Genomic DNA, 1,124,644 nt, shown 5'->3' with positions numbered 1-1,124,644 from the left:
GCATGTTTGAACAACAACGACCGCAAGGAAGCCCGCGCACAGCGAGGAGAAACAAGCCTCCTGAATAAGGAGGAGCTGGGCACGGTGCACCCCGAGCTAACCCGAGAGTTAGCTCGGCTTGGGCAGACACCCCGGGTGCTGTCGAGGCCGCGGTGCCAGGGAAAGCCCCGTGCCAAGTTTCCTCAGCGGTGGGAAAAGCCCTTGCTCCCGGGCGTCGGGGCAGGCGGACAGAGCCCACCTGTACGTGCGGCCCAGGACAACGACGCGGCGCAGCGACGGAGTCACCTTGAGGCGCGGGGACCGCTCCAGCGCTCGCCTGCGTCCGACGGCGAAGCTCTCCCCACTGCCACATCTCTGCCGGCTCGGGCCTGGCAAAACAAAAGGCTCGAGCGGGCGTTTGCAAAGCAAAGCGCCGTGTCCACGAGATGCCTCCACGCGCCGCGGAGCTGACTGCGGCACCGTGCCCGCTCGGGGCGGGGAACAAAGAGCACGTTCGCCGGGACCTCGCCGTTTTGCCTCTGTTTTTAATTGAAATATCCCTGGACCTGAACAGGCGGCGCTTGCGCTGGCTGCTGAATTAGCAGAGTACTAGACTGTGACAATATCAAATATATATTGTTAAAAGCCACTTACGGCCCCCTCTGAAAGGGCTTCCTGAGCCTCCGAACAAGAACCCAAGGGACGGCCCGTTATTACCACGGTGACCAGGTCAATCGCTCTAGAACGGAGAAGATTATTTATGAGGCCGTCAGCCCATTAAAACATTAACGCCTCCTTCGCCGGAGCTGCCGATCTCGCACCGCGTGCTGCGCGGGGCAGCTCGCCGGCCTCGCAGCCGTCCACAGCTACGGCTACACGAAAGGGAAGACCCGCTCTCATTTCTGCGCTGCCGGGTCGCCACAAAAGCCCCTTCGTGTCTCGGGACTCGCTGTCACGACCTCGTCTTTGGTCTGCCTTTTTGCTTTGCTTACGTGGTTTAATAAACAAAGGCCCCAACTGTGGGTCTTTAATTTGCAGAGATGCTTCAGAGCGCTGACAACCCAACGTAGAGATTGCCACCAGAATCTCCATCTGCTTCTTAAGTGCCGGCCCTTGCAACGGGAGGGAGCGTGTGATGAACCGGCGAAGCCGCTCCTTTGAAAGTGATAAAGCATCAAATCTTGCAAATAAATGGGCTGCTCCAGCGACGGGCACCCTGTGGTTCCAGCACAGCAAGGAGAGTCGGAGCGAGCTCCGGAGAAAGAGGGGGCATTTATTTCTGTCTGTCAAAGCACGGGAAAGATGGAGGATGTACAAGGGACAGAAATTAGTGTCTTCATCTAGTACATTTACGCTCTTCACTTTCTAACGTGCCTTTTGGCTAGTCATTTCCCTGCATCTGATATTTTATTATCAGGTCTTTTACGACATTTTTCGGGGACTTACTAAATCAAGGTGGGGGGGGGGGGGGGGGGTTCTGCTTGGCGCGCGGGAGGCCCAGAGCCCAGGGCGAGCAGGCAGAGGGGTCAGGCAGGGCATGGCTGGACATCAAGGGTCGGATTCTGCCAGCCCTTGTGACATGGCACCCAGCTCCCAACGCAGCAAGGGGCCCTGGGTTGAGTGCCCTTCCCCCCGGGAGCAGGCACCAGGGGCCCAAAGTTACTTAAGCACGGCGCACCTTGTACTGAGCGGGCAGTGGCGATGCTGGTGGGAACAGCAGGCTCCCAGCCCCTGGGTCAGTCCGGCGACAGGCAGCGGGGGGGTGACCTGCTCCGGCTGCGCCCTATGGGCGGCCAAGCGCCTGGGAGAGGTCACCTTGGGTCAGGGATCCCGAGAGATTGCTGGGCCTAAATCACTTGGCTTCATTTGCCAGGCACATCACGATGCTGGAAGACCCTGTCCTGGCCTGCAGGATCCCAGCGCCCGGGCCCTGGACACCGGTGCCAGCCCAGGCCCTGCCGTGGCACAGCCCCAGATGTGCCTCCAGCTATAGGCTGCCCGCGCGGGGGCCCAGCCCTGCACCCCACTCCTGTCCCCGGCTCCTTGCAGGGGGATGCACCGCTAATGAGCCCAACCAGCAGCCTCAGCAGCTAGTGGCCACTAAAATTAAGGGATCCGTTGATGTCCCTCTGCAAGGAAAGGCTAAAGGAGGGTGGAGGGCACTGCTGGGACGTGGTGGCGATGAGACGTCGCGTTGGGCTTTGTCTGCACTTGGCTCTTCCTTCCCCGCCTCTGCTCCCACCCGGGTCGGGGAGGCAGACTGGGTGGCAGTGGCGAGAGCAGCGGTAGAGACTCAGCTCCCGCCAGCTGCCAGCATCGCGCCGGCTCGTTTCCAGCAGAGAGCACAAACACATGGGGGGTGGTTTGCACTAATGGTGCACAGACACGACCTAACCCCAGCGCACAACCCTTGGCACCTCCCAGCTTCACAGTCATCGCTGGCTGCGGGCTGGTCCCGGGGGTCTCGCCACAACCTCCTGGCCAGACCGACGGCCACTGCTCCTCTGCCCGGCCAGGCCAGATGGACGAGTGGGAGGGCCTGCTGGGCAGCGTGGCCTAGGCATGGCTTCTCACCATGTCATGCCAGGCACGCCAGCCGCCACGGGGTCAGACCCGTGCAGAACCGTGGCACCGCTCAGAGCCTGGCCCAGCGCGCTCCCCGACGGAGGGCACCGCTCCTGCACTGGCACAGCACCCGCTGGGGCGACACATGGCATGCGGCCTTCCCCCTCCTTTGCACCCAGTGTCCTCCTCCCCAGCCTCTTGTGCACACATCCGCTGCCGGAAGACAACACAAGGCTTGTGCGACACGCCCAGAAAGAAGCCCTAACTTTGCCAGCATCCCCTTGGCACAGATCAGCAGGAGCCCGTGGGGACCCCACGCAGCCGCTCCACTTGCTGCCCAGCTGGCAGAGCAGAAGCAGCCCCCAGCAAAGCCCAGCCCTCCCCTCTCCCATCCGCCTGCTCCCCTTCCCCTTGCCACGCTGGGCACGCACGCCCCGGCACTCTCGCCAGTCCCAGGCTGCAATAGCCGGCCGGCAGGTTTAACTCACCCCAGCGGGATCCTTCTCGCTAACTGCAGGCCCCTAATGCCATGGCTCACCCCCCGGGGGACGCCTGGCTGAGCAAACACTCCATTTGCTGGCTGCCTTCTTAATTACTGACCATTTGTTAACAGCGTTTGACAAATTAATTCTTAATTCCTCGCGCTAATCAGGGAATGTTGTTCTCCCGCCGTCTCCTGCAGTTTACAGCTCCCAGCAGGGCCCGATTCTACCGGTCGATAGAGCAGAAGGCGCAGGCAGCTCGGCAGCCGCTTGCTCACACGCATCTGCTTCCTCTTGCGTCCGCAGCATCTTGACTTCGAGTGTCTTTAAAAGCACAGCCCCTCGCTTTCAGGCCTGTGCCCGCTGAGCCAAAACGGGCAGCATGTGGGAAGATGTGGGCACCAACAGTTCAAGTTAAATTGACTCACCTGGCAGCAAGGTACCAGGTTTGTAACTGCCAGGGCTGCGGGCAAGGTGTACGTGGAAGTACCTGCTTGGGTTTTCTTCTGCAGGTTCAATTTTCTCATTAATATAAATTAAAAAAAAAAAAAAAAAAAGTTTGCAATGTTTCAGTGTCATGCAGCAGTTGCTGTGCATGGAGCACGTGTCGTTATGGATGATGCATCTATGGGGCGTCAGTGCCCAAATCCATAGCCTGCCTGTGTGTATGTATATAATGAAACGGCGAATTAGCATGTGCCCACGCACCGCATTTCCAAGCTGGCTCCGGCTGCAGGGGACAGAGCAGCTTTTTCAACCTACTCAACTTTGCATGTCACCCTTGGGGGATGTCCCTGGCTGCAGCTGGACAGGTTTCTAGGACTGGGGGAAGGGGGCATCAGAAAAGGAAGAAACTGGGATGGGGGGAGTTAAAACATGGCAGAAAGGTGAGGACTTGCAGGGGTGCACAAGCTCATCGTTGTCCTGTTCCCAGGGGAATGCCGTCTCCCGGTGGTGCAGAACAGGGTGACGTGCCTGGTCCCAAAGCTCGAGCGTAGGCTTTGGGGCAGGAGGCCAAAGTTGCACCCCCTCCCGCCCCTGCAACGGCCCCGGCCATGCCTTTGCAGTGCCCTGGAAATGCTTCTCGGGACACACGACCAGGCTGCTCAGAAACCACCTGCCCAGGTGCCTCCGGCGTGCCACATCAGCCGAGCGGCTCGTCCACAGCCAGCATCACAGCGGGGGATGGCAAAGCAGGAGTCAGCTCTGCTGGGCGATGCACAGCTACGAGGGGCCCAGCTGGGTGGGATTTTTGGAGCAGGAGTCTGCCAGTACCAGGCCCGTGCACAAAGCCCCCAGATGAATCCCACCTCCCCTGGCTCTCCCCATGGGCTCTTTCAGGTCTTTGGAAAGCCAGCCACCCCCTTGCCTGCAAGCATAAGATTCTTCCGCTCAGGTTTAACGCGCCATGTCTCCGCGTCCCCCGCCTCGTGCTGGGGCAACGCAGGACCCAGCGGATCCTCGTGCAGCAGGGACGATGCTGCAAAGCACGAGGCTGCGAGCGCTGCATCCACCTGCAGACTGGGCAGCGGGAGAAACCGGGGGAAGGAGATCGTCCCAACTCCCGGGAGGAAGCGAGAGGCTGGCTGGGTCGACGGGGAGTCGCGGAGAGGGCTGGAGCCCTGCGGTGCAGACGGCTCAAGGATGTGGCGGTGAAAACGCGGAGAGCCTCATGCCCGGGCACCGCGCCCCAGCAATGGGCTGAAGGCAACAATGATGGGAGCAGCGTAGGGAACAGGAGGAAAGGCTCCCTGGCCGCGGCGGCACAAGGGAAGCTAGAGACCGGGGAGGGAGCTCCTTGCAGTTGGCCCCTTAAATGAGTCCAGCCAGGATCCATCCCGTCCCTGAGCTCGGGGCAAGGCCTGGGCTCCGGTCCCCTGCCCGCTGACTGCCACCGGCAGCCTCGGAGCCAACTGAGCCGTGAGCTGGGATGGGGCCCTCGTGGCTGTGGAAGGACCAGGCCTCGGGGCCGGCCAAGGACAGGAGCTCTCTACATCTGACTCGCGCCTGAACGGCTGCACTGGAGCATCCCTGCGCGCTGCTCCTGTGTCGGCCTCTCCTCAGAGCCGCCCGCGGGCACGGGAACCAGACGCAGAGGAGCGGAGGGCAAGTGGCAGGGCTGAGAAACCAGGAGTCCTGCTGCCCAGCACCCAGCCCGGAGCGCGAGGGACCAGTTAACGGCTGCTTTGTTCTCTGACCAGCGTCCGACCCGCCTTTCTGCAGGCGTCAGAGCTGAAGGAGACCGCCTGCCCGCTGCGGGGAGACGTCCCGAGCAGGGCCCTGCACCCGGGTCCGGGGAGCCCAAGGGCGCTGCCCCTTCTGCGGCGATGGCACAGGCGGGAGCAGGAGGGCTCGGAGAGGCACGAGCCCCGCGGCTGGGACACCAGGTGTCCTGCCCCTCGTGAGCGGGGGGAAAGCAGCTCCCAGCTGACCGAGACCCCCGGGCTTGGCATGCCCACGGCAGCTGGAAGGCACGAATGCAGGCCGCAGCTGCAGCTAAGCTCGCGGCCCCGCGCATCCTCGTCGCCCGCACCTCCAGTGACGTAGAGCCAGGAGAGGAGTTCACGTTTCACCAAGCCTGCACGTTACTGACCGAAGGAACGAGCCCCCGGGTTTCCTCCGGCCTGGGGGCAACGACCCTGGGGTCCTGCAGGAAGCCCGACCTGCGTTCTTCCCCCGCCAGTGCTCATCCCCGCACGGACCCAAGATCCCTCCCAGGCCTTCAGTCCCACCACCATCCCCATTCCTCCTGGGCGGCTCATTGCACGGCCCCTGGGACATCCAGCCCTGGCCCTCTCTGGAAGCCTCTCCCCGCGCTTGCTCTATGCAAAGACACCGGGACATCTGGATGGCCGGTTTCGACGGAAGCAGACCCTCCGCCACGCAGCGCTGACCCAGCTATCGCAGTCCGAGGAGTCAGCCAGGCCAGCACCCGCCCCGCAGCAACCTGCGCCAGGGCAGGGGTTGCCTGTGAATCTGCACGGGTCGGGCCGGCGACAATCCCCGGATCCATACACGCGAGCAGAGAGAAGCGATCCTCCAGCAGCAAGGCCCTGACTGCCACAGCCCACACCGATTTCAAGGGCTCCCTTCGCGACGGCTGGCCACGGAGGGGGCCAGGCGGACATTGGCGCCGATTAGAGAGTTTGCAGAATTCATCCCCCAAACGGCGAACGCGGAGGACGAACACGAAGCCTCATCCACCTCTGTGGCAGCCACTGCAGGCGACTCCCGTGCGCAGCGCAGCCCGGAGCAGAGACCGGCGAGCTCAGCCGCACACGGAAACCCTCCGCTCGCTCGCCTTTTTTTTTAATCTGCCAGCATCTTTAACGATGCCTCCAAAACGTACCATTTCCCTTCGTGACACAAGAGGAGCTAATTCCTGGCCAGGACTGCCCGAGTATTAAATACGGGACAGCTCCAGCTACAACGCCTCCCCAGAAAGGCAATTCATATTCCACGTCCACTCAAAAGAGCTTGTGGCTAATTAGTTCAAGGACAAAAAAAAAGGGAAAAAGGTTACGATGCTGAGAGGGAGACGGCCGCGGCGGCTGCCTGCCCGGGGAGCGCGCTAGCCCATTGTTTCCCTCCTATCGTGATGCATTTTACTTTTCTCTCCGGTTTCTCTGCTGACAATAAACGGGAACAAAGGCTGATGCCTGAGCAGGGGCAGTAATTCATCAGCACCCTTCAGAGCCCGCAGGCAGCTGCCCTCGTCTCAGCATGGCTGCCAGTCGTACGAGACACTAATTCAGCCAAGCCTCCTTTTCCCATGGTCTCCACGGAGATGGCAATGGACTTGCATCCTAATGAAGGGGCGGCCGGCGCTGCCGAAAGCCTCCAGACCTGGGAAGCGGGGCTCTCGGGCTCCTTTTAAACCTGGGCTCGGAGCGACGCCGGGAACACCACTCGCACAATCGAGAGCCTCGGCCTCCTGTACTCGGCCGAGCACATTTGCATAGCAGCTCATTACTCTCCACATACGGTCCACGAAAACGACCGGCCCCAGCCCTCGCTGGGGTCCGAGTCGGGAGCGCGGAGACACCGGCGAACGTGCGTGTTCGTGCGGGTGCCGCGGGGGCTGTTTAATGCCGAGAGAAACCCGCATTGTCTGAGCACGGCCACTCCAGGACCGCCCGCCGCCCGGCGCCGACAGAGCAGAACAATATCAGGCACCGGCACGAATCCGCGCTGCTCAAAACCCATTTGTCACCGAGAAGCGCCCGGACGCCAAAAACAAAACCCCAGCCCCACGCAGGAGGAATCGTTTCCAGCGCAGCATCCGAGCGGGAGCAGGCGGCAGACGGGCGGCTGTCTGTCTCCGCCGCGTTCCCTTACAGGGTGTCACAATATTTGCACTGACTTAAGTCGCTGGGATCCTGCCACGGAGGCTCCACGGAAAGAGAATAGCAACCGGGCGCGCACATGCACACCCCCCAAATTCAGTGCATTCACATCCCCAACCCAACGCGATGCAAAGCAATGCTCCATCTGCGGCAAGGCACGCTCGCCTGCTCTCAGCTGGGCTTGACAGCCGCGCCGATGGAGAGGGCGCCTTCACGTTTATTTGATGAGACTGCACGCATATTTACACCCGGCTTTGCACCGTGCATGCTAATGAGTTACTCTGGGAAAGCCGCGCAAATTAATTGCTCAAAGTATCCGTTAACTTACCAAATGGGGAGTCGCGAGGCAAAAAAGCAGAGGGCAGGATTATGCAGCGCGCGTCTGTGGCACGTTGCTACCCGGGTCTGGCAGGCGATTTGTGGAGCTTTCTAAACCTACGGTGTCTCTCCAGACTCAAGGTAGGGACTGAACTATAAAAGGGCAGGTGAAAGAAGGAGAGAGACCTGCTTATATTTTTGTATTTAAATTTTTTTTTTTTTGAGCTCACGTAGCATTGAGGGTCACATGCTGCCTTTAGCATCAGTCTGCGTCGTCACGTGGCCAAGGTCACGAGTCACATGACGAGCGAACCTGATGAAGTGCCACCAAGACCCATTTCGCATCAACCTTAAAAAACTTAGTTGTAAAAATGTAATTTATACCGGGTTAATGAAATAATTAATTCCCGGAGCCGGCTCCTAACCTTTAGGACTAAATAATTTGGGGCGGGAGGGGCGAAAAGGATGGAGACGCGAGCGAAATGCCAAGATTTCGATGAATATTTAATACGCCCTCCTCGCTCCTCATAAGCTCCCGCAAGTTGGAGCCGTGCCAGCGTCATTTGAATACCGTCCTTTGTTAATAACTAAATTGACGCCTCTGTTGCCGTTCGATGTTTGCAGCTCGCTCCAGCTGTAATCTGTCACCGAGAATACTGGGAAAAGCATAACTCAATACAGCGCGCGTCCCTGCGCCGCCTGCGCAGCCTGCCGCTCGCACAAAGCCCCGCCGGCCCTCCCTTTAACCCCCCCAAAAAAGCTCAGCCTCCCGGAAACCTGCCCACCTGGAGCCGTGCGCCCACCGCGTATAAATTTCGTTAAAAAGAAATAAGCAACGCGGCTGCCACGAGGCCAGGGTGTGGATCCTGACGAGACGGGGCTGCCAGCCGCCGAGGCAAACAGCACCGGAGGGCACCGTCAGGCTATAGGCACGGTCGCCGCGTCGGACGTAGTGCCAGCAAGGTGGAGGGGGCCTGTGCAAACCCCCGGGCAAGGGGGCTCCTCTGGCGACTCGTTGTACGGGGGAACGGCCCCACCAAAACCCACGACACGGCACCAGACGCCCTGCCGAAAGCCCGCGGCCGGTCGGGGATGGGATCTCGGCTCCGTTGGCACAGCTGGGCTGGCACCGACCGCCAACAGCAGTGGGGCGCCTACCGCGGTGCCGCCAGGCCGCGCGGTCCCCGATACCCATCGCGACTTCTCAATTAGTTTAACTAATTGGGCAACAGCTTCCGTGTGGCTCGCTCGATTCCCCTCAACCATTAATTACTCTGCGTGCAGGAGACATATATTCTGCCGTGCACCGTGCCGGCCGCCCGCGCCGCTGGCTTCATTTGCATTCCTGGCACGCGGACAGCCGCTCGACGGAGGCGCCTGCAAGGCTCCGTGGAGGCTTTCGTGAAACGCAGCCGAGGGAGCGGTCGACTGGCGGCGCATCGGGGGGAAAACCCACCCCCAACCCCTTTGCATTTGGCATTCACTCGGCCGCCGGCATCTCAGGGAACCTGCCAAGCCCTGGGCAGATCCCTCGCCCAGGCAGGGCTATCGCGGTCCTCGCAAGGGGCCGGGAGACTCCGACGGGGACTCGTGGCATGGACCGCATGTGGCACGACGCCGGGAGGGTGGCTCCGATGCCACCCCAGGAGCCCCATCGGCAAGGAGGAGCTGATTTCTTCTGCGTGGTTACTCATGTACCCATACCAGGACCCGCGACGCTTTCCTCAAGCATCGGCTGGGCTCTAGCCTGGAGCTGGGGGACACAATCCTGCTGACCTGGCGAGATTAATGGCTGGGGAGGAGCGGAGCGACTGTAATCCGGGGAGCGAGGGGGATGCCGGAGGGACACAGAAATGGAGACGAGAGCTGGAGCTGACGGAGAGCAAGGGAGGGAGCTTGGACACTCGAGCCGGGCCCGCACGGGCGGCAGTCGGTGCAAACAGGAGCTGCGCACCGATGCTGGCTCTGTGAAGAGCGGGGAAAGCAGCAGGTCAGGGGCTGGGGAGCCAGGGGGACACTTTGAGAGGCAGACGGCACCCCGCTCGCTGCCAGGGTCCAGGACTCCTGCCACGGGGCCCAGAGGCAGAGATGTACCTGAGGGAGCCAGGGAGCCCGGGCATGGTGCTGGGGACCAGGGCTGCCGAGCAGGCGAATAGGTGCGAGACGCCAGGAGCAGAGACGGGACTTCCAGGAGACACCCACCGCGCAGCCGGGCACGTGGCCGGCTCAACTAGCTAACAGCTTTGTCTTTCGGCTTCAGCGCTACGAGCTGCAGGACTCGGCTCTTCCTGCCCTGGAGGCACAGACCCTTTGGCTCCACTCGCTGAAGGCCCCCAACATGCAGGGGCCGGTTCCCTGACGTGGGGGGCAGGTGCACACACACAACACCATTTTAGTATAACCCCCAGCTCCAAACACACTAAGCATCACACGAATCTGGAACCCGGATAACCAGGGAAGTGGTGCTATACTGGCGCCACGTTGCTCCCAGCACAACGGGCACCGCGCAAACGCCAGCTGATGGACTCCTGCAGCCCACGTGCGGGGACGTACACTTGGCTGCACAGTCCTTTCCAGCTGCTTTTGCCCTCACGGTGACACTTTCTGGATCTCCCAAGGCCTGGGCCGAGGGTCTCAACGTCCACCCACGTGAAGTGCAGTCCCGTGGAGGTCCCCTTTGAGAGCTGTCTTTGTGGATCGATGCTCTCTCCGCAATGTTTTCACCTCCAAAATGGCCCCAGTGACCTGTGCCAAACATTTATTCAGAAATCCCACGCGCCTAGAGCATGGCTGAGCCAGGCAGCTACCCCAACGCTGCCCCACGCCCTGTTGCCCTGCCGCCAACACGTGCACTGTGCTGCAGGGCGAAGCTCCGCGGCTCCTGCACCTGGGCAGACCTCAGGCTGGGAAACACACCTGCCCGAGCCCACGGGAGGCAGGAAAGCCCGTGTCCTAGTGCAGGCTTTAGCTCAGAGGCTGGAGAGAGCGACGGTGGTTTTAAGTCACTGGGGAAGGCGGTGGCACAAGCAGCCCCTCGATTCAGCAGGTAATTCAGAGGTTGAACAAACCCACTTTGCTGAGCCCAGCGTGTGGCCCTGGAGTGTGCAAAGAGCTGGTCCTCCCTGGGCCCCGTGGCTCACAACCTTGCTGCGGGGTCCGGATGTGATGCCCCTTCCTGACCATTTCCCCCTGGGGATTAGCCTCCACGACCTCCCCGGGCAGCGAACACAAACGCATCTCCCTGCCAGGAGAGGAGCCACTGAAACCCGGCACTCCTGGTGCCAGGGACCTGTCACCTGTAACCTCAAGTCAAGTCAAACCAGAGGCAACTTGGAAAGCTGAAGTCTGCATGTCCACCTGCAAGATGGGAACCACAAACACCCTGCAGAAAGGGACCTCCAGGCTGAACCAATTCATGCTTATTAAGTGCTTTGAGGTCCTTCGACTCTGAGTGATCACTAACACCACAAGCTCCTGGGCACGGTAAGATGATTCACCCGCGCAGCATGGTTTCTTGCAGGAGCAGCCGGCCAGAAAGGCCAAAGCTACTTCTGAAGCGGCGAATGTCTAGGACCACCTGCGAGCCTCGCCGCAGGGACCCGCTCAGAAAAGTTCAGCCAACTCAGCGATGATGCTCGACCTCGGCTCATGGTTCCCTGGCTGGCTCGGAGCAGTGCGGGAGGCCAGAGACGCCCAGCAAGGAGGGAGTGCAAAAGGAGCAGGCCCCCGAGCTCGCAGGGCCAACCCCAGCTGCGGTCTCCATGCGTGTGCACTAGAGGGTACTGCTGCAAGATGACTGAAAGCACAGGATGGTAAATGCACAGCCCCAAACCGCAGCAGAAGATCTCAATCCCCCGCCAAACATTGCCTCCTACTAGCTCCCTCTTAGCTGATGCTCCCTCCTAGCTTGCACCTCTCCTGGGCTACGGCTGACCATTCACAGGTGCTGGAAACCCACCACTTGGCTGAAACAGGTCGGACCGGTTCAGCCAGGCTCTCCAGCACAGCGGGCATCTTCTCCCTGCCTCTCCCTGGGGCTTTTTGCACCAGTCGAGGGTGATCCTGAAGAAACCCTTTCATGTTTAGCAGATAACCCAACAGCACACGATTATGCACAGGTGACAGGTAGGCCGGTGCCGGCTGGACAAACTGCAGGCATACTTTAAAAGGAAGAAATATGAAATATGAAAGGAAGATTAAGTATTAGGCAGAGTAATGCCAACTAGATGGGAGACACTGGCAGGGAGGAGGAAAGGGGCTTGGCAGGGAGATTGGTATGTAAGAGGCCCGATTGCTTAGGGCTACCAAACCAGCACCTACTTCCTGACGGCCCCAGACACGGGCACGGATGCAGTCCCCATGGCACAGACACCAGAAGCGCAGCTAGAAAGAGGCAGACGAGCCGTTGCCCCAGTTCAGGGTGCCGGGCTTTTCCTAAACAAAGAGCTTGGTTGCATCCACCCGCTCAGCGAGTGCAGTGCAAGGCAAGCAGACCAGCCCCAGGCAGGCAGGCACCCGTGCGACCACGCCGCGTGCAGCTCAGAGATCGGGGTGATGGAGGCAAGAAGTGCAGAGGCAGGGGCCGGCTGGACGCAGCTTTCAGAGCAATGGGGTGAGGTGCAATTTTGCAGTGCTCACGGCCGCCTCTCTGGCCACAGGAGGCGAGAGGCCGATGGTATAAGTGAGGTCAGAAAGGGACCACACCAGTCAGGGTGGGTGTGTCCGTGGGGAGCTGCTCCAGATGCATCCTGACGGCCCCTGCCAGGGAGGGTCTGGCAGGGAAACATCACCCCAGACACAGCCCATTCACTCGCTCTCCTTTCAAAGTACCTATTGCTTGCTCCCGCGGAGAGGGCAGCAGGACAGACGGGCCACCGGTCTGACCCTGCGCAGCGCTGCATGGGGCACGGCAAACACCTCAGGCTTTTTCCAAAGACAGCCAAGGCCAGACAGCGCTGCCTGCAAGAGCTCACAGGTGGGAAGGCCCGAGGGTACGACCGTCAGTCTGGATACACGGGTATCCACACAGGAGAGGATTCGGGGTGGGAAGGGCTCAGTTCTGCTCACCGGCCCCGCGCCAGGGCACGGCCCCGGCATCTGCCACGGCTCTGAGGGTTTGGTCCCAATGGAGCAGGGAACAGCTCCAGCCCCACCGCGGCCATCGGCTGTGCCCCAGATGAGGAAGACAGACGGGCGTCAGGACCCCGCCGTAGCCGAGCGAGCCAGGGGAAGCAGCACGAGCGCCGGAAGGCTTTTATCTATCCCAGAGGCACACGCCGGCGTCGTCTCTCCGAGGAATCTCTGCTGTCGCTACAGACTGCTCTGCATCCCACCTCTCCCCTCCCTGGGGGGACTCCCCACCGTGCTCGGCCCTCTGTGCGTGAGGCAGAGCATGTGCAAGCGTCCCTGCAGCTGGGGAAAGCCAACAAGCAAACCTCCTCTCCCCACGCCTCCGGGGGACGGCAGGGTCCCACTCGCTCTCCGTGCCCCGAGGAGCCCTCCAGACAAGCGGGGCTCTCACCCCGATCCACAACGCAGAGGTGGACGTGGACCGTGACTTGAGGGCCGCCCGACTCCCTGGCTCCGCACCACCAGCCCCCTCATCTCGGGGCTGCACCAGGGACGCGAGGGCACAACCCACGGTCCTCCGCTGAGCTAGCAGCCTGGGCCGTTGCAAACAGCACCCGGGCCACGCTACGCTACATGAAAGGCCCTTGCAAGGTTGGGGAGGTGGGAAGGACACCCCCGTTCCCCTCCGCACTCCTCAGAGTGGCCAAGCGCCAGCTCAGGGCAGGTGAAAGCCAGGCTGTGTCCCACCGTGAAAATAATCATGGGAAAACCGCAGGGCTGTCCCCACCCTGCCCATCTCGGCTGAAGAGGCCCTCTTTTATTCTCTGCCAGAAAAAGGAGCAGGGACTGGAGCATTTCAAGTACAGCAGCAGGTTAAAGGAATAAAAGGGGCTTTGTTCCTTTGTCCCCTTTATGCCTTTGGCTGCATTTCCTTTGACATCTACCGCTCTAATTGAAGTGCGCGTCACACGCCGGGCCGGGCCGTGGAGGACGGATGCACGCAAAGGTTCTGGTTCCCATCCCGTCACCCTCCTCCGCAGGCACCGGGAAGCCCCCTGGCTCTCAGGTGGGCACTGAGCCGTGGGTTGGCTTCTCTCACCTGTTTCTCTTCACTCCTGAAGTCTCTGGTTACGTTGTCCTGGGCATGGTGTGACAACTCTTCCATTACCTGCAACAAAGCACAACACCGGCTCAGGCAGCTGCCCCGACCCACCAGAGATCGGCCGTAGCAGGGACACCCCCAGCCCCGATCGCTGACTGTCCTGCGGGAGACGAGCAGAGCATGACTGGGAAGCCCCTTCCCCCCGGCAGCTTGGCCACGGTCTCGGGTGCTGTGAGGAGCTGTGGAAAGGGCAAGGAGGGTCTATCCCAGCGCCAGCAGGCACCTGCCTCTTCCCCTCCGGCCAGCCAGGCAACGAGGGAATGCAGCGGCAGGGCTGCAATGCAGCACCCTGCTTCCCAGGGGCTGAGCAGCCCGTCTCAGCCCGCGTGGCACCGGCTGCGGGGTCACATCAAGCCTGGGGGTTTCCTGCGCTGACAGAGCTGCACGAGTGCAAACCCGGAGTCAGGCACCTCTTCAGCCAGAGAAGCCTGGCCGAGCCTCCGCGGGGCTGCCCAGGCCTCTTTCCAGACCCACCTGTGCTCTGGGGCTGGATGCAGCGCTTCGCACCCACCCCCTGTTCTGAGGATGGGGGAGGCCCTTGCATCCTCCGGCTGGCAGGCCATCAGGACAGATTTCCCCAAAGTCTGCACCCCGGGGAGCGCTGGGAAGCCGGCTGGGTTCACACTTACTCTCACGAGTGGCACTTGGGGTGGGAGGTTTCCTTTCACGGGTGCGGCGCTTTAAATCCCGGTGTCATATGCTGCAACAGAGAAAAGCAGGATTATGAGCGTGCCCTGCAGGCAGCCTGGGAGGAGGGACGGTGGGTTTGTCTCCCTCGTTTACCCCAAGTGCCACGATGAAGCCACACAGGCTGCAAGACAGGATGCAGCGGGTCCTCCCACCTCACGCTCCCCCCCAGCTGCTCAAGACCCCGCGCACAGGTGACGACTTCCCTGGACAGCACCTGAGTCGCAGGACTCCCCTCGAGGGTGCAGCAAGCCCCTTCCCACAACATGCAACAAAAGCTCCCCTCTGCCCCCAGCCGTGGTGGGTCCCTCAGGAGCCCCCAGAGCCACGGGACGCTCAGCTGCGAGACCAGCACAGCACTGAGGGAGCAGGCAGACCCTGGTATTCAGGCCTCGGCCCCGGAGAGACACCAGGCGAGGGCAGTTTGGCCTCTTGCACGCTGGGCTTCGCTTTCGACCCCAAAGGCAAGGACTGAACTGCATGGCTGGGTGTGCACCGGCTGTGCATGAAGGGCCGGGAGGGTGTAGCACGATCTCAGGACCGGGCATTTCTCCTGCTGAGAGGGAGAAGCCAGGTGAGACCCCAGGGAAGCTCCCTGTGCACAGAGCAGACCAGGCTATGGGGAACTTCTCCAGGAGAAATGGGGGTTGCAACCTGGATGAATCCCGACAAAGCGCTGTAGGGCACAATCCAGCCCGTGCCAGGGAGACGGTCGGAGGAGACCTCCCAGCCATCCCGACTGCCCCCGCGTGCTTCTAGAGAGCGCGGGGGTCCGCATCCCTGAGCACGGCGCACAGAAGATTAACCAAAGACAGAGAAAGCAACATCAGGATGTTATGAAAATGTACATCGAGTTAATTACTGATAATAACGCATTTCCCCCAAATCGGGGCCTCTAGCAGAACTTCTGCTGAGGACAGCAAAGCAAAATGCTTTGTTTCTACGAGTGTTTTTTAAATGGAAGATGCCTCATTTATCTTAGCATGACACCCAACGCCAGCAATACGGTCGCTGGGTCCAGCCTGCAGTCACCCCCCATATCTTTGCATTCGTACACCAAGGAAATTCAATTATCTGGCAGAACATGTCCCGAAGGCATTTCCATAATTGCAAACATAAGTACGAAATCTGCCGCTAATTATTAAAGAAACACCAAGAGGGGAGACGGAAGGACAGAGCCAGGGCGCGGCGGGTGGAAAGCTCGCGCGGGGGGTGGCACTTTTCACTATGATGCCAGGGGCAAGACACGCATCGGGGAACCGGGGCGCACAACCCCATGACCGCAACGCACGTGGAGAGCGAGGCCACCCATGCAAAGGCCAAGGAGCTGCCAGAGGAAGAGGGCAGAGAAGTGAAGGAATCAAGAGGGGCTTCTCTGGCCTGCAAATGACCCCGGAGCAGAACAGACCCTGCAGCCAGGGCTCTCTGACCCCCTGAGGTCTACCCACCGCTCTGCCACTGACTCACCAGAGAGCCCTGGGCAAGTCCCTTCTCCTCTCTGCTTCTCCGCCCACATTCCCAACTTGGCTCCCAGGGATGTGATGGTGTGGGCAGCCCCTTGCAGCTCTGGGATAAAATGTGTTTTCTGCAGTGAGCGCTGAGCCACCGGGACTGACTGCTGCTGTATCGGCGCCAGGTCCCGTGCAATAGCGACACGCCGTTTGCAGGAGAATCTGAGCCGTGCGCATCCCCCAAGGGGAAGCCCCGAACGAGGGGACAGCTCGGGAAGCGCTGAGACCTACCGCACCTCTGTTATTCCCCTGCCTCCCTAATTACCTCTGGAACAATGCGGCGCGGCGAGGAGAGCCGGGTGTTTGGTGCTGGCACTGACATCGCTGATACTTACCCTGCAATAAAAGCAATTACGCTGAATATAGGTCATGAGCGAGTCGTGCTGAATATTTAGCAGCTTGAAACAGTCAATAGGCGCGTACAAAATGAATCGGTTTCTCCGTCTCCTCTGTTTAATTCCCCCTCCCCAAAGCGCCAGGCTGCGACTGCAGCGGGGGCAGGAGGCCCTTGTTACAGCGCACGCCGGGCTCCCACACACCAAAACCAGAGGGTGATCCTGGCCAGGTGGGAAGGAGCTGGCCAGCCTGCAGCCACGCGCCTCAGCACGGGCTGAAGTCGGAGTGGAAACGAGCACCTACAAAAAAGGGATGGTTCCCAAATCCAGGGCACGCGGCCCCATCGCTTGGAGCCCAATGGGGGCTGCTGACGGCCAGCTTCTGGTCGGGTCCAGCTCACTCTGCAGGATTTCCAGCTCCTGTTTTCTTTCAGCTCCCTCTCCATGCCAGCACAGCAATTGCCCCTTCCCTTGAAGAAGGCTCCAAACAGCTGTGAAGATGTGCAGATAAAACTCAAACATGACCCCTTCGTTCCTTGTCTACACTGCATGCTCCAAAGGAAGTACTCATCCGGGACGTGCAGGGTGGGCATAAATCTTATCCTGGACCCCATAAAAGTAGACAGCAGAACTGTGGACCTTACAGATGACATTCAAGGCTTATTTAAATAGCCAAACATATCAAATATGTGGAAATCAGGCTATTTTTAAAGAAAGCATCACTGGATTTTCCTTTTTCTGCCTCTCCTGTCCCAAGTTCAGGCTTCGGTTTTGCCTCGCCTAGCTGAGGCCATCTCCTAGAGAGCTATGAGTGCAAGTCTCTGCTCTTCTTTTGATAATGCTCATTTGCTTATTTTTCCAATGCAAGAGAAAAAGCCCATGCTGGGCAAGGAAACAGCATTTCAGCTCATCTTTGGATTGCCTTCATCTCGCAAGAGGACCAGGCACAGAGAGGTGACAGCAGAGACGCGATTCTTCAAGGCTCAGGGCGGTGGGAAGTCTCCGGGTGGCGGGCCAACAGGGAACAGGGATGGTCGGCCGTCCCTTGATGCAAGGACAGGCTTCCAGTAAACAAGCAAGTCCTCGGAGAGTCTGCAGACCACGGCGGAGGCCTGCCCAAGATCTGCGTGTTCAATGGCAGACGTGGCAGATCGTCCCAGGAGGAAGAGTAAATCCTGGTGACACAGTTATTTCCCTTTGTCTCTCTGATCTAATCTATTAGCCTCCATGGCGAGGGGAGCTTCATCTCCATGACGGATGCCTCGTCCTGCATCGTGGGGACGGCTCAGTGCTCGAGTTCCCAGTTTGGATGTTAACGTCACTTTTCTTCAGATGGGTCTTCCAGGCGTCATCGCATCTCTTTTGCCCACCTCTGCAGTGGTGCCCGCTGGTGAGCTGGATTGTAGGACCTGTTTTCGTAGTCAGGTGTCAGGCATCATAGAATCAGAAAATTCAGGCTGAAGGGAGCTCAGGGGGTCACATCCAGTCCAACCCCCTGCTCCAAGCAGCCCCAGCCCCAGCCCCAGCCCTATCATCCCAGCCAAGGTCTTCAAAACCTCCAAGGATGGAGACTCCCCCACCACCTCTCTGCGGAGCCTGTTCCAGGGCTTCACCACCCTCCTTGTAAAGTTTTTCCTAATATCCAGCCTCAACTTGCCTTGCTGCAACTTGGGCCCATTGCTCCTTGTCCTGCCATCTGCCCCCACTGAGACCAGTCCAGCTCCATCCTCTTTTAGATAGGTAGCTGAAGAATGCTATGCAATCCCTTCTCAGTCTCCTCTTCTCCAGACTATGAGAGAAAAGTCTGGGGAACTCTCTTCTGGCATCCTTATGAAATGTCCTATCCAACAAAGTGAATGCTACCTCAACATGCCTTTGAAGATGACCGATTTGGCTTGAGCCTGAATCCTGGCACTTGTTCTTCTGTCCTTCCAGTTGATTTGGAGGATTTTCTGAAGACGTTGTTCCAAGCTTTCAGGAGTTTCCAACATGTAGTCTAGGTTTCACCCTTTGGCAACAAGGTATGGATGACAACAGACTGGTGGATGAGAAGTTGGACTGGGGTCATGATATCAAGCTCAAAGAAATGATTTTGGAGACATCCAAAGGCAGCACTAGCAGATTTTATCTAGCATTGAATATCGTTGTTTAAGTTTACTTTTTGGGAAAGGTGGCTGTCCAGGTGGGGGAAATGCTCCGCACTCTCCAAGGACTGCCCTGTCAACTGCAGTGTGTGGAGCAGCGGGTTGGTGTGGCAAAGGATCCTGGTTTCTGCGAGGCTGACAGCCAGTCCAAGCATGTCATGCGCGTCACAGAAGCAGAAGCCATCTGGAGCTCTTCAACCTCTCCGTTTGCTATGGGAAGATTCACGCGGTGCCACAGAAACAAGCACGACTCAAGGAGCTGGCTGCGCACCCCCAGCTCACCCATCCCCGAGCCCCAGGCAAGGCTCTGCCCTGGATACGGTACCGGCAGGAGCTCCGATTCACCACACCGACAGCACAGGGCAACGCTGGCCAGCTTAGCCAACACCTGCCACCCACAAAGTCACCCGGAGCCTGGCCGCAGACTTCACGTTGGGAATTTTGCCACTGAGCCAGGATAGGACCCCGTGCACAAGAATAACCACTCTTTACAGCGGTTTATCAATCGCAGTTAAGGCACAGAAGAGTGGCCTGTCCAGAAAAGCAGCAGGATGCTGATACTAGAGCCCCTCCTGGGTGGGAAGCGAGGCCTCTGACTAGTTTGGGCAGCAAATCTGCTTGGCACAGAGAGGAGCTCCGGGGTCACCTGCGGCATGTACCGAACGGAGGGGGGATTGAGGGTCAGGTCTGAAATCAGGCTACGCCTGGTCTCTAGAAACATGACCTTGGGCTCAGTTCCCCTACCATGGGCAGCGGGTCCTTTTCTACGATAAATGGGGAAAGCGCTCGCCCGGGTACCACAGATTCACAGCTCTGCTGCAGCGAGGCAGGCACGACCTCCTTTCCTTTACCCCCCAGCCGGCCCTCGGGGTGACCGGCTGCCCTCCTGCAAGCATCTCTTCTCCCACCCCGCAAAGGCAGAGCTCCCCAGCAGCTGCACCAGGCCAAGGGAAGGGCAGGAATAAAAGCAGCGCTACACGAAAGCCACCGAGGCGACGGAGCGGAGGGCTTGGAAGGAAGCCCATGTTTGGAGGTTCCTGAAGAGAAAGCAGCTTCTGCGTGACAGCACTTTGGCAAAAAGTTGCATTATTTAAATACAACAGTTTTTTCAGTCAATGTAAATAATTATTAATGCAAATCCAATTAAAAACAGGAATGCTCCCAGTAGGGCTGCAGAAGCATCTGAACCGTCGGAGAAGCCATTCCCAGCGGGCGCGCCGGCAGCCCGTGCGCAAGGTGGAGGACAAGGAGCTGGTCGACCTGTGCCTGGAGTCCGGCTGTGGTTGACGTCGTGGAGGGGCCCCGATTTCACCCCCTGAATTTATGCTCGTTACTCTTCAATTTGGGGCAGAAGCTGGTGCTTCAGGGGCTGCAGGCGGTAGCAGGAGGGTGCAGGAAGAAAACTGGGTCCGCAGTGGGGCACGCTGCCCTCCTTTGATGCAGACCCTGGCCAGACTACCAGAGACCCGGTCTGGAGCTCTGACCCGAGTGGAGTCTCCCCCAGAACACCTGTGGGAAAGGCAGCGAGGCCTAGTGGACCCTGCGGCACTGGTAGTTAGGGGAATCACAACTCATGGTAGAGGTAATTTCTTTTATTAGACCAACTAGATTTTTGCAAAAAAAAAAAAAAAAAAAAAATCTCTTTAATTGCAAGCTTTTGGGCACAAGCACCCTTCTTCAGGCATTGGAGACAAGCTTGTAAACCATGATACCTGGTAGTGAGGGGGACAGTTCGCCATGTTAGCCTGCACCTTCTAGACTAACTAAAGCAGACCGATCTATATATCTACATATATCTCTGTCTACTTTAGTTAGTCAGGGTCCTCCCGCTCCTGCCTGGGGTGCCTGCCTTGCTCTACCCCACACATCACTGACCCACCCCATGTTGCAGCACTGAGCAATGCAAAAGGGGCCAGTGCTGCTGGGTCCTTTCCCCCCCGGCACGGGGCCACTTATGACCTTGGTAACATCACAGTCCCCAATTTGTCCAAAAACCCTAATGTCACTCAGGCAACCCATAACCACCACCATGATGTACAACCCTGCCAGAGTCCCCAGTGCACGCAGCCCCCAGGGAGTCAGTAACTTTCCCAAGCACCCTCCCCCCCACACGTGATCCTGCCCCGTCAGGTCCCCATAAATCCCAACCCTGGTCCCTGGCTCTCCGGAGCGGTGTGCAGCTGGCTCCAGTCCCTGGCACTGCGGGATGGGGGAAACCGCGTGCATCTCGCCAGTCAGCTCTCAGGACTTGCTTAATGGGGAGCCCGGGTGCCTTGCACCTGCAAACAGCAGCATGGATTGGCTGCCCTCCCCAGGAGGCAAGATAATAAGGCAGGCAGCCAATGAGCTGTGGATGAGCTGGCACACTTGGATTTTTCTCCTACAGACAGGTTTGAAAACCCTCAGACTTGGCCTGACCTCAAGGTGTGATGCAGCCTGGCCCCCATATACTGGTCTGTTACCTGCTTGCCTCTTCCGGCCTCATTTCCAGTCTGCTTCCAACTCTTTCTGTCCTCTGCTCCTGCTCTGTGGGTTTTGGGAACACAGGTTGCTTCCCTTCTGATCCCCTTTGCTCTCCAGGACCCACACTAATCTCCCTGTCCTTCCCAGACCCCCGTGGCTGTGAGCATACCTAGCTGTCCTGCCCACGAGTCGAGCCCACAACACTCAGCACAAGGGACTGAGAGTCCTGCACCGTGCTCCCCTTAACCACGCTTAGCACCTATAATTGCAGGACTCCCTGCCCAAATACACGTGAACTGCAGCTTAGCTGCACCTCTCGGGGAGGAAGCAATGCTCCCCAAGTACCTAAAGCCAGACCGCGCCAAGAGCAGCACAAAGACTGCGGGATGTGGGAGTGGATTTTCTTCTCCCTGGAAGGCGAGGAGATATGTTTTGGGGACACAGCCAGCAAGCCACGTGGTCTGTAGAGCAGGCTCAATCAGCCCCTGGACAGAATTGTGAGCAACTTACACGAAATGTAGCCGGGAACTTAGAATCGAGTGTTTTAGTCACCTTTCAAAAGGCTACCAAGACATTTCTGTTTCTTCTGGGGTTTTCTTTCGATAGTTCTCTGACTTGTACCTATCCTGGAGCCTGCCCACTCTACCCAATAAAGCTATCCGTTAGTCAGCCTGGTTGTACATGCTTGAGAGGGTTAGGGTACGCCTTCTTGCTCCCTTTGCTCAATTGACTAAGGGAGGCTACTTTCTATGCTTCAGGCTAACAGAAGCACTCCGAGTTCCCAGGATCTACAGGGCCGGGTGGCACAGAGCCCGGACAAAGACCTGGCTGTGGGTGGTGGCAACGGTACCCCAGGCTTGCAGGTGTGCTCCAAGGCGGCGGTTGGTCAGAAGCTGGTGCCCGGGGGAGGCGTCCAAAGCCTGGTTTTCGGTAGGGCGCAGTGAGGCGGGTGTCTCAGCACAGGAGTGCCCCCTACTGGCCCACCACAAGCTGGGACAACCCCATCGATCAGTGTTTAGGAGCGGAGGGCCGAGCTAGCTACCTGCCCAGAGCTGGTAAGGAAGAGTGAAGGGAAAGGGAGCTGTGCGCATCCTTTTTGGGTGCTGCCCTCCCTCCTTTAAGAAAGCAAAAAAACAGACATTAAAACATGCAAATATTCTGTAAGTGACCTGTTGGCAGGACAAACACATGCAGAGCATGTCTGCACCTCCTGGCTAGCAATACATGCTTGATCATTACACCACAGGGATGCCTCAAACACACAAATGTCCAAAGCTGTTTTAATAAGAAAAAACAGATGCAGTCCTGCTTAGCCCAACATTGACACACTCGCTGAGTAATGGCATATTAGCTGTTGGGGAGTGCTGAGACTACCACAGCCAGAAAACCTCAAACCAAACCCACCCCCAGAAAAGCCCTCATGCTGGCTGGCAGAGGTGACTGCAGTGCTGTGATCCCACAAACATCAGGTGTGGTTGGGTGTGTGGTAATGGTTATTCGAAAGACACATTTGCAAACTCAAAGCACCATGGTTTCCTTTTAAAATTGCATTTGTATTGAAAACAGCCGAGTGAAGCTTAAAGAAACCAATGGAAAAACCCAGAAAGGAATTTCAGACTCATTTAAAGACAGACCTGGGCATTTCCCCACTCTATCCTTCCTAGTTTGTGCTGAAGAGGTTACAACCAAAAATAGTGAAGTCCTGAACCACAATCCCTAGATGACAGAGAGGGATTTATTTAGGATAAAACATAATTATCTCTCTGCCACCACTCTTTTTTTCTATCCCCTCCCAACATATTTCCCATTTCCATGCCACACTTAAAACAACGCCGAGTGTTTTCATTTCCAGCTCGGAGTATTTCATTTTCTCAGCCGCTCTTTTGTATAAAAAGCTCTCTGCTTTCATCAGCATAATAATAATAATGAAAAAAAAGTTCAAGTTCTTTATGAGAATGTCCTTAAAAAGCCTAGGCATTTTGGAGAGATGCCAAAGTGCTTAGGAAGATACACTTGCTCTCTGTTGTGAATCTAAAAGCTTTCAGTACAGCATCCTAACTCATTCAGTCTGTGCTTGGGTCTCCGCTTGCAGAAAATTGACGGAGGCTGCTGGGTGAAAGCTAAAAACGTCAAATACATTTTAAAACATCTTTATTTATTTTTCCCCTGAAAATATCAAGATGGGGCTCCTCTGGTAACAGCATTAAAAAAAAAAGGCATCCAACAAACACACCCAAACCCAGACAGAGCCGCACAGAGAACACCCACCTTAGCTAACCTGGCATCTTTTGGACACATCTAACGTGGCATCTCTGCTCCTAAAAACCTAAAAACGCAAACTGTCAAGGGCACCAGCTGAATTTGAAGCAAAAACCTGAGTCTTAAAAGGAAGAAGCCTCTCGCACACATGCCCGCGCCTGGCTGTACAACCGGGAATGCCGAAATACAAAGGAAGAACGCGTACAATTCTTGCATGGCCTTCCTTTTACCAATCAACAATCAGCAAGCATGACAAATAATTGTTTGCAGCTGTCATTAGCTGAAAACAAGGCAAATCTGCATATGCTTAATCTTAATTAGGGAGACTTGGCAAGGAGCCCTTGCTCGTTGCTACCAAACAACCATTTCGCTCACAAAAGGGCGACAAAAGACCAGACACACACACACACACGCACACAAAATGTTGATGGAAAAAACCGAACTGGCTGCAAATGACTAATCCTGCCCCAGCCCGCCTCCCTCCCCCCTGCCACAAAAATACGGGAGGTTATCGCCAGGGGAAGAGCCCATGCCAGCACAAATGCCCAAGTGTCGTCTGGAGCTCCCCTTCCTGCCTGCTCTCTGTCTCCCTGCTCCTTTGTGCTGCCTCTCCCTGTCAGAGCCTGGCCCAGATGCAATGCGCAAGAGTGGAGTTGATATAAATTAAAGCAGAGGAATTTTGCCATCGAATGCATCGTTGCTAATTATTCAACTCTCGTTTACCTCCCAAATGAGCAGGCATTGATCGACTTCGCAGAGGCATTTCCATTCAAAGACGAAGAGAGGAAGTTTGGAGGAATAAAAAGGGAGTATGAAACTGAGGACAAACTGGGCTTGCATCAGCAGCCCTGGCACGGGTTGCGGTGCTGGATTATGACTTAGAATTTATGAGAGGACTCCGTACTGCAAGAGGGAAGGAAACCAGGTCACAGACTCCGCAGTCAATGCTCTGAACTACACCCTGCAAGATATGTGCAGCCCGTTGTGACTGGCAGTGACGTCACCCGGCTCACAGCGGAAACCTGCACCATGCCAGGGCAGATTCTCCTCGACTATTTTTCCCCCACTGAAAAAATAACAAAAACCAAAACCAGCCGCTCAAACCCAAACAAGCCCTCGGACGTCTCCAGGAACCCCGTTTTCCAAGCTGTGCCTCTCCGCTCCTCCAAAACTCTCCCATCACCTCCCGCATCCAAGCACGCCCGGCGCAGCCCAGCGAGACGTTATTTAGTTGTTATACGGGCTCTGAATAAAAGCTGTGATGGGTTTGGAAGACTGCCATTTCTCTACCCACTGCGGAGCTGGGACTGTCTACAACATACACACACCCCTCAGTTCAGACGGTGCCAATTCACACACTACATATCGACGTGCCGGACAATTTATGAATGCACAAGGGGGGGAAAACACCCCCAAAGCTGCGGCATGAACACGCATGCAAAAATCAAGTCCCACATCAGGGCAACATGCCTTACCTGCAAGCCTGTAGGCTGAAGAATGAATGCGAGCATCTGATAGCTACAGCCTTTTGCATCCTGGTGCACACAACGTGCTCAAGGAAGGAGAAACTTGTCATGGCGGAAGGAGGCAAACAGTTGAGGCGGATTTAAAATGTCGGCGCGCAGTGCCAGGGAAAGAAAAAAAAAAAAAAAAAAGGGTTGGATTAGAAATGTGAAAATATTTGCCTTACCAAAACAATTTTCCTTCCATCTAAAATAAATTTCCACAAGCAACTCGGCAGGAAAATCTACTTGAAATAAATACCAACAAAATCTGAACCCAAGTGGAGTCGCCACAGCCTGCAGAGAGCATTGGAAAGGTATTTTGTAGGTGCAGCCAAACAGAAATAACTAACATTTTCCAGAAACGGCAGAGAGCCACAAGGAAAGCTCTTTTGCCACTGGACCGGTGGGATTCAAAACGGTTAGAAATTCAGGTTTTAACATTTGTTTTTTCTAAAATTTAGCTGATGAAAAGAAGTTGCCGAGATTGAATTCAAAGGCAAATAGTTTAGGGTTAGGTTGTGTTGTGCTAGAATAAAAATGATACCCAATGTGATTTAACCTCTGAGAAGGGACTGTCACCAAAGTACAGTGATAACGCGTGAATAGTGCAGGCGTTTTGGTCAAATATTTAGCAGAAAGGGGCACTTAATTTTGCACAATAAGGCTGTTATTTTATGACCTTGCATAAAAATAACCAGGGGGCTTTTTAAAGTGAAAAATAACTGTTACCATTTGCAATGCTCACCATGATGGTTATCAATTTACAGCATATTTTATGTGGACAGGATTAAAAGACGACTGAGATTATCGCAGCATTCCACTTTTAATTGAAATAGACTCTGAGACTATATATTTGAGAGGCCAAATGAAAGAAATTGTATTCAAGCAAACTAAACGGCCTTGCTTCTTTCAAGGAAACACCAATGTGTCATCTTGACACAGAAATGCTCAGACTTTGTATTGAGATCTCTGAGATAGGATACAGGGGCTTATTGCAGATCGGTAGCTAGACAGCCACAGACAAAAATGTAATGAACAGCTTTAGTTCAGCAAAAAAAGCTCATGCATGGGAATGTTTAAAGCAGAAACCTCCCAGTCATTTTACATAACTGTAATTAATGTATTCAAATCAAACCCTATCAAAAACTTGGAAGTGACAGATAACGAGAAGCCCACGGATTCAGCTACCGTTCTTTCCTCTGTTTAGTATCTGCAGAAGGAGAAACGCATCTGCAGATATTTAAAACATTCAATGCATTTCAGGAGACACAATGACTGCTTTATTTTTTATTCTGCCTCCACACGTGTAATAAATGTTTTAGATAGAAAGGACTGACACAGATAAATACGCATTTCAGAAGTAAGAGCATACTGTCTGGGTTGCAGCTACACAGCGCAGGCTGCAGATATAACCTACTGTAAACAGAGTGATAAGAAAGTGCCGTTATCTTCAGAAATTACTTTCCTATCAGATTATATTTACAAATAATTGGAGCATACTGATTGGGGTTTTTGGTCTGGACAACAGAAAGACACAATAAATAACGAGAGAGATTTACAGTCAGGAGCCCTACCAAAGTTCCAGGCTAACACACATTAAATACATAGGACATAAATATCCTCATCCCTGTGAGACTAGCACAGTAACGGGGCTGTGGGTTTTTTTTATTATTATTATTATTTGCTTGATTGTTTTTTATGGTAATCTAAGACAAGTTATCAATTTAGTTGCTGGGCAATTTAATCGAAAAAACTAAAAACACTATGCAACATTTTATCCGAGTCCATAACATTTTTTAAAGTCTTGTCCATATCAGAGTGGAAACGTAAATTGTAGGAAAACACAAAATTAATGATCTTTCCAACTGGAATTAAAAAAAAAAAGAAGAGAAACAGAAAAGAGTGACCTCATATTATTTAAGGCATTTTCAGGGATGCATCCTGTGCAATCGGATAAATGCAGAATTCAGCCTGGCTATATGATTCCTCATTTTCTTTCCAAAGGAGAATAACAAAGCAAGCAAGCAAGCAAGCAAACAAACAAAATCCCCAGAATTTCTCCCCCCCCAGGTATAATAATTGGCTGAAAATTGAGTGGAACAAGCAGCTCACAGAAAATACTTTGACAAATATTTTTTGGCCTATCTTCTTTTTGCAAATTCTTTGCAGGACAGCATGCAAGCTGTAAGTCCCTAAATGGCCTTGCCAGGCTGCTCTTGGAGATTACATGTACAGAGTTTCATGGAAAGCCAAAACATGAACGCTACCAGCCCATTGCAATGGCTGGGGGAGGGCACAGAGCACTTTTCTTTCTGGACAAGCGCGAGCTGGCTGCACACACCTGGCTTTTGAGCTTGTCATTTATGGGCAGCGAGCGTCTGCCAGCAGGATTCACTCTACAGGGGCAGATTTCACTGGAAACAGAGTGAAAACGAGGTTGGACTCATAGCTGCCATAAAAATGCAATTCCCCTTCTGCTGGTGCCCGGGACAGTAGATGTGAGCAGGTGAGGGGGTGCTCAGCTCAAGCAGTCTTTAAAACTCAGCACAGTTATTTTCCTGGTGGGCTTTCCTCGTGGGAATGTAATAACACAAAATAGGTAAACAAACACAAATGCAGAAAATAAAGGGTTAACTCACTGCCTAGGCTCTTGCCCTGGGTCCTGAGAGCGAGACTCCGGCTCCATGCTGCTCCCCTGGCACCGCGGTCTCTCCTCTCTCTCCCTGGCTCGGTGCTGTTGCTTCCACCCGAGCCTTTTCCCAGACCCCGGGAGAGTACCCTGGCTCGGTTCTGCCTGGTACCGCTCCATCTTCTGTCTCACTCTGGTCTCGATCTCTCCCTAGCTGTCTTCCCTGGGAACCCTTTTAATTTCCCCGTGTGCCCGCTAATTATCCTTCTCAGCTGGCCCGTTCCTCCTAGGCAGCCTGCAATCCCTGACTGCCCGCAGCTGGGCTGTAGCTTTTGGTGCCAGCGGCCTGCTACATGAGGCTATGGCCCCAGAAAGCACATAGTCTGCCCACTACAAGGTGAAACCCTGAATTTCCTGGAGTCCCTTGTTGAGCATCACCCAGGGATGTCCATGCAACCACATCCATTTCCAGCGTCAGGGGATCCCACCCAAATGGTGGAGAAAAGGACAAGGTGTGGAGCCAGCTACTCCTTGCGTCTAGACAGTATGAAAGAGCCCTGAACAGAAGAAGGGGGAAGGGAAGAACCAGATGGGCCAAACTGTCCCTTTCCACCCTTATAGCCTTGGCCTTCTGCAGCAATTGAGCCCCGAGTCTTGCTCTTGAGCAGGCGAGGGGACCTTCTCCCCGCTGTGCCTATGCAGCTGGCTGCTTAGCCCCACTGTGATCCCTGAGCACTGGTCTCAGCTCACCTGGATTTGGGCTCAGGAAGGTGGGGTGCCTGTTACCAGCCCTCGCCATCGACCCGGGAATGGGTGGAGAGCAGCGCGCACCAAGAAACAGGCTGCTCCCAGGCAGCAAAGCCAGAGGCTGAACCAAAAATAAAGCAGCCCCAGCCCTGTGTTGTGCCCTCACACTTGCCCCTGCCGTCAGTCGGGTGTCCTCTGCAGAGCCTGTTTCCCCACCTGGAGAATGGGGAGAGGGCAAGGTGGACGGTGAGATGGTGCTTGTGAAGGGCCAGCTCCATGCTGGGACTTTGAAGAAGCCCCATCGCTCTCCAATCCGGGGGTCTCCACCTGCCAGGGGATCGTTCCTGGGGCCTTTGCACTAGTTCGGGGCTGTTCGCCTGGGCATGTTTTATAAAAGCAAGGCAGCGGACAGAGCACCACGATCTATTTGCCTCATCTATTCACGCAGCCGGCTCAGCCTCGGACCCACGCTGCTCCTAGCACAAAGGTCCGGCCTCTCCACGCTCCCGGCATACAGACGAACCAACATCGCGGTGCCAAACGTACCATGGCGTCCTTGGTGCTACACACGTCCGTAGCAAATGACTGAGTGAATCGTTCTGAATAAGTGACAGCACAAGCTGTCTTAGAAAGCAGCAAGAAGTACCGCAGCGGGTAGCCTTTGCCTGAAGCACCGGCTCGTGGGGGTTGTTTCTGCTGGGCAAGGGCCAGGCCGGCTGCTCTTCCAGGGCAGATGGGAAGACAAGGCTGGAGAGGCTCTGGAGGAGGAACTCAGCAAGGAAGTTTGACCTGAACTTCACATCATGGCTCATTTCTTTGTTAACAAGCAGTTAGCCCAGGGAAGGTCAGTCCTCTGGAGGATGTAAAGGATGCCTGAACAACTCTGGTTCAGCCCCATGACGCCGACTTCTGCATTGCAGGCAGCACCCCCGTACTGCCCCCCAGGAGGGACCGTACGAGCTGCTCAGGGCAGGGCCCAGCCTGCAGAAGGCACCCACAGGCTGCAGCACAGCCCAAGCTCCACAAATGCTACCATCTGCCATTGTAAAACCCACCCATCCCAGAGACCTTCCTTCATGGCTTTCTACATACAGTCACAGCAGAAAGAGCTTGGTGGGTTCACCCCATCCATGCCCTGTCTGTAGCATGCACCAAGGGCTGGGAGAGCGGGTTGGGAGCAGAGACGGGCGGTATTCCCAGAGATACAGCTAGGGGTAAACACTGAGGGAGTGGAGGAAATGCAGAGAAGCTGGCACTGGGCCAAAGTGGTCTTGTTAGCCCTGAAGCTGGTTTCCAAAACTGCTTGTAAGGAGACAGGCAGGAGGCGAGTCCGAGTCCAGCCGACAAGGGCTGCAGCTAGAAACGCTTGAGGACTATGTTGAGGCCTGGCCCAGGCCAGGGGGAGCTCCTGGTTTGGTCATCTTATATGAGCATTTCCCCCATGAACCCAGAGCCTACAAGGATTGTTGAGACAGCAACACTTAAATGCTCTTCTTCCATTTGAAAGCCTAACCTGTGAAGGGGTGTTTTGTACCAAGCCCATCCTTTCTTTGCGATCCAGCAGTGATGTCCCCAAACGCTACTTCCTGGCTCGCACTCCAGTGAGAGACTAAAATAATCTGGTAATGAATTCTGCTGCTTCTCACACCTTTCATGTGTGGACAGAAATTAATAGCCATTTCCACCTACTCACATAGTACAAGGACTTGAACTGAAATGGTAGCTTTCAATTTGCGGACCCCTAAACATTTTTAAGGGAGGTGCGGACCCCTTTGAATCATAAGTGTGGGTATTCGCATCCTTTTGATTGATCGTAGTCATCATTCATGGACCCCTCAGACATGGCTTGTGGACCCCCGGGGTCCAGGAAGCACAGGTCGAACACCCCTGCTCTAAGGCAAGGTTGAGAGGAACAAGCTGTAGGCCACATCTTTTCTAAGGAGTCTGGATCACTCCAGAAACTAGGTAAGGTAAATGCTGCCTTTTCCATGAAAGAAAACCCATAAAAGATGCTATAAAAATATACAACATGCTTTTAACTACAAGCAGGCCATTATGGTGACAAACAACAAAGGGCCCCAGAGTACATCAAATCCCTGATTAGCCAGACGACTCTTCCCCAGTGAAAATTTCAAGATTTATTTCACGCCACTTGCATCCTGTGACGATTCACCTCCTTCCAACTCTGTGTTTGCTTTTCCAGCTAGCACGGAGCAGAGGGTCTGACAAGAAAGCAGCAGTCAGGGTTTTTTTCTTGCAGCAGGCTATAAAGGTTTTATGAACTTGAGAATGAGCAGCAAACACCATGCAGCCACTCATGAGATGTTAACAATTCTCTTTACTCACTGCAGAAATTATCTGGCAGTTTGTACTAATTGGCAGGATTCTGCACATCCCGATTGTTACGCTACCCAACGTATCATTTGGACAGTGAAATAATCGCATAAGATCTGGAAATGCAGAGCTGCAGGCAGCCCCAAAAGGCAGCTCAGTCCGCCCACTGCGAGTCAGTACAGCAAAACCAGCCCCAGCAGATCCAACCCACTTCCAAAAAAGCTGATGCTGCAATGTCCATGGGGCCTGCTCCAATGCTTAACTGCCGCCAGTACCAGGTTTTTCCTAATGACTAATCTAAATCTCACCTTGCTGCAAATTAAGTCCACTACTTCTCATCCTACCCAGAGAAAATAGGAAGCGCAACTATTAAATAACTATAAAGATGACAAGTGTCTTCTTCATAACCACCTTTCATACACAGGAAGACCTTAGTTGTATCCTCTCAATCTTTTTTTTCTAGACTAACCTTCAGTTCTTTGAAACCTTCCTTAAGCCATGTTTTCTAAAGCTCTTACCATGCTTATTGTACCCCTTCCAATTTATGTAGATAGCCTTCCTCACAAGGAAGGACATGCAGTGTCCCAGCTGGGGCCAAACCAGTGCCTAGTAAAATGGGCATTTACATCCATGTTTTACGGACTCTGGTTAATGCATCCCAGAACAAGCCTGGTCTTTTCACAACGCCGCTCCATTACTGACCCCACTGAAACCCCCAGCTCCTTTTCTGCCAAACTGCTTGCCTCAACAGTCCCCCCCCCCATCTTGCAATGGTGCATTTGATCTTTCCCTCCTAACTGGACCACTTTGCACTCATTTTTATTGAATTTTATCACGGGGATTTCAGACCATTTATCAAGACTGAACTGCAGGCCTATCCTCCAAAGCATCTGCAGCCCCTCCCTGTTCCGTCACCTGCAAATTCAAAGCAACATCACTCAGGCAGGTAAGGAAAATACTGAAGGGACCCAGCCCAGTACTGACCCCTGCGAGTCCTGTGGAAGAGGTCCTCCTTGTTTCACAGCCAACCTCTGGTAACTCCGGGATGTATGCTTTTTTTTCTTTTTAACCAGCCGGGCAGGCAACTTTGAGGGTAGTAAATCTTATTTGTCTGATAAGACAAACAACACAGGGCTTATTTGGCAAGTCTTAGGTACATCACATTTCCTACTTCTTTCATTCAATAAACCAGTTAGCAACAACAATGCCTGTTCTTGGTAAACCATGATCATTATCTCATCTTGTAGGCGCTCCTATTATCTTTCCAGGTCTTCCTTTCCCTTCCCTTTTGTAAAGACAGGATCTGTTTGCCCCTCATCAGCCCCAAGGCATCTCCCATCCCTTCAGGAGTCACAAAAGTCACTAATGGCCTAAAATTACTTCAGCTAGCTTTCTGCAGGCCCTTGGTTGGAAGACTTAATTGGGCAGTTTCCAAGGCCTGACCCCTCAGAGATGAGTCATTAGGAAGAAGTCTTCCCAAGGTATTTGGCCAATTTGTCAACATTTGATTACTTGGTTTACATACTAGAAACAAACTTCTAGTCCTGGCAGGTATGTGCGTGTCTCAAGGGATGACAGAATTACACCCAATGAGATGCTGATGGTAATCCTCCTTTGAAAATAAAGTGAAGCTGGAGTGACCTCTCCACGGCGCAAAACCTGGGCAGTGCATATGGAAACGCTGAGCTGCCCACGCACTAGTGTCCCTCTCTCGGCCATGCTGGCTTAATCTGAAGGAAAGGCAGGTGCCAGTACGTTTGACTGCAGGAGGTTAACGTCTTCCTAACTGTACTACCGTACGCTCCCTGGAGTGGCAAAGGTGAAGCTGACCTCAAGTCTAGGAAACAGCCTTTGGGCACTTCCCTTCACAGCACGGTGGGGAGCGCCCGTAAACTGCATAAACATGTCTCACATTTCCTTGGGAAAGCTGGTGGACAGAAGACAGTGGATGAGTAGCAGTGTAGGTCACTTCCCTACAGCCAGGACTGGACACAAGCTGCATCTCAGTCTGTCAGCACAAGATATTTGGAAAAAGAAGGGATCGGATCTTACTGAAGGCTCCAAATGTGGGGAAAACTTCCCTAGCAAACCTGCCACAGGCTGCACAGCTCTGAAAGCAAAGGAGAGTTTAACTCAGTCACAAAAGCAGAGCCTTCTTGGTGTAAGTTTACGAAGAACTACAGCATGCTCCCCCCTTTTTGGAGATGCACAACAGTAACTGATTTCTAACACCCGATTTCTAGATTAGGACTTGCTAATCACTCTGAAAGCATCGGCTGACACTAGTCTTTTTTTCCTAATTCCAGTTGTAAGCATCCTACTTCAATGAGCTTGAATGAGGATGCTGTACTCGGTTGCTGAACAAGCAGCAGCTAAACTCGTGTATTTTCAAATCGCTTCATTATAAACAGTGCTAAATATTAGAATAAAGGCAACAGGAAGGGCCAGTTTTACAGGAGGCTCTACTGAATCCTACCATAATTGCTGTTTTCTTAGGTGTGAAGTAGCTGCTCTACTCAAATGTGAGAACATTTAGGAAAGTGTGTGCGGCAACTCCGAAACAGTTTACACTGGTTCAATTGTTTCAGTTCTTCAAAGCAGAATTTTAACTGATTTATCCTTAAAGCCTCCTACTTGTACAGCAGGATCCCAGTATAAATTACCTTACCATAAAAATGTCCCAGAAATAAAGCCCGAAACTTATCCCATGTTACTATGATATGCAATCTTAAACCCACTGCTCAAAGTGTGCAGGTCATTCATCTGTAAAGCAAACAGAAGTGACTTCGTCATCTCTATCGCTGTGCTGCCAAACTGCAGTTTCTACAATGCCACTTTTGAACAAAATAGTCTCCACAAGCAGGAAGCCCTGAAATGCCACTTTAATTTAAATATTTTCAAATAGATCTCAGCTGGGCCAAATCCCAGATCCAAAGTAGTCAAGGGGTTTTTGTCACCAAGCTCAAATGGTAACAGGGTTCGACACTTCATGCACAGTGAAAAAGACGTCAGGTTAACTCTTGCAGTGTTGAACATTGCTGTCACTAAATTGAAGTGACGCTATAGATCTTCCTTTAAATTACCTAAATAATTAAATCTACCATTTTCTGTATTTCCTCTCATTGTACGTAGATATTCACATACAAAAACCCTGACTTTTTAATTGGCTGCCTCTTCTCACCATATTTATTCACTAAATCTAAAACCCAATGATAGCAACAGCAATGTTATGGTGACATAACAAGGAACTGTGACATCAGAGTAATCGACATCTGGTTACAAAATGAAAGCGCCCATTTGAAAAAACACAAGTCTCTTGGTGATCAGCACCAATATGAAAGGAAATACAGAATTTGGACAGTTTCCCAGGAATACAATTGTAAACATTTGCCAATGTGTAGCATTGGTTCTTTAACATAAAACGGGAACAATGTTGACATGTGATAAGCTTCAAATATGACATTATTTAAAAAGTTAATACCAGCTATTTATAGTGGGTATTTTTTCAGGTAATATACCTTTTCAAATATTAAAAACACACACACACACACACACACACACATCTACTTGGCATGACCTGGCATTTAAAAAAGTGCTATTTTTTTGTTGTTGCTATTTCCTTAATTTTCTTGAAGTTCTACTTTTTTTTCTTTAAAAGGTTAAAACTGTCAATAGATTATGTGTATTATATTTTGGCTGCCTGAAATTTTTCGTTTGTTATTATCTGTCCCTGTTCTTGCCCATACCCTGTATATGTTCAGGTATTACTGCAAATTCCATCACATTGAATAAAGTTTACTGAAAACTTTTTATTGTAATCAAAAAGTGACATAACAGGGCTGTAATGAATTCTGCAAATCATTCTGCTGATATTTTATAACTGATACCAGCTTTTTCTGCCAGGCAATTAAAAAAAATTCAAATGTGAAAATTTTCACAGTACAGTAAACTCCACCCAAACTAATTAACGGTGGTTAAAATTAAGATGCCCCAGCAAAACCTTTCATGTTACATGGTCACAACTCACAATTCTGTACAAAACGTTCACTTTATAAAGCTCTGATGTAAAAATCAAATAATCAAGCAGCAATATTTTAAGTGCAGCACAGGGTCTTTCATGTCATTATTTACAAAGCTTGAATTTGCTTACATTATAACAAAATTTAATACAGATGACTTAGTAAATAAGTCAATTTTTCTTATCTGTCATATTATACAGTGACAGATTTCACTTTTTGGTCATCTTTCTCTTTCTCTTTCTCTTTGCTCTTCTTGGATTTCTTCTTCTTGTGTTTGTGTTTTTGGCTTTTCTCCAATTCAGACTCATTTCCAGTGTGTTTCTTATGCTTCTTGTGTTTTTTGTGCTTCTTGTGCTTCTTTTTGTCTTTCTTCTTTTTCTTTTTCTTGCTGTCCTGACTCTCAGCCGAGCTAACACTGCTGCTGTGGCTTCGAGTCTGGCTTCCAGAAGGGCTATGACTACGGCTGCGGCTAACACTGGGACTGCTTTGACTTTGACTTCTGCTTACATCAGGCTGACCAACTGCTGCTGCAGGTACAGTCTCTTTAACTTTCTCCACTGCCTTTTCTTTCAGTTCTTTAGTATTTTTTCCTATAGACTCCTCGTCTTTTGCAGACACATTACTCTCACTGTCACTTTCATTGTAGTCTGGGACAAACGCAGCCTCATCAGTTTCTCTAGTTAAGTCGGAAGATAGTCGAGAGGAGTGGCTTAACTGAGGCTTCGGTTTGATGGCACTCTTGTCACTCTGCCCAGCAGCATGCTCTTTTTCATTTTTTGTATCTGGCGATCCATGTCTGTGAGATGGTTTATTGCCACTTGACTCTCTCTCCTTATTGCTCTTTGTTTCTGATGTGTGTTTCTCCTTTTCTTTAGCTGAACTTTTGTCTGAAGATTTGTGTTCTTCTGATGAACGTTTGGAATCATAGCCAGTTTTGTGATCATATGGCCTTCTGCTGTCTCTTGGAGGACTATGGTTGCTCCTTTTAGAATCTCCTGATCCCTTTTTGGACAAGTCTGTTCTTTCATCTCTCGGTTTACTTTTCTGACCTGAGGTCGACTCTCTGTTTCGAGAAGGGGAGTCCTTTCTCCTTGTGGACTCATTCTTTTCATCCCTACGCTTGGAACCAGAATGATCCCGGCTGCTATCATAATCAGACTTTTTGTCCCTGCTAGGAGTAAAGTCTTTCGCAGAGGATCCACGGCCAGTATCATGCTTATCTGAAGATCTGCTCTCTTTGGATGATGGAGGATTTTTTAGGTTTCCTTGCTCAGCGCCACGTTCAGAGTGGTCTTTTTCAGGTTGAACATTGCTCTTCCGTTTCTCCGAGGTGTCTTTGTCTGATGAAGAATGATCCCGGTCCTTGGATTTCCCTTTTTCACTTGACACAGAGTTTTTTGAGCTTTTTGCTTCATGTTGGGAGCTTTCATAACTTGCTTCTTTTGTAGGTTTCTGCATTTTTTCCAAGGACTCAGATTCTTTTTCAGTGTGTTTCAGAGGATTTGGGGACTTAGCACTCACATTTTTTACAACACTAGAGGGTTTTACTACATTTGAAGGTACTTGTGTAGATTTAACATCTTCCTCTTCAGATTCAAAGTCATCTTTATCCCACTTTGATTGAGGAACCTGAATCATAATAATGACGTCTTCTGCAGGGGCAGTTATGTCATTATTATATTCTTCCATGGTCTTAATGACAGTCCGTTTTGTGTCTTGCTTTTCTTCAGACTTTCTAACAGGACTGCCTCCAGTAGAGCTAGTACTAAACAGGAAAAAAAAAAGTTACATACGCACATTGATCGAGACCTGAAATCCATTACATATGCACACTGATTGAAATCTGAAATTCATGGTTACAGCAGGTTGTATTGTTATGAAATATACCACTCTGACAAAGCATTTGCATTTAATTTCAAGTGTTAAAATTCCAAATCTTTACTAGCTTTTAAAAAGTGTTCAAATTATAAGAGGGGGCAGGACTAGAAAAAGATGATCTTGCAAGATAGTACTTTATTGCTTATAGTCTTATCTCCCACCTCTGAATCTAGCTAAGGCACTAAATCATCATAGTACCAAATCTTATCCGGCAACTCGAGTGTGCCATAGTTCCACCAGTATTTAAAAAAAAAAAAGGGGGGGGGAGGGGCTCCTCTTTCTCCAACAGGCAAGTCAGGAACCGGGGAGACTCCATGGTTCCTAATTCACCCCCTATCCAGCTAATAGTTTCATAGTTTCTAGGGTCGGAAGTGACCCGAGCAGATCATCTAGTCCGACCCCCTGCCATGGCAGGAAAGAGTACTGGGGTCAAACGACCCCAGCAAGGTGTTCATCCAACCTCCTCTTAAACACCCCAGGGTAGGAGCTAGCACCACTTCTCTGGGAAGCTGGTTCCAGATCCTAGCTGCCCTGACCGTGAAGTAGTGCTTCCTGATATCTAGCCTAAACCTACCCTCTGCCAGCTTGTGACCGTTATTCCTGGTCACTCCTGGCAATGCACGGGGGAACAGCGACTCCCCCAATGCCTGCTGGTCCCCCCTGACTAGTTTATAACAGGCCACTAGATCCCCCCTCAGCTTTCTCTTTTGGAGGCTGAACAGGTTCAGGTCCCGCAGCCTGTCCTCATAGGGCCTGCCCTGCTGTCCCCTGATCATACGAGTGGCCTCCTCTGGACCCTCTCCATGCTGTCCACATCCCTCTTGAACTGCGGCACCCAGAACTCCAGTTGTGGCCTGACCAGTGCCGCATAGAGGGGGAGGATCACCTCTTTGGACATGCTTGAGATGCATCTGTGGATGCACGACAAGATACGGTTGGCCTTCCTGACTGCCTCCCCACACTGCTGGCCCATGTTCATCTTGGAGTCAATTATGACTCCAAGATCCTTTTCCATCTCCGTGCTGACAAGAGGGGAGCTCCCTAACCTGTAGGTATGGTGCCAGTTGTTCCTCCCCAGGTGCATCACTTTGCACTTGTCTGTGTTGAATCCCATCCTATTTACATCCGCCCACCCTTGTAACTTGTCAGGTCTGACTGAAGCCTGATGCTACCTTCTAGTGTGCCCACATCCCCCCACATCTTAGTGTCATCAGCAAATTTAAACAGGGTGCTTTTTACCCCCTCATCCAAATCACTGATGAAGATGTTGAACAGTGCAGGCCTGAGGACCAAGCCCTGGGGGACCCCACTGCCCACGTCCTTCCAGGTTGAGAAGGACCCATCCACCACCACCCTCTGGGTGTGGCCCTCCAGCCAGTGGGCGACCCATTTGACTGTGTGAGTGTCTACACCACAGCCCCCCAGTTTCTTAATGAGAACGGGGTAAGAGACAGTGTCAAAAGCCTTCCGGAAGTCCAGGAAGACGATGTCCACCGCTACCCCTGCATCCAATGATCTGGTGATCTGATCGTAAAAGGCCACCAGGTTGGTCTGACAGGACCTGCCACTGATGAACCCGTGTTGGCTGCCCCTAAGCATGCAGTCCCCTGCTGGCCCCTCCTGGATGTGTGCCAGCATAATTTTCTCAAACAGCTTGCCTAGGATCGAGGTAAGACTGACTGGCCTATAGTTTCCCGGGTCCTCCTCCTTCCCCTTTTTGAAGATTGGAACCACGCTGGCCCTCTTCCAGTCCTCTGGGACTATGAGCACTCGTGGTGCTCTGGTGTAGAGCCATGCCAGGGATTCTGCAATGGCCTAGGCCAATTCCTTAAGGACTCTAGGGTAGAAATCGTCCGGGCTGGCTGACTTAACGTCCAGCCCCTCCCTGATACTTGCGCACACAATTCTCTAGAAAAATGATGATGGTTAAAACTCCTGTTACAATAATCCTAAAAAAAAATATAGTGCTGTCAAGCAATAAACTTTAAACTAGTTGTATCATGTGTTGTTAGTTTACAGTCATAACAATGATGGAAATTCCACACCAAATTGTTTTTCCTCCTGCCCCTAGCAGTTAACAGACCCCAGGGAAGGGAAGGGAACGGAAGGGAAGGGATCCCCATCCCACAGATCAGAGGATGTGTAATGTACACAGCTAGGCAGGTGATGGACAATGGGGAGGAATCTCAACACAGTGTAGGGAGGAGCTGGGGCAAATTCAAGGGTTGACTTTGATTCTGGACAGATTTTAAGTCAATACATGGCTTGCAGGAATGTGTCCATGTGCTTATTTTACTATGGACTTAGCTGACCTGTAGTTGGTCACCTGACAGATTTTACATTTTATGGAGGAGAGAGATGAGAAAAGATGAGGAAAGAGAAACTCAGAAGATACCTGGTATAATCCACAAGAGTTGAACCAGACCCATCAGCTGCTGTTACTTTTCTTCTCACTTTTCCTTTAACCTTTTCTGGTTTAACTTTGCTACTGGTTGGCTCAGGTTTCTCAGCAGGTTCCTTTGCAGGAGGTACATTTTCTCCACTGACAATCTTTTTGCCTGTCTCTCTGTTGAGCTTAATCTTTTTTGCTGGGGCAAGCAGAGAAGCAGCTTTGTCCTTTTCAGGGGTTCTCTCTGTTTTTTCACCATCAGGGTCAGCTTTTCCCTTTGGTGATGGTTTCACTTCAGTCACTTCTGGTTTCGATGTTTTTAAAGTAGTTTCATGTTCTTTATCCATCTTTTCTTCTGCCTTTCTTTTTCTTTTCTCAGGTTTTACATCAGAAGGTTTGTTTTTTTCCACAGGCTTTTTTGTCTTTTCCTCTTTGCTTGACGTTTTCTCTGGCTTGACTTCTTTTGGATGGTCCTTCTTTGCTTTTTCCTCCTTAGCTGGTCTGGTTTCTGGATGGTCTTTTGCTGCTTTTGGATGAACTTTCCGTGGCGTGCCCAGTGCCTTCTCATCCTTTTGAGAGGAAGCTGCTTTAATACTGTCTGGCTTTGGCAATTCATCCTTTGTTTTTTTCACTGGAGGTTCTGTTCGAGGAGACTTTTCACGCTCAGTCTCCGTTTTATCCTGGGGTGCTTTAGCTGGTTTTACTACACTCTCTTTCTTAGCAGTGGCAGCAACTTCTGGTTTCCGTTTTGTCTTGTCAACTTTTGCTTTAGGCTTATCTTTCTCTTTTTTCTCTTTTTCAGATACTGGTTTAAAAGTAATAGAATCGGCTTCCATAGGTTCATCCCTGACCGGCGTGGCGTCATCCCTGCTTGGGAGCACGAACAGCGAGTCGGGTTTAATTTCTTCGCCTCCAGCAGGCGGCTCTCTTGGCTTTCTTGCACCTTCCAGCAGCTCAGCATTAGGAAAGCCTTCGTTTTCATCTCCTTTCCTCCTCTTCCGGTGCTTTTTATGTTTATTTCCTTTGCCATCTCCCAAGGGGTTTTCACCTTCCTTTTCCTTCGGTTTTGCAGGATCTTTAATATTATGGCCTTCTCTTCCAGGTTTTTCAGGATAATTGCCACCTATATTACGATTTCTATGGCTCTGTCCAGCAGCATAATCGTCTCTACGACCTCGAGCATATGGGGAATTCTCTCGTCTAGCTCCTGGTGGACCAAACCGATCTGGAGAAAAGTTTTCTCTAGTTACTGGGGGTCTTGGCTGGGTTCCAGCAGCATAGCCCTTATAAATCTTTTCATACCATTCTCTATAGTTTCTTTCCCATTCTCTGTATCTTTCCTTTTCAAATGGATCTCTGAAGTCAACAGACCTACCATAGTAGGCTTTAATGTCATATGGAGGGACTTCTCTATATCGGTTAAAATACTCTCTTTCCCCTTCCCCTTGGGGTATAGCCCGCTTAGTGGGAGATTGACCTCTAAATATTGGAGATCTTGAACGTGAATGGTATCTTCTATACGGGGGTGATCTTGATCTTGAACGGTGATATCCATGGGACCTTGACCGAGAACGATAGTTACGACTCTTCCCCCTCCCTCTCCGTGGGTACGGAGGTGACCGCGAGTAGGAACGAGAATGGGAGCGACTAAATGATCGAGAATACGAACGAGAGCGAGATGAACCTGATCTTGACTTGGAGTACGTATATGAACTTCTCGAGTAAGATGAAGCGCTATACGGCGACTTGGACCTTAAAAAGAAAAAAAAAAAGCCACAGATTTAATGTAAAACAGCTCTGCTCCCCAAAACGTTTCGTTTTATATAGACGTATACTGTGACGCCAGAACCACTGCGGGTTGTGACTTAGTACCACTGTGAAGTTATGATGGATGTGATAACGCACAAAAGCCTGTGAGAAAAGCCACTGCTTTGTTTCACCTAGTATAACACTTGGTACAGAAAGAATCCGAAGTCTAGCTCCATTCATTCCCATCGTATAAACTATTTTATCAGCTAATTGATTTAAGGTGGTGTACAGTGGCCTCTACTGGTATGAGCATGCACAAATATTCACTACTCAGCAAAGTAGAGACTACTCAGATCGTTTATATTACAATAAGATACTAAAAGGGCAAGTCTTAATGGTTGAAGTGCAATACCAAACATTAATAGACCATGAATTAGCTTAGAGACAGTAAAGCTAAATCTTAAAATGTCAGCTGAGTCTATTTAACTTTACTGCTTATTTGGCAATTTACACAGTAGGCATAACACTTTGTGCTGCAATGTTACGTACAGTACTATTTAACTGACACTCTATATGCTAGACCTCCCAGCTAGAGAGCGCTAATGCTGAAGAATATTGATCTTGTTTCATGCAAGATCACATTTAAAAGCTTTTAGCTCTTAACTTGTACTAATATCACTAATGATTCAGAGTTACTACCAACAGAAGATTGTTATCACATTACTACTGCAGAATTATTCAGACCAGTGTTGATGAAGAGATCTATACTGTTAGGGTGGACATTTTTACAGAATGACCAGCTGCATATTTTTCCTTGAGGAAACTTAAAAAAAAAAAAAAACATCTCTAATTTAAATGTGCCACTGGATATTCAGAAGCTCTGCACAGAGAAGTCTTTCAACCAGCATATAAAAACAAGAGTTTCTTTTTTGAAAAATTAAAAAGTAAATTCAGCTCTTCTAATTTCTAAGAGAAGCTCAAAGTGAATTTCTTCCTAGTGACAGCCACTGGATTTGCAGTCCTGCAAGTTAAAATGTCACAAAGAACGTACAGGCCTGATAACACATAGGCAATGGAAGGTGACTTCCCACACACTGCTTCTCCCAAAAGAGCCTTGATTCATCTGTTAGGAATCACCCATAGGGACAAGTAACTAATGCAGTGTTCCCACCTATTCGATTTTTAGTCTTTGTGGTGAGATGAACAATTACCTGGAAAATGAACGCCTACGCTCCTTTTGAATCTTTTTATATTCCATCAATTCTTTAGCAAAATCATTTGTAAACTCATCAAGTTTGGACTTTTTCTTTTCCCTGTTAAAATAAGATAATTATCGTTTGACCTATATCACAAAAAGGGACCTAACAAACTAAGAAGGCTAAATGAGCGAATGTACATTGCATGCAAATGAAAATGAACTTCCTATTTAAACAATGACAGCTAAAAACTCCTAGACAAGTTTTCAGGGAAAACTTTGGAATTACAGAGGCCTTGTTTCAGTTTTGCAGCTTTACCATCTGTAATGAAAAACACATTGGAAAAAACTTGCTTTAAGTCATTTTTGCTTATGGCAGACGCACTTCAGCATATTTCTGGTCCGACATGCTACTGAATCAGAACTATGAAACATAAGGCAACTTCATTCAGAACCAAATACTTACTCCTCTTTAAGTCTCCGTTGCTCTCTGTAAAACTCCTCCCTAGATAAAGGAGGCGCTTGTGTCGTTGGGATGGCATTTGAATGAGCCGATGGTACTGCTGTTGGTACCCAAGGTGTTGATATGTTTGCAGGAGCTGGGGGGTATCCTGGAGGGGGGACAGGGTACCCGGCAGGTGGAGGTTGACCAGGTGGAAACTGAGGAGGAAACTGTGGTGGTGGTACCCCCGGTGGAAGAGGAAGTGCGTGGGGAGGTGGCGGATACAGGGGAGGTGGCGGCACAGGCACAAAGACTGGTGTTGATGCTGGCAGTGTTGGGGCCTGAGTCCTTTGTGTACGTTCACTATGCGGGCGTCCTCGATTTGAACTTCTAAAGAAACCCAAAAACACGTGTCACTGTTTGGTACACTCTGCCCTTATTTTAAAGAGGAAAGTGAATGAAGCTGCTGTCTCTTTTGGGCTTTTTTCTGCCTTTGTTCTCAACTTCAGTCTTTTGAATTTCTCCCTGCTTACGTCTGCTCATTCTTCCTATATTGTGCTTGTGGCTCCTTACTCTCCCCTAACATCCTCACCCCCAACAGCAACCTCAGTCTTCTGTCCTTACTCTCAGCTTCGCAACTTTAAGATGGTTTCTCCCTAAGCTTAGAAGTCTCCCTTTTCCCAGGTGCCAAGTGCCCACCACTCCTTTGCCACTCTGACATATCTAATGCTTTGCACTTCTCATCTTCAAAGCACTGTGCAAACATTAGCTAATCTTCTGTTGAACTTCTTTTAACTTCTTCCACAGAGCCTTCCTATGTTGATCTCACGATGACTTAACTGCACTTTCTCGTACCTCAATAGGTGTCCCGTTTATCGAATTTGAGATATTAAGATACCTGTAGCATGGCCCCTCCATTTGCTGTCGCTTTTTTCCTTTTAAGTATTTGTAGAGTGAAACGTACGGTTACAGATTAACAATTGCTTATTAATGAGCACACATCCCAGAAAGAAGGACCAGGTGAATGATTCTTTTCAAACAGACTGAAAAAGCCTGGTTCACCATTTGAAAGCACTAGGTGAGCAAACTCCAAAACTGCTATAAGATAAATGGCTGTGCATGTTTGCCCCTCCATAATTTAATCTCAACTAAATTTAACCAAATTCTTAAAAAAAAAAAATCCAGCACTCAAAATATTGAAGCCAAATTCTAATGGACAAACAAATGTCTTCAGTCCTATTCTAGTTATCAAGGAGGCAATTTTCCACCTGATTTCTCTTTGTAAAAATTAATTCCAATTAATCCATTTAATTTTATTATTATTATTACTTAACTTGCATTCTCTGTGTCTGTCTACATATACACTTGGAGAACAGTTTCATAGTTAGTAGGGTTGGAAGAGACCTGAGCAGATCATCAAGTCTGACCCCCTGCCATGGCAGGAAAGAGTACTGGGGTCAAACGACCCCAGCAATGTCGTTACTACAAGCCTCCTCAAAGTGATTATACAAAACACATCTAGAACAGTTAGTTTACAATGAAATACATTCAATATGGCAAGTCACTCTTTAAGTTAAGCAGGTTACAATCTGCCTAAAGGGAGTAAAGTGATTTTTTGGGGGTAAAAAACACTTACGGTTCCCAGCCTGGCCTGCTGCCTGAAGAACGAACTGGATTGCCTCTTATTGGCTGACCTGTTCAGGGGAGCAAAAAAAAAAGATTTTCCATTTAGTTCAGCTGAAAATAAATATGTAGAAAAAAATGTCTCGATACACTTGTAGTTACTTGCCAGTAGTGGGTATTGACTGTCCCTGTGAAGCAAGCTGGCCTGGTAATGCTGGCTGTCCTAGTACAGGAACCTGGTAGCCCTAAGGATAAAGGATGAAAAATTAGTAAAGCAATTGTCTTAAAATACAGGAGTCATTTTGTATGCTGAAGTAAAACATACCTTTACTTTCTCTTCCATCACAGTGCTGATTGCGAGAGAGGAAGAAGTTTTTGAATGCTCCGAGGCTGTCACAATAGCAGCAGGCGGTATAACACTATCTGCATCCCTGAAAAAACCCCCACATACATACACATAAGATCTGTGCCATTCAAATCCACTGATTTAGAATACCACTGGAAGTACAAAGATTGAGCCAAGTTTTAAAAAAAACAGTAAAATTACTTCAGACTTGAAAACTATATACTTTTATACCAGTTATCTTAGGAATACACTAGACACAGTACGAATTAAATGAAGTTGTACATGCATTTTTAACATGGAAGGTAAAAAGGGAAATGTGTAAGTTTTCTGTACATGTAAATGTACTACAGATTTTAAAAGGTACACAACTTGGACGTTACATACACTGCAAAGCCAAGGTTTAAATTAAATGTGTACAAGTTTCCAGACAGGGATTTAGAGGCTGGACTGTTATTCTGAATAACGGCCTCAGCAATACCTTTAGCCTGTAGTCTACAATACCTCCAACTAATGGGTAGAGGCACTTCCTAGATTCAAACCACAGAGTTAAGAAGGCAAAAACCTTACACTACAGTCATTGATTATTTTACTTTATTTTAATGACATTTCTCCAGGAACACTTTAGATCTTAAACGTTACAGTATGCAGAGTTAAATGTAAATACAGCAAAAGCTTTGTTATCCGGCACCCATGGGGAATCGGGGGTGCTGGATAACAAAATATGCCAGTTACCTGAGAGGCCGCCTCTCCTGCCGCGTCCGGTGCGCCGCCGCCCCTCCTGCCGCATCGCTGCCCCTCCCGCTGAGAAGGACAGGGAGGGGAGCAGAAAAGAAAGGGGAAAAAAAAACAAACCAACAACCCGTTATTGTGGGGGCTTGGCAGCACAGGCTGTTTTGTCTCGGGCCATGGGGGCTCAGCAAAACTGGAAGTGCCATGGTGGGCACTTCCGGTTTCCCTTTTACCTTACAAGCCAGCATGCTGGTTAATAGAGCATGCCGGCTTGTAAAGGGCAGCTTTTACTGTGTATGTGTATATATACATATAAAAAATTATTGCTACAAGGTTATATATATGACCTACTACTTCCCAGAATGTGCACCATTGGTGTGATTCTGTATTTTAATGGAACCTGTTCTGACCCTAGATCACTGGTTCTCAACCTTTTCAGACTCAAGGCACCTCTTGGAAAATGTCATGTTATAATTTTCATTTGTTTTCAAACCACAGAAAAATACAGCAGTTCTGTTTCAAAGAACTCAGAAAAGCTGCAACAAATCAGAAAGATTCTAACACTGATTTCTGGTTTGAAATCTCTGAATTTATCTTGTGAATCATGTTTGCATTCCTGTAAACCCTGGTAATGTGAATGTGAAATACAATAAAATAAGTTAGAGCTTCCTAGGGCGTACTTGGAGCCAAAAGGGAGGCAAGTGCTAGTTGTGTCACCCATCATTACAGGATGTACAAGTAGCTATCAGACAAATCAAGCACCAGAGGTAAAAATGGGGGAAAGAAGAGTTAAGGTTATGTATTTTCCATTTGTGTGTACACCAAGTTTACTTACCGAAAAGGTCCATCTGTCTTTTCAGAGCGAAGAGATATGGACAAGTCGGCAGGAGCTCCAGGTCCAGAAGACGGATTTGCTGACATAGTAGCAGATGCAGATGACTGACTAGGAGTCAACGATGATGTTAAAGAAGCAGCAGAATGAGCAGGTGAAGTTACTGGAATCATTAGAGGATCCTGTTGTCTGGAAACCGTTGGCCTCACTACAGGCTGCATGTTCCGCTGGACTGTTGGTCTTGGTTGTTGCATCTGCTTACGGAGCCTTTTGGTGTAGCCAGTTTCATTTTTGAAGTTGTTTACAGCCTAAAAATAGAAAAATCATTGTTATCTAAAGATTACTATTCTCATATAAAACCCTTTTCCTTTATTTAGAGTTAAGATTGCCCACAGGCACTGAAGTATATAAAAGCTTCAGATAAATCAGCTTATCACATTATCTGTATGTTTCTGAAAAAACTGTCTGAAAGCAAAAATTAATATTGCTATTTAAACTTCTGTAGTAAGCTCCACTGTAGTAAAGAAGGAAAGTACATTCCATGTAGAGCTATTCAAATTCAGGTTGCCTGATAACTTAGGAACTAGCACTGCAATAGTTTATACTTTCATAGTAAAAAGTCAAACTGGAAAGGACATCTCAAGGTCATCTAGTCCAGTCCCCTGCTCAAGGCAGGATCATCTCCAACTAAAAAGCCACTTTGTTCTCTGCACAGTTGTAAAAGGTGAAAGCAGAAATTCCTGCGAAAACTTAAAATCTGAAACATGCATTTGACCATGCATGTACTCAACAAAGTGTATCTGTCAGTGGTCACTGCTGAAATTGAGAAAATCAGATAACTGATGGATTTATTTGAACAAGACAGGAAGCAAACATCTTATATATTGCAACTGATTTGAAAAATAATTCTCAACTTAGCCTTAATTATGGAAAAGCTGTTATAAATCTGATTTTCCTACTGCCTAGGTATTTGCAAAGATAGTGTTACATGTGGCATAAGCTTACCTGGCGTAAGAACTTGTTGGCAATTAAAGCATCAGGGGAAACATCTGTCTGATGACAAGTTGGACAGGTATGGTCGTCTGACTCCAGTAGTGCTGTTCTGATACCTGTAAACCATTAGAAATACTGAGTAAAAGAAACCCAAAAAAACTTCTGCTGAGCTAAAAATCTTTCATCCATACTATCTTCTCAAATCCACGTGCAAGATTAACACCAGGCTCCAAGGAAAATGAACTTGGATTGCAAGCTTATAAAAGTGTTTTTTACCTGCCATAATAACTAAAAGCCTTGAAAGGTGAATGTGCCAGGAGTTAACATTCCTAATGCATAAGCATTAAATTTATTAAGCTTCTTGAAGCTTTACGTGGGCCAACATTTCAAGCTAGTTTAGTCCTTAGCCTAGGTGAAAAACATTTAATTTCCAGAGCGAAATCACTGAGTTTTAGCATGTGCTATTATTTTAACACAAATCATTTAACCATTCAGTTTTACAAATGACTATTATCCCAGATACAGAAATGACGACAGAATGATTATACTTCAAAAAGATTTTTTTTTTTGGTAAAGAAGGTTTACAAAGAACTGCTTCCACAGCTTTATGGAAACGCTAGTGAAAAAATGCTTTTTTGAGTTCAAACATCATTTTGTAGCATTTCACAATCCTCATAGTGAAGTTAGTGCAGAAGTTGAAAGAAAATCAGCTACAGTTTAGCTGAGTCAGTTGTACAAGCAGTCAGAGCCTCAAGAAAAATGGTTACGTTGCATTCTTAAGAATTCATCAAACTGGGTTAAAATTATTTTGACTGGCCTTTAAAAGAAATTTCAACAAGGGCCTACCTTTCCACTGGTTTCACCCTACAGTTAATTGTCTATGGAAATATTCCAAATGTAACAGGGGCTACGTGATGATCATTAACAAATCAAAGCGAGAAGGATTGGAGAAATCATTTACTCAAAAAAGATGCAGTCAGTAGCACAGTGACTACAGAACAGCAATTGTTTGCCATTCTGGTGTTTATTACTCCCGACATAAACGTTACTCTGATTTTTGAGCTATAAGCCTTCTTTTTTCCTTTACTGCCAAATAAAATGAAAGACCTTGCTGGTTAAGGCACCATCCCTTTCTAAAATGTCAATTTAACACACTCATTTTTGTTCATTCATTTCCGATTCACTACTGTAAGATCACCAAATCCAACTTTATACATTTAGCAGCTTGAGTTAAGTGTAACACTCGAATATGGCACTTACATTCATCACAATAACTGTTTCCACAGCAGGGAATGACAACTGCATCAGTCATTATATCTTTGCAGATCAGACACAACAATTCATCTGGAATAGGATCTTCCTCTTCTGAAGAGGAAGATGGCTCCTCTGGTAGAAAAGGGGGCTTTTCCTTCTTTCCTATGGCATAAGCCTCCCTAAAATAAAATAATTTTAAATTTCAAATAATCTGATTATGGAAATGTCACCAAAACTACCAAAGTTATCACTAGATTAATAAAGAAAAATAACAGTTGCATACTTCAAATGCTCAGCATTATTAATATTACAGGAAAAACCAGCATCAGGTACTTATTTGATCTGTGCTAATTACTCAGGTATGATACAGCTTCTACATAAAGCAGCACATCACAGAAAAATATAGTAAAGTTTTCCAGTGCCATATATATATATATATATATAAAAAAAATGAATTCTTGCTAATAGTTTTTAAAGGGTATTTTAATTCATTTAGATTAAAACAGAAGGGATGTTTTTTGTATTTTTAAGGCCACTGCATCTTGGCTGACAGCCAGCAGTTACAGCTTAAGCTACCAAAAGTTTCTTAGGTCTTGCAAGGATGTCCAAGAGCCTCACTCTTTTCAGTTGGGAGTCTGCAAGCTGGGGAGTGCCTCATCCAGAGCATGCTGCCACTGCAGTACAGACTCATTCTCTGCCTCCCAAGCACCTGTCCCCTGCTCTTACCAGTACAAAATATTTTATTGTGACAGTGATATACCATCAACACATGTATTTTTAGGAAGCATTTCACAGAACGACAAAACTGCCTTTATTTTCACCATCCTGTTACCATGGTATTTAAAACACAACTACACAAACAAGAGCATGTTAGCTGCTCAGTGGTTACTGCCCATTTGTATGCTTTCATTCTACACAAGCATGTGGCAGCTTTCCCTCTGAAAGCTGGATGACAGCCTGCATTTGCCAAGGACAGGAGCATGGATAGTCACCATACTACAAATCACTGGTTTCCCACCCTGTACTACCATGATGTAACCAGGTTGTGCAGACACGCTCTTAAAGCATTGGCAAGCCAAAGCTTTCAGTCCAGCAACAGGAAACAGGCAAGAGTCAATGCTATTCCTGAACTTAACCTTTGTCCATCTCTTTAGGCTTATTTAAGAAATACACATTATGAAATGTTATATTCCCTCTAGCATGTTTCAGTCCAGACTTTCCTAACATTTTACTGCCAAAGTTGATTACAAGAAAACAAATAAAAATCAGGAGACAAGAGGTTGCTTGATATGACAACACATGTTGTCACATCAAGCTCCGTTTGCATAGATGGCTATATACACATGTATAAATGGAACAAGACATTAAGAATACATTTTGCCCCATAGGTGAGAATCCTGAAATCTGCCAAAATTAGACCCAGGGTGGCAGTTTGCCATGGCTGCACCTAACTCCCATTAAATACAGCCGGCTGCAGTGGCTCTGACACAGGGGGATTATAGATGCCAGCCAACGCAGCTTTGCTCTCATCCAAGTGCTTGTGTACTGGCCCGTTAGTCACATTTCAGCCTGCTCTGAAGTACTTACGCATCAATTGTTGGTATTGCATATTTTCCTGTGTTTGTAAGCATGGCTCCTTTTGTATTGGGATCCTTCACCTCCATCATAAAACTTCTAGGAATTCCTGTGCTCTTTTTAATCCTGGGAACAGACTCAAAATTTTTGTCCTGTTAAGAAATAAACATCCAGATATAGCTCATCTTTAAAAGGATATTTCAAGGGTTATTGAATCTGACTGGTGAAAACATGTATTTAATTCTCTCCCTCCCACAACTGAGTACTACATTATAACACATACAGAAGGCAGGGCAGGATAGCACCCTCATCTAAATTTTGGCATTATTTCTCCACGGACAAAGCCTTTTATTTTGGATCGCGTGGTAAAAACACACCAGCTTACCCTGGGTCTGAATGTCTGTAGCAAAGGACAATCGTTTAGGCACAGTTTGAATAGCAATACATTCCAATCAGCCACCACTGTCCCAGAAACAAGTGTTATCTCAAATACGTCACAGATACTTCAAGTGGGATAATGGATGTGTACCTCTGCACTTCAGACTACCATAGCTTACTCTATTCATGAGAGCACACTTATAGCCTGAGAAATATTGTGATCCTGCAATATACTTAGGTAGAAACTTTGAACTCAGCGAAGTCAAAAATATACCCACAAGTCTTTGCAGGATCATGGCCTACTCTTTCCTTTTCACATCTCAAGTAGCAAATGAAAAATCTTTATGTTACATAACACGTATCAAGTAAATGCTAATCCACTGGAAAATGAGTATGTTCATCATTCTACATTCATTATAACAATGGTATGACAGTCTATGGCCAAACTACTAAGGAGACATTAAAACACTAATTTGTTTATTCTTAAAAAAATCTATGTTGAAATCTTGAGATCATAACATAAGGTCTCAGATGAGGATGAACTGTGCCAGAACTTGTAATAGGAAGGCAACTGAAAGTGCCCTAAGAATGAGCTAGAGACAAAATTATGACACCTACACTGAAGAAACAAAAGCAAATTTCACCTTCAACACAATTTTTTCTTCCATTTTAAACTTTTAAATGAAGTTTCTTTCAAACTACCATTGATTGGGAGGTGGGGGTGCTAAAATCACACAGCATCATTTTGGAATCATTGGGCACTGTAACATGTATAAGCACTGCAACACCGAGCACTTTTCAAAGTGCCAAGTGCTGTGACACTTACAGTTGTCTAAGTGGAGAAATGTGCATCAGCGCTGAGAAAACAGCAGCGGCATGCTTTGAGCTTCAACACCTTGGAGATGCTTTAGCTCAAAACTGTACAGCCATTTTCTATGCGTTGACATGCATTTCACCATTTATACAACTGCACATGGCGCAACGTAGTACATGTCAGCACGCATGTGCGGCAAACTCCATCAATCGAGTCTGCTCAGCAGCAGCGGATCTCTGGCAGGTTGCCGAACAAAAAGGTATGTGTATAAATGCCCGATGTGATAAAATTTGTTTAGGCAAACAGACTAGAAAACAGCCAGCTATTGTGACAATAACTAAACCTGCACTTCTTACATGCACTTGAAATGCGCAGTTGCTACTTTTTAGCACAGAATGCATTGTGGCACAGGCCTCTTTCAATTCTTGCCATTCAGAGGAACATAAACAAAAGCATTCAGAAACTTTTTGAAAAGCATTCAGGTACTCAGTCCCTGCCTCTGTAAGGGTAACAAAGCAAAGAGGAATCTGAGTTACAGACTTCCCCCTTCCACCAATAAGAATCTCTCACTAAATTGTGCAAGTCACCACAGGACACAAGGGCCTTTGCTCTGAATTATTTTGCCTATGCACATAAAGTTAGATCACAGTGAAAATTCAATGAATCAGGAATATTCAAAACAAAACAGCACTGTAGTTCCACCAGGCTCTTACCCCATTTGTTGGGCAGTTCTTTATGTAATGGCCAGGTTTTCCACAACGAAAGCATGTGTATGATGGTGGAGGTGGGCCCAAGGGCTTCTTCATGTAACTAAAGGTTTAAAAAATAATAATAATAAAGGTGTGCATGTGTCTAACTTAAAAAAACCCAAAACACCAAAAACAAGCACAATCTTTAAATAACAGATCTGATACGAACACTTACTTGACAGGATCATATTCATGGCCAGACTGTGACATCATAGCTTTTATTTTATCTTCTTCGGAAGCATTGGCTTCAGCCAGATTGGCAGTCTGTTTAATAGGTAATTATTTGACACACACATTAGAAACACATTGAAGTCCACACAGCCAAAGACAACACCACTCATCCAATCCTGTAAAGAGCAGCACAGCTCTAGCTGAAGTTGCATTAATATAGCTGCTTACATAAATACATATTGTCCTGAAGATGTTCTGGGGAGTCCTTAGGCCAATACATGATGTTTGTGTGCCTATTAGTTCATTTGAGAAAAACTTTCTTGGGCACTCAAAACCTTAGGCTCTGTTTGTACCTTACATAAAGACTTGTGTAACTGCTCCAATTTTCTCTTATACAGAAGTGGGCTGAAACTAAGTGTAAAAAAAACCCTTATTCAGTATTTTTAAGACACTAGATTTTGGGCTCCAGGCTATCTGTGAAAAAATATGTAGTTTAACAGAGTATGTTTTCATTTAGAAACATGAATACAGGCTTAATAGCAGCGTTTACATTTTGTAATGTAAAAGGGACAGTCAACTTGACAAATCTGAAACTGGCTTCCCCCCCGCTTTTTCTTTTTTAAGTCCAGCTTTTGACACCACTTCCTTTCAGACTGCATGCTTAATTCCAGACTTCTTTTCAAAGTTTTTCTTTGTTCCCCTACTGTGGATTTATATGGACATTTTCAATAATACAAAAAACCCCCTCTGTGTAAACAGACTCAAGTGTATTTTAATTAACCATCAATATTAAGTGCTGTAATTACAGCAGGTACAGTATTTAGTGCACAGTTTTCTAGTTGACTGTCCTTTTAATATACAAATCGTAAATGTAATCCTTATATGTGGAGCTAGCTTTGCAAAAATATTGAAGCCAACTTAAAAAGAGAATTAAAAAAAATTGTCAGTTTTTGTCAAAATATTTACTATACACTAGTCCAGATACAAGCAGGGTCTAAGGAAGTGACTGCTAATTACTTGGATCTTCAAGCACCTAGCATTCAGATCAACCACTCGTCTTATCCTTTTATACAGTCATTCACAAAAGCAACCAACTAGTTTCAACATTTTATTAAAAGATTGTTTCATATACAAAGCTTTTTCTTAACAACAAAAAAAAATTGACAGCTATGAAATCATATCCATTAACATTTACAGAAAATGTGCTTTACAGATACTCAACTAATTTGTTTGAACCCAAACAGTTTACAAACACACCCAAAACCACAAAACATTAGTAGGAATAGACCAAAATTCAAATATGGCATTTAAATACAAGATAGGAATAAAATGGAAAACTGTTAAACACATTGCCTCCATGCTAAGCCATTCTGCATTGAAGAGGTTAAAGTAAGTAACAGTTTTGAGTTGTTTGTAATGTTTCTTCATTTAAAAAAAAGTCTAAAAAACTTTTAAAAAATTGTACACCACTTGGACAGTTTTTTGCATCTTAGAATAAGAAACTTGACATGAGTTTACAAAACAGAGGACAGATTTAGGGACAGCACTAATGGAAACCAAATCTCTTTTGATAGCCAATTCTTAAGTAAAAAAAAAAAAAAAAAGTTGCTGAATGCACACAAGATCTTTCACCTGTATATTGGTGGTGGGGAAATTGCAGATGGAAAGATTTTTGTCTTTCCTGGCATGAGCTCCAGATTTTGCCCTCAAAAGAAGAAGTCTAACTACTCTGCAATACGTCCTACCCTTTCTTGGAATTTTAAAGGGCAAAAACTTAATTGCCTGATGCACTGATATCTTTAATAAGTAGTCACTAGTGCTTTCCCAGACAAAAGTACACATTATTGAGCATAAAATGCAAGCAGTTTCATAGCAAAACATGGCATTACAACATTTTCAGGTCACATTTGCCAATATGCCACACATACACATTGGTATATTCCTATAAACAATTAGATACATTTACACAATTTACACAGTCTGTGTTCAAACAAATTAGGTTGTATAAATGCTATTCACTGTATATGTACTACAAGTCTACAAATTAGGAAGTTATGTGCGACATTCAAAGAGCTGATCTATCACTGGAAAGTCTACAAATGCAAAAAAATAACATGCAATTGTCCATGTTATGGAAACACTTCTACTTGGCTGTTACAAAAAACCCTGAAAAGTCCATAACTTACAGCCAGTATTTTAAATTCTTCTTTAAAAAGTGCGCTAGTTTCCAAAGCAAAATTACTGAAACGTATGAAAGAAACGGTAAACAGCTTCTGAAGTGCTTCTTTCTTGTGTCTTGAAGATGATTAATACTGCAACATTATGTTGAGGCTGATAAGGTACTCCCCTTCTATCTTCCCAAACTGGGAACTACTCTTTACAGGATAGTATCAATCAATATGTACACACATTTTCAAGTTAAACTCAGCACTTTTCACTAAAAGTTTTGTTCAAATTACAAAAATTAACCAGATATAGATCACAGCATGGGACTTAAAATACCAAGCAAATAATTCATTGTTAGATTTGACAAAAGAAATATATATGCATATATACCTTTGTGAGCTGGGCCAGAGAAATAGATGCAGAAGAGTCATCAATCTGTTCACAAAAAATTAAACACACATTCAAGTTTCACAATCAAGACATAGCAATATTTACCACTACAGCAGTTTGAGAGTCTACATGGGTATCTTCTGTGCCTCTAAGAGAGGCATTTTCAAAGTAGTTTTTTTTTTGCCTCAAACACATGAAATTACATCTAGGAAAACTTTCAAAGGTACGCGTGTCAAGAGAGGCCACCTTCTAAGGGAAAAGAAGCTGAAACACTGAAGCACCTTACTAAGGTTAGCTTATTACTTCAGAGTATGTTCTCCCCTTGGAATGCTCCTAAAATCCCTATATCCATGAGAATTAAGTATATGAAGAGAACAAACATTTTCCCTTTTAAGCCAAATTAAGTTACTTAAAAATATTTTTTTTAAAATACTTAGTTGGACAGAAATGTGGTAACATAGGAAAGTATTTTAATGTATTTTGGAATTTAACATTTAAATCAGTCAACATAATGCATGTGATTATGCTTCATGAAAAGCACCCGCAACTTCTTGCCAAAACAAAGTACATGCACAATCAGTCAATAGAGATAAAAACTTGGGGGAGAGGGTTTCCATAAAAGAAACCCATCATTTAGTCCACATCATATAAATGAATTGTCAGAATTAAAGTAGGAAAAGTAAAACTCTGTAAACTGTAGATGCCAGAGGTTTACCAAAACTGAGGAAGCAGTGAAATAAGTCTGATTTTCATTAGAGCTGAATGGCATATCATAAAAATGTACGCTGAAAACATGCAAGCTGGTATCTTTCAGTATTTCCGTATCCAAATCCCACAGAAGATTCAATTTTAACATCAGCCATAAACAGAGATAACAGCTCAATTGTGGACACATGCAAAAAACACACTGGCGATGATAAAGGCGAAGGGTTTCAGTCTTGATCCCAAAAGCAGTTCTTCGTGCTGGCAAATGCTTACACCTGCCAATGGGGAGCAACTTGCACAAATAAGACCTAACACCTACTCTGACTTAGCACCCCTGCAGTTTTTCCATGCATAAAAAGCACAATCCCCATGTGCTGTTCAAGCCACACTGAATTGTAATACATCACCATCAGCAACAAATATAAGTATATATATAAATATTATTCACTAATATACTTAGTTTGGATTCACTAATGGAACAGAACTTTCCAATATAGAGAAAGATTTTGAGGTTCACTCTTTATTGTGGCTTAAAACTGAATAGATCAGAGAAACTTAATAAAATTTCCCAACACAAAAATAAAGATCTCTCTCAGGAGAAGACAATATCACCATCATAAGAGTTTATAAAAACAAAGCAAAAACAGATGTAAATAATTTCCCTTTAAAGAACCTTACATTCTATATTACTAAGAGTGATAATGTTCAACAAGAGTTTTGTTAGTCAAACTTGAAGGAAAACATATTTGCAGTAAAACCTCCTCTTCTCTCCATAAGGGATCCTGAAATGTCCAATTACATGTTCACAAAGGACTTTCCCAAACAAGCACAGTACGTGGAATAGTTTTCTTATTAATTTTTTAGACACTTTAAAAAAATAAAGTTTTGAAAAAAATTCCATGGAAGGGAAATTGGTGTCAAAGGCTGAGGCCCAATTTTAACACTAAGGCCTTGAAATCTGTTTTAATGAGTTTTATTTTGTGGGGCAAATTTAAGTCTTTTGTAAAATCCCTACATTCATTTATGTTAAAAAAGGAATGTCACTAAAATTATTAAACATCTGATACTCCACATGCCACTCCTTTCTAAGTGTGGAAATAAACAGGGCTATATATTTACCAGAACAGCTGATAACATAAAAAGCATTTTGTGCCATTCATTATTTTATGAATATTTTAATAGCATGTCCATAACTCAACTTGAAAATGTTTAATAAAAAAATTAAATTGGAGTCTTGCTTTTGTAATAGACCCTACTTCCAACCTTGAACAAATCTAGCTGGCATCATGATTTGATTTATAATGCTGTTTCATGAATAATACAGCCTACAGATTCCAATCGACATCTTAAGTGACAGGTAACACTGTCATTTCTAACCACTAAACTACCACCAGAAAGGAGTAGGTGGTTGATCAGCATCTCAGTGAATATATTATCTTGGGAACCTCTTTCCTATCGCTCTTGTGCTGATCCCTTCTCTCTCCCCTCCCCTTTTTTCTTCCTACTGGAGTATTTTATCAAGTTCCCTGCAAGCCCCTGGATTCAGACCTATGGAAACTCCATCTCCAAGGCTCTTGAGCTTCCTGAGATCTTTCCTCAGGCAAAAATAATACTGTAGGATTTTTTTTTTTTTAAATCAACAATTACTGAATGATGTTTGCTACTCTGGAACTCATTTCAGAGAAGATTATCCCAATTCCACTGGGTAGAGTGAATGAAGGGGGAAAACAGAAAATCAGGAGGAAAGCTCACTATCCAATCCCAAGCTTTACATGGAATGTCTTAGACCACTGCCACAGAACTACAACTACATTTTGGTTTCAGCAGTCACTTAGGGTTAACAATGCTGTTTTAGCACAAGACTTGGTCAGCTGGGATTTCAGTCACGTTTGTGACTATATTCCATTGAAGGGACAATGCTTTATAGCAGTGGGGGCCAACTTTTTGGCAGATGTGCTGCAAATCAGCCATGTACTCTCTCATGTGTCAATCCAATCCTCTCCCCTGCCCAATCTGTCACTGTGCTGTCCCCTCAATCTGCCATTTGCCACACCCAGAAGCTGCCCATGTCACCTGTGGCACACATGCCGCAGACTGGCCACCCCTGCTTCACAAGATGGGGCACTAATTTTGACTACGGATTTTTATTGCTCCTAAAATATTAATACTAATAAATCAGTCACTGGGTCTCAGAACAAAAGTTCAGTCCCTAGCTCTGACTATGATGGTGTCAGAATGGCACAAATTTGGAAAACGTCAGAGGATAAACTAATTCATAAAAGAGCGAGACAATGGAGAAGTGGTCAAGCTATGTATAAAATTATTGACATTTATATCAGCTATACCAACCTATTTTTTGCTATACTTTGTTTTTTATAGTAGTGGTAGTAGCAGGCAACTGTCTGTCTCGTAAGACAATAGAATTACGCCGAGTGAGACATCAGCTCACTGAACGTAATCCTCGCTTGAAAATAAAGTGAAGCTGGAGTGACCCCTCCAGGGTCAAAAGCCTAGGCAATGTATATGGACTAGCATATCAGCTTTCTACCCACTTAGCTCCAATTTACCACTGCCAAGTTCTGCTTTCAGATAAAATGAGTTTGTGCCCATGCAATTAAGGGCAGAATTTGGTCTCTGATTTTAGATCAGGCTGGACAATTAACGGTAACTATAATTATGTCCCCAACACAGAAGATGCCTGATCTTGTACGACATCCAGGGTGAGAATTATTATTAACAGAAGTTGAACAGATAAAGAGGACTGGCAAGACCAGTCCCAAATTACAGTTTGCCAAGTGCAATCATGAAAACAAGAAAAAAAAAAGAAAAATGTTTCATTTTGCTTCCCTTTTAACTGAAGCAGTTCTAACTAGAATATAGCCATTCCTAAGATACATTTTTTTTAACGAAAAAAAGAACCTACATTAGCTCATAGTAAAGTGCTACTTAGAAATGTAACACAGACATGCCAGGGAACACACAAGGCTAAGAGAATGTTAACTTTATTTATAAACATGTTATTTGTGTTTATTTATACACATGCTAGGAAACAAAAAGGAAAGTGAACTGGTTTCCATAAATAAAGACTCATCTGAATTAGATCAAATACTGTAAATGTGATTCACATAAATGCAGTACATTAATTACTTAGGGTAACTAGGCCAATCAAACAAATCTGGACTTGTGCTGACACAGTTATGTAAGAAAAAAATTTGAATCAACTGCCAATAGAGTTTTAGATATTAGATTATGGTTTTAGCGGCTTTTAAAATCTTTACACTAAAAAGGTTTGTATTTTAGATTGACTGCATATCATTTCATGAGAACCAGAAGCTATTTTCTTCATAAAACACAAGCCCACAGTTCAGAAATTTCTAGATTTCGTTATCCTAAAATCCTATCAAGTAACCAGATCCAATAATCCAAGATTAGTGTAATGCCTTTTTAAAAGTGAAAAATAAAAACACCAAATAATAATGTGGGATACTAATTAGGACTAGTTTGAATTTCTTGAATTATGTACAATGTTCAGCACGAGCAGTGAATCAAAATCTGGCCCATCACAAGCTAAATATTTGCTCATGTATCTTATAGATCAGCATTTAGTAACAGACTGACACTAAGTTTTTCAAACCTAAAAGAAATGCCAACTTTTTTTCAAATGTAAAAAATCAAAGTGGTGACGTTCTAAAGAAAGGCTTTGCCATCAATAACGTAGGGAGCCACCACAGTCAGAAAACACTGAGATCACGGGTGCTGCAAATGAGATTTGACGTTCATATGGTTTTCATCCTCAAACCGCACAAAGGTCTAGCCTTTGCTACAATTTGTACATCAAGTTTTAGATATTTAGTCTGCAGGCACCCTACTAAACTAGGCTGAACAAAAGAAAGCAGAAAAGCCATACACAGAAATTCAGAATACCACATTGAGGACCATAAGATATTCACACCCATGATAACCTTCAAGACATTTATGTACTCAGAGGGGGCCCAAACAACGTCATTTTAACAGTACAGTTTTAAGGAATATAAATATTCAAAATATTTCAGGACAGCAAGATAAATCATTTGGCTGCACAAAATTGCTCATGAAAAATGTAAGGGAATCTTCATTTCAGCATTTGTTTGAACCCATCAGAATTAAGAAACAATACCAAGTTTAACAATAATGGTTTCTCTGCGGTTTTTGATAACATTTTCAAAAACCATTAGGCAAAAAAAGTATTAAAAACGAAAGCTAAGTGATACAATGTGAAAATGGCAAAATATACACTCCAAACATTTTTATTGCAAGAAACAAAAAGCACACAACAACCCGTACAAACATACATATTACTAACTATAGACAGACAGATGTAGAACATGGCATCATGTTCAGTTGTGCAAACCTTGAACCTACATGATCTGAAAATGGTCATACATTATCTGTACAACACAGAGTCATACAGGAAATATTCTGGCATATTCAATATGAAATACAACGCATTATTTGGCACAAATACCAAATACACATTAAAAAGTGTGCAAACGATACCATTGCTCATTTTTTACTATACTGTAATAAATACATTGTATTTACAATATATATATACCGTGTTCTCAGAAACTGTATTTTAAGTTAACGTTTAGAAAATTTATTTCTACATTACTGGTTATAATTAAGTGCAGTGTGTAGAAAAAGTGTGAGATTGTGTTTTTACATACTGCTTTTGATGGTCCACTCACTGGTTCAGTTCGACTTCTAGAACAAGAAATAAAGGTTGTCAGAATATCTACGAGTGCTTGAATTCATTATACAGAAGAGTGAAAACACTATATTATGAACTGCCAATACTTTTGAGTTCTGGAACATTGTTTAGGGAACGTGGAAGTTAACACACCTACACACAAAGTGCTTTTGTTTCAGGGAGAATTATTACTTAAGTTGCTTTGGGATGTCGAAAAACATCTTTTAAGATTCGCATACAGAATAAATGAAAAACAATTTAAAACTTCAAGCCTTTGGATATTTGACTGTCACTATATAAACATTCTACAGATGAATTATTCTACACAACATTTTTGTAATCTAGTAAGATAATGATCCATCCAAATCTGAAACTGCTTTTGTCCAAACAACTTCCATATTCCTAATAAATTAATTTAAGATCAGATGTCATGTTTGGTTTCTGGAAAATAAGTGACAGTCTAGAAAGTTTGAAGCAAACTTTTTCTTTCTTAAATCAGTATGGCAAAGCAGAATCATTTAGTGAAGACTACAATATTGTAAGCCAGCAGTCCTCACAAAAGAACTTTTGTGGAAGCCCAAACACAGTGGTCAGAACTGCTACATTTAACCATTAAAGTGCCCAAATATTAAACATTTTATATAAACTATGTTGACTAAAAGTAGTAGTAGAAATGTCACCTGAAAGTAGTTTCTAGGATTTTGTGCGATTTAGAAGTCCTGTGACAAAAAAAAAGGTCTTAAATTGCCAGAACGTAATTAAAAATAATCCTGAATATTCTACAGTATTTAGGAAATCTCTTACTGAAAACTTGTTGAGATTCCATGTATTGACTACTGATCTGCATGCTTTATGGTGAATTAGGCATGCAAGTGTTGGTACAGCTAATAAAGAGTTATTAATTCATGCAGCTTGCTAAAGTGTCCTCTAAGCTGGGACAATTTAAAGATGCTCATAAATTCTACAGAGGAGGTGCACACTTCCAAATTTCACTGTTAAAACAGTTTCAGGTTCATAACTGTATATATCCCAAAGTTGGGGCTATGCAAGGAGTTCCTCGAAATTGACAGAGATTTGTTTTTCAATGCAATTATTACCTTTAAAAACATGTTACAATATGAATAGCAAAGTTTAAAAGGCACTGTAACATACCACAATAATGATACCCTTTGGGGCATGTAATCTTAAAGCTGCTTAGTTTTTGAATTAACTATGCTACTGAGCAGCTTAATCACTAGGCTAGTTAACAGGCTGCAGGTACTCTTAACTGAATCTTCTATCCTATCAGCTAGGAGGACCAGAGAAGTAGCTGATCATCTGTAAGGAGAAAGCAACATACACCATTCCTACCCCGTCCTCTGCACATTTTTATCCAGCTATTTATTTGGTCATTATTACTCTTAGAATCTAAGCACCTAGTTCTGGAGCAGCACTAGGAAAGAGGAGATGGTATCTACCCAGCTTTGGATTAATTGAATTATTCAAGCAAAGCTTGTGTAACTAATGCAGAATAGGGATGATCTACACACAGTAGCAAGAAAGCTGCAATTGAGTTTACCTGAATTTCTTACATTTTAGACAACTGTACATCTGCCATTTGATATTACAAGGACTAACTGGGAAGTGAACATTTAGAGCTCAACAGTACCAACGTGGTATAAAAACTGAATTAGAAAGATAACAAGAATTATTCTTATTCATATGTAAAAGGGCTGAATTTCAAATTGAAGAGGGACTATCTACTCCCACTGCCACACATGGAAAATGACATACTTGGGGACCTTGCTCCTTCTGCCTTACTATAAAGCACTGATGATTTCTTGGAATCTGCTAGGTCTCTTTCCTATAAATGAAACTTCTAGCATGTGGAAGGCGCAGGATTAGTGGACTTGGCCTTTAACATTTTGCATCTATGCAAGATTCTAACATCTCTCTCAATATTAGCAATTTATGTTTATAAAAGTACTTCCTTGCCCCAAAACAGATGTTAAAAAACCACCCCAAAAACAAAACAAACACTCATCCACTACTGAGTAACAGCCACTTCTGGGATTGGAATTTATTTATTAGATTTATATGCAATCTGTGGCAACAAAGAAATGAGTCAGAAGGTGTGCACACAAGTTTGTATGGCAAATGTTATGTAGTTTCTTTTCTAAAAATGTTACAAAATCTTCTCTTTCCATGGAAGACAGGTAAGACCATCTTTTGAGACCTTAAGCTATCAGCCCAAAGAATAAGCCAAACACAATTCTTTGATAGAAACCAAAAATTCTGAAATTTGAGTAATTTGGAATTTTAGTAAGCCTGGAGTTTTAAAACACCTTTCTGGCAAATTTCAGGTCCAATTCCTCCAGCTAAAATGAGTACTAGCAGCAGCTTTCATGATAGCAGAACCCAGACCTAAGTTCAAACATTTCTAACAAAGTAAGCCTCACCCAAAGGGATATTAAAGATTAAGAGATGTTACAGCTGAAGAAGAGTACTAGATTTTATGAATACCTACATGATATATGTTTTGCTTGTAGATTTGACGCCTCCAATAGGGATTCTTCTAACAATTACTGATGAATTCTTAGGAATCAGGGCACTCTCATCTGTGTATTCTGAAGAGTAGAGAAAAAAAAAAAGTGGTAAAAATATCACCACCATTTCCAAGATGCATGTTTTAATTAGAAGAAAAAGAGAGAATCAAGGAACCAATTGGGAGAATGTTTAACTGAAAACTTACAAATCTAGAATTTTTCAAGAAAGAATGAAATGTTAAAATTGATCCATACTAATTAATAGCACATATCCATTCACTTAAAAGTATTCAGCGGTCAAATATACACAAGGACAATGTTTACTTTGATGTTTTTTCAAGTTCCACATAGTAATAAGACCAGAGAGGCAATCAAACAGGCCTTTGTACTCAACTGATCCAAACCCTGGCAAAATTTACAATTTGCAAGATTTTCTTTCTATTAGCTTGCTATCTTTTACCTAATGTCCACTTTGTAACATAATTATACCACTTAACTGCATAATCAGCACCAAAAAGAATGAAGAGAAAGTAGCTGTCACTGGATATCAGAAGCCTTGAAAATGATGGAAGAGAAGCAGTTTTGCTAATTCAACAGCACCTGAGTTTCAATTCCACTTATTGCATAATTGTACAGATATTCAACAAAGTTATCAAGCTTGATAGGAAACATCCTCCCCTTTTAAATTCAGTACAATTCTTGTCTTATGGAAGGCACAAGTCACGGGCAAACACCTGACTTAGAACTGGATGCTACAGTTAAGATAGTGTTAAGAGCTCCATTATAAAGGCATCCATTGTTTCATTTGCTCATAAATTCTCTGAATTTTTCCTTTGAGTCAAATTTCTACGCGTGATCTTCACCCGCAGGTAATTAATATTGATTTATGAAATAAGATGTCCTTCAACCATATGAATTAGGGGAAAAAAAATACCTGATTCCTTGAGAAACTATTCATTTAGCTTTCAGTGGACCTCAAACAAAAAAATTGGAATCTGAACTCCATGAAGATGGAAAATGCACTAAGTCTGGAAAAGGGAGGAGTTGCACATGACAGTATATTTGTTTCTAAGCACAACCCACCGGCATGTGCTAGTATCCTGTTCCTTTGGAAGTTGAACCAGCATGACAGCACTTATGTGAGAATCAACAAGCAATACATCCACATTAATCATAGATTCATAGATGCTAGGGTCGGAAGGGACCTCAATAGATCATCGAGTCCGACCCCCTGCATAAGCAGGAAAGAGTGCTGGGCCTACATTACCCCAGCTAGATACACATCTAGCCTTCGCTTGAAGACCCCCAGGGTAGGGGAGAGCACCACCTCCCTTGGGAGCCCGTTCCAGACCTTGGCCACTCGAACTGTGAAGAAGTTCCTCCTAATATCCAATCTAAATCTGCTCTCTTCTAGCTTGTGGCCATTATTTCTTGTAACCCCCGGGGGGGCCTTGGTGAATAAATACTCACCAATTCCCTTCTGCGCCCCCCTGATGAACTTATAGGCAGCCACCAGGTCGCCTCTCAACCTTCTCTTGCGGAGGCTGAAAAGGTCCAGTTTCTCTAGTCTCTCCTCGTAGGGCTTGGCCTGCAGGCCCTTAACCATACGAGTGGCCCTTCTCTGGACCCTCTCCAGGTTATCCGCATCCTTCGTGAAGTGCGGCGCCCAGAATTGCACGCAGTACTCCAGCTGCGGTCTGACCAGCGCCCGATAGAGGGGAAGTATCACCTCCTTGGACCTATTTGTCATGCATCTGCTGATGCACGATAAAGTGCCATTGGCTTTTCTGATGGTTTCGTCACACTGCCGACTCATGTTCATCTTGGAGTCCACTAGGACTCCAAGATCCCTTTCCACTTCCGTGCCACCCAGCAGGTCATTTCCTAGGCTGTAGGTGTGCTGGACATTTTTCCTCCCTAGATGCAGCACTTTGCATTTCTCCTTGTTGAACTGCATTCTGTTGTTTTCTGCCCACTTGTCTAACCTGTCCAGGTCTGCTTGCAGCTGCTCCCTGCCCTCCGGCGTGTCCACTTCACCCCATAGCTTAGTGTCATCTGCAAACTTGGACAAAGTACATTTCACTCCCTCATCCAAGTCGCTGATGAAGACATTAAAGAGTATCGGTCCATGGACCGAGCCCTGCGGGACCCCACTGCCCACACCCCTCCAGGTCGAAACCGACCCATCCACCACGACTCTCTGGGTGCGACCCTCCAGCCAATTCTCCACCCACCGGACTGTGCAGGTACTTTCAGGTCAAACAGCTCCCAGCCCGGCTCTTATTGCTTTCCGGGAGGTTCTTAAAATGTCTTTAGGAAGCCTACAAGAACTGCACTCATGGTGAATATCTTATTTTATGTTTAGCAAATTCCTGAAAAGAGGGAACTCCCCAAAAAGCCCCTAAATACTGAGCTTTTTCTGAGGCCTTTTTTCAAAACAGGGACTACAACAAATACTCAACTGCTCATCAAAAAGGCTCAAGTTAGCACTTCTGTAAAGTAGTAATGACCTCCCAAGAAAAGTTCAACCAGCATGACTGACTTTCCATCACACAGTGTTAGGTCTGGAGTAGCTGGTTCTCCACAATGCTGGACAGTAACATTCAGGAAACAGAGCATTAACTTCAGTCATTGTGATTTGAGCCAAATCAATAAATGAAATTGTTTGCAAACTAAGATTCAGCAGCTGTAGAGTGAGAATGAGAATTTTCCATGTCTGGGGAAAACTAGCTCCAGTGCCACTTCAGGATGGACCTCCTCTTACCATAAAGGATCAGCAAATATTTATGGCAGTTGACTACCTACCCACAGTTATGCTTAGACTTGAAGAGTATCTAGGAGATTCTCCTGTTCATCAAGACATAAATGGCAATATGGACTGAGAAGATGGTAGGATCCAGGCAAAGAGCATGACAAAGACTGTAGAAGGAGCTATTAAACAAATCCAAACATTCAACCTGTGGTCTTCACACCTTAACATGCTTTTCTAGACACAGTAACAGATCGTGATACTGTTGAATTACAATTCAGTTTTGAGGATTATGACAGATTCCTTAATATATTTAAAGGGTGCCTAGGCAATGAGCATGATGCACAAATTCTCAAAGGCTCTTCAAAAATGGGCAAAAGATGACTTTTCTCACTGAATGCTGATGGAAGCCATGTCTCTATCCCCATTCCAAATCTGTTGATCCTGCCACCCAAATTTACCTGTGGCAAACGAAGCTATTTCTAGATAAATCCAGCCTAGAGACATGCCACTTTAAAGACACACAGAGGGTGTGGTCTGAGGGCAGTTCACAATTTTCAAAAACTGAGCTGAAAAGGTCTGTTGACTTGGGATGGCAGCTCAATGCCTGGTCTAACAACTGTAACATTCGCTGGCTGCATTCAATTTAATATGTAAAAAAACCAAAGGCAGCCAAGGAATAATAGCACACAGTTATGCAGTTTGACACCAGTGATGTGAAAGCTTGCAAATACAGCACCACCCTTATTAGAAGAGCTTTGCATGTATCTTTTTGAATGGATAGTTGAGGATTGGAAATGGAATGGAGAAATGTTTTATTTTATTTGTTGTGAACTTCTACTACTTCACATTTAATTACGCTAACCTATGTGGTGAGAGAATGTGTGGAGGAGTGATCTGAAATGACAGTGCTTTACTGACAGCTGCTTCTGTGAACTGTCTTGGTCATGATGGAGTTAGAGCCTCGATACTTTTTCTTATGCTTCAATAAGGATTGTATTAGCTTGGGTAAAAACCTCCAAAGAACGAATTCATATTGTATTCCTATTAAAGAACAGTCTATCTAATTTATTAGTGACAGTACCTTTTTTTTTTAAGAAACTGTGTTTATGTATAACAAAATATTAACACAATTGCAATATCAGAATAAAATAATATTTGTACAATAACAAAAGGAACACTGTAATTTAAGTCATCACACCAATATGCCATTTTTCTTTCCTGCTGTTTTAAGGACTTGGTTGCCAGAGCAGAAGCAACCAACCAAAGAGCAAAGGACAATTAGAAATTATCCTAATGTAAATGAAGTATTGTACAGACAGCACCAAGTCAACTGGCAGATGAAAATGAAATTCATTTGCCTAAGCTCTACATATCTGTTGAATGTTCCCCTGTCATCTGGTAAGCTGTCCTCCAGTCTTATTTCCCCGATTCCAAAAAGGGTTCAATGACATTTTGCTCCATCCTCCTTTCATTTTGTGGTCCTTGACCAAAGCGTGTTATGAAGTGATTCACCACTGTAAATCCAGTCTACCTGACACCACAACTTCCTCGGTCATCCATCCTGCTGGTGTGGTGACAACAATAAAAGAAGTAAACAGCAAGCTAACTCCAGGGATGCTCCATCTATCTCTTGATGCAGTCAAATTAAGAATTTCAATTCAGTTTCAAATTATATTGCCCGCCTCAGGTTACCTTCACCTTGAACAAAGGACACAGATTTCACACAAACCTTGTAAAGGTTAATTAGGATGCCAGATTAAGACCAAGTATGCAATAAAGGTGATGTTTGTCAGTCACTAAAGTTACATTTTCAGCAGTCTCCTATAATGCACTTCACAGCATTAGGGAAAAATGGAAATTTGAAGGAGTGAAGGGATAGGGAGGTAAGTTAACGGTAGAGTTATTTTTGATCCCTCCTGCACAATGAATCTTAGTTGAACTGTTCACTACAATACTCAGCCTTTTTCCTGAACACAAATTTAGAGATCAAACATGAGTAACCCCAGCTATTCCCTTCAATTATTTAATACTGACAAATGCAAAAGTCCATCCAGCACTACACTGCCACATCATCTAGATCAGCTTAAGTCTTCAAGTCTATTAGCCCTTGGTCTTTAAATAACCCGTGCCGTATGCAAATTATGCCAATAATTGCCAATTCACTGCAAGAAATGATGTAATTCTCATTTTGTAATTTTACTTTGATCTCAATTTTTGAATTCATCATCGGATTGGGCCACGTGGCATGGCACAATAAATTGATCAGCACACTGAGGCAAGCGTTCCTATGTTGACAAGGAAGAGCAGCCCTTAAATGGCACGTCAATACTACACAATTACAGGGAGCAACAAGCCAAATAACACCGGGGATCACTGAGCGAGTCTCTTCACTACCATTTAGTTGTTTAGGTTGGAGCAGATACTTGTTGAATAGATGAGGAAGCAGACAAGCTGTCTCTTCAAAATCTGGCCAAACTGAGTTGGCTGCTGTTTCTCTGCCTTCACCAAAATACATCACAAGATTGTAACAGAATAGCCCACCAGTCCACAAGGGTTCATGGAGCCCTTATTCTCTTAACCCCTCAGCAAATCCTACATGGTACCTCCAGATGATACAGTACCACCTCTGCAGTCACGAAATGATGTCTAAAAGAAGATGTCTAGTTCACTGCAAAAGTAGCATATTCTTTGCCTTGAACTAGATCTACTGCTGTTGTCACAAGCTTCATGATACAGGAAGTTCAACCCTTTAACTTTTCATAGCAGTGATTGCCCCTGTAACGAGGTAGATCTCGCCTAGCTGCTCAAATACCCAGTCACACACTAGATAAAAGGTAGACACCCCCTGGTACAGGTGCCAGAGCATGGCACATGAAGGTATTTTGCCTGGCATGCACACCTTGAGGCAAACAGTAGGGAAGGGGCTGGGTCTGCACTGCCACAATAAGGACCAGGCACCTTGCAGATCCCCCCCCATCCACCCCGGCACACCAACATCTTACAGGTCAAGGCTGTGGGTGTTTTGGCACTCTGCCTAAAAACACTGCTGACCCTTGTACCAGACCAGGGGCAGGCAATTATTTTGGATGGAGGGCCGCTTACCAAGTTTTGGCAAGCCATCGAGGGCCGCATGACAGGCAGCCCAGTGCAGATTAATATTAATTTTCTAAATTTTTTAGGGGCCCTGCAGGCCAGATAGAATAGCTTGGCAGGCCGCATCCAGCCCATGGGCCACATTTTGCCCACCCTTGTACTAGAGACTGATCCAGATGATTTAATGCCTAAGCTTAGTTGGACCCGTGTCATCTTACACAGCCACTAGGGGCAAAACAGCAGCTTCAAGCCACCCAACACAACAGCCTCTTACCAAAAGCATAACAACAACAGAATTAGACTATTTTCAAAGAAGCAACAGAAAATGCGATTATGTTATGTTAATGTGCAGTTAAACTCTACAGTGTGGCTAATTTTCTTTGTACAATTAAACAATTCCTGTCAACTTGACCACACAATTTCAGAAACAGTAGACCAATCACCTAAGCAGTGAATGCAGCACCATGGGACTGTGGCAGAAGAATTGTTTGTGCACCACTAGGGCAATGCTGTACCTAGGATGATCCTTCATATTAGCACCGGAATACTCTTGAGGGAAAAAAGTTAGTAGCTCTTTGCAAGCCACAGAGCTGCAAAAAGTAAAGATTTACTGCAGCTATACTCACCTTTAAGAAATAGATCTTACATTTTTTCCCCATGTAGGAGTAGTGGGGTTGAGCATGAGAACAATCTTTGATAACCTTGCACACCTCAGGCATATTTAGTCAGCTAATCATTGCTAGTTTCCTAGAACCAGTTGTAACACTTTGCATCCACAAGTGAGCGTGACAAATAAATTACACTTCAGCAGGACTAAGTATTACCTGACATTAAGTTCCGGCTGAACTGTTTTAGTCATGGTGTGCATGAAGACTAGCTAAAACAATTCAAGCAGTTTTCTCACTTGCTTCCCGAAGTGCATCAACCATCTTTTCAGGTCTCACTGAAACTGTTGCTTCAAAAGGCAATAAAAAATTAGAGCAGCGTGGCAAATACTAGAAGAATGCAAGGCAAACTACAAATGTTCAGCGCTGAATTTGAAATCTGTCATCTGACTTGAGAAGCATAATAGTCAGTTCCACAAATCTCTAGTATAGAGAAGGCCACAAAGTGAAGCATGTCTTACCTTGCTGAAACCAGCCTAACACAAACTGCCTACTAGACTAGGCAGAACTGGCTGTTGTTTATCATCACCATGTAAGTACCAAAGCTTATACAGCACATGGCAAAGAAAAACAAGCTATTAAACTGCTTGACATTTTCATTTTTGAAATCTGCCAACAAAACTACCTAAAAGATATTATACATTGAAATGAAAAAGGTAATGGAATTACTTATGAGCGTAAAGTTTTTCACCGCAAAGTTCATGCTTGTCAATAAATGTACAAGTACTGCTTTATACTGCTTATACAGAGTGTTCCATTTCTATCAAGAAACATTAAAATTGCTGAATTGCTGTAAAAAGAGTTAAAGTACATCCACTGCCATTTTTCAGCGTGGGGATGCTGATACACGTGACGATGCGGATGCTTTAGAGTGGCTCTCATTAATTGAACTCTCCTCCCCGGTAGGTCTATAAACACCCCAAGGGGGACCCTGTCCTAACTTCTGCGAAGAGGGAGGGAGAGGAAGCTACATCTCAAATCCCATCTATTCCTCTACCTATCTTCCCTGAGCAAGAAGCTGTAACCACCAAGTGCCATGACATATCACATTATCTTTTACCATTAACTTTAGTACTCTAAGCCAACATTATACCTCATCCATATCACTCTTAGAATCTCACTTCTTCCATAAAGGTCAGAAAAACAAATTTGAAACTGAATTTTTTCCTCCAGGTTTCCCTGGGCATTGTGCCTTCTCAAGTGCAAGAAGGTGCAGAAAAGGCCTTTATATTTGGCTTAATATTATACAAGTACACTAGACTATTAAGTACAGTCAAATAAAAACAAAATGAAAATTTACTATAGGGTAGCAAATTCATTATGGATTTTTCTTCTTTCCTACCCCCCCAACAATCCATTACCTTACCTTACCTTACCATGTCTGAGCAGTAAAGGCAGACAACCAAAATTCACGGAGTGGGACATGGATTAATAAAGTATTTTATTAACAAACCGATAACTTCATATAGCCTTGAAGAAACATTACTTTTTGCATTTTGTATCATCTACTTCAATTCTTGATTGAATAACCACACAGACAAACAACAAACTCTCAGTTCTACAGTAATTAAAATATGTTTATTTCTTAAATACCTGACAAAAGTCAGATTGTAGCAAAACAGAACCAGAGGAAAAGATTAATACTGATGGAACTTGATTAGTTCTATATGCTCCTTGCTCCCTTAGCCTGCAATTATAATTTTAGAAATATTCCTAGGTTCTTGCTACTGCAGTGAATTATTTCTGTAAGTTTTCTTCTGTTAATAGCTCAGGTTCTTCCCTTTCAGTTGTTGCTAATTCTGATGCTGTTCTCAACTAGATACTACTCTTGACACTAGGTGCTTAAAATAGTGAGCCTTGCCACCTGGCCATTTACATTCGGGTCCCAATAACTGTTAGAAGAGCATTAATACTAGTTAGAGACATTTAAAATTTTCTTGTGCAGGGAAGCCCTTTAAATGAAGCAGTATAGCATGTGTACTTTAACTGTAAATTATTCCAATTACTACTGCGCGCTGTAAATATTTTTCTGCCTGTAAACGTCTCCTAGTTTTGTTCAGCGTTATGAACATTTAGCTATATGTATGGAGACAATGTCATCACTGGCAGCCCCTAAACCTTAACCTTGAAAATGCCAGATTACCTTTAAAATTTGATTTCCTTAATAAATGTTTACCTACATGCAAGTAATATCTTAGCTCCTCCTTTGATGAAGCAGAACACATTTTCTTGTCTGGCATTTCCCCCCCTTTTTCAATCCCCTTCCCAGCCAAGTATCCTGTGCATAACCACACAGCAAAAGGGAGAATGATTTTGTTCGTGCAAATGCCTTTAAAAAAATTCCTGCTTTAAAAAGCAGGAAAGTAGACACAGAAACAGACACAATACCTGAATACTTTGATTGTCATTTAAAATTGACAGCATTTATTTTAAAAGAAAAATACTGAATATAGGAGAATATTAAAAAAAAAAAGACACTTTCTAAAGTTTTTGGAAATTAAATTCTATTTTAATCCATATCTGTACAACTGGTCAAGTCAATTTATATTCTGTTTAGGAAATAGTAAATAACCATGATGACTGATCAGCCCCAGTCACATGACAATTAAAGATATTTTCAGAGACTTCTGATGTGTGTATTAGTCAGATGAACTCTGCTGAATATATTAAGATTCAAATACCCTCCTTGGTGGTATACTCCTTGGTACAACTAGTTTGTAGGGAAGTAATCAACTTCTTTTTTGGACTGTTTGCTAGCTGAAGTTCAAAAAGTCTGTAAATGACCAGGAATGTTTGGTCTTTGATAAAGAAATGAAAATGATCTGCATTAACCAGAAACTCCCAGACGTGTCTACATATACAAACAACTCTCCTGAAAGACTGTTTTAGTGGTTATATGAACAGTACAACTTTAAAAAAAGTGTGTCTGCTACAGAGGTAAGAAGTGGCACTACAATCACAGTAGAGGTATTACCATTGAGTCTCACTCCTAGAACCCTACCTCCCACTGACCATTTCTAATCTCACAATAGACACAAAACTAACTTACCCTTAAATAAAACTAAAACAAAGAGCACACATTTCAGACTAAATCACTCCTTGTTTCATTACAAATATATGTCTCAACCTCTCCCCCCCCCAAAAAAGGAAACCCCCCCAAAGTGTGGGGAGTTGCCCTGTAAAACCTCCTCACATATTTTTCTGCTGGCTTAAGAACCAGGAAACCTGTAAATATTTGTGGTAACCAACACTTTCATCAGCAAGAACACTTGCCACAGCACATGCAAGTACTCCTCGAAATCTTTACCCCCCTCGATGACGGTGTTCCTCAACACAACATTTGTACTTGGTTGGCTCCACTTAGCTCTACGGCCCCTATGTGACTGCGGGGCGGGGGGGTACCACCAGGAGGATCCCAAGCTGGGGGGACACAACAGATGGGAACACACCAGGATCTTGGGGGGGGGAGGGGCACCAGGATGTGAGGTGACAGGAGGGACGGGGACACACCAGGAACCAGGGGGGGACCAAGATCTTGGGGAGTGGATGGGGATGTACCAGGAGGGGGGGCACCAGAATCTTGGGGGGAGAACAGGAATGCACCAGGATGGGGGGGGCACCAGGATGGGGGGGCCACGGGGCAGACGGGGACAAACCAGAATGGGGGGGGGCACCAGGATCGGGGGGACGGACGGACGGGGATGCAGCAGGATTGGGGGGCTGCTCCGGGACGGCGGGGGGCAGCCTGCTCCTCCCCTCCCTCCCTCCCTTCGCACCTTCTTTGGTCTGCGCGTTGGTGATCTGCAGGTCGCAGTCGGCCGCCTTGAGCTTCTCGCGGCCCATGATCTGGCGCTTGAGGTCGCACAGGGAGATGTGAAGCCCGTCGAAGGTGACCGTGTCATAGTTCAGCTTGGACGAGAACTTGTAGTGCACGCAGGACATGGCCGCGCCGGCGGGGGGCACACGGCCCGGGGCGCGGGACGGGCGCGAGCGGCCTGCCGGGTTGCGCTGGGGCGGGGCGGGCCGGGCCGGGCCTCACAGGCCGCGGCGCTCCGCCACGGCGCTCGCGGGCGCCGCAGGCTCCATGGCGGCGCGGGGGGCCGGGCCGGGCCGGGCGGCACTGCTCCGTCCTGCTCGTGCGGGCGCGAGGCGCGGCGTGGCGCGGCGAGGCGAGGGCCGCCGGGGCTAGGCCCGGCCCGTCGCGATGGCGGCTGCCTGCCTCAGCGGCCCCACGCGGGGTTTCCAGACCAGGAACCGCAGGGGCCGCGGCAGCCGTCGCACTGCGCAGGCGTCACAGTGCGCCACACCCCTCGCCCCACGTGACCCGGCGCATTATGACAAAGGCGCCCGCCTGCTCGCCCGCGGTCACGTGGCACGTGGGGGCGGAGGCGGGGCTGCAGACCAGGGCCGCCCTCCGCGCCCATTTCCCTTCAGTGGCGGAGCCGGCTTGTGCCTGCGTTCTCCCTCTCAGTGCCCCGGGTGGTCCCTCGTGGCCCTCTGTGCCTCAGCCAGGGACCCGCACCTAGGCCGGTGGAGCTGGCAGAGTCAAGCCATTCGCTTCCTCAGAGGCGTTGCTCCCCCCCGCATCCGTCCAAGGCAACGGCCCCCAAGCTGTGGCAGTCACCAACTCTCATGATTTTGGGTCTTGCTTCTAACGTCTACATGTGGGGAACGTGAAAACCTTAGGTCTTTTATCTCTCTTTCCATGCATTTTTCACACTCCTGACTTCAAGAACAACGCTGAAAACCATGAGAGCTGGCCATAGGCAACTGGGAAGGGGGCACGTGCCCCCTTAGCAGGGCCGTACCCCACTGCTGGCACTGATGCCAGCTTCTCTGGGTGCCCGCCAGACCAGTCCCTGACACGGATGCCAAGTTTTGCAGGTGCCCCCCCAGACTCAGGAGGCACCGGTCACCCACGGAGTTGGCAGTACTGCCCCAAAGGGGGTCCCAACATCACACGGGGGGGCAGGAGTGGGGGGCTGTGGGTTGGGAGACAGAAAAATGGGCCATCGAGGGGGTCATGCTGAGGAAGCGTTTGGGAAGCACTGGTCTAAGGATTCATAGAGTCATTCATTCATTTGTAGGATGTAGGCTGGAAGGGACCTGGGACGATCAAGTCCAGCCCCGAATGGCTGCAGGCAGGCAACGCTATTTGTGCCCCGAAGTTTGTAAAGAACAATTTTCCCAACTGTAGTTGGGCTACTAAAAGAGGCCACTTTGCCCAGAGAACCTTGTCTGCTTTTTTCCCTCGCCCATGCAGACTTTTTACCATCTTTAATATTCCCTGAGCTGGATGAAGGGCGCATGAGCCCGAAAGCTTGCAGAAAAAGACAATTTTTTAGTTGGTCTAATAAAAGGTATCATCTCTGAACCAAGAGTTATAGATATTTGCAGTTCTTTTCTCACAAGCGCTCTCTCTTCATAAGAACATAAGACCAGCTGTTATTTAGGGCACCAGAGCCTCGGTCTGGCGGGCCCAGTGTCCCGCATCACACAGTGGCAGAGAGTGGAGGCTGAAGAAGGGAGTGAATGGGTCTGACCAGGGTTTTCCTACTGTCCCTTGAAACCTCCAGCATTTAAGGTCCAGGCAGTTCTGATACAGAGGCCGTGCCCCTCGTTCCCATGCTCTGTAGCTGCTGATGCTTATTGCCTCCAAGCATGTATCCAGTCCCTTGATGAATCTGGCTAAGCTGTCGGCTTGCACCGTATCTGGTAGCCATGAATGCATTGAATCAGCAGGTCACATCTAGTCCAACCCCTGCTCCAAGCAGGACCGGCTCCAACTCCATCATCTCAGCCAGGGGAGTTCTGCCCTTTAATGACCCACTGGTCATTAAGGAACTTCCTTGTGTTAGTTTTAAATGTGCTGCCTACTAGTTTCATGGTGTGACCTTTGTTCTTGGATTGCAAGACAGCAAATAAATCCCTATGTTAGCCTTCCTGGCAACAAGGACATGCTGTTGATGCATATTCATCTTATCGTCCACTGTAAAGAGGCCAGGTTTGGTCCATTTAGAAGAGACGCTCAAAGGGGAACATGAGAAGGGTTTGCAAATTACTTCCCCAGCATCCTGGGCTGCATTAGTAGGAGCATTGCCAGCAAACTGAGGGCAGTGATTCTTCCCCTGTATTCAGCACTGGGGAAGCCACATCTGGAGTCCTGTGTCCAGTTGTGGGGCCCCACTGTAGAATGGATGTGGACACATTGGAGAGAGTCCAGCAGAGGGGAACAAAGATGGTTGTGGGGCTATGGCACATGACTGGTGAGGAGAGGTTGAGGGAACTGGGCTGATTGAGTCTGCAGAAGAGAAGACCGAGGGGGACTGAATAGCAGCCTTCACCTCCCTGCAGGGGCGTGCACAGAGGATGGAGCTGGGCTGGTCTCAGTGGGGGCAGATGACAGGACAAAGAGCAATGGGCTCATGCTGCAGCAAGGGAAGTTGAGGCTGGATATTAGGAAAAACTTTCTCACTAGGAGGGTGGTTAAGTGCTGGAACAGGTTACCCAAAGAAGTGGTGAAGTCTCCATCTTTGCGGGTGTTTTTAAGACCCAGGTACACAAAACCCTGGCTGGGATGATATAGTTGGGGCTGGTCCTGCTTTGAGCAGGGGGTTGGACTCAATGTGACCTCCTGAGGTCCCTTTCCACCTGAATTTTGTACGAGTCTGTGATTCTTTAGTCTGACCTCATATGGAAACCCCTCCACACCACTAATCACCCTTGGTGCCCATCTCTGGACCTTTTCTAATGCTATATCTTTTTTGATGGGTGGGGACCAAAACCAGATGCAGTATTGAAGGTGTCAGCTTCTACTTAAGAAAAATCCCAATTCCACCTGTGTCTTTAAATACAATCTCTTAAAGGCCCTTTCTTGATCCTGCAAGGGTTCACACAAGGCTTTTTCATTGAAAGGCAATCCCAGCATCGGTTGTACCAGCTTATCTCTTTTGATGGGAGCAATGGGCACACCTTTAGGATAGCTAGGAAGCCATGGTACCATGGCCCATGGTGAAAACACCAATTTATCTGCACTCAGGTTGCTCTTCCCTGCCTTCTACTTGACTGCAGACGAACCCAGTTCACCATGTTACCTGCAAGCGAGCTGAACAGGCGATAGTGGTGGGAAACAAACAATTCTGTATCACAGAGGTGGGACATTAACTCTGAACACAACCTACTCATTTTGGCTGTTCTTCCTGTTCACATCTTCTAGAAACACATTCAGATTTTGGCAAAAATCCCTATGGAAAGTTCTGTTGTTCTTGGAAATGGGCTTTAACTGTTTTGTAATTTAGGTACGTGTAAAACAGTGCAATGTTCTTTAGGTTTCTGTTAGATCAGGGGTGGGCAAAATGTGTCCCATGGGCTGGAAGTGGCCTCCCAGGCCATTCTATCCAGCCCATGGGGCCCTTAAAAATTTAGAAAATTAATATTTATCCGCCCCGGCTGCCTGTAATGCAGCCCTTGATGGCTTGGCAAAACTCAGTAAGCGGCCCTTCGCCCAAAATAATTGCCCGTCCCTGTATTAGATGCTTAGAAAAGGGGCAGAAAGAAGCAACAGTCAGGATGCACAAGTTTGTCAAAAGCTACGTGGAAAAAAATGATTTGCAGGCTGCTATTCCCCTGTTCTGAAAAGTACTCTGCTACTGAATGCAAGTAATTTTCTTACAAAGTAATAAGAAAACAAATACTGGGAAAGAACTAGGTTACAGGGATTAGCTCTTGGGAGTGTGCCAGTATCACTTGTAGGCTGGATACAGATGACCGGATTGCCAAAGGAAGTTAATTGTATTATTTCTTGGCCCAGAACAGGCAAATTGCATCTCCAATCATCCCATAAAAACTTGAATGAATGAATGAATGAATGAATGAATGAATTTCCAAAGTCATCACTAATGACCATATACAAAGAAAGTTAATCATTATCCTAAATATTCATGATATACATTGGTCAATTACCAGAACAAACAAATGTGACTTTCAGATATGTAGGTTGGATATATTTTCTTTTTTAAGTAATGTGCGGGGGATAAAGTGAAAAGAAAAGAAACAAAGCAATTAAAATGGAGAAATGAACACTATTTAAGAAGCAACTAGGAAGACTATATATATATATATCTGTAGAGACACAGAAGCAGAGAAAATAAAGCAGGAAAGAAAATAGAAAATGCTGTCATATTTTAAGGACTGTGGAGCTCCTGGTTGCAATTTTAAATCCATATACTCGGTAGTGTCCAATTATACCTTTTTTTTCATTTTTGGGAAGGAACTATTGCTCGGTGTTATGTTACTAGTGTAACCTTTAAGGCCTATATGGTAAGAACTGTTTACAAAGAATGAACTAATGACAAAATGATAGTTTTCACATTAGAAAAAAATAATCCCTGAGATTATTTTGTGGCCACTTTCTCTGTACAGTAGTTTATGGTAGAAGATTAAAATGTACGTAATCGTACACATTAATTTTTAAACATCCCATTGTGAATGTCATCATTATTTTTCAGTAATTGCAGGATTAAAAAATAAATATAAAAATACTACAGCATTTTAAAGTTATGCACTAGTTGTGTAGCAAGTGCATTTATAGACAACGGATTTGAATTCTGCAAACCACAGGGCTGTTGTTGGGGGTGGGTGGCGGGGTTAATATTAGTTTTCTAGCCTTTCTGGTTGCAAGGGTAATCTTCTGAGTAGAAAGTGATGTAGATAAGTCCACCTGTGAACAAATGCATTTGTTAAGAAATGTGTTTGATTGCAAATGGGCCTAAAGAAAAATAAATTTGCCATCAACATTTTAAATAACAAAACTTTGGACCTCTGCGACTTCAAATGACAAATAATCTGTATGGATTTTATGAACTGTGGGGTCAGTAGTTTGCAGCTTATATGCAGATTATAATGTATATAGATTTTTATAAAATCTTTGATATCTATGTATTATTATTATTCAGTCAATGCTTTTCCATTGCAACCCTGACACAGTCTACAGTGGCATTAGAAACACAACATTTTAAAATACTTTATAAAAAGGAAGTTAAAAAATGTTAACATACAGTTAAGATTGCTATACATGTTTAAAAGAAAAGGACCACTGATTTTATATATATAATTAAATCATTATATAGAATTAAAAAGTATCAAAATCCAAGTGAGGCTATATAAACAATTCCTATATCACCTTTATCTCACATACCATTAAACAAAAGTATTCTATGTGAGCAGCACCGTACTTCTGCAACAAAACACCCCCCACAATGGCAAGGGCTAAATGACCCTTACCTATTTCTTTCACTCAGAAACATGCAGAGTGGGAAATACACAATGACTAAAACACAAGCCCTATGGATTTTTAGTGTATTTGTGCTTTTAAGTGACTTAGATGTGCACTCCAAAATATTAATTCCTTGCTCTTCCCCATGCAAACTTTTTAAAGCTTCTGATCCATGATACAATGCACAGATTCACAAAATGAACTGATCTTCCACAATTTCCAGGGCACTGTAGGGATTATGAAATGCGCTGTAATTATGCAATAGGTGGTGTAATGTTTTATCAGATCCAGTATAAGCATAACAGGCTTCCAGGAATCCATGATCTGACACACGCACATGCACACACACAGGGGAGAAAAAAGGAGGGTAAATAGCAAACCTAGATTTGCCAAGTGTTTGTTTAAAGCTTCTTTTAATGATTTAAACAACCATGTAGAGAGACCCTCAGTAAAATCAAAGCAAGCACTCTCTGGGTTTTCAATGGAAGTTGGATTGTGCTCTGAAATGGTTATACAAAGAGCAGGGCTGTGTCAAGGTTGTTTGAATGATGCTCATTAAGAGTGTTTCTCCTTTCAAGTTCTGTGTGCACCCACTGGTATCAAGATTGCTTTTATCACTTTCAGTGGCAAATTGTCTAAGCTGCACATGGCAACCTAAAAGGGAACTTGTCCCAGGTTTTTGTTTTGCATTTGCAGATTGGTCAGGAAAGAGAAAGAAAAGTAAGAATTGGTGCAGAAGAGGTGTTTTATCAGTCTACTGCTTGGTTTATAGACAACATTAGGAGCTGCCGAGGGAACTACATACCACTTGAGGTACCACTTGGCAGTTTACCTGCATCATTTAGGAAACAGTTTATTTCTGTAAATATATGGGAATAACCATCCCAACAGAAACACCTTTTACTGAGTGTTTGTGTCACTGATCCTTTTAACTCTGACATAGCGTACAAACTGTGGGGCCACAAGCCATTAGCTTGCAAGTTCCTTAAAGCAGAACATGCCTCTGGCCATTTGGAAAGCACCCAGCACTTGGCAGACATACTATACAGACATTGAATAAATAATTTTGGAACTGCAGCTGCAGCTGTCAAGCGATATGCAAATAGGTAGGATGGTTCTTTGCCTTTCCCTATCCAGACTTCCTTTTGTTGGGATTAATTTCCTGAAGTGAGGGCTACGAAAGAGGAAAACAACTCTGCAGCCTGAAACCCAGAGAAATCCCGAGTTGGAGAGCGCCAGTTATTGATATGTATTAGATTGAGACTACCTGGACACACTGATCTACTTCTGGAATTGCCCAAATCTCTCCACCGGTGACCTCACAGACTTTCAAAGTATTCTGTCATCTTCAGCACTCCTGACAGAGGTAACAGTCATGGTGATCACAGCATTACTCATAGTCATACCAAACTTTAATTAAGAATAATTGATACAATTAATAAACTGGGGATTTGGGGGTTTCGGAGGCTTGTCTAGTCCTGCTCTTTCCCGTTCTAATAATCATTTACCCAGTGCACAGACTGACGGTAGCACATGCAATCATGATTCACCACCACATCACATCACAGTGCCAGATGCCCCTGGCAGCCTAGTCCAGCTTTGGCATCATACTCAAAACTCGAAGTCCAAAGGCAGGTAATCCAAACAAAGATGTTCAGACCAGAAACGTGGGGAACCGTGCACACATCTACACAGGTGTTCAATGCGGTTTATCGGGAGAATAGGATTGTCCCCCCAGGATTCAGAGCCAGCATGCAACGTGTATGCTTTGAACAAGTGAGACATAAATGACGGAAATGTCAAACCTACACAGCTGCTATAAGACCTCTTTTCCATTCGAAGACTTTGAGGCCAGACAGGAATATTACTGCAATCCAAATCTGACTTCCTGTATGACAGGCCATAGGGCTCATCTGAATTAATTCCTGCTTTAAGTGCATTAGCTGTGGCTGAGCAGATGTCTTCTAAAACATCCAGTCTTGATTTTAAAAATTGTCCAGCAATGCAGAACCCACCACAGTACGTTGTTCCAATGGTTCATTCCTCACTGCTAAAATGTTACTCTTGATTTTTAATCTAAATTGATCTGGCTTTGACTTTCACCCATTCAAATGTGTTGTACCCCCGTCTGCTAGACAGAAGAGCCTTCTGTTATCAAGAGACCTCATGCAGGCACGTAGACCTTTTAATCAAATCATTCCTTAACTTACTCCTGGATAAGACCAGTGGGTGGAGCTCCTTGATCTCTTGCTGTAAAACATATTGTCAAGCCTTTCATCATTCCTGTGGCTTTTCTTTGAACCCCTCCCTCATTTTTTGACCTTTTTTTTTTTAAGTGTAAACCCCAGGACTGGACATGGCACTCCTGCAGCAGCTGCACCAGTTGCAAATAGAGGCCCTCCCCCATCCCTCCTCTGTATTAACAGGATTGCAATAACCCTCTTAACCATAGCATCACACTGCAAGTTCATACTCATTCTCAGCCAATTGCAAAGGCAGAGAATACAGCACTCTCACTGGTCACAGCTTTCTATCTTTATGGAGTCCCTGTTGACTAAATCCCTTCTTTTGCATCTCAAGTCCCTGGTAAGAGATACAATGCCCTCAAAGGTTTTCAGTCCCACAAGCCACTAGCCGTTCAGCAGCAGTCCCTGACCAACTGCTGGTGTCCAATGACCAAGGTCAGCTAAGGAGCCAGTTTAGCCTGGTCCCAGTTCTTCACAGTCCCCACAGACTCCGTTTTCTGCACTGTTTTCTTAGCTTGCTCTGTTCCCACATTGTCCTTTGTGCTCTGCAGCAGTTCCAGGCAGCACCAGTTTTCTTTGGTGCTCACAGCTCCAGAGCTGAAGTCATCCTGCGGCTGCCAGCCCTTCTCCGCGGTGAGGAGGAGCTTTTAGCCACCCCTCTCAGTAATCTCCATGTGCTGCGTGATGCTCGCTTCCTTCCCTCTAGTGAACAGGGCAGTCTCAGGGCCTTGCTGGTATCATCACCTTCCCTCTGTGCCTGCCTAGAGATGGCTTTTCTTTCTCTTTGTCTCTTCTGATTTTGGACACGACTGACTGAATCCTTTGACTGAGAGATGGAGAATGCCTTGGGTCATCGTGGGGTCTCTCGCCCTCACTTCTGGAGGCAGTGCCCTGAACTTGGCTGCTGGCAACTGAGTACCTCAGCTCTCATGTGGCTTTAAATGAGATGCCACAAGTCCAACCTGATCTTGGCTTTAAGTACTTGCAAGGATGCCTGACCCAGCATTCAAGATGACAAGAGTCTGTGTGAATTGGGGCACAGGCACAAAACCACCCCACGCCTTAAACCTACACAGTCATGCGGGACAGCTTTATTGCAGGACATGCATTTAAGATGAGCGGAGTCCACCGTGCAGCATTAGCAGGCATGAGAGCACTGTTCCTCTTGCAGCATCAGTCGGTTTCAGGATGTCTCTCAGACTGCTTGCAGTAAAATAGCTCTGATGATTAAGAGCTTAAAGCAGTGACAGTCTCCGACCTAAGCCAGATCCATGCCACCAGGGGATTCCCTGTGCAAAGGGAATCGCCAGCTGCCCCTTTAGCACAGCTTTCCAGCAAGGCAGCAGAGAAGCAGCTAGGATTTCTGTGCGAGGATCCAGTCCAGTATAAAACCAAGAGAGAAAGGTCATTAGCGCTGCACTGAATTCTGCCTTTGCAGGTTGCAGATGGATTATTCTGAGAGTAGTGGTCCTTGCTCAGAGCCAGGGAAAACCTCACGCTCCCAATAGCCAGCTTGCTCGGGCATGGGGAGAGGAGCGCAGGAGGCCACCACAATTTCTTTCCAACTTGGACCGTGTTCAAGATGGTCTGGGCAGCTGGAGAGAGACCTTGCAGCCTTCAGCTTCGCAGCACCAACAGCCTCCTGAGAAGAGCAAGTGGGGAAAGACCACAAATGGATTTTGCCCTCCAGACTCCTAGCCCCTGCTGTGTGTTCAGGGTTGAATGGCTTTTGGCTCTTACCTCCCCTGACCCACAAGAAAAAAACATTTTTGCCTAAGCCTACAGGAGGCTTCCAACCCACTAATGTCTTTCTACCCATCCCTTAAAACACCTGGCTACTTTTTCATGGAAGAATCCATTCCAATTTCAAGGCCATCCATTAAAGATTAGGATCCATCTGACTTGTTCATAATGGCCAGGGCTGTACCATCAGTCAGCCATCTGTAATCGTGGTGATAGCCCTTTGTGGAGTGCTGCGTTGAAATGCCGGGGTTCAGATGATGGATCCGTGCCATATATCATCGTATTTCCATTGCTCTGTTGATGTATTACTTCTAGGATGGCACTGACTGGGAAGAATGGGCCCAGGGGCCTCAATAAGGTATTATTTATTATTTTAAATGTTAATAAATATTATAAATATCTGTGAAGAACTGCTCTGCAGTTTATGAAGTGGAAGGAAGAAGAAATAATTAACAGGCAAGGGAGCAGGGACCAGAAACCATATAATGTTGGATAGCAATTTGATTTTTCTGGGCTGTTTTTGGCACTACTACATCTCCTTGGCAAGATTAGCAAGGACCTTAAAAAAGCAAACCCAGCTAAAGAGGCAAAGAACCCAGGGCAGGCTTGGGGATGCTCTTCCCGCCAGCTCCTTTGCTAGGAGCAGATGCATTATGTAGGGGTGACTCTGCCAGACTCTGGCATCACCGGGGTGGAAGAGCTGGCATGGATTTCACAGCGTCACATGCTCTGAGGCCCCACTTAAAAATATCAGCGTAGAGGACAGGTGCTTCCTGTCATGTTTTCTGTGCCAGGCCTTGCTCCAGCCAGCGTGTCTGCCACATGCCTGTCCCTGCTCAGGGCAGCTTGTGAAGCAAAAGCCTTGCTCTAATGAGTGACGTCCATCTGAAAAAATTCTGGACAACGATCATCCTGGGCTAGGCACATGCCTCACCTATGTGGTGTCAGGATTAATTGGTGCCTGCACTGCATGCTCTTTACACTGATTCACAAACAGTAATTACACCTCCTGGCTCACGGAAAGGTAGGTTCCTCTTATACTTCTGACACAGTGGAAGGAGGAAGAGGGGGAGGCACAGAAAGGTGAACCGATTTCACCTGAGGTTGCTGTACCAGTCAGTTCAGAGCTCAGGCTCCTAGATCACCTCTCTCCCCAGGCCTGAGATTCCTGTTTCAGGTCACAGGAACACCTTACCTTACAGCTTCACAAAGCTCCACAACCCACATCAAGGACTTCATCTGAACACCTCCCACCAGCTGCCCAAGCCCCCTCCTTTTCCCTTGCTGCGGATGCAAGCGGCTTATTCACAACACTTCTTGTTCACATGGGTGCCAGGCATGTCCTAGCAGATCATTAGGAGGGAGTGGGTACAAGAGCACAGCCACCCTCCACAGGTCCTTGCATCAGTCAGGCTCCCCCCAGCCGCCGGTCACCCAGGCTGATCTTCGTGGGGCCGGTCTCCCCTTCCCATTCCTCATTGCCTTAGCTGCAGGTTCTGGGCTGGGTTGTGTCTGCAGCAAACACGCTGCATGCGTGCATGGGGCATGCGTGATGTGTGAGAGAGAACTGCAAGAGCCCGTTCCCAGTGCCCCTGCTGCAACCTCTCCTCATTGTGCACACTCTCCTCGCTCTGCCAAGCTGCCCCAGACAGCCCCTTTCTCAGCAACATCTGAGTACACCTGACCGTGCTTCCCTCCCAGTTCCCCACTGGCAATTTGGGACATCTGTTCACTTGCTGTCCACCCCAAGCCAACCCATCCTCTGCTAGCCTGCATGTCCCCTTTCAGGGAGGCTCTGACAAGCCCCAGCCCGGCAGGCAGGCAGCCAGGACCAAGATCACGTTCATCCCTGTTGCATGCTGCTGCTTTTGTTCCTTCTCTGGCTGCTGCAGGGCTCAGCGGCATCCGTGTGGGGACGGTCCCTGCAGCCATTGTGCCATCTAGGGGCTAAGAACAGCCTGCATCCTCGGGAAGCAAATCCTGGGGAGATGCAGGGCAGTTCAGCAGGGATCTCCATCCAGGGCCCAGTGCAGGGCAGGCGAAGGTCTGGGCAGCTGGGGCTGGTGCATACCCTCGTGTTGGGAACACTGAGCTTGACTTGAGGTCTCTGCACAGGCTGGCACTGCACCCCTGAGGTCCCTGCATGGAGGATGCCTGTGACTGCCCTGCTCCGCATGGAAGAGATGGGGTGCAGGGGGGTCAGGCATCTTGAGCTTGCTGTTTCCTTTCCCGGGACCCTGCGGGAAGATCTTCAACCAGGTCAGAAAGGGGAGGAAATGGGAGTGGGACTTCCCCATCCCTATGCTGCAGGCTATTAACCAGGACAATCCAGAGTCAACGGGGTCAGGCTGGGGTGGCCCTGCCTGGAAAACCAGAGCTTTAGAAGCAAACACATTTTTACAATGTCACATCATGGCAACAGAAGGAAAAAAGGCCAGTGCCGAGAGTCTCCTCCCTGCAGAAATCTCACCCACGTACCACAGGGCCGAGAGAGAGGAGCAAAGGCATCCCAGCAGTTCAGACATGAGATCAAGAGGTGCTCACACTGCATTACCCTGTGTAGACGAGCCCTAACCACGCCTAGGCTGCAGTCTAGCTGCGGCTCGGGCCAGGAGCAGCTCCCTCCATGGGTTACGGCTCCACGCCGCAAAGCAGAGCCCCCTCCCGCAGACCAGGCCCCGGAGTGATGTCAGGTAGCGTCCGACCTGGCTGTCGATCCTGGCAACGGGCACCAGGCTGCTTCCTGCCAGACCTTTCTGCCAGCAGAAAAATGCTTGCGAGCAGGGTATCTTGGGCATGAAAACAACCCGGAGGAATGCATGCCCTGCAGCTGACCCAGGCAAGATATTCGCTCTTGGGCAGGGTGCGTTAGGCTGTGTCCATCACCATCAGGCGGTGGGAACAGCCCTCGCAGTGCAGGGACGGGACCCCCTTGCAAATCTGCGCCATCTCCAGCTGATGTGACTGTCCCCGCCGGCTCCTGCTCTGGGCCCAGCACTGTGTTATGTGCAGACGCAGCCCCATGCCGCTCCCTCCCGGACCTCTCAGAAGGAGGGTGGGTCTGATTTGCAGAGGGGTGCAGCGGGCCTGAGCCCCCAGCGCTGCCTGGGAGCTGCATCTTAGGCTTGGTGCTGGGGGGGCATTCACTGCTCTCTCTGACTACCTGTGCTCTTGGTGTGCTGTACTCCCTCCTTTCCCTGGCCTGGCTGTTTTCACCTGCCCTTCCCAACTTTCTGGGAGCGTCCTGCGGGCTGCGAGCCTGTCCCCTCAGCCCGGGCCGCCCAGTCTCTCCAGCTCGCCGCTGACTCGATGCACAGAAGCAGGGACTGTCTGGTAGCGCAGAGCAAGGCCATTCCCCTGACCACAGCGGCAGGCTCCTCTGCTCCAGATCCACCCCTGACGTCCCCATCCCTTTACAGGCCTCCCCACCCCTCTCTGGCTGGGACGCACCATCCAAAAGGGCCATCCCAGGCCTGAAAGGGGCAAAGCACAGAATATAGCCTTGTCTGAATCCCCCTGGAAGAAAACACCCATTTGCTGCGGGGACTAGCCTCACGGTGGTCACTGCCCTGAAATCTTGCAGGCATTTTTCCTTTGCCCAGGCTGGTTCAACATCCGAAATCACAGGCCGTGGAGCTCGATACGGCAGCGAGTCTTGCTCGGGAGCAATCGTCAGGTCCGAGGAGATGCAGAACCGTTACCCACTGCAGCGAGAGCTGCTGCATCTCTTCGTAGTCTAATCACAGCTTGCGCCGGAGAACCGCCTGAGGTGACCTTGCTGCTTAATGAATCCCCAGTAACTAATTATTCAGCGCAATGAAAGAAGTGACAAAATTAACCATCCTTCCCCATCCCGTGCGAGGGGGAGTCCGAAACATCTCCGTAACGAGCCGCGCAGGAAGACCTCGATGCCTTCCTGGCTGTGCAGCTGGCTCCGGTTCCAGCGTGCACATGGACGGCTCAGCGAGGGGGAGCAGGGACAAGACGACCTTTCTCTGTGCCTGGGGCTGCTCCAAATGAGGGTCAGACCAGGTTGGGACCTGGTTCGAAAGCCTTGTTCTGCTCCTGACGTCCTCTGTGACCTTGGGGGTGTGGGGAACGCTCCTGCTTGAGAGTAAACGCATTTCATTCAGCCATTATCAATTCGGGTGTGAACAGCAAGGGCTCTCTCTGCCCTGCCAGGCCCATCTGCAATGAAAGGAGAGTGCGTGGAAAGAAGGATCCGACGCCTGCCTCTTGTTGGGAGTGGGCCGCTGCCCCTCTCACCTTCCCCTGAGCAACCCGCCCCCCTCGACTGCCATTCCCATACAGAGACGCAGGGGTGAACGGCACGAGAGCTAGCCCTGCTGCATCCTGCCAAGGGCAACGCCAAGGACCCCCAGCACAGAGACCCCGATGCCACCCGACACCTGCAAGAAACTCCAGGTGCAAAGATCCGTTTGTGGTTTCTGTTTAGCTCCGTGGGGCTGGCCAAGACCAGAGCGAAGGCAGGACGAGGGAGCAGATTTCCGCAGACGCAGTGACATCCCCCTGCCCTTTCTGCACGGCACACGTAACAGGCAGTCCCCAGGCAGCACGGGAGGCCACGTCTAAACCCAGCCCGCCCCGTGCTGCCTCAGCCGTGACAGGTTGACATACCCTGGGGCGCCGGGAACGAGCGGCATTATTTTCTTCCAAGTCCCATAGCTCCTCCATTTAGCCAGGTGATATTCTCCTGCCTGACGGCACAGAGTTCAACCCAAAGAGGCTGTCAAGGGGAAGCCCACAGGAGACAGAGACATGGTCAGAATAGGACACCTGGGGTGAGCCACTCCGGTGCAGTCACCAGCCCCTGGAAACCTCAGGCCCCAGAACAGCCACGGGTTGGTCCCTTTGCTCCGATCGCTGCGCCTGGGGAGCAAATGCCTTAAACAGCTGCTGTGCAAAGGGAGGCTCATGGACACCCTGCAGAGCTGCGCACAGCTGGGAAGGAGGGCAGGATGCCACCCACAGATCCCACTGCCCCCAGCACCTGGTGCAGGAAGCCAGGCTGCTGTGCCAAGGGCGGCACGTCCAAGGGGGTCCACGGTGCAGCGTGCCCTGTAGCCACAACTAAACAGCCTGTTACAGAATCGCTTGCTTCAGAGCAAACCCCATCTGTCCACCCCAACACCCACCTGAGGGTGCAGCAAAGATGCTATTTTCACGTCCCACCCTGCAGCAGCCAGCACCCTTGCCGTGCATGCTGCTTGCCCTGCTGCACTGAGGGACCACGGCATTTCACTGCTGCAACCCTCAGCCGGGCTCCAGAACCCGGGGCCCCGTGGGGCCGGTCCCACAGTGTTGGATGCTGCACAGATGCAGCAGGCCTGGTCCCCGGCCCCATGTCACAACACGCAGCACTACACAAGATCATCCAACCAGCAAGGAAGGCGCAACATGCTGGCTGCCTCTCAGGGCAGGACCCTTATTGTTATAAAGCAGACTTACCCTCAGGCACCTGCTTGACCAGGCACAGTGCAGTGAGCAGTTATAGCAGGACTGGGGGCACATGCAATGTGCCCCTGCCCCGAGTCCAAGCTCATGAACTGGGCCCTCTGCTCCACCTGTACCATGTCTCCTTGACACTTCAGGCTGCAGAGAGAGAGCTTTGGTAGCCAAAAAAAGGGAATGAGGAAAGCACCTGATGCTTGGAAGAGGCATGCACCTCTTCTCCTCCTCCCCTTCCAGGGCTGCCAGGAAGCAAGGCAGAAGGATGCCCCTCGTGCTGGGACATTGGGACGTTTCTGCAGCCGCGATCTGCAACAAAACAATTAACAGATGTTGTCAAGTGCGCTGTCATCTGTAGGCTTCAAAGTCATTGCATCACTGGGACAAATGGGAAGCATGCACATGCAGGGACAGCTCGTAGGGGTGCACAGGCAGATCGCATGGCACTGGCATGAACAGGATTCTCTCTAGCACGGTTTAAAGTTGGGACATGTCCTGGTGATGGGATTTGGGTGTACTGTGCCATGGTGCAGAGGCTCAGGCTGTTCCCCCCGGGTCTCAGAGGTGCAGGGGCTGATGCAGGGAGCCCTGCATGCATCTCACTGCAGCAGGCCTGTGCTCTCCTCTGCACACTCCTGCTTCGGATGCAAGAGGTGTTTCACCTGCTTCAGTCTTGCCACTAGAGGTCATTTTAATACCAAGATACAGAGCAGCCAGGGCAAAGCCCAGGCCCAACACCAGCCTGGTCTCCGCAAGAGCCCCACTTACTGCTCTCTCCTCCAGGACACGTACCTGCAAGCATCTCACCTGGCGGCCTGGCCCCAGGATACCCTGCCCCGCAGGGCACGGTGTGGGACACTGAACAAGGGGTATGCATGTGTGTGTGGGTGTGCGCACATTAGGGGTCCCTCCTCTCCAAGGCTCAGAGTCCAGAGACTGAGGCAAGAGCATCCCCCAGCTAGTGCCTCCTTTATTTTAATCCTTCCTTCTCCCCACCTTCCCCGGGGACAAGGGGCATGTTGGCGGGGCCTGCCAAGCGCGGAGGCTGCGGTGCTGTCCCAGAGCTGGTCGCTAGAGGGGACTCGTGCAACACATGCAGCGTCCTGGAAGCACCAGCGCCCCTTTCCCACCCAAGGACCCTAGGATGGAAACCAGCCCACTTGGCTTACGTGGAGACAGCCGCCATGGCGCCCAGAGAGGGGGCTGCGCACGACAGCCACGTTCTCATCCCTGCTCTTGCAGGAAGCGCCCAGGAACTTCAATGACCATCCTGGTCCGTGGCTCTGGCCTCACGCTAACCTCAATTCCCAGCGTGCAGGCTTTTCTGTCGTCGTGCCCAGAGAGTTCTTGCTAGAGATGCAGATTTGACAGGGCAGAAAACATGGATGGAAAAGGGAGCAGCTTGGCTTTTTGGCTCTATGTGGCTCTGAGGGCTCCTGCTTGCAGATGCCTGGGGTAACCTGGGCTTTGATCACAGTGAGGGCCAGGGGCAGCTTGCGGCAAGAGCTGCTGTAACAGCAACTGCTTAAGGGACAAAAGAAGAAAGCAACTGGTGCCAATTATGGGACAAGGCCTTTGTGGTCATTTTGCAATAGGAAGAGTAGGGAACATCACCTTTAGGTTGGAGGAAGCCACCTGCATTAGCAGACCTGGGCAGAGCATCTGCAGCATCCAGGTCTGAGCCTCTGACCTTGCATCCTCTCTGAAGCCACACGGAGAGGTTTGCAGTCCTTGGGCTATGGGGGGGTGGGTCCTTTCCCAGTGCCCCAGCTGGGCCATGCTGCAGCCCTGGCACAGTGTGAGCTGCCCGCAGGTCTGCAGAGACACCCGGACTCCTGCCCGCACCACCGACAAGCTCCACGACACTGCCGCCCTCCTGTGCGCAGCCGGGATGCCAGGACCGGGAGGCCGTCACCAGCACGGCGGCACTTTGCCTGATCAGAGATGAGGGACCGGGTGCAGAAGAAGACGGTCCCACTGGAGAGCCCATGGTGTTGATTCCCAACAGAGGCAGAAGTACCCTGACCCTGCTGGCCTTCCCCTGACCCCTTCTAGCTCGCGGGTCCGTGCCCCGAGTCCTCTGCCTCAGCACCCAGAGCACCCCAGCCGGTCCAGGCACAGCCACCGCCGTGCGCCCACATCAAAGCAATGCCCATTTCCTCTCCGTTTGCCAGCTCAGAATGCATTTTACACCACAGATAATTACAGGATCAAAGGCCCCTTCTTCATAGCCTCTCGAGTCCGCCTTTCCGGCGCTGACCGAGCCTCGCCGGCTACGCGTGGCTGGCTATCACACGATACAGATGCCAAGCTACAGCAGATAGCAGCAGTCCCCTGCGCTTCCAGCTCCCTGTGCTATGGCACTAATCGCTCAGGAGCCCCTGCTGAGCATGTGAAACACGGCTGCTGCTGGGGGAGGCCGTGCCGCATGACTTTATCCCTTGGATACGGCCTGTCGTTGAGTCATCCTCCTTCTGAGTCACCGGCGCTCGTTAATCCTTCAGAGATAACGTCCTCACCCAGTTCCTCTTCTTTATGCAGGTATTTTTGCTTTTGGATTTGCCTCAAAAAAATGGGAACACATCAGGCTGAAACCAGAGGCATGCCAGGCCCGCAGCCAGCTCCATCACCAGCCTCCTCCACTGCTTCCCTTGCAATCTTCCCAAGAGGAGTCTGGTTGAAGCAGGGATTTCCAGGTGGATTTTCGACCCATGGGAGCCTCAGAGCACACCAAGCCCCCCAGGTGCTGCGGACGTGACTACTTCAATTCTTCAGCCCTGCCTTGTTCGCTCTTCCCAGGGCAGTACTTCTATGATATAAGCAATCAGACAGATAAAAAGCACTTATTCATCCTACAAAGTTTGGGTGGGAAGGGACCTTAGGGAGTCATATCTAGTCCAACCCCATGCTCCAAGCAGGACCAGCCCAACTACACCATCCCAGCCAAGGCTTCGTCTACCCAAGTCCTCAAAACTTCCAAGGATGGAGCCTGCACCGCCTCTCTGTTCCAGTGTTTTACTACCCTCCTGGTGAGAAAGTTTTTCCTAATATCCAACCTAACCTAATATCTAAGCTCTGGCAGAAGCTAGAGAATTTCACCCTGTGATTCTTAACATGAAGCTCAATAACTTCTGTTTATATTATAGTGCAGCTTATAGAAAAATCTTTGATCTTGACACAGAAGCTTCAAAACAGAGAGCATATTGCATCCCTGGGCGAGTTGCCCCAACGGTTAACTCACCCCATGTTTAAAATATGTTCTCTTTCCAGTTTGAGCTTGTCTCTGTTGAACCTGCTGCTTTTGGATTTCACCATGCCTTAGCCTGCTGGATGACAGAGCCAGCCACAAGCACGAAACCCCCACGTATCGGTATTTAAAGGACTTGATCAAGCCACCTCTTCACCTCCTTGACAAGATAAATAGATTAAACCTCTTTAATATCTCACTTCAGGGCAAGTTTCTCAGACCCTGACTAATTCCCGTTGCTTCTCCTGAACCCTGTCTAATTTTCGTTAACATCTTATTTGAAGTGTGGACACCAGCATCAGGCACGGTCGTCGTGGGACGGTTGCACCAGCTCCACGAACCGGAACGGCCTCACCGCCCCCCGCGTCTCGCCGAGTCTCTGTTCGTGCATCAGTCGTCACAGCCCCCGGCGGAGAGGCTGCGCTCTGTGGGTTTCTGCTGCAAAGCTTCAGCCCTCCATCCAGCTGTTGCTTCCCAGGGTGCTGCCCCCATGCTCTCGGCATCCTTTTTCCTAGAGGCACGTCCGGGCATTTGACATTCAAACACAACCTTGAGCCTTCCCCTGGCAGAGCTGTGAGGCAGCAGCCACATCCCATGAGCTTTGCTCATGCCCTGTCTCCATTGGCAGGCAGCAGAGCTAGCAGCCCCCATCTCACGGCCTCCCAGGGCAGTTTTCACATCCCCAGCCTGGTCTCTCGCTAGCAGGGAGTACACTCGCTTTCTCTGCTTCCTTCTTTCGCTGGCTCTGGAAATTATGTTTGATGCTTCCCAGGGAAGCACTCCTCCATCTCAACTCCCCCTGCGCCTGGGCGAGGGAGCAAACCTCTGGAGGAGAATGGTCCCTGGGGCAGCTGCCGGCCCAAGGAAGGAGGCGGTGGAGCGGCAGGGGCTGTCCCACAACACGGAGGCCAGGAAGCGTGGGTGCAGCCAGGGGGGATCCAGGCTGCTTCTTCCTTCACCCTGTGACCAGCCTGTGGCTCTTGCAGACACTTGCTCCTCTCCCAAGCCCTTTGCAGGGGCAGGGCAGAGCCCCTCTATTTATTAGGGGTCTACTTAATTCACAATTTTGCTGTTTTTGTGCAAATGTCAAAAAACAGCATTGTCCATGATCACCAGGAAATACTGCACTGACTTCAATTTCCCGCAAAATCAACTTTAAAAAACCAAACCCCAGCGTATTATACCCATACTGTTTTGGGATGTCCCAATGCTTACCGTAGTACAAAAGCAATGTGACAATCGCTGCAGCTGTAGATCGTGGGACTGAGAGTCGCCGTCTGCGATGACGTGAAGTCAAGGTGCCAGCCAGCAACGTGAAAATATTTCTATTAAGGTTAGCATTCCTTAGTATTTCTAAACTTGTTGTTGACTGCGGCATAGAATAATAAACGATGATATGTTACTTTTCATATCGTCTATACATATATATTCATCATATCTTTTAGATTTACATGCAATATTTAGATTTATACTATGATGAGAAATTATATGATATCATTAACTTTCTGTGGAATTTTCTATTCGGTTATATGGTATATGCCTCTCTGCCAATCGGCAGCGAGGGTCGGGGCTGCTAGGAAGCACTCATGAAATCAGCTCTTTATGCCAAGACCAAGCCACAAAAATAGATTTGTCTCAAGCAGACCCCAGCTAATCCTCATCTACCCCCATCCCTGCTAAACTCTTCATCCCACAGGTGTTAACGACCCTCTGCTTTCCAGTGGTCTCGATGTTTATTCAGGCTAGCCTTTCTTCTGCAGTTCTGCCATCTGTTCCCTGCTCCAGGTAACATAGGTCCCATTTTGCAGCCCTGATGACTGTTTTTAACGAATTGCAATGAACTGATATTTGTTTTGCATCCATCTCCAACTGAATCACGCAGCCCTGGGTGCCTAGTGCGACAGTAAAGCTTCTAGTTTCTTTTTACCTAGAGAAAAATGTGTTGTGTAATATGTGAGGATGCACCTCACTCTGTGCACTCCCTTTTGTAAATCCTAGATCCACCCGTGGCTACGTCCCACCTCCTGGCGGGCATGGGACACGCAGGGAACAGCTGGCATGAGCGCCTCTCCGCGGGCCGGCACCCCTTCCAGCTCCATCTCAGCGGCTTTGCAGCAGGGGCCATGGCTCAGGCTGTGCTCAGCATCAGGTCCCACCATTGGAGACAAAGCTGCGTTTGTGTGCAGAGTTTGAGCCACTGGGCAATTAAATTAAATGGAATTCTAATTACCGCCTATCGCATATTAGCAATTTCCACCCTGCTCATATTAATTGTTCGCCTTATCAGCTTGTTAACATACCGGAGGGGTGTGATGTGGTGCACTGGCTTGTTAGGAGGAGGTGGGGAAAATAAGCCAAGCGGAGCCTGAGCCACAGTGAGCAACACACGCTCAGGTGGCAGGGAGGTGCCACGCTCAGCGTGAGCGCTGGGGCGCTGGGCACAGGCGTCTCCAGACCTGACTTCCCTGGAGCAGGGATTTCAACCTCTCTCTGTCGCCCGTTCCATCCTTGAACCAGAAGGGATCGCGGCCACATTTGTCATCTCCAGCATGGTTACAGCCGGGGTGTCAAATGCATGGCCCAGGGGCCGGATCCCGCCTGTGGGACCTTTCCATCTGGCCTGCCAGTAGTTTGGAGGGTTCCTGGATGTTGAGGGGCATGACCTGCTGCTGAATTGGTGGCAGGGGGTAAGTGAGGGCTGTACAGCCCTCCGCCCCCCACCCAAAAGTGGACCAGCACATCCACGGCAGCTGCCACCGGTCCTGTGGATCTGGGCCAGGAGGAACACGGGGCCTGGGATGCATTTGACACCCGTGGGTGACCGCAAAGAGCTGCCTGGCCCTTCCTCTTTGTCTGCAAGGAGCCTGGAAGGTCAGAGTGCAATTGCAGCAGAGATGAGCCCACGCTGCAAACGCTGCCCCCAGACCCTTTAGGGAGAGAAGCTAAGGTCTGACCGAGCCGTTGAGATGGAGCTGGCCTCTGCCTGCCATAAGCAGCCCCTCTCAAACCAGCAGCAACCTGTCAGGCTCTTGGACTATGTTCACCTCCCCTGAGCTCACCTGAAAATCAAAGCGGGGTGAGGGGAAACCTACCCAGCTCTAATGCATTGTGATGCCTTCTTTCAAACACGCTGCTTCGGTCCAAATGACTCTGCTCTCTCCACTGAAACATATCATGTCGACTATCCGGCAGATTCAAGCCAACACCCCGTAGCTGTGTATTATGCAGGAAAAAAATCAAGCAGATCAAAGCTGCAGCAGCTGGAGGAAGCTCCCGGGAGCGGTACTCAGGGACAGAAAGAGCCAACACATCAGCTGTGAAATGTATTAGACCAAAAGCCTTGAAAGGACTGAGAGGAGCAGACAGGCAGAGATGCTGCCAGGGGAGACCGGCCTGGCCTGACCCGACCCTCACCATCTTCACCCCGGAGAGGCTGCTACTCTGGCTCCAAAGGTCTACCTAATTCTGGCCAGCAGATGAGAGGGGAGGGGGGGGAAGGTGTCCCTCACGGCTTGCAATCACTGGCTGTGCCTGGCCACTGGTGACAGGCATGGCAAAATCTGTCCCCAGCTCCTGTGGGCCCTGGAAATGGGAGCAGGGTGCATCTTTGCTGCAAGCCAGTGGAGCCTGTGTGGGGAGGAAGGATGCCCCGTGCAAGCACGCACACGTCAGGGGGCTTGTGTGGGGAGCCTGCAGTCGGCCTGTCAGCTTCAGCTTCTTGCCAATCGATGGCCTTTTCTGAAAGGTCACAGTAGAAAATATCAACCCTAAATGGAGAAGGACGAGGAGGTCAAATTGGAAAGGGCTTCTCTCTCCTGATTTGCCAAGTATGCCCCCCTGCCGCATCCTTCAAAGAGCAGCGGGGGGAAGTTGCTATTTAGCCAGAAGTCACTGGGTAACTAATGGGTTTAGAGAGGTGTGAGACCCTGGTTTTTCCTAGGGTGGCCGCAGCTCTGCATCTCTCCAGCACCCTTTACTGGTCCAGGGGATAGATACATCCACGAGCCAAAAACCCAAGCAAGCTCCTCATTGCATTGCTCCACCCTTGGGCTTTGCTGTCTAATCAGCATGGCTTCAATGCACCTGGGTTGTACCAGCTCCCGTCTCTCTCCCTTTCCTCCTTTCTTCAGCAGTCCCAGGCACCAAACTGACCTGGATTCTGCCTGCCTTTGGCCCCTTTTGGGCAACTAAGAGTATACGTCTGTCTGCAATGCCTCTCAGAGCTTGTCCTGACAGCTCGGAGCCCTTTTGGCATGTCCCTGAGCTGTGGCCACCCTGCAACCAAACGCTGAAATGCAGGTGAGGGGTGTGGGATGGTTTGCTGCTCTGGGAGCACAAGATGGGAGGAGGAAAGGGATGGATGGTGCAGAGCAGAAAAGACCAACCTCTCTAGGTCTTCAGAAAAACTAGTAAGGTCCGTCAATCCCGGCTCCATTAAGGGAAGTTGAACTCAGCTGTAGCAGCAACAGAAGACCACGGACGCACCTGGGCTACGGCCAAAGGGTGTCCAGGTGCCGTGTTTTATGGCCAGTCTCTGAGCCTAGCCAGAGCTTCATACAGAGGCAGGGGCTTTGGAAAGTCCTGGGTTCCTTAGGTAAGTCACGGTCTCCAAAGCTACGCAAAGCACCCCAAAGCTTGGGGCAGGGCATAGATATACGTGCAAGCAGACACATCTTCTAATGGTGGCTGTGAGCACAGCTGGCCTGGCCCAGAGTCCTTCTGCAGCGCAAGGGGCACGTTCACCTCGCTCTAATCAGGGCCATTCATCCTCCTGCCATGAGCAGGAAATCTGATTGAGACGAAGGCCAGTTAGTGTGGAGTACTGCGTCCAGCTCTGGGCGCCACGCTTGAAACTATAGGCCAGTCGTCTCCATCCTGCCACGTCAGGACAGGCCTGTGCTGCAGAAGCCAGAGCACGAGGTGCTTGGCGATGCACAGGTCTCCCTCGCCGTAGCCAGTTCTGGCTGCTGCTCCCTCCGCGGGGCTCAGCATCTCTCCACCCAGATTTGGTCCCAGAGACACCAACCTCCCCTTGCACCAGCTCTGGGCTTTGGTAGCATCCCCATTCTGCTCTGAGCACAGACATGGCAGAGCAAGACCCAGCTCATGGCGCCTTCTTGGGACCCCCCTTCCTCCCTTGAGCCACATGAATGGGGTCCTATGGGGACAAGCCCCCTCTCCGGTGCAGAGGCTGTGGCCTTAGGGCAGACAGGGGAACGCTGTCTCTGGCCGCAGGCTCCCCTTTCCTGCCCCAGCACTGGCTTAATGAACGGCTACGACAGCAAAGATCCAGGAGCGTGTCTCCCTCAGGGCAGCTCCTGCCGCCAAAGAAAAACATCCCAGCTCCCAAAATGGAGGCAGCTGAGCTCAGTGATCCATGCGCGAGCCCGGGCCGCCTGTTGCAGCCTGTTCTGCATTGGCTCTGATGCTCTGCACATCACCAGTCTCCAAGCACCTGGCTTGTAAGTACACAGCTGTAACGGCAACAACAATTCAAGGAAGAAGCATCTGAGTCATCTGCAGGGACCTCGATACGCCCAGGGCAAGATCAGGGCGAGTGGCTCCAGGTACAGCTCAGCAAACACAACACATCATCCCATCTGCCTTGGGAGGAGTTTAATACATGAGCAGATCCAGCTCCCCCCCAGAGGCAGCACGATCAATGGCTGGAATACTGTATTTTCTGGTATACAACATGTCCTTGCATATAAGGACATATATGCAACATCCTTGCATATGTAACATGTTCTTGCATATAATATGCAACTTTATTTTTTGAAAGTCAAAATAAAAGATTTTTCAAGTTATAGCTGCACAGAACAGGGGCACAGTCTAGTCCTTAGCTGGCTTACCCTCCCTTTCCTGCTTAACTAAAGCTGAAACTTGAGCTGCTGGTGAAGACCAATCTCCATGTGCGGATCTAAGGTTTTGAAAAGAGCTCAAAAGAGTCTTCAGGTCTGTGAAATAGGAGGACTGAGACCAGGAGCAGCAAGCAGGCAACCAAAGAGCCCTGAGAAAGGTTAATTTGATTAGTGGAACATCAGGATCATTAAAAAGGAGAGATGATCATTAACCCCTCTGGAGTGATGAACAATGAGCCATGAAGTCGACCGACTCCCCCAGCTGCAATGATTGCTGCGCGGTGGATCAAGGTGCTTCTATCCCAGGCAGAAAAGCAGCTTCCCCACTTAATGCAGGCATCCCGATTTGGGGGGGAAAGGTGTGCATTGCATGCAAGAAGAGACAGCATCTGAGATCACCTTCTGGCATTGCCATGGAGGATCACCAGAGATCAGGAGACCTTTGCTTCTCCCCGTCAGCACTTCCAAACTAGCCACGCTACGGATGGTGCAGGCACGCGGCAGCCTGCTCTGCCTCGCGCTGGGGGAGCTGCCAGGCTCCCAGAGGCTCCAGGATGCACAAGGGTCCACGGAGCAGGAGGGATGAAGTCCGTGGCTTGGCTGACAGGTGCAGCAGCCAGCGAACCCAGGCTAGGGACACCTCAGCGTGCACCCTGCAGCCCCACCTGTGCAGCACACACCGAGGGCACGGCACCGGGCTGGGGCTCAGGGATCTATTCTCAGCCCCTCCCCTGGCCTCCAGCACCATGGCACACACATCATGTCACCTCTCCCTGCCTTGGTTTGCTGGTCTGTAACATGGGCAGAATGATGCTGACCGCCTGCGTAGAGCACTTGGAAACGGACAGGTGAAAGGGAGTAGCTGGAGAGCTGGGAGCCTACGGAGAACCCGCACTGCAGGGCACAGGATGCCCAGGCAAAGACAGCGATTCGAGCGTCCGGCAGGAGACGGCTTCAAGGTCACACCTCACGCAGGCACCAGCAGCGATGTCTGCTGGCACTCGCGGCTGTTTCTCAAGGCAGAGCCATCACCCTCTGCCTCTCTAGGGGAACACCACACCGGGGCCGTGCTCACTCCACATTCACTTTCACACTCAGCCGATCCTCCGATGGCAAGGGCTCCTCTGCTCCGCTCAGAGAAGCAAAACCCACAGGGGAACAGGCATTCATCAGCCTGCCTGGCCCCAGAAGGGCTCAGCTCATGGCACCCATGCTGCAGCAGTGCCTGGAGACCCCGATGAGGACCGGGAGCTGTTTTGCAAGCGCTGTGCGGCCGCTGGAGACCTCCCAGAGCTCCTCCCGGCTGGCTGAGACAAAGCAGCTTGCCGTCACGTTAGCTCATGGTGCACGCTGCATCTGATCACACTGCCTAGGGAGGTTTCTCTGGTGTTTCTAGTCAAACAAGTGAAGATCCCGTCCCTCAAACAACCCAGGGCCCAGCACCCTCAGCTCGTACACGGGGAGCTCCGAGGCCCTGCTTTGACTGGTGGAGACCAAGCATCTGAGCTGGACTGCTCCATCCCAGGCCTTGTCCTGGCCATCCTGGGGGTGAGCTGTCTGCCTGTCCCAGCTGGCCCATATTAGGATTTCTACAGGTTCTGGTTTTGCCTTCGTGAGACCTGGGAACCATTTCTGCACCCTGAAGGTCCACGTGGGGCAGGACATCACTTCTGCCCAGTGCCCCCTGAGCTCCAGGGCGCGAAGCCAGCACGACCCCTGCCCTGCCCTGCTCTGGCTGTGCACCGCGGGAGGTGGAGCAGGCACGGTGGGACCCTGGTTCAGCCAACACAAGCTGCAAGATCCACCGTCTGGTCTGGTCGGCTTCACCTCTCCTCTCAGCACTTTCTCCAGCCTTCCTCCAGTGCTGTCGCGTGCACGCTGCCTCTTCCCACCCCGGCTGGATTTCAGCAAGAGGCTGATGCCGGGGAAGCTGCTACTCCTGCTTTGGGCAGGACGCACCCTTGGTTTCTCCGGATACAGACTCCACGCAGGTTCCCTGCCACTCGCACGGAGAATTGCACGCTCCTGGCTGACCACCTGCCGCCCTGCGAGGGTCCGACGCAGACACGGCACAGGACCCAGGTGATGGCACACAGGGATGAAGAATCATTGCTGCTCACTGGTAAAATAAGTGAGCAGCAGTGCTCCGGGTAAAATAAGCTGCTTGGCTGTAATGTGGCGCCAGGAGGGAGTCAGGACTTCCCTAGTCATCCGGTCAAATTTTCCTAGGACGCTGGAAGCATCAGGACCACATGCGAGCAGCATCCCGGCAAGGCCTGCGAACGCCCTGTAAAAACCTCTCTGGAGCAATTAGGAGGAAGATTCTGGGGACAGGCAGGTCGTAAAAGAGCAGCCAGAGGAATCCCATTTGTCGGTGATAAAATTTGACTGCGGGTCATAAACACTCAGTCCATTATCCTCCGCAAACACCCGGGCTCCATGCCTGCTTTCCCAGCGGTTGTGCGGGCACTTCAGAGCCAGGCGCTGGGTGTGCCGGCACGCGTCCCAGCCTGCTCCAGCAGCTGCCGTCTCACAGCCTATTTGCACCAACTCAGCAGCTCAGCGGTGGCTGGTGAAGGGGGCAGGGGCCCGGCAGGGTGGACGAACCCCAAGCGCCCCGCCGGCACCCAGCCAAGAACCCCAGTCTAGCACCGGACGGGCCGCGTGCTTGAACGTCCATGCAATGGAAACGGGTCATTTGCAAGTAAACTGCAGCCCCCCAACCTCTAACTCACACCAGCACGGTTCACAGCGTGCCGCTTTTCATTGCTCCAAGCTCAAGCATGCCAGCCAAGCCCTGGAGACCGGTGCCCCTCATGCTAGCGACAGGGCCAGAAGCAGACGCTGTCTTCAGCAGAAAGAAATCCCACCTGCATTTCGAACGCGGGGTGGCGGGGTGCGGAGGGAACGCGCCGAGCTCCCGAAGCCAGCCCAGTGCTACCGGCCCCTCGTGTCTCTTCCCCTTCACGCAGCACCTCACGCCCTCCACCGGTGCGCCCACCCCGGAAAGGAGAGTCACCCGCCCACGTTTCCAGGCATGTCGAGCCTCAGTTTAAATCCTCTGAACCAGGCCCCCAGGCGAGGGTGAAGTGGGAAGCCTGCCGTCAGCTCTGCTTCAGCGGCTCCGTTGGCAACACCATCTGCGTGTGGCCTGGGGTCTAATCCCAGTCCGGACTCCCCTCCGTAAACACGCCTGCTAATTCGTGCCTGGTGACCGAGTCTGACGAGCGGCAAACTCTTCGAGTCCTCTTGGGCACCGAAAGTATTGCAGCCTGTACAATTAACCACCAGCCCTGCAAGGAGAGGACCCCCGCCCCATGACAGTACCTCGTTAGCTGAATGGAGAGACACAGAAGAGCGTTTCTGAGCTAATTGCACAGCGCTGTACCACTGCGACGTTTCTAAGAGATGAAAGAAGGAAAGAGAGAGACGGGAGGGGATTCACGAGCTCTTCTGCAAGGTGGGGATGCAGTTACTCTGCCGGGCCCCGGATCAGATTTCCTACCGCCCCACGCTGCACTTTAACGGGGCATTTGGCTGAAGGTCAAGGGGCAGGAGATTCGGGCTCTCCACGTCCCCCTGTGAACATCTCCACGCAGATGCATTTTGTTCCCAGGAGGCAGGAGGAGGACAGACGTGGGGCCGGCGTTCAGATGTCACCGGACACATGCTCCAGATGTTCCCCTGAGGCCAAGCCCCGCACAGCTGCTTGGCTGTTCTCAGCGGCCTGCCGGGATCTGGCCCCAAACGCGCCCCCCATGACGCCCTGCACAAACAGTCTTAGCTGCGGGTCATCTGCTCCCAGGAGCGGGTCCAGCCCTGCAGTCGGGCAGAGCTACCTGGGCTTCTCCGGGACCCACGGCCGAGGGAGGACCGCGGGCTTGGGGTCCAGCAGAGATACTCAGAGGATGCTGAGTCTTCCTGATCCCCTGAGGCCGACACACACTCATCCACCGGCCCAGCGAGGCCTGGCTGCCTGGCGCCCCCGGCTCTGGGGATGTGCCCTGCCCCCTGCCCAGCACCTCCAGACATGAGGTATGAGCCGTCTCAGCCCCCCGTACGGCCCATTTCACCTCTCCGCTCAGCATCAGTCACCCAAGTATCTACCCTGCCACCTTCTCCCGAACACCCCTGAGCACCGGCATCTCCAGACCAGGTCTGGGATCACATCCTGACTCATCCTGAGCCCATATTTACAGTGAACCAAAGCCCTGGATCCAAACACCACCAGATGTGCGGAGTCAGGTTTTGCAGTTAATCCGGCAATGCCCCTGCCATGGGGAGGGAGGGTGCAAGCAGGGTCCTGAGCGCTAATAGCCACGAACCGGCAGACACGGGACGTGCCGTCCTTCCCCTTCACCGCCCCCGGCAGCAACAAGGAAAAGCAGGCAGCTGGCCACCTATCATTGACAGAGGGGATGAAATAGGGGGCAATTAAGCCTTGGAAGTAAGATTAAATCACCTATCTCCATTAAGCTCCAGGGCTTTACCCAAAAAAAAGAAAAAAACCCCCGAGCCTATGGTTTTAAATATTTGGTTGAAGGTTATAGAACATTCTTTAGCCTTTTCAATTATTTTCGCCGGTTTGCTGCTAGGTTAACGGGCTCCAAATTCGCTCTGAAGATATATGATGCATTTAAGGACTCTCTGCAAAGCTAGCCTCCATTCCCTGGGGAGCTGGGGATATTGCGCTATTCATTCATCTGGCTTCATAATAGAAGTGCTTGTTGTGAGCTCTCGCCCCCCGCTTTAGAGGTTCAAATGGCAGCAATTTGCTTGCTGCTGATCCCTTGCCTTTCAGGCGGGCGCAGCTTGCAACACGGTCAACGGGTGCTCGGTGTCCCAGCAGCTCCCAGCAACCGCACTGGTTTCCCGCAGCGCCGGGAGGGAAGTCTGAACGGCCAGGGGAGCTGGCTTTGGGCCAGACCGGGGCCACATGGCCCAGACCCTCATGCCCTGCTGCCCAGGGACGTCTTTCCCCTCTCATCTGTGGGGGTGAATCGGGGGCAGACACTGGGATTGCCCAGGGGAGGAGAAAGGCAGATTCTGCCAGTGGGGTGTCTCTACGCTGCAGAGAAAGCAAAGCAAAAAAGAAAAAGGCATGTTCGCCCTCACATTGGCTGCGCCGGGGCAGCTAATTTGGAGCAAAAGGGCAACGAAGACAAGGTTTTAATCCAGGCTCCAAAGAGACCCGCGTCCTTGACGGACCTTTGACCAGAGTAGCTAACTTGGGCGGCTGCCCCATGAACAGTTTTCTTTTCCGGAGGGCAGCCAGACCCCAGGCTCTTAGCATTGCACTGGTCTTGCGGATAAGATGTGGTGCCGGCTGGGTCCGTGTGCTCTGTCGCGGGTCACAGCCGGGGGAGGTCTACGCAGAGCTAACTCAGTCCAGGCAGGCTTCAATAGGGAGGTGCCCTGTGCCACCGCATTTGCGGCTGCCCTCTGATTTTAGGGTCAGCTTGGAAAACCCAAGCAAGGGCTTGAGAATTTGCTTCCGGGGCATCCTGGACTGTGCGGGTGCCTGCAGACGTGTGACGGCTGCGTGATGAGGATCTGCCTGTCAGCTCCTGGAGGCACGGGGTGCCCAGGCAGGCACACAGCTGGCTGCTACCTCCCCTTGCTTGCCCACTGCCCAGAGCCCGACTGCCTGGCGCTGAGCGCTCAGCTCCATTGACCTTTGCAGCTCTGGGATCCAGCCCGTTACCCAGCTTCTTCCCTGGCTTCCTGGCTAGGAAGCTGCACCTGGGCACCGGCCTCCCCTTCAAAAGGCGCTGCCAAAATGCAGACCCTGCTGCATGCACCTTGCACTCGAATGCTGTGGTGATCTGGCGGGGCGCACACCCCAGAAGCCCCTTCCTCCCCCGATCACCTCGCTCCTGGGTCTCCCCCTTGGTGCTCCCCTCCTGCCTGCTGGAGGGCAGGCACCAGGCCGTTTCCCTTGTCCGCAGGACCACGGGCTCCCCATCCTCGTGCCAGGAACCAGCCAACGCTTTCGGTGGGGACTGCCTCAGCTTTCCCCCTGTAGCCCCAGCTCCACGGGACCCACCTGCTTTGGAGCCCAGCCCCAGGGCAGCACAGGCCCCTCCAGCTGCACCCTGCAGAGGACAGAGGCCATTTCCCAGCCCATAGCCCAGGACACCCCTACCTTCATGCAGACCAGCTGGGTCGAGGGGCTCTGGTCCGTCCCGCAGCAGCTCCAGCTGCGTTTTCCAGGCGCAGCTCGTTGCTTGCTGGGAACAAATTGCCTCTGCTCTCACTGGCCCTATGGCTTCAAGACCATGCTGTAGGGCACAGCCGGCCTCATCAGGGCAGACAGGATGGCCCCAGCGGGCTCCCACCTGCACACACCCTAGCTGCTTTGCTCCTGTGCAAGGCCGGTCCTCTGCCCCGGCCCTCCCAGGCGAGGGAGGCAAACCCCACACCTTCCTGCCTCCACCTGCTCTCTGCATCTGGGGCCAGAGCCAGCCTGGCCGTGCCTCACGTCCCAGCTCCAAGAAGCACCCCCGTCCCTGTTGGACCCATCTGCACATTTTATTCTTGGCCAGACCCCTCCATCCCCGTGCACCTGGGCTCAGCAGGACCAGGGGTGCATTCCCTGGTGTTGCCCAGAGCCCTGGAGGTGCACAAGGCAGGCTCCCAGCTCATCCCTTGGGCTCAGCCGTGGGGAGGGGGCGAAAATCTGCCCCCCTGAGAGAGACCAGCCCGGCCAGCAGGGTCTGGAGGCCCCCGGGCGCAGGATCCGTGCAGTCTGCTTCTCGTGGGCAAACGCCAGCACATGGCACAAGTCCCTGGCAGCACCAGCAAGGGAAAGCAAACCGATGTCCCCAGAGTCCTGCAGCTGGGGAGGGGCAGGGCAGGGCAGGGCAGGGCAGGTGTCCATCTCTTCAGCTTCTGACCACTCCTGACCTGCCCCTCGGGTGTCGCTCACCCCAGCGCCAACCAGCACCGCTGCATTTCTCACCTGCTTTGCCCTGGAAGGAGTGGCTACCGAAGGGAAACAGGGAAGGCAGCAGGTCCAGCCCGTCTGCCACAGGCCTGGGCATCGAGCGTCCTCGTCTTCACCCCTACTTGGGCGAGCGGCTGAACTCCTCTATGACTTAGTTTCCCCATCTGTGCAGTGGGGATGACACCGCTCCGGGTTTGCCAAGTCTCTGATCTGAATCAATGGCATCCAGGACCTTGAGGGAAGCCAAGAGACAGGAGCGCTGTGCAGGTAAATTTGGATGTGGGTTGAAGTGCCAGCTAGTGGGTTTCCTCCAGCGCCAATCTGGCTCCTCGCTGGCAGGATGACAGACAGGCCAGCTCTCCCGCCGCCCCTGCCTCTTCCCACGGCTTTCCCTTCCTCTCTCCTGCTGCTGCTGCCAGAGGCTTTCACAGCCTCTCTCGGATCAAGGCAGGTGCAGGACACCATCGGCGGCTGGGCGTTGCAGCCTGCAATGCTCATAGCCATGCTGGGCCTCACGGCAGAACCCCAGCCTGGACCCCAGAAGCAGGTCCCCCAAGAAAAATGTCCCCCATGAGCTGTGCAAGGGGTTCAGGGTTCAGCTCCCAGCACTGCGTAGGTGAGAGCATCTGAGCCATGGTGCTGCCAGCCTCCCTGCTGGGGCTCAGGGGATGCCACAACCACAGGGCAGGGCTCTGTGGGTCCTCTGAGCGCCCCCCCAGCACTGCTGCAGCTGGCCAGGGCTGGGCCACATGGCTCCCTCCCCAGGCAGGCACCGCTGGCCTTTGCAGGGTCCCAGTAACAGGTGTGAGGGGCTGGCTGGCAGTGACCTGGCCCAGGGGTTTTGAAGGGGTAAAAGATGATTGGACAACTTGGGATTCCCTTTCCGCACCAATCAGGCCCCAGAGACTCACCCCCCCCCCGTGTCCCCTGATTGGCCCCTTGGGTCACCTGGAGGGGGATAAAAGGGGCAGCGCGGCTGACTTAGGGGAGACCAGTGAGGGACAACAAGGAAGGAGCTTCACAGAGCTGGCAAGAGCTAGGCCAGTGGGGTGGGAGCAGTGCCCTGGAAGAGCCGGAAAGAGCAGGACCTGCAGGCAGCAGTGGGACCCTCCGCAGCGCGGGTGCGGCCGGCAGGAGAGGCTCCCCTCCGCTCCATCAAGGATCTGAGCAGCGACCTGAGGGGTTCCCAGCTCTGCCTCCAGCTCCCCCAATCCGAGGCTAGGCTCTGCGAAGGTCAAGACTCCTCACAGGGTGGAGCAGTGCCCCCAGTGGTGGCTGTGTTCCTGCCTACCACATGGGAGAGCTGGGTTCGAGTCCCAGCTGAGGTGACTGGGGGTGAGTGAGATAACAAGAAGCAAATCTTCTTGCAGTGGAAAGGGGCCGTTGTGTTTTCCCCCCTTCCTCTCCCTCCAGGTACCAAGGCCCTATATTTCCTTCTCATTTGACACTTGGCATTTTGTGCATTTTTTATATTTCACCAACCTGTATTGTTTGTTCTGCTGTTTGTGTTTTATATTTTGTTAACCCTGTTTTTTGTCAGTGATTGTAAGTGTCTAACCTTTGTTGAATCCTGCCCCTTGGGGCGTTGTAGTGTCCAGTATACCCTCTGATTTATGCCTGTTATATTCCCAGTATTAAAAGGTATATGGTTAAGTCCCCATTGGTGGTCTGGCTCTGCTCTCTAGGGGGAGGAGAGGCCCTACACCTCCCACAGCGCTTGTGCGCCGGCTTTGATCCCTTCAATTGGAGAGGGGGTACCTCTTGGACTACCAGCTGGGTTACACAGACCAAGATCCCCCAGGGACACCTGTTAAAACCCAGGTGCAGCTGCCAGCCCCAGTGGAAGGGACCTGCATGGGCTGGGATGCAGGCTGGTGCCTTGGGGAGGTGGGGCATCCTGGGCCTGTCTAGCAACCTCAGTCTCCCATGGGACGCAAATCTACTCGGGGGAAATTTTGGCTGGGAAAAATTTGAGCCTGGGGGTGAGAAGCATGAGCATGTGCGCTCTGTCCACCCAAGCAGCCTCAGGCCAGTCCCTTTCCCTCTCTGGCTCCATTTTCCCACTCAGACATGGGGGCAATCGCACTTGCCTCTCTCCACGGGGGCGTTGCGCGGGTGAGGCGAGGTTTTCAGAGAGCTGTAGTAATGCTTAGCATTATTAAGTGCAGAAAGTAGGCGACACTAAAAATACCGTTGCGATGACATTTATTTTGTGCTCATTAATAACACAGAGATTGCTAAGAGTCACTAGGACAAAGCCCATGATTAAAGGATAATAACTGCTTTCGTGTTTATAAATTATGTCCTTGATATGGCAAAGGAATATTTTTAGGCTAGAAAGCGGGACTGCAGACTCCGGCGCAGGCAGGGCTGTTGTTTCTGTGAAACAAGTGTCCTCTGGTAATTACCCCGCTGCTGCCACAGGCTGTCAAGTGAATGGTCTCTGGCAGACCATTCTCCAGGACCTGGGCAGGCAATGCCAGTGCATCTGACAGTCAGGAGTCACTCAGAAGTCAGCTTGGTCTCGAGTCCAGCATGCCCTGACTGCCTCCAGCTTCTAGTGCCGATCAGCCAGGCATCTGCAAGTCCCCAGGCTTTGATGAACTGCAAGTCAACTAATATTCTGTGTGCTGGCATCAGCTTCCAGACAGGGGCCTCATTAGTTTTCAGCCCTGAATGGTTCGAGCTTCCCAGCCTCCCCGGGGTCTTGTACACATCACGAAATTTGCCCTTTCTTGCATTTCAACAGCATTATTGTTTGCACACGCAGGTAACTGTTTGCACGTGCAGGTTTTCCTGAGAGGTAGAGGAGCACTCTCGTTGGTGCAAAGGGGCACAGTTAGCTGGTGCGTTCAAAGGGGCTGCAGTTCCCCGGCACCTGCAATGCACCTAAAGACGTGCTTCCCCTTAGCAGAAGACAGGTTCAATAAGTCACTGTGAGCTGAGCATGGGATTAAAGCCAAGGACCTGCTTTAAATGGCACAGGGGTGAACTGATACCTTTGTTTCAAACTCAGCCCTTCCTTAAATGCTTTGCTGACCTGGAGCCTAAGCCCTAATTCCCAGCAGTTCTGAGCACTGACATCCCCACAGTCCTTAGGGGTGAGGGGTCCTAAGAAACACTAAAAAACCGGGTCCAAAGAGGATTACCTGAAAATGGAGGCACCACAAAGTCTTGGTCTGAGCAGACTGATCGTCGTGCTGGGTGTCGGGTTCCTGCAAGGGTGGTCCATTGTGGTGTGCTGGCTGGCCCCGGGGGGGAGCATCCTTTGGTTTGTCCTTGGCTTATTTACCCCTCAATCCCAGAAGTGAAAAACTCTTCAGGCGCTGCTATTCATTTAGGAAACTTACTGAGCTTTTGCAGCAGATTGTCTCTGAAAGGGAGGGGAGTTGCATTCATAGTTCTGTCATTTTTTTTTTAACTTCTTCCCCAAATCCTCCTTTGAAACCAAAACTTCCTGTAGTTTGAAATGGACAATCAGTCCCTACTAGCAGCTGCAGCCGGAGAACTTCAGCTCTTGGCAGCCGGATCAAAACGAAAAACTATTTCTTTGAGGCAAATTATGCATTCATCTAGCTCATTTGAAACAAAATATGATTTGCAATTTAACTTTCTGTAATGAGCTCCTGCTATTATACGGTTTTCATAATGGCTGGTTTCATTGGAACAGATTGTTGGTGCACATGGTTTACAAAACATTTTCAATGCAAGCCCCGTTTTTTCTTATTTTAAATAGCAACAGCTGCTAAGCACGATAATTATTGTATTTCATCAAAATAAACTTACCAACTTGCTTCTTAATGCTCCTCCTCCCCATTGTCCAATGGGCCTAGGAGTGATTAAAGAAAATGGAGACTTTTGTCCTGTAAAGAGGACTCAAAGACAAAAACAAAAGCAAGAAAGAACAGGGGTGGCTGTAGGCTCAGGAGAGAAACATGGGGATGCCGTCCGGTTAAATCATCGTGCAGTGTCCGAGACAAGGCAAGCCTTGAAGCTCACGTGCATCTCTCCGCATGCTTCCCGCGACATCCCGCTCCGTCCTCAGCGGCCCACTTCTGCCTGCGGAGGCTCTGGGAAGGCAACGGGGCTGTGGGGGTGTTGCTGAGGATGGGTTTGGGCCCTGAGTTCTCCTGGCCTTGAAAGGGAGGTGTGGGGGCTCCTTGTTTCTCAGGAACAGGCCACTGATGTTTTCAGACGAGGCTCCACTGATGTCTCCCTGAAGCTGCACCCGCAAATCAGATCTGGTAAGTGGGCAGCTCAGTGGGGAACTTACCCCCACAATTAATGGTCCCCACAGGATGGCACAAACTCGGAGGTGAGGGGAAGACGCAGACACCAAAGCCAACTGCTGCCCTTCAAGGCCTGCTTTGCAACGCCCTAGGCCCTGCGCTCTCTCCCCTCCCCAGCGTGGGAGCGTAGGGGTTGAACATTAGCTTAAAATCATGGTGCTTCCAACTTTTCAGAGCCGGGCAGCTTGGGGGTCCTGTGCTGCTTGACAGCCAACCTGTCCCTCCTGTGGCCTGCCAGCATGCCTCGATGGACCATCCACAGCTGAGAGCCAAGGAAAGACCTCTTTTCCTTTTAATTCTGAGGGTTTTCAGCAAATTGCACCTTCTTGCTTTTGAGTCCCATCCAAGCAGAAGGGCTCTCTTGATGTCTTCCATCACTTAGGTCTTCTCTCTCCAGGTGGCTTTAGGCAGAAGTGCCCAGAGACGTTTAGAAACACAAGCAGATGCTGTGCAGGGCTGCCGTATCGGAGATGAACATAGATGTGACTGCTGGGTCCCGCCAGCCTGCGTCCAGCTACTGACACAACAGAACTGCTCCCGGATTGCCCCACATGGACTGTGCCAGAGCAAATGGACTCCGCGTGCACTGCAGGCATCTAGCCAAAACTGCGTCATGGCTCAGCACCAAAGAACACGGAGACAAAGAGATGTGTGCACACACATGCACGTGCATGCACACACACCAAATTTACATGTATATCAGCATATCTGGGGAATGCTGCATGCACGGACATGGGGCAGTGCATAGACATGCCGGTACAAGCCTGGCCATTGGCTTGCATGGACGTACAAGAAGCATCTGGGCTGATTTGAAAGGACTGACTTTTGTAGGCAAACACCCAGCTGTACTCTCGGAGCAGCTCCTTGATTAGCTCTTTAGATATCATAGCGTTAAGGGCCATTATCTCTGGTACATCTATACGTGTGTGATCGAGGGCCTGTGTCACAAAGTGACGAGCAGGCTCTCTGAAGCAGCCCCGCAGGGAAGCGACAGCCCTTGGCTTGGCTTTGTGAAATGCGGCAGCCTACCGGAGATGGGGATGCCGAGCTAACGAGATGAGGAGACTCGGTTGGGGCTTGTAGGGATCTGCAGCCAAGGGACAAGTGGATGCAACGGTTCTGGGCTGCGAGAAGCTCTGCTCTCCGGCTGCGGCTGCAGGAACAAATGGTGCCTGGGCTGTTCTCCGCTCCAGCTGAGCACCTGGGGCCCAGCACCTTCCTTCGCCAGTTCTTCATTGGGATGCCAGAGGGGCGAGACACCCCACAGGAAACACTTCTGCTAAGTCCCATGCTGCTGCCCAGGCTCTCCACCGCCATCAACCCGGTGCCCCGCAGTAAGTCCTTGCCAAACAAAGGAGGGTTGAGGCCAACAAGGTGGAGTCTGCCATCTTCTTCAGAGGGCAATCGGCACTGGGAGCAGCTTTCACAGAAGAGACGTGCCTACCTTGCTTTGCCTACTGGCTTCAATCCCAGCCTTTCCCCTCGACGCAGCTTCCCTTCAGCAAGACTCCAGCCTTGTCTATGCTTGAAACAGGTTTGCTGGCATAGATCTACTGGTTGACCCCCACCAGCAGCTCCTTCCAGTGGAGACACCGCTTATACCAGCAAGAATTTGTTGGCCAGGACCGGTGAAACCCATTGGCTGGATGGAGCATGTTGGACCGTGAGGAAGCCCTTCTTGACACATACAACTACATCGATGCCTGGGCTGCGGGCAGCAGGGCCGTGTCTCAGCAGCCCAGGTCTTTTCACAGACCTTGCTCGGTGGGTTTGAGCCAGGGGGGTCTTGGGTGTTCATCAGCAGGTCATGTATGTTTGGCACACATGGGCATGTCTGCCTGCATGCATGCGTGTCCTGAGCCCCCGAACTCTCTTGCTGCAGAAGCAGAGGCTGCACCGATGTTGTCTGGAGGAGCTCAGGCTCCATCATAAGGGCTGCTTGGTGTCACCAGCAGGGCCCCTGGAGTGGGACCGTACAAAACCGGTGGGTCTGCAGTGAATGAAGATGAGATTCGGCAGCACGGCGCCCGCAGGAAAGGGGTGGGTTTTCCTCGCAGCCCGCAGCGCCCTGCCCGGGGACGTGGGGGCCCGGACCGCACGGCTCACGACAGCGCTTGGGCTCAGGTGAGAGGCTGGGAAGGGGCTGACCATGACCCTGCACGGGGCCTGGCTGCGAATGTCACATAAAAGGGGGGACAGGACCCTTCTGCCTGCCAGCTACCTTATGTCGAGCTGGTGGAAATCCTGCTACCAGCTCAGCCGCTGAGCGTGCCAGCACCAGGCTCCGCTCTGACTTACGCAAAACGGCATCTTGTCCAACGTGCCGCAGCGCGCCGAGCCCACGCGCCCTAGTGCCGTTAGCCCCTTCCCGCTGCACGAGGGCGCAGGGAGCGCTGGCATCTCCCCCGGGGAAGCTGCTCCTGGGAGCGTTGCCCTGCACAAGGGCTGGGCAGCGTGTCCCTAATGAATGCTTCCTAAAGCTCCAGACCTGCCTTGTCCTGGCTGCTAGATTTCTCTCCTTAATATGCTCGTTATGGAGACTAGAGGCACTAGCATTTGCCTGGTCTCCCATGGCGGCCGTTGTCAGCCTTGGTGTCAACAGTGGCAGCTTTATTAGCTGCAGAAAGCCGAAATCTGCCTTTGCTTTGGAGGCCAAGTGGCTTCGGGTCTCCCTGGAGAACGACCCTTCCCTTGATGAGTTGATGCCACAGGACTGAGATCCAGAAGCTCATTAATGAATTTCCTCGCGGCAGGGTGGTTGCTCGGACTCCCGGTGGGACAGAGGGTCGGCGTCATGATGGAGTTTGCAGAAGCCGTCACCTCCTGTCCTCCGACGTGCACGGCGCCTTCTTCCACGGGGCGCACGGCGGAGCAGGGCTTGCACGTCGGGGTGGCAGGGACCCTTTCCGCACGCTCTCAAAGGGCCCCGCAAAACTCACGGGGCCGAGGGGATAATGCACGGAGCAAGGGAACCGCTGGCTGCCTCGCGTCCCTGTCAGTCAAAACAATACGTTTTGCGTCGTTGAGAAGTAGAGAGGGGGAAGCAAAAAAACCAACCCCACGCTGGGAAAACGCCACGTGTGAAAGCAGCGCCTGCTGCCAGGCATGGATGAGCTCTGCCGACCGCAGCTGCAGAGCAGGAGACAGGATCCGGCAGGCTTCCCCTGATGCTGGGTGTCAGCTGGAGCCGGTCGCCTTGGGCTGTTTTTGCAGATGCAACACGATGCGCACAAATGGAGTGTGATGGAGAGGGTCCCAGAGGCATCGGGAGCTGTGTACCGCGCAGCTGAGGATGGGGACACGCCGCCAAGGGCAGGAAGCGAGCGCGGCGTGGCGCCGGCCTCACCTGGCCTGGGCCGAGCTTCCAGCTCTTCCAGGGGCCTCAAGCATGCCACGGGTTAGCCCTGCCCCCTCCCCGAGTGCCACCCTGTCCCCTGCCCCCTCTGCTGCTCTGCTTTCTGCTCCCTGCTGCCCGTCGTCCCCTCCCTGATCTGCAGGTTGGGCAGCCTGCTTTAGGGAAACACGGTGAAGGCTTCGTTTTCTGACCGAGTCTGCTGTTAAATCAACAGCTTTCGTCCTTCAGGACACGTTGGGTCCTGGCGTCCTTCTCATCGCTTCCACGTACGTGCATCTGGGTTGTGACGGATGTCGCGTGAAAAGCAGAGCAGACTGGATCTCCGCCGCTCACCCCTGTCCCAGCAGGGCACGCGGCACCCCCAACCCGGCAGGACGGACAGCCGGCGGGGAAGGAGAATTATGCTTCTCCCGGTATCGAGCATCTCCGGTTACGCCTCCCTGGCGCAGGGAACAGGGACTCCGATTTCCTACCAGCTAAAGAGTGACGATGAAGCCTTCTCTAGCAATCAGGCTGGTCGGAGAGGGCTGCAAGGCTGTCACTGCACTGCAGCGGAGAGAGCGCGCTAAACGAGCTCGCTGGGTACTGGCAGTGTCTTGCCATGGCAGCACAGAGCTGCATGGAGCCTCCTCTACCCGCTGCGCTTGCCCTGCTACATGCGTTAATGCGACTGCCGTGTCAGAATAGCAAGACAGAGAGAGAGAGCTGCCTCTAACTTGCTTTCCTGAGACCCCCAGCCCCCCCTTTCTCAGCATCTCAGGACTTCCAGGGCCCCTACGTCCATTCCTTACGCCGGCAGCAATAAAAGGGGCATCTCACGGCGATCCCAACTAGCTCAGGCAGAGCAGCCAAAGCTTTTGCACAGGGTTTTGTACCCGAGCCCAGGTCAAATGTTTTGCAGCTCATTGAATTGCTGTCGATTTTGGCCGCCTGGGAGGAGCCGGACATGTGCACCCATGGCTTGGCAGTAAAGGTGGACAGGTAACAGCCTCCCAGCAGGCGTGCGCGTGCCTACGGGCCTGCCCAGGCGCGGGGCGACTGCACGTGAGCTGCTGCTGCGCAGGGCAGCCTCCTGCACACAGCCACCTCCCGGCTTCCTGAAAATCCTTCAGCACTGAAACACCTCCAGTGGGGCTGAGTCTTTTTCAAGGGAATTATGTCCCTGGGATAATTACTTCCACAACAAGACATGAACACACACGGGTACACACACGCACATGTCTATGCACACACGCGCCAAGGAGATCCCAGGCTAGCAACAGCCCATCTCCGCTGGGTCCAGCTCAGCATCGACATGGCCGCGCCGACTGCTCGTCTCTGCAATACCACGGGAGACAGCCAGTGTCGTGACAAGACTTTGCATACTGATGAGGCTCGAAGGAGCGAGAGTAACTAAGGAAACAGTAGAGGCTGGAGATAAAGTTATCCAGCAAGGGAGGCACAGAGCGTGCCAAGGGGGAGAGAAGAGGAGGATTGCTGGGGAGCCATCTGGCCCGAGGGTGGGAATGTATTCGGATGCTCCTTTCACTTAATTCAAGCCCCAGTTAATTGGATCATCTCTGGTCTTGGCTCCGAACGTCGAGCAGTCTCACGACGCCTCACCTTGCCTCTCCACGCGGTCCCCGCTCCGGTCATGGATTTACCCCTGCTTTAGGGCCGCGTCCTCGGGTAGCTCCGCGCCTCTCTGAAAGGTGCCATTGAACGGATAGCAAAAGCCGACACCGTGTTGTATCTGGGGGAGGGAGCGTGCACAGGACCCCCCCGGACATCCTACAGCTGCACCGCAACAGGACACGATGGGCAACTTAGTCATCACGCCAGATGACAAAGCTAACATATTTAACGATTTCTTTGCCTCTGTCTTCCTAAGTAGGGACCAGTTCAGCCACCTCCCTGCTGGGCCCCCCTCGGGCCCCGAGAGAGACACGCCTGGGCCAAGGGTTAGCGAGGAGTTAGTTAGGGTACTTCTGGAGAAGCTGGACGTGTTCAAGTCCGCTGGTCCGGACGATCTTCACCCTAGGGCTCTACAGGAACTGGCTGAGGTCATTGCGGGACCCCTGGCACGGCTCTATGAGCACTCGTGGTGCTCTGGCGAGGTGCCGGAGGACTGGAAGAGGGCCAATGTGGTCCCTATCTTCAAAAAGGGAAAAAAAGAGGACCCGGGAAATTACAGGCCAGTTAGTCTGACCTCAATCCCGGGTAAGCTCTTTGAAAAAATTATCCTGGCACACATCCAGGAGGGCCTTGCGGGGGAATGCATGCTCAGGGGCAACCAACATGGGTTCATCAGTGGCAGGTCTTGTCAGACCAACCTGGTGGCCTTTTACGATCAGGTCACCAAATCATTAGACGCAGGGGTTGCTGTGGATGTAGTCTTTTTGGACTTCCGGAAGGCTTTCGACACTGTCTCTCACCCTGTCCTCATCAAAAAGCTGGGAGACTGTGGTGTCGATGCCCACACGGTCAAATGGGTCGCCAACTGGTTGGAGGGCCGCACCCAGAGGGTGGTAGTGGATGGGTTCTTCTCGACCTGGAAGGACGCGGGCAGTGGGGTCCCGCAGGGCTCGGTCCTCGGGCCTGCACTGTTCAACATCTTCATCAGTGACTTGGATGAGGGGGTAGAAAGCACCCTGTTCAAGTTTGCTGATGACACTAAGATGTGGGGGGATGTGGGCGCACTAGAAGGGTGCAATAGGCTACAAGCTGACCTTGACAGGTTGCAACGGTGGGCGGATGAGAATAGGATGGGGTTTAACACTGATAAGTGCAAGGTGTTGCACATGGGGAGGAAGAACCGGCACCACACTTACAGGTTGGGGAACTCTCCTCTTGCCAGCACGGAGACGGAAAAGGATCTTGGAGTCGTCATTGACTCCACGATGAACATGGGCCGGCAGTGTGGGGAGGCAGTCAAGAAGGCCAATCGTACCCTATCATGCATCCACAGATGCATCTCGAGCAGGTCCAGGGAGGTGATCCTCCCCCTCTATGCGGCACTGGTCAGGCCGCAGCGGGAGTACTGCGTCCAGTTCTGGGCGCCACACTTCAAGAGGGACGTGGACAATATGGAAAGAGTCCAGAGGAGGCCACTCGTATGATCAGGGGGCAGCAGGGCAGGCCTTATGAGGAGAGGCTACGGGACCTGAACCTGTTTAGCCTCCACAAGAGAAGGCTAAGGGGGGACCTTGTGGCCTGCTACAAACTGGTCAGGGGGGATCAGCAGGTATTGGGGGAGTCCCTGTTCCCCCGTGCGCTGCCAGGAGTGACCAGGAATAACGGTCACAAACTGGCGGAGGGTAAGTTTAGATTAGATATTAGGAGGCGCTACTTCACAGTCAGGGCGGCTAGGGCCTGGAACCAGCTTCCAGGGGAAGTGGTGCAGGCTCCTAACCTGGGGATTTTTAAAAGGAAGTTAGATGAGCACCTTGCCGGGGTCATCTGACCCCGGTGCCCTTTCCTGCCAAGGCAGGGGGTCGGACTAGATGATCTACCTAGGTCCCTTCCGACTCTAGCTACTATGAAACTATGAAACAAGGAAATGTGCACGTGGGGGTGCGATCCTGGACTTTGCGAGTCCTGGACGAGGCCCGGCACTCCCAGCACGACTTGCTCGTTATGATCTGCGCTAGGAGCAAAACAAGGGGAGGCTTTACGTCCTCTGGACACCAAGTGATACGCCATGTCTGCAGCGATGGGGCCTCAGAGAAATGGCACGTGCAGACCTCTCTCCCTGGGGACTATGACTGTGGTTGTGTTGTCACCGAGGAGGTAGATAAAGTGGTGGCCACGTGCATTGCTTGCCTTCCCGCTGCGTACGCCATAGGTTATTAGCTGTGCAAAACCCTGGTCTGTGCAGTCAGACTGGAGTCCCACGAGGGTTATTTTTAAGGACTACCTGGAGACGCGGTGCAGCAGACACACGATAACGCAGGAAACCGCGCAGACTTTGGACTTCCAGTGCCCGGTGCCGGACTCACGTCGTTACGCGCTGCCACCCCCGTCTGCGTGGAAACCTGGAGCCGTAGGGCTGGAGGTCACCACTAGTCCGACCCCTTGCCCAAAGTGGGATCAGCCCCGTGCAAACCAGCCCAGACAAATCCATGGTTTTATGAACTTGAGAACGAGCAGCAAACACCATGCAGCCACTCATGAGACGTTAACAAATAAATCCATGGTCTAACTCTTTGTAAAACTGCTGTCAACCCTGACACAACACAACACATCACACCCGAACCCGCCACAGGTAGAGCAGGGAGCTGTGGTGGCCAACGTCCTGGTCTAGACAAGGGTGTCAATGCACACAGCAGAGATCCCAGGCAGAAGCCGTGCCCCTGCTACGGAGGACGGCAACCCTCCCAGTCCACACCAGTGTGGCCACGGGGTAAAATCCCTTCCTGACTCCAGACGTGGCATCAGTCTGGCCCGAGTGCAGGGGCAAACCCTCCAGCCAGGAGCCTCTGGGTTTCAGTCCCAGCACAGCCCAGTCCCCATCCCCATCCTGGGCTCCAGCAGCACCCAGCACCTCTGGGGGAGGTTCAAAAGCCCGGGACACACGGAGCAGGAAGGGATGGGGAACAACCAGCACAGCCCAGAAGCCTGGAAACCCCCATAGCAGAGCGCAGACACCTAGATCGCCCCCACCCAGCAGCGGTCCAGCCTCTCCTTGAACACCTCCAGTGATGGAGCGTGCCCCCCTCCCTGCATCTGTCCCACCGCCGCCCCGCTCTAACAGTGAAGATTTCCCCCCGATCGAAGGTCCGATCGAAACCTCCTCTGCTGCCCCGTCAAGCCACCGGTCTGCATCCTCCTCTCTGCAGCAAGATAGCAAAGGTGCTTATGAAAGCCCTTCAGATATGTGAAGGCGGCTCTCGTGACACCTGCAGCAGCAAGCGCACCAGCTGGAAGTGCCTTCGGTTTTATCACTGAATTTCCGAGTCCCCGCGCCGCGCCGCGCCGCTTGGGGAAGCCTGACCCAATGCAGAGCACGGTCACAGGGGGGAAAAAGTGCTGGCACCTGGCACATTGCTGCCTGGGATTCGCTGGTGGGGTGGGTTAGCCCCACATTTATTATTTTAATTTGTTTGTATGAAGTCGTGCGGTTTTCATTTCGGGCCTCAGACTCCTGGAAGATTAAGGCCTGTAGGAGCCCATTGCAACCGTCTGAGACGCCGCAAACGCAGCAGCAAGGTCCCCTTTGGCGGCCCGTGGGGAGGCTGGTGTCACCTGCAGGCAGCCTGGGCTTAGCTTAAGCTGGGGACTTTGATCAGAGAGCAACCACGGCCTGCTCCTCCGTGCACGGACCCCCAGGCAGCCAACAAATCGCTGCTTTTCCGATTAGCACAATGCCCAGACGCTCTGGGGACAGGGCATTTGCAGAGCAGCAATTATTCCTGTTTAATTTCACGCCGTTCTTTCCCCGTCATTTCTGCTTCTCTTCATCAGGGCAACGTCTGTGCCAGCACCAGCTCCTCCAGACGCCTCGCTGGCACGCGGGGAGCAGGCGGGCTCCCCCGGGGATCCCATGCAACAGGCCATCTCTCTGCACACGTGGCAGTGCAAGCAGCTTGTGCAACAGGGTTTGCGGCTGCAGTTTAGTGCGACAGCCCGTCCTTAGACCTTCCCGCTGTGACACCTGCCTCTATCACAACTCCATCCCTCCCGCAGAGGAAGGGGACCGATAAAGACAACCGCAGGCGTCAGAGAGAGACATTTTGCTTTGCAAGCAGATGCAGATCTTTGCTGCGGACATTTTTCTGGAGGGATTTTATAACAACTGGTGTGAGTGGCCTCGATAATTGCTGGGCTTAAGATCCTTAAAGGCTCAGGCTGGATCGTAATGGTTGCAAAGGAGCTGTTCCAATCTCCCGAGCAAAACGTAGGTCTTTTAAAGCATCTCAGCATATGGATTTAGATGACTTCCAGAGAAGCCATTACTGTCCATCAGGTAAATAATACACATGCTTTATAAACGGCTAGCACTCTCCTAGGCTTTCGGGAATGATTTCTAACTCGAAAAAAAAAAATCCAGAAGACATTCACATGGAAAAAAAATCAATCAAAACAAGTGGCTGCTGTGAAGGGCGATGGAGACCTTGTGGAGAGCTTTCCGTTATCAAAAAATGCGGCTCATCTGTGCCTTTATTGTTTCTATTAATATAGTTCAGGTTTGGGCTGAGAAAATAAGAATTAAGGCAAAAGGACGGCTGCTTGTTTCAGACGCAGCTCAGTTGACATATTGGATACTCTACTCCTTTCGCTGTTCGCTGCTAGCCTGCTCCAACTTCTCCAGGCTGACAGCAGGTCCGTAACATTTTAGGATTTTCTCTGTTACACGATGAAATGGGCCAAGCTGAAGAATTTCCCTGGATGAGTCAACGAGTCTGTAAACTCACCAGGGAGAGGGAAAATGATGCTGAAGGCTGAACAGGCCCTCTCCTTCATCCCAACGCACCTGGAAATGGAGGTGATAATGGCCTCACCTGCGGGGCTTCGCCACAGACCCCAAGATGCAGGCGAAGGAGGTGAGGATGAGCTCGTAGCCTCGGCTAAACTACCGCACGCTTGTGTACGAACAGACACGCAGCGCATGTGCGTGTGTGTGTGTGCGTGCGCGCTCCACACTGACTATGCAGATTCCCGTTTTATACGCGATGAGATGCAAGTAACCCATGGCAACAGCCACTATTAGATTTGACATTGAAATAATAGGCTCTGACCTTAGCAGACACTTGCATTAGTAACATAACAGGATGGATGGTCGCTTTTTTTCAGTTCAGTGAGATCACTCCAAGGGCAATGACTAAATTTAATTATTTTAGGTCTTCTGCTCAGATGAAAATAATTGAACAAGACTGAAAAGCGGCCGTCCTTTTTTGCACCATTGGCAACGACGGTACGATGAACCGCATCCGTGGAAGGGCGTCACCTGGCACCTGCAGGACCCCGCGTCCTGCAGCACGGCCCTGCCCTCGAATCCGGACGCCAGAAGAGCAAGCGGGAAGTCTCGTCTGCCCGGCGGGGATGCCGTGGGACCGGGACGGGAAACGGCGCGTCCTGCTGTCGAACGCTCCGGGGAACTTCCCCTTCCGCCGTGCACGTCAGCTGCCTGGGGGCCGAGGGGCGCGACGATGCAGCTCTCGCAGGGCTGCCGGCCCCTCGCGTTGCCTTGCTGTTCCCAGACGTGGCCCGGCTCGTTGCAAGGGCGGCACCGGAGGATGCCCAGCAGGCCGCGGGACGATTGCGAGCTGTCGGCCTGTTCATCAAGGCTTGCGGGAAAAGCCAGCCTAACAGGCCCGTCTGCCGATTCGATGTCTTCTGTGAGAGCCACTCTTCTCAGGCCCCCCCCGCTGAAAGGATGGAAAGGTCAGCGCATCTGCAGGATGAGTGCTTTTAGGTATTCAAATTAAACTTGTTAAGAAATTCATATTGATTTGCACTTCTCCAAAAGACTATTGAAGCCTCTGGATTTAGCCTGGGTATTGATTTCCCCTTTTCAGCGAGCAGACGTTGGCGCAGAAGGGAAGGCGGCATTGCACAAGGCAATAGACACCCGCAGGCGTTGGCCCGCCTGTCTCCCCGGCCGTAACCACGTCTCCTCCTGAAGACGGTGGCTGCCTCGGTTGCCTCCTTCCAAAAGCGAAGGCGTCCAGAGAGGTTTGCAAGGCAGCCCGGCGTCACGACAAATACGGCCACGTTCGCCCTCCGCGGGCTACCCGTTCCCCTCCTTGCTGCGTCCGTCACTGGGGAGTCTTGTCTCGACTTCATGGTTTTGCTGCGAAGCCAAAGCGCTGTCATGTCTCTCCCCGGCTGTGTCTCGTGCGGTTGTAAAGCACGTTGACATACCTAGATGAAGAGCCTCGGTGAAGCCTGAAGGCTTATGACCTACTGGTCTCCTGTTCTTGGATCTGAACATCTTTCTGCCGTTTGCTGCGTAGCTTTTACAGGTTTCCTTTTCTTTGCAAGGTCTGCGTTTCCACCCGGGGAGTCAGAGACAGCCAGACGTGCACGGGCCCTTTTGCAGCTTGCTGGGCCGAAGGCTCTCAGTCCAGCTGCAGGGGCTGGCTCAAAGACCAGTGAGGCCGGAGGATTTGTGTCTGCACTGGACCATGCGGCGACCTCTCGCCTCTCCCCCCTCTTCATGGTTTGCAAGAGCCGGATGGATGTCTCATCTGGCAGCCCTGCCCCTCCTGCAATTGCCATCTTCGCTGTTTTGCCTTTTCACTGGCTTTTTTAAAAGCCTCCACTGACTTCTATTTCTAATTTTAAATCAATGAATGAATGCTGGAAAATGATGACCAGTGGACAGGTCCAGAACTGGTGCGGTGCCACCCTCCATCCTGTCCTGACTGGGTTCGTCTCCGTGGACCTTTCGGCCTCATCCCGAGACCGTCATCCGGGGGTGTAGCAGCGTCCCCACAGACCCTTCTCTTGGCTCCTGGGGGCCTGCTCTTTCCTACTCGGTGGGCTAACAGACTTGCCCTCTTGGCTAGTTTCGGGGACTGTCCGGCAAGAAGACGCGTGCTGTTCTAACCCCCGTCTCTCTTTCTCCTTGATTTGTGCTTATATTATGTGCTGGATATGTGTATTTAAACCCACACCATCGTCCTTTTTTTGGCCAGCCCCTCCTGTTCACATGCCTTCTTCCACCCCAAACACCTATTTTTCCCTAGCTTGCTTCCTTCCCCCCGTGCCCTGGTCAAGCCTTAGCTCACGGCAGAGACGGGGTGTCAGCCTCGCGGCCTCTTCATCTGGATGAGACTCGTGGCAGCGCTGCTCCGGAGACCAGGACGCCTGCTCTCTGCATCTGCACCGAGGACGTCGAGGAGCTCTCCGATGGCAACGCATAGTGCCCCGAGCGGGAGGCCAGGGCTGGCCGAGACCTGGAAAGCTGCGCAGCCCAGGCCCCCGAGCCGACGGTGCCCCCGTGCCCCCGGGGTCAAGCAGCCGGAGGAAGGTTTCCGCTCCAAGCAATCACCCTCGCCCGGAGCACGGCCTGACAGACGCGGCGCCAGTGCCCCTCGCCGGCAAGTACCCTGATTTTAGGTTGCAAACTCTGCTCTTCGGACCGGTTTGCAAAGCATCGGTCCCTCTGACGCCACCACATAAATACCGAGGGGCACAACACTGCCATCCTCGCCCGCTTCGCGTCCAGGCAAAGCTCCCATCGACTCCAACAAGAGTCTTCTGTAGGATCGGCATGGGATGAGCATTGGCCAGACTGCTCAGACGCAAACAGGTTGCTCTCCTCGGTCCCGCTCTTCCTTTCCAAACCGTGTTGCCATCGCGGTGCAGTCCCACGAGCCAGCGCCGATGACAGACCGCTGTGTGGTCGGGCGGCTTGACAAGATTCCCGCGCGCTGGCATCTCCCCTCCCACCCTGTCAGCACATCTCCTCCAAAGCATCTGGTCCCTGCAGGCCTCGAGCCAACATCCCGACTCGCTGCCTGCACCCACGCGAGCGCAGAGGGAGGGAAATCACCCAGGGCATCCCCCCCTTGCCGCACCCGGGCTCCGCAGCAGGAAGACGGTGGCAGCCAGGGTCTCTTTTGCCCCACAGAAGGCAGCAGCCCGGTGTGGTGGAGCCCCAGGCTGCTCAGCGGGTGCAAGCAAAGACCACGAGGCATGCCCTCGAGGGGCTCCGGCGTGAGCCGGGCACGGCTCTTCTTTGCCACGAGAGGCAGGACACAAGGCAGCGGGTTTAAGCCGCGGCGAAGTAGCTGCGCCTCAGGCGATCCTCGCGAGCTGTAAGGGCAGTCGGACAAAGGAGCAAGCTCCTCCCTATGTAGGGCCGCTATCCTGACCCGGGAGTGACCGGCCAAAACCTGCTCCCTTTGCAGGCCGCCATTGGGCCGCGGCTCAGCTCACATGGCCTCTTGCAGTCCCTGCCTGCTCCCCTTCTGGAAGGGAAACTCCCCGTTAGTCCTGGGGTGCCGGCATCCCGGCTCTCACCGCCGGGCAGGAATTGCTCTGCGCCCCACGGCTGCACTGCGACGCGCCGGGGCTGCAGAGGAGCTGGGCAGAGAGGCGCCCGGGATCCACAGCACGGGCCCTGCGGGTCTCTAAAACTCACCGCACCACTGCAGCGGTAGGATCACCACCCCGTGGGCTGGGAAAGTGTCGCCGATGGCGGGTATATGGTGATCCCCCTTACCCCCACCCAACTGCTCTTTCAAATTTTGCAGTCTCCACAATGGAGCCATCTCGCCCAGCTCTTCTATGTCACGAGGGCTTGTCATTGCATGGATCACAAGGACACGAGCCGTGCCAGACTGGGTCAGACGGGCGGTCCTATGCCGCCAGCGACAGGAGCGGATGCTTTAGAGGGAGGCGATGAGCAGGGTCCATCTCGAGCGAGCCACCGCCTCTTCGATACCCCCCATCATTGCTTCCGAGATGAACCATCCAGGAGTGTCCTGTTGAAAAGCTCTTAACAGATCAATCTTCCATGAATTTATCCAGTCCCTTTTTGACCCTGGCGATGCTCTCCGCCTCTGCCGCCTCCCGGGGTCATGATCTCCACAAGTGAACTGCGCGGTGTGAAAACGCTCGCTAGGTTTAACCTCTCTCCTGCCGATTTCCCCAGGTGCCCCTGAGGCCGGGCGTGCTGGGACGTGGCAAAAAACAGGTCCCTTGTTCCCTTGCTCCACACCCCCTCCGCCTTCTCCTGTCCCAGCTGAAGAGCCGTAGCCGCTTTCATCTCTCCTGCTTTGGCAACTGCTCCAGCCCCCAGTCATCTTGGTACCTTTCCTAACGCTCCTACATCCTTGCTGAGGTGCTCCAGTGCAGCACCAGGATGAGCAAATGTGTTAACAGCAAATGCATGGACCAGGCCGACACGGGGGATGCCCCTGCTGCAAGGGGGAGATACCCCAGCTGGTATCCAACCCAGCATCAGGAGCCGTCTCGGGGGAGCCGCGCAGGCGACGGCAGAGACGTCCCCTCCTGCGTTTCACCTTTGAACAAAGCCCGAGCCTCCAAGCAAAGCCAAGGGGAAAGCAACAGGATTTGCATGGCTTTTAGCTGGAACGGCTCAAAGCTTCTCTCCAGGCCTGGGGTTAAGTTACTAGAGATTTGAGCAGCCTGCTTGCTCTTGCCTAGTCTGGGTGGATTATGCAGCTCGCTGCAGCCACAAGCTCAGAGATAGGTTCAATAATTCACTGAACCAAAAGTTGCTTGTCACGCACCTGAGCTTTCAAGTCCCTGTTCAAATCTCACTTCTTCATTCATGCTCATCTGCTGGCATCTAGCCGAACGGCTCAGTGTCCTGAAAACAGCCCACGGTGCAGTATCGTTATAAACTGGTACAACCCCCCCCGGCTAAACAAGGCGGGAAGAGCCGAGGACCCTGCAGCGAAGCAACGCGACAGACCGCTGGGATGTTGCAGCTCTGTCCTTGCCTGCAACTGCCCTGATTTTAGGTTGCAAACTCTACTCTTTGGACCGGTTTGCAAATCGTTGGTCCCTCCAAGGCCACCACATAAATACGGAGGAGCGCAGTACTGCCATCCTCACCCACTTCACAGCTGGGCAAAGCTCCCATCGCCTCCAGTCAGAGTTTTCCTTCAGACCAGCATGGGATGAACATTACCAGCATGGTGCTAGGGGTCCATCCAAGACAGGCTGGCCTAGTTAAAACTGAGACAGCTGGCAAAGCATCCCTCTCACCCCAAAGAAAGGACAAAAGACTTACAACAATCATCACAATCTTACAGGGGATCCATAGACATGAACCCCTGAGCCCGGGCAGGGCTTATTACAGGAGCGGGGCCTGAAATACCCGTCGGCTGTGAAGCCGCAAGCCCAGACCTCGATGCCAAAGCAGATGAAATCCTTCATAGGAAAAAGGGTTGCTGCCGGGCTCTCCAGCAGTTTACAGCCATGCCCAGGACCGCTTTAAAAAATAATTTAAAACATTGTGAAGGGCAGGGATGGGGGAGCAGAAGCCACGTGTCAGTACGAGTACCTGGCAAAAGAGCTTCAGCCTTGCAGACGCTGCAAAGACAGGCTGAACCGGCTTCGCTTTGAACACCTCCCAGCAAAAACGGCTTCCCCATTTCTAACTTTTTTGGTGAAAACAGCTTTTTATTTTCCTGACAGGAAGAGACAGTGCGCTGGGGGGCTGCACTCACCCCCGCCCTGGAGAGGGAGGGAGGAAGACTGGACACTCCTCCCCGACCCCCGGGGCTGTATGCTTGCTGCTGCTCAGTCCAGCCGCACGGCTCTGCGGCTCCCACCCGGCACGGGCTCATCGCCTGCGATATAGCCCTCGGGAGGGGGCCGACACGGCGGCACACCTCTGCCATGCCATCAGTCGCAAAGCCCAGTGCTTCCCCAGGGACCGTCGGCTGCCAGGGATAGCGCCTGGCATCGAGCATCCCAGTTAGAGACCTGTCTGGGACGTGGAGGACCCAGGCCAAGCCCCTGCCCTGCACAACTTGGAGGAAGTCACATGGCTGCTCCGTGTCTCAGTTCCCCGTCTGTGCAATGGGCAGGACAGCACCATGCACTCACATGGGTGTGTGTATGCTGCCTCAGTTCCCCATCTGTGCAATGGGCAGAACAGCACCACGTACTCACATGGATGTGTGTGCACGCTGCCTCAGTTCCCCGTCTGTGCAATGGACAGAACAGCACCACGTACTCACATGGATGTGTGTGCACGCTGCCTCAGTTCCCCATCTGTGCAATGGGCAGAACAGCACCATGCACTCACATGGATGTGTGTGCACGCTGCCTCAGTTTCCCATCTGTGCAATGGGTAGAACAGCACCATGCACTCACATGGCTGCTCTGTGTCTCAGTTCCCCGTCTGTGCAATGGGCAGGACAGCAGCACGCACTCACATGGATGTGTGTGCACGCTGCCTCAGTTCCCCGTCTGTGCAATGGGCAGAACAGCACCATGCACTCACATGGATGTGTGTGCACGCTGCCTCAGTTTCCCATCTGTGCAATGGGCAGAACAGCACCATGCACTCACATGGCTGTGTGTGCATGCTGCCTCAATTCCCCGTCTGTGCAATGGGCAGAACAGCACCACATACTCACATGGAGGTGTGTGCATGCTGCCTCAGGTCCCCATCTGTGCAATGGGCAGAACAGCACCATGCACTCACATGGCTGCTCTGTGTCTCAGTTCCCCGTCTGTGCAATGGGCAGGACAGCACCATGCACTCACATGGGTGTGTGCATGCTGCCTCAGTTCCCCGTCTGTGCAATGGACAGAACAGCACCATGCACTCACATGGATGTGTGTGCACGCTGCCTCAGTTCCCCGTCTGTGCAATGGGCAGAACAGCACCATGCACTCACATGGATGTGTGTGCACGCTGCCTCAGTTCCCCGTCTGTGCAATGGGCAGAACAGCACCATGCACTCACATGGATGTGTGTGCACGCTGCCTCAGTTTCCCATCTGTGCAATGGGTAGAACAGCACCACGTACTCACATGGATGTGTGTGCACGCTGCCTCAGTTCCCCGTCTGTGCAATGGGCAGAACAGCACCATGCACTCACATGGCTGCTCTGTGTCTCAGTTCCCCGTCTGTGCAATGGGCAGGACAGCAGCACGCACTCACATGGATGTGTGATTGCAGAGAGGCACAGAAGAGTCGTGGGGTGAGACACGATGGTTGTGGGGGCAGGCGGGGGTTTCCGAGGCAGCGATCATGAGACCCGCGTGGCGCGGGGCAGGCCTCACCTCACAGCGCGGCTGGGTCGGCTGCTCCACGCGTCCGTGCCCCGCCAGGCCCGGCAGCTGGCTCTCGGGTCGCCCGCCCCGTCTGGCGCAGAGCCGGCGGGCGAGGGACAGGCGGAGGGGTTTCCAGAGGCAGCTGTGGGGGCACAGTGACCCCCCAGCCCAAGGCACAAGCTTCCCCGCTTCGGGGCCAGCTCTCCTAAGGACGGCCGGGCGCTCTGACCCATCAAACGCGGGACGACGGGGTGCAAAACCAGGGGCACGTCGCTGCAGGAGCCCCCGGGGCCCTACCGCTGGGGGTGCGGTTGCCCTTTCTCCCCTTGCCCTCTGAGTCCTGGAGGCCTCCCCCTCCTCCAGCCGGCAGCCCGGGAGCCTCTGCTACGACGCGGCACCCACGCGCCGCACCCAGCTGCCCCACATCCCAGCCGCGGGGACATTACTGCGCTCCCCCTGCACGGGGAGCAAGCCCCTGGAAAGCCCCCATGTCCTCTCCGGCCCCCTCCCCGCTGGCACCGCCCGCCGGTCCCAGGCAGCCCCAGCCGGCTGTGGCTGTCGAGCTGCAGGGAATGGGATGCAGCGGGCGCCAGGGAAGAGCGTCGAATCTGCCCCGAGAGCCAGCGGGCAACAGCGGCCTGGTGGCAGGGGAGAGGGGCTGGCGCAGGGAGCAGCCCGGCGGGGAGCGAGCTCTGGCGCCTCTCGCAGCTGCCTGGGGGGGCTAATTCTGTCCCCCCGCCCCGCAGGACAGATGGACGCTTGCAAACTGCTTTCCTTGGGGATCCCAGCTGGATGGCTGCGCCCATTCGAGCCCGGCAGGCGGGAGTGCCGGTCTCCCCCCTCGCACCCGCCTGCCGACCCCACGCGTTCGGCCGGCACGTCGGGCTCCGACACCCTAAGGACTGTATACTATTTAATGCGGACAGTGTCTTGTTTTCCCCTCGCCCCCCTGAGCTGCTCTCATCGCCAAGCTTTCTGCAGCCAGCTTCAGGAGCCAGAGAGCTTTTGCTTCAATGTGAAAGCCCCGTTCTGCGCTGTCATCGCATGACTCCAGCAGCTGGGGCTTTAAGACAACCGCCAAGTCTTGCGAGGCTGGCGACAAAGTGGTGAGCGCCGGCCACATCACCGCTGTCCCCGTGCAGGGGTCACAAGCCTGGTTTCAAGGTGACCCCTCCGGACAGTCCTGGTCCGCTGAGCCCCGAGCTCGTGGGAACTCGTGCCAAAGGGCACTGGAAACTTTCTAAAACTCAGCCCCAGCCTCAAACATTCATGGCCAGGGGGGAGGGAGATCCCGCAAGCCAGGTCTCATTTTTTGAGGCTGTCTTGGGGTATTTGGCACAGGTAGGAGGAAAGGCACATTTCCACTTAGGCAGCTGTGGGAGCAACACAACGAGACAGGCTAAATGTGTTGATAGCACCAGAGCAGGAAGGAGTTTTGGCCAGAGGATAGTGGCCACGGCATAGAGGAAAGGGCAGGAGTCAGTTCAATGGGAGAAGAAAGAGCACGTGGGCAAAACGGATGGTGAAATTAGCTGAGACCCAGGGAAAGGAGCACTGAGGTCCGTGGAGCTCGAGGAGCACCGAGGTCCGTTCCTTATGTGGCATCAGTTCACATTGGTCTGAATAGCCCAGGCGCTGGGACGAAAACCCGGGGACCCCTGCACGTTCACTCCTCTGATCCGGCCCATGACACAGCCCCCGACCCCAACCAAGAGATTCTGCAAAAACTGTGCAGAAGACGTCCCGGATGGATTTAAGTTTTGTTAATTAAAAAAACAGGAGCTCGAGCACGGTCCTCTCTGAGATAACGGTCTAAAGAAAATGGCATTAAAAATGCAGTGCATTTAAATTAAAAAGATACTTGAAAAATCAGCAATAGTGCTAATTTATTCGGAGGCACTAGGAGGAAAAAAAATGTAAACCGGGGCTGTGCATAATTTAGCCTTAATTGCTAGCGATCCTTGATTTTGATGCTGGTAGCTTTGTGGAGACAGATATTTATTTAATGAATTTTAACAAAGAAATATTAGCAGGAATTATTAGCATTAAGCAGCTACTGAAAACCTCCCGTTATAAAACACAGAGCTTGGAGAGACCTGTCAACACTTTTATTGAGACAAATACCTTAGCAAGTTAAATGGAAAAGACAAGGACAATTTTTAACCAGACAAGTACTTGGAGCTGTACAAGCTTGGATAAAATAGGAAGAGTACTTCATGGCTTCAGGGCATAAACTCAGCAAACCTCAAAAAGAAAGTGGTGTACGACGGATACGTTCTCACGTGGCCGACCCCAGCCCGTCGGCCCCCGCTGCCGTCCGTCCAGCTTCGGGTCTCTGGACACGGCTCACGCGCAGACGGTGGGTCAGCTGCCTCGAAGAAACCTTGGCATGCACCGCGACGGCAGCTCCTGTATTCTTAATTTACTATCTTTTAGGCCCAACTTAATTACATTTAAAAAAACCCAAACCCTAACCTTCATTTGAAAGCAAAGCGAAACCTGCCAGCCGCCCAGAACAAACCCCAGACATCCCTCCCGAAGCCTGGGGCAAGCTGCGAGGTGTGCCTCCATTGCAGCCTTTGGGACCGGGCTCGTCTTTTATCTGGTGTTTGCACCGAGAGCCACGCAGCGAGGTCCTGGGACCCCGGCACGACCATGATAAAAAAGAAATAGCAATGCACGGGCGATGAAACGGGCTTTGCGGAGCTGCGGCTGTTTAGGAGCTCGTCCGTGCTGCAGCCCACCCGAGCAGGGACCGGTCTGAGGCCTGGCATCACTTCCGAACCTGGAGTTGCCCCGGGTTGTACCCGGCCCCAGCTCCGGTTTGGGGCAGTTTACACCTAATGAAAGAGTTTCCTCCAGGAGCCAGACTTCTGCACGAGGAGGGACAGCTTTAGCACACCCGCCTCGTCCCGAAGGGGACGTGCGGGGCTCTTGACGCCTGCCATATCCCGGGGACCCACTGCCCAGAAACGTATCTAGGAAAACATCTCCCTGCTTTCAGTGCAGAGCCAGGCGGTGTGTGCTGTAGACCAACCATCACCACTAATCACTCGGGAACCACTGGGGCTTTGCACTGGGAGCAGGAGGGATTCGAGCATTTTTTCCCTTCCTGAGCCGGGCTGCCCCCGCCCAAGCCAGCTGTGAAAAACCGAGGTATGGCAGCGTATGCATTTCCACATTGTTTCCTCTTCCCCCAGTTGCAGGAATGGGCGCTCAGCCTGGCCCGGCTGCTTCGACTTGCCTTTGCGGCAGGCAGGTGGGTTTTGGAAAGCCTGTTCCTCTGCTGCAGGGTCTCAGCGCTAGCAAGCCAGGTGCACGGGGGCTTGGACCAGCCTGCAGCTTCCCATCGGCCTCCCTGATTATTGCCCTGCATCAGCTGTGTGTGCGTGCGGGCCAGCTGGAAAGGCGCCTGGCTCCTTGAATTGCTTCCTTCCAGGGTTTGGAGGATGCTGCCCCCAGCCCAGCAAATCCACGTGGAAATCTGAGCAAGGACCTTCAACCCGGGGGTGTGGAGGAGAGACTGATGGTTGCCCACAGCGAAGGGGACACCACCCGTGCATGGGTGGACATCCAGGCATGAGGGCCAGAGAGAAGAAACACGAGCTTTGGTCACTGTGCGAAGGACCGAGTTCCCGTGCTGGCAGCGGGGGCAAAGCTCTCGGTCTCCGGCAGACAGGCCGCGGGGGCGAGGGGAGTCCACCGTCTTGCAGGGAGGGTCCTGTTGCTCCATGCTGCTTCCCTGCATGTGATGGACAAGGTGCTGCTCCTAAGCCAGCGTGGTGGCACCGGGGCCGCTGCTCCCACACATTCGCCCTGTCCCACCCCAGCTTTCAGGCTTTCTCAAGCCCACTGCGGTCAGAAATCTGCTCGGACAATCTCCTCCCCCGTCCCAGTGGCTTTAAGTGCTTGACAGATAAGCGCACCAACTTTCCTCTTGCAAGATTGCTGGATTTATTATTGATAAGGACTGAATTTTAAATCTTTGTCAAGGGCAAGTAGAGCCCAGGCTACAATCTCTGGGGTGATCAAAGTAAAGACATTAAATAGAAATCAGATTTCCTTGGATGTTGCAGCACCAACCACCTGAGGCAAGGACCTGGGAGATGCAACTCGTGCCTAAGCCTCCACAGACAGGTAGACCCCAGGTAAATTAAGATACCTTTTTCTTTTGTGTCTTTCTTGCTGCAAGTCTTTTCACTACTTTGTTTTTAAATATTTCCCTAAGATCTAATTGCCACACTTCCTCAACTGTTTTTAATACATGCAATCAGTGACTACTGCAATTAAGAGGCCTAATTAGCATCTGAATAGTTCTTCTTACACAAAAAACCCATTGCAACAGTAGCAAATAAACCTTAATGAAGACAAAAAATTTTTACGCAGTCTAAAGCCACTTGTAATCATGAGCTTTTATTGTAAAAACTTCTCTCTCTCTAGATTGTTTGAATAGCTCTTTGAGGGATTATTCTGTATGCGGTGATAACAATGGGATGCTAACCAGAGCTCGCAGCACACAGCAATGCTCAACCGCCCAGGAAAGACATATCCTTGGAAGCAGGGTCTAATGGAGCTGCATGCACCACACAACACTTCTTTTTCCATCCTGCCAGTGGGGCGGATCACGCAGCCCTCGGCAATCATGAGCAGTGGGTTTTTCTAACCAGTCATCTGGGATGCAGTGCCGGGAAGGGCAAGACATACAGGATTGCCGGGAGAAAGACAGTGCGCTGATGCTTCGCGCATCTCCGGGGCACACGTTTCCTTGGCAGCCCACGAGCTGGGGTCTGCGCGGGTGAGACTGAGCACGTGGAGGTGCCTTCGTCTCAGCCCCCCTCCTTCCTTCCGGAGGACACAAGCTGCATCTGCTTGCCTTGCAGGAAGCCAGAAACAAAACCAGGACTCCTGCCCCCCACCCAAGTCAATGGCGTTGTGACATTTCCAGTCCCACGGGGTCACCGTCCCAGCCCAAACGTGAACTCCAGGCTGGGGCAGGGGAAAATGCAACCACTTCTTAGGTGGGTACTCACCTGGGGGCCTTTCCAGCTGGAGCATCCCCACCCCGGGGCGGTATTACCAGAAACGTATCCAGGAGAGAGAGGTCAGAGAAGCCTGACACGGGCCTGGGGAGGTGGAGGTGACCATCGAATGTGCTCATCTTGGCTGAGTGATACCAAGGGACCTGGCACATGTCAGCGAGCAGGGGAGATGATGCTTCGGGGCAACCAGCACGGGTTCATTAGCGGCAGGTCCTGTCAGACCAACCTGGCAGCCTTCCACGACCAGGTCACCAAATCCTTAGACGCAGGGGTAGCAGTGAACATCGTCATCCTGGACTTTCAGAGGCCTTCGACACGGTCTCTCACCCCGTTCTCATTAAGAAACTGGGGGGCTGTGGTGTCGACACCCGCACAGTCAGACGTGTCGCCGACTGGCGGGAGGGCCGCACCCAGAGGGGGGTGGTGGATGGGTCCTTCTCAACCTGGAGGGACGTGGGCAGTGGGGTCCCCCAGGGCTCGGTCCTCAGGCCCGCACCGTTCAACTTCTTCATCAGTGACTTGGACGAGGGGGTAAAAAGCACCCTGTGCAACTTTGCTGATGACACTAGGATGTGGGGGAAAATGGGCACACTAGAAGGGAGGAACAGGCTGCAATCGGACCTGGACAGGTTACAGGGGTGGGCGGACGAGAACAGGATGGGATTCAACACGGACAAGTGCAAGGTGCTGCACCTGGGGAGGAACAACCGGCACCATCCCTACAGGTTGGGGAACTCCCCTCTTATCAGCACAGAGGCAGAAAGGGATCTGGGGGTCATCACTGACTCCAAGATGAACATGGGCCGGCAGCGTACACGGTCAGGAAGGCCAGCCACACCTTGTCCTGCATCCACAGATGCATCTCGAGCAGGTCCAGGGAGGTGATCCTCCCCCTCTGTGCGGCACCGGTCAGGCCGCAGCTGGAGGACTGCGTCCAGTTCTGGGCGCCGCGCTTCAGGGGGGATGTGGCCAGCATGGAGAGGGTCCAGAGGAGGCCACTCGCATGATTAGGGGACAGCAGGGCAGGCCCTACGAGGAGAGGCGACGGGACCTGAACCTGTTCAGCCTCCACAAGAGAAGGCTGAGGGGGATCTCGTGGCCTGTTACAAACTAGTCAGGGGGGACCAGCAGGCATTGGGGGAGTCCCTGTTCCCCCGAGCACCGCCAGGAGTGACCAGGAATAACGGTCACAAGCTGGCAGAGGGGAGGTTTAGGCTAGCTATCAGGAGGCGACTTCACGGTCAGGGCAGCTAGGGTCTGGAACCGGCTTCCAAGCAAAGTGGTGCTGGCTCCTACCCTGGGGGGCTTTAAGACAAGGCTAGACAATCACCTTGCTGGGGTCGTTTGACCCCAGTGCTCTTTCCTGCCACGGCAGGGGGTCGGACTTGATCTGCTCAGGTCCCTTCCGACCCGACCAGCTATGACACTGTGAAGAGGAGCCAGCAGGTCTGTGCCATGTGGGCACCACTCACTTCTGCGAGTGACCAAGTGCCAGCGCACGCACATTTGCAGGGTGAAATGCAATTCGAGGAGTGGAGTGACCTGATTTGCCAGAGGATTCATTGCTTCCACCTCCTCGCAGGGTCTGGCAGAGCACGAGGGTCTTGCAGGGTGCACGCCGGCCCCTGCTAGCATTGCCAACCCTTCAGCCCCGTGAGCGGGCGGCCGAGAGACCCAGGTGAAGCCTGGACCCTGTGACCACCACGAGCAGGGTGGTCTCTGGTGAGGGACAACCGCGAGAAGCTCTGTGGTCAATTGAGGCCTTTTGAAAATAAAGTCCCAGGTGGTTTCATCCCAATCCCTGGTCAGCGGGAGATGGTGCCCATCGGTTTGGACTGGACCCCTGGGTCGTCTAGTCCAAGCCCCTGCCCGAGGCAGGATCTTGTCTATCTGAACCACCCCGCACAAGCCCTGCCCATCCCTTACTACAGATGCTCCGTCACAGGCACAGCACGCAACCTGCCCAGGCGATGCAGGGGCGCGGCGGTGCTCAGCATCCTGCTGCTACGAGGGTTGTTGAAATCTGCTGGGGAGATGCAAGGACAAGGGCCTAGCTTGCATGTGGCGGAGGGGGACGCTGGGGAGAAGCTACCCACCACCTGGCTCTGGCCACGAGGGGCTGAGAGAGCTGATGAAGAAAGCGCAAACCAGGCATCGACTCCGGGTCCCTTTGCTCGGATGCAACTAACGGAGAGAGTGCATAAATGAAACACTTCCTCTGCCCCGAATTACCCGTGATTGGCTAATCAAGCCCCATAGACCCACAGACAAAGTCTCTCCAGGGGGCCCATCATTCTTGCCATAAGGTTAAATAAGATTTCAATTAAGCGACACATCGAATTGTGAGACCAGCTGCTTAGACAGTGCCTGTCTGCAGCAGTCGCTGCTAAGTGTTTAAAGCCGAAGCTGTGGCTGCCTACATATGCCTTGACATTTAAAGACTAAACTCCTTTTTGTCTGTCCTGGTTGTCCTTTAGCTGTCACGCTGCGCCGGCAGCCGGCACGGCCCCTCAAAGGTGGCTCAGAAGCAGCACTTCCTAACGATGACTTGGAAGCAAGAGCAGCGAAGCCAGGAAAGCTCGGGCTTTGGGTAGGAGCTCAGCATTTCCCCGGACAGGAGCCGTGCCGTGTTTGCCCCGCGGCGCCCAGGCTGCCCGCAACCCTCCCAGAAGACCAGCATGTCCCGGGGCAATCACGGCGTGGTGCCGGCTCCGGGGAAAGGGCGTTCGGACTCGGGCTTCGAACCGCCTGGCTGGCTGCTCAGAGCACCCTGTTTTGCAGCCGGCTCTGGCGCTGACGCCCTGCGGGCCCTTGGGCAAGACACCTACCTTCTCTGTGCCTTGGTGCGAGGCAAGCGTGCAAATCCATGCCAGGGCTGGGCTGAGGCTTCCCCAGTTGATGCTGGTGCTTCACCTGAAGAGCTGCAGATGTGGCGCTCCAGGACCGGCCCGTCAACGATTATACTTCTCTCCTGAACCTCGTGGCCCGTGTGCAGCATGCACACCGCAGGTTATTCCCAGTGCCCGTGTCAGCTCCCCCACGTGGCAACAAGTGCCCCTGGGCCACGTGGCACTGCATCTAGGCATGGCCCAGAACTGCTCTCCAGGCCCCGTTTGGATGCTGGCCAGGAGCCCGAGTGGACTCGAAGTAGCTTTGGCTACTGAATAAATCCCAGACCCTCCTCGCCTGATGCCAGCGCATCACGGACAGACCGATCCCTCCCTGCACCCCTCGCAGCCTCACAGGGAAAGGGTGCGTGGACAGCATAGAAAGCACCTCCGGCTTCGTTACGGGTGATCCCCGATGAAATGCCACCCTTCAGAATAAAGGGAGCCGCAACGCAGCCCGCCAGGCCAGGGATGCTGAACCGAACGGGGAAGCCAGATGCAAGGGAGCTTGGCCAGGATGCCCCAATTAAACCCCCATCTCCAGTGAAGAAGCACTTGGGGTCACGTGCTCAGGAGACAGGCAGAGACCACCCGGTCCTGCACAGAGCCGCGTGCAACGTGCACCCACCGTCGCAGCGCGGAGGGCAAGTTGCCTATTCAGCCACGGGACTGATTTGCTGAACTGAACTTTTCTTTTATTGTTATTTTCCTTTTGAATCTCCCAGTCAGTTGAGACATTCCTCATTATAGAGCCGTACACCAACGACACACAAACGACCGCCAGATGCAAACCCAGCGCCTCCTAAAATAAGACTAGGTCAAGCTTCCTCCCCTTAGTTGTGCCCAAGCCTGTGTGCGCGTGTGCATACGTGAGTGCACGTGTGTATGTATATGCACGCATGTGTGCATGTGTGCGTGCGTGTCTAAATTTCATTTACTTGTAACACTAGAAGTTAGTTAATTAATTAAATGCTGGCTAGTGGCTGCCAGTCACTGGAAGGATTCAGCTCCTGAGTCCTGTACATGATCTGAATGCCCCAAAAGAAAAACGAAAAGGGAAGGAAGAGCCCCTTCCAAACCACAGAAAGTGCAAGAGGACGTTTCTCCCCAAACCAGCATGAAGAAATTGGACTCCAAGCTATTTAATGCATGCATGAAATGCCAGAAAGAAACCCCAGCCCGAGCACTGCACCCATTACAACGAGGCAAATGGTCTGAACACCGCGAGCGCTCGTCGCGTTAGCCCGCCCGGCGCGCCGTACTCTGGGCGTCCGGCTCATTTCGCATAAATGTAAGTACTGGATGAATGATGCTCACAAACGGGGCTGTCTCCAGCATTTCGGTTGGGACATACAGCTAAGGTAACACGGTGACTGTTGCTGTTGACATTAACACTGGCAGCGTCAAGGAGTCGTGGTCCCAGAAGGTTGTGGAAAGCCCCCGCCAGTCCTGGGGGGCCTTGCTCCAGTGAGCCACGGCAAAGCCAATGCCCCTTTCCCCGAGGAGAAGGCAAAGGGGAGGGATCGCGGGGCCCAAACACAGTTCAACCATAAACACAGTGGCCTGGCTTGGCAAGCGACCTTGCGGGGGTTAAAAACCCAGCCACGTCCGGGGCAGGGGCGCGGGGAGCCACGTGGGTTTGTTCTTTAAAAACAGGGTTTCACTGGTTACACCGTCACTAGGATCATGTCATGCAGCCGACAACACACCTCTGTACAGGTCCGCGGCCCCGGGCGCTGGGCTCAGACCGGCGTGGTTCGCCGGTTGGCCGGGTTGTTGTGCAGCGACTCCTTGAACTCTTTGGGGATGGAGTTATGGACCTGTAAAAACCCGTGGTCCCGCTCCGAGTTGAGCAGCGTCCCCATGGTCACCTTGGACGGATCCCGCGAGAGGGTGAACATGGAGATGTCGGTGGAGGGGATGGTGTTGAAGCCTTTGCTGACGGGAGACAAGTCCCTGGAGCGAGGCTCCGTGGAGCGGGAGCTGGACCGCCGGCGGAAACGGTACCGGTAGGTGGGGAGGCGCGTGAAGGCCGACTTCTTCAGCAGCTCCGAGTGGGACTTGGCCCGGATCTGGCGATGCTTCTCGATGTACATGTGCACGGCGATCACCCCCACCATCTCCGCGATGATGAAGGACAAGGCGCCGAAGTAGAAGGACCAGCCGTACGAGTAGCTCTTCTTGGAGTCGCTCTGCCCGGGGTCGCCCGCGTTGGCGGAGATGTAGACGATGATCCCGATGATGTTACTGAGACCTGCAGGAGAGACGGGGCAGGGAGGAGAGCGCTTGACGAGCAGCACTGGGAACCGGGCTGACGCCGGAGCTAGCCCAGCCTACTCGCAGCAGGGCAACCAGGCTCTTACTGCATTTATTGCTGGCCCCCAGAAACCCATCCTGGGCCTGTCCTAGATGCAGAGGGCTGAAATGGGGGCTCGCTCCTCTTGCAATCCTGCACCTCGAGCTTCTCGGCGCAGGCTGCGTCACTGCAAGTCAGCGCGCCTGCAGAGCCTGTCGCTCCCTTGCTGCTCCCTGCAGCTTTCCAGACGCAGCCTGGGGCAGGAGCCTCCACCCTCCTCCACGCACCGCTGCACGGGCAGCCGGCGGCCCGACACGGAGCAGCACAACCGCGCCGGGCAGGCCGTACGGGCGCTCGCGGAGCCTACGGGGGTGCAGGCACGATGCGCCCGGCCCGAGGGATGCTTCCGAACAAACCCTGCCGCTTCCTGGGTTTCGCAGCCCGCGGGTCCGCGTGCGAGAGGGAGGGGACGGAGCACGCCTATCGCTTCTGCTCCTGGGACGACCTGGAGGTTTTGCTTGGGAGCGGGGCCGGGCGGCAGCTGGCTGGAGAGCCCCGGGCCGCGCGCTGTATTCCCCCAATGGCTCCACGAGGCTCCTCCTGTCGCTCCCCCCTCCCTACCGCCAGCTGCAGCAACGGAAGCAAACTGCCTCTCTGGGGGGCAAACTGAACAGAACAGAACGGGCCGCAGGAAATGACGAGCCGGGACGTGGGGGAGACGCGAGCCGGGGGGAACGTGCCTATCCAAGGACACGTGTCCTCCCGGGACTGCGCGGGGAGGCTCTCAAGAGCTGTTGGCACCCCTGGCACGGGAGGAGACGGCCCCGATCCTGGCCGGGCGCCATCGCCAGCAACGACGTAGCTCGGCACTCACCTGCCGACACGAAGAAGATCCCGGCGCTGAGGATGACATTGTGCTTGCTCTTGTAGAACTCGCTGGCCGCCACGCACAGGCCCCCGAAGAACAGCAAGCCCACGCTCAGGATGGGGAAGATGCTGGATGCTCGGACAGCCCCTGGCAGCGGGAGAGAGGAAGGGACGAAGCCACGACTTACAAATCCGCAGCCGAGCCCCCTCGGCCAGCCCGCCCCGGGGACAGGCTGGGAGCCCGGTGCGCGCAGAACGGCGTCGCCGCCTGTCCCACTTGGACTCACAACGGTCCAGGCGGCAAAAGGTCGCTCGCTGCCAGCTGCTGCCGAGGCGCGCCCGGGCACTTAATCCGCCGCATTAGCTTTGGGGTGCTCTGCTTCCCATCAGGGCTGCTATTAAAAGCCGAGGGCTTCAGCTCAGCCCCATTAAAATGCTATTCTGGGGGAGTTTTACGCAGGTGCTTTTTATTTTAAACGCGAGGGAGAAAAAAAGGGAGAAGTTAAAAGCTCATCTGCTAAAATTATCAACCCATTCTGTTAAACACCAGGGCCCGCGGGCAGCAGGAAAGAGCTCCCGGCTCTGCCAGGCGGGCCGGGGAAAGACGGACGGGACAAAGCAACCGCGTCCCGACCTCTGTACCGCACACGGCCGACGCTGGGCACCGTCCTGCGCCCCGGGGCTGGATTTCACCCCGAGTGGGTCTCACCCCGCCGGTGATAGGGATGGGGAGCCTGGGGAGTCCGCAAGAGGCTGGAGGAAACCTCCTTCCCCCGCCCTCTCCACCAGCGCAGGCAGATGCTGCAGGGGCTATTTCCAGCTCAGCCTCCCACAGCTCCCCCTCGTCCTCCCCCGAGGCGGAGGGAAGGGCTGTGCAGAGCTGCGTCTGTGCGCGCGCCTGTGTTTTGCATTCGTGTCTGCAAAGCACGTGTCCACTCGCACGTGTGCGGCGCTGTGCCGGCTGGCTCGTGTGTCTGAGCAGGGGGTGAAAGCATGCAGCTCGGCCTCCCAGATTTCCAGCCCAGGTGCGGAGGCAGGCTGAAGAGCCCTGCTTCTTTCCAGGTCTATTTTCACCCCTTCCCAGGGAATACAGAATATCCCCAGCACTAAGAGCCACCCGGCCCCGCGAGGACCTGCTTGCCTGCTAGGAGCAACGTCTCACGGGCCTGGGGGGATCTGAAAGGGGACAAGGAGACGCAGAGCCTCTGCTCTGATATCACCGGGCTCAGCTCACACAGCCCTTTGCTCCCCGGCCCCTGGAAGCAGAGGCAGGAGCGGATGCAGGCGGCCGCGGCGAGAGGAAACAGTGGCGTCCTGGGGGATGCTGCTGCCCCATTTCCGGCACGAAACGTCTCGTGCCTTCTCCCACCAGAGCCCGGCAGCAGTGGGCACCCCCCAGCCCCAGCATTAGGGGTCAAGGATGCGGAGAGCAAGGGCAGACTTACGGAGGAGGTACTCGGCTGTGTCCTGCTCGTAGTCCGCGTCTTCGGGGAAGTGGTCGATCTTCTTGCACATCCCGCGGAAAGTCCCTGCGGAAACACAAGCCCCCGGCACGCGTCAGGGACGTCGCCAAGGTCTCCCCGGGCGCTTTGACGCCTGCTCTGGGCGCAGGCAGAGGGAAGGGCAGCAGTCGAGCTCGCACGGTCGGGGCGGCTACGTGGGCAGCAGGGCTGCGCTGGACGTCAGCGGCTCTGCCGTATCTGCCCGTGCGCCTGCTCCCATGCTGCTGCAACGGAAGTGAAACAGCGATGAAAGAGGGTTAAATTACCACGGTGTAGCTCCCACGTCCCACGGGGAAAGGCCACGGGCAGTCGGCACGGAGCGGCTGAGAGCCGGGAAAGCTCCACCGCGCCGTACCCCCTGACAGCTCGCGTGTCCGTGCCCTAGCACGCGCCGCTGGGACAGGCCACGCGGCCACACTGGCTGGTCCCTACTGGGATCTCACGTGCACTGGAGTCCCCCGGGGATCCAGCACAGAGATCCTTCTCCACAGGCCTCCGCTATCCCCCCCGAGGCCCCGAAATGAGGCAGATGCACAGAGATTTCCACTCAGCTGCAACTCCGGGAGGCCGAAGCGGAGCCGCCCCCCACGAGAGCTCCTGATTAAGCTTCCACCTCCCAGCAAATACAGCTCGGTGACCAGCTGACCTCTCCAACGCACGAGGCTTATGCGTCTGCCGGCCAGGCCCCAGAGCAAGGGCTACTTAATGGCTTAATAACAACCCACCGGTGCAGGATTTGCTCTCGCTCCAACCCCTTTCTTGTGGGCAATCACGAGGCTCCTCAACAGCAGGAGGCTGAAGGGCGCAAGCGGGACGAGCCACCTACAACAACAGCGCTCGCGGCGCCGGGAAGCTCTCCGAAGCCTCCAGACTCCCATTCGCTCGCCCCCTCCTACCCCACAGCAGCACCTAGCACTGGCACCTCCAGGAATCAAAACTCATGGAAGAGGTGATATTTTTATTAGACCAACCAGATACTTGCAAACAGGTGATGCTATGCATTTGAAAGCTTTCGGGCACACTCACCCTTCATCAGGCGTAGGAGAGAGCAGAGACTGTAAAGAGGCAGAAATGAAATGACCCTGGGGGTGAGCTCAGCCGGGCGCTGGGCTGGAAGGGGCGTCTGGGCACCGACGCACAGACGAGGCCTCCAGGGATGCCGGGTCCGAGGGGCGCTCGTCCAGCTGGCCGGCGCCCAAGGATGGAAGCCGGGAAGCCTCTCGTCCCCCAGCCAAGGGGCTGACCCACTCCCGCTCTTCTGTCTTTGGCTTTCGCACGGCCACCCTGTCATCTGGGGGCCGTGCAAAATGCAGCGTGCACCAGGACGCGGGTGGGGAGATGATGGAGCAACGTGCAATCGCGCAGCTCCCTGTTTTCCTCGCCCTCTCGTCCCATGGTGCAGCTGTGGGCTCCTGGGACCGCCGGAGCTGAACGTTCAGGACTTTCGCTTTCTGAAAGGACACGTCGACTCCCCTGGCGAGCACAGGGCTGTTTGCTGCTCACGGTCAGCGAGCATCTGCGACACGGCAGCTGGAAACCCAAGCGGATCGGGACCTCACGTGGGTTTACATTTGCTCCTTTTTCCCCGTCCGCGAAGCAGAGCAGAAGGGGTGTTTTAATGACCGTGTCCCAGACAACGTCAGCGCGGGTGAGTGACGGCCCCCTCTGCATCCAGACGTGGGCACTGCTCACCCCCGCCCACCCTTCCCCTGCGTCCCGGGTGGTCTCGTGCTACTACTTCCAGCTGGGTGAAGCGATGGGACCACTTCAGATGGGAGCTGCGATACATGCAAACCGCTGCTCTACCTTTGGCACACCCGAGGCCCCGCCACCACCCTGGATGCCCCAGGGGCCTCCACTGACCCGAATGACAGCTCTCACGGGGCAGGAGCTGCCTCTCCGGCACTCAGCAGCAGTTGCTCTGCCTGTGGCAGTCTGGTTGTTGCTCAGCGCTTACGTGCTGTCTGGGACTTGGATTCAGGTGAGTTTTGCTTCTGCTGGCAGTGAGACATGGACGTGCACGTGCGAAGGCTGCCCACGCGCGCCGCGGTGTCACAGCACGGACTCTGGGGACGGCAGGGCAGGAAGGAGCATTTGTTCTCCCCAGCTCAGCTCACGTGAAGCAGGCCAGGTGCTGGCTGCCTGTCAGCCCCCCCCAGGCAGACCATCATTTGGGGCGCTTGTACACGGTACACAACGGTGCTGCTTGTTGATGGGGAAATCAATGCGCCTAGAGATCAAATCCCCCCAGCTCTTTAATCCCAAGTCCTCGCTGTGGAACGGCATGTCCTGCAAGCTACCTCGCCGCTTGGGACGGTGTCCCCAGGCTCAGCCTTGCCCCAGGGCCAGGCCCGCTGGCGTTACCTCCACGCGCACTCGGTGCCTGGCATGCCCTGCTGGGTCAGGGAACAAAGCCGCCGCGCTCACCGCTGCTGCTTGTGCCCAGGCCCAGCAGTGCTTGCAGACCGCAGCACCTCTTCCCCTACGCGGCCTGGCTACCCCCGCGACTTATCTGCAAAAGCAGCAATTTGGATCTCGCTGCCGGCCTACAAAAGGGCTGTGCAGTCAGCGATGCCGACAAGCAGCCTGAGCACGGGAGAAGCTCTGGCCAAACCTTTGCTGCAAAACTGTTTCTCCCAGGCTCCGTGCCCTGTCCCGTCCCCATCAGCGTCCACGAGACAACGACTGGTAACCTGAAAGGGAGCTGGAGAGAGACCAAGCCAGGAAACCACAAGAAAAGCTGCTCTTGTGGGACAGAGGCTGGTCTCAGCCACACAGATGGAAACGGAGAGGCCGTCAGCATCATCCATCGGGGCTCTGCCTAGGCCGGGCCAGGAAGATCAAGATTCCCTTCCTTTGAGAAAAAAAAAAAAGGCCAGTTTGCTGCTGTATCCAAATAACAACATTTCCGTGATGATTCATCTGGCCAGCTCTTTGCAAGCCTTTCTGGTGGATGCCACAGAGACTCCCGGCTCAGCAGCTCCATGATCTTCATGGAGAAGCCTGAAATTGCTCCCCTTTCATCCCAGACCTGAACAAAAACAGATTTCAAACTCCTGCAATTCACAGAACCACGGAGGAGTGGGGCTGGAAGGACTTCCGGAGGCCACATCTGGTCCAAGCCCTGCCCGAGGCAGGATCAGCCCCGTCCAAACCACCCTGTACACATCTACTGTCCAGCCTCTTAGCAGCACTGCCCAGTCAACCCTGACACGGCACCAGGCTTCACGCCCAACCCTGCCACAGTTAAACCAACATCCTGGGGCTGCAAAGCTTGTTAATACGCACTCAAGAGACCCCAGATAGAAGGCCAGGCCCCCCGCTACAGAGGAAAGCAAACCCTCCTCCCCTAGTCCATATCAATCTGACCAGGGGGTGAAATCCCTTCCTGCCCACAATGCAGTGGCAGTCTCACCCTAAGTGGAGGAGAAAGACCCACTAGCCAGGACCTCTGGGTCTGAGCCCCAGCAGGAGCACTGGCACAACCCAGTCCCCATCTCTGGCCTAGGCTGCAGCCAGTACCCAGCACCTCTGAGAACGGCTTAAAAAAAAAAGAAGCAAAAACCCTGAAACAGCAGGAGGGGGAAAAATCCTTCCCAACTCCATGTGGCAACCAGCAAAGCCCAGAAGCCAGAGAAATACCCAGAGTACAACACGGGCATCAGTACACCTAGATCATCCCTGGGCATTTGTACACACCACGTTTTTTGCCCTTTCTTGCACTGCAACTGCGTGACTGTTTGCACAAGATACGTAGCCAGCCCGCTGGAGTGATACTTAGCCAACCTCCACGCCCAGCAGACACCTAGGGCTCTGCGCATCTCGGACGACTCCAGGCTCTCCCTGCTCCGGCTTCTGAGGACACCCTGCATTTCGAGGGGTGCCACCCGTTCAACTCAGCACTGACTACGCGCAGCTACAATGCAAGCACGCGCACGGTCAAGCAGTTTAGCACGTAGAAAGTGCCCTCGTGGCACTGCAAAGCTGAGGGTTATCTCCTAGCTGAGACCAACTTTAACAGGTCACTTCCTTCCAGTGATTTGCAGCCAGCTCAGAACTGGCCCTTCCCACAGGCGCTTGGAGGCGGCTTTGAGCCAGAATCGGAGGGCGGAGAGGACCTCACAGCCTAGTGCCCCCCCTGCACACAGGCAGGATTTGCTGTTAATAAGCCCCCCAGGCAGACGCCCGCCTAGCCTCTGCTCGAAAGCCACCAGGGAAGGGGATCCCGCAGCTTTCCCAGGCAGCTTCCTCCTTTGTCCCACTGCTCTGACAGGGAGGATGGTTTTTTTTCCTGAGACTTAATTTAAATCTGCTTTGCCACAGCTTAAATCCACGGCTTCCCAGCCTGCCCTTGGTGGCCAGGGAGAACAATGTTTCCCCGTCTCCTTTACCGCAGCCTTTCAAACAGGTGAAGTCTGCTATCATGTCCTCCCCTTAATCTCCTTTTCACCACACTCAACACGGCGAGTTCAACCTCGCCTTGCAGAGCTGCAGCCCGGTCCCTCTCTCATCTCTGCTGCTCACCGTTCAAGCCTCTCGAGCGTCCCTGCGTCCAGAACTGGGTACGCATCACCCGAGGCCTTGCTACCTTCAACGTCTTCGCCTTCGCCTTTGCCTTTGCTCCATTTCATTTGGTTGCACGTCGCTCACTTCTCCAATTTATCAAGAATGCTTTGAAGTTCAATCTTAGCCAATCTTATTTTCCACCGTGTTTGCCACCCCTCCCGCTTCTGGGTCATCTGAGCATTTGATGGGTGCACACTTCACGTCTGCATCTGTGGCTGGCTTCCAGGTATCTGCATGGTGCAAAGCTGTCCAGTGCCAGAAAGCTGCCTGCTCCATGGCCCAGGGATGAACTGACCAGAAAGCCAACAGGAGGAGGAGGAGGAGGAGGAGGAGGAGGAGGAGGAAGGCACTAAGGAAGATACCCTGCAAGTCTGAATCACTAAGGGTGTGTGAAAACCCAGGATCGGGTGGGCCTGCATCACCTTTGCGTGAGCCTGGCCCGTGGCTGGAGGAAGCTCACCGAACATGCCCATCTCTTCTTGCTTAGCCCATGCACCTTGGCACTACTGGTTCCATCAGGCCCGTGCCCGGAGACCCCAAGAAGGGATCAGAGCCCTGCAGGAAATCAGGTGAGGGCTATATCAAGACCTAGAAGGCGGAGAAGCAGCCTCTGGGCTCCCACGGTCTGGGTAACACCAGAAGGGAGAAAGCTCTCGCAGCATCTCCAATGCTGTCAGCTTCAGCCGGAGCCAGGGGCAGTACGGAGCTTGGAGAGGCCCGGCTCCGGTGGGGCTGGAAGCCTGGTTCCCCACGCACCCGAAAGGCATGAGGATGCACAAATGAATCGCACGGATCCAGCCTGATTTCCCCAGGAAACGATGCCCTGGAATCAGCAAGGCGTTGTGCTGCTTGCTCTGGTGCACTGAAAATTTAAGGCTCAGGAAGAGAGAAACCGGGTGCCCAAAGCACTGGGGCAGGAGACGGAGTCACACCCCGCAGCACCTTCCTGCCTCGCTGCTGGAGACCTGCAGCAAAATGAAGGGCTCCCCCCCAAGACCCCTGCTGCCAGCGCCATCGCCACCCCCCCAAGCCACACAGCCCATCGTCCTCTGCCCCCTGCAAACACCGCGGGGCCGTGCTGGAGAGGGTGCAAGGGGGTATTTGGGGCCCAAATGCTACGGCACGACCAAAGAGGCACTGGCCGGCGGCGTGGAAGGAAAAGGCTTGCACAGATGGAAAGGATCGGGACACGATCAGACAGGCAGGCAGCAAGGCTGGGAACAGCTAAGGCCCAAAGCAGATGCAAGCAGAGAAACAAACTGGTGCATGGGACTGACCGGCCTCCTCAGAACCGCGGCCTCCTGCTCCCAGCCCAAGTGGCACCGAGGATGCAGCACCCCGCACGCTTCCCGCTCCCAAAGCGGGCGCTGCCCTTCTCCCTCGGCTCGCAATGCCACCGCCCTCCGTCATCGTTTGTCCCAGCCGCTGTCAAGGGAGATCAGCTCCTGCCGTGGCTCAGCTGCAGGAGACTGGGGATCTGGCGGGGAGGCTCGGCCGCCTGCCACGCGCCCGTCACGTCTGCCCCCAAGAAAGATCACGGATGAGAAACGGGAGCGTGGCAGCGCTCGGGCTCTGCGTGGCTTCCAGGCCACGTGGCGCGGAAAGGGAGACCGAGCCCCGCGGAGATGCCAGGCGCTGGGTCCATTCAGAAGATGCCTGGGGACCTACCACCCAGCAGCCACGTAGCTGGAGGGTGCCAGGGGAGGGGGAAACAGCCCTGCAAAAACACCCCTTTCGGGGGCACCAGGCCCCTGAGCAGGGAGCTGAGGGAAGGGACACTTGCCCGTAGGCCACAGGCTGCGCCACACTGCATCTGCCGACCCGGGCTGGGGATTCGAGGAGGGTATCTAGCTGAGCATACCCCCTGGCTGAGCTGCCCCTCAGGCGTGCAACCCGGCTGACGCAGGACCAGGCAACGGCTCCAACTGTAAAGCAACTCTGCCGGAGAGACGCGCTCCCCTTGCGTGCTCGCTGTCCCCCCCACAGGTGCCCCCGCGCATTTGCCAGAGCTGCACGTGCGCCTGCACGCTTTGCCCTGGGAACGCGCGTGCCAGCCTAACCGCTCGGGCGCAGCCCACGCCGAGGTCAGCCAGGCAGGGAGTCCCAGCGCCAGCGCTGCCCGAGGGAGCCTGCAGCAGACGGCCGCTCCGGGAACGAACCGAATACCGCGCCAACCCCAGCTGAGCCACAGGGCCCGCGTCCAAAGGTCTGGGATCACGCCAGCGTGTCCAGCACATACAGGCTTCTGCTCTGGGGTCAATGCAATTCATCCAGCACATCACACACCCCTCCTATGCAGTGACCCAGCACACACGCACACGGTGAGCCAGGATACGTAGCCACCGAGCACCCCACAGGACGACCTGGCACTCACAAAACGTGCGTGCACCCTGAATCAGCACGACGACACGCAGCGTGCCCGCGCTGTCGCACACCCTGCCTCAGCGTGCATGCACAGACCGCCCCGTTAGGGGTGCACGTACGCAGCATACGGTCCTCCACAGACACGCCGAGACCCACGGCACGCGCTCCTCCACCCCACACACATCCACCCACAGAAGCACCATCCCCGCGGGCCATACGCAGACAGGGAGGGCTCCTCGCCAGTTGGTGGTCCATATGCGGCTCTTACTAAGACTGCCAGATTCCTCAGCGCTGATTAAGAAACGAGGCAGATGCATTAAATGTTGCTAAACATTACCGCTGCTGCACTTCAGCATCCATTGGTAACTTTCCCGGGGCCGCCCGTTCAGCCCGTTCGCCTTCCCTCGCGTTTCCAAGCTAGAGCAAGCCTGCAAGCTGTTCCAGCCAATATAGATTTGCCCTCTGTGCCTCCTAATGGCTGCACGGCTCCTGTTAGCGAAGGATGCTGTGCACAGCGTGTGGGACTTTACAAGATCTTCTCCGCGCACTGACTCACTCGCAGGGCGCCAACATCTCCCTCTGAAATAAGCTCCTGGGCAGGGGCGCGGGGCCAGCATTCATTATCTGATTACAGACAGAAAACTTTGCCTTGATACCATGTGGGAGAGGAGTTCAGAGCCGGAGCTGGTCTATCAGGATGGTGAGCAAACAAGAATACTAATTTCCCCGGCTGGATGTCTTCTGAAGTTCTCGGCAGTGCTGCTCGTCGCACCCTGACGGCGTGGGAGGTGGTGGAGGTGGCAGCCACATCGCCACGCTGGGCAGCGGGGCAGGACAGGCCTCCCCGAGACAGGCCGTGCTAAGCTACAGTAGCTGAAGAGCACGGCGGGGGGACCGGAGGAGGACTGGCTAACGCCCTCCTGTGCAGCGGTGACGAGGCCACATCTGGAGTCCTGCGTCCAGCTGTGGGCCCCCGCTGCAGAAAGGAGGCGGACACGTGGGAGAGAGTCCAGCCCAGGGCAATGAAAATGGCTGGGGGCTGGGGGCCAGGACTGGTGAGGAGAGGCCGAGGGGGACTGAATAGCAGCCGTCACCGCCCTGCCGGGGGCTGCAAAGAGGACGGAGCTGGGCTGGTCTCAGCGGGGGCAGACGGCAGGACAAGGAGCGATGGGCTCGGGCTGCAGCAAGGGCAGCTGAGGCTGGGTATTAGGAAAAACTTTCCCACCAGGAGGGTGGTGAAGCGCTGGGACAGATGCACTCTTCATGCTTGGGGGTGTTGAAGCCCCAGGTAGACAAAGCCCCGGCTGGGAGGGTGTACTTGGGGCTGGCCCTGCTTGGACTGGATGCGACTCCTGAGCCCCGCCCAGCCTCACTGTCGGTACCGCACACGACACACGCGCGGCACGCTTAGGCCACGCGTGGTGCAGGCGGTCGTCGGCGCTCCAGCGCACACGAGGCGCGGCTCCGCGGCAGCTCCCGGAGGACGCCCGGCTGCAGCGGGCGCGGGGAGCCGCGGCGGGGCCGTGCCAGGGGCCGGGCAGGCAGCTCCGCCGCCCCCGCCGCCGTCTCGCGCGCCAGGGCGGCCCCGGGAGCCAACAACAGGAGGCAAAGCGAAGCCGCCGTGCCCGGCCGGGGGGGGCGGGCGCGGGGCGGCGTTCCTAAACCCTGCCGGTTGCCTGGGAACCCCGGGGGGGGCGGCCAGCCCGGCCCTGCGCCGAGGAGGGCGCCGGGGGGCGAGACGCCAAAGCCCGGGCAGGGGGCACGAGGCGGGCGGACAGACGGGCAGCGCCCCCGGCCCCAGGCCGCGCACGAGCTGTTTTATGCGCTGACATTTCTCTAGGATATTTTACTCCGCTCTCTTCATTAACCCAAGACAGTTGCCGTGGCAACCATTAGGTCACGTGGCACCCAGGGAGGAAAAAAAAAAAAGTAAAAATCCCCAGCTCTTAAACCAACGCCGCACCGGCGCCTGGCTCAGAGTCAGAGCCGCCCGCCCCCAGACCGCCGAGGGGCCCCGAGCCGGGATCCCTGCCGCTGCCGGAGCCAAGTGCCGGGCCCGGCGGGCCAGCTGCCTCCCGCAGGCCCCGCAGCCGCTGCCTGCGCCGGGGAGCGCGAGCGCCCGTGCAAGGAGCGGGCCGCCAGCCCGCGCCCGCGGGAGCCAGCTCGCCCCGCCCCGCGCCCGCCGAGGGGCGAGCGACTCGGGCAGCCCGTGCGGGGCGCGGCGGAGAGCAGGCCGCGGGCTGCCCCGGCGCGCTCTCGGGAGGAAGCCGGCGCCGGCTCCCGCCGCGCAGCACCGCCCTCCCGCGAGGGAACGGCCGTCCCACTCGTCTGCCAGCCCTGCTGCGAGGATGGGGCCACCAGTTTCACCTCCCGGGCGTCCTGGCATTTACCCGCCTGCCAAGCCTTGGGGAACGTGTGGCCATAGCCCCAGCCAGTGTCCTTCCCCCCCCCACCCCCGGGGCCCCGCCTGCTGGGGTGTGAAGTCCCCGTTTGAAATCAGAAGGAGAAAAGCGCCTTTTCGCTCCTCTGCTGTCATAAATATTACAGCATCCACTATCTCCAGTAAGAGGGAGCTTAAGAGTGCCTGGCACGCGCCGCTCGTCAGCCTAAGACAACCTCCTGCCTCCAGTAAAGCCGCGGCAGCAGCACCCTCACGAAACTCAAATCCCCTTTAGGGTCCCTGGGATGCTCAGAGAGAAGAAAGGGAGGCTTAAAAGAGAACCAGGGAGCCAGGAGAGAAGGGAAGTTATTGCAAGTCTGATGGAGATCCTGAGCTGCCGTGATCTGCAGGCTGAGCGCGCGCCCCCAGCCGGGAACAGGGCCTGCCCGGCTCTCCGTCTGCCCACCAGCCGCTGCACCTTTGCTGGGGGCCCCCGGGGACACGAGCCTGGCGGGACCTGCACAGCGACACGACCTCCGCAGCCGTTCCTGTAAAACGCTGTGATTTTGAACCGGATTTTGTGCTTTGCGAGGGCCACGCTGCGGCACCTCAGGCACCAGAGGTTGGCAGCGCTCGTGAGGCACAAACCCCGGACCAGGTTTGCCAGCACCTGCCCCAAAGGAGATCAAAATCTCCATCCTGCCCAGCGTCAGCCCAGACAGCGATGTCTTGCTCTGAAGGCTGCAAGGTCCGGCGTCTCTTCCTGCTCGCTCGTGGCCAGGCCAGGATGGGGAGAGGCTGCCGGCTCGCGGCTGGGATCGGGGGCAGGATTTCTCGTCACCCCAATTCCACGGGAGGGTTGGGTTTTTTCAGTGGTCTGAAATGACAAACAATGTCTTAAGTTGCGCTGGAAGAGCTGGGGGGGTTAAATGGCTTGTTTGCACCCCCCAAGTTCCCCGGTGCCCGATTCCTCTTGGTTACAGGAGTCAGCCTCTATTGCCCTTGGAGGCCTTAAAACCTGCAGGGAAGATGAGGAGTAATATGCCTTTCCCGTTCTCAGACTTATGCATCTGTGGGGTCTCGGGACCACTTTGGATAAGTCCTTTTGGGCAACGGCGATAAATGCGTCTTGTTGCTCCTGCTTTGATGCCAGGCAGTACCGCGCACCGAAGAAACAAGCAGCGCATTTGTACCCATGTGGCCTTCCTGAGCCCAAAGAGGGCATCGGTCTGACCCCGAGCGCAGGGGCAGGACCGCGCGGGGCTGGTGCCCAGCCTGGCTGCAGCGGGGCTCAGCCCTCGTCTCCTGCAGCCCTTCCATCCGCTCTCGGATTTAACCGGGTTCGGGGGGACAGGATCAGAGCCGCGGACGTGAATTGTGCGGAGATGAGAATCACCGGGAAGGCGCCGTACGCGCCGCTCTGCAGGCGGACAAGGCAGATTTCCTGCTCTCCCCTGACTCTGATTGTAGACATTACCCTCCTACGGCACGGCCTAAACGAGGCAGCAGCGCGGCCACCTGTTCCATCCCTCAGCTCAACAGCTGAGCATCTTGCTCGCCTCCCACGTGCCGAAGCCGCCGTTTCGGAGGCGATACGAGCCGCGAGCGCGGACGAGGCCGGCAAGAGGACGCGGGGCTGCAGCGCTGCCGGCCCCACGGGCCTCGGGGATGGCCCCTCTCCCAGCATTTCTGTGGCTTCTCTCCAGATTTGCACCAGAAGAGCCGCGACAGCACCTGGCTCCTTATCCCTGCTGCTCCCTCGCTCGCTCCCATGCGCCAGCCCGTGCGCGGCGACGAAGGTTCGTGTCTGAGGAGGCATCACCTACGCACACGTTTCCCAAGGAGTTTTTGCTTTAAAAAAATAAAACGATTAGCAAAAGACAGTGGGAAAGATCCAGTCCGACAACAGCCCCCACAGCATTTCACAGACCGTGACCCTCGTTGCACAGATGGGGAAACTGAGGCACAGGGAAGGGGGAAGGTTTGTGGGAGGAGAGAGCGGCAGGCTCGTGCTTCTGCCGCCGAACGATACCCGCCTGCGCCATTTAGCCCCGGGGTCTGGAAAACGGACCGGGGAGGGCGGCCCGACAGCAGGTGCTGGAGTGGGACCCCGGGCAGGGCACGGCTTCGCTCTGGGTCCCAGATACGCCACGTCGTTGCCACGGTTGTTCAGAGAAACGGACCCAGCCCGTGCCGTGACGCACGGCCACGCCTGCTCTGCCCTTTCGCGGGGTTTGCTCACTTCCAACCCCCATGGCGAGGGGGTCAAGACACCCGGGCAGGCGCGCGGGCAACGCTCCACGCCAGGAGCTCGCACGCAAGAGGGGGACAAGCAAGGCGCCGCTCTCCACCGGCCCCGGGCTTCTCTCCGGCGCGGCTGCTGTGCCGGCGGGGCCGAGGAAGCGTCTCGAGCCTCATCACCGGCTGCAGGAAAAAAGAAGGCAATGCTCTTTGAGCAACCCTCCCCGCTCTGCTGCTCTGCTTTCTGCTTTCTTCTGCTCCCTGCCCTGTGTTCCCCTCCTGACCCACTGCTCTGCTTCCTGCTCCCTAACCTGTGCTCCCCCCTGCTCTGCCTTCTGTTCCCTATCTTGTGCTTCCTGCCCCCTCTGCTGCTCCGCTCCCCGCTCCCCGCCTGATCCGCTGCTCTGCTTCCTGCTCTCTGCCGCGGGCTCCCTGCCTCCTCTTCTGCTCTGCTTTCTGCTCCCTGCCCTATCTGCCACATGCCACACGCAGACAGCCCATGTCCCTGGCGGCACAACCCTCAGTCGGGAGCACTGGGGAATGGAGAGGGTGGAGGGAAAGTAGCATCCTTTGCAACTCAGTTCCGCTCCACATCCCACCGAATTCCCTCTGCAGGTTCAGGCAGAGTTGAGATGACAAAGGCCCACGTTCGACATCAGCCGTGGCAGGAGGTGGGAGCTCGGGCTGGGCGAGACCCAGGATTTGGCCATTTCCCTATTCCAAGGTGCCAGCACCAGCACCTGAAATGTGACAGAGAAACTTTACTCCCTTTGCCTTTCTAAAAAGGAAAAAAAAAGAGAGAGAGAGAGAGAGAGGAAAAAAAAGAAATCTACATTTTGACAGTGAATCATCACCTCCCGTTCTGGAGTCTGTGGGATTATTACAACCTACACAAGGTAGTTTAGAAAAGCAAAAACAATTCTGAATAATAAAAGAAGCAAAAAAGAGTTTGAAGCTGATGGGTAATTTTCGGCACTCCTGCTCATGGCTTTAGCTGGGTTTCTTTTATTACAAAAGGAGTTGGGTAATGAATTGATGTCGTTTTTTTAGAACAGGTCCCCGACCGTGTCCCTAACCCCCAAACCTTTGGCATCTCTTGAGTTTGTCAGGGAAGGGTTTTGCTCTCGGAGACGGGTAGAAGCTGGGCACAGCCTGTTATTTAGTGTGCTCAGAAATTGCAAGAGCTTGGAGCAGTGGATTCATCCCCACAGCAGCGACAGATGCCCTGTGCATCCACCCCTGCGCCCATCTGAGGCCTTCCCCAGCCGCTAGGAAAGGTCTGCAGCTAATGCACCAGAGAGAAAGCACCACGAAGACCAGACCTGCTGGGTGCCGGGATGTGGGGTGGAACAGCCCTTCCCCGCATCGCCGGCGGGGAGGGACCGCACAGCGGCTGCGAGCCAATTCATTGCAGAGGCAATCCCCCAACTTCAACGTCAGGAGGAGGTCGGCTCTGCGACAAGAGACCAAGTCCGGACCCCAGGACGTGCAAGTGCCTGAGAAGCGCTAATACGAACCCACAGCTCAACAGCCCGCAATGACCTCGAGCCAAGAGCCCTGCCACCAAAAAGGAAACCCATGGCTGGAGGACGGGGCCAAACCACAGAGCTTGTGACGTCCCCGTTTGTTTTCCCCTCCCAATTCATTTTTTGCTACACTGTAAAGTCAACCAGAAGGATGAGGAGAACACAATTACCCCAGCCGAGACCCAGCGGGCCTCCAGCGAACAAAGTCGGGGCACGGAGCTCAGGCTGGGACGATACCTTGGCGCGCGGCGGGTACGTGGGACGACCCAGGACCCGCCAGGAGATCCCCACCGGCTCAGCAGCCTCGGAGGGGGCCCAGGAGGAGCTCGCTAATCATCCTCCCTAAGGACGCCGCTCCCGGTCTCATTCCCAACAGTGAATAAACATCGATTTTGATTTTTACAAGTAATCGAGGCTCCTACGGCGGAGAAAGGAGCGCAGAGCCGGCACGCACGAGGGATGCGTTAGAAACTAATGAGCTCTGCTGATTGAGTTCATCCTTATAAATGAATACCATCCCAGCAATGTTGTTCTAAAGTCCCCTCTGTCCGTCGAGCGGAGACGGACGACCGCTATACAGCACCGGCGAAGTCAGACCCCAGGGCTCACAGTTGTGCCCCCACTGCTGGACGCTCAGCGGAGGTGGTGAGCTCCTGGCGGGGCACGATGTGCCCTGGGCACAGCGCCAGCACACGGCAGACGAATTTTAGCCCTAGCAAATAATTTATTTGCTCAGCTTGGCTCCTTCTATCTGCACACACGTTCCCCCGGAGCAGCCCCAGCTCGTTCCTGGCGCTCCTATTACTCACAACACTTTAACACTTTGAGTCCCTGTTCGCCGGCCTAGGAGCTGCCCCCCGCCGAGCCATGCCCCTTTCCAGCCTGTCTTTGGCTTTCAGTGGCACAAGCGGTAACCTCCAGCGGGCATCCTTCGGCTTGGGATGCAGAGGACGGCGTCATTTATAACCGAGAGGAAGCACGCTATTATTTCTTGCCCTAAAACCCGCACGTTACAGAACGTCCCTGCAGCAAAATCAAAAAGCCAGGAAATGCCAGACTGAAGTTTGCCTGCACAACCGGGGCGCGTGCACTGTGAACCAGGCCTTGATGACGTGATGGCGTGCTAGTCCTTCCAGAGGACGCAGGCCAGACCAGGCTCTGGAGGTGAAACTGGGCGGTACGGCGAAGTAGGCGGATTCAGGAGGAGGATTCAGCTCTGCTCGCTGGAGAAACGGGAAGAAGAATGGGAAAGAAGACGGTGGGATGCCGAGGTCTCATGGTTCAAGCTGCTCCCTGGGGACCCCGGCCCCACCCCAGGGTTTTGCTGGGATTCTGGGCAATGCATTTAAATCGGCAGTTTCAAAAGTGCCGTGCACCGCTTGGTCCTCATCTCGTCCCTGAGACTCGTAAACACGCTGAGCACTGGCAGGTGAAGTCGATGGGAATTTGGCCCTGGCCTTGGAAATGGAGTTGCACAAATAACGTTTCAGTTCCCAGCACATCTGGAAACTGGAAATGTTTTTTGTGCTAATCCAGAACCAAATCGTCCTGTTGCTTTGTTTGTCAAAAACCTGAAAAAGAGAGCGAACGGAGATGGGCTTTTCCCCACGGCTGTAAGGGGCAGGACGAGGGACGATGGGCTCAAAGGGCAGCAGAGGAAACGGAGGCTGGAAACGAGGAGCGTTTGCTGGCTCTGGGGGTGGCGCAGCACCGGAGCAGCTCTGCCCCGGCAAGCCTCGGCAGCCGGCGGGCTCGGTCGGAGCGATCCTGGCGGAGAAACCCGGCGAGGTCCCCCCCTCCGCGGGATTTCTAGGATCCTCCTTTGTTTCAAGTCTGCCTTAAAATACAATTCAGGTTCAAACACTTACTTTGGGGAAATATTTTTCAAAATAAAATTGAAGGAAATGTTGAGACATGACGCTGTTCAGCATTGAAAAAAGAAGTGTTGGGAAGTTGCTGGAATCCTTGGAAAATGCTCAAATGAAACACTTTGACTTTTCCCATTGTTTTTACATGACAAAGAAACATCAGTAGAACCGGGGCAAAGTTTATGAAACATTTCCTTGTTGCTGAATATAGATTATTTCTACTGACAAATATGCAGTCGAGAAGTATTTTCCCCAGCCTATAAAGAACATCAAGGCCTTGGCAAGACAGGCTCTCCATTTCCCATCTGTAAAATGGGAATAGAAATCCTCCCTCTCTTTTCAGGAGGGCTGTGAAGATTAGGCATTAATGTTTGTGAATGGCTGGGAGGCGATGAAGAGAACAATATGGAAAAGCCCTTGAGAAAATTAATCACCCTACAAACCCTGCGTGGAACGAACAATGTGCCAAAACCGAGAGGCTCGGAGCCAACTAGTGAACGACAAGGAGAAAAGCAAATCGTGAGCAGGTCCGGGCCCTGCTCATGACCTCTGCCCTTTGGACCCGTTGCCCTTCCTCGGTCTGGTTCCTGGGACAGGCTGCCCGGCTGTCGGGGAGCTGCAGCCGGGCTACCGGTCAACCCCATGAGACCCCACTGCAGGTTCACCCGTTGTCTGGGCAGGCACAGCCGGGCTACAGGTCAACCCCATGCATTTCTATGACGGGTTCACCTCTAGTCTGGACAAAAAGTTTCTAAATGCCCGACAAGCACCAGGGCCACCATGTGCCTTCACCTGCAGTCCGGGCAAAAAGTTTTCCAGATGCCCAGCAGGCACCAGGTTGACCCAGTGCATTCTTGTAGCAGGTTGACCTGTTGTCTGTGCAGCTGCAGCTGGGCTACAGGTCAGAGGCACACATGGGGCTTGATCAATCTTGTTCCTGTTCCCCTCTCACTTTCTGCCCACATCAGACGTGCCTCGGCCCCTGCCAGCCCCCAGCTTCTGCTCCTAGCCCCTTTTTGCCCCATGCTCCCAGCTCCTGCCTCTCTTCCTCTCATTCCTGGCCCCCTTTCGCACCTCTCTGCTTTACATTCAGACGGTTTCCTCCCTCCCCTGGGGTCCAGCAGGAGGGTGAGGGCCCCCACACACCAGATCTTCCAGCTCTGGCACCGCTGGCTCCAGCAGCTGGAAACAGCAATTGCACGCAAAGTCCTGCTGAGACCCAGCAACCCCAGCCTGGAGCACACTCGGGCACCCTGCAGACACAGTGCGCACACCGTCCATTCCTACCTGGTGTGCAAGGGCCTGGAGCATGCTCAGGCAAACTGAATCTTTGAAGACTTCAGCTGCAAAACTTGTGTAAGCCTCTATTAGAGTTCCCAGGGTCTTAAAATATGGCCAGATTGGGGCAGATTTCCATGCAGATGGCAAAGCACCTCCCTGACACCAGATCAGCCCCTGACAATCATCAAGCCTCGGCCAAAGACTGGAAGCACGAGAGCTGTCAATACAATAGCTATGTCTCGCTCTTTTTTAAGACAGGCAAGCCAACATGCTTTCCCCTGATCTTGCTTTTGGGGAGACCTGAATGCTTTTAGCTAAAACTTTCCAAAAAAAAAAAAAATTCAGCTTGAGGCTGATGTCCAGCATGGAAAATTTTAGTCCGAATGATCTGCGGCTAGTAAAGCGAGCAAAACGCTGGCGTGCATCCATAGATGCTTCTTGAGCAAATCCCGGGACGTCATTCTCCCCTTGTACTCGGCCTTGGTGAGGCCGCAGCTGGAGTACTGCGTCCAGTTTTGGGCTCCACAATTCAAAAAGGATGTGGAGAAGCTGGAGAGAGTCCAGAGGAGAGCCACACGCATGATCAGAGGTCAGGAAAACAGATCTTACGATGACAGGCTGAGAGCCACGGGACTCTTTAGCCTGGAAAAGCGCAGGCTCAGGGGTGATCTGGTGGCCACCTATAAGTTTATCGGGGTGACCACCAGGATCTGGGGGAACGTGTGCTCACCAGAGCGCCCCAAGGGATGACGAGGTCGAACGGTCACAAACTCCTGCAAGACCGTTTCAGGCTGGGCATAAGGAAGAATTTCTTTCCTGTCCGAGCCCCCAAGGTCTGGAGCAGCCTGCCAGCGGAGGTGGTTCAAGCACCTACCCTGAACACCTTCAAGAGTAAATTGGATGCTCATCTTGCTGGGATCCTATGACCCCAGCTGACTTCCTGACCTTTGGGCAGGGGGCTGGACTCGATGATCTCCTGAGGTCCCTTCCAGCCCAAACATCTATGAATCTATGAAATTAAAGTTGGGCAAAGTGATAAGCAACCGAAAACAGAGTCTTGAGAAGGGACGTGCGATGCAAACAGCAACAGGCAACGCTCCTTGTGCTGCCAACGGCTGTTTAGTCATGCCTCGTTTGTCAGCCTTGCCTGGCTGCCCCAACTGGCACAACACGCCCACCCCAAATTTTCACTGAGAATCCGAGCCCGGTTACACCAGGCGCTGCATTCGCCTGCCGAGAGCCTGTCCCTGCTCCAAGGACGTTGTGCTCGACACACGCTGCCAAACAAGGGACTGGAGATGGGAGCCGGAGTCCCAGGTCCTCCCGGGCTGCAGGCCAGAGGCACCCAATGCCACGCCCGAGGTAACGCTGGGGTCTGAACTCGGCATCCGCTCAGCTGAAAGGGCTTTGCAAGGCCACCTGCGTGCTTGTAGGGCAAGCCTTAGCACAGACACAACCGCTCCTCCAGGTTGTGTTTGGACACGGGCGCCCAGCCCTCCCCCACGAGGCGCCCAGGCACAGAGGAGGTGGCTGCACGCGCAGCACAGACGAACGTCAAACCGCGCCGTACTCCCACGGCTCCGCCTAACCCAGCGTCCCGTCTCTCGCACCGGCACAGAAACGGACTTGAAAACGCAAGGCCAACCTGCTATTTTCCAAACCACATTTCTTCAGGGCCGGCTCCCTGGCCAGCGTCACCTGGCAAAGTCCCCTTGACGGCCTCCTCGCTGAGAGCAGGTGGCTCAAAATGAGGAGCGTGGCTTAGTCGCGTCTTGGGCAATGAAGGCAGCATCTCGGGCACGAGTTTCGATTCCTTTTGCCCCTAGACCAATACGGCTACAACCTGGGTACCACCTCATACCTAAACGGCTTGACGCGAGAACTTGCCCTCACGCAGGGACTTTCCTTGTACAACTTCCCTCCTGTTTTACCCCAGCGAGCGATCAGTGTCCGAGTGCTTTCCCTAACCCAGGGAAGAGACTGCACAAAACCCTGGGCCTGGCACGTCTCTCTCCTGCTGTGGACAGGTCGCACTCATGGACCCGCAGCAAGGGAGGTCCACCACCAGCAAAAGGCGGGTGAGACCTTGGACCCGGCTGGGCTTGAGCTGTTTGTGCCTGGAGAGACGACTGGCACTTCCCATCCTCCTGGACCGATGCACCCGCGGGGATGCTTTCCAGCGGGAGTGAGAAGGGTAACGACGGCAGTGCCCCGGGGAGACCTCAGAAGGACCCCCACCGCCCAGGGAGGGCGGGGAAATGCCCCAGGTGCCAGCACGCCTGGTCCGGCTCAGCCAGGCCAGGCAGCTCTGCAACAGTTTGGATGGGTAAGCAGCTCCGTGCTAGCAGGAGGGCCGTTTTCTGTATTTCCTCTGAGCAAAACCTCTTGAATCTAAACGAAAGCCCCCAGATCTGCTGCCAGAGCCTGACTCCTCGGGAGCTGACAACGTCCTCCTGATGCCGGCTGCAGCTGTCCCCGTTCCCGAGCTCTGCGCGTGCTTCGGTTCCCCCACGGTTAGTCACCAGCCCCCAGCCGGGCTGGCGGCAATGTCACTCTCCCACCTACACGCCCTCCCTCCCGCAGCGGGCAAACAGAGACGGACGGGGCGTAATTAAAGAATTATTTCTTAAGTGACATCAGATTTCCTTCTCTCTCCTGCAATCATCCTGCTGCTGCTTGGGCTGGCGTGGCGACCGCGCGGGTTGGCGAGCTCGTGATTAGAGGGCAGGTGCCACCGTGTGCCCTGACGGACGCCCCGACTGCCCCGGAGGCGTGTGCTTGGTGCGGGCGGCGGGCGGCGGGGCTGGGCCGCGCGGCGTCCGCGGGCACGGTGACCTTTGCGGCGCCATAAAACAGGAGCGGTGAACAAGGCCAGAGCTTCATCCAACAGACCCGTCGGAGGGCGCGAAACCAATAACAGAAGGAGAGGAGGGGAAAGGGGGAACAACCGAGCACCAAGTCAGCAAGCGGCTGAAAGCAACATTAATCAAGAGAGCAGAGGGTAGTTCTTTAATTGCACAGACACCGCGCCAGGGGCCCGGGCAATAAACAAGAGCGATTGGAAGGGCTCTTCTATTAGCATAAATTTGACCCGGTGGGTATTGCTGAAACCTGGTGGGAAGGTTTGCATGACTGGAAGGGAAAAAAAAATCAATGGTCAAAACCTATTTAGGAAGGACTGTGGGGACAGAGGGGGAGGAGGAGCAGGACTCAATGTCAAAATGGTTTTACTTGTGTTCTGACAACTTGGAAGCAAGTTACCTCGAAGGCCGACGAATCAATGTTGTAAAACATATGGCTCGAGATGGGGTGTTAGTTGCTGTCCACCGCACACCATCAAATCATCCTGAAGAACGGGACGAGGGGCCCCTTACGCACCTTTCTGCACCAGGTTGGAGAAAGAGCTTCATCATCACCGAAAACTTCAGTCTGAGCCGCGTGCTGGAGGTCTCGTGCTTCCATCACCGAAACATCCTCCAAATTTCTAAAAATGATAGCTGACAACTTCCTAACACCAAAAGCATTGCATCGAACCCAGGAGAATCCTATTTTCGACCTCCTCTTGACAGCCAAAAAGGAACTGAGCACAGAATTAAAAAGGAGTGGTTGCTTAAGAAGTGTACACTTCTGACATGCAAACAGAATAAAACCCCAAATCATTATACACATGTTCCTGGTGCTTGAAAGTGGTCAGTATAACAAGCTGAAAGCTATTATGAGACCAAGCTGTTAGGAGAATGGATTTAAGCACAAAAATATGTACAACGACAGGAAATGAGGAAAGCGCATTTTGCTAGACACCCCAAAAGCCACAGTCCCACAAGTGAGAAAGATGTCCACGCTATTTTAGATACTAACTTAGCTTGTGGGAGACTTCAAAGCAGTTATAAACAAAGGGGGGGAAAGTGGAAGCCATGAGTAATTACGGTAGTGTAAATCAGAGGAGTTGTAGGACACTGACAAGGGAAGCAAAAGAGCACAAGGAAAAAGACGGTCTCACGGTGACTGGTTCCTGACCCCGTGTTATTTAACATTTTTAAAGAAGTTTAGAAGAAAAGAAAGCATCATTACAGATGAAGATGTAGTAGATGATGCAAAGGCCGGTGTATAATACACCACGACAGAGAAGACAAGCTATTGATACACAGCAGTTTGGATCACTTGGCAAGGTTGGGAACAAGGTGCCTTTTAATACTGCCAAAGATAAAAGCTGTACATCTAAAACCCAGAGGTGGTGTCCAGGGGGGATCCCATCTTGGAGGCCGTGAGTCCTGGAAGGACTTGGGAGGTCGCGGGAGCTCCTAGCATCACATGGGATCCCAAAGGGCTATTGCAATCCTTGGATGTACGAAGGAAAAAATCAAGCAGGAGCAAGGAGGAACACGTGCCTGGAAAGGAGTCTCCTGGACCACCAGGTCAAGAGGTTTTATTACCCCTGTCCTTGACACTGGATTGCCGTGACCCATCTTGGCATCCACAGCTCAAGATGAAGACATTGGCAAATAATTACAGGAGTTTATTGCACTGCAAAGGGAGAGATGCCAGGAGCTCAATATAGCTTGCCAAAGAGACGAATAAGGGTGCCTCGATCGCAGTCGCTGAATACCTAGGCTTGGAACAGCCATTTGCAGATAAACACATCCGGCCTGGAAATAAAGCCTGCTAACCCTGCCCTCAGCAATGAGGATCCTTCCAAACAATCCACCTGAGCTGTGGTGGATCCCTTGGATCTGCAGATGTGCAGCTCCAAACTGGAGGCTTTTCCAGAAGACCTGCCCCGTTCAATTCAGGGAAGTCCTATGCACAGAAGATGGGTGCAGCAGTCCTTCCTGGCTGTGCCATCACGACTAGCTTCGAGCAAGAAGAAAAGAGTGGGGAATAAAAAAGGATATTACCTGCAAAGGTTAGTAAAGCACTGGCAAAGGCTCCCCAGAGAGGTGCTGGACTCTCCATCCCTGGAGGTTTTGAAGACCCGGATAGACAAAGCCCTGGCTGGGATGATGTAGGTGGGGCTGGTCCTGCCTGGAGCAGGGGGTTGGACTCAGTGTGGCCTCCTCCCAACCCTCGTGTCCTATGACTCTATGGGCTTGAGGTGGCCAGGATAGTAAAATTAGCCTAGGATCATGACCTCTCCCTCCCCACATATCATACGTATACATAGACCTGGACAGAGGTAGGATTGCAGATAAACTGGCTCAATTTCTTCAGTTCAAATACAAACCCATCCTCTCTGAACTCTCTGGAAATGGGGTGTGCACCTCTTGCTAACACACACAGGACAGATCCTCACTTCAACAGCCAGCATTAGTAGCCCAGTGCAGGCTGCTCATTCAATCACACAGGAGAGCTCAGCAAAACCATAACACCTTTTAGGCTGGGAGTTCAACCTGCCTGGGATGATGTGCTTACCGCAGGCTCCAGCGCGCATGGTTGTTATCAAAGGTGCATCTACACATGCACTTTACTGCACATTAGCCTATTTTAATGTGCCTTAAAGCATCACAAAAAAACTCATGCTCTTTAGCTAATGCACATTAAAATAAACTAATGCCCATTTTTCTAGTACTCCGCAATGGAGGTACTAGATTTAATGCACATTACCTAAAGTGCATTAATTGGATGTGTGGACGCACCCACAGAGCTTACCAACACGCCCTCCTCACCTGCTCTGAGTCCCATCTATCCGTGACATAGCAAAGCCTCCTTAGTGGATGCACTGAGTCGTTTCATGAACAGCAAGAAGAGGCCTTAGCGCAGGCTTAACGAGTCTTTGCATTTATCAGGCGGGTGAAGCAGTCAGCCTGCAGTCGTATGACGCACGGCAGCAGTGCTAGACACGCGGTAATCCCCTGGTTACGCATGGTGGAGATCGGACGATGGTGCCACTCACCACTCTGCTCCAGCAGACACCGAGGGTGAAGGAACTGTCGTTAGCTTAATTACCGTGTGCAAGAGAGCGAATCCCTCCGTGCCCTCTTTTTACGCTTTGATCTCATTCGCGTGCTACAGATGCCGAGTTGCATTATGAGCGCCACGAAAAGTAAATGGTTATTCAAAGACGCCGTACAACGTGGGATATCGCAGATAAATATATGTAAATCGCCATGGAAATCACACTGCTGGAGCCTTAGCAAGACTAAAAAGTTGCCAAAAGGCATTTCAGACTTCCAGAGCTTGCTGCGCGAGCATTAAAAAAGGTCAGTATTTCTGAAATAAGGATCTTTACAAATAAACACATTTGCTCGAGACTTGGTGAGTCACACTGGCACGCAGCTCAGAGCCCCGCCAGCGTAATGGTTTTGACAGGCCATGATCAGGGCGATCTTTTCATGTTTACAGTTCATCGATAGTTTTCCAGCCGCACAGTCAATCTTTAAGCCGTGCTCAGGCTGGGAGGAGGCGCGGCGGCCTGTTTTCACTGCAAAACCACTATTAGACTTCCTCCCCCCGCCCTTCTGTACTGCGCGTTTGATGCTAAGTATTTGAACTTCAAATATTGGACTGTCACTCAGAACACCTGCCATTACTTTCCTTCTGTCACATCTCCTTAACGATATAAATATTTGAAGTTTTCAGCGTGTGCACTTAAAGAGAGTCTATCCATCAAAGCCTATTTATTTCAGGGAATTCAATGGGTACCATGCTGGGTGTTTGCTAATACGCTAGTGGGGAAATGATTGCAAACCACAATGATGGCAGGTTCAAAAATTCATATTTAACTCGCAAGCCGGAGAGATTTAAGACCTCTCCTAGAGATGGACAGTGTCACCTCTGGAAGAGAGGCTCAGCTGGTCCAGGCGTCCCAGTGAATGTGCGGCACTTAATTCGAACACTCCTCAATTGAATGCACTTATCTTCACAGTCTCTTCTGTGATCTCCAGACCAGTGCTATTGTCCCCACTTAACACCCGAGGCCCAGAGACACCGAGCCCCGGGGTCTCCAAAGCCACCAGTGATTTGGGGGATCTGCGGCGTAGGTCGGAGCCGTGCTGGTCTAAGGACACGGGCAGACAAGGCTTTTTGGGTAAATCCGATATCAGAACAATGCAATAGTTGGAAAAATGCTTCTTTGCAAGCTTTCGGGTACAAACACCCTTCTTCTGGCAGAGGAAGCATTGCTTTGTGCTCTTCCAGGATGAAGAAGGGTGTTTGTTCCCAAAAGCTTGCAAAGAAGAATTTTTCCAACTTTTTGAGTCGGTCTAATAACAGATATGGGATTTACCCAAACAGCCTTGTCTGCCTCGGGGGATCTGCAGCACCTGAAGGGCAGGGAGCTGAGCACCCCCCCGGGGTCAGACAGCCAAAACCATTTGGGACTTTCCCGGCCCGCTCTGTGACTTGAAATCCAGGCAGGCTTCTCCCCGCAGGGCGCAAGGAGCTGGCTTTTCTGGTTTGCTTGCGGCCTGGAGGCTGGGATCCATTCGATAGTACGCTGCCTGTAGCACGCTCTCCCCAAACTTTGCATAGGGCAATGGGCTGGGCTGTGGGGGCAGGACACCTGCATTGCAATGGCACAAGCCAGCACTCCAAAAACAGGGAGTCACAAGCTGCGATCGAGGCCAGGGGCAGGGTTAGGTCCGGGGCATGGACGCAGCAAGCCAGGCTGAAAACTTCCCGCTATCTGCTCAGAGCTTATGCAAGACAAGGCAGAGGGGGCCCTTGCACCGAGCCTACTTCCAGCTGGCGGCTGGGACCGAAACGAAGGCTCAGACCGCGGTCAGACCTCGCGTTCAGAGACAGATGGCTCATTTGATCCCTCGTTACTGGCCACACCGTCCAACTGGCTTCAGTCTGTCAGGCAGGCGCAAGAACAGTCCCCGGGGGGGAATGAAAAGCGGAGGTGGTTCAAGCACCTACACTGAACACCTTCAAGAGTAAATTGGATGCTTATCTTGCTGGGATCCTATGATCCCAGCTGACTTCCTGCCCTTTGGGCGGGGGGCTGGACCCGATGATCTCCCGAGGTCCCTTCCAGCCCCGATGTCTATGAAATCTATGAAGTCCCACCGAAGAGAAGAGCAGGCCCCATAGACAAGTCCTCAGTCTCTGCCCAGGTCATTTCTGCTCGGCGCACAGGACTTTCCCACGAGGAAGCTTTCCCCTAAGTATCGTCCGCAGGTGGTCTCCCGAGCCTGGCGCGTGTTGGCTGCAGGCGTACGGTTCGCTTTGCGCTCAGCTGAGCCTCGCGGCTCCGGGAGGCCCCCCCGCGCCGCGGCCGAAGCCTCGGGGATGCTTCCCCTTGCAGGGCACCTCGCTTGCCCTCCTCTCCCCGCTGCCCACGTTCCCGCCGTGCAAGCCACGAGGCATCCAGGCCTCTCGCGTGCCTGCACTCGAGGTGCGACACCCGCCGGGTGTGAACCACTCGTGCTTCTGCGCACGCGGGGTGCAACCCAACAGCAAGTGCCTTTGGGAGGCCGCCTTGGCGAGAAGCTAGCTGAGCTGCCTCCCCCCAGGCTTCTCCGATCTGACTCAAAGCAGGGAGCGTTTTGCTGGAATAGCTCTGTTGCCTTGAAACAATTTGAACTCCCACTCAGTTTTTCTTCTTGGAAGGCAGGGACTGAATATAGATTGGAAGGAGGGAGGGAGAAGGCGAGCGGGTCCCAGAGCGGGGGGATGGGCGGGCAGAAAACTTCCCGTCTCGCATGTTCTCGTGAATTCTGCTCTTGCACCAATGCGACGCGCGGCCCGATCCGGCGGGGCGGCCGACGGTGGGAAGTCTGCCGCGAGCCCCCTGCACAGCGCCCGGGGCCCCAGCCACCGCCACGCGGCAGAGGGAGACCGAGCACGGCCGGAGCCTGCAGGCGCTGTGCCGGCCTCAGGCAGATCGCCTTCCCGGGTACCGCAGAAGCACCCGGTCGTCCAAGCGTTGAAATCCCACGACCGCGCTCCCTGCAGCCAGCTCCCACCCGCGAGGCTCCCCAGGCGTTGGCTGCTCCTCGCCCGGGCTTTGCTTCTTTTCCCAGCGCTCGGCAGCAGCAGAAGCGCCGTCATTTGGCCCCGAAGTCCTAGGAAGACAACATTTTACCGGGTCGTAGGAATCAGAGGTGCGGACAGGGGAACAAGGTATACCATGTTGAAGCAGCGGGACTTCCTTGGCATAGGATCAGGGGAAAATAGGGCTGAAAGGGACATCAGGAGGTCATCTAGTCCAGGCAGGAACACCTCGACTAAATCCCAGCCAAGCGTCTGACCAACCTGCTCTTGGAAAGCATCCGGGGGGGAGATGCCACAACTTGTCTGGGCACGAAGCTTCTCCTCATCTCCAACTTAAATCTCCCCCGCCGCAGCTCGAGGCCTTTGCTTCTAGTCCTGCAGCCACAGAGAAATCGCATCTCCATCCTCTCCGTAACTCTCCTTTGGGTATATTTGATCAACCCGTCCACCCTGCCCCTCTTCAGTCTCCTTTTCTCCAAAATAAAGACCCCTAGTTGATTTGCAAATGACTCTCCCATTAATACAACCCAACACACTAATGGCCTTTTTCTGTGCAGTAAGAGCTCGTTGTTGGCTCATGTTCAGCTTACGGCCTACGCTATGAAATCTACGGTAACCGCCAGGTCCTCCTCTGCAGTCAGTCCCCCCCCAGCCCGTATTTGTGCATGTAGTTATTCTGTCCCACGTGCAAGACATCACACTCCTCCTTGTTGCATTTCATCTGGTCTGCAGCAATCGCGCCGTGTGTCAGCAGTATCCCACACCAAGTCAAAGATAAATGGCAGCAATTTAACAACTGCCCCCGGTTAGCGTCCGCTCACCACGGCGTACGGCAGATCCCAAAGCAGTTACTGCGGACAGACCACCCGGCAGCGAGTCTCCCCAACCCCCGTAGAGCTCAGCAGGCTTGGACGGTCTGTCCACACCCGAAAAGCAACACGTCCTCTAATGGCTCTCTCGTGGATACAACTTAAAAGCCACAGGAGATAGGTAGTCATGACCCGGAGCCGTGCTAGCTTTCTCATCTGCCTCTCAAAACCAGGATTTATTTTGCACTCAGAGTTGAGGAAGCACCAAAACGCAGGTTGCCTGTGCAAGCTGAAGTTGAACCCGCGGCATATCCATCTACATCAGCCGATCATCTTTAATTGCACCATTACGCAGGCCTCGTTCCCGCCTCATCCGCAACACAGGATGGCAGCGCTCACTTAATCAGCAACTCATCATTATTTTGTTTTACCTCCTACAGGTCTTGCTCTGTCCCCTTTGCATTCAGATGAGCTGAGCTTCCTCCTCCCCTCTGCGTGGGCTCAGCAGGAAGGTTATTGCAAACCCCACGACAGGCGCTCTGCTCGGTTATCTGGCCCGGACCAGCCCCAGCTACGACTGCAGCGCAGGGCCTGCTCGTAGCTACTGAAATCTCAGAAATCTCTGCCGAGCCTGTGCAAAAGGCGACTGCTGAATGGCTTATACCTCAGCCAGCATTGGGAAGGATTTCACAGGGACGGCAAGAGATGCATCCCAGATGCAACGGCGACCCCCTGCCAAAGCCTGGCAGTGCTCGAGCTACTCCAAGAAAAGCAGCCAGATTTTTTCTTTTCTTTTCGGTGTGGGTAAAACAATGCATTTCCCCCTATTTTTTTTAAATTGGCTAAAATTTTACAAGACACCAGATGTTTCAGCCTGAGACAGACGGCCGGATAGGAAACGTGCTAGTCAAAGTGGTCCAAGTCTGGCAAAGTTGTAAAGCAACTGGACACGAGTCCTTCCCACGAGAAGCGGTAGGCAGCACTCCCAACAGCCAGCGCCACCAGCCCTGCCTCCCCTCCGACCGGGGCGGGCTGGACCGTGACTGGGGAAGATTTCCAAAGCACCCAGGACACAAACCCTCCCCTAAGGCCGGTGCAACTGGCTTTGTGGCCCCTCTGGAGCTCTTAAAACCCCTGCTCTGTGCTTGTGCAAAGCCGCTCCCGAGCGAGGGGGTGCAGAAAGCAGTCACCCAGCTGCAGCTGGTCTTTAATGAGAGGCTGGACTCACCCGTGTGCTCGATTCCTGCTGCAGGCACAGCCCGCGACCAGCATCTGCCTGGCACCCGGCTGGCACAAAGGGACCGGCTCTTCCTGCAGCAGAGATGCCCGGATACACGGCGAGCGCCGCGGTGCAGCTGACACGAGTGCACAGGCGTGCGCTGGAGGCCGCACGTTTCACATCTGTTTTACCGCCCTGCTCACTCGTGCTAATGATCTTGGGCTAACGAGGCACCATAGGCCCTGGACCTTTGTAGGTCCCCCCTGCGCAGAGATGCGGCTGCTGTAGAAACCCTGCTTCGTGAAGGGAGGCACTTACAGATGCGTCTCACTTGGACTGCAAACAGGCAGGGGAAAGAGAGCAGCTGTTATGCCTGTGTTTGAGGACCAGCGAGGAGCTGAACTGAAGTCGGTGCTCCAGACGCACAGGAGGATTCGGGGCTTCTTCGCGCCCCAGCTCACACACCTTCCTTGGAGGGGGCGGACCGGAGGACAGCGTGGCAAACTCCATACGCACGATAGCAAGGCGGTCAGGGCCGGCTTGCGAGCACGGTGCCGATCATGGAAATGAAAGCTGTTGCTCCAAACACGCGTGAGGGTCGGTCCTTGCTCGCTGGCTGGCTGCACCTTGTAGACAACTGCCGATTTGTACTCCCAACCCAGAAATTTGCCTGCATGTCAGTTTGCCAGATCAGGAGGCTAACGATGATAGATGGCGCACATCTGGCAGACGGCTCCGGAGCAGATGCTGCGTACCGTCCTGATGCTTTGCGATTTCCAGAGCGAGCGACTGGGGTAGCTGGAGACAGAGGTTCAGAAGCAAATCCGGGTTGCTTTATCACTTTGCCCGCCTGGCCATATTGCAATAGCTTTCACTGCACCCGCGCTGGTGACCTGAGCTAGACGGAGGGCTTGGCAGGTGTTTAATGTGACTCGGGGCTCATTACCAGCTCAATGAACTGTCAGGGGAAAGCTGTAGTTTTGAAGGCATGCACCAGCAGTGACAGAGCCCACGTCCAAAGGCGCCTGGTCCCATTCTTTCTCTGCATGCCTTACAAACGATAAGCACTCCTCCAGATTACGGAAGACACCATTCGTTGTGCTGCTGAACGATACCGCGGAGGGGAGGGAGAGGGCTCGGCAAGAGAATGGCTGTTGACTTGTGGAGTCCATCCCGGCAGGGCTCCTCGCGACTGCCGACGCGCTTGCATCGAGGCACTCGGTGACAGCTGCAACCGAGGCCGCACCAGCTGGCGGGCCGGTCACTCGCGTCCAGACGAGCGTTAGCCAGTCTGTTACAAAAGAGGTTTCCGTTCGCGTGGCAGGGGGACGTCGCATCCAGGGCGGACGCAGGCAGCAACAACGGGAGCGACTGCGGGCCCCCGTCTACAGGCCGGAGCCCCGAGGTGCCCGCAGGAAGGAGCTCGCAGCTAACCCTGCCCGCCGGAGATGCCTAACGGGGGGCACCACGCGAACCGTCTGCCTGACATCTTCGTAACCGTGTCCCTCTCCCCCTCCCTCTTCCAGCTGATTCTGCTCGTTTCTCGTCTTTGCTGGTTTTGTAGGGTCCCACACCGGTCTGGCAAAGTGCCTGGCGCCTTGCAGGGCGAGCAAACAGTGCTAGTCCGCTCCTGGCGCACAGCCCAGCTGCAGCATGCCCCCATGTCATTTGGACCCAGCCCCTAACTGGCTAAATACCCCAGGGAATAGCACGACGTCCTGCAATGGCTTTCCCCCGGCCACGCGCCCCCGGACCAGGAAGCACTGCTCGCACAACTTCACACGCCGCACCGGGGCCAGGCAACGGGCAAGCGGATCTAGCAGGTGAGCGACCCACCTCCCACCCCTGGGCCTCCAAGAACACGCAGAGAGTCACGGTCGTGGGAGGCGGGGGGGCACCCAGCCTGCACGGGCCGCAGACCGCAAGTCCGGAGCCAGGAGCGCTGCAGCCAGGGGCTCGCTGCCCATTTCACCGGCTCTGCGCGCTCTTCTCCAGGCTGGCTCGGCCAGCTCTCCTAGGAGGACGTGCTAGTCTTTCTTCCGGGGAGCGGCGGGAACCGCCGCTGGATGCACGAACCACCCCGCCACGGGTCAGGGAGCACCAGCCCCGGCGAGACCCTGCCTGCCGGAGGACGGACGATGCAGGGGAGACCGGCGGCACCGGCGGGGCAGCACTTTGTAAGAGGTTAAACGTGCCACAGATGCAAACAGCAGCAGTTGGTTGTTAGTAACCGCTTGTCATCTCTCCCCCCGTCCTAAGTCAGGGCACAAAGTACAATCGCATGCTAATTACCGATTCACCAGAGGAGCTTAAAATATGAGCGTCTGAGGGGCACGCAGGCAACTGTCCCCCCGCTCGCACGCCGCCTCTTGTTATCCCCTTGCAAACCGCGCAGTCACGCAGCGAGCCCTGCTAATTACAATATCACCATCGCGTGGCATCCCAAGGACACGGGAAAATGCAGAGAACGATTTCTCTCCCTGCCCGACGTCGCTGCCTGCTCGCGGGGCCGGAACAACATGCCATTTTCTCGTCTCATCTTAACCCTTCACACTGCAGCACAACAGCCTGGCATCGCTGCGCTGGGTCTTTTTCCACGGGGAAACTGGAACCGTAGGCTAAGTGACACGGATGCTCCTGAATGAGCAGCTCGTGAAAGGCGGGGAAATATGTCCTCGACTGAGAGGGGATGGCTCCGAGTTGCCTGGCTAATTGGGAACTACGGGATGGGCCGTCTTGATGCTGAAGGGAGGAGGACCGTCAGGAGCTCAGCGCTCCCGTGGAGGCACCAACTTAAGGTTGGGAGATTTGGGGGCGCTCAGCACTCACCCTGCACCCATCAGGCCCTGCTCTTTCATAAGGCCTGGCCCTTGCCGGTCCTTATCCCAGCACAAGGCTTCTCTCACTTTACCCCGTTTTACTTGGCCGCCCCATCTTGCTTCTCTTCGACCTCGTGCTTCAATTCGACTTGCAGTGTGAAGCCATCAACAAACGTGAGATATGACGGGAGGATATGGAAATGACTTGAGATCGTATTCACGGGGTGGGGTGTTTTTTTTTCCCTTCCTACAATAAAAAGCACGTACTCGGTACACTCATGTAGCAGTGGCTCTATCAAAGATCAGCAGACACGACACTTCTGCAGAACAAAAGTGTCATTCTTCACACGGGAAGCAGTGCCTGGATACTGAGGTGACGGGTAGATAAGAAAGAGACAACAGGAATCTAAAAAACACAATTGTCATGAGACATTACTTGGTTAGGAACAATAAACGATTTGCCTGCCTTTTACCGCAATGATATATAAAAAAGCTTGTTTTCAAGCCTGTCACTTGCCCTGGGTGAGAGCATGACTTTTGCCAGGCTGAGACAGAGACAGAGGTGCCATGAGACACGTGGCCCAAGGGACCGAGATGCCACACTGAGCTGACCGTCATCCTACTTTGTGGAACTACACGTGGGATGGCCACGGGCAAGTGCCTCTGCGCCTGGTTGGAGCCAAGACGGGAAAAACGGCCAACACGCACCAAGCCCCTCCCTGGAGAAGTTCAAGGAGAAAACGTGAGAGTTGCAGCTCCCCTCGTGTCTGAGGATTAAAATGCTGGTACTGTTCTTTATCATCCCCGAGATGGGAATTATAATAAAACAATGGCAAATTAGTCTCACTCATTAAGCCGTCTGCAGCAGAACATGGTGAGAAAGTGAAATCCGCTCCCGGGGTGCCGACTGAAACCAGAATAGAAAACAGCGTAACCTCGCCCTGCTCTCGCTCGAGAGTTAAGTGTTCGGTCATCTTCAGGGACAGGGTTGCGGGCTGCGCGCCCAGCGCAAGGCCCGTGTCTTGGAAATCTAGTTGGTTTAATTAAAGATATCACCTCTGCCACGAGTCCTGATCGCTTTTTCCGGCTACAACCCGGATACTTGAAATACCAGCCGCATTTACGTCTGTTGACGGTGTAAATGCACACACAGATGAGGATGTGCTTTGTGCAGCGTTATGCACCCAGCCGCAGCACAGGGGGATTGTATTCCTTGCTAAGGGGGGTGAGGGTTGATTTTTCGGACACCTACAGAGTGCCGCCTGTGCATCCCCTCGGCCGCAAAGCACGGGCTCATTCGAGTGCAAAGTGGCTCGTGTCCTAACACCTCTCTGCTGCCTGTACAGTCGGCCGAGGTTCATTTCCCTTCTGAGTCCATCAGGTTAACTCACTTCAAATGTCTCCCCCACCTTCGTCGAGCGAAGGGCCTTCTCTCAAAGGCAGCAGTTTTGTCTCCGAACTTCAATTTGACCAAAAATAGATGCGAGTCTTTATAAGCAACGTTGCCGGCTGATTTGGGTAATGGGAACGATGGGAGTAATATTTATGCAGACGATTTTGTCTTATCCCCGTGATGTAAATAATACTTGGGGGGGGGCATGAATGTCACTGTGAAGCAAACCACCGCCTTACTGGAATTGAAACAGAAGATGTTCCTAAATAGAAAAGTCTCTGCTCGACCTAAGTCTACAGTTCAAAGGTAACAAGAATATGGAAAAAAAAAAAAAATCACGCGTGAATCATCAGGACCCCAGCAGCCCCCAACACAAACAGCGGTTCGACACTTTTTCAGCTGCATCCCTGGCTGGAGATGATATCATGAAGAATACAATATTGTCCCTGCGCACCCGCTCTGAAACGTCTGCTTTTTATTGAGCTATTGTGGGGCTCTGTCAATATACATACGCTAAGAAAGAGGATCCCGGTTATCATGCAGGTGCTGTCACTCCTTATCGCAGTAGGTGTCTCCTTAATCAAAGGAATCTCTCGACGTGCCCGCCAATGCCTTACTTTCCCCTGAAGTCTCGCTTCCCCGGGAGCCCTGGTTCATTCTAGCCAGAGCTTTTGGCACTCACAAAAAGGCCGGCAGAGAGGATGCATTAAATCTGCCTGTTTAACCCCAGAGAAAAGAAAGACACAAATAACCTTCCGGGCGAAGTACGGAGCCTAAATCCCAGCGGGTCTCCGCCGAGCGCTTCTGAAAGGGAACAGTAAGCCATTTCCTAAATGCCAATGATTAAGCTAAATCAGAGTCAAATAAAAATTGGCTTTTAGGACGGTATTTCAAAGCGTCTCAAAATCAGGGAACAAAGTCCAAGTGCCCTTCCAGCCCTTGCCAAGGCCATGAACAAAGTCCGGTGTCGGGTAGGGGCAGGGGCTATCACTCAGGACTCCTGGCCCCCAGCCCTGTGCTCTAACCACTAGCCAGCACCTCCCTCCCCTTGATGCGCACATCCGATGGCTCCAAATGTGCCTTGCAGATGCAATGGGGAAATGCATATCCAAGGACAATGTGGGACTGGGATAGCAGGCTGAGATATTCCTTTTCCATCTGGGCTCCTGCTTTCTAGCTGGGCTCTTCAAAGCAGCCCCACTGAATTGGATGTGGGTGCCTTACTCCCCTTGAAACCCTCATGCTCGCTGCCCTTGAGATTCAACAGTAATAAATGCCATACATCTGCCTGAGGCAGTGGTCGCCAGAAAGGAAAGCCAAGGGCTTGAGCTCATTCTTCCACATTAATGTATTTATATGTTTTTAAATGCCATTTTATTTACTTGGTAAATGAGGTTGCTGCCTGTTTACTGCAGTGCACATCACGTGCATTAAAAATCCATGGGAAAAGTAATTACTGTGATTCGACAGGCACTTAGCAGAGCCTGCCATCGTGGCCAGCGCATCCGAACGTCTTTCAAGACAGGCGGGGCGGTCACGAGGCGCCTCGGGCGCATGAAGCATCGTTCTCCATCCCGTCCCATTTGGGATGGGCAAGCTTTTCTTAAAGGCTTACATTTCCCAAAGTGGCTGGAGGGTGGGGGGTCCAGCCGGTGACACCTAGGAGGGGCCTGGTTTCCAGATAGCGCCCCGGCAAAATCAGCTCCTTCCCAGACGCACTAGTCACTTGGGAAAATGTACATTTATTTCTTTTTTCAAAGTGCAATCGGCCACCGTCTGATCTCCTGATCTGCGTGCAGTACAGCCAGCGCGTGCTGGAGAGCGAGCCGTGGCCGCAGCGGATCCGCGTGAGCGAGGGCAGGGGCTGAAGACAAACGCTGCGACCGCGAAAACGCGCCAGCGCTGGAAATGCAGCGCTAACAGCTTCCATGTGAGGAAACCCCTGCTTCCACCACGCGTTAAGGCCCTGCCCGAGCCACATTCGTACACATGAGCAGGGGCCGTCCCCCTCCGGAAGGCTTTGGGATCTTGCACAAAGGGAAAAGGCTTTGCAAAGGTTGCGGTGTCAAGGGTGGGGGCAGCGTCCTGCCCCCCTGCCTTCATGCGCCCCAGAGAAGGACGTCGGTAGAAACGTCTAAGCTGCCCAACGGGATGGCGTGGTACAGACGCCCTGCCAGGGAGAGGGAGATCCCTTTCAACGGGACGGTCTTCCTGCAGCCCAAGCGCTCCCTGCTCCATCTGTCAGCCCGAACTCTGGGTTTCCCGGCCTGCGTTAGCCACCCCTAATTATTTACAGCTATAATGGCAGCAGTGACCTTGCCTGGGAAAATTCCACGCGAGCCTCATTCATATTCAGGCTTCCACCTCTATGAAACAGAAACAGCTCTCGAGATGACAGACTATACAGACGGCGAAGCAGCCATAGCCCGCCCGCTTCCAGGAGCCTGTTCACAGCACACGTTTTCCTCATCACGGGCCACTCACAGCCAATGTGGGAACTATCAATCTCCACCTCCCCTGAACACAGGTTTTCTGTCTGTATAAAACACAGCATCCTCCCCAAAGGGCAAACTCGAGGTCTTGTATCCAAACCAACGTTTTCTTCACCATAAATTCACAGGAGATGGTGAAAGCACAGAACCGCTCAGGGCCAGGGCTGACTGCAGAAATGGCCAAAGTGGCAGGGTGATTTGGGCACGGGGGTGTTGCCAGCGCCAGGAGCCTGGCAGGCGTTTCATGCCCTTGGTATTTGGTCACCTTCCAAAATCAGGACATCCAGAAACCACCTGCACAGAGACGTCCTAAGTGGGAGGCCGTCTTGGAGGCTGGGGACTGGGTTTTCTGGATCCCGTTGCACGCAAAAGCATTTGGAAAGTGAAAGACCAAAGCATACACCCTTTTGGTGTGGGGGAGAGTACGGAGAGGGTGGTATCCTCAGAGAGACCTTCGCTGCCTTGACAATTACTGGCAAGCCAGAAGGGCAAGGTGGTGTAAATCAGCAATACTCACGGCTTGGGGTGCTGATGAGGGTCTGTTACAGACACCAGCCCAGACAAAGGAATGGGATGAGCAGCCCCTTAAGCATCGCTGCATAATGAGCAGAAATAAAAAGGTGGGGTTTTTTATCAGTGATGGTTTCAAACTGGTAAATGGGCTGGAGGTATCAGACCACCTTGGAGCTTCTACAAATCATAGCTGGAGTCGTTCGAATACTAAGAGGATTGCAATCAACTTGGGACACTTCTGTATCACACCTCACTGGGGCGGGTAAGGATGAATTGATTGCAGAACTAAAGCTAGCAGTTGCCCAAGTTCAAGTGAATGCAACCAGATGTTGCTGGTTCCAGGCAGACAGCCTCTGTTCTGCTGCTGGAAGGGATGAAAGATGAAAGCGATGTTTTCCCAAAGATGAAAACAGTTATGAGAAAAACTGAGTGGGAAGAAAAATGTGAAAACAAAAGTGTGAACAGTACCTGGGAGCCGTGGAAGGAGTATTCGATGCTCCAAACCCTCTACAACTGCAATGAACTGGGGAAGTAGATGTGAGGGGCTGGCTGGCAGTGACCTGGCCCAGGGGTTTTGAAAGGGCAAAAGATGACTGGAGGATTTGGGATTCCCCTTCCGCACCAATCAGGCCCCAGAGACTCACCCCCCGTGTCCCCTGATTGGCCCCTTGGGTCACCTGGAGGGGGATAAAAGGGGCAGCGCAGCTGACTCAGGGGAGACCAGCCAGGGACAACAAGGAAGGAGCTTCACAGAGCTGGCAAGAGCTGAGCCTGCGGGGTGGGAGCAGTGCCCTGGAAGAGCCGGAAAGAGCAGGACCTGCAGGCAGCAGTGGGACCCTCCGCAGCGCGGGTGCGGCCGGCAGGAGAGGCCCCCGCTGGGCTCCAGGGTCCCCTGGGAGAGGCTGCAGCCCCCAGGAGAGGCTCCCCGCTCCAGCCAGGATCTGAGCAGCGACCTGAGGGGTTCCCAGCTCTGCCTCCAGCTCCCCCAGTCCGAGGCCGGGCAGCTCGACGTGAGGCCGGGCTCCGGGAAGGTCGAGACCCCACGCAGCCTGGAGCAGTACCACGTGGGAGATCTGGGTTCAAGTCCCAGCTGAGGTGACTTGGAGCGAGTGAGCTAACAAAAAGCAAATCTTCTTGCAGTGGAAAGGGGCCACTGTGTTTTCTCCCCTTCCAGGTACCAAGGCCCTATATTTCCTTGTCATTTGACATTTTGCATTTTGTGCCTTTTTTATATTTCACCAACCTGTATTGTTTGCTCTGCTGCTCGCGTTTTATATTTTGTTAACCCCGTTTTTTGTCAATGATTGTAAGTGTCTAACCTTTGTTGAATCCTGCCCCCTCGGGGCATTGTAGTGTCCACTATACCCTCTGATTTATGCCTGTTACGTTCCCAGTATTAAAAGGTACATGGTTAAGCCCCCACTGGTGGTCTGGCTCTGCTCTATAGGGGGAGGAGGGTCCCTACACCTCCCACAGCACTTGTGCACCTGCTTTGATCCATTCAATTGGAGAGGGGTACCTCTTGGAGTACTGCCCGGGTTACATAAAAATAGCAATTCAAATAAAAGAGGTATTTCAAATTTAAAAAGGGGATGTAGGGATTTCTTAGCAATGAGCATAAATCATCTATTAGAAATGCACAGAATAAATCAGGGAAGTTAAAGATATCAAAGTTGAAAATAGATCTATTTGGCCAGGAGGGTTTAGAAGACCAAAGAAAGGATTCTTTAAACACAATAATAGGAACAAATGAAGGATGGTAAAATTGTAAGTCATGTTGCAGAACTGGAATTATTTATTCCATAAATATTTCAGTTCTGTATTTCGGAAGAAGTGACATGATATATCATGCCTTACAGTGACAAAGAAGTACTCTGCATTTCACCAGTAATTAAGCTGAACATTTAAACATTTTTAAGTTGGTAGGACTTGATACCTTGCTCCCCAGAGTATTTGGAGAATGAGCTGAATTGCTTTCTGAACCACTAATGTTGATTTTTTACAAATCTTGACATTCTGGAAGTTGTAGAAAAGTACATTGGGTCACTGGGAAGCCCGGCCTCAGTCCTGGGCAAAACCATGGACGGGCTGGTACAGAAAAGAATGAAGGGGCATCTACAAAATTGATGCCAATCAACGTATTTTAATAGAAAACAGGTCTTGTAAAAAATATCAGCTAATCTTTCCCAAAGAGATGACAAGATTGGCAGCTAAAGGGAACTATGAACATAACAGACCGCTGTGAGGTCTACGGCCGAGCCCATGGGACGCTCTTGTTACAAAATAAATAAAGAAGGCACAAGACCAGCGTAGCCCATCTCAGACGGATTAAGAACTGGTCAACAGGGATACAGCAAACTATCTGCAGAAGGATATTTTTATTGGGGTCCTGCAGGGGTGTGCTATTCAGAGACTTTTTTCAATGATCTGAAGATAGATAGACAGATAGATAGATAGATAAATCTGTCCATCTATCTTGACAGTATATAGGTCTTGATAGGTAGGTAGATAGATAGATAGATACAACACAATTGCTTGTAAAATTAGTGGATGACCCCAAACCCAGCAGAGCATTAACTAAATGGAGACAGGCCAGTCACCCAGATAAATCCAGACTGGGTGGGAAAGCAGGCTTGTTTGAACAATATGCATGCTGCTCTGCTTTGGGAGGTTATTCGTCTAGGAAAAAGAGAAGCGTTTAAAGACTGGACACCAAGAAAAGGGCTGGGGACAAACAACTTGCCCTGAGCCCCTCATGAGATGGTGTAGCTAAAAAGGCTACCGCGATCTCTGTCGTGCACCGTGCAGCAGGAAGGGAGGCGACCTCTTGCATTTCAAGAAGAGTCTCAACCTTTGTGATGGATGAAAGAAAAGGTTATGAGGCGACTTGATGCTGGCGGCCCAGGGATCGCCGACTGAACCGGAAGATGCAGTGGGCGCCTGCTGGCATTGGACAAGCCTATTTTAGAAGGTGCATTTTTGTAAAACAGCAGAGGTGGTGAGCCATCGAAACATGCGACCTCGGGATGTGCTCAGCTCCCCATCTCTTTATGTCTCGACCACACAGCTACCATGCAGATATGCTACAGTTCAAACAAACCGATGGGCAAGACGCAGAACGATGCTCCTGTCCAGCTCTGCTATGCAGGAAGTCCAAAGAGCTGGGGACACCGATCCCTCCTTGCCCTCTAGTCAGCCCCCCGCGGCTCCCGGGGACCTGATCACCCCTTGCCCCCAGCACACTCCTGCTCAGAGGCCAGAAGTGCAGGCCAGGAAAGGCAGCCATTCAACTGCCCGAGGAGCGAACCAGCATCTAGCCCTACATTTCCGAGACCCGTCACGCAGCTATTCTGCAAGTACCCGTTGCTCCAACCCTCCCCACGCAAGTACAGGAGTCAGCACTGAGGGGGGCCTGATATCCTATCTACCCACAACGATGCAGGATAAAGTCCAGCGTCAGGGGGCTTCCCAATCGCTACTTCCAGGCCTTTGACAGGAAAAATGGGAATCTGCTTGCCATGCAAAGCGTCATCGCAGATCCCGGCCACTGGGTTCGGGGTCCCCCCCGTGCCACCGCCCTGCTGCATGACCGTCCCTTCTCTCTGCTGCCAGCCCGCTCCCTCGATGCGTCCCTTTGGGTTGCAGGAGTTGAAGACGGGACCGTGCGCTCGCCCCGTCGGGACCATGCTGGGACCACTGGGTAGGATGCAAGAGGACCGGCAGCAGACGCGCGCCCAGCCTCGCGCCGCTCCAGCGCAGCGCCCGTAGCAGGAGGCCGCTGAGGCCATTAGCTTTACGGCCGTCGATAACTCTCTCTCGTGGCATCCACTGAGCAACTGGACGGGGCCACCGTGCCACGGTGGAAACCAGCCGATCACCTTCACAGGTCCGGAGCGATTTCTCCTCTGTAAATCAGGTGCGTTCTGGAGAGTTTCCTTTTCTTTTCGAGCCTCAGCCCAGCGCCTCTGCTAGAGGCCGAACGGACTGGATGGGCCAGGACCCGATCCAACGCAAACCACCTCGGCTGCGGAGCCAGCCCCTCGTCTCTGGGCCTCTCGCGCAGCACCACAAGCGGGCCCCCGCGAACCAGCGACAGTCGCGGCCACTGAGCAGGTGAGCCAGAGCTGTGGCTCTCGAGACAGGCAGGGTGAAGAGGCCTGTGCTTGGCCATGGGGAGGGAGGTGCCGGAAAGAGAGACGAGCGAGCAAAACAGTGCCACAACATTAAAAAAACCCCAAAACACAGGATTTGTTCAAGCAGCCTGGACTGGAGTCTCCTCCCGCTCAGCTGGCTCGGTCTCTACCGAGGGCCACGGCACGCCTAGGTTACACAACCACAAGGCAGAGGGTCGTGCAAGACCTGAGCTCAACACGGCTGAGTTAACGCAAGTGCAACGGACCTGGACCAGCAATTACCCTGCAGGAAAAGGAGGAAAGCTCTGGCCACCCTTTTCCTAAACCTGAACTTGGCCCCTCAGAGTACTGCACCCCCCCCCCCCCCACACACCTTTCTATAGCAGTAATACAGTCGAAGAACGAGGAGGAACGAGAGTTCGTAATAAACAGCCACGGAGGACGCACGGGAACAAAACACATTTGTCAAGTTTGAGCAAGACGTACAATAAGATCCCGCAATAAGATATTTGCATGTTGTACAAGTGATAATTAAAATCCGAACGCTGCAATTTAAAACAAAGGCTACGTTAGCACGGTCGTCTGCAAACTCCTGCCTAGACTCGAGATATTGAGTCAACTGGTAATTTGTGTTTTCCAGCGTGGGTGCTCCACATAGGTCGGTTGCGGCTTCATTCAAGATTTATCCTCTTGTGCCTAGGGGCTTTTAGCGGTCACGTGACAGAAAATCGCTCCCACACAGATACCGTGTGTGTCGAACCGACGTGCATTTAAAAGGCAGCCGTGATACAGTCTGAACCCAGCGCTCACGTTGGTCATTTTAATGATCTGCCAGGAGCGCTCAGATAATGGGAAATTAAAAATCGGAGGGCTATAAAAGTTTGCTATTTAATTTCTCCAGCATAAAAGCCATTACAGGGAAGAGTTCAGGGCCTAGCAGCCCTTCTGCACGGCTCACGGGGCACCTGTTAGTGCTCCCAGCATGTTCTGCATTCAGAGAAGATGAGCCCCCTTGGACTGACAATGTTCATTTCCAATTAATGTTAATAGAGGCCAAAATCAAATATTTTCGGTGCAGAAAAAAGGGAGCGTACACAAATTTAGCACAATCGGAGGCAGTCCCTCCAGCAGAAACCAGGCAGCATTTGCTGTGCATGAGAAGTATTTTGTGTACGATCCAACCACCCACCTCACCGCTCAGCAGAGAAGGGAAGGTTTTCAAAGTGACTAGCATAACAGCTGTACAAAAGATATTGAATTAAGGGAGGAAATTCAGAGCTCTTTCATTTCAGCAAAACGTCCCCTCGTATCTCGCTAGCAACGCTGATCTGCTGCTCACCCTTTGCTGGAGGCGAACCCGATGTTTCCAGCATCAGATCAGCCAGCAGATTGCAAAGCACAGACTAATTTCGGAGACAAAAATCAAGAGGGTGTTACGAGCTTCTCGTGTCATGTGGCCAGGCCATCCCTCTGCATTTGTAATTTGGCAGCTTACTTGCTGAGCAACCGAATGGCTCGGCCGGAAATATCTCGGGTGCCGACTCCAATGCAGACAGCGAGCGGCGGGCACAACGGCAGTCGTGCCCACCCAGGCCCCGATTCGGACAGGCGGCACTAGGCGGCATGCAAACACAGGGTCCCCGGGCAGAGATCCTACGTGCCACGGCCCCGCTCTGCAGCGTGCCGTGCAGGACCGGACCCCCGGCAGTGGACGCAGCGGTCTCTGCTCGGGGCAGCCTCCCTCTCCCAAACGACGCGCTACAGAAGCAGGGGCTTAAAGGACGAGCCAGGGAGAGGGAAGGAAGGCAACGCACAAGCGAGCGAGGAGGCAGACGGGAAGCGGTTGTGCCCTTAGTCATCTGCGCTGTGTCAGGCGGTCGTGAGCTTCCACTTGACACGGCCGGGCCCGATCCCGAGCGTCGCACGCCGGGGAGGCCGCGTTTCTAGGAACGGGCTCGGCCTGTCCCCTCTGCTTCTCCCGACAGCGCTGGGTGGGGGCAGCGCAGACACGTGCACGGGGGACACCGCGGCAGCCAGGACGCAGAAAGCACCTGCGCCCCGGGCACCTCCTGCCCTCCCTTTCCTCCCCCGAGCAAAGCGGTCTGTCCTCACCTATACTGCGCCATTAGGGCACAGGCCAGGGCCCACGGAGACCAGGGCAGGGCAGCCGGCGAGCCCGGGTTTACCCCCATTCGTGCCCGCACCCGGAGACCGTGCAACGGAGGTGCTGTGATGGGCACACCGAGCACTTCCAGCCGCCCGGGGGCACTGGCGACCACCTCCCCGGGCAGGCGAGGGGAAGGGAGCCGCCGGGCCCTCGTGCCCTGGCTGGCAAGGTGCGCGTTGAACGAGAGCGCTCGGTGGCTGCTGCAGTTCATTTAGAAAGTTACTGCCCAGCCGGTCGCCTCGGCTCTGCCTCGCTGCTCCCTCTCACCGCCGGGCGCGGGCCACGCTTGCGCTTACTGATCGTGTGCCACCCCACCTCCCCCAAACCAGGCGCGGCAGGAGCTGCAGCTAAATTCATCCCCACGCGGGACCGAGCTGGTCCCCTGCCCTGGGGCTGGGGCCGGCCGGGGGGGCGCCCGGCTTCGCCTACCTTCCAGGCAGCACGTCCGCCACAAGCCCGAGTGGGTCATCACCTCCTCGTTCTTGCGGCTCGTCTCATTGTCGCCCGTGGCCTTGGTGCGGCACACGCCGCGCGAGTAGAGCCAGTAGTCCGTGCCCACCGCGATGGTCATGAGGCTGAAGGCGGCGAAGGCTCCCACGGTGGTGATGAGCATCTGGACGCCGCGCTCACACATCCTCATGCTGCTTCATGTCCGCCGGGCGCGGCGGGGCAGCGCTCTGCACCCGCCCGCCCGGCCCCCGCCGCCGCCGCCGCCGCCGCCCGGTCCCCGGCCCCGTCCCCGTCCCAGTCCCCGCCGCCGCCGCCGCCACCGGCCCCGGCCCCGGCCCCGGCGGGCGCGAGAGCGGGAGGGAGGGAGGGAGGGGCGGGGCGGGGCGGGCGCTGGGGGAGGTTCCTGCCGCGCGCCCCCCTCCCCCCCGGCCGGCTCGCACACCTGCACGCGCGCCCCCGGGCACAACTGCACGCACATGCCCGCGCATGCCTGCCCGCCCCCATGCACACCCTCATGCAGGCGTGCACACCTGTATGCACACCCGCATACATACGCCCGTGCAGGCTCACACCCCCCCATGCGCGCACACACACGCTCACCCTCCCACCCGTGCACATCCCCATGCACAACTGCATACACCCTGCCACGAAGGCTTGCACACTCCCATACACACCTGCATGCACACCCCCTTGCAGGCTTGCACACCCCCATGGACACCTGTATGCACACCCCCATGCACAACTGCATACACACCCTGTGCAGGCTTGCACACCCCTATGCACACCTGTATGCACACCCCTGTGCACACCCGCATACATACCCCCATGCAGGCTCACACACCCCCATGCACACACACACGCTCACCCTCCCACCCGTGCACATCCCCATGCACAACTGCATACACCCTGCCACGAAGGCTTGCACACTCCCATACACACCTGCATGCACACCCCCTTGCAGGCTTGCACACCCCCATGCACACCTGTATGCACACCCCTGTGCACACCCGCATACATACCCCCATGCAGGCTCACACACCCCCATGCACACACACACACTCACCCTCCCACCCGTGCACATCCCCATGCATAACTGTATACACCCTGCCATGAAGGCTTGCATACTCCCATGCACACCTGCATGCATACCCCCTGTGCACAAGCACATCCTCCTGCACACCTATGCTCACCCCACCTGTACACCGCCCCCCACACACAGGCGTCACTCCCTGGCACCCACTGCCCATGCCCACCTCTTCCACCCTCACCCATGGCTCAGCCCCTGCTCTGTACCCAGGCTGGGCTGGCGCTGGAGCCAGGGCATCCATGGCAGGGAGGTCGCCCGGGGAGAGCTGCTGACAGGGGTGTGAGGTCCCCACCTGGGACCACCGGCTGTGGGGCAGGGGGATGGGAGAGCAGGCTGCCCCCGCCCCAGTACAGGGAGCCGCTGCCCAGCCCCACCCACCAGCACCCCCTAAGTCCCCGGGCAGGAGGGCCTGTACAGACCCCCCGCCCCAGCTCTCGGCAAGACCTGGTGCAAGCTCAGTCCCCTCACACGAGCCAGCTGCATGCAGAGCTAGCGCTGCCCCGGCCACGTCACCCGACATGCCAGTCTAAAGCCGCGCCTGCCCCGCGCGCAGGAAGCTCAACCAGAGGCTTGCAGCAGGCCCGCGCACGCTCCCATCCCCGTAGCGTCTTCTCCCTGCCCTCCCCAGGGCCCTCGTCCTCCTGGCCCTTCCCAGCCACTTCCAAGGCATTGGTCCCAAGTCTGAGCAAAGCTCCGGCTAAGATGCCGACGGGTCCAGCGCCGGTGCCTTTAGCCAGAGGAGAGGCACCGGTGACCAGCTGTGTTTGCAAGGAGGCGCGGCGGGGCCCTCAGCTGCACTTCACCCAGCGAGCGCTGGCTCGCGTCTCCCGCGCCAGCTGGAAGTCATTGAGCACGTCCCTCCTGCGTGTGCTGGCACTGAAGCTCCGTGGCGGTGCGATAAGTGGCTCGTTAATCTCCATTTGCCCGGGCCTTTTCATGGGGAACTTGTCCTTGCCGGGAGCCTCTTCGCCGGTCTTCAAAGGAAGGGGAAGTTCTTGGAAAGTGCTAAGGGAGGAAATCCAGAGGCAAAGCATGCTGGCTGCCAGTCGCAGGGCGATGCCTCCCTGTGCCTGTCGCACCCCCTTGCACACTGGGCACTCCTCTCCATCACGGTACAAACTGCTCCCCTTGGTCCCATGGCCAGAGAAGGGCACTGGCCCCGAATTGCTTTCTAATTGCCAGCCTCTGGAAGAGCCCAGGGAAGCTCCCAGGCCCCGTTGGCAGGAGCAGCGCCAGGGCCGCGCTCCCCCTTGTCACCGTCCCCTGATCTTCAGGCGCCTGCTGATTAGGCAGGTTGTGGGGGACAGCAGCTGGGAGGGGAGGGAAACGTGGATGTGAAGACTTGTATTTGGGAGGCGTGTGAACCTTCAGGTTCGGAGGAGAGCTGAGTGCCCGGCCTCGGCACAGCCTGAGAGCCTTGCCCTTCCTCAAAAGCACCTGGGGATGGGCAGGGTCCAGTGGGAGGAAAGGACCCTCCGATCCATCCGGAGCTGCAGGTTGTGCCTTCCTCAGGGGACCCATGGGGTGGAGCCTTAGGCCTTCCTCCCCTTGCGCTTCGTGCCCAGCTCTCTCCATGACCCTCTCTTACCTTCGCTCCCCGGCGAAGGGCTAGGTTGTTTCGCGAGCAAAGGCTTCTCCCAGGTCCCAGCTACTGAGCTAACAAGCAGGAGGAGAGGTGCTAATGCCCCTTGTTTTGCAGATGGGGAGCTAAGACCCAGCCAGGTACAGAGCTCGATTCGGGTCGGACCCAGAGCCTGTGGCAAAGCCAGGAATTGCTCTCGGCTCTCCAGAGCCGCCCCCGCCATACTGCCCCATCCAGCTGGGGAGATTGTGCACACACGTGCGTGCTTTCCTACCAGAGAGCGCGCCCCCCGCACTGCTGACAAGGATGCTGCAGATCTTTCTCACCTCACCGCGCGATATCACAGCCTCGAACCCCAGCCAAGTTTCAATAAATGGCTATTCGATTTTGCAGGGTCTTTCATATCCTACCTCTTAATACTTTGTCTCTGGTTTAAATGCTCTCTCTCTCATTCCCCCTCATCTATCAACCATTTCTTTGCAGCTGGCTGGAGGAGATTGTGACTAATGCAGCCTTTAAAACCCGCCTTTAAGACACCCGGCTCGAAAATGAATAGCTTTTTTAAGGCTGCGAGGGAGAGAGAGATGAAAACAAATGATTTTACCTGGTAAAATCTGCTGCCACTCGGTATAGACAACAATCATTATATAAGCACGTGCGTGTATACCTCTGTTAAGCCTCTCCATCGCCCACAAGTTTTACATTAAAAGAAAATTCTGCTGGCTGCCAAGTCAAGCGCTGGAAACTTAGGAAATGCCAGAATGAAAGGGGCTTGTGCGGCCTCCAGTTGGCTTGCTCGCGCGCGTGCGGGCTTCGAGGACACAATCACACCGCTCTTGCACCGGTGCTCCTGCCCGATCCAGTGCACAGAGCGGCTGCCGCTGCTAACTTAATGCGTAGCTATTCCTTCTTTTGTTGCATCCGTGTTCGGCCTGTGGTCTTACCGCTTATTTGCCGCACGTTTTCTACGCCTGCTCTGAAGATAGGCATTCATTTCCTCCTGGACTCTTCTATGAGGCTCGTTACTCTAGCGTGGGAACCTTTCATAAGCGTTCATTCATTTGTTCTCACCCTGCCCTCGGTGAGGTAAGGAGGTGGAAACGCTGCTATTACATGGGCGAGGAGCAAGGACGCAGAGCAGTGGTCGAAAGCGACTGTGAACGGTGGATGTGCGATTGGAGAGGCATTGAAAAGCATCCTTGGAGGACGTTGCGTTGCACGGCACCGTGTCTGTGCTGTCAGCTCTCTGCACTTCTGCATCCATCTCAAGCAACCCCCTGAAGCAAGGGATACAGCCTTAGCAGCCGGTCACAGGGAATCAATCCAGGCCTCCAGGGCAGCCGGGAGACTGTCCCGTCCCTTCCTGGAACTCCCTCGGCACGACGCACGGCCCCATGTCTGCAGCGAGGGAGGTCGGGGGCCCGCAGACAACAGCCTGCTTCATCGTGCATCCCCTGGACAGAGGCCTGTCCTGCTCGCTGACCGGACCTGGACCCGCTCAAGCGTGCGAGCGTGTCACCGTAGCGTGCAGCAGGGGGTGGGGAATTCACGTTGAACAGAAAAACTTCATTGCGGCGTGTGCTTTTAGCAGAGCAACCCCTCCCCCGCCGTGCATTGCACAACCGCTATCAAAGGCGATCGAAGCCCCTGAGTGTCCTGAAGCAATCACAGATGCACCTGAAATGCGCTTCACCATCTGCTCCTACCTCAGGCCTGTCTCCTCCCCACTCCCCATGGCAATCCCGTCCTCCTTCCCCACCCAGGCCCCGCTTCCCCTTTTCCACCCGCCCGCTCTCATTGTGCCTGCACGGCTCCTGCTGCCTTCTCCAGCCCGGTCCCCTCGCCCTGCTTCCAGCAACTGGCTCCCAGCTTGCGATCCCAGCACCTCCGCCCTGTCTCCCACTCCCCATCTTCCCAACCAGCTCGGCAAAAACCTCCAGCGTCACTCCTTTTCTGGCCCGCTTTGGTCCCCCTACCCCCAAAGGGCTCACGGTCTCTCTCCCCATCCCAGCTGCACCAAGCACCTTGCCCCATCTCGTCCTTGCTCCCTCTCCGTGTCCCCACCGCATCAGCCCTGGCGGCTTGAAGGCAATGGGCCGCGCTCGGCGCGAGCACGCTCTTGGCAGCTCCCAGCAGCCATGCTCCCAATGTGCCGACCGGGCCCGTGCACGCGGAGAGCGCCAGGAGCTTTCCAAATGGGCAGATTTGTCCAGAAACTGAAACAAGCTCCTTTCAGACATAAAACGGGTTCCCAATTTCAAATCTCTGCTCAAAAGCAGAGGGCTGTTAGCGCTCCTCAAAGGTCACTGGAGCTGTTTTGAATGGCAAAACAACATGGGGCTTTTTTGCCCTTCAGAAGCAGCTGAATGGCCTTAGCTGAGACTGAAAAAATAAGACTGAGCCGGAGGCAGACACCTGCGCTTTGGAAATACTCAGCCCACGTGGCTAAACTTTGGCAAAGTTATAAACAGCTGACAAATGGGCCTTGCAATGGCACGCGCTGAGCAGCCATAGCGACCGGCTCCGGTCTCAGCCCGGCTTTCGCAGCCGTCTTGCGGCGAGGAGACAGGCAGGAGCTTTGGAGTCGGAGGCAGGCCGACTCCTGGGCGCACCAAGGGCTGCCCACCGCAGCGCTGACTCCTCGCTTTAGGTCCAGTTCTTCAGCTGCCTGAGTTTTAACTCTCTCCTCCTTTGATGCCAAACCTGATTTCTTTCTTACCTGAACTATTTCAAATCCTTCTTCATTAGCATTGCCGGGGAGAGGATCCATTCAGCTGACTCAGCGGGTGAACTTCACTGAAAGAGCCTGGCGTTTCCTGTCCCCAGACCTCTCTTCTTGCCCTTTGAATCTTAGATTCCTTTTGTGTTGCCACGTCTCTGCTCCCTGCTGCCGTTTCGCCACTTGGGTTTGCAAGCGTTCGCCTTTCTGTTCTAGTCTTTGACTTCGCTGACCTACATTTCACTCCTCGTTTCATTTCCCTTCCCTTCCCAAGCCTGTTTCAATTCACCTTGGAGCCAACTTTCCTCCAACTGCTAGTTTACTCTTTCCTTCTGGTTTTTGATTCTCACCCCCAGCTCCTCTGATCTTCAGTGCCCTTGCCCTCTTCATCTACTTCTTTCATGCCGTGACAATCTGTGCTTGAGGAAGCTGCTGAAATCACCGGGTTTCTGAACCTGGGTGTGTTGGGCATTTCAGTGCCCAAATAAGAGGATGCTTATATAAGGGCTTTACACTGGAAAGCTTGGCTCCACAGCAGAGAGTTACCTCTTTGCACATTAGATCTCGTCCTTAGAGTGCACCAAAGCCATGCAATCATTTTTTAAATTATTATAAAGATTGTTTTATCTATTGGCATGGCATGCTAGCACCCAACACCTGTAGTCAGGGACAAGAACCCCAACATGCCGGGCTGTAAAAGTCTTTGCCCCAAGTGATGGACACATTGTGTCTGTAAGAGTGCGCCAGCGTTTGCATTGGCGTTCGCGTGGCAGGCGAGCAGGAAGGGCCAGGAGGGAGACTCCTGCTAGGGCAGAGCGAAGGCACTGCACTAAGCTAAAAACAAGCAGCAACTCCTACGATGGTGTCGACGCGGTGTGCTGCCAGGGCCTCTGCCCGGGGGGCGCAGCCTACCTGGGGCTTGTCCGAGGCTGCCACCCAGACAGAGCCCATGGGGGAGCTGGCGTCCCCCCACCTACTGGCCTGCGGGGGTTGCCTGGCAAGGCCCAGGGGGGCAGGGATTGGGACCCCCACACCTGTCCTTCAGGCACCCACCTTAGGGCCCTGGAGGGAGCTCCAGGAGGAGGTTAGCAGGCTGAGGGGAATCAGGGAGGTGGAGGAAGAAATTGACGGCTATTTCCTTTCCCTGCAGGGCCATGCACCCAAGGAAGAAGCACCCCGGGAGGTGCCCCCACTGCAGAGTGGCAGACGGTCACCTCCAGAGCCAGGGCTGCTCATAACACAGCAGCACCAGTCCCTCCAGTCCGGCTGGAGAACTGGTACGAGGCCCTGGCAACTCCACACTCTCCACGATCCGAGCAGGCCGAAGGAGCTAAGCAGTCCCGGAGGAGAAAGCACCGAGTGACCATCACAGGCAACTCCATCCTGGGAGGTACAGAGGGCCCATCTGTTGCCAGGACCCCTCAACACATGAGGTCTACTGCCGGCCCGGAGCAAAGATTCAGGATGGGCTGGGGATGATCCAGGCCGTGATCCAGCCCACCAATTACTACCCCATGATCCTAATCCATGTGGGTACTAATGATGCGGCCAGGAGAAGCCCTGATCTCCTGATGGCGGACTACCACACTCTGGGGGTGTGCTGAAGGAGATGGGGGCACAGGTGGTTTTCTCTTCTGTCCTACCAGGGAGCGGACGTGGAAGACGGCATGCAACGTGCATCGCAGAGACCGACTGGCAGCTTCGGGAACGGTGTCGCGAGGCGGGCTTTGGCTTCCTCGACAACGACCCTCACATCACGACGACAGAGATGCTTGGGTGGGATGGGCTCCACCTTTCCCCCAAAGGTAAGCGTGTGTTCTCTTCTAGGTTGGCACAGGGACAGAGGAGGGGCACTCTGAAGTGCTCTGGGTTAGATTACAGGGCAGTCGAGGGGAAAGACTTAACGGTGGGGGTCTACTACAGACCTCCCAACCATGGGGAAGAGCTAGACCAGGAATGCTTAAGTGAGCTCACGGAGGTAGTGAAGCCAAAGGACATGGTCATCCCGGGGGACCTGAACTTTCTGGACATCTGCTGGGAAGAGCAGTCAGCCAGGTCTGATCGCTCACTTAGGTTCCCAGCCCAAATGCAGGACCCCCATCTAACCCAGGAGGTGCACAGCCCCACCGGGGAGACGCCTTGTTGGACCTGGTGCTGGCCACGGGTGATGACCTGGTGCGGGGGCTGCGGGTGCTCGACCCCCTGGGCGACAGCGATCATCGCCTGCTGGGATTCACCATCCAGTGCAGGGTGGCAAAGGCCGGCAGCAAGGCAGCAGCCCTGGATTTCAGGAGGGCGACTTCAATGAGCTAAGGAGAATAGTTGGGGAGGCACTGAGGTCCCGGAGGGGAGGGGAGGGGAGCCAGTTGTCCAAGGAAAGTGGTCGCTCCTTAAGGAGACGATCCTCCAAGCCCAAAGGGAGGTAATCCCAACATGGATCAAAGGGAGCAGGAGGGCGCAAAAGCCCCCACGGCTCACCAAAAGCATCCGGGAATGTCTCCTAGCTAAAAGGGAGGCGCACACCCGATGGCAGGGAGAAGCCAGCACCAGGGAGGACTACACCACGGTTGCTCGGGTCTGCAGGGGGGCAGAAAGGCCAAGACGGAGATGGGACTGGGACTAGCTTCCTGGACCAAGGACAACAGGAAGTCCTTTTTTAAATACATGGGGGCAAAAAGAAAGTACCAGGTAACGTGGGGCCCCTGCAAAACATGCTAGGAAATTGGTCATCACCACACAACAAAGCTAACCTATTTAACGACTTCTTTGCCTCCATTTTCCTGAGCAGGGGCCAGATCAGGCCCCAGGGGAGGCGCACCCAGGCCAAGGGTCAGGGAGGAACTAGTCAGGGAGCTTCTGGAGGGACTGGACGTATTTAAATCAGCAGGTCCGGACGATCTCCACCCCCGAGTGCTGAGGGAATTGGCTGAGGTCACTGGGGGACCCCGGCACGGCTGTATGAGCACTCGTGGTGCTCTGGTGTGGGGCCAGAGGCCTGGAAGAGGCCAACGTGGTTCCCATCTTCAAAAAGGGGAAGGAGGACCCGGGAACTATAGACCAGTTAGTCTTACCTCGATCCTGGGCAAGCTTTTTGAGACTTATCCTGGCGCATGTCCACGAGGGGCTGAGGGGGGAGATGATGCTTAGGGGCAACCAACACGGGTTCATTAGTGGCACGTCCTGTCAGACCAACCTGGTGGCCTCCTACAACCAAGTCACCAAATCCTTAGACTCAGGGGTAGCAGTGGGCATTGTCTTCCTGGACTTTCAGAGGCCTTCGACACTGTCTCTCACCCTGTTCTCATCAAGAAACTGGGGGGCTGTGGTGTCGACACCCGCACAGTCAGATGTGTCGCCAACTGGCGGGAGGGCCGCACCCAGAGGGTGGTGGTGGATGGGTCCTTCTCAACCCGGAGGGACGTGGGCAGTGGGGTCCCCCAGGGCTCGGTCCTCGGGCCCGCGCTGTTCAACATCTTCATCAGTGACTTGGACGAGGGGGTAACAAGCACCCTGTTCAAATTTGCTGATGACACCAAGATGTGGGGGGATGTGGGCACGCTAGAAGGGAGGAATAGGCTGCAATCGGACCTAGACAGGTTACAGGGGTGGGCGGACGAGAACAGGATGGGATTCAACACTGACAAGTGCAAGGTGCTGCACCTGGGGAGGAAGAACCAGCACCATACCTACGGGCTGGGGGACTCCCTTCTCGTCAGGGCAGAGGCAGAAAAGGGTCTTGGAGTCATCATTGATGCCAGGATGAACATGGGCCGGCAGTGTGGGGACGCGGTCAGGAAGGCCGACCGCACCTTGTCCTGCATCCACAGATGCATCTCGAGCAGGTCCAGGGAGGTGATCCTCCCCCTCTGTGCGGCACTGGTCAGGCCACAGCTGGAGGACTGCGTCCAGGTCTGGGCGCCGCACTCAGGAGGGATGTGGACAGCATGGAGAGGGTCCAGAGGAGGCCACTCGCATGGTCAGGGGCAGCAGGGCAGGCCCTATGAGGAGAGGCGACGGGACCTGAACCTGTTCAGCCTCCACAGGAGAAGGCTGAGGGGGATCTTGTGGCCTGTAACAACTTAGTCAGGTGGGATCAGCAGGCATTGGGGGAGTCCCTGTTCCCCCGAGCACTGCCAGGAGTGACCAGGAATAACGGTCACAAGCTGGCAGAGGGGAGATTTAGGCTAGACATCAGGAGGCGCGACTTCACAGTCAGGGCGGTTAGGGTCTGGGACCAGCTTCCAAGAGAAGTGGTGCTGGCTCCTATCCTGGGGGTGTTTAAAAGGAGATTAGATGAACATCTTGCTGGGGTCATTTGACCCCAGTACTCTTTCCTGCCATGGCAGGGGGTCGGACTTGATGATCTGCTCAGGTCCCTTCCAACCTTAGAAACTATGACACTATGAATTGTATGGGGGCAAAATAGTGTGTGCTATGTCCCAAGGAATAATCTTGCATTGCCAGGGAGCTGGGCTAGATGATATCTTTCCCCCCTGCTCCAACATCTATAAATCTTTCATTCAATGAGACTGGGCTGAAGGAAGAGGGATGCAGGTGCCTAGAGAGTCTACAAGGACTGTGCAGGCTAAGAGTAAAGTGGGGGGGCATTGAGGTCTCAACTACCCTGGCCCGACTCTGCTATGGGTGCAAGACAGGGTACAAGGACCAGGACAGGGAGCTTGGACAAGTCATGTCACCTTCTGTATCATGTTTTTCCCTTCTGTACCACAGGATTTTGGGGAGGATGCTTTGATGTTTGGAAGTGCTTTGAAAAACTTGCGTGTTATCTAAGTGCTAAGTGCCGCGGCAGGACTCGACGCTCATGGCAGAGCTGCAGCAATGGGCGCTGGCAGCCCGAGAGCACGAGGTCTCCAGGGACCGTCTTCTGGAGCTGGTGTTCAAAGCCTGTGCGGCTGGTGCTTCCCTGCTACTCCTACCCAGGCCAGCTAGCTGAAGCTAGCACGGGTGGGCTCGCGCGCACGGCCATCCCCCTGCAGCCTGCCATGACTTACACAAGACCAGCCCGGGCAGCAGGGGCTCAAGACAAGCTGAGAAAAGGTCCAGCTAGCTCCGGCTGCCTCCTGTCCGTGGGCTCAGCTACACATTTATAATGCACTTTATGTAGTGCGCATTAAATTTAGTACCTCCATTGTGAGGCATTAGAAACAGGTGCATTAGCCTATTTTAATGCGTATTAGCTAAAGAGCACTTTTTTGTGATGCCTTCGTGTGCATTAAAATAGGCTAATGCACATTAAAGCGCACATGTAGATATGCCCTGAGGTGCCCACAGAGTGTCAAGACAAAGTTCTTCGGGTAAATCTGATATCTTTTATTAACTCAACTCAAATAGTTGGGAAAATTGTTCTTTGCAAGCTTTCAGGTACAAAAGTAAATCTGGTATCTTTTATTAGACCAACTCAAATTGTTGGGGAAAGTGTTCTTAATAAGGTTTCGGGTACAAATACCCTTTGTCAGGTACCCAAAAGCTTGCAGAGAACAATTTTTCCAACTACCTGAGTTGGTTTAATAAAAGAGATCACATTTACCCAAAGAACCTTGTTTGCCAGCATGGCCACAACCAACACCCGTGAAACAAAGAGTGTCAGTGAATTTACCGACCGTGGGGAGAAAGGGAACACCAAGAGACCAGCATACCCAATGCCGCATGATGAGCGTTGCAGACAGCTGAGACTTCTGACCCAGCCACCCTCTGCTTTTCCACCGGCCTTCCTCGGGTGAGACACGGAGGAGGAGAGATGCCACAAAGGGCTGCGTAAGGCCACCATGCCACCGAAGTAATGAAAGGCACAAACAGCGGTAGACGAAGGGATGTTTCCTGGCCTGAGCCCAGCTGCAGCGCACTGCTCCAGCATGAAAGGTTTGCTGCGGCTCCGGCCCGAGTGGCCATGATTGATTTGATTTAAACTCTTTGAGGGGGGAGCGGATCAAGAATAACGAGGCAAACAGAACCATAATGCAAACAAAACGGGTGAAAGGAGGCCACAGGGAGACGGCTTCTTGAAGGTCAGCTGCTGCTGGTCAGTCTCTCGAGCATTAATGAGGCCTTTGACAGATGGAGGGACGGCGGAGAAGGAAAGCGCCGGCTCGTGCCAATCCTCAGCGCTTCTCGTGCCCGTCAGACCGTGCCCACCTCCTGCCGGGGAGCGTTTCGCCTGCCACGCGGTGAGGACGTGGGTCGTGGGAGCCCGCGTGGGGCCACATGAGTGGACTTCTCCCCCGAGTTTTCTCTCCACTTCAGATTGAATTAACTTCACGATCAAAAAGCTGACTCATTTGTCACAATGGTTTTGTCATTAGCTCCTGTAATTAAGGAAGGTGTCATGAAAACCAAACATTTCCTTTCCACAAGCCAAAATAGCTGAAGCTGGGAAGTCATAGAAAGTGTCGCTGTGCCAGGCAGTGAATTCAGGGGAGGGGGCTCCCCCGGGCCCTGTGCCTCTGCCCACACCGAGACCGTGACCCCACCTCCAGGACGTCTCCCCAGCCGGGCACTCGGCACAAGCCGTGCCGTCGGGCTGAGGTCCTGCCAGGAAGCACTATGGGACACAGGAGGCCCACAGGCAGACTACATCAGAGATGCCTCTTCAGCAACACGTAATCTGGCCAGACCAAACCTACCTTGGGCCTCTCTCCTCTCAGGCTGCACCTGGGGACAAGGCCCAGAACTGCAGTCAAGGTGTTGTTTTTTCCCCCTCCAAAAAAACCTCATAAGAATTTGCCTCCAATCCTATCCCCACCATAAACTTCCCCAGTTTTGAAGTACAACAAACCTCAGGAGGAGACGAGGCGTGCAGTGGGGGCACGCCATGCCGTGTGAAAAATCAGCCCGTGGTCCACCAGCGTCTCCCGGGCTCCAGAGCTGGCAATGGCCCGAAGCCACTGGCTGCCCGGTTCAGCAGCAAGATTCGCACGTGCACTCGGGCACCCCGAAGCCAACGGCACCATTGGGGAGATGGTTTCTGAGAACCTGGCCTTCGGGCAGCGGGCGAGAAGGCAGGAACAGGCGTGGTAAGGAGGTGCCCGAGGGCACGTTTCGTCAGAGGGGGAGGCCGGGGGAGCGATTCGCAGGGTCAGTCGCTCTGCGAGGGAGTCCGGGGACGCTTTGGCTTTGGCCAGGGCAGTCTCTTAGCTGCCGGCGGTGGGCGCGACCCTCCCCACAGTGCAGTGCCCTGCACAAAGCCCGTGCGCTACTCGGGATGGGATTTAAGTGAACCTCGGCCTTCCTGCAACCCTGCACAGGGGGGCGAGTTTCTGGGAGCCCCCGGTTAGCTACGCAGCTCGTTATCACTGTGGCAGAGGGAGGGCAGGGGAGGAAGGAAACGCACCCGGCTTTGCAAACCCCTGCACCCCGGGGCAGCACGGGTTGCTGCAGGTATCCAGGTTGATTACTGGCTGGCTTCAGCTGAAACCCGGTCCCCCCTGGTAGGACAGCCGCGGTCCCAATGTAGCCCTCTGGGAACGGAGGCAAGCGTCACCCAGAACTGCAGGCTGCACCGGGATTTCTGCACCCCTGCAAGAGCAAACAGCCCGCTGGCTTCATTGCCTTCCCGCTCTGCCACGCGGCACCTCTGCAAAGGGATGGGCAGCTGAGGGATTTGCCTCGCAGCTTTACAATAGGGGCTTGTTACGTGGGTGCGGGTCCAGGACGCAGACTTGCACCGGAAAGCAGGTGAGCCGCGGCAGCCTCCTTTGCTTGCTCCCCATCTCCTGCGCGGGCACCGTGCGCCCCAGTCCAGCCTGCTTGTGTGGGGAATGGCTCCCGGGAAGTATACAGGGGCTTGCAGCTTATCTGAAGGGCTACGAAAGGAGCTGAAGGGAAACCTTCTTCACAAAAAGGGCAAGGGGCCAGTGGATGCAAGAGTGCTGCGCCCCAGGGCGAGGAGCCACGTCCTTGCCACGCCACACACTTACCGTGCCAGGGAGCACAGCCCTTGCACGCGCTGCAGGGCACGGGGAGGGTCTGCGAGGTGTGGGACATGCCCTGTTTCTAATGCTCTTCCTCTGAAGCATCAGTTGCCGGCAACAGCAGGGCACTGGGCAGGAGAGACCTCTGGCTCTGCCGTGCCAGCTCTTGACCTAGCAGCAATCCAGCCACGTCCAGGTGATGCTGAAGGTGAGCTAACTAGCACTGCTGGGTGGCTGGGCTAATTAGTCTACCTGTAGCCCTGCCTCCCCGGTGGGCAGGGAAGCATCCCCGTGTCAGGTTAGCCGGTCTGTGGCATGGCCGGGGGGTGCCCTACAGGCAAGTCTCAATCGTCAAGCTGGGCCAAGACCGCAGCCTGGCCCCGCGTCCTCCTGCCAAACAGAGGGTCTCAGCTGGCCCCTGGTGCCCCCGTGAATGGATTTACCTGCATAAAGACCTGGCACGGGGTGAAGAGCAGAGAGGAGCATTCGTGGAGCTTCAACGGTGTGAATTAACATGCGTTACCTGAAAATTAGCTAAAGTTCCCAGTTGGCCCTGCCCTTTGCAGCAAGAAATGGATCACTTCGACGTTATCCGCTGCAACATTCAAGGCAGACGCGGAGGAGCTGGGGCTCAACGAGCCAGCCGGTGGCCGCTGAGAACTGCCCAGTTAAAACGTGCCTGAGGACATGCCCGCTGACTCGTTGGAGAGTCCTGCCAAATGACCACCTCTTCCCTCCAGCACGTGCACACACGTCCCCCAACCCCCCGCAGCAAAGGACGGCCGAGCTACGTGGGTTCCTTTAAAACGTTATATTTTATTGCTTTTTCGTACATACAGCCAAGAGAACAAAGCTTACACGTGCGCCTAACGGGGAGAATCCTGTAGCAGACACACACAGATCGCTGAGAAGTGGCTGGACGCTTGCAGGCAAAATCCAATTTACAAACACAAACTGATTAACCACGGTTGTTTTCGGGGCTGCGGGGGGTGTTTCTTTTAATCGCCACCTGGGACACGGTCCAGTTTGGATCGGGATGGACACTTCCCCGCACCGAGCGTCACGCTTGGCGCCTCTCTTACTGGCCGCACTGCGAAGGCAGGGGACCTGCAGCATTTGTTTGCTGGAGTTAGTTTGAGAAGTTTAAGCAATGTAAGCCCTGTTGCTTGCACAGGATGTTTCCTTGCTACCCTGCGCTGAAAGCCCATCGCACCGACTCCCTCTGCGCCGGAGATGCTGAGATTAGCACGCTCTGCCCCGAAGGCCTGCTGGGCCTCGCAGCCGTAGGGACTGTGGGTTTGTCAACTCGCAGACTTGCCCTGGGTTCATTATCAAGCGTATCGATGAATCAGCTCCGAAGGCTGTGTGGACACACGCGCTCTGGTTTGCTTAACCGATTAGGAAGAAATCTGGGACAACTCCAAAACGGCCACGCTGACCAAGAGCAGGCGGGAACGCGGCAGCAGGCTGCGCAGGCCGGGCCGAGGCTGAGCTAGCGTCATTTGTGCGCGCAGGCGAGCAGCGGGAGGCCAAGGCCCGAGCGCCCACCGGGCTCCAGGCTCCTCCGCCTCGCCCTACCACCGTGCGCTTCCATCGGCGCTGGACACGGTGCCGCTCGCATCTCTGACTTGCCAAGGGCGAAGCTGCCAGAGCTCAGACGAAATTTTGCAAGCGCTGCCACTTGCGACCGGCTGCTCTTGGCCCCCGTCTGCAGCCGCGGGGCCGGCAGAGGCACAGAGCTACACGGCCACGTCTCGGGGCTGCTGGGACTTCTAGCTGCAGGGGATGTGCGCGGAGGGGACGCTGATAAACTTTCCTCTGGAGACCTGGGAGAAGCACCGCAGCTGGTGGCGGGGGCACGAATGCAGGAAGGACCTCTTCCCACCTCTGCCACTGACCTGCAGGATGACCTTGGGCATGTCACTTCTCTATAGCTTTGCTCTCCTACCTAGCCCATTGCTACCTTTAGCGAGGGGGCAAGCTGCTTGTACAGCAGCTAGCACAGGGGTCACCAGTTCTGTTGGAGGCCTCTAGGTGTTGCTGTACCACCAATAATAATAATCATCATGAGGCCAATCATGATAACGAAGATAACAATGATAATGGGATCGCCGCGAGCTGTGGCTTGCGCAGAGCCGGGTCTGCCCAGGCACGCGTCTGTCCTGCAGACATCTCGAGGTTCAGGGGATGTGCCGCAGGGCCAAAGCAGCACTTTGCAGCTGCGTCTCAGGCTCTCAGACCTTGTCGGTCCCTGGGGCTCACACGCCAAGCGCTCGCCTTAACCGTGCCGAGTGGTTCATGGATTAAAAAAAAAGCAACGAACCACGCTACTGTAAAAAAATAAAATAAAATAATTGGCCTGCTGATGACGTGTTGAAAAACTGGATCCAGGGCTGCTCCTGCTCCAAGCGGGGAGCAGGGCTTGGACGGCGCTTGCTTGGGAACCAGGTCACTGAATGGGGCTGGCAGGATCTGCCTCCTCCACCTGCCGTGACAGCCGCTAGCAACAGCAGCGCTTGGCCCCCCAACTAGCTGCCTGGTCCCCCTTAGTGCTCGACTTGTGCGCCCCCCCCGCTAACGTACCTGCCCCCCTGCGAGGGGGGACGCTGTTGTCATCTCCCATCATGCAGGTGGGAAACCGAGGCACAGAGCGATTAAATGATGTAACCAAGGTCACATAAGGACTAATCGTGGACTTAGTGTCCCAGATCGCTCCTGCCAGCATCAGGGTTGACCAGGGTGCTGTGCTCTTCCTGGGGGAGAGGCTGGGAGACCCATTCATGCTGCCCACCCGGCTCTAGCTGGGATGCAACTGGAGCAGCCGCTGGTGCCCTCCGTGCAAGTGAGTGTGCGTGGGAGCCTTTAACCTCAGGACCTCGTGTCCTATGCCCTACTCATCCCCTTGGCAGAGAGCGAGTTTTTTGACACAAACCCTGGCCTCCTGCGTGGGGAGAGGTGGGGCTCGGCACGGCGCAGGGAACTGTTTTGCAGGAGGGGATTGTTTAAATCTACTCCTCGGTTCACTTTCCCCCTGTGATGGTCCCCGGGCCCCAGCGAGACACGTGAGAACAACCACGTTGGCACAAACATCCCCGGGGGAAGCGGTTTGTTTCTGGACACAACCAAAGGCACTTGGAATCAGCCAAACACGGGCAGCATCCGAAACACCTGCCACCGACCGACCCCGGGCACTTGTGAAACACGGTGACTGGTGCTCACCGTCAGCTCGCACGAGGCATCGCGGGACTCCAGAGGCCGGCTCAGACACGCAGCATCAGCAAACCCCGGTGAACCCAAACCTCCGCACCCAGGTTTCTCTCCCTCCTCCGAAAATAACGCTCCAGATCTCGGACCAAAGCCAGCACATGCACAAAACAGACCTGCCAGTTTTGCTCTGTAGCTATTTTTCGACAATCAATTAAATCTCCGTGGCCCGACAGGGATGAGAGCGGGCGGGATGGTAGAGGCTTGTGGAGCAAGGGAGTCAGTAAATCTGAGGGGCAGGATGCTCCGACGAGCCTGAAACAAGAGCGCTCAGCGCTCGTGCAGACGCGAATGGTGGGGAATTCATTCCCAAAAGCCTGGGAAGAAGAACAGCGACACCGCCCTGCTCTACCTGCACAACCCTGGCACCGAAGCTGCTCAGCCTCCGCCCAGCTTGGCTCCATCCCCCTTCATGCCACGGACCCCGGCAGACGCCAGCCCGACACCGCACGCCGGGCTGGGTGCAGGAGCAGGCGGTCTCCTTGCAGGGAGCTCTGCATACGGCTCCACGGGGCCCGATTTACTGGGGTGCTGGCTAACAAGGCATGAGCAAACGCCAGAGGAACCCATGGAAAGGCCAAGCCACGCGTGTGCCCCAGACCCTGCTTACCTGCCACGCACAGGTACCACCCGTGCAGATTTGACACCTGTACAGCAGGCCTGTGCACCTTCAGATCCGGCACGGACGCACCCTCACCCTCGTGCCCCCGCCACCCAGCCCAGCCCGTTCCAGCCCTCGCCGGACACGCAGCTACCCGGGCCACGTGTCCGTGGCCCTGCACTGCAGGGTCTGGCTTCCCAGAGCTGAAACACCAACGTCAACAGACTTGAGCCTGGTGCAGGACTGGACCCGAGCCCTCCCTGTGCCCGTGCGGCTCCTCCTGTCGTCTGGCCTCTGCTACACTACTCCGCACCCTGGGTCCCGCGCTCCAGAGGCAGCCCTGGCAACTCCCCGGGCCGGGGGCCGTGCAGCCTGCTAGCCAGCACAGACTTTGCTCTGCTCTACCTCCAGGCTGAAAGGCCCTTTTTGCCCGGGAGCACCCTGCCCTCCCCTTTCACAGACTTATAATCCACGTGTCCCTCCCATCTGCATGCATCCATGCCAAGAGCGTAGCAACTCTGCACCGCGCAGCGTCCAGGTTACCAGGAGTCCATCACATACCAGAAAGCACCAGTAAAAGGCCCTGCCTGAGGCTTCCCGAGACCTATTTAAATTGCTGTTTTTTCCCTGTCTACCACAAATCAACATATAGAAGCAGAGTCAACTGCTGTCACCTTCTTCCTTGGCAGAGTCCTTGCACATCTCAGCATTAGCAAAGCAGCAGGCTTTTCCACGTCACTCTTGTTCACCAAAAAGAGTCGCAAAAACACCCTGCAAGAAACCCCTTGGCAGTGGTAGTATGGATGGGGTCATGACGGTACACGCTCCAGGTCCTAAATCCTGCAGGAAGGGAAGCAGGTGAGCAAAGTGGTTCACGAAAGGGCCCTTGGATCGCGGCTCTGTCAAGCATTTCTAGGAAGGGATGTCTGCAGAAATGTAGGTGCACGTTTCATTGTACAAACCTGAGCTGGACCCGTCTGTCCTCATGAGCAAATCCAGCGCTTGGGCTGTGGCAGGGGCTGGGGGGGTGGATTATTTGGGTAGAAGCTGCCTGAGCTGTTCAGCATTTAAGCAAATCCTGCTTCATGCAGAAGTGTCGCTCAGACCTGGAAATGTCTACAGGGACGAGACACGGCTCCCGCCGCCAGCCTCCGTGCACAAGTCACTCGCACTCGAGTTACCAGGGTGGCTTCCTTGATACAAGGGCAATCGCGATATGGGACAGACTGAGGTAACAGAGGCTGGGTTTAAGATACGAGAGAGACAAATTAAAGCCATCCACGACGGGAGTAGCACAAACTCTGCAGCAATATATTTGGAAGTTACAGTCATTACAGCAAGTTGCATGCTTGGAAAGTCAACGGTGAGCTGCAGAAGAGGCTGAGGCGTCTTCTGCAAAATGTGTTGGAGTTAGGGGAGCTCTCACTGGAAACCATGTCTCTGGTCTTGGCCGGATGCAAAGTCCCCCCCGGACCTCCCAATCCATCTGGCACAATTTGCAGTTTTGGGGGTTGGGTTTTTTTTACATTTTTGTTGGCGTTTCATTTTCTTTGCTTCCTCAGCGCAGGTCCCTGAGTGCCCGTGGAGACCACCCATCCCCTCTGCTACAGACCCCACTGGGACGCCCTCCCTGAAGTTCAGGGGCCCGTTTAAATGGAGCAGAGTATCTGTGGCTGCCTGCACACTCCTCATGGCATTAGGCCTACCGCTGAGCTAAAGACATGAGCTCCTAAAGCTTTTAGCAGCTTCCCCCCCGCCCCCAATAATAAATCATTAAAAATAGATCCCCAAAGGTAAAGTCTGACATTTTATAAAAGCCCTGCAAGCTGGTATTTCCTCTACACTCACCCTCACTTCTCCCCGTAATCAAGGCTTAATGGGTATTTACATTCAAATAGGTAGCGTTTAAAAAACCCCTCAAATGCCAAACCTTTGGAAACCAGCTGCACTATTACCCAAAGAGAGGACTAGCAACCGGTGACTCCAAATGTACGACACGCTCACCACACTTGTGTTGTGTCTACATAAGACGGGGAACAAGTAAGGATGCTTAGCCAGCTGAAAGACAAACTGTGCCCCTCGCCGGACTGGCCTCTTCCACGTGGCACCTCCGCTGTGCCCCGATTGAAACTTTATTAAAAACCGCGCTTGGCGTCGTTCTTTTTTCAAATGGTCCTCGATTGCTAAATAAAATCCCTGGAAACAGGACGCTAGAACAAAATGAAGCAAGCCAGGGCACGTGGAGAATCACTTATATTGATTGTCTAGATTATATAGCAGAGGGGGGATAGTACAAAAGTTACCTTTAGAAATAGCCCCCAGTACTGCCCTCTCCTAGCGAGCGTGTCTTCAATCGCTAACCAAACTGAGACTACAAATGTGTGTGTTCTGGCAGATTAATAATATGCTTTACAGAGCTGTTAACTTTCAACAGAGTCTGTGACAAAACAGGAGAAAGATTTAGGAGAGTGCCGACATAGCATATCAAAACTGCAAACTGTCCCAGATGTTTTTAAAATAAAATAAAAAAATCTCACCTTTTTACTTAGGAAAAAAAAAAAAGACTTGCTTTGATTTACAAGGACTGGAATGAAATTCATTTTGTAGTCTCATGCCTGAGTAATTAATATAGGAAAGAAGAACGGATGGAAATGCACACGTCGACAGTAGGCGAAAGAGGAAGACCGCTTCATCGAGCCAGTTTTACTGGAGATACAACGCAGTTAAAAATATAAACATGTCTATAAGCAGATTTCTCCACATTGATCAGGTTTAACCATTTCAATTCTTGCACAAAAGGCTCTTCTAGGACAAGTTCACAGTCATGGCAAGCTTCAGCACAACGCTTTAAAATACCAACCATGCTTAGCATTCAAAGGAAACGAATTGTGAATAACGAGAAGTTGACCAGCATTTCAGCATCCCATTTCAAAAATGACAAAGACTGTAGCAATTTGGTATTCGAGACAATATTCTGACCAGTTTAAAAAGCAGTAACTATGGATCGCAGTTTTTACAGGTATTACTGCTTGTTCACTCAAAAACGAAACATTTCCAGATGTAGAAACCAAGCTAGCAAGTGACACGTACATAGAAAGGCCTCCTAAGACAAGCTATCTCCATGGTTTGGATGAGGATATGCATGGATGCACTGTTAACCCCGGAAGACTGGTGTCGTATGGACAAGGTGATGGGACGGTTTGGCCTGCAGAGCCGGAGCGGGAAGTCTGCAGCGCGGCTAAACATTAATGACAAACTCTGGGTTAGTATAGGAGAATCCAGCAAACTCATTCTGGTCCAAGTTCATGATGAAGAGTTTGTCCGTAGGGGTGAGTTCGACAGGCTGCCTGGTGAACTCTTTGTCGAAGTTGGAAACGTCTCGCTTGTCCTTCTGTTAAATGGAAAGCACAGAATTAAACACAATCATCAAGGAGAGAAAGCAGGAAAGTCATTCAACCCGGCAGACGTGAGCAACCTCGGGCACTCGGAGGGCTGCTTGCTGCTGCACTTTCAGATTTGCTCGTGGGATATATGTTCTGAAACGCTTGGTGGGGTTTTTTTCTCTCAAGAAATACACATTAGATTAGGTACGCGACATTCAAACACTCAGCAGCCGCCTTTATACAATAAATGCAATCAGGTACAGTGTGCAAAAACAGAAATGAATTTATCCAACTCACTTTAAATACCCAACAAAAGAGGCAAATTGAGACACGATGAGAGCACAGCACGTTACAGAAAGGACACGGAGCTCACAAAAGAAGTGTTTCTCCCCCCTTATCTGGCGGCTTTAGAAAGAACAGCGTCTCAGCATGCAAAACTTTCACTGGAAACACAGATTGGTAATACACGGGGTGGGGGGGGGAATTAGAAGTCCTGGAGAAAGCAACATGCCCCAGTCCTGGAAATAAGCATTTAATACAATTTCCCAATACCCATAAAATAACCAGCCAAAAAAGTTTAGGAATAGGACGTGAATGTTTTTTCTCCTTTTTTTCTTTTTTTTTTTTTTTGTATTTTTAGGCATTTGACATTTTAGTTGAGCTCTGGGATTGTGCAGTTTCCACACTGTTCCAGCTATTTCATTCAAGAGGAGTATGTGATTTTCTCCAGGGTCATACAGAAAATACACACTGGGCCAAAAAACCTGAAGTTAAAAAAAGATAAATAAAAAAATTACACAGCTGCAACCTTTTCCGATTCGGATGATCACAAAAATACAGGCTTCTCAGCTACAGCAAAGCAATTAGGCCGATGTCCTGCTATTAGCACTGAAGAGCCAACACATCTGAGAAGGGAAGCGGTGTCGTTTTTATGCGCGTGCACACCGAGGATATCGCCTGCGGCACCCGAGGTACGGGCTGGCTCTACCACGGCCGAGGAGTTGGGCTGGGACGTGAGCCCAGCAGCAGCGAAGGCGCAGTCTAAGCACCAGAAATACTTCATCAGTAAAGGAAACGTGCGGATGGGAACCACCGAGGGCTGCCAGGAAGAGAACAGAAATCGCAGCACAGGCCCCTTTGCTGGAGAAAGGTCTCAGTAGTTTACAGGACGACCGAAACGGTTCAGGCAGGGCTGGTTTTTGGCTGGAGAGAGCGGGGAATAAGTCTCTGCCAGGCGTCCCCAGAGTGCCCGTGCTGCACATCAGAGTAGTCACAGAGGGTGACCACCATCAGGCTCAAGTTCAAGTTTCGGGCCATGATGCCCAGCTTTCAGGGAGACCAGGATCTTTTTTTACGGGATCAAACTTCCCAGCTGGGGTAGAGTTAGACAGTGCAAGAGGCTCTCTTCCAGGATTTTATAGCCTTTCACACACGTGTTTTGAACCACGCTCACTCCTTCCCCGCCAGGCAGCGGCTGGGATATCGCAGCCCTCGGCCACGCGCAGCCCACCTGGCTGGGAGGGAAGAGGGGCGCTCAGACTTGGCGGGTGCTGGCGATACCGGCTGCAAAAGGCCGGAGGTATCAGGAGCACGAGCCATGCCGGCCAGCGATGGGGACCCAGCAGACTGAGGGAGAGGCGTGCTTCCCACACCCCAGACTCGCTCTTTGTTAGGCCCTGCAACGAAGCACGCAGCGTTACGGGCAGCGCCGCTTCGGAGGTTTTCAAGTCGCACGCGCCCCGATTCTTGGTAGCAGAGCCACACTGCCGGCGTGATGCACACGTCGCGTGGCTCGTCTCGGAAGGCACAACCGCGTCGGCCACTTCGTGCCCCCTCGAACCGGACAAGCGGTCTCCCCGCGGCCGTCTCCCCCAGCCTGAGCGAGCTCCCTGCAGCCAAGGGCAGACTCACCAGGCTCTGCGCTTTTACGCCCCACCACTGGTTTATTATCTTGCCAGCGAGTGCCACAGGCTTTGCACAGTCCTTGTGGGCTGCGAGTCCCCTGCTCGGGAAGCAGAGGCACGTAGGGAAGAGGCCGTCACTCGGTGATTGAATGCCTCGTGCCCTGACAGCTACACGGTGGCTTGAATGAAAATGCATGTACTTGTCTGTGTGCAGCGCGCGGCTGTGCACTTACCCTCAAGGCTCCTCTCCCAGCCCGGCGCCGTGATTCACCGCCGGCTTCTCTTTACTGATGAAGTGGCAGCAAGGCTGCGCGTGGCCTCTGTCCTAGGCTGCTGCTTCCCGGGGCTGCCTCAGTCCTGCTGGGTTGTCCCCGTGAGCCCAGGCTTCTCCCCGGGCCTCTCCGTCACGCTCCCCAACGTGCCCTTTGCTACCTGTCGTGAGAGCCATTTTGCTCCCATTTTCGAACAGGAGCAGCACGTCAGTGACAGCCCCAGCCGCTTGCAACCCAATCGCCCCCCTCGGAGGGACCAGGCCAGGAAGTGCGACAAAGAGCAAGCACATGCGTGTGCGAGTGTGCTGGGCGGCATCCTGGAAAAAACACGCGCCTTTCCCGCTCACCAGAGATGCTGCCGCGTCTGGCGGGGGGGGCAGGCGCAGGCCTCAGCCAGGCTTTCCCTGCAGCGGGGTCCGCTCTGCGCCCCTCGGCGGCAGGTCTTCACAGGCCATCGAAGCTGGGCACTCGTTTGGGGCTTACCCCCCTTGATGGCACCCGCCTGCAGCTAACATGGGTCTGGACTGGGAGGAGGCGCCGTCCATCCCATCAGCTCCCTGCCCGTGAAGGTGCGGATGCACAGCCCACCCGTGCACCCCGCTGTCCAGGGAGCAAGGGCGATGCCGAGAGCAAACTAGGGGGAACCAGGGCAAGACGGGGAGCGCCAAATCCGGCAGCAGGCTCCAAAGAAAGCCACGCAAAGGCAGGACTGCGGGAAGCCGGGGAGCACGCTGTCCTATCCAAGCAGCCAAGGCAACTTCGGTCCAGGGCGCGGGGCGCGCAGGCTGCGGCACGATCCCGGGGCAACGCTGGCTGCCACCCATCCCAGGAGGGACTAAGAAACAGGGCCCGCTTCACGGCGGGGAGCACCAGTGCCCCGGAGCGGACGCCCAGGATGAAGCGCTCCCGCGCTAAGGAGACCCGGGGGCGAGGGACACGACGGCTTTTACGGGGGACGCCGACGCGTCGACGGAAGGGGCTCGCGGACTCCAGATTCGAGGGGCCCGGCGGCTGCTTATCGAAGCCCCGCAAGAGAAGACACAAGGAGAAGGCCCCGGAGCAGCAAAGAGAAACCCGCGGGTTGCCCGCAGAGCGGGGCAGAGATGCTGGCCAGCCCGGCCCCTGCCGAAGGCGCGAAACGGGCCGCGGCGGAGGCAGGGCCGAGCCTCAGGAGCGTGAGGCAGGTCGTGGCGTGGCAGGGAGAGTCGAAGCCGGGAGTCCTTGCGCTCGGGAGACGGACCCAGCACCCCCGAGGCAGGCTCCCGCACGCCTCCCCGGGGCCAGGTCCCCTCCGGGACGGGCTGCGTGAGCACGGGCGACGTCTTCTCGGACGCCTCTCCGCCCCGCAGACATCGCAGGGTTTTCCGCGTTCGTGTCCGGGGCCCGCGGGGGCCTCTCTCCTCAAGCCTTTTGTCCCGGTTTGGCCCCTTGCTACGCGCTGGGAGCCCCGGGCAGCGCAGGGTGGGTCCAGCTTTTCCATTTGTTGTCCCGAAGGGGAAATCGGGCAGCGCTGGGACGCGCCCGCAATTCAGCGGGAGCGGATTTCCAGAGGAAGCGAGAGAGCTACGCATACGTCCGGGAGAAGGAGATTGCTTTAACGACTGCTCCCTCGAGACGCCCCGGGGAGGGCGATGCCGGCGGAGAGGCTTGCCCGGGAGGGTGTGGAGACTTTCGTCCCGCGCCTCCTGCTCAAGACGTTTCAAGGGCCGAGCAAGTGCCGGTGGTGGCAAGGATGGCACCGTTTCCCCGTCCGCGACACATTTTGGGGGAGGTTTGGGGGTTTTTTGCCTATAAGAGCAGAGAGCGTTAGGGGCGCAAAGGGGAGGGTGCAGCGGATCAAGGCTGCGGGAGTAATTCAGGCACAAGCCAGCTCGGCCCCAGAGCCGGAGGGGGGAAGAGGAGGTCGCGCTGTGCTGCGGGCTATTCCCGCTGGGACCTCGAGCCTCTGGGATGTGCGGCGCGGAGGCCAATAACCAAAAAAGTCTCTGGGATATGGCGACGGCCGCGGCTGCCCCATCCAGACCGGGTGCTCCCGGCTCCGGGCATCTCGAGCCCAGAGCTGCGCCGGGATCCATCCCTCGCAAACAAATGCAGGTTTCTTCGACAATCTTGTGACTTATTTTTTATTTTATAATCAGTATTGGGAAAAAAAAATTGGCACGTTACAACTCGAAGCTGACTGATACAGAGTGACAGCCCACAGACATCTGGCAGAGAGTAGAAAAGAAAGGGAGAGGACTCGTTCTTCCAAGAGAACCTCGTTTTTCCTGAAGCTTTCTTTCTTTTTGATGCCAGAAACAAACTTAGGCAGTTTAAATATCAAGCGGCATTTTGTGTTTAAGTAGGAATATTTGTTAAAACAAAATTCTTTACAGGCTTCATATCAGATTTCACAATACTGTTCAATGTTAAATATCAGCTCAGGTTTGTTAATACCCTTTTTTGACACATTTAAAGCGCATGTAACAAACTGAATTAATTACTTTGGCATTGGGAAAAAAAAAAACCCCAAAGGAAAAAAAAGAGTTTTTGATATGAAATAATGTAAAAACAATGTCATGTCTGGTATTACTAGGGTGACCATGGATTTGAAAGCGTTTCTCAAGGGTCCTTTCAAACACCCCTCTTCTAATAGGATCCACCGTGTTTCGGTTTTTTTTTAAATTGCTCCTGAAACGGCACAATCGGGAGAAATCTCTGGAAGCAGCGGCCCTGGTTTCTCGGCAATTTATCCTGCTATTAGAGACCCAATGGGGAGGGCTGGGCCTGAGCGAAAAACAATAGGTTCAGGCCTGAACCAAGCAGGAGATTTTGTAGCAGGTTAAAAGCCCCCGAGGTGGCGAGGCTGCGGATGAGACGAGCAGTCCCACATCTAATCTCCTGACAAACTATTTACTTTTGAGGGGAATCTGCAGGATTAATTAGAAGCCTATAAATGTCACCACTGTGCACGGGGGTCCCGGAGAAAGGTTTTGCGAAATCGCCCGCTGGCCGGAAAGGGCTGAAATAACTGCAGACGATATTTCCATGAGCTTTAGAGGATAAAAAGAAAGAAAAAACAGGAACCAAGGCGAAGGCTTTGAGATTTCTCCCGGTCTGCAGCACCTGAGCACTCGATGCAACCACCCGCTAGCCAATAAGCCCATCCCATGAGCCACAAGTAAATTTGATTAAAACCGCGATTGCGGTACGTCTCCCAGCACGTGCATCAGGAAGAGAGCGCAGACACCTCTGGCTTTGAAATATGGTCACTCTAGCGTCAGGACTAAAGAAAAACCATGAATGCAACTATTGCCATGGAGAATGTCACCACAACAGCCGTTGGGACTGGATGAGAGATGCAGGAATGAGGTCTACACAGCTACTTAGCTCTTGACTTCAGCTTTTAAAAACTCAGAGTTAACAAAGGAAAATCCTTCGAATTCTGATTGGTCAATGTTCCTGATGACTTCTTGGTCGGGTGGTGTGAGGACGGGTGGATGGCGAGTGAAAAACCGGTCGAAGTTTTCAGCATTGCGTCCGCACTATGAGAGGGGAAGAAAAGAACTCGTGGTGGGTGGAGAGTGGAGAAAGCAAAACGAACGGGATGCGGTTTGCAGCCGTCCCCTCCCAGCCGCACCTGGCAGAGCCGGTTAGCGCAGTGAGGAAGAGGGGAGGAGGGGGAGGGAAAGAACAGAAAAAGAAAAAAGAGATGCAAAACAAATTATGGAGTTCGTTAACTGTGAGGCTGTTTTGCATGGAGGAGCTGGAGGCTGATGAGCTATCAGGCTGCAGCGTGGCAAGTAATTGTTGGGGAGGAATGAGATGGCAGTGCAATTACTTGCCGAGCGGTTCCTGGGTGCATGCACTACTGGTGCTGCTAAGCATGAGGCAGTGTCACCGGCCACAGCGCGCCCGCGGCTTTACCCCCCGCCGAATCCCCGCCTGCTCGGCCACCCAGGAGCCAAACGAGCTGGCTGCGCCCCGCGAGTCCCGACGGTACACAGCGAAACCGTGGAAAGCTCGCGCCTGCCCGAACGCCAAGTGCCGAGACGCCCCCGGCACCACAGGAGAAATTTAGCACGTCCCCCTCGCACACCGCACGTGCCGGGGCGGCGTGGGCTGCGTTTCCTTCCTGCAAAGCTAACCGCTGGGTCGCGGCCTCCAGAGACAGGCCAGTGCTGTAAGAGCGCTCCCCGTGCAGAGAGCCCTGATGTCTTGCACACACTTGCATCGCTCCTCCCCTGCATCGCTGAGGCAGCCCCTTTCCGCAGCAGCCTCATCGCAGCATCAGCAGCACGCGGTCAAACCACCAAGCACCCTGCAGACATGGGCCGGTGGGCTCTGCACTGGTCTAGGAGTCAGAAACCGGCAAGTTATCGCTGCCTAGCCTCAGGCAAATGGCTCAGTTTTCCCATCTGCAAACCGGGGATAATGTCCCTGGAAGGGTGAGGTCGAGGTATTCTTTGCGGCCCACCGAGAGGTTTGCATTCCGCATGTGCTACCGTGTCGAGGGCCTGGGTGCAAAAACACCCAAGGGGCCCTGCAAGCAGGGGTGTTTCTATCAAGGAGGAGAGTAGAAGAAATGGGATTTTAAAAAAACCAAACACGCCGAGCCCTTGCTGTGCAACCCTGTTGGGATCTGGGCACCACGCAGGCACACACTGAGCACTGCTTTCCCTTCCTGCAGAGAAACGCTTGCATTTATTACGGTCTCCCTAGTGCCCGCTTTGTAAACGCTCTGCCTGCAGTCACAGCCAATCTCCCTCCCACTCTCTATGGGGCCCAAGGCAGGGAATTAAGGCTAAGCCCCATTTTACAATCAGGAAAAGCAAATTAAAGCAGAGAAGAGACCTATCCCCAGGCCACGAGGATGAGGAAGGAACCCGAAGTTCCCAACTCCCTGCCCCGTGCGGACGTGCCCCACTCCGGGGTCTCAGCCCAGGGGCAAACACAGCTGTCCCCAAACCAGATGCTGCTCCGGTTGCCAGCTGCAATGCTCCACGGGCTGCAGCGAGCAGGCCCGCTCGAGCCCAGCGGCCAGGTGGAGGGGAGGGGAACAGAGCAACAGGAACGGCCGGTGCCCAGTGCCTGCAACAGAAGCTGAACAAAGAGCACCCGTAATTTTGGGTGTGAGAAATGAGCATTTGGGGACAGTTAATAATAGGGGGCTGCTGGGCTTGAGCGGAAACGCATCCGGGTGATCACCGCCCTGCTAGCAAATGACGCAGCCACACGCACGTCCCATCCCGTGTGAACGGGCACAACACCGTACTCGAGCGGTTCCCGTGCTACCCCGACCGCCACGCAAAGGCAGCACGCTCCCCTCTCCCTCCTGCGCACTCCTCTAAGGAGAACATATGCTTCAGATGCTGGGACCTCTTCCGTGGTATTTAACTTTCATTTGCTGAGAAAACAGATTTACATTTTTAATAAACGGCTGACTTCAAAAATTAAATATTCAAGACAAATACATGTAAGCTGTCAGAACGCCTCAGCTTCTTGTAAGCACCGACAACAAGGTTGCAGAAAAGACAGTGCTAATATCGGCCAGACCTCCAATGCCCGGCCCCTTCGGCATGTTTTATAACCTTCTTACAGCAACCAAGTGAGATGCGATTATCCCTAAGTCACTTAAAAGTTCAGTGAATAATGCTGGAGTTGACTTTAAATGCTGGCTACAGCAACGGCCAGGCTGCTCGCTCATCTCCTGGACGCGTCCTTCCCCAGCACCCTGCTCCCTTCACGTCCCATCCGTCAGTGCTGAGAGTCAACACAGCATTTTAGCCCTGGCTCAGAGTTAAGCCTGGGCTTAAGCTTGCTCCTGGTTGGACAGGCTAGGAAGCATGCACTTCAGTCACGAATAATCAATTTTAAAGATCAGGCATCAAACCCCGAATTGCTGCCGAGTGGCTAAGACGGCCCCTCTTTGCACAGACACCCACGGCCGGGGATGGAGAACCCACCGTCACCCGGGAAAGATTTCCCTTGGATTCATCACCGTCCCTGATAACAATCGGCACCTTTTCCCTAGTCTGGATTTACCACGACGCAGCTCCCAAACACCGGATTCAGGGGCTGTGCTAGATTCACGAGCTCTCTGTCATCAGGTGCCTGGTCTCCACGTCGATATTAAGACTATCGTTATGCCCCTAAGTGGCTTTGTGAGTCAATGCCCCGATGCACCCATTCACCACCGTATTTCTGCCTCTTCTCCTTGACATTCAGGAGAGACGAAAGGCAGCAATCAAGGCCACCCCTCACTCTTCCTGCCTCGTTCCCAGTAACACTGGTCACTAATTAGATTAGATGCATTCGTTTTCTAGCATTTCAGCAGGATCGTTTGCTTCCTTTTCAATTGAAGAATCAGCAAGCCGCACGGTTCACGTACAGCTGTTTAGCAGCAGCGAGAAGCTGGGATTTTAATGACGTAGTCTTGTCCGGGGTCCCTCCAAACATCAAAGATATGCAAGCAAATATCTCCGGCCGTGAAAACCAGAGCTGTGGTGCCACTGGGTCACTGATGGCTGATAATCTCCTGTGACCGACTGATCCAACACGTGACAGATATGCATCCGCCTATAAGCCTGGGTAGGGAGTCGGTGGCAAGAAAAGCCCCGAGCCGGATGGGCACAAGTGCTACTTCTTTCTAAAGCACGACAGCTGGAGCTCTCACAGGCTCCAGGAACTGAGAGGATGAAATGGCTCGGTTGTTTCATGCCGATCCGACGATCCCCAGAGAGGAAATTCGGACGTTCCCGATCAAGACGTCAAGCGCCTTTGCAAAGCGCTGAGCGCTAGCCCAAGCCTTGCAATGAAACACCCGCCCTGGACTCTTGCAAAGAATATTTCAGCCATGGGAGGTGTTGGTGTCAGCCGGCCGCTGCCTAGAAGCCCTCAGATTAGCATCAAAACATAGAAAATCAATCACAAAAAAGGAATTTGCCAGTTCCACAAACCCTCAAGGCTAAAGTGGCAAGACGAAGAGGTCTGGGCTTTTCTAGGCCATGTCGTCACTAATTCCCTCCCACTGTGTCCACATAAAATAGGCGATCGGGGGGATAACTGGAGACATAGGCAAGGCTTTAAGGTTATCGGTAGGGAAATATGTGGCCTAGCAAAGCGTACCTGCTAATAAGCAGTTCACCTGCAGATGCCATCGGCTCCCAGTATACCGTTAAAGCTTTGCAGGGCTTTGAAAATGTAGCTGTCACTACCCATTAGCTTCAGGACTTCTTGGTGGAGAGACATTAGGCAGCTCGTCTGAAGCATCTGACAGCGCTAGACCTGCACGCGCTTTAAAGAAACGTGCTGCATTTTTCTAAAGCAAAACCCACAGCCTGTGTTGCCTGAGGATGAATTGGACAAAGCTGAAAAATGAACACTGGCAACTGCATTCCGGTATCGGGGTGGAGAGGTCTGTACAAAGACAAAGCAGCCTTAATATTTCGTCACGCTAATCAAAACGGTGCCAGAGATGGGCACAATCTGCGAGGGCCAGAGTACCGGGGTTGAAGTCTTCAGGAAAAAAGTGTGTGTGTGTAAAAAAATCTAGATGCAATGAATTTAACTTCCAGGAAAAAAGTGTGTGTGTAAAAAAATCTAGATGCAATGAATTTAACTTCCAGGAAAAAAGTGTGTGTGTGTGTGTGTGTGTAAAAATCTAGATGCAATGAATTTAACTTCCAGGAAAAAAGTGTGTGTGTGTGTGTGTGTGTGTGTGTGTGTGTGTGTGTGTGTGTGTGTGTGTGTGTGTGTGTGTGTGTGTGTGTGTGTGTGTGTGTGAAAATCTAGATGCAATGAATTTAACTTCCAGAGCTGAGGAAAGAGTTTCAATCCGGCAGTTCTTGCAGCTGCAAGGAACAGCCCAGACAAGGGGTCGAGGTCCCCTACCCACAGCAATGCTGCAGAGTTTCTATGAGAGCAAAATAAGCTTCAACCAAAGTCAAGGGGGGAAGGGCTGTGGGCTGCGAGGGCTACTACCAACCCCCCAGCCGCCGAAGTGCCCGGCAGAGGTGCCGTGCCGTGCCGCGCCGCCTACTTGACATCGGCGCTGAACTCGCAGGGGCCGCGTCCTGCAGCCAGCCGAATTCGCCTTCCCTCGGCCGTCAGCCGTGACCGTGGCTCCTGCTTCCTCGAAAGGTGACAGAGGCACCTATCAGCCAACATGAAGGTCCCCGTCACCCCGCTGTGCCACATCCTGACATTTTCCCCACGAATGCACAGTCTAACATGCGCATCCCACCAAATCCTTTCTGAAAGCACCAAGAAGCTCCACGGTCACCCATTTTTCTCTGAAAGCAAGGTACCCCCCATTGTCCACTGACAAGCGATGCAAAGAAGAATTCCCTTTGTGCCAGGCAGTCGACAGCTGCTCAGCATAGCGGCACCATCTTTTACTGCCTCTAAAATCGGGCCCGTCTCTAAAGCGGTGCAGATGCCCCATATGAATTTTTCCATTTAACAAGAGCCACGCAGTGACAAACCCACCTCATTTGAGTACTCCATGAACGCACAAAGATAGCTCCATCCCGAATGGGGAATGCAAGGAGGTGGGAATTTATTTTACAGAAATCCCCAGTGTCTTGTCTATTTTTATAGCCATCACAGAATGGCTTTTTTACCGCTGCAGAAATAAAACTGTCAACTGAGAAGATAGCCTTTTTATTTGACCAATTCCTAGCTTGATTTCAAAGAGAGACAAAGGCACAGTAAAATATTTGCCATTGATCCTTAAGATGAAATGAAACCCCATAAAGCTGGCATCAATGTTATGACAAATTTTTCTCCAGCCTCAAAGCTGAGCCCAGACGGGCCGTGGAGCTCGTGCCCAAACAGCCAGAAGAAGAGCAATGGTTAGCTGGATAAGTGCAACCCACGGCTGCTTGCACCCAGCCACACTGGGCCTCGCAACGGGAAGGACGAGCTATTCATGGCAAAACCCGAGAAGCTTCAACAAGCACCGTGCCAGGATCCCTTTCCTTGTCCAGCAGACACCCAGAGCTGCTTAATCCCAGGAGCGCCGAGCGCTTGTACAACCAGAGGGAGAACGTGAGGCTTGGGAAGAGCAAGACAGCTCGCAGGCCTGCCAAGGCTGCTTTCTGCTCCACACCTGGGAACTGCGCTAAGTCCTAGGACAGATCAAAGTTGGGAAGAGCTCGGCTGAAACGCACGCCCCTGCCCTCCTCCTCTGTGCACAGCCTGCGGTGGGAGACGCTCGCAGAGGATCGGGCTAGGGATGCACGGACATTTGGAGCGGCTTGAAGAGGGCAGCAGCCGCTGCGCGCCAACCCTTCCATGCGGACAAGGTGGGAACGATGCAAAGGGAGCAAAACTGCTCCAATATTAGCGCTGTTTCAGCCACATCCCACCGGTCCAGATGCACAAGTGACTCCCGTCAGACTTGCAAAGCTTTTATGCCGCCAGGCAGCCAAGGGGATCCTTCAGAGACCTCTAAATGCCTTTGAGACTCTGACCCTTGGGTATCCCAGTTGCTGCCTGGGGAAACTCCTGCAGAGCGCGTGAGGTGGCATCCTCACCAGGTAAAAAGCTAGCTGGCTAACAACATTCAGCAAGGAGAGGACTTCATGCTTAAGTCACGTTGACTTCAACATGCCTGAAGTATTTGCTGAATCGGGACCGTGCACAGCCCTTGTGCAGCTGAGACGCAGTTGCTTCAGAAGGGACGAGGGAATAACACCCAGGAAATTAAACCGTCATAAACACCGAGAGGAACAGCTGGCTTTGCCTCCGCCGCATCCTGCCTGCATGTCTGGCAAAAATCCGACTTCTGGCTTGGTGGGAAAAGCAGGTAAATTGGACCACGCTGGGGAGCCCTGGCTACAAAGTGGGCTCCGTTTGACCCGGCCAAACACCCCGACAAGCGCAGCCCTGCACACTCATCTGCACTGCATGCTGTCACACGCTCGTCTCCACATCCTTCCCTGCATCCGTGCAAAAATGCTCGCACAAGCACTGGACCCAGCTCACTGCAACACAAGCTCCAGCTACAGCAGCGAGAGCAGCGAGCACCAGGCACGCGGAGCTGTGATTTCTGAAGCAATCAGCTCCAAGCAGCATTTCAATATTTATCGACTCCAAACAACTCAAATACAGTCTAATTTGTGCAATTGCACAATTATTACATTAAGATAATTTTTTGAAAAGAAAAGACCCATGGACTCTCCTGTTGTCAGCCCTTCAGCACCGCACTGTTTGATTTCAGCGCTTTCAAAACGAGGCGCCTGTTGAAATCACTAGGCTTTCTGTACAGTAAAGGAGCAATTAGACACCAAAAACAATAATTATCTCTCTGAGAGACAGGGAGAGCACATGAGTGTAAATATACTTCCCAGGGTAAGTGGAGACCCATGCAGAGAATTGTTATGCGCAGACAAAACCTGGGAGCAGCCAAGCACAGCTCCGTGTCAAAAATGGCTGGGTTTTTGCATACCAAAGACAACTCTGAGCCCAATCTGTCTCGTTCAAGTCACTGTGATAAAGGTTAATCAAGCACCGAGCAGGAAGCAAACCACGAGAGCTCAGCCACGGAGCTTCAGTTCGCAGGACAGAGCGGGCCCCAGGCAGGTCGGGGTGAGACACGGGCATTGCTTTGTCGATGCAATGGTCTGGGAGGAACGTGCGCCCGTTACAGCAGCCGGGCACGACAAGAGCAAACCAAGGCTTCGTTTAAACCCGGGCGCTGTGTCTGCGGCTGGCCCAACACAGGGGAGACGGCTGCAAACGTTCCTCGGATGCTGCGCAGGGGAGAGCGTCTGCACAGGCGACTACGTGGCGTGGGCACGGGGCTGGCAGACCCACTCCTGCCACCTGGGTGCTTGCTAGCTCCCAGCTCTGGCGTCTACTTGCCAACACTGAGCACCAACGTGGCCCCTGCGGTCTTGCCTGCATTTGAGCGAGGCTGCGGCCAGCTGAGCACGGCGTGGCCTGACCTGCGTGGACGGCTCCACGGCGAGCGCCGTCCCAGCCACCTCCGGCGCTCAAGCCCCGTCTCAACACGGCAAAGCACCGCGCAAACCTGTCCACGCTGCAGGTGCCTGCGGAGAGCATCACAGCTGTGACTCTTGCACAGAAATCCCGACAGGCTGTTGCCTTTCTATCATTTTAAAAGGTCAATTTGAAAGAAAACGATTTTTCTGTAGGTGAAAGCTAGCCAGACTAGCGCACGCTGGCATCGCAGGCGCCTTTTGGCAGGAGCCCGTTCCGACTGCCGCTAAAAGCCTTCGATTCCAGGGGGGCTTTAGAGGTGACCAGCAAAACCTTCCCTGCCGATCCACCTGAAATAATGCAAATTTTCCACACCCCGCAAAAGGGTATTCGAGAACCAGATAGCACTGGTTTTCTCTGTTCCTTCGATCTGCTTCTACAGATGGCATTAAAGCAATAATATTTTTCAACACAGATGCATGACTGTTGAAATAACAGCTTTCAGCAGGTATCTGAGCCTTCTTAATCCTGCCTAATCCCAAATCTACTGTACCTACCTTTATACTAATCTCCCTATCCTATCAAATACTCAATGACGTCCTGCGGCCAGCTGTTAGGTGAGAAACAAGAGACAGTAGCTTCCCATTGTCCGTTCCAAAAAGGATTGAAAGGAAAGAAGGCATTTAAAAGCAAGCCCAAATTTGCACATTTTTTTTTTAGATTGAGAAAGCATCGCTGCCAGGATTCAGCCTTCGCGTTGAAATCAAACGGTGAAAAACAACAGATGCAACAAGTGGCAGAAGGAGCGCCGAGACACGTGGCTCGGGAAGGAAGAGGGACACGGTCAGCACGAGGAAGCAAAAGCTCTGCTTAGAAAGCGAGCACGAAGGCAGAATGTACTGCGGAGGAAACGGGCCCCTGCCACGCGAGAGGGAGACACCGAGCGTCCTGGGCGCGGGGCTTGAGGCCGCGGCGTCCCGACACGCGCCCCGGAGCGCAAGTCACCGGCCGCGCGCTGGAAACGCGCGGCGGGACGCTCACCGCAGCCCAGCCCGGGCGTCTGCTCCGGCACAGGGACGCAATCCAGGGAAACGTCAGTCCCGGATCGGGGGCAGCCTCGCAGCCAGCCCCGAGAGATGCAGCGGCATAGACGCGTCTTCCCACCACGGCTCCCCCCACCCTTTGGAGAGACGGAGGCGAAGGCAGCAGCTCGGACCTGCTGGGTTATCCCCACGCTGGGGCACCTGCACACGCGAGCTGCGGCGTTTCCCACGGCTCTGGAGACAGGACAGCGCGCTTTCTGCAGCCAAGAGGCAGCTCCAAGGTCATATGCCCCTTTCCCAAGACAGCATCCCCCAATTCCCAGCAGTGCTAATGGAGTAATAAGGAAGTCGAAGCTGGTGGCTTCCCCTGGTGCTTGGGAGACCAACAGAGCCCCCGTGCTAACGGGAGACACAGACCAAGCGAGCACAGGGGCACTTATCCTAGCCCCAGAGAGGAGACGGGCCCACGATCCCTGCAGAGAGTCAGCAGCGGAGGTGGGAACTGAACCCCCCTCTCCTGGGTCTCCTTCCCGTGCCGTAACCGGAGTAAATGCTGCACGAAGAGTGCAGAGGGGGCAAATGGGGCGTGTGGGACGGCTGGGGGAGAGGGTGCTAAGCGCCCTGCCTCGAGAAGGATGCCCCCGCTTCTGAGCTGTCAAGCGAGGGGCTCTGCAGGGGACGGGGCTGCTAGAGATGGGGTGTCTGACTACGTACGGGTTTAGAAAAGCAAGTCCCTGGGCTCCTGTGGGCATGCGATCCATCTGTTCTGCACACTGGAGGAGTATCCCAAGGAGCAAGCACGCAGACACATGACACACTTGCTCCATCGTACCCCGGCTATTCTGGGGAAAGAGAGGAGCAGACACACAACATCCAGCCTTGTGCCAAGGTAAGACCCCCTCCCCGGGGGTAAAGCCACCCTCCCAAAGCACTACCCTGCTATCCCAGTTGTGTGTCCGCTCCCTGATCAGCTCTATCCCAGGATACCCCTTTGCTCCAGGCACTCCAGCTGGTGGCTTGGAGCAGAGCCAGTGCCGCCCTTGGGCAAGCTGTGTGCAGAGGAAATCACAAGTAAATGACTCCCTAGCAATTGTGTCCTGTGCCCACATCCTTAGCTGGGGGAGAAAATCAGTCCGAGTTGCACAGCACTGGGGAAAGACTGGGTCAAATGGGAGAAAAGTCCTTAAAACTGCAATGGTGAGGAGGAGTTCACTAGAGAGACCCGGATACAAGCGTCTTTGCCCCAGGCACGGGTGCGATGCAGAGCAATGGACTAGGCGAGCAGGAGGGCTCCCGCCCAGCCCAGCACACGTTTGCGAAATAGAAACGCCAGTCACGCGATCTGCCGCAGCTCTGGGTTTATGGGATCACGCACGGATTAAGTACCCGACCCGGGGAACGGCAGCTGGGAGCAGAGCAGCCAGCGTCTCAAGGCCACCACGCACAGACCATCACAGCTCGGTTACCCTGCGAGCTTCCCAGCACGACAGAGACGGTCGAAGATCCGCCGTAGCCGGGTCCTTGCAGACAGAGATGGTGAGGAGCGGGGACTTCCCACCCCCCATCTGTCTCCCTGTGGCAATGCTACTGTGCTCGTCATGCAAGAGACACGGATCAGGATGATGCTGCCCAGATCATCCCACCATGCCAACAAGAGGGCTGCCCACCTAACTGTCCCCGTACCAGAGAGCAGCTCCGTGGCCTGCAGACCGATACACCTCCTTCAATCCAACCGCTAGCAACGTCTTCCTCACGCCCCCGCACCCTCCCACGCTGCACCCCACGCCCCCGCACAGTCCCCTGTGATGATATCCAGATACAGTGCAGGAAACCCAACTTCTCCCCCTGGCAGGCACTCCTCTCAAGTGTGAACTACCGCGCAGACCGTTCAGGCTCCAGCCTTCCTGGAGTTACCTTGGGCACAAGGCAGCGAGTGAAATACTGCTTCATTAGCTATTCCAGCTTTGAGTCGTTTGCTGAGCCAAATGTTGAAGAGCAGTTTAGACCAACCCAGAGACCGTACCACAGTCTCTCCTCTTTCGTGGGATCAGGAACAGACAAGTATTGCACTGCAATAAAATCCTCCGTCTAGCCATGTGGTGTTTCTAGCCACAGACACGAGAGCGGGGCCCTGAGAGGCAGAATGAATTGCTGTCAGGAGCCCCGTCAGACGTGGGCCAGGTGGGTGCGTGATCCTCTGAAGCAATCGCAGAAAGGCAATACGTTTATTCTGTAGGTAAGGAGAGCAGCACCTCCGTCTGCGTGCGTGCGTGCATGCGTGTGTGTGAGGAAGGAAGAGACAGAAAGAGAGAAATTGCACACGAGAAGGAAGCGTGCATGGGTGCAGGAGAGCGAGAGAGGGGACCGTGCATTGCACAGCCAGACTTACAGCCTTGGGCTTGAACGGAGGCTGGATCTCCTTGCGCTCGAGTTTCTCCCAGTCGATGTACCGGAAGAAGGCGTGCTCCTTGATGTCCCGCTCCCCCTCAGGGCCGCATCCCAGGCGCTTGGCAGGGTGCTTGGTCATCAGCTTAGGGAGAGAAAAAGCAGAAACAGTTGTCCCCCAAAGGCCAAACCGCTGAATAAAACCCCACCGACGGCCCATGTCACACCAGAGCATCGTCCTTCTCGGAGCCCAGGCCGCAGGGCCCGGGGGCACGGCAGGGTTTCCCTACCCCAGGGCCGAGCAAAAGGGCTGGACCTCTAGGATTCAAGGGGTGGGTGGGTGCATATAACATCTGCAAGAAGTCCTGCATGAAGTTGTCTGGAATAGCACACGTCTTGGCACGGGCACGGTGAAGAGGCGAACCACCTACTCTCAGAAAACCTCTCATTAGCAACAGCAGCAGAGCCCCCGTGTCCCCGGAAAGGACAACGGACAGCAGAGAAACCCAGAATTAATGAAAAAGCCGATTCCAAGAGGAAAGACTGAGCAGCTCATTATCATCTAAACCCGTCCTTTTTTGCAGCCCCAATACGCCACGTGGAAGAGTAAGGGCAAGGCCACACAACCATTGATATCCTGGTGGCATCGTTTGGGTTGCGCTCGGAGATAAGATGCAGACACCAGAGGTTTGGAAAATATCGATAAGCCGGAAGAGAGCGAGCAGGATACCTGCAACTCGTTAGACTGCCTCGTTAGAAGCAGTGCAGTTACCACACCCCGCGTTTTGGACCAGAGGGGGCCCGGAGTTTGGAGCCAACCTTATTCTATAGCCCAGGGGCCTGGGTTTGCAAAAGGGCCCAGCACCGGGGTTGCGGGGTGCAATCTGTCCGGCGTCAGGCTGCATGATCCCGGGGCTCCCTCTTGCCACCCAGTTGCACAAACCTACTGACCTGTTTGCAAAAGGCCAAGGAAGAAGCAACTGCTTGAGAGGCCTGGGGAGATGGGCTCACCTCCTCCCCCTCTCCCTGCTCCAAAAGAGATGTGGCAACTCCCCCAAGTTGAGCAAGGAGGTTGCAATGCAGCCCCTGACACACTCCCAGCACCCCACTCCTGCCACGGGCACCCGTCCAAACCCTCTCGCTGCTCACTCCCATAGATGCTGAACACCCCCAGCCTGGGACACGAGGCCACGTTATTTGTGCAGGAAGCTTCCCGCGTGGCAGGGCTGCTCCTGTAGCATAGCATCCAGTGAGCACTTCTCATCCACAGCTCCTAATTTCTGATGTACGTACGTGGCGGGATGTTGCATTTGCCTGGAACACAGCTAATTTAACTTAAAATGAGAGGCTATCCCCAAAACCAGCCCTGCCATCCTAGGGGACATTTATTGCCAACGCCGTGCAAAAGCCAGTGCAGGGAATTGAGGCCCGGTCAGGCAGAGCATTGCTCCGCTGGGTCTCACCAAACGCTGCTCAGGGAGATGTGTCAGGGCCAGGGTCGAAGTCCCGGCCAGAACAACCGTGGCCCCCGAGGCTGGTGGTTAAGAAACTCACCTGAGCTGCAACAGACCCCGGCTCGAGTCCTTACCCTGGAGCACGGCCTTGACTTGGGGGGGTCTCACCTGCATAGGGGAGCCCTGGCTATACAGAGGGTTCTGCCCAGCCATTCATTAGGTTGTAAACAGCCTGCTTCAGGTTTCAACAAATTGGCATTTTCCAGCAAAAGAAATTTCATCAAAAAGGTCCCCGAGAAGCCTGGCGTGGCTGGCACGCCCAGCACTGCCTGGGCGCATCACGGCTGCGGTCCCAGCGCAGCGTGCATCACAGCTTTTGCTGCAGGCCCGGCCCGGCCGCGTGCCCGTGACACGCATGTCCACGGACGGCTTCTCTTCTCCAGGTCCCAAATGTTTTGACACGCATCAGCCGTGTCACCCACGACTGCACATAATAAGGCTGCCCAGGGAGACCGATCTTAAAAAATACTGTGCTCTGCAGAGACCTATTGGCAAGGAGCAGCCTGCACAAAAGAGAACAGATGCATAGCAATGCCAAGCCACGGAGCTGGATGGGTGGCAAGCGGCAGTGAATTCATCATCCAGCCAGCTGGGAAAACAACTACAGTTAACCCCTCCCATGCTCCCGCTTGCAAGCCAGGGATCCTGCATCGCCTCTGCTAACAGCAAGGCAGCCAGCAGCAAACCCTGGCTTCAGAGCCACAGATCCATCATTTTCCAGACACTGCACTAGTCTTCTAGGGGCAAGAACCACAGCACCCTTTAGCATGCTGAGGAGACTGGCATTAGCACCAGTCTTGAAAAGCAAGCCTCCTTCACCATCCTCTCCTGCTGGAGGAAGGATGCTTCAACAGGGGCTGCTTAGAGCTCAGAGGGTGCCTGGATCCCCCTGATCGAGGGGCTGGGGAGCAGAGAAAGGGACAAGAAGCTCATTTACTCGCCGTGGACTGCTTCAGCTATTACTGCCTTAGCTGACACCGCATCATGCTAGTCATTGCAAGAAGAGAAAGTCCCCGCTGCAATCATCCCGGCAATGTCAACCATCCCCTCCCTCGGTGCCTTGGTCTCCTGCACGAGCACGAACAAATATTATTGTACAAGCCCTGCAGGCTTGCATCAGAGGGTGCAGGTCAGAGAGAAGCTCCCTGATCGCCGGCCAAGATGAGGAGGCTGCACAGGTGGGGGGGGGGGTGCCTTTCGACAGCCCGGGGGACGAGGGGTGGGGAGGTCCAGGCTGCGGCGCTCTGTTGCACTCAGGTCCTGGATCTCTCCGGGGCAACAAGCCTTTGGCATCTAATAACGCACAATCCTTGCCTGGTTCAAGCAGGGTGGGGGTAAGGGGTATGGAGAACGCCCCGGCCCCCATGCAGTGCTTCTGCTAGCGGGTTTCATAATGCCCCTACTTTCTCGTGCACAGCTTCTTGCTACGGGGGTATATTACGGAGACAAGGCTACGCAACTCCAGACAGGGGAAGAGGTGGGGGAGCCATGCTGAGTGATGGCCTTTGCTTTCTGTATAACGAAGCACACCCAGTTAAAGGCAGTGAGCCATCTTCCTCATCCTCCTCGCTGGGTTTTGGAGCAGGTGCTGGCAGCTCAGCTAAAATCCAGCCACGAGAGGCCAAAGTGTCAGCTGAGAACCATCCACCACTTGGGTCACACAGCTTGTTTCTCTCCGTGTAGGTCAGAGCAGGAGAAGAGGCTGAGTTTGATGGGAAGTCACTAATCCACAGCTAAGTGGTGGATATGAGCGGCACTGTCGGCTTGTGGGTACTTGGGAGGTTTAGGAACCCCATCCAGCTCGAGCAGCCTGGAGCCAGACTCGGTGGGGGCAGCAGGGCTAATGGACTGCACCCCGCAGAGAAAGAGGAGGGATACTTCTGCAAAAATCTGATGGTGGCAATTAGAAATCCTGCCAAGATGTCTGCTTCCCACTGGCCCCTGGGTTTTACAGCAATTCGGCACTCCCATTAGCTCTGCTCCATCCTGCCTGTCAGTCATCACCACATTGCCCTTGCCTCTGTCCTCCCACACGTGAAGCCAACATGCTCTGCCCACACAAAAGAATTTAAAAGGAAAGAATTAGACAGAAACTTGAGTGGCGCTGGTGGGTTTCCAGTAGCTCTAGCAACCGCTGGGAGTGGCTGGTTGGTTTCCAGAGCAGATATCAGACCAACGATCTTTGTACACACCACGGTTTTTGCCCTTTCTTGCACTGCAACTGCATGACTGTTTGCACGAGTGGGATTTCCGGACGTTTTAACAGTCTTTCTGGTGCATTAAACAAACTCTTTGGATGTAGTTTAGCTTGGCTCACCAGGACTTAAAGTGTCGTGTCCATGGATTTGTTGCGTGTAAACACAATGGTACTCAAAGACATGTAATTAGCTGAACAGTCCAACGCCAGAACATGTCACCGTGTTTTACATACTGGAGCTGTTGTCCTCCCTCATTGCATGGCATCAACACAATTGCTGATGAGTTTTGGTTTCTCTAGATCCTTGGTGGTATCCTATGGACCTGGACAAACATGCCTTTCTTGGCAGAGCTTTATAGTTTCATTGCCGTGGGTACCTACTTTGCAAACGTGAACTACCACCTGTTTCCTTTCCCCTGGAGGTCTGTTTTACCAACAGTTTTCTATGCACATCACCAAATACAGCCTCTGTTCGTTCCCTAATTAGCTTCCCCCAGCTGCAGTCTTGCAGCTTGCTTACTGCTTTTTCATGGTGGTTGTTTTAAATGCGCACTTTACACATCTAACTGGCACCGTTAAACCCACCATTTCCTGAATTTAACACAAACACGCACCCGATTCAGAGCAGCTCAGGCTGATTAATGAATCAGAAAAGATTAATTTTCTACTTGAGGTACCTATCTGCATTACTGCACAGGGCTACACCACAAAGCAGGTATTCTGTCGGTTCAATACATGCAGCCAGAAATTAAATCTTCTTGTTTCCTTTTGTGCTTTTATTCATGTTAGCATGAAGGTACCATCTGCCATTGTTACACAGACCCCCACAAAGCCTACAGCTTTATACTTCTGGCTCACACAAAGGAATCATTTGGCATTGTTTGCATTAAATAGGAGCGTGTCGATTTAATCCCTACACTAACACTGTGAATAAAACACATCACTGCTGATGAAAAGGACCAATGTGCATCTAAGTCCAAAGGAGAATTTGTGAATGAATGCATCATCCAAGGAGACCATTCCTAATCTTGGCAAGGTGGGCAATGTCTACCGGTTTGGGACCTGATGCTGCAGAGTAAGTACTTACTGACGGCTTTGCTGACCCAAGTCCTTAACTTCTCTTTGCATGGGTGGGTTGGACAACAGCAATACCAGGGGAATGACTTCTTTGTGGACTTTTTTTAAATACAGACCATCCTTTACTGGCAGGGGAAAATCACCCACAAGATCTATGTCTGTCTCTATATTCGGTGATAAAACCACGACATATGCGTGTAACCTATTGACTTTATTTCATACTTATTGCAGCAGGCCATTAATAGAGTTGCATATAGGGCAGTGGTAATCTGGCTATCAAACCTGGATCTGTATCTTTGCTGCATAGATAGATATATATTTTTTCTATCTATACCTATTTATTACCCACTAAAAGCACCTCTAATATCCTCATTATCTGTTAGTTGTCTCAAAAGGCTTCAAGTACTAAACCAAGATCTATAAACTTTCCTAGATTTTCAGGGCTGGAGTTTGGTCGCTATACCTTATGTCTTTTTAAAATGCGACAAAGCCAACTGAGCACAATCTTAAGGGAAAATGGGAACTTGCGGTTTAATGAGCGGTTTAAGGAGTATAAAGTTTAAATAAAACACTGTCCAATTGGATGAAAAACTCAAGTATTTCTGTGAACATTTTCAAGGGGTTCTGCCCCTCAAGGGTTGAATTTTGGCAGAAGAGAAGGGTACTTTCGAATGTAGAATTTGGGCTCACTTTGTTATACTGTCAAATCTGCCTTTACATTCGTCTCCACTTGGCGAGATGCACAGCCCGTGCGGCACTGAGATATTACATCACGCGGCGTGCCGCGGTCTAGACAGGCATTCGGCGTGTTGTCAGGATTTCGCAGAAAACCATCAACCCGATGACATGCCCTACCTAGCAATATCCCAGACTACTGGGCAGACTGAAAATCAAGATTAAAAAAGCCCTCCCCAGCTGCCAAAAGGAAAAATTAAATATCTAGATTTAGAAAATGTTTTGCAAGTTTTTCTACCTTTTTCCTCCTCTTATACAAGACTCCACCGGGAATACGAAAGCGCGCGTGGTCACTTCCGTAGCGGCGTCACCTTCGAGTCGAACCTGACACGTCTATTCTAGCTCCGAAATGACCGAACCAGCGTGCCGGTTAGACCGTGTGCTCTCATTTCGGGTATCGGTCGTTGAGAATACCGCTCCCCAAATACCTGCAGACTTTAGCGAGGCAAGGCTGGCATTTCCTACCTTCACTACCTAGCCGCGATTAGAGAGCGACCTTGCATTCACAGGCAGTCTGTTCACCTGGAAACAGTCACTTTGCTCAGGCATATTCAAAAATCTCCACGCGAGTGAGAAAATAGCTTATATTTTTAGGGCTCAGATTAACAAGAGGCGTTAGGAAAACCATTTTGTTACAAACATGCACCTGCCCTTCAAAAAGGGCACGAGATACCTTTTTAGCTGCCACGTGCCAGGATGTCTGGAGGGGAAAAATAAATCAGCAGCCTTTTCAACTATGGCACAGATCTGATGGGGGGAATGGGTTCGGCATGAACGCTGGCTTCGATACCTGGCTCGGTCTCAATGGGCCGAGCCCAGCGCGCTAACCCATCCCCTCCTCCCTTCGACTGGTTCCCCAAGACCAAGTCAATTATTTTTTGTTAATAAAACAAATCAGAATAAGCTGATACCAGAGAAGGACAAATGTTCTTCCACCTCATCTAGTTGCTGACATTTCATTTCGAGTCCAGGACACATGTTCCTGGTACTACTCTATTTGCTTCCCGGTCAGCACATCTGGGATGAATATTTACCATTGGGCTCAAACAAACACAAGGCTTCTTTATCAAACCGTTTTCCATCTCTTGGCGGCTCGGTGCTGCATCCAAAACCCACGCTAAGTAATGATTGGCACCGGCACGGTGGAATAAAATTGCGTAGGGACAACAACATCCCTCTTCAATTGTTGCTAGAGAGCGCGGCCGTGAAACACCAAACCTTTCATGTGCCGATGCAGAGCTTTTTCCAGCGGCTTTCTCAATGGTTTGCATCGTAGCTAACAAAACCCTTTCCTTGACAACGCACGGCGTATGCACACAGAAGAACGAGGCTTGGACTTCTATGCTTGTGCTCATTAGCGCTAGGATATCTTCCCCTGCAGAGAGGCTTAAGCAAATACTTTGTTTTCAGCTTGCTGGAGGTCCTTGAAATGGCCGTGATTTTTTTTAGGGGGTGGGACAGGGAAGACTGTCACGTCCCTCGTGTCCTGAACACCGCTTTGCTCTCTCGGCAGCACATTCAAGGCAAGGCAGCAAGAAAGAAAATCTACAGAGGACAGCAGACCTCCATGCACGGTTAAATCTCTCTCTGTGCAGCCTCATGCTTGCCAGAAGTGAGAAAAGCCATTAGAGCTACATCCAGCAGATGTTTTAATCATGGTCTTCTTGTCGATTTGCGGCATTCAGGGTTTGACTGATGCGACAGAAAATAAAGCAGACAGCTAGATTTATCACTGTTCCAATCTCTAATCACTTGCCAGAGTTATTCCCTGCAGCACCGTGGGGATAATGATGTTTAACATATCAACAAAAAAATCTTCTCCTCTTCATTTCTGGCCGGGCACAGAGAAACAGGCGAGAGCCTCCCCGCCTCCACCGAAAGACAGAGGCTTGCAGAAAATCCCGCTGGTGTTAAGATGACGGCGCTGTGATTATCGCATGCACTTTGCTCCTTTGTCCTGAAACTACCTGGTAAACTCTCCTTTCCCTACAAACCCCCGAAAACCTGGGGCGCCTGGGCAACACCCCTCTCCCCCACCCACCCCAGCCAGCGCGATGCAGACCGCTGACTTGAAAGCAGGGCTGAGATGCTGCGGCCGTGTCACATAATGCAATGGCGATGCTAGCTGCCATTCAGCCCAGGCCTGATTTCTAAGTGGACTGAATAATTCAAAGCGAAAACCACTTTTCGAGCCCTCCCAGCATAAACCAGATTTGGCCCCTGGCCATAAAGCCCCATCCAGGCGCTATCTGCCTTCGCTGCCTGGCCGGGAGCGTGCCCGCCCTGTCTGCGTGACGTCAACAGCTGCAGGGGCTAATGCTAAGCCTTGCAAGATGGGCTTCCACCAACACGGGCAGAAATGCCACTAACCTCCCCAGGCCCCTTGGGACCCGGTGGCGTGTTGCTTTTCCTTCACGGATGCGCGGGCTGCCCTTGCTGTCGCTGCAAAGCGCAAAGCGTGGAGCCTGCGTCCGAGGCGAGCAGCCCCAAGCCCCGCAGGCTGCCTCGAGACTGCCACGCTCCTACCAGGTCAGCCCCCTCGACGCTGCCACAAAGAGATCAATGAAGAAGAAGGGCTTGATCCTGCTCCCGATGCCTTTTGGCCATTAATAAACTGCTCGGTGTTCGGTCCCGAATTCTTTTGCGAAAACCACCCATCAGCAGCAAGGGACCTGGCGCGGGAGGCTGCAGCACCGGGGCTGGTCAGGACAGGAACAGCGACAGTCGGGCGCGGGAGGGAAACCCTGACCTGCCGCAACAGCGAGCGCCGGCCTCCGCTCCAGCCAAGAGATGTTAGTGCCACCGTTTTGTTGCACATCAGAGGTCTCTGCTGGGACAGCTCGGGGGGCCGATCTCCAGTGACCCCGAACGCCGTGGCCCGAGCTGGGAACCCGCCGAGCACGCGCCGGTTCATATACTCGCGACCCGGCAAACATCGCGGTCAGAAGGGGCTGTGACACCACCCGTTGCCTGGCCCCCTGCCTGTTGCAGGTCCGAGCATGGAGCTCACTCGTCCCCAGAGCAGGGGGCAGCCCCCAAAACCTGGCAATAGCAACAAGCCACTTGCACCTGGTCTGGGGTTGGGGGTTTTTTTTTTGCGGTGTGTTTTGCACCTGGTTTGGGGTTGTTGCTTTTTTCTGCAATGTGTTTTTGCAACGGCAGGGGAACCACCCATGTAAACCCAGGCAGTGCAACCACGCCACAGACACCTCCTCCCACCGGAAAAACCAGGGTCAGGCCTTACCCCTTTGCAAATCGCCACAGCCTCTTTGGACATGGATTTGGGATAGGCTACGTTGTGCTCCATGATGGACTGGAAGAGCTCGTCCTCGTCTTCGCCTTCAAAAGGAGCCTGTGGAGGAGGAGAGAACACAACGGGAGTGTAGCGGCACGTCTTTCTCCTCGGAGCGATGCAACAGCGGGGACGCCCTCGCTCGCTTGCACACGCGTCCGTCCTTAAGTCAGGCCCGTGCTGTCCCTTTCCTTAGTGGCTAATCTCTCCCTGAACTGCAGCCGGGGGATTTGGTCCCGGGGGGAGACCGGCTGGTGAACTCCAGCCTGGCATGAAGAACATGGCACCCCACGGCTGGCCACAGCAAAAGTAAATGACACGTAAACGGCATTTAGCACAGTCCCACGGGAGCCAATTACAATGCAATTACCTGGCCAGCTAGCATCTCGTAGAGCAGAACGCCAAATGCCCACCAGTCCACCGACTTTCCATAGGGCTGATAAGCAATTATCTGCAAACAACAGAGAAACAGCGGGATTACACTTCCGTTTGAAGCCAGCTGGCACAAGGCAAAACGACGCCAAGCCTCAGCCCAGGTCGGGTCAGAAGGACATGGAAATGGCGACCTGATTTTTCAGAAGTGATAGACGAGCCGTTTCAGCTGTCCTTGAAACATGCACGACCGGGATGGGTTCAACCCCCTGGAAAGCCAGGGCGCTGTCTTGCCCTCATAGGACACAGGCTAGGTTAGCACTGGGGGCAAAAGAGACGGTTCACTCTGATTTTGCAGCTAACCTTTTACTAATACAGAACAAACCTAAAATATGGTCTGCTCTAAGTCTCAGCTCTAAGAAACCAGGGAACTGAGCCCCTGCCTGGAAGTCAGTACGGGGCAGGAGAGGAGAGGGACACCAAGCACAACTCTGCTCCTAGAAAAACTCCAATTCAAGAGGCAAGCTGTTCCGGGGGGAAAAATGACCCAAGCAAGAAAGTCCCAATGTACCTTAATGAGCTTCCTCCGCTTCGTAGTTTTAACAAGTATCTCGGCATTGAGACAAATGGCTCACGAGTGCCTTGCATGGAGAGCAGGCCAGAGGCTGCTTCCAGAAATCAGCATCCTCCTGCATGGTGCTGGGCCAGGGGCAGCTGCCCCAGTCGTGCTGGTTTCTTTTAAGACCCTCTTTGCAGTATAATCACTTAAGAGTCCCCTCTAAAAGGGGGGCTTCAAGGCTTGGAGATCAGCACACGCTTTCAAGGCTTTGTTCGGGCAGGGCCAGGACCATGCCCACCCACTCAGACCACAAGCAACTTTCGACACCCTGGGCGTGTGTCGATGAAAATTTTAACACAGCTTTTTGTTTTTGGTGCAATGCATCTTTGTTGGCATGACACGGTCGTCGTGTTTGCACTGGTATCAAACTAAAGCCCCGGTAGGAGCTTTTTCCTAATGGCAAACCCTGCGAGAGCCCACCAACCCGTGCTGCTAGCGTGCGCTCTCTAAATCGCCGCGCTACCGAACGAAGGAAACCGTTGCAGCAGCCGGGCCTCCGGGGAGCAAAGGAGAGCCACGCTGAGCTACTCCGGCCAGCGCCGTCTGGGTCCGAATGGGATCGTGCCTCCCGGGCACCTCGCGCGTACAAGCCTCTGGCACTGGCTCCTTTCCCTCTCGCACATCCGTCGGTGATTGCTCTTTAGTACAAATGATGCAAGGGGAGGCAGGAAATTAGAGTGGAAATAAAACAAACACGCGCACGCAGCCGTCGCTAGACGCCGCCAGAGCCGGGGAAGGCTTGCAGCAGCCAGGCTCCGAATCAAAGGGCCCCGGCGGGCGGCTCTGGGAGAGGAGCCTGTTTGGAAGTGCTCCTTCAAGCCCTGGTTTATTTGCTTAGCTGCTGCTGACAGGCCTCGGAGACCTCGACGGGCCTTAGGGTTTGCCATCTGTCACTCGCCGCAAAACAATTACACAATTTATTCATCCTAATCGCAGAACCCGACTCCAAAAAGATTCAAATATGCATGCAAATCACATGCTAATCACAGGAAACCATACAGACAGCAATGCAGGAGGCTTTATTTCGTTATTCCCTCCTCCCCAGTCTGTGCCTGAGGCTCTGGCTCTTCCACCCATGCCCACCCAGCTCTCTGGTCCTCTTCCATGCCCCGAGAAAGCTGCGTATCTCACTTCCCCTCCAGCAGATAAGAGCGTTTCAAACGACTTCTTCAATCTTCGGAAAGGCAAACAGGTGTTGGCCGCAGCCGGGATGGCAACAGCCACGCCGAGTTGAGCGGTTCTCGTATCTGGCAAGTCTGAAGAAGAGACCCATCAGAGCAGCTCAGGAGACACCGCTGCAACCTGCCGCACAGTCCAACGTGGACTCGTCCCATCATCGATTACAGCCAACGAGGGGTTCTCAGTCTTCGTTAAATCAAAGGCTACTTCCAAGCTGCTCTAAACCATGGGGACGGATGGGAAACTTCCAAAAGACAAAGTCCAAGCCAATGGGTTGGACAAGGCGCAGGATATATTTAACTCGAAGACATGCTGCTGCAGAGCAAGTCAGTCGGGCTCAATGGGGACTACCCGGGGCTGCAATCTGGGCTTTAACCTGTTCTCATAACCAGGTCTGTGAACAGGATTTCTCCGTTTATAAAACAGGTATCAGTCTATTGGAGCTGGACCGTTCTCAGCGGGGGCAGATGGCAGGACAAGGAGCAATGGGCTCAAGCTGCAGCAAGGGAAGTTGAGGTTAGATATTATGAAGAGCTCTCTCACGAGGAGGGTGGTGACGCACTGAACAGGCTCCCCAGAGAGGTGGTGGACTCTCCATCCCTGGAGGTGTTGAAGACCCAGCTCGACAAAGCCACGGCTGGGATGATGAAGTTGGGGCTGGTCCTGCCTGGAGCAGGGGTTACACTAGATGCGACCTCCTGAGCTCCCCGCCAACCTGAATTTTCTAGGATTTGATGCTACTTACCTCCTTTGAGCCTACAGGTACATAAGCACTAAATAACAGCCTATCTATTACAATTATCCCCGAAGCCATTAGTAATTTGCATCCTAATTCCTCCATTCTTTGTTTTTCTATTGGAGGGGAAAAAGAATTAGAGCAAACAGAAGAAAATAAGGGTTTAAAGTACTAACGCTCAGCAAAATACCAAGGGAACCGGTCATTTGTCCTGTTTTGAAAGAGTATTTATCACACGCAGCAACACAGCTACGTGCCAACAGGACACTAGAATTAATCTCGGTAGAACGAGGCTGCGTAACATGCATTTAGACTAGTAATTAAACCTCTCCCTGGCTGTAATGAAACACAACGCAGTTTCGAATACTGGGGCATAATTTGACACATCCGTGAAGTAGATTTATTTCCCTAAAATATTTAAATGGATAGATATTAATATTTCATTGCTGAACTGAACATTCAGCAAAATGCAAGAAGATTTGATGTTTGTGTTTTCTGCAGGGAGGACAGGTACTTAGGATCAAACGCAACACTGGCTATCCCGAATAAATTATTAAAATACGCCCCTACAGTGCTTTTAGCACCATTTGTCATACACGACTCCATCAGTCGTTAAAATAATATGCTGACACCCGGCTTAAGATGTTGAGCAGTTCGGCGCGAACGGAGAGGGCGATCCTCCAATGTACAGCTGCCAGCGCTCGCTGCAACGCGGTGGGGGACACCTGAGGGTTTTATTTCAATGGGGGAAGATTATTTCCTGGTAATTCTGTTTTCCATAATCCTCCCTTCTCCAATCCTACCCAAAAGCAGACGTTACAAGCAGGGCTGAGGCTCCACCTACGCGAGGCAACTGGTTTGCCAGTCAAGACCGGTACGAATGGCACTCTGCCCACCCGCTCCCGCTGGAGTCTTCCTGTGCAAGGAGCTCCTGCCTCTGAACCAGTTAGTCTCCAAGGTACCACCCTGGCAGAAAGCACCAGATCGCACCTATCAGCAGCGTGGAGCCTCTGTCCCCAGCACGAGGGCCAGGGCTGAACATTTTTAGGCTCGATGTTGCAGAAACAGCATTTCCTGCTGGAGCCGAGAGGAGATTTCCGGCTAGCTCTAGCTCTCGTTTTGCTCTGCAAGTGTCCTCCAAGCCCTGAGAAGACCTCTCTTCTCTGATTTAGATCAATGTGGCTGCCGGCGGGCTCAGCCAGCTGCCAATAATCATTTGAGGGCCTGTGGCAAAGGCAACTCATCCTCACACCCACTGCAAGAGGAAAAAAGAAGTGCACCCAAGCCATTGTATTTCCTCCACCTGCGCTCGCCCACAGCAGGAGCGCAGAGGCCAGCACACGTTCCCAGGAGGCATTTTTATTTTCCAAAGCCTCGAAACCGCCCCCACGCCCGCAGTCTGAAGTCATGCTGCGGTCTCGCTGGCTCACCTCGGGGGCGATGTAGTCAGGCGTGCCACAAAACGTCTTGGTGGTCACCCCGTCCCAGATGTTCTCCTTGCACATGCCGAAGTCGGCGATCTTTATGTGCCCTTCACTATCCAGCATCACGTTGTCGAGCTTTAGGTCTCTGCAGCGGGAGGGGAAGACAACCGTTACACACGAGAGCATAAATGGCGCGAGGTAGTATGCAAAGCTGACAGGCATCTGGAAGCCAAGTCCCTTCACGCAAAGGTCCCTCTCATTTCCTCTTTCTCCTGGGTACCCCCCGCCACGCGCTCGACATAAAAAGCTGCTCTGGGAACAATGGGGAGGAAGGAGATCAGAAGCATGCCAGCCAAGATTGCTTTATTTGAAAAACGTTCATTCTGCATGAATACCGGGCTGGACAAAGTACCAGGAACTACTCATTAAAGAAAAACCTGTGCTGGCTAGCACACCGATTGAATAGATCATTTTTCTTCTCTAGCTTCTGTGCAACTCAAAGAGTTTTGCAAGTTTGCAAGCAATCATAAGGTATGCTCCGAGCTGGAAAAGCTTCTTGCCTCATCTACGTCTCTTCCCGAAGTCCGCTCAGCCAGCACCGTCCTGATCCCGACCCACGCAAGACACAGTCTGCTCTAGCTCCTGGCCCAAGTGCTGGGCTGCCTGGCTCGAGCTACAAAACCACGTCGCTTCTGCCGTCGAGATCCCTGGCTCAGGCTCTTGTCCTGGCCAGTGAATTATGGGGAACCGGCTGGGACGTGCTCAGTGCTTCAATTATAGCTGATCGTCTCCCACGTAATTACTGAGCACTTAAGCGGTCTGCATTGCTACTGGCTTATTTATGCTGTGTGCAAGGAAGCAAGGCTCCGAGCTCTCCAGCTTGGGAAGTGGCGCGTGTGCCGAGACACTGCCCAATAGCGAGGGTGAAGCCACCAGACAGGAGACCGAGCGGTCTGTGGTCAGGGTATAAACCGCGAACTCCCAGCCGACCGCCATCAACCACCACGGGCACCGAGGGGCCACCGATCTCTTTGACGAGCCAGCGGGCCGGGACACGAACTGGGCATTGCAGCAATATTCACACCTTCCCCTCCGCAGACAGGGCCAGGTCCCCAGCTGGCATAAATAAGTGCAGCTCCCTGGACTTCAACAGCGCCTCAGTGATGCAGGGCACCCGAGGTCTCCCCGAGAGCCTCCAGGCCACGGCAGTGTGCAGACAAGCAGCCGAGCCCCAACAAAGGAGCATTTCGGGGCTGGTTTGCTTGCTCGTTAAAGGCCATTCCCTGGTTGCCCTTTTCACACCCTGACTTTGTTCCAAAGCAAATGACCAGGACTTTTCTCTAATTGGGAGCTATGGTGGAGTCCATTGCAAGAGGCTGGAAAGCACCCCCCTAAATATTCAGCGCTCCTCAGCCGGCAGCCAGCTGGCCTTCATCCCACCCCGCTCTTCCCGCGCTCCACCACCCTCTGCCCTCTCCAGACACAGCCCTGCCCTGCTCTGAAGGGCACGGACAAGTCACGGCACCGTCTTGCGGGTCCAGCACCAAAATGTTGGGGGCCGCCGGCACAGCAGTGGGCTAACCCTGCAGCCTCGGGGCGCACAGCTCAGCACAGTATTTGGGAAAGGGCCCGTTTCGCAGGACAATGATATTTAGCTCCTCTTGGAACCAAGGTCCCTTGATCTGCAAAACCACCCCGGGAAGGAAGACGCCCTCCGTTCCAGCTAAACACATCTTTGCTCAACAAAGTGAAAATGCAGGGAATTTGCAGCCTCTTGCTTTTTAAGTTTCTCCCTTTTTTTTTCATTTTTTATTTTCTCTTTGTGCTAAATGCAGCGGCAGAGCTGAGCACGCGGACAGGCCAAGGCCAGACATGTGCGAGGCATCGTGTAATTTCAGAGAGGGGAAAAGGACCCCAGGGGGCAAGCGGCAGGCCCCCCACTTCTTGGGTCTTTGGAGCAGAGTTGCGGTCGCTCCTCAGTGCATCCGCGTGGAGCTGGCGTTTGGTTTCCCCGGGCTGGCAAGGGCAGCTGGCAGTCCTTGCAGGGGCTCTTGCCCTCCTTGGACCTTGTGGGGACTCCAGCCTGGGAGAGCGACGGCACGCCGCCCCGCTGCCAGGTGCCGGCGGTGGTGCAAGGCACGCTGCCCGGTGAAACGAAGCGCAGGCCTCTGAACAGGGAGCTTCAGCTTTATACCAGAAGTCTCAGGACAAGCCACTCATAAGCACTTCATTTAAGCCTCAATAATGAGAAAGCAATGCCTTACGGTAAAACCCACATCTCAATCACTCCGCCACGATTTATAATGTGCAAAGAGAAACATGAGACAGCGAGTGTGCAAGTGTGTCAGGAGAAGCATCAAAGCTACTTTTATGAACTCTCTTCCCTACAAAACCTAAAGGCGAACACTTGCTCATAAGCCAGTGACATTAACAGGCCACCAAGCTCCATTTATGGCAGATCTATTCAGCGCTGCCAAGCCGGGAGCCGTGACATGGGGACGGCCCTCGAAGAAGGCTGAACGCGAGGCCGCTGCATCCTCGAGCCCGAAGCACCAGCTGCAAATCAGCCCAAAAAGCAGAGCCCAGTTTGCTCGGCAGTGCGTTTGAGAGGGGGACGAGATGGAGAAACATGCTCACCTACCGATAAATGATGCCTTTGCTTTGCAGGAAGAAGAGGCCAATGGCAATTTCAGCTGCATAGAATCTGAAATGAAAGATTTAACAGGAAGACGCAGATAATTAATGCAGATAAATTAAAATGAAAAGCCTTCCAAGCTAATTACACGGGCTGGGGCATGCTGGGTGCGCAGCACGGCAGGATCAAGACAGTCGCGCTGTGGAAACACTGGACGAGGATCACATGGCGGTGACATAACTTGGCGCGTGCCCCACAGGGATCACAATAATACGACTGGGTTGCTGCGGGCTGGTGTGTGGCTTTCACTTCTGATTACATAGATTCGCATTAAAAACGCAGAGACACAGTCTCTGGCGGTTTGTTACCAGGACCGGGTGGGATACCGCATGCAAAGTTACATGTCGGTTTGGAGAGGCCAGGACGCAAACCAGCTCTGTGCTTCGGGGGGTCGTGACACAGGGATGTGGCTCCCCTTGCACGGGTGGGTGGTCCCAAGCCAGCTAATATGTGCTGAGGCTTTTCATTTATTGAGCTTCTGGTGAAATATATGGTGATGCACAGCTCAGAAGAGAGAGCAGAGCCAACACTGCTGAACGCACCTCGGTCGACACCCCGAGGCATGTCCCTCCCCTCCTGCTTCCCAGGCGCCGGCGGCGCTACGCCGAAGCATCCAGCGCCTCCCCTGAAAGCACAAACGTTCGCGCGGGACTTACACAGCATGCGGCTCTTTAAACCTCCCGACTTGCTGAATCTGGTACATCAAGTCGCCGCCGTTCACGTACTCCATCACAAAATACAAGCGATCCTAGAGAACAAGATGAAAATCAACAGCAGCTGCAGCAGAGCATGCAATTCAGCAAAGCCGCAGGCTGGGCGCTTGATTGTCAGCGGCACAGAAGGGCCATTTGTGCCTCTGCAAAATGCCCCAGGTCTGTCATTATATATTGTAAGTGCTTAATTGTAAGCGCTGGCCCCTGCCACACAGTGCCAGCGATGTCTGGAGCCGCACGGTGCAGGGTGGCCAGACAGACACACCAGCTCCTTTCAAAGCACGGGGCGCTCTTTGCTGGAGTCTCATGGAAAGCTGCTAATTTGCCCAGGGGGATCTGGGACAGGGCAGGTCTGCAATGAAGCTGGCCAGGAAACACCACACTCAGGATCATCAGCGAAGCCACTTCTCTGCTCATGATCCAGCTCCGCACCAGGCAAGGGGACAGTTGTTTCCACGGTCGCACTAATTCCCTCACGGTAATAACTCAGAAGCAAAACAGCATTCAGCTTGTTTGCATCTGTTTCCTAAACACATCAATCAATGTCAAGGGAGAAGACTATTAAGGAGATGGCTACTGTCATATAACCAGGGCTCCAGCTTCCCTCCGTCTAGAGCAAAACAGTGAGTTTGTGCTTAAAAAGAAGTTGTTTTATGAATAAAAGCCGCCAGATGGTTCGTCTGGCTGCAGGCGGGGAGATGCATACCCGGCGATGAAACGCCACCCTGGTTCCTATCTTTGGAAAAAGAAAAAAGCACCAGGATTGCATAAGCACCGGGAAAACGAACTTGCTGGAAAACGGCACGTTCCCGGGGTGCCTGGTTGGGCTCAGTCACCCCAAGGGAAGCAGCCCCCGCCCCTGGGTCCTACAACCCCGGCGGAGAGGTGGAAGCGTTTGGGCTCACGAGCGCTTCGTTCTGCACATCAGCTGCTGAGTTCGAATCATCCCGCCTTGCTCCGCATCGCAGCTGGAAGGAAAGGCAGGACACCCACCAGGGCCCATCTCCTAGCCGCGCTCTAGAAAGGATGTGGACGAGCTGGAGAGAGCCCAGCGGAGGGCAGTGAAAATGGTTGTGGGCTGGGGCACAGGACTGTGAGGAGAGGCGGAGGGAACTGGGCTGATTGAGTCTGCAGAAGAGAAGACCGCGGGGGACTGAACAGCAGGGGGGCTGCACAGAGGATGGAGCTGAACGGCTCTCAGTGGGAGCAGATGACGGAGCAAGGAGCAATGGGCTCAAGCTGCAGCAAGGGAAGATGAGGTTGGATATTAGGAAAAACTCTCTCACGAGGAGGGTGGTGAAGCATCGGAACAAGCTACCCAGAGAGGTGGTGGAGGAGTCTCCATCCTTGGAGGTGTCGAAGACCCGGGTACACAAAGCCCTGGCTGGGATGACGTAGCTGGGGCTGGTCCTGCTTGGAGCAGGGGGCTGGACTAGGTGCGACCCCCTGAGCTCCCTTCAATCCCCCCTGTCTGTGACCCTACCTCCTGCTCTGTAATGACGCTGTGACTCGGACCCATTTCTTCCGGTCCGCAAGCTCCCGGCAGGCAAGGGTGCGAGGCTCGGGGACTTCTCCTACAGGCTTGAACAGCCGTTCTTCTTCATTCCCGTCTCCTCGTTCTTTAAGACGTGGATTTGGCCGACTGCACTAACAGCCCGGGCTGGGAACTGCGCTCTAGACAGTGCTCTCAGAAATCAAAGTGCTTTGTGCTTGCATTCGATAATACACTCAGCTACACATTTTGATTACATTACAAATATGATTACTATTAAGCTACTGTAGGTCTCCTAGAAATAATCCTGCACTGACTCACTTCAGATGTCACAAAGATGGTGAGTGAAATAGCTTCCCCTGCCATATTTTGATTACGGTACTGCAAAGCTGGTCCACACGCTTTCAATACTCTGAATGGTTGGTAAATCAAATTGCTGGGATACTATTAAAATGTAATCCTCCTAGGCTGTATTGTTGCCTGTCTAAAGGACTCTGCCGATTGCTGCTCCCTGCTCCGGCTGACAAGTACCTGGGCATTTTTGTTGACGTGTTGCTCAGCATCTGGCCAGAGATTGCTTTAAAGAAGCTTCTCCCCCCAGTTCTGATTTGCACAAGTTTAATAGCATGCCCGTTTCAGGCCGCGTTTCCTGGACTTATTAGGATTCACCACCAGCTCGGCCTTGTCATTCCCCGCAGCGCATCTCATGGGGGGGAAACAACTCCATCCTGCTCTCTGGTTTATAACTCAGCTCCTAGCAAAGGGTCTTTCCTAAGCAGCTGGATCCAGTTCAGCCAAAGTTTGGCCAACGATAAGACTTCAAGGGGTCTGGCTTCTTTCCACCCCAGCCTCCATTTTTAAGCATGCACAAAGCCAATGTTTTCCTTCCTGCCTCCATTTTTGCATGCATATTGGGCAGAGTCTGAGCAGGCATTTCCAGAGCCCCCTGCAATGTGTCAGCCCCTCCCTAAGGCAGAGGGGAAGCCAATGGTCTCCAGTTGCAGCAAGGGAAGTTTAGGTTAGATATTAGGAAGAGCTTTCTCACTAGGAGGGCGAAGCACTAGGGCAGGTCACCCAGAGCGGTGGTGCAGTCTCCGTCCTTGGAGGTGTCGAAGACCCGGGCAGACAAAGCCCTGGCTGGGATGATGCCGCTGGGGCTGGTCCTGCTTGGAGCAGGGGGGTGGACTAGATGCGACCTCCTGAGCCCCCTTCCAGCCCTAACTTTCTATTATTCTAAGTGTGTGGTGTGTTATGATCATAGGGGCCAGGGAGGATGGGACAGTGGCAGGAAGGAAGTCTCATTTCCTATCTGGATTGGTCAGACAGAGCCCCTTCCCCAACACTTCCAACTCCCATTGCAGCCCTGACCAGGCGGGCACTCCCTGTCTGGTTCTTAGCCTGGCGTGCGAAGCAAGGTCATTAATCAAGCGATGCCACTTAGAGAAGCGATTTGCACAAGCCCGTGGCAACGGGAGTGCCGCCGCGCACTTACCATCGTTTGAAAGCAGGAGTGGAGCTGCGTTAGGAAGGGAGGCTTCCCGGACAGCGCTAGCACGCGCTTCTCCACCATGGTGCACTCCACGTCATCGTCCTGTATAATGACGTCCTTCTTCAGGATCTTAACGGCATAGAGCTCGTCTGTGCCCTTCCTCTCCGCGAGCATGACCTGCGCGGGGAGAAGGGGGGAGATGACAAGAGGCAGCCGCATCCCCTGAGCTTCTGCAGCTTCCGCTTCACCATCCCACATGCCAGGAGGTCCACGCTGGGTTTGTGCCCCCCAAGACCATGGCCGCAGTTGTGAATGCATCCTCCCAGCATCCCTGCGAGGGGTCTCGGTGCTTTCATTCCCCACATGAAAGTGGGGAACAGCAGCACAGACATACCACAGGGCAAATTTTTAAAGGGGTGGAGGTACCTGAAGGTTCACACCCCAAATGAGATTTCCACAAGTGCCACAAATGCCGTGACGTGTACAAGCGCCCCAAGGGCCTCACTGATCTCAGCACCTTTAAAACCCACTCAGGGTCAGGCAGGGGGTCAGCAGCACTGCCCAGACCTCTCGAACCACTTTTTGCAACGGTCACAAGACCACCTTCCACCTGAGAGCTGCCACCAGATGCCGTGGCTCTCAAGGCGTGGAGCGCCATGGACACTAGGACACTTCCAAGACTATCAACAGTGACAAAAACTGAACCAAAGAAGATAATTCCCTCCCACTTTGCCCAGCAGGGGCAAGAGGCACCGGGGTTTCCAGTGCTACACATGGTCACCAAGACACAGTTATTCATGCATCCCGAGCTCAGCAACTGCTTTCTCTCTTGCAGAAGAATTTGCTCACCTGGTATTTTAAACCAATTGAGTCGCTTTGCAGATTTATTTATGATTATAAACCGGGCTGCACTCCCTCCTGGTAATACCACTTTCTCTCATTAATCAAAATCACCCTGAATGAGGAACCTGGAAAAAAAATCCCATCGACACCCTGCCCATTATTAAGACACATTGCTCCAGTTTGCTGTGGGACTGCTTCCGAAACAAACCCTGGTCACCGGAGACCGTGGTTTGCCTCTTGTTTTCCCTCCCTGTCGTTGTGTTGAATTCAAATATTCAGCAGAACTGAATTACTCTGCATTTAAAAGAAACTGTTGAAATCCTCAGGTCACAACAGGAACGTACGTTAAGACGCTTTGAAAATAAGTTATGGGAAATCAGCACCAACTGAGTGGAACAGAGATCATTTCAGAGGATAGCAGATATGCAAAGAAAATGCTAGGAAAGGCCTTGGCAGACTAGTTGTGAAAGGCAAGAGACTGGATTTCCAGCAAAAACGCCAGGCTTTGCATGACCCGAGGAAGACGAAACACAGCGAGAACATCAAGGTTCACATCAGCATTGAGCAGGGTTTCCTTACACAGGGCAGACGGAGCCCAATTCACCGCTGCAAACCCAGAATAACTCCAAAGATCTGGAGCTTTAAGTTGAAACGAGGGTCACAGCGCTGAATTCAGCCTCGTGTTGCGTGACGATCAGAAGCAAGCAAAGCTCCTGAACGCAGTCCAAGTATTCGGACCACCGATTCTCAAGCAGAGCCCCCAGGGGTGCCCCGAGATCCTCGGAAAGGTGCTACGCAACATGAGCACTGTTAGGCGTGCAAACACCGATGCACGATTCACGAGAGAAGCCCAAAGATTTCAAACAAGAATCCAGAGTGCCTAAACCACTCAGGCCGGCTGTCGGCTCTCTGAGCATTTTACAACAAAAGAACTGCTCTATTATTTTTCCAGAGTCAAGACATGAGCGAGAGCTAAAAGTTGGCATCTTCTAAGGGAGCCCTTGAGTCCAGCAAGGGGAACGAGTCTACAAAAGGTTGCTTAGGCAAAAAACTGTCGACATTTATATCCCCACAAAAGGGTCAGCCTTTAGGATACTCAGCAGTGGCAACCTCAGACAATTCACACCGTCAGGGGGGCCGTTTTCAGCTGCCTGCAGATTCAAGCCACTTTTGAAAACCTTGGTGCACCCAGGAGCTCAGGAGCCTTGGTGCTTTTTCAAAAGACAGGGATTGCAACCTGCCGAGAGATGCTGCAGACAGAGCAGGGGATTAGGAGCCAGAATCTCCTTGCAGGGGTCGATTGCTGCAAACGATGCATGGCATCGAACCAGATCTCCACCCTACCTGTCCCTCTGCCACACAGCTGGCTTTGCAGAATTCACCCCTCTTGCAAGACTGTTTGTAGCAATTATCTGGTTAATGCCTGAAAAGTTTTATGGATACTGCAACACATAAGCCTGGGGTTAAAACTGTATTAGTCTGCCCGCTTGCACGGTGCAATCTCTTCCGATTGGTTAGGATCGAAGGGACATTACTCATCGATCCTCTCCACGCTCTTAGAGGCTCTCCAGATTTACAAGTCGCCCTGATTGGATTTTAATCAACAGAGTCAGTTCTCATTTATCCAAAGCAGGGGGCTCCGGCCACACTGGGGACAGGGAGACTGCTGGGCAGTGGCCTGGGGAGAGTGACGGATCTGGAAGCGGGGGGGAGGAATAAACCGTAATGCGGGTGCCTGGAAGATGCCAGGCTCAGCCTTGCCGTTCCCAACCCATCCTGAACGGACCGGGCATCTCCGGAGCTGGCGCCTCCAGCCTCGTGCAACAAAGGCTGCCTCCTTGAAAGGACGGCCAGGCTGCGCGCTGCTCCCAGACACGGTGCTGCGGCACAGACTTGGGACAACAGTCCCATGCTTTGAAAAGATAATGCGCCTGGAAGCCTCCGGGAAGCAGGCTGCATCTTTCCGGTAACAAAACACACTCCGAAATAAACACAGCAGGAAGTTTTCCCCGAGGTACAAAGAGAAAATTGATTACATTTCAAGATAAAAGCAGCCACCGGAGAACAGAGTTCGGGGACTGCAAACGATCATGCGGTGGGTTTGAACTCATCTGGCGTCTACCCCTCCCGGGCGAACATCCCGTCGATGGCCGGACGGCGCTAGCGCAACGTCTGCGCACCGCTCCCGTCAAATCAGAGGGCGGCTCCGTGGCCCCGCCAGCCAGCTTCGCCTCTGCCGGGGAGCGAGGCAGCGATTTACCCCGGTGCAAAATTAAAAGCGAAAAGCTGCTGCCAGGTTTGAGCTGGAAGCGTTGGGTATGGTGGCCAAGCCCAGCAACAGCGCATTGCTGGGATGCAGAAGAGCGCGTCTACCCTTACAGCTGCTGCGGTGTCTGTCGGCAGAAAAGCGGGGCTCGTCTGCCCAGGAGAAACATACGCTGCAAAAACCCGGATGGCTCTGCTTTGCATCTGAACGGTCAGGCCTGTGGGCCCCCACCTAGGTTTCGGCTCTGCAGGTGCACATCTGGAGTAACCCCCAGGCATGAGCCACCTCCGAGCTTGTACCTGCACGACCGACTGCTGCGTCTCGCCCTGGGCCCGTTAGGAAGGACCGCGCATGCAGCGGCAGGTCCCGGAGTCAAAGAATCAGCAAATGCAGGGTTGGAGGGTTGCATCTAATCCAACCCCCTGCTCAAAGCAGGACCAGCCCCAACTAGTTCATGTTTTGCCTAGCCGGGACTTCAAAACCTCCAAGGATGGAGTCGCTGCATAAGAACACAGCTCCTAGCTTATGCAGATTTAAGCAAAAAACCAATGGGGAGGTTTATGCTCCTGTCTTCAGGGCCATCTTGCTCCTGCCTGCTACTACTCCCATCCACCCTTCTTCATCTCAGCAGCTGAGGACCGACTAGGAGCATCGATATAAAGTGGGAAGGGCACGTCTGCAATGCAGCACAGACGTGACTTAGCCCACTCTCTGCGACTGAAGCTAAACTCCCCCAGTACCCGAACCGGTTCAGGTATCTCTACATCCTCTCTCCTGTCTCCGGGTGGACATCAGGGATCCGTGTCTGCCAGGGATCCAAAGTTTCAGGATAAAAAAGGAACGGTCGTTGGAGGGCAGACTTCAGCAACCCTCGATGTGTTTTGCAGTGAATTAAAAACAGATAAGGGGAATATAAAAGGAAGCAGGGGAGGGAGGAGGAATCAAGCCAACTGAATTTGGTCAAGGAAGCCTGCTGGCATCCTTAACTGGATGCACACAGCGAGCATTCGTCAGAAAGCCTCGACCCTCCAAGGCTGAGGTTTGCCATGAGAAAGGTTGATGCTAATGAGCCCTTCGGCAGGCGAAATTTCCAGGTGAGCAAGAGCAGGAGTCACCACGGGTGCTCACTGCCACAGTCCGTGTCTCTGCGTGCCCTGCCCCAACCACCAGCCCATTGCGGGGCTCGGTCTGCAAACACAGTCTTGCAAGGTCCAGGCTCTGCCCCACTGGAGAGCAGGAGCTTTGTAAAAATCAACCTTGAAAGTGTTCATGGGACCTACAAGCCCCCTCTCCCCCTGCTCATCCTGCACAGCAGAAGCAACGGAATTGGCCAGAAAACCCCCAGGAACGACCGACCGCTTGAGAGCACGACAGCGATTTGCTGAAAATATACAAGCAAGTTGCAGCATTTAACTTTTCGAGATTTACTGTCGAGCCAAGCAACATGACCCGAGGCCTTGCCAAGTGCAACAGGCCTGGGCAACGGCAAGGGCTCCGCTTGCCAAGGTTCAAGGAGAAATCCCCTCATTTCTAGCTGGTCGGCTCCTCCCAGGAGGGTCGGCGCGCTGGCTGGTGCCCAGCCCAAGAGCGTGCCGAGGGGCCCAGGCTGGGCGGGGGGATGTGCGCGCTTGGGGCACGTGCCCCCCCAGCACCGCCGACAAGTCTACAGCTGTCCCCCGGCAGCAACAGGACGGGAGGACGGCTCCATCCCCCGCGCTGCAACGCCAGCCCTTGCCGTGGGTTTCCGCCTACTGCACACACTCTGGAAGACCGACCGCGATATTTTTTCCCGAGTGCACAATAAGTTGATATTTAACTTGATTTATTTCTGTAATATAGCGTATGTGCTTGGGAAGGCTCCAGCATCATAACTGGAGAGCTTCCAACTCTGGATGAAAAGCGAACAGGTTTGTTCAACTCCACCGAGGGCAATATCCGCATTTCCCTGATGCCGGCTAGCCACCGCCGGCGAGCGAAGAGAATACTAAGCAGCAAATCTGAGCTCCTGCTGCCGAAGGGTTAACGTGCTTATTCCAGAGACTTGCGGAAATAGGTTTGATCACACTCGCACGGCTCTTTGAATCTAAAAATCAATGACTCGGGAGAAGGAGGTTGACAATGTACAGCAAAACATGCAAGTGGAGGGGTGAGGCTGCAGAGATGGAGAGAGCTGCGAGAAGCGGCTGTGATGGGCCCAAATTACGGCTCAACCAGCCACGCGCGCGCGCGCGCTTAGGGCCGGGTTCGCTTCTCACGCCTGCCCGGCAGAGCCCGGACGCCCGGGCATCTGCAGGGAACGAGACGCGCCCGAGACCGCGACGTGCCGCGTGATGGGGCGATGCCCGTTTGCACGAGCTCTGCCCCACGACCTCGCTCGCGGCGGGGCAGGGAGTCGAGGCCCTCCGTGCAGGCTTGAAGCCACGGGGGACACAAATAACAATGATGATTAAGGACGTGATCTCTGCCAAACTCAGCAAAGCTTCAGCCCTCGGACGTGCCCTCCTGGATGCCCCTTTGTCAGGGGTGCAGGCAGCTGGAACCGCCGAGTCCAGCGCGTGCACGGGATGTCTCTGAAGCAGAGGATGAGAAGCAAAGCCAGGGGATGCTACCCCCGTAAGCCGTGGGCGCATGCGCGAACCAAGCTGGCTCTAATCACATAAGCCAATGTTCTGTTTTAACAAGCACTAATTAGCATATTTATAACAGTCTGTTCCATAAAACAGCTTCAGTCACACTTTCCCATTATATAAGCCATGGAGCCAACGGAGGGGGTTGTTCAAGTTTCTCAAATTAAAAACAGGAGGAAAAGCTCCACAATTCCCAGATGCCGCGTGGGAGGCTTCAGAAGGGATTAATTGGGTGGAAAGGGGGCAAAAGCCACAACTGGCTTTCAGTTAAGATTTCACCAGCGTCCCCGTTTGCAAACGTCCTTGCTCAGGGCTGCGATAAAGCGCCTTCTGCTGAACGGCTGGAAGAACGCGCTCGCTTTCTGCATTTATTTGCTAGGTCTGGGGGAGACGCGCACGGCATGCTCCTGTGGCTTCGAAGCGGGTTCGGCTGAATTAATTTGCATGTGTTTGCTGAATACTGCTGGGAGGATGCTAACTGTTAGGGGGTCTAGAGCTCTGGATGTGGGGGTTGCTTGTTATTTAAAGGCAAAAGCAATAGAGCAAATGGGACTACCTTTATCTTCGCCGAGGCTTTGGTTTTATTAAATCATCCATTAGCCACAGCCCCCTCCGGAGACCCTGTGCCAAGACTTTCCACAGATGACTTCCTCTTGGGAGCATCGCACACGAGTTCAGCGGGTTGGGGGAGGAAATGCATGCATTCATCTCGGCTCGTTCTGTACCGCTGTTCAGAGATATTCCCATTTTGCAGATGGGAAAACAGAGGCTCCTGGAGGCGGCGACTCGAGTTAAGGGATGAGCCGCAGAGCCCGGAAGAGATGCGCCACCGCACGTCCGTTCTCGGCAGCCCACCTCAGATACTTGCACAGAGGTGGAGGAATATTTGACCCCTATTAAAACACCTCAGTAAACACTTGAATGTCAGGGCGTCTGTCACGGCAGAGAACACGGCACTGATCTACCAGCAAAGGGGGAAAAACACCCTCCTGCCTAGTCTAGGCTATGAAGCTAAAGCAGCAAGTTGAGCTGGAACATGGAATGCAAATCACAATAAAGTTGGCAAAACCCCAAACCAAATGAAGACGCTGAGTCCCACGATTACTCCACGAAAGCAATCCTGTGAAGTCAATTAAAGGGCTCAGGCAGGTTTGCCATGACTAAATCAGGTGTGTGTTTTGGGGGGGGGGGAGGAAGATAAACAGGAAAGAAAAGCTTTTTCAGGGAACAACCGAGCCCTGCTTCCACAAAGAGCATTTCTAATTTTTGCAGTGAAGTAACCAGACGTCTGAGCTCGCCATCGCTGAGAAACATCAGACGTTTCCCAGCCCCCCGAAGAGCAGCGCCACAGCCCGCGCTCCCCGTGCCCTGCTCCCGCTGACGCCGCCCAAGGACACGGCGCGAGTGGGGAACAACGCCCGCTTCCCGGATGTAAAACGCAACCAGCTCCCTCCCAAAGAGCCCGCGAGCGGCAGCAAGACGTTTTGCTTTGGGCAGGGGCCGTGTCTAGTGCCACAGCCCAGCGCGATCCCCACCGCCGGCACTGCGGAGGAGACGCCAGCGAGCCCTGCCTCTCCGGACAACGGCAAACATGCGGACGTGGAGCCGGGTGCTCTCACCCCTTGCTCCGTCGCACCGCGACCGCTCTGATTACACGTCTCGAGTTCAAATGCAAACTCCGTTCCATCTTAACCACCATCGAATGAGACGGGGAACTCATGCAGATGACAGGCACGGCTCCCCATGCTCCTATGCCCAGGTATAGGAGAGGTGCTGCCTGGACCACTGGGGCCGCAGGAAGCACAGCAGACCAGCGACGCGAAACGCGATGCTGTCCATGGGTGCACGGACAGCCCTTCAAATACTGCACCTTGCCAAAGCTTCCTTTGCCCAGCACCATCAGGAAATTAAAATCCGACAGCTTCATCCGATCTCTGCTTCCATTGTTGTCAAATTTGGAAATAGCGTTCTGCGTCTTCTCGTCCGCCGCTTTAGACCCCGGGCCGATCTTGGCTCTCTGCAAGAGGGAAGGAGGTGGTGGGGAGTGGGGGAAAAAAAAAGAGGAGAAGAAAATGATAAGACAAAATGTTTTGTTTGAAGACTGAGGATCCTCCTGACCCCACGTTAAACAAGCCGCGCGAGGCTGAGCCATGGAAGGTCTCTCCCGCACGCATGGCAGAAACAGCACCGAGGCTGACCCTGTAACAGGTGAACGCAACACCATGCGTGACATTGTTCAACTCCTTTTAAACTGATCTCTTTGAGAGGGACCACGAATCATTATCTGCTCATCACCCTTCATTGGAGGGCTTTGTGTTGCCGAAAGGCTGACTCAAGCCCCCAGCTTTCGGGTCCCCGGGGAAGCTCTCGGGACGGGCACGTGGAGGAGATACCGAAGGCGAGACGAGAGGGGAAAAGACACCAATCACACTGCACACAGACTAGCCCTTAGAAACGCCCGGCTAGGACTTTCCCCGCTCCGTTTGAGCGACTGCCCGGGGCGCTTGCACCGCCCCTGCGGGGAGACGGGGATCCGGCGCGCGTCACCCCCGCGAGCAGCGTGGCTCCAGCTCGTCCTCACAAGCTGCTGTCAGATGGCAGCACTCGACCGTCTGCCAAGGAGCGCTCGAGAGCGAGTCGCAAGTTAACCTCGGATTTTAAACCCTGCGCCTCAGCGTGGGTCTGGGAGGCAGCGGAGGTCAAGCGTGACACGTTCGAGACGATGTAGGGCTCCCTTCGCAATGCCAGGCTGGGCTTGCCGCGCGTCTCACACCGCGACCAGGGCCATGCTGAATACAAACACACTACAGCAAAATAAGCGGAGGGGTTATTTTTTGGGTGGCGGGATTTATTAAGCTGTATTTTTATCACGCTTGATACCGAAGAGAAGGGCACTCCGGTGTCAGTTTGGGCTAAATGCATGAACCCCAAAATACATTTGAAAACAGAACAGACTGCTGCCCTGTCCCGCTCCTCAAAGCAATCGCACGACCCAGCTGAATCGCGGCTGCTTATTAAGAAGCGATGCAAAAAAGAAAAGGGAAGAAAACCCGCTCGCACTTTTAAACGCTAAATCTCATCGCTTGCTCGGTGCCTTGCCTCTGGTCCGGTGACTATCTAACGTGCTGAACCAGAATTTATAAAGGCTCCCTCACAATTTATTCAGTTTTAATTTTCAGAAATACGCCGCAGCGTAGAGGCTGCACGCAGCTCAGTCTAGCATGAAATTCCATTAACCCGATGCCAGTCGTTCAATTCGACGGCCGCTCACCGCTCCTCCAGATAGGAGGCTCGCAGGTAATCTCCAAGCCTTGCTACCGCTAATTGGTTATTGCAAGGCTCTCCTGGCCGTAAAATTCCCCATTCAAGGTCACCTGCAGCTCTCCCACCCCGTGTCAGAAAGCCCCGCGTGGGAAGCTGAAGAAACGATGCAAATCCCGAAGGCTTACTGCAGCAGCAGTTGCAGAGGAGGGCTCCCAGGAGCAGCTGTGCCATTCAGCCGCTCCGTCCCAGGCTTGCTGCAGGCGCGGTGACAACCAAGGACACGCATTAACAACAAACTCAGCCTCCCAGCAAGGTGCACTTCCCCATTACATTATCATGATTATGTGTAGGCTTTAAAAACGTTTCCAGAGCCGAGGTCAACACCTAGCTGGACCCATCGTGTGTTCTTACAGCTTGGACGCAGCCGTGGCACGGTGAATAAAACCTGCGCGCTCCCTGTGGGTCCCTCTGTCTGGGGTGGGAACAGGGAAGCACAGCAAGTAACTTTCCCCAGGGCGTTGACTCTACCCTGTCTTTCTGAAGTGTCCAATATGAGCCCCTGGCAGACAGAGCATTTATCTTGAACCAGCAGCTCTGGCCTGGAAAGGGAATCCCAGCGCCGGTGGAGAAGGACATGCAAGTGGCACGGCCCGGGTCACTTCGCCCGGCCTCCTTGACACGGGAGCCTCGGACCACGCGGCCAGGCCGTGGGAGAACGTCGCTGCTGGCATTTAATCTGTTTTAAGAGGGATTTATACCTCTGCAATGAAACACGGCTGACCTTTGAAACATGGAAGCCAGACCTGAGTGGTGCCCTTTTGCTTGCAGGAGTTACCTGTCATATTCCCAGGCTGTTTTATATATGCAAAAGTAACAGCACAATGAAAGAGAGTATTCACATGAGAGCAAAGCTCTCCCACGTCCTATCACAGACAATTGGGGTTGAAGGGAGCTCAGGAGGCCACATCTAGTCCACCCCCCTGCTCCAAGCAGGACCAGCCCCAGCTACATCATCCCAGCCAGGGCTTTGTCCACCCGGGTCTTAAACACCTCCAAGGATGGAGACTCCTCCACCACCTCTCTGGGGAGCCTGGTCCAGTGCTTCACCACCCTCCTCGTGAGAGAGCTTTTCCTAATATCAACTTCCCTTGCTGCAGCTTGAGCCCATTGCTCCTTCTGTCATTTGCCCCCACTGAGACCAGCCCAGCTCCATCCTCTTTGCAGCCCCCCTGCAGGGAGGTGAAGGCTGCCATTCAATCCCCCTCGGTCTTCTCTTCTGCAATGGGCCCATTTCCCTCAGCCTCTCCTCACCAGTCCTGTCCCCCAGCCCCCAACCATTTTCACTGCCCTCCCCTGGACTCCCTCCAACGCGCCCACATCCGTTCTGCAGCGGGGGCCCAACACTGGACGCAGGACTCCTACCTGGGACTAAAAATGTCACTCTCATCAGGTCACATCCGACACTGAATTCACCCACGTGAAAACAAACACTTACAGTATTTAAGCGTAGTTATAACGTTGCCATGAACGTGAGGCCTTCTACATTTTCAGTTTCAGGAAAGCGCGCTGCCTTTGCCATGCTCATCACTCAGGCCCGGCGGCGCTGCGCTAGCACGGAGAACCTGAACGTAGGAGCTCTGGTGCATTCAAGTGAGACTCTGTTGCTCAGGGAAACACGGGGAGTAACACGAACAACACGAAGACTGAAAAATAATGTCAAGGATTTACCTTGGCTTTGTTTTAGCTGTCTCAAGTATTACTAGTGACCTGGGAAGAGGCAGTTTCCTAAATACAAGTTATAATCCAACTTTGGACTGCAATGACAGGCCTGATCTTTCACGACGACCCGAGCCGTTGCTGGAAGTTCCTGGAGTTTTTGTTCTTTGAGAAGTGCCACCTCAAATCGCATTGTATCTTGCGTGTGACCTGAATGTGACATCGCACGAATTTCTAGGGCAGCAGTGGGGGGGAAGCACAGCACCGCTTGCCTGGAAGATCTGGCGTAGCGTTCAGCCAGGTCAGGAGAAAAAAGGCCTTTCCCGAAATGTCTCTGTAAGCAGAGTCGGGGGAGGCAAGGAGACCGCTCCCCAAGCAGGAGGGCAGCAGTCTGCTGTCTTTCATCAACAGCCCTGTGCCTCTACCTCGCAGCTGTTTTAATGCGCTCTCTCTCTGACTAATGAGGAAACCATGCCAAATACTGTCCACCAAAAAATAAAATCATAACAATAAAAAAGCACTTGACCTTCACTTTCCCATCCAACCTGATGCCATCCATTCGCTGCACCTGCCTTTCTGCAACAGGCTCCAAGGTTCACGCGTATCAAGGTGTCCCTGCAAACGCCTGATAAACGTTAAAGAAAACACGCTTCAAGCCTCGGTGCGTTTATTCCAGAAGTGTCGCTGGGCCGAGGGGGGCCGGCGGCATGTCAGCCGGGCACGAGCCATGAACAGGTGTGCCACGGATAACGTGGCACGTGAAATGGGATGGGAGGCCTGTGAGGACCTGGTAAGCTGCCCACGCATCGCCGTTCTCCTGCAGCGCCTGCTCGCAGCTCCTCCGCTGTCCACTGCCTCCGCCACGCACGGCTGTCACCAGGACCGAAACTTTGCCCTATTGATTTGTGCTGCCCAGGTAGAGGCAAGTTCAGGCAGGGCTAATGCAAATTGATTGCTGGATTCCTCTTAGCCCTTATCGTTTTGAATGAAATGGCAGCACGCCTGCCGGCTGCATGACAATGAGCGCTATACTGCACGCTCGCGACCTAGAAGGGCCTCCTCAAAAGTTTGACTAAGCAGACAGGTGACTGGGAGAGTTGGGTCTTCAATCAGAGATTCAGGGCCTGCCTATCCAGGCTGTAAGGACATGATGAAGAAAGTCAAGGGCTGCCAGCGATGGGGAGTGTGAAATGGGACTATTCGGATTTTATTTCTGAGCTCCACTGCTATAGCAATACATATACCTTCAGCAAGTCTGCAGGTGACACCAAGCTGGGGGGCGGGGGAGTAGGAGATACAGGATTCGGAGAGTAGTTGTAGGATTCACAGAGACCCCAACAAATTGGAGGACTGAACCAAAAGAAATCGCGTGAGGTTCAACAAGAAGTGCGAAGTCCTGCACTGAGCGGGGAACAACCCCACGCACCGGGGCAGGGCTGCGCAGCAGCTCTGCAGAAAAGGGCCTGGGGGGGGAAGGTGAGCAATGAATTGAACAGGAGCCAGCAGTGTGCCCTTGTTGCCAGGAGGGCTACCGGCACCCTGGCCTGCATGGGTAGGGGCACTGCCAGCAGATCCAGGGCAGTGATTTTTCCCCACTCAAACGCTGGGTGGAGCAGGGATCGAAGTGGGGTGCAAATGCACCAGTGCAACCTCCTGGGTCCACCTGTGGCAACAGGCCATAAATAAGAAACACATCCATGCCAGCAAGAGTTGGCACTGGTGAGGCCACATCTGGAGTCCTGCGTCCAGCTGTGGCCCCCCACTACAGAACGGATGTGGACACATTGGAGAGAGTCCAGTGCAGGGCAACGGAAATGGTTCGGGAGCTGGGGGACTGGTGAGGAGAGGGCACCTGGGCTGACCGAGTCTGCAGAGGAGAAGACCGAGGGAGGATATGATAGCAGACTTCAGCTCCCTGCAGGGAGCAAAGAGGACGGAGCTGGGCTGTTCTCAGTGGGGCAGATGGCAGGACAAGGAGCAATGGGCTCACGCTGCAGAAAGGGAAGTTGAGGTTGGACATTAGGAAGGATTTTCTCACGAGGAAGGTACACCTTCCCCATATGCCACAAGTTGATACACAGAAGAAAAGACCTTGCCAGGACTTCCAGCATTCCCGAAGAGCCCTGGGTTATGACAAGCAGCTGGCAGCAAACCCCGACGGTTACAAGAGACAGGGAGCAAGCTAGGTCGGCGCGGCGCGCGGCACCTCCAAGAGCCCCGAACCCCGAGCCCCAGCTGCCCAAAGGAGGCTCTGCTCGCTCTCAGCTCCTCCTTCACACACCTGGACCTGACGCCACCGCTGTCGCTGCACTCCTGCTGCAAGCTTCACAAAAAGGCCACATCCCCCACCTGCCCTACAGTCCCCTGGCCTTGCCAATCAGTGTCAAGTCCAATCGATGCAGCGTCCCCCCCATAATTTGGTGGACAGCTTTAATGTGCTGGGTAAAGCAACCGTACTGAAGACAGGATAAAGTCAGAAAGCACATTCAAAGGGGTCTCATTAGCCTTAATTTCTCCACGCTTAAGTCTCTGATAATCTCATCAGCACTTTCTGCCAGTTCCCAGTTTAGCACAAAGTGTCTCTAAAAGATCAATTCCTCGTTAGCGTTCAGTTATCTAAGTATCCCTTTCCAAAGCTTCGCCTCAAGTCCAATGATACCAATATCTTAATGCATCTTAATCATATTAATTTATAACCTTGTGTGCTGCAGATAAAGCAGATTATAGCAGATATCATTATATTGTGCATCAAAATGGGAGTAAAATTGCCATTTCAAACAATGTTTCCGTTGTCCTGACATTAGGAACACATTAGGCCGTCACAGGACGCAATCTTTGTCCTTCCTAAATTAACATGTAGCCTTAGAAATGCATTAGCTTAATGAATTTCCTCTTCCAGCTACATTACGTTCGTTTTGACAAATACGAACACTGCAGAGTCCCAAACAATAATGACGAGATCTAATCTGGAAAGATGAAAATGAACTGGCAAAGCCGAGCTTGTCATGCAGCTGCGTGTCAGAAGACAAGGAATAAAAGCTGCTTCTAATAAAAACTGCAGCCCGACTGTATCATCATTTCTTGCGTGCAGTAAGTGTCATATCTTCAGCCCTGGACTGAGCAAATACCTTGCAGTATTGCAAAGACCCTCAAGCAGCAACTATCCAGACCGGCACTTCAGTGCAGCATTTGTCTGCCGTGCCTGACAAAGAGCCCTCGGCACGTCTGTTACTTCCCAAAGCGTCACGCTGGCTTTTCCTCTTGGCAGCAAACCCACACTTCCAAAGAAAATTAAGTGCACACCAAATTAATGCACGATATTTGAGAGAAGGCAAGAGACTAGCACATGCAATAGGCATGGGGAGAGCTAGGATTTTTAAAGAGGGGTGCACGCGGTGAGGTGCATCACCACGCAGAACACAAGACATTTTTCTCCAGATAAAAATAAACTAGAAACTTTAACACTGAAGCAAAAAACAAATAGCACTTCATTGGAGGGAGTTCAAAACAACGTGCAGGGCTGTGAAACAGGAGCTTCGTGACCAGGAGCAGCATGGCGGAACAGGGGTGAGCTTGGCTGGTGGAAAATCAAGACCATTAAAAAGAAGAGAGGGTCGTTAACACCTCTGAAATGAAGGGTTTACAAGGGGTCAGGTAGGTGATAATAACCATGGAGTGACTCCCTCAGCCCGGCCTGACTAGAAATGCTGCTGCGCCTGCCAGACTGTTGGTGTTAAACGTGGGGTGCAGCAGGGATCAAAGAGGGGTGCAAGTGCACCAGTGCAACCCCCTGGGTCCACCCCTGCCATCAGGCCATAAATAAGAAGCACATCCGTGTCAGTAAGAGCGAGCATGCAACTGTTGTGCACCCCGCCCCCGGCCCCAAGCCTCAGTGATTCTGCATTTGGCTTCCTTTCCATCTAACTGTTGAGATAAGCCACTACAGTCCAGCCATATAGATGCGCTGCTATTTTAAACAGATATTGGACAGAGAAATGCACAAAAATCGTTAAGTGCACAGAGCCTAAATGTGCAAGTTGAGGTTAAATGTGGCTCACAGAACGGTTTTATCACGGCATTGATCACGGATGCCGAGAGAGACGGAGCCCGTGAGCAAGCAAGGGAGAATGAAACCACCCATTTGTGGCACACACCATAGCCAGGCTTGCACGGGAAATCAAGCCTCAAAGGTGTGTGCAAAACCTTCAGCCCTGCACTTGTGCAGCGAAGACCGAGTTAGGGTGGACAGCTTGGGCAACACCTGCCATGACCTTCAGCATACGGCTGCTCCGTGGAGAAAGCCTCAGCTGCATATTGCGTCTCCCGAATCTGAATGGGGCAAGTGGAGCGAACGCCTAGGACGGCACCGTTCCCCCACGCTCCTCCTCCCAACATTGGGTGGGGGGAAACTACCATTCAGCAAACACGGTTGAAGTGCCTGCCCCAAACGCACTCCTGCACTCAGCAAACTTCTGCACGGGTTGCACTCCGTATAGCCACGCAGCGCTGAACTCCCTGACGTGGTTTCTCATCAAAACGCAGCTAGACAAACTCACCGTGCAAAAGCCCGTCTCGGGATGACCTGCAGGCAGCCGGGCCAGCCCAGGGGAGGAGTGGGGGCCGGCCCCGGGGTCTCCCCGGCTGCGTCGTGTGCAGGCAGGAAGAGGGGAGAAGAGCGCTGCTCCACTCCAGGACTTCTCCCGAGAAAGCAAAGCCCTTTGCTGAGGACCATATCAGAGGATCCCGCTGCAGCCTGCACCCCCCCCCCCCACTGTAAAGGCATTCAGGAAAAGTCCGCTCACCTCAAATTTCTGCCTGAGCTCCTCATTTCCTTCTTCTCCCTCGGGAGGAACCGGGACGTTGAAGTACTCCCCTTCCTCCTGGCTCAGCAGCTTAAACCTGGAAGCATACGGCAAAAGCAGCGCGTCACCACGGCCCGTCTGGAGCTCGGGTACCAGCTGGGCTTCATCTTTGGCTGGGCTTTTGTGCATGGTTCTCCCTGGCCCGTGCCCATCTCCTAGCTTTATCAGAGCCTAAATGATCCCATTCAGGCACTGCACCCCTCCGCACCCCCTCCAGATTGCCAGGTGTGCAGTCTTGGGGGGCTACCTCCGGGCTGGGGCAGCCGGCGCACCCCCGGCTCAACCTGAATACAGTCAGACCCTGTTTGCACCAACAAGTGGGTGCCCTGGTGCTGCGCTGCTCTAAAGAGGCTGTTGCTGGTACAGGGAGTGACATCTCTGTCCCTGGCACAGAAAACTTTCCCTCCGGGGAGTTGCTGGTGACAGGCTGTTGCTACAAAGGCGCGTACGCACCAGGAGGCACCGGAGCCTTCTCTACATTAGGGGCTTGATCCAAAAGCCCAGGGAAATCACTGCTGTCAGTGGGCTCTGGAGCCAGCCTGGGCACCTCCCAAAATGTGCAAAGAGGCCAGCAGGATTGTGCTACTGAGGGCGCTCGTACACGTGACGGCAGCATTGCAACAGGTGCCATCCTGCAGCAAAGCCCAGAGTCTCGTGAAAAGAAAGAGCTGGGGGGGGAGGGAAGGGAAGAAACTTTAACTGGCAATTATCAGAAATCAGGAGGCGTCACTCAGATCGGAGGCGTCTTGCGAAGCCTCAGCTCCATCAATGAACTCTCTTCTGCAGCCGCCAGAGAGGACCGGCGATCGGCTGGATGTTATCTACAGAGGCTGGTGTCTACCGCAGATGAACAAAGAGCTATTTGCATAACACAGGGACAGGCTGTTCCTCCATTAACTGCAGTTGTTGAGATATGAAATAGGCAGCGGAGCCTTCCACCGGGGCTTATCCCAGCCAAATGCCGCGGCCGGGAAAATTACTGAGATTGCAGCTGACGTGGTTTTTAAAAGTCTGTGGGAAACCATTTCCAGCGCGTGTGAAAAAGAGGTGGCACCCCGCGCTGCGCCGCAACACGGGCCTTTCTGCAGCTGACCGTGCACCCTGGAGGGATGCGAAAATCGGGTGTTTTCGGGATAGGAGCTACATCTCTGATGAAGGGCTGTGAAACAGGGCAGCTGTTCTCAGCTTTGCAGACTCTGAACGGGCCACGCCTGCCTCCCTCCATCCTTCTACCCCCAGCGCCGGGCTGCTTTCCACAGGGGCAGGGCGGCATCACGGGTGTCCGTCAGGTGCGCGCAGAGCTCCAGAGGACAAACGCAGAGCATCGCTGCTGTTTTGTTAGCAGAAATGCTGCAAGGCCGGACACGAGGACAGCGCTGCGCCCCGCTATGACCCCCGTGACGGAGCAGTCCCAAGGGCGTCGTCTCCCCATGCACGTTCCTGCTGGCTACTGAAACAGCAGCTCCCCGGAGCTGCTCCACACCTCTACGACAGCGGCCATGCGGAAGCACGGCCTGGGAGCAGACGGGGCCTGGCAGCCCCTCTCTGCCCAAGGGACTGGGCTTCACCAGCGCCTGCTCGACTCTGCCTGGCTGCAGAGAGCGGGCAGGCGCGGCGTGATGTACGGGCATGTCGCCCTGGGGTAGGTCAGTGCTCGTGAGAAATAACAACAGTCACAGCTGCGTCCCAGGTGTTGACCACTGTTTGCAGAGCCGTCCTCCCCGGCGAAGCGGGAGCTACCAGCGACCGCGTGCTTCCCCCGCAGAGCTGCCAGGCAGCGCCTTGAAGGAGAAGGGGGAATCCAAGGAGGCCGTTTGCCTCACGCCATGTAAATTGATACCATGTGGTTCTTGGCTTGCAAGAGGCATACAATACTGATTTTAAATGATAATTCTTCCCGTGGAAAGGTAACGTCGCTTTCGGGCATCGGTGGCTAAAAAAGGAAATTAAAATGGCATGTATCCTGCTGGGGAAGATAAAATGGAAATGAATAGGCCCCATTCAGCATGAGTTTTATGGGCCCCACTGTGTTCATCTTTCGTATGGTAACAAGTGACAGTAATTACATGCCTCGGACAGCATTTCTTCTTTTTACTGAAAGAAACCCCTAATCATCATTTCTGCGAGTCCACATGCTGCAGAGGCAACAGCCTCAGACAGAATTCATGCTTCTTCTCCAGGCTTTCTTAACTAGCTACTGATCTGGCTTTTAAACTTTATGATCAACACAATGGCTCTTTCGGTATGTCAGCGGAGCTAAAAAACTGGAGTGAAAATGAGATGCCAGATGATGCCTTCTGAGTTCCCGTGCAGCCACGTAGGCTTGACCTTACGAAACGTGCACGGTAGTACGCGGGAAGAAACGTCAGGCCTCGAGACCGCGACTTAGACGCCGCGTGGGTCTCCCGTAGGCACGTATGCAAGAGAAGCCCTGGGCACTCCAAAATGGCCAGACCCCAAACAAGGTATAAAACACAACCCCGAAAACACAGGGAATAAAAGTAAGCCACGCTGGGCGTGCACGATGCGGGGAAATTTCTCCCTTTGCTGATCTCCTTCTAGCACCTCAGCTACCTGATCCATGCTCCCGATGTGAATTATTTGCACCAGCACGAGGCGAGGGGCAGCAACGCTGTACGAAACAGGGGGACCTCTGGGTGCGAAACGACCGAGATCCCTCCGGTGAGGTGCACCAGAAAGGCTCGGGCACTCTCCACCGAGGGGAGAGGAGGTGACGCTGCTAGGCCACGACCTTGTCGCTTCCGAATAACTGGACCCTTACCATTCGTCCACGCCTGCTTTCTGCAGTTCAGAAATCCCGAAGGACAGAGAGCCCATGAAGTCATTTCTGCTGGTCAGATCCCAGTCCCAAATCTCCACGGACAACCGCCTGTCTTTGTCCGATTCTTTCAGCTGACTGGAAGAGAGAAACGAAAAAGGAGCGTTTCGGCGGTGGAAGTTATCTCCACGCTTCCACACGCTCCCCCTGTGCATTCGATAAATAAATGAATATGAAATGAAGTGACGGTCTTCAACGACAGTAGGGCTCTCTAATGTTTAATTTCCCCGATAGCGTGCATTTCAAACGCAGAATGTGAAGTTCTCTCATTGAAATGCAAGACTTTGATCAGGGCACGGCGCAGAAGTCAGAGCGTTTCCGAGTCACATTTATGTAACTGAAAAAAAAGTTACTTCTCCATTGAATCAGGTTAATCTCTCTGAATAATTAAAGCACAGCAAATACATTCCCATTCGTTCTGGGGGCAAGAGGGGCTAGTTTACAAGATTAAAAATGCTCTGCGGTACTTACAATTTAAAGGTCTCGTTCCACTCAGGATTCAGGGAGCACTTGATGGTTTTGGTCTTCTGTTTGCTTTCGCTTTTGGGGTCAGGGATTAGTTTAAGTTTCACGTAGGGGTCTGATAAGCCATTAGGGTCCATAGGAACTAGGTTTTTAGCCTCTTTTACTACGGAGAAAGAAAGAAAAGGGCAAGTAAGTTCAATGTGAAAAAGCACAAGAGCATACACAGCTCCTCAGCTTCCTTGAAAGCGTTTCAGGGCATTCATGACTTGGTGGAATGAAACCGGTGATTGAAAACTGAATTATTGCAGACCGAGATTACAATAGAAGAGACGCAGGCTTGTTATGCAAAGAAAAAACCGTGGGTAGCCGCCATTCCCATACGCGTTCAGGTCTGCAGACCACTCACAAGCCTCTTTTTTCTCTCTGATAAGGGGGCCGTTTGTTGCGCTTCGGAGCCCCAGACCCGTAGGGATCTTTTAATAATTAAAATCACCGTATTCCCATAGTATCAGGTCTGCAGTTTGCTTGCTGACACAGTGGGCTCAAAGTCTTTGTTTCCCCCAGCTAATTCCTGAATACATCGCGCCCGCTCTTCTGCTGCAGCCCACGGGGCACGCGGGCTCCCCGGGTGCCTCGTCTCTCTCCCTCCCCGCTAAGGCCACAGGAGCTGCCAAACGGGGTTAGACCCCAGGTCTATCGGTATCTAGCGGGGTGCGGACCCCGTCCGCAGCGCAAGACCCCCTCGGGCGCGCGGGAAGCCGCCCCTTATCGCCGTCCTGATCTCCCAGAGCGAGGGACTGGCTGGAAACCGGTGCGAGCCTTGGATAGAAGTGCGCAATCCAGACGTCAATACGGCCAAACTCCTGGCCTCGCCGACTGCCTGTGGCACGAATCCCACAGTCGACTGCCTACGACCTTCTGAAATAACGATGTCACTTTTAGGTGACGGTGACAACGGTGGTTATAATATCATCCCCAGCAGGTTCAGGCACAAGGGGTGCTCCCTGCCTCCTGGAGGGTCAATAGGCACGCATGGTTTAGGGGGTTTCCTAGTACCCGCGGCCTTTAGGAGCACCACTTCCACTCTGATCCACAGCATCTGTGCTCCTGAATTACTGCAGGCCATATTCACCGCGGTATCCATTCGGCAAGGGACTCTTCCGTTGCTCCCAGCCCCTTTCGTCTGACACCGGTCCCACGAGGGCTCCTGCTCAGCGTCTTGCTCTTTCTTGGGCGTCCCTGTTTGCGCTTCTGGGGCATTTTCTTTACCCCCACGCCCTTCTGCCCAACCAGCGACACAGCCCCTTTGCCGACCCGTGCTATTGCTTCGGGTGGTGACGCACACCTCTGGTATTCGGAGGGGGAAGGGAGTTGCTGCTGTTTCAACTTCTTCATTTCACCAAGAAGCACATTTTGCCCCTAGTTTCCCCAAATGAATGGCAGCTGTTTCACTCCCCCCACGCCCAGATCATGAGGGTTCAATCCCATCATAACGGGCAATGAACCTCCTTGTGCAGCTTTGTAAATCTCCGAGACAAAAGACTGGATGCCTTTACCAGTGCACTTTACAAGAAGCAGCAACAGGTCGGTCCAGTCCTGCCAACCACACAGTTAAAAAAAGAGAATAAGCAATGCAACAAAAGCAAAGTGAGTTTGGGCATCAGCGTGACTGCAAAATCTCAGGAGATTAGTGCATGGATGAAAACTAGGGTTCACGATCGTTAGCACAAAGGATACGGAGCAGAGCAAAGAGGAGGGAGATCTTGCACCGTCCTTTCCCCAGAAAGACGAGGGAAACGGCAAAGTGACCCCTGGGAAGAGTGAATTAGACGCTAGAGCCGGTGCATGGGAGGGGAGCTGTCGACTTGCCCTCGCTTCTGCTGCAAAGCTCCCGAATGAAGATGCAGGATCAATGCACTGCCTCAGGCTACGGGGGGTCCAGTTCGGCCCCAGCCCAGAGATAACAAGGGAGAGGGAGCATCTCTCGGCCTGGAGAGACGGAGAGAAGCCCTGGGTGCCGCAAGGACGTCAAGGCAAAGGTTCGCGCTGTACTGTTCGTAAATGTGCTACAACACCCGCTAAGTGCGGCCCCCCGCTCCCTGCACCTGGCGCCCGGGGATGAAGAAAAGGGCAGCGTCCCACAAAGGGTGGAGGGTCGCCGTGGAGGGCGTGCATGAACGTGTCACTTTACCCCAACAAAAGGGAGTTTCGTAATAATTTCTGGAACCAAGCCCTTTCCACGAGGTGCCGGATGCCGAGGGCGAAGGCACCCACGTCGCCACGGTGCTGGGCGAGCACGGGATAAAGATCATTTTTACGGCATTCACGGAGAATTAATCGGTGGAGAGAAAGCAGGGCGGCGGGGGGGAAGGGGAGATGTGCGGCTTGCCTGAAGGGCTTGTAATTGGATTGCAGCGCCTGCAAATGCAATAAAATTAGAACGATATAAATCTGTTCCCCCGACTGTGCCAGCGCGGGGCCGTGCATGGGAAGAAAGGTCGGGCTTGTTCTCCAGCCGCAGGGAGGACGAGGAGCGGGGGGACACGAGAAGTCCTTCAGCGTGGACATGCTCGGGGTGAAGGGCGCGGCGTGAGGGCGGCCGAGAAGGGCAGGCGCGACTACCGCTCCTGGCAGAGACGACACCGGGGCTGACCAGGGGTTGGGGACACCAACCAGATGGTTCAATCGCTCCCCAACTGACCCAGTGTCCTTTCTGGGCAGACAGTAAGGTGCTCAGATGCTCTCCCGTGTTGCCTCTGCATTGCCAGGCTGAGCAATGGGTTGCTCCGTCGCCTGCGAGGGGCTATGCCAGGTCAGGGACGCCTCTCCCTTTCGGGCTCACCTCTCGGGGAGGCTCAGCAGCCCTGGGGGGTCAAGCTCACGTCCCATGGTCTCAGCTGGGAAACCAAGCATCCAGGGGATAAATCAGGGCCCGGCTGCAGGCAACAGGGCTTTCACCCCTGACTTGGGTGAGGTGGGATTTTGGGCAGCGTCTTGCTCCCGCGCAGGGGGTGCACGATGCTGCTCAACGTGGGTCGCGGCCCCTGAAGACCCTGCACGGTGACACCCCGCGGCAGGACCCCAGCCGCCCAGCGCGCTGCAAAGCGGGGGGATGCTTCCGACCCTGCCATCTCACGCGTCCCCCTGAAGCGTGGCCCAATTTCCGGCTCCGTGGAAATAAAACTCGTAGCCACCAATCAAATCTGCATTTATCAACCAGCTCATTTATCAAACCCGACACCTCCGGCAGCAGCCAGCGAGGCAGGGCTGCGCGGCAAGAGCTCGCCGTCCAATTCAAGGCACCTGGGCAGCGTCGTTGATTTTGTAGCTCTATACGCTCCTCCGGCTCCAGAGACAGCCCTGAGGCGAGCAGCAGAAACCTCCCGCGCTGCACACCTTTGACAGAGGGGACAGAAACGACTTCATCACCGGCGGCACCGAGAAGCGCGTAGCGTGCCAGCGCCAGCGAAAGGGTTCGCTCGTCACTGCCAGACTGAAGTGTGCGCAGCGCCCGGGACCGAGAGCATCAGAAGTTGACATCCACAAGCTGCTTTTTGCACCGAAGCGTTTGCATTGACATAGCTGTTTTCTATCGGGGGGACGCAGGGACGTGGCCACGTGCGATGACTCTCGGCAAACGCCGCTAGCAGCAACTGCCTGGTTGATTAAAGGATCCGATGTGAAACTCTTCCCAGGTGGTCAGCCTGCCACCGGCTAGCTCGGGACACGAAGAAGCCCATCATGGGTGCAAGCAATGCTAGCAGTTGGTCCTGCGGATAAACCCGTCGGTGAAGAAGGTGGCACAGCATGGGTAAGGGCACGACCCTCCGTCGTGCTCTCCCTGCAGCGTGGGTGAACACTCAAAACCGCACGAGGACCCCCCTTCCCGGGCGGGTCTGCGCAGGGCCCGGCACGGGACGATGGTCGTTCGCTTGCACGCTGGCTCGGCTCCGCTGCACCATGCTCGGTGATGATGGCACCGACCCTGTGCAGCCTCAGGCACTTCCACTCCACTTCATATCATGGACAGTGAGGGCTGGGAGGGAGCTCAGGGGTCACATCTAGTGCAGCCCCCTGCTCCAAGCAGGACCAGCCCCACTACATCGTCCCAGCCAGGATCTGTCAAGTCAGGTCTTCAAAACCTCCCAGGATGGAGACTCCACCACTTCTCTGAGCAACCTGTCCCGGTGCTTTACTACCCTCCTCGTGAGAAAGTTTCTCCTAATATCCAGCCTCAGCTCCCCTTTCCGCAACCTGAGCCCATTGCTCCTTGTCCTGTCGTCTGCCCGCACTGAGACCAGCCCACCTCCATCCTCTTTGCAGCCCCTGGCAGGGAGGTGTGACGGCTGCTGTTCAATCCCTCTCCGTCTTCTCTTCTGCAGACTCAATCAGCCCATTTTCCTCATCCTCTCCTCGCCGGTCCTGTCCCCCAGCTCCTGAAACATTTCCATTGCCCTCCGCTGGACTCTCTCCAGTGTGCCCACATCTTTTCTGCAGTGGGGGCCACAGCTGGACACAGGACTCCAGATGTGGCCGCACCAGCATTGAACAGAGGGGAAGAATCACTTCCCTCGAGCTGCCGGCAGCGCTCCTCCCAACGCAGCCCGGGATGTCGGTACCCTTCTTGGCAACAAGGGCACACTGCTGGCTCACATCCATCTTACTGCCCTGTCACCCCCACCCCCCTTTCTGCAGAGCTGCTGCCCAGCCAGTCAGTCCCCAGCCTGCGCCGGCGCATGCGATTGCTTGGCCCTACGGGCAGGACTTTGCACTTGTCCTTGCTGAACCCCAACACTCCTTGAGCTACCGCCCGCCCAGCCAGCACCCCGCCAAATGCACCGGGGAACCAGACGGACGGTGTCGACGGGACACTTCAGGCGGGCGGCTCTGCTCGTTAACTTCAGCTATCGCCCAGCCGGGCTTTTCAGCGCTTGGTTCTCTTGTGCTATTTCCACCGGCCCGCCTGGGAATCGAAACCGCCCAACGGTAGCCGGTCGCCCCCTGCGACACCAGCGACGTGCCCTTTATGCTTTCATGTGCCATTGAATAAACTAGTCACTTTTTTTTTTTTTTTTTTAAGCCAAGACCTAAATACCAGCTCCCTGCTTCAGAAGATGCACAGTTACTCCTCTGCAGGTTAATTTGGACTCTCCGTCAAAACCCGCCTCTAGAAAGCTTTGTACTATCCAAGCAGAAAGGGCTGGAGCCCTTGCAATCTGCTGTGTGAAATCTCTAAGTAATGAGTTTAATTTCCAAGGCCCCTGCGAAGGCTTCGCACCACTACAACGGGACTGATTTCCTCCTCCCGCCCCTTATCAGGGGAGAAGAATACATATTTTCTCATCGCTGTGATGGGCTTTTATCTGCTCCTTTTTGATAGAAAAAGCCTATCTTCATAACCACATGGTGGAAGTCTGAAATACGAAATGTACGGAAAGGAGAGAAAGCCCCAGCAGCGAGCACCCGCCCCATAACCAAAGCAGACCAAAAGCACTTGTGACGCCGTTTATAAATTAATACAAGTAATTGCTAAATGCCAGTTGTAAGAGTGAAAAAGCAGTTTGTATTAAAAGCATATTACTACCCACGCCGCTGTGCATTGGTGAGGACCTCTCCCCCAAAGGCCAGTGCCTTTATCTTGATTTAGTTCTTAACTCCTTCGTTCATTGGCTCAAATCCTCTCGATCATCTGCCTGGTTCTGCTATGTACGTGTGTATGTGCACACATCCCCCCTCCAACGCATGCTGCTTAACACCCCCACACATCCGCCCTTGCTTCTGACCCAACTCCTCTGTTATTAAATAATGAGACCGGGGTCTATTAATAAATATTGCCGATTAAGGTGCATATCAAAATTAAAACTAAGAGAATGAAATGTCTCCCCAGACAGGATGCCCGGTGCTCTTTCTTCCAGCTGGGATTGTCGTTTCCTTTTCTAAATTAGCTTGGATTATAGCAAAGCATCTTTGGGTCTCATGCCCCTGGCCACAGGTCCACTGATTTTGGGGGAAGATGCTGTGGGTGCCCCTGTCTTTAGCACCAAGATCCAGCAACAACGATGCCCCTCCAAGTCCTTGGAGTCGCAGTCGCTCCTGGACTCTGGACAGTGCATTTATGGGAGTGATCCCCAAATAATGCAGTTCCTCTACGGTTGTGCAGATCCCGATTCCTGCAATGCAAACATCACCCGTTCCACCTGCTGATCTCACTGGGTGCGCTCGGGTTTGCCGCACACGAAACCACCCCAGGCAGCTGCACCAGTCCAGCAAAACCACCGTGTCCCAGTGCTTCTGGATGCAGCGGCCCCTGGGAGTCAGCCGCTATCCCCCGCCGTCCTACCTGCGGCAGGGCCTGCCTGGTGCGGCCGGCTCTTTTCCTAACCTGAGCAAGGGGCATAAAAGCCATCCTGCACTCAGCAGCTGGGGAAGGTGACTGGAGAGAGCTCTGCACTGGCTGCTGTAGCGAAAAGATTTCCATGAAGCCCGATCGACAATAGAGATCTGGAGAAATTCGGGGACTCCTCAGATTTCCTAGGGGTGCTTCGATGGTGCATCAGTGCTGGCACGATGGGAACCCCCACACGGGGAAGGATCAGCTCTCTCAAGGGTCAGACACTGGTGATTTTACCCAGCCCTGTCCAACCTCCACCCAGCTCCCACGCAGAGATGCCCAACCGCATCAGACCGATGCTGCGGCCCGTCTAGTGCTGCACCATCAACACCAACCGGCGCAACGCCCTGCGAGACCGGGCCCCTACGAAACATCACGTACCAGGCGCAAAAAACTCCTCACCCTTGAGCTCCATCCGTTTTTGCCCTGAAGCATGAAATCAGAGCACGGCACATCTCAGCAGGCCTCACTAGATGCGCTGTTATTGAGGAAATAATTATCCAGCCATCAAACGCAAAACCTGCATCGTGCCCCTCCTTGGAACTGAAGCCGCTTCCTAATTTTCCAAGTGAAAACAGGAGAATGAAAGCAAATTCTTCAACATCTCGCACGTGGCGCCGGAGCGGGACATGATACATAAGCTGGGCGAACTGGCCTAACGGCAGAGAAGACATGATTTATTCCAGCAATTTAAGGATTTTCTTCTAATGTTAAATTAAATTACAGAATATTCCTACTTCTCTCACCTTGTAATAGCGGCATGCATCTTCAGGCAAAAGCACTATTGCTGCAGAAGGAATATTATAGTCATATTTAAGGCAATCAGATTAAAATTCATTTAGGTTCCCCAGCTGACACTTGCTTAGGAAGCATGCATTGGGTTCAATGCTGCAGTTCAGGAAGATGCATCCATGCGTCTCAAACCTCCCGGGCTCTCCCGGGACCCAGGGCGTCCCCCTGAAGCCTGCTCGGACTGGGCAGGAAAGGAGAGCTGAGTCCGAGCAGCACCAGGAAGCGTCAGAGCTAGAGACGGCAGAGAGGCAAAACCGCCCTGGCCAGAGAGCAGAAAAGCAACTAAGTGCCAAAGCCAAACATTTTAAATGGAAAAAATCAATATGCTTCATCTGGAGCCCATCAGAGGGAGACGCCGGGATCTCCTCGAGAAAAAGCTTGTGACCGAAACAGTTTGGTGACTTCGATGCACATTTGCAAAATGTTTCAGCTGATCCCAACCTGCATCTTCCGGTGAAGCGTTTTGCCCAGCTCCAAGCACGGAGGCTGGACGCTAGCTTGGGCAGGAAGGGCTCATTCCCAAACCCCCTTCCTGCCTGCAAGTCCGATGTCACGTACCGGCCCCAACTGCATCATCCCAGACAAGGCTTTGTCTACCTGGGTCTTAAACACCTCCAAGGATGGAGACTGCACCGCCTCGCTTGGAAGCCCGACCCAGTGCTGCACCTCCCTCCTCATGAGAGAGTTTTTCCTAATATCCAGCTTAAACCTCCTTTGCTGCAACTCTGCTCCTTGTCCTGGCATCTGCCCCCACTGAGACCAGCCCAGCTCCATCCTCTTTGCAGCCCCCCGAGGGGGCTGAAGGCTGCTGTTCAATCCCCCTCGGTCTTCTCTTCTGCAAACCAGCTCCCTCGGCCTCTCCTCACCAGTCCTGTCCCCCAGCCCCCGACCATTTTCTCTGTCCTCTGCTGGACTCTCTCCAATGTGTCCGCATCCTTTCTGCAGTGGGGGCCACAGCTGGACACGGGACTCCAGATGTGGCCTCCCCAGTGCTGCATAGAGCAGGGGGAAGCTGGGGCGGAGGACAAGCCGTGGGGGTGCCGCGAGAAGTGACCTGAACTTCTTGGGGCTTCCTCAGGAACGGTGGAGGACAGGACAAGGACAGCACAGGCACAGCACGCTTCCCCCACTCCAACAGAGGCGAGTGCATTGCATATGTTGTGTGTTCACGTGCGTGTGCAAAGCATCAATAGCTAAGTGCTCTCTTGCTCAAGTACACCCACGTGCATAAGTACAACCTGCCGTGTCGCCTGCCTGCCCCACCACGCACACGCGCCACGCCAGCCGGAGGGGCCCTTAGCCACGTGCCGGGGGCCCTCGCAGCATCTCCATCCACGAGCAACAGTGGCATCAGCCGGGGTTTGCACCGATGCCGTCGGCTCTGCTCCTCCAGCCCAACGAGACCGAGCAAGGTGCTTCCCGCAGCCCCGTGCTGCCCTTGGACGGCACGCCGGCACCGACGGAGACTCAACAAGCGGCTTCTCCCCCGCCCAGCCCGGGGCTCGGCACACCAGCCTGCTGGTGTGCGGGCGAGCGAGCTGCTCCCAAGCCCCCCAGGGCCAGGGCAGGCAGGGCTGGTCGGACGACATTTGGCCAATTCATTCCACAACGTTTGCAATGAACTATTCAGGCAACCTCTTTTAGTCGCTCGACCAACCGGCCCAGCGGGCACCGACGCGGGAGCAGGCGCTCGCCTCCCTCAGCAAAGCCTGGCGAGAAAGTACCGGGCTTGGGGAGAAATGCCCCGGAGCGCACCCGGGTGGAGGAGGGGTCCAGCCCGCGAGCGCACAGACGGCCTCCTCCAAGCACCCCGCCCCAGGGGCAGGAGCCCAGGGGGCCCGGGGGGGAGGCGCCACGGTCTGGTCCCCATCTCCCCCCGAGCGAGACGTGCCACACCACGACGTCACACCCGAGCGCCTTGACCCCCTTCATGCCCACCCTGCGGAGGAACGCATTTGCACAGGGTTATGCCACGGGAGGAGTGCAGGGCTCATTACAGTCCCCTCGTCCCGGCCCGGTGGCTGTTAATTAATGCGCTCCCAGCTCGTTTATCTAATCACAGCGTAATTGGTTTCAGTTTCAGTCAATGTTTTACTTCATCAGCTTGGTAAATGGCAAGGACCGAGGCCCGCGGCGCATGGGAGCACCACGGGCACCCGTGGGGAGGGCTCCCCCCGCCTCGGCGCGGTGGCTGCTCACGGGCGCGCTGCCCAGGCGACCTTGCTGGGGCCAGACGGCCCATCTGCAGGGCCGGGGACGAGCCAGCCCTTCCCTGGTCTGCAGCGGGGCCTGGCACTCCCTCCGAAGGGGGCCGGTACGGGCCCCCCGCCCCAGGGAGCTGCAGATGCATGCGCTTCTAGCACTGAGCCTCTCCAAAGGGCCTGATCCTGCTGAGCTGGGACACCCCATCCCTCCCCGTCCCACCCTCCCAATTCAATTTAGATCCTTAAAGGGCAGAAGAGCCCTTGAACCCTAACCCTAACCCGCTGCTCCCCTGGGCAACGAGATGCTCTTGGAGCTGCTCTGCCTGTGCTCGGGGGTGCATGGTTTATGTAGGATTTGCTCCAGAAAGGCAACGGGCACAAAACTGTCCACAAACGTCAAGGCAGCAAAGGGCTTGCTGATTTATGAGCTGTTCCCTTCGCTCGATGCACCGGCTGGGACAGGCTGGCCCGACACCCGGCATCTCCCCAGGCCCGTCGGGGTGCCGCGTCTCCCGGCACGGCACAGAGACCCCCCGGCCTGCGAGCATCGGCGTCACACGGCCTGGATGCGACGCCGCGCCGAAGGGACTCGTGCAGCTGGGAAACGTACTTCAGACGGAGCCAGCAGCACCGAGCGAGGGCGGGAGAGGCTCGACACTAGGAGAGCCCCTCACATTAATAGTCTGAGGCCGAATTTCCCTGATAAAGCTACGTGGGACAGACTGTCTCAGCGCCCGTGAAAGGCAGGAGCTGAGTCGCGATGCATTTAATAGACCTCCAGCCCCATCAATGACTTGACTTCATTTTCTCTCGTTCCTCCATCCGGCCAAGAGAAGCCAGCGCCGCTCTTCGGACGGCGGGCTCAGAAGAACCCACGCCGGGAAGCCGCTACGTTATGGAAGCAAAAATGTGCAACACCTTAATGGCATTTTAATTTGCTACAATTTCCCACTTTATTCAGCATTTAGTCTTTTCCCTCTAATAAGATACTTGATCAAAGTCCACCTCAGAACACAGGCTGCAAAAATACATTTTCTCTGGTCCGACATTAGCCAAATTGCACCCTGTCACACTCCATCACTTCTGCCTCTCGCTTGAGGCAATGCGTATAAATATACACAGCCCTACCTACTTAGCAGGGTCTTTTGACACCACATTTACTTCTGTACCAGCGAAGGCACGGTGTGCTGCGAGTTGGGATTAAGCGCAATGGCCATCGACTTGGGCGTTAGAATAAACCGCATCTTAAAAGCCCCGATTTGGTCCTCTGGAGAACCACATTATTTATCTTTGTGCCCGAGGCCAGCGGTACCAGACCCCTACCCCCCTTCTAGACGACCGGGGACCGTCCCCAAGCGATCCAAGTACACGGCCACACGCAAGTGGCTGGGATGTATTTTGGGTGGAGGGAGTAATACATACAAAGAAGCAAGTGGTATTTTAATGAGATTTCTGGGGGGGGCAAGAGAGGAAGTGACCTTGTTTGATGTCAAAGCTGCCAGAGAGCCGACCTGGGCTTAGAAAGCAGCAGAGCGACCTAGCCTTCCTCCTTTCCGGCCGCCCCCCGTCCAATCCAAAAGCGTGATTAATTTTTGTGGGCTTCGACCATGCAACGATCACTTTAGAAGATGACTTTTGCTCAATTTTCATGATTAAGGAAGAATATCCCAGACCTCCTGATGCAAGAGAGTGAGCAGGAGCTGGGTCCTGGCTGCATGGGACCCGGGCCCCGCTTCTGGGTGGCCCTCGGAGAGGGGCTCCGAGTCTGCCCCATGCCAAGGGCTCCAGTGCTCCCCCACTGTGCAAAGAGCACGGCGGTTGCAGGAGGAAGCCGATAATCCTCAAGCAACTCGTATAAAACCCTCGGACACTCCAAAACATCCATCTTCCCCCGCCACCGTCCTGCCGCCGCGGGCTTGCTCCCCACTCCGGTCAGACGCCGCCCGGTCCCGAAGCTGCCATTGATGGATGCACGCAACCCTGCCGTTAGCTTAAGCAGCGAGTCGTTGAGTGCTGGGAGCTCCAGAAAGCCCTGTGCTTCGTGGTGGCACGTGCCACGGCGGGCACCGCGGCTAGCAAGGCCCCGATTGCCGTGCGCCGAGCCCACTGCTGGGTGTGCCCATTACACAACTACAGCCCGGGGCTGTAACGGAGCCCCTCTCCTCGCACAAAGGAGCAATTAGCGGCTCGGCGGCGCGGCCTGCCCTGCTGGGGCAGTTAAAGGGGGGGGCGGCAGGTCCGTGATGTGTGTGTTGTGTCGGCAGGATGAAATCAGGGCTGAATCTGAGGCTCTAAATACAAACGCCTCCCAACACCTGCTCTCACCATTAAATACTTCTGATGCAAATGGTTCCAGATGAGAGAGCAAAGCTCCCTGGAGCAGATCAGAGCATCCCTGTTGCACCGTGTCTCAAACACCCCACTGTTTGAGGCTCCAAAAACAGGCACTTCTCTCTTTTCTAGCTTTTTTTTTTAAACGAAAACCAACATTTTGTTGGTGGAAAAAAACAGCAGAGTGGGGAAAAAAGCAGAGCTTTTAGATCAAGGAAAACGTCTCAGAGAAAAAAAAAATGCTACCCAAGCCGACAAAATCCAGTTTCCTACAAAGGCTTTCATCCCTAGAAGACAGTTTCCCAATACACTTTGCAGTAAAGGGTTTTCCCCGCTCGCCCCTCGGTGCTCTGGGGCCGTCGCGTCCCGCGCAGCGGGCCAGAGCCGAGGCACCGACCTGCCGTGGGGAAGCAGGGAGCAGACGCCGCGCACTTGGGCAGACGGCTTGATGCCCGGGGGGTCCGTGGCCCCGAGCTAAATGCTCCCGGTGTCTGTTGGGGGCCTTTCCAGCTGCTAAAAGCCAAGCACTGCAGGATATTTTGTGGGCTCCTGACTACCCGAGAAACAGTCCCGCCAGCAAGGGACACCGCTCTGCCCCCCCCGAAGGTCCCTGCTATCATGGAAGTGGGCGTCTCTAGCGGGGGACACAAAGCCCCTTAGCCCCGAGCCGACCCCTGACAGGGGCTACTTGGAGAGACAGCACCGTTGGTTGTTCCCGGACGCCCGAAAACCCCGACGCCAGCAGGCAAAGCGATGATGAGAGACTCCGGGGTCTCCTCGTCTAATATTAAGCTTCAAGCCCACCCTGCTGTAGCAAAAGGCTTGAGAAGGGCGACGTGCAACCAGCCCAGACACAGCAGGCAGGCAGGCAGCATGCAAACATGCCTGCTTTTTGCAAAGGGGAAAAAAACCCACATTGTTTTGGAGCTGGTCTCGCGATTTCTGAGCCAGCTCCTGCCCACCGAGAGGGTTTGCTCGGGCAGCCGGGTGCACCGAGCCAGCACCGCTCCATGCAACGTCACGGGCGCAGAGGGCCGCGTGGCTCGGCTGCCTGAGCGGTGGGCAGGGAAGGCCGTGGGAGGGAAACGAGCCCAAGGATGCTGTCCTCCCTCCTGCCCTCGGCCTTGGCCTTGTGCTATGGGAGTCAGACAGGCGTCCTGGCCTCGCCCGCGCTGGGTTCGACCTGGCTCCTGGCTCTGCAGCCCGTGCACAAAAACCCCTCGCTTCCCTGACACGCCGTGGGGCACGGGTCACAAGTGTCTCCGGCTAAGGAGAAGCCATGCACAGCCAGCTGTTTCTCTCCATGGTGCAAGAACAAGGCTGTGCAGATCAGGCCCTGGGGAGCTGCTCCTCGCAGCCCTCCGCGGTGGCAGCATCCTCGCCAGGCGCTGGGCAGCGCTCCCCCCGAGCGCGCCCAGGAGTCGGAGCTGACGTCCTGGCTCCTGGAGCAGCAGGCACGGGCCGTTCGTGGGAAGGTGCAAGGACCCCGTGCTAATTCATCGGGGCCTGAGCCAGGAGGGTTGCTACAGCCCTTCCTGGCTTGCACGGGAGCACGGGCTCCTACTGTCACCTGCATTTCACAGCACCCAAGAGCCTGAAGCCCAGGGCCACGGGCCCCCGGCGGGCATGAAAAGGCGGCACTGCCTCCCCTCCGCCGAGCTGCCAGGGTGAACCTGTGCAACCGACCTGCGTTTGTACTTCAGCAGAAGAAAAGGAATATTTCACCGAGCTGCCCCTTGCAGCACATGAAGCCTCAACCTGCCTGTCATTTCTCTCTGGCCTGCAGACAGACCAGCCCTGGTGCCTAACCTCTCCGGAGACCGGGAGTTTTTTGGGGTTTTGAACGAGGGTCCCCGGCGCAGTCCGGCGGTGAGCAGGCTAGACCGAAACCCCCGGGGCTCGGCCCCGAGAGCAGAGGAGGGTACCGGCGACCGTCTGGACGGCACCGGCACATCCGCAGCAGGCTCTTCTTTATGGGGAGTTTCCCTGGGAAGGAAAACCCACAAGGTCTCCGAGCTCGGTCACAACATATGGGCTTGAGCTGGGGGGGGGGAAGTCAGTTCTTTCCCCGATGCCTGAGGAAGGGTGTTTGTGCCCGAAAGCTTGCGATGAAAGAATTGTTGTTGTTGTTGTTGCAAAAATCTCGTTGGTCTGATAAAAGATATCGCCTGCGTCCGCGGCCCGGGTTGCTGCAGGGAAGGCCTTCGAAGCTGCCCAAGGACCAGCCGCCCCACGGCAGGCGATTCGTGGTCGCCTGCTGCCACCTGGCGGCCAACACGCCGGCCCCAGCACCCTGGCCCGGGGGCCACGCAACGTGCTGCCACGGCGCGGTCCCACGCCCAGAGGCCAGGCACGCCGGGCAAACAGAAACGTGCACGGGATCGCGAGGGGTTGTCCCACCGCAGCACGAGGGAGCGGGTCGCAACAAAACACCTCTCGGATGGGGAAGGAAAGCCCCACGTGGGAAGCGCGTGGACAGGACGGCTTCCCAGAGACATCGCCGTCACCACGGGCTCTGGCGCATCAGCCGCCCGCCCGGGGGCCAAAATGTTGATCCCGCTCTCCACCAACTCCGCTGGCCAGCTGTCCGCGGCCCGAGGCCTCCTGCCCACGTGCGCAACAGGAACGTCGATGATATTAAAATCCGCCCCACCCAGCACGGGGCGGGAGACAGCACGCACGCTGCGGCCGTGTGCACAGCCGCGTGGCGGGAACGAGACCCCGGGGCCGGGGGCCCTCCCGGCCTCCGGCGCACCCCGCGCCTGCCTGGGGTCCAGTCTCCCAGGAGCCGCCCCCGGGAGGGACGCCAGCCTGGGGGCTCCCTCCCTCCCTCCCGAGCGCATGCCCTGCCTCCCTGGAGCAGCCGGCAGATGACAGGCTCTCACCCACGCCCCCGGAAAGGGCCCGAAATAAAACTCGCTTTCGAAGGCGCTCGTTAAAAAGCAGCCAGATGACACGTCTCTGCTCCGTCTCCCCAGGCGCTTCCCCCAGGCCTTTTAGGTGTCAAAGGCTTTCCCCAGCGCGCTCTGGGAAGCGTGGCACCTACATGTCACCATTGCATGGGGACTTAGGAGTGGAGGCTTTTCCCGGGAAAGGTTTTGACCGACTTTTTGTTTTGTTTTTTCCAGTTATGATTTCCCCTTGGACTGTGACAGCTCCACTGGGAAGGAAAAAAAAGAAGAGAAAAACCGCCCCCACGTTTTTCGTCACAAAGCTGCATATTCCCCACCCAAAGCAGTGCTGTTCGTGGACACGGCATTTCCCAGGACACTTCCAGACCAAACGGGGTAGCCCGGAGCACGGGAGCTCGGGGCGAGCTGCGGCCGGCTCACAACAGGGGACCTCCAGGCCTGATTTAGGCCGTGGCACACGGCCACGGACCCCTCCCAGAAGCCAGAGCCACGTTGCAGGACGGCACCAGTGTCATCCATGGAAGATGAGGCTGGGCCTGGAGGCAGGGGAACAGGTCCCTACGTCCCACCCCAGGGCTTCGATTCCTGCTTGTAATATGGTTTTATGCCCACCCCCCCACCGTGGTGCATGGGTCACCGAGACCACCCAGGAGCACCGTGCCATCCACATCGGTCCGAACCCTCCTGCTCTGGGGGGACTGATTTAGTGCCTAGAGGCAGCCCCGATGCTCAGCTTCGCAGCCCACACTCAACTCCCAGCCACCGCCACGCGCCCTGCCTTCGCCCGACGGGCTGCAGAGACCTCGGCCGGAGGGATTCTCAGCCGGTCAGAGGAACAGACCGAGTCTCTCGCTGCCAGGACGGCTTTCCCTAAGAAGTGCCAGTGCCTCTTGGTTTTGGCACGCACACACATGCACACACATACCCACTACTGCAGCCCGGGAAGGGCAAGCCCGGATGCCGGGCCCCCACAGCTGCAAGGACTTGCTCGCCTCAATTGCTTGGGCCAGTCCTGCGACCTGTTACACGACTGGGTCTCGGGCCATTGCAAACACGTAGTAGGCCCGAGAGGCACAGACACAGCAGCCCACTCGCTCTACGCAGCCCGGGGAGTCGAGGGACACGCGTCAGAGGGAGGCGCAACGTGGGCGCACAAGGGAACAGACTGCCCCGGGGCTGCCTGGGCTTCGCTCCGGACCGCAGCAGCCTGCCCCCGAGCCGGCTTCGGGAAGCAGAGCGCGGGTCACCCCACCCACACACCGTCCAGCCCCAGCCGCTGACCGCTAGGCAGGGACCGCCGGGGCAGCACACGGCCACGGACCCCTCCCAGAAGCCAGAGCCACATTGCAGGACGGCACCAGTGTCATCCATGGAAGATGAGGCTGGGCCTGGAGGCAGGGGAACAGGTCCCTACGTCCCACCCCAGGGCTTCGATTCCTGCTTGTAATATGGTTTTATGCCCACCCCCCCACCGTGGTGCATGGGTCACCGAGACCACCCAGGAGCACCGTGCCATCCGCTTCGGTCCGAACCCTCCTGCAGGGTCACCGCCAGCCCGGCTCGCAGCCAGTCTGCACCGGCCGTGGGTGTCCGTCTCCCCCAGCCCGTCAGGGATTGCCCCCCTCCGCCCCTCAAGCTCTGACACTGCTACCAGAGCCACCACGCACTGTCCTCCGGCCCCATCCGAAGGTCATATTTGCAGTAGGGTTGGGTGTTTGAGAGGTCAAAAACTGTAAAAACTGCCAACGGAGAAAGCCTAAATTTTCCATTAAGAACTGTGTCAAAAACCAATTTAAAAGATCATATTTCTATCCAGAAAACTACAAAAAGAAGTAGAGGGGTTTTTTTGTTGTTGTAAAATTGCTATAATCTTTGACTGGTCTGGATGCACGCAGACAACTGACCGGTCAATTGGCCGTATTCGATGGTCAGCTGACCAGCTTGCCCACCCTAATTTTCAGTGATCGCCCAGCCAGAACAGCCCGCCTGCCTTCGTCCTCGGCGTCGCGCCGTGCTGAGCGCCCGGGACCACGAGAGGGCACTGGCGCTCCACGTTTTCCTCCCAGCGATGCCCGCGCTCCCTGCCCTTTCTCCTCTTTGGAAAGCGTGAAGGGATAAAGTCCAGCCTGTGCATCAACAGCAGCATCAACCTGCAGGTAACCTGCACGGCCCTGAGGCGTGCTCGCAAGGCTGCAGGACCGCTCTGGGGCTACGCCGCAGGCAACGCGCCGGGAGAATCGGAGCAGTTGCTCCAGTTTGCATCGTATTCGCACCTAGAGGCAAACCCGTAGCAAAGGCAGACCCTGGGACTTCAGTTTGCTGCGTCCCAGCGGCAAACGGGCTGGGGCAGGCGGTTTGGGGTCACTGGTTTGCTAAACAGGATTGGGAAGAGACGCTGCGAAGTCTTGCCAGTCAGGAAAAGGGGCAGTAAGCAGGCTACAGGGCACTGCCACGCTGGCGGGCTCCAGGTGCTAGGGAAAGAGCACGGGCGCTCTCATTTTCATGCCAAAATGCCAACAGCTGGGCACTGCAATGGTGATGGTGATAGCCTTCACTGGCCCCACTGCACGGGTGAAAGAAGAGCTGAGGAAGGAGGAGCAGATACCGGCTCAGCTAGCGAACACAAGACAGGGCCTGTGGGTACATGAAAAGACATCCCCAGACCCCCTCACCTCTCGTACACACCTTGGGCCCTCACACCCACACCGCCACTCCCATCCCACTGCAACACCGAGGTGCTACGAGCACCGGGGCCTCGTGCTTTGCTGCGGGCATGAGCCTACCTAGGACGGTGAGGATGTCCTTCTCGATGTCGGCCTTGATGTATATCCGGCCCCTGCGCTCGGTGTGGTCTGTCCCGCACAGGCTGGGCACGTTCATCACGCAGCGCTTGTGCACGTTCATCATGCAGGCTGCACAGGAGAAAGCAGGCGTTACTCGGGCAGGTCGCGTTCCCTGGGGCGGGCTCCTCGCAGAGCCCCGGGGGACGCACGCACAGGGAAGGCAAAGGGGGGAGGAGGAGACTTTTTCGAGCTGGGCACGTTTGTGGGGGACACAAGGACAGGCAGGGGCTCTGCTCCTCCAAATGCACCTGGTGTGAGCGCCTCACGGGTAGCTTTGGTAGGGCCCTGTGTGCGTGTGCACATGCATGGGCATGCATGCATGCATGATAATGAGAGGCATTGATTGTGCAGCATGAATACTTCTGCACGTGCCATGCTGCAGCAGATTGTGAACAAGCTGCTCCTGTAATAAAATCAGCACGTTTTGATCTTTCGGGAGCCACTGGCTCTTCTCAAACACCGGGCCACGCTATTCCCTGCAGATTCAGCCAGTTCCCCCAGGAAAGCTGGCTCCGCGGGCATCGCTCCTTCCGTGAGCCGTGAGCTCCCCCCGCGAGACAACCCCATCACTAAGCCCACGCTCCCTGCTTCTCCCCCCGCAGACCAGCAGCAAGACCGTGCTTTCTAGAAGGGGCTGCTGCAAAGCCGTGCAAACCGCAGGACGTTTCGTCTCTGCAGCAGGATGGCCACGGGGTGTCACCCACAGCCCGCGTGTGCGAGCGCGCCTCTCACGCTCGGCGGCGTTCCCCTTCCCCACATCCAGCTGAAACCCCTCCTCCGGCCGAGGCCCGGGGCCAGCCAGCTCCAGACCAAGCTCCTCGACCTTCTTGGACACTTCACACATTTCCCCGGAGGGCTGGCAGACCGGAGGGCAGAAAGAAATCAAATGCAGGCTGGAAAAACCCGGTCTGTCTTTTCCTTTTCATTAGGTTTAGGGAGTCTTACATCATTTATCTACGCGCCTGGCCCTTAGCTCCCCTTCTCCCTTCCGGGCCCCGCATCTGCCCAGCTCTGCCCAGCAGCCGGGGTAAGCGTGGCCCGAGGCTGGGCTGGCAGCCTGCGTGTCCTCCGGGCGCGGGACAAGGAGCTCGATGCTTGCTGGTGACCCCAGGACCCCGCCTGGTCCTGTCCCTCGGCTGGGGCCTGGGGACGGCTTCTCCCCTCCCCAGCTCCGCCCCGCGGGCCTTCACTTACTGTCGCATTTCATCCCTTGGTGGATGAGTCCGTACAGTAACGAGCCGCAGTGGTCGCAGAAGGTGGGGCTGGAGTACGTGTGGATTTTAAATTTGTGCTTGCTCCTCGGGTCCTGAAAGGGAAACGAGAGAGAAAGTGAGCGTCAAGACAGATTCTGGACTCGCGCCGCGTAGCAGCCCGGACCCACCGCCCTGCGCCGTCCAGACCCTCGCACGCGGGATCGCAGGGCTTCGACCCACTCCCACCAACTTCAGCAGAACCGGAGCAGGTCACAGCGATCCGGTTATCTTTAATTAAAGGAACGAGCAAAGCGGCTTCACCGACCGGATCGTAGCTAAGAAACCATGAGGTGACATCGTCTTCACCCCATGCAGAGAGCCAGCGCGACGCCGAGACGCAGCCAAGCCCCGCAGGATGCAAGAGCAGAGAAAACCCCCGAGACCAGTCGCCCAACAAACATCCTCCAGCTTGAAAACCAACCCCCGGCCAGTCCACTCTTCAGGAGCAAATAACCTAGGAAAAACCCCCCAGGACTCATTTCTTCTAATGCTTGGAGTCACTGACACCAGCGGCACCCGTCCCAGGCGGTACTCGGACTCCCAGAGCTCAGGCCATGCTGGGCGGTGGCGATCCCAGCGCGGTGCCTGGGGGAGAAAGGCCCTGCAAGAAGCAGGGGCTGGAATTAAAGCCAGGCAATTGCACACTGGCAGTAAGGCAGGTGGGTTGCTTTTGTTTTTGTTTTTTAATGCTGGTAAGGGTACGTAACCATTACAACACACCACGGGAGTCAGGGATTTCTGCATCTCTTAAGATCTCCACATCAAGACTGGAAGCATTGGTCAGTACGAGTTATCGGGCTCAGTGCAAGGGCAACGCCGCACATGCGGCATTACGCGTTACACGGGAGGTCACATCATACAGTAGCATATTCAGGCCTTGAAATCACATGAAATCCATGAATTCGTGGCACCGCAGTTCCCGACGGCATCAGGAGCCTTTGATAGTGCAGAGAAGACATAAGCAGCCCTCTCTGACGACTGACCCAAACCCTGGAAGATAGCACCTAAGTTGTAGCTTGAACCAGGTTGCAGAAGGCAGTACCAGCTGGGGGGATTTTGCTGTTTCAGCGGTGGGTTGCATTTCGGTTTGCAGTGAAACCCAGCGTTTCTGGGATTCTCGACAGGGGAAAACGTCCCGCAGCCGCCGGCTGGACAGCCCTGGAGGCCCCGGGACGCCAGACACCGGCTCCAGACAAAGTCCGCGCCTTGCATCCCCGCTGCCTCCGATCCTCCTGCCTCGCCGCCGTGCAGGGGAACCGGGCTAACCACCGCCAGCAGCCGGGACAGACGACCACAAACAGCCCCCACGGCCCGCCGGCGCTGGCAGCCTCCCCCTGCGTAACCGACCCCCCGGGCAGCCCGGGAAGGCTTTATTTAGCCGCGATCCGTATTCGCTCCCGGGAAACGTCGCCTCACGGCCCGCTGCGCGCCCAGGTCTGCAGCCGGAGGTGAAAGCGTTTGCTCGTGGCTTCGTCCAGACGGCGAGGGCGGGCCCAGGGCGCCCCGCCGGCTCCATCTCAGGGATCCCAAATCCGGCTCTGCGCCGGGCCCGGCGCCCACGTGCGGACGGCGCCGCGTGGGAAGAGCGAGGCCCGAAGCGCTTGGAAGAGGTGTCGCTGTCTCGCCCGGGTGCCGGGAGCGGCAGGAAGCCCAGCCCTGGCTCCTCCGTCCTTCCTAAGCAGGGGCAAATCCCAGCCCCTCGGCCGGGCCGGGCCAAGCCTTCTTCTGAACCTCGGCCCCCAGCCCCGCAGCCTCCCGCAGCTCTTGGCTCAGCCCCGTGCGCGGGACAGCAGCGCCGAGCGTCACTCCTCCCCACCCAGGGTCTGTCTGCTCCTCGGCACCGGGTGAGGGGCCGCCCTGGCCGGTCCCGGCTGCAGATCTGAGCATCCTGCTTCCCTGCCCTCGCCTCCCTGCTCCCGCCCACGGGGCAGCGCTGCTGGACCCCGAGCCAGGCTTCGCTTCCCCGCACCGATGCTCGCGTCGGTTCGATCGGCACGGCGCCGTCCCTCTGGGGAGGACGAGAAGCCTGCCCGTCGCGTCCCAGCCAAACCCTCATCAGTTTTCTGCCCAGCCCGACGAGGACCTGCAGCCTGCGCCGACGCCGCGGCCAGTCTGACCCCTGCGAGCCTCGCGGCTTCCAGCCGTTTCGACCTGCGCTTCCCAGGGTTTGCTCCCAGCTCTCCTCCCCGTAGAGCGAGCGCGGCTAAACTGCTGAGACACGACCAGCTCCTCCCGGCCGGCCTCCCCGAGCCCCACGCCCGCGACCTCGCAAGGGTGACGGGTGTCCGCGTGCGAAAGGAGGGTCCTTCGATCCACGTGGCGCTGGTTGGTGGGAAGGGAGCACCTCTGCAAACACCGGACACCCGGCAAAGGATCTCGGGGCCTCGCTGCAACCCCTTCTTCAACGTCCACCTGCCGCCGGAGTGAAAACCATGCGTCCCTCTCCGCTTCGCAATGCGTTCGGTACAGGGCCCCGCGGATCAGACTGGGTGATCTCCAACCCTCGTTTTCTATTAATTGCTCGACGTGCAAGACTAACGACGCAGCCACGGCCAGCGTGCTGGGGCCGCAAATCAGAGGAGCAGGGTTTCTTGCTTGTGGGGCTCCTGCTCTGCTTGGGCCTGGCAGACAACAGCATCCTTCGTCTTCCCCTGCCAGGGCCCGGTTTCTTCCTTAGGCAATGAGTGCATTGTCAGGCGTCTAGCTTACACCAGAGGACCCTAGATCCACATTGCTGGCACCGTTTTAGCCCATCCAGGTATTCCCCGAGCCCCTGGGCGTACGACAGGCAACGCGGCAGGGTTTTCCTCCCGGGGACCTTGGGTTGGGAGCAGACGTCCCGCAGCCCAAACGATGCTGATGCGGAGGGCACGCTCCACGACCCCCCACGCGGGCTTTCGAGAATGGGACCCCGGTAAGGACTGCATTGATTTCATTGCTGGTTGCCGGTCTGCTGGCTTGAGGGGAAAGCAGTAGCTCTTGGTTCAATCTTTTAAGTTTCCTGGGTTTCCAATGGGTTGGATAGGTGCCCAGGCACTAAGAAAGGCACCTTTTCTGTGCATTATAAGTTGAAATAAATAACTAAGATGAAGAATGGAGCTGGAAAGCTCTTCCCTGCCTCAGCTAAACATGGCTGTCAATACAATACGTCCCCAATAAATTAAATTTTCTCAGCCTTATTGCATTTAAGCTTTTGGTTGAATTAATCACTTTGATACACTACACATTTCCTTTCACAACACCCCCAACAACTCAAGCGATATTGGAGAGATGGGCAAATAATTGAACTTCATTTAATTCAATCTGGTTAAGTGCAAGGTATTGGATCCATGCTTCAGCAAATTTAATTGCATTCGAAACTGAAGACGTTTCATATTTTACCCTAAGCAAACCTCGCTCAGACTTGGAAAGTAAGATTCGCTCTTTTAATAACTGATTTGTCAGCTGGATAATAGGAAGCCTGAGAAGCGGAGGGTTAACAACAATTAACCTGTCTTCTGAAAACCTCCAGACACCAAAAAGCTAGTTCATTAAGTAATACTGTACTGCTGAAATTCTTCTGCGCTCTCTGCAGAGGCGACGAGACATGAGAGACAAGTGAAACTCAGGGGGAGCGTGAAAGAAGTGGGAGGAGAAACTTGCACACTTGGGAAAACTTCGGGATTGCAAAGCTGCGTAAAAAAAACGCCCCCAGCTCCTCTCCAAGGGTACGGCGCCCACGGGCCCGGTTGGCTGATAGGGAAGCAACAACGGCCACTGGCCCCATATGTCTGGTGTCGCTGCATATTGAAAGAGGAAGGGGAAATAGGTCAGGAGGAGGCTGCTGACTGGATGCCCTTCTGGAAGGAGTACCATGGCCCTGACCGAGCTATTTGTAATCGTACTGAAGCAAGCAGGTGAAATTGTGCAGCTCGTGTCATACGGGGGACCACCGAATAGGAGCCTGCAAATAAGAAAATGCAAGTCACTGTGAACACAAACACAGGGAGGAAAACCACGGAAATCCACGTGTTACAAGGAGCTTAGAGATTTAGGCAGCACAACACTTCCCCAGCGCCGAGGGCCTGACAAGCAATCCCTATCCACTCGTCCTAATCCAGCTGTTTGTTCAGAAGCTCAGACCATCGCCCTCATCCGCTCTTTGACTGGGATGAGCCAGAAGCCACGTCCCTGAGCTCACCCCTCGCTGTGGCGGACGTGTGGGGCCAGCGGCGGCAGGGCACGTGGGTCAGCACTTTGAGGAGGCCGATGCTGACACCAGCTGCACAACGGGGGCCACCGGCAGCGGCACGAGCAAGCTCTTCAGCTAAAGTTGTGGAACGCACTCATTATTTATTGAGCACCAGCGTGGCTGGTGCATGTAGCATCTGTGCTTTGCACCCTGTGTCTTCCTCTGAAGCAGCAAGCAGTTCACGCGTGGCCAGCACCAGGGCACTGCTGGAGCGCAGGGAAGGCAGAGGAGGAGTCTGGCAGAGGTCATTCTCCAAAAGGCCTCCCTGGAGCGGTTCGATCGGAGGAGGAGGAGGAGGAGGAGGGGGAGGGGCGGGAACACTGTGCACTCGACATAGGAAGAGTCACATCAGCCAAGTGCAACTGCTATTTATGGGAATGCTTCCACCCCGGAGATCACACCCCCAGCTTATAAATAGTCTCCCCCCATAGGGCTCTCACACATACGCGGCATCTCGCAAACTGCCGGCATCGCTGGCTAGTGCCTCCTGGGGAAAAACTCCCCATCAACCACCCAGCCTCTGCTCTGTAACCTAAAAGCCCTTGCCATGCTGATCTGCCTGCAGACGTCTGCTTCTCCGACGTCCCATGCCGGCATGCAAAAGCCTGGCCCAGGGCACCTCCCGAGAGATGAGACACTTTGGAAAGGGCCTACAAGTTTCCTAGAAGTTATTGCAAAGGGGCACAGGCACCGCTTCCCAGGGCACGTATTGAGGGGAGTCTGCTAGGGGCACAGAGCATCTCAGCAGCTCCCAGCCATGCTGGCTGCTGCCGTAGCCCTGGGGTGAGCTACAACCCCCCTCAAAAGGGGAAGCCAGTAGCTGGGGGATGTGGAGGTCATTCTTGCAGACTGGCTGTGGTGGCTTTATGTCACTCAAGGAACCAGGTCTGCGTGCACCCAGCTCAGACCCACGGGCCGAGGGTCCTGGGAAACGACCCCAGAGGTGCATCTGTGCAAAGGTAGGAGCCCAGGATCAGCCTCCCAGCAGCTGAGGAAAGACAGGCAAGTTGCATTTACTTCCCCATGGAGTCCTGGTGTGCGAAGCACGATACCGTTCTGGGGCTGTGCCTGAGAGACAAGAAAGGGAATTTATTTTTTAAATGAATATTTCTTCCCGGGGACACACTGATTCACTCGAGCAACAACAGCTCCAGTCATCCATTGAAAGAAACCCTGCGCAAACCAGGACGGCTCTCAATTAAGCGGAAAGAAGGCTGCATTCCCACTGGGGAGAAAAACCAAACCCGTGGCACGTTGGTGATAAAACTGCCACGACGAGGTATAAACCGAAGATCGCGGCGTGTCGTTATCTACATGGGGACTGCAAGGGGCGGCAAGGAAAGCTTCACCCAAGCTGCTCCATCACAGCACCCCAGCCCTGGCAGGGATGGACCTGCCTGCACCTGCAACAAGAAAGCTTTGGCCACGGCAAAGACTCCCAAAAGCGTCTCAAAGGTAGCTGAGAGTGGCCCGGCAGAAGCTGACCTGTCTCTGTTGAAATCCTGCCCTCTGCTAGCACACCTGCTTCGGTGGATGAAAACAAGAGGGCTGAAGGCCACCGGCTCATGGCGACTACCGTTTGAGAACGAACCTCTCCAGAGCCCAGGCTCCGGTTCTGAAGAGCATCCAAAGTGCTCCTCCAAAGGACTATTTTTGCACCAGCCACAGTCTGAGAGGACTTAATCTTTGATTAGATTGCTGTGTATAAAGCAATCGAGAGACTCAAAACCAGGATTGCAAAAAAAGGGGGGGTTTGCCTCTTTTTACAAGGAGGAGAGCACTGGCCAGCCCCGCAGCCCCCCTCCACGGAGACCTGTGCAGAACGGCGAAGGGGCCGTGAGGCATCTCCCATTTATTTCCAGACTGCGAGACGTGCTGCCGCCCAAACGGGCCACGATCCAGTTGCCATTTCCAAGGAAACGTGCGCGCTCCGTTCACCCGCCTACGAAGGCACAGGGCTGCCAATGGCCGAGGTGGTCCACAGAGAGCGGATCTTCCTGGGAAAAGCTTCTGTCCCCGAATGACCAGCAGCTCCTCCCATCTCTAGCAGGCCAAGACAGACTGCATCCCTTCCCCTCCAAGACATGGAGAAACATGGGACAAGAACCTTGATTTTAAATCCCTTTTCCTTCCACTGTCGATGTCCTAGTCCAGAGCAGGCCACTCACCACCCGTACTGCATGGGCTGCCAATGCAGAGCTCTGGTCATGAGCAAGCCCCAAGTCCTCCGAGGGTCATCTCCAAGACCACCCTCCGTCCAAGGCAGCTCCCCAGCGGGTGCTGGGATACCTCCGACAGCCCTTGCCTGGTTCCTGTGCGGTCTGGTCTCCTCAGAGGGTGCTGGGGCAGAAAAAAGCATCGCTGCCTCTTTTCAGAAGAATTTCCTTGGATGCAACGACATGCACACAACGACGAGAGCGCAGCACCCGGGATCTAACGAACAGGAACAAGAAGCCTTTAAAGAAGAGGCAGCTTCTTCCCGGAGGGCTGGGAAATACCACCAAGGGACTTCTATTGCATTTGAAGACTTATAGCAAGCGCTGCGGTTCGGACTTTGACCTTCTTTTACCCAGAGCTGCTGCAAGCCTGGGTCACAGCCCCGGGCGGTGCAGTCCACCGTTGTCCTCGGGGTACGAGCTGCAGCACGCTGCGTTTGCCAGGGACCGGCGGAAGCAGACGCCGGCTCTGCGAGGGCGCTGCGAGCATCCCGCGGCCGGACGCGGAGGCCGTCTTCTGTTTCTGAGCGGGGCAGGAGGGCTGCCTGGTTTGCCCGTGCTGCTGTCGGGGACTCGCGGGGTAGGCTTTGTGGTGTCCCGTCCCTGCGAGAGCGCCGTGCAGTTGGGATGATGCACGCATTTGCCAAATAGCTGAACGGCAGGTGGGTTTTGGGGAAAGCACTGCTTAGCACAGCTCTCGGACATCCTCCTTCGTGCAACGTGCGGATCCCGGGCACGGGGTTGTGCTGGGGACTGGTCTGAAGGCAGCCCACTCCCCAAACAGGCAAGCTTGGCACGAAGCGAATATTCAACTCACGGCTTTGACGGACCGAGGGTCTGTGGCCACATGCCCCTAATCTCTTCGAGCAGCGTGGGCCAGCTATAATTAGCATAACATACATTTCCCCATTGAACGGACAGATGTGCCAATTCAGGAGCTTCTTTTCTAGCGACGTGCGGCAAGGCGGTGGGTGTTACCGATCAGCTGATTTGCTCTCTGGTCCCGGTAACTGCGTGCCCGGGCGCTTGCCTGGCTTTTGCCAAAGTATTGCAAAATAATCATCATAGAAAGGAACGAGCCCACGGAGGCGCAAAGGGAGCCAGCAGGGAAAGGAGCAGCAAGGGAAGGTTTTTGGGTGGGGAAGTGTCCTGCCCCCAGCTAAGGGGGTCAGTCCCCGCGGCAGGCAGCACGTTACCTCCAGAGCCGGGGGTCTCCGTCCCCCCTGCTCCAGGGGCTGCTGATGCTGCCTCGGGGCGTCCTACGGAGGCGCTTGAAGCCGGCATGGCTCCCGGCTACGCCTTGCTCGCTGGCTCCAGCCTGGGAAGCAGCTGCTGCAGGAGGTGCCAATTAGCTCTGACAGGTGGACTAATTAACCCGGGGCTGCTCCTCCAGAGCGAGTGCGTGCCGCCCCCCAGGAGGCAGGGGCTGTGCATGGGGCACAGACGAGGCGGGTGGGCTGCGGGATCACAAAAGCCTTTGGACTAGCTGAGCCCCTTCGCTCCTCACTGACGGCGAGGGACGAGTCTCTGCTTTCTCAGAAGCAAGAACCAGGTGCCGGTCAAAGCTGCTGGGTCCGATTCACCTACATTAATGCTTCTTTGATGCTGCCGGGATGCACAAAGTGGGGCCGGAGCCCTTGTTCAACACCGGGCGTGGGCTTCGAAGGCGGGTTTTCCCGAGCTGCAGCAATGGGGCGGTGGCCACGACCAGGCAGATGGATGGAAACCAGAACTGTGTCGGGACCACGGGACACGGAGGTGCTGCAGCAGACGCCCAGGTAGCAGATGCCAGCAGGGCCCTTGGCACTGACACCTCACCTTGCCCCCAAAACATCGCCGGCGCTTTGAGACGACACCCCCAGCACGGCACGGGTGGGAGAGTGCAGGACGAAGGGACCGGGAGGGCAGGGGGCAAGGAGGGGTGCAGGGCACCAAGTGCAGGGAGGTTTAGGCTCAGTCTCTGGAAAAGCTTCCGGGCAGACAGCAGCGCTAGGTGTGCCATCGTTTCCCCTCATGTTTCCAGGCCGGAAAGTACGGCACAACCAGGGCAGTGTCATGCACGGTCCCCTGCACGAGCCCACGGACAGGATTTCGCTTTCCTTGCTAGATAAACCTCCGGGCCCGCAGCAGGATCTCCAGCCTGCCTGAGGTTGCAATGCCCTGCTTGGAAAGGCCATCAACCGCTCCAGCCCCAGGCTGCTGGAGCTCGCATCTCGCCTGGATGAGGAACCTCACACGCCGCCAAACCCTGCTTTAGCCACGGGCGCTTGGGGACCTGGCGTTGACTTTTTACCCCCACACACGCACTTCAACGCCCCCCAGAAAGGGCCGACCCTGCAGAGCTCTTCTGCAAAAGAGAGGGCAGACAATAATTAATGCTTCAGCTTGAGGTTTTAATAGGCTGGTGCCGAGACGCTGCACCGCGGGCCCGCGAGCGGGGCACGCAGCTGGCGCACACCTACGGGAGCTGTTGACAGAAGGGATATTTTTAGCTTTGTCAAACGGGCTCCTTCAAAAACATCGCTTCTGACTCAGCAGCCGGAAGGGAGCTCCCGCCGGCCGCCCCAGCAGGGAAACGCCGCGCCGTGCCCAAGGACGCGCCGCAGCGCTCGCGTTTCACGGGGTGACCCCGCGCGCGAGCCGAGGGTGCTGGGCAGCCACAACCCCGGCACAGGCTGCCCAGCACACGTGCACACCTGAACTGGGGCAGGCACCCTGGACAACTGGTAGAGTTTGCACCCTGGACAGCAGACACATCCCTGGTTTTGCTTTTGCCTTCGCCAGGGTCGGCCTTCCCCCCTAGCGCCAGTCTTAAAGTTACCTCCAAAAGTGGAATAAGAATAAAAATCTCCTCCCTTTGCAATTATTCTCTCAAAAAGGGAAATAAGGGGGTGCCTGGCTTGTGGAAGCTCCAAGTCCTTCGGAGGGGAGCACGGGAGAACAGCCGGCTTCACCCCCCGCCACCGCGGGGCCATTAGCTCCCAGCAGCTCGTTGCAGATCGGAGGCGCTCGGAGAGTCAGACTCCAAGGATCATTCGCTTCTGCCGCTCCCTTCTCTTATATTTTTATCCTGCTGAAGTTTACCCGTCAGTCGGGATGTAGCCCGAGGACAGCATGGGGGAACGGCTCTCTTCCAACGGTGCATCTATAATGGCTAGGGTTTGCTGCTTTTGAAACAGATGACTTCCCAGCTGTAAAAGTTCTCATTTATTTATAAGCCACTTAAATATACATTGTGAATCTTGCTCCTCATCTAACTCACCCAGGGTTAGACACCAGCGTCGGATAATGAGTCTTCATCTTTATTAATTGCTATATTTATCCTGCCAAGCGCTGTATTATCTGGGAAAAGCAGCATCTTCAGATCCGGGACGTTCAAACGGGAAGGGAAAGGATGGGGGTATTTGCATCCCCCCGGGACCGATGCCTGGGATGACTGGCCGCGCTGTGCAATGAGACGCCCCATCTCCGGGGAGAGGGGCTGCCCCGCTATCTGATCTCAGCTGGTGAATTAAAGGCACTGAAGTTTTCCCAGTTGTTCCTCCATCATCAGACAGTGCAGCCACAAGCGCCCAGTGCCCCCGCTTCCCCCCAGCTGCTTTATCCGATTTACCCCCCAGCAGCAATCCCCCCTCCCCGGCCACTGGCTCGGCACGCAAGTACACAGATGGTTTGTGAGATTTTGATCTTCTGAACTTTCCAAATTGCTGGACTCTGCAAAACAGCCTCAGAATTTGAGCTTTGAAATGATGTTCCCTTCGCTCAGTCCAAAGAAAGCCTTGCTGGGGTTTTTTTCCCTTCCCTTTTGAAGTACTGATAAGCAGCTAATATAAAAAGAGCATTTTTAAAAATAAATTTCAGAGCAATTTTACAGCATAATGGCAGTGTAGTAACCCAGCACAGCAGCCATGTGCTGCCTCCACCTAATTACATGCATCTAAAGGACTCGGAAATCAATACTGGTGCATCTTATTCTCAAATAGCCCCTGGGAAACTCCCTTGTGGCACATAATAAAATGAGCCAGTCCAGCTTGTTCTACAGACGCACAAAATGGCCTGACAGGGAACAATAGGGAGAAAAAGAAGGAAAAAATTGTCAGCTGTTTAAGAGGAAATAATTGTTTATTAGATTTCAGGACATAACTGGAAATAAAAAGCTGAATCTTCAACAGCGAGAAAGCTCAGCTGAGCAGCAGGGAGCCGATTCCCAAGAGAAACAGATGGGAGAGCTGCAGAATAAATCGCAGCTTTGCAAAAATGAGGCCACGAGGGCTTTCGGTCTGGATCTGGATCTGGACCAGGACGCCCCTCGCTCCCCACACAACAGGCCCCGGTGCCATCTTGCGCGGCGCGGGACTGGATGGCCCTGCCCTTCTTGCTCTTCTCTTCCCCCTTCGACTGAGGGCTAAAGGGTGGCTCCACGGCCCGACGGAGCCCACGCCAGTGCCAGACCGTCGGACCAGCAATGCCCGTCAACGGCAGTGGCTAAAATTACAAAAAATGCAGCCATCTGATAAAACAAGCTACATGCGCTTCGTCCTTGCTCGCCTGCTGTGGACCGACATCTCCTCCTCCACCTGTTGTCGGTGGGTGCATCTACATGTTCGTTAATGCACCCCAATTACCTGCAACAGAACTAACAGGTAATTGGCACTATTGCGCAAGCGCGCAGCGGATGCTTTTCAAGGGACTGGACTCGTCTGCTGTGCGTTAGCACAACTAGTCCAATGGCATGAAGCATCTCACGTAGACGTGTCCGGTGTCCAGAGCAAGTGCTTCCACACCAACAGGACAATGAAGCTGGACTTCTTAAAACTTAAAAGCCAAACTGTGCTTGTGTTTGCGGCCATTCGATCCCACAGATCCCCACTACGCGGGATTAATTACGCAAAAATTAACCTACCGATTATGCCGTTGGCCTTCATTTGCTGCGATTTTGCAGCATTCTCTTACATATGGGCCCTGTCAAAAGGCGCGCGGGGTTGTGATGGCCTCTGAAGACAGCCCGTGCAAGCCAAAGCACATTGTGGACAGATTTTGCTTTACAACAATCGCCGCGGCTATTACTGCACCGAGTCGCAGGGTTCGCTCTGCGCTCGGATGACGGATGGCTGCAGCCAGGCTCCCGCTCCTGCCCCATCATCTCCTTGGAGGCCGTGCGAAGGAGCGTTTGCCCTCGTCTCCGCTCGGTCGCCTTTCCCAGCCCCCGGCGAGCTCCCAATGACCAAAGTCCCAAATTAAATTGTTCAATGGCAGGAACCAAACGTCACCGCTAACATGCCCTCTGCATTCGAGCAACTGCTGCGTGTCCGAGTCGAACAACGTGCGGTAGTATTTCAGTCGTGCCTGTGTACCTTCTCCTTTTCAAAGGGCCTAGACGCGAGCCCAAGCTGCTTTAGGGATCTTCCCCTCCCACTGCCACCAGCCACTGCTTATTTTACTGCTGAATGCTCAGAGTCAGGACTGTTAGAAGGTGGCAGGAAACAGCGTTATGCCCAGAAACATTCCTGCAATAGCCAGAAAGCGAGCATCGCCTGAAGCAACAGGAGCCAGGACCTTCTTTTTTCTTCAGAGACGGCTTGCAGTATTTAGGCAGCCTTCCTCTCATGCAAAGGTCTGCATTTAATCTCCTTACAGCCTTTGCAAACGATGCGGTCCCAGAAGCATCTGTTTGAAAGGTCAAAGCACCACGCGGCGACACCAGACCGCCAGAGGCCAAACGGAAACAGCGACAGAGATCTCGTCGACCAGCAAAAAGTCGAACGAGGAGGCTACGTCTTGGATGCGAGACTGCTCCGCTAACCCGAGCAAATCCCACGCGAAAAGGGGAAGACCGAAAACCTCAAGGATTCAACACGGAGCAGTTTCCGCTATCACGGCCAGTCACGGGCTTGCAGAAAGGGGACGCGGTATCGAGACGAGCGTCGTCGGAGAGCCCAGCCCGGTGCCTTCGCGGCAGGGGCCCGGCTCGACCCAGCAGCTTTCTGCGGCGCGCCACGGTTCGACTCTGGAGGCAACGAGACCGCGGCCAGAGCCTGCCCTTCTCGCACAGCCTCCAGCTCCTTCATACATTTTCTGGACGAGCCGGTTTTCATGCACTACTAAGGCAACCTACGTCGGAAGGAGATGTATTGTCCTTTCCTGCTGCCAGCCCTGGGGGAAAAAACCCAAACCAGAATCCTCCACCTTGTGAACGGCAGAAAAGGGAACCGGCTTCCTCCACCTTAACCTGCTCAGGGCACCGCTGCGGTTCGGGGCTGCCCGTTTTGCTGCAAGCTGGATATTTCCGACGATGGGTTTCCACGTTGGCTGGCTCCACGCACAGCAGCTACAGCCCAGGATTTTGTGAAGCTGGCAGGGAACGAGGAAGTGGTAGCTCCCCTAAAATACCCCGAACAAGCACCGGCGGTGCAGGCGGGCTAGCTTTCCGTGCCGTCCTCCCCAGGCTAATTCCACCCGTTGCCTTTCTAGCTCCAAGGCAGTTCAAAACACACCCGCTGCTAACAAATTTAATACACCGCGTCTGTGGCAGTCATCAGTAGCGTTAACTGCTTAGAAAATAACCCATCCATCATCTCGGCAGACGACACCGACGCCGGTGCCAGCGGGCCCTCCCGCAAGCCGGTGTGAAAGACAGGGATGCCGAGATGAAGATGAATGACTCTCCCCCAGGTGAGCAGAGCGTGGACGACCAACGCCAGCGTGCCGTCGATGCCATGATGCCTGTATTGCAAAGACTTCCCCAGCAATGTAGGTATAGATTAAAAAAACAAAACCAAAAAAGTGAACTGCAACTGCACTGGCTTGCCACCTTCCCGCAGCAAATCGAACACTCGTTCGTAGACCTTGATTAAACAACATTTACGTGAGAATGTGGAAAGGGTCATTTTAGATATCCAAAGAGATTATTTTGTCTACAATTTGAATTATTGCATATGTCACCACCGGCTCCACCTATAATTAAGGCTGTCTAACATGTTCCATTAAAGTCGCCCGATTTCAGCAACTTAATGCTTTCCCGTACTGTAGTCATCCCTGCTGAAGTTTTCCATGCATCTCCTCACTTTTTCGAATGTTTCAGTGAAAACAATTCAGCCGTTTTTCAGAACCAGGCTGGGAAAGCGAGTTTTGGTCCATGTTAAGAGATCTTCTAAAAAGTTTCCTCGAAGTCTTCTGGCATCGCTGTGCTGGGAAGCAGGGACTGGACGCGTGGTCCTGGCACCGGAGATGCCCGCTGTTGTCTCCAGGAAAATCCACCCAGGTCTAGCAGAGTTGTAAAGATGATGATTACTCTTTCTGCCACGTCGGTATAATTATCCCCTACTTCCTAGACGTTGACATTCATATTGAAGAGGCTCTGCAAGGTTACACGCGTGCACACATGCACACACACTTCTCTTTAGGAGCTTCCAGCATAAGGATGACTTTACCAAAAGTCAGAGTTCCCATTGAGAACAGGAAGAGACTGGACATTTCTCTTCCCCCGGGTTATTTTATTATGCTCTGAAAAGTTTAAATGGCAGCGTCTCCCCCGGGTCGCACCCTTATCCTGCAGAGCGCTTTCAGCATCTGCGTAAGGGAAACGACCGTATGCTTTACGGGAAGTGAGCGGCGCTATTCAAACACGGGCTCGAGCACCTTGCAGGATCGGAGCCAGATTGCGCTGAAATCTGAAGCGACGGTAACCAGGGCAAAAAGCCGCGAGATCAAAGAGCAAGGGCAGACGTGTCCTACAAGATAGCTGGGTTTCGAGCTCCACGCTGGAAACGCTGGGCCGGGCCTCTGCCGGGGAAGAAGAGGGGCTTTTTCCAACCAGATCCAGAAGAAGATTTCAGGACCAACGAGGTTCCCGGGCACCTGGGGTAAAGTACCAGGGCTGCTCCCCAGCACTGGGATGCTTCGTTTGGGAGCTCCGGGGCAAGTGGCCTATTTCAGACAAGACAGCGCTGATTAGCTGCGGCCACCCTAAAACCTCCGCCGACGGTAATCCTGCTCCCAGCAGAGGAGGCGTTGTTGCACTAAGTATTGCTCAAACTGTCTTCAGTCACATGCTGAACTGTATTGCTTCACGAGCAAGGATTTAAAACGAGGGCTGGGGGATGGTTTTAGTGTCACGTTTGACAAATGCTTTGCTGAGGTTTGCGCTCATCTGCAAAGGCTCAGACGGCTTCCCGAGTCCCGACGTGTGTATATGAGCAGCTATAACATTTCACAGGCTCGTCCTTCGGGTGCACGCTCGGCATTCGGCTCCACACAGCCCCAGGATAGAAAGCAGTCCTCGCGGGCACCTGGCCCGCACCCGGACACCGAGAAACGGCTATAAAATGTAATCAACTTATATTTCTGCAATTCATATTCAAAATGCAGTAGATGATGGTCTTCCCTGAGACGCCAGTGCTGGCATGCAGATCGCCACGTTAACTGGAAAGCTGGCTTGATTTTAGTTTGGCGACTTTGCGGCAACCGTCTCCGAAAGCAAGCCGGTGCGGCACAGCACAGACTCCTTCATGCACCACAAGAGCCATATGGCCCATTGTAATGGAGAGTAATCCCAAGGATATTTCAAGTCAATTGTAAGGTTTAGGCAAATCCTAGACATTGTATTCTTTCTGCTATCTGTCTTTCCTCTCACGAATATTAAAAACCAATTAAATCCCACAGTTACCAGATCGCTGCATTACCATGAAAATGCACAACGAAACTGCTACAACCTAGACCTTATCATTATTTGACATAATTATAGGTTGATCTGGAACGATGCCACGGTTATTAGCAACATCTCTAGCGAAAAGGAAAGCTCTCGCTTGGCCTCGGGTCAAAACAAAGCCGTGGCCTCAACCGGTTCCCGGGCTGGATGGGAGACTTCCATGTGCCAAAGTATTTCTCGGTCTCTGGACTTAAAGCTCCTTAAGGATTAGACAGCTGCAAGAAGCTTGATCCTCCCCAGCACCGGGAGCAGCAAGCTTGCTCCGCGTGCGCTCTCCAGCTCTCCCGAGCGACGGCTGCTGGAGGCACGCGCCAGACATCAGCGGTCGCTGGGCCGAGGGGGAGAAAGCCAGCGAGACGAGGAGAAGCCTTTCTTCCCCATTTGAAATGCCCAGGCATCTGCCTGCCTGCCTTTATTTGCAACAACAACATGTTAAAAATTAATTAATGCCAGCTGGGCTGCCCTTCACCTGCCAGCAGCACCAGTGGCAGTGGTAATGCTCGGATAAAGGCGAGAATAGCAGGCAACGGAGGCCTCGATCGACACGCTTTACGCTCGCCCTGGCGCCAAGCGGCGGCTCTTGAAATGAAGCAATTTAGTTTTAATTGAGCCCTTTCCCGTCCTAGGAAAAGGCAGCCCACAGCCTGTTAACCTTCGGCCGCGCTCCCAAGAGGGGCGGCAGTAAAAGGCTCGCGTCCCCCGCCCCGCTCGGGCAAAGGGTTGCTCGGCGGCGAAGCTGCCGGGGATCGAGTCTTGCAGCTAGAGCCGCGCTGAGAAGGTGAGGAAAGGGGCCGGGAAAGCCGGATACGGTCCCAATGGGAGGCAGGGCAATGCAACGGGTTAGGCACAGGAGAGCGGGCCCAGAGCCAAATTAAATCCGGGGGAAATCGCCGTATTTCCAGAGAGGCTGCCGGTGGCCGGAGGCAAGCGGAAGCAGTATTGGCCGCCGAGACGAGCGAGGGTGGCGGCATCTAGCGCCGCGCGTTCCCCCTGCCAAACCCCGTCAGAAACCCTTACGCAACCAAATTAAGGTTAATTCAGCCATTTCAGACTCCTTCATTTTGTCTGCTGCCGTAATCGCGCCTGCTGACTACTTTCTATTATTTCCAGCCCCCGGTGGGAGAGGTCCCGCTTCACCTCCGTGCCAGGCTCATAAATCAGTCATGCTCCAGAGGCGCGGGATTGCAGCTCCGTGTAATGGCTTTTTCCAAAATGACAACAGGAAACTCTGGAGATGCAGCAGGCGCCGGATCTCAGCCAGCACGCTTCCAGTCCCCGCGACTCGTACGACGGCCATCGCATTTGCGGGCGGCGTGGGACGGATGGATCGAGCGCTTCCTTTCATGGAGAACGGCTGCACGTGCCTCTTACAGCAAAGGCCAATTCCAGCCATCTCCCCCCAGCTTATTTTGAGGCAAACAGTTCACTTGTGTTTCCAACCCCCTAAGCGCCAGGCTGCTCCGCAGCGATGCAGGCACGTGAAAGCAAACGACGTGCAAAGCCCCCGACTCCATCTCCTCCGCCGAGAGCTTTGTAAAAACAGCACTATGCCAGGGCGCGTGCCCCACCGATCCTACGCAACCGTGGCCATCCCACAAGGAGCCGGGCGAACTGCTGATGGCAAAGCCAGCGACCCCAAGACCAGCCCTTAGGAACATGAAATACGGCTGCATGTGCGGGGCGGGGGGAGCAACAGGTAGCACACGCCACGTGGATGGGCCCGAAGTCCGCCCAGCAGGCGCCTTTGCAGCCTTCTTTCTGGGGGCGTTTAGATGGAGGTGACTTGAAAAGTAAAGCCGTCCCTGTGCACAGGACATGCGCACGCCTCTGCCTATCTGCTCAGGAAGCCGGATCCGTCGAGCGTGGTTCGGCCTTCCTTTCTCTTGGGGTTTCTTGCCTCGCGGGAGGGGACGAGGGCAAGGGATCCAACACGGCCTGCCAAGAAGGTACTGCAGAGCAGGTCGGCACGGTGCCACGGGCGGTAGACACCAAGTTCCCCCTTCCCTCTCGCTCCCCGGGAAGCGGTGAATGCCAGGCTGAGAGCGCACCGGTCTTGATTGTGCTGCCAAAGATGCAGTGAGCGGGGCGTTTCACGGCACCTGGAAGACAAGTCAAGCAATGCATTTTTCGGGAGGATGGGGAGGTTTAATGATGAAGGCACTGGAGTCGGGAGACCGGGTGTGCCGGCGTGGCTATCTGGAAGCATCGCAGTCGGACTCTTTTCTGTGCGTGCTCAATGCCTGGCGCAGGTATAAAAGACACAGCCGTGCTATCGCGCGTCAGACACGCGGCCCCCGTGCACCTCCCTCCGCCAGCCAGCCCGATAGCGATTACAGGATCTCTAGTTAAGCTCACCGTCTCATTTCTTTAAGCTCATTAAGTGCTGCGCGCAGCCAAGCAGGAACAAAGCCGAACCGCGTGGAGCTGGGCCCCAACCGGGCCAGGCTCTCGCAACGCTGGCTAAGGGCAAACACATGCCGAACGTCAGGAAATGCTTCCCGGGAGTGGGAAATCATTCCTCGGCCTCTTAGCTACCATCGGTGACTCAAGCCTGGGCAGCTCCTGCAAGGACAGAGAAAGCAGAGCCGAGCTCGTCTGTCCCAGGGCCCTGCCCAGGTCCCACGCGGCGTCGGTTAGCAGCTCCACCAGATACTCTCATTATGTGCTGTACAGGACCAATTGTTTGGGGAGAAAGGGCAACGCTAGACGTCCCTTTCCTCTGCCCTCATTACCCACCTCACTCCACGTCACGGACACCAAAACATCCCCTCTCTCTTTATACAAAATAAGCCTGCAAATTGACCTTGGAAGGGCAAGCATGGGAAACAGTTGCATCAGGCTCCATTCTCATAGGCGCTGTCTATCGAAAAAATAATAGATAAAGGCTGGCGAGTTGAAAAGAAAAGAAGTTACCTGCCTGGAGGGCACATGGGAGACCTGGGCTCGTGTCCCTGCAGCCCTAGCAGTCTCGTGCGACGTTAGGGCATGTCTGCTGCAACGTGCTGCAGACAGACGAAGATGCCACCAACTCTCCCGCTCCCACTCCCAGGCTCCAGACCTGGAATTGCACCACCGGAGCAGCCTGGGGCGCGTCCCCTGGCTCCAGCAGCTTTCGAGACCCGTCCCAGGTGCTTAAGCCCCGTCACCGGGGCGCCTCCAAACCAGCTCTGCTGGGGTATTTCTGAGCCTGAAGTACGTGACGGGAGCAGGTGTGCAAGGAGCATCTGTGCTGTGACACGGGCAGGCGTGCCCTCTGCGATGGATCTGCGAAGCTGTTTAAACACCCAAAGGCCCGTTAGAAATGACTTGGCCAATGGGAGTGGGGCACCTAAGCCCCCTTACTAATTAATCCCTTGGTCGTTCAGTGTCTCGGTGCCCTGTCTGCTGGGGGGGGGGCAGCAGCACTGTCCTGCCGCGCAGGGACCGTGACGTCCTTCAGCACACAGAAGCACCTGGGCTGATAAAATTCCTGCTTTCAAAACAAGGGGACGGTCCTCTGGCCTCTTCAAAATCCCTCCACCGTGCCAGCCCTTGCAGATGGAGCAGAAGCCCACTCGTGCACAGCCCCCAGAGCTCACCAAGAGAAGGAGACGTCTCCTTTCTCACCACATCCCGAGAGCCCAGATGTTGCAGTCAAGCCACACGCGGTGAAGATCCCGTTATTGTATAAATACTGCAGTGTGCTACAAAGCAGGAATGACTGCAAGATGCGCCAATAAATGGCTCTAAGTAAGAATCACTGTGTGGATTTCTCCAGCCTGTGCAGTCAGGAGCAGGGGGCCATAACAGGCTCTTTTAGCCTTAAAAAAATGTAAAAGTCTATGGCATTCAATAGTATAGACTAATTGTCCCCAGGAAAGGAATATTTCGTAGGCATTAGCGTCTTTCGGGTTGTTTTTCTTATTGCATTTCTGCTCTCTCTCCAGTTACTAATTCATAAGTTTCAATAATTAGAAAATTGACTGTAATTAGCCAATCTCCCCTACATCAAAGAAAGCATTGAACCACAACGGCAATAGTCTTAGGCAAAGTGCCTATGGGAAAAATCCATCGGTCAATGAGACAGGCCGTTGTGCAGAAGGGGAAGGAAAACTGGCCTCTCCCTTCACAATGCACACAAGCAAAACCCGGGGCCGCGGGGGCCGCGCTCCGAAAGAAAGCGAGCAGCGCTTGAGGAAAAGGCTTTGCTACACCACCTAGACGGGTATCGGGGACCGCGGCCGAGACGCATCTATTACCCACCTGCCAAGGTCTGCAGGACGCTCCCAGTCCAGCACCCCCAACATCAGAGCGCCGTCAAGGGAAGAGATCAGACCGGATGCCCACCCTGTGCCGCGAGCCGGCGGTCTTGCTCGCACCGCGGCCATGCAGCTCTGCGGTGGAGGCAGCCTACACGGCAGTGCAACACCCCGTGCAAATGTAACACACCTCACGGGTCTCCGAATATCAGTGCCCGTCACATCCGCCGGCTGCCCAGATCAGCCGCTGGGGATTGGCAACCACCAGCCCAGCGCCTGTAAAGCAACTACCGCGGCAGCCAGCAGTCCTCGGCCCCCAGACATCACGGCCAGGTTGGCTGACCACGTGCAAAAGCTGCACGCGGTGCTCCGGCGTCACCCTCCGCTGCCAGATCATCAAAACCATCAAGCTCCACCAAGCCTCCTTGTTGCAACTGAAGGGCCACACGGTCAAGTGCTCTTGTGTGGCAGACAATACCCTGAAGTGCACTACTCTGAGCTGGAGAGCTGAGCCATTAGCACGGCGAAGAGATGCTCCCAGAGAAGTCAGCATAACCCTGGGAGCCTGGCTTAGCTGCGGGACTGAACGAACTGGCTGGGGCCCCTGTCCTCCTGCCCACACCAAATGCGTCCGTGCTGCCAGGCAGCCTGCCGCTCCGTTCCTGCCCAGACCAAAGGTGCATTGCAAATCAGCAAAACCAGGCTGTCTGCCAGGTCCCCGGCCCTGCTGGGAAGCAGACTGCATGGTATGGCGAGTCCTGCTCGCAGCAGGGGTAATGCACACCGAAGCCAGAAGTCTTCCCTCTGCTCAGCTCCACGGCAGCTGCTCAAAGACTGACCTACAGGAAGGGCAAAGAGCAGGAGCAGGAGACACCGGATCGACCGCGGCAGCAGAAAGGGCACCGGTCCTGCCGGTCAGCTCCGGTGCGAGCAGCGGGCTAGGACGGTGGGAACGGGAACGGGTGCCTCTGCCACCGGACTGACCGCAGGCCACCCTAGCCGCGATGACCAGCCCCGCAGTTGCATGCTGCCAGCAATCCCAGGGACCATGGGACTACGGGGGCCGTGAGACTTCCCCGAGAGCGCCCCCCGTGATGACACGGAGTCCCGCAGTGCTCAAGTGCCGGCCCAGAGCTAGCGGCACCAAGGCCCGAGGCGCCCGCGCCCACGGACACGATCCGCCCATCGGCATCGCATCCGACATGCTCCTAGGAGGGAAGGATCCACGGGCCCAGCTGCACCACAGGGGAAGTCCCCAGCGTGCGACACTCGCTCCCAGGCCCAGACAGACACCGTCATCCAGGGCTGGGCAGGAAACCACTTTCCACTCTCAGGAAACCATGAGCTTGCAAGTCTTCAGCATCACAACAAAGCCAAGACCTTTCAAAGGGAAGCAGGTGGGAAGGCAGAGAGAAGAACCAAGTGGTTTGGGCACGCATCTACAGAAGGGAAGACCGAGTCCTGAGCCCCACAACTGGGCTAGCCTCCCACATCCCAGGCAAGGGTACTGGTTATTCTGGAGCGGGCCTTGTTTTCACCAGAAATTACATCCCTGACCCAAGAAATCTTCCTGCCCCAAAATCAAGACCTGCCTGGGGGGGAGGCAGCCAACAAACCCTTCTGCGGCACTGTGGCGTGGCGTGGGCAGCTGCCCTTCACAAACTGCCCCACTTAATGCAGGCTTCCCCCTCGGTCCCGAATGGGATGATGGTGCTTATCCAGCCTCCACGACCCGTTCGGCTTTAGCCTCTCCGTTCCCACTGCTGCTATTTTTAACTGCAGTCCTGGTGCACTGTAGTTTCTCCGATTCGGTCTCCTCTCTCCTAGCAGCTCCTGAAATTATCCAGTTTCCATGGCAAAGAGGCAAAACTGCCAGACAAACCCAAGGCATACTGGCAGAACCGCGCAGGGAAGCATGACTCGGGCATGCTTCGCTGCACCCAACGCTGCCCATTACCCTGGGATTCAACGGGGTGGGGGGGAGGAGGAAAATGAAGAGTCCCTATTAAAAGCACCTCCCGATTTTTTCAGAGCAGCTGATTTTGGAAATGGTGGAGGGGTTGCATTTTTTTTTGTTTTTTGCATCATAAATAGTTTACCAGGCCTCACGTGTAGTGCACAAGGCCAGAGGAAGCATTTGCACCGCTCCATACGTTACCTGGTCAGTCTCCTGGCAGACCTCTGGAGGAAAACCGCATCCAAGGGCGCGACGCGGGCCACGCAAAGCAGGAAGGTTACCGTTTTCTCCAGGTGAACAGAGGAGGATGTGTCAAACACATGCATAATTTTAATTAAACCTGTGAGCTGATATTTGTCAGGAATCTTAACTGCAGTATGTATGTTTTCACTGATAAACGCCCACAGGATTAAGATAATCAGGAAAGACAGCGTATTAGCAAAACGAGTCTCCGTTCTACCAGCAGTAATTCTCATCAAATGTTGGACCAGTGGATAGGGTTGGCACGTGAACAAGAGACTGGGCTCGGGCATCGCGACAGGAGGACATGGTCCGAGAGATTCCCTGGCACTAACCTCGCAGGTTAGCAATCCGGGAGCGCAACATTTTAAAACGGCAGGGTTGTTCTCTCAATTACTTTGCCTACACGAGGAGCCGTAGGCATTTGAGAAAACCCCAGCAGCCGTCCACAGGTCAAATTCTGGGCAATTAACATAAATATGCAGCACTTAGTGATTAATTCATCTTTGCAACAATGAGGTAGGCAGCTCAAGCCGGTTGACGTTACATATCAATAGTATTTTAAATGATAGAGAGACTGAGGGAGCAACTTGACCGAGGCACTGAAAGCAGAGAGGAGCGAGAAGGCAGGCTCTTGATCTTCTCCGGAAACCTCCCTGCTGCATGATCTGATGCCAAGGGGGTTTCTGTGCCCAGCAAGTACCAAGTTGCTTCTGAGCTGAAACTCAAAAAAAGCCATGCAAATAGATCCCAACCACAAGCAGGACGGAAACAGAAGCTCGTATGAGATTGCCTGTGTCACCGTCAGCCAAAAACACGTTAAGAGGATTTCTCCTCAACAGCGGCAACCACAGAAGATGACCTGGACCAGGGATTCTCAACCAGGATCCTCTTAAGGGTGCAATATTAGCGCTGCTAGGTGCGCAACCCCCGTGTCCGAGTCACAAGATCAACCCGGCAATTTCAAACAGGAATCCAGGGGGTCAAGCCATGCTGACTGGCTGCGGGCCGAGCTCTTTGCAACAGAAGAATTGCTCTAATATTTCTCCGCTGCTGAAAAGAAGTGAAAGCTAAGAGCTGGCAGTTCACCCGCCGGGGCCGAGCCTAACGGGGCAGTGGGTTGAGTCCAAAAAGGTTGCTGTGGACAAAAGACAATATTAAGAGCCCGTTGCACCCAAGTGTTGTTCACGTGCAAACCTTGCAATGCAGCGTTCACGTGGTGGTGGAAGCAGGGACCGGCTGTCCCGGGGCCAGCGACCAGAAGGGCAAAGGAGAGGAACAGTTGGGTTTACTTACATCAGAGGCAGGGCCTTTATCAGCACCGGGGCAGGAGAAAGTAACAAACTCATGGCACCGCTTGTGCACAACGAAGCAGCAAACTGCAAAGAGAACGCAGGGGAAGTGTCAATCAACAGGCAAATTAAAGGCTGCGAGCCACATTCATCCAAGGCCCACGGCTTTTCAACAGGCGCGAGCTTTGTACACCGAGATGTGCTGGAACGTTACCTTTCACTTCCCCTTCCTGTGTGAGGCTGGGTTAATTAGCTACCTCAGAGAGCTGGTTTTCGAAATATTGTTTTAATGTTATAAAACAGGATTAACAGGGTTATTGTTGCTCATCTAAAAGGCTTCTATAATTCCTATGGCAGGTCACTTTTGATATTTTTTTAAGAAAGCCCATGGAAAAATTTCCAAGTCTTGGTGCCTCCCGTGAGCCAGAGATCACATCCCCCCAGTACAAATTTACAGCATGGAAAAGCTGGACATGCATCAGAAGCCACAACTGAAAACCGATTAGCATCTACCCCACTCGGCTCTTAGCATCCTCATCGCACATGCGCGGCAGTTCTCGCACGTGCAGCTCCTCCAGCCTGCAAGGACACTGCCCGTTTTGAGAGGCCCGTGCTGCACGATGGATCTGCGCAAGCGTTGGACTAAATGCCCGGTGAGGCCCCTTCCAACCCTGCAATTCTGCCCTCAGATGTCTGGTGCTGAAAAAGAGCTACCTCCAAATAGAGACTATGGGGTTATACGCTATATTCAAGATCTAGATTTTAAGAGGGACACCGGTTCATCTTCCTCCCAAACCTCTCTATGCTTTTCCCCACCTCCCCAAGTTGCCGACCAAGAAACCGCTCATCCCCTCCCCTCCTCTAGACTTTTATACCACACGCTAGAAATGCAACCCCAGTTGAAAGCTTTCATGGGGAGGTCGTCTTCCCTGGGAGCATCACCGTCAAATGCATCGCACTATAATACCCATGAAGATGCCTCATGTTGAATCATACGACCTGATCCAGCAAAGTCATTAAGCCTGGAGTCTGGGACTCCTATATCCTTCAGATTGTGTCTCTGCTTAATGACCACTGAAACACCATTAGAAATCTGGTCTCACTTCTTTGCAGGGCCACATGCAGCCACTTAAGTGTCCTGGTTTATCTGGGTAAAAGTCAAGTGATTTAAAAATCAAATCCATATTTAGATATCCACACAGCGAAGGCTGAAAATGTTGGCCTGAGTGCTTGTGTACATTGGCAAGCTTTATACTGCCCTAGCAAAAAATAATTGATATTTACTATCCCCGCCTGGCATTTTCACACCAGCATCTCGTAAAGGGAAATACAGGCTTCAGGGTACTCTGAGTCAGAGGTCCAAGGTGTAGACGCAAGCAAATTGTGAAGGTATAAAACAAGATGACACGGCACCGAGCCCAGAGCTCAATCCAGGCCTGCAAACAAGATAGAGGAAAAATGGAGCAGTAGCCTTGGAAGAGTCCTGCTGCACTGATCAAAGCTCGTGCATCGAATCGCTCGCGCCCAGCTAGCGTCAAAGGGAAGGGCCGCGCAGCGGCTGGACACAGACCCTGTCGGGTGCCTGCCCCCACGCGCAAGGGCTCAAACGGCTCAGCGAGGCGCTGGACTGCCACGGCATCCCTGAGCAGAAGGACCGTGCAGGCTTGCACCCATCGCCGCAGGAAGACAGGGTGGACCCATCTCGGCTGAGCGCCTCTGGGGTGAGAAACGGGAGGTAAACGGGTTTTTACCACAGCTGGAGGTAAAAAGCCAAGGCTCAGACTCGGCGCCTCTGCAGCAAGGGCTGAGACGCTTCCCGGGGGCTACCCGCACACGCCGCGGTTGCCAGCAGGGATCGGACTCGCGCACGCATCCCCCATCTGAACCGAAGGCAACATCGTTAAGCTCATAGTCAGCTGTGGCTCTAATTGCATGGGATTTCATGAGCAAAGACCAGCTGTAAGGCAATCTTGACAACCCTCTGGCTTCATAACCCTCACGGCGGGCCTTTGCCCCTGCAGCAAACCCGTTTCCCTAGAGCGGCTTGCACACCGAATTCAGGGGCAATCAGGAGGCGGGCTGGCCGTGAGAAGGTGGAGGGATGGGGGACACGGGCGCATGCAAAAATGAAAACTCAGTCGTACAAATGAAAACTCGTGGGACCTAGGGGAGGGCCAGCGATCGCTGCAGCAATTTCTTGCGGTGGAGGGCGCGGGCCCTTCCGTTTCCCGTCTGGCAGCTTTCCAGTGGGGAAGAAATGGAGGCAGACCTTTAACAAGCCCCACGACCGCTGCCCACATCTCCCCTTCCTCGGACACTTTTCCTGGTTGCTCCATGTTCTCCGAGCACAAGTTTGTCTTGAACCACCGAGTCTCCCTCAGCAACTCTCCTCTGCCTCCTGTTCACCTAATTGGTATACAGAGGCGGCGGCAGCATCTGGGGAGCAGGAAGGAAGAAATCACAACTCTATTAGCCCAGATTTGTCCTGGACGTTGGTATGGATTCAATTTGGCTCCAACACGCAGGCAAGTGCAGACATTCAGGATGCTGCATGCTGAAGCTGGAGGCCATAGTGCAGTGCGAGCTATTCCCAACGGGGTCTGATTAAATTTGTCTGAGTAAGGAGGTGAAATTGTTACCGGGCTGAGCGGCCTTTCCTATCCCACCCTCCACGCCTCCGAAAGGAAAAAAAAATGGGGAAAAAACCCAACCCTGCTGTTGAATGCCACGTTCCCTGCAAAAAGCAAGTAGCAGACAGCTACGTGCCGTCTCGGTTACTCTGCTCAGGGTCACAAAATCCAACTCGCGCCCTCAGCGGAGTCTGCATCCAGGACAGTCGGGAGCCGACATTACGGCTTGCTTCCCAATGCTACAAGCTGCCAACTGCGAACAGCAGCAAAACTGCGTTATCCACCGCGGACAAGCAAACGTTACATGCGAGGACTGAGCAGCTTAAAAAGAGCGGACTGGAATGACGACGGTGGGTACAAAAGATAAAACCCAAGATGACACCTCGTATTTGTGGCTGGTAGATGAAATCCATCCACTTGTCCACGAGTTGCAGCCCCTTAAAAAAGCGGAAGCAGCGACCGATCAGTTAATAACCTCAGCGGGCGTTTAGGAGGAGAGTGGGTGGCTCAGACTCGTTATCGGGTCGTGGGACTTTTCAACATAGCGAATCCAGCCCGGTTGGGTTGCAACAGAAAGCTGCAGCCCCCAGCTGGCTGCGCCGGTTGGAGAGCGTCAAGCCGGGTTTCCGGGAAGCCTACCCAACCTCTCCATGGGGGCAGACTCAGTTTTGATGGTACAATTTTCCTCCCCCAAGCTCAGCTTGGGGCTAGGGCACCCCGGCAGAAAGGTGCCAGAGAAATGCTGCGAGGAAGGCGAATGGGTTTAAAGGCCCCGTGAGATTAGACACTTGGGCCCGCACTGTTCAACATCTTCATCAGTGACTTGGACGAGGGGGTAAAAAGCACCTGTTCAAATCTGCTGATGACACTAAGATGTGGGGGGACGTGGGCACACTGGAAGGATGCAACAGGCTGCAATCAGACCTCGACAGGTTACAGGGGTGGGCGGACGAGAACAGGATGGGATTCAACACAGACAAGTGCAAGGTGCTGCACCTGGGGAGGAACAACCGGCACCATCCCTACAGGTTAGGGAGCTCCCCTCTTGTCAGCACGGAGATGGAAAGGGATCTGGGAGTGATCATTGACTCCAAGATGAACATGGGCCGGCAGTGTGGGGAGGCAGTCAGGAAGGCCAACCGCACCTTGTCCTGCATCCACAGATGCATCTCGAGCAGGTCCAGGGGGGTGATCCTCCCCCTCTGTGCGACACTGGTCAGGCTGCAGCTGGAGGACTGTGTCCAGTTCTGGGCGCCGCACTGCAGGAGGGATGTGGACAGCATGGAGAGGGTCCAGAGGAGGCCACTCGCATGGTCAGGGGCAGCAGGGCAGGCCCTACGAGGAGAGGGGACGGGACCTGAACCTGTTCAGCCTCCACAAGAGAAGGCCGAGGGGGATCTCGTGGCCTGTTACAAACTAGTCGGGGGGACCAGGAATAACGGTCGTGTGACCCCAGTACTCCTTCCTGCCACGGCAGGGGGTCGCACTAGATGATCTGCTCGGGTCCCTTCTGACCCTAGAAACTATGAAACTATAAAACTATGAAACTCCATGCCCCGAGGCTCAGTGGGGCGTCCCGCAGGCCCCCAGCCAACCCACCCTCTTCTGCTTTGCTTCCCTAGCCATCCTCGTCGCACTTGCCAGCACGGCCCCATTTCCCGTGCCAATGCATGGGGGCAGGTGCGCGGTCAAGGACCCCGATGCTAAGAACGGAGCATTACACATAAAAGATGATCTCCTTCCCCTAGCTTTGCCAGGCCCGGTTCTGCACACGAAACATCACTGCTGGGAAGCAGTCCCAGACCACCCACGACCAAGGTTGTTGCTTGCACGTTGTTTTGGGGGTTTGCTTCCCCTCTGCCCAGCCCAGCCCTCCCCTTCAAGGACCTATCCGACTGACCGGCCTTCGCCTCCCACCCCCACCAGCTCGTCAGCATTTCCACCTCGTTGCACCGCATGTGACTTCAGACTCTAAACTCCTCCAGGCAGGGGTCATCTTGTCTTGCCTTTGTAGGGAGGCACTTACTCCTCTTCGAGAGCCCGGAAAACAACCCACTCGAGTTTGGCGGAGCAGAATGACTCACCGGCCAGAAGCCGTCAGGCTCGGAAAGCACGCAGACAACGCGCGCCTACCTAGCGCCACGTAATACTTAGGTCTCGAAGGAAGGACGTACAAGGTCATGTTCGGCGACACCAATTTGGCTGCCCACAAGATACAAGCAGCAGCTACCATCCTCTCTGCGGGGGGGGGGAGGAAAGCACTTTGTCCCAGTTTCCAGCTACTAAATGATGGTGCTTTTCTTCCAGCATAGCACGTTCACCTTCGTTTCCTCCGTAGCACTGTTGGAAAATTAGCATCTGCTTAAAATTTCAACCCCAAATGCATAGAGTGAAAAGGGTCCGTTTGGGTGGGATTCTTGCAAAAAACCGCATGAGACTGCCACGCTTCCCCCAGAGCTCCCGACGGCTTTAATACAAGAGAAAGGGCAGCATCCAGATCGCACTGCCTCTCACCCAGGTGAACTGCCTGGCGCTACGACCGCAGCTGCCCTGACCGACCACGCTGTCTACACAGATCCTCTCCAAACTTTCCTCCACTCCATGAACCCTCAAGGCCCCTAATTTTGTCTCCCCGTCTCAGAGATTCATGACCGACGTTGTTCTCCTGGGTGGGCCGCTTTCACGTTGGCTGGGGGGGCTGTTGTCGGGCGGCCAAGGAAGGAGCCATCCTTCCGGAGTGAAACGATGAGGCTGAAGACGCAGACGTGGGAGGAGCGGACCCCGAAGGGCCCGATCTTCATGTCATCTTTTAGCCACCTTTCTTCAAGCCCATGCCAGCCCCTTCCCTTTGCCAGGTGCCCATGCTCAAGCTATTCATATGCTCACAGAGCTCTCTTCCCAGAACGGGCCTTGCACACCTGCCAGTAAAGGTCTGGATTTTTACTGCAATGCGTTTCCATCCAAAATAATCAAAGTTTTACAGGAAATACTGTCAACCACAGCATTGCACTGCGCAAGCCAGGGGACAGGCCAGGGTAGAAAAATAACTAACAGCTCTCCACCTCAGAAGCTTAAAATGCAGAATTTCACCGAAGCATTTCACTTTGTAAAAACAAGAAAGGAAGGATGGAAGATGGCAAGAGCCAGAAGCCAGCAAGCACAACGGGTATGGAGGGGACACCTACACACCCTACCAGGGGTCCCGCTTGGTCTTGACCCTCTCCCTGGCAGGTAGGGGGACGCACCACGCCTTCGTGGTAATTTTCCAGCTCTGCAAGCGGCAGAGACTCCGAGAAGTCTGTTTCTGCTGGCACGAGAAGCAAGGGAGCCGAGGAGTTCAAACCCGTTCCAAGTTTTGTGTTACAGCCTCTCCCCATGCCCTTTTGAGGTTTCGTTTCCAAACTTCAATAATTAAACAAGTCATTAAATATACACACAGTTAACACCTCCCAGCCTTTCAGTGGGGCCCCGTAGCGCTCATCAGCCACGCAGCGCTCTCTCACCAAGCAGAAAAATAATTGTGGTGCCTTCAAAACAGTGCACACTGCAGCTCAATTAAGTAAGTGATAGCTGCCCTCTGCAAATCATCTTTGCAGTGGCTGAGTATTGAGCAGCAGTCGCAGGCTTTTCAGCAATCGATATGAACACAGATTGCTGTGCCCATAACATGGATTGAGGTAATGAAAATCCATTTGAAAATGCTGAAGTGTAACCCACCCCGCCCTTCCTTCCCCATTTCAAGGCCCAATCCAGAGTCCAGGAACAGCTTTCCACCCATTTTAATGAGCTCTGAACCAAGCCCTTAGGCCTACTTCTGCAAACCTCTGAGCAGACCCTTTGAAAAGTTGCACACAAGCTTGGGCAAGTAGAAAACCCTTGCAGACAAGCGGACAACGGGATGGCTCAGACGAGGAAAGTTGCACAGATAATCACGCCGTGATCCTTGAAGACGCGTCCCTCCCAGCAAGGGCATAAGAAGACGACCGAACAGATATTTCCTCAGGTGACTGATCTGCTGTTTGATCCTGGAAAAACATCTCCGCTTCAGCAAGAGCCAAAGTCTGGTTTCCTGCACGAACGCAGCACTCAGGCAGCCAGCCAGCGCCACACACGCACCTCGCGTGTCTGCGGGATGCACGCCGTGGTGCCACTGGGCTCATTTCACAACACTGAGGAGCTGTAAGACTGAAGGATAATTTTTAAACTGCCACAGATACAAGCAGCAGCTTCCCCAGGTCACTAATTAGACTGTTAATTTGAGAATCTTATTATAAGGATAATAAAGTTATCAATTCCCAAAGATGAGCTGCACAGATCCTGAGAAGTCTGCTTTGAAAAACCCACAAACTACCCTTCATCACTTGTCATTGCTGACTGCGGGAACTTCTGCTGGCCCAAAATCCCCATTCAGCAAATGCCTGGCAGCTCCAGGACAGTCACCGTGGGGAGAAACCACCGCCTGGGTGAAAACCCCTCTGAACCCCGCTGCTCTTTGCAAAAGGAAGTTGGAAAAGTTCTTTAGAGAAGGCAGCATTTTCCAAGTCAGGTTGAATACTGGTTCCTCAGAGCCGTGTCCTGCCGCTGATACTTATATGATGCTTCATATGAAGATAAAATCATCGTCCTGCCCCTGGCTAACTGCTCCACGCTGGACAAGGGGGAGCGAAGGAGACAACGGGAGAGGCTTCCCTGGTTGAGGGGCAGGGAGACTCAGCTTGGGCCCGAAGCATGAAGTGCAGCATCTTTCCCCTTCCTACTGCTCCTTTCTACCACAGCGTTGGGGGCCAGCTAAAGACTTGGATTCAACGCCCGACATGTAATGAGCTGCATGCTCAAGGCAGCATCCAGCCAAAGGAGTTGGGGCCACCGAAGCGGTCATCCCTCATCACCATGCAGGGAGCTCAGGACAGAGCCCCCCGTTCAGGGGGGTCACTCCCGGCTCTGGGAAGCGAGGCACATCTTAGACACACACACACGCGTGGGACGTGGCATCTTCGCCGCAGGTATGAGCCTGGGACTCGGGAAGTTTCCAGGCAAGCGACTTGCACAAGGTTCAGAGGGTCGCTCGTGTGCCACGTGCTGCAAAGTGCCCGGCGTGGCAGAGCTGCCCGGTCTGCCGGGCAAGGGAGATCGTCGAGAGAGGAGCCGTGTGAAAGCAGCACTGCATCAGCCAGCCAAGTACGGAAACCTGCCCTGCAAGGACCCGGATGCCTGGCTTCAGTAGAAACCTGCCAGATGAAGCATCGCGCTGTCGTACTGGGAGGGCCTGGTCTTCCTCCCGCGAGAGGCAGGTGACGCAAAACACGCACCGCCAAGTCGCTGCTGGTTCAAAACTTTGCTGCAAGAGAGTTTCTGGCTCCGAGAACCGGGAAAGATCGCACCAGCAGACCAGTGCAGCAAAACAGCCGGACACGAGTGCGTCTGCAAACCTGAGGAGCCAACATTACTCTGCTGCTAGGAAAGAGGGAGGGTGGGGAAAGCAGTGAAAAGAAAAATCACTCGGAAGACTCTCGGCCTATAAAAACATTTCCAAGCTCATCCCTGTCCAAGGAAAACATGTCCACGCTTTGGGGACAAGCTGCGACTTTGCAGAGGACAAGTCTAGCTGCGGGCCCTGCGAGGACAGAGGCCGAGCTGGGGGGTCCTAACGAGCAAAACTGCAAAGCAGGAGAGGCGCGCGGCCGTCTCCTGCCTGCTGCGTGCAGACACGCTCAACATCATGCAGGAGCGCCGCCATCGCACTCTGCGCCGTTGGGGCAGATCGTGGCAGGTCAGCTACAGCCAAGTGAGACACCGGGCTGCGTCTTCCACGGGGGCTGCCCTGGGAGGAAACCCGGCCCCCGAGGACTTTCCCCAAACCCAGTGTCTGATGCGAGCTATGCAGGGAGTGCTAATCTGCATATCTTTGATTGTTTTCTGGTCCTCCGGATCGCAGCACGCTTCCCCCATGGGCTCGGCCTCTGCCCCAGGTCTCATCCAAATGGGAGCAGTCATTTTAAGCAGCGAACAAGGGCAGAGCAGGCAACAAAGAGCATCAGCAAAGCAGGAGGCATTCAGCTCCCCAACAGAGAAGAGACTTTAACGGTGACTGAGAGGGCAGCCTGACCCCTGTACAAGCTGCCCAGAAGCGGGCCCACCGGGAGATGTCTGGAAACTAAGCCGACAATATAAACCACTGGATCTGTACTGGGGACAACGAGCTCAGTCCAGCCGCGGGGCCTGCGGGCTGAATTGACTTCCAGTTGTCAGGAGCCACCACCCAGGGTTGCACAAACAGGCACCCTCGTACATCAGAGCATCAGTGCCGAAACGGCTTCGTGAGCAAACACGGTGTTGCCGGACAGCTCCTTCTCGGTGCCGGCCTCGCTGGATTAGGCACGGACACGCGTGCGGCTACCACGGGGTAGCTCGCCAGCCGGCTGCTCCTCGCCGCGCCTGGGAAATCAGGCAACAGCCTGCTGGTCTTCAGCAAGTGACTCTCCAGCAGACAGGCAAAACCTAAACCAGGGTGACTTGCATAGCGCAAGCCTTGCCCCAGTCCTTCCAGGGGTTATTCTCCACCAGATCCGGTAAAGTTTCACCAGTTCGGGGGTCTCCGTTGCCCGTCGGCGTGCCAGCGCCACACCGTCATGCCTCTGGGTTCTTGCTTTGCTGTCGTAAATCAGCCACAGGAGCACAAGCAGAGCCCACGCGAGCCAGCGGCCACCCCGAGGCCAAGTCGGGAGCAAGCTGCTCGTGCCTCCCACCAGCGCTGCAGCCAGCGTCCTCCCACCATGGCCAGATGCACCCCCAGCCCTCCGCCTGGCAGCGCCGATTTCCCCTGATCTCCAACGAGCAATGCAGGTATCTCATCCTTTGTGTCTCGCCAGATTTGTTTACAGCAAAAGGAACATTTGTTTCTTCTGTGCCTGCTCCCCTCCGCCGCCCCACGCACACGCACACCTCCTTCCTGGCTCAGAATATTCCTCTTTTTTCTGGTCTTTTGTTTACAGAAATGTAAATAAATGCACAGGAATTTCCCCGCCATATGCAAGACGCATCACCTCGCATGCTCCATCTCGGTATGGATGCTGTTCTCAAAGCCGACAGCTTGGGCAAGGTGCCCAATAACTCCACAGTACCGAACTGTGCACGCTTAAAGGAAAGCTCTCGTCAGAGCCGGTGGCAGGAAAACCCTTCCTTGAACACACTCGGGCACGGGAGACGGTTTGGGGGCCCAGGGATGGAGCCCGGACCGACTCGGGACCGCGGAAAGCCAAACAGCAGCTCGCAGAAGAGGTTCCCGGATGCGCCGGATGTTTGCAAGCAGAATTCAAGCAAAAACCGAAGCAAGCGTTTCTGCCGGGGGAAGGGGGTGCCGCGGGGCAAGTCTCCCAGACCTAGCGTAGGCCTTTTCAATGCGGCTGCACAGAAACCAGCTTGGCCAACACGCCGGCCTCGTGGAAGACAGCGAGCGCCCTTAGGATCGCCATGCCCGAGAGCAGCATTCGCCCTAGTACCAGAGCGGGAGATTTCCGGCCCTGAAAAGCCTCAGGGGCTGCCTTGACTTGATCTCCAATTCTCTGCCCTTTCCTTTCATCCTGATGTTGTGGGGGAAGACAGGAGGAAGGGGATAATCAGTTCTCACTCGGCCCGTCAGCAAACGACTCGCTCGCGCAGGTCACCTTTGGGGGTCGGCATCTCCTCCTCCTGTTTGCGCTCATTTACCGTGCATCTACCCTTCCCGGGGCTGCCGAATGCTTTGGAGAGACCGTGACCCAAGTGGGGCACTGTGCTCCGGCTTGTGGAAACGAGGTATTGTTTGAAGTCCCTGCACAAGGAGTTTAATGAATCTAGAGTCAAACGGGTTCAGCAGAAGTTCCTCTAGAAACCTACAGAATTGAACAGTTATATACTCAAGAGAGAGCGAGCGCTTTCAAATCATCTGTAATTTAACACGAGATGGTATCCCTGTCATAAAAGTCTCGCAGTAATTTGGAAGTTTTATGGAGTGTAGTTATCGCCCTTGCAATTCCGTGGGGTTTTTCATTTAGATAAAGTTTCTACACTAGAGTGATTCAGAGCAATGAAGACTGCATACAGATGATGAGGACTGGAGAGAATAACATCTCTGCCCTTGTCCACGTAGCCTGGAGAAACACGGACATGGGTTTTAAAAGGCACCCGGGTTTGGTCAGTTTAAAAAGACTTTTTACACCTCCGTACAACTGGCTGCAGCGTCGAGAGGCACGTCTCTCCTGACCGCACACGAAGATGTGGACAGCGCGACGGCGGAGACAAAACTTCACGAAGGACCTCTGGGACTCCAGCCAATGCTTCGCAGACCTTGAATTAAATCAAATCAGCTAAACCGGAGAGAGACAGGGCTGAGAACCTGTTTGCAGTTCAAGTCCCGGCGACCTCTGCATTTCTTACAGCACGGCAGCGTAAGCGCGTTGGCCCTCGGGCACCCGGACCCCGCACCTGCAAACGGATCAGCGCGATACTTCGGGAGTGCTTCGCCCTTCCGGCAGTCGGAAGAAAGAGTGGGAGGTGAGAAAGGACATTAAAAGCCACGGGAGGAGACCGCTGCCACCTGCGAGCATGATGCGCAGCCAGAACCTTCCCTAAAAAAAAATAAATCCATCAATTGGCCCCTCTGGCCCTCTTGTCCGAAGGGATTTTCTGCTTTTGCGACACATTTATGCGCTGCAGTTCTTGCGCGCTGGATGGCTGCTGTGTCAAGAGTTCCAATTATCTTTCCTTATTTTCCAATTAATCTAACACCCAACTTTACATTTTTCTGCCTTGTTATTTCCCTTGGTTTGCAACTCAGAAACGTGTTTCTTGTCAGCAGGCTCCCATCCTTAACACGGAGTCGTATTAAATATAACGCAGAGGCAAATCAATGGAGCGGTGGTTCTCAGCCAGGCGTCGGGGCCTCCCCGGGGTGCTGCGAGAGCCTGTGAAGGGTGCCAAGAGGGGCGAGGACATGGGCAAATAAGTGCAGGATCAGGCTTCTCCCTGCCTGGCCATTCCCCAGCCCCAGCTCTCTGACTCCTTTGCACGGAGACGAGCATGGTAATAAATAAATTGTTTTTTGAAACGGGGTGCCACTCAGTCCACACGGGTTTTGGAGGGGGGCCTCGGGTCTATTGAAGGGGGTCTTGAATTGAGAGAGGTTGAGAACCACGGACACAGGACAGAAGCCGCAAAAAGCAACTGCTTCTCCTTCAAAGACGTTAAAACGGCAAGTGAGCAGGTGCCACGTGGAGAGAGAAGGACCCTGCAAAGAGAATCCGCCCATCTGCTGCAGCTGGGCAGCAATGTGGTTTGCTACCAGAGAAGAGGAAATAAAAGTTTACCATCTCGAACAAGGAACCTTTGTTCCAAGGGAGGAAAAAAGGAAGAGGGGGCGAAGCTGGTTTGTCCGAGCACACGACACCGGTGAGCTGCAGCAGGAGGGGAACCGGGAACGGCGTTTCTGTGCTGCCCTGACTGCGTCTGACGCGTGAAAGAGGCCTGAAATCTTTCCCCCTTCTTTTCAGCATTTGGGGGTGTCGGAGAGAGCAGGAACATTTCGACTGCTTTGAATTCAAAGCCTGAATTCAATCTTGAGGCAGTGGCAGCGATTTTTCAGCCCGTCTCAAAACCTTCGCAAGCAGCTGGAAGGAAAGCCCTTCAGGAGAGCGTCAGAGGCTCGGCCTTTCGAAGAAGGGCTGATAAAGCTCCTGCTAGGAAGGCCCAGGTCTGAGATCCAGGATGAAAGCTTCACGTTGCTCATGCATCTCACGTGCATCCTGGCTACCTGTAGCCTGAGCACCATCCTTCCCAGGCAAGGGGAACTCGGTCCCATCTAAACAGGGTTTGCTGGAGGGAAGCCTGCCCAGCCCTGCAAGCAGGAGTAACTTGACCCACGAGTCATTTTAAATTGACCCATACAAGTGCCAGCTTTTGCTGGGTCAGGGCCCGACTCTATTTGGACGCTACCAGCGCTGCCCCAGGAGCGCGAGGCCCGTCTCCCACGCCGACGCAGCCCCCTTTTCAGCAAAATGCATCCTGTCCACGCATCCTCCACTACTACTTCTACGTCTCTCCCTGCTCCCTCCCAGGAGCACATCTGCCCCTCCTGCAGCTCTTCCCCATCATCCAGGAGACTATTGCTCTAATCAGAGAAGGGTTTAGCATTTCAGGTGAGGATTAAGGGCCAGGAGATTCATCTCCCAAGGAGCAGAAATCCCTCTTTGATGCAAAGAGCAAGTGAAGACCGAGCTGCATGCAACTATATTTAGAAACCACTCTGTTCTTCAGCGGCTCGCATACGTGACACCGGTTCAGAGCCACCTGCAAGACTCCCGACTGCTCTAAGGAAAAGCAGCCCCCAGCTCCAAGACATTCGGTTTCCGTCGCTTCTACCCTCTCCCCCGCCAAGGGGGTGAAGCAGAGCGGATTTTCTTGCCGGAGACCCTAAACAGCCTGCAAAGGCTCTGCAAGGCTGGGGCCAGCCAGTCCGAAACGGGCCTCTTTGCACAAGTCCTGTATTAGGAGCAGACGCCACGGGCCCGATGAGCTCTGCGGTTTCGGGAGCCGAGCTCTATCTATTCAGAGGAACAGGAAAAAGTTAATTTGACTTTAGAAAGATTCGTCCCGGCGCTGCGGAAAATGGCTCGGAGAAGGAACAGACACTCCATCAAGTCCTCTCGCGCCGCCGGCTCGCGTGGGGCTTTTACTTTTAGACTGAATAATTCAGCACCACGCGGGCTCGCGGTACACCGAACGCACAAAGTGCCGGCTTTTCTTTATTATGTTTTTAATGTGTGCTGTGAGCTCGAAACTCTCTTCGGTGCTACCAGAGGTTACTGCTGCAGCCTTTCCAGCTTGAACCCACTACCTACAGGCTGGCAGACGTGGGCGCGCACCTGCGTGCAGCGGGGTTATCCTCCTGGCTTGGGCACCACGGCCCAAAGCCAGGCCTGCGGGAAAGCGCACGTCCAGCAAGCCCGGGCCTAAGTGAGACATCAGCCGGCGCAGCTCGCGCTCGGGTGCACACAGAGAAGAGCGCAGGCCTGCTCACAAATGAGTCAGAGACACCCGAAAACCTAATCAGGAAGAGTTTCTGCGCTCCTGACAGGCGCTAAGAGGGAGAAACTGCATTCAGATGCCTCGGGAGCCTTACGGGTAGAAACAACGCATGTTGCTCCTCGGTTGGTTATCTGGAAGGACAGGGCCTAGGCACCTCTCGGGCTCCTGGGACCACGGCACAGCAGCTCCCCACTGAACTTCCCTGCTGCTAGCCTCATTTTCTAGCGCCTTAAATCCCTAAGGGACTTGACCAAGGTGACACAAGAAGTCAGTGGCAGAGCAGGGCTCTGAACCCAGGTCTCCAGTCTTCAGACTCTGCCCCAGCCACTGAAAGGCCCTTCCTTTGCTCTCATTTTCGGTGCGACTGCACTTGGCACAGTGCAGCCTGCTTCCTACCTAGCCATAGATAAAAGCTGGTAATCTGCCGCTGACTGGCCCATTTCACAGCCTGCTAGGCTGGTCCAGCCCGGCCCTCACCCCATACCGTGTGCCCCATCCCACAGCCCAGGGAGACTCGCCGTTCACATACTCCTCCTCTCAAGGTTCACTCACCCCGCAAATATCCCACTGCTAACCCCCACCTGCACCCCGACCTGCCAGCCTGCCCCACGCGGGCCCTTGGTGTGCAAGTGTCTCCACTGCACACCCACGCTCCTGTTCATTGCTTACCCATCACAGTCTTGAGCATCACCCGCCCCAAAGCAGCATCGCCAAGTCAGCCCAGAGTGGTTTGCACAGGGATTTAAATTAAGTACTATTTTGCTGCCTGCAATGCAAGCACACTGAGGAGCTCTGTGTAATACTACAGCACCAGGCCATCGGCAAAGGGTGCCGGGGAGTTTAGCATGGCCACAGCAAGACCTCAACAGCTCCACCCTAGTGATCCTCCAAGGGTTTCTTTTGAGAAGAATCACACCTGCTGCTACGGGTTATGCGCGGTTCTCCCTACAGCGAACGCCTGCTATAGCTAGGACACATCACCCATTACAGGGGGCACTAGCTCAACCAGCTCTGCCACCTTCACATCCAACATGCCAGCCATGCTTCCCAGCTGAAAAAAGACTAGTTAACCATTGCTCACACGCAGGCATGTACAGAGGCATGTGCACATGCTGCACTATTAAGGCTACATTTTTTGGCACAAGGGCACATCATCTCATTTCAGAAGCTGAACTGGGGAGAAAAGAGTTCAGATCAGATCAAATGTATTTTTTTCCCCTGTGATGAGGCAGCGTTTCATCCCAAAGGAGACATTCCTCTAGACCCTCGGTGATAGGAGGTGTTGGTTTGCGGGGGGTGGTTGCCCTCCATCTCCCTCATGCTCCCATTTTGGGCAAGGGAAAGGAAATGATGGATGAAGATAAAAATCTTGAGGGTGAGCCTGGTTCATCCCCCCTTCCACCGTAACATCATCTCAAGGACTCATGCACTCACCCAGGGTGTCTGAGCTCCAGGCTCCCGCCACCCAGGGATCATGCTAATCACGGGGAAGAACAGTCTGCCCCCCAGCTGAGCCAGTTTCTCTTTGTACAGGAGAGTGAAAGACTCATTAAGACGGACTGCAAGAGAGCAGTTGGGATGCTCAGGCAGGAAACAGGACACTTGTGTCTCGTCCCTGCTCCGGTGAATAATTCATCCCTGCCATGTCCATCACACCGAGGTCGGTGTCGATGGCACGACAGGAACTGCAAGGCACAAGCAATCTGGTGGATCCCACGACGTGCATGCTTCCTCCGTGGCTTGCACAGGAGACTCACCGACTCGCTCAAGGTCACGCCGGACACAAAAGTGTGGAGCTCAAGCCGAGTCTCCCAGGCGCCGGGGGGCACTGAGATCCTCACAATCCTCCTCCCAGAATAGGGACATAAATTCAAGGCACTGTGCAAGGAGCAGAAGCTGTGGGTGAACACGACTGCTCATCCCCTTTTCATGACTCCACAGCCACCACGTAAATCCAGCCCTGAAAAACCTCTTTCCAGCCAAAATTATGGGACATCTACTGAAACTGCATTCAAGCACATTTACTGCTTGCTAAAATTAAAAAATTTAGAGAAGTGTCTCCAGCTTTGAGCCCACAAGGATTAGAAAACCTGGTGTTGAGCACTGCTGCTCCAAAAAAGAAATGCCTGCTGTAGGAGGAAGTCTGACAGGAGATGAAATTGTTCATCCAGTTCATCTGGGCAAAAAGTTGCTGTCATTTCCCACGAATGGGATATGCATTAGTTTTCAATTTGAAACCACCAAATTGTTTCAATAGGCTAATCTGCAAACTAATTAGTCGTATAAACAATGGAAATCTTGTTCCAATATGATCTAAATAATATGTTTGGTAGCTCCCCAACTGAAAAGTAAAAAGCGTCATTTCAGTATTTCCCCATTGAAAATGCTGAAATCAGTGGGGTTCCCCCAAATATTTGGGTTTCGGACGAACTACGTTTCCCGCTGGCAAACCGTCCCAGCGACAGAGGTTTGACCAGCTCTAGGAGGATGGTCGGGAAAGTCGGCTGTACGGGCTCTGTGGTGCCCAGCAGCACGTGCTAAAGTATTCTCCTGTTTTAAGACCCCGTTATTATTTCTCAAATCTACTTTCCAAATTGAATCCCTCTCCCTTGGGCTGACCCGAGTCCTGCACCACATAAAGGAGCCTCACTGATTTCAGTTCTCAAGCTCAGACACTTGTCACCAGGGAGGCTCTCCAAAACCCAGCATCACTACTGGTGTTAAAATATATGGGGAAAACACACTACTGGTGTTAAAAATACATGGGACAAAAACCTTTATATTTAGCAAGGGGCAGGCATTTTTTTGCTCAGCACTTAGCTTTCAAAGGATATTTTTAGGCATCCCCTTTATAAGAAGAGTTAACTGCTTTGCATAAAGTTGCGCATCGTATTGCAAGAATTCAGGAACGTGTGAACAAAACAATCAAAAAATAGCCCGTGGCTTTTAAATGAAATTGCAGTAAATGGGTTGACAATGCTTTCTGCATGACAATGAACACCGTGAAGTCAGGCAAGAGCAGGGGCATCAATCATGCTCCAAAATATAATGGGTGTGGGCGGGGTAGGGAAAGATGACAGCCTCGAGTGCTGAGGCTGGGGGAAGGAGGGATCTCAAGTCCCGACCGCGTGCATCTCGCTGTGGCACGCCTGGAGCCGCGGTCCGGGTGCAAGGGACGCTGCCCGGGGCAACGATGCCCCCCGTCGAGCACTGGGTGCCAGTCTAATCCCTGGGGGTGGATGGAAACTGCACAGAGGATGCTGCAGGAGTCCTGCATCCCTCTCGAAACGCAAGACCGCTACCACCCTAGCATTTACTGCCCGAGGGAAGTCATTTCTCAGCCCACCCACCACACCCCCCTGGCAGGAGAGACGGGCAGAGTTGCTTCCTCCCTCGCCCAACACAAGCCGGCCCGGCCCCGTGTCGGCCCTTGCTTCCGTAGCGAGACATGAGGCGCCTTGCTAAGCCGCTCCGGAGATCACGCCGCGTCAGCCGGCTTGCACAAACAGGCGCTAGTACGCGAAGCGGACGGGGCCTGCCGCCTTCCCGAGCGAGGCCCGGGCGCGCAGCGCGCTCGCTACCGGGAGCAGCCCGTGCCTCCGCTGCTGTGTTGGCAGCGCCAGGAAAACTAAGGCCTGCAACGCTGACGCCGGCGGACTGGGCACCGAGCTCTGCCGCGCAGAGGGCAGCTGGCCTCTGGGGCTACCACCGAACAAAGCCACGCGTGAACCGACACCTACAGACCTGCCCACGAGAAAAACAAGTTTAGGAACGGACGTGGAGAGCCGCTAATTGATTTGGTTCGTGGCCTAAACCGGCCAGGACATGAGGAAACCACTGTGTGGTTTTACAGCTCCCTTTTCTCTCTTCTCACGCTCACTCTGCCTTTCCCTCCTGCTGCCTTTATCTGTGCGTGCTCGCTGCCCTGCGCTGTGCCACCGGCTCGCGCACAGCACCAGGAGTTCACACGCAACTGAGGCATCCTCAGGGACAGCCAGCACGGGTTTGCTGCGGGTAGGTCTTGCTTCACCGATCTCATTTCCTTCTATGACTGGGTGGCCTATCACCTGGACAAGGGGGAAGAGATTGATGTCCTGTATCTCGACTTCAAAAACGCCTTGTATCTGGTATCCCACGATCACCTCTTGGCAAAACTGGCCAATTGTGGCCTGGGGTCCCCCACGATCGCTGGCTGGAAAATTGGCTCCATGGTTGGACTAGAGGGTGGTGGTGGACAGAAGTCAATTGTCGTGGTGCCCTGTGACCAGTGGGGTCCCCCAAGGCTCTGTCCTGGGACCCATCCTGTTCAACATCTTCATTAACGATGTGGACATTGGAGTCAGGAGTGGACTGGCCAAGTTCGCCCATGACACCGATCTTTGGGGCAAAGCATCCACGCCAGAAGATAGGCGGGTGATCCAGGCTGACCTGGACAAGCTCAGCAAATGGGCAGACGAGAACCTCATGGTGTTTAACACCAAAAAATGCAAGGTTCTCCACCTTGGGAGGAAAAACCTGCAGCACCCTTATAGGCTCGGCAGTGCTACGTTGGTTAGCACTACAGAAGAAAGAGACTTGGAGTCATCATTAACCACAAGATGAACATGAGCCTGCAATGCGATGCTGCGGCTAATAAAGTGACCAAAACGCTGGCTTGCATCCATAGATGCTTCTCGAGCAAATCCTGGGACATCGTTCTCCCCTTGTACTCGGCCGTGGTGAGGCCGCAGCTGGAGTACTGCGTCCAGTTTTGGGCTCCACAATTCAAAAAGGGATGTGGAGAAGCTTGAGAGAGTCCAGAGGAGAGCCACGCGCATGATCAGAGGTCAGGAAAACAGATCTTACGATGACAGGCTGAGAGCCATGGGGCTCTTTAGCCTGGAAAAGCGCAGGCTCAGGGGGGATCTGATGGCCACCTATAAGTTTATCAGGGGTGACCACCAGGATCTGGGGGAACGTGTGTTCACCAGAGCGCCCCATGGGATGACGAGGTCGAACGGTCACAAACTCCTGCGAGACCGTTTCAGGCTGGACATAAGGAAGAATTTCTTTACTGTCCGAGCCCCCAAGGTCTGGAACAGTCTGCCAGCAGAGGTGGTTCAAGCACCATACATTGAACACCTTCAAGAGAAAACTGGATGCTTATCTTGCTGGGATCCTATGACCCCAGCTGACTTCCTGCCCCTGGAGTGGGGGGCTGGACTCGATGATCTCCCGAGGTCCCTTCCAGCCCTGATGTCTATGAATCTATGAAATCTATGAAACTGCAAAACGAGCTACACCACTACACTGTCACATGCACCATAAGGGGGAAAAAACCACACACCCCAAAACATTTTTTTCTCTCTCACCTCTTCTAATTACTCAGGGTAGGTGTTATTCGAGTAACAGCAGGTGAAAGATACCACTCTGGAAGCTGAAAAAAACATCACTTGGGTCTGATGAGATGGTCTGGTTAATCTGTCCCAGTAAAAGATGCTGCATATTCTTAAATTCTGAATCTGATATTAGCAGGAACAGATAAGCATCAAGTCTATTATCCTCATCTCACTCTTAGCCAGAAACAGATACTACTGTGCACATGGCAATATCTTCAACGATGTACTTCTGCTTTCAAGATAGAGGGGCAGAGGCATAGGGCAAAAGCAGCAGGGCAGCCATGTGCTCTTTACAGCAAGCATACCACTTGGCAGTCAGAAGGTGTTACAAGCACACATGTGTGCACGCTCCCAAGCGCTACCCTCAGCCTGCCCGTGGCTTGCTGGATTCTCAGCCGCTCACTTTAGGTACAGAGGGGCAGGATTAGCTGAATTTGAAAAGACCCCAAGGTTTTTCCTGAGGTTGCTGGAGATGCAGGAATGACCGCCCTGTAGCTAGGCAAGGTCCTTTGAGTAAATGGGACACCTTTTATTAGATCAACTGAATAGCTGGAAAAAAGTTCTTAGCAATGTCTTGCCCTGTAGCAAGGTATTCTCCATGTATTCCCATTTACACGTTCGGTAATGTGCTTTTGCTAATGCACATTAAATTTAGTACCTCCGTTGTGAGGTACTAGAAAAAGAATGGGTCTTTTGCGATGCTTTAATGCGCATTAAAGCGCATGTGTAGATGTACCACTTTTTTGTGATGCTTTAATGAGCATTAAAATAGCCTAATGAGCATTAAAGCGCATATGCAGATGTGCCCACTTTTTTGGGTGCTTTAATGCGCATTAAAATAAGTTAATGTGCATCAAAGCGCACGTGTAGATGCACCCAAGAGCAGGGGCAGTCCCAGTCAAGGTCCCATCAGCAATCTGCTCTGGATTCATTTTAAGCATGGGGCCCCTAAAACGAGCAAGAGTGTCCATCTCCACTGCCCGTGCAGTCCTGGGCACCCTTGTGCCAGGGCCTGGTAAGGGAACCCGTGCACATACATTTGCCCAGTGGGAACAGGACAGACTCACACCTGCCTCTCTCAGCTCCCTTTCCATAGGCCGCTGTTCCAGGGAAACAACTTCCAGCCACGTCCCAACTGGCCACGCGTCAATGGTTGCAGCCTGCGAGACCTTACAAAACACGTGAACTCCAGAAACCGAGAGCTGCACCTCAAACCCTGTTGGAAGTCTTCCACGAGCAAGACCCCGAAACCCAAACGCTCCAGCATTTCTGAGGGTTTCTAAAGACCCGACTAACTGCAGGGACCGACGCACCTGGTCTGGATCTCACGCGCAGGGCCTGGAAAACCACGAGGTCACCTGAGAACCGAACTGAAGGCAGGGTCCCGCTGCCGTCCGGCTCGCACTTCAGCTCAGTGGCACAACTGACCCGTTTGCTCATTTCTTGAGCTCATCGTGACCGTGTGTTAAATTACAGATGGACTCAAGTGAGCCCTAAGAGACTGAAAGGAGGCTCGGAAAAAAAAAAAGGAAAGGAAAAAAAAAAAAGAAAGCCCCACACGGCAACACAGAGAGGATCATTAAAAACCTGGCAGGCCAGCTTTAACTCAAGTGACCTGGTAATTTAACATTGTAATTGAAACTCAGGTTGACCTCCTGAGAAGAGGGAGGGATATAGGTAGGTATCTCTGGAGACTCAACCCTGCACAGAGCACAAATGAGAGTCATCCTGATGGTTATACAGACATCTTTTACATTTCAGTGGCTTCAGATTCCCAAGCAAAGTAGCTCGGAAAGAGGGCATCTCCAAGCACACCGATACGGTATCAGAGGCAACACGCACCTCCCGGCGAGATATACCTCACCGAGCTCCAAAGGAGAGGGAAGACCCGGGACGGTAGATCAGGGAAAGGGTCCAGAGACAGCTGCACAGGGAGCAGCAGGTCCCGGGTTCATTTTCCCTTTGGAGGGGAGGTGCATTAGTAGGCTTCGGGGGCTTTGGGAATTGTAAATAGTCAGAAACCGCAAGTTATGCACGGGGCCCGGAGGCAGCCCCAAGCCTCATTCGTTCCCCGTCACCTTTGCTCGGGCGGCACGCTCTCCGGGGAACGCCCGCGCCAGGGGAGGCCATTTGACCTTTAGCGCAATACATATTTCATAACTAATAAAACACCGACTTGTCACTTAGCAGCACGAGAGAATAAAACCTCCCGGGCTTCCTATACCAATTGCAATCCTTTCTGCTCACGTCTCTGTTGCAGGGTTTTGGGGGGTACTTTTAAGTCCCTTACACTGGCTCACAGAACAGAGCACAGCTCCTGAACTACACCACTGAAGGTTGCCCCCTTGACAACCTCACGACCGGGTTGAACAGCAGCACTCTTATCCCAGCAACATTGCAAACGCTTATCCCAGGAACAGATGCGTCTGGCCTAGCCAGAGTAACCCGCGCTGCTGCTTTCACAGATCCGATGCAACGCTGACAACCGCTTCTGAAGAGGAGCCTTTCAGATGCGGCACACTCCAGAGGAGCCGGCTCCCGTAACCGATGCGCGCCAGAGACTGGGAACAAAGGGCTGCTATTGTGGACCGGGGCTTATCTCGATGCCCTGCAGGGCACTGAGCTCACAGGTGGATTTGGGCAGGTAGTCGACTGATGGGCCTCCATGCCCACGTCGACTCTCACTGGTGCAGAGCCCCTTGCAAAGCCTAGGGTCCGAGCACAGGCAGGAAACAATTCTCTCCTGCAACCAAGAGAAATGTGGATGCTCATCTTGCTGGGATCCTATGACCCCAGCTGACTTCCTGCGTCTGGGGCGGGGGCCGGACGCAATGATCTTCCGAGGTCCCTTCCAGCCCGAATGTCTACGGCATTTATGAAACCAAGCGCCTGGCCCTCGGTGCTGATGAAGCGTTAGGGTGGCGACCGCTCCTAGGAGAAGCAAATTAGGGATTCACCGATGGAAACACAAGGCAAACTGGGAGACCTTGCCGCTTCCTCCCTCCAGGATGTGCCCAGAATTCAAGTGGACGAGAAAGGCTGCTTCAGTGCCAGCCCGTGGTTGACAGCCGACGCAGCTGACCTGCTAGCATTGCTTCCTCACCTCAATTTCCCATCACATTAACTGCACTGAACCACGACCGCTCGGCACCTGGGCGAACAGGCAGGCGCACTCAGCACAGACAGCGCGCTCTGCTAGCTACTGGAGCGTATTTGAAGATTGCACTGACGCAAGGCAGCCTGGGAACGCAAGGAAAGGACTTCTCTTCGGGGTTTTATGCCTTTGGTTAACAGGGTCCGGAAATCTCTGAAGGGGCTGCAAATTCCCTCCCTCCCCCACAAGTGCTGCTGAGCAGCAAGGACCAGTCTGCTCTGCGTCCCTGCAGAAGCAAGGACGCGATACCTGCTTCTTCCTTTCTCTGCTATTTAAAGCGCAGAGCTAAGAGCGTGCTTTAGTGAGAAGCCCCCTGCACACCTCTGGTCAGCGATTCCCTCCTTTCTCTCCTGTTTTGTTGCTCCTCGCATGCCATCCATGCTCGTGTTTCTCCTATCTTTGCCTTCAGCTGGACGAGTGCAGAGTCTGCATTTTCAACTGGCCACATCACACCTGAGAGCTGAGGATTTTCAGGGGAGCCAACAGCCAATCCTGGTATTTCATAGCAAGAGAGGCACTTGCAGCTTGTTAAAAGGCAGCATAGCATGCTTTCCGGGACCCTCCTCCCCCCCCCCCCCGCTTCTTACGCGTGGGAAAGAGCCTGGCTTTGAAAGAGCAAGGCTGCGCGAGACAGCACAGTGGACAGGGCAGGATTTCGTGCGGCTGCCTAGTCTGGGGAGCACAGCTCTGCATTTAAGAGCCAGATCCTACATGTAGGCATTGTGCTGATCTGCCCACTCCCTCCACCGACCAGAACCGACGCATCCTTTCCCCGGGCACGGCCCTGCATGTCAGGAGACTCGCTGTGCCATCTCCATTAGGCTGCAAAGGTGAGCTCCTCAGGCAGGGTTTGTGCCGTGCGCTTGCAGGAAATCAGTGGGGCCTCTATGTCTGCATGCCACAGCGACCGTGGCATGAACAAACATCCAGAGTGTTAGTTCTGCCGGGAAAGAACAAGATATCCGCCCTCCCTCGCAAACACGCTCTCCTGCACGCGTTACCCTTCATGTCGGAGAAATAGCACCACGTCATCCGGGTGCTGCGTTTCTCCAGGGCCTGTGCAGTCTTCCTGACAAAGTCTTTCCAGGCTTTCCCCACACAGACGCTGGTGATAAACTCGGTCGCAAAAGGTCCCCGGTGTTTGAGTAGGCAGCACGGAGGACGGTACCGAGCAGCAGATGTGTTGCAAGGTCCTTTGGGTTTTAAAGCACCGGAAACCTGGGGTTTGGTTTGTTTGTTTTTTTTAATAATAGATACCACTGTTTTGGTAGCATTTGATATTTGCTTTATTATACTACTAGAATTTGAAAGGGCTTTGTACATAAAAAAGAAAGGAGATTAAATGTGATGGAAGGCAGCACAGTTTGCAAACCTTTTCTAACGTTCAATCTGAAATAGGAAGCTCCAGATCATTACTGCATTTATGGCACAAGCGAATGGTCTCAGATTTCCCATAGTTAAAAATCGTGCGCATCTCTCTCATCTGACCGCGGCTTGGTGGGGGTCCGCCAGCAACAAACACACTTCCCTGGGTGGCCCCGGTTCTGAAACAGGATTTCTCCAGCTTTGCTTCATTTCAGAGGTTTAAAAAAAAAGTGCCGTGCACTTAATTGCACTGACAGTGCCGTCACGTACAGACACTAATGACTCCTGGCATTAACACACCTACTCTACGTGGCGCCTATCCAAAGGCGAAGGGGAGTCATTGCAGCTGATTTCAGGGTACATTTTGGTTTACTGCTGCTTTCCTTTGCTGCAGATTCACGTTAGCTCTCGGGAGCCATACGAGCAGCATCCAAATGTCCTAGATTCATATTTCCGTGCGAGTGCAACGAGGGCCTGCAGCAGGGAAGCCGGTGGGGGGTGATGCCCCATTGTTCCACCCGTTCTTCAGAGGTTTCTTCCACCCGGTCCCTCTTCTCCCCAGTCTGCAGGCTGTCATCTCCACCGATCTGCCTCCGCATTCAGATGAACAGTCTCATTAGCCAACAAGTTTCCTAGCTTATACAGAAATCGCAGGCCACGGGAATTGCCAGCTAGAAAGATGCACGTGGTCCGCCTCGTTAAGTACCTGGCTTTCTGCCACCTCCGAAGCAGAGAAGCGGGTCTGCTAGTGCTCCGGCTGCGTCCCTGCCCCACGGTGCAACACGGCCCCTTCCTGCGCGTGGCTGGCACTGGAGTCCGAGCAGTCTTGGATGAACTTCGGTGCTGGGCTGTGTGACGATGCCCTCCGCGCCGTGGTGGGCACAGGACCACCCTGCGACTGCCCTCGTCTCCGGCAGGTGCCACCCCCAGACTGCAGGCAGATCACACCGCTACCCTAAGCCACGAGAGCAAAGGGTGCCTCTGCTGTAGCCAGCCACTGCCGTCCTTGGCTGCTGAAAGCAACGGCAGAAATCCAGTGCAGCGACTGACAGGTCCTGTCACCGCTGAATTACCAGCGGCCCCATTAAGACTAATGGATGCATTTACCTGATCACTGCTCTGCAGGCTAATCCTCCTGCAGTAAACACGCCACGGCTTTAGCTGGTGCCACCAGAAAAGCCGTGGGATGGGCGCTGAAGGAGGCGGTAGGAGCAGCTCTGGTTTTCATCCTCACTGGGCTCATTTCACTGCCACCTTATTCATTTGATAGTTTTACTTCTTTGTAGAAATCCCCCCTTTACTGAAAGAGGGGCAGAGCGAGACTCAGGCTTGCACGCTCTGAGCAGGAAGCCTCCGCGTGCTGACGGCTCCTACGTGGTTTTCTCCGGAAAGGGCTGCACCGTCTCGGGCCGCGCTTTCTTCTCCCTTCCCCGGGCTACCTGGGAGCGAGCGCCCGAGCCGCATTTCCATTCCACGCACGCTGAACCCAGGAGGCCCCCGGCTAAGCCTGCCAGCTCAGTGACACTCCTGCTACATCAAGCCATTTTGCATGCTTCATGCTGCCAGGTTCCCTGATAAATGCACAGCCATTACCCAGGTTCACCACAGGCCCCACGCAGAAAGCAGCTCTGTATCGACACCTCCTCTGGAAAGGGATGCAACAAAATGCCCACAGCAGTCTCCTTCGCACTGAGGGCGCGGATCTGGAGAGCCAGCGCCGCCGGGCAGCCTCTGCCAGCGCAGAGTTCCTAATTAGAGGGATGTATCAAAGAGATGCCCCCATCGTCTCCAGCCCCGAAACAGACAACAAACAAAAAAACTTGCAATCATCCTCGCCCGAACAGAAACTCGTACACATCCTCAGGTGCTTTTTAAATTGCCGAGTCAAGGCTTGAGTCAAGGGGAAACTGCCTTCTTCCACGGCCTTGGCACATAGTTATCCAGCGGAAGTGAAAGACAGATTTGTCGCACCAGGGTCTGGATGCCATCCATTCACAGGGCATCCCACTGGATTTACAGACACACGTTTAAGTCCTTTCCTCTTAGGAGGAAAAGGAAAACAAAAAAAACCCCTATCCCAGAAGAGGATCTGGACACACGGAAAAGTGGCTTAATGGCACGGTAAGTGAATGCAGGCAGAACAGACGTGGCCTACATTTACAAATGTACGTGGCAACCCAAGCCATGGGCACGTGCGAGTGATTAGCAGCCGTGAAGTTCACTGCCATGCAGTGCCTCTCTCCAAAGGCAATCTCTCCCCAAGAACTGCGATCAAGCCTCGGGTTTGAGCTGTAAACTCAGCCGTGCTGCATCCGTGACCGCCGTTGCTCTCTGCAATGCAGCGATGCTGGAGACGCCGGCACAGAGCAGACTCCGCCGACCTCAGGGGCGCGCGTACGAGAGAGCATCCCTGCAGCAGCTATGCAGGCGAGCAGCGCCCGGGGAAACGGACTTGCTGACGTTGCACAGCGGGTTTGTGACTAAGCCAGAAACTCCTGTCCCCAGCAAGGAGGCACCCGAGATACTTAGACGGCAGCTGGACACAACAGCTCAGCAATGACGGGCCAAAGTCCCACTCGTAGCATTTTCAGGAGGCCGGTCAGCGAGCCTGGGGCATTCGCCTCATCCCACGCTTTGGTTTTTAGCCCCATTTCAGAAGGCTGGGTCCAACTGGGCATGCACACAGGCCGAGCCAGAGCTGCTCTGCTCCCGCTGGACAGACGTACCCGGGAGGAGTGCATGGGCACAGGCTGTGCTTGGCTGCTCTGCCTCAAGAAGGTGTCCGAGGCTTTGCGCGGGCTCCAGACACTAACCGTGCATCAGAGGAAACGCAAGTGTTTCTTCCAGAGCACTGGAAAACTATCAGCATGATGTTTCCTCCCCAGCACCCATGCAGACAACACCCATCTTGAACCTTGCTTAATGCAGGAAGGTCAAAACAGTCTTTTTCTGCAGCGCTCCAAGCCACAATGCAATGTGCGTCACATCATGCAAGATGCATCCGGCTCAGTGCCGGGCGACTGAGTACGACCACGCGGACCAGGGTCCAGCCCAGCCCCCTCCTGCTGCTGGCATCAAGTCATGCAATTCTGCACACGCGCACTGCAGACCTCCCTAAAACTTGGGGGGTTGTGCTCCTACTGGAAGGCCATTCCAGACCCTCTGAGGTTCGGCTCGAATCCCATTTCCAAGTTAAATGCACCCATGGACAGCCGATATCCACTTCCAACCCAAGCATGTAGCGACCACTTCCACCAGCCCCGTTCTGCCAGGCTAAACAAGCCACGCTCTCTCATTTGGTCGGGCTGGCCAGCCTCGTGCCCATCCTCCGCACCTGGTCTGGTCCGGCTTCATCTCGACGGGCCGGGGGTCGCTGGCTCCGCACACAGCTTTCCAGAGGCATCTCGCCGGGGCCTCCAACACTGGTATCATCTCGGCTGGAAATACCTCCCTTCACGTGCCCTAAGAGCACTTTGTACCTGGGCAGCAGGTTTCATTGGAAGATCTCGCAATACACTGTAGGCATTAATCCTCACAACCCCCCACCACCACCTCCACCACCTGAGAACTGCAGCAGGGCAGGAATTTTCCAAATCGCCTGATTTTTCCTGTTGGAAATGTTGATTGATCAAAACCAACACTTCCATGGGAACAGAAACAGATCCTAGGAGCTCTGCTTCTGGCAGGACAAGTTTCCTAGAAAGAAGGATGGGATGTTTTTATGCAAACCAGAGCTATGTAAACCCAGAAAAGCCCAGTAGCAAAGGCACTGGTCCGGGGCATGGGAGACTTTAGCTGAAGTCCCCGCTCCAACCAATTCAGAGCGGAGAGGCTGCGATTCCCACGTCACCCACCCGTGTCCTCACCACCGAGCTATTAGCTGCTCTGGGATGGTTGCATCTTTCTCTTACTCGCCATGCCAAATCACGACAGGTCCTGGGCTTGCCTCAGGACAGAGAAGGAATAGTTTTGAAGTCTCAAAAATATAAAGCTTTGCAAACAGTTTCTCACCCCAATTTTCTCCTCCATGTTACTGGCAGAGATGCTATGGCAGTCACACGGGGGAGTCCTGGCTCTTCGCTCTGTGATCTGATGCCACCCCTTCTTGCCAAGTCCCAGTCAAACCCTCTGTTTGCACCCCCTGCCCGTTCAAAGGGACAAGGATTTACATTAGAGACTCCAGGGCACCGAGGGACTTTCCACAGCAACCATCCAAAAGTCATCAGGCTGCCTTGCTCTCCTAGGTAGGATCCAAACTCAGCAGAAGGGCTTTGGAAGGTCTCCTGGGAAAGACCGGAGCTGGTCGGGAGCGACGACAGGCCCCTGACGGATGCGCATTTCCTGGTAAATAGTCTCATTACTTTCCCTATTAAAAAAAAACTGCATCAGCAGGCGTCCCCCCGCAGCCCTTTGGCACAGGGTACGGCACCGCGATTTTTGTCTTAGACAATCAAATGTTCAATTCAAAGCAGGGCTTTCCTCCACCTTCAGGACTGCTCACACGCGCCCGGCCAGCATGGGGGGTCAGCGAGGACATGGGTTTAATGCTCGAGCCGAAGGAGGTGGCTCTGTTCAGCATCAGCATTTTGCCTCCTCATCCCCCTTTATTCTTAGCACGGCGGCTGTATAAACACCTCCCGCGCCAGCCGGCTGCAGGTAGGCTGTGAGCAGTCACTTAGTGGAGGACAGCTTGCAAGCACTCTTCGGCAGAGGAGTAATTTACTGTTTACCCTTACAGAAACAGGTGCTGCAACCGTCATATCGCCGCTTTGGGGAGAAGACAGTAGATTATATATTTTTTGGGAGAACAGGCCATTATCTCATGACAGTTAGGCGCACCATATATTATTATACAGTAACATTACTGCCTCCGAGACATTCAGAAGCATACAGCTGCTGAGGTCGGGAGCACAGACGTTGCACTCGTTTGATACCGTATGCAGGCCGTGCCAAGAAAACACTTCGAACATGGAGATGTGCCATAGCTGCTTCTCCTCCCCCCCTTTCATCTTACCATTAGAGAACTAGACTTTCACTTGTGTTTTAAGTCCGGGTGTGCGCGCACGTGCAGAGGGCTGGGGCAAGGGTGCAGACTGGGGAGAGGATGTGTAGGCCGAGGGGGAGCTAGCTCTTTCTGCTCCAGTTCTGCTGAAAGGCAAGTTCAAGATGCTGCACTTCGGGGAAAGAAATGCAAGCACGGCCAGCTGGCCGCGGAGGTCACCGAACGGACTCGCCAGGGCCCTTACTCGAGGTCTGCGAATTGGGCGCGATGCTGCATCACATTTAGCGAGGCCTCTCAAAGCACCGTCTATGGAGAGCACGAATCAGTTCTGCTTAAGGATTTTTTTTTCTTTCCTTTTTTTTTAAAGCAATTACTGCTTAAGTGAATTTTGCTATAGCTCCTTTAGAAGATGCCCAGCGCATTCGGCTTCTGCTTTGTTATCGAAACTCCATTATGATATGAATTGGATTTGTTCTTCTTGGGCAATGGTCCTCTACAATGACATGCCACCGTATTCAATTACAATGTTATCTGGGCTGCCAGCTTTCGCGGGAGGGGAGGCGAGAAAGAGAGAGGGAGAAAAGAGTTTCGTTTTATTTACACAGAGCTACGCAAAGAGCTCTTTTGGCTTGCTTTCCACATCCGTGTCCCTGCTGGCCAACATGCCTTTATTAATGTTTATGATATGGCCTACTTTTTCCATGCAACTTTGTCCCAGGGAAAGATGCAAATTTGCCTTTTAAACGCGATTCAGATAGGGAATCTGACCCCCCACTTTAGCACGCCGGTCTCCAGGACCCCGGCAGAAAAAATCCATGTCCTGTCGGCGTTTCTAACCCCACCGCCTTGCTTCGTCTCCTCAAAATCTGAAGGCGCCATAAGCTGGAGCCTCTCCCGTGGAAGGAGGTAATTTTGTCTAACGGGTGCATTGCCGTAGCTGGCATGGTTTCCACTGGCTTCTATCGACTGCTTCATCAATAAGACAAATGCAGGCTGTCACCAGAAAGCCCAAAGGCAGCCTTTACATTTAGCTGTCTTTTATTTTAATAAAGCTGTAAAGCCATCTGTAAAGTCCTAAAAGGGACATTGCCCTAAAAAAAAGCCCTCTAACCTGTCAGAAACGTCTCGCCGATGGTTATGCAGCCCCTGAGATCCTGCAGCCGGAACAGGACGGAGAAACGTGTTCATCCTCGGTTTGCTCTGGGCGCCAGCCACATCTCCCCAGCGCAGCCGCGCCCCTGCTAGGGGGGCCCCTTGTCCCCCCGCGCACGGCGAGGACGGACCGGCAAGCGGACAGTTCCCGAAGTTGGCAGCTGGGTTCCAGCAACCCCTGAAGGGCAGCAAGAGAGCTCGGGTTCATGCGAAGGGGGGACCCAGCACTATCTGTTCCTGAACTCCCCTGGACGGGGTGGGCCCCGCAGCACCAGCTCCGGACTCACCCACGCAGCGAAAAGCAGCCTCCCCCACGTGCCCGCGTCAGGCAGGTCTGGCACGTGCACTTCCGCTCGCTTTGGGCCCGGCGCCGTGCAGGTTTCTCCATCACGTGCCCCAAGCAAGGAACGGTCCCGAACAGGCTGCAGGTTGCGGTCGTGCGGTGCAGCCCCCCGGGTTTTTTTTGGAGAAACAGTCTGCAAGCTACTGCTGGCCAAAAGCTGTGGCTGCCTGAAGAGCCTCAGCAGGACAGGTATTCGCACCCCGAGTCTGCACCGCGACAGGCGTTGCAGGCTCCTGGAAGTGCATCGTCTCTCCCGGACGCGGCACCGTCGCAGCGCTCGCGATGGAGTCGCCACTCCCACCTGCCCAGCGAGCCCCCTTTCTCTCGGCTCCTTCCCCTGCCACCACTTGCCCGCGGCGGTCTCGCTCGGCAGCCAGGACGTGGCAGCGCCGCTCAGCACCCTTCGGCCCCGGGCTCCGAGACCCCGGAGCAGCCCTTGGCACGCAGCAGGGAGCCGTGCGCTCGGGCTGCATCGGTCGCCTGCTCGCCGCTGCCCCACGTGCCCCCATCCACGTCGGCTGCCAGCTCCGCTCGTCGTCCACCTCGCCAGAAAGCCACGGGGTGCCACGGCTGGCTGCCCGGCCCCTGCCCCTCCGGCACGGCGTAAACAGTAACATGAATAACGTCGCTGCAAGCTCGGCAGGATCCCGATCCCACCTCCGTGGCCTCCTTTCCACCCTTTCCTCTCAGGCCTCAGCAGCTTTCCCGAAGGCACAATCCTGCAGCCACTGCTTAGCATGCCCTCCCCAACACGCACGCAACCCGCGCCCGATGCACAGCGAACGGGAGCGTGCTAGGGCCGCATGGGGAGACTCGCCTTTGATCTCAAATCCCAACGGCTCAAGGTCCTGCCCTGGAGCTCCTAGGTTCGATCTCCGGTAAACACCCTTTTTTGTGCCGTGCGCAGCCTTTAGCATCATCTCCCTTCATCACCAGTTCTCCTGCCAGGCATCATCACTTGTTTTCCTGCCATGCAATGCCTTTAGCATCGTCTCACTTCTTGCAATGGCTCCACTCCCTCTCTCCCATGTAGATGCGTGCAACCGGAGAGACGTGCCAGGGATACCAGGGTGGCAAAGCTGTTGGAAAACGACGACAATTTGGCAGCTCCAGGTCCAGGATTTTGGTAGCGGATCTCCCCCGAGAAGGGTGACGGGGGAGAGGTTATTGTAGACCAAGAACCAGCACTGTTGGATGCAGGGGGCAGGGTGGGGTGATGAATCCCCTTAAAATAAGCAGTGCCACCTTACCAGGCTATCTTGACATGCAAATGTGCAGCCATGCCATGGCTTCCACCTTGCAGGGATGAAGGTCTATCCGGAGGATGCAGTCTGGAAGGATGTGGGAAACTAGGTGCTAGGGGGAGAGGCTGGCGAGACGGGGAAAGCAGGCTATGCTCCACCCTGCACCAAGCATTAAGGACAGATTTCCGAGGCACCCAAACCCCGGCCCCAGGGTTTTGCTTTGATGGTTGGAAAGAAGACCCTCAACCCAAGCTTCCCCCCCCCGAAGGTGGGATATTTATTCTGCTACAAGTCTGCCCCGTCCCTGCCCCAGTCCCCTCTGCCATCAACACAACCGCGTTTTGACTAGAACCTGCTGGGAAACTCCCCTGCAAGGAGTCTGGCTGACAACAACTTTTCACTAGGGAAAAAAAACCCAAAAAACTTTCGAGTTTGAAAGCTACAGAGTTTTTCTTAACAGGGTATTTTTGGAAAAGTGCCCTTTTCTATCAAATTACATTTCAACAGGAGTGTTTTGATCAGCTCAACTTTATACGCTGCCGGTAAGAGATAATAGGACCCGCGTGATGCAGCTGCCAGGGGAAGGCAGCGCAAGCACCTCTGCAGCACTCTGCTGGGTGCGAGCGCCAGAGGCCAACATCTGCCCCCCCGGCTTAAAGTCCCCTTCCGTGAGGATCCGTCAAAGGCGCGTGGGGCAGGCGCGTCGAGGCTGCGCACGTGGTTGAGAAGCAGGCCTGCCCGCCTGCGTTGCAGCCAGCGTCACGCAGCCCTGAGCAGGTCCACGTCGCTGCCAGCGCCCTCGGATGCTGCTGGATGCAACCCCGAGGACCAGCCTGCATGCCGGCCTCGACGAGGAAAGCAAACCGTGCAGGGCAGCGGATGCCAAGTCCCAGAATAGCACAGAGCGAGCGCTCTCCAAGCGCCTGGGGAATAGCTCCTCACCTCCAATCTGTCCCTTGGTGCCGGGCTGACTGATGAAAGAATCACTTCTCTCCTCCTACAAAAGCCTGACGCTCCTGCAGGAGCAGGGGACCGGCCCAGATGCAGCAACAGCGCCGAGAGGCCAGACACATCTTTGATCTGTTGCGTCTCATTTTAGGCCACTGCCGCGGCCCTTAATAGTTCAAAACCGAGGTATTTCCCAAGCAGATCCTCTCCGGGAGTGACCCAGGTTGGACTGGGGGGGTTGCAGTGCTGGAAGTTGACACCAGGCAAGGCCCTCGTCGCAGCATAAGTTAGCGTAGACCTGCTCTCATCGCTTCTCAGCCTCTTGTGGGCTACAATCAAGTGGGGGCATCTGAATCCCAAAACCTCGGGGTTTGGGCCTGCACACAGGATGCCTGCCAAGGGGTCTGGGAGCATCTGAAGTCCCAGGGCGATTGCCTGGGTTGGAGGACGGCTCGCCGGTTGTAGGGCAATGCACAGCACCCGAGCGCAGTCTCGAGAAAGCCTCAGAAATCACCGTTTGTTCCCTGTGGAATCGGCGTTTACCCCGATCTAGCAATACTTCTGCACCTGCGTCCTACAGCTCATTAAAATACATTTTCCAGGCTGACAGAGTAACGTGGGATTATCTGTTCACAGCTGACGGCAAGAGACTGGACTCGTGCCTTTTTAAAAACAATCTTTCATCGCCAGAGGGTTTCCTTTCCCCTAGAAGAGAATATGAAGTTTGACACGGAAGGGAGAAAGGGTTAGTCCCAAGGGAAAATATCCATATATTAATAAAAAGCAGTTCCCTAGTGAGTTCCCTATTAGTCTGAAAAGCTAGTTATGTTGTAGACACGATGGTGATTTAACAATATAAAAGATCCACGTGCTCCACAGAGGTGCAGGTTTCCAGGGTGGATTTGATTGAAAGCAAATCAATTCAAATCCCTGGTCAGGAAGCTTTGATTTAATCATTGGTTTCTACAAAAAGCCCGTTCTTGTTGTTTGGTAGCCTTTATTCATTTAACTTCTTGAAACTTTGCACTTTTAGCAGAGGGAAGGGCTTGACTCTGTGCACGTGAACCTGCAGAGAGACCAGAGGGCTGGTGGAGGATCGTGGGGTCTGCTCTCCCCCACCCCCACATGCTGCTGTGAACAAAGACGTCATCTCTGGAGACGCAAACTCTCCCTCTTCCTGAAGAAGGCTGTTTGTTCCCAAAAGTTTGCAAAGAACAATTTTTCCTACTATTCAATTGGGCTAATAAAAGAGATCACATCTACCCGAAGAACCTCGTCTGCCTGTGCTCCCCGGAGACAAATCCACAGTGTGAGGACTAAGCATCACAGAGATGCTCAATGGGATCCTCTAGACTGAGCACCGAGTCCCGCTGTGTAGAGTGGTTTTCTTTAACCTTTACTAATCTATAGAGGAGCCTCAACATTGGGCCCCAATATAGTCTGTGGTCTGTTGTAACCTTTTTAGAAGTTTTATAAATAGGTCACATGAGTAGATTGTCTCAAATAGTAAATCATTCAAAAATATAATCCCTATGTCATGCTGATATCTTTGAGCTTTACCGTATCTTAAATTAAAACCATCTTTATACAAGCTGCTTTTTAAAAAAAAAAAAAAAAAAAAAAAAAAACTTAACCAAAAATATTAAAATACAATTAAATCAAAATAATCTGATTTACATTAAAAAATCTTTTTTAAAATTATTGATTTTTATCCACCCTGCAGGTTTCCAAATGGGTTCGGCCTCCTGCAGATCAGAGGACCGCATCACCTTTCTATGGCGGATGCCAGTGAAGAAGGAAACGCTGTTTTCTCTCTCCTGACTTCCAGACAATGCAGCACCTGAAGGAGCATCATTTTCCCCTGCGTCGACCATGCTGGTGTTTGATGGATGGGAAGCGGCCAAGGGGACCGCAGGCTGCACCCAGCCCCACACCGCGCAAGGGGCTGGTTGATGCACATCAGGGTCACGGGGGAGAGGAGCTCTCCAAGCTCACCACTAGCAAACACCAGCCCGGCTCTGCCGCGAGCCTGGTGCGACGCCTCCGATTTATAAATATTCATACCCACGAGCATGAGCGCGGAGCACCGGGTGCATTAAGAGGCTGCGTGGCACAAAGGTTTTTCTTGCACCCGCCTGGAGCAGTTGCATTATTCATCGTGGCGGAGGAGAGGGAGCAGTACAGGGGAGTGAAGTCAAAGAGAGGCGATCATTTCACCGCCTGCTTCCCAAGGCCATCGCAGGAGCCTCTGCTCTGCGCAGATGCTGTGGTCGTAGGATGCACGCACACAAAATCAGGGCACCTGCCGCTGAAATGCCTGCAGGGCAGCGCGCGGCAGCTGCTTCACACTGCATCCAGCTGTTCAGGGCAGGGGATGAACAACACCCCGGCTGAACGGCAGCTGAGCCCTAGGGAAGTCCAGTCATTACAGGTTAAAATCCTACCCGAGGTGCCAGGAACAACGCAGCATAAAGTGCCAGGCCCTTGCTAAATGGTCCAGAGCCCCACTGGGCACCTCACTCAGAAGATCCTGCAGCACCTGGCACACACCGGGCCACCCGGCTGGCATGGGTCCTGGCCAGGAAAGCACCAGGACTCAGACCCGATGACCTCTTGAGGTCCCACCCGGGCAACTTCTCTTTGATCCTATGACCTTAGGTCTCTGTCTGGGATTTCGGGAGCTTAACAGGAGTTTGGTGCCTTGCATCAGACTTCCTGCCCCTTGGGGCACGGGGCTGGACCCGAGGATCTTGTGAGCTCCCTTCCTAATGTCCTACACAATCTACGGACATCAGGGCTTACGAGAGAGGGAAGTGGGGGCATGAGTTGTACCAGCTCCCCGGGGGCCACCCAGAATCAGGTCATTATTTCCCGTTTGCAAAATGAAAGGCAAGAGGAGCCCCAGCCAGGGGGTCCCGAACTCTCTGATTTCTCTCTCGGCGCCTCCCGCGCCAGTACGGAGCAGCACCGCTGGGGTTTCCAGCTCCTGGAGCCTCTCTCAGGGCCTGCGATTCCTGGCTGCGAAGATAAGGAAGCGCCTTATCGACTCCCGCAGCACGGCGCCGGCCGGATGGGCTTGCAGCTGGATGAAGACGACGCGGCCCCCAAGACGGGGAGCTTTGCGCGGCCGTGTCAATCCAAAGGCAAAGCCGGCAGCGAGTCCGGTGGGAGCCACTGAAGGACGTCGAAGTTCGGCTCGAGTGCATTTTGCTTTGGCCATCAGGGTCACACAAGACGAAATTCAGGCAAACAAAAGGAGCAAGCCCTGCCAGGTCTGCACGCGAGACAGAAAAAAAACGCGCCGCCGGCTCGCTCGCTAAGGCTATCGCTTCAGCTTCTGCATCCCGCGCCCGTGCGCGACCCGGGGCGTGCTGGGCTCGAGGGGAGCCCGGCGCTTGCAGGCTGCCGCGTCGCTGGGCTCCAGGGCTCCCCCCCACCGCCGCCGGGTTGTCGAGCGCGTGTTGCTCGCATGGCTGCGTGCCCTGGAGGAGTGCATAGAAAGCACGGGGTTGCACCGTGCCTCTCGGCGAAACCGCCCACGTCGACAGCAAAACACTTCCTGCCCCCCCCCGCTTTCTCTTTTGGGCTGTCTATTAGGAGCGCCCTCTGCACGGCCCAGAGCTTGCAGCCAGCCCAGGCCAAGCATTTCCTTGAAGAGCAAGAAACTCTCAAAAAAGAGCCAGCCGCACCCAGGGGAAACCCAATCTTTCTCCCTTCTCCACCTTCGAGTCCCAGAAAAGCAGGGCAGGCCCCTTAGGAGACTGCACCTCGCCCGGCCTCTGCTCAAGCCAGGCTCATAGGATCATTTTCCGTACGACCTGGGGCACCCCCGAAACGCAGGCGGTTTGGGAGAGCAGGCGCAGAGGGAGACGAGCCGGCACAGATCAAGAATAGCTCTGCCGTGCCGAGGAAACGCCGTCCTCGCCTTGGAGCGCGAGGAATTAGACGCGCTCATCCCCAGATTTTTAAGGGCATGACTTAACCTTATAAAATGCTGTTTTAGCAAAACGAGACCTAGGTCTGGTGAGGCAAGCGGAGAAATCTGGAGGCAGGCTGGTATTCCCTGCAAGCAACACTCGCGCTTCAGCTAGGGAGAGGGGAAGGAGACGTTTGCTGGTTCCCCATCAAAAGCACAGCGTCCTTGGGGAACCGGCCTCCCCAGCGCCCAGCACCGCCCGGGCTCTCCGGGCTGGGCCCAGCCACCCAACTCTTGCCCCTAAAAGCTTCGACCCCTGCAGGCAGCCTCAGCCGGGAAGTACAACCTCGCACCTGACAGTCACAGCTGGGCCCTTTTTGGCCGACCCCAGATGGCCGGAGGACAAGAGACAGCTCAAGCGGGCGTGCTCTGGGACGGGCTGACAACCAAACCGGCCGTGCTTGGACCCGTCGGGGCTTTCTGGCACCCCTCAGGAAGCGCCAGCTCTTTGCTTTCACTCATTTCTTTAACTACGGGAAAATAATAGAGCAGCATTACCTGTTGCAAAGCCCTCAGTGGGTCAGCAGGATGGGCACTCCTGTTTGCAACCGCAGGGTTTTCCTCGCGGACCACGTGCGGGTGTTTGCACACTGAACAGGGCTCATGCTGCGTGGCACCCTTGCAAGGATCTCGCGAGGCCAGGCGCACGGGCTGTGGAAGAGCTCCCATTGCCAAGCCCACCCTGCATTCCCGGTTTGGGAGAAGCCTCCCTGGGTGCACGGATCCCCCCCACCGCCAAAGCGAAGGACCGGGGCAGGCTAAGCAGGGGGAGCACTTGAAAGCAGCCCACGGGCTCTGGGAGCCCTCCCCGTGGCGCCCCGGCAGGAGGCGGCCGGCTGGGAGGACAGAAGGAGCTGGTTGAGGGACAGACACCAGAGCTCTCTGCTAATTCCAGCTCAAGTGGGAGATGTAATTGAGAGGAGCACTAACGAGCCTCGGAGCCTACTCCTCCCCAAATGCTTTCCGGGTGGAACAATTGCTCCGAGCTTCTGCTCGCTCTCACCCACTCCCGCCGGCGCCGCTTTCTCCGCGCCCACTCGCAGCCCCGTGGCTTTTGCCGCTTCCCCTTCCCTATTTACACGTGCGTTGGGAGCTGCTTTCTCTCCTTCACTTTCTCTTTCTTTCTTTCTTTTTTTTGGAGATTGCATGAACCTCTCTCCATTAGTGTCCAAAAAGAACGGGATCCGCTTTGTTCACTTTGATCCCCCGCATCCTCCCGGCAGAGCCTCGCCTGCCACGACCCAGGAGCAGGGGACTCATTGAAAGCCAGTGTTTGGAGACCAGGTTCTTTGGCTGAATCCGATATCTGTTATTAGACCAACTTAAATAGTTGGAAAACAATTTTTAAGCAAGCTTTTGGGTTCAAAAACCCTTCATGAGGCTAAGGAAGTTTCAGCATTTCTCAAGCAATTCTTGCACCAAGTCTCCTGGGCGGAAAATCGGAGGTGCCCAGTCTAGAAGTGCATGCATCTCATGATTCAGAGGTGGAAAGATACCTCTGCTCCCCCGTGGCCCGAGCAACCATCCCATTTTATGGCAGGGCATTTCCCCATCTCATCGCAGCCACGTAGAGAGGAAGGACCCTGTGGAGAGCAATATACTGTCCTGCCCGCGTAGCCGAAACCAGCTTGGTCTGCTTGGCTCGTCTCGCGCTGCTTGCTCGTACACCAGATCATCTGCCAGCACAACGGCCTCGCAGCTCTCCCCCCAGGGCTGGGCTGGGTTTGTTATTTCCCCCAAACTCGGGAGCTCGCGACGTGCATGGTTTTCTGCCCGTGTCTCTGGACTCCCCGGGTCCCTTTGGCTTCACGGCTGTGCACATGAACCTGGGCGCTGGGGCCCTGCGGGGAGATGCGGCACACAACCAGGCCATGGCAAACCTTCAGCACGACCATCTGCCATCACCCCGCAGACACTTTGCTTGTGCTCATCCCAGCCCCGTCCTTCCATCCTTCGCCCCTCTCATCCCTGTTGCAGAGGAAGGGAAGCCATCAAACAAAACAGAATAGAAAATGCAGTAAAGACAGGAGGAAAATCGGCCAGAATTTTCTTAAACAAAAAGCGGGGGGTTTCCACAAAATGATTTTTTTAATTTTTTTTTTTTTTTTTTGCAAAAAAGTTTCTACAGGAAACGATTCCAGCTGTGTTCCTGAAACCACCCGAAGACCGAGAAGGCCGAAGCTTGAGACCTCAACAGTGGAGGGTCCCGGCCATTTATCTGTGAAGCTTTTCTGAAAGAAACCACGACTTGCCCACTAAACGCAACCAGACACACTAACCGCGGCTCTTCATTACGTGGTTTGCTCACTGCATTTTCCCCTTCACCCTCCCCATTTTCCTTAATTTTGTCTGTCAAGATTGCAACTCCCCAGCGCTCCTGTCCAAAGCATCTTGCACGCGCCAAAAATGCACAAACGAGGCCAGATGAAATTAAGAGTTCACAAGACTTGTGAAGTGCCGGAGGCCGGTGACCGCCTGGTGCTTGCAGTCACTCAGGATGGCGGCGGTGCCCAGACGAAGCCCTCGGGCCAGGGCTTACCTGCAGGTCACCACCAAGCAGGGTAGTCGAGCAATATTTTTCAGGCTTAAGAGCGAGGCTAAAAGGAAGAAATGAGGTCACAGATGCCTAAGGGGAGAAAGGGATCTACACCGGGAGATCCCGGGAACTTGAAGGAAACGACGCCGGAGGGATGACCCCGAGCCCTGTGCCACCGCTCCCCCCACGTCTCGTCGCTGCTCCTACCCAGCCGCACCCGGCTTTGAAACCAAGGGAGAATCACCCTCTCCCGCTGACCTGGACGAGTCGCGAAAAGACCTCCGCAGCGAGAAAAGAGCTGGCCGCTGCCGTTTCTGGCTGCCAGCACTATTGCAACTCTGCAAAAGCCTGCTGAAGACGACGTGCAGGACTCGCAACACGCTGGAGCATGGGCGGCAGGTGATTAAAATTGCAACCGCTCAGCGAGAGGGCGCCGATAGTGTATTTTCTAAGGGGAAAGCAGAAAAGTTAGCGTGTGCCAGCTCTCTCCTCCCTGCCCGACAGCCATCCCACGTTGCGCTGAACAGCGCACTCGGGAGTTCGTCCTCGAGTCGCCCTGCAAAGCCCGATGCAGAGGGAAGGTGCGAGTGCAGCACGGACCAGCCTCACCACGCACGGGGCCGCGCAGCACGCCCAGAGTCCCCGCAGGGTGTGCACGCTGGCCCCTGCCGCTACCCCTACAAGGTGGCACAGGTGTGCTAGCACACGGATGCAGGTGGGGTTGTTGCGTGAGGGTAGACACCCCCGTGGTTTCTAAGAGTGCAATGCCCACATCCTCCTGCACCCTGCGCACAAGTGATTCGGAGCAAGGACCCAAGCACAGGAGGCAGGACTGCTGGCATGCGTACGACTACAAGAGCTGCCCTTGGGACCGAGGAGACCCCACAAGGGCAAGTCCACCTGCAACACATTGCCACCTGCCTGGCCACAGCTGCCTCCGGAAAGCAACGGTGAAGACCGAGGCCGAGGCGTGGCGGTTGCAAGACAGACCGGACAGGTTCACAGCCACCAAGAAGTCCCTATTTAAATGGGGGAAGGAAGAGAAAGTCTCAGACTTAGGGTCTCGGACCCAACTTTAACCACTGGGGATCAGGAAAGAGCCTGGACCCAGCAGACTCGTCAGTCCCATCCGCTACTGCGTCGTCTCCGCACGCTCCAAGCCAGGGTTCGGGGAGAGATCTCAGGGATATGACCCAAGCAGGCAGAGCCCAGGCCCCACAAGCCCCAACCCCGACTGGGAAGCGCTGAGGCGCACGTGCGTGTCGGAGGGGCTGGAGGAGCGAGCAGTGCAGCTTACCGCAAGAGCTCCCAACTTCTCAGCACTTGGACCTGAGGCTTGGATCTAGTCTAAGTGGGACTATCCAGGCCTCAAGTCCACAGAGAGGTCTCTCTCACCGCTGGGCCATGCTACTGCTCTACAATTACAATAGCTGCTCCCCAGGAATAACCATCACATCCCTCTGCAAAGGACACGCTGCTCCCGTCCTTTCTGCTCTGCTCCTTTGATACGGAGTCACGTGTTCAAGTCATCAGGAAGATGGAAGTGAGTCAGCACAAGGCTTAACCACAACCTAAAAGTGCAACTAATTCTGCACGTCGGGGCCATCGTGCAACATTCGCTCCGAAGCGTCCGGGACTCAAACCGCCCCAGCCGTGCTCCGGGAGGCGGCAGCGAGAACACGAGCGCTTGCTACTGTGCGCTCCCGTGGGCTCATCGGTAATGAACCTGGTGCCAAGGGAGCTGGGAAAGGCATTTCATCTGGGCCTGGAAGACGGCTCTGCCCAGCACCTCGCTCAGGAGTTGGGAGGAGACAGGACAAGTCTGCACCATGTCAAATAGCCTCTCATTAGCTGGCAGGAAGTAATGCAAACCACAACCCCAGCTCCCAGAGGCTCAGCTCATCCCCAGATGAATACCTCGTGATGTCCAGGGCATGCACTCGTAGGGCAGGGCAGAGACCCCCACCCCGGTGCAGAACTGCAGCACACACAGGCCAAGTGCTTTGTCCCATGTCACACGGGGCCAAGCGGGGAACTGAACCCATGTTGCTCCAGGTACGCACTAGGCCTTCCTGCCTCCACGGGGCAAGGCCGCGTTCACCGAGCACGGCGTAATTGCATCTTTATGGGCCGACTTCACTGCTGTGCTTGGGAACGCGGCGCCCTGGATGTGCCGTAGCTAATTTGCGAGGCAACGGCGCAGATAACGAAGGAGGCTTCTCGAGGCAGGCGAGGGGAAGAGAGAGCGCGCTCTCCTCGAGGAAACGGGGGAAGCCTAGCAACTGCCAAGCCAGGCGGAACGAAGCTACGTTAGGAAGGGAAGGTTTGATGGGGACAAGCGGCTCCACGGACCCGGACGGAGCACGGGGAGCTGGCGGGAGGAAGGGCTTTCAGGCCGCCTCCAGGTACTTGTGCAAACGGAAATTTAACAGCAGCTTGCATTTTATTACCTTGCTCTATTTCTGAGCAACTAAATTAGGTTACAGACCAAAGGCACCTCCCAGGAGCTGCTTATTGCCACCAGCATCTTCACAAGCCCTTGAAATAGGAAGGTCTTAATCTACTCGAACGTTCGTCCTTTCCGCCCCCGGAAAGGCCCTGCTCGGTTGGCAGCCGGGCAGGAAACTCAACTGGAAGAGCAGAAGCAAGCGCAGAAAGTGCAGCTGAGACGCGACAGGCCAGAGGCTGTGACAGGTCTTGCCAGGGGAGAAGTCTCGCAAGACCTGCTCAAATAGGTCTCCGCAGCTCTCCCGAATGGCATGCAAGATGCACGAAAAGCGAGGGAAAGCTTCTCCGACGCACGATAACCAAGAGCTCCTCCGCAACCATTCAACATCCACGGAGGAAGACTCCTCACGGAGGAAGAGAAATTGAAAGCAGTGCGGGAAGCCTATAAACAGCTCCTTACTGAAAAGAAAATATGGGCACGTAGCAAGTGCTGGGTCACGCTAATAGGTTTTGACAGAAATTGCACTGCTTCTAGCTGGACACTTCTTTAATGGCCTGGTGACGTGACGTTAGCAAGCACTTCTAAATATAGAGCCGCGGGCCCCTTAGCACTGCAGAGCATCGTCACGGGCCTTCCCTGCAGAGGAGAAGCGGAGTTGGGTCAAACCTCAAACTGTTCACCTCCAAACTTGAAGCGCTGCACTGACCGTAAGAGCCCACCCCTTCCTCGCGCTGGGTCAGCTCGAAATCTGTGGGGGGAGAAAATAGCTACGTTTCAAGCCAGAAAAATTGTATGGCATTTGAGGCCAGGGAAAGATTGCAGCCTTCGGCTTGCAGCAGACCGGTGGTCTCCATTAAAGCAGACAAAGCCGCTCGCCACGGCCGTGCATTTACGACGTCAATGGGTAGGAAGGGGGCAGGAGCATTCAGATGTGTAGAGTCAGCGGGGGGGGCGGATTTGAAAGCCCCTTTGGAAGAAGGGGTTGCGAACGAAAGGAATTAGAGGCCTTTGGAAAGAGCCCGTTGCTGCTTTCTATCCTTTTTTTTTTTTTAAACCGCTTTTATCAGGAGAACCGAAGTGCAAGCTGCCCCTGTACGGATCCGTGAAACGCGTCTCCCACGCGCTCTCCAGGCACGGCGCGCTTTGGTGGGCCCGTCACAATGGGCCGCGCGGGGAAATCCTCCCCCGTTTCCACTGCTGCTCCGATGCCGAGCACTTCTAACAAGGGCTGTATGTTTTACCTCCAGTCAGGGCGCATGCGAGACCGGGAACGCTTTCACACGGTCAAGGGAAGGGAAGAATTGCAACATCCCAAAAGCCCCTATCCTGCAACGCCCCGAGGAAAAGCTTAATTGTGAGGAGCTGAATTGAGTGAAACTATCAGCACGGGGGGCGAGCGGGGTCCGTCTCCTAAAGGCACACCACCCCTACAGATTAGCCGGGGCTCACGGCCCGAGCCCCTGATGGCGCGCACGGGATGATGCTGGAATGCAAATGCCGCGTGTCCTTAGCGGTCGGAGGGTCAGCTATTAAGAGTGGGCATCGGGGGCACGGCTCTATAAAACACAGCAGTATAAATGGAGTTCAGCCCCCCTCGTTTTGTCCAAGAAAACAGATATCCAGAGAGGCTGGCGCGCCCTCCCGTAACAGGTGAGCCGTGCTGCCGGCTCTGTGCACAAGATGGAGAGAGGAAGTTGCCCTCCAAAAATAGAATAATTTCACACTGCTTCCTACAGCCAGATTGCTGCTAAATCTGCATTCAAGGGCTGATCTTGGGAAGTCGTGCTCGCCGAACGCTGCAAGGTGCCGGCACCCCGACCCACACCGTAGAAGTACGTAGCACGGTGCTATCCCAAGTCCCAGCAAGCTTCAACACAGCGTGCGCGCAGCTCTTCTGGAAGCCCAGTGCAACCTCCCAGCAGCCGCGTGCCCAGCCTCCACAGCCCGACAGCCGGCGCGAGCCGCTTCAGCTTCAAGTCGTAAGCAGTGAATGCAGAATGAAACCTGCCTTTTTGCCCCAAATCCCAGCAACAGTTGGAGGCTTTAAGAAACACAGGCTGCATTGTGTAGGACGCTACCCCATGGGCCTTTGCTCGTCATCACCCAGATTTTATGGAGCCGAGGTTAAATTCTGCTCCCTTGCAAAGAAGAATTTCTCCAAGTATTTGAGTCGGTCTAATAAAAGATATCAGATTTACCCGAGGAACCTCGTCTGCCTGCGTCCTTGGACCAACGCGGCTACAACCTGCGCCCCTTGAGAAAGGCAAGGGACAACTGAAGTGCAGCATGAAAGGAGAGGAGGCAAGTGAACCGAATTAATCAGCAGAGCGGGAATGGAGACACGGCTGCAATGCCACGGAAACCTGCAGCGGTCAGACAGTGCTCTGCTCTATAAAACGCAGCCTGTTACCCAAGTCTAATGAGATCAGGGGAGATTAGACCTTTGAAATGAGCCAGAAAATAAAAGGTAGAGGAGCGCACGCTCGGGTCAGGTAGCCAAACCCAAACACAAAAAGGAGATGCGGGACTTCAAAGTGCCCAATACAACCCCCAGCTCCTGCATTCGCACTGGAGCCAGGAGGGCCCACGTTGCCTGTCCCCCCCCCCGCAACCACGGGCAATAGCGAGAAATCGAAAACAAAAGCTGAGGCTCTCACGTGGCCGAAAAGAAAAGGGTCCTGCGCAACAGCACAGGATGAACAGTTGGCAAACTCCCAGCGACTGTGGCAGGGCCAGGCCTTTGCCCATCCACGGCTCAGACAGCTTCTCATAGTTTGAAGGGCTGGAAGGGACCTTACAGATCCCTGCATCCAGCCCCCTGCACTTGGGCAGGGTTTTAAGCTGCCGGTGAAGTGCAAAGGCGGTGGCGAGCACCTCTGAAGGATGCAGCACTGCATAATTCAGCATCCCTTTTTCTTTCCCTTTTAAGACCCCCAGTTCTTTGGGCCTGGCGAAGGACCACGGCGAGGCGGCGCAGGCGCGCTGCATCCTGAAGCAGGGGTGACGGGCCGCAGCGCTGGGTGCGTGCAAGCGAACACGCCGGCGACACAACTTACTGACGGCCCATCTCAGCAGCTACGCCGCCCCCACGCCGAGGCACAGAGCTGCCAGAGGCCCTGTGGACAGGCTGTATGCCCCTTTTACAGGGGACTGAGGTGCTGGCCTATGGGTAACTCTCCCAAGGGCACTTGAGGAGACAGTGGCAGAGCCAAAAAATTGACTCGGGCACTTCCAAAGCCGAGTCTGGCCCTTGGACCACACGACCAGCCCCGACAGGAATACTCCACACCTCGTGCCAGCAAGGGGCAGCTGTGGTCGCCCAGGGCTGTCATGCCACGTTGCCACAGTATTTCCGCAGGTCATCCAGACTGACAGCGGGACCCGAGAAGGGCTCTCCAACATGCGTTCCTCAGCTTTAAAGGGGAAGATGCAAATGCTGAGAAAAATCAACCAATTCTGCCAGAATCTGCACGGTGATTTCAAAGCCGGGAGGGTTTCTTGCAAGCCCAGAAGGAATCATTCCCAATACCACGACTGAATCGGGCTGGGCAGTGGCGGCCCGGAGAGCTCACGCTGGCTGTGTGCCTCGCCAGGGAGGGTTTTGCTGCTAGCAGCCAGCAGCAGACAGTAGCTACTTTATGAAAAGCAGTTTTAAAAAAAGTCCTTGGAGTGATGCCAGGGCCCAGAAAAAAAAAAAAGTTGAGAAAGCTGAGAACATTTCCCCTTGATAAGGGCAGCGCCTCCCCAAGACAGCCCTGCATGCAAAATCGTATGACAAAGACGAGAGAAGCGACTTTCACTTCCTTTTGAGCTAGGAAGAGAGGGTCCCACGCCAACGGGAGAGGGAAGAGTCACGTGCGGGCTTTTCCAGAGTGCTGAACAGGGAGCTCTTGGGAGGACAAGGCCAAAAACAGGAACAAGTCAGGTTACCCGCCTCTTGTGACCAAGCCACAGCCGAACCGAGCAGCGTGCTGCACAGGGGCAGAAGAGGAACAAACAGGGGGAGACGCAGAGTGCAGAAGCGGAGAAGTTTGCCAGCTACGGTCCAGAGAGCAGCACCACGGGGGCCCGTTTTATCATGCCGCACAGATTTAGGCCACGCATACCATTCGGTCCCCCTTTACCAGCCAGGCACTGCAAAGTAGTACAGCAGCAAAAGAAATCTAGCTCTCTTCTGCATGTGCTTTTGGCATCCCTTCAGAAGAAAAAGCAAGGTGATCTTGAGGAGGGGGAAAAGGGGAAGGGAGTGGGATGAAATAACAAGAGGAGGAATACGGAAACGGGGCTGTTACCCCGAGCAATACACACATGAGACGTGTGGATGGTCCCCAGAGCCGTTGTACCCAGGAGGGGGGGATTTGAGAGAGTCCATTCCAGGTTGGAGGCCCATCCACGATGGAGACGGGGGCCTTGCTGCTCTCATGCAGGGAGCGCTCACAAGCCCCCACTTGCCATCGAGACGCTGCCTCTGTCCCATAGGATTTACAAGGGGAAATGCAACCAGCTTGGCAACCAAGAGAAGGGAACGGGACCCCAGGAGATGCAAACCCAGAGCAACCAGAGGTTGCAGAGCTCTTAAACTTGCGCTTGCATGTTTTAAACCTACAGAGACGCACGCCGGTGCAGATCAGCACGCTGCCTCTGCAGTCTGCCTGCAGCCCTTCAGCTGCCCAGTTCTGCTCCAGAGAGAGCCTTAGAAATTCAAATCGCCATCCCGTGGCAGCTCCTCCCACTGCCAGAGGCATGCACGCGCTGCGGCGTCCCTGCACCGGAGCGCCCGTTTGCTCTACGTGCTGGGTGTTTCCTCCCGGCACAGCTTCATCTCTCCGGTGCAGCAGAGAACGCGGCCAGCCGCGCTCCCAAAATGCTAAAAGAAAGACGAAAGGAACAGCAATAATGGAGGGAAGGGAGGGTAATTTTAGGTGTCTCCATCTCTGTCGCTTTCCATGGCTATTTCTGCAACAACGTGCAATGGTATCCAACAAGACACGCGTGCAGCAATACAGATGTTCTCGCTTGTCACGAGCCCAGCTTGTCCTATTAAAGGACTTTGACTGCTTCTTGCAGCTGGGGCTGTTGCAGACCTGTGCGCCACGGGGGTTATCAGCAGTGCTGACACACCAGCCTTCTCAATTAAGCTGCCCATTTCCATGTAATGGCCTGGCAGCTCGAATACAGCAGACTCTAAACAGCAAATAAAAGCATAATTGGGACAGGACCCACGCGTGCAGTAACGAAGCTAAATGGGGCAGGCAGCCAGCCTCCGAAAGGTCACCGCGGAGCAACGCGAGCCTAACACCCTCCTTTACCGCACGCCAATGAGGCGGTGCCCCTCCATTTAGCCCACGGCCCCTGTACCCAAGGCCGTGGCCCGCTAGGGAGTCAGACGTGTTTTCCTAAAGGCGCACTGATATCTGTGGGCTGTGAGCACGTAAGTACTTCCCTACACCAAGGTCACGAGGAGGGATCTCTCCAAATATTTCTCCAGCACAGAAGACAAAGCCTTGGCTGGGAGGATGTAGCTGGGGCTGGGGCTGGTCCTGCTTGGAGCAGGGGGTTGCACTAGATGTGACCTCCTGCGGTCCCGTCCACGCCAAATTTTCTATGATTCAATGAAAAACCCAGGGTGCGTCTACAAATGGCAGGTTAATTCACAGCTCGGAGAATGAGTGCAACTAAACTCACACATCATGGGGCAAGGGTGCACAGCCCCGACTCCAGCTATAGCCACATACAGGCAGCACAAGCTGTGGTTCCTAAAGCAGGAGCCTCCAAAACGTGAACATGGGGTAAACAGTAGCTGGTTTAGGCATCTCCTCGCGGCCCCACCGCAGTGTCCTGCCGCATGGATTTCAGACAGTGGTTGGGTACACGTCCATGCCCCCCCATTTACTTAAAAACAGAGCCCTTTCCTGCAAGATTTGCTGTAGCTTCATGTCACAGGAGCTGTAAAAAGCTGTGTGTTCCTTATTAATGGCAAGCTGTTACATCAGATGATGCAAAGAACAGTGCACGACCGAAAATTCAGTCTGCCTTAGTTTTCCAAGGGTACTCAGTGCTCTGCTTTTTTTTTTCTTTTTGAAGAGAGAAACTTCTTCCTGCCGATAAGAAGTGCTGACTTGACAGCTGTGGAGGGTTTGTCCTCTAAATAAAAAGAAAACCAAGTGTGTGTTGGGGGGAGGGCGTGTCACAGTTTGCAGATGCAAGAGTTCACCTCTTTACCCAACCCAAAGCGCTTCCCGCTCCAGGCGTGAGGCACGCGGTGACGGAGGTCGCTGGTCAACACTACTGCACAGAAAGCATTTGGCTTTTCAGCAGCATCCTGCCCGGCAGCAGAAACGCCCCACAGACTTCAAAAAGACACGCCATCCTCCTCCTCTGTCCATGCACCGCCACCCTCCTAGCGAGCCCCGTGCCAGATCCATAGCCGAACCCTTCGCGAGACTCCAGCCGAGCCCGCCGACAGCCGTCAAAGGGGCTCCTCCGGCCACGCACGCGGCAGGCGGGATGCAGAGATGCCAGCTGGTCCCTCGACGCGCGCGAGAGCTGCAGCTTTATCAGACGCTCGTCAGCGAAGGGCTTCCCTGCGTGCTCCCCACAGCCAGCCGGGCCAGCAGGTCTTCTGCTAACTGCACACAATCAGGCCAACACACAACAGGAAAGGGAGCGGGTTTGGGGGTAGACACCCTTCCCCTACAGACCAAACCGGCTCTTCTGCACAGCCGTTTCCCACCGACAGCGACTTGAAAGCCATTCAGGCAACCAAAACCCATAGCCCATAGGAAGTCCTCCTGTGCGGGGAGGGGGAGGGGTGGCACCCCTCTGAAAGTATGGGTTCAGTACCCCCGGGACACCTTTGCCCTTCTCGGGAAGCCGCAAGATCTCCAGATAGCGGCACCTCCAAACCCCCGTCCCCGGGGAAAGACTCGTGGTTGCCGTAGGGGACAGTATCAATGATGCAGCACAGGAAGCGTTCAGCCGTGCATTGCCGGGGGGGCAGTGCCACACAAACGGGATCCACGTCCTGCAGCAGCCAGGCCTCCGGAGGCATGGGTGCCCAAAGGCTCAGCAGTAGGAGAACAGAGCTGCAAGGGGCCTCGAGGGTCATTTGGTGCAAGCCCGGTCTCGGCGAAGGAGCTGGAGGGCACTTCTCACACCCCGGCCCTGAACCGCCCTCCCACCTCGGCCGCCGCGCTGGGGCCCTGGGCTCCCTGGACCTCCCAGTCGGCACCGGGAAGGCGCAGAAAGCCCCGGCCCGCCAGCCCTTCCCCAGAAGTTACCGATATAGCCGGGCTATTTTGACCCGGCACTAAGCACCGATATATGACTGGTTACTCACATGATTTTCCTCCGGCTTTTTAAAGAAGTGCTCTTGTTTCACTCTGACAAAATGAAAGACGACGACACCCGAGCGGCCCATGAGAAGGGGGAAGCGTTGTGCAGGGTGCCACAGCCGAGTTCACACGCTTGCCAAGACACCAGATTCTGGAACAGAAAACCCAACCTACCCCAGCGCTCGCAAACGAAGTCCCGCTGCTGCCAAGCCAGCCCCCATGCAGTCCTACCCTGAAAGGAAGAGGATTTGACAGAAGGCAGCGGTACATATTTAATCTTCAACGCGTGTGTTCAAGGCCAAGTTCTGCATGGAGACAGATTTGGCTGATTCCTTAAAACAAAAAGAAGGTTTTTTCCATCCGCAGAAAGGAAGGGAAGGTAGGAGTGATGGGAACGGCGGAGAGGTTCGTTCAAGGGGGGCCTCGTCATCTGTGCCGCATCCCAAAGACACCCCTAGGAAGAGGTAGGTCTTGCGACTCTGGCGGGGGATCTGGATCCAGGCCACAACGCTGCCAGGTACACACGGGCTGAGCTGAGCAAGTCGCTTCACCCACGTGTGCAACGGGATTGTGGTGCCAAGCCTGCCAGAGACCCATATCTACATGGGGCCTCCAGGCATGACCAACATGCAAGCAAGCAGCAGCCACCCAAAACCAGAGCCAGCGTGACACAGGGCGAGGTCCTGCCATGTGCCACGAGCGGGCCAGCTACCCCATCTGTGCACGGACACTCCTGCGCAAGGGAAGCAGATCTACGCATCACTACAGCTGCTCAGCACCGTGCGCAGCTAGCCACAACCGAGCCCCCCCAGGAGCCAGGGGTTTAGTGTGCCAGCATGTTCCCGCAGGATGGCTGTGCAACGGCTCTGCACGTGGGGCCTTTCCGTTACCAAATTTAATTTCTAATCTTCTCATTGCTACTTAAACGCAACCAGGGCAAACACACTGAAATCACTCCGGTGCCAGTTGGCCCTTAATCCCCGTTTGCATCCAGATGTGCCGGCACCAGCAGCAGAAGGGATGGGTAGGACACACACACCAGCGCGCAGCTCTTGCCGATGCAGCCAACGCCGGATTTGCTGCAGCCGCACAGCCACCAGGACCCACCTCCCACCCAGGAAGGGAAACAGTGAACTGGGGATGAAAGGATCCACAAAGAGACATAGCACCTATTCCCCCAGCCCCCAACCAAGGTGGACGCGAGGAGCAGGTGCCAATAAAGCCCCATTAAAAGCCCTTTAACTTCTGCATCTGCGGCTACATGGAGAAGGTCCTCCGAAGGGATGTCTGAACACTGCTTTCTTTGCCTTACATCCACAGGCAAGAATTATCCCGCAACTGTCTCCTATGTAAGAAGGAAGGCAAAGGGGATGTTCTCCCTGCATCTCTCAGGCCCATTTGCAGAGCAGGTTTGAAGTGGAAGAGCTGGGGCAGGGCTGGAAAAGGAGCCACGCAGCACAGAGAGAGAGAGAAACACCTGCTACCGCACAGGCCAGGCTGGCCCAGATGGGTCCGCGGGTTCCCGCGGCTTCCAGCCGCTCGGCTGCCATCAGCTCGACGTGGATTTGACAGAGTCATTGGGCTGCGTGCAGAAGCCAGCGTGCAATGCCAGGGATGGTTTGCTGGGATTTACCTTCAGCTCTTGAGCGTTTCATAGAAAACACATCACTCCCCGACCACCCGTCGAGGAGCAGCCTTAGTAGCACAGAGCCCTCCGAGGCCACGCAGCATCCTTCCCCGGGGCTCAGAGCCAGCCGTCTTTGAACCCGCGCTGACCGGCTCACCGCGGCGTCTCGGCACAGCCGCGTCACCCCTCACGTGGCTTGCTGCTGCTTTGTTCTCTCCTAGTCCATCTGCCTGCGCCCCCGTTCCCATCTTGCAAGTGCATTGCGGCAGGGACCTCCGTGTCCCGAGACGCACGGCGGAGGTCCAGCGCGCAGGTCTACGGCCGCAGCTGCTAGGCACCTCCTGAATACCAGTTAGCGGCTGGGGAAATACGGCGGCTTCACCCTGCAGGACACTATGATAGGGTGGAGCAATATCTATTTAATTCTTCACCTCTCTTCCCACCCAAGTGCCAGGCAGCAGACACCGTTCAGTCTTTTATACACTTACCTTCTTAGCAGTCTCCCAGTACAGATGTGTACAAACACCTGCATGGTCAGACCTAGGCAGGGAATGCGATTAGGCCACGAGCAGCACCTAAAAAACGGGTATGGAAATCTAGTTCTGTTCGATGCACGCATTTGGCTCCGCTGGCTTCAAAAATGGCCCCTCTAAAAGGCTTATTCAATATCCCTCCACAAGAATTAAGCCTGCACAACCATCCTCTTCCACAAGCAAAGGAATTGCCTCTGGAGTACGAAGGGGGAGCGGCCAGACCAGAGCGCCCAGCCCAGCACACCCAGGGGACAGGTCCCACAGCTGCCCTCGGTGGGGCGCGCCAAGCAGCCCGACCGAGGGAAAGAGCTGAAGGCACGTGCCCACTGCCGCACCAAGGGCGGCTGCATTAAACCTTTGCACGGCCTGTGCCCGCACGGGGCATCGCTGCAGCGCCCTACCACTGACTGCACTCAGCGGGGGCTCTCTCTGGGAATCGTTTTTTGGTCTCATTATGCAATATAGAAGCTAAAGGCAATGGTTTTCCCAGCTTTAAGAAATCCAGTATGAGGAGCTTCTTTCAAGGAAGGGAAAAGAGTCTAACCCTACGCCCTTTTTTGCTTAGAGGTCAGAAAAAGAGAACTCCCCTCTGACCGAGCCCGTGGCAAAAGCCCGAGGATGCTCGAGGTCGACACAGCTTCCCCGGCAGCCGCCTCGCGTCGCCCACCCTGGTGATCTTCCCAAAGCGTCTTGACACCCACCTTGCTGGGGTCATCTGGTCCCAGCGGTCTTTCCAGCTGGACCCAATGATCTTGCAAGCTCCCACCCAGCCCCTATAATCTATGAAATCGCTCTCTCCAGGTCCGTCCTCCCTCCCTACGTTATCCAAGGCAGACTTCCACATCCAAAGGTCGGGGATCTCTGGTTGCAACGTTACACGCCGAGAGACGCCCCCTCCCCACCCACCCACGGCTCACAACAGGCTCACGCCGAGAGAGCTTGGAGAGTCGATAATCAGCCCAGCACCTTTCTGTTTGGGCCGAGCCAGTCTCTCACCAGCCCCAAAAGGAGCCGTCCTTGGCATCTACGGTAGCTGCACGTTTAGGATGAGACATTTGCCCACAGGCCCAACGTGGCAGGAAAGATCCCAAACTTCCCGCGACGCTGCTCTCAGAGCACACAGCGACACCACTTAAACGAACGAGACGCAGGAAAACAAGCATCACGTTACAGTTATCCATGCCTGGCTAAAAGGACCGGCCACCTTCAAGCTGTTACCCAGCAACTGCCGGGAGGCAATTAACTCCTTCGCAGACCGTCCTACGAAGCCGGAGAAGCAGCCGGGGTCGGCAACTGCCAGCCCGCTACCCAAGCTTTCGGAGGTGCGCCACGCGGTCCGGAAACATGGCTCTGGGATGCTACGGTGCAAAGGCGAAGGCTTGGAAAGCAGATGAGAAATGCCCAGAATTCAGACCAGCAGCAAAACTAGGTTACAAACAACGAACTCTCCCAGCCCACAACGAGCCAGAAGCCCTTCGTAGTGAGAAACCTGGTTATTCAATATTCAGTTTCTCTGGGCGCATGCAAGTTGGCAGAATCTTTTTTTAATTGTGCAGACATTTGAAGGGCTCGTTCTGCTCCCAGGCCGGGAAGGGAAAGCGGTTTCTCGTTCTGCATTTGACAGCGGGATTGTCCACAGCCAGTACATGCTTCCTTTCCTCGGAGCAGAGCTAGCCCAGCCGCACGGAAAGCCGTAAACACCGAAGCACCCCGACGTGGTTTGTGACAAAGATCTGGTGCTCCTGCAGCTTCCCACAAGGGAAAAGTATTTCCAACTCCCTGCCTGGGGAGATTAGCTTTTAAAAAAAGGAACTACTTGAAAGAATTTAGCCATTGACACGCACCTGCTAATCACAGCGACAGCCCTACCCGCGAAGCTGCAGCTTCTTTTAAAGCGTCTCCTCCTAAACGTCTCGAGTGCCGCCCCGCTGAGCGGCGGCTCAGGAAAGCTGCTCCGCAGCCCGGGAGCCGTGACATGACCTCTGCCCGCAGAAGCAGCCCTGGAAGGGGCTGGGGGGTCGGCCAGGAGTCGAGGCTATCCAACAGCCCTGCTGGCTCTGCGTTTCCAGCGTGCAGTGGACTACAGCCCGAGTGTTTGGCAGAGGGGGAAAGATGGAGCTGCACAGGGCCCAGGGTCCTGGGGAACCGATGCTCACACAGGCGACATGCACGGGCTGGGCAGAAGGACCGGTCACGCCCGGGAGAGCAAAGGCACCGAGCCCTCCCAGGACACGGGAGCTGCGGACTTGCTTCGCCGGTGCACATGGTGCCTGCCGGACCCCCGTTACGCTCTCAGTCGTGTGCTCAGGACGGCCTGGCGGCATACCGGGCATGCGCACACGCTGCCTTGGGGCTGGCCTTCAGTTCAGGCTGCTCTTGCAGCCCAGCTGGTAGCCACGGCAGTCGCCGCAAAGCAACGCGTTGCGCCGTCCGCCAGGCGACAGAGGGCTGACCTCAGTCTGGGACATCGAGAAAACCCCCCGCACCCCCGAAGGAAGCCTCGAGACGACTCCTCAAGACATCACCGCAGAGGGCTTCGTTTCATGGCATCGGCCTGCGGCGACGAAGGCGCCGCAGCCGGAGAACAGCGCGCCCGACCTCCAGGAGAACGAACGTAGGCCCGAGGCCCCTTTCCGTCAGAGAAACAAATGATAGAAACGAAGTTGGACGTTAATGAACTGAGCCACCGGAGCTGGCATTTCAGACCGCAAGTCTCCAAAAGCTGGAACCAGGTCCGTTTTAAACTGATCTCCAGAAACCTTGTTTGCTGCACAAAACCCGGGGGAGGCCAGGGGTTGTTTCCCTATGGGACTTGCTATGAATTTTGACGCGTAAACCATTTCCAAGACGTTCCGGTTTCCAAAAAAGCCCAATGATGTCCCCCCACTCCAGGCCCGCTCCCCGCTGCCTTTTGCGGAAACTACAGCTTTTCCTCGGGGGCAGGTAACCAGATAACGCTCTCGGAAAGCCGACGTGGCCAGCTCTCGAGCACGTTCAACAAACGCCCGACTTCTCGCCCGTCTCAGAACGACTCTTTCCGGCGTGCACGAGCCGAAGCCAGCGTAGGCCCGGTTACGCTTCCAGACAGCGCCGCGCGACCCGCTGGCGGCCCTCGGGGCTCGTTCTCTTCCCCGTGAATGGCGAGAGGTCACGATGCAGGGACCTCTGTGTGACGCACAAAAATGACCCGCAAAGCGGCGTCCGGGGGGCCGCGCAACGGCAGCCAGGTGGGGTGGCCTGGACGCGCCGTGCCCAGCGCCCCGGGTACCATTCCTCACCCGTCTTAGGACGCCCATTGCCATGACAGCCGCTACGCTTTCAAATGCCAGGAGGCAGAAACCCATTTCTCTCTCAGCAGGCGCAGGAGCATATGCTACGCTACTTCCATTGTTTAGCTCAGGCTCCTGTTTTTCTCCTCTATATGTTAACAATGAGCTGTGTAGGATTTTCATGTTTCAAAATGCGAATGCTTTTTTCCTTGGTTTAATGCAAAGGAAAAAAACACTTTGCTTTAAAGAGCTTAAATGAATCCATCAGCCTCTTCAGGGTAGGCACAGCATGTACAAGCTTAATGACCTTGAAAACACCACCATTTTGCTGATATGGTAAGCGTAATTGACCCTGGCGAATAAAGTGCCGAGATAAACTGATCTCTGAATAACGTCTGTCCAATCTGTTGTATCAATAAGGACAAAAGATGTGGAGATGTAGTAAATAAGGATTTTATAATACTTCAGGAGCATATCCAAACTGTTTAAAGCACTGCAAATAAAATCTGTAGGCCGCTTCCCCCTCACTCCAGACTATTATTGAGATTATAAAACAAACACAGCGCTGGATGTGGCCTGCAGAGACTTTACCAGTGAAGAAAGCCTTCAGGAGAGCCCCAGGAGAGGGTTTTGCACCTCAAGGGCTTCGCTCCATCCGTCTCATATTTTAATCAGAAGTCATGAAAAGGCGTCGCCAACCCCTACAACGCTCTAGCTTGCAGACCTTGCAAACGGCACGATTTAACTCTCCTTGCTAGAGGCGAGGCCCAACCACGAGTTTTCTCTGCTCCAGAAATCACCCTTTTGCATCGCGCTTGAAGCTAGCCCAGAGGGTCGGTCGGGAGAACCAGCACCTCCACCTCATCAGTGAAGTTCACGAGCAGCCTGGCTATTAGGGAAAGGGACTGCATGCAACAGAAGAGGTTTAATTGGAAGTGCAGTTTAGTGCACAGCAGGAGAGCAAATCCAATAACACATGCACTCCGCTGCCTTCGGCCAACCTCGGATTTGCAGCAAGTCTCTTCTCCAGGTGACACGGAGATGCACATCCTGCCTGAAAGCATGGAAGAGATGCAAGATCCAGAAAAGTGGAAGCAGGGTACTCGAATCAATAAGAAGCAATGCACTCAATTCTAAAAATCAATACAATTTAAATCCAGCCTGGGGAGTTCGGTCACAGCGGCGTTTGTGCCTCAGTGCCAAGGAAACAGCCTCCTGGACAGGGAGCGAGCGACCTTACAGGTGCGCTGGCTGCAGTGCGTCTCAAGGCAAAAGTCCCCTCGCTTTGCCTTCATCCCCCAGATCAGCTCTCTGCACAATGAGAAGAGTTGGCCATGGGATCAGTCCAAGCCCCCAAATGCCAGCCACTCCGAGTATAGACATGACTGCACTCGGGATAACTATCATCCTCAAAAAACTGCCCAGCTACAACATACGTTTGAGCGGTTAGTCACAGGCTCGATCTACGCCGGCTGGAGAACATGTCTCACTCAGCTCCCGGGCTCTTGCAGATATTTAATGCAGGTAATTCAGTACTGAAATGCAGTAGCAGTCATAGGCAGAACAGCAGCTAAGTCAAAAGCATTTTGCAAAAGTAACCAGAGAATAAGGATCAGGGGGAATTTGAATGAATCAGAAGATCCTTTTGCTTCGGTCTCGTGCCACTCATAACAGAGTCAGCCTTTTAAGAAGAGAAGCCTTGCATTTATCTAGGACGAGGCTGGAAAGGAGCCTGCAGCACCCCGCATACAGGGAAGCCGGGCGGAAGAGAATAGGCTTCGACAATGCAAGGAAGAGCTGCCTCCCAAGAGACAATGAGCACAATTGTACTTTGTGCCAAGTGTTAAACTGCAGATGAAGTAGCTGCAGGAGGAACTGTCCAGACGTGATTTATATACTGCAGAGCAGCAAGCAGCCAACAGACAATTCCCATCACCCGCGGCCAATTCTTGGCTGAAGGGTACCAGCAGCCAAATCCGCACGGACAGGACCGCTGTGCTCGCACAGGAGAGACGTGCCATTTAGGAGGGGTGACGCTCAGGCGCTGCAAGCAGCACAAGGACTTCAGCTGTTCTAGGCTACACCGGCGGGTCTGACCCATGAAAGGTGAGTCGAAACCCTCCCACGCCGGCAAACAGGTCAACCACCCTATCGTCAAAGAACTGATAACTTCCAAGGGTTGGCCGATGACTATCGTGGTGCCCGAGGAGGACACCCGCATTCCCAAGATGCCATCCAGGAAAGAAACACGCGTAGGGCGCTGGGTGCTTGTTTGTCTGGGTCCCGCGGCAGCGTGGCATCGCCCACCAAGACATCCATCGCAACCTACGCCCAATCTCGATAGTGAAAAGGTCCCGACTGACCACGTGGACCCTGCACAGCCGGGAGCTCCTCCGCGCCTTCGGAAAGGCATGCAAAGGACGTTCCCCCGGCTCAGAGACTTTGCCCTTTGCCTCCTTCCTCCAAGCTGGCCTCGAACAGACTGCATGCACAGAAGCGCTGCTCCCAACAGGATCCGACGGGTGGTTTTGGGGCGGGGGGTAGGGGAATCCCAGGCGGCGCCCTCTCGGCAAGCATCTGCGTCTCCACTGGCTCGGCCTGAACCAGACCCCTTGCTACAAGCAGAGGAGGTGCCCCGTGGAGCACACACGTCTTTAGAGCAGGGTGGGGGCAACGCCCGCTCCTCACCGCCCCCACTACCCACTTCTGGCCGGGGATGTTATGTCACGACCGTGGAGTCGCACCGGGCAGGCACCGCATGGCAAGTGACGGCTGGGCCCGGGGTCATGCAACGGGGAGTCAGTAAGCTCCCTGGGACAAGGGCCTTTCGAGTGGCTTGCCCGTGCGGTCTCTTCCAGTGCAGGATTTTGATCCTTGACCAGTACAATAACCCCAACACTTAGTTCCTCCTCTGTAAGCAGTGCACAGTCACAGAAAACGAGGGTTGAAGGGAGCTCAGGAGGCCACATCTAGCACAACCCCCTGCTCCAAGCAGGACCAGCCCCAACTGCATCATCCCAGCCAGGGCTTCGTCTGGGCAGGTCTTCAACACCTCCAAGGACGGAGAGTCCCCCACCTCTCTGGGTGCTTGTTCCAGGGATCTGCCACCCTCGCCATGAGAGAGTTTCTCCTAATGACCAACCTCGACTTCCCTTCCACGTTGGGTAGAGCAGGACTGGGGAGACCAGAGAGCCAGGGGACACGTGGGGCAGCAAAGCCACTGGAGAAGCCTCTCTTCTTCACTGGCAGGGTCAGTCTTAGCTGACCTCCGTTCATTTCTCTGCCTCCAATGCCCCTCTAGCCCCCCAGTCCTGTGTGCCACGGGGAGCTCTGCCCAAAAAGCCCACTTCCCCTGCCAGCGGCCATCAACACCCCCCCAGGGGCCAGCTAAGGACACATGCTTGACCCTGGGGCCCACCCCGTTCCCACCTCGCAGGAGGACGGGGGCTAGACTTCCCCTATCCAAACCAGAAACCCACCCCCTCATGCCCCTCACTAGGGTAAGCAGCACCCCCTCGCCCCCAGCTCACGAGGGGAAACGGAAGAAGGAAACCTCCCTCCGTCGCCCACGGCGCCTGCGTAAGCAGACGCCTTCCCTCGACCACGGACAGACACGGCCGAGCACCAGGGACCGCACGCAACGCCTGCAGTAACTCTTAATGCGAGGACTTTGGGCAATGCAATAACGAGTCCCGGGGACGACGCAGCCTCGGGACTCGGGACACGCCGGGCACCCGGTTGGGGATGAGGATGGCCTGCGAAAAGTTCTCTCTCCGTCTCCCTGCTTCGCCTCATTTTTAGATGCGCAGCCAGCAAGGCAGGCTCAAGTAATGCGAAGGAATACGGCAGCATCGGGGGGAGCCAGCGGGGCAGCCGAGCGACGGGGTATCGGGGACAGCGAGGCTTGCCGCACAAGGGAGAGACCTCCCGGCCTTTGCGAGTCCTGCTTCTGCAGCGCCGTTTCCCTGCTGCCTGGGCGAGGGCAGCTCCGGCCTTCGCATCCCACAGACAAAGCAAGGGACAAGCCCCGCAAGACCTCGAGCCACCCGTCTCCTACGCAGACTTCTTCACCTTTTTAAATGGCTCTAATTTACCGGCTTACCAAATAATGAATCATGAAGCAAGGTTGAAGGAATTAATCGCACGGCGCTTCAAACAGCCTCCGCTGCTGTGCTGTTTTGTCCTTCATGCCGCAGCCTTCTCGTGCATTTAAAGGCTCCTATCCCACGTTTGGACCTTGGCAGGTCCAGAGCTGTATTTATGTTAATGAGCAACACTAATTCTTTTCCCAGCTGGCTTCTGGAAGAAGTGGAGGGGGGAAAACACCCAAACATTTATCTTGGGCAAAATCCCATCCCACCCGCCCCAATGAAGCGTCCCTTCTCGTTGCTGCGCATGTCCGTGGGTTGCAACACGAGACAGCATCTCAGCATTTTATTTTCGACGGCGCGTGTTTTAATTAAGTGCTCTACATCATTCATCCTCGAGCTCCAGGATGAGCACGGGCGGGAACGTCGCAGCCTCAGCGAACGCGTGCCTATCAGCTGACAAGTTCAAAGGCGACGCGAAGGGCTCTTGCTTTGAGGCGCGTTTAAAAACGGAGTGGGGCTGGCCATTAGAAAGTGATATTGCGTTGGTCTCGCCCTCCCCTGAGCCAGTCAAACTCTGAGCTAAATTTGGGTCTAAGCATAAGCAAAGCTGCCTTCCCTCCTGCACCTGCCGGCAAGGCCCAATCCGGGCTGCCGAGTCCTGTAAGAGCCTACCCCCGCGGGGCCCCGACGACTTCCACCGCAAGTGGCGCAGACACAAGCGCCCACCCATGCAGATCCAAGTGCGAGATCAGGCCCCAAGGTTGGAGCGACCGGCTCCGTCGGCGCAGTCCGCTTCATTACCAATGGCGAGCAGCCGCGGCTGCGTGGAGCTCAGCACAGGCTCCGCGCGGGCTGTTGCGATGACGCCGTCCCAGGCGTCCGAGCTGCGCTGAACTTGGGGACGTCGATGCGAGCCGCAACCACTCCTCCGACAGCAGGGTTGATGCACCCCCCCCCCAACACACACACCAGCACATGTATCCACCACGACAGTGGGCAAACCCATCAGAAAAGAGATGCTTCTCATGCCACTTTTCAAAGCCAGGCCCTGAGCAGGGAAGAGCCTTCGAACAGGAGGAACTGCAAGTCCTCTATCAAATCCCCAGCTTCATTTTCTTCCCCGTTGCTACAACCCAGTAAAGTAAGGACGCCGTGCCCTACACCTCTGCCAGCTTCCTGGTGCATCAGGATGCTGTGGAAAGGAAAGGGAATGAGGACAAAAACCCTAAGCCCACATATGGGGTAGGAGGCAGCTATTCTGCAATCCTTGTTTAGGAAGCTAAGCCCTGAAATCAATACAGTGACTTGACGAGGATTTAATCAAACTAACCATCACACTTGGATGGCTTAGAGAACTGGAAAAACGTCCTTCCCCATGATGCAGCAGCAGGCACGGAGATGGACTACATGCCCAGCCCAAAGCCAAGAGACCCCTATTGCCTTCTAGGCATTTTGGACCAGGCCTGACAACAGCCCCCTGCCAGGAGGAGTATTCAAGCATTAATACTCCAATCACTTCACCCTGTCTTCAGAGACCGGAAAAGGAAATCCACTGAGGCTAGATCAGAAAAGGAGAACCACCAGGATTTCCCCGATGAACGCAACAGAGAAAGATGCTAACTGAGTTGCGGCCTCTTCTAACGTACTAAGCGACGCGAGCCGCAACAAAAGGAATGCGGATGGATCCCCGGGAGAAACCGACTTCTGCAATCCCAGCGCTCCCTCTCAATACCTGCTAATGAGCCATCAAGGCAATTATGTGAAAAAAACCCAGAACAAGATATGCGAATGTTTAAAAGAGCTGCCTCAACCTGCTTCTATTGGTTTTTTTTTTAAATCAGCCCTTGAAGGAAATGTCAATTTTTGACCCTGCTTTCATGTCTGTCAAATATATTTTTAATCACAATTCTGAGGAACTAAACACCATCTGGAGAAGCAAGCAGGGGACCAGACCAACTTCCCCTTTCTATTTCTACCTGCTCAAAAATGTGCTGGTTCTAGCAGCAAAGCAAAGTGAGCCCATGCGCACTAACGCTATAATATTAGGAAATCGGTCCACCGCAGAGAGTCCTCCCCAAATTCTCCGAAATTATGTTTCCAATTTCTGCAGCGTTCCATAATTAGCAACATTTGTGTTGCAAAAGTAATTGTAGTAACATTTTTAATTAGTCTATTTGATGGCTAACATTTCTCCAGTGTATATATTATGTTAACGCTAAATTACTGGTTTGGAGGCAACTCTGAATGATTGGAGTTTGTTTTGCTTTGTTTCTTGCTTGCCTAAAAACAGTCAAAAAGGGACGCAAATTGAGAAGCTGCATCGAGCTAATGGTGGCAGAAACGCGACAAAACGTAGCAGCAGTATGAGTTGCAACTTTAGAGAAACTAGAATGCTTTATGGGTTTCGTTTCCGTTCGGAGGGCAGCAGAGAGGTAGGGGAAGGAAAGAGTGGGTTTTAAGTGCAGATACCTTCGAAGCAAGTGTTTCTCCCCGATTAAAACAACTGGACTAACGTGCAGCAGCACTCGTGTTTCCACCGAGCATCAGGGTGAAACCCGCGTCAAACACAAGAGCTGCATTTTCAGAAGTAGTGAATGTCGCCTCTCGCAAGCACCAGCAGCTTGGCCCGTCCAGCCCTGGGGCCAGACGAAAGGGAAACCGGAGGGTGCGAGCTAGGCTTCCTTGACTCAACGAGACTGCCCGTTTTAAGGTTCATTTCCCGCCCCCCCCGTCCATCCAGAAGGCTGCCAGCTGCGACAGGAGCACGGTATTTTGTATCTGTGCCCGCGTGAGCATCGCACTGCTGGCTCCTCACGCCGAGGTCAGCAGCCGGGGCCTCCCCCGAGAGAGCCATGCACAAGGCTGGGCGACGCCGTGCTCAGCGAGCCCGGGGCCGGGCGGGCACATCTCCTCGTAGCACAACCACTAGCAAGCCAGCGCCCCAGGGAGGGACCCCGGATTAAACAGGCCACAGGAGCAAGCTGCTCCCTTCCTGCCAAGGGCTGGCACGCAGTAGCAGGAAAGCGGTGGCAGAAAGCTGGCGTTACTGCTTCTCAGGCTGTCCACGTTCTGGGACTAAACAAAGGGACTTCATTTTCTAGGGCTTTCCAGCCAGCCCCTTTCACCAGCACCATTTTCTCTCTCTCTCTCTCCTTTTTTTTTGGCATTGCAGAAACAGGGAGGGGGCAGGGCACCCTCAGCCTCTCAGAGACGTTTCTGCAACGAGAAAGGTTTTTTGGGCAAAACCTGATTCCAGACCAGTCGTCTAGAAGCACCTGGTTCGATCCCCATGCAGCTGCAACTCACTCTTGCATTATGCCTGGGTCTAGCAAGCCTGAACAAGGCCTGGAGCCCCGCGCGCTGTGCACCACGGTGACATTTCTGCCAAGGGGCACGTGACGTTCACCCATGCATTTAATATCAGCTTCAAACTACCAAGGAGCCAGGGACACCTAGATGGCACAGCCACTAGTCCCTAGCACGAGACCATCCCTCATTCTGGCAGGAGGCAAGAAGCCAACACAAGACTTTCCGTCTCTCGCACACAACCCCCCCTTTCTGAAAGCATGGAGAAAAGTCCGTTGCACTGCTTTGCAGAGAGGAGAATGAACTTAAAAGTACTAAAGTAAGAAAAACAGAAACCACCCTGACCTCCCTGCTTTTCATAAGGCCACATGAAATCTTGCCTACCTTTCAGACATGATAGGTCATTATGGCACATTCAACAAGCTCCATCTGCATCTTTTCTTTGCTTATACATAGCCTGCGCATGTTGAACTCTCTCTCGCAGTGACTTAATGTTTCTAATATTGCTATTTCCTAGCATACACTGACATTTATCATTCGCTTATAAGCTTCTACAGACCAGGCTCTACTCGTGGCTGTAGCACGGACACACAGGTCTGCTCTTGGCTGACAGAGGGTGACTTCCCCCAGCTGAATGGAGAAGTTGACCCAGTACATTGAAGGTTCAATGTGGAATCCATGGTATCTATCAGCGCCAAAGGCAGGGTAGATTTGCACCACACAGGCCAACTAAATCAGAGATGCATAAGCTTTCATAAGCAGCAGCTGACTTGTGAATATAGCTTAAGCATCTCCCATTTATTTAATCTACCCTGCCTTCTGCTTGACTTGAGACTAGTGCGGATAACTACTTCCATCTGCCGGTGCAGACGGTGTCCCCAAACTCAATACCAAGACAGTTGCAAGTAAAGAGTTAATTAATTACGCTAATTCTTGGCGATGTCCTAGAAAGAAAGCAGGGCGCATGTGAAAGCCAATTTAAGCAAGCACGGGAGTAGAAAGTGGTTTAGAAATGAGAAAGGCACACATTTCAGCCATGTTTCCTGGACTCTCTTACAGAAGGGAATAAAAATAGTTGGGCAAAATATGAAACCTGAATTGAATCTGAATGAAATAGAGTCTTTTATACCCTCAAGGACAGCTTATGGTAAGGGCCTGACAACTAAAGAAACAGCACTTCTCAATGGAAATTATTTCTAAGGGCATGAGACATTCCTGCTGTCAGGCCTACGACAACAAAGATGCAATTAGTGACTGCAGACAGAGCCCATGAGATGCATGACACTTAAATAATTGTGGTTTTTTCATGTATTTACTGCAAGCCTAGATCAATTCAGAGCCAAACGTTTCGACGCCGTTACTAAAAGACACGAGACTGGTTTTTTGTCACCAACTCAGAATTAAGAGCTGCGCTTTGCTCATGTTCACCCCGAACACTGTGCAGATGGGCGCGGGGTGCAGGGGGTTGAATTTTGACCTAGGACCCGGGAGATTTGGGCTCAACTCCCAATTGCCGCAGGCTCCCTGCTGGATCTCAGGTAAGCGGCCGAATTTCTTTGGGTCTCATTTCCATGCCTGAAGATTTGAAACAACATGGGTCTCCCAGGCTGCATATGACTGCACCGGGTATGTACAGCACCTAGCACCATGAACTACCCCCACCCAAACAAGAGCAAGTTAATTATCTCAAGAATTAAAAGGTAACAGGCTACAACCACCATGCAGAAGACTGGCTGTGAAGTCATTTTAATTCCTCAAAACCGATATGCTAAATTGGAAACAGAATAAAATCTGGATTATTTCCAGAGCATGAAACCTTCCTTCTGATCAGTGAGAGCGAGAGAAAAGTTAAGGATTTTTCTCCTAAGTCAAATTAAGATGCTACTGAACCATACGTGACTGGAAAGCTGAGAGGGTGGGTACCCTCTGAAAAAAAAAAACCCCAGTGCATGACTTCCATGAAATAAGACTACAAATTTGGCACCAGGCTGACAGGCGATGGAGTCAGAAGGACCATTAGGAATAAACTCATCAGTTCCAAGGAAGACAGAAAACAGTGGTACCCAAGACTCAGACCGGCATCCCCTGCTGCCACAAGGAAAGCTAAAACCCCACCAGGAATTGTCCTTTGGGTAGCGGTGGTCTGAGGGCGCACGATATTGAGTTTTAGTCCATACCTTCGACTGCTACCCTAAAAATATATACTGCAGACTGCAGTGCACACACTACAAGATGCGTCTGCCCCCATAAAGATGAGCTCGACTAAGTTACCAGAGTCTGAGTCTCGAGGAAGCTCCTGAGCAAGGCTCTCACTTCACCCATCCCGAAGCACGTTGCGAAGTGACACGAACAAGGGGAACAAGTTGGGAGGTAGTCTGGGGGCAGAAACTACCCAACGTCACGATCGCACCGCTCCCAGTAAAGGAAAGCGCAGGATCCGCTTGGAGCCTCTGGGGTCTCTGGGAATACAAAATGAGGGGGTCTGGACGGCTGCCAAATTAGAATAGCTTGCGGCATGGTTTCTTAAGGTAGGAAGATACTTTAACGAGCTGGGGGGGCATTTTCAAAAGTGCCCAACTCTCGCTGAAAGTCACCAAGACAGCTCTTCCTGGGGTTTGGAAATACCACCCTCGGCGCCTATAAAGCAGGGGTTTTGTTTAATAAGCAACAAGACGGGCTCGCCTCATTCGAAGGTCAACTGCTGTGCGCTGGGATCTCCGATAGTGCCTTCATCCATCCTATTTACTGACCCCGCACCGCGGACTGTTTTAATACTGGGTACAAACACGCAGGTTAAGCCCTGGAGCAAGCGTGCGATTACAGGGCCGGGCAATAGCTCCCAATGGCTCCGAGAGACTTTAAAAGCTTGAAATTAAATGCTGCTGAACACAACAGGTACTGAGAGCATAGCTCTAGAAATCACACAGCAGGGAGGGGGAGGAAAACAAATAGATGGATAATCCTAGGTGCCTCTTTTCTGCTATATTTTGAATTGCAGCGATGCTACAATTACGTGGACACGTCCGATGCTGCTGCTGCGTATACCAAGACCCTCACAAGGAGCCCTGGGAACTTAACAGATGAGACCGCGACCTTGACTAACATCAGTAGGACTTGCTGGAAACAGAGAAAAACAGGTGTGATGGCTAGCATGGCAGCCAGGGCCTCTAGCTCAGCTTCGGCTCTCGTCTTTGCTTTCACTACTCGACGTCCACGGACAACGTTACGCAGTTGTGCGCGACAGGCCGCATGACTTTGGCCGTTGCGGGTAGATATCAGCGGGCCCGGGAAGAGTTTCTGCAGCGATGCTATCGGCAGCATTTTGAGATGAGAACCGGTCTTATCAAAGCATTTTGGAAACTTCATTATAGTCAAGAGACAGGCCGCAGTAAACCTTATCCTCTGAAAAGCTCCAGCTCCCAGAAGAGATGTAAGCGGAGCGGCCCTGGCGATGCCAACTCCAGATAGCCGCCTAGGTGGCAGTTTCAAGTCTGGGCCACGTATTAGGCCTAACGGAGCGTCTTTCCTGGCTCAGGCAGATGAAGTCTGCCAGGACTAGCTGTTTCAGTGAGACTGGTGTTGCACACAGGCATTATTCTCATGCAAATTGGCTCATTTTGGGATAAAGGCACCTGTCAAGATGACTATCTGGGAGCCACCCTCGCAAGCACAAGATTGCAGTGCTAGCGAATACCACCCGCCCCGAATGGGCTCCAATCCCAAATCGCATCCCGGTGCGAACCTGAACCCATCTACCTCAGCCAGAAAATAGTTCCCATGTGCGTAATTATGTGGGACAAAAATCTCTCCGAAGTCTTACCCTGCACAAGGACCCAAAAGCGGCAACCCCCCCCGCCCCCCAAGGCAGACCAGACCGATTTCGGCGAATACGGATGCATCATAACCGGCCGAAAAAGAAACCGCGGCGTTAAGAGCTCTGCCTACGCCAAGCCCCGGGCGCCGCTCGGGTGTCACGACGCCCGGGTGCCCGCGACCCGCCTGTTGCCGCCCGCCCCAAGCTCGCCTGCGGCGCTGCCCGCGCAGAAGCAGGCGCCCGGGCCAGGCTGCGGGGGCAGCCCCCGGGGCCCGGGACGCCGAGACGTGCGCGGGGCCGCCCCCCGCCCCCCGCCCCCCCCGCGAGCGGTAGGAGGCACCCACCTTGACACTGGAAGCCTTGCTTGCCGAAGCCCCTGCCGAGAGAGAGAGAGAGAGAGAGGGGGGGAGACGGGCGTGAGCGAGCTCGGCGGCCGCCCCGCGCCCCGCGCCGCCCCGCACCGCCCGCCGGCGCTCACCAGATGAAGTCGGTGCAGTGGCTGCAGAAGGTGGGCTGCTTGAAGAAGCGCGCCGTGAACTTGTGGTTCTTCACCTCGTGCACGTTCTTCTGGCGCAGGGCGCCCTTGCGGGCGAAGCGCACCGGGCCCTCGCCCTCCTCCGCCCCGGCCCCGGCCCCGGCCCCGGCCCCGGCCCCGGCGCCCGCGGGCTCGGCCATGCTGCCCCGCGCTGCCCCGGCCCCGGCCCCGGCCCCGGCCCCGAGCCGCCGCCGCCGCCGCCGCCGCCGCCGCGCACCTCTGCGCGCAGCTGGGGGAGCCCGAGGCGCACACACTGCGCTCTCCCCGCCCTCATCTGCATAGCCCCGCCCCTGCCGCGCGCCCCGCCCACGCCCGCCTCATTTGCATCCATCTGCCCCAGGCTCCGCCCCCTCCCCCCGCCGGCGGGGCCTCGGCGGTGAAACAGGCGTGAAAACAGCGGTGGCGGGCGAGCCCAGCCCCGGGCCCGGCGAGCAGCGCGGCGCTCGCTCCAACACTTGCAGACGCCTGAAACCGCGGGAGGTGTTTGGTCGCTGCGCGGCTCTGAGAACTGTTTTTTCCCCACGGTTTCTCAGCTGGTGTAATACCCGTTATCATCTCTGAACCGAGCGGCCCAGAGGTTTGCGCCCCATAGGCCCTGGAGCACTTCAGGCCAGAAGAAACCGTGACGGCCTAGTCCGATGTGGCGCGAGCCGGGCCGCGGCGCGGCGTGGAAGCGGCCGCCGGGGACGTGTAACGCGCAGGGGCGCGCCCGGAGGGCCCCGCGCAGGCGGACGGGTCTGCTCACCGCGGCTCCCCGAGCCGGAGCCCCGGCCCGCGGCAAACTCTTCCCGCGCTCGTCTCCGCGACCGCGCTACCTTCGCGTGGCGGCCCGGGGGCCAGGCTCTCCGCACCGTCCCCGCTCAGCAGCCCTTTTTAAATGGGCCCCAGCGCGGTGGTTATGCAGCTGTTTTCAAGGGTGTCGTGACCATGGGCAAAAACGTGTCTGACCTGTCCTGCTCTGTCGAGGGGTCGTAGCAAAACTAGCCACAGGACTTCCCAGCGAAGAGGGGTGCCGTTTGCGCTCACGCGCAGATGGCGACGGCGGCCTTAGGCATGACAGCGACCCGGTGCCCCGAGGAGGCGAGCGCGGCGGGGCACGGGCCGCCGGCGGGGGCCTCAGCAGGGCTGGCAGCCCAGGCGAAGGGCTGCTCTCTTCTGGCCCGCGGCGATGGCCGGAGGGGTTTTCCTCCGAGGAAACCAGCCCTGTCGCGGTCGGTGCCTGCACCAGTGCGTGCCACCGCCCCACACCATCGTCGTCGCCGCCGTATTTGCCCAGCGCGCCACAGCACCGGGTCGAAGATGTGGAAAGGTCGGTTAGGAGGCGATGCAACTGCTACGTCCTTCCTGGGAACGAAGCGACGTGTCACTAATACCCAGGGCCTTGTGATTTGAAAGTAGGCGGCCAGCCTCCCGCCTTGAAGGCAGGAGGAAACACAGTGGCTGCAGCCATACCCTGGAGTCTGGGATGTCTTTGTCACCCGCCGCGCTGGCCACGGAGCGCTGCAGAAAGTGACTCACCCTGTAGTGCCCAGGGTGCCTTCTGCACGCACGGGCTTTCCCGCGCTGGGGCGCAAGGCGCTGGCTGTGCCAGACTTGGCCCTTTCCGCAGGAGACGCAGAAATGATGCATTGCACGCGCGCGCGCGCACACACACAAGGAAGGCGATCAGAATGGCCCATTCTTGATTACTTTTACTAAAGGAATAGCAAGCTCTCCAGAGGGTGTGCTACATTTGGCATGCTTGTGCTAAGTTCTTTTCCATTTTAATTGTAACTAAGTGCACTTTGCCTGTTTCTTGCTCACTGGTCTTGTAACTGCCCTGATTTCCAAATGCAGCCTGCAGAGCTGTGGCTCGTGGACACTGAATGTACCAGAAATGCAGGGAACCTTTTTCCCTTCATTTTTCAATGCAAACGTTAATCAGCGTGTTAATATCCCTGGGCCAGCATCCCAGGTCCCAGGGTGTGAGGAGGTGCGACACCAGCTAGAATTCCCCTGGTTAGTACGCGCGTCGCCTAATTCACACATAGGCAGTCAGATGGTGTTAAAGCCGGGATTTCCAAGGCCAGGTTTAATGTTAGCAGCTCTGAAAACGGTCAGCCTACGCTTCCAAGCGCTTCCTTTTTCTGAGGATGCCATTGTTTTTATTAAGGCAAGAAAATCCCCCACCAGTGCAATGAAAGCAGTGAAATACGAGCACGCTCCAAACGGCTGCCCAGGGGCACCCAGCCCAGCTCATTCCCATCCCGGTCCTGGCACACCGCGGAGCGCCGATTCTCTTGCCGGCTCTCCTCCAAAAGGGTGACAGCAACTCCTGGCTGGCTCAGGGAGCAAGACCCTTTCCTTGCTCAATAACTTGTGACGAGGTATTTAGCAGGCATCGGAGATGAGGGCTTCTGCTACAACCTTGAACTTGCTGCACGCTACCGTGTCCGCGCTGCCCCTGCCCCGGGCAAGACGCTGAAGACACGGAGAGTAAGACGTGGGCTGGCAGTTGCCTCCTGACGCACAAGCCCATGCAGGAGGTAGATGGAGGCGGTGGCTGCGCCAGGTCCCTTCTCCCCGGGGCCGACACCGGCCGCGTTTCAGCTGCAGAAAATGAACCAGCCTCTCAAAAGGAAGACTCCAAGAATATCGGCGGCCCCTTGGCGAGGGAGGGCAAGCGGCCTCCTCCTCCCGCTCTCCCCGCCCGGCCGGCGGGCGTGAAAGCAAGGCCCTCGGCAACGGGAGCGGCTCCAGGACCGCTGGCAGCGGGGCAGGCCGTGTCGCCTCGCGGCCGAGGGACGGTGCCTCACCCACGCGCGGGCAGGCCTCGGCTCCCACGGGAAGTGGCTGAACTGGACGCCGCTCCTGGGAAACACTGGAAGAGGCGGACCTGAGAGCCAGGTAGCAAGGGCTCTGCTTTTCCTCCGGGACCCTGGGGGAGAGGCGAGACGCCGGAATCACGAGCCACACCTCTCCAGGATGGACCTCGGTGCTCGTCGCGCTGGCCTCACCGAGCCTCTCCCGCCTTGTGCCCGGGGGCCTGCGGTGGAGGCAGAGCAGGTTGCCCAGGCAGGCGTCCAGCGCCGAGACCAAGCACCAGCAGGTCTGGCTCTCCAGCCATTCGTGCCCACCAGATACGGCGCGGCTGCACGGACTTCACCAGTTCCGTGAGCACGGGGGACTGGAGGAGCCGCTCCGAAGTGCCGTGGGCACGTCGGGCGTCTGCAACGCCTCTCACTATGGTCTACAGGTCAGAGACGGGCTGGTAGTACACCTCCGCCGTCACCTTGCAAAGTCCGGGCCGAAGAGCACAGCGACTGTATCTGAGAACGTGTCAAAACAGGAGCCGCGGCATAATGTGATGGAAGTGAGTCGGTAATGAGCAATATGTCGTGTCATTATAGAAGTGCATACATTGTATGGAGTAGCTGCATCTTGGCAGCCCAAGGTTGGCCACGTTTTAGTGACAGGAGGGAAAATATCATTGCAAAAATAAAATACAGCGTCTCTTCTGTGACTGATCCAAGAAATAAAGGGGGGGAGGGGGGGAGGGGAACTTGATACTATGTGAAATCGCAACAATTGCAGCAAGTTACAGGGATACAATGTAATTGCAGGTTGTATTTGCGCTTCCTGCCTCGTGCCTGCTTGGCTGTCTTTTTTCCTCGGGTAATTTTTTTTGATTAAAAAAAAAAACCCGCTGCAAGAAATTACAGTGGTGCCAGCACGGATCGGCTGATGGCGAAAAAGGCTCGAAACCCTGGTTTTGTGCTCTCGAGCAAGAGGGCAGGACCACGGAGGAGGAGGATGGCGATCCCGCTGCCCGCAGAGAAGCCCCCCACCAGCAGCCTTGAAAGGCGGGGGTGTCCAAGCAAGCGGCTGCCCGGGAGCCGCGGGCCCCGCAGGGCAGCCCGGGGGGCACGGCCGCTCGGTGCTGCGTGCCCGTCGGCTCCGAGGAGCCCGCTTGCCTTGCACGCCCGGTGTGGCTGCTCCTGCAATAAAACCCGAAGAGCCTGGGGAACGCGCTGCTTCTTCTGGGCGGATGCATTGCCAAGGGACCTCAGTGAAATCAAAGAGCAATGCTGCCTGCAGCACCTCGCACGTGCTGGGGCCCAGCAACCCGCTGCCCGGTGTCCCCGGCACGCTGGGAGCACGCTGCATTTCTATACACGCACGCGTGCACAGCAGCATTCAGCCCCGACTTCTCGTGCGCAAGGCCACTGCCTCTCGCCCCAGTTCCCGGGATAGCCCTGTTGCTCTGGTCCTGGGGCTCTCGCCCTGCGGGCCGCCTGCAGCCGTCGCCCGTGTGACGTCCCGTTAAATGGACACACGGGAAAGTAGTCGTGCTACAACACATTGGGAGCTGCAGGTGTGGCCCTCTGCTACTGTGGACTGCAGCCCCCCCCGGGCTGCAGGGCAGCTGGGTCCTCCGGCCCTGCCCAGCAACCTTCCCGAAGCCTCCCCCGTAACCTTCCTTGGGTTAATGCCCCACGGTAATGCCTCTCCAGCCCCACACCCCCAAGCAGCTTCCACCCTGCCCTGCCCCGGCTTCTCAAAGAGAAGGCCTCGGGCACGGTCCCAGGGACGCGGGGGGCTTCTCGGGGAATTTGCACAGCCAGAAGCTGCCGGGGGGTCTGCAGTGGTGCAGCCCCGCACTGCATTACAGCCACGCCGGCCGCTGGCTCGGCCCTCTCTTAGCGCGGGCACTGCCAGCCGCCCTGGGGGCACGGCCGAGCTGCATTGCCCCCAGGCCCCCGAGTGTCGGCGGCTTTGCGCTTTTTTATTTTCTGCATTCAGATCTTTGCATATTTCGTATCATCAGAGCCGAGGAGGCAAAGGGAGGAAGGAAGAGAGCATTTGAATTCAGACAAGAAGGGAGCCAGAGAGCCCGACCTAGTTGCACACACATGCATGCAACTCGTGCGCGCACACGCACTGGAGGCAGGAATGCTTTCCACACCCCGCGTCTCTGGGAAAACGAAGCAGCCGATGTTGGAACCTGAGCGTTAGATCAACCCTCAGCAAACAGCCAAGGATGAGCAGAGTCAGAGGCAAACCTAGGCAGCGACACTAGGAGGAAACAGCCACTGCCCTGTTTCAGAGGAGAGATGCTGTTGTCTTCACTGACTTCCACCGAGCTGTTTAAATACCTGCTTGGACGCTGGAGTTCAGACACTGCTTTGTAACCTGCGCTGCATGCACGTGCACGCACGCACACGTGTGTGTTCAGATGCTGGAAGGTGAATCAAACATTGCTTTAGGTTTTATTTAGGGCTGTAGGGACGAAATGCGTAAGCGGGGAAGTGTAAAGGGTGGAAGGAGCAGGACGACACTGTTCTCAGTGGGGCAGGTGGCAGAACAAGGAGCAATGGGTTCAGGCTGCAGCACGGGAAGGTGAGGTTGGATATCAGGAAAAACTCTTCACCGCCATCCTAATATACAACCTCTCAAAAAGTTAGGAGGGTGGTGAAGCACTGAACGGTTACCCAGAGAGGCGGAGCAGTCTCCATCCTTGGAGGTTTCGAAACCCGGGTAGACCAAGCCTTGGCTGGGATGATGGGGCTGGGGCTGGGGCTGCTTGGAGCAGGGGGTTGGACTAGATGTGACCTCCTGAGCTGCCTTCCAAACCCATTTTTTTCTATGACTGTATGACGGTGGTGCTGCTTGCAGCCCGTGAAACAGGCCCGTTGGCCCTGGGAACCCGTGGAACGTGCGGCCTGGAGGAAACAGGCTGCAGGCGGAGAGGAAGGAGCTGCCAGGCAGAGGACAGCGTGACGACGCCATCAAGCCATGGCCTCTTTCAAGTCGCTGCACGGAGACAGGCCCCAGGGGACACCGAGGGCTTCCCCCGCTGAGGCAGAGCCAGAGTCGTGGCTCCGCTGATCCCCCACAGTCACTGCTGCTGGTTTTCTGCCCGCGTGAGGCACAGGGACCTGCACCCGGCTGGAGCACGTGGGGCCGGCGCGGGACAGCTTTGCTGTGGGCAGGCTGCTAGCCGGTCCCCAGGTCTGCAGGCCAAGGAGGGAGGGCAGTAGGGAATTCAGGGTCTCGTTCAGGAGCGGGGGTCACGCCCATCTTTCAGGAGGGTTTTTCTCTTCGTGTTTCAGGACATATTAATATCCCACACATGAGGTCTGAGATACAGCTATGCAGGTTCTCCGTGCAAAGCTCCCCACAAAGCCTGGCCGAGAGTGGCCTGGGTGGGATTTAAGCACATTAAAGCACCAGGATTTATCCAGGTGGGGCTGTGCAAAGTGGCTGAATGGGTCTAAAATGGTCCTTGGGGGTATCACAGCCAGGAGCTAGGAGCCTGGACTAGCCGTCCATCCCCAGCCCAGCTATGCGACTCGTCCCTGCCTCAGTCTCTCCTCCCTGTAAAATGGGAGTAACGATGCTTTGTCAAACTGTTGTGAGAGCTATGGATGAGAGGCGTATTGTTCTGGGCAGCTGAGCCAGCACGGGCCCGAGTGTCTCGGCCAACCTGAACTCGCCCACGTGCGGTAAGGAGAACAGCCAGGGTGTGAAATCGGGGCCGGGCGGGTTTCTTAGCCAGAGACAGATGAGTGCCAGGCGCGGGCTCAGAGAAGGCAGCTGCTTTCCGGCTCCAAGTCTGGACTCTCCGCGCTGTGCGGGTGGGCGGCCAGCAAGCAGCAGCTCCGGCGCCCAGCGAACCCAACCACCAAAATCCTAAGTCTTCGCGCACTTGGACCCCCGCCACGGGCAGCCGCAGACCAGCCCCGGGGGCTCAGGCGCAGCCCGGCTAATAAACCCGCACAGCCCGTGCCAGTCAGGACTTCGGCGCCAGCAGCCGACGCAGCCGTGCAGAGCAGACGTGTGCAGCCCAGCAAATCTCAGCAAGGCTCCTTCAATATTTTATGTCCCTCACGCTGCCTGCTGGGCTTCCAGGAGCAGCACATTCATACCATTTCCTGCACCTGGAAATGGCTTCAAATCCTCTCCCCCGCGCTGCCAATTAAACCGAGCGCGTTAGAAAACTCCCCAACTTCTGCCACCTGCGTCCAAACCCACGGGATCGAGAAGCTGCCGGTGGTCTTTGTTACCTTTCAGATACGTCATCAGCCCCACACCACGTGGCGCGGCCCCTCGCCGTCCATGGCCCAACCGCTGCAGGATGCGGCCTGGCTTCGTCCCCGCGTTAGTGGCCACAGCAGTTGTGTGGCAAAACGGCATCGGGCCTGTGACAGCATCTGAAATCCCCTCGGAGGCAAAGCTGGCTGAAAGTCAGGAAACGCCACCATTAAGATCGTTTTTTCACTCCAAATGAGAACAACCACCAAAATAAGAATCCAAATATTTGTTTAATTTCCCATGAAATGAACTTTCCAAACAGTTTCAAAGTTTGAATCCCAAGATGTTTTTAAGTTTTCTTTTCTGTTCTTATACTAAGTGCGTTATTTTTTATGTGTTCGGATGTTCGGACCACATTACAGAAAGATGTCAGGTCAAATCACTTAACACCATAGTTTAAATATCCTGCTATGTAGGTCCATGTTGTTTAATTTTTAAAATCATTCACGGCAGCCCCTGTTTATTGCTGACTGAAACATGCTAATCTAGGCTGGGCTCGTCAGGGGAGGGGGAAGATGAGGGCGGAGGAGACGATGAACTACCAGGCCCAGCAACAGCCAGCGAGCCCAGACCAATGGTCAAAAGGGAGAAACAGGTAAGCGATGGGGGACGGGGCATTGCTGAGACTAGGGGGTCAGTGGGCACAACCGTTGGAGGCCTCAGTTGCCTCTACACGAATGCTCGAAGTATGGGGAAGAAGCAGGAGGAACTCGCCCTCCTCCTAGCTGTCACCAGCCCTGACATAGTGGGGATCACAGAAACGTGGTAGGACTCATCGCACGACTGGGCGGTGAGTGTCAAGGGCTATAGGCTATACAGGAGGGACAGGATAGGAAGGAAAGGTGGAGGAGTAGCACTCTACATCAAGGAGGAGTATACTTTCTCGTCAATTAGCAAGGGGGTAGAGGGGGGGGCACTCTGAGGTGCTCTGGGTTAGAGTAAAAGGCAGTCCAAGGGATAGAGACTTAATGGTGGGGGTCTACTATAGACCTCCCGACCAGGGAGAAGAGCTCGACCAGGAATTCTTAGGTCAGCTCGCAGAGGCAGTGAGGGCTAAGGATGTGGTCATCATGGGGGACCTGAACTTCCCGGACATCTGCTGGGAGGAGCAGTCGGCCAGGTCTGACCGCTCACGTCGGTTCTTAGCCAGAGTGCAGGACCTCCATCTAACCCAGGAGGTGCACAGCCCCACCAGGGAGACGCCTTGTTGGACCTGGTGCTGGCCACGGGTGATGACCTGGTGAGGGGGCTGCGGGTGATGGGCCACCTGGGAGACAGTGATCATCGCTTGCTGGAATTCACCATCCAGCGTAAGGTGGCAAAGGGCTGCAGCAAGGCAACAGCCCTAGACTTTAGGAGGGCTGACTTCAACAAGCTAAGGAGGATCGTTGGGGAAGCGCTGAGGACCCAGAGGGGAAGGGAACCAGATGTCGAAGGTGAGTGGTTGCTCCTTAAGGAGACGATCCTCCATGCCCAAAGGGAGGTAATCCCAACAAGGGTCAAAGGGAGCAGGAGGGCACATAAACCCCCATGGCTCACTAAGAGCATCCGGGAATGTCTCCTTGCTAAAAGGGAGGCATATACCCAATGGAGAGATGGGGTCATCACCAAGAAGGACTATGTTACAGTCGCCCGAGGATGTAGGGGGGCAGTCAGGAGGGCCAAGGCAGAGATGGAGATAGGACTAGCTTCCCGGATTAAGGACAATAAGAAGTCCTTCTTCAAATACATAGGGGGTAAAAAGAGGGTCCCGGGTAATGTGGGGCCCCTGCAGGACACGATGGGCAACTTAGTCATCACGCCAGATGACAAAGCTAACATATTTAACGATTTCTTTGCCTCTGTCTTCCTAAGTAGGGACCAGTTCAGCCACCTCCCTGCTGGGCCCCCCTCGGGCCCCGAGAGAGACACGCCTGGGCCAGGGGTTAGCGAGGAGTTAGTTAGGGTACTTCTGGAGAAGCTGGACGTGTTCAAGTCCGCTGGTCCGGACGATCTTCACCCTAGGGCTCTACAGGAACTGGCCGAGGTCATTGCGGGACCCCTGGCGCGGCTCTATGAGCACTCGTGGTGCTCTGGCGAGGTGCCGGAGGACTGGAAGAGGGCCAATGTGGTCCCTATCTTCAAAAAGGGAAAAAAAGAGGACCCGGGAAATTACAGGCCAGTTAGTCTTACCTCAATCCCGGGTAAGCTCTTTGAAAAAATTATCCTGGCACACATCCAGGAGGGCCTTGCGGGGGAATGCATGCTCAGGGGCAACCAACATGGGTTCATCAGTGGCAGGTCTTGTCAGACCAACCTGGTGGCCTTTTACGATCAGGTCACCAAATCATTAGACGCAGGGGTTGCTGTGGATGTAGTCTTTCTGGACTTCCGGAAGGCTTTCGACACTGTCTCTCACCCTGTCCTCATCAAAAAGCTGGGAGACTGTGGTGTCGATGCCCACACGGTCAAATGGGTCGCTAACTGGTTGGAGGGCCGCACCCAGAGGGTGGTAGTGGATGGGTCCTTCTCGACCTGGAAGGACGTGGGCAGTGGGGTCCCCCAGGGCTCGGTCCTCGGGCCCGCACTGTTCAACATCTTCATCAGTGACTTGGATGAGGGGGTAGAAAGCACCCTGTTCAAGTTTGCTGATGACACTAAGATGTGGGGGGATGTGGGTGCACTAGAAGGGTGCAATAGGCTACAAGCTGACCTTGACAGGTTGCAACGGTGGGCGGATGAGGGTTTAACACTGATAAGTGCAAGGTGTTGCACATGGGGAGGAAGAACCGGCACCACACTTACAGGTTGGGGAACTCCCCTCTTGCCAGCACGGAGACGGAAAAGGATCTTGGAGTCGTCATTGACTCCACGATGAACATGGGCCGGCAGTGTGGGGAGGCAGTCAAGAAGGCCAACCGTACCCTGTCGTGCATCCACAGATGCATCTCGAGCAGGTCCAGGGAGGTGATCCTCCCCCTCTATGCGGCACTGGTCAGGCCGCAGCTGGAGTACTGCGTCCAGTTCTGGGCGCCGCACTTCAAGAGGGACGTGGACGATATGGAAAGAGTCCAGAGGAGGGCCACTCGTATGATCAGGGGTCAGCAGGGCAGGCCTTATGAGGAGAGGCTACGGGCCCTGAACCTGTTTAGCCTCCACAAGAGAAGGCTAAGGGGGGACCTTGTGGCCTGCTACAAACTGGTCAGGGGGGATCAGCAGGTATTGGGGGAGTCCCTGTTCCCCCGTGCGCTGCCAGGAGTGACTAGGAATAACGGTCACAAGCTGGCAGAGGGTAGGTTTAGATTAGATATTAGGAGGCGCTACTTCACAGTCAGGGCGGCTAGGGCCTGGAACCGGCTTCCAGGGGAAGTGGTGCAGGCTCCTAGCCTGGGGATTTTTAAAAGGAAGTTAGATGAGCACCTTGCCGGGGTCATCTGACCCCGGTGCCCTTTCCTGCCAAGGCAGGGGGTCGGACTAGATGATCTACCTAGGTCCCTTCCGACTCTAGCTACTATGAAACTATGAAACTATGAAAGCATTTTCTATTTGCATTGGGAGAAAACTGCTGACCCCATCACACAAAGTGGAAGTCTGTAATTGCAGAAGTTCAAACCAGCATTTTGATTCCTACCAAACAAAAGGGGGGTTAAAAAAAATCCCCACTTCTTTTTTCCCCAGAAGGAAACTTCCTAAAAATCAGTCTAATTTTTAAAAATGGCTTCAAGTGAACTGGCTTTTCCCCAGGGCAGGTTGGGTTGAAACCATTTTTTGCCAGAAAAAGCCACTGGGGAAACGTGCAAGGAGCTCCGGCCGCGAGAACGTGCCGAACCGGGAGTCGCTACCGCGGTGCCAGCACAGTGTAGACGTTCCCGAGCTCACGTTGAGCTGCCTGGCTCCGACGGTCGTGGCAGCACGAGGCCCAGCGCAGACTGCGAGGCCCAGCTACGAATAAATACGCTGCCTGGTCTGCAGCGCCGAGCTCCCTGCCGCCGTGCTCGAGGACGGCCAGCCCCCGAGCTAGCTCGGCCAGGGACGCTCGCTGCAGGGTCAGTCACAGCAGCACCAGCCAGGGCAAAGTTGCGGGAGAGATTTTAAAGTGTCCGAGTCTGCGCCGGTAAGAACAAGGCAGGCTTTGTGGTGCGGTCATCTGCTGGGCCATCCAGGGCAGGGCTCTGCTCTGACAGCAGCCTCGGAGGAACACAAAAGCCTCACAATGACGCAGCTAGGACATGTCAACGGGAGCAGACAAATCGTCCCTCCTGACCCCGGGAGCCTGCCACTTCATGCAACGCCATTATTTTTATCCCCTCAGATCATGCAACTACACATGGCAATGGGCAGAAACTCCCGGTGGCGTCCAACCTCTGCGCTCAACCTGCGGCGACACTGTCCCCGGGCCAGTTCCACCCCTGCCCAGGCCCTGCCAGTCCAGCCTGGCCTCGGAGCAGAGCAGTCGACAAGGGGCCGTTCTGAAATGTGGCGGGGATGGTCAGAGGAAGCCCAGTGGGTCATTGCCTTGGTTGAAGGCTTGGGGTCCTCATGCCCAGCAGAGAGTTTGCCTCCATAGGATGCAGGTTATGAGCTCGATTCTCCCGCACCTTGTGCCAGTGTCACTGCACTGGCTCTGTGGGGCTCCTCCAGATTTACACCCAGGTCCCTGCACTCCTCTCCAGAAGCCAGGGACTATTTCCAGTTTTGCTGCATTTTGGAGTCCACGGTGGAAACTCTATTTCCAGCTTTGCTACTGTTTTCCCATGTGGCCTCAGAACTGTCACTTTGCCTCTGCTGGTCCATTGCCCCAACTGCAGTGCAAGCACCTCACTTATCATCCCGCAGGGCCCTCCTGCATCCACGCTTCCTCACGTCAGCTCAGACCCTCGAGACCCCAGGAGATGCAAAGACAAAGCAATGCCACTCCACAGTATCTCTGCAGCATACAGTGCTGTAGCAACTAAGTTTGGTGCCCGGGGCAAAGCCCACAGCAGCAGCCTGCCCTTGCCCCACACACAGATCCAGGGGGCACACGCTCCCCTAGGCTTGCCCAGGTGTGCACGCAGTAGTGGAAGCTGCCTGCCCCCGTCCCCATGCTCCCCACAAATGAACCGCTCACGGCTGCATCCTGCACCCCGCTCCAGCTGGGCAGCTCCCATTGGCACCCCGTTGTTTCAGCACCAGGGCAGTCACCCTGCTCACCCCTACCCCCCTTGCTACAGCACTGGCAGCATATGACACCAGAAGGGGGTTTCACCTGGCAGAACTACCCCACGTCCCCAAATAGCAGATGCCAAGCTGGCAGGAGCTCTCCTCCATGGTGGGGAAGGAGGGGAAGTGTGCCAACAACTCTGCTGGCTACAGCCTGTGATCTTTCCACACTATTGCCTGATGACACTCGCTGGCAAAGCCTGCCTTGCAGACCAAGCCACTGAGCTCCAGGCAGAGCACAAAGGGAGACGAGGAGCACAAGAGTGTAGCTGCAAGGCTGAGAGGGCAAGGGTGCAATCCAGCTGTGTTTTACCCCTAAACTCTTCACCTGTAAAACGGCAGCACGAGGTGCAGAGCCTGGGTAGAACCAGGGCCCTGCTCCCCACGCTGCCCCATGCTCCTGGAGAGCACGAGGGGAGCCAGCGGGAGGGAAGAGATGGGTAAAGCAGATGCCCCTCGCCTGCTCCGTGGAGAGAGGGAAGAAAATGAACAGCTTGGCTTTGAGAGGAGCAGAGCCCCCGCCACTCGAGGAGAGCTCTGTGCCTCTGCCCATCCCACTTTGCTGCTTAATGCACAAGAAGGATGCAGCACCTGCTATCCCCGAACATCACAGGCAGGATAGCGTCCCCAGACTTTGCACCACACTTCTTGTAAACTTGCAGGGAAGGCTCTGGCAGCCCCTTCCCAGCAGCAAGCAGGGATTCAGGAGCTTGGAGCAAGGCTGGATAAAACTATCCATGACAAACACTCATGGCTTTGAAAAGGCAGAAATGGTAGATGATGAAAAATGTCAGTAACATGGGCAATAAATACTTTATCGCTTTGCCCAGACAATGAGAAACAACTCTTTTCTTCCCCAAGGTTTTGCTACGAAAAAGAAAACAACAAAAACTCTATGAAAACTTTTATTTGAAGCTTTCCACCGAGCTTCTGTTGGAGGATTCAGCAAGGAGGAGAGCCAGAAATCACTCAGAATTGAGCCAGATTATTTGGACCTAAGCAGAATTCGAGGTGTCAGGGACTCGAACCCCGACTTCCCAGGTCCGTTGTCTGACCACAAGAGACAGGCAACACCGGCAAGGTCTTATCTCAAAGCTCTTTATTGAAGCGTGCACACAACAACAAAGAGCAGCCCGTCTCCTCCAGGAACCAGCCCCCTTGATAACAAGTCAGCAAGTTTATATAGACAGTTTTGCGTCACAGATTCTACACTTAATCGACTCAACCTCTATGGTTAGTTAAAAACTTCTAGTGCACATGACACGCGCAGGTGGGAATTTCCCACTGTAGAAGAAAAGATATCAAGTTAGTGTGAGAAAACTCCTAATTAGTTCAAACTGGCTTTTGGCTATATGCTCGTTTTGAAATGTTAAGTGATAGGGAGGAGGACGGCATCTTTGATTGTCTCAACTGTGTCTTTGAAGCACTGGCTCTGCTTTATAGATAACTTCTGCACTATTATCTGTGGTCTTGTCAGTTAATTTCTACAGCTACACAATAATAGGCTTTGAGCAGTTCTTACACATAAGCATCTTCCTTATTATCAAACATGCAACTTTCTTTTCAGCACTGTTACTTATGCTAGTGGGTTCAAGGTAGGTTCAGTTTGTACCATCCCTGTTTATCAGCTCGCACCCCAAAGGTCATCCTGCATGCAGAGAGCTCGTGATTATCCTGTTTGTGGCCTCTCAGCAGTATTTTTCTTTGTTGGCTTTTGGGCCTGCTCTCAAACATCATTTATATCAAAGGTTAATTTTACTTTCAGAGCCAGGCATCATCCCTGGAGATGGACAGGGCTTTTCTTGAAAGTTTTGGCATGTTTTGCATCCGAGCTGCAAGTGTCCCTTGGGCCCACCTGCGGGTACCGCCAAAGAGCAAACTGCAGCCATGGGAGAGGGCCCAGAGGGGTGTAGGAGAAGGAAAGGGAGCAGGGAGGGGGTGTTGCAGGTGCTGGACATGGCGGAGGCTGAGCTCAGCCAAAGAGATCACGCAGGCGATGGCCCCCCCAGTCTCCCCTCCCCTTGCTGCCTCGTTTGTAGCCCCGGGACACCCGGGGGGTGAGGGGACAAGTGCTCTGCCCCAGTGATGTGCATCTGCCGACACCTACCCTGCAATTTTTGTCAATGAAAGCAGTGAGCGTGGTGTTTTCCTCCCAAAGGGACGCGGTGAGTAAGCACCCGCATGAGACGCCAGCTGGAGGAGGGATGCTCATTGTGCAGCTTCCCCCCCCAGAGGCAGGATCTGGGGGCGAAGGAAGTGACTCCAAAATCACGCTGCAAAGCTGAGTAATGCTGCAGCGCTGGTGCCTGGGTAAGCAGCTCCTTCGAGGGCACCGACCTGCGCGTGCTGGGTGAAATCCAAGGCGAGCCAAGAGAAGACGTGCCCCTCGCACCTGCACGACGGCTCCGGGCTTGCTGGCATCGCTACAGGGATCGGTCTCCTGGCATTTCCAGCGGGGTGTCTCGCTGCAGGAGCCGGCTGGTTTGCTTCTCTCTCTCTTCCACTCCCGCTTCTCCGTGCATTAGTCAGATGGTGCCAGCTGCCATCTGGAGGCAGCAGCAAATTGCTTCTTGGGTTTGCCAGGCCAAGCATTTTGTTTCTGCTCCTTCCTGCCCTTTCGGGGCCTCAACAACCACAGCCCGGGCCCAGCTTTTGCAGCACAGAGCTTGGAGAGCGGGTGCACTGATGGAGACAGGCACAACCGTCAGCCTGAGGAAGAGCGTGGGGCCGACTGACTCGGTGCTCGACTCAAGCTCACTTTTGGGGGGTTGGCTTTGCAGCTGGCAGCCTGTGACAAACCAGCTCACCTCCACCCAGTTTGTAGGGCACTAAATAGTCTTCAAGGCTTCACGGCAGAGCCTGCCCGCCTGGTACCCACTGCTCCGGGTCCCTCCGCCGGTGGTAATCCAGCCCCGGAAATGACACCTCGTGTTAATGAGCAGTAGGTGTCCTGGGTGCGTCCATCTCCGAGCACACGAGGGCCAGCCAGGTGCTCGTTCTCTCTCCAACAAATATTTACCAGGGGAAATGCCGCCAAAACCGGTTTTCCACGCCTCCTTTCTTTCTTCAAATTTGGAACGACCTGTTAGACACTCGGCAGGTGTCTGCTCATAATTACATCCCGCTGCTTTTTCAAATGCCCTTGGAAGTCTTCTGCGTGACCCACTTCTGATGTTTCCCCAAGAATACAGTGCAAACGTCGGGCCTTATTCATGCTCCCATCATTAAAGTAATCTCGCTGCAAAGCAGTAAATTAACATAGCTTATTTTCCATTGTAGTCCCATTGTGCGTGCTCCCTGGTTCAGCAATCGAATAAGAAAGGTTATTGGCACCTGCTGTAATTAATATCACTTCCAGGAAATGAAAAGGGCCAGGATTAAATTCCACCATGAAAGGATGTTGACTCACGGGGCTGCCCGTCACCGGTCCAGCGGGGCCTTCATTTACATGCAGCCACTGTACGTGCAGACCCGCGCCTGGGATGGAGCGCGTGCCAGGTATCCACATAGCCACCTGACCCTGCAATACTGGATGGGTGCGAGCCGCGGCGATGGCTCTGCGTGTGGATTATGAATGCAGACACACCAATGTGTTTTTAAGCTCCAACAAAGGCACTCGGGGATCCTATGTCCTGTGCCCTGGAGTCAGCTCCTGGAAGCGTGGCAGCGACTAGCACGCCACGCTGGGAGCCGAGGTCCCGGTGTGGCTCCCGTGCAGGGATGACCCTTGCCTGCACGGCCCGAACTGGGGTATACTTTGCAAACCATTACATAAGCTACATGTACACTGCACGCACAGATGCCATGAAGCTCCACCCAGGCTAATGATATCATCATTTCCATGGCAACAGAAGTACTGCAAGGAAGGAAGAGAGAAGGAAGACCAATAAAAGGGAAAAAAAGGGGGGAAAGGGAGGAAAAACCCCACCCTCTTTGCAAATAGCGCAAGCAACGCACAGCAGGGCTTGGGGGTTGCCGAAGGCTAGCGTCCCTCTGCGGGGGCACCAGGCCGGCCGCAGAACGTCATTGCAATGCTGCGGTGCCAAGCAGGGCAGTGGGGCGCGTTTGCCGTGAAACCCAGAAGTGAGTTGGGCAGAGCCCTGGGAAAGCAATGGGCAGCGCGTATTCAACCGCAGCGAGCAACCAGAGCCAATGCCAAGCGCCTCACAGGCGCCAAGCTTGGAGGGGTCGGCGCCTGGCTCTGCTGCACCACTCGAGGGGCAGGGAGCTCCTCCGGGCAAGGCCGGCCCGCGTGCGATACTGGCTTCAGCTGCTCCCCTGCCCCTGCCCGCTAGCCCTTGTGCCATGGGTGTTCATGGCTGCAAGTGCTCCTGGCCGGGGAATATCCAAGCTGCGTGCGCGGGGAATGGGATCTTAAAACGTCATCGGTGGGCGCTTTGTGCACTCGCCCCATTGGGAGACTCAGTCCGACCCACACGGCTCAAATAGGCAGCGAGCAGCAGGTCCCGTCTCCATTGGCAATGTGCAGCCCACGGTCTAGGGGTATCTGAGGGCCCTCCGTCTCCTCAGCCACACCCAGCGACCTCCGGAGACCCGGCTGGGGAAGGCCTGCTTTCAGACCTGGCAGCACTGACGTCGGGCGAGGAGCCAGTGACTGAAGGGAGCCCCCAGGTCTTCATCCATTGCTTTTGCGCTTCTGCTACCGCGACCTCCTCTACCATGCAGTTGTGCCAGGAAAACCCTGCGAGCGTCCACAGGCCCTGGACAGATGTGGCTGCTTCCTACTGCCGGATGTTCCAGGGCACAGTAACCGCAGACCAGGGCTACCCCAGGCCCAGTCCTTGCTACAGCCCCTGGGCTTTGGAGCCCAGCTCTGCATGGAGAATGGTTCAGGAGACGGGGAGAACCCCCCCCCCCCCCCACAAGTGCTCTGGGGACATTTCCCCTCTTCCCAGCAGCAGCGATTGCCAGCTCCCTTTGCACACCCACAGCCCTACCAGCCACAAAGTCAGGATTCAGCCGCCTCCCCTGACAGCCTTAAGCCCCCTGGGGCTGTAGGATGGCACCGGCCCTCTGCAGTCCTGCTTCCCCACATCTCCCTGTGCCTGGGAGGACTACGATTCTGCTTCTCTTTCAGTGAAAGCCAAGACCTCCCTGCTATCCCTTGGCTCCAGGAGCTATGGCTTGAAGAAGCCATAGCAGTCCACAACATGTTGCACGGTTCACAATACCACCAGAGACATTGGTGACACCAGGGCTGCTGGTACCAGGGTGGTGGGAGCAATGCCAGATGGGCAGCCGAGACGCTGATGCAGCCAGGGGAATGCCATATGCTGACAAAAAGTCGTCCTGGGGACATCAGCACCTCCCCAGAGCCCCTTTTGTACATGGGGCCCGGATGCAGCAGAGCTGCAAAGTGCCCAGGGTCCTATACAGGCTCCCTCCAAATCCTGCCACCCCACATAGCTGGACCAGGCCCACCGCAGGGGACATACGGGAGCCCCCTCTCCCACTTCCCCCTCCCCCAGATGCAGAGGACAAACATGGCTCTGATGAGCTGGCGAAGCGACGCAAGGTGATTTTCGCAGTCCCAACATGAACCGCAGCGATGAGCATGCAGCCCTTCCGCCAGCTAGGCACTCATTATGCTCCCATTAGCAGCAACGTAGCCCCTCGCTCGAGCCTGCGCGACGCTGGTCATTCCCAGAGAGCGCTGGTTTTAATTCTCCAAATGAGAAAGCGATCTCATAAATACTGTGCGGTAATTAAAATGGCTATTGATTGCGCAGCATCCGGGGGCTGCCAGCCCAGAGCTGGATTAGCATCCCCTTGAATCGGGGCCTCGGCTCCGCCCCCCCCGGCAGTGCCTCAGATGTGCGGTGCTCTTCCCACGCCCACTTTGACACCCCAGCTGCGGGCATCGCTTCCTTCCTCCCGAACCGGAGGGACACCCGGCCGCAGCAAGGGGCTGCGGAAACTCTCCCTGGGGAGACCTCGCCAGGCCCTGCAGCCTCTGCTGCAGCCGCAGGGGCAGCCGCCAGCGCCCACTTCAGCATCAGGTGCTGACACGTAATGACCCGTGGCCCAAAGGAGATGGATGCCCACGAGAAGCAATTAAGTTAAAAGCTTAATTTGCAGGGTCCGCGGGGCTTCCCCATACCAGCTCTGTTCTGGGAAGTCGGGAGAGCCCATAAGGATCATCCTGGGCTGTTATCCAAGGGCTCTCTCATTGCTTGGCCCAGCCGAGCTGGAGCACGGCAGGGAAGGGGGCAAGCCCGGGCAGCGCTGCGGATGGAGGGCAGGGGCGGGGGGCGAGACATCCATCGCAACTTGGTTCCCAGAAGACAGGCTGGGGCTGCTGTGTCCTAACCAGGTTTGGAGAGAGGTCAAGAGACGAGGAATTAGGAACCTCTCGTTCAGACTCCAGGTCCGTCTGCGGGGCAGGGAAGCCGCGCTCTTCCCAGGCACAGAGATCGCCCTGAGCGCGCAAGGGCGGGTGGAGCCCGCTCTAAATCTTGCTCTCAGGTCTCCGCAGACAGCCCCCAGCCGATATCCCGCTCTCCCAGGGGGCCTGGGCGGGGGCACAACAGGAGCAAGAGGACATTTTCATTCTGCAGCCAGTAAGTAAGACTCAGGCCCGAATTTGGCAATGCCAAAATGCCAAATTGCCATGTCTTTCCAAACCACAGAGCGGGTGGGAAAGGCCTGCGGGACCCAGGGCAGGCGAGGAGCCGCTGCGCCGCACATCCGGCAGCACACGAGGCACGCGGGCGGACCCCCGCTCGCCTGCCCGAGCTCAGCCCTGCTGCGCGCGCAGGGCCGCGCCGGGAGCTGCGGGTTTGGGCTGCCAGCCTTTTGTTTATTTTTCCTTCTGATGCCAACATTTAAATTGGCAAAAACTGAAAGGATTCTTTGGAAATAAACAGCTGTTATCTAAATTAATTATTAAAAAAAAAAAAGCCTTCAAAATCAAGCCCTAACCCCAAAATGCAGTGAGCAAGGAAACGTATTTTCTTGGAGATCCGCAAGACAAGTGCTGCTCGCCCGGACGCGGGGGAGAAGGCCAGTCCCAGCTCGGGGGCTCAGCTACCAGTCAGGCCAGACACGCGGCGGGATGGAAACTTCAGCAGGACCGCTGGCATCCCCGGCTGGCATCAAACCAGCACAGCTCACTCGCCGCACAGAGGCCGCCGGCGTTTGCAGCAGCCGTTAGGCCCCGCTGGGACGCGGCGCGCTCCGACTGCATTTAGAGCAGCCCTGGGGCAGCTCCGATTTACCCCGAGGGCGAAAGAATCAGCCTCCAGCAGCCCTGGGGTGTGTGAACCCCATCTGAAGCCACCCGTGTACTTCCCTCCTCCTCCTCCTCCCAGCTGTAGCTTGGTTCCGGAAATGGGCCATCGCATGCGTTTCTGTCCTTGCGGAGGATCAAGGATTATAGTTCGTGAAAGATTCATCTATGGGGGGGTGGGGGGGATCCAGTAGGCGAAACAGGGGAACGGGAGACAGGACAGCCTTCAGCTGCGCGCCCCAGGCTGGTTTCATGGGGAACCCCCTGCTCCCTCGGCTGGCTGCGGGGGGGCTCTGGGCAAGGCGGCCTCCAGCCCCCCCGGCACCGCCGCGGCGCTCCAGGCGTTAACAACAGCCTCCGAACATTTGCATTTGGTGTCAGCGCTCATTAGCGCTCATTGTGCGTATGCTAATGGGGTGAAAAGCTGCTCCGGCACGGGCCTGGGGCTGTTCTCGGGTTGCGGGGGGCGGCGAGAGCGCAATCCTGCCCCGCGGGATTCAGGGGCTCTGGCGCCCTGGCAGAGAGGGGCGGGGGCGTCCGGGGCGAGACGGGCGTGTGCTGGGGAGGGGGAGGGAAGAGCACGGGGGAGCGCACGGGATCTCAGGCAGACGGAGCGTGCAAGGCAGGAGCACAAGCTCCTTGCACGCTGCTGCCACGCGCGAGGCTGCCTGGAGCGCAGCCAAGCGGCAGCGGGGCTGCTGTCACCGGGGGCTGGCCTCTTCTCACCGGGGGGGGGGGAGGTGACTCCCAGCACCCGCACCACGCCGCGCGCCGGGGCCCGCCCTCACGAGAGCGGGGGGAGCTGCCTGCGGAGCTACTTGAAAACTCCGGGGGCGCGCGCTCTTCACCCACATCCCCGCTCCCGGCATCCCCCCGCGCACCCCCGCGCACCCCCGCGCACAGCCGCGCACCCCTCAGGCCCGCGTGCACGCGCCGCCGCGGGGAGCCCGGGGCGCTCGGCCAGCGGGACCGGCCCCGGGTGCTGCGGGCGGCGTGGCAGGCCGTGTGCCCCGCCGGCCTGCGCCGCCCCGGGTGTGCGGGAGCGGGCGGAAGTGCGCCAGATCCCGCGCTGGGATCTCGGCCACGTCCTCAGGGCCCCGCGCCCCCTCTGCCGCGGGAGGCCGAGCCCGCGGCCGCGTCTCCCGCCCCGGCCCCCGGGACGGGCCTGCCCCGCGCGGCAGCCTGCGGCGGACGTCGCTGCTGCGGGGACCGGCGTCCCTGCAAAGGGGGCGGCGCGTTTACCGGACAGAGACCCTCGGGCAGGTCGGCTCAGCCGCGAGAACCACGTCCCGGCTCTGCCGGGGGCGGGCTGCCGCGCTGGCCGCGTGGGGAAGTTCCTCGTGGGAGACCGCACGGGGAGGGAAGCGGGCGCCAGGCTTCGCCGGGGCAGGGGCAGGCAGGAGATGCGGCTTCAGCCCCGCTGCCGGAGACGCTCTGCGTGCAGCCGGCGCAGGAGGCGGGAGCTGCGCTGAGCTGGAGGCCGTGCCCCGCAGAAAAGCCTCGCTCGCCGCCCGCCCCGGCTTCCCCTGCTCGGAGGGGATGGGGCCAGGCGGGCGGGGAGGCAATGCTCTCGCCAGCCCCGTCTCTCTCTCGGCAGAGCCCAGGCCTGCAGCTAACCCCGTGCTTGCTCCCAGCCCGGCGCCTGGGCAACGGCCTCCTCGCTGCAGTCTGCCCTGCTTATTCCCGGGCCTGGGCTGGTCGCGCCCGGCGCAGGGCCTGCTCCGCTCCTGAGCGCGGCTTTGGGTGCGGGCCGCCAGGACAGGCTGGAGGGTGCGCGCCTGGGCAGGGACCACGCGGGCAGCTGTGACACACGCAGGTGCAAAGGGAGCAGGCACGTGTCTGTACGTGCTGCGAGTGCCCTGGATCGTGCCCTGGGGACCCCGGCGCGTCGCACTCTCCAGCAGAGCCCTCCCATCACTTTGCCCGTCGCTCTTCCAGTCTGGGCGGCTGGGGGGGCGAGGGACCGAGATCAAAGCCCTCCACCCCGTCCCAGCAGCACAGCATACCCGACATCCCGACCCCAGGAGCACACCCCGTGGGGCCAGTCCCCACCCAGGGGCTCGCGCCCCGACCCTGCTGCGCAGACGGGCTGCAGGCCCAGCCTCCTTTTAAACCAGGGGGGAAGCCCCCACCGCAGCACGGCCGGTGGGAGCTCCGTTGGCTGTCGACAGGGACCGCATCCACGTGTACCGCAGGGCACGGGGCTTTCCCACGCGCGCAGGTCCTTGCCCCGGGGCGAGCGGACACGCTCAGCGGCCGCGGTGCGAGCAAAGCCCCCCGACCCTTTCAGCAGCCCCCTCCTCTTCCCGACAGCTTCCCCGCTCGTCGCAGCGCCTGGCGCCGAGGGCCGCCGGGGCCGGCGCGGGTGCGACGCCGAGAGGGTCCGGGCCTGGCCGCGCTCCGGGCCCCGTCTGCAAGCGGAGACGCCGGCTCCGCAAGGAGGTCGTCGCCCCCGCGGGAGCCGGTGCCCCAAAGCTGCAGCGCAGCCGTGTGCGGCGCACAGCCCGGGAGAAGGGGAGGCGCAGGCCGGCCTCCGTGGCAGGGCTCGGGGCTGGGGCAGCCTCAGCAGCACCAGCTCCGTGTCTGGACGCCCGTGGGCGCCCCGGCGGCGAGCCGGGGAAGGAAGGGGAGGCTCGGAGACCGGGAGACCCGCGAGCCCGGCCCGGGCACTGGGGGTTTGGCCCTCGCGCTTGCAACGCTGGCGTGCCCGGCCTGTTGCCGGCAGCACAAGGCAAGAGGGGCAGTTCCGGGGGGGGGGGGGGGGGAAGGCACCAGCACGGCCAGGAAGTGTGGCAGGAAACTCCCCCAGGCCGCGGCCTGTGTCTTATCGTGAAAAGGAAAGGCAAAGGGGCAGGGATAAGACTGTGCTCGGAGGAGGGCCAGTGCTGATAATGTGGGAGACGGAGGCGCCGGTTTCGCTCAGGACGCAGCTCCCAGCGGCAGCAACGAGACACCCCCGCAGCCGGGCGCAGGACGCGGGCAGGACCCAGGCCTGCCCCACGGGGAGACCACTTCCACAGCGGGGCACGGACGCTATCGTCACGTGTACAAGCGCCCGCTGAAGTGGGTGGGAGGCAGCCCTGAACCGCCCTGCCGCGGGGGGCTTTCACTCATCCCCAGAGGGAGCCGGCCCTTGACGGTGAACTTGACCCTCCCCGTCCCAGCAGGGCAGGCGAGCACCAGGCCCCCAGCCAGCTCCGCTGGGGCTGCGCAGAAGGGGCAACAGTCAGCTCGCAGGGTGGCAAGATGAAGGCTTCACCCGTTTCTGGGGCACGTGCCCCCCAGAAACATCCCCGGGACAGGCCCTGACCCCCTGTGGCCGCAGGACGAGGCAGCCGAGCACGGGAACGACCCGAGGAAAGTGCCAGGAGGAGCTGGGGAGCGGGTGCCCAGCTTCAGCTTTGTGGGTCTGGCGCCCGTTCCTCGCACTCCGGACGGCTGCTGGTCCGCGTTTACTCTTCCCCTGGAGCAAACAACGCTCCGAGCCCGGCCAGAAACAGCCCCGCAGCAGCGGGAGGCACCCAGCACCCGGACAAGCAGCCTGATGGAAAGCTAGAAACCGCTTTGGACCGGAAAGGCTGCCATCCAGCGGGACAGACTGCCCGAGGCTGGGACTTAAGGCACTCAGGCCGTGCCGCAGAGAGCCTGCGGCCGGAGGGGAAGAGGAGGCCAGGAGTGAGTGGAAGCAGAGAGACGGGGGCTTACTTAAAGGCCACCCGGCCCGGCTTTTAGGCGTGCCGCCGCAGGGAGCGCCGCAGCAGCCCGGCGACCGCGGGAAGTGGGAACAAGGCTGTTCTTTTCCCGCTGGACGAGCGACGTGGAGGACGATCGTCCTCGGCAGCGCGGGATTGCCCAAGGGAAGGCAATGCCAGGAGGAGGGGTCGCGTTGTTCGCGTTGAGCTCCCTGCGGCGGAAGGCAACGCTGCAGTTAGGAAAGGGCTGGAGGGGGTGACAAATAGGTGCCGAGGTGATCTATGTTCCGGTGCTCTTATAATAAAAAGGGGCACCGGGACATGGATACAGGGGCGCAGCAAGGGCCGTGACGGCAACGCAGCAGACGTGCCAGGAACGCCCCTGCCGGCCCCTAGTCCTGGTCTCCGGCCTGCAGGCCTCACTCTCCGCCGGGCATCGGCAAGCGCAGGAGCCGTGCGCGGCCGCCTGGCAGCAGTGCCCGCTGCAAAACGAAGGGTGCTGTCAGAACTGCAGCACCAGCAGCAGGAACGTGCCCCTGAGCCAGGAGTCTGGCCCTCCTCCTTGCCTCTGCCCCCGCTGCAACCCAGGACGAAGTACCGCAGCACTGCAGCAGCGGCAGCTGGTCCCAGAGGAGACACCCTGGGCTGTGAACGCCCCAAGCCAAAGCCGAGCGTGCAGAGGAGGCTGTACCCCCCCTCCCCCGGAGCCGCGCACATCCTAGCGAGGCTGGGTTGACGATTATGGAGCTGGGCCAACCGGACCCTGAGGGCGGATGCTGGCATCTCTTCCCCGTCCCAGGGAGCGCCGCGGCCCGCGGCCTGCCTGCCTGGCTCTCCCGTTGCCCACCTTCGCTCGCAGTGCCAGGCAAAGGAAGATGCAGACAGCATCCTGGCAGCTCCTGGGTGCGACAAGGCTGAGACCGCACAAGGGCAGGGCTGAAGCTGCCACTTCCACCACCTTTTTAATTTCGTTTCCAAGACAAATCAGTTCTGAACTGAGCTCCAAATTTCATCTGAGCGGAGCTCAGTCGTGCAGGTCTGCGTGGTGCTACCACCTGCGAGTCCCCTTGGGGCTTCAGGTACTCCCAAATCCAGGGCAGGCATCTGACGTGCAGGCCTGGAGGTCCTGACAGTGCAGATGCCCCCTGGTCTCGCTTGCCCTGAGCCGAAACAGCAAACGACAAGGAGCGCCCCGAAGCAATCCCCCATCGCCATAGACTGCAAAGCTGAGACCCTTGGATTCGGAGGCGGCCTGCCTCCAGCGCATGGGACAGGCCTTCCCCTTCCCCGGGGCCTTGAATGACTCCGTGTAGCTAGAGGGGCTCCCCCACACCCCGGCTCCCGCCCGCTCCACCGCAGGCTGGGCCCAGGGAGCCGCTCGGCCCATTCTTCCCACGCAGTACGCAGGCTGGGAAAGCAGCGACCTCCCGCTGGCGGGGCACGGTCCATCGCAGGTGGTGCGCAAGGAGCCTCGGCAGCGACGTGCGCAGGCAGAGCCTGGGACAAGCACGGAGAGCCGTGCCACGGCCGGAGCCGGCGCCGCGTCAGCTCCCCCGGGTGTGGAAACGACGCGGGGGCGGGGGCGGGGGCGGCCCCCGGGTCATTACCCCAGGGCTCGCAGCAGCCGCTGGGCAGCAGGGTCTCGGAGGCGGATCCAGGCGCGCGTGCAGACAGCTCCCCCACCCCAGATCCGTCCCAGATGCTTCATGGATGCAGCGGAGGACGACGCAAGCTGCAGGGATCGAGTCACCGCGTGTTTCCAAGGCTGTTTCTTCCGGTTGTAGACTTAGCAGAGCAGCGGTGAGAAGTCCCACGCGCCTCCTGGGGCCGGGGCAAGAAGGGGCCACGCGTGCTCTCCCCTGCGCGCAGCCCCGCTCCGCAGCAGGCCAGTCCTGCTGCATTTTTGGCTCCTGCAGCTTCCTGGGACGCCGAGTGCCGACACCTAAGAGCAGTTAATAGGAAAAAGACTTCCTCCATTCGGAATTAGCTCTTAAATGTCGCGCCAGGCGCTTCGCCCTGGCCGGAAAACACGAGCCAGGAGCGCTCATCCGCAGAAGGCCCGTCGCGAGAGCACCGCAGCGGAGCGAAGGAGGGGACCGGTGTCCCCCGCACACCAAGCAGCGAACACGGCAGGCGCTCCGCGCCCCCGGGCCCGCGGACGGCCCGCACAGTGGTCGGAGCACGCGGTCCGTATCCGCAGCTCCAGGGGCGGCCCACGGAGAAGTCCTGGGCCTCGCGATGGCCGCCGCCTCGCCCTCAGCAGCTGAGAAGCTTCCCCGCGCGGGGACGTGTTTCCTTGCTCGCTTCGGGGCAGGGCCTGGCCCCGGACAGCGGTTCCTTCCGCGCCCGGTTCGGGAGATGGAGCCCCGCGTGCCGGGACAGGAAGAGGGCCGGTCGGATGGTCTGCCGCGGGGGCTGTGCGAGGCACCCCGGGGCCAGGCCTCCGTCCCGCCGCGCAGAGATGCAGCCGGCCCCAGCCCGCGAGCGCTGCACCCGGTCTGCCGGGCCCTTTGCCTCCCCGCGGGGCGCTCAAACCCTTCTCCGAGCCCCGGGGCGGGTTGCGAGGCTGGGCTCCCTCCTGCCTCGCCCAGAGGTCAGCGTGCCGCCCGCTGCCCGGGCGCTCCCGGGTCCGTGCTCCCGGGTGCAGGAAGAGCTCGCCCCTGGGGTGAGGCCCCGCGCCTAGGGGAAGCCCCCACCACCGCACGGAGACAACAGCGCGAGACAGACCTGCAGATGCTTCCTCCGCCTCGCGAGGGGTGTTGGGACCCGAAAGCTTGCGAAGAAGTTTGCCAGCTGTTTGAGCTGATCTAATAAAAGAGACCAGATTTGCCCAGAGCACCTCGCCTGCCCAGGCACAAGCCCCCGCAATCTTCCTAGCCCGAGAGCAAACACTCAGGCACCCACCAAGCCCAGCCCCGGGCACACACCTCACCTCGGCTGCTGCAGGAGAGCTGGACACGCGAGTGGCACAAGACCCCCCTCGTCTCTCAGGCGCAAAGGAAACACTTGTGGGACCTCATAGGACAGGGCAGAAAAAGCCCCCGGGGCTTGCACGGGGGAGCACAGCGTGCCCCCCCCCCGCCCCGCAGCAGCCTGCGCCCGGGCACAGCATGGCTGCGCCCCTAGTAGGACCCCTCTCCGTCTAAAGGTCCATCCAGTGCACAGCTAGGGATGCATGGTACTTCTTCTTCAAAAATAGGAAGTACCGCACATCCCTGCATTAGCATGGGAGCTGCACCCCGCTAGCGACAGCGCACGGGACCCGAAGTTGCCCGGATGGGGCAAAGCTGCCAGGCTCCAGAGGGCACCTGCCAGGGCCAAGGCGCCGCGGGCCCAGCGTGGAGCAGGAGCTTTGTGGGCCCATCCGGCCCGGGACCCGCAGCGCCCGCGGCAGCGCCCGCGCCTGGGTTCACGCCTCGGGGCCGGCGGCCGGCGTCTCGCGGGCGCTTGACCTCCGCGCTCCGGCGAGCTCGGAGCACGAAGCGAGCAGACGCGGCGACCCCGCCGCCGCGGGAGGCGGGAAAGCGGTGGCAAGGGAGGCTCCGGGACAGGCCGGTGGGCGAGACCTACCCCCACGGCCGTGCGGAGAGCCGAGGGAGAGGCTGCACGCGTGCGGGGGGGCCTTTCCTTCTCTCTCCAGCCCAGCCCTGAGCGCCCTTTCGCGACGACAGCCGGGCTGGGACGAGCACGGCTGTCCCGCGTTTAAGGAAGCAGCCCTTTCTAACGAGCACCCGCGTGTGGGGGCTTCTCTCAGCCGGCCCCTCCTGCTAGGAAACCCCGGGGCTTGCACAGAGCGGGAAATCCGCCTTCTGCGCAGGGCCGGGAGGCACTCGGGCCAGGTTTCTGGGCTGGCTTGACGCTCTGGGGGTCGGCGCAGGGGGCCCGTGCAGCCCCTTCCCCACCTTTCTGAGCTGTGTCCCCAGGGGCCCTGCCGCGCACGGGGCTCCCCGGAGCCCAGAGCGGGGGGGGGCCGCAAGCGTCGGCGCCCGGCTCTGTCCCCAGGGACAGCCCCTCCTGTGGCACGGCACGCGCGTGCGTGTGCATGGGTGTGCACATGTGTGCTGACTCCGGCCCAGCTGCCGGCAGGCGCGCATGAGCCCGGAGCCCGACCAGCTCTGCTCGCTCTGTCTTCCGCGCGTGTCAGCCGGGGCCTGCTCGCCGCTCCGCACCCACCCGTGCCGTCCGCCGCTGCCAGCGCGACCAGAGGGGATGGCGCCGGGGCAGAGGGCGGACGAGGAAGGCCTTGCTCACCCCTGCCTCCCGCCAGGGTCCGGCCCAGCCAGCCTCCCCCCCTTAAGCATCCCAGGCACTGCACGGCCCCGCTCTCCCTGCCTGCCGGGCCGACCGCGGTGTGCGCGGAGGCGAGCCCGCGTGGCAAGCGGGCAGAGACAGCCGGGAAGACGGCTCAGCCCCCCGCGGGGAGGGGCGCGCCGCTCCGCCCGGCTGCAGGGCCGCCCCGGCCGGTTCCCGGCTCCGGCGTGTCCGCGCACGGCCCCAGGGGAGCCGGCCTGCATGTTGCAGAGGCAGCTCCTCGGCACAGGATCCAGCCCCCGGCTGCAGAGCTAACCGGCTGTGGGAAGCGCCTGGCGAGGGTCGGAGCGCGCAGCTCCGCGCACGCCGGGGCTGGCACTCGCGTGGCGGGCGGCGGCCACGGGTCCCGCTGCCACGGAGCCGAGCTCAGCCCCAGCGATGCGAGCGGGGCCCTGCGCCGCCTCCGGGGCAGGCCGCAGCCCGCAGCCCGCGGGTGCATCGGGAAGGGGCCCGGACCCGCAGGCTCGGCCCGGCAGGTCGCGCGTGGGGCTCGCAAGGGATCTGCAGCCACGCGAGCGGGGTCAGGCAGCGCCGCCCGGTGCAGGGAGACACCCGGCCGCGGCATTAAACACGAGAGCAACACCTTCCTCCTGGTTCCTCCGGGCTTCCCTCCCCACGTGAGGACGAGCCCGCCCGGCCCGGCCCGGGAACGGGGCCCGGGAACGGGGCCCGGGAGCGGGGCGAGCGGCCGCCGGGCTGCAGGAGCAGCTCTGGAGCCCGGCGGGGCTGAGGGGCTGGACGACCACCGGCTCACGCCCCCATCGCACGGCGGTCCCAGAGGCCTGGGCACGGCTGCTCTGGTGCACAGGCCCCGTCCCAAGGGCGAGGGGCATGGCGAGCAGAGCCGGAGGCGCTGGCCTGGACTGGGCGAGCACTGGACATCTCACCCAGCCGGACATCGCCCCCGGGGCTGGGGAGGAGAGGACAGATCCTTGCCATCGCCGCCGGTGTGCCAGGAGCCGCCCCCAGCAACGGGCCCACCCCCCAGTCACGCTATGAATAACCGAGCTCAAATAGCTCCGGAGTCACGGCCGCTCACGCCGGGCCGTCCGAGCTGCGGCGGCTTCGGGGCGGGGGGCGGGGGTCTCCGCAGCACGCGGCGGCGGGACGTGCTCCGGCGGGCCGAGCCCGCAGCCCCGGCGCTCCCAGGGCCGGCCACGCGGAGGGGCTGGAGCCGACGTCCAGGCCACGCGTGCAGCACGGGCGGCGACTAGACGGCGAAACGCCCAGCTGCTGAGCGAGGGCAGCGCTTCAGAGTCACCCAGGCCGCGGGGCCCGGCCCCGTCCGCCCTCGCCCCCCGCCCGGCCCCGGGCTGGAAGGCCCCCGGCTCGAGCTCCCAGGGGCGCGGCGGGGCGAGCGCTGCAAGGGGCGGGCAGGGGAGACAGGGCCACGCTCCCGCCCAGGGCCCGGCCCGCCTTGCCCGCCCCCGGCCCGGCTCCCCCCGGCGCCGGCCGCCCGGCCTCCGCACGTGTCATCGCAGGGGCGAGAGACATGCTTTACCTCTTCAGAGCGCACCAAGTGCTCGGAAGGTAATCGATATTCAATTAGCGTAAATTAAGCATCTTAATAACACCGAGGAAGGCGGGGGACCCACTGCGCTGCTCCAGAGGCTGCCCGACAGGCTGAGCGGGAGCACGCCGAAGACACGGGGGCTGGCGGGGGAGCCGGCGGCTCGCATGTGCTGCGCTCTCGGCGCCCCCCCGCAGGCACCCGTCTCGGCGCCTCGCGCGAGTGGAAGAGCAAAGGAGCGCCTTGGCCGTGCCCCTCTGCCTCGCCAGCGGCGCCGGGGGCAGCTGTTGTGCAGCCCCGCGTTCAAAGCACGGCGAGGCCTGGGCACGCGGGAGAGGGAGACGCGGGGGCCGGCTCCACGCGCGTAGGACGTGCGCGCGGGACCCGCTGTGCTCTCGGAGGGAGCTCGGGAGCGGGCGCGGTGCTGGAGGGGCCGGCTTCCTTCCCGAGCGGCTCGCCGCGGCAGGGCCCCGATCCTGCACCGCCGAGAGGCAAACTTCGCCTCGACTTCCTCGCTCCACGCGCTTGGGCTTTCTTAGGGGTTGCCGCGGCGGCCGCCCTCGCAGCGTGGGCGGCCGGTGCCACGCGGGTCGCCGGCCTCTCCCCCAGCCCGCGGGCCGGAGCGCCGCCGGGGCCGGCCGCCCTCGCTCGCCGCGTTTCCCGGCCGCCGGCGCGGGGCAAGGCGGGCGCGCGTGGTCCTGGCCCCGAGGGCCCGCCGGCGAGCTCGGCCTCCTCTCCAGGCGGCGGCGGTGCGCAAACGGGGCCGCGGCCGGGCGCCGCCACCGGGGCCCAGGGCGGAGGAGGCAGCCCCGTCGTTGAGACGGGAGCCAGGTCACACGCGCGAGCGGCCCGGGCCGTGACGGCAGAGGCTTCGGGGGAACGAGGGCGCGTGAAAAAAGCAGACGAGACGAGGCGGGAACACGGCACCAGCAGCACCACGGTGCAGGCAGCGCGCTGCCCGGGGCCCTCCGGCCCCCCCGAGCCGGGAGAGAGCCCCTGCCTTCAGCTGGCCCAGCCACACGCGCGCACACGCGGGGGCACACGCGCAGCGCCCGGGCTGCATGGCGGGAGAGGGGCCTTCCCCCGCCGGCCCCGCTCCCGCGCCGTGCCCAGGCCGCCCCCGCCCGGGCGGCTGCGCAAAGGGGCGCGGGGGGGGTCTCTGCCGAGCGGCGGTGGCCCCAGCGGGTGTTTCCGGGGGCGGCGGCGGCCCCTCTCCCCGCCGGGCCCCAGCACTTCCTCGGACACGCGAGCACTACACCTTCCCGGTTAAACGCCTGTTGGGCCTTAGTGCTGGGAAACAACGTGTTTTCCTCTAACCTCGTTCCTGGAAGCCGCTCAGGCGGCGGAAACTTCCCAGAAGGATGCAGCCTTCTGCCCGGCACGGGAAGCTGGGGGCCAAACTGTGAGACCCTGCAAAATCAGCAGCAGCACAAAGCCCTTCTGTGGCACCCTGTACTTTATTGGGCAAGACATCCCGCCGCGCCTTTGTGGAGCAGGTCAGCATCGCTCTTCCCATTATACGGATGGGTAAACTGAGGTATACAGGGGGTGACGTGATTTGCCCAAGTCCACACTGGGAGGCAGTGGCAGAGTTTTGCAGGGCACAGAGGCTGGAGCCCGGCGCTCCTGGCTTTCGCCCCAGCGCCACAACCGCGGGGCTCCCTGGCTCCCGCGCAAGCTCGGGCTCCGATTTTCTGTGCAAACCCTGTGCACTCAGCAAGCTGCCAGCACGGTGGGTCCGTCGCCAGCACACCTGAGCGTGTCACCACGCACACAGCCTGCGAGACGCTTACGCCGGCAGGACCCTGCTGTTCTCCCCGTTGCACAGGTGGCACGTGGCAGAGCAAGGACTCGAGCCCATGCCCCTGAAGCCCCGGAGCAGCGTGATGGCCCCCGAAGTGGCTGCCAGGGACCTGCTCCCTGCTGCAAAGACTGCTCCATGCACTGGCAGCCACGAGGGGCGCGGACAGGACCAGGCCCGGCCCCACGCGGCCGCGTGTCCCTGCGGCTCAGGACCGCTCGCTCCAGCATCCTCCGCCGGCCGGTCCCCGCCCCAGCGGCGCGGCGAGGCAGGAGCCGGCCCGTGGCGGCAGGAAGCGCGGGCCGCAGAGGGAGCATGCCTGGCTCGGGTGCCGGCGGGGAGGCCTCCCTGCCCGCGGGCCTGAGCCGATCCTTCAGCCCCTCTGTTCCCCTAAAGAGCTTCGGGGTCGGGCGCCCGGCGCGGGGACTCCCCCCGTTGCTCTGCTTTGGGTCGCCCCTTGGGGCTGGCAACAGGCAGAGCCGTCGGCCGCGCTCGCAGCTGGCGAGAGCCGAGCCAGGCCCCCGTCTGCCGGAGCGGTGCAGCCCGGGGGGCCTCCCGCAGCCCCCGGAGCATCCTCCACGCCGGGGAGGCCGAGAGGCAGCGTGCTGGCAGAGCTGAGCCGCCGCGGCCGGAGCAAGTCAGTCCCGCCGGCCGGCCCCTGCACGCCCGCGCTCCAGGCTCCCGCCGCGGCTCGTCTGCCCCCCGGGCCGGCCAGCGCCCGGAGCCGTGGGGTGCAGCCGCGTGGTCCCACCCTTCACGACGACCCCGCAGGTTTCCCCAGCTTCAGAGGCGAGTCCCGGCACCGCCGCCCCGCCGGCGATGCCACGGCCAGCGCGGGGGCAGGCAGAGCTTCCCGACCGGCAGGAACACGCGCGGGGCCACGGACCCAGCCGAGGCACAGCCCCGTGCCCGGTCTCACTTCAGAAACAGGCGGATTTCCCTGCCGCCGATCAGGAGCCTGGAGGGAGGAGAGCAAGGGTGAGTATCCGGGCCCAGCGCCTGCCCCCGCCAGCGCTTTCCGGCAGGCGAGCGGGGGCAGGCCGGATCCCGAATGAAGCCTGGCCCCAGACACCCCCCTTGCGCATGCCTCCGGAGTCCTGAGATCTGGCTCGGGGCCAGGGAGGGCTGGGCAGGCCCCCGCAGGGGCCAGGATGGGCTCCGCTGCTTGGCTCGGGAAGGGGGGCCAGGCAGAGGCGACAGCAGCCGGGGCTGGGACACGGGACCCCTCCACACCTGGGGCAGGCCGCCCTCCTCCTCCCTCCCCGCCGCGTCTCAGCACCTACCTTAGCAGCAGCCCCGCGATCAGGCTGGCTACCATGGGCCCCACCCAGTAAAGCCAGTGATAGTCCCAGTAGTTTGCCACCAGTGCTGGCCCGAAAGCTCTGGCAGGGTTCATGCAGGCCCCCGATACCGCGCCCCTAGGACAGAGGACACAGGAGCCACCGGTCAGCCGGCTAGTCCAGGCCGCCGCGGACACGTCGCTTCCACAAGCGACCGGCCCGGCCGCAAAGCCCAGGGAGCTGCCCCGGGCCCCGCGGCAGCCCGCGGCCCAGCCAGGTGCATGCGGCCGGCCTGGTGACACGGGCCCGGCGGAGCGCGTGGGGCGCCGGCGCCGGTCCTCCCCCTCCGCACAGCAGAGACGTTTGCCCTGGCGCGCCGGGTGCGGGGGCCCTGCCGCAACCCAGCAGCCCTCGGCGTTCATAATTGCCGGCTCTCGTTATCCCCTGCAGGCAGCGCGCGCCCAGGCCGAGCTGGCTGGGCCTTTCCTCCGGACAGCAGCGAGAGCCCGCGGCGAGAACCAGCTCCCAGCGCCCTGGCCGCGCTCTGCCGCCGGAGCCAACGGTGCCAGCGGGGCTTTTATCCGCGCGCCAGGACCCAGGGAACAGCTCGGCCTGGCTCGAGAGCCCCGGCCGGCCGGTCCCCGAAGGTCGGCTTTACCGGCACCTTCCCGCGCGCTCGTGCCACAAGCTCCCCGCTGAGATTTCTGGCCGGTGCACGGTGCTGGACAGTCATGGAAGGGATTGCGGCACCTGCCCAGCACAGACCGCAGAGCCTCTCCAGGAGGAGAGCGGTCAGACCGGCGCGCTTCCCCCACCGCGTTTCCCACCGTGCCTGGGCCTGAACGGACACCTGTCCGCTCTAGGGACTGCGTCCAGGCTCCGTCTCCAGGTCTCCGGGGAGGCCGGGCCCACTCACCCGGCCAGGATGTCCGCCGTGACCGTGAAGCCGATGCAGAAGGGTGCCAGAGGGGTCTTGGTCTTCTCATTGATGGCTCCCATGCAGACAGCCAGGACCAGGAACAAGGTCATGACGATCTCGCCCACGATGGCCGCGGGGATCTGCTCGTCGGACGTGATGGCGGAGAAAGCCCCGCCCGTGGCATTGACGTATCTCTCACCCGCCGTCATGGCCTAAGAGAACGAGGCTTGGGCTTATTCCTCTGCACACGTGTGGGAGAGGTCGTGTCGGTCTACTCCCGGCATTTACCTTCTGAAAGTCCCCTCTAACTGCTCGCGCACACAGACCCTCAGCCCTGAGGTAACTGGAAGGGAGCCAGACCCCATCGATCCTAGCAAAGCTAGGAGGGAACTGTCCTCGTGCATCTGCCTAGTGGTTTCCAAAGGGCTGCTTGGGAGTCTGCAGACGCTGCTGTAGCCAGCACAGGATGTGAAGGCGGTTGCAGAACAGGACGCCGAGATCCCTGTGGCTGCAGAAGACGTCTGCGCGTGTCCTGCGTCACTAGCTCTTGCCATCAAGTGCCCATGAACAAGCCGGGTACCAGGGACGAGCACATCCCCGTTGGCAACAGGCACCCCTAAGCTCCCAGCAGGAGAGCGGGGTGTCAAACCCAGGCGTCCTGGCAGAGCCAAAACCAGAAGGAAGCCCAGTGGGCCTCTCCCCCGCCCGCTTGCTTAGCATGGCCCCGGCCTCATCCCAGCATCATGGGACAAGCTGGTATGGAGCAAGGCAGAACCCCCCAAACATGCCCTGGCCCGCAAAGGCCTGTGCCCATGGCTGTGATGACCCCCCTCAGATTAAACCTTTCTGCTCCCTAACAAGCATACCTTTGCCAAGGCAGCACCTATCGCCCCTCCGCACATCTGGGCAACCCAGTAAGGGAGGAGCAGCACGATGTTCAGCCCGCCGATCAGCCACGCCGCCAGGGAGACAGCTGGATTGAAATGGCCACCACTGCAATTAATCAGAGAGAGTCGTTAAGAGGTTCACCAGGGCTAGGAAGCTGACCTCCCTCAAAACCACACCTGGGGGTTGGGTTCAGACCTCTTTAAACATCATGGTTTTTTAAACTCAGCGTCAAGGCAGGTCTGGGCGGTGTGTGCCGCTCGGAGGCTTTAGCCAGGCTGGTGCTGGACGTGGGATGACGGGTGAAGCCAGGTGCCGCGCTGGCGGCCGGCCAGACATCAGAGCGCTGCAACCTGACCACAGCGCAGCTCGGCGGAGGTGGGGGCGGCCGAAACGGGATGGGGCGGAAGGGAGGTCGGGGACCGTTGCTGCCGGGCAGAGAAGGGCTTGCACGGACAGCTCCCAGCCCTGCACCTGCAGGTCTCGCAGCAGCTGACGGTGCCATCGCCGCTCAGCTATAAATAACCCGGGCGAGCTACCCCGAGAACGGGGCGCTGCGGTTTCCTCTCGCAAGAGGCTGAGGAAGCAGCCGCCGGGGTCAGAGGCGCTCTTCCTTGCTGTCTGCCTCTGCTTCCCCGTCAGGCACAGGCCGCTCTTTGCCGAGGCCCAAAGCCGGCATCCTGCCTCGGTGCTGAGCAAGGGCAGAGTCTGGCCTGGAGATGCCCTGCCCGGCTCCCACCGCAGACGGCTGCCTAGCAAACCCTGCATAGGCTGCCTTTGGGTTTGGGGCCAATAGAAGGGCAGGGCAGGGCACCTGCATCAGGTCCCCTGGCATGCCTTCCTGGGACTCAGTATTCCCATCTGTGGAATGGGGACAGCATGGACAATACTGGCCTCTCGCAGACAGCGTGTTGGAGGGAGCGCCAGGCAGGAGTCCAGGGCTGCTGCCAGCTCAAAGCACTGGGTGGAAGCAAGCATAGATCCATCCCCTAGACGGGACAACGGCCGACCCCCCTCGCAAGGGCCGCACCAATTTGACCCCAGTGCTCTCCGTCCACCGCGGTCGAGCCCGCTCCTGCGACAGCGCCTCGATCGCCTCACATGAAACAAATCCTAATTCCTTTTAATTAAAAGAGATTACCAGGGGAACGCTCATTAACGAACCCGCTTCATAACCGATAAATCCTGATAATAAATTGCTGTTGAAGCCGCCGAGTCAGAGAGTTTAGGAACTACGATTATGTCTTATTCTTCGGCTTTAATTAAAGAGCTGTCTTGTGCGAGGAGCCGAAAGTGCTTGTCTTGTTTAGCCTAGTAAAACAAAGGTGGAACAGGATCTGATTGCTCTCTATATCTAAATGCACCGGGGAGAAGCACCTGGGAGGGAGAGGAGCTATTTGCATTGCAGGACAAGAGCAAACGGGAATTCGCTGGCCCTGAGACAGATGGGCCGGGAAGGAGAAAGACGTTTTCCCACCACCCCCGCCCCGCAGAGAAAGCCTCCCGACTGGAGCAGCGAGGCTGGTCGAGCGGGAGGATTGGGGCTGGCTTCTCCCAGGCCCCGTGTCCGATTCCTCCTGGAGCCGTGGGCTTTCGTGGGTGTGAATTCCCACATCATCCTGTTGCGGTGGCGCCGAGTGTGCGAAGGATGGGCCTGACCTGGGGAAGGTTTCCCGGCTGGTGCTGTACCCTTTGCAGCGCCTGGCCCCCATTTGAGAAAGCACATTGGGGTTTGTGTCATTCGAGGCGAGGAACGGGGCCTTTAGGACATGCTTCCAGCTGCCAGTGCCTCGTGCTAACTGCTTGGCTGCAAGGAAGGTGAAGGCATACAGGGTTCAAAGGCACGAGGAAGGGGAATGGACCGCGAGCTCCTTTGGGGCACGGGCCTGAATAATCAGGATTGAGTTAGAGCCCCAGAACAGGCTGCAGGGACCTGCCGGGCCTGGCTGGGGAGGGGGAAGCAGTGACCTCAAAAGGTGAATTTCCCACCTCTGTTTCCAACCCAATGACACACGAAGTGGTCTCTGGCAGAGGTGGCAGCGCACTTGGGGGTGGAGGTAAATCGAGTCCAACACCCTGCACCCCAGTCGGGGCCGCTGGCACTCGGGGACCCCCCAGACACCTCTTCTAGTGCATCAGACCGTGGCTCATCTAACCACCAGCGGGGAGAGTGCCAGGTCTACCACTGCTGTCACAAAGCCTGAGCCTTGTTTACACTCCTTTCCTCTGAATCCGGCAGCGGTTACCGAGGTCCTTGGCTTTCCCTGCCAACTTGCCTATACGTTAACCCACACGCAGATAACGCTGAACACACGCACGCACACACAGATAACGCTGAACAATAGCCCGTTAGCAATAAGTCACAAAACCCGGACTGCAGCCTAGTCTGTGGGGGGCATGCTAATCAGGACAGCCCCGTTTGCTCAGCCTTGTTGTTCTGTCCTGCAGACAAACTTCCCAACTTGATTTCGTCAGCACAGGCCGATGCTAAATTATTAACCTCACACCCCATGACCTGCTCCAAGCCAAATGACCCCAAAGGTCCGCCGCAAAGTGCAGGCACCACCTGCTCGGGTAGCCATGAACCCAGCGGAGGACCATCCCCTTCAGCACTGCAGAGTTTCAGTATCTCCTCTCCACCCTTTTCGGTCACTGGACGGCCCCAATCAGAGGCCGTGGACCTAATTTCTTTTCCCCCAACAGCTCTCTAGCCCTCATGGAAATAAGCGTCATGCCATATAATCACCTCCCGTGCCCTGCAACATCACTTTGCATTCCCAGGCCAGGTCCCCAGCTACTGTCCACCATGTTGCTCCAGAAAGAGCACTGGGCAGATGCTCCTTTTGCTCTGACCTAGAGGCTTTGCTGGAGGAATAAACGCAGAGACCAGGTGAAATCTTAAGCACCTGGAAGGGATGCCCCTGTGCCAGGGCAGGCAGCGGGCCCAGCAACTGGAGAAACAGCAGGGACTGGATCCTGTTTCTTCCTGCAGACAGCTAGTGCCCAGCTGGGACCAGAATGCATCCTAAAACCGTTCACTTCGTACAATGCACGTTCGCTCCCCGAGCACCTGCAGAGAGATGCATCTACTGGTTTGAAGCATCTCGGTGCTTTACTTCTCCTTTCTCCCACCGGTCTCACGGCACAAGGCAGCACGGCTGGGTTGTCCCTCATCGACAACGTCCCCGCTGCCCCCTCTGCCTGGAGGTGCCGGCGGCTGAGCAGCCGCCCCAGCCTGGAGCGGCAGGGTGAGGAGGGTTTTACCTCGCATGCTGAACAGACGTGATGGGGGGAGCATGGGATGGGAAGCCCGCAGTGCCCGGAGCAGCTCTGCACCCAAATCGGAGCTGGACAGGCTCACTTAGAGAATGGCATAAGTGCCAAAAAATGGCCTTTCAGAGAGACCCAGATGACTCGTGAATTCAGGCCCAACCTGGCAGATATCTGGCTAGGAACAGGACGCTTTGAAAAAGTGGAGAGGTCTCCTTTGCATGGCTTTTAAAGGCAAGGCTCCAACCTGCCATTTTAAAAAGGGGGCGCTGGGAATTTCACTTCAATTAAAAAAAAAAAAGAAAGCCATAAAAAGGAGGGCTGACGGGATCTGTAACCTCCTACCCGACCACAGGAAGAAGCCTTTCAGACAAGACTGACCGAGGTGTTTTGGGCTTGTCCTGTGCTGGAGTTTTTTCCTCAATGCCTTGATTTGGTCATTAAGTCCAGTGAATCTCCTAGTTGGACTGTTCTGCGATCCAGCTTTCTGGACCTCAGTTTGCTGAGCTGTAAAATGGGCATCTGACCAGACACCTGCCTTTGCAAAGCTCTTTGAGAGCAAGGCATCAGGCTGGGAACCAGCGCACCTCACCAGCCATGTCCCTGCTCCATGCCTCTGCTTCCCCCGCAGCCTTTATCCCCCGCCTTTGTGTGGGCTGCAGGCTCTTCGGGGCAGGAGCTGCCCGTGGACAGCCCCTTGCTCAGAGAACCTCTGACCTCAGCTGGGCTCTCAGGTCACTACCATGGGGCAAGCCACCATGATCCTTAGCTTTGGACAGGATTGTGAGAATCACAAAGAGGAGCATTTTTTGTAAAATATGGTAAAACAAAGAATTGCAAGGAGCGATGGAAAACAAGTGAGGCAGCCTGTCTGTCCGTCTGTCTGCCCACCCAGCAGCAGACGTAGCTCCGAAACAGGGCCCGCCCATGCTCCCTTCCAAGGGGCTGTGGGGTTTTCTGCTTTGGATCCACTTACCTGGATGGCACCGGTAGCCCGTTGGAAACCCACCCGCCCCCCCCACCCCAGAGCCACACAGACCCCATACCTGATATTGCCCAAAAAGGCGATGTTGAGCCCCAGAGCCAGCCCGTGCGCCAGCGCCGGCTGCAGCCGCCCCGTGCTCTCCACGTTCTCGATCACCGAACAGCAGGCGATGAAGATGAAGAGGGTAGAGCCCAGGAGCTCGGCTATGCAGGGCTGGACGTACACCTCATACCAGTGAGGCTGCAAGGGTTTGTGCTTGCCCTCGATTTCCACCTCCTTTATGGACATGCCACCGAACTCTGCATCAGCCATTGGCGACCTGAAACCAAGCAGGCAGCGCTGAGGGGTGGCTGGGCACGGCCCCCGACCTGCCGCGAAGGTGGCAGCCAGCAAGGGGGTCAGACCAATGGGGCACGAGCCCCCCCGGTTAGCCCTTCCAGGGGCTGCAGACTGCGAAAGCAGGCAGCACTCGGTTTCCGATCTTCACGATGTGCTTCCACAAGGCGAAGGCATGTCACGCAGCCCGCGAGAAACACAGGCTCTTCCATTCCCAAGTCAGCAAAAAGGGGATGGAAAGGCAAACCCCCTCTGTTTTTCTAAGGCAATTACTGTGGAGGGTTTTTTGGTAAAATATCTATCTATCTATAGAGATATATATAGACAGACAAATAGATAGATATCTACAGATGTCAATATATCTATAGATATAGATGTATGTGTATATATATCTATATATCTATATATAGATATATATCTATATAGATCTCTCCCTCTCTCTCTCTCTCTATATATATATATATAGATATATATAGATATCTATATGTCTGTACACACACACACACACACACACACCCCTTCTAGTCACTGATCATTGCCTTCTTACCCCACCACGAGAACCTGTTACTATACTTGCACCCGTGGAAACGCGCTCCGACACACCCGCCTGCAAGGCATCATCACCCTCAAAACCCCTTGTCTCTTAGCCCAGGCTCCGAATGCAGGGCTTAAAACTCAGTTCACCCATGGTGTGGAGGTACTTACGTTTGGAGGGTGCAGCTCTGCCCCAGGTACTGATGCCAGCAAAACCTCGGTAGGTAATGAGTGCTGGGCTCCTTGAGGAATGGGTTACTTATCTCTCAGGAACACCCGAATGCTCCCTACCTGACCTGCACAAGGGGATGGCTTTTAAAAAATTGGACTGGATTTGCATTGTAAAAAAAAAGCAATAAAATGCGATAGGCCGGCCCATAGATGTGTCAACTCTATTTATCTCCATGGCTCCGTGGTTCAAGGATTCGTTAGGGAATCCTGCCAAGTTGGAAAACGTGGCTTGTTTCACAGTTCAAACTGCTGGGGACACACCGTATCAGAGGCACAATTGGCCTGACGCACGGGGCACCTTGGGCTTGGTTTTGTTGGAGCTAAGCAGTGCATGGGATTGCTGCCTGGCTGGGAGCAGGGGCCTGAGCAGTGCACGTGCTGGGGCTCTTATCCCTTGCTAAGTCCTCTGCCCATCATTACATTCATGAAAGCAGCTCCAGCGAGAAGAAAAATAGCCCCTTTGTGCACAAATTGGTCCGGGCTGGTGTCCCTCGCTCAGAAAAATTCCCAGCAGCTCTCGTGGAGCTTTGAGCAAGGAGCTGATCCGAGCCCAGAGCCTTGGCCGGGCTTTGGGGAACATCAGAGGCTTCTTTATCCCTCTGTGAGTGCTGAGGGCCCCTGACAAGACCAACGTCCTCAGACAACGCGAGGTGAAGAAGGGCTTCTCCCCATCTCCTTGCTGCAGGTGGGGACCTGAGGCACAGGGAGATTAAGTGACTTGTCCAAGGGCACACAGGAAGCCTGTGTCTCAGCCCTGGATCACACCCAGCTCTCTGAAGCCCAGCCCTGAGTCTCCTCCATGAGACCATCCGTCCTGCCTTGCCGGCCTCTGCACCTCCCTCCAGGGCTCAGCCACCGGAGGAGAGTCCCCGGCCCCCGGGTGACCACTGCAGGCCAACGTGGATGGTGAAAGAAATGCAGAGCCCCAAGGTGGCAAAGGTCTGGGGCATGATGCTGGCACCTCTAGGACGCACAGACAAGAGGCAGCTGCTGCGATGAGAGGTGGATGGGGCGGGAGAAGCAGGCCTTGAGCAGACCGCTCGTGCCTCTGCTCTGGCGGGGATGTCAAACATCCGGCTGGAACGTGAGCACGGGGCTGCCCTGCCCTCTTGAGCAATCGCGTGCAGTCCCGACTGCTTGTGGCGGGTAATGAAGAAGCCTGGTTTATGGGTCTGTTTTCTCTGCTAAGTAAAGGTAAAGAATCCCAGGGAGGTTGTTACGAGGTTTGCACAAGGCTGCGGGGACGGGCAGGAAATTTCCACTAGCCCGGCTTCAAGGGACAGGGCAGGCTGCGGGCACCGGTGGGTCAGCACGGAGGGGACGGAGGCAAACCCTGCCCCAGCGCATCCGAAGCAAGATCCAGCTCTTCGTCACCTCTTCCCTGAGACCCCGGGTCTTTTTGTCCATGCGCAGCAGTGGTCCTCACCCCCTCTAGACGCCAAGCCCCCCTTGGAAAATGCCAGCTCTTTGCTTTCACTCATTTTTCACTATGAAAAAATCACAGAGCTACGCTTCTATCGCAGAGCCCAGATAGCCCACAGTGGCTCTGACCCTAGGGATTCCTCTTCGACATCTCAAGGACTACTTTGTTTGGCACACCTAATCGTGCCGGTAGTGCATGACACCCCACAACAGCCCGGCTGAGAACAACTGGCACTAGACAAACGAGCGACAAGCCGGGGCCGATTCAGACAGCCTGCCTGGCTCGCCTTGTAGGCCCAGAGGAAGCTGTGGCTCCCAGAAAGACACTCCTGCCCCCATCTAATAAACAACAGCAGCTCAGCGCCTTGGCTGGGGTCTGCGCCACCGCGTCACCCTGGCCTCTCACCTGCCTGCACCCCCCGCATTATTGCTTAGATAAGGGGTCTTCCTATTTGCAATCTATGTGAAAGCCTGAGCTGCCTTCAAGAGACTCATGCTTGCTTCTTGTCTCGGGATAATCTGTCACAGATAAGCGGAAGAAATGCTTAGGACCGGGCCCGTGTTTGTCACTAGCACTCTGCACACAAGGGCTGTGGCATCAGCCTCATTTTACAGAGGACCTGAGAGGCAAAATAACTTGCCTAAGGGCAATGAGCAGGGCAGTGGCAGAGCCCAGTCAGGCTCAGGCCTGGCAAGCACCACTGCAACGCACTATCCACGAGGCGACAGGTATGGGAAGGGGCCAAAGCAAAGCGATGGATCAACCCAGGGCCACTTCACCGGAGTCACGTGGGGGCGCAGCTGCTGCAGGGGGGAGAAGAAACAGACCCCTGGAGCCTCCCCAGAGGCAGCGATGGCTTCAGGCCCCCCTAGGTCCCAACTCCCACGTGGGATCGGCGCAGCAGCCTTGCCTTGTTGAAGCTTTCCTTGTGCGTGGTTTTTTTGGGACATGCTGAGGAAATGCTCTGGCGTTGCACGACCGCCGCTATTGCTCAGCACAGGCCGGGAAGCAGAAACGCGACAGAGAGGGCAGATCTGAGGACGATCTCGCAGGGAAGTTCACACGTGAGCTCAGCTCCAAGTGCTTCTGCAAACTGTCCAGAGCACCCGAGTCCACCAGGCTGAACTGGACTATCCCGAGACCAGACGCCCTGGTGAGACGGCAGCACTGCTGGTGCCCGTGCCAGTCCCGGGATGGATCCAGCCAGGCCCCTTCCCAGCCCAGACATGCAAGAAAAGCATCAGGCAACAGTAAAGTCACTGTCCTCTCATTCCTCTGGGCCAGTCACATCTATCAATTAAAAGACTAAGTTCTTCCAGCTGGAAAATCAGAGGAGACGGCTGCTGTGGGGCACACCTGTGCAGACCCTCCTCCGGCCAGCAGCCACAGCAAAGTGCCTCCACTGAATGAGGCAGACAAGAGTCTTTGGGTAAATGTGATCATCTTTTATTAGACCAACTCAAATAGTCGGAAACATCCTTCTTTGAACATTCAGGTGGATTACAGGGCCCCATTCAAACCACTCACCCATGGTAGTTACTGCCCACTTCCAGGCCAACAGAAATTTTTCCAAATAAAGTTTTTGGGGGCGTCAAAAATGGCTTTGTTTTGAAAAACTGGTCCATCCTGTGGGAGAAAAACCCATTTTCCAAGTTCTCCCCTTTTTCATAAGTGTATTTTCCTCCTGCCTGTGCTTTTGGGACCAGTGAAAAACTAATCAAGTTTACTGCAACATTTCTGGCTTCCTGAGAACCAGCTTGTAATGACATGAAAAATGCAAAAAAAGACAAAAATGTAAGACAGACGGATGGACAGAAAGCGGGGTGCGAAACTAAAACAGGTCACATTCAAACTCTTCGGCAAGAAAAGAGCTTTCAGTGGGATGAAGAACAACTCTCTGAACTGCTTCTCTTACTGTTATCTCTTGCTGTTGACCAAACTTTGAAACCTCTTTCAAACCCAGCAATTGCCATTAATTAACCTCAGTTAGTACCTGGGGGAGTTGCTTACATACTGCGCAACTGATAGGGAAGGGGCTGTGGGAGATCAAACAATACTTGAGGGAAATACATAATTACGTGGCAAAAACGCTGATGACCTACTGCAACGAGATCCCCAAAGAGCACTTACATCTGAAGTGGATCTCATTTCAAATGAGAACAGGACTGGAAAACAACTCCAAGAAAGCACAAACGGTCCCCGGAGACCAGTGCACAGATTGGTCTGTAGCTACCAATAATTATAGCGCATAATTAAATAATATCAAATATTGGCCAACCAGTTGAATCAATGTGATTTTAATGGCCTGTGCTGGCAGTACAGTATTTTCCCACATTATCAAGGACCACTTCCACCGCGGAAGCACAGATGACTTGATCCAACCACGCACGCAAGACAGCAAACAGAAGGGAGATTAAGGGCAGGAAGCAAGTCACCAAGCCGGAATTCGGTCCGGGCGCAGACGTTTTCATCCCCGCTCCAACCAGAAGTGCCAAGAAACGAGACTGGACATTATTCCCTGCTTATCAACATCAAACCTCTAGCGCCCCAGCAGCGCTGAGCACTAGCGGCTGCACGCCGGCCGATGCGTGGACTGGTTCTAGGCAGACTTGGAGAGAAAACCAATCGCGCTGTGCTGGTGCCAACATACCCCGCAAGTGTCCGGTCCAAGTAACACCATTGCTCTTGGCTTCAAGTCACTGCTTCGGGAGGGCTGTGGGTAGAATAAATACTAGTGCACGTGTTTCCATTAGGGTCTGAATGGGATTTGTATTGTTATCCCCAGTGCAGTAAGCCGGGGTTCAGTTTTACAGCTGAAATAGGGCTTTAGCTACGTCAGGAAGGAGAAATCTGGTTATTTGGCCCCAGCAGTCTTTCCTGCCCAGAGCAGAGGGGCTGGACCCCATGACCTCACCAGGCCCCGTCCAGCCCTAAACTTCTGCGAATCTGTGAAATCCCCGGCATCCTCCCCAAACAGACAGTGTCGCGTCTGCGCGCGGGGAACGGATTCCCTGAGAATCTGCAAAGGAATCAAGTCCGTTTTTTGCAAGACAATTGAATTCATTTTGACACTAGAACACGTAAAAGGAGAAGCAGCCCAGTAAATGAATCCTTAAAGGGAGGCAAATCTCATTTGGAGCAGCAAGCACTAGTCAAATTCACGTGGCTCGTGCCTGGTGTCACCAGAGGTTTGTCCGGATCATCACCACCTTCACCCTTGAATTCCCTGCATTTTGTGTGGGTGCTAGCTAGTTAGCATAACGACATCAGCCCTTGGATGCGTGTTCCCCTAAGCGGCCCGTATGCTTTCCCAGAGGCTTTTTGGGGGAAACGATGCTAGGGGAAGCAGCAGCGACCTTCACTCTTTTGTTTAAGGAGGCCATGACTATGCCAGGAATCAAACAGGTTCTTTCCCCATGCAATACATCTGGCATTTGGCAGCTAAACTCATTTACAATAAGCTTCTGACTTGTGTAGTAGGGCTGTGTACAAACCAACAGAGTTAGGCAAAGGCGTGGGGCTGGGAACAGGCAAATCTGTTCCCATTAGCAGATATTTATTTTCTCCTTGTTTGTGCTTGCACTGTGTGTGGGGATTTGTTAAATAAGCCACAACAGCAACTGTGTCATTTTGGAAACAAAATATTCAGATAAAACAGAAGACACAGCCACCCAACGAAGTATCCCTCTTGGGAATTACGGCGCAACGATGTACAGTTGCAAAGAGTGACCCTACCCTTTCAGAGGCACCTCCAAGGTGAAAACCTCTCCATCCAAGCAGGCATTTCTAGGCTTTGCATTGAAAATATCCTGGATCCCGTACACCTGCAGGCAGCTCCCTGTGCCTCGCCTCCGGGTTCTGGCATAGCTGGTAAGACCCGGATCCAGCAAAGCCCTTTGGTGCATGCTTACAGCTCAGCACGGCTCCAGTCCCATTAAGACTTAAGCACAAGCCTAAGTCCTTTGCTGAATATCGGAGGATTCGCACAGAGAGCAGCACTGAAATGTCTACAGAGATCCATGGGGGACCCTCTTCCAACAGACCCATTTCTCTCACCTGTGCTGCCTCTCTAGCAGGGGGTCTCTTTTGATCCTTGGGGAGGAGGTTCACCACCCCCTGGCTTCAGCTGATAGACATTTTAAGGAAAAGGTGCCTTCCACTGAGGCAGCTGCAGCATGCCCTCAGAGCAAAAGGCACATCCTTCCACCTGCTGGTAGCTCCTCACCCTGGCCAGGGAGGGGGATGCCAAATGCCAACACAGACAGAGGAATCCATGTCAAAGCTACTACAAAGCACGGCAAGCCAAGCTGGCAGACAGCAGAGCAGCCTCTGGCTTGTGTCCTTGCAAAGGGCTTGGGGCCACCTGGCTGTTAGTTAGGAGGACCTGATCCGGGGCATGATTCATTTCCCTAATATTTGGGACCAGCTGCACGGTCAGAGGCAGCGAAACAGGCCAGGGAGGTCCAATCGGACAAGGAAGGGCTGATGCAGAGGGGAGATGGGGCACGGATGCAGCAGATGCACGGATACGGTCCCGGTGCTGCTTTTGCTTTTATAGCAGGGTTTGCATTCGGCACCCCTGCACTTTGTGGTAGAAGCAGCACCAAGGAGGAGCCAAGCCCATTCGAGGGGTTGTCTGTATGGGGCGTTACTGCAGAAGAGCCGATGAGCTGTGGTCTGTGCAGGACAGCGCTCTGGGGGACACAAATTCCAGGTCTTTATCCCAGCTCTGCTGCAGAAATGGACTGAGCCGAACTCAGATCAGGAGCTGTTCCTGCAGAGTCAGAAAATCCTCCCTCCCCAGGACATAGGGCATAGGCATGCAAATCGCTGAGAAGTAGAAGGGGACAGGCATGTACCCCATCCCTGCCTGTGCACATGCTCTTTTCCCGTGGTAAGTCCAAGCCGGCCTCCAGTGCCCTTGGTCTGCAATGACAAGAGATGCATTACTGGAGATAGCTTTAGGTTACCACGGGGTAAGGGTATGAATGCAAGCAGTCCCCAGAGTAGCCAGGTAAAGCCCCACTCTGCCTTTACCCCTTAGTAACTTGTTTGCATGCCCTTGCCTTTACTTGGGAATAATTCTTTAGCTTTGGATCCACCCCAGCCCTTAATCCAGATAAGATCCCCTGAATCCTAGGCCAGCCCTGACTAATGCTAAGGTTGTACTGACAAGCATGCTCTGTATTCCCGGCACATAATCTAAAAGCCTATTTCAACCAGCCTCCTGACAATTCAGCCTAAATACTTAACATATTTTCTTTAACAAGATGCATTTTAAACAGCAATAAAAAAAGAAGGTAAAGGCAACTCACTTGACACCATCTTATCTTTATATACATTTATCTTAGACCAATAATCCAAAGGTTACATAACCATTATTGAATAAGAACTAGCAAAAACATTTGCAATGGGTAGCAGTAAGTCAGATTTATATAGACCTATGAACACCTAAAGATCCCATTTCATAATACTTCTCCTTTAAAGTGCCAGCCAGCTGCTCAAAACATGGATGGAAATTTCCAAGAGCGTTTTCTATAGGGATTTGCCATTTCCCTTAGATGATGTGGAGAGAACTGGGCCAGTTCCCTTAAGGAAGTTTAAGTCCATTTGGTTTTTGTGGAGATTCACAGTTTACAGCTAAATGGGGGGGGAGTCGGAGAACCGAAGTCCCACCGAGACCTCAGCCCTCAACTGACGAGCGCCTGAACTTGCCGGCCTGCCCCACGCGTCTGCGACGGGTGCGCCGTCCAGGAGCTGCGCAGTGCCCAGAGCCCAGCCAGGACTTCCCGAGAAGACACACTTCAAAGCAGAGCCGGTCACCGACACCGGGCGTAAATACAAAGTACAGCCAGTTACAAGTTTCTGGCACAGCACTGAGAGATGCTGTGGACATTGCCGGCAGCTCCCGAGGTCCCAAGGGAGAAGCGGCCGGCCGGTCCCCATCGGGAACGCAACGGGTGGTTTTAACGAGGCCCTTGAAAGGTCCCGGAGGGCAGCGGGCGCCGACAGAACGGACCCTTTGCACGGGAGCCGGACATCCCACCCGAGGGAGCCGCGGGCAGAGCCCCGAGCCGAGACCCGTCGGGATGGATTCGTGGCAGGCGAGAGCGATGCGCTTTGGCTCTTGCCGTTTCCCATGGCAACAGGACTCCGGCTCCGCATTGCCCGAATGCTTCGCAGCCACGGACCCGATGCAGAGGGAAGCGAGCCGCAGGCTCCGAAGCAGGATGCCCCGCTGGGCCCGATCCCGTGTGCCGCCGGCTCCTCCTATTCAGCTGTGCCCCAAGCCCCCTGGGGTTGAAACGGCTTTCGTGCCACAGCTGGCGGGTTGTCTCCGCAGAAATCCCTTGTATACAACGCTCTTGATGCCTGGCAGCTACTGGGCTGCAGCTACATGCAGGGAGCAAAGGGCCTGGAGGTTTGCACTGTGAACGCCAGGCTTCGATAGGACGTGCATGGGGCTGAGTCAGGCCTCGTTCAGGTTCGGTTTCAATAGGCTGGATGGGGTCCGCCCCGCAGGTGAAGGAAGCCATTTCAGACGCCAGCGAAAGAAGGCACAAAGAAAGAGCAGGAGCCTATTCCCACTGCCTAAAAAGCGAGGTGCCCCCGCACTACTCCAGGTAATGATTTTCCACACTGGGTCTTATGCTCCGGCTCTCCGAGGGCACTTACTTCCTAACCAACAGTCAGGGAAGGGAAAGCGCTTTCTAGAGCTGCCTGCTTTATGATCACACGCAATCGTGAACGCTGGACTTTATCACATCTGCCTTCCTAATAGCATGCTTAGAGCAGCAGAGATAGCACAAGCTCCCTTGATCCTTATGGTAACCCTATAGCAAAACATGACCTACTTTCCAGCTCATTTTCTGGAAACAGGCTAAAAACTCAAGAGCAAGTCTAAGAAGACAGGACTCCTTTTCTCGGTCCGAACCGGCTGTTGCAGCCGTTGGCTGAACCCACTTTCCTTTTTGCTGTTCTTTTATTAGGCTTAAGATGGAAGATGGAGATGGGAGTCCAGTTTGCACAGCCTGCGCTGGACCATGTACAGCTAGCAGGACGACGAACTAGGAGGGCAGCATCTCCACACCCTGCCCTTCCGGCTACCGTGCTATTAACTCCTTACGTTGCACATCTCAGTGCTTTATTCAGGAGAGTGAATTGCAGAATCAGAGCAGCTGACCAGCAGAAACTTTCCTAACACCTGCCTGCCTTCACCTCGTAGTGAAGGTGCTTCTGATTAACAACGTTTCCAAGGGCGGAGAGACCCAGAGCATCACAAAGACACCTGGGGAGACAGGTGGGGCTGAAGAGGGAGCACAGGGGAGAGCACTGGACACCTGCCTCTAGCAAACTGAATGCAAACCCAGCTTGCACCAGCTGTGGGGGGTGATTGCACTGGTCACAGACCCCAAAGGGGCACCCTTTCTTGCTCCATCCGCCGTGGCAGTCAAGGTGTCAGCTTGACAGTGTGATCTGGCTGTGGGTCATTTGGGTTTCACCCACATTACAATGCTATGAGGTTTGAGACTCACCCACTGTCACCAGGGTCGTGACGTGATTCCATCGTGGTGCATGCCTTTATCCACTGCTCCTTCATTGTCTGCAACACCATAAGAAACAAGTGTGGCCCGACGTGCAATGACCGGCACTGGAACATGGAGCACACCGGGGTTATTGTTTTATAGTTGCATGGCAAGAAACAGGCTTATGAAACATGCTGTGCTCATAACTGATCTGTGTAACCATGTGTATTTGCCCCTCTTCCCCCAGCTTCCTGCCCCACAACACTTTCAAACTGTTTGTTCCACCTACTTGTCACTTCCTGTCTTAATTCAGATCGTGGATGTTCAGGGCAGATCCCATCGTTCACTGCAAGGCCACAGGGCTCCCATCTCGAGCAAGGCTTCGAGACACCACTGCTGTAGAAACGGCAATGCTAAAAAGTGCAGACAGAGCAGAGCGTGGGGGGATTCGATAAAAAGAGAAAGGACAAAAATGCCCCACAGCTGAGACTGAGCCATTGTTCAAATAATGGAGAAAAAAAATGGCACAAGCCTATAAATATACTAAGGCAAAAACAAACCGCCAAATACAGCCAGCAGCAGTCAGAGGTCAGCAGAGCACCTGCTCCATGGAGAGAAGCCATCAGGCTATCGACACAGTGATTTCATCAGCTCAGCACAGCTGCAGGGGAGGTCTTCGAAAACCCGACCCTCCGCTCGGGGTCAGACCAGGTACCGCATTTGGCATCAGGAAGGCATTTTACCCCATACTAATCAGCACAGACTGTGGCAGGGCTTATTTTCCCTGGGGTGAACCTGCCCCACAGGACACAACACAAGTCATAAATCGTCGAACACCCAGTACAAACAAGAAAGGGTTAACCAGACCCTGTGGTCTTTTCCCAGACCCAGAGAGAGTACCCTGTTTTGATGCTGCCATCCCTAGCCTCCCAAGCCTGCCCTCTCCCTACCCCCTGGGAGCTTTTAACTTCCTCTGGGCCAGCTAGTCATCCTCAGCAGCTGGCCCAGCCCTCCTAGGCAGGCATGCAGTCTCTTTCTCACCCCTGCAGCTGAGCTGTAGCCCCCGCAAGACATCCACCCTGCTACAGAGGGTTGCTCCCAAACTTTAAGAGCAGATTAGATAAGCACTTGCTCAGGAAGGTTTAGACGGGGCTGAGCCTGCCTTGAGCAGGGGGTTGGACTAGATGGGACCTCCAAGGTCCCTTCCAGCCTGATTTTGCTATGACACCAGACACGCTGGCCGACAAGACTTGCCGCTGGAGGCCCACGCACCACAGTGATAAATGGTATGAAGGAGGAAGCGAAACGCTCCCCATTTGCTATTTCAGGAGGGCACAACCACATTGCAGCCCTGGAAATAAGCTCAGCCAAGTGTTGCTGACCTCCCATTACACTTCCAGCACCCCTTCTCTTGAACCGAGTGACCTGCCTTGACAGAAAACAGAAGCCAGTTTCTTATGCAAAAATCACCCACAACAGTTGGGAGGGTCCCTGTGCTGCTTCAGGAGCTCGTAACAAGGCAAGAAGAAATGAACAATCAAATGATCAACCGAGACAAGTGACACGAGATTTAACCCTGATGAAACCCCAAGTTGGCAGGCTCTCCTGGCCCAGTTAAAGATTTATTAGTATTTCACACCTTGGGGAACAGGTGCAGGAGGAAGAAAGACAGGGAGGGGAAACTATGTAAAAATAACAGCAGTTAAAGCAGCAGAAGCCACGTAGTGAGGTCTCTAACCTCTCGCTTCTGAAGACAAGCGTTCACATAGTGATCACCGAGGAAGGAAGTTTGCATCCTTCACCAAAATTGCTCATAAATGGACTGTCAACATCATAAAACCACCGCCGCTCCACTGGTACACTCGTGCCTGCTCCGTGCCAAGAGGAGACTGGCTTGGATTGGACTAGCAACGGTGGGTCAGGTCTGGACTGAAGGTGAGCCCATGACTTGAAAAAAATCCCAAGAGATGCCACAGGATAAAGCTGAGCCACAGTGGGAAGCTGAAATATTGCACATGGCTTTTACCTCATACAAAATGAGGGTAGAAGGGAGCTCAGGAGGTCACATCTAGTCCAACCCCCTGCTCCAAGCAGGACCAGCCCCAGCCCCAGCTACATCATTCTTACTTTACCTGTAGTAGGTCCAGGTGTGATGTCTGTGTTGTGTCAGGGTTGACAGTAGTTTTACTAACATGCCAGACAATGGATTTGTAGTGGATGGTTTGGGTAGGGAAGATCCTGCCTCAGCAAGGGGGTTGACTACATGTGACTGCTGGAGGTGCCCCACTTCTCGACACAAAATATGGAGAAATCTTACATAGCTCCATGCTGGAACTGGAGTAGTGTGTGCAGGACTGGACTCCACATTTTAGGATGGAGATTGTACAATTGTGGGGGCTCGTAGAAGAACAGCAATAGTATGGAACAGCCTAAAAAGATGTGGAACAACTTTCTTAGAAAGCCAGATCATAGACAACGAGGGCTGGAAGGGAGCTCAGGAGGTCACATCTAGTCCAACCCCCTGCTCAAAATCAGGACCAGCCCCACATATATCATCCCACCAAGGCTTTGTCTAGTTGGGCCTTAAAACCTCCAAGGATGGAGACTGCACCACCGCTCTGCGGAGCCTGCCCCAGGGCTTTACCACCCACCTAGTGAGATGGTTCTTCCTAATATCCAGCTTAAATCTCCCGTGCTGCAGCTTGAAGTATTAAGTATCAAATTTAAGGAGTACTCACTCAAATAGATTTTGCCTTCCCACACTTACTCCTAACTTAACACCACTGCTCCAGGTCCTAGAGACAAGTGGCAGGGGAGGGGCAGCAAGCAAAAGTTTTACTGCCTGTCTAAAAACAGAACTTCAATTCAGAGGTAAATTTATCGATCCTTGGCTCCATCTCATCCTACTCCCATGACAGAAACCCTACTGCCAATGTCAACATCTTGCAAAGGCTACATTTCAGTAGGCACTTCCTGCTGTCAAGCCTCAGCACCTGAGCATGAACAGAAATGAATAGGAGACCGATATGGCCAGAGAACAATGCAGCTTTCCATTCCGGAGCCTGTCCGGCAATTAATCTTCATGCTCTGTGTAATTACTGCTTGCATCATTTCCCATTTGAAATATCGACAGGCTGCTTTTGTCAACATCCATTTGTCCTCCTGAGCCCGTCAGAGTCTGAACGCTCCATCTTCTGGCACCTTCTGCCACTTTCACTGCCTATGTGAAACAAGACTGCATTGATCCCCGATTTTCAGAAATCCACAGCTGTGTCAGCTGCACTGACCCTCCAGGCAGCAGAGCTGGTAACGCACCAGCCAGGGAGTGGTTTTCCCCTCTTCCCCATCCCACAGGCCTGCTTTGAAAGCTGTACCCCACCCCTACTCAAGCACAGCATCCAGCTGGTGGATGACTACTAAGAAACGTTTGAACTTGCTAGGTGCTTTCACACTAGCTGGGGACGGTCCGTGTGCCCTACTAGCTTTGCTCTATTCAGCCTAGACAGGTTCATGATTCTTGCTCTAACACAACCAAAGAATAGGGGCTGGAGCTCAGAAGTGAGAGGGAAGATGGGAAAAATTGAGGTTTACAATGGTTAAAGGTATCCTGCACTCAGACACCTCCCCTGCCCCTCAAGACAGATTCCCTCCTGCTCTTCACGGAGAAGTAATGCCCCCTTGCCAATGGGGAGCCAGCAGGCAGACAGGAGAGCAGGGCAGAGGGCCACTGTAGCTGGCACCTCCTCCAAGACATGCAAGTCACTTACCCCATTGCAACGCTGGTAGAGTTAAGGGGGTCTAAGCAGGTCAAATTCTCACACCTCCTTGCCAAATTTGAGCCTGAAGTTAAGAGGATGGCAGCGGGGGCAGAAGAATGGCGTTTAAGCAATAAGAGCCTGGAGACAGTCCACGCACAATGGCTGAAGTGACAGCCCCTCCCCACCTCTCTTCCATGGTGGGGAAAGACAGCATCCCAGCTGCACCCCCAAGCTGGGCAGTAGGTGAGGTAGGAAGAGAGATGCCAGAAAGGGGAGGACAGAGCACACCATGAGCCCCGGGAACAGCTGCAAGAGGAAGGAGCTGGGAGGGCGGAAAGGTGCAGGTGGATTGTGCCAAGGTTAGCACAAAGGGTCAGCGCTATCACAGGCACAGCATGCACGTGCCTGGTGGAGGAAGACAGCACACTTAAGCCAAAAGCATGTGTAAAGGGTACAGGTGCCGGCATACCGGGCAGATCGGTATCTAGGTAGCAAAGGTTGCAAGCTTTCCTGTATGCAGGAGACCTCAGCCTCTTGGCTCAGGGGAGGGGGAATCTAAAATGAGCCTTCTTAAGGGCATATTCACTGCGCAGGGCATCAGCTAATTATAGCAGCTTGCCTTGTGAGTCAAGAAAATAGCTTGACACAGACACGGCAGCAGAGGAAACTGCAGTCAGCCGTGACTTTGGTGGCACTTTATTGGCCAAGTGAAAAACACAGATGTGGTGAAGTGCATGGCAGGGGGAAGGGGGCCCAGTTCCCTTTGCTACAGTTTTTCATCCCCTCTAGTCATTTCACAAGTGCTACATCTAAAAGCTTCTACCAAGATAGCACCGTTAATCACCTCCCTGCCCCCAGCATACCATACGATGTTACACCGGATAAATGAGTGTAAAACATGAAGATGACTGTGTGTATGTGCATCCCGCTGCTCAAAACATTTTTGTTGAACAAATCTGGGGCAAAATGAAAGCAGCCAGTGACTAAAAAGGTACATTTTCCTTATGAATAAGACATTGGACAAATTGTACATACTAAACATTTATTGCCCTCTTGTAGAACAACTGCAAAACTCAGCTTCAGGCAGAACAGCATTTGAGGGGAGGGTGCTGTGAGATCGGCACGAGGACACAAGCAGCGAGAAGCAGACAAGGCTTCATTCCTCACCTTAGCCATCCAGGCTGGCAAGCAAGGCAAGGCAAGGCGAGCCCAGCCCTTCCAAGTTCAACATCCTATTGGATGACAACCAATTCTCCTGCACATTGAGCAAGAGTCAGGGGGCAGGGGCAGGAACCAAGCTGAGGGTTGGCCACCGAGCTGGAGCGAGCCTAAGGAACGGCAAGAAGCCAATATGCCATAAAGAAAAATAAATACATCGGGACAGAAAGAAAACCCCAGCCTCCATGATCAGCTGTAAGCAATGCAACAAAATACCCTTTAATGCAGGCCACAGGCATGACATATCCCGTCTGCCCTTCACAAATGCATTTCACACACATGCCGAGGGACAAGAGAGGAGAAACAAAACACAACTGCTCTCTCGAAGGGCACGAGGGTTTTAAACAGGAGTTATTGACATGGGAAACCCCTCCCACCCCCACCAAAAGCAGTCCAATGCCACGTCCCTGAGAAGAGACGAATCTTGCATCAGAACAAAACCGCTCGCAAAGGACAACAGAGATTTGTAAAAACAATGACAAGCCAACAAGAAAGGGTCAGCATCAGCAGCACTGCACCGGTCACTCTCTTTCCACTGGCACTGGGCGGAGGGTGGGCAGGCTGGAGCTTGCACGTGCACAGTCCCATCACTTGTGGGAGCTTGACTCCAGCAGCAGGCGGCAGCTTTGATGTGGGGCCCGGGGTTCCCTCGAAGTGAGTACATTAAAACGTGATGGTTTCAAGACCTGGGTGAAAAGAAAGCGAAAGAGAAAGTGTACCCCCTGCCAAATGCACTCTGCTTCCAGAACAGCCAGAACAGGAGCACAAGGGATGCTTCAAAACCTCTTCAATCGGAAGAGTGGGGTGGGAGCAAAGTAACCTGTATGTTGCAACCAAGAAATAAGCACCAATTCAAAGATTAGGTTAAAATGAAATCCCCCTTACCTGGGCTCCGGACCTCAAAATACTGGGCCCTCCTCCATTTTACAGGTTACCTGTGACTCTCATTCAATGAGCAAAAGAGCCCTGGAAAGGGAGAAGCAGGCAGGGGAAGCATCAAGGCGTAACGGAGAGCAGCAAGTTTTTAGACCCTCTCAGTGCCGCTTCCAGCAGCAAACTGATGTCCTACATGTAGCACCAGACACGGAGAGACCCAGGAAAGAGAAGGGAAGCAGGGCTGACTGACAGCTTGTGGGGCTGGCTTCGGGAAAAGATTTAAGCAAATTACTGTATTTTTTTTTTAAGAGATGGATGCATGCAGATATTTGAAGGGCGTAAAGCAATCTGGAGGAGTGAGAGGATTTCTTTAGGGCAGAGCAGGCAGCTCTAGAGATGGGATGCACCAAGGGCCAGAACGCAGAGCTGCATGCCTGAGGAACTGACCCACGGGAGGAAGGGACGTGCCACTGGCTCGAGACATGCAGATCAGATGGGACCAAGCCCCAGGGCATTCAGGGCGTGTTCAGACACAAGGTGTTGTGCCATGCAAGCTGCTTCCTGGACCAGAAACGGTGCATGGGGTAATTGGCACGGGGCAGGTGAATGAACAGTGTGAATTACCCCACCCGCAGCACCGTGTAGTCACAGCTTTGCTGCTGCCAGCCTTGAAGGCAGCCATGTGGAGTGGCTGAAGGCACAGTGAGCTTGTGGCCTAGATTCAGCCTCAGATTAGGGAATATCCCTGCACTAACAAGGCAGATAACCCAACAGGCTTTGCCTCTCTCTGCCTTTGATATGCTGCGACATTCAGTCTCTGCACATACAGCTCCTGCTGATAGCATCCGAGCCTCTGACCTGAGGGCAATCTATTGCTCAAAGCATTTCTCTAATCAGATGGAGGTTCCAGTAATGATGGTGCTGTTAAGAGGGGAACTATTTGTGCTTGCTCCTCAAGAAGCAATTCTACAGCATCATCATTTCTCAGCTCCTGTGAGCAAAGGAGAGCCAGCTACCCCAGCAACGTCACATACGGGAGATGGAGAGGAGGGTTCTGTTTAGCAGATGCTGTAGTCAGACCCTATGCTGCAACAGCGCAGGAAGCTAGAGATTCGGTTTCCTGAGCTAGAACAGAAATTTCAGCTGGCTTGGGCTGCCTACCCTTGAGGGGAACCCCTAGGGCTCTGGGCTACAGATAATAAAAGAGCACCGTGTCGCGAGACCACCCCTCAATCTCTCCACCAACTACAAAATGGTGCAGAGTTTTCTCTTTTCTTTCATTTCTGTTTTCCTCTTCCTTTTTTCCATTTCTCCACTCCCTCTTACACATCCTCTAGAAATTTACTGGGGGCTGAAATAGCTCATTCAGTCTTGCTGAAATAAGTATGCAGCCATGTTAGCAGAGATTACACCAAGCCAGCGAAGAGAGAATGAAAGCTGTACTGAAGCCTGCTCTGCTTCATCTCATGGCGAATTAATTCCAGCAAGAAAACGAATTGCAGAAATCTGGGAATACTCTGACTCCACAAAGGAGCAGAAAACAGTCACTGTCATGAGCAGAGCCTCTGTCCTGCTGCAGTAGGGCGCGTGGAGGCTGCAGACACACCATATCCAAAACCAGAGCCATCGGTTAAGCTTTGTTTCTGAAGCACCAGGACATGGATGGTGGCATCAGGCAGAACAGAACTGTACAGCAGACACAGGAAAGCAAAATGCCTTGTAAGACCAGGAGAAAGATCCGAAGCATTGGGCTGAGGGAATCTCTCCCTAGAGGCAGCCTCCCAGGAAACACAGACAGATCTGAATGTTGGGGGGAAACATGAAAGGAGCAAAGCCTAAACCAATTAGGAAAGGTGCAGCTCAGTGCTGTCAAGACACTACGGAAGATCGTTAATAGACCTGACAGTCAACGCATGCAGGAGTTTGGAGCCCACTTCATTAGCAGCGACAACATTTAAAACCAGCAGTCGCTTTATGCAGATTCCATAACACCTTTTAACTTACAAGTTTTAACTCCTTTCTACCTAATGGGCTTTCAGAGGGGGCAATTCAAGTGCCTATACCAACCACGGGGGGCAAGGGAAAGGCTGCTCTTTGTTCCCTGCACAAACACTGGTAGAGCAGCAGCCCCGTCCTGCTACTGAAACTCCTACGGTACATCCTGCTGCTGCACAGACCTCTTTCCCACATATGCTTTAAATAGGAAGATTCACATTCCAAGTTGCAGAGTCCTTACCCAGGTTACTGCTGTCTTTTGTAGCCCAGGAGATGCAGTAGTGCTGCATTAGCTGCTCAAGCAACTCCTTTTCATCTAGGAATTCAAGCCCCTCTATTCTGTAGGGAAATTAAAGAAATGGATTTGAAAACAAGCCCTCAGGGCATTCTGTAACATGCACGTGTTCATCCCACAGCAGCAAGTGGTGCCAGAAATGGCAAGGCCCAGGGAGTAGTCACTTGTATTAACAACTTACCTTTTCCTGTATGAATACAGGTAAACCCACGAAAGGGAAAATGCCAGCATGCTGAGCTAGTATGGGACTAATGACCCATGAAGTGTTCTCTGCCTCCGATTCCTAGGGTTCAGTGTACTGGTGCTAGCCCGCGCTCCTTTATGTCAGAACACTAACATTTGCACTCCACTCTTTTACTTACCACAGGGATGCAATGCTATGGGCTGACAGATTTTGTTTTGCTGTGCAATTCCAGCGTATCATTTTTGATTATTCTCTTCTCAAAGCCACAAATAACCGCCCAGAGAAAGCCAGGGCTTTTCATTTCTTTGCATGCCACCTGGCTCCAGAAAAATCACTCTCCTGCACGGGTGACTGAGCAGAGACCGAAACCTCCCGACTGAGATGTGCAACTGTTATCGTGGCAGGGTTTAGTCCCCAGTTGTAGACCAGGGCACAAAGCAATCACAGAAGGAACACTAGTCCTGCCCCAGATGGCGTGCCACCTGACAAGTCCAGCATGTGGTTGGATACCATACACCTTACTCTGCACCAACAACCACTGAAGTGCTGCTGCTTCCAGTAAGGGACAAGCAATTCCTAGGTGCCCTCGTTAAGGCTGCGAAATCACCAAGGAGGAGGCAACCATGACTACAGAGCAAAATCCAGGTTCTGTAATAAGTTTACTGCAAAAGCAGGAGTGCAGCTCTTTCTAGCTGACAGCCGGCAGTGGGCACTATCACACACCTGGCCAGGAAGTGGTAGCAGGGGCTGGTAGCAGGTTTACCTTAAGCAAAAGGCTACCCCAGGATGAAATGAATGATGGCAGCAGAGAAGCAACAGGTACTCCAGTGTAACGTACATCTCGCTTTGAGGGAGAACTCCCCTCTGGAGTAGAGTGACTTATGCCAGCGTACGACTGAGCGTGGCGTGCCCACTCCACTCGCACTACAAGAGTGAGGTCAACTTATTCCGTGGCAAGCATGTGGTGTGTCCACACCCCCTGGACAAGAGCTGCTATAGCAATAAAAGGCAGGATTATCCTCATGTTGTGCTGAGGGTCAGTGTTGAGCTGGCCTTTTAACTGGCAGCTGGGAGAAGCTGAAGAATAGTCCCCGTTTCGAACAGTGCTGTAAAGCACTAAGCGTAGTTCTTCCTAAGAGCCAGGTGGCGAAAATCCACCTGTCACCCTGGCGGAGAATGGCCAACAAATTGTTGACCCTGCCCCTTCCCGTTCCCAATGTGGGAACTCGCCATGGGGCAACGTCTGATCTTGACCAGGGCAGGCTGCCCGGCTGGCTCGGAGCACAGCCCATGGACGACTTCCTAATGGTCCACACTTCAGATTAAACTTCAGAATAAAAGATTTAAAAATAGGAGACTCCAATGAAATGGATAAACAAGTGGCCAGCCATCCGTGCAGAAAGCTTACTTAATGAGGCTGCCGGGAGCTTGCTCTGGGAAGAAAGTGCAGTAGGAAGCGTCCCTTCCTGCCTTTTGCTGGCAGAAGTGAATTATTCAACTGTTCAATGGCTTTGCACTAGTGCAGCATGGAGGATCCCTACCAGCCTGCAGCACCACTCTGGAGTTGTTTACCTCCCTTGCGGGGAGTATCGCACCCAGCTCAGAAAAACTAGATCATAACCACCCTGATTACAATTTGGCCAGGAAACAACATTAACCCTTTTGATGTTTCTCTGGGGGAGATTCTGTCCACAGGCACAACTAGGAACAAGGTCTGAGATGCACATCTAGTTCACTGTCACTTGTATGCCTGGTGCCATATGTGTCTGCTTCTCCTACTGCACTTGTTTGCCTAGTACAACAGAGTACTGCTGGCTTGTTCTAGCACTAAGTTACTCTCTGCCTGGGCTCAGCTATTCTACCAAGCACATAGGGGAGCAGAGCAAAGGCTGACCATTCCCTACCTACCTGTCCCAGAGAAGCTGCAAACAGATTTCTACCCATGCTCAGAGCAAAGACCTGGGCAGTCCCTAGAAGCAGCAAAGGGGGCATGAGCATCCCCCCAGGCAAGCATAGGCATGAAGAGAAACAATTATACTGCTTTAAAAATGGTGGGATGGGGTTCTGGTAGGTCAGCTGGATTGCTGTAACCATCTGGTCTGCCTGCTCCTATCCAGTCTGCATAAGTGGAAGTTACAGTGGGGGCAGCTTCCTCCTGGTTAAATTACCCATTACCACTACTGAAGAACAGAGACAGAGGATGGTTACAGTGGGGTCACCTGATCTGTTGTGCTCATGACAGGCAAGGCTCTCCCCCAGCTCTCAAAATATCCAGTCAAGCCCTGCGGGTAGTTCTTGTACATGCAGAGCTGCAATGGCCAGGGGCTCGCAAGAAATGCCGCAGGAGCCTTAGAGCAGAATTTAGCATTTCTACTGCATCTTTCACTCACGGATCTCTGTGCTCAGCCAGAGGACACCCACCATCCTGGCAGCACACTGCACTGCCATGCAGGGGGAGAAGGGAGAAGAGCAAGCCACTGGCTTGTTAGCAGGGCTCCTGGCATTACCCTTAACGTCCTGCACACAGGTAAGATTCAGCTACACCCTGCTTCACAGGAGAAAGAGGAGGCCACGTCAACAGCTACCAAACTAATTACTGGAGCAAGCTATCTTGGAAGAGGAGAGCAAAGGTGATTTCTGGCAATCAGCGATGGGTCACCAGTACCTTTTGACATCAGCCTGTGGCAGAGAGCTGTAGACTTTCATCATGTCAATGGCGTTTGCCGCTTCCCAGCCATTTAACAACAATCGCTCCTTCTGTAAAAGAAACAGGAAGCACAGGACTCAGAGGGCTCTAGAGGAGAGTAGAACTATGACTAGTCCCAAGGGCCTCTTGTTCCAAGGACCGTACAGAGCATCTCCTCAACCTGCTCTCCAAAGATGTTTAATGCTCGTTTCTAAGCAAAGCTTGTTTAAGCCAAATGAATACAGAAAACCTTGGTGCTGGGCTAAATTAGGCTGTATTTTGGCTCTACTCCATTTTTCTCACTCGCCACAAACAGCAGATGCCAGTCAGCTCTGATCTGCAGGGTTCACTCCCAGAGGTTATGGGGAATGAGGAGAAGGGAAGAAGCTGGTTTGGGGTGAACAGCCACTGTTCACCGATCTGAGCCTTGCAGCTGCCCAACCCCGAGGAGCAGAGCTGGCAGTTTAGACTAAACAGTGTCGGGTAAGAAAAATGCCTTGTTGCTCTGCACTGCTCACCTGAGACTCTAAGGACCAGCAGACTTCCACGCCAGCCAGGTTGCACTGCCTTCTCTGCAAGTTCTCAATCATAATCTGTCCAAACCGATCAGCCATGTTCACCTGGGGAAAACAGGAAGACAAGGTTGGTTTTCATAGAATCATAGAAAATTTGGGATGGAAGAGACCTCTCAGGAGGTCACATCTAGTCCAACCCCCTGCTCAAAGCAGGACCAGCCCCAACGATATCATCCCAGCCAAGGCTTTGTCTACCTGGGTCTTCAAAATCTCCAAGGATGGAGACTCCATCACTTCTCTATGTAACCTGTTCCAGTGCTACATCACTCTCCTAATGAGAGAGTTTTTCCTAATATCCAACCTCAACTTTCCTTACTGCCACTTGAGCCCATTGCTCCTTGTTCTGTCATCTGCCCCCACTGAGAACAGTCCAGCTCCAGCCTCAAAAGGGATTGAACTACAGCAGAAAGCACTAACTGAACTGAAGCCCTCTTGTTAGCCCCATACATTTATACTGCGGGCAGCAAAAGCCTCATTTGTTCTCCCACCAGCCTGATGTAGCTCTCTCAATCACAGCTACGGCAGTCCTTGGGTCCTCAAACAGGACTTTCAGCAGAAGGAAAGGCCTTGTGGTGATGACAGCTTTTTCTTTAGGAACAAAGCACACTATGAACAGGATCGGAGGACTGCCAGCCCTTTTCCACAGGGACTGCTAAAAGCCTATCATAAAGCAAAGACTTCTGGCTGCTACCAGCTGAGTCTGGGCTCAAATAATTGACCTGAAAAGTCAAAAATTCATTACCCATTCCTTAAGTTACCCAAGCCCCAAAAGGCAACTTTCTGCTGCCACACAGAAAGGCTCATCTTCAGGCTGATACAGGCTGGCAATTTTAATAATGGAGCCGATCAGTGACTATCTGTAACCGGCTTGCCTAAGAGTGCTCAGTGCTATTTCCTTCAGCACTGACCCTGGCATCTAGGGCTTCGCAAGAGTCTCAGTCGTTTTGCTTCAGGGAAGCACATGATGGATGCAAACAACATTAGTCAATTATGCTCAGACCATGCATGCCCTGCAGGTTTGCTAACAACTGAAGATGGCCCGAACACCCAAGATCCCCAGCCCAGGTAACTTCTTGAAGTTGCACAGCTCTGTACAAAGTCAAAAGCATTCAGCCTCAGAGCCTCCACTCTCATCCCAGACAAAATCCCCATGGCTTTCTGTGCGCTCTGTGCCAGTAGCTCCGTGCCAGTAGCTCCGTGCCGAAAAGCTGCATGGGTTTGTCTTTACCTGCTCGTAGTTTATGAACATGGCCGTCTGAAAAGTGCTTGCAGCCCACTTCAGAAGACTTGCAGACTGCTGTGGTGTCATATAAACCAGCACGCACTCCGTGATCAGAAGCGTTGGCAATCTTTAAAATAAATAACACCAAGCAAGAATCATCAGTGACAGACAAGTACTTTCATAAGCACAAATGAACTCGACAGCTCGAGGAAATGAGACATCATCATTTTAACCAAGCAAAGTTTAGGTCTGGGCCCTTAACCCGCATGTTATCGGCACAGGGTACGAAGTACAGGAGTTGTGAGTTTTCCTCTGTGGCTTCCTAACCTTTGCCACGCTGCAGCCATATAGTACATCGCTTCTTTCCCCATTCACCTGGATGGGACAGGAAGATGGCCACGATTCCCAGGCCTATTCACAACTCTCGGGCTGAGAATTCATACCCTGTTCCTAACTATTAAAAGCCTGGTAGAACAAGTCAGACATTGAGACAAGATGAATTCCCTGGAATTCAGATAAGAACACAGCAACTCCTTTGAGTAATTAGGAAAAAGGTGGAAACTTCACTTCCACCATCACTTCCTGTCCCTTAGGAGGAGTTGGAGGCTGTGACGACATGGCTTGGGAGAAATACTCATACCCCACCTAATGCACACACAGCCCCTGTTCTCTTATTTTTGAACAGCACTAAAGATATTAAATGCAAGGAGAGACTTTAAAAAGGCAGGGGGAGGAGTGGAGAAATGACCTTTTAAGAACAGCTCTAGTAATACAACTGTACAAATCCCTATGAAAGGCTTCAATAAGTCACATTTTGCTAGCTATCCTTATGATTCAGAAATTGCTTTTCTTTCCCCCTCCACCCACAACAAAAAACCCAAAATCTGCATGAGTAACATGGCCCACAAGTCAGAAGCTCGCTTTTAGTTCTCATTATGAATAGGAACAAGAAGCACTAAAAGCAAAAGGAATTCCACAAGGAGAAGTTGTGTAGGCAAGCAACGAGACAGCGAGCTTCTAAGATGAAAGCATAAAAGATCAGCCTGATACATCCTGCCTACCCCATGTGCCTCTTCTCTGCCAGCTATGCTCTATTTATAACTCTTCGATTGGGAAAGTATGTCCATTACCAACTCTCTGGGATCACGTAGAGAAACTAAAGAGCATAGTTTCTCAGCAACCAAAATCCCAGTCTTTTACCTCTAGGACGGGATCTTGACAGATTCTGCCATCATCCACTTCAGGAAATAAAGAAAAACAGCTTTACAGAGAAAGACACAGAAAACCAGTCACTAAAGTAAAAATCCTATAAAAATATCTTTGTGCATGTTACATTCTTTATTTTATGAGATGACCAACCAGACACACTCACATCGTATCCCCACACACAGTAAAGACAGCATCAAGCAAATAAGTCACTAGATACCCATGGTCATTAATAAGACGCACCTGAAATATAGCAAATATCCAGTTACTAAGAGAGATTGTTCAGATAAGAAATGTTTAAGGAAGTTTTTGAGTCTGTGCTTTTATTTTAAACAGAGTGAGATTTATGAGCACATGCCATGCATGGCCCTTTCAAAGGGCGAACATAATGGTAGCAGTGGTTTTTCCTGCTCCTATGGGGGTTGATGTTCTGGGGTAGGAAGAACACAAGTCTCATGGAGTGGGCTGCATGGGGAAGGAGCACAGACCCATGCAGGCAAGGACTGCGGTAACAGCCTGCTCAGCTCGGGGAAGCTACATGCAGTGTTGGAACAATTCCTTCTGCTTAAAAGGCTTGGAACAAGGTAACCATGGAAATAGCATAATAAAAAATGGATGCAGATACTGTGTGCCCCAACCCAACTTCACCAGTACATTTCCATAGGCCTCTGAAATCAATCATCTTACTGTGTATCCATGTTAAATTTCTTTAGTTTTTCCTCCAGCTCAGATGAGCTTCTGAGATCTGCTCCAATGATAGAATATCGACAGGAATCTAGGCTGTGAGCATCTGCAAATTCAAGACAGCATAAAGATTAATGGCTGAGCTCTTGATAAGAAAAGGACATTGAGATTATTGAACTTTTAATGAAGTAAGACATGAACAATCTGAGAGCTCAAATTTGACCTACTGTCTGTTGAAGTGAACAGCAGTCTGAAAACTTCCCTCTACAAACCAAATGCTGCAAATGACAGTTATTGATATTTATACACTGCGATGCATTGGCACGAGACGTGGCAAACCTGGGTTTCTTGCTTCTCTGACTACAAGAATGCGGAGAGGTAGTTTCAACTGTTGCCATGGTTTCAGGGAGGATGGAGAGAAGAGAAAGCATAAGGATAGCAGGCTGCATCCAAAGAGCAGGAGACAAAAGCAAAAAGGGAGAGGCTTTGCCCAAAAGCTTGACTCCGTAAACCCCCAGGTGTTTCCCCAGCACATTCTGGTTTACTATGATTTTGAGTTTCTCACAAGTTAGTGATGGAAAAAGAGCACAGCTGAGGTGAAGGGCAACATACTGTTAATGTCAGAAAAAGGGATCAGACATCGCATTTAGTTCCTATACTGTCTAGTCTTCCCTGAGTAAGTGAATAAAAGGAAAGGGGTTTTGTAGGAGCAAAGGTGCTCCATGAAAACACAAGAGCAGCCGAATCACGATGTGATAAATGTCATCTCAGTCCTGAAATCAAGACACTGACAGGCTTTTACACTAGCAGTAGGCTCCTGGGCATGGAAGCAAGTCAAATTATTCTTGCATCCAGTTCAGACCCAAGATAGTCACCAGTGAAATCACTCCACAAATTACAACTGGGCCTGAAAGGGGTCTTGTAAAAGCACCCTGGAAAGAAGTGGCATTTGACGCACACCAGGTACAGAGTCAGACGGCTCTGCTGGTTGATTTATACACCTGCTACAGTATAAAGCAGAGGACAAAACAGCACATTGTTCCCCCCGTCGAGCAAGAGAGTGACAGCCAGAGAGCAAGCAATAAAAATAGGTAAAGCAAACAGTGGAAAAACCCAGAGCAAGAGATTCCAGTGGCCTTGTAGTGCTTGGTCAATACACACACCTGCAATATAGCTCATTGGCTTTGGCTTTAGTCCACCTGGAAGCCTGCAGCATCGCTGCAGACAGGCACTGCCTCTGTATTTCAGTATAGCAGCAGGTGTGGAAAGCCAGGTAGAGCAAGAGCGGGCAGTCAAGTGGTTGGGGACGGGAGAACTTGTTCTCCATTTCAGAAGAGCAATAACTGAGAAGCAACTAAACTCAAGAAATGCCTCAAATGCTCCGACTGGCACCACTCTGCCTAGCTGCCAAGTGACCAGCCTTCCCAACGGGCACCTGCGAAGTCGAACGCTGCTATTCCCAGCACAGTCTCTGGAGAAAGAGGCAAGTGCAGAACAGCTCACTCAAAGGTAGGAGAAGTCAGGTAAAAGTGGGGCACATCATCTGCAAGCGATTCAACATTTGGAAATCACCCACATGCTCTTTAAACACCACTCTTGCTACCCCGACCACCGATTTAGGTCTTTATACCAGGGCCACAAGTGTGCAGCCCTTGGATAGCAACAAGCCTGCTCAGCGATGCAAGAATTAGTTCAACTTTGCTCTCCACACAGAAGACAAAAATAAATGTCAGTCACCCCAATTAGCAGTGGAGTTAATGCAATTCCTGTGTCCCACTTCATCAAACTTGGGCACATTCAAGTTTGTCATTCAAATCAAGTTTAAAGCAGCAGGAACAAATGGCACGAAGGTTCAAATAACGGAAACAGTGGTCACCTAGACAGAGGGTGCGTCTACATGAGATAATTTACTGCGCAGTAGAGCTAATTACTGCACAGTAAGTGTCTACAGCTACACGTGCAGATGCTTACTGAGCAGTAATTGGCTCTTATCGTGAGTAAATCTACTAACTGCAAATGCAAGTAGCAAATTTACTTGAGATTAGCAATGGTGCAGTAGCACACATGCAGACCCCTGACTGGGATCAAATCTGCTCCTGGTCAGCTAGGGGCAGAAGATTGTTCCCTGTCCACAGGAGCTGCCCTGGCAGCATGTAGCTCCCAGCCCATTCTCTGCAATCCTGGGGCCAGGGCTAGGAGATCCTTGTCTCCTAGCTCAGGCCCACAACCACGTGATGATCTCCCAGCCAGGGCCAGGCTCCGCAACCACAGGATTCAGGCTGGAAGAGAACGGAAGAGAAGGATCTGCCAGCACCGGCCCTGTGATCATGAAGCTGGTGCTGGGAGACAAAGATCTCCCAGCCCCTGCTCCCTACCCACAGCACTGCTAGCTACCCCACTGGCAGATCAGGGCAGGTCAGCCCCTCCCCTGCAGCTTCTTCCAAGTCTCTTGCCCTGGAGCTGGGGCCAGGAGTTCCCTGCTGCCAGGGCAAAGAGACACTGTCCCCGCCCTGGCAACAGGCAGCTGGGGGGTGGGGGGGGCAGGGAACAGCCAAAACCCAGGGGCTAGCATGCAGGAGGAACCCAGAGCTCCCCCTGGCTGCTGCAGAGACAGTGCAGGGCCAGCAGGGGTGGAAGCAGATTGCTGCCACAAACAGCAAATCTGCTCCAGAGACCCTGCACATGTAGACGCCTGCCTGGGAGCATTTACTCGTGTGTAACCTGCTCCCGGATCTAATGCACATGTAGACACAATCAGAGATAGCATTAAGCCAAAAAATATGCAAATAAAGGGCATATGGCTTTCTGCTGCTCCTTACTGTCCTTCACCAACAGGAAAGTTCAACTTCTAGGTTAACAATTCTTCAGCAGTGCCGTTCTTAAATCCATAGGCATAATCCAAGATAATAAACTGAGTTCATTAACTTAAAGGCTGGGGAAAAAAACCTCATAAACTGCAGTTGAAACAGAAACTGTACTTCAAGAGGTTCTCTCAAAAGATAAGGATGCATACGCAACCTTGGCAATTCCATGTTGGAAATATTTAATGAGAAACTCACAGGCAACTGAATCCCTCTACTGCAGTACACGACAACCCTCAGACAGTGTTACCCCTGGCCTCCTAAAATGGTAGCAAGACTGCCCTCTCTTCACAAAAAAACCATTCCCACCTCAATTTTTATAAGACTGGGTAACAAAGTATAGGAGAGGAGGGGAATTCTGCTTATGCTCAGGATGGTGCTGGTTGGGCCCAGTTTAGATAGTCTGGGTGCTGCCAGCACTCTAAAGAACAATTTAGAACAAAAGTCAAGGAATCAGGATTCGTTTTGGAGGTGTGTTTTTTGCTGGAGATGGGGAAAGGAAAGGAGAAGCTGGGAAAGATACAACACAGAACCACAATCTGGTTACAGCTAAATTCATTATCGTACTTTTTGAGAAAGCTTGAGGGGGGACCTTAAGGCTAGGTTGGCTCATAGACCATATTCATGATTAAGGTTAAGAAGGGTTTTCAGGCCTAGGCGTTCTATAGCTTTGCACAATTTTAACAATACCCCAGCAAAATGGTCTGCTACAGACATAGGAATCTGTTCAGGAATCAGCTCTATTCCTTCCCCCCAAAGCCTCCTGCCTCTAGACACAATTGTCTCCCTTCTGTGTCCAATGCCTACTGCCATCTAGTTCTCTTTCCTCGGATTCATCCAAATAAGATGTGCCTGGTCCATGGTGCTTTCTGTCAGCTTCACTTGCCTCTCATCTTTGACTGCAAACTTTTTGCAAAGGTTGCAAATTAGAAACAAGTAATGCATGTTGGATTCTCTTTGGATGTTCCATTTTCAGGTGACAGTGCCTTGAATAGGTTTCGTTTTCTTCCTTGCTCCTGGCAAAAGTTTGTAAAGAATGCTTGGACTAGTGAGGAGGTCTTGAGAAATGAAGCACAAGGGTGAAGTGAAGCTGTTTTGAAAGTGAGACTAGACAGAAGTGACATGAAGAGTCCCTGAAAAGGAAGAGCTTTTAGAAACAAAATTCCTTGTAAGGTTTGTCTTCCATGTCTATAGGATTCTGCCTTAATAACAAGATGTGGTAAAATTTTAGAGAAATTTGGCAGCTTAAGAGGTGAACAGATGAGAAAATTAAAAATTAGGTAATACTTTTCTACCTTTTTAAATGGAAAGCTTAGTGCCCTTTTACAATTATAGAGCAGAAACTCACCCAAGTCAGGGCAAGGGGCTATACTGTACCTAGGACTCCCAGGTGTGTGACCAAAAGTCAAACCTAGGCCATAAAGAGCTTAGAAATAGTGCAATGCTAGCTTATGATCTTTGAAACCCTGATTGCATAATTTAACAGCCATTTAGAGATCTGCATATTTACAGCCCATGCCAGTAAAGCAACAGTGATTGGAAAGTATTTTAGAACAATCCATTTCTACAGTGCAGCACAAGAAAAAGCCAATGGCAACTTCAAGGTGTCGCAGTCACCTGATCTGTATTGGTTTGAGCCTTGAAATTTGCAGACGAAAAGTTGCAGTTTTCCAGCTTTCACTGTGCCCTGCTTCTCCTAAAGCCCCCCCCCCCCCGTTTCACAGCCAGGCTCTGACTGTGCTCTATGCGAAGGGAAAGCTCACGCAGCCTCTCCACAACCTAGAATTACATGGAAGGGAGGTTTACTTTCCAGGAATGATTTTGCTGTTACCTTGATTGCAAATCTCCGTCCCTTGGCAGAGTTCTTGAGCCATTTGGTTCCTCCTGCTCAGACTCAACCAGGCCTATCTGCACTGCTCTAGTGCCGACATGACCATCTTGCCCCTGCCATGCTCTGGCAATGTAATCCATTTAAAGCAGAATTTCACTGAGGCTTTTAGCACAGCTGAACAACTATTGATGGTCTCTTCTAGAGCACAGCGGTGCCGGAGGCTTTACTTTGCAGTACTCTCAGCTGAGGTTGCAAACGCCAGAGTTAAAACTGCTTACCTTCACCTATCTTTTATAGAATCAAAGACATGAAGGGCTAGAAGGGACCTCAAAAGATCATCGAGTCCAACTCCCCTGCTCTGGGCAGGAATACAGAGAGATCAAATGATCCCAGCAAGGTGTCTGTCCAGTCTCCTCTTGAAGACTTCCAAGGCTGGGGTCTGCACCACCTTCATGGGAAGTCTATCCCAGATGCTGGTCACCCTTACTGCAAAGAAGTTGTTCCTTACCTCCAACCTGAAACCATCCTCTAGTTTATGGCCATTGCTCCTTGTCATCCCTTGGGGCACCCTAGCGAGCAGTTTCTCTCCCAGCTCCTGATATTCACCCCTCACATACTTACAGATGGCCATCAAGCCCCCCTCAGTCTTCTCTTCCCCAGGCTGAACCATCCCAGATCCCTTAGTCTTTCCTCAAAAGGTTTGTCCTCCAGGCCCTTGATCATTCTTGTGGCCCTTCTCTGAACCCTTGCAAGATTCTCCACGTCTTTTGTGAAGTGTGGTGCCCAGAACTGGACACAATACTGCATCTGGGGTCTCACCAGCATTGAGGCCAGAGGAAGTATCACTTCCTTAGCACTGCTCGCAATGCATCGGCTGATGCATCCCAGTGTGCTATTAATTCTGTTGATCACACTGTTCCACTGGAGGCCAATGTTCATCCTGTGATCAACCATAACCCCAAGCAGGGGTGACATGTAAGGAGTGCACATGCAGCTCCTGAGCGTGGTGGTGCATCCTCTACAAAAACCCCAGTGTCGGCGGCTCCAGTGGGCAGTTGCCGCTTGCCACACCGCTCTCCCACCCACACCGCTGACAGCATCTGTGGGAGCTCCTGCTGCCACCGTGCCCCCCCCAAGGCGCCAGGGGGATGCATCGTTCATGACCCCGAGGTCGCTTTCAGCTGTTGTGCTGACCAGGACATCTCCTCCTAACCTATATTCATGTTGCTGGTTACTTCTCCCCAGATGAACCGCTCTGCATTTATCCTTATTGAACTGCATCTGGTTCCACTCTGTCCACCTTTCCAGCTTGTCCAGATCTGCATCCTATCCCCTAGCATGACTGCTTTTCCCCATAACTTAGTATCATCCACAAACTTGGCCAGTGTGCTTTCCACATCCTCATCTGAATCGTTGATAAAGATGTTGAACAGCCCAGGACCAAGAACCAAACCCTGTGGGACACCACTGGCCACCTCCTGCCAAGGCGACAGACCCATCCACTACCACTCTCTGGGTTCAATCCCTTAGCCAGTTCCCAACCCACCTGACTGTAGACTCTGCCAGCCCACAATCCCCCAGTTTTCTTTAAAAGAGAGTGATGAGAGACTATATCAAAGGCCTTTTTACAATCCAAGTATATGATATCAACTGCATGTCCCACATCTAAGCGGTTCGTTATTTGATTGTTTCCTTTGGGTCTGGTATCCCTCAGCTCCCTCCTCATATTGGGCATATTCCCTTTCATTGCGCGCAACATGCCACAAGACTTTTTAGATGTGAACACACCACACTTATCCCCCCTGTAATTTTGAGGAAGGAAGTACAAGCACAAGCATTTTAAACATGGGTGCCACTGCTATAATTAAATGCTAGTATTAGATGCCTTCGATTGCCTCTTGCCCTTACTATTATAATTACGCCCCACTTTAGAAGGATGTTATGTTACTTGTTTCATCTGCAAGCAAAATCTTTTATCACTACGTTAACTTGGTGACGAGAGCAGCATTTCAGCATCTCAGGTACATGTGAGGGAACAGCATAACCCCTTCCAGAAGGATTCTCAATTACTCACAGTTCTGTTACTTAGCATAACACTTCCCTTGGAGCCCTTCCAAGAGGAATCAAGCACGGATCTGATCTACTTAATGCATTTTCATTAGGAGTTTCACTCTAAAACATATACTGGACTTTCCCAGTTTTTCACACAATAGCTTCCTGCAAAGTATTAGCACACAAACTTTGGAGACTTCCTCACTTTTTACCTAAGTAGTAGCTTTCCTTGCATTGGTACTGAGTTGGTGTTCTGGTAAATTGGCTTTAACATTTTTTTTTTAGTTGCGACTGCCCCATGCCCTGAAGAGCTGATTCTCTCTGAATCACTTGCACACAGTATGACCCCAAGTTACTTCCACAGAATAAATAAAAGCAAAAAGTTAAATAGGATGCCTAGAAACAGATACAGCACTTGAGCTCTGGTTTTTATTGATCTGACTCAGGGGTCAGTGATTTTTACTGCAGCGCTCCTCACCAAAAATGCTCCCTGAGAAGCAGGACTTCAGCTCATAGCTTGAATGCAAGCCTGAGAGGACCCCTGAGCATTTGTTTGAGGCAGATTACACACCACTGGTGATTTTCTAAGAGTAAATCAAACTGATTAATAGGGTTTAGCTTGCTGTACTTCATCATTACAACAATTGGACCCGCCAGCTAACATATGGTGGTTTTGGAGTCTTAAAGCAACCACCAAAACAGAGGAAGGAATTGGTTTTATAGCTACAAAAGACACAGAGCAGATGGAATTTCAAGTGAAAAAATTTCTGTCTGTAAGGGGTTTTTTTGGTAGCTTCAAACTCACTGGTACAAATATATATTCATCTTTAAGCTATCGACTTACCTCTGCCAAACGGGTATTTAAGAGGAGGCTTGATGTACACCTTGCTGGGGTGTTTGACCCCATGGCAGAGGGTCGGACTCGATGATCTGCTCAGGTCCCTTCTGACCCTAGAAACTATGAAAAGCCAGACCACAGCAGCTTTTATGCTTCTTCCAATTTACTTATTTTTTTTTTTTTTTTTTATAAAGGGCACTTTTTTATTCTCATTTCCAGATAATTTTGAGATGTTTGGGACTGGAAAAACTGTTTCTGGCCCATACAATCTGAGTTAGATTCACACATCCATCCAGTTATAGTGAAGTTTCAGAGTAGGTGGCATCACCTATCTCTCTGCAAGATTCATGCTTAGCCAGAATACATTTCTTCTCAGTTTTCATAGTCATGCTTACCAGCTGGGGTGACGGACAAAGCTGCATGGTTAGGAGATCGTCACAAGAGTTTACTAATACTGACAAAGCAGCAAGAGGTGAAGAACAACCTTCCTAACATTCATGACTTTTCCTAAGGTTACCACATGGATCCAAAGCTTCAAGAGAAGTCTCATGGGATCCCGTACATTCAAGGGAACAAACATCGCAATGTCATAGCATAGAGGCTCCAAATTGCTATACAATTCACAGCAAGGCATTGAGCTCCTCCCTGAAGATGTAAGATTTCAGTACAGGAAAACGAAGCTATTTGACAACAAGCATCTTCTTGCTCCATTTAGGGGCAAAAAGCCCAGAGACATCCACACTCCAGTTGCAATCTATGCAGTCTAGAAGGCACAAGGAGGAAACAGATGCTGTCCTGAAGCCAAGAAAAATCCATTTGTTAGCACTTGTCCTAAGATCTGAAGCCATTTAGTTCTTGTGGGAGGAAAAGCATCAATAGGACAAGAGTCCCATCAGAAGGCATTTCATCAATTCAGGTGGCAGATACTAAAGCAAACATATCAGGAGTGATTTGTGTATAAGAAGTAACAGCAGCGAATTGATTTAAGATGAAAAATGTTATCCAGAAGTGCTGAATGTCAATACTACAAAGGTTAGAGTAGAGATGACAATAAAATTCCCCTATCCCCAGAGGATGCTCTTCCATTATGCCCCATTAGGATCTCTATGACAGTTGGTATTTCAGAAGATGCCAATTTAAGCCAGGACTTCTTCAAAGATTTCTTTGCTTGTTCCAATATTTAAATTCTAGAAACAGCCAGAGGCTTTAATATGCCAACGGCTGAACCAACCTAGAAAACACAGCCCCTGTTCCAAGAGAGCTAAAAATACAACACTGAACAAGAAGATGAACTTAAATTTGTTTTGGAGAAGCAAACCAAGAGTCAGTTCATGTAGTAGTGACATATTAACTACAGTAATCTGGCAATCATATAGAAATGATAGCAGCCATTATACAGTAACTAGCACCAGCTAACAGATCTTGATTACAATATACTGCAACAACATTAAGATGGGTATGCAATTACACTTGCTTTCTTAGTACAAATCTGTGCTGCACTGACAATAACAAGCATTATAGAATACAAAGTTCATCAGCCAGCCCTTAACTTTTTTAGGGGTGATTTACAACTCAACCTATTTTCTCATGTTAATCTCTAGTAGCAGGGGAGGGCTTCTGGCCCATCAGAAGCATCACCCCACAGTCAGTAAGAAACCCAGGCTACCTCTTCCCCCTCACTGGAAGAATCAGAAAAAGCTTGTTGACATCAGGGAGTTGGGGCCTACCTATTCCCCCTGAGACCCAAATTCACAGCACTTCAAGGGACATATACAATGTTGGTTAGTTAAAGCCTAAGATCCTTTAAAATGCACCAGTAACAAGTATCCATTCCAGTGGCGAGATCCAAATTCAGATGTTCAAGGGATCTCTAGCTGGCAATGCCAGGCAGCCTTTGAAGACAGAAGCACCTGTTGGGACTCTCTTTTCCAGAGTCCAGCCATGCAGATGGCCATACCCAAGTCTGGTGTTTCCTAGCCAGAAGGAAACAGAACTGTTCCTACCAGGGAGTTTACTGCTGAATCCCTTCAGTGAAGTTATCATGCAGCTATTCTTGCTGAAGGAGATTAGCTTTGGGTGAAAGAATGCCACAAGCACAAGAGTGCAGCTAGAATACTGTGAGCACTATGCATCCTTCTTCTTTCCAGAGTCTGTGGGCACGGCTCAGGCAGCGCCCCAGCACCCAAAAGCAAAAGGATGCATTTTGAACAGTGATCCTGGCACAGAAGCAGGTTTCACTAAAGACCCAACCAAAGCAGTATGCTTTCTGCTGAGCAGGTAGGAAAGCCCATTCTGTGGAAGCAGCGTGCCCAGGCTACCAGGGAGGTAGTTGTTTTGGCACAAACAGAACAACAGCTGTGAAAGGGAGGCTTTTTAACAGGGAGTCCAGCTCTCTCTTAAGACCAGAACTTGAAGAAACCAAGCACAGGATGCAAGGACTAGCCTTGACCTTTGAGAATGGACAACGCAGACTGACTGTATTGTGAAAATATAGATAGCAGCTACAGATAAACACTTGAGCGATTAATGAAACAAAGAGGTAGGGATAACAGCCAACTGATTCTTGACGCAAGCTACTGAACACGTGATCACTTACAATATTCTTCTCTTTCCAAGAATTAGAAGAAAGCATAACCATTAAATTACATTGTGATAAAGGCAGGGGGGAACCCTCTGCAACAAAGTCAAGGCCCCTTGGAGAGAAGACATTTCTAACATGACAGGGGAGCAAATAAAAAGGTTGATAAGAGGAAGAAAAGAGCTCTCCTTTCCCCCCTTCTCCCCCAACATTTAAAATATGTTAAAAGTCTGCCCACATACCAAAGTGCAGAGATTTAAAAAGTGTTTCAGTGCATCGCTGACAAGATGACTCACCTATTAAGAGAGACTCCCCTGAATGGGATTCCATAATTGGCTTTGACAGGGGAGGTTTTGATCTGTGGGAGAGGAAAGCAGTGAGCAGTTAGCTGGTTTAAAGGTGCTGTCATTTTGTCACAAATTCAAAGGACTGGAGAACTTGACTGCCCTCTCCTGGAAACAGATACACCTGCATTTAGCTTCACCACTGCATCTGTTTACTGTAGATTTGTTCTATAATTAAAAGGACAAGAGACAAGTTCAACTAAGAAAAGCCCCACGCTGAGTCCTAGCAACTCTGAAGCCTTGATACAAGCTCTTGCCATTTCTTGACAAATCCAGGCACTCTCTAAATTCCCCATGGCCCTCAGTTTATGAATGAGTTGCTTCTTCTCTCCAGCTCCACCACCTTCAAGTATGACCCTGGGAATTTGCTACCTCCTTCCAAGTATTTTCAGAAAGAAATGGTAGAGCCAAAAAATTTTCACTCCCACACATTCAGAAATAATTTAGGAGCCTTTCATTCATTTGATTAATGCACATGAGTTAGACTTCAGGCTGTCCAGTCACTTTCATAATTTAACTCCTACAGACTAAAGCTTTGTTGAGGAAACACAGTTATCAATACAGGAGGCTTGTACACAACACATCTTGCTGTATTTGTAGAAACAATAAGTTGAGCTTCATATAGCTAACCCACTTACTTGATGTTATATATTTTTCTTGTAACTATCGTTGGGAAATCCACTTCAAAATATTTTCTAGGAAGAAGATTTTCATCCTGGAAATTAGAATAAAAAGAACAACATTGGGAAATATGAATATTTCAAATGAGAATTTCATTTATTTCTCCCCAGAATTATTTTGTTCCAAGTCGCATCATTTTTTCCAGTTCATTGTCCTTTAATGTACAGAAATTGAACAAATGAACTAAAAATTAGAGAACATTAACATAACCTCTAACAAAAAGAAAACAAATTTATCAGGCAAATAATCTGGCAATCCAAGCCACAGCTTGATCACCATCCTACTGGCAATTGCTCCACAATACATTATCAGGCTACAGTATTCAACAGCCCATTGCAGCAACAGGTAAGTTTTCTTCATGGCCTTAACTATACGTCACTCAACATAGCTTATGGAAGCAAACAGAAGCATTGCATAGGGATTCATACAACCATCTTATATTAGTGTCCTCATCTTCCCCACCCCCAGCTCCAAGACACAATCACTGTGCACCAAACCTGTTGTATCTCAAAAACCCAAAGACTTGGATTTAGTCCTAGACAACAAGTGTCTACTCAGAAAGCCACGGCTCCACAACCTGTACACAGACTGGCAGTTTCAGAGGTCTGTGCTCCCTGTTACCATGAAGTCTCTCCAGATCCAAACCGAGGCACCCAGACTAGACAGCATGGGAAAGTTTGCACAGCTCCTTTGCCTTGGCTGCAGTTCTGCTGTGAACAGAGGTGTCTTGGCAGCTCCGGAGCTGCCAGTCATGTACCTTTCTAAATGCAAAATTAACAGAGTTGTGTTAACTACTGCTCCATCACTGAAGACTACCATTACCCTTCTCCTACACTAGGCCCACTGGACAGGAAGAAGGGAAAAGAGAGGGAACAAAGATAAAATTAAAGGCTTTGCTCTTTGTTAAGACAGTTTTGGTAAAATGTTGTTCCAACAAAGCTGTAGCATGAGTTGCTGCTAGTCAGCACTTCATATATTTTTTTTTTAAACAAAGCATATTCACTTGATAATCATTTGGGGCCTTGTTAAATAAGCCTAATCAGTCCAGGCTGTCTTCCAGCAATCAGTTTACATTCATTAGACTTAATTCTGAGGAGTGCTAAGCAGCCTTTGTTCCTACAAGAGTTGGAAAGACTAGAGTTTGTGCTTACACAGAGTAATATCAGAATACCTGCATCTAGCCCAGACAGATTCTAATGGCTGGGGCACACGAGCATGTTACTGCAAGTTACTGCTTCACCTCAGGTCAGCTGCTCTGTGATAAAGGGTGAGAGCACATCAGCGGACCATTAGAGCAGAACAACTGATAAACTATGAATCCCCACTCATTTACCACCAGTCATCAGCTCATGAGTCTATGTCCTAAGTAATGACAAAGCAGAGTTAGGGAAGGTGATATTCAGCATTTTGTTTGCTCTGCCTTAAGACCCTCAGATCTCTCTCTTTTGTATGACATTTTAGGATTACAATATTCATAGATCAATATCTAAATTTGATAACTCAGGGATAGCTGCATGGATTTTAGATTGCCATTAAATGATCTAACTGGGCAATCGTTCACAGTGTGTGGCACTGTCTGAAAAACTGCACCACAATCACAACCCAGACTCTCTCTGATTTTCCATTTATGGAGTAGGTGCCCACATTTTCCCTGAAGTGTCAGGATGCAATTCAGGGAGGACCAAATCTTTCTCAGTAGGTAAAATAAAAGCAGAGAGAAGGGAGAGGTTATATATTTCATAGATTTCTAGGGTCGGAAGGGACCTTGTAGATCATCGAGTCTGACCCCTGCTCTAGGCAGGAAAGGGCGTTGGGGTTACTGAATTGCGGTGGTCAACTTACCACAAATGAGATTACTTAACTGCAGTGGTGAACCACAGGTAAAATGGGGTTACTTAACTGGGGTGGCCGATTTACTACAAGTGGCACGAGCAGCCTGTGTGTGGGGGACATGGCAGATGAGGGAAGGGACAGGCAGCATGGTGGCAGACAGGGCAGGGAGCAGAAAGCAGAGCAGCAGATCAGGCAGAAGGCAATCAAAGAGGCACTCACTGAGGGGGCAAGGCTAATTTGTGGTACACCTGCCAAAAGGTTTGGCTCCACAGTTACAGATGATGAGATAGTCAAAAGGAATAAAGATCTAGGACTTCTCTGAATGACCACTAGAGGTCACATTAGATGCACCACATGCCCCAGACAGCACTTCTGGGCAATGAAACATAATAGTTTCTTAGGGGATGTTTATAAGGCCCAGTGTGTTACTAGTAGGAGACACCTTTGCTGGCCCAGATTCTGGAAGCAAGCTGTCCCCAGGCAGCAGGATAAGTCAGCTCACAGAGCTCCATGCTACCACAGCAAGAAGCTTCCAGGATCCAAACTATCTTCTTTATCTCCGCACTGCACTCCAACGTGCAGTGTTTGAACACTCTGCAAGAAAGGAGGTCAGAAGATAGCACTTCACATATCTGCAAAAATCTTCATTCAGCTACTGTCATTATTCTGATCTACCATCACCTTCAGCCTCCAGAACATGGTGTCCATACCAGCACCAAGGTTTATGACTTGGCAATTGCATTCTGTCTTCTTTAAAAAAGCCTTGAGCAGGTGACTGATCCCATGGACACGAGCGTAGTACCCTGCAAAAGAAAAGCCAGTTGTTTTCTTAACTATAACCATTTGTACCCAGGAACGTTACCGGCTGGTCAACCTGCCCTTGTATTCTTAGTTCTCCTCGCAAATGTTCTGTGTGTCTGCTGAGCTGGAGCTGGTTGGAAGGGCTAACATATTTCCCTACCAGATGTGCAGGACTAAAAAATGATATACAATTATTAATGGAAGTTGATACCCAAGAGCTGCAAATTTCAGTGTAAGGAAGTTCCCATCATGTTTTGTCTTAGCAGATGAGTTTTGGCTGCTGCTCAAGTCATGTCTGCCTGTTTCTACTTGAAACAATTAACTACCTTGTCCTTGAAAGCCATAGGTCATGTCCAGGTTCTGGTGTCTTTGGGCAGCATGTTATTTTTCAATCAAGCTGTTGCACTGTGTTTATAATACAGATGACGAGAGTGTTTCCATACACACTGCAGTTTGAAATGCAATGTTTCAAAAGTGAAGATCCAGTGTGTAAGTCTCAAGACTACAGAGTACGCATATCAACCCATTACACGCTTCCTAATCATGCGCTATGACATCCAGTATAATGCAATAAATCTTCCTGCTACTCTTCAAGAAACCCCCATGTTCAGAGAATGAAGATATAGACAGACATTCACATGCTAACTTGCCTCTATTGATTTCAGGTGCTTTCCTTTCTTTTGCCTGTCTCACAAAATACTGGATGTAGGGGTCCTTCCAGTAGCCGACACTGACAGCAAATCTGACAAACGGTGGCGAAAAGAGAGGATTACCAAAGACAGACATCAAATTTATGAGACTATACCCAGACAGACAAATTATCATCAAGGGTGCCCAGCCCACTCCTTCACTGTTGTACGTCCGGGTGAGAAACTTAAAACACTGCTGAATACCTGAAACTATATGAAATCATTCCAAGTAGAAATGGTGGTGGCCACCCTATTAAATAGTAACTTGTGCTTCTCTCTGCTTTGGAAATGCCTCGGGGGAGACTGGAGCAAGACCTGCCCCCTTAAGGCTCAATCAGCAATGAACTTTTGCTGTAGATCTAAAATTCTCAGGATTGCACATCATGCTCTAACCAGACCTGTGGACTATTTGCACATGTACTAAAACAGGAATGGGCAATTATTTTGGGCAGAAGGCCACTTACTGAGTTTTGGAAGGCCATCGAGGGCCGCATGACAGGCAGCCAGGGGCAGATAATTATTACATTTTCTAAATGTTTTAGGGGCTCCGCGGGCCGGATAGAATGGGCTGGTGGGCCATATCTGGCCCGTGGGCTGCATTTTGCCTGCCCCTGTACTAAAACCTTTGGACGACTGGTCTCCAAACCTGTGTTGACCTAGGAAATAATGCACTGTGGGCAACATCACTTTTTGCTTTTATGTTTCTTTAGTTTGACGGGGACAGCAAAGTTCCTGGTGGCACCAAACAATGTTAGTGAGGGGGGTTGGGGCGGGGACATTGCCTGCAGGGCCTGCAGGCCCCAGGTTCAGTACGACTGCTCTGCATGGTGCCATAAAACAAGGAGGAAATAAGTGTGTAACACTGCGACAAGGACAACAAGGATAGGACACAGACCACAGCAAAAGGTTCTTCAGAGGAAACTATTGTGACAATTCCTACTACTCCCTTTATTGTGCATGCTCTCTCTCATACTTGCACTTAAAAGGAGAATTTTTTTTTCTTTTAAGAAAAGGACTCAAAGATGTGTCCCAAACCTTGGAACAGTGAAAATCTCTCTGCCCCAATGTCCTGCCCCTCCCATCAGGGAAGGTCACCCGCAATGTAAGTGACTTATACAGCACCGGATTACATGTAATCGCACAATACTGTCACAGATTCCTCGGTTCAATAACTTTGGAGAATGCAATTTACTGCACCCATTTTGCAGGTTTTATTTTTAAAATGGCTCTTATCCACCCTGGGGCATTTGTCCCTTTCATCTTTTCCATGGATCTTTTGATGAATTTGCCCTTCTCACCCTCTCTCTCTTTGGCCTGCCTTACATTTCATCCAGCCTTTTTGCTTCCCATAGCTTCATTCTCCCATTCCGCTACTCCTGCCCAAGGCTCCTGTTTTCAAGCCTTCCTCCCAATCAGCAGTTCCTGGTGCTGCTGCTTTTTTTCTAAGCATTCAAGAGAGCAAAATTCATCTTACACTTGTTATTTTCACTGCCGAGAAAGGTCAAGAGCTCTGAGTCACAGCCCAGTGGGCCACACGACTGCCCAGCTCCAGGCCCAGCTCAGCTTTGCAAATGTTTTGTTAAACAAACAGAGTTTTGGGTTCCACTGAAGCCAGTAGCCTGGGCCCAGGAAGAAAAATCTCCCCCTCGCCCCAAGGGACCAGAGGTTCGAAGCGCTGCCAACCTAGGAAGAGGGCAGTACGCTACACACCAACTATGGCTACAAATCCTGATGTCACGTTTGTCCCAGCACAATCCATTTTATCCTGGGACAAAGTGCAATCGCTCGGACGCTCACATCCCTTGTCCCAGGATCAATCCTAAAAAGTTTGCAGGAGATGAAGCACGGACACTTTATCCCGGTATGCTGCAAAGTGCATCCGAGCGCTTATCCCAGGATGGCTTCACTGGATCAAGGGCATTTAGCTACTTGCGAAACCCCAATTAGATGGGCCATGTGTGTACGCGCCAATCTGGGACAAGAACGTAAGAACTGCCATGTACTGCAGAGGCTGGAGGGAGAGTGACCACGGTGCAAGCCGGGATTTCCCCTGCCGCTCTCCCCCTTGCTGCCTCCAGCACTGAGGTCCAGGCGGGGCCGATGCAGAGCCTGTGCCCCTCACTCCCTGCTCCAGAGGTCCCTCTCCTCCAAGCCCGTGTCCAGCCCCTTGTGAATCAGCTCCCCCCGCGTCTGCTGGCAGCCAGCTCCGCCCCGAGCGACCCGCTGGGCGGACAGGAACGGCCTGGGCTCGCTTCACCGCTGCTGTCAGGTGCGGGATGCTGCTGTCCCGGGGCAAACCCAGCAAGGGCAACGTCTGCTCCCAACAGGGATGCACATGTGCACGCATGCGCACAGGTATGCACGCGTTCGCACACAGTATGCACGTTCACACGCATATAGGCACACGCGGGGTGCACATGCACACAGACAGGTCCAGGTACACGCACGACACCCGGCCCGGCCCGCCCCCGGTACCGCTTGCAGACGGAGGCGTCCTCGCAGGTGCCGCGCACCGCCTCGTCCGCCTCGTCCGCGCTGCCCGCGTGGAAGGGGTCGCGGCCGGGGGCGGCCATGGCAGGCGGCGGGAGGCAAGCCGAGAGGGGACATGGAGCTGGGCGCGACCGGCTAGGCTCGGCTTCCGTCCCCCACCCCAGCCGCGGCGCTTCTCATTGGCCAGCGGCCTAGGAGCGCCGCGCCGGCGCCTGGAACCTGAGCACGCAATTGGGTAGCTGCGCTGTCAGCTCCCATGCCGTCCAATAGGAACGCAGTACCCCGGGAAGCCCTGCCCAAGGGAGGTTAAGGTGCCGGGGGGGACTCTGGGAGTTGTAGTCTTTGATCCCCGGAGCCTGCCTAGCTGATGCACCTGCTTTAGAACACCAGCAAAGAGGCAGGGGTGGGGAACGCTGCCGTTGGTCGAGAGACCCCTTTGCTCATAGGCAGGCAGGGTTTTTTGGGTAAATCTGATATCTTTTTTAGACCAACTCAAATAGTTGGAAAAAAAAGATTTTTTCCAACTATTTGAGTTGGTCTAATAAAAGATATCCACCCTGGTCCTGCACCTCTTCAGGGACTCATGAGTCTTCTAAGCTAGAAGCCCTTTGATTTGGCAACCATCGATCATGATGGGTGCATAAGTGGTCATCCAGACCTTTGACACATCTGCCTCAGCAGGAGTATGGAGGGGTGGAGGCTGCCCACACCTCCCACCCCGTTTTACACCATTGAGACAGAATCCAAAGGCCAGACCGAGTCCAGACATTTGAGTCATTTATACCCATACACTTGTGTGCTCCAGTGTGGTAGAAAGCCAGTGCTTGGGAGCAGACTCAGTTAATCAAGTCTGTGAACCATGCAAACTGAAGCACCTGGTGCTGCATTGCACGCGTTTGTGTTAACGGCAAAATGCACATCAGCACTGAGAAAATGGCAGCAGCACGCTTTTGAACTAAAACACCCTTCATGTGTTTTAGTTCAAAAGCACACTGCTGCCATTTTCTCAGCACTGATGTGCATTTGGCCATTTATACCAATACTCATGAGTCTTCTAAGCTAGAAGCCCTTTGAGTATTGGTATAAATGGCCAAATGCACATCAGTGCTGAGAAAATGGCAGCAGTGTGCTTTTGAACCCTTTGTGTTTCCATGGCTGTAGTCGTACAAGTCCCCAGGAACTGAACCTTGTGTGGCAGATGAAGATTTCTGCCACTTAACCACAGGCAACTCCATAAGCCTTTGGGGATGGTGTGACCTCCTCCAGGTATGCATGTCATTGATTGCAGTTCGGCCCAGCCTGTCGGAGCAGCAGGCACTCGGAATACATATTAAAACACCAACAGTTAATAATACATGGTCTAACTGGCATCATCTCCTGGAATCCAAAACTGGGGCTGGGAGCAGGGGGAGACACATGAATGCTGCTTCTTAAGTGATGCAAGTTACATGCGCTCACAAACACTTCACCTTCTCCCAAATCATCTTCCTCGTCTCCTCAGAGCCCAGCACGGAGCAGATGTCACTTTCATGGGACTTCATGCCATGATATAATCTGTACCGAGGGACTGACTTGCTTGCTGCAAGGGCTGAATATAAAAAATGACCTCCCTGCCCAGGGCTGGTTTGGTAGTGAGGAGACCAGGCAGTGCTGAGCTGCAAATTGGGATCCTTGGCCTGTTTCCAAACATGTCGCTCCTCACGTGCTTTCAGCTCAGGGCGAGGGTCAAGAGCATATCTTACAACGCGGCCCCGAGCAATGGTAACAAAGAGTAACAGCCCTCGAACTTCCCACTCCTCCCACCACGTCACGTGCCCACAGGCACCTCCACATCCGAGTCCTCCGCGTGCGGGGCAGCAGGGCATTTCCGCCCCTCACAACAACATCCGGGCAACTTCCAGCACCCGGATGTCCTCCGTCCCAGGAGAGCGACTCGCTCTGTGCCCCATCCCCCGTGGGGAGGCGGGGCCGGAAGTAGCGGCGAGGGTTTCCGGTGGGTGTGGTCAGGCGTGTGGGGGAGCTCCGGCGCTGAGGAGCATCCGGGCCGGCGGCAGCAGGAGTAGTAGCAGCAGCAGGTTCCCCGCGGCGCGGCAGGGGCAGGGGCAGGGGCAGGAGCCGGAGCCGGAGCCGGAGCCATCATGAAGAAGCAGTTCAACCGCATGAAGCAGCTGGCAAACCAGACCGTGGGCAGGTGGGGGCCGGTCCGTCCTTCCCTTTCCCGCGCGTCTGGACCCTGGGGAGGTGGGCTTGCGGGGATTCAGGCTTGGATCCTTCTGAGGGCCCGCGGACCACCAAGAAATGCTTCTCTTTCACCAGTTTCCTTCTTTAAGAGCGACTGACAGCAACTGGGGTTTTTCGGGGGGAGGGGCTCGCAAATATGAGGGAAGGGGGTTTGCAATACCAGATTCAGGAGGGGATGCAGAGCCCCCGATGAGGCAAGGGGCAGCACATCTCTGCGTGAGGAGTGATGGGCAGCCTGAACCTCTCTCCTGGTTTCGCTGGTGTCCGGAGGAGGTTGCCTGGGAGGTCCCGGCGGGGGTCCTGCAGCCGCGCAGCTTGTGGGGGTCTCACCTGCCTCGTCTGAAGTGTGCGGTTTCTTGCTGGGAGGGGTGCGCTCAGCATTGCTTGGTGTCCTGACACCCGTTCCTCTGTGCGAGGGGGTGTCGATGCAGGAAGGAGGGAAATAAGGGTGATGATGATATTTAGATAAATGTCCTGGCCCTGCTTGGGAGCAGCTGCATAGCAGCTTGGTCTGGCTGTGGAGACAGCATCATCTTTTCTTTTTAAGACTATAAGCTTTGCACAAAGTTTTTTGGCTACTTTGCCTGTGGGTCTCCTTTCTTTTTTACTTGTTTGCTTTTATTTCCTGAAACTTTTATTCAGTGTGGTCTTTTTTTTTTTATTCTGTTTGGACTTGTTGGTAGGCATCGTATTAAGGTGAAGAGGAAGGATAAGTTTTTCTCATAGGCCTTTTAGCACTCGAACTGCAAATTTTGTTAGTACCTCCATTGTGAGGTACTAGATAAAAGGTGCATTAGCCTATTTTAACGTGCATCAGCAAAAGCGCACATTTTTTGTGGCGCTTTAATGTGCATTAAAATGCACGTATGGAAGCAGGTCAGGGATATCAACTCTCATTGGGATCCTTGGCCTGTTCCAAACATGTCTCTCCTCACATGCTTTCAGCTCAGGGCAGGGGTCAAGGGCATGTCTTACAACGCATAAATGCTGCCATTTTTTAGTTTCTGATGTTTTGGGATGTCTTGCTTAGCTTCTGCTGTCTGTGTTGAGGCAGTATTTCTGTATCGCTTCCATGTCCTGAAGAATGAAAATGGTAACGTCGTTTTTCTGAAATAAAAGTTTCTGAGGTGTATCTATATTTTTATAGGTCTCCTGTTCACTTGCTTTGTGTTGCAGATTCATATTTCTTGCTGGGACTAAGTCTCTCGTTATACCTGGTGTCCATCCTTCTCTTCAGGAACCCACTTCTGAATGATGAAAAAAATGTCAGCCAAAAATACTGGTTGAAGACTGTGTGAGGTGGCCTTTCACTTCTCATTGTAAAATAGTGACACTTTGACATTATACAACCATGCATTCATTCTCTAAGTGACAAGAAATCGACCTATGAGAGTTGATATCCCTGACCTGCTTCTATACGTGCATTTTAATGCACGTTAAAGCGTCACAAAAAATGTGCGCTTTTGCTGATGCACATTAAAATAGGCTAATACACCTTTTATCTAGTACCTCACAATGGAGGTACTACATTTAATGCACATTAGCAAAAGTGCATTAATGAACATGTAGATGTGCCCCCCTGTGTTTATACTATGCCTTATACAATATCCCCTGGTCCTAACTGGATTTTCTGGCAGCTGCTGTAATCTAGGTTTCAGTGGTTTGGGTGAACAGATGCAACATGCTGTTTCCCACCTCAGAAAAATATGTATGACAAGGTGCATAAGATCTCATTAAAAGTATGTAGGAATGTGAAGATAGGAAGTAGAAGTTTCAGGCTAGAAGATGACCTTTGACTAATGCAATAGGGAAATATCTATTACAAGAGTCCTAATGGAATACCCAGCTATCAAAGTAGTTTCCTTACTGCTGTTCTCAGGGTGTGGTTATGATGTAGGCCTGACTTGCTGTTCACATGCCTTTCTTTGGCAACAGGAGGTTACCTAGCATTTGTGACTGATGTTATGAAGCTTACAGATTTAACTTAAAATGTAAACAAATGCACAAAATTCTCTCTTATAAAAATCTATTTTAAATGACATGACTATTAATAAGTCAACACTGAAAGATTTTAGAAAAATCTTAGATATTCTCTTTTGCTTGTTGTAGGGTTTGTTTTTTTTAAGCCTTAAATAAAAACATTTCCTGACACCTTATTGTTGGGTGTCTAGTGGATACAAGGTACTAGTGTGACTTCTTTTTCTAAACAGCATTAAATCAGTTATCTTTTTCAAGCTGCACAAATACTTATATGGAATAAAGGATCTAGAAGAAAGTATGCATCAAATTTTAGATTGGTGCACCTTACCCATTCTGTATTAATTATGCTCTTAATTCAGATTGCTTGAGCATATCTGCAGTACTACTGTTAGCTGAATATATTTGGTTCTTTCTGCTCATCACAGCTTTGGAGTGGATTAAATGCAATTTTGTTCCGTAGTGATACCTTTCCTAACTATAAACTTGCATATTTTTATTTTTTTGTCAGTATCTGTAGATACAATATGTTGATTACAAAAGAAATTCAGGGAAATAATAATAATAAAAAAAAAGCCGTTCTTTTTCTAAAAGCTATGGAATAAAATCACCAAGAAATCTGCTGGCATTATAAATAAGGAGAACTCGGAGGTTTCAGTTGCCTTCACATTTCCTTACAGGATGCCGTGTAACTACTAGTCTTCGGTAGGGATTTGGGGAACAAAGTTGGCAGGTTTCAAAGCAGTGTTTTTTAATGTGCATGTGGCTACACGACTGACCACACAACTGTCTTTCACAAGTCTAACTTTTATTTAGATTTTCACTTGTGCACTCAGGTCATGTTTTTTAAGTTAGTTAATGTAGTGAGGCCTATAAGAGGCTTGCAGGGAGTCCTAAACAATAGCTCAGAGGTGTGTACTGTGTTTGTTTCAATAGGTGTGTTCACTCCAGATACAAGCAACATTTTAAATGTCAGCATTTTTTTACAATGTTTTAGCTTCTCAAAGTACGGAAGAGAGGAAGCTTCATACTATGAAGACCCCTGCAATCTACGTGATCACTCCCCTTTGGAGTTGCAAGTTAGTTGGGTTTAGTTTTGGAGATCTTTCCACCCTCTGTCCCCCATATTCTCCTTTCCCATTATTAAGGAGAAACCTATTGTGATACCACATCCACTTAGTGCACACTGCTTTCATAAAGCTTGGGTATCCTGTTAGTGAAAAATAATATGTTGCTCCTGAGCCATTATTTAATAGTTATTTTAAATAGTTATTGTTTCTAAACTTAAGAAAATAATAGCTGAGCAAGTTGAGCAATGGTGACCTGAGAGAGCTCATCCAGCAGCCTGAAGAGGTGTGAAAGCGCATCCAGCAGCTCCCCTAGCTGTGCACGTGGTCCAGTAAAAGATATCGTGTACAATCCATGCCTTCTGCATGCTTCCTAGACCATCAGGGCTACAGCAACACTCCAGCCCTGCTCTAACACTGGAAAAAAAATTTCTTTTTATGCACTAGTGGGCACAAACCTTTTACGCACTAGTGGGCCATAAACTGTAAATGTGCATGCAGCCTTAGTTTAAAAAGTGACTGGTGTCACTCCAGCTTACCTCTCCCATGCTTGCCTTGCATAGTATCCTTGTGGCATCTATATCTAGACAGAATTAATTGCACAGTCTACTTCTGCTTTTCTTTTCACTTCCACCTTCCATGAGTTTTGGTTCTCTGAAATAAAAACCAGGAAAAGAGATGGCACCATGTTATGAACAAGAGGCTGCAAAGCATCATTGATCAAGCCACTGCAGTTTGGGAGACTTTACCATGGAAAATATTGCGGCATCTCTTTCAGGATAGATAGGAACCTACACCATTGATGTTGCTATGGGTATGAATGATTCTCGCTTTCTTGCAGTAAAAAGGATGCTGTGTATTTCATACTCCAGGCTACCATTGTGACTTTATTTTGGCAGCTCATCTGTTCTGTTACTTACAGTCTTGTCCCCTGCTGGAGCTCTTGTGGTTCTCCACAGCAGTCATCTTCTGCCCCAGGTGTAGCTTACAGTGGTGCAACAACAACAGACTAGTCAGAAGCAAGCAGAATTACAGGAACATGATGGGAAATGAAATGAGGTTCTTTACTGTTTCTTGGGGCATGCATATGAGATGTGCATTGCAGAATAAGGAGCAATTTATGAGAGTAAGAGAGAAGAAAAAAGCAGCAATAGGGAAGGGCTACACTTGAGCAGAAGAGTGACACATCTCGGGCTACCTGTAAGCTTGTGAAAGAAGAATGTAAAATTACAAAAATCTTAAGGGATTTGAGAGAGAATGAGTGAAGAGGGGATAGGTAAGTGGAGCAGGATTCCAAAATTATTCTCTTGCCAAACTTTATTCTGCACCTATTGTGGATGTTACAAAATGAAGTAAGGAAGCTAAGAACTATCAGCTATCTGCTTTTTAGTACTTGACTGTTTTCTTGCAAATCATGCAGCTGTAGAAATGAGAAGTTCTGGGTGAGCTGGATAGAGCTTGAAGAACTTTTGTCAGTTCATAAAGCAAAATATCAATTTCTTACGTTTTAAAATCCTTGAAAGCAAGAATATACAAGTGAAGGGGTTCTAGCAAAAATTAATGTGCTCTTCAAGCATGTGTGGTGATAGCTGGTAACTGCTGCTTCAAATCAGGTTGCAAGCAACTTCATTGTAACCTTTCCAGCAGGGAACTTTCTTTTTAACTCAAGTGAGGTGATATTATTCTTCAAAGCCTTGGGGTTATGTCTCTTTCAAATGTCAAATCTCGGCATAGCAGTGGATGTTCTTGTGTATCAACATCTGGTCCTTTTTTATGACTCTTGCAGAGCTCTTACCCTTTTATAATGGAAGTGTATTCCACAGGCTACCTCTGGGTTGTTAAATGTTCATCTTCTAGATCTGACTTTCAAAAGGCTTTGCAAGGCTACCAGCAATGTCAACTCTTTTAGGTTTATCTAGTCAATCTCTGACATGGATCACATTTTTGGTATAAAAACTGAGCATTGATCAAAGCCAGCTGGCTGAAATTTGCTTCCCATGTTGGTGTTTCTATTAATGACCTGAGAAAGTGGTCAAGTGGAATGCACTGGAATCAGGTGCCAAAATTCTGTGGGTTTGTCTTGAATTTAAAATGGAATTAGTGCCCCTGCCTTAAATAGAGAGACCCTTTATTTCTACTTACAAGTGTAGCTTATTAGAATGATTCTTAGAGGAAACAGTATTAATACTGGATGGATTGACCTGTATCCTCATATGTAGCTTTATTTTATTCATAGCCTCATAATAAGGTAGTGGGTAGTCTCTAATTGGTTGTGGTCCTAATTGGGTTTGGTCTGTTATAGAATTTAGAATTATTTTTTTTTCCTTTGGGCACTTATTTTGTTATAACCACCATCAAAGAGGACTCAGTCTTTGAGAAGTTCCCATACTCTGTACATCTTCCAGTAGGAGAAACCTGCTGTATTTTTCAGTTCTGTTTGTCTAGATGTAATTTTCTAAGCAAGGCAGAGAATATTTTGCAACACTTGTTCTCTGGCATTTGGGGAGAGAACAAAGTAGTGCTGCAGCATAATTTCTTTATCTTTACTCTGTATTTTTCTTGAGTTAGTAGACATCAGGCTCCTTTCATTTCAGTTCCAGAAATGAGACTTGGTCAAAAGGTTCTCTTACAACTTGCATGGAAGTATTTAGTCTCCATATAACCAAGATCAGCAGGTTCTCACCAAAGTGTATCCATGAGAAAATAAGGTTTGGGGTAGAAGCTTGACAATTCACCTTTTCATGTGTAATTTGTAATCATTACAAAAACAAAACGAAGGTTCTAAAAATATTGTTAATGGAGGATATCAAGCATTGTGAATAATCATAACTTATTTGAACTGCATGGTCACATGCATTGCATGTGCAGTGACTATAAGGGTGTATTTCTGTAACATGCTCTCTAGTTAACGAAATGGGATTGTAGTTAATGAGACTGCCATGTAACAGTCACTGGGCCACATCTAAACCATGTGGCCTCTTTCCTGATTCCACTACTGTTTACAGCAATTCCTTTGCTTTTAGGATATATTTACCAAAAAGTGATTTATAATTGGGGGGGGGCCACAGGACAAATAGACTGGGAGGATCATCCTATCTATTCTAAATTTTGAGGTTCATAGTCAGAGATGTTTAGATTTTCTCTTAAATAATTTAGAACATAGGCTGCAAATCTGAATAACCCGTTTTCTGTGTTCACCTCAGATCTTCTTAGGAAATCTTATGAGAGAAAGGACAGCAAAGCTGCTATGGTATCATCCTAGCTAACTCTCCAGTGCTTGGGCACAATGTGACTCAACAGAAGTATTTGAATGCATCTTTTAATAGCTCACACCCTGAATAAAAATGATTGGGCTAAACTATATTTAGTAGTTCTCCAAGTGATTTAGCACGCTTCAAGGCTTGAATGTGGAATCAAGAATATGTTGTCTTACCTTTAGTATAATTTGTCAATATAATTTTTACAAAATACTAGCAATTAAGTTCCACATAGATCAGTGTGGTCCATGCTAATGAAGAACTCTGTTCAAACATGTTAAAGCTTTGGCTTCCAATACTGCAGCATCATGCAGAAACTGTAAATTCAGGGTATTTGTAGACTATTTCAAACACCTCTTCCTTATATACATTTCTGTTTAATACTTGCTGCATTGTTATTTCTTCTTTTTATTCCTTCTGTATGCTGTCTTAATGCCCCCCCTTCCAATAAGCTTTTGTTACTTAATCTAAATTGTATTTTAACAATAAGTATAGAAAATAATAGTTACATTGGTTCTTTAGGCAAAATGAAAAGCTGGAAAATTCTTTTTCTGGTCAACCAACAGCTTTTCTTTAAAAGATACAAAACGTGTTTTCAGGGGTTTATCTTTAACTTATTTCTCTTTTAAAATAAATTTCCTAGAAATATTTCTGTTTCTTCCCTAATCTTGGCTGCAGCTAGTTTGATACATCTCATCCAAATTTTGTTTGTTTGTTTGTAACCTTTTGAATGTTTCTCTTCTCTCCCTCCTCCTTTCCCTTTCTCCCAATGTTTACTATGTCTATTTTATGAAAAATGTTGGCCAGCTGCATGTTATATCATCAGTGAGAACCATGAGCCAATGTTCTAGACTACATGTGGCACGGGCATATGTTTTGAAACTTTTCCTCCACTCTGCTTAAGTGTAGTAATGTCCTCTCTGGACCAACGAATTCCTTCTTCCCTATTTTGTGTGGTACGTAATTAGAAAGCATGCTTACACTCTGAAAATTACCTTGCAATTAGTCTAAATAAGTAGCATTTCACAATCCTGGACTACTTTTAGTTTAAACATGGGTGTTCTGGATATTATGAATTGTGTGGTTTAAAAAAATCTTACATATAACCTGTAATTCATACACTCACTGTTACAAAATGGACTTTAAATCCTGTTTAGTAAATGAAATGGAAGTAGGCCCCTTTGATGTATAGAAGACGTTTTAAAGGAGAAGTTTAAGTGGGCAATGCTTGACTGAAGTCTTGAAGATTTTATTTTCCTGTATGCTTACATACTTCTGAGTTGTACAGTCACTTGCACCTATGAATTATATTCATTATTAACATGATTTGTTCTTTTATCAAAGAAAAGGCTATTGAAACACAATAGGTGCAAGGTACCTCTAAAACTATCTGCTGATGATGGCAGAAGGAATAAGTGACCTGGAAATGAACCTGTTTTCTGCATGGCAATATAGAGCATGTTGTTACACTGCTGGTATCTGAGGGGGGAAGCAAGCATTATATTGGCTGGTGCTTACTCTTTAACCAGGTCAGTGTTTTGCACTGGTGACCTGAACAGGTTATAATTATATTAACCTCCTACGTTGAGTCACTTATGTAAGAACTCTGAATCTGGGCTTCTATTACCAAATAGAAAACAACTAAGTATCTTTTTGCCCCATGACCTTGGCAGTTTTTGTTCTTAGCATCAAATCAGAGTATCATAGTACTTGGAGCCAGAAGGGACCTAAACAGATAATCAGGTCCAACCCCCTACCCTGCAGGTGCCAGGATCATATCACCCCAGCCAAATATCTGTCCGGCCTCCTCTTGACCCCCAGGTAGGAGAGAGCACCACCTCACTTGGGAACCCATTCCAGAGCCTGGCAGCCCTAACTGTAAAGTAATGTCTCCTGATGTGCATCCTGAACCTTCTCTCTAACTATTTGTGGCCATTATTCCTAGTAATCCCTGGCGGTGCCTGGGGGAACAGAGCCGCCTCCAATTCCTGCTGGTCCCCCCTGGAGAGTTTGTAAACTGCCACCATTTCCCCTCTCGGCCTTCTTTTGTGGAGGCTGAATGGGTTCAGGCCCTTTAGCCTCTCTTCATAGGGCCTGCCCTGCTGCCCCTTGACCATGCGTGTGGCCCTCTGGACCTTCTCCATGCTGGCCACATCCCTCTTGTAGTACACTGCCCAGAACTGGATGCAGTACTTCAACTGTGGCCTGACCAGCACCGCATAGAGGGGAAGGATCACCTCCCTGGACCTGCTTGTGATGCATCTGTAGATGCACAACAAGGTGCGGTTAGTCTTACTGACCCCTTCCTCGTGTTGGCAGCTCATGTTCATCCTGGAGTCAACAATGACTCCAAGATTCCTTTCTGCCACTGTGTTGACAAGAAGGGTGTTCCCAGCCTATAGGCGTGTTGCTGGTTCCTTCTCCCTAGATGCAGTACCTTGCACTTGTCTGCATTGAACTCCACCCTTTTCTCATCTGCCCACCTCTGTAACCTGTCTATTTCATAGATTTCATAGACATTAGGGCTGGAAGGGACCTCGGGAGATCGAGTCCAGCCCCCTGCCCAAAGGGCAGGAAGTCAGCTGGGGTCATAGGATCCCAGCAAGATAAGCATCCAATTTACTCTTGAAGGTGTTCAATGTATGTGCTTGAACCACCTCCGATGGCAGGCTGCTCCAGACCTTGGGGGCTCGGACAGTAAAGAAATTCTTCCTTATGTCCAGCCTGAAACGGTCTTGCAGGAGTTTGTGACCGTTCGACCTCGTCATCCCTTGGGGTGCTCTGGTGAACAGACATTCCCCCAGATCCTGGTGGTCACCCCTGATAAACTTATAGGTGGCCATCAGATCGCCCCTGAGCCTGCGCTTTTCCAGGCTAAAGAGTCCCATGGCTCTCAGCCTGTCATCATAAGATCTGTTTTCCTGACCTCTGATCATGCGCGTGGCTCTCCTCTGCACTCTCTCAAGCTTCTCCACATCCTTTTTGAAATGCGGAGCCCAAAACTGGACGTAGTACTCCAGCTGCGGCCTCACCAAGGCCGAGTACAAGGGGAGAATGATGTCCCGGGATTTGCTCGAGAAGCATCTATGGATGCAAGCCAGCGTTTTGGTCGCTTTACTAGCTGCAGCATCGCAGTGGAGGCTCATGTTCATCTTGTGGTCAATGATGACCCCCAAGTCTTTTTCTTCTGTAGTGCTAACCAACGTTGTGCTGCCGAGCCTATAAGGGTGCTGCAGGTTTTTCCTCCCAAGGTGGAGAACCTTGCATTTTTCAGTGTTAAACACCATCAGGTTCTCGTCCGCCCATTTGCTGAGCCTGTCCAGGTCAGCCTGGATCACCTGCCTATCTTCTGGCGTGGATGCTTTGCCCCAAAGTTTGGTGTCATGGGCGAACTTGGCCAGTCCACTCCTGACTCCAATGTCCACATCGTTAATGAAGATGTTGAACAGTATGGGTCCCAGGACAGAGCCTTGGGGGACCCCACTAGTCACAGGGCACCATGATGAGTGACTGCCATCAATCACAACCCTCTGGGTCCGACCACGAAGCCAATTTCCCAGCCAGCGGATCGTGGTGGAGCCAAAGCCACAACTGGGCAGTTTTGCCAAGAGGTGATCATGGGATACCAGATCAAAAGCTTTTTTGAAGTCAAGATATATGACATCAATCTCTTCTCTCTTGTCCAGGTGATAGGTCACCTGGTCGTAGAAGGAAATCCCACAACAAACCCATGCTGGCAGTCCCTTAGGATGTTAGCCTGGGCCAGTCCATCAAGAATGGCCTCCTTAATAAACTTTTCTAAGATCTTCCCCAGGATAGAAGTCAGGCTAATGGGCCTGTAGTTAGCCGGATCCACTCTCCTCCCTTTCTTGAAGATCGGCACCACAATGGCCTTCTTCCAGTCTTTGGGCACTACACCAGAGCGCCAGGAGTTTTCAAAGATCCGTGCCGGGGGCTGGGCTATGACGCTCGCCAGCTCCTTGAGTACCCTGGGGTGCAGGTTGTCAGGGCCGGCTGACTTGAAGGTATCCAGCTTCTCAGGGTGTTCCTTCACGAGGTCAGCATTGATGGAGGGTAGGGGATCCCCCTCACCCAGATTTCCCTGTCCCATAGCAGGCATGGGCATCCCGTGTGACTGATGAAAGACTGACGCAAAGTACCTATTTAATAGGTTGGCTTTTTCCTGGGCGTCAGTTGTCAGTTGCCCCATCTGGTTTAGCAGGGGTCCAACATTGCCCTTGCTTTTCCTCCGGCTCCCCACATATCTGAAAAAGGACTTTTTGTTGTCCTTGATGCCTGAAGCTAGTTGGAGTTCAGTTGCAGCCTTGGCTTTCCAGGTTTGGTCCCTGCAGGACCGGACCAGAGCGGAGTAATCCTCCTTGGAGGTGAATCCCGTCCTCCATCCTTTGTAGGCTTTCCTTTTTAGCCACAGTAGGTCCGCTAGGTCTCTGGAGAGCCAGGGGGGCTGCTGTGCCTTCTTGCTGCCTTTCCTCCGTGTTGGAATAGATTTAGCTTGTGCACTGAGGATCGCTTCCTTGAAGCAACCACTCTTCTTGAACTCCCATCTCCCTGGGGTCATGGTCCCTGAGGGCCTGACCGACTAGCCTCTCGAGCTTGTCAAAGTCGGCTTTTCTGAAGTCAAGGACTTCTGTGTTGCTGACTGACTTGCCAGCTTTACGGCGGATGGTGAAGGTGATCAGCTCGTGGTCGCTGTCACCCAACTTCCCATCAATCACTAGGTCGCTGATTAGGTCGTCCCCCGTAGCCAGTACCAGGTCAAGCAGCGCTTTGCCTCTCATTGGCCCACAGACTTCTTGAGTCAGGTAGAGGTCATCCACGCACGAGAGAAAGCTTTGCACCCGCTCAGATTTAGCTGAGTGATCTTCCCACGAGATGTCCGGGTGATTGAAGTCACCCATGACAACCAAGGTCCTGGAGCAAGCGGCCTCAGTCAGTTCCCGGGCTGTTTCTAGCTGGATTCTGTCCCTCCCCTCCAGCATGCCCACCTCACCCCACAACTTGGTGTCCTCTGCAAATTTGGACAGTGTGTTTTCCACACCCACATCCAGATCGCTGATAAAGATGTTAAACAGTACAGACCCCAGGACCAAGCCCTGGGGGACTCCACTGCCCACATCTCTCCAGGTCAAACAACCCGTCCACAACCACTGTCTGGGTGCGACCATCTGGCCAAGGTAAGTAAGGTAAGTAGGAGGTAAGCATCTTGGCATCTGCAGAAGTATTCATCTAGGGCTATTTAAGTGTACAAAAAGCAGTGGGTCATACTGTTAAGATGCATTGATAAGTGATGTACACTAAATTATTCATGTTTTGATAATGTGTGTATTATGAGATCTCTGTTTTTGATCTGCTTCTTGCAGCAAGATCTTTTCCACAATAAAAAGTTGTCAGTCTTTGCATTGGAAAGATTAAAGTATGCCACTCAAGTTGTGGTGATGTGCAGCTGTTCTGCAGATGTCTTACAACAGACCATCTGCTGATGGACAGACTGTACAGCATGCCTGATTCTCTGCTACAGTAAATAAAATGAGCCAAGATCCAGGACTTGGGATTTAAGAAATGCTGACTACTCAAGATGGATGTAGCTTAAATTATGTGGACTTGCACTTTGAGAGAAATGGGAACAAGGTGTAACTTTAAATTGTTTCCAGTGTCTTCATTAGGGATTTTACATCTCATAGGGCTTGTCTACCCCTTGGGAGCCTTGGGAAAGCTTAAGGTGAATTGGCTCAAGATGTAAATTTAGTGTTTGGAGGTTAAAGAATGGTACACTTCCACATGGATGCTGTTAGCAATGCCACTACTTAGGGCATCTGCTCAGAAAACAAACATGCTTTAATTTGTGCATTGACTTTACACCAATATGCTCAACTTTCTTAAGCTTCCAGCAGACATGGCTGAAGTGTACAAACCATCTGATTCAACAGAGGTCATGCTTTAGCGTGCTCCCACCCCCTGAACTTCAGAAACCAGAGGAGAAGCTAATCTACTTGCTGGGAGCTGTACAAATGAGCTCTCAAAACAAAGAACTGCGCACTAATTTTTTGAGGTACTCTAAAAATGTTCTTGTATTGTCCAAACTCTGCTGGGATGGCATAGGCAAGAATCTCAGCATCCCTGATGAAGACCTGACCTGGGTGTGGCTTCTGAGCTGCTAATTTTAATGCCAACTCATGCTCATATTAATCCTAAAATAGGAATGATTTAATGTTTTAAAATGCGTATGTGTTAGTGAGGTGTTTTTACAGAATAAGCAATGCAACACATTCCTTTGGCTAGAGGAAATGCTTTGCTAGATGCCTACAAGGTGTGGCAGGAAGCCACCTTTTGTTTCTCCCCAAAATCTCTGCCCTGTGACAATTTGATTAGGATGGGCCCAGCAGAGGAGACGCACCTTTACCCTATCTCTTTAGGTAACCGGAGCTGGATACATTCCTGGGGTGGGGGGGGAACCTGCTCGCTCTGCCTACGTGACTGGTATCAGCTACCTGGGTGAGGGGCTTCTACCTGGTGGGCTAGAGTCTGCTTGGCAACTAGTGATGTATTTCAAATTGGTTGGCCGACAGCCAACAGGTGCTGGCCTCCACTGGACCAGGTGAACGAGGTCACAGGGACTATATAAGTTAAGACTGCCCAGGAGGAGGGGGCAGCAGCCGTGCAGGGGACTCAGACTTAGAGAGGAGTTTTACCATCTGAAACTGGCTTTCTCCCCCATAACTCATGAGCTAGGAACGGCCTGCCTCCAGAGGGAATCTCCAACAGCCTCTGGATGATGTTTGTGAGTAAGCTACTCAAGTTCTGGTTAGATATCTAGCTGGCAGTAACTCAGATGCGTGATCAGCCAGACTGTGTTTTGCTCTATGGGATTCCTATGATATTGCTCTATCTTGTACCCTATTTTCACCCTACCCCTGTAATCAATAAAGTTCTCCTTTGGAACAGGTGTAGGAGACTTATTGAGGGGTGGGTCTAAATTATGCCTAAGAGGCCCCTTAGGTCGGCAGATTAAGGGAGACTTTCCTTTTTGGCCCCCGATTTTGGGGAAGTGCCCCAAGTGCCTGTACTGGGTTGAGTACCCCTAGGACTATTAGGCCTGTGTTTCCCCAAGGACACTGGGCCGAGACGGTCGCCTCTCGTGGTGGTGGCAGCTTACATGACCCCCAGGCTAGCGAGCGTGCTCCAGGAAGGGGGTCAGCTGGATGCGAGGCGCCCCTAGGGAGGCACTGGGAGCCTGGAAGGTGGTCAGGCGCAGTGAGGTGGGTGGCTCAATGCAGGAGTGCCCCCTACTGGCCCGCCACACATGGTATTTTAGTTGCATTAATAATAGAATATACCTGTACGCTGTGCTTGGAGTAAGCTTGTGGTAACAGGTTTTAACTGCATTTTACTGGATTGTGCCCACTTACTGTTTGTCCATATACCATGTTCCATCGTTTGTCCATACACCATGCCCTGTTAACTAGGAACTTGGTAAGACACATTTGAAGGACATAGAGGTGTCTAGTAGCAGCAGCTCTGCACATGGGGCAGCTTTATTTGCCCCCCCCCGCCCCACCCCACCCCCAGTGGCCATACCAGCACCTGCATTGCAGCACTCCCAAGGGGATCCTGTGCCAACTCTTGTTGGGAAACACTGACGTAGACCTAGAGGTCCAGGCTCTCTACAGATGTTCCAATATGATTAGCTCTAGTTCATTTGCTCTGCTGCAGTACAGCATAGCTGTGCAAAACTTGTGACAAAGGCTTATTGAGAGGTTTCAATGAATCTTCCCTGTAGCTGGTTACCCCATTGATTGTTGCTGGTAGCTCATTGTTTGTTTGGTAGTTTGCAGACTTTTGGAAATAAGGTCATACCTGAGCTTTATTAACATTACCCGGAGCAAATTGCCACTTAATTCACTCACAAATCGTACCAGGGAAGATTTCAAATGTCTTCCCATCTGCAGCATTTTCTTAATTGTTTTTGAATTGTTTGCTGAAATTGAAAGGTGGAATAACATCATCCTTAAAGCCAGTTGTATAGTGACTCTTTCTCCAATTTGTAAGCCTGCTCCTTTGCCTTTGAGAGTGTGTCTTAGGCTTTTTTTTAATACTTGCAATCCTGTTGTGTCAACAGGAAACATACTTTTTAGAAATAAAAACCTAGCTGGGTGGGGTCACAAGTTCTTCACTTAAGTAAGGTGGAGGCTTTTCTCCTTGCCACATTGTTTTCTGGTGAGGTTAATTGTACCATGTAGTGAGAGGAACAGTCTAAAGTAACTGCAGTGCAATGAATCAAAGCCCAGGACTACAAAATAATGCACTGTCACTAGTTCCGTTTTGTAAAAAAAAACATGATCTTGGAGATGGAAATCATCCTTTTGTTCCTTGGTTGTCAACTTGCACACTAACGATTGCTCAAAATTCTGTGTAAATATGCCCTTAAGTTGTATTGGATGCTTTTGCGGGATTTAGTGGCACTTCTAGCATTGCTTTGAATAAAATGCAAAACTCAGTGTTAACTGCTGCTTGTGTGTCTAATCAAATGATGACATGTAAACGGTAGGCCACAATTGAAATCTGCTTGTGGTATTTCTGGCACGTGCTGCTAATGTTTGTACCATTTTCATAATATGCCTATACAAGTGCTTATACTTTTTCTGGTGTAATTTTAAATGTACTAAGAATTTAGTTTCAAACTGCTTTATAGATGATGGTTGTACAACTAATGTTTTATTCATGTAAAAGAGGCAGCATAGCTATTGTTCCTTTGCCTGGGGTCACTGTTTTCGTCTGTTGTTGCAGGGAAAACAGTAGATTGTACATTTCTACTGCAAAAGATCCAGCAGGAGATAAGGCACAGAAAATGGATACAGCTAATTAGGTCAATGTGTTTTCATAGGATTAACCCTTTGTTGGAATGTGAGACACCTTGGATGTGAATCTGAAGGTTTTAAGCTATATGGAAACAGCAAAAGTGTTGCAGTTTGTTCCAAAGTTTACTCTTCCTGTTGAAACCTATAAACAAGTCACTAAGACCAAACGGTAACAAATCCTAGCCTACCGACTAAACAGTATTTTTGCTCTGTGTGTGTTTTGTTTAAAAAAACAGGATTATAGTTTTTGTAAAACATTAAATAGCAACCTAATGTGATTTAAGAAATGAGATGAATTTTTTTTTTAAAGAAAAAGGCAGCCCTTCTCATGGCCAGGAAGATGCAAACTGTGGTGTTAAGGGTCTCAGAAGCATAACTTGTAATTAAATTGTAATAATTTTGTGTTCCAAGAGACATGTGCAGCTCTCAAGGTCGTGGAAGAAAACTGCACTTTCTTTGAAGGTCATTGTAGAGAGAGAGAATGTATTTGTGACTTGCAGAATGTGTATAATAGTGCTACCCTGATACAGTTTAGATGAACTATAAAATTCAAAGTAGCATATAAATGAAGAAAGTACCAATAACATTAATGATAGGCTCTAGAACACCTTTCATTTTGTTGTGTCTTGGGCTGTCTAGTGGACAGGATTGTTAAATAAAACGCCTGCCTTCATTATGGCTTTTTTTTAAGGACAGAAACAAGGTTCAGCATAGGTTAGTAACTAAACAGCAAGCAACACATAGCCCAGTTATTCTGACAGTGTTGCACAACTAGTATTTCCATGTGGTAGATACCTGGAAGCAGACAGTGATACTCCATGAAGTTTGGTTAAAATTTAAATACCTCAAATAATCTTAAGAACAGATCCTACAATCTTTAAATTGAACAAAGAATTATACTTTAGGCATTTGCATTATCTTTTTTGTTCTTTTTTTTTCTTTTTTAAACCATGGCTGAAGATCAAAAGAATGAGTGTAAAATTATGATGGCTGTGCCATAGAAGCTGTGAAATTCCTGGTTGACTATGATGATGTTTTTGCTGCTTTATTTAGGTTTTAGAAGTGATTGCAAATGAGGATATGGCTAAATGTTGATTAAGACTTCCTGATTACCTTTACATTTTCCCTTCTACGGCATCTGTCTCTAAATGTTAAAAACCTGATAAACCTGTGCAGCAGTTTCAGGTCTTCCAACCTCTGGCTGGGTTGCAGTTGGATAGTGATTCCCAAGCTTGGTAATGCTGCTCCCCCCTCCCCCATATCCTCCCTTTCCAGTTTCTCTAGTTATGTAATTTAGCACTAGCAAGAAAAATGTGAACTGTTTTTCATACTTAAGTTGGTCTAAAATAGTAGCATTGCTTTAGATGAAGCAACCACAGTGTATAAAATGGAGACCACAACATGAAGCTGCTTAAATGTTTGTTTCCTACAGAAATAGAAATGCAGTTCCATGTTACTTTTGAAGAAATGTTTCTAACTGGCTTGTACAGCCAGAGATTGGTCTGTTGATAAGAACCAAGGGCCTTCATACAATGCATTTATAACAGCAGCACATAGGAAGACGTTTGAGATGCTTTTACTGGCCACCCGTGTGCACACGCACACAGTTATACTAAAACTTAAACTAAGCTATATTATAAGGTTTGTAATCCTTTATTAGACTGGCCTCAAAGGTTCACATTTCATTCTCAGAAACTTAGTAGTGTTAACTTTCAGTTTCATGCTTCAACAGCACAAATGTGTGTGACACATAGTGGGAGGGTAATGGTGCAACTGTACATGTTATACACATTAACATGGGCTTTGTATACGCTGTAGCTAAGCAACATAAAAACAGACCTGAATGTCCAGTGATGCAAAACATAGTAGTCAGATGAGTCGTCTCAGATGAAATCTAGCTGCCCAAGATGAGATTCCAGTCTAGGTGGGAACCCAGTTAAGACTGTCTCTAGTAGCGAAATATGATTGCACACACTTGTCAGAAAATCAGGGTAATGCTCAACTAGGACTGAGGAATTATTCACTCTCTCTTCACAATTATTAAAGCCAGCTCTGTCTCCTGTTGGAGTCCTATTTCCCTTTGCTGCTCTTCCTTCCTCTCCTTTTCCCCTGCTCCCTCTACTTTTTACTCACTTTCCCACTCCTGCCACGCTCTCTCCATCCTTTCATGTTTCATTTCCTTTTCTGTATGTTCCTGCTTTCTGTTGTTCGTTCCTTTTTCTCATGGTTTTGTCTCTGACAGAACTTTCATGTCTATCTCTGATTTTGCTCTAGACTCTGAATCATCCAGATTCTTTGGTATAAAACTGCTACTGTGTAGTACGGGTACAGATTCATACTGGTGCAGTGAGGCTGATTGGTGTTGTTTGCTTCCTTAATCATGATATCCAAAGGGACTTATTATTGTGAATTCATAAATATTAAATACTCATTAGAAGGGTGTTTTAAATTTATTAAAACATAGACACCCATAATTAATGTCCACTTACAGTCTCACATTGTTTCTTAATTTTAGGGGAATATTGTATATGGCTGAGAGGCATGATTTCAGTCTTGCCTAAGCAAAAGCACAATATTCTTTATCAGCAGAATGTGCTCTATCAATTTTTGCTTATGGCTTGTTAGTTTTTCCTTTTGCATATGCCTTCAGTAGTGTGCAGCACTTAAAATTGACAGCATGCTCATCTATTTAAATATACAATAATGTGCATACTACGCTTAATGTATCATTGTGTGAAAATGATTGAAAAGGCCTTTCTGATTTGTGATTGATCAACAGAATGCTCTGCTACGGAGATCATGGAACTGTAAGTCATGGTCAAAAGACATCGTTTTCTCTGCCCTTGTTTTGAGCGAGCAGAATGAAAAACAGCCTGTTCAGAAATGTGGAGGTGCTTAGGTTGAGAATGTAAGGGAATTCTCAGGTTGGCAGGTGCTTTGGCAAGGGAATTGGTCTGTGTCCAAACCTAAAACTTGCCAAGCCCACATGTAGGAAACTTCTGACTTATTTTGTTATCCAAGAATATGAGTCATTTACTTAACTCTGTGCAGAATAAATTAACACTAAAATTTATAATGTGAACCTGCTTGGAGCATTGAGCTTGCTTCTGAAGGATGTTTTTACCACCTTTTATGAGTACAATTAAAGCAGCTTTCATGCAAATTTTAATTTTCTGGATTGATTGCATAAAGGATCTCACAAGGTCCCTTCCAGACCTAAACTTTCGTGAATCTGTGTCACTCTGTGGGGACCCCCCCCCCCAACAATTTTGACCATCATAGAAGTATATTATTTCATCGCAGAGATTGTTTAGAAGACATTAAGCTACCAAAAGAAATTTAAATGAGTAGGTAGCCTTAGCAGTTGACACTGATTGCTCAGATGCATCTGATTGCTGAAGTGATGGAAGAAAGACCTAAAAGCTCTGCCTATTCAAGTAGAACAGAAGGCAAATTGCCTACTTGGAGGAAAAGCTTTCTAGTTAATGGAATCTGCAATATAAGTGAACATCAGGCAAGTGAAATTATTTTGACAAAGGGCTTGGCTGAAACGGGTGATTTTAATCAGTACGTTATAGTAACTTTTGGTTTAATATAATAGCTCAGATAGGGGAAAATCAAGGTTCTAGATAGTAATGTTAATTAAATTAGGTTGTAGACGCACATACACAAGGCGTATATAGGTTTACTATATATTGGGGATCGGCAATGTTTTTGGGCAGGGTGCCAAAAGCACCTGCAACCTGGACTCATAAGATGTTAGCCCATTGGGGTGGATGGCAGGGGAGCTGCAGTTGGCCCAATCCTTGTTGTGGCAGTGCAGCCCTAAGTCCTTCCCAGTGGTGCCAAGCAAAGGGCTGATGTGCCACACGCTGAAAAATCAAATGGGTGTTCCAAAAGAGCAGAATGCGTCAGGTTTTGATATTTCAGGTACTTGTGTGTCCTGTGAAATGGAAAGTTCTAAAATATATTCATGATGCTAGTCTTCATGTTGACCAGAGTTGAATGTCTGGGGATTTTTATTCCCCAGCTCAGCTATTGGTATCTCAATTGTTGCTTTCAGAACTAAGAAGTTTCTGCTGTTTTTTAAACAGGAAGTGGGACTGAAGTTATTTTTTAATGACTTTAAAAATCTGGGAAAATGCAGGAAACTGAATCACTGATGCCCCAATTGCTAAAACTGTTTCAACGTATGTAATAGCATACAGTAGTATAGCACCAGCAAGTTTCTAAAACTGTTATAACAAACTGCACCAGAAGGACTTGGTTATCATTTGCTTCTAATTTTATTCTTCACATCACTGTGGACTGCCAAAACTACTGCTTTGACTCTTATGCTGTATTTTTAGACCACCAAACTACATGCAGAAAGTGTGACCAGTTCATTAAAGCAAAAAAAAAAAAAAGGTTAACCCTTTATCTCTCTGCATTAGTGGTTTGGATTTATACTGCATATGTAAGTTCAGCTACTGTTTCAATGCCTGTTCCTACTTTATTGATACTGATAAACATAAGGCAGTAGCTTAGATTTTGCTTTGATCCACTCTGACTGTTCTCTGGCCATTTAACTGAATGTCTAAGCTTAAAGTGGGTTGTAAAATGTAGTACAGGGGCTCGGTGCAGGAAGTTGTGATCCTCAAGTAGGAATTGGCCTGAACTGCAGTTGTTTAATGGCCAGGTCTCTTGACTCGCTTGGGGGAGGACTTGGATCCATTTCACTTGCTAAGGAATTCCAGATCCACTGATGAGAACATTCTGTGCCATGGGTTTCCCCAGAACCATGAGGGAGCAATCCAGTGCACTTCCCTGCCAGGATCATCTGTGGAACATGCTGGACTGCCTTGAGAGTACACACATTTCAGGCTGTTCAAGAAGAGTGGCTGGAATTGTACCTGAGATGAAAGTATTAGTGGCTTCAATTAAGGAATAGTATTTAAATGAAAGCCAGAACTGGGGCCAGAACTTTGGGCAAAGTTCATTGAACGAGTTCAATGAGCAGAGGTGGGAGTAGAAAAATTTAACCCAGTGATTTCTCAAGCACAGCACTGCATCACCCTGAGTTGTGAGATCTTTTTAAGGCTGGCTTGGGGTGCAAATACCTGCATATGATTCAAAAGATGAACGCAGCAATTTCAAATAGGAATCCATAGGGTCAAAAACATTCCAGCCTAGTGTGGCCTTTTCCAGGTACTTTACAACAGAAGAATTGCTCTACTATATTTTTAGTTAAGAAATAAGTAAAAGTTTTAAGACCTGGCATTTGCTGAGGGGCGAGTTGAGTCTAAAGGCTGAGAAGCACTGCTGTAACTTAATGAGCTACAGGCTTTTGCTTCTCCAGCCTCTCACCTTGCAGCTCTAAACTAGTGAAATACTTGATGCTAGCAGTCCAGTTATGCAGCACTGCACCATTTCAAAGGTTAGGTTTTTCTTTTCTCTCCCCCCCGCCCCGAAGAGTGTGTATTAAATTAGTTCTGGAAGCCAAAAAGTTGTTTCAGCAGTACAGACTCTTTTGACTGAAGACCTGTAAAGTGCAGGTTTCACAATTCAGACTGTTGCTTAACCCAGGTACAGATGGGTGGGGCAAAGTCACATGGTACCTGGTTTCAAAATTATAGTCGAGGTGTACCTTGACTTAAACCCACCCCCCAAAAAACCTTCAGTTCTTTTTTTGTTCACATGGCTTAAGACTTAAAGATGTTTCCGAGAGAACTGGGATAGAGGCTGTCCTCATACATACATGAATGACTCATAATAATCAGAATTATTTTTTATAATCGTTCTACTGCACTGGAAGTTTTAAAATTAGTGACAAATGTGGATGTAAGCTTATAAAGCAGAACTCCCCAAGTTGCACTCAAATCAATAGAGATGGTGACTGGCATTATATTTTTCCTGTGTACTGCTGCAGCTGACCAGCAAATTGTTCAACTTCCACTTATTAACGTTCTGCTGATATAGCAAACTAAGTGGTGTGAGGTTATTCCCTGTCAAAATCCAAGCTGTTGTTGAATTCATTGTTTAATGTGATAGCTTGCCCTTCCAAGAGTGAATCCAAATATATTAAAGATTCAGGGTTTAAAGAAGCAGCCGATAATTGATGGAATTTATTAGGGAGGGTTCTTTGTTCAGCTGAATTTATAGACAGTTAAAATAGTATATACAATTTGGATATATCTTGATCTTGCTACAGTGAAGATCAGTCTTAAAGCAGGTCGGTGGATTTCAGGCTGATGGGACGAACAACATTGCTTGGTCTGGCAGTTTTAATGCTTCTAGGCTTACAACTAGCTGTGACCTTAATTTCCCTGCAGATGGAAGGACGTGTTTGTATTTCAGTTGCACAAAGGGTTAATTCAGCAGGACACAAAGGGTGTTACAGTGGTCAATATTCGCTAGTTGTTTTGAAAGTTGGATGGAAGTGAAAAAAAATTGTATAAGTGAGGATATGGGATAAGTTTCAGGATCTTGGAGTGAAGTTGTCAAAACTAAATTTCAAAATAATGTTGAATTTAACAAGTGGTATTTTTGGTAACAGAATGCTGTTGATAATTGCTAGATCCCATTTCTTTCCAGACTATTGAATGCTGACTTTTTTTTTTTTTTTTGATGGGCCAAGTTACTGGACCAAACGGCTCTCAACTTTGACCTCCACTCCTTTCTGCTCCATCCTCGGAGTGTACTATGGCATATTGAAAGGAAAAAAAAAAAAGAGATGTAATTGCATGATCAAAGAGTGGTGCTAGTTTTGCCAGTTAGAACATAAGCTACTTTAAGTAGGCATTGTGGTGCTGACAAGTATTTCTGAATACAAAGACACTTTCTTTAAAAGAAAGTGCTAATTTTGTTCCTTGTTTTGAAGACTGAACCAGAATAGTGGTCAACATTTGAAGTATTAAATAGGTCAAGACAGTTCCTTACATCAGTGACTTCCCAGCTAGGGTGCCACAGGACCAGGGGTGCCTTGAGTTCATTTTGAAGGCAATGATGGCACTGTTAGGTATGCAGGTGTGATTCACAAGAGAAACCCAGGAAGTTCAAATAGAAATTCACAGTGTTAAGAGTATCGTGCCCTGCTCTGGTCTTACTGAGTCCTTTGCAAGAGAGAAATTGCTCAAGGATTTTTCTGGAGTCAAAAAAAAAACAGGTGAAAATGAAGAGCTGGTATTTGCTGAGGGGTTCCTGGAGCCCAAAAAGAGTGAGAACCACTGCATTAGATGAGGTGTTCTGGGGTAGCTAGTTCCATACAACTGCTTAGGGATTGTTGGGACTATTGGTGACTGTCTTTACTGGTACAGACAGTCCTCAGACTTATGATGCGGTTTTCAGGAACCAATTGTATCTTAAGTCGAAACATTGCAACTCAAAACCAATTTTCTCATAAGAAACAATGTTATAAATGGGGGATTGGTTCCTGAACCAAGGCCTTATGACCTGTTTTCACCAAAAACACCCCAGAATTTTGTACTCAATCAATTATAGATGAGTAATATAGCTACGTTAATATATTTATATTGTAAATGGCAGTCACATTGATTTGGAAGGACTTATCTGAGGTAACTTTGCTGGACTTTTTGAAGGGCTCTTGGTCTTCTCAGGAGTCTTGGCTGCAAGTTTTTTCTGGAGTCTTGTATGCTTTCTTAAAGCGAGTGTCCAAGGAGGTTTGGACAGATGTTCTCCAGGGAGATGCCATGCCAGCGAACAAGTTTGCTGCGTCACTCATCGCGTCAGATCAAAGGTTGTAAGTGCAAAACACTGCAACTCAAAATGTTGTAAGTCGAAGACTGCCTGTATTCCTATAGTAACAACATTGGAGCTTTATAAAAACGGACATACTTACCTCTTCGTGTTAATCAGATTGCATATCAGGATTTATCGATTGCTTTTCGGATGTGATTCTGAACTGATGATGCTAAATTCAGCATTCTTAGCTACGGTGCTTAAATACTTTGAATATTTTTCAAAGGTTGCTGTTATCACACAGCAGAAATTATTAAAAGTTCAACTTGAGAGAGCACCTTTTCAGGGAAACTTTTTTTTCACTAACTAAATATACTTGATAAGGCTGAAGAAGTCAAAATGATGAGTTTTCATGGCCAATGCAGTCATTCAGAGTCATGTTTCTGTTAATTTTCTGAGATGTTCACTCTCCTCATCTGCATAAACTAAAATTTTAAAGCATTTCTGCAGAGCGGGTGGGAAGGAAGACAGTGAGCTGCATGTTTTGACCATTTCCACATCAAATCTGTTTAATCTGTGAATAAAAAGCTAAAAAGCATCTTTACAGCTAAAAGCCCTACTAACTCAAATCGGGCTGCTCAAAAACCAGTTGTTGTCATGATTCTTAGTCTATAATTTAGAAGCATTACGTAGCAGGACGTCTTTGTTGCATACATGGACTGTAGCGCAACAGGAGTAAAATAATAAAAATTGCTTTTGACATAGCCAGGTGACTGACATAGGGTAAGCACAGGAGCTGCACGAAGGTGGTGTTTATCTTCTTCAGCTCACTTTTTTTTCCCCAAAACTGTAGAGTAATTTAAATTATTCAGACTGTCCCCTTCCTGTTTTAAGGCTTGCATGTCTGACTACAGCCCAGATTGTGTGGTATGAAAAGCATATGAAAAAAACAGTGACATCAATTGAATTTCAGAATTACATATAAAATTTGTTTTGCTGATAATAGCTTAAATTTTTAAATGAGCACTTATTGACAGAAATGCTGAAAGACCTGATGTGGCATCAATATTTGAAGGTGACTTTAAAATTGTTATTAGAAACAAAGCAAGCAACTGTCATACCAGCTCCACCTGAAAGCCAAGTAAGAGAGATCACTGCTGATGATCCTTTCATTTTCTTGGTTTTGAAAATATTTAAATTAATTTTGAAATTTTGTAACTTTGGTTTCTGTGGTGAGAAAAACACAGTTGACTAAACATGGGTTTGCTCTTTGGGCCTCTTCACAATGCTATGCAAATAAAATCAGAACTCCTACAGAAGATTGTTATACAGAAAGCTGAACGTGGGTGCAGGTTGCCAAAAAGAGCAAATAATTTCCCTACATGAAAATTGCTCTGAATCAATCGCTCTTTAAATATATTTACAGAGGCAACGTGAAACTGGAGAAGCTGAATTTCAGCCAACTCCCAAAATACAAAAATGCCCTGACTTTGCAAGGATTATCCTTTTGGGAACTAGGATGCTAGGTTCTCAACTCGGAGAAGCTAGAAATCGGAAAGTGTTAAGAATTCTTTGCTCTAGTTTTAATCTGTGATTTCATGTCTCTTCCTCTATTGGCATTTTTTCTTTCAGAACTGTTTAGTTCAGGTCTGGAATTGCTTCAGAGGAGAAGGTATCTGGTTCCTGCAGTGTTAAAGGGCTGGAATTTGGGCACAGAGATGCCTTTGTTTTACCAGTGTCAGATAAGGAACAGCGAACCAACGCTTGAAATGTCCTGTTTTCTCAAGTTACACTATGCACAGAATTTCTTGGTTAATTGTAGGAAAGCAGGGCTCTGAGAAGGAAAACTGGCCTCTAATTCTGGATTCATTGTTTTTTTTTTAACAGCGTTCCTGGCTTTTCCACATTTTCCTGGCAGCAAATCATGCCTATTGTATTTGGGAAAGCAAGCAGGATGTGCTGTGAATGCTACTCCCTTACGAAGGTGCTCTGAAGTGCTAACTTGCCAAAAAACGGCTAATCTGGTTGCTCTTGGGTAGCAAGGAAATAGGCCCCATGTTAAGGAAAATCAAACAGCTGGAAAAACTAGCTTCAGTTGCCATGTAAATAGTTGTCGCACTTTCCGGGTGGGTAGTTATTTGTCTTTACTTGCGCTGTGTCAAAATTTAAGAGCATAGGCCATTTGTTTCATCATGAAGCAAGATACACTCCCATAAGCAGCATCTATTACCCACATGCCAACGATCCATTTACAGGACGTGAGTCAAGGTTTCTGTTTTTCAGCTTGACACTTGAACTGACTCAGTTATTCTCTAGTGAATGGCCAAGTTTTTATGGCAGTTAGTGTTGGGATTGCTGTTTCCTTACTAGCCTTTAAGGGGCATCAAGTTTCCACTTGTAGCTTTCGACCTACTTGAGCTCATCCCTAATGGGTGAGGATGTTGTGATGGTGCACAGGACTTGTGGCCACACCAAAGGCAGTGTGGCCTTGGATGTTGCTTAACTGAGGATCAGCTCCACTTCAGCTTTGGTTTAGTAGATTTTGCTGCATCAGAAGATGAATGAGCCCAGCTCCTGAGTTCTTCCTGATCTGCATTTTAAATGCAGTTCACCCCTAGCCAAAGTACTTGAAGCAGAGACTGACTTACTGGAAAGAGAAAGCCCTACTGTGAAGGAGTAGCTGTGAGCTGCTCCCCTTCCAGTGGCCTAACTAAAAACAGGGCTGCCACCAAGTCCAACATGGCGTGTAGACCTCCCGAGTCTCCATGGGTTAGTGGACTGTGACAGCCTTTTCCAGAAGGGAGGTAAAGTAAAGGCAGTACATCTGTCTACAAAGCTCCTAAGAAGAAACGGTTTGCTACCGAGGAGGGGTAACTTCATAACTATTTAAATGTAAAATGACACTTGAGAGCTGGGGTATAGGTTGTAGCTGTGTTGGTCTAAGAAGGACATCAGCAGACAAGATTCTTTGGGTAAATCTGTTATCTGTTATTACACAAACTAACTTGATTAGATCTTTTATTAGACCAACTTGAGAGCTGTGTTCCTGTGCATATTGCTGTTTGTTTGGAGCAGGCACGGAAGTGGGCAGTTGCCTTAACTATCCACTGTTTGATAAGGCGGAGTGATGCGCTCCAATGTAAATGGGTACAGTCATTTCTAAAAGTGGTCATTTATAAACATCCTCTCAACAAGAATAAACTACTGAGGTTTTGCACGTTATACTATGATGTGAGATGCATGTTGAAGCTGAATAATACCTAGAAAAAAGTAACTTTCATCAGAGCACTCTTGCCTAGTTTTGAACAATTTGAGGACTCTGCAGGTTTAAGACTAGGGATTAAATAAGTCTTTTTGGGGTTTTTTTCCAAGATGCTTTAAATATACTATTACCATATTTACAGGAATTATTTGTTTTGCTGGGCTCTTGGTCAAACTGGTTATAAACCCAGAGGTACAATATTATGGGATGATAATTCAGTACTATGTGTGATTGATTGGGATTTTTAAGGCTCTTCAGAATCTATTCATAAATCTTAATTGAAAACATGACTTGCTTTGGACCCTGATGGTCACTAAACAAAGTGTCACTTCAGAAAATGGGATCACTCTTTTGCTCAGAACAGCTATTGGTAAGTTGTACCCTGTGCTGTATCATATCACCTGTCCTTCAGTGCTCAGTATCCTTCCTTTCCCAGAAGGTCAACTCTGTTACTGTTTTGGTGGAGTGCTGCCAGTTTAGCAGCTATTTCTTATCAAAACCATGCGAACAGCTGAGCAATCAGCTTGCCACTTGTTGTGGAAATAAATGTAGCATTTCAGCAGGACCTTGATGTTTGCAGGACATCCACATCTTTGAATTAGTTGACCCATCACATTTCTTACAGTCAGTCATGTCCATCTATCTCTATTATAGGATGTGTCAGGGAACTTCCGTAGATTTAAACAAGCTGTTTCTGTAACGCGCACGAGTAAGTTCTGCATACCGGAAGTTCACACAGCAGATCCCGTCACAAACCTGGAATGCTTTGGGCCTCCTGGTACGTGGGGAGGGGTGGGGAAGACACAAGCATGCTTTTTCAGTTAGTCATCATTTGGAAAGGACCTTATTGTACATTCCCATTCTGTAAACTGTATGGGTGTTTTTACACGTGCTCCTAGTGTGGAGGAAGGGAGGAGGCATTTTAATTAAAGTGGCTCCAAGAGCTGCTGTAATTAAAGCGCCCACAGTGTCTCATGTATCAGCGTCCCCACGCTTCAAAATGGCAGCAGGGATGCTTTAAATAAAATGCGTTTAAACAAGCTTTAGTGAACGCACCCCTGTCACCATTCTGAAGCTGACAATGCTGATACATGAGATGCAGAAGCTCCTGCAGGTGTGCTAACTAGCATGCTCCAGCAGACTCAATTAATCAAGTCTGCTCTGACATGCTGGCCTGGCAGGAAGCATGATTTGGGATCAGGGCCCGGATCCCATGACACCTTTAAATCAACATGTACCAGGGGCTTTAGCTAAAATTGTTAGTTTGCTTGGGTTGACCACTTGACTTCACTGTCATATTTGCATTTCAGGCCATTTCATAAAATTAGCATAACAGCTAAAAGAGTTAAAGGGGTCAGGCCAGAGAAATGCTCACTTGTGTGCTAGGGCCACATCTGAGGTTAAAGCCCTCTGGGTTCTGATAAGATGTGGACAGACCAGACCCTGTGTAGCACTACCGTTAGGGTCTTTCAGGTACAATCTACTTTTAACCTTTGTTTGGAGTGCAAGAATTTCTAGACTGCCTCAGAGCTACAGCACGACCTGGTACGTTGTATTGGTGCATCCAGTAAAAGCACATCTGCTGAATTGTGTTGTTTGTTCTCAGAGCTTGAAAGTTGTCCTGGAGCAAGATGTATTGGGACAGTTGGCTCATTGCAGAGGTGCAACAGACAAGACAGCTTCTGTAATTCACATCTAAACGGTAGTGCTAGGCCTTCTGGGAGGCAACAAGGCGAGGGCTTAGAAGGAGTGTTAACTTTATCTGGGTGAAAATGTAACGCAGAAGGCAGCTGCAGCCTTTCTTTCAGTATTATGTCTAATGTGAGCCTGGATATTAATTGGCAGTTGAAAGAGAGCTCACCTTTAACTAGATGTCTTCTAAATGGCTTTGCTGTGGTCAGTCCAGGAACACTGATTAATTCATGAGCACTTGAGAAAGAGGCCCAGACCCTTGCTGCTGGTTGGAATGACTACAAATTTAAGCAGAATTTGGAGCCAGGTTGCATCATTCTAACCCAGTCTAATCAAATCACTCATTCTTGTGGTTCAGCATGTATCAAAGGCAGCATGTGGTTCTAGTCTACACTTGATGTGTAAAACATGGCAAGCAGACTCAGAAAATTGGGTTGATGGGGACTAAAAGAACCCAATTCCCTCAGCTGCTCCTCACAAGTCATGACCCCAGCCCCCAAACCATTTACTTGCCCTCCACTGGACTAGGTAACATCAAAGCTTAAATGCTAGCCCAGATATGGCTTAAATTATTGTGAGTTACATGACTCTAAAAGCTGTCTCATGACTGTTTCATAACAAAGGGAACTTTAAAAATAAAAAGGGTTTAAAGGCATCTTTTAACAAAGTGGTCCTTTGCATCCATCTGCGTTTGTTGGGAAGGTTTTTAATTGAAATGTTGCTAACTATATGTAGTGTCTCTTCAGTAGGAGCTTAAAAAGCACTGGCTGCTGACCTATATTCTCATTATTTTTGGAAAGTGAAGAGTGACAGACACTCATCTAGACTTTCAGCTGAATGGTCCAATTTGTTCTTTGTCTAAGCTTCTAAAAGCTCTGGTGTGTCTCAACACACAAAGCATGTGTTGATCTGGCTAGCAGGGGTAGCATAGGTGGCAAAACCTTTGTTCAAAACTGTTACATAGCTTATTCTTTTATGTAGTGATATCTAAAAGACTTGCAATACATCAATCAATGCATGTGTTATTTGAGGCCCTACACAGTTGGGACCAAATTCTGCTTCTAGTTGCACTTAACTAAGAAGGCTGAAATTATTTTTTAAGTACTTCTGAGATGAATTGGAATACATTAAAGTTTAGTATTGTGCAAAATACTAGGTGAACGTGTTTCCAGAGACACTGCTGCCTGTTAAATGATACTTGCTGAAAGAGTAAACCATTTGTCTTAAAACCTACTTGTTTTGAAACGTGTATACATAGTCAAATCTTTAAAATCTAATGGACCCATGGATGTTTTGTGTTTAAAAATGAAGCTATCTTGTATGTTTTGTTGCTTTCCAGAACTAAATTTAAATGTTTTCAATTGCATGGGGTTTTTTAGTTGTATTTAGTGTTTTGTTCTTGTTTTACCTCTAAAAATAGTGTTTTTCTTTCAATGGGGTAAAATGCAAGCTAGCATCATCAGTATTTCAGTATGTTGTTTTTAAATTCTTCCATCCGGGGTTTGAATTACACTTTGATTCTTGGGGGGTCTGCAGAAAAAAATAAACCAGTTAATTGATTAACAAGTCCACATAAGTGAAGGAGCAAATTGATTGGCACCCCCGCCCCCCCCCCCCCCCCGGTCGATATTTGAAAATCTTACGGGGGGGGTGGGGCTCTAGTCTCTTATGGAGGTGCTCAGCCCCCTCCGAGCTCTCTCTCAGTTCACACCCTGCCATCTGACGGCTATGGTCAGGCTTTTTGGGCTAAGGAGCTCTACATTTATACCTGTTGGTCCATTATACTCTTTTGGTGTGCGATGGCAGGTCTTCCACTAATTTTACAGGAGCTGGTTCAGAAACTCACGTTCATGTTTTACTTTTGAAAGCTTTATGTCGTGCATACAGGATTCTGAGGGGGCAAGTGCAGATTGTTTCTCTCCTGATGCTTAGAGTATCACTGCATAAGATCATGTGAGGCAGCTATATAGAAAGCTAGATGTGAACAATATAGTTTGGGATTATACTCTCCCTGCTGTCTTGGATCAATTAAAATCTGTACTAGGAGTGGAAGGAGGAAAAGTGAATTCCTGAAAGTTTCTCAAAAGCTGCGTATTAGTACTTTGAATTCTTAGGATAATAGATCTCACTTTTCAAAGTGTGTGTGTGTGCGTGACCATGTGGATTTCTTAACTTGAGCACAACTACTGAAAGAACTGTTATACCTGCAAAAGGGGAAAATTGGACCTTTCCATGTAATGTTTCAGTGGTGGTGGTCATGTTCATATATAGATAAACTACTGAAACGTGTGTGTACACCTCTAGTAAGAAAGAAGATTCCTTTAAATTATTTAAACTAATTCTGACTACAAATTACATTACCTGAGGTGTATTGGCTACTGTATTTCATAGATTCATAAACTGGAAGGTGTTCTACTTTGTCAGAAGTGAAGTTTCTCAAAGCCTGGGTCTTAAATCATGGCTTTCTGTAACGAAAAAAAAAAATTGTAGGTAGGAAATCGGCTATTGAAATTAGCTTCTTGTTAAATGTCTGTGCCAAGACTATTTTAAAGAATGTTCACATCCTTAGTATAAAACCTAGTAGTATTCAATCAGAAGAAGTTCACCATGTGACACTAAAACTAATAAGCAGAAGAATGATTTGCTGCAAAGCAGAGATGCGAGTGACAAGCTGGATGCTGACTCAACACCGTCCTTCATAACCTTCTAATACAGCCTGGTGCGGACCTCATTAGCTGTAGATTTAACTAGTAGAAACCAATATTTAATGTGATGCTTAACAGTTCACAAAGAAAAAATCTTTATCAAACTTAACAATAGGTTGTCTTATGGCTGTATGTGTTGGGAGACGTCCACACTTTTGTACAGGAGGCACCTTGAAGTATACCGAGTTGCCCTTAAGCTAAAACACAGCTTCTGTTCAACCCCTTTTTCTAGAGCTTTGCTTTATAATCTGCAGTTTTAGGCCTGTCATTCAGTGATCCATTGCAGTCCGAGTTGTGTGTAAAAATGAGATTGCAGTTGGTTGTGTTTTATGTGAAACAAGATGTGCTTCTCATCCGTCTGCTCATTTTGGGGATACTTGGACCTACATGGCATACATAGCTAAACTGATGGACTGTTTCATGGGTGTCTACTTAGCGTGGGCACAAACAGATAAATTAGGAGAGACTTAATAAAGCATGAATTTGAACTCCTATGTGATCTGGCAGCTCAGGCATCTGCTTTTCTTGTTGGAAGGGGGGCTAAGAACAGAACTGTATCTAAAAATATCTGTAGAAGGTTTGAAAACAATAGCTCCATTCAGTTACTTGAACCCCATTTCTGAAGGAGTTTTTTTTCCAAACAGCTGATTCATAGTCTTCAGAAATACTAAGTCATCATATCTTTAGAGACCAGTGATGCATCTTATAGGGCAAAATTTGGTCTTTTACCAAATTTCAGAAGTGTTTGTATAAACCAGTCTGTACATATATAAGACTTTGTTCCCATAGTGACATGTGGTGGCCCAGTGTATTTGTACCAAGTAAGTTAGTTGACCTTTGTAATTTAATTTAATGTTGGTGTGTAAAGTGCAAAGACAATAACACTCTTAAGAACAAAAAGGAACCCTAGTTATTGGAGCACTCTAGGCTACAAAGTTGTTCCCTAAGATTTTCAATATGTGTTTGCACCTGGTCTTATCTCAGTTTTAGCCCTTTTGATCAGTTCATTTCCCTGCTGGAAAACATCAGCCAGGTTCATGCCTGTTTTCCAAGGAAAATTAATGCTTGAATCTTGCATGCACGTAACTCTTGCCAGAAAGGTGGTAAACCTCTAGCTTTTGCCCTTTTATTGCTACCAGAAAGGATTTAAATGATAACTTCTCTACAGGATTGAGTTCTAAGTGTTCATAGAGGTTTTGAGTATTACCTTAAGATGAATGTTAACTGTTAGTCCAAGACAGATAAGTCGCCATGAAATTGGAATCGTATACTTCTTGGCAGTTTGAATTAAACTTGTGTTTGGAGGTGTCTTGTGTGTTTAACTGATGGATAGTTTCATAGGAGGTGAATATGGGTAAGTACTCAGCAGGACAGAACAGAAGGATAACAAATAATACCATCTTTTCTTGCGTACAACATCCCTGGGAATACAATATACACCGTGTTTGTGAAAGGCAGAATGAAGAGAAAAGATCTTTCCTTGCAGTAAGCAGTTGAGTAGCTGTTTGTCTCCCAGATTTTACTTTCACATTTGCCCAAATTAGCAGAAACGATTCTTACCATATTTCGTACAGGTCACGTGCACCACAGTTTCCAGCAGCTGTTGGTGGGGGGTGTTGCATGCAAGTCACTTAATTTTTTTTTTTTCTATGTGGCAAAATGTCAGTATTGTCCTTTATAGAGCAGATGTTTGGCAAAAGTGAACAATGCTGGTTAGGTCCCTTGACTTTCATAATCCTAAAACATGACAGTATAAAATAAGATTTATTCTAGCACCTACTAAGAAATGTGAAAGAAAGTAGCTTGAATTCTTTTTGCTTATACATCTACAGTGTGAGTATTCAAGGAAAGTATAGTTACAATAAACTGCTCACAGCAGTGTTAATATGTGAATTAAACATACACTGTACTAAGGCTCTTACCAAATATCTCCACATGGAATACTATTAATTTCTGGTCGCCCTGCCTTGAAAAGACAGCAGCAGCAGCAGAAGGAATCCAGAGATTTATGGCAAACATGAAAGGCAATGGGAAACCATTTCATGAAATGGTGAAAAAGTGGGACTATCAAAGAAAAGACAGTAAAAAGAGAGAGCCTTACTGTTTCTCCTAATGAATAATATGAAATAGGCAAATTGAGTTGTCCTATTTACTTGTTTTTCCCACGCTCGTGTGGTAGGTTTGGAACGCCAGGCATGTGAGAATTTCTGTATAATCTGACTAATCTTTGGCATGACACAAGAGGTGAAGGATTAATCCTGAGCAATGCAGTGTGTGTTGTGTGTTGGAATGATGGTCATGAACCTCTGGCTGGATCGTAGTTTACACGTGGGGTGACCTCTTCTGAATGGGTTCCTAGCTCTAACGTTTGTGTGGGTTATTTTTTGTCTTAGCTTTGCCTTTTTATTTGCTTATTCTTCTAATACTTACTGCTGCTTTTCTTTTCTTTTCCAGAGCTGAAAAAACGGAAGTCCTGAGTGAAGATCTGTTACAGGTACTAAACTCATTTAATGCACATCCTTTAAATGCTTCTTTATATGTGCTGCTTGTGAAATGGTTTGAAGATTACAGGACACAAAGTAGTGTTTGTGGCTTGGTCTGTTCCCTCAGACTGTGGAAAGGCTGTGATACAACTTAGTTTCTCTTCTTATTTATTGAGACATGTGATGAACAAAAGAGGATTTGAAAGCTGAAGCATATTGAGCAGAGATCCAGGCTGAAAATAAAGACACTAAAGCCTTGTACTGAGCAAATGGTTTTACAGTATGAGTTTTTGATCAATTTTAACTGAAGAATTACTTTCCTCATGAATTTTGGGGACAATTTAATAGGTGTTTGGGGGGCGGGGAATTGAGTATGGGAGGGGGAAGGCTATAATTTTTCTGTCCAGTGTTCTTTCCTGATAATTTCATGAAAAAGTTGACTGATATAGGAAGCTGTGTAAATACCTGTTGGCTTTCAGACCCCCCAGCAATGCCAGCAACCCTAATAAAAACCCCTTTGGAGTTGTGAATAAGCCCTGGTCTGCTGATGATTTAAAGTTTTATGCAGTAATGGTCCTCGTAGTTGTTGTGCTAATAAATTGCTGTAATCTGAGTTGCAATGGAAAATACCAAAAGGTGCATCACTTGTGCCTGGTTTGTTTGTTTGTTTTTTTTAGCTACTATTGTTAGACTTCCAAAGAGCCTTCGCTGACAGATTTAACAGGTTTTCTTCATTAAGTGGTTTCTCCTCTTGGGTTTTTTTGTTTTTGTTTTTGTTTGCACAGTAATCTAATCAGGGGTGGCTGGGAAATTTTTCATAAAACACAGCCAAGCTGTTGAAACTGGCAGGGAAACTTGAGCAAAGTAACCTGTCATTTTCAGTCACAGGTAATTTCAGATGGAGTGCAAATTGCCAGTCTCTCGTAACGTGCTTAAATTTTCAAGGCACCTAGAATTTTCCTCTCTGAACTCTCCAGGGCAGCTGTCTCTACCAAAGTTGAGAGGCTCTTCAAATGTTCCATTTAAGGCTGGGAAAAAACTTTCACTTGTTTCTAAAAATGTGATGTTTGAATTTAGCATAACTGTCTGGGGCAGGGGTCAGCAACCTACTGCCCATAGGTTGGGTCCAGCCTGTAGACATGGGGCTTGGTGGTGGTGGGCTTTAGGTGCTCTACCTTGCCTTGTGATGCCACACAGGGTAAGTGGTGGCAGTGCCTGGGTCTTAATGTCACCACCCGCCTGCCTCGGACTTGAGCTGGGCCATTCCAGCCAGCATCCCGAAAAGGTTGCTGACCCCTCATCTTGAGTATTTGTAAAACATGCTATGCTGATATAGCTCAGCCTTCTCTGTTCCTGTGAAAATAGTTTCATAGTTTCTAGGGTCGGAAGGGACCTGAGCAGATCATCTAGTTCGACCCCCTGCCATGGCAGGGAAGATTACTGGGGTCAAACGACCCCAGCCAGGTGTTCCTCTAATCTCCTCTTAAAGACCCCCAGGGTAGGAGCCAGCACCACTTCTCTTGGAAGTTGGTCCCAGACCCTAGCCGCCCTGACAGTGAAGTTGTGCCTCCTGATGTCTAGCCTAAACCTGCCCTCTGCCAGCTTGTGACCGTTATTCCTGGTCACTCCTGGCAGTGCTCAGGGGAACAGGGACTCCCCCAGTGCCTGCTGGTCCCCCCTGACTAGTTTGTAACAGGCCGCTAGATCCCCCTCAGCCTTCTCTTGTGGAGGCTGAACAGGTTCAGGTCCCATCACCTCTCCTCATAGGGCTTGCCCTGCCGCCCCCTGACCATGCGAGTGGCCTCCTCTGGACCCTCTCCATGCTGTCCACATCCCTCCTGAAGTTCAGCGCCCAGAACTGGACGCAGTACTCCAGCTGCGGCCTGACCAGTGCCACATAGAGGGGGAGGATCACCTCCTTGGACCTGCTCGAGATGCATCTGTGGATGCAGGACAAGGTGCGGTTGGCCTTCCTGACCGTGTACGCTGCCGGCCCATGTTCATCTTGGCATCAATGATGACTCCAAGATCCGTTTCCACCTCTGTACTGACAAGAAGGGAGTTCCTCAGCCTGTAGGTATGGTGCCGCTTCTTCCTCCCTGGGAGCATACTATCTGATCGGAAGCTTAAAATCAAGTCCTGGAAGCTCTCAAGGTGTTTTAATGCAGTTTATCTGTTTTTCCTAGTTTTCAGATGTAACGTTAGCATGAAATTAAAGCCAGAAACTCTCCCTGCCTATGGCTGCCAAAAATGCCTGCGAGCATGGCTTTCCCAGGCACAGCACAGACGGGCTACACCCAAGTGGAAGATTTTATTCACTCATTTATTCGGGGGGGCAACCTCTTATCTAACTAAACTGCCTGTTAGTTTTTGGTAGTATTCATTTTATGAACATGCTTTCAGCAGTGTTACTTCTTGTTTGGTTCTTCTGCTTTTGGTACTTTTTTTTTTTTAACGGCCTCTTGCCTTGAAGAGAGTTGTTTCTTTTTTCCTCTCCCAAATATCCTCAGTTAAATTTGTTCCTTTTCAAAGCAGAGCCAGGACTGCAGTTAAACTGTATTTAAAATATGAATGTCTCTATCGGAGATGTTCCCTAGAGTATGTGGGTTCAGTGATTGTATTTAGGTGGGGGGTTTGTTTGTTTATTTTTTAAACCCCTAAAGGCAACCGTGTACCTGGGTGGTTTTTTTTTTTCAGTGTTCCCTCAAATTTTGCTCTGCCCATAACTTCACCCTGCTCATGCTGTCCCTGTCTGGTAATGCTGTGACTCACGCAGCATTTACTTTCTGATTGGCATCTCTGGTCATTTTAACCGTGGTAATGGGACACAAGCACCCCGCCTGATAGCAGCCTGGGAAGGCAGAAGGCAGGGCAGGGTGGCAGGTAGGTAGCCATCTAAAGTCAAGCGGAATGCAGGGCCGGATGGGACCTTAGAGACTAACTTGTTCCGAGAGGCATAAGCTTCAGAGGTGCCTGCCTCCTTCATCAGATGCTATGAAGCTTATGCCTCTCTGGATGAGTTAGTCTCTCTAAGGTTCCACCCTGCCTTGCTGCCACTTTCAGAGACAGAAGCTTCATAGCATTGAATAAAGGAGGCGATTTTGCTCTGAAGCTTCCCTCTTGAAACGAGTTAGTCTCCTAAGGTGGGTCCCTTTGCCTGACTACAGACTACCATGACTAACTACCCATCTCTAACCTGGAAGGCTGTACATTAAGGGTACAACTACTTTCCCCACTTGGAATAAAACAGCCCAAGAAAAGAGTTCTTACTGGCTTCCAGAACTGTAACCTAACTAAGAGTTTCACCAGGACATTGGGTGTAAAATGGATCTCTGAATGGAGAAGAGAAGTGGCAGCAATATCCTTCTGTGTTCTCTGTACATAAGAATTGTTGAAGTTCAGTTTGCTGTTTGTGGAGAAGCCAGCAGTTTGTACACTTTCTATTTTTAAAACCAGTTGCTGTGTGCTTAAGGAGAGCTATCACAGGGGATAACTTAGCAAATACTGAAATTTGTTCTGGATACTAGAGGTCAAGCTATTTTTAGGTGTAGACATAATTGAGAAATGTATTACCTTCCTGGAAGGGATTAATTATTTGGCACTAGCAGCAATTTGTAGAAGCTCCAAGTGAAAACTTGCATCTTTTCCAATTAGTTTCACAGATAAAATTTGTTCTGTGTGTTTCTGGTTGTTTTTAAATAAAAATCATTCCAGAGAGCCTCCTTTAATCTTGGTGAGTCATCGAAACGCAGATAAACTGCATTCCTCTGATGCTGTGCATAGAGGTTCCCAGTGCCATAAGCAGTCCTACCCCAGCACTGCTACTTTTGGAGAATTGTTCTTGATAAAATTCTTCCAAATAGAGGATCTTAACTGTTTCAGTTACTGGCTTTACTTTGTTTCAAGAACAACCTAATCTGAAATGAATTTAGCTCTGGTTTACCGGGACACATCCGTATTTAAAAGTGAGCTTAAGGGTTCCAATATGCTGTGCTAAGATGAATGCAAGTACCTGTCTTAAATTGTACCCTGTGTCTGTGTGTCTTATTTTTTTTCCCACCACACTAGAGAAACCCTCAGTACTTTCCTAAGTTTAAGTCTTTCCCCTGTCCACCTTGCACAGGGCTTGGAAACTTTTCTTTTAGAGGTAATAGCAAGAGAGCAAAACCCTTTAGCTATAGTTGAATGACGTGGGTAGTTTGCTACCCCTCACTGTGCAACTGGGGAGAATGGAGAAGATACAGGAATCCCTACTGGGGCCTTGTTCATGGGTCATATTGTGAACATACTTGCTGCTTTCACATCAAATTGAAAATAGCGGGTATTAGTGGGGCTCTGTCAGGTACCAGCATACTCTAGTCATCTTCCCCCTTGTCTTCCGGAGCCCCTGGGAGGCTGCAGGTCACCTGCAAAAGCAGGGAGAGTTTGTGCCACCACAGATGTAAACCCCCTTCCAAATAAGTTTGCCATCTGGATCTTACAGTGAAGCATCTGAATTTTTTTGTAAGCAGTAGAACTTGAGAAATACACAAACGTGAACTAAAAGTGGCACAGGAGGAAGATGTTCTGCTGAGACCAAGAAAATAACTTCTGTTTTTTTCCTCTTCCATGGCTAGATTGAGAGACGTCTTGACACAGTGAGGTCTGTTTGCCATCTTACGCAGAAACGATTAATAGGATGCTTTCAAGGCCAGCATGGTACGGATGCTGATAAGAGACATGTAAGTACAACAGGTCTTCGGATAGCATTCTGAGTCTGGTCTGTAAAAGCCTTTTGTGTGCTGATTGGATGCTATGCCCAGCATCGGCTAATGGAACAAAATTGCAGTCATCCCACGTGTTGACATTTCTAACAAAGTAGAATGTCTGCCACAGTTCACGATCTAGCTTGGATAGCATAGCTGTTTTATAAAGTGCCCCAGGGTGCTTCCTCTGTTTTCTGTGAACAGTACATCCAGGGGGTATGATCAAAGGGATGGGGCAGTTGCTGATCAAAGGGATGGGGCAGTTGCTGTCCCAGCGAGACTAAAAAGGCCAGGGCTCTTCAGTTTGGAAAGGAGAAGGCTGAGAGAGGTATATAAAAACATGAAGGGTGTGGACAAAGTGAACAGGGACCTATTCTTCAGCCAGTCCCAGAACACTAGAACCACAGGGCACCCACTGAAATCAGTAGGAGGCATGTTTAAAACTAACAAAAGAAAGTACTTTATGCAGCACATAGTTAACGCATGGAACTCATTGCCACAGGAGGTTGTAGAGGCTGATATACCCAAGTTCGGAATGGGACTACACAAATTCATGGATAATAGGTTTATTAATATGACTGTCAAACGGAACAGTTGGAGATGTTGTGGGATCTCTAAACCAGTGATGGTGGATACTGGGGAGGGTAATGAATAGAGGATACATCACACTAGATGAAGCCTGTTTAGAGCTTTTCCCCTAAAAACATCAGGCTGCTGGGCTAGATGGACCGGACCATCGGTCTGATCCAGTCTGGCACTTCCTATGTTTTTAGGGTCACTGGGGATGAGCATCTGATGGGCGGGGAAGCTTCTCATAATAAGTGTCAAGCAACAAGTTTTGGATTGTCTTGTACTTGCAACACTATTGGCCAGTTTTCTTTGAGCTGCTTGTTCTGTATAGATCAGGTAAAAAGGAAGGGGGCATTTCAGTAGAGTCACTGAGAGCAACTGTGCCATGTGCTCAGTGTTCAGATCTGACTGGTGTGAGATTTTTCTGTAAGAAGTTTCACTTGACTTTCACAAATTGTGTACGCTTAAATGCTTTTAACCAGTGATGATGTGCAAGAGGTAAATCTTGCCAACTGATTGATATAGTCAGTCTTCTCCTGAGAGCCTTGGAAAAAGGTGGCTTAGCATTGGAGCTGGTCTTTCACCATAGGCATATGGCACCCAAATGGTAGCAAAAAATAGCAAGCGTCACTTTTTAAGGTAATCCAGATCAGCACCTGGTTTTGGGACTGGACTTTATAAGAGCTAAAGAAAAAAATAGTTCAGTAGAAGGTACAGGAAGAAGAACTTTAGGAGAGATATATTAGAACAGCATGTAAGGGGAGGAGGCAAAATACTTATATCTCTTCTGCTCTACAGAAAAAACTTCCTTTAACGGCTCTTGCTCAGAATATGCAAGAAGGGTCTGCCCAGCTAGCTGATGAAACTCTGCTGGGGTAAGTGTCTGGTTCTCAATGAAGCTGTGATCCATCACTGACTGGAGTTTTCTGGTAATAGAGTTTTTAAGTATTGGAAAGCTCTCTTAAAATAAAAGATAACATTTAATTTTGTTTAAGTACTGCATTCTGAAGACTAAACTCATAGTGTTTAGCTTAGCACTGTAGTCTCTTGTCCTAGCAAAACTCACACTTGTAGCATTCTCAATTTTTTTAATTTTGTATTCTTTAGTCTGAGATCTGTAGTAATTCAGACTCCACAGTGACTTCCTGTGCTCTCTTCTTTTACACAGGAAAATGTTGGATACTTGTGGTGACGCAGAGAATAAACTAGCAATAGAGCTTTCTCACCACGAGGTACAAATTGAAAAAGAAATCTTGGAACCACTGTTCCAACTCACAGAGGTAGGTTGCTTCAGCCCACTTCAGCAAATAAACCTGACTTCATTTTACTGAGCAAAGTAAGCTAGATATGGCGTGGACTGGCTTGTGTGAAAAGATAAGAAACAGCTTGATCAGGGGACAGCAGGGCAGGCCCTATGAGGAGAGGCGATGGGACCTGAACCCGTTCAGCCTCCACAAGAGAAGGCTGAGGGGGATCTAGTGGCCTGTTATAAATTAGTCAGGGGGGATCAGCAGGCATTGGGGGAATCACTATTTCCCCTGTGGACTGCCAGGAGTGACCAGGAATAACGGTCACAAGCTGGCAGAGGGCAGGTTTAGGCTAGATATCAGGAAGCGCGGCTTCACGGTCAGGGCGGCTAGGATCTGGAACCAACTTCCAAGAGAAGTGGTGCTGGCTCCTACCCTGGGGGTTTTTAAGAGAAGGTTGGATGAACATCTTGCTGGGGTCATTTGACCCCAGTATTATTTCCTGCCATGGTGGGGGGTCGGACTAGATGATCTGCTCAGGTCCCTTCCGACCCTAGAAACTATGAAACTTATTAACATAACATAGGATTGAAATAACTTAATTTTTTTAGAGTGTTTGTTCAAATGAAAATAAACAGTAAATGTCTGGTTTCAGGGAGAAATTCCCAACATTCAGAAGCTGAGGAAGCAGCTTGCAAAGCTGGTGTTGGACTGGGATTCTGCTAGAGCCAGGTAAGAAATGACTTCAACTACTGGTAAATTGCATGGTAAGTGTTGATTTTACAGTGAAGTCTTCTCATTCCCGACATTCCTCTAGCGTTTGTGTCTAATTCACTGTTGTATACATGTGAACACTTAGAGGAAAATTAGCTAAACCTAAAGCTTCAAGCTGTACAAAAAAGACATGACTTTTTGCACTATATAGGTCAGGTTCTTGAATCTTGGGTAGTCACCTCCCAGCATAGATAGGAAAAAAATAGTGATTCTTAAGTCTACTCTGCTTGATGTAGAGAGAGACGGTCAGTTACATTTTTATTAATAAACCTAGCATAATCTCCACAGAATAACTGAAGCCTCTCTTCTGCAGGTATAACCAAGTCCACAAGACTTCAGGAACTAATTTTCAAGTGCATCCCTCAAAAATTGATTCCCTTAAGGAAGAGATGGATGAGGCTGGAAACAAAGTAGAGCAGTGCAAGGTATGGGTTAATCTGCAAAATCTCTCCTTGGTTATACCTGTCAATAGCAACATAATTGTTACATCTGATCCCCTAAACTCCTTCCTTGGCACTATCTTCACAAACTGTAAGTGGTGGTAATTATCATAAAGCAATGCATCTTTAAGAGTTGCATCAAGTCAAGTGAGTCATTTTCTATATCCCTTTAGCTTAAAGAAAATGTTTATTTCTGAGGTCAGAGGTATTTTACCACTCTTCCATAGGTCAGGTGTGGTGTAGTCCATTCGATAAGTAAAATGTTGCCCCAGGCTGTCTTCCCAAAAATGAACTTGATTTTGGTGATCTGTTGACTTTTGGATCTGTAAGACTGTGACCAGTAGAGATGGGCTGGTGTTTCTATTACAGCTTCTAGGTTTGGGCTGTGGTGTCCAGTGCATGCACATGCAGCTGTTGCATATCCATCAGATGCCATCTACTAGGGGTGTGCAAAGTGGCCTGTATTCAGATCTGATTGGGCCTGATTCAGGGGACAGTGTTTCGATGTGTTGATTCGGATCACTGTCCCAACTTGATTCGGCCAAATCCAAATCTGAAGGTTCCCTTCCAATTTGGAGAATCAGCGATTCAGATGTAGACACAGCTTTAAATTCTTTTCTACATAGCTTGAGGTACTAGGCGCGGCTTGTGAAAGCTGGGGCGGATAGAGCGTCCCACAGGAGTGCGTGTGGGGAGCAGGGGAGCCTGCATGCTCAGCAGTGGACCTGGAAGTAGACCAGAAGTACTTTCAGGTCTGAAAATGAGCACTTGGGGAACCCTGCGTGCGCCTTTGCCCCCAGCTCAGCAGTCAACCACTGGGGGACCCTGGGTGTCCACCTCCCTAGACCCAGGAGGCACCAGTTGCCAGGGGCGTGTCCATGGTGGACCTGGAAGTGCTTCTGGTCCACTTCCGGGGCCACCACCGAGCACTCTGGGGACCCCCCCTCCACGCTTCCGTGGGATGCTCCATCTGCCCCAGCACCTCAGCATTTTGCGAGTCACCTGGTACCTTGAGGTACGTAGAAAAAACACAAAACTGTGTCTATGTCCAAATCATCAAATCTCTCCAGATCGACTCAGAGGGTTCTGATTCGATTCAGAGAGATTAATGGGGCTCCAGATTTTGATTCTGATTCAGAGATTCAGCCGGTGAATTGGGTCGAATCTCTGCTGAATCGAATCAGCAACTGAAACTTTGTACAGCCCTATTAACTACATGGAGATTTCAAGCCAGGGACCTAGGTGATGCTGTCAGTGTCACAGGCTTCCAAACCTCACACTGAAGATTTCTGACCAGGCTTTGTTTGCTTAAGATACTTTAGCATTTTGATTTTTCCACTTGATTACAAAGTCATCAAGAAATATTGCATCTTGCTGTTGTGGTGTGGGGTAGAAAATGTTGAGGAAGGTATGTTTTTTTGTTTGTTTGTTTGTTTTTTTAAATAGCCAGTTCTTTACATGCATGTAAAATACACTCCCATGGTGGCTGCTAAATGTAACAAACAACAGCCCTTGCTGTAGTGGGTGGAAACAAACTTGAGCAAAATCCAGTTGCTTAAAGATGCTCTCAATGTTGCCACAAGTGATAGGTTTTCCTTGCAATCCATAGTGGACATGTGAATTTCTGGTAAGCTAAATATATTCTTCAAACAGCCTTTTTCTGCTGTCAGCCCTACCATGTGTAAAGCAAATGATGGCAATGCTGAACCATTTGATTCTTACAGTGTAGACTAAGTGGTTTATGTTAAATTACCAGCTAGGCTTCTTACCGTTTTTTTTCCCCCCCCCTCCCCTCCGCTCCCCCCCCCCCCAATCAAAGGACCAACTTGCAGCAGACATGTATAACTTTGTATCCAAAGAAGGGGAGTATGCAAGATACTTTGTCACGGTGAGTGTCGTCTTGTTTGATCAGATTTGGCACTTGTGGAAAACCACTTCATTTTGAAAGATGACATTTTCATGTGCTAAACCTTGTCGTTGTATGTGTGTTCCTCAGAAGCTAACCCTGTTTTTGTTTTTTTTGAAATGTGGGTTTTGTTCTCAGTTATTAGAAGCACAAGCAGATTACCATAGAAAATCATTAGCAGTCTTAGACAAGGTCCTCCCTGAAATTCAAGCCCATCAAGGTAAAGTAACCTGTGCTCTGGCTGATGCTTCTCCTTGCCTGTGCCACCTCTGACCTATATTCTTCTCCCTTCTGGACTCTTGCATGCAGAGCCTGTTTAAAAGGCCATTTTAATCTCTTAACAACGTTACATCCCCCAAAATCCTTCCATCTTTGGCTGCTGCGTTCTCTGGAGCTCCTCCAGCCCTATATTAACACACTAATGTAACATTAAGGGTGGGTCTGTCTGTCTGTCTGAGAGAAAGCAAGGGAAGACTTCTGTAATTAGTTGCACTGATGTGTTCCCTCTCTCTTAACTGGACATAGTGGGAACCTTTCAGTAACCCTTCCCTGGCACACATGCCCCAAAGGGGACTCCTTCATGAGGAAGAAACAAAGTAGGATCCTAAAGTACCAGCATTATGGGATTTGAATTCCAAGGACCTCCCCCAAACTTTGCAAAGCTGATTATGCTCCCCCGCAAAAGCATCCCTTCTCCACATGTTCATATTGTACTGCAGCTACTTCTTGGCTACTGAGCTCTGGCTTATTTGAAGCGTTCAGGACTGCAGTGCAGGCCTCCCTCACCCATGAGGGTACAAGTGAACAAGAATTCTTTATCTCTTTTCGGTGCTATCAAGTTATGCATTAGTCAACTTGAGCTTAGGCTTGGACCTTGCCCTTGGCTTACCGTATGGTGTGGAGATGCGCTGTGTGCTGTCGCACATAGAAACCTGGAACAGAAGCTGCCATCCTAAGCATTATTCTTATCAGCATGGTGCTTACTATGAGCACTGAAGTCACAAATACTAAAGGACTGTATTGAACAAAATCTGAGACAAGGGTGTCATCTGAACCATGTGTGCTGATAGTTCAGCAGAGTGTTTTGGGCTGTGGATCAAATGGAAGGTCTTAATGCCCCCAAAACAAGGAAATGATAACTGCTAGAAGCATGGCATGTAATATCTGCTCTTCAGTGCCCCTGATGGAAGGTACTGTTTAGCAGAGTAGTGAAACCAGTAGTTTCATGGTGGAACATTATGGACTAGTGAGGTCAATTCTCTACTTGAGGGAAATAGATCTGATTGTATTGGATTGCTTCCTCACTGATTAATTAGCTAGTGTGTACAGCACTTGAGAAGCCAAGTACTGCACAAGTGTTAGGTATTACATCAGCACTTGGAAAGCATGCTGGGAAGCAGTGTGGTTCGGGAGATAAGAGCTGGGGCTGGGAGAAAATGCCTTTGCTTCTATCCTAGCTCAGCTCTCAGTTGCTGTAACTTTGAATGAGTCACTTAAAGCTGTCTGCACTTCCCTTCTGCCGCTACTTGCTAAATTGGGGATGATAAATGCTTATTTGCCTCTGAAGTGCTGGGCAGTCTATGAATGAAAAGCGCTAAAACCCAAGCAGTGGTGATGCAGTTCATACATATGGCATGTGTAACCTGCTGGTATCTTACAAAACATGGTGTCTCAGGCTTTTTTCCTTCCCCTTTAAAAGAAATGGTGCTTGGATACTAACAGTCATGTAATGCTTTCACATCTTCATTTGTCAATTGTGACAGCTCAAAAGTACTGGGGGAAATAAGCTAATTCTAAGGGGCAAGGAGAGTCAGCCTTCTGTGAGGAAGACCTTTTGTCAAAATTTTGCTTAAAAAAATGCAACCAAGAGTAAAATTTTAAAGCTGCTTTGAATGCTTTTTGGAAACAGATGGATGGGGTTTAGTACTGGAACAGTGACAGACCCTTAAATATGGTGATTCTGTTAGAGATACTGGGGCTACTAACATACATGACTCTTGCCATCAATAGTAGGCTTTGCATTTGGCCTAACGTGCACTATGCCAGCTGCAGGTACAATCCTATTACAGGCAGCCCGGCCAAGCAATAAGAAATTGTCCTGAGCAAAAACAAAAATACTTTTTCTTTTTTTTTTCCTTAAAGGGCCAAAAATCTATGCATCTGAATTATTATAGTAAATCAGAATTAATTTCAACTGAAAACCAAACACAAGTTAGTACATTTACCTGGTGGATATAACATCTTCCAGCTACACAAGAATAATTAATTTGATAAGCCACCCAAAGAGAGGTGGACAAGAGGTTTACTGTCTTGCTCACACCTGCAAGCTTTTCTCTTTTCTCATGACCAAAGAGACTTTGCAAATCAAAGGCTGCAATACTTGTAATTACATTCTTGTGATCACACTTGATTTTCTTCTAAACCTCTTTGGAGCATAGTTCAAGTTGTTCCCTTCACCATGTTGCTCAGTGTTTTGCTACTCTCTAACTAGACAAATGGACAGAAAAGCCAGCCTTTGGAACACCCCTGGAGGAGCACCTCAAACGCAGTGGTCGTGAAATTGCACTCCCTATTGAGGCTTGTGTTATGATGCTCTTGGAAACAGGAATGAAAGAAGAGGTAGGAACTTCTGCAAACTGGACAGTAAACTTTTTCTCTTGTGTAAAAGGTCTTAAGAAGAGGCAAAGCCCAGTCAGTATAACTGTTGAGGAAGGGGTTAGCGTCCGTGTAAGCAAGCCTGCATGGCACACAAATGCAAGGGTGTTTTGTCCCCTTGTGTAACTTAGCCTTTCCTGACAGGAAAACCCACCCATCCCCACAACTTCTTCAAATGTATTTGGGAACGAAATGGGACTAACTTGAATGTGAAAATGCAGAGATGGAGACAGTGGAGGGGAAGGTGTTGTGTGGTTATTGAACCAGCATTGATATGTCAAAGCTAACTTCACTTTGCAGACACAAAAAAGACATGAATCTTGTAACTGTTGCAAGAAGGAAGGTTGTCACTGCATTGTTGTAACTGGTTTTAATGACAGTATGTCAGCTGTCAGTCATGGGAACTGATCCTTGCTCTCATGATGTAGGGCTTATTCAGGATTGCTGCCGGAGCCTCCAAACTGAAGAAGCTGAAAGCTGCATTGGACTGTTCCACTTCCCAGCTTGATGAATTCTATTCGGACCCTCATGCTGTAGCAGGTAGCATGACCATTTTGAATCGTATCCCTTATGCCTTTCATTTGTCATTGGCATGTTACAATATTGAGACATTTTTGTAGATAAAAACTGTAAATGCAAGTAGTATGAACCCTCCAGCCCAATGCACCAGTGTTGCAGAGATCAAGTGTAGGGCACGCATACCAGGCACACGTGGAATATTTATTTCTGTAAGGCCTAAGCAGTATTCAAAATTCAGGTGGCTTGCATTCATACCAGTGTCATGTTTCTTCTCATGACAGAGGTCTGAGTCCAGAGCCATGCGCAGCTGAAGCTGCAGTTTCAGTCCATAGAGTCATTTTGAAATTCTAAAGAAGTTGGTGGTGGTGCTGATTACTGTAGTAACCGGGAGGCCCCATTGCTGGGTTCTGGACAGACGCACTGTTGAAATGTGTCTCTGCACAAACTTCAGCAGGGCTTGGCAACAGCGTAAGGGTCTGGCCGCAAGACTGAGGTCAGCGTTTCAAATGGCTGAGATGCCCATTCTCCTGGTCTGTTTGCAGGTGCCTTGAAGTCCTACTTACGAGAGTTACCGGAACCCTTAATGACCTACAGCCTCTATGAGGAGTGGACGCAAGTTGCAAAGTAAGAGTGCTGGAAACACAGATGTGAGCAGTGCGTGCGTGAATGGGGCTTTTCTCACTTTCCCTCAAACGCACAGAAAACTTTCCACGTGTACACAGTTGCCCCATCCTTGTTCCATTCCGGCAGGCAATGGCATGCTAAAGGAGTGTACTGCTTTGGTTGTAACTGCACTGAAATGTTTGTTTTACTTGAAGTAGCTTTATACTCCAATATGTGTAAAGACTATTGCTTATTACAGCTAATTAATGGATTTACAAAGCAGTTGATTAAATTTAATGTGCAAAGAGTGGGCTAATTATGCATAAATGAAAACCATAAGGCCTGCACTCTTTGGTAGCAAATAGAATTCCTTCTGGTCCTTTAGACCAGAATTCCTTCTGGTCTAAAGAAGGCTTTATCCTCTCCACAGTGTACAAGACCAGGACAAGAAGCTGCAAGACTTATGGAGAATCTGTCAAAGACTGCCCAAGCATAACCTGGCGAATTTCAGGTGCGTCAACGATTGCTACAGTTCTTAGGACTGTAGTTTCAATAGCAGAAAACAGCCGCTTGCAAAGATTTGGCTTGTCACAGTTTCTAGTTGGATTTATTTTTATTTTTTACTTGGGTAAGTTCCATGTAAGCTTTTGAAAGGACATCCTGTTTGATTAAAGAGTTGGAGAGTATGGATGTTGGCTGTTGAATTGAATAGTGCATTGCATGTGGCAGTTCCTTATGCCCTAATAGCACAAACTGAGCGGAGATAGCGCAGTCCCTGTAGCCTTGCTCCAGTGAAACTTTGACATAGACACTCTAGAGTGTACGTTCTCTGCAAGACTACTCCACATCACTTAGCATTTCTTTCCCTTGAGGCTTTCCAAGTATGGAAGCTGCACCTGGATTCTTTCCTTGCAGTTTATCTCTAGCTGGCTTTCACCCTCAAGGACATGAAATGGATCTCTTCAGCTTTTAGAAGTCTTAAGTGCATAATGGGAAAGCATTTGTTGAAATACGGATTAGCTCACCTTTGTTGAATGTGATTGCAGAGTGCATGATCCATCTGATCTCAGTAAAGTTCAGTAAACATTTGCTTTCGTCCACTTAGTAGGGAAAAATCTTCTATCCTATTAATCGCTTCCCACTGACTTCAGTTTTCATTGATTCATGGGCAAAAAATTGATGGCCACCTGCAAATCATGAAATCTGTTGGTCTCACTTTGCAGTTGTCCTAAAGAGTTCTTGGAAGCTTTGCTTAAAATGCTAGCTTTGCTAATGTGTGTGGTCCTGGTTTGCAGCATCTTCTCAGGTGACATCGTTGATGTAAAAATGACTGTACCCCTTAATCTTTGTGAGATGCTAGCATAGTCCTGTGTGGTACACTTCTACCGTAACTGCTTAAGGACATATGTTTCATTTTTATAGGTATTTAATCAAATTCCTGGCAAAGCTCTCACAGAACAGTGACATAAATAAAATGACTCCCAGCAACATTGCGATAGTATTAGGCCCCAACTTGTTATGGGCAAAGAATGAAGGGTAAGTTGTGTGTTTTTGGGTTTTTTTAAACAGCACTTATTGAATGTTAAAGTACCATAGCACCTCTTTATCCTAGATCCCAGTGTGTAAATAATGTAAAGTATCAAGAAGTGGAGAGATTTGTAATCGCATTTCGGAAGCATCTCTCCTCCAGGGAGCTTCATGAAATGTCACACACATCTGTCAGACAGATGTGGTGCTCTTTAGAAATGTGCATTCTGTAAGCTTTGTGATGAAGTCTGCAATACTTGGGAGTGTACTGTTTTGGTTTGTTTTTTGTGGGGTGGCAATTAGACTTGCCATACCCCATTCAACTTGGATTTGCACTTTAAGGCATGCAAAACAAATGCCCTTTACCCACGGAAAGGCACCTTATGCTCAAAAGCATGCCAAAATTTCTCCCAACTAAGTGGTTGGTCTCAAAAGGTATACTACCCACAATTTCTTGGACCACCATATAGCTACACTCCAACACTACCAAACACACTTAATGGGGTTTTCCCCTTGGAAGAGCTGTCTGTTTCAAAGATTCTGGTCTTCTGAATTTCTTCCCCAGATCTCTTGCTGAAATGGCAGCAGCAACTTCAGTCCATGTGGTAGCAATTATTGAGCCAATCATTCAGCATGCAGTTTGGTTTTTTCCTGAAGGTAAGGACTTCCATTCGTGCAAGGATTTTTGTCAACACTAGTTGCATGATATTCTTGGAGTTAAATTGCCAAGACTGTACATTACCTTGTGTGTTCATGCCTTACCATAGCCTGTCTGTCTTTTGCTCAGAAATTGATTTTAATGTGTCTGGGGCATTTGTCCTGCTTCCTGCTGTTAATTCGAATCACTTGTCTCACACTGGGAATGAGTATGAGTCGGGGACTCAGGAACGGAAGAGGCCGGTCAGCATGGCTGTAATGGAAGGGGATTTGCTGAAGAAAGAAAGGTACGTTGGGCTCTTTACACTGATCTCCAGACACTGGCCTGCACTTGGACAGAACTACTGATGAGTGTAGCTTGACACCTTGTGTGTTGACCTCAGAAGGGGAACTTCATGGAAACCCTCTAGGTAACGTCTTACTGATTTTTATTTCCCCTCATGTTGTTGCAGCCTGAGAAAGGTTCAGAGGTAACGTACTGGTGTTTCCTTCAACATATGCTCTCTGCATGAGAAAAGCCAAGCAGACCATTACTGCTTCTGTTTATCACATTCCCAGCTCGTAGGTTTTGAGTCTCCCAAATCATATTTATACACTTTGAATGGATATCTCTAACTTCTGAATGTTCTGAGGCTTCTGGTTAAAGCCCATGGGCAGAAGTGGTGTTATCTGGTGCCTTCATGATAAAAGACTTCTGATTTGATGATAGTAAAAGATACCACAGCAGATACTACAATTCACTAAAACTGTGCTGTGTCCCCCATGTAACATGTAGTGTGGAAGCTCGTTTGTTGTCATTTGTATCTTGAGTATTGAAGCATTGTGCTGTTATTTTAAGCTCTTCATGCAAATGTTAAAACAGTAACAATTTAACTATGGTTAGACATGCAAATGTATTGGCTAATTTGCATTTATCAGTTATTTGAATTGGATTTCCCTGCTCTCCTGTACTGAACAGCATTGGCTGGGGGAGAGAGGAGGGAATCAAAAATGAATTCAAAGTTCCCTTTAACTCGTTGTAGTGAACTTTAACAGTGCTTCGTAAGTTTGAAGTTGTGCTGTCTGTTGGAATTCCAGTCCGTTTACCCATAGTTAAATAAGGACCTGTACTTCTTTCCTTTTTTCATGTTTTTAAACCAAGCATATTTATAGAAGTGTATATCCGCATTCTAACATCTGTTGTCAAATGTATGTAATGACTCAAAGAATGCCTGTTAAGGGGGGGAAAAAGCTGCAAACTATAATGAAAAAATTATTATAGGAAATTTCAGGTTGGCAGGGACCTCAGGAGGTCACATCTAGTCCAATTCCCTGCTCCAACCAGGACCAGCCCCTACCTGGGTGCTGAAGGTAACTTATTAACACGGTAAAACTACCAAGCAGAGCAGCTGGACCTTGCTGCTGCTATCTGTCTTCAAAACCAAATTGAAGCTGAATCCCAGGGACATGTGTCTGCCCTCTGTGTGGATAAGCCCAGTCGCATTGCATGTCTTAACACTAATGGTGTTCATGTAGGAAGTTGAAGCTTTCCCTGTTGCTGCTTTGCATGTACTGAGCAACAGGGGTTGCTGCTGTTTTCTGTGCATTATAACATGTGGTATCGCCCTGTTGCTCAGTGTACCTGGAGTTGGCTTGCATGGTGTGTTTACTCTTTCTTCTCTCTGTAGCTTTGGTGTCAAGGTTATGGACTTCCAAGTGAATCCTCGGAGATGTGGCACTATAAATAGAAAGCACACATCCCCAGCTTTCCAGCCACCGCTCCCACCTACGGAGGCTGGCACGCTGGCTCAGCTCGGAGCAGAGCAGCATTTGCAGGGTGCTGTGGCTGAAACCAGCCCAGTGGGTGCTGCTTTTGCTCCCTCTGCTGGCACAGCAGAACAGTTACCGAGTCAAGGAAATGAGGATGTCAGGTAAGCAGGACAGCTTCTGCTGGCGTCCGCTAAGGGCCCGCTCCTTCAGCAACAAACTGACCTGCCACGTGGCCGTCAGCTAGGTTCTGCCACTTCAGTGATCGCCCTCTTTTGTGTGAGGTGCCTTGCGCTGCACGAGGAGAAAACGCTGCACAAGAGATGTTTTGTGCTCAACACTAATTACACCAAAGCCTGTCTCTCGAGGAGAGTTCTCAAACTGCATGCTCCCTGTGCTCCTGGCTGATCTCTTCAGGTCCCGCTCCTGCAATCTTTGCCGTCCGCATGGTGGTCAGTTTATTGCTGAAAGAAACAAAGCTATCTGTGGCAATAGTGGAAGCTTATAGGTTTTGTCTCTCGTTTCATATTAATAACTTGGATTTATGCCTCACTTGTCTTTAGTACGTGTTAGCTAGTAGAGGAACAGATTTGCTTCTAACCAGCAACTCAGAAGTCAGTTTATCACTCTTCAGCATCAGAATTTCTTGAGTGTGATGCTCTTTAAGTTTCTGCCACTTAATTACTGGGAAATTGCAGGCAACCATTACCTTTTTTTTTCAAGTTGTCATGAACTTTGATTTGAAGACCAATAGCAATAGATTGGTCCCTTCCTTTCCATACTTTAGGGTTGAAGCTGTACTTTGCTCTCACTCTTCTGGCAGCTCAAGTGAAAGCTGAGGAATTTAAGTGCCCAAGACTAGTACTTCCCAAGCTTCGGTCCCCTACATCATGACACAGGCTACAAACCATGTTTTTGGAGTAGTCGGAGCAATGATTTTCTTAGTGTATTTTTCTTTCTAGGTGATGCTCTTAGAGATATTAAGAGGCAAATCCATTATGATCACATCTCCAGCTTGGGGAGGCTTGCAATACTTGGGCTGTTACCTGATCAGTACTAGTGGACTGTACAGCATAAAGGGGTTGGGTGTTTATCTTTACAACGATGTACAGGTGGCTTTTTCCTAACTAATTTTGTTTAAAATATATTTGCACCCAAAATATTTTTCTAACTAACATTAATTCTTTAACGGAGTTGGCCTTGTGGGACCCAGAACTTTGGATTCCTGTTACAATTCGGTTTTTCCCCAGTACCAAGGAGAGGTGAACAGATTGGCTCGTATTCATGGTAGTTAAGAGAGCCTGCCACCAGCCTGTCTGCTGTGCTTGTGTGCGCTTGACACACAGGGGGAGGGAAGTGGGTTGCATCTTATAAGCAAAAGTGATTGACCACATAGCTCGTTCTGCCCTTTCCTGTGAGGCAGGAATGGAGCATGAGGGGATTTCAGGAGAGAGGATTTGATTTGCGCAGCATGTGGGGAAGAAAGTCACAAATGGGTTGGGACAATGGACGGCTCCACTACACGCAGCGTGTTCACAGTATAGTTTTCTTCCCAGTTCCATTGTCCTTATTCCCCAGTTCCTTTTACTCCTTCCTCCTGGAATTGGGCTACATGCCTCCTCCCTGCCACCAAATGCTGAGATCTTGGAAAGGGCCCCACCTTTCCTTAACATCCGTCATGAGCTTCTGCTACAACAGAATCGAAGAAAATGAGGGGCGGAAGGGACCTCAGGAGGTCACATCCAGTCCAATCCCCAGCCCAACTACATCATCCCAGCCAAAGCTTCGTCTCCCTGGGTTTTGAAACCTCCCAAGGATGGAGCCCTCCTCATCCCCTCCAAGAAGACTTCAGCAGTGGTCTCTCTCTCTCAAGCAGGTCTGAAGGCAGCTCTTCTGGGAGCTCTCTGGAGCTCTTGAAGAAAGGAGACGACTGCTTCTTTGGCAGGCAGCTTCAGCTGCTCTCCCCGGTGACAGCTGCAGCAAAGTGCTTTCCGTTCTCCTACCTGGGGCCCGGAGCATCGCGCTGCTGCTTGGCTCTCTGCAGACCACAGGGCAATGAGACATGGCAGCGTGTGATGTGTTCAGACCTCCAGCAGCAAGAACCTGCCTGTGCCATCCTAGCACCTCCCGTTTGCTCTTTCCTCAATCTCGTCTTTCATTTAAAATGAGTCTGGGAGGAGAGACCTTGTTACCCCGGGGAGTGCTTGGGAACAAGGAATAACGGCCACAAATTGTTAGAGTAGGTTTAGACTAGACATCCAAAGGCACTACTTCACTGTCAGGGCGACTAGGATCTGGAACCAACTTCCAAGGGAAGTGGTGCTGGCTCCTACCCTGGGGGTCTTTAAGAGGAGGCTCGACATCTACCTGGCTGGGGTCATTTGAGACCAGTTTTCTCTCCTGCCCAGGGCAGGGTGTTGGACTAGAAGATCTACAAGGTCCCTTCCAACCTTACATCTATGAATCTGTGAGTGGACTGCTGTTTGTTCACACTTCTACTATTTCCCATCTAACTAAGGTCTTCCAGAATCTGCAGAGGCTCTGAAGCAATAGCCTTGAGCATTAATGCTGGTGGCCCAGTGGGGCCAATTTTTTAGCCATGTCTTAGCCCCAAAAAGTGATGGCTGTTTTTCTGTGCTATTCAGTGGAGACTAAGCACTGCTCTCTCTCTTAACTGGCTACGTCCAGATGAAAATGAAATCGAGGTGGGAGATGAGAACAGACCTCCAGCCAACCCCAGTGAGGTGAAGGAATTCCCTGTGCCCACCTTCCTGCCCCCAGAAACCGCACCCAGTGTAATGTCTGCACGCCGTGCTGTGGTCAGTCTGCGACACCAGGGGCTCGGGCCGGGAGTAGTTATCGCAGTGCCTGTCTGCAGGTTGCTTTGTGGTGCTCTGGTAAAATGCAAATTAAGCCTCTTTGCCTGGAGGGCTTTAGACTGAAGTGAGACTGGGGGGTGCAGGGGTGGTAATCGGAGCCCTTATAGGAGCTCTTGTGTTGGGAGCCTGAGGAATGAGATTCAAGGTGGTGCTGCTGCTGCTGCTTCATCGTGGTCCAATACAGCCGATACTTGCATTGTAACGGTAGGTTCAGGTGTCTTTATATGGACAGGTTACAAAAAAGATAGTTCTGGACTGTTGTTTAGGTAGGGATACCGCATGCAGCAGTCGGGGAAGTCTACCCAAGTGAGCAGAGAAATGAGACGGTTGTGAACATGCTCAGCTGTAACTAACAGCTCCCTTTTTAAAAGCACCCTTGTATAGGGCTTGTTTCCAAAAACCTATGTGCGTGGGAGGAAAGTAACTGTTTGTAGGGTAGGCCCAGGAATCGGTGCAGCTTGTTTGGAAGAAGCATTTTTTATAAAAAACACCTCTTGATTCGTTTCTAATTTTCAGTGCTGCCAAGCCCAGGGACACTGTGCCTTCCACGACTCCTCCACCCGTCAGAAACGGTGGGAATATAAGCACTCCCCAGCACCAGCCCCAGTCAGCCAGCGCCCCTAGCCAGCTTTCTGTTAACCCGCCACAGAACGCAGCTGGGCCCAGCCCCCACTCGGTGAGAAGAGGTATGTTGTATTCTTGGCTCCGTCTTCAAACCGTGACCAAATACCTCCTTGGATGTCTGTCATGCCAAATGTGATCCTCATAGCCAGTACTGCCGAAGTAACCAATACCCAATGTCGTCTTTTCTTCTAATCTTCGGTGTATTTGAATGGATGTGTTTGTTTTTTTTTTCTCTCTTCAAGCTCCCTCCACCCCACCCCCCCACATGCACCAACCCAGCTCCAAAGCACACATCTGAACAGTATTGTCCCCATACTTGCTTTCATCCTACTCTCCCATGATGATAAATTGTGCTGTTACCAGCGCTTTAGTGGCAGCACTCCAAGTTGTTTTAGTAACTTTTACTTGCCTACGTGTGGTATCTCTCTGAAGTAACAAAAGGTGGATCCCTAGGGAAGTAACGTCACTTGGCAAGTACGTACAGATGTCCTGTGTGATGTCCCTTGCTTCCCTTTCCAGGCCATGCACCATAACAAACACCTTCTTATTAATGTCTCTTACAGCCGTTAAAAAACCTGCACCCGCACCTCCTAAACCGGCAAATCCACCCCCAGGACAGCCGGGAAGCCCAAGTTCTGCTCCAGCTGCTCAGCCACCGTCAGTGTCTCCAAAACCAACTGCCAGAAGTCCTTCGCCTCCTGGTCAGCATGCAAATGTAGGGACAGCCCAGACCTCTGCTTCTTCCCAAGTTTCTGCTCCTCGGAGATACTCCAGTAGCCTTCCCCCAATACAGGCACCTAACCACCCCCCTCCACAACCCCCCACACAAGCTACTCCTCCGCTGCAGCCAAAACTCAACAGTCAAGCACCTTCTCCACCTGCTGTGTCTAGCACTGAGCATGGACCCGAACACTCGTCCTGTTCGCCACCGCAGACTCCAACGCCTCCTGATACGCCCCCTCTAGGAAAGCACCAAACTAGTTCCTCATTATCTCAGCTGCAGTCGTCCACCCAGGAAACTCCACAGTCTCCATCTCCTCCTCAGACTGGCACACTGCCACGGCCAAGGCCAGTACCCAAACCCAGGAACCGACCTAACGTTCCCCCTCCGCCCCATCCCCCGGCCCCTCACTCGGCTGGAGACGGCGTTCTCACAAACCCCTCTCAAACTGCTTCCAAAATAGTTACTGGTAAGTGGATTCTGTCTACTCTCCATCTCTGAGGGGAGGGGGAAATCTTTTTACAACGATAAATGCCATGTTTAAAGGTAATGATGAATCGTATTAGAATAATTCCTGTAATATATATGTGCCATTAAGGTACAGTTACTAGTTTCCTGTTGAAATGCGCAGCTGCTGCTTACGCTCTATGAGATCACTGAGCAGAAAACGGCCCAGCTCCTTCCAGTGACCAGATGTGTGCATTAATCTGACTTTCCAGATCGGGCAGCAGAGTGTTGCAACAGGACTTGATTACCCAGCTTCGCCCCAATGCATCTGCATCCTAACAGCCAATATTACACTGGGCAGTGGTTGCCAAAATAGCAGATCCCACCCATCTGGAAGGCATAGGCAAGGAGTGTATTTAAGTAAATACATAAGGCAGCTCCTGGTTTTGGGTGCCTTAAAACCACTTTTAATGGACCTTGTACTTTGAAGGGTGAGAATCAGTATTTTCTGAAACCCAGGCTCCTTTTAAGGTATTTCCAGTTGGTCTGCCAAAAATAGCAAATACTTTCTTAGATGGCCTCATGAGAATATATGCATATATTCCTCCCCCACCTCGCTCACTGCTCTTGAGGACTGAGGCAGTACATTGCGCTCCCGGTCGACCACTGAGAAGTAGTACTAGACAGTTTAAAACCCGAAGTGAAAGTATACCTGCTACAGTCGCAAGCATAAAAACTAGCATGTCTGAATTGTTTTTCTCAAGTGTATCATTATTTTAGATCCTTTGAAGGGGAAAGGCAGTGAATGTAATGCTTTTTAAATCTGCTTATATTCATTAACAGTTAAAACCCTTTCCAATGACCTTGCAGCTACCTAGAATAAAAACTAATTCTGTTTTGGAATGCAAAATATATTCTGTTGCCTAACAGCTGTACCCCATGATGCCTTCACAGGTGAGGAAGGTTACTGCGAATAAGGTTTGTACTGATCAGACACCTGCAATACAGCTCAATGCTCCTGCACAGCTATCTTTCTGTAGCTTTGTTTTATACATTTGCTTTGGAGTATGTGCTCTTTGTCACAATTGCACCATAGCTCATTACCACACACCACCCCATTTGCGACAGACATATATATTTGAGACTGTGTTTCATTTCGATATTCTCAGTCCTTTGTGAAACCAGTGTGGAAAAAAATACATATTAACTTTACAACTCTGTTTCTCAACGAACAGCACAAAGAATGTAATTTAAAAGCTTGATGCCACATCTGCCAGAACTACACCTCTCGGGAACCTAGTGTCAAGTAGTAACTTCTTAAAATAGGTCTGTTCTCTTGACTTTTGCCAAGCAGAAGTTGGGTGCAGTCAGCGCAGGCCAACTTTGCCTCTCTTCCTATTTTTGTTTTGATGTAGTTTGTGTTTTGGGGTTTTTTTTACCCTGGGTTTGCAATTGTATTTAACTGCTTGGAACTTATTCATGCAAAGCACACACATCCCTATGCAGAAAAGCACCTGGCAGCATCTCTGTATCCTGGCATGTTGGCATTTGCATTCTGTAAACTCCCTGGCTTCCTTAACAGTGCTGTAGTCTTTATCCAGCTACAAACTGTCTAAAGAACGGATTATTTAGAAGCCTCACAATCCTAATGTAATGCCTCTTGAGATGCTACCTGTTACGGTAGTAACTTTATGGTAGGCTGCAAACTGGGGTGCCCATCTGAACTGAATACCCCCAAATACAGTTAATTCCAGGAAGTGTTTTAAATTGGTATGAAACTGAAGCCTAAACAAGAGAACTACCAATAGCAGCTTGCTTTTAAATGTCTGAAAAGTCAGTTGCTTTAAAAAGCAATTCACCTTTCATGCCTTTTTCCTTCCCCTCCCTTGTCTACAGGTCAGCCTCACTCATGTCATGTCTTCAGAATAACTGCAGCATGTCGCAGCACTGCCCTGGGAAATGCTGGTGCAGCTGAAATGCCGTAAATGAGTTGTTCTGGGGATCAGCCTTTTTCCCCCCAGGATACGTTCGTTTGAGTACTTTGCTTTAGTGGCACCTACTATCTTTTTCCACGTGATTGTAAAATATCTCCTTCATTTGAGGGAATAGCTTTTATTTCTGACAAGCAGCCAGAAAAATTTCAATCGGAGGCTTGTTTTTCTAGTATAGTTAATGCCAAACAAGCATGTAATGAAACAAACTCTTCCCTCTAGCTGGTAGCCACTCAGTGCAGGGATCTGCGCTTTTTGTAATAAAATGCTTACACAAACAAGACTCCCACAACAGAGGGACTGTATGCTGCTCTGTACAGGCAGCCCTGACATTATCAGTGTATAACTGCAGAACATTTCTGCAAATCTCTGCTGGGGGAATTGGACTTCCACTTATTCAAATCAGCGACATGAAGCAGAACTATGTTGTTCTTGCAGTTTGGATCAAATTTTTAAAGCCTCATGGGGAAACCAGTGACTGACACTGTTAACTGCATTATTTCAGATGTGTCAGTCTTAGCATTTCACAGATCAGTGCTGAAAGATGCAAAATATTCAAACAGGCCAAAGTCAGCTGGACAGTGTTTATTGGGCACATCAGTCTGAGAACTGTCCCCGAACAACGCCAGTTGAGGAAAAGGGGAACAGGCTGCGTTCTAGATGAACGCCACAAACACACTCGCTGTTTCAGATTGAACTAGGAGACTGAGAAATAGCTGAAACCTGATGCTTAGCTTCCCCTCTCAGCAGGAGAGGATCATTAAGTTTCCAAACTGAGGCCCGATAGTTGGGATTATGCGTAGAATTTTATCCTGAAATCCTAATTTAACCCAGGACATTGTGCTAGTTGTGAATGTCTGATCTCACTTTCCAGGCATTTCATAGGCACTTATCTTGAAACGGATGCTGTAACTTTCATTAAATTAACTCTCTTGTTGGACTTTTAAATTAATTAATGTATGATGTGTTGCATTTTTGTTTAACCGTAAGATGCATAATAGAGAAAAACTGACTTGCAGGCTGGAAAACTGGATGCCAAACTAAAATTGGCAGAAAACATCTAACGTGAACTGCAACACCTGAAGAGCTCTCAGAGCAGTGGCATACCCAATTCCTCCCTCCCTGCTCTAGACTTCAGTAATGCTTCAAATCCTATTAATAGCTGTAAAATGATAAGCCCGAGAAAAGAATATTCTAATTGGAAATTTTATTAAACAATCTAGATGTTTGACCTGCATTCAGTAGGAACTGAAATTGGAAAGTTTAATGGTAAGGAAAAGGCATATGATTGGCCAAAGCATTGCTAATTCATAATCATGTGTGCACTAATTCCCATTACTAACCAGTCACTGTAACATGGCTTGCTTTGCCATCTAATTAGCACAGCATGCATCAAGAATGGCTCTTCTGTTTTGTGCTTGCTCTTTATTTAACATACTAAATACGTTTGAGACTAAAATGCCCCAAATTGTCATGTTTTGTATCAGTAATGTCACCCTTTGTTTTATCTCATGTGATGGGAATCTGTATGGGTGGGTTTATCACCACGCTACTTGTAAAGAAGCCGTCTACTTTTTACCACTTTGTGTCATAACTAGATACCCTTCGTGCCCTCCTAAGCCCCTTGGTAATAGCTCCACTCCCTTTCCGAATTCATCCTTCACAATGACATAGTCATGGGAAGCTCTCCTGCCCCATGCCTTCTTTCTCAGGTTAAGGCTGTCTTACATGATTCTGTAGATGAGGCTAAACTACAAATGCAGAATCGCAGTAGTAGATGTCTGGGCAGTGTATGAGACCAGGCTAGATTTCCTGAGTCTCTTCCATTTGTGGAAATGTAAGTTTGCTTATCTGCAGTCTGAAAAGACAAAAAGCCTGAAACGTTTCTCATTGCCTCCGCATCCAGTCAGGGACTGGAAACCTTTGCTCTTAGGAGGCTACTGAATAGCATGTCATGTCACTTCTAGTGCCAGCAGTAGGAGAGTGTGGAGCAAGGGAATTGGCCAGTTTTAAGATTCTTAACACCCCCCTCCCTGCACCCCCCAAAAATCCTAACGTTGTGTACTATTTTGGTATTAAAGAGTGGTTTGCTGTGTCCCACAGTGTGCCTATGGTAAAAGCTGAGAACCTTTTAGCAAGATAATGGCCTGCCAGTCTTAAGTTCAGTTCATAATATACTTTGTGGACAAAGGCATTTGCATGTGAGGCTGAGCAAGAATTTGGTCTTCCGAAAATATTGTTACTGGACTTTTTCCCATTGATTTGGAGAAATTATTGATTCCATTGACTCCATCAGTCAGATGATGAGTGTTCCACTCAATGAAACGGGGCGCTATGAGCACACATTCAGTGGATGTAACCAAGACATGTCAAACTGAAAAGAAGAAAAATGTTAGTGGTTCGCTAAAGTTATTGAACTTGCAGCAAGCTTGGGAAAAAGTTGTTTTCTTCTCTTTTGTTTTGCTGTGCATCTTAATTGTTCATTTTACAGCTCTTGAGCTGTTTGGAGTAACTTCATTTGACACCGAGCGTAATGATCCCCTGGGTGCAGTATGGCACTTATTCTTGTGTTGTGCGGAGGAAACCACAGCTTGTCAATTGAAGCTGTGCAGGGAAACGCAGGACAAAAGATGCAGAAACCGGAAGCCTCTTCTTAAAAAAGGGCATGTGGAATTGTTTAATGAGTTAGTGAAGTCTGCAAATTGCTCTCTGCAGAAAGCTGGATCAGTTCAGGACCTTGGCCGAGGTATTGATTCAGCAACTGAAGTGCCATCTGGGAGAGAGCAGTGTCACTTAACTCCTGTAACCTGGAAGTTCAAGAGCATTTCTGTCAACCCCGGGTACAGGATTTGCTTAAATACTTATCGCTGAAAACAGGAAAGAAAGGCTGCACTTGAAGTATTTTAAACCCATTGTTGCCTCTCTCGGCAAATCACTTAGCATCAAGGCTTTAAATTTAAACATGTTAAGTAAATGACACATTTTTGGTTGGGTTTGAAGCTTGGTGCATTTTGGGCTCTTAGGACGGGCTTGTGAAATTGCCTCTTCAAGCTCCTTGAGCTGAGCAACGAATTATAATCTGTATTTGTAGATGCCAGTGTGGTACAGTAGGTGACACTTCACTTCACTTCTCTTCTGAAGCGAGTGCAATGCACAAATATTTTGGATTGGTAGTTAGCCATGCTGGTGCGAAATTGGGCAGAGTGGCACCTTGATCCACCAGTTCAAAGCCATATGCTTTCATAAGCAACAGCCTGCATTGTCAGGCGCTGTGAACACAAGCGGGTTTTGCATTTGAAAGCTTGCCTGACTCTGGTCCAACTATGTAGTTGGGCCAATAAAAGATATTGCCCTAAGAGCTCCCTGCCTCGCATAATTTCTGGCCCATCACAGCTACATCACTCTTACATTACCTTTCACTTGTCAGGTGCGTTCAGAGCATCTCACAAAGTGGGATCATAGGAAAGCAGGGCTGGATCATCCAGTCCAGTGCCCTGCTCAAGGCAGGATCATCCCTAACAAAACTGCTCCAGCCAAGTTTCCGTTTACCTGCTCTTGGAAACTTCCAAGGATGAGGATTCCACAATTGCTCTAGGTGCCTGTTCTAATGCATGACCACCCTTGGGGGCAGAAAGGTCCTCCTCATCTCCAACTTTGTCCCCTGCCTACAGTCGAGTGTATGACTCTGAATTAGTCTATAAGGTGCCACTGCCCTGCCTTCAGCATAAATATTTGGAGTTAACTGTGTTCATTGAAGTTTCCTGATTTCAAGTCCTGGGAGTTTCTATCCTGCTCATCAGTGCAGTGAGTCACTGGAGCTGCAGCGGTGAGGTCTCTACTGTTTCACTTTCTAGCCACCCCTACCAGAGAGGATCGGGACAAAACTCCTGTCACTGATCCAAGACAAGGTGAACCAGAAGACAAGGGAAGGGCCTTGATCCCAGCCATTAATCCCAGTTTCTCTGTTAGTTACTTAATTTCTTCCTCCCTGTATTAAATGATCCTGCTGGTTGCCCACATTGCTTGCCAAAGTGGTTGGAGGGGGAGGGGGGTGCTTGATTGACATTTCCCAGATGCCAAGTTGGTTCTTACTGCTGAATTCCCTTGTTCCTGGCACCTGTCACAGAAGCTAGGAATCTTGCAGGTCATGGTCATCTTGGCTGTGGACCCTTTGATGCTTTCATTGAACCTATGCAATGGTGAATACCTTTCCCTTTTACGTAGGTGACTGACAAGCTGCCCAACCTCAGTCCAGTTCTGAGTTGGCTTATCCCGTTACGTGCACAGATACAGGCCCTTGGTTTGTTGCCCTACCTGCATCTGTTCATCTCCCCCCTTTTTAAGTGCTACTAGCAATCTAGGAGTGGTTAAAATGCCACTGTCCACATGCTGCTCAATTTTGATGCTTTTCCCCCATGTTTTGCCCCCGCAGACTCCAACTCCAGTGCTCAAGAACCACTTAGAGGCCCCTCTTCAGAGCTTCCTGCAGAGTCCACAGGCAAGGAACTGCAAAACCATCTCATGCTGGACATCGACAACGACACGGAAAGCACGGCTCTGTAAAGGAGACAAACTTTCAGCCCTTTCTGCCCTGGTGAGAAGCCAGCGAGTCGAGGCCTAACAGGGAAAAGCTTTTTTTGAAGACGTGGAATTGAACAAAGCTTCCACTTCAGTGTTATCGAGAAGGTAACAGCCATCCAGAAGAAGTTTAATGATCTGTGTCTCGATGCTGGTTTCCAAAATCCGGGATGGAAAGAGCAGATTACTGCAGAGACTTGCATAGGATGCTTAATTGCTGTTAATACAGATGGCATTAGCAGAAGTTCCAAAAGAATAAAGAGCAGTCATTAGCTATTATTTAAAGTGCATGTATTATGGAAATAACCTACTTATTTTGTCACGGTTTAGATTTTTATCCCTAGTCCTTAGACATGGTATTAAAACAGAGATGCCTTGCCAGAGACATTCCCCCTCACTGATTTGCTGCAGACTCTTTGCTAAAGTATGAACCAAAAAAGCCAGAATGCTGGTGGTGACTGCTGGTTATCGGTCACCTGTCAAAACTGTGGATGTATTCTAGTGCCTTGAAGGACTGTCATACTGTAGAAGGAAACTTACTGTATTGTTAATCATTTCATTGCTACCTTAAGTACTGATCATTATCCTTGTTTCCTAGTTATTTGTATTAACCATACCTACTTTTTATGTGAAATTTCATAACCTTGGTTCAAGGTGAAACTGTGGAACTGTTTTTGCTTTCTTTCTAAATTGGTTGAATTGCGAAAGCATTTTGAACGTGTTCGGATTCATCAGTTGGGTGAACCTTTATAAAATTAAAGAATCCTCTCTTTTTGTCACTGGAAGGTTTGCTTTTTCTACTCCCCAAAAAACCTCTCCCTGTCATTGCCTCCAGAAAGCAGGATTTCTGCTGCTCCATTGCTGCCTTTGAACCCTGGTGCACACTAATCTGCACAGAATTAAGACCGGGAGCTGCGTTTGCATTTTTATGTGCTTGGCACGAAGATAGCAACTGTTCCTAATATAGTGACTCATGTCATCCAAGTGTAAGATTCAGAGCTAGATTCCACCTTGGCATAACTCCTGCACAAAGGGTCGCTAATTCCACGACATTGTTTAAAAGCGTCTCTTTATTTGTGTACAATTCGGCAGATGATCAACAAGTGACTTGCACTGAAGGCCTCCTGACTCCTTCCCATGTACTTCCATGCCAATACCAGGGGACTAATGACTACCCCTCTTCTACTATGTGTCCGACCGCCATGCTAGCTCTGTGTTCTTCTGCGCTCCTTTGTTTCTCTGCTGTTTGCACTATGACTACATGCTCAAATGCTAAGGAAGAATGCTTTGGATAGGTTCTGATACGTCTAGGCAAACAGATGACCAGGGGTAGGCCACACAGTTTCTGTGAGAGGGGAAAACGAAAGCTGAAGCACTTAAAAAATCAAGCCAATATTCCCCCAAGCAGCTGAGTGATCCCTCTAAAGCCAAACTCTTCCGGCTATCTACCTAGCTGTCTTAGTCAAAACAGCAAGCTCGCCTGAAAGAAATAGGATGTGCCATGGTCCTCAGCCCCTTACACAGCTGGTGCTTCGTGTGTGCACAGGAAACTGAAACCACATTGTGTTCAGAGCACCTTCAGGGGCACATTTGCCTCTGCTCAGCCTGAGCGGGCTGGTGGCATGAAGGGAGGCTCAAGGCTCTTTCTGTAATGGGCATAAACCTGCATTCCTCTCATGCCAAAGGGACCATGTCATTTTTGTACCTACAGGACAAGGGCCATGGCTGCAGAGGAGCTGTTTAAAAGGATGATGATAACTTGCCCCAGCCACTACTGGAGGGGTGGGGGGGAATAGCCAGCTGAGAGACTCCGGTTACTGAGTCGAATACTGGAAGATTCTTCAACTTTTATTGTATACTCTTCCTGGACAGTCAACCCTGTACTTTGGCTCAGTAGATAAATGCTATCCTGTTGCCACAGATAAGTTGTTTCTACTCTTAACTGTGGTGATAATGTACCTGAGTCCATGGCTGACTGTAAAGGGCCCTTATACATTTTCAGGAACTCCTCTGGACTCAGACAGTCCTTGGCATTACACAAATAGTTAATGGTCTCTGCTGGGATTAGGAGGTTGGGTACAAGTGTGTGTAGGTTGTTGCCCAATGCCTTGCTGCTAACCTTCATGGTAAAGAGAGAATACTTCAGGATCATGTTCAGCATTAGTAGAAAAATACTGCCTGACGCTACCCAGCAATGTGCCCAGCACAGTGCAGCAGGTTTTATTGCCCCTTTCTGTTTACCCTTTAATAGGGATGTGCGTGTTAGAGTGGACTGACTGACAACTCTATAAATGGTCAATTAAGTCATTAAGTTCAGGAGAAAAATGTCTAGTGTCTTCGACTCGAGTTAATATATTACTTGATGGACTACAAGATACAACTTATTTCAACACCCAGGTAATGTAGTTTGGAAGAGTTTAAAAACAGACATCACAGGCCTTCATTTCTCCATCCCTATACAGCTGCTAGATTCTGTCACTAAATGCACATGAGCCAGTACCCGTTAGCATCCATTAATGCAAGTTTGCTAAAAGCAACCTTGCTTAAAAAAAAGCCTCATACCTCTGCCTTTAGTTTTACCCTTTAGATCCATTTAAATGTCACCTTAAATGTCTTTGAAATGTAGGCGCCCAGTTTCAGCAGGAGAGTAAGGCACTCGGTGACAACCTCTTCTGTAGACTGTGATTGTGTCACATCTTCCAGGTATGTCACAGGCAGAGTCACCATGGTGACATACCACTGCAGGAACAGCTTGGTTGGGATGTTATGTGACACCACTAAAATCTTAATTTCCTGTAGCAAAGCACTGATGGTAAAGCATTAGTCTGATTATTCTGCACAATGAGGTGTTACCTACCATGTGTTCGGGGAAACTTACTGCTCATATTTTGGTACTTTCCCCATCTCTGTTTTGGATCTAGCAACTGAAAACCTGATTTCCTTACCCCATCACAACTTAATCTGATGCTTAGGAGGGTAATTACACGTTACTCTTCACTTTGGAAGGAAGCTAGGACTTGGAAGATACAATATTGTGTGTTAGTAGAACAAGGAGCACGTACAGATGTGTGATGGGAGCTAGTTACAAAATGAAAGCAGAAGCCTCAGAGAGGTGATTTTTCTCACCACATCAATCTGCTGCCCTCCCCCATTTTACACATCACCTTCTTTTTGAAGCAAGATACAGAAATTGCACTGAAATCACATTAGGACTTGGACTTGCTGTTCTCTGAATTATGAAGGCTTCTGCTTAAAAATTAAAATCCAAGGCATACTGGAGAGAGCAAGTCCAAGGGGCTTGCCAGTTGTCTAAATGTCATCCTCCTAGTTTCTCCATTTGGCAGAGAATGAGAAAAGGAGCATGGGACACCAGAAGGGTGAAAGGGGGTTAAATAGAGATGTTTGACTTTAAAGAGGAAAGTGCAATAGGCTTAGAGGCCGATTTCATGGATATCATGGTCTCCAGGCCTTTGCCAGAAAGAAACACTAACTGAGTCAAGTTTTATTATAATCATACCAGAAGCTCATGTTATCCCTAGAGGAAGCACCCTGTCCGTTGGGAAACGCTTACCTAGGACCTTGACTTTGGAGAGAAGCTAGATCGTGGAGGATACGATAGATTGTGCCACTGGATGACTGCAAGGGAAGACGGAGCTGTTACAAACTAGGCCCAAACGACGAAAGTGTATAAAACAACTGGTCAGCTTTCACTGGTCTATGACTGGAATCCCTTCCAGCTCCCACCCAGAGGTGGGTGGTGTGCTCAGCCTTTGGTGAGGAGATCATTCCCCTGGACTCCAGACAGGATATGTCCAGCCTCTGAAGGCAGGCTCACAAACCAGGGTAATTGCTTGAGTGGAATGGGATGGTCCTTGGTGTTCTAGTTGCTAACACCACTACATCCACTGAAAGGCCTCATGCCTTGTATTTCAATCCTGGCGTGGACTCAGAAGCTGCAGAATATAGTAACACTGAGATCTACTTAACCTACCTCTACGATATGAAGAATAGAGTTGGGGTAAAGCAGCAGCAGACCCGAGACAGGCTCTCCAAGGTGGTATTTCAATATCTTCTGAAACAGCCTTTCATGGTAACCTTATTTGAAAAGCAAAGACTGGATAAATGGTTATCCTATGGGAACTTATCTCAGCCTCAAAGGCAGTCAGCATCGGGCTTGTTCGTAGCACAGCGCACCAAAAACACTTTGTTCTCACTGTCCAAAGCATACAGATGGCCCCAAATTCCCTTTATCTCATGTGCTTAATACTTAGCTGTGTAGCTAGTGGGCTTTAATGACGAAGCACTCAAGGTCCCGCAGAGCCGAGTGTGCTTACGAAACGCTGGGAGAAGAATCCTTGCCCCTGTCTGTTGATGGAGCCAGCTGGTGCAGCACCTCTGCTCCTCCAGCAAAGCATTCACCAGACTCTAATCACATGACCGACTGAGCAGAGTCCTCACTGAATGTGGGGCACCAAATCCGTGTCTTGCTTTAAAACACAGCATCTCCCCTTTCACTTCAGCGTGGCTTGATACTTGGCGCCCTCTTTGCGCCACTCCTTAGCAAAAAGGGAGATACCAAGTGAAAGAGCCTGATGCTCCAGGGAATTCAAATGACTGTCCGCCGGTGCTGCCAAGAGGCACCATGCCCGTCTGGGGGGCACGCTGCTCGTCACTGCCACAACAGGCCCACCACACTTACTGGGAGGTGCGGATGGCCTGTAAAGCACAGGCGGCCATGTGCAGGATGGCATAAAGGGGCTGTACTGACCCGCAGGCACTGCCCCTAGAGAGGCTGCACCAACTAAGGCTACTGCACTGCTGTGGTTCCTGCTATTTGACATCACTGCCCAGGCACAAATGTGGAGGGTGCACTAGATTGTGCCACCAGAGGGCTGTAAAAAACACGTCTGTGTGGCCGAGGGAATGGTGCCCAGCGCCGCGGCGGGTGAGCAAAAAGAAACGCAGCCGCTCCTGCCCCACCCGCTCGCGTTCATGCGGCGACCCAACCAGGGCCTTCACCCATGCCTCCAGGCCTGCCTGCAACCGGGGGGCTTGTTGCATGGCTTCTGCCCCACCCCTCTGCAAGCCCTGGGTGCAAGACGTGGCGGCCTCCGCGAGCTGTCCCCTTGCACAGGCGGCTCTTGCTGCTCCGCCTCGACGCCTTCGACGACAAACAGGGCGGACGCGGCCCCCGCATGCGCCAGCCTCGCGCTGCCAAGAGGGCGCCCCGACCTGGTGCCAGCACGTGAGCAGCCAAGCGCATGCGCAATGCGACCGTGAAGGAAGGGTAGGCGCTGGGCAGCGTGGCGCAGACGCAGCACAGGAAGCGAGGGAAACAGTTGGGGCAGGGCAGCTACACGCATGCGCAGTAGTAGCCAGGAGGCGGCCGTTCCGCTTAGCGCATGCACCACAACTGGTTTTGGGGGGACGGTTGGGATCCGGGCAGCTCTGCGCATGCGCGGTAACGGCCGCGAGGGCCCCGGGTAGTCGCGCGCATGCGCGGTAACGGCGCATGTACCTGTGACCTCGCCGCCGTCGGCGCCCTCGGGCAGCCTGGCCACGAAGAAGAGCCGGTGCAGCAGGAACTTCTGCGCGGAGACAAGCGCCGGGGGCTCCGCGGGCGGCCGGGGCAGGCTCCCCTCCCCGCGCCCCCCCGCCCCCCGGACCCCCCGGCACCTTGAACTGTGCCCGCCGCCGCTCCTCTAGCGCGCCCAGCAGGGTGCTCCGCGGCAGCGGCGTCGGCACGAGCGACGCGGCCCGGCCCGAGGCCTTGCGCAGCGCCAGGTGGGCGCCCGACATGGCGGCGCCCTCTCGGCCGCACCATAGCGCGGGGCGCTCTGGCACCTCCTCTCGATGGTCGCACCCCCGGGCGGGGCGGGGTCGGCGGCCCGGGCGAGAAGGGCAGATGTGGCGTCTGGGGCCGGGGTGGGAGGCTGAGCGGCAGCAGCGCGCATCGCCCCAGGGCTGCCGGCAGCGAGCGTGGCCGCCGCTCCCCCACGTTCAGTTCCCCAGACCGCGTGGGCCAGGCGACTCTGCTCGGAGAGGTGGATGTGGCCCTGGGGCCATGCTCAGACCACCCTTTCCCAGTGGTCGGAGGATGCATCGCTCCATGGAACGGCTCCCAGCGGGCCCATCCGCGGTGGATGTGGCTAAGCTCCCCGTGCTTGGGCGTCCTGGCCCTAGAGGTGGGCCCAAGCCCTTCGTCCGGCGCGGCGGCAAGGCTCTCTCTGGGTGTTCCCCTGCGGCACGTGAGGAAGGATCGCAGACTGCATCACCTCTTAGTTAATAATTATTACTATTTACACCCATCTAAACAGGAAGGCCTGGGATTAGGTGACGGTGTCCCTGGTGTCCTGTGGCGAAGCACTAGGCATAGTAACCCCAGAGAAAGATCCCGGCGCACATGCAGAGGATCAGGTTCACGTTCAGGACGTGTTTCACCAACGGGTCCTCATGCAGGGCAGCCACAACCGGCTCGGGCTTAGTGGGAACTGCGTCCTCAGGGGAGCGCTCGTGTTGGCTCTCCATCCCACAGAGCCACAGGAAGATCCTCATCGCCTTGGAGCGCCTTTTGGTGCGGGCAGCACCTAGAGCAATAGTAAACAGTGAGGTGCGAAGTCCATGTAGGGGACGAGCCTTGAACACCAGCACTCCTAAACACATCACTTTAACACTGCCACATACACAACCCAGGCTGCAGCTCCTCACAGGAGCGTGTGAACCACCAAGATCTAGGGGACTCCTCTAGTGGGTTCCGCTTATCCCTGCGGTCTCATTCCTGCCCTGCAGGTCTCAGTTCAAAACCTGCAGCCCCAGTGTTTCACAGGACACTACCCATCACCCGTATCAGCTGGTGCCCATCAGTTCCCATTGCACTCCTTGTGCTTTCACCTCTCGGACTAGCGCTCTGCCTATTCCAAGCCCCAGGCTTGTGGCTGCAGGTTCCCCAAACTCCATTGCAGGACGGCACGTGCAGCTGGATGAGGAACCGGGAATGCCAGGACCCAGCACACAAGGAGGGAGCTGGAATGCCGGTTGCAGCAAGCCCACCCCCTCAGTCCTCTCTATTCATTCCTTGCCCCTCTTCCTGCTGCTTTTGTTGCATGTAAAGGAATCTGCAGCCACAAAGTCTGGAAAGCTGCTGAAATAAGCCCAGGCTTTCCAGACCTGTGACAGTCATCATTTCTAAAGTGTGAGAAATGCAGGCTTGGGTGACATGTCTGCACCCAACGCAGGCAAGGAAAACATGCCAACAAAAACAGCAAGCCCTCCTTCACCGCCCCCTGAGAGTGCAGCTTGGACTTCTCTGCTTTCCCTGATGCAAGAGCTGGTCTGAAGATACCAGTAGGATGAGAAGTGGGCTTTCAGGGAAATGCTTGCAGTTTTGCTCCCAGTTTTCAGCTCTCCCATCCCATGGGCAGTTCAACCCCTTAACACAGTGGTGCACACCATTTTCAGTGCCCTGTCCCTGTCCAGCTCCCTGTTTGATAGCAAGCACGTGCCATTCTATCAAGAGGTGTAGGTGAAACATAAGCCCCTGATCTACAGTCTTAGCAGGTAAAAGGCATTTAGTATCGTGGAGACAAGCAATCTGAAAGATACTGCAGGAATCATTTAATGCTTCCTGCCTTTCTGAAGTGCCTGGGGTTGGGTTTAACTGCAGTGGCTGCTGTGGGGAGCAATGGGGCACTCACTTGTGTTGTCGTTGGGAATGCTTTCAGAAGCGACACTGAAATCCATCGGGACGGCCGGACACTCAGCTTTGCCTCCTCCACTTACAGCATCAGGAAAAGAGCCACCAGCTGCAGCTTTCGTGGGTGGTGGATCCCAGCGGGTGGACCAGGTAAGACGACTGATCTGGTGGCAGGAAGAGGGGTGTTATAGAAAGTAGTTTTAAGGGGATGCATCAGCTTGGAGGGGCGGCACCTTTTAGGAAGTCTCAGGGCTGAGTTCTGGTCTGACACCCAAGCCGCACGCTCAGAGCTGCTAACATCACTAACCACAGGGACAATTTTTAGTGCCAGAGCTCTGCTCCCATGGGGGATAACCTCACGTGGCAGGTGGCCCATTGCCCCAGGCCTGCAACCTGTGCCTGGTTCTGCAGGGCTCTTCCTTTTGCATTATCTGGGCTATGGCACCATGATGCAGGGCCAGGCCCTGGTGGGGGCAGGTGCCTCTGTTTGCCTGGTGAGATTTGACCTGTATCAAGCAGGATGGGTTATGTGTACTTCCCTAAGAAGGGATCTAGCCAAGGGGTTCTGTGGGGAACCAGCCAGGAGCTCATCAAGGAGACACCTGATACCAAAAACTATTTGGGGGAAGCGGCAGATTCGTCACAGATGAAGTGAGACATATTGGGGCTGTGACTTCACAGGACAGGGCGGCTGTCCAGACCACGGCCCTGTTGTGGTATCATGATGTTCCCACATGCAAAGGATGCATGAAGACTCCCGTCCCGCATTGCTGACATACGTGTGACCTGGGACATTCCCACACCTCCGTGAGAGAGGAGCAAAAGGAACCTACAGGGGGTGACTCACCATTTCCTCGGAAGGGGGGTCTGTCAGCAGGCTCACGACCATGGCCGTGATGGTGGTGATGGCAGCAAGGATCATAGAGAAGTAGAGGTAGTGCACGTATTTCACCACAGCGGGTCTGGTGTCTGGCTGGCTGCACTGTGGCTGGGGGTAGATGAAGTCCAGCACCATCCGAATGAGGCCCAGCAGCAGCCCCACCACCAGGCCCCAGAACGCACCCTGGGGAGCAAAGATCATGGGAATAGGAAGCGCATGTTGGCATTCTGTCTGTGCACAGCACCCAGGCCCAGCACCTTGCTAGCTGCTCTGTCCAGGTGGGAAGGGAAGGGAGCCTGGTTGGCCCAGCCACTATGTCTTCCTCCTCATGCTGGTGTTGTGTGCGAACATCTGCCCTACCCCAGCCAGTGTCCTGCTGATGGAGAGGAACCAGGCAGAGGCTCTATCCCCTCATGCAACCATCTCATTGGCTGCCCAGGAGGAGCAGGGCAGTGGCATGGGGTGGGTGCACTTCCTGGCACCTCCCATCGGGGTAAGGCCTTCCCAAGGCACTGTCATACTGCAGGTGCTGTGCTGTGGGTGCACCAAGCCCCTGCCCCTCTGGCTACTCTGAGGGAGGCTAAGCTGAGCTCCCAGCACACACCGTGGGGCACTGGGGTAATACCTTCTCATTTGTCCTCTTCCAGAAGCAGCCCAGGATGAAAACCATGGCCACGGGGGGCTGCAGGTAGGAGCTGATGGACTGGATGTAGATGAAGAGCTGCCCCCCCTGGCTGGCCTGCACCAGTGGGATCCACAGGATGGAGACCACGACGAGCAGCAGCACAAACACCCTGCCCAGGAAAGCCAGTCACTGCCCCTTCTCCTCCAGCCACTGCTTGAGCAATTCCCCCTCTACCCCCATCGCCCCTTCTTAGCATGATGGTGCTCTTCAGGACTCAGCTCTTGGTCATCTGGTCCATGGTCTATGTGGCTCAGTCCCACTCCTTTCTCAGCCAAGTCCAGCCTCTCACAGATGCCACTTCTACATGGTCTGTGCCACTGCTGTGACCTCACCATGCCTCAGCTCTGCCATCAGCCGATGGGGTTGGATTCCTGCCCAAGACCCTTGGAAGGAGTTTGTGACTGTGGCTGTTCCGCAGAACGTGCCCTGAGCCAGAAGGGCCTGGGTCTGCTCCCCTTTGTTCCTAGGTCCCACCAGGATAGACGGGAGCCATGGGAACCTCTCCAGGCCCCAGCCCCACTTGCCTACCCCACAGCCTGCTGGGCTGCACTGGGCCCTACCTGCCAACAACCATGAGCTCCCACTCTGAGGAGCGGGGCCGGAAGTGGCGCCACAGGTCGATGGTGAAGATGGTGCTGGCGCTGTTGAAGATAGACGTCAGGGAGGACATGAGGGCCGCAATCATCACTGACATCATCAGGCCCCGGAGCCCTACAGACCAAGGTAGGGGCACCCGTCTCATTGCTGCCCATGGAAAGCAGCCTGAGCCCAGCGTCCCTCTCGGGGCAGGCCCCTCTGACAACCACCTGCTGCACACTCCTGAGCTTGACCCTTTGTGCTGCAGGCAGCAGCCCCCCCAGCCCAAAAAAGCTTATCCCCCTGTACCCTTATGGCTGCCCTAGTCTCCTCGCGGGGCGGGGCACAGGCTTTCCTCTGTCCTGCCTGCTGGGTGGCTGAGAGGCACCTGAGCTACAAGTAGGGGACAGGCCCCATCTGCCCACTCCTGCATGGACAGTGATTGTGCTCCCTGGAGGGCTCCAGATACCCAGATGCTATGGTGATGGTCACAGCCATGGCCCTCGCCCTCTAGGGAACCAGCCATGCCCAGCGGCATACATAGACTTTCCATGTGCTGGAGCCAGGCTCCCCAACAGGAAGATAATGGACAGGGCTGGCAGGGGCTCCTGGGACCATCAGGTCAAAGCACTTGTACAATACCAGATGCAGGAGCCACTGGGGGTAACTCCTGTTTATACCATGACCTCCTTTATAACATCTCGTCTTGGCTTAGAAATCACAAGTGCTGGGGAGTCCCTGACAGCCCCTGATCAGCCTCTCGGTGACCCACTCCCCTCGCCATGACACTGGTGCTGTAGGCCTAGCTTTGCACCTGTCCTCATGAGCAAGCTTCTTACCTAGGGGCAGGAGCTCGATGACCAGCTTGGGGTAGGCAATGTCAGAGCAGCCGGACGGGTTGCCACAGATTTGCTTGCAGACCTCTGGGTCCGCACAAGCCACCAGATCTGTGAGAGATTGGGGAGGGGGCAGCAATCAGGAGCTGTGAGGAATGAGTCCTGCTAAGTTATAAGCAGAGGATGATGTGGGCCTGCCCTTCTAGGCAGAGGAGCATGTGGAGCACTGGGCATTTGCCTTCCTCAGCTCCCAGCAGTGTAAACAGCCCTCATCCAAAATGTGCTGCACAGCTGGCTTTCCTCATGCCCTGTCTCCTTCCCTGTGACAGCTGTCTTGCCTGAAGTGAATGGCACATGCTGACAAAGGCTGGCCTGTGTGTGGCCAGGCCCTGGGCACCATTAGGGGGCTAGTGGCTCAAGGCTGTCCCTTTCCTCAGTGCTGTAGACCTGGGCTCCAGGCCCAAAGAAAGCAGCATCGGGAGCTGAGTTAGTACTGGGAGTCCTGGTGGCTTGAGACATGCCTCGTTAAGGAAAGGGTCTGGTTCCCAAGAGCAAGTGAGGAGCAGACTAACAAATCCATTAGAAGGAAAAAATAGTTACTGCCATCCACTCCAAGCTTGCCTTATTTGAATCCACCAGGGTAAGACCAGGTCTGTGACCTGAAAGGAAATCTCTGGGGTGAATAGCACCCTTCTGCTCCTGGCACTTGAGCCATCACAGCCTTTTTTTTGTTCTGCAGGGCCTGTCCACTGGGTGCTGCGCAGCCACTGCAGTCCATGATGACAGACCTGGACACATCTCCCTCAGCTCTTACCTGGGAAGAGGATCCGGCTGATCATGCCTGGCATCACCATCATGAAGAGGGGCAAGATCTTCAGGTAGGAGGTCATCAGTGAGCCTCCTTTGGCATGAGAGAGGTTCTTAGCAGCCAGGGACCTTTGGACGATGACCTGTGAATCAGGAGAACAGTTTGTTCAGGGTCTGGTGGCAAGTGGAAAGAGTAACATGGTGGTGGGATGTGGGTTTCTGTGTCCGGCTGCCCCTTGGCTCTGGGAGCCCAAGATAATCTGGCTGTCAGTGGCAGGAGATAATGAGCAATCAGGCCATTAGTATCGTTAAGCAGAGAGAAGGATGTGAGGTCATGTGGGTTCATGCCAGCCCCTTCTGTTGCGGGTTCGTGTCGTGCACATTTCACTCCTGTGTTCTGACGGTCCTAAAGCAGTCGGCTACACGCTGCCGGGGGGTCAGTGACTCCGGATTTGGGTTTGAAGCCACCAGATTCCCAGTCAACCTGGGCTCTGTCGCAAGCCTGGGGCTGTTCTGAATCTTGACTGGCCTCACAGCACATCTAAAGGTTATATTATCCAACAAGCCATGACCCACCTGATCTGTACACCAGTACCAAAGGGACGGGATGGTCATTCCAACCAGAACGCCCGGCCAGGGGAGGTCAGAGGTGACAGGGTCTCGGAAAATGTGGAAGGCATCGTGTCGCGGCAAGCCACAGCTGCTGTTTGCTTTGTGGCTGCTGGCAATGGCACTGAAGTATTTGGCTTGCAGAGCTTCAATCCCACCGACCTTAGCAAAGCCTAAAAGAGAGCACAGGAAGCAGATGCTGCATTGCCCATGAAATCTTATGCCTTTCAGAACAAGCTAGTCTTTATGGTGCAACCCTGCCCTGCCTTCAGCCTGATTACAGCCTACCACGACTACCTGCCCCCTCAGGTATGTTAGTGGAATTGGATCTAGAGTGGCAATCACAGTTTATATGTCATTAGTTACCGATCGAGAGGTTTGGATGGCTCTGGTATGGTATTGATATGGTATTTGCAGGTTCAGACCATGGCTTTCCTTTTAATATTTTCATGGAGCATCTATGCATTTTTCCCTCATTGGGAATGATCATGGTATGAATGGCAAGCCCAGCTGTTCTCCTGGGACTATCAGGACCAATGAAGTGGGTTGGTTTGCTCTGTTTGCCCAGGCTCAGGCTGGGAGCCCGGGCATTGTCAGGTGAAGGCCCCCCTGGCTCCCTGGTGCATACTCACTAAAACCCATGAGTGTTAGCGCCCCGATCAGCATGATGAAGGTCTGCAGGGCATCCGTGTAGATCACAGCTGCCAGGCCACCTGATGGGAAAGCAGAAGAGATGAGTCATGGGGGATGGGCTGTTTTGAGCAGCGACGGCTCCTGCACTGCCAAAGGGGGCTGCCAAGCTCTCCAGCCCCCAGGCTTGGCCTGAGGTGTCCCAAAGATGTGGCTTGTTCTGACTGTAGTGGGAGGACTGAGACCAGCTCCCTGGGGACATTTGCCTGAAATTGCTCATGGGCTGAACTGAAACAGAGGCCGCCTTGGGCAGCCCATGAGGGCACCAAGGGATGATACTGGCACATGCTTACATGCTGTATCCTCTTTCAGGGCTTTGCCTGGCTTGGCTGCTGGAAAGGGCAAGCACCTTTCATTAGCTGTGGCATGATCAACAGTGGGACATGCAGAGAGCAAAGCAAGCACGGTGCCAGTGCAGGTTATCCTGTACACCTGGGCAAAGGGGGGCTGTGGCACGGTGCTATGTCCTGTCTGGGGTTTGCAGTGTGGAGACACACCTGCTACTGTGTACACTGCTGTGATGGCCAGCAGACCCGTGACTGCCACATAGAGGTCCCAGTGCAGCGCCTGCTGGATGAACAGGGCCCCCGCATACATGTCCACCTAATGGCAGAGAGAGTGAGTGTCATCACAAGTGAGCCCAGTGGGGCTGTGTGAGTGCAGGATGTGCAGTGGGTCCCAACCTGCCTGCCTTTTTACTCCCTTCTGGCTGGCTGTTTTCCATCAGTTTTCAGAGCAGCTTTCCCTGAGGCACATCACTCCCCAGTGCAGCCCCACCTCCTCCCCCTGCCCCCCATCCATGGTCAGCTTCAAAGGTGCAGCCAGGCACAGCTGGGCCCTGGACTCAGAGGACAAACACCTGCCAGGAGTTTTCTCATTTGGCCCAACCCCACCTCCATGGGGTAGTTAATTAGTAGCCAGCAAGGTGTTGCACAAGGATTGATTAAATTATTTATTGAAAGTCCTGAGAGCAGTAAATCACTAGAGGAGACAGCAGGCTCCTGGCTCACACTTTCCCATCCATCCTGCTGACACTGGGGTCGCGTCTGAACATGGCAAGACCTGGGCAGTTACCCTGGTGCAGGGATTGAACACCAGACATTCACAGGAACGAGGGCGGTATGAGCCATTCTCACCATGCTCCCTGCTCCTGCAGCACATCCTGCTGCTCCCTCTTGTGCCCCCTTGGGTGCTTTCGCAGCCCTCCTTGCAGGATGTGTCCAGGGCCAAACCCCACCTGTATTTCTCAGTGCTGACAGCCACCTCCCAAGAGCATTTGCCTCAGCTGCCTTCCCATACCCTCACTTACAGAGATCTTGGTGAAGATGTAGATGAACAAGTAGAGAACCGCCAGGAAGATCTGGATCCTTTTGCCTCCGAAGCGGCGCCTCAAGTACTCGGGCATGGTGGTGACCTGCATGGACGGAGAGCCTGCCAGAGGAGGGGCCATGCAGCAGCTCTCTCTGAGTGGCAGAGGCTGGGCAGAGGGTCCCAGCTGGTGGCTCTGTTGGCATTGGGCTGCATGTGCCTCAGTATCATGGTCTCTTGGGCACTGAACAGCACCAGTGTCTTGCCACTCAGGTCTGGCACACGGGCCAATGCAGCCACTTGCAGATGGCAATAACAGTGCCCGCTTCCCCTCCAGTGCTATGAGAGCTCTGCCTGCTCTATCCTCTGCTTTCTCTGGGCTCTTCGAGCCCCCTGGGGCCAGGAGTGCTGAGCCCCAGAGCTCTGGCTTTGCTACCCAGGCGATCGCCTGTACTGGTAAAGCCATTTGTGCCAGTGGCTTGGCTGTGTCTGTCTCGAGGACCCAGGAATTCCTCCTCCCATTCCTGTGTCAGGGATGTGCCACTTCCCCTGAGCTCAGGTGTCTGTTTCCAAGGGGGCACTTAATTTTGGCAGGGAAACATAGCATCCAGGGATCCAGGCAAGGGCTAGGCCACCCCTTCCTCATCCCCCCTCTTACTTGGGCAGTCACAACTTCCTGCAAGGAGTTTCCTGACTCCCCTCCCTGGGGAGAGCCCCTGGATACGACCTGCTGACTGTCACTGAGTGAGCAGAGCAGACCCATGAGTGAGTGAAGGGGACACAGCTTCTGCAGGAGCTTTGCCTGAAGCACCGGCCTTCCTAACCAAACCTGTGCACTGAACAAGAGGGTTGCGAAGGCAACTGCTGCACCCAGCCCAGCTGTATACTCACCCCTGCTGCTATGTAAATCGGAAGGAATAGCCAGGCCAGCACCAAGACACAGAACATGCCCTGCGAAGGAAGGGGAGATGCAGGTCAGGGGCTGGCAGTGCTGGGGTCAGATAGCTCCTGCACACACATGCCTCCACATGTGACCGTGTGTCTGGGCCTCTGCCCAGCTGTCACAGAGGCTCCGTGGAGCCAGCACCTGGCCACGGTTCTCCAGCTCATCCTGGAGGGCTCTAGGCATCTGGAGTTGGGGACTAGACTCCAGATCAGGAGAGGAACTGTTGGATCCAGCACAGTGACAAGACAGTGCTGCCCCCACCAAGCCTGCGCAGCAGGAGTGTATTGATCTGAGCTGCTACAGAAGCACAGTACAGCTGGGCAGGACCCTAACTCAGAGTGCAGCCCAATGGACCCACACCTCCCAGCTTCGTCATGCCTCATCCTGAGACAGCACAAGCAGAGCATCCTCCAGCAGAGAGGTGGAGAGCGACTCAGTGGTGCCACCTGGCAGGAGCTAGACGGGGGCCCACGCTCCCGAGAGCCATGGCCGCACTCACGTTCCACTCGTAGGCTGTAGCAGCGATACCCGAGGCTGCCCCCGATCCTGCCAGGCCAATGAAATGCCCACTGCCCACATTGCTGGCAAACAGGGAGGCGCCCACCTGCAGGGAAAGAGGGAGTCAGACTTAGGGGTGACCCTTGGGTAAGCCTCATCCAAACCACTCACGCAGTCACGCCAGCTCCAGGGCCTGGGCTTCACCTTCCTGCAGCCCAAAGCAGTGAAATCCTGCCATCCCTTGCTGCCTTTCCTCCCCTTTTCCCTGTCTGCTTTACTCTCCAGGCACCTCTGCCCAGCATCCTTCCTTCCCTCAGGGCCTGTTGCTCATCCCAAGGTTTGCTCCAGGGCTCCCTGCTTCTGATTCAGCAGGGTGTTCCCGTCAGCAGGGCGTTTTCACAGGAACAGAACCAGGCCGGAAGTTTCCTCCTGCCTGCCACCAGGGCATCACAGTCCTTGCCTCCACACTGGGAGCCCCTCAGACAAGCAAAGGGGCCCTGTGAGAATGGGTGCAGCAGTCCAGGATGCCAGGGCACCAGTTGGGTGTCTCCTCCCAGAGACCTGTCCACCCCAGGCTTTGCAAATTCCAGCTCAAAACTGGAGGAAAGCACTGAGCCTGGCCAGGGAGCTGAGCACCAGGGAAGCAAGCGGCACACTCCGGTCCTCGTGTCTGCAATACACTGGCATCCTCTCAGCACAGGGATCCCACAGGATGCAAGCATCACCCAGGCAACACTTACGGGCCACCACACCATGTCCCCACCAGCCAGGAAGTAGCCCTTCACCGTGTTCCTCTGGGTCTTCCACATGGACTGGGGAGGAAAGACAGGGCAAGAATGTCAGACCCCCATGCACGTGGCCCTAGCACCCTGCAAGCCCAGTGCCCTGTTGCCAACAGGCCCACTCCAGATCCATGAGGCGCGTGAGCCAATGATGGTACAGAGCAACGTGTCTTCTGACATCCGCTGCATCCCGGGTAACACTGATCAGGTTGGGACCAGACTCACAACCCTGGAGTCCCCCGTGCATAGACCTCTCCAGCACAGCCCGTGGGATGCCGTGGCCAAGCTGGAGACCTGATGGAGCCAGGCACAGATGGACTATGCCAGCGCAGCTGGGAGACCTGCAGAGGTACTGCCTTACCCACAGTCCGACGGCCAGGACAAAGAGGAAGTACAGGACGAGGACAGCAATGTCTATGGCTTCCAGCGTGTGCTGAGGAAACGCGTCCCACTTGGGCGTGATGGAGGTGCCAGGCGGAGTGCTGTGGGTGCTCTCCATGGCTGCTGGTCAGGGCGGCACTCCTCTTCCTCCGGGTGCATTTATCTGGGTGAGAGCAGGCTCACTGTTACTGGGAGGCACGCAGCTCCAGCAGCACAACTCTATGCCGAGCGCCCCGCGGGGCTTGGGCACCCTGGCTGTGGCCAGGATTCTGCTCAGGCCAGTGCTGCAGGGGAGACAGTTGCATTCAGCTGCGGCCAGGGATCCCTGTCACTGCCATGGAGCAGCTGGAGACTGAGCCAAGGAGGGTGGCTCGGGCAGTCTAGTCGGTGAAGCCAGCAGTGCGGGGGGAGCAGTGGAAATTTTCCTGCTTGACCCTCTTAAGGGCTGGGCCAGGCCCAGAGGAGCCAGCTCGAATCACCTCACTGGCAAGCCCAGACTCCTGGCTCTGAGAACCAACCCCTCCACACAGCACCCAGCATGAGGAGACTTGGCAGCCTCGCGCCAAGCAGAGTATGAACCCTCAGCCCTGGGCAGGGCATGGAGGTCCCAGGGCAAGCCCTGTGTGAGCAGCTGATATACGAACAGCCTGGGCAGGGTGTGCAGGGACCGGCTGGAATCCTGCAGCGGGGTCAGAGGGCTGCGCTGCCGGCTCCTAACCAGGGGCTTCCTGCATCCCCAGGGCACTTGCAGCAAGGGGGAATGGGCCAATTTTTAGTTCTCTTTTATGAGCCTGTTCTTCCCCGCCTGGCTGCAGGGCGGCATGTGGGGCACTGGCTGGGCTGAGCAGCCCAAGTGCCCTGCTGGTGCCCTGTGCAGCTAGGGCACAGATGCTTTCCCTGGGGAGAGTCTGGAGGCTGGGAGTCAGTATCCGTTGTCTCCAAGGGAAACACCTGCTGCAGGACAGGTCCCAGGTGAGTGGCTCCGGCAGCCACAGACAGGGAGCAGGTGATGCTGTAGGGGCCAGGGAGTATCCTCCCCCCCCCCCCCCCTTCCCACCACCGGGCCTTCTTCAGTTTGAGAAGGCGCACTGAGCGAGGTCTCCCTGGGTCCCACCAGCATCTCGCTGTCCAGTGCTGCCCTGAAAAACCTTTACCTCTCCTGCCCCTGGTGTGCACAAAGGTGGTTCCCTAGGACAGGGCTCCGGTTCAGGGGCTCACTCACTGTGTCATAGCCCCTCAGGGGGCTGGGGTGGAAGCGGCTCCGGGGCCTTGGTGACAGCCTGGTCAGGCTGGGGGCGTTTGCTGCTCCTTGCTCCCTTGGCACCCACTGGCAGACAGGCAGATCCCTTGGGCACTTGCAGCACAGCCCTCGTGCTTCTACCCGAAGAAAGAGGGGAGGGGGAGCCTGCCTCCCTCAAGGGACCTGAGACTGAGCTGCACCCTGCTTCTGCGGGGCAGCGTCTGCCTGCTGCTGCTCTGGCAGTGGCACGGAGCAGCCCTGTGCAGCACGGAGCAGCCAGGAGCAGACAAACGAGTTCTCCCACAGGACGTCCCAGCCCCCTCCAGGAAGCATGAGCTGGGACAGCCCCTCCTCCGTGAGTGTTCACTGTGCTTCCATCACTGGCCTCACCTGTTGCCCAACACAGGCTGAATTAGCATCGCCAGGAGACAGCTCTGACCAGCAGCTACCAGCCCCAGACAGCCCACAGGCTGGACACAGCTTTCCTGTGGGGCACAGCTTGTCCCTGCACCTGCATAGGGCAGGCTCCCAGGAGCTCATCTAATGCCATCACGTGTGGAGCCAACACTGCAGATGGACCAGGAGGACAGCACAGCCTTCCCTGCTTTGCAGTGCACTGGGCAGCTGGCTGGCCAGCCCCTGCATCCTGAATGCCTGTCTGGAGCCCAGCCCTCCAACACGCTGCATCATGGGGAGCTGTGGCTGTACACCTGGAAGAGGTGGAACGAGTCCCCTTGGAAGTTATGGTCCAGTGCCTGTCTTGAGAGCAGCACATGGGAATGCACCGTACTTGGTGCTGCTGCCGCCTGGCATTTCTGCAGCTACTCCACCCCTCCCCTCGCCACAGCCCCAGGCCCAAGCAAAGCTTGGTCCCTGAAGCTCTGCTGACAGGTAGTGCCTTAGGCCTGCGCGAGTTGACAGCGATCCGATCCGGCTTTGGATCTGGGCACTTTGGATGTCGGCGATCCGATCCAGACCTCTGACTGGGTTTCCACCTCGATCCAGCCGAAGCTTTGGAGCCGCCTCAGAGATCTGGCCATAGGGTATAATGGGGAATCAATGAAAATATATCTATAACTTTGTTGTTTCTTGTCCAATTTGGATGAAACCTGCGGGGATGGTAGCCTCTGCTGAGAGCACGAAACCTGCCAAGTTTCAAGAATATCGGTGCAGGAGTTTGGGGGGAACTGTACTCCAGATTCTTGAAAGCCAGACTCATCACGGTTGTGTCACACCACAGCGGGGTGAAAACTGCAGGGGTGGTGGCTCTTACTGAGGCCGCAAAGCCTGCCACGTTTCAAGGAGATCAGTGCAGGGGTTTGGGGGGAACTGCCCCCCAAGCTGTGGACAAGCAGAATTCGTGACGTGGGTGACACTGCGTGTGCTAAGGCGCGGCGGGGTGACAGCTGCAGGGATGGTGGCCCCTGCTGTGATGCTGCCAGGTGTGGAGGAGATCGGTGCAGGGGGGTCCTGGGGCCCCGCACCCCTAGCTGCTGATGGGCACAACTTGTGCCAAGACCGTGTCTGTCTTGGGGCAGTTGATTGTCTGTATTGAGTCTTTCCTCTCCTTAGCCTGGTGTTGTAGGTGCTAATTGACGCTCCTTAGGTCGTTGTGTAGTAGCTGAGTCCTGTGTATTGAGCTGATCCCTGGTCCCTGAGTGAATCATGATTGATTGATTGATTGGTAACTGGGAACACAGCAGCGCAGCAGCCAGGCCTGCAGCCGAGACAGTGACAGTCAGTCCCACAGCACCCCGGCACCAGTTTTGCTTGTCTGCAGCTTGAGGGGCAGTTCCCCCCAAACTCCAGCACCGATCTGCTTGAAACTCGGCAGGCTTCGTGGCCTCAGTAAGGGCTGCCACCCCTGCAGTTTTGACCCCCCTGGGGTGTAACACATAGACGTGACGTGAGTTTTGCTTTCAAGAATTTGGGGTGCTGTTCCCCCCAAACCCCTGCACCAATCTTCTTGAAACTTGGCAGGCTTCATCCTCTCTGCAGTGCCTACCACCCCTGAAACCTTCATCCAAATCAGACAAAAAACAACAAAGTTATAGATATTTTATTGTTTCCCCATTATACCCTATGGCTGGATCTCCAAGGCGGCTTCGAAGCGCTTCGGGAAGCCGAATGAGGCCAGCGCCTTGACCTGGGCATGCCGCTTCGGACCCCGAAGTGTCTAAAGCTTCTCCGGATCCAAAGCTTTGTCCAAAGCCTCACACAGCCCTATAGTGCCTGCTGCAGGCACTCAACCATGTGGAGGGCTGGACCCTCTGCGCTGGGGCTGGTTCCTTCCTGCCTCTCCTGAAGCGTGTGCGGGTCTAGGGTGCAACACTTGTACAGTGCCCAGCAAAACAGGAGGGAGTTACCTTCCCAGAGGAGACTGGCTAAACAGGTACTGGTCTGTTGGCAGGATCCCCTGGCAGGGCCCGAGGGGCATAGGAAGCTCTGCTGCTGCTGGTTGTCAGTGCTTGCTGTGCCTGGGGCCAGTGGAAAGTTTGCCTGTGTTGTGAATTCAGGTCACAGCCTGGTCTCCCCGGCTCCCTTGGCATGAGCGGCAGCGCTCCGCTAGGCAGGGGCTTGGAGGGGACGACATCCACGGCATCAGAATGAGCCAGCCCTGCATCAATGGTCCCAGCCGAGGTGGCTGCCCACGTGGTCCCCAACACCAGGGGGACTGTATTGTTCCCACGGCTTCTCATGCAGGATATTTTAAGCCTTCCCTGGGCTGCACAGGGCTAGCGAAGCCTAGAGCAGAACCGAACCTGCCAGGATCCCCAGAGTTCCCAAGCGCAAGGTAGAAGCTGAGGGCACTTACTGTGTCCGGCCAGGTCTCATTCTGCTCCCCTGCGCGCGGCACCAGCAGCCTCCTGCCAGCTGACAGCACGGCTTAAATATTGCCAGGGGATTGGGCTTTGCCAACGAAGCTGTGAACGGTGTCACAAGGGACGAGAAGGAAAGTTTATGGGCAAAGTTAAACTAATTGGCCTACCCCACCCCCTAGATGCTCTCTGTGTCCCTGGCTCCTCTGGTGAGAAATGTGTTCTTGCTGTCAAGGCCCACGGGTCAAACTCCAAAGTGTGCCATTCACTTAAGCAATCATTCTAGCTAAAGGGGAAACAAGTGGCAGAGAGGGAAGTGCCCTGCTACCCCACCTTCCACCTCCCCACCCTCTTGGAGAGCTGAGATTGCAATTCACCCCCCGGCCCTGGAGCTGTACAGAGCAGAGCCAAGCCCCATCTCCCCTAGTCCCAGCCCCAGGGGCTCTTATCCCAACCCCAGGTATTTGTTTCACACCCGGGGCCCAGCCTGAATCCAGACCTGCGCTCCCAGCCCAAGCGTATGAGAAACACGTGAAGTACAGCACCCATGTCAGATAGGAAATGGACAATAGAGGAAGCAGACCCCTCCTAGGGGAGGAGGCACCACAGCGGGGGGCACGGCATATCTCTCTGAGACCAGCAGCACCGGTCACATGCCAATCACATCTGGCTGGGCACTGCCCAGGAATGCTTGCCTCTGCCATGCTCAGCCTGGTGTCAGGTGAGCTGATCTCTAGCCCCAGCCCATGCTTTCAGGGTGTTTAAGACACTGGTGTGCCTCCAGTCATGTAGCTAGCCCAGGCACGACCTGCTTCCAGGTGCTGGGGTTTTTTGCTAGGATTTCAGTCTGTTTCCTTCTCTCTGGGTATTTTTACCAGCCTTTCAGCTGACCTGGCCTCGCTTCTGCTTTGGCCAGGGGTGACCTGCCCCGCCAGCTGGGAACGGAGCCACTGAGATGCCAGCCATCTCATGGCTTGGCCTTGCAGTGAACTTCCCCAGGGACCCGTCATCAGCTGCAGCTGAATAGAAGTATCTTGTCCTGTCTGTTGTCAATGTGAGCCCCCCCCAGATCACAGGAGCATTGTGGTTTTGCCAAAGTTTTCAGAACAACTGGTGTCCCTCCCAGCGCCCTGGCTACCAGAACCAGGAGCCAGGTTGCAAACTCCGTGTCTGTTGGCTTCATTTTCTAGGCCTGGAGGTCCAAGCGGGGACAAGCTGAGCACACGCCAAGGCTCAGAGCCCTGGGGGTCAAGGGAGTACGATGAGCCCAGGATTTCATGCCCCATCTCAGGACTTTTGGGGGCCAACTCATAGCTTTGGGCTGCCTGGGGCAGGCAACACTGGAATGCAGTCTCTGCCCTGCTCCATACCAGTGATCGTCTAGAACCGCAGCTGTGACCAGTGACAGACAGGCCTTGGGAAGGCTCAGGGTTGCCATCCAGACACCTGCCAGCCCCTGGTTCTTGTGCATGGCCATCAGCCCCTGCAGCCCAGAAGCACCTGGGACAGCGCTTTTGGCTGGGATTTCCATCTGTCTATGCAGGTTCCCTCGTGGCACCCACCCACACAGCATCACCACACATGAGCCACCAGGAACAGAGCGAGGCACTTGGACTCACTTTGAGATACATTGAGCCAAGCTGAGGGGCTGGTTCCTGGCTGGGGCCGAGCTGCTGCTGTTCTGCCTCAGCCCAGCAGCCTGTAGGGACTGGTTCAGGCCGAGCTCCGCTGGGACTCCATTAGGCTTTTCACCGTCTTTCCAGCATTTCCTTACTTCTCGTGGGAACCAGCACAAAGCACAGTGCCAGCCAGATTTGCTTCATTTACAGTGTGCCCAACAATGGCTTGGGGATGATTCTGTTGCTTGCGTGGGAGGGAGACGATGTCTTCGAGGCTGTGCCAGGCCAGGAAGGAGCTCTGGCCGCTTCATGGTGCTCAGGGTGGTCACGAGGCTGTCTCCTGCATTCAGTGTTTCCTTCCCAAGGCCATGCGCACTGATGAATGAGTGAGCGAGTGGCAGGGCTGGGCACGAGCTGTTAACCATTAATGGCCCAAGGCTCAAGGGGCAGTGCTCGAATTATGCTGCTTTTGTCTATCTGGAGTGTGGGGCGTATCCATGAAGCAGTGAATGATTTCAAGGAAAGGTGGGGTATATTGTGCTGAGGCCTCATAACCAATTTAACTGGGGAACAGAATCACCGCAGAGCTGGCCCCAGGTTGGCACGCTCAATGGCACCCTGTAGGTTGCCTTCACTGGGCCTGTGCTTGTTAATTCAGGCTACTGCTCTACGGTCTGGGCTGTCACATTGTCTGAGCCAGCTGTGAATGGCTCAGAGCTTTGGGGAGGAAGATACATCTATCTGAACTGCCTGCAGCACAGAGCACCAGCCCACTGAGTGGGTTTTGTCCCTGACACTTCGTGAAACTGTTAGGCCTGTGCTAAGGCCTCACTGAGCCAGGCTTAGCACAAACCTTTGCAGACAGGCAAAACTAGCAAGAGCAAAAAGACCCTGGGCTGGCATGATGAGAGATCACTCACCCTTTCTTCCCTGCTAGCGGAAATGCAGCTAGTGCTGTGGAAGAGAAAGCCCCCAGGGAATGCAAACTTTGCCAAAAATCACTTTGGAGAGGAATGCAAGTTACTGGCTCCTGCCCACACTAAATATTTGCTTCTGAGGACTGCAGCACGGCCAGCACTATTTTAAACTCCGTGTGCTGCCCTGAGACCTGAGTCACAGGGAGCCTCCCTCCCACTTATGCAATTAGCCCTTCTGTTTTGCTGTTGCCATTGAGATGGTAAAACAAGTTAAACCTCTGCCTACCTGGGCACTTATCTCTCCGGGGAATAAGAAGAGCTGTGTGAAAAACTCGGTCTTAAGATGTGCTGCCGCAGCATAGCCAACCACAGAAACCCACCCCACCTTCTCTGTAAGGCTGTTGTGAAAAACAAGGGTGTGTTATAAAGGAGGGTTTACATCAGATGGACTTGACTGTAGGTGGGAGACAGAAGGCAACAGCTTTATTTTGTGGAGTAGAGAGGGTTTGTGCAGAGGCTGACCTGTGGATATACACAGACTCCTTATATCAAATCGTGTAACCGTACCTCCAAAGTTCTGAGTCTTTGAGAATATTCACATAAAAATACCATCTGGGAACAAAGGGATCTGAGTCCTAGCTCTTCAGTAAAGTTACAACAGGGAGCAACATCCATGTACAGCATTTTCACTAGTGACCGTTTCAAAAGAGCCTCAAGTGGTTTAAATATTTAATGTGTCCTTAAAAAAAGAGGAGAGAGAGATCAGCTGGACACAGTCTGCAGCATCTGAAACGAAGAACAGAGGAGATACGTACACATTGCCCTATCGTCATCAATCAAGGAAAAAGACAGACAGGCCTGAGCATCTGGTAATACGATGCTGAAAGCTACCTGGCACTTAAACGGAGAACACTGGTGGAAGTATACATCACTGTCTACAGCAGGGCTTAAAAAAAAATACTGAAAACAAAGGGCTGGATGTTGATAAGGTCTCCTGTAAATAATGCACCGGTTGGTGAGTCAGTGCCGTTGGCGGACACTGTGATGGGACTTTTGCTCTGGCGTTCAGCGAGGAGACGTGTTTGGATGGGGGGTGTTACCTAGGCCAGGGCTGCTGCTGGAGCGTTTCGTGGCGTGGGATGTCAGAGCACGTCATGTTGGAAAGGCAACAAATGAGTTTTGCACAGAGTAATGCCTCGCAATGTTAATGCACCGGCAGGTCACTACTGCCAGGACTGCAGCGAGCTGTGCTGCCGAGAGGCACATGCGCTGACCATAAGAATGGCATAGAGCTCTAGTCCCAGGGCAACATCCCAGATGTAATTACATTTACATATGGAATGATCAGAAGCCATGGGGACAGTAGTGTGTGTGGGTCTGGAGTGCACAGGCCAGGCGGGCTTGGTCACAGATGTTCCCTGGGGGACTACAGGACCTTGGGAAGCAGCTCAAAGGGTAGAGCACCCATTGCATTTTCTGCTAGACTCCCTGGCTGGTCTCAGACGTTACAAGGCAAGTCTTCTGCTGCTGAAAGGCATGCCAGTGCTTTGCAGATGGCCCAGGGATTTGCACTTTCCCTGGAGGCATCAAAACGCTCTCCCAGGCAAGTCTGCGTGGAACTGAAGCAGAAGATATTACCTTCCAAGTGAGCCGTCAGGACCCACCAGTCACAGACACAGGCCTAAGCAAAGAGCACGTGCATTTCAGAAGAGGGCAGGGAGATGGAATCAGATGGGATCTGTGTTCAGGAGCAAAACAGCTCTCCTGTGCACAGCTCTGGAAGCTGATTTCCTTCCATCCTCCCTAGGCCAGAGGGTTGAACCCTGACACACTGGCTCAGCCTGACTCAGGACTGGGTGTGTGGCACTGCGGGGGTGCAGGGGCTGGCAGTGCAGAGGCGTGGTCGGAGAAGGGGGTCGGCCTGACTTGTCAGGACCCACTGGCAGTTCCTGGGGAAGCCCATTCCAGCAGGGTCTGAGCCTGCCCAGGGCAGGGCAAACCTGACTCTGCTCTCATTCAGCCCACCAGTCCAGGAGTGGGGTGCAGTGCCAGAGAGCCTGGTCCTGGCTGCACAGGGAGCAGAGGAAGGGCCTGCGTGTACCTGCAGTGGAAGTCCCGGACAAGGAGTGTTTGTGACTGCCAGGACAGGCGAAGCTTAAAAGCCAGAGGGGGGTTCTGGTAGCCTGAGGCACCTGAACAGCTGATGGTGGAACACACTGGGGATGTGGCTGCTCAGGAAGGAGACCGTGAAGCGAGGGCTAGCACAGTGCTTCTGCTGCAGCGGCAGCCCTGGGTGTGCCCCAGTGCCCAGCCCTCGATTCACCTGCAGTGCTGCTTCACTGTCCCTGTTAGCACAGATCAGCCCCTCCCCCTGGGGCCACCGTTCTGGTCTTGGCGCCCACCCCCTATTTACAGCCCACACCATGGGAACTGATTGCACTTGGTTGGCAATGAAGCGTTGCCCTTCGGGTCACCACCAGCCCATCACCAGGCGAGCGGGGAGGTCATCCTGGGACTGCGCTGGCTCTCGCCCACCTGCACGTCCCCCAGCGCCCGCTGCAGGGAGAGAAGGAGAACAAAGGAGATGGGACATCAGCAACAGCCAGCTCTGCCCAGGGCTTTGCATCTGTCCTTAAAGGACCACCGGTCCCCATGTGAGCATACCCAGGCGGTCCTCAGCCCCTGCACTGGGCCCACTTGCAAGGCTACCAGTCAGCTTCGACTGTGGGACCCAGTGTGCTCACACCTAGGGCAGGCTTTCCCTTCCAAAGAGCCAGCAAGGAGCAGCTACTATCTTCTCCCCTGTCAGGATCCAAACCACAGGCTGCCAAGGTGAAGTCATGTGGCCCCATGCCAGCCTCCCAAGTTGGTCAGCTGCTGAATTCAGCTTTGGGTAAAGCTGTGGATTTAACTCGTCTTTGGGCACAAGCATCCAGTGAAACCTGCACTGACCCCATGGCACCTCTGGTTTCCACAAGGAGGCAGCACCCCTGCTGACGGCCCCCACCGAACTGCAGCTCACCTCAAACTTGCTCATGAACTCGGCAAAGATGCCAAAGAAAGCTTCAGATGTCGTCGCTTTGGAGTCTTCCCCAAAAAAGGACAGCACTTTGCTGAACTCTTCCATGGACTTCTGCTGCAGCTCCTCCAGGCCCTGGATGGCAGGACGGGAACTCTCCAGGAAGGACTGAGAGGAGCAGCTTAAGGGAAACCAACCCAGAATGGATCATGCTCCCCACACATGCACACATAGGGTAAGGAAGGATCTGCTGCGGCTGCACATGAGAGACAAGTTTTACAGAACTCCATGCCTGAGCATGTGTACACTTCTGTTCCTGCACCACCTTGAGCAGGAGGGGAGACCAGAGGGAAAGCCTGCTGGCCACAGAATGGGGGCGGTTTTCTCCAGCTCTGCAAGGATTGCAGCGTGGCTGCATCGAGGGGCCTCCCCACTTGAACAGGGCGTTAAAGTCCCAGGCGTACTCTTCACTAAGCATGGGGTAGTAACTTCTGGCCGGCTGGCCAGGACACTGGCTACTCACCCGACAGGAGAACAAAGGCAACCGAGTGCCTCAACTGGAAAGCACTGAGGGATGCTTGTGATTTTCCCCTCTTATGGAAGGATACACTCATCACAACAGCAAACCGGTCCTCTGCAGTAGCCGGCATGTTGCGACAAGCTGTCTCTATCTCACTGACAGTGGTGTGGAGGTCATTGAGGTCTGCTGTCAGCATCCTCTGATTCACTAAACGAGGGGAGGGTTTAAGACAGCGTCACTGAGATGCAGACATGACTCAGGCAGCTCCAAGCAGGGCTGCACACTTCTACAAAGAGCTTCACAGCCACCCCCCCCCCCTTGATCCAGAGGTGTCACCTGTCCAGGTCCCAGTGAACTCTGCTCCCATAGGATTGGGGTAATTGAGCTGCATTGCATTGTGGGTGAACTCGGGCCTCTGGGAGGAGAGAATATGACTTTCTTCCTAACCCCAATGGGTTCGGAGGAACTGCCCATTCAGGCAGATGGAGCAGGTGACAGAAGTGCAAGGGCTGAGGAGCAATTACCAGTCAATGGGCAAGGTGCTGTTGGTGGGGGTGCAGCGAGCTTAACCCCAGCACGGAAGGAAAAAGCAGCCACTGGGGGAATTCAGATCCAGGGGCTTGACTCCTGCCTCTTTACATCACCTTAACCCCAGTGTGGTTCAGTGAGCATCCCTCCTAAACACTTTATGGCAGCATGAAAGGGAATCCAGCCCTGTGTATTGTATTTGGCATACGTAACAAGTGTGTGTTGTGTTCCAGCAGCAGAAGCCTGAGCACCATGGGACTTTTTGAACATGCCTCAGCAAAGCCTGTGGCTCTCCCTCATTGCACCTTGTCCACAGGGCATACCAGAGCGCTTTTTGCTGCTACACATTATTGTAGTGTATCATAGTGATTAATCATGCCAGGCTCCATAATGAGCACAGCCCGTGCTGGCACCACAAATGGAAGGGGCTGCAGACAGTACAGCTGCCTGGCTCCCAGCCTGCTTCTGCTGTGGTCTCTGGGCAGTTTTGAGTGTTGCTGCCCAGCTGTGCAGCAGTGGTGAGAGGAACCAATGTCTGGTAAGCCCACCAAATGGGAGCTTGCAGATGTTTCCAGTGAGGCAGCAGGGTTTGGCTGGAAACAGAAAGCCAGAGGAGACTCAAGGTATGACTGAGCAGCCGCTGCTCCTTCAGGCACTGTGTCAGTTCCAGCAATGGCTGCTGAAGTCAGGGCTGGGTCTGGGCTGAATAATATGTGCCCTACAGGGGGAATGCTTCACTGAGGGGCACAGGAGCCCTGGGCCTCTGGAATGTGGCAGGGGCAGACTCTCAAGATAGCTGGTGCTTCCTGCCTCCCACAGGGCCAAAAATGCCATGAAAAGAGCCTCCCATGTGGTATTTTGGTACTTCTGGCTCTACTGCCTACCAGATACCAGTAGGGCCTTGGCACAGCCTGGGGATTAACCTTTTCCAAAGGCTAACCAAGTCACAGGAGAGGCTCAGCTCAGAGGAGCTCCAAACCAGCCTCCCAGCTCCAGGCACCTGCAAACGCCTGCAGCAGCAACCGTGGGGGCCCAGTGAGGCAGGAGGAAGCTTCTGCTTCTGTGTCCCAGTGTTTATGGCTCCAAATCTTGACTAACTCCCAGGTCCTGAGCTGCCCCTGTGGCCGGTTGTGCCAAGTCTATGATTCTAAGTCCTGAGGTACTTCCCCAGGGCTATCCAAGGGGGCGAAGAGGCAGAGCCCCTCCTGGGCCCCATGACAGGCCAGATGCTACCTGTAGATCTCGCCCATTTACCTTTGGCAGCAAGCGGCACTGTGGGAAGGTCCTTGGCAAAGCCCAGAAGTTCTGGGAAGTGTTGGCTTAGTGATTTGGCAAGAATGTGCAGGAACGTGGATTTCCCATCCACAGTCTTGGTTGTGTTCAGCTGGAACAAAGCAGAGTGGGGGAAGAGATGCTTCTGTGCTGGAGGGCACAGCCAGCCAGCTGACCAGCTGGCACATGTGGTTACCACAGGGCCAGCATGGGGACCCCCTGCCCCACAGAGTTCACTCTACCCTTCCCATTCCACCAGCTGCAGCACTTCAGGGATTAACATTCAAGTGGGAGTTTAATGGTTATCCAGCATGGGAATGCCAGACACTGGAGAGCAGCGCCCTCTCCTGACACCAGCACACCTCAGGGCACAAAGATGCTCATCCTCTCCCATCCCAGCAGGGGCCCTGCCTCAGCCCCAGAGGCATCTCCCAACACAGGAGCCAAAGGCATCTCAGCCCCTCGCAGGCCAGTGCACCGTGCCCCAGGGCCAGCTTTGCTGCCCAGGGCCCAGCACCCTGCCCCTGCCATGCTCCCTGTATGGAGTGCTTAGGTGGTCCATGACTGCTAGAGAATGCACATGGTACAGCACGTTTGGAGCTTGTGCCCCAGGTGTCAAGAACACCCCCACCCCAGGCAGCATTCCCACCCATTCACCTCAGTGAGGAAGTTGATTTTGAAGCCCGTCGTCTTGCTGGTCTTGGGCTGCCCATTGTTCAAGTAGTTTCCCATGGCCAGCACGAACTGCAAAGAGAAACGCTGTGAACTCTCCATCACCAAGCCCTGGCCTGCTACCTCCCACCTCATCTCTCCCTCCCCTCCGTGCCAGGCCCTGGATGGGAGGTGATGCAGCTGGAACACCTGGGGAGGCTGATCCAAGCCTGCCGCTGGATCTGGGATACCCAGCATCCATCAGAGAGATGCTGAGGAACTGGCTCTTTTTTCTGAACCAGAGCAGTGGGACACAGGGCCAGACACACGCAGCCTTTGAGCAGCATGAGGAAAAACCTCAGTGTTTCATTACAGGGCACTAAAGGAACAAGGGCAAGATTTAGGCAGTTGCATATGGAGCCCCTCTTCAGGCTGGCATATCAGTACAGGAGTCAGGCACAGCACATCCTGCGAGCTCGGGGGCTATGGATGCGGTCTGCAGCAGCGCACCCCAGGGCAATGTAGGCAGGGAGCTGGGAGGTGGCCAGAGCTTGTTCTCTCCCAAGGAGCACCGTCTTCACCCCCATCAGCTATGGACACTGATTTTCTTCCAACTTTTAACTGTTTCCCTTTTCAAAGGATGGCTGCAGATCGCACCAGGCTTGCCTTGCCCAGCTGTCTGAGTAATGTGACTGTGCAGTCTGGGTCATTTTTCCCCCTTAAGAAAAACTCAGCCGAGCTAATATCCAGACTCAGTCACTTGTGGGCTCAAACAGTGAGCAAGATGTCAGCCTGAGCATGTCTACCCTGCAGTCGCTGCTCAGACGGCAATGCAGCATACAAGTCCTAATGCTAGTTTTAAGCTAACTAGCCCAGGTACTGGTAACAACCTAGCAATGGTAACAGTCAGCAGAGGCTTGCAACCAGGATGCTTATCATGCTTGTGGAGTGGCCTTTGCAGCCTACAAACAACAGTGACTAGAAGAGAAAGTTCTGAGTAACTGACAAGGAAGGAGGGGGGAGGTTGAGCAGAAGCAGGATTTCTGCACCAAATCAATGGATTCAGCGTGACTTCTCCGCTGATGGATGTCTCTGCCCATATTCCAGGTGCCTGCCAGAGCAGAGGATCCCTGGACTCAGTGTTCCTGGTTTGCTGCCTGGGAGGAGGGGCCAAGGAACGCAGCCCCTCGCCCAGTGCATGGAACGGCAAGGCATCCTCAGGAAAGGTGAGAGGGTTGCATGTTTCCACATTGGGTTACTTTACTGCTGAGTGACCTCTGGGAGGGGCCTGGTCATCAAAGAGCACAGTGGGAGCTGCAGGCTGCTGGTAGCCCAGGGTATCTGGCCTTAAGCTTTGAGTTCCAGTGAAACTGAACCCTCTTTCCTGGCAGGTCCTTGTGCCCTGGTCTGCGGCCCCAACTGTCCAGATGGCAGCACTTCGTGGGACGCCAGGCTGAGCTCAGTATAATGCTCAGCTGCATGTGGGCACAGTGTGGGGGAGTTGCATGGAAAAGGGGGGCTCCCTTTGCTTTGGCAGCTGGACTCCAGTCTTGGAGCAGGTTAATCTCTCAGAGCCCCAGGTTAATCTGTACCCATCTGTTGCCTTTGAAGTGTTAACAAGGTGTGATCTAGGCTGGAAGCAGGCATCATTAAGATGGCCCCTCATTCATGTGGAAAGGTCTCTGCTACGACCTGCTGCTTCTGAAGCCAGGACTGGGTGCTAACAAGGGGCAGGTCCTCAAGCAGATAAGAGCTGGTCTGCCAGGCCAGGGACACACTAGCAGCAAGAGCAGGAGGACTCTGTCTCCACAGGGTGACTAGCCTGGGAGTAGCAAGGACTGAGCTTGAGGATGTGTCACTCTGCCTGTATTTCTGCTCTAAGCGCTTCCCAGCAAGGGCTGAGCTGGAGCCCCAGATGCTGCTACAAAAAACTGCCAGCCGGCCACAGGGAGATACAGCCTTTCATCTCCTAAAGTTAAAGGTGACAAGGAAGAACGGCAGGAGGTCAGCGAAGCCTAGAACGAGGCCAGCCCCGAACGTGCACTAGGTGGGCACTACAGCCCCCTACGGTTTCACTCAGGGTGCCCCAGTCCCAAGCAAGCTCTGCTAGTCACAGGGCAGCTTCATCTTCCTAGGAGGAAAAGGAAGAAGCCTGCAGCAGACACCCCCACAGGCAATTGGAGCAGAATCCCCTCCAGCAGACTGGACCTCACAAAGCTCAGGGCTGGTCCAAGTTTACAATTACACTGCACAGGTGAGCAGTACCGACCTACAAACAAGTGACTAGAAGAGAAAGTTCTGAGTAACTGAAAAGGGAGGAACAGGGAGGTTGACTGGAAGCAGGATTTCTGCATCAAATCAACGGATTCAACATGACTTCTCCACTGATGGACTTCCCTGCCCATATCCCAGGTACCTGCCAGAGCAGAGGATCCCTGGACTTAGCGTTCCCAGTACTGCACAGGTTAGCAGTATCGATCAGCATAATGAAACAGGATGCAATTCAACAAAGAGAAATGCAAGGTACTCCACCTGGGGAAGAGGAATCCCCAGCACACCTACAGATTGGGGGAAGACCTCACCAGCTCAGCGGCTGAGAGGAATCTTGGAGTCATAGCTGACTCCAAGATGAACATGAGCCGGCAGTGTAACGAAACCATCAACAAAGCCAATCGCACCTTGTTGTGTATTAGCAGATGCATGACCAACAGATCGAGGGAAGTGATGCTCCCCCTCTATGCGGCATTGGTCAGGCCACAGTTGGAGTACTGTGCCCAGTTTTGGGCGCCGCACTTCAAGAGGGATGCGGAGAATCTGGAGAGGGTTCAGAGGAGGGCCACTCGCATGATTAGTGGCCTCTGTGAAAGACCCTACCAGGCGAGGTTGAGGAATCTGGAGCTGTTCAGCCTCCACAAGAGATATCTGAGGGGAGACCTTGTAGCCACCTATATGTTTATCAAGGGAGGACAACAGGGAATTGGAGATGCGCTATTTGCCACAGCACCCCTAGGAGTAAATAGGAATAATGGGTGCAAACTAGTGGAAAGTAAATTCAGGTCAGACATTAAGAAGACACTGTTTACAGTAAGGGTGGCCAGAATCCAGAATGGGCTTCCAAGAGAGGTGATGCGATCACCTAACTTGGAGGTCTTCAAGAGGAGCCTTGACAGACACCTCGCTGGGGTCCTCTGACCTCGGTACTCTTTTCTGCCAGGGACAGGGGGTCAGACACGATCCCTTCTGACTCTACAGTCTATGAATCTATGTATCTGACTGCTGTCATGGCAGGCCTCAGGGCAATGCCAGCACAGACCCCTGCGAGAAGAGAAGGAGCCGGGGACTGTGAGGCAGACGCTTGGCTGTTCTGGTGGAGACCGCATACCCCCCAGCGGCTGCGAGTGGAAATAAGAAGGAGTATTCTGACCTCTAGGATTTTTGCCAGTTTCTTGCTGCTTTTCAGCTCCAGGGAGGCCTTGCAGACGCAGTCATAGCTGGCTTTGATCTCCTCCGTCTTCTCCTGCAGTGTGGTCTTGAAGTGAAGGCTGCGGAGCCGGGTTTTGTACTCTGGCACTGACAGCATCTGAGAGCAAAGGGAGCAAGATGTGACTGTGGGCCCCAAAGGCTGGCCTCGACCCCCTGCAGCATTCCCAGAAACACTCCCCCTCCTGGCAGCCGCATGCAGGTAGCACAGTGCAGGAACTGGGAAGCACTGCACTTGCTGTTCAGCAGCCCCTCACTCTTAGCTGTGGACATTGGTTCAGTGCTCATCAGCCATCAAAAAGTCAAGCAAAATGTGAGGGATGATTAAGAAGGGAACTGTGAACAAAATGGAAAGTATTGTCATGCCCCTGTATAAATCCATGGTGCATCCACACCTTGAAGACTGCCCAGTTCTGGTCCGTACACCTCATCCACAACAGAGAAGAACTAGAGATGGTTCAGAGAAGGGCAACAAGGACGATTAGTGGTATGGGAGGGCTTCTGTATGACAAGAGACTAAAGAGGCCAGGCCTATTCTGTTAAGAAAAGAGACGCTTGAGGTGAGGGACATGATAAGAGAACGTAAATAGGGATTTACTACTTACTGGACACGTCTACACAAGACGCTAGGAACACAGTAGAGTAACTCTACTGCACATTAGCACAGCAGGCAAAAACAGTGCTAATGCACAGCAGAATTAGTCTTCTGCGCGTTAGCATCACAAAAGTACATGCACCAGTGCTACTGCACAGTAGTGCCAATTACAGCGCATTAAATTTAGTACCTGTAATACACCATAATTATGACACATTACACATTTCCTTATGTAAGGAAAAACTTTCTTTACTGTCTGAGCCCCCAAAGCCTGGAAAAGACTCCCTCAAAAGGTGATACAAGCACCTACTCTGGACACTTTTAAGAAACATTTGGATGCTTATCTTGCTGGGATCCTTTGACCCTAGCTGACTTCCTGCCCTTTGGGCAGGGGGCTGGACCCGATGATCTTATGAGGTCCCTTCCAGCCTTAATGTCTATGAAATCTACTGAACATGTAGCTGTGCCCACTGTCTCTCAATACAAGTATGGGGGGCCACAACGTGAAACCAGTAGGCAGTAAGTGTAAACCTAAGACAAACAAGTACTTTTTCACCCAGCGTGGCATTAAAGGCTGGAACTCGTGCCCACCAGATGTGGTGGGAACTGAGAGTTCAGCCAGATTAACAAGGGACTGGACATATTCTTGGAAGAAAGGGGCATCAGTCACAACTGAGCATGGGCGTGAGGGGCATCGCCACTGCATCAGAACTTCCAAGACCTCAAATGCTGGAGGCTGCAAGGGAGAAAGGAACAGTGGAAAAAACCCCTGGTCATACCCAGTTCACTCTCCCGTTCAGCCTCCACTCTCTGCTGCTGTGAGACACAGGAGATGTGGCATGATGAACCTATGGTCTGACCCAGTAAACGGCGGTTCTTGCATTCTCGCTGCCATGGACTGAGACTGACTGAAATCGATATCCATCAGAGACTGGACAACACAATGCAAAGAACCTCACAGCTACACCACACCGTGCGGTCATAACATGGGCTTGAGTGTTTGGGGGCAACAGCCATGTGACCTCTCCCCTCCTGCTGGCAGACTTCTCGGCAGGACCATCCCATGGACACTGCTGCTCCTGGGACCCCCAGGCCCTCGTGTGCTGTGGGCCGCGTTACCTGCAGCACAAACTGGTCGGGCTCACTCAGCTTGCTGGGGCTCTCCTGGTAGCTCTGGTACTGCTGAACCTCTTCAGCATCAGGCGCATACAGCAGCAGCTGTTTGATGTGCGAGGGCTCCAGGCGGTCGCTCTCCATGGTCATGAGGATCTGGCGCAGCTCAATGTGCGACAGCTTGAGGTGGGCGATCAGGATGGCTGGGGGAAGGAGGGGCATCAGTGGAGGGGCAGGGGAGCAGCCCGAGATCCCCACATGGGGCTATGCTGCATGTCTCCATGGAGTTGGGAAGGCAGGGCCACCCCCAGTGCCCCACTCTGATGTGGGAGCCTCTCTGTCAAACTTCCAAGGGAAGTAGTGCTGGCTCCTACCTTAGGGGTGTGTAAGAGGAGGCTTGACGATTACCTAGCTGGGGTCATATGAGCCCAGTTTTCTCACCTGCCCAGGGCAGGGGGTCAGGCTAGAAGATCTGCAAGATCCCTTCTGACCCTACATCTATGAATCTATGAAACCTGGAGTGGGGCCAGCAGAGACACTGTGCTGGAGAAGGGGATGCCTGCCCAAGCTAGAACTGGGCCAGACAAGTCCAGCATCCCAGGCCCTCCCAGCTGGCCTTCACTGCAAGCCATGACCTTGAGGCGGGAGCTGCCTGGTCCCGTCTCCTGGCCCTTTTATCTCAAGTGGTTTTGGAACATGGTTCCAGCTGGAATAAGAAGGCAACGCAGGGAACATCAACACTGATAACTGAGAGCAGACCCTTGAACGTGGCAGGGGTTGGTCTCCTGGCAGGACCCCAGCTGAGCTAAGGGTTGGGGGCTCAGTGACATCCCATGGGTAGAGGGAGGGCAGCACAGAAGAGGATGCATGAAACCTCCTCCTCTTCAGCATCCCCCAGTGCCTCCAGGCAGAAGGCAACCGAGTCCAGCTGTGTTCTTGGGTGGGCGACGATGTGCTGCCAAAGCCAGCCCTTCACCTCACGCCTGGGCCTGTGGGGGCAGCGCCCTGAGCCGGTCACTGGGTAAAGACATGCTGGCTCGTTCTGGAGCCTTGTAAAGATGCTTTAGGTCCTGCCCTGCCATCACTACTGCTCTGCACCTCATCCCCTGCCTGCCAGGAAGAGGCAACTTTCCAAGGGGCCACCCCATTTACCTGGAGATCTTAGCCCACCAGTGGGCTAAACTCCCCGTCCCATTTCTGGACTTCTCCCTTGAGCCTTCCTTTCCCTTACAGCCCAGGCTGAATCTGCTGTGAGGGGCACTGCATGGCACTGGCTCTATGCGTGGCCCTGCTCACTGCCGCCAGTCCAGGAGACACACTCTCCTTTTACCGTTCCAGTTCTACCCTCCCAGGCCCCCGCTCTTCCAGCTTGGGGCCCGTGCAGGTGCTGCACTCACTCTGGGATCTACTTACATGTGTTGTAGGCCTTTTTGTGAGACAAAATTTCAACCACGTCTTTCTTTTTAAAGGACTCTGGCATGAGCGCTGGCTCTGGAAGAGAAACTGAAAGATTTAATCAGAGGTAAGGGCAGGCTCTGCTGGCTCCAAACAAAGGAAATAGCTGAAAACCACCAAAGAGTGAGTGAGCAGGACTGATGCCTGATGCATGACAATGGCTCTGGGAATCCTTGAATGCTGCGATTCAAAGATGTCCTGAATGGAAGACTCGTGCTGAGCTGTAAAAGGCAAAACAAGAGGTGAGATGCACAGAAATCTGCACTGCTCCAAGACCTGCCTGGGGGGACAGCTCCTAAGAAAAGCCCTGCCCCACCCTGGCCTGCCAAACCCACCCCCCTCCAACCTCCTAAGCTGGCACCCCCATTTGCCCCCCAGCCCCTGCTCTTCGGTGTCAAACTGTCTTTCCAAGAGCTGGTTCCCTGCTGGTCCAGCCCCAGTGGGGGAGGCAGAGGGATCCTTATACATTTTCTGCCCCGGAAGAAACAAGCCCTGCCCCCCTTTACACACACACCTGTGCATGCCTGTGTACAGACACACACACACACGTACAAATAAACACATGTATGCACAGAGCCAAAGAGAAATAAACAGTCAAAATGGACTGTCCCTTCCTGAGAGCTGCTCTGCTACAAAAGCAGACCAGGACTCCCAGGCTCCACTCTCTGCTGCACCTGGAATGCTTCCTCTAGCCCAGGCAGCACTCTTAGCCCTCACACCCTCAGGACACTTGCCCCAGCTCCACCCTTGCCCTGCGGAGAATCTGTGGTGCTCAGTGACCTCTAGGGAACGGACTGACTTCCTGGGATGAAAGCCGAGCTGTGACTTAGGAATCCTAGACCCAGAGCAGTAACTGTCACACCCCAGAACCACACTGATGATTTAAGAGGACTCTGTCAACTACCACTAGACCCAAAATTGAGATCTGGGGAATGTATTGGACGTGCTCACAAGCCCGTTCACAAGCTTAGCTGAAGCTCAGTTAATTCACAACACACAAGCCTGTTGTAAACTCGCATGTTTTCATGGCTTTCCCAGGCCTGGTTTTCAAAGGAACAGAAGGAACCTCAGGATTCTGCCCCTCACTCACATTTGCCTCTCCTGTGAACATACACCAGCAACCGCCTGGGCAAAGGGCCGAGGGGTTGGTTGGCCGTTTGCACGTGCTGTTACCCTACGGTGCACACAGCTGTCGCAGTCGTGTGCTGTGGCTGGGTACAACACTGCGCATGCATTAGGGGGCTAGGTCTAAGCTTCCGTCCTTTGGAAAAGACTTTCTTCATGGCAGCAAAAGGCAATATTTGCATATTGACTCTCCCATCACTGTCGTAGCTGGTGGGGAGCCCAACCACAACAGCATGAGAACGGGGAAGTGAAAGTGAACAGGTACGCAGCAGAATGCGAAACCATTCTGTTCAGCTTCACTGCCCCGGGGGACTGAAATGCAGAGAAAACAAACAGCATCGATGGACAATTGAGGGAGATTTTAAGAGGATTTCTGCTTCAATAATCTCCATTGTTAAGATCATGGGGGATGTTATTGTGAAATACAGTGGACAAGTGCTATGCTGACAGCCTGCCTGGGTGAAGGCATTCTCTTTCTAACCCCTGCTCTTTTGCCATGAGAGTGCCCCTGTCTCTGCTCAGTGTCAGTCTCACTTCTGGAACAATGTGAATGCGCAAGGAAGCGCGTAGACTTACTCGTAGGCTTCTGAGTGCCAAAGTGCAGCTCCAGGTCGAGGTACTTGACCATATCGCTCAGCTTGTCGTAATCGGAGTCTTCTCCGAGCTGCAGCAGACGGAGGGGGACAGTGGTTAGTGGGGCTCCAGGGGAGAGGCCAAGCTGCACCCCCTCCCTTCCAGACCCCGCAACTCAGTGCTGCGCGCCCCCACCGAAACTCAGAGCTAGTCTGTGGCGTTTTCTTTGTGACTGCAGCAGCCCCCGGGGCCTGTTATTTCTGGTAATTCATTTGCCTCTTGCAGTGCCCCAGAACTGAGGTACTTCAGATAGCAGAGCTGACAGCATCCCCAAGGACCTAGTCTCTTTTCAGAGGGGAGGAAGGAACCCAGTGATTCATTCTTTCAGGACAGCCCCCTTCTCCTGCCCCCAGGCTCCCCCAAGTGGCGTTAGCCAGGCAGGTCACGCACACACACACACTAAATGCTACAGAGTACTCATCACACTCTCTAGCGTGTTGCCCAGGTGGAGGTGATTTCTCTGAAGCCCAAAATGGGGATTCCAGAGACCTCAAGGGTCTTTTGCAGCTGGGAAGTCCCTGAGAGGAAATAATTCCTTCCCAGGCCTCCCAAAGGGTGGGGGGAGTTAAGGTGCCAAGCAAACTTGATGTTAATTCACTCTCCTTCCTAATTTCTCTCTCCTTGTACTCTGCTTTTTGTATATCCTTTCATGGAAGTGAGCTTCAGCTCATGGCAGCTTGGGCTTTGCTTTCCTGCCTCTCTAGAGGTTCCTACAGCTGGTGACTGATGACAGCTCCTGTCCACATTGATACACCCACGTGGAAAGGTACGTTCCCCGCTGCACTGTGCAACAGGAACATGTCCTGTGCTTTTCAGTATTCACCGTGCTTGACCCTTGCCTGGTGCCCTGGGTTCTGATCCAGACAAGGAGACTAAGAACAGCCCCTTGGACAGGCCACTGCATCCGCTTGCTCCAATTCCTTTCCAGCACCTAATGCTCCAAGGGAAGGAAAAGATGCTTCCAGCCAGTGCACTTGGAGTCTGCTGCTGCTTGGGGCAACGGTTCCTTCCTGACCGTTCGAGCTCCAGCCTTGGAGGCTGGGTTTGGTCACTCTGATCAGCAGCTTTGCTGCTAAGATCTCAGTGTAGCTTCTGGACACAAGACCCTCCTGCCCCCACCAACAACTCCTTGCTTCCACCAGCCGTACTCCATCCCATACCTGCCCCCAGATGGTCCCTTCAGAGTTCTCCACCTGCTCCCACCGCAGCCGCTTGACACTCATGTGGTTGGACTCGCTCCGGCGATGCATGAGGCCTCGGTGCAGCATGGGGGGTACGCATGGCACAGGTGGGGGAGGTGGGGGTGGGGGCGGGGGAGGGACAGGGTGCAGGTGACTCATGAGGGGCTTGGTGGCAGGTGAGGGGTTGCCTTTTGTGGCCTCCAGTTTGGGGTCGTGAAACTGCAGAGGGGGTGGTGGCGGGGGTGGGCTGAGTGGGGGTGGGGGGATGTGATCAGACAGGGTGGAGTAGGTGAGGGAGCTCCCCTCATCGCTGCTGCTGATGTACTCGCTAGTGCTGCTCATGTCGTTGGTGATGTAACTGCCCTGGTCGTCATGGAAACTCATCTGATTTGGGAAAGAGGGTGGAACCAGAGCATAAGGAAGGCTTCCATTCCCAGCCGCCCAGCATGGGAACAGCCGAGCTCCCCTTCCCGCACTCTGCCCTTGAAGGCTGGAGTGTGTTCGGGCTGGCAGGGGCAGCTACAGCTCTTGAGTGCTACTAGCCCTCCAGCACCTTCCCCTCCCTGGCTCCTGCTGCATGCCATGGAGGACAGACCTTTGCCCACAGCTCCCTGAGCAGTGCCATGCAACGTGGAGTGCCCGCGGGCATGCCTGCACAGGGCTTGCCCTGGGGGTAGCAGCACCAACAGGGCACAGCTGGGCTAGCCTGAGTCCCTCTGCAGCGAGGACCCCCGGATGAGCTGCCTGCATCCAGGGCCGCACTCCGGGAGAGCCCTGGTCCACACTTCCCTGCCTGGAGCACTGTGCTCCTTCATCATCCTCCCACCACAGGGACTACAGGAGCCTCCCAGGCTGTAATGCCTGCACTGCCCCCTCCTGCCTGACCATGCTGTGCCACCACCCCAGCAAGGACCCAGTGCATGGGGCACCGGGCCATGGAGCTCACCTCCTCATAGTCATTCTCTGGCGTGAGGAAGTCATCCACGATGGTGACCCTGTGTCCCAGCTGCTCACTCAGGGCATCCAGGAAGCGGTCTGTGTCCCGGCTGCGCGGGGGCCGTGAGAAGGTGAAGAGCTTCTTGCGGCGAGACAGGGGGCTGAGCGTGTAGTCCATGTGCTTGGGCGAAGGGGCAGGGCTGCTGTCCAGGCTGACGTAGGGATTGGACTCCGTGCTGCTTGGGGAAGGGAGGCTGCCATGCGGGTGGTAGTAGCACTGCTGCGAGGGCAGAGGATCGTTCTGCCAGGAGATGGTCAGGCCCGACTTCCGAGCACCTGCAGGGAGCAAACGCATCTCCAGGATCAAGAACTCCTGGGGCCTGGCAAGGAGGCCAGGCCTTGCCAATCATGGCCATTGCACCAAGGGGGTGCAGGGGCCTGCATGTCCCCCCCAACGGAGCAGACTTGAGATACGGGTGCACCCAGCAGCACCAGAGAGCATGTCAAAGCTTCTTAGTTCACGCTGGAGCATGGGACCCACCCACCGACTGCTCCTCCCCACTCAAGTGGGGAGTTAGGAGGCTACCGCAGTCTCACGCATGGCCCCTCTGACCTAACACTCAAGCTGCATGACTAGCACCAAGCCTGCATGTTGCCAGTCACCATCAACCCAGCCAGGGAACCCGAACTCCTCTGTCCTGGAGCCAGAGGCCAGACAGACTTTACCTGCAGTATTCACTTGGTCTGAGACGGGGGACGATGTTCTGCGTGGGCCTGCATTGGCCATCTTTCCTGCAAAGCTGCCAATCAGGCGGTTTTCTAATTCTGCGTAGACAGCCGACATCTGAAAGCAAAGGGGAGGAAACTACCAGGAGTGCCCAACACTAGCAGCACTGATGCCATCAAGGAGACCAGCCCCAACTGGGCTTGTACCTAGTGATCCTGTTTTAAGACACACCTCTCCAGAAGCACCTTACTCCACATGTGGATTGCTACTGTCTGGCCTGAATCCCAGAAACTCCCTCCCTAGCAAGGCTGTGCTGAGGCTCTGAAAGGAAGCTGCCTGACAGTGTATCGGTGAAGGGAGCAGTTCTGCCAGCATGCTGAAGGAACATGGGTAGGCAGGAGCGCTGAGGTCAGGACAGCGTATCTGCATCTTCATGCAGTATGCACTCATATCACCTTCCCTTGCTCATGTGCCTCCCAACACTAATGTAAAATGGTTCTCAGTGAAACCACAATACAGCATGTTCAACAGGCTGCATCCTGCCAGGAGACTTCTTGCCCAGCTGCTCTCTCCCCTGAAGGGAGTGCTTGCCACCTGCCTGGGGGCACACCTGAGGGAGGGCAAAGCCGGACAGCAAAGGTGCAAACCATTTTGGGGTTAGGCGTCTCTGGGAGGGATGTGCCGTCACCCGCTTGCCGCTCTCCAGGAGCCAGTCGAATTGGGACCTCCCCCATGTCACTCTGGCCTGCAGAGAAGGGAAAGAGAATGCCAGTCAGGGAATACCCCAGGTGAGCAGCCCACGCCCCACTGTTGCACCTGCCACCTGGTTGAAGCCAAGAGCTGGGGGAGCACTGATTCATGAGGAACAAGGTACTGAGCTCATCTCGTTCCCAGCAATGGAGGCTCTGGGTCTGCAGCAAGATGTAGACCTCCAGGGACTGCTGAGTCCTCAAGCCTTAATGACAAGGCAATGGGGATATTTTCCTGGGTCCCACTCCAGGTGCCCACAGGAGCACACATGACATGACACAGGCAGGCACAAGGATCCCCTTGTACAGTCAAAGCCTAAGGTGAGCTGAATGCAGGCCTGGCAGCACGGGATGGGAGAGTGCTAGCTGCCTGTCTGAGAGCAGCTCCTTCCCTGCCCTGGGACACCTTGCTTCTCTGTGCCTGTTTCTGCAGTTACAGAGGGAGGCTCCTGCTGTTTCTCTGCCTACCACTGGAGCAGGCTGCTGTGACGCTTCCCTGAATCCTCAGCATTTGAAAGGTGCTGGTATGATAGCAGCGTGGAACATGCACTTCCTGGGGGGGCCACATCGACTTTCCCCTCCCAGTGCAGTGATCTCTTTGGCATTCTGCCTTCCAGTGCTGCCCATTTGGTCTCTAATGCAGCCATCCTTGTGGCATCGCACCAAGGCATTTCTCACTGCAGCACCAAAGGTTTCCCCCTTTTTTCACGAGTGTCTTGTTGCTTTCCTTCAGACGCCTCAGCTTGCTGCCATTCTGGACAACAGACTGATCCAGCACTGTGGGCAGGAGCAGGAGTAGTGAGGGCAAAGGGAGGGAAGTGCTGGAATGCACAGGAGGGGCCTGCGTAGTTGGTGGGTGTGCCTCTGACCCTGGCTGCCCCTCACCTGCTCCGAGGAGCGGGCTGCCAGCATCTGCCGGGCAGGACTCTTCACCCCACTGACCTAGAAAGCCCTTCTCTAAATTAATGGCTTGTGCAACAAAAAGAGATGGAAACCTCCCGGGCAGGGTCCATTCCCAGCCTTCTCCTCGGGCTCCACATTAATTCAGTCGGATTAGCATGGAGGCAGCATGTCAGGCTCTGCCCTGCCTCAGCTTTGGAAGGGCAGCTGAGGACACAAGTCCTGACCTACCAGCCCCAAACATCTGTCTGGGACACTAGGCTCCGTTCTGGGTAGAGCAGCTGTTGTGGATTCCCTGCATTAGTGTCAGGTGCAGCAAATCTTTCTCTACTGCAGTTAAAGGAAAGGGCTGGTGGCTGCAACAACACCCTCTGGTGATAGGCCAGGGATGCTGAGGTCCCTGCTATCAGTGACAGGGTCCCCTAAGGAATTAAGGTCTTGTTTTGAGAAGTCCAATTATCCCCATGTGGGGGGAACGCGTGAGACTTAGAGCAGTGGAATTCAGCTGGCTATGGAGGAAGGGAGGGCTCTGGGAAGCTGATGTGTGAGAAGGCTCCACAGGAGGAGTTCCCGCCAGAGCTGTCATGGCTGGGACAGGGACTGGGCTAGCAAGGAGGGACCTGACACAACTGAGGTGCAGGAGGTGGGAGACTAAAGGTGTGATGTTAGCTGCAGCTGCTGTGCAGGGCAGAGCAGGACAGGGAAGACTGTAGGGGCTCTAGGAGGCCAGGGGGGCCTAGCAGGGCTAAGAACTGCTCCAAGGGTTAAGAAGCTACAACACCCTTCAAAACTAGCTTCTCCCCTGTGTGAGCTTTGCGGAGGTGGGAATGAGGAGGTCCAAACAGGGGCAGAGGGGTCCTGAGAGCAACCAGGGACTCAAGCCGGTGGGAAATTAGCTGCATCTTTAATGCTGGAGTTAGGTTCATCCCCAGAGGAAGCCCAGGGCAGGAAGCTGAAGGTCTTAGCTCAGCACTCACCCCCAGAGCAGCTGCCCTTGGTCGTTCTCCTCCAGACGAGGCTGGGGATGGTAAACATAACATGCAGCTACAGTCCAGGCAGCTTTTACAGGAAGGCTTTCTTGACTGACAGAGGGGGATTTTCTAGCAGAGACCCTGAGCCTGGCTCTGCCAGCTCATGCCTTGTGCTGCCACATGCTCCTCTGCAGGCTGTTCGGGCCTGTGGGGGAGCAGAAACAGCCAGAGGCACTGGCCATGAGGAGTCTTTACCCACCAGCCATCCTGCTCTCCTCTGGGCCGTGGGTTCGAAGACTTCCTCGACACAAAGAGGCACCTCTCACCGAGCTCCGGTGCCGCTCCTCAGCCTCTGGCTCTGCTGCAATGAAAAGATGGACAAATTGTGTCAACCCTCTGTGCTCCATTCCTCTTGTCTGTAAAATAGTGCCAATAGCACCTACTTTGCAGGGAGGATTCTTAGCATACTTTCTGTGAAGTGCTTTGAGGATGAAACATGATGTGCGAGTGCAAGGGATATTATTTAATCAGCTCAGAAGCCAAAGTTCACATCTTGTGATGCACAATAGACATATCTGATCTGAAAACATAGAGGGGGCGAGAGATTACCTTTGAACAGAGGTCTGAATTCTTGGAAGGCATATGTAAAATCATGACGGCTTTCCATTCTTATGTTCACGCTCACCCTTTTTTCTGTCTGATGGTAAACCCACAATCCCCAGAAAGCCACAGCTGGTTTGGATGTTGCTGCAGCTCCTGGATTCATGAATTAAGCCATATTAACTGTGCAGTCAAAGTGTGTGAGCACATGCACAAGCATTTTTGGACTCACAATACTAAACAGCTGCACCATGGTTGTGAAAGCTGCTGTTCCCCACAGGAGTGTCTGCCACTCTGCAAATAGAGCCTGTGTTAAAAATATCCTAGTGCCTTTAAAAGTTCTCCCCCTTCTTCACACTGCCAGTGCCCTCTTCCAGCTATCACTGTACTAAGTTTAAAATAAACACATTGGCAAAAAGTAAATGGGTTAAAACACAGGAATTGAAAAGTAATTAATAAACCCAGATCCAAAGATTAAAACCTTTCAGTCTAAATTTATCTCCCCTGCCTTTTTGCTGCCTGACTAAAGCCCATAATCCCTAGCAAACCATAGTCAGCTTGTGTGTTGCTACAGCAACAATTGATAGTGGCAGGAAGGAAGAGCTATATTGTGGACTTCTTCCTTGCAGGATGCCAAGTGAATTGCTAAGACCATCCTGAAGCTCTGTGACAGAACGCCACTTCCTCTTACAAGCCTCCTGGCTGGAATCGAGCACATCCCTCATCCGCCTGATGTGGTCTGATCATGGGCCTTAGTTTGAACCGAACCAGCCTGGCACCACGTGGTGTCATGGGAGATGCTGGATTCATTTCTCCCCTTCAGCTGTTTTCCCTGCTTTCTGTCCACCTGGCCATCCATTCCTCCTGGGCCTTCTGTAACAGTCTAACCCTCCGAGCAGCCTCCCAAGACCCACTGTCTTTACAGCAGCCTGCCACAAACACTTCCCCCTCAAAATCACGTGGCCCTCAGGCATGAGCAGGCAGTGTCTGGCCCGAGATCTGCAGTTCAGTATCTCGTGAATGATGTGATTGCACACGGGCCTTCTGTCTGTGTTGCTCCCTGGGCTGCAAAGTAATTTCCAACCCTGCAAAGTGGCTGCGCAGCACTGCCGGGTGGATGGGACTGCGCTTTACTCAAGTGCCCCCAGGCACAATGGACAGCAGAAGGCATGAGGCAGGGCAGAATGAGGCCCTCCTGAAGAGCCAGCAATCTGCCTTCTGCTGTGGTGATTTATGTCTCCTCTCTCTAACCTCAGGCAGCTCTGGACTACACAGTGATAACAGGCAATAAGCCGTTCTCCCCAGGGGAGTCATGAGACCAGCCCCTGTACATCTGTCAGAGGGCAGGCGCTTTCCTCTCACCTGCCAAGGACTTGTAGCCGAGGAACCTGGCAATCTTTTGCTGGCAGTGCTCCTGCTCTTCATATGTCAACAGCTGGTAGATGAACTGCCAAATGACCTGCTTGGCTGGCGTGTCCAGCACAGGGTACACGTCCACAATGAGCGTGTCGATGTTCCTGCGGGCACAGGGCATGCACATTTGCTGCATTATGTCTTTTCTAACTTCCCTTTGCCTCTATATCCTTTGTCCAACCCATACTTGAATGCTGAAGGCTTCTCTCTTTTTTTAAGAGGGAATGCTGGGCAAGCACCTGGTTCCTGTCCTTTTAAAGCTAAAGGATTCTGGGAAATGTAGTTCTCCTGATGGTCCTGGTAGGAGGTGGAGTCTCAGCTCATGGGACAACCTGGCTATAAAAAGCACTGCTTCTGCTCGGTTGCTGACCTACGGGGGCCATGTTGAGGGTGGGGTTATACCTAGAGGTAGGGAAAGGACAGCCTTTCACAAAATGAAACCCTCTGGAGGGCTGAGGGCTAGACAGGCAGTGAGCAGGAAATACCCCAGGGAAAAGCAAGTTGGGGGTTTTGAGTGTGGAGAACAGCCTCTGCCAAGAGGAGGCATCTGGGCTGGGTCTGTTTACCCAGCACCATCTTATAGGTGGTCTAGACATTTCTGTACCATGGAAAAGGATAGCAAAGCTGGAGAAAAAACTGAGTGACTCTAGCATGAGAAGGGAAAGGCAGTGTAAATGGAGGGTAAAGAGCTGTAGCCCAGGACAGCCCCATGTTAACAGGACAGGTGTCCTGAGTCTGAAAAGAGGCTGAAGGAGCCACATAGGGCTTACACGTGCTCAATGAGGAAGAGTATTTTAGGTGCGGTCTGCACTAAACCCCAAATGCTGGTCCTCTGGAGGGACTGGACAAGCAGGTAGCAGCCAGAGGGCAAGTGCTTTTAGCTGGTATTGCCCTGTTGCAGGTGTAGTCATTTAGAGCTAATGCTAACCAGGCCACAATAAATTGGAAGGAAACTGGGGCCAAGCTCATAAGCTTCTCTATCAGAATTACCGCTGGCTTCTGAGAGCATGGACTGCCTTAGCTGTGCAGCAGCAAGGGATGCCTGGGTGGAAAGGCTTGAGACCAGTGCAGTGAGGCTGTTTGCATTCATAGATGTTAGGGGCCGGAAAGAACCTCATGAGATCACCAGGTCCAGCCCTCCTGCACCTGGGCAGGAAAGACTGCTGGGGTAAGATGACCCCACTGGCAAGGGGCATCCTCCAAGACCAGGCAGAAGCAGAGCACTGTACAGACTTCAATCTCATGCACTCACAGGGCAGCTCAGTTCCCAGGACGCTGCTGGTGCTGCTTATTGCTCCATGGGCCACAGCCTGTCTCAGCCATTCCTTCCACACACAGCTCTTGAGGTGTGTCATGTTTGTTAACCCTCTTTTACATCCTCGTGAGAGAGACTTTGATGGGAAGAATAGCTTTCAAGGTGCAGGGACTTGTGGAGATCACAAGCCAATGGGCTGGGGAGCTGAAAGCTGGGCACAGGTGTCCTGACTCCCTCTTCCCCTAGAAAATGCTGCCTTCTTCTGGAGGCTGCAGATATCAACACTAAATATATGCATCTTGCTTCCATAGCCCTCATGACCACCCTTGTCAGAGAGGGGACTGCTGTAATAGCTGGAGGGCTGCTGAGATGGGCAGTGTGATACCACAGAGCTCTGACCTTGTAGCATGTACCTGAGCAGCCCCATCTGGTCTCTCTCATCAAACACCTGGCAAACACCGACACAAGCAGTCATCCAGTGAGCATGCAGATGATGCTATTTCCTCTGCTCTGTTCACACTGGTCCAACACTCACAGCACTCTGGCTTGCAGGGTCCATAGTCACCCATGGGCAGAGGGAGGAAACTGCCAGAAGGACCAAGCTGTTTGCACAGTGCAGCACCTGGGAAGGGAAGCCAGGGACTGGCTGTTCTCAGTATTTTGGGGCCTGTCCTGCTGCCGCTGAAATGAAGGGTGAAACTCTGCTTCCAACTCCCAGGCTGCAGGGCTGCACAAGGGATGGCAGGTGATTTCAGTGGGTTGCACTTTAAGCCCCAGAGCTCAAGGGGAAATGAAGACAAGAGTGCGGTGAGCAGTCCTGCTCTCCCTCTTCCCTCCCTGTGCACTTGTGCAGCCCCTTAGGTTCAATGGTGCAACATTTCTGAAGGCTTCTATACTATGCTCCCAGCACAATTAATGGGTCAAATCCTGCTGCTGCTTACTTCATTTCCCCCTCAAGCTTGGCTCAGGCAGGACTCCTAGTGAAGCCTCTGGGAGTTTGCATGACTAGGCATGGAGTAAGAAGTCAGAATGCGATCCCTGGCATTTCTCATTTGCCACCCTGCTGCAGCACCTGGTCTCTGGGTGGAAAGGAGCAGGGAGCTGGGCTGACTTCCCCAGCAAGCGGACACTGAGCAGCCACTCAGCATATAAACACACCCAGCATCCAAACCCCAGGCTCGGTGATGGCTGTATCAGCACCACATGAAAAAGGGCAAGGGTCAAAGGCACAAAACAGGAGCACTATTGAGGCTCTGAGCCCTCCTGAGGCTGGGCCTGCAGGGCCACAGCAAGGTGTTCAAGTTACAGGATGAAAGTGCTGCCAGCTGCTGGCCGCCTTGTGCAGAGGTCAAGGGAACAGCTTGCCAAAATGCTGAAAGGAGCAATGCGAGGGGAATCAGACAGGGTGGCAGCTAAATGAACAAAGCTGGCTGTCAGAACAGGCTGTGCTGTTAGCACGGGGGCTGGCCGGACAGGAACAGAATTCCCGGCTGGCACAAAAACGAGGTTGTTTCTTCTGCTGGAGTAAGGGGCAATTATGAGGGAAAGCTCATAGATGTGAATGATTCTCTGAGCCCTCTTTGGGCTAGCAGCAAAAGATTCTGCACCCTGGTACCCCCATTCTTTCTCTGATGGAGAGGGAGGGGGTAGGTGTGGGACAGAGATGAGGGTCCCAACACATGCACTTCAGGATGCTTTCTAATGCTCTCTTCTAACTGCCACCTAAAATGCAGCCTTGGGGTAGGGGTGGGAGGTTCACCCCAGAGCGTGGGCTACTGTTGGGAACTGGCTACCAGAGCAAAGGAATTGCAGCTGAGCCCAGAATCGTGTTCTGGGAAAGCCCATCCACAGTCCTGTCCTGGCCAAGCCACCTGCCTTGAAGAATCCAGCGCTATTTACTCTGGGCTCAGGCATTGCAGGAAGGAGCTGAGTTTGGCATTTGGTCATGCAAGGAAGCAAGACTCAAGATGCTGAGCTGGCCTAAGCTCTCACCAAAGTCGGAGGCATTGAGGATGCTTGGTTCCCTTTGGCCATTCTCAGCACTGTCATATGGAGTCCTAAGCTGAAACAGTGCAGAGGCAGCTGGGCAATGCTGACAGAGTCAGCGCAGCTGGTATCTGCTTGAAGCCTCAGTGCTTTGCTTCAGGCAGTTTGCTATCTGGGACACTTTGCCAACCCGGCTGCCCAAAGGAGTACCTGAATGAAGCAGCTAGCAGCTTACCGATGCTGGAAGAAGCCCTCCAGTGCTTTGCAGATGGTGTAGCGCTCGGGTGGCGTAAGCAGATGTTCCAGCTGCTGATTGAAGGTCCTTCCTTGGATCTTGATGCTGGAGGGAAGAATCTCTGCCACCCACTGCAGGGAGGTGAGAGCTGAGGAGGGGTTCGGGGAGTCCCCAGAGTCCGAGTCTGCAGCACATGAGCACAAAGAGAGGAGAGCACTGAACCTCAGCCTCAGGCTGGGAAGCCTGCGTGGGCCAGGTTCATTCAACCAGGGCAGCTCTAGGGCAGCTGCACTCCAGCATGAAGAGGGGTGATTAATGAAGGACCTGGGGATGATTGTAGTCAAGGCTTTCATGAAAAGCAAGAAGGCCTCAAGTCCACCAACAGTATCCCTGCAGTGAGAGAGAGCTTGTTCCCTTGGAAGGAACCCAACTCCCATGGCTAGGAGGTTCAGATAATAAAATAAATGAGGAGAGAACCCAACTGTGGGCCAACTGCTGCACTTGGACATGGGAAGGGCCGGATCCCACACACCTCTCCCAGGCAGCGCTCCTGCAGGCATCAGGGGAGAACTTGTGTGACTGGCCCAGTATTTCTCCCTGATCCCAGCACACCTGCAGCTTGGGTTTTCCAGATGTACCGGACTCTTCCTCTTACTGGAAGACATGTGCGTCCTTGTCTTGAAACACACAGACTTAAAAAGACTAATTTACAAAAATGCTGCAGCTCCTGAAAAGCAGCGTGGTGCAAACAGGGCACATTAGCGTGTCACAAGCTGTCTGGTAGCTGTGTGCAAGGGATGATATTCTGGCTGAACCAAAGCTTATCATTAACCTTGCCCTTCTTAAATGTACCGAACTGACAGAGACAGAGTCAACTCCAAGGGAGCTTCTATTTCCACAGGCTTGTAAACTGAATCCATACACACAGAAATTCTCCCCATTCTTTCAGATGTAATTCATCACCTCACATCTTATCTCCTAGACTGAGGGGTGATTTTTTTCATATTAGAAGAGAATAATTTATTTTTTTGCAGTAGAGGAAAAATACACCAAATGAAGGCCTTTCTCTAGCACCTTCCAGCTGGGTCTCTGAGCACTTCGCAAGCACTGACTCGATCCTTACCACAGCTTCTATGAGGACAATATCTGTCAAATGTCACACATAGATTAAGTGAGGCACAAAAGGCCAAGTCACCTCCACCACTCCTCTGTGGCACACAGGAGCTGTTTAGCCACGCACAGTAACACTGCACAGCATCTTGGGACAGGAAGTGATGGATCCCATGGGGAATTTGGGGATGCAGAATGGGACCAGCTGAGCTACCAGGCACTTCCAAAAAGTGCCCCTGGATCCTGAATGGCCACAAGGCACCAGGCTCCCAGTTTGGCCTTCCACCATAGCAAGCCCCTTGTGCCAGGCTCAGGAAAGGGTTCCACAGCAACACAGAGGGATGAGAGCCATTTGCTGCCTCCCCAGTGCTGTTTCCTAGGCCCAGGAGGTCCATGGTCAGTGCCGACCTGAAGTGCTGCTGTGCCAGCCCCCTGCTTGGCAAACAGTCCCAATGCCAGTGCACTGTGCCAAGCGCTCCTCTCACTTGCACTGCTGCAGCACCACTGACGTCAGCGGACCCACGCTGGCGAAACACTAGAATTGCCCCCTCTCTGTTCCGATCGCTCCTGGACGTGGTCACCAGAGGTACACACACTCGCCACTTACATTATTCATAAGTGCAGCAGAGTTAGCATTACACCACATGCACATAGTCCTGATATAAAGGCATTTGGCAACCTATGCTGAGGGACTGTGTTAGCCAAGTCTTCTACACAGCACGGGCTTTGAGTACAGATCGTTCTGACGGGCTGGCGCAAGACCGCAGGCAGTGCAATGGGTCCCTTGGGTAGCAGCACAGGTTGAAGACACTCTTACTGCAGAGGGAGAAAGCCTAGTATCTTGGAGAGGAAGTGCTACTCTCACTGATCTGGAGCAACTTTAGGCTCAACCCCATATGAGAAACCAGATAGGGATTGCAGGGGAACCTGCCCAAGCTTGCCGGGCCAGTTCTGCAGACCTGGGGAAAGGGCACTTGAACCTTTTCTTACCATTAGTAAAATTGACGATCCCTTCCTCCACCACCAGTGTAGGCATCGCTCCGCTGCCCTGCAGCATGGACACCACCTTGTCATGGGAGCAGTTCCTGCATGGCCAGGGAGAAAGAGCTCACATGAGTTTCACCTCCAGCATCCATACCCCCCACTGCCTGACCGCAACCCTGAGGTCTCATAATGCAGGAAGTGATTCACAAGGAAATGTGTAGCAATGTACCGATAGGCAGACAGCCATGGGGAAAAACACAACCAGTTTGGAAGGGGGGGCCCTGGCAGGGTTCCCAACAGCAGGGCCTGATCACTGAACTCCTAGAGACGTAGGACCAGACTGGACTGCCACAGGTCATTTAGTCCAACCCCCTGTCCAAACTGATGGGTATAACAAGCACTTGAAAAATGCAGGGGTCACAGCTACCTCCATCTCTGGTACAAAGGGCCCTACAGAGAGTGAAGGTGCAGCAATGGCTCTGGCTACAGCTTTCAGTACAAAGCTACAGCTCTGCACTAAAGATGAGTGACCCCACCTTGCTCTGTCCCACCTGTGCCACGCAGAGCAGAGGCAAGCACGAGCTACTAGCAGAGCTCAGCCAGGCCTTGACACAGAACAGCCCTGCAGGGTGTGTGTGAACAGCCTGGGCAATCTGTCATGGCCTGCAGAACCAGCGCATCTTCAGCATGGGCTGAGAGGGCCCGTGACTGATCTTCCCGGCTAACATGACAAACAACATCAGAGCCTGGTCTCCCTGTTCCCTGCCACGTTCTGAGAATATACAAAATGAAGGCGAGATGCCTTTCTCCTACATGTGAGCCAACCACTCTGGATGCAGCATGGGGGGCTCAGAGACCTGCCCAAAGGCAGGATACAAGGATACAAGACAAATACGGCTGCTCTGTTCTTTGGTTTCAGCCAAGATTTTGCTGCATCAGCCGAAAGCTGAGAACTCAGGAACCAGCTGAAGGAGCATCAGATGTTTAACCTTTAAATATTCATCACTTTCTTACCGCGTGTCTGTGCTACCCCTTTGCTGCTGTCTCTGATGTGGTGAGACTGACCCCCAGAACAGCTGTTACTCTTACTAGGCTCGTGGGGGAGTGCAGGATTGATGAAGATGGACAATGGTCTAGTTTTGCTCTGTTTCTGTAAGTGCAGATCTGGGAGTAAATGTCTCCACAGAAACATCACTGTCTGCATGGTTTTAAGGGCAGGATCCTTTCCCAGGAGTGCCTAGGATGGGTCTGCACTTTGCCCTCTCCACAAACAGCCATTTCACACGTGCAGCTTAATATGCCAGGACTTGAGCTGGGGGCTCCAGAATGGCCACATTGCACGTGCATTGCTGATAATGTTCCATGAATTATGCATGGCTGTCAGCAGAGTGAACTGTAAGTAAAGGAAGGAAAGGAGAGGAGAGGGGCCAAGCTGCTTATCGTGCAGACAAAACAAGAGGATATTAGCATAACACCAGATGTTTATCTGGGGCAGGATTGCTGCTCTAGCACCCAGGCCCATGTGTAGTTAGATGCCCCGTCCCTGGAGAGGGAGCCATCTAGCACACGCCTACCATCTCCTTTCCCACCTCTTGCTCACAAACTTCACACGCCCCTCACACTTGTGAATGCAGCAGTGCTGGGCTAATTAACACCCTCCTGGCTTCTCACTTGAGTTATTTTGTACGCCAAGTTTCAGCAGTCAGCAACTTACCTCATATCCAGCCCATTGAGAAATAGGATTCGGTCTCCAGGCTTGAGAGCAGCCTTCTCAGCTGGGCTCCCTGAATGCAAGAAGAAAGGAGATGTGTTGTCTAGCTGCACTGATTTGAGGTGTATCAAAGTCCCCTGAGCTCTCCATTCATTCTGTGCCAAGGCACCCATAGCTAAGGTCAGGGAAGGCCACCCCCTCTGTTATCGGCTTCACCTTGGCAGTGAAGAGCCCCACCCAGAGAAAACCCTTTCACAACAGAAGGGGACTCACTGCCACCCTTCCCACCTCAGCACAAATTCAGTTCCTCTGCACTAAGTTCACTTAGCCATGGTCACTTGGCATCGAGTCTCCAGGGGGAACATGCACAGAGGAGCTCAGACCTATGGGGAAGGCTCTTGGCAAGGAAGTCAAATGAAGGTTTCCAATTCCCCCAGTGCCTTACAGCACTGCAGTTCTGGTGACAAGACCCCTTCTTAGCGCTTGGGCTGTGGAAAGAATGGCTTCTTCAGAAAGGCCTCCCCCATCAGGACCCCTGGACCAGAGTTGTGTAGCCCTCAGCATTTATGCCCTAATAATGTCTCTGCAAACATGTCAGACTTGCATACCCAGCAATGTCATGGTTGCTTACCAGGCAGAATGGATTCAATCCACACTGGGGCATGTCCACGTAATGTGAAGCCAAAGCTCTTGTTGCCTTTGTAAACCCGAACGGTTCTGCAGGGGGAAGAGAGCCCAGGCAAAACCCAGTGAGCATTTTGTTCTGGTTTCACACCCCCTTCCTCCAGCCCAGCGCTTCCTGACCTGAAGTGTTGTTCAGCCCGGACTGTCCAGACCACCGACCCCCAAGAGGCTTACATGAGACCTCAGAAGCACCTTTCTTATACAGGGTTTCACTAGCGGTGAGCCAGGCTGCCCTACATTGCACTAGATCGGTGGTTTTCAACCTGCAATGTCTCTATATTATGTCTTAAGTGGTCTGTGAAAGATGACTACGATCAATCAAAAAGTATGTGAATACCCACACTTACAATTCAAAGGGGTCTGGGACCTCCATTCAAAATTTACAAAGGGGTCCACACCGCCCTTCAAAAATTTTTAGGGGTCCACAAATGGAAAAAGGTTGAAAACCGCTGCACTAGATGGTTTGTCCCTAAATCCACACCTGGTGGGATCGGGAATGGCAGTCACAGTTTTCCCAAGCAGCCACTGATTTGGTGTGCCTTGGCATCGGAAAGCCCAGCTGCAGGCAGCAGAGTCCAGGAGCAGTGGAAGATCTGGGACAGAGCTGTTTCTGACCTGCAGTGGACAGGGACTGCCCCGTAGAAACATTGGTACAAGGAGGAGCTCTGCAATTTTGCGGTTCACTAATGCCTGAGCATCATGCAGAACTCCCTGGAAACACCGTTCATCCCCCTAACCAGCCAGCTGAGACATCTGCAGACCAGCAAGCACCACAGCTGAGTCCCCTGGATCCATTAGGAGAGTGTGAGATCACCCTGGGTGACGTGAGAGTCAGCAGTGCAGGGCGGATTATATTGCACGCCATCACTGTCGCACATGGGTGTGTGCAGTTCACCTTGAGACCAGCCTGGTGAAGCCATCCCTCCTGGAGCCATCAAGCTCTCTTGGAGCCCACCAAAGCTTTCCAGATGCTAAAGCTTAACACACATTGATGTGAGAGGTTTTGGCACAAAACCTGTAAGGGCCTGTGAGAGGGAGGGAGAGACACTGGGAGAAGGAAGAGCTGCTCAGGTCTTAGGAGCAGAGACTGAGCTCCCCTGCTCCAGCTCAACTCTGGAAAATTCCCTTAAAAGCTATTCATTTAACAAGTGTACTTAGCTGCCATTCAAAGCGGCTGTGTTCTTAAAGCAAAGATATGCAGATGCAGTCTCCAAAGACACAGATACCCCTGGGAAGATGTACCTAAGACAGCACTGGGACTAAGGGAATGAAATGAGGCAAAGGCGGCCTGGGGCAGAGCTGTCTGTCTGGTCAGTCGTCTCCCAAGGGGAGTGGTGGAAGCCCCCACAACCTGGAACATGGAAAACGAGACTGCGCAGAGCCTGGGAATGCTGGTGGCAGGGACCAATCCTGCCCTGGACTGGATGCAGCCATCAGCCAGGTCTAGCTCTGGTGTCCGTGGACTCAGCCCTGCCCCTGCCCCTGCCCTGCTGTCGGTTTCGCTGCACCCAGTAGAAGCCAGGGCAGAATGTGGCATGGGGAATTGTGTGAGATGCCATGGGCACCCTGCTGAGGAACTGCTACAGAAACTTCTGATATGGGATCGGCTGTGTAGGTCCATCCCCTTAGGGGCATTCACTATCTGTGACTATGTAAGCCTCCATGTTCCCTCATGCAGTGATGGGAAGGTGTCCTGCATCTGCAGGGAATGGCTGGACCTGGCTCTTCTAGGCCTGCAGAAGGACTGAGGCCAAGCACGTAGGAGGGACATGGGATACCTCAGGCCTCTCGTCAGTCCCAGTTTTCCTTCACCCAGCTCGCATTGCAGCTTCTAGGGGCCTCATGTGCCTGACTCCAAGGAGTTTCCAGGGACCTGCTGATCCAGTATGCCCTGGCTGCAGGACAGGAAGCCGCGTCCCTCCCTGCTGGCAGGAGACCAGGCTTCCCAGGCCTCTGGGCGGGGTGGGGAGGGCAGCAATTCTGCAGCCCTAGCAGGTTACAAAGACCTCCAGAGAACAAGCAGTAAGATGCCTTCAAGGTGGAAGGGTCCTGCCTGGAGACAAACTGAGCTGGGACACGGAGTCCAGACTTTCCCAATGCCTGCAAGTCCCCATTCAGGCTCATTCCTGCACCGGATTCACCGAGCCCCAAAGCCCTGCCCCCTCTCTCCTGCCTCCCCCACCCCATCACACTGCTAAGATAACAGAGCTCTGTCACCCTGCACACAGCCCCATTTTGCCCGGGAAGGGTGCACGGAGAGGGTTACCTGCGGCCAGCCCCGGTTGCCACATTGCTGGTGATGAGCGAGGTGGTCTTCCTCAAGCTCTTGCTGAGCTCCTCGTGGCTGCGGGGCACGGAGCTGGCCCGGGTGGACACCAGCAGGCGCTCCTGGTGGTCCTCGCTGCGGCTGCGGCGCAGGCGGTTGGTGTGGTGCTCGCTCTTGGTGCGGCACAGCTTGCTGATGAGGCTCTGCGACACCACCTCGTCGAAGCGCTGCCGGTGCTTCTTGGGGATGAAGATCCTGGCAAACATGACAGAAGAGGCAAATCAGGAGCTGCTGGCAGGGGCAGGGGCAGAGAGACCGGGGGAGACTGCTCACAGTGGCCTGCTGTGGCCCTAGCACCCCGCGTCGGTCTTCCGAGCACCCCAGGGAGCAGGCATGGGGGCTGCGTGCAGCGGGGGTGATTAGCTCATCTTTGGCTAAATCAGCTGCTGGGTATTCTGGTGGGATCCGGTTGCCAAGTCCTCCCCACCCCTCCTCCTCCTCACAGCTCCACTTCGTTCTGTAGAGAGCCGAATGCCGCCCTCTCCGGAGCACCTGCAGTTTGGGAGCACGCGGCTGTGAAGGCAGGAGGAGTTTGCTCTGGCAGAGCGCAAGCTAAACAACTCTGTTTGCCCCTGCCATGTGTCCTGTGTCCGAGGCTCCGTCAGCTGCTGGTCCGTCTGCTCTGCTAATGACAAGGTGCAGCTCGAGTCCTGGATTAAATACTTCCCCCTCCCCTCCCCAACAGAATTTGCCAGGCCGCTGGGAATGAGGGAGCAGGATGCTCACTCCTGTTCTCTTGCAAAGACCAGTTTCCTTCAGCTCCAGTGGCTCACAACTCCACTGATGTCTTCTCCCTCCCCCTGCGGTGCCTGGAAGCTGCTTGTGTGAAAGCCTGCAGCTCTGAAGCACAGTCTGTCGCAGAAAGGGTCTCTGAGCAGCTATTTCAGAGTGACTGCTCACTGAGAGCACGCACGGGACCAAGTCGGCTGCCTCCCTCCAGGCTCTCCCATATCCGGATGTTCAGGTGCACGAACACCCCCAGGCAAGCCCCTCTGGCTGACGATGCTGCGCTACCACCCCCATCCGTTCACCAGCTCCTCCCGTGGGCAAGCTGCCTCCCAGATACCACCCCTCCCGCACGCTCGCCTGCACAGCCCCCGACTCACGCCGACACACACCTGCTCTCCTCTCTTTCAGCTTGGCTATTTGGCAATGAGGAAGGGATAGCAGGATATTATGATCAGCCTAAGGAGGCACCATGATATGCCAGGGTGATGCATGCCAGGATAACAACATTAGCTAGAAAGAGAGGCGGCCAAAAGGACCAGCCAGGAGCGATATCACCGAGCTGGAGAAAGAGATGGGCTACCCCCAGGAACAGGGGAGTAATCTCTTGGATCCTAGTACACAGCCATCTTTTATAATCCCATTCATAAACTCCATCTTAAAACTAGTTCCTTGCCTCTGCTACGCCCACTGGACGGCTGTTGCAGAACAGGCAGCCCCCCAGCTCGCACTTTGTAGGAAGCGTAAAGGCAGTTTCTGTATCGGTGTCAGTGTCTCAGTCCTGCGAGATCCCGAGTGCTTCCCAGATCGTCTATATGTGGAACCACTGCTGGGGGGTCAGGACCCCACATAGCAGAGATGGGAAACAGAGAAACTGTAGTCAAGGGAAGTTGAGCAAACCCTGACGTGTCAAAAGTGTCCCCAGAAGTGTCAGGATCTGCACAGGGGAAACCAGGCCAGGGCTTTTCAGGTCTCATGTCAAAAACCAGCTGGCAGCAAATGGCACGGAGCCCCAGCCTGCCGCCTGGCTTGGAGTCACGGATTTCCAGGATCCCAGCCTCTTTGCACCAGGTCAGGTCAAGACAGGATTTGGCCTGGGCTCTGCAGGTGATATGTGGTGGGGATGGTTGCATCAGGGAGCTGTCTCCTGCCTGCACTGTCTGCTAGCAGCAACTGGCTGCATCCCCTCCCACGTGCTGCTCTGAAAAACAGATCTGAACCCTTCCCCGTATTCCCTCCTAGACTTCCCCATTCTTCCCCCTCCACCTCCTCTCAGCTCCTGAGTGTCACCGATGCAATGCAGCATGTGGGGCTTTCCTTTTGTCCCATTCATTGATTTGAATGATGAAATCTGGGCCGCATTCTCTGCTTCCCACCCAACTGCTTTGCCTATTTAGGGGCTTCTTGAGAAACTGGAGTCTCTTACCATTTCTATCATAACCATCCTCGTAACTCAGTACACCTACATCAGGTGTCTTAATGCCAGTCTCCACCTGCTCAGGAGATGAAAGTCCTGCAAGGACCTGTATTGCTTCATAGACCCACTGGTAATAAAAACAAGCATGTGGCTTGGAGAGAGTCTACTACTGACAGGTAACTGGAGACACAAGACTTCCAGTTTCCAAATAAACTCCATTTAGGATTTGTATCCAGTTTTTGCTGGCCTATAAACAGAAGTAGTGGGCCACATGCAGTACTCCGTCAGAGGCACTCACTCTAGCCACCATCTACTAAAGAACAGAGGCCAGCAGTGAAAAAGCTGATACCCCAGTGGCTAAAGGACAATCAAAGGGTTTGAACGACAATGCCAGGGGAAATGGAGATGGGCAGAACCCCAGGATCATCAGTCAGTGCAGGCCTGGAGCGACCAGAAGTCAGAAGCACCTGCTGTCTGTTTGGTGTCCCACGGGTTTGAGCCCAGGTCCTGGGCGCAGCTGCCAGTGCACTTGGACTGCCAATGCAAATGGCACCAGATGGTGCTCAACCATCCCAGCACTGGCTGGGTCATGGAGCCTGACTTACTGCCTTTCCCCCAAGGGGGATCCTGCAGGTCAAGCTGGGAGAGAGTTGGCAGGAAAGGGAGGCAGAAGCTGGCACCACTGCTGCCGGGCTATGCCCATCCTGCAATGGCAAAAAGGGCTCGCTGGCTGCACCACTACCGTCCACTTGAAAACACTGAAACAACAGATCACTGATCCTCCTCAGGGAATGCTGCGCGTCTCCACCGCAGTCGCTGTCAGGTGCTGGCGGCTTCACCTGTCCCGGCAGCCAGCCCTGGACGGCATCCTCCCCTTGCTGAGGCAGCTCTGGAAAAGGTGCTCGAGAAAAATGGTCAAATGAAGGGCGATGTGAGGGAGGGGGAGTGAGCTGAGTCCCACGTCCATAAAGCACGGTGACGTCTTTAACTCCCCCAGAGTGAAAGGCAGAGTTTGCAGCAACAGCTCAAGCAGCTCATCCCCATGCAGAAACGTGCCCGTGCTAAACAATTAGTAAATAACTCGCACCTTTGCAAAGGCTGTGGTCTGTTCTGGTGATTAAACGGCTCAAGGAGAAGCAGGGAAATGTTTTGGGGACAGGTGAGGTGCAGAGTTCACCCCGCTCCCATTTCAATCCTCCCAAAAGCATGGAAGTACAATCCCCCTTTCAGAGGGGGAAGGTGACACCCTGCTGCAGCAGGAACAGACTTCCCGGCCCTGTGTCAGCTCTTATGGAGAAGGGGCCAAGACTGGCAATGCTCCCCAGAAGTCAGTAGGGCTACTCCAATTTACACCAACTGAGATCCAGCCCAGGCCTTTCACCAAAAATCCCAGCGGAGGGAGAGCTCATGCTGCAAGCAGGCAGAAGGCAGCTTTACATGTGGCACTGATGCTTTACTCAGTGCTAAAAAAGACAAGCTGGCTGCTAGCACAAGGGAGAGGGCAGCTGACAAAGATACTCCTGCCTCTGCTGTGCAATGAGGTTTTCATCTTCAGAGCGCCCAACAAATGCTGACACGCTGACTACACCTGTGCAGGGAAGGGGATCCTGCTTCCCCTCGAGAACGAAAATGAAAAACTTTGAATTCTCTGCAACAGAAGGTGCTCGAGCCTGCCCACGCGCACACTCGCACAGCTACAGGTCCCTGACTCACCTAATAGCTAACCCAGAGTCAGCCCCTTGGAAACCCCGGGGTCCCTTGCAGAGGCAGTCCAGCCTGTGGGGCCGGGTGGGTGGATGGACAGGGAACCGGACAGGCTGCCAAGAACCACCTACCTGGCTGGCAAGCCTGTGTCAGTCCCCTGCCGAGGCTGCGCAGAGCCTTCCTCCAAATGAAGCTCCCTCGGGGCAAGAGCTGATTCTGAGGAATCAGCAAGTGCCAGCAGATAAAAAGGTTGTTTCACAAACTTTCCCCTGCTTTAATGATTTCCATGGTGCCTTTCATTTACACCGGGCAGTGCACACAAGGGCCACGGCACTTGCCTCCCAAATGCCCCCACCTTTGCTGTGGGGTATGATCACTGGGTAGCACAACGCAGCCCTGCAGCATGGGACAAGGAGCGAGCAAGGCACCCTGTCCCAAGGGGAGGTTTCCCACTTTGGGCTTGGCCCAGAAGCCAATCACTCCCCTGCTCCAACCCACAGAAAATAGAAAATGTGTCTGCACTAGCAAACACGGCTGAATACAGTGCCCGCTCCCTGCACCTCTAGAGTTCACATGTAGGTACTAGGACAGCGTATCTGCTATTGTAAACTCTCAGTTATGGCAGAAGAGAAAAGGCCTCTCAGTCCTGTCTGGCCACTGGACAGATTAGATCCCAATTAATTAATGCTTATGCAAACCTTGGGCAGGTTTTGGAGGGAAGCCCAAGCCCCGGATTCTTCCATCTGGAACCCGCTCCCCTGGTGGGAGAGTGATTACCAGGTGGCTGGGCATGGTCGTTCTTGCATCAAAAGTGCACCTGCTTGCAATATGCTTCTGCCGCGCTGCTCTCCTTTGTGCCTTGTGAACTGGGGACACCTCCTCCTCGATAACAACCTTGCACTGGGTTAGCAAAAAGCCAATGAAGGGATTGTAAGGAACCAGGAGAAAATGTCTCAGAAGATCCTGAATCGCTGTCAGGCCATGAAAGCCCTGGAACCTCATTAAAGCAGGGAGCGCATCCGTGAAGCTTGCTGGAAATCACGTGTGTTGCAGCAGAGGTCCCAACGCCCCACGGATTGGAGCCCAGCAAGATTCTGCTGGGCCTCACAGAAGCCAAGAGATTCAGCAAGGATCAGGTTTTTTATGCCTGCAGTGTCCTAGAAAGGTTCTGCATCCCCTCTCAGAGCCGCTTCATAAACAGGCCTTCACCATTGCTAACACGTGGATTTCTGGAGGACTTTCCCCTGGGAAGGCCCCCATCCAAGCCCCAAAACACCTGCTTTCAGATCACCCATTACCGGTCGCTCTGTACAGTGTTTCTTCCCCAGACAACTCTCAGACAGGGGCCAGGGCAGTTTAGAGCACCAGGGAAACTTGAAGCCAGGCCAGAAGCATGCACTGAGTTGCCGTGCTATGTCCTGTCCACAGTCAAGTCTAAGATGACGTTCCACACCAACCTACTATGCAAATCTCAGGGATGCCGCTTCTCCCCAGCAACGTGAAGGCAGGCAGGCAGCACGGAAATGGGTTTCCTTCACTTTTTCACACCGGGAAATCCTCTGAGCATTCACTGCTTCACCGAGGTTTGTCCCAGAACAGCATCACAAATGCTGGGGGGGCTCCTGGTACCTTCCGTGCTGCAGGACCAGGCTCTGAGGATGCCACTGGTGAACCAGAAATACCAGGGGCATCCTGCAAAGGGGAGAGGTGCAGGCCAGGTGCATTCCTTGCTTCACCTGCTAACGGGTATGTTCATCACAGGAATGGGGGTTTGACTTGTGCGGCTCACTTGACACAGGGAGCTCCGAGGGACAGATGAACAATTTAGCCTTCATTTGCACTGAGTCATCTCTCCAAACTTCCATAATTAGTCATCGTCGTCATTAGCTCTAGCCTCTTCCCTGGAGAGTCTCTGGCTGGCTCTGCCCTGCGCTGCAGAAGGCGCTCGTTCCGACAGCCAAATGAGCAGCGACCCCAGCTTCTGTCTCCCTCTTAGACTCTGCTCTTCGGGAACTGTGGAGCCGGGCCAGCGAGAACGTCTTGGCAAACAGCTCACATGCAGAAACGTCCCAGTATCATATCCATTTACGGCAGTGTGGGAGGCAGGCGGGAGCGACCCTCCAGGCCTCACAGTGCTTTATCTGTGCACGCATCAAAGCACTGCTCTGTGCAGCTCGTGGGCACCTGGGGCCTCAGGTAGCCCCTGCACCACCCGACTGCAGGCTAAAGCTATACAGTTGCTGCAGAATCAGAACAGGGACAATTCTCAAATGGGATGCCGTGACCCAGGTATGCCTGCCTCTCATGCTCCTTTCCACTGACTCGGTAACTGTTGGGCTGCTTTACAGCCAGGCTGAACTGGAACTGCACACTCTCCATACAACAACTACTGCCATCTCCCTTGCACCTGGGGTGGAGTTCAGTGCGCTGCCCCTGCCCTCCTGTCAGCAGTCCTATACAAAGCTCAAACCCTTCCTCACAAGCTCCCAGTATGCTACACATCACACAAGCCATCCCTGGGGCCTGGCGAACTCAGCATGAACGGTGCATGACCCTTGGCTGACAGCAGTCTCTGCACCTGCTCATAGAAAGGGGAAGATACCAGCTTCTGAGTTCACATAGTTCCAGGCCAAAATATAGAGAGGTCTGAAACTGCTGCTTGCCCCAAAGTTAGAGGACAGCTGTGCAAACCCTGTCTACAGCCAGCCCAGGAGATGGGCACGTTACCCAGAAGGAGAAAGATAGCATGGTGTCTGCATGCCCCTGGCCTCCATCTCTCCAACCAGTCTCAGGATGGCCAAGGTGCCTGTCACCAGGAGACTTGTGCAGCCTAGAGCGGAGCATGCCCTAAATGGCAATGTTCTTGCCGGCAATCCGGGGATTTGTCCTTCTTGCCCTCTGCTTCCTCCCCTCCCATCTCCCCGGCTGCTGGGAGCTGCCTCTACTGCAGGAAGGCAGCCTCAGACCTACACTGAAACCAGAGCATGGTCAGGGATGGGACTCGGTCTGGTCTCCTTTGGGGAGCTGTGGAGAGCCCTGGGCCCCCTCTCCCCATGTCTGACCCTAGGCCAGGACTGATGCGTGTCTTTGAACACCGCTATAGCAGAAAAGCAGGCCAAAGCTAATGCATGAACCAGACTGACTTGTTAAATGCACCTTGACTGTGAACAAGGACAGTCACATCTCAAGGTTTTATTTAGGGTTATCCACAATGAGCTAACAGATTTTTAAATGTAGCTGTCTTTGTTCACAGCCAGAGTAAAACCACAGTTAATATTATCTGTGTGAGGTACCATGCAATCAAACTCAGCGCAGTGCCTCAGGATGGACAGGTTCTCAGAGGGCTGGCTCAGCCTCGAACACGTCTCGCAGGCCCAGTCTCCTGCAGATCTGTGCCGATTGCCCGAAGGATACATGTCTCCTGCTCCAGAGCCAAACAGGCACACAGCAAGATGTCATCCCGATCACCATGTTATCTAAGAACTGCTTGAGTTTACTCATTTCTTTATTATGTGCAAAAGACCCACAGCAGGTGAATTTCTCAGTGATCATTACTATCCATATTTTAAAAACTCACAAGCTGGCAGTACTGATTTGTCTCTCTTAATAATGCACATTCCCATTGCTCCTTCCTACATCTTGCTAACAAGTTCCCTCCTCTCTTCCTACTATTATCAGTGCCCCATGGAGTACCTTGATGAAGACACTTCTTCTCCGGAGCAGAGTCCCTGAGTGAAAACCAGAACCATCTCGCTATATTCTGTGCTGCGTGCAGTTTCTAAATTGTGGGCTACTGCAGCCTAGACTCCCCCGTGGTGAAGGGTGACAGTCCTGACCTCCTGTCATTTACGGACGGGAAACTGGAACCAGCTCTGACCACAGTTGGCAAAGGACATAAACCTGCCTGTTTGCGCAGAACTCTCATTTAATTAGGATCAAGTCCACAGCTAAGAAGACCGACATCACTGGAGGTGGAGGAGTTGGAGACAGCAGGGAGAAAAGACCTGTTAGCTGATCCGGCTGATCTTCCTAGCAGTGCAGGATTGTTTTGTTCAGTACTGCGGGTGTTTTGTTCAGTCCTGCTTTAAAAATCCCAAGCAATGAACTTCCACCCCTTGCCCTGGGAGAGACAACTCTGCACCCTGGTACTTTCATCTGCCCAGCAGTTTTCTCTGATAGTTGGTCTCAGTCTTCCCATTCCAACTTCCATCCTATTGCTCCCGGATTATGTATCATCCTAAATAATTCCCCTCCATCTTCGGTGATTACAGCCTTTGGATACTTGCAGGTTATTATGATGTCTCCTGCATAGCCAAGCTAGACGCATTCCACTCTTTCAATCTTTCCTCAATCCCTACAGCCCCCTGAATTTTTTATTTTGCTTCTCCAATGTCTCAGTATCCCTCAGATAACATGGAGCCATGTTCCCAGTACAGTCACTCCAGAGCTACTTAAAGCAGAATTCTTATCTCCTGGCTTTGCAACATGATGCACAAGAGAATGTGTTTGAAGAATACAGTTTAATAAAGCAGCGACAAGAGAAGTCGCTGGTAAAACCAGCCCCGCACTGTTTGTGTGGGTGGGACCCATTAGTCTGCCTTGCCAAGGATTATGAGATAGTCTCATTAAAGCTAAATCATGCATTATATATGGAGAGACAGATCAGAAAACGTACCGAAAATGTCGAGAGAAACTCCGGTCCTTTCCCATTTGCAAGTGTGACAGGAACAAAAGGGAGACTCTTCCGATCCGTGTAAAGATGAGATACAGACTAGGATCACGCCCACAACATGCTCCGATCCAAACAAATACAAACCGCACGCCAGCCGGTGCACCCCTGCCACTTGACACCCCCTCGGTGCGGGGGGATCTGTATCCAGATGGAGTAGGTTTGCCTGGGAGCAGTACCTGGGATGACACTGCTTCCCCTTTCTTGTTGCCTTGTGCCTCGCTCCCTCTGTCCCAGAGCTCCAGTTTTACCACATCCTGAATTCCTCCTGGTTCATCAGTTCTGCTTTATAATGTCTGCGTTGCTTCCTCTCGTGCCCAGCGGGTTGAGAGATGCACCTGCCCGTGTCCCCCCCAAAGCAGCTATGAAGCCTCCTGCCTCCTCTAAAGCCGCAGCCCCAGTCTCAGTCTCCAACTGGAACTACAATCTGGCAGCATCGCTGAGCTGAAAGGAGGGCACTGCTCCTTCCTGAACTCCGGAGGGATGCTTCTGATAGTGCTAATTAGTTGACTTCTAAAGTGTTTCTGTTTAAATTACATGCCATGATAATGGGTGAGAAATCTTAAAGGAAAACAGCCACCAGCCTCCCCGGGTTGTTTCTGTTTTCAGACTCACGTGTTGGTGAGTCAGAGCCATCGTGTCTCAGGTGTGGGCGCTGAGGCCTCCAGGCTAGCGGGGCATGGGTTCAAGCCTCTCCCAGGATGTGCCCTCGTGTCCAGCCCCACCAGTAGAGGATGTATCACTAGACTGACCCTCTTCAGGCTGCTCTTCTTTTCCCCCTCCCAGCCATGACAGCTCTTCCTCCCCATGGGCTCCGGCCTCAAAACACTGATAATGGATCACACCCGCTCTGTTCCAGGCCCCTCTTCCAAGCAGGGAACAGGCTGTGCTTCTGCCCATCCGCACCAGGCCAGCAAGGCAAGTTCATGGATGCTGCGTGCTCGGAAGAGCCGAGTCACGCAGTCCGAGTGCATTGCTTCCTCTCACCTTCTCCCCAGGTGGCTGCAGTGACACCAGCACCGGTGTGGGCAAGAGAGGAGCAGCATATCCCCACCCCGCTCTGCCCAGGCTGTTCTCTTTGGCCAGGGCCTGGGAGGCACTGCTGACTCCATCTCCTGGCAGGGTGTGCTCTGCATCTGCTAAGACAGAGCTTTTTATCTCCTCCTCTCCCTCTTGTCTTCATATCAGCTCTCCCCTGCCCCTGCAGACAACCTCTGGGCCTCCTCTGCCACCATCTCAAGCCCTGACTTCCACTTCCCCAAGAATCCTCCCTCCGTTCTTCTCATGATCAGCAGCCCCCAGAACCTCTCCCCCAACCCTCGCCTGCTTTTCCATGTTCTGCTTTGAGCAGCTTGTGTAACTCAGGGCCAAAGCCAGCTCCTCCTCACATAAGTATTCCCAGGCACATCAGTCCCTCTCCTGATGTGCCTGAGCCTCCGCTGCTTTGCATCTTGCCGCGTCCCTTATGGGAGGTGCAATGGACTATAAACCCAGTCCAAGAAGTGTGAATGAGGACACAAAGTGCCAGGCAGTGGCAGCTTGCGGAGAGGAGCAAGGAAAGCTAGAGTTGGCCCTTTGTCTGCACCATGCCAAGCCAGTTCTGCAATACTGGAAAGTAAAATCTTTACTATTCAAAAAACCAAATCCCTTCATTTTAATAACTGCTCAGAGCCAGGTTCGTTCTCTCATGAATAAAGAAGGTAACATGCTTTCCTCAGCTGTCCATGTAAAAGATTATCTGCAGGTAGCTGGGACGGCAACAAGGATCTGTTTTATCACCACAACTACTAATATAAACCTGACCTTCAGCCTGTCAGCTGCGCAGGGAAACACATTCCAGGGAGGATTAAAATACTGAACTACATTTGGATTACATCTCCGTGGTGCTGTATAAACCACTACCAGCCCGGAGAGATGCCTTGGCCTTAGGTACCCTGCCATGTTCAAAACCACCTATTTGTACAAGGGTCTTTGCTACTGGAGCAATGCAAGAGGAGCTCAGGTTAGGAGTGTGAACAGTTTTGGCTAAAATCTAACGCACTTTTTTCCTATTTTCACCAGTTCTGGGGTTTCCCTTGATCAGACTCCCTTGTGGACCGTGAGCAGGCTCCCCTGCACTAGTCCACTGTTACAAATTCGACCCAGCCTGTGCTGCAGGTGACAGTTCATGTCTTTAATATAAAACTCAGGACTGAAAACTAATCTGCGGGAGAACTTCTGCAGGTCTCGAGTTCTGAAACATTCTCTTCTTCCTAAACCTTCCCTTGGGGCCAAATGCAATTTGCCAGCAGCCACTTCATGTTCTTCTTGCTCAGCTCCAAGTGGATCTTCGGCTGGTCCCACTAGGTTTTCACAGAACGGAGTCAGTGGAAGATGTGTGCATCCTGTGTCAAACAGTGGAAGCATCCAGGAACACTTCTAATGGTGTCATATAACAGCAGCATGGTTTGCCTTTGCATCACCATGAGGTCATGTCTGTCTATGGTACCAAAGAGGCAGATTCTGCATATGATATTGCTTCACACCCCTGCAAAGCAGAAGCTGTACCACAAGGTACCCTAGAGAGCTTAAAAGGGTTTATGGGAGCTCTTATTTGCAACCGCATACTATTAAAGAGAGCTGAAGTCCCAGAGCTAGCAGGCCTCTAGCCCAGCATTTTAATAGACCAGCAGTTCAATAGAGTAATGTCCCAAACCTCACAGCTGCTGGGGGTGTTCTCTCTTAGCTTGCCCAGGGACTAACCCAGAATCACAGAAAGATACTGCCCACCCTGGGGAGAAAAAGGACTGGAGAATCAGCAATATTCACGCCTAGAATCAGGCCATTGACATCAAACCAGCCACCACCATGCAGGAACACCAGGGCCTCTGCAGAGCAAGCTGTGCACAAGAAGGAGTTGCAAATGGAAATTATAACTTCAGCATTTGTGGCAAGTGCAGAACTGTAATTTTCACACAATGGAGTTTTGTGTGCACCAGACTATTATCCCCTGCTACAGACGGCTCAATAATTGTTCCTTTAGCCACAGATGTTTTGCAGATGTGACCATCATGTTCATGAAAGTGAAATGAAGGCACTTTTCCACCTGAAAGCGAGTTCTGGCTTAGGTCATATTATGCAATAGCCATCTGTAAACCATGAGTGGCTGAGAACAACAGATGACAGTGGGTCGAATCCTGAATTCTTAACCAGGCTTTTCCAGATCTTTACTTGTGCAAAGCTGTTTGAAATCAGCCAGAACTTAGGCGAAGGCTCAGTGCAAATGGGATCCGGTACCCTCAAGATATTAACTGATAAGATCTAAAGGGATCATTAAGATCATTTAGTCTGACTTCCTAGAAACACCAGCCCAAGAGTATTATACAGGAATGCCTGTGTCAAGTCCATACCTTCTGGCTGAGCCAGTCCTGAGTTTTCAGAGAGAGATGCCCAGTCTTGACTCAGAAGCACAGGGATGGAAAGGATCAGTCGGTCACAGAGTTTCGCGCCCAGCTCTCACAGGCAACTGGACCATGTAGCTCCTTTCAGGCAAAGACAGCATTGCAGGATCCTCCAGTGCCTAAGAAACTGCACCTTATCACCAGTCCAAATGTTTCTAGCCATTGCTTCTAGCCATTGGATTTTGTCCTACCTTTGTCTGCTAAACTGAAGAGCCGTCCATGATCAGGAAACTCCCCATCCCGTAGATGCCCATACACTATGATCAAGTCACTGCTTATCTGTCTCTTCGGTAAGGTTGGAGTGAGTGTTTTTAGTCCCTTGCTGAGATCTCTTAAGACCTCAAATGATTCTTGTAGCTCCTTTCTGGATCCTTCCCAGTTTTCAACGTTGTCTGTGGCATATGGGTGCTCACACTGGACACAAATGCCATCTACAATGGGAACCCCCCTCTCTACTCCTGGGCAATACATCCCTGTTTATAATACTGAGCAACTGCATGAGCTCTGTTAGCCAGAGCAGCAAGTGGAGAACTCCTGATCAGCGGGTTAGCCATCCTCCTTCTTGCACCTTTTATCTTGAAAGGCCCTCAAAGCAATTTTCAGCCAGTAGAGCGAGTCTGACAGCTGGGCACCCTCAGCATGGAAAGGGGCTGCCTTCTTCTTTCAGAAACCCCAAATCAGTCCTTTGGGCGGGGGGGAGGAGAATAACTTCAGCAGTTACAACTACAGAAGGAATTCAGGGAGGCAAAGTCTGGCAGCACCAGGTTAGGTGTGTAAGATGCACAGTGCTGCACTATGTCCCAGGTAGTTCATCAATACAGCACAGCCCTGTTTTCCCATTGCCCAGTACCTGATAGCTTTACAGCCATGTGGACAGTCGGAAACAAAAACACGGGCCCAGCACTCCCCTCTACTCCAGCTGATTCCTACTGTCTGGCATAAGATAGCATAGAGCGCTCCCCCGGCCCCGAGTCCTTGTTAAATGTTATGAAAGGCCAAAGCAAGGTTTGCTGCACCATGGAGAAGCGATGAGAGAAAAAGTTAATTTTTTTCAGAGCCAGTAAAACTGATCTCGTATGTACTTATTGACTCAGATAACTAGCCTAGGGCTGTCAAGAAGGCATCGTGGTCAGTGTCTAAGTAAGAGAGAAGGCACGTCCAGTGCCGTTACACTTTTTAGGAAGAAATATTCATCTGGGACTTCTTCCCTCTCCGTTTCCTCTTGCTCCCTCTAGTCCTTCTGCACAGGGGCAGAGGCCCACACAAGTCCCAGTGCAGCGAAGACCAGTACTTGTTCTGTGGTCGTGGTCCCTGCCCCCAACATTGAGGAGGACTGTGTATGATTCCCTTTTGAGTCCCTGGATTTTGCTCTGAGCATCAGAAGCAGAAGGACTGGCTTCCCTCATCCTGGGGCTGGTGTATGGCTGGTGTGACATCCCTGCCCCAGACGGCTGAAGTCATCTCATTAATCCCTTTTGCACAACTTCGCACTATGCTGCCTTCTGCTCAGAGAGCTATCCATCACTGCTCAGGCATCGTCTCTCAGAGCAGAAGGCCAGCCAGAGCTCCCCTGGAGCCACAGGAACACGCTGTGTTCATTAGCAGGTGACCTTCCCTATTAATAGATGGGAGGTGGGTCCCTGGGGGGCTCTCACTTGTCACTTGCATGAGCTCCAGACTCTAGCAGGAATCAGCAGAGAGGGACACGGGCTGGGAATGTGCCTCTCAGCTACTGATGCTGATGTAACCTTCTGCTCACGTAATTGAATCCATTCGGATCAAGTGGCTTTGTCCTTCCACTATGAAGTGTGACTCCCATGGTCCTGCTGAGAGGCAGGGACACGGCGCTGAAACGCAAAAGGAGCCAACGAATTCCAAGATCGGTCAGTACCATTCACAAGCTGCAGTCTTGCTCCGAGGGACAAGGGCTCGCTTGTCCCATGCTGCAGGCTGGCCCCGGAGCCCAGTGACCGCTGCCCTTCCCTGCTAGCAGCACACACAGGCTGTGGCCCATCTCCCCTTGCCCACAGGTTACCAGGAATATTCTATGAACACATGCACCCCATGGGCTAGACCACAGGGTCTGTACCGATGACTTTGCTTCAACCTCTCAGCAGGGGCTACAGTGCAATCCACAGCAAAACTGCTTCCTCCACTGCAGGCTGCCACCAAAGCCCTAGAACCACCTTCTCCAAGTCATTTTGTAGTCCTCTGCTTAATTTCCTGCCTCTCTCTAGAGTCTGGGCTGAGCTGAGCTAGCAGCAGCTGCAGACCAGCTCACTGCAGCCATCAGGAGATCAGGAGAGGGGTGAGAGGCTACTTCTGCAGACAGTGTCCATCACCCTCCCCACATCACACCTGCCTGCACTGAGGCCTTATGTTGTAGCAACCTGCATCTGGAACCACACAGGAAACACCCGGATCAGGAGGGAAGAGTCTGGCTGGGATCATGCACCTCCATGGGTTCTTGCACTGAGTCTGGGCCACAGCAGGTGACTGCGGGCTTGAATTCTGTGAACTGCCTGGGGCAACCCCAGCCTGTAGAAAACCTGCGCTTCATAGGGAACCAGTGCTGCCAGGAACCATCCCCAACAGCTGACCCACATGGCTTGCGAGACAGAAGCCAGCCAAGGAGGGCTCTGCGAGGGTTGTGTTGCATGGGGGACGTTTTGGCCCAGTTCATGTGCACAGCATGAAGCCAGGAGCGCAGGCTGACTGGCTCCCCTTGTCTGTTCGGCATGTCCTTGCCACCTCGCTGACACTGGTCCCTGCAGGCAAGTGCCGCTTTGCTGGTGAAACCGAGCATCTGCTGTCAGCTCCCACACACCACTTTGCCCAGCACCTTTCTCACTGCCATCTGCAGCTCCTTCTGCTCTGCTTCCCGCTATGCCCCACACACTGACTGAGCACCCACAAGGGCTCCCCGGGCTTGTATTTCCACTGATCTTCCCCTGCGTGGTCATTTGACCAGAAGCAGGGTTAGCAGGGAAGATGGCCTTGGACCCTGGAGGACTTCTTGGTGCAGTCCAGGGGCCAAAAGTGTAGAAAGGGGCCATCACTGATCCAACCATCCTGAAAGGGCAGGGATCCAGAGCCAGGATCTTACCTTCAGGCAGCACAAAAGAGCCTGGAAATAGTTTCCACGGGAGACCCGCAGGGCTCATTTTCTCCAGCTGGTACATCTGGTGTGACAGGGCAGATGGGGGTGTGCGAAGGCGTATCCAGACCATGTAGTGATCTGACAATCACCATGTGGCCTAGCAGTCCCTAGGGCCTGTTTCTGCCCGTATATGCTCTGCATTACACCAGGGCCAAAGCAGTCTTTGGTGGCTCCGGAGGAATGTTCCTGTGACTAAGGTATAGACAAAGGCACAGGACAAGGCACTGCCACACATCAGCCGTCCATGGGCCCGCTTTTACCTTACAGCAAGGGAAAGCTAACCCACATAGTCTGTTCCTCAGTGCAAGGGGGGCACTGTAGTCCTGTCATAGAATCGCTTTGTGACCTTGGCTGCGGGAGGTAACCTGCCAGTTCTTGCAGCTGTAAAATAACACTTTCCTCCCTTGCAGCAGAGCTGGGAAGCATAACTCATTAATACTGACAGAGCCAGCAGAAGCCTTTGCGTGGAAGGTGCTTTGAAGGGAAAAGGATGAAAGCTTGCACCGCAGCCCTTTGCCAGGTTTGCCTCTGGTCAGCCGTTCGCCAGCAGACTCGCACCAGATGAGAGCCGCTTTTGCAAAGACTCAGACATCAATAACTCCTGCTCATGTGCCGTCCTTTAATTCCTGTCTGCCAGGGTCTTCATGTCCAGCCAGAAGCGGACCATGTGCAAGCACACATGAGCACCGGGTGCTGTAGAGCCCCGGGGCTTAGCAGCCCCTTATGTGCATGTTGTGTTGCCATTTACACTGGCGTGGAGCAGCTGGGAAAAGCCAATGCTGGTGTGAGTGCTGAACGCAGTCTGCTCAGAGGCACATCGTGGCACAAGACACCAGGAAGAGGAGAATCTGAGGACTGGAGCCTGCTGTTTTTCTACCAAACATCTGACCAAACAGAAAAGCCAGGCAGGGGGCCTGGTTCCACTCTCAAGCTCACTGGAGAGCAGAGCAGCCCCACTGAGCACAGCAACATCATTCTGGATTCACAACAGTGTCAGCAAGAGGAGGGCACCGCTCAGGACAAGGGGCCCTATGAACCGGAGCGGAGCGGAAGAAAGGGAAGCCACTCAGTTGGTATCTGCAATCTGGAGGCCCCTCAAGGTGCCTTGAATATGTGAATCACAGGCCCCAGGAACAGCTAAAGTCAGGGTGCCGCCAGGTTGTGTGGTCTGGCTGAAGTCTGTTTAGTACAGGACTCAGGGGACAAAGTGGCTTTATATCACTTTTGTGCTTTCTTGATACCTGGGGTGGGAGCCTCCGGGGGATGTTAAGTCATCCCCAGGGCCCCACCAAGCTGGCTGTAATAGCTGTGTGTGCTCCCAGATGCAAGCCTTGTGTCCCTGCCATAGCCAGCATCTTCATTACCCAACAGGGCTCTTAGGCAAACCTGTTCAGAACCAAACTGCAACCACTGGACAAGATGAGCATAGCACTGGGGGCTGTTTGACAGTCACATCAAACTGGCTTCACAAGCCTTACATGGCTCTGTACCAGGCAAGCTTTGCATTGCGGCCAAGGATCTCTGCAGAACCCGCCTCCTTCTCAGGGCCGTGAGGGAGTACCTGTGGCCCTCCCACTAAAAGTGAAAAGCCTGGGCCCAGTTTTCTTCTCACCGCCCCACAGTGAAAAGCAAGAGTGGAGAGTCACCGTGATGTGATGCTGCTGGGACCAGGAAGCTGCTGGGACCTCTCACTTCTGCTTGCGAGGGGCCTGTATCGGAAGGGAGGAGGAAGACATCCGGTTTCATGGGAATAAAACCAGTCCAAGAAACTAAAGAAACGTGACCCCATGTCCCGCTCCAAGGAATGGCTGTGCTCTGGCACTGGGGCTGTCAGAGCACGCTCAAAGTGCTCTATTCAAGATATACTTGGTCTTTCACAGCTCCTCAGTATGGAGCTGGCGCAGCGAGCTCAGCTTCTCCGGACTCTTTTGTTAAGAGAAAGTCAGAACGCGGTTTGGATTCAGCAATTCCTTTCCAATGCAACGGTTCGAACTCAATTATAACATGTGACCACGCTGCAGGACTCTGTTATCCCTTGGATTGGCCTGACAAGACAGAGTAATATCTTGACCGGAGATTTCACACCTGGCAACAGTCGTCGTGATCAGTTTTAACTTTCTCACAGGGGGGACCTTCTAACACATTCACTCTTGCTGTCCCACTGCAGATGCTTTTCCTGGTGCCCTACTTCTGCTTTGGGGCAGTGCAACACATGTCCAGATATGCGATTAGCAATTCCTTTCTTTTCTTTTTTTTTGGAGGGAAACAGACAAAAAGAGGTTTTTTCTTCTTTATCTCTCCGGCTATTCACAGACTTTCAGAGAGGATGTGCATGGCCTGGTAGAGGAGAACGCTTTGTTTAATTTGTAGTTCTAAATTCTCTACAAAATCAGCAGCAAGGAAGCGAGTGGCTCCTGCAGGGATATTGTTTCTATCTCTTGTAAGCAGCAATTCAGAGAGAGAAAGCATCCATCATATCTCAGAGGAACAGAGATTTTGGGAGGGAAAAATATTTCAGGCATTAAAATATATAAATCCGGATGGCTGAGAAGAAATTTCTTACCCGGAGACTCACAGATGGCTGGAAAATGCTAATACTGGCACACTCTCGGCGACTCCATTGCCATGAAAAACAAGCTGAGAAAAATAGATTGTGTTTGAACCATTATTAAAATGAACTGCAAGGAATTTCTTCAGTCATGGGAGACCCCCCAATGGGCAGAGGTTTTTTTTTCTTCCAGAGATCAAAAGTGACTGTGATCAAAACAGCGCACACACACCCACCCTGCTGCCAGTGGGCACAGTCGGGGAGTGCGAGATCTGGTGAAATGGTGGTGTTCTCCCTCAACAAATGCAAGATGTTTCAAAAGATGCACAGACCATTTACAAAGCAGAAAGTACAAGCAATGCGCTGTGACTGAGCACAGAAGAAACCCAAGGCAAAGGCTCAAAGAAGGCACGGATAAAATGGAATCATCTACACGATGTCTCTAGATTTATCACCTAACGAACAAATCTGCCCAGAGGCCGGGGGAACAGCCCCAGAGAGGATCAGCACCCCACTGTGCTCTACCGCGCATGCACATCCAGCCGTTCAAGTCTCATGTTTAAGGGACCGCATAGACTTAAGTAGGGCAGACAGTTAGACTTCGGTGAGAAGAAGCACTTACAAAACTAAAAGCCACAAGAAGGTGTCATCCTATGCTGTGCTGATGGGAGTTGCGCATATTCATCATTGAACAACCCGGGTGAAAAGAGTTGTTTGCTGCATCTCAGAGTGACCAGAATTGAAACAGATGTGGCTGATGTTCACGGTCCAAGCCGAGAGAGGCAGAATGTGAACAGAGACCAGAAACAGCAAGGGGGAAACCAGACTGATGAGGAATGACAGTGCTGTTAGCAGCCCAGGCAAAGAAGTCTGCTTCTAACGCATTGGGCTTTTTTTTAATTGCAAGTGTTCTTTTAAAGCAGCTGGAAAAAAGACAATTCAGTCATTCTGAAACAGCCTCCTAATGGTACCCTTCAGCCCGAGAGGCACTGCAGTGGCATTGCTGAGACTGAAACTCCCCAGGGCCTGGAAACAACTGAGAAAGGAGAGAGGAGCCGAGGCTCACATGCTGCCAGGGTCCCAGGGGGCCCCAAAATAACCTAAAGCACAGCACGGTCACCTTCTAATTTGAATGCACAACAGTCCCCCCAGCCCCAACACACACATGCACACGCACGCATGTTCAACAGGGAAGCATTCTCTGGCTTACAGCAACCGCTCTGTGAAAAGAACAAGCCAGACATTTCCAAGTGACTAAAGAATACAAAGCAAAAAGTTTCCCCTCTCTCCCTCTACTCCATAAGTCTCTCTGAACCACTGAGCCCCTGGTGACACGCTCCCATATGCTGCTAAGAGTTAATTAACTTGCACAGCCTCAGGTATTTGACAGTATCTGGTGCTGTCACTAGATTGCAGAATTAAATGGTTAAAAATCATCCCAGTTCCACCCACCTGGTCCCCTGGAAAGGTCTTGATTGTCACTTACCCAAGGCAGCTCATCTTTCCCTCTCGCTGCTGTATTTCCTCATCCTTGAACAGACCTAGAATTGTGCACTTTTACTATAGACACCAAGCATATGGGCAGGGGGACTGAGCACTGGGAGGACTTGGCACAGCATGTGCATTATCCCCGCTATCCACAACCACATGGATGGAGGAAAAGTCAGCAAATTAAAATCTGCAGGAGCTTAATTCTGGATAAACGGGTTGAAATCCATTTGAGCTTAAGAAAAAAAACCCTCAAGCTTGGGATGGAGAGAAGAGCGGAGGGCAGAGGATGCTTCGCAGACTGTCGATGTGACTGTGCACTGGATCGGGGGCTCCTCAACTATCCTGTAAACAAACACCTTGCAGAAAATCGGTGCAATCACTGGGGTGGGGTTGGAATAAGGAGGGGACATGTGGAGCAATCAAAGGAGAGCCAGCAGCAGCAGCAGTGTCCCAAAAATAAATACAGCTAGTGCAGAGATCCAATCAGGCTACAGCAAGGGTTAGCAGCTAAACTGGGGATTTATAAGCTGCATTCCTTTACATACGGTACATGCCAGTGCGCAGAGAGCTGCGTCGCATTCAGAGGTGCAGCTTAGCCAGGGCAAGAATGTGCTGGGGATGCTACAGTCTGGAGTAGGGACAGGAGTGGAGGGGTGAGCCCCTACCCACCCTGCCACACACACAATGCACGGGCCCGGGAGGCCATACAAGCAGAGAAACTGCCACCATCTCACGGCGGGGTGGGGGGAGCAGAGAGACCTAGTGAGCCCCCTGCATGGTGCAGAGTGGAGCTTGAGGGTTGGACAAGGAAGTAGGATGTGGATCCACAGACCTAAGCTTTCCCGTGGAGAGGATACAAGGACCCCCACTGCCATTCCAGCTCATGGCCTGGACAGTGGCCTTTGCTCTGCTCATCTCCAGCACAGGTAGAGTAACAGGAAAAGCACCGGTCCCTCTGCTCCACTCCACCCTGACCTGGAAACCCACCTCCTGCTGGCTCAGTGGCCCCCTCAGCTGTTGGCCTTTTGCCTGCGGCCCCTCGCAAGACAAGCCTCTGCTTCAGGCTGGCCTTCAAGGCAGAGGGAGAGTGGCTTGCTTAAACATATTTGCAAACAGCTGGGGACCTGACAGAAAGGTAACAATCCTTTCACCGGCTCCATACGCTTGGCCAGGAATGCTTGCAGATGTGACAGGCCAGCTGTGCTGGGTGGATTGCCTTTGCCTAGTCTGGCAAGGCTGAGTAAGGGCTCCACGTGCTTGTCTAGGAACAGACCCATCTCCAGCAAGGAGTTCTCTTCTGCCACAGACAGTCTTGTCTAGCAAGCTACCACCAGAATCCAGGCCCTTCATGTCACCTGGGTGGTGCACAGGAACCAGAGCAGACGCTGAATCCAGCCCACAGAGTCAGCCCGGCAGAGGCAACTGATTCACTGAAAAAAAAAATCAGCAGGGGCAGCTCAGACGTTACAAAAGGAAGAGACATCAAATGGCTCATGCTTCCAGCCAGGCATCTGGGAAAGCAGAAACTTGATTTCCTTGCACTTGGCTTCTTAAGCAGCATTTTCTCTCCAATTCATTTAATTAAGATTAGATGGTAAGTCTCTGCCCTGAGCTAAGTATTTCATTCACATTAAGCCAAGATTAGCTTCCCGACACACTGAGCCTCCTTGCCCCAGCCTCGGTCCTATCCTTTCACACCAGGCATGGGGAACGATTAAGGGCTTTTTTTTAACCAGTTATTTTCCAAGGCACAAGAAACATAATTTGAAGCTGCCTTGATGGTTTTGCCCTTTTGGGGAATCAGATGCTGAGCAGTGACAGTTCTGACTGAGCCTCAAATGCAGGCATTATCATCAGGAGAGTCCATAGGGACAGTGGCTCTCCTTGACTTCAGCCCCTGCCAAGACATGCTGTGCATCCTGAAATAAGATGAAGAGGGAGGGAAACCAAGGACTGGCACCACTCAAAGGGCTTGGGGGTCCAGATGGAATCAGCACACAGACGTTCAGAAGCTTATTTAAATCCCTCATATGGAAAATCCTACAGTGGTTCAGAAGGATAAAGACAAAAGACCTCTATAGAAGTGACTTGAACCCCTTACAGAATTTATCAGAGAATAAGATCTCTTCTACAGTTATTTTCCCCTAAAGTTCAGGTTGGGGTGAATTTAGGTGAAGGCTGAGCAGGTCATCCTTTAATCTCTGTTTTATCCAGGCTGAATCGCTTGCAGACAGATTCTCTTGTCTGTCCTGACAGCCCCATAGGATTTCAGTCACTTACATTTTGCATCCATGTTTCTATGTGCTTTTAGTCATGGTGACTCTCAACAGCTGGAGAGCAATTTTCACAACTGGATCTCAGAGCACCTGACAAAGATGGGTAAGAATCATTGTACCCTGTTTACCAATGAGCAAGATGTGGCCAGAAAGATGAAACGACGTCTTCAAAGTCACAGAGCAAGTCGGTGGCAAAGCTCAGGATACCACTCAGGGCTCCAGCTGGCTTGCACACTGAAAGAACCCAGAAAGGGACAGCCATAGCTGGACATCTCCCACTATGCACCCTCAAAGTGAAGAAAATTCCTCAGCCCATAAGCTCCTTTACTGGACAGTTCAGTCATGTCCTATGTGTGTACACTGTCCCGTACCCGAGGGTCTGGATTGAAATAAAAATGAAAGTCCATATCTTGTAATGTTCTATCTTATCTTCCAGTCAAGGCTCTTTCATAGATTCATAGATGTTAGGGTTGGAAGGGACCTCAGTAGGTCATCGAGTCCAACCCCTTGCCCAGGGCAGGAAATAGCGCTGGGATCAGATGACCCCAACTAGGTGCTTGTCCAGTCTCCTCTTGAAGACCCCCAGGGTAGGGGAGAGTACCACCTCCCTTGGAAGCCCATTCCAGATTCTGGCGACCCTTACTGTAAAGAAATTCTCCCTGATATCCAACCTAAATCTGCTCTCCGTCAGTTTGTGGCCATTGTTCCTAGTTACTCCAGGGGTGCCCTAGTAAATACAGCATCTCCTATTCCCTGCTGACCTCCCCTGATGAATTTATAGGCAGCCACAAGATCATCCCTCAGCTTTCTCTTGTGAGGTCTGAAGAGATCTAGGTCCCTCAGTCTCTCCTCGTAGGGCCTTGCCTGCAGGCCTCTGACCGTACGAGCAGCCTCCTCTGAACGCTCTCCATGTTGTCCATATCCCTCTTGAAGTGTGGCGCCCAAAACTGGACGCAGTACTTCAACTGCAGCCTGACCAGTGATGCATAGAGGGGAAGCATCACCTCACTGGACCTGTTCAACATGCATCTGCTAATGCATGATAAAATGCAGTTAGCCTTATTGATCATTTCATCACACTGACAATTCATGTTCATCTATGACTCCAAGATCCCTTTCTGCTGCTGAGAAGGTCATCCCCCAGCCTGTAAGTGTGTTGGTGGGTCTTTTTGCCCAGGTGCAGCACTTTGCACTTGTCTTTGTTGAACTGCATCCTATTTCGTTCTGCCCATTTTCCCAACCTGTCCAGATCTGCCTGGATTCATTCCCTACCCTCTGGTGTGTTAACCTCACCCCATAATTTGGTATCATCTGCGAACTTGGCCAGGGTGCTCTCCATGCCCTCGTCCAAATCACTGATGAAGTCCCTGAACAGCACCGGTCCAAGGACCGAGCCTTGCAGGACTCCACTGCCCACATCTTTCCAGGTTGATATCGACCCGTCCACTACCACTCTCTGGGTGAGACCCCTAAGCCAATTTGCTGTCACCTGACCATGTAATCACCTACATCACAGCCTATCAATTTATTTACAAGAACATAATGAGATACCGTATTGAAGGCCTTCTTAAAGTCTAGGTAGATGACATCCACCTCGACTCCTGTGTCTAAGCATTTTGTGACCTGGTCATAAAAAGAAACCAGGTTAGTCAGGCAGGATCTACCTGCAATGAATCCATGCTGATTTCCTTTCAGCATTATTTCCCCTGCTGGGCTCCCAGAAATGTGATCCTTACTGATTTGTTCCCAGAGTTTTCCCAAGGATGGAGGTGAGACTAACTGGCCTAACTAACTAACTAACTAACTGGTTCCTCCCTTCTCCCAGTCTTGAAAATAGGAACTACATTGGCCCTTTTCCAGTCCTCTGGGACCTGACTGGAGCACCGTGAGTCCTTAAACAGCCCTGCCAGCAGCTCTGCTATGACATATCATGGGCATCCCAGGAGGTGGGAGGTGTCTCACAGATGGCACAAAGCGGAGTGACCTTTTACAAGGTCTCACAAAGGCCAGAAACAGATTGCCAGTCTCCTGCCATCCTATACTGGGCACTAGTCCCTGCTCCCCCCTCCTTTCCAAACCTTTCTGGATAAGCAGCTAAGCACCCAGGCAGACTCCACATGGCAGGAGGCTTAGCTGGACAGAGAACAACATTCAGCTAAAGGTGACAAAATCCATGGTGAGCACCAGGAATATTTACATGGCAGTTACGGTTGCCTCGCCTGCAGCCTGTAGGAGTGGCCCTGGCTGAGACTGGACGCATCATTGACATGTGACCTCCTGCTTCTCGGTGCAAAGGAGCTTTATACCCTTCTCCCCGAGGTACAAAGGCGCTTTGCCTTGGGTGCCCGGTTTCTGAAGCAAAAGGAGAGCATCTTCCAAGTTGCAGCCTACCCATTCTGACTGCTACCAGCTCAATGAGAAGCAGGAGTTCAGACACACAAGAGCTGCTGATGAAAGGGAGCAAGTATGGAAGGGTCCAGGGAGGCTGAACGCAGCCGTAAGAGCCTGCCCCCTGGTCACATCTCAAAGGGCGCCCGGCACTCCTGACTGCGTAGTGAATGCACATGGTACTGTGACCATACATCCACTGGCAACATAGGGTAATGCTGATGGGCAAGGCAGGTGAGACAGCATGCATCACTCCCCCCACTTTGTGGCTCCCACTGCTACGGCTTCGGAGACCCTGGGCGCAGCACACCGTTGTTATGGTAACGGTAATATCTTACAATTCCACTGATTAAAGGAGGAATTGGAAAGCCCGGCCCGGAAGGGAGCCAGATGGAGACCCGATTCCCTAATGACCATCATCCCTCACTGGCCATAATCCCCAGCACGTGTCCTGTGCAGTGGCAGCCTCCGCTGCAAAACAGACCCACACTGTTTGACCGCAAAAAGAGCACGCAGCCCCCGCTGCACAGGCTGGGGCCTGCCCTGGTTTTGATCGCCACAGGGCCACTTCCCTAGTCCCAGTCATGCCTGGATTATACTGGCAGACCTGGCCGTTCAGAGCCCTGTGTGTGGCGCATAAACCCCTACCTGGGCCGAGTGCCCCTTACAAACAAGCAGTGTAAAGTGGCTGCAAAGGAAGTGCACAGGGCATTTACAGTCATGGTCAGAGCAGCGTGAAACCCTTAGAGTAAGAGTCAGTGTGAACGAGAATCAGGCTCCCACTCTGAACACCTGAAGAGACTGGGCACTTGTGCAATGGTGTCTCCCCATGCCAGCCCCCAACAGCTGTATTGCAGCCTCCTCAGGCGACGGACGGCAGGTCAGACCAGGCTCTCTGTCCCTCACTGAGGAAAGGAGCTTCAAAGGCAGCCATTTTCCTGCCTAACCTTTCTGGAAGGCTTCAAGCTGTGCTAAAAGCACTGCCTCAGAGAAAACAATCACTGTGACTGTGAAAGAACCAGCAGGTGGGGAACGAGTTGGGTACAGAGCCCAGGCATGCACAGGCAGCCTGCGCAAGGTGTGCACACACCCACGCACACCCACCAGCCTTGCATGTACACTCACATAACGTACACCACCCTTGGTGCACAGGCACAAACACCCTGCACACACACAAGCACAACGATGTACACCGCATCTCCTTATCACCCAGACTCAACAAACCTGCCTCCCACATACACACATGGATGGGCAGGGAAGCAGAAAGCAGAGCAAACTGAGCTCTGGTATCTCCATACTTCACTGAAGACACTCCCTCTGTTTACTGATAACCATGCTTTCCTATCTCAGATCAATTGGAGAAAGGCTCTTGTTCAAGAATTAGGACTTGCTGCATGGAACAGAGCGCCTCAGTGATTACAAGCTGGCAGGGGGTTTCTGCGGGGATGGGAACTGCACTAATTATGCAGAGCCCAGCTCCCCACTGCCTTTGGCAGGGTGCAGCGTTCTGCACCAGCCGGGCACAGATGCAAGTGACAGCACAGGGGGCAAAGCAGGGAGAATCAAGCCAAGACGGACAGAGGTATGAGAATAGTTTGTGAGCTTCCTTCTCCTTTTATTTACTCTGGTGTAAGTCAGGAGAAACCTACTGACTTCTGTGCAGTTATGCCCAGGTGTCACTGGTATAAGTGAGCAGAGAACTTGCCCTCAGAAGATTTTAAAGGGTGCAGGTACTGAGATGAGACCTGCACCATTTTGGGTAGCACAGGGAGTGAGGCCTCCAATAATGGCTGAGACATGAGGTTAAGCAAAGGGAGATCTAAAACAACTTCCTTGCTGGAGAGATGCACAGGTCAGGGAAGAATCTCCCAAGGGAACTGGACTCAGGCAGTGCACCAACCTCTCACTGTGCACTTGTATCTACCCACTACTGAACCTTGTGGTCTCTATAGTGATTGCTTTGGATGTCAGTAAAACAGCTAAGCTGGGGCCTCATGAACCTTACAGGGGGAAGAATCCAAATCCTTCTCCTGTCACTCACAAGCCCTCTCTCAAGGTATTAATGGTGCCCTGGTCTCTCCTGCTGCTTTCCTGTGGCACACTGTAGGGTTTTGGGTGGTAAGGGGTTGTATTAAAGACCCTAAGTTCATCCTGGGGTGCTTTGGGCTGTGACATATGTGAAGGGACAAAGGGGATGTTCTCGTGAACCATTCTGGACAAATATGACACAATTGCCTGGAATCACTGGGGGCAGGATGACCCTTCCAGTCCTCTGTTCAAAAGCAATTCTCAGCACTGCCTCCCACAGCAGGCAACATGTTCCTGCATTGTACAGGGGTTAAAATGCCCCATCTAGCAGAGGACTGGAACGCTAGTCACTGGTGGCCAGATCAGCCTCTGCACCCAGTGGTTCCCCTCCAGAAAGCAGCTCAGTCCTGTGAATAATCTGTCCTTGTGCAATGCTGAGTAAATCTCAGCTGCACACTGACTTCGCCTGATCCTATCTCAGCTCAGGTGAAAGTTTGCTGCCCTTGGCAGGAGTGAAGATGGGATGGTCTCAATTAGGAGCTTGCCTGCAAACCTGACACTTTCCAAATGAGGAAGGCAAAAGGCTGGCAGAAGGAGCTACTGGAATGCTCTCTAATTACAGCCCTTGAGCCATCACGCACGTGTAGTCACCCCATGTTTTAATCACCAGCGGATCATGCAGTCATTACTGAGAGTTCCATACCTGATGTTGTCAATGAGGAGCTGGTGGGACTCACTGGTGAGAATCATGGAGAGGGCATAAGCCAAGTACTCCACCTTCCGCTCAGCTGCGTACTGCTTCAAGATCATGAATACCTTCTCCTTCACCTCTGGCTGGCCACCCAGGATTTCATCCACCTGTGTGGGGGAGGGAACAAGAAACATATGAATGGAGGGAGACACTGCCAGAAAGCTCAGCAGAAATAAAATCAGCAGCAGCACGTTCATCTATTTATAATACACGGACCAGTCAGAGAAGGGGAAACAATCTACTCATCCCCCCGCTACAAATTGCAAATGATTGTGGCAAAAATCCACAACTCCCTAAGACTCCACAGCTGTCACTGTGTGGCATGCTATCGTCTTGGAGAACTCTACAGCAACCGCAAGAATAGAAATCCTACTGCTCCAAATGCACAGGTTTCCCACGCACGAGCTAAAAGAGAACTTCCTTGTGGTGCAGTCTGAGGACACAGCTGAACAGTCCTGATGCCATGTCGCAGGGGGAACAGCTTGCACTGAAAACAGACCTTAAATCACCCCTTGGCCAGACTGTGACATGTCCTTGCTGTGAACTCTTGCAATGCTGCAGAGAAATAGGAAGCTGAAGCCTGTGCAGTAGTGGAGTACATGGAAAAGGGCTGCAGTGAATCAGTGGTTCCCAGGCACTGGGACATCACAGGTGGGACATGAGGCTTTTGTGACTGGTTTCTAGAGCCCTCTCTTCCCACCACAATTAATAGCTTTTATGCTGGTATTCAGCTCACTGCCCTGCCTTCTTACCACCCATTCCAGCCTGCTGTGGAGCCTGAGGAGGAGGTCATGATCTTGGCACAGATTTGAGAAACCCCACGCTCTACAACAAAAATGCCCAGGAGGCATGAATCGGGCCTAGGAGGAAGAGCTGGGGACAAGGTCTCAGTCTGGTAACTCTACAGCTCCAGTTACGTTAGAAAGAAAGAAGCAGCTGGGCAAGCTGGTGTATGGGCACCTTGCTCCTCTGACAGAGATGATTCAAGGGATTCCGCATGTGGGCAAATATCCTTCAGATGCAAGAATGCAGGAGTGGTGTCCCCCGCACCCAGGTTGTGTTTGCCTTTCTATGGGTGCAGGGTCCTGCAAATCCAAGCAATGTCCCCAGTCTTGCGGTGTCTGGTTCCAAACAGAAGTTAGCACCCACAGGCAGAGAGCTCACTCACCCTCCCCTGCCCGCGGAGTAACAGGGGCATCTGCCTTCCCTGTGCTCCCCAAACCACAAAGCACCTATGCCCAGCAGGAAGTAAAGTGCAAGGTGCAGGGGGAGAGAGGGCTTTACAAGAAAGAGGAAGTCGCTGCCTCCTGGCGCGCGTTCCACTTTGAAGCTCTCCAAAGTCAGTGATTACAGGCCCTGGTAACCTACATCACAAGCCACCAGGTAGTTGGCAATTTGAAAAAGCCATCATGTGACCACTTCTGAAATTCCCAGGAAGCAGCAGACATTTCAAGGTTATTAAATCTAGAGCAGTCAAGGCAGCTGCTCTCCAGCATACGTCTGCATCTCACTCCTGTCCCAGTGAAGTGCTGACAAAGAGCTGGGCATCTGCAGTGAGCCCAATCCTGGGGCTCTCCAGTTAAAGCTTTGCCAGAGCCAGATAGGACTTGGACCTGAAAGGAGAAAGTCCTGGGTGCCCCCAGGCTGCTGCAGCCCTAACCCCAGAGATCTAGCTAGCTGGAGAGTCCTCTGCCTCCCTCCCTGCCCAAATGTGGCTGGGAAAGAGACTGGCACCTCAGGGTAGCTGATTTGACAGCTCTGGAGCCTGAAGTCCCAGCTTATGCAGAGAATAGGTACAGGGTGGCTTGTGGCAGCATGGACCTGCCTTGCTGTAGTGTATAACCCTGGCCAGAAGAGGCAAGGCACGTCCATGCTCCGTTGTCCATTCAGGCCTTGGCCTCTCTGCAGAGACCTGTCAAGGAGGGGGCCAAGTATTACAAACTGTGATGTGGGCACCCCCCCACGAGCTACCTCCCAGACCCGGTACACAGGGCACAGTTGCACAGCCCAACAGGGACTACCTGCAGTGCGCAGGAATGCAGTGCCTCCTGAAACAGGCCAGAGTCCCACCCCAACTCATCCTCCCCACCCACCCTGGAGTAGGCCAGAGAAGAGTAGCAACCTAGGACTAGCTAAGGAACAGATCCAGAAGCAGGGCCAGCTGAGGGTTTGGGTACAGGCTCATAAACATCACAGGTCAGGAGCGAAGATGCTGCCAAGTCTGCTGCTTGCCCATCCCTCAGTGAGGCCTTCAACACTGAGAATCCAGGAGAGAAAAACCTCACATCTCAGGCTTACAGGGCCCAGTGCAAACCACACACCTCCTTACGCCTCCTAACACACGGCCAGAGCCCAGACTGCAGTGGCACAGTGAAGCAGCTGTGAGCTGGTGGTGCATCCTGGGTAATGACATGCTAATAAGCAGCATCCCCAGGCTCCCTCCTGGCACCTTGGGCTGTCTTCCCAGCTCTGCCACCAGCAGCTGAAGTGCAGCTGAGTTTGCAGGTACAGCAGAGGGGAAGCACCCCACTGGGTTTTATTATTTTCTGCAGCTTGTCGAAAATTAAGCAACTTAAAACATCTGAGCCATTCTCCTCCCCTCCAGAGTGCTGTTTGCCAGCTGGGCCACGCAACTGCTCCTGAAAGGCAGCAGCCCACGATGATCTACAAACTCATTTACACTCAGTTTCTCTGGGGCATGAGAAGAGGCTGGAGGCTAGCGGGGTGGGATGTCTAGTAGGGAAGGAGCATGCTAGGTTGGCAAGCAGCACAGGGTATCAGCATCATGTAAAGAGGTAGGAAGCACAGTGATGGAGCCGTATCCAGCTCCAGTTTCGTGAATGTCCCCACTGACTGCAGAAATCCTTTAAGAAATATTTTCTGTGGTGCAATATGAATGCACTGGTTAATATAAAATGAAGTGACTTCTCAGCCTTTCAACAATCCCCAGTAATCAGTGGGGATGTGTCTAACCTTTAACAAAACCACTTCAAGAATCCTAAAATAAATGCACGTTCTTCTTCTTGTGTCTTTGTCATAAACTAGTTATTTTTCCAGAATTATGCACAAATGATAGCTCTTTCTGTTATTGTTCGGCATGTTGTACAGCCTTAATGTAAAGCCAGACTAATGGAGATTCCTCTGATACCTATGAATCACTCTACGAACATCTTCCTTTTTTGTCAGCATAGGATCAAAAAACCAGACCCCTGGTTATTTTCATAACAGCATTTTTTTTTAAAGTTTTTTTTAAATGGAAATGAAGAAGATTAAAAAATAACTGTGATCAAATTTATAATTGGCAAGAGGTAATAAGTTTGGGAAATTATCCACCGGGTAACTGTCAGGAACACAATAAAGATGTAATTACTTAGTTATTTTTTCCTTTGCTGCTAACATTTTTCAAGGATGGCAGGCTGAAATGTGAGCTACAGCTACTTGGAGCAGCGAACTGGCCATCCCAATTACTGCCTGACAGTTACTACCCTTTCATGGAGCTTGGCCATCCATAGTGCCCGTCCCTGGAGGATCTCAACGCTTTCTGCAAACATGCTGTGACCCTTCTCATTAAAATAGCATGATTATGCCTAACCTCCTTTCACAGATGATGAAGCTAATGCTCCCTGCAGAAAGTGACTTGTCTGACCTCGCTTCCCAGCAGTGGGGCTGAGAGAAGAACCCACAGGAGTCCCGATTCTAGCCTCACTAACACAGCTGTAAAGTAATGTAATTCTACTGACTTTATCAGGCACTCTGAGCTTACACAGATGCAACCAAGCACAGGATTTGGCATATGTTTCCTAACTCCCAAACTTTGTTTTAACCACAAGCCATCATGACCAACTAGGCTTCTTTCCCCAGAACATCCTCTGTCTGCTTTTCAATAAGACTGAAAAAAGCACCCCTGAAAGCTGCCTCTGTGAGCCTTTCCTCTGCCTGGACTCTGGTTGGTTTCAGCCTGGGCTTAGGGGAAAGTTAGGGGGAGCTGTAGGTGCCGATCCTCCAAGTGTTACCTGGCTCTGTAAAAATTATACACATCAGGAAAGCTGAGGCTGGCCAAAGAACCTGCAGCATTGCAGGGCTGAGTGGGCCCTGCCTTCTGCAAAAAAAATGGCAAAAGAAGTACAACTCCACACTGTGGAAAGCAGGTAGATTAACAGATAGTGGTCAAGTGGCCAGGCATGTTCTGCTGTGTGTGTGCGCCAGTACAGGCTCCTGCCCTGGCCAGGAAATGGCCTCCTCTACAGACACTTGTCCAAAACACATCTGGTTCCCAATACCAAAGTGTGCCTGGGATGACTGGTGGCTTTATATGACAGCCACATCAAAAGACTCATGGGAGCCGCAATGATTCCACCAGCTGAGGATATCCTTATTAGTCTCTGCCTTTTGTGAGCACATCCTGTGCTCTCAGGTAGACGCCAGGGACCTCAAATGCATAAGAACAGATGTGTCGGAGTTCACTGAGCTCTGGGATCAATGACTCTGGTGCAGGGGAGAGGGGCACAGGTCTGTGTTACCCAATCTGCTAAGACACTGCTGTTCTCCCTGGGCAGAGCTCATTTCTGCCCCAGCCTTCCAACAGCCACCAGACAGCAGTCCCCTGCCAGCCCCTGTGCCCAGCCCTGTCCCCTCAGCCCTACCTTCCTGCTGAATTCCTGGGCCTTCTGCTTCCTCTCCTGATGGATGGCGTCAGCGCTCTGGACAAATTCCCGGATGCTGCTGCTGCCCCATCTCTGCAGCCGCCCGAGACGCAGAAGCCCCAATCTCAGAGCCTTCCCCTGGCAGGACTGGATCATGGCAGCAGCCACTTCGTAAAACTTCACCGGGAGCCCGTTGATCTCCAGCACATAGTCCCCTGGCTTGATCCCACGCTGACAAGCAGGCGACTCAGGGACCACACTCTCCACTTGCAGGGGGCTGCCACTGTGACACATCAGGTTGAAGCCAAACTTCCCATCCGGGCCAGGCTTGAGGTCCATCTGCTGGATGCGCGAGACCACACCAATGCTGGGAGGCACGTTCTCACACTGCCTCGCCAGGCTGATGAGAGCTTCGCAGCTCATGGATGAGACTGGCTGCCCTTCTATCTCCAGAATCTGGTCTCCTGGCTGGAGGCCAGCGGCATGAGCACTGCTGCCTTCTTCCACTGCAAGGATGTAGCAAGGACCATTGCCGCTTATCTTAAACCCAAAAGCTTCGGGCCAGCCCTGGTTGGAAGTCGGCATGGTGGCAACTGGAAAAGGAGAGCAGGAGAAAAAGCAGTGAGACTGTTTCCCTACTGTAACAATGTCAGGCCTTGGCAATGTTATGTACATGGGAGATCTTCCTGCGGACAGTCTGGTTTTCTCCGTGTTCTCATCCTTTTGGAAAAGAAATGCCCCTGAACAGGTGAGGAGATGCCCCCTTCATCCCACCCCACAATCTGCCCTTTATCTTTCCCATCTCATGGTCTTAGAGGCACCAATTTCATCAGCAGCGCGGAAATAAGCTGAACTGATGGAAAAGGCCAGGTCTTAATGCAGCGTGACCTGGTATTTAGAATGCATCAGTTCTAGGTCAGTCTACTCAGTTTGTTAAATGGCTGTGACGCAACCCCTGTGCTATGTGAATAAGTTAATTGTCATCCACCTATGTACCAAAACCATCCTTTCATGTTCCTGGTAATGTCACGCTGGAAAACACAGCAACAGATGACTCAACACTGGCTTATTGCGACAAACACGTCTCATCAGACACTAGCTGCCAAAGCACGTGTACTCGTGTTGGCCAGATCCTCCCGAACCTGCTGCTGGGCTCCTTGCCTTGTACTTGCACCAGCTTGGCCAGGACCAGGAAGGCCTGCAATACCTGATCCACAGACGGCACGCCGATGGGGAAATCCAGCATGTCAAGGGACCGTGTTCGAAAGGCTGGCTCAAAAGCAAGAACCAAGGATTCACCTCTGCTTCCAGGGAAGGGAAAAGCTGCTGTCAACCCAAGTGAGCAGATCAAGCCCTAAAGGAAGTATCAGGCCCAGCAGCCAGGCATGCTTTGTTGAAGAGGTGCATGTTTGAGGGGAAACAGGCACATTAGATCTTGAAGCTTATAGCATAGACAAGCAGCCTCCTCAAAGCTCCTTCTCAGCTGCACTGGACCCACTACATAAACTTGCATATACACCTTTAGTTGTCCTTGACTATTCCTAGACAATCTGCGAGCTGACTTGCCTGCTCCATTTGATCCAGCTTTGGCATGGAGATGCTGTTTGTGCTCAGATCCATTTATTACATATTATTTAACACAGACAAGAAAACCGTGGAGGCAGAAAGTGGCTTGCCAGAAATGACTGGGCAAATTCCCTTCAGGAAAGTTATTAATGATGATAATCGCTGGGCTCAAATATCATCACTGCTGCACTTTTATCTGTGCACCGTTCGGATTCAAAGGTCTGAACAGCGAACAAAAAACAAAGTCACAAGAACCAAGTGGTTTTAGGGAGGCCCCAGGCCTGGCTCCAAACTAGCCCCAATGGCAGCCCCTGCCCTGATGCAAAGGCACCCCCAGCTCACGTGTGTCCTGGGTCTGCTGGGATAAGCCAGAGCTAGAACAGCGTCTGAACACATGGCTGCTCAGCCAAAGCCAACCTCTAAGACTCCCCTGCTGGCTTCAACAACCCTGTATCTGCTGGAGGAGTCAGACATCCAACCGGTGCAGTTTGACTGACACTTCCTTGACTTCCCCAAGCACCGATGAGGTTTTCAGGGACATTTGCAAAGGTGCAGAGGACAGTTTGGTGCCTAAATCCTATTGACAGCAGTGGGAGCTGCGTCCCTTACACCTGAAACTCATTCCTTCTGTATTATTTAAAGTCACCCACCAGCTGTGCCTGTCTTTGCTGAGAACATAGAGGGTTTGGGGGTGCAGTGTAAAGAGAGTTCTGGATTTACGTCCCAAGCAGCATTTCTGCCTTTGCATTCACAGCTGTCTCCCACTCCAGCCTGTGTCCATCCCCTGTACAGGAGCATCCATGTCACAGCTGCAATGGCATCACTGCAACTTGCTTCCATCCTGTGGCCCTCCCCACTCAGCTTCACTCTCCCACCCCTAAGATCAGCGTCCAAGTGGTCTTTTCTTTTCTCCTCCAGGTCTGGAGGTGTCCTCCCCACACTGCTATTGTTTGGAATTCAGCAAGAAACAAGACTGTGCATCTCCTGTTACGATCCAAGGAGATGAAAGACAAGTCTCTAACCTCCTGCCTTAGCAGGGATAACATGGCACAGCCTGTTCCTGGGGAGACACCAGTGGGGGTGGAAGTGAGCAAGAGAGCACTGCATTACTATAGAAACCTGTATTAATAATCAGAGTCTGGATCTACTGCTGCAAATAGCTCCTGTGCTGTACTTTGAAAGGAACTGGGAGCATTATCTTGAAAGAACATATGAAAAGTACTAAAGAATAAGCAATAAATAAAGTTCTAAGGCTGGTACTCTTGGCCTGTTATGTAGTGAACTTTGAAATCTGTTAATGCAAAGTGCTACACAAGAGCTAAGTATTATCCTGATTATGACATTAAAGGGGAAACGCATTCGTCAGGATGTCCCCACCAGGTGTAAATGTCATGGAGGCAGAGGATGTGTGCAGCACTGAAGCAAGCCTGGGGGGGAATTAATCACAGGAAGCAGAGGCTGAATGCTGTCCTGTAGAAGGATCTCCCTCAGTGAACAAGGACTGCAAAGCAGATAGCAAGACTACAGGTAGAGACAGACAGACGGAGCTACTTGCAGTTTATCTATTTAAAACAACACTAGGTATAGCTTTGGTGAGGATGCTGGAAGCAGCTGTGCCCTGGCTCCAGGGAGATGGACCAGAAGACCCCCGTCTCTAACTCCTATGAGCCCGTGGTTTGGTAAAAGACTTACAGAAATCAGAGCCCATGGGTGTTGGCTTGGCCAGGCTTTCACAAAGGCCGTGCTCGTCCCTCCAAGGTTTCATGACTTTCTTCATCTTCCTGTTTCCCTCAGAAGCACGTCACATTGATCCACACAACTTCTTCAGACCTCTTTAAGCAGCCTGGTCTTATCAGCTGTTATGTCCACAGTCCAGCTTACAAGTTGCATTTCGGAGCGGAAGAAAAGCCCAGGCACTTTTTTGAGACCCATGATAATGAAGGAACTGGAAAAACCTTTTGTAAGGCACCTTTGATGGAAAAGTGCTGAGATCAGCACAGGTTCAATCAAGAAAAGACTCATTTCCCCTCAATCACCGCATCACACAGCCACTGAAATGATCTTCCATCCTCCTCAGACCAGAGGAAGGTCCCTGCAGGGTGTTAGGAGCTGGTGTCAAGAAAGAAGGTAGGGCTTTGTGCCTATTTTCTCTTATTCTGGTTAGTCTCACTGCCACCCCAAAGAGGCTGCAGACAGACTAATTACAGTGCTGCCAATGGCTGAGACTGGAGATCTATAAGAGGAATTAGGACCTGAAATGAGTTAAACGGATTAGAGTTCAAGCAGGGAAACCCATTGCCCACACAGCAAATCAAAAAAGACCACAATGGGATGGCAAAGCAGCAGAGATAGCTCCAGAATAGCTGGAAGCACTAGCCTTGCCTGGTCTGGTCCTGCTCCAGGTGTTCTAGGGAGAAAGTTAGAGATGCTGGGCTCGGCAGGGATATACCTACATGCATCTGAGCCTGTGCTGAAAGGACTGCTGAGAGCTGCGTTCAGCTTTGCCTGATCAGAACCAGGTAGCTACCCTCCATCACCGTGACCCAGGCTGGCAGAGCTAGACATGGGAGTCCAGGAAGGCAGGGAAGCCCATGATAATGCACATTGCTATTAAATGGCTATCCTCTGATTTCCCCCCTTTATTTCCTCACACTTCAGGATCCCAGGGCTTAGTGAGCTAAGAGCTTCTAGGGTATTATACCTCCTGCTGCAACACCAGCTGGAACAACTCAGATGGGAAACTGGGGGAGGGACACAACATCCCAGTATGAACCATATGAAAGGCTTTCTTCTGGACCAGTGAGGGCTGAATACCAGGTGATGCTGCTTAGTGCGGTGGTCCAGAACAGCAATCTCCCAAGAGACCCATTACTGGAGACACTTAAAATTTAACTGCATAAAGCCTTGGAGAGGAAGCTGCAGGCAATGCTCCGGCCTTGCTAGAAGGCAAACATGATGCTCCGTCTGTGCCCAGCACTTACGAGCTCTGTGTAACCGTATTGCTGCCATAAACAGAATGAGGATATCAGCCTCTCTCCTCATTCCCCTTCTACCTCAGCTCTACTCTACACAAGTGGCCATGCTGCAGTTCCTCTGAGGGCCCCAGTCCCACATTAAACAACTGAAATAAATGGTGTTTCCATGTCCAGGTCCTAGCAGAGAAGACAGAAAAGGTCAGGATGCCCTGGGACTGCAGAAAGGCAAACTCTGTGTTTGGGGGACCGGGTCCTAGAAGACCTTTACCTAGCAAAAAAGCTCTTTCACCAGCTGAAGCCAATCACGCCTGGATGGGGGTGTTCGGTGGTGAATATTGTGCTCTCTGGTGGTGACACACATATGTGCACAGGAATGTCAAAAGAGATTTTCTCTCACTATTAAAGCCACTCAGTATCCAGGTCAAAAACTGTGATGCATTTTCAGCTTTAGGAAATCAAAACCCTCCTGTCTCCTTTTTCCAATATATTTTCAAAGTCACTGGGTAATTCAAACCACCAAACGCTGCCTGACAGTGAGCTGCATGCCTCAGTCAGCAAAAGGAACCTGTCTGCTGTAACACTGAAGAAACCTCAGATCAAAAGGCTAAAGCTATGGATAATAAAAAGACTTCTCCTGTTTCTTTGCAAACCACCTTCCAGACTTCTGGGTCAGACGAAGCTCAGTGTGTGGCGACTGCTGTCCATGGCCTTTGGCCTGAATAATCTTCCCCTCTTTCCAATTCAGACTCATCCTACTATTACTGGACTTATTGGGTGGGGGTTTTTTTTAAGACGTTTTAGAAAACTATACCCCAAAATAATATCCAGCTGCTGATGGGTATCAGTGCCCAGCCTGTGCTGCTCTGTGGCACTCTTAGTTATGATGATTTTGACAGCTAGCTTCACAGGCAGGCACGGCACTGCAGGCACATAATATTGAAAGTTCCTGTCCCTAGGATCTTACACTCAAATTTAGACATGAACCAGGGCTCCCAAACCATGTCCAACTAAGCACCCCATTAACAACACAGCTGGGAACAGAGGGCCACATCTCACGTGCACAAGCATCCAGTATGCCAAATAAACCCCCACCCACCCCCAGAATAGCTGCCTGTACTTGGAGCAATGCACTGAACGTGCCTGTGGTTTGTATCCACCAGCAAACAAAATCTGCAGCTCCTTGGCTCTGTCCTACCACGCAAAGAGAGGGACAGAATGACCATGGACTGCCGGACAGGGCGCCATATTTGACCCGAGGTTACACTTGGGGTAGGTGCTGCCCACAAATTAATATTTTGGTTGCATTTGCTGCCTCCCAGGTTCTACTTCAGCCCTGTCTTTGTCAGGAATTTAACCAAGGACTGGCTCCCTTTACCTGAAATACCCTTCTGGCTTTCTGAAGCTACTCCTCCTGACTAGATGAATCAGCTTCCTTAGTGAGAAAGCATCCCATGCAAGGCTTACCTCTTGTGCACAGGGTCTAGCCAGCGGCAGACTGGCACCAGGAAGGCTACCTGACAAAACCATCACAACAGCTTCAAAGCTTTTGGATCAGTTACCTGTTGGCGGTAACTGCCTGAGTTTCTATGGCAAATTCTATCCAGGCACGGTAACTTAATAGGCCATTCATTAGCAGGCTGCGCTATAGAGCATCCTGCAGAACAGGAGTACAGAGTGTGCTGGGAGGTACAGGAATGGTTTCAGCTGACACTGTCACCAATCGAAGAACCAAGAGAAATTTTTTCAGGCTCTAAAAGCTTTAGCCAACTTGGAGCTAGTTTCCAAGGGGTGTATATGGCAAGCAAAAGGTGAGGAAGCAGATTACAGTGGACCTGCAAGGCAAGATGCTGCTCCCATCAGACACTGCAACAAACTCATCCCTGCTTTAACTCCAGAGGTTTACAGCACATATGACATCGGTTACTGAGGGGCACCGTGCAGCAACTGAGGTCCAACTGCTCCTAGAGATGCCCAGGGAGTTATCTCTGGGATCAGAAATCTTCAGAGAGGGAAGCACAAGTATGTGTTGGGACCAGCCCTCCCTGCACTGCCCAGGTCAGAGGCAACTGCAATCACTTTCCGGTTTGTCCTTGTTTTACCACTCCACTGTTCTCAGCATGTTCCATTAAAAAAAAAAAAAAAAAGGCAGCTTTAAAAATCAGTTTGCGAGGGGTCATGATGCCAGACTGAGCTATCTGAAAGGAGGTTACTGGGGGAGCCCAAGTGATAGAGGCTTATCCAATTATATAACGACCAGCTGCAGTCTTTCAACTTTACCTTGTCTCGTGATTCTTGCCATATGGGGCTGGATGCTGGCACCCTTCGTCTATCTGTCTGCCTTTCTTCTCAAAAAGTTGGCCCCAAGGGATTCTTTATGACTCCCTTATCACTGCACCCTAAACATTTGTCATGTTATCTCTCTCGCCTGCTCCCTGGATGTGCAATCTGACTCCCATTCAAGAAGAGTGGTTGCTCCTCAAGGGAGCGATCCTCGATGCACAAGCTAAGTCTATTCCATCTTAGAGAAAAGGCAGCAAGACGACACAGCAGCCCCCCTGGCTCTCCAGGGACCTAGCAGACCTCCTGAGGCTAAAAAGAAAGGCCTACAAAGGATGGAGGACAGGATTCACCTCCAAGGAGGATTACTCCACGCTGGTCCGGTCCTGCAGGGACCAAACCAGGAAAGCCAAGGCTGCAACTGAACTCCAACTAGCTTTGAGCATCAAGGACAATAAAGAGTCCTTTTTCAGATATGTGGGGAGCTGGAGGAAAAGCAAGGGCAACATTGGACCCCTGCTGAACCAGATGGGACAACTGACAACTGATGCCCAGGAAAAAGCCAACCTATTAAATGGTACTTTGTGTCAGTCTTTCATCAGTCCCATGGGACACCCATGCCCGCTATGGGACAGGGAGGTCAAGGTGAGGGAGATCCCCTGCCCTCCATTAATGCTGACCTCGTGAATGACCATCTTGAGAAGCTGGATACCTTCAAGTCAGCTGGCCCTAACAGTCTACACCCCAGGGTACTCAAGGAGCTGGCGAGCATCATAGCCCAGCCCCTGGCACGGATCTTTGAAAACTCCTGGCGCTCTGGTGAAGTGCCCGAAGACTGGAAGAAAGCCAATGTGGTGCCAATCTTCAAGGAAGGGATGAAAGTGGATCCAGCTAACTATAGGCCCATCAGCCTGACTTCTTTCTTGGGGAAGATCTTAGAAAAGTTTATTAAAGAGGCCATCCTTAATGGACTGGCTGATGCCAATATCCTAAAGGATAGTCAGCATGGGTTTGTTACGGGTAGGTCTTGCTTGACTAATCTCATTTCCTTCCACGACCGGGTGACCTATCACCCAGACAAGGGAAAAGAGATTGATGTCCTATATCCTGACTTCAGAAAAGCCTTCGATCTGGTACCCCATGACCACCTCTTGGCGAAACTGGCCAGTTGTAGCCTTGGGTCCACCATGATCCGCTGGCTGGGAAATTGGCTCCATGGTCAGACCCAGAAGGTAGTAATTGATGGAAAACACTCATCATGGTGTCCTGTGACCAGTGGGGTCCCCCAAGGCTCTGTCCTTGGACCCATACTGTTCAACATCTTCATTAATGATGTGGACATTGGAGTCAGGAGTGGACTGGCCAAGTTCACCAATGACACCAAACTTTGGGGCAAAGCATCCACACCAGAAGACAGGCGGGTGGGTGATCCAGGCTGACCTGGACAGGCTCAGCAAATGGGCGGACGAGAACCTGGTGTTTAACACCGAAAAAAGCAAGGTTCTCCACCTTGGGAAAAAAAACCTGCAGCATCCTTGTAGGCTCGGCAGTGCTATGCTGGCTAGCACTACAGAAGAAAGAGACTTGGGGGGTCATCATTAACCACAAGATGAACATAAGCCTGCAATGTGATGCTGCGGCTAGTAAAGCAACCAAAACGCTGGCTTGCATCCATAGATGCTTCTCAAGCAGATCCCGGGGCGTCATTCTCCCCCTGTACTTGGCCTTGGTGAGGCTGCAGCTGGAGTACTGCGTCCAGTTTTGGGCTCCACAATTCAAAAAGGATGTGGAGAAGCTTGAAAGAGTCCAGAGGAGAGCCACGCGCATGATCAGAGGTCAGGAAAACAGATTTTACAATGACATGGGGCACTTTAGCCTGGAAAAGCGCAGGTTCAGGGGTGATCTGACGGCCACCTATAAGTTTATCAGGGGTGACCACCAGGATCTGGGGGAAGTCTGTTCACCAGAGCGCCCCAAGGGATGACGAGGTCAAACGGTCATAAACTACTGTAAGACAGTTTCAGGCTGGACATAAGGAAGAATTTCTTTACTGTCCGAGCCCCCAAGGTCTGGAACAGCCTGCCATCGGAGGTGGTTCAAGCACCAACATTGAACCCTTTCAGGAGCAAATTGGATGCTTATCTTGCTGGGATCCTATGACCCCAGCTGACTTCCTGCCCTTCGGGCGGGGGGGCTGGACTCGATGATCTTCCGAAGTCCCTTCCAGTCCTAATGTCTATGAAATCTATGAAAACCCAGCAGTTCTCAACATTTTTAGACTCGAGGCACCCCTCAGTAGACTCAAGGGCCCCCCTTCCAAAACTTTTGGGAATTGAGCAGCACCCCATTTCAAAAATGAACTTATTTATTACAATGCTAACCTCCTTGGGTAGTGGGGCCAGGGGAATGGCCAGGCATGGACAAGCCAGATGTAGCACCCTTTTCAGACTCTTGCAAGCGCCCCAGGGTGGCCCGGCACCTGGTTGGGAATTCCTGAGCTAACCCTTCCTCACAACATGCTCCCGCAGGAGCGGGTCTGGTAACAAGGTGGCAGGTCTCAGGAGCGATACACCTTGGAGGAGAGCTGGGGAAGCTTTTCCGTCAAGGATGTGAGCTCTGAGGTAGGGTTTGTGCTCAGAGGAAGCAGGCAGCCACACAAAGGATTGCAATTCTGGAATCTGGGGAATTGTTTTGTGAACCGTAGGCAACGTCACCAAAGACTTCGCTGCCTGGGGATTAACTTACCACCCTGTGCCGAAGTAACAAATGTGGCCTTGATGCCGTGACCGCATCATATGCGAGGAGGTGCTCCTTGGCAGGGGAAACACCTTGCATCTGGGTTAACAAAGGCAGTTTTCCTTACGGGATAACTGTTTTTCTGGCATGGTTTAGCGCTGGGGCTTGAAGCTGACTTTATGGAAAGGGCAGGCTCCTCTCTACCTTGCTCTTGCGGCCGTACGGCTGAGGGCAGGCGAAACTTGGGGGCAGCCGAACCTCGGCCTCCGGGCTTGGGCCTGCAGTAGGATGCCAGCCAGGAGACGTTGGAAATATCTGGAGCCCCGGGGCCGAGGTGGAGGATGCATGCCGGTTGTAGGGCCATTTATGTTTCTGGATTGACTTGATTTGGTGGGGAACATGAACAATGTCTTTAAAAAAGTAAATAAATAAATAAGGAGGTGTGCCTCGGCGCTTCCAACTGGGCCTTCTGGTAAGACATTGGAAATGGGGGCTGTATTGTTCATTTTTAATTTCACAGATGGGCTCTCAGCTTGGAGGACTCATTGCTTTGCCCGGCTGCCTGCCATTTGTGGTCATCGCTGTGCCGCGTTTGCAACTGGAGTGCTGGACAGGCAGACTTCTCCTCACAAGCGGGGTCTCTCATGTCCCCATGAATGCTGCCAGTGTGGGGGCAATCCCCACCATCTCCGCCCCATCCTGCTGAAGACATCTGGGGGGCATTGAGTCCCCTGGCCCACGCAAGGCAGTTGGTGATGTGACCTCGGCTCACCGTGACAGCGATGCGAGCGCCGTGACGTCGTGAAGCAGCACGTGACAAGAACATGACGTCACACAAACCAAGGACTTTTGGGCGATGTGACGTCACACTGCCCATGGTGTGATGTCACGCGGGGGGCGGGGATGATGGAGGGGGCGTGACATCACCACAAGGCGCACACCGACCGCGCGAGTCTTGGGGAGATAGAGCGGGTCACTTCCGGTGTGCCTGAGGGGGACTTCCGGTCCTATAGGAGGCACTTCCGCTTCAGGAACCGGAAGGCCCGCCCCTGCAGCTGTCAGGGCTGGCCGCCGGCGGGTCACGTAACGCGGGGCGCAGCGCGGCGGCCGGTTCCCGAGCGCTGTTGGGCGGCGGTGAGCACGGGAGGCCCCCTATAGAGTTCACAAGTCCCGCGTTGGGACACTCGGGCACCCCTAGACACCCCACATGGGGTCACTGTGGCACCCCTAGGCACCCCACATAGGGTCCCCCAAAATCCCCTGTATGTCTCATGAGGTCACTCCAGCATCTCCTGTACACCCCATATAGGGTCACTGGCACCCCAATACAACCACCATAGGGTCACCCCGTCACCCTCCATACACCTCCATAGGGTCACTGAGGCACCCCTGCCCCTCCCGTGTGGGCGAGAGCGGGCGTTGCAGTGGCGCCCGCGGGGGGCAGGAAGGGCAGCTCTCTCCCGGCTGCAGGCATCCTCAGCAACCCCAGAGACCGCTCGGGCGCCGCAGTCTTAGCAGATCCGTAGCTTTCCAGTGCCATTGTCGTGCATTCCTGTTTGTCCTTGTGTGTGTTTTATACCCACCTGCTCTGAAATGCCTCACGTGCACTGTTGAAGCTGCGCAGGAAGCGGTGCTCTGAAATCAACTGTTCGGAGCCAGTTCCTGTATTTTACTGGTCTAATAAAACAACACGCAGTGTTTCTAATCCCAGACACTGAAGTGCAGCAGGAGGCAAACTTGACAAGCTGCTTTTGCTGTGTTGCAGGATTCAAGATGGACTTTTTGGCTCTCTTCGTGATTTACGTGTGTTTAGTTCTGGCTGGCGTTGCTCTAGTCTGCTTTTGTGCAGGAAGAAAGCAGCGTGTCCCTGCCAGAGGTATGCATTGCATAACCCAGGTAAGCAAGCCAACATTAACCGTTACGTTCGTGCCAGGTAGTAGCAGCGTCTCCTTAGTGTAAATATGAGTGCACACCAGCGCAGGGTGAGTCTCCGTCTCTGACTCACATGGGCACAAGATGCATCTCTGCGGGGCTAAGCATGGTGCTTGCTAAACCATACAGAACAGGGAGATCTGGCACATTACCTATATCCCAGAATGCACAGAAAGTAGAAAAGAGCTCATCACTTATTTGCTTGGATTCAGTCCTGTCCAGGCCTTGCAGGTTTAGAGGCCGTCGGCAGAACAGATGAGGGATGATAGAGATGTGGGTTGGCTCCTTCCTGGGAGATCCCTGTATGACAGTGTGTGAGGAATCATAGCAATTAAGGGCTGGAAGGGACCTCAAAAGATCACTGAGTCCAATCCCCCTGTTCTGGGCAGGAATACTGTGGAGATCAAATAATCCCAGCAAGGCGTCAGTGTCCAGTCTCCTCAAGAAGACTTCCAAGGTTGGGGATGGCACCACCTCCTTGGGAAGTCTATTTTGGTCACCCTTACCATAAAGAAGCTCTTCCTTACATCCAACCTGAAACCGTCCTCTAACAGTTCATGGCCATTGTTGCTTGTCCTCCCCTGGGGCGCCCTAGTGAGCAGGTTTTCATCCAAGAATGCAGAGGATGGAGCAGAAACAGCCTATATCAGCCTGCCTATGGTAAGCTGGGAAGAGCTCTCTCCCTGATTCTACCCAGCATCTCTGGACTCTGAGTTTTCAAGGAATTTGGGTGGCGACGTAATTTTCATGTGGACACCTCCATGGAGCCCAAGGCATACCCCTCTAAGTAGATGTAAACAGACATCATGAATAGAAATGCAGTTTCCTCCATGTCTTAATCACCAGTTCAAACGCTGCAGAGAGTGACCAAAACTCAGTGCTATCTCATACTAAATGGCCTTTCTGCAGTGAGATCTCTGTCCAGTTAACAGCTCTTTCTGTCAGATTGCGCTATCACATTTAGCAGCTGGTCTCAGCAGAAGCACCAAAATCTGCACAAGCTGCAGACACAGAATTCCCCACTCAGCAAATCCCTTTGTTCACCAGCAGGGGGAAGTTTGCACAGCTGTTACTCTGCGTTGTTTCTGTTCTGCAGATAAACGAAGGGTGTAATTATCTGGGGCTGCAAAACCAACACCAAAATTTAGCGCACATGAACATACCACTCGGTGCATGGAATGACTGCCAAATAGTGCTAGCTTGCATGTGACAATTGAAAAATGACATTGGTTCAGTGGCATTGGATGATAATTCAGAGCCCCAAAGCCCTGTGGACTCGTGTTTTACAGCATTTGTGGCTGACAGCAAAAGTTTGTTTTGAATTTTGATGGAGAATAAAAATAACAGACGCCTGGAAGTTGACTGTAAACCTTTCAGAAAAAAAATATTTGTCAAATGTTACTAAACAACACGGATGTCATAGTGCTGCTTGCCTAGATTATGCTAACAAGTGTAGTGAGGAATTTTAAAAGAGGATTAAAGATTTTCAGGGTTACTTGAATGACATGAATGAAGAGAATTTAGAACAAGAAGAAACAAATAGTTTAGATTCTTCAAAATATTTCTGTGTAAACAGAAAGTAATAATGCTGTACTATAGGCAGGGAAAGAACATTGAAAAGTCAGTCTAGTAACTAGTCGCATTTAACATTTAATTATACAACTGAGCTGATCCTGGCTTTAATACTGGCAGTATTTTCTTTTCCTTTTGCATTATACTGGTCTTGAATCAATACACAGAGCAAGTTACTCATCAGCCTTCCTTTCTTACTTAAAATGACTTTTTCTTTTTTTGCCATGAACACAAAATATATTATAAATACCATTTAAGATGTAAAGAAGTACTTGTTTCTTCAGAGAAATGTAATTTGAAATTCTCACAAGATAATCAATGGCAGGGCAATTTCCAGTATCGATAAAAAGTATCTTTTAAACGACGGTTTCTAGCCCCTGGTTCCAAAGTGCATAAATCCACAGGTTGTAGAAGTCGGATCTGGCTGCATTATTTTAACTACCTTGCATGTATATTCTGAGCAATAAAATGATGTACTTACACATACCACAGCTGTTTCTAGCTCTCTGACAGGTCAGCTTCCATCCTACAGTTCTGGTTTTCATGCTTCCACTGGCTCATTGGGGTGAAATGGTTGCAGTCTATTTACAGGTCTCTCCATATGCTTCTGTAACCATTGGAGGCGAACGCAACAGTCTCAAGAGCCTTTGTGCTTTGGCTAACATGAATGCTGTTTAGTTCAAGGGGGGTGGGGAAGCCCTCTGAAAGAGCTCCTTATCCTGCACCACATTAATTTTTACATGGAAGGAAATTGGGTGTTTCCTTTTGCCAGCTCTCAAATCAACAATGGATGACAATTAACACATGTCCGTGTTGTTAATTGAAAACCGGGTTTTGAAAGACTCCTGGTAAGTTGTTTTTATGCTTAGTTGTGTCTAATGCACCTCCTACACCTCTAGTGTAGCCTCTTTTTTTTTTAATCTCCTGCAAACAGCCATCAGACACACCAGTGAGAAGACTTATGCATAACATCTCTCCCAAGCCTCATGTCTCTTGTTGTCTTGTCACATCTGAGAGAAGACATGAGGTGCAGTGTATTTTTGCTTGCTCGTCACGGGTAGCTGTTCTGCTTTGCTGCTGTGCACCTTGCACCACTGATGAAGTGGAGTGTTGCTATAGAGATAAGTTGTCTTGTGCACGGCTCGTGAAGAGACGAGCAGTCCTGCAGCACTGAGTCAGCTAAGTGTATTCCTGAATGGAAGCAGGCAGCTCTTCCCTCCTCTGCATATGGCAGGTTTTGAAGTAACAGTCAGAAAAACATAAAGCTGTTGAATTGGATAGGCTTAGGATTAGTTTCCGTGAATTTTTAGAGATCAAGTAGGATTTTTAAACACACCTACCTGTTTATCAAGGGGCATCAATAGCCGTTGTATAAATCCAGCCCCCCATTCACTAGCTTCCCTGCCTGTAAAATGGGTATAATGTTTACCTCAGAGGCATTCGGAGGTGTTATTAATGTTTGTCCTACACTCAGGAATGCCCAGAGGGAAGGTGCAACAGACACATTCAGTATTACACTGTTTGAAGTTTTCACAGGGGAGAACAAGCACTCAAGTGCAACTCAAGTGACATGGTGTTTTCATTTGCTGCAGGTATTTTCATTCATAGTCCCAACACGGCTTCAAAGAGCAGTGCAGAGGGTGCTTCAGAGGCTCTTACACACACGGTACCACACTTTTTTTCCTTTAACACCCTTTTCCTGGCCTGTTTCTGATCATCCTACTGGCACCCGCAAAGCCATGCTAGATTGCACTTAAATGCACTTCTGTCTTTGTCAGGGGCTACCATGGATTCTGGTCTTCTTCCTCTGTTGAGAGGATGTTAACCCTTAAAGAATGAAGTAAATTTTACAGATAACATAATGTAGCTCAACAGTTCTCTCTAGGTACTTTGGGTACTGGGAGAGCTCCAGTTGTCTGTGTTCAGGTTAGTCAGCCAGGCTGTCACGAGAGCCAGCAAAAGCAGAGACAGATCTGGAATTTATTTCTGGACTTCGCACAGAAATTGATGTCAAGAGCAGCATGAAAACCGTAGCATAAAATGGAGCCTTTTTGGCAATGGAGAGTTCAAGCTGTAATAAAGTGTGCACTGCTGATAGCATAGAACTGATACCTAATGGGGTGGTGCTAGTTGACTTGTGACACAGCAGCAGAGCTAACGGACCTGTCCTTCCCTTCAGCCTCCACCATTGGTGCACCCATTTTTTGGGCCATTGCTGGGCTCAGGGTGCTGTACGTCCTGCAAGTCCAAACGTTAGAGAAACAGCACACAATTCAAACGTCTCTAGTGGCATCTGCAGCCTTTTTCACAGGCCTGAGCTCGTGTTTGCCCTTAATAACCTCCCAAAATGCCACCCGTCTGTTCACTTGCTGCTTCTGCCTTTCCCTTTGGACTGCTAAGCTGTGCATTTCTTAAAGTGAAGATGGTGCTGAATTGGCTTATTCAGTGCTTCTAGAACAGTTCTGGGGATCACGCCAAGTCTCTGCCAGCACTGTGTTATTGTCTGAGACCTGGCCTGTCATAATGGCAAATGTCGGTGCCCACATGGGCCCCTCTTAATTATGAGACATTGTACTTGGCTTATTGAGATTGACTAGAACAAGCAAGCAGATTTGGGAAGGTCATGCAGGGAGGGGTCTCCAGCTGTGAGAGCTCTTTCTGCTGGCTTCAGGAGAACTCACGATGTAACACCAGGCAAGAGAGCAGTTGGCTGGGCTGCTGGGGAATCTGAGTTAGGCCTGTGAGACCGGGAACCCAGCGGGGAGCTTGGGGAAAGTCCTTGCTGCTGAAGCCTTCTGTCCAAGCGCAGCTCCTCTCACGACTTGGGTTCTGGTTGTGAAATGGGCTGCCCTTCCCCTCTGGTTCCAGAAACAGCCTGTTTGCTGGCCTGCACGTAGCTTTGGAGGCAGCAGTTTACGGTGAATACACTTGGGAAGTGTTTGGCTACTGCCAAGAGCTGGAGTTCAACACGGGCTTCCTTCTGCTGCCATACCTGCTGCTTGCGGTGAACACGGGGGCTTTCGTGCTGTGCGCTTTGACCAACCCAGGTAAGCTCCGGCCGTGTGCCCGTGGCAGCTGTGTGAAAACAGAATATAAAAACAAAGTGACTAGTAAATGAAGGCTCAGACGTTACGTGGTGTCCTGCTAGAAATCCAAGGCATGCAGCTTTTACTGGGGAAATGGGTGCGCTGTGTGAGTGACGGTCACGTTGCCTTTGACTTAGTGCCTCCTCCAATGGCTCAGCGCATCCTTGAATTGACCAGAAGCACTCTCAGCCTTGTGTGGTGCACTGTTCCCTGCATCCCAGTGTCTTAGTGCTCCAAATACAAAGGATTGAAATGACAAGTGGCAGTTTGACCTTTCCCCTCAGCACTTCCCCCACAAAAAACTATGGTGTGTGTGTGTGGGGGGGGGGAATGGGGGGATGTTAAGAGCACTTTGCTTGTAATTACCCACTAGCAAGGAGGAGAGCAGGCTGGTTGTATGTTCTGTATTGTGCCTATGTGCTCCGAAGGCTGGAATGCTAAAGCTTCCAGAACAGGGAGTGGGACCTGGCAACTCTTGTGATTAGGAGCCAGGATTGCATCCTAATTGACTCTGCACCTTTGGTCAAATGATCTCACGTCCCCGTTTCTTCCTCCACCCATCACCGCTGTAACTGCTACCTGCTGTGATGGGCTTGGTTGAAAGGAGGGGTCTGAGCGGAGAATGGCTGCCAGCAGAAAGTATCCTGGAAGAGTTCTGAAACCAAGAGAGAGCATTTTTTGAACAGGTGTTGAAGGGGGAAAGCCAAGGGAGGGGATGATTTATAGTGCACTCCTCCCCTTTCCAAAGCACTGCCATCCTCCTGATTTTATACCCTTTGTTCTGTTTGCTGTGTGTTTCTCGTGGGTCTGGGTCAAGTTGCAAACATCAGTATTTTGTAACTTGACTTCCATCCAGTAAGATGTTGCCATAGGGAATAGTGCCAAACATGGGCTTAGTACCCTTAGCAATTCATTACAGCCATCAACATTCCTGCCATATTCTGGCAACACACAGACGGATTCGAAAGGCAGAAGCAGCCCTGTGCTCTACTAAATGTTGTGAAGAGAAAGAGTTTGCTCCTCCATGGCACTGTTTCTCTTCTAGGTACAATAACAGAATCAAATCAAGTGTCTTATCTTCGGGTTTACGCACACGACGGTGCGATGTTTCAGAAAGGCGTCATGTGTCGCACGTGCCACATGGAAAAGCCGGCCAGGTCAAAGCACTGCAGTAAGAGTTGTCATCGTTATGCTTGTTGAGATATAAAACAAAATCAACCTTCTACTAAATCAATTTCTTACCAATAATGGCCACTCCCATGCCTTTAATATAGTTCCCCAGATGAAGTCTAGCACAAGGTCGTTGGTGTTCTTGTTCATTTGTAGGAAGGCCTGGCCTCCAGCTCACTAGCCCAACTCCATAGCTTGGCTGCTTATAAACCCCCTGAACAGAGGTTCCCAGGCGTCTGAGACTACAGCTGTGGAGACTAGAACCTTGGTTGGTTCCGGAGAATGTCTTGCAGGCACAGTCTCTTACGTGTGGCTCTAGATTTGCACTTTGTAGAAAAGACACTGGGAAAGCAAGCTGGCTACCCACATGGGGAAGTTAGAGCAGTGACAGTGACATGAAAAGGCCTTACCTCCCAAGACCCGAGTTCAGGATTTGTGTTTCTCTTGAAGAACATGGTGGTCTTGCCATCACCTAAAACAGAGCAGGGAGCTGCTCTCTCTTGCCTGTGCCGCTGTAGGCAGTTTTAGCCTTGGTTGATCTTTTTGAAGTTAAGTTTTTCTAACTGATGGACAAGTTGAAGCAGTTTCTCTCATTTATCCTTTAAAAGCACAGAAGTGACACGTGCTCTTGGAAAAGTTTTTTGGCTTTTCTCTGAGTCTTATGACTATACCAGGTTGTTAGAAGGGACTTGGAAGGCTGTTTAGATTGTCACAACCACCACCAGATGCTCCTGCACACGCACCTAACCCTGTAAGATTAGGCACTTGTCTCTGCTTGTACCAGAACAGCAAATGCTCATCGTAGTCCTGGACAGGCCTTTAAAAGAACTATGCCATGCTGCATAAAAATCTCCAATGTCCTTTAAAAGCCAGATAACTTACATTGCCTTGTATTTCCTTTTTTGATCAGGTGTTTGTAACTTCTGTGTACATCGTTTTGACCACCACTGTGTTTGGGTCAACAACTGTATCGGGGCCTTCAACATGAGATATTTCGTCATTTACCTCTTCACTCTGACTGCTATGGCTGCTGACATTGCAATCATAACAGTAGCCTTCCTAATCCAAGTAGTGCTGCTATCAAATATGATGTACGGGAGTTACATTGATGAACAAGGGCAGGAGCACGAGGTTGAGATTCCCTTTCTTATTCAGGTAAACTCCAAGTATCTAGACTTTAACCTGCTTCTGAGTGTGCAGCCTGATCAAAGGCTTGATTTGGTCTCATCTGTTAAGAATCCTCTTGCACATCCATCTCTTATATAAGGGTGGAGGGCCTATGGGCTTCATAGCAGGGAGCCCAGACATATTGTTAGAGGAATTGTCATCACAGGCACTTCAAAGTATACAATTGTCGTAGGTATCAGTTTCTTCAGAAAAGCCATTTCTCTGAATTCCAGCTCAATGCAAAGCTTTGATACATACAGACATGGTCTTACAGAAATCAGGTTAACATTATCCCGTACAAATGAGTTTTTAAAGGAGCATGCCAGATTGTTTACTGTCCTTGACATGTCAAAGCAGACCCCTTCCCATCCAGTGGAAGTTAAATATCTCATAGGGCTGTTAGATACACGGTTCCCCCAGGGGTGTATTTCTGGTTAACTCTGACTACACACATAGCCCGTGGGCCGGCAGAACTGGGGAGATAAGATAACCAAAATGCAGAAGTGGTTCATTTTGGAGTTGCCCTTAGAGAGCTGAACTGCATTGTGATTAACAGCACTGATTGGAGTGCTCTGAAATCAGAGGGTACGGCCTGTGCCTTTAAAGCCACTTACTACTTGTCTGTCTTTGCAGCACCTGTTCCTGATCTTTCCCAGGATCATCTTTATGCTTGGCTTTGTGATAGTCCTCTCTCTGGTACTGGGGGCATACTGCTGTTTCACTCTGTACTTGGCTCTCACGAACCAAACATCCAATGAGTGGTATAAATCGAGAAGATATGAGTGCCCTCACTGCCAGGCGCAGCAGCCCCACAACAAGCACACTGCATACAGGAATGCATACTCTAAAGGAGTTTGGATCAACATAAAGGAAATCATTAAACCTCCCAGAATCTCAGAAAGAAAGAAAAAAACCTGAGGAAATTTAACTCTTTTTAAAAATGTCTTCTTTAATTTCTGCCAGGGGTTTCCTAGGCCACAAAGGACTCTTGAAAGGACACTAATGTCCACTAAGTGCTACAATTCAGGGATTTTGCTCTGAAGAACATAACTGTAAAATACAGTTGTTAATACATTCATTTTGCAGACAGCAATCAGTTTATATCTGTGCCACTGAACATAATTGATTAAGATGATGGGTCTCAGTAGAAAGCAGCCATTTAAGATGCGATTATAGTTCAATGCATCCTAAAATGTTCTGTCGTCTTCAGTAAGTTTTGAGTGGCAGAATTAAAGCTAAGGTATGATGCTAGCCTTGGGGAAGCCACATTTCATATGTGCTTAAGAACTAAAGAACATGAAGCAGGATCATAACTATCACAAAAGGAAGAAAAAAAATATCAAACTATGCAAATAAAGCCTTCAAGGAACTGTATTAAGTATTGTAATAAAATTAACATACAAGTCCTTGAAAAGGCCCTTTCAGTGCATTTTAGGGTAAACAGACAGTTCATGAAAGGAACGTGTTAAATCTTATAGTTATGTAGGCATATCAGCTCTGTGCGAGTATGCCCAAAGCGCTAGTATGCTGTACAGCTAATCTTAGATTTATGGATTATATCTAGGTCTTGGGTCCCTTGAGAAAACCGTGGCTCACATGTATTACCAAGAACCGCACTACTTGTTGCCACCTCATCTGTATAGGACTGCTGAATACTTTATTCTATATTTTTTCTTTTAAAATAAATGGAAAAGCCATCCAAACCCCTCACCAAAGACTTATCATAGCTCTGTTGCAGGCTTCCTGGCCTAACAGGCTGTAGCCCAGCTGCATCAGCAAGTAGGAGATTTGTGCTTGGTTTTGAATTAAAGATACCCAAAGCCTGCTCTTGTGGCAGAGACACCTCACTGTTCTCACGGTCACTGTTTCACTCACAGTGGAAATCAGAGAGCAACAAAAGCAACTTAAAATATATTTTATTTAAAAAAATGTATTTTTTTTTTTTTATTTACAAGCTGAAACTGTACAGGAGGCAATTAAAAATCTGTACCTGGGTAAAAAACATCATGTACAGTATGGCTTTCTACATGGACAGGCCAGCTCTTGGAGCAGCCTTGTGACCCAGCAAGTGATGTACTGCTCGTACACATGTATGTAAGGCTGTTCTCATGATCAAGCAAGCTACACCTGCATTACCATTACAAGGGGAGGCTCGAAGGCAGGAAGTAGAAGCCTTCCAGCTTTGGTAAGTTCACCCCAAAAATGCCTCAGAGTTTATTAACTGACTACAGTTAGCTTAGGTAGCGAGGAGTCTCTCTTGCAAGAAACGACACGCGTGCTTTACCTTCTATGCTGAAAGGTAAATCTCAGAACACTACCGTCCTGTGGTCCAAGGTTACTACTTTGTAAAGGACGTTCATTTATTTGAGGCAGCTGTACAAAACACGGAGTCTGTGGCAGTCAAGACTGAGCAGTCACTTCCACAGTAAAACCATGCAGGAGTCTGACATTTCCATGTCAACTGAAAAGTATAATAGCAGGGCTGTATTTGATTCAAGCCACTTCCATCTGGTTATAAAGGGTTTGGTTTGGTTTGGTTTATATATAACTGTATGCAAGATGGCTTTTCCTCCCACTCGTCAGACACCGGGATGGGCCAGCTTATGCAGCTCTACCCTAATTCCCCACCCTGGAGAGAAATGCTGCTGGATGCGCTGGGGATCTGCCACTCACCCTGTGCCAAGGACTACACAATCACTGTCTGAACCTCCACCTCCCCCTCCTGGGAAGCTATAACAAACTCTCCTGCGTGCTCCATTATTTCAATGTCCTCTGATGCAACCATCGTTACTGTTGCTTCCTCCGTCTCAATGCTACCCTCTGTCGTCAGCACCGCTCCTTCACCGATAGCAGAAGCCAATGTCATAGCAACCTGCTCCGTGAGACTCTCTGGAGTTGCTATGGTGATCGTGTCTGCAGCATCAGTGGTTACCTCCGAGTTCTCTGCCACCGTAACGTTCTGCACAATGATCTGGTGGCCAGAGTTTGCTTGGTTCACTATCTGCTGTACAACCTTCATGATGTGACTGTCCATCTGTGCGGAAGAAGAAGAGAAACAGCCTTATTTTTTTTCTAAAAAGCATTTCAAATGTTGACAGTTCAATTTGCTTGGCATCCCCTGCCAATTATGTCACAGGTACACATGTGACTGCCAACCAGTAGTTTTACAACTGATACAGACAACACTGAATAGGTTCAAATTAGTTCCACCATCTCCTGAAGTTATGGCCCCTCGGCAAGAGGATGAGATGCATTTCATTGAGGGGTGAACTGAGGAGTGAATCTTTGTATGTCATTAAGGGATGAATCTTTGCCCATGTTTGGGGACAAAATTATTTTGCATAAGCCACAACTTCAGTTATTCTTAAATGATTGCTTGAGGTTGGAGGTCACAGACTAGTTACTCAAAATGACAGCGATAGCGGCACTGCAAAAACCTAAAAGGCTGGACAAATCACAATGGGAATTGCACGCTGTTCAGCAGAAGACTGGTCCGTCACCACAGTGAGACAAGGCAGGGATGTGTAGTGCTGACATTCCCTCTGTTCCATTCCATCTTTACTTTTAGTATCCTCTGTGACTTGTTAAGAGGATCAGGTTCACAGAGGCCATAAGGTGTTAACACGCTGTTTTACTTAGCCAGGAGGTACAATATTTTTGGCCGGGCCACAGAGCCAGTTCTGCAAAACTGCATCTTTCCAGCAAAACAAGCCAGCCAGGCTTTGGTTTACTCGATGTGGCTTTTTGGATGCCTAGAGTTCATTTAAACAAGGGGAGTGCATAATGGGTAGCATAGCAAAGCAGCATGGTGACAGGGCCTGCCTACCTCATGTCTTGTTCCCTCTATTATTTCAGTAGCTTCACTGGTCTCCATGTCTTCTGTGGCGGTCTTGAGAGAGACAACAAGATGGTGTTTAAAACACTACAACAGAATCCTGTTTGGGGAGAAGCTAGGGACTAGGACTGTAAGCATCTCCTGAAAAGACTTCCTTGTTCTAGGTCAAATAATCTTCTGAAGTGGGCAGTTCTTTGCGGTTCCCCCAGGCCGTGAACTGGAGTTGCTGAGAGGGAATAAGGACTGGCTGGAATCTTCACCCGGTTCTCTCCTCCCCCAGTTCCCCCAAGGCCACGCGAAATGAGGGTAAAGGGGAGGAACCACACAGGTCCTTCTGCCTCACAGGTGGGGATGCAGCTCTTGCATGTTCTGCAGCCCTGGGGGAGAAGGTGGCTTTGGCTGGGCCCCATTTTCCCCTGCTCCTCCCAATACAGCAGCCAGGGGAGGAACATGCACAGCTGTGTGGGCATTAGTGGCCAAGCACTGCACTGGTTTCAGTGCAAAACAAGCCCTCCTTCTCACTGTCCTTCCTCATTCAATGGTTTTGGCTATATTACCTCGATGATGTATTCCTGAGTGTCTGCCACCACAGAGGAAAACTCCACCAGAACAGTGTGAGGATCTTCAGAAATAACGGTGGCAGCTAAGTTGTCAGCTGACTGGCTTTCCTCTGAAACCATCACTTCTTCAGCCTCCTTCAATGCAAGAAGGCAGCCACCTGCATGATAATCCAGGAGATACAAAGGTTTTCAGCATCGGAATTGCACCCGTTCCACTTGATATCACGTGAAACTAGTGACACCTTCTACGAGACGTTACTGGGAGGAGTTAGTTATCTTCAGCCCAAATGTCCGTCTCCAAGTCATGCTCTATAGGAGACTACAATCTGGCCTTGACTTTCCTGGAATTACTAGGAATATACAAGACAGTCTGAGCACTGAAATCACAAGAGACTTAAAACGTTCCTCATAAACACACAAGACTAGACCAGAGATTCCCCAATAATCCACTGTATCAATACACAGTTCAGCTACTTATGCAATGTATTTTCAGAAGCAGATGTGCAACTATCCTGTAGAACCGGTACCGTCTGGCACGCACATGTGACATTATGGCTTAAGCAAGCATAGCTTTAAACAAAGAATCCACTGCAGATAATCCAGTCATTTGGCTCACTATTTGCTAGCATCTTGAACATAACATTATTAACATCTGCTCAGCAGACCATGCCAGCTGCACGCCTTGTTACGGTGTTTTGTAGAAAAAGGCAAGAGGAGAGTGGTTTCTTGATGAGTGAAGTTACTCAAAGACAAGTTCCATTACAGTAATTAAATTCCAAATTTAAGAAGCTCCTGGAGCCAAGAGTTTCTTTTGTGTTTTAATCCCTCTGCTGCTATCAGAGAAAGAGGTGAGCTGGGATTAGCTTCTTGGAGGCCATCATGGATCAACCCCTGCCCCCCTCAGCATGGGGGCTGTTTGTCATAGTTAGTAGGGACGGCAGGGACCTGAGCAGATCATGAAGTCCAACCCCCTGCCATGGCAGGAAAGAGTACTGGGGTCAAACGACCCCAGCAAGGTGATTGTCTAGCCTTGTCTGAAAGACCCCCAGGGTAGGAGCCAGCACCACCAAGCTTGGAAGTTGGTTCCAGATCCTAGCTGCCCTGACTGTGAAGTAGTGCCTCTGATGTCTAGTCTGACTCTACCCTCTGCCAGCTTGTAACTGTTATTTCTAGTCACTCCTGGGAGTGCTCAGGGGAACAGGGACTCCCTCAGAGGCTGGTCCCCTCTGACTAGTTTGTAAACAGCCACTAGATCCCCCCTCAGCCTTCTCTTGTGGAAGCCGAATAGGTTCAGAGCCCATCGCCTTGCCTCATAGGGCCTGCCCTGCTGCCCCTGATCATGCGGATGGCCCTCCTCTGGACCCTCTCCATGCTGTCCACATCCCTCTTGAAGTGCGGTGCCAAGAACTGGACGCAGTACTCCAGCTGTGGCCTGACCAGTGCCACAGAGGGGGAGGATCACCTCCTTGGACCTGCTCGAGATGCATCTGTGGATGCAGGACAAGGTGCAGTTGGCCTTCCTGACTGTCTCCTCACACTGCCGGCCCATGTTCATCTTGGCATCAATGATGACTCCAAGATCCTTTTCCGCCTCTGCACTGACAAGAAGGGAGTTCCCCAGCCTGTAGGTATGGTGCCAGTTCTTCCCCCCCAGGTGCAGCACCTTGCACTTGTCAGTGTTGAATCCCATCCTGTTCTCATCTACCCACTCCTGTAACCTGTCTAGGTCCGATTGCAGCCTGTTCCTCCCTTTTAGCGTGCCCACATCCCCCCACATCTTAGCGTCATCAGCAAATTTGAACAAGGTGTTTTTTACCCCCTCGTCCAAGTCACTGATGAAGATGTTGAACAGCGCGGGCCTGAGGACCGAGCCCTGGGGGACCCCACTGCCCACATCCCTCCACGTCGAAAATGACCCATCCACCACCACTCTCTGGGTGCGGCCCTCCAGCCAGTTGGTGACCCATTTGACTGTGTAGGTGTCGACACCACAGTCCCCCAGTTTTTTAATGAGAACGGGGTGAGAGACAGTGTCAAAGGCCTTCCGAAAGTCCAGAAAGACTATATACACTGCTACCCCTGCATCTAAGGATTTGGTGACCTGGTCACAGAAGGCCACCAGGTTGGTCTGACAGGACCTGCCTCGAATGAACCTGTTTCATAGATTTCATAGACATTAGGGCTGGAAGGGACCTCGGGAGATCATCGAGTCCATCTCCGTGTTGGTTGCCCCTAAGCATAACCTCCCCCCCAGCCCCTCGTGGACATGTGCCAGGATAATTCTCTCAAAAGCTTACCCAGGATTGAGGTAAGACTTAACTGGGCTATAGTTTCCCGGGTCCTCCTTCCTCCCTTTTTTGAAGATGGGAACCACGTTGGCCTCTTCCAGTCCTCTGGCACCGCACCAGAGCACCATGAGTGCTCATAAAGCCATGCCAGGGTTCCCCCAATGACCTCAGCTAGTTCCCTCAGCACTCTGAGGTGGAAATTGTATGGACCAGCTGATTTCAATACATCCAGTCCCTCCAGAAGTTCTCTGACTAGATCCTCACTGACCCTTGGCTTAGGTGCACCTCCCCTGGGGCCTGTGGGGGGTGGGCTGATCTGGTCCCTGCTCAGGAAAATGGAGGCAAAGAAGTTGTTAAATAGGTTAGCTTTGTCGTCTGGTGTGACTGCCAAAATTTCCTAGCATGTCCTGCAGGGGCTCCACATTACCCGGTACCTTCTTTTTGCCCCCTATGCATTTAAAAAATTGTGAATGGTACCTTTCCCTTCCAAAAGGCTGCATCTAGATCTTGCCGGCAACTGTGAAGCAAGTGGACAGCCGAGATATTTTTGCTACTCGGAGTTAACACATCAGCAAATTCAGTTCCATTGGGCTCTGCTTTTAGGTACTGTTATACTGGGATAGCTGGACCAGTTCTTACCACCCGCAAACCAATTCTCGTTCTTCCTGCTCATGGTGACTTTTAGTTTAAGAGGGCACACTGAAAAGAATTCAGAGAGCAGTTTAAAGAATGAACGTTATGCATTTTGATGCCACTCAGTTGATGAGAGAGGCAAATGGGACCCATTCTTACTAGGCAGTAACATCGCTCAGTGCGATTTGACCAGTCCCTGTGGTCTCTGATCACAGGTCTACACCGCATAGATTCTCACAGGACAGTCATAACAACTGAGCCATTGAGGGCACATGTCTCAACAGCTGTAACTGGACTCCCTGGGGACCTGACGGCCCCTCACTCTCACCTTTGGTTTTTAGGTGTCGGTTGAGTGTGCCATGCTCCGCAAACCCCCGCCCGCACTTGTAGCACTTGAACGGCTTCTCGCCTGTGTGGTGCCGGATGTGACGCACCAGCGAGCCCTTCTCCCGGAAGCCCCGGCTGCAGTATTGGCACACGTAGGGCTTGTCCTCCAGGTGCGTCCGGAAGTGAACCTGCTGGGCATTCTGTGGCACAGAGGACATGTGATGGGGCAACAGCTGAAGCATGACACATGGCAGTTACTGCCAGCTGAGCTCTTCTCCCAGGCAGCGACAGAGGCTGTTTCTGACCAGGAAGGCAGTCGCTCTCCCTTCTACTCCCTACAGCTATATGAACTGCAACACCATTCTCCCTGCTAAGGGCAGGTCAGAATTCTGCTGTTCTCTTTGAACAGTTAATGGCCACTAACAGAGAATGAAGCTGCCATCCCTGCGATGCACTAGGTGTCAGCTGTGGAATCTCATTAGGAGGCTGACCTCAGTGCCCTACTGCTCTGGCTCACAGTAGCCTGCACCTCATAACTCAGAGGAAACTGAACATGGCAGCATGCAAAGAAAACCCCCTTCCCCAGAAGTGACTAGCTTGTTTATGAGCACAAGGGTTTATCTTTAGTCACAACTTTCTCTAGCATCTAATCTCTTCTCAAATCCTGCTAAACGATTTACCAGAACAATCTCTCACAGCCCAGCGACCCTCCTCTGCCCTGGCTTAAGGGCTTTTATCTGTCACCCTGAGCCCTGATGAGCACTGGACATTGCCTGCTAACCGTCCCCGTGCTCTGGCTCCACAGAGAACCCAGAAGGCCAAACCAGCCCAGCAGCCACGCCTACCTTGGTCTTGTACCTCTTGCCGCACTTTGGGCAAGAGTACGGCCGCTCATCCGAGTGGACCCTCCTGTGGCCTTTCACGTGTGCGATGGTCTTGTACAGCTTCCCACATTCCCCGCAGCGGAAGCGCCGCTCATGGACATGCACTTCTTGGTGCTTCTTTAACAGGTAGCCCTTGGGGAACTCCTTCCCACACTCCTCGCATCTAAATGGCTTGTACTCTAGAGAGGGAGATCTGCACTGGGCAACCGGCAACAGCAGAGCAAGAGAATCCGATCACCACAGCTAGTATCTTTGTTAGGCGCCCTCCTAGGTAGAGACGGGCTGGAGACTAGACTCCCCGTGGGCAACATGCAGAGAGGAAGCCTACCCTGCTGCTAATGGCGCCCTACCTTTGCTGGAAGTTCTGAAATACTCCCCAAGAACCAGAGGGAAAGCACATGGGAAGGAGCAGCATTTAAAAGTAGCATGTGGGCTCTGCCCCAGTCTTGGCTAATTCTGTTAGCTTCCCCTTTGCTACAGGATTCAGCTTCAATCACCATTATATGCTTTTAGAGTCCTTCAAGGAGCTCTTCCAGCCAAATCCACTGACCTGGTCTCTCTCCAGCCTTCTCCCTGCTCAACTAGAACTAACTTGCTCAAGGCCTCTCCGCGCAGTCTTATGACCACTAGTGAAAGAAGCCGTCTCCTCTGCATCACCTGCAATGCAGAGCTGCCTTTGTGTTTCTTTTAGATGTGATTCTATAAAGTTTTCACATCTCAGCAAAATGTTTCTTCTCAGCCAGTTTGACCTCTTCGGGTTTTTTTGCTGGTTCTCAAACACTAGCTGAATCCTTGTGTCATTTTTTTAGAATGGATGGTAGTATACCTCACACAAAGAGGGAATGAAAGTGCTACGACACTGGCAGAGAATTAATTTTGGACAAGAAGAGAATTCACTGCAGCCTTACCTAAATGTTCTTTCATGTGTGTTTCAAGGAAAGCAGCCTCACTGAAGACTTCAGTGCAATGAGAGCAAACGTAACTTTTGTAGCCATTTGTTGTTTGTGAATCTGTCTATTAAAAACAAACAGCACAACAAAAATACTTTCAATAGAGTTTGGGAAATGCATACTGCTAGTCAGACTCAAACCACACAAATGTTGGTACAAAGGAATAAAGTTAAGAAACAGGACAGATGGTGTTGATGCTACATGTTCTAACATGCAAGAAAAACGTTACTCTAATTTTTTGCTAATCCACTGCAAATTGCGCGCTAGCAAGACTAAAACAGATACAGTGAAGCTAGCGCTCAAACATAAACTCTGTTTGCAGAGCCCAGATATTTCTTATGGAAAAAAAAAGTTATGCTCTGTGAAAAGTACAAGGTTTTAAAACGTACAGTCTCTACTTGCTCTATTTCGATGCACTGTTCTCCACATAGCTCTTCTTCTGCTTCTACTCCTTCATTTTCTAGTTCTTCAGTAGCAGCTGCACTGGCTTCATCGGATTTCTGAATCTCCTCCATGGTGACTCTCTCAATCACAATGCCAGAATTCCTCATGGCCTGTCTCAGCAAATTCTCACTATTCACTTCCCCTTCGCATGACAGCTCCTCGGGATTAGATGGCTGCAGGAAATCAAGTAATCAGACGGTAACTATAGGAAGCATTAAGTTAATCTTGTAGGCAACAGTACTCCAAGCATAATGGGGCTCATCACCAGCATGACCAGTTCTGTGATGGTGACAGCTGAGAGAAGTCACCTAGATACTATTTTTACTTTACTTCCAAGGCTTTTTCCTACCTGCTTTTGGAGTCAATTTTCACAACAGGGGTAAGAGAAGCATCCTCACACTCACCTGACTGCAGGTGTACTACTTATTATCTTCTTTTATCATAATGAAAGTATTGTTGAATGACAGAATTTTGTTCCTCTCCAAATAAGTAGCAAGAAGGAACATGCGCAGCTATAGATGCCTCCAGTTCTCAGCCCTGGAACGAGGCACCCAGCAGTATGAGTTACGCAGCCACTTGCAGCTGAACTCAGAATGCTTGCATACGGCATTGAAACCGGTGTACAGGAACACTACTTACTGAACAGGACAGAGATAGCTTTAGTCTATTCAGGTCTTCATGGGGATTAGGTATGTATAAGTCCTCTTTAAATTTCTTTCTGTCCTTTATAAAACCACCATGCAACGTTCCTCAGAGTGCTGCCAGCTAACATCAGGATCTGAGCTTGAACTATGCATCTGTAGCTGCTCATTTTGGGAAGAGACTATTAAACAACGTTCATCACCACCTTGAGGCTGATAAGAAGAATTTAAATGAGCGGAGCTGTTTTCCAACTCCAGGACCCTGAAGCCAAGGAAAAGCATTTCTGCTTCTTTGGATCCCTTTATCTGTTTTATGCTACAGACACACCACTCACATCTTGATCCAAGGATTTAGTATCAACAACAGGCAGTTCCTGCATTTGGACGTGGACTTCGTGAAGAACATTGCCTTTTGCGTCAGTCACTAGATGAATCACAGGAGATGTCTCAATGGATTCGCTTGTTATAGATGAAACAGTCTCTGCATTTGAACTACAGGATCCTTCAAGAAAAGCACCAGAATTAAAAACCAATTACATTAGTTTAGAAGCAGTAGAATTAGAAGCACCCAGCTTCCAGCTACACATTCATTTAGTTCTACTTCACTGGTCTTATTCAAGTATCTAAGAATATCACTATCTTGCTTATTAAGGACTACTACTTGTATTTAACATGACTCATTTTCTTTAATCACTCTTTCTGTATAAGCAGCAACCAATATTTCCCATTTTCAGAGTGGAAATTTAAGTTTTGTGCTCAGTGAAATGGTCTTCCTGCTGCCAAATTCTGAAATAAGTCTTGCATTCTATGACCTAGATTTATTCATCCATGTCAGGCCTCTCCACGTGCACTCTGAGCCAGTGCTTTAACATGGAGAAACATGTTTTATTTATATTACAAACACGGAGGAAAGAACACTTTTATTTGAGTGCCAGGAACATGACCTCTACTTTATCCGATTTAAAGTGCATGCGTCTGCCATTTCACTGACCTGTTGGCAAATCATCTTTATTAACAACTATTTCTTTGTTCATGTTGAAGCGGATTTTTTCAGTGCAAGGCGTCAAGGATTTCAGATGCCGAGTCAAAGCACCCGATTCTCTGAAGCTTTTCCCACACTTTTTGCATTTGTAAGGTCGCTCATCTTAACAAGAAAAAGGAGAAGGCATGAATCACCACACTGGACACTGACATCCATCAATGCTGATCAAGAGCTTTGAACTAATAAGCCATACTTTGCGAGTAGTGCTTAGTGGCCTTTTGGAGCACACGTGCCAGTCTGGGCCTTTTACCTTCCATTCATTTACATGCATAATCTGCAAAAACAAGCATTCTAACCTTGGCCTCTGAGAAGCCCAAATATGGTAGGATGTATAATGTGCTCAGATCAGAAGACAGAAAGCAGACAGCTCATCACTGAGGTACCATGGAAGAACCAAGTCCAGCCTAGTCCAGCCAGAAAGAAACATTTTGCTGAAAGAACAAGCATCTTACCTGTGTGGCGCCGGTGGTGTCTGATTAGAGAGCCCTTTGTCCTAAAGGATGTTCCACAGAGTTTACATTCATAGTCCTTCCTGCTGCTATGAGTGATCATGTGAGCTTTGAGAATACTGGCCTAGCAAGTTCATTTAAAAATTGGGAAAAACATTTATCAGTGATTTACAATTTCATCAATTAAAGAGACATTCAAGAACAACCAAGCTATTTGTCATTAAAGAGAGAATTGTGCATGTGCTAGAAGGCAGAGAACAACCATTCCAAATGTTGTCAAGGTTAAAGTGGTTCATAAGCATGTAGCCTTATATGCAGAAAAACTGGACCTGCTGGAACGTACAGCTTAATACAACAGGTTATGTGGGAGATATTACAATAACTGGATGTGATGCACTACATGCAAATGAGATGCAAACCACTGTGCCTCAGGGTGTAAGCCAATCACCAAGGTGAAGCAGCAGCAGCTTCCCCCGCAGGTTATTATGATGCTCAACTATTCTGGAGATTTGACAGTTTTCTTTCTGGCCACCATTAGAGACAGGATTCCAGATAAGATTTGATTCAATGCTCTGATCTGGTAAGTGGCAGTTAATGCTTTAGCATGACTCTCCATTATTCAGGGTGATACTATTTTGAGATAAGGTGAATCTGTAAATACTAGCACCATGCAGTCAAAAATGCATTTTCCAGCGGGTGTGCAAAGACCCCGAGGCATAGGCTTCCTAAGGACTGGGTGCCATGAGCACTTGCAAAGCAAACCTTACCGTTTTAAATGTCTTCTGACACAACTCACACACATATCGCCCTTCTTTATTCACCAGCAGCTTCACCTTGATGAGTTCTGTGGAGACGCCCTGTTCTCTGTCGTCAGGGCTGTCCTGCCCTTCAGGGATCTCACCATCAATGTCACCATTGGGATTTTCAAAAACATGATCTCCTGCAACAATGACCTCTTTGATGTGCCCACTTCCTGGGAAAAGAATAGGAAGACAGTTACATTCTTTACCAAAGATTAACTCAGAGCACTGACTGGATTTGATGTTTAGGATTTCAGATAACAGAAAGGTAAGAGAAATAGGTGCCTTTAAAAAGGAACAGTGCATGGCAAAGTCCATATTGACTAAGTATGTAACTCTTGCATTTCTAGTACTATGCCAAAGGTGGCCAAGGGTAGGATCAACGCTTTTGGAGTTTAAAATTAAAATAGTTATTAGCTATAACCAGGTGGGAGTTAGAAAGGGGCCGTGCAGGATTCCTACCCCCCATCCCATCCTAGCAGGAGTTCAGCATGCTGCCTTCCTAACACTATCAAACCAAAGGCTCACATACATCCCTGTGCAACAGGTCAACCTCTCTCAACCATCAAATCCATCAGAAAGGTGTTGCCTATGGTCGTGTAAGAGAATTAGGGATGTAATTTCACATGATCTTTGTGAATGACTCAACCATCTGTGCTGGGAGAGAGCAGAGGCTGGGTAGCCTGGTCCACTCCGTTGCAGCATGTGCCAAACCCTAGGACAGGGACACAGTGGTTATACACCAAATGGAAGTGGCCATTACAAAAGCCAAAAAGTCTAATCAAGCTTTCCAAACTCTAAATTCTAATCAAGTAAAGCTTCTATGGGAAGATGAAAAAAAGGGCAAGCACTCTGTAATTTAAGTCTCTCTTTTGTTTTTTGAAAGAAGACTTATGAATTTACTAATGTAAACCCAGGCGGAAATGGATCCTGGGAATAAGTAAACTTCAGAAAGATAAGTGTTAAAAAAGTGTGAGACAGAGAGAGAATGAATATTTCCACCACTAATTATTATGAATATCAATATTTTAACACAACTCCATTTGAACTAAAATCTAGCATTTCAGAGAGGATCAGTTGCAGAAATAGTTTCTCGAGGAAGGACCTGCATATGCTTGTTAAACAAATGCAGCCAAAAACTGCAATTAAATAAATGTTAAGATTCACTCCAGAAGATTCAAATTACTTCTAAAGGAGTCATGGTCATTTTGGTGATAAACTAGAGACCTCTATCCATTAAACTGTCATGGGATGAGGATACACAGTAGTTTTCAGCCCAGTTACCTCCCTAAAAAATATAATTTACTTTGGTTTACACAAAATAACGCCCCCTGCACCATCCCACTTAGACCTGAACTCTTCCATTTCTGACTACGCTAGATCAAACTGCCCACAGCTAGAGTGGTCACCAGTCAAACTGATCAAAAACCTTTAGAGCACAACTACAAAAAGTGGCAAAAAAAAAAAAATCTCTAAAAACAGTGCCAATGACAAGGCACCTAATCCTTGCAACTTACCTACTATAGCTGATGCATTACTGATTTCTTCTGCTATTGAAGAGGTCTCAACAACTATATGAGCAACAGTTATAGATTCCTCAACAGAAGGAACAACCTGCTGTAACAGATAACGGTTTAGTAGGAAACATTAAAATCATGTCTTACGTTGTCTCCCATCTACCCCACTACTTTGTTCGATCCTAATTATTGGAGTGTAAGCCTGCTGTCACCTTTTGTGCTTCCTGACCAAGAAGATTTGCTGACGTGGCAGTAATGGCTTCTTGCGTCCGCTGACAGATCTTTTGTAGTTTGTGTTGAACAAATTCTTCCAAGGACGTGAACTCAGACTGGCAGCGACCGCACTTGTGCACATCATCTTCATCTGCGTTTTGAAACGAAAGAAGCGATGACATTTGGAAGTATGACATACGTTCCCTCAGGACCTTGTGACGACAACTCTTTCCCGCTTGGTCTCTTAAATCTCCTTTGCTACGAGAGGAAGCCGATGGTAGTCAGGGGTGTAAAAAATGTACTCCATCAGGTATTTTTGCTCCCGTAGTAATTCTGCCTGGGGTCTGCAGAGGGGTGTGACAGCCATACGCTCAAGAGGCAATGCTGGGCTGCTCATGCAACAGGGAAAGGAGGCCGCGAGAACCAAGAGCATGGCTCCAGGGTCTGGAATCCTAGAAGCACATACCAGGATTATACACCCCAGCTGTTTGCATCTGTTATGCTAGTGATAGGGCAGTTGTTGTTTTTTCCCCCTACCTACAAAACAGCAGAACGACCCCGGCAGCTGTTCCTGCCCAGGGCAGGGGTCGGACCCGATGATCTGTTGAGATCCCTTCCCTATGATGCTTGCTCCATCCAGGACAAGCATGCGCCAACTGCTGAAACCTCAACCTGATGAAGGGCTTTTGAACCCAAAAGCTTGCTTAAAATTTTTTCTCCAACTATTTAAGTCAGTCTAATAAAAGATATCAGATTCACCCAAAGAAACTTGTCTGCCTGCGTCCTTAGAGCAACACGGCCGTGACCGACACCGCTGTAAAAAACGGAGAACTCGTGGGTCAGAAATGACACCTCCTATTTGACCCGCTATGAAACCGCAAAATACATTTTTGGTTTTTTTATCTTTCGGGCTCTCAAAGGCCCTTCCTCAGGCTCAGGGAAAATTAAAGACAGTAAAAAGTTCCCACAGGCAGAAAAAGAACAGTCAGAAAGCATATAAACTTCTTCCACAGAATAAACCGTCCCTGTGCGGACTGCTTCACCCCTCAGAGCTGCGAGCGAGAGGGGAACGGGGGGGTCGTGTCGTACGGAAGACCCCCCTCCTCCCCGTTTTTGAGGGATTTCCCCCCCCAATAATGAGCCCGCGGCCTCCTCCCCCGCCGTTACCTCCGTCGCTGAAGGCGGCCGGGAGGCCGAGGAAGGCGGCGGGGCCGGCGGGCGGACCCGGGCTGCGGGCGGCGGCCGCCTCAGGCCCCGCTGGGCCGGCTGCCGTAAGCCCCGCCGGCCCCGCGCCCGTTGCCATCGCGGCCTCCATGTCGCAACGCGCCGCACCGCCAAGATGGCGGCTTTACGGCCGTGTCGTCATAACAACGGGCCGCGCGCGCGGGGCGTGGCAGGGGAGGGGCGGGAGCCGCGGGCGGCCCCCGCCGGCAGCGCCGCGCTAACCCCTGACCTCGCCGCGCCCTCATGACCCCCGGCCCCGGAGGGGACTTGTGAAATAAGAGGGCAGCCCGGCGCGAGCTCGGCTAGCCAATCAGCGGAGGAGGGGGGCGGGGTTCTGACCGCTCACCCAATAGGGGGCGGGGCTCCATCCCTCCTGCTCCCCAATGGGGCGCGGGGCGGGGCGGGACTCCGACCGCTCATCTAATCGAGGGCGGGGTCTATCGCCCTGCTCCGTAATGGGACGCTCGGCGGGGAGGCATTCCAACCCTCACCCAATAGAGGGCGGGGTCCATCCTCCTGTTTCTCAATGGGACTTGCGATGGGGCGGAACTCTGATCACTCGTCCAATAGAAGGCGGGGTCCATTTTATTTCGTAATTGGTCGCGCAGTGGGGCGGGACTTTACCCCCTCATGCAGTAGAGAGCGTGGTCCATCCTCTGTTCCCCAATGGAAAGCGCGGTGGGGAGGGACTCTGCCCCCCTCATCCAATAGAAGGCGGGTTCCAGCCTCTTATTCCCCAATGGGCCAGGGCGGGGCTCTTCCCCCTCACCCAATAGCAAGCGGCAGGCGGGGCCCTATCCGCACCACCCCCTCAGGGGCCAGCCAATGGAGCGCGGTAGGGGGCGGGCCCTCCGCCCGCGCCACCAATGAGGCGGTGCTGCGGCGCGGTTTGGCGGCTCTCCTCAGAGGCGCCATGGCGGCCGGGGGGCGGCCGTGCCGGCAGCTGGAGGCGGCGGCGGCGCGGGCCGTGCTGGGCGCGGCGGACACGCTGCTGTTCGACTGCGACGGCGTGCTGTGGCGGGGTGACGCGGCCGTGGCGGGGGCGCCGGGCACGCTGGCGCGGCTGGAGGCGGCGGGCAAGCGCCTGTGTTACGTGACCAACAACAGCAGCCGCACGCGCCAGGCCTACGCGGACAAGCTGCGGCGCCTCGGCTTCCCTGCCGCCTCCCCGCGCCAGGTCTTCGGCTCGGCCTACTGCGCCGCGCGCTACCTGCGCCAGGCCCTGCCGCCCGGCGCCGCCGCCTACGTGCTGGGCGGCGCCGCGCTGAGCGCCGAGCTGCAGGCCGCCGGCGTGCCGCACCTGGGCCCCGGCCCCGCCGCGCTGCCCGGGCCTGGCCCCGCCGACTGGGCGCAGGCACCGCTCGACCCGGCCGTGCGCGCCGTGCTGGTCGGCTTCGACGAGCACTTCGCCTATGCCAAGCTGTGCCAGGCGCTGCGCTACCTGCTGCGCGGCGATGCCGCCTGCCTGCTCGTCGGCACCAACCGTGACCACCGCCTGCCGCTCGAGGGCGGCGCCGCCATCCCCGGTGCGTGCCCGGCCCGGGGTGGGGGGGACACCGTGCTTCCGGCCCGGCGCTGGAAACACCCGCGGGAGCAGCCTCTCCCCGCCGCCGGGGTGGCACCTCTGCCCCCACTGTCCGCACCAACCCTGTGCCAGCCCCGCGAGGGTTACGGCACTGCCCCGTGCGGGGCAAACCGGCCACTTTTTCTCACGTTTACAGACCCCTCGCATTCATATTGCAACAAAAATGTCCATTTTTTTTCTCATTCAGAGGCCCCACATTCCTATTAAGAAAAAAATGGACACTTTTGTTCTCTTTGGAGACCCTCATATTCATATTGGAACAAAAATGTCCAGTTTTTTCATATATAGGGCCCCCTCTTATTCCTATTGCAACAAAAATGTCCCTTTTTTCTTATTTAGAGGCCCTCATATTAGAGTAGAAATGTCCTTTTTTTCCTTACTTGGAGGCCCCTCAAATTCATATTGGAACAAAAATGTCTTTTTTTTTTATTCTTTAGAGGTCCCTCATACTCACATTACAACAGAAATGAGGGGCCTCTAAATTAAAAAATGCACATATTCTAATACAAATATGAGGGGCCTCTAAATAAAAAATGACATTTTGGTTGTAATATGAATACATCCATTTTTAATTACAACCAAAATGTCCATTTTTTTCATGTTTAGGGGCCCCTCATTCATATTGGAACAAAAATGTCCATTTTTTCTTATTTAGAAGCCCCTCATATTGTGAGGCCCTAAAACGTAGTTTAGTCCCAAATCTGGCACTGTGGCTCGGGGTCGGGTCAGGTCTCCAAACTAGGCCTGGGGATGGGATTCAGGAGAGTGGGGGGTGTCCTCCCTGAGCTGGTTGGGGCAGTGGCTCTGCGCTGCTCCTCCAGGCCTCGTTGGCAGCCATGGGTGCCTCTGCTCAGCCCTTGCCTGGGTTTTGGAGAAGACAAGGCCATCACACGGTCTCCTCCAGCTTTAACGTCTATGAAATCCAAATCTATGAAATCTGTGCAGCAAGCCGAGGGGCTGGAGGGGTTCACGCCGGCTGCCTTGGCCCTCCAGGGCTGGAGCTTCTTGCTACAGGTTTCCCTTGTGTCAGTTGAGTCAGGTTCTTGGGGTGTCCCTATTTGCTGCATAATAAAGCGGGTTCCTTAGATGTGAATTTGCAGTTTCAGTAACACATGTACCATGTAAAGCAAGGGAAACCTTTACTCCCACCTCTACACTATAGCTTTTCACTGCCTGCCCTTCACAAACCTTCATCTCCCCCTCCCTCCCCCTTGCTTTCACAGCATGTGCCATTCATGCTCAGGCCCTCGGCGGTCACTCTGCTCAGCTTCTCACCAAGCTGCTCTGCGCAGACCAACCTGCCATGGGCTGAAGGCTCCTACCACACAAAGGTGTTGTACCTGCTCTCTGTTAGCTACCTGCCCCGGCCAGACGTGAGACGTGTCCTAGCGGGGGTCATACTTGTGAAACACCAGCAGTGTTTTAACTGTGAATTCTGCACCCTGCTTGACTTGCTTTTTGGTTCTGCCCTCAGGGACCGGCTGCCTTGTGAAAGCCGTGGAGGTTGCGGCGGAGCGTGAGGCGTTCATCATTGGGAAGCCCAGCCGGTACATCTTTGACTGCGTGGTCAGTGAGTTCGACATCGACCCTGCCCGCACCATCATGGTGGGAGATCGGCTGGACACAGATATCCTCATGGGCAACACCTGTGGCCTCACCACCATCCTGACGCTGACCGGAGTCTCCACTTTGGAAGAAGTAAAAGGTCACCAGGAGAGTGACTGCCCTGCCAGGAAGAACCTGATTCCTGATTACTATGTTGATAGCATAGCTGACCTTCTTCCTGCACTTGAAGATTAAAATAGAAATGAAAAAAGCCCCCCTCTCCAGCTCCTGAAAAGGTATCCTCACTAGCGAAGGGCAGCCATTAATCACTTCGGTTACATTCACATGCTCAGTGTGACACCACTCGAAATTACAGCTCTGCTAGCTCTAACCTCGGAGTCCTCTTGCGGATGATTTTGTTTACAAATTTGTTTTTTAAAATGCACTTTGGAAAGAAGAGGGCATTATGGTGTCACCCAGTCATCCTGTGGGTCTTTTATTTTTAAATCGACAAGTACAGCCAAATGTTTGCAATAGGAAGTGTCAGAGGATTGTCCTTCTGAACTGGGTTAAAAGAAATAGAGTAGATTTCACCAGTACAAACCTACAGTGTGGCGCAGTCTCTAATTCAGGGAATTAACCCTCTGAGTGCATAGTTGTTGAGTGGCTCTGTGCTGATGTTTGCACAGGCCGGCACAGTTAAAATCTGGCCCTATGTTTCGTCTTTGCTTACTCAGAACCTGACCTAGACAAGCAGCCCAGAGCTGGTGCGACTTGGGGGGGGGGGAAGAAATCAAAATGCGCGCACCCTGTTTCTAATTGCATCTGTTGCACTTGCAATACAAATTGGACTGGTCTGACGTGCAAAATGTATGAATAGTTTCTTCTGTATACTGTATATGTGTCCAAGTACTGGATGTATATGTAAAGAACATGTATATAAAGGAACTGCCCTGACAATAACTATATATCAGAAATATATTTAAAATATAATATATGAGAACATATTTTGTTTTCCAAAGGGAGGCTAGGAGGAATTTACTTCACTGAGTATTGAAGGGTTAATTTGACCTAATTGCGTCCTAAGTCAGTAATATAATAAGTACATAACAGCACAGAAATGTCCTCTGTTGTTAGCATTTCCGAGAATGAATTGGATCCATCATTTCACTTCTTTTAAAGTCGGTTCAAACCATACTCGGACCTTCCTGGTGCTTTAGTATCAAAATAATTGCTTGCCCTTAGCTTTGGCTGCAGATTCTAAACTGCCCCATCCTTGAAAGGCGATTATAATACAGATAATGAACTCTCTCTCTCACACTTGGACTAATTGTGGTGAAGTACTGACCAAGTACACTAACAGCATAGTGCTTCCTCTTTCTTCCTAATCTTACTGCCTCTTGCACAGCTGATGTGGGAGCTCGCAATCAGCCGCTTCCCTGGATGAGAACTAATGATTCTTTTATACTGTAGTAGTTTTAAAATTGGTCCTGGGTGATGCCCAGCTCAGGCTGCTGGATAGCTTTTGTCCTTGCTGACCTGGGGCCCACAATGAATAGGTTGGCTTTCGCATTTCAAAAATTGCTCAAGAAATCACATATGCAATTTGAGTGTTCCAATACTCCACAGTAATTCCAGTCTCAGTGGGAAAAGCAGAGTCTGTTTCCATTTACCTCCTGTTGTTTAGCCTGAACAACTCTGGCAGCGTATTCCAGTACCATTTCCTCATGCTTAAAACACTTGAAATGTATACGCACGTCACCTTGTTCATACAGCAATAACTTCAGAGTTCACTATGTCTTTCAGTGTTACCAGGATATTAGCTGAAAACGTTCTTGCAAAAGATAACTGTAGTTATAGACTGATGTCAGCATCTGTCTGTAACTTCAAATTCTGTTAGCACGCGAGTTATCTCTTCCTTGTATCACATCTCCAGCTAGGAGACTTCTTCAGGCTTGAAAGAAATACATGTCTATCAGGTAGACCTAGTTCTTGACACTACTAATGTAGAAATGGACGTAGTGGTGTTATTGTGGGTAGGGCAGGCTTTAGAGACCATAGGTTCTTTGATTTAATTTTCTAGACTTGTGCGTATCAAAAGTCAATAGATTTTCAATCAATGTCAAGTAAAGGAGGAAGTACCAATTACGGTATTAAATCTTGTCACTGCTGCATGTCATCCTTGTTGCAAACAGCTCTCCATGCAATGAAACCATTACCTCTCTTCACAGTGTTCCCCACATGTTGTGGAAATACATTGGCGAAGACTTGCATCATGTTACAAGGGTCTCTGTATAAACTGTTGGGGAATTGTTGATCCTATACTTGAATCTACATTAAACTTGTAAATCTGTTTCCTTTTGGCTTTTCTCATTTGTATGGTCTCCTCTCTGTGTGCTTTTAGACTCCCTTGCCCCTTTGTGTTCACATATACAAAAATCATCTGGTGCCAGGTTTCATTAGATTTTTGTGTCTCAAGTTTACAGGTAGTATGACTATGCCTAAAACAAAGGTAGAGTGAAAAAGCGCAGAGAAGTTGCATGGCTCTTGAAATATTATCTGCAGAAGGACAGACTGGTGGGGAGAGATCTCCACAGAGGTCTGATGAAATACAATCATAAGTTTCATCATCATGGAGGCAAGTCAGAGTACAGGATGCCTGGGGAATGACTTGACACCTTCTGTGTCTTTGTTTTGCAGAACTAAGCCTTGTAGTTTAGTTGCTTCACTGCCTACCCTTGCTTCATTAGAAGTGGGGGTACTTTGAGACGCATACTATTGTGCTCCACTGTTAACGTTTTTAAAACATGTTGGCATTACTTTCTTTTACTGCCTTTGCACCTTGAAAGGAGTTGAGGGCTGGTAAAAAAGAACCCTCTCTGGCCAGAACAGGGAGGATGGAAGACTCTTGGCTAGCTTTGATTTTGTTTTCCAATATATAAACCTTATGGTTTCATTGAATTCAAGTCCTACAAAAAGAATCTGGGATAATGAGAAGCAGCATCACTTTCTCTGCTCTTGATGTCTAACTTCTTTGTGCTTTTGTTGATCTTTATTCCTCTTACAGAATGAAATGTACTGAAAGGAAATACTGGGAGCAGAGGGGAAAGAAATGACTTAAAAAGAGTGGGGGGGAAATCCAAGGGTAAGTTGTCAGCTTAGCTTTGTTCCTGCTGTTGTTAGAAAACCATAGAAGAAGACTGAACCTGGCTAGAGCAATTAGGAGTATGAGGAAACTGGGCTGGGTTCTGGATCTTAAGTAGGTTAGCTGTGGTTGGTAGAAACTTTGCTCTTTGGGCCCGCAGAGTCTCTGGCATTTATAAGAACAGAAGCTAGGCTTGGGGTGGTCACGTGTCAGAGATCTAGCTAACCATTCTGGTAACAGCTGCGTGGTGCAGATCCTCTCTCTTGTGGGAGCTGGACTGAGCACATTAAATTGGTTGAGGTGGGTCAGTAAAGCCTGAGATGAGTCCAGGCTGCTGTGATCCATGTGGCATCGGTCCTGGATGCAGAGCTGTCTGCCCAGGGTTGAACTGGCTTGGAAATCCAAAAGTAATCACATGACAAGGGCAAGCAGCTGCCCTCCCTTATTCACTATCCCCTTGTCAATGAGATCTGTCCAGCCACGCGCATGGCACCTGCCAGCCAGGACAGCCCTGCACAAAGCCTCTGATTGTATCCTACCTAAATGCCTTCAGCTGGCCCCAGGGAGGCAGGAAGAGCTGCTGTAGGCTAATGACACTATCACTCTGCACTATTATTCCCCCTTCTTCCAATGTGGCATCTAAGGTTTCAGCTCCACTAGACACCTGAGCTGAATGGCAGGGCTGGAAGTTTCCTTGGCCGTGATGGACATGTGCTTACATTTCTAGGCACATTCAGAGGATCTGGTCATACACAATCTGCACATTGTCAGGAGCTGCAGGAGCAAGGCTTGCAACTAGACTGGGAGGATGGAGGGAAGGAGCAGTGGCACCAAGACTACGACTGTAGTGAGTATTGTGGCACCTGGGTCTCTCTGGCAGAAGGGAAGGGATCTCACTACCCTCTACCTCCACAAGGTCCTCAGTGCCGTATTTTCACAAACACTGGGTGGTGGGAGAAGGAGTTGCCTGCATTTCCAAGCAGTGCTAAATAATTCCAGTTCAAATGGACCCCAGCAAGAACTGTAGGTGCTGAGCACTTCAAAGGAGCCTCAGCCACTTCAAGCTGACTCCCTATCAACTGGTTCAAACCTCTGGTTTGTTCCCTGGAAGATTATCCCCTACACTTACAGCATGGAGGATGTACAAAATGAGTGAAATTCTAGGGATGTGTATTTAGCAACATCAAATGACAGTGATGCTAATACATCACAATGTTTATATTGCAACTTCTCCAGAATTTGCAGAATTACAGAGAAAGATGCAGTGGGAAAGACAGGACTTAGTTGTACTAGGTTTTTCCTGTCACTGTAAATCTGTCTCTAAAATTCATGGCAATTTCATTTGCTACTGAAAATCTCAGACATATTACTGTTGTGCAAGTTTCTATCTAAGCAGACAGGTGTTCAAATACAAGTACCTCTAATTTTTCTGCTTGTTGCCTCTTGTGGGCAATTTAACACTTACTACGTTTTCCTAGAATATTTCAACTACTGCAAAAGCACATAAATTGTGGGTTTCAATATAAGTGAATTAACAATGTGTTGACAGAATAGAAAAGCTTCCTTGTGGTTTGATTCTAGCCAAATTTACCTGCGTGCAATTATTAGCTGCCTCTTTGTACTAGCTGTTTTTTCTTCTAATGTTGCACTCTGGGTTTGTGCAGAACTTGGGACTCTTTCCAGTCTGTTGTATTGTTACAAGCAAAGTATTTCATAGATGCAGATATGTGAGAATTAACCTTTTTTGATTAAACTGCTGGAAAAGTCCTGCAGGAATATTAGAAATACCAATCTGACTCCCAACTTTAAGGGCTTTTCTTATTAAGCAACAAGTTGAATGGGACAATTAAAATACAAGCAAACATTTTGTAAGGAGAAGGGCAAGGAACAGTTGATTACAGGGAATTTAAAAAGTGTGGTAATTATGCCTCACTGAACACTGAGGGAGTTTCTTCTATATTTCTACCGTCGCAAAAGCTCAGACAGCTGCTCTCCCACTCACAAAACCTGGACTATTCAGGTGGCTTCACAAGCATTCTGAAAACCTTGTTACATGGGGAAAGCGCCCGGTTAAACTGCAGTGCTGTAGCTATACCACAATAATGAGTCAGTATATCTGTCCACATGGATACTCTCTATGCTGAAATAAAATCAGGTTTATTCCAGTATAATTACTCAGCTTTGGAAGCTTTGCTGGTCTGTTTTTCCATGTAAACAAGCCCTAATATTTTGCCTTCAATCTCCAGAGCTATCATTCATGTGCATTTCACACAATAATTTTGCTCATACCGCTGAGGGAAATAAATGTCAACTCTGTTTTTAACTCAATTTGCCATCTCACATATTGATCAGTGTATCTTGGCTCCCAGGATAGCAGACCTGCAGCAGAATCGAAACCCCGCTCCAGGATATGTTGGGTCATCTTGTTTATAATCTTGTTTTTTGCGATTGTCGGCATCAGTGTGGTGGGTGTTCTCAGCTTCGCCCAGAGCACTGCCAAGGTAAGAAGTTAACTGGGGATCACTTAGGTCAGTTTCTTCTGGGAAAACCTTGAAACTGATTTGCGTTTCCGGGCATCTTTTTCCTTCCTCATTTTTACAGTTTCTTACAAATAGGCAGCCTAAAAATATTTCTAGTTGTTGAGCATTTTTTCTATCAAATTCTGCTCTCAATTAAACTTAGGGTCAGTGGGGTCCCACAGTGGGCCACGGAGGTAACAGTTTGGTCCAAATGATGCATTTCCCCTCGGGGAGGACAAACACAATTTTTCATTTGTTTTTCCCAATATCTTTCTCTCTCGTAAACCTGCTGCTTCCTACTGAGAGCAGCTTCACTCTCCATAATCCCCATCAGGCTGTTTGGCTGGAGTCAGAAGAAATTTCTTTCTTCTCTTGAAAGATCTGACACATCAGGTCAGGGATTAGAAAGAAAACAGCAGTGTTTACTCCTCTCTGAGAAATCAAATAAAGCCATGCTGGACCAATTCATCCCTAAGCACCAGTCACTGCCGCAGGTGCTGGCTTCATGACCATCTCAGAGTCTCACCTTTAATGGAGAATAGTTATTTTTCAGTAAATCTCTACCTTTGTGGTTGCAAAGTTGTTTGAAAGCAGAACCCTAGAGACCGCCCCTGTCATGGCTGCCAGAGTCTGCAGAGAGCTTGAAACAGGTGCGTGTAGAATGGCAGCTCCCTGCCATGTAGTAAAGCCTAAGGTGTCTCTGCAGCAAGATAACCAGTTGTGCTGGAGGGAAGGTGTCCTGGCAGGGCAAGATGCTATTGGGTGAGATGATCCCCTGCACCAGCTGTTGTCCCAGGGGGCAGCCTTTGTGCACTGGCTCCACATTTTCCAGCTAGAGCCCAGGTTTTCTATGGCTCAGGCCTCCCTGCCTGCATGAGGGGTGAGATCTCCAGCACTCTGAGGCAGTGCAGCAGGTATGTGCCTGCTCGCACTCGTGCTGGAGCCTTCATCAATTGAAGTTGCTCACCCTGCTCACCTGCATTTGCCCCTGGTTATTACCAAGGAGCTTAGACTGACAGCGGGGCAGAGCAGCCTCCCACGGTTCACTCTGCAGACTCCAGAGCCACGGTGCTGGGTGGGACAAAGCACATGGGCATGATGCTCACCCTGGCTGTGCTCAGCCTCTCTTGCAGATTGCCCGGCTGACCTTTCAGGACCAGCATGGCTCCCTGGTGAACCAGTCGGCTGTTGTGGACCAGTCCAGGAGCACCATCACTTACTATGTGACTTCACCGAGTAACCGCACAGCTGTGGTGCTGTTTGACAGCCGGAATGTGAGTGGCTGTCACCAGCTGACCGTGCTCTGCATAAAAGGGTGGCAGGGGAGAGCAATCCTGCAACTGCAACAGCCAATTTAGGGACCATGCCTCCTCAGGGAGCTGTGACTAAAGCTTGCCCAACTCTGCCAGGTATCCTGAGTGCAGGGTGTGGACAAGAGCAGGGGATTCCTCTGCCTTGGTTCCCCTGCTTTACCTGTGGCAGGTTTGGGTGTGATGTCTTGTGTTGGGTCAGGCCTGATGGTAGTTTTTCAAAGAGGTTAAATTATGGATTTGTATAATGTAGTTTGGATAGGGGTGATCCTGCCTCAGGCAGGGGGTTGGACTAGATATGACCTCTGGAGGTCCCTTCCAGCCTGGCTTTTCTGTGATTCCAGCCTGAGAGAGTCCATCTGGTTTTCTAGCAGCTCACGTCTGCTGTTACAAGTAGCCGCAGGCTAGGCCTTGAGGCAGGCAGCCACACGCAGGTTGGAGTGACCCTGGACGCCTTGCACCCATTCAGTGCTTTCCTCTCCTCTGATGTAATTTAGCAGATACAAACGAGAACCGCTAGTACGATGTCATCACCAGCTTGCACGGAGGTTTCTTTGCACTGTGGAGCCTACTAGGAGAGTCACTACTGTCTGTTCTGCAGACTCCCACCACTGATCTGCCACCATGGCTTACTCCAGATCTGCTGTTTCCACGGCATGCTCATTCCTACTGAGAGACAACCCATGTTGCTTTATTAAAAACATATCCCAATGAAGGGCCAGGAGTGTTCAAGCTAAGATCTCAGCAGTGGCTAAGTGCTGTGCCCATGCGGGCTGTCTGTCAATAAAATGAACCTTTCTGTGGCCCTTCCTTCTGCCCCGCAGGGCTACGTCTGTTACAAACCTGCAGAGCAAAGTGCGTGTTTCCTGCAGAGGATGGACCATCAGGACCTGGAGAACATCCAGCTGTCTTTCAATGCGTCTGTGCACAGGGTGAGCAGGGATGTGACTTTTGCAGAGGGGTGGTTGGACTGCGGGGAGATGAAGGGCCCTCAGCATCGCAGAGGCCTCTCTTCTCTGAGTCCCCTGCACCAGGTTCACATGTTCCCAGGGAGCGCTCTTCTTTATTGAAGTGAGATGGGACAAGTGAAGTCAAATCCATCAGGTCTTCCAGCTGTGAAGCCTCTCTACTGTTTGTACTTTCTGAGGAAGGAGTTATTCTTAGGAGAAGTGCATCCCTTAATTCTGCCCGTCAATAGCAGCCCGGCTGGAGTCTGACTGTGTGGCTTACACTCAACTGGAAGGAAGTAATCAATGGAGTTTTTATTGATTGAATGTCTTTGTATGAAGCAGGAGTGGGGGAGGAAGGGCAGGACACCAGTGCCGTGCAGGTTTGAAGTCACCAGGCTTTCAAAAAATCCAATCCTGCTGGATTTGGTTACCTGCTAACGATAACTCCAGGGAATAGGAAACAAAGGGTGTTTTGTTAGCAAATCCACAGCGAAATAAGTTGGAGTAATGATGTCTAACAACCCTCTGAACAGAATGTTAATGGGTTTCATAGCGGGGAGAGGTGCAGATTCTGTTTCAGGAAGACAGAGGGCCCCATTTTTGATGACTCGAAAGCAGATGCCAAGCCTTGGGCAGGTGGCTGGATTCCTTTACCTTGTTGTTGCAGGGAAGGGGGGAGCTTAAGGTCGCTTGTCCTTTGACTGCCTCTTCTCATCCCCACACTGAGCAGTCAGGAGCACTCAGCACAAACAGCAGCAGGAACAAGAGACCCATGAGAATGCCGTTAACCACATGCAGCCAGGGAAGAGGCCCCTGGGATGGAAGCCATAGTCTGGCTCTCACGCCTCTGAGAGAAGCGAAGGGAGAATGCCTGGCTAATGCAGAGGCAGCACAGCTGGTCACCAGAGCAGGGAAACAGCAATCAGGAGAGGGGTTCTTCCCATCCCCAGGGGCTCAGAGCATTGCTCATTCTTCACTGGGCGCAGCATGGTGGGAACCCCTTCCAGCTCTTCGATTTCTGACTCCTGCGCCGATGCAGGATTTTGATCCCTTGCCCATTCCAAATGCTCACCTCATTCAGCCTCTTCTAGAAACCCTCCCAGCAAAGATGCCACAGCTTCTCCAGGTAGTCTGCTCCACTGCTGCACGCTTCTACACTTTCCCCTGCCATGCCCTGGGCATCAACCCAGGGAGGTGCATGTACGAGGCCAAGGCTCCAGCCAGAGCCATGTCAGCTAGCGAGATGGACTCACAAGCTCTGCGATGATCCCCATGTGTAAAGTAGGGGGTGTGAAATTTACTCCCAACTGAGCTGCACTGGCAGAGCCATGTGTGCAAGGTGTGTGTGGCTGTAGTAGGGGACTCAGAGCTGCATGGTTATAGTGACCCACCTACCTGATGGCAAAGAGAGCTCTCATTGCCTGAGGCAACATCCTGGGAAAGAGAAAATCCCCTGTATGGAAAACTCCCTGGCCAGTGTGCAGCGTTGGAAGGGGCAACCTGTCCTCTGTAGCCAGAGGGCAGGTGCCTGTGAGGTAGCAGCACAAGGAGACTGAGGATTCCCTACAATGCTTCTCATGCCTGTCACGTGGGCAGAGAGCACTCAGGAGGCCCGTGTGGAAACCACCCTAGGAAGCAGAAGTGCCTGGTGAGGACAAGGTTCTCCCTTGCACCATGTAACTGGGTGGCCTTTCTTTCAGGATGATCCATGGCTGCTCCAGAACAACCAAACCAAGTACCTCCAAGAGTTCCTGGGGATTGTGGCCGTTGCACCGGTGGACCCTGCAGGTCTGGGGGAAGCCGTCCAAGCCCTCTGTGAACAGGGCTCCATTTACTGGGTCAGGAAAGGGGATGGTAAGTGGGAAGAATTACCTTCTGAACGAGGTGGAGACATCACTACTACTCCAGCACCCAGGGAGAAGCCCAGCTCAGCCAGGAACCAGGGAAACAGAGCAGCACGGGGTGATTTTGAGTGTCTGTGTCAGGCAAAAGCTGTCCCTTTACAGGAGAGAGACATTTAGTGACCTTTATGCAGGGGAAGGGTGCTGCACAGATGGCCTCCAGGCTTGAAGCACATCCCCAGGGCAGCAGACAGCAAGGGCCGTACTAACAGAAGCCTTCCTGTCCAAACCAGGCAGAGCATCGAGTCCCCACTTAGAGCAGACACCCTCCACTGATGAGTCTCCACAGCCCGTCCAGTCATGTCCTCTCTGCTCAGGCCCAATGAGGACATCAGCTGTAGGGGCTCTCCATGACAGCTCAGCAGGCACCGCCGAAATCAAATGCGTCCATTTTCAGCAGTCACCGAGTGCCCTCAGCAGCTCCACGGGTTCATGTCCACTCCCACCGACTGACAGCCGCCCACCAGAGCTGGCACTGCTTTATCTGAACCAATCCCAAGAACTAGAAGGGCCTTGATCTCAGGGCTCCACCAGGGCCTTGCTACACAACCAGCCTTGCTTACAAGGCCTTTCCCCCCACTTGCTCTTTTGGCAGGGCCTGGGAAGCAGCGGCTGATTTACCTGTGTATCGACATCTGCTTCCCAAGCAACATCTGCGTGTCCATCTGTTTCTACTACCTTCCTGAGTAAGCCCGGCAGCCAGGGGACCCACCTCCCCCACCACTCACGCCTCATCATACTTGAACTCCCGGGAAGCCTCCGAGTTAAACACATACGTTGGCGGCTAAGTTCTTCAGCTCATTCCTACACGAGACACCCCATGAGGCTGCCTGCATGGTGCTGCTCAAGGGAGGGTAGGAGAGAGCCAGAGGATTATGATGACAGGTGCCCATTTCCGACCTTGTCAGTATATACATTTTATTTACAACCGTGCTCCTGGGCCATGCCCTTTAGATTGGCAGCTGTTAGGCGAGGGTACACCCTTGTTCCACATTGTAGGAGTAGGGCTTCTTAAAGCTTTGCAGCTGCCTGCACCACTGGTCAGCCGCTGAACCGGGTACACTTGAGTCCATTCCAAGCCCATCTTCCATCAAGCCTGTAAAGCAGTGAATAAACCAATTGCAACAGAACAGAAGGCCTGCGCTTCCTCTCCCTCCCCTGCACACTCCATTATGCAACTCCAAGCTGAGAGACAGCAGGGCAGCCGCCTGCCCTGGGTAACACAGGAACTTCCTCAGGGTGTAATTCAATAGTCAGCGCTGCAGACACCAAGCCTGGGCAGGGTCCCATGCGGTGTGCTATGCCACCCACTGTGACCCATGATGGGTCCCAGGCTGGGGGACAGTTGTCCTTCTTTTCAAGGAAATACTTCACTGAGTGAATTTCCTAACCAGCAAAGGGTGCTGGCTGATGGCATCATTCAGCACATTGCAGGCTCGGGCCCTTACCTGTCCTCACACCTGCTATCCCAACACGCTGTCATTGAAAGCGAGGCAGACGACAGCTTTCTGGTGGCCGCTGTATTCCCTCTTGATTTCGCCCGTCTCCACACACCAAAGCCGGGCCAAATTATCCGAGGAAGCTGGAATGGTAAACGAGGAGAGGCTGAATGCAAAATGCCTGCCCATTCTCTCCTGCAAAGAACCCCAGCTCCTTGCTTCGTTAGCCCAGTGCACCAGAGCGCCTGGCAGTGGCAGACAGGGCAGGGAGTCTTGTATCACGGTGTGCATCTGCCCGAACCGGGTTTCTGATATTCCTGAGGGATGTGCAGTGCAGTGGTAAATACCACGAGGCTGCTCTTCCACCAAATGAAACAAGCAGTGCGCCCTACGGGTCGAGAGATTCCCTGCTACAAACAGGACGAGGCAGAATGGTGCCAGCCATAGACGTTGCCTTTGTTACCGCATAGAGTTTTACCCTGGATATTACTGTGGAGTAACTTTACTGCCTGGTAAAGCAGACAGACAACGTGTTCTGCACGGTAACTTTCCCATGTAGTGAAGCCACAGCACATTTCTTGAGTGGCATCTGAGCCATCTGCTGTGAACCTGGGCTGTACACTGGGTGCTCACTCCAGCCCTATGATGCAGTAAAGTCAGTTTATTATATGGCAGATGTGCCACATGCCCACACCCAAAGGGAGTTAAGTTGGACACGCAGCAGAGCAGAGCCGTGTGCTCATAACCAGCTCATGTGTGTTCACAGAACTGTAGAAAATGAGGGTTGGAAGCGACCTCAGGGGTCATCTAGTCGAACCCTCTGCTCAAAGCAGGGGAAGGAAGGGGATCCACCTCCCAGCTCCACAGGTGTCCTTGGGAGTTGATGGGGAAAATCTGCCTTTCAAATCCCCAGGGACCCACAGCACAGACCAGCAAAACCTGTGGCCCCAGCCGGGCTCAACAGCCAGCTGCGCAGAGGGCCCCACTATCTTACCAGTGACGATGTACTGCGAGTCCCCAGAGAAGGCGCAGTCCCACATCCAGCCCCGAGAGGTTTCCCCTGGGTTGTTACTCTTGATACTCAGTTCTGTCATTAGTGAGAAATTGGAAGTCCTCCAGATCTTACAGGTCTGGTCTGCAGAGCATGTAGCTAAGAGCCTGGAGGGGAGCAATGCAGGAGCATGGTCAGGATTCATTTCCTTGCTACCATGGGATGCTCTCCGCAGTGGCTCTGGAAACATGACACACTGCAGGGCCCAGCACACAGACAGCACAGTCTGCCAGGAGCCGCAGACCCCCCGGGCCAGCCCCCATGCTGGAAGAGAAGGACTACTATTTGCTCCACCTCTTGCGAAGCACAGGGCTGAGAAAAGGACAGGCCAGGTTTATGGGCTCAGAGCAGTCAGTACGTTGCTCCTTAGGCTACGTGCTACCCATGCCAAACTCGTGAAGTGACAATTGGGCACTAGGTGAGAGGCCAGACTGATCGCTCAGCTGTTGCCTTCTCCGCTTCCTGCTGCTGGGAGGAGGAAATGGAGCCAGACCTGCATCAGCAGCTGGGCCCCCGTCGGTCTCCTGAGACCCAGTCTGAAAGACCGGCTTTGTTCAAGGCTGGGGCAGAGCAGCGAGCTGGCAGCACTCACGTGGAGTCGGGGCTGAACTTGCACTGGAGGGCGTAGCGGTTGTGCGCCGGGATCTTGGTCTTAGGGATGAGCTGAGTCACCTCCTCCCCAATGCCACCGGTTAAATTCCAGACGTAGCAGTTCCCCTGCAGACAGAGAGGAGCTGGCTGCTAGGCTGGACCGCAAGGGGCACGAGGGACGCAGGCAACGGGCACGAGCACGCCCGCCCGCCTGCCCCAGAGCGCAGCGAGCTCGTGCAATGGACGTGCCGAGAAGCCTGCGACGGGACAAACGGCAGAACTGCTGCAGCCCTGGCTACTCCGCTCCTAGGGCTCCAGTCGGACTCACCGAACTGTTGACAGCCGCCATGTAACTGGCGTCAGGGTCGATGTGAACCGAATTGACAGAAACTTCTGGCTCGGGAATCAGCTGCTCGTTGTGGTCTGTTTTCAGGTCCCAGATGTGAATAGCACCACTCTGATCCCCGACAATTAGCTCAGCCTGCAAAGGACCAAGTCACAATTTGCAATTAGGAAACAGAAAAGGCAGTGCAGAGAGTGCCTGCACCTAAGTGCATCCAATACAGCCATCTATCTGGCCCAGATGTTCCTGTTCTGCCCAGTCGTCAGCACGACGGCACTTTGGATCTGCAGCTGCTTGCACATTCTTACCATGCTGCAATCTAAATAAGCCTTATCCCCGTTTTACAGATAGGGAAACTGAGCCAAGGAGGCATTTTTAGAAGTGTACACTAAGTTTCTGGGCCCAGCTCCAGACCTCTTGAGCCCAATTTCCAGAACTGTCCAGCAGCTGTGACCCACCAAAGCCAGCCATGCTTGGCACCCCTGAAAACCCAGCAATGGAAGCTTTCTAACTCAATGGATCCTTCTGGCATTTATGGCCTACATAACTTTCTCAGTCAGGGAGCAGATCCAACCAAGAGCCGTGGTTGGGATTTAGGAGCCTGGGCTCCCAGTCATGTGCTCAGACCACCACACAATGCTGTCTCTCTCCATTAAGATTCTGGCTTTTATCAGTGGTGTGCACCAGCAATACTGCACTGAACCATGGATCAGCCTTGTCGTGTGCCCACCAGTGTGCAACAGCCTGCCTTGGAGGAAGAGGACCACTGCCCAAAACATACCCAAATCCACTGCCCAAAACATACCCAAATCCAGTGTGTAGGGCAGAGGTCCCTCCCTGGCCACCTGCAATGCTAAGATTGCACCCTGAACCCTGAAAGGGGCTGCCCCCTCCTAGTATGTGTAGACACAGCTGCAGAAGCAGTCACTGAACTGATAACAACCCCCTGGCAGTGCTTGATAGCAGCTGTGAGCTGCTCAGGCTGATGACACCCCGCACAGGTATCCCCAACTCAGTCCGATTCGCTCCAGAATAAAGGCCATAACATGGCAGTGTCTGCTTGGCCATGTTCTCAAATGTAAATTCCTGCACGACAGCTGACACCGATACAACATGTAGTCTTCCTGATGTGCCGACACCGCACAACTGTTAGTGCTAATGAGGCAAAGGTCATGTCCGATCTGAAGTAAAACATGGGTCTTGCAAAATTAAAGCACCCACAAGGCCTAAAGCCAAAGGAGCATTTCCACAGCGTGTCCTCCTAAAAGAGGAACGGTTTGTTTTGCGAGACACATCAATCCTTCGCTGCGCTGTTTGCAGCCCAGACGTTGCAACACTGGGCTGGCACGTAAGGATGTGAAAGTAACAAGTGAGCTGTGTGACACAAGGGAAGCCAAAGGGACAATTTTCACTGAGCTGAGTAAAATACAACACCAATTCCGTTTTTCCCTTATTATAGGAATTAGGGGTACTTAGCCCAACAGTAACAGAAATTAAAGCACGTTGCAACTTAATGTGCAAAGTGCAACTTAAACGTTTCTGCTCTAAGAAACAGGGAATGATCTGTACATTTGTTTATGCCACTCTGTCCTCGAAAGAATCCAGGGGCAATCCTGTTTTAAGACTGAAAAGGGAAACTGTAGTCTCGGTTCCTTTTTTCTCTATCCTCCCACACAAGGGAGGTTTTGCATTCATGAGCAGAAAGGGAGGGAATGCACTTCCACGGAGCAGGTCCAAGGTCTCAGTTCAACCTAAGTCAACAGGCAGATACTCCCACGGGACCCAGAGGCAAGGAGCTCAGGTAATAAATGACAGAATCACACACAGTGATACCATCTAGTGCCTGGAGCAGCACCGAGCAATCACGAGAGTTTTGATCACCTGCCTGTACTCAAGGGTATGCTTCTCTGTGTGGATTCAGGGGGTTTTCTCAGCTGCCAGATATAGGAAACTCTTTCAATTTTGACCAACACCCATGTCTGGTACTTAATGCTGAGACAGGAGCTCACGCTTAGCAAGTTCAAGTCTTGTCAGAGCAGCAAACAAGTCCATTTAGAAAACACAATGTTCTGCAATGACTGCCAGTCATGTATCCCGTCAGGTTTCTAGTTGGGAGACGCAGAACATCTGTAGCAGCCTCCCCGAGCCTAGCAAGCGCAGAACGGCGTGCGTTTACCTGGTTAGGATGCAAGCAGACACAATTAATAGGAGCATTCACTTGGAAAATACGTTGGCACTGAAGGTTACGTGACCTGCAACAGAATGAACACAAATGAGAAGAGTCAGAGAAGCAGCTGCAATGAGATCTCCTGCTTCCCTCAGGCCTGTACCAGCTCCCTGCCGCCCCTGCAGGTGCTGAAGAGGGCTTGCTCGCTGCATGCAAGGGCATTGGGTAGGAGGTGAAGCCTGCCGGCCCCACCTGCAACTTCCAAAGGGATCAGAGGGAGGCAGAAGGCCATCACCCAAACGAGCCAGGACCCCTGGACTGAACCAGAAGCACCAGGGAATAGTTAAAGATCACAAATGGACAGGACCCAACTTTTACCTCTTATCCACATGACACCGCCAGCAGCCTCTGAGCACCAGAAGCAGTGCAATACTGATTCAGAGGAAAGACACTGAACCCCTCGTTCTGGGTGGCCCCCCTGGATGTCTCCCAGCCAAGTACTGCCCCGTGGCTGCTGGCTACGGTCACGGCTCAGAGGGTTTATGGAGACAGAAGATGCATCCCAAGAGGGAACCCCCACGGAGCAGCGCTGGCCTCAGCGGGTACCTCAGGTCCCATATCCTCGCCATGCAGTCCTCGCCTCCTGTGTACATCCAGCGGCCGTCTTCGTGAAACCCGACGGAGGTGATGTTCTTGCTTACGCCATCGTAATTAATGACCGGGTTGGGGTTGTTCGAGTTCAGGTCGTACATCCGAATGTGCTGGTAACCTGGAAGCCACGATGACAATGAGCGGGGACCCAGACGTACATGGCAGGTGTCAAACACAGTGGCCAAAGCCCCCTCTGCGAAGGGCCACCCGACCTCAGTAGAAGGCAGGCTGTCCCCACATCACCCTGCCCAGCAGGGTCTGTGGGTCCCAGAGCAGACACACTCGTCACAGGGGCTCCAGGGAGGTGAGCCCTGGCGAGCCACACGTGAGCATGTCTGAGCACGTAGCCGGGGGCACCACAGCTGGATCACATGCACGAGGGTGAAGTCACCACACACCAGTTGGAAACCAGTACCAGAAACCACCAGACTCCTCTCCTCCCTGCATGCCCCCAACTAGGGCATGGGGCCGCAGGCAGGGCTCACCTGCAGCAGCGATCATGCTGCGGTCTGGGGTGATCTCCAGAGCATTCACTTGCTAGAGGTGCTGGTTAAGGTTGACAGAGAAAGTGAGTACCTCTGCAGCAGGAGACAGCACTCTCTTGAATTTACCCTGCCTGGAGAAACCTCAGTCTGGTGGGGGCTTCTCACCGGGCATCCTTTCTTTGGGAACAATCTAGACTGGAAAGGGAAGCTTGGCGCACCACCGCACGCCCGATGTTTCACACCAAAGAGCGCATCTGATGACTCCAACATGGCAGGACACATCAGCCTGCTCTGTCCGCCCCACAAAGGCCTGGCCCGATTCCAGCTCTACACCTTCCCTTCCAACACCATCCGCTGACCGCTCCTCTCTACCTTTGCCCCCCTGGTCTCCCCAAACTCTGAAGTTTAGCTCAGCCTCGACAGCGCTGTTGCAAGGAAAATGTCTAACCGTAGAGAGATCTTTGCTTTGCCCCACGCCCCGGTCAGAGGGTCTGAAGGCACGAGGCTCTACAAGGACCTTCAGAAGAGACGACAGATGCCGGGCATCGCTGGGCCTGCTTCCCGATGCAGAAAGAGTAGCTTTGGCTCGCTGAACATGCGTACACGTGGTGGGGCAATGAGTCTGCACTCTCTCACCCCCTCCTTTCCCAGCCACTGCTCACTCCAGCTTTTCTTGCCTCACTCTTGTCCTCTGACTCCTGCCCCTATTTATTTGCCCTCCTCTTTGGCTTTTATCGGAGCAGAAAACCAGGCGGTGTGGTGTCTGCTCATTCCCTGCCCGGCCACCATTAATCCATGACCGAGCCAAAAGACTCTACTCTACCCAGTGACATGGGCCGAGCGACTGCCCCGAATTTGTTCTTGTCTGACCTGCAGAGTATCACTGAGGAAGAACATCCCTCCAGGAGCTGAGTGATGCCCGGGGTGCAGGACCCACTGGTAAGCTGTCCCAACAGTGAATCCTTTAAAGACTTCTGCCTTGTTTCTAGCCTTCATTCCTCTAGCTCCAAATCCACCCTCTGGATCCTGTTAGACCTTGGTCTGCCCATCCACGAGGTGCCTCTCAGCGACCCTCTTCTTTCCCTTTAAGCTCAACAAGCAGCAGTTTCTCACTCACGGGCACGTCCCCAGCCCCTTAGTCACTCTCACAGCCCATCTCTTCACCTTCCCAACCCATCCACAGCCTCCTTGGGCCACAGACACCGGAACAGGACGCAGGGGATGCACCTGCATGGGGTACAGGGGAAAAGGAATCTCCTCCCTGCCTGCCTGACGTCAAGCTGGCCACGCTGAACAGCGAATGCCGTCTGTATCCAGTTTACCAACAATCCCGATCACCCCGTACTAGGCCTGTCCTCTTTGTTATTCACCATTCCGCCCATTTTGGGGGTTATCTGCAAACTGTACTGCAAGAGGCTGCCAGGATTTTGCACTAATCTAGGAAAACCAGAGTCTGGGGCAATGTCATGGCATGGTCAGGAGAGGGCAAAACACCCCACCTTTGGACAGGTCCTACAGAAACACTTTTCCCACCCTTCTTTATGGGTACACGCGCAGAGGTGGGACGGGGGGTTTCCTTTACATCTGACCCACCAAACTAACTCAGACTCAGTTGTGGTCCATAATTTTGCTGTCTCCTCCATCATTAGGCCCGTTTCCTGACACGCTACAAATGTAACACACGCAATATAACGATGTGAGCCAATCGTTGCTACTGTCGCAGCTTTTGGGAGGTTGCAGCTGCTGACGAGAGTCCGGATCGAAGCTCAGACCAAGAGTTTGATCCGTGCGTTACGGCTGAGCCAAGCTAGAGGGTCTCGCCCCCCGCTCAGAGTCAGACCGGCGCTGCATTGGGGTCAGGAAGGAACTTGGCCCCCTGGTCAGATTGGTACGGATGGGAGAGGGGGGGTTTCTTTCCCCTGTAGCAGGTGTGGCCGCTATTTGGGATTTCTTAAGCAGATAGTAAAACCTTGTGCAGAAGCAGCACGTTGGCCGCGGTGGTCCCCCTGCTATACCGATGGCACGTTAGGGTGTGATACGCTGAGTTGGTCTGGGGTGACTGTAGCTTTGCCAGGAGGCTGGACAATGGATCGGGCTGGGATGGTTTGCACAGAGCTGATCCTGCCTCAGGCAGTGGCTGGACTAGAGGTGACCTCTGCAGGTCCCTTCCAGCCCCGTTGGACTTTGGGTCCTGGCAAGCCCTTCTCTCCTCTCAGGACAGGCTACGTGGGGAATTAAACCAATGCCAGGGCTCTCCGTCCCCACCAGAGCCCATGACCCGTCAGAGGCGCCGGGGCTGGAGGCCGCGTGCAGGCGCGAGAAGGATACAGAGTCTTGGTGCTGGACGGTGCGGGTGCAGATCCCGCTGTGCGCCTGCCAGAACCGCACGGTGTGGTCGTAGCCGGCGGTCGCCAGGATCACGGGGTCGCTGCCCACGGTGCCCTGCGCTGTGTTCATGGTGGGGGCCTGAAGGGAGGAATTGAGAAGAAGGTCATTGGTGCAGATCCCAGCAATGCCCCAGCCCCCACCCACGGCACACGTGGTGAGTATCTCCCCCCGCCCCCATGCACACTCCCATCACTCCTGCGCGTGAGCCCTGGCCTGCCCCAGGCAGCAGGTCACCCAGGTAGATCCCGGTGCTCCGGACCCCCCTATTGCAACAGCCCCCCACTGCAACCGCCCCGGCCCCTACTGCAACCCCCATATTGCAACACGCCCCCATACTGTAACAGGCCCCCATTGCAATAGCCCCCCACTGCAACAGACCCACCATCTATTGCAGCAGCCCCCATATTGCAACAACCCCCATTGCAGCAGCCCCAGCCCCCTATTGCAACCCCCCTATTGCAACAGTCCCCTTATTGCACCCTCCCCTCCCCCACATTGCACGAAAGTCTCGGGGCCACAGGCCGCACGGGGGGGAGGGGCGCCCCCTTTACCTGCGGACACACGAGGGGGGAGATGGAGCACCGCAGCGCATGCGCACAGCGCGACCCGGGTCGACCAGCGGCGAGGCGCATGCGCAGAACGGGGTACATGCCTGGAGCGGGATACGACCGCGTCCAGCAAGCGCATGCGTGTGTGCAAGGTGCCCTGCCGGGCTCTGGCGCGGGAGGACGTGCGCATGCGCGGAGGCTCGGGCGAGCCCAAGCGGCGCCAAAGCGCGGGGGGCAGAGTAGGTGTCGCGTTGCAGCCCCGAGCAGCCCCGGGAGGGGGCGGTGCTGCTCGCGGGGTGCGCAGCGCCGTGCGCCGCGCTCGGGGCGGCCCAGGCCTGGGCGCTGGGGCCCTGGGCACCCTCTGGGGCTGGGATCCAGGCAGGCGTGGGGGCTGGTGCCCAGCCTAGGGGGTTGGGGTGCCCAGCCTGGGGGCACAGCCCCTACCTGGCACCGGGTGCGCCAGCTCGGGGGCACTGCCTGAGGGTTGCCCCGTGACCTTTGCCCCTACTGGAAGCCCCTGGGACGGGCGCTGCGTGCATGCTGCAGCCCTGGCGCGCCAGACGCGTGCATTGCTCTCGCTGGCAGCCCCGACGCGGGCTCGCTGGGCACCTCCGGGGCGCCCGGGGGGCCTACGGCGGCTGTGCTGCCAGGGGCGCCGAGCCCGGGCTGTCGAACCCTTCCTGCCCCCGGCTTCCCCGCCTGCCGCTTCCTGAACGCCAGGCTGAGCCGCGAGTCGAGACGTGCGCGGCAGATGCGTCGTTTGCCGCAGGACGTTTTCCCCTCGGTCTCTGCTAAGCGCATCCCCGCGGAGCCGGCTCGGCCCTGTGCCCGCCAGTTTACGCCGGTTTCGATCCAAGGCCGACGTTGGGGGCTTGCGGCCTTTCGGCCTGAGCTGCGGGTGCACCCGGGGCCGCCGGCGCTCTGCTGCGGCCGGACGTCTCCTGGGCGGGCGACGGCAAAAGGATGCTCGCGACCGGGTCGCTGGATGCTGCTGGACCCTCGGGGATGGCTCGGGGACGGGAGGTGGCCCCCCTCCCTCGCGTGTCTCCGGCCTCGTCGCCGCGTCTTCCCTCGCGCACAGGTATCGCTCTTGAGATTCGGAGCACGCTTCCTGAAGGGAACGAACGCTCAGTGGTGCAGGCAGTGTTATGATGAACAGCTCTTTCCCCTGAAATCGGAGAGGCTTTATTGCCAGTTGGGCAAAGCCCCCGTGGGAAGCATTCATTTCTCTCCAGGAAAATGTCGTTCTGTCGAGAGTTCGGTGTCGCCGCCAGCGCTCGGAGCATCTCCGCCGAGCCCCGGCAAGGCAGGGAGTGCGGCACGGATGCAAAATTAAAACGATCTGTCACTAAACTCGCACCTCTTTAATAACAGGTTGCCGCATCAGGCCGAGGAGGGTTTGCCAGAGGCGGTGGCGCGCTGCAGGCACGTTTCCACACGCGTGTTTCCCTGCTGCTTCGCCTGGGCCCATGCTCCGTTTGGGGCTGGGCTGGGTGGGAAGCACCTCTCTGCTCCAGAGGGGCGTGTGTTCAAGCACGGTGGCGGTTTGCAAGCAGGCATAGGACGGCTGGTCCGCGGATTCGGGACGCCCCTCTCCAGTTCCCAGCAGCACCCCCAAACCCTGGTGGGACAGAGCAGCTGCCACGCCCTTCTGCGATGCCGCCCCCAGAGCAGGGGGCTGCAAAGATCAGTGCACCCGGGGTGCGAGGTGCTGCAGCCCTGCAGGGACCGGGCAGGGCTTTGCTAAAGCAGGCATCCCTGCCCAAAGCTGCGTGTGCAGAAGAGACGGGCGCGGCAGCCCTCTGCCCAGGTGAGCGATGCCCGGGGCAGCTCTGCAGGGAGCTGTCACCAGCCCCTCCTGCGCTGCAGCCCAGCCCCGATCCCAATCCGGGTCCCTTTAAGAGCGGGGCTGGGTGGCTCCGTGCGCCCGGCTGTGGGGTGATGCCACCGGCTCCGGCTGCTCCGCGCGTGCTCCCTGCTGCCAGCCCGGCCCGGCTGCACCTGCCAGGTAGGGGCGGGCAGAGCCCCCCGGGGCCAGGCATGCTGCTGCCCTGGCTAGTCCTAGTGGTAGCCCTGCATCGGGGCCCGGCGCGGCAGGAGGCTCTGGGGGGCAGGGTCTGGGGGAGGAGGAGGAGGAAGCGGGAGGGGAGAACGATCTCCCCGCAGGGCGGTGGGAGGCAGCGGCACGGACAAGGAGGCAGCTGGGCTGAGCCACGGAGCCCTTCCCTTGCTGCTCTCTCCACCCACGCGGGTCCCCTCGCCCTTGCCCGCGCTGGCGGACGGGGGTCCGGTGCGTCCTCAGCCCTTCCGGGGCGCACGTGCCTCCCCTTGCCTTGGGGCAAGGTTGCGGGCTAGAGCCCCTGTGCCAGTGCTTCGTACCCCAGGCTGCACCCCTCCTGGGGAGGGGGATGCATGGCAAAGCCGTGCATCTGCATGAGCACCAATGCCCAAGCTCCCTGGCAAAGCCCCGCACCTGTGTGAGCACCAGCACCCGAGCTCCCCAGCAGTCCAGCCTACCGCTATCCTGGCCAGGGTGAAGCGGCTGCGCCTGGGGTGCCGTCCGCGGCAGGCTGTCCGTGTCCGGAGAGCGCAGGGAGGAGCTGGGAGCGAGGCTGTGTCCTCTGGCTGCTGACCCAGATCCAGCTCTGGCGTGCGAGGATGGGCAGCTCTGGTGCAGCCTGAGCCACGGCGAGGAGGCTCTGAGCCCGGCCTCCCTGGTCCTGAGCATCCTGGCCGCAGGGCCTGCCTAGTGCATGAAGACCCCCGTCCAGCGAGGGCATCGGCGAGGTCTCCCCTAATACCCCGCCGTCTCCGTCTGTGAGCACGTTCCCTGGGCCGAGCTGGGACGGGAGGGCTGCTGCTGACCTGCTCAAGGGGTTTTTTTAAGTGTGGCTGAGCTTTGCTCCCCTCCTGCCCCCTGCTCCTGCCTGGCTGCCACGAAGGGGAGACCCCTTGTCCTGCTTTCCAGCCGGGGCCTGTTCGTGGCCAGAGCCCCACGTGTTCTGGTGCCAGCAGCATCCCTGGGCTGCCCCAGTTCTTCCCGTGTGCGGCACAGGGCTCCCCGCCTCCGCTCTGCCATCCATCGTTGCCTTTGCCCCGAGCTGAACGTGCCTTTCCTGGGCACAGCTGGAGCGAATCATCTGCGGCGTCCAGGCAGGATCTTGCCAGGGCCTCGTGCGGTGGCACCGCCACTGCCCAGCCGTAAAGGAGACGCGCGGCCGTGCAGCACGGCTTGCCCACCCTAGCGCTCGGCTCTGCCGCGAGTGTCCGGCGCACCAGACCCTCCTCCTCCTCCTCGGTGGTTTCCAGCCGGCGAGCTCCCAGCCCGTTGCACTTATTGCTGCTGGGTGCTCCCGTTTCTGCGGCCGTGGCCCTCAAGGTCGCCCCGGTCTGGGCTGCCGTCCCGCCGCGTGGGGTCACAGATTTCGGCAGCGCTTCGTGCCCAGGTCCTGGATGCAAACGTTGAATTAGACCGGCCCCCAGACAGAGCCGGGAGGAACTCCCTTGCGCTTGGCTTCCCTTCTGGTGCCCTTGCTCGCCCTCCTAGCTCTTGATTAATCATTTCCCCAGTGGCGCCCCATCACGTGCTTTGCCCAAGCCCAGATAAACGAGATCACCTTTCTTCTGCCTGGAGCGCTGGCTCTCGGGAGACGCATCGGGTTCGTCCGGCTCCGTCTGCCCCGCGACGCTCCTTGCCCTGTCTCTCGCCATCCTTCCCTGGACGGTTAGTTTAAAAGCGCTGGGTGCTGTGCCCTGCTCGCCCTTGGTCTTGTCTGTCCTGCAGCTTATGGAGAAGGGAGCTGGGGACGTGGGGGGCAGGTGTACGTGCACGATACCAAGCGTCACGGGGCCCCAGGCTCAGCTGGCAGCCCTCGGTGGTACCGTGCGACACCTGTTTAATGGGCGCAGCGGATCCGCGCGCCAGGAGTGGCGTCAAGGCCAGTAGGCTTAATTAAAGCTGCCTGGAGGACATCCCTCTTGACAACGCCGCTTGGCGACGGTGAGACAGGGAGAGGCCTGTGCACGGGCACGGAGCGAGCGCCTGGTATTTGCATCCCGGACCCTGGCAGCTTCTTGCGACGCGCAGGAGTCCGGAGCAGGTGGCTGCATCCGGCGTGGCGCTCCGGGCAGGCGCGGGGTGGCACGGCTCCAAGGCAGCTCCCGGGGTTAATCCACCCTTGCCGCACGACAAGGACTTGTGCAAAGGGGGAGCCTCGATGACGGCCACGTGTACCCAGGGCCCCTGACGTCCTCCTGGGTGTGTAGCTGCGCAGGGGCCACGGTCGCCCTGGGGGGCTCGGGGCCAGAGGGTGGTGGGCACAGGTCCGGGATGCTTCTAGGACGTGTCACTGCCGTTCTGCCCCAGCTCGGGGGCAGCCTGCGAACGCTGCTGTGCCCCGACGGGACTTCCTCGCAGGGCCGTGTCCGCGGCCTCCTGAAGCCGAGAACAAAGGGCTCCTCTGCTCCAGCATCCTCTGGAGGGTGCGCTGCTGCGTGCGGCACGGCTCGGGCTCTCCCCCCGCCTGTCTGCGCCCAGCAGGTTTCCGGCTGCTTTTTTGCTTTCAGTTTCGAGGTTGCCTACGATGCTGATGAGAGCCGCGGCCCGCCCAGGCGTGCCGCAGAGCTGGCCTGGTGACAGGGGCGGGGAGCCGTGCTTGTGCACGTGTGCCCGTGCAGCGTAGTGTGTGCACGAGTGTAAGCGCCCTCTCCCTTCCTCCCCTGCTGATGTCGCTTCGAGCCGTGTAAGGGAGCCAGCGCCGCTGGGCAGGCGCGGTGGGCCGGCGGCTCGCTCTGGGGGCGGCGGGGCAGTCCGAGCGGGGTTGCTGTGCCCGCCGGCCTGGGCGACCGTCTGGTGCGTGTCGTGACCCCTGGACGCGGCGACACAGTGAGTGCAGGGGGTGTCTGTCCCCGGGGCAAGGGGGTTGGGTTGGCCCTGGTGCGGGACCTAGTGGAGACAGGATTTCTGCAGCAGCCGCTGTGGCCCTGCTGTGACCCAAGTGCTGTGACTCGGCGGGGCCGGATCCTGCTCGCGGACCGCGTCCGAGACCTCTGGAGCTGGGGAGGGTTCAATTCCCTCCGCCACAGATTGGGCTGAGCCTCCCCTCCCTCCCCCCAGCCGGCCCTCTCTGCTAGAGCTACTTGTCAGGGGTGCGGCGTCGCTGGGTACACACGCTCACACCCACATTATCAATTAGTCCTGCAACACTTCAGTGCCGTGGAGCATAGTCGTGCCCCGGCCTGCAGGAAGTTTCATCCGCCTTGGTCCCCCCGGCTTTGTTCGTCTTGTTGCAAATGCAGCAAGGAGGCAGCAGCCCGCAAGGCTGGAGGGAGCAAGAGCGGGGCCCAGCCGGGTCTCCCCAGGCCTCTGCCCTGCCAAGGAGCTCCAGCCTCAGGGCAGCCAGCTAGAGGCCCGGTGCTAGCGTGCGCCGGGGGAGGAAGCCCGGGCAGAGGGTGCTAGCGGGGCAGATGCCACCCTCCACAGAGCTCCTGCGCCCAGTTCCCCCGCCGGGGCAGCCAGCATCCGCCGGGTGCTGCCAGGCGAGCGGTGCTGGTGCCTCCGGGGTGAACGGGGGCCGGGGATTCTTCCAGCGCGGCCCACGGGGACTCGGACACCTGGGTCCTTATTCCTGCCGCGGCCCCGTCCTCGTGATCGGAGCAGGCCCCTCTGCCTGTGCCCTCCCGCCTCCTGCTTCGCCTGATGGGCTCGTAGCCTCTCTGGGGCCGGGACTGAGCGTGTGTTCGTGTGTGCACCTGTGTGGGTATACGTGCACGCCTAGCGAGGCCTGATTATGTGTGTGTGTGCATGCACAGAGGCTTTTGTGTGTGTGTGTGTGTGTGTGTGTGCGCACGCACAGAGGTGCACATGTACAGAAGCATGCACGTGCGTGCATGCACAGAGGTGCGTGCATGCATGCATTCTGGTGCGTGCCCGCTGGTGCGTGTGTGCGTGCGTATGTGCACACAGCCCTGATTTCAGCTGGGGGCTCTGGGGACAACTTCAAGAGTCCGGTAAAGCGGTGCGTGTCCCGTGCACGCTGCAGCCGCCCCTCCCGGGGTACTGCAAGCCCTCGCTGTGTGAACAAGGAAGCATTGTGCAAATACCTGAGCTGCGCCCATTGTCCCCACTCCCTCTCCAGTCAGCCCCACCGGGTATCTCCAGGGTGCGCCTGACCCCGGGCGGGCAGGAAGTCGCGCGGGTCAGGTGCTTGATCGGCGATAAGGCAGTTGCTGGATCCCTGGCTGCAAAGGCTGTTGGTGGCAGGAGGCCGGCTGACAGCCCCGCACGGCTTTTGCTGCCCGGGTGCTTCGGGGACCCCAGGCGAGCGCTCGGGCTCTGCACACTGGGGGCGTTTCATGCAGGCCGAGGGCTCAGGAGAAGTGGCAAAGAGGGGAGCCTTGCGGGGGTGGGGAGGGGTGTCCGCCTTTGCACGCGCACGTGTGCCCAGGGGTTTTCCGGGGGTCTGGTGCATGGTCTGGAGGCCCGGCCCGGCCTCGTGGTGCACAGAGCTGGGCGGCTTGAGGGCGTCCTGCTCCGGAAGCTGCTTCTGCAGGGTAGGGAAGGAGCAGACATCGGGCTGAGCCCTCTCGCTGTCCCCCTTCCCGTCTTGCAGGGGCTCCCCCCAGTGCCAGCCCAGCTCTTCCCTCCATGGGGAGCGCTGGCCCAACGGTCTCCGTGCCAGGCGTCTGCTCCCGAAACCTGCCCTGACATTGCCAGCGCCAGACCAGGTAGGAGCTGCCCAGGTGTCACCTGTTCGGGGCGGGGGGCAAGTCCCCGCACTGCCCAGAGTTGGGGCGGGGACCCAGGCCAGGCATCCTCCCACGGATGCAGGGGAGAGGAGCCTGGGTCTGCTGCGCGGAAGTGGGGCTGGGGGCTTGCAGGGGTGCTGCAGGGGTGGGAGAAGCCGTGCCCCCAGCTCAGCCCTCCCCTGCCCGCTCGCCCGCAGCGATGTCCTTCAAGCGCAACCAGAAGCTGCACCTGCTGCGCCTCGCCGTGCTGCTCGTGGTGGCCCTGGCCGGCATCAAGTTCCTCTTCCGAGACAGGTGAGGTGGGGCTGGCGTGGCACGGACGCTCGGCCCGGGGTCCCGGGTCTGCAGGTGGAAGCTGCCCCCGTCCCCACCGCCGGCGGTGCCCCCCCCGGAGCCTCGGCTACTGCCGGAGGTGGGAGCGGGGGACGAGGCAGGAGCAGCGAGGTGGACTTCACCTGCAGCCGAGGGCTCTGAGCTGGCGGTACGGTCTCCTGCCCCCCCGGTTTCCGCTTTAGCACGCGTTTCCCCGGGCCGGCTACACGGAGACGGGCCCCCGCCTTGCTCTGGACTAGCCAGAAGCAGCAGCAGCCGTTTCGGGGGAGAGGGTCCCCGGTTTCATGGGTGTCAGTGACTGCAGGAGCTGGGAACGTGGTCGAGCCAGGCGGATTTCCCTTGTTAGCCCCTCTCGTCTGGCCCGGGACACGAGGGAGGCTGGCGTGGGGCTCGTAAAGGGGCCGGTGCCCCCGAGACCAGGCCCTGACGGGCGTTGGTGTGCCCTGTGTGTGCGCAGTTTCACCCTGGAGCTGCACAAGCACGTCGGCAAGGACGGCGACTTCTGGAGCAAGAGCGGGGATGTCCTCCCGGAGCCAGACCCCCGCAGCCAGCCCCTCGACCCGGAGGCCGCCCAGGCCGCGGGGCCCAAGCAAGAGGCCAGGAAGCAGCTCTCCAAGGACTTCAGCGCCACCGAGATGAGGCTGGTGCACCTGGACCTGAAGGGCGCTGCCCCCAAGGTGTCCTACCTGGAGCAGGTGAGCGGGCTCTGATCCTGAGCTGCCGGGGGAGGGCGCCCTCGGGCACCCCGCTCCATCCGTCCGCTGCAGCCCTGGCCATGGCTGTCCCCACAGTTGTTCCCGCTGCTGGCCAGGCTGGGTGCCAATGGGGTCCTGATCGAGTACGAGGACATGTTCCCCTTCAAGGGTGAGCTCGGCGTGCTGCGGGCTCCCTACGCCTACAGGTGAGGCCGGTGGGAGGGGTGGCGTGAGCCCCGCGACGCAGGGCAGCCAGAGCCCCCTGACAGGCCCTTCCTCTGCTCCCCAGCGAGGACGACCTGGAGCGGATCCAGCAGCTGGCACAGCTCAGTCAGCTGGAGGTGGTTCCCCTGGTGCAGACCTTCGGGCACGTGGAGGTAGGCCTGGCCTCTCTGCCTTCGTCGGGGTGTCTGGGCCAGGCTGCTCCCAGCCTCGTCCTGCGCCGCCCCATCCCCTGGTCGGACCCTGAGGCCGGGGGCTCGTGGCGGCCGGCTGACGCGGCCCCTGCGCTTCCTCACCAGTTCATCCTGAAGCACGACCAGTACCGGCACCTGCGGGAGGTGGAGCGCTTCCCCAACAGCTTCAACCCCCACGTCCCAGACACGCTGGTTCTGCTCAAGAGCATCCTGGCGCAGGTGATGGACAAGCACCGCCGCGCCAGCTGGATCCACATTGGCGCCGACGAGGTGAGCGCGGGAGCCTCCTCCCAGAGCCGGGGCCCCTCGCTCGACCGAGCCCTGCCCTCAGGGCTGCTGGGTGGTCCCGGCTGCCAACGGGGACGCCCGAGCCGCACCTCCCTCGCATCCGGGCTCGGCTGCAGCTGGCTTCTCGTCCCCACGCTGGTCTCAGCCCAGCGCAGGGCCCCCCCTTGCAGCTGTAGCCTGGCACGGGGCGGTGCAGGACGGACTGAGCAGTGCACTGGGGCAGGAAGCAGAGCAGCAGATCCGGCGGGGAGCAGAAAGCAGAGGATCAGGTTGGGCAGGCAGCAGACGGCAGGGCAGCCGATCAGGCAGGGGAAAGGGGATTGTGGCACTTGGGGAGGGGGCAGGGCAAAAAAGGAAGGCCCCCATCTCCCTAGCAGCTTGCTGGGGGCATGGAGCAGGACCGGCGGGATGGTAGGGTTGGGAGCGGCGGGGTGAGCTCGCGGACCTGACGTGTGCTCTGCTCCCCGTCGCCCCAGGTCTTCCACCTGGGCGAGGGCATGGACTCCAAGAACTGGCTGAACCGCAACCAGGGCGACGTGGGGAGGATGTACCTCAACCACATCAAGGAGGTCGTGAGCTTCCTCGTGAGCCAGTACTGGGGGCTCCGGGTCCTGCTGTGGGACGACATGCTGCGGAAGATCAACGTGGCCACCCTCCGAGGTCAGGGCTCTGCAGGCATCCCGGCGGGGCTCCCCGGGAGGAGCCGGGTGCATCCCGGGAGCAGTGGCTCGAGGCCACGGCGCCGCAGCGGCCCGGGTCTCTGGGACATCCCGGTGCCCCGAGGGAGCTGGGCTGGGGAAGGAGACGAGAGCCCCCTCCTGCCTAGAGCAGGTTGCAAGCTCTCGGGCTTGTCAGGGATTAATGCCGATTACTGGAGCTATCTGGAGAGGGCGCGTGGAGGTGTCACGGTCTCAGCCTCTCTCCTCCGGCCTCGGTCTCCCGCAGAATCGGGCATTGCGAAGTATGCGGCGCCCGTGGTGTGGTACTACGCGCCCGACTTCGAAGCCGAGCAGATCGGTAAGGGGGCAGCTGCGCTGTGGGTTCAGGGCTGGTGAAGGGCATCTGGGTGATGGGCCCCAGTGCCGCTGGGCCTGGCTCCCTGGGGCTGGAGAAGGTGGTCTGGGCAGGGGAGTAGTGCTCCAACTCGTGTCCCCCCCAGTGCATGCCCCAGCGTGGTGAGGGCTGGCTGTCCTCTCCATCCTCATTTCCGACTCTCCCAGGAAACTTCCTCTCCAAGTATGCGGACAGCGGCTTCCAGACTGTGTGGTTCGCCAGCTCCTTCAAGGGCACCACGGGACCAGCCCAGCAGTGGACGCCGCTGGGCAACCACCTGAACAACCACCTGAGCTGGCTCAAGGTGATCCAAGCCATGCCCAAATTCCCAGCCATCAAGTTCCAGGGCATCGCCCTCACGGGGTGGCAGAGGTGAGGTGGCAGCGCTGTCCAGTACGAGCTACCAGCTGGGTTCGTGGGGCAGCGGGCTTTACTCCGGACTCTGGCACAGCCCACCCAGAGCACGGTGTGTGGGTCTGCACGTGCCGGGGGTACGAGCTGCGGCTGCCTGGAGATGACGACAAGAAGGAGCAGAGAGCAGGCGTGGGGGGCAGCGGGGGTACAGCCAGCAGGGCTGGGGGGGCTGGCAGAAAGCTCCCCGCATCCCAGCACGGCTTGTTCAGTAGCACTGGCTGCGGAGCAGGGGCCGTGCCAGAGCCTTTCGCAGCACAGCTGGGCCCTAGCGCGGCCACCTTGAATTGCTGCGGTGACTGGGCTCTGCCTCCCGACCCCGCGCCAGGGGCCTGTGCTGCACCCCAGGGAAGCCGGGGGCAGCGCTTCACTGCGGCCGTGGGCTCTGCGATGACGCGTGGCGCTCCCTGCAGGTATGACCACTACTCTGTGCTGTGCGAGCTGCTGCCCGTGAGCATCCCCTCCCTGGCCGTGTGCCTGCAGACCCTGGTGAACGGTGGGTAAGGCTCAGTTAGCCCGGGGCAAAGCCTGGGGGAGGGTTTAGGGGGGCTACGGGCTCTGTCCCCAGCTCAGCCAGGCTCTTGGGCCCTGTACCTGGCTCCACGACTGACCCCGTGCACAGCCCTTACCCTCGGCACGGCCCGGAGGCCTGGCCCACGCACGGCTCCACTCCCATGGTTTTAGGAAGCGTGTGCCCCCTCTTCCCCCCGCCCCACCAGGCACGGTTAGGCAGCAGCCACGTCTGTGTTACCAGTTGTGCCTGTGTGTTTTCACGGCCTTTGTGGGGACATGGTGTTTTTCCACTCATTGGAGCACGGCTCCACACGCGTGTCTTCTCCCACCCCCTGGCCTGTAGGGAGCTGGTCTGCAGGGGACCGGGCCCTGGGGCTGTGCTGGGAGCCAGCTCACTGGGTCAAGCAACAGCACATCCCCAAGCCATCGCTATGCAGATGCTGCCCCCAGCGACCCACAGTTGCCCCTGGGTATTGCCCCTCCGCCTGCACTCTCCTCCCCTCCACTGACCCCTTCCTCTCCTTCCCTCCCCACCCAGGTGGGTTCACGGACGCCACCAAGAAGAAAGTCCTGGATGTCCTGGGCTTCCAGAATATCCACCTGGAGAAGAGCACGTGGTAGGGGGCTGCCCTGCCCCGCTGCATCCGAGCGCCGTGCCCCCAGCGGGTGCTAATCCCGGCCTTGCCTTGGGGACAGTCCCTCTGAGCCCCCTCTGTAGCCACCCTGCGGCTTACTGGGCTCCCTCACCTGTCCTTGAGGGCCCCCGCTCGGCTCAGGGCAGTGCCGGGGGTGTACCAAGCCCTGCGCCGCCCAGATTATCTCTAAAGCCGCCCTAACACCAGGATAATCTGCCCGTTTGACAAAGGGCCGGCTCCGGCTGTGGTGTCCAGGGGCCTGAGCCGGGACGCTGCATCCCCACGCTTCTGAACCGCTCTGGCGGGGTCGCGCCCGGCTGGTGAGCGGTGCCTGGCCCCGAGCTGCCGGGGCAGAGGGGGGCTCTCGCATGGGCCGTGTGAGATGGTGCAGGATGAGGGCGCTCAGCCGGGACTAGAGACACAGGCTCCGTCCCTGCTCCGCTGCCGTCTCCCTGTGTGGCCATGGGCAAGTCCCTTAGCTGCTGCGTCCCCACGTCTGCAGTAGGGGGACGGCATAGCCCTGCCCCGCTGAGGGCACAGGGGCGAAGGCATCTCGGGGTGTGAGGGGCTCTGACCTGCAGCCCACTACAGACAGGGAAACATGCCCCAGGCCGGCCTCTGGGCGGTCCCCAGCACCTGTCTCTGCCAGCCCGTGCAGCCAGGTCCCTTCTCCTCCATGGGACGTGGCCATCGCCACCCTTAGCCCGGGGCCAGCGCAGCGCAGCACTGGCTGTCCAACATGCCTGGCTCTGGGGAGGCCGTGAGTGCTCTTGGGGGCCTCCTTTCTATTTCCCATGGCAAAAACGGGTCACACCCAAAGGGCACGGAGGGGGTCACGTGCCCCTTTACAGAGGTTGTGCAGACGTCCTTTAGCAGCCTGAGCGCGGAGGGTGGCTGCATCTGCCCAAGAGCTGGCAGGTCTGGGGCTCCTTCGTCCGGCATACCGGGCTGCCCAGAGCCGGCCGGCTCTGCCCGGGCCTCACGCCCCCGCGTTTCTCCTAGCGATGGAGGTGGCGGGTTCCCTGGCTCCGAGATCTACCGCATAGTGGAGCAGATCAACGGCCACCTCAGGGACAGCGTCGTCAAGGTCTTGGAGGAGGAGAGGTACCTGCGCCCCGGGGTTGGCTGGTGTCTGCTAGCCTGAGGTAGCAGGACAAACCGGCAGGGCTCAGAGGCTCCTGGAGCTTGCGAAGCCAGGAGTGTGTGTGTGCACGTGTGTGGGGGTGTGTATGTGTGCACGTGCAAAGGGGGGAGCCTTTTCTGCCTTCAGGCCAGGGGTTAAAGTCAACCAGAGTCTATTAGGAAGTGGCACGCGGGGTCTTGTTCGAGGGGTGTCGCATGCCCTGACTCCGGGCTAGTGCCCACCCCAGCCTGGGTGCGGCCTCCAGCAGCTCCCCTGCGGGCCTGTGCTGGCGGGGAGGGTGGAGAGCCCCGCTGGGGCTGGGGCCGGCGGCCGGGCTGTGCGGTGGTCACCTTGCTGGGTGGTGTCTGTCTCCCTTGCCAGCGCCATCAAGGGGTGGTTCAGCCATTACCACAGGAAGCACCAGTTCGGCAACCCCCGCAACATGGAGAGCTTCGGCAGCAAGGTGTTGAAGTACGTGAGGTCCCGGGGCACAGGGTCTACCCCGGGCAGTTCCTTGTGAAAGGGGGGTGGATTCTGCCATGAAAGCGAGTATGGGGAGTCACAAGGTTTGGGCACCAGGCACAGATTTCCCGAGGGACTTTAGGTGCCTCCCTTCTGCTCTCCATGCCTCAGTTTCCCCTTTGGGTCGGCGGGGGGGAGGCAGAGGTGGGCTCTTTCAGCCAGGGGCCTCGGGAACTTGAAAGCAGCACCCTGCATGCACAAAGAGCAGGAGTCTGAGTGTGGACTAGCCCCCCGCTATCGCTGCAGTGCTGGCGCTGCACCCTCGGCTTGGGAAACCCCTTCCCGTCCCGTTGCTGGCAGGGGGTCGGAGAGGGAGCGTGGGTGTTCCCCGAGTATGTGAGCTGGGGTTGGGGGTCCCCAGGGATGGGCAGGGATGTCCGGGCGGGGTCCCCTGGGGTCGGCAGCGTCCCATGGCCTTGCTGGGCCCCTGGCCGCAGCTCTGATGCGCGGCCCCTCCCACCCCAGGGTGCAGGAGGACTGGGAGAACCTGGTGCAGACCCTCCGCGCCCACCTGGAGAGCATCTTCTTCCCCGACTTGGTGGAGGAGTGGATGGAGGAGAACGTCAACCCCTACCTGGACCGCCTGCGGCGCTTTGTCAAGGACTACCGTGAGGTCATCCGCCTCAACGCCCGGCCCAAGATCTTGTAGGGGCCAGAGCCGGGGGCCTGCTTGGCTGCTCCTGGCCCTGCGGTGGCTCCAGCCAGGGTGCGTCTCCCTGCCCCGGGCTGCCTGGCGCCCCCGGCCTAGACCCCCGCGCCGCCCCTCTTCCCATCGCAGCCGTGGCCCAGCGTCCACGCCTGCGGCCGCAGCAGCGGTGCCCAGGGCGGGGGACGCCTTGGCTGGCCCGCGGCTGCCATCTGGAAGCTGCCAGAGGCCGCCGTCCCCAGCCAGGCTCCTGCCCTGGTGCTGGTACAAGCCGCTCCGTAGGTGCGTGGGGGGCGCAGCCACTTGTGGCGCTTCCTGTAGTTGCAAACAACACGTAGGAACGGGGCAGGTCTGTGCCCTTCCCGTGCCCCAAACCCAAAGTTGTAGTTTTTCCCCTCTGCCTTCCCCTGAAGCCACGGAGGTCAGGGGCTCGGGAGGCTGCTCCCACCCCCGACAGGTGCGCCAGCACCCCCTGCCGCTCCCACGGCAGCGCTGCACCCTCCTTCCCGGCATCACCGAGGCTGGTGCGTTGACCGGCACAACTTCCTAGGCCTGGGGGCAGCGCGGGGGCCAGGGCTCGACACGCGTGTTGGTTCGTGCATGGCTCTGGGCAGGGCTCATCCCGGCCCCTACATCACAGTTTGGAGCCGGGTGGTTTTCCGAGCGCGGCTTCTGCAATAAAGTATTTTCTTACAAAAGACTGTGAGGCTGGAGAACCGCCGGTGCCCTGAGCCCTCCCAACTCATGGGCCCGGGGGTCGGTGCTCCCTCCTTGTGGCCCCGGGTGCAGATTCTGCCATGGGTCCCACGCCTGAAAGGCTCAAGGCGCTCTTCTCAGCCCTGGCAGGAGGCGTCTCTGCCCCAGGCACGGCGCTGCTGGGGATTAGAGTGCCAGGCTTGGCCCCTCTTGGACTGTGCTCGGGTGAGTCTCGGGACTGAGAGGCAGTAGGGGATGCAGGTAGCCCCGAGCAGGGGGCTGGGGCAGGGTGGCAGACCCGGGAGGGCACTTGTCCTCCCTCTGCCGTGCTCCCTGCCTCCGCACTGGTCTCTGGCCTGCTCTGGGAGGCTTTATCCAACAGAGGGTGCCGCTCTCTGCATGCGTGCACACACGTGTGCTCACTCGAGCATGCACACGGCTGCCTGCCCAGACTCTTGAGGCCTCCGGGCTGCTGTGGACGCTGGTCAAGGCTCCAGTCTTGTCACTTGGGGAGCTCAAGCCTGGCAGTGACCCCCTCTCCTGCCTTGCTCAGGCAGGCCATGGTGTGATATTCCCAGAGCCTCTTCCCAGGGAGGCCGGGGAGGGCTGAGACCTCGAGCCTGAGTGCGGGGCTGGGCAAAGTGCCCTCCGGAGAGGTTGCTCCGGCCCAGCTGCTGCGCTGCGTGGATGGGGAGGCACGTGCTCTGCCCGGCAGTAGCACTCCTCTGTGCTGTTGCGGCACCGGGAGTGCGGGCGGCAGCTGCCTGTCCAGTCCCGGCGGGAAGGGGAGAGTCCCCGCAGCAGCCCCGCTGCCTGGTGGTGGCTTCCTGCTCCCGCCCCGCTGCGCAGGGAACTCGGCTGCCACCTCAGGCGACGGCACGCGCGCGGTGGGGGATCTGAAGCGAGCAGCCCTGCTTGGCTTTGGGGCTGCAGCAACGCACAGCTGCTGCACGGGGTGCCTGGGGAGAGCGGGGCGGGGAGCGCTCCCAGCCGCTTTGCACGAGCGTGGCACAGGAGAGGAGCAGAGCCCGCCAGCCAACGCAGCAGGCCGCTCCGCTGAGAGCACGCCGGGGGCTGCAGTCCGGGGAGCGGCAGGGACGGGCTGACGGCGCGAAGACGCCTTCCTGAGGGTGGAAAGGGGCAGCAGGCACTGCGACATGAGCACTGCACCATGCCAGCAGGGTCACATCCTGCCCCAAGCATGAGCCTAGCACCACAGCTTTTCCGGGGCCCTGGGCAGAGGGAGATGCTGCCTGCCAGGGACGCAAAGCAGGGGCTGATGTACCTCTGCCGGCCCTGGAGTCGGGCAAAGCCCTCCGACCTGTCTCATGGCTCAAGCCAACTTTGTGTCTGCTTCGAGGTCTCCAAGGCAAACCGTGAACGCCTTGCCCGTTAAAGCCACTGGGAGACTGGTTTCCGGCAGGATGCACGCGCCTGCCCAGTACAAGAGCAGGGGCTGGGCATGGTCATGCGTGTCCCATGGGGCGTGGGCTAGGCAGAGACAGAGGGGACCGATCCAGTCCTGCATCCTCCGATTCAGCACGACTCCTCTTTCCTCCTGCAGAACCAGCCATGCTGCTTCCCCAGCGCTGGGCTCAGAGCCACACGGCTTGGGTAGGGGAGGCTGCGAGAGCATCGGCACATGGGGGGCGGGGAGGGATGCCCCCACTGCCCATCCTCTCCTGCTTGCCTTCCTGCCCGTGGGGGCAACATCCTCACCTAGTCTGGAGATGCAGTAAATATTTATAATGAATTTCCCTCCGGGATATTCCGTTGAAAGGGCCCGCGCATGGGGAAAGAGCGCTTCCCCCGAGCAGTCTCAGCGGTCAAGGCGATGTCCGGGCTCCTTGCTCTGCGGTTCGCGGGCGGAGGGAAGCCAGGCCCCCGTTGTTTGCGGGCTCTTTCACCTTCGCTCGCTCGGTGCCGCTTCGGCTCCGCTGTGTGGCAACGCTGGACCGCCACCCGCCCCGGGGGCACGCTGCGCCCGGCCGGGGGGGTTTCACTCGCGCAGCCAGCTGTCCCGCGCGGGCCGCGGCGCGCCCCACGGGATCGCGGGTCAGGCGGAGAAGACGGGCGCAGGCTGCACGCGGGCACACTGCGGGGCAGTGGGCACGGCGCCCCGCCCGAGGCCACGCCGCAAGCCAGCGGCGCGGCTCGGAGCGTGCCCCCGGCGGCCCTCCCTCCGCGGCCGCCCCGAGGCTTGGCTGGAGCTCGGGGGCCGCGCCGGCGCCGCCCGCCCGGGCCCGGGCCCGGGCCGTGAGGGGCAGGGCTGGGCGGCGCGCTCCGGGCCCGACTTTGGGGCACGGGGCTCGAGAGGCCCGCAGAGGGTGGGGGCCTGCGGCCTGCCCGCCTGAGGGCCCCTCAGGCCGGCGTCGGCGGGCGCGCCCCTCAGGCGGGCGGCGCAGGGCCCGCCCCCGGCCGCGCGGGAGAGCCAGTGAGCGTGGCGGGGGCGGAGCGGCGGCCGGCCGGGCCATGGAGCAGGCGGCGCGGCGGAGCTCAGCCCCAGCGCCCGCTGCCCGCGGCGCCCGCCGCCCCGGCCCCCTCCGTGCGCCCGAGCCGGCGGGCCGCGCCCGGGGCAGCCGCCGCGCCCGCCCGGGGATGCTGTGAGGGCCGCCGCCGCGCCGCCGCCGCCGCCCGCCATGGGCAAGGACCAGGAGCTGATGCAGGCGGTGAAGGCGGAGGACGTGGGCGCCGTGCAGAAGCTGCTGCAGAGGCCCAAGCCGGGCAAAGCCAGTGAGAGCCGCGGCGGGAGCGGGCCGGGGCCGCGCGTGCCCTTGCACGGCGGTGTGCGTGTGCGCATAGGTGTGGGGTGCGCCCTCCGCCGGGCCGTGCGCATCCGCGCCCAGAGACGTGCGTGTGCGGGGCTCCAGCCCGCCCGGGGGACGTGTGCGTGCGTGTGTGTGGGGGGTGTAGGGAGGGCGTGGAGCTGCGTGCGCTCCAGCCGGCCCGGGGGCGTGCGTGTGCGCCCGGCCAGGCCGCGCCATCCGGCCGGCGGGGCTGCCCCGCCCGGCGGCTGCGGTGGGCCCGACCCGCCGGGCTCTGGGCGCCGCGGCCGGGGACAGGGACCCCTCCCCGCGCGGGCTCGCACGCCCACCCCGCCGCACGCAGCCTGGCAGCAGGCCGGCGCCGGGGCTCGTTCATGCCGTAAATCCTGGAGCCCGACGCGGCCTCGGCCCCGCGCCAGCGTGCCAGAGCTTGAGAGGCGAGCCGGAGCCCCCTGCCCGGAGCGGCTCCGAGGGGGGCGCCGGCTGGCTCGGGTTTGTCCGTGCTCCGTGCCCGTGTCCTGGCATGGCTTAGTGCTGTGGAGGGCATCAGGCTGAGTCCCTGCAAACTCCTGTCCCTTGTGTGCCTTCTGGAGGGCCCCCTCCCCCAGAGCGGAAGGGCAGGCAGGTCCAGAGCTGCTGGCTGCAGGGGCCCCGTGTGCGGGCCAGGGGCTGGCGCTTGGCGCTTGATTTTCCGGGGACCTGGGGTCGCCATCCCTCCCCACCCAGGCTGCGATGCAAGCCCCTGAGCGTTTCCCACGAGCCCGTTGCGGGAGCCCCTGGGAAGGGTGTGAGCAGCAGGTGGGGTGTTGACTCCAGCTTCACCCAGGCCGGTCTGCGGGATCCGGCTCTTTCAGAGACCCCAAACGAGAGAGCGGGCAGCCCCGCGTGCTGGTGGACGGTCGGCCTGCGCCCCAGAGGTGGTTGCATTTCTGGGCTGTTATCTGTTGGCTTTTGTGCAGCTTCTTGGGGGATGCTTTGGCAGGAAGGGCTCTGCAGGAACACAGCCTGTTGTCGGAGGCAGTGACTTTGATGTCTCGGCTGTAACGAGCGCCGCCTGGCAAACGCTTTGAACCCTGTCTAAACAGGGGCTGGGCTCTGCATCCGCCAAAATCGCGGCGTCTCGGGCACTGCTGCCATTGCAGGTGCCAAGTCAGGTGGCGGTGCCAGGCAGGGCGCGGAGCAGGTGCTTTGCTCGGCTGCCTGGACCGGGCGATTGGATTTTGCACGGCCATAAGGTTGATGAACGCCTGACACGGTCTGAACCCGCGCGGAGAGGGTGGCCCGCAGGGGGAGCGGCTTCTCGTTGGATTTAGCCACGGAATAAATGGCTTTCTGGAGCCAGGGCCCTGGCGAATGTTGCATCAGATGAGAGCTCTGTGCCTCGGCGCGCCATCCGGGTGTCGAGAGCCCCTGTCGATGCCCCCTTCCACAGAGCAGCGTGCGGGGGAAACGCTCCAAGCTCTTTGCTTCTCCCCTGCCCTTCCCCGGAGCCTAACAATGGCTGTGCATGGTCCTCGCCGCACTCCCGGCTGCACCGCGTGTATAAAATATGCAGCAACTCTCTCTGGGCTTGGGGTTTCTTAATGCAGCTGGTTGGCGCGTGTGGCTAGGAGAGAGTGCCTGCTTCGCTGTTCTTCTGGAAAAGAAGTGAGACCAGAGGGCAAGTGTCTTTCTGCAGGCCCTGGATCCGGGGTGAGGTTTCACCCCGGCTGTTGTTAGACCCCTGAGTCCGGTGGGTGCTGCAGCAAGGGGCTGCCTGGCCCAGCCAGGGCCTGTGCACGTTGGTCTGGTGGGTTAAGCTGATGCTGTGGGCTCAGACTGGCTCTCGCAAAGCTGTGGGCCAGCCGGGTTGTCTGAAACCCGTGGACGGCGCGTTACTCAGCCCGGGCCCTGCGTGCCCCCCAACCCTGGTGCAGGTCACGAGGCCGGTTGAAGCTGCCTGGCGCGGAGAGCCCTGGGAAGGAAGCTAGCGGAGAAGCGCAGGTTGGGGATTCAGGCGCGGTTGTCCAGGTCGTCTCTGGTGAGGCAAGGACAGCATCCTTCCTTAGGTGCCTGTACTTGCCACGGTGCAGCTCTGCGTGGAACGGCTCTGCCCGGGTGTGAGCGTGCCGGGGGTGCAGCCCCGTGACAAGAGCAACAGGAGTTGGACGCGCCGAGCGCGAGGCAGAGGCTTGTCCCCGTCTGCCCGCCCGCGTGCCACGCTGCCGTGCTCTGCTGCTGGAGCCGGGGAAGAGGGGGAGACTTTGCGGCCCTGCGTGCAGGGAGATGGCTGTCAATCAGGAGAGGTGCGCTTGCAAACGCTGGCAGCAGCTGCGACGGCTCATGTCAAACAAGCTCAGATCCAGCCAGGGTGGGAGGGCGCATCTCCGTCTCGCGTCGGGGGAGCAGGTTCTCCACGTTGTCCCCACCCCAGGTGAGCATTCGCGCCATGCGCTGGGATGCGCCGAGCTGCCTCCCGCAGATGCGGCTGCAAGAGCTGCCTCCTTGGACTGGGATCCCCCGGTCTCCGGCCCCGCGGATCTCCCCGGCGTGACGGGCCGGAGGCCGTGGCTCAAGGTGCTTTTCAGGGAAGCCCACGTGCCGGTTGCGGATGGACTCTGAGCCTGTGACAGGCAGCGAGCGCTGGCCGGGGCGGGAGTGGAGGAAAGTGATGCGCCGGCAGTTTCCGCGGCAGAGATTTCGCTGTCTCTGCACGAGAGGCGGGGGCCGAGCCCTGCGCTGCGCCTGGGCTGGGCTTTCCCGGAGCTCTGTTGTGCATCCCTTGAGTTAGCATGTTTCCCCAAGCGTCACCGAGCCCTGCCGGGTGACCCGTGCTGGGAAAGGACCTCCTGCCTCGGCTCCGGGACAGCCCAGGCCTGGGGCAGGGGGTGAGGCCACCCTGCCCCGCATGGAGGGCAGCAGGGGCCTTGCCCTCTTACTCAGCAGGATGGTGACTGATGGCAGCAGAGCCAGGACGTGGCTTCCGCGCCCAGCGAAGGACCCCGGGCCTAGGGGGTGCTCAGTGCTGTGCAAACACAGGATGCAAAGGCACCCACTGCTCATGGGACTGGTCTGTACCCTGCTCTCCTCCTAGCACCCAGCTGGACCCCATCTCCAGCGCCCGGGGGGCTTTGCTGCCTGCCAGCCCTGGCAGTGGGTGCCCGGAGGATGAGCCCCCTTTGCACGAGCCTGCCGCCGGGCCGTGCTGGCCTACACAGCCCCTTTAATGGTTTTAAAGCCACCAGCAATCTCTTCAAAGCTTTCCCAAGCAGCTTAAGCATGATCTGTCTGCCCGGAGCTGCCCAGCCAGGGCCAGTGCGATGGGCATCGTCGGCGTGGCGGTGGTTATGGCTGCTTCAAGGGCAGGCCGTGCCTTGGCGTAGGACCAGGCCCTGCTGAGAGGAAGCCGTGGCACAGCGGAGAGCATAGGATCAGGCCCGGATCGGGGCCACGGGAGCGGGCAGCGGCTGGGCCAAGTCACCTTTGTCCCACGGACCTTGCAATAAGCAGGAACTCCCTTTCCTTCCTGCTGCTTCCAGGCCTGGCCGGCCGCCTGCGTCTTTACTCGCTGGCGCGTCTGTGTTGGAGGTTACCCCTGGGAGAGCGGGGGGCGCAGCCCGGGAGCCAGCCGGGCGCAGGGGGACCCATCTGCTCGGGCGTGCTTCCCCTGATGTCTCTTCAGATGGAGACTGGGTGGTTCAAGTGCTCAGTTTAAAGGCATGTCATCCGCCGAGCTGAATAATTCATGCCAGCTTATAAATATGCAAATCGCCTCCAACCCTCCCCTTCCCTTGGAGACCCAGATTTTGGGGAAAGCTGGTGCGTAGCTGCTGCGAGGATGCTCGCCCGCCCGGGAGCCCCCCGGAGCAGGGAGGGGGGCGCGCTCCCCTGGCGGGGAGATGAAAGGCGGCGCTGCGGGGGGGGCGGGGCCGGGGCCGTGGAGCTGGAGGGGCTGCGGGCCTGCCAGCGCCAGCTGCATCCCCTCTGGGGCGGTAGCCTGCGAGCTCCGATTGTCCAGCCGTCAGCCGGGCGAGGGGGGGCAGCCCCGGGGCCCGGGTGCAATCTGACAGTGGCTTGCACCAGTTTGGTGACGGTGGGGGGGTCCATGCTGTGTCCGGCTACGTCTCCGGTGCTCTGCCGGGCTGCTCGGACAAGCCCCTCGGTGTCACCCCTGCGCTGGAAGCCCCCAGGCGGAGAGGGGGCACCCGGTATAGGGCTGGGGGTGCCTCGCTTTCCCGTGACCCCTGAGCCCCGGCAGCCTGGAGGCCCTGGCACCTGGGCTGATCTCGCCTCCTGTGGGACATCTGTCGGGGCCCATCTGCCGACGGCCCGAGTCAGGGCGGACGCCGGCGTCCAAGGGCTCAGCGACGGCCCTCGTGGGGACTGACGGGGCCGCGGGGCACCCCTGCAGCCTGCGCCCGGCGGGTGCCCCCGGCATGCATCGCACCAGATCTCTGCAGGCCTCGCACACGCACAGCTGGCGTTGCCATGGCGACGCACAGCTGTGCAGCTGAGCCAGGCTCCGCCTCCTCCCCACCCGCCTTCCCTCTGCATTGGGTTACAGCCCCGTGCTCCCCTCGGCGCCGCGCTCCAAGCTGGTGCCCGGGGCGGGGGGGGACCTGCGTCCCCCTGCTCCCGGCTGCAGGGTGCACGGGCCGTGCTCCACGGGCACTGCCCCGGGGTCGGTAGTGTCCATCGCACCAGGCCCGTCGCTCCGTGGTCCTGAGGTGGAGCGGGGGGCCGGAGTGTCCCCGTGTCCTTGCTAGGACCCGCTTTGCACCCAGCCTGGTTTGCTGCATCCACCTCGCCCCTCACTCGGGACAGAGGCAAAGGCATGAGGAGCTGGTGCCGGACCTGTGCAGTGCCGAGCCCCGCTGGGTTCGGGGGCAGGGAGCGGCGCCGGGAGGGCCGAGCCCCCGCAGGAGGCTTCCCTGTTTGAGCTTTCCCCGCTGTAGCCCTGCAGTGCCCCCGGCGCCCCTGCCCCAGAAGTGTGCCCCTCTCCCCTGCTAACTGCCGCCATGCAGAGTGCCTCGCTCTGCCTGTGCAGAGGACATCGGGGAGCCCAGCGCCTTTATCCGGTTGTGGCCCCTCCTGCAGGCTTAGTGCATCCAGTGTCCAAAACCCCGGCGGGAATGCCTCTGAGTTGCCATGGCAACTGTGGGCCCGGTTCGGTGCACGGGCTAAGATGGGTGGGCAGGACCCGGGTCCCCGGGTCCCTTGGGGATTAGGTCTCCTGGGAACTGCCCGAGTGCAGGCACCGGGTCTTCGTGGCCTTTCCTCCTTCAGTGCAACCTAGTGGCTGCTGGCGGCTTTGCACGGACCCCTGCCCTCCCAGTGCACGTGCACGCCGGCCCCGGGGGCTGTGTGACTGGGTAGCCCACGTGCCCGGTGCCCGTGGGGCCCTCCGTGCCTGGTGCGTGGTCCGTGAGGTGCACCAGGCGCCGCTGGCAAGAGGGTAACGGCGGAGGGGTCCCTGCCGACCCTGCTCACCGGCGGTTGTGGCATTGCTGAGGGATGTCCGTGGCCTGGTGGAAGCCCGGCTGGCCCGTCCTGCTGGCTCTGACCCACTCGGAGACCCCAGAGTCCCTGGCTCTGGGCTGTGCTTCCCAGGGCTGCAAACATGGTGTCTCTGCCCCAAGCGACCGTTTCACGAGCTGACTCTGCAGAGTTGCCACGGGCTGGCAGACCTGGCACGTGTCCTAGGGGAGAGCGCACGCCTGTGCCCCCAGTTCCTGAGACTGGCCCGGTGTGTCAGCGAACCCACCTGCACCCCGTTTTGATTGTCCTAGGTGGCTTGCAGGGCTCGGGTGAAGCGGGCATCGTGTGCCGCCTGCACCGCAACCAGGCCCGTAGCTGCACGGTGGGGCAGGTGGACCCTGTCTGGGTCTGCTTGGTGGGTTAATGGGGAATGCCATGCCAGGAGGAGACGGCGAGGTCCGGAGCGTGGGAGCCGGGGTTGTGACTTGGACCCGGGACAACGCGCCAACGGAGCGGCCACCTTGCCCCGAGACGGGCGGCTTCCTCTCGCCGCGTGCCCTCCCCCTCTCTGCGGCGGCGGGGGAACTCCAGGTTCCTTGCCCGCATTTGATCGCATTAATAATCTGCTCTGATCACCGCGGCTAATAGGACCCGGCTCGTACGGTGCCGTTAGGAAATGTCAGCGACACTTTACGGCGTGGCTCCCTGCAGCAGCAGCCTGCCGGGTGCCCCGGGCAGGGCAACGGGGCGATGCAGCGTGGCCCCTCGCAGCTGCTTGACTCTTAGGGGCTCAGATCGGGCCTGCCCCGGGGCAGTGGCCTCTTTTCTTGTCTGCTCTGCAAAGCTCTGGGCTCTCGGGGCCCTCACCAGGGCAGGTGTGTTGGCCACAGTGGGGGAGAGACAGCCCCATGGCCTTAAGATCCGCTGCAGCATGGCACAGGCCCATCTCGAGAGCCCACCGGTGTCCCTGGAGGCCTCGCCGGCTCTGCCTGGAGACGCTCTGCCTGGAGCAGCTGCGGAGGGGCCCGGGGCGGGCAGGGGCTGTGGATCACGTATTTGGCACGGGCAGCTGGAGGGGAGCAGTGGTTTCCGGACGGGGGGAACGGTTTCCTGCAGCCTCCAGCGCCTCTCCGCCGGAGCGGCCTGGGTGCCAGGGCAGGGCCCGTCCGAGCGCCGGGTGTCAGGCCCCAGCTCTGCTGGCGGTTGCACTTAATGATGTGTCAACATTTCCCTCCCCGGTTGACGACTTGCCTGCGGAGGCGCCTTCCCGATGGATCTTGGCAGCCGGGAGAGCGCTCCACGCGCCAGGCCCCGCCGGGAGGGGTGTTACTCACGCGGAGGGACGGGATTCGCCTCGCGTCTCAGCTTTTCCGAAGCGGAGTGCTTGGCTCCGCTCCCGTGCGGTAGCTCGCCCGGCCCCTGTCCTGGCTGGCGAAGCATCTGTGCCTTGGCGGATGCAGGGGCTGGAGCGGGTACCAGAGCAAACCCCTTCTGCTTCTCCCCTGGATGGGGCTGGTCTAGGGCTGCAACCGGAGCAGCAAGGTCGGGGGGTTGCATGCGCCTGTGCAAGGGCAGCGGGGTCACCCACCTGCGGGGGACGGACCTGTTAACCTGAGGCTGCTTCCCCCATGGACGTGCACCTTTCTCTCTGTGCGCCCCCAGCTCCGTGCCCCTTGCCTGGTGCCCTCGGAGACTGGCGGGGCAGGTACCCGGCAGCAAGGACTCGGTGCCCGGGCATGGGAGGGCAGGGGGCACTGCCTCCTGCACGCATGCAGCTCTCCTGCAGGCTCGGGCAGCGCTGGGACGGACGAGATGGCAGCGTGCCGATGCCCTCGGCTCGGGGAGCTGATTCGGTGGTGAGAGCCGGGGGGGCCGGAGCAGGTGCCAGGACTCCTGGCTTCTATTCCTGGCTCTGACACTCACGGGCTTAGTCACGGCGCTGCTTCTCTCATTGCCCCCGGGGAGGACAGAGACCCTGACGGCCCTTTGCCGGGCGCAGCTCGCTCGCTCTTTGCCTGTCGGTTCTCTCATTTCCGTGACCTCCGTTGGCCTCTGCCAGGCCGGGGCACAAGCTGCATGCTCAGTCGCAGGGGCTTGTTTTGGGCTTTCCTGCAGGAGCTTGCAGGGAGGTGCTGAGATGGGAGCGGGAAGCGGAGATTGGAGCCCTGCTCCCGCAGCCCCGGGGACCCGGCTTGGTGCCAGTGTCTGGGGGAGCTGTGCCTTTTGGATGGTCTGTGGCCTTCATGCTGGCTGGAGACTGAGCTGTGGCAAAGCAGGGTCTAATAAAGGCCGTTTGCAGCAGGTCCGGACTATGGGGGAGCGCCCCGGAGAGAGCACCAGGGTGCAGGCATGGGGGGATGCAGTGCGCCCCATTCCTGCTGCAGCAGGGAGGGTGGGTTGCTAAGAGGCCCCTTCCCAGCTGGGTGCTGGGGGATTTCTGGGGGGGTGGCACATATGCCCACAAGCTCTTCCTGCACCAAACCTTGGTCCTTGGCCCCCCTGCCTGTTGCTGGTCTGTGCGGATCGATCGGTTGCCTGCTGAAGGCCTGGCATTGCCTGTGCCAAGGGGCCGGAGGTGCCTTTCCCACAGCTCCAGCGAGCGTGATGGAGCTGGGCCGAGGCACCCGATCTGTGCTGCCCCAGGGACAGATGCATCCAGCTGTGGGGGGCACAAGGGGATGGGGCCATGGGGCAGGGCTGGGCACTTGTGTACCCCAGGGTGGACGAGCGGTCCCAGGGGCGCTGGTGCTAGCTGGGCTACGGGGTCAGGCTCTGCCTCCAACGCCCATCCGGGCGCCTGCATGCAGTGGCATTTGCACGGTGCCAAGTGCTGTTGGTGACAGCAGCCCTCGAGGACAGGCTGGCGTGAGGCTCTTGCAGTGTAGGCCTTGGGTGCCAATCTGCGATGCCTCCAAACCCCATTGTGGCTCTACCCTGCTCGTGGGCAACAGCCCTGGCTCTGGGCATGGTGCGTGGAGCTGGGCTGGGCTGTGTGTCCTAAGCCCCGTACTGCCAACTCCAGTCAGACTCTCCTTGGGCCCACGGGAGGAGCTGGACTGCCTCGGACCCGTGTGCGCCAGCGGGTATGGGGCCGGGGGCATCTAGCTTCTGGCTGCAGGAGAGGTGCTAGCAGCCCCAGTGCCCAGCTCCTTGCCCACACATTCAAGGCCTCTGGGTGCCCTCTCCTCCCATTTAAGTTGCGCTATAAATAGAGTGGCTGCCACGCTGGGCGCAGCAAGGACGCACCACCGCCACTGCTGGGTCTGTTTGCCCTGCTGCGCCATGTGCTCCCAGCAACTGTTCCTCCAGCCGGCGGGGACCTTGCCTCCACAGCACCGGCAGGGCCTGCCCGGCGGCTCTGCGCCCCTCTGGCTGGCGGGCCGCAAGCTGGGCGGCAGGGCAGAGCCCTGGCCAGGCTCTTTGTCCCCTCCAGGCCTGCCCGGATCCTGCCGTGGGGAGGCCGGGGATCGGGTGGATTGGTTTGACCGTGGCTGCGTGGGGAGGGTGCCGTGGTGCTTGGTGCTGTACGAATCCACCGACGGGGTGGAGCGGGGGCAGCAGAGCTGTCCCAGCAGCTCTGCGTTTGCACTTGGAGAGGTGGGGCTGGGCAGGGGTCCTCAGTGCTGGGGTGCAGGCTCTGCTGCGCGCTCCCAGGAGACCCTGGCCTCCGCTGCTGGGCCCTGAGAGATGGGGCCGAGGCCCTGTCTGCAACGGGGAGGCTGGGTGCACAGAGCAGGGGGGCTTACGTGCTCCCGCACTGCAGCAAGGAGCCCACCTCACCGTTGCTCAGCTGTGCGCCGGAAACCCCATGCTGCCCCCAGCTAGCGGCGAGTCTCCTCTCCCCTGGGGACGGGCTGGGAGCTGGGTGGGTGCTCCTGGCCCTGCCGCGGCAAGCGGGTGCTCTCCGGCCCCAGTGCCCCGCTGGCCGGCGGGGGTTCACGGGCAGAGCCTGCCACGCGCCGGCTGCATCCACCCGAGCAGCGGTGCCTTTAAGAGGAGCTGCTGGCCCCAGGCCTGGCCCGGCGCGGGGGGGCTGCGTTGCTGCTCCAGTAGCGGCTGCTTGGAGCGTGCGGCTGATGGGTTCCAGATGAGGATGCTCGAGCCTGGCACGGTGCCGCCTCCCCTCCCCTCCCCCTCCCCCAAGCGGCTCCCAAATAGATTTTTGGTACATTAGCGCTGGAGCGGGTTGACAGGCCTGGGCTGCTCCTGCATTGCAGCTGCCTCCTCGCAGCGCCCGTTCCTCAAAGGCGCCGAGCGGCTCCGCTCCTTCGAGCTGCTCCAAACACTGCCTCCCCCCTCCGCAAACCCCGCCGTGGCTTCGGCCCAGAATAGCAGGGACCGAGCACATCCTCCGGCAGCCTGAGCAGGGGGCACTGGGGCCAGTGCGGCTGTCCTGCTGGGGTGCATTTTGGAGGGGAGGGCGAGCTGGGGCCTTCTCTCGTGGTGCTGAGAGATGCCCTGGGGTCCTTGGCGTGGCCGGGGGGAGCCTGACGGTCGCCCACCTGCGAGTGCACGCTGGACGTGGGGTTCGGGGCTTTCCCCGCGTTGGAGCACGGCCAGGCTGGAGGGGAGGCGCCAGGCCAGGCTGAGAGCTGCAGGTTTTTGCTGACAAAGCAGCAGCATCCAGGCACTTTCCTCCCCGCCTGGGAGCCCTGACACCCCCTGCGGCTGCAGCCGCTCCGCTCCGGTGCTGTTCGCTGCAGCCGGAGCTGCTGCTCGGTGGGTGCCGGACTCCAGCATGTCCAGCGCCAGCTCGGGCGTATCCAGGCAGGGCCTGGGTACCGCCGCGCTGCCATGGGGTGCAGCCTAGGGCACCTCCGTGCCTCCTTTCCCTGGGCTGCGAGGCACCTGGAGCCACGAGGAAGGTGCTCTGGGAATCTTGGCCTCAGCTCCTGCCTCTCTTGCTTGCTGTCAGCCTGGGGGCACGAGCTGCTCCTCGGTGCATCCAAGTGCTGGCGCCTCCTCAGCCTCCTGGGCCGGCTCCTGCTGCTCTTCCTATCCCAGCTTTTCTGACTCCCTCCTGTGTGACTGTGTTTCTTTGGCATCTGCAGGGCTGCCTTCCTGCTCCTGCCCTTGGGCACGCTGGGGCTGAGCTTGCTTTCCCCACCTGCACTTGGCGTGTCCAGGCTCTGCTCCGTGCCACGGTTGTGGGTCCGTGCGGGATGCCCTGGGACGTGGACAGGGCTCTCGGGTGCGCTTGTGCTGGTGCTGACGCTGGCTGCCATGTCTCGGCTGCTTCCCCGGGTTGTAGATCTAAATGAGGAGAGACCTGGCGCCCTGCGGGGGAATGCACCTGCAGGCGAAACCTGCCACGTTCCTGGGTTCTGGTTTTTTAATCATCCTCTGCCCTGTACTTGCAGGCGAGGCCTTGTCTCTGCCTGCTGACCGGCAGGGCCGTGGGATGGGAGGAGCGGGGCTGTGACGTGTGGACCCGGGGGGTGGGCGGCGGGGTAGCTCTGGGATCAGCGGCGTCTTCCCCACCCCAGCTGGGCCCTCGCTGCACCCTGGATTAGGCTCCCGTGGGCAGCCCAAGCCTGGGACACAGGGAAGGGCCAGGCTCTCAGCTTTGCCCAGCTCCTCCGTCCTGATCAGGGCGTCATCACCCAGATCCCATCCCAAATCCACCCCCGGTCCCGGTGGGCTTCCCTCAGATCTGCTCCCAGGTCCCAGCTGTTGCATGCGTCTGCTGTGTGCGCTGTTACGCCGCTGCCAAGCTGCACCCCAGAGGCAGCTGCATTTCAGTGCTGGGTCTGAGCCGCTGCCCGCTTTCTCTTGGGCACGTGGGTACAAAGCACCTGTCGAGAAGTGAGGCTGGGGGGGAAGACGAGGTCCCTGCTGCCGGGTAACCCCCTGTCCCTGCCCCTGCCCCTGGCAGAGGGGCCGTGTCTCTGCCTGTGGGGGTGAGGCCGTGCTCCTGCCATGCAGAGCTCAGCCGTGCACATGAAAGAGGCTCTTGTGAGCACTCCCAGCCGGGGGGCAAAGCCGGCGCCATGTGGCTGCACATCGCAGGCCCCCGCGAACAAGGAGGCCTCTGTGCACCTCCCGGGCCGGGACTGCCCTCAGGTTCAGGCACGGGCTCCTCGCACCGATGCCCGTGGCCTTTGCATGCGTGTGGGGCCGCTGTCCCCTGCTGAGTTCGAGCAGCTGGGCTGTGTGTCATTAGCCCTGCACTGCCAGTGGCATGTGGAGACTCCCTCTGTGTGCAAGGGATCTGCTTCCCAGGCCTGGGGGCGGGGGTCACTGCCCAGGCAGGGCTGCAGCTCGGCGCTCCCCGCCCTGCCCTCCACCTGCAGCCCCTCTGGTCTCCGACGCAGCCTGCGCATCTCTCCCGAGGCTGGCTGCACGCGCTGCCTAGCTGATTGCATTAGGATGAGTCACGGAGAGACCTTGCAAAGCAAATCGGCCTGTGCTTTATTCAAGGGTCGCTGGGTGCAGCAGAGGGAGGGAGGGGGGAGCCTGGAGCTCCTGGAGCTGCGCTTTGCATGGAGCGGAGATACCGGGGGACCGCTGTGCCCCACACTGCAGCCTTCCCAGCAGCTCTGGCTTGGCTCCGGGCCGGGAGAACCGCTCGTGGGCCCTCCATCCCACTGGTCTCCAGTCCTCCCTGCCCTGTCCTGGTCCCCCAGGAAGGATGCAGCAGGTGGGTGGGCATTCAGGCAGTGCTGGAGAGCCACAGGCCGGCGCAGGCAGTCGGGTCCTGGGGAAGACAGGAGGCTTCCGGGCAGTGCCAGCCCCTCTGCTCCATGCCCTGCCGTGTCCCTGTGACCGGGGCAGGCTGCACCAGGCTGGTTTGGCTCCCCCGAGGCCAGGGGCGCGTCGGCAGCAAAGCTCCCAGGTGCGGCGCGGCGAGCCCAGCTGGGCAAGGTCCCTGGGGAGTCTGCACCTTGCAGTGACCTGGGGCTGCCCCACGTGCATGCAGGAGGGCGGGGATCCCGGCTGCCTTCTCGCTGGGGCTGCCCAGAAGGAGCATCCTTGGCTGGCTACGTTCCCTGCGCCCACCTGCAAGGCATGGCCCCTTCCCGCTGTCCCCCCTCCCCACCCCGCAGCCTCTCTCCGGGCGATGCAGGTCTCAGATCCAGCTGCCGCTGGTTGCAGGCATTTCCTTCTCCTCCGGCCCTGGAGGGAAGCACGTTCTCTCTCTTTAATACAAAGGAGCTCTCTTTGCTCTGCAAAAGGCCCATTTCAGCGGCTTCCCATGGCCCCCGGGGGCCGGTGGCTCCTGGTGAGTCACATCATGCTGGAGTGAGGATCTGAAGTCCAGATTTCCCTCGTTCCCCCAGGATGGGATCCAGGCCGCGGCCTGGGACCCCAGGCGTAGCCAGATCCAGCACTGGGGCCAGGCTGGGGACAGCGAGGGGGCGGGGGGTTCCCGGAGCAGGCTGTGCTGGAGAGCGGAAGCTGCTGTAATTACAGCCGCGGCCCCTGGCGTGATTCAGGCGCTGATGGATGCGGCACGTGGCTCCGGCTGGGAAAGTGCCGGCTGTCAGGGCCATAACTGCACCGCCGGGGGTGGCGGGGAGGCCATGTCCCCTCCCACTGCACAGCTATTGTTCCCCTCGCAGCGGTGGGGGGGAGCGCGGCGCCAGCAGCCCCTGCCCTGGACCCCGAGCGCCGGGCACTGCGTGGTGGGGTGCAGGATGCTGCAGGTGGGGCAGAGTGGCAGCCCTGCACTGGTGGGGAGGGCTGCCCGGCTACCCCCCACCCCTGATTGCCTCGCCCTGCTGCTTCTGGGGTGGACTGTGGCAGCTGCTCCCTAACAAATCCCAGTTTGGGGCAGGAAGGGAGGGTTTCAGTGCGGGGAGCAAGAGCATGATGCCTAGGGCTCTTGCAGTGCATGCACACTTGGTGCCCAGGCTGGCGGTGCCACGAGGGCTGGAGGGGGAGCCTGACTTCCTCACCCTTGGCATGTGTCTGGGTAGCTCCAGCTGCCCTTGCTACGGTGCTAGCTGGAGGAGGGGCAGGAATGCATACCTGGGGTTGACCTAGTGCTTGGCTGCTGCTCCCCAGGCGCCAGGTCAACCCCCCATAGGAATGCATGGGGTTGACCTGTTGCCTGGCTGCAGCTCCCCAGACCCCTCTGTCTTTGCTCCTGCCAGGCATGGGCTGGCCCCTGGGCTCACACCTCCCGCTGCCCCCACATGCGGGCTGAGGATAGTCAGCTGTCTGTCTGTCTGTCTGTCTGTGGCCTCGTGGTGTTTGCGGCTGGCAATGGGCATGCCGCAGGGGGTAGCTCGGCAGAGGCGGCAATCTCTCTAACGTGGCTCTGCCGGCCTGGGGGCCTTTGGACAAGTCTCAGGGCTGGGGGCCCTGGTGCATTTGTGCGGTGCGGTGGTTAAGCCGAGTTTCCTGGGTTTTCACCCGCTCTGGTGCTGGTGGGAGGGGAGCCTCGGGGGTCCCTGTCTCCGGCGAGCTGCTGCCTTCCCATGCAGGGGTGGAGAGGAGCAGAGCAGCAGTCGTGGGGGTGCTGCTGCTTCCAGGGCGTCTTTGCTCCTGCGTGGGGGGGACCCAGTGCCCTGCGCCTCTGCCCTCCCGACACCCCCCTGCCGCCTTGCTGCTCCTTTTTGCTGGTGTGACTGACCATGCCGCCAATGCGTGGGAAGCCGCAGGAATGCATGGGGTTGACCTGGTGCATGGGTGGGATTTAGAAATAAATTTCCAGCAGGAGAAAATACGCAGGGTTGGGCTGGTGCCCAGCCGCCACTCCTGGGACATGAGGTCAACCCAGTATAGGAATGTATTGAGGTGACCTGGTGCCTGCCTGCCCAGAAACCAGATCAACCGGCCATAGAAATGCATGTGGGGTTGCCCTGGTGCCCGGCCGTGGTTTCCAAGATTACAGGTCAGCCTGCACCAAGACTGCCCGAGGTTGACTGGTGCCTGAGCACTGGGCACCAGGCCATCCTGCCACAGCAACACCTGGGGTTGCCCTGGTGCCTGGCTTCAGCTTTCAGGTCAAGCTGCTATAGGAATCCATCGGGTTGATTTGGTGCCCAGCTATGGCTCCCCAGACTACAGGTCAACCTGCTCTAGAAACATCGGGTTGACCTGCTGCCTGGCTCGTTTTCCAGACTACTGGTCAAGCGGCCAGAGCAACACGGGGGTCCACCTGGTACCTAAACTGTAGCTCTACAAAACAGGGCAAGCTGCCACAGGGATCCAGGGGTTGACTTGGTGCCAGGCTATGGCTCCCCAGGCTGCAGGCCAACCTGCCATAGAAACACATGGGGTGATCTGCTGCTTGGCTCTTGCTCTCCAAAGTACAAGTCAAGCTGCCAGTCCCCACGCAATGTAAAGTCCCCTTTTCCCAGGTCTGTGAGGCGCGCGGGACTGGCTGGGCAGGAACAAATGCCGGGCAGGATGTGGTGCCTGCAGTATGAAAGGCTTCCCTTCCCTGCGGCACGCTCTGGATGGGAGCTGGAGGGCCGAGGTTTTGTCTCCACCTGTGGAAGGGGCACGGGGTTGAGTGAGGGGTGCTGGGGGTCGGGATGCCTGGGGTCTGTTCCCATGCTAAGTGTCACCAAGTGACCCAGGAACCAGACCCCTGCGTCCCCCTCTTTCCCGCCACGGCCTCCCCCCCAGCACTGTGCATCTCTGGCCAGCAGCCCCTTACACGGGGCTCTGAGCAGAGGCCGGCTGCCCCATGCCTGGCTTCTCGGTCTCTGCAGGGAAATGTGCCCCTTTCCCTTGGCGCTGCGGCGTGGGTGCCTGGGGTGCGCGCCCTACTCTGAGCATGAAGCCAGCGTTTCTTTCCTCTCCCTGCTGCAGACGTCTGTGGGAACCGGAACGGGCCGATCCCCTGGGGCAAGCGCAGTGCAGGCCGGCGCTGGCTGGGAGCCGCTCTGCTCCCTGCCCTTCCAGGCCCCTGAGCCCAAACAAAGGCTGGATCAAGCTCTCCCGGCCCAGCACCTGTTGTCTGCGGGACAGAAGCAGGCTGGAGGCGGTGGTGGGTCTCCAGTGCCATGCCCTCCTCTTGCTGGAGACCCGGGGCCAGGGACCCTCCGGCAAGCCTGAGGTTTGCAAGTGGCTTCTGGTCCCTGTGGGCTGCTAATCTGAGTCCGAGTGTCTTGTCTCTGGGACCTAGCACCTACATCCCCTTGGTGGTTTCTGGTGCCCAGCCCCATTCGGGGCCGGACACCGGCTCTCGGTCAGTGCTGTGGCTCCCTGGAGCAGGCGTGCCGGCAGCCCTTGCCGGCGCTCGGCTCTGCTGCGCAGGCGCTGGGCAGATCTTTGGTGGAGCGGTGCCAGCCACACCAGCTGGGGACCTGGCCCCGTTTCCCCCATCCGTGGGAGTGACAGACGCCGCTCCCTGTATAGCGTCTCCTCCGTGCACCATGCCAGGGCCACGTGTGGCTTGCTCTCCTTCTCCCGTGGATGCCAGCACTGTGCTGGGCCTTCCTCCTCCTCCTCCTCGTGCTCTGCAGATGAGCCAGCACTGCTCGCGGCTGGTGGGTGCGGCGTGCGCGGACAGGAGCTGGTGACACACGTGGGCGCAGTGCCAGGGACCTGCAGTCTAGGTCCCTCGGGGTCCAGCCACTCTCTGCCCTGTCCAGGCTTCGTGCAGCGCACGCGCGGCAGTCAGGCCCGCCGGCGTGTGCCGCCAGCCCGGGCAGGGCAGAGCAGGATGGGGAGGGTCGTGTGCTTCCCCGTGGCACCACGCTCTCTGTGCTGCGACCTGTCCGGTGGCCACAATCCCAACCCGTGCATGGGCTCCGGCTCCCGGTGTGAGGCTGGGCTGCGGGCAGGACTCCCGGAGCTGGTGGGATTTGTTGGTGGGCGTCCTCCTGGCCGGGGCTGTCAGCAGCTTCCAGCTCACGTGCGTTAGTGGGAGGGGATGGGGAGGACAGAGTGGCTCTCCCGCAGAGAGAAGAGAGGTAAAATGACAGGGAAAGCAACCACGGCTCTGCCTCAAGGTCACGGGAAGCGGAGCGGAAGGGGACGCAGGCGGCTCCTGCCTGCTGCCGGCGCTTTAAAGGCCCCTTTCAGTGGCTCGGCCCTCGGAGTCGGAGCTTGCAGAGGCACGAAGCAGATCTTGGCAGGCGCAGCCTCTCTGGCAGGTGCACGAGCCTGTTTGTATTCCTCTCGCTCGGCGCAGGGCTGAGAAAGCAGGAGGCTGGTTGTCCTCTCCCACTCCGGTGCAGGCCGAGACCTGATCCTTCCAGACCACGGTGGCCGGAGCCGGCCGGTCCAAAGCCCCCTGGCAGGACGCGTGCTCTTCGCTCAACACCGAATGGGAGCTTTCTCCTGTCCTCCCGGCTCCGGGCATTGTTGGAGCGACCAGACCCGCCGGTTGTGCGCGCTTGTGGCTGCATCGTGGTTCCCCGGCCCAGGCAGATGAGCTGCACCCCGCTAATCCTCCCCTCGCGCGTCGGAAAGGCGTCGCTCACCATTTCCGATCGGCGTAATAGCGCAGATGAGGGAGCTGGATGCAGGCAGGGCTGGCTCTGTAATTATTGCAGTAGCGGCGCAGAGCGAGAGTCCGTCCTCCAGGTTGACACAAGCAGGCACCAAATTATGCTTTATCAGTGACAATCGACGCTGCTTTAGGGAAGTAATGAAGTAAGCCGAGGCCGAGCAAGGGCGAATCAGCCGTTGCGATCTCGGCTCCTGCTTGCAGATTTGAACCACGATGCGAAGAAGGGAGTTCGGCCTCCCTGGTTTTAAAATCAGTCCCCCTTCTTCTCCTGAACCCTCCCGGGTGCTGCCTCTTGCTCTGGCCCCCACCCGGGGCAGGTGCCTGTTGCAGCCGTGGACACGTGGCCAGGCAGCCAGGATGCAGAGAGCTCTAATGAACCCTGTGCAAGAGTCCCAGGGGCACAGAGAGATGCTGTCCGGCTTGGAGCGGGCTGGGGGGATGTGGCCGCCTCCTCCGCGCACTGCTGGGGGGGACCGGAGCATCCCCTGGCTGGTTGTGCCCATCTCCAGCCCCAGCGGCTTCAGGCCAGGCTCCGCACGCTCCAGGTCTGCGCCCTTGCACTAGTGGCTCCCCTGGCAGGGCCCAAGCCCAGCATCCAGGGGAGCACCTCTCCTTCCAGCCCAGCCCAGGGCATTTTAGGAGACGTTTTCTGGGTGCCCAACCTGGATTCTCCATCTGCAGCCAGCGGCTTCTCTAGCCCCCGGGCCGGCTGTCTCCGGAGCCGCCTCAGCCCGGCCGTGGCCCCGCGGCGCTGCCACGTGGGCCTGGCTGCGTGCCGGCGGGGAAGGAGGTGGCATCTTGGCGCACAGAACAATAGTGGGAGGGGCGGTGGCGCCCCGGATCTGCCAGCCCGCATCGGGTTTGAGCGACACTACTTTGGGCTCTCGGTGGGGCGTAATTAGTAGCTGCTGCTTGGAAATTAAATCCAGCGTGTAATCATCTCTTGCCCCCCTGTGGGAACCTGCCTTAAGTCCCCCACTTCTCTTTCCTCTTGTGCCTTGGGTTCATCGGGCCCCCGGAGCGCACTGGGGCGGCACCGTCGCTGCCCGCGGGGCTGGTGGCCCACGCTGGTCCGGCCCGTGGGCTGGCAGGTGCGTGCTCCCTGGAGAGCCGTCGGCCACGCTGGCAGGGTGCTGCTTGTCGGGAGACAATGCCTCGTTCCAGTGCTAATTGCTGAACAGGCCTATTTTTAGGTGCTCTCGGGGAGGCGGGGGTCCGGGGAAGATGCGGCATGTTTGCCTTGTGCCTGTCATGCTAACAACCTGCCGGCACACTGTGGGCGAGGGCAGGGGAGCCAGGCCGCAGCCCGCGGGGCTCTGGGCTCCTGCACGAAGCAGGCAGAGCATCGCGTCATGTCCAGGTGCCGGACTCGGTTTCGGATGAGGGGCCCGTTGCACTGTAGGCTGCGTCCTGTGCGAGGGGGACGTTCCCTCTCCCCTCCCACTGCCCAGGGCAGTCCACAGCTCACAGGCGGGTGTTATCCTAGGAGACACCAACCCACCATTGGGAACAGCTTCTTGGCTTTGGAGGCTTTCCAGCCACAGCAAGGGCATCCCCAGCTCCTTCGAACAGTTCATGGCAAAAGCGTGTGTGCAGAGGCAGCCCCGTGGGAACTGTTCTGCCGTGGAAAAGCCACGTCTCCGAGTATGCCCACTGCTGGGCATGGCACGCGGCTGGCAAGAGGCTGCTGGCCAGGAGCAGGGGGCTGGCTGTGGTTGCACCCGTGCAAAACTCAGCAGAGTCTTGTTGCACGGGACGGGATCGGGTGCAATCAGTCCGGTCTGGCCGTAAGTCTTGTTGCGAGGGAAGCCGCAGGGAAACCTGGAGCCCGGAGAGGCTCAGTGGAGGCTGGCGTGGGTGCAGCGTGCGGAAACCCTGGCACTGCAGGGGGGCCAAAGCCAGCAGGGCTGGTGCCAGGGTGCTGGGGGGTGCAGATCCAGGGCTGCTGGGGTGCTGGGCAGCTGCAGCCCGTGCTCAGTGGCTGAGGCCAGGGCTGGGTGCTGCCTCGGTCCAAGGCGAGGGAGGCCGCAGGGCTGGGGGAGCCGTCTGGCACTGCTGCAGCCCTGGCCGTTGCACCAGGCTGTGGAGCCCGAAGACTGGAGCCTCTGTTCCTGTGCCCGTGCGGTGCCAGGAGTCCAGGCGGCCGGTGCCAGCCGGGCCCCTTTGTCGGCGTGCAGTTTGCAGCGTCTTGGGCTGGCCCTGCCCCTCGCATGGGACCTGCTCCTGGGAGCTGGGGCGGGAGCGGAAACGGCCTGGGGGGGTATCTCTGCAGGCATGAAAGGCACCTTTGTTGGGAGCTGGCAGCCGCCCCGGGCTGGGCACGGACCGGCTGGGCCCCATCCGTTGGGGCTGCCTGGGCAGCTTGCGTCGCCCGTGGGGGCGGGGGAGCCCACAGAGCCCGTTCTAGTGCTGGGGCCAGGCTGTGCACCCCCCGCCTGAGCGGCGAGAGAGGCCGGCCTGGTCCGGACAGCGCAGGAGCAGCCGGGGGAGCGACATGCAGGAGCTGGCTGGGCGCCGTCGGCCAGTCCCAGGGGCCCAGAGACCACATCTGTCTGGAGCAGGCTGAGGGCACCGTGCACCTCGACCCCGGGGTTAACGACATTTGCTGCGCTGCAGGGGCCAAAGTGGCCTGGCCGCACACTTGCCATGCGTCCTGCCTGCAATGCGCTGCCCCGGGCCCTGCCGAGAGATTGCAGGTGGCACGGGTCCCCGCTCCAGGTAACCCGGGTGCAGGGAGACCCGGGTGGGCGATAACGTGCAATGGCAGGGGCGCCACCAAGGGCGGCCGCAGCAGCGCAAGCCTCGCGTCCAGTGCATGGGCAGGCTGGGGCTGGACCCGCCGATCTGGTCCAACAGGCCCCGAGCGCCCTGGTCCGGAGCGTCTGGCGCAGCAGCTGCCTCGGGCTCCCATCCACGATGCCAGCGTGCTCGGCTGCACCGCTAAGTTGTTGCCGAAGCGTTCGGTTCGTCTGCTACGCAAACAGCAGGCTCCGCGTGGGCTGCGTTTGCGGGGCAGCCGCTCCCCTCCCACCTCCCCGGCGCGCACTCGGAGCCCGGGCCCGCATGTGCCACGTGAGCGCGGCCGTGGCTGCAGGCGGGGCTGCGTGGGGGGCCAGGAACATTGGCTTGCAAGCTGGGCACCCCAGGCCACGGCCCCGTTTCTGCAGTTGGAGGTGCGAGCCCTCGCCCAGGCTCCTGGGACGTGTGGCAGGGCGGGTGCTGGGATGGGGCAGCTGCGGCGTCGGGGGGCCGCTGGGCTGGGGAGTGCGGGCGCTGGAGCTGCCCTGGCTCAGGCTCCCCACTGAGCCTGTTGAAGACCCCGGGCAGCCCCACTGTGCCTGGTCCGGGGGTCCGCGCTGGGCTCATTTTGCCTCCCGCTCCATCTGTGGGATGCAGGACTTTGTCTCTGTGGTGCTTTAGTGGTGCTCCCTTCCCTCCCCAGAGGTGGCTGCATTTCAAGGGGATGGAGGAGACGCCTCTTGCTATAGGGTGACCCATGCCTGCGGGGCTCAGACATGCCCAAGCTGAGCTGGGAGAAGAAAGGGCATTGCTTGGAAGGCCTGGGATTGCAGGGGGGCTGCCAAGCAGTGCCCGGGGGGCAGAGGGCTGTGCCTCCAAGGAGGGAGTTAGCTGCCTCCTTCCCCGTGTGCTCTTGCTGAATGTCACTGCGACGAGAGCCGGCGGATCGAATTGGACCTGGCTGCGGCGCAGCGGAGGCCCTGGGGCAGCCCGCGGGGAGACCCGTTCCTCTGAAGGCAGGACGGGAGGGTCGTGCATGCCGCAGGGCGTCTCCGCAGGGCCCAGGGACAACCAGGTCGCGGCGTTTGCCTGGGCTCCAGCCCTGCCAGGAGCGGGCGGCTGGAGCGGGCAGCTAGCCGAGGTCCGCCCCTTGCTCCCTGGCAGGGCCCGGCTGCCCATGCCGTGGGCCCTGCTCTTGCCTCCGTGCAGCCGGGAGCCTCAAAGCACGTCCCCGTGCAGGCTCCAGCTGACTTCACGGCATCCCGGAGCGGTTGGCGGGACGGCCGTGCCCGCGGGGTCACAACCCTGTGTGCGGGACTTGGGAACGAAGCTGCGCTGCTGCGCCCGGTGCCTGCCCGTCAGCTTTGCTGGTGCCGCGCTCTGTGCTGCATAATTGCTGTTCCCCCGGCGCGGAAAAGGAGAGCTCCCGGCTGAGCCGGGAGGGGCCGTGGCCGCCGCGGAGGGATTGAGGGGGGCGTTTGTTTTCCCCCCTCCTCCCCCTCGTTCTGACTCAGCCCTTCCGGGGGGGTTCGCTGGCGAGTGCCGGGCCCCGTCGCATTTGTTGCTGGGGCTGTCAGGAAGACGCATGGCCGCTCCCCGTGCTGTCAGGCTTCGTGGAGTTATTTCCCATACGGTCAGGGGATGCACCACATGCACGCGCATGTGCGAACATCAGGCCGCTTGGAGGAGGGTCCCCCGGGTCCCAGTGGCAGGGGTGAGGTGTCTCTCTAGGGGCCCCGATCCTGCCAGCAGGCCCAGCCAGGCAGGCTGTGTTCAGTCCAGCTGTGCCAGATGCTCATTTCTGGGTGACGTGCTCCATCACGTGAGAAGGCAGCCAAGGGGCTGGAGTGCAGGAGATGCCCCCCTCTGCCACCCCCTTGCTAGTGCCCTTGGTGGTGTTCCCCGCTCCCCCTTGGTGTAGACAATGCACCTGCGAGGCATCGTCCCCCCAGGGCCCAGACTTAGCCTCTGGGCAGGGTCTGGCCTAGAGGCAGCGAGCCCCAGAGCCCCACCGGGGGGTCACTCAGCGGGGAGCCCTCTCCAGCTGCTCGAGGACCAAGCAGAGGCAGCTCTGGAGCGACGGCCAGCCCCCGTGCACTGGAGCGTGGGAAAATCCCTTTTTCTTGAAAAATGGTGTTTTTCCACGGGGCAGCGTCAGTGACAGCTCGTTGGCCCCCTGCCCGCCTGCCCCCCCCGCGCTGGCAGATGCCAAGCCAAGCATCTCCTCTCGGGGAGGGCAGGAGTTTCCTGGCGAGTCCTTCCTGAGAAGCGCTTTCGCCTTCCCAACCCGCTCGGGGAAGCAGCGTCCCGGCAGCACGTGGCCTCCCTTGTGGCAGGAGGCCTCTGCGTTCCAGCCGGCCGCGATCCACCCCAGAAGTGGCTGCATTTCCCCTGGTGCCGCCTTGCAGAGCTGTCCCCAGCCCTAAGGGAGAGGTGGCAGGTCCTGACCCGAGTCCTTGCAGGCTTGTGCCGGGCTCTCCTGCAGGAAGGGGCTTCTCCCAGGGACTCGGCCCCTGGCCTGGAGGAGGGGACGGCAGGGCTTATCAGCCCGGCGTGTGCTGCTTGTGCCCTCCCCGCCGCCCAGCACTGCTGGCTGGCCCTGCAGCCTGGCACCGCTGTGGCCCCCAGTGCCTCCCCCTCCCCGGGATCCAGCACCGCATCGTCCCCAACGCAGCGGATGGGGTTGCCATGGTGACCGCCCAGCTGTGCGCCATAGCGCTCGGGCTCGGCGAAGAGGCCGGTGGCCAACACAGTGGCGATGCTCCTGCCCCTGCCACTGCTGCCCGCTCACCGCCCGAGCCCCCGCCACCGCGCGCCCTGCGCAGAAGTGGGTCTGGCCGTGCCGGGGCAGAGCCGGGGGCTACATCACCCCTGGCAGGCTGCGAGCGAAGCGCGGGGAAGGCAAAGCCCCTCTCGGCACGGGGCCTGGGCAAGCTGACGCGCTGATGCCGTTCTCGGCCGCTGCGGCGGGATCGGGCCCCGGACTCCCGCGGGGGCTTTGGGGAGACACCACGAGTGACGGCCTGAGCGGTGAGCCATTGCAGGGCTGTGGACAGCAGCTGGGGGGGGTTCAGGGCCTTGCTGGGGGTCACGCAGGGCTGGGGGTGCCTCATTGCTCAGGTGCCCACAGCGATCTGGGGCTGCTCCAAGGCAGGAGCCCGCACGAGGCTTGGCCCCACAGAGGTGGCGGGGCAGGTGCCCCCTTCCTCCCTGCCCTTCTCGCAGGGGTGATGCCGACAGCTCTTGTCCAAACCCCACGGTGCTGTTTGCGCTGACCCGGCTTCCCCCCGCGCCAGTCCCGGTGGCCGTGGGGCGCAGATCTCCAGCCCGTCCCCGGGACCCCGTGATCCTGTTGGTACTGGGACGGAGGCCCCGAGCATGGCCGGTTTCTGCTTAGCATGCTCCTACAGCAGCCGCTCCAGGCACGGGCTTCGCTGCCAACCCCCGGTCCCCGGGGGACGGCCGGGCCTCTGCACAGCCGGGCAGGAGCCAGCACTGCAGGGGAACGCGCCCCGCCTCCCGCCTGGCTGTCTTCCTGCTGCTGGGGCTCGGATGCTGCGCAGGGCGGCTGCCGGCTCCTGGCAGAGGGGAGCCTTGCTCCGTGGATTGGGGCAGCACTGCTGGGTCTGGCTCTGGCAGCCCACCGTGCCTCAGTTTCCCTGCCTCTGCAATGGGGATTGCACCCGGCCTTGGCAGAGCCCCTGGGGAAAGCACGAGGGTGCAGCGGGGAGGGGCGAGCTCGTTGCGTGTGCATTCGTCGGCCAGTGAATGAGATGCGATGGGGCTGACGGGTGAAGGGGAGGGTGCAGACCCGATGCAGTGCTGGCCCCCCGGGCACGCGGCTCTGCGGGGCCTATTTACCACCTTTCAGTTTGCAGGTCATGGGGTGGGCGCCAGGCATGGGTGGATCTGGGATTTCGAGGAGGGGGTGCAACGGATCGTCCCCTTGAACACAGCCCCCGCGCTTCTCCAGACTTCAAGAAACTAGAAGCTTTCCTTATAAGCCAGGGGCCTATTCAGTGTCAGATCAAAGCAAAAAACAAGTATGACTATGGGAATGTGCATTCATTTGCTGTAGCCTGTATTCTGTATTAAAAGCACAAGAAATTAGGCATAAGAAGCATCAAAAGCAGTTGTTTCTTTAGCCCCATCATCCTTTGAATTACGTGCTCTCAGAGTCATAAAACAGCCCGACCTTCCCGAGCATCTTCCAGCGCTTCGCGGAGAGCAAAGAGGGTCTTGCCCCTCTGCCCAGGGTCAGACCGATGTAGTTGGGGCAGGAGGGGATTTTCCCCCAGGTTGGACTGGTATGGATTTTGCCTTCCTTGGCAGCAGGGGCACGATCTACCCGGGATCTCTATTAACTACCTTTTATAGAAGCAGGATTTTGGCCTCCACAGTCCCCTTGCTTCGCCCGTGGCAGGTTCGCGCGTGATGTCTTGTGTCGGGGTTGACAGTAGCTTTGCCAGGAGGTCGGACACTGGGTTTGTCTGGGCTGGTTTGCACAGGGCTGATCCTGCCTCAGGCAGGGGTTGGACTCGATGGGGCTTCTGGAGGCCCCTTCCTGCGCCATGTCTCTGCTCGGATGATTTCCACATTGAATTAATATTTTTAGCTGGAGTCCAGAACAGTCTGCAGGAGCTGCAGTACCAGGAGCAGCGAACAGACAGCAGAAAGGAGAGCTGGATTCATTAAAACCATTTTAAAAAGGGGAGAGAGGCATTAACACCTGTGGAGTGAAGAGTTTAGAAGGAATCAGGCTGACAATAATGAGCCAGGAAGTCAAGCAACTCCCTCGCTGCTGCTGTCACTGCCAGGCCTTGGTCTGGGTGCAGCTGCACCCCCCCAGATCCGCCCTGCGAGCCTGCTGGCCTGGGCTGTCCACAGCATGTGCCGCTGCGGCGGGGCTGCGCTCCCTTTGGAGAGCTGCTCGCCAGCGCCCTGCAGGGGCACCTGGCTGGACCTGAGTGCAGAGAAGCCGGGTGCTGAGAGCAAGCTGGCCCCGCGGCAGCACAGCTGCTACCTGCTGCCCCAGGATGGCGTGGCTATGCCAGGCGCTGGGCAGGTGTGAGCGTCTCCGTGCACCACCCTTGATGGCTGGACTTGTCCAAGCAGAGCGGAGAGAGGAAGGAAGGCATGTCTCTGACAGAGCGTCGAGCTCGAGCTCTTCCTTGGCAGCAAGCGCCCCGGTGCTGGCACACAGGTGAGCCCCGGGGCTCCCCCGCTGTGGGTCCGGCCTCCGCGCCAGGCAGCCGCTAGCCTTTGGGAGGCTGCCAGCAGCCCCTGCCAGCTCTCCGGCTCGGTTTAGTGCCAGGCTCCTTGGGACCCTGCCTGGTTTCCGGTGTGATTGAAAGGTGGGGAAGGAGCCGGGAGGCTCTGAAGGTGGCTGGGTGCAGCCAGAGGCTCTGGGGCTCCTTGCTGGAGGCAGCTTCCCAGGCAAGGGTGGGAGCTTCATCCCAGCTGCCCTGGCACAGAGGAGGGCACCGTCGTGGGGCTGAGGAGCACAGGGCACGTGCTGCGGGGAAGCGGTCTCTTCCCCGGGTGCAAGCCACAGTGGATGAGGAACAGCTGCCTCTCCCTGCATTGGTGAGACCCTCGCCTTGCCCTTTGTCTGTAGATACCAGCCCCGCATGTAGCACCTCTCTGGACTCCCGTGGATGCCCTGCAGTGGCCAGGACCTGGAGAGAGGATGCCCTGCATGTCTCTGTCGGACTTTTAGACAGCAGCATCCCTGGCCTTGCCACGACAGGGCTCTCTAGCCTGGCATTGCCTCCTGCCCCTAGGGGCTACTGTGTGGGCTGTGGAAATGGAGATGCCCCAGGGCACAGCAGCACAGGGGCCGTGGGGAGGGCAGTGGCCTGGGGCCAGGCTTGGCTGCAAACGGGCTCTCCAGGCTTGGCTGCTCCAGCCCTGCTCGTTGCATTGCCCTGAGTCGGTCAGAGGCAGCGTGGGCTCCTGGCTGCCTGCGCTGCCAGGACAGGGGGCACTGCCAGAGACGCTGCCTGGGCGGATATCAGGCTCCAGCGCTGGGGATGGCCTTGGCTGTCAAAGTCGTGCTTTCTCTGTTGAGGTTGTAGAGGGCGTCGGGGCTTGGGGCTGGGGGAGCTGCTGGAGGAGGCTGCTGGGCCTGCCCTGCCCTGCTGAGGAGTGAGGGGGCCTGGAGGAGATGCTGCTGGGGTTCACTAGGAGCAGCCTGTGTGGATTGCGGGGTGTCGGGGTGTCCTGCCTGCTCTGCCCATGGCCGTGGGTGTGTGTACGCGTGCATGGATGTGTGGGTGCAGTCCAGGGACTATGTAGGCATGTGCATGGGTGTGCGTGTATGCAGTTCATGGGCTGTGCATGTTCAGTCCATGGGCTGTGGATGTCTGCATGGGTGTGTGCATGCAAGTCCATGGAGTGTGTACCTATGGGCAAGTTCATGGGGTGTGCATATGGGTTGTGCAGTGTGTGCTCATGTATGTGTGTGCAGTCCATGGAGCGTGCATGGGGGGTGTGTGTGTGTGTGCAGATGCAGTCCATGCAGCGTGTACGTGAGCAGGCATGTACGTGGGTGGGTGTGTGTGCAGATCATGGGGGGGTACACATAAGTGTATGTGTTCAGTCCATAGAGTGTGCAAGCATGTGAATGGGTGTGTATGTGTGTACAGTTCATGGAGTGTGCATGTGAGTGTATGCAGTCCATGGAGTGTGCATGGATGCATGCGTGCGTGCACGCAGTTAGCACGTGGGGCGTGCGAGCCAGAGCCTGGACGCAGGGGGCACTCTGGCAAGCTGAGGACTTGCACTGACTGGCTCGTGGCCCCGGGGACGTCGTGTCTGTGGGCTGCAGGTGCCACCCTAGGGAGGCAGCATGTCGGACTGCCCCTCCCCGGGCCCCGTGGGCTGTGCCATCCTGCCGCTACCCTGGGCGTGGATCAGAGCACCAGGCAAATGCCCTCATTCCCCCTTCTCTCTCCCTCCTAGAGCTCCTCGGATCTGCGAAGAAAGTCAACGTCAACTTCCAGGACACTGATGGGTGAGTGCCTGCCCCGGAGCTGTGGCTGGGGGCAGCGCCATCAGCCTGGGGCGAGGGGCAGCATCTCGTGCCCCATCTTGCTGGCACCTGAGTGGGTCCCGGGGCAGGCTCTTGCCCCACGGGTTTTTCTCGCTGGCTGATGAGGGGCGGGATCCCGGGCGCCTCCTGGATGGATGCACGGATGGGACCGTTGCAATGGCAGACCCCAGACCTCGCTGGGAGCAGGAGCTGCAGCGGGTCGGAGCGTCCCCCGCCACGTGCCAGCTGCGGGTTAGCCGTGCCTGCTGCGATGAGCGATGAGCTGCGCGACAGCGCTGTTGGCTGGGAGCTCGTGGCCCACCTGCCCCGCTCCTCCCCGTCCCACCGTGGTCTGTGCCCCGCGGCGCGGACCGCTGAGCTGCGAGCCGTTCTCCCACCAGCACGGGCCCGAGTTTCCCTGTGGGGCTACCCCAGCTCTTCCTTGTTGGCTCTGGCAGGAGGGCAGTCGATGCCCGCGGGCAGCACAGCCCGCCTGGGGTTAGGATGCTTCCAGGAGACAGCCACGCATGGCGACGGGGCTGTGTCCAGCCGGCACCGAGGTGGATCTGCTCTCACGCGGCCACGTGCCAGGGCTCTGGGCACGGAGGCTGCCGGCGTAGGGTCTGCCGTCCCCACCAGCTCGGGTGGCACGTGGCCGGCTCCAGCCTCGGCCAGAGCAGCTGGAGAACTGGGTCACGAGGGGGAGGGGAGTCTGCGGTTCACCAGCGGCCTCCCTCTGTCGTCTGCCGATCGTCCCTCTCTCAGAGTCCTGCGGCACGTGCAGCCCCGATCCCGGCTGGATCGCAGCCCCGGCCTGCCTGGCTCCTGGCCTCGCCCTGCGGGCATCCCCCTGCCTGTGGCGGGGTGGGCTCTGCTGGGCTGTATCTCCTTTGGGGCTGGGAGGCTTGGAGCTTCCCACTCGGGTGAGCGTCTCCAGGGGCTTAGCTGGGATCACGCAGCTGGGTTTCCCACGACACTTGACCCCCAAGTTCTCCCTGGAGAAGCCTCCCAGTATTGCCCCGGAGCCGCGGGGCTCGGCTGGGGAAGCCTTTCCCCAGCAGAGATCCCTTGGGGCAGGTTAAGTACAGCCATGCATGGCAGAGCGAGTGCCACGTGCACCCTCCTTGCTCCGCTCCGTTTCTCCCGGCCTTGATCCTTGTGGCGCGTGGTGCGGTCCAGTGTAGCGCGTCTCTGCGAGGCTGCCAGGGATGGTGACTGGGGTCCCCCAGGCGGCTTTGGGGGGGGTCCTGGAGGGGGGCCAGACACAGGCCCAGCAAGCAAAGAGCTGCAAGAGGGGGGCACTGAGCCCCCCAGGCAGGGATGGGGGCAGCTCTGCTCCCTCGCCTTGGGGCCTTGCTCCAGCGCCCTGTGCCGTGCCAGAGTGATGCCCGCCGGCCTGGCCGAAGGAGCCCCTGCTTCACCTCGTGCTTTGCACCCCCAGGTTCTCCGCCCTGCACCATGCGGCCCTCAATGGCAATACGGAGCTCATCTCGCTGCTGCTGGAAGCCCAGGCCGCCGTGGACATTAAGGACAACAAAGGTGAGAGCGAGGCGGGGGCTAGCGTGCAGCTCGAGCTGGGCAGCCAGACCCTGCCTGGGCTGTGAGTGTCTTCCAGGGCACCGCAGTGAGCGGAGCTAAACACCTTGTCCGCTCTGGGTGGGGTGGTCCAGCCCAGGCCCACGTCCCCTGGCACCTGGACATTGCACCAGCCAAGAGCTGGCCGGACACGGTGCCCCCACTCAGCCGGGCGCTGCCTCTGCCCCGCAGGGATGCGGCCCCTGCACTATGCCGCCTGGCAGGGCAAGAAGGAGCCGATGAAGATGGTGCTGAAGGCAGGGTCAGCTGTGAACGCCCAGTCAGATGAGGGCCAGATCCCCCTGCATCTGGCGGCCCAGCATGGGCACTACGACGTGGTACGGGAGGTGCAGGGGCCCTGATCGCTGCTTCGTGGCACTGAGCTGCTGTCTTCATGGTGGGGCGGGGGGTATGTGGCTGCTTAAGCCTCAGGTGTCCCTGGGTCCGGACCCTCCTACCCCATGCATGGGGGCTCTGGACTTCTCCCCATCTCCCCATGGCAGCTCCATGGGCGTGCTTGGTCCTTTCCGGATGCCGGGGTTCTCCGCATGTGCTGTGGGTCATAGTGTGTGCAGGAGGGTTTGGGTGGGGACAGCAGGGCCAGTCACTCAGGAGCCCACCCTCCACCCCTCTGGGAGCATCGTGCTGAGCCAGTCTGGTCTCTCCCAGTCCGAGATGCTGCTGCAGCACCAGTCCAACCCCTGCATCGTGGACAACTCTGGCAAAACGCCGCTGGACTTGGCTTGCGAGTTTGGCCGCGTCGGGGTAAGTCCTCCCACGCCCCACGAGGCAAGGCCGGGTACTTCTAGGCACCGGGTGGCTGGGAGGAGACTCTGGGGGCATCTGTTGTTGCACCATGTTTGGGGGCAAAGCCCTTCCGACCAGTCCCCTGCACACTGCGGGCTCCAGCGCCCGTCCCCATGTCTCCACTTGCTCCATGTCGCTGCCCCAGGTGGTGCAGCTGCTGCTGAACAGCAACATGTGTGCGGCGCTGCTGGAGCCCAAGCCTGGGGATGCCACCGACCCCAATGGCACCAGCCCCCTGCACCTGGCCGCCAAGAACGGGCACATTGACATCATCAGGTGAGCATCGCGGGGGCTGGACCCGAACAAGTGGTCACGGTGGGAGGGAGCATCCTCCTGCTGGGACTGCTGTGCCAGGCTGTGGGCACCGACGGAGCAGGGGGCTGTAAGCTGGGCTGCTGGTCGGGAGCGAGGGGCCGTCTTGCTCAGCTGGCCCCTGCTGTGCCTGCAGGCTGCTGCTGCAGGCGGGCATCGACATCAACCGGCAGACCAAGGCGGGCACGGCCCTGCACGAGGCGGCTCTGTGTGGCAAGACCGACGTGGTGCGGCTCCTGCTGGATGTAAGGGCCCTCGCAGCTCCGCTGGGGTCAGGGGGCATGGACGACCTGGCTGCAGGGGCAGGGGCTGGTAGTGCACGCTCTTGGTGTCGTTGTGCATCCCCTGAGCGTGTACCAGTCCCCTTGAGTGCTGGGCAGGGGCTTGGGGCTGCATCCTGCTGTGCATGCCAGCTCTGGGCCCCAAACCCCTGCCTGTGCCCTGCAGAGCGGGATCAATGCCCACGTCAGGAACACGTACAACCAGACGGCGCTGGACATCGTCAACCAGTTCACCGCCACCCAGGCCAGCAAGGAGATCAAGCAGATGCTGCGAGGTGAGAAGCCCCCCAGCCCCTTCCCATGGAGGTGCAGGACCAAGGGGGAGGGGAGCGCACACCGTTGCTTGAGGTCAGGCAGGGGCTGCCCCCAGGAGCCAGCTTGGCCCCTACAAGGAGCGTGAGACAGGGCAGGGGGCTCCGGGTCTCTGATGCTGTCTCCAGGTTGCGAGGAGGATGCCGGCCAAGGCCTTGAAGTTGCAGCAAAGCACGTCTAGGTTGGAGATCAGGAGACACTTTGCTGTCAAAGCAGGGAGGCTGTGGGATGGACATAGGGGCGGGGGGGACTCGCCATCACTGCAGGGGCTCGAGGGGAGGGTGGGCAGCCGCTGATTGGGGATGATCCAGGTGTAGCAATGCCTGTGCGCTACTATGGGGGTTTCCGGGCTCTGCTGCTTGCCCCCCCATTTCTGCTCCATGTGTCAGGGGTTTTATAAGCCTCCCCCAGAGGTGCTGGGTGCAGCCCAGGCTGGGCATAGGGCTGTGCCAGTGCTCCCCCGGGACCCAGATCTGGAGGGTCTTGCCTCTGCACTCGGGCGCAGACCGATGCTGCGCTGCAGGCGGGAAGGGATTTCCCTCCTGGTTAAACTGGTGCAGGCTGGGGGGGGGTTGCCTTCCTCTGTGGTGGGGGCATAGTCTTGGCCTCGGGGCTCGGGAGTGTGTTTTTAAACAACCTTGCACAGATAGGACATTGCTGCCGGGGTCCCTGCAGCAGGCTGGGGTGTGAGGTCTGTTGTGTCAGGGCTGACGGTCGTCGTCGGTAGAGTTTAGATGCTGGGTGTACGGACGGGGCTGATCCTGCCTGAGGCAGGGCTTGGGCTAGATGCCCCCCGAGCTCCCTCCCTGTGACCCCAACTCTGTCCCGCAGACGCCTCGGCCGCGCTGCAGGTCCGGGCCGTCAAGGATTACTGCAACAACTACGACCTGACCAGCCTGAATGTGAAGGCCGGCGATGTCATTACCGTGAGTGTGGGGCCGTGGGGGAGCAGTGCGCGCCAGGTGCCCGCCCACCCCGGATCCCCGGTGTCTGGGCCGGGGGGTGCTCTGCCGCTGGGCTGGGAGTCCCAGGCCAGAGGCTCCTGGGCTCAGCCCTGGCACTGCCCCATGCCCCCGCGCCTTTGTGGCCTGCAGGTGCTGGAGCAGCACGCGGACGGGCGGTGGAAGGGCTGCATCCACGACAACCGGACCGGCAACGACCGCGTGGGCTACTTCCCGTCCAGCCTCGTCGAAGCCATCAGCAAGCGAACAGGCAAATGCCCATCTGCTGCCCGGCGCAGTGCGGGGCTTGGTGGGGAGGAGGGCCACGGCTCTGCGTCTCTGGATGGGACCGTGAGCCTGGGAGCTGCTTTGGAGAGGGGAGAGAGGCCTGCGGACAGCGGTGTGATGGGCCATGCGCTGGGGACCTGGGGGCCAAGCTGGAGCTGGCTGCCCCTTGCTGGGGGTTGCCCCAGGAGGATGAGGTGGGGCGCGAGGCACACCCCCTCCCTGCACCGTCTGTGGGCAGCACTGCCAGTCCGGACCGTGGGCTGTGTGGGCGGACGGTGCTGAGGAGGGGTCTCGGGGTGCGAGCGCTGGGACTGGTGCCATGGGCTGGAGGGGGCTCGGTGCCCGGGGCTGTGCAGAGGGGGCAGCAAGAGGCGGGAAAGCCCCCGTCAGTGCGGTGGCCGTGGCCGGGGCGAGCCCACGTCTGTGCCCATGCGGATGGGGTCTGCTGGCTGGTCCCGCTCTGTCCCCATCCTGCCTCCTCTGGGGCATCCTTGTAGCCTGAAGGCAGCTCCTGCAAGCAGCCCATCCGGGCCGTGGTGTGTCCATCTGACCCCACGCGTGCACAAGCATCCTGTGTCTGGGGGCTGGGGTCTCCATGCAGCACCCCGGTGACCCTCTCCTGTACCCACCTCTTCATCCCCACCGTCCTCCCTCTCCCCACACCAGACCCTGCCCACGTGCCCTATCCTCCACGAATCCCGGGGAGCCGTGGCTGTCCCGGTGGCTGGGGCACAGGGTCCCTGGTGCCTGGCACGTCGCCATCACGGGCCTGCCGCGGTCCTGGGGTCTGCGAGCTGACATCGCGGGGGCGCGAGTTCTGTTTGGTGCACGGGAGACACGGTTGCAGCGGGGCTGGACGCCTCTGGCCATGCCCAGCCCAGCCAGGCCCCGGCATCCAATGCCCACGTCTGCAGTGGGCGCCGGAGCGTGGGTTTCACGGGGAGCGCGGCGCCGTCTGGAGCCCGGGCGCCCCATCCGCCCTCCAGCCCACGGCATCCCCAGGGCGCGCGGCGGCTCCTTCCCGGAGCATCGGCTGTCAGTCCAAGCGTGGCGGGAGGGCCGGTGCAACGAGAGCTTTCCAAGGCGGCTATCGATCGATCGGTGGATGGGAGCGCTGCCCTGGCCGGCCCCGCGCCGCGGTCGCACGGGCCGAGCGCCGGTCTGTCTGGCTTTCTCGGAGGCCGGTGCCGGAAACGGCAGCCGCTAAATTGGGCCTGAAGCGAGCCAGGGACGCGGGTGGCCTGCCCTCGCTGGCATGTGGAGAGGTGCGGGAGGGGATGGGGGCCGAGAGCCACGTCCCCTTGGCAGAGGGGCGAACCAGCCCGGGGTGCGTGGGGCTTGCTCCCTGGCCGGGGCAGGCTCGGTCGGTCGTGTGGCAGGCGTCTTTGGTACCAAAGGAAGTGACCCGCTGGGCTGCTCCAGCCTGGCTCCGTGCCGGGGGCACCTGGGCTCTCATCCCGGCGGGATTGGGGCACGCGGGGCCGGCGGGGGTCCCTGGTGACGTCGCTGCCCGCAGCTGTTCCGGGTGCAGGGAGCTGCGGGGTCTGGACCACGGCGTCTGCCCCGTGCATGGGCGCTGCAGGGTGGGGGCTCCAGAGCACGGCCCGCAGAGCTGGTCCTCGTTAGGGGCCGTCGTCAGGATGCCTTTGCTAGGTGCCAATGGGTGCTGCGGCCTTGGTAACGAACTGCCGCGCCAGCAGGACATCAGCCAGCCCCCGCTGCCCCCCAAGAGTTGGCCGTGGCTGGGGTATCTGCCCCAGGGCAGCGTCCGTGGCCTGCTCTCGCTGCTCCCAGCCTGGCCCGGAGCCTGTGTGCTGCACGCGGTGGGGGGAGAGAGGCGATCCCCAGGGCTGCCCCGAGGCTGCGTTCAGGCCCCCGCTGGGCTTGGCTCGGCTTTGCTTTTGGTTGTCTGTGTTGTGCGCGGCTGGCTCTGAGCGCGGCCCCGGAGCCCTTTCATTTTATCTCTTGTTATGTTTCTGTTATCAGGTTCGTGGGAAACGGTAACCATTAGCCAGCACTATCAAATGATCCCGCTCCCGGGCCCCGGGGCAGCTGTGCTTAATGGCGACGCCTCGGCCCATCCGCTCCATCTCCTGCCTCCACCTCCACCTCCTCCATCACATTCCCATCAGCCTCTTTTCAGTTCCTTTGGCTATCACAGGCTGCCCCATAGCCCTGCGGGGGAGCGGCACTGTGGACAAGGTAGTTTGCGGCTCGCTTCATTGCTTTCATTTACGTTGGGTTTTGGTGGGCCTGGCTGGCTTGGTTTTTTTCCATTTGGCTTCTTCCTTCCCTTTGCTTCAGTGTGTGTGAGAGCAGGCATGTAAGCGTGTGTGTATGTGCAAGCAGGCATGTGTGTGTGCAGGCATATATGCATATGTGCGTGTGAGCAGGCATGTGTATGTGCATGGGAGCAGGGTTGCATGTGCATGCAAGCATGTGGGTTTGTGTGTGCAAGCAGACCTATGAGCAGGGGTATGTGCGTGCAAGTGTGTGTGTGTGCAGGTGCGTGTGTGTGTGTGTACATGTCAGCAGGTGTGCATGTGTGTGCCAGCATTTGTGTGTATGTGTTTGCATGTGAGCAGGCATATATGTGTGTATACATGCGAGCAGGTATCTATATGTGCGTGTGTGTGTGATGATGTGTACGTGTGAACTGGCTTGTGTGTGTGTGCAAGCATGAGTGCATGTGAGCAGGCACATGTGTACACATGCAAGCAGGCATATGTGTGCGTGTGTACATGTGTGTGACTGTGCACATGCATGCAAGCATGCTTGTGGGGATGTTTACATGCAAGTAGGGGTATGTGTGTGTGAGTATGTGCGACTGCACATGTAGGCAAGTGTATGCACATGGTGGGGGTGCAAGCCGGTATGCGTGGCCATGTGTGTATGAATGCATATACATGAACATGTGCGTGTGTGCGCACATTTGTAACGAGGCATGTCTGTGCATGTGTGTGTGAGCATGCATTCATCCAAGCACATGTGTGTGCAAGCAGGTGTGTACAGCCTCCCTCCCTGCTTCCCTCCCTAGAACTGCCCTAGCATGAGTGCGGCACATGGACCTGCCCCAGCGTGAGGGTGGGCCTGGGGGTTGCTGCCTCCCCTCCCCCCCCCCACACCCATGCACACGCGCACGCACACACACACAGCCGACTGCAGCGGGAAGGCTCCAGGCAGGGCCAGGACAGCAGCCCGGGGCCAGGAGCCCCGTCGAGCGCCGTGCTGGCAAGGGAAGGACGTCGGGGACACCGAGAGCAGGGTGCCAGCCCCCACGGCTCCTCCTGGCACTTGGACTTGCTGTCCCGGTACCTGGTGCCAACGGGGTCAGGGTGGGGCAGGGGGAATCCCTCCCCAGGAGCAGGGAAGGGGCCCGGGGTCGGCTGAGACCCTGGCGCAGGGCTGTGGTGCTGCCCGAGGCGGTGTCTCCCAGCTTGTGCAGGTTCCCCTGTGCTGGTGCGGCTGCGGGCCATGGCTCTGAGCAGATCCTGGTGACTGGGGTGAAGCCAGGGCTCTTGCCCCCGCGGGGACCCGGGCCCACGTGCCCCCTTGTCCCTCCCCACTGCGGCCCAGGTGCCCCGTCTCTCATCCTCTCCCCGTGCCTCGGCTGCGTTGTCCGGGGCCTGCTTGGCACTTGCAGCGTAACGAGTCTGGCGGGTCTCGGGCCAGGCGGGGACGGTGCGTACAGCGGAGGGTGCGTGCAAGCCCCGTGCATCCCGGGGCCCTGCGTTGCCTCCTGGCGCAGGGAGGGTCAGCCGCATCCTGGCTCATTAGCAGTGTGGTCGCCCGTCTCCTGCTCTTGGCTCCGCGGCAGATTTATCACCCTGCAGCCTAACGAGAGCCGTTAACGAAGAGCGATGGCCTCTGCAGTGACACCTCCCGGCTGCGCTGGTGGGGCTGCGCGGGGCGTCGGGCAGACCTCCAGCCCCGAAAGGCCCCAAAGGGCAGGCTGGGTTTGCTCCTTGCTGCCCCGCTTCAGGGCCCAGCCCGCCGGGCACTGGGGCTTGAGCTCCTCCAGGAGCCGGCTCTTGAAACGGCCGCCGGACACCCTTCTTGGAGGGCTGCCGGGTGCAGGAGCCTGGGGATGTGCCCAGCCAAGGCTGCAGCCCATCTCTGTCCCCCCAGTGCTGCCGACGGGCTTTTTCTTTCTCCAGGGCTAGAAATGGAGCGAGGCGCCTGCGGCCTGGTGCAGGGGAATCCGGAGCCTGCGGGTTTCTGTGTAAATGCAACACATGGGCTCCCCCTGCCGGTCCTGGCGTGTCCCCGAGCACCACGGAGGAGCCGGGTCCTGCTCCACCTGCAGCCTGTGCTAGCGATGGGGGGTGGGGGGTGCTGGCAGCGCCACAGGCAGCAGGATTGCATCCTCCGTGGCTCGCCGCAGGGCCCTGGGGCCCTTGGGGTTGCAGCCGGGCGGGCTTTTGTCCATGTGCTTGCCCACAGCCCCTAACTTGGAGCCGTCGGCTATACCAAGCCCCAGCGAAGTGCTGTGAAGGAGCCACATGTCCTCGGGCTGCCGGGGGCATCGGGCTGCGCCCGGCAGGTCCATGGGCACGGGAGGGCACCAGGCAGACGCTGCAGGGTCCAGGCACAGCCGTGGTTCTCTCCACGTGCCTGCCGTCCCTGCTTAGCGTGGGGGGCTGGCGCACAGCGGTGCTAACCAGCCTGCCTGCAGCGTGGCGTGGGGGCGGCTGCGCGGCCTGCGATTTCAAGTGACCTGATGTAGTGGGGCTGCTGTCTACACGCGGCTCCGGCCCTCCACGCTTGGGTTTGCTGCTGGCGTGGGTGGGAGGTGATGACAGCCTTGTCCTGGGGGCAGGAGATGAGACCCAGGGAACCTGCGCCGTGGCGGGCTCCGCGGCCCGCTGCCTGGCTTGGGGCTGGGGCAGTGCAGCCCCAGGCCTGGAGACAGAGATCGGGGCTGCCGCTACCCTCGCTATCCCAGCCCCACGCCCGGCTGAGCCCTTGCTACACTGGGGATAATCTGGGCACAGCCAGGCCCTGTTGCTGCTGTTGGAAGGCACTCGCCAGGAGCTGTGATGCAGCCGGTGCCCGGGTGCCTGGGGGGAGAGGCCGTGCGGCACGGCAGGGGCCCCCAGGCTGAGCCGTGCCCGCTGACTCCGGCATGGCGGGACGTGGCGATGGCACAGGGCTTGCGGGGGCATTCCCAGGTCTACGAATGAGAGCTGGGCTGCGGTGGCTGCACCAGGGCTGAGCTATGAGACCAAAAGCTCCTGGCTCCTTGCACAGGGAGTGCAAGCCCCAGGAACACCCCAGTGTGACCCTGGAGGTGCGAGGGTAGGCATCACGTGCGCCATGCCCGGCAGTCTCTGGTGTGGTGCCTCTGGCTGGGGAGAAGCCCGCAGCCGGTGGTGCCTGCCCCAGCTGCAGGGGAGCCCCAGGCCCGGGAGGGGTCTTTTTGCTGGGGCAGTGCTGCCTCCTGCCCTCCCGTGCCAGCAGGGCCTGTGCCGGTACGCGGCATGGGGGCTCAGGGTGATGCTCAGCTGGGGGGGGGGTCTCGCCGTGCTGCCCCGATGCCAGCCGGGCAGTGCCACCCTGCTCCTGCACCCCCTTCTCCTGGTCCCGCTCACCGCCTCTGCTTTGCTCCGCCAGGTTCACGCGGGTCTGACATGAGCCCATCCCACCTGTCACCCTCGCAAGGCGGGTCACCGGCCACGCCGGCGCCAGCCGAGGAGATCTGGGTGCTGCGGAAACCCTTTGCAGGTATTTGCTGTGCGTGTGCGTGTGCATGTGCATGGGGGGGTGCATGCCCTGTGACGCTGCGGTGCCCGCCGTCAGCAAACTTGCAACCCCAGCCAGCCAGGGCTGTGTGATGCCGTCGTGCAGCAGCACACCTGTCCATGCACGATGCACCCGGGGGCGTCCGGGCCCTGTACGGCAGGGCGATGCCTTGCTTAGCACCCGCGTCTCTGACTCTCCCTTCCCCGTGGCAGGTGGCGACCGCAGCAGCCTGGGCAGCACCGGCAGCGTGGCCAGCGCGCGGAGCTCGGGCAGCGGGCAGAGCGCGGGCAGTGGGGGTCACGCCCTGCACGCCGGCTCGGAAGGGGTCAAGGTAAGGGGCTGGGAGCTGGCAGCACAGCTCCTGGGCGAGCTGGCACTGGTGGCACGGGTGGCATCAGGGTCTCCATCACCGGGGCATCCCCATGCAGTGCTCTGCCCTGTTCTGGGGTGGGAGCAGAGCCGAGATCCTCCGACTGGGCCTGGGGCCGGCCCCCCTCCCCTTCTAGCTGCAGGGCAGCTGCTTGGGCCGGTGCCCAGCCGAGCGCGATCGCCATGGAAACGCCAAACCGGAGCGTGGCTGGCACCGCGGGCAGCGCTCCGGCTTGCTCAGCCGGGACCGGCGCACGCGGCCCCCAGGCCGGCGCGGTTGGGCTCCCCGTCCGCCCCGGCGTCCTGCTCGGCTGCGGCAACCCCGGCCCGGGCAGGAGCGCTGGCGCTGGCGCTGCACCCCCTACCCGCCTGGCCGAGCCCGTGCCGCGGGGAACCCCCCCACCTGCCTCCCGAGCGTGGGATCCGGGGGGGTGGGCTCTGGGCGCCTGCCAGGCAGGCGCGGGGGTGTCGCGGCGCTGCAGCCCCCGCCGCCGGTTGCCGGATGCGAGGCACCATCTGTGCTGCGAGCGCCGTTCTTGCTCGCTGCCGGGCCCCTCCCCGCCCGCCCGCCCGCCCGCCCCCCCCGCGCCGCTGGACCGGCTGCCGGAGCCCTGCAGGCGACGGGCGGCTCCCCACGGCCCCCCGCTCACCGCTGCTCATCCCCTGCCCGTCGGTGCCTTTTCAGCTGCTGGCAACCGTCCTCTCGCAGAAGGCGTCGGTGCAGGAGGCGGCCGTGGGCGATGGGCCGGCGAAGGGGCTGGAGTCGCCTGCAGGTGCGTGGCGGGCGGCAGCCCGGGCGCTCGGCGCGGCGCTAGCGCTAAGGCTAACGCTGGCGCTAGCCCCGGCCCAGGCTCCGGCGCGGCCTGGGGCTGCTCGGTGCCGGGAGGAAGACGTGTGCGGGTAAACATGACTCTCTCGCCTTTCGGCTGCTGCCAGCCCTTCTGCTGCTTCGGTTAGTCGGGGCGGGAGGGCTGGGGGGGGCAGGGGCTGGCTGGGGGGGGCTCTGTCCACCTGGCAGCCCTCCAGCCCCATGGCGCCCGGCTTTGGGCAGCTGCCCGGGCTTCGTGTTGGCTGAGGGGTGCGGGGAGGACGGGGGGGATTGCTGCCCGTGTCCAGCCACTTCCCTCGCAGACTGCGTCCGGGGCAGGGGGCACGGAGGAGGGGGCGGCGTGGGTCTGGATCCTGTGGCCAGGTCAGGCCAGAGCCCTCCGACCACCGGGGCACTTCCAGTCCCTGCGACGGGATGCCGGGAGCTGTGTGGGTGGTGGGGCTGCCTGGGACCCGTTCCCCGTGGCCCTCCCTGCCCCTCTGCGGAGGAGGGGGATTGCAGGGCAGAGCCCTCCCCTCCCCCAGCCATTGCCAGCGGCCCCCCAGCTCCCTGCGGGCTGTAGCATGGGATGGATGGAGCTCAGCACCGGGGGAAGAGGTGGAGCCCCGCGACCCCCGTGAGCTGCCGGGCCGGTGCTGCGGGGGTCTCTGCCGACCGCGCTGACCCCTGCTCTGCCGCAGGTTCCTCCCGGAGCCAGAGTGTGGCCAGCTCCCCGTATGCAGCCCAGCCCCCGCCCGAGCAGCAGCTGAAGAAGATGGAGCCCATGTCGGAGGGGAAGGTGAGGCGGGGGGTCGGAGAGCCCCCATGCCCCGCTTGTGTGCAGCGGCTCGTCGCTGGAGAGCTGCAGGCGCCTGCCCGACTCCCAGCCTGCATCGGGGCGGCGCGTGGGTGCCCCACACCTTGCCCCATGCAGGCGGGAGGTGCCCCTCGCTCCCTGCACCCCCAGGGCCTGGTCCCGGGCCCTTTGGGGCCCACACTTGGCCCTGACCCGGCTTGGACTGGCTGCAGGGAGGGCAGGGACATCCGGGCAGCACAAATGACGCTGGGGAGGGCACGCAGGATGTGCCCCTGAGACGGGGACCAGGCTTCCAGCCATGCCTGGCCCTGTCTGCCAGGTGCCCGCGCTCTGCACCCGCCTGTCGGGGAGTGGCCGTGTCCCCACCCTGCTCACCCCGGGCAGCCGGTGAGTCAGCGCCCAAGGCCACGCTGTGAATCATCCTGCAGCCATCTGCCCGCAGCGCTTGCTCGCTGGCTGCTGCCCAGGGGATGCACACGGGCACCGCTGCTTCGGTAACTGGATTTGGGGCAAGGCAGCTCCTGCTTTGCTCCCTGGGTCTCGGGGGCCTGGGGAGGAGGTGTGGGGGTGTTTGCATGCGGCGGGGCTCTGTCTTGCTCCTCTGACCCACGATGCCGTGCCAGTGCTCGCAGCCTCCAAGGAGCTGCCGTTGCCCGGGGCTGGTGCAGGTGGCATGGAGAGGGGTACCGGGTGCTGCCCGTGCCCCGTGCCGGAGCTGGCATTGCAAGTGCCTGGGCTGGGCACGGGGCTCCCTTCCCCGCTCTGCTGCTCGGGGGCGGGAGTCGCACCTCTGACAGCTTCTCTCATTGAGCTGCCACCTGCGCTTCACAGCTCCTCGGTGCCAGAGCGGGGCTGGGCCCGGGTGCAGCTGGTGCCAGCTTTCTCATGCAATATGGGGCTGGACCCCAGCCCTCTCTGCTGCCTCCATCCCTTTGGCCAGCCGTGTTGGTACCCCCTCCCCGAGGCGTGCCCAGCACCCCCCTGGGCCCAGCTCAGCAGCAGCACTCGCTGCCTGGTCTCCCGGCAGCGCCCAGCTGTGCTTGCTAGGAAGCTGCCCAGTGGGAAGGCCTGGGCAGCACATCTGGATGGGGGCGGCCGGGGGCAGGGCCGCATGCACCAAGCCCCTGATGCCGCCCCCTCGCCCCCAGAGCTCGGAGGCCGTGTACCAGTGGCTGTACAAGTTCCAGCTGCAGCTCTACGCACCCAACTTCATTAACGCCGGCTACGACATCCCCACCATCAGCCGCATGACGCCGGAGGTGAGGGCAGGCGTGGGGCCAGGAGGCGGCCGGGTGGCTCCAAACCCCCCCACCTCAGTCTTCCACTTTGGGCTGCAGGATCGGGGCCATGCATGCTCGAGCTTGGACGGGGCAGCAAAGCTGGGGGCAGCCGGTCCCGAGGAAAGGGGAGGGTGGTGGGGGGTCTCCAGCCCCCGCGGAGGGGGACTGGGGCCGCCGGGCTGGGTCTCAGCTCCTGGCCTGAGAGAGGTGGGTGACCCCGTGCACGCCGTGGGCCGGCGCCCGGCCAGCCGGTGGCTGCAGGCGGGTGACGGGTCCCCGCCCCGCCCCAGGACCTCACGGCTATCGGCGTGACGAAGCCCGGGCACCGGAAGAAGATCGCCTCGGAGATCAACAGCCTGAACATCCCCGAGTGGCTCCCGGAGTACAAGCCGGTACGGCTCTGCCCGCGGGGCCCGGGCGGTGGGCGCCGGGACCGCGCCGAGCCGGAGGAAACCCCCCTGCCGGTGAGGTCCCCGCAGCTCTGCGGCTCTCTCCCACAGGCCTGGTGCTGGGCCCTGGACACCTGCAGCGGGCCCTGGGCTGGAGGGGCGACGGGGGGCATGGCATGGGGTTGCAGCTGCCAGCATCAGGCAGCGTTGTGGGTTGGCGCAGAGCTCAAAGCCGATGCCCCCCTGCCCCATACCTGCTCTGAGGCGGGGGTGCTGGGGGCAGGGACACGCTGGCGCTGGGCTGGTTGCAGCGCCGCCGGAGGCAGCGATCTCCGCTCGGGCCGGGCGTGCGGTCGTGGCACCCGCTCAGGCTCCGCTCCCCCCTCCCAGGCCAACCTGGCGCTCTGGCTGTCCATGATCGGGCTGTCGCAGTACTACAAGGTGCTGGTGGAGAACGGCTACGAGAACATCGACTTCATCACGGACATCACGTGGGAGGACCTGCAGGAGATTGGCATCACCAAGCTGGGTAAGGCGAGGCCGGGCGGCACCGGTCACTGGAGTCCTCTGTACCAGGGAGACCCTGGCCACGCCGCGGGGTACAGACCGGCAAGATGTGGTGCCAGGGGCTGCTGTGAGAGGACCGGCTTGGCATTTGGCAGTCTCGGGTTTGGCTCCACCACTGAAGCCCTGGGCAGCCTTGGGCACCTCACTTTGATCTCTGCAAGCCTAGCTCCAAGGGGGATAACCTGCGTCCCGGTCACTCCTCTCTCCCCCCAGCCTGCACCCTTCCCGGTCTGGGCTCCCGGCTGTGTGCACGTGCCCTCTGGTGCTTTCTTACCTCCCCGCTGCCATCTGTTCCCCCCGCAGGCCACCAAAAGAAGCTGATGCTGGCGGTGAAGAAGCTGGCGGAGCTGCAGAAGGCCGAGTATGTCAAGTATGAGTCGGGGACGCTGAAGAAGAAGGCGCCGCAGTCGCTGGATGTGGTGGCCATCGAGTCGCCCCCGCCCGAGAGCGCCGAGTGCCAGTCCCCCAAGATGACCACGTTCCAGGACAGCGAGCTCAGCAGCGAGCTGCAGGTGGCCATGACGGGCACCGGCGAGGCGCCCGACGAGCCCGAGAAGCCGGCCAACCACGTGCCGCACCTCCGGGAGGGCACCGGCTACCGGCCCCCTGCCGCCCGCCACGTGCACCAGAACAGCCTGGGCAGCCGAGCCAAGCACATCAGCAGCTCCCAAGAGCTGCTGGGCGATGAGCCCAAGGGGCCGAGCGCTGCCATGTCCAAGAGCCAGGAGTACCTGACGGACGAGGGCAAGGAGGGGCCCCCCAGCCTGCCCAAAGAGGTGCGCTCCCTGCGGCATGGGCACCCTGTGAAGAGAGCCAGTGTGCCCCCCGTGCCCGGCAAGCCGCGGCAGTCCTTCCCGCCGTCCGCGGGGCACTTCACCCCGCCCCAGACGCCCACCAAGCCGCGGCCCTCGTCCCCCCAGACCCTGGGCGTGCCGCATGCCACTGCCAAGGTGAAGCCCACGCCCCAGCTGCTGCAGCAGGCCGACCGCCCCATGTCGCCCCGCTCCCTGCCACAGTCGCCCACGCACCGGGGCTTTGCCTACGTCATGCCGCAGCCCGTGGAAGCCGAGGCGGGGCACCCGCCGGGTCCGCTGGCCCAGGCCGTGCCGGTGCTGCCCGTCTCGGTGCCGGTGCTGTGCTTGCCGCCACCCAGCGGGGAGGCGGAGGAGGAGCTGGGCCGGCCGAAGAAGCGGGCGCACAGCCTGAACCGCTACGCCATGTCCGACAGCGAGCAGGAGCGGGACGAGCTGCTGGTGCCGGACGCCGGGCCCTACGCCACGGTGCAGCGGCGCGTGGGCCGCAGCCACTCCGTGCGGGCTCAGTCGGGCGCCGACAAGAACGTCAACCGCAGCCAGTCCTTCGCCGTGCGGCCCAAGAAGAAGGGCCCGCCGCCGCCCCCGCCCAAGCGCTCCAGCTCCGCCATCTCCAGCACCAACATGACCGAGGACTTCAAGGACGGGGAGGCGGGGGACGGCCCCGGCGAGGACGAGGAGATGCCGGAGCCCTACGTGGAGCAGCGGCGGGCCAGCGACTTCGGCGGCAGCGTGGACACGGGTAGCGCGGGCAGCGTGAAGAGCATCGCCGCCATGCTCGAGATGTCCTCCATCGGCGGTGGTGCCCGGGCCTTGGCGCTGCAGAAACCGCCCGGCGCCGGGGGGAAGGGGCCTGACGGCTACTACGTGCCGCCCGGCGCCGTGCACCCTGCCAGCCCCGAGCAGGGCCGCGTGGCCACCGTCCTGGCTACAGTCAAGCACAAAGACGCCATCGGGCTGGACGGGGAGGTGGTGAACCGGCGCCGGACCATCAGCGGCCCCGTCACCGGGCTGCTGGCCGCGGCCCGCCGGGAGCGCTCCGGTAGCGTGCAGTCGGATGCGGGGAAGGAGGGCAGCGCCGTGGAGCGGCTGCGGGGCTCCCCCCAGAACAGCTCGTCCGAGAACATCCCCTTCGCCGAAGACGGCAACCTCACCATCAAGCAGCGGCCCCGCGGCCTGGCGCCGGCCAGGGCCGAGGCGGGGGAGGCACTGTCCCCCATGCACCGCCACGGCGACCTGGCCAAGGTGGAAGCCAGCGCCACGCTGAAGAGGCGGATACGGGCCAAGCAGAGCCAGCAGGAGAGCGTCAAGTTCATCCTGACCGAGTCAGACACCGTCAAGCGGCGGCCCAAGACCAAGGACAAGGAGCAGGGCCTGGAGCCGGCCCCGCTCTCCGTCTACCAGAACGGCACCGGCACCATCAAGCGGAGGCCGGCCTCTGAGACGAGCGGCGCCGAGATGCCCGCGCCGCCCCCCCCGACCCCGCCACCGCCTGCCGACGGGCTCGAACACGCGCTGCAGCCAGCGGAGCCCAAGAAGCCCTTCAAGCCACCGGTGTCCCCCAAGCCCGTGTTACCCCAGCAAGCACAGAAGGTCCCCGGGCCGCCCACCCCCACGTCCAAAAAGGTGCCGATCCCCAGCCCTGGCAGCCCAGGTATGTGGCATCCTCGGGTGGGGATGGGGGGTTGTGGGGTGAGCCCCGACTGCCGGGCCCGCTCCTCCCACCTTGAACTGCTGGGAGCGGTGATGCCTCTCACGGCCCTTCTCCTCCCTCCTCTCCCGCAGAGGTGAAGCGGGTCCACGGCACCCCGCCGCCGGTGTCCCCCAAGCCCACCCCGCCGCCGACGGCGCCCAAGCCGGCCAAGCCCCATGCCGCCATCCAGTCGGTGAGTGCGAGCTCCACGCCTGCCCCGTCGCCCGCCAAGCAGCTCGCCCCCACGGCCAAGCCTTCCAGCACGCCGCCCTCGCTCTGCTCCAGCCCTGCCAAGCCGCTCTCGCCCGGCGGGCAGCCCCAGCAGGTGCCCGTCAAGCCGCCGCGCTCCTCCATCGCCGGGCCGTCGGTGGAGAGCGCCAGCACCGAGATGGCGCACCAGAAGCTGGAGGAGACCAGCGCCTCGCTGGCGGCCGCGCTGCAGGCTGTGGAGGAGAAGATCAAGCAGGAGGACAGGCAAGCTGCAGAGTAAGGGCCCCAGGCACTGGGGAGGGGTCCGGGGTCGGCAGGGGACCCCTCTTCTGGGCCGTGCTGCGGGGAGCTCGCACGGACACCCCTGGACCCTGTGGGACATGGCCAAGGCAGAACCCAGCAGGAAAGGCCAGCGAGACCTCTCCCAGCTTGGAGGGTCCCAGGGTTTCTTTCCAGATGTCCCCACAATGGGCTGGGGGGCTCCACGGGATGGATCCTGCATCCAGGGGTGGGTGTCATGGCAGTGTCTGGGCTGGGGTTTGGTGCCAGTATAGGAAAGTCGGGCTGGAAGGGACCTCACAGAGTCATCTCATCCAGCCCCTGCTCACAGCGGGACGTTCCTGCCTAAACCATCTTGGCCAAGGGTCCGTCCGAACCGCTCGGGAAAGCTTCCAGCCTGTTCTCATGCTTGCCCACCCTCCTGATCGGACCGCTCCTCCTCATCTCCACCCTTACGTTTTCCCTGCTGCGGCTTGAGGCTTTTCCTCCTAGTCCCGTCCCCTGCAGCCACAGAGAAAAGCCCATCTCCAGCCTCTCTGCAGTTACCCTTCAGGTATTTGAAGACTGTTGTCAACCCTCCCCAAAAGCCTGCCCTTCTCTAGCCTACATAACCCTGGTTCATTCAGCTTTTGCTCCTCAGTCTTCCTGATCATTTTTGTCACTCTTTGCTGGATGCTTTCCTACCTGTCCACATCCTGGAGGTGCGGGGCCTAGAGCTGGACACGGTGCTGCAGGTGAGGTGCTGAATACAGCGGAAGAATCACTTCCCTGGGTTTGCACACAAGACTCCTGTGCATTGCACAACCCAGCATACCGGTGGTCTTTTTTGCAACAAGAGCTCACTGTTGGCTGACACCAGTTTATGGCCCACCGTAGTCCCTGGGGCCTTCTCTGCAGCACTGCAGCCCAGCCAGTCTTTCCCCTGTCTGTATTTGTGCATGCAACTATCCTGTCCTGAGTGCAGGGCTTTGCACTTGTCCTTGTTGAATCTCATCTGATTGCACACCGTTTTTCCACTGTATCCAGGTCATCCTGGATCCTAGCCCTGTATCTGCAGCTCTGCCCCACCTGGTGCCATCTGCAGAATTGCTCAGTGTGGACCCAAGTCCATCATCCAGATCATTAAAGAAGATGTTGAAGAGGTCCAGGACCAGGACAGACCCCTGGAGACCCCCACTTGATACCTCCTCCCAAGTAGACGTTGAGCCATTGGTGACTACTCGTTGAACGTGATGATCCAACCAGTTCTCTCTCCATCTTCCAGTACTTTAGTCTGTATTGCCTTAGCTTGCTAATGAGTGTCGTGGGAGATGGGGCCGAAAGCCTTGCTCAAGTCAAGATATATCACATCCACTGCTGTCCCTCATCCGCAGAGCCTGTCACCTTATCATAGAAGGAAATCAGGTTGGTCGGGCACGACTTGCCCTTGGTGGATCCACGCTGGCTGCTCCTGATCACCTTGTTCTCCTCTAGGTGCTTCCTTGAGGACCTGCTCCATGGTCTTTCCAGGTATCGAGGCCAGACTGACTGGTCTGTAACTCCACGGACCTTCTTCCTTCCTTTTCTTAAAGTTGAGCACTCTGTTCCCCCTTTCCCCAGTCATCCAGGACCTCCCTCGACCTCCACGAGTCCTCAAGGTGCAGAGCCACTGGCTCCGCAATTCTCAGCTAATTCCTCCAGCACCCCAGGGTGCCTCCCGTCCGGCCCTGCTGACTTGAAAGCATCTAGACAGTAATCCCTGCCCTGTTCTTTCGCTCCTCCAGGCTATTTGTCTCCTTCTCTACCCTTGCTGCCAACTGCACTCATCATCTGGTGGCTGACCTCATTCATAAAGACTGAAGTGAAAAAAAAGGGCATTAAATACTCCAGCCTCCTCTGCATTTAGCTACGCTTTCCTTGGTCTTCCTTTTACCTCTGATCTTGTAGGTTCCCTTTTAATTGCCTTTTATGTCCCTTGCCCGGCTGCATCTCAGATTGGGCCGTGTCCCTCCCAGGTGTTTCCCTGCATGCCCGCGCGATGCTCTTGCACTCAGCCCCGGTGCTCTGGCCACGTTTCCACTTGGCTTCCTCCTTTTGAGTCTCTGCTCATTGAAGCGATGGCTGCCCAGCCAGGCTGCTCTCCCGTTCTGTTGCCTGCTCTTCATCTCCTTGGGAAGGCTTGCTCCTTAACGCAGTCTCTTCAAAGCTGTCCTGCACTGCTTTCCCCCTCCAACTTGTTCCCAGGGGATCCTGAGTTTGCTAGCCTGCTTTTCCAAAGTCCGGTGTCTTTTTTTCTGCTGCTCTCCTTCCTTCCACCCTGGCCATCGAGATCTGGAGCGTTTCGTGATGGCCATCACCCATGTTACCTTCCCCCGGCACGTTCACCTGTTGGTGAGCTCCGCCTTGTTGGTCTCTAGAAAGCAATCCCCTGCACGCTCTGGGAACGTGCTGCATTGCTTGTGGTCTGCTGGGCTCCCCCCCGTGGCAGATGTCCTGATAATTCAAGTCCCCCGTGAGACCCAGGTCCTGCTGTTGCTTCAAGAAGGCCTTGTCCCCCTTCTCCTCCTGGTTGTGTGGCCGGGAGCGGGCCCCCGTGACATCCCCCTCTGGTGTGTACCCAGAGGCTTTCAGCAGGCCTCCCGCCTGCTTCGTACCATGCCTCTGAGCACGCGGACATCTCCCTTACAGACCTCCTCTTTTTGTGCCCTTGCCTGTCCTTCCTGAGCAAGCGACACCCCTCCATCGCTGTGCTCCTGTCGCACGCACTATCCTGTAATCCCAGGTACTATTCCGCGCTTGCACTGGGAGCCCCGGCTCTTCCTGCTCGGTCCTCCTGCCTCTAGGATTAGGGTATCAGCTTCTCTGGTATCTACCTGATGGGCCTGTCCTTCCCCCGGGGCTTCAGCTATTGCGGCTCCTTTCTAGGTTTCTATCCCCGGCTGCAGGGGTTCGCCTGCCTCCTGGCCCAGGGAATTGGGGGGGTGATCCAGCGGGACCGAGCCCTGAGTGGCTCGCTGCGGCTTTGGTCCAGCTTGCAAATCATAGAAAATTCAGTTTGGAAGAGAGCTCAGGGGGTCGCATCTAGTGCAACCCCCTGCTCCAAGCAGGACCAGCCCCAGCTACATCATCCCAGGCAAGGCTGTGTGTAGCGGGGCCTTAAAAACCTCCAGGGATGGAGAGTCCAGCACCGCTCTGGGTGACCCATTAGTGCTTTACTGCCCTCCTAGTGAGAAGGTGTTTCCTAATCTCCATCCTAAACCAGTGAGGGGGGAGCTTCAGCTGAGCTCTCCCAATGGACAGAGGCACCCAGAGTCCGGGCCTGGCACCGTGGAGCTGGCAGAGACCCTGCTTGATTTGGGGCATGGGAGATGGCGCCTGACAGGGAAGAAGGGGGCTCTGGCCGGGGTGTTTCGGGAGGGGATGAGCCCCATCACAGTGGGGTGCTGGGCGGGGTAGTCTGTGCTGCCCAGAGCCATCACATCCACCCTCCTGTCCACCTGGTGCATCACGCAGCAGGCACCCAGCACCCCGGGGTGCCGCAGGCAGGGGGGGCTGTGTTTGGGGTCCCCCCAGCAGTGCTAACGGTACCCCTCCCCTCCCCGCAGCGTGGCGGCAGAGTCGAAGAGCACCGTCAGCATCCTGGATGACATCGGCAGCATGTTCGATGACCTGGCCGACCAGCTGGACGCCATGCTGGAGTGAGGGTGGGCCCGGCGCGCCCCCGCTAACCTCAGGATTCACTGTGGGCACAAGGGCACAACGATCTACCCCCACCCCGCCGCCCCCTGTACAGCCTGCCCATCCCCCCAGCCTTCGGGGCTTGCACAAAGAAGAAAAGATTACCTCAGGACTGTGCTCACACCGACCGGCACACGCGTTTCCCACCCCCCGAGCCCCGCGGCGCCTGGGAACGGCTGCGGCCAGGCCTGGGTTTGTAGAAGCAAAAAAAACAAACAAAAAACACAAACCGAGCAACCTAAGAGCCCTGCCATGGGGCTTCCTGCCCTGCTGCCCCCCCGCCATGCTGGTCCAGCAGGGATGCACTGCCCAGGCCTGGGGGGGCCCACCCCCAAACCCCGCGCCTGGCGCTGGACATTGCTCCGCTCCTTCCTGCTGTCTCCACGTCCAGTAACACCCCCGAGCCCCCCCAGCATCGCCGTCCGGCCTGTGCCCCCCAGGTCCGTCCCAGTCCATCTGCGTCTCTCTCCCGTGGGCCGCGGCGACTGGGTGCGCGCTGCCGCCTGCGCTGGGGCTGCCCGGGGTGGGTTGGGGAGTGGGGTTCAAGGGGGGGGTTCGGTCCACTGCATGCTGCGTGTTCCCCGATGGCGTGTGTCTGTGCTAGCCTGGTGGTGCGCTGTGCCCGTGCGACACTGTGTCGTGGCCGCGTCTGATGTGCCGTTAGTGCTTTCTGTTCGTCTGCTTTCTCTGGGGCTGGAAGCTTTTTTATTTGCGGGGAGGGGGGGTGTCCCAGCCACTGCAGGGTGCCTACTGGGGAGGGCAGATGCGTGGCACGGGGGCACTGCGCCCAGCCCAGCAGCCTTGTGCAGCCCCTTGCACAGACGGGGGTGCTGGTGCCCAGTGTGGGCATCGTGCGGTGCTGCTGCACACTAACAGAGCCTGGTGCTGTGTTGGGGGGGGGCCTGGAGGGTAGCTGGGGGCAGGGGGGTTTTCAGGGAGTGGAGGCAGGAGCCTTCCCCCCACCCCTTAGCAGGGAGGCATGGCTGCAGGGGGCTGGCTGGGCCCTTGCCCACCCAGCCCCAGGCAGGGTCATGGTCTGTGTGAGGGGGGTGTTGAGGGCAATAGGTGCAAGGTGTGGGCCTGGAGCTCTGGCCAGGAGGCAGAGGCGGGGTGGAGGGGCAGGATACCGGGGGCGGCCGGGTGGGGCTCCAGGGGCCCGCAAGCCAGGGGCTGGGTGAGTGCCCATGCACAGGCCCCCTCCACCCCAGTCAGGGCAGGCAGAGGGGTGTTTGCAACAGGCTATCCCCCCTGGTCTCTGGCTACTGGCAAGGGGGCGGCAGGGGTCTCTGGCAAGCTGGGGGTTGCAGCATGTGGAGCAGGTCGTGGTGCAAGGGTGGGCGTTGGTGCACTTGGGCGTGTGGGTCTGGAGAGGCCGGCACAGGCCGTGGGGGCACGGCAGACTGGTGCCTGATGCCCCAGCGTGGTGCTGGCAGCAGCGGGTGGCAGAGGGGTTGGGGCAGGAGCTGGGATACGGATGGGGGTGCAAGGCCCTGCTTCGCCCTCCCCAGTCCCCCCTTGTCTGCTGTGGTCCCAACTTGCCCGAAGCCGGTGAGGGTGAGCGGCTTGGCCCAACAGCTGACCTCCGCGCTGGCTGCTGCGGGGACCTTTTCCCCCGCCGTGAAGCTGCTGGTACTGCAGCAGCGTCGCCCCGTGATGCCGGAGCACCCAGGCAGCCTGAGCCCGCCGTGGCAGCCCTGCTCACGCCAGCCGGGCGCCTCCCACGCTCTGGCCCAGCGGGCGAGGTGCGGGGGCCGTGCCCTGGGCAGGGGGTGCTGGCAGGCTGCAGGGACCCTGAGGCTGGACGTACTCTTGGCACAGAGCAGTGCTGCTGCCCTGCAAGGGCTCCAGGCCCTGCTGGCGCCTCCCCCGACCTGCTCCCCTTGCTCCCGCTGGCTTCTGCCTACCAGGGCACGGGGAGCCTCGGTGCTTCCACAGCTCGGGCTTCGTTCTCCACCAGCTCCTGCTGCTGCTGCTTCTCCTTTGCTTCCCAAATCCAGGAGCAAGAGGCCGTTGCAGCGTTCGCTCCCTCGCTCTTGCGCCTTTGCGGGGTTCGCTCCCTCTGACCTCAGCTCTGTGGGCCCCAGGGGTGCCTGGTAGCTCCCTGGATGAGAGGCAGCATCCGGTCACGGGGGCAGGCGCTCGGAGGGCGAAGGGGGCGCAGGCTGGCATCTTGCGGGGATCATCACGGCCAGCATTCAGCCTCCACCCACCCGCTGGCAGCAGTGTCCCCCTGCGGGCACTCACTCACGGCAAAAACTCTCTCTGCTGAGGACAAGGAGCGATGAGGACCTAATAAGCTATATAAAGAAGTATTAATTTATTGCAAAAGATTTAAGACAGATTTCACCCCCACCCCCACCCCAGAAATTTAAAATAAAAAAAAGGAATAAAAACTTTAACAAATATATATTTAAAAGATTTAAAAAAAAAAACAACCTATTATCAATTATATATTAAACAGATAAAAAAGAATCAAGAGAGAACTGGATTTTAGCTTGAGAACAACCTATTAGACTCTACTAAGCTGTATGTCTTGTGGCACGATCATTCTAAGAGTAGCACAACTATATGACGATACCTTTGATCTTGTTTGAAGGTATGTGCAAACAGGTTTCTGTTGTTCGTTTTTCCGTTGGACTTCAGCGTAACTTCTTTCTTTTTTTACACCGTTTAAGAACTCAAAGGATGTGCCTTGTTTTCTGAAGGTTTTTGTTATCTCTTCTACCGAGGGTGTTTCATTCCGTTGGGTGTCTTCAGGTTTCGGTTCTTCCTTTTTCTGGTATTCGTTTGGTGTGCGTGTGCGCGTGTGTGTTTGCGCGTGTGTGTCCGTGTGTATTCCAGGGAATGCACAGCTGTATATTCATGTATAAACATGATTTCGAGTCTGGTTCCTTGCTTGAAGTCTGACGAATGCATTTTTGCTTGTGGTTTCCAAACAAAGTGTCGACGTGATCTTTTTCTTGAGCAGTACAACCTGGTCTCTCTCTCTCTCTCTTTCCCTCTCTCTCCCGTTGTGTTTGCTGATCCAAAATGTGTTTGGCACAACTTTGAAATTTCTTACAAAAATAAAAAAAACGAAAAGAAAAAAAAAGACTTGCAAAAAAAAAAAAAAAAAAAAAAGGAAAGGAAAAAAAAAGAATAAAACAACCCGCCTGAAAATATCTGTTGTAAAGAAAAAAAAAATATATGTATCTAAAAAAAAAAAATCCATAAAGTTCTACATGATGGATATATACATATATATATATTTTTTATGATTAAGTTATGGACTCTGTATTGTATTCCCATTCTGTCGGATCTATGCATCTTGGTGCTTTTCCCTGCTCTTCTGTGCTTAGGTTCCACCTATATTAGTCTTACTATAACTATTCTGACTAGTCGATGGCGCGTGGTGCTGTGAAGAAGTTTGCTCCTATAAAAAGTCTGGCAACAAATATTTAAAGTAAAAAACAAAAAAAGAAAAAAAAAGAAATAAACCGACATCTCATGTTGCTGCCACCGATATTGTGAGTGATTGTAAATGAGGAACCACAACCAGGGGATTTTTTTTTTAATGGCGGATGAAAACCAAGCCTCCGGTGCATCCCGCGCCCCTGAAGCACCTAGCTGTCCCTGGCCGGGGGCTGGGCCCTTCCACCCTTTGCATCAGGCCTGCGGCAGACAGCGACTCGCAATGAATGTCTGCAAAGCTGCACCATCCCAGGGCCTGGTTTCTCCCCCAAAGCTCTGCTCTGAGCCTGCTGGAGATGGGGGTTTATGGGGAGCAGTCTTACCTACTCCGCTGTCCGCGATGCAGCGCAGGTGCTGAGATGCTGTACGACTGTCCTTCTCACGGCCGAGTTGTCCAGGGTCTCCTGAGGGTGTGCTCTCGAGGGAAAAGGTGGAGGGGTCCTTGTCCAGCATCCATGCACTACATCGTGCCAGGGCACCGGCTCCCTGCGGCTTAGGTCTGGACCTGGGTGCCCAGGCTGGCATGGCTACACGAGCGACGTCCCTGGCAGTAGTGAGCAGCCACCAGGCATGTACAGGACCGTTTGCTGCTAGTGGTGTCCCTGGCCTGACACGCGAAGGGGAAGATGCAGCGGGAGCCTCCCCCCCTCTCCAGCGCTGGCCCTTGGCCCTGCTGAGCCCCCCCCCCACACCTTGCACCCTGTTATTGTAGCAGCTTCTCTGCAAGTGCAACCCCCCGCTGCTTTAGTGCCAGCCCAGTGCTGGCGTTGGCGTGCGCTGCACCAGGGGAGGGTAGAGCCGATGGGGAGGCTACAGCCAGGGAGCCCAGGTGCCTGAGCGCCCCACTTAACCTGGCTAGCACAGCACGGGGAGCCTGGGCCTTCCTGGGTGGGAAGACAGGGGAATTTCCAGGGGCAGAGAAAAGCAGTGGTGTGGACATGAGGGGATATTCACCCCAGGAGGGGTGGTGTGGGGGTGGCTCCTGTGGCAGGAGTACCCAGTGCTCATAGCCAGTGCTTGCCCTCCCGGCCTGGCAGAAGAGAAGGGCACTGCCCCGGACAGGTCCAGCATTGCTCGGCTGCCAAGGTCACGTCTCCCTGCGGGCCCAGCCTGGAAGAGACCCTGGGGGAGTGGAGCTCAAGCCCTGTGGTTTGCAAGGCCAGGCCACTGCCTCCAGCTTGCTGGCTGCTGCCTTAGGTGTGATGCTGCCCTGTGGCAAAGGCAGCTCCCTGGCCTCAGGCCTGGTGGGGAAGCCAGGCTCCCCATGAGGGGGCTGGTGCCAGGGGGGCTTTCCCCCCCTCCCAAGGCAGTGTTACTGCACGTGGGCTGGACCCGGTGCAGGGCTGCGGGCTGTTTCACCCTCTAAGACAGTGGTCTCCACACTGGGGTGCGCACACCCAGGGAGTGCCCATGACGCACCATTGGGGTGCAGGAAGAACATATTAGACCTTCTACTTACATTTATATAAATATACATATCTGGGGGGATGTGCTCAAAAGTTTTTTACTGATAGGGGTGCGCATCCAAAAAAGTTTGGAGACCACTGCTCTAAGAGACCACCCATGTTTGACTGCAGATGGGTCATGTGCAGCTTTCAGCTGGGGCAGGACCTCTGTGCCCCCATGCACTCGCACCCCAGGAGCTCGGTCTCCCACTCCATGCAGCTGCCCCTGCCCTGAACGCCTGCAGAAGCCCTGGCAATGACGTGCACTCGCCCAGACTGACGCTTTGCCCTTTTATTGTCAAGGAGGAGATAACCAAATCTATATTACAATCTTAAAAACCGTACAAAACGTGAGTAAAAACGCAACAAAGGCTTGGCTGCGGAGGCTGCCGCGACGGGGTGGCCCGGTGGGCAGGGGCTAGCAAGGGGCGTAGAAATCGTACCTGGACACACAAGGACAACTCCTCTCCCGAGGTCAAAGAGCTGGTCTTGGCAGTAAATTAAATCCGGGGGGGTGGGGGACAGGAATGGACGCGGCTGACCTTCGGCAGTGAAGCCGGCGCCCCAGCACTCTCCTTCCTTGACAGACCAGATTCAGGCAGGCGTGGGTGAGCCTGGCAGTCCCAGGACTGGCCGAGCACTGCATGGCGCCTCCTTGCAGGGCCAGGCCTCTCAGCCCCAGGGCTCAGCCCCTCTGGACCAGGGGCTGGGATCAGCTCCTGGGACGCTGTGCAGAGCCTGGCCCGGGGCCACACAGCCCTGAGAACAGCCCTTCAGGTGCTGACAGGCTGCAGTCTGGGCTTTGCGGAGGGTGATGGGGGGCACGGGCAGCAGCCGGCGAGGGGGGAGCTGCAGCAGCGGTTTGTAGTGGTGTTGTCATCCAGGAGGCCGGGAGGGAGGGGTTTTTGGTCGTTCAGTGTGCAGGACTAACGCAGCTGCTCCTGTTAGCACGTCCAGACCTGCCAGGGCCAAGGAGGGAGTCCGGATCAGACGGAGGTGAGGGCGCCGCTCCCCGCCCCACTCCCATCCTTGCCCCCCTGCCGGGCACTGCCATCCTGGGAGGGCAGAGGACCAGGGAGCTCTCAGCCGGGTCAGGACTTGCTGCCCCCAGGCACTCCCTTGAGAGGACAGGCACGGCTGGGCAGTGTGTCCCCGGCCCTGCCTGGTGCCTGTCCTGCCCTGGCCGTGGGACGTGTGGCTGACATGCAGGTGCCCTCCGCCCCCCGTGGGACCCACCTTAACCGTGCTGTCCACGGCCCCGGAGAAGAGGCGGCCCCGGGAGACAGCGAGGGCTGTCACACTGCCCTGGTGGCGCAGCAGCGTCTGCGTGCAGATCATGTTGTCCATGCTCCACACCTAAAGCATACGCAGGGGAGGGTTATTGATGCTAGGCCCGGTGCCGGGGACTGCCAAGGAGAGGTGCTACGGTGGAGGATGATACCTGCGCCCAGTGCCAGGGACCAGCTGCTCTCCCGCACCCGCCAGAGCAGGGGACGCTTGCACTGGACAACTGGCACCAGCCAGGGGCATGAACAGAAGGCCTGAGCCACTGTGCATTAGCGCTCTGGCCCTTCTGTGGGCCTGAAGGCCCCACAATGAGCCCAGACCAGTCCCCCCCATGCTGTCAGGGCACCCAGACACAGGCTGGGAATGCTGAGCCTTGCCCAGGGAAGGCATGACGCCAAGAGTGGAGCCTTGCCCAAGGGAGGCATGACGCCAAACCTGGCTCCCACAGCCCGGGCTTCTGCCACGGATGCTCAACTTGAACCCACAGGGGTGGATTCCTGTCTGGGAGAAAGGCTTTTTCCACCCTGCTGAGACCGAGCAGCAACACTGCAGCAAAGGGCTCCAGGCATTTCAGGGGCATGGGGGGCTCCTACGTCTAGGCAGATGGGGGGCAGCCAGACCTGCTTTCCAGGCAGAGCCAAAGGACTCGCGATCAGTGAAGCATCAGGACTGGAAGGAAGTGAGCCCTGAGCCACCAAGCAAGCTCCTTGCCTTAAAGCTGGCTTGGAACTGGTGGGCGAATGCACCGGGAGCTGGCTCCCACGCACCCTCCACCTCGGCTCCCCCCCATGAACTGCATTTCCGGCACCTGCCAGCCCAGGGCAGGACTCAGACCCAAGGCACCTAGGAAGCCCCCGCCCCAGCACATACCCTGAGAGACCGGTCATAGGAGGCGCTGAAGACTTTGGTCTGGTCGGGTGTGGAGATGACAGCCAGGGCATACACCGTACCCACATGCCCAGTCAGCGTCCGCACCTGCTCCTTGGACTCGATATCCCAGACCTGTGAGACGAGGGAGATGGCTCAGAGCCCGGCGCAACACATGGGGGAGCCCAGTACAGGCCAGGCAGGGTCTGAGAAGGGTCCAGCACATGCGTGGGGATGGGAAGACAAGTCTCCAGCACCAAAGGTTGCACGGCTGGTGGGTCATGCACCAGGCAAGAGGGATGAGACAAAGAGATGGAGCACAGTGCCATTGGGACTGCCAGTGATGGCACTCAGGGATGAACACTGCTGGGGACAAGGAAGGGAAACCCTCCTGCTACTAGCCAGTGCTGGAGAGAGCACCCTGGGCTGGACTAACCCATAGTCCTTTGGCTCTGAGGAGCTGCCCAACAGGCTCAGCAGGGGCCGAGAGCAGGCTGCTGGTCCAGCCCCGTTCACGCCCTGCCATGTCCTTACGTGGATGAGGTTTTCGTAGGTGCCACACACGATGTGGTGGTTTGTCACAGCGATGGAGTAGACGCTGCCCCCCGACGTCTGTAGCACGTGGACGCACTCCAGGTTCCGGATGTCCCAGATCTGCAAAAGCCAATGGGACGGGCATGAGGGTCCCTGGGCTGTGGCAGCCCCACTCCAGAAGGGCAAATGGGCATGTGTCACCACACCAAACTGCTCTTGGTCCTGAGGGAGCCCACTGACAGCCAGGGGCCCCTGCCCTGCTGTAGGGCCCACTGGGGCTCTTCACCCTGCCAGCTTTCCTGCTCCTCTCTCCATGTGCCAGCCTGGCTGCAGGAGCCGGTCACAGTGCTGCATCTGAGTCACCCATTGCAGGATCTCAGGCCAGGGCTGCTTAGTGCTCTCCAGAAACAGCAGGCCCAGGGTAGGGACCACCTGTTTCTGGAGCCTAGGTGTGAAGGGGCTGTTTGGATGCTGCGTGTATCATGTGTGCACACACACATGTGCACACACCAGGGGACAGTACAAGGGGCAGGCAGCAGGAGACTGTAGGGGATTTGATCAGCATGGAGGGGCAGCCCTCCGTCCCTCCAGTGCAGTCCAGGTGACGAGAGCAGAGCTGCTCAGCGCAGGCCCGGGTTATTCTGGGAGCAGAGCGCGGATCTCTGCAGTCCAGAGAACAACCCGTTCCCCTTATCAGCTCAGCCGCCAGAGCAGCTACAAGCCTGGCTATGAGCCGTGCTTCTCGGTTCCTGTCACACAGCAGCTGCACGGGCCCCTGGGCAAACGCCGGTGTACTAGCAAGGCAGCCGGGGAGCCCGGCTCCAAGGCTTGCTGCTGCCTGGGACTTTGCTTGCCCAGTGCCGGCAGGCCCCTCTGCTAAGACCCCGCATGCCTTCTGGGAGGGACATGAGCCACTGGGGAGCACGCACCTTGATTGTCTGGTATGACCCGCTGTAGAGATAGTTCTGCGAGGCCACGAGCGCTCGCACCCAGTGGTTCAGACCCGTCAGCTCCTTCTTCAGCTTCAGCTCAGTGCCGACGATGTCCCAGACCTGTGGCAGGTGCACTCACTTAGTGGGGCCAAGGCGGATCAGCTCCTGCCCCCCCTGCAGCCCGAGCCCCAAAACAGGCTTCTTCCCAAAGTGGGGACCGTGCTGATACCCCACAGGTCTGAGGCTGGTGGGAGAAGACACCCACTGGAGCTTTGCTCACTCGGACAAAGCCCGAACCACTGACTTTGGGTTGGAAGCACATTCCCAGAGCCCCAAAGGTGTCTGTCTGGGAAACCTGTGCTGCCACTGCAGAGATGCAGCCCAGGCCAGAGAGGGAGCAACACAGAGCACACCCCCCTGCCCGACACTCTGGGGCTCCATGCAAGGGACTGGGAGTGCCCTGACTGCACACACCCCACAAAACGACGGATGGAGGAGTGTGCAGGGGGTGGCACAGATGGACGCGTGACAGGAGGAACGGCCATCTGACTCACAACAGCCTCACAACCTGCTCTACTCAGGCAGCAGAGGGGCGAGGTCTCGGGTTTAATGCCTGAATGCCGGCTCTGCCCAACTCTCAGTGCTGCACGGCCTGGAGTCCCGAAGCCCGTGATGAACATCAGGGCCTGTGGCAGCCCCGGGGAGGTCGACTGGTGCACTGGAAGGGCAGAGCCCAGTCAAGCACCCTGCGATGCCAGGAGCTGGCAGCTGAGCTGCATGCAGAGCCCGGGCACCAGCCAGTGCGGTAACGAGTGATGTCTGGGCCTGAGCTGAGGCCCCTCAGGGGCCCTGACTGCCAGGGTATGAAAACCAGGTCGGACTCACAAACCCCTGGCCAGCTTGACAATCGTGGACCCCGAGCCCAGCTCCCTGCTGTCAGTCACTGGCACCCAGCCCCAAATGGGCACGTGTGCTCGCGAACACATGCCCAGACCCTGATGCCCACAGTCGCAGGCAGGAGAGGCCGTTAGAACCAGACAGACAAGACCTGTAGCTTACGGGCCTTTGCTTTCAGGCCTTCACCAGGAAACAGCAGCCCAGCTACTGGAGGGTCTGTCCCCAGGCAGGCCCCACAGGGAGCACTGCCGGGGTGCTAAGAGAAACAAGGATCCCCCCTGCACCCCGCATCCCATCACTGCAGTGCCTCCCCGGCCTCCACCTTGATGGCTTTGAGGGAGCCGCTGAACAGCATGTTGTGTGAGGAGACCAGCGTGCAGACGGGATTGTCGTGGGCTCGGATGGTGTTCACCTTCTGCAGGGTTTGGATATCCCAGACCTGCCAAAAGGGGAAATCAGGCAGTTAGGGGCTGGGCTGCCCCAGGGCTGAACCCTCTGCCCCCTCCCAGCTTTGGCTTCCTGCCCTGGAGAAACCAGCAGCAGGAAACTCCGTGAAACAGCAGGGGCGGCTGCGATGAGGGATTTGCTCTGTGGTGCCAAGCGACAGCTAGCAGCGTGCCCTGGCTATCTGGGTCTGCCTGTCTGTGGCTCCATCGTGGGGTCTGAGGTCCTCCCCACTCTCCTGACCTGGATGCTACCCCAAGATAGTCTTTGGCCACGACAGAGCAGAGCCAGGAAAGCCCTGGCCAGTGAGAGCTGGGTGTTGAGACCAAGCTTGCCGTGGCTGGTCACGGGGCACCCACACACACACGGGACCCTTGGAGAAGACCACACCCAACTCCCTGTTAGCATAAAAACGCCAGCACACATAGGGAAGAGTGTCTCCCTGGGCCCCGTGGGTGTCAGGCTATCCTACACCCTTCCCGTCTGGGCTCCTAAACGGAGCAGCACTGGGGCAGGGGGTGGGGGACCCGGTACTCACAATGATGGTGCAGTCCGCCGAGCCGCTGTACAACCTGTTCCTGTGACACCGCAAGGCAAGGAGAGCCTGTCAGCAAGGTGGAGTTCACACTGGCAGAGTAAAGGGGGCTGCAGGGTGCCAAGAACCTGCCATTTCCCCCTTGTCACCCCCTCTCAGGTGAAGTTGACCCCCTCCCAAGGCGGGATGCTGCCCTACTGGACAAGCCAGCCCCTAGCACAGTCTCCGTACAGCCCACAGGGCACATGCCCTCCCTGCCCAGCCCACTCCAATCTCAGTGCACAGGGGGCAGGAGCTGCGGGCTGGGCCATCCTGTCTGCCCAGCGAGAACCCAGTGCTTCGCCCCACCCCTGCCGACACAAGGCCCTGAGTGCTGGCAGCATCCTTTAGGCATGATGGCGGGGCAGCAGCCAGGGGCATGGGGGCCAGGAGGAAGGGGCATCTTCCTTACAGGCCTTTTCCCACTTGGCTCTCTAAAAGGAGGTCTCTGGGATTCCTAAACATAGGGCACACCCTAAACATAGGGTGCATACAGGAGCCAGGCCCCAGCATGTGTGGGCACACGGGAGGCTGGAAGGGTATTAATGTCCCCCCTATCTTGCTTGCAGCACAGACCCCAGGCGCAGAAGGACCGAGGCGCTCACCCCTGAATGCAGAGAGCTAGTACAATTCCATCGTGACCCTCCAAGGTCTTTTGGCACTTGTACGTGGTACAGGTATCCCACACCTAACAGGAAACAGAAGGGAGCAGAGCATCACGTGCCTGCCCCAGCAGCCCAGCAGGAAGGCAGCTGGGCTGCGAGAGCAGGGAGAGCAGGAAGCAGCTGTGCACTCTGCACCTGCTTTCCCATCTCTTGGGCAGAGAGATAAGTGGGTCTAGGAAAGGAAACGTCACGCCGAGGGTCACCATGAGCGTCTGAGGGACACCGAACAGTGGAACGAGGCTCCTGCAACCGCCTCAAATGCCCCCGCCACCATCCTCGGGCAGGACAAGACAAAAATACAGCCTGCTGGAGACTGGGCTACGAGACTCCAAGGCAACCCCAGGCAGAGGAGCCCTGCCCTCTCGGGGGTGGTGGGAGCCTACAAGAGATGAGCCTGGCTCTGTGAGTGGAAGAGACACTGCAGGACAGCTGCTGAGGGGCCTGTGCATTCAACATGTCCCTGCTCCTGAACACAGAGCCAGGGAGTGAGACCCCTGCACGGCAGCACTGGTGGCTCCAGGCAGTGGAGGGCAGGTCTGAAATTAGGTGCTGTACCTAGAGCGAAGGATGAAAAAGCCCAGAGTCCAGGCTTCCCCAGCCCCAGGGGCCTGAAGCTCGTGCCACTTCCCAGGCAGCAAAGTATCCCCACCCCATCTGTGAGGGAAGGAGGTAAGTACTGCTACTGCCTTCTTTCGGGGCAGGGGGAAATGAGCCTCAGCCACTGCCACAGAGGCTGTCAGTGGTGCTAGAAGCTCCCAGCAGTTGTGGAAGTCAAGGGAGCCAAGGGGAGAAAGAAAAGGAAGTCAGGCCCTAAGCAGGCAGGCCCAGAGCCCTGCTTTAGCACCGGCCCTGCTCCCAGCAGCTGGGATACTACAACTGGTGTCCCCCTTGCCATTGTCAAGAGCGAGCTCCCACCCGAGCAGAGCAAAGCTCTCTCCTGCACATGGGACAGGGCAGCGGGAAGCAGAGGACAATTTCCCTCCAGTCAAAGGGTCCATATGAATTCTGAACAGGCAGGTCTGCTCTCTCCCATAAAAAAAAATCAATAATCCAAATGTAGCAAAGATGAGACCATGACAGCTGTGGTTTCCGTAGGGCCTACAGCAGGTGGCCAGGCCCTGCAAGTCTCGCCAACCCCCATCCATCACTCCTCAGCGATCAGGGGCCAGAGATGGTACCAATTAGAAGGACTGCTTTCATTGTCCAGGAGCAGCCCCGTCAGTTGGCTCTTTTGAAAACAGGAGGAGGAAAAACCAACAATGCTGCAGTGGGAAACGGGTGTATTTTACAGGGGAAATTTTTTTTTTTCTAAATGGGTTTCAGCCACAATGGAAAAGAGAGGCTCAGAGCTGGAAAGACTCAGAGGTGGAAAGCCAGCACAGAGAGGAGCCGAGTGGCCAGAGCGAAGGTATACTCACAGGGTGACAGGACACCCCCTGGAGCTGGATTAACACAACCAGTGTTTTCTTGCTGATAACCCGGAAAATGCTCCTTGCCTAGTTGTGCTAGGAAGGAGCCCTGGAAGACAGAACTGACCCGGTCAGCTTGGAGGCAGGGCGGGAAGGCAACCCTGGCTCAGACCTGAAGCTGGGGGCTGCCCAGTGCCCACGTACACAGACAAGCATACACGCAGGGCACCTACCTTAATGGTTTTGTCTGAAGAGCCACTGAAAAGCAAGTCTCCAATGGAGTAAACGCACAGACACCACACGGGGCCCTGGTGTCCCACAAAAGTGCCCTTGCACTTGAAGATCTGCTGAGGATCGTAGGCTGTGGGATGAGAAGAGGCAGGGTGGGGTTAGGGAACCATGAGGCACAGTGGAGACCTGAAGGCTGACCTGGTGCTCTAAGACCTGGAGCTGCACCTGGCAGGCACCACTGGACGGTGGAGTATCACAGGCCCTTGTATTGTACCCAGCTCCCCCCTGCGCGAGTCCCAATAACTTGCCCTAGCTAAAGCCTTTCTTCCCGAAGGCACCTGGGCTGGATCCAGAGACACAGCAATGGAGAAATTCCCTGCCCCGCCTCAGCTGCACGTAGTGGGCTGAATCACCCTGGCTGTTACAAACGTGCAATCATCTCCATGCCATCTGCCTGGCCGCCCCTTTCAGCCCCCGAGCAACTTGCCCTTTCTCCTCCAGGTTACAAAGCCCTGTCGCACCACTGTCCCCCCAGGCTCTGATGTGGTCTCACAGTCGTTTTTCACGTAAGCTGAGCAGGTTGAGCTCTTGAAGCATCTTGCTCTCCCCTCCCAGCCCTCACATCCTCTGTGGCCTCTCCTGCACCCCCGCAGTCTTTTGGAGACGGATGCTGGTGCAGCCTGTGGCTCTGCTGGGGTCTGCCTGCCAGGAGCACAGCCTGGCAGACCCTCTGCGAGTCACTGGCTACTCTCTGCACCCTACCCCTTCCTACAGCATCCGCCGTGGAGTCCCAAGGCCAGGCCTAGCGGCAGGGGGAGAAAAGGGCAGGCACATACTCACAGCCCAGGATCCCCATGTTGAGCCGAGCGTTGATGTGTGAGAGCTCGTCCTGGAAGACAAACCACATGCATTAGGAGGGAGAGGGTCTCCTCTCGGCTGCCCCAGTCCTGCTGCTGTCACGTGCCCCCTTCAAACTCTTCAGCCTCCAGGCAGCGTTCTCCTGGCCCAGGGCAGGGCAGCGCTTCCTGTTAGTGCTCAGCCTTGGGCACCTTCTCCGGGAAGAAGGTCACAGGAAGCAAGGGGGTCCCTGATCAGGGCTGACTACATGGGTGTCTCCAGGGTAGAACCTCTACCAGCTTAGCGGGGTCCAGGTCAGGGTGGAAACACCTTTCACAAGGCAGCCTCATTTCCCTCCCATTTGCAGGGTTCCTACAGTGAGCACTGGGTAGAGGAGCTACTGCACCCTGGGGAGTTTGAGCTTACAACCCCAACTATGCCTGAAAACTCTGGCCCACCCCCAGGCACTCCCCAGACCAGCTGCGGAAGAGCTGTGCAGCAGCCATCAGAAGCCACTGGAATGGCTTAGCAAAGGCAGATAGCTGGTGGCATCCTCCACCCAATGCTAGATGCCAGCTGTACCCCGAAGCTCCGTGTGTTTTGTGCACCCTGGAGCCCAACCTGGGTGCAGCCAGTCACACTGGGGTGGGATAGAGCAGATGAGAACAAGTCTTGCTCTGCTGAACCCTGGTGACTGCCCAGCACAGCCGGCGGTTAGCCCCCCTGGATCAGCACGGTTAGCCCAGCAGCCAGCTCACGTTTAGCATGGAGGCATCCCTGCGGAACTCCATCAGGTCCTCGCTCAGCTTGCTCTGGTTCTCATCCAGCACATCTAGGGTGACAAAGGCAGGCCAGTCACCCCCAAGATTGCCAAGCCAGGACATGGGCTATCCTGGGACATGGGCGCTGACTAGGGATGGCCCCGTTAAACCAGGAAGGCAGTCCAGAAAATCCCCTCCCAAAGATGTCTCTGACCTCCAGGGGTCTGCCCTGGCTGTGAATGCAGGAGCAACGGGGAATTAAAACCCCCTACTGGAGCTGCCAGCATCCCCCCAGGGCTTGACAAGGGGCCCAAAGCCTGCCTGGGAGACTCACCAAACTTGAGCTCGAGGTTTTTCTCCAGCTGGTCGATCTTCTCTGAGAGCTTGCCCAGCATGGAGCGCAAGAAGGCGATCTCCTGGTCCTTTTGCGCCATAGCCACCTGCATCTCGTGGAAGCGGTCATCCGTCTGCTGCAGGAACTCCTTCAGGCCCTCGAACTTGCACATCTCCAGGTGTGTCTCGTACGTGTCTTGGTTCCCAATGAATGTGCACCTGGAGGGAGGGGATGAGAGGGCTCTGCTGGGGTGTGGGACACAGGATGGGGGGGGATATACTGCCTTTCTGGCTTCAGAACAGAGGGGAGCTTACAATAATTGGGATCCCTTGAGCCCCACCCCGTCACTCCCCTTTGTCCGTAGGGAGCAAGGGCACTACGTGTGGTCCAGCACTTCTACTACGGGCAGTGACTCCCTCATCGCACACAAAAGGCCCCCCGTACATACAGGATGAGGCTGCGGCTGTCCCTGCTGGTGTGCTGGCCCAGCAATGACCCTCCTGTCCAGGAAGGTATGAGAACAAGCAGCACTTCAGCAGGATTTGGAGGCTGATGGCTCTACGGGTGCTTGGTAAAGATCCATCCGATGGCTGGGAGAGCTGGCAGGAAAGCTCCAGCTCCCTCAGGGAGCGTGGGCTTGGGCTGTTCATCTGGCACCCCAGCTCCTGGCAAGCCATGTCCGTAGACTCCAGGACACAGACAACATGGGGTTGAGCTACAGTTGCATAGATGCCCCTGTCGCCCAGGTATGAACCCTCCCTCCGTGGATTTGGGCAGATCTGTCATAGCCCTGGCCCCCCTCAGTTGGTTCTTAGGGCCAGGCTGGATGGCACCCAAACAGGCTAGGCTCTCTCATCAAGGAGTACAATGCACTGCCTTTCCCTGCCTTCACAAGCGAGGCCAGGCACCTGGTTTGCTCTCAGGCCCCTACCTGCACTGGAAAGAGATGCCAGGAGTTCACAGAGCTGGAGTAAGCCCCCCTGCAAAGACCAGCCTGGAACGGTGTCCAACTTGCCCCTCATGCCAGGATCTGGGCCCCCTTCCCCAGTCCCGCTCAGCTCACCCCGGGCGCAGCTCACCCGTATTTGGAGTGAGGACACTTGATGTGCTCGCACTCCTTGAGATGTGCCTCCAGGTTCATTTTCAGGAGAGGTGGGCAGCTGGGGTTATTGGGGCATCGCACTGGCCTGTAGTCACAGCTGCTTTCGTGATCTCTGCGCAAGCAAGGAGAGACAAAAAGAGGGCATGTCATCGGCAGGGAGAGACAGCTGGAAACCACGCGGTTTAGCAGGACACAGTGCAAACCAGTTCTTCAGAGATCTCCAGGTAGTTGAAATTCTCTAGAAAGCTGCTTGCCCACTTGGATTTAGCCGATGGACTTATCAAAAGACTAGGTCTGAGCAGATGTGGAGAGCACCAGCTTCTCCAATGGATGGTCTAGGTCCGGATGCACACAAATGACACGGCAGCTACAAGCACTGCACAGTGGCTTAGGACAGTAAGTGAAGGGAGGCCTGTAACATGGGGGTGAGGGGAGCACCTGGCTAAGACAAAGCGTTTAAAATGCCCCTTCTCCTGTGAGGACCACTGGGCCAGCTGTGACTCAGGCAGCACCTCCCTCGTCCGAGGCTCGCACTGAGACCCAGGTGAGGAGAGGGCACCCCACAAAGGCACCGGCCATCCCTGTGGCCATGGTACCAGAGCATCGCGGTTGCAAGGAGCCACATGTTACAAACACTCGAGCAACAGGTTGGCAACGGAGCCCTCCCCTCCCCAGGAAGTCCGTGCGCTGGTATTACGGCACTTACTTCCTGGCACTCAGTTTAATTGTAAACGGGCACCCGCGGGGGTCCACCTCGAAGGCAGTGGGCTTGCTGCTGGCAGCGGGCCGGCAGCCATATTTGCAGTGGATGAACAGCTCCCCGATCTGCTCGGCCACAGCAATGTTGTTCACGACCACCGTCAGTTTGGCATTGTCCACAGGGCACTTCTCTGTGGGGCAGAGAGAGGGCAGGGAAGAGAGGGACCAGAACTAACTAAGACACTGAGAGGACCAAGTGGGAGCAGGGCTGGCCCATTGCTCTGCCCCACCTCCATCTGATATGCCCAGGCCAACAAGCCGGGGGGGCAGCTCCCTTACTATGGGCATCCAGTGTTTGAACGGGCTGAAAGCTGTAAACCAGCTCTGGTTAAGAGCAAGCAGAGACGCTCTGCTGCACGCTGCCCTGGTGCCTTGAATGGGAGCTGGGAGTTACTCTGCTCCTTGGGGGGCCTTCCCAGGTATCAGATGTGAAGTGCAGCAGTAAGAACAGCTGGGCTTCATGCCAGAACAATGGCTCCCAGTGCAGGTTGCAGCCAAAGAGCATTTCTAGCAGCAGGGAGTGCCAGGCTGGGAATGAAGCCTCCACAGCTGAACAGGGAGCTAAACAAAGCATACTGAGAGCAAGTGGCCATACCAAGGGGAGCTCCCAGAGGGACTCCTGATCCGTGGATGGGACCCAACAAAATGCCCAGTGGAGAGGAAGCAGTGAGGATGCCCCTGTGCAGAGATGCAGACAGCACTGGCCTGCCACCCATGGGAATCACCCGCTGGCCTGGGAGCCATCAACTCCACAGCCCTGGGCTGATGAACAGCCACAGAGAATCCACTGAAGGCTTTATGCTGAGCCTGGGGCATGTGGTGATGGGACCTGAAGCTGAGCAAGTGCTGCACATAGGCAGGTGGAGCTCATGGGGAGGCCAAGAGCCTGGGATAAGGAGCTATTGGTGGTCAGGGATGCACTGGGTCCCTGGGGCCAAACCTGGGGGGCTCGTTCTAGTACCCAGCCACTTATCTGCACATGCTGCAGTTTTGCAAGAGGAGGCAGCAAAGACAGTGTTAAGTGAAAGGCTCAGAGAAGTGGCAGGGAGAGGGGATGGTGGCTCTGTACTTACCAGATGTTAAGGCACATCTTCTGCAAAACGTGTGCTGTGGAGACAAAGACGAACATGACTGTTAGACGCCCCCATGTCGGACACACAACCCCCAGGGGAGGGAGGGAGGTGGTCAAAGACCTGGCCCCTGGGAGTGCAGGACTCTGCTTACTCCATGCCCTACACCCCAGCACAGCCCTGTGTTGGGGGGAAAGCAGCATGAAGCTGACCATGCAGCCTGATCCTGAGCGGTACCGAGTGCCTGCACGGAAACCACTGGATCTGCACATGCCCTGCGCTGCCCAGGGTACGGGGCCAAGGGCACATTCTGTTGGGCTCTGATTTTTCTAGTCCTGACAAACTTCCTGGGCTCCTCCCACTTCATAACGCAGAATTCACTGGAACAAGCCATAAAATAGACACTGAAGGTGAAACAACGCAGCTCACAGATACTCCCCCTTGGACTGGGCAACCTGACAAGCTGGTCTGCTGGCTTGCACCCCTCCTTCACCCCTTGACCTTTGTCCAAAATCTAGCTGTGCTGCCAGGAGGATGGAAACCAGCCATGTTAAACACACCCTAAGTGACTAGTGGGAGACCCGGCATCAGCACTTCTCCCTTAAATCCCTCCTGTGCTTTCCCGTTGTTAAGTAAACCAGTGCCAGCCCAGCCTGGCGCACTGATGTAAAGGAAGGAGAACGAGCGATGTTGTGCTTTGCTGGCTCGAACTTGCTTGGCGGGGGCCCTCTGGAGTCTGTTCAGCTGGGGCCCCTGGGAGCAGGGTCAGAGCTTGGCTTTGTAGCTGGAGAGTTTGCAAGGCATTATTAGAGCCGTTCATTAGCTGCAGCTCCGCTGCTGCCTCCCCTTCCTGCCCTGCACAGCTGCTGGCTGCTCTCTCTGGAGCTGCCAAACAAGGGCTGCAAATGAAACAGTCTGTTTCCTGCTCCAGACTCTTTTTCCGTATTACCCAGTGAATCTCAGGCACCCTCCGAGATTGCTCGCTCTGAAGTGCTGTGGGTAATGTGGGCATGGAGGGGCTGGCTGGAAGGGAGCCAGCACTGACTATGGAGGAAGGTCAACCTACTCTGTGCCTCCATAGCTCTCGCTCTGTTCTGGGGCCCCCAGTCCTCCCCTAGCATTTGGGGCTCAAATGCACCAGCCAGGGGGCTGTATTTTCTGTCTGTGCTGCATGAGCCGGGGTAACAAATGGCCTCCATTCAAGTAATAATAACACAGATATTATTTATGTGCTTAATAACCTGGCAGAATGTACAGTGCCTCTCAGCAGAGGTTCTCGCAGCCCCTTACGAGCCTGGTCTGTGCTAAGCCTCACATGCCCTTGTGCTGTCAGAATATTTTATTACTGAAAAGCAGCCATCTCTGGGGTGGAGCTTAATGGCCATTTATCCAAGTACAGACAGGCTACACAGCAGAGCTGCTCCGGACAGGAGGTGAAGCATCACAGACCCAGTGGAGGTGATGGGAGGGACTTTACAAGGGGAGGCCAGGGTTCAGTTAACCATGCCCCTCTCCCATGAAAGCACCACAGGTCTTTTAACTGCCACCTATAACCTCTGACAGGGCGCAGGCATTCACTGGGGCATGGGATTGGGGCCATCTCACATGGGACGATACTACTTCGTCATCACCACTTTTCTCACAGTGCCTTGTGATTTCCCTGGGCTGCTGCCCAAGCCCTGACCCAGCTTGGATCGCTCGACCTGACAGCCCCACATTGGGGTGGGGAGGGGTGGGATGGCTGCGGGTGACATGGTGTTCCTGGGAAACCCACACGAGTGACATGGAGCGAGACTGCCTTACCCCACACGTCGTGATGACTGGGTCTTTAAATACGCTGCAGCAGAGCTGGCAGCAAAGCTTCACCGACGGCTGCTCAGCAAACACCAAGGGCTCCTGGACAGGTGGAGAGGAGGAGACGGGGAGAGCGCACATGTGAAACCGGGGCTTCTCGCTGGCAAGGGTGCAACAGCTCAGCAGCAGTGTAGGGAGCACGGGGCAAGGTGTGAGCATACCTACAATGGATTAACCATCCCAGGGCTGTGATGCTACATGACAGCAATGCTGCCATGGGGCTAGCAAAGACACAGGGGACACAAGGGTTCCTTGCAGAGAGCCAGGACCATGAGAACACACCGGGACCTCTAACAGCTCCAGAAACTGCCCACTTCTGGTGAGGTGGGACTCCGCCAGGGACTGGGTGAGGCCCTGAGCTATGGCTCCGTTCCCTGGCTCCTGGAGCCACTTGGCACCTGGCAGGACAAGGCTCTGGAGCACAAACTAAACAGGCTGACTTCTCTGCGGCGTAAGGTGCCGGAGTCAGGTGAGTATGCACCAGCTGAGAAGCTGGCTCCAGTGCTATATAGCCTGGCAGGAGCACCTGGCTGCATTGCAGCCATGCTGAAGTAGAGAGGGGTAACTTGCATCTAGCATCCAGCAGCCCAGCACAACTAACAGTAGGACACTTTCTATCCCTGTTTCCAAGTTCTGCAGGAAAGGCTTGGCTTCTGCTGGGAGCCCCCAGCTCCACACTAGGTCATGGGCTCAGGCCAAGCTCCTCAAGTGTCTGGGGCACACCTGGGCAGTGCTGCACGGGAGGGGGCTCAGCGCTGGGAGACGCTCCGCACTGGGCACCTCGGAGTTAGCGCATCTACTGTTCTACGGGGCGCCGGCAGCAGCTCCTACCCCAGACGTGGTACCGTGGGGTCACAAGAGGTTCTGCTTTCCCCAAACCCAGATTGCAAGTGCCTCGGTCCTGGAGGAATTTAACATGGGCCTGTTCCCCACCGCTAGCTAACACCTGCAAGAAGGCAGCCTTGGTGCTTCCACAGACTGCATGCGGACGGGAGCCTGCAGCTGCAGTGGAGTGCCAGGCAGACCAAGCGGCAGGGATGGACATGGGCACCTGCAGGCTAAGAGAAATCCACCCCAAACCCCTCTCTAGTGCCTTTCATCTTGGATGCTCTCCTGCAAGGCATGCTGGCATCATTCCCTGCCCTCTGGAGAGCTGGGCAGCCTGGAGCCTTGCCTAAGGATGAGCTGGGGGCTGAGCTGGGATAAGAGCACTGAAGTCCTGCCTCCTAGGAACCTGGCAGTGTGGACAGACAGCACTCCCTAAAGCAGGGAAGCACATCGCATCAAAGGTGCAGGCACGCTTCGCATTGTGGCTCCTGACACGGACCTCCCCAGGCTCCCAGCATCCTCGCTTTGCTCCCTCGGGTGCCCCCCCAAATACCTACTGGCTCCTCCTCTTCCTCGTGCAGCGAGAATGTCGAGCGCAAGGACATGTTGGACTCGGAGTGCAGCGAGCGGACAGAGATCGCCGAGTCAGACTGCCGGGGGGTGCCAATCGGAGGCTTTGAAGGGAACAAAAACAGCCCCGGTTACGACCAACGGCCCCAAACTCCTGAACGTGGCACAGGGATCTCCCCCCTCCAAGCAGCTGTGTTGTGGTGAGGGCCCAAGCATCCCACAGGCTGGACGGCCTGGCCTGGTCATCCCGCCTGCACTTGACTGCACCTTCATGACGCCCACACGGCCGTGTTGTGCTGCTCCAGTGCAGAGCGGCTATGGGGGATGCACTGCATTAAGCTGTCCCCCCTTGATAACTCTCCTTGGGGTCCATCTTTCCAGATACTTACAGTGCCTCCTTGCAAAGCAAGGGCTCGGGCGAACTAATCCTTTGCAGAAAGCTCAGTAAATCTCCCCCCGAGACAGCTCCAGCCCAGCAGTTTCTAGAATCCCTGCACTCGCACTTGTTGTTTCGCTCGCTATCTAACTTCTGCCAAATGTCTTTGCGTAAATGTGCAGACTTCCTCCTATTCAATTCAGTCACAGCCTCACTTGTCGCTTCCTGTTTGGGAGGGGAGAACGAAGCAGCCACTGCACGCACCAATCAAGACGGCCACCCCGGCGGCAGGTTCTGTGGGATTGGCTTTGCGGAGGATGCTGCCACTGGAATATTAACCATCAGTGCATCTCTCAGGGTGCCCGACTCATCATTAGAGCAACAATGGAGAAGGCTTTCCAGAGCCAGGGGGAGGGGAACGTGATAGACACAGAACAGCCCGTAGTGTGGGCACTGCACCTCGGTACCAGAGGGGCGCGGGCAAACCGGGAAGAGTTTGAAGGGAAGCAGCCACCCCCTTGGGGGGCAGGAGGCCAACAGAGCCCGAGCAGGGACAACGTACAGGTTTAGCCCTGCAAAGGCCTGGCCCATGGGGCTCTGCTCCTGTGCCTAACCCCATGAAAGCCAGCAGGACCCCACACATACAGATCTGCAAGAGCCAGCCCAAGGGCCGGGGGGAAATGGGTCACCTGGGCCCCTGAAGCAGGAGCCAACACAGGCTGAATGTCACAAGTAGCATCCTAACAGCTGTCGGGAGCCATCCCCAGGGGACGTGGGGGGAGCCCGGCTGCTTTGGGGCGCTGAAAGGAAAGCAGACAAGCTGCTGGAGCATGTCCTGCAGGGGAAGGAGCCTTCCCTGTAGGGCCCAGGAGATGGGGCCCCAATGGGTTTGCACGGCTTTGCTGGCCGCTGCCGTATGCTGCTGAGAGTCAAGTATCTTAGCACAAATGCACTTGCTTATAAGCCAAAGCGTATAATAATAATGAGATTACGGTTCTAAACCTGGGCTGAAGGGTTACAATGGGCGAAATCAGCTTTACGTGTTTATCCAGGAATTTCTGTTGCCAGTGGGGAAAGTGATAATAACCATGAGTTATTAGAGCTCCACGGATGCCTGCGGCAGATCTCCACTGCGGGGGTGACGTGGGCAGAGCACCATTGCTGGGAGGGTCAGCACTGTGAGCAGCGATAACCCCTGGGCGCCGGAGGCTTCGAGCAGCAGGGCCAGGACAAGCTGGTTCATACCGGAGGGAGGGCAGGTGCGTCGGGTTATTTAGGGAGGTGAATCCAACTCTGCTAGTAGGACAGGCCAGACGGCCACATTCTGGCTGGCTGGAAATTACCACCTGGCTGTTGTGACTGTAGGGCTAATGGAAACCAGAGGCCTGTGGAGGTTCGCGGACCCTCACACTGGTGTGCTTGCATGAAAGCACCGAAGCAGCAGGTCCCGGCAGCCGGCACTGCCTCAGGACAAGGTGGTAGCTGGGCTGCGCTGTCAGCTAGACTACACCTGCTAAGGCTTAGACTGCAAGATCCTTGGGGCAGGGACTGTTACCCATTGTGTGTGTCCAGTGCCTCTCGCCAGGGTCCGGGCCCCAGGTGGGGCCTTCACACTCTGCCACAGGACAGAAAAGTGCCCAAAGGCCCAGCAGGTTGCAGCAACTGCCTGTCACACGCAGACAAGGATTTGGATACTCAGCTCCCGTGCTGATGCTGCTCTGTGGCCAGAAGCCCCATCTAGAGGCACGAGCAGGAAAATGCTCCCTGGAAAGCAGTTCCTGGTCCAAGTTGCACTGCTGGGGTTGAGGAGCCTGGCTAGGACCCACAGGTCTCAAGCTATTCCCAAACCAGCCTTGCCCTCCACTCTGTTCTCCCTCCAGAGGAGGAAGGATGGACTCGGGGCCAAGTGCTCACATGGCGCAGGTCAGCACATTAGTTCAGGGTCTGCAGAAGGATCTGGCAGGTGACATTTTTACTCCCCAGTCTCAAAGATCAGGCCCTTGCTTCTGCAGCTACAGCTGCATTCTGGAGTCCTGTGCATGACCTCAGCCCCCGGTGAGGAGCTCAGTGCAAACAGCTCATACCTGCCAGCACCTGGGGCCTAAACTCTGCCCACAAAACACGGAGAGCCAGGCCCAGCTTGTAGGTCTCTAACCCATGCAAAGCCCAACCAGGGGCTGCCTTGCAGGCCAGAGACCAGCCCTGCCAGGCTGTCTCAGAGGGGACAGTCAGGTGTCAGCACTCCCGCACTGCCCCCTTCTCTCTGTGACACCCTGCAAACACAGCGGGAAAGGCTGCTGGAGCGGTGTACATACCATGCCATCGTCCTCATCCCGGGGCGAGTAGGTGAGGGTGCTGGACGACGATGGTGTCCGGCGGTGCTGCTTGAAGGTGTTGGCTCCATCCGCTGGAAAGCCAGAGATGCAGTTAAGAGCCCAGCAGCTCCCCAGCACATCATGTCTTTGTCATCAGGGTGCTGGCAAGAGCCAGGATAAAGGGAGAGGAACAGGGATTTCCCTGCTCCGCTGACTGCCCTGGAAGCCCCAGGGAGAGCAGAGCAATCACACACAACATCCACACGTGGGTCTGTAGAGACAGCCGGGTGAGGAATACGTGAAATGGCTGTTTTGCCATTTAGAATAATACTAAAAGGAAGCCTTTGGCAGCCCTGATCTCCCATTTAAACAGTTTCCCTCTGGGAAGCCTGGCTATTCCCTGCACCTGAACAGGTGCTAGAACTACAGGCTGGGGAACTCCCTTCTCGTCAGTGCGGAGGCAGAAAAGGGTCTTGGAGTCATCATTGATGCCAAGATGAACATGGGCCGGCAGTGTGGGGACGCGGTCAGGAAGGCCAACCGCACCTTGTCCTGCATGCACAGATGCATCTCGAGCAGGTCCAGGGAGGTGATCCTCCCCCTCTATGCGGCACTGGTCAGGCCGCAGCTGGAGTACTGCGTCCAGGTCTGGGCGCTGCACGTCAGGGGGGATGTGGCCAGCATGGAGAGGGTCCAGAGGAGGCCACTCGCATGATCGGGGGCAGCAGGGCAGGCCCTATGAGGACAGGCTGCAGGACCTGAACCTGTTCAGCCTCCACAAGAGAAGGCTGAGGGGGATCTTGTGGCCTGTTACAAACTAGTCAGGGGGGGACCAGCAGGCACTGAGGGAGTCCCTGTTCCCCCGAGCACGATCAGGAATGACCAGGAACAACGGTCACAAGCTGGCGGAGGGGAGATTCAGACTAGACATCAGGAGGTGCGACTTCACGGTCAGGGCGGCTAGGGTCTGGAACCAACTTCCAAGAGAAGTGGTGCAGGCTCCTACCCTGGGGGTGTTTAAGAGGAGGTTAGATAAACACCTCGCTGGGGTCGTTTGACCCCAGTACTCTTTCCTGCCATGGCAGGGGGTCAGAGTCGATAATTTGCTCAGGTCCCTGCCAACCCGACCAACTATGAAACTATGAACTGAGTCAGAGATGAAGCGCGACCATCCTAGAACTGACTGGCATCCAGTCTGCACGCATGAGTATCCCTGAAGCCGGTACTGGTAAGTGTAACCGCAACTCTGCCCCGCTAAGGTCTGCTTTCCAGGACATGGGCTGATTGCACTTCCAACGGTACTGGGGCCAACCTTTTGCCAGGCATGCCACAAATTAGCTTTGTAGCCTGAGTGCCACTCTGATCCCTTTCTCTTACCCGATCTGCTGCTCAGGTTTCCGCTCCCTGACCAAGCTGCTGCTCTGCCTTCTGCTCCACACCCTATCTGCCACATGCCAGACACAGAGGCTGCCTGTGCCATTTTCAAATGCAGCAGGCGCTCTTCTTTGCTGAATCAAAAGCACCTTTAGCAAACCAGGCAAAGCCTGAATTAGCCTTGCTAGTGACACATGCCCAGGTCAAACACCTTCCCATGGGTCACAGCCCTGTCGGGCTGGTGATTTAAGTCAACAAAAAACAAGGACTTTTTAAAAAAGGGAAGGGGTGTTTCCCACCTCCCCCACCCAGTCAGGTTTAGCAAAGGGTTTTTGAGCTGAACCTTCAAAATCATTCACACAGAGGTAGAAGGCACGGACAGAGAGTCTGGGCTTAGGACAGCATATCAGGAGAAGGGGAATGTAATTGGAAGCAGGGATGTAACAGAGATGGCTGTACAGGCCTAAGGATAGCAGGGGCTTCTCAAGGACTCCTGTTTAACGGACACCTGACAGGAGAGTAGTTCAATGGAGTTATTTCTATCCTATTTTGGTGTTTGGTTCGAATCAATAGTGTTGTGTTCACATGTGACTAGAGACAGCACCTGGATGCCTGTTCCCCTGGGAAGGGGCAGTGATGCCCTTTGTCGCAGTCAGTGAAGCCTGGAAGATACTCACCTTTTGTGATGGTTGTGACAGCAGAATAGGCAGGTCCAAAAGTGGTTTCCATTCTTGTCTGAAACAGAGACAGAATTAACATCACCGAGGGCCCGTCCAGCCAATCTGGGGCTGCAGCCCAGTTCAATAAACCACTGCAGGAGATTCCCAGCAGTTCCCAAGGCTTTATTTTCAAAGGCTGCACCTGTCAGAGGGTCCCTAGGATCACATTTTCAAGCATCGCATTTATCCTCTCAAAAGTAAGAGATGAGAGAAGAGAAGATCGTAAGCTCCCCTGTCCCCGCAGGGAAGCAACCTGCGGCTGCCCCGGTCCTTACCCCGTTAGTGTTCTCGGAAGTAGTGATGCTTGTTGCGCCGCTGGAGAAACGATTGTAGCGAGCGCTCTTGTTTGAGCTCATAATCTAGCCCAGCATCGATTAGTCATGGGAAGTTTGCACTGTTAAAAAAGAATGAGCGTGAAGGTTAAGGGGGTTCTTGTTGTGGTTGTTTTTCTGCCCGGGCAACTGGCACCATGAGAACAGGCCTTGTAGTTCTCAGCTCCTTCCAACATACCCTGAGCCTGCACAGTCTTATCCGTACTAATCCAGGCCTCGTTTTGCAAAAGCAATGGGTAAACTTACTGCACCTCACTGGAGTCCAGGTTTTAGGAGGGGGAGACACTTGGGCTCTCTCTGGAAAGCCAGAAACAGAGGCACCCAAAGCAACTAGCCATTTCTGAGGTTGCACTGGAGCACGGTTGTAGCCATGAAATAGGAGGCAAGGATTTTTGTGGGTGATGCTTTTTAATAGACCAGCTGCATGGCTGGGATAGACAGGGACAAGCTTTCAGATGCAGAGCATTCTTCTTGAGGTCTGACCTGAGGCTGGTCCAGTGAAAGGTATCACCCAACATTTAAACATGGGGGCTGACATTTTAACAGCAAATGCCTGGGGCTCTTTTCAGAAGCCAGCCCCCATGAAGACAGCATCCCACCCACGGCAATTCACAGGAAACTCTTTAGGAGTAAGAATGTACTCTGCTTTCTAGGATCCACTACCTGTGCCATACAAACAGCACCTCAGAAATGCAGCCACCTCTGGGGTGGAGCATGGCAGTAAGTGCACAGCAAACTACACAATAGAAGGAGGGAGAATTTTGGCTGGGACAAACCTGATGTAACAGGGGAGCTTGTGTGTCCAGAGAGGGCAAACAGGACAGCTGGCTTGAGCTACCTTAGAGGGACCTTCATACAGCAGCACACAAGGATCAGGCTGAGCCAGCCCTGCTGGGCTGGACACCCACAGACCAGGGATGCCCACATTTATTCTCCCACACCCTGGTGCTGAAGGCACCGTCCCAATACAGACCAACACTCCACAGGCCCTCCCATCCCAGAGCTGTCGCTGGGAGGCACAAGGTCAACCTGATCGCATTGCCTCACTTCAGGGCCGCCCAACAGCCAAGGGAGGGTCCCCTGGAAACCTGGCAGCATTCGCCAAGCTTCAGCCAGGTGGGAAGGAAGGGGGCTTGCAAAGGGGGCTTTCAAGAGAATCACAGAATTACAGAAGTAGGGTCAGAAGGGACCTTGTAGATCTTCAAGTCCAACCCCCAGCCTGGGCAGGAGAAAAGACTGGGCTCAAATGAGTCCAGCCAGGTAGGTATCAAGCCTCTTCTTAAAGCCCCCCAGGGTAGGAGCCAGCACCACTTCCCTCGGAAGTTGGTTCCAGCTCCTGGCCGCCCTGACTGTGAAGTCGTTCTTGCGGATATCTAATCTAAACCTCCTTTCCAACAACTTGTGGCTGTTATTCCTTGTTATGCGGGGGGGTGGAAGGGAAAACAGTGTCTCCCCTAAACCCTTCTGGTCCCCCATAGTGAGTTTATAGACAGTCACCAGATCCCCCTCGGCCTTCTCTTGTGAAGGCTGAACAGGTTCAGGTCCCGCAGGCTCTCATTGTAGGGTCTGCCCTGCTGTCCCCAGATCATGCGAGTGGCCTCCTCTGGACCCTCTCCATGCTGTCCACATCCCTCCTGCAGTGCGGTGCCCAGAGCTGGACGCAGTCCTCCAGCTGTGGCCTGACCAGTGCCGCATAGAGGGGGAGGATCACCTCCCTGGACCTGCTTGAGGTGCTCCTGTGGATGCACGACAAGGTGCGGTTAGCCCTGCCAACCGTGACCTCGCATTGTCGACGCTTGTTCATCTTGGAGTCAGTAATGACTCCAAGATCCCTCTCCGCCTCCGTGCTCTCAAGAAGGGAGTTTCCCATTCTGTAAGTGTGCTGCTGGTTTCTACTGCCTAAGAGCAGCACCCTGCACTTGTCAGCATTGAATCCCATCCTGTTTATGTTAGCCCACCCCTGTAACCTATCCAGATCTTGCTGCAATCTTTCCCTCTCTACTAGCGTGCTCACCTCACCCCAAATTTTGGTATCATCAGCGAATTTAGATTTCATAGACATCATAGATTTCATAGACATCAGGGCTGGAAGGGACCTCGGGAGATCATTGAGTCCAGCCCCCTGCCCAGAGGGCAGGAAGTCAGCTGGGGTCAGGTTGCTTTTCACCCTGTTGTCCAAATCACTGATGAAGAAATTGAACAGTGCAGGCCCCGGGACCGAGCCCTGGGGGACTCCGCTGCCCACTGCTCCCCAGGTCGAACATGACCTGTCCACCACCACCCTCTGAGTGCGACCCTTGAGCCAATCTGCAATCCATCTGACTGTGCAGGCATCAATGCCACAGACACCTAGTTTTTTGATGAGGATGGGGTGGGAGACGGTGTCAAAGGCCTTGCTGAAGTCTAGAAAGACTACGTCCAAGTAGACGCCTCCATCCATTGCCTTTGTGACCTGATCATAAAAGGCAATCGGGTTGGTCTGACATGACCTGCCCCTAATGAAACTGTGCTGGTTGCCCTTGAGCATCATCCCTGAAGCCGGCCCATCACAGATGTGCTCCTTGAGGATCTTCTCAAAGAGTTTCCCAAGGATAGAGGTAAGACTGACAGGCCTACAGTTGCCCAGGTCCTCTCTCTTCCCTTTTTTGAAGATGGGGACCGTGTTAGCTATCTTCCAGTCATCCAGCACCTGGCCTGAGCACCACAAGCACTCGTAGAGCCGTGCCAAGGGCCCTGCAATAACCCCTGCTAGCTCCCTTTACACCCTGGGGTGGAGAGCATCTGGACCCGCTGACTTGAACACGTCCAGCCCCTCCAGATGCTCTCTAACCCGGTCCTCCCCAACCTGAGGGCTGGTGGTGTTTCCCTCGAGTCCGTCTGGCACCACAGCGGGGAAGTCCCGGTCCCTGCACAAGAAAACGAAGGTGAGGAATTGGTTAGATGTCCATTTTCTCCTCTGGCGCAACCACCAGATTGCCCAGCGTACTTTGCAGGGGCCCCACATTACCTGGTGCCTTCTTCATCCTCCCTATATAGTTGAAAAAGGACTTTTTATTATCCTTCATCTCAGACGCTAGTCCTAGCTCTATGTCCGCCTTAGCTTTCCTGACAGCCCCCCTGCAGGCCCGAGCAGAGGAGGTATACTCCTCTTGGAGATAGCACCCTCCTTCCACTGGGTGTACGCCGCCTTTTTGGCAATCAGGCATTCCCGGACGCCCTTGGTGAGCCAGGGGGGCTTTCGGGCACTCTTGCCCCCCTTGCTTCTTGTTGGGATGGACTCCCCTTGGGCCCCGAGTATCGTTCCCTTAAGGAACGACCACTCGTCCTGGACACTGAGTTCCCCTGCCCTCAAGGACCCCAGCGCCTCCCCCACTAGTCTCCTCAACTTGTTGAAGTTGGCCCTCCTAAAGTCTAGGGCTACCGCCTTGCCGCAGGCCCTTGACACCCTGCGCTGGGTGGTGAATTCCAGTGATCGATGGTCACCCAAGGGGTCGAGGACCTGGAGGCCCCTGACCATGTCGTCGCCTGTGGCCAGGACCAGGTCCAACAGGGCATTTCCCCTGGTGGGACTGCGCACCTCCTGAATTAAGTGGAGGTCCTGTATCTCGGCCAGGAGCCTCCGGGAACGGTCCGACCTGGCTGACTGCTCCTCCCAGCAGATGTCCGGGTAATTCAAATCACCCATGACAACTACATCCCTTGCCCTAAGTGCCTCTTTGCCTAAGGCAGAGCACGCTGCCTCCCCCAGGCCCCCCAGCCCCACACCTGGTCAGCGCCAGACGCCCCAGCTGCCTTGCAGTCAAGAAGAGGACAGTGACACAGGCTCCAGCCACCTTGTGAGAGCATCCAGAGGACCTGCACGGCCCTGTGCTTTCCCAGGAGGAAGCAGGGCTCTGCCTTCAGCTCAGGCATGGATACAGCACTTGGCTTCCTTTGCAGTTAAAATTAACCCCGCCAGGTCCTTTCACAGCGGGCTATGTAGGAAGGGCAACAGTCAGGGAACCAGCTGCTCTTCAACCTTTGTGATTCCTGGAGCAAGGTCCCAGTGCCTGCTGGAAATGTCAGGCAGGCCTCAGCCCTATTGCTGCTTCCCCCAGGGCTTCTTCCTCCTTTCATGTCTGTCTCTTAGTCAGTGGTTTGAGCTGTGTTGCTAGGTTAAATCCACAGAGTCAAACTTTTGCCCAGTAGTAATCCCTCGACACACCAAGTCTGCACCGTCTTGAACACCTGCAGAAGCCCGATCCTGCGTGAATGCACCTTGCGGGCATGGAACAACATTGGTGCCCTGCAAACACCACGTTTCACATGCCCTTTACCCTCTCCTCATTTATGTGCTTGTTTCTTCTGTGTGCCCACAGGATTAAAACCAATGGCAGCTGTCTCATCCCTCCAGTTCCAGGGGACAGGTGCCAGGTTTTGCAGTGAGAGTCAGGGTCCTGGTTTGTCACTACAGGTCGGGACTGGAGGCTGGGCTCCGATCCTGTGATCTGACGTGCATGCTCACAGGCAGTCACCAGGCCACGACCTTCAGGCAGGCTGGAAAATGGACTGGGCCTAGGTTGGTAACGGCAGGGTAGCTTGCGTGCTCTCCAACACCAAATCTTCTGTTCAGGAGGCACTGCAAGGAAAGCCCTTCATCATCCTTGAGGCTGAGAGAAGAGAAAGGGTGGGTTCAAGTTCAGGACAAGTCATCCCTACCTACCCGCTATGAGTCACACGACTATGGAGAGAAGTCTCACTGCCTAAGGGAGAAACTCTTCCCTCCCTGCTGCCGTGGGTCAATGCCTCTTGGGTGGAAGGGCACCAGCCCCTCTCCACCTGATGCCCACAATCTCTCTGGGTACAAATGGATGCATTAGCAACAAGACACCACGGACTCTCGGAAATCATGTCCTTGACAAGCAACGAACAGCCGTGTCGTGGAGCATAAGTCGGAAATGCAAATATCTGACGGGGATGGAGCAGCTCTGGGGTCTGGGAGCATGGCAGAGAGCTCCTCGCCAGGTCACGCTCAAAGGCAGGTTGGTGGAGGATGTTGTCAGGCCTCCGATGCCTGCACGGATCCTGCTGGTGTGACAGAGGCAGACTGCAGTGCTGCACATCAATGGCTGCGGGACCAATCCGGTTTCACAGTGCAGCGATTTCAGCAGACAGAACACAGATTTGGTGGAAGCTGTCCTGCCCTACTCCAAGCCAAGGGGCGCCAGCTGCAGACGGCACGGGGAAGTCTTCACTGCTGGGTCCGCCCTAGGAAGAAGGGACTTTGCATCCGAAAGGCACAGCACTGAGGAAAGTCCCAGAGACGTCCGGCTTTGCACGAGGCATGGCTAAATCCTTGCGTTCCCTGGACAGGGCAGTGACATTCAGAGGGAGGCAGCATCTGACCGACAGCTGCATGGAGAAGGCAGAGCTGTGCCTCACACCAACAGGCTGAGCATGCTTCACCAAAAAGGACCCTCACTCCTCATTTCAGGACCACCAGCAGAGAGCAGGGAGGAGGAAGCAGCCTCTACGGCCAGCGACTGGCCAACACAGGGTTTCTGGCCCATTTCTCAACAGCGTCTGGTTCCAAGCCACTGGCAGAGACGCGATGCCGGACGAGATGACCCCTGCTCTAGCAGCTGCTTCCCCCTCCAGGACTCACTCCCATCCTGGCTGAGATGTCAGGACCTCCGGGGCAGAGGCTGGCTTTCTGTCCTGTCTGTGATCATAATGATGATGCTGAGCTTTTGTCTAGCGTTTTGCAACCAGAGATCCCACAGCACTTTGCAGAGGAGGTCAGTGGCACCCCCACATTACAGAGAAGAAAAGGAGGAGCAGATTAGGATTAATCTCCAAGAGATCTCCAGCGAAGCATGGCACCCAGGTCCCAGTCCAGTGCTCCACCCACAGACCTCACTGGGCCCTGGCCCAGCCCTGCCCGATTGCAGAACACCCTGGTAATTCTGGATTCGCTTTTTGAAGTTCCCCTGCAAGCAGGAGAAGCCTGCAGAGGCCTGGGGCAGCTTTACTGCCCCTCCTCCGCACAGGTCATCAGCACGGTGCTACGGCATGCCTGGCCTGGTGCTCCCCATGGCCCTTTTATTGTAAAGCAATCGTCCAGTCTGAGAGAACAGTTGTTTGGCCAATACCTGCTCCCCAGGAATGAGCTGTGGCCCGAGGAACTGAGTGACCACAGCTGGCCTTGGAGATAGCTCTTCCAGTCCTGCCAGAGCAGTGCCAGAGACGCTGGGCTGAGCGGTGCCGCTTTCAGAATAAGGGGAGTGAGAAGCAGGGCGCTGCGGCCATCCAGGGCCACACAGTCAGGGCACTGCCTCGCGGCCCCGAGGAGCCTGCACTCCATCAGCAGAGTCCTCCCCGAGGGGCTCTGCAAGCACAAGTACCGGGAGGAGAGGAGCAGGGACGTGGGGTTCAGGCAACAGGGGAGACTCAAAGGATCCGAGTTCCCCCGCAGGCTCCTGGGTGACCCACGGCAGCCGCTACTGCTCTGGGCCCCACAGCCTGCCCACTGGCCGGTCTGTGGTGTGCCTTGAAGGCTTCTCACACACCTGCTGGGTCCCAAGCCCCACCTAGGTCGGATTAACAAACAACACACCCTCCAACGCATGCCTCCCCTGGCCAGGCCTTCAATCGCTTCCTGCTGGTATATGCAGACGGGACAACGAGCACAGCGGAGCCTAGAGCACGAGGAGATCAAGCTGGGAAGCAGACAACCCACGAGCAGGCAGCGCAGCTGGGAAACCACCGGGTGACAGATTCACAGCCCGAGTCTGTTTGGCGCTCACTGGAAGCAGGAGCATCAAGGAGGACATTCCCTCTCGTACGCCGGCTCCGAAGTCTGCTGGAACAGATAGATGGGCACTCTCCTGACGACCGAGAGCCCCTGCATCGTGTCCCGGAGCAGGAAGGGGCTGCTAGCGTAGGCTACGGGGTTCTCCACAATGCTTTCAAGCCACCCCCTGGGTGCAGCTTGGCCGATCAGCCCAGCAGAGGCAGACCGAGTAGGGAAAGAGAGGAAGAGGAGCCATGGGAGGAATGCTGGTGGCAGACAGCAGGCACCGCAGACTGCATTAGCTTTTGCCTCTAGCCACTTGACTCACCACATCTAGGAGAGATTTACCAGACACAACTGCATCCCTGGGACACAAGCCCCCACGGCTCACCAAAAGCATCCGGGAAAGTCTCCTAGCTAAAAGGGAGGCGCACACCCGATGGCAGGGAGGGGCCGTCCCCAGGGATGACTATACTGCGGTGGCTCAGGGATGCAGGGGGGTCAGGAAGGCCAAGGCAGAGATGGAGCTGGGACTAGCTTCCCGGATCAAGGACAATAAGAAGTCCTTCTTTAAATCCATAGGGGGTAAAAAGAAGGTCCCGGGTAACGTGGGGCCCTTGCAGGACGCGCTAGGAAATTTGGTCGTCACACCAGACAAAGCTAACATGTTTAATGATTTCTTTGCCTCTGTCTTCCTAAGTAGGGACCAGAACAGCCACCTCCCTGCTGGACCCCCCTTGGGCCCCGGGAGAGGCGCACCCAGGCCCAGGGTCAGTGAGGAACTAGTCAGGGAGCTTCTGAAGGGACTAGATGTATTCAAGTCAGCCGGTCCAGACGATCTCCACCCTAGAGTACTAAAAGAATTGGCTGAGGTCATTGGGGGACCCCCGGCACGGCTGTATGAGCACTCGTGGTGCTCTGGTGTGGTGCCGGAGGACTGGAAGAGGGCCAACGTGGTCCCCATCTTCAAAAAGGGAAAGGAGGAGGACCCGGCAAACTGTAGGCCAGTCAGTCTTACCTCGATCCTAGGCAAACTGTTCAAGAAAATTATGCTGGCACACATCCAGGGACTGCATGCTTAGGGGCAACCAACATGGGTTCATCAGTGGCAGGTCCTGTCAGACCAACCTGGTGGCCTTCTACAACCAAGTCACCAAATCCTTAGACGCAGGGGTAGCAGTGGACATCGTCTTCCTGGACTTTCGGGAGGCCTTCGACACTGTCTCTCACCCCGTTCTCATCAAGAAACTGGGGGCTGTGGTGTCGACCCCACACAGTCAGATGTGTCGCCAACCGGCTGGAGGGCCGCACCCAGAGGCTGGTAGTGGACGGGTCATGTTCGACCCAGAGGGACGTGGGCAGTGGAGTCCCCCAGGGCTCGGTCCTCGGGCCCGCACTGTTCAACATCTTCATCAGCGACTTGGACGAGGGGGTAAAAAGCACCCTGTGCAACTTTGCTGATGACACTAAGATGTGGGGGGGACGTGGGCACAGTAGAAGGGAGCAATAGGCTACAACTGGACCTAGACAGGTTACAGGGGTGGGCGGACGAGAACAGGATGGGATTCAACACGGACAAGTGCAAGGTGATGCACATGGGAAGGAAGAGCCAGCAGCATACCTACAGGGTGGGGACCTCCCTTCTCGGCAGGGCAGAGGCAGAAAAAGATCATGGAGTCATCACTGATGCCAAGATGAACACGGGCCAGCAGTGTGGGGACACAGTCAGGAAGGCTGACCGCACCTTGTCCTGCATCCACAGATGCATCTCGAGCAGGTCCAGGGGGGTGATCCTCCCCCTCTATGCGGCACCGGTCAGGCCGCAGCTGGAGGACTGCGTCCAGGTCTGGGCGCCGCATTTCAGGGGGGATGTGGACAGCATGGAGAGGGTCCAGAGGAGGCCACTCGCATGGTCAGGGGGCAGCAGGGCAGACCCTACAAGGAGAGGCGATGGGACTTGAACCTGTTCAGCCTCCACAAGAGAAGGCTGAGGGGGGATCTTGTGGCCTGTTACAAACTAGTCGGGGGATCAGCAGACATTGGGGAAGTCCCTGTTCCCCCGAGCACTGCCAGGAGTGACCAGGAATAATGGTCACAAGCTGGCAGAGGGCAGGTTTAGGTTAGACATCAGGAGGCGCTACTTCACGGTCAGGGCGGCTAGGGTCTGGAACCAACTTCCAAGAGAAGTGGTGCTGGCTCCTACCCTGGGGGGCTTTAAGAGGAGGTTAGATGAACACCTTGCTGGGGTTGTTTGCCTCCAGTAATCTTTCCTGCCATGGCAGGGGGTCGGACTCGATGATCTACTCGGGTCCCTTCCGACCCTAGAAACTATGAAATTATGCAGCCCTTCAACAACATTCAAACACCCCTGAAGCCCATGCTAGTGGCCTAGGCACATGCACAAGGGAAGTGCCTGGAGTCCTTGCTGCCAGAAACCTTCTCAGGGTTTCCTGGGACTTTTCAGGGCCTGCTTGCACCACACAGGGTCAAAACAGGGGGCTCCTGGCTGCGGCAAAGCTGCGTTTTTGTTCAAGAAAACCCAACTGGTGATGTGGCCAGGCAGCGGGGCTAGAGGAAAGGGACGGGGCTGTACCTTGTGGATGGGGAGGCCCGTGCGGACAGCTGGTGGGCCTGACTGGATCCAGATGTCTGGAGAACTTCTTGGGAAACGCAGCTGTGCTCTAAGCCCCACTGCCCTGCAGCTTATTTTTCAATGCAACTTCCCTGTTTTTGCCAAAAACAAGTATCGAAAAGGGGAAGCGGCGGGGCCGGCTTCCCAGCGAGTCACATGCCTGATAGCAACCAGATGCACGTAAGAGGGGGGAGCGGGGGCTGCACCCACGCAATTTCACCCTGGAGCCGGTACCAGCCCAGGCCTGAAGTGGCAATGGTCTCAGGGCTCCTGCCCAACTAAGCCACCCACAAACTCCCCCCAGGAGGGGCGAAGACACCCAGGGGCTGATATTTTCCAGCCAAAGAAGAGCTGATTGTGGCCTGGCCTTCAGGCTGCCTCTCCAAGGCCAAGATGTGTCAACCCTATGTGGGAAGGAGTCTGAGGCTGCGCTAGTCTCTGACCTCTCTGATGAGTCTGCCTGAAAGAGGCCTCACTTGTGGCCAAGGACCCCCCTTGCTGCAGGCTGGGAGCACAGCTTCCCCTCACGCTCTCCAGTGAGTCACGTCAGCAGAAACAAAGGACCACGATGCCGAGGCTGGAGTCACTTATGCGCAGGGAAAGGGCTGCATTGGGCTTCCTGTCTGAGCAGCTGGCTGGTGAATCAGTCCCAATAAGGAACCCGACGCTTGTCCCACGCTTTGGCCAATGCAGGTCGGGAGGGGTAACGGCAGCAGTGAGCTTTGTCACGTGGGTACCTCCACGGCGGTGGGGCAGGGACCCCCCAGGTCATTCCTACTGCTGCTGAACTAAGCCGGAAAAAAAGGAACAGGGAAGTTGTGCATCCCACTGCAAAGGGTCTGCAAACACCTCTCAGCCTTGTGTGCTCTTTCCTCGACCCCCGCATTCACTGGTGACACCTCCAATGCTGTGCAGCGCTCTGGCACTTGCTGGGCCGAAGACATCATGCCAAGCAGGGCTGTCTCCTGGTGCTGGGCAGCCACTGTGGAGGACAGGAGCGGGGTCATCTTTTTGCCAACAGGATGGCACCAAATTTGCTTTGTTTATAGTCAGTGTTTTCGTGATAAAAATCACAAACTTCTGCACGAACTGGTCCAGGAGCATTGCCCAGGTTTCTCTCCAGGCTACAATTTCCTGTCGGATGGAGATCGAAAGGCCTCCTTCTGGTGACAGCTGGCTTGAGGACGCAAGGCAGGGAATCCTTCTCAGGCAAGGCCAGACGTGAGGCCAGCTTCACAGACACTGGATCTACGAGGCAATTTCACACCTTCTCTGCTTGATAAAGAATTGCAGTGAGCTGGAGGATACTAGACTACTCGAACTACAAGAGGCTGGGGGCTCTTGACAGACTTCTATACCATGTGTTTAAACCTACATTAAAGAAATGCTTGTGAAATGCAGAATACCTACAAAGGTACCAAAGGGCGGGTACAATGCATGTTGACAACATACTATAAAAACGATCAATACAATCAATGCATTATTACTGATTGGGCTGGCGGGTTTTGCCCTGGCCTCTATTCAGCCCGTCCATTTGGCTGAGGTTTTTATACTGCCCTCCAAACATTATGCAACTTCTGTGCACCAGGCTAAAATCAGCACATCCCTGCTGAAAGCTGTTACCAATCCAAATGAAAGCCAGGTTTTTAATTGCACCCACTTGCAAGAACACATGAATTGAGTGCAGAGCATGTCCAAAAGCCATGGAGGTCACTCATTTGCACCGAGAAATCACTTTTGCACAGTATTTCCCCTCTGAATGGGTGAGCAGTCCCCATGGGGGATAAGTTAATTGCAATATTCTGCTGTACATCTGGAAGGCGACACCTTTCTGACCATCTTACAACTGCATCAAAAAATCAGGTCACTCTGGTGGAAGGGAACCTCTTATACTTCCTCCAATCTAAAGCCTAATTGCAACTGTGATGGGAGAGCATGGGCAGAAGTGGGTAGATTTGCACCTTTTAAACTAAGCAAATCAGAGCTGTCCGGCATAAGCTTTTGTAGGCAGCAGGCCGACTTCATCAGATGCTGTGAACGGGGTCGCAGGAAGCAGAGCTGCTAAACAGAAAGCAGTGACTGAAAGAATAGGGGAGGGAAGGAGGGGACACTGCTGAGAGACCCAAGATGGGTGGGAGAGAGAAAAACAAAGCTGTTAACCCATGGAGGGTCACGGAGATCAGTAAAGCTAATCTAGATCATGGGATAAGAAGCCGCAGTCTCGGTTTAGAGCACATTTAACAGAGTCCAGCCTGTGGATGATTTGTTGTTCTGCAATTTCCCCTTCAAGTTCACTTTCAACGTTCAACTGTTGAAGAAAAGCCCCTCTGAGGTCAGTGACAGGACGTTAAAGTGTTCTGCCACAGGGAAAGCAGAAGCCAGGTTTCAAGGTGCCTTCCTGCCTTGGAGGGGCACCTACCGAAGGAAGGTGCCCAGTGCAGGAAGCTCACAGGGCTGGACTTGAGAAAGGCCCATGATAGCCAGAGTGGGAAGAACTTGGCACCTGCTTAGTCCTGACCTGAACCAGTCAGAGGAAACATGTTCCCCAATTCCTCGGGATCCCGTCGCACAGGCACAGGCTCCTTGGAACACTTAGTCCTCCAACTCACCCCTCCTGTGACTCACATCTGTGCTTGTGCGTGCCCCGTCACGTCCTAGACCCGCCTGCAGTCCATGGTGGGGGAGAAGGGTGCATCGTGTCACGTAGCAAGAGTCGCCGAGCCCAACCCCAGGGGCAGGAAAGGTGTCCGCACGGGGCTGGGATGGTGAGAGAAGGAAGTCAAACAGCACTGAGTGGTCTGCACAAGCCACCGCACTGCTGGCACTGACTGCTCGGTTGTCCCAGGGGGTCTAACCATGTGGTAAGGGCTGAGTGGTGGGGCAATGGATGTTTAGTGGTGATCTGGACAACCACCATTTCCATGGGCAAATGACTCGAGGCTCCAGAGCTTCCCCCAACACTACACCTATGGAAGCCATTTCTAAGAGCTCTAGAAAAATGTACAGCTGAGCACAGCCTAGGCGTAGCCATTTACCTGAGAACAACGCAGACTGCGCAGGCAACGTTCCCACCTTCACCACTCTGCTCAAAATCACCTTGGCAAGGCAGGCAACAACTATTCTCCCCATTTCACAGATGGGGAAACCAAGGCACAGGCAGGGGAAACAGGGCCTGCGGGTGAGGAAATTCATCCAAACCTCAGCCTTGGTGGCATGGCACACAACTCCTTCTGCTTTGCAGGACTTCAAAACCAACTGAGCAGCTCAGGACTAGAGCTAGCAAGCGCAGGAACCCACCCAACAGAGACAGACCCAGGACCTCCTGCCCCAGCTCCCAGCCTCCCACTCAGACCAGACATCTCAGCTCTTCAGAGCAGAGGAACTCACCTGTGGCAAGCTAAACTCCTGCACCCTTGCTCAGCCCCAGCCTGTGTGTTTGACTCGCTGTGGAGTCAAAAGCCACCTTCCGTTTGGACTGTGAAGGGTTTAAAGACCAGGGAAGGCACCCAGCGATACAGTTCAACAGCAGTCACCAAAGGGCCCATGTTCAGCACGTGTGGCACCTGGAAAAACCTGGATGTGGAGTGGCACACTGCATGCTCCTTCCCGAAACCACCCCTGCCAGTTCAGCTGGAGGAATATTTCTCCTCTGTCTCCTGTCCCAAATGGCTGCAAACATCTCCGGAGAGCTGCTCCGTTCTACCCTAGAGATGGCTGCATTTCCCCATGAGAATCCAGAGATTTCAGCAAGAGCACGCCAGGATTATTCTGGAGGAGAGGAAGGAAAAGCAGCCACAGCCACACTTCAAACACGCACTGTCAGGAGCTTTTGCTCTACACTGCTCTGAAACGCGATACCCTGCCTTGCCGTGTACACTGAGGTTTCTTTACAGATCTGTTGGCACGTGCCAGCTTTCTCACAAAAGCAAAGCAAAGAAAAGAAAAGGATTCTGGTGTGTTTCCACCATCTGCCCCTGCTAGCACAGTCCCCATGAACTTTGCTGCATAAAGCAGCCAAATGCAATGCAACCTGGCTAATGTTTACTGCCAGGCAGGCTGCTAACTCAAATCAGAACAAGGGAAGGAGCTCTCATGCTTTCTAGACAGCTGTGGGGGCTGCTCTGGCTATAAAAGATATTCACAAAGCCTGGAAGTGCTGGGCACCCTGACATTTCTAAACAGCCCTGTGCTTCTGAGTCGTGACAACAGGAATCTCCGAGCCCCATGGCAGACTCCGGTCCAAACCCACAGCCCCAACCCAGTGAACAATTACAGTCTCTTCCTCGTAGCATCTGGCATCGTACATTTTCAAACCACCACCTAAGCATTAAGGAGATGTCAGCTCATCTTAAAAGTGCTGCTCCACAGCAAAGCCCCTGGTGGGGGGCGCTGCACAAGGAAGGGCTTTTATAGCTGTATAAAACCTTGGCGTGGGGGAGTTGTTACGTCGGCTAATGCATCCCCTTTAGCTGCAGGTGACAGGGAGCTGGTCCCAGACCAGACAAGGAGCTCAGATCCTTGCTAAGCCCTGCACATGGCCCTGAAAACATGCAAGGTGCCCTTCGCTTCAGCCCACCTGCCTCCTCCCCTGCCAGCGCACTTGCTGCTCGCTGCACCAGGCGAGGCACTGACCTGGCGTGGGACTCACCCCACGGACCGGAGACGCGAAGCCTGCGACTGGGGCAGCCTTTCCCTCATTCAAAATGTCTCTTGCCCTGGCTGCATGCGTGTGCACGTCTGTGAGAGTGTGTGCATGCGCGCGCGCGTGTGTATGCAGGGTGAGGTAAACAGAAAGGCATGCGGAGCAGTGGGCGATATGTAAATGCATCTGGAAAATCCCGCTGCTCAGCCAATCCCCGCGCAGCCTCGCAGCTCCGGCCGGGCTGCCCCAGCCTGAGCAGAGTGAGTAAGGAAAGCTCTCGCCGCACATGGCTTTCCTTCTCTAACCAAAGGAGCCCCAGGCATGCCACAGGCCAGGGCAGGCTGGCTCTAGCCGGCTCTTCCAGCTGACGGCAGGCTGAAGACGGAAGTCGTTGCCAAGCCAGCCATGCTGCGAGCAGTTTCGTAAACAGCAGCTCCCTGCGGAGGAGAGGACAACGCAGGGCACGTGTGCTGGGCTCTGAGCCGGTGCCAAGAGAGCAGAGCCTGTAGCTAAAGGCACTGTGCTGCCAACCTGCCTGCGGCGGGAGGAGAAGCCCAGGGCTCCCTCTCACAGCCCGTCCCCAGACCGCTGCTTAGGTCTTGTCCTTGCTCCTGTGGGAGATGCCATCACCTGGGCTGAGGCTCAGAACTCAGGCTGTGCTAAGTGGGTGGGGAGGACAGGTTGCGACAGCAGAAAGGTTGGGCCACACGTCACTATAGCAGGTGGCCTGTTGTATTTGCAGATCGGGGTGGGATGTCCAGATGCCTATCCTGGAGACTGCACCCTGCTCCACAGCAAGAGGAAGAGGCTCCAGGGACTTCTGCTGGGAAACCCCCTCCCCACAGCCTGCCCCTGCCCTGCGGTGACCGACTGGAATGTAACAGCCCAGGGCTTGCCCCATGCGTCGCTGCCAGGGTTCACGCCAGCCACCGGCAAGTTGCAGCCCACTCAGGACTGATGCCAAAGAAGCTGCATTTGCCACGCCGTTCCCCATCAGCTCATCAAACAATACAACTTCCTTAGGGCATGTTCAAACCAGGAAGGGGTTCACGTACGACAGGCTGTTGTTCAGAGCACTGGGGCCCTCTGGTTCTGACTCTGGTGGCAAGAATGCAGCTGGCTGGCTGGGCACCCTGGCTCTGGAGGGGTTAATCCATGCTGTTAGATAACAGCTGGATTCTGGGGCATCAGTGGGGAAGCTGTTAGCACTCCTGGGATGTTCACATGCCCATGCTCATTGTGCACCAGTGTGGCTTTGATGGCTGGGCTGCTTGGGTATCTGCTGTGAAACACTCCTCATCCCAACAACACTCCAATGGCAGCTGATCTTGGCCAGCTCAAAATGCACTGAATCCTGCCCTCTGGTTTGAATGGACAGAGGGGCTGCTTAGCCGGAGTCTGGACATGGAGCAGGCACTGCAGACAGGCCTATCCAAGCTGTAGGGCAGGTACTGGGTGGGGACTTGGCTGGGCTGGGATCAGACTTCTGCCCTTTACATGGACTTAAGGCTAGGCTTGGGGAGGTCACTTCACCTCCCTGAGCCCAACACAGATGCAGAGAGGCCAGACAAGTGGAATGGTCCAGACCATTCAGACCCTGGCCCTTGCTGCAGAGGCAGTCACTGAAGTCAAACCCTGGACGGAGATGGAGCCTGTGCCCTCTCTGGGAGTGGCTATGAGAGCCTGCCCTGGCAGCAACATCCTCTGGCCCTGGTGCCCAAGCAGTTGTGGCTGCTAAGAACTCTTTCCTCTCTCCTCTCCAATTCCAGAGGTGTGAACGCTTCTCTTCTGCAGAGCCATGCAGGGAGCTGCAAAGCTCTGCACAGTGCCAACACAACAAGGGCTGAGTCCCAGGCAGCAGCGCAGACGAACCCTATTAGAAAGAGGCCAGTGGCAAGCAGGATGGGTGTCTGTTTCTGCTCCCAGCAACCTTCAAAATGGCCACATCAGATGCATTCCAAGTACACAAGCACTGGCTGAAGGGAACAAGGCAGATGGATCGCATCAGGGCCAAAATCCAAGCCTTAAATCCATGCTCACAAATGACTTCTGGCTGCGAGCCCACAGTAAACAGCTGAGGTCAACATGGGACCTCCAGCGGAGCCCAGTGACTCGCACACCCAGCCATTACCTGACAAAAAAGTTCAAGTGTCAGACGTACTTGTTTTCAGTGGGAAACTCCCAAGAGGCCCTGAAGCAGAGAAAGCAAACAATCACATCTTCTCCCCAGGGTCCCATCCAGCAGAGTGGGCAGGGAGGCTGGTGGCATGGAGGTGGGTTACCTCCTCATCCCCGTTCCATCTGGCCAGGACCAGTGCTCTTTCTGTCCAGCATTCCCTTTACAGCTGGTGCAAATGGCCCAAGCTCATAATCCAGAGGCACGTGCAGGTGTCACCTGTCCAGGCTGACAGGTAGTTGCTTGAAGCTACAGTCCAACAGCTGCTTAACACCGTCACCAGCCAGCACAGGACAGGTGAGGAAGAACCCCTCCTCCAGCTGGAACTACATGGACCCGAAGGAGGCAGACTGAAATCACTGGAATTGAAACAACCCGATCGGCAATACTTCCAAGTTCAGCAAATCCATTAATGCCAGGCAGGAGCTCTCTGCAGAGGCGGCAGTCTCCACAGGGAAGGTACAGCAACCTGCTCCTGGCTTAGTACACAGACATCAAAAGCTGCTGATGGCTGCATGGAGCTTTCCTTTCACACCCACCAGCACACAGGAGCAGACAGGCTCCCGATTAGCAGCTGACAATGGCACACCTGCACAAAAGCAAGCCGAACTGAAATAAAGCCTGTGCTTCACAGCTCCGCAGAACAAAGGGGATCAGCAGGGTGAAATGACTGATCATCAAGCAGGGGAAAGTGTTTGATAGCAGCTCTGGGCACAAGGACAGCAGCTAGAAGTCGGTGGAAGAATTAGGCTGAAGTAGCTGGAGATAAAGAGACTGAGAGAACAGTTTTCTGCTCTGCAGCGAGGAGGAAAAACCGTGACAATTGCAGAGACCTAGCACTGACGCGCATCTGGATGTGCTGGGAAAGCAAAAGGCACAAACCCAGAGGAAACCCTGGTACTGAGGAGATGGAGGGAAATGCAACACAACCAGTGACGCCAGCCAGGGCAGACATGTAACAACAAGGGCAAAGAGAGGTTTGCAAGGTAACCCTGTGACAAAGGAGCGCGTCCAGCAGTGCGCGGCAGAGACAAGGGGGGAGGACAGCGACAAGAGGCTCAAGGCTGGGCAGCAATGGCCCCAGTGCAAGCTGAGGAACAGTAAAGCCCCTGCCGCTTTCCTGCACCAAACTCCTCAGTTTTCAGTGAAACACCTGGAAAGAGCAAGAGGCCGAGTGCGCAGCGGTGACTGCCCCCCCGCCGCCATCCAGCCGGCTCTTCTCCGCGCCCCAGGACGGCACGGCCAGCCGGGACGGAGCAACGCTGGGGAGCCCCAGTGCGACCCGCGCGCCCAGAGGCCGACGGATCGCAACCCCGCGGGGCGGCCGCATCCTGCAGAGGCCAATGCGGGAAGGGGCCAGGGCAGCTGGGAGAGATGGCGCACCCTTGTACCGGCCAGATCCCCCGCCACGGACCCCTGCCCTGGCTGGGCCTCCTTGCCAGCCCCAGCCCCAGCCCCCCCGGCCAAGCTCCCTGGCCAGCCCGCCCCACCCCAGATCAGCACCAGGGACAGCCCCTCCTCCCCCCCTTATCACCGGCTGCTCCAGCCACTAGGACCCTCTTCCCGCCCTTCACCTATTGGACACCCTCCCCCCAGGACACCTTTATGGCTGACCCTCCCCCTTGGGACACCGCCATTCCACCTCTTCCCCCCGATCCTGGCCCAGTCGCTGCCCCAGGCCCCCCCGATCGCTCCCGCCGGCCCAGGCCCGGTCGCGCCCCACACCCACCTGGCGACAGCGACGGCCCGAGAGCGGCCCCCCGGTCCCGGCACATCGCGCCCCCGCCTCCGGCCGCCAGCCGTCAGCCGCCCGCCGCCTGGCCGGGCCGGAAGCGCTGCGCGCGGGGCTCGCTGGGGCTCGTAGTCCCTGGCCCCGGGCCCTGCCTTAGCGCAGGGGGAGGCCGCAGGCGAGCGCACTACAAGCCCCGGCGGCCCCTGCGCGCCCTGGTCTGATTGGTGCCCGTGCTTTCACTCTCTGCTACAAGCCGCGCGGCTATTGCTCTCTTGCATCCCTCCCTCACCTGTAGTTGAGCTAATCGCAGCCTTGAAGAGAAGCCGCTCGAACCAGGATGCGCCGCGCTACCTCATTGGTGCGGGGAGGGGACCAGCACAAATAGGGACCGGAAGAAGGCGGAGTCGGAACAAGATCACAAGCCATTGGCTGCTTCTAGCGGCCTTCTGCCCAATGGCGATGCAAAGGCTCAAGGGGGCTGGGGGCTCTATAAAAGGCGCTGCAGGAGCCAAGACGCGTTCTTTCAGCGCTGAAGGCGCGGGGTAAGTGTGCGGTTGCGCCCTTCTGATATGTCCTCCATAGGAGGTCTATATTGAGCAGATTCTTTTTGGTATTGGGTGGTGGAACCGGAGCGTGCTCCATCCACTCCATGCATTGACCTGGTATTGCAGTGCTTCCAGGACCGGTGCAAAAAAACGGAAAAAAAAAAAAAAAGCCCTTCCTCGGGGAAGCGAGCCCTGGAGTCCGGGCACTGGGACTTCCTTGGCGGCCCGTAGCTTTGGGTCTGGCCCTAGCGCGGCCTCCAGGGCTGTACCGCGCGTGGGCTAGGCCGGCTGAGCATAGAGGCAAGCGTGGTCTCTCGCCGCGTATGCACCCTGGGTTAGGAGCAAGTCGTTGCTCCTCAAGGCGCATGCGCTGGGCGTCCAGGAGTGTGGGGGAGCCACTGTCCCGCACGGTGCATGTGGCCTGGGGTACAGCACCTGCCCTTCGCTCTGCACGGCACATGCGCTCTGGGCCATGCGGGCACAGGGAGGTAGACACGCGGCGGAGCCCACTGCCCGGCCCGGCCCCCACATGTGCCCATGGCGGCCCCGAGCCAGTGATGAGCCCAATTGACTTCTGACACCTCGTATGAGCACTGCTGCTGCAGTCGCTGATTACATCCGTGTGCTGAGGCTCAGGTGCTGCCCGTGGGGGGGTGGGGAGCTGCTGGGGTGGGGGTGAGGGGACAGCTCTGCCTGCCTCGGCATCACTCTGCTCTTTCCCCTTCCAGGAGCCTGGGCACCAGAGCCAGCCTGGCACCGGTGAGCAGAGCCTGGACGTGCAGGCGGGTATCAGATGCACTGAGACAGCAGCTCAGCTTGGGACGTGGACCTTAAGGTCCTGCCTTGGGGACGTGACATCCTCTGCTCCCCCATCATTGCACTCTTCTGTTCTCACATGGACGTGGCAGGGGGTTAGACACGAAGTGATGGGCAGAGGGATATTTTTATATCTTGTATGAAATACTACTATATCAGCTCCTGGAGTTGGGGTGAATAGGGTGTATATGAGCCTGGCTAGATCAGCAGTGGCCGAGCTGAGGCACGTAGTCCAAGGCAGCCTCTGTGTATGGGGGGCAGAAAGCGGAGCAGCAGTGCTTGGAGCGGGTAGGGCTGATTTTTAAGGCATGCTTGCCAAAAAGATTGGGTCCCGCTGCACTAGATTGGTGGCTTTCAACCCATGAGTTGTAACCCTAAAGTAGGTCACAAGAATATATGAAAGGGTCGTGAACAAACTTTAAAAATGGATTCTCTTTTAAAGGAGAAGAAGGTGGGAAGCATTGGCTCTTCCCTTGCAGGCTGGCAGAGCTCCAGCCTTTGAGGGGCTGCTTGGGGGGGCTTGCCCCACACTGGATGTCTGGTTTGGGGGGTGAGGAGTGAGGGGCACTAAGTCAGGACCGGTCGTAGGTGTTTACACATGGGTCCTGGGGCAACAAAGGGTGAGATCCGCGGCGCTAAATCATAGCATTAAAACTGCAGAGGGAAGAAATAGCTTTTTAGTGGCAAAGAGCATCCCTGAGCTCTGTAGAGTCTTGCCCCAGCTTATCACTGAACTGACTTTGGCTATCTAAAGTGTGCATCCAGCCATAATGAAATTAGTAAAATCCAGGTTTTCCTTTTACCTCTGTATCATATTGTGCACAGATGTGAATTAAAAGTGAGAATAAACCATTGCTGCCTCTACCTTGTGAACAAGCCAAATCTTACTCATCAACAGCACAGAACTCAATGTGCTGTTTCTGACTGAAATAGCTTATGAAATACTGGAAATGACCTCATGTTTAAGTATAAGGTCCTGGAGTATTAACACCCCCCCCCCCCGGGCTCACAAAAAAAACAGCTAGTATGTAGTCATAAGCAATTTTTAGAGGGGGAAATGGTTTGTATTAATAACCTCGTATTCACATTGGAATGAGTTGGCCGCATTGCATGGTCATACATCCCGTTACTTCTAGGGTTTAATAGTATGTTCACTCCACCTAGCAATTGCTTTATGGAGTGCCTCTAAAGGGAGAGCACAGTGGGTTAAGACCCTTTATTTAACTTGCCTTGACATTACATACAGAAATCTCTCATCCAGCCCAAAGCTAAATGACTTGCAGCCTAGCCTAAAGCAGCAGACAACTGCAGTGTGCTCTTTACTTAGAACAAACTTAGGAACAGCTGAAAAACACTTAAATATTTCTCCCTATAGCAGCAAGGTGTTAAGCATTTTTCAGCTGTTCCTAAGTTTGTTCTGGAGCCCTGGCTTCACTTTTCTACGTAAAGAGCACACTGCAGTTGTCTGTTGCTTGAAGCTAGGCTGCAAGTAATTTAGCACTTTACAAATATTTCTCCCTATAGTAGCAAGGTATCCCCTGCTCTGTTGTGTAATTGTGAGCTCAGATTTCTACCTGTGAAGCCTTTTCATCAGTGGGTGGGGGAAGAGACATCCTATGAGATGTGAATGGAGCTGACTGCAGTCACTGGGTTTTACTGGTCAGTGCAGTCTGCTGCTGAGTAGCAAGATGCATTTGGAAGAGCTCTTGCCAAAACCTATGAAGGGCATGAGGGATCTGAAGAGGTCCCTGACAGAAGTGGATAGGGAGCTCTTGCAGACTGTAGTAATGCCAGTTTATCAAGCTGTGCTATTGTACTATGACACCTCCCAGGGATTAATTCTCAAGGTACTAAAGACTTTTGTAATGGCTGCTAATCTATGCCAAAGGTGGCAGCCCCCCTTCACCCACCTGGTGAAAGCTCTGCGCCATCTGGTAGCTCTCCTGGTGCTTAAATTCTTCCCAGCCGAATGTGGCAGGTCTCTTGTGTGACTTCCTGCCAGGGTGATTGAAAAACACCCAGCGTCCTATGAACAGCAGCTTGAAAAGTTTCTGCAAAAGACACTGTTGGGTTACTTGGTGGGTTTCAGTTCCCCAACCTCCACTGCTGCATCTTAACCTCCTGGGCCTGACAGCCCATCACAAGAGTTGCATTGGATCAGTGGTTCTCAGCCTTGTACCTTCTGTCTCAATGTTTGTGAACGGAGTAGTGATATCCAGTTTCTAAAACATGTCCATATTACAACACTTCCCTCCTTGTCAAGAAGCTGGGCAGTGGGGGTGGGGGATCATTCAGGCAGGGCCTGGGATTTATTAATTTACCTGCTTCCCTCTTCCCACCTGGGAAAGGATCTGGTGTCAGCCTGGTTGGGAATCGCTGCATTAGACCAACCAAGATTTAAGTCGTGCTTAATCTAAGGCAGTTTTATCTGTTGCAAGGGACACCTGCATTTAGCATTATGAGACCATGCTCAGGACACTCCTGCCCTCTCCCATAAATAGGACTGACCACTGCATGAAAATCCCTGACCTAAAGGGACAGGGGGAATAGCAGTGTCCTTCCGTATTCTGCCTGTTGCTATGGGCCAGGTATGAGCACATTTAATGCTGGCTCTTCAGGCTGCACCCTGAGTTGCGTACTGGGTTTCAGGATGGGGCGGAGCTGGACTGTGCTCTAGGACAGACCCAGCAACGGGGCAAGTGGGAGTATTTTCCTTTCTGCTGAGATCAGTGCCCCCTGGATCACAAAGCCAAGACACCAGGAGGATCATTAAAAAATCTTTATTAACAGGAACAACATAAAAGCTGTAAACCAGAGCCAGCAAGGGTCTAGTGCAGGTAACACGGCGCTCTGAGCCTTATTTACGACTGAATGGACTGAACAGTTCTCCATCGCTGGGTGGCAGTACAAGCCCATGTAAAAACAAGCTAAGAACTTACATAACCGAGTCCCCGAAGGTGTTGCACCGAAGGCAAGGTCAGGATTGAGAATCATGCCAGAAGCCAAGTAGCACACAGAGGGGCTTGAGTCAGAGGCAGGAGAGTGGCTTGGTCTGGTGTTCAAAATAACCAGGAAACGGATCCGACGCAGGCGCTTGCTACCAGCACTTCATTTCTGCTATGGTACAGAAGAGATCAGTTCACAACGGAGAGCAGGAGGGGAGCGGGCTGCACCGCCAAACATTTCCTGCACAATTAGAGCCCCAAACTGAACTGTGAGCGCTGTTCCTGCAGGCATGCCTGTGAGGGCAGGAGGCGCGTGGGAACCTCTCAAAAAGTCAGGCACAAAGGGCTCTGCCCCGCTGCTGGGAGAGCAGCAGCAGCCTCAATTTACGTGCTGAGAAAGGGGATGGGCCTGGCACCTGGGGAAAGCACTGATTTCCCCAGGTGCCAGGCAGAGGACAGGAGTGAGCCCCTGAGCAGGCAGCAGCAGCTACAGGAGCCCAGCACCACTTGCACCACTGTCTGGGAGCAGACCTGAGACCTGATCCATCTTCCAGCTCCGCTCTGCCCCTTGCTGCTGTGTCTGTGCTTGCCCAAGTGAGGGCCAACATGGATGAGCCATTGAGGCTTGCCCAGTTGTGGACACCCATGGGCACCGGAGGCGAGCAAGGTGTTCCCGTGCAAAGCCGGCATCTCCTACACATGCCGTTTGCTCACAAAATAATTGCACTGGGAGACAGACCTTTGCAAGTACTTCAGCAACGACTGTCCTCTAGCTTCTCCCCTGAGCTGGCAACCTCTGTGATGGACACAGCAGCCAGGACCGGGCAAGCAGGAGAGCTGCCTGAACCTGAAGTGACTCTTGGGCTTCTCCGGTCCCTGGTGCAGGGCATGTGCCAGCCTCACCAGGACAGCGGACAGTCTCAGCGAAGCCGCCAGGGCAACAACGGCGTGCTGGGGCCGTCGAATGGCGAGGAGCTGGCGTCCCTGCCACAGTGTCGCGCTACCTGGATGTGCAGCCAGCCCAGGTCGCCGTCGGTGCATTTTTTATTAGCACCCAAACTAGAATTGGCAAGCTGGTCAATTGACCTGTGAACTGACTGCATATTTTTGACCAGTCAAAGATTATAGCAATTTTACAAAAAAACCTACTTTTTTTGGTAGTTTTCTTGACAAAAATATGATTTTTTAAATTGTTTTTTGACACATCTTGGTGGAAAACCTAATGCTTTTTTCTGTGTATTGGACCATTTGGCTTTTTTTCTTTTTTTTACAATTTTGACCGGTCAATTGACCGAACATTATTGGACCCCACATTCTGATTACAAAAAGGGTGGTTTTGCTAAAAGTTTGCTGCTTGGGTTCTGCAAAAAGAGATTTTTTTTTCTGCTTTCAGTTTCCTGCTTTTGGGTGAGAAACTAAGTCACAGGAAATGAAGGAGAAAAAGTTATTCTTTTCTTCCCCACCATCCAAAAAAATTTCCAGGGCGTTTTGCCTGGTCCCGGTCACTACGTTTGTTCCAATGACTCTAACTTGGTTTTAGGCTGCTAGTCTGTGTATCGGGCTCCCTGCGCAGGGCATCTGTCCATCCCTTTAAAAAAAGCAAATCTCTCCTTTGGGGCCCAGGACCGCTCGCTGCTTTGCTGGCTGGGCCTCATGGACTCAGCCCCCGTCAGCCTGAATCGAACCTTAATGCGACAAGGGGCGGGGCGGGCCGGTCTGAACTGGGTGCTAAGAAATCCCCCACCTGCTTTTGGCTGGAGGAGCTTTGAGCCTCAGATGGATTGCAAAAGGGAGGTTTACTGCATTGGGTGCCCGGGGTCAGGGCCACAAACTTTGCAAACCTCTGCTCAGAATCAGCCTGAGCCCAACAGAGATGCATTCATTTAGAGGTGCAATAAAAATTAGAAAAAAGCACTGCCAAAGACCTGGGGGGAAGGGTGGGGGGATGAAGGAGGATTTCAGTGCATGATGCTGGCATGGGGCTCTCAGCAGACCTGTGCAGCTAATGACAGCAAAGCTGCACAGGTCTGCTGAGACCTGCGGTGGTCTCAAGCGGAAAGATCTGCCCCCAGAGAGTGGGAAAGAAACCAAAGCGCGGGTACGGTCTGCGAACACGAGCACACCTATGTGAAGATACTTAGAAAAAGCGGCAGCACATCGGGGTTTTCCTCAATCAAAATGCTAGAAACGGCAAGAAGGGGGAGCCACAGCCTTCATCAAACATGGAAATGGTCACGGCTCCTCTGTACAATGGGGCATACACAGAAACAGACATCTAAGCTCTTGTCCCTTGCCGGGAGAAGGAGAAGCCTGTGTCAAGGAAGGGACAGTCCCGACGGATGGAGCAAGGGGAGCGACTACAAAAATACTGGCCTTGAGGACGGAAAGCTTTCCGGCGTGCGCAGCCGACAGCTGCCACGCCCCAGGCTGGAGAGTTTGGAGAGCAGCGTTTCAGATCGGGGGGGAAGACGTCACTGAGTGGGGCTGCCCTTCTGGCTCCAAAACCCAACGAGTTTCCCCTCAGTCATGTAAGAATAACACTTGACACAGCCCTTGACTCCACGGCACCCCCTGCGGGGTAAGTATCACCACACCCATTTTACAGGTGGGGGAACTGAGGCACGGAGCAGTGGAGCGGCTTGCCTAAGGCCACGGGGGGAGAAGACGTCAAGAGCCATTGTGATGACGCTGCACAGTGTGCTCAGACTGCTACCACCTCCCTCTTGCCTGCGCCAAACCCTCCCCAGAGCCCGTGGCTCCAAACCGGACAGCCCGGCGAAGACCGAAGCAGGAAGGAAAGGTTCGTTTCCCTGGCAGGAGCCCGCCAAGGTTTTACACCCGACCGAGCGAGCACAGGAACGTGGCTGCAGTGGGGTCTCCGGTATGTGGTGGCCGGACCGCGCTGGCCTGGCGAGAGCCTTTCCTGCTGCTCCTCTCATCCCACACGTCTCAGCTCCCCTGTGCGCGCATACAGACACAACGGACAGACATGCACATACTGGCCACGAGGAGGGGGATGGCACATGAACGCGAGTCTCTGTACAAGGGCCCCAGGCGCCGACGCCTGCATGTTAGGATTTGCAGCAGCCGGTGCTTCTCACTTCCTTCTTCACATAGTCGTGGAGCTTGAACTTGGGCTCGTTGGGCAGCTTCATGGACCGGTGCTTCAGCTCCCTGTGGGAGATTAGGGCAAGGGGTCGCTCGCTGGGGCCACTGCCACAAGGGAGACCCACAGCATCCACTGCCCCTTCCCAGCCTCATGCCGGGCTGGGATGTGGGGAGCACTGAAGTGCCCATTAAAGTCACGCTTCGGCTGACCCCAGGGCATGGCCACAGGATACCCCGGCAGCGGCTTGCGCTGCAGGACCTCAGCCTGCTTTGTCCCATGCTGCAGCCCTGCTAGCTGTCTGCGTGGCTGCTGAGAACGGGCATGGGGCAGGTTTCGTTCCAGCAGCCGGGCAAAAAGGCAATGAACTTACTTGGCAATGGCCGTGAAGGCCAAGTCGACGTTGAGGCCGCTCTTTGCGCTGGTCTCCATGAAGGGCACTCCATACTCCTGCAAAACCGGAGCTGGTCAGTGCCGGAGCAGCCTGGCTCTCCCCAGGCCCGGGCCCGGGGGCCCACCCCAGGCAGCCCAGCGGTGCATGCCCAAGGAGGGGTCAGGAGGTGGCCAGACAGAGGAGGACTTGGGGTGTTTAGGGGACTTTGCTGGAAGGTTGTCCTGCAGGGCACTGCAAGCAGAGCACCCCAGGGAAGTGGGGTTGTGTGTGCACGTGTGGGTTCCTCCCATGAGACTGACTCGCACCCACAGCTGGGAAGGACGGGCATTGCTCCCCAGCCAGGACAGACCAGTCCCCGCAACCCAGCTACCTTGGCCAGCTTCTCTCCATCTTCCCTCTTCACCACTCTGTCCTGCGTGGAGTCCGCCTGGCAGCGAGAGAGTGCCGTGTTACGCAGCTCAGCGGCACAGGAGCGGGGCAGCTGTCGATGGCACAGCCCCCCTCCCCTACCAGCTCCCAAGTGCCAGCAGCAAATGCAACGTGCCCCGAGGCTGGGCAACAGCCATGCGCCCTGCAGTGGGGGGAGACCTCCGTGAATGCCTGTGGACCTGACTCACCTTATTCCCCAGCAACATGAGGACAACGTCCTGCTGTGCGTACTCATGGATCTCCGTCAGCCACGCCTGGGAGGAGACAAGCAGAGCAGAGCACCTGTGAGGACTGGTGTGGGCGTGGGGAGCCTGCTGGGGTGGGGGGTCCTAGCCCAGGAACATGCCCAGCGCCGGGCATCTGCAGCCCAGCCCCAGCGTCCTCTCCGCAACCAGCACAGGCACTACCGGGGCCTGGCAGGGAGCGAGGCCAGGGCAGGTGGAAACAGCCCTTGCCCCCGGCCAGGCTCTTGCAGCGAGTCTTGCCTCCCAGAAACATCACAGGTTTGAAAACTCCTTTTCCCAGGGCAGGACCAGGGAACGACCGGGCACACAGGACACGAGTGACCCACGTGGTTCGCTCCTGCTGCGGAGGCCTTGTTAGTGTTCCCTCTGTAAAAACAGGACCTGGCTTGACACCAAAACAGGAGTTTTTCCCCTTTATACAAGGTGGCGGCATGGGCTGGATAAGCCTGTCCAGACGGCCACACTCAGCCCCTTTTCCAAACAGGAATCCCCTAGCACCACCGACCTCCAGGCACCGGGATGCTCTGCCAGGGGCAGCGGTGCAGCCTGCTGACACCGAATGCATCCTCGCAGGGATTCCTGCTCCAGGTAACAGCTGCCCCCAGTTCGGAGGGAAGACGGCTGCTGCACCAGGGACACGGCTGGGTCCCCTTTGTTCAGCACCGAGGGACCAGAGCATCTGTTTAAAGCCCTATGACACGAACCAACCCGCATCGCCGCAGGCACAATCGGGGCCTTCCTGCCATCGCCCCCGGCACAGGAGGGAGTGGGGGCCTCTGGACACAGGCGCTGTGTTCCCGTCCAGGGAACGGTGTATTTCCCACTGCCGGGGTGTGCCTGCTTCCCAACGCTAGATGGAGGCAGGAACACTGCTGAGCTTGCTGGAGATGGGTCCGCTTCCCCAGCAAAGTAACGAGCCTTTGCCTGGAAGATCGGTGCTGCTGCGAGCCGCGGTCCCTGCTCCGCGTGGGGCACTGGGGAGACATGGCCCCGTAAACCCCCACACCCAAACCGAGCATGCAGGCAGAGGCTGGGGTCACACGGCACTTCCCAAGGTGCCTCCTGCGGGAACAACCCCGGTAACCCCGGGCAGGACACGGGCCCTTGGCAGGCAGGGGCCGTGCCCACTCCCCAGCCCTGCAAGAAGCACGGGGGCTTCCCTCCATCCCAGCTGGCTGGCAAGCCGAGCCAAGGGCATTTCCCTTCCTGGCTCTGCTGGGAGCCCCAGGGCCAGGCCCTGGGGCTCGGGCCATGTAGGGGCTTTGCTAAGTGCCTCCGGCAAGCAAGGGTGGCCCCGGGTCCCTGGCCTGGCGTGGGCCGAGGAGGCAGGTAGGAGGGGAGCGGGGCTGGACCCAGCTGCCACCCAAGGGCAACTTAGGAACGAAGCCCGCATACGGAGGAGCGCAGAGGTGGGGAGGTCCCGCGGCAGGAGCGCTGCCTGCCTGGCGCGTGCTCCCCGGCTAACGGCAGCAATTAGAGGATGATTGAGTGCCTGAATCCAATCTGGCCATTGATTTTCCCGGGCGCATTCATCCAGCTGCCAGCAAGCAAGGAAAAGGCAGCGAACGGGGGGGCCGGGGAGAGAGAACTGAGCATCGCCCCCACCAGCAAACGCAGCCCAAAGCGGGTCCCAGCCGGGACGCAGCAGCGCCCGGCTACCGACCGGGAACCCCAGGAGGGGCAGGGCTAGGCTCCTGCCAGGCTGCACGGACCGTCTCCCGCACCTCGGCAGTCGCAATCCCTGGCCCTGGCCCAGCCAGTGCCCGAAAGCAAAGCCCAGGGGGCTGCGCAAAAACCCTGCCAGCCCCAACACTGAGTTCAGCCGCGCACTCCTGCGGGTCTCCTTGCATGCAGCCCGCGGGACGCCAGCTCCTGTTCCCACTCCCACAGGCCTGCTCTTCGGGGACACGGGGAATCCCATTACGTGAGACACTGAGGCAGGATAAGACAAGAGGGTCCCTTAGCCCGACACCTGGGTGAATGAACAAGATCCTCCAATTGCTGCAGCTGTCTGGGCTGGGGCTTCCAGGCCGGCGGGGGTATACTGGGGGTATATCTGCTCCCGCTCACATGCTGTTTGGGGCTGCACTTGCTGCATAAATGCCCCCAAGGGGTTCCTGAAGGGCAGGCCAGGATGGGCTTTGGGCCGGCCATCAGCCCACCGCTTCCTACTGCGCTCACTTAGCAAGCGCGGGAGCCGCTGATGAGGGCAGGGAGTCGAGGCCGAATTCAGCCTCTTCCCATCAGAGCCCAGGCAGCGGTGGAGAGAGCTGTACACCACCAGGTGCCATTTGCCCGTCACCCTCTGAGTGCCTTTCATGAGACTGGGCTGTGACGCTGCCTCCCGGGAGCCAGGCGGGGCGTTCCCGGGGCCACGTGTGCACCGCGTGCAAGTGCAATTCCCCTGGGGCACTGCCAAAAACTGTCACCCGCTCCTCGCTCCACGCCATAGCACCCACTTGCCCCGAGGCGGTCCTGCTGACGGGCATTTGATATCAAGGGGCGAGGGACGGCGCCTCGTGCTCCTACGACCACCCAAATGGCTCGGGTACAGGCAGGCCGACAGTGCTCCCAGGGGCAGGGGTCTCTGCAAGCATGATCCCAGGAAGGAAGAAGCCAAAGCTAAAGGCCTAGAAAGGGGCGGGGGATGGAGAGAAACCCCTGGGTCTATCACAGTCCCAGGGGCTGTAACGCCGGGGCGGCAGAGCTCATGGACGTGGCTCAGCCCACCCCGTTCACCTGGATGCTGACAGGATCAAGCCCTGCTGATGGGCCTCGCTGGGCCCATCCCAGCTCCCGCGTACCACTGGCAGCACGGCGACAGCAGGCAGCACCCGAGGGTGGCAAATCCCTTTTCTCAGCCAGGCTCAGACCTTAACGAGTATAATCAGCTGATGCTTACAAGCGGGGACAAGACAGGCAGAGATTTACTCCCAGAACCACTGGAAGTGTCATGGAGGCTTAATACGAATTGCCATTTAACATGCAATGTAACTCGAGGCCCGAATTAATTCAGCTGAGCTGCAGGCGGCAGGTGGGAGACTGGTTTTGTTTGGGTGGAGCTGACTCGTCTGAGAATGAAAATACCTGCCCTGCTGGAAAGCTGACGGGTGGTACCAGGCCCCCCCGCCTGAACACGGGTCACACGCGGTCCCAGGGGGGTGGTATTTCATCCGTCGGTCATTCAAACACAGCTGCTCCGAGCAGCACAGAGCAACGCTGGGGCAGGCACGAGGAAGCACTGGTCCATCTCGGCCAGGGAGAAGGTAGCCGGGGAATCACGGCATTATCAAAAATTCAGGTGGAAGGGAGCTCAGGAGGTCACCCCCTGCTAGTCCAACCCCCTGCTGAGAGCAGGGTCAGCCCCAACTGCATCATCTCAGCCAAGGGTTTGTTGAGCTGGGCATTAAAAACATCCAAGTATGGAGATGCCACCGCCTTGCTGGGTAACCCCTGTTCCTGTGCTTCACCACCCTCCTCGCGAGAAGGTTTTTCCTAATATCCAACTTCAGCTTCCCTCGCTGCAACTTGAGCCCATTGCTCCTTGTGTCCTGGCGTCTGCCCCCACTGAGACCAGCCCTGGGGGAGCATATACAGCCCCTTCGATCCAGCCCCATACAGCCACGGCCTGAAGATGAGAGCTCTGGGGAAGCCCACGGGGCCTGGGACCCGGCCACTGCTGCTTTGCACGGGCTTTGCTGGGGATTGCTGGGGCTCTGGTTCACCGGCTCACACAAGCCATGCGAGCAGGTTGGCTGGAAAGGAAAATGCCACTCTCCTCCATCCATGAAACCTGCAGCCGGGGCTGGGCGCCGAGAGGGCGGGGAAGCAGCCTTGGAAAATCCAACAGATCATTGTGCTTCATGGGCTTGCTCTGCAAATATCAGTGTCTCCAAGGCCATGTTTGCCCTGAGCAAAGCAAACACCCTGTTGCCATAAACACCTGCATGCAGGGGAGACGCTTGCTGCTCCAGGGCTGAGCCCATCCCTGCCTGCGTGGGCACGACTGGTGTGCTGGCCTGGGAGAGAGGAAGAGGGGACAAGCCCAGGTGCTGCAGTGACCCTGCGAGCAGCGCAGGCTTCCCCGGGGAGCCTGGCCTGAGCTTCACGGGGGGATATGGAGGTTCGATGCCTCCCAAAATGCAAAGCAGAACATGCTTCAAAGGGAGGGGCAGGGCAGACTGGCACAGCAGCTGCTTTCCCAGGAGAGCTTATCTCTGATCCCTGGCAGAGAGCCCTGTGCCAGCACCTCTGCTCCTAACACTGTCACTCTCTTCCCATGCGTCTAAAACACAGGCAGCTCCACCAGCACAAACCCAGGAGTGCTGCTCAGGCCCAAGTAAAGACTGGTGTAGGCAACCCGGCTGCTCCTGGGCTCCTTCCTTGTCCCCAGCCCGTCTGTGTGCGATGCCCTTCAAGGACAGGGCACAGCTGCAGCAAATGCACCAAGCGACCCTGCCCTCTACCAGCACCCAGGAGCAGCCACGGGGTCATGGGAAGCACGGATGCTGCATGAGTGACTCACCCCTGCTCAGGAGGCATGTGCCTGCCTGGCATCACCCACCCTGAGGCCAAATCCTGGGGAGGAAAAGGTCCTTTGTGGCCCTGGAGCAGGCCCCCCCTGCAGAGCTCACCCCCAAGACAGTGCAGCCCATGTGCTGCAAAGGGGCACCTGCACTGCTGCGCTTGTGCGTGGCGCTAAGACTCGGGTGCCCTTGTGAGCTGGGACTGGGATCTGCAAGCCAAGCAAGGCACTCTCCTTGCATTTGCTACCCTGCGGCAAAGCCACGCAAGCATCTCTCCTCCGCGCCGGCATCCCCCTTCCCCTTCGGACGGTGACTGGCCTCAGCACGTGGCAAAGGCGGTACGTTCCTCCCCGACCCAAACAGTGACCGGTTGCCCCCAAAGCGTGACAGCTGAGCCAGACGGATAGCAACAAGCACCCTACCCAATTCACCCTGCTTCTCCCCCTGCCCCAGTTCAGCCTTTCCCTTCTCCGGGCACACCGAGGAGCCAGCTGGCAGCTGCCAGACCCTTCTGCATCTGAAGGACAGCACCGTGGAACAAGACCCTGGGATGCGAGCACACCTGAGCGCACCCAGACTTTAAACGTGTCACCCCTGCAGCCCGGCTCTGTCTTGCCACTTCAAAGCCTTGCCGATCCGGAGGGTTTGGGCAGGAAAGGAATGAGCTCTGTTTACAGCAGGGCTTCGCCTGGCCCATGTGAACCGGCAGGCTCGGCCAGGGCCAGGGGCACTCCTCCCCTGCCATTATCAGCAATGGGTCTCGCTCTTGCTTCCAGCACAGGGTCAGACCTATATGCGCACCGAGCTGCAGACCAGCCCTGAGCAACACTGCAAGTCAGCCAAGTGATGCAGAGGAGAGAAGCTGTGAAGGCACCAGCACCTCTTCCCCACCCTCCCGGGGCAGGAGCAGCCCCCGTGCTGGGCTCAGCCCCATGGGCTGGGTCCCTCCAGCTTGTAACAGCTCCCCTGCAAACCGGAGCAGAACGGCGGAGCAGGCGCGGGATGCCGTTGCCACCTCCAGCCTGCCACGACGAGCCCGGGCTACAATGCAGACCGCAGCAGCCACGTCCGGTGCAGGGTGGGGAAGGGCGGTGCTCACCTGGATGTTGTCGAAGGAGGCTTTGTTTGCGACGTCGTACAGCAGCAGCAGGGCTGTGGGGAGAGAGAAAGAGAGTGAACGCAGGTAGCTATTGCCTAGTCCCCTGGGGAGCTCTGCTCTCGGGGGCACGCAAAGCTTTGCTCTTGCATGTCACGATGCACTGGAGCTGACGGTATTTCTCATCCCAGGGCAGAAAACTAGTACAGCGCCTCTATAAAGGAGGCAGTTCTTGCAGGGAAGCTGATCAGGACCCCAAAAGGACGAAGAATCCAGCAGCTCGTGCTGGGACAAGCGGCGCTTGAACCCTTCCCCGCCACGTTACTGCCGGAGCACTTACTCCAGCCTCCTTCACTGGCAGAGAAGGCCTGATCCAGCCCCCGTGTTGCGGGGAGAGAAGTGTTTGAATGGCTGCCCGGGCCTGGCGGGCTCCAATACTGTCCTGCACGATGCCCAGCCCCGTGGCTCTGTGCTCCCCAAGCGCCGCGTCTCCTTTTAAGCCATTTTAATACTGGCCTCGTGGAAAAAAACACCTCCCTGGCCTGGTGCAGACTCCTGCGGCTCCCCTGCCTTACCGGGGCAGGTTCGGGTGTACCTGCGTCAGGGTCGATGGTAGTTTTCCAAAGAGGTTAGATAATGGGTTTGTATAGGATGGTTTGGACAGGGATGATCCTGCCTCAGGAAGGGGGTTGGACTAGATGGGACCTCTGCAGGTCCCTTCCAGCCCTGGTGCTATAGGAGTCTGTGATTTATATGACCCCTCGATGATCGAGCCCTTGCCCCCCCCACATGCCACCTCCCTGCAGCAGAGGCCAGAACAGAAATGCTAGGAGGTGGCCTGAGTCCCCATCCAACACCAGTGCTCCCCATGGCACAAGGCACAACCCTCATCCCTGGAGCTCACATGGGGAGCAACAGCATCTGCCTGATGGGCTGGAAAAGTCACACACAAGCTGGCTGCCCACAGGTAAAGTGGGTAAAGGCTGCAGACAAGCAGCTTCCTCGTAAACCCTCCCTGGAGCACAGAGCATCCCAGCTGGGAACAAGGAGAGCATGTGCCCTGGAGACAGACTACTGGGGGGGAATGAGAAGAGGTCCGTGCACCCGTGCAGGCAGACCCGGGCACCGAAGAGGGGTCTGTGCACCCGTGCGGGCAGACCCGGGCACCGAAGAGGGGTCTGTGCACCCGTGCGGGCAGACCCGGGCACCGAAGAGGGGTCTGTGCACCCGTGCGGGCAGACCCTGGCTGGCACCCTGCAGTTTGTCCAGCAAAACCAGTCTCCTGGGATCTGCTCTTCCTCCGAGCATCTGCCTGACAATAAACAGGGCGAAGCATCACCACTCTGAGTCTCCAGGAAGCTTACGGATGTGTGTGCACCCGGGCGCCAGTCAGAGAAGGCCTTCTCCTTGTGCTAAGCGAGTCTTAAATTGCTGTATGCATCAGGCTTCACTGTGCGGCTGAAGAGATGCCTCTTACAGACACCCAAAACAAATATTTTGTTCCAGGGAGCAATTAGCAGGCGGGAGCTATATATCTGCGGTGTCTGAGATGCTGCAGTCAGAGCTGGCTTAGCAAAAGCAATGAAATGTCTCCTAGTTCGTGGGAGCCAGATATCTTTGAGCGACCATTCGTGCGGACGATCTCCAACGAGAGGCAGTAGCTATGACTGTTCTCCAGAGAAGCAATATGCCCTCGTCACAGGAGCGCTCTGAAGCCGGGCACCGTCAATTGAACCCTGACTACATGCAGCAGAGATGGGCTGAAGGTCACTGCAGTCGACTCCAGCTAATGCCCCGATCCCTGTAGGAAGGACTTGGGGCCGGAGGTTTCCACACGGCACTTGGCCTGCTCAGCTAGACCGGATGAACTCTTCCCATCAGCTGAGCTGCTGCCTTTGTGGCAAGGAAAAATGCGAGCCAAACCACCCAGAGACAGCAGTCTGCAGCAGATGCGGTGACCCACACCAGCCCAGCTGCGAGGGGCGCGTGGCTCAGAGGCCCCCAAACAGGACCTCCGATAGTCACGTAGCCCCGAACGGCCCTGCAGGAGCCCGCGCAGCGGGAAGGGGGAACGCACACATGCAATGGAACCGATGCTCCAGTGACTGGGGAAGCTGCCGCCTCGGAGATGGGCCCCCAGGGAGCGGCCAAGCTCTCCAGCCACTTGGAAAGAGATTTGGAGACAGCTGCTGACAAGCCGACTCCTCCAGGGATGCCGGAGAGCTCTGGAGAGAAGAGCCAGACGGAGGCTTGTTTGTATGGGTGAAGAACGGCAGCACAAGTCTCCTCGCATCCAAAGACACCGGGGAGCACGGCTCAGCCCCCAGCCCCGTGCTGGTCCCTCGTGCCCCATAGCCCGGGCCCGCACCGGGGCACATGCACGTGGCCACGGGTTCTCAGCTCACGGCACGTGAACGGACAAATTTTCAACGGCAGAAGCAACCGCCCGAGTCAGGGGGCCAGCAGGCGTGCAGCTGCCGGGTCTGCCAGAGGGGCTTCGTTCCCTACGGCCCAGCCAGAGCTCGCAGGACACTCCCGAGGCTGCAGGTCTAGTTAAGCAAGAGTCCAGATCTCCTCTTTCCATAACCTGCCCCGGCTCCTCATTGCAGCTCCCTGGGGGCAGGGCTGCCTTCCCTGTGTGTGCATGCAGCCAGGCTCCGATCAGTGCTTCCCGGGGCTGGGCATGGGCAGGAGGGGCAGCACGGAGGTGCGGAGGGCTCCGGCACCCCCAGTAAGGCTCCCGGTCGCGGGAGACATCTCACTGAAAGAGCCGGCTCTGCACCGGTTGCCATGAGATGCAGAGTGGGTGGAGGGAGACGCAGGGGGCAGGGGTGCTGGAGAGCCGGGCTGATGCGACGGAGACCCAGACGCAACAATGCACAAGAAACGCCTATATATTTTTTATTTTTTAAAACCTGTGAAGCAGCTGTTCCCATGGCAACGAGCTGGGGAGCAGACCCAGGAAGGAGCGCTGGCCTCGGGCGCTGCTAGAGACGTGGCAAGTATCGGCTCCCAGGGCCACGTGCCAAGCCACAAAGCCCTCCCAGGTCCCACCACCTTGCTCCCCTGGGAGTAGTGGGCACAGCAGAGTTCGGCTGCTGGGCAGACCGTGCCTGGGGCTCCACGGAGCGGGTCTTGAAGGGCCCGCAGCCTCCCGCCTCCCTGCAAAGCTGGGGGCTAAAGCACTTCCTCCCTGCCTTTGCACATGACTTCAGAGGATGAAGCCTGAAAGCCCCTGTGGGGCTTGTATCTGGGCTCCGACCCTACACCGTGACGCAGGGATGCAGGACAGGAGGTGACCGTAGCACACCAGCCTCCAAACCAGCCAGCAACGGGTGAGTGAGCGCCCAGCTTTGTCCAGGGTCAGGATCCTGGAGCCTTTCGGAGCCCCATGTGCAGGGCACACATCCCTCTAGCACCACGGAGCTGCTCTTACCGTGGGCATCTCGGTAGTAGGCGTGGGTGACACTGCGAAACCGCTCTTGCCCAGCCGTGTCCCAGATCTGGAAAGGGCAAGCACAGGAGAGCCCGTCAGACATGCACCAGCCGCGTGGGGACCCCGGCGCAGTAAAGCTCCCCTTGCAAACAGCTCAGCTCAGAGTTCCAGGGACATCGCAGAGCAAGGCTGTGGGTTTAAATGGGAGCTGCAGTCTCCCCCCTGCTCTACATGAGCAGTGATGGGGTCTGTAAATAGTTATACTCCCTCAGACCCACCGGGCACGGAGCCTGCTGCCCCTGGCTTGCTGAGGGCAGGCAGTGGCTCACTTAGTTGCTGCCAAGGAAACATAAAGTGCTTAATGCCCCATCGCCAGCTCCCCAGGACAGCCTGCGTGGCCGTGCCCAGGGGATGCCGCCCAGCCAGGCAAGCATCAGCGTCGATGGGATGCACTGGAGGAAACGAGTAGGGACTGGGCAGCGTAGGAGTGGAAAAAGCTCAGCCTTCAGAAAGGCGAGGAGAGGACTGCCAGCCTGACCAGAGTCTTCCAGGAAATCAGTACAAAAATCAAGTGTCAGGCGGGTTCCCCGAGACAGTCGCACTCGTGTTTCATTTTAACAACCACCTGCCAGCCGAGCGGCTCATTTACGGGAAAGGGGGGACGTTCACAGGGATCATCCTAGAAAGAAAGTGACAAGCACCATCGAGGCCGATGAGGCGCCTCGCCGGTCCCGGCACGGCCACGCGCTGACACGACCGGGTCCGACAAAGAGCGCGCGGCACGGTGCATGCCTCGTCGAACCCCGCCGTGCCAGATGGATGAGTGAGGACCCGCTAACTGACTCGATCAGGTTGTAATGCAGGGATGCGCTTGCAGAGCGTCAAGGCCCAACGGGCGAGGGAGGAGAGCACGAGTGTCAGGTCTGAGCTACTGGTGCAGAGGTCAGGGAACACAGCCAGCTCCCCGGGGACCCGAGCAACTCGCGGGCTCTTGGAAATAAAGCCGTCTAGTTCAGCTATTCAGGATAACAGAACTGAGGGGTTTCACCTGGTCTGCACAGGGTCAGCCTAGGTGTCTGCCAGGATGGTAAACCCCTGCGTAGAAGCAAGGAAGACACTGATCCAGACCAGGGAGACTTGGTTTTAGGGTTAGGGTTTCACCCCCTTCCCCAGGGCAACTGCACCAACAGCTGACACCGGGGCTGACTCCAAGTACACACAGCATTAGGAACGGGTCTGAATCAGGCCCCCGTTAGCAGCCAGTTCATCGCCCGTTGGCACCTAAGCAGCCAACTTCAAATGAGGGGTCCCGCTAAGCTCCCTGTGTCCCCCAGCACCACCCATGCTGGCCCCCCACATTCAAGGAACCGAGCAGAGGCCTGGGGGGTGCTTACCTGCAGCTTCACTTTCACACCGTCCACGTTCAGGACTTTATTCTGGAAGAGAGAAGAGAGGGAGGATGAGAGAGGGACCACGAACCAGCTCTCTGCCTTCAGGCTTGCCCTCTCGTGCCACCCTGCTCCTGTGCGCCAGGTTGCACGGAGCTGGACGATGAAGAGCAAGGATGCTCTTGGGGCCCCTGTTTATTGGGGCAATGAGCTACTGCACCGCCCCAGCGCACTTCTCAGACCTAGCTACACAGCACATGTTAGCTAGCACTGGGGCAAAACCTGGCTGGAGCCCCTCAGCATACACTCACTGCACGAGGATGAGGAGAGAGCCCCAGCTAGGCCCAGCGGGATTGCTCATTAGCAGGGCCCTGTGATTCTTGATGGCCACGGGGACAGGCTGCATGCTACAGGGGTGGTGCAGCGAGGACCCCCATCAACCTCCCTCCCCTGGCCTGACCTCTGCCAGCATTGTACCAGCAAATCTTAAACCCTGCCAACACAAAGCCCTCCTGGAGTAGCTGGACCCAGGAGAAAGCTTCAGCGCCCGACTCGGAAAGGGATTTGGAGTTAAAAAACAGTGCCCAGCAGGTGGGGAGGACGCCAGGAGCTGGCCCACTTCAGGACCCTCTATGTCCCGGTGCAGCCACATGCCCCACACGGGTTTCAGGGGACCTGGGCAGGGGACTGAGCGCAGGAGCAGGGGCCGAGACCCAAAACCAGCAGGCATCAGACGGAGGCATGGGGCCACCCAGACACCCATCCCGTTACGGGTGGGTCTGCAACGGGAAGCGCGTTGCCGTGGCCGCTGCGGTGGGCAGGCAGCCCTCCCCCTTCATCTGTTGCATTTAGCAGTGAATTATGACCCGGGCTGGAAACACTCCTGGGGGACGGGGAACTTGCTTCTGCGGATGGGAGAAGTTACAGGTAACCAGGCGTGGGAGGTCCACCCTGCTATTGTGTTAGCAGTGACCTCATGGCATGGGGGCAGGCGCGCCTGTCACTCTTCCAGGTAACCCGTGATGCATTTCAAATCAATCGGCTAGCATCCAACAACATCTGGCCAGGATTGGTTCAGGATGGTAATGCCAAAAGGGCTATATAAGCTCGAACTGCCCAGGAGGGGAGGGGGAGAACCATTTTGGACAGCATGGGAACAACTGAGCAGACAGAGAGAGGGGGATCTCTCCCTCTGTCTCTCTTGAAACTGGACACACATTGAACTGCTGCCTCCAGAGGAAAGCTCAGCCAGCCTCTGGATGATACTTGTGAGAAACCTACCTGAAACCTATCCAGATGTGTAGCTTGCAGTACAGCAGATGCATAATCAACGGCTACCTAGCCACACTGATTGCTTCAAGGTTATTCTGTGATTCCTTCCTATCCTGAATCTCCAAGCCTCCTCTCTGTAACCAATATTGAAGTTCTCCACTGTACCTAGTGTGGTGGATACATTGGGAGAGGGATAAGAGGCATGCCTTCATGTCTGGCTCACTAAGAGAGGCTACTATTTGCGCTCCAGGCCATGGGAAATTTCCCAAGGTCTTACAATGGGTCGAGCACCCTCAAGGTCTACAAGGCCTGTGCATCCCAGGGGGCACAGGGCTGCGGACAGACCGAGACGCCTGGGTGGTGGCACGATGACCCCAGGCTTCCGGGTGCGCTCCAGGAAGGGGATCAGCTGGACGTGAAGCACCCCAGGGAGACACTCGGAGCCTGGTAGGTGGTAGGGTGTAGTGAGAGGGGTGGCTCAGTGCAGGAGTACGCCCTGCTGGCCCACCACAAACTAGGTGCCCATTTACTAATAAAGTGACCTCACTTTGCACCAACTCTCTCAGGCTCTCATGAGCCCATCAGCCCTCGCTGCCAAACAGGAGAGGGATGCTGGTAACACCCGGGTCAGCTGGTGACTGAGATACCTGCCCCTTGCCCTGGGGAGGGCAGACGGTACATCCCCTCCAGCGTCTTAATGATCTATTTGCTTTGTGCCTCCTGCCGTCATCTTCATTTCGCTGGCTCGCTCCCTTATCAAACATTCATTTCAAAAGCTCTCGCTTCTCGCCAGTGGTTCAGCAGCTGCGGTGAGATGAAGTGTTGTTCTTTATTAAGGCCACATATTTTATGTGCTGGGGTCAGCAGAGTGGAACCACGCTGCGTGTCTGGGCCGCACGCGGGGTGGCCTGCGAGCTGCCAGGAATTGCCGGCTCTCACTTGGCAAACCAGCGATGGTCCAGTTTCACTTGGACCCATGCACCTTCCTTCTGCCCATCCCTGCATCTCTGGCACAGCAGGGTTCCCTCCAAAATTTGCTTCCTGGGAGTCCACGTGAGATCCCCATGCAGAATCCCCCCTTTCCCATCACAAGCAGCTGGTTCCCTGGGTTCGTCACCATGTGGGGCCTTATTTATTAACAACCCCCCGGGTCTCTCCAGGCTCAAGAGATCCTTGCAGAAGCCCCCTGGGCTGTTGTTTTCATGTATTCTTTGAAAGGTAGAAATGTGGGCTGTTGACGCCTAACAGCCCCTTATGCACCTCTGCTACGGGTGCATGGTCTAAGGGGGAAAAAGGAGCCAGTGTGGAGGGGGCAGCTGAGCTGGTGTGTTACTCCAACTAGGAATCAGAACCAGCTGCTGCAAGACGTGGATGGAGGAGAGTATCAGGGCCAGGTGCTTCAGTGGGTCACACAGAGCCATTCCCTTCAGCCTCTGCAGTGGGCTCAGAGCGTGCCCGTCTCGTCTCTGGGGACGCACGGGTCCAAGCCACAACCCTGGCCCAGTGCACACTTCACTTGCCAACCGGGCCAGAGTTTGCTCATCTGGTTGCGGAGGGTGAAAGCCGTCTTCCCTGCGCCTCTGTTTGCATGCTGCTCTGAAGATGCAAGGAGGTGTCATTGTTACGACCACAACTTAGACATTCTCCATAAGCCCAATTCCCTCGCTTGGCACTTTCACCCTGAATCCGGGCTGGAACATACGGCTAGTAATGAAATCATCTTTTTCCAAACCGTGAAAGGTTTCAGTGTCGTGTAATATCCTGACTTAATGTCAGCTCTCCAAATGCAGCAAGAAGGTGAAGCGCTCTGGCAACGGCAAGCATAATTGAGTGCTACATTTCTCCCCAAACCCCACTCCCCGCTGGAATCAACTGCTGACATTTCACCGGGAAGCCTTCGAGGCACGACACCTCGGCTCAGCTGCTTTGAAGGTGCCGTGATTAACATTCACAATATCCAGCAACAGCTCATAATGGGAGCAGACCTCCGGTGCCGTGACATCCCCGTGTTTCAGTTTGCAAGCCATGTCCCGTCTCAAGCAGGGACTGACCAGTCCCATCTCCAGATCAGACATACGACAAGCCATAAAGGAGAATCGTGTCACCATCAAGCTGTTCTCCTTATTTCATCCCACGCAAGGATGCTCTCCCACAAATCTCCAAGACTTTAGATAAATAGTTAGAACAAGTGGGACTATCAATACGCCAAGACTCTCCTGAAATACCCCCATGCCATTCAGGTAGGATACAGCAAAAACTGGCACCCATGGACTCAAAGCAGCTTGCTTGAAAGGAGTGGATCCATCCAGAACATCACAAGCACTCGTCACCATATCCCCGTTCTCCCTGCCTGCAAGCCCGGGCTGAACCGCCCTCAAGGATGCTAATGATGAGCAATTGTATTTGCTTACCTTTCTCTCTTTAATTGAGGTCACACACCTGGGAGAGAGAAATCACTCAGCTGCAGGCTGCATCTCTACAAGTCTGGAGTCAACTCACGGCATTCCCCGATGACTGCCCATTTACACATTTTCTGCCCATACCTCCTCTGGCGCCATTGCTACCTGACTTCTAATCACCGGCATGTCTGTACCCGTGCATCTCGCATACAAACAAAGCCGCTTTCTCCTTCTCCTCCCATTCACAGGGACCTCAGCAGAGGAAAAAAAAAAAAAACAAATCAAGAGGGAATTTTTGGGGTTCCCTGGGGCTGGTGGGGGCCATGCCTTCTGGGTCCCCTGAGCTGAGATGCGACAGGGAGGACTCACAGGGCAGATGAAACCAAACTCAGCCCAGCCTGCAGACTGAAAGCCAAGGAAGGGAGCTGGGAAGACCCTTCATCTCCCTGCTAGACCCATCAAATGAGCAGCAGCCACGGCGCAGGGGTGTTGAAAAGTCCCCAGCCACAATGCAGTGCTCCCTGCAAGTCTGGAGAGGATGGGGAACACGGCAATGCCCCGGGGTAGAGGCCAGCTCCCATATTCGCACCGGCCAGGTTCCTTGGGGGAAACCTCCCCAGGCTGGCTGCTCTTTCCGAGGAGGCGTACAAGCAGCCGGCCAACTCCACCATGCTAACAACCCGCTCCTGGTCACACGATGTGGCTCCAGCCCTCTGCAAGGCCACAAGATGCCTTGCTGTGTCCGGGCGCAGCGCAGAGCTCAGAAAGGAAGATACGATGGAGCCTGGAGCTCGGCCCTTCCTGGATCGGTGCAATCAAACGGGGGACCAGAAGCCAGGAGTCCTGACAGCACAAATCACTCCAGCATCCCAAGCCCCGGGACACGCGCTAGCCGGCTAGGGAAAGATGGAGCAAAGTGGCCGTGGTGTCACGGAAGACTCCGAGGGGATGGTGCGCTGGCGTTTTGGAGACCAGATCGCCGTCCCAGGCCGCAGCAGCTCATGTCACCTGGCCCATGGAGCCCAGGGGACCCACAGCTCTGCCAGCATACCAGGAGCTGCCGGCTTGTCGTTTTCCACTAGATGGGAGAGATGGCATCGCACATGCGTGCGTTTTAAACTGCCCCAAGAATGGCCAGGGCCAGGACAGACGGCTGCACGCCTTTGGAGTCAGGGAAAGAGCAAGGCTTACAGCGTGGAGCGTTGCTCCTAGGACCCCTGGCCTCAGAGCCGTCAGAGCACCGTGCACGATGCAAGTTGGCTTCACAACCATCCCCTTCCTTCGCAGGCGGGAGCCCAGAGGCCTGGAATCCGGCCAGCACCTGCCAACGACCAGAACAGGGCGAGTTTCTCCCCGACAGTCATCCCTGGCAGAGCGTGTAGCGCACAGCTCGCAAGCGCCGGCAGGGGCAGGGCTTCTGCGCTTGTTTCTGCAGAAGCACGGCTGCAAAAAATCATTGCTTTGTCCCAGCACTCGCACCCCCGCCCTTTGCTGCTTCTCCTGAAGCCTTGTTTTTATGCCAGGCCCCACTTTTCTCTCCCTTTTCCATGATGGGGGTTAGAGAGCCTCTTGCAGCATCTGGTGAAGAGAAGACCAAGGGGGATTGAATAGCAGCCTTCGCCTCCCTGCAGGGGGGCTGCAAAGAGGATGGAGCTGGGCTGTTCTCAGTGGGGGCAGATGGCAGGACAAGGAGCAATGGGCTCATGCTGCAGCAAGGGAAGTTGAGGCTCGATATTAGGAAAAATTTTCTCATGAGGAGGGTGGTGAAGCACTGGAACAGGTTACCCAGAGAGGTGGTGGACTCTCCATCCTTGGAGGTGTTGAAGACCTGGCTAGACAAAGCCCTGGCTGGGATGATGAAGTTGGGGCTGGTCCTGCTTGGAGCAGGGGGTTGGACTAGATGTGACCTCCTGAACTCCCTGCCAACCCAAATTTTGTATGATTCTGTGATTTGGAGACAGATACATGACGATGAACAGCATAAAGCACTATTTTTTCCTTTCTCCTGCTTCTCAGGGCTTTAAGGAGACTCTACTCTTGTGTTTGCTGACGTGCTTCCCTATCTGTTGGCATCAAGGTGTCACGCACTCCCCTTTGTCTCTGGTAGCTGGAGAACCTTGGCAAGAGCCACCCAAAAACAGCTGCACACGCACATGCACACACATACCATTGTCTGGGGCAGACCAGCTCCATGCACAGCCCTAAGGGGCGCACCTGCTTGTTCTGCCCCTGGGAAGCCACTTAGGCTCATCACAATGATCACAAGGTGCAACGTTTTGGGGCCTGGCAGCTTTCCCGGGCAGCTCTGCGCCCCCAGTTCTGTCCGGTTGGTCGGACTTCCCCGACCGGACACCTTTCCCCGTTGATACTTCTTTTTCGGTGATCCCTTGCAGTCAAGGATGACTGCCTTCCGTCATCATCTTATCCAAGGGTCTGCAGATGGCTGACAAGACCGATCCGAGATCAACAGGCTCTGCTGCAGCTTGGGCATGCGTTTCCATGCAGGGCGGGTGGCTCTGGGTTCTTGCTGTTCCTGCTTTTCCATTCCCTGCTGCCATGGCGAGGTTTCAGAGTAGAGAGATCCTTGCAGCGGACTCTTCCTCCATTTGGGGCTGTCCAGGGCAATAGTCTCCCCCCGCATTGATGTAGATATTGTATTTTTTTCAAGCTGGCCTTAAGGACATCTCTGAAGTGCTTTCTCTGCCTCCTTGAGCGCATACCTGGACTGAGCTGGGAGAATAAAATTTGCTCCAGGGGTCCAGAGTCGGGCATCTGGATGACGTAGCTGGCCCAGCGAGGCGATGATCATCCGACATCGGCTTCGATGCTCACGGTGTTTGCTTGCAAGAGGATGCTAATGCTGGTGCGTCCGTCTTCCCACTGGAGTCAAGGAAAGCTGAAAAGGGCTTTTCCAGCCTTTGACATTTACATGCATATGAATAAAGCACTGATTAAAGCAACTTCGCGGCACAGGGAAACGACTCGCCTTGATCAGACTGGCTGAAAAAGAGGCCGAGTGCCTGCTGCTTATCTTGTTCGGAAACTAAGTCGCCCTCCCGTCCCAACGGGACCCCGCCTTAGTGTCCAAGGAGCCCGGGACCAGGTGCCCTGGGCTCTTTCAAACATGGAGCCGTGGAAGACAGGGTCCAGGAGCCAGCAAACGCACTAAATTTATACAGGCGGCACCGGGGAGGCTGATCAGAGTTTATAAATACCCTTGCGGCAGCTATCGCAATGAGGGACAGGAATGATTCACAGCCCTGGGGCTGGTATAAATAGGAGCCTGGCCTGCAGCTGAAAGGGAGGCAGCCTTTTTGGGGGCAGGGAGGGAGAAAGCTCTGGGAGCAGTTAAAGCATCAGGAGCCGGCTCCACGGTGCACTGGGACCGGACGGACAAGCGGGCACAGTGATGCCGCACCAGTGCCCTGCCCAGCTGGGCCAAGGCGGGGCGGTCCTCCTGCACAGATGTCCTTGCTCAGTCTCAACCATGAGGCCAGCAGTGCAGGTGCTTCGGTCCTGCATGCCCCGCTCCCTTTTGGAGGGTTGGCACAGGCCAAAGGGGACATAGCAGAGATCAGCACTGCTAGCTGGGCTTTTGGAGCCAGTCCCCTCGCACACAAGAGCAGCCTCCTCTGCATCATCCCTCCATCTCCGTACCCTGCCGCAGCACCGTGCAAGCTCTGAGGGGACGGGGCACATGTGGGGAGATGGCTGGAAAGCACCGGTCAGTCAACAGCAGGTCCTTATGTGGCTTCATGCATTGCAGATGTGTTGCTGTTGGGGTTGGCACCTGTGGAAGATGCGGGGAGGAGAGCCGCGGTGTGGCATGGGAGCGGGCAAGCTGGCACAGCTCTCCCCAGGGCAAGCATGAGGCCACTGGACTGCAAGCAAGGAGCTCGTCCAGGTATCCCGTTAACACAGAGACCATTGGCCTCTCATCTTGCTGGGTCAGAGGAGGGGGCAGGGGACGGGACCACCAGGCCTTTCACTCCTGCTGGCACACGGGCTGCAGGGGCTCAGCAGGAGTGGGCAGCCAGAAGTCCCCTTGCTTCTGTGCGAGGTCAGCAAAACCCAGGAGGAAGGACAGCGTTTCAGAGGTGCCCTTTGATTCGCAGCGTCCGGCTCCACAAACATGTCTCGTTCTGCTCAGCTCTCCCTCTCCTCCCTCAGGCACGTGCACTGTGCCGCTAGTCTCCAAAGCGTGCGGCACAGGCACGTTTACACACACGCTCCCTGTACTTGTCTTCCATCCCAAGCCTGCTCCCGGGGTGGGAGGGGAATTCGCCCCCATTGGCCTCCCAGCTGAGACAGCCAGAAGGTGCAAATGAGTGTCAATAGCACCGATGGTGCCGACTGCACTCCGGAGGCCCAAATTGGCTGCTCGGGAGAGCGCCTGGCTCGTGGCACTGACTGTGGCACTGCATCCTCTGCAGCCTCCACGGTGCCATCCAGAGCGCCCGCTGAGGAGAAAATAGCACGCAGCCAAGGTGAGAATAGAGCGCCACGCTACCGACGTCACCGACGGGCTGCGATTAGCTTGCGCCGTCACCACATCTCCTGTACAAGGACACGATAAATCCACCGTCCCGCGAGAGGCCCTCGGAAGAAAAAGTAACTTCCAGCTGCAAACTGAGCCAGCAGCACAGTGCGCGTGCACAAGCTCATGCATGCACACACGCCTTGCACAAGCATATGCATACACACGCGTGCGTGCACATGCAGGCCTTTCAAACCCAAAGGAACCAAGAGGAAGCAGGAAACAGGAGCTCAGCCCCTTTGGGTAGTTCTCTCTCGGGTCCCAAGACAGCTTGACGTCTCTCCACTGTACAAATGCTAAGCGGCTGCCGAACGTGTCAGCAATGCAGATGGTGAGCGAGGGGCGCGCGCATGCATGCAGACAAGGAGGGACAATGCTTGGGGCCTGAGGGACAAGGATGGCAGCTCTGGGGACACACGTGGGACCAGAGGACTGAGCCCCAGAGTGCCCAGCAGCACCAAGCACTGGAGTACCCCAAGATGGATTTGCTGAGCAGGGCATCAGAGGCAGCTCGGCCACCTGCTCCTCCCTGCCCCTGCACTGCCCCAGAAGGGCAGGCACCGGCTGCAAAAAGGGAGAGGGGCAGAGCCCTGGGCTCTCTGCTCAGCTCTCCGTGCCCAGTGACGGACCTCAGAGCCAGTCGCTGCACTGGCCCTGCATTGTGCGGACAGGGAGGAAGGCAGCTCAGCTTGAATTCAATGCAGGTGGGTGACCTGAATTATTAATAATGGAGCCGGCGCCAGAGAACACGGCTTGCACAATCGCAGATGGTGGAGCCGCAGACATGGTTTCTCCAGCTGCCGTTACAGCCCTTTTGTTAGTTAAAAGCCCACTGAGCCCCCTTCACTGCCAAGTGCCTTTGCCCATGATGCTGCCACAAGCCCGTGCTTTAATGCCCCTTCCGCAGCATCAGAGCAGGTAGGTGAGTGCCAAGGCGTGTGGGGCAGTTCCCCCAGATTAAACCAGAGCCGATCTGAGGGCAAGCTTATGTTAAGCTGTTTCCCAGCCCCTCCGCTTTCTGTGCATGTGCGTTCAAGGCAGCAAGAAAGACCTGAACAACGGGTAAAGCACATGGGGTTGTGTCGAGCCCGTTGCAAAGCCTTGATCGTATGCAGCCATGGAGCCACCCACGTCCTCCCTTTTTCACTCCACATCCTCCCTTGTAACTTTGATCGGAAGCTCTTTGGGGCAGGAGCCTGGCACAGGTCCTGGCACAGATGCCTTTCCATCACGTCCCCCTGACACACCCACTGCGAGGAGATCTCTGGTAGGCGGGAGAAGCACTCGGCGGGATCTCGATCCCGGGTCACATATTCCACCCTCCGAAGAAGCAAAATTGCTCCTGTCCTCTCGCGGGCAACTGGAGGCCGTGTTCAACCCAGGTGCTGGATCTGGAGACAACATCCACACGCTTCGGGGGATGCCGTCAAGCACTTCCGTGCCCAATCTGCTGGCCAGCCTCTGCCCAGCAACGTGTTCAGCAGCGCGGTCCTAATCCACCATCGACGCAGGACATTACGGGACAGCAAGAACCTCTGGCCTCGGCTCCAGCGGGAGCAGGCGGCAGAAGGGGTGCGAGATGAAGGCAGGGCTGAGCTCGACCCCAGCAGGCCTGGCAATGATGCTAGGGAGAGTCTGGAGCTCGGCTAGGGAAGGGGATGGGAACCCAGGCCAAGATCGGCGTGGAGGGCACAGCACGCTGCTAGACGAGGCCGGCTTATTGCACGTTCATCGCAGAAGGGACCCTATTCCCTCATCCCCCCCAGCCCCCCCAGAAAGCGTGGCTCCCTGCACAGCACGGATTCCCAACCACTTAGCTTCTAATTAGGTGCCAGTATGCGTCTGTAATTTGCCTCGTTAGGGTGTGAACGGCATCGCCGTTAATTGGAGGCTGTTATTTGCCGGCGACGTCTGCTCGCTGCTTCTCTCTAATTAGTGCCGCTGCAGGCGAGGTGCACGCGCCCTGGGCCTGCCAGCGGGGATCAGAGCGTGGTATGCGACAAGGGAGCAGGGGAGGCCTGTGGTGGTCGGCGTGAAAGGACCTAAGGGCCTGATGTCAGAGGAAGTTGCATCGCAGAGGTGTAAGAAAAAGCCCAGGGAGGTCTCATCCAGCCTCCTGCACCCAGCACTTCCCATCCCCAGCACTGCAGCTGCATCAATGCAGCATCTCCTGCCCTGCCAGGCTCTCTCTGCTGGGGCACGGAGCAGCTGTGCTGGTCGGTCCACACTTGGCATCACCTGCTTCCCATCAAGTGTGATCCATCTCCCTCGACGGCCAGCACCGGAGACCGAGGATGCTCTGAAATCCAGCAGCGTCTCCTTCCCTCAGCTGCTGCCCTCGGGTTTCTCTTTCCCCTTCACTCCACACCTCTCAACGCCCCGGCTCTGGTTTTGATCCTAGGGGCACAGCAATACTGGTACAGGCTAGACAGCTGGGGAAGGTTTGACCTGGGGAAAGATGGGCTAGCTGCAGCTGAGCAGGACTACCGCACCACCCCTGCCCAGGGGCCGTTTAACCCAAACCCTGGTAGTCTCTGGGGCATGGGCACAGCCCGGTGCCCCAACACTGGCAGGTGCCAGTCGAGGAAGAGCTGACCCACCACAGTGTGCTTGGGAGCAGCTAGGATGCCCCTTGAGGGGAGCTACCCAGACAGTACAGCATCCACAAGCACCCTGTTCACGGCACACACTTGCAAACCCTGGCAATAAACACAAGTGAGCATATGCACAACCGCGCACTACACACGAGGCACAAATGTACTGTGTATGTGCATGCACACGTGTGGGCCTGCGTGCGTAGGGGTCCTGTTTTCAGACACCTCCACCCAGAAGCTGCCGGGGTTGGTGTGTGGGATTGCACCTCGTCTCCACTTCCCAACCCGCGAGTACTTCCGCCCAAAATGCCAGCGGTTCATTTAAAATCCTTTCCACACAGGAACAGTCCCGAGGAAGCTGGCGGCTCCTTTATCCACCACGGTTGCCACCAGAAACAAGGCTGGAGGGCAAAGAGCAGGTCACCTGAATCTCCTGAAGCAGACAGAGCATAAATCCCCCTCCCGGCAAAGGTGGATGAATGCAGTCTGCTCCAGGAGAAGGTGGAGCAGACTCTGGTTGCTGAGCCCTGAGCCCACGGTGCCAAGGCCAGGCTGGTCCTCTCCTGACACCCGCTCCCCTGCTGAATCTGTGCCAGCTGGCACATTTTTTTTTTTAAATTAACTTAGCTATTGCAAAAACCCGGCAGACAGACACGCAACAAAACACCATCGCAACTGTAAACAGATTGCCAAGGGTGCCTGATGCCGGCTGAGTACACCATCACACACACCTAATTGCTTGATGAAAAGAAAATCTTTATTGGCACTTCAGTGCAACGTCTTGGTAGAGGAATGCGGGACGCTGCGGAGGACGGGGCAGAAAGCTCTGCATGCAGCAAAAGCGCTCCAGACCCTGAAAAGCATCCCGAACGAGCCGTCTGCCAGGCCGGGGCAGCTCGGGCACTGGCAGCAGGCTGTGTGATGCTTCGCATCCAAGAAGCTCATGTTCACAACCAGACTGCTTGGGAAGCGAGCTAAAAATGTCTGTCCTCTGATGGCCGCTGGGTGGTCTGTGGCACAACCTGCTGCGGTCTCAGGCCCGTTCCTGGGAGACAGATGGGCCCCGTCACAAAGCCATCGGCACAGCCGGGGCCTCGTCAGCAGTGTCCAGATGACGGGCCAACGAGGGAGCGTGGCTGTCCCTTCGCGGGCCAGCAGCCAGGCGCTGGCACAGCTGTCGCCCAAGATGCCCCCAAGGGAATTTCACTCCAGCGCTGTCAGGCTGGCACTTCATGCAGCCGGGAACACCCTGGGCAGGCATGAGAGTATACCCACCCCCACCCGCTCCTAGCCCTCATCTCCCATGCAGATGCCTCCAGCCTTTGCACTGCTCTTAGCAAACAGCTGCGCAAAACCTTGCCAAAAGGCACAGAGGAGGATAACCGGAGGCCTCACGTCCAGCTTGGCCACTGCACCGCACGGATAGCAGAGACGACTCCCCGGGTCCAGCACCCTGCCAGCGCGCGGGCCTCAGGCTCCGGGCCCTGCTACGACCTGGATTTGGGGGCTGCAGGCAAGTGGGACGCAAGCCTCTGCGGGACCGTTCGACGCGGCGGAGGGCTCCCGTCAGGCGCTCGCTTCCCCTGGGAGCAGAGAGACAGCACCTGTCACCACAGACCTAATCCGCTGCTCCGTGCCTATGCTTCGGCAGCCAAACTGCACCCGCTAACAAGGGCGCTGCATACCTCAAAGGCGAGCACTTCAAAGGTCCCGGGAAAAAGTCTCATTATCCGTGCGCCGGCAGCAGCAGCCGGGCTCAGCTCAGCAGAACGATGAATGCAACCGTCTCCATGCCGGGCTGAGGCCTGGCTTGACAGCTCCCCTCCAGAGCGCCGAGTGCCACGCTGCTCCGAGGGGGTAGACCAGCATTGCCCCAAGCAAGAAGCATTAAAGAATTGGCCCGAGGCAGAAATGCCAGGCAATGAGCTCCAGGGTAGGGCAGGCGACAGCCCCTGGCTTGGGGACATCTGGCTGGACGATGTGGCACCAGGAGCAGCCGGGCGCTTTGGCTCCGGGTCATCCAGCCCCAATTCAGGAAAGGGCTTCATCCTGCACCCTGACCCGACAGGAAGCCCCGGGCACCCAGCCAGAGACAGAGGGTCTAGGTCCCTGGGCTTTGCCCTTTCCAGCCCTTGCATCGGGCGCTTGTCGCAGCCTGCGAGAGACGCCCCGGCCTTCCCTCTGACAGCTGCCCTGGGAACGCAGCAATGGGTATTTCGGGATCTAAAAAAAGACCGCTCCCAAAGGGCTCTTCAGGAGCGCGGGTTTCACCGGAACGAAGCCCGTTGGTGCACTGCCGACCTCTGACCCTGCAGCCTGGCTCGGCACACATCTAAGCCCACGGGAGGTTTTGCTGCGCGTGGCCAAAACAAGCATGTAAAAGGCAGGTGGGGGGTGACCCTGGCTGACACTCGCCTCCCTGAGCTCCATTTCCCATCTGTACAATGGGGACCCCAACCCTTCATTTCCTCCTCCCACCCGTGGGGCAGGAGCCGCCTCTTCCCAGCATGCACAAGACGTGGGAAACGTGGCGGCTTCGGTAATATAACTAGCAATCGCAGCTCATCGAATTGCTTGGCAAACATTATTTAAGCCTTGCAATCTTTGGGAGGCAAGCGTTATTATCCCCAGAGCCGGCGGAGCTGTGGCGCGGAGAGGTTAAGTACCGCTGCGGCGTCACGGAGCAGCTTGGCATCAAGTCGCAGCCCACGGCAAGAGCTGGGGAAGAAATCAAGGTCTTCTGATGCCTCGTTCCTGATGTAATCCCTGTATGCCTGGCTCTCTCGCACCCCCCTGCACACACCACAACTGTACGTCTGCTACCGCACGTGCCGCTACCTGGGTGTCCAGCTTCTCATGCCATCCTGGTAGGCCGTGGGCTACTCCTGACCCTGACCCAAATCCCTTCTCCTTCTGGAGCTCTTCCTTGGAGCCGCTCGAGCATTGGCGAGCAGGACAGGACAGCTGACTCCCAGTACTTCCTGCACTGGTTGCACATCGCACCCGTTTCTTGGAGGTAGGTAGGTCTTTCAGCTCCACTCTGGCATTAAGGGACTCACCTCCCAGCCCCATGGTGGGACGAGGGGTGGCCCAGCAGGGCGTGGCGATGCTCTTATCTCCTGCCATCCAGCATCCGCTGCATTGCAATGCAGCTGTCAGTCTTGCAGCGAAGAGCCCCGATGCCTCACCTGTGCAGGCGCTGTGGCCGTCTGCCCACCGCGCCATTACGGCGCGGGAGCCCACAACCTCCTGCTCCCGACGCTGGGGCAGTGGATTGTCAATAGGCTCCCGAGTCACTTCGGGGTCCGAGTCCCGTTTTCAAAAGCAACCGGCACTTCTGAATTGTCGGCCCATTGACTCGCAACGCGAGGTGACTTGACTGCAGCCTGCCAGCACTGCACGGGGAGGAGACAGCGGGTCCTGAAGGGCTCGGTGAGCCTGCAGACAAAAGGCACCGCGACGACTCATGGCTGGAGCTGATGCCCCTTTTCACAAGCAAAACTTTTAATTTTTGAGGAGGAAAAATAAAGCTGATAGAACTTAATGTGAGAGGGAAAGAAAGAGGGACGAAAAAAGAGAGCGGAAGGAAGAAACCTGAACCATGTAGAAAGCACCAGAACAAAGCTCTCCCCCAAAATGACTGCTCTGGGTTTCGGCCCTGCTAGGTGGATCGCCTGCTTTCCCCGTCATAACGAATGGGTGAGAAGTCTGCTCGCAGCTGGACCGTGTCCCCGTTGGCTCCGGGAAAGGTCCACGGTGACACACACAAATGAACAAATGCTGAACTACAGCCATGGGAATTAACCCTTAGGGGACCAGCATTTTCCAGACAAATAGGCAAGATGACAGATGTCTGTACAGAGCCTCTGGAGACTGAATATGGATCGGCCGCAGACGGCAGCATCTTGCCAACTGGAAGACAGAGACAAATAGGCAAGAGAGGGATGGCGTAGCCATCGTGCTCAGACACACGGGTGCTCTGTAGTGTCCCACAATTATGTCTCATCACAGCAGACGAGCACGCAGCACTCGCAGAGATGAGGTTTCGGGTCCTCCAATGCAAAAAGCCCTGGGTGGGGAACAAGGACACAGGCCTCCCGCGTGGACCATCTGTCACGGACGGTGCTTTGGGGTCCCAGGACAGCTGGCAGGTGAGGGAGCTGCAGGAGCGTCTATGCATTTGCTCCGTCTCCGACAAACCAAAGCACGACAGCATGGGGAACACTGCCCATCAGCTCCCTCGATGGTGCACGCGACGGGCCGAACGCCCCTACCCGCAAGGCAGCTCACAAGCAGGCTTCTGGCTGATGCTTTGCCTCACAACAGTGATTAGTGAGCAGACGACAGCGCAAGGAGCTCGGCCTCAGGCACAAGGAAAGCTGTTCTGCTCACTTCCAGCCCACCCCATCCTGCAGTGTCCCCATCAACCAACCCTACCCCGAGCCGCAGCCCTTGAAGCTCGTTAATCTTCAAGGCTGACACTTGCCAGACATTTCTCCCTGTCCCCGTTCAAAGCCAGCGAGACCTTTGAAGCTCTCTGCTCCCTGGTGGAGCCGTGCGTGGCACCTCTCCACCTGGTTTAATGAGCAGGATGAATCAAAGTGCTACGGTTTCCTCAGAGCCCTGCAGCAGATGTGCATGGCCCATGCCGCGGAGGCGGCATCCATCCGCCCAGCCGGCGGAGATGCGGAGGGATGCAGGGCCATCTCCGGGCCGGCTGAGTGCCGAGACCTTCAGCCGTTTCCACGCTCACGGTGGCTCAGGACAAGGCAGATGAGGCTGCACGGATGGAGCAGGACATAGCTGGGCGAATGCCGGGGGCTGTGCCTCCACCCGCACCTTTGCCCATTGGTCTTGGGGATCTGCCGTGCTGTGAACGGACGGCTCTTCTGGGCCGCGGCTTCTGCTCAGTCCCTAGCGCAGGCGCGTGGTGCTACCCTCTGCTCCTGGCAGTTGCGCTGTGCAATCGGCCCGCTCTCCGAGGACCAGCCAGCCGCGTCCTGGGCAGAAGAGACGCGGGGTAAACCCGTCGTGGGTCAGCTGAGAGACACCACTTGGCACGCGAGAGCCTGTCCTCCGAGCTGCGCTGCCCCGGCAGGGCCTGCGGGTCTACAGCAAGCGCCGACACCGGCCCCAAAAAGCCAGGCTAAAATAAACTGCGCTGAGGATGAGAACACCAATTACTGCCAGGCTCCCGGCCAACCCTGGAGGGACTCAAATGAAAGAGTCAAGCAAAGCACGCATCGAATCCCCTCCCTGGGGGGAAAGGTTTAAACCTGCGTCTGAAGAGGCCAGCTCCCACGTCCTGATGCACTGCCTGCATTGCAATGACTTCTCCCCGCTTCCCCGCTGACAGGCCAGATCCCCCCCTGACTTCTCCCAGTGCAAAGCTTTGCCGGCTTGGCCGGCTCACTGAGGCAGCCTCCCAGTTACACTACGCACAAGGTGGTTTCCCTGTCTCCCATGCCCTCAGGATGTCTGTGTCCCTGGCCCATGTCCGGCGCCTGCAGGAGCTCTGCACAAAACTTTTCTGCAGCTACGAAGAACGAGCCAAATACACCCATCCCTTCACCAGCCTGGTCCCACCAAGCTCAATAGCATTGTACCACGGCGGGAGGCTTCCTTGTGCCATCCACCCCAGCTAGATTTCAAATGTCCACCGAAGGCCCATTTTGAAGGCTTTCTGCTGTGCCACCCCAGGCCCACACGCTGCACGGAGGACAAACCCGGCATCGCCGAGCGGACAACGTGCCCGTTTATCTCACAGAAGCCCGTCTCCTGCCTGGCTCCCATAAATCACTGGTTGGGGGGGGGAAGAGACAATGCCATTTATCTCAGTTAGCTGAGCTAATATTCAGACATAATGGCCTGTAGCAAAATTGGAATATGATAATCTGCCACGTGTCTGAATAAAAGTCATTACCCAAAGGCGGCGAAACGATTACGAGCAGGGTCGGGGCTGCTGGAACATTTAACTTTGCAGGCAGCGACGGGGGCGGGCCAGGCGGCATGGCCGTGCCCGTCTGCGGGGCGAGCCGGGCAGCCACAGAGAGCAGACGCTGGCGGGGCTATCGGGCCGTGGCACTGCGCTGCACGGACCGCGGCGCTTACCTTCCCAGAGGCGCATCATTAAAAGCAAAGCTAGCGGTAGAGGCTTTGTGCTAATTACGGCTGACCTACATTTCAGCAGGAAAAAAAAAACCTACTTGAACCTCATTAAAATCCTGAAGAACAACGAGCGAGGTGTGATCCGAGCGCCGCAGGACCATGATGGGAAAGCGAGGCCCCGTGGGTCTCCAGCACCCAGCACTTCCCCATCCCAGAGCTAATACTTATGCAGGCTTGTTTCACCGCCGTCTCCCTGGGTTTGCTGGGGCACCCCTCACCACCCCTGCCCAGCTCATGCCTGCTCCCACACTGCAGCAGAGCCGTGGCTCTCGACTCTTTGCGTTAACCCAGGGCTCCCGGGAAAGGGATGGAGGCAACATCCATTGAAGCATGTCCACACGCCTTGCACAACAGCCTGGGTGCAGCCCGCTCACAGGGTCGGGGGGCTGCAGCAGGGAGTGGGTCATGGCCACCTCGTTTCCCTTGCTCTTCCTCTACTGCGTCTCCCACGCACCCGTCCTTAAAGTTTTCGAAGACTCACCTCAACAAAACCCTGGCTGGGATGATGTAGCTGGGGCCGGTCCTGCCTGGAGCAGGTTGGATTTGATGTGACCACCTGAGCTCTCTTCCAACCCAAATTTTCTCTGACTCTATAACCGCTCATGCAAAGGGAGCTGTGGGCACAGCAATCACTGACTCCCCGTCTGACCCTTGGCAGGTGCTGCCTCGAGCCAGAGGCAGAGCGAGCGATGCAGGGCGCCGACTCCAGAGGAAAGCTCTTCGCAGCTGTCTGTAGCTAGATTGGAAACGAGGGGGAACTTTCTGACCAGGAGGGTGGTCAAGCACTGGAAGAGGTGGCCTAAAAAAGGGGTTAGATCTCCCTCCCTGGGCATTTTCAAGAGCTGGTTGGGCACACACTTGGCTGGGATAGTCTAGTTATGGGTGATCTTGCTTGTTAGTGAGGTCCCTTCCAGCCTTACAGTCCTATGCACTCACGGTATTGTTATGCTACAATGAGCAGAAACCTGTAAAATCATGCCGTTTCCCTGTCCCTCAACATGCAGGAGAGTTTTGCTCCCACCCAGAAACCATTCACCTCCATGGACTCCTGCTGCTTTTCTGAGCAGCCGTTAGCAGTTTGTTCTCTGTGCATCAACAGCCCTTGCGGCACCTCTGCTCAGAGCCACCACCACTCTCCAAAGCTCACGGGGCGCAGCTGGATCAGAGGTTATCTTGCAAAGGGAAGAGTTAGCAAAGAAAACCGCTCGTTTCCCGAGCGCTCGGGTGAAGCTGCATGTGAATCCGTGTGTCTTGGCAAAGAGCGCTCGCAACGCCCCATCTTAAGGGACAGCACGGTGCCTGCCACCCAATCTCTGGGCCTCCACAGGGGCCACCAAGACAGCACGTTTGGAGAGACAACGCTTAAGGCTCCTGTGATGACTTTCAGATCAAGATAAGACTACCCATCTCATCTTCCAGACCCCCCCCAGCCGGCAGCTTCCACCTTCCAGGTCAGGGGAAGAGACACAGGGGATCCCCAGCACAAAGGCAAGTTGCGACAACTGGAGACGCTACTAAACTGGGATGCAGCAGAACTCCTTTAAAAAGGGTCGGGTGTTTTTGCAAGCCTGTTTGAAAGGCTGACGCTTCTCCAACCCAACTGTCTTGACACCAGTGATCCTCAACCAGGCTATGACAAGACCCCGTCAAGGGGGTTGCAAAGTAGCAGTTTGTGCACGTGCACTCGGCAGTGCAATATTAGGTGTGCAAACACCTCCGTGTGATTCACCGGTTAAGCCCAGAGCTTTCAGACGGAAGCAGTAGTGCTGAACGCTCAGCCCTGCCATGGTCTCTCCCAGCACTTTGCCACCGAAGAATCCCTCCAGCATTTTTCCATAGTCAAGAAAAGAGCGGAGGAGAAGAGCCGGCATTTTCCGAGGGGGCCTGGAGTCTAACGAGGGGGCCCTCGAGTCTAAGAGACAGACAACCGGGGTCTTCCCCTGGACCTGGGGGTAGCACAGCTGCAGAAATCCCCGTCACGCCCAGCGGATATCTGCTCCCGCTGACTGGAGAAGGGACGGCGTTGCGGGCTTCCCTGATCTGGAGCAAGATCCTGTGCCAAGCACCATATGGGCAGGCCCCTCCTCGCTCCCCCGCTTCACATCCGCGGCCTCGCCTGGGGGCTGACAGATGCTGGCAGCCCCGCACCCCTGCTCATCGCCGCGCTGTAGGCTGATGCTTTGCGGCGCGGGAATCACGCTCCCAGCGCGACCAGGCTGCTCCAGCATCTGGAGTGAGCCCAGCAGGTCCTGGGGCGGCAGGATCTCCTGGGAGATCCCCGTTAAACTGAAGGCAGCACGCCCTTCAGGGCTTGGCACCGCGGTGGTGGGATGCATATTTATGAGGACCCTCACAGCCTGCAGAAACCCTCCCCGTGGGTTGCAGCTGGGTCCTTCCCCCTCCTCCGAAGCAGAGGAGGCTTTCAGTCAGCTGCTTTAAATCCACAGGGTCGTCCCATGAGCATTAAGCCACGTTCAGTGTGTGCAACACCCGCCCACATAGGACGTGAAACAGCCTTGCACCGCCGCCACGTGCACCCACGGCTCCGTGTCACCCCTGCCCCGCTCAACCCGAGCTGTTAGTGCAACGCCCCGACGCGCGACAGCACCTGGACGCGCCAGAGCTCGGCGCTCTGGATCCCTTCAGCGCTTTTCACACATTAGCTCCTTTTTAATTAAAGCCTTAAAAAAAAAAAAACAGAAAGAAAAACCCATTCAATCGGATGCACAGATGAACCAAGCTCATAATTAAATTGACAAATCAAAAGCCACTTGCCGAAAACCAACAAAATGAGAAGGGAAAAAAAAAACACAAAGGAAAAATCAGATCTGGCTTGAAGAGGCTGTGGAAGAACACCAGACACATTGAACGCTGAGGCCTGTTCATCAGCACTAGCCCGGCAGATGCGGCCGTCTCTAACCAGACATACGTTGTTCAGTCAACTCGGCGGCCAGAGCCTGGAGTACGGGCACTGTCCGAGCTGTTTCCAGCAAAGCCGCACTGCATGTACAAGAAAAGCCTCGCTCCTACGCACAAGGTGCAAAACTCCTGGTTCTCTTCTAGCTACCACTTATTCCTCCTGAGCTCATGCCGTCCCCTATGTCCTGGCACATGCTGTTCACTTTAACACCTTAATACGCACGAACAACGTGACCCAATTACACGAGACGTAGGAGCTTGGCACCGACGTTTCCTGATTTCAGAGCACATCAAATAACGTCATTGGCATGCAGAGGCTCCCGGCTGATTTGCATTGCGAGAGAGCAAATTGTGGCGGCTGCAGCACCAGTGCGTCCAACATGCATGTGCACGGGGGTGCGGGTTTGCACTAGGCAGCGGGCTGGCTTGAGGCGAGCAGGCGAGTTATCCCCCCGGCCTCCTGGGCACAGCTCCTTTCTGGAAGCAGCAAGGACACGTCCCCTCAGCACCTCTGCACCCCTCGGCCTCTCTGGGTGCAAGTGTCCCGTGGCGCGCAGTGCTGGTGAACTCATGTGGAAGGTTAAGAAAGGCCGGGCAACGGTCAGGAAGGTGTCTCTGGCCACTGTCTTATGCAAAACCTCGTTGCTATTGCAAGCGTGCGTGTGCACACGGTGTTGTCTGCACAAAAGCACAAACTGCCCAGAGGCAGCCCCCGAGTGAAACACAGAGCTGTTGCTCGTTAGCTGTATTGCAACACCGCCAGCAAGCCAGCCTGACACACCGTGCACAGGCATCGTGGCCCTCCTAATGTGCCCAATATCAACCCTTCGTCCGCAGACACCAAGGGCAATAGGGCGGGCGGGCAGGGTTATGAATTGGCCATCACCTTCCCCGCCGGCGTTCTCCAAGGAAGGTCCCTCGGTGCAGCTCCCATTCGTGTTAATTGGGGTGTCACATTTGCTGGGTGATTTTGTGAGTGCTGAGACTAATTAACTTGCACGGTAACTAACTGTTTAATCCAGAACTAACTGCAGCAATCCGCGGCCCGGCTTGCACCAGGATGGAGGGAGGAAAAAACAACTTATTCCCCAAGAATTGCACTCAGCTATGTTACGGGAGGTATCTCCTGATGGCGAGCGCAGCAGAGGAGTTTTCCCCCACCCTACAGCCAGGGCACGGAGAGGCTCCGTGATTTCTGGATCCCGTTCCCCTTGGGACGTCCTTGGTCCATCGTGATGGAGACAAGGCTGCTGCAACCCAGGTCCAGAATAACGGGCCGGTTCTTGCTGCCTCTGGCAGCCGGCCCCGAGGGCAAGCTAGCGTGTTCGTACTGCTCATATGGGTAGGGAACAATAAAACGCTCCCAAGAGCAACCCAGGTGGAAAGCAGCAGTGTCAAGGCATCAAATCTCCTTCCCTTTGCTGGGAACAGACCAGCAGCCAGGACAACATCCACCTGCAACGGCTCCGAGACATCCCGGGGTGGTGCCGAACAGACAGCGCAGGAGTCACACCGGGATGTCAGGTCTGACGTGGCGCTTCCCCAAGAGCACGAAACCCCAGTTGCCGAGGGGACAGAGGGTGGTCGCTCCCCATGTCCAAAACAGAGCAAAACATGTTATGGGAGGGACAGCCCAGGGGTTAGGGCACGAGGCTTGGATTTAGTGGGGCCTGGGTGGATCCAAGAGCCAGAAACTTCATGCAATAGAGAGCAAATCAATGAGCCTCCCAGGCCTGCATCTGTACCGGGGGAAACCAGCTCAGAAACCATGCACTGAAGATGAAGAGCCAGGTAGAGATGTGAAGACAGAGACAGACAGCACACCCCCAATGGCTCCTGCTGAAGCTGTGCTCTCGGGTATCCAGAAAGCTCCCCAAAGAGACAAGATTTGGCCCAAAACCAGCTCCACAGCAGACCCCCAGACTCTGCCCTGCGCAGCACCAGCCCTTCAGCATCCATCCAACTGCAGTCTGACGCCCAAAACAAGCCAAATTCTTGCTTCGAAAAGCGCTCCCCTTTTCTAGTACGTCAGCACAAAAGCACAGCCTGAAACTTACTCCTTAAAAGAAAGAAAGTATATATAGGGAAAGCGAGAGACGATGGCCAACTGGATCCTTTTCAATGCTGTGGGGGGAAATCAAATTAAATATTCACTTCCAGCCGGAGAGTCATTTTGCCAGGTTTCAGCACAGAGCACATTTTTATGGCAGAGCCACACAGTAGAAAATAGAAGATTTCCGAGGGGAAATGCGGGGAGGCGACAGCAGCAGGACTAGCTTCTCCCTGTCACCGTCCCCGCACGGGCTCCTGAGCACCGCGGCAAACCTTTCTTTAGAGCCTGTCTTAATTAGTGAGCTTCCTTGACAGTGACAGTGACGGCTTTTCTAAGGTAGAGCAAGGAAAAGGCCGTGATGAGTCTGCCAGTCTGGGCTCGTATGCTGAACACGCACCGCTGTATTAGCACAAGACAATACCGCAGGACCAGCCCCCTCGCTGCCCCCCAGGCCATGCCAGCGGTCCCTAAAAGTCAAAGAAGAAAACCCCAGGGACCTTCCCATCCCCAATCCCGAGGTCAGACTGCCACAGAGACTTGGACCGCGTCACCCCATCTCACCGAGCACAATGGCCCCGGCCTAGCAATAAAAAGTCACGGGAACACGTCACAGAAAACAGCTATCGCTGCTCCCGCTGTGCCTCTAGCTGATGGACTGGGCTGCACATCATACAGCTGGGAAGACATTTCCAGGAGATGAGATCCTGTTTCTTGTGGCGTCCCCAGGGCATCGCAGAGAGCTTCAAGAGTTTATTAAGGCAGGAGTGGAGAGGTCGTCTCTGTGCCCTGTTGCCCTCCAGGCTCCATCACATTACGGAGCGAGCGCCAGGGGGGGGAGGTGGCGCAGACAAGGACCAACAGGCCAGCGTCCTCCTTGCCCCCGGCGCGCAGCCTGCTCTGCAATTTCCTTAATTCATGACCTAGAGTTAATCCCTTTCCCCGCATCACGCTGCTCCACCACAGGGAAAAGCCCTCCCTTTTCTCCTGGAAGGAAAAGGTCACGCTCAGCGAGACTGACCCGCAGGGCAGCGACGGACGTGGGAGAACGTGCAAGTCCTGCGATGGATGACCAAGGCGTGCAGGGCTGCACCCACCATGCCCTGGCCCCGCACATTTCTGGGCCAGGTTTGGTCTCCAACCTCCATGGGGGACAAACAGCCTCCTCACCTGCTGCCCTGGAGTTGCAGGGGGTAGCCAAGTAGAGCAGACACTTCCCATGCTCAGCACACACAAGCTGGGGCTCAGTGCACGGGGAAGAGGATGCTGCATGCAGAGGGGAGCTGGTGCCCCGGGGAGCCTGGAGAGGCAGGACCGGGAGGCCATGCTGGGAGAGAGCTGCAGGGCAGGAGACGGGGCCTGGGGTGGGCAAGATGGGACTTTCCACGGGTAATCTGCCCCAAGGCAGAAGGCACCCGAGGCCCAGCACCAGCCTGTCACTACACACCACTAGCGTGCGAGGGCAGCGGGGGAGCACTGGGGCACGCCCAGCAGGAGCTAGCCTCGTGGTGGCCAGCCATCCAGAATTCACCATTGCAAACACAGGCTCTCCTCCTCCTCCTCAACCAACTTAGCATCGCAGCTAATAAACACCCAGCAGGGCTGGCAAGCCTGGGAACAGCCAAGGCAGGATGCGATGCAGAGCTTGGCCTGCCCTCATACTGCCAGTGTTCAGGGCTAAGCTTATTTAAGCTGAAAAAGTGATTATCGGAGCTGCCGGCAGAGGTTTTGATATGAGCCGTGCAAAAGTAATGGAGGAGCTTGTGGTTGGGATGCAGCTATTTGCAGGCACTGCAAGGGGTAAAGACGTGCTTCTTGTCAAGCAGCTATGCAGTGCCATGGAAAACGCCTTACTGCCACTTCCAGTCCTAGGAACAGACTTGTGTCAAGATGTAAACTGAGGGGAAGGAGGGAAAAAAAAAAACACAAGTCCAAAACAATGTAGAAAGAGTCAAACTTTGCAAACCTTGTTGCCTAGAGTTGATTTTGTGCTTGTCCCATTGAAAACCCAGAGTACCCCAATGTAGGAGCCTCCGAGTGGATGTAACGGCCAAGCCAGAGGCACTGCAAAGAGTCCGGCAGACAGCAAAAGTGACGAGGAGCCTGGGAGACGAGGGTGAGGAGCAAAGCCTGAAAGAGCTCGGGTGATTCAGTCTGGAGAAGAGAGGACTGGGGGTGGATTGGATAACCATTTTCAAATACTTGAAGGAGGGCTGCAGAGGGGACGGAGAGGGGCTTTTTCTCTGCGGCTGCAGGGGACAGGGCGAGGAGCCACGGCCTCAAGCTGCGGCGAGGGAAATGTGGGTTGGGGCCGGGAGGAATGTCCTGCCCACGAGGGTGGTCGAGCACAGGAACGGGCTGCCATCCTCGGAAACTTTGCAGAGCAGGTTGGACGCTCGGCTGGGGTGGTTTAGTCGGGGATGACCCTGCCCTGAGCAGCGGGCTGGGCTACTCCGCATGACCTTCCAGGTCCCTTCCAGCCCGACTTTCCTACGATACTATGATCCCCGTTTGAAAATGGCAGCTAAGGATCCTCTGTGGCTCTGAGCACCCTTTCCGGCTAGGCTGCAGAGCCAGCCGGGCACTCTCCAGAAGGGGCTCAGGTGAAGACCCTTGCCCATGAAATGGAGAAGCAGGGCCCGGGGGAGGCCCCTGGTCGAGCTCCAGGCAGGATCTCTGCAGCCTCGTCCTTGCCAGACACGTTATTCTCACCCGCACATCTGACCGTCTGGTGACAGCCTCCCTAGGCGACCTGCGCCAGTGCACCCCCCCCAAGACAGCCCCGGGGCAAGGCTCAAACCCCTGCCCCAACAATACAAGGGAAGTTTGCCCCAGTTTGCTTGTTCCTGAGAAACGGGGTGGGGGGGTGGAAAAATTCTTAGCACGGAAATGTTCCCATTCCCCTGCTCTCTCTTTCTGCTCTCTCTCGGTCTCATGCTCATCTACATGCAAAAAATACAACAAAATCAGAAGCCTGCGATAAGGAGAGATTGAGCAATCTGCCTTCTGGCAGGATACGAGGCTAATCCAGCCAGCTTCGCAGGACAGCTCATGTCTACAGAGCAAGAGCAGGAACCTGGACCGTACGCACACACGCACACACGCGCGTGTTGGCACCAACGGACTCGAACTACGCTGAGGGAACTGGGCTGATTGAATCTGCAGAAGAGAAGAGCAAGGGGGGTTAATAGCAGCCTTCACCTCCCTGCAGGGGGGCTGCAAAGAAGATGGAGCTGGACTGGTCTCAGTGGGGGCAGATGGAAGAGCAAGGAGCAATGGGCTCAGGCTGCAGCAAGGAAAGTTGAGGTTAGATATTAGGAAAAACTCTCTCATTAGGAGGGTAGTTAAGCACTGGAACAGGTTACCCAGAGAGGTGGTGGACTCTCCATCCTTGGAGGTGTTTAAGACCCAGGTAGACAAAGCCTTGGCTGGGAGGATGCAGTTGGGGCTGGTCCTGCTTGGAGAAGCGGGGTGGACTAGACATGACCTCCTGAGCTCCCTTCAACCTGAATTTTCTATAAAACGCAGTGGTGTCGAATCATTTGGTGCAGTTCACCAAGCCATAAAACCCCAGAGCTGAGTATACTCCCCACACCCCAGGCCCATACATGCACAGGCAGCATGGCTGTATAAAGGGATGAATTCTGACGTCCTGCAAAGACGCCGCCCATCCACAGCCCACCTACATTTGCTGATGAGATGGTTTCATTTCTCTCTTTCCCGTAACCTGCCCCAACCTTGGATTTGAGCAATTAAAAGCATGCATGGTGGCACGTCACCTTGCTGCAGATCAGCCTCCTGGCTGAAGCCCAGCAGTGCCCTGGGGGGAATAAGGTGATGACAATCCTATGGCCCTGGCTTCACTTTCAAGATACCTTATGCAGGTGGTCTAATTCCTACTGACACAGTGCTGTCTGACCTGGAGGGCTGGGGACTCAAGGTGCTTTGAGCTGGGGAATTGAAGCTGCCTGCTGTGCAAGGCTAACACGGTGCATTTAAGAGCACCTGCAACGGTTTGGAGGGAGAGCTGCACCCAGCTGCACCCCTCCCCAGGCCAGCTATATCCCCCCAGCCATTACCAGGGAAACTATAGGATGGGACAGATTTTATACCGAACAGAACAGGAGGAACAGGTAAAACTGGAAGGACTCGAGCAGGCAACCGGGCTATGACCCTGCGGCAATCTCGCACCCAGCAGGGACCTTATTCTGAGTCTGACACAACGCTGTCAAGGTGGCGCCTGAAATAGGTGGGTCCCCATGGCAGGAACCTGAGCAAGGAAAATTTGGACAGGGAAAATTTCCCCCTTGCAAAGTTGCACAAAGCAGGGGGAGGAAAGTAAGGGCTGGGAAACTGCCAGAAGTTTTCCTGGATTTCAAACCCGTCCCATCCTTGGTTCAAGCTGCCAGCTGCATTCAGCAGGAGGTGTCAGGGGAGGCTGGGGAAGCTGCATCACTTTGAATAGTTATAAGCAGAGTGGACAAACGGATGGGAAAGGATTCACAGGGGAGGCACACGGTACCCAGGCAAAAAGCAACAGACTGGGGGGGCCTAGTCCCCAGAGCTCGGGGTTTGCAGACAATGATGATGGAAGATGGACACCTGCATGAAGTCAGCTTTCTGCAGGGCACCACAGCCATGCCACAGCCGGGCAGAGGCAGAAGGCCAAAGCCTGCCACGCAGAGAAGAGCAGAGACATGCCAGTTCTCCAAGTCAGGTCCGAATCAAGGCCAGATCCTGCAGAACAGACCCCTTTGCGCTGGGTGCCAGGCTGGCCGTCAGACAGTGATGGATGCTCACTGCACACACAACCAAGATGATTCCCCACATCCTTCCAATGCGTCGTCCATGGGGAGAAGCCAGTCATTTATTTTCCAGTGCAGGTTGATTTATGTCCTCCCTGGGATTGCGCATTTGCACTCAGCAGCTAAAAATAGAGACTTCGTTGTGTTTTCGATTTAAAAAATAAAGAGAGACTCGCACGCTCCTGTCAGCAAGAGACAAACTTCAGAGCCAACCAACCTGTCCCCAGCACCGGGATGCTCGCGGCACTTAACTGAGTGTCAGCGCCTGCTCCTCCTTCACTAGCTGGCCATGCAAAGAAGAGATGAATATGCATCTACTGGACAATGTTCCCCTTCAGTCTCCAAGGGCCTTTGTACACCCCACAAAATTGGCCTTTAAAGCAGCTCAAATGCCCTTTTGCACCACTTTAATGGCATTGCTGTTTGCACGCTCCAGGGCAGCCGGCAACCCTCTCCCATTGATGGAAGGCAACTTCCCACTGCTCCCCTGGCAGCGCTGCCCTCTCGCCTCCTCTCCAGCAAGTGCCCCTGAATCAGAAGGACAGGACTCCCCCCAGGCACGTTACTTAAGGAGATGGCCTTGCCCCTGAGTGGAGCAGCCAGCCAGGGATTGCAGCATGCTACTGCAAATGGGACAAGCCTGGAGGCCACCAGAGCAATACAGTGAGATTTTAAAAGCAACGGAGGCGTCAGGGTAATCAGAGGAGTTAACACTGCACCAGTGGCAACCCAGCCAGCAGATCAAATAACTGTGCCCCAGCTCCAGGGGGACCTGTGACCAGGAGACCAGGGGCAGCACCCAGCCCATGCAACAGGACAACGTGCCACCAAACATGCACCGCGAGGCATTTCTGCCACGGGCAGAGCCCTGCAGCCAGGCACGCACAGCAGAGCTCAGGCCCCATATGTACCAGACAAACCGAAGCGCACGGGCAGGAAGCCAGACATTGGCATCGTCTCAGTGCCGGCAGCAGACCTCAGGTCTACAAACCACCCTAGCAGCTTTGTGAGAGCAACGGGACTCAATAAAATCCCATCTCTCGTGGAGCTGCAGGGCCGGGGCACTAGTCAAGCCCTTATCTCGAAAAGGCAGTCGTTTGCACACCCTGTCTCTCTGCAGGAGAAAGGGAGCCCAGAGTGAATGAGGCCAGCTCGCAACGTCTGGCAAGCTTCCTCAAATTATGCTTGCAGCATTGGGCATCGAAGGAAGACGACCAATCTGTTCGTCTTTATAAAGGGACCTGTGTGCTGCATCAAAGCGACATGAATATCTCCCTGGACTGGTAGCGCTGTACAGATAAGAGGCAATTCACTTGTTAGGCTGGCTATAGCAAGTTATTAGTGGCTTATCCTCTATTCACGTCCATCTGTGCGCAAGAGGGTTTTCTGCCAGCAGACACAGAAGTGGTGATAAGTGGGGAGGAAGACAGTCTGTGTAGGATCCCATTTTTTCAAGCAAAGTCATGCCCGGCTCTGCTGAAATTCCCTCCGCAGGCTTGCCAAACCGCCAGGCTCTTCATCTCCATCTGGTACGAGAAAGCCAAAAAACCGGGCGGTGCAACTTGCATGGCTCTGAACTGCCCTCTTTAAACCAGCAATCCAGCTCTGCAGGGAAGGCAGAGGTCAGCTCGCCCAAAACAGCTACGTTGATCAAGGGAACGCCTCATCTGAGAGAATTCCAACATGAGAAAGTCTTTAAAGTATCGACACTTTGAAGTGCGCAACAACTCTCCCAGCCGCAGCCCGACAGGGGAGACAACCAAGCAGATGCCGTGTGCTGCCGGGGCAGGGTTTTCTGCCTATTCCCCTAGGACCTCCTGCCTCATTAATGCACCACCCCAGCCCCAATTCTGCAGAGATCCAGTTGTGCGCTTGGCTCCACACCCGTGAGCAGCCCCAGTGAAAACAATGAGAAAGTGAGCAAGTCTGTGCAGGGCTGAGGTTTGCATTACTGGCTGCACAGAGGAATGACTGGGTCACATTTAGGCAGTCAACTTAGATGAACTCACGGGTGTCCCCTCCAAGATGCCAAGCCTGTGACTATCACAGCATCATGCTACAGCCATGCTTAGATACCACCTCTGAGATGAGGGTCCGTCCTGCTGGGCAACGTGCTACTGAACAAGTGCAGAAAAGCTGGCAGAGAACGTGTGGAGACATTTGTTCTCCCAGGAGAAGCTTTCACTGGAGCAATTTAATCCTGGTTGTTTCCAGGTTATTTCTCTCCTGGAGCAGCCATTTTTACTCTGGGAGAAAAATCCTGAATATCTGTATGCTCGTGGTTTCTCCTGGGAGAGCAGCAGCTCTCCCAAGAGAAACTGCACATCTGTACATGGCCAGACCCAGGGTCTGCTAAAGCAGCAAGTAGCTCTTAGGGGCCAGGCATTTCCTTGGGGGTTTCAGCTGCAAGGAAATCCCCCTCTTTCTTCCTCCCAAAGGGGAGACCTGGCAGAAACACAGGGAGGAAAAGCCTGCACAGGCCTGGCTTGCTTGCTCTAAAGAACATCCTAGACGGCCTCGATCTGCGGTCGTGCATGCATGTGCTTGGCTTCCCACATTGTCACCTGCTGATTTCCAAGCTCATGACTAAGGACTTGAACTTATTTTTTTGGTTTAAGTTGATCCCAGAGGGTGTGAGCGGTGCGTCACCCCTAACACAGTTGTGAGCATCCAGAAGAGACACCCCTGGTTCCCAAAACCCGGCTCCTGAACGCATGTTGGTCTCCCCTGTTTCCCACCACTGAAATCTCTCGCTGCAGCATGACTGCCAAGTCTCAGGCTGCGTTACTCACCCAAGGCATTTTTTTCCACTTTATAATAGAGAAGATATTTTTAAAATCTCTGCTTATTCTTAAATGAGGCAGCCTTGGAAACAAGGAGGGGGGAACCCGCTCACTTTGATTTGTGCCGATATAAAGAATAAATAATTCAAAGTCCTACATATTTATTTTCCTGTTCCTCATCAAGGACCCACTGCCAAGCAAGACAAAGCAAAGATCTTTATGAGGCATTTATTCCGATATCATTTCTCATTTGCCGTATACACAACGCTTGTCAAAGCTCCATAAAAGAAAAAAAAATGGGTCATAAATAAATGTTGCGTGGGGAACCGCTCGCTATGCCCCTGCGGGGGAAATAAAAATCTCGCGTCACTTTTTTGATTAAAAAGCGAAGCCCTACTGAAATTATTCCACTTCTTCTATCCTCCCCCCAGTGATGGACAGCTCATGGAGCTGGAATCGGGAGGAGATACGGTGGGTAATCTGGCTTTCAACCAGCCAGGGCTTTCCTCCAGATACAACCCGTCCCGCTGTCCTCTGCCCCGGGACACGCGTTGTCTGGTTTTCTGCAAATGCAGAGAGCGTGCTCGATTCTCTGCTAAGGGCAGGTTTTTAAGGCATCGCAGACAGCTGGGTCCCGGGCACCCGAGACGGGGATTCAGAGACCCCAAGCCGCACACCGAGCCAGTCTCTTGTTCCTACGGGAGGGAATAAGGGCTGAGGGACCATGCTGTGACTCTCTTGCAAAGCCCCAGAAAGCGAGGAGGGGAGGAAGGGTCGATCAGGAGAGGTCCGCTGAGCACCTGGCTGGAGGGAACGCAACCCTTCCCTCTGCTTCGAACTACAGCTGCAGCCCTACGGACCAACCACCCCTAGCGCAGACCCAACGGCACCGAAGGGGCACCACCAGGGACTTCAGGCCAGGTGGTGCAAAGCCGCCCGGGACACAAGTGCCTGCTCCCATTGCGGAGCCCAGGCTGCCCCCCCAGCGCCTCTGCTGAAGCCAGGCCCAGAAACTGCATGTTTTTGCAAGGCTCAGCCAGAGCCTGAAGCACCTGAGACCAGGGAGGTGCCGTTCAGCCGGGGACGCCGCACCACAGGAGAGGACAGGGACCTCAGCCCTCCAGCACTTGGTAAGGGGACGGACTACCTGCGTCTGTGGTCCCCAAATGCCCTGGGAGCCAGCATGGTCATCCTGTAAGTACATCATGGGTGTATCACGGGTGTGCATCAGGAACTGGGAGAACTCTGTTCACCACGGCACCCCACAGGGAGACAAGGTCCGACTGTCACAAACAGCTGGAGACCGTTTCAGGCTGGACAGAAGGAAAAACTTCTTTACTGTTCAAGTCTCCAGAGTCTGGAATAGGCCCCCCCAGAAGTGGTACAAGTGCCTAGTCTGGATACCTTTAAGAAATGCTTGGATGCTTGTCTTGCTGGGGTGATCTGACCCCCGCTGACTTCCTGCCCCTGGGGCAGGGGACTAGACCCGGTGATGTCGCGAGGTCCCTTCTAGCCCTGATGTCTATGAAATCTATGAAAATCCTGTACTGAGACAGCGTTTTCCAGCCTACAGTTCCCTGCCTCTCTGCTGCAACCCGCTCTTCTTGGGTTGGAAACGGGCAGCATGGCAACACTTCCCCGCGTCACAGCGTCTCGGCATTTATCTTAAAAGCCACAGCTCCGACTATCAGGCAGCAACCCAGGGAGCTGAATGCTTGGACTAAACTCGACAAGCTACCTGACCAGGCAGGGCCGCCCAGGGGTGGAGACAGGCAAACACAGCAAAGTCCTTCAAATCCACTCAAAAGATCAATGTAGAGACCCTGATTATTTTGCTCTGCACTTTACCACCCACCAACCAACCTTGCATGCCCTGAAACCTGGCTCAACTCCTGGCCTGGGTTTTCACCTCTCTGCATAATCCCGGGCTCCCTACAAGCAAACAGAGCACAGAAGAGGGAGGCAAAGTGCCTGCCTACACTGCTCACGGGACAGGCAGCAGGGGCAAACACGCCAGGTGTAATGGCATTTCTCAGAAACAACACAAAACCCACAGAACCAGGGTTTCTGCTGTATGAGAGGAAAAGGCTTTAGCTCCCCCTAATCAGGATGAAGCCCCATGCTCCGAAAGGACCTTGCAAAACTGCGAGAGCGCCAACGTCCATTGGTTTTTGAGAGCACATGAAAGCTCCCAGGACCAAAGGGAGCAGGGGAGCGGGGTGGGTTTACAGGGGCAGGAGGAAAGGAGACTCGGCGGATCTGTTGCGTGATATTCTGGGGTGCTTTGCTCGTCTCACACGCACAAACAGCAGTCAGGCAATTAGCACGGATTAATTTTTAATGGGGCTGTGCAGGAACCAAACATTTTCCACTTGCCTGGTGCAGTTTGAATAATAGCTCCAATCAAGTTTCTGAGATGTGATGCCAACCTTTCAGGAAGACAAACTTTCAGCCTGGCCGCACCCTCTCTTACGGCAGCGTAACTTGGTCCAGCTCAGCCAAGATACTGTGCACCGACAGATGCAAGAAGCACCCAGCCCTCAAACTCTCACCCTGCAGACCCTGCATCGTGGATGCAATGACCCCTATTTGCCATCACAACTATGAAGCCTCACTGTGGCTTGGCTGCACCTTCATATCTATAGCTCAGCATCCACGTGGGTGCAAACATGCCTGCGACTTCAGACGCCAGCTCGAAGTCCGATGAAAAATCAGGGCCTGACTCAGCGGTAGAGTGATCAGCCACATCTCTGGGCATCTGCAATTCGAGATGCCTCCCTGCTTCCATCTCTAAGGTATCCTAAAAGGCTTTAAAAATGATTCTACAGCTAACTGGGCACTACAGAGCCGGCTTCCCCATGCCCTGACACAAATGCAGCCAGCTCTGGAGTATGATGCTGCGGGGCTGTCACCCCATCAAATCACTCTACAGCAGTTAAGGACAGGAGGTATCTATTGAACAGGATATCCCATTGAATATCCCCCCGAATATCCCATTGAGAAGGAAGAATGACGAGATGCAGAGGGTAAAAACTACCGTGCTTTCCAAGCGCGCTCCCTCGAGGTCTGCACGAGCCCATTCGGGGAGCGCCAGAGCACTGCACGCTGTCCGCGATGCATCGTCTCAACATAGCAGCCTTAAAAAGACCATGTCAGCGGCCTCCCCAATCCACCGCTGTGCACCAAGAAATATTTCAGCCAAAAGCTGAGACTTTTAATCCCGGCAGTAACGAGCCACAATAAATGCGACTCCCGTGGAGGAGACGGCATGCCAGCTTGGGAGTGGGGGGAAACCACCAGCCAGCAAGACCTGGAGCTTCAGCTCAAATGAAACACCTATTTCAAGAGAGCACTGATGCTTCCCGAGGTTTAGGTAAGCTCATCTGAGATCTCCGTCACCTAATCATCATAAACCGCAGCCGCCGCGCTCTGCTGCTTCCTGATAAATCTATTGGGAAGCGCGGGAGACAGTTCACAGCCACGGACGGCACAAAAGCTTTCATGTTCCTTGTTCCATTTGCACTCGATATCTGTGTAAACAACAGACGACCGAGCCCAAAATAAGACTCAGACAGATCTCTGGATAAATAGAGAATATTAGACAGAGCTCCAGCGCCCGAGGCTTACCTCTGCGAAGCCACAAAGGCTGAAATCCAATACCACCGACTGATTATACAGAAAAGTCCTGAAAATATGAATCCTCGTGAATGCTAATGCTGTGCGTAGAACTATCAAATGTCAAAATGCATTTTAATTAATGTTTCAGCTTTGATCTTTCCAAAAAGGGGGGTACCACCACCCCCTCCTGCCAGTAAACAGCTTCACGCGCATGTTTTTTGAACAACAGGAGCAAATCCTTTAGGAGGTGGCAGAGCCGTTGAAAAGCCCCCGAGGCCTGCACATTTCCGAGCCAGCCCCCAGAGAGCAATGACTCAAAATAGAAGTCTGTCTCTCGCCAGCCCGATGAAGACCCACAGGAGGTCACACCAGGGAACTGAGCTTTTCGCTCCTGAATCTGCCTGGCCTTCAGAGAAGAGCCAGTGCTGCAGGCAATTTTATTTGCTCGCTAAACCAGGTTTCAGGCCAGGCAGGAGAAGGCCACAAAGCCATTCCTAAATGAGTTCTGCAAATTGTCATAGACGTATAGCCACAACATCGAGGCATCTTGGCTTTGCTGACGGCTGCAGGAAGTCGCACGGGGCACCTCTACCTGCAGCAGAGAGCAGCCCCGAGCCCTGATGGCTACCCCCAGCCTCAGCAATCACGAGCAGGCTGGCAAGCAACACCAACGGCTTCCAGAGAAGTTGTCGGAAAAAGATGTCACGGCACCAGAACGGCTTTCATCCCCGAAGATGCGACAATCCCGTGCCGTCGAGCGAGACTAAGGGACCCCGAAAGAGGCTAAAGAAACACTCCTTTCACTCTCCTGGGAGCTGGGAGAAAGGAAACAAGGAGAGAAAATCCAGGCAGCGTAGCTCACTTTTAAAGCACTCAGCCCAAGGGGGTCCTGCGGCTATACGCAGCTTTGATCTAGGCACCTGGATCAGCAAAGCCCAGGAGACATTTAGTTATTTGTGCATTTATGCCTTGACCTCTGCTTAACACAGACCAAAAAAACAGCATGCCCAAGTCTGCACGTAACTGCATTAGACCCAATCCAGCACCTGCAAACAGCTAGTTGTGAGAGCAGCCGCCACCGTGGGCCTCATACGACTCTGTGGAAGAGGAGAGGACTGCAACGGAGGGGAGCAAGGGCCTGTTTCGGAGGAGTCAGAGGACCAGGGCTATGGGACAGGCTGCACCACCTTCATGGAAAGACGTGACTGCTACTTAATACCATGCATCCGGGCAGGGAATGAAGAGCTGGATGCCACCAAAACAGAGGGGCCTGAGGCCAGCACGCCACCAGGTATCCTTTGCTGGCTCCAAACAGCCTGCCGGGACATGCCGGGGGAAGGATTCAGCTGCACGAGACTTGGCTGAACAGAGACCCCTTCATCAACATCGGTGTTTAATCATTAGTGAGAGGGGAGTCAGCAGGGCCTGGGGGGTGAAGCTCCAGAGCTGGGCTCAGGACACCTGGGTTCTGCCTCCAGCTCTGCTGCATGAAACCAGACATGTCTCTTCATGTCCCTGTGCCTCCTCAGTTTACCCATCCCTAAAGTGGGAGGAATCCACGTGAGCAGAGGAGCAGTTAAAAAGGGGAGCGACACCGAACCTGATCTATCCATGGTTTCATCTGCCTGCTCTTACCCTGAATGAGGGACGCTAAACCCCCACGACCTGCTTTTGAATGCCGCAGGGCTACCCTCCTGCTGCTCAGCTGCTCCTTCCCATGGAACAGACCAAGCACTTGGGCTGCGTTCAGCTGTGTTGCCTGTCAAAGCCCATAAGGACACGGGTCTTCTTGGTGATGCGCTTGGAGATCATCGGAGGGGAAGCCCTAACAAACCACAGCTATAATCGGCCCTAACGAATTTCGCACTGCCGATCCCTGCTGCCCGCACGCCCCAGCGCGTCCCAGCCGGCACACACCGCGTCCGCTCCAACGAGACGCACCGGGAAGGGGCTGCACACGGCTTTTCATTCGAGACGCGTCGTCTTCACAACCCAAGCGTCAGTCGGTCGTTCTGTGCGGAGAGCGGCCGGTATTGAGTCAGCCTCAGCTCTGAATCACAGCGCCGCTGATGGTACAGGGGAGAGCGTCCTAAAACAACCAGCTGGAGGGTCTAGGCGCCTGGCTGACTTGCAAGCCCAGCCGGCCTGTGGGGAGCCCACTGAAGCAGAGTGGGATCGTTCGGGGCACGTGCCAAAGCACTGGTCGCCGTTGCAGCAGCTATACCGGGAACCCAGGCCACAACCCTTCTCTTCACCTGAACGCACGGGGTTATGAAGTTAAGCGTCTGTGCAAGAAATGGCTGTGAATGGGACGGCTAATGCTGGGAAAGCAAACAGGTTGTGCCCTGAGCTCTACAGGCACCAAGGGCTATAAGGGGACCGCTGCCTGTCCACAGGGACCCCCTAGGCAACCCCACCTGTATTGGGAAGAGGACGCTCAGCCCCGCAATCTCTTAACATCCTGCCAGCAACATGGCACCAGTCCGACTCTTGGCCGGATGGGAATGAAAGCCCTCGCTGCCGAATACCAGCTGGGAACAAGCGTGGGGGGCGCGGTAAAGCCCACTGGCAACTCGCTGAGAAAACGCCCATGGCAGCGTAGCATCAGTAGCCCAGCGAGGCCGCGGAGAGCGGGCACATGAGCGGAGAAGAGTCTGCACCACTTCTCGTCCCGTGCACGGAGGGGCCCAAGCATCCTTGGCCCCCCAGCCCTGGACAGGGGCAGCGGCACGGCTACCCTCCCTGCAGTCACTGGACTGGAAATCAAACCTGCTGCTTGAGCCCCCTGAAGATGCTTCCCTGAGGCCGAATACAAATGAGGGCTTCTCCGGGCTATTTACTGACTCAGCCCTGTCTGCCTGCCCCTGCCCCTGCCCTTACCTGCCCCCTCACCGGGAGCTGCTCCACCGAGTCGCATCCCGGCTGCCCTCGTGGAGACAGCCGGGGACCGGGGCTGGAAGGGACGGCCAGGTCAGGTGGCCGCTCGTCACCCCGGGCCAGCCCACCGGAGCACACATAGGTGGCTGAGAAGCAACAACATTAGGTGTGATTAAATCAGCCCCGCCAGATTGCAAAGTTTTCTCCGTGGAGACGCTGCCACAGGGTGGGGGGCATCTGCGTGCAGGGAACGGCTTTGCCTCCTGCCCTAACCACGGCCCCGGGACTGGCCCAGGAGGGACTGCAGCAGAGGAGAGGGGAAATGAAGTAACAAGCCCATTTCCCTGTCACTTTGGGAAGGGAGACCCGGCCCCTGCCGGTAGCCGAGGCCCCAAACCCAGGGGTGTTGCAGGGAGGGAGCGAGCTGGAGAGGAGAGGTGCGGGATGCAGTGAGGAGACGAGACGTCCTCCCCGGCAGCGCAGAAACCCAGCGGCGCCGTTGCTAGGGAACCGGGAAGTGAAGTGACCGTCCCCAGAGGGGACCGGCAGGCAGACAAGTTACTGCCAGGCAGGCTCGGGTGGGCTGCTGGCCCACTGTCCCCTGGCCACATCCGAGCCACCACAGTAGCTCCCAGGGACTTGCGGCTGCTCCGTGCCAGGCGAAGAGGCAACCCAGGCAGTGCCAGGGGCAAAGCACCCCCTGCTACAATCCCTCCCATACCAGTCCCAGGACCATGGTTAGGGCAGCAGGCGAAGCCATTCCCTGCACACAAACACCCTCCACCCCGTGGCACCGTCTTCACAGAGAAAACTTTGCAAGCTTGCTAAAGTTTCCAGCAATGACTGACCGCCCTGGGCAGGGCTGCGAGCATGGAAGGGGCTGAGGGCTGCAGCAGGCGTGCCCATTCAATCCAAGAGGCATGCCAGGCCACGATCAGCCCCCTCTCCGTAGCACACGAGGCAGGCCAGAGCCAGGCCGTGGGACTGCAAGTGCAGGGGTAGGGCATCTGTTTGGCAGCCTGGCAGGAAAACCAGGAAAGGATCCGGCCACATAGCTGTGAGCACAACCCTGAGCAGATGCAGAGACGTCCTGCAGCCACCATGCCGCTGGGGTCACACTTTGTGGCTTGCTCTTGTTTCGACCGCGACCCAGGCACCTGCCAGGGCCCACGGCACACCTGTCTTCTCTTGAAAAAGCCCCAAATCGCTCCCACTGTCTTGTCTGTGGGGAGGAAAGCAGTGCCTGACATAGCGCATATCGCTGCGCCAGCCGTGTGCCAGGGCCTGCTGGAGAACGGAGTTATTTTCAGCTCCACAAAACACTTTGTGCTTTAATTCGTGCACATGTATTAATACTGCATGTTCATGCCTTTATAAAGGTTCAGAGTCACCATTTTTCCAAAAAAGAAATAATACCACCCCAAGAAACCCCCATCCCCTGAGCTCGGATGTTAGCATCAGGGCTGCAGCCTCGCCTAGTTCGGGGACCTGAAGCTCCGGGGCTCGGGGCCGCTCGGGAATCAGGCCCCCGATGACGCCGGATTCACCCCGCACTGAGAACGGCACGTTGCACGCCCACGTTCCAGCGCGACCTGTCACCAGCTCAATGCAGCTGCCTGTCATCGTCTTCCAAGATCACCTGGGCAGAGCTGCCACGCGCGTGAAGGGGCCGTCAGCAGCCGGCTCTATCGGGGAGCACGCAACGCTGAACGCAGGAGACAGAAGCCAAGTGCGCTCAGACACAGGCTTGTCCTGCCTGGAGAGTAGAGACCTCAGAGGAAGGTTTTGCTCCCTCCCCCGGGGGCTGGGAGCAAAGCCAACATAACACAAGACCCTTGGCATTTCTGCCTGCCCACAATACCCCCTGCCCTTATCAGGCACGGTGGTAACGAGCAGCTAATAAACACATCTCAACCTAAGGCCTGGGCCTTGCCCTTTCTCTCGTTTCAGCACAAATATAAGGTCCGAATTTGCAGGGTGGGTTGGAAAAGCAGGGTCCTGAGCAGCAACAGCACCTCTGCCTGCTGGGCAGGAGTCTCTACAACACGCTGGGCACGCTCCCGAGGCTGAACCAGACAGAAGCACCCTGCAGCACAGCCCCATGAGACGGAGCCCGAATGCGGCCGCAGCCGTCACCCGTGCCTGTCAGAGGTGCATTTCCCACCAAGGCCTGGACTGGCACTTCCTTGGGCCCCCGCGGCCAAGCTCAGCCGCCACCACAAGATCACCACATACCAGAGGGTCCTTGGGGCTTGGAGCTGATCCTGAGCACTGCCACCTCCATCAGCCCCCAGACCCCTTCCCTGTCCGGAGCATCCAGCCTTTGGAGTCGCCCGCCCAGTTCTCCCCACACGCGGGAGGGAAGCTGAATCACACGTGCGGAAGGAAGGTGCAAAACAGCCCTGGGGGGGAAGGAAGGAAGAGGGAAGCCCCCCAAGGGAGGTTTGCAAAACCCTCCTGCCTGCTCAAGCTGAGCCCAGAGTATCTGGGAGCATTGCAGCCACAGCCTCACTGGACACAACAGGTGCAGCCTCTTGCACCCTGCACTTCTGGCCTCAGGGCAGGATGCACGTGGGCCCCGCCTCCCTCACCCTGACCTTCATCGGGCAACACTCCTGTCCTATCACGGACATGTCGGCAGGCTGCCAGACCTAATGGTTGCTCCGGCCCCGTGCAAAGGCCTTTTGGGAAGCAGTATCCTGCTCCCAATCTCGCCTGGCTGTAGCTTGGCCCTGCCACCACCAGCAGCAGCACAGAGGTAGAGGGGAGGCCACGACCCCAGTGCCGACCAGAGAAACTGGCCACGGGAGTCCTGGCTCTCAGACCCCTGCCCTCATCCCCACCATGGCTCCATCATCGTCAGGGCAGCAAGCCACAACCTTGCAGAGACACCAACAATATGGGAGCGGGGAGGGAGGGGAAAAGGGGGCACAGAGACCTCCCCTTTACACACACCTACACACAGGCACCCCGGCCACTCTCTTCTGGCGTGCGAGAGGTCGCGTGCCCGGGTCAGTCGCCCTCCTGCACCGTCCTGCTCGCTATCCGGGTGCCATTCACGCTGCTCCCGGCTGCGCCTCCGACTGCACATCTTGGCACGGACGGGAGAGAAAGGGGGGGAGGGTGGAAAAAAAAGAAAAGAAAATCCCACTCATCTGCAACTCGCACTGCGTGATCTCTGGCGAGGAAGGCTCTTCTTCAATCGCTGCTCAGAAACCATTGACTCATTTGAGTTGCAAGACTAAGGAGCCCACGCCAGCAGCCGCAAGCTTGAGACACCCTCACATGTCTCCTTTGAGAGAGAGACAGATTGAGAGACGCGTGCACACACAAACACGCGCACACACACACGCTCACACAGATATATGTGCCCTCGGCCCCACCGACTACATTGATTTGCACCGGCTGAGAGCCCAGCCTGCTGGGAGGCCGCTCTGGGGCTGCAGAATTACGGGACCTGCTGTTCGAAGAGCAAATAATGCCCTGCGCTCGAGAACGACCACCCTCCCAAGCGGTCTTGTAATGCAGAACCGGCTCGGGCCCCTGCCTACTATGGGTGGACAAGGCACCGAGCCCAGCAGACTATGGATGCTACTCCGGACTGACTGCTGTGACCCAGAGGTCTTCTCCATGCCTGCCGTGCCCCCCTCACATCCATTACTATCAGGCAGGGACCTGCTGGATGTGTAAAATGCCGACCGCAGCACAGCTAGTGCCTTCTGGCAGCCTGGAGTGGCAGCTGGTAGCTGGGAAGGGCAGGCGGAGAGCCGCACGGAGCCGAGGGGCCCAGGCCGGCCCCTCACCTTGCTCTTCTTGCTGGCGAACGTGCTGTGACTGCGGAGCCGCCTTGCGCTCACCCATCTGTCGCACGCTCACTGTTCCTTGCATTTCCCCATCTGCTGCCTTCATCCTTTGTCTTCTGCTTCCATCAGCCGCGGCCTTTATGCCATGTGTGGGCACCGTGCCCGGCGCTGGAGGGGTCTGGGCTGCAGCTGGAGCTGTGAGGCACGCGCCCGGTTAACGATCTGCATTAGCAGGGGGGCACCCCGCAGCATTGCTGATCTAACACGAGCGCCTGGACAGGGCAGGAGCCCCGCTCTGCTGCACCAGCCGCTGCAAGGCCAACGCCTGCTTCCACCCGGCTCAGGCTGTGGCTTCAACTGGGGCCTCTTGGTCCTGCCACCTCCATCAGCCAGGGGCAGGAGAGCTGAGCCAGGTCTCGCTGCCCAGGGAGGAGACAGGGAGCAGGGCAGAGCTTGCCGGCACTTTTGCCTCCCGCTGGGCGAGGTGGGGGCCCTGGCAAAGCCCACACCAGGGTGCTATCTCCTGTCACACCAGGGGAAGGACTTGGAACTAGGTCTCCATCAGCACCACCTGGCGAGCCCCGAGCCACCCATCAGCCTGAGCTGCTCCCTTCCCTCCAGCAAGTCGCGGCGTGGCCGGGCGCTCTGCCCCGCAGGGTTTCCAGGTTGCACCTCTCCCCTGCGCGGCGTGTGAGACAGTGAGCCATCACGGGGTGCAGACAGACCCCACGGGCCATGGGCAAGCCGGCTGGCTGCACCCGAGGGCGGCCACAAGACGCCTTGCCCCGCTGCTCCCCGGGCTCCTCCCAGGCTGGCGGAGCAGCAAGTTCCCCGCGGCACTGTGCGTGGGATGCCAGAGGCGCCTGCCAAGACTCGTGCTCTGCTCTAAAAAGAGACACAGGAGTAGCAGCCTCCCCCGGCGCTTCCGCCTGGTGCCACGGAGCGCAGCCAGAGGCACGGGCTGGCAGCAGGGAGCCCAGAGCCAGGCTCGGGGGCCCAAATCCGGGCCGGATCTGTGGTGCATTGTGTCCAGGCATCCGACAGCTTTGGCAGGGGCCCGAGGGGAAGAGGTGGGCATTGTGCCGGGCTGCCTTTGCCCTGAAGGCCTGACCAATTTGAGCCACAGCTTTGCACACAGAGGGCTGAGCTGCCCTGCATGAAGAAAACTGCAAACAGGATGCAGTCCTGCACCAGCACTAGCTGCATTACCTTGGGGTGGGCACGGGGCTTTCCACTGCCCACTTGCCCACGCAGGCAGCTGCCACGGTGCAGCAAGCTCCAATGCAGCCTGTGCCTCAAGCGCTGCCTCTGCACCCATGTGCCCATGGCCTTGAAGAAGTAGTCAGACAGAAGGCAGGAGAGGGAAGGACTTGCCCAGGGTTGCCAGGTGCAGAGCACAGACCTCCCATGGGCAGGTTCGCTGCACCCATCGCAAGGCCCAGTGCAAGGCAGGTCATGCCCCAGGTGAGCGAAAGGACCAGGACCTTGGATCTGATCCCAGCCCGGCTCCCGGGACGATGGATGCACAGCAGCCACCGGGCCAGCAGTGCTGCCGACCACGGAGAGCCGCACAATCAGAGCAACACCCGGATTCAAAATGCAATTCCTGCCTTACAAATGACTTGGGCGGGAGGCTGGTCTCAGTGAAGAGCCAGGATAAACAGCAAACTCCCAGAAAACCTACGGCAGCCCTTGGAGAGACACGGGACGAGCTGGATGCAGCCCGATGACACAAGAGCACGGGATAACTCATCGCATCAGTTCCCTGCTTTTTAAGAAAAGAGAGAGAGAACAAGAAAAATCAGGGACTTGCTGGAGCTTCACTAATAACTTTAATGCCGTAAAATGGTGCATGTTATACAAGCTCTGCACTTAGAGCAACTCTATTAGAGAGCCTGTTACCGAGAGGGGAACGTCGCTAAGTGGTTTCCATAGAGACACCCACGTAAGCAAAGCTGGAAAAGCAAAAGCCTCCATTTCCCAAATGTGTCACTTGGGCATACGAGCATCGTGGCTTGACAGGGAAAGCAAAAGCAGCACGGGTACAGCCGGGGAGCGGAGGCCCAAGACCCGTGGGGCTGGTAGTGCCGGCTGCGCCGCCCGGGTTTGGCTGCGTGAAAGCCGTCGGAAACCTTGTCCCTCCACCAGGTCCCGTTGGTGTTTGAACGTAACCGTGAGGCCGAGGCCATTTCTCAGGGATGCGCTATGCTGGATTGCACCCGTCTTGCCCCGCTGCAGAAGGGATGTGGACACGCTGGAGAGAGTCCGGTGGAGGGCAATGAATACGGTTGGGGGCTGGGGGACAGGACTGGTAAGGAAAGGCTGAGGGAAATGGGTTGATTTAGTCTGCAGAAGAGAAGACCGAGGGGGATTGAACAGCAGCCTTCACCTCTCTGCCGGGGGCTGCAAAGAGGATGGAGCTGGACTATTCTCCATGGGGGCAGATGACAGGACAAGAAGCAATGGGCTCAGGCTGCAGCAAGGTTGGATATTAGGAAAAAACTTTTTCCCTAGGAGCGGGGTGAAGCACTGGAGCAGGCTCCCCATAGAGGTGGAGGAACCTCTATCCTTGGAGGTGTTTAAGACCCGGGTAGACAAAGCCCTGGGATGATGGCTGGGATGATGCCATTGGGGCTGGTCCTGCTCAGACTAGATGCAACCTCCTGAGCTCTCTTCCAACCCCAATTTCTATTATTTTCGCATCCACCTGCTCCTGCCCTCCACCCAGGCCCGTCCTCTCCATTAGCACAAGCACAGGCTGGGGAAGGCTCTGTTTGAATGGTTAGCCTGAGGCCATGAAAATATCCGCAGCCACTACTCTGTGCACAAAAGCCACGGGAAGTGGGGAGGAACGAGGCCCCACAATGACTGCGGGAGTCTGGAAAGCAACCCTCTGGGCGCTATGCCCTGCTGCTGACTCGCTCTGTGACCTGAGACGCGTCTCCCTGCCTCCATTTCATCCACTTGCAACTAGAGAGAGGGGAGATCTGGCTGCAAACCCTTGTTAGTTTGCACCTTTGTCGCTCTGGGATTTTCATGGGTTCAAAGCACCTCCAGGCATGAGAGTGCAGGCCGATGGCTGGGGCGGTCTCGCTCCAGGAGAACAGATCTCATAAGATGCACAGGGAAGATGCAATGCACCTGGATGCTCTGCACAAGGGGGGGCGGACCAGTGATGGTCACTGCCGAGCTTACACCTGGCCTCGCTGGCGAGTCTTGCACAAAACCTCCAACCAGACTCGCAGCCTCTGACCCCACCGCAGCACGGCCCCGGGCCAGGAAAGACGTCCCTGTGCTTGCCCGGGAGCCGTGTGGGGACACATTTCCCTCTAAAGCCGAGAGCCCGATTTTCAGCGCTCAGCTGGGACCAGATAGTCAGGATAAGATCCCAGCCCTCCAGGACATTCCCTATGAGAACAATGCATTTTTGCCTCAGTTTTCCATACAAAACATCATTCGTTTCAACAGAAATGTGAAGGTGGAAAACTGAAACAGTCCACATTTGGTTTTTCAACACCAATAAAAAATAAAAATTAAAAAAAAAATAATCAGAGTTTTCTGCAGAAAGCAAGAGCTTTTTGTGAAGAAAGTGTTGTTTAGTCACAAAAATACCCAAATGGAAAATCCAATTTGTCAACAGAAATGCACTGGCTGGGTCTGTTTAGCTCCCGACAGGCTAAGCTAGGAAAACCTGGCCTCATCTTGGGATTGTAAAAATAGCTTTGGCCTCTGCCTCTCCCTGGATTAAGCAAAAGGGCATGGACAATTTTTAAAACCAATTTGAATGAAAAGGGGCTCCCGCACTCAAGAAGACAGGTGAGTGAGAGCGATAGCAATTCTTCAGCGGTCCACTCCAGTTCCTTAAGCATTGACTCATTAATTCAACCCATGCAGAGACGGGGCATTCAGGACTATGCAAGTCCAATTAAGTATTGTACTCGGGGCTTCATCCCTTTTGCTACGCTATCTCCCACTCCACCTCAGACCTCTGCGGGTCATGTCCGGCCTCAGGAGGCAGGAATTGCTGCCCCAAGGCCAAGGAGCACAAGGCTTTTGAGAGCCCCTGAGGATGTGCGGGGAGAAGTCCCCATCCTGACCTAGGCATAAAGGGGAAGTATTTACCGCTGCTTCTGAGAGGCTTTGCAATCCTTCAGGATAATGATACGGTGCTTGGCCAGGCTTAAAAATACTTTCTGCCTCTGCTAGACAAACAAAGCTGGGTGAATTATGCTCCTCTCCTGGAGATTACTTACGTTGCCACTCCTGGCAGCTTCATCACTCTCCAGGCTAGAGACAACTAGGAGTACAAAAGGAATTGGGATAATTGTTATATATCCACTTAGCAGTTGCCGCGCGGGGCGGTAAGAGATGCGACACTCCATAACCCTAGTCCAAATACCTGGAGTTGGGCGAGAGGCAGGATCAGCCCGTTAAGTAGCTAAATCATGAAAGCGGAGATCCTGCGCCACACACACAACCCTCTCCCTCTCATAGAGCAGCAAAGCACCTAGCCCAGCGGTTCCCAAACTCTGACAGACCACGCACCACCAAATTCACGTGATACAACCTGAAGTACCCCCGGGGCATTTTTGTCATATAAAGTAATTATAATAAATCTGTTAACATGTACCACTGCTGGGTTGTCGGGCTAACCTAAGCCCTGGCACTATAAGGAAGCATCCCTTAGCACACTGGGACAAATGCAGAAGAGCAGCTGGATGCAAGCGCGTAGACGGGACATCCAACGTCCTCTCCCTCCAGTGCTGGGGGAGTGAACACGACCACAGCGCCCACGCTGATGCTGCTGCAATAGAAGGAAGGGAAGGAGACGAATGGTCTTGCAGGGAAAGGCACTGACTTGTGAGCCCACAGACCTTGGTTTGGCTCCCAGATCTAGCACTGCACGTGCACAACCCTGGACAGGTATTTCCTTAGGAGATGGGCACCAAAGTCCCTTTGCGGGCCTGGGCTTCAACTTCTTCCCACCTCGATTCCCCCTGGACAAAAGTGGAGCCCATTCCAGGCCATTCCTCCCTTCTCCTTTGTCTGCCTCATGCATTTTTGGCTGCAAACTCTGCAGAGCAGGGACTGGCTTTCATGAGGCATCGGTACAGCCTCAGTGACTCTGGCTGGGCCTCCAGCCCCCGGCGCACTTCAGCTGGACACACTAGGCACGAAAGGCCGATTTGACAGTCAAAACCAATTCATGCCTGCTGGGAGAGTCCTCTTATCAGCTCGTCAGTCTCCATCACTGAATCCAGTACTTGCCTTCAGCATGCACATGGCCCTTTCCACCCTACCCTGCTACCACTGCCGACAGCTCTCCTGTGCAGCGGATGCAGAAGGACAGAGACAGCGGCACAAGACATAAACTCGCAGAGCGGTGGGCCTGGCAGAGACCTGGCCAAGTTGCACAAGCACCCATGGGTGCTGACAGAGGGGACCCCTCCAGCTCTTCATCCCCCCGATTGCCAGAGAACTGCAGCCCCCAACCCCCGTTTCCCTCGCTGCAAAGGAAAGCAGTCCTCATCAAAGCCTCTGCTCACAGGGCTGTTTCCCACAAGCCCTTCAAAAACGAGCTTTTCTGTAACGTTTAGGCTCCCGGTGACAAGGCTCCGGTGGGTAAATGAGGACTTGATCTTTCAATTCCCCAATTACCATAGAAACCAGCAGCACCACTTGTAGCCGGCCAAGGACAAGAGTGGACACTGCAATTGTTCGGAGACATGCAACACGCTGGCCGCCCTCTCAATCTACAGGCAGAGTTTAAAGGCACTTGAAAGCTTTTGTTGGAGGGAGACAATCATTTCTCACGGGCACTCGCTGTTCCCGCACCGGAGAGCCATAAATTATGGGCCAGGCTTGCATACTGATTACAGGCCTTTCCTTTTGCGCTGCTAATGTTCGGTATTATCTAGGTAGGGCACAACTAAAGCCTTGTCAATGGGACGTTCACCAAAAGATTATCTCCATGGCTCAGGGCTTTCTCTTGACCTTTTGCAGACTGGCACAGAGAAAGGGGAGAGTGACCTCTGAGCCAGTGGTCCTCAACCTTTTTTGTACCAGGACCCATTTGTAAACATGGATGGCCAGTCCCAACCCAGCAAACAGTTTAAGTAGAAAGCAGCCCCCCCAGCTGTGCAGGTGCCCCTCACTCTCAACCCACTGCCCATGTCCCCAGGCCTCAGCCCCCCAATGCATAGGGCAGGGGGTGGGAGTGTGGGGCATGTGCCCCCCCAGATTTGTACACTCACAGTGGGCGTGGGGATGCAGCCTGGCTGGACCAGCCCAGGCAGGGACCGCGCCTCCATGGTTCAGCGTGTGGGACTCGACATGGGAGGGCAGAGCGGGGCAGCAAGACTCATTGCTGCCACTGGAACCCAAAGGCCAGCCACACCGCCAGCAACGCAGAGAGTAGCGGATGGGGTAGTGGGGTGCACTGCCTCACCTTCTCCTGCTGCCAGCTGCTCATGCACCAGGCCATGGCTCTACCCCACCACCATGGCCCAGCCACCGCTCCCCTTAGGCCACGGCAATGCCCCAGAGAAAGGTGGGGTGGCAGGCAGTTTTCCCTCTGCACCTCCCCACCCCCCGGACACATCATCTATGCTCCCCTCCACCCCAAAGACTTGCTTTCAGGGAGCTGCAGGAGCTGCTCCCCACACTGCCTGGCTGCCACATTCATTTGCTTCTTATATCTGTATAAATAGATCTATATAGATATATACTAAGTATATATGTTATACTACTTCTATAACTAGCATAAGATAGATATTAAGTATATGTGCATATATACATACACACACACACACACTACCTATTCTATATTATATGCATAAATATATTATATAAATAAATATCTTTCTATAGGTCTATTTATTGTAATTGAGATAGATAGAGATATAACTAACAACACTTCCGGGTGAAAATAAACAGAACAGGAGCCACTTGTTGCTGATAGATAGATAGACAGAGAAAGCAGACAAGTAAACAAGTGGCTCCTGTTCTGTTTGTTTTCAACTGGGAAGTGTAGTTAGTTCCTGTTTCTGATAAAACATTGCTTTCTGCATTTCACAGTCTTTGCAGAAGGGGAGGGCTGGAGAACAGGGGGGCAGAGAAATTCAAGGCATTGATGACTTTCAATTGGAGCCCCCTTTGCACAGAGTGGTCTGCCAGGGTCAAGCTGCATAACTGTAGAGTGCAGGCAGAGCATGGACATTTTCTCTAGGGAAGCAACATGTAGCTGGGAGGCAGTCAGGGTAGCCCCAGCTGGGGGATGGCCATGGGGCCAGCAACCCAGGGCGGACTACAAAGCTAGATTCTCATACCGCCATGGAGTTTTCATTAATTCTGAGTTTTTATTTTAATGAAATGTACCTCCTCTCTCAAAGTTCAAACTCAATTGTGACAAGCCACGTTGCATCTAGCCTTGCTCTCTTCCGATAGGATGCAACTTCACAGTATTTGGCAGCACCTGTTGGCTTCCGAATCCGACCACGAGCTGACCGAGTCGCAGACTGTGCACCCAGAACCAGAGCTCCTTGAAGGGCTCAGCAGCTGCCTTTGCTGCTGGTGCAGAGAACAGCTGCTTTGTTCCAGTTGATTCAACAAGTCCAGATGGAGAACCCACTCGATCAGAGCTAAAACAGCAGAAAAGAGCCGAGATGTGAGAGCACGGCCCTGGCCCGGTCCAAGTCCCTGCCTGGCCGGGTAGCCAGAAATACACCGTTCACTTCTCAGATGCTAGAGACTTCTTGTGTTGAATAAAAACAGCTGGACGTGGAGAACCAGCTTGGATGCCCTTGCCTGGCTTATTCTGTGGTCAGCACATTGAAGGCAGTCACGTTTCACTGCAAACAATCCCAAACCGCGGGGTTTGTGCATTATTTATTCAATTCCAATTCCTGTCCCCAGAGAGCCTGAAATGAGTCAGGAGCAAAAATGACCCACCTTCTAGTAACGTGAGCAATGCCCTGCTCGCCCTTTCATAACAAACGTTAACGTTCATAATCTAGATCACTGCTCGTTAAGATACATGGCTGCGTGTGTAAAACAGCGCAAATCCATACCGTACCACTGGATTAGCAGAAAATACCACGTCTAGTGTACAGGCCAGGTCCTGTTGTAAATCAGAGTATTTAAGTTACCAGCCAAGGAAAATTAGTTTTTTTAGTGGGGAGGAAATCACTTCTAAATGTACTAATGCAACTACTGTCCTGTCCAACGTCTGCCATCCTGGTCTGTGCATTGCTTCTGCTGCACAGGCACCGCGGAAGAAGTCTCCTGGGGCAGAGCAGGGGTAGACACCGAGCTGCCACATTCTCTGCAGCCATGGCTAGTGGCACTGCAGCAGTTTGGCCTGGCGGTGCTTACCTGTGGATGCAGTAATCAATTAGGAGGGGGATTTCACTAGACATGCTGGGCACACCAGAAGCTTCCACACCCAACCCAAGGGCTTGCAACAGTGCTGGACAAGGGCAATCCCTCCCGGGGGGCATCTTCCAGAACAGCCGCCACCAGAAACAGCCCCACAGCTGGCCCCGTCTCAACAAGCCACCAGCGGTCAACAGCCACTGCCGGACTTTCATCAATGCAGCTCTCTGGGAACACCACGTTGCAAGGGCTGTGCTCAACAACGAAGGGCGCCATTCACCAGGCAGCCCTGTTCTCCCTCCAGCCCCGACCCGCTGCTAAAAGCTTTAGTGCATCCGTTCTGGCTTCGGCAAATCCCAGGGGAGAAGGCTAGCACGCAAGTATGGGGCCCCGGCAAATGTCCCATTAAAGACGCGATGGGATGTGATCCCCGACGCCAGCAATCACGCCTCTGCCATGCTACACATGCAACTGGAGGATCGGGGAGCAGATCCCAGTCACGTCCCATTTAGGACTGTGATCCCAGGTCTCCCCGCACCAGCCAATAGCAAGCTGGGCTTGGAAAGGCAGTCGGCTGATTGGGCTTTTGCCAAATTGGAAGACACTGTCTCAGCTCTGGCCTTTTCCCTGGGGTAACTGCGCCTCCACTAAGAGGGTCGGGCCAGGGGACCTGTGCCAGGAAAGCGCTGCAGTGTAGCCAGCCCTGGCATTGTCCCTGGAATTGCATTTGCTTCACACAGAGACAGGCAAGAAGAGTCTCCCAGACAGCACTTGAGCTGCCCTGGTCCTGCTAGTTTCCTAAATAACGCTCGTTTTCCTTGGTGCTTTTGGGAAGGAACAGCTATGGAACAGCAGCAGTCACCAAGAGCCTCAATCTCTTCCCCGGGGAGCAGGGGCAAATATTATCCAGCATGCACCTGTATGACAGTAGATTTGGATTCCCATACAGACATGGGCCATGGCATCTCTCAGGGCAGAGACCGTGCCCAGCAACCGAGGCACCGTACTACTGGTGCGTGCAAAACGCTGGTGTACCCATTTCCCTCCGCAGGTCACCCAGAGAAATGGCAAATGCAGCCTCCCCCTGCAAACCCAGAGCACGTTCTGGGACATGCAGAACAAATGCAAAGCACTTAAGCACTGCACAGGCTGTGACTCAACACCTGAGCCAGAAAATTAATGTCACGCGCTGCCCGGTTAGATATACTGGCAGCACGCGGGTCTGGCTAGGCACGCACTTCGGGGCTGAACTGGCAGTGCTGAAGACTGCCTTGCGACGTGCCCCACAACCAGCGGGTACTTGCAGCACTGTCAGCTGGGATTTATACGTTTCACCCGCCTCAAAGCACCACGAGCTGAGAAAAAGCTGCTCCAAAGGGAGAAGGTTACTGGAGTTTCAGGATATCACTAGCTAAGAGGGGACTTCAGGAAAGCGCAATGTAACTCATGTCGGCTGTACACCAGGGGCTCCCGGATGCAAAGAGGCATCATTGTAAGTGGGAGCCCAACTCTGGCCTCCTTGCTGTAGTGCCCAGCGTAGCTTACTTGCACCTACGCTCTCCGCCTGCCGTCTCTCGGCAGACCCGCTGACTCCCCAAGACGAAGCACCATATTGTCCTTCGAGTGGCCTTGCACACAGACTCAGAGCCACTGCAGGTCCCCGTCCTGGGTCAGATTACTGGCATGTGCCCCACGGTATCACTCTGCATCGCATCCGTGTGTGGAACAGGAGTGAGTGTGCAAGGTGTGCGTCACAGGGCTGCTCCTGGACAGAGTGCGGAGGCGGCTGGGACCTGCCCAGTCTCTCTCAAAGCAAAGGCGAAGGCAGCCAGCGCAGTCCCCGTTCCAAGCCTGGCAGGACAACAGCATCCCGTGGCTGTGCTATTCGCAAACCGGGCAGGACTTGCCTTTACCTGCTTCCCCATGGGAACACCACAAGCCATGCAGATCAAGTGTCAATTATTCAAGCAACCCAGCAGCTTTCAGCACAGGATCAAAAATTTAAACCCTCAAACATTTAAAAGGATAAAAGGCCCATTTCCACCCAACGAAAGCATCTCAGCAACGGCCTGGGGCTCAGCCCCACGTTTCGCAGATTCACAGAAGTTGAGGTACTATTTTAGCACACGGACACCCCCTCCCCTTCGCACACGTCCTGAACACAGGGTGCTATTTTGCAACCGGATTCAGCTTTTGAACATGAGGCACCCAGATGTACACCAGCAAAGCTGACAGGCCCGGAGACACGGGGCAGCACTTCACAATGCAAAAGGGTCCGTTGCTCTTGCAGAGAAGCAGCAGCCAGGTAAGGCTGAGGCACACCCTGAAGCAGGGACAGAGTTTGTCAAGTGCCATCTTGACATCCAGTCTCCAAGACCCCCTCGCCCAGTTCTGATGGGTCTCCTGGGGTCCCTGGACAATAGTGTCAAACCCTTGGCCCGTTACTGGGCCAAGTTTTGGAGCCCTCTGCAAGCCTGCAGTGCAGGATGGAGATCTGGTACGGACCTCATTCGATGCATACTCCTCTCTCCTTCTCAAAGACGGGGTTATACGCACAGAGCAATCATGCCTGCAGTGCAGAGGGCAGCGGCCAACCGTGCAGGAGTGGGCCGAGGGGATTCTGGCCATGGTCAAGGCCGAGTGCTTTCCCCTTTGGCCTCCACACTGACAGAGAGGCCCATGCACGGCAAAGTGCAGGGGTTAAATCCACCTGGGCTTGGAAGGGAGCCAGCCCAGCTGGTGCAAGACCCTCACTAACCTATAGCCAATTCCTAAACCTCCCAGCCATACCCATGGCATCACCTGGGTCAGCACTGGGGGGCCAAGAGATGGCATCTTCCCCAAGGCAGCATGGCCCAGGGTCTGCAGGCTGAGTCCAGCTGCATTCTCCAGCCTCACAGTGGTTTTCTTCCCCTCCCAGTCCAAACACAGACACCCCGGGATGGAAGAGCGCTGGGGGGTTCCTCCAGGGGCACCGAAGGAGCGGGCCGTGCCCTCCCACAGCCCAGCAGAAGGATGCATTGCCCAGCTGACCGTGTCAAGGCCACTCCAGCTTGTGCCCTCGGGCCTCGGCACAAAGCCAGCAGAGTCTCGGCAGTTTCAATTAGGAGTGAAATCTATGAGACGAGTTACTTCAAACTATCTCTGGGCCACAGCTCGACTCACATCAAAGAGCCTGAAACCTGCCTGAGAAGTCATTACGCTTTCCCAGCCCCAGACATGGGCATCAGCAACAGAAAATCCTCTGCTTCCAAAACCCCAGTCGTAGTCAAGTGTTCGGTGCCCATCGGGAAGACAGGCGTGCTAAAGACACAACGATGACATGGTTTCTCCTCGAACGAGCCCTTCCTCTGCACCCTCTTCCCCTGTGGATCAGCTTTTCCAGCCACAATTTAAGAGGGCAACGGGAAACACAGCCCAGCATCAGACAGACCTGGCCATCAGGTTGCACGGCTGTCTGCCCCGGGGATATGCCCCCGGGCAGATGGACGACCCAGGGCGGGGGTCTGACACCCCATCCTCTTGCCAGGCTGCGAGCCTGCAGTGTAGCGCAGTTTGATGGGTGGAGCAGCCTCCGGCACGCACGAGTTTTTAGAGCTCCTCTCCAAAAACAGAGGCCTTCACTTGCAAGTTCCTGGCGGTTCGGAAACAGTGGGGAAGAATAAATTAAAACCTTATTGTACATTCAGTCCTACGGGCTTTCGTGGATGCCACGCTGAGCCGCCTTGGAAAGGCAGGCGTGAAATATGTCTGAGTCTGCCTTGCTCAGTTGAACACCCAGAGCCGAGGCTGCCCCCCCTCAGCCTGTGCGAGCATGCATGTTGCAGCCGGGGCTCCTTCGGGTGCAAAGTTAGGGCCAGGTCTGGCCTGAGAAAAACCAATTCAAGAAAAGCCTAGAGCTGTTGGCTGCCCAAGGAGGAGCAGGGGGCCTAGCCAGCCAGAGCCCCAGCATTGGGGTGCTAAATGCTTCATGGCGGGGGTAAAAAAGGAAGGTTGCCAACCACCAGACAGGACAGGGGCTCAGATGGCCAGGGGCTGGGGAAGGGGGAAGACATCAAACTGGTTTTAAGGTGACCTTGAGAAGTTTACAGAAGGGATTGCCTGTCACGGAGAGATGGGCACTGGGATCAGTGACTCTTGCCATCCCTTCCAGTTCCACGAACTCCTATTTCCAGTCACCCCCATCCTTCATCCCAGAAGCCTTTAGCGCAACACTAGAAATTGGGTTTTATCTGACCCCAGGAAATCAAAATAAGGCAACTCCTACATTGCTGGGCACTGGAGAATCGGCTGCTCCCTGGAGATGCGCAGCTACGCAGCAGCGCGTCGTACAGGAAACGAAGCAGTGCGGGCCAAGGGGTGGACAGCACAACCCGATGGGTCCGCAACCACCTCCTAGCCATCACGTAGACCAGGAAAAACAGGCAAAATACTAAAGTGCCTTATTCCCCTTCCAGAGACTATCCATCGCCGACCTGGAAGTGGGCAGAGAGGCACGACGGTCTGGCAGGCGGGAATTCAGCTCCTCCCTGCTTCGGACACCACCAAAGGCCACACCGTGCCCAGGTGGAAACTGGCCATGGGGAAACACAGTGTTTATAACCAGGAGGAAGGATCAGGTTAGCATATGGAGAGAAAAGCACAGGCAGAAACAAAGGCACTCATCAGCACGGGCACATTAAACACTGCCATCCTCAGCAGGCAATCTGCTCCTCCCCCCATTCTCTCCTTCGCATTTATAGGAGTCATATTTTCCATATCAGTCCCCATTAGTTCAACGGCTTTTTAAATAATATTACGGCTCACGTGAACAGGAGCACAGAAGCCACCAGATAGATATACAGCCCCACGGACAATCTTCTATTATCTGTAATCTAGTTCCAGTTTTATGAGCACTCCCATCCATCCCTTTCATCTCAGACGGGGTTTTTCGAGCCACTGCTGGATGAGCTCTTAAAAAATGCTGACAAGCCAATTCTGCAATTCCCCCGTGGCCCAAACTAATCAGCCGTCGAGGCTGCCCATCCTGCTGCAAAGTTAATTAAATCTTTCATTGCAGATTGCCGAGGACAAGACAGTTTCCCCGGCACGTTTCTCGGGGCTGCCATGCTCAGACCGAGCTGCGCGGCCGAGCAAGCCCTGGTGTCCTCCAGTTGTCTGAACTCTTCACGAGCATCTCAGGCCCCAACCTTAAACTCAGCAGGCGTTTTGCTCCTGGCTGCAGCGGAGCTGGGACCACATGCCTATGTCAGAGCAGAAAATGCAGCCTGGGTATTTTGGGCACGAGGCAGGGAAGGGGCTCAGATGCGGGCTTGCAACTTTCCCCGCTACCCCATGGGGACCCAGGGAGACGTGTGGAGCAGGTGTGATATGGAAATCACCACTACTTCAACCTGCTATAGCATCTCTAGGAAATGAGAAGCCGCCAGCCTTTGAGCGAGCATCTAAACAAGCTCCTTTATTTTGCCTTCTGTTCCTCTGCCAGGTGGATAGCAGCTCTTCGAGTTTGCAACTCTTCACAGGAGTTGCAGACTTCGTGCTGGAAGCAGCCACTCCAACGCACCGCAGGACCCCCAATGTCTCCACAGCCAGTTTGCTGGGTTTATTTCCCTTTGTGCCTCGTTATGAGCATGCACAGCATCGTTCCCGGTGCATTGAGGCCACGTGGTTCCTGCAACTGAGCCCACGTGCAGACTGCCTAATGTACAGGGGCCAGTCACCAATGGCCCAGGCAGTTGCTCGATGCAAGCTGATGCACTAAATCACTTCTAGCATAATCCCCGCAAGCCCGGGAGCTGGACTAACCACCCGTCCTGGACAGGGAGGGCTTAGGCTGTGATCAGGCCGGCTATGATCAAGCCGCAGAGACCGCCATGACACCAGGAACTCGGACCAGTTGCTCTCAGAGGGGACAAGCACCAAGTAGCTACTGGATGAGTTTCAAGGCCCGAGCAGGGTGTTGCTCCCCAAGAGAGGACCCTTCCCATCACGGCCCTGCTCTGGCAGGGGCAGGAAGGTGCTGGATCACAGCTCTCCTGGCCTGCGGACACCGAGAAGACGCCGGACCAGCAGCTCTCTCCAGCTGGCAGCTCCCGTGCAAAGGGCAACTTGTGCATTTTCACACATCGGGGACATCGGTCTCTCTGTTGCCCCAGTCAGGAAAGGAGTGGGATCCCAAGCCGCACGCTTACAGAGCACTGGTGTGCTGCAAGACTGGGGCGTGGAAGAAAAGCAGCAGATGCGAGACAGAGGGGACAGCCTGCCACGGCTCTGCTCTCAGCATCACTTGGCAACTGAGCTCCTGAATGCAAATGATGGGCCTCAGTATTCGTGAACGGTGGAGGGGCCAGAGCGCCTGCTGCATGCAAAGCAGAGGGAGAACGATGCCGACCGGCTCCCACGAGGGCCTGCCCTGAGGGGCTGGAAGCAACAGCCGCCAAGAGCAGAAGCGGTCATCCTCAAAGCCAAACGTATCCCACGCGTCCAGCCAGCCCCCAGGAAAGCTCTCCAAGACCCCACCGATCCTCTGACTCCTGCATTTGCTTTGCTCCTTGTCTGGGCGCTGGGCACAGGCTGCTCACTTGTACTTTTAGGTCCCGGCTCAGTAGAGCAGCCCAAAGGCTGCAGTGCGTGGTGCCAAACCTGCCCAAGAGTCCCACAGGTGCAGGAGGATCTGAGTTTGGCTGGGGAGACACAAGTTACGATGATGTGTCAGGAGAGCCCGTCTCCCCATCCTGGCAGTGCAGAGTCAGAAGAGGTGACTGAGCCCATGTCTGCTGCTTAAAGCCCTTTTCCTCCAACATTTCATCCCACCAGCTAAGCCTGCTGGGTCCAATGCCCCCAAACGAAGGAAATGGAGGTGCCTAAACCCAGCAGCACCTGCCGACACGAGCAGATGGGGAACCGGGCTCACTCCCCAGTCTGAGCACAGGAGAACCATGAGATCCCCCTGGAAACAGGTGAGGGGGAAACACCAACGTACCTGATCTGGAAGCACCTGGAGAGACCGCGACCCAGCCCACGACCTCCACTGCAAGCGCTCCCCTCCGCACGCATGCAGCCCCGTCTCCTCTTCCCTTCCCTTCATCTGGGGGGCACCCAGGATCTCGCTTGCTCTGCTCCAGTGAGGTCCCAGGCAATGCCACGTTTCCCCAGCTCAGAGCCAGCCCCCCAAGAAGCAAGGCTCTCCAATACAACAGCACCCCCCTCTTTTCCTAGGCACTGACACACGCACATCTTTTAAACCCCCCTGAATGCAGTTTGTGCCGCGGAGCTGCATTGCACCCAGCCACTATTATTTTATTTCCAGAGTGGCAGAGGAGGGAGGAAAATCCACAGCGCTCTGCGCTCAGGGTCACAAACGACAGCATTTATTTAGTGCCTCTGTGCAGAACAACTCCTGGGCCCCTGGGGCTCACGACCGACGCATCCAGCGGCGTGGCACGCGGCGAGAGATCTCGTGGGGTGGGGGACGGAGGCAGAAGGGGACACAGGCTCTTGCCAGGTTGCAGGAATATTTCCTGGGCCAGGATTTCATATTCACAGGACCTGACCTTTCATATGGCTTTGTCGGCAGCTCGAGGAGACAATGCGCTCCAAAGCAGCCACCGGTCCGACAGTACCTGCCCATGCTGCCCAGCCTCACTCCCACGGGCCCGGGGGCGGGGGGACACAGCTCAGCAGACATGATCTGAGACAGCACGTAGGGCTCGGACACCAGGCACAACCCTCAGAAAACCAGCTCTGCTCCCAAATTCAGCTGAAAGAGCCCCACCTGCTCGTCTCTCAATACTGATTAGCATGGAAAGCATCTCCTCCACTAATAGGAGGAAATAGGCAGCTCATTAATGCTTCATTCCAGGGAGAAAATTTAGAGAAGGGAGAAAAAAAAAGCGGCATTACTTTTAATTTCAGGTCCAATTAATATACAAATCTTAATTCACACAACCCGGGGAGCAGACAAGGAGAAGCACAAAGCCGTAAACACCTCGTCAGCCGCAAGGTACGTGCAGGGGGAATGGAGATTCGGCTCGTGAAGATCCAAACAATCCCGAAGCCGGCAGATCAACCTCTTATTTCCAAGTGAGCATGCTTGATGCCGCTACTTGAGCTAACACAAAGGACCTGATGGAACTAAGAGGCCAAATTAGCAAGCCTGCCTCACCTCCATCAATTAAAGAGGGATAAACCTGGGAACTAATTGGCCCTCTGGTTTTACCACTTCCCTATGATCTCTCTCAAGCCGGTTGCTAAAATGAAAGAGAACAAGCCTTCACTGTGCAACCGCAATTTCTAGAAGAGCTTAAGCTGTGCTTCCATAATTACCCCAGGACTCTGCTTCCTTCATATCACCCAAGTGCAGGATTTGTGTCGCTGATTTATAACTATGCACTTTAAAAAAAAAAAAAAAAAAGAAAGACAGAAAAAAGGAAAGAAAAAGAACTGCCCCCCACCCCCGACATCTTCTTAGAAGTCTGAAATACCAATTTTTTTAAAGGCCAAAGGTTTCCCCAGCTCAGAATAATAAATGAGCCATGCAAAATGCCAGCTTTACCATCCTAAAAGACAGAGCCTTTTTGTATGCACCGAACAGGTACAGCCCACGCAGCATCAGAAACGCGCGTGTGTGCACACATGCACACACACGCTGCAATCCAAGGTTTGCTTATTCCTTCTACGGACCCAGCTTCTGGACTCTCCCTCCAATGGATGGGAGAGCCACCATGTGCCCACAGCAAGGGGGGTTGGGGTGACATCTTTTGCTGGACCAACTGTAGAGTAGGGAGAAGTGTTAAACCAATTTTTGGACCCAGGTGACAAAAGCTGGTCTAACATCTCCCACCATACGGTTGGTTCAATAAAAGATCTCGCTAGAAAACCCCCTTGCTTAGCATCATAGAAAATTCAGGCTGGAGGTCACATCTAGTGCAACCCCCTGCTCCGAGCAGGACCAGCCCCAACTACACCATGCCACCATAGTGTCTGTCTACCTATGATGTCTACCACATCTTAAAAATCTCCAAGGACGGAGAGTCCACCACCTCTCTGGGTAACCTGTTCCAGTATTTCACCACCCACCAAATGAGAGCATTTTTCCTAATACCCAACCTCAACTTCCCTTGCTGCAGCTTGAGCCCATTGTTCCTTGTTCTCTCATCTGGTCCCACTGACACCAGCCCAGCTCCATCCTCTTTGCAGCCCCCCTTCGAGCATCTGGATTGACGGTACAGCAACGCTGGAGAGAAAAGCTGCTGGGAAGGAAGACAGCTCTTCCCCTTCAAGAGTCATTAGAAGCAGAACAAATCTGGTGAAGCCAGGAGTCTCCAAAAGGAACGAGTCTGTGATGAACACAATGCAAATTGGAAAAGGAGGATAATCAGTTTAAAAACAGCCCCTGAAAGTGAAGGGTCAGGAAATTGGAAAAGACGCTTGCTTTTGGACCGGAGCCACAAGACTCTCTCGAGGGAAGGCGAAGGGGCCGGCGCAGGGGTTTGCAGGAAGACGGCTACCAGCAATTTTGGATGCATCACGGAAGCACGTGGCTATTAAAATAGACAGCGGACGCAGGCTCTTCTCCCCAAGACCATTAAAGCAAGCAAAACATGAGCCGGTGCATGTTGAACTCCATAATGAGGAGAAGTGTGAATGTTTAAAGCAGCAGGGAAAGGGCAAATTGAGCTCTAATTAGTGCTGGGTAAATACTGCGAGCAGACATTAGAAGCCTGGGCCCATTCATTTCTGGTTTTAATGACCTAGCTGCAGCAGGGCTCAGGATCCCAGAGCCCCTGCCTGGACCGGCCATGGATGCAGCAGAGGCGAGACCAAAGCTGGAGAGCACTCATAGGGGGAAATGGTCCTCTCCTTACAGGGCTCTAGCACAAAGCCCTGGCATTGCTCACTCTCTTGGAAAGCCTTAAATGGGGCAGAGCCCCTGGGACCAGCCTTGGCTCTAGAGAGGCATTTCATCCTGGGCAAATATTACACTTACTTCCCACACATAGTCGTAAGGACATGGACTACAGGAGCAATGCACACACAGCCGAGACACCTGCACCAAACTGCTTGCAAGGGAGCCAGCGCCCAGAGTGAGGTGGGAACCAGTGCCAATGGGTGGGAAAGCAGGAGCCTACTCACCGATGATCCCCAAATGGGGTGGGGGGAAATAAGAGGTGGAATAGGAGGGCGAGCAGGTGCATCTCATGAGCCATTAGCTGGAAATTTGTTGCTCAACCCCAATTTTAAAGCTGAGGGATTCGATTTTTTCCTCCAGGACATCTCAGCAGCAGCTACAGAGAGAGCTGAGCATCTGCACACCCTGAGCAGGGGGCCTGTGCCGGATTTTGTCAGCCCTAGAGCCACACACCCAGACACCAGATCGGTTTTCCAGACTGTGCAGAGCAGCACTCGCGGCTTCCAGTGCTCCGGACAGGAGCTTTCCTAGTTAACACGATTTATGGGGATGGGGGATTGCTCTCAGGCTTTCCCCCTAGCTTGCTCCTTTGGCCTTTTGGCTCATGGCAATGAGACCAGGGGGCAGCTGAACCCCAAGACCTCCGGGCTTGGGACCTGCACGCAGGACACCTGCCATGGATTTGAAGCTCCAGATTGATGAGTCTGGGCTCAAGGAGACCTGCCAGCGGTAGCAATACACAGACTTGAACAATTGAGTTCTGCTCCATCAAAATTTGGAACCGATTTGGCTTGGAAATGACATTTTATTAAAAAAGCAGCACTGGATGTTTGCTAGCGGCTGCTGCCATAACGAAAAAAACAAAAAAAAAGGAGAAAAAAAACTTTCAAAAGAAACAATGCTGACACCATCTTATCATCTCTGCCCTGAGAACCAGAGGGCTTTGGCCGCCTTCTGTTTTTAACTAGAAGCCTCTGCAGTTGGCTCCTGCACTCTCACGGCACTACTTGCACAAAACGTTTGCACCAAAGAAGGTTATTGCTCCAAGAGACTATTAGAAAAACTGCAAGCAGGGGGAGGTTTTGCACATCACAGAACAATGAGAAATAAAACTAATGGCCCATTAGGATACGCGATGCCAGCTTCATTTCGGATGGGTTTCTGCTCATCTACACCTGTTCAGGCCGATGTAAGCTATTATCATAGAAACATAGACAAGTCGGGTTGGAAAGGACCTGAGGAGGTCAAATCTAGTCCAACCCCTTGCTCCAGCTAGATCACCCCAATAACTCTGTGCAGATCTCGTGGTTCATCGCCCTCCGGCAAGGCGACACCACCAGCCCCACTGTTCTGCAGGAGGGAAAAGGAGCGTGCCTGTCCTTCAGGGCAGTGTCAGAGACGGGGGCCCGTGGTCCTTTGCCGAACCGGACAGGCAGATGCCTACACGCACAGGGGTCTGTCCATGGCTGGGCTGCCCACACCAGAGAGAAGCAGCAGAGACATGTGTGATGGCGGCTCTAGCGTGGGTGTGCTGAGCAGCCCAGCCTGAGACAAACACGTTGTTCCTGCACCGTGCTTCAGCAAGCAGGGACAAAGCCTGGCAAAGTGCACCAGGGACAGGGCTTGCCGCCCAGCCGTGGGAACGGCCCCGCGGCTCTGCTCTCCCATGACGGGGGATGTTCCCACAGTCCACGGGTCTGCTGCCCGGCACCCGCAGCACCTCGCCTCTGCCCCTCCGTAGCATGGGGACGGCAGGACAAGCTGGAAGGGCATTGCTGGTCTCTGCCCTTGAACTTCCCTGCATGGTGCACGTGCAGCTTGAGGAGACAGCTCCTGCTGCTGCGAGACTTAAAGGTCCCCTTAAAAGTCAGCCAGGGCCACCCACCAGCCGTAGCGATCACAGCAAGGCAGAACTCCCCAGAAACTGGCATCTTTTACCTGTGGTGGGCTCTGCAGCACCACGGAGGCAGCGTGGCCTAGTGGTGACAGACTCGCAGCTCCTGCTCATAGATTCATAGTTGTAGGGTTGGAAGGGACCTTGCAGATCTTCTAGTCTGATCCCCTGCCCTGGGCAGGAGAGAAAACTGGGCTCAAATGACCCCAGCCAGGTGTTCATCCAGCCTCCTCTTAAAGCCCCCCAGGGTAGGAGCCTGCACCACTTCTCTTGGAAGTTGGTTCCAGACCCTAGCCACCCTGACCGTGAAGTTGCGCCTCCTGATATCTAACCTAAACCTGCCCTCTGCCAGCTTGTAACTGTTATTCCTGGTCACTCCTGGCAGTGCTCAGGGGAACAGGGACTCCCCCAATGCCTGCTTGTCCCTTCTGACTAGTTTGTAACAGGCCACTAGATCCCCCTCAGCCTTCTCTTTTGGAGGCTGAACAGGTTCAGGTCCTGTAGCCTCTCCTCGTAGGGTCTGCCCTGCTGCCCCCGACCATGCGAGTGGCCTCCTCTGGACCCTCTCCATGCTGTCCACATCCCTCCTGAAGTTCAGCGCCCAGAACTGGACACGGTACTCCAGCTGCGGCCTGACCAGTGCCGCATAGAGGGGGAGGATCACCTCCCTGGGCCTACTCGAGATGCATCTGTGGATGCAGGACAAGGTGTGGTTAGCCTCACTGACCGCTTCCTCGTATTGGTGGCCCATGTTCATTTTCGAATCGATAATGACTCCAAGACCCTTTTCTGCCTCTGCACTGGCGAGAAGGGAGTTCCCCAGCCTGTAGGTATGGTGCTGGTTCTTCCTCCCCAGGTGCAGCACCTTGCACTTGTCCGTGTTGAATCCCATCCTGTTCTCATCCGCCCACCCCTGTAACCTGTCCAGGTCCAGCTGTATCCTGTCCCTCCCTTCTAGTGTACCCACCTCACCCCAAATCTTGGTGTCACCCGCAAATTTGAACAGGGTGCTTTTTACCCCCTTGTCCAAGTCACTAATAAAGAGATTGAACAGTACGGGCCTGAGGACCGAGCCCTGGGGGACCCCACAGCCCACATCCCTCCAGGTCGAATATGCCCTGTCCACCACCGCTGTCTGGGTGCGACCCCTCAGCCGCAACTGGTGACCCATCTGACGGTGTAGGCATCAATGCCACAGTCACCTAGCTTTTTAATGAGGATGGGGTGAGACACAGTGTCGAAGGCCTTCCTGAAGTTCAGAAAGACTACATCCACTGCAACACCTGCGTCCAAGGATCTTGTGACCTGATCGTAGAAGGGAATCAGGTTCGTCTGACAGGACCTGCCCCTAATGAACCCATGCTGGTTGCCCCTGAGCATCATCCCCGCGAACCTTTGCTCGTGAACCTTTGACCCAACCTGCTGTGTTACTGGAGCACTTGGGGCATTTGGGCTGCATGGAAGGCAGTAGAGTACAATGATCAGAGCAAAGCCCTTTGCATCAGGTCCTGGGCTTCCTGTTCCTAACCACCAATGAGTCCAGCCTCCAACCTCAAACAAGCCACCCAAGCTATCTCCCTGCACTGTAAAACGAGGGTAGCAATACTGGCTACAGGACTCGGTACAAAGCTTCAGTTCCTGTAGACTATTAGCCTTCGCCAGAGAAGCTGAGCATACTAAGCAGCCTGATACATTTGCAGCCGGTTCTCAGCACACTTTACCATGGTCTTCCCACAGCAGGACAAAATAATTACTTTCACTTTCCATTACGCCCTGATAGCCCCACTACTGTCTGCATACAGTCCTTTGATTACAGCCTATTTGGAACAATTTATCCCTAATTTACTTTAATCAAAACAATTGCTTCCAAATCCCTGGATTCCCACCCCCCCCAAAAATAAGGAGTTGTGCTGCAACAGTTTTGTTATTAGATACACAGATTAAAAGCAAATGCACCCATGTGACAGAAGCTTCCCGTGCTATCAAGTAAAATATACTCATTGGCCCTGTCATGCAGGGAGAGAGGTACAATTAGACAGTTACTGCAAATAAGATTGCCTTAATGGGAAGAGAGGTACACAATCAGAAATCTGCCTTCATGTCCAAAAAAATTATCAGACCTTTTCAAAGTTGGTAATAACTTCCAGGCTCTGTACACTGATCCCTTTTCTCTTCTAATCTGCACATGACTACTCCAATACACTCAGCTTTGCCAGATAATACTGGAGAAGCAAGATAACTATAAGTTGACTGTCTATGAGTGCATCTACACATGTGCATTTACTGCGCTGTAACCGAAATTAGTGTCTACACATGGACACCTGTACTGCACAGTAAATATGGCGACTAATGCTGACTTGAACATAAATTTGATACTTGCATCACGCAGGTATCAAATTTACACCCGATTAGTTGCTGTGCAGTAATGCACGTGTAGATGCCTTACGGCACAGTAACAGTGTGCGTCTGGACTGACTTGGGACTAACTGTCCCAGGTCAGTCCACACACAGTACTAATGTGCCTCAGTGCCTGCCTGTGTAGACGCCGGCTTATTCCCACTTACTGTGCAGTAAATTTAAGCCAGTATAAATGCACATGTATGGGTCCTCAATGTAGAAAGCAACCCAGGAAATAATTCGTGAGATTTTCAGACTGACTTTTGATGCCACAGTTGCTGGGCCAGAGGGGAGAATGTTTGAAAGCTGAAAAACATTTTTTAAATATTAATTTGCAGAAAGGAAGTGCGCAGCATCCATCACGAAATCTAACGTTTGAAGTCCAGTTGTCAAAGTCCAGAGGGGGAGGGGGCCATGAGATAGCATGGGTGACTTGGTTAAAGTTGGCAGCTGGGGTGGTTGGGCATTGGGATCAGGGTGTGAGGGGCCTGATACAGAGTGCTTTGCTCTCACCACTGGACCCTGCCGCCTTCCAGGAGACCAAAGTAACTCAGTGGATTATATCAACTCATATACTAGCCCAGTATTTTACACTTATTTGCACGTACCCTTGTCTCTTTTTTCCTTCCGGGCCAGCAGTCCCCTTTCTCTCTTTTGCTAGTCACCGTACTGGGAAAAGACAAGCACTAGAAAGTTACTGTTCGCACCCTTGCTTACTAGCAACTTGAAAGGCAGGCTGATCTCATGGAAATCCTCCAAGAGAAACAGATCTGAGGAAGTGTTGAAAACAGTCCGGGGGGGGGGGGGGGGGGGAAATCAGGAGCTATTAGAGGAAAAGTGCTTGTTCTCTGCAAGATGAATCCAAACACCCTGTGCTGTGTCTGGGTATTAAGGACACTGAATAAGCTGACAAGGTTATATTTTTGTGCCTGTTTGAGATCACAGGCACAGCAAGTACCTAACACTTTTAATCAACACTTGGGGCCAGATTCTTGCAAGTCTGGAGATGCTGCCTGCCAAAAAAAAAAAAGGCAGGCAGGAACAGGCAGGTGCATCAGGGAAAGTGTCACGGGACAGGCACAGACTCAAGGCGCAGGTCACACCGGTGCTTGGGGCCGAAGCGATTGTCACAGCCGTACAAAGGGAAGGTGTGGAGTGATGGATCCAGCGGCTGCTCTACTAGCAAACTGGTTTCATAAGAAAGGCAGGAAAAATGTCTGAAAGGCAGAATAACTCCTGTCACCTGAACCACTGCAGAGGTGCAAAGGACTTCGTGCATCCCGGCTTGCACCTTTCACATGAGCGAGTATTGCTACCAGGAGCTCATTACTGAGTGCTCTGTCCTTGAAGAGGGAGAGAAGTCCAACTCCCTCGAGCAGGCACCAGAAACAAGAGTCATGAAGCTTTGGGAACAAAACAGCGCCTTGGAAAATCCCCCCAAGATGGCAGAGATCGGAAGCAGGCCCCGAGCGGCTGGCTGAGCAGCAAGGGGCCAGACTCACGAGGTGCGTGGGAGGAAATGAAGAGCGTGGCTTGTCGTAATCAGTGCCGATGGAGATGTGCTCTTGATGCTCGCCTGTTAGGAAGGGAGCAGTGAAAGCGAGAGAGCACGCGTGTGCCTTTTCCCCTCTCTCATTTCGGCTCAGTCCCGGGCCACTGCTGGGGCAGCTCCTTGGATCCTCCTTTTCCATTTATTCCAATCCGGGGTATCTTCTGTTCATAACCCCTGTCCGCTGGCGTCTTTCCTGACTACATCACTCCATCTCGACCTTTGTCACCGCCTTTTCTTTTCCATCGCTTCTCTCCATGCGTGTCCCTACTCGGGATCACCCCAGCCACATCAGTGCAGCCTCCCCTGGCTCTCTTCCCCTCTCTCATCATAAAAACTCCTGATAATGAAAACAAGCAATAGTGCAGTAATAGCAGACTGCTAATAGATAAGTCTGCACGCACCCACCTTGACCCTATTACTGATCAAGCCAAACCGTTCCCATGCATTGATCCTGCCTCTTACGTCGCAAGCATATCTAGGTGTCCGAGCAGCTGCGAGTCCTACGCTGAGAAAAGCATTCCCGATCAGGACAGATCAGGAGCAGATGGAGCAGCTCCACCAAAGGCGACAGGATGTAGGTTCGCCCATCAGCACTTTGATGCGTTGGGCTGTGAACGAACCGACCGCACAGCCACGTCCAGAGAAGAACCGGAAAACCTCTGCAGATGGGATGCAATCTCCCAATTTTGCACGCGTGATCCCAAGTCTGCAGACACCCCCTCATTCAAACATCATCATTGTTCTGGCCTGGAAAAGCCTTTATAAGCATCGCGTCAATCCGGCCGGCCCCACTGCCAAAAATGCACCGGGGAGCTCCAATGGTGGGGCGATTTTCTCTTTCATCGACGCGCTTTGTTTCAGGACGGAGCGTGCAGAGAGGTCTGCTCTGCCCTCAACCGGGTTTGCGCGACGTGCACGGTTTGCTCTTCAGGCTTCTTTCCCCCGCACGCTCAGCTGCACATGGGCTCTGAGACGGCAGCCTGCAAACAGTCGTGCCTCAGTGCCGGCGCGCGGAGGGAACAGGTTTGTTTGTTTTCAGGGTCCGCGTTACGTTTTCAGTCTAAAGTAAATAGTTTCCCAAATGCAGATGCTTCCCAGGCAGGGAAAATATGCCCATCTGAAATCAATTCTCTTCCCTTGGACATGGGATTGCGTCGTGCTTACCCGGAGGCTATTGAATGAGCGGAAAGCATCTCAAGATACCGCAACGTTCATACACTCAGGAGAAATGGATGGTTCAGGGGCAGATAATAAGATGCCAGGGGTCTCTCAAGGCAAGCCTGGGGGAGAAGGCAGCTGATGACTGCTGCTTTAGTACTTGAGACCACCAACTTGTTGCACATCCGCAAGTTCAGGAGCTGCTGAGCACCTACATCCCGTGGCCCAGGAGACGGCCCAGCCATGCAGACCCTCCTCACCTGGAGCCTGCTAAGAGAGGAGTAGTGGGCAACACAACACACTCCCCCTCCAGGTCTCCCCTTCATCAGGGGGGACAGCAGGGACATTCGCATGGGGCTACGGCACCAGCTTTTCAGCCAGTATTAGCAGACTCCAACCTACTGATTTCAGGTGAGCTACGCTGATTTATTTACCCTGGCTGTGCCTGGGAGAAAGCAGAGCACCGCGCAAGGGAGAACTCACTGCACCCATTTCAGAGGCAGCTGCTTTGTCTCCAAAGTGACTGGACAAACAGGGATGTTATTTGTGAAACAGGCTCAATCCTGGCTCCCTATTACAGAAATTGTCAGCAAAGCCGCCACAGAGAGAAGGCTTTGAACATCTAAGCCTTGCTAAAAGGGGATTTTTCAAAGGGAATCACTGCGCTGTTATTTGGAAGTATTATGCCGGCTGGGCAGAGGCTGCTTTCACCTGCCCGACTGCAGCAAGATGTCAGCAGCGTGCACGGATGGTGCCGACGATGGCTTCTGCTGGAGGGAAAAAATAAATCAACCCCAGCTGTGGCTATAAACCGGGACTGGGGGAACACAGCAGAGTGCCGCTCCTGGACAGCATCTGTCTGGATGGAAAGGAAACAAAGCAGCCAGCCCCATGCACACCCATGTGCTCGGTCCAAAGGTCTCTGCGATTCTCAGCCTTTTCCATGAGCACTCATTCAGTCAGCCTTTACTGCCGGCTCACATGCACTCTTGCCCCCGTCCCTCGCATGCTTGGCTCAGCTTTCCTGGGAGAGCAGCAGTCAAAGCGCTTACCAAGAGGTGAAGCGAGCTGTGAATTTACCGTGCATGAGCTATTCTGGGATAAGTGCCCGTGTGCATGCTCTTCCACCTTGATCAGGGTGGGGTAACTCACTCCTCAGAGAGACAGGGCTATGCTCTGGTGCAACTGCTGCAGGGAACAGGTGTGCACACAGGCACGTATTGTGGGGTAGCTCACGTGGTGCAGTCTCGCACCCTGACTTATCACACAGCATCTTATCCATGTGCCACAGCCACTACCCACTAGGGAGGACCAAAAATAGGCCCTTTCCAATGATGCACTCTCAAAAAATTCAAACCAAAAGCAAAGGGGGGAGGCTGACTTTTGTCCCAAGTTCATTCCCCCATGTTTTGGTCCCTTCCAGAATGGGCCAGAGCACTTCAGTATGTTGATGGCAAAATATCTATGCTGAAAAGCATGTGAAAAAAATCGCTCTACCCCTGGATGAGCTCTGCCCTACAGCTCCCGATACCTGGCTGGGCTCAAGAAATCCAAGCAATCCGGGAACCGCACGGTCCTTTTGTCTATGCCCTGGTCTTTGCCAGGTGGGCACCATTTATCACACTCATCCTACCCCTGCTCGGTCGTCCTGCAGCTTCCCTTCAAGAGACGCCCTTCAGTAGACTCAAACCCCCTCCGTAACACGTGTGAATTGAGCCGTATCCCATTTCAACCACCACGTATTCATTGCAGCGCTTACCTCCGTGCGGAGGGGCTGGCCAGGGAGAAGCCCAAGCCCGCACATCTCAGCTCATCTCCTCACGTGTCAAGGCACCCTTCAAAGGATCTCAGAGGAGCCCTGGTTGAGAATCACTGACCTAGAGAAGCTTAGTAGAAATGAAAACCATGCACATCAGCACGCAGAGCCCTTCACTGAGACGGCCACAGACAGGAGCTGCCTGCCTGGTGCACTGGATGCAAACACCGCATCCTTCCCTCCCGTTGCTGGGTCAACCCTTGCTGTGGCCAGGAGCGGAGAACCTGGTGCAAAGCGAGATGCCATAGCGAGGAAAACAAATAAGGCAGGATGTACAAGGTGTTCCCGGATCCAGCTCGCTGGGCAATAAACAGCTTCTCGTCAGCTTTTACAAGAGAGTAAATGCCACGTTTATTGCTGTAGAGTCTCCTCTCCCCAGACCACTCTCCCTTAATTATAGCACAAAATGATATAAAGATAAACCAGGCGGTGTTTGCAAGCAGTGGCAGGGAACAAGGCCACTCTCCCTAGTGCTGCGCTGAGAAATGGCACCGCGAGACTAATACTGCAGGGAAATCTCCACCTCCCCAGGGTAGGAGCTCATCCAGGCAGAGCATGCTGTACCCCAGGGTCACCCCAAAATGCACCGTCCCTCCAGCAGAGCAGGGATGGGCTGCACCTCTGCAAAGGACAAGGCATAGCTAGGGAGAGGCCTCTTACTGCTGCCCCAGCTATAACTCTCCTGGATGCCAGAAGTGGGCTCTTAAGCATCCTACTCCCAGGGGCAGTCCTGTCCAAGTTCATCTAAAACCTAGGCTGCTACAGCCCACCTGGCACCAACGCTGAATGCACACACAACTAGCATTAAGCGTGCAAATGAACCCAAATGCTGTTGGAAAGCCAGGTGTGTGTCTTTGGAAAGGCTCTTGCAGGATGGGGCTTTCCAAGCAAAGAGCGCTCTCCGGGAATGCTCCAGCCAGCCACAGTCTCATCACCTTTGCAGCGTGGCTGTAGGGACTGGTGCCATGCACCGCAGCCATGCAACGCTGCTCTCAGCTGCACCCCGGATCAGCCGGGACGGTCCTCCCAGACCCGACCATGCTGCCCCCAGCTGTGCTCTCCGTGCCAGATGCCCATCCCTTTGCATTCGACAGCCAGGTAAACAGCACGCTTTCTGAGAACCAGGAGGCTGTTCCCCATTCTGCGTGTTCCCACCCGAGCCATCTCTCGTGGCGATGGCTCTGCAATACTGATCGTCTCAGCCAGGGTGGCTTCGGCTCAGACATTTGCACAGCAGGTTTGCTCGCTGCCTCCAAAGGCATGCCTGCCAGAGCGCCAGGCAGCCCGACTCCCTTTGCTCACCAGCGTATCAAGGCATTTGCATTGCGAAGGAAAAGTCTCCAGTCATCAGCAGTTCTGCAGTGCTCTCCTTCCTCCCCACAAAGGTCTGTACATTTATTCACCCACACCGTGAGCAACGGTAGCAGGGTCACACGGAGCTTTGAATCTCTCGTGCATGCAGAACTGCTCGGAGAGTAGGCACGGTCCCCGTCATCTAGCCATCCGACGCATGCAAAATTTTGCTGCAGATTATTTTTTACACCGGTGGTTCTCAACCATTTCTAGTCAAGAGCTCCCCAGCACGAAGCAGAATGATGCCAAGACTCACTTAGAGCCAGGAGACCAACAGAGCGGCCCCAGATTTATAAGCCGGAGATCTTAAGATCTTGCAGAGGCAACAGGTTCCCAAGCAGCAGGTCCTATTTTTACACGAGAAGGTCTGTCTCAACTCAAATCACAGCACGCAGGCCTTTTTCAAAGGCAAGCGTCTCTGGGGAGAGGGGTTGCAGCAGCATCGTAATGATTATTATTATGTTTTCAGAGAACATAAGTCTTTCCCTTCACTCCTCGCACCACTTTAGATTACCCGAACTGAACAAACTCTAATGGTCTAATTGACTCTGCACCACAGAGGCTGGCTGTTTACTTGTTTGCATCTCTGAGCCGAGACACTGAAAACAGACCACGGGGGTCCCCATCTATTCACAGTCAGCTCCCACTCTACTCCGCTCCCTGGTCTCATGCTTTAGCACAACAGCGCAAAGCTTCACTTGCAAACATTGCAAGGTGTTTTTATTTATTTATGGCTCTTATACGGATTTTAGGAGCTGGGGCTATTCAACGTATGAAAATATTTTGCATAAAGACTGGCTTTTGGTTTTTTTAAAAAAATAATAAAAAGCCTATGTATGATTTAAATCTGGAGGCAAACTTCAGCTGTTCGTCGGCAACTGGGACACTCCAGGAGGTGAAAGAAGCTGGGTTCAGTGGGAAAAAAAAAAAGAGAGGGGGAACGTAGATAGGTGCATGGGAAACCTTCAGGTATCTGTGCATGAATATGAGCCACGTAGCTTCTTAACTACACGTGATGAGGAGGGTGGTTTCATGCCTGGTGCTCAAGCAACACAGAGCAGCACCTGGGAGGAGGGAAGAACTGCAACCGGTTCATTCGTGTGACCCACATGTGGCTAGCCAGTCTCCAAGCCACGGAGGGCCCTTGCATTGCAATGCCCATCACAGGGGGCATGGCTGACAGGCAAACCCCACCAATGTGCGTTCAGAGGCTGCATGGGTTCCTGCTCCCATTGGGCACATCCACTACCTGGCCTGTCTCCAAGGTGAGACAGGGCAGGGGAGGCCAGGTATTGAACCAGAGTCCCCTGGCCAATAGCCTCCTGTCCTCCTGCTCCCAGCCCTAAAGACATTAGTTTCCCCCGCAAAACCTCCCTCCTCCCAGGGAGGGTAGCAGCTCATACGGCCCCACTGGGATGTCCGACACCTGCAAGGACAGCGCCGCAACCCAAATAATACATCAAACAAGCCATGGAGAGGCCACAGGTGGTAACTGCAATTGCCCGGAGGTCACCAGCGTTGGTCAATCTAAGGCATGCGTTCCTCCTCATTTAGGGGGCAATCGTTACAACGCTGGCGCTGATAAATAACCTGCCAGCTGTGCCACGCCCAGATGTGTAACCCTAGCAGTGCCCTGGAGGAGAGGAGCCGGTCATTTCGAAGGCGAGACATTTCATTATTCCCTGGGTGTGATGCTCATCAAATTCGACTGCCTGAGAACCACAGAGGCTGGCATCTCCAACCATGCAAAAAGGGAAATTGGGTGGAGAAATGGTTTCTAGAACTGCTTGACAGCGCCTTACCCTGAAGTCAATTCCAACCGTGGAGATGAAGCTGCCGGCCAGGAAAGCGCCGTCTTTAAACCGCACCAGCAGGCAGGTTTTGCCAACCCCAGAGTCGCCGACCAGCATCACCTGCAGAGAAGGAAGAAGAGGGGATTCAGGTGCCACTTGGAAAACAGGAGGAGAAGGACCCTCCTAGGGGGAAACGCAACTACACCAGCTGGGACTAGCTGCCCCGAACCCCACCGAAGCACCAAGGGCTGCTCACGTAGGCAGCAAGGCCTGCGCCTAAGCACGGCAGCGCAGCAAATTAATAGCTACCGAAACCCAGGGGAGAGAGCGGTCCTCTGCTTGTAAGGGCATGATCTAAGAGACCCATGCCCATCACTCCCCAGCACCCTGCCCCCAGCCTGGCTCCGAAGCGGAGCTGGACAGCTCCTGCCATAATGAAGGTCAATCGGATGGCGAGCTGGAGGCTGGAAACAAGCAGCTCCTTCTGGGCAAATTCAACCGTGTATGAAAATCCACGCAGAAGTCTCCAGCTGCTGCGTCTCCAGCTGCTTTGCAGCTGACTTGGCCCTCGCCGCTCTCAGAGCCGGCTTAGATCAGGCCCACTGCATGCAGGGTGGGAGGAGTGGACACAGGAGCTAAGCACTTCTCTCCGAGACCCCGCAGCCAAGCCGGGAGCAGGTCCCTGAACGCAGCCTGTGCTTTGTGTCATGAGATCGCCTGCTCCTCCCAAGTTCGTTTTTGGGTAATTTGGCCTCCGAAGGGAACATGAAATAGGTCCCAGGTGTCAGTCAGGTGAGAAGACGGCTTCCTAGAGCTTCAGCTGGCTTGAACTCTAATTATAACATGGCTTTCGTTTTTTCCTTTTTTCCTTCGATTTAGAGTTTTACACTTGAATGACGTGATTATGCCGCTCTTAAAACGAACTGCCGTTTTCCCCGAGCAGCTCATTAGTCCACGACTGCGTTTAATAGTTTCTTGCTAAGTGATCACCGCGGGTTAGGTCTGAACTGCATACAATGCATCCTCATCAGAAATGGCCCCTAACAAGTGCACCCGTTAACCTCTGCGAGAAGCTCAGCAAAACCCAGGCACTGGTAAGTGGCCGTGTAAGGGATGTCGAGACAGCTGTGCTCCAGCTGTGCACACTGTTGCTTCCCTGGAGCCTGGCTTTAACCTCCCTGCATAGGAAGAAAATCCACAGCGTCAGCTGCTCCTCTACCTACGAACGCTCCTTGCTGAGGTCCAGTATTGCCGTTTGGGCAGCACACATACAGATCCCTGACCCAAGGGAATAGGTTTCAAGCCTCTGCTTGGTCCACAGAGCGACACGGGGGCAGCTTTGTTCTCCCCATCCCAGAACACAAGAACAAGGGGATGTTCAGTGAGACCAAAAGGTTGCAAGAGCCCACGAGGGAGCCGACATCTGTATGGGTAACAAGGGTGCCCAGAGTAGGAATAGTTCATGCTTCCCAAAAAACCCCGCTAGAGGAGTGTTTAACCCTGTGCTTCTGGGTCTCAGACAAGAGGCTAGGACGAGACCTGCATGTAGGTCACACTGCTCCTAGATCGATTTGCTTCTGGCCACCCCCGAAGGACGCAGAGCAGGCAGCGGTGACACCGTTTGCAAGCACTTGTGTGCGAGCCTGTAGCTCGGGGCCAGCGCCCCTTGTTTTTAATGGGAGCCATAATGGGAGGGAGGTCCCTCCATCTCCTCCTGGAGCTGGGCCTGACAGTGCCTGATGGTCTCGGCCGCGTCTGCCTTTTACACCACGCAATGGGAGCAGAGTTGTGCACGGCTCTCACAAGCTTCCCCGGGGCTTTTTCTGTGGATAATTGCCAAGGGGCAGAGCACCCGCAACTTCTGCTGAACTGCCGCTGAATGTGGGAGGGGAGGGTCCAGCCCCTTGCAGACCCAAAACCCACTGAAGTCAGGAGATGACAGCCCAGAGGACACCTGTATCAACAAGAAGGGCCATGGAAAAAGCCCGGCTCGTCCCCCCACAGCCAGGCAGGAGGCCACACTCCTTCCAGAGTCCTGTTTGCATCAGATTAGCCTGGTCTGGTAGTCAGGGACCTGCTCTCCACCTGCAGCAGGCTCTTGCAGGGCAGGGCAGAGCACTGCTCCGGATCTGCAGGCAGAGGAGCAGGTCCACACCAATTTCTCAGCGCCCGCTGTACCATTCAGCGCCTGTCCAAGTGCAGGAAGATTAGTGGCATGGGCAGAGCTGGGACGCTTACTCCCAACAAAAAGGCAAAGGAGGAGGGGGGGAAACTGCACTGGTTCAACTCGTTGCGAGAGAGCAGCACAAAGCAGCCCAGAAATCTTTCCAGGTTCAGGCACCGACTCTATAAAAAGCCACTCTGATTTTCTCTGAGCTTCTCATTATCTTGAGCGACCGCCACAACAGGCCCTGTCCATCTCCCCGCCAGCCCGATCCTCATCCGGGGACGCAGGCCACCGTCGCCTAGCCCCACGCCTGCGCTCCTCGCAGCTGGTCGCCACCTTGGCTGGGGACCAGAGGCCTCGAGCAAGGAGGAACGAGAGTGTGACAGGTCAGTGCTTAACAGGGTGCAGGGCCATTTCTCTTGGCCATGGCTTCAGAGACAAAGCCAAGCCCAAAACAGCAACTGAAACTGGTCTCCACCTCCCGGATGCTCTGTGGCTCATTTGAAACAGCTTGTGCTCCTGGCCCGGGTGCTAACAGGCAGGTGTCCCACCTTGGACAGCTACTGCCTCCCTCCCTGGCCAGCTCTGCAGGGCTGAGGATGGAGGGGCTCCGAAAAAATGGCACGTAGGGGTGCGAGCCAAAGCAGCTCTGGGGTGGGGAGCCGACACAGCTGCTGCTCCAGAGACGAACAGGCTCCCAGACCACGGAGCTGGCAACCTCTCCGGAGCACTACATTTGCTTTTTAAAAAGCCAATGATCTGTTATGGCATGCACTGAATTTCAATCCCATCGCGGCCGTGCTGGTTGCCAAAGGCACCGAGTCTTCCTCCACGCTGTACCTTGCTGCAACACGCATCAGTCCCCTTGCAGCTTTCGATGCAGAAAGGCTGCGCTCAAGGCAAGACCTGCTCAGCCGGCTGGGTCGCGGGGCCCAAAAGAGAAAAAGAAACAGAGCTCTGGGCTGGGTTGGCAGCAGGTCTGAGGTTGGAGAAAGAGGCTCTGCAAATGCATTTCAGCTGGCAAGCACAGACAAAGGTGAGAGGGGCCATGGAAGTAACCGAAACGGAGAGAACAAGCTGCCCAGGCCCTAAATAAAGACACAAAACGCACAACATTTCATTGGCAGGGTTGCCAAGAGCCCCTCTCCTGTTGCAGGCAGCAAGGGGGGAGCAGAGGTGACAGTGCCCAGAGGCAGCAAAAGAAAGCGAGCTCTGGGTGCATGCCTCGCGCTGCAGCTCAGTGGGCTCGGTCCTGCGGGGACCTGTGGCAGGAGGCTCGGAGCCCGGACCCCTGAGGAGGGGACAGGCCGCTCTCTCCCAACTCCTGGCGAAGCCAGCGCCAGAGGCGAAGACCCCACCGGAGGGGCAGGAGAGCCCACGAGGAGGGAAGGGTGGGCTCTCCGCCGGCTTCCCCCTCTTGTGCACAGACCCCGTTTCCCCTTCAGGGGTGGCCAGAACGGCTGGGCGGGGGCCCCCGAGGGGCCGCGGGGAAGGGGCGGCGGGGACCCCTGAGGGGCCGTGAGGACCCCCGAGGGGCTGCGGGGAAGGGGCGGCGGGGACCCCCGAGGGGCCATGGGGAAGGGGCCGCGGGGACCCCTGAGGGGCTGCGGGGAAGGGGCGGTGGGGACCCCCGAGGGGCCGCGGGGACCCCCGAGGGGCCGTGGGGAAGGGGCGGCGGGGACCCCCGAGGGGCCGCGGGGAAGGGGCCGCGGGGAAGGGGCCGCGGGGACCCCCGAGGGGCCGCGGGGAAGGGGCGGCGGGGACCCCCGAGGGGCCGTGGGGAAGGGGCCGCGGGGACCCCTGAGGGGCCGCGGGGAAGGGGCGGTGGGGACCCCCGAGGGGCCGCGGGGAAGGGGCGGCGGGGAAGGGGCCGCGGGGACCCCCGAGGGGCCGCGGGGAAGGGGCCGCGGGGAAGGGGCCGCGGGGACCCCCGAGGGGCGGCGGGGAAGGGGCCGCGGGGACCCCCGAGGGGCGGCGGGGAAGGGGCGGCGGGGACCCCGAGGGGGCACGGGGACCCCCGAGGGGCCGCGGGGAAGGGGCGGCGGGGACCCCCGAGGGGCCGTGGGGAAGGGGCGGCGGGGACCCCCGAGGGGCCGCGGGAACCCCTGAGGGGCCGCGGGGAAGAGGCGGCGGGGACCCCCGAGGGGCCGCGGGGACCCCTGAGGGGCCGCGAGGAAGGGGCGGCGGGGAAGGGGCCGCGGGGACCCCCGAGGGGCCACGGGGACCCCCGAGGGGCCGCGGGGACCCCCGAGGGGCGGCGGGGACCCCGAGGGGGCACGGGGACCCCCGAGGGGCCGCGGGGAAGGGGCGGCGGGGACCCCCGAGGGGGCACGGGGACCCCCGAGGGGCCGTGAGGACCCCCGAGGGGCTGCGGGGAAGGGGCGGCGGGGACCCCCGAGGGGCCGCGGGAACCCCTGAGGGGCCGCGGGGAAGAGGCGGTGGGGACCCCCGAGGGGCCGCGGGGACCCCTGAGGGGCCGTGAGGACCCCCGAGGGGCTGCGGGGAAGGGGCGGCAGGGAAGGGGCCGCGGGGAAGGGGCCGCGGGGAAGGGGCCGCGGGGAAGGGGCCGCGGGGACCCCCGAGGGGCCGCGGGGAAGGGGCCGCGGGGACCCCGAGGGGGCACGGGGACCCCCGAGGGGCCGCGGGGAAGGGGCGGCGGGGACCCCCGAGGGGCCGTGGGGAAGGGGCGGCAGGGACCCCCGAGGGGCCGCGGGGACCCCTGAGGGGCCGTGAGGACCCCCGAGGGGCTGCGGGGAAGGGGCGGCGGGGACCCCCGAGGGGCCGCGGGGAAGGGGCGGCAGGGAAGGGGCCGCGGGGACCCCCGAGGGGCCGCGGGGAAGGGGCGGCGGGGACCCCCGAGGGGCCGCGGGAACCCCTGAGGGGCCGCGGGGAAGGGGCGGCGGGGACCCCCGAGGGGCCGCGGGAACCCCCGAGGGGCCGCGGGGAAGGGGCGGCAGGGAAGGGGCCGCGGGGACCCCCGAGGGGCCGCGGGGAAGGGGCGGCGGGAACCCCTGAGGGGCCGCGGGGAAGGGGCGGCGGGGACCCCCTGAGGGGCGGCGGGGACCCCCGAGGCGCCGCGGGGACCCCTGAGGGGCCGTGGGGAAGGGGCGGCGGGGACCCCCGAGGGGCCGCGGGAACCCCTGAGGGGCCGCGGGGAAGGGGCGGCGGGGGAGGGGCCGCGGGGAAGGGGCGGCGGGAACCCCTGAGGGGCCGCGGGGAAGGGGCGGCGGGGACCCCCTGAGGGGCGGCGGGGACCCCCGAGGCGCCGCGGGGACCCCTGAGGGGCCGTGGGGAAGGGGCGGCGGGGACCCCCGAGGGGCCGCGGGAACCCCTGAGGGGCCGCGGGGAAGGGGCGGCGGGGGAGGGGCCGCGGGGAAGGGGCCGCGGGAACCCCTGAGGGGCCGCGGGGAAGGGGCGGCGGGGACCCCCTGAGGGGCGGCGGGGACCCCCGAGGCGCCGCGGGGACCCTTGAGGGGCCGCGGGGAAGGGGCGGCGGGGACCTCGGAGGGGCCGCGGGCCGGACCCACCTTGAAGGCGACGTCGTAGAACTCGCCGCTGGCGCTGAGCGAGGGGCGGGCGGGCAGCGCGGCTGCCCCGGGGTGGCCGTCGGGGCCGGGGGCGGCGGGCGCGGGGGGCGCGGGGCCGGGGCCGGGGCCGGGCCGGGCCGGGGGCAGCGCGGAGGAGGGCGCGGAGCCGCCGCCCTTGCCCTTGGGGGTCTTCTTCCTCGACATGCCGGGGCCGTCAGCGCCCGGCCGGGGCCCGCCGCCTGCCCGCGCCCATCCCCGGCCGCTGCCGCCGCGGCTCTGCCCGGCTCGGCGCGCCGCAGCCGCCGCTGGGAGCGCCCGAGCCGCGCGCTCCGCCAATGGCAGGAGCGGGGCAGCGGCGCCACTTGCCCTCGGCTCCCCCCGCCCCGGCAGGCAGCGGGGCCGGGGCCGCGCCGCCGGGGCGGCCCTCGGGCCGGGCCCCCCGCGGCCTCGCCCTGGGTGCTGGGCCCGCGGCTCCCGTGACGAGACCCCCCTCTGGCAGGCCGGGGCCTCCAGCCCCTCGGGGGGCGCCTGTGCAGAGCAGCGCTGCCGGGTGCTGGCCTGGCCCGCGGCCCGCGGCCCCAGCCCGGTGCGAGGGGACAGGCCCGCGCCACAGACCAGCGCCGATCTGTTTTTTACAATTATGATTAAACCAGGTCTTGCCTCCCCAGGGAATTTTGCCGGAACAAAGACTTATTAAACCTACAGCCAAGAGCCGTGCCAGGATTTCCGAGATGCAGAATTGCTGCGGTTGGGTTTTTTGCTTTTTTTTTTAAAGGCCTGCATAACTTCAGCGCAGAGGGAGCTTCATTACAGGCGGCTGAGATCAGCTCCCCTAGCTCGGGCCTGACGACGGTGGGCAAGGGCCAAGAAGCCGTGAGGGCATCGCGCGGATCTGCCAACTGCTTGCGGGAGGCTTTTCGCCTTCTTCCAAAGCACTGGGTATCGGCCGGCTGCTGGAAACAGTGCCAGGGATGACAACAGCGAGGGCACTGAGCTGGGCTGGACGGCAAATCCTGTATCCTCCAGCGCCTCCATGTTCCCTTTGGCTAACGCTGAGACTTGCTTGCAGATACAAGCGTAACAAGTTCTCGTAGCAAGCCTTTCCTCTCCAAAACAGCTCATTCAGGGACCATTACCATCCGCCACATTCTGTTTAACTGGCTCCTAGAAGGCGGCGATTGGAGAATTATTAATGGAAAGCCAGCCACTAATTGCTATTGCAATTATTTATGATAAACAAGGAAAACAAGCTGGGAAGGGCAGCGCTGAGCCCGGCGGTGCTGCGCGCCTATGCAACAGCCACCTCTGCTCAGAGCGAGACTTGGAGCCGGCAGCCCCGGGTCTGAGCGCCGCGACGCTTGACGTCCGCTCCACCACCCTCGCGCACCCGAGCCTGGGCTTGGGGGACGATTATGGAAGCAGGAGGCGAGGGCAGAGGGGCAGGTCGTCGGACGAGGCTGGGTATCTGAACAACACACTGTTGGCACAGTGTAGGCGACGGCTGCATTTGATGGAGGCAGAGGCATGAGGTCAAGTGTGGCACTGGAGCCATCTGAAGACTTCTCCCATTTTCAGCCTGCACCTATAAGTCGAGGCCATTAACTTAAGGCCACATGGGTGTTTGTAGCAGAGCCGGGATGAGCCTTTTAAGACCAAGGGTCTGCAACGCAGGTGTAGCCCCCAGGACAGAGCCACTGGAGAGCCCTGGCCCAGCACCTCACCTGTGCAGTCGCAGCCCAGAAAGCTTGCTGCCCCCTTCCCTGAGCCAAGCAGTGCAGATCTGCTTGACTGCCTTCCTGATCCTAAGCACACAAAGATAGCGGCTTATCACCGTCACAGCAGAGCACTTCAGCACGGGGGTGGCGAGTTACCAGGAGCAGCAGGGGTAGGAACACAAACCCCATCTGTTCCTCTCTCCTGTAGAAGCTGATGATCTCCAGCACCCAGGGTGGTGCGATCCAAGCTGCCCTTCTCATTCCCCCAAAGCCAAGCCTGGGACCTGGGGAAAGCTGCCTGCCTTATTGGATTTTCCCCACTGAGAACAGATCACCTGGCAGCCTTCCTAGAAACTGCCTCCCAAGCCGATACTGAACAGGGAGAAGGCAAAGATTTCAAGGACAGGAGAGCAGATTCCTAGGAGCTCAAAAATGAGCTTTGCTTTGCAGTATGACAAAGACCTATGGGCTAATTAACTGTTGTTAATGAACTAGTAAGGTGTATAGTAAACAGTGCATTCTTTTCACAAAAGCAAAGCCTTCTGTGCAGTTTATAATCCTGGGAGGAGAGTGAAGCGGGGAGGGGGGAAGAGGGGCTTCTTGCTTTTCCAACCCAGAAGATATGTGGCTTGGCTTTGGTGGTAGAGCTGTGCCATAAGGTAACATTTTGCGGTACCTTCACCTCTACAGTTGTGACTCCAGGAGTCCAGCTTTGGTCAGAAGAGACATGTCACCTTCTCAGTGCAGACGGGTGGAGTCATTCATTAGCAAATGCATTTCTACAAAGAAGTGTCTTTGGGCAGCAAGTTTGCCCCTCTTTCAAGAAGGACTCGGAGCATGCTCAAAGGGCCAGGGTCAACTTAAAAATCACGTTGACTCCTGGAAATATTGCACCTGGAATAATTAAGTGTAATGTCTGAGATTGCTGGAAATGAAAGATGCTCCGAAGGAGATGCAGGCACTAAAAACAGACTAAGGGGACCACGCGTGTTTGGGGTTGCTGGGTGCACAAGTCCCTCTATGAGTCAAGGCCGAGTGTTGCACTGGTTATTCCCAGCGCAGGTGGGACACTCGCACAAGCAGATTTCTTAAACGAGAACTTTTTTTGGCCTCTTCTCCTGATGATTTATCAGACATCACCTTGCACGTCCCAAGTGGCCGAGAGCTCCAGAGAGTGTCGCACGAAGGCTCAGCACACGACGATGAGCAAATTGCTATCGGCACTACCGTGGTATCCACCCGAGGCTGACTGAGCTCCCAAAGCCCTGCCCGGAAAGGCACCTTGTCTTCTTCAGTGCCAGATATATGGGCAGAGTCCCTTTTTGGGTTATCCAAAGGCCTGCACGTGAGAGGAGAGATTTTGCTAGATGTGAAGCACCTCTCCTGCTATTTTGCAATGTGCCCTTTATTTAAAGGGTGGCCGTATCAAACGAGTGCTAGAGCAAGGCTCTTACATGCAGAATGGCAGTGCCTAATTGAATGAACAAAAGAGCAACTGAGGAGTGGGACTTGTTCTCTTTATTAGCACACGATGCCAACTAAGCGTGGCATGTGCTCCTTCGCAACAGAGCAGAGTCTCACTGGGTTGTGCCGGCTGCCTGAACTGCTTCTTAATTATCCCGCTCCCTCTGTCTGCATCCCCAGGTTGCCCACTATCCTTCTGCAGAGCTGAGGCTATCACATTCCTCCCACTGGTGAGGCATTTGCTGACAACAGTGGCACCGAACGATGGAAATGAAGTTGTTTCCAAAGCGCATCTAAGGTCCTGACTGCAGTTCCCAGGTTTGGGATCTGGCTCTCCAAGGGGAGAGCAGCTGGAGCCGCAGATGGGCTGCGTTAGGGGCTTTCCCTCTCATTGCCAGGGCATGTCACACGCTTGCTACGTTCGCTTCGCCCAGGCAGAGCTGCAAGTGAAGCCCCTCCGACGTCCTGGGCCAGTCCAGCCTGAGCATCTTGGAGATCAGCGGGGTGCTCTGCATGCGGGTGTGTGGGTGCAAAGCTCCCAAGGTGACGGTCCCGCGTCTCCCCGGTCTCCTCCGGGCTCGGACATATACTGCGTTGTGAGGGTGCCCTCTTGAGGCCAGCGGCGCATCGCAAACCCGTGGTGCTGGCTGCGGCACGGGCTGGATCCCTTCTGGCATGGTCAGTCTGCAAGTGCCCTTGCTCTGCGCCTGGCACTCCAGCCCCAGCACGCGGGGGGGCAGCCGCTCCTGGCCTGTTTTCGATGGGGCCTGCACAGTGCCCGGAGAAGGCAGAGCGTTGTGCTGGGAGCTGCACAGAACTGCCCTGCAGAAGCCAACCGGGGTCCCGGGATTTGAACGACGGCCATTCCCTTTCTGCAAGAAGGCTGGCATGATTCTGGATGGACTCGTGCTATTCTTGCCTCTAGTTCTCATCCTGTTTTGCGAGGGTCTGCTCTCAGCCCTGCCTTCAGGTCTAGCTCGCAGGTTATGGCAGCCTTGGCCCTTCCCTACAATGCAATGAGGATCCTCTGCCCTCAGTGGGATCTGGCGACCCGGAGGGCAGAGCATTACATCCAACCCCCCCACCCCAGTCTCACGGGGCTCGTCCCAGGGGAGGAGAGGATGAAAGGCTGTGCCCATGCCATCCATGTTCGTTCCTCTCCAAGGGATGGGTCCCTGCTTCAACCCAGCCACTTGCTCACCTCCATGAGGCCCGTTCCCCAGGGTTTCCACTTGCCCTCCTACCAATTCACCCGGGGCCTGGTCTTGCAGGGCCTGACTTGTAGGCGAGCTCTGAAACCCTGCACCAAACCCGCCAAGGTTGCCGGAGCCTTTACCCTCAGGAAGGACCTCAATGGGCGCTTGTACATGTGGCGGCAACGAGAGCGGTGCCAGCGGAGGACAAGCCACGCTGCCCTCGAGCACACGCCTCATCCAAAGCCTGGCTTCTTCCAGCACACTCATTTCTTTGCTGGCTGTAAACAAGCCTGGTGCCCCTCAGCGCTGAACATTTGAACTCCCTGCGGCGCTCGCTCGCTCAGTGATTCACATGCGCCCACCTCCCTTCAACGTGTCCTGAGCATTTCCCTGACTCCTGACTCTGGGTTTACCCTGGCTGCTTCCCCGCTCTCCTCGGACCCCCACGGTCTGGTGCTGGCTTCTCATCCGTCGTGAGGTTTTCCCAGCTCCGTGCCGCGCCGTTACAAGCTGGGAGGGATTTGGTGGCTTGTACAGCCTCTGTCCTATGAAACCCTTTGCAACTGAGGGGAAACCTCAGAGCCTCGTACAACACTGAACTGGTCACCAGAAGCAGCAAGCCGTTAATGCAACTACCTGCTAATTTGCTGGGGAAGCCTGAAATCTCCGTGTCCTTTCCCATCGCAAGGGGATGCCTGCACCAGGCAGGGCACTTAAATTCCTCTGTTGGACTCATGCACGTGGAAGGGGGATATAAGTCCTGCAGAGAGGCCCCGGTGCAACAGAGGGGCTGGTTTCCCTTTCATTATGTGGGTGAAGTAACTTGACTGGGAGCAGGGAAGTTGGAGCTGGAAGCAAATCCCCCCAGGCCTTTTCCCCCAGACAAGAAGAGATCGGCCCCTCCAATCTGTTATACTCCAACCAGCTTGTTGCCTTGCCATCGCTACCGTCTCCAAGGCAAACACACCCTAGTTCTTGTGGGGATAAATATGGTCCATTACCTTCTGGCTAACCCTCCTATAATGCCTTTCCCTTGATTCCCTCCCACGGGCCCTGTTGGTCTCTGTCTCCCTAAGGGCAGCCGTGAAACCTCATGAAGCATCGACAAGGCAGAGAGAGAGGGCACTTGGGCTATTTGCTCAGCTCTGCCACAGGCCTCATTAAGCAAAGCCAATTACCTCCCCCTAACAGCAGAAAAGAGAGAGGATAATGTGATTTCCCCACCCTTGGGACGTGCTTCGAGATCTCCAAATGAAAAGCAGCAGACAAGCACTCCGGGCTTGTATTGTTTCGAGCTGCTCCATAGCAAAGAGCCCCTTTTCCTGCACGAGATTGTCAACGGTCAATCAAAGCCTCCCGGCCTGAGCTGGGAGGGGGCACCTGGAGGCCTCCTGGGGCTGCAGGATTTGAAGTCCTAGGCACTTAACTCACCTCAGCACTTCTATATCTTTGGATACCTACGTCCTTTTGGGAACCTGGCCCTTAGGCTGGACTTGTCAAAGGAAGCCACTGAAAGTCCATGCAAGTAGGAGACCCAACTTACTTAGCCTGGACTTCCCCGGGTAAGGAAAGGGTTCATGCATCCAGCTAAATCCCAGATATAGCTCCGTTCCCGCAGTCCCTGACTTACACAACAACGAAGTGAGTCAATTCAAGGGTCTAACTAAAGCTTTGCCTATTAACATGTTGCAATTCTGATTAATTGAAAGCAGGTTTCATAAGCCAACACGAAACGTCCGCTGGTTGCGTGCATCTGCCAGGGGGAGGAAGGCAGCTCCGAGCCACAACAGAGAGAACGGTCTTTCCAGGCAGCAGCTGTCTGTGGATGCAAAAGGCTTTGGTGCCTGTTATTTGCACTGTGCAAGCCCAGTCACGGACAACAGCCCAGCGGAGCGGGGTCCTCTACAACTGCAGGGCAGAAAGATGCTCCAAGGAGCTCATCAACAGACGGTAGTTGGATGTGGACAGGTGGGAGGGCACCGGAGCAGTCTGGCAATGGTCGCAGCACAGCAGTGGGCCGACCATCCCCAGGGCTTTGTAGGCTACCTGGTGGAGAAGAGCCTCTTTAAGGAGGGCAGCGGGGGAGAGTTTTGCAGATGCAGGCATGAAGGGCAGCAGAGGAAAAAGCACCGAAGATGCTTGTTCGAAGACTTAATGACAGAGGCTGATGAGACAAGCTCACGAGGCGGGCATCAGCCTCTCGGTATTGATGGACAGTGGGCGCCAGCCAGGAAGGGCCTTGACAGTGATGCCAGGCATCTCTGTGCGGATGCCCTGGGCGGCCTGTGGGGCCGCACGGCTGCAGGAAGGCAGGTATTTCTGGAGGTGCCTTTGCAAGCAGCTGGCAGGCAGTGCGTGGGGTGCGCTCTCCGGCGCGGAGCCACCTCAGATACACTAAGTTCTTTCTCCTTGGAAATGGAGCAGCCCACACAGCCCGAGCTGCCGCACCTTCCCCTCGCCGTTGATTGTTCCTCCCTTTCCATCGCTCCCGTACCTTTCCCACTTCAGTCTTATCTCCTTTGTCAGCCTCACGCCGGCTTGTCATTGAAATTCCTCTGGCAGCATCTCGTCAAATGCAGCCCATCAATTATTGTCACTCAGGAGTTGCCTGGCTTTCTTCTTTGCAGCCACAGATGTTTAAATCCACCATTTTGCTGGAAGACTTTTTTGGTCTGGTCTCTCTCAGATTTTGCCAGCTTCTTTCCCCTGCCTCTCGCAGCCCTGAGGCCCCCGTGTTTTGGAGCTTGGGCTTCTTGGTTTCTTTCTATCATCTGTCGCATAGGACAGCCGCCACTTGCCCCTCTGAGCTCCTGAATGACATCTGTCACCCTGTCCCTGGAGCACAGGTCCGAAGGACGGAGGAACCTAGCGGCTCCGTGAGTGCAGACTCTCGCTAAGCCTTTGATATGGAGCCAGAACAAATTTGCAAGGCAAATCCACTTGCAAAGCAGCAGGGTGTTTCCTTCTGGCTAGCAAGGGGACATTGGGTGTCGCTGGGCCCCTGCTGCGTCCTCTGTGAGTTAGGCCATCGCCCAAACCACCCCTGGCTCAGCTGATGCAGGTGGCTGGTGGGGACAGAGGCAGCAGGCTATGCTACCTGTCCCCTGCCCTGCTCTCCTCCTTCCCTTTGCTTTGCTTCTCCCCTGCTAGTGCTGCACCTGCTGCTGCTCATTAACTACCATGTTGTGGGGTGGCCTTTTCCGGGGACCAGCTGGAAATGACTGCCTGGCTTGGCTCCCTGCGGGGGGTTGCATCTCCTGCCCCGAATGCCCAGGCTGCCGGCTGGCACCTCCCGCCTCCATCACATTTGTCTCTTGCCTGCACGGGGTTATAGATCGGGGGAAATTTGGGTCTAGCTCTTCATCATTACTGCATCCCCAGGGACCCACGAGGCATCTGTCTCCATCTGCCATCCCTGGCTAGTCATCAGGCATGCGGAGGGGCCATGCAGCCTGACTGTGGAAATGTCAGGGAGGGAGTGAGACCACAATGCCGATCCCCCGGACAGGCCTGCCTCAGTTTCCCCCTCTGCCAGGACCCTACACTGCCATCTTCTCCGCCCACCTGGCACCCTGGTACGTAGGTGCCTGGCCCCGCGAGGGGAGGTTGCTCCTGTGAGCAAAGGCAGACGCATCGGATCTGTCTGCAGCTCGCAAACAACCACCTGCCGGAGCAGTGGCAGGGGCTGTGCCAAGCCAAGGGGATGCGTCAGCTCTCTGCAAGAACGGCTGAGCAACTCCACTGCAGCTGGAGCTGCCAGGCTGAGGGGTCATCAAACCTCCTCATTAAGACCAGGGTCAGAGATAAACTTTTTATCCACTCAGCACTTAATTGGAAGCGGTTGATTGTGCTGTGCTGTGCTGTGCTGTGCTGTGCTGTGCTTTGCTGTGGGACCTAAGTCTGCCACCTTAGGACTGATACCTCCAGGCCTTCCATGTCCCCGGGAGAGCCGGTTTCCAACCACAGGCCCCTTAACGGATACTGTGCCGGGTTCTTTCTCCTGCTAGTCACCCCTGAGGACCAGAAAGGTTTGCACCAGATGGCTCCCAAGTCTCACGCATCGCTGCTAGAGATCACTCGTAGAGCATCACCGAGCCCCACTCCCAGGAATCAGCAACGTGTGCCAGAGGCAACAGTTCCCAGACCCGAATAGCTACCACAGCACCCAGCAGGATCGGGTCTGTGGGGGCCCTTTCCAGCAATGGCACTTGGAGGAGATCTGGAAGAAGTTCAAGCAGTGAGAGGCTAGAGGGTGGGGAGGTCCATTCCCCTCCCTGCCACCGATTCACTGGGTCACCTTGGGCTAGTCTCTTCTATCTCTGTCTCACTTCTTCAGGGTGCAATGAGCATAACAACTTACCCGTCACCCCTCAATGATTTGTCTTGTCTGCTTGGGCTGTGTGCTGTCTCACAGCACACGTACAGTACCTAGCACATGGAGGCTGTGATTTCAGCTGGGACCTCCTGCTGCTGCTGTGATACCAAGCAAAGGATAAGTCTCTTAATCTTCACAGCACCCCACAAGGCACATACGGCAGGCCTTCATCTGCTTCATAGCTCAGCAAACTGAGCAGAGAGAATTGCCCAGGGGCATCCAGCAGTGCAGTGCCCGGTGCCCTAAGAGGAAGAGCTTTGAAGTTGCAGATCCTCGAGCCCTTTAAGCCGCGTCCTTTCCCATATGGGCCAGGGGAGCGGAAAAATTATATTCAGCTTCCCGGCTGCAAGGCCCGGAGGCGGGTCCAGGATATGTGGTGCATTGCAATGCTCTACGCTGCGCGGCTGGGCTCAGCTCGGAGCAAAGTGAAAATAAACACGCAGCCTACTCACCTCCCCGGGAAGAGTCTCGGGTTGGAGAGCAGAGCCAAAGTCGCAGACATTATAACCTGGTAACCACTGAGACGGAGACTACTATAGCATCTGGGCATGTGCTCCTATGGTGGGTTAAGGAGGCAATGATCAGTGACTAGAAGGTGTGTGTGTGTGTGTGTGTGTATACACACACATACATACATATATATATACACACACATACCTTCTGTGTGTATGTATATATATAGATACACACACCCACACATATATATACATACACACACACACATTTTTTTACCAAAAAAAAATCTAGGCACCCCACATCCCTTTGCAGTAGTCCAAGGCTATTATCCCCATTGTGCAGGTGGGAAACCAAGACACACACAGACCCCAGGGTCACCCAGGCAGGCTGTAGCAGAGGGCATTGAACCAGGGTTGCTAAAGTCTCTGGATGGCAAGCCAACCACTGAGCTAACCTTCCTGCACAGACCTGTGCTATAAAAATAGGGATGAGACTGGCTTGAAGTAACTGTGAGCCAGTCAGGGGAAAAACCAACTATGAATCACCGCAAAGAGCTCAGAACAGACAGCTTTTAATGCCCTGAGACAGTAAGGGGAAAAAACACAGAGAGACGTATAAAGAATTGGAGAGAGAGTAATACCAGGCAAGTCAGCGAGAACGAATCTACTTCACCACAGGTCTGGCATCCAGTCTCAGACAGACAGAGCAGGAACCAAAGCGGGCCAGAGAGCGATGCTGGTTGTGCTCGGAGCCCCAGAGTGGGGGCGAGTGTGAAGACGGGGACGGCTGCTTGGCTCACAGATTACGGTGCCGCTTGGCACAGCGTGTGTTTAAAGTCAAGTGCGGACTTTGCAGAGTCGAGACTTCCAGGGCTGAGAGGGGACCTGCCAGAAAGCTGCAGCGTGCTGGGCTTTGGGGCCCTGCAAAATCAGGCATGATGCTAAAAAGGGAGAGCGACCGCTGATGAAGGAGTGGAGATGATGTTTCAGAGCCCAGGCCGGCGGCTGGGATGAGGGTGAAAGTCCCGTGAAGGGCGGGTCGAGCACCCCTGTGCAGTGCAGGTGCCTGTATCCTGTGCAGGCTGGGGCTCCAGGGCCTGGCAAAGCCCTGCTCTGATGGCAACTCCTGCCTAGCGCCAGGCCCAGAAACCTGCACAGCAAGGCGCACGCCCACCGTCATCTGCACTATTTCTCTGCCACCCTTTGAAGTGGCAAATGGATGAGTGATGGGGGAGACCCAGTATCGAAGTGCTCAGTTTGTTCAGTGATTCATCAGCGCGCCGGCCAAATTACTGGTGACAGGTCACCGATTAGGTGCTGGCAGCTCCTCTCTTAACAATATTTATGAGCCTGGAGATCAATCGCTCCTCCTTTTCCTGCTCACCACGTGGCACCCTCCCGTGCTGGCACTGAAGCGGGATGGCTGGCAGATGGCCTCATTTCGTTTAATTAAGAGTCCAAGAGTTTGAAGATGATGCTGCGGGTTTGCACGGCCCTCGTTAAGGTTGTGCAGGGCAGGTCTAATGCTTCCTGTTGGCAAAACCCTCCCAAGTGCAGCAACAAATTGTTGGGAAGTTTGCGGGACAGTTAATTAACTGCCTGCTTAGCCTCCAGAGCCAGGGGATTCCAGATGCCATCGACCTCGTGGTGAATGGGCTTTGATAAATGAGCGCAAAGCTGCTTTGGGTTTTGCTTCAGCTTGGAGTCCCTCTGGGGTTTTACAAGTAAATATTTCCTAGCCTTTTATGCATTTCTCCCTGCAGGTGTTGCTGGAAACCTCCCCTCCTGCCCCAGCAAAGCGAATGGGTGCCCTCCCCATCTCTTCACTTCACAGGTGTGAACGACCCACTCTTCTTTTTAATGGCCTTGATGCTCCACTGTTCAAATATCCTTTTCTCTGCAGTGTTGTCCCTAAGTCCTTCCTGATACGGCCTCTCCTCTATTTCACTGCCCTGCAGACTGTTTTTAGCTCCAGCTCTAGTGTGGGAATATTAGCTCAGGTGCAGAAATGACTGACAGTGAAGTTTTGGAGGCACTGTCAAGATGCTCAAGAAGGCTAGGCTGTGTTTTGTAAATCTGAATGAGAGACATACATTTAACTCGAATGATTGCAGGACTGATGACACAATATTTTTTGACTATTTTGACTATGTTTTGCCTGGCGTGTTGTGTTTTTATCGCGTTATATATAATCTAGCAAATTAGTGCACATTCCAATAGCTAGATTTATTTTTGCTTCAATCTTAAACTGAATAATATAGCACTAACTCCCTAGGATATTAGGAAAGCTTCTAGTAACTGGAGTGTTGCGCTATTATGTGATGTGCCCCATTGACTGCACCCCTCTTTTCAAAATCCTAGGTCCACCCATACAGTCATAGGAAATTCAGGTTGAAGGGAGCTCAGGAGGTCACATCTAGTCCACTCCCCTGCTCCGAGCAGGACCAGCCTCGACTACATCATCCCAGCCAAGGCTTTGTCCAGCCAGGTCTTAAAAACCTCCAGGGATGGAGGTTCCCCAACCTCTCTGGGTCGCTTCCTCCAATGTTTTATTGAATCGCTGTTCCAGAGATGCATCCAGCTGCTGCTTCCCCTGGCATGGAGTTCGTTTCCAGCATCCACTGCCCATTTCCTAGTCCCTTGTCTGGCTGGACACAGGGCAGCAAATGCTGTAGCAGGCTGTACTAACACGGCGGGGCAGGCCTGGGGAGATGGCACTGATCAGAGTGCACAAAGCAGGACTTCAAACTTTGCTGCAAGGCTGAGGGCGAGGCCAGCTGGGAGCACTGCGTACAGGGAATGTTTTTCTAAAAAGCAGCCCCAGCTCTGATGAAGCCGGAGCAGCTTTTCGATTGAAGACAATGACAAATCACTGTTTTCCACCCCCAAGTTGGTTGAAAATGGAGACCCAGCGTCAAAGGAGGGGAAGGTGCAGAACTGCCCTGGGAAAGTAAAAAATACCGACTCCCATGGCTGTTCTCAAATGTCATCTCTCCTTCGCGCTGTGGGACATGCCCCAGCCGGGGTCCCCCCAGCCTTCCCAGCCCCCTCCAGTGCATAGCTGGTTCTGCCGAGCACCACGAGGGCAGAGCAGCATGAGGCCCCTTGGCTGATTGACGGGTGAGAGCAAGAGCTCCCTGCCACCACCCGAGCCGCCCCGTCCTGGGAATAACCGGGGGGACCAGCCACCCCACCAGCCCCTTCAATCCTGCCCAAAAGACTGCCAGCCTCTCCATCTGCAGCCACCAGCCAGAAACATTTCGCAAGTCCCCGTCTATAGTGACTGCCGCAGGGAGCACAGCAAGCGGAGGACACAAATGAGGGCTCTCTCCTGTCCCCAGGCCTCTCCGTGGCTGCGCTGTCAGGGGCTATCCTCATCATCGCCAGCCAACACACATTGCACCGGTTCCAGTCCACACAGAAATCATCCTTAAACCAGGCCAGGTGTTGGCACCTTCACTCAGGCTGGGCATCACCGCACGCCATGGTGCTGAGGGGAATAGGCCGTCTCTGCCTGCGCGGGCAATGCCCTTCTTCTTCTCCATGGCTCACAACCCAGCTTCACCCTTGGGGAGTTTGCCAGCAAAAGGGACAAGACATCTCGGTAGAGACAGCTTTGCTGCAGGTCCCGGGCCACGGACTTCAGTGCCCAGCACAGCTCCACCGATCCCCACCCGCGGAGGATCTGCAGCAGTCGGCCCTTCTCTCTCCACCATCTCAGGCATAAAAAGTCTAGGAACGACCCAGAGGAAGAGATTTCCAGCTTCAGCTTCCTCTGTACAAAAATGAAATTTATTTCCTACCTATGGGGACTTTTTACCATCTTTTAACTTTCCCTGAGCCTGAGGAAGGGCATGCGAGCCTGAAAGCTTGCAGAAGAAGATAACTGTTTTGCAGTTTCTGAGTTGGTCTAATAAAAGGTATCATCTCCGAACCCAGAGTTCTAGCTTTTTGCATTTCTTTTAGGACCATACATTGCATTTATCCCTGGACACACTGTGCCCGCATTTATCCCGGAACAGAAATAAAGGTGTGCACACACGTCGCCCTTCTTATCAGGTTGTAGTGAGTGGCTGAACGACACTGCTGCTTTTCTGCCACTGATGTGACGATGCAGCCCCAGGATAACTGTTCAGATGCACTTTGCCATGTCCCAGGATAAATCATTAGTCCTCCTTATCCCATGAACCTTCTTAGGATTTAGCCTGGGACAACAGACACGGACATCTGAAAGATCTCGCTTTGTCCCAGGATAAAATGGTTTATCCCTGGACAAATGCAATGTCGGTTTGTAGCGTGATTGGGAGGGGACTGTCAGAGCTGCGGCTGCCCTGCCGAGAGCAGGTCCTGTGCTGATGGAGGCGTCTCCTACCCCCACCCCAGGTGGGCGGCACTCACGAGTCTCCAGGTGCCACCGGAGAAAGGCCAAACCACAGCAGACGTCCTCGGTCCCTCCATCTCCTCCTTTTATTCATACCCTAGGGACTAGGACACTGCGTGGGCAGCGTGAGCATAGGGAGCGTGAGGGCACTGACCGAGCCCGAGGGACCAACCCAGGTGCCAGCCCCTGTGTAGGATGCCAGCTCAGCCCTTTGTCGTCCTGGCCCAGCTGAGCTAAGTGGGACCCTGTCCTTAAAGGTGTCCACTCTCACCTCTGGGCGTGGAGGCGCATCGTCGTGTCCACGGCAGGTCCTGCCACGTGTGCACACAGAGGCCCACACTCGTTGCCCGCAGCACTGCCTGATGACAAGAGCTAAAGCGCTCTGTGAACTGCAGGCTAGAAGATGCAAAGTGGAGCGATCGCCCAGGGCCAGGGTGTCTCAGCCCTTCAGGCCCCCTAAGCAGCAGCAGCTAATCATGTTCAGCCCCGCTGACTCGGTCCTAGCCCTGAGCCTGGGGGTGCACTGAATGCACCCGGGTACACAGAGCCGGGTACGTAGGCCGCTGTGGGGCAGAGCCGATGGGTGAGCGCAAGGCTCCATTTCTCCAGCAAGACGAGGTTGCTCCAAGCAAATGGATCAGGGACCGTGACAAACGCTGGTTCGGTGACTTTGCCCAGGGCTCATTTCCATTTTGCAGCTGGAAGAGACAGGAGATGGAGAGAGCGGTGGCCACTCCGCCAGCACCACGTGGGATGGGATGCTTCCCAACCTGGTAGTTACTTGCCCCTTATCTCCTTTTGGGGGAAGACAGCCCCCCAAAAGGCCACCAGCCACGCTGAGGACCCTGCACAAAGAGCCACCTCAGCAGGCCCCGTCACCACCCCGGCAGGCCCTGCTTTCTGCCTGTTTGCAGGGAGAGGGCAGGCAGGAGCTAGGTTTCTTGGTTCCCTTTGGATCAAAGCCTCAGTATTGGGTATTGCCAAAAAAACAAAATTCATGACTCAAACCGTCCCCTCCAGAAATAGGAGTTAAAAGGCATTCGCTTTTAAAAACACCACATAAGTCGCACGCTTTCGTCTGCCCCTCAAGATAGAAACATTTAAGAGCTGTACATTGCAGCTTCCCCTGCAGCCGCGATAGCCAGGGACCTTTGTTCAAAAAGCTCAGAGCTTCCTGCCCAGTAACCGGAGTCCAGCTTTTACCAACAAATACCCCAAGGCCTGTGATAAAAGCAGTATTGGAAATTTCCAGCCACGCTTCCCTCCTCAGATATACCCCCTCTCCAAGCCTGGGAAGGGTGATGCATAAAAGCAGGAGCGGAAAAACGTGCGTTGTGCAGGCAATAAAAGCGGTGGTGTTTTGCATTTCATCTCTCTGCAGTGGTGATCGATGGGGTATTGAATTCAGGGCAAATTGCCCTCTGTCGAGGTGTTCGTTGTTAACGGAAGATGGCGTGGAGTGCCAGCGAAATGGTTTCGGCAACATGCATGGCATGAACCGGCGGGGCAAGTCAGTGGCCATCCTCTGCAGGGTGGAAGCCAAACCACCCTACTGTGTGTCATAAACCCTCACCTGCCGACACTGACAGGGTGAGTCCGTGTGCTGGAGGGTTGGAAACAGGGAGCTCTGGGCTCCAGCTGAGCTGTCGCTGCAATGTCTGGGGTGGTCTTGACGGCCTGGACCTAAAACAGGGAAAAGGTGCAGTCAGAGTGAGAGATGCAATGCCCACTTATTGGGGGTGCTGTGCCTTCTGCAATGCCTGGGGAGACGGGGTACCCCAGGACGGCCCAGGAGAAGACTCAGGACTGGGTGTCTCTTCCGTCTCTGGCTCGGCGGTGCCTCCCTTACCTGGGCTCCAGGCCCACTCTGCAAGGCAGGCTCCCTTTCAAAGCCAGAGCAGGGCTCCCTCTTTCCCTTTGAAACAAGAGACATCTGCTCATAAGGACCCTGTGATTTCATCTCACAGGGAAGGGGCGAGATGTACTGCATGGTAATGCAAAACCACGGGAAACTGTGGAGAGGGAAAAATGAACGGTGGGGCTGGGATCTTCCGGGTCGCTTGGGAGCCTGCGGATGGGATTCCTCTGCTCCTCCCAGGGACCGAAAGAGGATGAGGACGCGTGGTCCCCTCTGGGCACAGCAGCCAGCGGTTAAAGCACCCTCCACCCACTGGGATCACTGCACACATGGGGATTAAAGTGTCTTTGGGAGAGCAGACAGGAGTGATGCTGTAGCCTAGTGGTTAGGGTGCTTCCCTGGGGTCTGACCTCTCATTCCCATAGCGACGCCATTGAGCTAAATGGCTGTCACGTGAACAGTGAATGAACCTGGGTTTTGTGGATGGATTTGGTAGCTGTGTTGGTCCCAGACAAAAAGAAATGCAAAAATCTAGAACTCTTGGTTTAGAGATGATACTTTTTATTAGATCAACTGCGAAATTGGAAAAAAAGGGTTTTTTTAATTTTTTGTTCTGCAAGCTTTTGGGCTCACACACCTTTCATCAGGCTCAGGGAAAGTTAAAGATAGTAAAAAGATCTTGCATATAGGAAAAACACTTAATTTTCGCACAGAGGAAGCTGAGGCTGGATATTTCCTACATATGGGGACTTTTTACCATCTTTAACTTTCCCTGAGCCTGTTGAAGGGTGTGTGAGCCTGAAAGCTTGCAGAAAAAGATATATTTTTTTGCAATTTCTCAGTTGGTCTAATACGAGGGATCATCTCTGAACCAAGAGTTCTAGGTTTTTGCATTCCCAGGTTTTGCTGCACGCAGGTGGCTATGGGGGCCTGTAGCAGTAAGAGTCGCGCTGTCACAGGGCAAGTGCTACATCTGTCTGCAGCCCGGGTCTCAGGGTCTGGATGCTCCAGCTCAACCACCACATTCTCTGGCTTGTTATGCAACGTCGCATCCCCTGTGATACATTATTATGCTTGCCTACAGCCTAGACGGTGGGCAATCAATGGTGGGGTCTCTGAGGCAGGGCAGGGGGCTGGGCAGAAACACACGTCTGCTCAGCTGATTTCTCATATTTCTTTTTGATTTCATGTAAACCGCGTTTGAGAAATGTGCAATTCATGCGCCACGGGTGAGGATGCAGAAGAATCGCTCTGTGGAGACGGTCCTGGATCTAACGACGTCCTCCGTGGCCGTGCGCAGTTTGCATTGCACAATGCATCCCAGTAACGAGACCGTCCTGCCAGACCAGGCATGAGTCAATGCAAACCATGCATCCTCTGCAGTGTTATCAAGACTCACTGCGTGGTTTCCTACCCCACCCATGATGTCTTTGTTTAGTCCTCCAAACAGCTTGTCCGTTTTATTGTTTGGGGGGAGGGAAATGCAACTCCATCGGGTCTTCATTTGCTCAGTCACAGGAACGAGCGACGCTGTTGATTACACTAAAATCTCCAGCTGGATGGATGGATGGATGGGTGGATTGATGGATGGATGAGCGGATGGATGGGTGGACAGATGGATAGATGGGTTTTCCTTGCCGTTTTCTGAAAGGGTAATTTGTAGCGGATGTGGATATTAATGCCAGAGGGTTAGAGAAAAAAAGAAATATTTACAACCAGGGAAAGCAGAAATAAATGTTTCGCAATCAACTCAGAAAGTAGTAAACACAGCGCTATTTCTGGCCTAATTCATCAAGCAAGGGATGCTGCGTCTTTTGGGGGGGATTTCCAGCCCAAAAAGCACGGATGTTTTCACAAATGCAGCTCTCACAGACACAAAAAGCCTGCCAAGGAGGGAAACTAGATGCCATGAGATTGCCTAATGCTTACACAGTGCTCTGGACATGGCGGGTGTGGACTGACATTGCTCCATCGGCGTCCACGGCGCCACACACACGCTCAGGGTTCAGTTGGGGCTTGGATGCTTTGCTGGACCAAGGGATGCTGCTTATTGAGCACCGCAGAGCAGCCAGCCTAGCAAGCAGAGGAGAGGGGTAACAGAGGCATATAGGAGTGACACCTATAGTATACAGATATATAGGGCTATGTGATGTCTCAAGGATGCACATGCAATATTGACTGCATACCCAGGGCTGCAAACACGGCAGCTGCCGGTGCTCAAAGAACGTCATGAGGTCAGACCTAGGCACGTGTAGAGCTCGTCTTTCTTTGCCACCCGGTTGCAGTTTTGAAGGTTTGAACGTGCAGCTTTCTCCCACGTGGAGGAGGCGCTGGAAGCCCTCTTTTCTAGGGAAATCTGGGATCCCGACACGTTCACCTGACTCTGGGAGCTGATGCTTCAAGAACAGCATCGATTCTCCCCAGGCAGGGGGTAAAAGTCGTGACGCATGCACGACAAACCTGCCGCCGGGGTCAGACATCGCCCCCACGGCAGGTGAGGTTAGCTGTGGTGAAAGACAAAGCCTGGAGCCCCTGAATTCACCCCCCCGACACCCCCAATCCCACCCTGAACACTGTCTCGTCTCCCTGCTGCTTGCATCTGCATCTCCCCAGCCTTCTGTCCTCTCCCACCTCTCCTGGTCTGAGTGCTGCCTCCCGGAGGGATGAGGAGGGCCCCTCAAGTGAACCCCCATCCAAGGCTTTGCTCTGTCCATGCGGCGTGCGCTGGACCCCAAGCACCAGCACACCCCGGCCAAGGCCCCGGGAGCCATGCGGCCCGACGCTGCCCCACTGCTCCCGTGACTTGCAACCACGGGGGCTTCGCTGGGCAGCGCTGCTGCTTAGGAAGGGCCAGACGTTGCGGAGGATGGCAAAAATCCCTGGAATCTCATCGAGAAAGATCGCAGACTGGAGGCTGCAGGCCTTATTTAGTCAAAACCCCCGAGCGAGCTTCGCAGAGTGGAGGCTTGCATTGCGGTCGCGGGAGGGCTGCGCCCACCTCACCGGGAGCCTGCAGCAAAGCTCAGGCAGGCCCGTGCCTGCATGGGGCCAGCAGCTCTGTCTTAGCCAGCAGCTAAGGAGAGCTTTGTGGCTGCACGCGCAGGGCCACACACGGGCAGCTGGTTCCTGAGCAGAAGCTGGCCTCAAAGCAAGGCTGGTTTGGACGCTGTTCGTGTCTCTGACTGCTGCTCCCACCTCCTTCTCCCTTACCATCTCGCCTTCACCTTGCCTCCCGAGGTCTGCCTCTCTGCCGAGATGCTGAGCCAGACCCCTGGCCTAGAGCAGTGCCTTCCCGCTGGGGCACATCTGGACTTGACTGTGGGTCTGCAAACGAGGGTGCTGGGCCTCCCCCTCCCGCCTGCTGGCGGCAAGCTCCCTGTGCCCGCCTTGCACGGCGCTCTCTGCACCAGCGCCGGCACCGTCTGGGATGCCCATGGCGCCTCTTTCTGCTTGTGGTCCGATGCCGTGGGCTCACCCCTCTTTCGGCCCTACAAGCACCCGTGTTTGCTGTTTGTGGTGAGAGAGCCCCGGACGCTGCCCAAGTTTTCCTGCTTGCAAACCAAGCACTCAGGCACTGAGCAAGAAGGGCAGCCCCACAAGTCTGCTCCGCTTTGTCCTCTCCTCCCTCTGGCTGGCGGCCCGCGCTTCCTGCTAGAAACAGACAATGGGCTGCATGTGGCCCTGATCCAGCCAGGATCACAACCCCCCAGGCCGGACTGGGGGACGGGGAAACCCTTCCTCATTTGGTTGGTCTGAGCCTCTAGCCGGGACCTGGCCTGGCTGCAGCCATTGAGATGCTAGGCTTAAATAGCAAATTATATCGAATTAGACCCAAAAAGGCAACCAGGAAAGCTCTGGTGCTGAAAGAGGAGTTCGGTGAGCTGTTTGGGATCTGGGCCTGTGTAATTCAGGCCTTGTGACCATGTCACTGATGGGAAGGGGTTTGCTTTAGCGCTCTGAGAGCCGGGGCGTGTGGGAACCCTGGCGCGCAGCTCGGCTCGGCTCCCTGGGGTGCTCAGAGAGGGTGTGTGCATGTGACCGGGGTGCTCACGGTGTGTGCGCATGCATGTGAACAGGGTGCTCACTCACATCGTGTGTGTGTGCATGGGCCCGGGTGCGATGCACGTGCCGGGGGCCCCTGGGCCCGGGGCCCGTGCTGGACGCGGCGGCCGTGGCGGTGGCGGGGCTGTCCGGGGCCGGGCCGGCGGCGGCCGGAGCAGGAAGGGGCAGCGGCCGGGCGCTGGCGCTGGGGCTGGAGCGGAGCGGAGCGGAGCGGGGCGGGCGCAGCGGGGGCGGCGCGGGGAGGGCGGAGCCGCATCGTCCCGGGCCCGCGGCGCCGCGCAGCACGGGGCAGGGGCAGGGCAGGGGCAGGAGCGAGCCGAGCCGAGCCGGGCCGGGCCGGGCGGGCCGGGGCCGAGGCCATGCCGTGCCCGCAGTGAGCGATGCCTTTGGGAAATGGCCCCACGGCAGCCCCGCGCCCCGCCTGGAGCCCGCTCCGCCGCCGCCTCATCCCGCTGCTGCCGCTGCTGCTCCTGGCCGCCGCCCGCCCGGCCCGGGCCGCCGCCGCCGCCTCAGCCACCGCCGCCGCCGCCGCCTCAGCCGCCGCCTCAGCCACCGCCGCCGGGGCCGGGGCCGGGGCCTGCGCCTGCTCCTGCGCCGCCGGCTCCTGCCTGCTCAACTGCTCGTCCCGCGGCCTGCGCCAGCCCCCGCCCGCCCGCGGCCCCGCGCCCGCCGCCGCGCTGTGAGTACGGGGGAACTGGGGGGCACGGGGGCACGGCGCCAGGACACACTGGGGGGCACGGCGCTGAGGTGCACTGGGCTGTGCGGGCATGGGGGCACGGCGCTGAGGTGTGTTGGCGGGCACGGGGGTGGGGGCACGGCGCTGAGGTGGTGTGTTGGCGGGCACGGCGCCAGGACACACTGGGGGGCACGGCGCCGAGGTGTACTGGGCTGCGCGGGCATGGGGGCACGGCGCTGAGGTGTATTGGCGGGCACGGGGATGGGGGCACGGCGCCGAGGTGTACTGGGCTGTGCGGGCATGGGGGCACGGCGCTGAGGTGTATTGGCGGGCACGGGGATGGGGGCACGGCGCCGAGGTGTACTGGGCTGCGCGGGCATGGGGGCACGGCGCTGAGGTGTATTGGCGGGCACGAGGATGGGGGCACGGCGCTGAGGTGTATTGGCGGGCACGGGGATGGGGGCACGGCGCTGAGGTGTATTGGCGGGCACGGGGATGGGGGCACGGCACCAGGACACACTGGGGGGCACGGCGCCGAGGTGTACTGGGCTGCGCGGGCATGGGGGCACGGCGCTGAGGTGTATAGGCGGGCACAGGGATGGGGGCATGGCGCCGAGGTGTACTGGGCTGTGCGGGCATGGGGGCACGGCGCCGAGGTGTATTGGCGGGCACGGGGATGGGGGCACGGCGCCGAGGTGTACTGGGCTGCGCGGGCATGGGGGCACGGCGCTGAGGTGTATTGGCGGGCACGGGGATGGGGGCACGGCGCTGAGGTGTATTGGCGGGCACGGGGATGGGGGCACGGCGCCAGGATACACTGGGGGGCACGGCACTGAGGTGTACTGGGCTGCGGGGGCATGGGGGCACAGCGCTGAGGTGTATTGGCGGGCACGGGGGTGGGGGCACGGAGCCAGGACACACTGGGGGGCACGGCACCGAGGTGTACTGGGCTGCGCGGGCATGGGGGCACGGCGCCAGGACACACTGGGGGGCACGGCGCTGAGGTGTACTGGGCTGCGCAGGCATGGGGGCACGGCGCTGAGGTGTATTGGCGGGCATGGGCACGGAGCCAGGATACACTGGGGAGCACGGTGCTGGGGCACAGAGCTGGGCTGTACTAGGGTGCATAGGGATGGGGCACACAAAGCCAGGGTGCACAGGGCTGGGGAGCATGGAGCTGGGTGTACCAGGGCGTGCAGGGCTAGGAGATCTCCTCTCCCCTTGCGTGCCCATGCACTGGCAGGAGGCAGCTGGGGGCTGTTGAAGACCCCTCCCGCCCTGGCCTGCCCCGGCTGTGTTGCCCCAGCGCTGGGTCCCAGGCACCCTCCAGCCCTGTCCTGCAGCAGGAGGGCAGCGGTGGAGGGCAGGAACGGGGGTCGGGCCCAGCCCAGGGCAAGGGGAGGTAGCTTTGCCCGGGCAGGGGCCAGCGAGGTGCCCCTGTGTCCCTGCCTCGCAGAAGAGGCCTTTCCCACATGAGCCCCAGTCTGTGCATCTCATGGCCCTGCCAAGCCTCCTGCCCCTGCTGAGCCGTGGGCGCTTGGAGGGCGGGTGATGTTCTTTGCAAACTCTTCCTTATCCCTCCGGCCTCGGAGGCATGCAGAGAAGCTCCCGGGATGTCCCTGAGGCCCAGGGACATCTCAGCTGTGCATGCTCAGGGTGTCTAGAGACACAGCGACCTGTCTACCACCGGGTTGGGATTGTGTGAAACGACCAAAACTCCTGTTTCTTCTGTGGGAATACAGCTGGTCATTGGAGTCCACCAAGCCAGTCCCTGATTCAGGAGCCAACCTAGGGTCAAGATGCAAGAACTGCTCTTCTCTCTTTTAGAGAGACCATGTGGTCGCCCTGGGTCTGTCACTTCAGGGAAAAGCTTTTCCGCACCTCAGGAGACAAAGCGATTCAGGCCCAAAAGAAAATGTAAAGCTCCTGAGAGCTGTTCTCCGCACAGCTGGGACGCCTCCGTTTGCCCACCTGCGACGGATACGGCAACGAGGCAAATGCCCGCGTTCCCAAAGCTCGACAATCCCGTTTGAATCGGACCTTCCACAGCGCCCTTGGAGATGCTGAGCTCAGCTCCAGCTCCCTAATGTCAGGGCCAGATGGAGAGGGCCAGTGCTTTTCCCTGAAGTTGAGACCGGGGTGTTCTCGGTACTTTCCTAGAGGAAAATACCGGAGCATTCAGTGTTTGTGTAGGGAGATGCAAGTTGGAGACCGAGATGTTTTGTGACCTTTGAAAGGAGAGGCCTTAGCCTAACCTTGTGCGGGTTGCTGCAGAGGCCGTAGCCTGGCCTTGTGCTGGTGGCCGCGTTTTTAATGTTCTTGCAATAATCTAAGCAAAAGCTTTTGCAGAAATTCCTGAGTTGGGTGAGATCGGTTTGGTTGCCCGGACTGCGTATGTTTGGAGCTAGACATTCCTGGTGGAGGCCCTGCAAGCTTAGCGTTCCTCCAGACTGCAGCCGGACCTGGCTGCGTGAGGATCTTGAAAAACCCTTGCACGGAGAGCGGTGGGAACGGGGAGTATCCCGGGAACCTCTGGTCTGGTTTTTGGAAAGATTTTGACTTATCGCAGTGGCTTTATCAGGAGTGTAACTGGGTGTGGAGGTGAGGAGCTGGATGGGTCGTTCTGATGTCATTGCAAATCAAAGTTGCACGCTAAGGGTCAGCTAAATAAACCCCCCAAACTGCAGGAAGACTTCTTCTGGAGTCAGGCGACCGAGACTTCATAGTGTTGTTATAACTAGCAGAAATTCCCCTTCATGGATGAATAAGCAAGATGTGTTTGGGCACTTGTTGAGAAGGACGGTTTGCACATGTAGCGTTGCTCCGGTAAGGAATTGTCGTAATTGGACCAGTGTCAGGGTCCCCATTGTCCAACATGCACCGTGAAGGCTGTTAAAAGATGCGCTTTTCATGTTTTGCCTGCCCAGATGTTTGTGCCCTATAGCTCCTGGATCCGCATTGGGATGTGCAATGCAGCCATGTAAATAAACCATGTAGCAAGCTTGCTACTCTGTGTGTCTTCATTAGAAGGTCATAGCAGGAGATATACTTGCATACGTGTCGCTCTCAGAATATGTGTTTGACCCCCTATATTTGCACGTCCACAAGCTAGGAGGGAGGGAAACCAGACAGCGTACACAGCCTCCCCGGTCTGACGTTCTTTTTATTGAATCCCGACTCATAAAGCAGGTGGTCTTAATATTCAGCTACTTACGCTTGTACATTCGCTCGAGGGAGTATATTGTAATAAAAGCATCAGAGCTCTATGGATAATTTGAGACCAAATGAAAATGGCCTTTTATGAAAGCAGTGATGTTCGGCACATTATTAACACCAAAAGGGATGATATACACCGTGCAGCGAACTCGTCCGGGTCCGCGGTCAGGCGTGTGGTAATTGCTCTGCTGAAGGAGAATGCGATTACGTATGGGGAGCTCTAGATTCAAAGTCTGCGAAACAAATTCCTCCGGTATCGAGCAGAACAGCCCTGGCATTTTCGTGTTTGGAGTTGCCAGCGTTGACGGAGCGGTTGCCATGAACACAAAGGGAATGCCACATCCAAAAGAAATCAAGGGGGGAAAAAACCCAACCCCTGCCAGACATCCAGTCTGCGTACCTAGATGAAAGCGGGGGCCTGCTCTGTTGAATAGGACATCAAGAAATGTGGCTTGCAGGGGCACTAATGCTGTTCTGCAGACACGCCTAATTGAGATTTAAAAGGAAAGGCGAAGCACGCTCCAGTCTGAGCGTGCGCTTGAAACGTGTCGCATTTAAGACATCGGTTCTGGCAGGACTGCGCTCGCACCAATTGAAAAAGTGTTTTCAGACGACCTTAAAGTGTGCTCCTGCTCCGGCTTCTGATGGGTTTCCTTCAACCCTTTGTGTTGCAGTCGGTGGGGCTTTGGTGAGATAGTTATCCCGAGTTTGATTTTTGCTTTGCCTCTTGCCTCCCCTCCCCCCTGTGCAGGCTGATGATTTCTAACACTGCTGGACTCTTTTGGTGACTTTTTACACAGGATTAGAATCCACTTTTATTAGACACATGTACTGTGGAAACATCACTTATTTTCCCTTCCACAATCCTGACATTTTTCGGGGAGGTCCAAAAAGGTGGTGTTAGTTTGCAGCAGAGACTTAGCACCAGAACGCCAGCGGGGACTAGTAGCACTTACAAACAGCTCCATCCTGTGAACACACTCACTTAGCACACGCAGTCCTTTAGGTCCCGCAAGACTGCTTAGGTGAGTAGGGTAACTGTGCAAAATCGGCCCAGGATTGGTGCTGAGTACGGTCTATCGATACGTTATTTTGGGGGCACTGCAATGCTTGTTTCGGTCACCTCTGCCATCGGGCAGCCTAGCAAACAAGTGGAGCTCAGCAAACCGTGTCAGGATAAATATATTTTGCAAGAGAGGAGCATGTGTTTTGTCACATTTATTTTCTCACCCATTTATTTGCAAGCCTCTGCCATTTACAGCAGGTCTTGGGGTCATCCACGAGACAACATTTGTGTCTTGAAACAGAAATAAAGAGAACCCCCTTATCCCAGGCTCGAAGGTGTCCAAAAGAGAATGAAAAATAAAATCCAATTAAAGGGAAAAACAGCAGCAAGCCGCCAGCCCGCAGATCCTAAATATCTCCACTTCAGCTCCTAGCAAATGTGGGAGTCTTTCTCCAGTAAGAGTCCTCATCTCCACCCGAGCTGCAGGCCCAGGATCTCTTTTGCAAAAAACTTTTATGAGCAAAGGCACAAGTCGAGGGGCCAGAGAGGATTCAGTGCAAACACATTCACTCTCGAGGTTGCAAGGACAGAATAAACTGTGTTTTTGAGCCCAGTTTTAATTAATGCAGTGAGCAAGGTGGGGATGTAGATGGTGCTATTAACCCCTCGCAGGGAAGCGTCACTAGTGCCTGTGCGGCTGGAGGCAGTCGCTCCCCACAGCTGGACAGCCTTGTTTACGGCTGTTTCCAGCTGTTCCAGACCCGTTCCAGGTACAGCACTCTTTTCGGTGGTTATCCTTTTTTATTTTGAAGTCTAATTTGGGGCTTTTTCTGCTGCTAGTGTTCAGCATTTCAGTAACACAAACATAATCACTGAGGACATTGTGTATCAGGGAGCAGACGTGACAAAGTGTTGTGCATGTCGGCTTGCAGAACTGGCCAAGCGTTTGTACAGAAGAACCAGGAGCAATATCGAGGCATCTTGCCTGCTAAGCCTTCACCGGGGTGGTCTTTTACGGGTGTGTGCTCAGTAATTCATTGCAACCCCATTTTGCAGATCAGACTAGAGGTGGCAAATGCAGAAACGGCAGCTAAACTTCTCAGCTGGGCAGGATAAAGGCACTGCTTTCTAGAAATCCATCCATGCACCCCATTCAGTTCCCAAATGTCCCTGAGTATCCAGTTGCAGGATCAGACCCAAAGTATTCTGTTGGCCAGATGGGCTTAAACTTCAGCAAGGGAGATGTAGGTTAGTTACTGGAAACAACTCTAACTCTTTAAGGCGGTGCAGCACTGGAGCAGGTTACCCTCTCGGCTTTTGCAGTCGTTGGAAGATTTCAGGCGTGCAGTAAGGCAAACATTGGTCTGGGATGGGCTCGACGGGGGGTGATCCTGCCCAAACAAGGGGTTGGCCTTGACCTCTTAAGGGCTCTTTCAACCTCCGTTTGGGCAGGACTCTGCATCTGGACCTCACTGATGGTGCCTTTTGTTTGAATCAAGAAATTAACTCTCCCCCTAAAAAAATCCATCTGTGAGACGTGGCCTGTGATCTCAAGGCCTTGATGGGGCTTGTATTTAAAGAAAATAAGATTTTTTCTGCCTGCATTGTTAGCGGTTGAGATTTAAGGGACCTGCTGCTGTGTCCCGTTAACGCCAAAAAGTGGTGGGCCTTTGCTTAGTCCCCGTGTCTGCATTAGTCCTGTTTTCACATGGCCGGTTTTCAGGTCTTTCCCTTCCCCTGCTGTGGGTGGTCTCCCCCTACTATTTACTTCCTTCCTTGGAGATGGGTCTTCCTTTTTCCCCTTTGCCTGTTGAAATAAGGGCACGGGCCCAATCCTGCCTGCCCGCTGAGGCCAGCTGGCCTGCAGGAAGTCTCCTTGTGCGCAAGACAAGCTGGGTTTTGTGCAATCAGGCTTGCTCTTACCCAGGGCTCACCCAGGCACAGCAAGTTTAATGGAAATCCCAGTTGTATCTTGTTCTGCATCCTTCCTCCCTCCCTGCCCATGGTTTCTGCCCTGCATTTGTTTCATCCTTCTTTAATTTCTCCAGGCCCTGTAGTAGGCTTCTCAGTCCAGTTCATTTTCACTTGGTCCCTGCTCTTTTCTTTGCACTGCACGTCCCAAAGCAGAGCTTGGGTTGCAGTTGAAGGGGAAAAGGATTGAAGGAGAAGTGGGGGCAGGAGCGGAAGCGTGCTGTCCGAGCATTTCACTTCAGCAAGAATCCCTGTGAGGAGCAGACACCCCGCGCTCAGGGGCCGCTGGTCTTCCAGAGGGTACAGGATAAAAACTCCTGTGTCCACTGACATCCATAACAGTGTTGTGGCCAGCAACTCGGGCATCAGCAGCGCGATTGCATGACGAGGCCCCAGGGTTTCAGTCCCTTCCTCAAGTTTGCACCAGATCATTTTAAAGTCATGCAACTGGCTTGAAAAATAGAAGCAACTAAAACCCCAGGATTTGCAGAAGTTAGGTGATTCTCCTCCCAAGCTGCCTATTAACCCCGTGATGACTGGACTGCATGGACAGAGAAGACGGGACAGCTCGGGGGCTGAGCTCACCCTATCCTAGAAGCAGCCTTGGGCTCCCAGGGTGAGGTCTCGGGAAAAGTCCCCAGGCACAGCAGGGTGTAGTGTTGTAGGGTACGGGATTGTGCCTATACTGTTCTTTGCACCAAGATGGGGGGAAAATAATGAAGCTCTTGATTTTGCAGTAGCTAACAATCCCACTGCCAGGGAATCTGGCTATCGTTTCTCCCCGGCCTGAGACGAGAGTAACCTCCACTTCCATCAGGTGCGATGTAGCTACGTGAGAACAGGACCAGCCCTGTCGGGGTAGGGTGGGTTCCCCGCAGGTGGGCAAAGACCGCGTCTGAGCGGAGGCGATCGCAGAACTGGAGCAGCAGTGTTGGGACCCTTTGGAGATGAAAGGCACCATAGAAAATTGCCTTGATCTTTCCTGTTCCCACCACGTGCTTTAAACAAAAGCATTTACCATGCCAAGGAAGGCTGGGAACATCTGGCTGGGCAATATGGAGCCCTGAATGGGAACAGGAACAGCCTGCACACCAAGTGATCGCGCTTGCGTGCGCGTGCATGGGATCAGACGGGAGCCTGGACTACTCGGCATTATTGTCACAATTTGCTGAGCAGATTCTTGCACGCTGCAGGACGCCAGGCACTGAAACCCGGGGCCATATTTTGCAGCTTTCTTCCTACCCAGGCAAGCCTGGGCTCAGCCACCGTGCTCTGCTCCGCTGCTTTCCAGGTAGGGTCTTCCATCAGCTATCGGCCAGCCTGGAGACCGAGACCTTGCTTTCAGGAACAGTTTTGTATTCGGGGAACATCTTGGACACCTGCCTAGTGTGGAGTCTGCAGGCTGAGCTTCTGGAGCGGGTAACACCGAGAGTGGGGTGCAGAAAACCCCTGGCCCACCAAGGCCGTTCTGCATGGCACGAGCACGTCCAGATTCACACTGGCGCTGGCTCATGTCCTCACTGCTGTTTCGTGGGAATCCTGACATTGACACACAGGCCAACACCGAGGCATTGGGGGCTGGACTCTGCCATCGCCCACTGGCACCCTCCTACTCCACCACCCAGTTTCCCTGAACCCGGAGTGTCACTGATAGCAAGGGGCCACCTTTGTTTCTGCTTAGACCCAGGCAGGAACTAGCAGCCCTGATGAGACCCAGGGCTCCCAGCAGCGTGCTCATTTCCCCAGGCAAATGCCATGAATCTTCGACTCGCAGAAAATTCAGGTTGGATGGGAGCTCAGGGGGTCACGTCTAGCCCAACCCCCTGCTCCAAGCAAGACCAGCCCCAACTGCATCATCCCAGCCAAGGCTTTGTCAAGCCGGGTCTTCAAAACCTCCAAGGATGGAGATGCCTTAACTTCTCTAGGTAAGCTCGTCCAGTGCTTTACTACGAGAGAGTTTTTCCCACCATTTAACCTCAACTTCCCTTGCTGCAGCTTGAGCCCATTGCTGCTTGTTCTGTTACGGGATGGAGTTGCAGTGGTGATGGTGAGGCCTCTGGCTGCTGCTCCAGGCCTCCCCTTTGTAGGGCTCAGGTGGACCCAAGCAGCCACGGAGGGCATAGCAGCATCCTCTGCAGTAGGCTGTGAATGCAGCAGCTTGCACCTGCTGTCCCTGATGTCTGGGGGCTGAAGAATGCGTGGTGGGGGTGCACAAAGCGCTCCCCCTGCCCGGGTGGAAAAGGTCAGCCATGCTGGGAAGGGGTTAACTGAGTTCTGCGGAGGCAAATGGTTTATTACCCACCTCCTCCCCACTTGGCAGTGGGAGTGGTTGTCAAAGAGGGGATCTAGGGTGTGGGCCGAGCTGTCCTAGGGGAGAAACCAGAGGAGCAGCCAAGCCTGGGAAAGTTTGAGCTGGATTCTTATGTTGGCCAGTTGCTCCATTCCCCGTTCAAGCCACACCCCGGAAAGGGGTGGAGTGAGTCGGACCCTGTGGCATGTGGGTTTTTGCTGCAGAGGAGGTTGGTTAAAGGCATCTACCCAGCGGCTCCTTCCAGGAGCATGGCTGCGACCCGCAAGCGGAGCCGGATGGGGCGTCGTAGCGCCGAGGTGATGGGAACACGATGTCCTGCGTTTCGAGGGCCGCGGTGTGCTGGGCCAGCCTGTGGGGACGCAGCAGGACTTGCTGCAGTGACGTGGACTCGTGGGCCCCTCTTGGAGCCGGAGGAGCCAGCGAGTGCTTTTTTTTTTTGTCCTGACTTATTTTCGTGCAGCAGGAACAGTGCCGTGGCTATTTTGGTGCTTCTCTGCTTGCTGGGCTGCTTGCGTTTGAGGGTGGGATCCAGCGTCGCCTTCCTGAGTGCAGCTTAAATAAAACAGATGTTTCAGTGCCTGCCTGGCTGCTAACGCACTCGGGTTCTGCCTCTCCAGCAGCAGGACCCCGGTGCTAGCCTGCGTAGGAAGGATGCTACGTGGCCCTGTGTTGCACCCCTTTCTCCCCCCAAACTCTGGCTGTGCTGTTGGGTGCGGATGGGAGGAGTGACCTGTGCCGCTTTCTTTGAAACCAGAGTTTGTGGCTCCTAACGCACTTGGAGAACACCCACTTGCATGTGACACAGAGCCAGCCACTGCCCAGCCATGGGGACCAGGCGCTGGCTGTCTCCTTTGCACCCTGTCGAGATGGCAGCGTTCATGGGTTGCTTCTCTGCCGTTGCCTAATGGCTTTTGCATGTGGAGGCTGCTTTGCTGACTTTCCAGCAGAGCCCGCCGGCGGAGACACACTCCTCGTTGGTGCCAGGCAGGGCTGGGAGACGATCACAAGGATGCCGGGCTGCATCCTGCCAGGGCTCTTGGGGCTGGCATGGGGCTGCCGTGTGTATGCAATAGTCCCCCCGCCCCGGGGCTGCAGGGCAAGTGGAGCAGAGGCTGGGACTGTTCAGCGCAGCATGAGAGGAGGGGTGTCCCACCCCTAGAAAGGGACCCCAAGCCACATCCCTTCCATGGAGGCTGAAACCCTGCCTTGCCCGCTCTGTGCTGAGCCCACTTTCCACAGCGCCAGCCCCACATTTCCTTCCCTTCCTCATGCCTTTATGCCTGCAAGCTGAGATCCCTTCCCAGTTGCACTGGGCGTCTGGTGCTTTTCTCGCCCCTAGCTCTCTACCTCGGCATTATTAAGTAGGGCCCATGTCTCCACGTGGCTTTTTGCACAGGGGTGCACATCCCCCTGGGACGTGGTGTCTGAAGGCAGGGCAGAAATGAGAGGCTTTTGTTGTCTTTAAAATCAGAACTTGACTAAGGGAAGGGAGGTCACGCGTGGCCACTTGGCACGTCGCACTCTGCAGGTAGCACGTGCTGGACCTGGGACAGACGGACCAGCCCTGCCTGAAAGCACCTGAACAAATATGCAGACAATCTGAGCCCAGGCGCAGCACCCCTCTCACTGTCGCTGTGTCTCGCGGTTCTTCATGCACCCGCGTGCTTCCAGTGCCGTCGCTGCTCGTGATGGCCCCCTGCCCCTAACCCTGACCCCCACCCTGCTTCATTGGGTCCCTGAAACAAGGAGACTTGAAATGGGGAAGTGCTCATCTGCAGCGCGGTGAAATGATTCCCAGGGAGAACAGTTTCCATTTGAAAATGTCCTGGCGCCATCCCAGCCCTCTGCAAAAGTTGTTGTAGAGGGCGGCTCGCCGTTGCTACTGCCGTGGTTTTCTACAAGGGGACTGTTACATAAACAGCTGGTGGGGGAGTCCTTTGGACCGCCTCTCTCCTCTGTGTTTCCAGGCCCTGAGAAAGGCATGAGCCTTCCTGTCCCCATGGACAGGAGGCGACAGCGTGCTGAGACCCACCGAGCCCAGCGGAGGGACGTCGGCCCGAGTTTCATAAGTGATGCATTAAATCTGGGAAGATCAAAGGTTCCTGTCCGAGTGTGGGAACGTGACTGCACTCCTCCGGAGGGAAAATGTGAAGGCAGCAGCCTTTATGGGCAGCACGGATTCGCAGCTCCTGCTGCATGGGGCAAGGCAGGAGTTTCTTCACAAGTCTCTAAAAACAATCAGAGTCCAATTCCCTGAAGGGGCATGGCCCAGGGTCACGATCCTACACAGACCATCCCATCAGAGTGGTGGCACCTCCCACCATGGTGCCCAGCGCCCTGCTGCAGAAAAGAGCCCGTGCTGCATCCTAAGTCAAGAGCACTTCTGCTATTATCACCAAGAATCATAGAAAATTCAGGTTGAAGGGACCTCAGGAGGTCTCATCTAGTCTGACCCCCTGCTCAAAGCAGGACCAGCCCCAACTACATCATCCCAGCCAGGGCTTCAAAACTGCCAAGGATGGAGAGTCCACCACCTCTCTGGGTAGCTTGTTCCAGTACTTCACCACCCTCCTAGTGAGAGAGGTTTTTCCTAATATCCAACCTCAACTTCCGTTGCTGCAGCTTGAGCCCATTGCTCCTTGCTCCGTCATCTGCTCCCACTGAGACCAGTTCAGCTCCATCCTCTTTGCAACCCCCTTGCTATTAAATCCTCCTCGGTCTTCTCATCTCCAGACTAAATCATTCCAGTTCCCTCAGCCTCTCCTCACCAGTCCTGTCCCCCAGCCCCCCAACCATTTTCTTTGCCCTGTGCTGGACTCTCTCCAACTTGTCCATATCCTTTTTATAATGGGGGGCCCAAAACTGGATGCAGGACGTCCAGTACCATGTCAAACTATCTAATACACACACAATGCAATATGTATGCATCTTTGGTTAGGCTTTCAGGTGCAAATCTTCCTGACTTCAGCCTAACCTGGCTAACTGCATCTCTCCAATATGCACATGTCTCTGCACTGAAATGGACTTCCCAGTAGTTGCATGTGAAGCTGGCAGACTCGCTGTGCTCCGTGCACTTAAGTTTGCTCACCTGGGCGAGTGGCATCTAGTAACTTCCTGGGTCTCAGCCAAGTTACCCCAGCGTTTGCTCCTCTGAGAGCAGCAACCGGTCTTCAACCAGATGATCCCAAGGATCCTTTGTGGCCCTGTCTGTGGATTCAGCTCAGGCTCCAAAGGGCTAGTTTTGCGTGGCGCACCATGGAGGAGGCAGCCAGGCCTGCTGCTGCATTTCATCCCCCTTCAACCCTCATCATTTCTGCTTTACTGTGATTCTTTAGGAAGAATGGGGAAAGGAAACGCATCTGCACCCTGCAGACAGAGCTTGTCTTGAATGAGAAGCCAACGCGGGTTGCCCAAGACGGACGGTTTGTGAGCGGGACGCGTGGAGAGCAGGCAGCATGAGGCCTCTGCCCTGCAAGGCAGATTGCACCTGTCCCGATACGGTCAGTGAGGACAGAACAAAGCCGCCTACCCTTCATTCACACCTACAGAGCTCTTTGCCTCCCATGCACTCTTTCTCCCTCTGTTTCCATGCCCAATGGCCATTGCCATCTGTGTAGGATGCTGAGCTGGAAATAGAACATAGGAACGCCTGTCTGAGGGCAGAGCCACACATCCAACCCCAGGCTGGGAGGCTGGTACCAAAAAGCTTCCAGCAAACACATCTCAGCCATTGCACACAGATGTTTGGGAAGGGAGAACCTCCCCGGGGCACTCCCACTCAGATGCACGACGTTTGGCTAACGCGCAGCACACAGGCACCCGCCAGAAGTCGCGGCACCTGCCTTGCAGATCCAAGCCCTGTTACAGAAAGCGGCAGCGTGCCCTAATCCCTTGCCACTCAGTCTGCAAGTGCCAGACAAGCAGCCGCGGCGTTAGGAGTGTCGGATGCTGCCCCGCGGAGACGGCGTCTGCTGCAAGCAGATGGAGGCACCTGCTTGTGCACTGATTGTGCTGAACAGGACCTGCTTTCCCAGGCGCAGCATGCAGTGACGTCCCCGGGTGTGCAGACCGTGGTCCCGTCCTGCACCCAGCACCACCCTAAATAACCTGATCTCTCTGTGTCTGAGTAGCAATAAGTGATGCCCATCCATCCTACCCACGGCTGCTGCTTTGCAGCTCGGACCCTCACCCTGGGCTGTGCAGGGCTCTGCCTGCACTGGATTGAAGCTGCACTGATGTTCCTTATGGGAAGAAACGTCTGTGCTGACTTCTGGGAGGTAGGCCTAGCAGAGGCATATTTGGTGTGACCAGAGGAGCAGCATTTCATCATTAACTCCTGGGGCCGGAGCAATGGATTAATCATTACTGCATCTTAATGGGCACCTGGCTCAGACCCACGGCTGTCCCCAGCACCTGACCGTCCTGCCGGCAGTGCCGACATGATATCAGATGTTGGCGTGACGGCACCACCCAGAAATAGGGCCTGGCGCGCTGCACGGTGGGAGAGAACGGAGAGCAATAGTTAATATGTTGAGGCGAGTTAATCATTCATTGAACTCCATAGTGACTAGCTCTCCCCTGCTGCACGCTGCTTGAAAAGAAGGAGGGCGCTGGCCTTGGCCACCAGACAGGATGCGTCTACCCCTTGCTTGCATCTACGGCTCCCTTTTTGGAACTGAACAAGTCATAGCCTGGGTTGGCGTGGGGCTTGCGGTCCATTGCTGGGTCGGGGGCTTCCTTTAGGCTGTGACACCTGTATAGGAGAAGGTGCTTGAGTGATCTTCAAGGCTTGATGAGACCACTCCTGTCACTGGAAACCTGGCTGCACTTGCTCGCGAGAGCATCTGAGCAGCGATGGCTGATGAGAAGAATTAAAGGCCATTTCTCTGCCAAGATCCAAGCTCAAGGATTGATGTTTCTCTTTCAGCATCCAAAGGCATCATTAGTACCTAAAGCCATTGAGGAAGGACTGGTCTTAATGAGCACGATGGAGAGAATATGGTTGCTTAAAAGACTGTGCGGTCCTACTCTCCAAAATATTCGACAGTCTGATGTCAGCCCATGCCCCAGAATCATGACATTTGAAAAAAAGAACCATACTAAAGACACAAGGTATTTTTATTGGCCTCTGGTTTCTGAGCCGTTTGGTCACATTCAGGTCACATGCTCAGGCTTCTCACTCCTGAAAGCAGTGGAAATGGAGGGTCTCGTGGGATCACAGGACTCCGGGAGCTGGGGCTTTGAAGGGAAGCAACCACCCAATATCAAGCAGTAGCAAAGCTGAGAGCATGTTATGGCCAGTGAGTCTCCCTGGCACAAGTTGGCCAGCAAGAGGGTGCTGAGAGCCAGGCTTTGCTACTGATCAGATGTAGATGGGCTTCCAGGTGCGAGACCAAGTCAGCACTTGGTTTGAGCTCAGATACATCAAGACCAAAACCCTGTAGGGCCACACACACGATTCCCAACGTGACCCGTTGGATCTTGTGAAACTTCAACCCCGCAGAGGGTGGATATCTCAGCAGTGTCTGGACCGGATGTGGGTTCAGATGGAGCTTGGCTTGGGTTCAAGGATTTGAGCCTACACGTCTGTCCACATCCCTGTAACATCCTGTGCAAAACAGCCCTGGCTCCAGGTGAAGATGTTTGGGGCACAGTGGCAGATTTTGGCCCATTTCTGCACCAGCCTGGGACCCAGCATTGCTGTGGGATGTCACGCAAGTCCCTTCCCCTATTCAGCCTCAGCTTCCCCACCTCTAAAATGGGAATTTCTTTACTACGGCTTACATCCAGGCCTTGCAAGTCTGCCTCGATAGTTCATTAGGCAGGGCCTGATTCTGGCTTATCCAGCTGCAGCACTCTGCCCCCCACCCCTGTGCCCATTTTGTGGATCCATTTGGTCTGTTGGCATCAGCTGCTCTCACAGGTGTGTGTCCATGTAATGCGCGTGGACAAACTGATGTGTGCCCATCAAAGGCACGTGGACAAAGAGATGTGTGCCCATCGAAGGCGCGTGGACAAAGAGATGTGTGCCCATCTAATGGCTGTGCCCATCTAATGGACACCACCCGGCTGCAGACACAGTCAGTCCCTTCCAGTCCAAAACTGCCACCCTCTTGCCTCGCTGTCGGTTCCCTGGGCTCCCCAGGCAGCATCTGAGCGGGCAGCGGAGTGGATGGGGGCATCTTGCAGCGTGCTGGACATTGATCTGAGACAGATGCTCTCCAATTTGGCAAGGAGACAGCCTGTGCTTCAACTGCTGAGCCTCCTGGCCCTGTTTTTGCAGGGGGCAGGAGTTGGATGGCCGAGAGCACAAAGGCCTGAGCTGCCAGCCGCTTCCCTATCTGTCTTTTGGGGGCCTGGGAAGCTGGGGTTTGGCTCTGGTGGGCACTGCCCTGCCCTCACACTCCTGCTCCCAGGAACAACATGGTAGAGCTGCTTGGGAGCGTCCCTGAGGACGTGGCAAGCAGCAGGGCCGAGCTGAAGTGCTCCAGAGTGGCACCGGGCACTGCTGATGGCAGCCGCCTTCTGGGGGAGCGGATGAGAGGATGCCCCCAGGTCCTGGCCTTGGGCTCTCAGGGTTTGCAGCTGTGTTGCTGCAAGGTGGGCACCACAACCTTGGCGCTTAACTGCTCTGAAGAGCATCAGGTAGGACCCAGGAGGCGAGGACATTCCCTGCAGCTCCAGGGCCTTGCTTGCCTCTGCCGTGCCCAGCAGCCACCTCCTCCCATCGGCGACGCACCAGCCTGGGTTGAATGAATGCGCTGCCTGTGTGCAGCATCCTCACGTGGCGGCCTGGGCGTTGGGAGGGTCTCCTGGCAGCTGCTCTGCGGTTGCCGGCCTCGAGAAGTCTCTGCCGCTCCTTTCCATGCCGTCAGTGATGTGCCCGGTCCAATTTGTCTCCAGCAGCGAGACGAAGCCACAGTCTGGCGAGAAGGGGAAGGAGAGAAAGCGAGAGAGTCCCGTGGATCGGTTAGAGAGCGGCTGTGTGCTGCCGCTCCGTGCCCGGTGATTGCCAAGGCCTCCTCCCCGGGGAGGGGAGCGCTGGTTGCAGAGGGGATTATGTCAGTCCGGCGCTGGCTGCGTCTCTGCCCGCGGCTGTCTCCCTCGCTCTGTTTGTCTTGCCCATGAAGAATGAGACTCGTTAAAAGAAACAGCCCCGCTCGTGGTCACGTGGGTGCCGAGGAGTGCATCCTCCCTGCGTGCTCCCCATTTCTGCCTTTCCGCCCTCCGCCTCTGTCCTGTCTCTCCACGTCTCTTTAAATGGCTTTCACGCAGCAGACGCCAGGGTCGAGTGTGACATGGGCAGGGCACTAGGCTTGTCTCTGCTTCCCCCGAGAGCTGTGGTCAGCCTGCAGGTCCCCATCCTCCTGCACACGTGCCCAGCACTGTTCCCCGTGCGTCGCTCGCCAGCGGAGCTGCTGCCCCGCTGTGGTCCGCTCCCTGCTCAGGTGCAGCCAGGAGCCAAAACAAGCCCGAGAGGAGTGAGAAATGGCCCGGTGGGGTGAGTCATGCTGCCTAGCATATCCGCAATTACACCGTGCCGTTAAACACCTCGAGGGGATCCAGCTCCAGCCCATCACATTGCGGATGTCCGGAGCTGGCGCCTGATCCTCCGCCCCATGGCCTGGCTGTGGCCGAGACTGTAGCACCCGCAGCCGAGCCAGGCCAGAGGGGAGCTGGGCTGGGCTGTGCCCCACCAGGCTGCATCCCTTCTTTCCAGGGATCCTGTTTTATCGCTTTACGTCTGTGCACAACAGGAAAGTCCTTGTTTATAAAAGCCCCCGAAGCTCCTTGCAAATTTGCAAGGTCTGACGGCCAAACACGCACGGCAGAGTTGTAACGGATAGAAATAAAACTCGTAGACGTGAAGACGTGCAGTGAAATGCTCGCTGGGAGCAGACAGGAGGGCCCAGCCTGCCCTTGGGGGGGTGGGTAGGGTCTGCTTGGAAAGGTTCCTTCCTTGGGGAGATGGCCACAGCATGACCCATCTTGTTTGTGAGGTCTGCCGGGCTTTCGCCTTGCCCTGTTGCAGCCCCCCAAGGCCGCTTCCTCCTTGGACGCAGCTTGGCATCCTGGAGGAAGAGCTGGCTGCTGTGGGAGTGAGGCCGGTCCCCGTAGGGAGCCTGCCTGGCTGTGCCGTTTGCTCCCGGGCAGTGAGGAGGATGCACACCCTCCAGGCTGGGGGCAATGGCTGGACCGCGATGCCTGCGGCTGCCACTTCTCTCCTCTGACTCGCATGCTCGCCTGGCATGTTCTCCCCTGCTGCAAAGGGACCAGGCCACATTTCGTATCCGAGGGCTCCCGCCTGCCCTCCCCGTCCCAGCTCAGCAGCGCTGGTAGCTGGTGGGGATGGCCCCTGCCTGGCCCCGGCATGCAGCAACACCCCAATTTCAGCCAGAGTTGCAAGGCACTCCAAATTGTGTAAGATTTGGGCCTGATACCTCCACGTGCCTGGGGATGGAAGGTGTGTGCAAGGCTGGCCCAGCCCAAAGGGGCATGCCACACCATCACGGCAAGGGGCAACAGGCTGCAGAGAGATCTTTCCCATCTGGAGGGCTGTAACGCAGCTTCAACTCACCCCCGTCTCGCTTACAACCCAGGGTGCTGATGGGGTGTGAGCAATTTGTGCCCCGCTTATAGCAAATCACCTCGGCTGTTTGCTTCATCCTGCTGTAAGCCTCTGTGCGCCATGGGGAGCTTTGGGAGGGGGATCCCAGGTGCAGAGAAATCAGGGTCCATCCAACCCATCACCCCCCCTGCATTTCTGCTGGGCTGGCTGGAGCCAGAGCAGAGTTTTGCCAAGCTCCTGGTGGCAGCCAGCAGCCCTGGCGCGGGTCTCTCCGGTGTGTGCGCGCAGAGGAGAGGGCTCTGCTGCCACGCCAGACATGGCAGGCAGCACGCGCAGCTCTCTTGGCAGGGCAGCATGGAAAATGTTGGAAAGGAGCAATCCCTCTGCTCTCAGACAGCCCTCCCAGGGGGGAGAGCAGGCTGCAGAGGCAATAGATGTGTCTCACTGGAGCGACTGGGCAAGCAGAATGGCTCTCATGCAGGGACGCAGCAGGGCCAGCTAATGACGGGAAGCCCCTTGATCTTTGTCCAGAGTAACAGAAACTCAGTGGGTTTATAATCTAGCAAGACAGCGTTTCTAACATAAGAGATTTAATCGTGCCATAACAACAGCAAGCTGCTTTCCGTCTCTCTGTGCAGACGTGGTTCGTGGAGAGCATCCACCTGATCGTTAAAAGAGCATCGTTCATTAGGCAGCTCTGCAAAGAGCATCTCAGACGCTGTGGGCACCGGGCTGGCTTGGCTTGGACTGGCCGGGCTGGTGATGAAGGGAGACAGGACCTGGCATGGCGGCTCCAAACATCTTGCTTAGATTTGAGCAGCAGGGCCGCGGCACTCCCCGTCTCGAGCGGGCGTGGGATGCTGGTGTGTGCCGTCGAGCGGCGCTCGTGGTGGGTTACATAAGCGTGGTGAGCGGAGCCGAGTGGGCCGCGGCCTCTCGGGGGGGGTGAGGACGAGCGGCACTATGGAAACACAAGTTGCTGTTATTATCCAGGGAAGGACTCTGTTATTTCCCTGGCCTGGCTCGAGCCGCGGTTTTGCTACCACATCATTTTTAGCTTTGGCAGGGAGGCGAGTTAGCCGAAGACGCCCGATGATTAGGCTGGTCCTGGCATCTCCTGTCAATCTGGAGAGAAGAGGGCATCGTGCTCCCAGAGAGCCCAGGCAGACATCCGGTCCCTCCAGCCAGCCTCGATGTCCCATCAGATTTGCAAGCGCCAGGTTTTAGATGAGGTCCTGGGGGGCTGATAAACACCCAGGGCACTTCCCTACAAGACCCCACCTCTCCTACAGAGCGGGGCACGGATGCTGTGTTGACACAGCCCGTGCTTGGGAGACACACTGACCCATTGCCAGGGGAGCTCTCCTTTGCATTTCCAGGGCCTTTTAACCCTTCCCTCTCTTGCAGCGCGAGCCAGCAGGCTGTAATGCCACGTGGGTACCACCCAGGGCCACGTGAGCAGCCCGCCCTCTGCTTTCCTTCCTGCGTGGTAAGGATGCAGCTTGCCAGCTCAGCTCAGCTTTCTGGAGAGTTGTGACGGGGAGAAGTAGCCCCAGCAAATGGCAGGGCCCGAAGGGAAGTGTGAAGCTTCCTCCTGAGACTTTTGCAGCCAAAGGGGCACCGGTGCCAGTCTTTCCGGCGGCATAGGTGGGTCTCTCAGTGCTTGCTGATCCCTCCTGGGTCCTGCTGCATACCCTGTACCATGGCTGCAGGATAGGGGAGGGCTACGGGAGTGAACGCCGGCTCCCGATTAGGATCATCAGTGCACCTGGGATGAGGGGAACTGGCTGAACTGGGAGAACCTGTAGGCTGGTTGTCCTTTTTGGACTTAAGGCATCTCTCACTGGACTTGAGACCCCTCCCTCACAGCTCCACAACTTGTATGAATTGAGGGTGCTCAATTTAAACTAATTCATCTGTCACAGTGCATACCTTCTTGCATGGGGGCCGGGCAGTAGGAGTGGGAGATTGTCCAGGCAGGGACAAGCCAAGTCCTGGCTTATCTGTTTAAGCTTATCTGTTTATCCCTGCATGCCTTGGGGCACCCTTCAAAGGATCTGGCAGCACCCTGGGTGAGAATCACTGATTTAGGTTAGCGAGGTTCTTTGGGTAGATGCGATATCTTTTATTAAACCAACGGAGTAGTTGGAAAAAAGCTCTTTGCAAGCTTAAGCATCAGGGGAAGCGTCTCCCCAGGGACAGCCCCTTTCCCAGGAGTCCTTTGAACTGCAAGTGGGCAATGCTCAGTGAACTGAATACAGGGGGCAAACCCACACAGGGAGAGCTCAGATCAGAGGCCGTCTCTGCTCCTTTCGGATGAAACAAGGCAGCGGAGGCTGTGTGCAAACCGCTGAGGACAGAAGTCACCCCTTAAACCTTTAATGCCAACTCCCGCAGAGCTTTGTTTTGGTTTTGGACAGCAATTTAAGCCCGCAGATGGACCTCCCTATAAATATTGATCCGGGAGAGAAACCCCCATTGGATTCACGCGTAAAAGTGCCCAGTAAAGTGTCACATGGGTGAGAGTCACTCTGTGCCCGCACGGGCTGTGATCTGGGCAGTGCCCTGCTGCACTCCTAAGTGGTTCACATGCCTTGTGCTGGTCTCCTCGGGGCAGAGGGACCGTCTGTCCCAGGCTGGCTCAACCCCAATTTTGCACCCCTGTCTGTGCACAACATGTGCAAGGATGGTGCGCATGTGCAAGGCTCTGCAGCTCCCCCGTGCCCGTCCTTCGTCACGGTTCTTGCTAAAACCATGAGTGAATCAGAAAACAAAATGCATTTGAAACCCCTCAGGGAGGGGAGATTTGCCAGAAATGAAGAATAATTAAAAAAAGGGAGTGGGACCCGGGGGTGGGGGAGGGGGGAAAGAGAAACACGGGTTGTGAATCATCATCTGTCCGTGACTTTCCTGCTGTAAAAGGTTGAATGGTCTGTTCTGTGTATTTATGCTGGCAATAAATGATCACTACAATAACAGCCGTACCCTGTTTAGCTTTGCTACTATTTGGAGAATCTGTGCCAGGACTTATTGGAATCCCCCAGACAGGCATTTAGAAGGTCTTTAAAGAACCAAAGGAAAAAAGAGAAAACCACCGAGTCTCGGGAGAAATTGGCTCTGTTTGAAAAAAAAAAGAAAGAAATCCACCATAGGATACTCTGGTATAGTAAGCTGTTTAGCGTGACAGCTCCTAACCGGATCAGGAGGGCTATCTCCGCGCCGGGTTCCCAGGTATTAAATCATTAAGAAGATTAGCTACAAAACTGTTTTCTTTTTACCCCGAGGAGGATTAATCCGTGTTCGGATGGTAAAAGGATGGGTTACAGGTTTCAGTCCAAGTGGGAAAGAAACAGGACATCGTCATGACCTTTCCCCAAGACGCTATCTCACAGGCTTCGGCGTCCCTCGTGCACAAAACGGTCCTCTTGATCTGCCAACAAAGGGCTCAGAGCTGCAGGATCTCGGTGGGTTGCTGAATTTGGGAGGGGAAAGGGCACGGAGCAGGCAGTTTGTAGAGCTCCCCCCTCGGAGGAGAAGAGGGGGATTCCCATACCTCACCACTCAAGCCTCCGTGGCGGCATCGTTGCAAATGTCGGGGGGCTCAGGAGTGGGGGTCCCGAAGGGGATGGTGTGCAAGCATTGCTACGGCGTGCACCGTTGTAGGCTGCTCAAAGCCCCCAGTCCTGGGGCCAGAGTGTTTCTATACCCGCTGTCAATGCCGAGGCCCCCGAGGACCGGCTAACGTGGGAATCCAGCTTGTGAAGAGGAGTGTGCTCCAACCTGCTCAGGCCCAGCCCCGTCGTGCACATGGCACGGAGCAAGAGGTGACTGCAGGGTCCCCGGGGGAGCAGCACAGATGCTGTCTGGGGTCGGTGGCTGAGTGAGGGGCGAGGCGTTTCTGGCCAGAGGGCCCAGGGGAACAGCCGGGGCGGAGGGGCAGTGGAGCAGGCTATCTTAGGGTCAGCAGCACGGTTTGGAGGGTCAGTGGATGACTGCCGGTCTGCACTGCCAGAGCCCTTCCTGGGGACCTGCCCACCCCGCTCCACCCCCATCCCCAGACGCTCGCTAGCCTGCTCCGCGCTGGATTTATCAGCACTGATATTTGGCATGCTCGTGGCCCGTTATTCTTCCCAGGCAGATCATGTTAAAACTCTTGGCTCTCTCCTATCAGGACCCGGTGCTTTCCAAGCCACGGGTAGCACGGATACGCAACTCCCCGTTAATCTACGAGGGTTGTGTCTCCCCCATGGAGACCCCTTCCCCCTCATGACTGCTCACACGCTAGTGGGGTCCTGCAACCCCCCAGCCCCTTGCAGCACAGGTGGCATGACCCTGCTGCAAAGCTTTCCGCCCCAGGGCTGAGCCTGGCCCATCACAGAGCTTTGCGCTAGATCCCCTGTGCTTCCTGCTCCTCTTCCCCTTGGCGGTTTTCTGCCAGGAGCCTTTGCAAGCTGGAAGGGGCCTTGCCCCATCAGATGAAGGAGGCATCAGAAAACGCACCACGTCCCTGGTGAGCAGGCAAACGGGACGGACCATCAGCAGGAGGGTGACGGAGGCTGGGTCAGCAAGCCCAGGACCTGGAGCAGGCTGCGGGGTTTGTGTTTAATGGAACCGGCATTTCTCACCTACCGCTCAGCCCACCCCGGGATGGGGCTCAAGACCTTTCATGCCAGGCTTGGGGGACCGCATCGCCATGTCCAGCAGCAGCGGGCTAAAGCCCTCGGCCCAGCGCAGGGGGACCAGGCAGGCTCAGCCGCAGAACCAGCCTTGTCCCATCGCTGCCAGGGTGCAGGAGCAGCCTCGTGCAGAGGGGAGTCCTGTCTCCCTTTACCTTTGCACTGCTGGGAGGAAGAGCTCTGCATGGCCAGGGTTGCACGTCTGTCTGGTGGGAACTCCAGCGAGGCGCCCTAAACTCACATTGCCTCGGCTACCGGATAGCTGTCACGCGCTAGCAGCCACAGCCAGCCCTAGGCTCGCCCTTTTGCACGGTCTCCCCCAGTATGAAAGAAAAATCTCTGCCTCGCCTCCTTTTCCTCTGACAGGGTCTGCTTCCCATTCAGCACCTGGCATCCTAACAGTTCTTCTCCTGGTTTCCCCTAACCCTAATCCTAACCTTTTTCTTGTGGCATCTAACTCATCTCTACACATCAAGTTTACATACCCAGGAGGGACTGGTTCAGGTTCAGGTTCAGCCAGCGCCTTTACTTGACAGCGTGGGGGGGGGTCTGCAAGTGCTGTCAAGGCTACTTTCCACCCAGGAGGCTTAACCACAGACCTGATCCTGCCAGGTACTGAGCTTTCTCAGCCTTTGCTGACTGCAGACAGGAGCGAAGGGCAGTCAGCACGTGGCAGAAGTGACCTGTGCAGCTAGCAAATGCCAGCTTGGGGCTCCCCGCATCGAGGGGGTGGGATAAGGAAGACTGCAGGGACTAGCAGGGATGACTGGGGTGCACAGAGCAGCAAGAAGCACTCCAGCACGGGAGGCAAAGGAAACATGCTGTGCAGATTTGGACCATGGGAGTATCATGCACGTGCAGGCTGGGGCCCCCGTAACAGCCAGCCCCTTTGCCATGACGCAGCCAGCAGCTTTCCTTGGCGAATGCTGGGTGGGGGGATAAGGATTGGAGATGCTTTCTCTGAGACCAGCCCGTGGGCTGTGCTCACACCCCACGCCACTCCTTTCCTGTGCCGTGGTCTTTGGGCATATTTCTGAGCTGAAACAGTCGCGCTCCCTCCCTGGAGTCGTCCTCGTGCCCTGCCACACAGGTTGTCAGTGCCAGAAATGCAAGAATCCTGATCCAGAGGCTCCGGCCTGGATTCTGGCTGCTTTTGTCTTCAGAGGGAAGGTGCGTCAGCCTCCACTGTGGTTCCCAGTGCTAAAGAGGCCTCCGGGCCTGGCAAGCCACAGTGCAGGGGAGGTCACGTCACCGAGTGCATGGACAGAAAGGGCTGTGCTGAGATGGCTGTCTTCCCCCTTAGCCTAGGCTGCCGGTTCGAGAGCAGCGCTGGGATAGGGGAGCCCTGTGTCCCAGTCCTCTCGTCTCACACCCATCGCTTGGGCCAGAGGTGTCCTTTGCATTTCTATTCCGGGTGTGCTGCCAGGTTTTGGTGACGTGCTGGGGTCTCGTTGTGGGATCCACATGCAGCGCTGGTGTCTTGACAAGGGGGCACAACAAGAAGCCAGCCTTCTTCCCAAAAAGTCTCTATACCACGAGACAACGCGGGGAAGAAGGACGCAGACAGGGTGAGGATGACAAATGGCTTTACGGGTAGGGGTGACCACACACCAGCTGCTTGGCTGTAGCAAGGAGTTTAGTGGCCTGAGGCTAGGGCTTGCCTTGAAAACAGACAAGGGGGTGTGGGCTTTTTTAAATGAGCTGGGAGATGGGTGAGAAGAGCCATCTTCCCTTCAAGGACACATGTTCCTCAACCTTGGGTTAAACCAGTGAGAGAGAGCCCCACTAGACTTGGTTTAGAGCAGGGGGTTCAAGTTCATGACCAGCATAAGTGGGCACCCTTCTATTTGGCTTCTTTCATCAGATTTTTAATATAATTTTATAAGAGAAAGATGGAGAAAGCACCACGGCTCAACCCTAGATCTGCACCCTTTTCTTGGGTGCCCTCGACACTACCTTCGTCATTAGACGGTATCTCCAAACGCATTGGGTTTAGCCAATGTAGCAACGCCCATGGACCTGCTGCCTGGGCTCTTAATGAATCGCACATTTAGGCATTTGCAGCAACAGCCGGAGATCCGACTGTTTCTGTGTCCGATGGACATGAAATTGCAGCTGGGCAAAATGTCGCTGCATATCTCGTTTCGGGGGGAGACTCTCTCAAGGCGCATGGATCTGCGGAGCGTGGGAGTGAGCCGGGGAGGGAAGGAAACAGGCTTTACAAACAAGCCGAGGGCTGTCCTCAGGAGAAGATGCGCAGGACACGTGCGATGCACGCTGGTGAATGAAAGGGGCGTTTTATCAGGACATCTGCTGAGGTGTGGGACCATGGTGCAAGGCTCTGGCCGCATGAACTCAGGAAGACCATGGCCTGGCTCTGGCATTTCTGGGGCAAGCGGCGTCCACCCTTCTTATCCGAGGTGCTTGCAGTGGGAACCTGAGCCCTTCTCCCTGCCTGTCCCTGGGATTTTCGTTCCTTCAAGAAGAGAGAAAGTGCAGCTGCAAGAAACATTGGCCAAAATCGTCCAAACCGGACCCGATCCAGGGGGGCGCGCGTTCACTCTGGGCCATGCCTCCACGTGCAGGGGCGATTGGGAGCGGTGCTGGATCTGCCGAGAGCCCCCAGTCCCACGCTGGCCTGGCAGAGCCGCTCTTGAAGCCAGAGGCGGCTGGATGTTACATAACGCCCCGCACCACTCCGAAGATACATTCGAATGATTAATTTGAGGCTCTGGCAGAGGCTTCCCTGTAATAATATTTTAAACATTACTTTTCCACTGCTGCCTGCCAGCGCTCGTTATGTTGCGCCGGGGAGGCTGTAAAGTTTCACTTCAAGGATGGGTTTCACTCCCGTTACAAAACGTGTCTGGAATGTGCAGATGTTTCCTTCGGGGAATCGCCGGCCAATCCGCTGCAACACATCAGCCCTTCTGGGGCGACTTAACGTGCTCAACGGCCCTATTGACAAAATCGCAAACAAACACCCGCACGCCAAGCCCGGCAGGGCTGCCGGGAAGGGCGCTCTGAGCCCTGTGCGAAGCCCGGCGTCTCCGCCGGAGCCGCAAAATGCTGCGGCCTTGGCTTGGGCTGGGAGGCCGGAGCCTGGCGATGGCTTAGGAGAGGCGCTGTACCGCTGCCGGCGTGAGGCAGGCATGTTGCTGGAAGGAGTAGGCCTATATAGAAAGCATAGAAATGAAGGGCTGGAAGGGACCTCAAAAGATCATTGCGCCCAACCCCCCTGCTCTGGGCAGGAATACTGATCCCAGCAAGGTGTCGGTCCAGTCTCCTCTTGAAGGCAACGTGTCGTCATTTGATCGGGGATAAAGGAACAAGGGGACACTTGGGCTGGAGATGGAGAGCACTGAGGTCCATTTGTCTGGAGAGTGGTCTGTCCCCGCAGGGGGGACTCTCGCCTGGGAGACTGGAGGCAGGGTTGGGCCGGGGGCAGCCGCAAAGCTTGGAGACCCAAGAGGTTGCTCCATCCTTCCTGCCCAGGACTCTCTGGTTCAGTCGTGTCTCTAATGCTGGGGATCAGCCGTGAAGCGTGTCCACCCTGCAGCTCTGTCTCGGGGCCAGCCTCAGGGAAGCTCAGACCTGGGTCTGCTACACCAGCAAGTTGCTAAATGCTGTAGGAATCCTTCCCCCCACGCCACCCTCTGCTCCCCACTGCCTCGAGCCCTTGTGCCTGTTGCACAGCTGCATTCACATCTGCAACGAGGTGGGGAAAGTCTCACCTTCCCTGGTGGGCCGGCGACGCAGCCCTCCAGCTTGGAGCGATCTTACTTCAAATTGATTTAAACCTCGATAGCTGCAGAGCTCCCCTCCCAGGGTTGCCCTCTCTTTGCCTACATAGTTTGCAATTCCTTTAGCAATGCTGGAAGGCACCAGAGTGATATTTTTCATATGAAAAAAAAAAAGTGGGGGGCAACAAAAGGCAAGCTACTGCTTGGAGCCAGCCTTGAAGTGACCCACTTCAAAGCAGGTTTGGGGTCTCTCTAGGGAAAGGCTCATTTGGGATTTTGGGATTGTTTTGGCCATGGGGATATTTTGTTCTTTTTGCACAGGATGAGTATGATCAACAACCCAGACCTGCCTTTGATGTCCCCTGCCTCGCTTAGACAGGGAGTGAAAGCAGTTACAAAATTAAAAATGAATTTAAAAAAATGAATAATGACCAGTGGTAATAGGAGGAAGTTAATAGCAAAAATATAAATCAGAAGTTTGGAATTGGAGGAGCTGGATAAGGGAAGCAAAAGGTCTATAGCGAGCAGAGCTAAGGGCAATAAGGAACAAAAAGTCAGTCATTTTGGGAGCAAAAAGGATTCTAACCATAACATTGGTTTATCATTAGATGGACCTGGAAAAATGGTCAGTAAATCAGAAGCTTGCAGTAAATGTTTCTGTTCTGTATTCAGGAAAAAGGCATGTTCTTCTCATATGAAGGTAATGCAATACTTCCCATTCCAGCAGTAATTAAGAATGATACTAAGCAACAACTACTAAAGCGAGACATTTTTAAATCAGCAGGTCCCGATAATAACTTGTCCTCAAGAATTTTGAAAGAGTTGGCTAAGGGGCTTATTGCGCCATTAAAGTTGATTTTCAGTAATCCCCGGAACAGTTCAGAGGACTAAAAGAAAGGTAATGTGCAACTAGCCCAAAGGAAAAATGGGGAGAATCCAGATAATTATAGGCCTGTCATCTGATATCAAACCCAGGCAAAATAATGACAGCGGGGATCGGGACTTGACTGATAGAGACTGGCCACGGGCGATGACCTGGTGCGGGGGCTGCGGGTGCTCGACCACCTGGGCGACAGCGATCATCGCCTGCTGGGATTCACCATCCAGTGCAAAGTGGCAAAGGCATCCAGCAAGGCAGCAGCCCTAGATTTCAAGAGGGCGGGCTTCAATGAGCTATGGAGAATAGTCAGGGAAGCACTGAGGTCCCGGAGGGGAGGGGAGTCAAGTGTCCAAGAAGACTGGTCATTCCTTAAGGAGACAATCCTCCAAGCCCAAAGGGAGGTAATCCCAACATGGATCAAAGGGAGCAGGAGGGCGCAAAAGCCCCCACGGCTCACCAAAAGCATCCGGGAATGTCTCCTAGCTAAAAGGGAGGCGCACACCCGATGGCAGGGAGAAGCCAGCACCAGGGAGGACTACACCACGGTTGCTCGGGTCTGCAGGGGGGCAGAAAGGCCAAGACGGAGATGGGACTGGGACTAGCTTCCTGGACCAAGGACAACAGGAAGTCCTTTTTTAAATACGTGGGGGCAAAAAGAAGGTACCAGGTAACGTGGGGCTCCTGCAAAACATGCTAGGAAATTGGGCGTCACCAGACAACAAAGCTAACCTATTTAACGACTTCTTTGCCTCCATTTTCCTGAGCAGGGGCCAGATCAGGCCCCAGGGGAGGCGCACCCAGGCCAAGGGTCAGGGAGGAACTAGTCAGGGAGCTTCTGGAGGGACTGGACGTATTTAAATCAGCAGGTCCGGATGATCTCCACCCCCGAGTGCTGAGGGAATTGGCTGAGGTCACTGGGGGACCCCTGGCACGGCTGTATGAGCACTCGTGGTGCTCTGGTGTGGGGCCAGAGGACTGGAAGAGGCCAACGTGGTTCCCATCTTCAAAAAGGGGAAGGAGGACCCGGGAACTATAGACCAGTTAGTCTTACCTCGATCCTGGGCAAGCTTTTTGAGACTTATCCTGGCGCATGTCCACAACGGGCTGAGGGAGGAGATGATGCTTAGGGGCAACCAACACAGGTTCATTAGCAGCAGGTCCTGCCAGACCAATCTGGTGCCTTCTACAACCAAGTCACCAAATCCTTAGACGCAGGGGTAGCAGTGGGCATCGTCTTCCTGGACTTTCAGAGGCCTTCGACACTGTCTCTCACCCCGTTCTCATTAAGAAACTGGGGGCTGTGGTGTCGACACCCGCACAGTCAGATGTGTCGCCAACTGGCGGGAGGGCCGCACCCAGAGAGCGGTGGTGGACGGGTCATGTTCGACCTGGAAGGACGTGGGCAGTGGGGTCCCCCAGGGCTCGGTCCTCGGGCCCGCACTGTTCTACATCTTCATCAGTGACTTGGACGAGGGGGTAAAAAGCACCCTGTGCAACTTTGCTGATGACACTAAGATGTGGGGGGATGTGGGCATGCTAGAAGGGAGGAATAGGCTGCAATCGGACCTGGACAGGTTACAGGGGTGCGTGGATGAGAACAGGATGGGATTCAACACGGACAAGTGCAAGGTGCTGCACCTGGGGAGGAAGAACCAGCACCATACCTACAGGCTGGGGAACTCCCTTCTCATCAGCGCAGAGGCAGAAAAGGGTCTTGGAGTCATCATTGATGCCAAGATGAACATGGGCCGGCAGTGTGGGGACGCGGTCAGGAAGGCCGACCGCACCTTGTCCTGCATCCACAGATGCATCTTGAGCAGGTCCAGGGAGGTGATCCTCCCCCTCTGTGCGGCACTGGTCAGGCCACAGCTGGAGTACTGTGTCCAGGTCTGGGCGCCGCACTTCAGGGGGGATGTGGACAGCATGGAGAGGGTCCAGAGGAGGCCACTCGCATGGTCGGGGGCAGCAGGGCAGGCCCTATGAGGAGAGGCGACAGGACCTGAACCTGTTCAGCCCCCACAAGAGAAGGCTGAGGGGGGTATCTTGTGGCCTGTTACAAACTAGTCAGGGGGGACCAGCAGGCACTGGGGGAGTCCCTGTTCCCCTGAGCACTGCCAGGAGTGACCAGGAATAACGGTCACAAGCTGGCAGAGGGCAGGTTTAGGCTAGACATCAGGAGGCGCGACTTCACGGTCAGGGCGGCTAGGGTCTGGAACCAACTTCCAAGAGAAGTGGTGCAGGCTCCTACCCTGGGGGGCTATGAGAAGAGGCTGGATGAACACCTTGCTGGAGTTGTTTGACCCCAGTACTCTTTCCTGCCATGGCAGGGGGTTGGACTCGATGATCTGCTCAGGTCCCTTCCGGCCCTAGAAACTACAAAACTTAAAAATTTAAAGGAGGAGCAGAATGAAGACAAGTCAACCTTGGTTTGTAGAAAACAGATCATGTTAAGCTATCTCGATATTGTCTTTGATGCAGTTACAAGTTTGGTGGATGAAGGTGACAACGTTGCTGTAATAAACTTCCGGAAGATATTTGACTTGGCACCTCATAGCATTTTAATTAAGCAATGTGAGTTACACAAAATCAACATGGCACGCATTAAAGGGATTAGTTGCCAGCTTAATGATAGGTCTCAAAAAGCAATTATAAATTCTGAAATGTAATTATGCATGGCAGTTGTCTTCCAGCAGGTGTGTTGCAAACAGGGTCCCCTAGATAATAAGTTTTTTATCCATACACAATCAATCACAACTGAAGACAAAGGCTGAGTGCTTCGAGTCACTTGGTGAGCTGGGTGCAAGTAGCCTGTACACATTTCCATGCATCTTCACTTTATTTGGGGTTACATATCCAGAGGCCAAGAATGCAAGCCCTGCCTACAGGACGCATGACTGAAAAACACTTGGGGCGTGCAGGGGACCGTCAGCTGAACTTGAACTCCCCGTGCAACACAATGGGTGACTGTGGTCTTCAGATGGGCAAGCAAGGGCATATTGAGCGGGCACTGGGAAATCCTGCTATGCTTGTACTGGGATCAGTGTGGTGGCTACTGGCACGTGGTGTCCAGTGTTGTGCTCATCTTCAAGAAGGATGTTGCAACTGTGGAGGGAGCCCAGAGAAGATCTGCTAGAAAGATTAAAGGACTGGAAAAGTGCTCTAGGGTGGCAGAGGTGAGGAACTCCATCCGTCCTTTTCAGCAAAGGAAGGTGAAGGTTGATGGGGGTTTCTGAGCGCTGCCGCGGGGATGACCACCAGCTTTTCACTTGAGCAGGTGAAGGGCCAAGGATCCTAGAGCTGGATGGGGAGGCTCAGTTCAGCCCAAAACCAAGCACAGAGCTTTAGCAGGGAGGCTATTCATGCACTTAAGCAGCTTAGCAAGCACAGTTGGGAGATTTGAAGCAGGGTTGGGAAATTTGAAGCAGTGGATTCTCCATCTCTGGAAATGGGAAATCAAGGCTAGATGTGCTAGCAAAGCTGGTCTGGAGCTCCACCGCTTGGCTCAGGCTCAGAGCAGGACCTCGTCCATGGCAGTGCTACAGCCTGTGCCGTGCAAGGAGCCAGACGAGATGATGACAAGAGCCTCCTGCTATCTGTGATCATCCTCATCGCTCCCTGTTGGCAGGGGAAGCGGATCTGCAAAGAAGGGGGGGAAATGAAAAGGGTTACTAGCTTTGCTTGCTTAGCCCATCCCAAACTGGCTAATGCACTCAGCAGGCCCGAGGGCTTTTGGACATCTGGAGAACCTGCCCGTCGCATATGAGACCACAGAAAGCAGACATAACATCATGACTTCAAGGAAAGCGCAAGCCGGACCGTGGTTTGGCCAGTCACTCACCGGTGCATGCAGCAAGCGTTTCTTCTGCCTGGATTTGAAAGGAGTGGGGGGCAAGCTCTGTTTATCCTCAGCCCTGCTGCTTGCATGGAGCACCATGCCACTGGCTCGAGTCTGTTTGAGTCCTGTCCCGACCACGTGTCCTCCGAGCAGTGCAGTGCGCCCAAGTGTCACAGTCTGCACCGCATGGTATAATTCTTGGTCACTGGCAGCCCGAGGCAGGATCGCAGCCATGCCTTGCAAGCGGAAAGCCCCATGTGCCTAGCTGCCATTTCCTAAAGGTTAAATAAATTCCCTCTGAACCCCCCCAAGGAGGGTGGGTGGGAGGGACTGAGATGGGGCTTGGGCTGCAAAGCCAGCGCCTTCTGTCCTGTGCGTGATGTATAGGACATCAGACCAGGCTTTGAAGCCTGCTGAGACTGTAAAGCACTAACAGAAGTAAAGGCGAAGCAGATCCTCTGCTACCAGGTGCCAGGGATGGGCTGCTTCAGGTTTGGGATTCTGGAGCTGATCTCATGTTCTCCAGGTGACGCATGGGGTGCAGAAGGGCTGACGAATAAATTGTTACAAAACCAGTACTCTGGGCTGGCTTTTCATGCATCCTAGGGCTCCTTTCCACCCCTCTGGCTGTGTACAGAGTCCCAAAATGGAAGTACGTTGCACTTATACCCATTTGAAACCTCTTAACACAACTACACGATAGTTTAGGATGTCCTTTGGGTACATGAGGATCGGGTACCCTGTTCCTAGGCAAGGATGGCGGTATTTTACCTCCTCCCTGTGTTTTAGAATCAGTTCGCTCCGTTATGAGCAGACTATTTTGCTAGCATTTGGCATTATTTGTAACGTCTCAGCCCTTCATGAACCCCTAGGAAAGGTGTCAGCTCGCTGCTTTGTGGCTTTGGTTTTGCTCTGTTGTAAATGCTGTTGGAAGGCAGGGTAGCTGTGCCCCTTTCTAGACAAGGCAGGGTAGCTGTGCCTCTTTCTCTACAGACGAATTAACTAAGATATATAGGGCATGTCTACATGAGATACGTTAATGCATATTGATTTAATTTAATGTGCATTGAGGGCACACACCTACACGTGCATGTCCTTAATGCATGTTAAAAATGGCGAAATTTAGGATAATCGCGCTTAAATTTGATACCTGCATTTGCAGGTATCAAACGTAGGCGCAATTAGTGAAAGTGCATTAGTGCACGTGTAGATGCGACCATAAGAGAGATCAAAAGCTTTTGTGGGTGGACGCTCACTTCATCAGGTGTTGTGATGATGATGTTAAATGCTGTTAATGGCAGGTTTCACGGCCGGCTAAGCTGACTATTTTCCCAGAGCCAAACTGTTTGCAGAAGTGACCTCTGACACGTTCCCACCTTGGCATTTTGCAGTCGGCCGCACTCCTATTAGTCTGCCATCTGTAGCTCAAAGTGAGCTAGACCCCATTGGTTTTAAAATTGGCTAATTTAATTTAGTGTTCTGGACGATCTCAGATCAGGGCAACTGCAGCCTTTCATGCTTCAAAGTTCTCCTGGCTGCATTTTGCTATCTAAACCTCTGCCCTCAGTGAAATGAAGCACGGACGTCCTAAGAAGTTTCTAAGATAACAAACTATGCAAATATTTATTTCATATCACATGGCAGAGTTTGCCAACTCCTGCGTGCCTTCTGAGAAGATTTACTGTGATCTTTCTCGTCTTCTGGCTCCAGCTTCTTCCAGCTCAGCTGACGGGTGCATTTTTTATATCATTTAAATATGCTTGGAGCGTCTTTCATCCAGAACAACATTGTCAGTGCCTCTCATTCGCTGTACACATCTGTGCCCCTGGTATCGGGGAAGACAATCCGTGTTATTTCTCCCAAGGAAACTTGCTTGCTTCTGGAGCCTAGAAGATGCCCCCGTAGCCAAAGCTTTGCACATAGACGTACATGTTGCAGACGATTCTTTGTCAGCCAAGGAAGACGTCGTACAATTTCAGACCTGTGTAGCTCCCAAGATGGCCAGAAGGATTCAATAAAGTAACAAGAGATAGCACACTTTGGCCCCAGGATAAGAGAACTTTTTTTGCGCGTGATACAGTGGGTGTTCTCCCAAAGGGACATGTCTGCACGTGCATTTATGCCGGCTTAAATGTACTGCACAGTAAGTTACTTCGCAGTAAGTGGGAATAGGTCAGCGTCTGCAAGTGCAGGCATTCAAACCCATTAACACTGTGTGCGGACTGACTTGGGGGAGTAAAGTTAGTTTCAAGTCAACCCACCCACACAGTGTTACTGCGCAGTAAGGCATCTACATGTAAGGTATCACATTTACGCCTGTGCAGTAACTAATCAGGCGTAAATGTGATACCTGTGTGATACAGATATTGAATTTATACTCAAGTCAGCATAAGTCGCCATATTTACTATGCAATACGGGTGTGCACGTGTAGATGAGCGCCCGTACTGTGCAGTCATTTCGGTTACGGAGCAGTAAATGCGCATGTGTAGACTCACCCAAGGGGAACTATTTGGGGAGAGAGGTGGAGACCTGCATGGAAGAAGGCTGGTTTCACGGTGCAGCCTTCTGACTCCTTTCCTTCGCGCCATCCTTCTCTGCACCCTCCACCCCTGCTTTTGCTTGTGCCACGTGTGCTGAGAAGACACTTCATTTTGATGCATCTTCGGTTTCTTTGCAAACTTTCCATGGAACAATGGCATATTTGCAAGGCTGACACTTAGCTGGCTGCACTCCCCGACCCACTTGTTTGCAGGCGGCTCTCAGGGCTGCTAACACCGTTTAAACGTTTGGGTTGCTGGTACTACAGTCAGAGGCCCTCCCAGCTGTCATTTTTAGTGGGATTTACAGACGAGGAGTCAAGCTGGCAGTTCAGGGTACATGGGCCAGCCTATCTGCTGCTACGGGCGTAGGTCTATCTTGCTTTTTCCCGTCAGAGTCACCTTGATAGATGCACGTGCCCGGGGGAAGATGAGCCCTGGACCGGGTCCCCGGTTTGGGCTGCACAAGGGGCCAGATAGTTGGCAATGGGGCGGAAAATTGTCCCAAGCGGGGCAGTCCCAACCCTCCGCCCTGCTCCTCCAGGCATTGAAGCCATTCGCATGAGTCCCAGTGACCTCCTCGGAGGCACGAGGCCCTGGATGAGTCACCAGCGCCTGGTTGCATTTTCTTCTGATGTTTAAATGTTGGGAACCAGAGGGTGAGGTCAGCCACTGTCTAAAAATAGCCTGAAAAGCCAGCTGTGCCGTGGGTCCTGCAGCAGTGAGCATCTTTCCAGCTCCTGGGAGCACCCACCCAGCCCGCCCCAGTAGGGAGGGGAGGACGGATCGCATGATGCCACCGCCGGGGAGCGGGCCTTGCCAGGACGTGACGTCGCTCCATGAGGTCACACGTCCTGTTCGAACGGGGACGGAGCCACTCGGACCTTCTCCTCACCATATTTGGGAAAGTCTGAGGAGTCGTCTGTGGCTGGAGGGAGGCTCCTGGCTGCCCCTGCAAGCTCTGACATGCTTCAGACAGCTCCCACCTGGAAGCAGATGGGTGCTGGGAGCTGACGGGCAGAGCAAACCATCTCAGCAGCAGGTTTTGTGGCATCCCGGTGCCAAAGGGGTTCAGTGGCTGTCCCTGCAGCAGGGAGGGGCACATTGCCCTTCTCTGTTGGCCCACGTTTCCCATCAGCAGGGCCATCGGGCCTGCTTGCACCCAGGCAGACTGCCCTGTCCAGAAGAAGGAGAAAGGAAGGAACATGAGCGCTGTTTTCCAGAGGTCTGACTGAGGGATTAAGTGACTTGCCCATGGGGACACAGGGAGTCTGTGGCGGAGCTGGAAATGGCTCTCTGAGCCCAGAGCTGTCATCAGACCCTGCCCTTCCTCATCTCAGGGGGTAACAGCTCCCTGCAGGGATGTGTTGGGTTTCTTCCAGTCTCGCACTGAAAGGTGCTGGGAGAGTACAGAGCGTACAGCGCTGCGGAGACGGCTCCGGCTGGGCCTGCGGTTTTCATCCCGAGAGCTTTGCTTTTCCCATGGAAGAAGCATTCCTTGAGCAGGATAGCTTTTTGGTCTTCTTGGGCAGGTCCCTGCACAAGAACTAAACCTGGGGCCAGTGCTTGGACCTCCAGTTTTCAAGTGACAATCAGCAGAGGAAAATGCGACCACCTCCGGGGTGACGTGCAGCAATTCAGCGGTGCACAACTAACGTATACAACGGCTGAGGGCAGAAGTGGGGGAACTTTATCCCCACATAGAGGACAGGGCCAGGCCCCCGGGTGTAATGTTCTCCGCCTTGCTGTAAACCGGATTTAGGCACCTAAACCAAGATGTTAAGTGGAAAATCCCAGCTGTTGTGTAAATGATCCCCAGGGTCCAGTTCAGTCCCGTGCTCTGCTGCCAGGCCCTGGGCTATGCCATGCATTCCTGCATCCAATGTGCATCTCTAGGCAGGTGGTTCTCAACCTTTTTAGACCCCGTGCGCCTCTCATCAAACTCAATCCCTGCTTGGAAAATGCCAGCTCTTAGTTTTCATTCATTCTTGGACTACAGCAAAGCGCTAGAGCAAATCTCCTGTTGCAAAGCACTCAGAAAGCCCACGGCAGTTAATACTCTGGATTTGTCTTGTGAATCTTGTTTCACACCTCACAGTGCTGACGCTGCCTGGCACCCCACAGCACCCTCGAAAGGATCCCAAGGCACCCCAGGGTGCCCCAACCCCCTGGTTGAGAGCCACTGCTGTCCCAGCTCCGAGCAGAGGCTTCCCTTTAATTACCACAGCCGCTGCGGCCTTCCCGCAGCCCCCCAAGTGCCACTGCTTTTTCCCTGCATCCGAGGAGAGGTGCAAGCCAGAAAAAAAGGCACCGAGTCAGCTAAAACCATATTTTCCTGGCTCCACTTGCAAAAAAACACCTCGGGTTTTTTCCCCCCCCCCGCAAGCCCCGTTCTCTGGAAAGGCCATTAGGGAAGCAGGGCTGCATCAGAGTGCAGCCTCGTTCCCCCGCGACCCCTGCCCTCCCCGCGCCCACGGGCAGCGTTCCTCCTCGGCACGTCTCGGGACGTGGCGGGGGTGTTGTGCCAGTGAATAAGAGCATCTGAACCATCCCGCGGGGTCAGGTCCTGCCCAGCATCGTTCCCCACAGCACCAAGGGGTGGATGCTGTAGTGAAGGCAGGGGCGTTATAACTGCATAGGTGCAGCCAGTACTGGGAGGGAACATGACGTAAGGGAGCAAGGACTGAGCATCAGGAGTCTTGGGGTTTTCTCCTCGCTTTGCCAGCCCCCCGCCGCAATGCCGTGAGTTGTCACTTGGCTCGTCTCTCCCGGACTTAAGCAAGCAAATTAACTTCACGTCACCCTTCCCTGACCGGCAAATGGAGACTACGAGGGGTGGGAGGGCAGAGGTTGCAGGGCCCGGGTGCACCAGCGCTGTTCCCAGCACAGGACCCCATGCATGGGGTGGGGGGCTCGGATTGCTGTCCTCCCTGACCCCCACCCTCCCGCGTCTCCTAATTTCCCCCCTCCATTATTTTCCTTGCTCTGCGGTGCTGATTTCGCGGGCACTGCCCACCCCTCCACCCAGGCCTTGCCGAGGTGGTTCATGCTGCTCCGGCCACAGGGTTCGGTTGCATCTGTGTGCACACATGTGTACATGGGGCTGTGTGCACATGTGTGCACACACACTTTGAGGGCCTCGAGGAGCAGGTCAGAACAGTTGGTTGGGTGACAGATCCCCTTCACACCCTCTGAAGGGAGGTGTGAGCATGCACACACGTGCACACACACACTCACATGCACATGCACATGCACACCACCCCCTCCCCAAAGCTTTCAGGGCTCCACTGAACTCTGAGAGTCCCAGTTTCTGCTCCCAGATGACGGCCCCCAAGCGCCTCGGCCCTGGGACGCTGCAGTACTCCGGCCACTTCCTCGCGGCGCAGACACGGCCCTGTCTGTAGATGCTTTTCCCATTACCGTTCTGGCCACGCTCCATGCACCAAATGTGCCTGGGGAAGGAGCGAGCCAAGACTGCGCTTTCTCCCCCCTCCCCTTCTTCCCCATGAAACGAAGGCAGAATAGGCCGGGAATGACATAATGGGAGCATGACATAAGGCTTGGCAGGGAGACGTGGCTATACTCTGTTTAACATTATGTATTCCTTGGCCTCGCACTCACACACACACACACACTCACATGGCAGAAGTCAATGCAATGGCTGCGTGGACCAAGCACCGTTACCCCTGCAGAGCCTCCGCCTGGCCGGACTTTGGTGCATGAACAAAGCAAGCGGCTGGCACCAAACCCCGCGCGGGGAGGGAGCTGATTCCTGTCTTGGTTGGCTCCCAGGAGGACTGGGGGGCACAAGGGCAAACGGGTTCTGATGCAGGGACCCCCTGTCCTACCTCTGGGAGCCGTGCGGGCCTCATGGCGGCAGTGCTCAGAGCATCCGGGCATCTTGCAATCCTCCATGAGCAGGGCATGGTGTGGGAAACTGAGGCACGGAGCATTTGAGGGTCATAGGGACCTGGCCCCCTCCTCCCCAGGGGGTACCAAACCATCCTGCTTCTCCCAGTCACTATGCGCACCCGATGCCAGGGGTAGAGGGCTTGCCTCTAACCACACGGGTGTCTCTTTGTTTAGGGGCTGCGAGGAGAACTGTGTGCGTCTGCCGTGCCAAACTCAAATTGCTCCTTTGTCCATTTTACAGCCGGGGCAACTGAGGCAGACACGGCAACAATCCCTTGCTTTCCCAGTGCCCTCAGCCATCCGCTCGCCTGCCGACCTCCCTCCTCTGCATGTTTATGAGCAAGCGCGGCGGCCTGTGCTCTCAAAGAGGAGCCTTGTTTTCCCCCCGGCTCCTGCTGGGCTTTGAACCCGGTCCACATTTCCTCCGGCGGGATAGGAAAACAGCGTCATGGCAGCTCGTGGCACCAGGAAGCCACGCACTGCTCCTGTCCTGCAGCCTGTGCTCGGGGCTGGGGGCTCAGCCGCTCTTTCCTGACATCTGTTTTTTCATCCTGCGGCCCAGCCTGTGCCAGGCGGGCGGGATCTTATTTTCCGTGCGAGCCGAGTCGGAGAGGGAGCAGCGGGAAAAGGCGATGGGCCGTGTGGACGTGGCCGGGAGCGACCCGGCGTGTAGGTGGTGCTGCAGCTGATCTCATCTGCCGTCGTCCCCCAGTATTACCCTGCCCTCCCGTCCCTGGCATTGCGGAGGAGAGACCTGACTGACTGCTGGCTCGGGGAAGCAGTGCAGTCAGGTTGCCCTCTCACAGTCAGCTCAGGCAGAAGATAAGTGCTGCCTATGGGAGATTCTTGCACCTCCATGGCCAGTGCTGCAGGGTAGTCCCAAAGCCAGCTGTTTTTAGGAGCTGTCCTGGGGTCATTATCACATCAGTAAGTGGAGAAGTTCAAAGCTTTCTCCGAGCAGGTTGGGAACTGGGCCCTGCTTTCCCTTGCCAGCCCCTCCGAGCAAGCGATGCCCCTCGTAGAGCATGGATTATTTCTCCCTGCTATGGCTCTCGTAGCCTGCTGGGCTCAGCGGGCAGGAGGAGCGTGGGTGCAGGTTGTATTTTGGTGAGACGCCCATGCACGAGGCAGCAGTCGGGCTGAGGGCACTCATGGGTCAAAAGCCACGTGCTGACCCTGCTGGGTGCAGAGGATGGCTCCAAGGACACCCTCAACCCCACTGGGAGAGATGAAGGCAGGGCAGCTTCCAGGGCGAACAGCCCGGCCAGGTGCACGGACCCCTTGGGCTCCATCACCTCGGTGCTCCAGACAGCCCCTGCGGGCAAGGCCAGCCTGGACTGCTGCTGTAGGGAGAGGAGCATCCTCTGCACCGCTGCCCTTGACGGGGTTGGGACAATGACACCGTGCTTCGGCTTGCATGCAGGCCTGATGCCGCCTCCAAACGGGCCGGCCAGTGCAAACAGCAGAGGCCCCGGTTTCAAGTCAGGCTGAGATGGAGGAGGGCATGTGGCGGGGGATAATGCTGCTCCTTGGCCCTCTGCAACGCTCCTTGGCTGCGACGCATACACCCCAGAGCCTGTCGTTGCAGCGGCAAATAAGTGTGTTTGTGGGGGGGGATCTCCGTCCTCTGTGGGGGACAATGCACACACATGAGACATCAGAGCTGCCCTTGGCCCTGGGTCGGAGGCCCTGCCAAGCTCTTTCCAGACATCTCGGAGGAGAGAAGTCAGAGAGATCTTCTCTAGATGCCTCCTTGTTATTGCAAGGAAATGAGTTCCCCGCTGTGCGTGCACCCTCACCGAAGGTACGCGCGGCTAGCTAAAGACCTGGCCCACTGACAGCCCCCGGCTTCCTCGGAGGTATGCAGTGTTTATGCACCAAAATCCTCAATCGTCTGGCTGTCTTCTGCTGGAGGTGTCCAGTAGCAGCGAGCAGATCAGTGGGGGCAAGGGAGGGGATCTCCAGCGCGAGCAATGGGCTTGGCTGGGGGCCAAAGGGAAATCAACTGGATAGTCTGGGACGGCTTTGGGGAAAGTGCCAGGGGTGGCAGGCAGCCAACCTCCCGCTCGCCCGGCTCGGGGATAAGCCAGCGGCGTTTAAACAGCCGAGTGCTAGGGGCCCAGGGCAGCGCGTTCTGGGAGGGCCACGTCAGGATAATCATGCCGTGTTTAAGGCCTGCGTCTGCAATGCCGGGAGCCTCTGCAGGTATTCGAGTGCCTTAACACAGTCCCCATCACCTGCCTTTTATAGTTTCTTCGTTTCTAGGGTTGGAAGGGACCTGAGCAGATCATCGAGTCCGACCCCCTGCCATGGCAGGAAAGAGTACTGGGGTCAAACGACCCCAGCAAGGTGTTCATCTAACCTCCTCTTAAAGACCCCCAGGGTAGGAGCCAGCACCACTTCTCTTGGAAGTTGGTTCCAGATCCTAGCCGCCCAGTCAGCACAAAAAAAAATACCGGGTGGGTTGGGTGGCAGCAGAAATGTCCCCTGAGTCCTGGGACTGCCTTTCTGCATCCACTTAGACAGTAGTCCTCAACCTTTTTTTGTACCAGGACCCATTTCTGAACATGTATGGTCTGTCCCAGCCTAGTGCCCCTCACTCCCGACCCCATGTGGGGCACGGGGACATCTGGCTTTGCCAGCCTGCAAAGGAAAACCACATTTTTCTCCTTTTAAAGGAGAACCCGTTTTTAAAGTTCCGTTATAAAGTTCATTTGCCGCCCTTTCATATACTCTTGCAACCCGCAGGTAGGCAAACCCGGCATGACTAACCCTTGGTGCAGGGCTTGCAGCCGGCTGGCCTGGGGTTTTCAGTGTGCTGCGGTAGCTGAGTTTGGGTTTCCAGCCTCCCCTCCCTGCACTTGCAGCTTCTCTGTGCTCTTATAGCAGGCCCCGGGAGAAATCCTGCTTCTCTCGGGGTGCCTTGTCTGTGGGGACCAGTGAGGGCACCTTCTCCCTAGGCACAGGAGACCGTGCATCACTCAGCCCTCACCCTGTCATGATAGTTAAGTCCATCTTCATCAGAGTGGCTGTTCTTACCACTTGAAGCTGCTGGTTTGGGCTTTCCAGCAGCGAACAGGTGGTTTTCCCATAACCCTTCCTTTTCCAAACTCACACCAGACTGTCTGTCCCTAGCAGGCTTTGCAAAACTTCAGAAGCTAAATGTCTTTATCACTGAAGCAACAGCATCCTTGCTCTGCAGAAGCGCAGGCTGAGACGCACAGTGACACCACAGTTGTAGGCTGCGCAGAGACATAGGTGTAAAGCAGAGACACGAGGCAAATCCAGACTAGAGATCTGGAAGAGCCGTCTCCCCAGGGAGGGGACGCAGCCCATCTCAGCGGCGGCAGCTGTGATCCCAACCCATAGCTGTCTAATACTTTTGCCTTGCAAGCAGGAGATGGAAATGATTTTGGAGGCAACCTCAATGCCTGGGAGTCCCCAAGGGAACACTCACCTGCCTGTACACAGATGCCAGGAGCTTGGGGAACAAGCAGGAGGAGCTCGTCCTCCTGCTCCGTGCAAATAGTTATGACGTCATTGGGATAACAGAGACCTGGTGGGACTCCACCCATGACTGGACCTCGGGTATAGACAGCTATACCCTGTACAGGAGGGATCGGGGAGATAAAAGGGGCAGGGGTGTAGCTCTCCATGTTAAGGAAAGCTACATGTCCCTGCAAGCTGATGTTGGCGACCAGGGTGGGCGACTGGAGACCCTCTGGGTTAAGATCCGTGAGGAACATGGCACAGGGGACACAGTGGTGGGAGTCTACTACAGACCTCCCACCCAAAGCCCTGAGCTTGACCAGGAGTTCGCCCGGGAACTGACTGAGGCCGCTTGCTCCAGGACCTTGGTTGTCATGGGTGACTTCAATCACCCGGACATCTCGTGGGAAGATCACTCAGCTAAATCTGAGCGGGTGCAAAGCTTTCTCTCGTGCGTGGATGACCTCTACCTGACTCAAGAAGTCTGTGGGCCAATGAGAGGCAAAGCGCTGCTCAACCTGGTACTGGCTACGGGGGACGACCTAATCAGCGACCTAGTGATCAATGGGAAGCTGGGTGACAGCGACCACGAGCTGATCACCTTCACCATCTGCCGTAAAGCTGGCAAGTCAGTCAGCAACACAGAAGTCCTTGACTTCAAAAGCCGACTTTGACAAGCTCAGCAGGCTGGTCAGTGAGGCCCTAAGGGACCATGACCCCAGGGAGAGGGGAGTTCAGGATGAGTGGTTGCTCCTCAAGGAAGCGATCCTCGATGCACAAGCTAAGTCTATTCCATCATGGAGGAAAGGCAGCAAGAGGACACAGCAGCCCCCCTGGCTCTCCAGGGACCTAGCAGACCTCCTGAGGCTAAAAAGAAAAGCCTACAAAGGATGGAGGACGGGATTCACCTCCAAGGAGGATTATTCTGCACTGGTCTGGTCCTGCAGGGAGCAAACCAGGAAAGCCAAGGCTGCAACTGAACTCCAACTAGCTTTGAGCATCAAGGACAATAAAAAGTCCTTTTTCAGATATGTGGGGAGCTGTAGGAAAAGCAAGGGCAACATTGGACCCCTGCTGAACCAGATGGGACAACTGATGCCCAGGAAAAAGCCAACCTATTAAATGGGTACTTTGCGTCAGTCTTTCATCAGTCCCATGGGACCTCCTCCATGCATCGCCCACATGTCTGCCTGGGAGCGCTGCATGAAAGAGGCTTCATTTTTGCTATTCAAAAAAAAATAAATGCACGTTGCTTTGCAACCAGCCTTGCTGGCTTCCTCCTCTGTTGCACTTGTTTCCTATTTTGCAAGATTCATGTTCTCATTAACAGGGTGCTAGAAATGGCATCTCAACGTGCTGTTGGCTTGGAGAAGTCCCCCGTGTAATAAGATCAGGGCAGAGACCCTGCTCCAAACTCCCTAAAGCAACACCCCTGGAACTGCAAGCAGTTTTTCTGCTGGTTATTTGGGACCGACCAAGGCAAAAGTCCTTTGTTGCTGGGGGGGAAGCAGGAGGGAACCAGCAGATGAGGACAGGAGATGCTTTTCAGGGTGGAAGCAGCAGGATGAAGTGGCATTCTTAGGTGACGTGACATCTCCAGGATTTCAGAGTGGTACAGTGGGGCCCATCCTGCCTGGAGCCCAGCACACTGGAGGGCTCAGGCCAGCATGCGTCCTTTATGTTGCTGAAAAAAAGTTGGGGTTTTTTTGCAGGGGGTGGAGGAGCCACCCGGATCCAGGAAGCGAAGCTGATGAGGAAGAAATATAAGAGCATAAATCTCACTGGCCTGGTTGAGTGGCATTTCCAAATGGAAGAAAGTTTAAATATGACCTGGAGCTTAGTCAAGCTGAAATTATTGGCATCACGGGGAAGGATTTTAAATGGTGATTTTATAGGGATCCTTTGCATAATGAATTCCTCAACCCCCCCCCCGCAGTACTTTACAAAATCAGGTTCTTGGTTACTGCTCTCCCTCAGCTCTGCCTTTTATCACAGGTATTTTTTAATTTGAAAAGCTGAATGTGTCACTTCAGTAATTAATAACCAGCTCTTTGGCACCAGCAACACTGCTGGAAGGTCCCATCACTAAAAAATTCTGCTTATGAGCTAATAACAGCTTCAGTCAAAATTATTTCTTAAATGAATTATTTCTTGGAGGCACCTCTCAGGCCTCGCTTCTTTTTTTCTGGTTAAAGCCAGTGCCTCAGAATTAGCAAGAAGTTGGTCATGTCTGTCATTGTTTTACTTTAAAGACATTTTGCAGGGTTGCGTGTATGGAGCGATAAGCCTAATTCCTATGCGTATAGAAGCAAAGCTTGGAGCAGCAAATGCTTTATATCTGGGAAAGGTGTTTTTCTTGGCTGGGAAAATTGTTCTGTTTTAATACACCAAGCACTGACTTTCTGTCTGGAGCCTGGATGGGGTTTGGAGACAGCGTCTCCTCTAAGCCTGGGTGATGGAAGAAAGACAAAATGAATTTGAATGATAACAAGCTGCTCTGTGTTTTCCTTTCTCTAGGGATCTTTCCAATAACAAAATCAGCAGTTTAGATGCTCAGATGTTCAAAAGCCTGACTTCCCTGGCAAAACTGTAAGTACATGTTGCACCCTTTTGGTCTCATGGCAAACTGAAGGCATGCATGAGCCATTATCTAAAATCCCTTTTTCCCCCCGTCTGGCAAGTCACTTCTGCTACACAGTCCATCTCCCTCATCCCAGGCTCCTGTGCTCAGGACTCAGCTGTGCCCAAGGCCCCGGGTTCACATCCTTCACAAGGACTATCCAGGCAGTGCATCCAAGTGTATGGGGCAGCGATGCCCTGGAGCCCAGGCAGTTTGACTCAAACTGCTGGTCCTGCTGTAGATAAAGCAATAATCCCGTGCAGCCAAGACAGGCACTGAAAAGGCCATGAGGACAGCTGTGTCAAAAGGCTTTAAGACCCTGGTGTCTAAATCAAGGGCTTTTGAGAGATGGTGCGCATCCGACTCCCAAAGGCTCCTTGCTGAGTAGATCAAACCCCTGCAAGCCCAGCTGGGGCAAGCCAGTGGAGGGACATGCTTAGCCAGGCAGCTCCACCCCAGCTGCAGCCGATCACACCAGCCAGATAGCCCAGAATGACAGTCACCTGGTAGCCTCTCGCTGGCTGCTAGGAAAGGAGCCAGCCACCCAGCTCCCGCAGAGACACGGCTGTGAGGTCTGCCTTTCCCGCCACCCCAGCACGGACACCAAGGGCAGGATGGCTCATGGGTCCTTGCACCTCTTTTGCCCCTAACAGTGGGCACCCCAGAGCTATTGTCTGCACGAGCCAAACCAGCAGCCCCGGAGCGAGATGGGGGGCTTGATCTCTGGGTGCTCTCTGCCTTGGTTTCCCCTCTTGGCCAGGGCTGTCTGTGGAATGGCAGTGCTGCAGCCAGAAGGTAGAGGTCTCCCCTTCCAAAGCAACCTGCCGTCTCTTAGCTCCTTCGAGGTTCAGCTAGTCCTTCAGCCCTCAGTGCAGGACCCTCGCTCTCTCCTTTTGCGGGGCTCATGCTCCCTAACTCTCATGTGAGGCGCCAGCTTTTTCCTAGCCTCAAGCCCCTGCTAACTGCTTACCCTCACCAGGGTGCACACATATTGTCTCCGAGTTTCTTCCCACCCCACCTGAGGAGCTTTTCCACATCAGCCTTTCCCCACCCAAGCCTGTTGCCATGCCAGCCAAGGCACCAACCAACCCAGCTTCCCTCCCCCATAGCCCATCCACAAGCTCTCTCTTACCAGCAGAAAGTTGCCTCTTTTATAGCAGGTTTGGCTTCTCTCCAGGAGTCACATGCCCACCCCAATCACCCACCTCACCTGGAGACTGCCTCTTGCAGAAAAATCCCAGCCTTAAAGGGGCATCCTCCTTGCAGCACAGGCTGCCTAGGGCCTTAAGGGGCAGCTCCTTGCTCATTACGTCTTAGGTCTGTTGGCTCCTAAGAGCAGAAGGAGAAGCTGGGCTCTACGGAGGACAATATGAATAACCAAACTTTGCTGAAGGCAGAATCCATTCCCCAAGCACAGCCCTCAGCTAGCCAGTGCCCTGGGGTGGCCTTGCACTCTCCAGGCACAGCGGGGCTTTCTTGCAATCGCTGAATGTTCTCATGAAACCTTACTTTCCCCTTCTCCTTGTATTGCAGAGATATAAGCCACAACCAGATTTCTACATTAGAAGATGGAATATTTGATAATTTATTTAATTTAACTGAAATGTAAGTTCTGGCTCTTCCACCCCCTGCATGCCGCGGTGTCCAAGACTGCCCTTCCCATGCCTCCACCTGCTCCTCCACCTGCTCGGGGATCTGGGGACAGCACAAAGATTCTCATTCAATGCCGGCATCCTCACAGCGCACAACCCTGAGACCTGGGGAGGGTGGGGAGACTTTCACTGGGGGTGGTAAGGCTTTGCCCAGCTCTAGTAAGAAGGATGATCTGCAGGAAAGGGCACTGACCCGGGACCCAGAAGCCTCAGACCAAAGTGCCTCAATCCTTGAGGTGCTCTCGCAAACATTTTCCTCAAGTCAGATCCGTTCCAGGGATGAAAACCTCACATTTACAGTCGCTGTCCTGTGAGCCCGCACAAACAGACTGTGAGAATAGAGCTCCGTCATTGTTTCCCATTATGCTCTTAAAAGGGAATATGCAAAGGAGCAAGAGTAATTTTTCAGCTCAATATTCACCCACACTGGGCTCTACCCTCAGGTTTTGACAGTAAACCTATACTCAGAGCACGTGGCTCTGTCTCTTAGGGAGGCGCTGGGCTGTGGGTCTAGAAATCAATGCATTTGCTATTCAAAGAACAAAGCAACTCATACTCTCAGTGCTGGGCACAGTGACTCATGCTTGTACCTTGAGTCCTGGGTTCAAATCCTGTGGGCAGCACAGCCAGTGCTGGTTGCACAAACATCTTTCCCTGCTCAGTCCTGTTTGCAGCTGACAGCCAAAGGCTATAATTTAGGCTGGGCTTGACAGCAATTAAAGTTTCCATCTTTTCATTAAACTGTCAGAGGGAAAGATTGCCACTGAGTTTGCATTTCTTTTCTGACAGGCCCATTTTGTTCCTTTAGATTTCTTTTTTGTTTCTGGTGCAGAAAGTCTCCCTCTGCTACAGAGGTTGCCCCTGCACCCAACCGATGTTAAATGGCAGGCTGTTTTGAATATAAGATTATGCCTGTAATTTACTCCTAATTGCACCAATTATTGGTGGTGTGCAAAAAGTGCTTGCAGTGCTTGTCTAATTCCAGTCTTTAGAAAAATCCTGTTAATCACTGCTTGATTCTCCATTCTTTAACTCCCCTAGTGATTTTATGAGGCATCGCACTGGAGCGGTGCAGATGGCAACAGAGGGGACCCGTACGTTGGTGTAATGAACACTTATCACATGCTTCCCATTGTCAAGTTAACACATAATCTCCCTGTAATCCCTCTCTTATAGAAACTTAAGTCTGAATCCGTTTCTTTGCGACTGCAAACTTTCATGGCTGCCCCGCTGGGCGGAAGAAAGAAAAGTTAAAGTGATCCAGGCGGCCGAGACAAAATGTGCCCATCCTCCTGAAGTGGCCAACCTTTCTCTTTTCAACATTTCATTCACCAACTTGACTTGTGGTAAGGAAGGGCTCTGGCTCACAGTGGTGGTGAAGTCACTGCAAATGATGATGATAAGTGGTGGACCCTTGCTGGCTTTGAGACATGAGTGCCAATCCAACCCATGCAACGACTTGCAAGTCTCATCAGATGGGTCCTTGGTGAAGCTGAGCCAAGCTCCCAGGAGATACGTTAGTAAGACCAGTTTCCCAGCTGGCATCAACAGAGAGGTTCAGGACTGAATGGACTACAGGTATTAAGGCACTGATGCACATAGGCTACATCTGGAGTCCTGTGTCCAGTTTTGGGCCTCCCACGATGTGGACACATTGGAGAGAGTCCAGTGGAGGGCAACAAAAATGACTGGGGGGCTGGGGGACAGGACTAGTGAGGAGAGGCTGAGAGAAATGGGCTTATTGAGTCTGGAGAAGAGAAGACCGAGGGGGGAATTGAATAGCAGCCTTCAACTCCCTGCAAGGGGGCTGCAAAGAGGGTGGAGCTGGGCTGCTCTCAGTGGGGGCAGATGACAGATCGAGCAATGGGCTCAAGCTGCAGAAAGGAAGTTGAGGTTGGATGTTAAGAAAAACTTTCTCACAAGGAGGGTGGTGAAGCACTGGGACAGGCTTCCCAGAGCGGTGGTGCAGTCTCCATCCTTGGAGGTGTTGAAGACCCAAGTACACAAAGCCTTGGCTGGGATGATGAAGTTGGGGCTGGTCCTGCGTGGAGCAGGGGGTTGGACTGGATGTGACCTCCTGAGTTCCCTTCAACCCTCCTTGTCTGATTCAATATTTCTTTTTTTTTAAACTTAAAAAAAAAAGCTAGTTACTATGGAAACTGCAATGTAGCGGGCATGGTGGAGTCTAATGACATCTTTAAGTCAAGGGGAAGTTGTTGAATGGCTTTAGGAAATGCTAGCAATGACTCCTGATTACCACTGATTGCATGGGGCATACATAAAGTAATCAGGCTGATATGTGGGGGGAAGTTCAAGGCATCTCCAGGCATCTACAGCCTTAGCACGGGTCTTTTCCCCGGTATTTCTGCATCAACGGTGGCACGTCTCAGTGGCTCTAGCGAGGTTTCAGAGGGAGGCAGTCAGGGAAAGCTCAGGGAAGGACAACACTGTTGAGATGTTTGGGGGGGACGTGTTGTAGCAACAGTTAGAAACAGAGCAAAACATGCCTGGATTGCGTGGGCAGGCCTGGACGCAAGGCAAGGAAGTCCCAGCTGGGCTGCGGCTGTGTACACTGCAAAGGGAGCGTGTGTTTGTGGCCGAAAAAATCTGCCCCTCTTAGGCAGGTCGGAGGATGGAGAACTCAAGCGGGAGAGCCTGCTGCTACCAGCAGGTGCGCGTCTGTGTGCACCTGTGAGCCTGCACGTGTGTATTGTGTGTGTGCACATGTGCCAGTGCGGGTGCACATATGTGTATGTCTCTTCCCCCATGCTCCTCCATGTGCATTTTGTGTGTGCGTGCATGTGCACCTTTACTCTTGCCTATGTGCAGCCATGTACATGCGTGCAGTATGCATGTAGTCCCACGTGCTGCCTTGCACATTCACCTCTGTGTCAGTGACAATGGAGGGAGGTCCTAGCTGCACCAGAGGACATGGGAGAGCAGGGCTCTCCCCTTCTCCACAGCACGGGGATGTAGGCATCTTCTCCACCCCCTCCACCACCTGCATATGCCTGCACTATTTGCATGTTTGGGCTTTTCACTTGGAAACTGGAGGCACAAGGGAGCAGCCTGCACCAGGCCAGGCAGGGAGACAGCCAGGATGCCCCACACCCCTGTGCTCCAGCTGCACACATGTGCAGGGGCTCAGACCAACCAGCTCCGCACCCGGGGAGCAGCTCTGCATCCCATCACTGCTGAGCCCGGCTGCCGCACAGCCCTGGGCTTGCAGCCGCGTATTCCCATTCCCACTTGTCTAAAGGGGCAGGAAAGCCCCCTGACGGGTCACCCAACAGGCTTGCCAGGTAGGACAGCTCAGCCCAGGAGCCCTCTCCTGCCACTCCTGTCCCCTTCGCAGGGGTGCAGTGCAGTGTTTTGGGGCCCAAAGCTCTGCTTTTGCCTGCTCCGCTTGCAGCTGAGTGCTCCGGTCTCTCCCCTCCAGACGCAGAGTACCTGGCATGCATGACTGACAACCGCACAGGAGAGGCCGACGCCGTCGTCCTCTTTGCACCCGGCCGCCGTGAGAACCTCACCGAGGAAGCCTGCAGTGCCCTGTGCTACGCGGAGGACCAGGACTACGGCGGCTTCAGCGACCAAGGCTGGTGTCTGTGTGGTGCCACCCTCCAGCCAAACAACTCCTCTGCTTGCTGGTCCTTTTGCACCGAGCCTGCACCTGAGCCGGCCTGCCACAGCCCGGCACTTGTTCCTTCCATCTTCCAGGCACGGCTGCAAGCCTCCTTCACGGGGCACCACCAGCTGTCCAGCCTGCACCATGCCGTGGCCTTTCGCCTCAGCGTGCCAGTTGCCATCAGCACTTTACGGTGGGACTTCGGGGACCTCTCGGGGGTCCTCAGCACTACCAACCACACCACTCTCCACAAGTACATGCTGCCTGGGTGGTACAACGTCACCGCCACCCTTCTTGTGGGCAGCAGGATCAGCTCCGTGCAGACGGAGGTCGAGGTGGTGGCTCCCCCGGATGAAGTGGAGCTGCAGTGTCCTTCGCTGGTCAGGACGAGCGAGAGCCTGGACCTGAGGATCAGGAACAGGGGTGGCACTGGCCTGTCGGCAGCGTACAGCATCACTGCGGAGTCCAAGGACCTGGGCAAAGGTGAGCCGGCGGAGGGGACAAGGCTACGGCTGAGGCCAAGCTTGGCTGGGAGGTCCCTCTAAATCCCTTGCTTCCAAAGCCCTTCCAGCACAGGGACCCCTGGGCCTGACTCTCGCTTTGCAGCTGGTGCCCAGGGCACTGAGCATTGCTGTTCAGACTCAGTGGCCATTTGTGCCCATGGAAATGGCTGCATGCATGGCAGGACAATGGAGGCACAGACACAGTCGCTTTCTGTAGTGCCAGGTGCCTGCTGTGGGGCACCCGGGTTGGCCTGTGTCCCCAGGTAGGGCATGCATGTGGCTTAGCACCTTCAACTTGTGGCCTGTTATAAACTAGTCAGGGGGGATCAGCAGGCATTGGGGAAGTCACTGTTTCCCCGAGCACCGCCAGGAGTGACCAGGAATAACGGTGACAAGCTGGCAGAGGGTAGGTTTAGGTTAGATATCAGGAGGCGCTACTTCACGGTCAGGGCGGCTAGGGTCTGGAACCAACTTCCAAGAGAAGTGGTGCAGGCTCCTACCCTGGGGGTGTTTAAGAGGAGGTTAGATGAACACCTAGCTGGGGTCATTTGACCCCAGTACTCTTTCCTGCCATGGCAGGGGGTCGGACTAGATGATCTGCTCAGGTCCCTTCCGACCCTAGAAACTATGAAACTTGACATTTCTTCCACTCCACAGCCCCTTGTGTCCTTCCTCCCCAAACTCCTGGTTCATCACAGCTCTTGTACACCCCACAGAGCAAGTTTCTTAGTAGGTAACAGCCCCCAGCCACTATGGCCCTGTGGTGCGGTATGCACCTGGGACCACTGGCAGCACACGGGCTCTTACCACCCAGACAATGAGCTGGTAGCAGCAGGTGGCTCATCATCTGTGCATCCAGCCAGGGAAGGGGGACACGGTCCCACATGCTTAGCTGGGTCTTACCATGGCAGGCTGAGAGTCTCCCCTTGCAACGTGTCTATGGAAACCACTTCATGCTCCGGTTTTTCTTTCGCAGCGGTTCACCCCCTGTGCCCCTCGGATGGCTTGGTCTTCCCTGGCAATGGCTATTGCTACCGGCTGGTGGTGGAGAAGGCCGAGTGGCTGAAGGCCCAGCAGCAATGCCAGGAGCATGGCAACGGCGAGCTGGCCTTTGTGAGCAGTCCCGAGATCCAGAGCTTCTTGGTCTCCCGGGTCATCAGGTGAGTGGGACAGGGGGGCAGATGGCAGAGTCCCAGCTCAAGGGGCCGGGGATTTCATCTCCCTCTCATGCAGAGAGTCCGGCCTTCTGCGCTCACTGGGGATTAGCACCCAAGTGAGGGTTTTGCAGGGCATAGCTGACCCCACTGCCACCCTCCACACATGCTCGCAGGTAGGGGAAGGCTGGGGAGAAGCAGAGCCCTGCAGCAGGTGCATTGGCAGTGGTGGGAAGCCCAGCATCCGGCACATGAGCCCCAGAGAGGGCAGGCTGCACTCAGTTGGGAGGAGCCCGATGCCCCAGGCTGCATGTGGGGCAAAGGCGGGAGGTCCTCAGTGGGCAGAGGGGCACGGCAGCATCCCTGTCTGCGAGGCACAAGCGCCTGCTGAATTTGCAGGGGGTGGAGGCAGCATTTGAGTCTAGTTTGCTGCAGGTAGGGTGCTTGAGACAGACCTCAGGGCTCATCAGAGGTCATTCAAGGCCTCTCTGGCCGCAAAATTCCCCTCTAAGCTTGTGTACCGATGGCTGCTGCCACACCCCAGAGGTGGCTGCATTTCACCGGTGCTAGCAAAGGGCTTTGGGAGCCTTGGTAACAAGGAAGGTAGGTGCTTGGATTGCAGGGTCTCAGCCACATCGTCCCCTCCGCTAGCTCTCAGCCCTCTTGGGAACAAATATGTGTCAGGTTGTGATGGCATCCATCCTATCCCAATGCCAGGGCTCGCTAACCAGATAGCCAGGGATTGAACCCACCCGATAAATGCCCCTCGTGCAGTCGGCCACCTAAGGGGGCAAATGACTGAGACGCCTTTCAAGGGGACTGGCCACACTGGTCAGCTTGCAGATGCAGATGCTGGCAGAGGCTCCTTCATAAACACGTCCCAGCCAGCCCACGAGCCGCACAGCTGCGTGTGACGTAGCCTGCGCTGGGCCCGGCGCCCCTTCTCCCAAGCTTGTTTTCCTGCTCTGTTCCCCTCGCCCGGGGATTTGTCCCGAGATTATGCACATGTGGTCCCTGGCATGGCCGGGCCAGAGGAGCCTGCCTGAGCCAAAGGGTCACTGGGCGCACTGATTTATCATGGGTTGCGTGCGGGGCGGCTGACAGGCTGTAGGGGCGGTGAAATCATGAGGCCTGGGAAGGAGTGAGCCGACTTCCCAGCTGCTGTGGCTTGCCATTCCCCGCCCAGCTCCTTTCATTAATCCGTTCAGATAAACGTGAATGAGACAGTTCCAGGAGGCGATTTCCCTGGTGATAAAGCCCACATGAGCTGGGTTGCAGCATGCAACCTCCCGGGCTCCTCCTGGGGAAACAACTGGTGCAGAACACGGCCCTTGGACCCGCTCTTGCTGCTCCTCCTCCCTCCGAGCCCCTTCACCACTGTGCCATGGACCGGGTCCCTCCCCAAACCAGTACATCATGAACCACACGCTTCATCCGAACCTCCTGGGGTTTCGCTCTGCCAAGTCAGGTTGTTCAGTAGGTGTGTAGTTATGCTGCCGCTTTCGTAAGGTGCGGATGAGATCTTACTTTGGTCAAGGGAGAATTTAATCCGGCGCTTGCTCCTTTCAAGTCCCTGGAGCCAAGAGGCAGGGAACAATTCTGCTTGTGTCTCTGTTCGTCTCTTTGAGGACTTGCCATTAGATCATAGCTGGAATCAGAAAAGGAAAAACTCCATCGGCTTTTACCGCCCGCTCCCCCAAATCTCTCCCAGCAGTTTGGGAGCCGAACACCGCAGTTATTTATTTTTTAATCTTATTTGCCATGAAAGCTACTGATTCACAAAGCAGTTATTTTGGTCGTCGCTTTTCAACGTGACCTCATTAATCATCCCATCTGGCACGGAGCAAGAGACACCAATTATCTCCTCCGTCTGCTTTCTGCAAAGCCGCCGTGCCATCCTCCAAGCGTGGCTGCTCTCACCAGAAAGTGGAGAGGGGCTGGAGTGCAACTTGGAGAGAGGGCCAAAGGCTGTGGGACGTGCCAGGCAATGGCTTCCCCTGCAGGCTTAGGGAACCAGCATCCAGGCATAAACAGCACTGTCATGGGGAGAAACAGAGGGCAGACCCCGAGGAGCTGGGGAGAACCCTGGGGTCAGGAAGCCACTGGGGAAGGCAAAAGTAAAAGGAAAGAAACAAAAAACTTCTTGCCTATAGCAGGATCCGCGGCAAAGCCGAAAATGGAGGCAGGACTCAAGCAGCTCGTTAGCCGCGCCTTTATACAGCTGCGGCCAGCAGATAACGCCGGCAGCAGGAGCTGGCCAGCGGCTATAAAAAGGGCCACTGGTAAGGAAGCAGGGACCTTAACAGAGAGGTCCCTCCCAGAGCCCCTACAAAGGGAAAAGGGGTGGGAAGCTGCCTCTTCCAACACGGGAACACAGCGAAGCCCGCTGTAGGAACACCGCTGGTGGTGGCAGCACAGGGAGCAAGGAAGCTGTCATCCCTTGCTCAGACTGGGGGCCCGGCCCTGTAGACCAGAAAGAATGGAAGGAGGGTGACACCAGGGGCTACTACCGGGGAGCCAGAGGGAGCAGCAGCCACCAGGACGCCAGACCAGGTGGGATCGTCGCAGGCTCTGGTGGGCTTGAGGAGACGCCCCAGGTAAGGGACAAAGGGCATAAGCAGCACAAGGGGCTGCAGAAGATGGGCCCCAGTGGCGTAGAGCCCCCACAACGAGGGACGTGTAGGAGGTGCGCGGAGAAGGGCCACCATGGGTCCAGCGAGCCCACAGGTGAGTCGAAGAGTGAAGAGGAGAGTGTTGGAGCTAGCAGTCTAGCCAGGTCCCACTTTATGGCTGCCTAGGGACCTTGGGCATCTGAGGCCTGGCATTGTTGAGCTAGATGTGAGCATAGAAGGCAAGAGGGTAGAGACCTTCCCCTTTTTGTGCACATCTTCATATTTTCTTTGTTGCTGATAACGTTTCTTTTGTTTCCCACCTTTGGAGGGGTTGTGATGCAAGGTATCTAGGGACCAGGTGTTGCTTAAGACCAGGAGGGGTTACTATCTCCTGGGATGCCAGGCAGTAGTAAGGCGCTGTGGGTGGAGGTAGGATTAGGCCCTTCAGGCTGATACAACCATCCCCAGTGAGCATCTGCAGAGCCCCAGCAGTCGGAGAAACCGGCCGAAGGACATCGTGAACCCATTGAAGCAGGGTGTAAGGGCAAGGTAGAGGGGAGGTGGAGCCTCGCAGAAGATCAACATCCAGCTGTCCCATACTCGAGAGAACCCCAGCAGTCGGACACCCCATCACTAGAATAAGATACGAAGTCGTGGCAGGCGAGATTGGGGGAGAGAATATTCAGGAGAGAGACATCCACTCGATGGGACAGCAGGGATGGACAGGTGAACACCCCCAGCATCTGGGGCTGTGTGGTGCGTGACTGGATGTTCAAGATCAGACGGGCACAAGCATCTTGGGGGAGAGAGAGAAAAGCCTCTTGTGGCTGTTGAAGACCTGACAGTGCTTTCCCTACATCAGCCTTGAGGCTCAGCCAGTTTCCTAATTGGGAAGTCACAGTCCACTTGCCTAAAACGATCCGAGCAGCTTCCACTGTACGTGGCATGCTTTGCTTCCTACCCCAGGAGGCTTTGATGTACTGGTGCCGAGAGCCTGTCATTTCCTACCCCAGATGTTGTGACATTTCAGGAGTGAATTATGCAGTCCCATGCCTTGACTTGCAGGAGACCCTCAAGGCCCCGGCCTGCCTTTCATTCAACTCTGCCCCACTGCTATTGCCACCTGCGGCGCAGGGCTCATGGCAGCTGGGTTTCTTCAGAAGTCCCCAGAGGCAAAGAACAAGGTTTGCTGAAGAGACAGATCCATCTGAAAGCGTGGCGTGGCCCTAAACCGCTTGAGAGCCCCAAGGAAGGGCTCTGTGATACCCCAAAGCTTGTTGGAGTCTAACCCGGCCATGCAGTTGGTCCAGTAAAAGAAATCAGCCACAGCAATCCTTGCACCTTTGACCTTGACTCGTTTCAGAGCTAAAGGACAGGGGTTAAGGTAATACAGCGTATCGTAAGGTAATACAGGTGTGCCAGGGTATCCCTTCAACTTGCATTTGAGTTGGGCCTGGGACAGCCTTGCTGGGTACCTGGGATTCAACCCCTCTCTGCCACTTCTAAACCTGCCGCTCCTGCCGTTGACATTGCAGTGTTAAAACATGTTGGTCCCTACATCTGTCTCGGCGTGGATGGGTGCCTGGGTGCTGATTGTGGGTGCTGCGTTCCCAAGCCAGACTGGGTTGTGGATGGCATTGTTAAGAGAGGAGGAAAAGGAAGAACCAAGGACAATTCAAATCAGTTTTGCAAACCACCGAAGCTCCGGCACCTTTCCTTCCTTTGGACCACCATGGGTCTTCCTTCCATCTCTTGAATTTGGTTTGCTTATCGGGTATGCTGTGCACATCATTGTAGCAAGCCGCCTAGCACCTCCCCATGCTGAACTATGGGTTGTAGGAACTATAGGATCGCTATGCTATATATAGTCTGTTACTAAAGGCAATGCTTCCTGAACTTCCTGGGCTGTTGAATCAACAGGGCCCCAGCTCTATCCCACAGGCAGGGTGCTTTCAGGACAGTAGCTTTAACTGACTAGCAGGCTGCAATGAGATTTCTCATTAAAGAACTGGATCCTGGTGGTGGAAGGAGCATTGCCATCAGGTCGTTGTTAAAAGGGGTCTGAGACCCCCGGGTGGAAGCGGCTGTTGTTCTGGTTCTTATTTTCATTGAGAACCAGAGATGGCATCGGTCCCAGATCTTCCTCGTGCTTGTGATTTCCTGACGGATTCTAGCTCGACTTATTTTCTGGGTTATTTCTGTAGGAGCTTGGACGTCTGGATCGGATTCAACGATTTCGCAAGCGCCGGAGCGCAGCAGCGTGGCGAAGGCTTCAATCTGGAGAGCTGTCAGAACTGGCTGCCTGGGGAGCCCCATCCCTCCAATGCCGACCACTGCGTCCGCATGGGCCCGACAGGCCAGTGCAACACTGACCTGTGCATCGCCACGCACAGCTATGTGTGCCAGTACAAGCCTGAAGGTGGGTTCTGCTGCCTCCCTGCTCTCCACGGGCTGGGGTGGAAGCACATGGGCTTTTCACATCCTGGCATGAGTCAGTCCAGGGGGAAGGGGAGGGAAGGGCCTTCCTCCACCCCTCCCCGGTAATCGTCGTCTTTGCTGGATGGAATCTGGAAACTTCGATTGGGCAGTAAAAGGGTAGAGACCGTGGGAAGGGGAGAAACTGCAGGGGAGATGGAGATGGCTTCTCACGCTGCCTTACTGTCCCCCACGAGGTTTGAGAAAGGGCTGGTTTGGGAGCATGGGTAGAAACACCTAGCACTAGTTGCATACAGCTGATCGGATCTGTGCAAGGGCCCTAACTGAAATCAGAAAATTAGGGTTGGGAGGTCACATCTAGTCCAACCCTTTGCTCAAACCAGGACCAGCCCCAGCTACATCATTCCAGCCAAGGCTGAGTTGAGCTGGGCCTTAAAAACCTCCGAGGATGGAGAGTCCAGCACCTCTCTGGAGTCTGTCTGTGTGTCTTGCATTTGCTTCTCACTGTTGTAGTCTAGGAACCACCTTAGTGCAGGTAGACATGTCACAGAGACCAGCTGTCGTTACTGGGACATCCCAGGTGCTTGCCTGGCATCCTTAAGAGACTCCTCAGGGGATGTACAAAAAACTGGGGTTTGGTTGCGAGCTTTGAATCAACAGCCTTGCACCGCGAGGGAGCTGCTGCATGGCCATCTAGCCCTGCCTGCATGTCCAGCAAATGTCTGAAAACACGGATGTCCTTGGTTCTCATGCAGGGACGTGGCCCTTTGTTCTTGGGGGAGGTTCAGGGAAAACATCATGCCAAAGCCCAGGCTCAGGCAGCAGGGTTGAAAGTGCGCAGTCCCTGTATGTAATGGCCCTCTGTGGGGATGCTGGAGAAGCAGGCACTAAAACCAGTGCCTGAATTACTGTAGTATTTGTCCTTTTTCTAGCTGCTTGTGCAGCAACCCAGTCCTCTACCCACCAGGGGCGACATGCAAGGGAGCTGAAGTAATATGGCTCATGATGGTCAGGCAATGCATAAGCTTATGGAGTCTGTCTTATGCTTTGCCTGATCATCATGAGCAATATTGCTTCAGCTCCCCCGAATTTCCCTTGCATGTTGCCCACTGAGGGATTTGCTAGAAAAGGAAAAGTTGTGGAGGGGAGATCTGGGCTGAGATCTGACCAGTTAAGTCAAGGTTGAAGGGTGTCAAGTAGCATCTCCCGTGCGCAGAACGTCAGGAGTAACCTCAGCCTCTTCTCCCAATAGTCCAAACATGTCCCCATATTAACAGACATGAGCTCTCCCGTGCCTGCTGTCTGGGTGAGAGGAGACAGTGCCCACAGGATGCCAAGGACTCAGATGCCCGAGCTTACCTTGACTTCCAGTGAGCTGGGTCACCTGCTCCCATCTTTGTGGGCATTGCAGTTAGCTGATTTATCTCCGCTCGGTGCAGCCCAAGGGCTGGAGGTTCAAATGTTTCCTCCATATGAATGACTTGGGGTAGAATCTATTGAGGGGGAAGCCAACTGGCCAGGAAAGACTGCACCTGGGGGACCCCCCTCCTTCCCCATAGCCCGAGCAAACTGCCCGGAGACAAATTCCCCATCCTTACAGACAAACAAGGAAGGCAGATGGAGATGGGAGGAAGCACAAGGCATGACAGGGAGACAGAGAGCAATGATGGGAGGTGATACAGGTAAGGGGGAAAGGCAAGAGATGATGGACCCCAGATGTGGCACCAGCAGCTGCTGGTACCTTCAGCCCTTAAAAGTCAGCCTGGTTCGGAGCACCTCGAGCTGGCTTCTGCTTTTGAGGGAAACCAGGCGGCCCCGGCCAAGTTTCCGCAGGTGTGCGAGTGGGGGTCTGTTCACCCCAACAGCAAGCCCCAGACACAGGACAGGAAGGAGAGGTGGTGGAGGTGGAAAACGAAGCACAAGAGCAGCTGCCTCTCCTACAAGAGGGAGGCGTCATGTGGCTGCAGCTCATACAAGACGCGCTTTATAATTCCCCCTGCTCTGGGCGTTGCTGCTGTGAGCCGCGGCATGCTTTCGTGCAGGCAGGGCGGAGGGCCAGTTGCAGGGTTTCCTGCATCTCCCCGGCGTCACGTAACGCCTCGTTCATCCACAGGGATTCTCTTAAATGCCGACAACTTTTACGTGGGCAACCCGGCATTCGACTCGCACGCGCCTGTGAGGAACGTGACCAGGGAAGATTCGCTCTCGGCCCCGCGGGACGCGGTGGAGGTAAGGCAGACGTGCGCTCTGGCCTCTCGGCGCTGGCCCTGCCCATGGGCAGCCGTGTGATGCCCCGGGGTTTTGTTTTCCAGATGCTGATGTTCCCCACTTGGGAGTTCGAGCACGAGGGATTTTTAACTGCCTTTGAGTTTGTGACTCAAGAGCTGCAGCAGCCTGCTCAAGTGAGGCTTCAGGTGCATAGGCCGGCTGGCAGAGAAGGTAGCGTCTCATCTCCCCTCCCTCCCTGACTAGGTTTGGTTGTAATGGGGCGCTTAAAGCGCTGCCCTGGGGGCCTTTTCTCCAGAATGACTTTATGCATTTTTTTCCCCTCTTGAGGAATCACCAGCCTGAAGTTTTCCCCTCCCTGCTTGGGCTGGAGCGACATCCCGGGGCTGTCTCCATGCAGGCCTCTTAGGTTCCAGCATGTAGATTTGAGGGTCACCTCTTTAACCCAGATGCCTTTTCCCGAAGATGTGTAGCGGGTGTTGGAGTTAAACTGGTACTCAGCAAAAACCCATTTCTTCCCCATGGCTGGGGCTTTCTGCCTCCGGGCTCCTCTGCCACTGGCATGCTCCTATTGATCACCACTGAACATCGCAGGTCAGGTGGGAATTGAACAGATGCTTCCCCCGCTCCCAAACAAGTCTGGCACTGTCTTTTGAGAGCTGAAAAGGGCACGAACCCTGCAGAGTCACAAGCCTGGCAGGGGAACCGCTCCACAGATTCATAGAGACGTGTGGCTGGAAGGGACCTCCAGAGGTCACCTAGTCCAATGCCGAGGCAGGATCATTCCTACACAAACCATCTTATATAATCCATAATCTAAACACTACATAAGACTACCGTCAACCCTGCACACCACCCTGACTGGTGTCAAACCAGTCTTTAAATCTCCCAACAGAGCTGGGCATGGCCGAGATACTGCCCGCTCCCTGGCTGCCCTCCTCCCCGTTGGCTGTGTGCAGACAAGAGGTGTCTGTAAGGCTAGTGCTCGCTCAGGCTGGGACAGCTCCGGGCAAGCTTGCCGGCAGGAGAGAGGTGCTGCAAAGTAGAAGCCCAGATGCAAAGCTGTCCCACCGAGGTCCGGGAAGTTGTCCCCACTTTCACCACCTCTCCATTGGGTGCAAGGGGGTCCGGCAGTTGCAGCCGCAGCACCCTAGAGAAGTGGGGCTGGAAGGGACCTCCAGAGGTCACATCTAGTCCAGCCCCCTGCTTGGGGTCGGGTCAGCCCTGTGCAAGCCATCCCAGACAGATCCGTTGTCCAACACTTAGCAAAGGTGCAGTCAGCCCTGGCATGACCACGATACAACCACGGGTGACATAGGGGGATGGTGATAATCCTAGCAAAGTTTTCCTTTAGTTTTGCCATATGTCCTGGAGGATAAAGAAGAGCCGGAGCAAAGGAGCTTGTGGAGAAATGAATTCAAACCCTTGGTTTTCTCCTTGGGGATGGCGGCAGGGTTGTGTCAGCGCAAATTACAGCCCCCCAAGTCTAGCATCACACAGGAGAAAACTTCCTGACCACAAAATACGACCACAGATCATCCTTGTCATTTGGCAGAGGAGGGATGGATGGATCAGGCCTTTTCCATGCACCTCTGTACAACCAAGAGAGAGTAAGCAGTGACCAGTGACAGGGACCTCTGCAGGCAGCTTGCTATGGTCACGCTGCCTGCGGGCTTTTTAAAAGTATTTTTGGCATTGAAACACTAACTAGCAAAAAATCAATTCATGTGTTTTCAGCGTCCAGGCCAGCCCTGCTCAAGAAATGAGCCAGCTTTCACTTGGAAACAGGTCTGGTTTAGCTCAAAAAATGCTCCGTTTCCTTTGGAAAAAGGACTCTCTTGCTTTCTTAATGATCTTTGTACCTTGATGCATTTTTCCACAGAAATAGGTCAGTTCCTTCTCCCATAGCACAATGCCGTGGCCTGAAATATTGTATTACCCAGTGAAGCACGAGAAAAATCTCGATTTGCCGGCGATTGAGGGGTTTTGTTTGATAACACGTATTCCAGACAATGAAAGCCGTGCATGCACGACAGCTGGTAGCTTGGCTGCGAGTATCCTGGTAAGGTTTAGTGTATGCGTGAGAGGTCACCAGGACCCTCGACACATCTGCCTAGGAAGGAGTATGGAGGAGTGGAGGCTGCCCAGACTTTCCATTCCCCCTTCAGACCACTGAGACTGAATCCAAAGGCCAGACCGAGTCCAGACATTTGGTGCCTCGATGGCTGCAGTTATATCCGCCGCCGTGTCTCCCGCGTGGTAGACAACGATTTCACCGCTGAACCACAGAGAATCATGCAAGTTAAAGGAAAGACGTCATTTCTGGCCCGGCACCAGCCAAGTTGCCATGTGCAGGGATCTGGATGCACTTCCCCCTCTGTTCAGCACCGGTTGGTTACGTTTAGCCTAGTGAAGCCCTTGTCCGGCATAAATGTACATTTGTCATTTAACAAATGCAAAAATCTAATGCTACCTTTTATTAGACCAACTAGGAATAATAATAGCAGGTCTAATACGAGGTAGCATTTCTGGACCAAGAGTTCTAGCTCTTTGCATTTCTTTTTGTCTCAGACCAACGCGGCTACCAAGTGCATCCTTGAAACATGGATTTTTGTCATTTAAGTAACTCACTGTTTGGCAGGCAGTTCATCCACTGGCCGTTCATCCATTGCTTCCCTCCTGTGTGCAATAGCTCAAGGCCATGTCAGCGGTGGCCTGAACCGACGGGTTTGCTCTCTTGCCTGTTCACAGGTTACAAAGAGGAAGAAAGTGCTGCGCAGCCATTCAACACTTCTCAGGACAATGGGAACTGGACACTACTTGAATGCCCTGCTGGTTTCCAGTGGTGTCACTTGACTAACACGTGTGTGTCACTAAGCAGTGGCTGCAACACGACAGAATGCGCCGACAATCTCACCGCCACAACTGCCCCTGCCGCTCCTGGGCACGATGACGGCCCACTCCGCTACGAACTCCTCAGAGAGTTCCTGTTCGCTGTACCCGCCGGCGCCTCAACTCAGTATTTGGTGAGTGGCTGTTAACACACGTGGCCAACCCGTGGGTAGGGCGATTCCCCTTGGGCACTGTGGGCCCCAACCTGTTTCAGGTGCCATTCCCATCCTACCGATAGGGAAACTGAGGCACAGTGAAGCTAAGGGTCTTGCCCAAGATAACACCGTGAATAAATAGCAGAACATAGCATAGACCCCAGGAGCCTCCCTCCTCTCGCCGTGAAGCCACAAAACCACCCCCAGTAACTTGTTGCAGCAACGACATGGGCAGAGGGGTCAGGGTTGAAAGCTTTGTGCAGGATTTTACAGGGGCATTGAAAAAGGAAGCAACACTAGCATAAAACTGGTGTCCACCTTAGCACAGACCACACAACTTCTCTTGGCAAAGGGCAGCGTGTTAGGAAAGTGCTTGGTGTCTCGTTGGCCGCGGTCATTATGTTGGCAAACTTCTTCCCCCGCCCAAAGAAGAGGCTGCTGAGCATTTAAGCCGCTGGCTCTAAAGCATTTCCTACCTACCCAGGTCTTGTTCGGCGATGAAAGCACCTTGGTGAGGTCTAAGGACGTCTTTAGCCTCCAGCATGATGCCGGTCCGGGCTTGTTCCTCCAGTGCCAGCCCAGCAGGACTTCTCCATACAGACACCACTACCTAAGCACCAACTCTTCTGACTGGTCGCCCCACCTGCCTGTCAGCCTCACCGGTGCCACCTGGCAGAACGACACCGTGTGCTCTCTCAGGGTCCTCTACGCCACCGAGCAGGTCGTGCCTATGATCGGCCAGCCCAACCCAGGGCTGGAGCATCGAGGCCGCTACACTGTGAAAGCCACCGTGGACAACGGGGTCTTCAGTGCCAACTTATCTTGCAGTTTCTGGGTCATTTCCCCAGTGACAGGCCTGCGCATCATCTACCCGCCAGCTCAAGGAGGCATAGTCTACGTGCCGATGAACCACTCCTCGCTGGTGGTGAAGATCTCCTCCGGGGTGAACGCCACAGCCGGCTGGCTGGGTGGGAACTGGAGCTTCCCCTTTGAAGGGGCGTGCCCGCCTGCCGTGGCTCCACCAACAGCCGACTGCACCAGAGACACCAACGACACCTGGTTCTCAGTGGTTGGGCTCAGCGGCCTCGGGGATGGTGTGAACACGCTGGTGCTCGTTGCAGAGAACGCGGTGAGTGCCCAGAACATCACCGTCAGCGTGAAAGTGGAGGAGCCCATTCGAGGGCTCCGTGCCACCCCGGACCCGGAGACCAGAGTCTTGCTCAACACGCGGGTGGTGAGTCACAAAGTTTGCGCCTCACGGGGATGTGGTGGGGTGGGGAGCCCTGTGATCCTTCTGGTGTCTTCAGTCCTTGGTGCACGTCCCTCCCTCCCCATTGCCAAGTTAAAAACCGCTCCAGCAGCAGTTGGGGAACGGCTGCTTGGTAGCCACCCACCGGATCTGTCAAGGGATCCTTTGAAATCCTTGTCTGCATGTGGCAGAAAGGATGCTTGTTTGTGCCCTCCATCTGTCCTCTGGGTTGCCTCTAAAGCTGCACACATGGATCGAGAGGTAGATTGTCCTAGTAGACATGCATTGGGATTCCAGCAGTGTCGAGTCCCCAGTTCTCTGTGGCTGTTGGGACACACTTTGAAAATGCCAACTGATTTTGGAATAAGAATAAAAAAAACAAACTTGGAAACGACCTTGCAAAGAAGCTTAGGCAGCAGACACCATTGCCCCGCTCCCCTCCAGTAGTCTCTTGGAGCCTCTTCATAGATTTCATAGACATTAGGGCTGGAAGGGACCTCGGGAGATCATCGAGTCCAGTCCCCTGCCCAAAGGGCAGGAAGTCAGCTGGGGTCATAGGATCCCAACAAGATAAGCATCCAGTTTGCTCTTGAAGGTGTTCAATGTAGGTGCTTGAAACACCTCCGCTGGCAGACTGTTCCAGACCTTGGGGGCTCGGACAGTAAAGAAATTCTTCCTTATGTCCAGCCTGAAACGGTCTTGCAGGAGTTTATGCCCGTTCGACCTCGTCGTTCCTTGGGCGCTCTGGTGAACAAACGTTCCCCCAGATCCTGGTGGTCACCCTGATAAACTTTTAGGTGGCCATCAGATCACCCCTGAACCTGCGCTTTTCCAGGCTAAAGAGCCCCATGGCTCTCAGCCTGTCATCGTAAAGTCTGCTTTCCTGACCTCTGATCATGCGCATGGCTCTTCTCTGGACTCTCTCAAGCTTCTCCACATGCTTTTTGAATCATGCAGCCCAAAACTGGACACAGTACTCCAGCTGCGGCCTCACCAAGGGCGAGTACAGGGGAAGAATGACGTCCCGGGATTTGCTTGGGAAGCATCTATGGATGCACGCCAGCATTTTGGTTGCTTTACTAGCCGCAGCATCGCATTGCAGGCTCTTGTTCAGCTTGTGGTCAATGATGACCCCCAAGTCTCTTCTGTAGTGCTAGCCAGCGTAGTGCTGCCGAGCCTATAAGGATGCTGCAGGTTTTTTTTCCCCAAGGTGGAGAACCTTGCATTTTTCAGTGTTAAACACCATCAGGTTCTCGTCCGCCCATTTGCTGAGCCTGTCCAGGTCAGCCTGGATCACCCGCCTATCTTCTGGCGTGGATGCTTTGCCCCAAAGTTTGGTGTCATCGGCGAACTTGGCCAGTCCACTCCTGACTCCAGTGTCCACATCATTAATGAAGATGTTGAACAGTATGGGTCCAAGGACAGAGCCTTGGGGGACCCCACTGGTCACAGGACACCATGATGTGTGACTTCCATGAATTACTATCCTCTGGGTCCGACCATGGAACCAATTTCCCAGCCAGCGGATCGTGGTGGAGCCAAGGCCACAACTGGGCAGTTTGGCCAAGAGGTGATCATGGGATACCAGATCGAAGGCTTTTCTGAAGTCAGGATATAGGACATCAATCTCTTCTCCCTCGTCCAGGTGATAGGTCACCTGGTCGTAGAAGGAAATGAGATTGGTCAAGCAAGACCTACCCGCAACAAACCTGTGCTGGCTGTCCCTCAGGATGTTGTCATCGGCCAGTCCATTAAGGACGGCCTCTTTAATAAACTTTTCTAAGATCTTCCCTGGGATAGAAGTCAGGCTGATGGGCCTGTAGTTAGCCGGATCCACTTTCCTCCCTTCCTTGAAGATCGGCACCACATTGGCCTTCTTCCAGTCTTCAGGCACTACACCAGAGCGCCAGGAGTTTTCAAAGATCCGTGCCGGGGGCTGGGCTATGATGCTCGCCAGCTCTTTGAGTACCCTGGGGTGCAGATTGTCAGGGCCGGCTGGCTTGAAGGTATCCAGCCTCTCAAGGTGTGCCTTTATGAGGTCAGCATTGATGGGGGGCAGGGGATCTCCCTCACCTGGACCTCCCTGTCCCGTAGTGGGCATGGGCATCCCATGGGGTTGATGAAAGACTGATGCAAAGTACCCATTTAATAGGTTGGCTTTTTCCTGGGCATCAGTTGTCAGTTGCCCCATCTGGTTCAGCAGGGGTCCAATGTTGCCCTTGCTTTTCCTCCAACTCCCCACATACCGGAAACAGGACTTTTTATTGTCCTTGATACTTGAAGCTAGTTGGAGTTCAGTTGCAGCCTTCTCTGTACCTAGAGACTTGCAGATCTGGTGGGTCCAACAGCAGCAAAGAGGAAAAGGCGTTTGACGAGTGGGGGAGTGGAAATAACACGATGGAGGGGTTGAGGGCTGAAGGTAAAGCCCGTGGGTTGCTTTGCATTTGGATCATAAAGTGAATTCCCCTCCCTCTAAAAATACTTTAGCTAAAAAGCAGCACCCAGAGGACACTAGAGTCTCTCCTGTCCCTGCTGTGAGTCACTTCCAGCACAAGTCTGTTCTCCCAAAGCACCCCAGGAAGCACCGTGCATGCCTTTCTCTAGCCCCAGAGTCACGCGCCCTCCTGTCATTCGCAGAGCTACGTGCCCATGTTGGAGGCCGGGTCAGATGTGACCTTCCGGTGGACGGTGGACGATAAACCATCCTTCACCTTTTACAATGTGGTCTTCAACGTGATCTACCAGAGCGCGGCCGTGTACAAGCTGTCGGTAAGCCCCGGCCTCTCCCGCGGCTCCCTTGCTCGTCCAGGTTTCCGTGCTGTTCGGAGCCAAAGGGGCACAGCTGCCGGCAGAGGAGGTTGCTGGCCCAGGGTGAGGGTGCCCCTGCTCGGGGAACGGTACCCCGTGGCTCTTTCGCATGCTGAAGCTCAGCCCCTTGCCCGGCACTGTGTTGCGGTTCACACACCTGCCCCACCAGTGGCTCTGTTTGTCCCTCGCAGCTCACTGCCTCCAACCACGTCAGCAACGTCACAGTCGACTACAACGTCACAGTGGAGAAGATGAACAAAATGAAGAACCTGAGCGTGTCCAGGATCCCGCCGGTGCTCCTGCAGAACACGACGGTGGAGCTGACCGCCAGCGTCGTGATTGACACGGCCGTGGATGCCGCCTTTGTGTGAGTCCTGGGCAAGTTCCCCAGAGGCACCGGTTCACTGGGTGGGATTTTTAGGTGCATTCCTCACTTTCAGGCCCATTGGTTTCGTCCAGTTTTTGGGCGCTGCCTTGTTCTTTTCCTTGTGCTTACTCAAGGAAAACCCCTGTTGTCATTGCTAGGAGCTGAAGCAGGTAAGGATTTCAGCATGGGGTGCTTCTTCGGGGTCTGACTCTTCATTCCTCGTGCCCCTAGGAGAGGAGAGCCACTCGGGAATTCACTGGCTTGTCGGATGCATTCGGGCCAACTGGTATTTTTGCTGCCCAGTGTTTAAAACAGGAAGGGAGGGATGGTTAAATGGAGCGGGTCCAAGTAAGGCTGGGGAAGAAGCCTGAGCAGCGTGGCACTAGGCCCAGCGAGCTACCTGGCTCATGGCCTGTGTCTCTTTCCAGGTGGGACTTTGGTGATGGCACCCACGAGATGTACCAATTTAAACCTCCCTATAATGGGTCTTTCCTCATTCCTGACCCCAGCATCCATGAGGTGGTGATTGAGCATAGTACATCGCACACCTATGAGGAGCCAGGTAAGTCCTGTCTGGTCTCCTGGGGGAAATGAGGTGCTTTCTTTTTTGTTGCCTGAAGGTTTCAGTGGAGTCTGGAGACCAAGCACTTGTCACGTCCCGGGGACAGGCTTCCAGCTCAGGGCGAGGAAGAGACAGGGCACCAGGGGAGGAAGTCTGCATAGCCCAATCACCCCGTAGCTGTGGTGTGGCTATATAGAAGCCAGTAAAGGTCTGGGATCTTCAGGCTGGCTGCAGAACGGGTGGATGCATGCACAACCTGCTTCCATGCAGTTCCCATCAGGCACAAGAGGAAAGGGAGAGAAACACCAAGCAGGTATAAAAGCAGGACGCTGTCTAACTGGAAAGCATTTAGCATTTTCCATGGGGCCGTGGCAGCACTTTTTAAAGCCTCTTGTGGGTTCACAAACATCTGCATAATTGCCCGTGCTCTGCTGTCTCTGCATGCAGGCGAGTACACCTTGGTGGTTTTAGCATCCAACCAATTTGAGAACCTCACGCACCAGATCCCGGTTTACGTCCATGTGTACCTCATCGACGTGAAGGTAGAAACCGACACGGACGTCCTGGCCGTGAACCGGCCCGTCAGCTTCACAGCTTACCCCGTGCCCTCTCCCTATGGCGTCCTGTACACCTGGGACTTTGGCGATGGCTCCTTGCTGCTGACGGAGAACCAGCCAACAGCTGTCCACAGCTACCAAACCAAGGGGGTCTACAATGTGAGCCTGAAAGCCAACAACACCGTGAGCAGCGTGGAGACATTCAGACATTACCGGGTGTTCGAGGAGATAGCGGGGCTGCACGTTTCCTTTGAGGAGGCCGTGGAGGTAGGCATGTCCATCACAATCAATGCTTCTGTGGAGACGGGGGACAATATCACCTGGATATTTGACATGGGGGACGGGACTGTCCAGCAGAGCCCCTTGCCAGTGGTAGAACATATCTACGAGAAGGACATCAACTGCACCGTGAATGTGACCGCGGTGAATCCCGTCAGCTCCGTTTCTCAGTCGGTGCCTCTCCGAATCTTTGTCCTGGAGGTGCTCAAAATCGAGCCTTCCTCTTGCATCCTGGAGCACCCAGATGTGCAGATCACTGCCTACGTCTCGGGAAACCCCAACGACTACATCTTCGACTGGACCTTTGGAGATGGTTCATCCAATGTCACCGTCTACGGGGACCCCACGGTCATCCACAACTTCACCCGCAGTGGCATCTTCCCCCTCTCCCTGGTCCTCTCAAGCAGTGCAAACAAGGCGCACTACTTCACTAGCGTGTGTGTGGAGCCCGAGGTCATCAACGTCACGCTCTTGCCCGCCAAGCAGTTCGTAAGACTGGGTGAGGAGAGCTGGTTCCAGGTCAGCGCCGTGCCCTTGTACCAGTACAGGTACCGCTGGGATTTCGGGACCAACGAGTCCACCAGGTCTGGCGGCACTGAGGTCAGCTACTCCTACAAGAGCACGGGGATCTACCTGGTCACTGTAACCGTCTCCAACAACGTCTCGTTCAACAACGACACGGCCTTTGTGGAAGTCCAAGAACCAGTTGGGGTAGCCAAGATCGAGTATAACGGGACGCGGGTTTTGGAGCTAAACCAGATCTACCTGTTCTCTGCCAGCGCGAATGGGACCAAGGTGAGCTATCGCTGGGACTTTGGTGATGGCGGCAACCAGTGCGGACAGGCCGTCACCCACTCCTACAACACCACCGGCAGCTACGCCGTCAGCGTGACGGGCTGGAACGACGTGAGCTCTAACGAGACGCGGGTCAACGTCACCGTGAAAAGGCGGCTCCAGGGGCTCACCATCAACGCCAGCAGGACCGTGGTGCCGCTGAATGGCTCCGTGAGCTTTGTGGCCACGCTCCTAGCAGGCCGTGCCGTCCGGTACTCCTGGATCCTGTGCGATCGCTGCACGCCCATCCAGGGCTCCTCCACCATCTCCTACACCTTCCGGTCCGTGGGGACCTTCAACGTCATCGTGACGGCAGAGAACGAGATCAGCTCCCTGCAGGACAGCATCTACGTCTTCGTCCTGGAGCAAATCGAAGGCCTGCAGATCGCCAGCGGCAGCCTTGTGGAGGATGCCTTCTTCCCAACCAACAAAACATTGCACTTGCAGGCCGTGGTGAGAGAGGGGACAAACATCTCGTACAGCTGGGCTGCCCTTAGGGACGGCTGCCCCGTGCAGACATTCGGAGGAAAGACTTTCTCCTTGAGCATCCTGGAAGCTGGGAACTACACCATCCACCTGAAAGCCACCAACATGCTGGGAAGTGCAGCCGTGAACAGGACGGTGGAGTTCATTGAAAGCATTGGCCTTCTGAAGCCTTCTGCTTTCCCCAATCCCGCTGCTGTCAATACCACTGTGAACATAAGTACCAGCATCACCAGCGGCACTGGGGTCGCCTACTTTTGGCACCTGGGAGATGGTTTCTCTTCTCGGACCATTGAGCCCTTCGTTGCACACTCCTTCCAAAGCCCGGGCGCGGTAGAGGTCACCGTTGGGGCAGAAAACAAGCTTGGTGCCACGAATGCAACGATTCTGGTCTTTGTGCAGGAGCCTATCGTGGGGCTGAGGATTGAGACTCCGAAGCTGGACTGCAGCTACATCGCATCAGGCTCCACGGTGGTCTTTGATGGCAAATTGCAAAAGGGGACCAATGTGACGTGGCTGTGGGAGCTGGCCAACAGCACGATAAACGGCCAGATGGTGGCCGTGACTTTCCCCATGGCCGGCACCTTCTCGGTCTTCCTAAATGCGTCCAACGACGTCAGCTGGGCGGTGGTCAGCAGGAACATCACGGTGCAAGACCAAGTCCGAGGGCTGGAGCTCTTTGTGAGCAAGAAGGTGGTGGAGCCGGGAGAAGAGGTCTCTTTCGTGATCAACATGATCTCCGGCTCCTCCGTGACCTACGTGGTGAGCATCAACGGGAACTACTCCATGGTGCTCAATGGCTCCAAGTACACCCATGCCTTTGCCGAGATTGGCAACTACCTGGTGACGGTGACGGTGGAGAACCAAGTCAGCATCTCCAGCACCCACGTGCTGATCTTGGTCCTGGAAGCCATCCGCGACCTGAGGCTGCTGCACTGCTGCGAGCCAGGCATCCCGACGGGAACGGTGCAGCGCTTCGCCGCCCAGGTGGGACGCGGCACAAAGGTGAAATACTCCTGGCAGTTCTCCTTGCAGACGGACACGCGCCACTACGTGGCCACTTTGCCAGGCAACACTGTCCAGTACACTCCAGCAGCCGCCGGCTTGCTCGAAATACACCTCAGTGCTTTTAATGGCTTGGGGAGCGTGAACCTCACCAGAGTCATCCAGGTCCAGGACCAAATCGTCCAGGTCACCCTTCGCCCCAGCAGCTCCTTTGTGAATAGGACGGTGGTGTTTGAAGCCTCCGTGGTGCCGAGCGCGAGGCAGGTCGTGTTTTGGTGGAGTTTCGGCGACGGCTCCCCCACCCGGGGAACCGAGGTGGCAGCCACCAACTACTCCTACCTGAGCCCCGGGGATTTCCTGGTGCAGGTGAATGCCACCAACCTCGTTAGCTTCTTCGTAGCGCAGGTCACGGTCACCGTGCGGGTCCTGGAGTGCGAGGAGCCGGAGGTGGAGCTTGCGCTGCCTCCACAGGTGGTCATGAAGCGATCCCAGAGGAGCTACCTGGAGGCCCAGATCGACCTCCGCGGCTGCATCAAGTACCAGACGGAGTACCTGTGGGAGATTTACCAAGTGCCCAGCTGCCGGCACCTCGGCGAGGCCAGCCAGATCCGCCTACCCGGCGTGGACATGAACAGGCCCCAGCTAGTCATCCCCAAGCTGGCTCTGAAAGTTGGGCACTACTGCTTCGTCTTCATCGTCTCCTTTGGGGACACCCCGCTGGCCAAGAGCATCTTTGCCAATGTGACCGTCATACCGAGCAAACTGGTCCCAATCATTGATGGGGGATCTTACCGCGTGTGGTCCAACACCCAGGACCTGATCCTGGATGGCGAGAAATCTTATGACCCTAATTTGGACGACAGTGAACAGACCCCGCTGCATTACCAGTGGTCCTGCGCCTCTTCCTCTAAGGTAAGAAAACCCGTACTGAAGGGCCCAGGTGAGGGATTTGCACTGTGGGAGCACCGGGGACCCCAGGCGATGTGCAGGGTTTCATAGTACCTGTATGCCCGTGCACCGGCGTGTCTTTGTAGCTGAGCTGAGATGGTGCAGAGGAAGGATTTTGTTACCAGCTCTCTGTAGCGTTAAGGCAAGAAGGGAAGCCTGGCACTCAGCTGTATGAAATCACTTGCGATGGCAAGTGGTGCCTGCCTGCTCTTCCTCCTCCTCTGCCCCAGTGAGTAGAGGGGCTCTGACCACTGCGGCCTTCTCGCCGGACCCCTTTTGCAGTGCAACTGCTTCCTTCACTGTCCGACTGGCACCAATTTGCAGTCTGGCAGGCCAGATGTATGACTTATGTTCAGATCCTGCTCCCAGTAAAGTTTATTAAAAGCCTTTCAGTTCTGCAGGAGCAAAAAGTCAGGCTTTCAAAGGAAAGCCCAAGTCACCACTAAATGCAGGACCCTGTTCCTTTGTAGCCGCCGTCTAACCAGGCTCATCCCTGCCTGTCAGATGCTCCTGGCAAAAAGTTGTACCATTATCTTGGTACCAGTTGGAAATGTTGTACTAGTACCATTGCCTTGTTGATGTGAACCGTCTAGTTTATGGAAAGTCCTTTTATTCTGCACTTGCTGCTTTTTCAGGGCAAAGGATGTAGAGCATGTGGATCAGGCTCAGTATTAATATAAAGCATTCAGATCTGTCTGGCTGCTGGTTCCCAAACTGTGTCATTGCAATAGTACAAGAATCTGGAGGCCAGCCAAAATCTAGGTATTTCAAGAGCATTTGCTAACCCGCTGAACACCACAGTGGGTACTTCACCCCCCACCTCGGTCTCTCCTGCACCCAGCAGTGAAGCCAAAAGAGGTCATTTATAGCAATAACAGCTTGCGTGTGAAGCTGCTTGTACCGCCTGCAGACTGATACGATGCGCATCAGTTTGAAGGAGGGTTTGAAAGTTCTTTTCTCCTTGCAAGCAGAGCTCGGCTGCAGGGTGCTCTCTGAATTTCAGTGCCCTGGAAGGAACCGTCACCATTTCCAAAGCAATGCTGGAAGCAGATGTGGAGTATACGTTCAATCTCACAGTCTCGAAGGAGGGGATGAGTCCCGAGGCCACCAATCAGACCGTACGTACTGCCTCGATCCCCCTGCTTCCCTCTGCTTACGCGCCCATGGCTGGGCACTAGAGAGCCCGTGGGTCCCGCTCCCCTTTCCAAGGGATGTCTCTGGGGGCTGCCCAGCGTCAGACTCTCTCTCCCTCCCCCTTTTTGTGGGATGGCATCAAATTCCTCATGGGATGCTGGAATCTGCTGCCAATTGCACTGATCAGCAAGGAAGCAGCAAGAGGGGGTATTACCTGCCTGGGATGCCCCCAAAGCCCTGGGCATGACCCTTGCAAGGGCAAAAGAGAGTATTATCTGCCTGGGATGCCCCCAGTGCCCTGGGCATGACCCTTGCAAAGGCAAAAGAGACCATGCCCCCACCCTTGCAAAGGCAAAAGAGAGTATTACCTGCCTGGCATGCCCCCAGTGCCCTGGGCATGACCCTTGCAAAGGCAAAAGAGGGTATTACCTGCCTGGGATGCCCCCAGTGCCCTGGGTATGACCCTTGCAGGAGCATGCATCCTGCAGACATCCCGAGGGCAGCACATCTGGCAGCATCTGCCAGCCGTTGGGTTCGTTTCCTCCCATAAGTCTTTTATTAAGCTCCCACTGTCTCCTTGCCTGTGCATGCTAACGACTCGCTCCCATTTAAATTAATAATCAAAGTTAGGAGTCTGCTACAGCCCATGGCTTTAGCAGCCCACCAGCCCGTCGCCCAGCCCCAGCCCTGCTTCCACTCCAGAGCACTAAGCCCTTCCCCGATTTCCGCAAGCTTTCTGGCAGCCCACACTGGCTTTTGCTGTTGCTAAGCCCTGCCCTTTCCCTCATTTATTTACAAAAAGAAAAGGGAGAGTCCCCAAGCGCATGTTGTTTGTCAGATTTAACCCAACACCAAATGCTTCTGCAGTCCGGCAGTGCTTATGGCTTATGTCAGAGACATTCATCATGGTGTGCTTGGCAATCAGAGCCATAGTCGGTTGAGAGTGGAAAGTCTTACAGCCTGGATTTTCAAACCAAAGCTGGAGGATAAGGGGGAGGGAAAAAGCCTTAAACTGAGAGTCTTTCAAGGATGTTCTGTACGATCTTGTTTCTATGCGTGAGCACAAAACAGTGGCTTCAGCGTCAGAGGAAGTTTGCACATGTTGTAGGAATGAACGAAGCATCAGTGCTCTCCGCTCAGCTCTGTGGAAACTCTCCTCGAGCCGCCTGCCATTTTCAGCACTTGTTATTCCTGCCTTTCCTTACGTTCCCAATATTCACTGCACCAGGTGCTGTCACGCTCCAGGCCGCGCCGCTTCGTAGGGGATTAGGAGAGCTTCAGAGAAGCCCAGAGATAATGTCACAATCTCCAGCACAGCTGAAAGCCCCGCGGTTTGCAAGCACGTAACCTGCAGTGTGCTTGGTAGCAGGGGGTACCTTAGAGAGGTGAGGGGATCTAGGATGAGATGAGGTGCTGGAGGAGATGTTAGGATGAGAGCGAGATGGCTGGAATAGCACGCCACGCTTTGGAGAAGCTGCATGACTTGCTCTGCAGAGCACAGGCATTGGATGCATGGCAGGAGCTGCTACTCTGGCTCCCTTTCCCATCCCTGATTTCTTTCAAAGATGTAAAAAGATCTTTGCAATGTGGACTCTTTTGCCCTCTTTTCAATCAAGGCACTCAGCAGAGCTTCGGAGGCTGAGGGCCGGGTCCTGGCACCCAGCACAGAAGCCCAGGCTCAGCACTGGGCATGTCACTGGGAAGTGGGGAGGACAGGTCACTGCATTCCCCTGTGCAGCAGACCTACAGGCACAGGCCCAGGGCAGAGACCCACAGTCCTGCAGAATCACACCCATCTCACTGCGGCAGGGGTTTTTGCAGCTACAAGTAAAGGTCAAGAAGAGCATCCAGGAGAGCTGGAGGAGTTCTCAAGGTCAGGTGCTTGCTGGATGCTTCATCTGAGCTAGGATCAGACGTTCTCCTTGCCTCCGAAATCTCAACGGCGCCAATATGAACAGCAACGTAATTTAAAGGACACCCCGTTTTGCAAAAAAACTTGGCTCAGCATCCTGTGCCCTTAGTGAAGTACAAGTGGCGTCTGAAGCAAATGTACCTAGCAAAACAGAATATTCTGACTAGCCCGGCTTGATGCTGCGGGTTCCCAGGGATCCCAGCAGCATCATGTCTAGGTAGCTGCACTGAGCATGGCCAGTGCAAGGCCTACGCTCTCGGGGAAGCGTACAGGCATAAATCATGTACGTGTCTGGTATTAGTCCCTCTGCATGGGAGACAAGCAAGCTCAGACAGCTAGGGATCAAGGCATTTGCAAGCCCAGTAGCAGCTGTCAACCCGAGACCAACCCAAGCACTAAACAGGCGTCTCCTGCTTTCTTTGCAGGTGCTGATCAAGAAGGGCGGTGTGCCCATCGTCTCCCTGGAGTGCGTGTCCTGCAAAGCCCAGTCCGTCTATGAAGTCAGCAAGAGCTCCTATGTCTACCTGGAGGGGACCTGCCAGAACTGCCACAATGACTCCAAGCTCGGGGTACGGGCAGGGGCTGTCGCTGCTGGAGCCGGGGGGCAGCTCCCCATCAGGGAGGCAGGCCGGCGAAGGAATAATCCGATAGGTGCTATCAGGAAGGAAAGGGCATGTGTCTCCCAGCACAAGGCCGGTTCCCACTGGGCACGTGGGGAGGATTTGACTTCCATTGCAACCCTGGAAGAGGACTGGTTTCCACGGGGCGATGCCTCAGTCACCAGCTGTAGTCACATGGATGGGGGCATGTGCTCTGTGGCTGTCCCCATGCCGTGCAAGGCCCCGAGCTCGCTGCAGCTCCTGTGGAAACAGCTGCTGGCTACAGCAGCTGCAGGAGCCTTGCTGGCCGTGCCCGCAGCCACCCTACTAGCAATGTCATGGCAAAGAGACCTCCTCAGTGCGGGGTGGCGGGTGACACTCTCCCATGCCACCTGCTCACCAGAGCTGTGCCCTTTACTACAGGTTTCAGTGGGATTTTTCCTCTCTGCTAGGTGGCCTTGGTGCCACGGTCCGTTCTCTTCACCCCTCTTCCCCCCTCCTAGTCCCATGCTACAGCCCAAGCCCAGGCTGGCCGGAGGTAACAGCGTCAGCAAGAGCCCCATTGCAAGCACCAGGCTCTGTCCCCTGGGAGCCAACAACTCTCCTGCGCGGCATTTTATGCAGTTGTGTGTCATGCAAACGTGCGAGTCGCAGTCACCGTGCAGGCAATCGCCCGCAGTGTCCAGGGGAGGCCGCGTGGCTGCTGGATTGACTTGCATGTGATGAATGATCCTGGGGGGGGGGGGCGATGCCATCCCCAAGATGAGATCCGAGCCCGCCACGCAGATATTCCTACCAGCCGCTCGGGAAGCTGTCCATTTCTCACACGTAAGAACGGCTCCGAGTTATCAGCTGCAAAGCTGGCAGCCGCTGCCCCCAGGACTTGCTTGGTACTTGCAGATGCCATGTGAAAACCTTCCACCCAGAGCTTCTCCCTCTTCTTCCCCGCAGAGGTGGGCAGCGCAGAGCTTCAAGAACAAGTCCCTCGTGCTGGACAAGCGCACGACCTCCACCGGCAACACGGGCATGAACCTGGTGTTGCGGCAAGGGGTGCTGAAGGATGGAGAGGGGTACACCTTCACCCTGCACATCACCGACCTCACGACAGGGGAGGAAGGCTACGCCTCCATTGACCTGCTCCCAAACCGCCCGCCCATCGGAAGGACCTGCTGGCTGTCTCCGGACGGACCGCTCGAGGCGCTGATGGCGAAGGTTCACTTTAATTGCACAGGTGAGAGCAAGCCAGAGGCCAGTTATCCAGCAACCCCCTATTTTTTCTTCCAGCAGACCCCCCCACAAGGCCGCTGGGGTCCATTTGCAACGTGCCTTTGCATGGGGCAGGCTCAGTTCTTAGCTTCATGCACCCCAAACCTCAGGCCCTGTGTGACTGTGTGTCCGCGGTGTGCTGCCTTCCAAAACCCACCTTCTTCTAACCTGTCTGGAGGAGCTCAGTGCCCGTCTACCCTGCTGGAGAGCATAAATCTTTTCCAGGCCCCTCCACCTGGCCGCAGTCATGGACCGCGGCAGCCACCCAGAAGGACAAGACTCCTTTGAAAACGTGGCCTCCGTGCTCTCGCTCCGCTTCCTCTGCCCGGCTCTAGCTGCTTGGGAGCTATTTCTCCAGCCGTCACTGAGACAAAAATATCCAGCCCAACATTTGGAAAAGCCTGGCTGGCTGACAGAGCACAGCCCTGGGCCAAGGACTAAGTGCCTCTGAAATAGCTGTTTCCCCACATGATTAGCATTAGGGATTAATGCTTTATCACACACGAATGCTGGGAATTTCAGAGAGGTGATGAATTGGTTCCTCTCTCGAGTGGCCCTTGCGATGGCGGCCGCTGAAGTCATGGGGAGAAAAGCTGGAGCGAAATCAGAACGATGTTATTGTATGCAGTTGACCTCCCAGGAACAAATCCCAAAACCCGATGCTGCAGGAATGGTGGGGGTTTCGGCTATTAGTGATATTTGTACTGGACACGAGACACGGGGGCCCTGGGGCTGAGCGCCAGCAGCGGTCACTATTTATGCCACGGCACCATAGCCCAGGAGACGCATCCTGACCCCACCGAACCCTCGGTCTGATGCCAGGTTGTGCCCAGGGGATAATCCTGCAGCCCAAGATCATCGCACCATTTATTTTGCAGATGAGACAGGGTAACCTAGCCCTGTGGAGCTGCTCCAATTTCTCTAGGACCTCCTCAGGGGATACAGGCCCTGAATCTGAGTCAGAAAACCCCTAAGGGAACAGATGACGAGCAGAGCTTGGTGCTGCTGCTCCCTGCTTGGGCCTGCGTCCTGCCCCTGGCTGTACCATCCGTAGGCCGAGCTGTCCTTGATAAGGATGATATGGGAGAAAGGATGTTGGTCAATGGGAGGGATGGGACCATCCTGCCCTACCTACCCCAGAGATCCCTGCGGATGGGGCAGGGCAATTCAAGGGCCACAGGTGATAGACCGCAAAGCATGCTCTGAGCAGCACATGGGAGCATGAAATGGAGGGGCCCCCACAGCTTTAATGGTGGCGTTAAATGCTCGCTCTTCGCCGTCGGGACAGTAGCTACAGCTCCAGGCGCAGTGTGGAGGGCTGCTCTCCAGCCCCCTTCAATTGCCCCCATGCTTGTCTTGCAGGCTGGAGAGATACGGAGGATGAAGAGGCTCCTCTGGTGTACATCCTCCTGGCCACACGCTGCAAAGCGGGGCACTGTGAACAGTTCTGTGTGTACAAAGGCAGCCGCTCCGAGCATGGTGCCTTCCTGCCCCCCGGCTTCCAGGCCAGCAGCTTCCTCGTGCACGTCTCGGTGCTTGTGCAGGACCAGCTGGGAGCCACTGTGGTCGCCCTCAACCGGTAAGGTCCTCGCGTCGCACATCCACACAGCAGGCTCGGTGCTGGAGACCGCAGCCCAGTCCTAACCAGGGTCTCTCCAGGACGCGGGTCAAGCAGGGTGGATTTGCTTCCTGGTGGCCTCTGGAGGAGCGAAGGGTTTCAAAGGGCCATGTACATCACAAGGCCCATGGAGAACAGACTCGTTTCACTTGGGTTCCCTGCCCCAGTGAACGGGGGCCAACGCAGCATTTAGGAACAGGAACTGCCCCCTGAGAGCCCTGAAAAAACCCTTCTCTTTTAATTCCCACTTAACAGACACTGCCACTGGCCCCTTGAAGCCTGAAGGAAATCACTTCCTTAGAAACAACCACGCGGCTTCTCTCCCCAGACTCACTGCTTCCACAGCCGCCCGGCTCAATTTATGGCCCTGAATCCCCTGTCATGTTTGTGGGCGGCTGCGTATCCTCGTTAAAAGCAACAGGCTTCCCAGTCAATAAATCAAGCAGGGGAGGCTGCTCCCGGACCCTGCCACAGATCGAGGCTGCATCACGACGAGCGGGAGAGCCCGAGGAGTAGAGGAAGCCTGACCACATGTCTGGAGAGCCCCCACGTGTTAGCGGTGTCCTGCTTTCCCCCCCCCGCATCCAAGGAGCTCAAAAGGGAGGCAGTGGCAGCAGGGGCACTTGCGGACAGGGAGGAAGGGTTGCGTCTCCCGCAGGCAGGCCGGCTGCTGGGTTGGGGTCCCGGGAGCCACCGGCTCAGCTCCCTGCAGTCTTGCAATGTCCTTTCCATTCAGCAGCGGTCAAACCTCCGTGCCCTTGAGTCACCCAGGCATTAATCCTTTGTCACAAGGGGCCGGTGGTGCTAAGCTGGGGTTGCCAGTACTCCTCACGTCGCGAAGGATCAAGTCCCGCTCCCGGGTAGCTTTTAGACCTGCCAGGAGTCAGCTAAAAGCATGAAACAAGTTAATTCAGACCACCCTCCCTGTGTCCCGTGTACCCCGCGCAGAAGCCTGGTCTCACACCAGGATAGAAGTTGGCCTCTTCCCCGAAACATCCAGCGGGTCTTGGGTCCAAGAGCAGCCAGTGATACCCATTTTCTTCCCTCCACAGCTCCATGACCGTCGCACTGCCGACCCTGCCGGACGGACACCAGAGCCTCTCTCGGTGGCTCTACAATCGGACCGACACAGTGCTCCAGGGCTTGGTGAAACAGGGGGACCCGCAGCAAGTCATCGAGTACTCCTTGGCCCTCATCACCATCCTGAACGAGGTAAACCAGAAAGCAAACTTGCACCCTGGCCTAGACGCTAGGCTTGCACACACAAAGCACAGCCCAAGCGCCCATCTGGAGCTGCCAGTCCCTATATTCTTCCTGCAGAAGTGGCATCTTCCTCTAGCTTTTTATACACCCGAGTTGATGCCCTTGAGACCTCCCTGACCCGGCTGCCAGCGCTGTTCTGCTGACGCGCCCTACACCTCCACATGCAAAATACGTCCTGCGAGCTCCCATTCATAGTGGTGTGCCCCCATCGCCTGCTGTGAGCTCGTTGTCGCTCATGGCTACGGTAGGGCATAGTCAGCAGCTGGCCAGAGGTGCTCAGCTCCCAGGGTTATTAGTGCATCTTCCCCAAGAGGAGCTTTATCCCATCCCGGGGACCCTTTCAGCATTCAGGAAGTCCCTCTCTCTCAGCCATCTCCGGCTCAGGACACGAGGAGGAAAGAAGAGCCTCTGAACTCCATCCTTGGGCTGTTCTTTGGTAGTACAGTGGGCAGAAGCATCCAAGCTGGCCATCGACTAGGTCCAACCTGAGTTGCATGGGACAAGACAAGCCCTGGAGAGGGTTCACATGCCCCTCCCAGGGCATCCTGGTCAGCGTGTTGGCACTCCTCTTGGTGCCTACCTATGGAGAGGCCCATGTTATACATGCAAGCTGCAGCTGAGGACCACTAAAGGCACCCTTTGGGCCACTGCTTTTGGGCAGCTTTGCAAGAGTTTGATCCCTGCCCCTGGTCCTGTGCCCCGCAGTACGAGCACGCGCTGGACTCGGAAGCCGAGGCCAGCCACGAGCGAGCGCTGCGGATCTGGACCCGCACCAACATCACCGAGACCCTCATCTCCCTGAGCGTGAACACGGTGGATGACATCCAGCAGATCTCGGCTGCCCTGGCTCAGTGCACGGTAAGTGAACACCCAGCCCCGTGGGACCCTGGCTACAGCTGTAGAAGTCCATGCCTCCTTCGGCTTCACCCAGCAGGCAGGACAGCTCTCACGTGTCAGCCGCATTAGGCAGCATGCGTCTCCCTCCATCCCTCCCTAACTGCAGGTCCCATTTTCCTCTCCTCCATCAGTCTAGGTGGAAGCCAGAGATGCATGTGCAGTCACACCCCCGGCAGCTATCACGTGCCTGTCCGCTGGTATCAGCACAGTAGCGTGGCAGTGGGGGGCTCCAAGACCCTAGGCACATCCCAGCCCATGGCCAATGTGAAGTGGGGATCTCCACTTCCAGGCAGTGGTCTCTGCTTCCCAGTGGGCTCTAGAGTGGGCTTGGCATGGGCGAAAGGGAGCCGCCCTCGTATCAGATTCAGAGAGCAGTGGGGCTGCAAGGGAGCTGCAGAGGTCACATCTAGTCCGACCCCCTGCCTAAGGCAGGATCAGCCCTGTCCAAACCAGCCCAGACAAATCCAGTGCCCAACCTCTTAGCAAAGCTATGTGGTGAACCCCTAAGACGTGACACCCAAACCTGACACAGGCCAAGCAGGGGACCATGTGGCCAATACTCTGCTGTGGCAAAGATCATGAAAATACATTCATTAGCATGCTTGGTTTCTGGCGGTCAGCCCGGCGGCTCCCCCGGCTGTATGAGCAGTCCTGGTCCCCCCAGCTCCTCTCCTCCGTACTTGCCTCTATGCTACGTCCGGCACCCACCTGCATTTCCTCTGGCAGCTTGCACTGAAAACACCCCCCGCCACCCTGCCCCTGCAAGGCTTGGCACCCCAGCACCTGACATCCATTTCGTACAGCCGGCTGGGGAACATGGCCCGGCCCTGGGGAAAAGCTGGCGTTGTGGGAGTCTTGGCCACAAGTCAGAACCACCACGGCGGCTTGCAAGGCACGAACTTCCCAAACAGCTGGAAATGGGGAAAGCATTGCCATTTCCCAGCCAGATGACTGTGTGCCCCATCAAAGAAGAAATTCCCCTTTGATTCTCCCAAGTGGACAGGAAAAAAAAGGTCACATCTGATATGATCCTGCAGAGAATTTCCCATGCCGGGGGGTGCATGCGCCTTTGCTAGTAGAAAGCCTGTGCGTGCTGGGGTTAGTTTGTAGTGAGCTCCATGAAGTGCCTCCCCACAGCTCCTTTCCTCACCCCCAGCGCTCTTGGCCGTCTTGAGTTGGCCAACTCAGCAAGGTCCCCAGGGCGCAGACAAGCCTCCTCCCCAGTACCGCGCACATCAAAGCGCAGTCCCTTGGAAGCTATTTTATCATCTGTCCCCAAGCACATGGTGAATCCCAGCTGAGTCCTGGGATGATTAAAAAAAGGAGAGAGAAAAAATCCAAGCTGGGCCCTATTAACAGCTTCCACGTGTCCTGCTGACTGCTCCCTTCCACCCCGGGGGCTCCGGGCAGGCCGAGAGCGCCTTTTCCTCGGCATGGCTTGGCTTGGAAGGGCGGGCAGCACCTCCCTGCCCACAGACGTGGGACGGACTTGGGTGCTGGAGGCAGACCCAGCAATGGTCAAATCCTGCTCCTGTTGAAAGCAGCACGGGAGCAACACCAGCTGCTTTTGGCTGGCTTCAAGCAGAGCAGAGAAGGCAGAGAAAACCCCACTGCCCTGGATGCATGAGCAGCGGGGAATGGGCTGGTCATCCATGTGGCACAGAGACCAAGTGGATCCCCGAGCTCGCTCCGGCATGTGAGGTGGTATTGCTGCATCTGGTGGCTTCGCTCTGCTGCAGAGCTAACGCAGCTCTTCTGTGTCTGCTGCCCGTGCCGGCTTGGGCACCTCTGCCATGCAGACGGGCTCCCTACCTTAGTCCCTCTCCAAGAGCAAAGCCAGGTGGTTGCCATATGAGATACCTCTGTGTTATGCAGCAGAATCTCCTTATGCTCGATGAAGGGCGTTCGTGCTAAGCTTGCAAAGAACTTTTTTCCGACTATTTAGAGATACCGCATCTACCCAAATAACTTTGCTGACAGAAACCCGAGGCACCTGAGAGGTGGGCAGGCAGTGGGACCCAGCAGAGAGAGCCAAAGAGGAGCTCCTAGAGTCTCCTGGCACAAGTGAAGGAGCCCGAGAGGCTCCCAGGGAGATCGAAGGGGGCCACAGCGGTGCCCCTCGTTCTGGGAGCTGCGCTCCAGCCAATGCTGCTGTTGCATCAGATGAAAACTGAGCGCAGTGAAGGCCGACAGCTGCAGAGCTGGCTTGCAGCTGCCCGTACCTCCCCTCCACCCAGCAGTCAGAGGAGACCAAGTCCTGCTGTCAGGACGCCCGGGGAAGGTTACCTGCAGGTGCTGCTGCAGATGCACATGGCTTCGTTCTGAGCTCAGATGCAAAAATTTTCCCTTGGGGGATAAAAAAGGGCTGTGGTTAAGAGGTCTTTCCAAACACTGCCTCCACCCAGTAGCAACTGGGGTTTGCAAACTGCTGGGAGGCGGTTGATTCACTCCCCGCACGAAGAAAAAGCCAGAGAGCTCTTGCTTTGGAGAGCCCGTCAGCAACGCTCCTTTGTGAGCAGCACCCAAGACTCATGGGGAAGGTGCCGGGTAGAGGAGATCGGTTCTCTCTGTCACCTGGTATGTGACGAGCATCCCCTAAGGAGCAGCCATCGCTGTCCCAGTTGCCCCCCACCCCCATTGCAGCTGCAGATTCGAAGTGTGCCAGGCTCCCGTTTGACGGCGGGCACCAGGTTCTCCCTTCCTGGAGACCCAGACCACTGCACCATCACAGCCTGCTGCAGCCCTTTACGCAGTCACCGTGGAGGGCATGCAAGCCCTGCAAGTCCTGTGCTGGTCGGAGGCAGCATGGGCCCCACGGGCAAGAGCAACAGGGCCCCCAAGCCTTCGGCTATTAGGTAGGACCGTCATGCCGCTGCCTCCCTGCTGCAGCAGGTGGATGGATGGTGCCACAGGGTGTCGGGGGCAGAGCGAGTCAGAGGGGCGATAAACAAGGTCGAGGGAGACGCAGTTTGCGGCATTCGTGTGAAGTCAAGTAGAGGGTAGATTTGCACCCTATAGACTAACCAAAGTAGACAGACAGACAGCTGCTTTTATAGTCTGAAGCTCACTACAGCAACTGATGCAGTGAGATCCAGTCCACCAAAACGTGTGCTCGCACACACACATGCACATACAAACGCGCACGCGCCCCATACGTTGGTTAATCTATAAAGTGCAGACACTGTCAAGAAGAAGGCAGATTTGCACAAGAGTGGGGAAGTGGGCTCAGCCAGTGCTTCTCATTGCAGGTGGCGAGCAAGGAGTTTGTCTGCAGGTCCTGCCTGATGAGGACCTTAAACAAGCTGGAGAGCATGATGGCGATCCTCCAGGGAGAGACCACCCAGGGCACCATGACGCCGACCGCCATCGCAGACAACATCCTCAACATCACAGGTGCGTCCCGCTTCCCCGGCCCCAGCGGCGGTGGATTTGATCGCCCATGCAGGGAGTCTAGGAGGCGTCGAGGAAAGCGCCAGGCTAAAGAAGCTGGGAGTGACAGCCCACTGCAGCTAGTGTTTAATCAAAGAGATGGGCCTGCACCGAACCCAGCAGCTTGACACCGCCTTTAGCCAGGCTTGGGGGATTTCAGAGCTGCATCCAAAATATGCAGGTTTACCCTCTGCTCGGTTTACCCCCTCATCCTGGTTTATGCCTGGGGATGGGATATCAAATTGGCAGTGCACCCCAAAAGGAGCTGGCCCCTTAAGGCTGCACTGGCAGCCAGGCTAGTGTGACAGCTGCAGCCTCCAGCTGCACTGGGTACCCTGTGCAGATGTGTCTGTGCAGATTCTGGCTACCCGCACCCTCACACAGCTACACTGGGGAGGTTGGGCAGCTTCTGTTTATCTGTTTTTCCCTATCCACTCGTCTCACCCCTTCCATGAAAGGGAAACAAACCCACTTGAGGCCCTTGCAGCTTTAGCTCTTGGCTGCAGCACAGGACAGATCAAGGGGGCAAGGGGAGGTGCAGTATTTTTGCAGAGCAATCCCTATGCAAAGTCAGGTGGCCCTGCTGCGCCCCAAAGGGCAGCCCTTTCTTCTTTGCTTTGGGAAGGAGCCAATTGTTCTCTGGACCGTGGTAGTCACCGCTTCTCCATTTGTGCTTTCACCGGACAGGGGACTTGATACACCTCGTCAACACGGCGTCACCGGAGCTGAAGCCCCAGGAGTTGTTCAATGATCACCACCACGTCCTGGTGGCTTCCAAAGCTTACAACCTGTCCTCCAGCCTCATGCGCATCCTGATGAAGTCCCGGGTGCTGAACGAGGAGCCCCTCGAGCTGGCGGGAGGAGAAATCGTGGCCAAAGGCAAGAGGTCTGACCCCTTCAACTTGCTCTGCTACGAAAACACGCCCGACTGCCAGTTCTCCATCCCCCAGGCCTTCAACACCACCTTCTCCGACCTGACCGACGTGATCCAAGTCATGTTCCGGGTGGACTCCAATCCCTTCCCCTTTGGCTACATCAGCAACTACACCGTGTCCACAGAAGTGGCCTCCATGGAGTTTCAAACTAACAACGGGACCCAGATTCCTATTGGGAGCCTGGACTCTGAGAAAGCCATCACCGTGATGGTCTCCAACAACACCGAGGCGATGAATATCTCTGCCGGCATGGAGGTCATCCCGGAAAGGACTTCGGTCAACCTCGTGGTTACGACGGAGAACAGCCACCGCGAAGCAGGGCTGCACTTCCAGCTGACTTACCGCATCTTAAACGGTAGGCACTGAGCGGCCGGGGACAGCACCAGCTCCTGGTGTTGCTTGTCACCGGAGGGTGGGGAGAGGAAGAGAGGATGGATGCTGCCCATAAGGACCGCAGGACAGACATGGGGCTTCTTCCATGTGCTTTAGGTGCACCGTGCAAGGTGGATGCGTTACCGGGCCTTTGGGCCTGGCCTTCAGTACTGTGCTGGGGAGCAATGCAGCACGGCATGGCAGACGCGCTACCTCCCAGCGTGGAAGCAACGTTGCTGTCTCTGTGTGTGCCCCACACCACGCTAAGGCAGCCGTGTTTCTTCTGCCCGTGCCTGGGGGCCTGGCCTGCTTCCCTGTGTTGCCCCCCGAATGGGACCTGTGTGGGTTCACAAGGCATCCGTGACTGTGTCCCCAGGGGTGGCTGGAGCTGAGGGTGGCCCGTTCCCTAAAGCCCATCCTCTCCTGCCCATGAGAGGATGGGCCCGAGCCTGCTGTGAACGAGCAGCTGTCCCTTGACAGGACACCAGCAAGGGACCTCACAAACCTTGACAATTGCCTTACAGCAGGTTACTGCTGCTCCTGGTTGCCTGCCAGCCTGCAGCATCAGCCAGGAAGGGCTCTGGGCCCGAGCCCACTTGGTAACACCCTGCCCCGTCTCTTCCCCATGCTGCCCAGACCGCTACCTCTCGAGTGAGCCGGAGCCATTCGTCGCAGCCTACCTCCATGACGCGCCCGCGCCTAGCGAGCACAACTGCAGTGCCGCCAAGAAGATTGGCCTGGAGGCCCTGGCCAGAAAGGACCACAAGCAGTACACCTTCTTCATCTCCCCCACGTAAGACGCCACCCCGCATGCAAGGGCCACAGCCTGGCCCTGGTGTCACAACCCAGGAGCGGCTCTTATGACTGAGCAGGGCTTATTCCCATAGCAAAACTTCCCGGCAGCATGGTTGTGTCCCTAGCCAGCATCCTGGCTGAGTGCAGCCAGGCCTTGCTTGCAGGAGGTACATGCACTGGTGTACATGGAGCGAGCGAGGAGGGGGCCCAGCTAGCAGAGCAGCATATGCGCAGGAGCACGAGGCTTGCTGGGCTTTGCAAGTTGCACCCGAGCTACCGGAGCTACCCCATGTCCTCCAAGAGAGGGATCCCAGCTACAGCATGCCTCCTCCTCCTCCTGCATTGCTTCCTCCAGTCTCCACCATTTGCAGATCCTGCTCGCCCCGACAGCTTACCCCATCTGCAAATCTATGGCCGCGGTCTCCCTTTGGACTGCTTGGTTGCAGCCTGGAGGCTGTTTCCCACCTGGGGCAAAGCAGTGCAAGCAATGAACCAGCCAGGTCCTTCCCGTCCACCTTCCTGGCTTTTCACAGCCTGACCTCCCACCGGGAGCTGCGTGGGAGCTTGGGCACAGCTATTGAGCAGGTCCTAGGCTCACCTGTTCCCTTGATTAGCTGCACTCCAGCCTTGTCTTATAGACCCAGATCCAGTCACCTGACTCACCTGCCTGGCCCGGCTCACCCCCAGGGAACTACATCTCCCAGAATGCCTGCCTTTAAAGGGCCGAGCCTTGGAGTTTCTCTGGGCTGCGGCAGACCCGGGACTTGCTCAGCACAGACCCCACTGCACCATCCTGCAGAGCCCAGCAGGCCAGGGGGTAGTTCCCATTTTAATCCCAGCACTCCAACCTCAAGGAAAGCCCCCTTGCCTCTGCATAGCTCATTTCTAGCCCCATGTGCAGAACGGGATGCCCGACCTCCTGCTCTGCTCACCTGTGCAACAGTCCTGTGCACACCTGCCCTGGGGTCTGCTAAGTGGGGGTGTCACTGGGCCACGAGGCATTTGGCTCTTAGCTTTCTTTGCCATCGTGGCAATTGTTAATGCAACATTTGCTGCTGATTCCATCCTGAGACGGCTGCGGGAGGGGACGTCTCTCGCTGCCGGTGAACCCCACTGAGGTGTTGTCGGAGAGGAGGGTCTGGTGGGTTGGGAGCTGGCCACGATGGAGCCATCATTCAGCAAGGTAGCATGGCCCCTCTAGCTTCTGGTAATGAGACTGCCATCAATTAATGATGCTAATGAGGACTTCTTCCCATGGGCCAGGAATCATAGCAGTCTGTGGATGTGCCCAGGGAAACAGGGCACGTGGTTAGTTTGGGGAAGAGCTGGGCAAGTCTGACAACTGACCTTAAAAAGAGAGGAGAAAGTGCTGTATATATAGTGGGTCTAGGGCCCTTGGTCCTGGTGTAGGGTAATCAGGACTAGGGTAATGCACCCAATTAATAAATAATAACTAGCAATGCCGGAGGGTTTCCAGACAAGGTTGCTCCAGGCGGAGACCGGTGCTACCGCTTTGCAGCTTGCAGACACAAGCCCCATGCTTTTCCCTTCTCCATTTTAGCACTGACGACACCACCAAGGATTACTACCTCAACATCACGAACCACTTCAGCTGGTCCGCGGTGGAGGTGACGCTGGGCCTGTACACCTCCTTGTGCCAGTACTTCTGCGAGCAGGAGAGGAGGTGGAAGACGGAGGGCATCGTCCCCCTGGAGGACACCAGGCCGGACCAGGCGGTGTGCCTCACCCAGCACCTGACGGCTTTCGGAGCCAGCCTGTTTGTTCCCCCAAACTCCGTCCAGTTCATATTTCCTGTGAGTGAAACCAAACGGGGACGTGGGCACTTCCCAGCCGGTGCGGGGGGAATAGCTCCCTGCAAAAACCAGGTTGTCATTGCATGTCACGAGCTAAGCAAGAGCAGCCCTGGTCAGTGCTTGGATAGGAGAACCAAGGCTGGTGGGTCTCCTCCCTGTATCCTCCTGGCCTGGTGTCGTCTGGATGCACCCTCTTGCAGGAGATGCATGCCCAGATCCTGACGTCCGACTGCCCGCAGGCAGCCAATAGCCTTTCCGAGCTAATGCTTGTCGGCGGGGGTGGTTAAATCCTGGTTGTGTTTTGCCGTACCCCGTACACGTATGCGGCTGCTTCAAGCTGGGGCAGTATCTTTGCCGACTGCTGGGCGTGTGGTTGCCCTCCCTGGTTAGAGCATGCTCCTGGCCAGCGCTCAGTGCTTCCCAGGGGGGCTTAGGGGTCTCTGGCATGGAAGTGAACGGCAGCAAAGCACATAGCCACAGAAAGCTCCACTGCAGAGCAGGTAGCGTACAGGCAATGAACCGCCTGCACGGAGCTTAATCTCCCAGCGTGTGGACGCCCCGAAGGCACTAGTTGTGCCCCGTTGTTGCCGCAGACCCCAGAGCGAGCCACGGCCCCACAGGTGGGGAGAGCATCTCTCACCCTGTTCCTTCCTGCTCAGGCACCCGGCCCAGGCCTCAACTACATCGTGCTGCTGACCTGTGCGGTCTGCTTCGTGACGTACTCCGTGGCAGCCCTCATCGTGCACAAGCTGGACCTCATCGACATTAACCGGGTGGGGGTGATCCCCTTCTGCGGGAAGAACGGGCAATATAAATATGAGATCCTGGTGAAGACCGGCTGGGGCAGGGGGTCAGGTGAGTCTGGAGCAGAAGTTGCTTTATGGTAACCCTCAGGGGTCTGCAGGATAAGTCTCCGTGACCCCACATCCGATGACCGGCGAACGCCGCATCACATGCGGCCACCTCCCTCCTTTCTACAGAGACAAGATGCAGCTTTCCATTTTTCCCCTCCCTTCCCCCAGTTCCCTGGAAAAAGCTTTGTGCTTCACTGCTATGGGACGGTGAGGCCAGATCCCAGCCGCTCTCACGCATGTTGCCAGGTCACTTAGGTCTGATCCAGTCCCCGAATGCATCTAAGCAGCGAGCTGCGCTTTCAGCCACGGTGCTGGGATTGCAGCCACTGCTGCCAGAAACATCTTCCTCGGGCTTGAAACCTGAGCAGATGTTATCTGGGATCATGGAGTGAGAATCCCCCTGGGCTGCCACTGTCGCTCTCGAGGCCTTTCCCACTGGCTTCAAGACGGTCATCCCTGGGAACAGGCTCCTGCGCTGGGAGTGGGTCTGGGGGCACCTGGGTGAACCAGGTGGGAGAGGAAGCGTCTGGCAGCGGGTATCGGAGAGAAGTCAAAGCAAACAAGCTGTCCAGCAAGAACATCCAGGACAAACATCTCCTTCCGGCGGGGTGTCAGCGAGGGAGAACAGGAGATCTGATCCCATCGAGAAAGGAAGCATGCACCTCTGTCCGCCGGCTGCCCTTTCTGAGCTGGGCGTAATGCTATCCGTGGGCGTGGGGAGGCCTCGGGGAAGCGTTGTAGAGAGGCCCGTTCGTTGCTTGCAAGCCATCACGTGGGCCCTCCGCAGGCCGTTTCGCTCAGTCATGGGTGGGGGGAGGAAGGACCCTGCAGTGGACGGGACCCCCCCATCACCGAGCTTCCCGGCTGCCTCCCACCAGGCACGACGGCTCATGTGGGGATCACGCTGTACGGCGTGGACAGCAAGAGCGGCCACAGGCATCTGGACGGGGAGAACACGTTCCACCGCAACAGCCTCGATGTCTTCCAGATCGCCACCGAGCGCAGCCTGGGCAGCGTCTGGAAGATCCGCGTCTGGCACGACAACAAAGGTGAGGGTAGGGCTGCATCCAGCCTGCAGACAGGGAGGTGTTGGCACGGGGGCAGAGCTTGCCATCTTGCAAGGCTTCTGCTGCTCTAGACTCCAAAACTGCAGCGGGGCCAGGCTGCCGCTGACGGACGCCTCGGGACCTGCATGCCTCGGGGACCCGGACTGGTCTGGGGGCAGTCAGGAGACCCGAGGTCTACCGCCTGGTCGTGGGTTTCCCTCTTCAAAGAGCTCTCATACCCCGTGTCCAGCCTTAGACTTGTCGGCCGGCAGTCCCCAAGGCAGTCGCTAGGAGCTAGGCACCCCGATACCGGGGACGCCCCAAACATCCTGTAAGTCGGGGCCCTATCGCACTTCACCGCATCAGCTAAGCACTGGCACCAAAAAGCCTTGAGCAGAGACAAACCCGAGCCCCTGGCCCTGCCCAATGCACCATGGCAGGGGAGGATGGGAGGGGAGTTGTGGACCTCTCCATCCCCCTGCCTGCCGATCCCTACAGGTGCCAATTCTGTGCAATGACCCCCGCCCTCCTGCCCGCTCGCGGAGGGGGTGTCTGCCATGAGGCGCCTCTCTTTGTTCCCCGGTTTTTAGGGCTCAGCCCCTCCTGGTACCTGCAGCACATCATTGTGCGGGACCTGCAGAGCAGCAAGAGCTACTTCTTCCTGGTGAATGACTGGCTGTCGGTGGAGAGCGAGGAGAACGACGGCATGGTGGAGAAGGAGGTTTATGTTGCCAGTGAGTGCTCAGCTGCTCGCGCGTGGGTCTGGGAGGGGGCGCTGTCCCTGGCTAAGGGACGGGCCGCTCCTCGCTGCCCATTCTGTGCCACGGAGCCGGCACAGGTCAGGGGCAGCCCTGGCCCCGGCTGGGTAGCGTGCACCTGGCCAGCCTTTCTCAGGCGGCTGCTCCGTGTGCAGGCGAGAACGAGCTGCGGAGCTTCTCCCGGATCTTCGTGGCCGAGCTGCAGCGGGGTTTCTTCGAGAAGCACGTCTGGCTGTCCATGTGGGACCGGCCCCCGCGCAGCCGCTTCACCCGGGTCCAGCGGGCCACCTGCTGCTCCGGCCTCGTCTTCCTCTTCCTCTGCGCCAACGCTGTGTGGTACGGCATCGTGGGAGACGTCCGTCTCAGGTGGGCCATGCCGCGGTGCCCTGTGCACCCCGGTGCAGCTCCCTTTGCCTCTGGGAGCGCCCCCCCTGCTCCGTGGCAGCCTCAGGGGCAATCACACAGGCTGCATGGCACGCGGGGCTTGCTCGCACAGTGGCCTTCTCACCATCAGTGTAAAGGGAAAGGGGCCTCCCCCTGACCTCCCTGTCGCATGCGCTCGGGAGGTGCCGCAGGAGAGAAGAGCCTGGAGAGCCAGACCTCTGCTTCCCCAGCCTCAGCTCCCCCTCCATTTCCCCCCTACACCCATGTTTCACACCCTGCCTCTACCGTCACCATCACCAACCAGTGGCAAGGACCCTGCGGGAGTCCAGCATGCTCAGAAACCAAGTGTCACAGGACGGAGCAGGCACCTTGGGGACCCCTGGCATCTGCCACGGAGACGCCAGGCTCACGGGAGGGCATTGCAAACGCCCTGGCAGTGCTTCGTCCTGGAGCTTGGGGTCTCAGAGTCCTTTTATAGCCAGTTGAAAGACTAAGTCATAAATCCCCCTGAAAGGAGGGCACTGGGAGGGGCTGAGCAGAGTGAACTCTTTTCAAGGGAATCTGCCAGTAGAAAAGAAAAAAATCGAGGGGCAATCGCAGCCAGCAGTACCTGGGTTTTGCAGGCAGACGCGGGATTTGCATCCCAAGACATCACCCCCCTCTTCCCCATCTTAGGCTGAAGGGAAAACCCCCCGGGGTGGTTGAAACCTGAATGAAGGCAAGGCTGTGTGCTGGCAAGGTCAGCTCTGACCCCATCTCCTTTCTCTCTCCGCCTTCTTCAGTAACGTGGCTGTTTCCAACCTGCTCCCGGTCAGCGTGGACACGGTGGCTGTCGGGCTGGTGTCCAGCGTGGTCATCTACCCACTCTACCTGGTCATTTTGTTCCTCTTCAGGATGGCTCGTAGCAAGGTAAAGTGAGCTTGGGGGACTGGAAATGGCTGGCTGGTTTGCGCCGATACCCAGTGTGTTTAGACAGGGCCAGGGTCTGTCATGTTGGATAGCATTCCTGCCACGAGCAGCACCACGGATGGGAGATGCAGAGTCCACCCTACAGCAAGGCTCCCTAAATACTTGGTGACCATATAAATTGCAGCCCTGAGTCTTTTCTGTCTGCAAGTCCAGAACGAGCTTCCACAGGAGCTAGGCCCACATCCCTGCTCCTCTGGGTGCCCAGCCTGGGAGGGACTCACACCAGGCCCAAGGTCTCTTCCTGTGGGGCCTGGTTTTATTGCACATGCAGAACTCGCTAAGGGCTGGACTCAACATTGCAAACACATCACAATGCCGCAAACCACTTGGCCCCCCAGGCTGATGCTCGGCGCCTGCCTGCAGCTGCCCGGGTCTCAGCGGGGGCTGCCAGCCTTGCCCATGCAGTGTGGTGTACCAAAGGTTGTACCAAGGAGCTTCCCCGATCCCAGCCAGAGGCCTGTTGCCCCTGCACTGCTTCCCCTGCTCCAGGCATAGCAAAGCCCCTCTCTTCATCCAGGCTGGTAAAGGCTTTTATAGCAATCACCTGGCCCCTCCTGATGAGCCCTGCTACCAAACACCTGTTCCTTCGGAGGCTCTGCACCAGTGCTGGCGTAGCCCAAGTGCCTAAAGGCACACGGGTGCCCAGCGGGCCCCAATTCCCCATGCCTGTGTAAGCCAGGGCAGCCGGTCCCGTGGGAGGGAGCAGACAGGACCTGGGGTGCTGCACAGATAGGAGCTGGGGAGGGGATGCGGTGGACCCCCTTCGAGCACCCCCCTGTCGCGCAGGCGTCCGTCAGCCACACACTGACGCACTCGGACCAGCAGTCCCTGGAGATCGATAACTACCTGGACTCCTCGCTCCTGGAGAGCTCCTTCCTCACCTTCCCTGGGCTGCGGGCTGAGGTAATTAGGCACTGCCGTGTCGCTCCCCCGGCCCCGAGCTGAGCAGAAAATGACGGGTCCAGGGACCCTCATAGAAACCCTGGGAGGGAGCTGCAGAGGTCTCATCTAGTGCAACCCCTGCCTGAGCCCTGTCCTAACCCTCCCATCAGACCCAGACAACGAGCCCCAACCCGGCTGCATCCTCCAGCTGGGACCGGACCCAGAACCGGCCAGCGCCGCAGGGCTGGAGCTCCTTCTGTTTCTCCCCACAGGCCGTTTCCGAGCAAACCAAAACCGACCTGCTCCCGGATGACTCAAAAAGGTGAGCAGGACCCTGGGGGCACAAGGCAGCGGGTCTCTGTCCCCCTCGAGACCCCTCGCAGCTCCAGAAGCTGCAGAAGAGGCACCCGCGGAGCCTTTTGGGGCGCTGTGGGGAGTCGGGGGCCAGATAACGAGAGGCGCTGCTGGGCTGGGGTCGTTTCTGCTGTCTGCAGGGTGAGGAGTTTCTGCCAATGTCTTTCCCAAGCAGCTCGTGCTTGGACCCCACGGCTCTGCTTCCTCTCCCGTAGCCTGATCCAGTGGCCCTCCAGTGAGGCCCTGCTCACCTGGCCAGACCTCCTCAGCGACCCCTCCATTATGGGCAACACCATCCAGAAGCTGAAGCGAGGCCGGACGAGCCGCCACCTGGGACTCGAGGCACCGCTGGCGGCGGAGGACGGCTTGTTGCTGGGCTTGCACCAGGGGCAGGCCAGGTACATCTCCGCCTCCGGTGAGTATGAAAGCAGCCCAGCCTGGACCGGGCCAGCGCTTGACCCCGCTAGCGCTGGGAATAGACTTGTTGGCAGCGAGGCTTAGCGCCGGGGGCTTTTGGGGCTAGGACTTGCTCCCACAGCAGTGACGGACACATGCAGAGACCACTCAGGGCGGGGGGTGGGGGTGATCCCTGGCACCCTATGCTGCAGCCTGGGGGAGATCTCCACCATCGTGCTCCTGCTCCTTGCCCTCCAGCCCATCTGGGGGGAGGCTGCAGTGCAGATGGCGGAGGAGGGCTTAGCTTTTCCTAACAGGAGCACCCACCGGCCGGCCCCTTCCCACTGCCATGAATCAGGAGCTGCTGTGTAGAAACCAACGGTGCCCCCAGGGAAATGCAGGTCCTCGTGCATGGGGCACCAGGGGAGAAGAGCGCCTTCCCCTCTTCATGCCTCTGCCCGAGTGGGCCCATGACGTGAATGAGAGGGATGTGGGAGACAGGGTCTCTACCCTGTCCTCCACAGGACCCGGACCTTGCGGTCCCACTGGGGTCAGCGTCCAGCTCCCCTAAGGGCCCCTATCTGTTCCCCCAGACGAAGACCTGATCCGGCAAATACTTGCTGATGGAGCCAGCGGCATCACCCACTCCCAGGACACGGGGCACTATGGCAGAGCCGAGACCGACCTGATCTCAGGGCTGTGAGTACGCAGGGAGGCGGTGGGGCTGAGCCTGGCATGCTGCCCTCATGCCCTGTGCCTGCGGGCAAACCCCTGCTAACGAGACCCTGTCATTTGCTGATGTTGTTGCTTCTCCCGGGCAGATCCAGCATGTTTGGGGAGAAGACAGAGACCATCATGCTGCAGAAGCTTAATGAGAAAGGGCAGAGCATGGCACCTCCTCCCAGGGAAGTGAGCAGGTCGGCCAAGCCTATATGGACAGGTACGCGGGTGGCCAGACCCTCTCGGCTGCGAACGGCCAGCACGGCGGGTGTCCTCCCTGCAGCCGGTGAGGGAGAAATCCTGCAGCCAGAAAGGACAGGAAGGGCAGGTAGACAGACATGCAGGTGGCCAAGGGCAGAGAGGGACACACGGGGTATATCCCCATCTTCTACCATTTCATGCTCACGTCTCTTTTCATCCCTGGATCCCATCCAAATCCTCCATAACCTTCCCAGCTGAAGCCCTAGCACAGCACGTCTTGCTCCAACACATTGCAACAAGCCAGCCCCTCGCTGTTCCTACCCTGGTTCCAGGATAGTTTCATAGTTTCTAGGATCGGAAGGGACCTGAGTAGATCACCTAGTCCGACCCCTGCCATGGCAGGAAGGAGTACTGGGGTCAAACGACCCCAGCAAGGTGTTCATCTAGCTTATTGGTCCAGCCCCCGTAAGGCTGGAAACACAATTGCCCACGAGATGAAAGAAAATTCACATGAAAAATGGAAGCTCAAGGCAGTAGATGAGGAAAAGGGAGAGGAAGGGAGGCTTCCTGCTGTGATGTGCAAGACAGGGAAGCCACCTGCCCTGTGGGACTCTCCCAGTTGTCATGAAATGCTGCTGAATCCTTGTGTCTGCAGCAAGGGCCCAGTCACCTGGGGATGTGCCCAGCACCCTTCCCATCACAGCTGCTCTTCTCAAGCTGGCTTACAGTGGAAAAGAGCATAGAGCTGTCACCCACAGAGCCCAGCAGCTTATCTTGCTCACTGCACTACCAGCCTGTTTGTTTGGCACGGTTATTTAATCCCAAGGGTTGGAGGGGAAGGATCCGTGCCACCCCATCCTGGAGATCTCAGCAGCAGGCAGGAAAGGCCAAGGTTCCTGGGGACATAGCATTTTGATGCTTGACAGCTAGGCAGGTCCTCCACGCTGCCCAAGTGGACAGGGCCACCTAGGCTTGGAGTGACACCCACAGCACTGTCAGTCTGGGACTTCAGTTAGATTTGACCCAGGGTCTTGGGCAGACAAGCCCCCCTCCTGTGTGTACACACACACACACACACACAAAGGGCACTTTGCAATCTGGTGATGCCGCCTCACCCGGGGAGAGCTGCATTTGAGCAATGACTATAATATAGGCACATGCACTGCTAGAGCTAGTGGGAGATGTGCTGGACTGCTGCTGCCTGCTCAGGTGTCTGGGGTGCCCGGGGGGCCTGTTCTCTGCTGGTCACGTGCTTTGCTCCCTGCAGCCACAGACCTCACGTTCCAGAAGCGCCTGCTGCCCTCCTGGTGCTCGTACCTGGCTCACGCCATCAGCCTCCTCCTTGTCGCTGCCTGCTTCGGGGTCTCTGCATGGATCGGCTTGGGCTTCACCTCCAGCGTGGCTCTCATGTGGCTCATCTCAGGGATATTCAGCTTCCTGGCCTCCTTCTTGATCTGGGAACCTCTCAAGGTGAGAGCGGAGAGGGAAAGCATGTGTGCATGCGTATGTTGCTCCTTCCCCACCTCTCTCGAAAGGCTGAATGTCGAGGGACTGTCGGTACCCACCCCTCAAGGCTAGACAGGAACCTAGGGCTGTGCGTGTGCCTGTCTGCATGTATTGCATTGCACACATCTTCCATGATGAAGGAGGACACTACATTGCACTGCGCACTGCATTGCATGCTTCCTCCATCTGTTGCCTCTTTAGTAAATGGGGTGGGACCCAGCTCCTGCCCCATCTATCTAATCGCTCCCTCGATGCCACCGGGGTGGCTCTGACCTTATCTTCTGCTTGTCCTTTCTCCTGTAGCAGTGACTCTCAACCAGGATGTCACAGTACTCTGGGTTGCCTTGAGATTTTTTTGAGGGTGCCCCCAGGTGCCACACAGTTAGGTATGCAGGCAGGATTCATGAGATAAACTGAAAGGTTTCAAATAGGCATCCAGGGTCTTCAGAGCATTTGGACCTGCTGGGGTCTTTCTGAGGACTTTGCAACTGCTCTGTTCTGTTCCTGCAGTGGAAAACTAAGAGCCGGGGTGCCTTGAGTCTACAGTGGTGGAGAACCACCCATTTAGAGGCTTGTCCTTTGGATTAGTCCACCCACCTCAAGGCCGAGCTGAGCTTCAGTGCTTGCGGAGGTCTGTGGGTGCAGAGGTGCAAGGGTCCAAGCCAAGTGGATTCCCCTTCCTCTGCTAAAGCCTTGAAAAGATGGGAAAACAGCTCAGACTCCCACCCACTGGGGGGGGAGGGAAGTGGGGGGATCACCAGAGCCCCCCCCCGTCCTGAGGCCGGACCAGCGACACCAAAGATGGCTAACGGGCTGTGTCCTCCGTGGCAGGTGCTGGTGGAAGCCCTCTACTTCTCGCTGGTTGCCAAGCGCCTGCACCCGGAGGAGGACGACACCTTGGTGGAGAACCCGTTTGTGGAACACGTCTCGGAGAAGATCAACAAGGTGAGGCCTCCTCAGGGCTTTGCCCTTTTCCAGGCTAAGGAGGAGGCCAGGAAGGTCAAGCTGCTGCACAAGATGCTGAAGGTAAGAGCTGGCGAGGCTGGCCATCTGCTGACCCCCCATGCAGCCCAGGGCTGGCTCCCAACAAGTCCCAGACACTCCCTGCACCATGCTGGGCTCCAGGGCACCCCCAGAGCCCCTGTGCTGGGCTCCAGGGCACGCCCAGAGCCCCTGTGCTGGGCTCCAGGGCACGCCCAGAGCCCACCCAAGGACCTCCGTGAAGTGCTGCGGAGGAGATGGGAGTGCTCCCTCCTCGCTGCGGAGAACAGCTGCTGCAGACGGGTGCTGGGGAGCGCCTCACAGACCTGGCCGCTTTCCCCCTCCCAGCTCGATGTCCAGATGCTCCAGAAAGGGCTGCCCATTCGGTGCGAACCCATGGGTGCTAGTCCCCTGGCTTTAAAAGAAAGGAAAGGAAATTATTTTTGGCAGAGCAATGTTGCTTTGAAGAGCAGCACCCCTAATAAAGGAGAGGCTGCTCTGGCTGACGTAAGGAAGCCAGGGGTGGGTGCTGCGCTATCTGTAGCAGCTCCTGCATGCATGGCCTGGCTTCGTTGAGAAGCTGCTTCCCAACGGGAGGAAGACCCATGGGCAGGGCCCGATCCGGCTGCACTGGAGCCAAGGAGGGGTCCTGCCACTGTCACCCCATGGGAACAGGACCTGGGCCAGCCTAGTCGGGGGAAGGCTGTACCCACGCTGTCCAGCTTGACCCCCGCACCTCTGCTCCCCAGAACTTCCTCATCTACATGCTCTTCCTGCTGGTGAACCTGCTCACCAGCTACGGCGATGCGTCCCGCAACAGCCAGGCCTTTCTGCTGCAGAGCTCCATCAAGCAGCAGCTGGGCAGCGAGGACTTTCTCTGCATTAAGAGGTAACAGTGGCGCACGGTGCGGACTGTGTCCCATGCAGCCTCGGGCAGGGATTTAATGCTGGATGTCGCCGAGCAGACTTCTCCCCCTGGGCTGTCCTGAACTGGACGTTTCAGGGCAGGAGGATGTTCCCCAGCTCCTTCGCCTCGAAGGGGAAGGGCTCTGCCATGGCCCACGTCACACTGCCAGACACAGACTGTCCCTTCTCCCATATCCTGGATGCCTTTTTATTCATCTCCTGTTGTCAGACCTACAGGGGGGTCCAGCGGGTCCTTTCCTTGGTGAACATCCATGAAACAGGCCTGACAGGGTCCAGCCAGCACCGTCTGGGCTGACTCGCCCCCCTTGGGCCTTTGCCCCCCTGATAAGCAGTCCTGTGACTTCGGTGATAACTCTCAGCTCTGCTCAGAGGCTGCAGAGATCACCTCTCCAGCACTCGTTCCTTTTGCATGGGCATCGGCTCTTCTGAGCAGGCATGCCAGGCTGCAGGGTGACACCGCGTGTTGCATCTATCCTGTGGGTTTTTCCTCCTTGTTCCCATCCCCGTGTGTGCAGGTCGGACGAGTTCTGGATCTGGATGTCCCAGGTGCTGTTGCCGTATCTCTACAGCAGCCAGTCGGGCCGGGAGAGCTACAGCCTGACGCTGGGGGTGCCGCGGCTGCGCCAGCTCCGCCTGCAGGAAGGTACATGGGGACGAGCCCCATCCACGCTGTCCCATCTCCTGCCCCACATAATGCGTGCTGTGGCACAGGGACATCTGAAACTGGACAAGGAGGCTTTTCTGGTTGGGTCCCACTGCCTGGTGCTGTCATTTTGGGGGGGCCAATGCCCCTATTCATTTGGGGAGAGCAATGCCCTGGCACCCCTAGATAAATGACATCTCCCGTCTCTGAGCGTCCCAGACTTCCTCCCAGCTCGTGGCTTCAGAGGCTGCTGTAGCAGGTCCTTCCTGACGAGCCACAGGGCCCCGAAGATGGGGCTCGCCCTGGCAGTCTAGCAAGGGATTTTGCATTCATAAATGCTGGTAAAGGGTTAAGTGGCGAGGATGGGAGCAGAAGGTGGGTTTGACTCGAGGAAGATGATGGGGAAGGAACCGCCATCACCACCACGTGGCGGGGTGGCTGTCTCGGGTCGTGCCAAGCCCCAGGTTCACGCTGCACTGGTCTCTTCCAGACAAATGCCTGGACCCCATTCAGGAGTTCCTCAGTGGCACAGACGCAGCAGCGGTGAGGAAGAGATGCCTGTACTACTCCAGCAGCTTCGATGCCAGCGATCACACTGTGGGCTGGGACAGCAGGCTTGGAAACCTGACAGCCACATGGTCCTACTCACCGCCCGACCTGGCCGGGTAAAGGGCAGGGAAACACCGTGTTTGCTCTGTCCACAAAGTGCACCCCATGGGCGGGTTCTTGCAGGCAATTTGGGGGGATCCCTTGGTCTCCAGCTGTCACGTCAGCCAAGCCAGGCACTGTCCCTCAACTCCAGCTGAGAGTTAGTGGTGTGCAAAGCCTAGAGCTTTTGTAACTCTTGGTGTGACTTAGGAGCCAGCGGAGCCCAGCTCTGCAGGGAGATGGGGGTGAGGGGCTTAGCCCTCGAGTGCTGGATCAGGGTTTGCTCTTGCACAGATGTCAGGGGCTGCTCCTGTCCAGGGGGTCGAGCTATCTGGCAGCCCTCCCTGCAAACTCACTGCTTGGCCACCCTTCCCTCACAGGGTCTGGTACTGGGGCTACTTCTCTGTCTACGACAGTGGAGGTTACACCCAGGAGCTGGGCACCACCTTGGAGGACAGCAGAGCCCACCTGGACTTTCTTCAGCACCACGGCTGGATCGACAACATGTAAGCCACGCTCTGGGGGCACCGCACAGCCAGCACGTGGGGTGCATGGTGGCCGGGGCTGGCAGGGGAGAGCCTGGAGCTGTCTGCAGGGGTCAGATGAGGGAAAGGGGAAGGAGGAGCCTTACGCTGAGACTCCCCTCTCAAGCCAACCCACCCATCCAGCCCCAGGAGGAAGGTACTGCTCCAGGCTGAACTAGAAAAGCATCGTCCTAAGCAAGACACATGCAAGGCCTGGGCTGCTCTAGCAGCTCCCAGGACCCTATGAACGTGGGGGCACCGAAGACGGAGCCCACGCTTGTCCCTGTGCCCTGACCCCTCTGCTCTCCCAGGAGCCGAGCGGTCTTTGTGGAGCTGACGCAGTACAACCCTGGTGTGGACCTGCACGCGGCCATCACCCTGCGGCTGGAGTTCCCCGTGGCAGGGCACGCGGTGGCGGCCATCAGCATCCAGCCCTTCCCGCTGCGGCGGCTTAGTGGGGGAGTCACACTGCAGCTCATCATGATGGTCAGTCCAGTGCTGGGGATCACTGGGGGATGGAGCAAGAGGATGAGCCTTGCATTGCTTTCCGCTCTCCCGTTTGCCTGGGAGCTCAGCGCAGTCCCAGGAGGGAGGGAGGGGTGCCAAGCACCAGCAGCAGGAGAAGGGCGCGGGCTGCAAGGCCGTGGCACGTGCAGGCAGATCATCCTGCTCCGGGCTGCTACGTGGGGAGGTCTCTGGTGGCCTGCGCGCTTCCTGAAAGCGGCCTCGCCCCCAGCGCCTCCCTCTCCCCTGCCTAGGTCTTCCTCATGATGTTTGTCGTGTACTTCGTGGTCTCCGAGTCCCTGGCCATCAAGAAGGAAGGCCGGGCTTACTTCGTCCGGCTGGGGAGCTACGCCCAGTGGCTGCTCATCCTGCTGACCACCTGCTCCGTGGTGGTGCACCTGAGCCAGGCCACCATCGCTGACCAGCAATGGGCCAAGTACCTGAAGAACCGCAGGGGCTTCACCAGCTTCTACCAGGTGGCCTTTCTCAACAGCGTCTTCAGCAGCCTGGCCGCCTCCCTCCTCTTCCTGCTGACGATCAAGGTAAGGCTGCCAGCTCGGTCTGGCAACAGGCACGTCCCGCTGTCGTGGCGCTGGTAACAGAAGTAGCAGCAGAATCCTAGAGCGGGGAAGTGTGAGGCAGTGCAGAGGCTCCCGGGTGTACAAACCGCACTCCTCTCGCTCGCCCGCAGGCCGCTCAGCAGCTGCGCTTCGTGCGGCAGTGGTCCATATTTGGCAAGACGCTGCAGAAGTCCGCGAAGGAGCTGGCCGCAGCAGGGCTGGCGTTTGGCATCCTCGCCCTGGCGTACGCCCAGCTCGGCTTCCTGGTAAGCATCATGCGTTGCCTCAGCGAGGACAGGAGGTGCCCCAAAGCCAGGCACTCCTGGTCCCCCACTGGCATCCTCAGCCAGGGTCCTGGAAGGCAGGTGCCTCCAGGCCGACCCCCAGGGACAGCCCCCATCTCACTGCCTGCCGCCCGTTCCCTCGCAGCTCTTCTCCTCCTGCTCCGAGTCCTTCCGCAGCTTTGGCAGCAGCCTCCTGCTCCTCTTTGCCCTGGTTCGGGGGAGCGCGACCCTGTGTCCCAGCCTGCCCGAGCCCTCGGGCTGGTACGGCTTGTTCTGCGCCAGCTACGTGGTGCTGGAACTGTGGGTGATGCTGCGGCTCTTCGCCGCCGTGCTCCTCCACCACTACCGGCAGATGCACTTCGAGCTGTACCGGCCGGCCTTCGAGCCGCAGGACTACGAGATGGTGGAGCTCTTCGTCCGCAGGCTCAAGATGTGGATGGGCTTCAGCAAAGCCAAGGAAGTGAGTGCGGCTCGCCCGGACTCCCCTTCCCCCTGCGGGCATGGTGCAAGGGTGCTCGGGGGTTTTCTGGGAGGGGCTGGGGCAGGCCCGGAGATGGCCAGCTTCTCTCTGCGGGGTTGCCCAGCCTGGGATTTAGCACATAGGACCGCCTGCCACCAGGACGAGGGCGCGTGACCCTCTGCCAGGCTGGCCAGGGTCTCAGGTAGCACCCACCCCCCAGCTCCATCCCCGGTGCAGGGAGGCGAGGGTCTGCACGGGCCGGCTGCAACCACCCGCTTTTCCTTCCAGTTCCGACACAAGGTGCGATTCGAGGGGATGGAGCCACTGCCCTCGCGCTCCTCCAGCGACTCCAAGTCCTTCCGGGGCCCGACCCCCAGCGCCGCCTCGGACAGCTCTCGGGCCTCCACCTCCTCCAGCCAGCTGGACGGGCTCAGCCTGGTGCTGAGCGCCAGGGACAGCTTGGAGGTGGACGCTGACCTCCGGCGCCTCCTTTCCCTCTTCGAGATGCTGCTGGCCCAGTTCGACCGCGTGAACCAGGTGACGGAGGACGTGTACCACATCGAGCACCAGCTGGAGGGCACGCAGAGCCGCCGGGCCAGGACGCGGCGCCTGTGCAGGGCCCAGGCTCTCCCACGCACCCCCGGCTGCAGCGGGCTGGAGCAGGGCGAGAACGCTTCAGGCATGGATTTCCCGCTGCCCTCCCGGTCCCCAGGCGCCCTGCAGGACAGCCCGGGCGCCGTGCCCGGCCGGCTTGTTCGAGCCAGCCGGGGCATTGGCCTGGTATCCCCACACAAAGGCTACGGCACCCTGGCGCCAGCTGTGAAGAAGAGGCCCCTCCGGGCAAAGAACAAAGTCCACCCCAGCGTGAAGTAACAGGAGACCATGCAGCATCGCCGAGGGGACACGTCACGGTGCTGCCTGGTGGAGGGCAGGGAGATCCTCGCGGTGCGGAGAACCGCCAGCTTTTGGGGTCCGAGCCTGGACCCTCGGGAGACCGGCACCGTAGGGGAGCCCAACACGCCCTGCCTGAGCTCAGCACCAGCTTGCAGTGCGAGGATTGGGGCACGCGGGTACTGCCACAGGGCATCGTCCGGCCAGGCAGCTTTGAGCACACGGTTTCCTGCTTCCCGAGCGACGGCGTCCTTGGAGAACGTCCTCAACGGGTCCCGTCTTCGCCCAGACACGGCGCGAGCGGCTGCGAGGCTCTCGCTTCCTTGCAGCCAGCACCGAGCAGAGCAGAGAAGAGCTCCAGTTCGGAGCACAGGTTTCTGAACCGCAAACAAAGTGTGTGGATTCAACCCGAGGCAGGCCGATTATTTTTAAGATGCTTTACCAAGAATTGGTGCCAGGGCCGGCTCCAGGGGACTTCCCGTTCTCAACTGGCTGTGCCAAAGTGGGGCGAGAGGAGTCGCGCCCCCTGCTACGTTTAAACATTTGTTGTTGTTTTTTTTGTTTTTTTACTGACTTCTGGATTTCCCAGACCAGACACACAGTGGAGGAAAGCTACCAGTTTCCAAGAAGATATTTAATCCCACTTTATATGCATAGACAGTATTTAACATCAGCATCATCACTTAACTTCCAGTATCGGCTGAATTTATCCTCCAGAAATTCATATTACTTGTATTTAATGACATTTGATATTAAAAAAAAAAAAAAAAAGAGGGGAAAAAAAAGCTGAATTCCAACAAAATCCACATTAAGCTGCCGCCCATAGAAGCCAGCCTGTTGTGGAGGTGGTAACAGCACCAGCTCAACCAGGGGACACCTCAGGGGACTCGTTCGATCAGTCTCTTAGCGAGACGGGTACCGGAGCGCTGGCTTCGCTGCGGTCACCCTGCCCGCCGGTGTCCCCCGCGCCTGGCGGCTGGGCTGGGGGGCATGTTGCGTCGATGGCTTGGTTTGGTCATTGAAGGAATGTATCGACATAAGTATATGTATTTTTTTGGTTTACTTTTTCGTATGTACTGCCCAGCACTTTAAACAATGCTTTCCTTGGCTGACGACACACGTGACCTTAACAAGAACGGGATAATATATCATGAAAGCAGTATTTTTTTTTAAATCATAAGCTAAACGAGCAAACGGTGATGTGAACACAGCCCTCTGTCCTCCGCCCCGCAGCTAAAACAATCTCTGCCCAGCACTGGGTGCCAAGCCCAGACCCTGCCTTAACAAGGAGGCCAGGAGGACCCATTCAGCAACCAGGCGCGCGAGGGGAAGGCAGAAGCTCCTCTCCGGTGGAAAGCAAGCACAATTTGCTTGACCGTCTGTCTCCGTCTGAGATGGGACGACGTTCGGGTTCCCTATTCCGACTCTCTCCCACCCCTCCAGCTTAAACCGCAGGCCGCGGCGTAGAGCAGCAGCTGGGCTCTGCTTCCTGCGTCGCGCAGGCAGCTCCTACCAGGACCAGGCACCACCCACGTGTCAGTCCTGGCCAGCCCCATCCTTCCCCCAAATTCTTCCCAGCTGTGCCAAGTGGTGCAGAACATCAGCAAAACTTCCCCGGCAGAGACCACCCCCGGGCCCTGCGTTCACGTCCCCGCTGCTGTTTGGCCTTATGTATTATTGTAAGTAATTTATACGGGGTTTTTAAATGTATATATTTTTGTATGTTTGCTATATTTTCATAGCATCGGTACCGTGTTTGAAACCTGTAGATAGGAGACAGAACACTATTGTCAGAGTTATTTAAAGGATGTATGAAGTGCTTCTTCCGGGAATGTTCGTTGTATATAAAGTATTAGGTGTCCGAACACGTGGGGTGCGCGTGCTCTCGGCCACGCGAGGCTCAGGCCAGTCCGGCACTAGGTCCGGCCCTACAGCTGGAGCCCAGGGGCGGTGGGATCTCACGATGCACTTAGCTGGTCTTTTCCCCAGACCCTGCTCGATGCTCCCGAAATGCACCAGTGCTCTACAGGAGCCCTTAGAAAGGAAAGGCCGATTGCAGCAGGCGACGTTCTCAATGGTACAGGTGGCGCCTCGGACTCGGCCGCGTCTCGCTTCTCCAGGTGCATCTGTTGGGACGCCGGTGGATCGCGCCAGAGCTCCCCCACCCAGAGGAGAACACCCACAGCAGGGGAATTGCACGCTCCTTTCCAGCCAAGCACTTTTAGGGGCTAGAGAGAGGGGCTTCCCTCCCAGGACGCTTCCAGAGCAGTTTGCTCTTATCACCTCTTTGCACTTTATTCTCAGTAACCAGCTCCTGACGCTTTGTGCTTTGTGCTGGGTGTCCGATGCCTTGCAGGTCAAGCCACAGCCATCAGGTGACACCCAGGCTCTCTCTTCCCTTGCTCTGTTCTTCCCTCTCCGCAGAAACACAAACCCAGCAAGCGCGGGTGTTCACGAGCAGCCAAGACCTGAAGTTTGTCCTTGTTGCGCAGACAGCAGGATCCAGCAAGAGGTTTTGGAAGGCGCTGGTGGGGGGCAAGCCTCAGTGTTATGATGAGGATGAGGGTGGCTATCTTTAGCCAAAAGGCTACGTTGAATTAATGTGAAGTATGGACGTAGGTGGAGCGCAGACAGGAGGAAGTGGAAGTAGTTGCCACAGGCTCTCTTCACAGAGCCAACGGCAGAAGCGACATACTTGGGATTTCAGAGGTGGCAGGTGGAGAGGGACAGAGTCCAGCTGGAAAGGCAGGGTGGGAGCATGTCACGGGCAGAAGAGGCACAAGCAGGCCGTAGAGCCTCGCAGTGCATCCCGCAGAGGCCAGCTGGCTTCCAAGCAGGGTTTCACTACAGAACAGACCCTGTCGTGCTACAGCCCAACTGCATCAGCTCCGGGACTCCTTACAACAGCCCCAACCTGATGCTGCAAGTGTGACGTGTCCTCTTGCTTCTACTGCAACCCTTCAACCCCTCTGTGCCCTGCAAGCTCTCGGTTACAGCCCCCCTAACCCCCATCCCCAACCTCTGCCAGCTGGACCACCCTTCTTCCCACTGGGAAGGTAGCGAGACTGGAAGATAGCGGGTTTGGCTGACAGCTTAAGGGAAAGACGATGGTTAAAGCCAGGCCTGTCTCCCACATTGCTAATGGTAACGTGTGCAGCCCAGAGGCCACCGCTTGGAAAGGTCAAGCCGGACGGGATGCAGTGACAGCCACCCTCGCTGCTTGTAAACAGTCGTGGCCACTATGGCACCAAGACGGCTGACACCACTTCCCACACAGATTAAAGCAATTACCCGCCAGATGGGGCAACACTTAGGGAGGGATCCCATCCCTGCTCAGAGAATGGGTCTATCTGGGCTGGCCAAATACAGTGGCACAGTTGTATTAAAATAGCGCAGAGGGCAGGGATTTACACTTGAGAGTTAAAAGTAGTACTGTAGGGTGAATAACGAGTCCCAGAAATAAAGGCCTGTCAGCCAGCAGTATCACCAAGATTACAGGGACCGGGTGCCATGGCAGACTGTCCCATGTGCTTGCTAATGGCCAGTCTCGTGGAAGCTGTGAGCGCTAGAAGGCAAAATTAAGAAGTTTTCTTCAAGGCTCAGCCTCTCAAGGCTCATTACAATAGGTTACACCTCCCCGAACCCCGCCCTCAAAAGCCTTGAATGGGGTCATTTAAGTGGAAGTTATTAGTGTGGTCACTATAGGGAGCAGAAAGTCCCGTAGGTCAGGCCATGGTGAACTGAAAGCCAGAGGGATTAGCATGTCCTTTCATAAGCTAATACAGGTGACGGAAGAGTTCGAGCCAGGATGCTGCCAAATGCAGAGAGTCAGGGATTTGTCGTTTCTCCAAGTTCGGATGTAAAGGGAGCTTGTTAGCAAGCATGCTCTGTAGGCGTGCGTGCATGCGGGTGTGTGTGTGTGTGTACGCATGTCTCGGTGTGCAGGGGTTGCCAAGTGCTTCTAACTGAAGAGGAGCACAGATGGGATAAGACAACTGCTCTGCCTGCCTTCAAGCCACATCTACAGAGCAGCTCTAGAGCCCACCAGTCACTTAAGCAAACGCCAGATGCTTCAGCGTGTGCCCGGCGGGTCGGTCCTACAGCTTCCAAAGCCATCCTAGTTCTCATAGCAACACTTAATTAATTGTGCAAAGCCATCAGCCTCATGCTCACAGACAGGGTCCTCCAAGTGCCACAACTAAGGCACCTAATACGCGAGAACTGAGCTTAGCTGCAGCCTGAACTATTAGTCACAAGATCATACTCCTTGTCAGCAGCATAAAAACTTGACTTGTATCCCAAACTGATACATACTCTTGAATGTATATTTTGTGCTATAGTCACCAAAAGATGGTTTCTTATTTATTGCCTTAAGTCTCACAATGATGCAACAGTATCAAGCTGCTTAATAAAGAACCCTATCAGCTAGTTAAGGAGGGTGGGAATGGGATGGGAAATTTATATAATGCTTTTTTTTTTTTTAGCATTGGATTGTCTGGACCAACACGTCCAGTGTTGCCTTCTGGTCACTGTTACGTTTTGCAAACAAAGAATATCTTATTTTGTAACTGTGGGAACGTTTCTTACAAGTGACAAAGTCCAATAAAAAAAATTGTGGACTGCTAAGCATTTGTTCTCCTGTGCTTCTGTGAGCAGTCGGCACCCCCCTCAAGCAGTCAGGGTCTAAGGCATGACTGTCTGAAAGATGCATGCAAAAGCTCTGCTTTAGGATGACCCTGTATTCAACGTGTCTGTCCAGTAAACACCTCTAACACTAATGCAGAATGTGTCCCAAATAAAAGCGGGATGACGGATACCTGCTTGCAGCGGAGTTTGCTTGACACAGGGGTTAGAAACAAAGGCCACGTGACTTCACGTGTGTTATATGGAGTTGTGGCGTGTGCTTGAAGGCCACTGCCCATTTTAACGTTGCCTCTAGGTCACCATTCAAGTCGGGCCCCTCCCACAACACTTCAGAGAAAGAAGTCGATGTTTCCACAATGGCCTGCCTTTCGCAGCCAACAAGAGGTGCCAAACAGGACTGTTTCGGTCTAGTGATCCCTCCGCGTAAGGGGAGGGCTGCCCATGATTGTGCCCTGCTGTTGTCTACCGTTCTTTGTGCCAACTTCCCATGTGTTTTGTTAGGCCTATCCCACAGGTCCAAGAGCAAGAAGAGGGAACTGCATCGCATCGCTGACAAAGCAGCTGACTGATCCGATGCAAGAAGCCACCCGTGTGCTGAGCCCAGTCTCCATACAAATACCTTTATTTCATTTACGATCTATAACCACTCGGAACAGGACTCACATGAGAGGCGCCGAGCAATCCTGGATTGCTTGGTAGCTCCCCTCCTTCCTTCTTCCCTACCCCTCAAGGAACTCCAACATAGCTAGGTTGACCTTCGGTACCATTTACCAGTTCTCCGGTCTCTGAAAGGTATTCAATCATTCAGTTCACTAGCAAAAACCATGAGCCGGTCATAGGATATAGTTTCTCCCATGACTAATGTAGTGTCTGATGCCCTTCTCTTACCACAGGAAGGACAACCCAATTCCAGGCCTTTCTTGCGCACATCTGCGTTAGAAAGCTCCTTACAAAACATCCCAGCTGCCGAGTTCCAGCTGAGAGGCTGCGGCTGTGCGACATGTCCAATATGAAAAACATGGTATGAAAGCCATGCAGTTAGCAGGCCTGAGGAAGCCACGGGCTGGAGGAAGGGCTCTAGGTGAGGGTATATCAGAAACCAATTCAGCGTCTTCTGTGCACAGCCAGTCCCCTCATCAGAAAGTACCTTCCAACCAGATAGGCAAAAGAGGGACAAGTTATTCCCCTGCTTTCTTGCTCCATCCTTGGTCACCAGTCCTAGCAGACCACCGGAGGCTTCATCACTGAATCAACAAGGAGCAGCATTCGGCCTCTGGTTAGTTCACGATTTGTAACGATCTCAAATCATCTTTTGAATCCTGGGTTAAAATGGAGTCTTTGTGATGCTCCAGTCCGTTCAGAGCGAGTGATTTCAACTTTACTCGCCTCTCAAAGCCATATATAATTATGGTTTGTTATGAGACAAACAAGAAGGTCTCCCTGGAAACTTAAGGAGATTTTTTTTTTCTTCTTCAACTGGTAATGCGTGAAACCAAATGACCCTACTTGGTGAGAGCCAGGGTAGATTAAGTCTGAGAATGGATGCCACTCTCTTGAGTGCTAAGGGGCCTCCATGCAGGGAGAGGGGCAGCAAGATCTCTAGCACTGAAAGTCTGTGCTTGCAACAAACACACAGTCCATTGTGTCCTGTTTTTAAACTAGACGCATTTTCTGCATGCTCTGACCATGTGATGAACAGAGGACAGCGTCACGCCTTGATGCTTTGCCACTCTTCAGTTTAGAAAACTGGTTCTGAAGCATCCCAGGGAAAAGAGCCCTTGCAAGAAAGCTGCTATCAGAAAGGTCTCCAGACACGGGAAGATGAAATGTCTGGCCTCAGTCCTTTCCAGCACGGGCAGCCGGGGTAGAAAATCCTTACCATATTTGATGGTGGGCAAGACAAAAGGATAGCATCTGCAAATCCAAGTCACATGGCACAGGTCATCACTAGCTCACACTAAAGCAACACGGACACACCTAGCTAACCGAGTCCTGACGGTCTCCTTGGGCAGCAGTCTGTTAGCATGTGGGGTGAAGAGGGTTCATCACCTCGAGTGCCAGACAGCGGACACCGATCAGATGGGGTTACGCAAACTCTGTGAAGTCATCCACGGAGGAAATCAGCCTCTTCCGCTGCCCGGTTTCATAGGTCGGCGGTGAGTCCTGTGGCACATGGGGAGGGGGCTTGGCAGGAGCAGAAGGATGCATCTGCAGAGGGAAGCCGGGTGCCTGGTACTGTGTTTCTTCGCGTAGCTAAAGACAGGTAAAGGGAACAAGTCAAAGAAGTCTTGACAAACTTCCCTTCTTCGTTTCCATTCAGACTGGGCACGTTAACAGACCCAGCTCATATCGTTGCCATTTCAATTTCAATACTCCCAGTCCGGCACGATTCTGCCAGGTGCTGGTGCCCTCCAGTCCCATGGTAGCCAATGAAAACAGAGGGCTCTGTAGTGGCCTGGAAGTATGACCCCCCACTTGTCACTCTTCCTAGACTTTAGTCCTGTGTTTTGGAAGCGTACCCACCCCCCTTCACTCACAGGATTCAGGGAGGAGTTCTCCCCAGATGCCTAACTGCACCTATCCATGTTACACGTGCAATATTTTATGGACAGAAAGGTATAAAGCTTGCATTACCCGGTGTCTCAGCCTCTTGATATGACGAAGCCTAGCAATCCATTTTGATGGGTAGGTGTCTGTAGGGTTGGATCTGCTATGGTGGACCTGGGAAGCCATCTGATTGAAAGAGAAATTTCAGAGCATGCAGTGACCACAGCAAGAAGATTCAAAGCTTGTTTACAGAGTGGAGTTTACCAGTCCTCCAAATTCAACTTGATTTCTAAAGTTCAGATGCTAAAAATCTGATTCACTTGGTTATTCGAGAGAAATAACCATCCCATTAAATTCTTGCACCCAACCACATTAATCTCCTTGTGGGAGATGACAACTGATCCTAGGAAAGGCAACGGCCCTTGGAGAAGCTGGGCAGTACTCACGTTGGCATGCAGGGCCATCTGGCGTGCTACGAACGGCAGGTTCTTGTCCGAGATAATCTTAGCCACGCTTGTGTCCACGAGCCCTTCCATATCTACCATTCAAGGGGAAAGATTTTCACCTCTTGTGAAAGAAAGGTTAAAAAGGCAGAACAGGACAGAACTGGCCGGTATCCTCTCTTCAGAGGTTGGGTTAAATTTAACCTCAGGAGGATTTTCACATCTTAGAGAATCAGAGTTGTGGGGGGAAGTGGAGAGCATTTCCCTCTCCCATCCAATCATCTCCAAGAAGGTCCCCAGAAAGCATCACACCTTTTATTCTAACAGTGCCCACAGATTACTGGCTCCCAAAGCTGACTGCTTCCCATACAAGCCTTTCCCAGAGAGCCTACTCAGTCAATTACCCGCCAAAAGCAGAGGCGGGGGCAGAACATTTCCCAGCGGCACTGCTTCAAAGCAAGACGTTTTATCAGCAAAGTCCAGTGGTGAGAGGGGAGTGAGAGGTACAGCTGGAGAGCAGTCATGGTGGGGGAGCCGGGTGAGGAAGTTCCAGAAATCTGCTCGCATCTTTTTAACTGGAATGGCAACACCCTGGCCACGCCTCTGACGGACGCTCAGAAAAGCACTGGTGACCCCTCAGGTGCCTCTCCAGCTTCCTACAGCCATGTATTGCACCGCTGGGAGGAAACTGGAGGACGACAACCTGCCAGGATGGCGGCCCCTTGAAAGTGTCCCGAGGCCCTGAGACGGAGGCATCCTGCACACCCGCTGGCCACCCAGCCGTTCCCTCAATGAGGAGATGCCCCAGTAGGGAAGCCACAGGGCACAGGCTTTAGAGAATTCCTCATTTTATTCACCTGAGACGTTTAAGGCCATTCTCACGAGGTGAAGGAAGTTGCTGGGCCTAGGGGCATAAATACACTTTAAAACAGACGTCAAGACCTGCCCTACCTTTCCGACACTGGAGTGTCACTAGGTTACAATCATAGTCCAGCGGTGTGATGATAACATGCACAAAGTTGAACTGGCCCTAGCAAGGAAACAGTAAAAAGATCTTCAAAACAGAAGCAGAGATAAGACCACAGGCTTATTTTTACTGGCAGCCAATATTGACTGCACTGGGGTCAACTCACTGGTGTGCCTAAATACCCCGAGGTATTTAGTGATCCCCGGTCACAGTCTAAGCAAGATTCACTTAGAAAAGACTCAAGGTCTTACAAATAGTGCGACAGCTGTTTCTAAGCAGACCCCAGGTTTCCTACCTTGATGGTTCCCAGTTTAAAGTCTTCCCCCGAGTCGTTGTAGATGATGGAAACAAAATCATTCCCAAGGTGCCTCTTCTTGTCGCAGCGATATTTATCCAAATCCTTCGTGGGCATCAAAGTAGCGATGTGAAAAATGGCTGAAAATCAAGCAAACAATGGGTTGGAACAGAAAACAGATGCAACGGAGAGCTTTACTGGAGATACTCCATGTAGACACTGAGACAGGAGGGATCTCCATGGGCTCTGTGGTAGTAATACTCAATGTACTTGTCTAAACACCAGAAGTGACATCAGGGCTGTCACACTGAAGAAAACTGCTTGCTCCCTGAATATGTTTGTTCAGGTTTTTAACAGCCAGATCTTCCTGACTCCCATTCTACCTGCTTTATCACGCCCAGGGGGCATGTCTAAGTGATGCTTCAGCCAATTCTCAGATAAGCAAACTGAAGGAAACTCTGCAGTGCTCGGTCTACTCCAGGAGTTTTCGAGGGCCAAAATATGATCCTGGTATCAGGGAAGTGGGCTCACTAGTTCATGAGCAATCTGATTTATCCCAATACACATCAGGGATGACTGTTAAGTGTTCTAACAAAGACGGGGTAAAACTGGCAACAGGGCAAGGGGTAAGTGATGGGAAAATGTTTTGGGGCAGTCTGAGTGGCCACAACAGCACTAGGAAAGGGAACTGGCTTTTTCAGGGAAAAGTTAAACACCTTAAACATATTGTCTTTCACTGCAGGGGATGCATGGTGCTGTGGCACACTTGGTCACAAGAACAGTATTTCATATTGTTGTCTGAATATACATCTAGAAAGGCTTTGATGTGTTCAGAATTCTTCAAGCTCATCACTATAAAACAACATTTGGTTTGGGGGAATACAACAGCCCATGAAAATAGAACAGGCTTGACAGAAAAAGAGATAAAACCAGGTCTAATTTCCAATAGCGCAGTTTATTTCTAGAGTATGTAGCAGGATATTTTTGCCCAAACACACCTCAGTCCTTCCTGCATACTGTATAAAAGGTTGATGGTAGAACTTGCAAACAAAACCCAGAGAAAACCTTCTTTACCAGTTCCTAAAAGAAGGGATGTGATCTAGGCAGGAGAGCAGCTCTGCTAACTTCTCGTGTGTTAAAGCATCCTTCCTGCACCTAGAAACACCTAACCCTCAAAAAGCCTTACCTTGCATAATGTCATCATGCCAGCAGTAAGTGAACTGCCCGTCCTCCCCGCACACATCCAGACCACCAAGGTAAATTTTATCAGGCTGGCAGTCTTTGAGCTCAATGAGCTTCCCTAAGCCCGTCAGGAACTCCGTGTATCTGTAGGAGCCATGCTCATTCGACAGAATGGCAATTTCATTGTTGGTCTAGGAAAGAACAGGAAGTCTCATGAGGATGCCAGATCACTCCTTCACCCTCTTGATGCTCAAGTGATTCACTTGGCCTAGGAGTGCTTTGAACATGTCCCAAAAGTGGCAAGCAGAGCATAAGCTGAGACTACCCGGGGAGAACAAGAGCTACTTAAGACTCCAAAACATTAACAGGTTTTGGGCTGGGGAAGCCTGGCAGATTCTAGAGCTGCAGGAAAGAAGCATCTCTGCTGTTAAGCATCACCCAAAAAGAGAATATTCTCTCTTTGCTACTAAAGAGCAAAGACCCACAAACGAAGTGAAATGGAAGCAGAAGTCCCGCACTGGCATTAAAGGAAACCTCATAGTTCATGGCACTTTGCCACAGCCTATGCACTGCTGCATAATCTGGGAAAGCTTAAAACAAAATGGAGCCACATTAAGACAGGCAGAAACCCCCAAGTTCCAGTGATGTTTCTGGATTCTCATTAAACTGGTGCTAATTGGGTTATGCATTTGCACATATGAAGACTTGCCTGTCCTTCTCCAACATACAGCACTGCGATCTTGTGGGTATCATAAGAAGGGATTTGATCTAAGAGCTGCACTGATCTTTCAAATGTCTAGAAAGAAGAAACAGTAACTTGTAATTTCTTTGACTGTCACTGATACACAAACCCACTATACGCCTCAATATTATCAACTGAGCAAGAGATTACTGAGGAATAAGTGTCCTGGAGATTGGGAAACATACTCCCCAGGCCATTTTCTTCTTGAAGGAAGGATATCACAGTCCAAAGCTGTAGTTGCCATTGGACTCATTGCTGCTACCCCCCACAACATTTACTGACCTGCAGAATTCATTACCATTGAGTTTTCTCTTAACCAGGGATAATGCCCATTGGCCTCTGCCAGTCATCCCCTAAAATGACAATTTTTTTAGCAACCTTCTCCAATGTATTTTGCCCAATTTCATCCTCTGCTTCTAACACCAACGCAACAATTTGTCTATTTGCCGAGAAGCTAAAGAATGTGGGTAACAAGCCACGGCTTTGGAGACTAAACATAGTACTTGGTCCCTACTGGCTCCAGGAGTGGAAAAAGCAGGATCTCATCTCTTTGGCAGTTCATTAGTGATGTAAGGGTGTCAATTGGTGATGTTTCAAGTGTTAACATTAAGAACACATACCATGATAATAAAATCTTACCCACCTCATTTGGCAACAGAAGGGGCTTGTTGGACTCATCTCCAAAGAACGGGGAGTGATACAACTGCAAAAACACAAAGCTGGAAAAGAGAAATGAAATCCAGTTACCTTAAAAGTAAAGCCCGTGTCAATCGGGGGGCACACAACTGCATTTTCAGAGGGGGTGGAAACAAAGAGCCAGCCAAGCACAACTGTGCAGCAAGGTCACTGTCAATATTTGACCCAGCTACAGTTTCTGCCGAGCCACAGGCCGTAAGAGGGTCACTTTGCTCAGTGGTGACAGAGGACAGACTACCAGTCCTTGCAGCAGATAGAGAGACAGGAATCCATTGCTGCAGTGTGGTTGTGCATTCACTTCCAAACTAGAAGAGGAATGAGGCCTCTTACCCCTGGCTCTGCTGAATATTTCACAAATTAAACATGGCCCCACCCAAGTATCTTCTGAATTAATTCTTTGGGTTGCTACCAAGCCTTCAGGCTCAAAAGTGCAACAAGTCTAAGCTTGCTGTTCACTAGTTGTGCTGTATAACATTGCACGTTTCAGTCCCCTTGGACAACAGGACTGGGCGGCAGGCGGTTCCCTTTCCTACATCCCCACTATTGGAAATATACTTACATGGTGGATTCCAAACCGGAGGAATGGGTTTTCTTTGGTCCACAGTTCAGGTGGTGGGTATTAAAACATGGATTGCATTACAAAAATCAGGTCACACCTACCTCTTCAGCTTTGGTCTTGTAAAACCTCCAATACCTATATGTTGGATTTAAACAAGTCTAACTCTGCTTCCAATAATCACAGCCCTGTGACATTACTTAAAAAGAAAGAAGTTAAAAAGAGGCTCCTTGTATGTCTAGCTGTAGACATATCCACCCACCCACCTTGGGTTTATTCCAGGTACTTTCTCTGCATTGGAGGCAGCTGTTCTGCTCTTAAAGGCATCTCTCTCGATCCTTTTTCCCCTCCTGGAGGGGGCCGAATCAGAGATGGTGTACCCTCTGGGGCGGTGGCCACTGGGCGAGCGAGGAGAAGAGGAAGACATGCTGCCTGCGCTGGTCATTTTAGCATCCTCTCCCTGGCTCAACCAGCTTCCAAGTCCTTCTCCTTCCAAGTTCTCAGACTGAGATTTCGACTTCACTTCCGTGCTCAGCTTTCCAATTCCTTCTCTGCCATTCACGTCTCTGAGGACTTCCTGCAGCGTCTGAAGTTCGGGGGAAGAACTGGATTTGCTGAGCGGCTGCGAAGGCTGGAAGGAAAGCTCCAGCGCCTTGCCATCTTCTGAATGGATGACCCTTCCAATGGGAATCCCGACAGGAACCAAGTCATCAGATCTCAGGGATTTCTCTTCCTGACTAGATGTCGAGGAGGACTTAAAGGAAAAGCCACAAAAAAAAGCAGGGGTCTGAGGAACAACTCAACCACGAAAAGTCACGAGAGGCCACGCATGAGACACTGCACTAGACGGGGAGCTAGTCACCACCCAAACCCGCTAACACTCAAACACAGGCAGATAGGGGAACGTTTGCATTTACCACTACCGATGTTCGTGCAAGCAGCGAGCAGGACATCTTATGGACCCTCTATCCACACAACCCATGTAAACATTTCCATTGTCAGCTGGACACCAAGAGCGCAACTGGTGGCTCTTTACAAAGGATGTGTACAGCTCGGCAGGTCCTTCTCCACTCGGGGATGTTCTTACCCTGCTGTACGGTTCTTTGGGTTTACCAAACTTCTCCTCGCTCAGGGACGGCTCCGAGGACGTGGCCTCAAAGTCTTCAATCTCCTGAGACTCTGTTGGGGAATCGGCCTCTTTTAACTCTATCTCCAACGGGCTCCCCTCTTCCAAAACCATGGCTGATTCTACCGAGACACAAACAGAGTAACTGAGGCATGTAGAGAGGAGTGGTATAGTGGGACCCCATCCTTTCCTCAGAAGTACCAGCCTTTTCCCTCCTAGGATCGTAACTGAAGGCCATATTGGAAGCGTGGGATCTCCCTGACCACAGAGTGCAGACTTTAACGTCCCAGGTTCCTCGTTACAGGTTTTCCTTTTGCATAGACTAATCTGTTGACTTACCCTCGTGCCAAAGGGCTGGGCTACTTCAGTCAGAGCAGGGGGAGTGCTGTCAGATTGTTAACAATGAACAACTACTGGATAAATAATGGAGAAAATGGGTCCTTAGGCATCTTACCACTCAGCTGTCAGGACAGAGAGTAATTAGAGAGATGCAAGGAAGTGCAAAGTTAGCTTTGAAGTAAATAGGCAATGAAAACAAATTCTATGCAAGTAGCAAAAGAATAAGCCTTGTATATGGCAAATGTCCCTGTACATTATGTTGGCTTAAGAGGAGATTAAAATGATTAGAGGCTATTCCCTTGCATTTTTGGCATCTTTCCTAATATTCCTCAGGAGACGTTAACCAGTATAGCCCAAGTCGCACCTAATCCAAATTCTGCAGCAACACTAGGACAATCTGCATGTGGTATCTGATCAGACAAATTGTTAATGAGATCAGGCTGACACGAAACCACTTGGAGACCCTGTGCATGACGGAGAGAGGTTATTGGAACGGGTAACCAAGTGTCTACAATACTCAGCTACCATGAACACAGGAGTGAGTATGACTGAAGACTTCTGTTGGCCTTTTTTTTTTGTCCTGAGGAAAAGGCTGAAGTACAGGAGGCTTCCCGTTATGTACACATAGAATTGGAAGACCAATCTGAAAGGCTAAGATTTGTTTTCCAAAGTGAAATTTAAAGAAATAAAATTAGCACACGCACAAAATAATAATAATAATTAAAAAAAAAAAAATCAGCAAAAAATCACTAAAGCAGCCTTCCCTGAATTGATTTCAGCTCATGGGGCCAAAAGTTATTTCAAAGAAGCAATTAAGAGTTAGCACTGCGCACACATACCTTCTAAAACGTGCTGATCTGGTTAGCTGTCCAAGCCAGAACACACCTGCACATACTCAGTGCTTTCAACATCCCTACTTCTAACATTACCACCAATTTTACTGGCAGTTTTAAATAATTTGAGCGCTCACTAATTACACCGTAGGTGGAAGCAGAGTAATCTGAGTACAGAAGAGAAGTGCAGAAGAGTCTTGTATGGCAGCATCTGCGTGTCATTTTAATAGCATCGTGCCAACACAGCAATTGAGAACAGCCTACTGCTCAACACCAGATTTTTCAAATGAAGGAAGGGAAGTGGAAGGGAAGTTCATTCACTCAATTAAATCATAAAGGCTCTGCACTTTAGCGATGCAATGCAAATGCTGTGCTTATGGCCGTGCATTTTATTTGCATTTAACTTATTTAGAAAATAGATGTTACCATAGCAGGTGGGAAAAGATATGACACTGCTATTGAGCCTACAGAAAGCTACCATTTAGCATGCTTTTCTTTGAAAGTTTCTATTTTTATTTTCACAACTTGCACCCAGCAACTACGCTGTAGTATCAAGACAGCCATACACTTCAGATTAGCTTTTCAGGGCCAGCACTCGCGGGCTCTCAGTAGGCTGAGCAATGCTGGTTTGCTTTTACATTTAGTTGCAAAAGCAGCATTCCAGGTGACACTCACAGAAGTGGGAGCTTTCTATACTAACAGGACATCATCCCATTTGCAAGACTGAGCTGATAAGTCAGGGAATTCAGATCTTTTTGTGTGCCATTCTGTAGTCTAAGCCCCATGAGTCATGACCCATCCAAAAAGTTGCATTCAAGTTACTTGCAAATGTCGTATCTGGCTTGGACTTCTTCATGCTAGTCAAGATCCCATTCGTTGAGTATGAGACCAGGTACAAACAGGAAACATGGAAGGGGTGATGAGGTATGAGGGACACGGTTGCTATGAATCAGAGGTGTTCTTCTATGGCAATAACTTTGTTTTCCTTAAAGAGATATAAATATACCTGCCCAGGATATGCTCCTGTGCAACTTGCCTTGACAACTGGACTGGTACATGGAAGAGAAAGAGGCCACTGCAAAGGGAAATCAAGTGAGCCACTACATCAGAAGGAAGGAGAGACTACATATGAAACAAATTAAAAAGCACAGAGATAACTGTAACCAAGAGCCTATTTAAAAATAATTAAATAAAATGAAAAGGAAAGAACAAGCTGGGATAGTATCACTAAGTGTAAAGGGAAGCTTTTAGGGTACAGGAACTAGTCAACACATACAGGGAGGCATAAATACATTCAAACAATGCAGACTCAACTTGCTCTCTTGGAAGAAAGGAGATTGTCATTTTTAAAACAAAAAAATTCTGAAAGAAGGATCATCTGTCTCTAACAGCGCAAACCAGAAATGGGTCCACTCTCTCCCTAACCTACACACACAGCAGAGGGTCATTTTTTAAGCATTTAAAACATAGCAGAGTAATTAAGAATGCGCACGATTTAGCCTCCAAAAAGACAGGAATACTGTCATCATCTCAGCTTCTTGCACTGATTCTGACAAACTGAGTTGTCAGCTTAATGTGGACATAGCTGAAATAATTTGCTGTAGATCCAAAACCCCAGGAGAGCTACGATTCAGACTTAGCAGCTTTTTTAACGTTTCTAAAGAGATCAGGTCAGAGTCTAGGGAAATGCAAGAACCTGTGCCAACTCTAGAGCCACAAACAAGCCACTGAAGCAAATAAAGGATGTTCAAAACAGTTCTCTGCTGAATTCTTCATTTTGCCCTCCAGCTTAACTGCCTGAATTTGTGTACTCAGTGACTTGGAAAGGATAATATTAGACACTGTCTGAAAGGTCTCAGTATAGAGGGAGGCTTTTTTTAATGGAGCGAATCTGAAAGCGAGCATTTTTAACTGGGTTTCCAGGCAGTCTACACTTCAATTAATATAAGCGTAGGGTTTTGCCACCACTATCATCAGTTCTGCTTCACAGGTGTTCAAGTTGAGAGTCCTACGCTGCTTCTGGCAGTGTGTTGACTGGATCTGCTCTGAGCTGGGCACACTCACAAGATGTAAGATGTCACCAGCCTTTCTGATTTAGGGCTCGATGTCTTCTGGGGATAGAAAAGTTCTAATTAACCCTGTTTAAAAGCCCATAACCAGAAGCTTAAGTCTGTAAAACCCAAGACTGAAGATCCAGCACCAGTGAACATACCCATAAGCACAAAGAAGTGAGCTCTGCAACAACCTCAAACCACTGATAGACAGAATCATGGATGGGTCAGGGCCATTTCACATGGGATGTGTTTAGCATCAGGTCACTCAAACAGCTTTGTTTGAGACGCCAAGGGTGGGGAAGGAAAGAAGCCATCTTTTCCATGGTTCTTTAGATGCGATGAGTGAAAATGCTCTCCCCGGCTCTAACGTGATGCGAAAAACTGCCTTTGTCCCTTCACCCCCTGCCCTTGTTGCTTTATACCTTATGCTGCTACACTTGGAGCCTGGGCAGTAGTAGCTCATGACTGACACCTTAGTGTCACCTCACAACAGGATACAAGATACTGGGGACACATTGGGACTAGCCACCTCTCACCTGTATTGGAGCGCTGCAGAAGGGATGGTTTGGTTGTGCCGGTGGCCAGGCTGGAGGAGGGGACCGAGAGGGACTTGTAGAGAGCAGTCTCCCGGTGCTCCTTGAAGCGCTCGGCAGCCATGAGAGCGTTGGACAGCTCTTGCAGTGGCATGTTGTTAATGTCTGACGAGAAGGGGCTGAGGGGGTTTTCCAGGCTCATGAGCCAGCTTGTGTTACCTGGAGGGGGTGGAAGAGGGAGAGTCTCGCTCCAGGAAGCTCTGCTGACTGGACACTGCCCTGGGATGGAGGCTGTGCAGTCGAAGGGTCCCCTCCTGACCAGCTGGCTCAACTAATTTCACATTTTAAACAAGCCAGTCCCCAGCACCCTATGATCCTTCCCCTTGTATCTCCAAGCTCTTCAGCACTGATGCCTACAGCTCAGCAAAGCAGACTCCCGGAAGGTTTCCAAGTGCTGAGTGGGAGGACATAAGGTCATTTTAAATCACTCTCTCGAAGCAGCTTCCAGCTGAAGCGTGCAAGTCCTGCTTCAGCACACACTTTAGAAAGTGTATGTGTTCAGGAGCTTAACTTCTGTGCCCATTAATGGCCTGACTATCCTGCCCCAAACAGCAGCCACTTACAGTGTTCGTGCTCCAGCTACGAGCCTTGTTCGCCCTCTAAATTGAGAGGCTGGAAATAAATCTATAGGAAAGCACCCAGCATAGGTTTGAACTAGGAGCACCACACTGAAGCGATGGCTGAGTGCCCACGTGGCGTCCCAAGCTGTCAGTGCAGTGGCATTTCTTTTCCACTAATAAGGACTCGTTTCACTCTTCCCGCCCAGAGCCCTTGTGACTTGATATCATTAAAAAGTGTGATTCCTGGGACTCAGGTGACAAATTAAAAACTTGGGAGCAGAGACAGCCAGGAAGAGATCCTTTCACACTTTCCCACCTGGGTATTCTTACACAGACCCCAATTCCTTACCATGTCACACACAAAAGGCCCCTGGATTAGATACCTGTGGGTCTCCGCACGAGGATTTCTGCCCATCCCTGCGTCAACAGTGGGACATACGCAGCCAGGCTTGCCTTCTCTTTCTGCAGAGGAGTCTGGGCAGCAGGAGCAGCCTTTTCTGTTCGAATGGCAGAAGCAGGAGGGTTCTGTAAGCCCTGGGGCACAGAACTGCTGGGGAAATGGGAACCTGATGTCTCCAGGGCACCAACACGCAAGGCATGGCCACCTGGCAGAAGAAAAGATGGGGGAAGGTGAAGAAAGGGAGTCCCTGGAGCCTAGTTCAGAGGCATGAGGCTGGATTTGGCACTAAATTCAGGTAACAAAGACTTTTCTGTACTGCTGCAGCAACTTTGCTCCACCTGCCTCAAACTCTAGTAAGCCGCATCTGCCAAATGTTTCCTTTGAGCCAGGGGCTGGTTAATACAGGTGGCTCCTACCACACATTCTCACCCTACAAACAACTGCTAAAGCTATTTGGAGGGAGAAGCTAGCAAGGAGAGCCTAGCAGTTGTGGATACCAGCAAGAGCTGCTGCAACTTCACTGATTTCAGTAGGAGTTGAAACACCTCACTCTCTTTAAGGACCCTGGCCTTACCTAAGATCACTCTACGTCTTTCCATTGTTTGGTATTTAGGCTTCAGCTCCAGCATAGAGGCCAGGCACGCCCTGTAGCAACTAGGGGTTCAGAGAGAGAAAAATCCCAGGAAAGCTTACCGGACATGGACCGGACTCTGTTGCGAGAGCCTCTGCACACCTGCTGGCCAGCCTGAGACTCCAGCTTTGCCGGGGCTTCTTTCGTTTGTCTCACTTGCAGAACAGGGTCTGAGCTAAAGGGGGAGAAAACGAGAGGCTGGTACTGAGGAGGGAACACTTCAGACCAGACGGATACGAGCAAGCATGCGCTGGTAAAGGAAATTAGTAGCCTCAAGGCCGTTTCTGCACAATGGTATCACACAGGTCTGTAAAAACAGGAGCAAAGCTTGCTTACCTTGACTCTGGACTGCTCTGAAGCTCTCCAGAGTCCAGGCCCAGAAGAGACCGTGTCCCTGTTCCAACACTCGTTGTGATAGTCACAAGCTTGTTCCCAACCAGCCAGGTCTTCGTCCTTCCTCCAGCCAGCAGGAACTCCCCCACAGGAGACCTAAAAGTACAGTTGAAGGTGAGTCCCATATGACCCAGAACTTTGGGAGTTGTTCAGGGAAGGAAAAAAAACAAAACTGGTTGGAATCACGGAAGAAAAAAACCTGTTCCTTCCATGATGCTGCTGGTGATGCTTTGTTTCCATAAACAGCCCTACCGCCAAAGCAGTAAAGTAGCAGAACGAAGGATGCACAGGCTCTACCACCAACTACTTCAAGGGCTTCTAGGCAGGATGGAAACTCACTCCTGGCCTCAATGCAGTTGAGTATTGTGCAAGAAAGCCTTTAATCCCTGCCACACTCCTCCTTCTGGGAGGCAGAGGCAACTGAGAAACTCAAGAGTATGAGACTTGCCTGGGTACTGATTTCTGCATGAAAAGCTCAAGCCTGTATGAAAAGATCCAAATGTTTCCCTGTCACCAAACTTCTTGCTCAATCAGTGCATATCTTAGCCAGAAGGGACAGCTTAAGAACATGGGCAACTGCTGTGCTCACAAGAGCCAGAGATTTTCTGTAGACTTGGTGAAACCTCTAAACTCAAGAGCATCCAAACACCACAAGCAACTGACTCTCACCTCTTGGGCACCGCAGTGAAGTTTGAAAAGACATATCGGGCCATCATATCCAGACAGGTCTCAGTGAGCTCCAGGTGGAGATTTTTTAAGTTGTCATCTGCCTGAGCCATTGAATTTTCATCTGCAGAGCCCAGGCTCGAACTAGTGATGGACATCTGGATCCGGCTGATGGAAGGACATTGGAAGATTGTCAAGAAATGCTGCAGAAGGGGCGTTGTGCTACCTGTCACCCCATCAACGGCAAGCTGCAGAAGAAGCTGCGATACATGCATGCCCCTGAATAGAGTTGCTCCCCAATACGAATCAAAACCAAAGGGCGTTAAAATAATTTTTAGGTCACCTCAATATTGGGCAGTCATTGCATGGAGCAGCTGTCACCCCAGAATTTACTGTTTCTCCTTGAGAGACAGGAAGGCATTTACAAATTTTTGATTAGCCTAGACTTCAGGAGGGATGCGACAAAGACTAGGCATATAGCATTGATTTTAACTAAAGGGGAAAAAATAAATTAAAGAATCAAAGTATGCAAAATCTAGCTGAACCACCAGCAAAAAAAATTGCAGTCTGCACTGAAAATTAGTACCTTGATACACACCGATTCTGCCTTCAATTAACTGGGTCTTAGCAATGCAATTTTAAAAATGATTGGAACAGCCAGTTGGGTTATAATATTGTTGTAAGGAATTATTCCATTATAATCACTTAGAAAGGTCTGGCTGCATCTCAGCTTGGTTTCTATTAAGCACGGATTTCTCTGGCAACGCTAAACAGTAAGTTATCCAAATGCTGTGTTAGTGTAAATTTACACATAAACACAAGATGAGTGTGCCACGTCAAACTAACAGGAATGTTCACGTTTGAAGCACCAAAAGGGTACGTTCACAATGCAGACATCTCGCTGCCACTTCCTCTAGCAGAGATGCTGTCACAACAGAAATGCCTGCAGTGTAGCTCCAGGAAAAGGACAAAGCCTATTTCCTATCGCCTGTCAAGAACACCTTCATGCTGAGACTTCCAGCTACCGTGCTCCTCGCTAGCCATTTAATAGTCAAAGGAAAGTTGGATACAGGCTTATAAACAGTAAGCCTTTTTATCCGCTGTGGCCATGTCTACACGTGCAATTAATGCAACTTAATAAACTGTGGCACAATTTAAGCTGGAGTAAACTAATCCCAACATCATCTACACATGCATAGAAACACAGTAATTTACTCCACCATTGGATAGTACCTGTGTCTGATGGTACTATCCTACACCAGAGTGAATTAATCTACTGCGCCTTAATTGCAGCACTCATGTAGACAGTGACACTTTACTGTGCAGTAAATTAATCTACTGAGCAGTAAAGCACATGTGTAGACGTGCCCAGTATGGCCAAATCAAGCTTCCTTCCAAACTATTTTCCTTTGATGTGCAAACAATAGCTTGGTAATGGCTGTGCTGTCCTGCCCTTTATGGTTTTGTCGCTCAAGGTGCCAGACTCTGGAGATCAATTAACGTTTTCATGGCAGGTTACTTTATACCAACAGACTTCCATCTTGCCCTCTTCATCTCAAGAACTAGCTCCACTTTGAGGCCACAAACTGTTCCTTTTGCCTTGTGGGGAAGGCTTGCACCCAATTCTAGACTTCACTAAGGTTTGCATAGTTTTGCCGGCAGAACTCTAGCTTTTGTGTGTTCCTATGCAGTGTCCCTAGGGCCTGAGCCTGCACAGAATGCAACTTTTTCACACCGAATCCCAGGACCTTTGCATTTCAAGAGGAGTTTCCATTGATAAAGCACCATCAAAACATAGCATAGGGTGATACAAGAATGCAATAACTGGCATTGGAAAAGCTTCATGGGTGTCCCATGGCTTGCCAAGGCCTTGAGGGTGATAGGAGCTGATCTGTACTTCCTGAAGAGCATTCATGCAAGGTTCCCGGCATGCAGCCCACCCTGCCTCCACCCTGCCAGATTTCCAAGTGCCAACTGGCACTTGGCTTCTCCCCCTTCAGGCGTCACTACCTGCGGACCACATGTTCAGACACACTGATGCTGCGGGATCGGAAGGCATCAACTGCAGAGGGTTCTTTCAGCTCTTTCACAGGAGGAGAGTTATTCAAGCCTTGCTTTGCATTTTTGGCTATTCTTAAACTACTAGGTGGAGAAGCACCAAGCCCCAAAAGAGATGTAATGGCACAGGTCACAGGAAGGGAAGAAATCATTGTAGGGATGAAGGTTGAAAGGTCACAGGTCACAGAGTCAGTATGGGGGAGTCCCGCAGGGTGATGTGAAAACAAAACAATATGCCAAAAAAAAAAAAAAGGGGGAAAAATTAAAAAATACCAGGCAAAGTCGAGAGCACAAAAACACAATTTGCAAACAAGATTGTAATAAATGCTACAAAACAAAAGAGATCAGCGCAAGTTAAAACAAGAATGGATTGTCACGGGCAGTTGGAATACTACATGGCCTGGGTTGGGATGACGTGGGTCTGCCTTCAGATTTGGTGCTAAGATTTCTCTGATCTGTTGAACTAGGCTGGTTCAGTGTCCTCCTGAATTCCCTATACCAGCTCTTAGCTCAAAATCCCGAAACATGCTATAAACACTGAGACTCAATATACCCCTTCTGAGATGGCTACCCAGACACCATGCCAGAGAGTTAAGCAACTTCCTCAAGGTTACACTGTGCCAGTGACTAACCTCAGGACTTTCGTCAGCCAATTGCAGGGTCCAGAATAATTTTTTTCTCTAATACACAACTGGCTAGATGTCCTGGGGATTTGGGGGTCTTCTCCTGAAGACTCAGATTGGCCACATGACCCTTCGAAGGGTGGATCAGAGCTCTAGCATAGCACAGGAAACCCATTTTCCAGAAGCCTGCTCATATGCTGAAGCTCAAAGTGATCACTAAGTTCTGAGCTAAAAAATAATTTCTCCCCAGGGCAAACCAGCAGGGACCATGGAAGTTTCTTTAGTCTCTTGAGGACTAAAATGCTTTATATTCATAAAGGGGCATCCAGATGAAACCTAATGGCTTGCGCTACACATCATCGTTTCATAGTTTCTAGGGTCGGAGGGGACCTGAGTAGATCATCTAGACCAACCTCCTGCCATGGCAGGAAAGAGTACTGGGGTCAAATGACCGCAGCAAGATGTTCATCCAACCTCCTCTTAAACACCCCCAGGGTAGGAGCCTGCACCACTTCTCTGGGAAGCTGGTTCCAGACCCTAGCCGCCCTGACCGTGAAGTCGCGCCTCCTGATATCTAGCCTAAATCTACCCTCTGCCAGCTTGTGACCGTTATTCCTGGTCACTCCTGGTAGTGCTCGGGGGAGTCAAACCCCTTGGACCCTTCTTCCCTTCAAACCCTATGACAACTGGAAACTGAGCTCAGGACCTCTGATTAACCAGGAGACCACATTTCTGTGTCAATCGGATAGAGACAGAGGCACTCGTTTCAAACAAACTATCTCTCCTTCATATCTGACTACTGACATGAAGAACAATGTTCCTTCCCTCAAAATGTTTAGTATTCTGAACACAATCATACCCGTGGACCCAGCAACGCAAACCCTTATTCATAGCAATAGAGCCATTGACAAGAACTCCTTCCATCAATAAGGGCTGGCAGGGATTTTATACTATTAATTCTTCCCAGTGACTGTCAGATTCAATTACATTAAAAACAGTGGCCCTTCAGATTTAGTAGTATTCCAACCTAATGAATTTAAATCAGCTTTGGGAAAAAGCAAAACAGTTGGACTGAAACTGCAAAATGAGAGATGATGATTGGCAAAGGCATCTACTCCAAATTTAAAAACCACACAAACGAGAAGAGGAGATGGGACAGAGGAGAGAATTAACTCGCAAACATAAAACAGGGTTTTCAGCTATTGTATTAAAGCGGGGATGGTGTTTCTTTGCTGCAAGATCCCTATACAGCAAAAGCATAGGATCCCCTCCCCCAGAGTTTAAATGCTACTAGGTGCTTTTTGGAGAGAAATGTTGAAGCCAACTAACTGAACTGAGTACAGAGGCCAAAGCAGAAACTTCACTTGAGAAATACTGTGACCCCTGAATAATACTGTCCCTTCCTTGTCTCAGAGAAGCACCTGCAGAGATCAGTGACTGCTTCAAACTACACTAAACACTTCCAATGTCAGGGTTTTCCCTACATTGATGTATTGATTTCAAAGGCTCCCAGTGGAATCAGGCAGTTACAGTATTTTGCTTCAATTTTCAGCTACAAAAAAATTATAAAAATGATACTTAGGGCAGTGGGGTGTTAAATTTATTTCAAAGGAAATCAGAGATCCATGATCCATTATCAGAGGAGGGGCAGATGCAAAGGGTTGTATTGTGGTTCTACTGAATTTGGATGAAGGAAAAGTAAAGCAGTAAAGGTCACAGTCCACCCATTCACTCACAGTTCTCAGGTTCTGCTTCTATAACGTAAAATTTCTTCTATAACAGCAGACACGTACATATTCATTAAAATGCAATGCATACCACGTGGAGATGAACAGAACAGTTTGCAGCACTTGCTGAAAACATAGGGACGTACTGAGACACATTCAGCCAGCAGAATGGCTTGCTTTTAAAATCTAAGTGTACATCCTGCAGAAGCAGATAGAGCAGCTAGTGCCATCTTTAACTGCTACCTGGAGTCTGACCCTAGTTTTACCAAGTTAGTATCTTAATACAGTTTATAATTAAGCCTCCAAATGCACACACATTATGGGAAAGGTCAGGTAGTGTCTGTAAGGAAACAAAAATGGCTCATGTCATAAAGCTTAGAGACAGTATTAAGCATTCAAACTGATCCCAATAAAGGGGGTACACATAGCCCCTAATAAAGTGATTTACCTTTTTGGCCTCTCATTCAGGCTTGTGCTGCGAGCCCTGAAACTGTCCTTCTCAGGGGTATCATCAAAGGAAAGGAGAACATTGGACCTCAAGCCCTGTCAAGTCAAACACAGAAAGAAAGACTTAAACTAATGGCATCTGCAGCCTGAACACTGCAGCCAAATGTGATTTTGAAAGTGCTAACGTGTTGCTAGCGGGCAAGTTATTCTGACTGAAAGTGGAAGCTTTGAGAACAAGACAAGGCTGGGTCCCAGGCAAAGTCCCCAGCTGGGTGTGAAAGCTCTAAGCTTTAGCTGCACCACAAAATTTTGCAATGTACATTACCTTTGTGATATAAGGGACGAAGTCTTTCCGGAAGGGAAGGCGACACCGGATGAACCACATGGCTATGACATGATGTGCCAAGCACACGATATACTGGTTAAACCTAAGTGGTGGAGAGATCTCAACACAGTTTACTTGGCAATCTAAGCACATCACTTCCCAGAGAAATCCTTCTGCTACCTGGTTCTGGTACAGAGTGGGTTCAGGGGAGGAGTAAGGGACAGACCACAAAGTTTAAAAGGGGAAGAATTCCTGGAATTCTAATAATAGGAATAGGAATAGTATCATCATGAAGCAAAATACGGTCTTCCTTCAGCAGACACAGACATACATAAAGCAGGTTTAGTATCATATAAATAATGCTTATGCTCTGCACAGTACTTAAGACCTACAAAAGGCAACAATTTCCATGTCCCGTATTTCCCAGACAGGGGAGAAAAGTCACCATCAACTTACTTGGAGGGATTGGTGTAGGGCAGGGAGATGGCAAACACACTGGCATACTGCTCAGCAGCAAAGTTCCTATAGAGGTGAGGCAGTCTGGCTAGAGCTGAAACAGTAACAAGAAACCATTTGTGAAGACTGGATATGAGCAGCCTATTTGCAAGCTGAGCATCCGGTGGAGCACCTGCCTTTTCTGAACTGCTTGGTCCTGGTACAACACCAAGTGCTGCCTTGCAATCCTGTGGCAACATTATTTAAGGCAGGAGCTAAGAGAAGGATGAGACAACCCCATCTCTGCCAGCACCATTTGTGTGTGGACAAAGCAGATGGCTCTTTTTTTCAGATGAGAAACTGGATTACATAACCCAGAGTAGGCAAGATGTTCAAATCCTAAAGCAGCTGCAATGATGTTACCAGAAATGGTGAGCACTCCCAGAATGACGTGTACATTCACATTGAACTAAATCACGATGACCCTACTAATACTAATGCTGTTAGCCATCGATAGTTACTTAAGAAGACAGGCAGAACGCGACTTCTGCTGTAACTTACTTGACAGGAATTCTAAGAGAGGGATTGCCATGTTGGCAGTAGCAGAAATGTGGGTTAACTTGACGATCAAGATGGGCAAAGCCTTTATGATGATGTCGGGCATCTCAATGCTGCATACGGACAGAGCCACAACACACTGGTTTGCGCAGCGATAAATCAGACCATGCTCCAAGCAATAAACTATTTCGCGCTAAAAGAACAGAAAAAGAAGAGTCATACAACAAAACCACAAGTTACCTACCACCAGCTACCAACACATCTCACCTGCATTTCAGGCATGGACAGACACTAGCATGAGCGCAACAGCACTGTTAGTGTCCGCAGCTATAAGTTTTATTTAAACCATGTCAGCATTAATAATGCCATCTGAAAAAAAAAAAAATCTCACAGATGTCTCTGTACTGCTGGGCATTTAATGGGGTGACATCTTTAAAGGACATTAGTACTTCAGAGGTTTCAGACATCAGTAAGGTTTTGTAATTCTAATTTCTGATACAGCAAGAGAGAATCAATGGCCACCTAAAAACATACAAGTCTTCTACATTTGGGTGGCTGTCAGGGTCTTTCAGCATTGGGAGGAGTTTCTGAAGCTCACTGTATAGAGTGCTGCTAATCCACAAAACCAAGAAAGAAAGGTTTTGCCTAAAGGCACAGTTGTTCTATATTGTTTCCACTTACATATGGCTCAGCTCCTTCCATTTCCCCCAGAACATGATTTTTCAAGCTTGAAAATCCCTCAGGCTGTCCCCTAAAGAGATGCTCTACATTTTGAAACAGGCTGACATTGGAGACAGATGCAGACCCCCCTATCCCCAGTTGTTCCACATACCTGCTTGGCTTTGTCCAAGTAATTATGGTAAGATATTAATGCAGTCAACACGGGAACCACAGCCAGGTGCAAGTCTGTACGGGAGAATCCTTCTGGCATGCCATGGAGCCTGTCAGTGGTCTTTTTGTCTGTAAGCTAATCAATCAGACATGGAGGAACTTGCATTCAATGCACCTTGCAAACTGCAAAACTTCCTGGATGCACTTTCACAGAATAATGGTGACACAACCACGGCTCTGTTTTGAGGCACCGGAGCTCCTCAGCATACGTAACAGGTTCTATATGCTGTACTAGAAAAGGCACTGTTTTAACAATAAGCCTTTGAGTTACAGCCCTTGGCCAGCTCTACATGGCTTTTGGCATGTTCGTCAAGGCTCCATTTTGTGTTTGGGAGCTTATCTTAATCCATCATGTAAGCTCACAGATCTGCACTCACAAAGAACCCGCATAACCTCAACCTAATAGCATCAAGCACACCTTGAACACCCCGCCAGACATTGATGCCATGTGTCCTTAAGGAGTGCAGGCTCCTTAAGTGAACTCACACTCCCAAAATACCATCCATTTCATGAGTGCTCTTTAGCCACGCTACATGGGCAGTTAAACACCCCCAGGCATTATTATCTTGCTTGAAGGTATCATCACACCTAACCAAAAGAGCTGCTCTACAGGAATGGGGTTGAAGGGCTGACAAGGGAAGAGAAGGGGTAGATCAATAGTGGGTTTACTAATGAAACCTCAAGGGAAACATTTCTATGGAAGTCAAAGTGCTGACATGCCGCAGGTCATTACCATGGAGCAGAGCGCAGAGGCCAGCTGATCAATGTTGCAAGGAGAGGTTAAAAATAGCACTTTATAGCGGAGGGACTCGGGCAGCTTGTTGAGAACCAGCTTCAGCACCTTCCAGTCTGTCTCCTGGGAAGAGAGAAGTGGTGAAAGTACAGACCTGCTTTGAATGGCTTAGTTAAATTTGACAGCAAAAGTTCATTAAGCTTCAAATAATGATTCATGGCTTATTGGCATGAATGCTGGTCTCTCCACAGCTGTTCAGTAGCAAAGATGCCACGCATGTCTCATGCAGGGGCTCCTGGTAGGGTTTCACCCAACTCCAGCCCACATCAAAGTTATAACATTGACACCCTGATGCCCAAGGTCCCTATGACATCAAGCAGAGAAAAAAAGGGCAGGCAGGGCACCTACACCTTGTGCCCCATGTACCTGAATAAATACAATTCCAGCTAGAATATGCCCTCAAAAGATACCTATGGCCACGGCTAACAGCAATAAGTCACTGATCCTTGGATCCAGGAGCACAGAAATTAAATAATGGAATAACGTATTCTCTCCCAAACACAACTGTTCTCCAAAAACCAGACACAAGGAAAAGTTTTGCCTTTTGCTATTTATAAACATACAAACAAAAGATATTTTTCCCCTCCTTTCCTAAGAAACAAAACTTCAGTACAAGCCCAGCTGATTTCAGAACGGTTAAACTTGTGCTCCCTCTGGTGGCAATGGAAGCTCAGAAGAAATATTTAGATGGTTGGGCCTAAAGTCACTTAATCACATCCTTTTAAGAAGAAATAAACTGTACCAGTGCATGGACTAGCAATGAATGATGGTTAAGACTACCATCTCTTAAGAAGAGAGTCATACCTTAAGTCTTTTCAAAGGATCCTATCAGGATATGCAAGATTTTTTTTTAAAGTCCTCTTGAGTACACAGCATATACTGTGATCTTTAGGACTAAACTTCAGCCCTTGCAAGTATCTGAGCGAAGACTGTTTCTATTGTTCCTTAGTGGAATTAATTGGTCATTATTTTTCACAGTCATACATGTGAGCGTTGGGGACATAAAGGGAAAGAGCTGAATCTTGCAGCACACTCCAGCCTTGACACACATCCCTGAGCCCCTGAGTTTTAAACCCATTACTGATATCACAGACTCCCCAGCCAACTCTCATTTCACGCTGGTTACACAACTGGATTGCAAAGCAAGTGCATAACCTACTTGCTTCAAACACTGCAGGAGGACTCCAAAGAGCAGTGAATATGGCAAATGGCCCACACGAATGGTGGCGTTCTGCGTTGACACACTGGGACTTCCTGAAGGAGGGGAGAGAGTCCCAGCTGGTTTTTTATCAGAGGTCCTCTTCTCTGGCTCTCTACAATGCAGGAAGACAAAGCAGGTATGACTTTATTCAAATTAAACCAAAACCAGAACAGCTAGTAAGCTACAATGCAGGAATGGCACAGAAAAAAGGGGCTCGCTTCAGCATCTCTACAAAAGCTACTTCAACTTCTGCAAAGGAGTTACAGAGAAAACGTCAAATGAGGAAGTACAATTAACAAGCACATAGATTTCTACAGGCTTTCAAACCCAATCCTGGTGGGAAGCCAGACCTTCATCTCCTGCTGGGAAACGGGGAGCAACACATTTTGAAAAATTTTGAAAAAAGGCAGCATAAACCCTGAGGCTTTGGTACAATAAACCCTGAAGTCCAGAGTTCTCCAAGCAGGACTGGTTTGCATGTGGATCCGTCAAAGCTGTCCCTCAAACTGCAGCTAAGACAACAGGTTTGCCATAATTTGGAAGATTCAGAAGAATGTGAGAAAGACCCTGGCCGATTGGTAGAAGCACATGGGAATGTCGGGAGGTTTCAAGTATCACCAGGCACTGGGAAACGTACACTAAGTTACAAAGGCAGTAGGGGCTAAACCTCACGGCTCCATCCTTGTTGGAAAGGCCCAGGCGGTGGAGGGAGTCAGCCCGGAGCATCAGCAGGAAGTCAAACACCTGCAAGAGAGAACATGCCCTTGTTGTGCTCTGAGAGGCCCCACGTCCCAGCCGCCTGAATAGCATTCTGTTCTCGGGTGCTATAGAGGGGAGACAAACTCAAGTCTGCAGGGGCCTTCCACTCCCGGCCGCAGTGCAATCAACCCTCTGCCCAGTGCAATTGGTTCCACTGTCCACTGCAGCTTGTATTTCTACAGAGATGCTGCATCCTACCGGCTCCTCCCCTCCCCACCACCACTACCACTGAACTGCCACTGCCCACTTCCATCTGAATCTTAGGTGAAAGTCATACCTGCAGTCGGATACTGCTGGCAACAGGAAGGCTGTACATGCATTTATAATGGAGCTGGATGTGGCTGATCAGCATCTCGTACACACGGGTGGCATGGCTGGCAGGCAGGCTGTACAGCTTAGTCTGTAGGAGGACAGAACAGAGAACAGTGGGTTTAACAGGAGAGCTGCACATTTGGTCACAGGCGACTGGCAGCTGCTCAGGAACCCCTGTGTAAGAAGCCTTTGGAGCTGGCACAAAAAAGAACAGGTTGTTCTGCACAAGCCCCCTCCTTCCTGCAGGCTCCTGAGAAAATAAGCTGCAAAGGGAGCAAGGAGCAGATGAGTCAGGACGGTTAGTCCTCCACAGGGCCCCAAGGAGTAAGTGTTACTGCCTGTGTCTCAGAGTCCTGAAGATTAGATGCAAAACCCCAAACCTAGCAACCTGCACACTCAAGGAGGGAGGACAGCTCAAACGTTTCACAAGAGCTTCTGAGCAAGCAAAGTTCACTTAGTAAAAGTGTCATTTAACCAATGGGCCTTGGAAATGAGGTGGGCTGAGACCACTGCACTGAGATCCTGAAGGGCCAAAGCACAGGCACTGCTCTGGTGAAATTTCCATCATCTTAGCAAAAGCCCTGTGAAAGCAGAGCTCTGGGTGAAGTGTCACTTAGACCTTCAACACTGGAGCCTGCAAGTGAGAGAGGAACAGTGGAAAAAACCCTGATCAGACCCAGTTCACTCCCTTTCAGCAACCACTCTCTGCCACTGTGCAACACAGGAGACTGGACAAATGGACTTATGGTCAGACCCAGGAAATGGCAGCTATGCTCACTATGCAGAGGGCCAAAACTTTTCATGCTGCAATTTTTTATTTAATTTAGCCTGAACCAAGGGTTTGAAACCGAAGACTCAGATTTGTTTGTGACTGAGATGCCAACAAATTCTGAGAATCCAGCTCTGGCTCCTCTTGATCTACAGTTTACAACAGGCCGCCTAAACACTCACAGTTATGACGTGCTGGCACTGAACAGAGAGGTAATACCCAATGCAGCACCAACAAGCCAGGCTGTGAGCTCATCCAAATGTGAGCTGGAACGCTGTCCCCTCTTTGTTTAGATTAAGAAGCAGACAAGCCACCATGTAAGCAAACCCCTAGGGAAGGCATTTCCAAAGCTTCACACGCGTTTACCTGGAGAATGATGAGAAGGCCTAGAACTGCCGTCTTCACATCCTCCAGAGAAGCAGAATAGGACAGCAAGTCTCTCCCCTCCAGCTCGGCCGGGGACGACAGAGAATGTGCAGCCACCTTTAAAAGCAGAGACTTTTTAAAAGCCACGTCAGCCATGGTGGGAGAAATGCAGACAAACACTTACCCTCAATTCCATGTCAGCAGAACAGGAAGAGTCCAGACAAACAGTCCCTACTGAAAGCTAAGAATGATAAACTGGTGGGAGCTAATAAAGTCCTCTTCTGCTCTTCACTGCAGCCCTGGTTTCTGCCTAAATCCAAGAATCCTCTCCTTTCCCTGTGTGACCACGGAGATGACGGACTGCATTCACTGTTTAGCCTCCTCAAACCCCAGCATGGGGTTTGTAAGAGCCACCATACAGCAAAGCCACCATATACCACAGCCACCATATATGCATCACTTCTGAGGAAGCGAGGCCTCACCTTTTCTATGATGTCAAGCAAGCTATTAAAGTGATGTGTATTGCAGCCCTCGGCAAGGTCCACCAACAGCTGGGTGGCCAGTTTTCGGACTTTGTGGTCTTTATCCTCTGGAATGTGTGCCAGCTGAGAGATCACTACAGCATTAATTAGCTCCTCCTGCAATAGGACAGACCTCAGTGAGCTGGGAAGCATTCTGCTGCATGACATTAATTCCCGAGTTAAACACATTCACAGTCAAAAGAAGTGTGCTATTCTGCCACCTCTATATTCTTCACCTGCTTTTTATTTGGTCTCCTGACGTCTTCTCCCCTCAGTCCACCTGAGTGTCTTTCCAAGCCATTTCCCCAAACATTTAGACTACTGTTAAACTTGGGACACAGTGTATAGGTCATTATTAATTGACCAAGGCTTTGCAGGTCAACTGCAACAGGCCCTGTTCATAGGGGATTCCTAGGCCGTGTTTTTTTAGCAAGGCAAGAAACAAGAGGCAACAACATGTTTTAATGGGTAACGGAGGAAAATCTGAGCAGCACATCTCCCAATTCCCTGCTACCAGCACATGAGGTGTCCACTCCAAGGTCATGAGCAACCTAAGTACAGCTTCCCAGACTCGCTCTCACAGGAGCCACCACCGTAGACTGCACTTAGTACTGAGTGAAGTTACTACTTTGCAGCATCCAAGATTTTCAGTACAATTCTGCTTCTTCTTCAGCACAGAAGTGACTATGCCTGAAAACCAGCCCCAACTTAGCTTAAGCAAGGTCTTTCCACCACCCACTCCAGATCTTAAATCCAAGCATTGGAGCTAATTACCAATAAATACAAACCTCATAGAACTGTCTGTTAATGCTCAGGACAAAAGACAAGACATCCAGAACTTTAATACGAACCACACTGCGACTCTCATTCCTAAAAGGAAAAAACACAGTCAGTCAATGTGGATGAGAAGTTTGAGTGGGGAAAGTGAAAAAGATGGCAATGAACTCTTTGTGAGTCAGAGTAACTACAATTAAAGAGACTGTACACAACTATGGAGAACAGCCTGTGTACGAAGCACCCAACCAAGACAGAATTGGTAAGAAAAAAACAGGAGGCCGTTTAACAAGACAAGAGATCATATTGTAATGTATCTTCACCTTCAAAACTGAAGAGTCAGCCAGGAACCACGTGTGACAACAGAAGAGATGTTCTGAACCACAAATTTAAACCACATATACAGGCACAAGGAAGAGTGAATCTTCATCCTGATTTTAAAAAGGAGCCAGATGCTCTTTTTTCACTATGGGCTGGGATCATTTTATAATTCAGAAGCATCATTTGGGCATGGCCATTATGGCATCCCATGCTACTTCATATAGTCTAATCAGATGCATCAGTGAGCTTTAAGAGATAGGGCTGCAGTCCTGACACTAGGCAGGAGTGACCTAGAAGAAGGACAGGCTGGACTGAATTATCAAGAGGTGAAGTACTCAACAGAGACCCTCAGTTTTGCTGCAGGACAACTGAAGCCTCTGTTGGAAGCTTTTGCTTGGCTGATTACATAAAATGCTCTCAAATCCTCTGTGGCGACATTACCGCTGTATGTAAGCAGCCATGAAGAACTTCAGCGCTTCAGGAACTGGAGCTGCTTTCATATGGGGCAATGGTAAAGCTGGCCATGAACACATCTGAAGAGACCATTTCTTTTTAAAGCCGCACTCTCCTACCTGAAGAACCTCTCCATTAACAGCTGCAGGTTGTGGATCCAGCCATCTTTGGCAGGGTAAATGGACTGAGCTCTGTAGGTTATTAAGTTTAGTACAGAAGATTCCTTGCAAAGAAATAATGAGAATGTTTCGGTGCTTAAGCAAACTGAGTACACACCTTTCCCCCTTCTCCTCCCACCAAGAAAAGGCCTCAGATATCAGTTTTATGGTCAGCAGCTAACATAACTCCTGCCTTTGACTGCGCAAGATTCTCTCTCATCTCAGGTGTGTACGACAGGGGAAGGGTGGCCTCGAGGGAAATAAGACCAGACTCTGGAAGTTCAGGTTAAATTCCTAGCTTTGGTACAGACCTCCTGTGTGTCCTGCAGTGAAATCACACATACTGTGAGACAAATCCCAGTAAGATGACAAACTACGAGTCCTCTCCATCTTGTCTATCTAGACTGTGGGCTCTTTTCAGACCAGCATGATACCAAAACCAAGACACTCCCTACCAAAAAGGGACCCAGATACTGACTGGGGCTCCCAGGCACTATTGGAATACAGGTAATGAAAGCTAAAAAAGCACAGCAGACTGCATTGCCCAGCAAAGGCAGAAAAGCTCTTACTGGTCTCTGATCAGCACATCTCTCCACCAGTTCAAAGAACCTCTCCTCAGACCCATGGAAGTCATTCTGGTCACACAGCTCTTCTACTGTTGTCAACAGGTCATGTACAATGGACTTCAGATCTGGACTCTCCAGACTCTGAAACACAGAAAAAGCCACTCTGAACAGTTTCTATCTTCTTACAACACGTCACGATTTAATTAAAAGAGAATACAGGCTAAGTAGTACTAGGATCAGAAGTTAAACTAGGAGCACTCAGCCCCTTTGCCTTCTCCACTCTAAGGCCAGCACTGACTGCAGGGTGCCCGAGACATACGGGAAGACTACCATCAGAATGACACACTATCCCACCCAGAAACACAAGTACACAACAATGTTAAAAAATGGTGGCAACGGTCGATCCTCCTGGATCATGGTGTATGCACAAAGGCCATCCAGACCTTTGATGCATATGCCTGGGCAGAAATTTTTGGAGGAGTGGAGGCTGCCCAGACCTGCCATCCTCCCTTTAGACCACTGAGACAGTCTGGTCTTTGGATTCTGAGTCCAGATGTTTGGTACCTCCATGGCTGTAGTTGTATAAGTGCCTGGGAATGCGAACCCAGGTCGCCTGTGTGGTAGGCAAGGATTCTGCCACTGAGCCACAAGGGACTCCGTTAAAAAATAAAGACCATTTAAAAACCACTTACAAGACCTCTTATAACCAAGATGTAATAAGACTTGGCTTACTACCTACCTGAAGCTGCTGTAGTAATCGCTCAATGATATCCAGAAGAATATCCCAGGTGACTGCCTGAAGCTCCTTCCCATACTTCTTGATTAATCTGGTTATGGACAGGACTATCTCATAAGACACAACTGCATTGGAACAAGTCATGGCCTGGAAGACAAGTCCCTTAGGTTAACCAGGTGACAATAGCTACCTGTAGCCTTCCTAAACTGAAGACAAACAGCTCACGAAGGAGTTCATAGTATCATAGTGCTTAGGGTCAGAAGGGACCTAAATGCATCATCAGGTCCAGCCCCCTGCCCCAGGCAGGAATGGGGGCTGGGGTCATATCACCCCAGCCAAACATCTGTCCAGCCTCCCCTTGAAGATGAAGGGTGGTGCAATAAATGAAACCAAAGAAATGAAATACAAATACATAACATGGCAGCCTTTGCAAAGTCAAGCATAATGCATATGCTTGCTGGGTATTATCAACCCGCCCCCATCCCCAAAACACAACACATTCACTCAGCCTTGTGCCCTTCCCAAATACACAGAAGCCCTAGAATCTGGCAGAGTCCTCACAGTTTAATGTCATGCCTAAAACTTAGCAAATGCCCTGGCAGAGGGGGCAGGTACTGTACATCCTTCAAAACCAACACCCTCTGGTCACGCAAAAGCTTCCTCTGAAATCCTAGTTTCCATTGTGCTGAACAAGCCGACCAGCAGGCTCACCAGCCTGAATCCCCCAGCAAGGGCATGTCTAGTTAACACTGAATTTAAAATACATGGCACTAATAAAACAGACTTCAGGTTGACTCTGCCCCCTGCCTTGTGTTTGTATAGTATAGATGGGGTGTACCTGGGACCAGGTAAAGCAGGTGAGCAGTCTAAAACATCAGCTATGTTAGAGCTTTATAAAATGCTTCAGTAAAACATTTCCAAATGGAAGGTATGAACTGTCTCCAGTCGCAGTTTCCCTAGGCTCCATCTATCTGTTGCTTCTTGTCTTATATATAGACAGAAAGGTCTTCAGGGCACAGACTCTCCTTGTGCCCTGGGTCTACAGAGACCTGAGGATCCGGGTCCCTGGCTGGAACTTTTGGACACAGCTGCAATATGAAGAAAGCAAGACTCTGCCAAATACCAACCTTGAGAAACGAAGGCAGCACCGATGTTGGGGAATTCTTGAGAGAATGCAATCTGTGCGCACCCCACAGTGCCATCCCCACAAAGAACACGGCTCCTCTCAGCAGGGCTGCATCAGCCATGTAAGTTCTATGACAGGGACAGAAGGGAAGGCAACATTTTCTTTGGTAGCATTAAAGCTGCACGGTTTACCATGAGCGTCCCCAGCTTAGGAGGGACATGCCTTGCCATGCACGGCAAAAACCAAACAATACGCAGCATTTCTAAAATGGGCACCTTTAGAAACATATTACAAACACTAGGTCTAACAACCCAGCCTGGAACTCATATTCTCATATTCTGCTATTGTAGCTACCACAAGGTTAAACAAGTTACCTGGAAATCACAAAGCCAGTCAATAGCACGGCTGGAAAAGAACCCAGGAGTTCTGAGGTTTCTAAATGTCCCGAAGCATGCAAAATGCTGGGCCTACATCCATTTACTTCCAAGGAAGCAATACCATGCAGTCTTTCCCCTAGCAGTACTAAAAGGCAGGACAGTCCTTACCTGTCCTCCATGATCCGGCACATGTTGTATATGGCACTGTGCCCCAAGTGGGTCCCCAAGAGGTTGCGCATGAGCTACAAAGCAAATAGCAGAGGGTTTTCAGCAGCTCATTACACAGCTCCCATGTTGACTCAGTAGAGGCTGGTTACTCACAAAGTTTGGTTTATTAAAGGCAGTGCTTTTCATTAGTAAAGCAGTGCATCCTTCCATTCTAGTTATTATGAGCGTAACCAGAGTCTTGAGACTTTGCACACTCCAATACCTACAGCAGTTTTACTTTAAAGGGCCCAAACCATACAGCCTACAAGCATTCACTCCAAGAGAGAGTCCACAGAGGGCTCTGACCTTCCAGCATGGCTCAGACAGCTCCTTGACGTTGATGGTGCGGCACAGGGTGATGATGAACACAGGAAGGCTCTCCGAAGGCAGACAGTTATAGCAAACCACGGCATCCAGAACCTGCAGGGAAACCTTTGGGGAGGTGAAACAAAGCAGTTATTTACTTCTCCCCTGATAGGGCTCCTTGGCACAAAGTGCTGAACTCTGTCCTGATTTACACCCAGGAAGTCCCCCAGAGGTCAGCAGGGATATACAAGGCAGCCCTGATCAGGAGCCGGTGCAAGATGCACCAAGTCTTATGAGAACAGGTGAGGGTTTCCCTTATTAAGATCATGCTGCTGTTCTTGTTCTCCCACTTTTGAGAACAAATGATTCATCCTTTCTGGACTATATGGTGCTTTACACTGCCAAGATGCTTTACACGTATAACTAACTCTCCCAAGACTGTAGAATTTACCCCATTCTACAGTGACAACATTGGAATAAAAGATTGGTAAAGACATTTGGCCTCATCTCTAATGGATACAGTTCCACAGAATGCAAAAAATATTAGAATGCGCTCCCATTACTGACCTCTATGTCATCTGATGACGATGTGCGAAGGCACAACAGGCAGATCATGCTGTTGGAAGGGAAAACATGGCTAAATGAAACATTTTGTGGGTAAAAGAGTAATAAAAATATGGTAAAAATGTAACATAATTAAATGAATGTATATCTCCCCTGTTGCTTTCCTTTCTGGAGTATGCCTTGCACAACCAGATCTTTTCTGAACAAGACGCTTGCAACCGCATGTAACACACATGGGACTACCAGTAATGTATTAAGCTGAGTAGCACACAGAGAGTACAGTCAAATCCATAGCCTGACCAACACAAACTGGGGCCAACAGTAGGTAATTTAACCTCGATTTATAGGTCAGGGTTATAAGAACTGGCATACTACACCATCTTGACATTCAAGGTCTCAGGATCAGCTTCACTCAAGTGCCAACAACCAAGTGGTTGGCAGTGGCCCACAAAGCAAAGTTCTGCTCTTAAAACCCTTGATAAACATGGCTTTCTGGGATTCTCTATTTGCATTAGCTGATTCTATGCTAAACCCGGGTAATTTGCCCTTCTTCCCTGCACCCTTGCTTTTGTAGTCTGGAGGGTAAGAAGGGTCGAAGCATCACTGTGCAGTAAAAGCTATCCATGGAAGTAGAGCTCTTGCTGTCCCATCTTCAACACAATTGGTGGTATCATCACCTCCAGAATTTGGCTCTATAATCAGAACCTAGTTAATGACCAGGCTGACAGCACATATGCTAGAAAAATAATCTTGCTTCTTCCCCTCTGGCTCTTCAGAGCCAAGAGCAGCCAAAGAATGTGTCTGCCAGAAGAGAGAGAGATGACAAATGAGTATGATGTGAAAGGCAACAGCTCCCTATCTCTGGAGCGAGCTATTTTTAGTGCCTTTTCTGACCGCTGACAAACTTACGTTACTTAGAGCAGTGGTCTCCAAAGTAGGGTGCGCACACTCCAGGGGGTGCACAAGACGATCCATTGGGGTGTGGGAAGAAAATATTAGAACTTTTATTTAGATTTATATAAATATACATACACTGGGGGGGTGTGCTCAAAAATTTTTTAGTGATAGGGGTGCACGATCAAAAAACTTTGGAGACCACTGCCTTAGAGGACTATATATACAGGGCCAAGTCGCCAACAATTACAGCATTTGCAAAAACAAGCTGGGATATCAGCCTCCCACGCAGCAAGTGCTTGGTTATGACACCCAGCTTCCCAAGTGTTTATGGATCTGGAGGACTGCTGAAGATTGAGCTCACTGAATGTATCCACAACCGCTGCAAGATAATAATAGTAGCAAGGGGTGGCAAGAGCTAAACTTACTGCACCATCTCAGCAACATAATCATCCAGGTAGCAGCTGTTGAACTTCACCAAGTTCACTAGGACTAGGAGGAACTCAGAAGACAAACTGACTTCCATCCACTGCAACACAAACTTAGCTGGAGGAGAAAGAGGTTGGGTTGTTACTACGTGGTTTTAATCCAGGGCTGTTGTGAACTCCCTCCTCCCTCCTATCACTGATAGGAATCCTGTTCCTTGATGCATTTACATCTAAACAAACTCCTTCCTAAATACCTCAATGAAGGCAGGTCAAGCAGCTCAGTGCTCTGCTACACTCCTCTTAGCAGCTGTATACAATTTGACAGCAACTGAAAACTCCCCACATACGAACAAAAATATGAACAGGCATTAATTTAAATTAGGACAGCTCTCCAAACTCACATGTGCAAAACAGCCATGGACCTTCTCTATAAAAATCAATCATTGCAACAGCCTCAGACAACGAATGCCCCCAAACCTTCCCCAGCCCTGTAAAATTCTACACTTAAAAGCCCATATCAAAGGCAGCATGGACAACACATGTCCCCAGCAGCTGGGTAGCATGAGCGTGGTGGCAGTAAGTGGGGGAGCTCCAGCAGACACTGCTGGTGCTGTTGGTGTCAGGGGGCCAGCAAGCGCTGACCGGGGGTAGCTGCATGCACCCAAGTGCACCCTCTACGGGTCACCACTGAAAGGCAGGTAGCTTTTTTTAAGAGGCAAATCCAGCCTCATCAAGCTACTTGCAACAGGCTCTTCCAACATTAAAATTTCAGGTGCTTGACGAATGCAACTCACCCAACTCCTCCTCCAGGTAAGTGATGTACCTTCCATTATCTGTGAGGGCCTTGAACACTTCAAGCCGCTCATGCAGGTCTTCATTAGAAGGATAATCCTTAATTACCCTAAAGAAATGTGCTCGAAGGATCCCTAATCGCTCGCCCTTAAAGGAAAAGGGTTCAGTGTTAGACACACAGCCGCTGAACTCATGCCTTTTACACCGCAGCGAGGAAGCAGCCTGAAGATTCGGCACACGTGAAAATCCCCCTCCTTTTCCCCTAGGCTGTACTAGAGCCTGCTGAGTCTCTCTTCATGGGTAGCTGTCAACAGCCGGTTCCTTTTAGGCCCCTGCAGCAGAGATCTACCAACTGGCACTCCTAGGCCCCGATGTTTTGTCTGCTATCTGGTAGGCCCAGGGCCCTGGGCTGGCAGAGTGGTCCCAAGAAACATACTATAAATAACAGTGCTCTGTGGCATACTGCTAAAACTCAAGGATTCATAATGTGGCCAAATGGGAAAAAAACAACAGAACACAATATCCCAGGTATAACATCTAACTACATGTTTGGCCTAACCAAAATAGCACAGGGAGCTGCAAGTCAGACTCCTGGTACATCGAGGGCATGTCCAGATAAAGATTAGAGGATGCCAGGCACATTAAACTTGAATTTACCCCCAAATTGTTGCTCTCTTTCCTTAACACAGAATCCATCCAAGATGAAAACAGAACAGAAGCAAAGCTCAGAGCCAGGAGGTGAAAATAAGACCCAAGCACACTGAGCGGCTGTCCCTTCCTGTTCGCTGTGCTGGACTGAGAGAACAAGCAAATGGCAGAAGGTCGCCAACGCTCTTCTCGCTCACTAAAAGGAGGCAGCTTTACCTGTCCTTGAACAATGGCCTTCAACAGATGGAGCACAGCGTGTCTGGCTTCTACAGGCCGCTCTGGCTGCAGCATATCAGCGACCACTTTCCACACGGCTTCCACGGCATGCTGCAGGTGAAGGCAGAAAGCATGGCTGTTTCAGAGACCATTAGGCATGACAGTCAGGATGGTTCCTGCTCTCCCCCCTCATCAGCAAGTCACCCTTTAAGCAGTGCAACTTACAGTAGGGAAAATAATGTCAAGGTGCCATTCACCCCTACCTCCCCTGTAGGGAGAGGGAGATTGAAGCAACACCAGATACTTTGAAGGCTGGTTTACCCCGAGCCTGCACCAAGATGCACAGTGGCTTCACATGCATCCTTGGCATTTCAGCGCAACTCTGAGAGGGCATGAACGTCCCCTAAACAAAATCAGAATGGGACACTTGGTCTGGATTAAGGATGTACACACGGGAGCCTGCACCCCAGTAAGAACTATAAATAATTAAAAATCAGTTTGTGGTGACTTTTACTTGCAGAGCAGATCCAGAACTAAGCAAGCACTACAGAAAGGATATGGACAACTTGGAGAGAGTCCAGCACATGGCAATGAAAATGGTTTGGGGGGGGGCACTACATGACTTGTGAGGAGAGGCTGAGGGAACCGGGCTGATTTAGTCTGGAGAAGAGAAGAGAAGACCAAGGAGGATTGAATAGCAGTCTCCTTCTCCCTGCAGGGGGGCTGCAAAAAGGACGGAGCTGGACTGGTCTCAGTGGGGGCAGATGACAAGACAAGGCGCAATGGGCTCAAGCTGCAGCAAGGGAAGTTGAGGTTGGATATTAGAAAACCTTTACTGTTAGGAGGGTGGTGAAGTACTGGACCAGGTTACCCCGGAGGTGGTAGAGTCTCCATCCTTGTTTTTTAAGGCCCAGCTCAACGAGGTCTTGGCTGGGATGATGTGGCTGGGGCTGGTCCTGCTTGGAGCAGGGGGCTGCACTAGATGTGACCTCCTGAGCTCCCTTCCCACCCCAATTATCTCCGACTGTGTGACGACCATCTCCCCCCAGGACAGCAACACCCTCCGGCGCTTTGTTTTCCCTCGCTTCACAAAGTCTTCCCGCAGCTCCCACCCCGCTCAACTCCTGTTTCCCTGTCTACATCAGATGGCTCCAGGACTGCACAAGCTTCCTGCACTGCAAAAGCTGCCACCAGCTCCTCTGGACCGGCCATCCGCCCGCCCCTGCCAGCTGTGCTGCAGCCGCACCTCTTCGAACTTCTTGGTTTTGGCCACTTCGCAGATCTGCCCGATGGCTCGGATGCGGTTGTTCAGCCCACACTCCATGCTCAGCTCCTGCAAGGGGAGGGAGAAGCACCTCGTTGGCCCCGGCCCCGCAGTGCCTCGCCCTCGGCCTGCGGCCGGCCCAGAGCGCAGCGAGACACGTTTAGGGCTCCGGCGCAAAAATCGCAACGAATCAAGCCCCGGCTCTTGGCGAGGGGGGACGCCAGGGGTCGTGAGGGGAGGCCGGGAAGCCAAGCCCAGGACGGGGCTCCGGGGTCCCGCCTGCCCTGCCCGCCGCGCCGCGCCGCCGGACCTTGAGGATCTCGGCGGTGACGATGAACTCGGTCTGCTTGCCCTCCGCCGACTTGGAGCTGGGCCGCGCCGGTCCCAGGCCCAGCAGCAGCTTGAACTTCTCCTTCAGCCCCGCGTCCTTGCCCTGCGGCTTCGCCATCGCGCCGCCGGGGCCGGCCGCCGGGCGCGCACGCAGAAGTGGGACACCCCCCCCACACACGGTTGTGTAGACGCACAAGATGCGCCCCCACGGTCGTCTACACACGCACGAGACGCACTCACCAGCCCGCCCCCACCCCCGCCCGCCGGAAGTCGGCGCCACGGCCGCTTCCGGGTGGGCGCGTGACGTGCCGCCGCGCGGCATGCTGAGGGCTGTAGTCCCGGGGCGCCGCCATGAGCGCGGCCGCGTCGGGGGGGCGTCGGGTCACCCGGCAGCTGAGCGGTATCGGCGGGGGTTGTAGCGGGCGCACTAGGGGTCTGGGGGGCATTTGGGGTCAGGGCAATAGGGATATGGAGGGCACTTGGGGCCTGGGTGATTTGGGGTCTGAGGGAGCAGTAGGGCTATGGGGTCACTTGGGGTCTCAGATGCGGGGGCCGTGGGAGCATGGCCAGGACTGACCCCCTTCTCGGCGCCCTGCAGCCCGTCGGGCCCTCGGCGCGGCCCCGGCCCCGGCGCCGGCGCGGCGCGGCAGGGCGAGGAAGCCGGTGGCCATCGCCTACGAGGCCGAGGCCCGCGGGCCGGCGTGGGAGCCGCGGGACTGGAGGCAGCAGCTGGCGCACATCCGGGCCATGCGCCGCGCCAGGGATGCGCCCGTGGACCGGCTGGGGGCCGAGCAGTGCTTTGACCGCAGCGCCCCCCCGGAGGTAACGCCAGCCTGCGGCTCCCCGCGGCGGGCCCGAGAGCCGCCCGGCGAAGCGCTTGCGTTGCGGGGTCTGGCTCCTGGGTTGAGGAAAACTATGCCCTTGAATTCAAGCGGATCGTGCGTTGATACGTCATAAGCTGAGCCAGTTTAGTAAGCTTCGACATCTCTTACAGCTTTAAAAACCCATCCTCACTTGGGATACTGGTAGGTTGCCAGGGTAAGAAATCAGGTAAGGCGCAGAGTTGAGGAATCGCCCTGGCCGTCCTCCCCTCTGGACCCAGCTGCGACGGCTGGGCCAGGTTTTCCTTCTCTCCTGGGCTCGACTGGGAGCTCGCGCCAGGTTTCTCAGGGAAGGTGAGGCGCAAGGGGACGTAACGTCCATCTGCGCCTTGAGGACTGCAGCCCACGTCTCCGGCTGGCAGCTCTGCTCTGGGGTCGTGGGAACCGCAAGGCACGGGTAGGAAACAGCTCTGTCCCCTGGGGACTAGGCTCATTCCTCCCAAGGCAACGAGCCCTGGCCCCCGCACCGCACAGCAGCACCTGCCATTTGCTGCTTGTGAAGGGCCTGGGAGCTGGGCTTGTAGCCTGAGCCCTGTGGCTGGTGAGGCTCGCACCTGGTTCCTCGTGTCAGGAGGAACATTTTTGCTCTGCCAAAAAACAGGAAGTAAAGGGGCTCTGCGGCATGGCATCGCACCATGGCTGACAGGGAAAGGCTTCCAGCTCGGGGCTGGTGCAAGTTCAGGACTCGGCCAGCACGCGCACTGGGCACGTGCTGGATGACTGGTATCTGAGCTGGGAGAAACATTCACTTCCGCGAACTGCTCCGTCTGGAGGCGGCTGACGGTGAACTTCTCCTCCATGCCCTGGTTGATTTTAATTCCTTGGAGAGGAGCTTTCAAAGGAGTAGAAGGGAGTGAGGCCTCAAACCCAGCCAGAGCCCAGGGGCATTTTCAAAATCAGTTTTGAAACAAAAAACTGCTGGGAGTCACAGAATTGTGCAGAAGCTGAGCCAGGAGGGACCTGCAGAGGCCATCCAGTCTGACCTGCTGCCGGAGGCAGGATCAGCCCTATCCAAACCCTCCCATCCAAATTCATTGTCCAACCTCTTAGTAAAACTACACGGTCTACCCTGACACAGTACAGGACCTCACACCCAAACCCGCCCTGGGTAAGGCAGGGGGACCGTGGCAGCCAATGTCTTGCTGTGTACATTGTAAAAATATGCTTGAGAGGTCCAAGGAAGAGGGCTATGCCCCCACTGAGAAGAAGGCAAACCTCCCCAGTCTCCTAGCCGATGGACCCTGGGCTTATAAATCATGTCTGCTCTTCTGAAAAAATCACCTGCAGTTTTGGGGGATCCTTTGGAAATCCCCATGGGGTCTTCTGCCGTGGAGCTGGCTAGAAGGCCAAGTTCTCTGGAGGAGGATGCTAGTGCATCATCGTAGCAGCTACTTCTTGCTCCTCTGTTGACAGCGAGGATCCAAGGTGAACCTGTGACAATGGGTGGGACGCAGAGTTTGGAGCCCTTCTGTTGTGATCTGCTCCCAAATAACGGCAGCTGTACAGCACAGCACGGGTCCCTGTTGTGTGTGTGTGAAGAAACGTGTTATGATAGCGCCCGGCCCCAGCGCCTTCAGGGTGTGGCTGTGGCAAGCCTGAGAGGTCTCTAACCCTGCCTCTGCCCTGCCCTGCTCCCCAGGTGAGGCGCTACCAGGTTCTGCTGTCACTGATGCTCTCCAGCCAGACCAAGGATGAGGTGACCTCGGCAGCCATGCTGCGCCTGAGGGAGCATGGACTCACGGTGGACAACATTTTGCAGACGGATGATGCGGCTCTTGGGCGGCTCATTTACCCCGTGGGCTTCTGGAGGGTGAGTGCCAGGCCCCGGAGTTGGCCACAGGTCTGCGTGAGCGTTGAGCAGTGCCCCTACCTGGGATCCAGGCTGTTGGAGCTGTCTGGAGGACTGGGGGCACAAGTCCCTCGCTCCCCTTCCTTCCCGGGTACTGCCCTTTGCAACCACAGCCCATCACACTCACGGTCTTCCTGCCTTGCAACTGTTTTCCCTGCCGTGGACTCTTTCTCCTTTGCCTTTGCAGCTGCTCTCCAGGTTGCAGGATGCAGGCAGGCCTGTCATTTCCCCATTGTGTCTTCCTGAGGAAGTCCAGCCCCATCCATGCAGCCTGCCCCTGGCTTTGCAGTCTGTGTGTGGGATGAAGCTGCATTTGCTGGCAGCATCCTGGACATGCAGAGACTGGGGCTGGGTGTACTGCAGCTTTGTGCCTCCTGGGATACATCGAGGGCATCTTTCTTTCCCTGCAAGCCCTTTATCCCTCCAAACTAAGTCAGTGCTTCTCCAGTCCATGGTTTGCTCCTGCATTGGCTGTGTGGGAGCTCAGTTTCCCTGTGCTGTGCTTTGGTTTCCCAGAACAAGGTGAAGTACATCAAGCAGACGACCGCGATCCTGAAGGAGCAGTACGGGAGCGATATCCCCAGGACAGTCAAGGAGCTGGTGAAGCTGCCAGGTGTGGGGCCCAAGATGGCCCACTTGGCCATGAACATCGCCTGGAACGACATATCTGGGATAGGTATGTGTCAAGCTCTGCCATTGGCCGCCATCTTCCTTTTTTGACTTGCCTGATCTAGTTCCTTTGCAAGGTGGGAAGACTCAGAGCCTGGGGAAGTGTAGAAAATCAAAGAATCATAGAAATTCAGGTAGGAAGGGACCTCAGGAGGTCACATCTAGTCCAACCCCCTGCTCAAACCAGGGAAGTTCCTGGGTTCCCCAGTGACTTCTCCCACTTCCATTTAACTCTCTGCCAAATCAGCCCTGTTCCAGTCTCCTGGGTGCACTGATAGCCATGAAGGCTGAGTAGGGAATTTCAGTCAAGGACATGCCTCCATGCAGCTCCCCTGACAAAAGAGGTACGGGACCACCAGTGTGAGGGGTTTGCTGGTTTAAGCCACCCACCCCTTTAGAAGCTGCTTGCCCTCACTGAGGCAGGCACAGATGGGGCAGCTGTTCATTGAAACAGCTCCACTGCTGGGCAGGTTTTGTTCACTTGCACCCGAGGTTGGATTTGTAGGAGTTTTCTGGCTGCTGGGGGGGGGTGGGGGAGGCCTCACCCAACAGTAGCATGTAGCAATTAAGCAATCTTAAGTGATTAATGACAGTGGAGCCCCACCCAGCACTGCCATCCACTGCCTTGGGTGTCTTGATGTGGCAGGCGTTTCATCCCCGACTCGCACGGGGCCGGCTAAAGCGGCAGGGCTCAGTTCTGCCCGCGGTCGGGGACTCGGTTCTGCCTGGGGTCTGGGCTGGCGCTGGACCCTAGGAGCTGAGAATTCAGGTGCTCCTGGATTTGGACTTGCAGGCAGGTGGCGCTGAGAGACCAGGCTGTCCATTGGTCTGGGCCTGAGCACCAGGTACTCTTGAAGGTCTCTAGGGCGAGATCCATATTCCAAGTACATTTGCTGCTTAATCAGAGAGGCTCGTGGGGACACCAGCAGAGCACCCTCCTGGTGAGCAACTCAGCTAAGGAAGCTGGGAGGGAAAATTCAATCCCCAGGTCAGCACGTTCTTTTTCCGTAATGAGGTTTATCCATCTTGGCTGCTCTTCACTCCATCCCTTGCTGCCTGGAACTCAGCTCCCCAGCTCTCTCCTCTCACAAAAGTGATCCTCTGCCTGGCACGTGGTTGAGGCTGGATCTGCTCCGGTTCCAGCCGCGTTTGGTGCCCGAAAGCTTGTCTGATCTCTGCCTGCTCCATAGCTGGGCTGATAAAAGACAAGGCCAGCAGGTCCTGCTCCCTGCAGGTCACTCCGAGCCTGGCAGTCCAGCTGGGGACACTCAGCTGCCCGCCGTCCAGGGGGAGCTCACCCAGAACAGAGCAGGCCACTGGGACAGGCGATGAGGCTGCGCTCTTCCTGTTTACAGCCCTTTCCTGGGCTGGGTTCAGTCAGCCGGGGGAGCCCGGCTTATCGCCGCCGATCTAACAATAACACGCCACGAGTTCAGAGCTCTTCATCTGGGCTTCTCGCAGCACTTTGTGCGCCGTCAGCAGGCATCATGGCCTCTAAGCAGCCAGTGTCACCAGAGCACTTTCCAGCTTGGGTCACGATTTGCCCAGAGTTGGCTGAGGTTTGAGTGAGTGGCAATGGGCAGGGGAGGATGACTGGTCTGCCTGGGGGCTTGGCTTTTGCTTCTGCCTCTGGGCAGGTTTCCCCAAGCCAGTTGCTGCCCCAGCCCTACCAGGAGACCCTTCCCCTGACACCCCTGCCAGGCTGAGTGTGCCCCTGTCTGATTCTGGCCTCTCCACCCCCAGGTGTGGACACCCACGTGCACCGGATTGCCAACCGGCTGAAGTGGGTGAAGAAGGAAACCAGAACCCCTGAGGAGACCCGTGTGGCACTGGAGGACTGGCTGCCCAGGTGAGGAGCCTGCCGCCAGCGGGATGTGGGCTACCTTCCCATGGCAGAAATCCAGGCCCCCCACCCCTGTCAGGAGCCCTTGGACTTGGCTTGTCACCCTCCCAGGAGACCACTGCCAGCTTCTGCCTGCCAGGAAGCATCTTCCATTACTTACCACAGCTCACAAGGAGACAGAGCTGCCCCAGGGCATTGGCTGTGAGCTCAGGCCCGGTCCTGCCTTTCTGGTCATGGAGCCAGCCATGCCCAAGGCTGAGGCCGCAGGGCATCTCTCCTCTCATGGCAGCAGTTCTTTAAGTTGCGTGGATGTTTTGCAGCTGTCCGAAGCATCAGCCTGGGGCTTGGTCACTGCAGGCTGTCTTAATGCAGTTCCGGCCCCTCGTGCTCCTTGGGGCCTTGTGCCCCCGCCACGGCCTGGCTCTGCTGGTTTCAGGGCCACTGGGTAGGGATGAACTTGGGCCTGCCTTTTAAAAGCCATGCGGGAGCTTCCCTGCACATCATGCTGAGCAGATGTGCACTAGTAATTACAGAGTCCCATGGGGCACATCCACCCATGCCCTAGCCTGCAGGGGCCTGCGAGCCAGTGCAGTGCCATGGAAATGGGTGGGCGAGTGCCAGGGGGAGCACAGCTGAGTCATGCCAGGGTGGTCAAGCAGAGCCTGCCTGTCCCGGCCCGTGGTGAGCCTTGTGCATGCTGTAGGCCGCGCCCGAAACTGCTTTTGCCCAGGGAAAGCCTCCGCAGCCAGGGCCAAGGGACAGGGAGTGGAGAGTGTGGTGGCAAAGGTCCCCGTCAGACCCGGGTTGGCTGCTCTGCAGTGCTGCACGAGCCCTCAACACCCTCTCCCGTCTCCTTCTGCAGGGACCTCTGGAGCGAGATCAACTGGCTTCTGGTTGGCTTTGGCCAGCAGACCTGCCTGCCCGTGGGCCCACGCTGTGCAGACTGCCTCAACCAGGCCCTTTGCCCTGCGGCTAAGAGGTGCTGAGGGCATGGCCCAGAACCACAGAGCTGCTCCAGGCCTGTCCGGCAACTGCAGTCCGAGCCCAGGGGGAACATGACAGGTGTTACAAGGGCTCTGCTGAGACTCTTGGAAGCATCGCCCTTGGCTTCTGCTTCCTGCTCGTAAAAGGGAGCCAGGCCTCTGAGTCAGCGCTGCAAGCACCTTCCCCCTGTGGGGACACATCTAACAGACGTAGGGGAGGGATGGTGGGACCTGTTGGGATCAGTGTTGCATGGCAGCACATGTTTAATATAATAAAGGTAATTTTTGTTACGCTGGGGCCTTGCTGGCATCCCTGCTGCCTGGGGCATGGGGTAGGGATGGGGGTAGTGAGCATGGGGCCTCAGCCAAGGACAGAGGGCAGAGCCACTGACAGCAGAGAGGAGAGGGAAGGATAGATATCACGCAGCCAGCAAGCAATTCTTGCAGCTTAGCTGGGGGATGTTGCATTTCCAGGAGCACAAAAGGCTGCTGGAGAGCAGCCAGGCAGACCTGGCATTTTTTTGCTGCTGTTGGAGAACAAGTGGAGCAGAGCACTGTGGCAGTGCAGAGAACCACTGGGTCATCCAGCTCAGCATTGCCAGCACCATCCTCAGCTGCACACACCCTCGCAGGGGCAGCTGTTTTCATAGATAACAGGGGCAGGCTGGGAGCACTGCAGGCAGAGCTGCTGTTCACGTGGGCTCCTTTCAGCCCAGGGCCCTGCGTTACGTGCTTCCCTGACTTGACCTCTGATATCCGTGGCACTGCAGGAAAGGCAGCAGCCCCCTCTGCCTGGCCCTCTGCTTGCCATGGAGGGGTGGTCTGCACACAAGGCCATTGAAATCATCACTGAAACCCATGGCTTCACAGCTACAATGTTCACTAAACTGGTTGTGCTGATAAACTGGTTCGAACAGCCCTCTGAGAGGGAGTGCGATGGGGAAGTTTGTTACCGAAACACGTGACTGTTCCAACCAAATGCTGCCCTGTGCACGAGCCAGCTCAACGGCCACCCTGAAATGTAAAGCCGTGGTGTCCAACTCGTATAGATCTGGACAGGTTGCAACTTCCCCGCTGCACAAGGGTCACCCTGCAGGTCCCAGCCTGTAGTGCTCAGCCTGCACTGCAGACCCATAGGTGGGGAGCTGCAGGCTTGTGCGTTAGGGTCTGCATTAATGCAAGTGGGTGGAGGAGAGAAATCCCACCTTGTGCCTCTGTTTCAGGAAAGCCTGAAATGTTCTGCTGTTCCCCGTGCCATCAGCCACTAAGGTCTCTAGCTACTCTGAAGACTGTATGGAAGATCTAACACCAGAAACCCCGGGCAAGTGCAAGGTGAGGCTTTGGAGAGTCAGAGTTTATCCTCCACGTGCTGGAGAAGCGCTGTGTGCTGAAGAGTCAGCACTTCCAGCATTTGCAGAGGTGGGTTCAGACAGGTCCCAGGAAGGATTCCTGAGTCCTGGGGGAATTTCTCCTGCACCAAAACCTGAAGCCCAGACCACACCTGGTGTTCCTGCACACATCCCAGAGAGCAGGGAAGAAAAGCCATCCAGACCAGCATCCACCTCGCAAAACAGCCCACACCAAGGTGTTCCCCTTTGCAGGTCACTGCTCAAAGCTGGGGTATGCCCTGCTCCAGGCTGCTTCTTCTAATGACATTGTCATTGGGAGGTAGGTATCGCTATCGTGATGCTCTGACTCCTTTCTAACCTTCCTTGCAAAGCACAGGCTGCAGTGGAGAGTAGATGGACCATCCCATAAGCTGTACATGGCAAAACAGGGTTTATTATTGACATGAAAGTATACATTATGTTTTTACAATGCAGAAAACAGCCTTATACTTGTACTAATTTTGAAAGTTAAATGTACAGAAACTGATTATTACAGAGCTACAAGATGTCAGAAATAGTGGTAAGTCCTTTAGCCATGAGCAATTTCCACAGAGTAAGCAGAGATCGTTTTAAAATCTTATTGGTACATATGTGCATACCTGATTTTCTTTGATCGTAATCCAAAAAAACCCCCAACCCCATGCTAGTTTCCCCTCAACTACAGTGGTTCAGTCTTATGCGAGAATTAATGGTATTTACAGGTTGTGAGAATCACTTTTGCTTGCTGAGATGTATGCAAGGATGTGTTCGATCGTTTGCCTTGTAAGTGGGGAGATAACGTCCTCAGCAGACCAGGATACGTCTCCAGCTTGGTTGGAAATGCAGGGACTAAAAGCAACCTGCCTATATCACGAGTGCGTGGAGGGATTCTCCGATGACTGACTTGTGAAGGAAGCAAAGGTTTCTCGTAGCCAACACGAAACGCCCACCCCACCTTCGGGTACTTGTGGTAGGTAAATGACACCTCTGTTAGCAGCCAAGCCCTGAACGGGAGACGAGCTCCCCCGGCTGTCCTCACTAGCCTGTTGTCAGACCTATTCGTTTATAGCCAAACACTTGCAGAGTTTTTTTTCCAAAGCTTTGTCTGTGAATCCTCACAAAAACCAAGCCAACCCACTCTCTCAAAAGCCGCTCCGTTCCTCATCTTCAATATGGGAACGGCCACGTGCTCAGCTGAACGCCCTGGCTGGGATTCCCTTCTCCCCCAACCGCCTTGCACTGTGCTGAAAGTAAGTGTTTATAAGGCACCTTTTTAGCTTAGTATTTATGAAATACACACAGACCCTTAACAAGACCCATAGTGCATGAAGTCAAAGGCCACAGATTCATTCAGGGTAGCATGGGGGCAAAATTGAACCATGTGCTTTAGTTCTACGAAGTCCTACGTCCTCGCCCTCTTTCGTCTCTTGCTGGGGAAAGGGGTCGCTTTCTAACCTCTGCCGCGTCCGTCCGGTTCCACTCCGTTCCCCTTGTTAATACTATTTTTGTTACAAAACGTGTCAGCCACAAAGACTGTTTTGTTAAATCTTGGTAAGAAGAAACTGGGATTCATCCAGCTTTTTGTGGTGTGGACCCTTCCCTGGGAAAACTCTATTTCCTTAAAGCCATTAGTAAGTGTTTTAATTCATCTTCCCTTGTACGAAGCCCAGGGTGAGTAGTGAAGAGCTTAAATAGGTTTAATCACAGCGACACGGGCCAGGTTTACAACCCTATCTAGTGGAGAAAGCAGCGTGCTGTGAGCATGGAGCTGATCAAAGCCAAAGCAGCTGCTTGCCACGCTGGCTGTTGCCCGTGGGAGGGATGTCACGTGGTGGGCTCCCCTGCGTGGTCTGATCCCTGCACCTGACCCCAGTGCTGCTCAGGGCCCAGCACCCAGCTGCAGGGAAAGGAGAGGCCTCATCCTGACAGGCTGGAAGTGCAGGTGGAGAAAGATCAGTGGGGGGGGAGGGGGTAAGGTTGGTAATAGCAGACCAAATGTGGCCTGAGGCACGGTGCCCACACCAGCATCTGTGGCGGATGGCTTCTGCAGGGAGCCCCGTCTTCATGAGCATCGTGTCCGTCCCTGGCAGGTTCCTCGCTGACAGCAGAAGCTGCATCATGCTTCTCGAGTCCCCTCAAGTAGCAGCTGGGCACAGAGACCAATGTATGTGCATGGGCCGTCTCTCCACCTTGAGATGAAGGAGGGGGGCAGCTCATCCTCCTCCCCTCCCCGTGCCAGTCATTTCTGCATGTCATTATGCAAATCTGAGCCGTGGGGGCCCTTGGGTGATTTTGTGTTTTTGTTTTCCAGGGTCCAACCAACATCTTCTCCACAGCCAGCCACGTGGATGGGGCCTGGGATGGAAAAGCTTTGCTGAGAAAGGGGCTTTTATTGTATGGGATCAAGCCAGCCCATGGGGAGGGTGGTTCCAGCGTTAACGAGAAACAGATGGGATCGTTTGCAAAAAAAAAGAAAAGAAGCCTTTTCAATGGATAGCAAAGCCAAGGGGAGAGAAATACAGAGCTGCTGACCCCAGTCCCACCCCATGAGCAATGACTTCTGGAGCCCAGGCTGGGGGGCTCAGCCACTCGTCCCCTAACGCTGCAGCACATTTCGATTCCTCCGAGGGAGAATTTGCAAGTCCGAGAGCCCTCGGCAGGGGGCTTTGGAATAAGAGATCTGGCCCAGCTCCATCCGGGATTCTTGGGGGACAGGGGAGCCCTAAAACCAGTAAAACCCTAAAGACCGCAGGCCCAGATGACAAAGGAAGCCCCTCCAGTCCTTCCTCGTTGGTGCCGTGGGGCGCCTGGAGCAATGAAAGGGGCTCTGGTCGCATTCTGTTAGAACCGCTTGTCAATAAAAAGATGTTAAAATCTGCCTTGTAAAAGCAACCCATGGAGAGCGGGGCACAAAGCGACACCAGGGGCAGGGAGCTCGCGTCCGGAGGGTACGTCTGGTGGGGAAGGCAGGGGGTGGGCACGGAAGGGGAGGCGCTGCCACAGGGCTCAGAAGTTGCTGAAAATCTCCCGCTTCTTGTTCCAGTCCATCTGCGGGGCCCTCTTGTTCACCCGCTTGGCGCGTGCCTTCTCCTTGGCCTCTGCCGCTGTCGGGCTCAGGTTCAGCCCGCTCTCTTCGAACGGGTCCTTCTTCTCCGAGTCCCCCTCCTGCAGAAAGACAGCAGACGTGAGACCCTGCCTTGTCACTGCTCCAGGGGCAGCGCCCTCCCGACAGCGAGGGCCGGGGCTGGCATGCATGGCATGGACCAGCCTGAGTGCTGCTAGCACATGTGCGTACGAGCGTGCACGCACATGCGCTTGGCAATGCTCCTGCCGGATGGGCCTGTGGCTGCATGCATCTGCTGCCCTCCAGCCCCGCTCCTTGCAAGCAAAACCCTGCCGGGAGCTAGTGGAAGCAAGCACTCTCAGAGCGGAGAGGCGGCTCCGTCTCCGTGCCACGTTTGCAAGTCCATTAGTCTTTTGGCTGCAGGTTTAATTATTGCATGAAAGAAAAACCCTAAAAGTCACATTGCTGCTCCTGGAGGCAGACAGGCAGGGCTGGATGGTGCATGAGCCCTGCAAGGCACAGCCCCAAGGACCAGCACTGGTCAAGTCAAGGCACTGGGCTGGATCTGCCCTGGTGTCAGAGCGGGCAAGGACCCCAGCCTCTGCTGATGGCCACATGCCCTTACAGCACAAACACTTGCGGGTTGACTGTCTGCGCCTCTTTGCATGCTAAGAACGGCACCTTTCAACCTGTCTAATAAAAGACCTTTCAGGAGAGATCCAAACCTTCCTTTGCCTGTTTGCTGGAGATAAACTGAGTGCCCTGGGCCTGCAGCAACACCTCCCAAGCTTGCGATCTGCATTTCTCTCCTGTGCCCCCGCCCCAGGCCTCCAAGCAAAGCCCCACATTGCAGCCCTCTCCTTTCTGGAGCAGGCACGAGATCCCATGAAATCCCCTGGGAGCCATTCACATGCAGGGCGAAGTGCCGTCTGCTTCCATCCAGGAAGAGCGCGCACACCGACTGCGGATGCTTCCTCAGCCAGACCAAGGGTATTTATACCTAAAAGCTTGCTAGGAAGAATTTTTTCCAACTATTCGGGTTGGTCTAATAAAAAAATATCAGTTTTACCCAAAGAACCTGCTCTGCTCTGCTAGAAATGCATTAGTCTCCTGGAAGAGCTCTGAGGAGACATTTGACTGCAGGCTTCAAATTGCATTACTGCCTTTCCCTCTTCAGGCTGAGCCCCAAGGTTATTTAAGTGGATCTTGGAGTCCACTGAACTGCACTGGCAAAGCAGCGTCACATAGTGCTACTCTGACTCATTTAGTTAGAAGCTGCTTTTAATGGGCCTGCTCTACAGGGAGCTCAATTTAAAGCTTCTGCTTCAGTATTCACATTGGTGTTGAGGAGGGTTGGTAAGAAAACCGCTTCCTGCGGGGAGCTGCAAGGTGATGCCCCAATGCTTGCAAGACCTGCGTATTTCTATCACTACAAAAGCCTGAAGGTCTTTGCTTGCGGGCTGGGTTTGAAGGCCTGGCTCTCCACTGCCTCGCGCAGCCAAGGGCACCGGTGCAAAGGCAGCGAGCGGCAGTAGCTGGTCTGAACAGAAGCACTGCCTGCCTGTGGGTGACGTGAGACCTTCCCCTGCGCCGCCACAGCTCCAGCCACCCCTGTTGGCATCCACCTCTTGGCAACAGGCAGACGTGTCCCAGGCAGGGGCCTGGACGAGGCACCTGAATCCTGGTCATTGTTTTTTGATGCGACTGATGGTGCTGGGTGTACAAATGAGAAGGGCGTGGGTGGTTTTCAGAGGAGAGGGTTTGGCCCCGTCTGAAAATTTCCCTTCTTTATGGTGTTTTAAGTTGAAGGACAAAGATGGAAGCACCCAGAATCGTGGCACTTCCACCCTCTGGCCAACGTACGGCTCCATCCGGACAGAAGCGCGTCAGGCCATAGCAAGGCCGAGACAGACGTTTTGAGCATCTTTTGAAAGGGCCCTGACCTCTGACTCACAGCAGTGGGTTTTAAAGGATGTTATAAAGCTAATCTACTTCCTTCACTCCCGGCCTCACCGGGATCACCGTGGGCCTTTCGTTCAGCTCAGGCATTGCTGCCAGTTATGGGGCATTGCTCCAGCCCGGGGTTCCCGCGCCAGAGGAACAGGCCCGTGGGGGACGAGCCAGGAGGTCCCGTCCAGCCCCTTGCTCCCATGAGCAGCCCTCTTCGGAGCTCGTTGAGCCGCAACCTAAAACCTTGCCAGGCTTTTTTTTGTTTTCCTCGTCCAAATAAAAAGTCCTACAGGAAAGCTACTAACAGCCCCTGGTCTGTTGCCTCGAAAGCTGCTCCTGCTCCCCTGCCTCGGTTTCTGCTCCCGTCGATTCTGCCAATATACCAACACTTAAGGTCTCGAGCTTATAACATCTCCTTTTATTCTACCCCTTGTCACATCAGTACTGCTTCGTGCTACCAATTAGCCGCTCCATATTTCCTCCTCTGCCTTTCGCCTGCCCTGGGTGCAGACTGTGCCCAGACTTGGGTCCTGGCTGTCCCTGGCACACTAAGATAAGCCGGGGCGTAAGCTGTTTCACACCTGGGGCTGAGCTCAGTGAACCAGTGACATCACAGTCATGCACTGGGATCCTTGCAAAGCTCGTCCGTATTAATGCAACATCTGCCGCTGCTGGCAGAGGCCCCGCGAAGCCAGCAAGCTTTCCTGCCCCCTGACAGAGCCTGGAAGGAATGCACAGTTTGGACTCCAGCGCGGGCAGCCAGCGGCTCACTCGCAAGAGGCACAGAGGGTCCAAGTAATTCAAACCCCTCTCTACTCCTTTTAATCAAGCCCTCCACGTTCGTGCTCCTGCACATCATAAAGAAGAAGAAGTTATAGGGAATGTTGTTGTCTTTAAGATTTCCCCCCTTGCATCTGAATGCAGTTAAACTTCTTTGCGTGTGTTTGGGGGGAGGTGTTATTTTGGGTTGAATGCCGTTAGGATTCAAGTCATCTTTGTAGCCTGCATTTCCCCTTCACTTTTCAGCCCAAGGCATCCCAAAGCCCTTCAGAAACTAAGCGTAAAACTTAGAAACTGGGAGACAGCAGTTGTCTCTGAGCCGGATCCTGGCAGCCCCGTGTGATCATTCAGGGCTGCAAAGGGTCTCGGGGAATCCTGCGCTCCAACAGCTGGGCGAATGCAGAGCGGTGGGAGCGCTTACAGGCAGACGTGAACGCTAACACTGGCGATGTAGCGTGTTTTTACGCAACGCGTGTGCGAAGCAAAGCAACAGAGCTTGATTTTTACCTCTGATTCCTTCCCAGGACTTTGGAGATCGCTGTGGGACGAAGATGTGGATCCTCCGTTCAGCTGTGGGAAACAAAAGCATTAATAGATATATTGCACAAGCGGGGAAGAAAAAATTGCTGCGCAGCCTCTTGCCTCACAGGGATGTGATCGGAGCCAATCCTGCCAGGTGGAGAATAACGTCTGGTTTGTCTAAGCACGTGGCCGGGCTGGCTGGAAACACAAAGCGGCTGGAGGAGGGGTTGCAAATCCAAGTGACAAAACAATTCAGATGTTTACTAGCAAACGGCAAATCCCCGAATGCAGGTCGGAGGGAGGCACCGTCCAGCCATGCATCGCCGGCTTCAAGGGAGCTGCACCCACTTACGTCCGGCTGGACTTGGCCCTGCTTTCCCACTATTGTTTAGCAGAGGCTCGGGCTGCGGGAGTGCGGTTCAACAGCCTGGAAGCCGGCCTCCTTTCAAAGCCACCTTGGAGCTAAGGCGGCAGGGGAAGTCATTAAGTTTACTAGATGTTAGCTAACTGAAGCTAAATAAATCTCAGAGCCCTCCTTGAGGGAGGTACCATCCCCCTTTCGAGAAAGGGGCCTGGATAGCCTCTCTTCCTGCATGGCGAGAGCCCAGGAGTCCTGAGCACACCTTCTCCCAAAACACAGTGAGCTGGCAAAGCTGGTCCTTTGATTTGTCTTTCAAAACAGCCGGAGCCTGAGCGCAGCCTATCTGATCAGCAGAAGTACTCACCTGGGTTTGCGGAGACCCGTTGGTAATAGGCTGAGGCAGAACACCTGCGGGCCAAGCAGAGAGAAGGTGCAGTGAGTATGTCAGCAAGACCCACCCCAGAGCCCTTCCCCCCTCAATGGAGCCCCCTTTGCAGGATGTGGGGGTCACGGCATGCCCCACGACTCGCACCCTCGCCTCTTCACCCCCTTGCATCTCTTCTATGGCAACTTTTTCTAACCCCTCCCCACAAAACACATCATTCCATAAATCATTCGGGGCTAAAAGTAGATTAAAAAGAAAAAGCCCTCATCAGATCCAGCATCTGTACACAGTTCCAATGCAAAGCCATTCTTGCTCAAAACCAGACCCTGCTCCGCTCAGAAAACCCCCACACCCGGCCACGTGCTTCACCACCTTTTGGTAGTTTTGCGTTAAAACGCGTGCCCTGGGGGATGGTCCTGCTTTGAGCAGCAGATTGGACTAGGTGACATCCTGAGATCCTGCCAGCCCTCATTTTCTATGATTTCTATTCATTCCTTTCTGCACATTTTCATCACAAATGTTGCCATTATCTTGCACTATTAGCAAATCCCTGTAAAGACAGTGATGATGATGCAGATGAGCTGCTAATCAACCAGGTCCAGCCTGGTGGAAAGGAAACTCAGGAGGGTGAAGACTCAGGCAGTGGAGGGGGACAACAGCTGGGCCAGCCTCGCCAGTCAGCATGCAATACATAATCTCCGTGCAGGCTGGAAGCTTCTTGGGGCAGAAGGTATCTGAGTCGCCACATTTATGACTCGGATCAAGGCGCTACATCAGCACGTCACGTCAGGCCAGCACCTTGGGGCTTTCTGAACTGCTTTAAGGACCCGGGAGCCCAGCTTTCAGGACCCAACCACGTGTGCTGTCCAAAACGGGCTCTCCCTGCTGAATTGCAGTGAATGGCAGCAACCCCAGAAGCAATTTCAAGCAAAAATCCCGAACCCAGGGTCAAGGTGGTGCCAGAGCCCTGACTTACAATGGTGGGATCCATCAACCAAACCCACCCACCTACCCCCCAGGCTTCAGTCTCAGCAACGAGGGGGCTGGCGTTGAGTGAGAGCTCTCTAGTCACACAGCTTGCCGTGACGGCTGCTCTCGGCAATGCGAGCCACATCTCCTCAAATGCAAAACAAGGGCTTCATTATCACTCGCACCAAGCGCTGGGTATCTCTCACGCCATCTCCCGCTTGTTCCAGTTCTGAGCATCTGACACCGTCCTCCCCCCATGCGGCTCTCAGAACGCTTTGACCCGTCTTTTTTGGACAAATCTCTCCACTGAATACTTGAAAGAGCCAAGCGGTGACTTGAGCCAGAATTCAGCGTAGATAAGAAACAGCTGTGTTGAAAAACAGAGCTCTCCATTCAGCCAGCCAGCCAGGAGGAAAATATGTGTTTGGAGGAATGCAGCGATCTCTCCCCAGATGGGAGCCTGCAGGACTCTGGGTCAGATGGCAGATAGGCATCTCTCTTGGCCAATTTGCAATGGCAAGGATAATATTTATTACGGTCATTATTGGGGCTGTCGCTGTCGCATGAAATCTCTTCCTTTGCTTCCCCCCAGTGCTTGCTCTCTGCATGTGTATATGTGTGAGCGTGTGTACTCACAACCAGCCACGTGCTTTCTGCAGGCCAGAAGAAGGGAACAAATTGCACCGCTTGCCCTTCAGGGTCCACTACCAGACCTCTTAGGCAGCTCGAATCCTGCCCCAGGATGGAGCTGGGCTCCACTCTGCCCTCACCTCCCTGGCTTCCTTCGTGCACAGGGCAGTGATGATTTTGGGAACACGGGAATCGCCATGCAGGAGTGGGCCAGCACGATATCCTGCCCCAGACGGCACCCGATGCATCAGAGGAGGGTGTAGAAAGCCCCTGGATGTAGCTAGCTGTGAAAACTTCTGAACTGCAGAGAGGCCACATTCTGCTGGCATCCTGAGCCAGGCAGACTGAGGTCTCTCTGTCTTAACTACCTGACATGCTGCTCATTCACCTCTCCAGCATCCTATTCAGCTCTTTGCCTCGTGGCAGGGAGTCTGCCGGTTAATTGTTCCTGCTGAGAAATACCGGAGGTGTGTGGGCACTCCAGCCATAAAAGCCTGACATCCTGAAAAAGCCAGTGGGACCTGTGGTCCCAAGTCACCTTTCCAATCCCACCCAAAGCTAATGCAGCTGTGGGGGTCTCGCACTCACCTTTGATGTGCTCCTCCGTTGGGGTGACGCCCAGTTTCTTGAAGTAGTCATCCATTTCGGGATCCACCACGAGGAGCTTGGCTTCGTTCTCCTTGGACTTGATGTGTGATACCACCTCCGAGTGCTTCATGCCTTCCACATTTATCCCATTCACCTGCAAAGGAACAGCCAGGGGGTGAGGGCTTCTAGCCAAGACGCCGATCCATGTGAGCAGCCCTGTTCTCGCGGCATTGGGTCTGAGGACACCTGGCTGCGGGAGAGCGTCCCGGGGAGTTTGCAAGCCCCGCGGTGCACAAAGCAAGCACCCATCTGTGAAATGCGTCATGCTTCCCAGAGCTTTAAACCCAATAGTTTCTTTGGGGCTGAGGCTGCTTCCCAGACCACCGGCCCGCAGGCACCCAGGCACAGGCTCCTCTCCCTTTCCCCAAGCAAGACGAGACCTTCCTTCCCACGTGCCAGGATCAAGAGGTTTCCCCCTCCCTATTCCTCAGCTCCCCTGGGCTTCCCACCTGCATCCTGAACGTGCTCGCTCCCCTGCTCAAGGAAGCAGGGACCTCAGATGCTGACCTTGAGTCTCCCACCAGCTAAGCTGTGCCCCACGGGCTCTTCCCATGTAGCTCCCAACAGGACCGTGAAGGTCTGAGATGGATAAAGTCCATCTGGCCACATCTCTTCTACAGTCCCAGGGGCCACTGCAGCCTTTCAAAGCCTATTTTTACATCACCAAACAGCCTAAGCAATAAAACCCCCATTGCTTCCCTTCAGGAAGACCTCCACAGCCTCCGTGCTCCCGCTCTTGACCTTCCCTTCCCAACACAAGCCGCTGCCTGGTCCTTGCCATCCGCAGGAGCTCTGGAAAGGCGGCACAGCTCCGGGTGGAAGGTGCCCGTAGCTTGCCCATGCTTAAAAACGTGATGCCAGCTTCATGTCAGGGGAAAGGAGTGATGATTTCCTCCCCAGTGAAACAGGGTGGCACCTCCATGTCATAATACGCGGTGCCGTGATGAATTGCTTTCCTTTGTGGGCTGCTAATTGCTGCCTATGAATGAACGCGATACCATTCTCTCTATTATTCCATGCAAAACAGAAGGAACGATTATCATTTCAAGGCATTGTTCTTGGTGCTGAGTGAATCCTCCATTGTCCTTGCTGAAAAGGTCTTGATACTGCAGTCACTCACTGCTTACTGGCACCAGGACCTTCACTTGTTCAACTCAATAACCTATTTTTAGCAATTTTTTCCCCCCATTGTGCTCTTCTCATTCACATCTAAAAATCCAAACCACTGATTCCTCGTCAGCTCTGCCCTTTGGTCCACAGATTTCACTGCAGATGTGTTGATTTAGTCAAAGCAGGAGTACAATAGATGCAGTCAATTATCCCATCATACGTGCGTTCCGGATACCGTTGGTAATGACATTGGTCCATGCCTCTAAAATAATTTAGCTCCTGTGTTACAGTGAGTTCTGGAAGAACTCAGCTATTCGTGACTCTGGAACGGCTATTCGTGCCCGTAACTGCATTTCTTTTTAAAGATCTGGATATTTTTCTAGCCAACACTATCACAGCTGCACATGTATGATTGGGATCGTTTAAATGTCAGGCTTCAGGGTATCAACTGATGGATTGCTTCAGTAGGGCAGGGAGGAATTTTCTAGCTTTACACCGATTCAGATGCTCTGGTCTTTGCATAGGCAGACAAGGTTCTCTGGGCATATCCGATATCTGTTATTAGACCAACTAAAAGAGTCAGAAAAATTCTTCTTTGCAAGCTTTTTCTGCCTGAAGAAGGGTGTTTGTACCTGAAAGCTTGCAAAGAAGGATTTTTCCAAGCATGAGTTGATCTAGTAAAAGGTATCAGATTTACCCAAAGAAACTTGTCTGCCCGTGTCCTTAGACCAACACAGCCACAACCAACAGCCCTGATCTTTGCATGGCCTTTCATATACGGATTGCAACGCTTTCTACAGCCAGTAACACAGTGCATCTTCTGCCTCCTCGGTGAGGCAGCAGGTACCATCTGCCACCTACAGAGCAGGAAACTGAGGCAGAGAGGTGAGAAGTGACCTGGCAAGCATTGCACGCAGCATCAGTGGTGGAGCTGGGAATATGGTCAACGAGACCCGACCTGCAGCCATCTCCAGATGCCCTCCAGGGAGGCTGCATAGCTCCGAGTGGGGTTTTCCTGTCCTCTAAAGCTTCAAAGCCTTGCTCCCTGCAAAAAGCAGGATTCCAGACTAGACAGGTCAGGGTGGGCCTGGGATCCCCGTCCTTTCCCTGTGGCAGGGATGAGGAGCCTCCACCCACAGCACCCTGGCATGTCTTGCTGCATCGCATGAGGGTCCTGCAAATGGGGCCGACCTCACCTGGGGCTGGGGGCAGAGATGCACCAAGGGCTGGGCAGCTCCACACAGCTGGATGCGGGGCCAGCATTGAAGCTCAGCTTCCCCCTTGGCTTGCACGGACATGGCCCATCTCTCCTAACCTGCCGTGGAAGGCTGCGGCCAGTCCTGCGGGAACCCAAGCACAATCTGTAGCTGGAGGAAAAAGCAAATCCCTTGGGCTTTTTGCCTCAGCTCCATCTCCTAGCAACCCCAACTGCCCTCTTTCCCAAGCCAGCACTGGGCACCGCGGTGCTCAGAGAGAGCGCCTGGCTTGCTAGCCGTGGCTGCTTTCTCCGCTCACCCCGCATTCAACAAACCCAGCGGGTAGCAGATGGGGAGGAGCGGGACACGGGGGATTTGAAACAGGGGACCCTGCCGGCTTGGCCGTGCAAGACAAAGCCCAGAGCAGCTCCCTCCTGCCGGCCCTCGGACTCCGTGCTGGCCCCGGAGCTGTTTTGCATCAAATATTTATTTAAGCCCCGAACAGCCAGCGCGGCATCAGGTTTCTGCATTCTCCAGGTCGCCTCTTGCCTCTTTGTGCGCGCCGGGGGCCGTGCCAGGGACGGATAAATAAATGATCAAATGCTGCCGAGTGACATAACGTTCGGCCCCCAAGTGCTGCCCCAGCCGGCCCCCCCCCACGCATCAAACATCTAGCTGCCAAAAGCCAGCACGTTCGGGCCTGGCGTGGGGCAGGTGGCAGGCGGGGGTCACTGCCAGCACACGCGCTGCCCTTCTAGCAGCATGTCAAGTCCTGGCCACAGCATCCAACCCCCCCCACCCTAACTGTGTGCCTTCCAGCCCATGCCTCTGGCTTACTCCGTGCAGAGGCAGGCCCCAGCTCAGCAAAGCACGCCGGAGCTCCCAGGGAAGTCAGGAGATTTATTTGCAAGAGTGGAGCTGGGCAACTGCTCTGCTGTGTCGGGATCTCCATGCGCACCTCTCCCTCCCTCACTCCTCCATTCCCAGGGCTTTGAAATGGTGCTTCCTCTCCTGGTAGGCAGCACAACAACGCTGCCGATCCGGAGAGTGCTGGCAAGCCTCCGCTCTTCCCCCCGGCCTGCAAGGCAGTGGCGTGCAACACAGTACTGGCAGGGAGGATTTCAACAAACCCCCTGTGCGCTGTTCCAGCCCAGTACCACATCCCGAGGTGCCACGGCAACGTACGCTGCTGCTGGCGTGTCTGCTGCGGGGCAACAGACAGGGCTCTTTACCTGCACGGCACCGAAGTGCCGTCAAGCCTGCGCATGGCTTTGGAGGCTGCAATTATTACACAGCCAAATTGCACAGGTTGCACGGAAGGCCTGACGGGAGGGGAAGGTGGGTCTCCATGAGCTTCAAGGGTTTCTGTTCCCACTGCAGCATGCTTGTCGCGCCGCAAGGGGTGAGGTTTTTACCGACCTCCCACACAATCCACAATTTCAGGTTTTGTGAGTTATTTGCAAGGCTGGTTGCTACGGTTCCCAATTCCTCTCCCATTCCCGTTAAGCAGCTAGCTCCCAAATGTCAACCCCAGAGGTGGCTGCAAGTTAGTAGTGGCTAGTAGGCTAAACACAGGACACAATTCCTATCCCCTGTTCCTGGCTGCTTTAAGCTTCACTTCATTCCTGCCATTAAGAACCGCTGTAGGAATGGTCCCAAGCAGAGGGGACGGTGCTGGCCTGCTGCCCATCTCCTACCAAGTGCTTTGGGTTTTCGGGGGATGGAGGGGACCATGCGTGGTGTAGTGGGAAGTGCATACCAGGGCCATCCAACTGCTGAAACTTGCAGCTCCTTCCCAAGCTTGACAAAAAAGGGGCCACTCAAGTGCAGGGACCCCACAGGAAAGCTAGTGCCTCCGGGGCTGAGGGAAGGAAAACACCAGCACTGAGGGAACAAAAGCCCCACAGCATCCCTTACCAATCAGCTCTTGCAGGGCAATTGGACTGCAAGAGCTAGATGAAGGCTGTAGCTAACGAGGTCCCTTCGAATCGGCAGCAGTGATTAAGCCTGGCTGATTAACCAGACACGGCGTTGATCCATGGAGCAAGGCAGGGTCCCTCCGCAGGACTGCAAAACCTCTCACTGGGTGGCCCTGCCACAGGCTGCCAGGCCCTTTAAAGACCCAATTCGTTGACCAGAGACCTCTCGAGAGCAGAGGAAAGGCCTTGCAGGAAGGCAATGGAGCAGGACTTGGAGTTCAGCCTCCAGTTCTGCTCTCAACCCGCTGCGTTCCCCTGGGCCGTGGCACCCACTAGCCCACGTATCGAACGGGGACACCACTGACGCTCCTCAGAGAACAACTGTGCTTGGGACATGCAGCACATTGGGGAGCGGTTAGACGTGGAAGCTGGCGAGATCCTTTCCTGTCTGTGATCTGGGTCCTGATGAGCTGCTGTTTTGGTCATGGGCACCAGCCAGCACAGAGAGCAATGCTATCAGCCCAGAAGCCCAGGCTGGCGGGCAGGGAGGTGTCAGCACCGTTGGCGCACATGCGACGCATGCGTGGGTGCAAGAACAAGGAAGCCCCACGAGACAACAACACTTCCCACGGACCCTGGCCCACCAAGAAGTTGCCCAGCTCTTACCTCTATAAGCTTGTCCTGAGGCCGGAGTCCTGCTTTAGATGCTGGTGAATCTGGGTCCACGGAGCGGATGAACTGCCCGGGTCGGGACTTTTCACTGTGCAGGTTGAAGCCATAGCCGTTGGGGCCTTTCTTCAGGTGGCAGAGGCGAGGGCGTGACTCCTTCATTTGTCCGTTTACATCCTGCCAAGAAGAACACACACGCTACCATGACAGGCTTGCAAGGGCTAGGGGTTATTTGGTTGTTGTGGGGTGGTTGTGTTTTTTAAAGCAGATGCAACAATAGAGACAAACACAGTAAGGAAACCACCTATCTGAGGAACTGTCCTCCCTTCCCAGCCAGACGGGGCAGAGCGGCACATGGATTTCCTCTCATTGAGTCTATTTTAAAAAGCCAATTGTCCAAATCCATTCTGACAGCGGGACAAACCCATGCATTTCCGCCACAACAACGGGCCAAATGAAACACGCCCTTTTGCTCACAACCCCCTGACCAGGACCAAGCCAGGTGGGAGGGAACAAGAGGCCACGTGCAGAGCGCAGGGTCCGAGGGACAAGGTGGTTGCCACCATGAGTGATTTGAAGTTGTGTCCGGCCCTTGGTCCCCTGACGCCAGTGGGCAGCACATGGTGCCCAGGTCTTCCCTCTGCATAGCTCCCATCGTCGGGAAGGATCCAAAGAAGCAGCTGGTCCACGCGCTGGGGCCATACGACGATGACAAGCTATGCGGTAGCTCGGGGACCTTGTCCAAAAAACTGGGGATACCGAATTGGGCATCAACTGCTCTGAAAAGGGCCAGATAAGGAATATGGACCTCAGTGGGGCTCCATGCCTAATGTGGGAAGGTCTTTGGAAGCAACCAGGGGCACTTGGTGGCTTCATTTCAGATGCTGGTGCAGGCCTCCCCCAGCTGTGCTGGGAAGCTTGACTGAGAGCTGCTACAAGGGCAGGGGCTGCGACTCGAGTGCACCCCCTTGCACGTGCTCCCTGTGCAGCTGGTGCTGGGGAAGCCTTTCTGCTGCAGGGAAGCAAGTGCCAAGCCTGGGACGGGGAAGCTGCCCAACAGCTCATAAGAAAGGGCACGCCGGGGCAGGGAGGGATAGAGCCCCAGCTCCTGGAGGCCTGACTCTATTCCTGGCTCTGCAGCTGACCGCCCATCACTTAGCTACACTGTGCCTCAGTTTCTCCAACTTCAAGGGGCACCTAACCCTCCCCTTGCTCAGAGAGGGTCTGGGGAGCACCACACCATGGTATGTCTGCAAATACTTCAAGGTTTTGGGCTCGGGCAGAAGCACAGACAGCAACACCAGGTTTCGGGCAGGGACAATTTATGGTTTTATGTTCTGTAGCCCGAACACGGTCAGACCCTCAGTTTGGCCTCTTGCAAATAAAACAAACTATGGTCGGATAAAAAGTAAGTTGGGGGACCATGATCTGGAGGGACTGAATTACCATACAGAGGCTTTCTGTAACAGCATCACCCCTGCCCCAGGCCAGCCAGCAGACACCGCAGCTTTGACTGCATCTCCTACAAGACGGGAAAGAGAAAGCCCTGATTCAGGACGGGCAGTCGCTGAGCCGCAGAGAGGAAATCACAGGCTGGAAGGCCCCTCAAGACGCCACCCAGGCCATTCCCCAGGGCTCAGACAGGATGCACAGAGCTGGACCATCCCCAGAAGAGACCCGGCAAATATATGCTTTACCTCCCAAAAAGGAGACTCTCCAACCTGCCTGGGAAGCCTCTTCTGGCACTTTAATACCTTACAGTTAGAAACTGCTGCAATTAAACCTATTCCTTCCCATCCCTCCCCGAAAGGACGTGGTGATTGCTGCCCCTGTTAAAACACCTCTTCCACGCTGAAAAACTTGTCTTGCCCCCGTCAGCCTTCTCCTTTCTGGACCCCCTCCCCCCAAATCACATTCTCACAAGTTCTTGTTCTTCTGGACTCTCTCCAGTTTGTCTACATCCCTCCTAAAACATGGGACACAATACTTAATACTACTATACATCACAGATAGTATCACAATTACCTCCCATTTCTTTTGCACAATGCTGCGGTTAAAACAGCATCATCTGCGATTTGCCTTCCTTCCCTGTCGAGGCTTACAGTTTCCTTTGCCTTCCCCTCACTTCTAACGCGTGTACAGAGCATCTCCAATTTGCCTACATCTTATTTAAATGCAGTACCCAAAACTGGTTGTGGTCATTCCTGCCAAAGCATCGTCAGCACCAATAAAGCAGCGTGATTGCTTCTCTTGTCTTATATCTCGCACTCCTAGTCGTACGTTTGGGAACAAGATTGGTCTTTTCACGAGGCATCACGTTGTGGGCTCACGGTCTGTTCACCTTCCAGCCACAGCCACCAGTGCTCGCCCGCAGTACGGCTGGCTTGCCAGCAACCCCCAGTTTGCATGCGTGTGCCTTTTCCTTTTCCTAAATATAGGAAGACTTGGCTGAGTTTCCTCCCGTGGACTGCAGTCCGTTTCTCTGATTTATCGAAACCGTTTTGAATTCGGAGCCTGTTCTCCACAATATTCGTGAGACCCCTGCCAGCTTGCTGGTATTGCATGGCTGATATCTGTAGTCTCTAGTTCATCGTTAATAAAAGCCTTACATGGAGTTGGGTGTGGGACAGCTGCCTGCAGCACCCACTGATGTGTTCTTCCAGTTCAACAAGCCATTAACAAGCACATGCAAGGAGGTTGGTGGGAGAGGGTCAGGAGCCTCACTAAAGCCAGGCTAGATCATGTCTCCTGCTTTCCCCTCGTCCTCGAGGCCAATTATCATGTCAAACAAGGACATGGACTGGCCCCCCACCATCTGTGTTTGACACATCCCTGCTGGTTGACTGGCGGGTGGTGGAGCCCACCCACACGCCTGCATCGCGACAGCCGTGACAGGTAAACCCAGCACCTGACTCCAGGCATTAAGCAAAGGCACCAAATCATTTCACACAGGGGACCTCTACCACTGCATCCCCATGGCACTTATTTTCATCCTGGCTAGCTGCGCCACGGGCAAGGGATGCAGCTTGTGTAGCAAACGTCCTGCAGCTGGCATCGGAAAGGAGCAAGTGCTGGGGGCGCAACAGCAGCCCCATTCCCCTGCTTTGGGGGGGCTGAAGGCTTCCCTCACCTCCTTCTTTGCTGCCGTTTCTGTGTCTTAAGCCAGTCCCCCCACCCCACACAGAGCCTTTTCCTGCAGCCTCATGAGCTGGAAGAGGATCGGGAATGCCAGGAGCATCCTAACCTCTCCTCTAGCCCAGGTCAGCCGTGCGGTCCCAAGAAGTGGGCAGAGATCAGAGAAAGACCTGATTGCCGGCTGCTTTCTCCTGACCTGCCTTCCCCGCGCAGGCCCGGGACAGTGGGACACTTGAGTGCAGCTGTTGAGGGAGACACTGCAATGCAGGACTGCATCAGGGCTCCCAGGTTCCCTTAGCTTTGTCATTGCCCCCCCGTCCGCGACATGCAGGTTTCAGGTGGAAAGCGCCGGTCTAACATGGCTTTGTGCAGCTCCTATTCATGCCGCAGTGACTATGTGGCCCCCCAACCAGCTAACCCCTGTGAGTCTGGATACCCCCAAGCCCTGCTCTCCCACTGCTGCCAGTCTACGGGCGCTGGGTTGTACCGCTTATTTTGCTGTAATTACAGCTGAGCCCGCCTCACCAGCTTCGCTCAAACAAGAGTCGATTTACTCTCTCGGGTCCCACAGTTATTATAAGTCGGCAGAAAATAAACCGGGGCTTCATGGCGCTGCCTTTGGTATAGGCAGCGGACTAATATCATACCAAGAACCCTCAATGCACACGACTGAGGACAGGAACAGCTTTCCGCAGCCTGCGCAGGCCCCAAAGTCTTCAAAGACACCAAGCGGAGCAGCAAATGGTCGGTTTTCTCTTCCCCCTTCCCACCGCTCCCTTCGTTAGAATTAATTGCATTACACCTCAGTCCCCGAGGGAGCAGGCAGCTTTCTCTCATTTCAGAGCTGTTCCAAAAATGGTAATTTGGTTTCCCCTGGGAGTGACGATGTTTTACAAGCTCCCTGTGAGTGCATTTTGATTTTTAATTGTTGTAGAAAGCTGAAACATTCGCCTTTTTCTCCCAGGTTCCTTTTAGTAAAAGAACAAATTTAGATTCGAGTCATTTTTTCTCTCCTGGGAATGCTGATGGCTTCTCTGAGGGGAACGGGCAGGCTGTGGGCGACTTCTCCCCAGAGCGGGTCATCGCCAAGCAGGATCCCACAAGCTGCAGACCCCCCACCTCTCAACCCAGCCTCCTTAGGGAGCACCCACCATCCATTCGAGCCTCGGCATCTCTGCAGTCAGGAACCAGCAGTCAGTTCAAGCCAACCCTGAGGTGGACATCCCTATAAGGACCTGGGTTAAAGCCACTGCTCCCATAATGCAGGTCTCGTCCCTTGGTTGGATGCTGCCCATCCCTTTTCAAACTGTCACGCCATCCAGCGGTCTCAGAAGGAGATGGCCCTGAACCGAGATCCACACAAAAGAGGATGAGGGTATTTCAGATGACGATCACAGAAAATAATGGAAAATCAGGGTTGGAAGGGATTTGAAGAGGTCGCATCTGGTCCAACCCCCAGTGATATTTAGCAGCAATCAAGAAGGCGAGCTAGGAAGCTGAGCAGCAGAGAGCAAGCAGTAGGAGATACCCCAGCGTGCGTCACGCATAGGTTTTGTGCTGGCCCTCTGCCCCTTCCTATTGCTCCCACGGTTGGGCCGATGGTTTTTGGGTCATTACTATAGCATACGTCCCTCGGTGTTTAACAGCTGCTTCCTGTGCAGGAGTGAGACGGAGCTGGATGCGCCGGACCTCAGCAGCTGAGCCGTCCCGGGACCGGTCAGGACTCAGATGGGAGACTGCGGAGAATCCCAGGTGCCGCAGTCACCGGACAACAGCTGCAGTCAAATTTGGTGGCTTCTTCTAAAGCACAGAAACCAGTTAAGTGGAGAGACATTGCTTGGTCCCATCTTCACTGCTGGGAGTCCAGATAGCAATGACTCCCAACACCTTCAGGAGCCTGTCCAGGGGATCTCAGAGCGCTCTGCAGCATGGCCCTGTGACCAGAGCATGAGCCTGGAGCTCACTGGGCCTGGATGCAGTGCCCTCAACCAAATCACACTGCTACCCTGTGCCTCAGTTTCCCCACTGGTAAAAGCCCCCTTGGAAAGCACTTCAAAATCTACCTCCCCCGGAAAGCTTTCACTGCAAAGGTTTCTGCCTTCACCAATCAACCTGCAGTCAGTCAGGAAAGGGCTGATCCACAGCAGCTTGCTGCAGTGTTGCTCAAAAGAGCCAAGATCAGGAAGGATGAAGGTGATGCTGACTGCTAAACAGGAGGGGAAACCCATACCTTTCTCCGAGGTTCGTCATCTCAGGGACATGACTGACGGCGGGGCATTAAACAGCCCTTGCTTTTGTCTGGGGCTAGAAGCTGGGCCCAGTTTGCCCCTTTTCCCATGTGCCATCACCCCACAGCTCTTTGGAGGCAAATAGAAACCACAGGGGAAGCAGCACTTCCTCTTCTCGTCTGCAATGTCCTTATTGCAGAGATACGCACCAGTCCCCTAGGGGATCAAAAGACTGTCTGCTGGCTCCTACCTTGCCAGGCGTGCGTGCAGTCAGGAGCATGACAAACACTCCCAACTCACTCTTCCCCCCGGATCTGAATCACATGAGGACCGGCGCCAGGGCTGGGGGCTGAGCGAGGACACTGCCGATGACAGGGAAGCGATAAGTCCATCTGCCTGGTGATGCACAGCACGTGCCTCCGGAGCGCCCAGACAGCACCCTGCTCCCAGCAGAGGAGACCAGGCCAGGCTCACCTGGCACCGAGGGCACCATCCCAGGAGACCCATCCCAGACCCATGCACCAAGCCCAGGATCACAGCGCTGGGAAAGGAGATCGCTGGGCTGCTCCGTAGGTTTGTGTTGGTTTCAGATGACACAGGTGGGAGAAGCCAGGGACTAAACGGACCATGGCAACAGCTCTCTCTGGACTAAGCGTATCCACACGTGGACTCTCTCAGGGACAGCGGTTGCAGAGTCACTCTGCAGGCAGAAGATCACTGCTATCACCTCCAACCCCTTCGTCGGGTCCCCCCTCTCCCTCCTCGGCTGCTTCTGTCCCTCTCTCCCACTGATTTCAGCACTCTGAGCAGCACCGGCTGCATCCGTGTTGTCTCACTAGGGCAGATCTACTGGTATCCAAATGGCCAATGACTCAGACAGTCCATTTACCCAACCCAGATATGGTAGGGGATGCACCCACATGCATCTACAGCCACGCATAGGAGCATCTGGGGAAAGAAGTTAGCCTCTTGATGGTTAAGCATCAGCATAAAATAACCAGCTAACTTCCTTACGCCATATGACGTGACATGACAGTGGAAATCCCTGCCTTCTCCATACGATCTGAAATTGCTTTTTAAATCTACTCCAGTAGCAGAAAGCCTTGGTGCAAACCAAAGCAACAAAAGCTTGCCCTGACCTCCTTCAACGTCACTTCCAGCATTCACAGCTGCCCGTTCATACCGGTTGGTGTAACTTGTTCATCAATTCACTCGGTCCCCTGCTGAGCCCACCCTTTGGCCCCTGCACCTTGGGGCTGCCTGGACGTCAGCCACATGCTCCTCGGGGTCCCAAATAATGACTACGAAGGCCAAAGAGACTAATTAATTTACAAGTGTCCTCATTTTCTGGCATCTTTGTCAAGAGGACAGTTAGTTCTTGATGACATCCCCAGGGCTCAGTGTCTAATGATGACAAGGAAAACACAGCGTGGACATACTGCAGTTGCCCCGAATTATTCTATAATGATAAATCCCCACGTATCTCCCAGCTGGAATGAAAAAGCTGCTGAATTCCTTCAGGATTTTAACCTCTCTTCTGTTATCCCTCAAAAGACCAGAGCTTTCTAAGGGGCCAGAGCCCCTGAGAGCTTACGTAAGTCTGAGCCAACAACCAGGGGACCTCTCTTCGACCCCAAATCTGGCAGTCAGCTGGACACTAAGCATATGCACAAGTCCAGCTGGACAGGCACTGAATCTCTCACCCAACAACCCAAAGGATGCTTTATTAAATCATCTGTTAACTGGGGAATGAGCCGGCAGCACCTCCCTTCCCAGACCAGGATGACTTCTGCCAGCTGGTAAGACAGCACATCACTCGTATGGTCCAGCTTGGGCCTTGCAGATCTCTCCTTAAGGGTAGTTACTTGCGACAAACAGCTGCCCTGAAACACATGCAGGCACGGGTGTAACCGGGAAGGGCGAAAGTTTCACGGAAACATGAACACTGGATGAGGGGGCTGGTTGAGAACAGGAAGCCAAGGCTCACTCGGAAGTTTCTGCCGCACCAGAACTTCAGCCAACGTGCATTAAAACAGGCTAATGACTGCCTTGGCTGCTGGAAATGCACGCTGGAGAAAATCCTTGCGTGCCCTGTCATTTAAGATGGGGTCGTGGCTGCAGCTGGCTGGGGAGAGGCGGGAAGCAACACTCAGGGACTTCCCTCCCTTAACCACCAACCTCAGACTGGGTAAGTCTCTCGCAGGCAAAGTGCCCTGTGCACTCAGGCAGAACCCACTGACCCCACCATGTGCAAATCACCCCCGCCCTGTGCAGATCACTGCAGCGGACCCCTAGGTTCTCCCAGCAGAAGGTGATCGAGTGCTGGCATCCCCCATGGAGACCAGGATGCAAGCGCTCGCTGCCTTTTGACACCCCTCAGCCTGGGCCGCGGGCTCCAACGGCATTGGGACCAGCCTGGCAGCACAGCCATGGGAGCTCCAGGGCACTTGTTCGCAGAGCCTGGAGCCTCGTCTCCATGAGCTCTTGCCCTGGGCTGCAGCTGCTGTCGCTGCACTGCCCCAGCAGGCTGGAAAACAATGGGCCTAAAAATACCAGCTAGCAGAAAACAAAGAACAATCGAGGGATTTTTTTTTTTTAATTGCAAAGCGGCCGGCAGGGGAGACCGTCTCCTCCACTTACAGGGCTGCCCTGCAGCCTCCCAGCTTTCCCTTGCTAGCAGGAGCTTGCAGTCGCTTGGCACTTGGGGGCACCATGGCTGAAGCCTAAACAGCAGCTAACCCTATTCCAGTGGGCCATGGCCAAAAGCCCCAGGTTAACACTCCACCCCATGCTTGTGAGCCAGGGCTGCTAGCCAAATGCTCTCCTTCTGGTTTGGGCTCGGGCAGAGCCCAGCTGCCGACTGCCCCTACGCCGACAGGGGTGAAATTGGCAATGTGGTTAAAGGAAAAATAAATGCATGGAGGCTGCAGCGGAGATCCTGGGAGCTCCCATGTGGCTCCTACGCTGCAGCCCCAATAGCGTGTGCAGTGCAGCTTGCAGGGTCGGCAGCTTCTCCCTGGGCATGCAGGCAAGGTGAGGTGAGGTCTGTCCCCCAGCCAGGCAAGCGGGAGAAGCAGCGCGGGACACAATTCCTATGGAGGTGTTTGCAAAGTGCCGGAAGCTAGTTTGGGCCAGGCTGAAAGGCTATTCCATGCCCCTGGGTACCTAATGCCCCACTGATCTCAGCTGGATGCCCCTGGGTACCTAATGCCCCACTGATCTCAGAGATGCCCAAACGTCTTTTGGGATCTGCGACTTCTACCAGTGAAGACGAGGAGTCTGAAACACAACAGCACTTCTGGACACTCGGCTCTCCACGTGCCGAAGGGAACCGCATGTGTGGATCACCAGGCTCTCCCCACAGTGCTGCTCCAGTTCCCCGCCCTTGGGCAACCGATCTCTGGTACCCTGCCCTGGGGCGCTCCCTAGCACGCTTCTCACTCCAGGGGTAAGGGTTGCAGAATCTGGCCCTTAGAGGCCTTGGAGTTTGGGACAAACATTTCGCACTGAGGCTTGCCTATCTTCAGGCTCGCACAGCCCGTGCCATAGAGCTGCACCAGAGAGACACCTTTCATATTAGCCGATGATGCCCTGCTCCTTGCACTCAGCTGCACTTCTTAGCCTTACACAGAGCTGGACCTGAAGCAAGCCCCAGCTCTTAGGAGAACATTCAGGATCTGATTCGTAGCCAGGGTAAGGAGACCAGTCCCATCGGCAAGGACCCAGACAGGAATCAAGAGACCAAAGATTCATTCCCACCCCTGCCACTTACTCTCTGGGTAACCCTGGGCAAGTCACATTGCCACTCTGCCCTTCAGTGTCCCTGTCTGTAAAACAAGGATCGCTCTGACCATTTGAAAGCAAGCAACTTGAAGGGCTAAGCATCGCGTGATCTCTCTCGGCTTGTCTGGGTGTTTCACAAGGCGACAACAAATTGTTTCAGGAGCAGTTCAAGTACCTGGACAGTGAATAGCTGTCTATACCGCTAACAATGCACACACCCCATACAAAACCACCCCCACATGCAGCTCATCTATCTCCACAAATTTAGCAATATAGTATTTTTCCCATGGCCTCAGAGCAGCAAGTTCACCCCTATCAGCAAACGTTTCCAGCCTGCCTTACAGAATTCTTCAAAAACAGCAGAAAACAGGAAATGATTCAACTGATTGAATAATATCAGAGCTTGGAGGCTTAGGAATGACTCTAAAGGATTCACAGGGCCTGTGCCCAGACAAAAAGGTTTGTTCTTTTCCACAGAGAAAGTACATGCCTGGGATTTTCTAGCACAGCTTTAAAATTAGCATTAGAAAAGTTCGCAAATTCTTTCCCCTTAATGCATCAATTGGAAAAAAAATAGCAGCATTAATGCACTGACTGAAAAAAAATAGCAGCAGCAGTGCAAAAGCATCAAGAAAGCTAAAAGAAACTCCAGATAACCCTAGCACCTGGGAGATTGATCCAGCACAGCAATGACCTATGGCAGTACAGGGGACTGATCCTCTCTGACCTGCCTGAGCATCAACCAAGTCCAGAGCAAACTCCCAAAGACTTGATCCAACAGGCTGCATCTTCTGCCCTCCCTCACTGTATCCTAGCGCACCAATTTGAGCCCAAGCTGTCACAGATCATCAGTAAAACAGAACTTCCCTGGGATTAAGTCCTGGAAAAAGGATTAGTGTTGTCTGGGGTGGGGGGGCGACCCCCCCTTGAACTGTGAAGAAAATCAGTCGCACTTCTCCAGGGTGAAAGTGGATGATCTAAGTCAAGACTGGAGCTCTCTTGTCTCAAACAAAGTGCTAGAGCTCAGCCACAGGCGAGGGGCTGGATGCACGATACCTGGTGAAGTGATTCGCTCGGTGTTATCCAAATCAGCACAATGGCTGTTTCTGGTTTTAAAAAAAGAAAAGATCCAGGAAGTCTGTTCCAGTCAAAAAAATGGAAGTCAACATTTGCATCTCAACCCCGCAAAATGCTTAAGCACACTTTTAAATCCCCTGAACTCTAAAGTAGATTCAGGCACATGCTTACATCCTTTGAAAAGTGTCCTACACAAATGCTTTGTTCAGCCCAAGCCTCCCTTTCTACTTCTAGCTCTATTTGCTTTCTCTGTAATCTGTGTCCCTGTCTCTCCATTGATGGACTGGGAATAATATTTCCCACCTCCAGGGGAAGTTTGGTCTTGGGAGATGCTGAGCACATCTACACATACACTTTAAAGCAACACAAAAAACAGTGCTTTAGCTAATGCGCATTAAAATAGGTTAATGTGCATCTTTCTAGTACCTTACAATGGAGGTACTACATTTAATGCACATTATCTAAAGTGCATTAATGAATGTGTAGACATACCCACTAGTATCTGTGCCTAAGTATTTTTTAGAACAGCAGATTATCTGGACTCCATAGGAACACACAGAACAAATTTATCGCCAAAATGCAGAAATGATCTGCATTAACAACAGTGTTTCATTAATGTCTTCCTCAGTATCGACTTTGGGCTCCCACTGTGACTTTCATGTTTCTTCTAAAACCAAAAAGGCCAGTTATGTACATATTCTTATCTTTATGCATGGGTACAACAGAGCTAGCAAAACCTGCTGCTACTTCGCCAGTATGCATATATTAGCTGACTTTTTTTTTTTTTTTTAACTGTAGGTGTCTGAAAACAAAGGTGGATCACTCGCTTTGTAAAATGAAATAAAAACAAATGGTGGTTCATAGTCCTGTAACTAAAGCATTACTTCACGTGGGTATTTTATACATGGTTTCTCTCTCTCATGCACACACCATACAGACATTGGCAGACACATGCCGATTAAAATTTTCCAAGTCATGGAAGAGATTTGAGTGTGAATGACTTTGCAATGGAAGCTGGGTACCCAATGCCCTCTAAAAGAGTTTCTACCATATTCTTTGTACAATTAGTTGATTAAAAAACAAAAGAAAACAAAAGATGAGACTTGAAAGGAAAAACGAAACATAGAACCGAAGGGTCAGGATTTAAAATCAAAGATGTTTTCTAATGGACTGCACAGCACTTTTAGGAGGCATGTAGTGTCTTATGCCTTAGTATCATGCACTTGCATTACAGCATTCGTTTGAGGCAAATTATTTTCAGGCACTCCCTTTAAAAAGGAAACTTGTACTGGCCAATAAGGCGCTCTGTCAAATAAAGCACAAACAAGCTATTAAAGAAACTCGCTCAAGCTACCACAGTGTTGCCACGACGCATCAATATTATTGCTGCTCTCAAAGGAGGATGCTTTCCTCAAAGTCCCATCACCCAGAGTCACGTGTTAAGAAAGAAATCTGGTGTTGTTAAAAATACTGAACTTCCCATCACTCCCGGTGGCAGAGGAAAGGTTTGAAAACTTCAACTTTGCAGGCACAAAAATCAGAAGCCAAAACGGTGCCTCTCTGTAAAAGAGCCCCTCTCGATTTTGCATGAGTCTGCATGATTTCTGAAAGCCTGGGGCTGGCAAAGCTGCTGCTCCTGATCTCCGTCCGGGCAGTAAGGTCGGCACTGTGTGTATTTTTGGGTTGTTTCTTAGCCCTGGGGACTGTTCCCATTGTCATTTCAAGGGGCTCGCCTCCTGCCCTGGGCTCACAGAGCCAACACTTGTTCGTTCTCATTTTTTAACTGAAACGCCCAGCAGCACATTCCACCCCAGAGTCAGCGTCATAAATGTCACCGGCCTTGATTAATGAGAGGTTTCTGTGCCATTAATTAGTCAGGTGTCAGGCTCTGTGCAAACAGAATGGGTTCTCAGAAGCACCAAACAATCCTCGCTGGGATCTTAGTCTGTTTTGTTTCCCAAGAGTAAGCTCATTTTCTAGCCTTGCATTCCAAGAGCCAGTGGTAAATTAAAGCCAAGGTGACAGTAACAGCACAATGCCCTTGCTCACACTCAGCCAGAGGATTTGTCCCTATAAACTCCTCCTCACTTGCTGCAATGCTTGCAATGGCCAGTCCCCACTCAGGAAGCCAGGAACACAAGGAGGTCAGCTCACCTGAACTGCATCTGTGGATGCAGATAGCCAGCCCAGGGGCCAGGCCCTAAATAAAAGAGCTGGTCTGTGCACTTTGGAAGCTGATGTAAATTGGATGACTTAGGAACATAAGAACTGCCCATCGTGCCCAGTCTACCGTGGCGGGGAGCAGATGCTGAAGGGGAGAGAGAACAGGGTATGACCAGGGTTCCCCCCACCAATTACTCTCCCACTTGCAGCCTCCAACACTTAAGGCCTAGGAAGTTGTGTTTCAGAAGCCAGGCCCCTAATTCCCAGGTCCAGAAGCTGCCAATGCCCCTTTCCTCCAAGACTTTATCCAAACCCTTTGAGAATCTGATTAAATGGTCCAGCTTCCACCACATCTTGGAGCAACGAGTTCCACACTTTAATGATGTGGGGCAGGGGGAAGGGGCTGCAAAGAGGATGGAGCTGGACTGTTCCCAGTGGGGGCAGACGACAGGACAAGGAGCAATGGGCTCAAGCTGCAGCAAGGGAAGTTGAGGTTAGATATGAGGGAAGAATTTTCTCACGAGGAGGGTAGTAAAGCACTGGAACAGGCTCCCCAGAGAGGTGGTGGACTCTCCATCCTTGAAGGTTTTCAAAATCCGGGTAGACAAAGCCCTGGTTGGGATGATGTAGCTGGGGCTGGGGCTGGGGCTGATCCTGTTTGGAGCAGGGGGTTGGACTAGATGTGAGCTCCCCTTCAGCCCTCATTTTCTGTGATCCTGCACCATGCTGTAGTAACTTAGACAGACATTTAAAATTAAGCCCTTGCTGATCAGGACTTTTCAGAGCAAGGCGCTGGAGGGGGGTACAGGTCCCAAACTAAAGACTTCGTTCCATGCGTGTTCTGGATGAAGAAGCCAGGTTCCTCCAGGGTCTCAGAGGGAGAAGAACCATCCCTGGGCTAGAGAGGAGTATCGTCTCCCAAGTCCCGTCTCTCCGGTGTCCCCACCATGCCGGGGCTCTTGCCATACAGAAGGATGGACCCACGCTTGCACTGGGTTTCTGAATCACGCAGGGCTGTTGCACAAGCCAGAAACCAGAACAGGTCCCTCTCTAACTGGCTTGGGGGAGAGAAACTTGCTGAGAGAAACCAAAGCTAGCAGCAGTCAAAACACAGCACTAACTTCATGAAGGACTCCTATTGCCCCGCATGCTTGTCTTTTCATTGCTGCCTCTGGTTTATGGCACAGAGACAACCCAATCTCGAGACAGCCAGCCTCACGTGCCTGCCCCTTGGGGACATCTGCATTTAAAAATGGGACAGGGATCGCTTAATTTCTGCACCGTAAAAGCAACTTTCTCCGATCATATCACATGTCGTTGACTTCAACGGGCTTTGGATCAGCGTCTGAAAGAGGAACTCCATTAACTCCTCATACCTGCCGTGGTCTAGGCAGCGTGTTGACCCAGAAGTCCATTTAAACAATGGCAAGGGCTGAGAGAAACCTTTTAGACAAACAGAGCTTATCTGCTCCTCCAGAGACACAGCCCGTTCCAGGCTGGCAGCAGCAGGTACACCGAGTTACTGGGCTGGCTGTGAGGTGACATGAGCTCTTTTAAGAGACCAGCTTATATTGTCAGAGACTTAGAACGAGTCCCGAGGAAAACCTGCAGCTCCCACAATCCCGTTGGACCCTCCTTCACCAGGAAAACGACCCAGGTAATCACAGCTCGGATCTCAGCCCCCACAGCCATGGTGCTTGGGAAGTGAGTGTGCCCATGGGCAGGGAAGATTTTATTTTTCTTTAAGCTTTAAAGATGTCAGAGCTCACTGCAGAAATGAATTCAATGGTAGCAAAAGGCACCAGGATCACAGCCCCATGGGTGTACACCACCTCCCAGGTCTGGAGCAGACGCTGCACAGACGCTGCCCTTCCTGCCACCCCCGCTCCAGCCACAATCCCTAATAAATCTGGAGCAGCCCAGATCTGCCCAGCTATCGCTGTGTTATCCATCAAGGCCAGCTGGAAATTCACAGCCATAGCAGCACCGGGACCCAGAGCCAGCCAGAAGCACCATCCCCTTTTCCCTGCACTAATGGAGAGGCTGCATGAGCTGCTAGCAGCAGGGCCCAGGACACATGGTTTGGATAGAGTGCAGACAGGAGCTGCCACACAATCACATCCACCAGCCGACTCTTTGCAAGTCTTCCTGCCAGGAGAATGAAATGCAAATAAATGCACAGCAGCATGGAGAGAGGCTAGGGGCACCCAGCTTAAATTCTTTCGGTTTGAACAATCGGCAGCGCTTGACATTAGATAACAAAGCTGCCTAGGAAGGAACTGCAAATGATCTGTGGCATTCAGCTTCGTTCTCTTGATATCTCAGCCCCATGGCAAACGAGGGTGTTGCAGCCTCCCTCGCGTGGGCTGCACCCTTTCCCACTGCAACCTCCAGCCCCCTGCTCTCTTCCTGCCCCACTAAAGTGGGCTTTACTGTTTGCTTTGTGCAGCTAAACCGGGTCTGGAAGGACTCCAAGCTTCCCGGCGCCCTGCCCCACGTCCAGCTTTTCCACCTCTGCTCAGGCAGAGCTGCTGAAGACGGAGTCGGGGGCATTCAGAGCTAATTTACACTGTTAACATGGTTTCTTTCAAGCCCGCTCCAGTGGCGTTTCCTTCTCCCGCGTGTGCCTCGGGCCAGAAATTGGCTCCACTGAAAAATAAAAAGGTTGACCCCGACAATTTTCCAAGGAGGCTGGAAAGGCTGAGACGACCCCAGCTCCTCCTCAGGTGTCCGTCTGACCCTGGGCACCGTCCTCTGAACAGGAAGGACAGGCTCCAGATCCTTCCTTCCTTAGGGCAAATGGAAAAATAGACTTTAAATACTGCTGTGTGTGCAGCTCCTGGGTACTGAGATCAAAGCAGCCCCCATAGACCAAGGCCCTATTGTGCCAGGCACAGGTGGTAGGAACAGAAGCTGAGCTGGGATTTAGCTGCGCCGTTCTCACCGGTTTCATTGGGAGTCCTGGACCTGACTCCACTAAGCCGCCTTTGAAAATTGCAGCCACGACCTCTGCTCCGAAGACCGCCCATCTCTCGGTGCCTGACCCTCAAATGAGGCTGAACATGGTAGCTTAGATAAAGTTTCATGGCCACTTTTCTTTTTTTTAACTGACATGTTGCATTTCCCACGCACATCCCCAACAGCCAGCAGCTCCTAGAGATCCCACGTTAGCTCATGGCTGCCACTTTCGAGCAATGGCTGCCATGGAGGTCTGTGACCATGTTTCTGCGAGGAGGAGCGATGCTTTGGGCCGATGCTACCCAGAGCCCCCGTGGCGGCATTAATGTATTGCAGGAAGAAAACAAACTGACCCCGTCTCAAGTCTCCCAGCAAACCAACCCCCACTGCCTGCTGACAGCTACCCTTTGCCTTTCGACGTGGACCCATCCTGACCCTGGTACCCGCCTATCCCTATTCTCCCCGAGGGCAGCTGAGCCAGGCCGGTCCTGTCACGGTGAGAGCCGGGATGTGGCAAGATGGCATCCTGAAACACTTTTCCAAGGCAGGGACAGGCCTTTCTGCCCCTGAGGGCCAGTGATGGGAAAGGCGTGGCTTGGATTTGGCACGGGCCAGCCCCACCTTGAGGAAAGGCCTCTCCCCTCCCAGCAGCTCTCCGGTACTTGCTGGCACCCAAGAATCCCTGCAACCGTGGACTGGCACCGCGTTTCACGGAGCTGGGTTTCCCCTTCCAAGTGAGATGCATCGTATGTGCGCAAGAGGATGGACAAATCTGGAGCTGAGGTGCACACATCCTACAGCAGGAGGTTGGTCCATAACTGTCCCAGCGGCACAGACAAGGAACCGAAGCCCAGGCAAGGGAAGGGACTTGGCCTGGGCCACAGCAAATTTCCCCGGCACAGCAGACAGGCCAGCCCCGACTCACGCCAATCCCAACCCCCAGCCCTCACTCCCCAGACCAGAGATTTCTCAAGCCGCGTGAGCTTAAGAGCCAAAGCACTGAGGGCAAAATCCTGCTAGTGGATGCGTAGGACTGAATGAACGTCGTGGGCAAAGATTGGAGACAAAGCATCCTGGGGGGAGAGGAGAAGCCAACACAGGAAGATGCCTGGGGGCTGCACTTCCATTAGAACAAACCCAGCCCATTTCAACCCAGCCCAGCGAGGCCATTAGAAAAACCTCCGGGCTCCAGAGAAGACAGCACTACTGCGAACGACAGCCTTTAGCTAAAACTGTTATTGCTGCCTGCTGCAGTGTTCATTGTGAGACCTAGAAAGGAATTGGACTTCTGCCATAGAAATGAGTGGAGATTATTGTCTTCATTCATATTAGTGCCAGTGATCTGAGGCTCATTACAGCAGGGCTGGTTTTCATTCTCTCTCTCTCGAAGAGTGACTCAAACTTTTCCACTGAAACAGCATCAGAATGGGGCCCATTGTAGCTCATCCTCCAGCCCGGACAGGGTGCGCGCAGTTGTCGCGCGGTGGTGATGGGGAGTCTAGAAGAGATGGAAGGACCTTTTCCCTGTCCATCCTGGGGGACAACGCTGCATGGCGAACATCACCGGTCATGCTCAAGGCTTCTGGAGCCCAACCAGGGGCTTCTGCAGTCACTCAGACCCCCAGCAAGTGCAGCCACGGCCCATCACCTGCTGCAGGACTGGCGGGAGTGGAAGGGCAGAGGAGACCCAAGCTGTCCCTGACATGGTCCTAATACATCCCTAACGTGCTTAATGCCTCTGTGCCTGCCAGCCTGCTGCTCCCAGCATTGCTACCTCAAAAGCAGCAATAGCAGTCTCCATTTCCCAAGGACCCCAGTGCACGCATGGCAGGAAGCAGCGGTTACGCTCCTCCATGCTAGGTTTGCACTGCCGGTCCATCCTGCTCCAGTCTCTTCCCAGGAGACATCTCGCCAGATCCCGCGCTTGTCTGGTTCCCCTTCAGACGGTAGTGCAGGATAGTGAGCAGAGTGCAGGAACGCTGGCAGACTGTTTCGCTCTGAGGCTCATAGAGCTAATTCACTTGGCCCTTAAGGGTGCCGAGACATTTATCCAGCACGACACAGGGCTGGTTGTGACCTGCGGCCCTGCTGGGTTGGGAAGATCAACCCAGTGGTTGCAAAGTGTTTGGGAGCAGGACACCGGACAGTGCAAATGCTCTCAGAGCCCTCCATTGCTCACCACCGAGGAGAGGGGGGTCTGAGGCCTTCCAAGATGCAGCTGGAAATGGCTACAGGGATTTTCCATCCCAACCCTAGCTGGCAGGATCTCTAGCGACAGTGAGGTTTGGATCCAACTGAATCCCAGGGCTAGATCTTAACATCGCTTAAAATCCAGATGCTGGTGCTGTGGGGAAGCGCTATAAATACGACACGGAAAAAAAGCCTGGCGAACGGGGCCTCTGTCCCACTGAAACACAACCAGATGTTCCTTTTTCACTGGCAGGGCTGCAACAACGTCCCCGGATGCCTCTGGATCAGAAGAGCTCCCGGGCTGGTGCCGCGTGGAGCTGGGAGCTGGCTGGTACCATCAAACGCTACACTCCAGCAGCAATGGAGGAGCTGAGAGAAGGAGAAATTCCCCACCCAAACCGCACTGGGGAAGGGACCGCGGGTTATTTTTAATGCACAAGCTGAAAGTCCTGCAGGAGGGAAGAGTCCCCCTGCCACCACCACTTGTCCAATCCCTTCCAAATCCCTTCCCTTTCCTCTGCCCTCTCGGGCAGTAACCATATAGCCCGATATAGTGCCTAAGGAGGGAGGAGCAGCCGTGGGAACCAGGGATGGAAATCACCCCTGCAGCACTGCCCTGGAGATTCGGGAGAGAGCTGTCCCTGGGAAGAGAAAGGTGTTGCTCTTTGTTTTACGAGCTTCCAAGATGCACCATTGCAGCCGCCTTTTAATCAGGCTTTTCAAGAAGCCCTGCTTTCCGCTGCCAAGCCCTGGAGGAGTCTCATGTTTCCCCTGTTCTGGTCCTGACACTGCCTGGCTTGCCAAGCCACACCAGTCGGTGCGAAGAAAGGATCAAACCAGACCAAAACCCGCGCTCAGCTCAGAGATGCCAGGATCAATCACGCTGGGATGAGCAGTGCCCACTGGTCTGACTAAAACCTGGACCCCACTGAAACCCTTCAGACGTTAGGAGGGGGAGGGAAAAATCGTCAGTGGTTTCCATACAGAGAAATGCATCCATGCAGGTTTGCTGCTCTTGGCTAGGAGGACGAGGAGAGGGAGGATGAGGGAGATCGGCCCTCAGCTCTCTCCCAGGAGCAAGTTTGACGGGAAGTCCTAGCAGCACCGGGAGATGTGCTGATCTTGGGCCTGCAGAGGTTCCCGTCACCATGTGCATCCCTTAGGAGGAGAGAGGGTCCCTGCGTGGCCAGCAGGCCAGGGGTCCTGCTCTTCTAAAACGCAGGTCTGCTCCATTAAGTGGCTCCAGGACTGGACGCAGGGGTCAGAAGAGGATCCAGAATGGTCTCCAAAGTCAGCTCAGGCTCACTAATACTCCCTTCATCAAGGTAGCATTCAGCTGAGACTCCATGAGGGAAATACGCCGCTCTGGTGTTTAAAGGGTCCTTTCAGTGACCACAGCTTCTCTGCAAGGAAGGCAGCCTTTTTACCTAAGCACACCCATGGTCAAATCCTTTCAGGGGAAGTGATAGCTTGGCTGACACCTGCTTTCCATCTCGCTTCCTCCAAGCGTCTCATCCGTACCAACAATTATTACTGCTGCTTCACAACATTCAGGACTGAGCCTCAAACGTTCCTGCCGGGTACACACCGAGTCTGAATGTAGACATTGGGGTAATTACCACTGTCATCCTACAGATGAACTAAGAACATGAGAGCAACACATGCGCTAAACCAAAAGCAACAGAGCCCAAGGCTGCCTTCAATCTCATGATGTTATCTTAAATATTGCTGGCATTTAATAAAAAGGAAAAGGCAAAACTCTCCGGGTTCTCCTAGGCATCAGGGGGTTAAATCTCCAAGTGCCTTTGGGCAGAGGCTCACCGAGAAAACAGAATTCAGTCTTGCTAAAGCAAAGCATGCACTAGGATCAAGCCGCAGCATCGGCCTCTCGCAGGCTTGAGCCCACATGGCAATGCACAGCTGCATCTCAGCTCAGCTCCACTTTGCTGGGATGGCCTCATAGCTTTCATAGACACTAGGGCTGGAAGGGACCTCGCGAGATCACCGGGTCCAGCCCCCTGCCCGAGATCACCCTGGCAAGATCAGCATCCAAGCATTTGTTAAAGGTATCCAGAGTAGGCGCTTGCACCACTTCTGGGGGGGAAGCCTGTTTCAGACTCTGGCGACTCGGATGGTAAAGAAGTTTTTCCTTATGTCCACTCTAAAATGGTCTTCCACCAGCTTGTGACCATTAGACCTTGTCTTCCCTTGGCATGCCCTGGTGAACAAGCGCTCCCCCAGATCCTGATCCACACCCCCGATGTACTTACGGGCTGCCACCAAGTCCCCCCTGAGCCTTTGCTTCTCCAGGCTCAAAAGTCCCATGTCGCTCAGCCTCTCCTCATAGGGCCTGCTCTCTTGACCTCTAATCAAGCGTCCTTACTAAAGTCCAGAGCCCAGAATTGGATGCAGTACTCCAGCTGCAGCCTCATCAAGGCTGAGTAAAGCAGGAGGATGCCTTCTTGGGTCTTGCTTGAGATGCACCGGTGAATACAAGCCAGAGTTTTATTTGCATCGCCAGCTGAGGCATTGCACTGGTGGCCTGTATTCACCTTGCGCCTCCAAGTCTCTTTCGGTCATGGTGCTAGTGAGTATAGCACTGCCGAGCCTATAAGTGTGACATGGGGTTTTTTTCTCTCAAGGTGGAGCACCTTGCATTTCTCTGTGTTAAATGTCACCATGCTAAAACCAACCACAGAGGGACCTGAATCCTCAATCTCCTGATCCAAAGCCAGATGCCTTATGCATTAGGCCATGTGGTCATCTGTCTAGACTGCGTGGTCACCTCTGTAACCAGTCTAATTGGTTATAACATCCTGTAGCTCAGATGGAAACCCTGTGCCCCTGCCATTCCAGCATCCTGAGCCCAGTGGGTAACAGGAGTGTGACGGCGGAAGAGGGTGGATAGCAATTGGGACAGAAGCCAGGATGGTGGGTGCGCAGGCTTCCCTCTGCCCTGACCTGGGGGGAAGCATCTCTGGGATGATTTTGTCCCTTACAGCCCACGCAGGACATTAGCGTCTCTCTGCTGATACAGACAACCCAGGCCCAATTCCAGCTGCTTCTGGCTGTGGCTTGCGATGTGGGTAGCTCTCACTGGGAACTAACCTGAGACCCACCGGACACATTTCACACAGGCTGAAGAGCTACTGCCCCGTGGTCAATTTTCCCTTGCTACCAGCTGGGACTGATGCTGGATCCAAGTCAGTGGCCTAGAGGTGAAAGACCGGAGAACTCGCATTAATGCCAATGAATGGGGCAGGAAAAGATCCAACTCGCCAGAGGAAAGAAAGATTATTGCTTTGCTTTTCAATGGCTGATACTGCAAGGTGACATCAATTTGCAACTTCCGTGCTGAGCCTGGGCATTGTAATCGAGTGGGGAAATTACGGTGCAAGGCTGTAAAGCTCTGCTACCCAGAAAAAGGGCCTGAGCAGAATAATCTCTTCCTACTCTGCAGTCCACCTCACGCATGTTCAGCACTAGATCTGCTCACAGAGGTGGCCGAGAGAAGCATTTGCTACCGTTTCCTGCCAAGAGCTGACCCAGATCTAGGCCAATGCACTGGATTCTGCTCCTCCCGGTGCCTCACCCTGGTCCACTTGTGAATATAGGCTTGCACGGGGCCTCGGCACACCTTGGCATGTGCCGCTCAGGGGCAAGGGGGTCCCAGGTTTGGGATGATAGCAGCTGAGCCAACATTTTGACTGGCGATGGCGTTGGCCCTGCACGCAGGAAGCACTTCACCCCTCTGAAGTGCAGCTCGTCGCCTCTTAACTGGTGACCGCACCTACAGCAACAGTTTGCTGAACTGAATGCATCAAGGTCAGCAAGTGCATTCCCTACCCTGCATCTCCATTTGCTCAACAGGCAACAAGCAGATTTCCATCTTACTTCTACCCAGGACCGGTACAATTCCCCCCTTTCAGTAGTGTCATCTGGTCCAGCGATCACCACTGCGCTGGCTGGGGGGAATGACAAAGTCAGGGAAAGTCACGGTGGAAAGGGATGTTGTAGGATCTCTCACTTCTGCCGCCAACCTGCTGTGGGACCCCGGCAAGTCGCCTCGCCTCTTTGCTTCCCTCTATCCCCATGGCATCTCATTTATTCAGACTAAATTCGCCGGGGCAGGGACTGTCCTTTCCTAGGTGTGGATACATGGATCTAGTGTGCTGCAGGCCCAGATCTCCGCAAGAGCCTCACAGCACTACCAAAGTTCAAGTAATACTAAACAAGTGTGCCTCCAGGGTTATCCTTGCAATACAGACCCGCAGCAAACTAGGACAGCTTGCCCAGGGCACTCAGAGGCCTGAAAAAAGTCGCAGGTATGTGGCACAATCCTAGCAAACAAGGACATCTGCATTTGTTTCTAATTAGCTCTGTAGCAAGCTGTGCTCCAGCAAGCGTGACAGCTCACTTGCTAACACATGCACCGTCTGCTTGGGAATATAAAGCAGCAACCCTGGACTTGACGATGGGACCCCAGCAAAGCCCCATCTCTGTCCATCAGTGGAGAAAGCCCTGGGGAAGCTGGCTGCTGGCAGAGGACAGACCCAAATACAAGCAACAGCCTCGCTGCATCGGGGCTCCAGCAGGAAGCTGTCCTTATGGCTCTCCATCCTGAACTGTCTCAAAGAGGCAGGATTATGAAATCTAACCCCTGGATGCATGGCATTCTCCTGGGGCCTGTGGCTTTGACTGCATGACAACTCATAGCAAAGGTCAAACCTCTTCCCACTGTAAACTGCAGACCATGTCTTCAGTTCAGTACCAAAGTTCACTGAAACCCCTGGTCCTGCCTCCCCGGAGCCGGCTCCCATGGAGCGTCAGCCATGCTCTCCATTCCCAGCCTGCAGCTCTGTGGCTGCTGGCGTAGAGGGTCTGCCAGATCCCCTGGCACCCCTTCCTCTGCCCGTGCCCCAGCCTTCAGCCATTTCAAACCGTGCTGCGCTGAGCTGCCGATGCCAGCTGCCAAACCCGGGCATGAAGTTTGTTTTTAAGGTACTCAAATTGCTGCCATTATTCAAATTGCTTCAATTAGTTAAATTGTTCCAGCTGGGCTCAAATGATAGCGCATCACAAACATTTGAAAAGGTAAAATCTTTTCCCTTTAAACTGGAGGTAGCCTCGTTTTCCAAATAGCGCCGAGAATAGTCTAATAGTCACCCGTACGCCACGGGCTTCAGTGGGCCCGTTTCTGAAGTCAGGCACTACCCCCATGAGAGCGGCTGTGGCTCTTGGGGAACAACCATGCGCAGGCAGGTCATGCTCCCAGGTGCAGCCATGTAAACTCCACTGATTTCAAGAGGAGCGGCTCCATATTTACACTGGTATAACAGGAGGAGGGGAGAGCATGACTAAGCTATGCCCTTTGCATGAGGGAACAAGAAACAGCTGGAGGATTATGTGCATTTCATGGAGCTGGGTTTCCCCTTCCAAGTGAGATGCATCATATGTGCACAAGGTGATGCACAAATATGGAGCTGAGGTGCACACATCCCACAGCAGGAAGCTGGGCCATAATTCAGAGAGCTGGATGCCTTGAAAAGGAGGTAGGCAGGGAGACTAACAGTCGTACCCCAGATAACAGAGTCTACAGTGGAGCTAGGAATGGGACCCAGGAGTCCTGCTCCCACTCCCCGGATCACACCCTATTCCATCGTCCAACACCAAGCCACTCAATTCAGCCTGCCCATGGCTCGAGGTTGGAACAAGCCCCAGCTCGTTGCTGGACCTGAACAACAGGCTTTGTGTTTGGGCTGAACGAGCCTCCAGTCTGGTCTCCCGCACCGAGACGATGTGCTCGGAGCTGCGCAGGCACTGAGGTGAGCGTCCCACACCCTGGCAGCAATGTCGCTCGGATACTTTCCACTGCACTCGTCTGCCAAGGCAAAAACAAAGGGAGCAAATGAACGCTATGAACAACTTCTGAGAGAGAGAAGTGATTGCAATTAGTAACAGAAATCTTCATGCGAGGGCACTAGCCATGACTTACAGCCAAGACATGAAGAAGGCCATTCACATCACAGAGTGGAATGAGGTTATTTTCACCAACTGAGTTTTAAGGCTTTGTTGGGACCGTGTTTGCATGAGGTGCTCAGGGGAGAGGTCACTTCTCGTCCAGAGACCATCTCGCAAGCACCACCCTACGGCTGGCTTTTCGCTGCGGCATTGCACGCATATGCAAGCCTTTGCTAGCAGCTGCAGGCGGTGGGGGCTGGCTGGTGAGGAGATGCACCACCTGCTTGCTTGCAGGTCGCTGGGTCAGATCCAGCCTGAGCGGCTGCTGCTGGCTGGACACTGTTAATGCTTGATGTGGTGGTCTGTGCTGGAGGAGGATGGTGCATCCCAGACACTGCCCTGCACTGGCAGGAGAGGACTGTTCACACAACAGGAGCCCTGCTTTCTCCATACCCCCAGGGACTGTGCCTCTCGGTCAGGGTGGAGACACACTGGAGGGCACCGCACAACACACGCACGCCGTGGCTGTTTGCACAATACCTCTCCGGCGGCTGCACTGGAGCTGTCATGCCCACGGCTCTGAGCCCAACCACCTTTCAGCAGCCGTAAATGCAGATCAAAACAGGATCCCGTCACCTCCCGGTGCCCTAGTGACCCGAAGGCAGCTGGGGAGATTGGCTTTCCAGCTTAAGCCAAAAGTAATTGGAAAAATAAAACAGATCCTTTGAGCTGGGCCTGAGAGTCTCTGGGCCTCTCGCTTCTGATCCTTGCCATGTCGGTCCCATGGGCAGGCGGACGACCCGGGACAATGTGAACTGCCGCCCAGAATGGCCAGGCACCTGGTGGGGACTCCAATCTCCCCGGTATCAAATATCCATGCAGAAAAATACCCGCTACATGCTGTTAAAAATGAGCAATCCTCAGTGCCCACAGGACTGCCAGAGCAGCCAGCACAAGGCATCCAGGCCTTGTACGCCTGGGCATCGGACTTCGCTTTGTGCCTCAGAGCCCGGGGTTATCAAACCAGCCTGTCCCAACACACAATTCCCTGGGCAAACAAACCTGGACAAAGCGAACTAGCACTGAACACCCCTCGCAAAGACAAGTGGGGCAGCACCCCCACCGCTATCCTGCGACAGGATTTATCTTCTCCCGTAGCCAAGGGAATGAAGCACCTCCCAACCTGCCTTTGTTCGAACAGCCCCGTGTCTGGTGCCATTATCCCCTCTGCCCACATGGGGAATGGAGGCACGGGCGGGTTAAGTGAGGTGCCCAGGGACATACAGGAAGCCTGTGGCAGAGCAGGGATCTGCGCCCCAGTCTTTAGACTTAGGCTCATGCCCTAACCATGGGACCGCCTTCCTCTCCCAGCCCACGTACAGATATGCTCTGCCCACCCAGTGCAATCAGGTCTCTCCCGGCCTCCTCCCGACTCCCTGGTAGGAGACACTGGAGACAGCAGCGGGGCAGCACTTGTCGGCATCACCACCCACCCTTCAGCGGGCCTGGATCTTGCTGGAAAAGGGCCAAAGGCAGTCCTTGGACTCACTGAGGCTGGTGGGAGAGATTGGGAAGATCTAGGCAGGGCTGAGCAATCCTGAAGGACGAGCCCCACGAGCAGCCGCACCTCGAGACCAGTTCCAGCTGCTTGCATTGCTAGCAAACGCCACCCCCGGAAAGGCGCTGAGGATCCCGTCTCTGCATGGTGCTAGGGCTTGGGAGGCACCTGCTGATGGGCCTGAGCTATCTCCACCCTGCACGTACTCCTCAGGACTTATCTCTTGGCGGCAGCAGCTGAACAGCAAGTCCCGAAAGGGACAGCGGAGAGCTGACGTGCCCCGCAAGGCCCCCCGCCGCTATCACGAGAGCAAACACAGGCTGACATAGAGGATGCAGAGTGTTTAGGGCCCACAGAGAGACGGTATCAGCCAGCTCAGGGCACTGAGGCTGGGGCCACAGGGATTGGCATAGCAGCCAGTTTTATGAGGTGATAAGCCCATAACTCGGACATGCATATTTAACAGCTGGAAAGGAGCACTGGCCCTATATCAGGTATCACTCCCTTCTCGCTTGCTCGCTGCCAACACGCTGGCGGGGGAGAGCGGACAAGCTGTTGCCAGCTCCTGAGAGGAGAAAATGTCCCAAGGCAAGGAGGATCAACAGGCGGAGGCCAGGCAGGCTGCCGACACACCAAGGGTCTCCGATGCAAAGAGTACTGGGGCACACAAGCAGTGATGGAAAGCACACAGGACACAGAGGAGGGGAGCCTGAGACTGGGAGGAGGCTCATGACATCGTACCGCATGGATGGGAAGGGGGATGCGGCAATACCAGCCCAACTGCAGCCCTCTGACAGCTACTGAACCAAAATGCAGCACCCCTGTGACTCTGCCCACCTCGAAAGGGGTCCCGAGGCTGCATGGTAAGGCTGCAAGGCTTCCCACTAAGGCCTTGTTTGGTTTCTAAAACAGGACTATTCAAAAAATGAATTTTTACAATCTTTGTTCTCTCCTATGCCCGAATGCAAGGGCTTCCCACCGAGACCTTGTTTGGTTTGTAAAACAGGACTGGGCTCTGAGCTGTTGTGCTAACCTCCCCCTAGTCCCCGAGTCGTGAGTCTGGTGGAGGCGGCAGGGGTGACTTGGTGCTATGGACAGTGGGGCGAGTATCCAGCAATGGCAGAGGAAGGGGAGCGTCCCAAGGCATGTCCTCAAGGTCCTTTAAAAGAAACAGCCCTGAGAATGGGTGTCTTGCAAGGGCATGTCTTGCAGGTGCCTTGTGCCCTTCATTGACAAGCTGGAAGAGGCAGCTGGTGTGCCTGAGCCTGCCCAGGGACAGCACAGAAGAGGATTATACCTGGAAACCACTGAGAAGGACAAAAGCAGGAAGGATATACAACAAGGGCAGCTGGTCTCCTGTCTTTAGGGAGCTCGGCCCCAGCTCTCAGGGGATGCAGCTTGTGCCCTCATTCATCCCCCCATGCAGCCTGGTGCCAAGCACTACGGTCCTGATGGAGAAGGGCTTTACACTCCCTCCACGTGGATGCGAGCGGCCACATGCAGCTAGGGGCAAAGGACACTCCGGCAGGGATGGGGCTCTGACCCTGGGGGTCCTCAGTCTCTTGGCAAAGCCCGAAGCCTGTGGGATCCCAGCATGAACATCCCTATCACTTCCCATTTAATAAGGGGAGGAGGTGCAAGCAGTGGCCACGTGAGGTCCAGGTTCACCCCTGCGGGCACCTTTTGGGCCAAGGGGCACCTGCAACAGCTCTTCAGCATTTCACTTCCTCCAGCAAGGTGCTCGGGATTTGGCCTTTAAGTCAAGTGCTGCCAAGAACCGAGGGCTCCAGTGTCAGGTTTGCCAGAGGGTGAGGTGCTAAGAGGGGAAGGATTAGGAGGACATAAGCTTGGATTTTCCCCTGGGACTATAGACCCTGGGAATTATAGAAATCCCCCAGCACAAAGGCGCCTCTCATTAAACCAGCGCTCGGCCCGGCAGGAGCGCAGAGTCCTACAGGAGAGATCCACGAACGAGGCGAGAGCTCGACACCGAGCAGCATTATGCAACTGGAGCAGGATCAGCTGCTCCAACTGGGGATTTGGGCTGTCTGGTCTGTGTGTCGCCTGCCCCCCTGATAGGAGACCATGGCCCATCGCAGGGCGAGATCAAACCATGGCATCTCCAACCTACACAGAGGAGTCGCAGGGGATCAGATCCTCTCCGCAGCAACCTCGCACCCTGCCAGATCACCGCTCTGCAACTGGGGAGGAAGCACAGCAGGGTGACAGGAGCAGATGTGCAGCCCGAAGCACCCTGTACACAGCATTGCAATGTCCCAGCCAGCATGGCTCGCCCGGTTCAAGGGGGAAGGGGGAGCATGCTGTCCCCTGCAAAGAGGGAATGGAGAGTTCATCTCCCTGCGTGAGCTCGCTGGAGCCTGGGGAAGCAAAGAAGGAACTGGCACCGAGTCCTGTTGCTCTCCCAGCACTCCCAGGTGCGAGCGCCGGCCACCAAAGGAGAGGCATAGGGGAGAGAATGGGGGCCACTGAAAACCTGGCAAGGAAAATAGGGGTTTTGTTTCGGTTTGGGCTTTTTTTTTTAAGAATTAGAAACAGTGGTGGGGGAATCAAACAAAGCAGCACTGTGCAGGGGAACCACAGTGAACCTGCCTGTTGAGAAGAGATGTGAAGCTGGCCAGCATCAGTGTCACTGAAGGGGGGGGAAGAGAAAAAGAAACAAACCTCTTGACCAGCCAGGGAAGGCAGGGAGATGATTCCACCGGACCATTTCACTAACCTAGGATGAACACGCACACATATGCACCCGCTCACATATGTCCCTTCAAGCACAAATGCTATTCAAAATTGAACTTTTACACTCGTTGCTGTCTCCTATACTTGAAGAAGGGTGCCTGTGCCGGAAAGCTTGCAAATAAAGACTTTTTTTTTGCAAATATCTAATCTGTCTAAAAAGAGATATCACCTCTGCCACGAGTTCTCAATCAAAAAGAGGCACAACTGCGCACTGAAAGTGAACATCGCGTTTAACTTCCTGGGGAGGAGAACAGCAGTGCGGGGTACAGAAATCGTCAGCAGAGAAAGACCCCCGGTGTGGACTGGGATGCTGGCTGCAACATCCCAATGAGCCAGTGTGCCCTGTTATCAAGGATGCTGCATGTCACTGCCTTCCTGCTCTGCCCACAGGTGCGTGCGCTCTGCAGAGGCCAAAAGCCAACTGTCCCCACCTGGTTAATCAAGCTTCAATGGCCCACAGTGAGGACATGGCCAAACCTCCGGTAGAGAAAGCAACCCATCCTAAAGCCATGCCTAGCTCACTGCTGTAGGAGGGCAGGTGTGGCTGCTTCGTGCTCTCGGTGTTGCAACCGCCGCACGTCAGAAGGTACAATCGAAACACTCTCGCTTTGCTGGGAAAATGCTCTGATGGAGCCGGACCAACATGATAAAGGTGAAGCAGGAGTTCAAACCTGAGCCGGTTCCTCCAATCGCTTGCAAAGCCTCTGAAAACAACCATTATGGGCTAAGATTTCAGCTCTTGGCTCCAGTTCCACCAGCGAAGGGGGGAATGCGGTTGGCTTGTTTGTTTGAATGGCCCAAGAAACAACATGAGACGCCTGCTCAAAATCTGCCGTTCTGCAGAGCCGAGCAGGGCCCCTTCGGCCTGGCATGCGCTGCGGGGTGAGCGGCAGGAGGGGAAACATCTGGGGTGGCGTCAGGGAAAACTCAGACCGGCCTGATGCTGAGAAAGAAATGGGCCATGCAGCTGGAAAGCAGAGCATGGCGCGGGAGGGAGGCAGGTGAGCCGAACGCCATGCAGGACCTGGGGCAGCAGGGCTTGGTCCCACCTCTGGCACCCTTCCCGTCGGATACTTGAGGCCCGCAACCTGCTCCTGGCCCCCAACCCACACAGCGCAGCCAATGCCTGCAGGCCCCTGCCGCTGACAAGCGCCCTGCAGCGTGCTCACGGTCCAAACGCCAGTCGCTGCAGATAGCACATGGAGTCTCTCCGGCCTCGAGCCTGGGGTTAGGTGACCAGACATCCCAGCGGTGGGCCACCTTTGAGCCCTTCTCCTCCAGCACCAAACCACCGGAAGGATTTTTCCAGCAGGGATGCCTTTGAGTTCTCATCTCCTTCAGAGATGTCCGACCGCCTGCGTGACGCTTGTGGACACACACAGGATTTCCTGTGCTGGACTGGGCCAGGGCTGTGCCCAGCTCAACCCTTTGCCTCCAACAATGGATGGTGCCAAATGCTGCAGAGGAAGGTGGTCTGCAATTCAAGTGCTCTGCTCTCAAATGTACCCCTCTTTCAGGCTTGTTCCAGCCAAGCTGGTACGCCCAGCTGCCCCTCCGCTGCTCGGACTCTGCCAAACTCTCAGCCTCGCCAGCACACAGCAGCAGGGAGTTCCTCTGGCTAACCACGCATTGCACCCATGAGCAAGTCCTTGGTATTTGCTCAGAGATCCAGCTAGATTTCAGGGGAGGAAAGGGGCAGCAGAAGGGGCTGGGGAGGGGTGGATAAATCCAGCATCCCATGCACATAAAGCTCAAGTGGCTCTCGCATGCTGTGGACTGAAGCATCTGCAGGGGTTGGCACCGAGGACTCCTGCCCCCAGGAGCACACCATAGCTCAGCAGGACACTTCTAGTATACTCCGCCAGCTCCCAGTTCACCCCACTAATGCAGACCTCCCTGGCAGGATCTTTCACGTCACTTCTCAGGAATTCCCCAGCTGGAAAGTTTCCCTTCCAGGGGCCTCCAGAACAATCTTGTCTTCCCCCCTTCTCAGCTGGAGTCCATGGACTGCAAACTCTTCCCACCCTACCATCCCTCCCCGCCGTTCTGGACGACCTTCGGGGGCAGCGGTCCAGCCAGGAACACCAGCACACGCTTGGCACGGAGCAGAGCGCAGATGGCCCAGAGAGGCACAGGAAGCCACGTGCGTGTGTTTTCTTTAAGAGACGGCTTTTCCAGGGCAATCTGCCGAGGGAGCCTGCGCAGGTAATGCGGGAAGCCCCTCTGAGGAGCAGGCAAAGCCAGCCAGGACCGGGGGAAGCTCTGGCGAGATGGCCAAGTGTGCTTCCACGTTCCAGCTCCGGTGCCTCGAGGTGGGGCAGGATTCGGATTCCAGCAATGAATGAGGAGGTCAGAGAATGTAGGCAGGGCTCGAGCCTGCAGCCTCATGCACGGCCCTCTCTCATCCAAGGGACCCTGCCATGCGGGGGCAGGCTCAAACCTGTGGCTTGGGGGAGTGCCCAGAGATCCCAACAGCTCTTCAATAAAGGTCTGTGCAGCTGCTAAACCCCCAACCTGGGCTGAGGAGCTGCAGCAGGGGCTGGCCTCTCGCCATGGGGAAGCCAGACCATCAGGGACGGACGTAGGCATTCGGAGGAAGGCAGCCAGCAGGGACGCAGCCAGCGCATGCATCCACCCAACGGCACGGCTCCTCAGACAGAAAGCTGCCTGGGGCCAGCTGCTGCCTGGCCACAACCTCGGAGCAGCCACAGCAGTGGAGGAGACAGCTCCAACTGCTTCCTCTGCCTTGCAGCAGTGGGTCCCGGCATCCAGGCTGTGCCAGCTCACAGCTCATACCTGCTGGCTGTAAGGCTGGAGTGCTCTCGATCCTGGCCACCCGGTTCCCTGTAGCAATCTTCTGCAAGCTCAAACTGTTCAGGGCCCAAGACTGTACACTTAGCACCCATCCCACGGGCAGGACTCACCAGCCCCACCTCGCAGCTGGAGAGCAGCACATTGCTTATATTCACCAGTCGATGGCTGACGCAGACATACAGTCCCAGGACACTGTCCCCTAGATAGCACATCCCTCCATGTTGCTCACTAAAGTCACACAGAGCCAGGGGACATGATGTGGCCCTCACTTCAACCCCCCTCCCCCCAACAGTATCTTAACCAAATCCCACTGCCTTAGGAGCAGCATCTAGGGCTGAGGAGGCAATACTGCTCCCAGAGGCCTTCTCCCCTGAAGTCTCCTAGCCCCATCACAAGCACTGGGGGAGTTTCTTGCCCTGCTACTCACCTGTGTTTTCAAATGACGTAGCTGGCATGGGGATCTTGACCAGAGTTATCTCAAGCAGCAGCTGTCATCAAGCGGGAGCTGTTATCATCATAACCCACAGCACAGAAGAGCCAAGAGGCGTGATTCGAGGGGGCACAGGGTGTGAGCAGACACGCAGCAGGAGCCACTCGCTGCCTCCAAGAGCTTGCTCTAAACAGACACGGGAGGGCTCCTTCCCCAGGGCTGGGGCAATGAGGGACCAAGGCAGTGACTGCTAGAGCCTGTCCCTAAATGACACAGGGGAAGTATTCCCAAGTGCCCAAGTGACTTGCCCAAGGTCCTAAAGGAAGGCACTGGCAAGGGTGGCACCTCGAAGTCTCCGGACTGCTCCTTCCCTCACTCTCCATGCTGGTATGCTGAGAGGGACGCACGCTGTCCCAGCTCTCAAAACCAAGCCTGACATTACGAGCCCCCACAGCTGTACATGCCTCAGAGCTGCTGAAGAGCAGGGGGTCGCATACGGAGACATCTACCCCGAGACACCTCAGGCTGACAGTCCTGGCTTACAAACCTGGCAAAGGCCTCCTGATCCCCAGACTTGCTCTGCCCCCTGCCCCAACAAAGAGAATCCACATGAACAGAGCTGAAATGCAGACTGACAGGGCCTTGTCAGGTGTGTCAGCAGAGGGGAAAGCTTGGCAGAGCATTTATAGCCCGCTGCTGGCTAATCTTAGCCCCTTCAGCCCCAGGGTCCCGTGGCCCTGGCACTGCACCCCTGGCACTCTGCTGCTATTGCATCCTGTCGGGAGGGCTCTGCCCTGCACATATGTCTCCAGGTTCCAAGGGAAGGGACACAGAGCCCAGCTTTCACACCATCCCTCGTCCAGCCAAGACTGACACTCCTGCACCGGTTTCCACCTTCCCACCGGAGCCGCTCACCCGGCCCATAACTAGATCTCCTCGTTGTTCCTATTCCCTCGTGCAACCCGGTACCTTGTTTGCCTTTCTACTGCCACTGTGGTATGCTAACAAGAGTGACTGCATCCAAACAGGCCATGCAACTACAGATGTATTAATCCCCATGCAAACAGCAGCATCGTGCACAGGCAGCTAAGAGGCAGAGGGGCAGGTGCTGGGAGAGTCCACGTGTTCCCCAGTTTTTTCTTTGGAAAGAGACAAATATTTTTACTGGGTTTTCTTCCTGTACTCGAGTGACACAGTGAAATGGGCTGAGCTGGCTGGGAAGTGCGGGTTCACTCGCTGGCTCCCTGCCCTGTGGGATGCAATGGCAGCCTTTGCAACTGGTGGGAACATCAGGGACCTGATGAAAAGTGCAGCAGGTTACTATCAATATTTATCTTGGCAGGCGGCAGCAGCTCTCTGGAGGGAGGGGGATTCTCTGCACATCCTCAGATCTCCTTAGAGTGGAAGAAAAGCCAATCGGTGACAGGGGGTTAATGCTGATAACATGCGAGGGCTTCTCTTCCATAACGTGATAAAACCGCCAGGCCTCTGGATTTTTTAAAGGAGTGAAGTGCCTGACTCTCAGCGGTTTACCGAGTAGGAGGGACACTTAAAATCCCTTGCGCCCCTTTGAAAATCGAGGCCCAAAGCAAATGCAGGAGCAGGCAGTCCTTTGGGAAGGACTTGCCCACAGCGCAGCAGTCCAAAACACGTGAGCCCAGGTCTGAACTCTTGCAAAGTCCTGCCCTCATTACCAACATGTCTGCTCAGGTCTGCTCTGAATGAGGCCCATAGCAAGTCATGGCCTCTTTCAAACGGCAGTGCCAAAAAGGGCCCGGGCCAGGAGCATGTCATCCTCCATCAACAAATGTTCTGCAGGCACTGGGCCAAATTCAGACCTGGTGTAATGTGGGGAGAGCAGATGCATCTGTAGAATGGCTCATTAGAATGGCTCATTCTGTCAAGCTGCTTTTCATACAAGGAGCAAGTCTTATTTGCCTTAAACTTAGTGACTCAGTAACAAAGCTATGGTGAATTGTGCCCTTGCATACAAAGAACTGTTAACACTGTGCAACCCACCCACTTCCACAGAGCTACACCCACACGCACCCGCAGAGGAGATGGCCATTATCTACAGCAATATTCAGCCTGGCCTGTATAAACAGCACGTACATACCACGGCACGTAAGACAAGAGAGGAAAAATATTTAATAGTAGAGGAAAGAGCTTCCAAATCACAATCAGCAAGGCCAAGCTGAAGGGGATTGTCAACATGCATAGCAATGGGATCTCCTGTGATAACCTCTGAAGCTCAGCTCCAGTATCAGGGTTGCACAGTCAGATAAACCCCTGGAGAGAAGCTAGGGAGCTCAGCCTGTCCTAAAGTACTGGGCAACTCAGCAACAGAAACGCCCCCACCCCCATCTTCACATTTGTCCCATCTGAACTCAGGAGGCAGAGAGGACACAGGCTGTTTTCTCTTTCTACAGTCCTTCCTGCGTGATGCAATCAAAACCTTTAAAGAGGGAAATAATGCTGCCTAATGTTTAACTACAGAGCTAGGAGGTTTCCATGGGAAGAACGCAATAGAAGCAAAAACACAGGAGCAACAAGAAAAGCAGCAGCCCAAAGAAAGGCCAGTCGACTAAATGGCTTTGTGAAAAAAGGCAAGGGCACCCCATGCAACATCAAGTGGACACAGTGCAGCGCAGACTGCAAAATGCATCAAAAGAATCGTTCCAAGAGCATGTCCAGGTGAACCTGGCTGCTCCGAAGGAGTCACTAATCAACCTAACATTTAAAAGTATCATTAATTCCTTGGATCCATGCAAGTACTCTTAAAACTCCAACAGAGGCCTCAGATTATCTGCAATGTTGCAACGTGACACCCCCTTAACATGCAATGCACTGTCAGCCTGCAGTCCATAGCACCTGCTGAGATGGCAACTGGGCCCAGTAGAGTCAGAGGTTGGTGAAGTCAGAGCCTGACCAACTCCATACAAGACCAGAGCATGCTCAGGTGCCTGCCTGCTTCTGAGCACCAAGTGAGGACTGTCAGTTTACCAGGGTTGCAGTTTGTTTGCGACTAGCAGCAGCTGTGCAGCCACCCCTCAGCCTGCCCTGAGGTCCACTGAGGTCAACAGAAGTTGCCCTTTTACTGCTACCTGCGTAGCAAAGCTGCTGGACAGGATCACAGGCTGGCAAACTGGGGCTGTCAAGCAGGGTGTGAGTCATCTCTGGGAGCATAGCCGCTTCCACAGGGAGGATTCATGGCACTGAACACAGTTTCTAGAAACAGGACAAGGCTGTCACTGTTTGGGCTTGGAAAAAGTGACAGAGGATCAACAGGACGGACTCCTCCTTGAAGCATATGCCAGCAAGAAGGGCCCAGGCAGGATGAGCAGGAGCAGGTTGTGGCACCAGTGCCCTGCTAACTGTCCAGAGGCTGCCGGGGGAGTCACACTGAGCCTGAATGCAACAAGTTCCCTGCTCCAAACACTGACATTTCCCATTATCCCAACAGGAATTAAATACCCCATAAGAACATATCTGAAAAGGATGGAGCAGGACATCCCTGCTCTGGAGCAACTCAGCAATAGCCGTGTCAACCTAGTGCCCTGCCTACCTGCTGCCTCCAGCTTTTGGTGCTGTTCGTTTCCTTAAGTGGATTTCCCCTAGTAAGTCCTTAAGAGGGTTTAATCATATGACCCTACAAGTTTAAACTGGGGTATTCCTTTCCTGTCTATTCTCTTCAATTAACTTCACTTAACAAGATTTACAGATGGCAACAAAATGCCCGGGGGACAGCAGGGAAGCAGCACCTCAGACCCTTGGGTTCTGTGCCGAGCTCCTGCACTCCCCGCATCACCGTCAGGAAGTCTTGGCCCCCTCTGGAAAACAGGTATCAACAATGTATATGCTGGAGGGGGTCATTTATAGTGAACTGAAGAGCTCTGGGAGTCAGAAGGGTGATGTGTTGTTTGTCACCCAGAGGAAAGCTGCGGCACCACACCTCCCCTATCCTTTGTCTGGCTTCTGTTTTCCATAACCCTGGCCTTTGCATTCAGACTGGAAAGGCCTTTCCTGTTAAGTAACTGCTAAGTATCCTTTGTGGACACACCCGTGGTCCCTCATTAAACAGGGCTCAGTGTTTATGGATAAGAAGTAGGTGGATCTGATGGGTTCTTCTCAGCACACAATGGTGATGGAGATGCCTATACCAAACCTGGCAGACAGACAAGGTACAGAGTTACTGAAGCAACCAAATAAATGCTCCTCTCCCTATTCAAATAGCTGGAAAAATTCTTCTCTGCAAGCTTTCAGGTACAAACATGTTTCTTCAGGATGAAGGAGGGTCCGCAGTTGTTTTGTGCTCTTCCTGGACTACAACTGCAGATGCTCCCTCTGTCTGAAATAGGATGTTTGTACCCGAAAGCTTGCAAAGACAAATTTTTCCAACTATTTTAGTTGATCTGATAAAAAATATCAGATTTACCCAAAGAATCTTGTCTGCCTGTGTCCTTAGACCAACATGGCTACAACCAATACCCTTTTCCCTACTCTTTTCTTACTGAAAAGAAGGATTTTTGCCAGAGGTTTCACCTTAAGAGAATAGCTGCCAATGGGACAATAGAAGGAATCCGACTTTAAACTGATGCCAGCAGAGTTGGTCTGACCTGGTAAGAACAAACTAAGAGAGCCTGAATGGGAAACACAGACATCAGTCAGCAAAAACCTCCAGCCCAGGCAGTTTTCATGTAAATTAACCCAACAGTGCAGCTTCAGAGCTTCATGTAAAAGCTGGAATGAAATGAGTTTGTGTCTTGGATCTTGCCAGAAATAATTCTGAATGGTTTCATGTCATTCATTCCTTTCATCTATACGGATATTTTTATATCAAACATATGTAAGACTCTCCCTACACTTGAAGAAGGGTGTTTGCACCCAAAACCTTGTAAAGAACAATTTTTCCACCTATTTAGGTGGTCTAATAAAAGATATCACATTTACCCAAAGAACCTTGTCTGCCTAGGTATAAAACGGATCTTTATTTCTCATATTTACATTTATAAGACTTCGCAAATTGAATCTGATCCAAGACACTCGAGTGCTTGTGAGGTCTCAGCATCTAGCAGTCTGAACACAGAACCAGAAGCTAGAAATAGCCCCGTTCTACCTCGTGCCAATATACCAGTGCTGACTTCCTCTGTATGGTGGGGAAAAAAAAAAATCACTTTCCCTTGCAGGGATTAAAACTATTCAGCCACCTCCAAGGGTGGATCTGTTGACATCCCTGTCAAACACCACCAACATGCCATTAACCAGAAAAACAGCGGGTACACGGTGCCTTATGGGTTATACACCACTTGCTTAAACTCTCAGCACAGTCCCTCCAGCGGCTGGAGCGCTGCTGGCCCCTCGAAGAGCTGGAGCGCTTACTGTAAAGAATGTGTATATTTTAAATTAATTCCACGTGTTTCCACTATGAAAACCGATGATGTAAGAATGGCGCCTCCCTTCCACACAGAGATCTGCTGTGTGCGTGTTTGCTCCGCCAGATCGGCTGCCTTTAGTGACTAAAGCAAACTTTTTACTGCCTTTTCAATCCCTCCTACCCTGCTGCTGCAGCTCGGGGAGGGGAGGTGGATCCGACTCCCACCCACACATCAGAGCTGTTAACCAAGTGGAGCGCCACGTGATCTCCTGGAAAAGGCACTGGGCAGCAAGCCTGAAGATCTGGGTCCCCTCCCAGGACTGCCCGTAAATTGTTGGGTGGCTCTAAGCAAGTTGCTTCGGTTCTGTCCTCTTTACCATCTTGTCTTTTCAGACAGGACGTCCTTTGGGGCAGGGTGCGGCACTGGGGGCACAGCTGGAATCTCAAGGCATTTGCTCCCGTACCCGTGGCAATAGCAGCAAGTCCCATCCATCAGCATTACTACGCAAGCTCAGCAAAGGCCAGGAGGACGCGGGACAGGATGGGGGCTAGAATGGAGCCTGTGGGATTCTTACAAGTGAGCACCAGGAAGCACCCATGTGACTCCTATCCCACAGGCCTTCCTCTCCCCTCCCGTTGGACAGGCTTGTTGCCAACATACTTTGTAAACTCTGGAGGCAGGAACCCACCCCGCCACCCCACCTGGACGGCTGCGGGGTCCGAGTACACGAGCCCCATAGGCACGGTGAAGAAAGCCACCCTCCAGCGCTAAGCGATAAACAACTTGAGATGGGGAGGAGCAGAGAGGCCCTCGGGGAACCGAGAACCCACTTCTCTTTAAAGATCACTGATGCTGAAAATAAACATGGCGCTGGGCCACACTGGGAAGGATGGGAGTTACTGGCCAAGCCCTTCTAATGAGAATGGGACAAAACTAGCTCTGGTCTAACTGCTCCAGCTGGGATTTTGCAAAGCACCGCAGGGAGATAGACGCCAACTTCCAACAGGAGCCACGCGCCGGTTCCCTTGGGTGCTCTGGGAAACCCAAGCCCACACAGGACTACCCCCGAGACAAGAAAAACCTCCCCACAAAACAGGGTCATAAGCAAACAAGAGAAAACTGAAGTGATCAGTGAAACCCCCAAAGCAAACGACCAGAACGTGAAGCTTGCAGGTGAATACCCAGTGCGGGGTTGTGTTAACACCCAAAGAGGCTTTGAGGAAAGTAAAAAAGATCTTGTGAAAATTGAATCTGCTGTTTTCAGTGAAAATGCCAGCTTCACTGAAAACACCGTGGTTCCCACCTCCCCCCGCAAAAGGTATTGATGGCAATTGGGTGTTTGGTTGTAGCTATGTTGGTCTAAGGACATAGGCAGGCAAGGCTCTTTGAGTCAATGTGATATCTTTGATGATGATGAGGATGATGATGATGATTGATGACAATTGGTGCCTATTTCTGCCCTGGGACTTTTCCCAGTCCAACAGCTGTAAAGGACTAGATGGAAGAGAGAAGGAAAAAGATGGTACGTGAACATATGTGCACGAAGTCCGGAGGACGGCAGAGGCTAAGGGCAGGACAAGCAGATTTCTGAACTGTTTGATTTCACAGGTGGAGACCAGCAGACACTCATTCCAAGGGGGAAGGTTTCCAAGGCTGACGCAGGCAGCTCCACTAGAATCGGATCCGAGCAGCATCAGTGCAAAACCCTCTCGGTATTTACCTGCCCTAACACAGACCTTCAGCCATGTCACAGCCTCGGGCTTCCCTCCCCGCCTGTCCACAGCCCTGTCGCGGTCTGAGTAAGGAGCTGCAGATCAGGACTCCTGGGGTCTAAGCCTTGCTCGTGCTCTCGGGGGGGGACTTTGGGCATGTCACCTAACCACGCTGTGCCTCAGTTTCTTCGTCTGCGGAGAAGGAGAAGTCCTCCATCACTGGGAGCTGCAAGGCTTGCTCAGAAGCTCAGGCTTTAAAAGCATTTCAAGAGTGGAAGGAGAAAGGAACTACCTGAATGCAAAGCAGGAGTATTTGACTTGCGTTTGCAAATTGAACATATCACCACCACTGAAATACTTGGGCAAGGTAAAACGAGACTAATTCCAGCAGAAGAGACCCTTCAGCCCAGTCTTTCCTCTTTTCCACTGAGCCTTTAAGTGGTAATCCCTGGATGAAGGAGGGACACCACCGCATTGCGTCTGCTCCCTACCAGCTGCCCTACTTAGGCTGACCGAGCCCCAGAGACCCGAGTCCTGGTCCCACAACCCATGACACAGACCTCACGGCACAACTCACTGCTAGGGCAGTGCAACCGGGGGCCACACTGGCAGCTAAGGGACCTGGGAGCACCGCAGGACACCCTGGGCCTGTGCCTTAGGATCACCCGGGCCAAAAGGACAGAACTTGGAGGTTGCTAGCAACTTCATCTCAATGTGCCCCAGGGGAGGCACACCTGGACCACGGGTTAGCGAGGATTTAGTTAGGGAGCTTCTGGAGGGGTTGGACGTATTCAAGTCAGCCGGCCCAGATGATCTCCACCCTAGAGTTCTCAAGAAACTGGCCGAGGTCATTGCAAGTCCCCTGGCACAACTTTACGAGCACTCGTGGTGCTCTGGTGAGGTACCGGAGGACTGGAAGAGGGCCAACGTGGTCCCCATCTTCAAAAAAGGCAGGAAGGAGGACCCGGGAAACTATAGGCCGGTTAGTCTCACCTCGATCCTAGGCAAGCTATTCGAGAAAATTATGCTGGCACACATCCAGGAGGGGCCAGCAGGGGACTGCATGCTTAGGGGCAACCAACATGGGTTCATCAGTGGCAGGTCCAGTCAGACCAACCTGGTGGCCTTTTACAATCAGATCACCAGATCGTTAGACGCAGGGGTAGCAGTGGATATAGTCTTCCTGGACTTCCGGAAGGCCTTCGACACTGTCTCTCACCCCGTTCTCATTAAGAAACTGGGGGCTGTGGTGTCAACATCCACACAGTCAAATGGGTCGCCAACTGGCTGGAGGGCCGCACCCAGAGGGTGGTAGTGGATGGGTCCTTCTCAACCTGGAAGGACATGGGCAGTGGGAGCCACAGGGCTCGGTCCTCGGGCCCACACTGTTCAACATCTTCATCAGTGATTTGGATGAGGGGGTAAAAAGCACCTGTTCAAATTTGCTGATGACACTAAGATGTGGGGGGACGTGGGTACATTGGAAGGATGCAACAGGCTACAATCAGACCTCGACAGGTTACAAGGGTGGGCGGACGAGAATAGGATGGGATTCAACACAGACAAGTGCAAGGTGCTGCACCTGGGGAGGAACAACCGGCACCATACCTACGGGTTGGGGAACTCCCCTCTTGTCAGCACGGAGGTGGAAAGGGATCTGGGGGTCATCGTTGACTCCAAGATGAACATGGGCTGGCAGTGTGGGGATGCGGTCAGGAAGGCCGACCGCACCTTGTCCTGCATCCACAGATGCATCTCGAGCAGGTCCAGGGAGGTGATCCTCCCCCTCTATGCGGCACTGGTCAGGCCACAGCTGGAGTACTGAGCCCAGTTCTGGGCGCCGCACTTCAAGAGGGATGTGGACAGCATGGAGAGGGTCCAGAGGAGGCCACTCGTATGATCAGGGGATAACAGGGCAGGCCCTATGAGGACAGGCTGCGGGACCTGAACCTGTTCAGCCTCCACAAGAGAAGGCTGAGGGGGGATCTTGTGGCCTGTTATAAACTAGTCAGGGGGGATCAGCAGGCATTGGGGAAGTCACTGTTTCCCCGAGCACCGCCAGGAGTGACCAGGAATAACGGTGACAAGCTGGCAGAGGGTAGGTTTAGGTTAGATATCAGGAGGCGCGACTTCACGGTCAGGGCGGCTAGGGTCTGAAACCAGCTTCCAAGAGAAGTGGTGCCGGCTCCTGCCCTGGGGGTGTTTAAGAGGAGGTTAGATGAACATCTTGCTGGGGTCATTTGACCCCAGTATTCTTTCCTGCCAGGGCAGGGGGTCGAACTAGATGATCTGCTCAGGTCCCTTCCAACCCTACAGACTATGAAACTATGCTGGGTCTTGCACAGGGACAGGTACTTTGGAGTCAGGTCCCCAAGCTCTTCCCACAGGAGACGCTGCTCCAGCCAGCCTCCTGCTCCGGGGGCTGAGATGCCAGAGCAGCACCCACCCTGCTCGGGACTCAGGAATTCCTTTGGCCAGAGACCCAGGGAGTCTGTGTCCCCGGGAACAAAAGGGGCCTTGGCAGGCACACAATTAATCCTGATGCTAATCTGGCTCCTACCTCCAAGCTCATTTCCACTTGCTTTGTGTTTCACTAAAAATATCGAGGCAGAGGAAGTTTCTGCCGCGGGGTGGATCCTTTCCTCCTCAGGAGGGGCTTCCTGCCACCACCCCGACTCCAAAATAACCAGGCAGCCAGCCTCCTCCGGCAAGACGCTCAGGAGGGCAAGCAGTTGCACGCAAGAGCTGGCCAGCATCCCTCTCTCCTGCGTGAGCCCCTGGCTTGGACACGGGTCCCGTCACACTGCAAGTCAGTGTCCCGCAGGAAGGGGAACAAAAGTCCAGCGGGACAGCAACTCCCGTCCGATTCCCCAAGCGCCTTACATCCTTATGTGGTGAAGGATAAAAGCCAGGCTGGTTTTGAATGTGGTTGCAGGAGGAGAGAGGAAAACACTCAACATGTTCAGATCTTAGCATGGAGTTTCTCCTGGGTTTCTGATCCCCTGGCTCTGGATGGGGGCTCAGGAGGTCCTGGTTCAGCTCCCAGCTCTGCTACGGACTCTGCGTGGCCTCGGGCAAGTCCCTTAATCAACCCAGGTTACTCAGCTGCCCACTGGTAAAGTGGGGATGTCCTTTAGGGCCCTCTTATATGTCCATGCACCACCCTGCGTAATCAGGCCCCAACCTCTGCAGAGGCATCTAAGTGCTACCATAAAAACACATGTTGACTTTCTCCTACAGGGGTTTGCCAAGACCTGAGCTCGGGATCCAGTAATTCCCTTTCCACTGAGACTATTCACATCCTGGTATTCAGAAACGACCTGATTAAATCCATGCAAGGTAGCAGGTCTGTGACTATGAGGAATAAAAGAGAAGCAGACGGGTGAGGCATGACGTGCCCCGCTACACAACTAGTCAGCATCCAAGAGGTGTGAGAAGCCCAGATCTCCTGGGTCCCTGCCTTCTTCTCAAGCACCTGAAGCACCAGCAGCCCTTCTCTGGCCTCTCCAAAGCGAGCAGCACCATCCCCAGCTACTAAGAATCAGAGCCCAGAGCAACATAACATCCCCTCTCGAGGGGGTTTTGCAAAACGAAGGGTCTCGCTCTGCTTTGAAAGCAATGCCTCTGCACTCTCGCAAGTGCCAACCACCTGAAAAACCCATTCTTTCCAAAGCAGCTGCTGGGTATATTTACCAGCTCTATCAGATCTGGCCCAGACGCCTGCAAGGCCTAGGTCGGGAATCACAGGAACGCAGAGCAGGATTGTTTAAACAGTTGAAGGCTCTTGGCAGAAGCCAGCCCAAGGGAAGGATTTTCCAGTGGACTCGGACAAGAACAAAGCTCAGGCACAAAAGGCATCGCCCATGAGTCCTCGCCTCCCGCCAGAGTTCAACAAAATGCTTGGGGCTTTCTCTGGTCCAATAGTCTCAAGTGCCATTAGTGCCAGAGGAAAGGCAACCAGAGTTTGTGTCTCTTCCCTCAAGATGACCCTATAGCAAGAAGCACTGGTACCAAAAAAGCTTAGTGCAACGCAGTGAAGAAGCCCTGGAGAGGCAAGACAGGCTTGTATTAAGGCACAGGCCTAGGACACGGTGACCTGGGAGTTTCATACCCAGAATTTCCCCACCATTGCCGATTTGCTTGTCTCTAAAATGAGGAGGATGAAGCTGACCAGCACCACAGGCAAAGGCAGGGGGATGAGTAGCATGCAGCATCATTCTCCAGGGTCCGGAGAGAAAGGAAAAGTCCCACCGGTGTCCGGCTTCGCATGCCGAGAGGTACCCTCTGCTTTCACAGTGCGAGCCCACATGTCAGGAGGGTGCTGCCTCTACGGTGCAGCAACCTGAGCCCTCCAAAGCAAGCACTGCAGTGATTTTGGCAGGCTCATCATGGGGAGCTCAGCTCCAAATCAGTGACGCAGCCAAGCCACAGTGCACAAAGGGTTCAGCGCATCTCTCCTTCTCTCTGCAACTCCCTTCCCCTTTAGCTTTGCAACCTGGAAGCTTCCCAACCTTACAGACAGCCCTCTCGGGCTGGCCTCGAAACCCTGCTTCTGAAATGAACTGCACGATGGCAACGCAACCCTTGCAGACTTCGACGCAGCTGCTTGTTCATCCAAGGAAGTGAATGTGGAGGAAGACCTGGGCCTTGCATACAGCACAGCCTCACGCCATTCACCGCTTCTTCCTTCAGCAGGGTTTCAACGAAGAAAATCCAAGCGCTGAGCTAAAGGGAGCACTTGGCCCTAAAGATGCCCCTTGCTGCAGCCCGTCAGGCTCCGCTCCCAGCTGCAACGGCTGTGTTCGTTCGGAGGCACGCTGCTCCCTCCGCACCAGCATGCAGGCTCACCCAGTGCAGCCCCGTTGCTCTGCAGATGCACGGGCGGCTGTTCACCCTGCAGCCTCGGCTCTCTGGCTCCTTCTGCTCAGAAACCAAGCAGCCGAGGTCAACCATTTGTTTTTTCCACAGAGGTTATAAGCGAGCTAATTAGCGCTGGAAACTGAACTCCTGCCCGGCTCTCGCAAGCCAGGTATTACAGGCAGCTGCAATTTAAGCTTCCTCGGGCTGCCCTGCCAGTGACCTGCCTCACCATTTTGGAGGCTGCTCGCAATAACGGGGAGCCAGGAACAAATCCAAGGGAGACCGTAAAGGAGATCTGAAGCAAGGATGGAACGCGTCCGTTTTGCAGGCTGTGCTATAGTCTGTTGAGGTATATACGGACGTATATCAGCAGACAGCTCTTTTCTTTCTGTCCCCTCGAAGTGGAAGACCTCAGACCCCAAACAACCGCTATTTTGCCAATAGCAAGAACCGAGCTGGGCCCCTCCAAGCCTTTTGCAGCTGCAGTGAGAGCCACAACACTCTCCTGCAGGTGGGACACTGGACAGGGACGCTCAAGACGCACACAGAAGAGAGCTACGTGCTCCCTCGAGACAGGGAAAGTTGTTCCCAAGGCCCACAGCCATTCAGATCCCAGACAAACCCCTGCCTAGACCCAGTGCCCTTCTCTCGGCCAAGGCCAGGGATCGAATGGGATTCCTAGAGCTAAGGACTAGGTAGCACTAAAGAGCCAGGCTGCCAAGCCGAGGGCTGTGAAAGCCCCACACCTTCCGGGGACGCAGCATGGAGCAGAGAGGAGGGAGACATATAACTTATACACCCCTATTGGTACACGCGCATGTGTGCACACACATGCACATGCCATGTTGGCCCAGGCCGGCTCAAAGAAATTTCCCACCACTGTATTAGCATTGCAGATCTACCAAGGTAGCAGTGGGCAGAGTACTGGGGCCTTCCCTGGCTGTCTTCCTCTTCCCCCTCCATCCTCTAGACATACTTTGGAGCAGGGTTAGACAATGTGGTAATGACGCACCTATGCTCTGCCTCCCGTATTGCTCCCATCACCCCAGTCCCTGGCGACAGGCTTCGACTTAAAAGAAGTCTAGGGTAGAGAAAGAACCGCAAATTGCAGCTATGAGAGTTGCCAGGGCAGTAACCACCATTGAAAAAGCCCTGTATTTTGCAAGCTGGTGGCAATAATTGGGGCCCAGACCCTTAGCTCTGGCAGGAGGACAAATGCAAAGTGATCGTGAATAAGAATGACAGAAGCAATCCAGATCAGGCAGGGTGGCATTGCCCCTGCTGGGGAAACTCCCAGGTATTCTTCCACACTGGTGTTGTTCTGCTGACAGGAACCGAGGGTAGGCAGGACACTGGCAATCTCACCACCCAGGGAGATGCCACGGTTGATCTGCACTGCTATGGCAAACGCAGACGCCCCCAGAGCACCTGAGAGCAAGAACTGGAATGAGGTGGGGCGGGAGAGAGGTGGGAAGAGAGCAGGGAAATTCACTTAAGCCTCCCATCGAGCTTATTCCGCTGCTTGGCGCCAAAGTTATGATTAAGCTGCAGCCTCAAGGAAACCATAACAGAAGACAAGGGATGACTACTGTGCAAGGCCCATGAAAACAGCTGCTGCAGAAGCAGGGAAGCCTAAAGACACACCGACACAGGGTTGGTCCTCTTTATAAAAGTGTTTATATACACATTTTCCAGAATCGTATACAATTTATCTGTGCTCCTAACATCAGCTTGAATGCTCACATCGGACCTTGCTCTAAAAAAAGAGCTATTCTGCACCGCTGATTTCTGCTGAAGAAGTGCCTAAGAGCGTCTGGCCTGGGCCAGAACCACCCCCCACCGCTTCCAGGGCTGTATCAGTACTGAGCAAAGAGAGGGTCCCTGCCCCACAGACCTGACAATGGTCCAGGAAACGAGACGAGTCAGACCAGAAACAAACACGCGAGTGACCACTTTCACTTGGCTGTGCTTATGCCCGGACAGCTGCGCAGGGACTCGCAGACGCTGCAGGGGAGCACTTTAATTGAAAACATGCACTTATCCCCAGCCCTTTTCGTCACAATAATTCCCGCAGCCATTTCTGCTCGCGTTACACTCCCTTGGCTCTTCCCAGTCATCCTACAATGCTGGGCCTCAACTATGTTGGCAAAGGCCTTTTAAAACATCTGTCAGCATTTAATAGCCTTCCAGGGCTCGGGGAGAATGCGGGAAGAGATGTTGCAACTCTTCAGAGGTTATTGGAAACAGGAAACAAATTCTTACTCCTGACCCAATCAGAAGTGTAAATATTTACCACTTTGTTTGATGGAAATAGCGTAAATCTGCACCTGCGCGCACCAGTGGGTTCCTTTACGAGGCCGGCACGTTTTAACCAGCGCTCCCCTAGCAAAAATACTCATTGGTGTGTATGGACTAACCTTGTCCTGGCTTGTTATTATGCCTCCAGTTGCAGAAGGTTTAAGACCCACTATCCCATCACACAGGCTGACGTGCTAAGGGTCAAGCAAAGAAAAAAAAAAGCCTTCTTATCAGCAGCCATGGCCGAGAGCAGCTCCCAAACCCTTTCAACTTGCCTGTGCGCCCTGGGACCAGACAAGCAGAAGGGAGGACATGCTGGCATCTGGACGAGGGGGCACTGCATGTGCCTGCTGCTCCTGGCTGCTTTTGGGAACAGGGACAGCAAGTGGCATGTTGCAAAGGACAGACCTGCAGACCGACCGGGGAACATGGCCCTGCCCCAGCTAGACAAGAGAGGTGATGCTGGAGCCAGTTACAAAGGAGGCTCAAACAAGCCTCTTCCTCCTGTCCTGGACTTGACCAACTTTCCGGCTTGCTCATACAGGTTTCCCAAGCCTGCAAGTGGTGCAGACGGTGGGCGATTCTGGTGACCGGAGAACCGCCTTTCGTCATGCAGCTTCCACCTTTGCAGAGCCTGGGGACTCTGCCTTGCGGCAGGGCCACCCCCTGGCCAGGCTTCCTACCAAATCAAAGAAGCATGGGGACATGGACATATTTTGCAGTGATTGCAGTGAGGAAGGGCAAGTGCTGCCCGATCAGCTGCTTTGCTTTCTGCTCTCTGCTGCTCTGCTGCCCGTTCCCTCCCCAGTCTGTACGCCACCCACAGAGGCTGCCTGTGCCTAATCCCTTCTCTGAAACCTCCAATATAAGAGACCCCAGAGCCTCCGAGGTACCTGTGCCATGCTTCGTGGTCGAAGGCTGCCGTAACAGCCACCCTAACTGATCCCCACAGCAAACTGAGCTGATTTTCTCTCTGCTTTTCCCCAGTGGCACTGGAGACAATGAATTATCCTTCGCTTTAGAGCAACTTTTCCATGCTGGAAAGCCAAGCCCCCTTGCTCTTCTCTTCAAACCCCTTCCCCCAGGGTCATGGTTTCTAAACTCCTCATTCCTGTTGCTCCCCTCTGGTCAGTCTCTGATTTGCCTACGTCTTTTTCCAAGCACAGTGCCCCAAAGCGGACCCAGCGCCGCAGCCAAGACCTCACCAGTGCCGAGCAGAGAGGAACAAATGACCCTGTGCATCTTACACACGGCACTGCTGTTAACACAACCCAAAACATAGCATGGACAGCTCAGGCCTTTTCTGCATCATCCATCATTTGCTTTTCTTCCCCAGTAAGGATCAGCCTGTACCCTATCTTTTGTCTGCCTGGATGCAGGGATCAGAGAGGCTGAGGCGCAGAGCAAGTTACAAGTTGCAAAGGGCACAAAAAAAGCAGCAAGGAAAGATTTGGTAAATACTTCTATGGCCGGCTCACAAGGACCCATCTCCCAACCACCTCTGCATGATCGGGGAAAGGGTTTGTTCAAGGTTATGCAAAGAGCCTCTGGGAAGAGAACCAAGAAAAGCCCAGTGTGCTGCAATGACTCATAGGTAACTGTTAATCTAAACCCCTACGAAGTGTCAGGAAGACAATCAGCGGCTACATCTGCCTGCATTAAAACACTTGCATTTCAGAGGCTTGTGCACAGCTGCTAGACCCTGAGACTGGCCACGTGAGCTACCGCACAAGGCACATGTTTGTTGCCAAAAATATGGGAGGAAAAAAAACAAAACACAAACCCTAACAAAAAGCCACACTGCAGAGCAGCAGGACACCCAGCTTCAATAATGAAAAACCCTAGGGCTGGGCTTGGAGGACATTTGGGAGACCCCAGATCCCAAATGCAGATCAGTGCTTCTCCCACTGCATTTCAAAAGTGTAGCCAAGCTATTTAGCCAGAGAAGGAGCCATGCCAGCAGTGCCTTTGGGATGGTGTCTTGAGGGGAATGAACTCTGTTCCTGAGAAAGGGGATGGGCTGGGAGCTCTTGGAAACTGTCTCCATCCCACCGCAGCCGTTCAGGCCACATGGCTAGCGCCACCCCACTCCATGACAGCCCCAGCCAACGTGCCACACTCCCGACCTGGGGGCTGGTGTCAGTCCAGTTGTCAAGAGATGCGTCTCCGCATCGGCATCAAAGCACCCCGTTACATCTGCTCCCATGCTTGGCTGGCTGCCTCAGCAGAGCAGTCCGGGGTGGACTGGGCCACGGAGGCAGAGACACCGGCTTGCATGGCAATGACTGTTCAGCATGAGGATGAGTCATGCTGGCACGGGCAACAAGGGCAAAGCTTGTCCGGTCACCGCTAGCTTGCGGAGGACAAGAGGCCGTCAGTCCCCAGGAGGTCAGCTTGCCTGGCACCTCTTCTCTTGCAAGTTCAGGTTGAGCTGCTTTTCGGTCGAGCATGTGGAAAGCCAAATCCTGGTGCTGTGGGAGCGAGCTAGAGATTAGGTTTCATGTCACTCAGACCAGGATCGTCGCCACCCACTGCCCCTTTTGGCCTAGGTGAACGACGCAAGCGTCTTAGCAGCCGTTCGAGCTTGCACAATGAACAGATGCGGATCATGGAAGTGGCTCAAAGTGGTTCACTCTCCAAGGGCTTTAATACATGCCAGCAAGCCCAGCAACCTGGAGCCGGCAGTGGCAGACGAGCAACTTTCTTCAGGCACGGCCCGTGCGAGGCACGAAAGCCGCCCTGTGATAAAGCGGACCCCTGCCCCGCTCCTCAGGGAGCACTGCTCCAGCCACAGCTGCCTAAACATCCTGCTCCCCTGGCCTGTCCCGGGATTTGTTCTTGGCTATCATGTCGCTCCAGGTCAGGCTGGGGCCCAGCCCCCCGACAAGAAACAACACAAGGCATCTTTGCGCAGAGGAGCTTTTGCAAAAGGCAAATTCCAACGGCTCCAAGCACAGGAATCGACGGGCCCTAATTATTCCCGGATGCAACTCCAACGACTTCAGTGCAGTCGCACCGAGGTTTAGCTTGGCTTGTTAACATTCCCGCAGGGGCAGCTGGGTGCCAAAAGAAGCCACATCCAGCTGCAGTGGCATTCACAATCTCAGAGGGCAAATGCTTGGCGGGTTTCTCATGCTCTTGAACAGATGATCTTCCAAGGTCCCTTCCAGCCCTAATGCCTATGAAATCTATTTCTTCAATGCGGCTAGGCAGAAGCAGCCTCTGCCAGCACCCCCTGCCCCTGCAGAGCATGGATACCACTGCCAGCTACAGAATAATCCTGATTTGAATGTGCCTTGAGCACAGATATGTTTACCCCCTTTGCCATACAATCCACCTGCTCTCAACTCTGAGGGGTATTGCAAAAGAAACAATGGAAGGGCTCAGTTTAACCGATATTCACGTGCACGCACTCTTCCTGCAAAGCCTGCAACCCCCACTCCATGCACCTGGAGCTATGACCTGGCCCCAAACCTGAGAAATGAGGGACCTCCCTCGTCTGCCTCCTTCCTGGCACCCCACATATCTACAGGCCACCCGAGTGCGTGCTACCCACCGAGGTTGCTCACCATGTGGCTGCTAACCCAGGAGACCACCCTTCTTTAAAGCAAGGCATGCTAGGGGCCAAGATGCCATACCAGCTCTGCAGGAGCCTTACAGCGGATGTGTGTCCTTTTCTATTCCTAGTAGTAAACAGCAAACTTTCTTCTAGATTTCTCACGGTGCAAACAGTTTAAGGTCAGAGCACACATAGACATGCACTGCTTTTCCTCCAGCCAAGAGACGAAGATGATATTCAAGGGGTTTGGCAGAGTCAACCGCAAATGGATCATTTAAGCCTCACATTAATTATGCTTGGTGGAAGCCAGGCCAGACAAGGGGCACTACTTACACAGACACCTCTCTACCAGACAAAGCATCCACGGCCTTTAACTGAGTGCCACTAAAGCAGTGATTCCCCATAGCACTTCACAGCATGGTGCTGCTTATAGTTTTGAGGACCAGGTACCATGTAGAGCTCAGCCACTGCTGCTGCACCATGGACAGAAGCAGATGCCCGGATGGCCCCCTGATGGCCTGACTCTGTTCTTCCTAAGACTGGCTGCAGTGGGAATAGATCAGAGCCGACTCCCATCCCCGTGGTCTCTACCGATAGCTTAAACCCAGGTAAGAACAGAGCAACTTCAAAGTGAGTGTGGAGAAAAGCAAAGATCTAGGAGGCAGGATCCTTCTAGCTCCTAATGCTGCTCTTGGCTTTCATGCAGGGAGAGGGGTGTCTGGGGGCTGCCACCCAATGCCTCCCTTTCAGAGGAAAGCTCTGCAGGGCCGCACAACAGCTCCAAGATGTGCTGACCCCAGCCTCTAACAGAGGTTGTGCCGCTGGCGCCCTGGAAGGTGCCAGCCAGGCAAACACCAGGCCGTGTGCTCAGCATGGGGACGTGGTGTGCCATTCTCTAGCCTGCTGCACAGGTCAATGAGGTGATCTTTGCTCCCTTTTCAAATCCAGCATGCTCCGAATCCCAACACCATGCGGCAGATCAGAGTCCAGGCCCACTACACAGCTCCACAAGCAGCGCGGGAGTTCAAAGATGGCAAAAACGCCCCATGAGCAGACTCTGCTATTCCACCATCAGCTCTCCCCAGTACACAAGCGGGGCAGAGCTGTGCAGGAGGGCTGAGCAGGCTGAAACACACCTATTTTATTTTTTGTCCTGCTATTCTCCTGTGACCTGGCTGCTTTGCAAGGTGAAATAAGCAGCAAAGGATATTCCACGTCAGTCTGTGCCCTGCCCAATGCATCTCGCCATTCTGGGGCCTGTCCCCTTGCTTCTCGCTGGACCGCACCTGCTAGCTGTGCATGCTGCGCCGTGCTGCAAGAGAAACACCCCCCCAGGCCGTTCTCCCAACAACAGCAGTCCCATTTATTCTCAGGGCTTATTCTAGCACAGTTCAGGCTCCGGTGACATAACCTCCTGGCACAGGGCCCTGCTGATGTGCCATCCCAGGGGGATTGCAATAAATGCTGAATGATTTGTTGCACTGCAATGGTCATTAAAGGACCAGTGTCCTGGGCAACGTGTGCCTCAGTGGTGCTACTCAGGATATGCTCTCAAACAGCAGCTGCTTGGAGTGGAAAGGGGGAGGAGAGAGAAGGGTTATTTGTCCTTCCAAAGCTGCAGCTGGGTAAAGAAGACCCCCGAGGTTGCAGCCGGAGCAGCTCATCCATGGGCAGCCCACAGGGGCTGCAGTCAGTCAGCCGTATGCTCTGCACCACTGCTCTGCTCCCAGCTCCGGCAGCGTGGGAACAGGCAAGATTCCTGCATTCGGAGCAAAGCCGAAGGCTGGGGCCTTTTGCAGGACAGCCCCTCCAGCTGCCACCGCAGGAACCCACAGGGACAACAGTGCTACCTGGTATGTAGCTGTGACGAGAGACGGGGTAATGTCACACAAGTCCCAGACTGAGCAGGAAGGCCAACTCCCAAACCCAGCCATGCGCTGACAGAGTGCAGCTAGGGGGAAATACGGGTTCCCCTTCCTTTGCCATGCAGGGCTGGGCCTGGGCAGCAATGCGTGCACAGAGCATTCATTGCTGGCACTGCCCTGGCCTCCTGGTAAAGGAGTTACAGAGCCAGTCGTGACCTCCCACACATGGGTACAACCCAGGGTAAAGTTTAGCCCAGCGAAATTAAGGACTGGTTAGGTCCCAGCTGGTCTCCTCCCTTTTTGTCACTGCTAACAGTCGCTGAGATGCCCACCATCTGTTAGAATAGGAATGCTTTTTTTTTTTTTTTTTTTTACTGATACAAGAAGTTAACTTTCCCCAACTTTACTTCATTATTCTTGTACCCCATTTCACCGATGCCGTTCCTGCGCAAAGCACAATCGAGTAGGGTCCCAAGTGTCTGTCCCTCCGCATGCTTTGAAGGGACACCAAGGACACCCTCGTGCGTTGCACTCATCAAGCTGAAACAATGCACTGTGCAAATGGCTCCCAGCCCACCCGAGCTCTGCCCTTGGCTCCAGCCAGGGCTTTGTAGGACAGAAACAGATTTGTGCTCCCTCTCCCTCATTCATTACCCAGCTTTGAAGAAGTCATTTTGCGTCTTGAAGTAAAACAATCCTGGGCGATGTCAAGTCAATCCCAGCCCCTCAGCCACGTACTAACTGACTGCTCAAAGGGAAGTGCCATGCTCCCACACTGAAGCGATTGGCTCTGCTTTCCCATTGCCCACTTGGCCACCCACATCTCCCCAAACTGTCCCACCCTGACCACTTGCTGTCTTTCCAGTCTCCGAGCCGATGCAGTGCAAGTGCCTGCGGCTCCCATCAGACAGGATAGCGTGTCCCAGCAAAAAATCATTCCTTTGTGTCCTGTACATGAAAAGCCACCGCCACCCTCGGGCGAGTTACAGCTTTCATGATGCACTGAGGGGGCGTCAGGACCCCGGTGCCCTGTTGCTTCACTAGTTGGCAAAGGGAAAAGGAAAGGAAAATTCTGAATTTACTCAGCCTACCAAAAGTTTAGGCCTAGTCACCTCCGGATTCATACAGAACGACAGAGAAACTTGGGTTCGGCTTCACCAATGCCTCCCCAGGTCCTCACTGCCTCTCTGACTTTGCATGGCCCTGACATCCTCCAGGCAGGTGTGACAGCAATGCACACAGCAGAGATTTCCGAGATGGAGCCCGAACCGAAAGAGGTAGCTTGTAGCAACTGGCTCTGTGTTTCCTCCAGTCCAGGCTCTCGCTCCGGATGCTCACGGCCGAGATGGCAGCAGCGGGGCGTGAACGAGGACCGGCGTGAGCTGGCTGAGCGGCATTCTTGGCATCTCTCCTTGGACAAATTTTGCAACTTTGAAAAATGAGGCATTTGCTAAGTTTCTCTCACCTCACCCTGGGCTCTTCTGGGTTCTCACCAACCACCGCATCACCCATCTGAATGACTCTCAGATTATGGGGCTGGACAGGGCAACCCCCTGAGAGCTGACTCTCATCCCACGGAACAGATGTAGTAAGGACAGAGCATCCACATCCCCAAGGAAAACCAGGACCTAAATACAACACCTCAGTGCATGGCTCTCCTTCTCCATCTCAACCCCCTTCTCTACCAGCTCAGGACATTTGGGGATGATGATGCCTAAAGCATGCAAGGGGCTAGGAATGAAAGGCACCATGTAACACATAGGTCCTATCGTTACCCAGGCCTCCAGGGTAATTCTCCCCACAGGACAGGCTTTGTGGGCACATGGTGCCCAGTGCCACCCAGGGGGACCTGCAAGGCAGAGGGTCAGTGAGACCCTCTACATCTTCCTGCTGCAGCACATGGGGGAATAGGACTGAGCCCTTCCCAAGAGCTATGGGTCCAACTCTCCCTCCCTAACCCAAGAGGGTTGGTTTTCAATCTCAGAGATAGAACGGAGTCATGGGAGGGGGTTTTCTGGCTCCAGGAGGGGCATTTACTGTTAGAAACCCCAGGGGAATTACCAGCTGCAATCAGTCCCGAGACAGGCAGCACCCCTGCACTGCTCCTGCTGTATTACCAGCCCAGACGAGCTAGGGCAGCCCAGCTATAAATCACTCCCATGTCTCTCCCAAGCGCAATCCCGTCCCGTCTCCACGAGACCAGCCCCAGCAACGCGCCAGCCATGGAAACTGGACATTTTCCACCCCAAATTCCTTCCCACTTCAAAGCTGTTGTAAAAGGCACTTCGACGAAGAGTCTCCCAGGCAAAATATAAGCAGCTTGTAAAGCAGCTGAGATCCTGCCCAATGCAAGAATAAGCAGGATCACAATAGCCTCAGATATTCCCCTCCTGCATAAAAGTACAGGAAGGGGAACATGCATTTGTGAGCCCCAGGGCTTTGATTAAACCCCAGTGGCCAGGCATTCCCCGCTCTCACCTGCGGGGCATACCAGGAGATACAGGGCAGAGCCCAGGAGCTCCAGGTACGATCAGTCCTCCAAACCCTGCTGACACCCCGAAGGTTATCCCCTTCCATTGACCACGGTTGGGGCAGCGACAGGACTGCCAGCCCCAGTGGAGTGAGCATAGGACTTGACGCCACTTCAAGCAGCAATCACCCGCTTTCCCTCCCCACTTTCAGACCATCTGTCCAAAGCTCCTCTCAAATGGCTGCTAAGCTCCCAGAATTTCAGCCATCAAAAAGGAAGCTGCCACGACAGGTGGGGAGAGCAGTCTCCAGGAAAGCTCTTCCCCTATCTGCATGGGTCAGTGCCAACTTCTAGCACGTTTTTTTCCAAGCACCTTGTTACCTTTCACTACTAAACCCAACTCAGTGCGCATCTGGGAGCCGCAGAGCAGCCAAAGACACCACAGCCACAACAAAGGTCAGCTGGACTTGCAGGTGGTTGTCTGTACTACCCCAGCCCCATGTAATTCCCCTTCGCCCCCTTACCTTCTTCCCACTCTCCGAACTGAAGCTGTGCGAGTGCCTTTTGAGACCCCCACCACCCAGATCCAGCTGGGGCTTCCAGACGTCCCCGTTGTCGCTGCTGGACGACTTGACTGGAGACACGGTCGAGGTCAGCAGGATCCCGGTGTGCACCATCTCCTCGGTGCACGTCAGGCGCAGGCTGCGCAGGTATTCATCCGTCTCCTTATCCACCACCAGCAGGCGAGTCTCAGCCTCCACAGCTTTGATGCGCTGCACAACCTGGAGAAAAGGGAGAGGAGAGATTTAGCGAGGCAGCTGCAAATGGCACAATGGGGTACATGCAATGCCAGGCCGCTCTCTCTGGTATGGTGGCTCTGAAAGGACTGCTCTGCAATTTGCTGTGTAGGTACAATCTTTTCTAGGACATGCAAAACCAAACAGAGACCAGAAAAGCTCCTACTTCATGGGGTTACGTTCCTCCAAAAAAACAAGCAGCTGGATGGACCCTGCCAGGCAGCGTTTGCTAAATGTTCCCAGTTTCCTTTATTCTGATTTGTTTCAGAGACAGAGAGACTGAGCATGAGCGTGTATGTGCGGGAGAGGAGAGCGAGACCAACGCTGCACGCTGGTGCACACATGAGCTTTGTTCAGGTCCATCTTTGTTTGCTATTCTCCACTGGGCAATGTATTCCCCAAATATTCGATACTCCCCACTTATTTAGGAAAGCGACTATCCGACTCCATGCATTCATCCTGGCTGTGCTGTCAGACAGCCGAGATAAGGAAATGAAATGTCAGCCAAAGGGGCTGGGAACAGGAGAGGGGGCCTGTCACCTCTGAGGCGCTCCTTGGAATCCCTCTCAGTCCGTAGTGAATGAGCCATTGTCCCCAGAAGGTTTTTTTCAAACTGGTGGACAGTCTGAAAGGAGTCAGTGAAGGCAGCCCAGACCGCAGGGGAGCGGGAGGGTCTGGAAGTGAAGGCACCGGTATGGGCACGGGCCTAGGTTGGCTGCTAAACTCTGCCAAATGGCTTTCGGCGGGCCCTGGAACAAGTCATGCTGTGCGACAGCCTGGCCTTGGTGGAGTGGGGAGAATGGCACTGCGTGTCCTGCAGGTGAGTGGGTGAGCACATGCTTGTGAACATGCAGGAATAAATGCACTCACGATCGTGAGGCACTCAGCCCACAGACATTCTGGACAGGCAGGTCTATAGACAGGACAGGAAAAGATGCCCCATGACCAAAGCCTTCCAAACTGGCCTCACCTGCTCTCCCCGTTGGAGGTCTCAGAGGACCCTGAAACAGGATGCTGCTTTCTCTTCCTCACTTTAGGACAAGGTGGGGGTGGCATGCTGCATCCTGCCCATGAGGTGTCCTGCTGTCCAGGGCTGTGCAATCACCTTAGACACCAGCAAGGAGCTAGCCAGACACTTCCCATGCAGCGGCACCAGCCCATCCCGTGCACAGGCCTGTCCCTGCTTGCTCCTAGTAGACTACTCCTGCATCATGCTTTCTGACAGGGCCTGGCCCTCTTGCTCCAAGCTGTCACAGCCAGACAGGACGGATGGCACTCTCCAAGGCTATAAGTGACAAACAGACTGCCCACGATTTACTGACTCCATGGCACTCTCCATTCAAGGGCATTGCACTGGTATTTACCTGCGAGAAACGGCCCAAGGAGAAATTTATGGACTGCCTGTGACTCTTCCTGAACTCGCTCATCCAGCAAATGCTGATTGTCATGCCACGGTCTGCCCTGGACCTGGAGCCAACCCATCCATAACCCGCCTGGAGAGTCCTATTCAATCAGGCCCTTCTCTCCCCATCAGACCTGCTGGGATTCGGCATCACACTAGCTGCTGAGGGAGACAGGAGGCAGTGACCATGCAAGTCAGCCTCTCCAGACAGCAGGGGCGGCTGTGGTGGGGGACTCAGGTGCCACCCCAACTGGCTGGGACCATTCTGTCGGCAGAGCATCTGCAGGGAGACCTAGCCTTTACCTGGGTGCGATGGTACTTCCCAAGGCAGCACTGCCCAATGGGGCCCCAATCCCGACTGCACCTCTGGGCCTTCCTGCAACAGCCACCAGGGAGAAAGGGCGTTTTGGTCCCCTGGAGCGTGTCAGCATCTTCAGGGTACTCCCAAAGTCCTTGCTGTGCACCTCTGCAGAAAGGATGCTGCCAAATTCCTCGCCTGTTGCCATCTTAGGACCACAAGCCAGGCAGGGACATCCCAGCTCAATGGGTCCAGTCCCTGATTGCTGCAAGCAGCCACGTCCAAGGGAAACTCTTTCAGCACTGCAAGGCTGGCAAAACCATGTCCCCCCAAACCCATCAAAAACTAGCAACTCCAAACAAGCCCACAGTGTTATGGTGTGAGCAAAGCAACCACGCACCAGCTACAGCTCACGCCGAAGACCCCACAAGGCCCCTCAGCATTTCTGCAAAGTAATCGAGGCTTTTTTGACAACAAAACATGGTGGAAGGAAGGAGGCAGCTGTGAAAAGGATTCATCATCAGGGCTCCTCCTGATAGCTCACTGAACTGCTGGGCTCATGGCTGCTCAGACCATTTCAATGGGATGAGATAGCTGTTCTGGAGGGGCAGGTGTTGGTGGGAACTGCTGGAGGCCCCAGCTTTCCTATACAATACAGACAGCATGGACAGAAGCAGGGCAAGTGTCCCCCCAGGCCAGCTTCCCCAGCAGCATGCCTCCACCCTGACGTGATGAGACCTGGAAGGTGAATGCCCTCCATAGGCTCTTTGGACTCTCTGTTGAGGCTGGAAGCAAGACAGTCAAAGGGTGTAACTGGAACTGGGGTCCATTTAGGCATTTAGCAGCAGGATTATCCCAGAACCCACATCCCAGTGTGCTTTTCAGTTCTGGCACTGGAGCCCTATCGGACAACAACTTCGTAAGTCTGAAGTCTGAGGTCTAGTAAACAGCAGGAGCAAAGGTGTCTGAAGTCTGATCCAAGCTTGCGCACAGACACTCTCCAGGGATTTGAGCAAAGCACTCTGTTTTCTCTGTGCCACAGTCTCATAGAATCATACAATCACTGAGTCGGGAGGGACCTAGACAGATCATGGAGTCCGACCCCTCGCCATGGGCAGGAAGGAGCACTGGGGGTGGCAGGGGTCATAAGACCCCAGCCAGGTGCCTATCCAGTCTCCTCTTGAAGATGTCCAGGGAAGGTGAGAGCACCACCTCTCCGGGAAGCCTATTCCAGGCTCTGGCCACCCTTACCGTGAAGTAGTTCTTCCTAATATCCAACCTAAACCTCTCCTCCCTCAGCTTGTGGCCATTGTTCCTGATGACTCCAAGGGGGCCCTGGTGAACAGACTTTCCCCGAGTCCCTGCTGCTGGCCCCTGATAAGGTTGTAGCAGCCACAAGATCCCCCCTCAGTCTCCTCTTGCGGAGACTGAAGAGATTCAGATCCCTTAGCCTCTCCTCATAGGGTTTCACCTCTGTCCAATGGGGTTGATAAAACCCCTAACTCACAAGGCTTAGTTACCTACAGAGGTTACGGATATCAATAACCTAATCCTTCCTCCCTCTTCTCAGACATTTCCCAGACCCATTCAGCTTTGTTCCTTGCAATGAGTTTCCCAGCTCTTTGCCCTGTCTTGCTGGAGTCATCTGATCCCAGCAGTCTTTCTTGCCCAAGTGCAGGGGAGCTGTAAGGTCTCCTCCAGCCCTAACATCTAAGAAACTGTCTAGCTTTTAATGTCTCAAGTGATGAGGCTCTCACCCCGTGTGGGAAAGTCATTCTTCAACCCTCCTGCCAGCCTCATCACCATTATAATTAGAGCATACATAGAAGTTTAGGAACATGAACATCTTTCTGTTCCTGCTGATCACTGCACACCCAGTCCAACAGCTTTTCCTGGTGTTGCTAACAGTGCTTTTTGGCAGGAAGAGGTGGGCTAGCACGGGGCAGTCACCAGGTTTGAAATCAATTACTGCGTGTCTTCAGTCTGTGCCTGACTGCTTTTTTTAGGGCAAGACCTGAGACAGACTTTCTTTATGCCTCCCTATAATTACGCAACCTTCATTAACATTTGAAGTACCGGGCCAATTAGCAGAATCCTGACAAATCTGGTGTGCAAGAATCAGGCTGCAGGCCTAGCAAAGCTCCAGGGCTAATATTTATCAAGGCAATCTCCCATGCCCAACTTAACTCATCACTGCTGATATGCAGCTGTGAAGCAGACCATTAAAATGACATTGCACCCTCTCCCAAACATCCCCAGTAATCCACAACCAGGTTTACAATTGCAAAGGAGCTTTTGCTAAGGGCCAGCACCAGCTCATCTCAGCTGCCAGCTCATCTGGGGATCTGAACTGCACTAGATAAGCAGGGAAGAGGTCACCCAGGGTTAAATGGTAGACGAGTGTTACAACTGCACCCTGCCTTGTCCACGCTAGGACCTTAACCTGGGTTAGCCAATACTGCACATAAAGAAACGCACCTTTCCCCCGAAACGTGGACGCAGCCCAAGGAAGACAGAACAGAACTAACTGCACCAGCTCTGGAACAAAAGCATTTTCATTGCTAAGCAAAGAGAACTAAAGCTGAGCGATTCTCCTGAACTAGTAAAGGCCACTTTCTGCCCGTAAATTATGATTCAGCCCAGCCAATTGTAAAATGGATTTTTCCCCATAGTTATAGCTCTCATCAAGGGTGGTTTAGGCAGCGGCCTTATAGTTGTGCAGTGTTAACCAGCACACTTTCATTTACCTGTCTAGTCACAAATATTCAGGAGGAGGATGCCAAGACAGGAGCGTGGTGCCTTGAACAGACCTTCCACATTTAGCTTTGCAGCTTGTTTGCATTTAGGAGGAAAAGAAAACAGAAGTCGGGGAAACAAGCAAACAGTATGAAATGTCCAAAAACGTCAACTTCCCAAGCTCGCGACAACCTTGAGCAGACTAAGGATCTTTGCTACAGGTCATTTCAGGGCTAGAGGTAAAAGGGCTATTGGCTCAAAGGCCACTATGCTGAAGAGAATGGGAAAAGCCATGGAGTCCAGCACCCTGGTATCACTTAGGGCAAGGAGCACCAGAAAATATTTGGCGTATTGTTCTGAAGCATAAGGATTGCCAGCCTTGTAACGTCATTCTACCTGCTGAGATCCCAAATGCTAACTTTGTCGAAACACTGAATATCCTGAAATCTGCTGGGCTATTTGCAAGGAGAAGGAAACATGCAGAAGATGACAGGCCCCTCATTTCACTTACACCGCGCAACTAGAAAGCCCACACATTTCAGACACGTTAAATCACCCATCATCGCCCCGTCAGATTTTCATAGAAAGAGCCCTGACACTTCTCCGATGGGAAACGCACCTCCATATGTAACAGGAGCTCCCTTTTCCTCCCAGCAATTAGACGAGAGGAAGAGATGGAGCCTGACTCGATTCCAAATCAGAACGAGAGGGCTCGTGTTCACTTTTGCAGAGGGTGCTCGGCTCGCCTGGGTCTGTTTTGCTAATGAACAAACAATAAGAGCCAAATCCAGTGTGGGTGTCAGCAAGCTCAACTCCATATTGCAGCACTACCGAGACCACAGACTGCTCCAACGCCCTGCACCAGTTTTCAACCTTATACTCAGGGCCCCTTGTTGGACTCCGGGCGCTCTTAGCCCTCAGAAAATGCCAGCTCTTAGTTTTCACTTGTTTCTTGACCACAAAAAAAGTTGCAAAAAAAAAAAGCCCACAACAAGACAGGACGTTTTTGATATTACTTGAAATCTCTGGGTTTACCTTGTGAATCATGCACAGCTGTCTGCACCCCTAATACTGCACCACGCTGTGGGCCACCTGGCACCCTGGCTGGAGAGATCACTGTGCCAATGAGTTGATCATCAAGTACCCACACCTCTAGGACCCACTACCAGCAACCCATCACCGAAGCCCACTATCCTGATCGTCCTGGCCGGTCCCTGGAGCGCGCAGGAGACAGACCAATACCTGACAAAAGCAGCACACTTCCAGGGGGTCCCTGCCATATGCTTTAAGCTACTGATGTGCCCCTGCTGCCCTAAACAGATAGCCACACAGAACCGCTAAGCACCAAGCCAGCAAGAGATCTCGTCCCACCGTTATTTGTCCATATTAATCTGTAATCAACAGAAATCCCAATTTTACCCTAGTAACAAGCACGGAACATTTGCCTCGGGGGCGGTACGTTTTTCCAGCTACTTGAGCTGATCTAATAAAAGAGATCAGATTGACCCAAAGCACCTCATCTGAACATCTGTCTTTCCCCGGCCCCCGGCAAAGGTCAGGAGTTGCCCAGTTAGGCAGGGAGCCCCACGGTCGCAAAAACAGAGCCAGAAACCACCGTCTCCTCATCCCAACCCTCCTGCACCTCTTCCTCGATGCCCTCCCCACCAAGTCCCGGGACTTGCTGACCGCTGCTCCTGGCCCTGGCCCAGCAGGGCAGCTATGTGAGCTGGCTGGGAGCACCCCAGGACTGCGGGGCAGCTCTCCGGACCTCCTGTCCAGCCCTCCTGGCCCTGGCCCAGCGGGACATCTACGGGAGCGGGCAGGGGCTGGCTGGGAAGGCCCCAGGATCTTAGGGCACTTGTCCGGACCTCCCGTCCAGCTCCTCCTGGCCCTGGGGTATGTCCGAGAGCAGGCAGGGGGCAGGGGGCAGGGGGCCGGGGCCGCACCTGGTGATGCGTCTCCTTGTCCACGTTGACGCCGTTGACCTCGACGACGCGGTCCCCGGCCCGCAGCGCCGCCGCCTCGGCCGGCGAGCCGGGCTCCACTTTGCGGATGAACTGGCCACTCTTGCCCTTCTCGCCGTGCAGGTGGAAGCCGTAGCCCTGCTCGCCCTTCAGCATGTGGCACAGCCGCGGCTTCAGCTGGTCCTTGGCCATGGCTCCGCCGGCCCCGGTCCCGGTCCCGGTCCCGCCTAGGCGCGGGAGGCTGCGGACGGAGCCATGCTGCCGCTGCCCGGCTCCGGCTCCGGCTCCAGCTCCGGCTCCGGCTCCGGCTCCGGCTCCTCCCCGCGGCCGCCGGCGCCGAGTGACATTGCAGCGGATCGGCGCCGGGGGCCGAGCCGGCTTTGCGCCTCCCCCTCATGCGAACGGGAGGGAACCTTCCAGAGCGGCGGAGGGGGAGCCGGGCCCGCGCCTCAGCGCGCCGCCACGCGCCTGAGGCAGCCGGGCATCGCGCCGCGCCCCGCGCCTGCGGCCTTCACCCCCCGGCCTCGCCCGGCGGGGGGAGCCCCCTGGCCGGCTGAGGAGGGAGGCCGTCGGGGGATGAAAACAAAATTCCCCAGCAATCGTTTGGCGGTCGGCCCTCCTGGCTTTGGGCAGCATCGCCTCAAGCCCAGGTACCACAGGCACTCCTTGACTTGCAGCGTTTTGGTTTCGCACTTGCAAGGCTTATAAACGGACACCCTCTTTCACTTCATGTACACCCAGCACACCTGACAGCGGGTGTTTGTGCCCGAAAGCTGGCGAAGAAGAATTCTCCCAACCGAGCTGCTGACGAAAGACCGGGGTTCCCAAGATCCTGGTCTGCCTGCGTGCCTGCTCAGACCAGCGGTTCCCCAGCTCCTTCGGCAGCCTGCGCACCCCCGGCGAAAACAACACGAGCTCACGTACCACCAGCCCCGTCTTCGGTTCAGCCTTTAAGCAGCTCCAGCTCCAGCACACCGCTGTCATACGCAGTAACTAGTGCGCCAGGCCGTCGGTGTACCGCTGGGGACACGGGCACCGCAGGTTGGGAGCTGCTGCCTTAGACCAGCCTGACTGCAACCTCCACCCTGAAGCACGAGTGGGGGAGCGTCGGAGGGGTGGTTGCGGGAAATGGGCCCACTGCAGAAGAAAAGACCGAGGGGGGTTGAATAGCAGCCTTCACCTCCCTGAAGCGGGGCTGCAAAAAGGCTGGAGCTGGACCGTTCTCCGTGGGGGCAGATATAGGACAAGGAGCAATGGGCTCAGGCTACAGCAAGGGAAGTTGAGGCTGGGTATTAGGAAGAACTTTCTCACTAGGAGGGTGGTGAAGGCTGCCCAGAGAAGTGGTGGACCCTCCATCCTTGAAGGTGTTTAAGACAGATAGACAAAGCCCTGGCTGGGATGATGTAGCTGGGGCTGGTCCTGCTTTGAGCAGGGGGATGGACTAGATGTGACCTCCTGAGCTCCCTTCCAGCCCTCACTGACCTGATTCTGTAATTCCTGCTGACTTTCATGGCACTTACAGGATCACAGCCGCTTAAGGGCTCCTGCCTGGCCACCTCCAGGACCAAGCTCCTACTCCGTTAGGTCGAAGATCTGCATTTGCCGTTCATGAGATGCTGCACCCTGGTTGGTGTGCGCGCTGTTTCCACTGAGCTTCGCTCGGGGGAAGCTGCCCTACTTTCAGTGAGTTCCCACACGGCCCTGGGGAGCTGATACGGGGGTTTCTGTCTCAACAAGATGGTGCTGAGAACAAACACAGGTCTTGAAAGCAGCCGTAGCCCCTGCTGAGGCTGGCATTTCCAGGTAGCTATGTATTAAGAGCACTTGCTTCTCGGGATCTATTTATTTCTCTGTCTCTATGATAGGAGAGTCCCCCAAGCGCTCTGTTAATGAGCCATAGCCTCACGCAGACAGGAGACAGGTTCTGCGGTACCAGACATGGCTGTCGCTGCTGTTCTGGCCCATTTGCAAGCTGCTGGTTGGGACAGTTCATGCCTTGGCTCTGTGCAGCATCCACCAAAAACAGGACTTTGTTTCAGTTTTTAGCTGGAGAACCAGACTCCCGTTCAACTCTGGAGGTCTCCGATTTGGTCCCTCGTGTCTCTGCAAGATGGTGCCTGTGTTTTGCTAAAGGGTTGGGTTTCAATCTCAGCCAAGTAAATTCATGACCTTGTTCACCCCAATGACTCCCTGATCCCTTGATTTTCTTAATAGCGGTCTATTTCCCAAGAGTTAAAAATGACCCCAAATTTCACAGAGGAGGAATGGGATAAGAATTCACCGAGTGGCAGGGAGGATCAGTCAATCTCCGAGCAGTAGCCATGTTTCAGCATTGCCCATGTGCTGGATATTACAGATTTTCTGTTTTGGCTTTCCAGCATTTTTCCACAGTCCCCTTACTCAAAAGAGTCCTCTGGAGCTAATGCAAACATGATAGCATGTTTGAGGCCAGAAGTAAAATACACAATAATGTAGTTTGAAACATCCTTTTCTAGGGAAAAAGAAAAACGTGTATATATTTTAACTGAAATGGCAGATAACAAAAGCAACTCAGGAGATGCAGAGATACAGTATAACTAGATTAGATATTTGTAAGGTATGTAGGCAAGTTGCTATCCAAGAGAAAACCACATTATTATTCTAGGTCAAGATGGGCAACACAGATCTCTTCTTCATCTTAATGTTGTGTGGTAGCCCTACAAAGAGATAACGTGACCATGAATATCATTCAGATCAGTGCAATGGCTGGTGCATAATCACTGTAAGTATTTGATGTTATCAGCTTGAAGTTGTATAACGTCCTCAACTTGAAAAGATGTAAGTGCAAATGACTTCAAATCTCAGGCTTCAGAATCAGGCCATCATTGCTCAGTTTGCTGTGGGTTTGTAGCCAGGATTTTCACCTGTGAAGTGTACTGGATCTCTGGAAGGAGCCAGCTCGCTTTGGACCTTGATACTCCTCTCTGCCTGCAGTTCTGCAGAAGAATCAGTCTCTGCCTCTTTGCATAAAACTGTTGAGTGTTACAAAAAGAGGCCAGCGAGAATCAACAAACTTGGGAGTTGCTTTATTTAGTGGACTCCCAAGGTCTCCCTTCACCCTCCTTCTGAACCTGAGAGGTGCTTTCATGAAACTAGAGGTGTATGCAGACTTGATTTTTCAGTTCACTGGCTAAGCTATACAATTACGAGCAGGGGAACAGTTTCAAGTCCATGAAAATGTGTCAGGTTTCTTAATGAAAAAATGGGAAAATAATTTGGGGCCAAACCAAGCATTTTCAACCCTTTAACATGTCTTTAATTACATTTTGGCCATTTTTTGCACCTATAATTTGAAGTGTTACATTTCAGAAATGTGACAATGAAACCTTTGCTTTTCCAGAGACTTGTGTTGGTTTCTCTTAACGTATAACCTGAATAATCATGGGTGTGACCTCCCTAACGCCCTGCTTTCTAACCAAAGACAGTTGCCCTGCTGTACATTGAACAATCTGACCAGTTTTCAGCACCACGAACCACTGATTCTGAAATACAGAGAACAGTAATTCTAACACAAATTAGCTCCACATCCTGAGTGCAACTGTAATATCCTTCCCCACCGGGGGACTTCAGATACTCCCAAATCCATTGGCAAGCATCCTATGTGCTGGCCTAAGCCCAGAGGTCTTGGGATTCAGACAGCCCCACCAAGACACCTGATCTGAGCAGGAGGCTAATAGCCATATTCTACGCCCCCTTGTTTTTGCACTCATGGCGATGATCCACCTGCTCCCCATTGCTCTGAGTGGCCTCCCAGAATAGAGGGGTGCAGAGAGTTGCCTGTGTTATCAGTAAGAAGAGCTTGCTCTTATTTTAGGGAGCTGGGAAGGGCCTGAAAATCTCTCTGAGTAAATGAGCAGCCTAACACTGTATAATGCTCTCCCCACCCATGCCTTCATCCTCCAGCAGGTCTGGATTAGGATCCTATTGTGCATCTTCCCTCACACTCCTGCAGAACTAAAAGTGAGGGCTGTGGGAGCTTCTGCCCTCACTGAACAGAGCTAGGGCTAGGTCTCAGGGGCCATAATTTTTGCATTTCCATTTTCAAGTGTTTTGATTTGGGCAAATGTTTAACTCTTGTTTGAGGGAATGTGAAGACAGGGAAGTTTACAGCAGCTGTGCACTTCTGGATGTAGAAGATTTGGAAACTAGTTTTATTTGCTTCAAAGCAAATGGGTTTAATTATCATTTATTTATGGTGATCTATTAAGCACTTACATACAATTATACCCATGCACTGAACTCTGTTTGCATTGAGGTTTATAATATTGCATAATTAATGCAATGTGCATAACACTATGAAAAGCCTCACAGTTACAGAAATTAGAGCTGCCTGACTAGCTACCTACTGTGGAGCAGTCAGGGATTCCTATGGCACACAGTAGAGCTTGTCTTCACTCATTCTCCAGGCACCAACACAAATCAGCTCCTTGGCAGTGGCAGATTTTCTAATAGCAGTGGGATAGGAACATTTTGGGATAGTCTGGTGTCCTCCCTCAAGACAAAGAAGTGCCTAATGAAGCTGATAATGGATGCATTGTCTTCTGCCTTTTTGATTCTTATGGTGATAGAAATAAGAGTTTGTGCACAGCATACCCATCTTTCATCTCCTGCCAAGGAGACATTTTGGTCCATTGGATTGGAGTCAGGAGGACTGGGTTCTAGTCTTTGTTGTATGATCTTGAACAACTCGTTAAATCTCTCTGTTCCCTCACTTGATATTGAAGTTGTAACCCTTTCATGTTTCCTGTTCCTTCACAGCTCATAGATGAAATGCTAAGTCCCATCATGACTTTGCGTGCAGGTGGCAGGTGGCCAAATACAGACACAAGCAGGAAGGCCTGAGGTCTACAGGTAATGACAAGATTCAGTGGACCCAGATGTCCTTCAGTTGAATTCCTTCCTTGCATCTTGGCATCACTTTCTCCCTCTGTGTATTACCATGAATTACCTTCCTTAACCATTCAGCTTCATCTCAGTACTTGTGAAACGGGGGTTTCTGACAATGGGTGTCATGTCTTCCCTCTCTGTATGTGACTGCCCAGCTGTTCACACCCAGGTCTTACAAGGGCTCAGATCCTCCATTGCTGCTTCTTCTCCAGGGCCGTGAGCTGCCATTATATTTTTTGCACCCAGGATAGGTTTCCTTTGCCTAATGCCTGTTCTTATGAATTTCTCAGCTAGTTCCATGTTCCTCTGTCCTGTTTTTGACTGCTATGGCTGCATTGCCTAGCTTGTGATGGAGTGGAAAGTTCACCAAAGTGTTTTTGCACATCCTTTGTTTTCCGTGACTGTCCATTGCCCATTCTACATCTCCAGTGCACGATACAGGACATGGAGGAAACAGTTCTTGGCTTCCAAAAAGGGCCTCTGGTTCATGTACTCGGACCCAATGATACCACCTTGTTAAGAGCAATATTTGATAACCATCTGACAGTGGCTACAGAGATCTCTCTGCAGTCATTATCTGTGAAGGTTAATAAATGAAGTCCTAGGCTTTTAACCCAGCTCAGACATAGTGTCAGGTTGAAAGGTGTCCTGGGAGCAATGTTTATTACTTCTTTCTCTCTTCACTGTAATTCAGATTGCGGCTAACATGACTAAGACAATCTCAAAAATGCAAAAGGTTTTCTGCGGTTCCACTGAATGGGGAAAGGCTGTTGATTTATTTCTGCTGCAGAAGAAACCTCTGAAATGAAAAGAGAGCCCATAAAATGCATGGCCTCATTTCCTCTAGATGTATACGCTTGGTGATATTAAGTTGTAAACATTTTCCAGGTGAGATTTATAGGGATATATTAACCATTAGAGAAGAATTCATCATATAATTTCATAGTTGGTTGGGTCAGAAGAGACCTGAGCAGATCATGAAGTCTGATCCCTGCCATGGCAGGAAAGAGTACTGGGATCAAACGACCCCGGCTAGGTGATTATCTGGCTCCTTTTGAAGACCCCCACGGTAGAAGCGAGCACTACTTCCCTTGGAAGTTGGTTCAAGCTCCTAGCTGCCCTGACTGTGAAGTAGCGCCTCCTGATGTCTAGCCTGAATCTGCTCTCCGTCAGCTTATGGCCGTTATTCCTTGTTACTCTGGGTAGTGATCAGGGGAACAGGGTCTCTCCCATTCCCCCCTGGTAAGTTTATAACAGGCCACAAGATCCCCCCTCAGCCTTCTCTTGTGGAGGCTGAACAGGTTCAGGTCCCGCAGCCTGTCCTCATAGGGCCTGCCCTGTTATCCCCTGATCATACGAGTGGCCTCCTCTGGACCCTCTCCATGCTGTCCACATCCCTCTTGAAGTGCGGCGCCCAGAACTGGGCGCAGTACTCCAGCTGCGGCCTGACCAGTGCCGCATAGAGGGGGAGGATCACCTCCCTGGACCTGCTCGAGATGCATCTGTGGATGCATGACAAGGTGCGGTCGGCCTTCCTGACCGTGTTCTCGCATCGTCGGCCCACGTTCATCTTGGCATCAATGATGACTCCAAGATCCCTTTCTGCCTCTGCACTGGCGAGAAGGGAGTTCCCCAGCCTGTAGGTATGGTGCTGGCTCTTCCTCCCCAGGTGCAGCACCTTGCACTTGTCAGTGTTGAATCCCATCCTGTTCTCATCTGCCCACCCCTGTAACCTGTCTAGGTCCACCTGTATCCTGTCCCTCCCTTCTAGCATGCCCACCTCTCCTCACATCTTAGTGTCATCCATGAATTTGAACAAGGTGCTTTTCACCCCCTCATCCAAGTCACTGATAAAGATGTTGAACAGTATACTTCATAGGTTTTTTAAGTCAGAGACACTCATGCTGCTGAGGCCTGGGTGTGCCTGTGTTTCACAAGCTAAGCAACTCAACTCTTTCATTAGCAGTTGTATTAAGGTAGCATTGAAGAAAACCAGCCAAGATTGGCCCCTAGGATGCTAAGCACTGCACAAACGCACAGTTAGCAGCAGTTCTTGCCTGGAAGATCTTAAGACTTTAAATTGACAAGACAAGGAAAGGGTGGGAAAAAGAGGTGTGGAGAGGTGAAATTACTCCATCCAATTTATACAGCAGGTTATAGGCGAAGCTGGAGCTAGAGCCCATGTCTCTTTGCCCCTTGCAGGTCTGAAGCCTTTGTTAAGGAAAGAAAAAGATTCAGTAGGTGATGCAGGACAGGAAGATTTACAAAGTCCTTTCCAGTCACTAACAATTTATGAATCTATGAATCTATGCCCTTTCCTTGGAGCCTGTGCCTAACCAATGCCCCAGCCTGATATTTAGGCTTGAGGCTGTGTTACACTGTTTTTTTGATCATATGTAAATCCAAGGTCCCAAAGGTTTCTGGCCAGTAAGACAGAATCATAGGATCATAGAAAAAGAGGGTTGAAGGGAGCTCAGGAGGTCACATCTAGTCCAACCCCCTGCTCAGCTCAGGAGGTTGATGGCTCTGCACTTTTCCACTGGACCAGGGCTGTTAGCATGAGGGACCTGGCTGCAATTCTAGGTGGATAATCCCATCCTGCCTCTCTAGCCCTCTCCTGCAGTTTTCAGTGAGCTTGAGGCTCCTTCATTCCCTTTCCTAAAAGGCAGCGTGGCTTTGCTAAGGTCTGTCCACACTGCAGTGACTGCAGGTCATACAGATAAACCCCAGCTAGCTTCAAGCTGGCTAGTGGCTCGCTCCGGCACCGCAAGCAGGGCAGCTGTGCTCACGTGCAGCTCGGCACGGACTCACTGCCCGAATACTCTCACAGAGCTTCCTGGCTGTGTTTGGCAAGTCGGTGCATGGCCACATCAGCAGTAGTTCCCAAGCGCGCGTGCCTGTTGGACCCTTACTCGTGCTGACCTGCCACAGCTCACAGGATGAGCCCCCGCATCTGGCAGCATTTGAATAAAAGATCTGATATGGAACAAAAGCCTGGCCTTGGCCACAGGAGATGTCACCACCAGGATGTCCAGCCCATGCACCCATTAGCACGTGTGGGCTTGTGTGACTAAACCCACACTCAGAACACATCTGAACCCAGCGGATGAATGGGATGGTGGCATCTCTGCGTGCAACACAGCACAACAATAGTCATGGCTCTTCCTTTGTCTTCCAGGCTGTTTGCCTCATTCTTATTTCTCTCTTCCTCGCTTTCCTTTCGTTTAACTGTTCCCTCCCAGCTTGCTACAAAAAGAGGCTGATTAACATAACTGAGATGACACCAGGGAAGGCAGTGTGTTTGGTGTGATGTGGGGGTCTGGGGAAGGCCTTTGGAGACGGGGACAGTGAACTGTATTGGCCTTTCTCTATGGAGATCTGACTTCAGCTCCAGACCAAAGTAGCAAGTGTAAAGGAGTTAGCTGGACTTCTTGAGTCTCAAATCTGTCAGCATAACTAGTAGGTCTTGTTCGAGAGGGCTCTGGAAGGGGGTAGCACGGGGACTTGGAGACTGGCTCAGCTGGTAGACAAGTGCCCAGCAACGCAACTGGTGCTCAGAGCTTCAGCCTGGGAGAGCAGGTTTCTGTTCCCCACCCAGACATGGACTTGCTGGGATGTTGGGCAGGTCTCCTATCCTCGTCCAAATGTATAAAATCAAACAGTCCCTATTCACCCCCATGGCGTAGAGGCCTGGGGAGAGGTTTAACCACTTTGGATCAGATCTCTGGTGCTGTGAAACATCCCTAGTGCTTGACTGCAGCAAAGCTAAGGGGCCGGTCTTCAGGGTCCACGAGGCTCTTGGCATTACTTGGCTGGGACCTGCCAGCAAAGAGCTAAGGAGAACTAGTCCCACACTGGAGGAAGAGGCTCTGCTTAACTGGCTGATATGCAAGCCTGTCATCCAAAGCTATCAGAGATCCTCATTTCCCCTGGGGGAGCAGGCTGGTACCCCATTGAGAACTGAGTAAAGTTTACCCAAGGTCACGCACGGAGCCAAGAGAAGAACCGACGAATCTGGGCTCTCTGTCCCCTGTGCTAAGCACCGGACCTTGATTTCCCCTGCATCAGACAGGCAGGCTGTTTAGCAGAATCTCAGCTGCGGAGTCTCATGATCTTTGTTACCGTTAATCTGTTCATCCATCCTGCATCTTTAGGCCTACTCTGCTGGTTAGTATGGAGAGACTTGAATGCAAAGGAACTGCAGCCAGAACAAATGTAGCATCCGGATGAGGCACTCTGAGATGATCGCTGATCTCTACATCAGCCTTCAGGTCTCCAGGGATCCCTTGCTCTGATCTGCTGTGCACTGCCTCATTTAAGCTCAGGTACATCTTACTTAAGGAAAAATATGCACATGCCTGCCATGTGAACAGAAATGGCCTGGGGAGGCATTTTTCACTCACGCTGTCTCCAGTAATTTGTCCGTACAGTCCCCTTGCAACACACAGCTGGGATGGGCACCTGCACATTCAAATTTCCAGAGCTGGACCAGACAGCTTCCTTACTGCAGCTCAGTTACAGGCCCTCCTAAGCCTTTTTCCCCCTTAACTCTGAGAGAGATTAGGGGAGAGTTTGACAGGAGCCAGTTTCCTCCATGTCTCACGACCGGACTCCCGCCGGCTTGGCTCATTGCTGCGTTGCTCCCACTTTGTTCCCCATTGATTGCCAGAAACACGAGAGCGTATTGCTTACAGCCAACCTGACCGCCCACCCTGGGGATGGCTGGGGACTGTCAGAGGCAATCAGAATCAACGAGGAAAGCGCAGCGTTGCTGCTTTTGTGGGCTGCATGAGAGGAAACGCAAAGGGGGCTCCCTTCCAGCTCTTGGCAAGCAGCAGCCCCAGGCATAACTACTCTGCAGCATCTTTGACCCAAGCTTTGCAAAGTGAATGAATCCAGCCTTCCAGCACCTGCGCTGCCCTCGTGCCCCTGCCCCAAGTATGGCACCTCTAAACCACTCCACGTTGCACCCCCACATGCCACTCTGAAGCACGACCCATTTGTGCCCACTCCAGGTGCCAAATCCCAGACATGAAGCAATGCAGCTGCCCTCAGTGCCAGTGAGAACACCCAGCACACTGGAGCTGTTGCAGGCTCAGGGCCACTGTACTAGGCCTGCACTGCCTAGTTTTCAGGGGCCATTGCACGCAGAGTGGGAGCCAAAAACGGTGGCAGTGTGGTCGTCACACAGTCAACCAGTGGCAGAAGCTGGAACTGAAGTCAAGTAATTGGGTTCCCAGTCTCTGACCAGCACCCTATGAAGAACACCTTCAAGCTGAGAGCAGTTTGGCATGTCTGTGCCAGGTAATATAGAATCACAGAAAATGAGGGTTGAAGGGAGCTCGGGAGGTCACATCTAGTCCAACCCCTTTGTCCAAGCAGGACCAGCCCCAGCTACATCATCCCAGCCAGGGCTATGTCTACCTGGGTCTTCAAAACCTCCAAGGACCAAGAATCCACAGCCTCTCTGGGCAGCCTGTCCCAGTGCTTCACCACCCTCCTCATGAGAAAGTTTTCCTCATATCCAACCTCAACTTCCCTTGCTGCAGCCTGAGCCCATTGCTCCTTGTCCTGTCATCTGCCCCCACTGAGACCAGTCCAGCTCCATCCTCTTTGCAGCCCCCCTACAGGGAGGTGAAAGCTGCTATTAAATCCCTGCTCTAAGTGCTCCTGGAAGGGCCCTACCCTGCATCTCCAACTTCCCATCAAGGGTTGGAGATTTTTACTCAGTAGTGTGCCCGCCGCAAACCTTGGCTGAATTCATCTGGAGTCTGGACTCGGTCGCCCAGGTTGCAAAGTCAGCCGGATGGATGATCTGTAGCACAAGTGTGCGATGTGGTTCGATTTCTGCATCTAACTTGCACATAAATGGCTACGATTGTGCATGGGCACTAGGTACTTGCAAGTTGCTATTTTCTGTGTGCAGCTATGAGAGGTAAGAGCACAAATGCACCCCCCTCCCTGTGCACACACACCAGGCTCCAGGGTCCCTGTCTGGCCGTCGTCTCCATCCTGTACGGGGCTCTGTGCCCAGCTCCCACCCTCACCATAGTGACATGTACTCTGTAACTCTAAAGGCAGGTAGAGACTTGTGGCTATAAAATATCTCATTTTTACTCGGTCGTCATCGTGTAGCAGAAGTGCAGTAAAAATGATCTATATGTAGCAGGAGGCTTCTTACATTTCACTTTCTCAGCTTCCAGTTCTCTATCCTAATTTTCTTCTCTCCATAAGCAGGCACCAGGACAATACAACTGCCTTCCTCCACCCAGCTAATGCCCAAATCTAGAGAGAAAAATCACAGCCCTGCACCACTGATGTGACGCATGGAGAGTCCCTTCCCTTTTTGGTAAGATCCCATAAGCCCTGCTGGGATCAGCACGTTCCCTGCTTTGGGGCAGACCAACACACCGAGACCAGAATATTTCACGTGAGAGTCCAGCAGTGACTTGCCCTGGTGCAAAGAGCCTGTCAAACGAGTCCCTCGAGGGCTGAATGGGCAAATTCAGCTCAGCCCTCACAACAACCTGGCACCTTTGACACAAAGGCCTAACCTCCCTGGACACCCGCTGCTGAACTTCAGGTTGCTGTTCTCAGGCAGAAGAATTGTAAAAACCGGTTTGAATGGGAAACTGCACCATGAGAAATCATCCACAGACTGCTTTGCATTAAGCAGGGTTTAAACGGGGGCTCCAGCTTCTTATGCCATTACCTGGATTTGTTTTTGTGACCCCTTTGTTGCTGTGGGATCCTTGCCCGTATGCCTCTCCCTTCCTCACTCCGCCTTGCATCTCCCTCTCCTCCTCTTTTCCTACCTTTTGTATTCAAATCACTCACTCCACTTTATACCCTGCTCTGTGCCATCCTTTCCCAGCATCCGATGAAGTGAACTCAGCTTGTGCTCTGTCTTTTCTTTAGTTAGTCCATGCGGTGCGCATCTAGCCAGCCTTCAGCTTTCCTTCCTAACCTCCTCCAGACTCTGCGTGAGTTAGTCTCTAAGGTGCCAGCCTGCCCTGCCGCCTGACTTCACACTGACAAGGCTACCTACCTCTCTGCACTCCAAAAGGAGAGCCTCACGGGCTGATCCTGCATTCCTTTCACATCCAAGGCAAATAGATAACCCCAAGGAGAAGCATAGCTGTGCAAAGGACCCAGGAGGCCTGACTTGTAACAGCAATGTTAGTGGGAGCTTTGGGTGTGCAGAGAATGCAGGATTGGACCCAGCATTCTGCTGAATATCTAAGCTCCTTCCTTCCTTCTGCTGCCATCTGCTATGAAAGAAGCCACGTCCCCTCTTGGTGCATGAGGTCAGTGCAGTCCCCTGGGTACAACAAAAGTAGCTGGATTTCACCACTCAACCCCTGTGCATAGTCTCTCTCCAGGACAGGCACCAGCTTTGCATAAACCAAGGGGGAATTGAGCTGAGGGGCACAGCTGCCTTCTGCAGGGAGCCCTGGAGCCCCAAGGCAGGCTGCCCGGCTGGTCCATAGAGCTTGAACCTTTTTGACCAGACAGCGGTTCAGTATGAGGTGCTTGGGGTATGGTCCCAGCGGGAGGTGACAGACAGCCCATGTTGCTGATAGAAGTTGGCCTGCTGCTGCGATGATTTGTACTGGCATTACTGCTGCTTGCACGCGTGTGCATGCACACACATGCACACACACACACACACACACACAGAGTGGTTCTTAGACACTGGAGTGTGAGAATAGAAGCCGGCCTGCTGCTGAGATGGGTTGTGCAGGCGTTACTGCTGGTTGTGCATGCATGTACACACATATGCGTGCACACATGCACACACGCACTGGTTCTTACATACCAGAACGTGAGGATAGAAGCCAGCCTACTGCTGCTATTGGTTTGTGCAGGCATTACTCGTGTTGTGCGCGTGTGCACACATGCACACACACACACACACGCATGCACACAGACACACACACACACAGAGTGATTCTTAGACATTGGAGTGTGAGGATAGAAGCTGGCCTGTTGCTGTGATGGTTTTTGCAGGCCGCACTGTGCATGCACACACACATGCACACACACTCACACCCCGCATAACAAACCCCAGACATCTCTCCGTGCTTCGCCCCCAGCCTCCTGCCTGGCCCCTCCCCAGCAGCGCCGCCCCCAGCCCTGCCACGTCCTTGTTCATGCACTTCCCTCCCTGCCACCCAGCTCCTGCTCTCCGGGGCTGACGGCAGCCCCGGCATTTCTGCTTTGCTGCCTGCGTGGCCCAGCGTTATGGTGCACTGCCATCTGCTGAGCGAGCGTGCTCAAGACGCCACAGCGCCCACGCCACGGCACCCCTTACTCACTGGGGTTTTGTGTGAACAAATTGGCGCCTTAACCTCCTGAGTCCCAGGCTGCTTGCCCTCTGTTCTCACCCAGGGGTTCAAGCCAGGATATCCCCAACTTGGCCACTGGTGCTGGGAGCTGTCATTATATTTGGATCCTCTCAAATCAGACTCCCAGGGCCACATCCTCCTCCTCCTGTGAACACCCTTTCACTTCACGTCGGCTCCAGCCGTGCCCCGAAGCCTGAGCTTAACATGACTCTTGTGCTCCAGGGCTGTGGTAAAGCAAGGCCTGGCTAGGGCGTAACTAAAGCAGAGGCCGGGCTGGCAGCTCGGCGAGAATTAATCCCCGGAGCGGCCGTGCAAACAGTGGAAACACCCAGGTGAACACGTCTGCGGAAATACCAGCTGCGGAGGAGTGGGCAGGAACTCCCTGTGCTGGAATGCAGAAGCTGGATGCCGGCGGGAGCCCAGCCAGGGTGGGCAACCTGCCTTGCCGAGCAAGAAAGTCAGCATTCATTCACGCTGAACATGACCACGGCCGCCTCCTCTCGCTCCTGGAAAAGAAACGGAGAGGAGGCCCTGCTCCCCGCCAAGCCAGCAGGGCTGGACGGAGCTCAAGGAGCATGTTTGCCTGAGCAGAGGAGCAGCAGAAATGGCTGAAGGTGGAAGGAGCCGATGACGGGGACCAGCGAGGACCCCTCTTGTCTTGATCCTCTTCAGTCTGGATTTTCTCCTGCTGCACGTGGGGAAGCCTGTGCATGCAGGTGCTTGTTCAGGGAGGCTGGGAGCACACTGAGCGGGGATCTCAGCGCTCGCACACCGTCCTTCCAAGTGATGCTTTGACCTCTCGGTGAGAGTGGTTTGTGAATGCTGCAGACCTGGTTCTGCACTGAGAAACTCCCCAGCACTCCCAGGACCTCTGGGGCAGTTGAGACTGCTCCTGAGTCATTGCCCTAGATGCCAGCATGGCCTGGGGAAAGTGGCAGCACCTGGGCTAGGCTGGTGACCTCCAATGCCCTATCAGCCTCCTGAGCCCACTGGCATTTGCCAAAGGGCAGGAAAGTGCAACGCTGGCTTTGATTAAAGCCCCTTGCTCACAGGCATGCTAGCAAGGCAATCTTCAGCAGGTCTACAGTGCTCCAGTCCTGGAAACAGATATACCAATGTTAACCCCTGATGAGGCAGATTTCAATTCCCGTGGCCTGGGCTTTTCTGCCTCCTGTTGCATTTTCCTTGTCTGTGCAGCTGTGGATGCTACTGGAAATACAGACAGGAAAGGAGAGACCCATGTCAGTGACTTAAGAGATTCAGACACCAGGGTGCATGTCCGCTGGAGCCACAGCTATGGTCAGAGAAGGCCAGAAAGCACCAGCAGACCCAGGTCATTGAATCCCATCCAGGCATTCCTGCACCGAGACCAACAACCTACAGCTGGTCCAGAGCTGGCTGTTTAGAAAGGCACCCACATCTCTACCCAAGTGTGACCCACGCATCTTCTGTCAGTCCAACAAGGCCTCCTAGGATCAAAGCCTGATGCCACAGAGGCCAATGGCAAACTTCATCCAGAGCAGGATGGGGCTTTTGTAGGCTCCGGTATTTGGTTTTGGATAGGCTGGGGCTGAGCAGGGTGCTCTGGTTTGAGTAGTCCTTCAGCACCACAAAAACGCTCTTACACTGATGTAAAGAAGTCTACTAGTCCAGAAGCCCAAAATGCAAAGAATATTCATCTGGCCACCACTGAGGTTGGGAGCTGCTCTCGAATGAAGTGCCAACCCTGCATGGGTGCAAGTGGCCTCAGCTTGGGCTGGCAAAAACAGGGGGCAGGCGCAGCAGGTTCATGAAGCAATGCAGGTTTATTTACTGTGACACGCGCACCAAGGCAGGGGAGCTGGAAGTGACAGGTGCTCTGGTTTCAGACAAAGGCACGGATGTGAGACACAAATACAGGCCTGCGTACTGTCAATACAGAGGGATGGGCGCTTTCCAGAATAGCATTTATCACCTAGAACCAGTCGGAAACCAGACTTGGACATCCGCCCCGCAGAGAAAGCCTGAGATTTCTCCATTTGCAACCAGAGCATTATCTCAGGATTTCCTGCGAAAGGAAAATTCCAAAATATAGAAATGAGGGACAGTCAAAATCGTTTGTTGCAGCTTCGTCCTTTGGATGCATTTCATGCTGACAGTTACGTTATATTAAAATACAGGAAAAATATTCATAAGAGGGAGGCATTGTGTGCATGCAATGTCCAATATAATTCTATCTGAAGAAAAATACAATATGGAAATACTTACATGCAAGTTGAGATGAAGTATCTAAAAGTTAACTGAAACTAGGTCATTTTTGCAAAAAGGTGAAATGTCGACAAAATGTGTCGTTTTCTCCCCCTTGCCCCCCAAAATCACTCTACTATTTGTAACACTTGTTTCCTCAGGGTCACAACCAGAGAGCAGTCTCTCTGAATACAGTTTACAATATCTGATTGGGGCAATGGGCTGAAATGTCCTTTTTAGTTCATCACAGCTGGCAAGATAAATATCAGCCAGGTCAGTCCTTGTTGGAAATGCTCTGCTCCAATAGAAAAGTATCTCCTTGCTGCAATCTCCTTGGCAATAACCATTGTCCACTGGAACAGGCTGCTCTTCTATCCTATTGTGCCAACACCCCCTGCTAGATCTCAGTAGCATTTTCTCCATGCACAGCAGCAAAAGGGCAACAGAGCACATTTCTGAGAGAGCAAAAGGCAGTTTTCTGCAAGGCAGAGGCATTGTACAATTGCCATTAAAAATAGGAGTATAGAAAAGAGATTGCAGGTTTGTTCTGAAAAGTAAACCTAGCTGTGTCCCTGCTGCGCACAGTGTGATAACCAATCACTCCCCACCCAGACAGAGGACACAGTATTGTTTAAGGACACAGCTTAGACCTGTGATTCGCAACCACGGTGCCCTTGGGATGCCCTGAAAACCTTTCCGGGCTGCTGCGGGGTGCCCCATAACGTCAGCACAGCTAGGTGTGCAAACATGATTCACAAGATAAACCCAGGGTTTTCAACTGGGAATCCACAGTACTAAAAAGTCTGTGATCTGAGCTCTGTGCACCAGAAGAATTGCTCCAGTATTTTCCTGTATTCAGAAAATGAGCAGAAACGAAGAGCTGGCGCTTTCCAAGGGATGCCTCAAGTCTCAAAAGGTTGAAAACCTCTACCTTAAACATTTGCATAATGCAAGGCTATCGTCTCTGCTCAGCTTCTATGGGACACTCCACCGTGTTTAGCAGAGAAGACGGAGGTCAAACAATGAAGGGAAACCTGCTCTTCTGAGTCAGAGAGGAGGCAACACTTGAAAATACATCGGATGCCTCTTACAATCCTGCGATTGCTGGCAGAGTCCTGGAGGGGCAGCTAGTCCAAGCCCTGCATGCTTGTAGGCTTCCCTGCTCCTGCACTATCCCAGCTAGACCCCCTCACTGGCCTTTTCCAGAAAACCTCCAGGAGTAACCTCTGCCAATGGCCAGTCGAACACCCATTGCTCAGCTCACCCCAAGTGTCAGGCCACCGCTCCCAGACTCACAGAAGACCTGGGGACAGAGCTATCCCATAGCAGCAGGCTTCAAAGAGGGTCTGTGTGTGCTGCAGGTCTCCACTCCATGCATTGACCTGGTATTGCAGTGCTTCCAGGACCGGTGCAAAAAAACAGAAAAAAAAAAAAAAAGGTCTCCTCTTGGCCCCTGTGTAATAGGCCAGATTTCCCAAGCTGCTCACCAGCCATCTAGATGCCAGCCCTGGTTGCTCTCAAGGCTGGGGAGGGAGATGGGGAGTCCCTGGTTGGCAGCAGTGGGGGGAATTCTCCATGAGAATGAGCACGTGGGAGACTCCAGCCTTTACATTGAATTGCTTTGGATTGAAATGATAATATAAACCTCTCATACAGAAAACACTACAGTTAATTAACAGTCAATTAAACTAACAGCCCTGTAATGCTCACCACCCAGCACATGGCACAGTCATACACGGACCATCAATCAGCTCAACCAAAGACATCAAAACAGCGGAGCTGCCCCTTTTTCTCTCTCTAGTTGCCCCAAGAATACACTCCCAGCCTTCTCCCCAAACCCTGGGAGACATACGGGCTGTGTAGCCTCCTGACTGAATGCAAAATGCAACCTCGGCTGGCTGGCTGGATCCTGGAGAGCTGAATTTGCCTGTTTGCACAGCACTGCTGTGAATCTAAACTGCTATTACCTCATCAGTGGCCTGGGAAGTTTGGAAATAGGCAAACGGGAAAGCAGTGAGGTAATGTTATTCTGGTGCTTTCTTTGTGTCTGCTATCTCAATCTTCTCTTCATTCCCAGAAGTGATCATAGCGCTATGGCACTGTCAGGCCGGAGACAAATGGCTAGTCTCAGGGACTGGCTGACACCCCTGCCCAAGCGGTGTCCCCTAACCTAGAGCCACCTCGGGTGAGATGGGAGTTCAGACGCTGCGGTCCAGACGGCCCTTGGCTTGTAACTGCGACGGTTCAGGAGGAGCCTGATTAGCATAACTCTTTGAAGCGGGTTTCGTCAAGTTGCTAGCAATTGCTTCGGGACTGGCTGAGACATTTCATTTCACCCAAGCCACCAAAATGCTCTCAGCCTGTTACCATTTCAGGCCAGCTTCCCAGCCACGGGGGTTAGAAGGGAAGGTCTCCGTCCCAGACATCCAGGCCCACCATGGCAAGGTGCCGAGCAAGGGATTGTTTTGGGCAGTGTGAAGGCAGAGTTGCAATAAAGGAAATTCCTTGGGGAGTTTTCTTCCGCCTACTGTGCGTTATGGGCCCTTTGGACAATGTTTGTGCTGGGACGGGGCCCTGGGGAACTCACGTGGGTTCCTCCGAAAGCTTTTGATTCTTATCCGAGGACCCTGCCCACAGCTGACATGCTCCTTTCCCAAAGTCTCCCTGGCTGCCCCGAGCCCCGGGCCACCCTCGGGGGGGATTTTGCTCTCTGTTCTGGGGAGGCAGGGAGGCTGGGGAAAGGAAACGGATCCGCCCCAGGTTCAGGCGGGGATCAGGGTGGGCCGGCTTCCTGGTTCAGCCCTGAGCACTCAAGGGGCTTTGTGTGCCTTCTGGAGTGGAACAAATAGAGAACGGATCTTCTGACAAATGGATCGAGCAGATAAACCGGGAAACTCTCCCTAAAATACTACCGCCCCTGCCAGGAAGCCCTCTTAATCTAATCCCTCCAGGCTGGGACTGGGAAACTGAAGCACAAAGTCACAAACAAGCACCCGCGATGAGGATGGACTCAGATCCAGATCCAGCCCCCACGCACCTGTCTCTAAAATGGGCATCAGCAGGACCCCAGGGGTGAACACCTGTGCCCACCTGGTGTGGACTCAGCCTTTGCAGAGCCTCAAAGCTCAGACCTGGCCAAGCTCAAAACCCTGCTCCCAAATTGGATCCTGATCCTGGGCTGTGCCTCACGCGCATCGCTCTTCCAAAGTGAGGCCAGTCAGTAAAGTCCAGGCCCCAGGGTCCTTTGTCAGCATAGTGAGAAGTGTTCGCAACCGCTGGCCCCATCACACAGGAAGCCTCCTAGCTCCAACACATATGGCAAATCGAATTCCCCATTTGCCCAGGACAAAGCACATAACCTCCCAGGCCAGGCTGTCCTGGCCCTGACCGGAGTGCCCACAAGCAGCACCACCTTCCCCTACAGCCGCGTGGCCCTCAGGAAGAGGTGAATTTACCTCCTGTCCAAAAACCTCCAAGGCACTGCCCTCAGGGAGCTGAACTGGGGGGATCAAGGCCCAGTTGTATTGCTTCATATTTGTATGCCAACTGCCCACAGCTTCTGGGGTAGCGGCACTGAAGATCAGGATGATCAAAGCCGGGCTGGCTCTGTTCAGGGCATGGCACGCAGCTACAATAAATAATGGGTGCCTCGGGACGCGCTTGGGTATTCTTGGCAAGTGTCGATCCTCCGGACCGCGGTGTGCGCGCGAGAGGTCTGTGCAACTATCACATCCAAACCTTCGACACGTATGCCAAGTATAGAGGAGTGGTGGCTGCCCTAGACCTACCATCCCTGCTGTAGACCATCGGGGCAGAGTCCACAGGCCAGACCAAGTCCAGATGTTCACTGCCTTGATGGTTGTAGCTTCTGCCAGAGAGTAACAGATATAACAACTGCTTCTGACTGCTTAATGCCTCAGCCGGGGCATGTTTCCATCAGGGTGATCTCCCTTAGCCTTTCTTCAACCCAGGAGTACCCCCAAGGCAGTGGGGCTAGGGTTTTGGGGTGCTCTATACCCGCCTGACTCTGGAGGTTGCAATGAGTAGCCCCATCATGTTGCCACCAAGCCCTCTAGTCAGATGCAGGTCATACCCTTGGGTATTAGGACATGCGTAAATATGTGGGTGGATTATGTGGGTAGGTCAACGTCTTCACCTCCGCCTTTCCCAGAGAGCAGAGTGGGAGAGGAGCTGTGTGGCGCCGGACAGGGGATGGTGGCAAAGGAAGGGCATCTGATCTTGTTTCACACAGGAATAGCTGTGTCTCAGCCCAGCACCGGCGGCTGGATTACACGGTGGTAGGTGCACCGGGGACCTGACTCCGGGTTGCCCTGCACCACACGCTGTCACTGAGCGGAGTCTGCCACCGACTCAGAAATGCACTGGCATCTGCTTCCAGTGCAACGTGCAGGGCGCCGCAGAGCCCAGCCGAGGCACGGAAAAGCAGACGCAGTACCCATCCTTCTCCAGCTCTCGCTGGGCTACTACTGCAGGAAAGGAGAGACTGAATTAGAGAATCCTACTGACAGCATCTCCTGTCCCCGGCCCCATTCACAGAATCACAGAAGTCGGGTCGGGAAGGACCTTATAGATCTTCAAGTCCGACCCCCTGCCTGGGCAGGAGAAAAAACTGGGCTTAAATGAGTCCAGCCAGGTAGGCATCAAGCCTCCTCTTAAAGACCACCAGGGTAGGAGCCAGCACCGCTTCCCTTGGAAGTTGGTTCTTGCGGATGTCTAATCTAAACCTCCTCTCCAACAACTTGTGGCTGTTATTCCTTGTTATGGGGGGGGGGGGCACATGGGGAAACAGTGTCTCCCCCAAACCCTTGTGGTCCCCCCTAGTGAGTTTATAGACAGTCACCAGGTCCCCCCTCAGCCTTCGCTTGTGGAGGCTGAACAGGTTCAGGCCCCGCAGGCTCTCCTCGTAGGGCCTGCCCTGTTATCCCCTGATCATGCGAGTGGCCTCCTCTGGACCCTCTCCATGCTGTCCACATCCCTCCGGAAGTGCGGCGCCCAGAGCTGGACGCAGTCCTCCAGCTGCGGCCTGACCAGTGCCGCATAGAGGGGGGGGATCACCTCCCTGGACCTGCTCGAGATGCACCTGTGGATGCACGCCAAGGTGCGGTTAGCCCTGCCAACCGTGACCTCGCATTGTTGGCCCATGTTCATCTTGGAGTCAGTAATGACTCCGAGATCCCTTTCCGCCTCCGTGCTCTCAAGAAGGGAGTTTCCCATCTTATAAGTGTGCTGCTGGTTACTACTGCCCATGTGCAGCACCCTCCACTTGTCAGTGTTGAAACGCATCCTGTTTTTGCTAGCCCACCCCTGTAACCTATCCAGGTCTTGCTGCAGTCTTTCCCTCCCTACCAGCGTGCTCACCTCACCCAAATTTTGGTATCATCAGCGAATTTAAACAGGGTGCTTTTCTACCGTTGTCCAAATCACTGATAAAGAGAGTGAACAGCGCAGGCCCAAGGACCGAGCCCTGGGGGACCCCACTGCCCACTTCCTCCCAGGTCGAATGTGACCCATCCACCACCCCCCTCTGAGTGCGACCCTCCAGCCAACCTGCAGTCCATCTGACTGTGTAGGCATCAATGCCACAGTCACCCAATTTCTTAATGAGGATGGGGTGGGGGACGGCGTCAAAGGCCTTGCTGAAGTCCAGAAAGACTACGTCCACTGCAACACCTGCATTGCTCACCTTTTGAATCCATTGTGGCTCCAAAGTGAAACCCTTAAAACTCAGTAGGGAATAAAAGGCCTAATCTGCCCATCGTACCTCTGCTACAAACCTCACTCCTGCTCCTCTTGGGTCAGCCCTGGAGAGGATGATCTTGTAGAAGGATCCCAGGCCTAGGGAAGAGACCTGACTGCTGCTCCGTCCTCTGGTGGCATTTCCATGTCTGGCCGCGAGATGGTGCCCCAAGGCTTTCCCAATGCTCCTTTTTCCCCACTCCTGAGGTTCTGGCTGCTTTTTTAACTGGGTTTAACCCAGGTCCTGTGCAGCTTGATGGGTGTTTGCCCTGGATTTGTAAATCTCCCTGTATCCCTCCAAGTCCATCCTACCAGGGCCAGAGCTTGCCAGGAATGGCTTTAGCTTTCCTACAGGTCATCTGTAGCCTGGTAGGTTGTGAGCAGTTGGCAATGCAAACCTGAAGCAAGAGAATGAGTGCCTTCCTCCCCAGGTCTCTGGTTTATTACAAATGACAATAACCTTTGTTATGGCAGCATCTAGGGGCCGACCAAGTACAAGGACCACTGTGCTAAGAGCTGTACTGAAAAGCAGCTCCTGGGTTTGCAATCTAACAACTCACGACAGGGTAACAGGAGACGAGCTTTACTGGGCCCATCTACACGAGACGCTAGATGCGCAGCACACTAAATCTACTGTGCATTAGCACATCACGGCAAAAGCCGTGCTAATGTGCTAATGCACTGTACAATTAGTCTACTGTGCATTAGCATTACTAAAAGACTATGCACCAGTGCTACTGCACAGTAGTGCCGGTTACTGCACATTGAGTGAGTACCTGTTATTACAGGTACTAAACTTAATGTGCAGTAACAACAGCACATTAACGCACATGCAGACGCACCCGCTGTGTATCAGCTGCATCACCGTAAATATGACTGTAGTAAGCAGCTAAATCAACGTGTCTTATCCCTCTTCCATGGATGGCTACACTTACCATCTCCTGCTTACCACCAGGTTAGCACAGACAGAGGGGCTGTCACCCCAGAGAAGCTGATGGACAGTAAAGCCCCACTTTGTCTGTTCACACCTAAACAAACAGGACAGAGGAAGGGTCGGAGGAAAAAGGAATACAGTTGATATCAGGTTTATCTCACCAAGGAGCCTGTTCAGTTCTGAACACAACGGGCTCTCAGAGGCCCCAGCCATGCTACCCAGAAGCCTTCAACATTGGTATCAATTGTTTGTATCAAGAATCTCTGGAGCTGTGATTTTGCTTTTATTGAAAGCCAGGCATTTTGTGCCTCGACTTACATCGGTGTGGTCCCTGCTCTGCTCTCCTTGGTAGCTGCCCAGCAAAGACCTCAAATTCTTAGCCAGAGAAGCAATAGGTTAAACCTCCCGCTGGGTTTTCACATCCATCCTTGTATCAGGAAAGACCTTTCTTCCATCTGGCCTGGCCCACCTGCACCCAGGTTGGATTTGGCCAAGGATAAAACCCTTCCCATAATACTTGGCATCATGCAGGAGGAAATTCCTGCAGATCCCCAGGCTGCTGATCATCTTATGTTTCTCCACAGAGACAGGAAGACTACTTTCCCAAGCGTCTAACAGAAGAACCCCCTGGTTAACTAATACCTCTGGTATTGCTGCCCTAATAACTGACACATAGAAGTGTTTCTTTTCCACATTAGGGATGGAAATATAACACTCCAATTAATCCTCTAATCACAGCCCATTTCATCTGGCTCTTTGCATGGCTTCCAATGCAAAATTGACCTTTACATTTTACACCTCATGTTAACACTGAACTCCATCAAGAACACTAATCTCCCTCTATGGCCACTCCAGGTGCTGACTGACATTGCTAACAGGTACAGATGCCAGCTCTTTCTAAACCAGCCACCTAAATGGGTTATTTTAATTGTGTGTCATTTGTCCCAGGCAGGCAGTATTAGACACTAATAGACTCTAGAAACTGCAGATGTGAAATGTGGGGAGAAAGAGGAGGCTTTAGCTTGTTTTTGAAGAGGCCAAGGGTGAGGAAATAAATTTGACATGGGTACCTGGTCAATAAACTTGAGCAGGGGACTTGACCTTGAGAATGTGAAGGATTTTGTTGGTTTATAAAGAAATACAGAAACCTTGAAGTCTGTGGCCCACTGGGCATTTGTCAACCCATCAAGCATTACTGTTTACTCTCCAGACGCATCCAAATGGCTGCTGGGGGTTCAGGATCCTGGAGATGAAGAAACCTGTTCCTGCGCTGACAAGTCCTGTGTTCAGAACTGGCACCAGAGGGCACGCACAAGTACTTGCACTTATTGCCGCGTTACATCATGTTTTCACCTCTTGCTCACTGGTGCAAATAAAGCATCTGCAAAAAGCTGGCTGGTGGCTCCCATCTAAAATGAGGCTTGGTCCAGTTCCCGGCAGACAAGCGTTGGCATTCCCAGCTGGCACACAGGAGCACCTTGGCGCTGCCCTGGCTTTCTAGGCGCTGTTCCTAGCTGCTGGAGATATGCTCTGTGCCACTTTCCCCAGCGTGTCGCAAACATCCCTCTCCTGTCCAACAATGGTGACAAAGTCGTCGAGCTTCTCCAAGGGCTCTGTGCCAGCCGCCCCACCGATCTGGATGAGAGAGAGATGCGGGCTGTTCCTGCAGGTGCAGGTGAGACGCTGTCTGAGGCTCGAAGCTGAGTGAAAGGGGCCGTCTAACTTGACATTTACCTGGGACTTGACTTGGCTGTTTACCCTCCTGCTTAATATAAAAAAGTACATAGTGAACAGAGAGAAGAGATCTTTGCAAGCTCAGCATGCTCCCTGCGGGGAAGGGCTCCATCCCGTCATGGCCACCGCGTGCAGAATTGCAGGCGATTCTTCCCCCAGGTAACACTGGCTTGGTTTTTCCTCCCTTTCTGCCAGTGTTTTCTGTTCCCAGTCCCTGACGGCTGTGGAAGACCACCCTGGCTCTGCGTGACATAGGTCAGTGGTGCCATGCTGAAGCCTTGAGGAGGTGGGAAAACACCGTGTTGTCTCCAGCAGCACTAAGTCAACACTGGGAATGATACCTTCTCTCGCTTTTTCACTCCAGATCCCATCTTTGGTGTGTTTTATGATCAACATGGGGCAGAAAAATGCATGGCTTTCACTTGCTGTGGGGATTTGTTATGCACTCGGAGCACGTGGCAGGGCTGTCTGAAGCTCCCAGCCTGGGCTGTTTCCCACCATGTTGGAGCTGAAGCCTGAGCCCCCTGCACTGCAGGTGGCTGACGACGCACTCAGCTTCCAACTTTAACATCCACAGACCACAGGCTGCTCACCCACACTCCCACTGACCGCAGCAGGGTTACGCAGAAGTAGCTAAGAGCACATTTTAGCATCACTTCTATTAGGCCAGTGACTCTCAACCAGGGTGCCTTGAGATCTTTTCAAGAGTGCCGTGGGGTGCCAGGCAATGTTAGCGCTGCAAGGTAGAACCACAGACAGCGAGGGTGGGAAGGGAACTCCGGAGGTCACATCCTGTCCAACCCCCTGCGCAGAGCAGGACCAGCCCCAGCTACACCATCCCAGACAAGGCGTTGTCTACCCAGGTCTTCAAAACCTCCAAGCATGGAGACTCCACCACATCTCTGGGGAACCTGTTTCAGTGCTTTACTACTCTCCTAGTAAGAAAATTCTTCCTAATATTTAACCTAACCTTCCCTTGCTGCAACTTGAGCCCATTGCGCCTTGTTCTGTCATCACTGAGAACAGCCCAGCTCCATCCTCTTTGCAGCCCACTGCAGGGAGTTGGAGGCTGCTATTCAACCCCCCTCGGTCTTCTCTTCTCCGGACTAAGCAAGCCCAGTTCCCTCAGTGTCTCCTCACCAGTCCTATCCCCCAGCTCCCTCACCATTTTTGTTACCCTCCGCTGGACTCTCTCCAACGTGTCCACTTCCTTTCTATAGTGGGGGCCCCAAAACTGGACACAGGACTCCAGATGTGGCCTCCCCAGTGCTGAATAGAGGGGAAGAAGCACTTCCCTTGACCTGCTGGCATCATACATACCAATGCAGCCCAGGATGCCTGTAGCCTTCTTGGCAACAAGAGCACACTGTTGGCTCATATTCAGCTTATTGTCCACTGTCACCCCCAGGTCCTTTTCTGCAGAGCTGCTGCCCAGCCCGTCCCCCCAGCCTGCACCGGTGCAGGGGATCGTTCTAAGTGCAGGACTTTGCACTTGTCCTTGTTGAGCCTCGTGAGATTCCTTTTGGCCCAGTCCTCCAGTTTGTCTAGGTCACTCTGAACCCTAGCCCTACCCCACAGAGTATCTACTACTCCCCCCAACTTAATGTCATCTGCAGACTTGCAGGGGGTGCACTTTATGCCATCTTCCAGGTTGTTGATGAAGATATTGAGCAAAACCAACCCCCAGGAGAGACCCCTGTGGCACTGCACTTGATACCAGCTGCCAACTACACATCGAGCCATTGATTACTACTCTCTGACCCCGACGCTCCAGCAAGTTTTCTATCCACCTTACAGTCCATTCATCCTGTCTTAGCTTGCCTGCAAGAATGTTGTGGGAAACCGTATCAAAAGCCTTGCTAAAATCAAGCTACACCATATCCACCAGGCTCCCCGCATCCACAGAGTCAGTCATCTCATCATAGGAGGCAATCAGGTTGGTCGGGCATGATTTGCCCCTAGTAAACCCAGGCTGACTGTTCCTAATCACTTTTTTCTCCTCCAAGTGCTCAGAAATGGATTCCTTAAGGACCTGTTCCATGATTTTTCCGGGGACTGAGGTGAGGCTGACTGGTGAGACTGACTGGATCCTCCTTTTTCCCTTTTTAAAATACGGGCGCTATGTTTGCCCTTTCCCAATCATTCAGGACCTCTCCTGATTGCCAGGAGTTTCCAAAGATGATGGCCAATGGCTCTGCAATCACATCAGCCAACTGCCTCAGCACCCTCGGGTGCATCCCATCGGGCCCTACGGACTTGTCTATGTCCAGCTTTTTTAAATAGTCCCTAACCTGTTCTTTCACCACTGAGGGCTGCTCCCTCCTCCCCAAACTGCTGCCTGGCGCAGTAGCCTGGGAGCTGACCTTGCCTGTGAAGACTGGAGATGAGCAAACATGATTCACAAGATAAAACCAGAAATTTCAATTAGGAATCCAGAGTGCTACTAACATTCAGCCCTGCTGTGGCCTTTCTGGGTTCTCTGCAACAGAAGAATTGCTCTAGTACTCAAATATCAAGTGAAAACTATGAGTTAAACACTTTCTAAGGAAGCCTTGAGTCTAGTGAGGGGTGCCTTGAATTTCTCAAAGGGTTGACAACCGCTCATCTCCAGCCCCAAAGAGAGGATTTGAGACACCCCCTCTTCACCAGGGCCAGGAGACCCCTGCCTTCAAAGCCCAGTGCCCCGCTCCTCGTGGCCTTCCTCGCACGATTGCAGGGTCTCCGTCCCAAGAGCTCGTGTTCTTTCAGATGATGTCCTCTGCTGCAGACCTGCCCTCCAGCCGGCTCTCTACAGTCCCACCCCATGACACAGTTTCTACTAGCAACTAAGGACCACATGATGTCCAACGTATCTGGATAGTCAAAAACACTCCTTGGCCAGTCCCACTCTCTCCCCCAAACAGCCACAGGCACAGGCAGGCCTTACCCCAGGAGCAGTTCTAGTCTTTCTAGGATCTGCAGTTTCAGGATCTGTCTACACTGCCATGCAACGCAGCTTGCTTTAAGTGAGGTATCTTGGGTACCAGTGCAGAGCCTGGCTTTTCAGCTGAGCTCCAAGCTGCCACAAGTATATTGCTACCAGCCTCCAAGCTCGCCCAGTTAAACCTGCCTCGGGTACCTCCAAGCTTGCAATTAAAGGAATTGTTTTTGCAAAAATCTAGTTGGTCCAATAAAAGATATCACCTCTGCCACGAGTTCTGATTCCTTTTCCTCCATGCTATACTGCACTCTGTAGCATAAACATGTGCTGCACGGATTTGCAGGGCTGGCTCTCCTTAAATCCTGCCTTTCCCAAGGATCCACAGAAGCTAACCCCTCTCTTGCTGCTCCTCTCAAGCCCTTATCCCAGGCTTCCACCACCCTCTCCTCTCTGAACAGACCCTAACCCTTCCCTCCCCTTAGACTTGACATAACTGCTCTGAGTTCTCCCTCTCTCAACCAAGGTCGCCCTCCCCAGGTGATGTCACTTCCTCCTCCAGGTGTTCTCCAGATGTTCCTAGACCCGTCCTACTAGCAGCATCATGGAGTGCTCTCCCTGGATTATGAACTGGGCACCTTTAAAGGCATGGTCATCCCCAAACAAGCAGTATTAAGATTTTTTAGTTCTTTGGCTTCATCTGCCTTGGGAAGATTAAATGATGCTGACAGGGTTGTTACCAGTGGGACGCTCCCAACCCCTGCAGGTGGTGTTGAAATGGTTACAGCTCTTCCTTCACTGAGCCAAAGCAAAGATGCAAATAATCCAGAAACCAGTCCTAAATGCTCGTGGGACACGAGTGAGGGCCTCCTACAAGACAACACACATTCTGCAGTGTACTGGTAAGAGCAGCAGGCTCCTGGCTCTCTTCATACATTTCGTGCTAGCTCGCTGTCACCTTGGAAAAGTCGAGTCACTTAATTCCTCTGTGCCTTGGTTTCCCCATCTGTATAATAGTACCTGTCTCACGGAGACGTCGACAGTGTTAACTGCAAACTTTAAAGTGCTTTGGGCTCAGTGGATGAAGGTGTAAAATATTATTCTTAAATCAGCCAAAGGAACCACCTTACTTTTTTCGTGTGCTGCAAATGTGGCTGCTGGGAGCTCAGTCTAGAGGACTTAACTCAGGACCCTAATACTAATGCTATACAGTACTCCAATCTATGCCCCGGCCCGAGTTGAAAGCTGAATTCAAAAGCAGTCAAACCCAAGATTTCAACCCAAGCTGGCGCAAGTCTTGTGGGAACAGCTCAGCCCGACTGCTGTTTAGAACCAAACTCTGATTTGTCTCCTTTGATCCAAACATCCCTACAGCCTTGAACGTGAACCCTAAAACCCAGCTTTAATTGTACCCCACTACCTTGTTGGCCCATTGCTGCTCTGAACTAGGGGTACAGCTCCACGGCAAACAAGGGGTGCTCTTAATTTCAGTCAATGAATTCGGTCTAAAACAGCAGTGATCTCAAAGCAACCAGGTCAGCAACTCCCTTTCCGGGAAGCCTGGGGATGAATCTGAACTGTTAACCCACATCAAACCAATTGCTCTGGTCTCCCCTCCTATTCTAAAGGAAAGGTGATTTGTCTACGCTGGGCTGGAGGAAGGGTAGAGTTGCACCTTACCGAACAAATAAAGCAGTGATGCACGCATTTTCATAAGCAACAGCTTACTTCACCTGATGGCTGGTCAACCTGAACTAAGAACAGACACGTTTTTCCACCCCAAGAGAGACAAAAATTAAGTTCCAAGCACAAAAATAAGCATTAAACAAATAGGAACTTGTAGCATCTCTACTCAGTAGCATCCAGTAAAGATTTCTGTCTGCACGTTTAGTTATTTTAAAGACCATTTTAATGACAGTAAGTGTATAATAGGGAGTGAAGAGATTTGCTGTGAAATTTTGCAGGAAGATAATCCAAGGAGTTCTAACATATCAAAAAAGTATTGGCTTGCCTCTTCTATGTGGAGTCCTGTTAAAAAGTGTG

At 54.2% G+C, this 1,124,644-nt stretch overlaps 22 protein-coding genes, 5 long non-coding RNA genes, 1 other non-coding gene and 1 pseudogene across 76 annotated transcripts; 13 read left to right on the top strand and 16 right to left on the bottom strand.

Moving 5' to 3' along the window:
• Positions 1–33,402: 33,402 nt before the first annotated feature.
• Positions 33,403–72,973, bottom strand: RBBP6 (RB binding protein 6, ubiquitin ligase). 4 transcript variants are annotated; one of them, XM_090024373.1, is made up of 19 exons: positions 72,474–72,973; positions 62,169–62,268; positions 60,343–60,381; positions 59,640–59,676; positions 54,229–54,273; positions 51,677–51,765; positions 51,466–51,562; positions 49,573–49,712; positions 47,992–48,164; positions 46,744–46,847; positions 45,742–46,046; positions 44,910–44,978; positions 44,157–44,262; positions 43,998–44,076; positions 43,845–43,902; positions 42,233–42,598; positions 41,783–41,884; positions 38,829–40,574; positions 33,403–36,320 (listed from the first exon to the last, which is right to left on the bottom strand). In XM_090024373.1, the coding sequence occupies exons 1-19, from the start codon at positions 72,637–72,639 to the stop codon at positions 34,748–34,750; spliced, it is 5,394 nt and encodes a 1,797-aa protein (XP_089880499.1). In that variant the 5' UTR covers positions 72,640–72,973; the 3' UTR covers positions 33,403–34,747. The 4 variants fall into 4 exon arrangements, with proteins under 4 accessions (XP_089880499.1, XP_089880502.1, XP_089880500.1 ...); XM_090024376.1 differs by lacking the exon at positions 41,783–41,884; XM_090024374.1 differs by lacking the exon at positions 60,343–60,381.
• Positions 72,974–81,752: 8,779 nt separating this feature from the next.
• LOC149855172 (uncharacterized) lies at positions 81,753–92,079 on the bottom strand. Its single transcript, XR_016438746.1, has 3 exons — positions 91,892–92,079; positions 87,623–87,738; positions 81,753–81,859 (listed from the first exon to the last, which is right to left on the bottom strand). It is a non-coding gene; the product is annotated as an uncharacterized LOC149855172 (long non-coding RNA).
• Positions 92,080–133,424: 41,345 nt separating this feature from the next.
• On the bottom strand, positions 133,425–178,838 carry CACNG3 (calcium voltage-gated channel auxiliary subunit gamma 3). The gene is made up of 4 exons (XM_090024382.1): positions 178,543–178,838; positions 137,352–137,435; positions 135,914–136,054; positions 133,425–134,997 (listed from the first exon to the last, which is right to left on the bottom strand). The coding sequence occupies exons 1-4, from the start codon at positions 178,751–178,753 to the stop codon at positions 134,486–134,488; spliced, it is 948 nt and encodes a 315-aa protein (XP_089880508.1). The 5' UTR covers positions 178,754–178,838; the 3' UTR covers positions 133,425–134,485.
• Positions 178,839–197,096: 18,258 nt separating this feature from the next.
• Positions 197,097–361,582, bottom strand: PRKCB (protein kinase C beta). Of its 2 annotated transcripts, none has more exons than XM_090024753.1 (17): positions 361,371–361,582; positions 361,237–361,268; positions 295,685–295,767; positions 272,741–272,852; positions 271,487–271,615; positions 254,080–254,236; positions 253,552–253,686; positions 250,710–250,806; positions 242,798–242,944; positions 235,195–235,368; positions 232,154–232,245; positions 231,444–231,506; positions 228,809–228,947; positions 224,843–224,923; positions 224,425–224,532; positions 215,662–215,802; positions 197,097–199,135 (listed from the first exon to the last, which is right to left on the bottom strand). In XM_090024753.1, exons 1-17 carry the CDS (start codon positions 361,565–361,567, stop codon positions 198,983–198,985), a joined length of 2,040 nt encoding a protein of 679 aa, XP_089880879.1. In that variant the 5' UTR covers positions 361,568–361,582; the 3' UTR covers positions 197,097–198,982. The 2 variants fall into 2 exon arrangements, with proteins under 2 accessions (XP_089880879.1, XP_089880878.1); XM_090024752.1 differs by lacking the exon at positions 197,097–199,135 and adding an exon at positions 203,658–204,827.
• A 30,355-nt stretch (positions 361,583–391,937) lies between these two features.
• On the bottom strand, positions 391,938–399,896 carry AQP8 (aquaporin 8). The gene is made up of 5 exons (XM_090023779.1): positions 399,646–399,896; positions 395,311–395,437; positions 394,442–394,656; positions 393,529–393,663; positions 391,938–393,203 (listed from the first exon to the last, which is right to left on the bottom strand). Exons 1-5 carry the CDS (start codon positions 399,894–399,896, stop codon positions 393,161–393,163), a joined length of 771 nt encoding a protein of 256 aa, XP_089879905.1. The 3' UTR covers positions 391,938–393,160.
• Positions 399,897–414,417: 14,521 nt separating this feature from the next.
• On the bottom strand, positions 414,418–441,494 carry LCMT1 (leucine carboxyl methyltransferase 1). The gene is made up of 11 exons (XM_090023738.1): positions 441,317–441,494; positions 438,803–438,894; positions 438,033–438,154; positions 435,476–435,552; positions 434,790–434,851; positions 424,337–424,439; positions 422,450–422,570; positions 421,165–421,266; positions 420,626–420,717; positions 417,723–417,820; positions 414,418–415,296 (listed from the first exon to the last, which is right to left on the bottom strand). The coding sequence occupies exons 1-11, from the start codon at positions 441,412–441,414 to the stop codon at positions 415,274–415,276; spliced, it is 990 nt and encodes a 329-aa protein (XP_089879864.1). The 5' UTR covers positions 441,415–441,494; the 3' UTR covers positions 414,418–415,273.
• Positions 441,495–443,364: 1,870 nt separating this feature from the next.
• On the top strand, positions 443,365–505,976 carry ARHGAP17 (Rho GTPase activating protein 17). 7 transcript variants are annotated; one of them, XM_090023648.1, is made up of 22 exons: positions 446,567–446,628; positions 476,540–476,579; positions 481,185–481,289; positions 482,682–482,758; positions 483,052–483,163; positions 483,786–483,862; positions 484,218–484,329; positions 486,164–486,232; positions 486,389–486,470; positions 488,742–488,869; positions 489,334–489,445; positions 489,967–490,048; positions 490,458–490,538; positions 491,450–491,563; positions 492,120–492,211; positions 492,342–492,498; positions 492,664–492,681; positions 493,879–494,121; positions 497,353–497,522; positions 498,024–498,650; positions 499,583–499,606; positions 505,052–505,191. In XM_090023648.1, the coding sequence occupies exons 1-21, from the start codon at positions 446,582–446,584 to the stop codon at positions 499,603–499,605; spliced, it is 2,568 nt and encodes an 855-aa protein (XP_089879774.1). In that variant the 5' UTR covers positions 446,567–446,581; the 3' UTR covers position 499,606; positions 505,052–505,191. The 7 variants fall into 7 exon arrangements, with proteins under 7 accessions (XP_089879773.1, XP_089879774.1, XP_089879776.1 ...); XM_090023650.1 differs by lacking the exon at positions 499,583–499,606 and adding an exon at positions 501,843–501,888 and having other exon boundaries at positions 505,052–505,189; XM_090023647.1 differs by lacking the exons at positions 446,567–446,628; positions 499,583–499,606 and adding an exon at positions 443,365–443,522 and having other exon boundaries at positions 505,052–505,976.
• A 123-nt stretch (positions 505,977–506,099) lies between these two features.
• TEX47 (testis expressed 47) lies at positions 506,100–510,996 on the bottom strand. Its single transcript, XM_090023655.1, has 7 exons — positions 510,874–510,996; positions 510,716–510,785; positions 509,189–509,292; positions 508,769–508,833; positions 507,802–508,003; positions 507,157–507,316; positions 506,100–506,542 (listed from the first exon to the last, which is right to left on the bottom strand). The coding sequence occupies exons 1-7, from the start codon at positions 510,994–510,996 to the stop codon at positions 506,505–506,507; spliced, it is 762 nt and encodes a 253-aa protein (XP_089879781.1). The 3' UTR covers positions 506,100–506,504.
• On the top strand, positions 510,861–514,537 carry LOC149855165 (uncharacterized). Of its 2 annotated transcripts, XR_016438654.1 has the most exons (4): positions 510,861–510,981; positions 512,919–513,040; positions 513,572–513,824; positions 514,418–514,515. It is a non-coding gene; the product is annotated as an uncharacterized LOC149855165 (long non-coding RNA). The 2 variants fall into 2 exon arrangements; XR_016438655.1 differs by lacking the exon at positions 513,572–513,824 and having other exon boundaries at positions 514,418–514,537.
• SLC5A11 (solute carrier family 5 member 11) lies at positions 511,506–526,067 on the bottom strand. Of its 2 annotated transcripts, none has more exons than XM_090023653.1 (16): positions 525,944–526,067; positions 521,869–522,051; positions 521,466–521,537; positions 520,727–520,831; positions 520,173–520,232; positions 519,283–519,387; positions 518,471–518,576; positions 517,916–517,996; positions 517,251–517,456; positions 516,682–516,817; positions 515,871–515,978; positions 515,016–515,166; positions 514,396–514,564; positions 513,738–513,953; positions 512,892–513,054; positions 511,506–511,784 (listed from the first exon to the last, which is right to left on the bottom strand). In XM_090023653.1, the coding sequence occupies exons 2-16, from the start codon at positions 522,004–522,006 to the stop codon at positions 511,564–511,566; spliced, it is 2,037 nt and encodes a 678-aa protein (XP_089879779.1). In that variant the 5' UTR covers positions 522,007–522,051; positions 525,944–526,067; the 3' UTR covers positions 511,506–511,563. The 2 variants fall into 2 exon arrangements, with proteins under 2 accessions (XP_089879779.1, XP_089879780.1); XM_090023654.1 differs by lacking the exon at positions 525,944–526,067 and adding an exon at positions 523,111–523,346.
• Positions 515,040–579,874, top strand: LOC149855163 (uncharacterized). 2 transcript variants are annotated; one of them, XR_016438652.1, is made up of 7 exons: positions 515,040–515,178; positions 516,607–516,745; positions 517,515–517,592; positions 535,581–535,699; positions 541,131–541,358; positions 543,531–543,640; positions 576,229–579,874. It is a non-coding gene; the product is annotated as an uncharacterized LOC149855163 (long non-coding RNA). The 2 variants fall into 2 exon arrangements; XR_016438653.1 differs by lacking the exons at positions 517,515–517,592; positions 576,229–579,874 and having other exon boundaries at positions 543,531–543,743.
• Positions 528,226–579,921, bottom strand: GRID2IP (Grid2 interacting protein). 5 transcript variants are annotated; one of them, XM_090023643.1, is made up of 21 exons: positions 579,853–579,921; positions 560,583–560,837; positions 558,264–558,349; positions 557,636–557,705; positions 555,928–556,022; positions 553,828–554,011; positions 550,301–550,455; positions 548,598–548,699; positions 546,366–546,463; positions 545,718–545,835; positions 545,002–545,327; positions 544,035–544,439; positions 542,818–542,905; positions 541,075–541,164; positions 539,668–539,864; positions 537,898–538,053; positions 534,480–534,566; positions 533,805–533,934; positions 532,026–532,229; positions 531,506–531,683; positions 528,226–531,039 (listed from the first exon to the last, which is right to left on the bottom strand). In XM_090023643.1, exons 1-20 carry the CDS (start codon positions 579,864–579,866, stop codon positions 531,517–531,519), a joined length of 3,027 nt encoding a protein of 1,008 aa, XP_089879769.1. In that variant the 5' UTR covers positions 579,867–579,921; the 3' UTR covers positions 528,226–531,039; positions 531,506–531,516. The 5 variants fall into 5 exon arrangements, with proteins under 5 accessions (XP_089879769.1, XP_089879766.1, XP_089879767.1 ...); XM_090023640.1 differs by lacking the exon at positions 579,853–579,921 and adding an exon at positions 569,165–569,256; XM_090023641.1 differs by lacking the exon at positions 579,853–579,921 and adding an exon at positions 569,165–569,256 and having other exon boundaries at positions 541,075–541,152.
• Positions 579,922–602,537: 22,616 nt separating this feature from the next.
• On the top strand, positions 602,538–612,176 carry ZDHHC4 (zDHHC palmitoyltransferase 4). Of its 3 annotated transcripts, XM_090023704.1 has the most exons (7): positions 602,538–602,631; positions 603,263–603,393; positions 606,594–606,667; positions 607,870–608,048; positions 609,133–609,258; positions 610,168–610,412; positions 611,058–612,176. In XM_090023704.1, the coding sequence occupies exons 2-7, from the start codon at positions 603,271–603,273 to the stop codon at positions 611,340–611,342; spliced, it is 1,032 nt and encodes a 343-aa protein (XP_089879830.1). In that variant the 5' UTR covers positions 602,538–602,631; positions 603,263–603,270; the 3' UTR covers positions 611,343–612,176. The 3 variants fall into 3 exon arrangements, with proteins under 3 accessions (XP_089879830.1, XP_089879831.1, XP_089879829.1); XM_090023705.1 differs by lacking the exon at positions 609,133–609,258; XM_090023703.1 differs by lacking the exons at positions 602,538–602,631; positions 603,263–603,393 and having other exon boundaries at positions 604,015–606,667.
• Positions 612,177–612,323: 147 nt separating this feature from the next.
• Positions 612,324–626,470, bottom strand: E4F1 (E4F transcription factor 1). 3 transcript variants are annotated; one of them, XM_090023700.1, is made up of 14 exons: positions 626,175–626,468; positions 625,007–625,158; positions 624,795–624,894; positions 623,245–623,450; positions 622,481–622,601; positions 621,978–622,130; positions 621,322–621,488; positions 620,291–620,518; positions 619,860–619,965; positions 618,913–619,130; positions 618,069–618,267; positions 614,817–614,977; positions 614,251–614,313; positions 612,324–613,458 (listed from the first exon to the last, which is right to left on the bottom strand). In XM_090023700.1, the coding sequence occupies exons 1-14, from the start codon at positions 626,320–626,322 to the stop codon at positions 613,111–613,113; spliced, it is 2,370 nt and encodes a 789-aa protein (XP_089879826.1). In that variant the 5' UTR covers positions 626,323–626,468; the 3' UTR covers positions 612,324–613,110. The 3 variants fall into 3 exon arrangements, with proteins under 3 accessions (XP_089879826.1, XP_089879827.1, XP_089879828.1); XM_090023701.1 differs by having other exon boundaries at positions 624,795–624,891; XM_090023702.1 differs by lacking the exons at positions 618,069–618,267; positions 618,913–619,130 and having other exon boundaries at positions 626,175–626,470.
• Positions 626,471–627,098: 628 nt separating this feature from the next.
• Positions 627,099–631,715, top strand: PGP (phosphoglycolate phosphatase). The gene is made up of 2 exons (XM_090024562.1): positions 627,099–627,757; positions 629,291–631,715. The coding sequence occupies exons 1-2, from the start codon at positions 627,145–627,147 to the stop codon at positions 629,614–629,616; spliced, it is 939 nt and encodes a 312-aa protein (XP_089880688.1). The 5' UTR covers positions 627,099–627,144; the 3' UTR covers positions 629,617–631,715.
• A 330-nt stretch (positions 631,716–632,045) lies between these two features.
• Positions 632,046–639,923, top strand: BRICD5 (BRICHOS domain containing 5). 2 transcript variants are annotated; one of them, XM_090024351.1, is made up of 6 exons: positions 632,046–633,353; positions 634,876–635,007; positions 636,147–636,299; positions 637,160–637,267; positions 638,986–639,139; positions 639,782–639,923. In XM_090024351.1, the coding sequence occupies exons 1-6, from the start codon at positions 633,315–633,317 to the stop codon at positions 639,874–639,876; spliced, it is 681 nt and encodes a 226-aa protein (XP_089880477.1). In that variant the 5' UTR covers positions 632,046–633,314; the 3' UTR covers positions 639,877–639,923. The 2 variants fall into 2 exon arrangements, with proteins under 2 accessions (XP_089880477.1, XP_089880476.1); XM_090024350.1 differs by having other exon boundaries at positions 638,986–639,923.
• Positions 639,924–640,078: 155 nt separating this feature from the next.
• MLST8 (MTOR associated protein MLST8) lies at positions 640,079–654,976 on the bottom strand. Of its 4 annotated transcripts, none has more exons than XM_090024348.1 (10): positions 654,952–654,976; positions 648,242–648,379; positions 645,914–645,965; positions 645,384–645,546; positions 644,787–644,862; positions 642,596–642,748; positions 642,269–642,393; positions 641,620–641,783; positions 640,635–640,768; positions 640,079–640,282 (listed from the first exon to the last, which is right to left on the bottom strand). In XM_090024348.1, exons 1-9 carry the CDS (start codon positions 654,964–654,966, stop codon positions 640,650–640,652), a joined length of 1,005 nt encoding a protein of 334 aa, XP_089880474.1. In that variant the 5' UTR covers positions 654,967–654,976; the 3' UTR covers positions 640,079–640,282; positions 640,635–640,649. The 4 variants fall into 4 exon arrangements, with proteins under 4 accessions (XP_089880474.1, XP_089880471.1, XP_089880475.1 ...); XM_090024345.1 differs by lacking the exon at positions 654,952–654,976 and adding an exon at positions 651,367–652,298; XM_090024349.1 differs by lacking the exon at positions 654,952–654,976 and adding an exon at positions 649,294–649,429.
• On the top strand, positions 648,332–662,901 carry LOC149855156 (hexosaminidase D-like). 8 transcript variants are annotated; one of them, XM_090024339.1, is made up of 15 exons: positions 648,332–648,455; positions 655,461–655,575; positions 655,794–655,890; positions 656,387–656,624; positions 656,721–656,830; positions 656,914–657,001; positions 657,146–657,310; positions 657,805–657,988; positions 658,274–658,345; positions 658,549–658,753; positions 659,206–659,288; positions 659,844–659,922; positions 660,943–661,044; positions 661,445–661,534; positions 662,051–662,901. In XM_090024339.1, the coding sequence occupies exons 1-15, from the start codon at positions 648,426–648,428 to the stop codon at positions 662,232–662,234; spliced, it is 1,842 nt and encodes a 613-aa protein (XP_089880465.1). In that variant the 5' UTR covers positions 648,332–648,425; the 3' UTR covers positions 662,235–662,901. The 8 variants fall into 8 exon arrangements, with proteins under 8 accessions (XP_089880465.1, XP_089880464.1, XP_089880463.1 ...); XM_090024338.1 differs by lacking the exon at positions 648,332–648,455 and adding an exon at positions 648,987–649,088; XM_090024337.1 differs by lacking the exon at positions 648,332–648,455 and adding an exon at positions 649,583–649,930.
• A 2,516-nt stretch (positions 662,902–665,417) lies between these two features.
• Positions 665,418–717,035, top strand: CASKIN1 (CASK interacting protein 1). 8 transcript variants are annotated; one of them, XR_016438745.1, is made up of 23 exons: positions 665,418–665,660; positions 692,265–692,316; positions 693,776–693,873; positions 694,102–694,247; positions 694,579–694,674; positions 694,862–694,992; positions 695,165–695,273; positions 695,476–695,584; positions 696,453–696,547; positions 696,716–696,833; positions 698,837–699,052; positions 702,464–702,574; positions 702,805–702,923; positions 703,647–703,734; positions 704,471–704,568; positions 705,735–705,845; positions 706,157–706,330; positions 706,646–706,784; positions 707,126–709,288; positions 709,420–709,813; positions 710,135–710,369; positions 710,843–711,325; positions 713,401–717,035. XR_016438745.1 is itself a non-coding variant. In XM_090024332.1 (21 exons), exons 1-21 carry the CDS (start codon positions 665,567–665,569, stop codon positions 713,495–713,497), a joined length of 4,746 nt encoding a protein of 1,581 aa, XP_089880458.1. In that variant the 5' UTR covers positions 665,419–665,566; the 3' UTR covers positions 713,498–717,035. The 8 variants fall into 8 exon arrangements, 5 of the variants coding, with proteins under 5 accessions (XP_089880458.1, XP_089880457.1, XP_089880461.1 ...); XR_016438744.1 differs by having other exon boundaries at positions 710,135–710,550; XR_016438743.1 differs by having other exon boundaries at positions 710,135–711,325.
• A 1,670-nt stretch (positions 717,036–718,705) lies between these two features.
• Positions 718,706–757,603, bottom strand: TRAF7 (TNF receptor associated factor 7). 3 transcript variants are annotated; one of them, XM_090023630.1, is made up of 21 exons: positions 757,451–757,603; positions 739,443–739,561; positions 739,126–739,183; positions 737,075–737,166; positions 734,371–734,487; positions 732,935–733,027; positions 731,135–731,168; positions 730,009–730,192; positions 729,280–729,414; positions 728,201–728,418; positions 727,864–727,937; positions 727,109–727,157; positions 726,271–726,398; positions 724,569–724,651; positions 723,928–723,967; positions 723,268–723,384; positions 722,046–722,168; positions 721,117–721,236; positions 720,586–720,717; positions 719,665–719,784; positions 718,706–719,387 (listed from the first exon to the last, which is right to left on the bottom strand). In XM_090023630.1, the coding sequence occupies exons 2-21, from the start codon at positions 739,521–739,523 to the stop codon at positions 719,373–719,375; spliced, it is 2,013 nt and encodes a 670-aa protein (XP_089879756.1). In that variant the 5' UTR covers positions 739,524–739,561; positions 757,451–757,603; the 3' UTR covers positions 718,706–719,372. The 3 variants fall into 3 exon arrangements, with proteins under 3 accessions (XP_089879756.1, XP_089879757.1, XP_089879758.1); XM_090023631.1 differs by lacking the exon at positions 757,451–757,603 and adding an exon at positions 753,536–753,676; XM_090023632.1 differs by lacking the exon at positions 757,451–757,603 and adding an exon at positions 738,452–738,597 and having other exon boundaries at positions 739,443–739,521.
• Positions 757,604–757,893: 290 nt separating this feature from the next.
• On the top strand, positions 757,894–759,666 carry LOC149855151 (uncharacterized). The gene is made up of 2 exons (XR_016438704.1): positions 757,894–757,995; positions 758,727–759,666. It is a non-coding gene; the product is annotated as an uncharacterized LOC149855151 (long non-coding RNA).
• Positions 758,021–758,149, top strand: LOC149855153 (U2 spliceosomal RNA; annotated as a pseudogene).
• On the top strand, positions 758,548–758,632 carry LOC149855152 (small nucleolar RNA SNORD60). The gene has a single exon (XR_016438820.1). It is a non-coding gene; the product is annotated as a small nucleolar RNA SNORD60 (small nucleolar RNA).
• A 1,917-nt stretch (positions 759,667–761,583) lies between the features above and the next one.
• RAB26 (RAB26, member RAS oncogene family) lies at positions 761,584–852,485 on the bottom strand. 2 transcript variants are annotated; one of them, XR_016438658.1, is made up of 10 exons: positions 852,145–852,485; positions 846,460–846,570; positions 776,386–776,427; positions 774,992–775,058; positions 771,559–771,611; positions 765,877–765,942; positions 765,630–765,686; positions 765,239–765,315; positions 763,797–764,933; positions 761,584–763,753 (listed from the first exon to the last, which is right to left on the bottom strand). XR_016438658.1 is itself a non-coding variant. In XM_090023724.1 (9 exons), the coding sequence occupies exons 1-9, from the start codon at positions 852,346–852,348 to the stop codon at positions 764,831–764,833; spliced, it is 780 nt and encodes a 259-aa protein (XP_089879850.1). In that variant the 5' UTR covers positions 852,349–852,485; the 3' UTR covers positions 761,584–764,830. The 2 variants fall into 2 exon arrangements, 1 of the variants encoding a protein (XP_089879850.1); XM_090023724.1 differs by having other exon boundaries at positions 761,584–764,933.
• Positions 852,486–866,803: 14,318 nt separating this feature from the next.
• On the bottom strand, positions 866,804–870,087 carry LOC149855149 (uncharacterized). The gene is made up of 3 exons (XR_016438750.1): positions 869,775–870,087; positions 869,518–869,661; positions 866,804–867,413 (listed from the first exon to the last, which is right to left on the bottom strand). It is a non-coding gene; the product is annotated as an uncharacterized LOC149855149 (long non-coding RNA).
• A 1,604-nt stretch (positions 870,088–871,691) lies between these two features.
• PKD1 (polycystin 1, transient receptor potential channel interacting) lies at positions 871,692–976,591 on the top strand. Its single transcript, XM_090024723.1, has 46 exons — positions 871,692–872,329; positions 914,990–915,061; positions 916,626–916,697; positions 917,921–918,090; positions 920,184–920,852; positions 921,849–922,032; positions 926,843–927,057; positions 929,188–929,303; positions 929,387–929,513; positions 932,052–932,326; positions 932,832–933,581; positions 936,234–936,365; positions 936,596–936,771; positions 937,200–937,333; positions 937,781–941,403; positions 942,411–942,557; positions 944,911–945,054; positions 946,036–946,315; positions 947,713–947,929; positions 949,021–949,180; positions 949,937–950,089; positions 953,377–953,521; positions 954,245–954,847; positions 955,501–955,657; positions 957,221–957,473; positions 958,133–958,328; positions 959,206–959,376; positions 959,964–960,107; positions 960,287–960,497; positions 961,298–961,424; positions 962,271–962,387; positions 962,639–962,688; positions 962,936–963,135; positions 963,710–963,815; positions 963,938–964,056; positions 965,305–965,507; positions 966,375–966,569; positions 967,274–967,413; positions 967,967–968,094; positions 968,585–968,759; positions 969,123–969,248; positions 969,578–969,752; positions 970,025–970,312; positions 970,462–970,596; positions 970,760–971,074; positions 971,363–976,591. Exons 1-46 carry the CDS (start codon positions 872,031–872,033, stop codon positions 971,945–971,947), a joined length of 13,179 nt encoding a protein of 4,392 aa, XP_089880849.1. The 5' UTR covers positions 871,692–872,030; the 3' UTR covers positions 971,948–976,591.
• Positions 976,592–977,215: 624 nt separating this feature from the next.
• On the bottom strand, positions 977,216–1,013,835 carry TSC2 (TSC complex subunit 2). Of its 5 annotated transcripts, none has more exons than XM_090024724.1 (41): positions 1,013,558–1,013,835; positions 1,013,230–1,013,316; positions 1,011,984–1,012,094; positions 1,011,122–1,011,266; positions 1,010,328–1,010,445; positions 1,009,009–1,009,057; positions 1,008,442–1,008,567; positions 1,008,097–1,008,170; positions 1,007,553–1,007,679; positions 1,006,429–1,006,572; positions 1,005,693–1,005,830; positions 1,005,085–1,005,188; positions 1,004,206–1,004,287; positions 1,003,379–1,003,534; positions 1,002,897–1,003,013; positions 1,001,727–1,001,849; positions 1,001,328–1,001,434; positions 1,000,649–1,000,802; positions 999,430–999,552; positions 998,638–998,772; positions 997,809–997,998; positions 997,269–997,362; positions 996,813–996,915; positions 996,489–996,583; positions 993,643–993,774; positions 991,636–991,800; positions 990,910–991,062; positions 990,636–990,748; positions 989,926–990,147; positions 988,926–989,141; positions 987,342–987,410; positions 985,125–985,285; positions 984,304–984,791; positions 983,429–983,504; positions 982,753–982,839; positions 982,048–982,234; positions 980,862–981,001; positions 980,551–980,629; positions 979,603–979,694; positions 979,244–979,342; positions 977,216–978,862 (listed from the first exon to the last, which is right to left on the bottom strand). In XM_090024724.1, the coding sequence occupies exons 1-41, from the start codon at positions 1,013,693–1,013,695 to the stop codon at positions 978,695–978,697; spliced, it is 5,487 nt and encodes a 1,828-aa protein (XP_089880850.1). In that variant the 5' UTR covers positions 1,013,696–1,013,835; the 3' UTR covers positions 977,216–978,694. The 5 variants fall into 5 exon arrangements, with proteins under 5 accessions (XP_089880850.1, XP_089880851.1, XP_089880852.1 ...); XM_090024725.1 differs by having other exon boundaries at positions 993,643–993,771; XM_090024726.1 differs by lacking the exon at positions 987,342–987,410 and having other exon boundaries at positions 1,013,558–1,013,834.
• A 24-nt stretch (positions 1,013,836–1,013,859) lies between these two features.
• Positions 1,013,860–1,024,045, top strand: NTHL1 (nth like DNA glycosylase 1). Of its 3 annotated transcripts, XR_016438793.1 has the most exons (9): positions 1,013,860–1,013,977; positions 1,014,176–1,014,399; positions 1,016,098–1,016,268; positions 1,016,824–1,016,983; positions 1,018,720–1,018,825; positions 1,019,682–1,020,080; positions 1,021,026–1,021,134; positions 1,021,404–1,021,470; positions 1,021,892–1,024,045. XR_016438793.1 is itself a non-coding variant. In XM_090024730.1 (6 exons), the coding sequence occupies exons 1-6, from the start codon at positions 1,013,929–1,013,931 to the stop codon at positions 1,019,803–1,019,805; spliced, it is 834 nt and encodes a 277-aa protein (XP_089880856.1). In that variant the 5' UTR covers positions 1,013,860–1,013,928; the 3' UTR covers positions 1,019,806–1,020,094. The 3 variants fall into 3 exon arrangements, 1 of the variants encoding a protein (XP_089880856.1); XR_016438794.1 differs by lacking the exon at positions 1,021,404–1,021,470; XM_090024730.1 differs by lacking the exons at positions 1,021,026–1,021,134; positions 1,021,404–1,021,470; positions 1,021,892–1,024,045 and having other exon boundaries at positions 1,019,682–1,020,094.
• On the bottom strand, positions 1,021,558–1,096,091 carry NHERF2 (NHERF family PDZ scaffold protein 2). Its single transcript, XM_090024729.1, has 7 exons — positions 1,095,742–1,096,091; positions 1,089,087–1,089,344; positions 1,035,370–1,035,549; positions 1,030,419–1,030,572; positions 1,028,211–1,028,254; positions 1,027,471–1,027,533; positions 1,021,558–1,024,334 (listed from the first exon to the last, which is right to left on the bottom strand). The coding sequence occupies exons 1-7, from the start codon at positions 1,095,949–1,095,951 to the stop codon at positions 1,024,176–1,024,178; spliced, it is 1,068 nt and encodes a 355-aa protein (XP_089880855.1). The 5' UTR covers positions 1,095,952–1,096,091; the 3' UTR covers positions 1,021,558–1,024,175.
• Between the last annotated feature and the right edge of the window lie 28,553 nt (positions 1,096,092–1,124,644).

The sequence above is a fragment of the Crocodylus siamensis genome, chromosome 12 (assembly GCF_052110815.1).
Source record: "Crocodylus siamensis isolate JL-2025a chromosome 12, ASM5211081v1, whole genome shotgun sequence".
Taxonomy (NCBI): domain Eukaryota; kingdom Metazoa; phylum Chordata; order Crocodylia; family Crocodylidae; genus Crocodylus; species Crocodylus siamensis.
The sequence above is the reverse complement of the archived record's forward strand: the minus strand, read 5'-3'. Positions and strand labels throughout refer to the sequence as shown.

Excerpts from the sequence above, each read along its gene's own strand:
- RBBP6 (XM_090024373.1), bottom strand. The coding sequence starts at position 72,639 with ATGTCCTGCGTGCACTACAAGTTCTCGTCCAAGCTGAACTATGACACG. Across the intron at positions 49,713-51,465 it reads AGAACTGCCCAACAAATGGG|GACAAAAATTTTGAGTCTGT; the intron begins GTAAGAGCCTGG and ends ATTTCTTAACAG. Across the intron at positions 44,077-44,156 it reads TGATGGAAGAGAAAGTAAAG|GGCTACCAGGTTCCTGTACT; the intron begins GTATGTTTTACT and ends CTTTATCCTTAG.
- CACNG3 (XM_090024382.1), bottom strand. The coding sequence starts at position 178,753 with ATGAGGATGTGTGAGCGCGGCGTCCAGATGCTCATCACCACCGTGGGA. Across the intron at positions 136,055-137,351 it reads CACAGCCGAGTACCTCCTCC|GGGCTGTCCGAGCATCCAGC; the intron begins GTAAGTCTGCCC and ends TCCCGCTGCCAG. Across the intron at positions 134,998-135,913 it reads GATCTTCTTCGTGTCGGCAG|GTCTCAGTAACATCATCGGG; the intron begins GTGAGTGCCGAG and ends TCTCTCCTGCAG.
- PRKCB (XM_090024752.1), bottom strand. The coding sequence starts at position 361,567 with ATGGCCGAGCCCGCGGGCGCCGGGGCCGGGGCCGGGGCCGGGGCCGGG. Across the intron at positions 361,269-361,370 it reads CACTGCACCGACTTCATCTG|GGGCTTCGGCAAGCAAGGCT; the intron begins GTGAGCGCCGGC and ends CTCTCTCGGCAG. Across the intron at positions 204,828-215,661 it reads CTCCGTTCAAGCCCAAGGCT|TGCGGACGCAATGCTGAAAA; the intron begins GTAAGTCTGGCT and ends CCCCTCTCATAG.
- AQP8 (XM_090023779.1), bottom strand. The coding sequence starts at position 399,896 with ATGGCTGATGCAGAGTTCGGTGGCATGTCCATAAAGGAGGTGGAAATC. Across the intron at positions 394,657-395,310 it reads TAGGTGCTGCCTTGGCAAAG|GCCATGACGGCGGGTGAGAG; the intron begins GTATGCTTGTTA and ends TCGTTCTCTTAG. Across the intron at positions 393,204-393,528 it reads ATCGCGGGGCTGCTGCTAAG|GCTCCTGATCGGCGGCAGGG; the intron begins GTAGGTGCTGAG and ends TCCTCCCTCCAG.
- LCMT1 (XM_090023738.1), bottom strand. The coding sequence starts at position 441,414 with ATGGCCGCCCCCGGCCGCGACCCCTTCCACGCGGGCAGCGCGGACGAG. Across the intron at positions 424,440-434,789 it reads AGGGGAGTCTCTCTTAATAG|ATGCTCACAGCCTAGATTCC; the intron begins GTGAGTCATCTT and ends TTGAATTTGCAG. Across the intron at positions 421,267-422,449 it reads TGTTCATAAACTACGAGCAG|GTGAACATGGCTGATCGGTT; the intron begins GTAAAGACAAAC and ends TGTTTTCCCCAG.
- ARHGAP17 (XM_090023647.1), top strand. The coding sequence starts at position 443,470 with ATGAAGAAGCAGTTCAACCGCATGAAGCAGCTGGCAAACCAGACCGTG. Across the intron at positions 489,446-489,966 it reads GGACCCTCATGCTGTAGCAG|GTGCCTTGAAGTCCTACTTA; the intron begins GTAGCATGACCA and ends GTCTGTTTGCAG. Across the intron at positions 497,523-498,023 it reads CCCCCACTCGGTGAGAAGAG|CCGTTAAAAAACCTGCACCC; the intron begins GTATGTTGTATT and ends TGTCTCTTACAG.
- TEX47 (XM_090023655.1), bottom strand. The coding sequence starts at position 510,996 with ATGTCGGGCGCCCACCTGGCGCTGCGCAAGGCCTCGGGCCGGGCCGCG. Across the intron at positions 508,004-508,768 it reads CTCCAAAGTCAAGGTCCTAG|TGCTTTGCTACAGGAAATTA; the intron begins GTAAGCGTTTCC and ends CTTTACCATCAG. Across the intron at positions 506,543-507,156 it reads ACAGTCAGCCATGGACTCAG|AAACTGTGTGGCCTACCCCT; the intron begins GTACATTATCAC and ends CCCCTCTCACAG.
- SLC5A11 (XM_090023653.1), bottom strand. The coding sequence starts at position 522,006 with ATGGAGAGCACCCACAGCACTCCGCCTGGCACCTCCATCACGCCCAAG. Across the intron at positions 513,954-514,395 it reads GGAAGAGGACAAATGAGAAG|GGTGCGTTCTGGGGCCTGGT; the intron begins GTATTACCCCAG and ends TTTGCTCCCCAG. Across the intron at positions 511,785-512,891 it reads CATTCCCAACGACAACACAA|GTGCTGCCCGCACCAAAAGG; the intron begins GTGAGTGCCCCA and ends CTATTGCTCTAG.
- GRID2IP (XM_090023640.1), bottom strand. The coding sequence starts at position 569,199 with ATGGGAAAGGACCGGAGTTTCTCTCGACATTTTCG. Across the intron at positions 558,350-560,582 it reads GCAACCGGGGCTGGCCGCAG|AACCGTTCGGGTTTACAAAG; the intron begins GTAACCCTCTCC and ends TTCCCCCTGCAG. Across the intron at positions 531,684-532,025 it reads TGCCTTTGTTCTCCTGTCGG|CTGCTCCTCTCAGTCCTTCC; the intron begins GTGAGTAGCCAG and ends GTTTCCCTTAAG.
- ZDHHC4 (XM_090023703.1), top strand. The coding sequence starts at position 606,414 with ATGGGTATAATGTTTACCTCAGAGGCATTCGGAGGTGTTATTAATGTT. Across the intron at positions 606,668-607,869 it reads CAGAGGCTCTTACACACACG|AAACAGCCTGTTTGCTGGCC; the intron begins GTACCACACTTT and ends CTCTGGTTCCAG. Across the intron at positions 610,413-611,057 it reads AGATTCCCTTTCTTATTCAG|CACCTGTTCCTGATCTTTCC; the intron begins GTAAACTCCAAG and ends CTGTCTTTGCAG.
- E4F1 (XM_090023700.1), bottom strand. The coding sequence starts at position 626,322 with ATGGAGGCCGCGATGGCAACGGGCGCGGGGCCGGCGGGGCTTACGGCA. Across the intron at positions 624,895-625,006 it reads TTGGTCAGGAAGCACAAAAG|CAGGTTGTTCCTTCTGTTGA; the intron begins GTGACAGCAGGC and ends TATCTGTTACAG. Across the intron at positions 619,131-619,859 it reads ACACATGAAAGAACATTTAG|AGTACAAGCCATTTAGATGC; the intron begins GTAAGGCTGCAG and ends CTCCCTCTCTAG.
- PGP (XM_090024562.1), top strand. The coding sequence starts at position 627,145 with ATGGCGGCCGGGGGGCGGCCGTGCCGGCAGCTGGAGGCGGCGGCGGCG. Across the intron at positions 627,758-629,290 it reads GGGCGGCGCCGCCATCCCCG|GGACCGGCTGCCTTGTGAAA; the intron begins GTGCGTGCCCGG and ends TTCTGCCCTCAG.
- BRICD5 (XM_090024350.1), top strand. The coding sequence starts at position 633,315 with ATGGAGGGAAGGAGCAGTGGCACCAAGACTACGACTGTA. Across the intron at positions 635,008-636,146 it reads TCGCCCAGAGCACTGCCAAG|CCTCTCTTGCAGATTGCCCG; the intron begins GTAAGAAGTTAA and ends GGCTGTGCTCAG. Across the intron at positions 636,300-637,159 it reads TGCTGTTTGACAGCCGGAAT|GGCTACGTCTGTTACAAACC; the intron begins GTGAGTGGCTGT and ends TCTGCCCCGCAG.
- LOC149855156 (XM_090024337.1), top strand. The coding sequence starts at position 649,601 with ATGCGTCGTTTGCCGCAGGACGTTTTCCCCTCGGTCTCTGCTAAGCGC. Across the intron at positions 658,754-659,205 it reads GCCCTCACGGGGTGGCAGAG|GTATGACCACTACTCTGTGC; the intron begins GTGAGGTGGCAG and ends CGCTCCCTGCAG. Across the intron at positions 661,535-662,050 it reads TTCGGCAGCAAGGTGTTGAA|GGTGCAGGAGGACTGGGAGA; the intron begins GTACGTGAGGTC and ends CTCCCACCCCAG.
- MLST8 (XM_090024345.1), bottom strand. The coding sequence starts at position 651,867 with ATGCTGCTGGCACCAGAACACGTGGGGCTCTGGCCACGAACAGGCCCC. Across the intron at positions 645,547-645,913 it reads CAGCATGATCGCTGCTGCAG|GTTACCAGCACATTCGGATG; the intron begins GTGAGCCCTGCC and ends CGTGGCTTCCAG. Across the intron at positions 642,749-644,786 it reads TCTGCTTGCATCCTAACCAG|GCTGAGCTAATTGTCGGGGA; the intron begins GTAAACGCACGC and ends GGTCCTTTGCAG.
- CASKIN1 (XM_090024331.1), top strand. The coding sequence starts at position 665,567 with ATGGGCAAGGACCAGGAGCTGATGCAGGCGGTGAAGGCGGAGGACGTG. Across the intron at positions 695,274-695,475 it reads TGGTGCGGCTCCTGCTGGAT|AGCGGGATCAATGCCCACGT; the intron begins GTAAGGGCCCTC and ends TGTGCCCTGCAG. Across the intron at positions 705,846-706,156 it reads TCAGCCGCATGACGCCGGAG|GACCTCACGGCTATCGGCGT; the intron begins GTGAGGGCAGGC and ends GCCCCGCCCCAG.
- TRAF7 (XM_090023630.1), bottom strand. The coding sequence starts at position 739,523 with ATGAGCTCAAACAAGAGCGCTCGCTACAATCGTTTCTCCAGCGGCGCA. Across the intron at positions 734,488-737,074 it reads GGGATGAGGACGATGGCATG|CCTCCGATTGGCACCCCCCG; the intron begins GTATGTACACCG and ends TTCCCTTCAAAG. Across the intron at positions 720,718-721,116 it reads CCTACGAAAACCTCATCCAC|GTCTGGGATATCGAGTCCAA; the intron begins GTAAGGACATGG and ends CTCGTCTCACAG.
- RAB26 (XM_090023724.1), bottom strand. The coding sequence starts at position 852,348 with ATGTCGAGGAAGAAGACCCCCAAGGGCAAGGGCGGCGGCTCCGCGCCC. Across the intron at positions 776,428-846,459 it reads CGGTTGGAATTGACTTCAGG|AATAAAGTCCTGAACGTGGA; the intron begins GTAAGGCGCTGT and ends TCTCTCTTCCAG. Across the intron at positions 765,687-765,876 it reads TCATGTTGCTGGGGAATAAG|GCGGACTCCACGCAGGACAG; the intron begins GTGAGTCAGGTC and ends TCTCGCTGCCAG.
- PKD1 (XM_090024723.1), top strand. The coding sequence starts at position 872,031 with ATGCCTTTGGGAAATGGCCCCACGGCAGCCCCGCGCCCCGCCTGGAGC. Across the intron at positions 872,330-914,989 it reads CCCGCGCCCGCCGCCGCGCT|GGATCTTTCCAATAACAAAA; the intron begins GTGAGTACGGGG and ends TCCTTTCTCTAG. Across the intron at positions 968,095-968,584 it reads CCAGCTCCGCCTGCAGGAAG|ACAAATGCCTGGACCCCATT; the intron begins GTACATGGGGAC and ends GGTCTCTTCCAG.
- TSC2 (XM_090024724.1), bottom strand. The coding sequence starts at position 1,013,695 with ATGGCGAAGCCGCAGGGCAAGGACGCGGGGCTGAAGGAGAAGTTCAAG. Across the intron at positions 984,792-985,124 it reads CCAAAGAACCGTACAGCAGG|TCCTCCTCGACATCTAGTCA; the intron begins GTAAGAACATCC and ends TTTTCCTTTAAG. Across the intron at positions 982,235-982,752 it reads TGTATGTTGGAGAAGGACAG|ACCAACAATGAAATTGCCAT; the intron begins GCAAGTCTTCAT and ends GTTCTTTCCTAG.
- NTHL1 (XM_090024730.1), top strand. The coding sequence starts at position 1,013,929 with ATGAGCGCGGCCGCGTCGGGGGGGCGTCGGGTCACCCGGCAGCTGAGC. Across the intron at positions 1,014,400-1,016,097 it reads ACCGCAGCGCCCCCCCGGAG|GTGAGGCGCTACCAGGTTCT; the intron begins GTAACGCCAGCC and ends CCTGCTCCCCAG. Across the intron at positions 1,016,984-1,018,719 it reads GAACGACATATCTGGGATAG|GTGTGGACACCCACGTGCAC; the intron begins GTATGTGTCAAG and ends CTCCACCCCCAG.
- NHERF2 (XM_090024729.1), bottom strand. The coding sequence starts at position 1,095,951 with ATGGCCAAGGACCAGCTGAAGCCGCGGCTGTGCCACATGCTGAAGGGC. Across the intron at positions 1,035,550-1,089,086 it reads GTTCGGAGAGTGGGAAGAAG|GATGTAAACGGACAAATGAA; the intron begins GTAAGGGGGCGA and ends TCTTCTTGGCAG. Across the intron at positions 1,027,534-1,028,210 it reads ACGGGTCTCCGCAAACCCAG|CTGAACGGAGGATCCACATC; the intron begins GTGAGTACTTCT and ends TGTTTCCCACAG.